The 1062392-nt window shown below is 38.4% G+C and overlaps 40 protein-coding genes, 1 long non-coding RNA gene and 3 other non-coding genes across 55 annotated transcripts; 27 read left to right on the top strand and 17 right to left on the bottom strand.

The window, feature by feature from the left end:
- Window positions 1-2682: 2682 nt before the first annotated feature.
- Window positions 2683-13941, bottom strand: LOC134749506 (uncharacterized). The gene is made up of 4 exons (XM_063684446.1): window positions 13744-13941; window positions 13170-13311; window positions 12088-12239; window positions 2683-10822 (listed from the first exon to the last, which is right to left on the bottom strand). The coding sequence occupies exons 1-4, from the start codon at window positions 13789-13791 to the stop codon at window positions 9950-9952; spliced, it is 1215 nt and encodes a 404-aa protein (XP_063540516.1). The 5' UTR covers window positions 13792-13941; the 3' UTR covers window positions 2683-9949.
- A 187-nt stretch (window positions 13942-14128) lies between these two features.
- On the top strand, window positions 14129-23151 carry LOC134749511 (RNA 3'-terminal phosphate cyclase). Its single transcript, XM_063684452.1, has 9 exons — window positions 14129-14283; window positions 14417-14534; window positions 15057-15183; window positions 15776-15961; window positions 16759-16897; window positions 17707-17822; window positions 20022-20169; window positions 20834-20944; window positions 22299-23151. The coding sequence occupies exons 1-9, from the start codon at window positions 14242-14244 to the stop codon at window positions 22383-22385; spliced, it is 1074 nt and encodes a 357-aa protein (XP_063540522.1). The 5' UTR covers window positions 14129-14241; the 3' UTR covers window positions 22386-23151.
- Window positions 23152-23175: 24 nt separating this feature from the next.
- On the bottom strand, window positions 23176-34977 carry LOC134749510 (minor histocompatibility antigen H13). The gene is made up of 7 exons (XM_063684451.1): window positions 34701-34977; window positions 30258-30439; window positions 27688-27862; window positions 27165-27348; window positions 26524-26833; window positions 23951-25581; window positions 23176-23817 (listed from the first exon to the last, which is right to left on the bottom strand). The coding sequence occupies exons 1-6, from the start codon at window positions 34890-34892 to the stop codon at window positions 25524-25526; spliced, it is 1101 nt and encodes a 366-aa protein (XP_063540521.1). The 5' UTR covers window positions 34893-34977; the 3' UTR covers window positions 23176-23817; window positions 23951-25523.
- Window positions 34978-35150: 173 nt separating this feature from the next.
- On the top strand, window positions 35151-60093 carry LOC134749282 (WD repeat-containing protein CG11141). Its single transcript, XM_063684177.1, has 11 exons — window positions 35151-35500; window positions 38542-38705; window positions 40852-40975; window positions 44243-44406; window positions 44946-45081; window positions 45642-45841; window positions 46269-46372; window positions 55413-55546; window positions 56192-56376; window positions 57126-57272; window positions 58733-60093. Exons 1-11 carry the CDS (start codon window positions 35276-35278, stop codon window positions 59076-59078), a joined length of 1929 nt encoding a protein of 642 aa, XP_063540247.1. The 5' UTR covers window positions 35151-35275; the 3' UTR covers window positions 59079-60093.
- A 4811-nt stretch (window positions 60094-64904) lies between these two features.
- LOC134749504 (uncharacterized) lies at window positions 64905-85354 on the bottom strand. The gene is made up of 9 exons (XM_063684445.1): window positions 85207-85354; window positions 84853-85138; window positions 81180-81387; window positions 79768-79922; window positions 79203-79282; window positions 77513-77619; window positions 76850-77137; window positions 75880-76033; window positions 64905-74584 (listed from the first exon to the last, which is right to left on the bottom strand). The coding sequence occupies exons 1-9, from the start codon at window positions 85267-85269 to the stop codon at window positions 74057-74059; spliced, it is 1869 nt and encodes a 622-aa protein (XP_063540515.1). The 5' UTR covers window positions 85270-85354; the 3' UTR covers window positions 64905-74056.
- A 1216-nt stretch (window positions 85355-86570) lies between these two features.
- LOC134749646 (uncharacterized) lies at window positions 86571-87350 on the top strand. Its single transcript, XM_063684663.1, has one exon. It carries the CDS (start codon window positions 86571-86573, stop codon window positions 87348-87350), a length of 780 nt encoding a protein of 259 aa, XP_063540733.1.
- A 7554-nt stretch (window positions 87351-94904) lies between these two features.
- LOC134749318 (uncharacterized) lies at window positions 94905-99281 on the top strand. The gene is made up of 4 exons (XM_063684219.1): window positions 94905-95057; window positions 96498-96679; window positions 98424-98569; window positions 99146-99281. Exons 1-4 carry the CDS (start codon window positions 94935-94937, stop codon window positions 99274-99276), a joined length of 582 nt encoding a protein of 193 aa, XP_063540289.1. The 5' UTR covers window positions 94905-94934; the 3' UTR covers window positions 99277-99281.
- Window positions 99282-100317: 1036 nt separating this feature from the next.
- On the top strand, window positions 100318-105981 carry LOC134749317 (nose resistant to fluoxetine protein 6-like). The gene is made up of 8 exons (XM_063684218.1): window positions 100318-100401; window positions 100800-100966; window positions 101575-101760; window positions 102255-102428; window positions 103113-103266; window positions 104684-104870; window positions 105282-105424; window positions 105791-105981. Exons 1-8 carry the CDS (start codon window positions 100324-100326, stop codon window positions 105962-105964), a joined length of 1263 nt encoding a protein of 420 aa, XP_063540288.1. The 5' UTR covers window positions 100318-100323; the 3' UTR covers window positions 105965-105981.
- Window positions 105982-110292: 4311 nt separating this feature from the next.
- LOC134749648 (uncharacterized) lies at window positions 110293-117027 on the top strand. Its single transcript, XM_063684664.1, has 4 exons — window positions 110293-110412; window positions 111016-111155; window positions 116134-116315; window positions 116853-117027. Exons 1-4 carry the CDS (start codon window positions 110349-110351, stop codon window positions 117025-117027), a joined length of 561 nt encoding a protein of 186 aa, XP_063540734.1. The 5' UTR covers window positions 110293-110348.
- Window positions 117028-123962: 6935 nt separating this feature from the next.
- On the bottom strand, window positions 123963-132431 carry LOC134749756 (beta-hexosaminidase subunit beta-like). Of its 2 annotated transcripts, none has more exons than XM_063684785.1 (10): window positions 132034-132431; window positions 131260-131446; window positions 129892-130001; window positions 128879-129087; window positions 127890-128002; window positions 127304-127508; window positions 126492-126615; window positions 125849-125965; window positions 124983-125176; window positions 123963-124578 (listed from the first exon to the last, which is right to left on the bottom strand). In XM_063684785.1, the coding sequence occupies exons 1-10, from the start codon at window positions 132193-132195 to the stop codon at window positions 124386-124388; spliced, it is 1614 nt and encodes a 537-aa protein (XP_063540855.1). In that variant the 5' UTR covers window positions 132196-132431; the 3' UTR covers window positions 123963-124385. The 2 variants fall into 2 exon arrangements, with proteins under 2 accessions (XP_063540855.1, XP_063540854.1); XM_063684784.1 differs by having other exon boundaries at window positions 123966-124578; window positions 125849-125961; window positions 126488-126615; window positions 132034-132425.
- A 5625-nt stretch (window positions 132432-138056) lies between these two features.
- Window positions 138057-139368, top strand: LOC134749482 (ER membrane protein complex subunit 7). The gene has a single exon (XM_063684421.1). It carries the CDS (start codon window positions 138176-138178, stop codon window positions 138836-138838), a length of 663 nt encoding a protein of 220 aa, XP_063540491.1. The 5' UTR covers window positions 138057-138175; the 3' UTR covers window positions 138839-139368.
- A 679-nt stretch (window positions 139369-140047) lies between these two features.
- LOC134749487 (CD109 antigen) lies at window positions 140048-188366 on the bottom strand. Its single transcript, XM_063684427.1, has 32 exons — window positions 188183-188366; window positions 187199-187602; window positions 185383-185563; window positions 184411-184582; window positions 182190-182302; window positions 176447-176587; window positions 175722-175950; window positions 175356-175531; window positions 173780-173950; window positions 171104-171328; window positions 170092-170269; window positions 168426-168601; window positions 167632-167742; window positions 166625-166765; window positions 165904-166053; window positions 164017-164156; window positions 163345-163508; window positions 162663-162886; window positions 162372-162548; window positions 161890-162072; window positions 161470-161706; window positions 160729-160913; window positions 158146-158248; window positions 157296-157481; window positions 155966-156067; window positions 155241-155427; window positions 154436-154662; window positions 153360-153521; window positions 148253-148446; window positions 146485-146659; window positions 145148-145253; window positions 140048-144643 (listed from the first exon to the last, which is right to left on the bottom strand). Exons 2-32 carry the CDS (start codon window positions 187579-187581, stop codon window positions 144450-144452), a joined length of 5493 nt encoding a protein of 1830 aa, XP_063540497.1. The 5' UTR covers window positions 187582-187602; window positions 188183-188366; the 3' UTR covers window positions 140048-144449.
- Window positions 188367-191177: 2811 nt separating this feature from the next.
- On the bottom strand, window positions 191178-202295 carry LOC134749394 (CCHC-type zinc finger nucleic acid binding protein). Its single transcript, XM_063684314.1, has 3 exons — window positions 202134-202295; window positions 199248-199434; window positions 191178-191853 (listed from the first exon to the last, which is right to left on the bottom strand). Exons 2-3 carry the CDS (start codon window positions 199430-199432, stop codon window positions 191598-191600), a joined length of 441 nt encoding a protein of 146 aa, XP_063540384.1. The 5' UTR covers window positions 199433-199434; window positions 202134-202295; the 3' UTR covers window positions 191178-191597.
- An 869-nt stretch (window positions 202296-203164) lies between these two features.
- LOC134749467 (peptidylprolyl isomerase domain and WD repeat-containing protein 1) lies at window positions 203165-220869 on the top strand. Its single transcript, XM_063684400.1, has 12 exons — window positions 203165-203417; window positions 203554-203714; window positions 204480-204618; window positions 205261-205348; window positions 208039-208190; window positions 209320-209495; window positions 210150-210268; window positions 211842-212034; window positions 213508-213742; window positions 213900-214088; window positions 217216-217367; window positions 218766-220869. Exons 1-12 carry the CDS (start codon window positions 203300-203302, stop codon window positions 218907-218909), a joined length of 1866 nt encoding a protein of 621 aa, XP_063540470.1. The 5' UTR covers window positions 203165-203299; the 3' UTR covers window positions 218910-220869.
- A 2292-nt stretch (window positions 220870-223161) lies between these two features.
- On the top strand, window positions 223162-225604 carry LOC134749300 (transcription factor JunD). Its single transcript, XM_063684198.1, has one exon. It carries the CDS (start codon window positions 223278-223280, stop codon window positions 223995-223997), a length of 720 nt encoding a protein of 239 aa, XP_063540268.1. The 5' UTR covers window positions 223162-223277; the 3' UTR covers window positions 223998-225604.
- Window positions 225605-295118: 69514 nt separating this feature from the next.
- Window positions 295119-310394, top strand: LOC134749781 (translation elongation factor 2). Its single transcript, XM_063684818.1, has 15 exons — window positions 295119-295266; window positions 295604-295818; window positions 296197-296390; window positions 296863-297060; window positions 301102-301237; window positions 302088-302310; window positions 303573-303719; window positions 304154-304315; window positions 304625-304789; window positions 305363-305554; window positions 306057-306236; window positions 306596-306885; window positions 307700-307802; window positions 308964-309221; window positions 309999-310394. The coding sequence occupies exons 1-15, from the start codon at window positions 295264-295266 to the stop codon at window positions 310065-310067; spliced, it is 2535 nt and encodes an 844-aa protein (XP_063540888.1). The 5' UTR covers window positions 295119-295263; the 3' UTR covers window positions 310068-310394.
- Window positions 310395-310875: 481 nt separating this feature from the next.
- LOC134749782 (uncharacterized) lies at window positions 310876-313428 on the top strand. The gene is made up of 6 exons (XR_010128511.1): window positions 310876-311262; window positions 311489-311536; window positions 312223-312270; window positions 312480-312527; window positions 312744-312804; window positions 313321-313428. It is a non-coding gene; the product is annotated as an uncharacterized LOC134749782 (long non-coding RNA).
- A 1267-nt stretch (window positions 313429-314695) lies between these two features.
- On the top strand, window positions 314696-315465 carry LOC134749268 (UMP-CMP kinase). The gene has a single exon (XM_063684160.1). The coding sequence runs from the start codon at window positions 314795-314797 to the stop codon at window positions 315428-315430; it is 636 nt and encodes a 211-aa protein (XP_063540230.1). The 5' UTR covers window positions 314696-314794; the 3' UTR covers window positions 315431-315465.
- A 5755-nt stretch (window positions 315466-321220) lies between these two features.
- LOC134749624 (uncharacterized) lies at window positions 321221-404124 on the top strand. The gene is made up of 15 exons (XM_063684640.1): window positions 321221-321365; window positions 323309-323412; window positions 324946-325017; window positions 389400-389549; window positions 390368-390566; window positions 390960-391130; window positions 391510-391673; window positions 392256-392387; window positions 392734-392887; window positions 393541-393758; window positions 394137-394262; window positions 401037-401134; window positions 401644-401830; window positions 402520-402552; window positions 404055-404124. The coding sequence occupies exons 1-15, from the start codon at window positions 321272-321274 to the stop codon at window positions 404109-404111; spliced, it is 1959 nt and encodes a 652-aa protein (XP_063540710.1). The 5' UTR covers window positions 321221-321271; the 3' UTR covers window positions 404112-404124.
- Window positions 404125-404442: 318 nt separating this feature from the next.
- On the bottom strand, window positions 404443-408084 carry LOC134749197 (insulin-like growth factor-binding protein complex acid labile subunit). The gene is made up of 2 exons (XM_063684061.1): window positions 407944-408084; window positions 404443-407055 (listed from the first exon to the last, which is right to left on the bottom strand). Exons 1-2 carry the CDS (start codon window positions 407945-407947, stop codon window positions 404573-404575), a joined length of 2487 nt encoding a protein of 828 aa, XP_063540131.1. The 5' UTR covers window positions 407948-408084; the 3' UTR covers window positions 404443-404572.
- Window positions 408085-409936: 1852 nt separating this feature from the next.
- LOC134749489 (ATP-binding cassette sub-family A member 2-like) lies at window positions 409937-472853 on the bottom strand. The gene is made up of 32 exons (XM_063684429.1): window positions 472426-472853; window positions 471063-471195; window positions 468602-468705; window positions 466845-466965; window positions 465844-465929; window positions 464269-464427; window positions 463602-463824; window positions 462692-462856; window positions 462166-462344; window positions 461576-461716; window positions 461098-461215; window positions 460662-460816; window positions 460035-460262; window positions 459449-459587; window positions 458739-458988; window positions 457366-457421; window positions 453467-453579; window positions 448628-448859; window positions 440860-440942; window positions 440201-440414; window positions 439733-439954; window positions 438181-438303; window positions 437017-437223; window positions 435616-435713; window positions 434686-434827; window positions 433754-433870; window positions 432671-432801; window positions 429160-429307; window positions 428090-428297; window positions 417553-417695; window positions 413877-413959; window positions 409937-413605 (listed from the first exon to the last, which is right to left on the bottom strand). Exons 1-32 carry the CDS (start codon window positions 472585-472587, stop codon window positions 413432-413434), a joined length of 4857 nt encoding a protein of 1618 aa, XP_063540499.1. The 5' UTR covers window positions 472588-472853; the 3' UTR covers window positions 409937-413431.
- Window positions 472854-473698: 845 nt separating this feature from the next.
- On the bottom strand, window positions 473699-504488 carry LOC134749474 (peroxisomal leader peptide-processing protease-like). Of its 3 annotated transcripts, none has more exons than XM_063684412.1 (12): window positions 504236-504488; window positions 489366-489511; window positions 488499-488692; window positions 487769-487932; window positions 480253-480356; window positions 479674-479801; window positions 479207-479370; window positions 478755-478861; window positions 478096-478264; window positions 477102-477243; window positions 476188-476348; window positions 473699-475466 (listed from the first exon to the last, which is right to left on the bottom strand). In XM_063684412.1, exons 2-12 carry the CDS (start codon window positions 489507-489509, stop codon window positions 475381-475383), a joined length of 1563 nt encoding a protein of 520 aa, XP_063540482.1. In that variant the 5' UTR covers window positions 489510-489511; window positions 504236-504488; the 3' UTR covers window positions 473699-475380. The 3 variants fall into 3 exon arrangements, with proteins under 3 accessions (XP_063540482.1, XP_063540480.1, XP_063540481.1); XM_063684411.1 differs by having other exon boundaries at window positions 473700-475466; window positions 489366-489514; window positions 504236-504487; XM_063684410.1 differs by lacking the exon at window positions 504236-504488 and having other exon boundaries at window positions 489366-489530.
- On the top strand, window positions 480679-485571 carry LOC134749484 (NADH dehydrogenase [ubiquinone] 1 alpha subcomplex subunit 11-like). Its single transcript, XM_063684423.1, has 5 exons — window positions 480679-480818; window positions 481494-481597; window positions 482795-482904; window positions 483647-483853; window positions 485462-485571. Exons 1-5 carry the CDS (start codon window positions 480726-480728, stop codon window positions 485527-485529), a joined length of 582 nt encoding a protein of 193 aa, XP_063540493.1. The 5' UTR covers window positions 480679-480725; the 3' UTR covers window positions 485530-485571.
- Window positions 495795-495867, top strand: Trnav-cac (transfer RNA valine (anticodon CAC)). The gene has a single exon. It is a non-coding gene; the product is annotated as a tRNA-Val (tRNA).
- Trnay-gua (transfer RNA tyrosine (anticodon GUA)) lies at window positions 496386-496479 on the bottom strand. The gene is made up of 2 exons: window positions 496443-496479; window positions 496386-496421 (listed from the first exon to the last, which is right to left on the bottom strand). It is a non-coding gene; the product is annotated as a tRNA-Tyr (tRNA).
- LOC134749485 (CHH-like protein) lies at window positions 503380-578783 on the top strand. Of its 3 annotated transcripts, none has more exons than XM_063684424.1 (4): window positions 503403-503756; window positions 574068-574288; window positions 575056-575176; window positions 577158-578783. In XM_063684424.1, the coding sequence occupies exons 2-3, from the start codon at window positions 574068-574070 to the stop codon at window positions 575174-575176; spliced, it is 342 nt and encodes a 113-aa protein (XP_063540494.1). In that variant the 5' UTR covers window positions 503403-503756; the 3' UTR covers window positions 577158-578783. The 3 variants fall into 3 exon arrangements, with proteins under 3 accessions (XP_063540496.1, XP_063540494.1, XP_063540495.1); XM_063684425.1 differs by lacking the exon at window positions 503403-503756 and adding an exon at window positions 528793-528882; XM_063684426.1 differs by lacking the exon at window positions 575056-575176 and having other exon boundaries at window positions 503380-503756.
- Window positions 508895-508967, top strand: Trnah-aug (transfer RNA histidin (anticodon AUG)). Its single transcript has one exon. It is a non-coding gene; the product is annotated as a tRNA-His (tRNA).
- A 361-nt stretch (window positions 578784-579144) lies between the features above and the next one.
- LOC134749775 (optineurin) lies at window positions 579145-610496 on the bottom strand. 3 transcript variants are annotated; one of them, XM_063684812.1, is made up of 15 exons: window positions 610319-610496; window positions 609778-609995; window positions 603335-603577; window positions 600671-600865; window positions 599361-599471; window positions 598377-598478; window positions 597053-597181; window positions 596393-596494; window positions 594067-594203; window positions 592824-592973; window positions 590437-590524; window positions 587321-587469; window positions 585933-586062; window positions 584179-584322; window positions 579145-581290 (listed from the first exon to the last, which is right to left on the bottom strand). In XM_063684812.1, exons 2-15 carry the CDS (start codon window positions 609979-609981, stop codon window positions 581201-581203), a joined length of 1974 nt encoding a protein of 657 aa, XP_063540882.1. In that variant the 5' UTR covers window positions 609982-609995; window positions 610319-610496; the 3' UTR covers window positions 579145-581200. The 3 variants fall into 3 exon arrangements, with proteins under 3 accessions (XP_063540882.1, XP_063540881.1, XP_063540880.1); XM_063684811.1 differs by lacking the exon at window positions 579145-581290 and adding an exon at window positions 583201-583371 and having other exon boundaries at window positions 584179-584320; window positions 585940-586062; XM_063684810.1 differs by lacking the exon at window positions 579145-581290 and adding an exon at window positions 583201-583371.
- Window positions 610497-610711: 215 nt separating this feature from the next.
- On the top strand, window positions 610712-618073 carry LOC134749483 (ceramide-1-phosphate transfer protein). Its single transcript, XM_063684422.1, has 4 exons — window positions 610712-610885; window positions 610959-611170; window positions 613791-613966; window positions 617395-618073. The coding sequence occupies exons 1-4, from the start codon at window positions 610767-610769 to the stop codon at window positions 617521-617523; spliced, it is 636 nt and encodes a 211-aa protein (XP_063540492.1). The 5' UTR covers window positions 610712-610766; the 3' UTR covers window positions 617524-618073.
- An 11174-nt stretch (window positions 618074-629247) lies between these two features.
- LOC134749479 (RING finger and CHY zinc finger domain-containing protein 1) lies at window positions 629248-734739 on the bottom strand. 2 transcript variants are annotated; one of them, XM_063684418.1, is made up of 9 exons: window positions 734729-734739; window positions 639038-639288; window positions 637028-637189; window positions 635686-635767; window positions 634823-634899; window positions 634307-634489; window positions 633604-633699; window positions 633415-633500; window positions 629248-632036 (listed from the first exon to the last, which is right to left on the bottom strand). In XM_063684418.1, the coding sequence occupies exons 2-9, from the start codon at window positions 639143-639145 to the stop codon at window positions 631823-631825; spliced, it is 1008 nt and encodes a 335-aa protein (XP_063540488.1). In that variant the 5' UTR covers window positions 639146-639288; window positions 734729-734739; the 3' UTR covers window positions 629248-631822. The 2 variants fall into 2 exon arrangements, with proteins under 2 accessions (XP_063540488.1, XP_063540487.1); XM_063684417.1 differs by lacking the exon at window positions 634823-634899 and having other exon boundaries at window positions 629249-632036; window positions 635609-635767.
- LOC134749374 (uncharacterized) lies at window positions 643337-645898 on the top strand. Its single transcript, XM_063684294.1, has 3 exons — window positions 643337-643947; window positions 644110-644189; window positions 644477-645898. The coding sequence occupies exons 2-3, from the start codon at window positions 644167-644169 to the stop codon at window positions 645366-645368; spliced, it is 915 nt and encodes a 304-aa protein (XP_063540364.1). The 5' UTR covers window positions 643337-643947; window positions 644110-644166; the 3' UTR covers window positions 645369-645898.
- On the bottom strand, window positions 647763-790759 carry LOC134749490 (oxysterol-binding protein-related protein 9). The gene is made up of 17 exons (XM_063684431.1): window positions 790553-790759; window positions 748255-748383; window positions 747245-747424; window positions 746530-746607; window positions 745598-745648; window positions 742497-742566; window positions 741071-741169; window positions 740671-740779; window positions 706245-706342; window positions 663114-663220; window positions 661744-661829; window positions 661033-661210; window positions 659980-660108; window positions 658527-658660; window positions 657530-657752; window positions 656065-656292; window positions 647763-651649 (listed from the first exon to the last, which is right to left on the bottom strand). Exons 1-17 carry the CDS (start codon window positions 790652-790654, stop codon window positions 651563-651565), a joined length of 2088 nt encoding a protein of 695 aa, XP_063540501.1. The 5' UTR covers window positions 790655-790759; the 3' UTR covers window positions 647763-651562.
- On the top strand, window positions 753345-790046 carry LOC134749301 (very long chain fatty acid elongase 7). Its single transcript, XM_063684199.1, has 5 exons — window positions 753345-753425; window positions 760141-760331; window positions 779393-779636; window positions 788653-788795; window positions 789648-790046. The coding sequence occupies exons 1-5, from the start codon at window positions 753377-753379 to the stop codon at window positions 789840-789842; spliced, it is 822 nt and encodes a 273-aa protein (XP_063540269.1). The 5' UTR covers window positions 753345-753376; the 3' UTR covers window positions 789843-790046.
- Window positions 790760-796527: 5768 nt separating the features above from the next.
- LOC134749457 (alpha-protein kinase 1) lies at window positions 796528-847735 on the bottom strand. The gene is made up of 3 exons (XM_063684388.1): window positions 847612-847735; window positions 797537-801108; window positions 796528-797094 (listed from the first exon to the last, which is right to left on the bottom strand). Exons 1-3 carry the CDS (start codon window positions 847627-847629, stop codon window positions 796758-796760), a joined length of 3927 nt encoding a protein of 1308 aa, XP_063540458.1. The 5' UTR covers window positions 847630-847735; the 3' UTR covers window positions 796528-796757.
- A 62905-nt stretch (window positions 847736-910640) lies between these two features.
- On the top strand, window positions 910641-913851 carry LOC134749499 (uncharacterized). The gene is made up of 2 exons (XM_063684440.1): window positions 910641-910833; window positions 912664-913851. The coding sequence occupies exons 1-2, from the start codon at window positions 910820-910822 to the stop codon at window positions 913559-913561; spliced, it is 912 nt and encodes a 303-aa protein (XP_063540510.1). The 5' UTR covers window positions 910641-910819; the 3' UTR covers window positions 913562-913851.
- A 1356-nt stretch (window positions 913852-915207) lies between these two features.
- On the bottom strand, window positions 915208-924582 carry LOC134749704 (eukaryotic translation initiation factor 3 subunit J). The gene is made up of 7 exons (XM_063684722.1): window positions 924257-924582; window positions 924089-924174; window positions 923869-923973; window positions 920901-921042; window positions 920024-920188; window positions 918656-918795; window positions 915208-917209 (listed from the first exon to the last, which is right to left on the bottom strand). Exons 1-7 carry the CDS (start codon window positions 924270-924272, stop codon window positions 917147-917149), a joined length of 717 nt encoding a protein of 238 aa, XP_063540792.1. The 5' UTR covers window positions 924273-924582; the 3' UTR covers window positions 915208-917146.
- Window positions 924583-929347: 4765 nt separating this feature from the next.
- Window positions 929348-953884, top strand: LOC134749471 (uncharacterized). Of its 3 annotated transcripts, XM_063684404.1 has the most exons (15): window positions 929348-929483; window positions 930435-930538; window positions 930926-930997; window positions 938182-938334; window positions 939509-939570; window positions 941600-941736; window positions 942793-942960; window positions 943832-943995; window positions 945438-945569; window positions 946892-946960; window positions 947527-947676; window positions 948916-949041; window positions 951561-951652; window positions 952485-952593; window positions 953788-953884. In XM_063684404.1, exons 1-15 carry the CDS (start codon window positions 929390-929392, stop codon window positions 953860-953862), a joined length of 1707 nt encoding a protein of 568 aa, XP_063540474.1. In that variant the 5' UTR covers window positions 929348-929389; the 3' UTR covers window positions 953863-953884. The 3 variants fall into 3 exon arrangements, with proteins under 3 accessions (XP_063540474.1, XP_063540475.1, XP_063540476.1); XM_063684405.1 differs by lacking the exon at window positions 948916-949041; XM_063684406.1 differs by lacking the exon at window positions 938182-938334.
- A 2025-nt stretch (window positions 953885-955909) lies between these two features.
- On the bottom strand, window positions 955910-960698 carry LOC134749462 (protein artichoke-like). The gene is made up of 2 exons (XM_063684394.1): window positions 960412-960698; window positions 955910-958785 (listed from the first exon to the last, which is right to left on the bottom strand). Exons 1-2 carry the CDS (start codon window positions 960431-960433, stop codon window positions 956099-956101), a joined length of 2709 nt encoding a protein of 902 aa, XP_063540464.1. The 5' UTR covers window positions 960434-960698; the 3' UTR covers window positions 955910-956098.
- A 1260-nt stretch (window positions 960699-961958) lies between these two features.
- LOC134749461 (toll-like receptor 3) lies at window positions 961959-1050060 on the bottom strand. Of its 2 annotated transcripts, XM_063684393.1 has the most exons (22): window positions 1049727-1050060; window positions 1047040-1047210; window positions 1046269-1046390; window positions 1045874-1045990; window positions 1044778-1044895; window positions 1044163-1044230; window positions 1042650-1042774; window positions 1042323-1042455; window positions 1041600-1041712; window positions 1037993-1038134; window positions 1037470-1037604; window positions 1036822-1036947; window positions 1035990-1036084; window positions 1035195-1035306; window positions 1033808-1034031; window positions 1031015-1031092; window positions 1026490-1026524; window positions 1025998-1026065; window positions 1020797-1020942; window positions 1019059-1019170; window positions 1018107-1018227; window positions 964799-964895 (listed from the first exon to the last, which is right to left on the bottom strand). In XM_063684393.1, exons 1-21 carry the CDS (start codon window positions 1049887-1049889, stop codon window positions 1018153-1018155), a joined length of 2478 nt encoding a protein of 825 aa, XP_063540463.1. In that variant the 5' UTR covers window positions 1049890-1050060; the 3' UTR covers window positions 964799-964895; window positions 1018107-1018152. The 2 variants fall into 2 exon arrangements, with proteins under 2 accessions (XP_063540462.1, XP_063540463.1); XM_063684392.1 differs by lacking the exons at window positions 1018107-1018227; window positions 1019059-1019170; window positions 1020797-1020942; ... (16 more) ...; window positions 1047040-1047210; window positions 1049727-1050060 and adding an exon at window positions 970525-970640 and having other exon boundaries at window positions 961959-964895.
- LOC134749463 (chaoptin-like) lies at window positions 977468-984064 on the top strand. The gene is made up of 3 exons (XM_063684395.1): window positions 977468-977542; window positions 979536-979578; window positions 981718-984064. The coding sequence occupies exons 2-3, from the start codon at window positions 979560-979562 to the stop codon at window positions 983988-983990; spliced, it is 2292 nt and encodes a 763-aa protein (XP_063540465.1). The 5' UTR covers window positions 977468-977542; window positions 979536-979559; the 3' UTR covers window positions 983991-984064.
- Window positions 986372-993267, top strand: LOC134749459 (protein artichoke-like). Its single transcript, XM_063684390.1, has 3 exons — window positions 986372-986426; window positions 987498-987540; window positions 989963-993267. Exons 2-3 carry the CDS (start codon window positions 987525-987527, stop codon window positions 993262-993264), a joined length of 3318 nt encoding a protein of 1105 aa, XP_063540460.1. The 5' UTR covers window positions 986372-986426; window positions 987498-987524; the 3' UTR covers window positions 993265-993267.
- On the top strand, window positions 996232-1003868 carry LOC134749458 (toll-like receptor 13). The gene is made up of 3 exons (XM_063684389.1): window positions 996232-996326; window positions 997031-997076; window positions 1000254-1003868. The coding sequence occupies exons 2-3, from the start codon at window positions 997061-997063 to the stop codon at window positions 1003598-1003600; spliced, it is 3363 nt and encodes a 1120-aa protein (XP_063540459.1). The 5' UTR covers window positions 996232-996326; window positions 997031-997060; the 3' UTR covers window positions 1003601-1003868.
- LOC134749460 (toll-like receptor 3) lies at window positions 1004787-1009308 on the top strand. The gene is made up of 2 exons (XM_063684391.1): window positions 1004787-1005048; window positions 1005706-1009308. The coding sequence occupies exons 1-2, from the start codon at window positions 1005045-1005047 to the stop codon at window positions 1008864-1008866; spliced, it is 3165 nt and encodes a 1054-aa protein (XP_063540461.1). The 5' UTR covers window positions 1004787-1005044; the 3' UTR covers window positions 1008867-1009308.
- A 2202-nt stretch (window positions 1050061-1052262) lies between the features above and the next one.
- LOC134749649 (uncharacterized) lies at window positions 1052263-1054059 on the top strand. The gene has a single exon (XM_063684665.1). The coding sequence runs from the start codon at window positions 1052263-1052265 to the stop codon at window positions 1054057-1054059; it is 1797 nt and encodes a 598-aa protein (XP_063540735.1).
- Window positions 1054060-1062392: the final 8333 nt, after the last annotated feature.

The raw sequence follows: 1062392 nt of genomic DNA on the forward strand, positions 1-1062392 counted from the left end.
TAGTAGGTAGATACAGTCAAGTGTATGGTATGTACAAATATGGGTGCATTTCATACAACTTACTCAAAAATATGTCCCATAGTTCTTAATTCGCTGACATAAGAGCTATGGGACATATTTTTGAGTATGATGAGTGCACCCATATTTTTACACTTGACTGTACACAGTCCTAACAGCAATAGGTACACTCGGCACCGTTGGTAGATCGTAAAAAAGAATTACAAACAGTCGGTGGTCTTTGGTAGTACTTTAGGCTAAACCTATTCATTGATTGTATCAGATATCAGAAAAAACCGTGACATGAGTTTCACATAGGCGCTATTAATTTATTACGTATAATGACGATTTAGGGGGGAGGGGGTAAGACAATGTCTTATTTTCTCTTACAAGGGGGGGGGGCAGTCTTGAGCGTTAAGATGCGCGATGTTAAGATTATACCTACTTAGAAAACCTATTGATATAATAATACCACTATAGTCAGATATTAATCAGCCCAGAGGCTCAAAACCCACATTCCGAGTGGGTTTGTGCCCCTGGATTGATCAAAGTCGTATGTAAAGATGAATAACAAAGAAAAACTATAATAAAATCAAGTGATCATTACCAAAAAATAAAAGTTACCTTATATTCTTACGTAATAAATAGTAAATAGGGGGGGAGGGGATAGGTCTATTCTTATTTTTTCTATCATAGGGGAGGGAGGTCAAAAACTGGCAAGTCGTCTTACGTAATAAATGAATGGCGCCCAAAGAGAGCGCTGTACGCCGCCATGTTTGTAGTAATATGGGCAACTTTATGGGGCCATACAGGGCCATCTACTTGAGCTGACAGATTCGAGTCACCCTTTTCCCTGACTTTAAACTTCTACTAATAAGAGGCCCCAGCAAGCTCGGATCTCCAATTTCTCCATACAGTAAACGTAGTTACGGTCTCATTTTAAAACGACTAGCTATTAGTTTGCTCTGAAACTTTGTACTTAAAATAGCATAAGGTGTCTATAATTAGTTTATGTAGCTTCAGATTCAGAAAAAAAAATACAGCGAATTTAAGTTTTTCATAAAAAACTTGTTTTTGCTCTATTTCGTTTGTTTTATAAACAGCTATATAAACTAATTAGGTACAGGACTAGATATACCTCATGTCATTGTATGTGCAAAGTTTCATTACAATCCAACACGTAGTTTTAAAATGAGAACGAAACTCCGTTTGTATGGGAAGGTGAAATTCGGCCGAGCTTGCCGGGGACTCCTAATAGCTCTTTGGCCTATATCAAGTGAACAAATGCTAACCAGTCTTCTGTCGCATCATCTGCTTGAGCCGAAACTCCTCCTGTGCCTGTCGCTGCCGCCGCTTCCTCTCTGCGCGTGCTTCCTCTTCGGGGTCTACCTTCACCTCCTGTGGTCGAAATATGCTGCTATAGCTACCTCAAAATGCTTTTATTACAAGCTTTTATTTGTATGTTCGGGTCAAATCTTGCAATTAAATTAGATCCACTTTCTATTATTAGATTGAGCTGAAACTTAAAACTTAAACTTACTTACTTATATGTACAGTTATAGTATACACGGTGGCTAAAAAATAAGTGCATTCCCGTTGCCAGGGAGGTTTTGGGATTATACTGAGCAACTTTTACTATAACCAACCCCGAAATCGCGAAAAAAAATTTGGCTGTTTTATACATTTTGGCTGTTCTATTTTTGAAACGTACGAACTTGGCTTGCTATTTCAATCAGTCTCGGGTCTCGGTACAAGTAGATACTGAGGTTGACTGAAGTAGTGTGACAAATACGAACGTTTCCGAGAAAGTACGATGGAAAACAGTTATGCACTTACATCTGTAAGTTGGGTGACAATGCAATATTTATGGTACCATTGAGGTAATCTGATGATGGACAAGGACACTGTGGACACACATAGGAACTCTGTGATAGATAGAACAACGTAAGCTGTGTTTGAGTTGTTTTCGAATTGTCTCGGTGAGTGTTAAAAGAAAAGTCAGTGTAAAAGCTTGTAGAGTAAGGCCAAGACAAGTCTCCAACTAGGGAACGAATCAAATAAATATTTTTGATTTGTGTTTTTTAAGTAGTCACAGTACTATATATGACGTTCTCAATCAAAAGGTACCACATTGTCGCTTGCCATAAGAACGTTTTGATAGGTTATTCGTCATCAGGTACCTAAATACAAAATATAGCGGCACCCTTTTTTAAATATCTATCGTTAATTTTAAATAATAACAATTATTTAGCGGTGGCGCTAGTGAGCACGTTCATGGGCTCTTAAAACACCATTCCCTACAACTTATGCCTAAATTCGCATATATACGAATCATTTCCCATATTTTTTCCTTCGTTTGGTAGCCTATTCATGGACAGTAATTTAGTAAAAACAAAATAAAATGGGCAGAACATAACATAAACATTGGACAATCAAACATTATGAATTTTCAAACAATTTATTACAGTAAAAACATGTACTGCACACATTATCTTAGTCATAATATAATACCTATGTACAACAGAGCAATTCCTTCATACAAAGCGAACCATCCTATATAAAGGGGCCCACTGACTATCAGTCCGCCGGACGATATCGGCCTGTCAGTTGTTCGGAACTGTCAAATTTTTGTTCTAACCGACAGTCCGATATCGTCCGGCGGACTGATAGTCAGTGGGCCCCTTAAAAGACACATTTAATAATGGCTTATAAACGGTTATTTTAGAAACCTCACAAAGTAGATACTAATATTTGTGCCATTTTCAACCAAAAGGGTACTTATTGTCGCTTGTCAGTAAGGCGCTATTTCCATATAGCTTCAATTAGAAATCAACCTTATCAACAAGCGACAATGTGGTACCTTTTGGTTGAAAACGTCACATTTAATGAATTTTAAGAGGATACACTGCGGCCGTGCGAAATCGCCTTTTCATACAAAAGTAGTCCTCATTTTTCTTGTGCCATTTTTAACCAAAAGGGTACTTATTGTCGCTTGTCAGTAAGGCGCTATTTCCATATAGCTTCAATTAGAAATTAACCTTATCGACAAGCGACAATGCGGTACCTTTTGATTGAAAACGTCACATTTAATGAATTTTAAGAGGATACACTGCGGCCGCGCGAAATCGCCTTTTCATACAAAAGTAGTCCTCATTTTTCTTGTGCCATTTTTAACCAAAAGGGTACTTATTGTCGCTTGTCAGTAAGGCGCTATTTCCATATAGCTTCAATTAGAAATCAACCTTATCGACAAGCGATAATGCGGTACCTTTTGGTTGAAAACGTCACATTTAATGAATTTTAAGAGGATACACTGCGGCCGCGCGAAATCGCCTTTTCATACAAAAGTAGTCATTTTTCTTGTGCCATTTTTAACCAAAAGGGTACTTATTGTCGCTTGTCAGTAAGGCGCTATTTCCATATAGCTTCAATTAGAAGTCAACCTTATCAACAAGCGATAATGTGGTACCTTTTAACCAAAATGACTGAATGAATGAATGATGATGTGACGTTTTCAACCGAAAACGTCACATTTTGACACAATTTGTTGTATATCAACCACAGCTATGCCCCTATGTTTTTTTTCGTATCTTTAATTATTATACGAGTTAGGAACATTTAAAAAATTGTACGAAATCTGTTTTTTGCTCCTAATTTTTACACAAATAAAAAACTCGAAAAAGTCAAACATATGGACATAGCTACGGTTAATATCCATCAAAATATGTTAAAACATTTTACATAATGTCATTATCCAGAGAGGTAAATGAGGACTACGTTTGTATATCGTCGCTATACTTACTCAACCTCATATCTGAAACAATCGTTTGATGGAAATGTCGCTTTTCTTTCATTCGGAATACGGGTGTTTTTGTCATCAAATGAGTGTTGCAGATACGAGGTTGAGTAAGTATAGCGGCGATATGGAGAAGCGGCCGCAGTGTATCCTCTTAATGATGATTTTTTACCATTAAAAAATACTGGCAATATTTTGGCATTCTATAATATTATAAACGTTCAACATAATAGCGCCTACACACTTCGCCGTAGGCAAATAAATGCAAGTAGGTATGTATGTATGCGTCGAATGCAAACCTAGCAAATAAAAACTTGTTGATCGTAGTACATAATACTTTCAAATAAGTAGGTACCTACAGGTCGATTCTCAAAAGCTGGCACGAACAGTTTATCCTCCTAAGTCCCAGCTTTTTTTAAACGTCATAGTCCTAGAGGCCTCTTGTTCATTTTTTGCACATAATAAATATTTGCTGTCAGTCCTAAATTGACTATTTACACATGCACATGTACGCATGTAACTCCTCTGGAGTTGCTGGCGTACATAGGCTACGGAGACTGCTTAACATCAGGCGGGCCGTATGCTTGTTTGCCACCGACGTAGTATTTAAAAAAACAACCCTATCACTGACTGTCAGAATATTCCGCGCGAACATTCAAATTTGAAAGCGGGGGCATCTGAAAATTTTGTACCGTCGGTGTTTATTACTATAGTAACTTACTTAATGCTGGGACTGTCGACAAAATTTGGTACCGCAGGACTTAGGAGGTTTAACAAAACTTTCATTGTATGAGTGACACCTGTATCGGTATCACAGAAAGTAATAGTAATAGTACGGAGTTATATCTATCTTTGGTATTATCATAAAGAACTGCCACGCAACGCCCCGCCCCGACTCGAATGACCTCGCCCCGCGACAGCAGATTGACGGCCGTTTGCCGGCCGCTCAGTACTGTTTTTGAGCAACTTACTCACTCAATGACGCATGCCGCGTGTACAAACACGCCGTTCACACATAAAAACGCAAGTGATTTTTGATGTATAGCGTGTTCGCCCTGTGTCGGTATACAGTCAGAGCCACCATTTTATTGGTCAATGTGATACACACATATTTTCATTCACTCGTTCATTCCATTCGTGACAGCTCTTGTGAATCGACCTATAAAATAAAGGGACTCTCGCGCGACATCGAAATATAGCTAAAGCGTTGCGGAATTTCACTGGAACTAATTTTTCATACTTTACTGAACTGTCACCCTATACTTGAGAATAACAACGCCCTCTTGACAATGATCATATACTGTTTAATAGCACTTTTGAGCAGTGCATTCCTAAATAGTAAAAAAAAAAGATTGCACGGTTCACACTTCGCCACGATACAAAAGTTGATAATCACAATAAACCCCCTTTTTACATCTAATTTGATAGAAATAGGTGAGCCGAATAACTCCTTTCCGATAATGCTCACAGCCTAATTTAAGAGTCCCTAAATACCCAAAATACGTCTTTCTGTCTGATTGTCCGTCCGTATGTCTCAGACATTTTACTTGCAAACTATAAGTTGATAATTAAAGAAATTTTCAATAGGTATAGGTGTACAGTCGAGTTCATAAATGAATATGTCGTAGGGGCATTCCACGAGACTGTCGCTTACGTAACGCTTTGCCTAGTATAGCAGCTACCTCAATAAAATCCGTAAATCTAGAGAATATACTGTCAATTTGTTAGCCAGGTCATGAAATATCACCAGACCCAATATCGCTTACTCAGCATTTCCAGAAGTATTAGAAGAATGGCGTTACGTAAGCGACATTCTCGTGGAATGTCTCCATATCCATTTATTAAATCGAGTTTTTTTTTTAAATAAATATGTACCTAGATTACATTTCATCATCTTAATCCATTGCAATAAGGTGAAAAATGTATATATATTTATGAACTCGACTGTATTGTGTAAGGCGGTAGGTACAGTCAAAGTGTAAAAATATGGGTGCATATAACTTACTCAAAAATATGTCACATAGATTTTAATTCGCTGACATGTAATATTTCATGACCTGGCTAACAAATTGACAGTATATTCTCTAGATTTACGGATTTTATTGAGGTAACTGCCATACTAGGCAAAGCGTTACGTAAGCGACAGTCGTAGAATGCCCTTATCATTATTCTAGCAAAAAATATCATTTTATTTCCAAACGACACAAACAAACACAACCCGATTCTCACAATACCCAAATAAATGCTTTTATTAATACTTATTTTTAACTTCAACACGCATTAAAATATTTGCAATATTATTTCTTGTGATTATTATGTTCAGGTAATAGGGGATATTACTGCAATGTTCTGCCACCAGAGTGCAGCACTAGCCCGTTTAATAAACCATAGAGTAACTTATACATACTGTACCTTTAACAGGTTTTTAACAAGTTTTCAAAGATATCAAAAAAAGACATTGATGCACCAAGGCGGTTTGTTTACAGAGGACCTACCGGGAAACGCGAATCCGAAATTTCGCTATCTGCCTCTTTATCGCTGGAATATGCAATTATGCAAGAGTGACAGAGATCGATTCGATTTCTTGTTCCGCGATAGACCCTCAGATTGTGGGAGTGGCGCCACCTACGCAGAGTTTCGCGTAATATTCCCTATTATACTCGTTTAATAATTATATGTTTTGATATATAGGTACCATAATACATGGTGATTAAAATCGTTTTATAACAGTGAAGTTATGTATAGACAGTAATTCCGTGAACTGTACCAAAGATAACATATAATAAAGACTGCTAATGTTCTTATAAAGTAGTGTAACGCAAATGACGCAACGCCTGAGCGATGCGTGTTTATACAATGTTACTTCAGCGAGGTGTTTTTATCATATACAGTATACTTTACTTTTACATATCGCCGTTATACTTACTCAACCTCGTATCTGCAACACTCATTAGATGACAAAAACACCCGTATTCCGAATGAAAGAAAAGCGACATTTCCATCAAATGATTGTTGCAGATATGAGGTTGAGTAAGTATAGCGACGATATAACCTCGTCTATTTTTACCCGACCGCGTCAGAAGGAGGGTAATGTTTTTCGACCGTATATCCATTCATTTGACACGCCCTACACCCCAAACGGCTGGACGGTTTTTGACATAATACGCCGCGCGGCATTGCATTTATATCGGAGCATCGTTAATAATGGCGTAAGCGCCATCGACAATAAGGTCCCTTTTTATAGAAAATACCACATATTGAATTCGTCAGAATTGTGTTAGAGTTAGGACAAAGCTAAGTTGGCAGCGATTTTGATAGCCCAGACGGTGCAACTGTTATTTTAAACGTCAAACTTCTATGAGATTACGTTGTTTAAATAACACCTGCACCGTCTGGGCTATCAAAGTCGCTGCCAACTTAGCTTGGTCTAACTCTAGTGACATATGCTTTATAAATTTGGAAAATGGCGCCTGCATATGAAAAAGGGGGAGGGGTTTGTTTTTTTTTCGTACCATAGCAATATGGGTATCAAATAAAAGGTAGTAAAAATACCATTTCAGCCTCAACTAGTCTGGGTATTAGTTTACTTGTTAGTGATGTTGAGAGTGACTAGTTGGGGATTTACGACGTCATATATGTAGTGGTAAATGGAACAGTAAAACCAGAATATTTACAGTACTCTGGAGTGTTCGGCAGATTAGCAGTCTTCATTATACACTCGTCCCAGGTAAGTCAATTTCATAATTACTTGTACATAGTTTTGTTAACTATTCAGTTGCCTATCAAGTCCATTAACACCCTAAGCATGTGAAGCTACCCCTACTACCCTAAATAGTCACCGTTTAGCACTAATAACACTTACGTCATAATTCGGAAAAAGATTCAAAAATAGTGTGCTAAATTTCGAGATTCCATTCCCCGCGTGTATGCTCGCTCTGTGTGGACCCGGCTAATACCGTCAAAACTCCTTAGATTGCCACTAACAGTGCAGATAATAATAAAATATTAATCACACACATCGCGCCGAAAATTTAAGGCTCAAGTCGCCAAGTCTTTACTGCAGCAGAAGGCTTCGCTTCGAGTTGGGCCTTAAAGGCTTGGCTTCGAGTTGGGCCTTAAAGGCTTAGCCGAACTCTTCCGTAACCAAAGTAGCTGGCAGTTTTTTTCGTTTGCTCGTGTAGGAATGATATCTGGTCTAAGCTAACTCTGCATATATTTTGCGGCGACAAATTGTGGCAATGCCGTTATAAACGTGATATTTTTTATGGTGGTAGGTACTTTGACACTGTCGCATGCCCAACTAAGAACTATTAAGAATGAAATGCCGTGAAGGACCGAAAGGAACTAAATCTTTTTGCACGCTCTTAATCGGTCTGTAGGTCTTTTAGTTCAGTGGAATTGGAGAGCGCTTGACTAAGTGAAACGGAAAACCGAAAACGGACGGAACGAAACGGTTCACAATGTCGCTGGCACAAGTGCGAACGAGATGAAAGAACGACGTGAAACGCCAAAGTCCGAAAAATATGAAGGAAAATCAAATATTTAACCTTAACTAATTTCTGTTTGGCCCAGTGGTTGACTGGTAGAGAATGCCTCAAGGCATTAAGTCCGCCTTTTGTACTTGTTCTTGTGCAATTAAGTTTAAAATAAATAAATAAAAAACTATAATTTTTTTTATTTATTGTGTTATGGTGTTTTCGACATATCATATTGTACAACTTATATTCATTTACTAAAGATTGGAGAAAAATCGAGTGTAAAACAGATTCCTGTTCATTCCCGGCTCTCAACAACCGAACTGAACTAAAGGGACTAAAAGACCGAACTAGTTCGTTTGACCAATTGACTGAGAGTGGACCGCTCTCTGTAGTGAATGAGCAAGGCTTCAAGCCTACAGGTAGCTGGCGGCGTAAGCGGTATCTTATTATTGCCTGCACTGTGTGTGACAACTTTTATAATTTAAATGGAATAAAAACTATGTGAACTAGGTCAATATAGGACCTATAGGCTTTCAAAACGCCGAATACTTGAGATATATAAGCGAAGTGGCACTAGCAAGATACCTACACAACGAAAATCAGTGATGTTTACAAAAACAACCAATTATGGGCCTTTTTATATACCCCTCTAACCTGGGATATCCATACTAATATTATAAATGCGAAAGTCTGTCTGTCTGTCTGTGTGTTCCCTCTTCACGCTTAAACCGCTGAATCGATTTAGATGAAATTTGGCATAGAGATAGGTTGAGTCCCTGAGAAGGACATAGGATAGTTTTTATCCCGAAAATCATCCCTTAAGAAAGTAAAAAGCGGGGTGGAATTGAGATAATTAATGAAGTGCCTGCTAATTTGTGTGCATAATATGCTCAAATTTAGATTGCTATGAGAATTTTTCCAGGCGCTGTTCTTACTCTAGCTGCCGTTACTAAGTCCACGCAGACGAAGTCGTGGGCAAAAGCTAGTAGAAAATATATGTAGAGTAAGGAAACCCCGTTCGAAAGGATAATTATCTATAATTTTTATACGAATAATTACAATAAAATTATTCTTGACTTGATAATGAATAACTTCAATTTCTGAAGAAAATTGAAAGCGTATATAAAATGATTTTCTGTGGCTTGTTACAATTTTAAAGGTCAATGTTGCCAGTGTACATAAAATTAAAAAAAAGTATAGCGTGAAACTATAGCAACACTACAAAAACAATCTTATGGATATTTATGTCTGAATTAAATTAAATTGATTGTTTGATTGATGGCGTAAAAAAACATCTAATAAATTTAACCTAAGTAGTTGAAATTGTTTTTGTAAACCATCACGGGTTAAATGCCCCACTCTAGTATTTGGTAACGGTGTCTGTTATAATGTAATCATGATGTCTTGTTCTAAAGTTCCTGTTGTTTCGCTCTAAGAGTTTAAATTCACGGCTAGCACACACTCAGAGCTAAAAACCACAAATATTTTATTGCCGTACGACTGATGTAATGGACTTACCATTACATCAGTATACGGTTTCATGTAGTCATTTGAATAGTAAAATATTTGCAGTATAATTATAGTACGGGCTTTCCATAGACACCAAGACATTAATTTTCAACTTCAAAACCGGTTAATACGAAATATACTTAAGCTATCTGTCATAAGATTTCGGCCGTTAAGACTTAGGGTCCGGCTGACCACTATTACTAGGCGAAGTGGACTTCTGCGATGCATCCTCCGGAAACTGTTTTTCAACCTGTTCCGCTACCCACTTTTTTACTTTCTGCTCCGTCCAGAACCCATCATAGAAAATAGTCGGCTTAATCCAGCACCCCTGGTTCTGCGGCGGGTGGTACTGGAGAGGTTCGCCCTCCGGACCGTTCGGGCGGACTCCGCAAGCATTCTTACATTCGACGGACCCCGACCGGCCGTTGACCACTAAATTCTTCGGCGGGATATTGAAATTTAGGTTAACGTTACCGTGGTGCCGGTCGTAGCTCTCGTAAGTGAAATGCCAGGGGCCGTACTCATAGTAGTTGGGGTAGATGTGGGGCGGGGCCACGTGGGGCATTCTCGGCTGGGGGGCGTACAGCGGCGGGACAACTCCACCCATGACCGGTTGGAGGACAAAACTTACATTAGAATTGGGTCGTGGGGCCGGTGGTCTTGGGGCTCCGGGTACTGGCGGCCTGTTGGCGGCGGGCGGCAGGTTGGCCGGCATCGGGAGAGCTTTAGCCACGGGCGGCGGGTGGTGGACTACATTCTTGATCGCGGGAGGGAGGGGATGCCTCATATTAACCGGGTTGGCATCTTCTTTTCTCGGGATGTTTTTAGGCAGCGGGGTGTTGGGGTCCTTGTTGGCGAGGTTCTGGTTGTTCTCGGGCTGGGGTTCAGGCAGTAGAGGGGGAGCTACAGGCGCGGGTACGGGTACGGGTACGGGTACGGGTACAGGCTCAACTCGGTGCGCGTCGAGCATCTCCATCAGCTCCGTGGCGACGCTGCCGCCGAAGCTGAGCAGCGTCTCGCGTAGGGCATTTGTTACTGCACACTGAAAGTTTTTACGGTTTAAAGATTAATTCTCTAAGAACAAATTAAATTACTTTCTTATGAAAATATTAAGACCTTGGTCATTTTTTCCTTTGTATATGATACTTATTTCGTTTAAAGATTAATTATTGAAGATTTCAACTTAGTAACACTGCAGTACTGGTATATACAAAAAGCTTGTAATAGATGTACTTAGAGATAGTAACTAAATGTAATATCTATATACATATATAAAACGTAAGTTAGTACCTATTTTTTTTATATAACGTAATACTGCATGCACTTCACTGTTAACTGGTTAGCGTTAAGGATTTTTTTTTCTTATCTTCTTCATGAATTTATAATGTATTAATAATACTTATATTTTCTTTTATCAATGTCTCCCGGAGCCTTAAGCTCCGAATAATCAAAATTATTGTATTTATTAAGTGGTGAACGGTGTTGGTCACACATACTGTAAATAGTGTTAAAACTACTATATTTAAGTTTCCCTTGTAGTGATTGTTTGTTTACCTAAATAAATTGAAAAAAAAAAAAAAAAAAAACATCTTACCCTGAAAATAAACTTTACATTGCACTAAACTGTTTGTCACCATTAAAGCGTTTAATAAATTTCATTGCATGAAGTTTCATAGTTTATTGCTGAGTGCTGAGTGACATTGGATCAGGCCGCTAATAATGGTTGGAAAACTGGCCCTTAGTTCTTAAATTGATTATAATATTGTTGATGTTGAAGATTTAATATAAATCCAGATGTGAAAAAGTGATTTAAGCATTGTACAGCATTAATACAAGAGATAGTGTAAAAAACCGGCCAAGTGCGAGTCTGACTCGCGCACAGAGGGTTCCGTACTTTTTAGTATTTGTTGTTATAGCGGCAACAGAAATACATCATCTGTGAAAATTTCAACTGTCTAGCTATCACAGTTCATGAGATACAGCCTGGTGACAGACAGACGGACAGCGGAGTCTTAGTAATAGGGTCCCGTTTTTACCCTTTGGGTACGGAACCCTAAAAATTAACTTTTTATGTAACAAAAACCTCCTTTTGCAATATTGAAGTTGATTAATAAAAGAGTACTAGGGAATGCAAACCGGTTTTTAATTGTATGGAAAAACCGGTTATTAACCGAAATTTCATGCCAAAATGCTGATATGTTGATCAACAGTTGTTACAACTTGTTCTTCTGCTGTGGTAAACATTAATTGCAATGCTGAAATATTCACCTGAATGAATGGAAATAAACTCTTTCCTAAAAGTCATACCTTCCTAGCCTGATGTATAGCTGAGCCTTTCAGATGCGCAGTGCAGGTGGCGTATCCGACGTTTTCTCTGCGTATGTCGAACGACTTGACTGACACGCACACGAACGCAGCTACTCCACAACAGTACTTTCCATTTGCAAAGTCCACAAAATCTGAAAAATGCAAGAAATGTGGTAGATGTTCATCCTGACCATTAAAAAAATTGAGATTTATTTACAGAATATCATTTTGCATTTTTTTCTTAATCTAGTTCCAATTCTCAATTCAATTGAAACTTAAACCTTAAAACCTTAAAACGCAAGTACAATAGCCAAAAACACCTTAAACATGCTGTTTTCGAGCAGTAAGAACCCTAGTATATTTCAAATTTTTATTTATTGTAGGTACACAAAAATATTTTCAGGGTTGTTAAGATTAACTTAAATTAAACACAGTTGACAAAATGTACCTGGTATAGAAAAATACAGTCAGGTTACTCTGGTTCCTACACTAGGCTTAGCCTGTCTCATAGGTAACCCAGACTCGAATGAGTTTAGTTTAGTTTGAGTTTATACAATTAATTAACATAAAGAAAGAAACAAGCATTCTAAAACTATCTTAAATTATATTGATTCTAACTTTAAACTTATTGGAATTTTAAAATGAATGTGTGTGTGTGTGTGTGTGTGTGTGTATGTATGTATATGGGTGTGTGTGTGTGAAAAGAAAATTATTTAATTGTCAACTTTTAGAAGTTCTTCTATGTCCTCGTAGGAAAGAGCATATGTAGCATAAGTGACATGTCATGAGTTAAATAGGGTAAGATGATTTTTTTATTTGTTTAAAAAATGAGCACATCTTGCCATCAAACATAAAAGTTTGGCAAGTTTTCATTGTAAGATTATTAGTGTAAGTTAAAAAAAATCTAAATCAATTCAATTTTTCAAGCTGATGTTGCCAACCTGCCACTGTTTGGTCTTTTCTAGATAGGTATCCTCTGAAAATTTTATTTTTGTTGACCTCATGTGTGTTGACCAGTTTGTGGTTTATGACCTTTATGACCAGAGAATCAAAGAAACTAAACTATAATAAAGTGCATTTACCCAGATCCTGTTTGTTGACAGTCCAGCTCCAGTTGTTGAAGCCCCACTGTGCATGACCAAAGTTGATGAGCTGCTGCCTCCGGTGCTGCTGGTCACTGTCGTCATCACAGGGCACCGCCTCCGAGAGTGGCACACTGTCTGGCTGGAAAACCATAGATTACCGTGGGGATGCATTTTTTTTAACTACAGAGTGGTCCAGGCTAACCTTGATTATTGTTAACAATAAATAGCAAATGTTTGAATTTATTTTTGCAACTTTTTCAACAAGGATGTTTTAAAAGAAATTCTCTTAGATTCAATCACCAGTGATTTCACATTAGAACTTTAATCACTACGATATTCTAACCGGCTATTCCAGATTGTAGCCGTAACCTTTCAAAATAAGGAATGTAATATGGGGCAGTCACCTACTTACATATTAAATTAGTGCATAAGTACTGCAGTAAATCATTGCACATACGTACTGGTTTTTAGCGTAGTATAAATTACATTAAAGCAGCCGCATCGCGCAATCGTAGACACGAAATCACCTCTGTTCATCTCGAAGAATAATGTAAACTACTAGGTTATTTACCATTTTTATGTTGCAATTGGCCACCGGATACCCCGGTTTTCGCTGCATTTTCCGTTGGACACCGGCTGCAGCCTTTAAATCCGAAAACGGATAAAAACAACTATCCAATATCCAGCTGTTACTTTGAAACTTTGTGTATTTCAAGATAAATTTAGCAAAATCGCAATGTTCAACAAAACAAGTATTGACATTTTTGCGCGGATGTTTCAATAGCAATACTTTTTTTTTCATAGACAATTTGAGTGGCTTCCCCACACATGCAATTTACCGGTTTTTATCGAAAAAACTACCACGGAAGTAGCTAACTTTTTATACTTAATGTATTTTTTTTTTATCCTGGCTATACACACATGAAATGTCAGTGTCAATACTGTCAATCGTACCAGAACCCGGTGTTGATTAGGGGTTATCATTATTGTTTTCATAAAATATTTTGCTAAAAGTGATTCTCGCCTCTAATCGTAACGTTAATTTGTGAAAGAAATCATACGGTAAATAATGTCTGAGTACATGGATATAGATGGTAGCCTCTTGGAAGGGGTAAGATTATAAAAAATATTTATTTACTTGCACGATAATTTTTTTATTTTGCAATGTGAAGCATCTGTCTACTTACTGATAGGATACATTGTTATTGCAGTCCTGCTCCATGATTCTTCTTAATGTGTTCTAGGGGGGACAAATACTACGAATATCAATTTCTTTAAGTGCTATACTAGGAATTCCAGTGAGAATATCAAAGATACGAGCCGGCAGAAGCAAGCCTGGGTTAGCTGCTCAGCATTGCAAAGGTATTCTCTTTTTTCTACAATTATATCGACGATTATATGTATCAATTTCTCACGTTTATAAAGTCAATGATTGCTCGACATGTTTCGCTCCATAAGGAAAAGCATTTTCAATGAGCGCTTGCTTTGGTGGCCCGACGCAGACTGCGGGCTGCAGCTGCAGCTCTCCGCGACCGATTGCTCGGTGCGGGCGACGGCCAATCACGGACGGCGGGTGCGGGGTTGGGGAATTTTATTGTCGACGTTCAATTTAACCAATTACTTTGTAGCTTAGTTAAAATGAAAAATATTTTTAATAATTTTTAAATTTCTTAATATTTTTCCACTACCAGGACTTGTCATGGTGCATGCCATATAAAAAATAGTTTGAAAAATTTGTTTAGTATTTAGTTTTAGTCAAGTACATTGCTATACACCCTAACAGGGTTCATGTGAACACTAGCTAAGTAAAATGCTCTTTGTAAGACCTTATTTACAATGAATTATAAATTATTTCTATGAATAATTAGTGCTGTTTCTTTGTAGGAATTCAATTAGTTGCTGAAATGTGTCAAGCCAAGACAAAAGGAGCAGAAATTGGATCAACTGAAGTAGAATTTGCTCCAAAAAAGATTCGAGGTGGTCAATACTTTGCCGATCCTCACACAGCTGGGTATGTTTAAAAAATAAATACTGAAAATAGAGAAAAAGAAATATCACAAATAGTTCATTAGTAGTTTACCTAGCTATTAACATATTATTTATATCATTTACCATCCTTTTGACCGCATATTCCTTTCTAAATTTAACACATTTAATTTATGGTCACAACTTTGAGATTATAATATGTTTTTCAATGGTTCATAAAACACTAGGGGGGCACAAAATTGCATAGTTGCATTGCAAAATTTCTGATGAAGGGCAATAATATATTAGGGTCACTGCGTCACTGTTATATATATTTTTTAATCTGGTTTAATAGCAGGGTCCACACATAGCGAGCATACGCGCGAGGCAATTTCCTCGCGCAAAAAACGGCCAGTGTAGACGTGCCTCGGCCGAGGCGGCGCGCGCGAGGCACGTCTAAAAATGTAGATACTACACGCGCTCCTCGGCCGAGGCACGTCTACACTGGCCGTTTTGTGCGCAAGGAAATTGCCTCGCGCGTTGCTCGCACTACGTGGACCCGGCTAATGAGGCTTTGGACACTATGTGAACATGTCAGATTCATGTTGTTAGTTTTAAACAACATTATCTTGTTGTAGCTCAATCAGTCTACTCCTTCAAGTGGCACTACCTTGTGCACTGATGGCTGATGGCCCCGTCACATTTGATTTCCGGGGAGGTACCAATGCGGACATGGCACCGCAGATTGACTACATGGATAAAGTGTTCAGGCATGCCTTGAGGCAGTTCGGTGCAGATTTTGGCTTAACAATTCATAGGAGAGGGTAAGTTGTATAGCCCCCTCCACACTCGTGCGCGAATCGCGGCGCGAAGCTGCGAACGCGAGTCGATTTCGCTGATTAGCGAACTCGCGGCGCGATTCGCGCACGAGTGTGGAGGGCCCTTATGGTCAGAGTCCTATCTGATAGAGAATGATGACTAGGCGGCCAAATATATTGTAAAGGCGTGTCTCGATATCGCGCGGCAAACTATCGAACATTGGCTCGCGCGGTAGCCGCGCGCAATGGATACCGAGCTGCCGCGCGAGCCAACTCTCATCCCGGTATCTATTGCGCGCGGCTACCGCGCGATATCGAGACACGGCTTTACACATATTTGTTACCATAGAAATAAGGATGTGATATATTTTGTATTATCGTCAGTATCTGTTATATATTTCTGAATTCAACATTTCATTAAGTTAAGAAGTTTCTTTACACTTGCTCACTACAGTGATATTTAGAATTAGAGTAAACTGAGGAAGCAGTTTAAAGTTTTTGCGAAATTATGTCCCATAAAAGTATTTACATTACCTGGCTGTTTCAAAAAACCATTTAAGTATTCCTTCAAGTAAATAGATCAAATGTATAGAATTAAATGAACCTGGACGACCGCACCGGTGCCCGCCGTTGCTAGCATACGTTATATGCGGCCTTATTCTTTGGTTAGGCATATTCCAACGCGTTTATGGATGTAAAAAACTTGGGATATTTTTCTTTAAACAGTTAAATAATTCAAAGCAACGTATTTTGTTTTTTTAAAGTTCATTCAAAAACTAATAAATTTAAATTATTGTTTCCAGTTATTTCCCAAAAGGCGGCGGTCAGGTGACCGTGAACGTTAATCCGGTGCGAAATTTTCGTGGCGTCACGTTGACGGACCCGGGCTCAGTGCACAGGATTACAGGGTCCAGTTTCGTGGCTGGGGTGCTGCCGATCAGTGTGAGTTTAATATGAACGCATACAGCTACTGCTACAAAAAATTACGATCAAATTACAATCGTCAATGTGGTGCCTCTCATCTCTCACAATTTCACAGACTCCCTAAAACATTAACCTCAAAAACTTACCGAAGTAGAAATTTAGGCACTTTTACATATACCCTATAGGAGGTATATGTCTGTGGTTGTACCAGAATATATTTCCCACATGATTTTGAACTTTGTTTTAAGACGATAGGGTTCAACTTTGCATAATTTCTGACGCCTTTATGCCTAAGTGTTAACTAGCTTGGACCATAACCATGATAACAATAATTTACCGACAAGCTCCAATCGATAATCAAAAATGTATCAGGATTACAGATGCGAACGATAAGTCACGTGATCATTTCGATACATTATTTTTATTTAACTTCAATTGACATTTTCTATAATGACGTCTCTTAGATAGGCTTCCTAATGGTAATGCCCTAAAGGTTCACGAATTATCAGTGTGTACGATGATACCTCTATGGCCGGGTCCACACAGAGCGAGCATACGCGCGAGGCAATTTCCTCGCGCACAAAACGGCCAGTGCAGACGTGCCTCGGCCGAGGCACGCGTGTTGTATCGACATTTTTAGACGTGCCTCGCGCGCGCCGCCTCGGCCGAGGCACGTCTACACTGGCCGTTTAGTGCGCGAGGAAATTGCCTCGCGCGTATGCTCGCTCTGTGTGGACCCGGCTAGTATATTTAGGAATTAGAACAACAGCCATTACAAGCATCAGACAAATACATGTTTTATAAACGTGTGCATTTGTCGGCGACAGATGGCGCACCAAATGGCGGAAGGCGCGAAGCAAGTGCTACGATCTGTGGCCGAAACCACCATCAACTGTTACAAGGAGGACGGTCGTATTGCCATCGGCAACTGCAATGGTATGCTGTAAGTACATTTACGATACCTACTACCAAGGCTCGGAACCGGTTTTTTCTTCATACAAAAAATACCGGTATTATTTCGTTCTTTCAAACATCAAACTATTCAGCAAATACATAAACTATATAAATTTTCAGCAAATAGGCCACACGGGCACTTTGCATATCAATTTTTACAAGCAATAAAATTAACCAAAAATTTCAAAAAACAATTACAAATATCATAGAGTAACTTAAACTAGAGTGTTACTGTCATAGTAAATTTTGTAACCCCAGTAAATTCACTGCCATCTGTCGACACACTTTAAAACTAAAAATAAATATTTATAAAAATACGATAAAATTATTTAAATATGGATAAATGATTTTTTTTATTTGCATTAATTATTTTTATGATTTTGACCCATGTTCTTTCACTGATATGCGTTAAAATTGTTAAATAACAAACGAAACAGTCAACGCCATCTATACGACAGTGGGCCAAAACTAGTGGCGCCCTCTGAACGAGAATCAAATTTTCTTGATTTTCGAGGCACGTTTTTTCCTTAGACTGTAAACATCTATTACGGAGTTATATCTATCTTTGCAAATATGGAATCAATAAAATATTAGATACTTTGTTAGAGATGTATCTAAATGTCAAATTACACAAAAAAACTGATAAAAAATATACAAACAACATTTGGTTTATTATTTAATTTTTAATGGGACAATCTAATAATACGAAGTTGTTACCTAAGTACATGATTCAGTCCAACGTAAAGAGAATAATAGTACATTTTACAACTAGTGTGAAAAGACATTTCACACGTGTTGTAAACGACGTTTTTTAATACAATTGCGAAAAAATAATAAATTAATATATCATTAGTAGAATCATACCACCAAACCAAACCAAAACCAAAAGTACGTATACAGCCCTTGATAGTTGAGCTGCCGCAGCCCGCGATACCTTCATACTCGTGCGCGCCCCGGCCGCGGCCGCCGCGGGCCCGGCGCGGGTTGCTCAACGACACCGAGGAGTAACGAGTGAGGCCCCAGTACCTGCTCAAGCTAAATTACATAAAAACTGCGTTTCGAAACTATAGTTTGGAACTAAAAAGTAAAAAGCACTAGTTCGAGAAATTGAGCTTCTCGCACGCTACGCAGCCACAAAAAGTACCACTTTTTGAGCAACTGTATTAAAAAATAATTTAAAATGTTGGGCTATTTCGAGGTTTTGAAAAAAAAAAACCGGTTCCGAGCCTTGCCTACTACTACCTATATATTGCGTTATTCAGTCAGTTTTTTAACCACGCGTCTGAAGGACAAGACATTATCACTATCACGTAGACAAGTGCGATCATCACTGCGTTCCACACGCACTTGACCAAGTGTGTGTGGGGCAGGGATGTTGCGGATGCCGATTTTTTGACATTCGCGGACGCGGATGCGGATTTTTAAAGGCTCACATCCGCGGACGCGGATGCGGATGTCGAGATTAGGCACATAAAAAATGTCAAGTATACAGTAAGTACTTTAGTAATTTTTATTTAAAAAAAAAAACAAACTTAGTATTTGAACAAAAATATAGGAGCCCCACAATCGTTTTACTATACTAAAGTCCAAATAAAACAAACTTTTCACTTCTTGTCGCTGTCCGTCATAGGCTACGATCGACGAATCACAAAAACGAAACGAGATTCCTATTGGCTAATGACGAAATTACCTAGCACTTACGCCGCCGCTAAGACGTTCCTGTACCTACCTGTTCCACATCCGCATCCGCATTAAGCTCCGCATCGATTTTATGCGGATGCGGATGTTGAAAATAATGCGGAAGTTCCGCGGTTGCGGATGCGGATGCGAATATTCGCAACATCCTTAGTGTGGGGGGAGGGGGGGGGAGGGGGGGATTTAGCTTTATAAAATGCGCCCCTGTCATTGTAATCTTGTTAACTAATTGTCCTACTATTCCACACGCTTCTTACTGCACCCTTGACATTTTTCCGCTACGGGGCCCGTTTATCAAAAGCTTGTAGCTTGTAATACAAGTGGAAGTCCCTTTTTGACAGCTTTTGTTAGAAAGGGACTTCCACTTGTATTACAAGCTACAAGCTTTTGATAAACGAGCCCATGGTCGGTTGACTGGTAGATAATGACATGAGGCCGTTTTTTTTGTGCAATAAAGTTTGATATAGATAAATGACTGTTATTTTTAATCTAGTTTAACCTGCACCACATCTACGGGCCACGTGTTGGGGAGTGACGCGCTCGGAAAAAGGGGCACCGACCCGCGGCAGGCGGGCGCCGACGCGGCCAACGATCTCAACAAGGACCTCGACGCAGGCGCTTGTCTCGACCGACACTGCCAGGTAACTGTGCCAGGTTATATACAGGGTGGCTAAAAAATAAGTGCATTCCCGTTGCCAGGGAGGTTTTGGGCTTATACTGAGCAACTTTTACTATGGGCCCAACCCCGAAATCGCGAAAAAAGAAATCACGATCTACCTGGTTTTACGATCGGCCGCCGACATATAGGGGAGCGTTCAAATATTACGTAACGCAATTTTCGAAGATTTTTGACCCCCCCTCCCCCCCCCCCCCGCCCCGTGTAATGCGCCGTAACGTTTTCGTGTATCCCCCTCCTCCTACGTAAATGTTACGTAACACCCAAGTGACCATTTTTACCTAAAAGTCACAATTATATGCAGCAAAGTATAATCATAAAAGAAACGAGCGATCGTGTACGAGGAATATTATGAAAGTGAAGGAAGCGAAAGAGGTATGTCAGGATCGTATATAGCAAGTGGAAATCCGTGGTCTCTGCCTACCCCTCCGGGAAATAAGTGTGGTTAAAACATTACGTGACGCCTTGTTCCAGCCCCCCCCCCCTCCCACCCCCTGAAACGCATCGTAACGTTTTACAATACCCCCCCCCCCCCCCCCCCCGACGAGAACGCCCCCTAGATACACTTGCTGTCTTGTTTAGAAGTCGAGGAGCTTGGAACTAAATCTGTAAACATTGTTTTATTCCAGGACCAAGTGATTCTGTTCATGGCACTGGCAGAAGGCAAGTCGACGGTGACGGTGGGAGAGGTCACACTGCACACCAAGACCGCCATACACATCGCAGAGATGATGGCTAAGGTATTACCATAGAGTAACTTATACTAGAGCGGTACTGTCATAGTAAATTTTGTAACCCCAGTAAATTCACTGCCATCTGTCGACACACTTTAAAACTAAAAATAAATATTTATAAAAATACGATAAAATTTATTTAAATATGGATAAATGTTTTTTTTTATTTGCATTAATTACTTTTATGATTTTGACCCATGTTCTTTCACTGATATGCGTTTAAATTGTTAAATAACAAACGAAACCGTCAACGCCATCTATACGACAGTTGGTCAAAGCTAGTAGCGCCCTCTGATCGAGAATCAAATTTTCTTGATTTTCGAGGCACGTTTTTTCCTTAGACTGTATCCATCTATTACGGAGTTATATCTATCTTTGGTATTACTCAGATTACTCTTAACTAGTTGGACAAGTTAAGGGTCCCCGGCAAGGTCGGTTCTCCATACAAACGTAGTTCCGTCACAGGGCGGACACGCTATACATCAAAAATCACTTGCGTGTCTATGTGTGAACGGCACGTCTGTACACGCGTCATAGTGTGTGTAAGTTACTTAAAAACAGTACTGAGCGGCCGGCAAACGGCCGTCAATCTGCTGTCGCGTGGCGAGGGCATTCAAGTCAGGGCGGGGCGGTGCGTGGCCGTTCTGTATGATAATACTATTACTTATTCTGTGCCGAAATAACTTGTGACCTGATTAGTTATTAACTCTTTGACCGCAATGTAATATCAACCTTCGCGCATTCCGATAAGGTTTACAATTATTATTATTATTAAAGCCTTTATTATACGAAATGTTGATATTTTATGTAACAATTATTAATATTTATTGTATGTTTCTTCCATATGCATATTCGTAAGGTCTTTTTGACCTAGGCCTCTTCCGAATCGCCTTTTTCTATTATATTTAAGTATTTGTCCAACATTTTTTTCCATTTTTGTCTGTCTGTTGCCATTTCTTTCCTATTGTTTCTATTAGGTCTTTTTCCCATCTTGTTTTTGGTTTGCCTTTTTTTCTCTTACCAAACTTTGGATTCCAATTTGTTACTGTTTTTGTCCATCTGTTATTTTTCATCCTCGCTATGTGCCCTACCCAATTGTATTTTTATTTCAGTATATGTATCGCCGCATCTATAAATTTTGTTCTTCTTCTAATCTCTGTGTTTCTAACTCTGTTTGATAACTTAATGTTAAACACACTTCTCTCCTAACAGAAGTGTCCTTAAGGTTTACAATAGCGCGTTGTATATAATAGGCGTGGTGTTCAAAGGATTAAATTAAAACAAAAAGGGGTGAACTTTTAATCGACCTAGTGAAGCGAAGGTCTTTAGTTTTTAAACTGTTATTATTGACTTGTTTCAGGTGAAGTTCGAAATACACCCCAATGGCAGCTACAACACGATCGAGTGTACGGGTCTAGGGCTTATTAACAACAATTTGCCTACGTAAATAAATATTTTAAACTAGGTTTCTAATATTAAATTTTTAACCAGCAAGTGTGATTTGAAGTTTTCGACTATTTATATTCATAAGTATATCTTAAGAGTCCCCAAGCTCGGTTCTCGATACAAGCGTAGTTACGCTCTCATTTTAAAACGACTAGCTAGATTGCTCTAAAACTTTGTACCTACAATAATATAAGGTATATCTATGTCTGTAATTAGTTTATGTAGCTTCAGATACCATAGTAAAAAAATACAACGAATTTAAGTTTTTCATACAAAACTTGTTTTTGCTCTATTTCGTTTCTTTTATAAACTGGAGCTATATAAACTAATTACAGACCTCACCTCATGTCATTATATATGCAAAGTTTCGTTACAATCCAACACGTAGTTTTAAAATGGGAACGATACTCGCGTTTGTATGGGAAGGTGAAATTCGGCCGAGCTTGATATATAAAAAATGTATGGGTTTCGCCGATAGAAATATCGGTCACTGCCAGAAAATGTATTTATTACTAGTGTCTTGCTTATGGCCCTTCTCTATATTTAACCCTTTTCCAGGCATTTATCGACCACATACGCGCCGATATAATTTAAACTTTAGCATTCCGATTTAAGGTTCAAATTAGATTGCAGTTTCGGGACATATAACTTGTCTTCAAATGAATCATCAAAGCTGGATTGGAATATGTTTGGATTTTTTGGGAAAACCTTGTACATTAATCCGGCTTGGAATAGGGTTAATGACAAAATACAAACCTACAAATGTATAAAGTAAAATAAAAAGCATAAAATATATTGACGTATTTTATTACATTTCATCATTCGGCGATCCGTCACCTCACGCTTACATCCATTTGAAATTTTTATAGTCCATAAAAAGGCCAAAAATATTCACATTTATCATATTATATACTGTGTAAGTACGTCCTTACAGTCAAACTATACATTATGCTAGTCGTGCGTTAAACGAAACTTCCCGGAATGTTGGCAGCATTGATTCGCCGCGTGTTTTTTTTTCTCGAAAACGCACCCTCAGGGTTGCCAGTGCGAAGAATACATTTCAAAAGAAACATAAGATTGTGACTATTGGTAACTCACAAAATACAAAAATAATATATATTATCATTTGAAAACTAGATTCGTAACAAAAATAAACTTATAAATCTAATTGCATTTGCACATGTAAACAACACGAAAAAAATATCAAATTTCGATAACAAAGAAGTCGTTATTAACCCATGTTTTGTCTCTTCTTTACACCTAACATAAAGAAAGAGATAAAACTATTTGATATTAATAAGACGTATATAAACAGCTTATAAATCAAGGATAATAGAAAAGTGTACACAGCAGGGAAACGCCAAGTTATATTTATTACAACCTATAAGTAAGTTATGCATATAGCGAGGGCTATATTTCCTTAGCCTTACAGTCTGGCAAAAAAGAGTAGAAATTAAAAAGTGGCAACACTGTAGTGTCGTCCCGTTTTTCTTAGTCTGATTTGAAAGGGACGACATTACAGTGTTGCCACTTTTGAATTTCTACTATTTTTTGTCAGACTGTAACATATGCTCCCAATGGAAGATATTATGCGGAAGATGACCAGCCTCGTCCCACTATTGGGCAAATCCCGTATCGCTGTCAATTTTGAAGTTTTCAGTTACAGAACAGCGCTTTTATGTATCAAATTAAATGTATAAAGCCCGTTCACTGGTGTGTGGCAAAAAAAAAATGCCGTTAGTGATCTTTACAATAGTAACAGGACTTTAATTTTATACTCAGTATTATCGGCAAATGGGCTAATTTTACTTAGACATTAGACGATTTTAAACTGTAATTCGTTTTAGGACGGGCTTATGTTATACTAAATGTCACACATTTTGGCCAGGTTTTAAACCCGGTTTCATCAAAATCATCAAATGCAATATTTTACAAATTTGTGGCCAAAAGCCATTGATTCATACATAACTTGTCCTCCTGAGACCCAGAAGCATTTTGTTTGTTTTTGAATTTGGAACCCTTAGTTACTCAACAAAAGTTCAAAATAGATTTTGGAATATGTACAAACATTTGTATGCGGGGTCTTAGGAGGTTAAGAGAGGCAGTACTATGTCACAGTAGCCATTTTAACTTCATACAAGCCTAAACATTTCAATTATATACCGTGTTAAGTGTGTTAAGGTCCAATTTAGAAGAGTTAAGGAAGACTTAAACCTATATTAGGTATTTCAAAATTCTATTTTTAACAAGTCTTCACATAGAACGAGTTTCCAATTAAAAAATCACAACAAAATATTGTCTTCGGTTACCGCGATAGTTACTCATGAAATAAAACTATGAAATCGGATTATATCGCGTATATTGAATTTATAATACATCCCGACGTTTCGAATCCTTTACAGCAATATACGCGATATAATCCGATTTCATAGTTTTATTTCATAAATCACAACAGTCAAACAAGATGTAGTTAGGTTATAAAATATGCGCTCACATACTATTTAATGTGACCTGTAGGCCTAGCACATGATTGGCGCGACAGTATCTCGCCTGCGACATACACAATCCGTCTTTTTCTAATTGTATTAATTAAAGAGGGACGGGTAATCTGTCGCGAGCGAGATACTGTTGCGCCAATCATGTGCTAGCTCGGCTGTCAATGATTTGAATCAAAAGCATGTGTTAACATGACCATAATGTCACATGTTTCATATTTTTTTATGTGGCAATACCACAAATGACAAAATTAAAAGATTCATAAAGTACTAGGATAAAGCGCTTAGCACACGGTCGGCAACGAGGCTTCAGACCACTGTGACCTTGATAGTCTCCGACCGTTGTAAGATGATTTGCCACCAAATTGTGTTGCGAACCGACCGAGTGACCTTGGACTGTCGGAATCTTGGCTGTCAGCCAAGTAATATGGGCTTAATTTTCAAATGTTAGTCTGGAAAGTTAACGTTATAATTACAATGATCGACTATGACTCCGATCCGCTAGTTGCATTTAACTTTGTGCATTGATTTTGCTAATATTTTGCACACAAGTACCCTATTCTGTATGTGGCTGTGTCAGATGCTACTGTGAGCTTGTATGAGGCCTGGTACTGGCTGTGCGCTTGCGTCATGGTTTGTGCTTCTTACTCAGTCTTCTTAGCCTTGGTATCTTCCTCTACGAGGGCTGGCTGGTCTTCATAGCTGCGGAGAAAAGATACAATTATATGTTGTTTTTTTTTTTAAACTATTTGAACGAGATTAAGGTCAATATGAAGATGACATAATTAATTTTTGGTTGGGAAGACCATTATAGGGCACAAACTTTCGTATTTTTATACGTACTTCGCTCAGACAGAAAGGAAGAGCTTCACTCTTTCAACTCGACCGACCTTCTATAAGTTTAGTTTGTGTTACAAACGCAAGAGTTAGAAGAGGAGTTAGAGGCATTACCCAAACCTTAGGGTAATGTCAAAATTCAAAGATTCATAAAGTACTAGAATAAAGAGCTTACTGCACGGTCGGAAACCAGGCTATTGACCACTGTGACCTTGATAGTCTCTGACCGTTGTAAGATGATTTGCCACCAAATTGTGTTGCGAACCGACCGAGTGACCTTGGAGATCAGACGACCTCATCTGGAAGAGATTGCTCTTCATAAGACCGCCCGTTTAATTTACATGTTTGATTTGTATGTCATGTTTCTTTCGATATTGGGGAGCAATAAAGAATATTTGTATTGTATTTTTATTATACCACGTCGGTGGCAATCAAGCATACGGCCCGCCTGATGGTAAACAGTTACCGTAGCCTATGGACGCCTGCAACACCGGAGATATTACACGCGCGTTGCCGACCCTTTAAAAACCTGTACACTCCTTTTTTGAAGAACCCCATACTGTAGCCCCTCGGGAAAACCTCGGCAGGGAGCACATTCCACTGGCGATAACAAAAATCGGTAATCGCATGTATATCGCCGCACAGCAACGCCGGCACCAAGTAAAGCAGGATCGTCGCCAACAAGCACAGGATGTACGCCGGTGTGTGGTGGCTCGGAAATAGAACTCGGACGCGCGTTTGAGACAGCAAGCCTAGGATGTATTTAAGCGGAGAATGTAGCTCTAAGCGCTAACAAAGGTAACTCACTTGAACAGCGCATGTATATCGCCGCGCAGCAGCGCCAGCGCGAGCGGCGTGCCCAAGCACGCCGGGACCAGGTACAGCAGCGCGGGCTGGGCGTGCTTGAACACGTGCATCACCAGGATCGTCGCCAACAAGCCCAGGATGTACGCCGAGAACGTGGCGCGGAAGTAGAACTCCGAGCCGCGCTTGAGGCTCTTGTCGAAGCGGAGCAGGAGGGCGATGAAGATGCCCGGGACCACTATGTCGCCGAGACCGAGCATGGCGAAGTTGGACGCGTTCAGCCCGTTCACTAGCAGGTCTTGGGGGAATACCACTGTAAACAAAGAATATTACATTAGTGTCGTAAAGGAGGAAAGGTTCTCCCGAGTACCACTCTCCGAGTGTGAATAGGATATGTGAGGAATAGGTAGGTTCACACAGAACGATCTGCCTCGCGGGGAAATTGCCGCGTGAATCAGCTCGGTTCGATTTAACCCATTAGCGCCCATACCCACTTTTTAGAACCCACCATGACATTGGTGCCGAACACCCAGAAGATGTCGTACAGGAACAGTCCACAGAGCAGAATGCAGCCGGTCTCAACATTGTTGAGGTGGAGCAACTCCTGAAGTGGACGAAAGTAATGCTGATCATAACAAACTTACGTTTAATAGGTGCCTCGAAGGACTTGGCTACGGTGACCATGACATTGGTCCCGAACACCCAAAAGATGTCGTACAGGAACAGTCCGCAGAGCAGAATGCAACCGGTGACAACATTGTTGAGATGGAGCAGCTCTACTCCGTTGATGGCGAAGGCGATGCCGAAGAGGTTGTTTGCAATCCAATGCTGTGAAAAATTGAAAATGTTATGTGATTTAATAAAAATGTAATAAAACCATAGACATAGTATATACAAGTAGTTATAGACGCGCGCCACCGAGCGACCGGGGGTAAGAGAAACAATATTCATATAAAATTTGGGCAGCATAGGATTTTTTTCTCTTTCACTCTTATAAATTTCGGTATTTCGCCTACCTATGATGCCACCCGGTCGGTGATAAGGACAAAGCATGGCACTATTTTCTCTTTCCTCTAATAGGAATCGCAATAAGACTATATTTCTCTATCAAAGAGTGTCAGGCCTTTGAATAAAACATACACGATTTTTACACATGCATGTACTTACTTTCTTGAAAAGATACCAGGCTCCCAGACACAGCGAGATGCACACACAGATGACGTCATAGCTGGTGAACTTGTAGTTGACTATATCAGCCCGCTGGTCTCGCTCGCCGCGGGTGAAGTGGATGTGGTAAGGTACGTTCGGTACCGAGGCGGGTACCAGGAACGAGATGATTGGGCTGTGGGAGAATAAAGCTTAATAAGAGGGGTGTAGGGTGTGAATTTGTTTGGTGAGTGGTTGACTTGTGGTACTGTCATTAAGAAGGTTGAAGGCAAAAATTGTTCAAATAACACTAAATATAATCAGAATTAATATCAATAAAAAATAACCTTGTCATCATTGTCAAAGGTCATTAATGCTGGCAAAGAGGATATAATATTATAGAGCGGTACTGTCATAGTAAATTTTGTAACCAAAGTAAATTCACTGCCATCTATCGACACACTTTAAAACTAAAAATTAAGATTTATAAAAATACAATAAAATGTATTTAAATATGGATAAATGTTTTTTTTTTATTTGCATTAATTATTTTTATTATTTTGACCCACGTTCTTTCACTGATATGCGTTAAAATTGTTAAATAACAAACGAAACCGTCAACGCCCTCTATACGAAAGTAGGCCAAAGGTTGTAGCGACATCTAATCGAGAATTAAATTTTCGTCATTTTCGAGGCACGTTTTTTCCTTAGAATGTATCCATCTATTACGGAGTTATATCTATCTTTGATGCTGGCAATGCAATACCACTGTTAGTACCTTATTTTTATTTTAGATACGCGGTAAACGCAGCGGAAAGCGCATTAATTGTCATTTCCTCTACATTCCGTTGAAACACGCGTTCAACGTTGCGTTTATCGCATAAAACAACCGCGCCCTTTAAAGTTTCTTTTAAAGATAATAATTCGCATTTTTAGGAATACTGTAACACTATTTTAAGTTCCTTTTTATTTACCTATAAGGACAGATTAATGAATATTTTTATTCTTTTGACTCGTATTATTCTTTCAAATCTACGTAATTGCCTATTTTGTAAAAACAATGCCGTCGACTTAATAAATTAATTCATACTCGTTATTAGGTTATGCAAGAGACTGTCTTCACCGATCCTTACACAATCATATTTAACCAAAGACGACATAATTTCTTAACAAGATTTGCGGTTCTTGCTCTAGTATTTATTTATAGTTAGAAACTACATGACCCAGTTACAACGTAGTGAAGAACGAACCTGTTTAGAATTAGGTCGGTACTAGGTACTAGTTTTATGTGTGATGTGAGTGCTTAGATAATGATTCAGATTCAGATTTTTTTATTTATAAACATACACGTTGGTACCAAGCTTAGTTATTCTCCAAATCGCGACCTTTACCCACACAAATATAAACAAATTTAAAGATAAAGGCATAGTGACCTCACATAATCTACGAAGTAATTCACACCGAGACCGTCTAGTTGCACCGCTTCACAAACTCAAGATCAGAGCAGTCGGTATACGTCATAGGCCCTGCGATATACAACCGCCTCCCAGATACCATAAGAGATGCACCGTCTCACCCATCCTTTAAAAGGAATCTAGAAGTGTGGCTGCTCACAAAAAACTTTTATACTGTTAATGAAATAATGGAACTGCCAATGACTTTATAATATAATAATTAATTATATATTTTTTTTTTTTGTAATTTATTATATTCTATTAATTATAAATTGATGACATTACAATGTTGTGTATATTTTCTGTCGAAATACTCTGTAATTGTGTCATCTCTATGTTTATTGTACAAAATTGTATTTGACGTGTACCTGTATTGTACCAATAAAGATTATCTTGTCTTACATTAATACAGTTTATTATAATCAATGTCGTGTTGTATATAATGCACTTAGAATAGTTAGAATGTCGAATTTTTGTTCAGCAGTAGAAATTTAAAAAGATCGATTTTGGACACCTAGCTGCCTAGTCAGGTGGCAATTTTTCTACAGATAACGCCATCGAAACTTAAATAATATGTAATCAGGTGATAACCAAGACTCACTAATTATATACTATCATAATAAGTTCAGAGTCTTATTGAAGCATATGAGTACGAGTACCAAAGAAGGTTGATTTTTGATTATTATTTTTTGCAATTACCGAGTTTTGCTTGTCACTGGACGATGTATGGCCCAATACATTTTTACTTTTCATCTCATCAACAATAGGGAATATTACGCGAGACTGCGTAGAACAAAGAAAATTTCTTTATCTAACATCTCTGTCACTCTTGCATATTCGAGCAATAAAGAGGCAGATAGCGAATTTTCGGATTCGCGTTTCCCGGTAGGTCCTCTGTAAGCAAACTGCCTTGATGCATCAATGTCATATTTTATTATCTCTGAAAACTTGTCAAAAAACTGTTAAAAGGCACAGTATGTATAAGTTACTCTATGGTTTACTAAACGGGCTAGTGATGCACTCTGGTGGCAGAACATTGCAGTAATACCCCCTATTGACATCTTGGCTAGCCCGCTTAGCCGCTTTTGTAACTGACTGATACAATCATTGGAAATACGGTTATTATACAATACTAACCTCAACAGATGGCTCAGAGCCAGCACTCCAAGGAAGAAGAAGTATCCAGTGAGGAGCAGATTGATGTACTCCTTGGAGAAGATCTGGAAGAACACGTAGAGAGCGAAGAGAGCGCACGACGCGATCAGAGGGAACATCAGTGCGTCCTTGTTTGACATCGTCTCCGCGCGCTCGCCTGATTCCTGCGAATGAAGAACAATGGATATGATGGGACTGTTAGCTTTGGGTGTGCCTTGGTAGCTTAGTTGGTAGAGGGGTGCTTGGTAGGTTGGTAGAGTCGCGATTGGGAATCTTGCTACAAATTCTTAATTCTTTGACCGTAAAATACCTCAACTGTCGTGCGCGGCTCTTTTTAATACTACGTCGGTGGCAAACAAGCATACGGCCCGCCTGATGGTAAGCAGTCTCCGTAGCCTATGTACGCCTGCAACACCAGAGAGTTACATGCACGTTGCCGACCCTAACACTCCGCACCCTCGTTGAGCTCTGGCAACTTTACTCACTGGCAGGAGTAGGGTCTAGCTCAGTGTTGGCCGAACGTTAATTGCAATTAACTATTAACCAGTACAAATTGAACCGTAAACCGTCACGGACAGTTACAGTTCAATTTGTACTGGTTAATTGCATTAACGTTTCTGCCAAACTGGTCTAGCTAGACAAAATATCAACCTTCCTGCATTCCGAGAAGGTTCACGATGACGCGCCGTGCACGATAGGGTTAAATTGATTTTAATTTGCTAGCTGATAAATCTGAAAAGGGCGTTTGAGGGAAAACCGACAGCACGCCGCCCGGTCGGTCGACCTAGGTACCGATGGGCGGAGTGGTGGACGCTGATCTGTGCGAGCTCCAGGTCCAAGACTGGCGAGAAACGACACAGGACCGGGATCAGTGGCGAACTGTCGTGTTGGAGGCCAAGACACACTGGGTCGCTACGCCAGAGGAGTGAGTAAGCTGATAAAAAAAAAAAAATGCTAAGTGCAAAAGAATCTGGATGACAAAAGTAGAGAGCTTTTGATTACTTTTTTTTAAGTTACAGTGGAGTAGTTACAGTAACCACGCAAACTGAAATCTACTGACTGATCGTTAGTAGTTGTATTTTAATGTGATCCACAAAGGCATTTTTGAAATATGGCAAACAACAGTAAAAAGGTTAAGAAATCCCAACGTACAAATTGGTAAAATAACGCTACGCATATCGTGTATCGTGAAACTTACTATTAGAAGTAATAGAACAAATTAAATTACTTTCAAAAAATATATTAATTTAAATTTAAAGGTGGAAAAATTACTGCCTTGGGTGAGACTTGAACTCGCGGCCTCTGGAGTTCAAGTCTCACCCAAGGCAGTAATTTTTCCACCTTTAAATTTATTCTAAGCTAAATAGCATCGATCGCAGACGTTTCTGCTTGTTAAAAAATAATATATTAATTTGTTTTTATTTAGAATAGAATAGAATAGAATAGAAAACGTTTATTGTAAAAATCTACATACAGCACCATACAAATTTAAAAAGAAGAAGATATTATACACTAACACGTAAAATTACAAGTAGCTTATACTAACATGCAATAATTACAATATTGATGCTGCTATAGAGGCTACAAATGGACACCACTCAGCATATGCTCTAACATATAGGTATATGCTACAGCGCTGGTCTTCCGTGGAGCCCAGGGCAAGAAGATAGCTCAGAACAGTAAAGGCAGTAACTAATAATAAGGACAAATTAGAAACAATATACAAGGAAAAAATTGAAAGTGGATGTGGAAGTGAGTGGTTTGGGAAGATGTAAAAATATATATAAAGAGGTGTAAGTCAAGCATGTATTTAGTTTAATATATAGTGGAGCATATATGCCTTAAGGCATTAGATCTGCCATTGTACCATCATGTATTGAGCAAAAAATATTAAATAAACATATATATATAATCGAATAAATAAATAATGATTAAATTTATAAAATACAATAACTAATAAATATTTGTGAGTTAGTACTTGGTAGTTAGTTGTAAATAGGTTTTTAGAGAAGGCATCGATCGACGATTTAATTTAATTTTGATTTCAAGTAGATTCTCGAGGAGAACTATATAAATTATAAACTGAAATCTAGAATACTGATTTCTTAGTATAAGTATGGCATTTATTTCAGTTTAATGTGAACCTTGTGGGAATGCACGAAGGTTGATATTGAGCTGTAGCCACACGCGTCAGTTGACATCTTTGGCGGTCAAAGGGTCTAATCTGGACTTGATGCTTCTCATAACGAGAGTAAACATGAGTCACTATAGAAAAACCCAAATTGATATATTGAGTAGCTCAGTTTGAGCTGTTGGCATATTAGTACGGACGGCGACCTACTATGTACTAGTACTAGTAGATCTACTATGTCATCTGATACAAGGATAAGCCCCATGGCACACCTTCATAAAAGTGATGCTGTTTGGAAAAAAAAATTGAATTTGCCGAAAGCACGAAAAAAGTACCACTTCCGGTTACAACTTGTGATACAAAGATGAGACTGGTGGCAACAAATTGGAATTTATATGAAGCTTCAGAGACCACTCGTCTGACAGTTCTTGTATGGCCGGAAGTAGTACGAAAAAAACTAAGTGTAGGTACGAAAAAAAGTGGAATTTACGTCATCTGATAGCAAGTTATATGTAGATTCGGAAAACACTCGTCTGCCAGCTCCCAAATGGCCGGAATTGCGTCTGCCGGGGATTGGAAGGAACTGATTGCTTAAATATACCTTTAAATGCCCGGTAGACGCACTTTCGGCCATTTGGGAGCTGGCAGACGAATCCACAGACAACTAATACTCACCGAGACAATTCTAACAACCCCAAACACAATTAGTACAATAGTTCCCATGGCCACCTCCAGTCTTCATTATCAGATCATGTGTTATTGTCATCCGATTTACATATGTATGCAAAATTTCAGCTCAATCGGAGAGTGGGTCAAATTTAGTTTCCAAGATTTGACCTGCCACTAACAAAATAACATACATACATACTAACAGGGCAAATGAAATAAAAGCTTGTAAACATCTTTAAAACAAGATAAATTTGAAACAAATGTGGTAAGTAAATATTTCGATCTTGATTTAATGTGATTTTATTTTTTATTTCGTTATACCTAATTGTATATTTATTGTTGAGTTAGATATTAATTTTAAGTTTTATCTAAATTTATAATTTAACTATATTCTAATTTTAAGTTTTTGACATGTAAATTGGTTTTATGAATAAAATGATTATGATTGAAGTTTAAAGTATTTTTTTTATAGAATGTTGAATAGGACCCTCCTTTTTTGATTTTTTGAAGCCAAGTTAAAAGCTTGATGCTGTTTACATACAATAACAGTTAAATTTACAGTGCTATGACTACAAGAATAGTAATTACATAATAATGGAGATAAAGCTATATCTAGGCATAGATATCTCTATAGTACAGATAATTATTCAGTACATAGGACTCATTAGATTATAAGGCATTTAAATCGATTACAGCCAATTATGTACAGTCAGAAACATACATTATCTTACTATGAAACCTTATCATATAGAAATAAAGTACAACTAGGCAACAGAAATACATCATCTGTGAAAATTTTAACTGTCTAGCTATCACGGTTCATGAGATACAGCCTGGTGACAGACGAACAGCGGAGTCTTAGTAATAGGGTCCCGTTTTTACTCTTTGGGTACGGAACCCTAAAAAAAAACCAATGTATTTAAACATTAAGTACATTATTAAAATGCACTGTGCAATAAAATGGAAATTAAAAGATTTGCAAAGCTGTAATGTAATGTAAGTAAGTAAGTTTATGTACAATAGTTATAGCTCATTTTTTAGCATCAGAAAAAAGGTAAACAATCTTGATGTGTCTTTTTCTTGAAAAACATGAAAAACGGTTTTAAAAAAATAGTTTATATTACTTATGAAAACAAAATAATGTAAAAGATGGTAAATGATTTATAATTTGTAACATATTTGCTGTGACTTATTTTTCAAATGCGATTTTTAATAAAAAGACATGTCAAGATCGCTTACCTTATTTCTAATGCTAAAAAAAAAACAAACTATAACAAGAAAATTGCATCTTATGAGGAAAATTATTAATTACAAAACTGATAGAAAAGTTAAGATAGATTTTCAAGTATAATAAAGAAGCATATAGTATAGTAGCATACAAGTTCTAAAAATGACCAATTTTTTCATATACAATTTTGTGTGCGTATTTTGGGTTCAGAGGTATATTTAAAAAAGACTTGACGTTCTGGGGTTATTTACGCGGAGTACGCTTAAACAAGCGTGAGCCAGCATATGCCACGGCGCCAGGACCGCCGACGTGCGGTGACCTGATTGGACCTTAAATAAACATAGTGAAAGTGACATAAAATCACTATATTTTACACAATATAATTATCTGGACTCACCTTTTGTTCCTTAAGGTACTTTACTGAACGAAATGCCCCGAAAAATATCGGCAAAATAGCCATAATAACTAAACTTAAGTAGGCAATCGCGACGCCCTCAATACTAGATGGTGGCCGGTCTGTAACATTTTTCACTGCTTCTCTCACACCCTCCTCGATGTTTATAGGAATTTCAGTCGCCGTATCAGCCATTTCGTGTGATTACTTTGAAATAAAATAAGTTATGAGCTGGGACCTCGAAGGTGCTCCAGCCTCCAGCTTGACAAGAAAATGACAAGTGTACAGTTTGGTTGGCAATGTTGGCCTTATTGACAAAGAGCATAGGGCGTTCAATAAAACCGGTTTCGAACCGATTCACTTATAAATTAACTGGCAACCCAAATGTCGGCGTAATGTTGGTAGTACTGTTCAAAAACGTCAGTCAGTGTCAAAAACCCAATCTAACAATCTTCGACTGTGCGGTACTGGAGATACTTTCAATAAATAAAATAACAAAAGTAATCAAACCTAAAATGATAATTTGCACATGTTTTCTTAGTTTTTTGACATATCAGTGAAGCAATAACCTAGTCATAATGGAAGTAACGAGTGGCGCTGAAGATGCGTTTGTGCGCGAATGGACACCTTGCACTCATATTTTGAATTTAATTCCACCTCGTATTTCTACGGGTATATTTTCTAGTGAACTGTGTCTGACTTGTGTGGACGCTGTGAGTGACTACATAGCGCTGGGCACGAACGTGGGTTTAGTGTACTGGTACGACAGGAAAAAGGGCAATATCCAGAGGCTACGATGCGAGGTAAGTTCGAGTAAACAACTCCCATATGCTGCGTTTTGCTTTCACTGACCTTGTACCGCTTTCACTAATATTTAATTCTACGCGCATAATATATAAACTGTAACAAACAACAAAATCGATATTCCATCAATGCTTCATGATCTAATCTAATTTGAATAATTTATTTCGTCTTGCCTTTGAAGTTTGCATAACCGAGGTTGATGCAATCATTATCTGCTACAGAGACTTATCTTTTTTGTGTTTATTTCACAACTTTATTGTGCAAAAAGTTATGTATTAGTTTTTGTTGCAAGTACTTACCAAGGTGACCTTATAAATGTATATGTATAAGTTTATATTAACTGAATTCACAAGATTTTCAATAGTTTTTTATAGTGGTATTATTCTGTAAAATTGCTGTTGGTACAAAATAATACCAGTAGTGTTGTAATATTAATAAAAAAAAATATTGAAATAAGACCCTTGCAATAAGTGTATTTCAGAACCTACAAAACAGTAGAAATACGAAAATGGCTATACTTAGTGTAAGGCCTGAGTAGACGCTCAAAGCGGAGCGTTCGGCGGGGCGTGCAGCGTGGCGTCGGGCTCACAAGTGATTTGAGCAGCGTGCACTAAGGCCGCTTCTGTACGTTTGCATTTGTTTAACATGCACGCCCCGCCCCGCTGCACGCTCAACTTGAGCGTCCACTCAGGCCTAACACTAAGAGGTTTTTTTTTCTTTAAGTTAAAAAATATAAAGCTGTTTCAGTTTTGTTTTTATTACTGGGAAAAATGTTATACATAGTTAAAAGTTAGGAAAATTAAGCACTTCATGCAAAATAGTTTATGAGTTGCAGAAACACAATACCAGTAGTGTTGTAATATCAATAAAAAAAAATAAAATAAGACCTATCCTATATAATAAGGATATTTCAGAACCCACAAAACAGTAGAAATACGAAAATGGCTATACTTAGAGGAAAAAGATTTTTCTTCATTAAAGAAAACAAAGCTCAGTTTCAGTTTTGTTTTTATTACTGGGAGAAATATTATACATAGTTAAAAGTTAGAAAAATTTGGCACTTCATGCAAAATAGTTTATGAGTTGCAGAAACACAATACCAGTAGTGTTGTAATATCAATAAAAATAAAAAAATAAAATAAAAATAAGACCTATCCTATATAATAAGGATATTTCAGAACCCACAAAACAGTAGAAATACGAAAATGGCTATCTTCTTCTCCTTGTCCTTTTCCCATTATTTGGGGTCGGCTCTCCTAGTTATATTTCGCCAGGCTTCTCAGTCCTGGGTCATCTCCGGTGGGATTTGGGCTTCTTCCATATCCCTCTTCACCTTTGCCAGCCATGTCAGTCGGGGTCTTCCTTGTCGCGATTGTGTGGGGAACATATCCAGCACCTTGCGTGTCATGTGTTCGGGTTCTCGGCCCATGACGTGCCCAAACCATCGAAGTCTCCCTTCGGTTATTTTTCCGGGTAAAGGTCTCACTTTAAAACTACCACGGATGTAGGTGTTACGGATGCGGTCTAGTAAGGTGACACCACCGGCCCAGCGCAGCATTTTCATTTCGGCGGCGTGAAGTTTATCCTCTAGCTGTTTTTTGAGGGGCCAGCACTCAGCGCCGTACGCCATGGCCATAGTCAAAAATGAAAATTAGGTTTGTTAGCACTTCAAGTAAAATAGAGTTGATGAGTTGCAGAAACACAATACAATACAATTGGTGTGTTGCAGTAAAGTAACAGTTATTTACTTACTACTGTAGCAGTAAAGATAGCATACACCTAAGAATTTGGGACGGGTACCATGGCCGGGTGGTCTAGTGGTCAGGATGTTAACCGCGTGTGGCCGCGTCAGCTGAAGTTGCAGGTTTGATTCCCGCCTCGGCCACCGGTTGACATGGACACTTTTCTTTAGTGTATGTTATCTATTTTAGTTTACAGTAAGTAATAATAATAATAGCCTTTATTTCAGACAAGTGTTTTGTAAGTACAATTTGTATATATATATATCTAATTTCCATCTGTATTGTATGCCTCTTGTAGGCAAAGGCCTCCCCTAACTCTTTCCATTTATCCCTATCTTTTGTTATTGTAGTCCAGCAACCTCCTGCTGCGCTCTTAATCTCATCATCCCATCTTCTTCTTGGCCTGCCATGCTTCCTCTTTTTGTCTCTAGTAAACCAGTACATTAATGCCTTAGACCACTTTTCTCTACCTCTAATTGTGTGACCTGCCCATTTCCATTTTAACTTCTTAATTGTTGTAGTAATATCCTTTGTTTTAGTACATTTCTTTATATCTATATTTCTAACTTTACAGTAAGTAAGTAGTCAAATATGTAGTATAAAAGTTTACCCTGGGATATCCCTTCAGGACGTCGCGGCATCAATCTATAGGATATGATAGAGGTCTCTCTAACTCCTAAAAAATCACCAAAAAAAAGTATAAAAGATGACACTCCAAATCTGCATTTAAAAATATCAATTTGTGTTTTATTTCCATTTGTGAACACAGATGCAGAAACTAGCTATTATAATGTCAACAAACTACACAAACAATCAAACAAATGACTTTGTTTTTAATTGCTGATAAAAATTTATATGTTCTTCTTATCTGTGCTACAAATGTGGACTATCTTGTCTGCATGTAATTTAAATGTGTAAGTGATATAAATCATTGTTAACAACCAAACCCCCTTATCAATGTTGTAGTAAATTGAATATTTGTACCTACCCTAAATTTACCTTTAGTACATAACTTTGCCTTAACTAACATTAAATCATAATTCCACTATAAATTGTATCATGGGATCCATGGGCGTAACAATTAGGATTAGGAATAAATTATAGTATAATTTTCGTAATAAAGTTGAGGTTGTGTGGCGAAGACATGTTATTCTAGAATTTTTATGTTTCACTTTCGCGAGGCGGCTTCTTCTACATGTAGATCTAATATATAAAACATGCCACCCAACAGTCGGATCTGTATGATTATTGTATTATAGACTGTATAATTATAGTCTTAAGGTGTATTATTGTTGCAGGCCGCAGCGACCCCCATCACGTTCGTAAAGATCGTCAACACCGTGGATTACATGGTGGGCGCCGGCAACGCGTCAGGACAGGTCATGGTATTCCAAATACCCAAGGAGCACCCGGAGAACATCCCTGACACGTTGAAGCCTAAAGTGGAGCCGAAGGTCGAGAGGTAAGTCAATCAGATTGTCCACTTGAGTCCCACTGACGCAATATCGTGCTCAAAATGACAGGCAATAATTTCAAGAGAAAGAATCCAATGCCCATGAAACTTACCGGATTAATTGACAGATATAGCCGATATCGTCCGGCGGACTGGTAATCAGTGGGTTCCTTAATACTGCATCGTCCGTCCAGTGGCTCCCTCATGGAAAAATGTGGCCACTATTTGCCGTTTAGTTGATAAAGCGAAAAATAAGCAAAATAAAACTATGTGACAAAGACCAAACGTTTGGGAATCATTAGAACAACAATAGTAATATACTGATTTATACATAAATTAATTAGTTTATTATAAAACACAATTCCCCCAATGAGGGCGCCACTGGACGGTCGACGGAGTCTTAAATTGACAGTTACTAGTTATATATAATTTGAGTTTATTTATTTTTTACTTATTCTTTTCACATGTTCAAAACTTTGTTCAGATTTCATTCCGCATACGTTACTCATTATCTTGTATGAAACAATAAAACCAAATACCACTATGTAAGGGGTTTCCCAAGATTAGTACAGTGAGTCACTCAGGTCGTCCACCCTACGCTTACTCACTACTAATGTAGGGGACATCCATTCCCAACACACCCTCTTGTGATTTAATTAAAACATACGCAAACAGATACGTGGCCCAGGGTGCAGTCCAAAATGAACCTTGAAGTATTATGATAAAGTTTAAATTTACATGGCAGTGTTGATATGTAGTAGTACTCTGAACGAATTCACAAGGGCTACGCTTTACGTATTGTGCTACTGTAATCTGTAAGCTAATGTATTGTACCTATTTTTTGTGTCAATTTCCATACTGTCGAATTAGGATTTCCTGTAATTGATGGTTGTGTGTATGTAAAAAAAAAAAAAAAAAAAAAGTATTCTCAAATAATGTTTTAAAATGAAATTGGGTTTATTATGTTGTGTTATTATTGGATTTCATTTCATTTCTCTGTCTGTCTGTCCCTATGTATGCTTAGATCTTTATAACTACGCAACGGATTTTGATGCGATTTTTTTTAATAGATAGTGTTTTAAGAGGAAGGTTTATATGTATCATACATTAGCATTGCACCCGCGCAAAGTGGAGTATAATACTGTGAATACTAATTCAATAATTATGTCTGTGACATGATGTTACATTTACTCCATTAAAAAATAAATAATTTGCTTAAGAAACAAGGTAAATGTTGGTATATTTATTTGTCCTCATTTTTATTTCCTTCCTATAAATAAGTTATGTATTTTTGCGCTTGAAAATGTACGGTGTATTCGGGTAATTCCGGAAATGGATTTGAATATTACGGTATTACAGGCAATTTTCGAATGCTCAAGGCCCAAGGCCAATAATTCTAAGTTTAAAACCTCAACTTGATTATAATTATAACATTTAAAACTTTCGCGTTTTGAACACATTTACAAAGTCGCGCAGTGGTTCTCGCACCAATAAATGCAAGAAGATGCCTTATGACACACGACTGGCAATGCATTTCGCGCGTCATATCATTATCACATTCATATGAAATTTTAAAATCTAGGTTCCGCTAGAAGTCTTTTAAACACATAATTAAACACAACTATTTTGCAATAGGGTTGGCAACTGTCAAAGGTTTGCAGAGATGGCGCCATCATAGCTTGCCCCTTTTTCTATGAGATTTGGCTTAAAGATCTGGCATCCAGGGCATTAACAAAACAAAAATTTGACACAATTCTAAGGATTGACAGGGCAAGCGATGCTGGCGCCATCTGCTAAATATTTCGACCGGCCAACCCCATTCAAAGCGGGAAAAGTATGCGTGCTTGGGTGATGGTTATTGGTTTGTTCCACTCGCGGTGGAGACTACTGGGTGTTGGTGCTCGGAGGCACGGTACTTCTTTAGGGAGCTCGGGAGTCGCTTGCGTGAGAGGGCCTGTGGGCGAAAGCCCTGTTTGCCCACGGCTGGCTACGTCACTGTGTATTAAATAAAAAGTGACCAAAGCCCTCCAGTGGCCGAGGCTGAAGCCGCAACCGTCGTCTTCAGCTTACGCGGCTGACGCCCTGGGCCTGTAGTCTTGGTCACTTTTTCTTTAGTATATGACATCTATTTCAGTTTACAACTATTTTGCTTCAGGTACACAATCAGTGACTTGCACAAGGGAAAAATAACCGCTATCGAGTGGTCAAAAAACGGAATGAGGTTGTTCTCTGGAGACAAAAACGGCGTCATCATCATGACCGAGATCGACTTCTACATGGTAAGTCTTATTAAATTTGGTGAACGTAAAATAACTCCAGTAACCACAGGGCGGACACGCTATATATCAAAAATCACTCGCGTTTCTATGTGTGAAAGGCACGTTCGTACACGCGTCATGCGTCATAGTGTGAGTAAGTTGCTTAAAAATAGTACTGAGAGCACGCCAGAAGTCCGCCAGATTTCTGTCGCGGGGCGAGGTAATTCGAGTCGGGGCGGGGCGGTGCGTGGCCGTTCTGTATGATAATACTATTACTTATTCTGTGGTACTACTCCATTGTACTCAATCTCAAATATAATTCAACAAATAAATTACAGTGGCGTATCGACTATTGTACCTCAAACTTTCGCGCTCGCATAGGTATTTTATTAGTAGGGGAGCGCCCACGTGAGACTACGTGAGGTGATCGCCAGTTAGTATATACACATGCATCATTTTGTTGTTGAAATTATCTATGGCTTTACATAACAATCAAATTATTATCTCTTTGTTGACTCACAACTGTATTACTTAAGTAATTAAAAAACGTTTTAGTTTGGTCTACTATTGAAACTAGTTCTTAGATAATCATGATCAAATCAACTACCTGTATACCTATAAACATATACATAATAATATTATGTTGCTACAAGACACACATGGGGCATTTTCTATGAAAAAGGACTTTATTGTCGATGGCGCTTACGCCGCACAGCGTCGCGCGACATTGTATTTATAACGAGCATCGTTAATAATGGCGTAAGCGCCATCGACAATAAGGTAACCTTTTTATAGAAAATACCACATGTTGTGTTCGATTAGCATATGTTATTGGCTTTTTCACTATACAGTATGAGTCTACAATAGGTATTACCAGTTTCAAGTACAATTTACTTTACTTAATTTTCAAGACATGTCGTTTTCTTTTGACCACTAAATAATACAAGTAAAAAGGTTTTATTTAAAACTTCCACCCGACTACGATTTTTCTCATAAAAACTTCACAATTTTTCAAAAAATGTTACGGCTATATTTATAAACTACGTATTTACCCTGTAATTAGTGATCGCAAATTGTTTTTACTATGTACATATTATGTATATCAAACACAATCCTATTTACATTAATAGGATTATAGTACAGTCAAGGAATTTATTTTCCGACCCATTTCGTACCTTGTCACAGTGACAATCAATATGTAAGTCGCTAGCTATTATACTAATTTACTCTTTGGTCGCTAGAGACCTCGTACTACTCGTATTGTCACGGTGACAAAGTAAAAAATGAAATGGGTAGGAAATTAAATTATTTGACCGTACAATAGATTGCTGAAAGCATAACATTCATAACCCCTTTGGCTTTGTTGTACTCGGGTAAAAAAACTTATATGAAATGTTAACCTTCCATAATTGTGAGTAAAAAAAAATGGTTCTGTCAAGTCGGTTTACGGACGATAATTTTACGTCACAGAAGAATAACTATAACGTCATAAGAAAACGTTGATGAAAAATTGCATACTTTTATTTATGACTTGAATTTGTCACGTTACCATGGAGATTTGTCCACAACGTTACCATGGAAATCTGTCCACAACGTGACTCTTTTTCGTGCATGCTACCGGTGTTCATCGATTTATAAGATTCACGTCAAAATGCGTTAAAAACAATTGTATGGGAATGAGTGCTGTTGCGCTACCAACACTGTTTTTAACACTAATTGGCCAGATTATCGACGCAACCCGCACTAAGTATAGTTTCGTAGCATTTTAACCACTATTGACTAATTGTTATCTAACCCTATCTTACGCAATTTCAATTCAATTGCTAACAGTTTTGGAGGATAAGGCCAAGGCCACAAAATGTACTTAAAATATTTCAAATAATAAACAGCCTATAGTGTAACAGTTTAAAGATCAAATTTGCAGTACGTTTGGTTTGTTGTCATGTCCTATCTTAAAGGTTAATGCGCCCATATCAGTGTTTTTCCGTTTAAATAATGGCACAATAATGGTAGTCTTTGATATAACAATGGTTCTACTCGGGGTCCCTTTGTTTGACATAATTATTGAAAGTCATTCAAATTCTGAAACCGTTAACTTTTCGGGATTTTCCTATAGATAGGTTAGATTAGGTTAGGTTTGTTTTATGGCAATCCTGAAAAGCCTTACGCGTTTCTGAGAAAACCAAATTATGACTAACGAAAATGTGGACAAACAGTACATTATGACTTAAAACTATATGGGAAACAATAGACCCTGGTATACTCGTTTACTGGGTGCACTAGTCTGACCAACACCGCTGTACCGCGCTGTAATAGCATTATCGTACAGAACGGCCACGCACCGTCCCGCCCTGATTCGAATTACCTCGCCCCGCGACAGCAGATTGACGACCATTTGCCGACCGCTCAGAAGCAACATGTAAAGACGTGCCGTTCACACATAGAAACGCAAATGTTTTTAGGGTTCCGTACCCTATTACTAAGACTCCGCTGTCTGTCCGTCTGTCACCAGGCTGTATGCTGTATCTCATGAACCGTGATAGCTGTCCGTTTTTTGCGTAATGGGACGAAACCCTTCGTGCGCGAGTCCGACTAGCACTTGGCCGGTTTTTGATGTATGGCGTGTCCGCCCTGTCCGCATTATGTATGCGAGCGGCGAGACGGGGGCGTGACGTGAGCGACGACGAATGCCGAAATGCAGCGGCTGCATGGTTGACTGAGACCGATATGTGTCTTGTTAGTATTGTATTGTACTTCGATAATAAGGATCTATTGAATTATTGGTTACGGGTCATAAGTTACGTAAAATCAAATAAACAATTAGCTCCATGCGTGTTTTTATTTTAATTTTTGTAATCATAATTTATATCGTTTGAACACCGGAAAAAATAAAAATACTTTTGTAAACCTTCACATTATTTTATTAAAAATATTTAAAATCTTGAAAAATTTTGAGTGGTTGAAACGCTCATAATTTATGGCGCGAATTCGACGGAGCGTGATGACGTCACACGTAGGGCGGTCCAACTGACGTTTGCTACTATTAACAAATATGTGAATTAATCTGTCGAACGCGGTCACGTGACGTTTCGCACACTAGCTTTTCGCGGGCAAATTTTTGTACTTTTTATTTATGATTTTAAGCAACTAAATGATAATATAATAACGGAAATGCATTTGTAACATGATACGGTAACACACATCCAAAATTAAAATATTTCGTTCAAATATAAACTTCATGCATGAGGCTAATTACTCTAATTAGACTTATTTTACCAATATTTCTAGCACCTCTGCAAATCCAGCGAGATAGTGAATGAAGAACATGAGATTGTGCAGATGAGCTACTATCAGAACACTCTGTTGGTGTCCAGTCTATACCGGACCATCGTGTGCGAGAAGCGGGACGGCAAGTGGTCGATCAACCAAATAGGCAAGCGAGAGAGAAAGAGGTAAGCTCGATAAGGTCACTTATTAAATAGACTGAACATATAGGACAGTGAACCAGTCGAGGTGAGCTACTATCAGAACAAACTGTTGGTGTCCAGTCTATACCGGACCATCGTGTGCGAGAAGCGGGACGGCAAGTGGTCGATCAACCAAATAGGCTAGCGAGAGAGGAAGAGGTAAGCTCGATAAGATCATCACTTATTGAATAGATGGAACATATAGGACAGTGAACCAGTCCAGATGAGCTACTATCAGAACAATGTCCAGTTTGTATTGCACGATAGTGTGCGAGAAGCGGCAAGTGGTCGATCAACCAAATAGGCAAATAGGAGAGGAAGAGGTAAGCTTAATTTCTGTGTAAAAAAATAAGATTATATGGAGAAGATTCGGCCAAATTGCTATAGTCCAGTGTCCGCAGTCCGCGGCCTTACCGTGATAGACAGTTTTTAGTACATTTGAAACCAAAGGCTAAAGAAAGCCTAGAACGCTACTTTCAGATAAAATGTTGGTGGTTAAAAGAATATCATATGTTTTGTTATAGCCTGTGTCACCTCGGCGCGGTGTTCCAATACTCGTACTCCCGCGGCGGTGCGGCCGTCGCCTACTGCGCGCGCCCCGGGCTGAGGCTGTGGCGCGCCGACAGGACCGGACAAGTGCTGCACACACTTATGTTCAAGGTTAAATTCGCTAAATCCAATCGAGGAATCGAGGGAACTCCTCAAATCTTATAGGCATATTGTTTTTTTTGTTGTCAAAATCAAATCACATCCAAGATCATTAATTTTCAGGCAACTAAGGCCCATCAGATATATACGTTACAGACTAACATACAGACAATAATAAACATCTTAAAATCTAAAAATCATTGTGGCGCCGCAGTTTTCTGTTGCGTCACCAGGATATTATCATCAAAATATCAAGTATTTGCATTCAAAAGTGATATTTGGTTGTTGAAGGTGATGAATACTAGAATAGAATTCCTCGACGACAAATATTTTATGTCTTTGGGCTGTTTGTAAGCGCGCTTAGCGCGGTCCTGTATATTGGCCGCCTCTGGCGCCCTTCATACTAAATAGTCGGGGCTTCGTCGATATATTGGGCGCCTGAAGGGCGCCCCTTCAGTTTTAGAGCGCGTCAAGCGCGCTCCTGTATATTGCGGCGCCCTTCATACCAGAAAGTCGGATTAAGCACAACGTTCGAAGCGCTTACACAAAGATCATCAATAATTAATTCACAGGACGCAATATCAAACCCGCTGACCATCGCAGAGCTGCTCAACCCGTCATCACGGAAGCACAACCATTCCGACATGGAGTACAACCTGGGGCCGCTGCACGTGTTCAGGGAGCATTACCTTGTGGCGCACAACGAACATTTCCTTTACGTGCTCGACCCCGACACCCTGAGGGCTACAGCTGTCGTCGATGACTTAAGAAGGTATTTTATTAAAATCTAGTTTAATTTCGGAGAATATGTATTAAAAAAATCCGGCTCCATAAGGCCTTTACATATTTTAGACTCAGATTTTCCCAGATAAGACAGTGAACTATAAGGGATAGCTAAACGTTTTCTTGAGAACCATAAAATTTATTTAGAGATAAAAAAATTACTTGAAAAGCTATTTATGTACGTCAATGGCTCCCCACATCATGATCCCATATCGGAGTAGAGACGTAATATAGCCATGATAACTTGATAAGCAAATATCGCCGATTGACCAGTTACTCTTCATCTTTCCAGTGTAAAAACATTTTTTTTTGTTTTGCCATAGTCCAAGGCGAAACATTTACTGATATAGACTGATATATCTTCAAATTATCGGTGAATATACTATATTATTATTAAAATGGCACCCGTGTTACAGGATCCTCTCAGTAGCGGTGAACAAGGACGAGATCTTCGTGCTAGAGGGAGGCCGCTCGCTCGTGCGTCTCGCTCACGCGCCCGAGCCGGCCACGCTCGCTTCAGGTCTGTTTGCTAAGAACGCATGACACACATACCATACAGATCTCTCACAAAGAGGGTAGAATAAAGTCCATTTGTCTTCATAATTACTTCATATTCACTTCACCTTTCACATGGCTTATTCCTGTTGACTTAGATGTTATATATACAGAATTACAAGGCGTCGATTCGATTGACTGGCAACCTCATACATTGAATCGGCGACCGTATTAAGAGTATGTGACCGACTCACGGTAATTACACCCTTTCCGCACTAAAGTTTTTGTAGCTCTTTATAATACATATTTAAAGAATTTATTGATGTAAAATTTTGACAATCACTATAATAATAGTGTTGGTGCAATTTTGTTGAAACTTGCATTTTACGCTTTATTTATGTTGAATAAAAAATAATAGAATTAAAACTCTTGATTCTTACTAAATTTACGGTTTCACTCGCGCGCAATAAATAGTACATTATTGTCGAGGTTCGGAAGTAGCTACTTGCTGGCTAAGGATTCGTTTTAAACGGACGACCTTGGGAGTCCGTTTAATTGAATCCGAAGCTAGCAAGTAGCCTGCCAGCCGAGTCATATATAGTGCTTTTCTCAAAAATGGCGCAATAAATACAAATATAATAGAAATATTTTACAGAAGCAACGTTCTTATGTATATATTTTCACAGAAAAAAGTAAAAAGATTTGCTTTGCCGCCTTTTTATTTTTTTAATTAAAAATAGAAGTGTATTTTTCTGCTAAAAATACGCCGACCCATTTGGGACACCTAAATAGTCGCGGTACCAACATTATAATAATAAGTACTGATCATCTGTTTGGCTGTTTAATGGACCTATGCCTTCATTTGGCCACTTCAACTTTTAAAAAGTTTGGAACTCGACAAATAATGGAATTTGTATGCAACATTGCAGTCCCGAAATCGAGACTGCAATGTTTTTAACTTTTTAATTTTTTGACTGACCATAAACTACGCACTTCGCGACCTACTTTTTAACCGGCCACGTCGACTTTGCCGTCCATTTTTGAGAAAAATAAGTTAAAGAGAATCCTAAACACATAATGATATAGAACCGCGAATAAGTAAATATGATAGACATAATTTTAAAATACAGACGTAAAATTATTTATCAAAAGCTGCAAAAACTTTTGTATGATATCATAGGTACACAATATTACACATCTCTAGTGGTAGAGAGGCCTCAAAACTAATTATTTTTTATGCTAGGATGCTTCTTATGTAGTTAGATCACTTTTATTTTCTTTGGTGAACTCATGTGATAGATATAGGGTAAACTATGCTGATGTTGCTGACCTTCAATCTTATTTGGGGCATTTTCTATGAAAAGGGACCTTATTGTCGATGGCGCTTACGCCGCACAGCGTCGCGCGGCATTGTATTTATATCGGAGCTCGGAGCATTGTTAATAATGGCGTCGGCGCCATCTACAATAAGTTCCCTTTTTATAGAAAATACCACATTTAAAGGTAGCGGCGAAAACTCCAATCATTGGATAGTTTACCCCGATATGAATAAGTTCGTAGTACTTACATTATAATTCTGTGCTTTCCATTTAGTATTTAATTGTGACTTCAGAAGTATTTTGCACAATATGTTATTTAGCACTTTATTAAAAGTAAGAAGAGTTGCTTAATTTATTGTCAATTATTAATATTAAATGTATATTTCAGTTATTTTACATTACTGAACCCTTGTGATTGACCAGTATATAATTTGTGCCATTTTCAAGTAAAAGGTACCACATCGTCGCTTGCCATAAGGATGCTCTGACAGGTTAATCGTATAAAGATACAAGCAAATTTCGTCATTATGTTAAGCGACAATGTGATACCTTACTATACAACCCGTACAATACAACGTCAATAGTAGCCGATGAAACAACGCGCCGAACATGTCAGCCATCTTGGAATACTTTTCCAAATTAAGATATTTCTCCATAGTTCGCGTACAAGGGGGTTTCAGAAAAAATGGTACCATTTACTTTTCTGAAAAACCATCAACTTTTGGGTTATTTAAGGGGCCCACTGACTATCAGTCCGCCGGATGATATCGGCGTGTCAGTTGTTCGGAGCTGTCAAATTTTTGTTCTAACTAACAGGCCGATATCGTCCGGCGGACTGATAGTCAGTGGGGCCCTTTAGACTCAGAATCACGAGTACTATTGAATGAGACAAAGAAAATAAGTGTCCCCAGTTTTTCATACAAATTTTGGGTGTCAGTTTTGTAACGGTCCATACAAAATGTGTGTGAAAATGCGTTACAAACTGTCATTTTTTTGGGGACATTTTTTTTAAATCGAAAGTCCTCGTGTTTGAGTAGAAATAATCCAAAAATTGAAGCATTTTCGAAAAAAAGTAAATGGTACACTTTTAAGTGAAAATGCACACAATAGTAATAGATTGTTAAGGCCGTTCCATCGGTTTGCCGCTGTCTCTGTCACATTTCGCAAGAAAGAACGGGAAAGATCATGCGCGCCAAGTGTCAATTTTGATCTAATTTTGTTTATTTTTATTTATTTTAAAAACGTTACCCTACAATATCGAAATTCGAAAGCTATGAAATTATTATTTGTTAAGATTGTTTTTTTCTTCTTTTTTTGTTTATAGTATCACATAATAAATAACCGAGTAAAGTTGGATTAAAAGTCCGAGTTAGAGGTTACTTTGGGAATTAATTGTATCGAGCGAAGTGTCATAATTCGTGTATCGGAAGCTATGATATTAAAGATAATATAGTCAAGAACTACATATATTTTTTCCACGTCTAAGAATATCAACGCCACTTAGAAAAACATGATCATATAAGGAGATTTTTCGCCTTCTGGCTCAGGGAACCGCCTCAACCAAGGGATGAAAGGCACCCATCCCTGTCGAGGTAGTTTAGCGCTCGATCGCAGTGAGATCGCCAATAGCCTGAAACTGAAATGGTATTGTACGCGTAGTTTAATCCGCTACTTTTGACGCTGATTGTACAGTCTGATATAAAAATATATATACAGTTTACGATGGCACATATAACAGGCGTGTTCAAAGGGTAAAAAACTGTCAGTCATAACGTGGAAGTAACCAATTTAAGGTGTTGATAAAAAAATGTATCCGTCCTTTGAGTTGTAAAAGTTATGGACCATAGGTAACGACGTGCCTTCCAATAATATATGTATGTTAGGAACTGACGACACGTCCAGGGGCCCGTTTCTCAAAAGCTTGTAACTTGTAATACAAGTGGAAGTCCCTTTCTAACAAAAGCTGTCAAATAGGGACTTCCACTTGTATTACAAATTACAAGCTACAAGCTTTTGATAAACGGGCCCCAGGGGCCGGTCTCTCAAAAACTTGTAACTTGTAATACAAGCGGATATCACTCTTTGACAGCTTTTGCTAGAAAGGGACTTCCACTTGTATTACAAGTCACAAGCTTCTGAGAAACGGGCCCCAGTTATAAAGTGAGTGGTAACAAATCTAATCATGTTATAAATGTAGGAATTAAGCTGATAATTATAGTATGTAATACTAATAATACTAAGTGTATACGAGGAAAGCCACTAATATTTTTATTGTAAAGCCATAAATAAATTGAAATGTTTGTACTTAATCACAATGTGCCTTATACTTACAACGAATTTAGTGACGTTTTCAAACAAAAGGTATCACGGTTCCGTTTGTCGATAAGGTCAATTTTAAATGAAATTTTTATAGCAGTAATGCATTATTGACTTCTGAAAATAATTATCCTTTTGCAAGAAAACAGAACAAGCACTAAGTACTTAAAGTTAACATGTATCTTCATCAAATTGTGTGCCATTTTATTGTTTTTTCTTAGGCACAAGTTTATTTCTTATTCTGTTGTCATATCCTCCTTACCGTCCTAAGGCCCACCTATAGTACCTCTTCAGTTCAATGAAATTTAAACCATATTTAATTGGAACAAAGTTGCTTTTAAAATATTTATCAGTACGGTTTTTACTCACTATTATTTTTAGTTTAGTTTCGGATTCTTTGGGAATCCATCCTCAGGCACGAGTGTCCGCGGCGGTTGTACGTCGTGCACTGCCCGCGCCGCCCGCCTTGTCGCTCGTTGCGCACGCGCTGATGGGGCGGGGGCGGGGGGAAGTTGCTTTTGCTTTGTTTCGTTCAATTTTCCAACAATGCAAATTCTACTCTATTTCCTACACTATTAGGTTCAAATTTCAGTCGCAAATTTTCGATTTTTCATTTGTATAGCTGGGCCTTAGGAGGATAAAGGCACAGTAAGAGCACTTGAATATTTAGTTTATTCGAATGTTACCTGTTAATGGAACGGTTAGTTTCATTTAGTTATATTTGGTTTTAGGTTATTGTTAGCTTTAGTTATTTTGTTTATAACTTGCATGTCTTTTCACCAAGGATGGCGAACTGTTTAAGTGAATAGACAGTATCTTTGTACAGGTTAATATAACAACAAGACAATATCGCTAAAGGGGCATTCCACGACGTCGCTTACGAAATGCTTTTGCCTTGTATGGCAGCTAATTCAATCAAATCCGTAAAGCTCGAGAATATACTGTCAATTTGTTAGCAAGCTCAAGAAATATTACCAGAGCCAATATCATTGTCTCAGCCTTTTCAGAACTATTAGAAGAACGGCGTTTCGTAAGGGACATTCTCGTGGAATGCACCTAAAGACGCATTTAGACGGTTCAAGAACTTGCATGCAATTTTTGTTACATTGAGGTATTTGCTCGATCAACTGAATTTAATGTACTCTGTAGTTACCAATGTATCGAATATTGCATGCAAGTTGTTAATCCGTCTAAGTTTAGTTCATTCCATTCACGCCATCTTTGATGCATCGATTTACTGTTGTTTGTATAGAATCGACTTAAAATCTTTTGAAGATAATAAAAAAATGTACATTCCAAATTTATTCAAAAAAGATTCAACTATCGAAACTCGCGTCTTAAATATGCCTTGGTTTTTGACATATATTTTGCTGCTACGTTGCCCAGCTCTTAAGTTTCGATGCGTGTGGCTAATCCTTAATCATTATTGATACGATTCAGCTAATTTTCTAACAATACAATAAATATTAAATCTAGTTACAGTGACTATTGTAACTAGATTCCTGATGATAGGTGACTACCTGATGGCAAATTAAACTATATAATAACTAGCGACCCGCCGCGACTTCGCACGGGTTACACATAACCTTAACAAATTATACATCTAAACCTTCCTCAAGAAACACTATTGATAGTTGAAAACCGCATGAAAATCCGTTCAGTAGTTTTTGAGTTTTTCGCGAATACATACAAACAGACAGAAGCGGAGGAGGGACTTTGTTTCATAAGGTGTAGTGACATATGTATAGCCCGACACGAAATTGTAGAAAATTATTGAGGGCGCCACTTCCTACGTAACTGTCACATTTTTGACGTAAAATGACGTGATTTTTTTTAAGTTACATTTTATTTAATTTCTACTTTAATGTCGCACTATATATTGTGTTTACACAAGTATTTTAATTATGCACCTACGTATATTGTTCTAACAAATGTTTTTAGTGATTTGATAATAGTTATTACATGAGGTTGTTACTTACTGCGATCATAGTTATAGTTAGTTTTATGATTTTATTATCATTGTGAATCATATGTAATATTGTAAGATAATAAGTGAATAGTGCCTTAACTGATACCAAATAAGGACCAATGTATTTTAGTTTAAATATACCCAGGAGATTTATATAATAGGTATAATGACTTCCCGTAAGTGCTAAAAATGTTAAATGTTAAAATGACGAAGGCTTTGAAATGACGGCTTTACCACTCGACTTACCATCGGCCGATTTTCTTGAGTAAATACGCCATTTTTATAAGGGCTTATTGCCTTGGCCATACTCTGAGCTAGCTAACCTAACTATATGCTTGCACTTATCTGAATCACTTGGCGATTTCTTACATAAAGATGTATAATATAGTCTGTCAAGCCATTTCCGTCACTAGAAACAAGCGGCAAATTTAAAAAATGTAGGTACAAAAGGTTTTCGTCCTATAGAAAATTTGAATTTCGCGCCTTTTTGTACTGACAAAGTTGTTTGACAGACTATATATAATACATATGTCTAATATGTTTTATTAAGTATTATAAACGACCTAACCTTAAAGGCCTTAAGGAGCTACCAGGTTTTCCTAAACTAATTCCGTCGCTTTCCTTTACGTACTTACATACTATTATATAATATAATGGCATCTGTGAATTTAGTGATATTTAATTCGATAATGTTCTTATTAGAGTTTAGAATGATTCACGGTTAGTTTCACTAGACTTATATTGTACAATACAAAAGGTAATCACGGTCTATATCCCGGTCAATATAAGTCTAATGTTCTTATTATTTATATGCATTTAAAGTGTGGTCCATACCACGAGTCGTATTATCCAGTTTTTTTTGTATTATTCCAATTTCTGTATTCCTATATTGCCCGAAAAGTATTCGTTATGTAATGTACCTGTGAACTTAATATTACTTGCCTTATGTATCATTTCATTTTTTGTATTTTCACTCGGCTATGTAACAGAATAATGACATGTATTTTATTTGACAGTTCTGAAGTTTTGTTCATTATTTCGCATGACGATTTTTTTCTCAAAATCATCATAATATTGACAAGTTTAATGTTATTTTTGATTACTGTTTATTTGCGTCGTAGTTTTAGTAGTTAATATTGTATACTGTGTATTATTTCACTAGTTTTCGATTCTTTGATGGTTGGTCAAAAATTTATCCTAATTAAAAAAATTACATTATCAATTGCGACTGATCGAATCACAAAGGTATTTTAAAAAACGCGTAAAGGAACATACAAAGATCTTAAAACAAAAGCTATAGCCTATATAGCTATAGCCAATATATTTTGTAATAGTTAGCCAGAAAACTAGTGAACAATACCGTCAGGTGACAACCAAAACTCAGTACATAATTGCAAAAAAAAAACTTAGTTTTTGTAAAGGTACCTACGGTTCAATGTGGCTATGAACTGGTAAGTTATTAGTGAGTTTTGGTTGACAACGATATATCCATTTAATTTTGTGTTATAGCGTTGTCTCAGCATGGCCATTGTACTTATATATGAATATATTTTATTTTCAAAAGCATGTTTTTTTTATTTTCCTTTCCTTTCGCTTCAATATTCGTATATTAGAGCAATGGTTACGCTTGTTTGCTTCTAGCAAAGATTCGTTGATAGCATAAGATGTGTAAAGTCTTAAGACAAAATTCATGCTTTGATTTGACAGTTAATGTAGATGGCGCTGTACGGCTCACAAGTCAAAAGTTAACGTTTGACAATTCAGTGACCTCAAAACGTGTGGTGATATTTACCAGGCGCTTTTTTCGTTGAAGGAAAACATCGTGTGGAAACCTGACTGATCCCAATAAGGTCTAGTTTACCCTCTGGGTTGGAAGGTCAGACGGCAGTCGCTTTCGTAAAAACTAGTGCCTACGCCAAGTCGTGGGATTAGTTGCCAAGCGGACCCCAGGCTCCCATGACCCGTGGCAAATAAATTGCGCTTTACGGTCTCGTATATTAAGGAGAAGACAGTCGTTACCTAATTTATTGTTATGAAAAAAAAAACATAGGCTTAGCTATGTGCTGCAAGTCCGCCTCCACAGCTTCATCTTCAGCTGGCCTCGAAGTAAGGCGATGGCCATAGAACGACTACGAAGTAATTCTCGGATCCACACCCCACAGAGTCCATGTTTTACCATTTTGACCTCAGATTTATATCTCGTCATAAATCATAAAACCTTTCTTTAGATATCGATTTTCAAAATGATTGGAACAAAATTATAAAATCAAAAGCGATAAAGCTGCGTTAATAAGCGCTCGCGGGTACAGTCAACATAGGGGGTAAAACAACTTGCTAAAGGATCTGCCACCCTTGTATACTTTTCCGAATAGAGATATTTCTACAGTTCGTGTTCGTAAGGCCACACGTAACCACGTAAGGTGTGTTATTATTGATCATAGACATTTTTTTTTGTTGTATTACTTCTGGTAAAGAATGGTATACACGTTTGACGCGTAGTCTGATCCACTAATACTTTTGGCTCTGACTAAATAATACTTCTCAACGCAGTGCTTGGCCGTAATTGATTACGTAATTAATCACGGCGTAATTGCAACGGGTACCTGATGATTCCCCGACAAAATTTTAACAGATTATCAATTCACAGACAACAATTTAGGCAGTTCTTTTACTCGGAGAATCAATAGGCCACCCGTCATACACAACATCGGGACGCATTGAAAGAAACTACATGCAGGGTGACCTTAGCCATTGGACAAACCCTGAAATCCCACGTAGGGTTACTTCTCAGGAATGCTCTAACGTTAATATTTTTTTAATTAGTTAGTCAACAAAAATTAATTCCAATGATCGACAATAAAAAAAATATACTGTATTAATCATTGGCAGTATTTTTGACATCTTGTTCGAAAATGTGCGGCAATGATGACATTAGTTAAAAGTCAGAATCTTATTAATGTCATAAATAAAAAAGATAATAAGGTCGAAGAAGGTTTCATACTAGCTCAGGAGCTATTAACACATACAGGCTGCTCCAAATTAAAAAATCGTAATTGGTTAATTTCTTCGTAACCGCTATACCGGTTGTTATGATACTTGTTATACTGATTCTAAATACCCTAATGCATATGTACATTTCGGCTTTGTCCAATGGCTAAGGACATCCTGTATATAAATACTATTTACTATCGTTCACACTGTGAACACATTCACTGCCAGCGACCCGCTTGGCGGGTTCTCTAGCTGTTCCCCGGCGCTTTCGCAACAAACTCTGCGTATCAAGCGTAGCGTGTAGCAAGCGCTGACAGAATACGTTAACTGACAATAAGTCAAACTTTTTGCATAGGTAATGAACAGTTAAGAATATTTCCGTAAGTAATTAGGTAACAATATTTTTTAAATACTGTCAATATGTTTTTCTAATGCGTTAAAAGAAGAATAATGATCGTCATTTCCAACAGACGAGTCAATCAACCTGATGACGAAATCCCTTACCAACTCAATCCAGCAAGTCGTGAACACAGTGCGGGACGTGACGCTCGACCAGACGGCGTTCATCACCAGCGTACTAGAGGCACCAAATTGGCTGACTAAGGTACGTGCAACATTGCAAGTAAAATGAGGCCCTTATTGCCAATGGCAAAAGGTCCACCAGGGTCCTTTTCTTTAAATCCTACAATTTGCTGGGAAAAACTGCCAATTGCTCTACACTTGACTGAGCGCACGCGCGACACCGTATATGGCAAGGTCGCCATGTAAGGTGAGGATTCGGAGTTGAGTAGAAACGAGTGTTCAGCTTAAATGGTGCTTTATTACTGCACTGAATACATGAGTAAATGGTCCTTATATATGTCCTATGAGCTACATACATAACAAGTACACACTACACTAAACACACACACACACAGTATACAGTGTGTACTAATGCTATGAGAGACTAATGTACTTGTAGTGTATACTATACACTACAAGTACATTAGTCTCTCATAGCATTCTAGTTAAAAGAATCAGTACCGATAATTTCAATTACCTAAATTTTGTATCTAATTACGTACGCATTTCATCTCAAATTGGCTATTATCTACCGATATTTAATTCAACCAAGCTGTACCAAAATGCTGTAAGATTACCCTTGTTCATACTCACTAATAAACTAGTGGGCGCAAGAGTTTCATTCACAGGTAATGACCAATTATCTCTCTCTGTATAAATAGTCTCTTTAGTGTGTTTCTTTTACCAGGACGCGAAGGACGCAACAGTGGCTGAAGAGTGTTTCGAACTGCCGCCAGTTAGGCAGTTGCCTGACGTATCTCGCGACGTTTTGGAGTCCATTATAAACGAGTTCAAAGACGTGTCGTCGGAGGTGGAAGAGATCAGGAGGGTCAAGTCCGAAGAGCTGCAGAAAAAGCTCAAGCTGTATAACAGGTGAGATTACTCGTACCATCCGAATAAGTGCTTCGAATTGCCGCCAGTCAGGCAACTCCCTGACGTATCTCGCGACGTTCTCGAGTGTACTCGATGATGATGATGATGGATCATAAATAAGTTCAAAGACGTGTCGTCGGAGGTGGAAGAGATCAGGAGGGTCAAGTCCGAAGAGCTGCAAAAAAAGCTCAAGCTGTATAACAGGTGAGATTACTCGTACCATCCGAATAAGTGCTTCGAATTGCCGCCAGTCAGGCAACTCCCTGACGTATCTCGAGACGTTCTCGAGTGGACTCGATGATGATGATGATGGATCATAAATAAGTTCAAAGACGTGTCGTCGGAGGTGGAAGAGATCAGGAGGGTCAAGTCCAAAGAGCTGTAGAAAAAGCTCAAGCTGTATGTTATACAGCTTTATGCAGCAGCAGGAGATTTTTAGACTAGTGGACAAGACGGGACTCCGTCTTTATTATAAGTAAAGCAAAGAGTTTCTAATATTGGAAGCGGTCTTGTACCTGTTCCTGTTCTACCTGTATGCTGTCATAAAGTGTTGTTTTCTTCGAACTCGAAGCAAATTTTTTCCTTAAAATGTAATAATCTTTTTGTACAGTAAATGCATTTTTGACAAAGTGTTTAGGAAGATCGCTAGACGAAACGTACACGCGAAGAGTTACTATTTTACCCCGGATGATATTCTGTATGCAGTCTTCACCTATTAAAGTTCAAATATATCAAAACGTTCATTTCAGCATAATGGAGAAGAAATGCGACTCGGAGTTAATTCACTCCCGGCGCAGTCGCCGCCGGCCCGGCTCCGGCGCCTCCACCCCGCGCGCCCGCACCCCCGCGCGCGTCACCACCACCAGCCCCTGCCTCATGCACGTCAGCGTGTACGGGTGAGTCTCCACGTAGCTCGCCGGTGTTGTGCCGACACAGCTGACCCACTCCCTCCACCCCGCGCGCCCGCACCCCCGCGCGCGTCACCACCACCAGCCCCTGCCTCATGCACGTCAGCGTGTACGGGTGAGTCTCCACGTAGCTCGCCGGTGTTGTGCCGACACAGCTGACCCACTCCCTCCACCCCGCGCGCCCGCACCCCCGCGCGCGTCACCACCACCAGCCCCTGCCTCATGCACGTCAGCGTGTACGGGTGAGTCTCCACGTAGCTCGCCGGTGTTGTGCCGACACAGCTGACCCACTCCCTCCACCCCGCGCGCCCGCACCCCCGCGCGCGTCACCACCACCAGCCCCTGCCTCATGCACGTCAGCGTGTACGGGTGAGTCTCCACGTAGCTCGCCGGTGTTGTGCCGACACAGCTGACCCACTCCCTCCACCCCGCGCGCCCGCACCCCCGCGCGCGTCACCACCACCAGCCCCTGCCTCATGCACGTCAGCGTGTACGGGTGAGTCTCCACGTAGCTCGCCGGTGTTGTGCCGACACAGCTGACCCACTCCCTCCACCCCGCGCGCCCGCACCCCCGCGCGCGTCACCACCACCAGCCCCTGCCTCATGCACGTCAGCGTGTACGGGTGAGTCTCCACGTAGCTCGCCGGTGTTGTGCCGACACAGCTGACCCACTCCCTCCACCCCGCGCGCCCGCACCCCCGCGCGCGTCACCACCACCAGCCCCTGCCTCATGCACGTCAGCGTGTACGGGTGAGTCTCCACGTAGCTCGCCGGTGTTGTGCCGACACAGCTGACCCACTCCCTCCACCCCGCGCGCCCGCACCCCCGCGCGCGTCACCACCACCAGCCCCTGCCTCATGCACGTCAGCGTGTACGGGTGAGTCTCCACGTAGCTCGCCGGTGTTGTGCCGACACAGCTGACCCACTCCCTCCACCCCGCGCGCCCGCACCCCCGCGCGCGTCACCACCACCAGCCCCTGCCTCATGCACGTCAGCGTGTACGGGTGAGTCTCCACGTAGCTCGCCGGTGTTGTGCCGACACAGCTGACCCACTCCCTCCACCCCGCGCGCCCGCACCCCCGCGCGCGTCACCACCACCAGCCCCTGCCTCATGCACGTCAGCGTGTACAGGTGAGTCTCCACGTAGCTCGCCGGTGTTGTCGACTCGCACTTGGCCGTTTTTTTTATATTCATGATTTCTGATGAAATATGAGGCATTTTCTATGAAAAGGGACCTTATTGTCGATGGCGCTTACGCCGCACAGCGTCGCGCGGCATTGTGTTTATTTCGGAGCATCGTTTGTAATGGCGTAAGCGCCATCGACAATAAGGTCCCTTTTTATAGAAAATACCACATATTTAGTTGTCGTTAAATCTTGAAAAATCATCAGTTATAATAATTCTTATTATATCATTAGCCATTACTCATCCATAATATTGATTTCCAGTAACAACGACCAACAAAACGACGACCTTCTAGAAAAGCAAATTGAAGAAAAAGAGAAAATCCTAGCGAAAATGCTCAACCTGGACTCCCTAAGCATCACCACCAAAATAGAAGACTGTCCCAAAGACGAGTATGTACCACAAATTAAAGAACCAGAAATTGTCACCCCAAAACATAAAATAGATAACAAGGAAGTTGAATTAGTGCCTAAGATTGTAAAGTTACCTAATAATTGGAATTTAGAGAATATTGAATTGAGGTTAGAAATGCAGACGAATGGTATAAAGGACGTGAAGAATTTGATGTCACCGGAGGAACATTCGGATAGCGAGTGGGAGATCGTTTGATAGTTGGTTTCAAATTAGGGTACCCTCTTTTTTTAAACATAAGGATAGCTGTCATCGCAAATGTATGCGTAAACGATAATGGTGTTGACCCCGTTTTTTTTAAGAATAGATTTTTTTTAACCTCAAAAGTTGTGGTAATTAACTTTTTCTTTCGAAATGCTAGCTAGGGTCCCTATGTTATCTAATATTACGGTACAATAATATGTGACGTTCCATGGGAAAAGGTACCATATGGCGGCTGGCGCTTACGTCGCATAGCACCGCAATGATATTGGAGCGGCGTTAATAATAGCGTAAGCGCCAACCGCCATAAGGTACCTTTACCCGTGGGACATCACATATGTAAACGACACTATAATTCAGTGCCTAGTTACTCAGATTTAATTTTGAAGTAAAAAAGTTACCACTACTTTTGAGGTTATAAAATTTTTAATCTGAAAAATCGGAAAAGCGTTTTTAGGTAGGTACCTACCAGTAAAATGGAGGTGACTAGGAAAATTTGGGGTTACTTTGATAGTTTTAAAACGGCTAGAAATTTACCACTCTTCATTATTTACTGAAACTGTTTGTGTAACTAGTTTGATTACTATAAATTGATGTTCGCCTACTGAAAAGATCCCGCATAAAAAAATATTATGGTTTAAAAACTGAAATTTCAAAGTCGCTTCTACATTTCTAATATCTAACCCGTATGTCATGGTGTTTGGCCTCCGCTGTGAGCCGGACATGATTTTGTAAATAAATAATAAATAAACTAGGAAATTTCAAAGCCGCCCCCATTTTACGTGTCCATTATTTATTTGACAGTTTATTATACCTACCTAAAATTAGGCAGTAAACATTTCTAATTAATGATTTAAGTCAAAGGTTGGATATTTCGTAGCATGATTTATTATGTGTCTTAGAACTCGGCTGAACAATATAACGAAGCTTTAAATAGCTTGGCAACTAGTGCATTAATTTAACTGTAGTTTGACAAGCTAAACTCAAGTGTGGCGGTTAATAGGGAAAACACTTTGCTGCCGTATATGCACGTTAGTAAAGATGGATAAAAATTTCAGCTACTGTAGGGCTAGCACAGGAGGGGCGCGACAGTATCTCGCCCGCGTGACTACCCGTCTTTTTCTAACTGTATTATTTAGAGTGGTACGGATAGTCTATCTCACGGGAGAGATATTGCCGCGCCCTCCTGTGCTAGCCCTACTGCCTACTTTGGCTGAACAAACTATATTCTTATGACGTTTGACTCATGTGAATATCACGTATAGGGTTCCCGATCAATGTTAACCCAACGCACCCTGTTGGGGTAAGATTGAACGGGTTTTTCATGCGGGGTAAGATGATAAGTCGCCCGTAATGCTTTGGCATACGGACGACTTTTTGTCTTACCTCTCATAAAAAACCCGTCCAATCTAACCCCAACGCACCCTAGTAATAGTTAGGAGGCAGCAATTTAATATTAGGCAAATAAGACCACAAGTACATGCTTAGGTAATTTTACACTTCTACACTATAATGTTATGAAAAAATTTGTACCCAGTTAGCAATTATGCTTTATTCTAATAATAAAAAGAACACATAAGATTAACCTACAGTGGCCCTATACTAAACATACATAGATTCAGCTGTCTCTTGTCTTCGTAAGGCCCACCGTGCAACATTCACCTATTTTTAATTTGAGCCTTGTTTCATACTAAATTGGGATCAATTTCGTTTGTTTGAGGAGGAAATGGAACAAAATAAATGCTACCTTATTTGGTTTCTGAGAGGTTCTAATTAGATTGAAATAGAGTGTACCTTATAATGCCCATTGGGCCTTACGAGGTTATACCAACGCAGTTAACCCAGTGTAGAGAAAATTCACTTATTCTATCTAAAGTTTGCTTGTGACTGGGTCTCTAAAAAGTAAGTATAGGTAGCTTTAGTACTTATTCGTAGAAAACTCTTTCCGACACACTGACATCACATTATAGCGATACAATCCACGTGTTATTCAAACATAATATAAATAATATTGTAGGTACCGTAAAACGGGGTGACTAGAAAAAAAGGGGTTACTTTGATAGTTATTAAAAGGCCATACAAATAACATTATTTTTTATTTACTTATACCTAGGTAGTAATAAATTCACATTTACCCACTACAAATAAATCCCGCATAAAAATATTAATATAGCTTAAAACTGAAATTTCAAAGTCGCCCCTGCATTCCAAAGCCACCCCGTTTTTCGTACAATATTTTGTAGAATAATTAATGAAGTACACGTATGCATATTAGTAATGTAAATATAAGTTATGGTATCGTATAATAAAATTAAGTAGATGTATTTTGGCTTTACACCCATTGTAAGTTTATTAATTTGTGCAAAAGAAACTGTTCAATCGTAACAATAAAACGAGAATACGGACCTTCATATAAATGAATTTGTACATTCTAGAGTCCATGTTATAAAGCTAAAATTGTACATTTGTAAATCGGCATTAAGTACATACATTTAAATTAAGGCATAGAACAATTTATTGAAGATTTACCTCTCCCTAGTCCTTCTATTTGTATAGTCAATAATTAACTGAGAACAAAAATTATATAAACCATAATTATTATTGCATTTTACGCATTCTCATTATTTTTGAAAACCTTCTTACGTAATACGTTGTATAAATTAGGTAAGATAAGCAACTAAAATAATTTTTAACAAGCAGAAACGTCTGCGATCGATGCTATTAAGCTTAGAATAAATTTAAAAGTGGAAGTGGGTCCCCTAGACCCATATAGTGGGAAGATTTGCTGACTATGGATGAGGTCTTGGTGGCTCAGTTGGCAGAGCGCTGGAGTATCGATCCAGAGGCCGTGAGTTCAAGTCTCACCCAAGGCAGCAATTTTTCCACTTTTAAATTTATTTTAAGCAACTAAAATATAAATAAGTAACAGTTTGTGATTGCATTTATTTCATAAGATATTTATCGCTGGTGAAAATGTTTGATCTAGAATAAACTACCTGATGATTGGCCCTTTAAAGTTAGTTTACCTTATTTGAATTAAGTATCTGTTTTATTTTTTGTTAAGCTGAATGGGGTTATTCCGATAAATCATAATCATTATAGTATAGTCATCATCATCATGCTGTGGTAACGATAGGCAATGACAGTAAATATGACTTTTGAACCTATTATTTTGCGAGTAAGTAGCTATACAGTCCCCTTTTTCACATTTCTATGCAGAAGCTATCGGAATCACCCCCATACACCATATTAAAATTAAATTTATTTGACAACTATCCTTTAATCATTGTCTTCGGTTACCGCGATAGTTAATCATGAAATAAAACTCATAGTTTTATTTTGTGTGCATTTATTTATAGAAATATAGGTACCGTTGACTGGGATTTTTTTATTCATGGGGTTGACCATCAAGTTTTGTCTACAAATTTGTTTCGTAAACATCATAGCTTGCATTAAAAAACTAACTTCTTATCAGTTTAAAATTTGTGAATCAATGTTTTTTTTTTGTGAGAACGGCTTTTGCTGCCAGGGCAATCATCAATTCATCAATGTTACCCCACGAATTAAAGTAACCCCAGTCTATGTAATGATACTATGAGTGCTCTCTTTACATATTTATTTAAATGAATTGTATAATTTTGCCATTATTTTTTAACCGACGTCAAAACAGGAGGAGGTTATCAATTCGACCGTATTTATTTTTTATTGTTTTTTATTCTACGTATTTGTCTTGGAATGTAAGTTATGTAAGTGACAGCTCATATGTAAGGTAGACTTCCAAGTACTCGTCACTGTCACAGTACATGTCATCTTCAAACTTAATTAAATGTGAATATACAATGTATTGCAGGAAAGACCGTCATAAGCCACGAGAACTCTCGTATTTGTATACGTACGTCGCTCAGACACTGCCAGAAAGGAAAAGTTTCTCTCCTCCTGCTCTACCGATCTACTATAATTGACAAAGAGAATATATAGGCTAGAGGGTTACTGTCATAGTAAGTTTTGTAGTCACAGTAAATTTACTGCCATCTATCGACACACGATTAAAACTAACAATGAAAATGTATAAAAATACAAAAAAAATTATATATACTTAATACTTATACATTTTTGTGTATAAATGATTTTTTTTTGTATTTTTTTATATGATTTTGACCCATGTTCTTTCACTGATAAGTGTTAAAATTGTTAAATAACAAACGAAACCGTCAACGCCATGTAGCCGAGAATAGGCCAAAGGTGTAGGCGCCCTCTATCCGTGATTTTTCTTGATTTCCGAGGCACGTTTTTTCCTTAGACTGTATTCATCTTATACGGAGTTATATATGTCTTTGATAATTGGAGTATGTGTACAAACTGTACAAAGGCACAGGGTAAAAGCGACGAAAGAGCTTCTAGACGGTCTTCTCCTCATTGACCTTACGTCATCACCATTAGCAATAGAAATGATAGCAGGGTGTCATCTATTTTACATTAGCGTGTCGAGCACTGGGACGTTTACCTTACACATTTTTTACATTCAAGTTATTTATACATTTATTTTTATAATTTATGTGAATTTTGTTTTATATTTAAAGTTCAACGTGATATTGTTAATCTAGTATTTATTTAGATCTCGACGCACAATGCAAAACATAAAGTATTCGTTTTTTTATTTGAAACAAATTTTAAAAATTTTAAGTTTTTTCTGAATATTTTTAGAATTATTTTACTAAGTTCACACGTAAATAGTGGGGATGTTTAGTGCCGAATTTAATTCATGTTGTTTTTTTATTTGTACTTAAATATTAATTATGAAAAAAAAAGCATAAAAAGAACTGTATACAGTCATACGCCTAATGTTATGTATATTGTACCCGAAGAATAATTAGTATATCTATTATGTGACGTTCATCAGTAAAGGTACTTTATGCTGGCAGTCGGCGCTTAGGGTCAAAATATTTAGATCACTACGGTTACATTCACTAGTATTTTTAGTCGCTCTTGTTCTTATAGCTGTAATTCAAATAAAAAATCGAGATGAGCAAGAGCCAATATTATAGGTAATGTTTTTTGAAGTTTTGTCTAGTGGAATGAAATCGAACAAAATATTAATCACCGATATGAATCATATGATACACGAACACGATGTTTTAGTGAGCTGTATGCTTTATGTTTGTTTTGCAAATAAAGTATTTATATCTATGACGTGTTTTCTTACTTTTTCGCCATCAGATATATCGGAGCGGCCGAGGTGCTCAAAAATATCTCGACAAGCACTCTAACGCCTTGACAAGAGGCATGTTCAGATAATTGTGAGCACCTCGGCCGCTCCGATATATCTGATGACGACTGTACCAGCGTCCTCACTGTTAAATGACAATTTGTGGACCTTATTGCAGACATACGGTACATCGATGGTCAGTAAACCTTTTGTACAGAGCGGGACACCCGAGTCGCTTACCGGACTTGATTGATTGACCCTTTGTTGACATAATTATTGAAAGTCATAATGTAATGATTGTCAGATTACCATTATATATTATATACCATTAGTCATAATTCTGAAACCGTTAACTTTTCAGGATTTTCGTAAGGTTATCCTATAGATTAGGTTAGGTTAGGTTTGTTTTATGAAAAATCCTGAAAGGTTACGCGTTTCTGAGAAAAACCAAATTATGACTAACGAAAATGTGGACAAACAATACATTATGACTTAAAACTTTATGGGAAACAATAGAGACCCCTACTGAGCGTGCCGGATTGGCGAGCACCTACTGTATGAAACCAAAATGTGTGGGCGTGTGCGTGTAAGCGGGCTCCAGTAGAAAATAAAACGAATTTTCATATACACATACAAAAGTTTATTTGGATAACACAATGCCGATTCTCACTAACGTCTCGCAGCAATAAATATACTCAAAACACAACTAAAAATAACCATCTGTGGTCAGAAAAATACACTTTTTCCTATCGTTTTAGGATCGGTTTTTCGATGTATAAGTAAGCAGCAAATGCTAATACTATAATTGACGAGTGTCTTTTCAAAAGGGCTTATTAGAGAGAAATAAGCTCTTTTGAAAGAGCACTCCTCAATTATATTATATAAATAATTATATTATTCAGTGAACGAGTACCGATACTTGCCAACAAAAAAAAAACAAACGAAAAATCACAAAAATAAACACGGCAATTTTTATAAAATCTTACACAATAATCTATGCCTAATAATATTAAGTGAAAAATGGTAACATATTGTGATTGTGAATAAAATATAAATAATTGCGCACTTAAATAAGATAGAAACCGAACGGTGGATATAAAGGGACTTAAAAATATATACTATATCTTTAGTAGAATAGCGAATCTTGGCAAGATATAAACAAAATCCATGTTATTTTAAATATAGGCGGGACAAAGACGACGATAAAGATTTTTTAGATTATTTGCAAAACTGAGCATAGTTAAAATAGTAACTAGTCTTGCTAAAATTCGCTTTTCACCTAGAGGTCCCTCCACACTAGTGCGCGAAGCAGCGAACGCGAGTGTGGAGTCTAGTTCGCTAATCAGCGAAATCGGCTCCACACTCGCGTTCGTGGCTTCGCGCCGCGTAGTCTGGAGCGGGCTTAGGATTTAAGACTAAATTAATATAAACCAAAACATCGGACAAGAGATCTGGATATAAAACACAGCATTATATTATAACCGCCACCGCAGAGCTTAAGTCTTTTTACTCACAGCTAGGTTGTCATGCTCTTATCTCTTTGTGTTATGTTTTCTTACGACGATTCTAGTGGTATTAGCCACAAATCATACACCAAGAAAATGATCTCTGAGGGCCTACCGCGAACACCGAAGTTTGCAAATTGACAGAGAAAAATGCCCGAAATTTTCGAACGTCTGCGTTCGCTGTAGGCCCGTGAGCATACACTGTAGTTCATTCGCGTTAAGTATCCAGTAAAATTATTGTCCGCCGAATTAACCAATCAAATCGTTACTAATTAGAAAGTAAAGTACACAGTGACCAGGGCTATGTTCCGAATTACGCTCACAACGCTTACAGTGCTGGCTGCCGGTCCGAATCAGTTAGCGCGCTCAAGGCCGCGTGAGTGGTGTTTTGTTTCGGACCGGTCATGAGCGTGTTTACTGTCATGTCAACGTCAACTGAATTTGATTTTTGTTCGTTAATAAGTAATCAAATCGTTACTAATTAGAAAGTAAAGTACACAGTGACCAGGGCAGGGTTCCGAATTACGCTCACAACGCTTACAGTGCTGGCTGCCGGTCCGAATCAGTTAGCGCGCTCAAGGCCGCGTGAGTGGTGTTTTGTTTCGGACCGGTCATGAGCGTGTTTACTGTCATGTCAACGTCAACTGAATTTGATTTTTGTTCGTTAATAAGTACAGTTAACAGGTAGTAGGGCTATGTTCCGAATTACGCTCACAGCCCGCTCACGTTCCGACCGATTCACGCTCATAGCGCTTGTCATTGTCAAACGTCACCTTGACATTTGCGCTCAAGGTGCTTACGCCTGGGAGTGTGAGCACCGTGAGCGCCGTCCATTGACGTCATCAATGACGTCACGATATCTCATTAAAGTGCTATGAGCGTGAATCGGTCCGATCGTGAGCGCTGTGAGCGTAATTCGGAACATAGCCAAGTTGAAGGCATACTTTCTAATTAGGAACGATTTGATTGGTTACGAGCATCGCCAGGCCGGCGGACAATGATGATTTTACTGCATTCTTAACGCGAACGAACTATATTATGAAAACCTTCGTCTCAATCGGGTAGGATTGGCGACATCGGACGGCGATAGATCAGCTCGCGGCAGCGGCGAGTCGTTATCGTTACTCGCTCTCTGTTATGGTATTACATTCATTCACAAGTTGCTAAGGCAACAGACAAAGAAAATAGTATACTAGTGTTGCAATCCACAGCGAAATGCAACTAGAATCCAAACTAGAATTACCTTATACTTAGACAGCGCTTACGCCCCCGTCAATGAGGGCTATCGTTTTTTTGCTCACCAGTTGGCGCCTCTGTTGATGGTGGTCCAAAAGACTAAAGAACAGCTGTCAGTCATTGAAGTGACAAGTGACATTTGACATTTCGAACTATGGAAAAGACCACCATCTACACTAGCGCCCCTAGCGGCGAATTCATACGCGTTAGCCCTAATTGACCAATAAACGTAATTTGATACAATCGCCTCTTTTCTACCATTCACCTCAGCGGAACAATGATATAAACATATTAACATATTGTTTAATTCAATACTAAGTTAATTTAACAATCAATTCAACCAAAAACCTGTTTAAGTACCTACTAAATATAGTATGAATTAAAAATCATCTCCTTACAACCGAAGATACATTACAACTATACTCTGTATCTTTTGGTATTTAAATAAAAGTAAAAAAACAATTTGTACATTTTCGCGTAGTTATAACTTTTATTGGTTAACCAACAAAATACAAAACCCCTTGGATCTGTCACTGAACGACCTGACTTTAACCTACATTATTTGATCATGTAATGTTTTCAACTACCCTCAACTAGCTTAAGGAGCCATTTGAGGGTAGATTTTGTTTACTTTTATTTAAATACCTAATGATACAGAGTATAAAACATTAGTAGCAAGATGACCGGTAGCAGAGAACGAGCAACAACAGAATAAATAAAATTGGTCCAATCAATAATAATGACCACTACCCTAAACTACACTACAGCATAAGCTAGCTACGTATAAGATCAGCAATATTTTGACTACACGCTTCCACATAACAAACCCAATGTTTGTCGAATGTTTTCAAAAATGCTTACAACTGATCTATTCTAAATACCACCTTAAAACTGTACCGACAAAGTACATTTTCTAAGTGCTCGTAAGTAAACATTTTTGAAAACTTGCTCCTTTCCAGTATGCAACAAAATGGCTGTTGAATCCGACGTCATTTCTACTTAATAAGTAGAAACCAGGGTTCGAAATTATCCCGATAATTATAGTCTTTGATAATTATCCGATAAATATCGGAGTTTTTTTATTACCCATTGAAATATAAGCTAATCATCATTAAATTTTAGTCATCAGTAAATTTAAGGTTATTATCAAATCGGTAATTATCAAGCATTAAAATCACAATAATTATCAAGATAACTAGCATTGATAATTATCCTTTCGAACCCTGCTACTTAACCAATAATAGCTACTTTATTTGAGTTTCTTTGTCTTGACTTACACAATCAACAAATGATATTTTTTATTTCTTTAACACATTCACTACCAACGCGAGCTAGGCCGACGAGCGTAGCCGATAAAAAGAGAAAAGAAAACCCGTATGCAGCGAAAAGCGCTTACGAACAGAACCCGCCTAGCGTGTTGTTGGCAGTGCAAGTGTTTATGAATTATGGAAACTATCCCAATGCACACATTTCGCTAATAAGTCAGACACACAAAGGCCATTTTTTTGCATCTGGCCACACATCCACCACTCAATACAAGTCGTCAAAATCAACAAAATCTTATTATAACAAGTTATCAGATAAATTATCACAAGTAGCGCAAATCAAGCCGTATACATCATGTAAAGCGTCACGCACGCACGGCGAGTACCTCGAAGCACTCGCTGCTCGCTGCGTCACACAAGACCGCCAGTCTTCTACATTTCAATTTAATTAAAAACAATAGATTTGTATTTTTTTAATGTGGTATAACCACAGAATAAATAATAGTACTACCGTACAAAAAGGACACTTTCTAAAAAACCGAAGTCTGACAGCGATTCAGGGACGAATCACGCTGTACCTTTCTAATGCATGGCAATATCCCTTTCGGCTATTTAGGGTTGTCAAAATTCAAGTTATTATCTTATCTATGGTCGTGCACGCAAAGGGACGTCGCATTGTGTCAACCCTAATAATTGCTCGGAGCAATGTTGAGCCGAGAAAGCCCGAAAGGAGGAGTGTCCCCCCACTTATTGGCCACTACATAGTAATTAGCCACTCTTAAGAATAAGACTTCTTTTGACTTGTTGTTGTTGTTGTGTTGTTGTGTGTTCTGATTTGTTAGGAAAGGCCAATTACTATGTAGTGGCTAATAACTATAGCAGTCACCCTATGCGGTCGTTTTCTATACTTCGTTTTTTTGCATTAGAAAGAAGGTAAGCGACCTTCACGTGTCCTTTTATTAAAAATAATAAAATCACTTTTGAAAAATAAGTGCGACAGAGAGGCAACACGTCGAACGTGGTTTACGATAGGCCCTCTGTTCCGTATGTAACCTAAAATAATACAGAAAAAAGAACACGTGGATCATTCGGCCAATGAGGTACAACATTTTGTATCTATGGAAAAATGTCGTTGGCCGAACGACCGAGTCACGTGGTTGTATTGTTTTTTTTTATATCCATATGGAATTAAATTAAGGATTATAAGATACAATATCGGTCACATTAGAGAGAAGAGTTTTGTTTTTCACTTCCAAAATTGGAAAAAAAAAATATTTCCTAGTTCCAATCAACTTTTCTGTTGAAAATTGTTACGAGAACAAAATTTGTTCTGGCTTTTTCATTATATATTCGCCATTATAAAAAATTCCATATAAAAAATTGTAAAAATTTACATCTTCCAATTACCAGAGTACACTTTAGGACCGACACCGACATCTCACTTTAATAGAAGTAAAATTACATCATAAGATTATCCAAACTGTTCTAGTCTTGCCCTCAGTCTCATTAGACCTGATATTTCCTATACCTAAGAGTACATAACATTGACGAATGCAAAAGCATGTCAAGCCAACATCTCAATAACCCAACAAATACAATATCACTTCACTTTTCAATAAAACCACGAAAACGCGTACAAATTTCCTTGAATACTTTTTTGTAGATTTTTTTTATTAGACCAAACCAGGGTTTCATCATCATCATGTCAGCCGATAGACGTCCACTGCTGGACATAGGCCTCCCCCAAGGCTCGCCAGGGTTTGGTTAAGGAATATTAAGCGTAATGTTACATTAGATAAATTTACGTAGATAAATTAAGTGTGATTTGACGTTTTTTCGCGGTGCTTTACTATTTGGCATCGATTTATCCAAATGTTGTAGTCAATCATATTATGTACCTACCGATTTTTAAACCCATTTATTGTTTATTAAAATGACAGATGTCATCGAATCAAAGTAATAACATTTTTTTTTTGTACCACTGCTTTATCGATAACTATTACCCCCAACGTCAAGGTATCAAGGCAAAGCTTGTGGCAGTTGTGGCCTAAATCGGAAACATAAACTTGACACTTCACAATAAATCAGGTGCTGCCCTTTGCAGTTCACGTACACTACGCTACCTTGTGCGTTGTAGGTTCTACCATCTTGTGGCGTAAATTGGAAACTTAAGCTTGATATTTAAATTGCGCGCTAATAAACAGGGGGCTGTCCCCTACAGTTCACGCTAGCTGCCTATTGTTTAGTGTTGGTTGTTGTTTTGTTATAAAATGGTATGACATCTGTCATTTCAACCATCTAAAAAATTTAGGATAGGTAATAATTATTAATCTTTCACTCGTTAAACAATAATATGATTGACAGCTACATTCATTACATCCATAAATTCGATTCTCGTCATTAACCTTCACTAAGATGCACGTACGTACGTACGTAAAGGGGCCCACTGATTACAGTCCGCCGGACGATATCGGCCTGTCAGTTGTTCGGAACTGTAAATTTTTTGTCTGGTTTGTTTTGACAGGCTGATATCGTCCGGCGGACTGACAAGCAGTGGGCCCCTATAGATGCACTTCAATACGTTCATAACCCTTTAAACGCCCACGACATTTAAAATTGGCGCAAGCTGTAGTTCCCAGTGACAAAAACCATATATTTACGTGGGGTTAGAATAGGAATATAGCGTTTCAAGGGTTAAGACTTGACAGTAACAGTAGTAATATTATGCTGTACTAATATTGCTACATTTCTGACAATATCTCTCTTCTTTACTTCTAAATTACTACATCCTTCACAATACCTACGAAATCATGTTGTCAACCTAATTTGGCATTGCTAATCAAGTATCTCTTTCAATTATTGAAACAGCTTTTTCAACCATTGGGAAAATAGGAACTAAGTAAGATATAAAGCTAAATAAGAGTCAGTCGACTCAGTTAATTCGGTAAAGATATGAGAGAGCAACTCTAATGGAAGAGGAAGCTAGTTTCAATTATTGAAAAGAGTTGAGATTTTGTTTTAGTTTGTGCGGTAAGAGGAGTTGTGGTATATAAGGGAACCAATACATATCACGACTCTTTCTCTTTCTGCACAGACTCTAGGAGTCAGTGAATTTATTTTGTTACCTTTATTTACCTAATAGCCTAAAACCAACAAGATTAGATACCGTGGGCGACGACGGCGACGGCGATGTGTTGGGTTCTGTTTGAAGTAGGTACTGTTTGAGCGCGAATCTATGAGTCTCAAGTTTTATTTATAGAACTCATTTGTACAGGACTGCGTTATAATTTTATAATCCTCTTCACCACGGTGCTAAGTGAGAACATGACTCTATGACCTCAATGTATGTATATTCATTTTCTTTGTAGTCTAAATGCCAAGTTAGGTTGACTTACATAATACCTAATGTAAATTTAGCTATTACTTTGCTAAGCATTGATCCTCATTCGCTCCTTAGACTTATTGAACACTTTTAACCATTTATTTTTTCACGTGGTTAATTATAACCACCATTTGGAAATGTGTTAAATTTACGTCTCTATAGTCTTTTTAAACGGGAAGGGTAGGGTGACATTTGATTTTTTTTCATTCCATGCCATGGATGTTTCAGACCTATCCTTGTTTGACAAAAATAACTTGAATCTCAATAAGACAAATACATATATTCGTAGCTTAGAATATCTCATTATAATAGACATAATTCACCAAAAAGTATAATATTATGTATACCTAAGATACATTTTTATATCGTCGAGTTTCATTATGTAAAACGGAACTCAATGACGGCTATCGTTTTTTTGCTCACCAGTTGGCGCCTGTTTTTTTTTTTTTATCTGGCTTTTACTCCCCGCAATTTTGCACGGGGTGAATTTGCCAATGTCGGTTTTTGACTTTCACACGTGAGGAGAATGTTCGGTAGTCTGGGCGCCTCTGTTGATGGTAGTCCAAAAGACTAAAGAACAGCTGTCAGTCATTGAAGTGACAAGTGACATTTCGAACTATGGAAAAGACCACCATCTACACTAGCGCCCCTAGCGGCGAATTCGTACGCGTTAGCCCTCATTGCAATAGAATTTCACTCTACTTATCGACCGAATCGATTCCGCTCGTGTCAAATCGGTACAGTCGCGTCCAATTGTGAAGGTATGTCTACTTAAAAATATAAATCATCACCAATAGAATCGATTATATTGCCTTTGCAAATTTAATCGAGAATCGTAAAATTCGTTTCTAATTTACACTGTCACAACCCTATAATTTATTTTTGACATGTGTCAGCCTACCCTTCGAGTTTGAAAAAAAAAACGGTCGAATTGATAACCTCAAACATCAAACATTTATTCAGCAAATAGGCCACAGGGGTACTTTTACATGTCAATTTTTTTTTGAAGTTGGTTAAAAAGACTAGTAAGTTATATAAATAATGCCGCATCTTTTATTTCTTTGGATCCATTTTCAAATGTATATAAGTTCTCGACTATCAGTTTATGTATACTAAGTTATACAATAATAACAAATGTCAAAGAATACAGTCAGCAGCAGAAGTAATAAAGCGTGAGAGGTGTCTAAGCGGATCTGAATACAACTCAGAACAGTCAAGTTAAAATCTCTCATCGCCACTGCTGTGGCCAGACCCTTACTGCCTTTGTTATTTGGACCAAAATATTAAGTAATAGGCCGCGGACTGGACGGGCGCGTTCAATCATTCATTGTACGGACGACCGCCGCGACGACAGCGTTCAGTCCGCAGCCTTAGGAAACCTTAACTAAAAGCAGCCTTATTCTACGATTACTCATATTTTAAGCCTAACTGGCCACGTTTATTCTAAACTCAAGTAGCTGCCCGAACAGTCGTCATATTATAAACGAAGGCACGCTTGAATGAGCAATAGCAACCCTTATATCCTTAATATAGGGTTTACAGTTGTTCAGCATACCGTCAGACTAATTACCTACACCGTTTGACTCTAAAATGAGATCACTCTAATACTTCCACCTCGTAATTCTAACAGTAAATGTGTTAAAAAATATCACGTACCTGAGCTAGTGATACTAGCTTTGTCTACATTTTAACCCTGAATCAACATATATACTGTACAAAATCTTCATTTCTAAAGAATTTCATTACTAAACTACATCTTTCATCTATATTCAACAGACATTGTCATTGTCTTTCTTTAGGATGACAAAAATATATAATTTTAAACAGAAATTATGATTAATATAATTTTATAAAAGGTGGGATAACATAAGGATATGTTGACTGTAGTATCTGGTGTTATAGACGAAAATCTGTTTACAAAGTGTCAAAAGGATGTACGGACGGAAGGACGGGTGTGTAATGGATAACTTACGTGAAAAATAAGTGTCACTTTTTAACACTACGCGATTAAAAGAGGCAGACACTGTCATTATAACGCTGTCACGTATACAAATACAACCATCATACTGCAGTGTCATGATTTGTCATACAAGATATTGTAAGTTTTGATTCAGGGCTAACAGATCAGAAGTAAAAATTTTCTCTACTGAGCTCGTTCACTTACCTGTACTAACAATGGCATTCTGTTAAACAAAAGCCGTTATTTATTTTGTGCGAGCGCGTGGCCTTTGTGCCTGAGACTCACACACAATGGCCACGCGCTCAGGCACAATGGCCACGCTCTCACAGAAAAGAAATAATGGCTTTTGTTTAACAGAATGCCATTGTTAGTACAGGTAAGTGAACGAGCTCAGTAGAGAAAATTTAACCTATAACAGTGTTCAAGCCAGATTGGTGCTCGGCGACATGGCGATGTAGTGGTGCTCTATGGGCGCCGGCGGACAGATCGGGGACATCGGCATGTAGTCGCTCTCACTCATCTGATGTTTTAGACGAATCTTATTTATATGCTCACTGCGCAATATCAAGTCTATGATCTCCTGAGGCAAGGTGAGTGACGATATAGAATCATCGTTGAATTCTAAAGATAAATCAACATCGAAATCGTCAAATTCGTCATTGGGTTCGAGACATTCGACTGATTTTGAGCAGCGAGCGGTAGTAACATGCTCCGTCTCATCCAAAAACTCACAGCTTTTGGTCTCACCGACTTTGGATAAGCTCCCCGGGGCGATTTTTAAGTTTTTCATCTTCCGGCTGACTTTGAAGTTTTTGAAGATGTCCCGGGTGGGGGTGAAGTCGAACTTCTTTTTCTTGGTTTCGACGTCTTTATTCTCTTTGGCGGTTTCTGACTTCGGCGACATGATGCGGGAGTCGCTCTTGAGGCGTTTCCGGAACACGCTAAACGCCTGAAATAAATGTATGTTTTTACTTATACCTCACAAACATCTATTATGACTCTTATGCGGCGCGTCAAAAATATTCACAGGGAAACTAGAGCTAATTTGGCTTTTTATTCGTTTGAGACAATAAAAGTACTCAAATGGCTGGAATTTGGCAAGACGGTGGGAATCGAGTTATATGGATGCGCCACCGTTGGTACACGTTCTATTACATTGCTCACGATTGTTTGCGAATAGACAGCTAAAGAAATGCTAGGGATGTTATAGAAATATGTTGTGGTTTTGGCAATATCATACCATTTATACTATCCAGTGCCGGCCCGAGTCCTTGATCAGGGTAGAGCGAAATCGGGTTTTGGCGCCCTTTTTTGAAACTTTTTACCCAAAAGCAAAACGAACCGTATTTTGGGCCCGCGTCTTTTAAAACTTTTTTTTTTCTCATTTGCCGTTTTGGCGCCCCCCTTGCCATTCGGCGCCTAGAGCGGCCGCTCCACTCGCTCTACCCTAGATCCGGCCCTGATACTATCATCAAAGATAGAGATTACTCGGTAATAGATGGATACAGTCTAAGGAAAAACGTGTCTCGAAAAGAAAATTTGATTCTCGATCAGATAGCGCCACTACCTTTGGCCTACTCTGGTATAGACGGCGTTGACAGTTTCGTTTGTTATTTAACAATTTTAACGCATATCAGTGAAAGAACATGGGTGAAAATCATATAAAAATAATTAATGCAAATAAAAAAAACATTTATCCATATATAAATACATCTTTTGACATTTTTATTTTTAGTTTTAATCGTTTGTCAATAGATGGCAGTGAATTTACTGTGGCTACAAGATTTACTACCACAGTACCGCTCTATCCTATTATATCCTCTTTGCTATCATTCTTTATAGGAATTTAATTGCAAAGACTAGATTTCTATCATGGTTATCAAGACATAAAGTCTGATATCGTCATTTAGCAGAATTTCGAAACTACCTCAAATAATGGATCAAAGCCCCCCGCACCCCATTATGTTACTCTTTGAGGCTTACCTCAGGCTGGATCTAGATGGAAGTCTTAGTGTAAGGCCTGAGTGGACGCTCGAAGCGGAGCGTTCGGCGGGGCGTGCAGCGTGGCGTCGGGCTCACAAGTGATGTGAGCGGCGTGCACTAAGGCCGCTCCTATACGTTTGCATTTGTTTAACATGCACGCCGCACGCCCCGCCCCGCTGCACGCCCAACTCGAGCGTCCACTCAGGCCTTACACTTAAGTCGCAGCTCATCTAGGAAACTGTGTCAAAACGGAAGACTGACCTGCCGGGTGGTTTTGGGCAGAGTCTTGGTCTTGGAGTCGGAGGCGGCGGAGCTGACGCTGCAGCAGCGCGGCAGCGAGCCCAGCGAGCTGTGCCGCGTCACGGCGTCGCCCGTGTTCATGCGAGAGCTCCACGACTCACCTAGCTTCATTGTGCTGAAAATAATGTATTATAATATTACAACTATTGGTTGCGTAGGAAGACTGGTAGGGAATCTAATAGCTAAGAAAAATTATTGGCGTGATAACAAAAACAACTTTCGTGAGGCTACATTTTCGTATTTCAATGCCCTGCACACAATATCTGCTAAGATATTCGCGTTGTACGACGTAATACGGCTTTTTTTGCCTCGTAACAACAGACAAATTGACATAATACATGCTAGTCTGGCAAACCAACTTTGTAGAAAAAGGTGGCAAATATGAAAAATGTGTGCGCGAAGGATCAATCTCCCAACTACCATACCAATTTTAAATTCCAAACCTTTTTTACTGGCAAAAAGATTTGAATATTATAAAAATACTCCTCAAGTACTAATTCCAATAGTTTAAGTAACAATGTTATTATTTTTAAGCCGACTTAATCATAAGATGTATGGCTTATAAAATAAATAAGATTTAAAAAAAAAGGTTTGCCGGACTATATCTAAAATAGTATTAAGAAGCATACAGTTTTTGACGACCGGTCTGGCCTAGTGGGTAGTGACCCTGCCTGTGAAGCCGATGGTCCTGGGTTCGAATCTCGGTAAGGGCATTTATTTGTGTGATGAACACAGATATTTGTTACTGAGTCATGGATGAAGTATTTGTATAGGTATTATATATATCGTTGTCTGAGTACCCACAACACAAGCCTTCTTGAGCTCACCGTGGGACTTAGCCAATTTGTGTAAGAATGTCCCTATAATATTTATTTGTTTATATCCCAATGGTGTACGTAACACACATAGTCACACACAAGCACACACTTACCCGAACGGTAACCTCGGCGGCAGCGGCGGCGGGTATTTCTTCCCGGTCCTTCTCATCGTCGCATACACGCACTCCGCCACCGACTCATACGTGGGCTCCTCCAGCCTCAACACTCGTTCCACACTAGTCTCACACTTCACACTGCACTTGACACTAGTCCCGTCGTCGCGGACAGCGGGCCCGTCCACGTGGTCGCGGGACATGGTCGTGTAGAGCTGGTCGGGCAGGTCGGGGATCTCCTCGTAGATGCCGGACGCGACGGAGAGCAGGGAGCGCCGGTCGGACATGCTGTGGAACAGGTAAAGTTTTAAGATGGGACTGACGCAAAATTGTTTGAATTTTTACACATTTTAATTAATCTATATTTGAAAACTAGACTATATTTGCAAGAGCAGAATCCAAACAAAACCGGTTAAACATGGCTGTAAAAAATCACGAAAATGAGTCTAATTTTCATTAATTTTCAGTTGGTTACTTTGATAATGAAATAGCTAGTGATATAAATAGCCAAGGGATCTAACGAACGATATTTTCAGAGTAATCGAGTTAAAAGTGTAAAAACCCCCGCGATAGCCATATCTTTCGTAGCAAAGTTTCGCGCATCTCCTTCACATGTGTATCGCTTTCCTAGTCTATCTGTATTCTGTAGACAGCCACGTATACCTGTCGTCCTTGGCGTCGGCCACGAGCCGCGACACGCGCCGCGGCGCCGGCGACGGCAGGTGGCCCGCGCCCGAGCACCGCGACAACTGCACCTGTGCGGGGGTTTCCTGCACACACAACACACAACACAATGTTTCATTTGGACTTCCGGTTCGAACGCCATCTTGATAGTAGTCTCGTGATTAATTCCTTTGTTTTTTGCTCATTTATATTGTTTAAAGTGTAATATCGATAGCTTTATTATACAATAATCTAATGTGGTAGTGTGCAGTGAATGAAGAATTAATCTCAAAGCGTGTTTAACCACCATTTTGGAGTCAACGGCCGGTAGTCCACGTGCTTCTCGTAAAATCCAGCTATCGGTTTTACGAGACAACTACAACAACCACCGAACAGCGTCGTGCTCTCATTTATTTTGTTCCTACCCTTTTACGTGACATTGCCTACGGGCAACACCGCCCTCAAATCCATCAAGAAAAAGAAAAAGAAAGAATGTTTCATTTTTTTTTATTAGCCTACTTTGCCTTTGGCCTCGTTTCATAATAGGCTAGATGACAAATTTTTATTAATGGTATCAATCGATCAGGTTTGTTTTTGGGATCAAATGTCTATAGGACCATGGGCATTAAAGCAATACAAAAGTCAGAGATGATAGTCAAAGTCCGACAGTCGTACTTCACTCGCGAAACGCTCCTTACAATACAAAACGATATGTGAAAGTGACGTGAAGGTCACTGAGAGTGAGAGCCCATTTTGAATGTATGGAAAATAAGTAAAATTGCAATTTTGTAGGAGAAATATTGCGTTTATGCACATAGTTGAGATACAATCTTTTTTTGGATAAAATGCAAGGAATCGAATGGTATCATTACTTTATTCCTTTTTGGAAGTTAAAAAAAACTTTAAATTTTGAAACTTTTAGATCCTGTATTTTTTTATCATTTCCATATATTATTGTGATAAATTGCTCATTTGCTATCTATTTTACTAGATTTTGTTACAAAATTCAACATGTGTCATCATCCCTATTAGCCAAATGTTGATGTTAAGCATTTACTTATTAATTGGAAATAATCTGATGGAGCATTCCGCGACATTATCTACCGTTGTTCCGTACGAACGCGAATTTTCTCAGGATTTGCAGGTATAAGAGCTTCCTTTTCTGTGACAAATGGTCAAAAATATGCAGAGAAAAATAATCATCTGCTTTAAACGCCGAAAAAAAAGTCGCAACAGGAAATAAAATGCGTCTGTACTGGACAGCCCGAGGAATGCTCCCGGTTTGATTGAAATTTATTTAAATTACATTGAAGTAAAGTCAATATGGAGAAAACCGTTTGTATTTTTTGGTTGGGTTACTTGTAAGTCAGTCCGAAAGGAGCTTTTAGACGGTCTTATCCACTACTATGGGTATAGAACCGTAGACCTAAGGAGGTTACTACAAATGCAACGCTATAAAGGACATCATGTTAAACTATAAATATAAACTGGTATCTGAATAAGCTAAGCGCTGGGTGAACGACATCCGACGACACGGAGGTCGGGACTGGATGAATCGGGCACAAGATAGATGGAAATGGAAGAAGGGGGAGGAGGCCTACATCCAAGATTGGATCACCAAAAGGCCACCATGATGATGATGATCTGAATATGTCTAAACTTTAAATATAAGCTGATAATATAGGGTTACCTTCATCATGACGAGGTCAGTGTCGTCAAGCGCCACCTCCGCTGGTCCACTAGTAGACCAGCTGCTGCGTCGAGTATCGCCTGCACATATCGAAATTATTCATTACTATAGGTATAATTAGCTCCATGCATGTTTTTTAGGGTTCCGTACCCAAAGGGTAAAAACGGGACCCTATTACTAAGACTCCGCTGTCCGTCTGTCACCAGGCTGTATTTCATGAACCGTGATAGCTAGACAGTTGAAATTTTCACAGATCATGTATTTCTGTTGCCGCTATAACAACAAATACTAAAAAGTACGGAACCCTCGGTGCGCGAGTCCGACTCGCACTTGGCCGGTTTTTTATCAATCATAGCTAAGAACCACCGCAAGGAAACTCGCTTTCACGTAAAAAAGAAACCGCATCGAAATTGGTCCAATCCGTTTGAGAGCTACGATAATAATACAGACACACATAGGCGTCAAACTTATAACACCCCTAGTCACCCTGTCCAGGGGTTATAAACTGTAGACGTTCGGAGCCATAAATCTGAGCTAAAAATATATATTATTAAAGCCTTTTTACCCATGTCACCGTCAGAAGTAGCCCGCAAGTCGCCCTCGCTCCTACTCAGTCGTTTGTTCTTCTTCGCTCGGCCAACGGAGTCTCTGTTTAGTGATGTCGCTATTTCTGCAGCCAGTGGGCTGGACAGCATCAGCGAACCCCCATTATGGAAACCGCTGAAATATTTAAAAAGTTTGTGGATTTGGGTTATTGTGTGAATCAATTTTATACAAGCTCTGTCCCTAATAATTTTCAAACTGCTGTTTTCTCTTTCGAATTCTGAATATCAGTTCAATGTAGGTATTACCACACAAACAGTCAAATACGCAACTGAGATGTTAAAGCATATGAAAGTGAAATGGAATAAAAATGACAAGCATGCCGATATTAATTTGTTACAAAATTCTACTTAAATTAGGCATTGTGATTGGTGAATAAAATGGTAATGTGCTGATAATGATTGTCATAATGTATCAATATTTGATATTGATAGTATCAATATCAACTAATCAGTGTACGTGATTTTTTGAATAATATTTTACAATACGTATGAAAAATACTTTGCATAATTGTTAATAAACGCCAGTTATTTTTATAATCCTATTAAATATTTACCAAAACCACATTTTAAAGACAGCGGACAACGTATTAGGAAATAAACCGACAAGTTTAAAGTCAAATGCATAACTGCAGGAAAATGTTATATAGAATTCCCAGAAGTTGTTTACGGTAATACTGTTTATTATGTTTTACATGGTAACTACGTGATAAAACGTCTTATTTGATTTGTGTTGACTGGTTTATGTATCAAACCATAAAATGAACACAATTATTAACTACGTTATACGATAACAAATTTAATTGAGTGACGTACATTACAGCATTTTACCTTTGGCTTCGGGCTTCAATTCATCACTCGTTCGTAAATTCTTGTTTACCGCCCTTGACACACAATGTACTAATACGTCCGAAATTACATTACGACGTACATTACAGCCCTAGGTCGAAAAGGTATTTTATTTTTCACTACCTTCAATCTACAAGTGCAATTCAAACCCAAACCTACAGGCCGAACCACATCAGATGCGTAATGCAGCAGACCCGCTAGTATATACACATGCCGGTTGTAATGTTTGGAATTATATGTAAGCTGTCAAATAACTTCTATTTCAACGACAACAACGTCTAAAAAAGCGGTAGGTAAGTCTTCTCAGGGTGTTGGCCGAGCGAATTTTTTTTTTAATTTCTTTTCTTCTGTTATTAACATAGTTTTTTAAGATTTTAATGTTAACAACGTTATTGATCAATGATCTGAAATAAACGATATTTTTAAATTACAAGTATTACAACCTCGTGCACGCTCATCTACACAGCTAGGAGCCACCATGCTTGCATTAGACATCTGTCATGTATGCACAAGAAAAACCACAAACCTATTAACTCCGACAACAATCCTATTCTTATCATCACTCATCGTCACATCATTAACACATTTCCACGGTATGAGCGTAGGTATGGCGTGAGAGCGGGCGACGACAACGCCGTCGGCGGTGATGGTGAGCTGCCCGTCGCCGCAGAGCATCAGCTTGCGGGACAGCGAGCTGCTCATGATGGTCACTGAGAATGAGTCGCGGGTGGAGCCTGGAATGATGATGGTTGAGGACAGTTTTGATGGTGATCATTTAACAAGCAATGAGGAACGAAAAATTTATCTTATACCTTTCAACAAGCAATTCTTGTATATATGTATATATTTCGGGGATCCCGTAAACGGGGATCTAGCTAGGTTTTGCTTTGCGAAAACGCGCATTTTTGAGTTTTTATATGTTTTCTGAGCAAAGCTCGGTCTCCCAGATATTCTTTAGTTATACCAGTGGGTTTTCAAACTCAGAGACAGTAATATAATGTGTGATCTCTGATTTCGTAATAATTCAGATTGCAAGATAACTTTTTTGCTAGTTGTGTTTCAAAGATTCAGTAGGTACCTAAGCGATAGAAATGCAATCAAGAGCATTAAAAACTGGTTTTGTAAAGAATAAAAAGTTACTTATGGTTACTATGTTTGAGTGTAATAGTAAAAGGCTAAAAATAAATAGCTAAAAGGCTAACACATGGTTTCGTACCTTAGCCCAATCTGCCCACTCAGCCGAAATAATATGAAATTTTAACTAACCCTTTGGTGAGTTAGTATTTAGTATCTGCACAATACTTATTCTCATATTATTTTATTAACTAATAGTTTCGTACGGGATACTTTCGTGCACTTTATCTGTATAGAAAATGTTCTTATCAAAACTGCCCCCAAAAATAAACAAACAGCGTAATCTAATGAAATCCAGGCGGCTGAATGGCGTCGGATCGCACAGGATAGGAACGAATGGCGAAACCTAGTATCGGAGGCCAAGATCCACTTCGGGTCGCCAGAATCTAATGAAATGATTCATAATGGTAAATGATTGCCTTAATGAATGGAATGCATATGTCAACTGCATAACATTGTTAATGAAAACTATGAGTCAGGGGTCGTTAGATAACTGGACACCTGTCTCGTTCAATTTAAGTTAGTAAGACAGTGTGCATCGCAAAGCGAGGTTTAGACTAGCAAGAACTTGCATCCAATTTTCATTCCATTGTGGTATCTGATCAAACTTTTGAATGCAGTTTACCTTAGTAGTCTGCAATGTAACGTAAATTTCATGCAAGTTCTTGCTAGCCTAAACCTCGCTTAAAGTGCGCAACTTGCTCAAGTAAAATTGGCCAAAATGTTTAATGTAGGTAGTAGTCACAAAATTGACAACTGGAATAGATAGCACTGTTCTTCAAATTTCAACATTTATTCAGTAAATAGGCCACAGGGGCACGTTTAAACGTCAACATAGAATTTACATACAAGCAAAAAAAACACATCAACAATTATAAAATACAACTAACTGCAAATATCCTTTCAAACTACTGTATGGTACGGCGACCTGCAAAATTGCATGGACACATTCTGAATGGAATTAATAGGCTATTAAATGATATACTTCGTTTTTTTAGCATTAGAAAAAGGGTAAACAATCTTGATGTTTTTTTAAAGAAAAACGCTATTAAAAAAATGTGTCCTTCTCAAGTAAAAGGTTACCACAATTGTCGCTTACCACAATACAGGTTATTCATATAGAGATACAAAAAAAACGACACAAATCGTTTCGAAAAATAATAGAACTATGTGCTTTGTATTTCTGCATTTGAGCTTCTGTTTCATAATCATATTTTAAAGAGATTGGTGTATTTCGATATTGTAATGAATAAATTTAATAGCACATTATTGACATCAATAGATATTTATACATTGCACTCATGAACTCATGACCTACATTGAACATTATTAGACATAGGTATTTACCTAACAATGCTAAAATAGAGCCAAACAAATGGGAGATGACACGAGTGATTATATGAAGACTCGGCAGAATACCTTAAATATTGTAGGCATAAATAAATAGAAAACTACCAAAATTAAATTAGGCGGGTCGCCCAATAGACCGCGGGCCAGGAACAGATTTCCATGACCAATCGCCTCCCGGGCGAAAACTCGTATAGTGGTTAACGATTATGTATGATGAACCCTCGTGAACGTCAGCTGCCGCTCCGTTGGTGGGTTGAGGAATGGCAGCAAATAGTCTATAAAAAAATTTTTGTCTTCACCACCCGCTTGATACTTTGTCAGATGATAGTTTAGATGCTATTGTGAATAAACAAAATCGTCAGCTGATTGTATCGCTGTAGAAAGACAGTCAGCTGGTCACAAGAACATGTAAAAAAGGAAATTCTTTTCAGTCATCGGTGTCATCGCCTCCTGTGTTATACTTTGTCAGGTGATAGTTTAGATGCTATTGTTAATGAAACAAATCGTCAGCCGGTTGTATCGCGGTGGAAAGACCGTGCTACGCGTTTTGGTGGCTGCCATTCCTCAACCCACCAACGGAGCGGCAGCTGACGTTCACGAGGGTTCATCATACATAGCCGTTAACCGCTATACGAGTTTTCGCCCGGGAGGCGATGACTGACGAAATTTGCGCCTGGATCGCGGTCTACAAGGCAATGTGGCGGCACGTCTACACTGCTACTGAGCTGAGATTCCTCGGGAGGTGGCTCGTTCTGTATGGCCTATTGGCATATTTTGTCTATGTCTGTAATTTTAGGAAGTTTACCAACTCAACCTACTACCTTGTAATGTAACATTTTATTTATGTAATAAAACATTTCCATTTTTTTTTTCATCTTCCACATATCAATGAGAATGGCCGAATTAGTTCAAATTTGCATAAGCTTGGAATCTGTGACATCGGCGGATTCAGGGGGAAGGTCATGACCCCACCACGATTTAAATCAGTAATGAAAACAAAACAAATCATTTGCCACACTTAAATTGTGATTCATAAATTCATTATGTTTTTGAAGCTACAGATTTTTGTAATTTTAAAGCAATGTTCACAGTATTATCTAACATTCCAATAAATGCAGTGTAGCAATTAACCTGCATATACCAGTTTAACAACAAAAACTGTTTACATAAACATGACTGTGCCACCAATACTAAATGGACATGAACACGGAACACTGCTGTCAGCAAAAACAAGTGACTATCAGCAATTGACACAGTTATTGATAAATAAATCATTCTGTGTTTTGAGGGCAGGCTTTAGCTAAAATTTTAACCCAGAAAGGTATTTCTAGCGTCACCATAGGCCCTTACCTCATGCCACACCTAACTTGAACAATGGTGATGGCAAATAGTCATCAATTAAACATTTGTATGGTAATGTTCTTAAATGCTTGGAATTAGCATACAATCTAATGACGTTCGTGGGTTTTAGGCCCATGCTCATTCTATGGAGTACTTGGTTATTTGTAGTTTTGCAGTTTGAATTCTAATAAAAAATATTTTTGTGAATGTTAGTAATCAAATTTCACTTTCACTATAATAACACACACACACATACATTTGTGTAAAGTATGTTTGTAATTTCAGCAAAAATGTTTTCAAATATACGCTACATCTTAACAACTCGAATGAACTTTGACCAGCATAAAAATAAACAATGAAGGTAGAGTACTCACCCAGTAATTGTTTGCCGTCCAAGAGGGCTCTGATCTTGTCCATCCAAAGCTGGGCATCCTGCAGGGTCTGTGCCGCGAGCAGGATGCGCGGTTTGTGCGGCTCCAGCGCGGAAAACACGGCAAAAGCGAACGGCCGACTACGGGACTTCGCCCGCCGAACCACGCTGTCTGGAGGTAACTCCACTGCCCCAGCCGACGCCCCCGCCTCGCTGCAGTACACCGCCAGCGACCCGCCGCCCGCACACGTCGGACTTGGCCTCAATATGCACCATTGCCTCTTCCACGTCTAACAAATAATACACAAATCAATGTCACACCAATGTTTTCATCACATGCAAACCGACTGAAACTTACCTTAAAAGGATTTAGGCCGAGATTCGACTTAAAGGGATATTTGACATCTAGGAAACCTGACATCTTACGTTATTTAGGCAATAAATACGCTAAATAACATTTCTTAATTAAATAAACACGAGGTACCCGATTCAAACTATTGTTTACACAAAGCCATTTAAGCCATAGACAAAATATATATTTAATATTTATGCCATCAGTTGCACTGCACCAGAGATAATATAAGGCTGGCCACAGACGTTCGGTTTCCTGATCAGGAATTCGAATTGGGAATACAGCAAAGAGTAGTATGGAATACCACATACAGATAGTGAGTATTAAAGAGCCCACTGACTATCAGTCCGCCGGACGATATCGACCTGTCAGTTAGAACAAAAATTTGACAGTTCCGAACAACTGACAGGCCGATATCGTCCGGCGGACTGATAGTCAGTGGGTCCCTTTATATTCTTTGATACAGATTCGGAATTCCGTAACCATTGCGCACTCATTCGATTTTTTGCGATTGCTAACCTTTAGAACTCAAAATGTAGCAACTAAAATAATACAAAGGAACGTAAATCGTGACGGTAGCTCAGGAGACTTTTACAAATAAGGGACAAAAAAACACAAATTACACATAACCAGTGCATTGTGAATATTGTGATACACCAGAACTAGCGAACTATAAAATAAATAAAGTGAATTAACTATTTAGTGAAGTGTTACAGAACTTTAAAACAAAAACAATAAAATTGCACTAAAAATTACTTTTCATTTCTCATGCTCTGAAAGAGGGTCGTTGTTGTTCTAAAAGGTGTGCAGAAAATGATACGTGTCTGCACTAGAGCATTTTACGTTCGAAGTACGATTTTTTAATTTTTTTTAGGATAAGCAATTGAAATTTTAGTTTAAATGGATTTGTTATACAATTTCCATTCTGATATTTGACTGTCCATTCCATAAATAACGATACTTTTGCATAAATTGTTAACTGAAAGTACCCTTAAGAAATACCATAAAAATGTATACTTAGTCATGTCTTAAAGAAAACACATGCATTTTACTTTCCTCGTATTCGAAATGAAAAGTAGAGTGTTTAACTCGGGTGAAATGCATCATTTCAGCCTCGGACTATTGGCGCTCTCACTGCGTTCGAGCGCCAAAATACCTCGGCGGAAATGAGTGCCTTTCATCCCTTGGTTAACAATCTACTAGTACCTACCGCAGCCACTAATTAATTTCAGCGCCATCTAGCGGGCACCACCTATGATACCTAACAAGCTTCGAGCGCCACAACAGCTACATTGAACCATCAGAACTATCACGGCATCCTCCCGTAGTATCGCTTCTCACCACTAGAGGGTGTCAATTTCAAAACAAATATGGATCAACTTCTGAAATCTATTAACGAGCTTGGTGAGCAACTAAAACAGATTGACACAAAACTCTGCTCAAAAATAGATGCTCTCGATAATAAGGTGTCGGCGTACAAGCAAGAGCTCGAAGAAATAAAGCAAACCCAAGATGTTCAAGAAACGAGATTGGACCAGCTGGAACGAGATGTTAGAGTCCGAAATCTTGTCTTCTTTGGTATTGAAGAGACAGAAAGGTCCTATTTTGACCTAGAAGACGTGGTCTTAAAAATAATAAATGAGGACTTGAAGGTGGCATGCTGCAAAAACGACGTACAACATATCAGGCGGCTGGGGAAAAAAGGCGAGAAACCTAGACCGATAATAATTGGTTTCACGACTCTAGGAAAGAAAATCAAAATCCTTAAAAATAAATCAAAGCTTCAGGGATCCACATGTTACATTAAGGAAGATTTCCCTCCAAAAATACTAAAAGAACGAAAGTCGCTGCAGGAAGACTTAAAGAAAGAGCTAGATAAGGGTAACAGAGCTATAATTAAATATAATAAGCTAGTTATTATACCAGAAAAAAATACTCAGAATAATATAGAGACACCTGCTGGAACAAATAATACCAAGAAACGATCCCTAGATACATCACCATCCTCCGCAAATAAAAACCCAAACCGCCAGGTGCAAAAGAAAAACAAACCGAGTACAGAAAACAGAAATATAAAGCAATACTTAACATTCCAAAGGCCAGAGTCGCCAAAAACCGGAGGAGACACAGACAATGACGACACGACATAGCAATCAGCGCCTCCTCCATTATATGATGAAAACACATTAAACAAAAATAAATCAAGCAACCAACGATGTTCCCCAACACGGCCGGTCACCGAGGCGATAAATAGCATCACGGACTCTATGGGCTCTAAAAGTAATGTAAATAATAAACCTAGAACTAAAATTTCTAAGGCCCCCAACACTTATAAGTATACCGATAGAAATAATCATGAAAATCGAAATAAATCCATTCTCCCAATACGGGTGGTCGCCGAGGGAGAATTAGACCAAAACCCTCCAGCAATACAAAAAACAAAACCATGTGTGAATATCTGCACACTTAATGTAAGATCCATAGTGTGCACCACGAGACAAACTCAACTATTGCATGCATTAGAAAATATAAATTGTGATATCCTGGGCCTTTCCGAGACTCGATATAGAACCACCGAAATATTCGAAAAGGATGAACACATTTTTATGTACAGCGGAAGCGAAAGTGGCCATAGTGGTGTTGGTTTTATGCTGAAAAGTCATATAAAATCATGTGTGGACGAGTTTATACCAATCTCAGACCGAGTAGCCAGACTCGATATAAATATTCAAAGCACAAAAATACACATAATTCAAGTTTACGCCCCTACAGAAAAATCGGAAGAGGATGTGACACAACTTTTCTACGACAACTTAAATACAGCTTTATTTAAAACAGGAGTCAATACAATTATAATGGGCGACTTTAACGCAAAAGTAGGCACCGCTAAACCCGAAGATAGATGTATAATGGGCAAGTGGGGATATGATGCTAAAAGGAGCAAAATAGGAAAAAGACTAATTAATTTTTGTATAGAAAAACGCTTCCACATTATGAACTCGTACTTTAAGAAAAATAAAAAACAAAAATGGACATGGTGCTCGCCCAACAACAAAACATACAACGAAATCGACTATTTTCTAACTAATAATAAAAACAGAGTAAGGGATATTAATGTCATCAGCACTTCTCACCCCACCGACCACCGCATGATACGTGCAAAATACTTAATTGATACCCAAACTAAATCAAGAAAGTCGTTCAAAGGTAGAGTAAGCACCTTGTCGCCACTGGAAAAACAAAATCTCGTTACTAAATTTACCGAAATATCTACATCTATTACCCTAACAAACGATGTTCAAAAATCATACTGCGATATAACAAACTCTATAAAAATGGCAGAGTCAGTAATAAAGAAAGATTGCTCGCACCCTTTAAATAGAGTGAGTATTTGCCCTTATACAGCTCAACTCATGGAACGTCGGACTTACTTAAGAGAAAAGAAAAATAAAACAAAAAATGAGAAAAAGGAACTATCGAAGCTCTACAGAAAAATAAAGAGAAAGCTGAAAAAACAAGAATACAATAATAAAATGAAAATAATTGAAGAAGAACTAGTGACACGTTGTTCCGTGAAGAAGGGACAAAGACGTTTAAATGATGACCGAAAGTGGATTCCATCGTTAATCTCAAAAACAGGAGAAACTGTATCAAAAAGGAATGATTTAGTAGAGACTGCTACAGTATTTTATGAAGACCTATATCGACACAGAAATCACCATACGACTGAGATTCTCACATCAGAACGACACGAATATGAGTCTTCAGATGTTCCATTATTAATAGAAAGCGAAATAAGCCAAGCCATAAAATCGCTCAAGTCATCAAAAAGCCCAGGAAGCGATGGAATTACTAATGACATCCTAAAAAGTCTAATAGAGCCTCTAACTCCGATAATAACAAATCTTTTTAACCGCATCATAACAAGCGAAACAATACCATCAGAGTGGGAAACATCAATGATTACACTGTTGTACAAAAAAGGAAATCCCAAAGATATTGGAAACTATAGGCCTATTAGTCTACTGCAGACAACATATAAGTTATTTACACAAGTTCTCCAAAAAAGGATTACACCAATTTTAAATGACAATCAACCAAAAGAACAAGCGGGTTTTCGCTCAGGATTTTCCACTACTGACCATATATTTACCGTAACACAGATCATAGAAAAGTTCCAGGAATACGGGAGAGAACTCTACTTGGCTTTCGTTGATTATTCGAAAGCGTTCGACTCTATTTCACACGAAGCTCTATGGCAAACTCTACAACAACAGGGAGTACCATCCAAATACATAATTATATTAAAAGAGATATACAGAAGAGGAAGAGCTAAAATAAAACTAGATAGAGAAGGAAGATCTTTCAAAATACAACGTGGAGTTCGACAAGGGGACCCGATATCCCCAAACCTATTTACCGCTCTCCTCGAAACAATATTTCGCAATTTAGATTGGGCAAAATATGGCATCAATATCAACGGCGAACTGCTTAACCACTTGCGATTCGCCGATGACATCATACTCATTAGCGACAACCACAGTCATTTAGAATACATGCTAGCAACGCTAGACAATGAGAGTCGAAAATGCGGTTTAAGTATGAATATGGACAAAACTTGCTTAATCACAAATAGTAAGGAAATAGACACAACTATTATGGGTAATAAGATAGAGTACGTCGAAGAGTACGTTTATTTAGGACGGAAAATAACGTTTAAAGAACAAACAAAGGGAGAGGTAGAGCGTCGAATTAAAATCGCATGGAAAAGATACTGGTCGCTAAAAGATATTTTCAAATCTAACCTACCCATTACCTTAAAGAAGAAAGCTTTCGACACGGTGGTCTCTCCCACACTTCTCTACGGCTGTCAAAGCTGGACTCTAAATAAAGAAATAGCACATAAATTACAGGTATTTCAACGAGCAGCAGAACGGAGTATGTTGGGACTAAAAATACGAGACAAGGTTAAAAATACAGAAATAAGAAAAAAGACCAAGCTGATAGACGTAGCTGACTTAGCCTGCAGGCTAAAATGGCGCTGGGCAGGTCACATCGCCCGCGCGCACGACGGCCGCTGGAGCGAGCGCATACTGCACTGGTGGTTCGTGATAGACGAGTCGCGGCGCAGGGCCCGCAAGGGCCACCCGCGCAGACGCTGGAGAGACGACATCGAGGAGTTCGCCGGCGGCACCTGGACTAGACTCGCGCAAGATAGGAAATTGTGGTCATGCATGGAGGAGGCCTTTACCCAGAATTGGGTCCCCAAAAACTTTAGTTAATTTTATTTTTATATTTTACGTTTTAAAATAATTAGTACTTATTTGTTATAATTTATTTTAATTATTTTGCAATTTTAACTTTATATTCCTATTGCAATTCTTGATGTACTGATTAAATAATATTACTAATATTCATTCTTAGTAAGTACATAACATAATTTAATGTAAATTTTAATATGCTTATATAATGAAATACATAACTATAATAATTTATTTCAAAACTTAACAACTATGTTTATTTACACGAATAAATTAAAAGCAAAATGAAAATAAAGATGCTTGAATAAATTATAATCTAAAGTAATTGATAATTCTCAAAGTAAAACTATGCAAAAGTACCTATATAAAATGTTTAATCATTAAATTGTTTTAAATGTGAGGCCGTTTGGAGAGATTTGATGTCATGTAGAACGCCTGCTGGAACCCATTCATGGGTACATCAATAGATACCCGTGAACCGGTTTCAGCAGGCATTGGAAGCTATTGTAGAGAATATGGACAGAGTACTGGTCTATGATTTAAGTTTGGGTGGAAAAAAGTCTGGGCTATTGCAAAGAAGTCCGGACACCTGCCATAACATTGCTTGCACAAGTTATCGAGGCAGGCGGTGACTCGCCACTCGTTAGATGGGCACCTGATGCGCCATCGTAAAGACGGCCAGGCGCAACACCGGCGTGAGCGGCTCAGGGGTGTCGAGAGGTGTGCTGCGCTTTCTCCGAAGTTACTCGCGGCGTTATGCCCTTTAACACTTCCACCCCTGGAGCATATAGCTCTTACGACTCCCCTCTGGACATCCAATGAAGGCAAGCCAGAGCTGAGAGTCCTGCGGGTCCCCTTGGGGTCCACTCCGACCGACGAAGACACGCCGGAGACGGAGACCCTGACCGACTCTCTGGAGCACTCGGGTCCGTGGGGTCGTCACTCCCCAACAGCTCGCCACAAGCTGCCCTGCGGGCTTATTATTACCTTTAGCGCAAAAATACTGAATTTTCGTTCGGTTTCCTTCAAAGGTTTCCTTACTGAATGAATGACAGATGCAAGCGAGACAGCACTATGCATGAGATAGTATTATATAATCTGTGGCATGAGTATAGCGACGTCTCGTTCTCCCGTTCACTCCTGTCATTCCGTGAGTGATCTTTATAGCATAACACACTACCGCACCGTGACCTTAGTGCGGAACGGTCGTGTGTTACGTTTTATAGCGGCATGCGCGGCATGCGGATTCGCTCCGGATTTGCATCCAAAGTATACCTATAAGGGTATGTACGCACGAGCAACTTAGTCGCCAGGCGATTTATTTGTCTCTTTTCGACAAATAAATCGCCTTGCGACTAAGTTGCTCGTGCGCTGATTTATTGAAACGCCTGATGAAATGCTACAAGCAAAGTTTCATGAGTGGTATTACTATTATAAAAAGGTAAAGCGCTTATTTTTTACATGTTCAGGCCACCAGCTGACGTTGTTTCCACCGCGATACAACCAGCGATTGATAATCGCTGGATACAACGGGCTGACGATTTTTTAAATAAACAATAGCATCTAAACTATCATCTGGCAAAGTATCAAACGGGAGTCGATGACTAAATTATTATAATTTTTTTTACGTGTTTCGGTGGCTGCTATTCCTCAACCCAGCAACGGAGCGGCGACTGTCGTCCACTAGGGTTTATCATACATAACCGTTATCCACTATACGAGTTATCGCCTGGGAGGCGATTGGTCATGGAAATCTGTTCCTGGCTCGCGGTCTATCAGTATTAACCGCGTAAGGTATAAACTACGTCATCGTCACAGACGCCTGCGCAAGCGATGTTATAGGTCAACGGAGGTAGCAAGTAGTACACAGATTTTACAAATTTAAATTATGATTTTTTTATCAGCAAATCATTATATTTTATTTGTTTCGTTAAGACGAAGTTTGTACCTATTATTAATCTGCTTGTTTCGCGTGTTAGTACTGTTGAATGAGTTATGAAATTGAAGGTGTAATAAGTCTTATTAAAAAAATACCTTAAAGTAGACGGTGTTCTACGGCCCCATAGATTAGGGGGCGTTCAAATATTACGCAACGAAATTTGGGGGTGGAGGGGTCCTTTAAAACGTTACGATGCGTTACAGAGGCGGGAGGGGGGTTGGAACAAGGCGTTACGCAAGACGTTAAAAATCTTCCAGAATTGCTTTACATAATATTTGAACGCCCTCTAGGTAGGGTAGGTAGGTAGGTAAGTAATTAGATCAATTTATTTTTAGGGTTCCGTACCCAAAGGGTAAAAACGGGACCCTATTACTAAGACTCCTCTGTCCGTCTGTCTGTCACCAGTCTGTATCTCATTAACCGTGATATGCCATATGCCGCTATAACAACAAATACTAAAAAGTACGGAACCCTCGGTGGGCGAGTCCGACTCGCACGACTTGTCCGGTTTTTTTAAAAACCAAAGCAATGTTTCATTGGCCTACATCTTAAGCTGTGCCTTAATAGTTGTAAATGTGTAGTCGATTGTTGACGAGCTTCAAGCTCTTAAACTACATACTTCCTTCTTCCTCGCGTTATCCCGGCATTTTACCACGGCTCCTGGGAGCCTGGGGTCCGCTTGATAACTAATCCTAAGAATTGACGTAGGCACTAGTTTTTACGAAAGCGACTGCCACCTGACCTTTCAACCCAGAGGGGGAACTAGGCCTTGTTAGGATCAGTCCGGTTTCCTCACGATGTTTTCCTTCACCGAAAAGCGACTGGTAAATATCAAATGATATTTCGTACATAAGTTCCGAAAAACTCATTGGTACGAGCCGGGGTTTGAACCCGCGACCTCCGGATTGAAAGTCGCACGCTCTTACCGCTAGGCCACCAGCGCTTAGCGCAAGGTCTTAGACTACATACATATATACTTATAACCACAAAAGGGATAGTAAGATCAAAAAGCAGGCATCATTTTTTAGGGTTCCTTCTCCTTATGAAACGCTATTTCATCTATCGCACAGGCAAAGACTTTTGTAGGCCTGGCTGGCTAACTATCGACGATGATCAATTGGCAAAGGCCAGTGCCGGCCCGAGTCCTTGATCAGGGTAGAGCGAAATCGGGTTTTGGCGCCCTTCGTTGAAGCTTTTTACCCAAAAGCAAAACGAACGAGTGGGCCCGCGTCACACTCGAGTCTTTTAAAACTTATATTTTGCCCCCCTTGCCATCTGGCGCCTAGAGCGGCCGCTCCACTCGCTCTACCCTAGATCCGGCCCTGGCAAAGGCCAAAGGCCTTGCTAAAATCTAATAATTCGAACGACGAACAAATAGTCACCGAAGGAACCTTCGCCTGAAAGAAGGATTCACAATCACAATTGATCATTTCTGGTATAGGTTGGACTAAAGCAAAGGGGGTGCCGACACAATTTTCATCGGAGTGATGTTATTATGACACCTATTTTTTATTGTGTTATCATAGAGAATACGCTAAAATAAGCATGTTTTGTACGAAAAACTTTTCTCTAAAATCAAAAATGGCCGAGATATTTGACCCGCAAGTTGAAACCACTACTTGACAAATTAAAATCAATCATTTGGAACAGTAAATTTAAATGTAACAGAGACAAGATAGGTGCGACGACGAGCGAAGCGAGGAGGAGTGTGTTAGGTTGACCGCGATGATCGCGATCAAACAGAGCCAGAACAGACATGTTATTGTACCTACTAAAAAATTCTAAGTCTTTTTTTGCACCCCCTTTGCTTTAGGCCAACCCTGGTATATTACCTACGTGCATGATGCTTGCTATGGTTGAAATTATTTGAGTAGGTAGAACGTTTCTAGAAACATAACGATGTGCAAATATCGATGTTACTGTGTGAGCGCGAAGGTTAAAAATCAATTAGGTAGTATTTTTTGTATATACAATATATGCTAATCAAATAATTTCAACCAAGCATAATTAGCTAGTTGTATTACAAAAATACACACACAATACCTACATGGATCCTTTGCATTGTTCTCCTATCAGTGAAGTCTTGAAGAGGTCGGCGCGGCCGACGAACGTTTTTAGAATAGTGTTAATGATAGCGAAAAAGACAAGATGAGGTCGCTGCTGCTGTTGTTTCTGATGCACCAATCTTCGGCTGTCATTCATTATTTAAATTGTGAGTTTTCTGACGAAGTATACCAACTTGGTGCGTGCTGTGTTTAGTTGCCTGTTTCCCATGGAACAGAGGCAGGGATACCGCTCATAAACCTAAATATTAAGACCCTTGTCATTTCAGTGTACGTTCACGCTATGTACTTATTCAGCTAAGTTACTGCCCGAGCGCCAAGTCGGTGCAAAAAACTGCAAACATAGTGTATACTAACTCATTGTGTGTTTACTTAGTGTAGACTAACTCATTGTGTGTTTCGGCTTCGCACATGTCTCCTCCATTTCAGTGCATGCAAGAATCCTTGATTTCAGTGACCGAGTACAGCAAAATGCCGGATCTGTACCAGATGGACGATTACGACACCTGTGTCATGGAGCCGGGCGGGACCTTCTGTCTCGTCGACGCTGATCTCTACTCCAAGGAACCCTCCGACCTCATGCTGATGATACAGGTACTTAGCTATTTATTAGGGTTCGTAGCTCAAAAGGAAAAAAAACGGAACCCTTATAGGATCACTCGTGCGTCTGTCTGTCTGTCCGTCTGTCACAGCCTATTTTCTCCGAAACTACTGGACCAATTAAGTTGAAATTTGGTATACATATGTAAGTTTGTGACCCAAAGATGGACATGTAACGTAAACAAATAAAATTTAAACGTGGGGACCACTTTTGGGGGGGAAATAAGAGAATTAAATTTTCAAACTATATCGTGTTACATATCAAATGAAGAGCCCATTGTGAGAAACTCAAATATATATTTTTTATAATTTTAAGATAAACAGTTTAGAAGTTATTCAAGAAAATGTACAAAAAATGACCATTCCCCCCCTTTATCTCCGAAACTACTGGGTCTAAAATTAAAAAAAAATACACAAAGTAGTTATTTACCTATAGATCACAGGAAAACCCATTAGAAATGTAAGCGTGAGTCGGACTTAATTACCTAGTTTTTGATCAGATCCGACAGTCTTTTAAAGACATTTCACTTACATTTCACATAAAAAATACATTGTTTAAATTCTGTAATTTTTTATGATATAGGTAGGCAAACGAGCAGACGATTCGCCTGATGGTAAGTATTTCCGTTGCCCACGTACACCTGCAACACCAGAGGGGTTGCAAGTGCGTTGCCGATCTTTAAGATGGAAGTATGCTCTGATCTTGAAGGTTTTAAGGTTGTACCGGTCCGGAAATACCGCGGACGACCGTTTAGCTGTGCGAGGCATAAAGTTTCTGGAGAAACACACAGTTGAGGACTGCAATATTAGAAAGGTCTAGAGGAGTTGACAGACTTGCAAAAGACGAAAGCACAGTTAGCAAGATAAACTCGAAAAAAATATTTTGGGCAATAAACTTGTTTAATACTACAATTTTAACAATACTTTATCTAACCCTTTAGCCCCCCACACTCAGGGCCGGATCTAGGGTAGAGCGAGTGGAGCGGCCGCTCTAGGCGCCGGATGGCAAGGGGGGCGCCAAAATGGCAAATGAGAAAAAAAACAAGTTTTAAAAGACGCGAGTGTGACGCGGGCCCAAAATACGGTTCGTTTTGCTTTTGGGCAAAAAGCTTCAACGAAGGGCGCCAAAACCCAATTTCGCTCTACCCTGATCAAGGACTCGGGCCGGCACTGTCCACACTCGTGCGTAAATCGCGGCGTGAAACCGCGAACGCGATTGTGGAGTCGAGTTCGCAGGTCTGCGAAATCGACGCCTCACTCGCCATAGCTGTAGCTGTAGATACTGGACTTTAGGGCTAGTGCACAAATCACGCGAGACTCGCGAGAGTTTTTCGGCTACTTTTTTACCCCCTCCCCCTTGGTGATATTTGGTGGTTCTTGGCTAACTAAAACCAGGTAACTAATATGTATTTCATGGTAACTTTTTTACAACAGGAATACTCAGAAAATACGAGAAAACATTATAATCACACAAAAGTGCACAGGGCTTTGTGCGTTCGAAAAACTTGCAAGGATTTCGTGAAGAAGAGAAGTCTAGAGAACGAAGCGGACCTAAGATCCATCCTTGAGGAATGCGTTGACGATTCCTTGTGGAAAGGATACAAGCTAAACGCCAGGTAACTATATCCCATTCCAGTTAGGATTAGGATAGGGTTTAGGATTAGATAGGATTGACCTCGAGGTTTCGATAGCTCAGTTGGTTGGTTGGCTAGTGCTAGTGGCGATGGGCTAGTTATCCAGAGACGCGAGTTCGAGTCTAGCCCGAGTCGGAGGGTCTACCGCGAACCACGTTCGACGTGTTGCCTCTTTGCCGCATTTGTGAATTCGTACGTAAGTGTGACAGGAAGGCAACACGTGGAACGCGGATCTCGGTAGACCGTCGGTGAATTTTTCCACTGATTTATCTAACTACCGCGAAAAACAAAATTTATAATTTCTTTATCTGCGGCTCTGTCGCTCTTGCATATGCAAGTTGTATCACAGTCGAAGTTATTTGCTGTGATCTTCACACAATAGGATTACGAGTAGAATCTCTGATTCTGTAATCTTCTATTATATTGTCTATTATTAGGTATCAGTTTCAATGATAATAACACATGTTTTTACAGATGTCATGCAGGGTCACATTTGACAATATATATGTGGTTTCGTTTCATCGGGTCTCTATTGTTTCCATATACTTTTAAGTCATAATGTATTGTTTGTTCACATTTTCGTTAGTCATGCATAATTTGGTTTTTCTCAGAAACGCGTAACTTTTCAGGATTGCCATAAAACAAACCTAACCTAACCTATCTATAAGATAACCTTACGAAAATCCTGACAAGTTAACGGTTTTAGAATTATGACTAATGATAATCTGACAATCATTACATTAGACCCCGGTTTCATCTTTGTTCATAATTATAGGTAGGTCCCTACTACCTACTGAATCACTTTTACCGCCCGGCAAATTACAGCCCAAAATACGCATTACACTTATCCAACGTGATAATTAACTGTATCTAATAAAAGTATGGTTTAAAAAATCCAAAAAAATAAATAGATTTAGATTTAGATTTATTTATTTCATAATATTAAATTACAATATAAATTATTTTTACACTAATCTATACGAATTTATATTATGATCGTCAATTGGAAAATAATAATTGATTATAATTATACAAAAACAATACACAATTTAAAAACCATTTGAATAAGCAATCGATTAATTAATTAATTAAATTTTTAACAATGTCAAATAAAATAAAATGAGAAAAACAATGTCAATACGGCTAAGCAAGATATCTCATAATGATCGTCAAAATAAAATGAAATACACGTCAATAGAAAAATTAATAAATTAATGAATAATAAATATTACATTTAATTTATTATATTACATGTTATTTCCATATATTCATAAACCGAATACAATGGATTATGCAATAAAAAGAGTCTCAATTGGCGTTCAAATGTTTCGTCAGATGGTTCGGTTCGCAATGTTGCAGGTAGACGTTCATAGTACGTTGGTCCAATCACCCTCGGATTTTTGACTGAAAGTGCCATAGCATTAGTGCCATAGCAATAGCATTAGGTACATAGTTAGGTAATAGAGGTAACTCATTAGACGAGGATATCTAGACCTGTGTCGAATGCTGTGGCGTAGGCTTCAAGAAACTATGTTGCCAGGCTGAAAAGTGGTGCCGATTCCACCATCAGCCCCTTACAATTCTCATACATACGCCGTCGAAAAAATTACGCTTTTTATTTTACAAATCGGACAGGTGAGTCTAGCTCATTTTTTTCTCTTTGTCTCATAGTTCAAGTTAATAACATGAAATAAATCACCATTCCAATCAAGCCTATAATTTCCAGATTAACCGAGGTGTTATACTGCAAAAGACACGGCGACAAGAGGAGTTTTAGCTCTGGAGATTACATCATGGCGGGTGTTTATTTGATCCTGATCATACTGAACGCAGTCGGGACTTCTTACGACATTATCAACGGTGATGCGGCAGGTACTTATCATTTTGATACCGAGGTCAATGTGGTGAATACCGGCTTATAATATTTTTGGTAGGCACGCCCGTCAGGGAAAACACTTTCGTATTTTAATACGCACATCGCTGTCGCTCAGATCAGCACAGTCAGCAAGGAAGAGGTTTGCTCCTTCTGCTCTACCGACCTTCTGTAAGTGGAGTAGGAGAAGGTGGCCCTTAACGGAAAGTTTAAAAAAAATGGTTCCAGTAGTAACATTGTTCATTTATTTGCCACAAGGTCCCCTATTAAACACTTTTCGATGGATTACGACTTAATTTATCAAAAAATGAAAAACAAAATATTTAAACGCAATTTACAAAACCTCTACGATTGCCCGCTTTGCCCTAGGGGGGCACTCGCTTAGGCCAAAGTGGTCACGCACATAAACCGAAATGGGATAGCCATAATATAACCATTGAAGACAAAGCATCTTAGTCAAAAATTTGTATTTTAATCTCTTAGCAGCTAGCGTTTGCTAGCTGTCTTTAATCCAAGTATTGTTATATGTAATATTGATATTACGGAATAATAAATTATAGTTGGTTTTGTTTTAGGGAATACGTACTTACTGGCTTTCTCCATCCGTCGTAACTGGCGTAAGCTGATAGCGCCCAGCGGCGTCGGGCCCGAGCCCAGGCTGAACCGGCTCAAAATCTTCAACGGATTGAGGCAAGTATATTTATAGTCCACATCATTATTCCTAAGTAAGATACATTAAAAATTTTGATTACCTATGTAACTAATTCTTCTATGAGTCAACTAAAATAATATACTTAGTAGGCTCTCATTTCTGTCGAGGTAGTTTGGCGCTCGAACGCAGTAAGAGCGCCAATAGTCCGAGACTGATATGGTGCCTTTCACCCGAGTTAAACACTACTTTTCATTTCGAATACGAAGAAAGTTAAATACATGTGCATTTAAAAAAACACGGCTAAGTACAAACTTCAGTAAGTAGTATTTCTTGAGGGCACTTTCAATAAACAATTTAGGTAAAAAATCACGGCGCGAAACCGCGAACGTCAGTGTGGCGTCGATTTCGCAGATTGTTCACGCCTTCGCGCCTAGTTCCCCGTTTTTTGTCGGATCAAAGGAGGCGCGAAGCGCGAACTGGCAAGACTTCTAAGTCCCAAGTAGGTACTGAAATGTTTCGTAATGAAGTCATTATATCGCGTATCGCGTTTTTTTTTTTTTTATCGCGTATATATATATCTTTACTTGAAAAATAATTATAGTGTATAACTAGCCTTAGGAACCGATTTTGCATGTACAACCAGCCTTAAAGTTTGTAGTCTATGATTGTTCATTATTTTAGTATGTGGGTATTTTTGCACTTTGTAATTTTTCCTCAGTCACCCGTTGACCACGAACGCTGTAAAGAGTTCGAAACGTCGGGATGTATTATAAATTCAATATACGCGATATAATCCGTTTTCATAGTTTTATTTCATGAGTAACTATCGCGGTAACCGAAGACAATATTATGAAGTCATTATAGTTGAGTCGGGACTGTCGGGAGCGGAGCTCATGGTGAAACTGAAAACTATGAGATAATAGTTTGGTAAACAAAGTCTTAATTCGACCATTAAAGTCGACGAGTGACAATTGAAACAATAAAATTGTTACTGGAAGACCTGATATGATTGTACAGTATACATGTAAACAATTATAACTAAATAAATAAATGTAAACGTAACCCAAATACTCGTACCTATTTGTCGACAGATCCCTGACGATGGTTTGCGTCTTCTTTTCGCACTCCGTGTTAGTGCTTGTTGTTTTTTATCTCAAGAATCCATACTTCGTCGAAAACGTAAGTACCTAATTGAGTACCTATAGTAATTGCATGGACACATTATGAATGAAATGTATTCAAATACACACACATGCTGAAATAAACGGATCTGCAAATAATGCCGGTTTTTACGCGATGCGCCACCGTTTTGTGTGACGCGCCACCGTCTTGTGTGATGCGCCACCGTCTTGTTTGATGCGCCACCGTCTTGTGTGATGCGCCACCGTCTTGTGTGATGCGGAAGGGTCCTGGGTTTTCCCCAGGCTACCATTCCCCCACACAGTCCTACCGCTCTAATTACCCTTGTGTAATAGAGCCTAAATCAGGTTCAAAAAAAAGTAATTAGTGTAATTAATTACTCGTACTTATGTTAGATTTATCTAAAAATATCCTATCGTGTATTTTGTGGATTCCAGATGTTTAATGATCCCTCAAAGTACATCCTACTCAACGGCACACTGGTCACGTACACGTTCTTCGTGATGTCAGGTTTCCTGCTTGCGTTCAACTTCGAGCTGCACGCGGAGAAACACCGCGTTAGCCTGTGGGAGTGGCCAAAGAGAATGATCTTACGGTGGCTGAGGTACGTTCACTTAATAAGGGGCATTTTCTATGAAAAGGGACCTTATAGGTATATATTGTCGATGGCGTTTACGCCGCACAGCGTCGCGCGGCATTGTATTTATATCGGAGCATCGTTAATAATGGTGTAAGCGCCATCTCCTGACAACAATAAGGTCCCTTTTTATAGAGAATACCACAATTGTGAGATGAGTGACACAGACATGTTGACAAACACATGGCACAATAAAACAAGTACTCTCCGATGACAGCTCATGTCGTGTAGGTGCTGGATAGCACAGCGAACGAAAAATAATCGCTGATCAAGCAAGACTACGCTGTGAGCGGTATGATGTGAGTAGATAGTATTCCCGGATTCTGTCCTACCCCCTCCCCCCATGTCACGACAATAATAGGGAATGCAAATCAGTTCTAATCGAAACCGAAATAACCGGTTATAAATATTTTTCAGTCAAAGCCGGTTATAAAATTTGATCATTTAAATTGCATTTCCTAGTCAACACTCACCGCGCTAGGCCCACCCAGAGTAACTCACCTTGTTTTATTATACTCTGTCTGTGATTTAGCCTTTTTAGCGTATTACTAAACCACTGCTCAATTTCCTTTTAGACTAACCCCGACCTACGCGCTGATTATGTTCACCGTGATGACGCTAATGCGTCACCTGGGAGACGGGCCGCAGTGGGAGCTGGTGGTGACCAGCGAGTCGGACGCCTGCCACAAACATTGGTGGACTCACCTGCTCTACATCAATAATTATTTGTGGGAGGACATGCCTTGCTTTCCTCAGTCTTGGTAAGGTTTTACGCGATTATGTGGTAAATTCCTCGTTGGTCCGTTCTATGTCTGAAAACGGGCGTCTAACTGCTGGGAAATCTGGTGGATCTATTAACATTGGCATATCCATAAAGTATTTGTGCGAGGACGTGCCTTGCTTCCTACAGTCTTAGTAAGTTTTAACAATTATGTGGTAAATTGCCCGTTAGATCCACATAGACGTATATCTGGAAGGTGGAAAACGTAAGGATTAGAAAGCCATAGTGCATAAAGTACCATAGCAACGCCAAGGGCGTTAATTTTCTTCTCTTCCCAATACCAGTACTCATGCGTGCAGTAGAAGTATGAAGTATTATCTGATTGTCTCTTATCAAAATTTCGTTTGCCATAATTTTACAGTGTACATAATCCTTGATTCATGTTTTGTTTTATTTCAATCATGCGTCGAGGAGGTAAAACTATTTACCTAGACCTTGGCGAAATGAAGAGTAAAGAAACCATGAATGGAACAGGTACCTGTCAGCGGACACGCAGTTGTTCGCGCTAGGTCTACTAGTCTGCATCGTGTGCCGGAAGCCGCGGACGCAGCTGCTGGCACTGGGCGTTCTGCTGGCAGTCTCGTTGGCCATACCCGCCGCGCACACCTACTTCCAGGACCTGGGCGCCGTCGTACACAACTCTCCTGAGTGAGTGACTCATACCCGTGTCATACCTGTCCGCTGTAGCTGCGCATGCATCTGCTGGCGCTGGGCGGGCTGCTGTGGCTGTCCCGCTGGCTATCTTCTCCGCGCACACCTACTTGTAGGACCTGGGCGCTGTTGCACACAACTCTTCTGAGTGAGTCATACCTGTGTCATGGCTGTCCGCTGTAACCGCGCACGCAGCTGCTGGCGTTGGGCGTTCTGCTGGTCGTCTCGCTGGCCAGTCGACGTTAAAGACATGTTTACACTTTTACACCTTACTAATTTATAAGGCGAAAAATGTAAACATATATATCTTTGACCTCGACTGGCCATCCGCACCGCGCACATCTACTTCCAGGATGTGGGCGCTGTCGTACACAACTCTCCTGAGTGAGTTCATTACACCCGAAGCCCCCGAAGGGCAAAGGTCTTGAGAGGATGTGACACAGTTTTTCATGGGTGGATCAACTATTTCTAGTTGTGATTTTTTACCGTCGGGCACAACAGTCAGTTTTTTTGTTAGATTGGAGGGTCTGATCATCAGATCACCAGGTTGTCATTAAAAAAAAGTTTCTGTCCCAAATTTTTGTCATTATCCCAGGTTCTCTTCGTGAGTCGTGGGATAAAAGTTAGGAGATCAATAAGAAGATAATAATGACACTCTACTTACAATGATCAAATTTTCAGATCACTCCGCACCTATTTCCGGTACAACAGGGAGTTCCAGTTAATCTTCGTGTGCGGCCACACCAACCTGTCGACGTACGTGCTGGGCATCGCCGGCGGCCTGCTCGCTTACCACTGGCTCAACAACGAGAAGGACTTCTCTGAACGACTACAGGTTACTCGACTTGGCACTGAGACTAATTTCGTTACTACAAACCATATTACTTGACCGGAACCATGACCCAAAATGAGTCTTGGCCTCCAAGTCAAGAGCACGCCATTTTGCTTGGAGGTGCTTTGCGAATTCAAACCAGCTTTCAACGACGCTGAGCTCACGGGGATCTACCTCCACTATCCGCCCACCGATACTTAGGAGATATCTCAACTACCGTCACTAAAATGCTGTCAGCTTCAATCTGACATAAGTTTTTTACGCGTTTCCCGGTAGGTCCTCGCTGTAAACAATCCGCCTTGATGCATCAATGTCATATTTTATTATCTCTGAAAACTTGTCAATAACCTGTTAAAGGTACAGTATGTATAAGTTACTCTATGGTTTACTAAAAGGCTAGTACTGTTCTGGTGGCAGAACATTACAATAATATAATATCCCCTATTGCCTTCCGCATGAAATTAGCTCCATGCATGAATTTATTTTTATTTTTGGATTCATAATTTATATCGTTGGAACACCGGAAATGATAAAAATACTTTTGTAAACCTTAACATTATTTTATTAAAAAATATTTAAAATGTTGAAAATTTTTGAGCGGTTCAAACGCTCACAATTTTTGGCGCGAATTCGACAGAGCGTGATGACGTCACACGTTGGGCGGCCCAACTGACGTTTACTTGCTACTAATGACACTAATCTGTCGAACGCGTGACGTCACGTGGCGTTTCGAGCGTTTCGCTCACTAGCTTTTCGCGGGCAAATTTTTGTACTTTTTATTTATAATTTTAGGTAATTAAATGGTAATTTAAAAACGGAAATGCATTTGTAACATTTTATAACGGTAACAAACATCCGAATAAAACATATTTCGTTCAAATATAAACTTCATGCATGAGGCTAATTGTTACTGCAAAAAGTGCGTCAAGCTTAAAACCAAACTTAGACCTTGGCTCCTCGAGCAGACGTTTTCGAGCAGACTTGCACTGCGTATGCTATCAAAATCGTTGCAGACTTAACTTTGTCTAACTCTAGTCGTCTAGCTAGGTTGCGCAAATACCGGAGGCCCAGGATTTGTCCTAGTCCTGATATAGCTTTTGCTAGAATTATTTCTAACAATAGAGATAGAAGTTCCAAAAGTCTAATAATTACTTGGGTTCTTCGCAGCAGTCACTAGATTGTGGTATGTAGGTATGGTTCACGAAATACATATAACATATAACTTGCACGGATTCGCCAGATAAGTTGGAAATCAAGTTTCGTCAACATAATAACCGCCGTAACCGGTTTACTTGACATCAACAGTTTTGAATGATTCATAGTTAATAGTTTCACTATAGATATCGGGAGCTCGAAAACAATACAAAAGGTAATCACGGTCCATATCTCGGTCTATATAAGTTTACTTGACATCTTCCAGAAGTACGCGTGGCTAATATGGCTGGCGGTCCCTCTCAGTGTGAGCATCATCCTGTCCGGCGGCATCTTCTACATGGACGACTTCGAGCCGTCCACTTTCGTGCGAGTGCTCTACGCCTCCGTCCACAAGCCCATTTTTCAGCTTTGCATCGTGGTGCTGATCATCGCCGCCATCTTTAAGGTTAAAAGTAAGTCGGTGTGAGCATCATCCTATCCTATGGCCTGTTCTACATGAACTACTTCGAGCCGTCTTCCTTCGTGCGAGTTTTCTAACGCCACCGTCCACAACCACCACCGCCAGTCACCAGTATCATCTGTACTGCTGAACCTAAGCCTTCATAATATAATATCCTGAGATTCCTGAGCTTCATGTCTCTAGCCTACTAAAACCATTCACCGACTCACAATGCGATTTACTGTTACGTACGCCTTACCTTAGAGTTAAAGTACTATTAAGCTGAACTTCCGATGCTCCGGCGGTGGACTGAGTTCACGTAAGAATAAGCAAGTCGTAAGCGAGACTCGTTGGTCTTCTGTTGACATCATCTGAGATCATTAGGTATATATAATAGGTATAATCTCAATTATCTGATGTGCAGGCGTGGTCCGCTACCTCCTCGAATGGCGCGGCTTCACGTGGACAAGTCGTGTGGCGTACGCCGGCTTCCTCTTGCACTCCCTGTTTCAGCGCGGGCTCGTGGGCGCAGCCCGTCTGCCCGCCTACATGTCCGACTACAATGTGGTGCGTATTCTTTACATATTTCGCAGTCGTGTAGTTTTTATAGTTTTCACTCACTAAAACGCTTCACAAGCCTTACTTTATTCAAAATTATAAATCCCAAATCGTAAAGGTATCACCGCGTTTAGTAAGTCTGATTGCACTAGGATTTTTTTTCGGATCCTAGTTTGGATTCCAGTTGGGACGGCTGAATTAATTAGGCGTGTGAAGCGTTTTAATTTAATGTCCTCCATGTTTAGTGAGTGAATTACAGCGGCCCTCGAGTCCCAGGAGTCATCCGGCCAAAAAACGACCTTGAAGTTTCAAATTTAAAATCAACTTTGATACCGCCTCCGCATCTCCGCAATGCTAATTTCCGATTTTCCACAGTTAATAATCCTGGCAGCGACAGTGTTCCTGGCCTTCGGGACAGGCGCGCTGCTGTTCGTGGCGGTGGAGTCGCCGGTGGCCGCGCTGCTCAAGGCCGCGCTCGCGCCCCAGACGGCCCGGGCTAAGGAGCAACCCCCTGAAGACGCCCCTACTGATATTACTACTAAATTCTAGTCGATAAACGTTTGAAGAAAGGATTAACCACAGTAGAAATCATGCGCTTTAGGAATCTCAAAAGTACATTCTAGAATGTTCTAATAGAGGGCTTTTATAATTTGGCCCCTATATTTATGTAGTCCTCCATATATCGTGTCCGACAACGGCGACCTTTAGAGTTTCCTCTGATGAGCACGTGTATGGCTCGCAAAACCGAACTTTGTTTTAAATATCCGGTCGCACTGTGCACAATAAAGCTTACCTTGTTCGTTATAAGCGTATGCGTAGGACGGCTTAGGTCTAGACTTACGTTGAAGGCGCTTTTGGTCCAAGTGTTCAAGTCGAGCTTCTTCTCCCTTATCATTGAAAGATCTAGAAAAATCACAGTCATCAAGTTGAGTTATTAATTATATTGTTAAAGAAAGTATAATTTTTTTCTTGTATATTTTAATATTTTTAATATCTGATCTAAAACAACTAAAATGGGGTAGCGCTTGGACGAGTGGCGGTGGTGGCAAATCTACCTATTAGCTAGCGGGTAAAGCGATCTAGCTAATGGATGCGGATCAGCAATGCCACTGCAGTGTGCGAGCGGGACGTCACTGTACGTGAATAGCGCTGTCTCACTCGCACACCGGAGCGGCATGCGGATACACACCTGTATTACGTCATAGACGCCTGCGCAATCAAATGTTACAGGTCAATGGCGGTAGAGACTGGTGCCGCATGGACTGGTTTGACCGAATTAATTACGAATTTTAATCAGCGAATCAATATAATATTTAGTTTAGTTAAGAGTAAGTTTATATTTTTTTATTTGCTTGTTTCATGTTGGTACTGTTCAACGCTATTTAATAATAGTTATTTGTTATACAAGGGTGCAAAGTTGTATTTTACCCGCGAGTGTGGAATTGAAACACAAGCAAGCGAAAGGATTCTATAGTTGAACCACGAGCGAAGCGAGTGGTTCTAAAATAGAATCCTGAGCGTAGCGAGTGTTTTAACACACGAGAAGTAAAATACATTTGCACCCGTGTGTAACACAAAACTTTTCCCCTCACTATAGCGAGGAAAGTGCAACATCCACAGGCGTTAGATCATCTTCATCAACTGGAATCACTGATTTTTGTACGATATTATAACAAAAAACTCTGGAAATTCTGTACTTTTACGTGAGAAGTTTTTAAGTAAAAATTTTGTTGACAATGTTGACATTTCTGACGTATGAAATGTCAATGATGCGTTTTGAAATTGCATCGACTTAACTTGTGCGTTCAGAATTATATTTAACATAATTATTAAAAAACAAACGTTTATTATGGAATTTTAAGGTTTATGACTTCAAAACATCAATTAAAACTAAATCTGGTATTTTTTATTAGATTCTCAAACCATTTATTTAATGATAATTAATATCGAACGAACCATTATTATGAGCGTTTTACGTTTTGTTATCTGTCAAACTTCTTAAACACGCCCCATCCAAGGTCAATTTACTTTCCCCACTAGTGGATAAAATGCGTTTTTCCCCGCTTGTTTTAAAGGATAAAAGACGGCTTTCCGAGCTAGTGAAGGGAAAAAGAAGATGTATACCTAGAACTCTAGAACGTATTAGTAAGCGTAAGCTGCGCAACACAATGTAGTAATAGCATAATATTATAAACACAATGCGTCCTTTGCCTGATGTTTTCATTTACCTGATTTACCGCAAAGAACCTTTATACGTTTCGAGCGGAACCTCAAATTTGTAACGGTCAAACGAGGTTGGATATTATTTTATTAATATTTGCAGCATGGAGACTATATAAAGGAGCCAAATCTCTATGTATGAAAAGTGTCCATCAAAAAACAGTAATTAGGCGGCGCCACCATACACCGAAATACTACCAAAAACAACCTACGTAATTTGGTCGGGTTTTTTGTTGGTTCATGTTATACTCATGTCCCAGAGCCTAACTAGCGCCACCGGAGAGATTAGGAACTATTATTTAAAGCTGAAAGCGGTCACTTTTGCAACAATTCTGCCATAAGAGATTGGCATCCTTTCTATACCATCCATAATTTGCAGGCATTAGTACTTGTCATGGAGACTATAAAGGAGCCAAATCTCTATGTATGAAAAGTGTCCATCAAAAAACAGTAATTAGGCGGCGCCACCATACACCGAAATACTACCAAAAACCACCTACGTAATTTGGTCGGGTTATTTGTTGCCTTATATGGTTCATGTTATACTCATGTCCCAGAGCCTAACTAGCGCCACCGGAGAGATTAGGAACTATTATTTAAAGCTTAACGCGGTCACTTTTACAACAATTCTGCCATAAGAGATTGCGATCCTTTCTATACCATCCATAGTACTTGTTATTTTGAACGTCAAAACTTCTATGAAATTATGACGTATAAATAACACTTGCACTGAGTGTGCTACCAAAATTGTTACAGATTTATCTTGGTCTAACTCTAGTCTAGTTAGATCGATTCCTTTTCAAAGTAAAAGCAATATTTTAATTAATTTGCTTACTCATACATCTTAAGCTGTGCCTTAAGTAGTAAATTGCTTACAACCTTTAAAGATGGCAAGATCAAGGAATCATGTTTTTAAGGTTCCTTCCCCTAACGAAACACTATTTTCATATCGCACGGGCGAAGACTAAAGCCACGTATTTACTTGCACCGAACCATCTGTCAACGAAAGCGTTCGCAAATTTTTATTGTATATACTTATGTAGTACCAAAGATAGATATAATTCCGAAATAGATGGATACAGTCTAAGGAAAAAACGTGCCTCGAAAATCACGAAAATTTGATTCTCGATCAGATGGCGCCATTAACTTTGGCCTACTCTCGTATAGAGGGCGTTGACGGTTTCGTTTGTTATTTATAATTTTAACGCATATCAGTGAAAGAATATGGGTCAAAATCATATAAAATAATTAATGCAAATAAAAAAATCAATTATCCATGATTAAATACATTTTATCGTATTTTTATAAATCTTCATTTTTAGTTTTAAAGTATGTCGATAGATGGCAGTGAATTTACTGTGGTTACCGTTGGGTTACCGTGGTAGTTACAAAATTTACTATGACAGTACCGCTCTATCTTATTATATCCTCTTTAGTTACATAGTAAACCGCTGAGTGACGTTAATCAGTATGTCAAGTGATGTTGCAAACTGGCCCTAACTGTAGACGAAAGAGATTGACTTCAGCTGGCTCTTCAGAGCTATAGAACCCCACGAGCCAAGGGTCTCAACCCCAAATGGCATAAAAATATAGACATTGAAATTAACATGCCATCTCAAACAAGGAAGTTATTTATCCCTTTCCCGGGCATAGTAGAATTGTGCCGTTCTCGAAGACATTCTCCTTTTACTATGGGAAATATTTTCAAGCGAAAATTAAATAATTCAAACGACGAAAAAATCTAGAGCCATCGAAGGAACCATTACCTAAAAGTGTGGTTCACAATTGATAAATTTTGGTAGTCTCCGGCTCTCTAGCAGACACGGGCTGTCTGCTCTGCAAAATTTAATGGACATTAAAATTTTATGTAACTTAATTTAAAATTTATGGACGTATCTCAAATGAAAATTGACTGCGAACATGGACAGTGAGCTGCAAAATTGCATTTAGAAATTATGAATGAATTCATTCATTGATAAAGTCACCATGCAGCACTTTTACGGCTGATGGTAGCTTAAGGCCGCTGCCCCACTTGGCGGCGCGGTATCGGTGCAGTACGCAGTATTTCTTCCTGATTGGCGCGCCCGCGACTCCGCGCCATCTCCGCGCCAATCAGGAAGAAAAGCGGCCTTCATCTTTATCGGAAAATTCCATTTTCAAAATCATTTGTCTTCTAGTTTAAATTCTACGAGAAGAACGTTTTTAGAAAAATACCTACAGACGGTGCAAATGTTATTTAAACGTACCTAATAATTTCATAGAAGTTTGACGTTTAAAATAACACTTGCACCGCCTGGGCTATCAAAATCGTTGCCAACTTAGCTTGGTCTAACTGTGCAAATATCAATGTAAAATGCAACTGTGAACAGCAAGGTTAAAAAAATTAAATTTGTAATTAATTCATAATAGGCCTTTATCATCTGCGTCAGATGTTTTAAACAGCTTCCCGGTTACGACAACATATTCATTGCCGACCCATTACCATTAACAAGTTTTGTGACGCGAATTCGCGTCTTCGGCAATGAATGGGTAATATGTGCATAATTTACGTTTTTCAAATCATTTCAAGTTTGACATGATTTAGTGCCAAATACAGGTTAGTTAGTTTGTGTCTCCTTCAAAGTAAAATTTTCTTTCCTATTAGTGAAGAGGTCGGCTCGGCCGCCGAACGTTTCCCTATAGAATTAGTGTTAATGATAGTGAAAAAAACAAGATGAAGTCGCTGCTGCTGTTGTTTCTGGTGCACCAGTCTTCGGCTGTCATTCATTATTTAAATTGTGAGTTTTCTGAGGTTATACCATACTGCATGGGTGATGCTTTTGCGTATGACCCATTAGGTAAACGACATTATGTAAGTACATGGCCCCTATTCGAGATGCACAACTGTCAGTTTCGGCATCCACATCAGTTCAACAGTGGAATGATTCGCCATGTGTGTTTCGGCTCCAAAAGAAAAATCTGTAAAACCACCCAGCTCCAAACTATGGTCCAAAATTAACTCATATCTTCGTCCAGGTATGACTGTAATTTAAAAATCGAAATTCTATGTGAAAATATTTATAAAATTGAAGCAAAAAATTAGACAAATTCAAGAAGTACTATATATTTTATACTTAATTTTTGTGAACATTTTTAGTGTCTAATGTTGTGGTACCGGAATATAGTCGGGTGATTTTATAGTACCTACCAAAAGGAGAGGGCTTTTTTATATCCAGCCCGCCTGATGGAAAGTCAAGCTCGCAACTGGTGATACGAGTATGTTTTGATGAATCACATCTTAGGTCTTAGGTAATATTTGACAGGCAATCTTGTAAAGTCTAGACTTGTAATCGAAATACAGCTTATGTCAAGGGGAACAAAAGAAAACGCTTAATTTTCAGTGACCGAGTACAGCAAAATGCCAGATCTGTACCAGATGGACGATTACGACACCTGTGTCATGGAGCCGGGCGGGACCTACTGTCTCGTCGACGCTGATCTCTACTCCGAGGAACCTTCTGACCTCATGCTAATGATACAGGTAGCTATAGGATGTAGCAGGTATAATACTTAGGTAGCTTAAAGGATAACAGTCCATTCTGGGCCGAGGCGCCCGACACTTCGTTTTCTATGATGAGTGATCGCTGGTGATCACGTGATAGAAAACGAAGTGTCAGAACATCTGTCCTTATGTACACGCCAATATCTCTGGGATAAGCTAGCAAACATAAACCGTACTGGAAACGTTGAAGGTTACTTTGAATTTGATAGAGGTAGGAGCCGTAGGAGGTGTTCTGATGATAGTATCGAAATCGAAAGGTGGCTAAAGTAGCTCGTCGCCTTCGAATTTGAGCTATATTTGAAAGATCGAGTTGACAGACTTGCAAAGAACAAAAAGCACAGTTAGCAAATAAGTGCGTAAACTTGTTTTAAATGTTCAATTTTAGAAATAAAACTATGAAAACGGATTATATCGCATATATTGAATTTATAATACATCCCGACGTTTTGAACCCTTTACAGCGTTCGTGGTCAACGGGTGACACACGGTTGTCACCCGTTGACCACGAACGCTGTAAAGGGTTCGAAACGTTGGGATGTATTATAAATTCAATATATGCGATATAATCCGTTTTCATAGTTTTATTTCATGAGTAACTATCGGGGTAACCGAAGACAATATTATGTTCAATTTTAGTTTAGTAGTTACCTACCTAGATTAATATTTTTTCCACCTATAAGTATTAAACCAGCCGGGCTATGATGCTTTGTCACCATTTCATTTATCATTGTATAAGTGAAAAGACGGCATATCTGATAAGTGATTTAATTCGGTATAAAGTCGCGAGGATAACGTATAAGTGACAAATGATAGCGATGAGGTTTTGAAAAATGAATTTTAAGCTCGATGACTTAAGGTGTATTTTAAAGAATAGATTGTTAAATCACATTCTACCACTTATCCATGTACAAATGACATAGACAGTTATAAATTATCCATGGTTTGAGCTTTTGAAAAATCAATTCTAAACAATTTTACTTAAAGTGTATTTTAATGAATATTTGGCTAAATGACACCCTATCACTTATCTATGTACATGTGATATTGATAGTTAAAAATTATCCATGGTGTAAGCTTTTGAAAAATAAACTTTAATTGAGTTTATTTAAGGCGTTTATTAAAGTAAAACTTTTATACCGTCGCCTCAAATTTAACCGTCTTTAGCATGTCGCATTACAGCAGTAGTAAAATTCTACTTTAATCATATAATATATATGTAAAAAAAATCTTTTAAAATGTGCTACGGTTTGAAATTGTGTTACGATTACGACCCTATCGAATTCATTGTTTACCGATGTCCCCGAAGGCGCCTGTAAAAAACTAGGCCTACCCATTGGAGTGCCGGCTTTCGCCTGCCGTAAGGCCCCTTTCGTTTCGACGCCCTGTCTGAGGCCTAGCGCTCCGGCTCCGACCAAGTCCCCGCTGCCGCCGCTAGTCGCGCCGGTGCACCGTGCACCACACATCGAGAGAGTATCGACTCTGCAGTATCGTGCCAGACGTTAATTGTGAATTGTTTAGTTATACGTAATTATATACTGTGGTTTGTGTTTGTTATTTGATATAAGTTTCTCATTTACTATGTTACTATTTTATGGTGTTAGATGCAATGAGTTCTCTGTCTGAGTCGTCGTGCCCCTTACTGTCTTGACTCGTCGCGAGTGTTCACATCCCGAGGTCTTAAGTCGCATATTACTCGTAAACACAAAGATGTTCCCCACCTTATGCCTCCGCAACCCGCCGGCGAGGCCTCTGTTCGCTTTAATATCGCACCACCAGCTCCAGCTTCACAAACACATAGCTGTAGCCTGGACCAACTTGTTTCATTAAGGGTCAGTGCGAGTTTTTCCCCACATTCCAAATGGGGCGAGGAGTATCGCCGCTAGTAACTGATGTAGTATCATTGATAATTGCATTACAATTAATGGATTGAACGAATGGTTCGCCCTCCTATCTTTTTCCTACAGAGCCCTACGAACGCCTGTATCAGAAGAAGCAGGATTTCTTACCGCCATGCCATTTTAAATGCGTCTATCTTTTTCAAACATGCATGAATTAGGTATTTTATTTAGTAACTAGCTTTTCCATGTGACTCTGATCCTATTAGCAGATGCTTTTAGGGGTAAAAGCTATCCTATATGTTCATCTTATGAATGATACTTTTTGTTCCGCCATGTAAACAGTAATCTTCATTTAAGAGTCCCGGGCAAGCTCGGCCGAATTTCACCTTCCCATACAAGCGGAGTTTCGTTCTCATTTTAAAACTACGTGTTGGATTTTAATGAAACCTTGCATATACGATAACATGAGGTATATCTAGGTCTGTAATTAGTTTATATAGCTCTCGTAAACGTAAACGAGATAGAGCAAAAACAAGTTTTCTATAAAAAACTTATATTCGCTGTATTTTTTATACTATGGTATCTGAAGCTACATGAACTAATTACAGCCGGGCTAGCACATGTTTGGCGCGAGAGTATCTCGTCACGACATAAAATACCCGACCGCCTTTAATTCATACAGAAAGACGGGTAGTCTATCTCGCGGCGAGATACTGTCGCGTCAATCATTAGGTAAGGGAAATTAGCTAAAATTACGGCATAATTAATGGAAGACTTTTTTAAATTGGGATATGTACGTTATGGACCGAAGTTATTTTTCATCAACCCTCCCCATCCCTCCCCCCTCTGCGTCACCCCCCCACCGGGCCCGGGCCCGTAACCCGGTTTTTCTCAATTTTTAAGGAAACCGTTCAAGATACAGAAAAAGTGTGTAGGAACGAAGTGATCCTTAATAAATTTGCTATTAATCTCTTATACACACCACAGTGCTATCATTTATAGTTTTTGTGCAATCTGTCACCAAAGATGAAATTTTTTTAGCATTTACCGTTTTTTCTTTTTTAAGATAACTTCTCAAAAAATACTCACGATATCGCCCAATTTTGTTTTATTTAAGTAAATAGTTAATATGTTCTTTAAAACGAAGTATTATTTATTATTAAACTCCTTCATTTGACGATTTTATGCCATTTTGAAAATACATCCTCGTCAAACATATTCAAAGTCAGCGAATATCCTTATTAACCACTAACCTAACCGAAATTCATACCTAAAGCACAACCCGAGTGTGAACCCACGATTTTCGACCACCACATACATATGAAAAGTAATGAGCGAAAGAGATATAGATAGTTGGATTTTGCTGTTAGGACACTCTTTACGAATGGGAAACGTAAACATTTCAAAAGTTCCCTACGTGTGTCCAATGTATATGGTTCCGTGGTTACTTTTTAGGTTTCCGTACTCAAAGTGTAAAAACGGGACTCTATTACTAAGAATCTACTGTCCGTCTGTCTGTCACCAGGCTGTATCTCATAAACCATGATGACAACACGTGCGCTTGTTTTTTAAGAAATTCAGCACCTGAATAGATATCCAGGTCAATTTGGTATAAATTCAGATATTCTTTGTCAAATAAACTGGTCGGAATGTCTATCCTACCTATTCATAAACATTGTCTTAAACTGAAACTGAAAAGTCCAGACTCAAAGTTTGTCAGAGAGCAATGGAACGCAGCATGCTGGATGTTCGTAGAACCGACCAACCGAGCATATTACATATAAACACCGCACTGCGATCCAAAACCGGTATTGTGGATGTGGGCATGAAGGTCGCAAAGCTATAAGTGGGCTAAATGGGGCTGGGCAGGGCACGTTGGCCGAATTAACGAACTAGCCACATACTGGATCCCACAGGATGGACCTCGGAGCAGAGGAAGACCAAAATAGAGATGGCAGGACACTTATTTAGAAAAGAAGTGGGAGTGTGCATTGGACAATTTGGATAGGACTAAATAGCGGTGAGAGGGAAGGCCTTTGCCGAGCAGTGGAACACTCTTATATATGTATAGGCTAGTAAAAAAACACACAAAATGGGTGACATAGACAATAAAACAATTCCGATTGGTCTAAATTAATTCCGTGACCATAAGTGCTGAATATCTGAAAAAAAAAGGCATAGAGCATGTCGGGCCATGCTCATTGTAGGGCTCCGTAGTTACCCGTCCGTCACAATAGGCTGCCTTGAATGGAGCCTATTAGTAAGTAACAACATAACATAACAGGCAAAAGGGAGTAGGTGCATACCTTCGCAACGCTTTGTACATAGGTACGTCTTTTTACTAAGAAGGGAAGTTTTAGCGATAAGTCAAAAACGACTTTTCATTGAATGTCTTTCTACAGCTCTACATTCACGATATTTTTTTTTGTTTTGAACCCATGGTTCAAATGATACATAAGTAAGTAAACTGGTATATTTCACAATTTATATTCCACAAGTCTTTTTCGCTGATCTTAGCAGAACAAACGAAAGATGTACTATCCTCACAAAAAGACCTTAAACCAAACTTCACGGTAGAATATGATGGAACTTGCATTAATTCTAACTTAAGATCACATCAATGTACCATATTCTGACAAATAAATACTTTTCATTTCATTTCATTTCAAATCCCCTTCTAGTATTCAAGTCCATGTGTTTCCACTTATCGTGCCCAGTGACCACTACGATAAGTTAATCAAAGGCTAGCCGTCAAAAATCGACTATATGTCTAATTATCCAACAATCGTAGCCATTTACCGGCTATTGCTGTCAAAGTGGACAAAAGTGTATAAAAATGTATAAATCTGGACAAGTGTCATATATATCATTTAACTTATCCACTTATCATCAAATTTTAAGGTGGAAATTTAGACAAATGACATATTATCCAACGACCATGTTATGCAGTACATCATTTACCGGCTATCGTTGTCAAAAGTGGATAAGACGTCAAAACTGGATAAAATGTCAGTTTTATCATCATTTATACAGCTATATCATTTATACAGTCGTGCATCATAGCCCGGCAGGTAAGTATATTACTATATATTTGATGGTAAGTTTTTTTACGACAACAGGAATACTCGGAAAATACGAGAAAACATTACAATCACACAAAAGTGCACAGGGCTTTGTGTGTTCGAAAAACTTGCAAGGATTTCGTGAAGAACAGAAGTCTAGAGAACGAAGCGGACCTAAGATCCATCCTTGAGGAATGTGTTGACGATTCCTTGTGGAAAGGATACAAGCTAAACGCCAGGTAACTACAATAACCAAAACAAATCGTAGGACTAAAATATTTACTTGCTATCCCTTTGGCCGCCAAAGACGATCCCAGACGCGCACGGTAAAAGTTTAATTTTACCTTCGTGCATTCCAATAAGGTTTACAATGACGCGTAATACCTATAAGTAAGTAAGTAATAGGTGAAGCGTTTAAAGGGTTAACTTGATCTCACACACTTTGGTATTACAGATGTCAGGGTCACATTATTTAAATGTCTATAATAAGTATGTTTTTAACGTGGTTTTTAAGGTTGTTCTTGGTCATTTGTCTGAATTCACGAGTACCTTTTGGTCTGAGCAACGCTCCGCTGATTTGACGGAGATTGATTTAAATTTCTGCGATGGAGTCTCTTTGCCGGTTTTACATATCCTCTGATAGATTTAAAAAAATGGGAACTCTTTGTCTCAATCGTGAATTTTGTCGAAATGCACGAATTGCGTCACTTGACGTCTTTAACGGTGAAAGGGACATTAACATTATGGAACAAATCACATTCCAACATAATTTCCAGGTTAACCGAGTTGTTATACTGCAAGAGGCACGGTGACGAGAGGAGATTTAGCACTGGAGATTATATCATGGCGGGTGTTTATTTGGTCCTGATCATACTGAACGCAGTTGGGACTTCTTACGACATTATGAATGGTGATGCAGCAGGCACGTATCATTTTGTTACTTTTTTTTAAATTTATTTTCAAAAAAGTATGGTACATTTTAAACTTGCGTTTAACAGCGAAATGATGCACTCATTTTCAACGTTAGTACCTTAATCTAAATTTAATGATTAACTTATATTACTAAGGTTAATACATACTTTTATATCACATTAACAATAAGCTGTATATATACAATATTTACTAGTTAAGGGGTTTGTATGTGTAGGTCGGTACACCTGTAAAAAAAACTACAATACACTACATATCAATACAAACATAACGTTCGTTGGATAATAAAATCTGCGACTCGCAAATCTGTTCATCGAAGTAATTGTTGGTTTTAGAGAATCCGTACTTACTGGCCTTCTCCTTCCGGCGTAACTGGCGTAAGCTGATAGCACCCAGTGGAGTTGGACCCGAGCCCAGGCTCAATCGGCTCAAAATAATCAACGGATTAAGGTACATTTTTACGGTCAATATTTTCCACTTTAGTTACGTTGTGAAATATTTAACTTCCCTTATTTTTAACCTCCGAAACAAAAAGAGGGGTAGGGAGGGGCCTTCGTATGTTATCTATTTCAGTTTATAATTAATATACCTATAGTAGTGTGACTATATAAAAAAAAAACACAAATAAAAAAAATACATACATATAATAATTTGATTTGTTCCCTAGTTACTGTCCGCGCGCCAATTCCGTGCATTCGGAGGTCGAGGAAGTGGGGGGGGGGGGGGTGTGCGCCGCTCCCGTACGTGCAAAATGACACCACTCTGTCATGACGCCCAACATTCCTCAGCCGTGCACGGAATTCGCGCGCGGACAGTAAAAAGAGGGGTGTTTAAGTTTGTAAGTAGACTTCTTTGTTTGTAGAGTCTTGTTAACTAGATGCACTCACCAGACGTAATCTAAAGTAAATGTAAAATGTAAACAACGTTTGTCGACAGGTCCCTGACGATGGTTTGCGTCTTCTTTTCGCACTCCGTGTTAGTGCTTGTTGTTTTTTACCTCAAGAATCCACACGCTGTCGAAAACGTAAGTACCTGTATAATATAGAGGCTGGTCCTGGTACAGAGAGCTGCAAAATTGCAGAAAACATACATGTATTCATTCGTAGTTGACATGAAATTTTGCAGCTAGGTGGTCATGTTGACATAAATGGATCCGCAAATTCAAAAAAACCATCAACTCTTGGGTTATTTCTTTTCAGAATCACTTGGACTATCGATCTAAAAATAAAATACTGTCCAAAAAATTAACAGTTTTGTGACGCATTTTCACAAGTACATTACTTTTCGTATGCACCGTCACAAAACTTAAACCCACAAGTTTTATAAAAAACTGGGACACTTTTTTATTGTCATCACTAGTCCGCACGAGTCTTAGTCGAAGTAGCCCAAAAAGTAGTTAGTTTTTCGAAAAAAAGTAAATGGTATATTTTTTTCTGAAAACCCCCATCATCGTATTCATACTTTGTGGATTCCAGATGTTCAATGATCCTACCAAGTACATCCTACTTAACGGCACACTGGTCACGTACACGTTCTTCGTGATGTCAGGTTTCCTGCTTGCGTTCAACTTCGAGCTGCACGCGGAGAAACACCGCGTTAGCCTGTGGGAGTGGCCCAAGGGAATGGTCTTACGGTGGTTGAGGTAGGTTTAGCTCACTTACTGTGAGATGACTGATGGACATGTTGACATTGACAAACACATGGCACAATAAAAGTACTCTACTCCGACGACGACGACAACTCATGTCTACAGTATATCAAGACATATATCGCCATGAGCGGTGTGTGGGTGCAGAATGTGGGAATACTATGAGATTCTGCCTTACTCCCGCCCCATTCCACGCCTACTGCTCCACTCAAAGTAACTTAGGTACCTTGTTTTACTAAGCCACGGTGCCACGGACAAACAATTAATATTCGGGCTTCTACTCTGGCGTTCTGCTTCGAGTTACACGGAAGCATCGAGTCTAGTTGTGGGAGTTGTAGGACTGGCTCCAAGGAAATGATCTTGCAATGGTTGAGGTAGGTTCCAGATAAGTCATAAGCAAAAGGCTGACAAATACCGGCTTTCGGCTGAATGCTTGTGTTATTGCAGAGACAGGTTATTAGAATGAGCTAAGGGAATGGTCTTGCGGTGATTGAGGTAGCTACATACTTTTATTTACCTATCCATCCATATATATCCATCGCAGACCCCATTTACTGTCCCCAGCTTCTTAATTGCTTCCAACAATCCGATTTATATCGAGATTTAGCGTATTACCTATATCATGGTCTAATTCTGAGAATAGGCATTGGTGATATTCTGAGCAGTAGGTAATTATGTAAACCACCAAACCAGCTTTCCAACTATACTCTCTCTTTCAGACTAACTCCGACCTACGCGCTGGTCATGTTCACCGTGATGACCCTTATGCGGCACTTGGGCGACGGGCCACAGTGGGAGCTGGTGGTGACCAGTGAGTCAGACGCCTGCTATAAACACTGGTGGGCGCATCTGCTCTACATTCATAATTATTTGTGGGAAGACGTGCCTTGCTTCCCGCAGTCTTGGTAAGTTTTTACCGTGACAATTTGCCCGTTGGATCGTTCTATCTATATAAACGGGCGTTTAACTGGATTCGGAAAATTGTGAAAGCCATAAAGCCCATGTGACGATGATCTTTAGTGGATATAGTGTAGTTACGTAAACATAGCCGTGTCTATTTAACTTGTTTTGGACACTTCAAAAACAAAAGGAAGTGGCTCCTACAAAACCTTGCTATTTCATACCAATTTTCTCCTATGTAACCTTTAACCAGCACATGAGTTTAACCCTATTTTCTCACTTTGTACATTCGAATCATTGAACGCCGATGAGGTAAATACTAAATATGATACTAAATACTAAATATTATCTTGTCTTACGCGGAATTAAAAAATTAAATTGAATTTACCAGGGATTTATTTTTAATGTCTTCTTTCGTAGCCGATCTCACTATCTCAGGTATTAAATATTATAAGTTTGAACTACTGACCTATTTTATATAAGAACCTATTTTATTTTATTTGTCGTGTTTTTTTGGAAGGATTTCCACGGAAGATGTTGCTGAGTGTGTAGAAAGAAACCAACTCAGTGACGTATTATAAATACGTTTTTGACACATGTGTTGTTTTTGTTGTTTAAACGCCCTGAATAAATTTTATTCTATTCTATTGAATCGAACAGGTACCTGTCAGCGGACACGCAACTGTTCGGGCTAGGCCTACTAGTCTGCATCTTGTGCCGGAAGCCGCGCACGCAGCTGCTGGCACTGGGCGTTCTGCTGGTCGTCTCGCTGGCCATCCCCGCAGCGCACACCTACTTCCAGGACCTGGGCGCTGTTGTGCACAACTCTCCTGAGTGAGTGACTCATACCCTTGTCATAGCTGTCCGCTGTAGCCGCGCATGCAGCTGCTGGTGCTAGGCGTTCTGCTGGCCATCCCCGCGCGCATACCTACTTCCAGTGCCTGGGCGCTGTTGTACACAACTCTACTGAGTGAGTCATACCCATGTCATAGTTGTCCACTGTAGCTGCGAATGCAGCTGCTGGCGGGTGGGCGGATGGCCATCTCACTGGCTCTCTCCTGAGTGAGTTCATTATACCCGAAGGACAAAGGTCTTCCGAGGATATGACACATGGCACAGTATTTTCTTGGGTGGATCAATTTCGTGTTGATATTTTTTAAAGTCTGTCTGTCACTGTCAAGTATCAACCAGGGGACAAAAGTCAAAGTTTGTTTGATGCGTTGAACGGTCTGATCCCACAATTTTGAGAGGATCCCAGGTTCTCTTCATGAGCCGTGAAAAAAAAGTTAGGACAACACTAAGAAGATAATGAAATGATACTTACTATTTACATATATAATTATTTTCAGATCTTTTCGCACCTACTTCCGGTACAACAGGGAGTTCCAGTTAATCTTCGTGCGCGGCCACACCAACCTGTCGACGTACGTGCTGGGCATCGCTGGCGGCCTGCTCGTCTACCACTGGCTCAATAATGACAAGGCTGTCTCTGAACGACTACAGGTTACTCGATTTGGCACTAACACTAGTTAATTTCCTCACTTACTACAGCCACCTTTTTTTTTTCGCAGGGGTAAATGCCTTTTACGCATCTTACCCCCGGGCCAGGGAAGCCCATAAGGGGGGGTGGTATGTGGGACTCGCTCCTCCTGCTCCCTCTGTTAGTCAGAGGGAGGGGAGGAGAATACCCACTAACATCCCCTGCGGCGATTCTCCGCACTGCCGTTTATGGGGGCGCCATGGGGTCGCAAACGTTCTACCACGACGTCCCCCAGCTGCCTTGGTTCACCCAGAGGCTTCCGCGCTGAAGGAGGGAAGGACAGGACTAGGGGTATTGACGGGCAGCAAAATGCGCCCGTCTCCTACCTCTACGTCTGCGCCAGATCGGGAGCGCATCAGCTCTTTCTTCGCGCTCCCGCTCCAAGGCCTCCTTCTGAGAAATGACGGTTTCGCACTAACTACCATCACTAAATGCAAAAGTCATGTCAAACTACTTGTACACCGTCGGCTCAGTGAGTTTAAATGAGGCAGATCCGCCTCCGCCATGTTGCTCCAGCGATACCTGGGGCATCTGACAGGACGTCTTCCTGCCAGGCGCCCAAAGGTACGCTCTTTTCATATCCCGATCTTCACTCTCTCTTTACCCATGTAAACCTTAATTCATTTGTCGGTAAAGTCAACAGCCACGCATGGATTTGTATTATTTCATTTGCGATACTTGCGATCAAGAAGGTACCGTTTTGATTCTAATGGTCCTAGCATGTCTTAGCCACAAATTTAGTTCACGATGCTTTACTACTTGTCCTTGTTTTGATATTTGCTGTAACTCGAAAATATATGAAGCATGGCAATATTACTTATAATATGTTCTTTGCAACCACGAGTTTGCAACAGTCAGCAGACTGTGGTACAATATTTCTAACTTATAACAGTACTTATAGCAGTTTTGTATGGTTTACACGAAATATAACTCGCACGGAGTTACCACACAAGTTGCTCGTGAGGTCGGAAATCATATTTCGTCAACATAATATCTGGTTACCTGTAATAACAATACTTCCGTAAGTCACCGTTTTTAATGTATTTAATAACCGGTTTACTCGACAACTTCCAGAAATACCCATGGGTTATATGGCTGGCGGTTCCTGTCAATGTGGGCATCATCCTGACCGGTGGCCTATTCTACATGGACGGCTATGAGCCGTCCACCTTCGTACGAGTGTTCTACGCCACCGTCCACAAGCCCATCTTCCAGCTAGGCATCGTTGTGATATTCATCAGCGCTATCTTTAGGGCTGAAAGTAAGTCATGGACTGTTCTACATGAACTACTTCTAGCCGTCCACCTTCATGAGAGTGCTCGACGCCACCATCCACAAGCCCATCTTCCAGCTTTGCATCGTTATAGGAGGGCGCAATGGTGGAATGTTCTCGATCCCATGGCGTCCTCGTGAACGGCAAAGAGGAAGAAACGCCGGAGTGGGTTTAGTGGGTTGTGCCAAGTTTTGCCCCTCTCTATCGCTAGGAGAGGGGAAAGGAGTCGCCTGGAAACACTAGTGTAGCAGGATCCATTGATCCAGTCTATGAGCCCATCTTCCAGCTATGCGTTTTCTGTTACAATGGTCAAGCATCAACTAACAAGTTGTGTTACCACTAGTATATTAACCTATATTATCTGGTTTACAGACGTGTTCCGCTGCCTCCTCGAGTGGCGAGGCTTCACATGGATGGGGCGTGCGTCATACGCCGCCTTCCTCTTGCACTCCACGTTCCAGCGCGGCCTCGTGGGTGCTGCTAGGCTGCCCACTTACATGTCTGACTACAATGTCGTACGTATTCTTTATATATTTCGCAGTCGTATAGTTTTAGTTTCTACACTGGGTTGTTCACTGGGACTGGGAATGTCGCCAAATGTAAGTGACAATGTTTGCAAGTAACAAAACTAACAAATGACCAAATGTAATGGCGCCATTAGCTTTTAAACTTACCGCTCACTTTGTCGCGGAACAAAAAAACATGGAACAAGATCCGAGACGAATCGGGTTTACACTCGCTTAGCGAGCGAAAGCTTCCGTTGTTATTCACTCAGTTAATTTTGAGAGCCCTCGAGTCTCAGGGGTTTAAATTTGCCAGTCACCTGGCCTTCTAAATTTAAAACTTGAAGGTTTAAATTTAGAATTAAATCAATAGATTTTCTGACCACGCTAACTTTGCACAAACTTGGCAGTGATAATGCAATGCATACATATTTAAGCTCTATGAGCTCGCCGTCGTCGTCGTTTTTGTTTGCCATGACAAAAGCATCTGACTCTACCGCCTTCGCAATGCCAAAAATGATCCCTTTATACAGATAAGATCGCCTTTGTACTTTGTGACTACTGACTACTACTACTACAATTTTCAATTTTCCACAGTTAATAATCTTGGCAGCGACAGTGTTCCTGGCCTTCGGGGCAGGCGCGCTGCTGTTCGTGGCGGTGGAGTCGCCGGTGGCCGCGCTACTCAAGGCCGCGCTCGCGCCCCGGACGGCCCGGCGGGCTAAGGAGCAACCCACTGAGGACGCCCCTACTCATGTTACTACTAAATTCTAGTACTAGTGCAGGAGTCGACAAATGTTTGAAGAGAAGGGCCAACCGAAGTAGAAAGCTTTAGGAATCTCAAAACAAAGCAGTACATTTCTAAGTTCTGAATGTTCTGTTTTTTTTTAGTTGTTATGAAAGCGTGAAAGAAAATAATTTAATGTAAGTAAAAAGTGTACAGTGAAAGAAGAGAATGGAAAACAGATAACGAAACGAGCGGGTAACTTGTGCTACAATTGTTTTTGAAAATGAGACAAAAATAAAAGAATAACTTATAACAAACTTGACTTTTTATTCGAGTTGAATCTGTGTGACAAAATGTGACAATGTTTTTTTTATTTTATTTTGGTTTTTTAATGAAAATATGTCGTTTATAATACCACGCCCTCACTTTGATATGCTTTGATGTATTCATATCGGGGCGTATTCAACCCTTAGTGTTACGCAGCGTCTTACGCAAGCGAACAACTCTCGAACGCGAAGCAAAGCGGCGCGGCAGGCCCACGGCGTTCGCGTTCGCAACGAGATCGCCCACGTAGGACACTGCTATAGGTATCAAAGGATTGATTCACCCCGAGCCGCATCGCTTCGCTTCGCGTTCGCCTACTTAGTACGCTGCGTTAGCCATTCCATTGTACATAGTTACTATTATCATAAAAAAAGAAAACGACTTTGCTGTTACGTGACCAATTGACCATTGTGTCAAGTATGTGGGGTTCATAAACAGCAAAAACGTATATAACCTGTGTTAAATTACAAATGATTAGGGTTAACTACACAAAAACCAGGTCCATTGGGGGGCTGCGCGCCGATGTCGTGCCGAATCATACGACAGGTGTGTTCTTCCAGACGGTTTGAGTTCACACTCTTGTGATGTGTAGTTGGCACGTCGAATGGCGGCGAACTCCAGAGTATTTCGGCTACCGCGCAAGCCCGAGGCCACGTTCTAGAAAATTAATTTGGTGAAAGAAATTAAAAATAGAAGAGAGTCTTCAGTGTTATTTGTTATTGCAGATGCAGACCTTAAAGGAACAGTGCAAGTAAATGACAATGAGGGTAATAGGTATCATATCGCGAAAACGCGATCTCTTAAAGATAATATGTTATAAAGTTCATAAGCATTTGAATCTCTTAGGCTCTTATTCTCTTTCGATGTAGATTCAAGCCGGGTGAGCTTAATATACATTCGTCTCATTAGCAGAATGTGCGCAGCTCATCCAGCTGTATAGGTACAAGAGCTGTCCCCGCCTTTTTGTTGAGAATTACCGAAAATTACGAGAGTAACCCGTTTATAATAATTAATCATTTTCACACAGTAGGTAATACATAAATTTTATCTTAAGTAATAACCTGCTAATCATGTTTCTGTCGTCGACATGCTCGCCCCACTGGCAGGCCTCGCCGCCGAGGATGTTCTCGGCCAAAGATTTGTCGTTCACCATGGCGTGCGGGTCCGTGCCATTGTAGTAATCCACCCAGGACTTCTGCAATTTGTCGAGGTACCACGGCGCGGATAATATCACCTTTTTGCCGGCTTTTAAGACCTTGAAATTTAGGTTTAGAAATTAAATTTTATTATCAGAAGACTATGTTTTTATATCCTAGATATAATAGTTACTAACTTAATAATATAATATGATACTCTAACAAATACAAGTGGCATCGGCACTTTATTACAAATCAGGTAGATTGGGGTCTAGTGCGTATCGTACAACTTACAAAGTGTTACTCTACTCTGGCAACATGGACTTTTTACATCTCCAAATTTTATGTTTTACTAACCATAGAGAATCCATAATATATATCTCTGTTGTATTGTAGTAATTCTTTATTTTATAGCTGATGTATTTATAAATGTTGCAATGTATCTTTCATGGCACTATATGATGTCACTGTAAAGGTTCAACAAAAATCATACTAGCAAACGTTGTGCTTTGTTGGCGAACAGTTTTCATAATAATAGTGACTTGTGATGTGAGCTAGTGATGTTGATGTGACTCATAATGTTCGCAATGTTCGCATGTCATGCCGAATATTCGATGCTTCGGCCGAGAGAGGGGCCGAATATTCGGTATTCGCCCAAAACCACTATTCGGCGCATCTCTAGTTTAAACCATTTAGTTTTTATGATGAACAATACTACTTACCTATAGAACACAGATAAATATTTTTTTATTCTCAGATACGAACCATGTAGTAAAATAATATAGTTTTACCTTGTTGACAGTATATTTGCCGTAATCATCATATTTTTCGTTGCCTTTAATGGGTTCTGATTTCCAGACTTGTACGGGCGTACTCGCTGGTAAGGACGTCACGTTGTCGAATACTTCCTGAAAGCATATGATAAAATACACTATATCATTGGGAAGGATTATTATAAAAGATCTACCCTCATTATTGGGCCTCTGATGTTGTAAGCGTTCATACGCTACGGCATTTGCTTACTATTAGGCGAGCCGTGTGTGCCGACAGCGTTTTATCTCAAAAGTTAAAAACCTAGAGTTTCTCACTATACTGTACACTGTACTAACATAATATGGATTATTTGTATCCGAAATAAATGCTTTCATTTCATTTCAATTCATTTCCTCAATCATAATAGTTAGGATTCTTAATCTCACCCCCCGCTCTCGGTCCACATAGTAACGAACGATCTACAAATTTAACGTTCGCGTTCACTCCACCAGAGAGCCTCCCGCAAGAATCAAAAATTCAAATTTCGTTATCTGCTTTTTCTATCACTCTCAGGCAGATGAGGCAGATAATGAAATTTATATTTTCGATTTTTAACATAAAAAGGTAAATATAAAAAGTTAAAGAAGAAGTTATAAAAAGGTTTAATGTTCGTAAACTTGCCTCCCACACGATGGGCTGCGACCTACTGCCAAGCAGTCGGAACAGTCTGCCCACGAACATGGGGAACAACTCGGTGATGGTCATGTTGTGCTCTTTAAGATAGGCCTGGATTGTTGGGACCTCCCTGGTAAGAAAATAATAAGGTCAGTTGGAACATGTGTGTCCTAAAGTCACACTACGCCAACCTATAAATATAAGGATAATCTAGAGACACTAAAGGAACTTCTACTGCGGCTTTCTTTCCTTAGTTAGATACTTTCAGGTCACTTTCACGCAACGGCCAATTCAAGAAATGCGTCCTCAGTAGAAGTGCCATTATGATCGCATAATTTAAAAAGCTCTAATAGACGTAGTAACAAACCACGCGACCTTAGTGCGGTTTGAGGCATGGTTAATAGTGTCGCAAACAGACACCGTATGTCCGATAAAGATGCGTCTATGGATTAGAGCGAGAAATAGATTATACGGACGGCAACAGATTGTCTTTCACACTATCCAATATCACTCTATCCGCACCAACATCGTGGTTCGGCTTATTAGTACTTAAAATACAGATTCTGGGATGGATATGGATATCACTTACCAACACTCCGTATTGACCACATCCCCACCAACATGGAAGTACTTGTCCGGACTCCGGAACAAGTCCTGCACTTCCTTGATCAGATCTCTTAGCGATTCGTACGTGGAGTTAAAAATCGAGTTCAAGGCTGCATTCGTGGTGGCATCGATCAACTGGTCTAAGGCACGTCAACACGAGCTCGGGGTGCGATGCCGTGCAAGAGTGTGACCTGTTATATGATATCACTCACCAACACTTCGTGTTGACCTCATCCCCGCCAACATGGAAGTACTTGTCTGGGAACAAGTCCTGTACTTCTTTAATCAGATCTCCGAGCAGTTCGTACGTGGAGTCGAGAATAGGGTTCAAGGCCCCAACTGTAGTTGTGCCATACCACTGGTCGGGGCACGTGAACACGAGCTCGGGATGCGATGCCCCCCAGGACACGGTGTGACCTGTTTGATAAATTATTATTTTTAGGCGATGATCCGAGTGAAAAGTGAGCAATGGGAGAAACAGCATTTTTTACATTTAAGGTATTCGTCCCGTGCATGACTGTGACGTCGCTCTTGGTGTGAGCATATTTTTTACTTGACAGATGGCAGGTGCCAAATAGTATTAGAACATGTTTTCCCTATAATATCTACTATTCTGTAGTTATTTAAAAAAAGTTGTTTGCCTCTTGATGACACGCCCCACTCGTAGTAGGTACGTACGTACGACTCAAATAAGTTTAACGCTTTGTCAACTTGGCAAAGTTAAATTTAAACTGACAAATTTTAATTCCCTTCACCATACCATACATTAAAAGTAATAAAACTGATATTCAATAATACCTGGAACATCAAATTCGGGTATCACCCGGATGCCGCGCTCACGGGCATATTTCAATATGAGCATGATATCAGCCTTCGAATACACCATCGTAGGATAATACGCTCCATGCTCGCTGAAAAAAAAATACTTTTTAAGAGATGTCCAATTCTAAAGTAATGTATGAAGCATACGTCACGTCTCTTAAACATGAGGAGTTATATGCACGTCTACATAACACATCATCACGCACGAGTCGTCAGGAAGGTAGCCGAATCCTAACAACTGTCCTAACGAGCCGGTTTAGAAGTGGTGACCCAAGATAAAGACGGGATATAGCAGACTTCATACGTTGGGTAGGAGAGGGTAATTCTCAAAAAATATGTCTGCGGTCTAATTGCCGCAACACATACAAAATGTATGAAAAGAGTCGTGGCAATTAGACGCAACCGCAGACATACCTATTCTCAGAGAATGACCCTGGACCGTATAGTGCCCGCAATACCGCCACATTTTTTAATTGATAATAATAATAAAGCCTCTTTATTCCCATATAACTTATAGCTACATGATACATAATTTAAATTTAATCTGTTTTTTTTTTTTACTTAAATTATAGGGACCCCTATTGTAGGGTATAGGCCTCCTCCAGATTCTTCCACCTCGTTCTGTCCTGGGCTACTGTTAGCCAGTTTTTGCTGGATACTTTTATAATATCGTCCGCCCATCTTTGTCGTGGATGTCCAATTTTTCTTTTCCCAACCGGACCGGCCCATTTGGTAGCGGCAAGGGTCCAGCGCTGGTCGGTGCATCTTGCTACGTGCCCGAAATGGCGATGGGACATTTTTTAATTATGTATGACCTAATTTCGAAAATAATAACTGTTGAAATGTGGCCAAATTGCAGGCATCATACCTACGATTGCGTAGGTACAAGTACAGGAATACAGGTAATGAGACGGCCAGTGAGTGAACTGCGTTTGGGTCAGAACCGGAGAATCCCTTCTACTAACCTTAATTCCGGAAACTTCTTGCTCTGATACGGGAAGCTGTCGTCATCGATGATGTGCCAGTGGAAGACGTTCATCTTGTTCATCTCCATGGCGTCCAGCGTCAGCAGGATGTTTTGCAGGGAGATGTAGTGCCGTGATGTGTCCAATAGCAGGCCGCGGTGCGAGTAACGAGGATAGTCGTATATCTCCGTTGCATTTACTAATATTCTCTACAAATAATAAATTTTAACTCAGTTTCTGATCGAAACAAAAAAAATAATTTTTTTTTGTTATAAACTGACCGGCGATTGACCTGATGGAGCTCACCGGTTCAGTACGGGTCGAATTTCTAGGTTTTTTTTAGTTTTGTGACCCCTTCCCCTCCCTAGTGTGAGATCACATTTTTGGCAATTTTGTTTTCAGCTAAATGGGCAATTCGAATTAGGTATTATTAATATCTTTTCAAAATATGTTTGATAAAAGAAATATTAGTAATTTTATAACACAAAATCGATTAGGGAAGAAAATTAAACGGATAAAAAAGATCATCGTTCCAAAAACTCGTTATTTAACTTTACAACGAATTTAAAAAAAAATCGGTCACTGATGAACTTGTGACGTCACAAAGCTTATGACTCCCTCCTCCCCCTTATCACAACATGACACATTTTCTTAACTCCCTCCCTCCCCCTACACGTGTGATATAATTAATGCATGACCTCTAATAGCCTATTCACTCTTGCTTTAAAGAGACCAAGGCATGGCGGATTTGCAGTGTTGGCCGCCCTAGGCCTCAGGCCCTGTAGTGATTACTGACCGCCCCTTTCTCAGCACCCATCATATAGACTGCCGCCTTGTTGTCGCCCCTAATATCTTGCAGCCATAGGCCCGGGCCTTCTGAGCCTTTGGGAAAATCCGCCACTGGTCACCAAGCTCACATTTGTCAAGTTTTTTTACCCAAGTTACCATCATCCAGCTCTTTGACCCTCTCTGGCTCTCCCTTTGGTTAGTAATACCTGTACTTAAAATCTTACCATGTAGTCATCTGAGAGATAGAACGAATGCAGGACAGTCTGAAGCCCTCGCAGAATGCCCCATATGGAACCGCTTTTCAGAGTAGATACCTCTGCTATTGTTAGGTTATCTGGAAAATTGGAAATCAATATTTAATTACATGATCTGGGGGCACTACCGTGCCCCGCCAAGACGAGCCAATCGAAGCCCAAGGGCACTACCTACCTTTTCTCCCGTGCTTTTCTCGAAGCGCTTCGTCGTTTTTTTGAACCCTCATAACTTGGGTTTGGACAAGTTTGGATAATACACCAAAATCAAAATTCTCGGGATGTGATGTCAATTGTTATTAAACATAAAATATTCGATTTCATAGCTCTTATACTTTAGATTTTATTGATATGTAAAAAACCCCGATTTCGTCACTCACTCACTGGTGATCATCAAAATTCTTAGGGTACTTCCTGAAGTCTTAGAAAGCTGAAATTTGGTATGTATTAGGACAGAAACAACAAAAAAATCCTAAAACATGGAGCTTTTACCCCCCAACCCCTTCAACTAGGGGATGGAAGTTTATATGAGACTTCCGCAAATTTTGATGCTAGAGTCTAAAAATTGAGGATATAGTAGGGACTCCTTGTTATAAATAATAAAATACGTTTTGAGAATTTTTATTAAATCAACCCCTTCTTTAAATTAGGAGATGAAAGATTGTCATAAGTAACTTACAAAAAGTAGTGAAAACCCACTAAAAACATTTTTATGTAAAATGTTGCCAAGACGACCATATGGCTCGCACTTAGGGTTGTACAAACCCGGAAAATTCCCATTTTTTTTAGTTGTATTCGGAAAAAAAAGTCACTTGTGCCCATATTTTTCCGATAAAAACTGAAAAAAAAAGAAAAAAAAACGAAAATTTCAAAACGTCCTGAAAAAAACCGATTTGATTTTTTCGAGAATTTTCAACCCTAAATAAGACTGCAACAGTATGAATTTTATTATTATTTTATTTCGTACATACCTAACTATTAACTAATAGGTATTATTTTGTTACATGTGAATATGAAATACTTTTAGTAAATAAACATAAGTATTATGTTATTGAATTGCTTTCAATGCGATAAGAGCTTGTTGACCTAAAAAAGCATTATATTTTCCTCGTGCTAAGTGTGTTGGAATTTATGCTAATATTTATAACTTAATACGTACGTGCTAATTACCTACTGCTTTTTTAAAACTCATTGTATAATAATTTAGTCATAGACAATAAGGTGAGTATAGGTTGGTAGGGTGGAACGGGAGCGAATGAAGTCAATGAAGGACGGAGCAAGGAAGAATAATAATAAAAAGAGAAATAGAAACACAAAATTATTGAAAATCGCAATACCCACAGCTTTCATCCATGCCGTAATGCGGGTAGTCTTCACACGGCGCGGTCAGGTCGATGTGCAGCTCGGCGAGCCTGCCTGCTGACTTGTACGAGCTAGCATGCTCGAGTGCGAGCTGGCTCTGTCGCGTGAACACGTGCGAGTAGCGCGAGACCACGCTGGAGAGGAGCGAGCAGGTGACGCCGACTACCTGTGGTACTCGACATATTTTATACGTTTGTACGGAACCCTAATAAAAAGGGCGCCGACCGTCCAGTGACGCCCTCTAGTTAGGAGGCCCTCAAGGTTCGCAAGGGGTATTTTACGATTTTAAAATGAAATAAAAACACAATTTCTTTTACTTAGCTTCACTGTGTAATCTGTGTATAAATAGGGTTTAGTTTTAAGTTAATATAATTTGATAATACATATATGTATGTTAGTCTGTAAGGTATTTGTAATATGGGCCTTGTTGCCTGATTTAAATTTTAAATAAATAATTATATGTGCTTCAAATCTTGTAACAATAATTAGACCCACTTCCCGGTTCCCGGTTTGCAATTCAATTGGTTGTACTTTCGTAATTTCGATGACAATGCAATAATATACTACCATGGAGTTGATCTGATGATGCGGAAGGTAACTAAAATAACTATGGAAACACAAAAACACATCAAGTTTAGGCTCATTATAAAGGTCTCGAGAAGTACTTGATAGACATACAATGCATATGAGAAAAAGTACAGTCAGCAATAAAAGTGTGACACAAAAAACATTTTTGATGTCGATTTGTTTTACCTTAATTTGGAATCGCCTATGGTCGAACGTAAGAACCGTATTTGTCTTCACTTGGTGTTGCGGTTTTGGCCACACCTCCCCTTTAGTAGCCGGATATTGGGTCCCGGCGATCGCAAGAGCCCAAAACGCGGCAAATATGTTTAAGAATATGATACAATTCATGGCGGTGTAGTGATATGCCTCCCAGCGCGCAGGCGTACGTTCAACTGAGGAAACGAAGCAATCGAATGTTATTGTACATCCTTATTAAACAGATAAGCATAACATGCGTTTAATAGCATATTATAAACAGGGGAATGTATACAGTAACGCGATAAATACGCTTTATCGCGCTTCAATCTGACATTTATGAACTGTCCATAGACGAAAATGTAACTAAAGCGGTTATTTTTATCGTAATACCGGACTCCGTGGTGACCGTGCAAATCTTGGAGGATACAACTAACGGAGATGCATTGTCTGTAATTTGCTGTACAAAAAAGTCTAGCAAATTTTGCGGGGGAGGGAAACGTCAAATGTATACGTAACATCAAAATAGCCATGTCAGATAAACGTCAGTCTATACATTGCGTATGACCACCGTTACAGTCTCCATGACCACCGTATGACCATTAGCCGACTATTTTCGACAGAGCTGGGGAACGCCTGTTATTGGCTACTTCGTTTGGTTATAATATATCCTCTAAGGTGCAGAATATACGAAGGCGAGCTAACCTCGAAAAAGGGTTACAATTTTCATAACGAACGAAACCCATCTAGTTAGTTGGTTGTAGGTACTCTATCCTTAACTCTTGATTTAGGCGTCCAGTAACTGTTTATCCCACCAAAAACATTTTTATGTAAAATGTTGCCAAAAAGTTATCAGATCTCTTGTAGATAAGAGCCAAGCTTCTAACTCTATAAGCCCATGATAAGCCCTAACTTCACACTCTACACCTTATTAGTCAAATTATGTATGTGGCTTGGCGTTTCGCTACCGTCACATGGACGTAAGGTGAAAAATGGATTCACTATTCCATAATTTTTTAGTATAGTATGGCGGTCAGCAAAATATTATCGGCGCGTGTCGATAACTTAGTATAGGTTAGAGCACGCGCTAATTCGGTTAAGATAATGTCTGTACCGCCGTAGATTAGAGATGTAAAACACTTGATTATGATTTAATAATTCAGTTTAAGTTAACCTGACAACGCTACCTTTTACTCACCCAACTACGTTCCCCTAAATATACAATAAGTAGTTCTTGTAGTAACGAAACGGCCAAGCCACATGATTTGACTAAGGTGTAGAGTTTGTGAAGTTAGGGCTTGTAGAGTTAGAAGCTTGGCTCTACAAGATATCTGATAACTTTTTGACAGTGCCAGCCTTATGGTTTCGTCTTGGCAACATTTTGCATGAAAATGTTTTCGGTGGGATTTCACTTCGTTTTGTAAGTTGCTTATGACAATTTTCTATCCCCTAATTTAAAGGGTTGGGGGTAATTTACTATTAAAAATCCTGAAATACGGATTTTACACAATCTGCTTTTTACTGATTCCCCATACAAACTTCAACCCCCCTTTTCCCCCTAACCCTCTTTTCCACCCCCTCAAGGGATGATTTTGTGGTTGAAAACTATCCTTTATCCCTCCACATAACAAAACCTCTCTACATATATACATACCAAATTTCAACTAAATCTGTTCAGCAGTTATTAATTCCCCGTACAAAATTCCACCCCCCTAGGGGTCAAACATTTCAAGTTTTTTACATATCAAATTTCAGCTTCCTAGAATTTCAGGAAGTACCCTAAAGGTTTTGATGATCATCAGTGAGTGAGTACACGAAATCGGGTTTTTTTACATATGAATAAAATCTAAATCATAAAGTAAATCTAAAGTATAAGAGCTATGTAATTGAAAATTGTTATGCTTAATAAGTCCACTAATGACATCATATCCCAAGAATTTTGTTTATCTGTGGTATAATCCAAAACCAGGTTATTCAAAAAACGACGAAGCGCTTCGAGAAAAGGTAGGTAGTGCCCTTCCGCTTAGCTTTGCTCGTCAATCAAAGAATAAATATGTTTTTTGCCAAAATTTTCAATTTTAATACAAGCCTTTATCGTTGGCTTTGTCCTTTTGTTTCAACACTAACAAACCCAACGGCAATAAGGTTGCGTTGTTTTATCACAAAGTTCCTATGGCCACCGCCTGTGTTCATCATTAGAAGTGGGTGACAGTCCAAAATGTATTGTCACCAAGCTTACACAATTAACTATGTGAAGTTTAAGCTCAATTAAATAATTGGAAGTGGGTTTTATTTAGCTTGCAAGATCACGAAAAGTCACATGACTATTTCATCTTGCTGCGTATAGGCAAAGAGGGAGAGGAGTTGGGTGCGCGGGACGGAGAAAGCTTCTTACCAACAACTTATTTGTAAAAACTACGTCGCTCGTCGTTGTAACCGGACTTGACGGACGGATTTTGTGTAAATTTCCGTCGTTAAAAGCGGTCGGTCGTTATAAGCGGTCGTAATAAACGGTTTTAATTTCATAGTAGCTCATACTAGAACCAAACATATGTGGCAATACTTACGTCGCTATAACCGGTTGGTTGTTATATGCGAAGTCGTACTAACTGGACTCTACTGTATTATGATTTCTTCTTCTAAATATATTATGTCATTTATTGAAAACTTTCACTATAACTAGACTAAATACTAATTGCAGGTTTGCAGGAGCACCACTGGAATTTTTTCCGATATTTGTAGATCAATCCGAGAGCACCAGCCCCACCAGCGGCTGACCCAGCTGCACCGAATAACACAATTCCAAGCCCAGTAGCACCCAATGATTGGCATATGGCGAACACTGATCCGGCCTGAAAAAATAAATAATAATACGTAATTACTAATTTACCTTGTGAATTCTTAAAACACCGAAAATTATTGTTTTCGAAAAGTTTTATATTTAGGATATATTGAACTTATATCATTTATGTACAAATGTTTACTATTTATTGTACCATACAAATATTATGAATATAGTCGTAATCATAAAATAAATGCATTTTTATTATTGCCATATCCGATTTGAATAACACAGAGACACAAGTTTTGGATATGTCACAATTTTTGTGATAATGATAATTTTCTATTAACATAGGGTAATAGGGTATTTTGACAATTTTTTATTAATGGTATCAGTCGAAGTCAATCGGGTTTGTTTTAAGGATCAAATTTAATCTCTATATGGGACCCATTGTCTTAAACTTAAAGCAATACAAAAGTCACAAATGATGGTCAAAGTATGGCACCCGCACTTTACTGACGAAATTAGTCTAACATGGCAATGGGGGTTTTGTAAAATAAATATTGAAAACCTGATTCTTTCAAATCTGGACATTCTTGGGCTTATTCTACTCAGAATCGACAGCATTCTCCATCTTGCCATTAAAAAATGTGTCCCAAAAATTTCCGTTCCATTACGTTCAGTGTGTTTTTTTTTTCACTTGTATGTGCGTGACGTAGTGGAATTGTACAATTTTCATACAAATTTTTGGGACAGTTTTTTTATCATCAGGATTGAATATGCTAGTGATTCTGAGACACCTTGTATAATATTGTTATAAACTTACCGCCACGGCGGGACCCTGCCAACTTGCAGCAAAAGATCCTGCAGCTACTCCTGCTGATCCGAATCCCAAAAATGGCAACAAACAAGCTCCTATCGCCCCAGAAGCAACAGCCATGAAAGTCCCTAACACTCCCCATTTAATCCATTTTTTGCGAAGTATTTTGAGATTTTCTTTGTTGTATAACGGCTTTTTACAGGTAGGGCACAATTCATACGACGACTTCAACGATTTTAATTGATTACTGGAATCTTTATGCGCCATGTTTGCAAAAGATCGCGTGGATATTAAACACGCAGTTAAGATATGATAGAGAGATTAGAGAGAATAGAGAGAATGTCAAGACAAAGACAAGATAAGCTAGCAGTCTCACTGCAATGGCGGAGTATGATTAGATTAGTATGAAAGGGTGCGTGTAGGCGAGTGATACCATTATGTAACGCAAATTTTCCCCGAAGGTGAAATAATTGTTTTTTCCCCTCACTAGCTCGGAAAGCCATCTTTTATCCTTTAAAACAAGCGGGGAAAAACGCATTTTATCCACTAGTGGGGAAAGTAATTTGACCTTGGATGGAGCGTGTTTTTTGACAGATAACAAAACGTAAAACGCTCATAATAATGGTTCGTTCGATATTAATTAGCATTTAATTAATTGGTTTGAGAATTGAATAAATAATACCAAATTTAGCTTTATTTAATGATTTTAAGTCATAAACCTTAAATTCCATAAGAAACATTTGTTTTTTTAAATGATGTTGAATGTAATTCTGAACGCACAAGTTGAGTCGATGCAATTTTAAAACGCATCGTCAGAAATGTCAACATTGTCAACAAAAAATTTCTCACCGCCTCCGACACGTAAAAATACATAACTTCCAGAGTTTTCTGTTATAATATCGTATTATATTATGAAGATGATCTGTGCATGTTGCACTTTCCTCGCTATAGTGAGAGGAAAAGTTTTGTGCTACACACGGGTGCAAATGTATTTCTTCTCGTGTGTTGAAAGACTCGCTTCGCTCAGGATTCTATTTTAGAACCACTCGCGTCGCTCGTCGTTCAACTATAGAATCCTTTCGCTTGCTCTTGTATAACAAATAACTATTAAACTAACCAAAATTTTATAGGTTTTGAAAAAATGTGTATAGGTAATGTGCAAGCATTATTACTTAATGTTACCTTATGGTCCCCAAATGTCAAATGGTGAAAAAGGGACCTTATTAACATATACCAAATTGTCAGTAAATAAGAACAAAAAAATTCTCCTCATCCTTTTCTTTTGGGTGCTAGTACTAGTGTAAGACAAAGAAAGTATGATTATCTCTGTCTATGTTTGAAATGAGACAGTCCTTTAACAAACTATTACCAAATTTCAGGACTGTCCTATAGATTTCGAGGTTTGTCCTATTTCGACTGTGCTAGTACAGATATTTTGTTTTATACAAAAGTAATTCACTCAAATCGGTAATCGTAATAATACTTAGTAGTCATACACAACAAACAAACAAACATCAACTATCAAAAATTAGTCATAAAAGTTTCTTCAATCTCTTTATTCTAGGGAAATTACCCTACCAACTAGTTTGAAATACGTACTTATACAAAATCAATAATTTAGAACCTATACATAATGATTGATAAGAAGGGCATCAATTACCCTACTTTTGGGAATGTACCCTATTCAACTTACTGGTCACACTTCAGTTTAATAATTCGGCCAGTCCCGTTCCGATCCACACTGGCTATCGGCAATCGGGCCCGAGCAAGTCGTTTTCCGTTTCACGGAATATCAGCACATCTTTCAGAATATTTGACATGTAAAAAATACTTTGTCTCAAGTAATTCGTGGTCTCAAGGGCTCTCCACACTCGTGCGCGAATCGCGGCGCAAAGCCGCGAACTCGAGTGTGGAGTCTAATTCGCTAATCAGCGGAATCGGCTCCACACTCGCGTTTTCGGCTTCGCGCCTCGTAGTCTGGAGAGCGTCTAACACACTACCGCACCGCACCGCGATCTTGGTGCCGTGCGGCGCACATTTCGATAGTGTGTAAGGTGGTTACCGTACGTGCGTTAAGAGCGCAGCCATAAGTTAGATCGAGAAAGAGATATTTTGACCGCACCAAAGTCGTGGTGCGATGCGGTAGTCTGTTACGGATTTAAGCTCTTCACAGTCTTCACAAGGAAAACTGCACATACAGCTTGCATACAGCATAGACTGTCTGAAGGGCCCTCCACACTCATGCGCGAATCACGGCGCGAAGCCACGAACGCGTTCGCGCCGTGATTCGCGCATGAGTGTGGAGGACCCTTAGACTGTCAGTCAAAGAGTAGTGTGTCAGCAGACAGACAGGGATTGACATTGACAGTCACGCTCACGTCACGTTGACACTAGCATGATATCTGTCATATATCTGTGATTAGCATTAGAAGTAAAAATTTATGATAAAATAATCGTAAAATAATTAACGAACTTGTAAAAATACAAGAGCAAATAATTTAGTGTCTAAGTAATCAATCAATCCCTACAAAATGTTAATTCCGCTTGTTGGGTTCTTGTGTTCAATAGGGGCTGTAATATGCGTCTCCAACCCCGTCGAAGAAGAGCTCGGGAGCGGACGATACGTGATCGAAGGGCGAGTGTTCCCCGCGGAGGAGCCTAACGTGGGCACCTGGCAGGTGGACACGCGCATCCACGTCAACGGAGGCGAATACATCGGCTTCGTACGCGACGACGGGTCTTTCATCATACACAATGTACCTTCGGGCTCCTATATCGTCGAGGCCGTCCACCCGGATTATATGTACGAACCCGTGCGCGTTGAAATCAACTCTAAAGGCAAATACCGCGCCAGGAAAGTCAATTTCGTGCAAACTTCACAAATAATACAAGTGCCTTATCCATTGAGAATGAAGGTACTATCCAAATTCAGATATTTCCAAGTCCGTGAACAATGGAGGCTGACCGACTTCCTGTTCAATCCTATGGTCATCATGATGGTTCTACCGCTTCTGCTGATTATGGTTCTGCCTAAAATGATGAATGATCCGGAGACCAAAGAAGACTTGAAGCAGATTAGCAATTTGGCGAAGATGGGTGAAATGCCGGAGATGTCAGAGATGTTTACCAACTTGTTTAGCGGCGGTGCCCCGAAACCTACTGCTAAGGCTAAGCAGATTAAGAAGAGACAATAGGTTAAATAGTTAATTAATTAATTTATCATGAATCAATCAGTGTAGTTATTTGCTGAATAGAATAGTAATCATTTTAAAATGTTCCTTATTTATAAATACAATGATCTAGTTACACTATAATAGCATATTTGTGTACGTACAGTTGTTATTTTTGTTTGCGATGCTTATGCCTGTTTCTTTTTTTCGCTAAAGTACCCATACACCCGGGCAAAACATTTCACACTGTCTATCCGAATTTGATTATAAACTAAATAAGTTTTAGCAGTCTCATGACTGGTCTTGTTTGGCTGTAGTTCATTTTCTTGGATATTTACGTTGTAAACTGGTGTCATTACTTACAATATAAATATGGTTATATAATTATTTTATTTTTTTATTTTATTTATTCAACAGATTACACAGTATGACAGTTAATTATGTAAAACTCACTGGCTATAAAATGCAATAGGGCTTTGTATATTTTGCCTTATTTTTTGGTATTTAATAATGACTTGTAGTGCTGTATATTAAAAATTCTTGTTGGCAATTACTGTGAGGATCTTATTTTTTTAACACATTTGCTCAAAACGACGTTTGTATTCCACCGATTTTTGGCTCATAATCCTAGATATTAAACGCGTGCTTTTTCAGTATATTATAACACTCGTGCTTTTTCATTATATTATCCGACTGAGTTAAGAAGGTAACTGATTGCTAATAATATGCATGGAAATGGAGCCTTCTTTAATTGGTCAGACTGGCGGGCACCGGCGCGCCCGACCGCCGCCCGCGGCGAGGGTCGGCTGGCAGTATGATAGATGCAAGACTGCATACTAACTGTTTTAACAATTAAAATTTGATTAATATGAAAGTTTCTTTTTTTTCCTCGCAAATGTGTTGAAAGACGTCGCGTGAAACGCGTGTGCATTGGTCATAACACACATCGGATTTCTTATTGCGCGCTCGCTTACAGTTCGCGCGCACAATATCGCCTCGTGTGTAATGACCAACTTAGCACACTTGTATCACAATGTACTATTATGGACTAACACATTCAGTGCCAGTGACTCGCCAGGGGAGTTCTCTGTTCGTAGGCGCTTTTCGCTACATACGGTTTTTCCCGTGATATCGGCTACGCTCGTAGCGCGTAGCTCGGGCTGGCAGGGACACCACAAAATAAATATTCAGCGGGAAGTTTTGAAGGGATATATTGTAAACAAACACATGGTCAGATATTTTGCACAAGGTTTTTATTTGGAAATAAATCTATGAAAATCTAAATTGAGATTTCATTCCTACTAAACATGTACAAGTTGTACAACTTAGACACAAATACATATAAAAAAATAATAAAAAATCAGTCATTGGTAATTTGGACGGAAACTACTTAAGTAACATTATGAAGCTTGAGATTCATTCCATAATATGTTATTAAATATATTTTATATTTGACGAGATACACCTGGACGGGAGATTACATTTTGTACATTAACTTTGCATTATAACATTCTTTCTTTATTTTATATTGTCTTTAGTATGATCAGAAATTTTACATAAATGATCACAAACAAACTACCTAAATTTATGTCTACAATAACTCCATAATTTTATTTCTCTACAAAAATATTTTGCGATTTATTTTTATTTTCATACAAAACTAACAAGGCAATGTTATTGACATGTGATTCAGTATTGCAATGTTTTCATTTGTCATAATGACAAAGGGAAAATAATAAAAGAATTCTTACATCTAATCATACATACTACGATCTAAAATTATATACATACATTAAATTGGTTGTAATGCCATCAATTTTTTGTCCAAAAGGCAAGGTTGCATTTTATGCTACATACAATGAGGATATAATAATATAGAGCGGTACTGTCATAGTAAATTTTGTAACCACTGTAAATTCACTGCCATCTATCGACATACTTTAAAACTAAAAATGAAGATTTATAAAAATACGTTAAAATGTATTTAAATATGGATAAATGATTTTTTTATTTGCATTAATTATTTTTATATGATTTTGACCCATGTTCTTTCACTGGTATGCGTTAAAATTATAAATAACAAACGAAACAGTCAACGCCCTCTATACGAAAGTAGGCCAAAACTAGTGGCGCCATCTGATCGAGAATCAAATTTTCGTGATTTTCGAGGCACGTTTTTTCCTTAGACTGTATCCATCTATTACGGAGTTATATCTATCTTTGCTACATATTAAAAAAACTTTCAAACCATTTATCTGAATTTAGAAGTTTTAGAATGTTGAATTCAGTTATGTTGCAGTATATTATAAAGATATAATAGGTATCTGACATCAAAGTTAAAATGAAAATAAATAAATAAATGCTGACAGCACCAACGAAAAGAACATCGGCAGTAAAAGAGCAAGTTTAACCTACAACTAAAATGAAACTTGAAGTTTGATAATGTGTGAAAAACGAGAAAATTCAAGATGTGATTGTGATGTCAGAAAACCGCAGCCAAATAATACTAGACCCTACTAATAGTGTTGTGTTCCTGCCGGTGAGTAAGGTTGCCAGAGCTCGAGGGAGAGGAGTGTTAGGGTCGACAACGCGCATGTAACTGCTCTGGAGTTGCAGGTGTACATAGGCTACGGAGACTGCTTAACATCAGGCGGGCCGTATGCTTGTTTGCCACCGACGTAGTATAAAAAAAAATGTTGATGGCCGTGACAAAACATTCACATTGACTCATCTTCTCAAATGACTTCTTCGTCTAAGAGTAATGTGTTAAACAAAAGCCATTGTCTCTTTTGTGTGAGCGGTCGGCCACTGTGTGTGAGCGCCGCACGCGCCAATACACAATGGCACACAAAGGCCGACAGCTCGCACAAGTGACAATGGCTTTTGTTTAACAGATTACCGTCTTAGACGAAAATGTCATTTGAGATGATGCAGACTATACAGAACAATCACGCTTCGCGATTGTTGAGCCATTTAGGGTCCTAGCTAAATTGGTTGTTCAATACTTACGCTATGGAATGCCCAATTTAGCTAGAACCCTAAATGGCTCAACAATTCACTGAGCGTGAACAAGAAAGTACAAACAAAGCCTAGTCTGATTTATTCTAACTACTAAATATTTTGGAATGAATAGTACAAGGTCAGTTTGCTAGATTTCTTACGTCTACAAAGACAGGTACACGGAAAAAGAAAATTAAATGTCTTTTTTATAGGAATACTTTCAGACAAAAGTATACTGAAGGCATATTTTAGTACAGCAAAAGCAAATATAAAACATACGATTGTTAAGTTAATATCAAACGGTGGTTAATAAAAATCATCTAAACTATACAATAACAAAGAGATTCTATACTAAACTAACATTAATCAAAGGTCATAAATGCAGTTTATAGTCATATTAAAACAACTGCCTTGGTAAATACTTTTAGCTACCAATACATATGACAAAATAATATGTTGATATGGTTGCAATCTTAAATCTATATTTTTTACATAAAATGTTACACATTACGAAATGTGAATATTGTGTTTAATACATAGAAAATAAAATAAGTACAGTATTGGTGACATAGACATATATATTACTTCGTAAAGACCGGCCTTACGCGCACTACGAATGGGGCCGATACATTGGAGTCAAAATCGCATTCAGTTACACCAGCGCGCTCAGTCGTGTGGCGAATTGAGCAGAGGAAAGGCGCCGTTGTTCGGTCGGAATTGTATGCATACGTTTATACTTCGTTTACACCAATGGTGACGCATTTCCACTGCGCAATTCGCTACACGACTGAGCGCGCTGGTGTAACTAAATGCGCTTTTGACTCCAATGTATCGGCCTCATTCGTAGTGCGCGTAAGGCCGGTCTTTACGAAGTAATAATGTCTATAATTGGCGATGTTTAACTGGACGATGAAAATATAAGCAGTACTTTTTCAATTATATAAATTACTGCGTATTGATAAACTCCTTGAGATTCAAATTCAGTCAAAACAGGCACATAATGGAGACAATTAATTCACTGGAGCTAAGTATTTATTCATACATACATGAGATAGTGATACCATCATGAGATATTTACTACTTTTTAATAGTGCTACATCATTTGTAAAAAAAATCTGTAATTTTAGTGATCTGAAATCTTATCAGCAGTTAATTGTATAGTTTATGGGGAGGTAGACCACAAATGTGCCATTTTCAACCAAAAGGGTAACCATAAACTGATCGGCGATTAGCCCTAGTCACACCTGTTGGAAAGTGAAGACAGGGCCTAAGATGGAGCTCACCGGTTCAGTAACAGCCTATTCACTCTTGTTTTAAAGAGACCGAGGTCATATTGATCAGGGAATACAGATGGCGGAAGCGCATTCCATTCCTTAGCCGTCCGTACCAAAAAGGAGGAGGCAAAACGTTTCGTCCGAACGAATGGAATGTGGACCACGAACTGGTGCATTCGCTCCCCGCGCCTGGATGTCCGATGGACTTATTGTAGCTTGTCAGTAAGGCGCTATTTCCATATAGCTTCAATTAGAAATCGACAAGCGGCAATGTGGTACCTTTTGGTTAAAAACGTCACAAATATTTATTCCTGACGAATATAAAACATTAAATTTAAGTTTAATCATACAAAAATCTTTCATAGTATCTATTTCTCAGATCAGAACATTTCACCTTCACATACCAAACACTAGTAGTGTATATAACATCACTGACATCAAAGTGAATATATAGGATAGAGGGTTACTGTCTTAGTAAATTTTGTAGTCACAGTAAATTTACTGCCATCTATCGACACATGATTAAAACTAGAAATGAAAATGTATAAAATACCAAAAAATGTATATATGTATGGATAAATGATTTCTTTATTTGTATTTGTTATTTTTATATGATTTTGATCCATGTTCTTTCACTGATATGTGTTAAAATTGTTAAATGTCAAACGGGATCGTCAACGCAGTCTAGCCGAGAACAGGCCAAAGGTGTAGGCGCCATCCGAGAATCAATTTTTCTTGATTTCTGAAGCACGTTTATTCCCTAGACTGTATTAATCTTATACGGAGTTACATAGGCCTTTGATAACATAAACAGTAGTGTGATATAGTAATATCGGATCTAACTCCTTTACTGTCGATCACATTTGAGCGGAAACACTCCAAATAACGTAAATGTTCAAAAAAACTCTTAGTGTCACTTACGCGTTCCAGGGTTAGCCAAGTAACTCGAAATTAACCGTAAATACGGTTTAACCCTTTATAAACGGTCAACTCCGAGTTAGTTGGCTAACCCTGGAACGCGTTAATCTCTCGAACGCGGATCCACGTTAGTAGGTAAAGGTATTGAACTTTCCATTTTCAACCAAAAGGGTACTTATTGTCGCTTGTCAGTAAGGCGCTATTTCCTATAGCTTAAATACTATTTAGTATAGCTTAAATTAGAAATCAACCTTATCAACAAGCGACAATGTGGTACCTTTTGGTTGAAAACATCACAATTATTAATTAGAATTCAATACTTACTGCGCGGATCCACGTTCCGGCGTTCGAGAGGTTAACCATCGATAAACCATCTCCTTCCAACAATGTTTACAAATGGTCAATTATTTGATGGTGAAAATACCTATAATACGTTATATGTGTTACGTGCCAATGCCCCGTATGTGTCTGGCCACAGTGAACAGAGCGAGCAGTAGTGTGACGGCGGCGGCGGCGGCGGCGGGTCGTGTCGCAGCGTTATATATGGAGCAGTACGGGCACTGCGAGGAGCCGCATACTTCGCAGATGTTGAGCAGGTAGGTCGGTAGCGCGTCGAAGATTGTCTCGTTGTAACGCTCTGAACAAATATCACTCATTATTTGGCGTACGGTCTTAGCGGTCAGCCATTAATTACATTACAAGAATTTGAAGATTTTTTGACCCCCTCCTTGTCACACTTGGTCACATTTGGCAAACTCCTCCCCCCCTGGTGTGACGTCACATTTTTTCTATGAAATCGGTAAATCGATTTAAATACTATTTATCAAAATATTTTTGACAAAAGCTAAAAGTTATAAAGTTATTAGTAATTTTATAACCCAAAATAGATTAGGAAAGAAAATTAAACGATTATCGTTCTAAAAACTTGTTATTTAACTGTACAGCGAATAAAATAAATTAAATAAGTTAATGTGACGTCACAAAGTTTGTGACTCCCATGTCACATATTCTTGACCCCCTTCCCCCCTAAACGTGTGATGTAATTAATAATTATATTTTTTTTTTAATACTTTTTGAAATCATAAGCTAGCATTACTTCAACAAGTGGTTTATATTAAGTTGGTGTTATAGTTATACATACCGGGCGCGTAGTAGTCATATACTCGAATAGGCAGGAAACGAGACATGTTGGCAACCGGGAACCAGCGCTCGATCGTGAAGTTCACACACGTCGTCTCAGAGTCCAACTGCAGAGAAACATAGGTATAGGTATAGGGTAACAAACCTGGGATAATTCGGGGCACTTATTCTAAAGTTACGTAGCAAAATATTTTATCGACAATTAAATATATCGATGTTACTGTCAACATTTAGATTTTCTACAAATTCTAAAAAGGTGGTTTTTCGAAGAATTGATTTTATTTTTAAACCAGGTCAGTATTTCCCCATTGACACTAAATGTTTTATTATAATCATTTTATATCGTTATTTATTATTTCTTAAACATTACTCCATCTTCGTTTATTGCTAAAAGTACATAAAAAGTGAAATTTACCTTAAGTCATAAAAATACCATTAGGTACATAAACCATTTCGAGACAAACCTTATTTATTTTGTAAAATATGCCTGGAAAGGAGTTCTTTATCAAAACTATTTTGACAATATAATGACTAATGGGCGGCTGACGGATGCGAAATATATATCGACATCTTTTTTATCGATATCAAATCCCTAGAATGTGCCCAGAGTTATCCACAGGTTTGGTTATAAATAAAATGTGGTATTTTCTATAAAAAGGGACCTTATTGTAGATGGCGCTTACGCCATTATAGACGATGCTTCGATATAAATACAATGCCGCGCGACGCTGTGCGGCGTAAGCGCCATCGACAATAAGGTCCCTTTTCATAGAAAATGCCCCAAATTATAAATGTAACACAGCATGATACACAACTCAAACGATAACTATCGCGAAGCCATGCCGTCGTGCGCGGCGCCGGCGCGTCATCGTAAACTTTATTGGAATGCACGCGGGGGCGTAGCTAGAGGATATGGCGCCCCCTGACGACTGACAAAAGTTTCCCTGCTGCTGCCTTTAGCCCATTTTGGCGCATCCCCCCCCCCCATTCTTCCCCCTTCTTGGATCCCCGGGGCACATGCCCCTCTGCCCCCCACCCCCCCTAGTTACGCCACTGAATGCACGAAGTTTGATATTGGGCTATATATTTTGACATCTTTTAACGGAGCGACGCCGTTTTGTCGCATAAATAATGTTTAGTTTTAAGTTTATATGTACGAGTATAATACTATAATCCCAGCAAGGCCTAGTTTCCCCTCTGGGTTGGAAGGTCAGATGACAGTCGCTTTCGTAAAAACTAGTGCCTACGCCAATTCTTGGGATTAGTTGCCAAGCGGACCCCAGGCTCCCATGAGCCGTGGCAAAACGCCGGGACAACGCGAGGAACATGATGACTTACGTAGTCAAAGTAGAACAGCAGCTGGGTGGGCAGATACTTGGCTCGCTGGAGTAAGGCCACCCGTTGGGACAGCACGTAGGCGTCCAGACGTTGTTGCTGGATCATGTAGCCCGTCGGGATGGCCACGTCCAGCACAGCCATGCCGGAGCGGGGGGATTCTTCTAGGTAGGTCCAGCTTAACAAATAAACACATTTTCAACTTAACCCTCTAAGTCTAGTTCATACGAAGCCATATATGGCAGTTGTAACATTGAACCCTATTGACATCTGTTAAAGTTCAAATTTAAACAAAAAAAATTTATCGCATGCAGTAGAGGGTTAAGTGTTCGACGATGCCGTAATTCAAAAGACGCTTTAAAATAAAAATCTAGTATGTTGATTGAGTCTGTCTAATAGGGTTACTATCACTGCGATGTTCTGCCACCAGAGTGTAGCACTAGCCCGTTTAGTAAACCATAGAGTAACTTATGCAGACTGTACCTTTTTAGCGAGCCACTGTTCCATCCTTGACCCTACCCAAAATCTCCCAACTAAATATGGTCTAAAACTTGCTAGAATATAACAGGTTTTTGACAAGTTTTCAGAGATAATAAAATAGGACATTGATGCATCAAGGCGGTTTGTTTACTTTACAGAGGACGTACAGAGAAACGCGAATCCGAAACATCGCTATCTGCCTCTTTATCGCTCGAATATGCAAGAGTGATAGAGATGTTAGATGATGAAATTTCGATTTTCTTGTTTCGCCTCAGATTGTGGTGGTGGCGCCCCCTACGCAGAGTTTCGCGTAATATTCCCTATTATGCTTGTATGAAAAATATGACAGTTTGTTCTAGAATGTCAATTTTTAATGTTGATCAGTTCATTTATTGCTGGTTGATCGAGTGTAATGCCATCCATAAACCGCGTTAGAATTGCAGAATTTACCTTAGTTTCTAGAAATTACCAAAGGTACTCCTCTACAAATTGACTGGGTGGGTTGTGTGGGCACACTTCTTTAACTGTAGACATGCTTCGTCTGAGCAAAGATAGATATAACTCCGTAATAGATGGATACAGTCTAAGGAAAAAACGTGCCTCGAAAAATCACGAAAATTTGATTCTCGATCAGATGGCGCCACTAGTTTTGGCCTACACTCGTATAGAGGGCGTTGACTGTTGAGTTTGTTATTTATAATTTTAACGCATACCAGTGAAAGAACATGGGTCAAAATCATATAAAAATAATTAATGCAAATAAAAAAATCATTTATCCATATTTAAATACATTTTATCGTATTTTTATAAATATTTATTTTTAGTTTTAAAGTGTGTCGACAGATGGCAGTGAATTTACTGGGGTTACAAAATTTACTATGACAGTACCGCTCTAGTATAAGTTACTCTATGGTCTGAGGCATCAAGCCGGGCGTGCGTTTCCTCGCGCGGCAACTTCTGTGCGAGGCAGCTCGTGGGTCGTCTTTGTGGGTCCGCATTCGATACGCGCATATTGTTCAACATGTCTTTCAATTTGTTTGACAATTCACTGAGATTCATATACAGGTTGATTTTGATTCACGAAAACTGGCACGAAAAAATGGTGGCTCTGACTTTGACCGAATGCCGATACAGATGTCACTCATACAATGAAAGTTTCGTTGATTCCATTCGTGCAAGCTTTCGCGAATCGACCTGTATAGGAAGCTGCAAAATTGCATGGGGAAATTATGAATTAATTCAACGATATAGTCGCCATGCATTTTTGCGGCTGATGGTACCAAGTACCAACCTAGCACAGGCCTGGTAGTCGATGTGCGACTGGTTCCGTCCGTAGAAGTGCGCGTGCGCCATCAGTGAGAAGGCCCGCACGGGAGGGTCGGTCTGGAAGCGCGGGATGTCCACGTTGTAGGCGACGGACATCTGCAGGATGGCGTAGCCGGCGCCGCGGGCTTCCACCTTCACTGTTCCCCAGGCTTCTGGGATCTAGTACAAATAAAAACGGAAATTTTAAACTTGTTGTCAACTTATATTTAGGAATAAACTCCCTCCCCCCCTTCTCCTTTCAGTATACTCAATATACCCATATTATCTTTCAATCTTCATTTAGGGGATGAATTCCGAGATAAAACCCGGGTATGTCCTTAAACTACGTCCAAAAGAGAGGTATGGGCGCTGTGAATGACATCTCGCTTTGTGTGGTAGGGCACAGGACAGCGGATGTCATTCCAGATCTAGAGCAGAGCCCAACTGGGGAGGTACCTCCACCTTACAGAAAACCGCAGTCAAATAACACTAGACCCTACTAATAGTGTTGTGTTCCTGCCGGTGAGTAAGGTTGCCAGAGAGCTCGAGGGAGAGGAGTGTTAGGGTCGGCAACGCGCATGTAACTCCTCTGGAGTTGCAGGCGTACATAGGCTACGGAGACTGCCTAACATCAGGCGGGCCGTATGCTTGTTTGCTACCGACGTAGTATATAAAAAAATATCCTATCTTTCTATGTCATATGCTGCTGTGCTGTGCTATCTAAATTTTATGTGATTAGGCGGCTTCACACCGAACGAACAGCCTCGGGTGGAAAACATCGCGCGAAGCAACTCGACCTGTTAAAACTTGGATCACTTGGATTCAAAGCTTTTTCGGGTAGAAATTTTCTCGCGAAGCAACTTACCTATTGAATACCAAATACTCAAACAACTAAACATCCAAACATTTATACTAGTTTTATAAATGCGAAAGTGTGTCTGTCTGTCTGTTACCTCTTCACGCTTAAACCGCTGAACCAATTTAGTTGAAATTTGGTATAGAGATAGTTTGAGTCCCGGGGAAGGACACAAGGTAGTTTTTATCCCAGAAATCATCCTTTAAGGGGGTGAAAAAGGGGGGTGGAAGTTTGTATGAGAAACCGATAAAAAGCAGATTGGATAAAAAATAAGCTACGCAAATGACTAACTCGACGCAGACGAAGTCGCGGGCGGCAGCTAGTCTAACATAAATAACACAATTTTACTCACGTCGATGTACTGCATGACGGCGAGGTTGGTGTTCTCGACGTGCAGCACCCTCGAGGCGCCCTGCAGCGCCACGGCGTCCACGGTCACGGTGAGCGCGGACACGTCGCGGAGACGCTTGCGGTTCGTGTACTCGATCAGCGCGCGTAGAGCCACGTACGTGTCCTGTGCGGTGCCATAATACTCACGTCGATGTACTGCATGACGGCGAGGTTGGTGTTCTCGACGTGCAGCACCCTCGAGGCGCCCTGCAGCGCCACGGCGTCCACGGTCACGGTGAGCGCGGACACGTCGCGGAGACGCTTGCGGTTCGTGTACTCGATCAGCGCGCGTAGAGCCACGTACGTGTCCTGTGCGGTGCCATAATACTCACGTCGATGTACTGCATGACGGCGAGGTTGGTGTTCTCGACGTGCAGCACCCTCGAGGCGCCCTGCAGCGCCACGGCGTCCACGGTCACGGTGAGCGCGGACACGTCGCGGAGACGCTTGCGGTTCGTGTACTCGATCAGCGCGCGTAGAGCCACGTACGTGTCCTGTGCGGTGCCATAATACTCACGTCGATGTACTGCATGACGGCGAGGTTGGTGTTCTCGACGTGCAGCACCCTCGAGGCGCCCTGCAGCGCCACGGCGTCCACGGTCACGGTGAGCGCGGACACGTCGCGGAGACGCTTGCGGTTCGTGTACTCGATCAGCGCGCGTAGAGCCACGTACGTGTCCTGTGCGGTGCCATAATACTCACGTCGATGTACTGCATGACGGCGAGGTTGGTGTTCTCGACGTGCAGCACCCTCGAGGCGCCCTGCAGCGCCACGGCGTCCACGGTCACGGTGAGCGCGGACACGTCGCGGAGACGCTTGCGGTTCGTGTACTCGATCAGCGCGCGTAGAGCCACGTACGTGTCCTGTGCGGTGCCATAATACTCACGTCGATGTACTGCATGACGGCGAGGTTGGTGTTCTCGACGTGCAGCACCCTCGAGGCGCCCTGCAGCGCCACGGCGTCCACGGTCACGGTGAGCGCGGACACGTCGCGGAGACGCTTGCGGTTCGTGTACTCGATCAGCGCGCGTAGAGCCACGTACGTGTCCTGTGCGGTGCCATAATACTCACGTCGATGTACTGCATGACGGCGAGGTTGGTGTTCTCGACGTGCAGCACCCTCGAGGCGCCCTGCAGCGCCACGGCGTCCACGGTCACGGTGAGCGCGGACACGTCGCGGAGACGCTTGCGGTTCGTGTACTCGATCAGCGCGCGTAGAGCCACGTACGTGTCCTGTGCGGTGCCATAATACTCACGTCGATGTACTGCATGACGGCGAGGTTGGTGTTCTCGACGTGCAGCACCCTCGAGGCGCCCTGCAGCGCCACGGCGTCCACGGTCACGGTGAGCGCGGACACGTCGCGGAGACGCTTGCGGTTCGTGTACTCGATCAGCGCGCGTAGAGCCACGTACGTGTCCTGTGCGGTGCCATAATACTCACGTCGATGTACTGCATGACGGCGAGGTTGGTGTTCTCGACGTGCAGCACCCTCGAGGCGCCCTGCAGCGCCACGGCGTCCACGGTCACGGTGAGCGCGGACACGTCGCGGAGACGCTTGCGGTTCGTGTACTCGATCAGCGCGCGTAGAGCCACGTACGTGTCCTGTGCGGTGCCATAATACTCACGTCGATGTACTGCATGACGGCGAGGTTGGTGTTCTCGACGTGCAGCACCCTCGAGGCGCCCTGCAGCGCCACGGCGTCCACGGTCACGGTGAGCGCGGACACGTCGCGGAGACGCTTGCGGTTCGTGTACTCGATCAGCGCGCGTAGAGCCACGTACGTGTCCTGTGCGGTGCCATAATACTCACGTCGATGTACTGCATGACGGCGAGGTTGGTGTTCTCGACGTGCAGCACCCTCGAGGCGCCCTGCAGCGCCACGGCGTCCACGGTCACGGTGAGCGCGGACACGTCGCGGAGACGCTTGCGGTTCGTGTACTCGATCAGCGCGCGTAGAGCCACGTACGTGTCCTGTGCGGTGCCATAATACTCACGTCGATGTACTGCATGACGGCGAGGTTGGTGTTCTCGACGTGCAGCACCCTCGAGGCGCCCTGCAGCGCCACGGCGTCCACGGTCACGGTGAGCGCGGACACGTCGCGGAGACGCTTGCGGTTCGTGTACTCGATCAGCGCGCGTAGAGCCACGTACGTGTCCTGTGCGGTGCCATAATACTCACGTCGATGTACTGCATGACGGCGAGGTTGGTGTTCTCGACGTGCAGCACCCTCGAGGCGCCCTGCAGCGCCACGGCGTCCACGGTCACGGTGAGCGCGGACACGTCGCGGAGACGCTTGCGGTTCGTGTACTCGATCAGCGCGCGTAGAGCCACGTACGTGTCCTGTGCGGTGCCATAATACTCACGTCGATGTACTGCATGACGGCGAGGTTGGTGTTCTCGACGTGCAGCACCCTCGAGGCGCCCTGCAGCGCCACGGCGTCCACGGTCACGGTGAGCGCGGACACGTCGCGGAGACGCTTGCGGTTCGTGTACTCGATCAGCGCGCGTAGAGCCACGTACGTGTCCTGTGCGGTGCCATAATACTCACGTCGATGTACTGCATGACGGCGAGGTTGGTGTTCTCGACGTGCAGCACCCTCGAGGCGCCCTGCAGCGCCACGGCGTCCACGGTCACGGTGAGCGCGGACACGTCGCGGAGACGCTTGCGGTTCGTGTACTCGATCAGCGCGCGTAGAGCCACGTACGTGTCCTGTGCGGTGCCATAATACTCACGTCGATGTACTGCATGACGGCGAGGTTGGTGTTCTCGACGTGCAGCACCCTCGAGGCGCCCTGCAGCGCCACGGCGTCCACGGTCACGGTGAGCGCGGACACGTCGCGGAGACGCTTGCGGTTCGTGTACTCGATCAGCGCGCGTAGAGCCACGTACGTGTCCTGTGCGGTGCCATAATACTCACGTCGATGTACTGCATGACGGCGAGGTTGGTGTTCTCGACGTGCAGCACCCTCGAGGCGCCCTGCAGCGCCACGGCGTCCACGGTCACGGTGAGCGCGGACACGTCGCGGAGACGCTTGCGGTTCGTGTACTCGATCAGCGCGCGTAGAGCCACGTACGTGTCCTGTGCGGTGCCATAATACTCACGTCGATGTACTGCATGACGGCGAGGTTGGTGTTCTCGACGTGCAGCACCCTCGAGGCGCCCTGCAGCGCCACGGCGTCCACGGTCACGGTGAGCGCGGACACGTCGCGGAGACGCTTGCGGTTCGTGTACTCGATCAGCGCGCGTAGAGCCACGTACGTGTCCTGTGCGGTGCCATAATACTCACGTCGATGTACTGCATGACGGCGAGGTTGGTGTTCTCGACGTGCAGCACCCTCGAGGCGCCCTGCAGCGCCACGGCGTCCACGGTCACGGTGAGCGCGGACACGTCGCGGAGACGCTTGCGGTTCGTGTACTCGATCAGCGCGCGTAGAGCCACGTACGTGTCCTGTGCGGTGCCATAATACTCACGTCGATGTACTGCATGACGGCGAGGTTGGTGTTCTCGACGTGCAGCACCCTCGAGGCGCCCTGCAGCGCCACGGCGTCCACGGTCACGGTGAGCGCGGACACGTCGCGGAGACGCTTGCGGTTCGTGTACTCGATCAGCGCGCGTAGAGCCACGTACGTGTCCTGTGCGGTGCCATAATACTCACGTCGATGTACTGCATGACGGCGAGGTTGGTGTTCTCGACGTGCAGCACCCTCGAGGCGCCCTGCAGCGCCACGGCGTCCACGGTCACGGTGAGCGCGGACACGTCGCGGAGACGCTTGCGGTTCGTGTACTCGATCAGCGCGCGTAGAGCCACGTACGTGTCCTGTGCGGTGCCATAATACTCACGTCGATGTACTGCATGACGGCGAGGTTGGTGTTCTCGACGTGCAGCACCCTCGAGGCGCCCTGCAGCGCCACGGCGTCCACGGTCACGGTGAGCGCGGACACGTCGCGGAGACGCTTGCGGTTCGTGTACTCGATCAGCGCGCGTAGAGCCACGTACGTGTCCTGTGCGGTGCGTCACATTACATTCATATTTGAAGCTAGAATACATAGATTACGGTAATAGGGATTCGACTATGTCATAGATAGATAATGAAATGGAGATATATGTTGATTCGGAATACAGAATATCATATTGGCCCATTTGACCAATAAGGGCAAGCGGTATGTCACCGGATAGGTTATTCTAAGTTGTAAAACTTTTACTATGGCAGGTAGTCCCAAATCTTTGTGTGAAAAATGTTATCGTCGCAAAAAGTGTGAGTGACATCGCCGTACAAAAAAATGGAGTATATAAAAAAACATTTTCGATGATATGTCGCTTATTCTTATTTGTTCATCCCATCTTCCTTCTCCGCCTTTACAAAAATACCAATATAAGGCCAGACATATTTTTCGCTCTAAATTTCTTTAAAATCAACAGAAACTAATAAAAAGTCAATCATTGTGACGTCACAGTTTGCTTTTTCATACTAACTACATCGGCATGCGGCTGTGGTGTTATATCAATCGTGTACAGTCAAGGGCATAAATATAATATACATTCCTAAAGTTTCAAAAATATGTGTACGCTCTTACACCTTAGACAATAAAGTCGTGTTTTCACATATTTTTGAGCCGTTTGTCTGGATCGATATTTTTACCTTCGTGTACAAACAGTTTTATTTATTTATTATAGCCATTTATCTCCGATCCTTGGGTACGACGGTTATAAGATTGATGGTATCATTTATTAGTGAACTACAAAATGTCTCGAAGTTCGGTGTGCCTTTTCGCATAGGCCTCCTCCAACGTTCTCCACTGTACTCTGTCCTCTACAACTCTGGACCAGTAAGGCCCCAAGGTTAAGTGGATAACATCTACCCATGTTGGTTTTGGACGTGTTCGTTTTCTACATCCGTCTCTCGGGTAACAGTTACCTGAGTGGAAGCCCAGCCGCCGTCCGTGAGCCGCATGGAGTTGAGCCACATGACGATGGGCTCGTTGTCGTCCTGGTGGTCCATGCACGCGAGCAGCGCGTACGCGGTGGCCGCGATGTTGTACGAGTCGTGCTTGTACGGCAGCCGGGGCAGGAAGAAGGGCTTCTGGTTCTCCATCTTGAAGGGGGGTTGCGGGACGCGCTCTTTGCCCCAGTACACCAGTCCACCTGATAACGATCATATATTTATGAAATGGTGCGTTAAATATATACTACTACTAACACTATATGGATGTATTATGATTCGAATTAAATAAATAATTAAAAATTAATTGCAATAAAATTAAAAGTAACAATAGACGATGATGTATTATTGTACAAAATTTTCATTGTCGAACAAGACTGACTTTTTTTCTCGCTTGCTTGACAGTGCCTTAACACTTTGAGTACCAAGAGCGCGATACCGCGTCCGAAATGACAATCAAAATGTAAAACTCGAACTCGGAAAAAAGGTTTCGTATGTCTGTCTGTTCTCCTCTACAGGTCGCATTTCTCTTGAAATTTTGTGAGCATATTCGAGTAATTATATAGATTTTTTGTCGTATTTTTTTTTTTAATTACGGAGCTATGGTCGTTTAGTCTACAAATCACAGAGCCACTATAGTCATAAGGCTTAGGCCGCACTGCGATTAATTTCTTGCGGTTTCAGTTGCAAGTGCGGGCTTTTTGCGGTACTGAAATCGCAAGAAATTAATCGCAATGCGTTTTAAGCCTAAGACAAGAATGCGAATGTTATTCCCGTATACCTTCAGCTCGCTGGAAGCCCTTGAGCAGCTTGTAGGCGTGCTCGGAGCTGGAGGCCTTGGCCACGGTGAGCGCGTACGCCACCACGGCCATGGAGTACGGGTCGCCGAAGTCCTGCAGCAGCTTCAGGTGCTGCTCCAGCCAGCCCACGGCGCGCTGCTGGGCCTGCGACACGCGGGCGGACAGACCCTGGGGGAGGGGGGGGGGACAACGTTTAATAAAACCAAAGAGGATATAATAGAAGAGAGCGGTACTGCAAAGATAGATATAACTCCATAATAGATGGATACAGTCTAAGGAAAAAACGTGCTTCGAAAATCACGAAAATTTGATTCTCGATCACAGGGCGCCACTAGTTTTGGCCTACTCTCGTATAGAGGGCGTTGACTGGTTCGTTTGTTATTTATAATTTTAACGCATATCAGTGAAAGAACATGGGTCAAAATCATAAAAATAATTAATGCAAATAAAAAAAAAACATCCATATTTAAATACATTTTATCGTATTTTTATAAATCTTCATTGCAGTGAATTTCCTGTGGTTACAAAATTTACTATGACAGTACCGCTCTATAATATTATATCCTTTTTGCTTTGGATATACCTTATCCTATTGTGAGTACAAAGTTTTAGAGCAAACTGGCTAGTCGTTTTAAAATGAGAACCGAGCTTGCCGGGGACTCTTAAATTAATTTCTTCTTCTACATGTATTTCTTCTGGCTCTTACCTCTCTAACACCAATATCCTTGAGGTTCTTGACGGTTTCGAGGGTGATGACTACTTGAGCTGTCAACGTGATGTTCCTTTGTAGTATTATCGTGTTGTTTATCTGAGAACGAAAATTGACTTAAATAATTGGCGGAACGACAGAAACGGTTTTTAGCCAAAGGGTAAAAACGGGACCCTATTACTAAGACTCCGCTCTCCGTCCGTCTGTCTGTTCGTTTGTCACCAGGCTGTATCTCATGAATCGTGATAGCTAGACAGTTGAAATTTTCATGAGTGATGTATTTCTGTTGCCGCTATAACAAATAATAAAAACAGAATAGAATAAATATTTAAGTGGGGCTCCTATACCACAAACGTGATTTTTTTGCCGTTTTTGCGTAATGGTACGGAACCCTCCGTGCGCAAGTCCGACTCGCACTTGGCCGGTTTTTGGTTTGCATTCGTTAAATATCCACTTTTAATAAACATATAGGGGGCAGCACAGGAGCCCCTTGATTATTGGCATAAAATGTGAAGTTTTAAATCAAAAGGTACCACATTGTCGCTTAAAATAAGGACGAAAATTACTTGTAAGAAAAACCTGTCAGAGCGTCTGTATGGCAAGCGACATTGTGGTACCTTTTGCTTGAGAACGACACAAATAAAGTGTAAATGTCAAGTTTAAGTTTCCGAATTAGGCCACAAGATAGCAGAATCTACAACGCACAAGAACGCTCCTTTGCGTGCACTGTATGGGGCAGTACCCGCTTTGGCGTGAGGTGTCAATGTCAAGTTTAAGTTTCCGATTTAGGTTACAAGATGGCAGACCTTCCAACCCCTCCCCTTACGGTCCCTATATTACGTCTGTACACGCGGCATGCGTCATTGTGTGAGTAAGTTGCTTAAAAACAGTACTAAGCGGTCGGCAAAAGGTCGTCAATCTGGTGTCGCGGGGCGAGGTAATGCGAGTCGGGGCGGGGCGGGGCGTGGCCGTTCTGTATGATAATACTATTACTTATTCTGTGCTATAGTTGCCAATTGTAGTTGGTTGGGCCATCTTGAGCGAATGGATGAGGATCGGAACGTGAAAAGAGCATACCTGGGCCGCCCAGCAAGAAGACGTCCTATTGGACGCCCCAGGTATCGCCGGTGCGACAGGGTGCAGGCGGATCTGCGCGAACTTCGAGTCGCCAATTGGCGAGAGGTCGCACAGGACCGAGAAAAGTGGCGCTGTCTTGTGTCGGAGGCCAAGTCTTATTTTGGGTCGCTAAGCCAACGGAACAAGTAAGTAGTAAGTATAGTTGCAACCGCTGTGTGACGCTATCGTCGCGCACGGTCCCTATACTGACCTCAGTAGCGGCGGAGCCGAACACGTCCTTGACCCCCCCGACGCCCACCATCTCCCGTATCCTCGGGTTGTCGCGGGGCACGTGGATGGAGGAGTTCTGGTTGCGGTCCGGCATCCACGTCACCTCGTAGAACGCGCCGCCCGGCGTCTGGTGCTCCAGCACCCAAGACACCGCCTGCGAGATCACCTGCAACGTGGACGTGGACCATTACACTCACATGTCTTCCAAATGGTTGCAGGTGAGATACTAGATGGCGCTGCACTTTAATATATATCTAACAACCCCTCGTATGTCACCGATTTTATATTGGGTCAGCAAAAATCAAAAATAAATTCTAAATGTACAAGTTCATGCTCATGTTTTGTCTGGTAAAAATCCTGGGAACAGGGAATATTACGCAAAACTCCGCGAGGGCGTCACTAGCACAATAACAGGGCCTCCCGCGAAACACGAAATTCGAAAGTTCGGTTTCTGCCTCTCTATCACTTGCTTATTCGATCGATAGAGAGACAGATAACGAAATTTCGATTTTCGCGTTTCGCGGTAGGCCATCTGTAAACAATACCGCCTTGATACATCAATGTCATATTAAAAACTTGTCAAAAAACTGTTTAAATATGTACTATTTTTATTATTCCTCGGCCCATATACTAATTACTTCGAAGGACCTTACTTTGCCCACCATTGGTTTAGTATGTGCACTAGTGCTGCTCTCTGGCGGCAGAACATTGCAGTAATACTCCCTATTTGAGGGGTTATTCATGACATCTAAGAACATGATGAAGCACAAAGTGTTATACAATGAAGGATAACGTTTAATTGACTCGTGTCTCTGGCATGACAAACTTACATCCGGGTCTATATAGATGAAGTTCTCCCACTCGTTGAAAGAGGCGTCCTGGAAGATCTTGGCGCAGAACGACGTGAGCCACACGCTCGAAGCCGATTGATTCCTGTTCAAGATAGTACACATTCAAATATTGGGTCAACAATTTTAATTTAATAATAAAGTGTACGTATAGTCTGTATCTTTAGGTAGTTAAATAAGTGTAAACAATGCGTTTTTACATTTTCGGGTACTCGAAACATTTATTAGTTAACCAACCAAATAGAAAAGTCACTTCGAAACAAGCTAAAACTCCCGTCGGGCTTTATAAAGCACAACTGGGGTTGATAAGGAATGTTCATGTGGCAGAACGGGTCCTTCTCCTAGGTCCGGTTGCGTTGGTTGACGAGACGAGTGTAGTGTGAAGCATGGTATAGTATCTCTGAAGAGGAGTAATGTAATGCTGATAATAATGCCATCTCTGGGTTATGCTGGACATATATTCCTCAGCCGTGGTGCCCTGCTGAGCTAAAAAGCGGTATCTCAATTGAAGATTGCATGCAAATAAGTACCTTAAATTTGAATCATAACGTTCCATTTCCAGTTCATTCGTTTTTGAGATACCGCCTTTAGCATAAGGAGGGCTGAGTGTGGCTAGATATCATTCTTGTGTGTAGATAGTAGAAAACAAAATATACCAAAACAAATATTTAAGCAGGTAACTTAATCGTATTTAATTAAATCTAGAAGAATATATTTTAATAAAAAATGTTTTGATAGTGTTACTAACCTTACGTTGCAAATGAACTAGGAAACAAAATAAATTTGAAACGTAAAAGTAGTTTTTTTAATATGTAGTGCAAACACCGTACAATGACAGACTGACGTATTTAGACGAATAAAAAAACCAAATGACGTTTGGTTTGACGGGAAGTTTTGAAATTATTTCTAAGTTGTTTTTTAATATAAATTCCGTTTAAACATATTTTTGGTCAGATTTATGTTAAGATATTAACAAACAGCGTTTCTTTATATCACAACCAACCTTGTAAGTTGTGTTGAGTTGTGCTCTTACTCATTCAACCAAACCAACGCAGGCAAGATGAAAAGCAATGCCGGCCGGGCCGCGCCGAATCTGTGTACCTTCTTGTATGTACATCGGTATAAGGGCAAGGTAAGTAAATTTTCGAGTTTATAATATATATATATACCTCCTGAACATTTATTTATTATTTCATCTTTATCAAAAGCTTTGATAGAGGCTTCGGGTAAAGCATATTTATGAAATGTTGGCGATGGAACATGGAACATTGTAACATTTCAAATAACAGCCGTTGAACTAGCACCATTCTTAGTGCCCGTAAGGCCCGTCATACACGTTGCTCTGATTATCATAATTAAGATACTATTTTCCGTGCCTAGGTCTTAATCTGATAAATCAACTACAACCTGCCAAAATTAGAAAGACATACATCTACTGATAAAATCCAACCACAATACGTTACCTTTGTCGACATTTTACATGAATAATATCCCGATTCACTGATTTCTTGTTACCTAACATTAAATGTGACAATAGCACACCCTTAAAATGCATGCTCAACACTTGTCCTGTTTCGCTGTAAAATAACCTTTTTATACTTTTGATAACATCTTAACTGTTAATATATTTTCAGGTATTAAAAAGCTTTCAGAATAAAGTTGCGACACGGCAGGTATCGTGCTTTTCTTCGATAAGTTTTTCGATGTTGTCAATGGCAATTTCAGTGAACCTAAAAAAGGAAAATCTACCTAATCTAATGCGCTGTAACACCCAGATCACCGCACCACAAATTGTGGATAAAAAGCTTGAATGTTCTCAAAACTATGAAATATGCGACAAAAATGGATCTAAATTAAATCAAAAAAAGTTGGATCAAACTATTGAAGCTTTCCAAGTTATTTTGGGATCAAGAAGAAGAAATGAATTAGGTTGCCTCTAATTATTGTTTAAAACATAGTCAGGAAATAAATTGTTACATACTTGCTGTTAAGTTATTTTCACGGAAGTGCGCTTAAAGCGTCGCTGTATTTGCATGTGTCTTAGTTACTTGGAATGGAACGTATGTAAATAAGTAGGTACTTATAAATAATATATTGTACTTGATTCAACATAAGTTTTCATTTATTTATTCTGAAAAACTGATTTATGTAGTTTTCTAAGCAAATGGAAATTGGTACGACAAAGATTACTACATAAATCAGTTTCCAATATTAAAGTTGTTACATGTAGGTAAAGAACCCATAAGTACGTGTGTGTGTGTGTGTGTGTGTGTGTACATGTGTGCGTGTTTACTGCATATACAGTCTCATTAGTTGAGAGCAGGACCGCTAGGGGCAGCACTAGTAGAGACGTGAACGTGAAATGTCCGAGAGTTTCTTATCTATTACAGTAATAACATATACTAATCTATGCTCACCAGTCACTTCGGAAGAAGCTGAAACTCCCGTCGGGTTTCATAAAGGACAACTGGCGTTGATGAAGAATGTTCATGTGGTAGAACGCGCCCTTCTCCAAGGTCCGGTTGCGTTGGTTGATGAGACATATGTCGATTGTGAAGTACTCACCAGTCACTTCGGAAGAAGCTGAAACTCCCGTCGGGTTTCATAAAGGACAACTGGCGTTGATAAAGAATGTTCATGTGGTAGAACGCGCCCTTCTCCAAGGTCCGGTTGCGTTGGTTGATGAGACGCATGTACAGTGTGAAGTACATGTTGGCGGCGAAGCTGAACATGTTCTGTTCGGCTGAATCCTGGAATAAGTTTGACGGATTAATACGTCTCTATCGTGGTGAGTGATTGATATGGATGTAAGAACCATTTTGATGCAGGTTAAAATCTTTTATATTCATAACGAACATTGACTTAATTAGTTTATTAGGAGCCTTAATTAATTTAGTACTATAGTATCAGGGCTCGCGAAGTTCGCTAAGTAGAGGGCGCTAAAAAGGAACATATACTCTGACACAGCCACTTTGTCAAATTAAAAAAAAATCGGTGCGAAGGGCTGATCTCCCATAGAAAATTCGAATTTCGCGTCTTTTTCTACTGACAAGTTTGGTGTGTTTCAGCCTGACTCGGTTGGAGCCGAACACGTAGTAGCGGTCGACCTCGTAGGGGATGATGGGCGTTTCGATGATGTTGACGTGTATTAAAGCATGTAAGCATGTTTAGAACAATACTCTTATATGCGGAGTACCTTAGGGTCCTTAAGCCACTTTGAGACCGCAGTTGTTTCTTATGTGGAGTACCTCAGGGTTCTCAAACCACTCTTGGACTGCTGTTGTTTCTTATATTAAGATGACTTACCATGGGTAGCCTTAGTAGAGACGTAGCGTTTATAGGCATCGTGGGGAACAGGGGACCAACCACGTCTCCAACAACAGAGACCCTGGCTCGGTTGGAGCCGAACACGTAGTAGCGGTCGACCTCGTAGGGGATGATGGGCGTTTCGGTGACGTTGACGTGCATGTATTGGAACACGTAGGCGCGGTTGGAGAGGTCGAGGAGCACTGACTGGTGCCGGTGTTGTGGGAGGCCGTCAGCCTGTGGACAATGCATTTGATTATGAATGAGTAAAGAACAATTTTCTGAAATAATTAACAAATAAAGATCGTTTTAGAACGATTTAAGAGGCCGGTGTCGATTTTAGTCGCAAAAATGTAAAATTGATAGATTTAGTCGGTGAAATTGTACACCTTTTGTTACCTACTGTGTAGCCTAACGTACCTCAACCGTGATCTTCTTGGTGTATTTATGTTGCCCCTGCAGAGTAGAAGCGTGCAGGTGCACGTGCACGTCGCCGAGGCGGGTGGGCACGACGGGCACGTGCACGGTGGCCGCGTCGCCGGCCGCGATGTACACGAAGAACTGGTGCTCGCCGAATGATGTGCGCGGATTGTATGAGCGGACCTGGGGGAATACACCTCTTAGAGTACTATCGTGTCTTCTACAAGAGCTCTTTCAAAGCGAGATTCTGCTGGTCTATAGCTTACTTAAAACTATGTAACACAGTTAATTAATGTCTATGATCGACTTAAATTTAAAGATTATTAAACACGATTCTTTCTTATGTGGAGTACCCCAGGGTCCTTAGGCCACTCTGGAACCGTCGTTGTTTCATATGTGGAGTACCTCAGGGTTCTTAAGCCTCTCTGGAACCGCTTTTTGCTGTGTAGAGTAGCCCGGTCAACTTATACAGGTATACTTACGATGCCATTTTCCTCGACATGCACGAACTTGTAGTCAGGCGAAGCGGACAGTACGACAACCGCCTCGACTGCTTGGGGCTGGTAGTTGAACACGACCACGCGCAGACCAACTTGTTCGCCCTGGCGGCAACGGTCCGGGCCTTCCACTTGTATGAAGAATGGCAGCACTCCCACGTACTGTGAATAAACGAAATACTAGTAATATGACAAACAACAACATCTTATGCTCTCTTATGCTTTATAAAGGGTTAATGTACTCATATTTAGGGCAAAAAGGAAACTGTTACTCACATGCTCCGGCTCATGCAGCATGCCGAGCCCACTGTTGGGCGACATGCTGACGGCCGACACGGTCCAGTGCGCGGGCACGTGGGGCACGTCCACCGTGAACACGTAGCGGCCGTGCGGACCGATGTTCACGTCGCGCCAGAGCCACACGTTGTCGTACTGGCGTTGGACGCGGTTGAAGCGGAACTTGCGGAAGTGGGACAGCTCGAAGCTGTTGTCGTGTTGGCCTGGAATGGAGAGATTAATGAGATCCGTGTTTCCAGTCCCCAGGACGCGTTGCAGGCGTCCGGACGGTGGGTTACTGGCACGTCGCTGAACCCTAGGCCGGCTGTGGGCTACGTCGTCAACTTACAGTTGGACTGGTGAGAAGTTGTCACAGCGCTTGCTGAGTATCTCAGGGAGTTCAAGCCACTTTAGGACTAGGTCTTAAGGCCACTATGGGACAACAGTTGTTTCTTAATGTGGAGTACCTCAGGGTCCTAAGACCACTTTGGGACCGCTGTTGTTTCTTAATGTGGAGTACCTCAGGGTCGTAAGACCACTTTGGGACCGCTGTTGTTTCTTAATATGGACTACCTCAGGGTCCTAAGGCCACTTTGGGACCGCTGTTGTTTCTTAATGTGGAGTACCTCAGGGTCGTGAAGCCACTCTAGGACCGCTATTGTTTCCCATGTCACAGACTTACAGTTGGCCTCGTCGGTGTGGTCGGCGCAATCAAAGACGCCGTCGCAGTGTTTGCTGAGCGGGTAGCAGCCCCCCTCGAGGCAAGTTCCCAGTCCCATGGACGCGTTGCAGGCGTTCGGACGTTGCGTCACTGGCACGTCGCTGAACACCACTAGCCCGGCGTACCTGTAGGTTGGATATGGTAAAAGCCAATCTTAAAATGCAATCCGGATTCAAATCTACATGAGAAAAATAACCTTCCGGTGTACACTTTTTTGCAATTTTCTTGGAAACAATAGGAGAAAATATAACAACTATCGTCTTACATGGAGATAGCATTTTTACTATAATGTTTTTCGATTGATTCCACTTTAAAGATTTAAAATGTTGACAATTTAAAGCGTATTTTCAGCGGTATCAGAGAATAGGGTTCAGACGTCATATTTTTCTTGTACAGTCGCCATCAGATATATCGGAGCGGCCGAGGTGCTCACAAATATCTGAACACGCCTCTATTGTCAAGGCGCTAGAGTGCATCAGATATATCGGAGCGGCCGAGGTGCTCACAAATATCTGAACACGCCTCTATTGTCAAGGCGCTAGAGTGCGTGTTCAGATATTTATGAGTACCTCGGCCGCTCCGATATATCTGATGGCGACTGTACATTGCGGAAATAAGAAATATATAACTAACTCGAAGGTAGTGTTGGCGTCGATGCCGAAGGTGGAGGACGGGAAGTAAACCAGCTGGTCCGCGACGCCGATGTGTGAACGCCATGTGTACGCAAAAGTGCCGTTGGTCGCCTCGTCAAAGTGGGACATTTGAGATATAACCTGTAAACAATTAAATGTAAGCTACAAGTATCTTGAATCATTTAATTAAGGCGCATAAGAAGGGGCGGCTCTTAAGCTTGCCCACTTTCATAATAAAGTTTTTCAAACTATATCGTGTTACATATCAAATGAAGAGCTTATTCTGAGCATCTCAAATGTAGTAGGATAAATAGTTTAGAAGTTATTCAAGAAAAAAGGCAAAAAATTACCACCTCCCTCCCCCCCCCTCCTTTATCTCAGAAACAACTGGGTCTAAAATTTTGAAAAAAATACACAAAATAGTTCTTTACCTATACCTAGTCGGCTCATAAGTTCTGTCACTGGCCTTTAAAATTTAAATTTGGAACTCCTAAAACAAAAACCGTTCTGCATTTGAATTTCGAATCTTTATTAAATATTTGAGTAGTATAATTTTGCAATTTTCTGTTTTCTTCAACATGGAGTGGACGCTTAAAGATAGCCGTACCGCAATAATTGCACTATATCGTTGTGGTCACTCGCCGACTAAAATTTTTAAGCTACTTGAAAATTTAAAATTCTCTCTAAGATTTGTGTATCGTACCATAGAAAGATACAGTGAGGTCTCTAGTTTAAATGACAAGAAAAGAAGCGGTCGTCCGCGTACAGCTAGGACTCCAGCGGTTGTACAAGCAATTAGGGCACGCATTGCCAGAAATCCCGCTAGGCAACAAAAAGTTATGGCCCTCCAGATGGGTTTGAGCAAAAACACGGTGAAAAGAGTGCTTAATCAAGACCTGAGACTTCGTGCTTATAAACGAAAAACTGGCCATCTTCTCAATGGTCGGCTTAAAGCTTTAAGGCTTAAAAGATCTAAAGCTTTATTGAAGAAGTACGATAAAAATAAGCACCGTTGTATACTGTTTTCGGACGAGAAAATTTTTGACATAGAAGAAAACTGTAATAAACAAAATGATAGAGTGGACGCTCGCAATAGTAAAGAAGCGTCTAATAGCATTCCCCGTATTCAGAAATCATCACCCTTCATCTGTGATGGTTTGGCTGGGAGTTTCTTATGCGGGCGTCACTAGTATGCATTTTTGTGAGAAAGGAGTAAAAACTAGTGCCAAAGTGTACCAAGACACGGTGTTGACTAATATTGTGAAACCACTATCCCATACGATGTTTCTAAACCAGCATTGGGTTTTCCAGCAGGACTCTGCTCCAGCCCATAAGGCAAAGTCTACACAAGCCTGGCTCGCCTCCAATAAAATCGACTTTATACGGCATGAAGATTGGCCCTCCTCTAGCCCAGATCTTAATCCTTTAGACTATAAAATATGGCAGTATTTAGAGGAAAAGGTGTGCTCAAAACCTCATGCAAATCTAGACTCGCTGAAAAAATCTCTTGCTACGGCAGTGGCCAATATCGACATGAAAGTGGTGCGTGAATCCATTGACGACTGGCCACGAAGACTTCAAGCCTGTGTAGATAATTATGGCGGTCATTTTGAATAAATGTTATACATTTAGATTCTCTAGTTTATAAGCTTTCAAACGCTGTACAAATTATACGGAATAAACTTAAACTTTTGATTTTATTTGATACTATGTATATGACAGAACTTATGAGCCGACTAGGTAGATGACAGAAAAACCTATTGCAAATGTGCAGTCAAGCGTGAGTCCGACTTAATTACTTAGTTTGATCCGACCCTTGCGGGTTTTTTAAAGACAATTCCCTCATGTTTCACCATGGTGGTCGAATACAGCTCTTTCCAGAAGTTACCTTAGCGTATGTGAGTTCGTTGCCAGCCTGCATGGTGTAGAAGGCGTTATCGATGCCCGACAGACCGACATAGGCCCCAGGCTCACCGTAGATAGCCACCTCCACTCGCTCGCCCGTGCGATGTTTGCGATTGTTGATGGATACCGAGAACTAACAACAAGAGAGCCATTAAGTAAGTTTTCACTACAATGTCGCTTATAAAGGAACCAGGGATGTTGCGAATATTCGCATCCGCATCCGCAATCGCGGAACTTCCGCATCCGCATAAAATCGATGCGGAGCTTAATGCGGATGCGGATGTGGAACATGTAGGTGCAGGAACGTCTTAGCGGCGGCGTAAGTGCTAGGTAATTTCGTCATTAGCCAATAGGAATCTCGTTTCGTTTTTGTGATTCGTCGATCGAGCACTTTAGCCTATGATGGATAGCGACAAGAAGTGAAAAGTTTGTTTTATTTGGATTTTAGTATAGTAATGCGATTGTAGGGCACCTATATATTCTTGTTAAAATACTAAAAGTTTCGGTTTTTATAATAAAAAAATACTAAAATGTAATATTTGACAGTTTTTATGTGCCTAATCTTGTCATCCCCATCCGCGGATGTGTGCCTTTAAATATTCGCATCCGCATCCGCGTCCGCGGATGTCAAAAAATCGGCATCCGCAACATCCCTGAAATGAACACACCGGGTGAGCTCCGCTAGTGTCACTAGGCCACCTCACCTTGTTCCGGGAGATGCCGTTGACGGGGTAGGTGAGCGAGTCGGCCAGCACGCGTCCGTGGCGCTCGACGCACCACGCCACGATGGTGGCCACGGGCGCCATCTCCGCTGATAAAGTCACAGCGAATGTTCGTACGCCGTCCTGAAATAACACAACACTTAGTATACCGTCAACCGGGGTGAATAGGGATGGCTGGGGTGAATAGGGACAATACTTAAAAAGTAATTTACCTGACAATTTCTTAATAACTACCCACACAAATTGTATCATACAAAATCTACTATTATTTTCAATTGGTGTGGGTATTTATTAAGAAATTGTCAGGTGAATGAAATTTTAAGTTTTGTCCCTATTCACCCCGGTTGATGGTATGTGCTGAAAGTGGTCCTATCAGAGCCCGAACTAGATTAATCGTACAAAGCTCAACGCAGATTGCGCTGCAGTGTGGCCAATGACACAGTTCGAAGAGATCAAAGACGGATTTCGTCTGAATGGATTTAATAACTTGAAGCTCACGAAAAAAAGCTGCATGATTTGTTGTGAAGAAGTTTGTAATATTTTACGCAACTGTTAGCGTATTTGTTCCGAGATTTATTCGTGAAATTTAGGTCGATGGAATTGATTTCAGTACACGCTTCTTCCATAAAAATTTTATCAGTAACCTCACACACACAAGTCATACAATAAAATAATAATCTAAATTTTGTTTTTGATTAAAAAATCTTTATTTATTCACGAATCTCATATTGAATAATTATAATTAAGCCTTTTATTTCCAATAGATTATATCATAATAAGATTACATTCATGCATAAATATATTAATTACATTAAAATCATATCATAAACTTAACACATCATTAACTATTAACGTATGAATAATTAAGTTTAGTATTAGTACAGTGTTAATTCGTAGCATTTATTAGGTATTTCTATTTAATAGTATTAGAAGTTCATTTACATAGGATATTTAATAGGATAATTTATAAGATTATAAAATGTTCTCACCTCCATATTTTCTTGTCCGCTGATGAGAATGATGCCTTTGGACATAACGACGTAGTTGAACGATTCTATGTAGAAGTTACTCTGCACGTGGAATATTATGTATTCGCCCACCTAAACAAAAATGTTATAGTAACATAATAATTCAGTAAATATAGTATTGATAGTATTCTATTCATTCTGAAATCCTATAAATAGTTAGCGAGGATATAAAATATTGTAAATATTCTTTGACTTTATTATAGTGACGTTACACAATTGGTGCCATGACCAGGATTACATTTTATTTTATTTATTTATTTAAGAATAATCACAAATAATACAGTTATATCATCCGGTGATCGTGAGACCTATAAACAATTGTCTTGTTATAGTGTTTTTTAAACTGGAAGGGTACAATGACAGATATCAATTCAATGCAATTTTGCGACATTAGAATTTTTAGGTTATAAATTGTATGGAGATGACATCTATCATCGTACCCTTCCAAAAAAAAAACAGTACACAGCAGCAGCAGAAAAATACAGCAGTAAATATGTATATAATAATAGAAAATTACTATAATGCATTTGGAACGTTTTATTAAAATTCAAATGCAATTATTAAGGATAGCGCACAATAAATTTTATAATCTGTCAAAATTTGTAGAGGGCCTCACGAGAGTTAAATCCGTCGCTTCTTTTTTTTTAATGATGAATAGGCAGGCGTTGGACCACGATCCCACCTGATGGTAAGTGGTTCGACTATAGTAAGTGGCTCACGGCCCACTCGTTTGTAAGCCGGCAAGAAGCCCTTACCCTCGCGTCCGTGGTGCTGGTGGAGAGCCGTATATGCTGGTGCTTGGGGCTGTAGTGCGCGACGGCGTGCAGGTCGGCGGAGGCGCGCGCGCCGCCGCCGTCGCTCAGCGACGCGCTCAGCCGCACGCCGGTCACGCCGTTTAGCACGTCGCGGTAGTTCGGGTCGTTTTGGAGTTCTAAAAGAAAAACGAGTTGGGTTCAAAATATTGTACCTATTAGTCATTTCATGTGTTAAGAGCCTGTTATCGATTTCAGTCGCAAATGTAAAATTGATAGATTTAGGGTCGGTTGCACCAAACTGTTTGTCATCGTGAAAGAGTTCGCTAAATTATATTGTATGTAAAGTTTCATAGTAAACCGCCGCGGTGCGCCGGGTGATGTTGATCAGTCTGTCAAGTGCGGATGGTGCAACTGGCACTTAGTCGCCGAAATTGTACAGCTTTTGATACGTAATAGAAATAACAAGTACTGGTTTCTATTAGCACGTCTTCTCATCTTGCCGATTTTTTACATATCAATTTTTTGGAAACAGACTCACTAAATTAATAATGTTTTTTTTTCTGATGGACGTTTAGGGTTTAGGTAAGCGCGCATAAAGCACTGATTTTGTCGCTCTTATTTGTAAATTTCATAAAGTTTGGACGGCTAAAAATGGTAATTTTGTATTACACATATCCTGTACTCCACCTTTTACAGACTACATTTTTATTATTATGACTTTGAAGTAGTGTAAATGAAAGTTAGACGAAATCAATTTTCTCCAGAAATTACTTAAAAACAAGTGTCAATTTCTCTGAAAATCGACTAAATTTGAACGTAATTTTGATACTTAAACAATCTACAATAAACTATATCAAAGTTGTAATGCCTAAATACCTAATGGCAAAAATCGACATTATTATGACGTAATCCGCATTCATCAGCTGCCCATTAGTTTTATTTGGATTTGGATTCGTGCAAAGAAAATTATGATGGAACACTGGCTGTTATATAATTTTGCGTGACAGGGAATACATGATAGTATTTTATTATGTTATCCCCTGTCACACAATTTATATTACAGCTAGCGTGGGACCACCATTAGAGGTAAGAAAATTAAACAAAATATTCCGTGTTAGACATGAAGCTTTTTTTGCCACAACATGAAAGGAAGAAGGAAAGACTTGACTGTACAGTTAGCTACTTCATTCATCATGTCATTTGTGTACATACCTCTACCTATACTCTTAAGTACTTGTAAAACCTGTAATGTACATGTGAAATGCGATAAACAAATAACGTCCATCGGACTAATGTAAAAGCTGGCGGAGCGGCGGAAAGCGCCGAAATTTTAAAACGTAATAAATATAAGAGCCTCGGTAGAGAGTATCATTTCGTTCCATTTGGAGTTGAAACTCTAGGTCCATGGGGTCCCAGCGCGCACAAGTTATTGCAAAAAATCGCGAAGCGTCTGGTTGACGTAACTGGTGACCGAAGAGCTGGCGGCTTTTGTCGCACAACGTATCAGCATTGCGATACAGCGAGGAAATGCCGCCAGCATCCTTGGTACAATGCCTCAAGGGCCTATTTTAGATTTAAGCTAGTTATTAATTTCGTTTACGTAGTACCACTGTATATATCTTGTATTTTAAGATTGGTTTTTAAATAAATACAATACAATACTTACTGAGTAATTTATACAAGTCGACTTTGAGCCGCCATACTGCGTCGTGGCCGGGTACGAGAGTGGGGTACTGGGGTTCGACGCCGCCACCGCGGCCTTCGACTGTGATGTGTACGGTGAGGGATACGCTGACTGCTTGCCAGCGCGGTAGTGGAGATCCGTCGTGGTAGGATACGACCATCTGTTGGACAATAATACGTCTTTAACATTTTTGAAAATAAAGTACCTATAGCAGTCAAATGATTAAAAGATTAATACATATTCAAATTAATTAAATTATCAGCTTATATAAAATATCAGGATAGGTACAATTACGATGTCAATTATTAAATTTAATTATTACATTACAAAACAAAAAAAAACAGTCAACATAAATAACAAGTCAACTAATCAAATAACCCACCCCGAGTCATTCCAGACGCAAAAATTCCCAACACGCTCGCTGCGTTTCTGCGTTGAACCGCAATAGATAATCTTTGCACCAGGAAAGATTAATTGAATTTTCTATTGTAGTCATAAGGGTTCTTTGAAACACATAGAGTAATCTTTTTAATCTTAACGTACGTAGACCTCAAAAGGCGACTCAATCACCTGCAGCGTTCCACCAAGGACCGTAACAGACAACCAAGAGTTGAAGATCCTCGCGATGATAGCCCAATCAGGTCATCTAAGAACGGGTCTCCGATGATCGCTATGATGATGACCCCCACTCCTTCTATGGTATTTAAATATAATTTGTTTGCCTTTGCCTTGCCTAATTTAATACTCTGAAAGTGAATTACGTAGACATCAAAAGGCATGTGAGGCTTGAACACCTGAGGTGTCCCACCAAGGAAAGTCCCAACCAATGAAGAATTGAAGGTCCTCGCGATACTGTTGCCCTCGACCACATCTTTTAGGAACGAGTCTCCAACGGAAGCTGTGATGATAACTTCCCCTTCATCCAGAGGACCTTCGTTATAAGTAGCTTTAGGCCTGACCCCTGAGTCATAAAAAAACCCTGGAAGTTACTTACGTAGACATCAAAAGGCATGTGAGGCTTGAACACCTGAGGTGTCCCACCAAGGAACGTCACAGACAACGAAGAGTTGAAGATCCTCGCGATACTGTAGCCTTCGATGACGTCATCCAGGAACGGGTCTCCGACGGAAGCTGTGATGATGACTTCGACCCCGTCTAGAGTGGGTACTAGCTGGGCTAGCTCCGACATTGGGTATTTGAAGTCGAATGTGCCGTTAAACTGGGGAAGAAGTAAATATATTTGAACAAATCAGCAGTAATTTTAAACAAAATTCGGTAATTATAAGATAAATAAAATAACACTACTGTGATTTGACTGATTTGGCAACTGTCAGACATTTTTAAAGTAGCCTCTTTTTATTGCAAAACTAGTATTTATTTGGCCGGACTAAGCAAATAAACATATTCGACATTAAACATATCAGTCCAAAGGCGCGCTGTACGAATTGTCGACGATCCCAAACTCACAAGCTGCATTGAACCCTTAAGTCTAAGGAGAGACTTTATCTATACTGTTCACTTTTTCTACAATAGTCCCAATGCCTTTGTTGCGCCCGTGAACGGGTTCCAGGAGGCGTTCTTCTCCGTGTTGGATCTATATCCCCACGCAAGCCTATCAAAAGACCGGGATTTATAGGCCCGTGAAATCCAAGGAGATACAAATATAATAACAATAATAAATACAAGATGAAAATACGTATTTTGTATCTTGTATCTGTATCTTAGGTACTTTTATCTTAGATAAGTCACATATCTGAAAGCACTGTAGTACATATTATCAGTCGCAATTATGGCACCGTTTGCCACATACGTGTTTCTGGACCTTGGGACTACCGGTAAAAATCCAATGGTAAACGGAATAACGGAATTGTGCATGGTAGCGGTTAACCGTCAGCATCTTCTCGATACTCCGCAGTCCCGGACCACACCCAGGGTTCAACACAAGCTTTTATTGTGTTTCAAGGTAGATAAGGAGATATTGTATGAGGCGCGCTCCGATGGCAACGGTGGCTTCACCAACGAAGACCTGGAAAACGAAAGTTACTTCGACATGACTCGTTTTCAAATAATCGACAATTTCCTGAAACGTTTGAAGAAACCTGTGTGTCTAGTCGCGCATTACGGAAGGTTTTTCGACTACCCTCTATTAAAGAGATATTTAACCTCGCTTAATGTGAGATTTTCTAATGATGACCTCCGGTGCGCTGACACTCATCTGGCTTTCTACGATGTTTTACAACCCGAACCAGCCACTAGGGCGGTTGAGCCTGGACCGTCAACGGATGATGCAGGACCGTTGGCGAACGACGCAGGACAGTCAGCGGATGACGCAGGACCGTCCGCGGACGATGGCAGCTTATCTGCTAAAAATACATTGGACATGAGATCATTGAACGAAACCACTCCACGCAAAAGGCCACGCATTGAACAACCAAATACAAACCGAGTCCGTGCTATACACCGGCGATTTCCGTGGGGTAGAGAAAATGTGCCTACCAAACGATATGGACTGGGGGATGTGTACCGCCGGGTGTTCAACAGGAAGCCCACCGACGCACATAAAGCAGAGGCAGACTGCATCATGATGCTGGAGATTGCGGTGGAACTTGGTCAAAGGTTCGTGGGATGGACCGAGGATGAAATTAATCTTATTCGCTTCCCTGGTGGCATATCACTGATATAGCTTATGGCTACAATATTTCCTACTTGCTTAGGTATAATGTATGAATACTAGTGGCTCTGTGAGCTGTAGACCTCGCGTTAAGCTTAAAAAAGTAAAAGTGAAAAATAAAATTGTTGGTTGAGGCATTATCACAGTAAAGTCACAATGGTCTTAAGCGCCATAGATGCTATTGGCGCTTAAGTAATTTGTCTTAAATCACGAGAATCGGTTAAAAATTGCGACCTGTAGAGGAAAACATCCGGAGATACGAAAGAGAAATGCCCGAGTCAAAACGTAGAGCTTCGCTACGCTTCTGTCAATTCATCTTCATCATTGGCCTTCGAGTCTATTTCAGACTATACAAGCAGTGTCAGGTAGGGTACGTTTTTCATGGCTGTGTAAGGCAATACGGGAGCGGCAATACTCATGCCTACATGATTCAGCACTTAATACTAAATATTTCATAATTTGCTATGCCAAGATTAGATATCTAAATGCGATCACAGTTATCTATTGTATTGAGATTATGACTGAATCGGAATTGGCGATAAAAACTCGTGTCTCAAAAATGTCACGCAAACTCAAATGTCGTTGGTACAGTCGAGTACATAAATCTTATACCTTTAAACGAAAAACTTATTTGTTAAGAAGTGCTTTTATTCGGTTGATGAGTTTTTGTCAGCTCAGAGTACAATATAGTATTAATGAATCGTTTTTTTTTGTTCTCTTTTTTTCTGACATAATCAATAGTATCGAATAATTAATTTAGATGAATTGACATAGACTTGGGAATTATTATTATTTTATTATAAGCCAAATTGTTATTATGTTAGATAGTTTTAATACTTTAATTATTAATTGTTATTTATAAAATTGTTATTGTGATATAATGTGAAATTCAAACGCAATGTATATTGTTATATGAATAAAATGACTATGACTATGACTATGACGAGCAATTCTTGTATATATGTATTCTAAAATTTATAACTATGTTCGAATACTTACATATCTCAAATACGGCAATTTATCGTAGTATGATGGATTGTTGTAGTAGTTGTTGTACTGCGTGTTGATGTTGTTCTGTGTGTTGTGCGTGTTGTACTGGTTACCATAATCGGAGCCGTATTGGTTGTCGTACAAGTGGGGTTTCTCCATCCAAAATGGGTATTTTTCATCCTGTAACAAGAAAGAGCATAAAACTTTTCAATTTAGTCTTGAATATTTTTAGATTGCCAATATACTGGAGGGGATGGGAGAGGATCGTGGTGTGAGAAGAGCGTATGTGGGGCACCCGGGCGGAAAGCGTCCGTCTGGGCGTCCCAGATACCGCTTAATGTTACTTAATGTTTTGAATAATAAATGACAAATGACATTGGAATTAAAACTTTCGACACGAAGAGTGTATTTTTGACATTTTTATTTTAATTTTTACATTTGCTTATAATTATTGTATGTTAAAATAATTAATCAAAAATTCTCCTCTCCTTGGAATTGTAAATTATAGTTATAGTTGTAGTTATAGTGGGTTCGAACCCCGGCTCGTACCAATGTGTTTTTCGGAACTTATGTACGAAATATCATTTGATATTTTACCAGTTGCTTTTCGGTGAAGGAAAACATCGTGAGGAAACCGGACTAATCCCAATAAGGCCTAGTTTCCCCTCTGGGTTGGAAGGTCAGATGGCAGTCGCTTTCGTAAAAACTAGCCTACGTCAATTCTTGGGATTAGTTGTCAAGCAGACCCCAGGCTCCCATGAGCCGTGGAAAAATGCCGGGATAAGCGCGAGGAAGAAAAGAGAGGAGAGAGTTGTAGTTATAGTATATTGCAGTGCCCAACAGGGTTCACAAAGACCTAGCTTATAAGTTTACCACCTGTACAATTAATTACTTTGTGAATTTGCAATAAAATATTGAGTATTGAGTGACGGAGCCCTAAAAGACCTGTCCGCCCTCGGAATACCAACTGGCGTGAAGTGGCGCAGAATAGGGCAGAGTGGCGCTCTCTTGTGTCAGACGCCAAGATCTTTTTTGGGTCACTGAGCCAGTGAAGTCATAGAGTAACTTATACTAGAGCAGTACTGTCATAGTAAATTTTGTAACCCCAGTAAATTCACTGCCATCTGTCGACACACTTTAAAACTAAAAGTGAAGATTTATAAAAATACGACAAAATGTATTTAAATATGGATAAATGATTTTTTTTATTTGCATTAATTATTTCTATGATTTTGACCCATGTTCTTTCACTGATATGCGTTAAAATTGTTAAATAACAAACGAAACCGTCAACGCCATCTATACGACAGTAGGCCAAAGCTAGTAGCGCCCTCTGATTGAGAATCAAATTTTCGCGATTTTCGAGGCACGTTTTTTCCTTAGACTGTATCCATCTATTACGGAGTTATATCTATCTTTGGTGAAGTGAATATAAATCGCACAAATTTTCCGTTTTCGAACAAAATGGGGACTTAATTATCGGTATATCGTATTGGTGATGTAAAAAAGGAATTGTTTATTTTGTGCACCGCGGTAGCTACCTCATTTCTCATTAGCGAAAGGGATCAGTGTGAAGAATACTCACAAAGTTAAACATTCTTGTGTAGACCTTCTGCGGGTCGTACCACCAGTCAGGCTGGTCTATCTGGTTAGGTTGCCCTGGCAAATGTCGATGATCTGGTCTGGCATATTCGTCTGGGAACCCGTACTCGTATTGCTGGTAGCTCTCGTTGTATAAGTATGGATTGAAGTTTGGACGGACTGCAGAAAATAATAGTTAAGTATAGTTTAGGAATAATTGAGCAATAACCTGATGGAAATATATATATAAATATTTATTATAAAACATTAAAGTTGCTAAAAACTAAAAACTACACAGAAATAGAAGATTTATTTGTGGAATCCTGAATTCTTGTAAAAGTGCTATATTTTATAGATAAACTACACTAACCTCTCGAATACTGATTATTGTTGTTCCCCACAGGTGGCACTCCAAACTGTCCTCTATTATTGAACTGCCCCTCCCTATAGTACCGCGGACGGTACTGCGGTATCGGTCTGACAGTCGCTTTAAGCGTGAGGTTGCCTCTAACTGGAGCTCCTGATGTGTAGTTGGCCATGATACGTCCGTGGATGTATTGTTCAGTGTTGAAAAAGAACGCAGGCATAGTCACGTTCACCTGAGAATAAAAGATTTGGTATTAGTGGCCAAAAAAAATCATATATTTCTCCTATTTGGATGAATTTGTACGATGAGTGAATTCACAAAAGTAGAATTGAACTCTTTGTTATATTGAATAGAATTATTAACTTTTTGTTATAATGTAGGAAAAAAATATTTGTTAGATGTATATATAGTTTGTCAAAGGACTGTTTCATTTCAAACATTAGACAGAGAGAATCATACTATCTTTTTCTTACAATAGTACTAGCACCTAAGAAAAAAGGATGAGTATAGTTTTTTTTGTTCTTATTTACTGACAATTTGGTTTGACCAACTATAGGTACTTGTTTTTTTTATTGATTATATATTTAATTTTTTGCTAAATTATCGCATTGGATTCATCCTGTAATGATAATTGTGTGTGTGGAAAAAAAAAGAAAAGGAAAAGACGGAAACCTTATAGGATCTCTCGTGTCTGTCTGTGTTGTCTATCTTATCTAGTTACTTCTTACCTCAAACCTGGTCTGATAGTACTCTTCCACCAAGAACTGAGCTTCCTCTGTCTGACCCAGTGCTTCTACTCGGATAGTCCACTCGCCGAATAGAGGTTGGTCGGAAAGCTGATAGTGCAGGCTCACAGTACCAAAGTTACTCTGTGGACAAAAAAAAGTAAGTAACATATGACTTAAAACATTCTTTACGAAGATTGCGCGTATACCTAAGATAAAGGATGTCATTAGTTTGGGATAACAACGACCAGGCTTCGTGGTTGTCGCTAGTTGCATCTCTTTCCTATGCCAAACAAAAGTGATGGTTTGAGTGATGCTTGCATGCAAGATAGATACATGAACTGTAAAACTAATGTATTGTAACATCCCCATACTGTATCAATGCGAATTTCTGAGCGATACAAAGCAATAACAAACCACGAATTGAATGTGTCGGAGTACAGGATGGCCGTTTCAATAGTCCTAATGTATAGTCCGACAAGGAATTCATCATCATCTTCCTCGCGTTATCCCGGCATTTTGCCACGGCTCATGGGAGCCTGGGGTACGCTTGACAACTAATCCTAAGAATTGACGTAGGCACTAGTTTTTACGAAAGCGATTGCCATCTGACCTTCCAACCCAGAGGGGGAAACTAGGCCTTGTTAGGATTAGTCCGGTTTCCTCAAGATGTTTTCCTTCACCGAAAAGCGACTGGTATAAATATCAAATGATATTTCGTACATAAGTTCCGAAAAACTCATTGGTACGAGCCGGGGGTTTGAACCCGCGACCTCCGGATTGAAAGTCGCACGCTCTTACCGCTAGGCCACCAGCGCTTATAGTCCGACAAGGAATTGTAGAAAATTATTTAGGGCGCCACTTCCTACGTTACATCATTATATCATCATCATCATCATTTTAAGGTGGTTCGATTCTCATACAAAATTCAATCTGCTTTAATTAAGGCACTACACACTATTACTACACAAATATTTGCTCATTTATCTACTTTCGAATATTCGTTTGCGCTAAATTAATAGAAAAACTTTGTTTCATACAGAAATCATACATAAATCAACGTAATTTTTTCATCAATTTTACGTATGTGTGTGTCACAAATGTCGTGTACAAATACGTTGCGTGCGGCGTTGCCACTCTATGACGTTGGCGACGTTGCCTGGCCGACCTGGCTGGATTTGCAGTGCCGTCATGTTTAGTGCATTTTTATTTGACAGTGTTGACACTGACACATAGGGTCATGTTTATTGTGACATCAATTTGTTTGTATAAATTGAAAATGATAGCAACGCAAAGAGTATAATAATATATGTAGCAACGTCTAAATCAAGTTACAAAAATCATCGGTGTTCTGGTCCGCGAAAATCCAGAAAAATTCAGACTCAATTGAAGCGGAATTCATGATGGTGAAGTTTCGTAAGGTAGGTAAGTACAGTTTCATTCCTTCATTGTACATTGTAATTTTCTCGTGCCGATCTTTTTAGAAAATAATTCTCACTTCTTCCGTAATGGTAGATATAAGCAGTGAACAATACCTATATAATGTAATTATTACTGTTTTGGTTGCCGAATAGTCAATGTGTCACTAACTCTAGGTTTTTTTAGGTATTGTGCAAAATGAAGAGGCATTCTTGGAAATAAAATGTTTTCCTTCATTAGCCAGAAAAAATCAGGACATCCTCACTGCAATAAAGTAAAATAAAACATTTCCTGGGGATGAAAATTATGGAATTTTGTCTATGAATGAAAAACACAATTATTACTAGGTAAGTAAATGATAACTTTATTAGAATCCATATTGTTGCTTCATCTTTCTTCCGATAACATTAGAGATTTTGTGCTATCATGATATTATTTTTCTTTCAGGTACAGGGACAACTACGGATAACAAATATGAAAAAATGTTATTTCATTTGTTGTGTGAATCCATCTACACCAACAAGACATCCACTGCTGGACATAGGCCTCCCCAGGGATCTCCACAACGACTGGTCTTGCAAGACCGGCCAAAATATCAAGAAATAAATAATATAAATAAACATGATAAATATCCCGTTTTCTATAATAGTTATAATTAGAAGGCCATGCAATGTTGTTCTACTGTTACTCACTGTACCTACTTGAATCCAAAAAAAATATATATAAAAAAAGTTTTAATTTTATTTTACAATTACTACTTTATTATTAGTACATTACGATACAAGTGCGAAAAGTAGGAAATTGGCAACGAGTGGCGATAAATTGAAACACGACTGAAGGAAGCGTTTTAATCGACACGAGTTGCGAATTACCTTTTCGCACGTGTATTGTACAACGTTTTACAGTACATAATTATGGCCCTTTACATTTTCGACATATGCACGTATTGTACTAATTACCGCACTAGGGCGGTAACGTATGTGTAGCACCATATGTACTAAAAAGTATTTTACAGTACATATGGTGCAACTTTCTCGCCCTAGTGCGTAAAGAGCACTTTTCATGCATATGTCGAAAGTTTAAAGGGCCATATGTACTGTAAAACGTTGTACGATACACGTGCGAATAGGTAATTCGCAACTCGTGTCGATTTAAAACACTCTCTGCGGTCGTGTTTTAATCTGTCGCCACTCGTTTCGAATTTTCTCTTTTCCGCACTTGTATCGTAAATAACTATTTCAAACTGCAAGGGTACGATGATAGATCTCAATTCAATATAATTTTGCAACATTTGGCATTATTAGGTTATAAATTGTATGGAGGTGAAATCTATCATCGTACCCTTCCAGTTTGAAAAATACTATAGAGGCTGGGCAGTAAGGGATTGCTTTACTTGTAGAACTATATTTAGCGCTTTAAAAAAAACTGATACCTGACACTTACAAACCTGGACTTGACTGGCTAGTGCTACTAAGAATCGTCAGTATTCTCCATCCTTTCTAAGTTGGAAGAACCCAAAAAGGTGAGATTTGTGAAAGTCAGGTTTTCAATATATGTGGCGTTTTCAACCAAACGGGTACCTACTTATTGTTGTCATATTTCCATAAAGCTTCAAAATGAAATCAACCTAATCGACAACCGACAATGTGGTACCATTAACCTGTTCAAAACGTCACATATTTTTATAAAACGTTATAAACTAATTTATTAATAATACTGAATATCTGGGAGAAAAAGAAAACATAAGTAAAAACTCAAAAATGCTCGTTTTCCCAGAGATAAGACCTAGCTACATCGAACCCCTTACAGCAAATTTCATCGAAATCGTTAGAGCCGTTTCCGATATCACTGAAATATATTTCGGTTATATCGGAATCGGACAAGAATTCGAAGAATAAAAGGTATAAGAAACATAAGATAACACAAAAAGGACAAAAAAAAGTACCCCTGACGTATCAGTCTCGAACCCGAATCCTCTTGCACGTATTTCCACGAACATACCGCAACGCCATTGCAGCATACTTACACTGCATGAAATTGTCTACTACAAGCAATCACGGAAACACTGTTTGCATGTGTGAGTAATAGTAGGAAATAGCATGACAGAAACACTCTGTCGACTTTAAAAGTGTTTTTTGCACTAATGAAGTATTCAATGTTTATTATAATAGTTCAATATTTATGTAAAGAGTGCGCTAAACATACTTTTAAGTATACAGATACCAACACTATTCCACAAAAAAATAAAACCTGAAAATTTGCGAAAGTGACGCCATCTAGCGGGGTTTAAGCTTTGGGTAACCTAGTCGAACCACCTTAAAACTGTCACATTTTTGACGTAAAATGCTTAAACATGGCAACAATTTAGTATGGATTTTTTTAGTTACATTTTATTTAATTTCTACTATATTAATTTGTGACACTGAAGTAAACAATAAAAACTGCAAAGCATAACAATTTAGTCTGACGTGTTAGTAAATACTCATCATCAGATATATCAGTGCGGCCAAGATCACCACATATATCTGAACACACCCCTATAGTAACGGTGTTAATCATAACCAGGTGGATATCTGATCCACTGTTAAAGTTAAAACTCATAACAAACAGAGGACAATGGGGCAGTAAATGTGATATTTTACTTTGGTTACACAAAAGGTGCAAACTGGATTGAAATAGAGAACGTGTGTTACTTTGCAAGTGAATTCGATCTGTTCATAACAAATCGTATAGATACATGGCCAACAGCAGATAGTATTTTGCGGGAAGTGCAAAATTATCTTTTTTTTTTTATGAAATAGGAGGCAAACGAGCAGACGGATCACCTGATGGTAAGCGATTACCGCCGCCCATGGACACCCGCAACACCAGAGGGGTTGTAAGTGCGTTGCCGGCCTTTAAGATGGGAATACGCTCTTTTCTTGAAGGTTTGAAGGTCATATCAGTTCGGAAATACCGCAGGCGACAGTTCATTCCACAGTTTAGCTGTGCGAGGCAGGAAGTTTCTAGAGAAACGCACAGTTGAGGACTGCCAACCATCTAAGTGGTGAGGATGGTAATGTTGTCGCGTAGGGCGATGGCGAAAAGAAGCGGCAGGGATTAATCCGAACAATTCCTCGGAGCACTCCCCGTTATACACGCGATAGAAATGCAGAACGAGGCCACATCTCTACGCAGCGCCAAGGAGTCAAGCCGTTCCGAAATACGCTGGCAGTCGACAATTCGAGTCGCTCTTCGCTGGATGCGGTCCAGAGGGAGAAGCTGGTATTGGGGTGCCCCTGCCCATAGATGAGAACAGTATTCCATGTGTGGGCGAACCTGCGCTTTATACAGCTGTAGGCGGTGGGCCGGCGTGAAATACTGTCTCGATCTGTTGAGCACATCGAGCTTTTTTGAGGCTAATTTGGCCTTACCCTCTAAATGGCCGCGGAACTGGACTTCATTCGAAATGTCGACGCCGAGGATTCCGATACTGGTTGCGGCAGTCAGGGGAGTGCTCTCAAAACGAGGTGATACGACAAACTCTAACTTTTTTGCGGTAAACGCGCAAATCTACACACACTCTTACTTTCTTGACCCTAGAGTGCTTCCGCGCTGTAAGCATTTTGCTGTTGTGGTGAAAAACTGTGTTTTTTTTTGTAGAACTAACTGTAAAACTATAATAAACGTAATTTTTAGGGTTCCGTACCCGAAGGGTAAATCGGGACCTTATTACTAAGACTCCGCTGCCTGTCTGTCCGTCTGTCACCAGGCTGTATCTAATGAACGGTGATGATGTATTTCTTTTACCGCTTTAACAAGAAACGCGTACTAAAAACAGAATAAATTAAATATTAAATTGGGGCTCCCATACAAGAAAAGTGATTTTTTTTGCCTTTTTTTGCGTAATGGTACGGAACCCTTCGTGCGCGAGTCCGACTCGCAGTTGGCCGGTTTTTTCTTATAATTTTTGATTTATTATATCTTATATCATTTATATCCCATAAAAAAAATATTACAAACTTACAGGAAAGTAATAACGTTCTTAAGCCGTTGAAAAAGAGGTCGTCACTAAATTTTTTTGTGAACAAAAACATATTCTTACTCAATTCAAGGGCAGGGAAAGTGTTTTGGTTTCTTTAAAAAAAGTGGGCATGGTGGTTTTTTGCATGCACAGTGAAAGCGATTAGGTTTTGATGTTCCAATTATATTTTACCTTAGGTAACGATACAATACAATGACATTTGACTCTTGTTGGTGGCAGTAATTCTGTCGCTAATTTGTTAGTTTTAACTTGAAGCTGGTCTGGTTTTTTTCAGGAATTAAGTATGAGATGTGAAGTACTCACCTGTCTCGAAAGCCACCGTTTCATGATGCGGCCGTTGGGGTCCAGGATGAAGACGTCAATGGCGCGCCCGAATGCCTTCAGCTCCGTGGAGATGGGGATCGCGCGGAAACGCACTGTCAAACGATAATCGAGCTTAGTCGCATATCGTCACTACTTGAAAAAAAATCTCGTATTCAAAGTTAAAACGCAGTAACTCTGTATGCATCCCATACATAGTTACCACATTTTTCTTTTGATAGACATAACAAGATACGAGTTTTTTTCTAAGTAGTCACGATATATACATATAACGTGTATGTATTTTTTTTATACCACGTCGGTGGCAAACAAGCATACGGCCCGCCTGATGGTAAGCAGTCACCGTAGCATATGGACGCCTGCAACACCAGAGATATTACATGCGCGTTGCCGACCCTTTAGAAACCTGTACACTCCTTTTTTGAAGAACCCCATACTGTATATAATGATATGGTAAAATACAGATATTTCTTAATAGGGTTACAAATGACTTAATTGAGCAAAGACTTCATAAACTCTGGCTAAGTATTTAAGTTCAGATCAATGGCGGGGAGTCATATAAATTCGAATCGAAAGTAACCCAGTTAAGTAGGCAAAATACGTATACCTCGGCACTATTTAATACAAAACCATCATAGGCCTGTCCTGTGGACGGTAGTAAAAGTTTTTTTATTGACATCGCGTGTTAGAAAAAGACGGGCCCAATAATAAGCTTAGGCTTGTCGGAGGCAAACTTCAAGGTACCGAATTTTAACTCTTATTGCGATACAATTAAAGACGATTATCACCCGGCCCTTCAACTCCATATTGTCCAAGCTTATGTGCATAATAAAAATATATGGGGCATTTTCTATGAAAAGGGACCTTATTGTCGATGGCGCTTACGCCGCACAGCTTCGCGCGGCATTGTATTTATATCGGAGCATCGTTAATAATGGCGTAAGCGCCATCGACAATAAGGTCCCTTTTTATAGAAAATACCACATATTTCAACGAGTATCTTAAACTAAACATATGATTACAATTAAAAGCTGTATGTTACAAAACATCTAAAAATAGATAAGTGAACGAACCCAATTAGAATCCAAACACGCTGTGCATAATGAGTGCATCTTATTTTAGTTTGGGGATATAACGTTGTCTAGTTTATTTATCTTCCGTATGTAATTTACTTGTGTTGATTTATGTTCGTTTGGGGCGTTCTATTTATTTAGAGGCAGATTTTTCTAATGAAGCAACCAAAATTAAATGCATTTTAATTTTAAAACTGCTCAAGACTTGAGATAAAGATAGGTAACAGTTTTTTTACAAAGCTAAATGCCGGTTGCCGAGAATAAAAACTCCTTCTTAATTCTCGGCAACCGGCATTTACCGCTCTTAAACTTGCAATAACTCATAGTTTAAGCTAACTTAAGTTTAAAAAAATGTTTAAGCCTCGGCAACGCTCATGAGATACCCTCGTAATTGCAAACATTTTAATCCAAAAGCTGTTTATCATCAGGCTGACAGTATGCGTATTTTCCACCCACAGTTACAAAAAAATGTTTAAGGGAGAACGACAGAGCGGTCTCGTTGACGAAGGCGCGCCAAACGGGTTGTCTAGGTACAAGACCTTCTATGTAGCTTGTAGTCAGGAATTACTGTTGGGACCTGAAGAATCTCACCAGTCTGTCCCTGCATGTAGACGGGCTTGTCCAGCTGAATGAAGATGGTCATGAAGCGGCGAGAGAACGACAGAGCGGTCTCGATGACGAAGGCGCAGCCGCCGAACGGGTTGTCTAATATGTACAGACCATTACAGACCTTCTATGTAGCTTGTAGTCAGGGATTACTACTGGGACCTGAAGAATCTCACCAGTCTGTCCCTGCATGTAGACGGGCTTGTCCAGCTGTATGAAGATGGTCATGAAGCGGCGAGAGAACGACAGAGCGGTCTCCTTGACGAAGGCGCGCCGAACAGGTTGTCAAGGTACAGACCTTCTATGTAGCTTGTAGTCAGGGATTACTGCTGGGACCTGAAGAATCTCACCAGTCTGTCCCTGCATGTAGACGGGCTTGTCCAGCTGAATGAAGATGGTCATGAAGCGACGAGAGAAGGACAGAGCGGTCTCCTTGACGAAGGCGCGCCGAACAAGTTGTCAAGGTACAGACCTTCTATGTAGCTTGTAGTCAGGGATTACTGCTGGGACCTGAAGAATCTCACCAGTCTGTCCCTGCATGTAGACGGGCTTGTCCAGCTGAATGAAGATGGTCATGAAGCGACGGGAGAAGGACAGGGCGGTCTCGTTGACGAACGCGCGCCCGCCGAACGGGTTGTCGAGGTATAGACCTTCGATGCGGAGCTTGTAGTCGCCAGGAACCGCTGTCGATGGCACCTGCAAAAGAATCGATTTACCATTCCTAATCCTATTAAGAGTCACATAATTCTAGCCGTCGCCATGAAGCAATTTCGAATTTCGTTATTATTTTACCGACGGCTTCTGATCAGATCATGGAGATCTTTAATTTTCCTTATTTTCTAAATTAATTATGCGCCTATTAAATCACATTTACAATCGGGTCTATCGCGAATTCATTTTGTTACCTTTATTAAATTTGTAAATATGTTTTAATATGTGTTCAAAACGCGAAAATTTTAAATGTTATAATAATGCGCCATTGCTATACATTGACGACTGCTAATAGCAATCGCTTCATCTTTATTCATATGCAAATTGTGTGCAATCATTATCAATTGTCTTGTATACAAAAATGTATATGTATATAAAAGATTTTTTATAATTTTATAGTGGTGATATTAGTTTTTAGTGACCGCGATTGTAGTTAATAAAACGAACGATTACGACGTATCGATTTTAAAAACTTGTCGTTTAAAGCCCTTTAGTATGATCGTGATCATTTCAAAACATTTAGATCACTACCTTTAACTCACTAGTATTTTTCTAAATATTCTGAAATATGTCTTACTATAGTTTAATTTCGATCGTGAGGATTGATCAAATTTAATATTTTCCATAAGGCTTTCGAATCCTAGTAAGAGCATCTATTTGTGTGTTTATCGCTTTGCCAGGAGAAAGTAGTAGTATTATGCTAACGTCAGCTCAAGGCTCCACTATGGCACAATACTTTGGGGCACCAACGAGCGGTTTATCAATGACGAAACAAAAGCACTTACCCTCAAATTAAGTATCTCGGGCACCCCCTCTTTGACCCTCATGCTAACGTCGGTCATCTCTACACCGTCGCGAGAGATGGACGCGCGCACCGTCATCTGCATGTGCGCGCGCAGTATGTTCGCGGAGATCTTGTAGATCTGGCCTGGCCGGACCATGCGGGAGGCGACTATGAAGTATGTGCTGGAAGGGAAGGAGCTGATAGTATTGGGAGAAGCGTGTTTAAATGCTAGCACATGGCATTATTGTAAATAGCTTTTGCCCGCGACTTTGTCTGCGTGGAGTTAGTCTGCTTTTTATCGATTCCCCATTCAAACGTCCACCCCCCTTTTTCACCCCCTTAAAGGATGACTTCTGGGATAAAAACTACCCTATGGATTCCCAGGGACCAAAACTATCTGATCCGGCCTTCACCACTGGGCTTCGTCACTTTTTCTTTAATATGACATCTACTACAGTTTATGCAGGGCCGTCTTAAACTATGCTGGGGCCCTTGGGCACTCAAGAATTTGGGGCCCTTTTGGAATGTAAAGAAAGCGAAATAAACTAACAACCGACCCGACCCTGCCGACTCGGTTGCTCACTGGCACTGTCTGCCCTTCGCGGCCCCCTGAGGAAGGGGGCCCCGGGCACGGGCCCCGTGTGCCCTTATGGTAAAGATGGTACTGAGTTTATGAGCAATAAAGTTTAAAAAATTATATAAAATTAAATTTTCATTCCATAGCTAAAACAATTAGTACTGTAAATTTTTTTTTACACGAGATTGAATTTACTCTTGTTAAAAAAAAAAGATATTTATTTGTGACGATCACAACACAAGTACGAACATGTACAGACAACAACAGCAAGAAAAGAAGAAATCATCAAGTGTGCATCACGAAATGGACCCAACTCAGCATATTGCTAGCTATAAAGCCACACAGTACACAGTACTAATACTACTAACTAAAATCTAAGAACACTAATCATTTTAATAAATTTGTTTTTCAATATTAATTTTGAAATTGTAATAAAAATTCTTATTTAGTTTTAAATTTGCATGCCATTTTTTGGCTTAACATGTGATACTAAATCAATTAATTTATAACATCTGTATGTAATTACCATGTTTAAGCAAATAAATATTTTTTTTTTTTTTTTTTATACCACGTTGGTGGCAATCAAGCATACGGCCCGCCTGATGGTAAGCAGTTACCGTAGCCTATGAACGCCTGCAACACCAGAGATATTACACGCGCGTTGCCGACCCTTTAAAAACCTGTACACTCCTTTTTTGAAGAACCCCATACTGTAGCCCCTCGGGAAAACCTCGGCAGGGAGCTCATTCCACAGCCGCAGCGTACGCGGGAGGAAATTTCATTTCATTTCATTTCATAAAGAAATGGTAACTGTGTATATTTTTGTGTATCATCATAAGACCTTTAACATCTTGACAGATGATTTTATGCTGCATAAATCTATGTGATTTTTGATTCTCTGTCTCTCGTGAACATATAAGCCAATGCGGGACCGGCATAATTTTTGTGTATAGGTCTATCCTTTTATGGGGTATATTTTTGACACCCTTTTTTTATGAATAAGATATGTTTTGACAGTGTCCTATAGGAAATGTTGTCATCTATGTGTTTAATTTTTAACCCATCTAGCGCTGCTGAAGCATATATCTGAATTCTGAGGTACAAATATATACACAAACAGACATACACACACAGGTACAGGTACAGGTAGGCGAGTTACATGTATGAAATTAGGAAAAGCGAGATTATCATTACTGAAAAAGTGTAAAACAAAAGAAAATAATAATCAAATATTACTTACGCTTCTCTTACAACAAGTCCTTCCAATTCCACATTACCGCCAGGACTACTGTACGACCTCTGCGTGTCCCAAGATGCTCTCGGAGTTACATCTTGTGGAAAATTCAGATCATTCCTATTCTGATTATAATTTAGATCATTTCTATTATCAAACTGATTGTACCGATCTGGGTACTGATTTCTGGTGTCATAAGGATTATTGTACTGATTTGGGTTCCTAGGGTCATAAGGATTTTCATATCGCTTGTCATCTCTTGGGTCATTTGGATTTGCGTTAAAGTAGTCATTTGTTGGGCTCGGCTGGCTCGGGTCGTAAGTGGGATTGTAATCTTGGCCGTAGCATTGTAATATTAGTAATGATGTGAATATTGATATGAGATTCATAATTCAGATTTTGTTAGCTGCCTGCAACAATAATATTTCAATAATTACTAATAAGAATACAAACTTGAATCAAAGTAAGTTTTGGTATCAATTTGGTAATCAAAATTTATAGTTAATTTTTTGTGTAAATTAATTTTTTTCATAAAATTAACAATAGTAGTATCATGATTTTCATTTCAATGATAAGATTTTTACCACTTAAATACTTCGTCAACATTCAGATAAAATAATTGTATGCATGAATGGGACTATTTCATTCATGACTAGGTACTGCATGCTAGGCATGCATAAAATTAGGATATTTAAAGATACAAGTACTAATTATTAAGTTCAATTAACATGCATGTTGGTTTAGTTAAGAACTTTTCTCAACAAGCCGCATGTGTTAAATATAAACAAAGTAACAGGAAAAACAATTTTGATTCAAGTTTCAAATAACATTCGTTAGACAACGTAAACACAAAGTTTAAAGCATAGCTCAGTGTTTATCATCAGTTGATAAATTAATTAACCTACTGTTACAACAAATAACAAGCCTGAAAGGGTTTAATACTACATACTACGTAATTATAATTGAATAATAAGTTAACAACGACTTAACCTGAAGTTAACGCCCATGGAAACGCCTGATTTTGTGTTACTAAAACACGGAATTCCGGCACATTTGTGTTGTTATTTCACTTAACTATGAAAGAACTCTTTAAATGTAACTTTTAAACTTATTTAGCGTAAAAATTTCATTGAAAATACTTTAATTGATTGAACTAACGTTAACACCGCCTATTACTCACTTCACTTGTTGACGGGATAGCAAAAGCAAAGCACACAGCTCGCGCAGCCGCACCACGCCCGGCAGTTTAGCCGTTAACCGATATTTACCGAAAAAAGCACAACCCTAGTGTCACGAAAACGCTAAAATACAACAGCACTAGATTCATGCGAAAAACGCTCCAATACGAACTCGAGTAGCCTCAGCTTTATACCGTAGCACACTATCGCACCGCACCAAGGTCACGGAGCGCCGCACCTGTAAGTGAGAGCGAGAAAGAGATGTTTCTCGCTCTCACTTATGGGTGCGACGCACCAATGTGCGGTAGTCTGTTATGTGGCTATTACGAACGGCGTGTGTTTATGGTATAGAGGGGGTGCCTTGCTATATACTCTGTGGAAGCATGACGTAGCTATCTATTTACGAGGCGGGAAAAACAAACAGTTATCGTTCTGGATTACTTGATAATTTAGATAAGTTTATATGGAGTTGTCCAAGCGAGAATAAATAACATTGCGGTTTCTAATTCGTACCAACGAGTTCTTTCATATTTTACATCCATAATTTCAGGGTCTCGGTATCGGCTGGTCTATCACATCTTACCGCATCTCGCGCGAAATGACATATAAAGACACGTCAAGACGTGCTAGACTATAACCCTAACGAGAATTGAAAGCATCCGTCGGTAACGCAGTGTCCCGGGTCCCGGACCAGGAATGGACCTCGATTCGCCTTATCATGATTTTTAAATTAAGAACTAATAAAAACGTTAATTAGTTCATGTTTTTACTAATTATTTGACTATGATTTGATGCTGTAATGTTGCATGTCTGCACGCAGACTGAATACACTGGACTTTTGTTTTTAGGGTTCCGTACCCAAAGGGTAAAAACGGGACCCTATTACTAAAACTCCGCTGTCCGTCTGTCACCAGGCTGTATCTCATTAACCGTGATAGCTAGACAGTTGAAATTTTCACAGATGATGTATTTCTGTTGCCGCTATAACAACAAATACTAAAAACAGAATAATATAAATATTTAAATGGGGCTCCCAGACAACAAACGTGATTTTTTTTTTTGCTGTTTTTTTTCCGTAATAGTACGGAACCCTTCGTGCGCGAGTCCGACTCGCACTTGGCCGGTTTTTTTTGTATGATCTTGATCTGCATAGTCAAGGGCATAAATATTTATACATACATACCCAGTTTCTAAAATATTCGGAACGCATAGATTGACGAATCCAGCAACGTAAAAACTATTATAATGTATTCAAAAGGTACTTAAATACAAAATACAGTACGTAGCGGCCCCCTTTTTTAAACATCTATCGTTAAATTTAAATAATCACAATTATCTAGCAGTGGCGCTAGTGAGCACGTTGATGGGCTCTTAAGGCCAGGATTACACTTGTAAGTTTTACTTACGTAAGTAGGGACAAAGTTGCTAGAATGAGAACGATATTCATATCTCATTCTGTAGTATAGCTGTGTCCCTACTTACGTAAGTAAAACTTACAAGTGTAATCCTGGCTGGAAATATATTAATAACAAAGTGACGAAGATGGTCATGGTGTACACTTTGTTTTCCCATGCCCATGGACCAGCCACCCAAAGAAACAACATTTTCATTAAAAAAAAAACCTTGAGACTAGCCGAAACATGCCGAAACTGTTGGGGACAGACAGGTATGTTTAATTAGCGATTTTCGCATTAGTGGATTCGTTTTAATTTTGGTTCCATGGGAAAAGTTGTTCAATATAGTCCTTATTATTTACTGGGTACCCAGTAATACCAGTCTTACCAAAACAATGAGTAGCATAATTGCAAAATATAGTTGGTCAAGCAAATCTTGTCAGTAAATAGGAACAAAAAAAACTATAGTCATCCTTTTCTTTTGGGTGCTAGTACTAGTGTAAACAAAGATAGTATGATTCTCTCTATGTTTGAAATCAGATAGTCCCTTGCCAAACTATACCTAAAGTGCAGCGGTCGGCAACCTTTTAGCAGCCAATGGCCACATAGTAGTTAACGAAGTTGCCGGGGTTGTTAATACCTATTTATGACTTTATCAGACATTGTCGTTTGTTAATATTACATATAAAATAGCCAGGGAGGCTCGCGGGCCGCGAGTGAGAGTTCGCGGGCCACCTGTTGCCGACCGCTGGACTAAAGCATCCACAAATTACAGTAGAAGAGCGAATCAAATTTTAGACCCACGATAACTAAACCTAACCTCACTTAGTTGGTCACAAATCTGATAAATATTGGTCATACGGGATCCCATGTGGGATCTATTAGTTTTTATCGTCACTATGACTGGGAAGGTACTAATTGGCCCATACGGTGTTGATACCTAGCCCAAGAGTAAAAGGGAGACTAAAACAGTGTGGGTCTAAAAGTTGGTTAGCCGAAAGCTGTATACCTACTACTACTAGTACTGCGAAGTCTTGTCACGTATAGTCAAAGACATATATGAAATTGTCAGATGAGGGAGATAGAAAACTTGATAGAATAAGGCAAGATTTTTATTTCATTATCTCCCATGTTAAGCTAAACAAGTATACAGTAACTTGTGTAATAGGTACATAGTCATAATGACCGGGATAACAAAATAAAAAATATTCTGATTGATGAAATTCTAATTAACCACTGAATTCTCCACAAGTAAGCAGGATCTCATAAACAAAGGATTGATCAAAGTAATTAATTATCACAGAGTGAAAAAGTAGAGATGTCAAACCACAGCAGCACAACTAAGTAGAAACGGGACGAACAGGGGTCAGGCCTCTCCCGGGATCTCCTCTCCTCCTCATTGAAAAGTCATGGTACGCCAGCATCCAATTTATCTTTTGACAAAAAAATCTGTACAAAATATATTAAATATATACTCTGTAATGCTAAAAACTGTAACGCTACCTCATCAATAGTTCAATCACGATTATTAAATGATTTAAAAACACAATAACTCGATCACGTGCAGAACAAACATTAGTCTAGCCACGGCCGCCGGCCGCTCGGAGACCTATATACAAGTCAACATTAAATCATACTCCTCAGTCTGTCCATTTCTGTATCCGATTTGTAATTCCTTTGCGTTAATTTCATCAGTTGTGGTCATACGATATCGTATCGTCCTTTGCTTATCGTCCGTGCGTGGCATCATAATATACATAGTTTCGTAATATTATATAAGTGCGGGGGCCGCTCTGCGTCTGCGGTGAGCCGGAGCGACTTGGGCGGGGAGCGTTAGTTCCGCTCGGCCTCGTCGCAGTCGCGGGAGATGTGGCCGGGCTTGCCGCACATGTAGCAGGTCTTCGAGCCGTCGGGGCAGTTGCGGCTGATGTGGCCGGCCTTGTTGCAGTTGTAGCAGGTCTGGCCCGACGAGTCGCGCCCGCCCTCGGGGCAGTTCCGCGCGATGTGGCCCGTCTTGTTGCAGTTGTAGCACGACGGCTCGTCCGGGCTCTGCGCACACTCGCGCGCTATGTGCCCTGTGCCGTTACATCTGCAAATTAAACACGAAAACTCAGCACTTACTCCAATAAAACTATTTTTCTCAAAAATGGACGGCAAAGTCGACGTTGCCGGTTAAAAAGTAGGTCGCGAAGTGCGTTGTTTATGGTCAGTCAAAAAATTAAAAAGTTAAAAACATTGCAGACTCGATTTCAGGACTGCAATGTTGCATACAAATTCCATTATTTGTTGAGTTCCAAACTTTTTAAAAGTTGAAGTGGGCATATCAAATGAAGGCATAGGTCCATTAAACAGCCAAACAGATGATCAGTACTTATTATTATAATGTAGGTACCGCGACTATTTAGGTGTCTCAAATAGGTTGGCGTATTTTCAGCAGAAAAATACACTTCTATTTTTAATTTAAAAAAATAAAACGGCGGCAAAGCAAATCTTTTACTTTTTTCTGTGAAAATATATACATAAAACGTTGCTTCTGTAAAATATTTCTATTATATTGGTATTTATTGCGCCATTTTTGAGAAAAGCACTATATATGACTCGGCTGGAAGGCTACTTGCTGGCTTCGGATTCAATTAAACGGACTCCCAAACTCCCAAGGTCGTCCGTTTAAAACGAATCCTCAGCCAGCAAGTAGCTACTTCCGAGCCTCGACAATAATGTACTATTAAAATTATCAGAACATAAATTGAGGGAGGGTAGGGATAGGGATTTTATTGGTTTATCAAGAATACATTCTACATATAACAAGAGAAAACAGACAACCAAAAAGTGGTGGAAATATAAAAACCGGCCAAGTGCGAGTCGGACTCGCGCACGAAGGGTTCCGTACCATTACGGAAAAAACAGAAAAAAATCACGTTTGTTGTATGGGAGCCCCATTTAAATATTTATATTATTCTGTTTTTAGTATTTGCTGTTATAGCGGCAACAGAAATACATCATCTGTGAAAATTCTATTCTATCACGGTTCATGAGATACAGCCTGGTGACAGACAGACAGACGGGCAGCGGAGTCTTAGTAATAGGGTCCCGTTTTTACCCTTTGGGTACGGAACCCTAAAAAGGGTAATAGAATTTCAGCCTATCAGGATATTGTGGTTGGGGTCGGCTATCATTTTCAAGTTCTCCATAGCTAATGTACCTATGGATTATGTGATGTTTATAAATTTTATTCTACGGTTAGTGGCCAACCGCAAGTAAACGTAAGTATAAGTATTAGCTACGTTACGTTATTATTAACGACGCTTCAATACTAATGCGGTGCTAAGTGACGTAAGCGCCGGTGACCATAAGGTACCTTTAACAGTGGAACGTCACATATAATCTTCATATATGCGCACGCATGTTTGGTGTAGATTACGCGCTTTATGCTTACCATGCATAAGTTGAATAATCAGGCGCGTAAACTGAAGCTTAGTTTAGTTTTAGCGCAATACAACGCAAGTTTTTGGGCTTTTAATTTCTACCGCTGATGTTGTTATGAAAACAAATGTATTAAAAAAAGTTCTTTGGCAGTCGGGTAATAAAAATATGTCGGGAAGCTTATCAAATTATATTTTGTAAGTTTTTATTGTTTTGGGCACAGGTTGAACAACCGTCGCAATCTCATTTAACGTGACCGCGAACACGTGCGGCCGGCGCCATCTTAACTTGAGGCCAAGGTCACCGACCGAGGTCAGCGCCAGCGCCAGTCCCCGGCGCCCTACGCACGTGTATATTCGCAATATCCCCTACCCACCACCGAGTGCAATGCACGGAATGTGCATAGCGCAATCATTTAAACATTAGATGTAAAGAAACTTCTGTCAACATCATATTTTATAAATAACGAAATTTCTAGGATTAAGTATAGATAATAAGTTGACATGGAAAACACAAACTGACAATATATGTAATAAATTAAGTAAATGTTCATACGCGTTATACAATTTGAAAAAAAATCGCAAACGAATCGATACTTTTAACCGCCTATCATGCTTATGTCACATCTAATTTAAGATATGGTATCCTTTTTTGGGGAAACTCCAGCAGTAAAGAATTTGAATTTGCGGTGTCCAAGAAAGTGAGCCATGTAAACCATTTTTCAAGTCTCAAAATTCTTACATTGCCATGTTTGTATATACCTAGTCGGCTCATAAGTTCTGTCATATACATAGTATCAAATAAAATCAAAAGAGTTTTTCCGTATAATTTGTACAGCGTTTGAAAGCTTATAAACTAGAGAATCTAAATGTATAACATTTATTCAAAATGACCGCCATAATTATCTACACAGGCTTGAAGTCTTCGTGGCCAGTCGTCAATGGATTCACGCACCACTTTCATGTCGATATTGGCCACTGCCGTAGCAAGAGATTTTTTCAGCGAGTCTAGATTTGCATGAGGTTTTGAGCACACCTTTTCCTCTAAATACTGCCATATTTTATAGTCTAAAGGATTAAGATCTGGGCTAGAGGAGGGCCAATCTTCATGCCGTATAAAGTCGATTTTATTGGAGGCGAGCCAGGCTTGTGTAGACTTTGCCTTATGGGCTGGAGCAGAGTCCTGCTGGAAAACCCAATGCTGGTTTAGAAACATCGTATGGGATAGTGGTTTCACAATATTAGTCAACACCGTGTCTTGGTACACTTTGGCACTAGTTTTTACTCCTTTCTCACAAAAATGCATACTAGTGACGCCCGCATAAGAAACTCCCAGCCAAACCATCACAGATGAAGGGTGATGACCTCTTTGAATACGGGGAATGCTATTAGACGCTTCTTTACTATTGCGAGCGTACACTCTATCATTTTGTTTATTACAGTTTTCTTCTATGTCAAAAATTTTCTCGTCCGAAAACAGTATACAACGGTGCTTATTTTTAGCGTACTTCTTCAATAAAGCTTTAGATCTTTTAAGCCTTAAAGCTTTAAGCCGACCATTGAGAAGATGGCCAGTTTTTCGTTTATAAGCACGAAGTCTCAGGTCTTGATTAAGCACTCTTTTCACCGTGTTTTTGCTCAAACCCATCTGGAGGGCCATAACTTTTTGTTTCCTAGCGGATTTCTGGCAATGCGTGCCCTAATTGCTTGTACAACCGCTGGAGTCCTAGCTGTACGCGGACGACCGCTTCTTTTCTTGTCATTTAAACTAGAGACCTCACTGTATCTTTCTATGGTACGATACACAAATCTTAGAGAGAATTTTAAATTTTCAAGTAGCTTAAAAATTTTAGTCGGCGAGTGACCACAACGATATAGTGCAATTATTGCGGTACGGCTATCTTTAAGCGTCCACTCCATGTTGAAGAAAACAGAAAATTGCAAAATTATACTACTCAAATATTTAATAAAGATTCGAAATTCAAATGCAGAACGGTTTTTGTTTTAGGAGTTCCAAATTTAAATTTTAAAGGCCAGTGACAGAACTTATGAGCCGACTAGGTATACGAAATGGCCAATTTTGTAAATACTAACCACAACCTATTTAGTAAGTTTAAAAGTGTTCGCCTCCAAAACAAACTTAGTCTTTGCAAAAAGTACCAAATAAAACGGCATTTTTACAAAAAAGCTTACTTGGAATGGCTCACAAAATATATAACAAGTTACCGGCGAATATAATTGCATGTAAAGACAAGGATAATGTTTTTAAAAGAAACCTAAAAGCTTTTCTTACCGAGAAAGCATATTACTCTATTATAGAATTTTTGACTGAATTACCTAATTTAAGTAATTAAGATTTCAAGTTTCAAGTTCTTTATTTGCATTCATGTTGTAGGGTACATATGGGTATCAAATAACAAATGAGTAGTTTCAAACATGAGCCCTGCAAGGGCATAGCAATATTACTTAACCTAACTTATACCTAATACAAATAAAAATGTTAAATTGTAATCTTGTTACATCTTCTTCTTCCTACCCTTATCCCACGTTATGTGGGGTCGGCACAACATGTTTTTCTCTTCCATTCTCCTCTATCTTTCGTCACCTCAGCACTCACTCCTTTCTTTCTCATATCCTCTTTTACACAATCCATCCATCGCTTTTTGGGTCTACCATACGCTCTCCGTCCATCAACATTCATCCCTAACATTATTTTGCCTATATGGCATTCATCCCTCCTCATCACATGCCCATACCACGCTAACCTACTACTTCTTATCTTCTCCGTTACTGGTGCTACTTTCAAACTTCCCCTAATATACTCATTCTTAATCCGATCCTTCCTCGTCACTCCACACATCCATCTCAACATTCTCATTTCCGCTGCGTGCACTCTTCTTTCATCCGTCACTTTCGTCGCCCAGCATTCTGATCCATACATTACAACAGGTCTCACGATCGTCCTGTAAATTTTCCCCTTAAGTTTAAGAGGCATTCGTGGATCGCAAGTTGTTCCAGAGACCTGTCGCCATTTCATCCATCCCGCATTTATTCTATTTTTTTAGTGTCTGTATTGTAATCTTGTTACATCTTAAAACTTATCATTTAAATATTCGTCGACAGTGTAATAGCTTTTGTTAATAAGGGTTTCTTTTAATTTTCTTACAAATAGATGTTCTTTCTTTTCTTCCTTTATATTGTGTGGTAGTTTATTATATATCTTTATGGACATTGATAATGGGCCAGACGAATGGAGTTTTAATCGGGAGGATGGTGGCATTAACTTTGATTTGTTTCTTAGTGTATAAGTTAGCTGTACATCTTCACGTTTGATATATAATTCTGAATGTTTGCGGACAAATTTGCATACTTCTAAAATATATAGGCTAGGTACGGTAAGGATTTTGTGTTCTTTAAAATGAGGTTTACAACTATCAGTTTGTTTAATGTTTACGAGTATGCGGATAAGTTTTTTTTGTAAAGTGAAAAGGGAGGGAGTGTCTGTACTGTTGCCCCATAGGATTATTCCATAAGAAAGCCAGGAATAACCGTATGCATAATATGTTGTAAGTGCTGTTTGGAAGTCGGTGGTTTTCTTTATTTCGCTAAGTGCATAAGTAAATGTTGAGAGTTTACTTCCGATGTGTGCGATTTCCATGTTATGTGACTATCTATGACTATGCCGAGTAGTGAAAATTTATCAACAACATTTAACGGTAAAGAATTGTGGCTGTAGTTAACAGTTAATGCATTTTTCTGGTAGGGGTAAAAGGTCATTAATTTTGTTTTTGGTAGTTTATTTCAAGGGGGTGGTCATGCATGACATAACCCTGTTTTGACTATTATTGGTTTTCTGTGATATTATGATTAGTGTGTATTTTTATTGAATTTGTATGCCAATAGGCAAGACATAGTGATACTGAAATATTTATTTAACATCTTGTAACTTACCTATGTTGAACAAATAAATCTTTGAATCTATACGATAACTTTTTATATGAATTATGATATATGATATGAGGCAAATGAGCAGACAAATCGCCTGATGGTAAGAGATTACCGTCGCCCATGGACACTCGCAAATCGCAACATCAGTGGGAGTGCGTTGCCGGCCTTTAAGATACGGAGTACGCCCATTTCTTGAAGGTTTGACGGTCGTATTCTCGTATTAACTTTTAATGAATAATGAAGGCAATAAATGACTGAATACTGAAATATGTATTTAATTTAACAAGGCGAAACTAACCCGTAAAGCTATGCTGTCAGCTGTGCACGCGTACGCGTTCCGCAATATCGGCAGGATTCTGATTCTGACAGCTGAGAACTATGCTGGTACAGGCAGTCGCCATCAGATATATCGGAGTGGAGGCGCTTACAAATATCTGAACACGCCTCTATTGCCAAAGCGTTGAATGCGTGTTCAGATATTTTTGAGCACCTCGGCCGCTCCGATATATCTGATGGCGACTGTACAATAATTGCACATGCCCTTGACATGGGATTGCGAGGTACATCGATTATGAATTGATAATTCCCTGCGAGTACCTACGCTTTTAAAAAGTTATAGGGGACAGTCATTACTTTGTCGTATCTAAATAGCCCTGTAAATTATTAAACAAGTAATAAAAGGTTCTATACTTACGAGTATATACTGTTTTTGTTAAACTACTAATTCTATAGAGGTCATGTGGGGCCTGGAAACACCAGCCACGGACGGATAGCTTGCTTTATTTAGATTAAAATCACTTACGCTACCGTAGGCACATTAAATTTAAATTACCTGTTAATGCCTTATCATTATTGCCTCTACATACTTGTATTTCTCGAGTAGATGCACTGTTTATCCTGACATCTGCCCTTCAAACACAAGGTCAATATTAACGCATTACGGTATATTATAAGCCGGTAAATTGCAAAAGAAGTAGGTCGATAACCTCTCGCCGTTTCGTCCTTTATCGAAGACAATGTCAATGTTATTTTTAAACGATAATTCGACAAGGTTGCAATGCAAGGTGTATCTTCTCGGTTATTTACATATCGTAAAGTGATAACGCGCTAAGATTTGAGAGCATTGTGCGTACTATTGGTGAGGAATAAATAACTACCTAAGTTCTGTTTTTTTAGTCTACGGAATAAAAAAAAAACAATATAATCTACCTATTTACACTTTTGAGGTGTTAAGTTTAAATTAACATACCTTTCTCAAGATATATTTCATTACCTTTTTTTTTAATAGAGGTGTTCGTCCGTATATTGAGTATTTTTAGTTGTTTATTGCGATCCCTTTACAATCATTCGAGAACTGCATGGGGTTCCTGTACCCAAGTTTAGGAAACTATAGTAAATAATGGATGGATTCAGAATAGCGAGGTGACCCAATCTTCCCAGGCCCTTCGTGGAAGAATATGGTTCGAGCCCTACACCTTCACAGATAAAAGCAGAGAAACTCTAGTAGTTACCTGTAGCAGCGGTCGGCCTCCTTGCAGTCACGCTAGTAGTGTCCGGTGCGGTTGCACTTGAAGCACCTCTCATATTCGGGTTGGGGAGTAGGCGACCCAAACTGCCCTGCCCTCAATGGAAGATTACGATTCGGGCCCAGCATAGCAGCGGTCGGCCTCTTGAAGCCCTTTTCGCGCTGGGTGTATTGGAGAGGCAGTGGACCCAGACTGCCCACGCCCGGAGAGTGTGTGAATATGATTCAAGCCCTATACCCCGACAGAAGTTAACAGGGTGAAAAGAAGTGGAAAAACTCTTGTCACCTGTAGCAGCGGTCAGCCTCCTCCTTGCAATCGCGCGTGAAGTGTCCGGTGCGGTTGCACTTGTAGCACCTCTCATATTCGGGTTGGGGAGTAGGCGACCCAAACTGCCCTGCCCTCAATGGAAGATTACGATTCGGGCCCAGCGTAGCAGCGGTCGGCCTCTTGAAGCCCTTTTCACGCTGGGTTTATTTGGGGAGGCAGTGACTCAGACTGCCCACGCCCGGAGAGTGTGTGAATATGATTCAAGCCCTATACCCCGACAGAAGTTAACAGGGTGAAAAGAAGAGGAAAAACTCTGTCACCTGTAGCAGCGGTCGGCCTCCTCCTTGCAATCGCGCGCGAAGTGTCCGGTGCGGTTGCACTTGAAGCACTTCTCGCGCTGGCGGCTGAAGCCGGCGTCGCGCGTCTGCACGCCGCCTCCCCCCGCGGTACACTCGCGGGCGAAGTGCCCCGTCCGGTTGCATTTGTAGCATACGCTCGAACTCATTGCTGGAAAGATAGATAAAGATAAAAGATATTTATTCGTGATGATCGCAAAACATGTACGACATGTACAGACAACAACAGCAAGAAAAGAATATTAAATGTGCATCACGAAATGGACCCAACAGCATAGATAGGAGGTTGCTTAATGTTTTGCTTTTGCTATACGAATTTCTAACATTGGAACTATTTGGTGTTGTATTTAGTGATGTAAAATAGATGTACAAATTCAATTAAAATTGCTTTTTAGGGTTCCGTACCCAAAGGGTAAAAACGGGACCCTATTACTAAGACTCCGCTGTCCGTCTGTCTCTCACCAGGCTGTATCTCATGAACCATGATAGCTAGACAGTTGAAATTTTCACAGATGATGTATTTCTGTTGCTATAATATGATACTAGCGGAACGACGACATCGAGAAGACTGCGGGGAAGCAGTGGCTCAGAGTCGCACAGAACCGTGGCGAATGGCGCAAAATGAAGGAGGCCTACACCCAAAGGGTAGAAAAAAGGCTAAAGAGAGATAGAGAGAGAGATGATACTAGCGACCCGCCCCGGCTTCGCACGGGTTACACAAAACCCTTAACAAATTATACATTATAACCTTCCTCAAGAATTACTCTATTGATAGGTGAAAACCGCATCAAAATTCGTTGCGTAGTTTAAAAGATCTAAGCATACATAGGGACAGACAGTGGAGAGCGATTTTGTTTTATACTATGTAGTGATGACAACTTACATTGTAAATAAGCAAGATAATTTATCTACCTTTGAAAAGTATTTTAAACTGAAGTTTTTATTACAGAACAATGAACAAAAACTGTAAAATTTACAATATCTTACAAACTATACAAACACAATATCTTGCAAGTTTAATTTCTTTATCAACATGTATAGTTCTTATCCAATTTATAATGTATCATAAAACAATACGCTTCACACAAACCTCCATAAAAATCTCAATGTAAAATAAAACAAATTGACAAGATGAATACTTTCTCATATTCATCCTAACTCAGGTTGGCCATGCCACACTACAGACAATTACTTTCTAAATTGATTGGGTCAGCAAGTTATTTAGGTCTAACTGTACTTTAGATGGTTTGAGAAATTCCTGCATTTTAGGTCTTAGTTTAAGAAATTAGGTAATGGTTCATATAATTTATGATACTATGGTATGTATCACTGCGACCATCTCTGATCTATTGTGATCGCCACCTACTACAACTCTCGATCCAAACCTGCAACTTCAAACAGCTGCAGGATCTTTTTGGTTTTGAGAGATAATTAAAGACATGCAAAAAAAAAACTTGCATTGACAAATATTAATTTATACAGACAAGTAAAAAAAACACAGACACATTTCTCAAATAACTGGAAGATATTTTGCTAGAGAACACCTAAATAACGGACCCACAATCTGAATTGTAATGAGGTTTCTGGTAGACTTAAACTAAGATTTTATGATACAGGTTGAATTTATGTGAGAACATTGTATGTAAAGAGAATGCAGTAATAGAAAGTTGCAATTTTAGTCTGATAAGATAAGTACTTAATCGCACTTAAACTATCGTGAGACATATTTCAAAATATTTATAAGTACGGTTTTTACTCACTATTATTTTTAGTCGCTTTTGGCGACATGTTTCGGATTCTTTGGGAATCCTTCCTCAGGCATGCCCAAAGAATCCGAAACATGTTGCCAAAAGCGACTAAAAATAATAGTGAGTAAAAACCGTACTTATAAATATTTTGAGATAAGTACCTATAACACTATTCCATTTATATTAAATATATTAATAACTGGTCACTCAAGTATTACCCGACCCCAGTGAGTGACCCGTTGTTAATATATTTAATATGTCTGTCTCTCACAGAAGTTTTGTTAATAAAATACTCCATATATATAAATATATTTCTCTAGGCTTTAAATGTATGTAAGATTTCTTAAACCAAAGAAACAATATTGAAGAAATACAATATCCAAGTAAACATTATAAATTGCTTTAATACTATCTAAGAGTTGTTATGTTGTGTAGCTTCATTCATTCGAGTTTTCCTATCAATATCAAAATTGTCAAATGCTGGAGATATCACAATTTAACAAACATACTTAAATTGCTATCTCAATATAGTGGCCAACAGGTTTGTGGCCTATAAAGTAACCTCAAACATCTCACTTGTAACAAGTGCCTTTTGATGAATATTCAGAGCATACTTACGTCGTGTATTTTTATACGATTTCTCGAGCGGTTCACAGTACATTGATGCGTCATAACCAATAGAGGAAAAAAGAGAAAAGTCGCCACGACATGCCGTTGGCAAGGTGAAAAACCGACGTACGACACAACCTAAGTCAACATGAGGGTCTTATTCACGATATCTCTACTCGCTATCAGTGTATAAATACGGAGAAAGACGAAAAGCAACACATTTCACAACTAATTAACCGTGTAAATGTGTGTCAGAAAGCCAGTACTTGTCAAACTTGACCACGTTCAATAAACAACCTAAACATAAAGCGGCAAATCTAATAATGAGAAAATTTCACTTAAAACACACTGGAATTACACGAAATAGACAGAATCTCATGATGCATGTAAAAAAAATACAGTTGGAAAGTACGTACGCGGGACGGTAGCCAAACCACGTGTAGAGGTACCGGTAGCGCGCGATTTTAGAATGATTACGACCCTTAGCACTTACCGATTGTGTGTGAAACTTCAAAAACACTTAAATCACTATTATTTAGATCGTTGGTCGATCGAAATTTCTCTTCAATTAACAAATTAGCTGCAATTTATGACGCGTCGTCTGCAAGGAAGCCAGCCACCATCACTACGAATTCGTAAAAGACATTTTTGCCATAGACACCACTCGAGGTTTATAAAACGAAAAAACCATAAACAACAAAGGCGTTTTTGATACTCCTGTCAAATTTTGATCAGACCCAATCTCTGTGGTTGTCTATGGTTGTGTTACTAGAAAGAAGTAATTGTCCCCAATAAAGGGACTAACTTTATTCATAATGAAGCTTAAAACCTTTTTTTTCCTTACTTATATATTATAGTTGGTCAAACCAAATTGGCAGTAAATAAGAACAAAAAAACTATACACATCCTTTTCTTTTGGGTGCTAGTACTAGTGTAAGACAAAGATAGTATGATTCTCTCTGTCTATGTTTGAAATGAGACAGTCCTTTGACAAACTATATTATAGTTGTAGCCGACAGCGTTATTAGCGGTTAGACAGAATAATTGTACTTTTTGTTATGATGCAATAACATTGGTAACTTTTATCTTTCTTCTTTAAAAAAGGTAATATAGTCTTTTCGGAAAGAGAAGAGTCGTGGAATGTATGGGGGCCCAATACATTCTACCAGGGGTCGGAAACCGGTATTTGCTCCATACAAAAATACCAGTATTATTTTATTACGTTCTTTTGTTTATAATTTCATTTTTAATGGGACGTTTTAATAATGCAAAATTGTTTCCTAAATACATTATTCAGTCCTACGTAATGAGCATAAAAAAATTCAAAATATTGGGCTATTTCGGGGTTTAAACAAAATACCGGTTCCCAGCCCTGCATTCTACAGCCCCCTCGACACTCACGAGCTTAGGACTCTTCTCTTACCGAACAGACTAGTAATTCATTTCATTTACTGGGGTAATTAAAAAGTATCTTCTGGCAATGCCTTCACAAAAAAAACATGATGCTGTCATAAGTGTCATTTCATTTGTCAAAGTCAAATCAACTCGTTTATAATAGTTTTCGGCTTTAATTCCATAGCGTCTTATCACAATTTATCAAAACATACTTATTTTAATAGCCTAGCTCGCATATAACGTCAATAAAAGACATCAATAAACATGTCCGCGGAAAAGAGGCCGGCCAGCCCAGACAAAGCAGACGAATCTGAAGATGCCGACGCTTGGATCGGTCCTATGCCTTCAGAGGCGGCTGTACCCAAACATAAGAAAAGAAAAGGTACTATGCACGTATGCAGTCTTTTAGCCCTGTAGTAAATACAAAGTATGTAAGGGACCTGTATTTAATTTAAAAACTAATGACATTGAAGATAAAGTGATTTTATCATGTGCTAAATTTTTGGTTTTTGTCTCAGTTCTGGAGTTTGAAGCCTTGTATTTGGAGAATCTGCCGTCCTCGGAGACCTACGAGCGGAGTTACATGCACAGAGATGTGGTCTCACATGTAGTTGTCACCAAAACAGACTTCATTGTCACAGCCAGTCAAGATGGACACCTCAAATTTTGGAAGAAACAGGTACTTTTTGAGTATCATATTTTTATAGGAATTTGACTATTATGGTGCCACCATAACACTTTAAACTCTTGCGTTTTGTACACATAATTAATGTCATTACCGGGTGTAACGCGATTAAATTTCATTATTTTACCTTTTTTCCTACATTTCAACTAGGTTGCACTGGCTGTGGACACGGACGACTGACCTGACCTGAGTCTTCTGTGTGAACACAGCTAGTGCAACCTAATAGAAACGTCTGAAAATAGGTAAAATATTGAAACTTAATCGCGTTAGACCCGGTAATGACATTAATTATGGTGGCACCTCCAAACTTTCACACTATTGCTTGCCAAGTTAGTGCAAAGTTACCTTAGACGGATTCTGTTTATGTACATTGGTTTTAGTGCCTCTACTCTGCACATTGTAGAGTCAGCATCAGGTAGATAGTGATGGCCAAAGTAACCAAATTAAAAAGCTTGGCACAATAAAAAATATTTGATTTTCCTTCATACTTTTCAGGTTTAGGACTGTTTGTCACTCTTTTATCTTGTTCGCACTCATGTCAGCGTCATTGTGAATGTGAACCATTTCATTTTCAGTCTATTTTCTGTAACAGTTCTTAGTTCATGACCAATACAAGCCTACCGAGGCACGTCTATGCCGACCAAGCTACTGTGCGCAGCAATTAACTCGCAAGGCAGCTTGCCTGTTGAAAAACCAGCAAGGCATTTCTTTAGAAAAATTTGATCAAGTACATTAAACCTCTTTTTTGTGATATTTCAGGAGGAGGGCATAGAGTTTGTAAAGCATTTCCGCTGCCACCTCTCCACCATCAGTGACATTGCAGCAAACAGCACTGGATCCCTGCTGTGCACCGCATCTCCGGAGAAGACGCTTAAAGTCTTTGATGTTGTCAATTTTGGTAAGCATGTCAATTTCACCGTTGCGTGTTTGTAGTTAGCTAAAGTTGCAATCCTTTATGGCTCCTCTACATGATGGCCCAGCGTAGGCCAGACTAAGGGACGCAACTATGCGGTGGAATGAGATAGCAATATCACTTGCTCCCTCTAACGCATAAATGCATCCTTTGGACTGGCCTATGCTGGGCCGACGTGTGGAGGAGCCATTAACTGGGTGTTTTCTAAAATAAATATTGAAAACCTGATTCTCACAGATCCTGGTGTTTTTGGGTTCTTTCAACTCAGAATCACTAGCATATTCAATCCTGATGATAAAAAAAAATTGTCCCAAAAATTTGTATTAAAATTGTACATTCCACTATGTCACGCACATACAAATTGACACCCAAAAGTATGAAAAACTGGGGAGACTTTTTCTTTGTCTCATTCAATAGTACTCGTGATTCTGAGTCTTAAATAACCCAAAAGTTAATAGTTTTTAGAAAAAAAGTAAATGGTAGCATTTTTTTCTGAAAACCCTCAGATGTGACTTCGCCCATGGTTAGATTAGTTCACGTTAGACACTGGGCGGCTTTACCGACAGCGCCACCTAGATCTACCATAGCAAAGTGGCCATTAAAATGACGCCATTTTGTATGTTCCAGACATGATCAACATGATCACAGTGGAGTTTGAGCCGTACCGAGTGGAGTGGGTGCATTCTGCCGGCGATCCCATTTCAGCATTGGCAGTGTAAGGATCTTAAAGTACTGAATCTGAATTTTTGGTGTTAACTTTGTCCACACAAAGTTATCCTATTTTTATTAGGGTTCCGTATCAAAACGGTACAAAAGGAACCCGTATGGTGCGACTCTGTCCGTCTGTCTGTCTGTCTGTCACATTGCTAAATATCTCGAGAACTACTAAGCTATTGATTTCGTTTGTTTTAAAATGGAATGAAACAAAAGAAATGCTAAAACTTCCGTGAGACACAGACATATTAAATATATTAATAACGGGTCACTCACGTATTTTAAGTTGAAAAACGCTCGACATGTTTAACTCCGTCCGTTCTAATGACACTCCTCGGTACGGAGTGAAACATGTCGAGCGTTTTTCAACTTAAAATACGTGAGTGACCCGTTTTTAATATATTTAAAAGAAACGCTACTTTATTTGGTTAAAAGTTCGAATTAGACTGCAGCAAATATGTATAATTTATTGAAAAAAAGTATTTTTCAATGGTAGTTCTGGAGCGCCCCTGTTTCACATGGAACTTCTATATTATAAGTAGGGCCCTCCGCCGCGGGTTACAGATTACAGACTAAGGGCCAGTTGCACCAACCACAATTAACAGACTGATCAACGTCAAGCTGCAGAGAACTATGAAACTTCCCATACAATAAAATTTAGCGAACGCTAAAACGGTGACAGACGGTTTGGTGCAACCCGACCTAAGAAATTGTTATTAGAAAAATGTGTATGTATACATTGAGCTTTACGAGGGTAAATCTGCCTGTCAGAAATGTACAGTTGACAATCTAGATACAGCATTATCATACTTCACCTATCCATATTGTGGTTTAATCGAATAAACCGGCCAAGTGCGAGTCGGACTCGCGCACGAAGGGTTCCGTACCATTACGGAAAAAAACAGCAAAAAAAATTACGTTTGTTGTATGGGAGCCCCATTTAAATATTTATATTATTCTGTTTTTAGTATTTGTTGTTATAGCGGCAACAAAAATACATCATCTGTGAAAATTTCAACTGTCTAGCTATCACGGTTCATGAGATACAGCCTGGTGACAGACGGACAGCGGAGTCTTAGTAATAGGGTCCCGTTTTTACCCTTTGGGTACGGAACCCTAAAAATGGTAAAGAATAACAGACAATTGTGAATGAAAGTTTACTCAATTTGCCGTTAGATGGCGCTGTACGCTCCGCTAACTCGCGCTGACAAGATTTTTATTCCAAAGCATATAGGCCGCGCGTGCATTTTCTCTTCGCTTCGGCCGGCTTGGTTCATTCGGTATGCGTACTGGCATGGGCCGAGGGTACTAACCTAACCATCTTCTCGGGCCTCTTTCGCGGTGTGGCGGGCCGGCCTTCGGGCCAGGAAAACTGAAACACTGCACCAAAAAAGAGATATAACTCCGTAATAGATGGATTCTGATGGATACTTGGATACAGTCTAAGGAAAAAACGTGCCTCGAAAATAACGAAAATTTGATTCTCGATCAGATGCCGCCACTAGTTTTGGCCTACTCTCGTATAGAGGGCGTTGACGGTTTCGTTTGTTATTTATAATTTTAACGCATATCAGTGAAAGAACATGGGTCATAATCATATAAAAATAATTAATGCAAATAAAAAAATCATTTATTTATTTATCCATATAGAATTTTTAGCTAGTAAGTAAATAAAAGTTAATTAGTTTAGCATAAGTACGTAATACTTATAATATAGTTATGTAACCTGAAGGAAGAGCGGCGCCACCCAACACAGGCATTTTGCTTACCGGGTGGCTCCATCACCTTATATTATGAAATAAGTGTGTCTTATGCAATAAAGAATTTTGAATTTTGAATTTGAATCCATGTTTAAATACATTTTATCGTATTTTTATAAATCTTAATTTTTAAAATCATTTTTTTTTAAAGTATAGATGGCAGTGAATTTAAAGTGGTTACAAAATTTACTATGACAGTACCGCTCTATCTTATTATATCCTCTTTGTTAATACTGATGTGATAGTTGTGATACTAAAGCCTGACCAGTAATATATGATCATTGTCAAAAGGGCGCTGTTATTCTCATGTATAGGGTGACAGTTCAGTTTAGTATGAAAAAATTAGTTCCAGTGAAATTCCGCAACATGGCGCGTGATCATATATTACTGGTCAGGCTTTACTTAGTAGACTTACATCGGGTTATGAACAGTGATTACCTTTTGTATTGTTTTCGAGCTCCCGATATTTCGACGCAGTTACATGCATCTTGTTCACGGGTAACTGAAGATGGCGGGTGGAACACCTCGCCCGCTTAGCAACTTCTGCTGCTTACTGTACCTTTGTAGGTACAAATAAACATTTCAATAATGATTTTTTTGAAAAATGAACACTAAAACAAACAAAATGTAAATTCATATTTTCCTTTAGATTCTTACGTAATATAGGGGGTCAGCGTATTCTTATTTTTTCTTACATAGGGGATAAGTGGCTAAAATCGTCTTACGTAATAAATGAATGGCGCCTTGTACTGTCCGCGCGCCAATTCCGTGCATTCGATTAAGTGGGGGGGGGGGGGGGGGGGGGGCGTACGTACAAAATGACACTACTGTCATGACGCCCAACATTCCTCAGCCGTGCACGGAATTCGCGCGCGGACAGTAGGTAGTAATTTTTCTAAGTGCACATTTTTACGTATTCATTTGTTTACAGTTCAGAGAAAGGCAGCAACAAGATCCACATTTTCGACGGCACACAGGCCTCGGGCGCCCCGCTCCACACATTCGAGACCCTCCATCAAAGCACAGTGGCCACCATCCGTTACAACCCAGTTTATGAAACAGCGGTGTCCGTCGACAAAGCTGGTATTGCAATTGTTTTGGTATTGCCACAGAATATATAATAGTAGTAGGTACAGAAGATTCACTCCCTAACAAAACGCGACTAGTACGCGCAAGGCGGCGCAAGCGCGTGCAGACGTCCGTTCCATAGCGGTGTGCGGCAATTACTATGGCAAAACCTCAAAATTGAGGCGGCCGCAGGTACTTGTAGCGATGCGACGAAATCGCACAGTGAGACACGCCTGGTATTGCTGTGAAGCCGATGGTCCTAGGTTCGAATCCCGGTACGGGCATTTATTTGTGTGATGAACACAAATATTTGTTCCTGAGTCATGGGTGTTTTCTAAGTATAAGTATGTATTTTAATAACAAAACTTCCGTGAGTCCAAAAACGCCGGAAACGGAGTGAAACATGTCGAGCGTTTTTCGACTTAAAATGCGTGAGTGACCCGTTATTAATATATTTAATAAGTATGTATTTATCTATATAAGTATGTATATCGTCGCCTACCACCCATAGTACAAGCTTTGCTTAGTTTGGGGCTAAGTTGATCTGTGTAAGATGTCCCCCTAATATTTATTAATTTAGTGCTGATTTAAACTTTCACGATTTTTACACCTCAGTAATGATTATTGAGTAAAAATTGAAAAAGTAAAACAAAGACTAAAAACCACTATACAATATTTTAATTATACCTATTTTTATCAGTGTTCAACCGAATTTTTAGCCGAAACCGAAGGCTCGGTTTTTCTCTAGTTCCGGCCAAAGCCGAACCTTTGGACGAAACCGAAGCTTCAGTTGGGCACTCCAGAAAATACAGATTCGGCGCGGCCGAAAATTTCGGCAGCTTTTTGAGCGAAGCGAAACCGAATCTTCGGCTGAAACATGATTATTACGCGTTGGCCACTAATTCTAATGACGTAGGGTCATTGCGCTAGTTTCCGTCCATTCTCTAGTTTTCGTCCACTTGACGGATTAGCAAATAATATTTCATTTTTAATTTGCTTCTTGCGAAATATATTTTTCATGTAGATATATATATTGTTTAGACATTAAGGATTGCAATAAGTCCAAATTTGTGCAGCAATCTAGGTTTACATTCGAATTTCGTCAAGTGGACGAAAACTAGCTCAATGACCCTATACATTTTAGGTATAGTGGAATACTGGACCGGGCCAAAGCACGAATACAAGTTCCCGAAGAATGTTGAGTTTGACTCTAAGCTGGACACGGACCTGTTCGACTTCGTGAAGAATAAGACTTACCCGACCTCGGTGGTGTTCTCGCCGGACGGGAAGAAGATGGCCTCCATCAGCTTGGATAGGAAGGTATTTGGTTCAAAGTTTATTACATTTAATGGATGAGTGCGTGACAGTGGTGCACGCCTGACGGCCATGGGACCGAGGTGGGGCGTCCATAAAATTCGATTCCTCCTAATTTAGAATAGAGCACTTTTCTTGCAGCTCATAAAGAAAAGTAAAGGCAAATGGACTCTGGTTTATCTACAATTTTTTTACGCACCGTCACCGCCACTGTATATATATAGGGTGCCTACCGGGCGTCTAAATAATAAGTCCGTTGTAGACACACTATGTATAATTCAATACCTATGATTGATTGATTTGAAGCTTTCAACCCAAAATTTGCGCCCAGCTTGATCTATCATGGCTTGTAGTTCGTCTGCCACGAATTTTGATCGAATTTTCTGCGGTAAACAACATAAGGAACCTCACAATTGTGCGTAACTTGACTAAACCAAAGTTATCTAAAGTTAAATTTTAAACTATTAACCTAAATAGTACTTTATCGCGTACATTTATTCTGTGACTACAGTATTATTAATAAGACCAAGCGTGGCTGACTGCATTTTGCCCTACTAAACTATCTAACTTGCGTACCAAACTATAGTTGAGGCGAGTGAACCCTTTGTACTACTTATTCTGTGTTAATACCTTACGTGTGTGTTTATGTTGGTATAATAGGTGCGTGTGTTCAATTTCGTGTCAGGCCGGCTGAGCAAGGTGCTGGACGAGAGCCTGCAGCGCTTCCAGGAGCTGCAGCACCAGCACCAGCAGCTGCCCAACATGGAGTTTGGACGCAGGTGAGGGTGTTCAGGTGTCAGTCTGGTCATGGTGCTAAAGAGCCTCCAGACAGAACTTCCAGGAGTTGTGGCACCAGCAGCTGCCCAACATGGAGTTCGGACGCAGGTGAGGGTGTTCAGGTGTCAGTCTAGTCATGGTGCTAAAGAGCCTCCAGACAGAACTTCCAGGAGTTGTGGCACCAGCAGCTGCCCAACATGGAGTTCGGACGCAGGTGAGGGTGTTCAGGTGTCAGTCTAGTCATGGTGCTAAAGAGCCTCCAGACAGAACTTCCAGGAGTTGTGGCACCAGCAGCTGTCCAACATGGAGTTCGGACGCAGGTGAGGGTGTTCAGGTGTCAGTCTTGCCATGGTGCTAAAGAGCCTCCAGACAGAACTTCCAGGAGTTGTGGCACCAGCAGCTGTCCAACATGGAGTTCGGACGCAGGTGAGGGTGTTCAGGTGTCAGTCTAGTCATGGTGCTAAAGAGCCTCCAGACAGAACTTCCAGGAGTTGTGGCACCAGCAGCTGTCCAACATGGAGTTCGGACGCAGGTGAGGGTGTTCAGGTGTCAGTCTGGTCATGGTGCTAAAGAGCCTCCAGACAGAGCTTCCAGGAGTTGCGGCACCAGCAGCTGCCCAACATAGAGTTCGGACGCAGGTGAGGGTGTTCAGGTGTTAGTCTTGCCATGGTGCTAAAGAGCCTCCAGACAGAGCTTCCAGGAGTTGCGGCACCAGCAGCTGCCCAACATGGAGTTCGAACGCAGGTGAGTGTGTTCAGGTGTCAGTCTTGCCATGGTGCTAAAGAGCCCCCAGACAGAGCTTCCAGGAGTTGCAGCACCAGCAGCTGCCCAACATGGAGTTCGGACCCAGGTGAGGGTGTTCAGGTGTCAGTCTGGTCATGGTGCTAAAGAGCCTCCAGACAGAGCTTCCAGGAGTTGCAGCACCAGCAGCTGCCCAACATGGAGTTCGGACGCAGGTGAGGGTGTTCAGGTGTCAGTCTTGCCATGGTGCTAAAGAGCCTCCAGACAGAGCTTCCAGGAGTTGCGGCACCAGCAGCTGCCCAACATGGAGTTCGGACGCAGGTGAGGGTGTTCAGGTGTCAGTCTGGTCATGGTGCTAAAGAGCCTCCAGACAGAGATTCCAGGAGTTGCAGCACCAGCAGCTGCCCAACATGGAATTCGGACGGAGCGGAGGGTGTTCAAGGTCATGTCAGGTAGCAGTAGCAGCAGCAGAGGTAGGATTCAACACAAGTTATTAACTTTGTTTTAAGCCTGGTTAACGGATGGACGTTTTTAACAACAAAACTTACGTGAGACACAGACATATTACATATTATATTAAAACAGGTCACTCACGCATTAAGCGCACATGTTTCACTCCGTACCGAGGAGTGTTGTCAAGAGCTTGCATTGGCGGCCCGGCGCAGACGGCAGACGGGCGGCGTTTTTCGACTTAAATACGTGATTATTTCACAACGTCACATTAAATATATATTAAAACGGGTGTTTTAATATATATTTAATGTATAATATACGCTATAGCGTGCGCTGTCATGTTTAGACCTCACAATACTTTACAATTTTTTTTTTTCACAGAATGGCCACCGAGCGAGACCTAGAAAAATCCGATTCTGTCCACTACGCGAACATAACCTTCGACGCGAGCGGCCATTTCGTTCTGTACGCGACCATGCTAGGCGTGAAGATCGTCAACCTGGTCACCAACCGCTGCGTCACCATGCTGGGCAAGCCGGAGAACCTAAGGCCGTTGCACTTGTCACTTTTCCAGGTCAGTTGGTACTTAGCTCTATTTCAGGTTTATTACGTTGGTACTTCATAAGTAATAAACATTTTTGCACTATCTTTGTGGCGAGGTGGCCTAGGGGTTCATGGCGTTAACCGCGATAGCTAAAGACGCCGGTTCGTATCCGGCCTTCACCACTGGAGGCAGGCCTATGGAACTCCGCGCTAGCTCGGATTTATACCTACGACTCGCTTCCCGCCGGCGGTACTAAAGCTAGCCAGTTGGTTGCCACACGCGATTGCGAACGCACGTCACCGCGCGCTATGCCAAAGTAACGAACAAATAACACAGTTTGTAGTGTGGATGGATGCAGAAACAACAAAACAAATAAAAAATATAGTTTTTTCCTCTTTTGACAGATGAGGAACAGTAAGTAGACATTATCAATATAGGTACTTACACCTACTGTTATTATTTTTACGATAGTTACAAGCTACGTAGGTACTATTAAATTGTTTTAAAGATGTGATGTAGGTAATGTTTTTTACGGCACATTTATAGTCTAGATATCTACCTAAGACACCTAAGTGTTTAAAAGGAGCGTCGTCGTCAACCCTAGCGTTGTGCCGGCGCGCGCGGTGCGGGGAGCGGTGCGTTGAAGGTCACTCCATTGTATTCTTGTGTAGGTATCAAAACGGTAGGTATTTGCGTTTTCTTTGACAGATAAGTATCTGTTCGTAAGAACTATTATTTAATCTGTGCTGGAGGGCTTCGTCACTTTTTTTCTTTAATATATGACATCTATTACAGATTATAATTTTTGCACTAACCAAATAGGTAGCAATATCGGGGTGGGGTGTCCTTAATACTCGATGTCTATCAGCTTGCCTGATTTTGAAACAGTTGATCACTTTTTCTACAGTTTAAAATTAAAGTCAATCCGTCTCAGGCTTACCATTGAGAAATGGTAGCCTATAGACATTGGTGGGCATTTTTCTGTAAAGTGATACACTAGATTTTTTTAATGTAAGTAAATTTAATGTTATTTCTACTTAGAATCATGAGCTGATCCAACCTCCTAGGATAAAAAAAATGTCCCAAAATTGTCATACATTTTACGTACTCCATTCCGTTACCAGCGTACAAAGTGTTTCAAAAATGGTAACGAAATGGAAGAATAAAACTTGGGACGCTTTTTTTCTCCTAGTTGGATCGAAAGAGCTCGTGATTCTCAGTAGAGAAAACATTAAATTTACCTACCTTAGAAAAAAAGTCGAGTGTATCTCTTTACAAAAAATGCCCTGGTAACCTCAGAGGTGTCACATGCTCGTTGCTGTTTAGAAATTAACGCATTCGTTACTTGAAGAACCCCTTCCTGTAATCTCTCGAGATAATATCGGCAGGGAGTTTTATCAACAATTTTATTTTTATTAAAACATAACGTCAAGATCGCTTACCTTCTTTCTAATGTTAAAAAAACGAACTATAGATTAAACAGTTGAAATATGTCGTTCACAGGGCCGAACCAACCAATCAAAAGTGGCCTCAACCCTCGAGATGGAGGGCTCAGAGAACCCCACGCTCCTCAACATCAAGACGGACCCGACGTTATTCTGCACGGCCTACAAGAAGAACCGCTTCTACATGTTTTCTAGAAGAAGTCCAGATGATATAAAGAGCCCGGATGCTGACAGAGATATATTTAATGAGAAACCGTCCAAAGAAGATATCATTTCGGCGACGGAAGGGCAAGGTAGGACTCGGAACAAATCTTAATTTTAATCTTAATTTTTTTACGAACAAAACTATTATAATTTTGAACAAACACGGGACTTAATCACGTAAAAACTTACGTTTATTTATGGCCTGAGTCGGACGTTTCGTTTTAATTATAATGTATTAATTTCCAGGCGTCCAACGCATATACGAGCAGGCCATCCTGCACACGTCGCTGGGAGACATCCACATCCGTCTGTTCGGGAAGGACACGCCGCGAGCCGCCGAGAACTTCTGCGTGCACGCCAGGAACGGATACTACAACGGGCACATCTTCCACCGCGTCATTAAGGGGTTCATGGTGCAGACGGGGGACCCGACAGGTCAGTGTCTAAGTCGTCCCGCCATCTCCGCCTGGGCCTGCCACGTCCGCGCTTCTCTTGCGGCATCCACTTGGTGGCTATACTAGCCCACCTATCCGGATGCATGCGGCAGACGTGACCTGCCCAGTCCCACTTCAGCCTAGCGGTCTTCCCCCCCTACGTCAGCTATGCCTGTTCTGGAGCGCAGTGTAGTCTTTCGGATGCGATCCATCCTTGTGACACCTAGAATGCTGCGCTCCATTGCTCGCTGGCGAACCTTCAATTTGGACTTCTGACTCTCGGTGAGCGACCATGTTTGGGCACCGTAGGTTAGGACTAGGGCTCGCGGTCGAATCCGTGTTTCGTTTACACGTTTCGAATACCCGTTTCCGAATAATACGTAAACGGTTTTCTGGCCCGTTCCGCACGTTTAATTAAGAAACGTGTAGTTAAGACCCGTGTACACGGATAAACGGGTATTCGAAGATACGTATCTTATTTATCCGTGGCTCCGGACACGTCCTTGACGATAGTAGCGAAGGAACGAACGCCAGCTACAAATGAATAGACAAAAGATTAATGACGAGTTTCTGTCATATTTATCCTTATTCCGTGGGTCATAGAGTCGAAATTCAATAAACGGTTTAGAAAACCCTTTCTTGAGCAGGTAGTTTTTGCTTGCAATAGGTATTACGAGTATTCACGCTTCTTATCAAAGTAGTATTTTATATAGCACTTTAAATAGCTACTTTTTTTTACGTTGCGGGTTAGCAATAAAATAAAATAAAAACCTGCTAGTACCTATTTAAAAAAAAAATTAGAACCATCGAGTTCAGTATGTAGGCAGGAAGTCAAACTAATGTTCGAAATTGGCATTAGGTAAGTATTTATAAAAAAATACATTTTTAACTTGCTTCTTTATTTTTAGTTTAATTTGAGAACATGATATGAAATTGTATTTCTTGTCATATAATGTAGTGTAGGTACACCTTATAAAACAAAGTCCCCCGCCGCGTCCGTATGCCTGTCTGTATGTTCGCGATAACCAGACCTCACCTATGAATGAAGTTTTTCTTTGGGAATGTTTATGTGTATATTTTGTTAAGGTTTTGTTTAAATTGGTAGAAATATGACGATGTTTGCTAATGAAGTTAGAAAAAATCACGCTGGCCAGGAGCTTAATCGGAAACGCTGCCCAATCTATTTGAGATATAACGACACAATGTATGGTGGAAAAAAGTCTACAAAAAAGTGCGCGATGGCTGTCTGTCTATATTTTAAGAATAATTAACCCATTATTAACTTCTAAAAAAACCGGACAAGTGCGAGTCGGACTCGCCCACCGAGGGTTCCGTACAAAATTTAATTTTAAATTTTAGTTGTTATAGCGGCAACAGAAATACATGTGTAAAAATTTCAACTGTCTAGCTATTATGGTTCATGAGATACAGCCTAGTGAGTGGTGACAGACAGACGGACAGTGAAGTCTTAGTTTTATTAGGCTTCCGAAGTGAATACTTGTTACAGAATGTATTTTATTATGCTTGACTCTCCATGCGAAGCCGGGGCGGGTCGCTAGTTATTAATAAACACTTTAAATCAACTTGATAAAATTGCACCTTCTCAATAAATTCTAATTGTTTTTGCTCTAGGTACCTCTTACCATAGTAAAACGCTTTTTAGTGCGGCGCGGCTACAAAACAATGGAAAACATTTTCTTGTGCAGATGTTTTGACCTTATTACTACGACATAAAGCTTATAATTCGCGGTGACACTTGTGATAGTAGTTTGGGAACCTACATGTTTTCGACGATGACAAACAAAAGGATATTGGAAAACAATGGATGGATGGACCATTTAAGTTTATTACCTGAACGCTAGTGAGAAAGTGACCAAAGTGAATTATGAATGATTACCAATTTAAAGATCTATCTTAATGTAATTAGCAATATTATCGCAAGTTATCCAAGGTAGTATGGGTTTTTATGGTTCGTGGGTAAAATTCTGCTTTTCATTTGAGCATGATTACTCGATAATCCCGCTTTTGTGTACCTAACTTTTTTTGCGCCGTTGGCAGGTTTGTTGTTTTCGCAAAGCAGTAATACATCCGAGATAAAAATAACCACGAAATAATTAAACTGTTATTTTTAATTAATATTGTATTCTGTCTGCACACCTATTATTAACGAAAAATTACAATACCATAATGTAATTATAAAAAAAACTATGATCGATATCAAATTTATGTAATTAGCTTAGAAGCAATCGGTTTTATTAAATGATATAAATAGTTTAAAATAAAAATTATATATACCTACTATTAAACATAGGAAGATGGCTCAGTACCTATGTTTTATCAATACGGTTAAAAACGATTTAAAAAAAAGTAATTGTGCGGTTTTATGAAACCACGATGCAAGTGAAACTTTTTTCGGATTGTAGGCATTTAACTAAAAAATTTCGGAAATTAATTCGAATTACGGTATTAAAATCGCGGTTTTAATGTTAACTTAATAAATTGGGGCGATAGAATAAAAGTTTTACTTTAAAAATCGTACGACAAACGAATTCATCTGAAGTCAACATAATAATAGTGGAAAGTGGACCTTGTTACCATTGTACATTGGCTCAAACTGGTTCGGAGTATTCAGACCCGTTCGGAACGGTCTTAAGTACCCGTGTACACGGAGATACGTGTCTGAGATACGTTTCTTGGGAACGTTCCTTCGAAACGTTTTCGAATCCCGGCGGTTCCGTGTAAACCGGGTTCTTAGTACCGCCGGGCTTAAGAACACGGGTATTCGTTTCGGCGTGTAACACGGATACCGGGAGCCCTAGTTAGGACAGGCAGAATACACATGTTTTTTTTAATTTATTTTTTATTAACTGATCGGCGATTGGCCCTAGTCACACCTGATGGAAAGTGAAGACAGGGCCTAAGATGGAGCTCACCGGTTCAGTAACAGCCTATTCAATCTTGTGTGTTCAACGAGTTTACGCTTTAGTGACATTGGAAGGTTATGATATTGATGTGGATAAAATCTTTTATAATCCTTGATCCATAAATAAACAGGTAACCTTAGTCCCCGCTTAGTTAATAGTGTTCTCAATGTTTACGATGTTTGATTGTTAACGTTTTATTTGTAGGCACCGGCACAGGCGGTGAGAGCATCTGGGGCGGCGAGTTCGCGGACGAGTTCAAGTCACACCTGAAACACGACCGCCCCTACACGGTCAGCATGGCAAACGCCGGACCCAATACTAATGGCAGCCAGTTCTTCATTACTTTGGCGCCTACGGTAAGAATAATTTAATGGTGATGGTGGTGGTGGTCCTCAGCATCGTAGCACTTTTCCTGGTTAAATTGAACCCCTCGAGTATAAAGACAAAGTCAAAAACCCCCGGGGTTTCGACTTTTCATGAATTTTATGTATGAAATAGCGTGTGCGATATCGCGTCGGTGGGACAAGGAGGTAACTTTTCTTCCGATGAAAACTGATAATTCCGCTACTTGACGCTAGATGTTTATAGTAGTTTTGGTAACAAAACTGATGCATGCAGTGAGCACTCTAGTCTTACTTATTTCTCTATGCTGTGGTACTGAATTTATATATTTTTTTGACCCAGAGGGGATGCCTTATCGGGATTAGCCCAGTTGTTTTCCTGCTCCGAGGATATTTCGTAAACAAGTACTTAGAAACTCATTTGAACAAGCCGCGAATCGAACCCGCGACCTTCGGCTCGGGAGCCGCACGCCGTACCGCTGCCTAGCTGTAGCTACCTAGAGGTGTATAAAGTACACCTAATGCTGGTAAGACAGTGATACTAAGCATAGAGTAACTTATACTAGAGCGGTACTGTCATAGTAAATTTTGTAACCCCAGTAAATTCACTGCCATCTATCGACACACTTTAAAACTAAAAATGAAGATTTATAAAAATACGATAGAATATATTTAAATATAGATAAATGATTTTTTTTATTTGCATTAATTATTTTTATGATTTTGACCCATGTTCTTTCACTGATATGCGTTAAAAATGTTAAATAACAAACGAAACCGTCAACGCCATCTATACGACTGTAGGCCAAAACTAGTAGCGCCCTCTGAACGAGAATAAAATTTTCTTGATTTTCGAGGCACGTTTTTTCCTTAGACTGTATCCATCTATTACGGAGTTATATCTATCTTTGTACTAAGTAATTAATTGTAACACCTATGTCCACTATGTTTCTCTTCGTCTTTCTTCTTTCTCCGTGCCTTTTCCCATTTCATTTGGGGTCGGCCCTACGAATATTTTTCGTCATTCGGCTCTGTCACACGGGTCAGCTGGGATTTTCTCTGACAGTATTTGAAGGTTTCTCCATCAGGTTGCTTTTGGGCGTCCTTTAGGTTGTTTACTCGTACAGTCAGCTGCAGAGAAAAGGTACCCCCCCTGCATAGAAGTTTGTATGCAAATGTGCTAAGCGAATAGTATTGTTGACTGTACGTATGTCAATATTTAATGCGATTTTAACTGGGTGGTCGTTATCTCGGCGCATGACATGTCCATACCAACGCAATGGGCATTTTTGCAGTTTTCCTGCAATATGTTTAACAAATAAAAATATTGATTGATTGACATAATTTCTTAGATATAAACTATTATTTATTTTTTAATATTTTTCACTTTAATTGGATGTTTTTTTATTTCAGCCATGGTTAGACAACAAGCACACGGTATTCGGTCGCGTAGTACGCGGCATGGAGATAGTCCAAAACATCGGCCAGGCCAAGACTAACCCCAAGACCGACAAGCCATATGACGACATACGGCTCGTCTCCGTCACTGTCAAGTAACTGTCAATGTCATTAATGTAGCAGAGCAGGGAGTACGGAACATTGACCACGGCCGTGTGACATAATAAGCGGAACTCCTTTTCTAATAATTGTAATTATTCCGCTTGGAATATTAGTTTACTCCGTAATAGATGGATACAGTCTAAGGAAAAAACGTGCCTCGAATGTCACGAAAATGTGATTCTCGATCAGATGGCGCCACTACTTTTGGCCTACTCTCGTATAGAGGGCGTTGACAGTTTCGTTTGTTATTTATAATTTAAACGCATATCAGTGAAAGAACATGGGTCATAATCATATAAAAATAATTAATGCAAATAAAAAAATCATTTATCCATATTTAAATACATTTTAACGTATTTTTATAAATCTTCATTTTTAGTTTCAAAGTATGTCGATAGATGGCAGTGAATTTACAGTGGTTACAAAATTTACTATGACAGTACCGCTCTATCTTATTATATCCTCATTGGTTGTAGTTTATTATGCAACACGGCCCAGGTCAAGACCTACGGCTGGTAGACCCAAGACTTACTGCCAAGTAACTGGAGAATCTATAGTGTAGGTGATCAGCGGATCATAGCTAGTAAGTAGTATGACGTTAGTAAATTTAGTATGTGACGCACGGGGCCAATGGCTTTCGTCATATCATATAAATAAGGTACCTGTCATTGCGTAGTCTTTTTGCCAAAATGTCATAATTATGTCGAATGTAACATCAAATTTTTTACAATTTTGGGAAGGTAAATCGTGGACAGTGGACACCTTTAGACGATTTACCCTATATAGCCGAGAAATTTGGACGCGTTCCGCCGTTACGGGCTGGCCTAGGGGTTCATGGCGTTAGCCGCGATAGCTAGACGCAGGTTCGAATCCGGCCTCCGCCACTGGAGGGCTTCGTTACTTTTTCTTTTATAATATTATTTCAGTTTTTTTTTTCTAAAGTACAAAAATTTATGGTTTTGTAAAAATATTTAATCGGACAAATGAGATTTCGGTAATCGATATCTCACAGAAGAATTCTCCGGAACATCGATAGGTTACACTTCAATAGTAAATAGCATAATGAGATGCGCGCATGCGGCGGTTGTCGCGGGAACTAATTGTTCTTTGAACGGTACGGTCCCCGGCAAGCTTGGTTCTCCATACTAAACGTAGTTCCGCTCTCATTTTAAAACGACTAGCTAGATTGCTCTGAAACTTTGTACTTACAATAGGATAAGGTATATGTTGTCTGTAATTAGTTTATGTAGCTTCAGATACCATAGTTAAAAAAATACAGTGAATTAAGTTTTTCATACAAAACTTGTTTTTGCTCTATTTCGTTTGTTTTATAGACTGGAGCTATGTATACTAAATACAGTATTCCTTATGTTATTGTATGTGCAAAGTTTCATTACAATCCAACACGTAGTTTTAAAATGAGACCGAAACTCCGCTTGTATGGGAAGGTGAAATTCGGCCGAGCTTGCCGGGGACTTAAATTCTGTACGAAATAATGTTAACTATTCTGTGACTATACACTGTAAATATTATTATTAAGATTATTTAGGTAATACATTTACCTCACTTCGTGTGTAAGTACAACAATTTGTCAATATTTTAGATATCTTCGGTAAGCTAGACCTGACTACTGACGATACAAGTGCGAAAAATTGGAAATTCGAAACGATTGGCGATAAATTAAAATACGACCGAAGGGAGTGTTTTAAATCGACACGAGTTGCAAATTACCTATTCGCACGTGTATCGTACGTTTTACAGTACATATGGCCCTTTAAATTTTCGACATAGTTACGTAATATGCTAATTATCGCACTAGTGTGGTAAAGTAGCGCCATATGTACTGTAAAATATATTATTAGATCGTATTTGTGACTGTGAATTACTGTTGTGAAATGTGTTTTAGATGAAATTTAAAATAAATAGAAAATAAACAAATTTTTATTTTATGATACAATGTGTAGTTTTATTTTTTACCAAATTGTATTCCATTCCGCATCAAGACCCTTGGTCCTTGGGGCCCTGGCGCTCTGGGCCCGAATAAAGCCCAGTTCACATATTTTGTCTGTCGTGTCGTGTTGTGTTGTGTCGTGACCACGTCGTGACGCATATCGGTTTCATACATTTAATATGATTGCGTGCAAATTTGTCTGAGGCAGCGTGCATCAGACAAATTATTAAATGTATGAAACCACAATGAAACCGATATGCGTCACGAGTCACGACACAACACAACACCATACCCAAAGGGTAAAAACGGGACCGTATGTGGTATAGGAGAATGAAATCCCGCCTTGCTGAAATAATGATTATCACTGCCATCTATCGGTGAATAGCCTACTGACATCAGTCAGTCTAAATTTTACTACTGGACGCTAGATGGCGCTTTTGTTTAAATTTGTTTTGACATCCGTTTTACATCCTACTCTAATCAAAATAACAATAAATATCATATAATAAATATGTTTAAAACCATCTTAAAACTGTATGTTTTTAAGTTTAATGGTGTAAACTTATATTGTTAAGAAAAACATTTCAATGAAATAGCTTATTTACAGAGAAATACGAAAACGGGACTTTGGCGGGAGGTTTGTTTTGCTGATAAAATGATAAATGTATTCTGCCTCGAATTATTTCTACATTTTACAATAGGTAAATATTACATTAGTTTGTTACTTAGGTATTTATTACGCATCGCTGCCCTATCTTTTGTTTGTTTGTATTTCCCCTGTACCTATATATATATATATATATATATATATATATATATATATATATATATATATATATATATATATATCAATTTAACCTTTAAGGTGGTTAGAGGACGTACCTATAATAAAATAAATTAACTATAAAACTTTATTAGTAACGTAATTTATTAAGGGTTTAATCAAAGGTGCTAAAAATCTTGACCGACCGTAGGCATATAATCTCGTCTCTAGTTATAAATTTCGAATAGCCATTCAAGGTCAATTAAGCTTTATCACAGTAACAATAAAATCGTCTTTACAAAACAATGACTTCCAAAATCATAAACGCGGGAATTTTAGTGCACTTTATTTTCCTTCTTATTATTATTAGTGCCGGACTTTATCTGAGCGAGAGGGAGTGTTGCCGCACTGCTCGCTCCCGTGCGCGGTTGTATGACCCTGTCCCGCTTTGCCCGCATAATATTTTTTCGTGCAGGCAGCGCGCCCCGCCTCCTTTGTTTCCATTGCACGATTTACAAGCGATTCGTAATGACGGATGATGGACACGGATTGGTGGAAATAATAGTTTGTTTTTTACAATCACTCAAATCACTGACAATCAGCAGTTGGTGAAGTGGCTGAAGGTGAGTTGAAGTGTTAAATTAAATACATATTTTTTTATACACCTTAAGAGAGTTGCTTTATAAATGTTTGAGAGTAGTGTCAGTGTCAGTATTGGTGGTGAAAAGTGGTGATAGTGATGTAGACTGAATGCTTGAATGATTTTAATTTTTTTGAGGAGACAAGTTTGGTAACCATCATAATAATAAGTATATGTTTTGTTAGTTTTTGTGAGAATAGATGTTATGTTAATATTAACAATTTTGGGAACAAATCAAATTATTGTATTATATATTTTGATTTGTGTTTCCAAATCAAATCCGGCCTTCACCACTGGAGGGCTTCGTCACTTTTCTTTAATTTATGACATCTATTGCAGTTTATAATATGTTAATATTGTTAATCTTTCAATGAATAATGCATTGTTAAAAAGGCAAGTAAAAATATACGCAGCACCATTTGCTTTAAAATTTATAAATAGATATAAGACATATTCAAGTACATATATATATATTAGGTACACCAAATAAATGCTTATCTTCGTGTCACTGCGTGGCTGTCGACAGGTGACGAAATATTCATACGTATTACGTTTCTGTAATTGATATTATTAGTATTATTACACTTTACTCCACCTGTACAAACATAATACCTGCTTATTTATAATGTGACATTTTATAAATTTAGATATAATACGACCGACCGTTACGATATTGTCGGCTTTAGAATGGAAAACGAGCCAGCGATTCTCGGTAATCGCACGAAGTCGTAAACAGCCCCGCTGAGGCCTCGCGCTTCGTTACGATCCGGCCAGCCAATCAGAGCGCAGCTCGGCGCGGTATCACGTCATACCCGACCAACCAGCGAGCGCCCTCATCACGCGACAGCTAAAAATAGCTTATCTGAGTCACTGACATATAAGCAGTGTTCGCTGCTTAACAATGTTTAGAAACAAGTTGAACGTTGAACGAAGAGGACGTGCGGTGCGCAACCAAAAGTTTTAAACTTCGCGCAGTGACTTTAGTGATACCAGAGCGTTTAGTGCGTACACATGGTTCGACACTCCGGCCACGGCATGGAGACTACTTTCTATGACGAACAGTTTCCCTTGAGCGGTCCTGTGGAAAACCTCAAACGGAACCTGACCCTGGACTTGGATATGGGAAGGGGTGGAAAGAGAGCGCGAAACGGACCCCCTTTGCTGTCTTCCCCGGACCTTCAACTGTTGAAACTGGGGTCACCCGAGCTCGAGAAGCTCATCATCCAGAACGGCATGATCACAACAGCGACACCTACACCCGGCGGGCCGGTGCTCTTCCCCGCCGCCACCGAGGAACAGGAAATGTACGCCCAGCCGTTCGTAGAGGCGTTACATAAACTACACCACACCGAACAGCCGACAGTCGTGTCGCGGCGAGTGTACGCGGACCTCGACCGGCCCGTCGACCGCTACCCGACACCTATCATCAAGGACGAGCCTCAAACCGTGCCAAGCGCTTCCAACTCGCCTCCCCTCTCTCCCATAGATATGGACTCGCAGGAGAGAATCAAACTGGAACGGAAGAGACAGAGGAATCGAGTGGCCGCGTCCAAGTGCAGACGGCGCAAGCTAGAGCGTATCTCTAAATTGGAGGACAAAGTGAAGCTGCTGAAGGGCGAGAACGCAGAGCTGGCACAGATGGTGGTAAAACTAAAGGATCACGTGCACCGGCTCAAACAGCAGGTGCTGGAGCACGCGAACGGAGGCTGCCTCATCGAGTCGCACTTCTGATCGCCTCAGCGTCAGCTCCTCCACATTCCATGCTAGTCGCGCCCGCTAGGACGCAGCATACAAAGCGATTTGTGATCTTAATTTTACTGTGTAATATATAGTTAAAAACTCTAGTGTAAGGTGTTAAAGTCGCTACGTTAACGATAGTTCAGAGATTACGTTGCCAGTGATGTGTCGAGGCGAAACCTCGAGAATGAGCTCCCCTCTCAGTGGATCTTCATTCGAGGGATGTACTTAGCGCAATCACGCGTCCGAAAGCTTAAACTCGCATTGTGAGTTGCAGAACAAAATTATTTTCCTTGTATCAGTATTGTGGTGCCTCGTTTAGAATAGTGTAGAAAGGAAAATACGTGCAACGTCATTCGCTCGCAGTCTGACTGAACGAGGTAACGCGACGTTGCCAGTTCTACGGCGAATTTCCCGTTTCAGCGATGTTGCCGCTCTTGCCGTACCGAGGGGATTTCCAACAGTAATTCGTATTGTTGCGCGACGCCCGAATGTAAATTTTTCCCTTCAATAAGTTATATGGGGGTCATAGGGGTTAAAACGCAATATATGGAACACGCCTCCAAACAGGTTTTGACAGGACTTACAGGCGTGTATAAATGAGATAGCGACAAGAGCGGGGAACTGGCAACGGCGCATCAAACCAAGTTACGAGCGGATGTTCTGCTAATTAAAATTCCGCCTGCGCTGCCCTCGCGGAATGGCGGCCATGTGTTCAATTTTGTTGTCGGACGCCCCGAATCATGTTATGTTACACAAGGTTAACTTTTTCATTGTGGCACACAATGGTGTTTCGACGCCATTGTTTGATTGAGTTAGCTGAATGTGTTCATTATTTAACGCTTAATGTTTTAAGACATAATAATGCTGTATGTAAGACTGATTGAGTGTGAGTTTCGATGTTCGTTTGGCTGGTTGTGCGAGCGTGCTTTGCGCACTAATAGTATTTTCCCTGACACGTCGAAGTTTTCTGAGAACTGACCCGGTGCTCTTAAATGTAGGACGCGACTTAAGTTATGCGAGGCCGTCCGTTTTAATATGATGATGGACGAATGTGAGCATTTCATAATCGAGCGACCGATTGACAGTGAGAGAGTGAATGTGAGATGTATGTATTTATTAGTGAGAATGTCTCCTACGACTAGGATGAAGTAGCAATCTCGAGTGCCTACGCTTTGTAAACTAAAGCCTTTGTTTTAATTGTTTTTGTTACCATTAATGTGCTACGGTAAATTGTTCTGTACCATTGTCTTCTATAGATTATTGTAAGTAATATAATAAATACCAATTAACAAGTTGAATTGTTATAGACTTTTTAATGGGGGAGCTAGCTGCAAAGACTTAAAAGCCTGTAAATGATTTTCTTTTTTATAAAATTATTAATGGCTAGCAAACCTAAATACATATTTGTATTATTTTATACAAAATTCGTCAGAATGTTAACAGTAATTTGTAAGTTTATAAGAGATAAATAAAGAACAGTTATACTAAAATAATATATTTCTATGAATGTAACAAAGAATATTGTTTTATACTGAATACATTATTGTATGCTAAAAATCGAAAAGAGAAAATAAAATATGAAGATTATTATACTATTACTTTTTGCTTTCATTTTAAATCGATCAATACACCCTTGTCCCCAAGCCAGACACATGTCAATGTCAAATAGTGAACGACAAACGTAAACGCGGAAGGTAAACAACGGCTGGATGTAGGAGAAAACAGCATTTATTGACTTTTGATCAGTGACGTATGAAATCATCTTATACCTATTACCTACTTAGTGACCTATACTGATTGCAGCAATCATTACTTAATGTAAATGATGTAACACTACATAATACTGACATAACAAAATTAAGTTGATTCATTACAGTTGATTTAGCATATGTTGTGTCGATAAACAATAGGTACCAAACACCATGATGTACTTAATGTTTATACTTCCGCTAAAAATAACATTAGTGATTAACGTCATTCTTTTATAATAATTATCATAAACAGTATATTACAGAAATAAAACCAGGCATAAACCGCAATTCTGAAAAGACATTACGAAATAGTTATTGACCAATATATTCCGTGACTGGCATCTCAAATTAAAATAAGATATACATATCACAAGAAACGACAGGGCATTCAAATTTGAACCAGAGTTTACAAAATAATGAAACGATGCCAAGAATTTCTTAACGAGTCGGATATCCGAATTCCCGAAGATTTAGTTGTAGAAAATATTGACTAACGTGTTAAATGGGTCAGCCAAGAAGGAAACACCTCTACTGCAGCTACCTACGCATTGTTCTCTTGAAAACATCACAGTATTTACTAACAAGCCAATGTTTATCCAAGTACATCGATGTAAACCTGTCATTCACTGTTATATAAACATATGTATCCATAACGTAACATGCAGTTTTGTGGATCGAAACTACGTCAATCACCTAGTTTCTTCAATGCCAAGAACACAATATGCACAAAGTTGACACAGTACATATCTACATTGCACTTTTACTACATTACATTTTCCGCTAACGATTGATGCAATTATTTAATTGCATAATTCCTTTTGAAGTGCTAAGTCGTTAACACGTGGTATATTTACCTACGTCGAACTAATCGATACTGGTTGATATACGAATAACGGAGGGTACGTTTTAAGACGTCGTTAAACGAGTTGTTAGAAGACACAGGCTGACAATATTGGATTGGTTCCAAGGAAATCTATGTGTGCGGTCGAGCGTCCCCGTGAGGGCGTCCGTGCTGGCTGACTCACGTGGATAAAAAAACGCTTAGTGCACAGTGACAATGGCAAAGTCGGAATCGCCGTGTGAATATTTGTTGAAGAACCTTTGTGGTCTTTGTTTCTGGAGCACAATAGGCGCACGCTCGAGTAATCGCCATCCATTACCTTTGTCGTTTTTGATGAGTAGTTTTACGGATATAATTTAGACAACCCTTGATACTATTTATTTAGATTTATAATAACATTCATTTAAGAACAAAGTTATCATATTATGTGTATTTTGAATTACTTACATCCTTTGCTCACCTCCACTGGAATACATATTGTAGATGGTGTCAAAATGACTCAAAAGTTTTAGCTATCTTTAGGCGTTTCAGAAATCAGATATACCTATTGAAAACATAACATGTGGGAGAAACAGAAAATACGCCAGAATGTCTCGAGCCCGAGTCCTCTAAAATTGTATTTTCTGTAGCCCCAACACAACAGTGTCTTATTATATTAAATCGGTCCGTATCGACTGGCTCCCCTCCAAAGCCGCACGTGCCGTGGCGATAAATAAATCACGTAGATTCATTGCACTATTGTTCCTATAGTGAGCATCGCCCCAATATATAAATAGTTAATGTAACTGCTTTATAAATAATTGTACTGCCCAAAACCCGAAACAATACACGGACTAGCCTATTTTTTTTTCAAATGAATTCAGCATAAGTTGGCATAAGCCTGTTGAATGGAAAATCTATGCTGGGCGATTTTTGAATTTCGATCGATCGATTTCATCTCTCGAAAATCGGTGGAAAACGGCGAAATGCTAATTTTTGAAATACAAGCGATATAAATTGGGAATCTAGTGGTATTGACCACTCGTTTTCAATTCTATTAATAGAATTTAAATGCCTAGTAGCAGAGATATTATTGCATGAAATACCTACACGAAATCGAGCGGTCGAAATTCAAAACCAGCCCCCGTTATTTCCTTTTTCTATGATAGTTGTAGATAGATAGATATTTGAAATTAAACCGCTTTGTCAAGGATACAGCGGCGAATATAATAGAAAATATAGGCAACCAAACTACTGGAACTCCGTTAATATTTTACACGCCACTGGTATAATATAATATCATACATACAAATCATACAATATTGTTTTATATACATTAGTATCTAGGTACATACGAGTATACGCGATTACTTGAATGTTTTTGCAGTTAACTGTTTTTTCTTGTAAACCAAGGAATCCAACCAAAGTTCTATCCAGCTGCTATATCAACTAAAATCTCAGTTCAATTATCTAACCTTTGATCCGCCTACGATATCTGCCAATTTGTTAATTAACAAAGGAGGAAATAAGTATTACACGGTTAATTATAGACCATTATATTATTTCAGCCAGACCTATAATGGTAGGCATAATTCTTGTAAACCAAGGAATCCAACCAAAGTTCTATCCAGCGCCTATATCAACTAAAATCTCAGTTCGATTACCTAACCTTTGATCCGCCTACGATATCTGCCAATTTGTTAATTAATAAAGGAGGAAATAAGTATTACACGGTTAATTACAGACCATTATATTATTTCAGCCAGACCTATAATGGCAGGCATAATCAGACGAGTTTATATGTTTTTATTTAGGTATTACTTAACGGTAACTATAGTATTTTTTTAGTTATGGTTTACTTAAATATGTATACTCTTCTCTTTTACTTATGTAAATACTATTTATAATTTAATTTATAAATAGTAGTTGTACAATAGTATAAGGATATATACACAAGGATATATTATCACTACCACAAAAGCTAATTACCAGTTATTGCCGCAGGGAATGCCATGAATTAGCGTAATTAGCGAATAGCGACCATGAAGTCGAGCCATAAATTGCTGCCTATTATCGGGTTATTTGTTAATTTGCCATTGCCATAATCCCAAGCCTTTTTGTAAACTAAATGTGGTAAAGTTTTTCTGAACAATTACTTGATGTAATTATAATTATTATCAAAATTAAAATACGAGGAACACATGTGCGATATACAGGTAAAGCAATTTCACAAACACTTACGTATACACACTTATAAATACCCAGTTCGTTTTGAGCTATTTCTCAATTTGCTGGTCAGTATCAAATCCAGAACTCTCGAAAACGTGTTGTGGAAACGCGCACCAATTAAAATTTTGATACTTTTTTCTGCAAGCATTAAACTAGTTACTTAAATAAATAACAAAATGATGACATAATTAATATTAATTTATTTATACCTTATTGAAATACAGCGTTTACATAAATCGTATACATTCAATATTAATTACCTAATAGTCATCCCTTTTCGTGCCAATGCGGAGGCGGAGGCGGTTGTTTCGAGTTTTCAAATCTAGAACTTTCGTCAAGGTTACGTTCGGAAACAGTGATAAAGTATGGCCGACACTTTTGTGACTCAGATTTTGTTTACCAATGAATGAAATATTATACCAATTATTTATTTTATACAGAATGCAAATTTAATAATGTAAATTAATTAAGCTAAATAAAAAGGAGCCGATTAGTTGGAATACAGAAGTGGTAAAATCAATCAAACGTAAGAAAAAAAACACAGACAACATAGTTTGGCAAGCCATTTCCGTCAGAATAAAAAGGAGGCAAATTTGAAAAATGTAGGCGCGTAGGGTCGGTGGTCCATACAAAATTTGAATTTCGCGCCTTTTGCTACTAACAAAATTGGTTTGCCAAACTATAAAAATCAATATACTTACCTAAAAAACATTACAGAATGTTACATACGCTGTTCTTTGTCAGTCGTACAGTTGTGTAAGTTGGAAGTTCTCTGAATTTTTAGGATTTTTAGGGTTCCGTACCCAAGGGTAAAAACGGGACCCTATACGTGCCTCGAAAATCACGAAAATTTGATTCTCGATCAGATGGCGCCACTAGTTTTGGCCTTCTCTCGTATAGAGGGCGTTGACGGTTTCGCTTGTTATTTATAGTTTTAACGCATATCAGTGAAAGAACATGGGTCAAAATCATATAAAAATAATTAATGCAAATAAAAAAAATCATTTATCCACGTTTAAATACATTTTATCGTATTTTTATGAATCTTCATTTTTAGTTTTAAATTATGTCGATAGATGGCAGTGAATTTACAGTGGTTACAAAATTTACTATGACAGTACCGCTCTATCTTATTACAACCATAGAGTAACTTATACTAGAGCGGTACTGTCATAGTAAATTTTGTAACCCCAGTAAATTCACTGCCATCTGTCGACACACTTTAAAACTAAAAATGAAGATTTATAAAAATACGATAGAATGTATTTAAATATGATAAATGAATTTTTTTATTTGCATTAATTATTTTTATGATTTTGACCCATGTTCTTTCACTGATATGCGTTAAAATTGTTAAATAACAAACGAAACCGTCAACGCCATCTATACGACTGTAGGCCAAAACTAGTAGCGCCCTCTGAACGAGAATCAAATTTTCTTGATTTTCGAGGCACGGTTTTTCCTTAGACTGTATCCATCTATTACGGAGTTATATCTATCTTTGGTTTCATAAAATAAATAATACGTACTATATCTGGAGTCTGTCTGCCATAAATTTTTGGCCAAGCTAAATCGCAGAATTAAGTCTGGCAAAAAAGAGTAGAAATTAAAAAGTGGCTTAAAAAGTGGTTTCAAATCAATCTAAGAAAAACGGGACGACACTACAGTGTTGCCATTTTTAATTTTTTTACTCTTTTTTGCCAGACTGTAGCTTCGTTCGGTCAATAAACACAGCTTAGGCAATTTGAATTAACTGATGAACCATTGTTTTTCCATGTACGTCATTAATTGAGAGCTAATTAACCTCATACCTAACTGGGTCGGCAAGGGAAGCGCGTCACAAGCGTCGCTGCTTTGTTCTTAGACAAAGAGTTGCGCACACGCATGGCACTGCGGCCGCTGCGCAAATCGCATTAGATCGCCGTTTGGGTAGAATATGCGGTTTTTAGGGGCCCTAACGGGACGGGAAAACGGGACCCTATTACTAAGACTCCACTGTCCGTATGTCTGTCACCTCACTAACTCACCAGGCTGTATCTCATGAACCGTGATAGCTAGACAGTTTAAATTTTCACAGATTTAGTATTTCTATTGCCGCTATAACAAAAAATACTAAAAAATACGGAAACCTCGGTGGGCGAGTCCGACTCGCACTTGTCCGTTTAATAGCTTTTAAGTATGTATGTGAAATTTCGTGTTGTTTCACAATGTCACGTAGACAATTACGACCATCATATCCGTACAGTATCCTTACCTACATAATTCCGTGGTCCAGAAATATTGAATAACTATGAATTTTATTTTCAAGGTAGCATCCGCCTATTCCGCCTACGACTACGAGATTATGTAGTTATTCAATACATTTCTCGCCTCGATTACACGTGTCCAGGGGGCCATTGGACTTGTCAAATCCACAGTTGGCACTTGGCTACCGTATGTGCAATTTTCTCATTTTACTTAAGGTACCCATTGGTATGACGTCCCTTATACCCCTGTATATGTTCTTATATAACTTTATTTACATACTTATAACAAAGTAAATTCATCGCGGCGATACATACTGAGCTTTATACATCATGCCCAAAAAGAAAACATGGCAACACTTACACATGTTACTCGAAAAGAAAAATGGCGTCGAGGACTAGTCGTTGACTTCGCGCCGAAAATATTCAAATAAAGAATGGCCGCCATCGCTCATTGTCACCGAGGCGGCCGTGCATTGTCTAACGGCTCTTGTAAGTGTAAAATGAAATTTCTTTGTTTGGCGCTTCGTAAGTTCGTATGAACAGAGACAATCCTTATTGATCATTATGGTTCTTATGCCGTTACAATAAGGTTTACGAATATATAGTCACTTATCAGTGTTGACGATGGTGCGTTCGTCGAGTTTTAAGAATTTTCGACACTTTTATGTTTGTGTCATTTCTAAACTGCGTTGTGTCATTTCTAAATTCTAAAGGGCGTTGATAGATAGTTAATAGATATACACATACAAAATCATTAATTATAATGACTTGTTCTATCTTAGTGTCAGACTAAAGTAGAAAGAATTGAAATGGAAAATTTTAGTTTCTCAAAAAAGTAAGTATGTAACTTTCTTTTAAATGATGGGTTCAAAATATTTAGATCAGTACGGTTTCACTAACTATTATTTTTACCGTACTGATCTAAATATTTTGAAATATATGTGTCTCACGATAGTTTAATTTCGATTAAATGATGGGTTTTTCAATACAGCTGTCATGAATTCAGTGATCCTCTTTATAACGAACACATGGTAGTTTGATGTTTCCAATTTAATTCTAATGCGCGAAATTGGCATGAGAGAATTTCACTTAAATATCGACCATAAAATACTTGTGTACCTATAGTATACGCTTTCACCTCTAATTTCAGAGAAATCATTTGATATTTATGTAGTTGCCAGTATTTCGCTGTGTTTTTCGGAGTAAAGGTGAATGGCTACTAATGTAATGAGCTCTTGGTGTATTGACCCTGACGGCTCGCCTGGCTCCTTGCTTGAATAATTACCATATAATTACATTACACTTAACTAACTAACTTAACTTAACTAACTAAACTAACTAACTTAATAAAGTGTTTACATACATACATACATACATACATACTAACGATCAATCATCGACATTGATTTTCAGGTTGTTATACTATGGAAAAGCCAGACAGGTATTTAAAACAATGAAATGTTTAAATTGCATGACAATTTAAAATAATTAAAATCAGTTAATTGCTCATAATTCCCACACTAGTTAGTCTAGTCCTAATCACACTGCTAGTATGTGGTCCCATCATATTTCCTCCTATTAGGATTAGAGTTTGTCTTTTGTCTTTAAACAAACGAAAAATTCCAAGATGAAATGTTAACTTGTTAAGCCGCCGAACAATGCAACAAAGCACAGTTACAGGTTCCAAACGATTCTAATAGTTCTCATAAATCGAATTGGTACCTAACCTACATAAAATTTACTTTATTTCCTGCAGCTGCAGTGGCGTAGCGTGAACTAATCTAGCCGTGGGCGAAATCGCATCTGCGAGGCCCTTTTCTTTCACTGTGCCCGAAGGGGCCTCGCGCGAGCCCCTCCCTTGGGGCGCGAGGCCGTGGGCGACGGCCCACTTCGCCCACGCCTAGCTACGCCACTGTGCAGCTTGTTCACTGTTTGCAGTGGAAGCTGCAGAAAATTCCTTAAAAATTATGGAAAGCCTCACAGGAATTAAAGTTTGGAAAATCCCCCAAATGAAATTTATGTTGCAGAATAAAATTGTAGGTACATACTCGTAAAAGTAATGCAACATGTTACTAGAAATCCAGCAGTAAAATCGCAAGTGAAGCCACGTTAACTAACTAGCACTGCGCGACGCGATTTGGTTACAATGAGGCGTAAAGTTATCATCGGCTGTTGACCCTGCTGTTAAACACTCGCCATACTTCCAACAAACGTAACATGAGGCATTGTTACAAATACACCATAAACCCTTTGTGAATTACAATATTTGTAATTGTCATTTGGTCGCTGTGGGTGTCGAGATGGTCCAATCCAAATTGGGAGATGCGGGTTGGGATTGGGATTACGGTAAGGCGTGTGATTTAATTTCATAATACGCGTACCTACGAGTAAATCAAATAGGGGCATGGATCGTACAAAATTTCCACCCATATGGGCCCATTGGGTTGTTTTAGAATTTTAGATCCATTGCACAAAAGTCGCTCCCCATTGAAATGAGTAGGAGAGAGAGCACAAACTTTAACTAGGTAATTTCGTCATTGTCATTAGGCAATAGGAATCTCGTTTCGTTTTTGTGATTCGTCGATCGAGCACTTTAGCCTATGACGGACAGATGACGGACACCGACAAGAAGTGAAAAGTTTGTTTAATTTGGACTTTAGTATAGTAATGCGATTGTGGGGTACCTACTACTACTACTGTTCAAATACTAAGTTTCTTTTTTTTTGTAATAAATACTAGTGTAATTATTTCAATTTCAATTATTTATTTAATTCGAATCATTTTGTTCCATATAGTGTAATATTTGACGTGTTTTATGTGCCTAATCTCGACATCCGCATCCGCATCCACATCCGCGGATGTAAGCCTATAAAAATCTGCATCCGCGTCCGCGGATGACAAAAATCGGCATCCGCAACATCCGTGGTTCAGACCAAAAACCATAGGGCCTACCGTGAACACCAAATTGGAGAGAACGCTCTTTGTGTCAATGTATCGCAAACCAATAAGTGCGTGGGTACTGCGTATTGATTGATAACGCGCACATATTTACGTATCGACAAAGTTAAAACGTATGTTATGTTATGTTATGTCGTCATAAAACGGCAAATATGCACTGTAATCGATTAAATTTACCTTTTATTCTCTGAATTATATACCTCGTAGGAGGTATTTTTGTTACAAAATAAACGCTGCTGAATACTTGTAATAGGTATTATTAGTAGATAGGTATTCCGTACTTGTGTTTATCAAATCTTATCGTTGTCGTGGGTGTATCGTTTTCCTTCCTAATTTCTCGGACAAAGTCCTTAAGAGGTTTCAAAGAAATCACCCGATTAGCCACTTCACTCGACCCGACTAGAGAGCTACTGTAAAATGACTCTTATCTGTTTCGGATAAGGATGAAATAAATATATCACAAATACCTCTATATGTACTTGTAATGTGTGTAATGTACAATATATTGAATTAACTTTTTAGAACCTAAGAAAATAAAATATTTCTTTATAAATCCTCTCCAGTTTCCATCAAAAGGCATGAGTTCGAAAATTCAAATTTTGAAAGGAAAAGGGATTTTAGTCAGTGGCCATAATAATTTCAAATCTGATATTAGATGCGTTCTTGCGAATGCGCTAGTTTTTTTTAGATTACCTACCTACTAAAAATTTATCTTTAAAAAAGAAGTAAACCCGATTTCAAAAGGGATAAAATAAAATATTATCTCCTTTTACACCTCTAAGGATAATTTGATGATCTTTTTTTTAATTTATTATACATATTTTATCTCTGACACTTAGAGACTATACATCTCTAAACGATTTTAGTAATTGCCTGTTGTTTGTATATTTTTTATTAGTTTTCTTTTTTTTGTGTAATTCGACATTTAGACTGGATACATCTCTGACAAAGTATCTAATAGTTTATTGATTCCATGTTTGTAATTGTTTTTTGTAAACTTTGGTTTTGTATTGCTTGTAAAAATTTACATGTAAAAGTGCCCCTGTGGTCTATTTGCTGAATAAATGTTTGATGTTTTATATGCGCTAGCAAACTGATATGTTTGAAGTCGGTGTTTTATTTTATTTTATTATTATTACAACGAAGAGGACTTAAATCGCCAAAATTGAAATATGCGTTGTTAAAGTCCCGTTCTGGTCATCACCAGTAGTTCCACTTCATTAAATGGTACTGTTTTGGATGAAAGTGCTTGATGGTTCGTATGAAAATACTAAAACCGATATATAAAATTTGTATGCCTATAAAATTTGAGGAGTTCCCTGGATTCCTAATGGATCTCTTCATCAAAACTGGGTTTTTACAAAAACGAGACCAACTAGGGCTAGGGACTATATACATTCAAACAAAAAAATAATTTTCCAAATCGGTTCATAAATGACGGAGTAGAAGTAACAGTACATACAAAAAAATAAAAATACGCTCGAAGGATGATAACCTCCTTTTTTTTAAGTCGGTTAAAAACAGTAAACACTTCAACATTATGGATTTATAGAAAACATTTCCTATATCCTATATGATACGACCTGGTGAAGATTATATTGTTATATAGGTTAGCTCTGTATCAGTGTTATCAGGGCTCACGTAAGTACTTATAAGCGGAACCGTGTCCAGTTCGCGTGGCTCGGCTATCTTATCGTTATCAGTCAGGCAGATAAACATTCTTTGTATCGTCTAAGGATGTGGGTATTTTACGTTTCGAACGAGTCTGAGCGTTGTTAACTGTGTAACCCAGTGTCAAATTGTACTGGTAAAGTTACCAGTGGTAACCATGGTAACTCCAGGTTTAAACGGTTAACCCCGCGGGTTAGTGGGAGGGTGCAAGTGTTAGGCCTTATTGTTTTTTTCTGACGTACTACTAGATTAAACTGCTGTTCTACCTTAGGGATGGCCAGGGGGCGCCACAGCCTTCAGTAAGAAGACTTAGAAGTGCATATACTTGGAAAATTTCGACCTACGCCTCTGTGGCCCGGTGGGAGAATGGCACAAGCACCTGCCGCGATAGCAGAGGATGCAGCCTGGGTCACTGGAGGCCTTGGTCACTTTTTCCTAGTATATGACATTTATTTCAGTTTATTAGATTAAAGCCGGTTTGCACTACGCATAACGAACGTCACTATAATTAGGGAATTATGACGGCGGCAGTTGTCGATCATATCATCCCATAACTACCTACTAGTAGTTTTTACCAACACATTATTAGCTTAATTTTTACCCATGCAGTCTGCTTTTTATAGATTCCCCATACAAACTTCCACCCCCCCTTTTCACCCCCTTAAAGGATGATTTCTGGGATAAAAACTATACCCTATGTTTTTTTTTATTTTTTTATTTTATTTCAACTAAATCGGTTCAGCGATTTAAGCGTGAAGAGGTAACAGACAGACACACTTTCGCCTTTATAATGTGTGTTTCCGCATGAGTACAATCTGGGGCTCTTCAAGGCAAGAGTTAATAGATATATCTCATAGGTAAGCGTGCTCCACCGTAGACCGCATCATCACTTACCATCAGCATCAGGTGGGATCGTGGTCAAACGCCTGCCTATACATTATAAAAAAAAAAGAGTATGGATTGCAATTTGAAAATCATTTCAGTTAATTTCTATTAAAACGAATAAGGATTGTTTGCGCTTGCGGTTTCATCGTACGATGCCGACCAACGAATAATTTTCCTTGAGTACAAGGATAATTGCCAACAACTATTGTACGATCGAGTTCACAAATATCTTTAGGTACATGCCAGCGTTCCTATAATATATATACACGACCTTATTGACAGTGCCTTAGACCCGTGTAAAGTGTAAATATATTTTTGGACGACTGGCTTGTAAAAGAGGAACTAAAAAAAAGGGTTAATTACTGGATTACAGCACCCTAGATGTTTATAATTTCAAAATTAGTAATCAACTTTTTTTTGCTTTCCTCTAAATTTGTCCATGAGTGTATTGAGTGTATATGAGGCCAGTGTTCACAAATATTTGAACGCTCTAACGCCATGTCAAATATAGGCGTGTTCAGATAATTGTGAGTACCTTGGCCGCTCCGATATATCTGATAGCGACTGTACTAACAGCAACACTATGACCGTCGGTGGACCTTATTAGCTTAACAATAAGATTGGTAAGTTAACAGTGAGGACGATGCTTAGGTATCTATTGGCTGTTTGCAAAATATATTCAGACGTCGATTGAGAACAATGGTCATGTAGACAATAGGTTGCTGTTTTAGAGCCTTGTTAATGTAAATTTAGGCGCGGAAAAACAGTTGGCAGACACGTAGACGTAGATACAAAATATAAAAATACAAAATAGTTTATTTGGTTTTAACACATAATACACAAAACATAAATACCTGGAATCTCCCATTAAGTATGAAGACGTAGATGGGAAGCAAACTTCGTCAGTTATTACTATAAGTATAAATATCTATATTTTTATTAGAGTTCCGTACCCAAAGGGTAAAAACGTGACCCTATTACTAAGACTCCGCCGTCCGTCTGTCTGTCACCAATAGTATCTCATGAACCGTGATAGCTAGACAGTTGAAATTTTCACAGATGATGTATTTCTGTTGCCGCTATAACAACAAATACTAAAAAGTACGGAACCCTTGGTGGGTGAGTCCGACTCGCACTTGGCCGGTTTTTTTACTTTAATTGGCATCTGCCTGTGGCTCTTGTGGTTTAAATTGCCTTCCCCTTAGTACTCACTGCAACCGCTATATTAATTAGGCAGTGGCGTAGCTAGGCGTGGGAGAATGGGGCCTTCGCCCACGGCCTCGCACTTAGGGGGGCCTCGCAAAGCCAACCTTTTTATAACCTTGGGAAAATACATTAAAAAGGGTCTCGCTTCGCCCACGGCTACTTGGTTCACGTTCACGCATGGTTCACGCTACGCCACAGAATTTAGGTTAGGGGAAGAAATCTGGGACTTCCTACTTTAATCCCTAACTAAAGCTTTAAGTGCTTTAACCCAAAAGCTTGACCCACAAGGGCGTTAATTAATGTATCTACTCCAATAAACACATTTGATTACGGCCGTCGGTTCAGGCCGTCCTGAGTCAGGGGTCGTAAACACGGCGGTTTAGGCGGAGAAAGCTGCGCTGCCGCTGTTTACAGATCCGTGTTCCCATTGGTTGTGCGAGTACAGGCGAATTTTGAAAAATGAAATTCAAATACCATCGTCCTCACTCAGCTGCTGCTTCGGAGCTTAGGGTCCGATTTTCAACTTTTCTCCTCCCCTTCACATGGTATATTCGGGATACCAGAAAGACCATTGAATTTGGCACGCATGTTTTCATAATTCATTTTTGTATTCAGAGCTGGATTCGCAGACGCCTGCAATGCAATTTCTGCGATGGCCGTTATAATGCTGGTTAAGATAAGATATATAGACCTTGGCCAGCGAGTCATGTTACTCGTGTCGTGACACAAGTCATTTTTTAAATTCTCCAAGTAAATATGTTGCGACAACTTTGCCTTCAAATAAACTGTTCGTTTCAAGGAGTTTATAGCCAATATAGCCATATTATATGTAGTTTGTTTTGTGACACGAGTGACGCAGAGTACTACGTAGGCGAACAACACGCGACCGCGAAGCTACGCGATGCAGCGCGGGGTGAATCAATCTTTTGATACCTATAGAAGTGTCTTATGTGGGCGATCTCGTTGCGAACGCGAACGCCGAGGGCCCGCCGCGCCGCTTCGCTTCGCGTTCGCGACTTGTTCGCTTAAGTAAGCATAAAGTGCCTTTGTATGTTTATTTATTCATTTAATCAATGTTTAATTATAAAATGAAAGCGTTAATAAAATAAAAGGACTTCCTGGCATAGGACATTCTCCTAGCACCTGTCTTTCTCCAAAAATCATCCGGCATCGGAATGGTGAACCTTCTCTTCGACTCGCCAGTCTTCGGCATGTGCTCGGAATGACAGTCTGCGCCCACGCACGCAGCGGACAGCTTTAGGACAACGACTCCTGCCGGCCCGGCGGTCTTAATTATTGTTATTTCATGTATTAAATGAAAATGTTAATTGAACAGCCTATGTTAAATGCAAAATACTTAAAATCATGTCGCATCAGAAACAATTACTTATGCAGTTTTTTCACACGTAATTTCAGCGCCCTAGACGCTTTTAAGATGGTAGTTATTTGTCCTGCACTAAGAAAAAAATTATAGATATGTAAAATAGGTAGTGAATAGGGAGAATAATTGACACACCGCAGTTTATACGATCGCAAACAGTAACGCAGCGTACTAAGTTGGCGAACAACACGCGAACGCGATGTGTAGCGAAGAATCAATCCTTTGATACCTATAGGAGTGTCCTACGTGGTACGTGGGCGATCTCGACGATCTCGTTGCGAACGCAAACGCCGTGGGCCCGCCGCACCGCGCCGCGCGGTTTCGCTTCGCGTTCGCAAGTTGTTCGCTTACGTAAGACGCTGCGTAATGTCAATGTTCGACGTTATTATCAGTAAACATATATAGACCGTGATTACCTTCGTGATTTTTTTTCTTCAGTCACCCGTAAACAAGATGCATGTAACTGCGTCGAAATATCGGGAGCTCATAAACAATACAAAAGGTAATCACGGTTTATATCCCAATCAATATAAGTCTAGTGAAACTAACCGTGAATCATTCAAAACTCTTGTTATTATCAGTAATTCAGTAGGTACAATTAGGACAACAAAAACATGGAAAGTTATCAGACACCTGTAGTTATTAATATTATACCTATTCGACAATCGACAACACAAATGTGTATTCGAAGTTTCTAGATTTGGGAGCACATAAGGAATTTCTTTGAAAAACAGGCAAGGCGCAACATTGACAATCGAAGGTTAAGATTACCTATCTGACACTAACATGTTTTCGTACGAATTACCTATGTTTATTTTAGATTATGAAAATCAGCCAATAGGTATAAAACTACTTTAGCGACCCGCCCCGGCTTGGCACGGATTTATATAATATATATGTATACCTAAGCCTCCCTCAAGAATCTCTCTATAGATAGTCCATGATAGGTGAAAACCGCATTGGAAATCTGTTCAGTCGTTTTTGAGTTTATCGCGAACATATTACAGACAGACAGATTCAACGGGTTTATATACCCATTATACCCAATAGTTACCATCAAACCGGTGGTAATTATTGGGAATTATTTTTCCCAGTAGTTACCAGTGGTAAAACGTGGGAAAACAATTCCCAGTAGTTACCACTGGTAACTAGTGGGAATAACCCGACTCAACGGGGGACTTTGTTTTATAATATATTATAGTCTATTAATTTTTAGCTTTTATTCTAAGTAAACACTTGAACCCCACAATGTAAGCAACATAACCGATATTACAAGCTCCTATCTTATCGCTAATTGCCGATTGCCACATTACGCTCCCAAAACTCAAACAAAACAGCTCTTAACAATTCCAAAATAAGGCTCTTAAAACAGCAAAAATAAGTTTGCAAGTCGGTTCGGAAGTGACCCCATTCTGGACGGAGTTGCACAATCTCTTGTTCTTGGAAAGCCTAGGTGACCGTCGCGAAGTCAAAAGGACATAAGTGCCTGTGAGATTCTTAATACATTTACGTTGTTTTGTTATTGGGAGTGTGTACAGCCGGCCAAGCAGCTCGCTACCTAATAGTCTACCCACTAGGGTTGCCACCTTTTTTCTATACACATATAGTATTTTTGTCAGAATATTGAAATAATATAGTATTTACTGGAAAATTTGAAAAAAAAATAGGACGCCGATTTGAGGCGAATTAAAAATCCAATCAAATATTGGTGACATTTGTATACCCCATTCTTGAGTGATGAAAATATAGTATTTTTCGTACTATATTGTTTTTGTATAATATATAGTACAAGTGAAGTAAATATAGTACGATACAATATATTATAGTATGGGTGGCAACCCTACTACCCACGTACGTGACTTTTGCACGTGGCGATATCTTCTCGCAAAGCTGTAGGTACTCGTAAGCCAGGCAAATATTACTTCTGGAAAGTTTGGTGTGCACACTAGTTTTTTTTTTGGAAACCATCATCATTATTAACTTAAGAGTTATTCTCTTGTCGGTGGAGTATCTTCCAGCTTTCCCTATCTTGCGCCAGCTCTTTGGCTTTTTGATACGACACGACCCCTACTTTTTCTTTCACTTGATCTGAAAAGCTGCGTCTGAGTTTTCCTCTACCCCGCTTCCTTCCTATCCCTCCAGGATAGTTTTAAAGAAGTAGTCGTGTCGTATTAAGTGTCCAATCATTTTCCCGCGTCTATTTGCAATAGTGTTCAGAATAGCTCTTTTTTCACTCACTCTTCTTAGCGACTCCTCATTCGTTATCCTGTCGTCTGCACATGAGCAATTGGGCATACATGATAAAGAATTGCTACCTATTGAGCAAGTAAAGTAAAACATTTTCTTATGGTAATGAAATGGAATGAAAGATTTAGGCACTAAAGTCAGAATTCCCAGAAAATGTATAGATTTCCATATTAAATATCCACAATTCTGCCCCAACCACATAACAACGTTTTTATTCATTCCTTCCTTCTTCGTAAATCGGATAAACGAACCCGTCCGAACGTGACTATAATAAAAAAACAATCCTTCACTGGGAGTAACATCAGCTCTATTACTCCCTCTCCGCATACACAGAATAAAACATCCTTTTACAAGCAAGTGTGATGAAAATAATTATCGAAACAAGCGGTAAGTCGTCGAATAAGTAGGTCAGCAGATCATGGAAACTGTAATGTTATTATGTTATTTATGTTGTATGTAACCTTTTTCTAGGTAAACCAGTGGTTATAGACTATATAGCGAGGCATAGCATTCCGTAGGTAAATCTTACTACATGCCTACTAACATTATAAATGCGAAAATAACGGTCTGTATCTTACCTTTTAACAGTTTTCACACTTATAGTTATAACCGCTGAACCAATGTAGAAGATTTTAAACAATATTTGGCAGACAGGTCGATTATATAAACAGGACGAGAGACAGGATACTTTGGAATACCCTAGGAATTACTTCCTGTTTAAACCGAGATGGTACGCTGCGTAAGCGTGTCAACTCGCGAACGCGAAGCGAAGCGGCGCGCCGCCCGCGGCGGGCCCACGGCGTTCGCGTTCGCAACGAAATCGCCCACGTAGGACACTTCTATAGGTATCAAAGCCATCAAAGGATTGATTCACCCCGCGCCGCATCACTTCGCTTCGCGTTCGCGTGTTGTTCGCCTGCGTAGTACCAAATATAGATATAAGTAGTACGCTGCGAGCGGTGGGTTAACGGGAAGATGGGTTTGGTGTGGTTTTCGCGGACGAAGTCGCAGGCGAAAGCTTGTGCATATTAAAGTAGGAAAGTAGGTACTTAAGTAATGTACCTATTGTACAATGGATGTAAGACAAAGTAAATATGGTGCAATATATCGTATAACTTGTTGGTACCAGTTCGAATTGATATAGCACGTGTATTGTGGTTCGATTATAGACTAGGTAAAAATTATAAATAATGCATAAAAACAAAACTAGGACTGCTTGAACTTTTGGGTTAAACTAATTTGAATTGTAACGATTTCCTACATGGTATAAAAAAACAAGAAACCCTAATGCCCAGCCTGTGCGCTACGCGATGCTACGAATCGCTACGCTACGCTAATTACATCACGGGGGGACTACAGGGAGAACCCTAATAGGGAAAGGGGTGGAAAGGGTAAGCAAAACAAAAATAAATGAATACATGTGTATTGTGTAAATTACAGATGTTATCGAATAATTTCTAGTTTTCAAACATCCAATTCAGTTTTTAAACTGTCGAACTGTTGAGTCCAAAATCTACATGGTACATGATCCGAGTCCGACATGACCTTTGCTCGTTGCCAAGTAGGTCAAGGCGAGTCCATGACAGTCTGGCTGCTGAGACTACATAAACAAGTAAGTTAAAGGACTTATTCAATACAACTTCAACAACAATTGGATGGAAATTTATAAAGGCTCGCCCAGAAACCATGTGATTTATTTGGACTACTTTTGATTTCTCTTCCTAACCCTTGCTGATATTATCTTTGCTGGTATTATTGTAACGCTACCCCCATAATTCAAGATCATGGTGTAAGTATTTTTGGAAATGTTCACAATAAGCATCAAGAAGGTGAGCAAGTCTTACGTCGTTTGTAGGTATAGTATATATAATTTCAAGTCGTGGTAATTAATATTCAACGTTACTTGCAGCAAAGATAGATATATTTATTTTTTTATGCCATTTTTTTAGAGATAAATCTTACAAAATTATCATCACGTTTGATCTGAGACCGTGTTATCAATTTTTTTATAATGTCTGAATATAGTTAGGTCACTTAGGTCATTGATTACGAAATATAAATCTAGATTAATTTGTTGATTTCTGATCCTTCGACCCTTAAAAATAAATAAACTCATAACACTTCTTCTTAAATTATTAGACCCATGCTTATTATGTTTAGAAGAAACACGAGACATTCAATTTAACTTCGCCTTTCTCATATTCATATTGTTGAAAATAATATGATCCTAATCTGCATTAAACCACAAACTTTATACAAGCTATCTGTGTAATATAAACCCGGCCACTAATATTTTGTTATTATTATCCTTCAGAAAAATGCATTAAAAATATAAGAATCAAATGCACACTTACTACCTTTTCCCCTTGAATTACTTCAGACACTCCAAGCGAATATGCGTGAGTCACGCAATACCAACATAACTGCGCCATAGACTTGAATTTTAAACGGCCTTATCTCAATGAAATAAGGTTTAAAATTCAGTGGCAATAGTTTTGGGAGTTGTAGTAAATTGAAAATTTTCGCAATTACTATTCCGATATCGTATCTTTATTTGGTGTCATTTTGTAAAATTAACTCTATTTTTAAAGAAATAAGGTTGCTTTTACATTAATATACGTAGATATAAAGTTGCTTTATAAAAGCAAGTGATCGATTTGTTAACGTTTGACCCATTTGTCGGGAGCGGCCTGTTGATATATATTATAAAGTTTCGGGCATTAGTTCGGGGAAGATACGAATTAATATTTGCGAATGGTCACATAAAGAATATTCGCAACGCAAACTAGCACTCGCCCATGAACAAGCAACATCACAGGGAGCCACTTAAACATTGCCGACCCTTGAGAACCCTAAATACCCGCTTCTTGAAGAATCCCATTTCGATGTGTGTGATGAGACCACGATGAGACTGATTTGAATAGGTACAATTTGAATAGACCGCCTGGCCGCACCACTCGCAGATGACACATATTTACTACATGTAGTTACTAATTATTGTATGTATATATATAACATGTAACTATATACTTGTACAACGATAAGGAAAGGTCACTGTGATGAAGCTATCTTGCTCGCCAGTTACAAGTATTGGCTTGTTTTTTTATTACTATCTGATAATAGCGTATCAACTGGTTAACTATGTTTGTGGAAAATTTGTGGACTGGACTTCATTATATTGATTTTGGCGAGGGTATTAGTTGGTGTAATGTTTTACGTTGTATAAAGTGAGGGCTTGGGAGGATTTTTTTACTAATATGGTGGATAACATATCAGAAACTTTCTATGGTCCGCACAGTGCACAGTTAAACTGTGGTATGAACTTGCGCCCGCGATATTTCTATTCTAGGCCGATACTAGTGGGCAAAAACCACATCTGCGAGGCCCTTTTCAATGCGTTTTCCCAAGGTAATAAAAAGGTTGGCTTTGCTAGGCCCCCCTAAGTGCGAGGCCGTGGGCGAAGGCCCCATTCGCCCACGCCTAATAGCTACGCCACTGACCGATACGACCTTCAAACCTTCAACTGCCATAGTAAATGCCGGCGAACCAATTGCAACCTCTTTGGTGTTGCATGGCCATGAGCGACGGTGATCGCTTACCATCGGGCGATTCGTCTGCTCGTTTGCCTCCTATACGCGTCAAAAAAGTTTATCTTCTACTTTTTCCTAATCAGAACGCGATATTAGGTACCTACCGAACAATGATCATGCCCTTAAACGGATCATCCCAATTTTTACACCTTCTACTTATCATAAAAAAAAATCTTACTAATAGTTATCGTAGAAAATGGGCGCCCGAAACTCCAAAAGTTTCACAAGCGCGTTGCCGAACCGTCGGCGGTTGGTGCCGGCCGGTTATATGTGGATGTTGATATCACTATGCAAAAATATACATTGTTTGATAGGGCCGTTATAACTATAACACAATGGCTTTGTTTATTTTATACACTGTTATTTATGTGGCATACGTATGAAATAAAAATATTTAAGTATTATATAGCAGAGTTGAGAATGAGCGCGAGAAAATTAAGATATACAATTTTTTGGTATGTGTCTACGCTTGGGTGTATGTACCCTTGCCATATGAAAAAAATATCCTGACAAAAGTCCAGACAACACCCTAAAAATCCTGACATATCCTGGAGGGTTTCTTCAAAAATCCGCCCAATATATAAATATCTCTTATTCCAAAACCTTTCGTGGCTATCAACCACTGAGTTCGCCACAATACGCTGCAGGGCCGGATTTAGGGTAGAGCGAGTGGAGCGGCCGCTCTAGGCGTCGGATGGCAAGGGGGGCGCCAAAATAGCAAATGAGAAAAAAAAGGTAAAAAGCTTTAACGAAGGGCGCCAAAACCCTATTTCGCTCTACCCTGATCAAGGACTCGGGCCGGCACTGATACGCTGTATAGCTAAGTAGCATAACCCCTTTCCTCCGTCCAACTCTAATCTTTGAGCTAGCTTCTAGTGGTTAGTTGAGGATTAACCCTGATACTCGCCAAGTGCCTCGCTATTCAGATAAAGGATCAAACATCCCGACATGTCAGGGGAAAATCCCGACGAATTGATACGATTTCCGCAAATCGACAACCATTTTGCCTATTTTGCGTGAAAAACGAGGTAGCGCTGCTCTAACCAACCCCACCTCATCCACGAAACCTAGCAATAGTAGCAAATGTCTTCAGGGTGCTAACTGCCTCCTTAAGTGTGCAGGCCTGCATGGAGTCCCTAGGTGTCTGCCCCTGTATACTTCTATACCTGTTTGTCAACCCTAGGTAAATGTCAGAAATATTTTCTCCCAGGCCGTAAACTATTACTTTATGAATAACACTTAGCTCGTCCATAGATCAAGCGATCTCGCCTTCCTATATATTACTTGCAGCGAATAATATTAATCACTTAGAGGATATAAATAGAAGGCTCAAGGCTAGAGGTTGTATACATTAACCATTAGTACAAACACCATAATTAACTAACCATAATAAAACCTTATCACGTCGAAATAAGACTCACAAATAGTCAGTAAATTCCACCATTGCTAGTGTTTATTTTAGTTTTTATGCTGCTCGTTGCAAATGGCATTTACTTGTTTGTTTTGTTTGGGTAGATGTGGGTTTTGGTTACTTGTTTAAATACCGGCTACTTGATATTTTGAGTGCCGTAAATTTGCTCAACATTTCTTATATGCAATGCCAAATATTAAAAAGATTGCGGGCCCACTCTGGAGGAGAGAAGCAGCAAATCGGGCTGCTTGGAGGAGGTTTGGAGAGGCGTATGCCCAACAGTGGGCGCATACTCGCTGAGGAAGCAGAAGAAGAATGCCAAATATTGCGTGGCTTAAAAAAACAGTGGTTATAAGACTTTTAGGGGTTCTAAGTTCTAAAAATTCTATAGATTGGGGGTTCTAAGTTCTGAAGTTGTTCGGAATTGTCTAATTTTTGTTCTAACTGACAGGCCGATATCGTCCGGCGGACTGATAGTCAGTGGGCCCTTTAGACTCTTTAGAGTGTGGTACCCGAACCACCGACCGTTGATTAGATTCGCCAGAGCGATCGTAAAGCTCTGGTTTCCTATCCTAGGATAGCGGTGCCGTCATATATAGCGGCCGTCTCCATACAAAATAAATACTACTCCATTCATATTAAGCCGTATTATTTTGTATGGAGACGGCCGCTATATGACGGCACCCGCTATCCTAGGAAAACAGAGTAAAGAAGAGGATTTTAGATTTCGATAGTTTTGGAAAAGTAACACACAAGCAGTTGACGTTAACTTACTCGCAATTTAATAAAGTACTGACATAAAAACATGAATTACAGACATACGTTTTAAAAATAGAGTCATAAATAGAGTTCTAAAAAAGGAACTTAAAACTAAACATAGACAATAAATAAGTATCTAAAACTATACAAATACAACCTCAACACAGAGCTTAATCAGACTTTTTTAAATCCGTCAGTGGTGTTTTTTTCGTTATGGGTTCGCAGTCGTGTGGGAGATTGACTAGGGGTACGCGGGGTAAAATGTTTGAGAAAGTCTGGAGAGAATCATGAAACAGTTACGAGTTAACCGACTTTCAAACAGGATAAGATAATTGATCCCTATAGCCCATCTTTAGACAGTCGAGACCATGATGCCCTCCTCTCCCCAAAGTCATCCATGATTCTGAGATTTGATGCCCCTCTAGACATGGTGCCAATGCCATACCCTATAAAGGCAATCATTCACAAAATGTGCTCCGCGGACCCCTAGGGCTCCGCAATGCCTCTGTGGGGGCTCCGCGAGAAAAAGCGAAAACAAGTCAATAACTAGCTCTCCTATATCTTTTGTCCACAGTTAATTTGACAAACTAAATATTTTAATTTGGGGCTCCGTCAAATATTTTGCTTTCCAAAAGGGTGCCGTCGTCAAAAAAGTTTGAGAGCCGCTGCCCTAAGGGATTGGGAGGAAGTTTTTTTAGCAATTACTTTAGCCAGACTTCATAAAAATCACAGACCCGAAAAGTTCTGGCGGTTTTAATCTAATCTAATGCAATTTATGTAATGCACTCAACGGCAAGTGACAAGCGAGGCCGCGCGGGATTTGGCAAACTGTTTACCCACTAACGTCGTCACATTGAATTGACCAATCGTAATCTTTATTCTGATCATAATAAGGTCTATCTTTGGTTAATTAAAAGTGATGTTTATACATTTTAGAGTAGGATATCTAGACCTTGTGGCGGAGTAGTGCTAATTGAGTCCCAAGGAGGCGAGAGTAGAGGATGTATTTTGACATCCTATCCTGTATAGTCAGCAACCGAAGTAGAGAGCTAAGCTCAAAATTATCTACATTAATCGTAGGTGGCCTCGATGACGGAATTTACTGCATGTCCATTATTTTATAAAGGAATAGGTTCTGCCCGCGACTTTGTCTGCGTGGGATGATGAATGATGATGATGATAAAACCTATCCTATGTCCTTCCTCATCTTAATCGGTTTAGTGGTTCAAGCGTGAAGAGGTACCTAACAGACTGGAACTGACCGTTACGTTTCTCAATAGATATAATTTTTCATTGACTTGATAACATACCTATTTCTCTAATTTGTTTCCGGAAAACACTGGGCTGGTATTTAGGAATCTACATATTTATTTACAATCCCATCAGCCATACAACTGAATTCACAATTAGGTATTGATCATAGGTACTTACCTAAGGTACAGTCAAGTGACTCGTGTAAAAATATAGATGCATACTATATTCTGTTTTTTTATTCCGTAGGCTAAAATGACATTTCATGTGGTAATAAGAAATGTCATTTCATACACATTAAACGTAATTTTAGTCTACGGAATAAAAAAACAGACCTTAGTTACTCGAAAATATTTCCCATAGTTCTTAATTCGCCGACATAAGAGCTAATCAAAAATTCTCCTCTCCTTGAAATTGTAAATTATAGTTATAGTTGTAGTTATAGTATATTGCAGTGCCCAACATGGTTCACAAAGACCTAGCTTATAAGTTTACCACCTGTACAATTACTTTGTGAATTTGCAATAAAATATTGAGTAAGTGAAATATTTTTGAGTAAAATGTGTGCACCGATATTTTTACACTTGACTGTACCTAATTGTGAATTCACGTTACGTTGTAAGGCTATACCTAGCCCATTTTAAAATTATAGCTGTTTGTTAGTACCTCCTATTATACCTCTGAAGATTAAACCGCACTAAAAAAAACACGTGACATTAATAAACAATGACTTTGAAATGAACCTTCCTCCCAAGCCCTAAGGTACAAAATGCGTAAAGATACCAGTTAGGTCAGTGATGCAACTATGAATCATCGTAACCTTACATCGTGACCAGTGCAAATTACAATTATTGTAAATTAGGCATTATCGCTATGAGTATATTATACCGTTTGATCAACATCATTGTCATAGTCATAGCTTAGGGTAGGGCACTATTAATAAACGTGTTCCGACCATTGAAGAGCTTTTATACATCCAAATCTTAAGCGAGGTTTAGACTAGCAAGAACTTGCATGTAATTTAAGTTACATTGCCGACTACTAAAGTAAACTGTATTCAAAAGTTTGATCAGATACCGCAATGTAACGAAAATTGCATGCAAGTTCATGCTAGTCTAAACCTTGCTTTATAGTGTAAATAGGTAGGAGTGCGAGTCGGACTCGCCGCCCGAGGGTTCCGTACTTTTTAGTATTTGTTGTTATAGCGGCGACAGAAGTACAAATTTCAACTGTCTAGCTAACTAGCTATCACGGTTCATAAGATATACAGCCTAGTGACATGACAGACCAGACCCCGTTTTTTGTACCCTTTGGATACGGAACCCTAAAATTACTATACGTACATCACCGTTGTATTAGTCATTATTTTATTTAAACATTATTAGTAGTAGGTAGTGACATGAAAAATACATAGCAACATTAGCAACATTTATAAACATTACATTATAAAGCGAGGTTTAGACTAGCAAGAACTTGCATGCAATTTTCGTTACATTGCGGTATCTGATCAACCTTTTGAATAGTTTACCTTAGTAATCGGCAATGTAACTTAAATTGCATGCAAGTTCTTGCTAGTCTAAACCTCGCTTTATAATGTAATGTTTATAAATGTTGCTAATGTTGCTATGTATTTTTCATGTCACTACCTACTACTAGGTACTATACTAGTTGATGTCACTGTAAATGTTGTATTTTTTTGTATATATATATATATATTTATATTTTAACTTCCAAGTAAATTTAAATTTATTTCCAAATACAATTTAGATTGACAGTAAAAAACAAGTCTATTGATAGTTCGTGATCAGCAACGCAGGCTTCGTCCAGTTACGAAAAAAACTGAAATACTGAAAGTTTCCGGTAAGTCAATTTTCATCTGGCACATCAAACTCCCAACGCACAAACTGAGTGACACTGGCAACTATTTTGGTGGTAAATGTTTCTTGTTTTTATGTATTAATTTTTGTATTTTGTTTCCCACCAAATAAATAATTTAATTTTTTATTTCTAAGTAACTATTTCAACATTGTTTTAGTTTTAATATCAAAATTCATCATCATCTGCCAAAAGAAGTCCACTGTTGGGCAAAGACCTTTGCCGAAATCTCTAAGGTACTATAAAATAAAGACGTGGACTCTCCTAGGCCCATAACCTGCAGCAGTGACATTGCATAGCGCTCAAAGTACACCTTTAGCGTCCTACAAGGAACTAGTGTATAGGTTTTCCATAGTTTAGGATATCGTTGGATGTATAGGTTAATCAAAATCACAAATACGATATACTTTTGGTTCAGGTAATTAGGCTTAACCTTTAAAACCAGATTCCACCACAAAATACAGTAACGAAACTTCCCTTTGGCTTAAGATAATATCATCTTCCTCGCGTTATCCCGGCATTTTGCCACGGCTCATGGGAGCCTGGGGTCCGCTTGACAACTAATCCTAAGAATTGACGTAGGCACTAGTTTTTACGAAAGCGATTGCCATCTGACCTTCCAACCCAGAGGGGGAAACTAGGCCTTGTTAGGATTAGTCCGGTTTCCTCACGATGTTTTCCTTCACCGAAAAGCGACTGGTATAAATATCAAATTATATTTCGTACATAAGTTCCGAAAAACTCATTGGTACGAGCCGGGGGTTTGAACCCGCGACCTCCGGATTGAAAGTCGCACGCTCTTACCGCTAGGCCACCAGCGCTTATCTAGGCCACCAGCGCTTATTATTGGCTTAAGATAATAATAATGGTTAATAATGGTTTCGGGTTTCGGCCCAAAGAATACGAAAATATACCGCTAACCTCAAAGTTAATATGTCTCAATTAGCATAAGAAAAGATTGGCGTTTTCGTCGTTCTGACAATAGAAGCATCCGCGTAAATGTACTGATATCAAACCTTCACATATCCCGCTCACTTCATTAATTAGGAATTGGTGAGACTGAAACGGCACGAACGACAATTCTTTTATCCGTATCCATGTCCGCGTGAGTAGAAGCCTTGCATGACTCACCTCTTTAATGTTATTCCAATAGGGTACAAAAGCGTAGGCCAGTCAAAAGTTTAAAAAGACCAGTGTAACTGTGACCTCTAAATCTCAAAACTTCCGTGAGACGCAGATATTATTAAATATATTAATTACGGGTCACTCACGTATTTGAAGTCGAAAAACGCTCTACATATTTCACTCCGTACCGATGAGTGTCATCAGGAGCTTGCAACATGTCGAGCGTTTTTCGACTTAAAATACGTGAGTGACCCGTTATTAATATATTTAATATGCCCTCTAAATCCTTCAAAACTTAGGACAGTGACCGAATATTATATAAACGAAGCTCTGCACATTTTTGACTTCGAATAACCGTCCACATGACTGACACTTATCTGACACGATTAAAGGATGACTCACGTTAGACCGGGCCCTGTCCGGGCCGGAGCTTCCGGCGCTTACTTTTCTATGACATGACAGGTGATCACGTGATGCCTTCCATAGAAAACGAAGCGCCGGAAACTCCGGCCCGGACACGGCCCGGTCTAACGTGAGTCATCCTTAACACGAATCACTGACAGCAATTATTCCTTCTCCATAAATATAGCCCGCCGGTTTGAATATTACCCGATACATAAATTCCCGCAATTGAAAAAGTGATTGGCCACTAAAAGTTTTGACTGGCCATTTTAAAATTCTATACTTGTATTATGTCAAATAATCTTGCATAGCATTACAATATTTTGTCTCCTCTACACGATGGGCCATCATACTGGCCCACTAAGATGGGCCAGCGCAGCGTGTAGAGAGGGTGGTGTTATGGCTTATGGCGCGGCGGGATGGCGATGATGGCCACAGTGTCGGTTTTTCGTCCGCACATCAAAGGTAGTCGGCCAGCGATGGTGCGTACAGTACGCATCTACCCGTGGCCCATTCCATAGTGCGTGCTTTTAACCATCGCATGGCCATCTCGCTGGTCCAGTACATGGAGACTATATAAAGGAGCCAAATCTCTATGTATGAAAAGTGTCCATCAAAAAACAGTAATTAGGCGGCGCCACCATACACCGAAATACTACCAAAAACAACCTACGTAATTTGGTCGGGTTATTTGTTGCCTTATATGGTTCATCTTATACTCATGTCCCAGAGCCTAACTAGCGCCACCGGAGAGATTAGGAACTATTATTTAAAGCTTAACGCGGTCACTTTTACAACAATTCTGCCATAAGAGATTGCGATCCTTTCTATACCATCCATAGTCCAGTAGTCAAGCTGCGTCCAGTACAGTTGAATCTGGCAGGCAGCACAACACACATGGGATTTTTGGGGCCTAGGGGAGCATTTTTTTCACTGGTGAGCGACTTGCCTCTGTACTCTTATTGGAATTTGGAATAGCAAACCTAAGTGATATAAGGTATTATAGTAATTTCATAATAAGAAGGGGTCTATTCAGGTAGTTTCGAAGAAGACTCTTTTGTTATAACTACTTCTAATCTGTCAAAGTTGAAGGGCAAAGAATTTGGCCGCCGCTGGATTTTCCAGGTAAAAAATAATGGGTAAAGTTATTCGGAATAACTTTACCCATTAACCCACCAAACTGGTTAGGTTAGGGCCTAACTTAACTAGTTTGGTGGGTTGTCTAAATTGTCTAATAGACGCTTACTCCTCAAAAAAAATGGTGAAACTTGCAATAGTAGGTCAGCCTTTCTATTCTAAGTTTCACCATATTTTGTTATAACTTAACTATAATTAACTAAATTAATTAACTGGCAGCTTCCTCGCCCAACGCTTGAGCATAGCGATCCAGCGAGGAAATGCTGCCAGCATCCTCAGCACCATGCCACGGGGGCCCATTTTAGATTTAGATTTTTAGTTTTATAGTAGTTTTAATTTAGTTAATTGTATTTTAAATGTTTACTTCCAGCACTATTAGTAGTAGGTATTGAATGTATATTCATATTTATATTCATATTTTATATACTATAATTTAAACCTCAATGCATTATTGTTTTTCTAAAATTTCTAAACTGTGTTTTGGACGAACTTAAAAAAAAACAGGTAAGTAATTGGTATTTCTTTGGTGCGTTGTCGAAAGGGCACTTTCGCATGTTTAATATGTATCATCCTACTTTGGTTCTCAATAGACATTAAAATTGCGATTGTATACATTTTTTTTCTTAATGAATCCTTTTAATTACGAGTAGGCTACGGTGACTGCTTACCGTCAGGCGGGTCGTATACTTGTTTGCCACCGACGTGGTATATTAAAAGATATCACACAATTTATAAGAAATGAACAACCAACAAATAAAACTTGACATTGATATGGCAAGTTGGCAACGGCACGTGCGAGAAAAGAAACGAGAGAGAATTTCGATGAAAGACTTCGCTCTAAAATATTTGTGGTTGCACTTTTGTCCCGTTCGGTATAGTAAATGTTCTGTCATACTCAAAAAGTATTAATACGTATATTTATACTGGCGCATACGTCATTTCATGGTAGAAGTGAAGCAGGAAGTACAGGAATGCACGCTCGTCTCGATTTACATCCGGTACAGTTTTAAATCGTTAACCATCCCATGCCTATAATATTTATAAATATTCAGAAACAGTTATTTACGATACAAGTGCGGAAAAGAGGAAATTCGAAACGAGTGGCGATAAATTAAAACACGACCGCAGGGAGTGTTTTAAATAGACACGAGTTGCGAATTACCTATCCGCACGTGTATCGTACAACGTTTTACAGTAAGTACCCTTTAAACTTTCGACATTTGCACGAAAAGTCCTCTTTTACGCACTAGTGCGAGAAAGTAGTACCATATATACTGTAAAGGTTATTTTTTTCATTCGCCGTTTGTCGATGTAGGTATGTACGATTATTATTGGCTAGGCCCCAGAATTGCAGATGTGTCTGCGGTGGCGTTTAAAAGTTGTTTTCATTGAAACCATTTTGTAACATAATTATGTGTAAAAAAACCTATAATGTGACTGTCCACGTCAAAATGTACTCTTATGGCAGTCGACGCTTCTTGCGTAGTACTTCATCTAATAATGGCCTAAGCACCGACCGCAATAAAGTACCTTTCGTCAATGTCTGTCACAATTATAGAGTAACTTATACTAGAGCGGTACTGTCATAGTAAATTTTGTAACCCCAGTAAATTCACTGCCATCTGTCGACACACTTTAAAACTAAAAATAAATATTTATAAAAATACGATAGAATGTATTTAAATATAGATAAATGATTTTTTTTATTTGCATTAATTATTTTTATGATTTTGGCCCATGTTCTTTCACTGATATGCGTTAAAATTGTTAAATAACAAACGAAACCGTCAACGCCATCTATACGACTGTAGGCCAAAACTAGTAGCGCCCTCTGAACGAGAATCAAATTTTCTTGATTTTCGAGGCACGTTTTTTCCTTAGACTGTATCCATCTATTACGGAGTTATATCTATCTTTGGTCACAATTATACACACAAAACAAACAAAGCTGCTAAATACCTAATCAAAATGGAATAACTTTCCGTTGCACGTGCTAATGGCGGCAAATTGAGAAAGGCGCGAACCATAGAGAACAGACAAAGAGTGGTCTATGCGCAATGGCCGTTCCCGCCAAAAGGAAATGTTAATGGCGTCCACACAAGGCGTTGATTGGAATACGCAGGTGTGCGGGAAATTATTAGATAAGCGTTATTTGTGATAGACGTGGGCATAGACTTGGATGTGGAGTTTTGAGGTAGTATTGGATCAAAACTGTACAATTCATCAATGTAGACGGGAACATTAAAAGACTCGATAAGTGACTCCATTAAAAAAAACTGTTTTACCTTCCCTTATATCGATTATACGCTGTCGGGACGTCAGAAATGTTTTTAATAATGACTCAGGATTCTTGGTTTTTCACAGGTATTTGTTGTAAGCAACTAAGCACCACATGCAACTCTTCACGTATACAATATCTCGATCAGCCAGAGAAAAAATGTACGAAAAATGTGTCCAAAGTGAGGTGTATTCTGATTGTAATAACAGTTATGAATTTACTCTAAGAACAAATTAAATTATTTTTCTATGAAAATATTTTAATTTGTGGTTTTTCAAGTAGACACACTACTATTTAAACTACTAAAATGATTTTTTATTTCAGTTTATAGTTATGAATTTGTTATTGGAATGGATATCATCTATCAGTGTCAAAAGTGACGTTTCCGGTTGAATTAAGTATGCACAAATAGGTATGCTGGACTTTCGAATGATCCATGGAACATGGCGGATCGTGCTCCAGGCATTTATTTTTTTATTTTTTGCATTCTGCTGTTTAAGTGAATGGCACACGTGACGGGTGCAGTTAATGAAGAATTCTTCTGGAAATGCGAATAACCCATTCATGGACGTCATTCGGCAGTTATTATATGCTTTGTATGCTGCTCCAGCTTCGTGAAGGCCTATTACCGTACATCATGCTTTGATACTTTGTACTTTGTTTTTCTTATACTTATCCTGCACTTGACTTTGGCAAAGGCCATAGAGGCTGCTATTTCTCTAATAAATAATAAGTAAGTAATGCTCTGTTGTATACATAATACTCATTTCTAGTTGTAATGATGTATCTAACGCCAACATTAATCTAATCACATTATGGACATCATGAATGGAGTTCCGTTCCATTGTACAGCTGCGCTTTAATTATTTATAATATAATAATTTATTTATTGCAAATTGCAAGTAAGTTACACTCATAATGTGGTTACTAAAACTTAATTCTAAATTATGTATTAGTATTATACATACATAACATAAAAAGCATAATAAATATTTTAACTAACGATTGTTTTTAAATTGCATTTTTTTGTGTTATAGACCGAGGGTAAATGCTATAAGGAGTATAAGGATTCTACGCTCGGTACGCGTAATTAAGAAATACCAAAGAGGATATATAGAGCGGTACTGTCATAGTAAATTTTGTAGCCACAGTAAATTCACTGCCATCTATTGACACACGATTAAAACTAAAAATAAAAATATCAAAAAACTATTAATAGTATATGGATGGATAAATGTTTTTTTTTACTGCATTAATTATATTATATTTATATGATTTTGAATTGACCCATGTTCTTTCACTGATATGCGTTAAAATTATTAAATAACAAACGAAACCGTCAACGCTATCTATCCGAGAGTAGGCCAAAGGTAGTGGCGCCATCTGATCGAGAATAAAATTTTCTTGATTTTTCGAGGCACGTTTTTTCCTTAGACTGTATCCATCTATTACGAAGTTATATCTATCTTTGGAAATACCTATATTAGACAATTGCTCGCAGAACTGATGGCCGGTGGGGCCGGAAGGTTCTGGAGTGGCGTCCGCGTACCGGAAGACGAACTGCCGGTAGGCCTCCAACGAGATGGAGCGACGACCTGGTGAAGGTCGCGGGAATTCGGTGGTTGCGAGCGGCACAGGATCGGTCGGAGTGGCGAGCCTTGGGGGAGGCCTATGGACGTCACTGGACGTCAGTGGACGTCTATCGGCTGACATGATGATGATGATGATGATATTAGACAATCTTACACAAAACGACCTAGTCCCACATAAGCTCAATAAGGCTTGATGTGTAATTGTGTACTAGGCGTCGACACAACACAGGTAAAAATCTAAAAATAGGTATAATAGATAGATGGGCGTGTTCTAAAATAAATATTGAAAACCTGATTCTCACAGATCCTGGTGTTTTTGGGTTATTTCAACTCAGAATCACTAGCATATTCAATCCTGATGATACAAAAGGTCCCAAAAATTTGTATGAAAACTGTACAATCCACTACGTCACGACATACAAGTGAAAAAAAATTCACACTAAAACGTGACGTAATGGAATTGACATTTTGGGACATCTTTTTTTAATGGCAGGATGGAGAATGCTGTCGAATCTGAACAGAATGAGCCCAAGAATGTCCAGATTTGAAAGAATCAGGTTTACAATAATTATTTTAGAAAACGCTCATAATGACATAAATATGTACATCTATAAATAAGGAATATTTGCGAAAAATCCACCGGGCCGGGATACGAACCTTTATTCCTGCTACCCTACGGTTATATAACTACCGGAGCCCAATTCAGGTTTATCAACTTGTTACGGTTTTGACTCGACCTTGACCACCGTCTTGGCGATTGGCAAGCCTCATCGAATCAACGTGTATTAACCTTCAATGTCATATTCAACGTACGGAAGGTCGGGTAACTCTACCGACCTTCACTCCTTCTACTCAGAAGGAGTGAAATGAAATGAAATGAAATATATTTATTTGCATTAAGTGAAACTTCCTTTCTGACTGTGTCTGACGAACTAGACCGCGAGCCTATAGCTAGCATATAAAACTCGTATAGCGGTTAACGGCTAAGTATGATGAACCTTCGTGAACGTCAGCTGCCGCTCCGTTGGTGAGTTGAGGAATGGCAGCCACCGAAACGCGTAACACGGTCTTTCCACCGCGATACAACCGGCTGACGATTTGTTTTATTAACAATAGCATCTAAACTATCATCTGACAAAGTATCAAACGGGAGGCGATGACACCGATGACTGAAAAGAATTTTCTTTTTTACATGTTCTTGTGACCAGCTGATGGTCTTTCCACAGCGATACAATCGGCTAACGATTTTGTTTATTCACAATAGCATCTAAACTATCATCTGACAAAGTATCAAGTGGGAGGCGATGACTAACCTTTTTTTATAGACTTTATTTACTGCCATTCCTCAACCCACCAACGGAGCGGCAGCTGATCACGAGGGTTCATCATACATAGCCGTTAACCACTATACGAGTTTTCGCCCGGGAGGCGATTGGTCATGGAAATCTGTTCCTGGCTCGCGGTCTGTACGTATATAAATACGATAATTCTTGCCCATGACAGTCTTCCCAGCAATATATTTATATACCGGTATTTTACACGTCTTAATTCAATAGAAATTATCTGTCTATGCATGAATGCTATAGAGATAACAAAAAAATGTCTATAGATTTTCAAAATTGTTGATAAAGTAATTCTTCCACAAAGGTCGATTGTCGGTGTCGGCTCTACAAAGGACTTATCAGTCTCGGCACACTTTCCTCCAAAGCTAACACTCTTATCGAACGATTTTACGACTTGTCAATATGTCTCCTCTAAATATATTATTATCGCAATTTGGTACTTTCCTAGCTTGGACCTGAGACCTGTGCTGAGACGTAGTTAGGGTGTGAGATGGGTTTGTTTGTTTGATTACTGTTTGTTTGTCGTATTATCTAATAGTAATAAATGGTGAATTTCCAATATGACTTGGAACTCCGGTGGCCGTTTAAGAAGTGTTATGCTCTTACGGTAGATGTCGCTAGGGTCCCCTAGACCCTAGACCAAAGATAGATATAACTCCGTAATAGATGGAGACAGTCTAAGGAAAAAACGTGCCTCGAAAATCAAGAAAATTTGATTCTCGATCAGATGTCGCCACTATCTTTGGCCTACTCTCGGATAGATGGCGTTGACGGTTTCGTTTGTTATTTAACAATTTTAACGCATATCAGTGAAAGAACATGGGTCAAAATCATATAAAAATAATTAATGCAAATAAAAAAAATCATTTATCCATATATAAATACATTTTATCGTATTTTTATTCATCTTCATTTTTAGTTTTAATCGTGTGTCGATAGGTGGCGGCGAATAACCACAGTAGGTTATAAAATTTACTATGACAGTACCACTCTATCCTATTATATCCTCTTTGCTCACGCACGACACTTTCCTTCACCGAAAAGCTACTGGTAAATCAGTTCCAATAAATTCATCAGTGATATTACTGCAACTAACTGTTACTAACATAACTCCTATAAAGTATTAGGAACCGTTTCAGAAAGAAGGGGTTCTTCTTTTCTTTTCTTGATGGACTTGAGGGCGGTGTTGCCCGTAGACAATGTCACGTAAAAGGGTAGGAACAAAATAAATGCTCTTAGAGCACGACGCTGTTCAGTGGTTGTTGTAGTTGTCTCGTAAAACCGATAGCTGGATTTTACGAGAAGCACGTGGACTACCGGTCGTTGACTCCAAAATGGTGGTTAAACACGCTTTGAGATTAATTTTCCATTCACTGCACACTACCACATTAGATTATTGTATAATAAAGCTATCGATATTACACTTTAAACAATATTAATGAGCAAAAAACAAAGGAATTAATCGCGAGGCTACTATCAAGATGGCGTTCGAACCGGAAGTCAAAGAAGGGGTTTACCTATCTGTTTATACCTGACTTACAGAAGCGTAAGTCGGATTTAAACACAAGTCGCCCCTAAGCTTTAGAAGTATTTTTTACCTAGTATAAAAAATACCTCCAGTAATAATGGTCCCTTTTAGTTCAAGCTAATGACATTTTTATCAGCCAAGGATCCTGCTGTTACTCCATTTGTTTCAAATGCCTTTCTTTTTTTAAATGGCAACGAAAACAACTAGCAAGGTAGAGGCAGAAAAGAGCATCTTAATGCATAGCGCTGAAGTCCTTTTTTTTAAAAGAAAAATAATAATAATAGGCGATTTTCACCACTATAAAAGCAACTGTTTACGTTGTTATAATTTTATGTATCTAATACTTCCATTGTTTTTGTAATTTTAAAATGCCTTTCTATTTTTAAAATGACTCTAAACAGTAACCAAAACTGATAGAAAATGAGACCTTAACCCAAGGCGATGGAGCCCAATTCAAATTTAGCAACTTGTTACGGTTTTGATCTTGTTTTGATACGACCTTGAAGATCGCTCACGCTGATTGGTGCAGGCGAAATTAAGTAGAAGTCATCAATACGATCGTCAAGGACATATCAGAACCAGTTCGAAACTATAACAAAATGTTACATTAGAATCGACTCCTGGGCCCTTTTAGACAATGACACGGAAAAAGATTTATGCTTTCTTTAGACCGCCATAAAATGTTTTGGCTTCCGCGAAAACTGCGGTGCTCCTTGTAACAGTATCTTAGTAAAACGGATCTCACAATAGCAACTGCATAACCCGCTAACAGTAGGATTTCACTTTTGTCGAAGCCGCCTACGGTGAAATGGAAAGGACCATAAATAACGTCTCATTTGCTGTTTTAGTACCTTTGTTAATTTACTGTTATTAGTTATTAGTGTTATTAAGCAATTCTCTGAATAAATGGTTATTTGCTTCGTGTGTCGTTTGTCGGTTTAACTTGTGAGTGTGTAGAACCTTCATTCAATACAATGGTAGTATAGGCCCGGCGATGTCCGTTAGTACCTATCTACCTATGTACTGTAAATATTGATACAACGAAATAAACATAATAAAAATACTTAAGATAAAAACTTACTTAAGTAGGATATACTCATGATAATACTTAATCAAAAATGGCCTAAGTCGTGGTCGCTCGCTTAATATAATAAATAATTCCCAAAATAAATAGGACTTTTAAGTATTATAATTATAACCAATTCCTTAATTATCAGTTAGCACGTTAGCAGCAAGTTGATAATTAATGCTTATTCCGCAAACTGCTGTTATTCATTCATATGACACAAACTATTAGCAGGTTCGTGCTATTTTTAAGTAACTACTATTAAAAACTTAATAAAAGTAACCGACCACTTTAGAACTTTGTCACAGTAACGTATAGTACTTCACCAGTTGCAATGTGTCAAACATGGTTAAAGTGGCAAGGTGCTAAAATGATCACCTACTCGAGACTATAGTGGATTATTGTTAACAAGTTAGACGGTTTGGGTGTTACTGCGTAATAATAAATTGCGTCTTAAAAATAGAAGAAAAACAGCGAATGCTAAATATTGACTGGCTTGGCCAGTATTTAATATACCTACTGATACCGACCAGTTTTTAGACAACGTGCTAAAACGATCGGCCACTTGAGATGAGATGAGATGAGACTACAACAGGCGCGGATCCAGCCCCCAAAAAAGGTTGTGGTCACAGCCACACGAAAATCGGCAAGTAAGAGTCAGAGTACGAACTCGCTCATGAACAATCATGACTCTTGAACGATCATCCCGATCTCAATAGACCGTATAAGTGTCACGTCACATGTGTTGTGTATTAGGATTAGGGGTACCCCCCTAATGATTCCCCTACCAATGTTTCGCAGATTATCGATTTAGACGACATTTGCTAGTTTTACCTTTCAATTCGCTTCTGTGTTAATTAGAAGAACAATTATTGTAAGATTTTATGCATTTTTTTTATTAAAGATTTCGTTAAGTAGTCGACAAGTTCAAATCAAATGGTGAAAAATAAATATACTGCTCCTAAAAATACTGTCTAGATATGTAGGCCTATTCGCGAAGCACATAAAAATTGGAAGAGTTATATAATATACTAGCTTTTGCCCGCGACTTCGTCTGCGTGGAGTTAGTGATTTTTTTTATCAAATCTGCATTTTATCGATTCCCATAAAAACTACCCTATATATGTCCTTCCCCATATTATTATCTCTTTACCAAATTTCACCCAATTCGAGAGCACAGACAGACAGACTTTCGAATTTATAATATTACTAGTTTTTGCCCGCGACTTCGTCTGCGTGGAATCAGTAACAGCAGCTAGAGTAAGTTTAGCGCCTGGAGAAAGTCTTGTAGCAATCATTCAATTTGAGCATCATATGCACACAAATTATCAGACAACTAATTAATTATCTCAATTCCACCATGATTCCACCCCGCTTTTCACCCTCTTAAGGGATAATTTTCGGGATAAAAACTATCCTATGTCCTTCCCGGAACTCAAACTATCTCTATGCTAAATTTCAACTAAATCGGTTCAGCTGTTTATGTGTGAAGAGGTAACACACAGACAGACAGACTTTCGCATTTATCATATTAAATTTATGCAATGTTGCATGTATGGATGGTAAGTATTTTGTTTTTTGCCAATATATCATAAACTATTAATATTTAATAAATGAAAAAACATTCCTAAAGGTACTTATTAAATTCGTATAGATTACCTTAAAATAATTTATAATGTAATTTAATATTATGAAATAAATCAATCTGAATCTAAATCTATTTAAAAATTAAAAAAAAAAATTTATGGTGTATTTTAAACATGTTAAAGAATGTTACTGTTGTTGGGCAATTATTAATAAACACATTTTTCTCGAAATTTCGGCTTTGTTGTAAATTAATAAAATGTTAAAATAATTGGCGTAAAAATAATTTTTCATACATAGTTTTAGTTTACGAAAAAGACGTAAGTTCAAGATTTTTTTTAAATTAATAATTGCCTAACTTATAAAAAAATATCTTTAAGATAAATTTCTAACAGTAGTACATGCTTTGACGTGTTTAATATACACCACATTTTTTCAGTTTTAAATGAATTTTGAATACCTTATAATTAATAGAGTTAGTAGCGAAAAATGGAATCTTGAGCGTTGCGAGGGTTACAAAAAATTTCACCACACCAGCCCGTAGAAAATATTTACTGTAAGATATCAAACAAAATCAAATCCAAAATCCAAATATTTGTCATTCTAACTAAATCATCATTTAAAAGTCAATTCTACCAGCTATCATAAAGAAACAACTCAAAATTTACATCTTATTAATTAATTTAATTTAAAAATTGTAATAGATGTCATATATTAAAGAAAAAGTGACCAAGCCCTCCAGTGGTGAAGGCCGGATCCGAAAATTTGCATCTTATTAATTAATTTAATTTAAAAATTGTAATAGATGTCATATATTAAAGAAAAAGTGACCAAGCCCTCCAGTGGTGAAGGCCGGATCCGGCTTTCACCACTGACACCACCACCACCATATGACATCTATTACAATTTTTAATTTATATATAGTAGTGTGACTACTTAAAAAAACACAAATCAAAATATTTAATAAAATAATTTGATTTGTTCCCAAACTTGTTAATTTAATTTAATTTAACTTTCTCATCACTTTTTGAACAATCAGCCTTTACCAGCTGGTGTGGTGAAAATTTTACAGTTAAATTAGTAATTTAGCAATTGCATTACTTACAACATTGATTCATTGAGTCATAGATAGCACTTTTTATACATAGATAAATATAAAACTGAACGCTACGCTAACTACGCTAAAAAAACTCCTACAGCTGTAAATTAAAAGCTGGCATTATTTTAGGAAATTGTACTAATATTTGTGAATGTTTAAGATTTATAAGACCCATAACTCCCACAAGCTAAAAATAATTGCCCCTGTTAGTAAATAATCTTTATTCTTGCAAATAATTAGGACTCTGTGGCCAGCTGATATTAACATGCAAGAATTTCTAATGAATACCACATGATCACTTACTGGTGTTTCGACCAATGGTTATCTACTCGGGTAATCGTGACGGAAAACGATCATTCTATGAAAAGTAAATCCGCGTATCAATATTATGGCAACTTCTCTGCGTACTGAAATTTCTGCGAAAGCGTGTGCGAAAAATCGGCGTTATTTTACTCGGAGACTCAATTAAGGTTGTGGGCATGCCCATCGTGCCCACAACGGTGGATCCGCGCCTGGACTACAAGTAGATTGTTAACATTATATAGTCAGCAATAAAAGATTATATCAACACAACTTTTCTTAGTAAGACAATTAAGGACTGATTTCTATTTGCCTTGATATACATTTTTTTCCTGAAACCAGATCATTTGTATAACAATTGTATTAACTATATATATATAAGATCTTTTCCATTATAATGATTGGTTATTGTATATACGATCATGAATCATGACGCCAGGAAATCATTATTAGGAAGTCATGCATCTGGTGCGACGCACGAAGAATTAATGACTTCTTCAACCATGGCAGTTGACTTTTGACCCTCAACTACGAGTAACTATTCCAAATGATTCCAACGTCACTATTACTTACTGAGGCATCTGTCCAGCGTCACTGACGTCACTATAACTTACTGAAGTATCTGTCTGTGTTTTCACATTGTCCGATCCGATATCGGATGTCGGATGACGCGTGGAAAAATTACAAATTACAAAAAAAAGCCGGTAGTGGTCTATGGCGTAAAGTAATTTTATTTTTGTATTGACACTATTGCATGGGAACAATATTTATTAATTAAAGGAATACCTACATAAATATAAAAACAATTATACCTGAAGATAAAGGGAAGAAGGCTCATTGGCTAGTGAAAAAGCACGAAAAAGAAAACATGCTAATAACAAATGTTTGCTGTAGGCAGTTAGGATTAGGACTTTAGGACTCAGGATGAACTACAAAACCTCGCTAAGTATTGAATATATGTATTAAGAACGGGTCACTCACGTATTTTAAGTCGAACAATATACTCGACATGTTTCACTCCGTACCGAGTAGTGTCATCAGGAGCTTGCGTTGACGGTGACGGACCCGGACGGAATACGTGAGTGACCCGTTCTTAATTGTATATTTAATATGTCTGTCTCACGGAAGATTTGTTATTAACATCGTTGAGTGCCCAAAAACGTAAACTTATCGCTCCAGACATATTTTCCTATAAAAAACGCTAAAACATTACGAGCTCGACGTGATAAATGGATGCAAAAGCACCTTGAGTCTCGACCCTCCGTAGGTACTAACTAATGGACGTATAAAATAAAAAACGTAGGAAATCGAATATTATCGAGAAAAAGCTTGTTTTTCTCACGTAATTTACATCCGACCTTGGCGCGAGAAGTTTGATTTATTTGACAATGTTTTGATTCTAAATTATAAAATAACAAGTCTTGGTCATTCCTTGTGAGTACCTATAAAGTTACATCACCTTGTATTGTTTGCCTTTACCTCGTATTTAAATTTATGTAGAAGACCTCACAAATCCAAATCCGTTTTGAAAATACCCAAAAACTGAATAGGCAAAAATCTATATAAAATTATCGCACCTGCTCACAAAATTCACGAGAATCGATTGAGAAATGCTGCCTGTAGAGAAGCACTCCTGCAGGACATACGAAAAGTATTTTTTATACAATTGCTCAAAAAGTGCTACTTTTCGTGGCTGTTTAGCGTGCGGAAAGTTGGTTTTCGCGAACTAGTGCTTTTTACTTTTCAATTTTTTTTTAATTTATACTTGTTCCAATTCATGACTATATAATAGTACAATGTTTTAATATTTACAACTTTTTCTGTCTTATAGAACATGCATTTGAAAAAAAAAACTTTCATTGAAGTGGGTTCAATAATTATAACAAAATCTATTCTAGTCGAATAAAAGCTAGAAAAACACCTCTTCATAATGTCAATGTCAATGATGTCACAGAATTAATAATATAAAAAGTTTCGAATTCCATTCCTTAATACTTGTTGCTTTTCTTATTTTTTCTCCAACTGTATTAAAAAACGTCGTTCGATACACGTGCGGATATGTCATTCTTCACTCGTCCCAAGTCTTGCCACTCGCCTACGGCTTGTGGCAAGATATCTCGGTACTCGTGAAGTAATGACATACTTTCCGTACTAGCATCGAAATGTACTATTTGCCCAAGCTGAATCTCTGATATTCTCAGACTATTAAGTATGTAACCTTCCTTCCTTTTTTTTTCGTGTTACATACCAAAGCTTAAAACGGAACGGTTGAGGAGTTTTGATTTTTTAATTTGAATTACCTATACCTCCACATGATTATGCATACAAGGACAAAAAGATGATATACGCGCGTCACATCAATTCCACCACACTTTAACAGCCCTTTTGTTAATGTATTTCCTCAAAAATTCATCACAATTTCAACTTTATTCCCTTGTTTTAAGGGGCATCGTTAATCATCGTGTTATACAAGGTCAGGCTTTTGATGGCTGCATTCCTTAAGTGTTTATGTTCGCTCAACTTACCGAGCACTCGTCTAAAAAACCAGTATAATCAACAATTTAAATAACTGACTTCCTAACAATAATCTAATCTGTGGTTAAAACTAAAACTTTATCCACTTACTGTTTATTTCCATAGTGATGCGCATCAATGCCATCAATCGACGACAATCGCAAAATGCGTAGTCCAAACCGGTAATTTGCACCTACTTTGTCGTGGCAATGTATGAGAGCCATAGGTAGACAGTCGCCACCAGATATATCGAAGCGTCCAAGGTGTTCACTAATATATATATCCCAAGAAAAACATAAATATGTGAAATAAGAGCCAAGTAGCCAAGACAAATCCTTTATAATATCAGGATTTTCAGCACAGCACAGAACTTGGCACCCATATAGATCTCAATCTCAATTATTTTGTATGCGTGTAGGTTAAATAGGTTTCAAGTTATGAAGGGGTCAAAAGTAGCTAGAAATAGTTAGTTCGTTGCTGCGTCGCCAGTTCCTTTTTCATTGAACTTTTTCACGCTGACGCGTGTTATCCTCTATTATACCAAGGCGTAGAGGTGCATGGTCAGATATTTTTAGGCACCTTGGTCGCTCCGATATATCTGATTGCGACTGTACTTGACGTAGCACTTCTTGAGATAAACATTTAGCGTAGTATAGGTAGTCGAACTCAAATGGTCACCGCACCAGACTCCGCAGAGTTGAAGACACATCTGGGTGCCTAGCCAATATGCCAACGTTTGCGTTTTACGACAACTAAACGCTTGTCTCTCTATGCACTAATATGTAAGAGTGATAGAAACAAAAAGCGTTTCGTTATCGTGAAACGCAAACGATTGGCATCTTGGCTAGGTCCTCTTAATTCATATCCTGAATCTTAGGCCAATCGAATTAGATTTTTTCCAAGAATTAATTTCAATCGAAATCGTTTCAATACCTTCATTTGGTCCTAAATGCGTGTAATTCGAGTTTGCTCCTTTCCAGGTGTGCAGGTTTGCTCTTTTTCAGTCTTTTGCTTGTAGATCGAAAACGGTACGTCCAACGGAATTTTTTCTCCAATCATGATACAAATTGACATTACCGAAAGGTACCTTAATATTAATTCGTAGTCAGATCGTAAAAAATGGCTGCCACTTTGTTTTTGCTTTTTGGTATAATTGTGTTAATCCAAAAATGTTTTTTCATCAGTGTCTGATCCACAACAACCTTGCTGGTAGTGACATTGTAATTGATGGTGGGTTCCTTCGACATCGAGTTGGTTTTGTCAATCCAAGTTACATTGGATTGACAAAACCATGTATCTCACAAGAGTCACAAGGCTCCCAAAATTTATCCACACCTTCTGCGATGGCGCAAACTCGGATTACATACATTTAGGACCAAATGAAGGTATTAAAACGATTTCCAGCTTGCTGGGAATTAGTTCCTCAAAACGTCTTTTTTTGGACCTAATTTGATTTTCCTATCTATCTATTCTAAATCAGAATAAAGTCATATCTAAATGACATACTTACAAAACTTAAATTATTCAGAACCATATACATATCAGAATTTCAAATGTGTCTGCTCTGGCTCTATATCGAATGTTCGTTAAGCAAAGAGAACAAAATGTCATGCCATATATCACTTTGTTGAAAAAAACGATGTAAAAGGGCCACATTCCTCCGCATTATGATTGGATGTTCGAAATCAGTTTAGTAATATATCATTTTAAATGGAAAAGAGTAGTTTAGGTGCTTAAGTGGAGATAGCCGTGAAATGTCTCTTGGCTTCCGATTGCATAAGACGTCGTAAGTCTTACGACACACTTCACTGGAACCAGTCTGGAACACATTAAAAAGTAAAACAAAGTAGAGAATGTGTGGGCGAAATATTTATTTTTCTTCGTATTGTTACGAAGTCAATAAAAATATCGTGTTTTCTAACTGCTGGCTAAATATGAAAAAATATGAAAAATTCGGATGGCGATATTACAAAAAAGTTCAAAATGAGTAAGTACCCCCTGGACTTAAAAATAACAAGTGAAATTAAAAATACCAAAAGGTATTTTATTATTTAGCAGTACAAATTTCTACATAGGTAATTAAATGTATGTCTGGCGGGCCCAAACTAGGCTAATAAGCCTGTATTTGAAATTCTGGATATAATCGAGATACTTTTGTACAGATAAGGCGACATATGACATGTATGTAACAATTGACTTACGAATATGTAGGTATTTTATTTAATCATAGAGGACTTTAAAAGGTATCGATTTGAACTCCATGTATACAGTTATCTGCAGAGATATTTGACCCCACCTCCATATATCCAAATCTTCTCGAGGCAGAGGTGTAGGGTTAGAGCCAGCGTAGCTTTATTTGACGTTCATAAGCCCATTGTAATATGCCTACTTGAATAATAAACTAATGTAAGACTGGTCAACTATCTCTGCAGCTGACTGCACCTATATGTTTAGCAAAAATGACTACTTTCCGATAAATTTACATACACACAATAAGTAAACTTAGAAAAACGGTTTCTCATGGATTTAGCAGTATTTACCAACTGGCTGCCAAACCGCGGCATCTTGCTTCCGCATCACGAACACCGTAACCAAAAGGTCGTATGTCACTGAGAACAGTATGAAACTTGAATAGATGTTATGATGTTTTGGCTGTGAGGCGCTAGCGCATGTTGGCAAGGTTAACATCGCACGTTTGCTATTAGGGTTCCGTATAGGCTATCGTATGTAGTAGGTACATTACCTTAGGTAAATTTTAAACAGATTGATAAAATGTCTACGCATCCTGCCGTTTTGGCAGTATAAAACACTTCACACACCTTACTTAATTCAGTCGTCCTGTGGCATCCTTAACTGAAATATTTCATTTGACAGGCTGTCAACGGCCACGCCCACCGGCTGACATTAGATAATGTTTATCCTAAAGGGTCTCCCCAGATATATCGACGCACATTTGGCAAAAGCCTATAGGAAAAAGCTTTATGTCCGTGCAATGAGAGCGAGAAAGCCGTCGACGAGTCGGCACGTCGACAGGCGCCGGCCGACGTGAGCCAAGCCGAGTTTTTCGCTCTTATTACTGCGCAGACATAAAGCTTTTTCCTATCGGATTTTACCGATTCCGCGGAATCGGCATCCCCTTCGGTTTCCCTACATATTATGTAGGAGAACCCTTAGTTTGACTGGGCAGAACCTCGAGCGGTAGTGCCGACTCGCGCTTGCCTCTATTTGAGCGTGCGAACCAACACCTAAACATTATCCAATGTCAGCCGGTGGGCGTGGCCGTTGACAGCCTGTCTAATGTAATTACCATTACCACTTTTAACGAAAAACACATTTGCTATTATTATTACACAATGTTTACTATAGTTCAAATAAGTATCTATAAATAATGTTCATCGTTTTAAGACACAATTTTAAACCTTGATAGCGTTTAAGGAATTAATTAAGCAAGCTAGAAATCGTTTTAAAACTTTAATTTAATCCTAATTTAGGATTCCTAAATGCATGTAATGCAAGTTTGCTCTTGCTCCATCCCAGGAAGTGTGTGTAAATTTTGGGAGCTTTAGGAGATAATTAGGGTTCCGTACCCAAAGGGTAAAAACGGGACCCTATTACTAACACTCCTCTGTCCGTCTGTCCGTTTGTCTGTCTGTCACCAGGCTGTATCTCATCAACCGTGATAGCTAGACAGTTGTAATTTTTACAGATGATGTATTTCTGTTGCCGCTATAACAACAAATACTAAAAAGTACGGAACCCTCGGTGGGTGAGTCCGACTCGCACTTGTCCGGTTTTTTTTTATTGCCAAACCACTCGATGTAGAAGGAACCCACCATCAATTACAATGGCACTACCAGCAAGGTTTGGTGGATCAGACACTGCATGGTGAACAGGCGTTTTCGGATTTTTTACATAATTATAGGTACCAAAAGAAAAATAAATTCAAAATGGCGGCCATTTTTTACAAACACTACGAATTCATATCAAGGTACCTTTCGGATCCCGAGATATCAACTTTCATTATTATTAGGACAAATTTTCCGTCGGACTTACCGTTTTCAAAATTCAATCTACAAGCAAAAACTGAAAAAGTATAAAAAATGATGCACACCTCCTGCAATGGAGCAAACTCGGATTACACGCATTTAGGACCAACTGAAGGTATTAAAACGATTTTCAGCTTGCTGGGAATTAATTCTTCAAAATAATCTAATTTGATTGGCCTAAATATTAGGTATGGCTAAACAGACATAAGGGGCAATTCGAACGTACACTGACATCAGAAAGATATCTTGATATGTGATATGTGATATTATTTAGTTATCGTGCGTCTCGCCCGCGTCAATACATGTACGGACAAGTACGAGCGAAATGCACGATAACTGAATGACATGAAAGACTTCATAATAGTCCCTACTTCCAGGAAGTAAAAGCATAGAGTAACTTATACTAGAGCGGTACTGTCATAGTAAATTTTGTAACCCCAGTAAATTCACTGCCATCTGTCGACACACTTTAAAACTAAAAATAAATATTTATAAAAATACGATAAAATGTATTTAAATATGGATAAATGATTTTTTTATTTGCATTAATTATTTTTATATGATTTTGACCCATGTTCTTTCACTGGTATGCGTTAAAATTATAAATAACAAACGAAACAGTCAACGCCCTCTATACGAGTGTAGGCCAAAACTAGTGGCACCATCTGATCGAGAATAAAATTTTCGTGATTTTCGAGGCACGTTTTTTCCTTAGACTGTATCCATCTATTACGGAGTTAAAAGTAAACACTTGTTTACTTAATATTGTCACCCGTTGACCACGAACGCTGTAAAGAGTTCGAAACGTCGGGATGTATTATAAATTCAATATACGCGATATAATCCGTTTTCATAGTTTTATTTCACTTGTTTACTTGTTAATTATACTACAATGAGGGCTAACGCGTATGAATTCGCCGCTAGGGGCGCTAGTGTAGATGGTGGTCTTTTCCATAGTTCGAAATGTCAAATGTCACTTGTCACTTCAATGACTGACAGCTGTTCTAAGTCTTTTGGACCACCATCAACAGAGGCGCCAACTGGTGAGCAAAAAACCGATAGCCCTCATTCAGCTTTTTATGTCAAATCAAAATGTAAGTATACCTATTCTAAATCTTAAAACATTAATACGCGATTAAGTACCGTTTTACAATTTAATAATATGTGTAGAAATCGTGAAAGTTTAAATTAGTGGGTGTCAGTGGTAAGTAATTGCTTAGATAATAGTAGGTATCAGGCAAGAACGAACAAATGTGCTGTTTTCAAGCAAAAGGTACCACATTGTCGCTTGTCATAACGGACGCTCTGACAGGTTTTTCGTATAAAAATACAAGCAATTTTAGTCCTTATAGTAAGCGACAATGTCAATGTCAATGCTTTTGATTGAAAACGACATAAATAAATTTATTTACATATCCATCATGTATTTCCTATAAATGTTGTTATTGAATACTAACAACAAAAAATAAAACTACATTTTATTACCTACCGCGCTTGGCAAAAACAACGTGTTCCAGTTCCAGCCAAACAACAAACTATCAAAGAAATGAGCGAAGACTGGAAAAACCCATTGCATTTCATTCTTGCAACCTCCAGCCTAACGTGACCCCTCTTGCTTCGCCTGCCCACGCAACCTTCCAAAGCGTGGTGTAACGCCAGGATCCAGGTTACAGTGGTCTCCGTCCGCCTACGTTGCGCAGACGCAGACTTGCAGTGAAAGCCGGATGCGTTTTAAATTTATTAGCTGGGCGCGACCCGCGGTTTCGCGCATTCCTGATAAGATAAGGGCTGGAAAGTTAGCTGTTGTTATATTTTGTGGAAACCAAAACGTAATGAAAAGTAAAATTGCAAATAACAATAGTCAAAAATCAGTGTAAGAAAGTCTTCGAAAGTCTGGCAAGACGGTTTTGTCAGTAGAAAAAAGGTGGCAAATTTGAAAAATGTAGGCGCGAAGGATCAATCTCCCATACAAATTTTCTATTTAGTGCCTTTTTCTATTGACAAAGTAGGCTTGTCAAATATGCAAATAGAGTTTGACCTTACCTTAGAATTAGAGATAGAGTAGAGATATAGATATGTTAATAGAGTTAGACCAAGCTAAGTTGGCAGCGATTTGGATAGCCCAGACTGGGCAAGTGTTGTTTTAAACGTCAAACTTCTATGAAATTATGAGGTTTAAGTAACACTTGTGCAGTCTGTGTTATCAAATTCGCTGCCAACTTAGCTTGGTCTAATTGAAAGATTTTCGTGTTTCGTTGAACGCGGGTGTCTCTTCGCAAGTCACGTTTTGAAGTTTTTAGGGTTCCGTACCCAAAGGGTAAAACGGGACGGGACACTATTACTAATAAGACTCCGCTGTCCGTCCGTGTGTCCGTCTGTCCGTCTGTCACCAGGTTGTATTTCATGAACCGTGATAGTTAGACAGTTGAAATTTTCACAGATGACATATTTATGTTGCCGCTATAACAACAAATACTAAAAACCGGCCAAGTGCGAGTCGGACTCGCGTTCCAAGGGTTCAGTATATTACACAATTTAAACAATGTATTTTTTATGCGAAACGTGAGTGAAATATTTTGTTTCTTTTTTTCAAAATTTTAGACCCAGTAGTTTCGGAGATAAAGGGGGGGGGTCATTTTTTTGCCTATTTTCTTGAATAACTTCTAAATTGTTTATCCTAAAATTATAAAAAAATATTTATTTGAGATTCTCACAATGAGCTCTTTCATTTAATATATAACACGATATAGTTTGAAAAGCTTTATTTTTTTATTTTCTCATTTACCCCCCAAAAGTGGCCCCCATGTTTAAAATTCATTTGTTTGCGTTACATGTCCGTCTTTGGGTCACAAACTTACATATGTATACCAAATTTCAACTTAATTGGTCCAGTAGTTTCGGAGAAAATAGGCTGTGACAGACGGACAGACAGACAGACGCACGAGTGATCCTATAAGGGTTCCGTTTTTTTCCTTTTGAGGTACGGAACCCTAAAAACAGAATAAAATTCATATTTAAAGGGGCTCCCATACAACAAACGTGATTTTTTTGCCGTTTTTAGAGATAATGGTACGGAATCCTTTGTTCGCAAGTCCGACTCGCACTTGGGCGATTTTTTAACAAATATTTTCCATCAATATTTATAAATAAGCGAGCTAAGATGTACATCAAATCATTTACACGGTCATGAGCAAATCGTGACAGACATCGTGCGCGGTCCATGTTTTGAGTAACGATACGTTTGCAATATAAGATATTTATCTACCTATATGTTTTATTCACCTTGACACTTTGTCAAGGCTTTTGCATGAACAGCCGGGCTAGCACATGATTGGCGCGAGAGTATTTCGCCGCGACATAGACTACCCATCCCCTCTTTAATTCATACAGTTAGTAAAAGACGGGTAGTCTATCTCGCGGCGAGATACGGTCGCGTCAATCATGTGCTCGGCCTACTGTGTTTACATAGAATAGAATAGAAAACGTTTATTTTAAAAATCTACATACAGCGCCATACAAGCTTAAAAAGAAGAAGATCTTATACACCAAGCCATATTTCTCGCATGAAACAGAACATCTTGACTTAGAATTTGTATAACTTTCTTTACAGTATGTATATATGTATATATTATCATAGAGTAACTTATACCTACTAGAGCGCTGCGGTACTGTCATAGTAAATTTTGTAACCCCAGTAAATTCACTGCCATCTGTCGACACACTTTAAAACTAAAAATGAAGAATCTATCTTTGATATTATATACTTAAGTATAAATAATACTCTTCTGGCGGCCTAGCCAAGGTGTCGATCGCTTGCGCTTCGCCATCGAATCGCTTCGTGTCTCTATCACTCTTCCATATTGCGACAGTGACAGTTGCGTTTCGTTTGCTACGTAGCGTTAGCGATTGTCATGTTGTCTACGGGGGCCGTGCGTTGGGGTAAGATTGAAAGGGTTTTTCATTAGGGGTAAGACAAAACATTGTCCGTATGCCGAAGCATTACGGGCGACTTCTCATCTTACCCCTCATGAAAACCCCTTTCAATCTTACCCCAACGCACCGCACATAGACACAAATGGAAGGTAACTGCAGCAGGGGCGTAGCTAGAGGATATGGCGCCCGGGGCAGTCACCAAATTTGCGCCCCCTGACGACTGACAAAAGTTTCCCCGCTGCTGCCTTTTGCCCATTTTGGCGCCCCCCCCCCCTCCCTTGGATGGCGCCCGGGGCACTTGCCCCCTCTGCCCCCCCCCCCTATTAGTTACGCCACTGAACTGCAGATACCTACTTAATTTCACAGATGATGTATCTCTGTTGCCGTTATAACAACAAATAAGAATAAAATTAATATCTCCCATACAACAAACGTAACTTTTTTGCCGTTTTTAGGGTTCTGTACCTCAATATATAATTTGTGTTTTGTGTTACCAACTTTTAATTTTAGTTCATGATTAGGTTATGTTATAGGAATAATCGACATCATATCAGATGTATTAATAATCCTAATGATCTGACAATAAGTACACTTTTAATTGAAAATGGCAATTGTGTATAATTTTCTGTTGAGTTGAGTTCCATTTTGTGGGACATACGGTAAAATCGCGCTTATACTAGGTATATTGTACTATGTATTGTGGTAGTTTAACTTAAGTATCAAAACAGTATTAACACACAATGGGTATGGCGCAGATAAGGTGCTTAGCGCTGATTAATGTACATTATTGTACAATTTGAACATAGCGCGCTACCACGGGTTTTACGTGCTAGGCCAACTCGCGCGGGTTCTGTTGAGTTGTGTATTCTAAGCTGGGTTTTAAGGCCACCAAACGAAAATACAAGGAAAATAATTCATGTATAAGCAAATTTTGGCATAGTTATAGGCAATGATGTATTAAACAAGGTACTAAAAGTACCGGAGGGTGGGGGGTGGAGGGGGGGGTCCCTCTTTATAGTTTTTCGTAAATAACTCTTAAACGGTGGCCCGTAGCAAAAAATAGTTGCCCCTAGCTGTCATTTTGGTACAAAATTGGTGCAAAAGGACGATGATTATATGTACTTACTTAAATGGGCCTATGGAATGGAACTAAACGGACTGTTTAGTATACTGGATATTCTTTCCAACTCGGCTAACATCTAAATACTTTCATGCGAATAAAATAAATAAGTATTTATTGATGTGTTTCTAGCCTAAACAGAATTAGGCTTCTAAAACGTGAAATTTAATGGAAGTGGAGTTTTCTCAGAAGGAGAAACTCGGGAATGGATTGTTTGGGTCTTCTAGAAAAAACCAATGTCAGCATGGTTGCATTTTTGTCACCTGTCACTATGCCTGTCACTTTCGCACTTACATACTTGTTAGAACGTGACAGGCATGGTGACAGGTGATAAAAATGCTACCGTGCTAAGCCCGGTGGCGTACGGCGATAAGTATTGCTATATCGCCGTACCATGATAGGCCAGGAAAAGAATCGGAAAGTTGGCCTCAGGAACGATCGGCATTCAAGTTCTGTCACTAGTAGAAGTCTCTCCTATCTAGACTTACATGTTTTAAAATCTGTTTTTAGGGTTCCGTTGTCAACTAGGAACCCTTATAGTTTCGCTATGTCCGTCTGTCTGTCTGTCTGAAAGCTGCAAATTGGCATGGATGGACCCTACACTGAGCATGGTCTGACATAATATATGCTCTTGGCCGTTTTATTCATTTTCGAATGTTTCAATGTAATTTGTAAATTGTAAATATAAACCCTTCCCTATACACAAACACGAATCTCCAGTTTAGTTATATATGTTTCAGTGGGCCGATTGTAGAGAAGACAAAAATTTATCGAAACACAAAAGTTGAAACCTTTGGTGGAGGCACAGACCTTCGAGAGTACATTGCATTACGCAAGCTTAATCTTAACACCAGTCAAAACATGGGCGTGTCAAAACTGGCCAAGCCGTCTCTGGCGCAAGCATCGCGGTTCCGGGGCCGTACTACACTTAAGAGCGATGAAAATGGATCGCTTTCTATGGAAATTTTCATACAGTAAACTGTTTTCCCATTCCAAGTACCCCACATACACAGCCCGTAGCGTACCTGTAAGAGCACATTTCAGGGTGGTACTTGGTGATACTCTTCTTCAATATATTTGTGTCGGTGCTATTTTTACAAGACTTGGTATATTTTAACATTTTATTCAGTGGTTTATCATAAATCAAAATCTTCTTTCTCTATCGAATTTCACCATTAACCTTTTGGACGCCAATGACGGATATACCGGCATCGCAGGTCCAACGCCAAAGACGGATATTAATCGGTCAAAGACCACAGAGTGAGAAGAAGAAGAAGACACAGTTCAATTTTAGTTTTGACAGTTCGGTGACGTGGCGTCCGAGTGACAGCTTTTGTGTTTGACACGGCGTCGAAAAGGTTAACCATAGTCAGTGCGGAAACAGAAATGTCATAGAATGTATTGGTTCTCGTATTTTCCACGACTTTTTTTCCGCCCAGATTCTAATATTGTATATTATCTCCGTAATTTAGGTTTAGGGGAAGGGTTGATTAATCATTAAGAAAGATGTAATAAATAAGTTTTCATATAGGCAGGTACAAATAAAAAATTGTTGTCTGTAAAGTCGGTTTACACTTTACGGACGATAATTTTGCGTGATAACGTCATAAGAAAACATTGATGAAAAGGCCGTAACGTTACCATGGAGATTTGTCCACAACGTTACCATGGAGATCTGTCTTTTTTCGTGCATGCTACCGGTGTTCATCGATTTATTAGACGTTATCACGTAAAAAATACTATCTTGGATTTTCCTTGACTTATAAAGTTGGTAATTGGTATATTCTAGTCGGGTTATCGATAAGTATATGGATTTCCTTTTCTGTCATTGAATCTATTTATTAAGCACGTCTGAACGGTTCAGATGCTTGCAAATCTTACAATTACACCTTACCCGCGTGACAGTGCCAGCGGCGATATCATGGTCGCATTTTTATCACTTGTCATGTCATGCGCCACTATCGCACTTACATACTTGTTAGAACGTGACAGGCATGATGACAGATTATTAAAAAACCGACCATCTTAGCTCTATTTCCGTGTTAAAAAGTGACGTGGATAACAGCGTCCATCATACGCCTACTACTTAGGCTTCATTGCTGATTTTATCCATGTATTGTAAACGGTACCTTGAGTCCTTGACATACGAGTATTACAGTGACTCATCCTACGAGGATAATCGTTTAACGTTTTTTGTCGACGATTATCCGAAAATAAATCTATGATCAATCATCGATCTTTAAATAAACATTATCATCACAGCTTAGGCATGTTGTTTACATGTTTAAAGGTTTTTAAGCCCTTGATAAGGTTAGATGTCCGATTATGAATTATTTTTAACCGACGCAAAACACGGAGGCGGAGGAGGTTCTCAAGTCGGCGCGTATATATATTATTTTTTTAGTTAAGACCACGCATAACTTTTTAAAGAGTACTCAGATTTTGATAATTCTTTTTATATTGGAAAAGGTATACCCCGAAGTTGGTCCCATATAAATTTAGAAAAAAAATCTAACCCTAAGGGTAGGAAAACAGGGAATGATTGATTCTCCACTCACTGATTGAAATGTGACCACGCATAACTTTTTACAGAGTAGTCCGATTCTCATAATTATTTTTTTATTGGATATGGTATACTTCGAAGTTGGTTCCGTATAAATGGATGGTATTTGTATAAAACAAGCTTTTATACAAATACCATCTACACAATGGCCCCTAAATTGTTTAACAAATTACCGGATCTGCTCAGAAATGAACAGCTGTCGACATTTAAGATTAGGTTAAAAAAATTATTAAAAGATAAATGTTATTACAATATTGATGAATTTCTGATGGACACTTTGACAAATGAATGATTGACTTATATAATTACCCATTAATCTTTATTTATTTTAAATTATTAATTACAACTTATTGATTATTTTTATTTTAAATAAAGTGACTTTTCTAATAATATTGCATGCGCTAGGTAACCAAAATTATTGTACGTCGCAAGACATATTACAGAGAACAAATTGTTTATAACACCTGTATTCATTACCTGTAATGCACAATTGATGAATAAATGATTCTAAATGTGTAAAAAAATCTTACCCTAAGGGTGGGAAAAAGGGGTGATTTAATAGGGGTGAGTAGATTATAGCCACAAAAAATTATAAAATTAAAGATATATTAAACCGCCTGAAAAACTGAAAGGCAAAAATAGTTATTTGTGCAACAAGAGAGGAAAGTTGGTTTTTCTTGCGAGTGTTTATTTTGAGTCCCGAGAAAGCGAAAGATTCTAAGGTAGAATCTTGAGCGTAGCGAGGGACTCAAAAACACGAGATGTAAAATAACTTTGCTCTCGTGTTGCACACATAATTTTATAATTTTACCGGACCGTACCGTACCGTACCGTACCGTACCGTACCGTACCGTACCGTACCGTACCGTACCGTACCGTACGTACGAAAGTAGGCTTGTTCGAGCTGCTGAGGTGAAAAATAATAAAACTTTTTCATTTAACCTATAATAGTAATATAATATAGTTATTTAAGTATACCTAAGTAATTTTGAGTCCGCGCCAAAAGAAATACGTTTATAAGCGTGATGCGCGGCGGCGGCGCGGCGCGACACGCCCGCGCCCCTTCGCCGGAAAATGAAGAACTTGATTGATTGGCGCGGACTCAACATTACTGAGGTATACTTACATTAGTTTAAGAACATATACCTTTGGTTGTTCGTGAGGCAGATTTTCCGACATTTCGATTTAACTATATAGTACCTATCCTATGTGTTAATGTGTGTATAGGTTTAAATTTAAATTTCCAAATGGCTATGTTTTCCATACAACAGTGTTGGTTGCAACGTGACTATAACCTTACGTGCCTCACGTGTACGTATAGCTGGATTATATCTTGATTTTACGACGCAAGACGCTTCCTAGACTATAAACTTTATGTAGCGGCCGTGAGGCGAAGGACTGATTCTATCAAGGGTAGGTGTGCCAACATGGCTCGTACGGAATATGATTTCTCCATGTGTTACTGCATAGGGACCTTGGGGCCAAGCCAAGGTGAAAACCGTTAATAGAAAACTCCAATCGCATGACTTTTCGTAGCATCTGTCGCGATGATATTTTTTTACTTTTCATTTGGCGTTTGTCGATGTACTTGTTATCTTGGCTAGGCCCCCCGTCATAGTCAAGGTCAAAAAGCTAAAATAAATCAACATACAAATTGACAGACCAGACAGCTGGGGAGCCGGTGATGATAAATGTGTAGTTACTCGAGAGTCGTAGAGCCCCATGGAATTAGGGTTACCAGATGTCAGGAAATTTCGCCTTTTGTCAGGAACGTGGAATTTTTGGAATGAATATACTTTTTTATAAAGTACCTTTTTATTTACTAAAATTAATCCAAAGGAATGTAAAAAATGATAAATGAGATCCGTTCAACTTAATCAATAACTTCGTAATTATTAATTAACAAATCTTTACTCATACATACCTACATGTTTTAAAAATCGAAATCATGTCTTCGTTTAATAGGAAAAAAATAATAACAATTTAGGAACTCTTTCAGGAAATTCAAAGTTTGTATCTAGTAACCCTACCCCACATGGAATCGAAAGATTTGATAAAGGTGTAATGTTTTTTTTTCAGCAATAGGAAAGCGTCTACAGATTTTAAAAATTTCGGGGGGTTGTTGGGCTAAAAAATCTTTCAGTAGATTGTAGATTTGTCCATTTTGCTCCAAGTTAATGTTATAATTTTGTTGTCACTTAATCTGACAATGTCATCAAGAGTAGTAAAGACAACGGGGACCGAATCTTTAATAAATAGCCTAATTTTTAAATGGTTACAAATTCTACGTATCATGGGCGTTACGATGCCAAGAAAAGGGCTAAGGGGGTGAAATTGCTTTGAATGTTTTTAGCGACTTCTACGTGAATTAAGTCGTGGGCGAATCTAGATAAGGAGACTACCCTACTGTAACCAGATATCAAAGATAGATATAACTCCGTAATAGATGGATACAGTCTAAGGAAAAAACGTGCCTCGAAAATCAAGAAAATTTGATTCTAGTTCAGAGGGCGCTACTAGCTTTGGCTAACTGTCGTATAGATGGCGTTGACGGTTTCGTTTGTTATTTAACAATTTTAACGCATATCAGTTAAAGAACGGGTCAAAATAATGAAAATAATTAATGCAAATAAAAAAAATCATTTATCCATATCTAAATACATATTATCGTTATTTAAAAATATTTATTTTTAGTTTTAAAGTGTGTCGACAGATGGCAGTGAATTTACTGGAATTACAAAATTTACTATGACAGTACCGCTCTAGTATAAGTTACTCTATGCAGATATGATCTGCATGTGCCCTAGTAGAGTCGCACAAACGAGCCACCAATATCAATATCACCATAATAACTAGCAGTAAGTAATACGGCAATGAGTGTAGTCCCGTGCTAATTGTGTTTAATCCCGGTATATAATTGGTATAGCGCGTGGGGCGGCGGCGCGACGCCGCGGCGCCAGGGGGCGCCGGCGCCGTGCCCTACCAGTGGCTGGTAAGTATTTACTTTAGTTGGTCAAACCATAGAGTAACTTATACTAGAGCGGTACTGTCATAGTAAATTTTGTAACCCCAGTAAATTCACTGCCATCTGTCGACACACTTTAAAACTAAAAATGAAGATTTATAAAAATACGATAAAATGTATTTAAATATGGATAAATGTTTTTTTTATTTGCATTAATTATTTTTATGATTTTGACCCATGTTCTTTCACTGATATGCGTTAAAATTGTTAAATAACAAACGAAACTGTCAACGCCATCTATACGACTGTAGGCCAAAACTAGTAGCGCCCTCTGAACGAGAATCAAATTTTCTTGATTTTCGAGGCACGTTTTTTCCTTAGACTGTATCCATCTATTACGGAGTTATATCTATCTTTGGTCAAACCAAATTGTCAGTAAATAAGAACAAAAAAAACTATACTCATCCTTTTCTTTTGGGTGCTAGTACTAGTGTAAGATAAAGATATAATATGATTCTCTCTGTCTATGTTTGAAATAAGACAGTCCTTTGACAAACTAAAACTTTATTTATTTATTTTAAATTTTATTGCACATAAAAAGTACAACAGGCGGACTTAATGCCTCTAGGCATTCTCTACAACTACCAGTCAACCATAGGGCAAAAGAGAAATGCGTCAAGGTGGGTGCAGTGAGAAAAAAAAATACAAACAGTAGACTATAGTTATTTGTTATACAAGGGTGCAAAGTTGTATTTTACTAGCCAGTGTGGAATTGAAACACGAGCAAGCGAAAGGATTCTATAGTTGAACCTGTTCTAAAATAGAATCCTGAATGTAGCGAGTGTTTCAACACACGAGAAGTAAAATATTACATTAGCACCCGTGTGTAACACATAACTTTTCACCTCGCTTTAGCGAGGAAATTGCAACATGCAAAAAAACGGCTCATAAAAAATAAGTCTTTATTTGTACACATTATAATTAAGGTAACTGAACAGTATTGAAAACAGTAAACAAAGAATTCTGCGGGTCCTACGCTGCCTGATAGGAAGCCATTTAAGCTGGCCACGGTAGTGAGATATGTGAATATGTGGTCATACTTGCACATAGCTTTAACACCCTTATTCATAAAACCAAAGAGGATATAATAGGATAGAGCGATACTGTCATAGTAAATTTTGTAACCACTGTAAATTCACTGCCATCTATCGACATACTTTAAAACTAAAAATGAAGATTTATAAAAATACGTTAAAATGTATTTAAATATGGATAAATGATTTTTTTATTTGCATTAATTATTTTTATATGATTTTGACCCATGTTATTTCACTGATATGCTTTAAAATTATAAATAACAAACGAAACCGTCAGCGCCCTCTATACGAGAGTAGGCCAAAACTAGTGGCGCCATCTGATCGAAAATCAAATTTTCGTGATTTTCGAGGCACGTTTTTTCCTTAGACTGTATCCATCTATTACGGAGTTATATCTATCTTTGATATGCGTTAGTCAGATCTCACAAACCGTTGATATACATATTATCGTATTTTTAAAAATATTTATTTTTAGTTTTAAAGTGTGTCGACAGATGGCAGTGAATTTACTGGGGTTACAAAATTTACTATGACAGTACCGCTCTAGTATAAGTTACTCTATGCGCATATGAATAACGACAATTTTTTTCACCACACCAGCTCGTAAATGTTCTCTTTATTCATCTTTAAAAACCGATTGGAAAGTAGCATTTTATCCACAAGAGACAAAAAGTAGGTAATTTCTATCAACGATTGTTCTCATCTTGGCTTTGAAAACCCCTGAAAACTTTGTGTCATGTCGTGTCATTCCTAATATTTCAATCCATCTTTAATCATTATAAGATTTATAAGTCTCGCAAGGAAACATCCGTAGTAGGGGCTCCAAGCTTCCCCATTAAGCCGGGACACAATATATTTGAGGACGCTTAGAATTTATGTATGTGTTTAGGAGCTAGTATTGAGGCGCTATACGCTGCACTATTGTTTGAGTCTGGAATGGGCTGGTTTACACTTTACAGGTTTAAGTCGCAGCGCAGTCGTAAACGTTGACACGTCTTTTTAATGGGGTTGGCAACTGTCAAAGGTTTGCAGAGATGGCGCCATCATAGCTTGCCCCGTTTTCTATGAGATTTGGCTTAAAGGGCTGGCATCCAGGGCATTAAAAAAACAAAAATTTAACACAATTCTAGGGATTGACAGGGCAAGCTGGCGCCATCTGCTAATTATTTCGACCGGCCAACCCCATTACGGTTAGTGTTTCGTTAGTGTAACTAGTAGGGCTGAGTAACTAGGTAGGTAAGTAACTAAGAGTAAGTTTAACTAAGTAGATCTTATCTATAGTAAATAAGAGTAAAGAAGAATTACTACGACGGTGCAGTTGCGTAGCGTAGACCAATCTAGCCGTAGGCGAAAACCACATCTGCGAGGCCCTTTTCAATGTGTTTTCCCAAGGTAATAACAAGAGGTTGGCTTTGCGAGGCCCCCCTAAGTGCGAGGCCGTGGGCGCACGCCCCATTCGCCTATCTACGCCACTGCGACTTGATGGCAAGCGAACACTGGTGTCACGAACTCACGACCCCTAATAGGTAGGTTACCTATCTCCAAAACGGCTTGTCCGATTTGGTTGCGCCTGCGGGTTTCCGTAAAGTTCTTTCTTTTTTCTTTTTCTTGATGGACTTGAGGGCGGTGTTGCCCGTAGCCAATGTCACGTAAAAAGGTAGAAACAAAATAAATGCTCTTAGAGCACGACGCTGTTCGGTGGTTGTTGTAGTTGTCTCGTAAAACCGATAGCTAGATTTTACGAGAAGCACGTGGACTACCGGCCGTTGACTCCAAAATGGTGGTTAAACACGCTTTGAGATTAATTCTCCATTCACTGAACACTACCACATTAGATTATTGTTTAATAAAGCTATCGATATTACACTTTAAGCAATATTAATGAGCAAAAAACAAAGGAATTAATCACGAGGCTACTATCAAGATGGCGTTCGAACCGAAAGTCCTCTTCCGTAAAGTTTAGTGATACACCAGTGAGCAATGGTGCTTAAAAAGGTTTTAATTCACTAGATGGCGCTGTAAGGTATGCTTTTATCGGTAGGTTCCCAGTTTAACTTTCACGGTTCTGTAAATGTCTGAAACTTACTTAAAAGATATGTTTGCTGAAATGTTGTGGAGGAAACCGAAAAACAATAAATCCACCCGACCTTATAAAATTTACCTGTTTGTGAAGGAAAACAAACATGTATTCGTAGTCCTTATCATAGTATTACGACTCCAAAAGTCTTATTAAGTTCGCAAATCGATTTCTAAATTGAACCATATTAGTTAGGCAATACGAATGTAAATCATTGACCCCTTCAGGAGAAACGAAACGTTGTCAAAGTATAGGTACTTGGCGCTGAAAATGTCACAGTTTCAGTGTATTTCATAATTACTCAGTTAACTTCCTCTGTCAAGGAAATATTATGACACATTATGTTTGTTTGTCTATGACTCGGTTATATAATTAAGTAGGTATCTGCGTTAACATTGGGTAAATATATGATATATGTAATTCGCAAACTTAGCTTAATCGTGTGATGTTAGGCAAAATGATTGTTTGTTATCAGTTAGGCATTAGTAATATCATAAAATTCTTAAAAGTCGAAGAAACAGCCTATATTTGCTATATATGCCTGTTAACGTTTACTAGACAAGTACTAAACGTACCTTTGCGTAGAACGATGATTTTCTTCTTCTCGGATTCTAACTATAATCATGGACAAATTTAAAGGAACGCAAAAAAGGTTTAATTTACCGGATTACAGCACCTAAAGTAATTTCAAAATAAGTAAGTAATTAAACTTTTATGCGTTCCTCTAAATTTGTCCATGAGTGTATAATATTAGTAAGGATCTAAGAGATGCTTAAATTCAATGATTTATTTTTAAATAGAGTATTCAATTCAATAAGCCTTTATTTAACAATCTTATAAACTAGGTATTATTATATTTCCGCTGTCAGACATCGGAGTCAAGATTGTCTTGCTTTCCAGCGGTGTCAGCATGGTTGCATTTTTATCACCTGTCACTATGCCTGTCACTTTCGCACTTAAATACTTGTTAGAACGTGACAGGCATGGTGACAGGCGATATAAATGCTTCCGGGCTAAGCTCGCTGCATAGCATAAATAGAGCGACAAGGCGATAAATATCCACAATAAAAACTCCATCAACAATTACATTTAAAATAAAATAACTAATCTTAAATTAAAATAAAACTATAACCTTATATAAAAAAAAATAACTAAAAAAGTCCCCCAGATCTGATCCCTGCGGAAGTGTGCCCATAATGCTGGCTACATTCCCCCGCTGAATGGCAAATCCGATCCTTTGGCCAAGGAACGAGCCAGCCCTAGGATCTCTGGTGGTGTCAAGCTATCAAGGAGCATCTTCTGTAAATCTTTAAATAAACTCAGCGCCTCCTGACCCCGGAAGGTCCCCGCCCGAGGGATGATTTTTATGTCTAGACTTTACGCGCCCTGCCTTATCGGCTTTTGTCAATTTTGCGTCCATAGGAGTGGGGCGACCCCATTTTCATTCAACACGACCCGAATTTTCAACCCCCTACATAAATGTAGCTCGGCTCTCAATGCTCTCCTAATTTGTTGCTTGTCTAAAACTATAAAGCGCAGCTCACAGGGATTACCTAATAATAGGTCCTTTAACTTATTTGCTCCCTTCAGACCACCTAGTCGTGGCTTGTTTCGATCTGTAGTCTAAATTCATCTATGCTATTTGTAACCTAAAGCTGAAGGCTGACTCACTACAGTGGCGCCACGCCGGAGGACTAATTACCACCATTTCGGTTAGATATAGTGCGACATAAAATAGTAGAAATTAAATAAAATGTAACTAAAAAAATTCCATACTTAATTGTTTGCGTCAAAAATGTGACAGTTACGTAGAAAGTGGCGCCCTCATTTATTTTCTACAATATTTTTTTTCGGACTATAATTATGTAAACAATACAATACAGCCTCCTCTTGGCTACGGAACAAGAGGTTCCGGGTTCGAATACTGGTCAGGGCATGTATCTGTGTTTATGGAATGGACTATCTAATTCAGCCATTCTTTGAAATGTGTCCACGGTAACTTACAGGCCAATTCGAGTTTTATTTATTCGATATGTTTCCGTTACCATACTGAGCTGTCAGTGTCAAAAGTGACATTTACAGTACATATGCTACTTTCTCGCACTAGTACGTCAAATAGCACTTTTCGTGCATATGTCGAAAGTTTAAAGGGCCATATGTACTGTAAAACGTTGTACGATACACGTGCGAATAGGTAATTCGCAACTCGTGTCGATTTAAAACACTCCCTGCGGTCGTGTTTTAATTTATCGCCTCTCGTTTCGAATTTCCTCTTTTCCGCACTTGTATCGTAAATAACTATTACAATGCATGTGCTCGAAAAGTGCGGTTCCTACGGAGCCATATCATGCGGAAAGTACTACTTTTCCGCACTAGTGCTTTTTGTTTTTATTTTATTTTTACAGTACATATGGTGCTACTTTTTCGCACTAGTGCGGAAAAGAGCAATTTTCGTGCATATGTCGAAAGTTTAAAGGACCATTCGACACTGGAATAGGTAATTCGCAACTCGTGTCGATTTAAAACACTCCTTCTAATAATTAAACTTATAGTTTGTCAAGGGACTATCTCATTTCGGGCGTAGACGGAGAGAGTCATACTGTCTCTGTCTTGCACTGTTGCTGGCGCCCAGAAGAAGGGGATGAGTGTAGTTTTTTTGTTTCCATTTACTGACAAGATTTGCTTGACCAACTATATTTGCCATGATATGTTTTTTATTTTTACTCGCACAATGCATAGTAATGCGTAATAGTTATTTGTTATACAAGGGTGCAAAGTTGTATTTTACCCGCGAGTGTAGAATTGAAACACGAGCAAGCGTAACGATTCTATAGTTGAACCACGAGCGAAGCGAGTGGTTCTAAAATAGAATCCTGAGCGTAGCGAGTGTTTCAACACACGAGAAGTAAAATACATTTGCACCCGTGTGTAACACAAAACTTTTCACCTCACTATAGCGAGGAAAGTGCAACATCCACAGGCGTTAGATCATCTTCATCACTGGAATCACTAATTTTTTTACGAAATTATAACAGAAAACTCTGGAAGTTGTGTATTTTTACGCGAGAAGTTTTTAAGTAAAAAATTTGGTGACAATGTTGACATTTCTGACGTATGAAATGTCAACGATGCGTTTTGAAATTGCATCGACTCAACTTGTGCGTTTAGAATAATATTTAACATCATTATAAATAACAAACGTTTCTTATGGAATTTTAAGGTTTATGACTTAAAATCATTAAATAAAGCTAAATTTATTTAATGATAATTAATATCGAACGAACCATTACCATGAGCGTTTTACGTTTTGTTATCTGTCAAGCTACTTAAACACGCTCCATCCAAGGTCAAATTACTTTCCCCACTAGTGGATAAAACGCGTTTTCCCCCGCTTGTTTTGAAGGATAAAAGACAACTTTCCGAGCTAGTGAGGGGAAAAGATGATTTCCGCACTTGTTGCATAAATAGCTATTCTTCACTTTTGACACTGACAGATCAGTATCATATATCATAGCAGAATCAGATCAAATAACTAAAACTCGAATTAGCCTAATAATTCTAATAGCCATCAATTTCATGTTACATATATGATAATATTTATTTAATATAGGTTAAGTACTGAAGTATATGTATTCAGTCGCGGCAATTCATAACTTTTAATTGCTTTGTTGCTTTCTTTAACTAGACCACGGAGACTGCCTAATTGCGGCTTGTGCTAATATATGTCCTAAATAATGTATAGCGTGTCTAGACTCATCTATGGGCAGTTCTATTTGCGAATCGAACTGAGTCACGACAGTGGCGCCGCGCGATTTATAGCGGACTCCTCGCGACTCCTGGAGTTTCGTGTTAAGAGGAATTAGACACGGAATTATTTTCCGAAACGACGAGTAGATCACCAACGCTCTTCTTCGACGACATAACCTACCCCACCTAACTTCCGGCTTTAGGCTGCATAGCCGGCTGATTATAACATCCCTCCCACTTCCCAGAACGTGTCACTGTCACTCCCCACAAAATTTCGTCCCCTGGTATGCCGGCTGGTCCGGGTCCGGAGCAGGCATGTTCCTGGCCGGTTGTGGCGCATTTTTGTGTGTTTTGACAAGCCTCTACCAGCAACTTTAACCGCGTTCATGTTATCAAAATGCCCGTTTGTACGATACATAACGTACATTTAGATATTTGTGAGGTTTTCAATCAAAAGGTACCACATTGTCGCTTGTCGATAAGGTTGATTTCAAATTGAAGCTATATGGAAATAGCGCCTTACTGACAAGCGACAATAAGTACCCTTTTAGTTGAAAATGGCACATTTACACATGTAGGTAGAGCACTGACATATGTATAGACAAGCAGTCGAGAACAAATTGTGTCCGCGAGGTGTCCGCCATTTTGTGCGTTTGACGTCTGTCACTAAGCTAAAGAATAAGCGCAGCTAGCCAGTAGCAATGAAGTGCATGCACTTCATTGAGGTGCGGAGACATTTTCTTCGAGAGGCCGCCATTAGTGTATACATATTACCTCAATGAGGTAGAGTAAGAAAAATGACATTCAGTTTAACGGTAACCTTTGGAACATATGGAAGTGGAAATATAGTTTGTAATTAAAAATTATGTTGGCGTTTCCTTTAAAGACCTGCGCCCAACATTGGCCCTCCGAGCCGGACACCCTCTACCCCACCCTCCTTACAAATTTTCAACTCCTACTGTCGAATTCCCTTTTGAAAGGAATTCCCGCAAATAAAGTAGGTATTCTATGTCGTGTTTCAACTATTAAAAACAAGTTTCTGTCCTAATGTCATGAAAATCCTTTCAGCTGTTTTTGCGTGATTAAGGAAAAAAAAATTTAAAAAATGTTGGTACCTACTTAACAAAAACTTTTATTTATTTAATAATTAAGAAAACACTTCAAAGCCCTATAATTTACAATTTTGTAACGTCATCTTAGCATCACTATCACTACATATAGTACATAGTATAAAACTAAGTCGATTTCCGCTCTGTATGTATGTCTGTCCCTATGTACGCTTAGATCTTTAAAACTACGCAACGGATTTTTATGCTTTTTTTTTTAAATAGATAGTGATTCAAGAGGAAGGTAATTTGTAAAGGTTTTGTGTAAATTAGTTTACAACTACCCGTGCGCAGCCGGGGCGGGTCGCCGCTAGATTGACATATCTTATAAACGATAAACGTGATACTTATCCATAATTTATATGTGTGGTTGTCAAAAATCGTGGGTTAAAATCTCGGTTGAGCTGCTTAGAGCAGAAAAATCGTTCTCGAAAAAAGAGCAAAAAAAATTGACTAAAAATTCGACCAGGATCCTTATCATACACAGTCAAGAGGTTAATTAAATTGAAAACCGTTCCTGCACATAATAAAGTCTTCAATACGCAACCGAGTATCGTACGCACTCCGAAAATAAACCGCAATAAGCGCAATAAGACGTTTTATTGAAACCACATGCGACCACGAATTTACACTTACACTTCACACGTCCCATCGCCAGGAGTAGGCGAACGGAGTAGAGTTACAGTTTCATACATGCCTGATGATGCAACTGCTTCCGGCATGTCGGGTTGGAGAGACTCCGCGCTATGGGACTGCAGCATCGAGGGCCAGACCAGCATGAAGCTAAAAAACTTACTTATTGAGACAGACTCTACTACCAATAAGAGCCTATAACACTTATTATTGAAGCCACATGCGTCCACGCATTTATATTTTACATGATATCCATGGTGACACAACAAAGTATGAAGGTGTTACTCTGTTTCGTTTTTTTATTCCTGTGCGATCATCCTGATCAAACCAACTAACCACAGAGCCACTAATACGAATTACTATCTTAATACCATACATTTGAGTTTCAAATTGAGTAAACTTTATTTACAGTTTATTACTCTTATTTTTCTTGAGTCGTCATATAAATTGAGTTTATATTATAAACGGAAATGTACAGAAATAGAGCATTAGTCCTTTGTGAGTTGGATAATTTTCGTGCTTTCTTATTTTCCTCGTTGTTTAGCATCCGCCTTTTACTATATACGCGGTGTTTTCTGTAACAGGAGCAATAAATTAAACTGGAGGCTGTACGCCTCAAACTGACCAACATTTGTTCAGTAACATTTTTAAATTATGAAATTTTTAGATTATACCTTTTTCATACTAATTAAATATTATTTTGAATGTACGCTGCCATCTGTGTGTTTGGCATTGCTTGTCACCCTTTAAATATAACAAATTTTGCAATACATTGCGTCTTAGAATAAACTTTAAAGTGTAATAAAAATCAAAACACAAGTTATTTTCAAAAGTTTGAGGAAGTAAATTAAGCTTAATTTATTGCTACAGGAAACACCGGGTACCTATAACAATAGTTTTGGATGTGTACAATGACAGCGGCGTCGCTTTAGCGGCGGTGGAACAGTGGCCAATACTGTGTACCACAGCGATTACCTAAGAGGATCTACCGCGGACATCGAAAATCGAAACGAAATTTCATTATCTTCCTTTCTACTGTTCATACCTATTCAAGCGCAAGGCACAGACAAATAAATTACAAAAGGCAAAAAAACGAACGAGCAAACGAAAATAGTTCGCAGTAGGCCCTGCTGCCCCTAATATAAAGATCACGAATGAATTAAGAAGAGAACAAAAGTTCTACTCGCTCTATTATCTTTGTATAACAATTTTAGCAACGAAAACTAGTACCAGACATAGATGTATGTTAGGTATATTCATGTCAAGTTTCATGTAATAATATATATAAGCATGTTTTAAAAAGAGCTTCGATCTTCGATTGTGTGGGCGGCTTTTTGGCGGTGGGATCCTGTGACCTTTAACCTTACCAGGTTACTTACCAAACCAACATTATAATAATATAATTAAAAAGCTACAATATCTAAAGCCATTTGTTTATGTAAACTGCAGTCCTTGGCCGTTTCCTCGTGGGAGACGTAAGGCCTCTGTAGGTCAAGGCGCCATTTAAATACTGGTTTTGTTTGTCTATGTTAATTATGGAATATGAGCGCAGGCACGTTTGCCTGCGGATTGTGGACTTATGTTGGGCCATAGATATTAAATATTTACTACTGTTTTTTCGCTTTTACACGTAGTGTAGAATGGTAGATCTGTTTGTCGTCCCGGAATTATTTCCGGTATTTTTTAAAAAGACGGTGATCGAAAGATTCTAGAAAACACTATTGCATCATATTTATTTTATTTCCCACGTTTTCATAATACCACCCTGGCAATCTTCCCGCTCATACTCATAATTGTCAACAAACGATTTCTAACCTTAAAACAAAGATGTAGAATACAAAATTGATCGTCATTCAAAACTGTATCTAAAGTCAGTGTCGCCTCGGATATTGCCAGTTTTCTCGGAAATGCTTTTCAATGTCTTCATTCATCACGGATGATGCAGAGTTGGCAAAAAGTCATATGTTCTTAGCAGGTTCATAGACTTAAGTACGTCCTTTTGATTGAGCGATCTAGTTTATATCCATTGAAGACTTTTCACGGAGTTACTGCAGTGGCGAGAAGTATTTTAGTTAATGACAAATATTAAGCAGGAAGCGAAGAAAAGCGTTAGGTATTTACATTTAGTGGAATCTTAAACACGTTCCAGTCGCCTTTCAAGTAAATGAAAATTGGTTGTAAATAGTACTTCGGCAAGCCGATGGTATACCGAAATTGGGTGTAAGGAAGCAGCACCGTTGTCCCCGGTTTATTGATTCTAACTAACTCTATATAAATTCATGCCCGAAACGCTTCATAAATACAAAAATAGTAACACGGGAAAACCCCGACCCGAATTTATCGTGTTTACAATAGTTGAATACCAAATGAAATTTAAGTAGGTAATCATTTTATAAGTATCTTCGCAATGGCAATCGGCTAAAGGTCTACAAAATTTTGTAATTTAATGTGCTTAAATTAGGTAATAACATAACATATATTTTAAAATCTAAATAATAAATGCGACGAAAGTAACTGTTTGTCAACTACTTCTTAACGGAACGGTTTCAGGACTTTTCACAATGTCCAGTCCGATGTCGGATCTCGGATACAACCACAAAGAAAAATTTTAGAAACTACTGAGGCCCTGGGCCTGGGGGCTGGTTGGTCCTCCAACGCGTGCTCCACATGAAGCTCCTCGTTATGGAGCAAAACATGTCGACTAGTGACCTGTTTTAAGCACGTGAACCGTTGAGTTTTGAACCCGCTTGCCTGTTACAATGTTTTCGAAAAATATACACAAATTACAAAATGCTTACGTCCAGCGCTCTCAGCGCCCCCTATTGGCGGAGCTCCAGCGTCTACCATTAATTAGCCATGAATATCACTTGTTTTGCAGCTGCTGTGTTGCTACGCTGACTCACACGCTTAAGACCGAATTACGGAAAGTGTTCCGTACCTATTATACTGATATCCCGAATTAGAAATTAAATTTTCCGGCGTATTTCTTATGTCACGAGAAACCACGTAAATTAACTTTTAGTAACTAAACTTTTCTCATGGAATACACGCCCGCAAAGTTTCAGTAGCCTATAGATGTTTGCAATACATAGTACCCTGCATACCTATAAAATCGCACCATAACCCTCTAATTTAGCGCGTGTTGGCACGTGGAAGGAGTATGAATTGGTGGAGAGGAAAAGGCGTGTCTCTTCAATGGTGTCTAATTCGTAAGAAATGCTGAGGTATGTAACCCTGAAATTAATTCTATGTGAACTGCCTTCGTTGTCATACATGTAAAAATAGCTATGTAACATTTATAGGTTTTGTATCCACGTCCCCTCCTGTCTGCTTACGACCATAATAAAAAACACCCAATAATTCTTTCACATAAACACATACTAACCAAGCTCATCATGAGCGACTACCACGTGAGACTGCTGCATGCCGGACCTCAACTGTTGCTGTCATCGGTTCGAGACCGATTTTGGCCGATAAACGGTAAGAGTCTTGCAAATAAAATAGTAGATAAATGCGTAACCTGCTTCAGAGCCAAACCAAGGTCACAGATTCCCATTATGGGCAACTTGCCACCGACGCGGGTTACACCTGCGCTTCCCTTTGTGTTCACGACGTTGGATTACGGTGGTCCGTACACGGTCAGGGACAGGAGGGGACGTGGATACAAAACCTATAAATGTTACATAGCTATTTTTACATGTATGACAACGAAGGCAGTTCACATAGAATTAATTTCAGGGTTACATACCTCAGCATTTCTTACGAATTAGACACCATTGAAGAGACACGCCTTTTCCTCTCCACCAATTCATACTCCTTCCACGTGCCAACAGCGCGGAAGGTCCTTAGCGCTAATAAGGGTCGAATGCACCAAACCGTCTGTGACTGTTAAAGCGTTCGCTAAATTATATTGTATGTGAAGTTTCATAGATCTCTGCTGCGTGACGTTGATCAGTCTGTTAACTGTGGTTGGTGCAATTGGCCCTGTCTTTTAAACACTTTTAACACCTAACATACGCTAAACTCCAAGGTCAACGTGTATGGCCCTTACAAAATTTCACATAACTCGTCACATTATGCAACTGCCCCGAAATCTACGCACCTAATAGGTACGAGTTGTTACGAGTATAATAAGTAGCACGACACCCATTATGACGGGGGTGATCGTTGTAAGTTGTAAATGCTGAGAATGTTTTAAAATTTCCACTTTATTATAGAACTTTAAAGTTGTGATTTGAAAAAAAAAACAAAAATGAGCTTGCGAAAGTTAGGTCGTTTAGCCTCGGTCACCCTTCAATCGCAGTCGCAGTTCTCGGAACTCGCGTGTCGCCACGGCCTCGTATGCCAAAATTTGTCTACGGCTGAGAACGCTTATTAACGATTATTTTTTTGCGGTTTCAGAACCGCAAAAAGTGTAACGTAACGTAAAAGACTGAAACCGTAAGAAATTAGACTGAAACCGCAAGAAATCAATCGCAGTGCGTTCTAAGTTCTAAGCCTAAAACCGGCAGCCTCTAAACATTATAGGCAATTATAGGTGTTGGTTTGGTACTACATAAGATGAATAAAGGCTAAGGAAAAAAGTGCCTCGGAAATCAAGAAAAAGTCATTCTCGAATAGATGGCGCCACACATTTGGCCTATACTCGGCTAGATGGCGTTGACGACACCGTTTGATATTTAACAATTTTAACACATATCAGTGAAAGAACATGGGTCAAAGTCATAATAGCGTTCTAAAAAAGCATCCATGTATATTTTTTGATATTTATATAAGTACCTACATTTTCATTTTAAGTTTTAATCGTGTGTCGGTAGAAAGCAGAAACTATGACTACAAAATTTACTACGACAATAACCCTCTATACTATGTATTCTCTTTGGTACTACGTACAAAGGCATGGGCAATATTTGGCAATATCTATCCATCATGTAATTCATGTATCACAAATTTTAAATTATCGATTTAAAAATTATTTGAAACTTATTAATTTTATGTAAGGAGTCATAAAAATAGTAATTTTTTATCATAGCCTTTGTAATGATGTTTTTAATATAGTTGGTCAAACCAAATTGTCAGTAAATAAGAACGAAGTATTACAATGGTATTACAATATATCTGAGCCTCTTAGCGCCATCTATTGACGAGCAGTTTCCATACGAGTTCTTATTTTATTTTTAGTGCCATCTAGGTTTGAGTAGCAATAATATTCTTTTTTTTTGTACTAATTTTAATAGGACCATGGAATTAACGCCAGTAAGCTTTTAAATTGAAACCTTTATTTGCAAAGAAAGCGTAGTAAATTCATTTGATGAAAAAAGTCTTTTAAATAATTTATCATTCTTTTCATTTTGTGCAGAATGTCAAATCAAAGATGATTATGGTAAAACTATGATTAGCTCTTGAGAGTGTGAAATGGCTTAAATAAAATCCCTTTTTTCCACTGGTCACTTTTCTTACGATTATTTATGGCTTAGTCAAACATGTATCAATTGATTTTACACCTTACGTCATTGATAAAGGGCTTATTTTTAAACTTCGTTGACTAAGTAAGAACCGGTATCTTTTATTACGTGGCAGCACTAGTCTGATGTCTATGGTTAAACGTTGACTGACGTCTAGCTGGACGTATCCGGCCCACGAAAGGGCCTTTTTCAAGCGTACGCCATTGTTGGCGTATGGTGGTTTATTTTATTGAAAGTAGAATCTAAAACCATCCAAAATGGTGAGTATTTAACTTCATAATCGTGTTCAGAAAAGTGATACGGTGCATATATATTAACGTTTCGCGAGTTTATTTTCGGTATTTCTTTAAAAACGGAGAAATAAAACTTAGTTCTTCTCACGACCGTCTTTGTAGTTCGATGACGTATTTTAACGATATCATGTCGGTGCAATAAGTGCCAGTGATTAAAACTAAACTGAAGCTGAAGAGTTGGACCTTTAAAAGAGAACATCGAAGTTTAATTTACGTTATAAATGAAACGTGCGTGACAGTGCATGCCCATCTGTGTTGTGGTCAAGACTTGGCGATATGTTGACGTGTTTTCTGGTTTGCGCAGGTGAATTTCACCGTAGACGAGATCCGCGGGATGATGGACAAGAAGCGGAACATCCGGAACATGTCCGTCATCGCTCACGTCGACCACGGCAAGTCGACGCTGACGGACTCGCTGGTCTCAAAGGCCGGTATAATCGCCGGAGCCCGTGCCGGCGAGACTCGTTTCACCGACACCCGCAAGGATGAACAGGACAGATGCATCACCATCAAGTCTACGTAAGTTGCTTTATATGTCGGTATAACCTTTAAGTGACCATTATTATTACATTGCGGGAGTTATCAACTTCTTGGATTTATAAATCAACTGACAAGGACTGTTAAGACAATGAAAAACAACGGTACTAACGGGTACCAGTAATTGTTATGCACCACAAAATCAATACCATACCTGTCACTGCATTTGATAGGTGCATTTACAATGCATTGTGCAATCATATAAATACAAACAATACCGCTTCAAATGATGATTGTTCTTACCATTAAAAGCCGAATACCATTGAAGATCTTTAGAACGGCCATCTGACAAAAAAAGAAATTATAGAAATGTTGCTCTCAAATGCTAACCTCAAAACTAACACATGTTACTTTCTCCAGCGCTATTTCCATGTTCTTCGAGCTTGAAGAGAAGGACATGGTGTTCATCACTAACCCCGACCAGCGCGAAAAGGGCGAGAAGGGATTCTTGATTAACTTGATTGACTCGCCCGGGCACGTTGACTTCTCCTCTGAAGTGACAGCCGCGCTCCGTGTCACCGATGGTGCTTTGGTCGTAGTAGACTGTGTATCTGGTGAGTAATGATATTCCATGTTGTTTAGTGGTTCTTAACCTTTCCTGACAAAATTCTTTTTATTTTATGCCAGGGATCACCAACTGTTTGTTCTGTGCAATTAATTTGCAGACCACTCCTTGTGCTTTCTGGGACGTCCGTAGACCACTGATTAAGAATTACTGCTTTAGTTTCATGATATAAGGTAGCTACAGGAAGCTCTTTCTCACAGCGTCTTTACCGAGAGTACCTACTTGTTGCAGGCATCAACTTTTCCTCTTTGTTTATCTTCATGATTCGTGATGCACATGTCATTCTGAAAACTTGATCTATTTTTAATGTTTTTACCACTACAACTTCAAATGATGATTGTTCTTACCATTAAAAACCGAATTTCCATTGAAGATCTTCAGAACGGCCATCTGAGTAAAAAAATATTTCTACTAAAAATGGTCAACCAAAGAATCTATATTGAACACAATCTATCCTCCAGGTGTGTGTGTACAAACCGAGACTGTGCTCCGCCAGGCCATCGCGGAGCGCATCAAGCCCATTCTGTTCATGAACAAGATGGACCGTGCGCTGCTGGAGTTGCAGCTGGAATCCGAGGAGCTGTACCAGACCTTCCAGCGTATTGTGGAGAACGTGAACGTCATCATCGCCACCTACAACGACGATGGTGGTCCCATGGGTAAGTCGATTTTGAATGATTTTTAGATAATAGCTTGAAACTAGAGATGGGCTGAACATTCGGTATACGGCTTAAATTTCAATGTTTGTATTCGGCCAAATAGTTCGGTTCAAACTGCCAAATATTTACCAAATCAACAACCGCAACAAAAACAACCATCTAAGAGGTCATCACTTAAAGCTAGAAAGGCATAGGTCTCACAGTAACCCTTACAAACACTTTTTGAGCAACCGAGTAGTGAGGGCTTGGAACAAACTTCCAGAAGATGTGGTTTCAGCACAAAATGTGAACCAGTTTAAAAGTAAATTAGACAAGCATAACACTACACCTAATACTCGTTCATGATAACTATATATCTTTATGATTACTGGATACAGGCCATATCAGTTGCCATAACTGCCTGCCTGCTTATTAAATAATAATAATAATAAATAAACAAATATTTTTTTAAGGCCGTCCTCTAGCTGGCCCCGACCAGAAGACCGAAATTAACAAATTGCCCGAATCTTATGGCCAATTATGGCGTAATAAGGGTGACAGAGAAATATGCCCGCAATTTGCGAAGTTCGGTGTTCACAGTAGGCCCTCAATCATGAGACGATTTCGTTTCTTTTTTTATTTAATTATTGAACCTGCTTAGAAAATTTCACGAAAATCGTTTGAGAATTGAGACCTCTAGAGAACATCCGGACATACGAAAGCATTTTTTCCTAAGCTGAAACGGAGATCTTCGCTAACGCTCTGTCAACTATAAAAAAATCTTGGACATCAGTCCATACAATGTTAATACAATTATTTCAACTGGTAAACAAAAAAAACTAAACGAAAATCGGTTCATCCGTTTGGGAGCTACGATACACACATTTTACCACTTTGGAAGCGCAAACTATTCAGTTTAGAAAAAAACGATATTAGAAACCTCAATATCATTTTTGAAGACTTATCCATAGATACCCCACACGTACGGGTGTGATGAAAAAAAATTTTTTGAGTCAGTTCCAAGTATGGGAAACCTCCAAAATGTATTGTTTTATTTTTATTTTTGTGTGAAAATCTTAATGCGGTTCACAGAATACATCTACTTACCAAGTTTCAACAGTATAGTTCTTGTAGTTTCAGAGAAAAGTGGCTGTGACATACGGACGGACAGACAGACAGACATGGCGAATCTATAAGGGTTCCGTTTTTGCCATTTGGCTACGGAACCCTAAAAAACAAGTTCTTCTATAGGTATAGCTGGTCTACAGTGACGAACGTAAATTTTTAATTTGTGGCTCCGTTAAATATTTCGCAAGAGAACAAAGATAACAGATGCCCTGCAGTTTAGTCTGAAACAAAAGTGGAGGTGGGCAGGTCATGTAGCAAGATATCAGGATCAAAGGTGGACAAATCTTGTAACAAAATGGCCAGGCCCAGCTGGAAAGAGAAGAGCGGGAAGGCAAAGAAAAAGATGGGCAGATGACATTGTACAGGCTGCGGGAAAAAAATGGATGGATGTTGCCACCGACAAAGAGAGGTGGAGACAGATGGAGGAGGCTTATACCCTTGGGGACCACTAATGTGGGATAAAGCTAAATAATAAAAATAATAAATATTTCGCTTTCCAAAAGGGTTCCGTCACCTTAAAAGTTTGAGAACCGCTGGTCTACAGCTACACATACGATCTTACGATCCAACCCCCTTATTCATAAACGTCTACTAAAGTTGACAAGCCGTTAAAATAATCGTTTGTCCCTTTTCATCATACCTATACATCGGAAAGGGACAAACGAATTAGCGGCTTATCAACTTTAGTAGACGTTTACGAATAAGGGGGTATATCTACATAAATTCAGCCTTTAGATTCGACTTCAATGTAACAAAGATAGATATAACGTTTACGAATAAGGGGGTATATCTACATAGATTCAGCCTTTAGATTCGACTTCAATGTAGCAAAGATAGATATAACTCCGTAATAGATGGATACAGTCTAAGGAAAAAACATGCCTCGAAAATAAAGAAAATTTGATTCTCGTTCAGAGGGCGCTACTAGCTTTGGCCTACTGTCGTATAGATGGCGTTGACGGTTTCGTTTGTTATTTAACAATTTTAACGCATATCAGTAAAAGAACATGGGTCAAAAATCATAAAAATAATTAATGCAAATAAAAAAAATCATTTATCTATATTTAAATACATTTTATCGTATTGTTGTAAATCTTCATTTTTAGTTTTAAAGTGTGTCAACAGATGGCAGTGAATTTACTGGGGTTACAAAATTTACTATGACAGTACCGCTCTAGTATAAGTTACTCTATGAATGTAGGTAGGTAAGTGTAGCATAGCTGTGTGTGTGTATTTGTATATACTCGTAGCTGCTAGCCTATTGTACCTAATGGTTGAAAACATCTGTTAGTGACTCATGCATGCAGATTGAACAAGTTTTTTTAAACATTTGGAAATGAAAGCGCAAATAAATGAGTTTCATTCATGCAAATATAGCGGTCCACAAAGAGCAAGCGAGAGCGAGGAAATTACCTCGCGCGTATGCTCGCTATCGATATTCGGCATATTTTGCAAATTACGTATTCGGCCGAATAGTTCGGTTCGAACTGCCTAATATTTACTGAATAAACAATTTTTTAAGGGCTTCCGCTATACTCTGTATCTTTAGGTATTTAAATAAAAGCAAACAAACCATTTACTTATAACATTTATTGGTTAACCAACCAAATACAAAACCTCTTAGATCTGTCACTAAACGACCTGACTTTAACCTACATTATTTGATCATGTAATGCCTTCAACTACCCTCAACTGGCTTAAGGAGCCATTTGAGGGTAGATTTTGTTTACTTTTATTTAAATACCTAAAGATACAGACTGAAGGGGCCCACTGACTATCAGTCCGCGCGACGATATCGGCCTGTCCGTTATTCGGAACTGTCAAATTTTTGTTCTAACTGACAGGCCGATATCGTCCGGCGGACTGGGCCCTTTTATATAGGGTGGGTCTGTGATAAATTCTCTTTTCGTATTGACGTCTCTCGTTAAAATGCATTTATCATTGACCCCCCTATAGTTAGCGCAGATCCACTTCACGATCAGGTATGAGACGTTTTCGTTTCTTGTCATAAACATTCCCAGTAGTTCGGGAAGAGAACGGTCAAAAACACGTTATGAGTGCAGACCGCGGACCTGAATGAACTTGTTTTCAGCGTTTTTGGCAATTTTAGCCCAACCGATTATTCGGCCGAATATTCAAATCGGTATGAGCTGAACCGAATATTCGTATTCGGCCCATCTCTAGATTAGATTGTAATTATAGACGGTTAATAGTCTTGCAGCTATTTATCTGCCCTACAAATGCCAAAGGACATGTTATTGTTGTTGGCAGCTTTCTTTGTTATCACCTTGTTAGCGGATCGCGCGAATGATAACGCCAAGGTCGCGACAATGACTTCTAGTTACAAATTGTTCAACATTACATGTTGTTCAACTTGTTAAATCGGATTATGTTAAATGTGTTTTTCTTGGGTTTCATTTGGAACATAACATGAAACCTTAAGCGGCTCACGCTTCAGAATGCTCCAAATCATCATCATCATATGAACCTATATTGCCCCACTGCTGGGCACAGTTCATCATGGGCACTGTGGAGCCTTCCATTTAACTTATTCATTAATTAACTTGACAAGTTAGGAAAGAATGTACCGCAAAATAAATAAGACTCGGAAATATACAAAAAAAAAACAAGCCAATATTGCAAAGAATTGGGCATTTTTGAATCTGGTTCAGTTTCCAAGGCATTCCTTGTGGTCTCGCTGGGCCCGGACCAAATATCTGATTACTCCCTGTAAAGCCTTGACAATAGAGACGTGTTCAGATATTTGTGAACACCTTGGCCGCACTGATATACATATCTGATGGCGACTGAACAAGTGTGGGGACAGATGGGAATACATCCAACAGATTCCTCAAATAACACCCCTGGTATTTGTGGTTTAAAGATGACAAGATTTATTCGTACTACGTTTTCACTTCGTGCATTTGGTCGCAGGTGAGGTCCGCGTGGACCCCAGCAAGGGTTCCGTAGGTTTCGGCTCCGGTCTTCACGGCTGGGCCTTCACGCTCAAGCAGTTCGCCGAGATGTACGCCGACAAGTTCAAGATCGACCTCGTCAAGCTCATGAACAGGTAATTAATAAAGCTGGGAAACATGTAAACATAAAAGAGATTACGTTTTAATATGCTACAAAGCGTCATCATGATTTGAAGCAGCATGCAACCTTGTGTCGCCCAATTTACATTACCTTCATTAAAACAAACAAAACATTTCTCGTAAATTTTTTTAACAAAACAAATTAAAAACAACTAAACAATTAAAAATAAAACTAGATTCAAACTATCCTTAATTTTGAAAGGTGGGCGGCACGATAAAAAATTGTTAGATTGGATAAGTCAGATTCATGTCGAGATCTTATGCACTAAATTATCTGTAATTAACATTTATTTGATGAGATAAATTAACTCTAATTTACAGTAATAACTAGATTATTTAATTCAAATTGAAACTAAGATTTGAAAGCTATTAACTTGTGATTAGTTTATCAAAGTAGGTTGTTCACATTAATCACATTTATATTTCGTCCCGTTGATACTGGGTATAGATTTCTGTTCTATGCACCAGCGGCAAAAAGGACGAACATTATTTATTTGTCCCGTTGATACTGGGTAAAGACTGTTCTATACACCGGCGGCAGAAAAGGACGAACATTATAATTATGATTTTCAATAAGTAGATTAGTCTGTTAACCTTCAGATTTTGAACAATACCCCAGAAACTGGTCGTCTATAGTTGCGTATAAAACAACCCGCTGGGCGGGTTGTCTGGCATCTGAGCAAAGTTCACGAATGCTTACCAGGCGGGTTCTCGGTAGTCAGTGCTATGAGGCATTCTCTACAGGTCAACCTTCGGGCAAAGCAGAAAATTTGTAAGCGGTACAACATTGTGATTACAAAATTCAACTTTCAAACGTATCCACAGACTGTGGGGTGAGAACTTCTTCAACGCCAAGACCAAGAAGTGGGCCAAGCAGAAGGACGCGGAGAACAAGCGCTCGTTCTGCATGTACGTGCTGGACCCCATCTACAAGGTGTTCGACGCCATCATGAACTTCAAGAAGGACGAGATCGAATCCCTGCTCACGAAGATCGGAGTCACAATCAAGCATGAGGATGCCGACAAGGACGGCAAGGCCCTCCTCAAGGTAACACAATCATTATTGTAAAACCAGTGGGGGGACACTCCTTCTTTCGGGCTTTCTCGGCTCCGTTCGGCTTAGCATTGCTCCGAACAATTATAAAGGTTGACACAATGCGACGTCTCTGTGCGGGCACAGATAAGACAATGACTTTTGACAACCCTAAATAGACGAAAGAGATACATTAGAAAGGGACAGCGTGATTTGACCCTGAATCGCTGTCAAACTTCGGTTTTTTAGGTACTATTATTTATTCTGTGATAAAACCAGGGTATGCCCTGGGGTTTTAGTTGCGGAAAAATTCGTAAAAACTATCAAAACAGAAACTAACATTTCCGACCTCAGTTGGAGCTTAACAACCTATTTTTAATTCAAAGTTTGGTAACTGTTTTACAGTTAAAAAATTATAAATACACGAAATCATTTTTGCACCCAAAACTGATCATTGGTTATTCCTGATTCAATTGAATGCTTGTAATGTTATTATTAGCAAGGTTACAGGCAATGTCTAATTTGATGTATGACTTGACTAGAAACGAATCAATAAATAATCACATTGAGTAGTATCAAAATAGTTATTTACGATACAAGTGCGGAAAGTAGAAAATTCGCAACGAGTGGTGATAAATTAAAACGCAAACCAAGAGAGTGTTTTAAATTGACACGAGTTGCGAATTACCTATTCGCACGGTTTTACAGTACATATGGCCCTTTAAATTTTCGATATAGGCACGGAAAGTGAAAGTGGCACCATATGTACTGTGAATGTCTATTTTTATTTTGCTACGTTGTATAAGCTGCAGTTAACTACAATCCAGTCCCAAGTGTTGCCAGTTGCTTACAATAGGTTTCTGGGTGTCAAAGTGGACTTACAGTATTAGTCTTTCCGGAATTGGTTGTAAACTATGTAGATTATGACCCCATTAATGGAAGATACACTTAAAGATTAAAATTAGAACCAGTAGGTATTAAAATCATCATCAGCCTACTCTCTTCCACTGCTGGACATAGGCATCTCCTATTGCACGCCATTGAGCACGATTTGCGGCAACTCTGATCCAGTTCTTGCCAGCCACCTTGCGAAGGTCATCGCTCCATCTAGTTTGAGGGCGTCCTACGCTACGTTTGCCGATACGCGGTCTCCACTCGAGAACTCGTCTACCCCAACGGTTATCGGTTCTATGACCGGCCCATATTTTTTAGAAATTCTCTACTGTAAATTCCCTTCAGTCCTCGTACAAATATTAAATTGGTAATGTTTTGTATAGGTTGTGATGAGGTCGTGGCTGCCCGCCGGAGAGGCGCTACTGCAGATGATCGCCATCCACCTGCCGTCGCCCGTGGTGGCACAGAAGTACCGTATGGAGATGTTGTACGAGGGACCCCATGACGATGAGGCCGCCATGGGTATCAAGGTAATCATATAATATTATTATAATCTTTCGGTAAGTAAAGTGAGTGGTCAAATTTGTACACAGGACATTAAAAGAAATACCAATTTAACCCTTTGAAACCCACTCCTACCGTGCGCGGGGCGTCCTTATGGACCTTGTCGCAATGCACGAAGGTCGATATTGGGTTGTAGCCGCGCGCGTCCGTTGGCGTCTTTGGCGGTCAAAGGGTCAAGAGACTTATTTTAGTTTCGTCTAAATCAGTCCCAAGTGTTGCCAGTTACTTTAGTAAGTTTCTGGGTGTCAAAGTGGACTTAAATTATTTCTTTCCGGAATTGGTCGTGAACTCTATAGCTTATGACCCCATTAATGGAAGAAACATTTAAAATCACATCTTATTAATAAACACAAAAAAAAACATCCCGAATAGATTTTCTAATTATTTTGGTCGTTTCCAGTCGTGCGACCCCGAGGCTCCCCTCATGATGTACGTGTCCAAGATGGTGCCGACATCCGACAAGGGCCGTTTCTACGCCTTCGGCCGCGTGTTCTCCGGCAAGGTCATCACCGGACAGAAGGCCCGCATCATGGGCCCCAACTTCCAGCCCGGCAAGAAAGAGGTAAACATGCCAGTCATTAAAAATGGCGACCAAAGCTGCCATCTTGTTTTTACTTGAAATGTGCCTGGCCAAAGTGCCTCGCTATAGCGCGCTGCCCGCTCCGGCGGCGGCGCGCCGGGACAGCGCGGCGGCGCCGGGCACAGAGTACCCCTCGCCTGCTCGCCACGCTGCATACGGACCGCTATCCTTATGTCCCAGGACTGCTAGCTCCCGGGCAGGCGATACAATTATTATTTTAATTCATATAAGCGCTTACACTTTCCTGCAGTCAGTAGACATGCTTATTTCATCTACTTTCTCTTTGAACAGGATGTGTATGAGAAGACCATCCAGCGTACCATCCTCATGATGGGTCGCTACGTGGAGGCCATCGAGGATGTGCCCTCCGGTAACATCTGTGGTCTGGTCGGAGTTGACCAGTTCTTGGTCAAGACCGGTACCATCACCACCTTCAAGAACGCCCACAACATGAAGGTAATTATTAAATTAATAGTTTTCCTCTACAGGTCGCTTTTGTCAACTTATTTTCGTGAAATTTTGTAAGCAGGTTCTATAATTATATAGATTTTTTTTTGTTAATTCAATTTATTGAAACTTCAGAATGGCGAAAAACTGGGTTCGCGCGGTCTACAACGTAATTCGAGCCACACCACAAGCGTTCTGATTATAATAGGAACCCTCTCATTGATCTATCCTCTTTAAACCTGTCCAGATATAATGATTTTTTTGAGTAGGTTCTTGGGCAAATCAATTTTTTGACCAAATCTGTCCACAACTTTTAAACTTCGTTTAAAAAATTTCACCTTTAAATAATGGCTTTCCTATGTTTCAGTTTATGGCGTGCCTATGCTATAACATTAAAGGTTCCAACTGTTAAACCTAATAAACAGAAAATACGTAAATTAGATGCGATTTCTTGGTAATTTTTAGTACCGCAAGAGACACAAAACTGTCGGACAAAGAGTTGATTTGCTCACTTGGCAGAAGTCCTTTTGATAGAAAACATTTAGAACACAAAGTTTAAACGTTGTTATTTAATTTGTCCAGGTGATGAAGTTCAGCGTGTCGCCCGTGGTGCGCGTGGCCGTGGAGCCCAAGAACCCCGCCGACCTGCCCAAGCTGGTGGAGGGGCTGAAGCGGCTGGCCAAGTCCGACCCCATGGTGCAGTGCATCAACGAGGAGTCCGGCGAGCACATCGTGGCCGGCGCCGGGGAGCTGCATCTTGAGATCTGTCTTAAGGTAACACAAACTCAACTATCCTGAATATTCATGATCCCACAGAACTGTTTATCAAGCCAGGAGTGCATTGCATAAAGGTGTAGCAACAGTAAGTAACTTACCTAGTTACTTACTATTACACAGTATTTTATTTTAATTAGGAGAAACAATATGTTATTGGCCAACGCCTACACATGCAGTTAAGTCAATAACTATTTTAAGTGAACGTGCTACCAAAATGCTTCAATTTATTATGCAATGAGTTTCTGGTTTATTAAAAGACCAATAAAGTTCATTAGCAACTTGTTAAATTTAAGTTCATGTAATGAACTTTTATTAATGTCACTAAAAAGAAATCGGAAAGTCCTAGAGTAGGAACTGTATGCTCTATTTACTTGGCAAGCTGTGTATGTATCAGCTTTATATTATGGCAGCGAAATTGGCAAACACTTCCATACAGTGAATTGACAATAAGTAAACATTACCACAAATATAGTTTTTAACCCTTGTAATTATCGTGTAGGATCTGGAGGAGGACCACGCCTGCATCCCGATCAAGAAGTCCGACCCCGTGGTGTCGTACCGCGAGACTGTGGCCGAGGAGTCCGACCAAATGTGTCTGTCCAAGTCACCCAACAAGCACAACCGTCTCTTCATGAAGGCGCAACCCATGCCCGACGGTCTGGCCGAGGACATTGATGACGTAAGCATGTTCCTTTTACTGACGTCTGGAGTTGGTAGCTATTTACACCCCCCTTACTTCCATCCCTCCCAGTCCCTTATCTTCCTTCTTCAAGAGCTGATTTCGAGGTTGTTGTTTATAAAAGTTGTGACTTGTGAATTGCTGTTTGCCTCTCTTTCATAAACCAAATTTGATAAAAAAATGTGGCCCTTGTAAAAATAAGTAACTGCTTTGTCTCAAACACTTGTTAAATATATCAAAAAATGTTTAGTTGATGCATAAAAGAATAACAAGCGTCCATCTGGTTGTGTTTAGTAGGAACATTTCCCATTTATGATAACTTTGTAATAATGTTATGTCGTTGTTTTGGTCGCATCTAGGGTAAAGTGAATCCCCGCGACGACTTCAAGACCCGCGCTCGCTACCTGTCGGACAAGTACGAGTACGACGTGACGGAGGCGCGCAAGATCTGGTGCTTCGGTCCCGAGGGCACGGGGCCCAACCTCATGGTGGACTGCTCCAAGGGCGTGCAGTACCTCAACGAGATCAAGGACTCCGTCGTGGCCGGCTTCCAGTGGGCCGCCAAGGAGGGCGTCATGGCCGAGGAGAACCTGCGCGGCGTGCGCTTCAACATCTACGACGTCACGCTACACACGGACGCTATCCACAGGTGCCGCCCATATTCTAGCTAGCTGATTGTACCGTTCTATTATTTTTAACCCGGGCTTTGACTCCTTTGACCGCCACAGTCATCAGTAGCCGACAAAAGTAGATTGTTAACTAAGGGATGAAAGGCAGTCTCGGACTATTGGCAACTACCTGGACAGGAATGGTGCCTTTCACCCGAGTTAAACACTACGTTTTATTTCGAATACGAGGAAAGTAAAATACATGTGCATTTAAAAAAACACGACTAAGTATAAACTTCAATAGGGTACTTTCAATTTACAATTTAGGCAAAAGTATCTTTATTTATTGGAATGGGGAGTTATTAGAATGGAAATTGTACAAAAAATGCATTAAAAACCAAATTTTAATTGCTTTTCGTAAAAAATAAGAAAAAAACGTACTTTCAAAATAAAATGCTTAGTGCAGAAACGTATCATTTTCTACACACTTCTTAGAACAACAACGATCCACTTTCAGCGCATGAGAAATGAAAAGATATAAAATGATCCTTAAAACCTAATAATATTGCGTGTTATGTGAAATAGTCGCGGTGGTCAAAAGAGGTCCTACTGTTCGTTTACGAGTAACGACACCAACAACGCTATTTGGTGACCTTGAAATTCATTTTGGGTAGTTGTTGAAGTTAGTTGTTACTAATCCTGTCTAAGAGCCAGAATTAATTTTATCATGTCGCATCTCTAGCACTTGAGCACTTGAAAATCGACGCCTAATCAAAATACTCTCTTAGCCTTTGCTGATAATAAAGTTTTAATTAAATACTTGATCGAGATTGTAGCAAGTGTAATGTATTGCAGAGGTGGCGGTCAGATCATTCCAACGACGAGGAGATGCCTGTACGCGTGCCTGCTCACCGCACAGCCGCGTCTCATGGAGCCCGTCTACCTGTGCGAGATCCAGGTAACATTGCCTCTGTCCTGTCTCACCCACAATGTCGCGTTCAAAATCTTCTAATCAACCAACCTGAATTTTGTTGAAGAGGAAAAATGGTTGGTCACTGAAAGTATGAAAAGCAATGATTAAAGTATTATAAAAGCAGACTTGTTTGTGCTGGTTATATCCAAGGGTCGTAGCCAAGACTATAATTGTTTAACGGAAAACTTCAATCGAAAAATGAATATACACGGTGGCTACAAAATAAGTGCATCCACGTAGCCAGGGAGGTTTTGGGATTATACTGAGCAACTTTTACTATGGGAAACATTTTGGCTGGTCCATTTCTATGGGAGGGTAAAATTTCGCAATTTCGTAGTTGGTCCCATACTAAAAGTTACTCAGTATAATCCCAAAACCACCCTGGCAACGGGAATGCACTTATTTTTTAGCCACCGTGTATATCGAGAATGACAGATGCGAACAAAAAGTTACGTGTTCATTTTCATACAATTTAAATTTCTATTGGCATTTGGTATTATAATTCGTATTGGCGACGATTGTCATTTGTTTGTCATTAGTTGAATCTGCAATTTTGCTTTTCATCCTTTTGTTGTGTCTTGCAGTCCACTCCTGCATGGGTACCCACGTTTATCCTGAGCGTGGCTAGCATGTCTGATAGCACCGCCTTTCCGAAACGTGGCAGATCAACAGTTCTTTGTTTTGGCATTGTCACCCGACATACACTTTGCCTGAATAGGGGGACTAACAATATTTCAAATTATAACACGAATTATTGGCACCAAGATTATTCAAATTATAAAGGGGAGGAAAAAAATAATTGTAAATTCTATAAAACCTACCTGCATGGTGTGACCCCTTGTAGTTTCTTCAAATTTCGCCATCGATATATGAAGCTGAGCTGCTAACAAATCTAAACAGGCCTCTGTTGTCAGGTAGAGTGAGTGCATGTTCAGATGGTGATTGTACAAAATTTGCATACAATTTTTTTTTGTACGCAAAAATACAAATTTAATCTTTCTCACTTTTTTATGGTAATTATTATTGAAGTATCTATTATGACATTGATGACTTTATGTGCCATTATTAGAATTACGTTGATAATAAAGCTGAAATTAGGTTCTGTTTGGCTTATCTATACAATACAATATTGGTTGTATTCGTTAGTGCCCTGAAGTGGCCGTGGGCGGCATCTACGGCGTGCTGAACCGTCGGCGCGGGCACGTGTTCGAGGAGTCGCAGGTGGCCGGCACGCCCATGTTCGTGGTGAAGGCCTACCTGCCCGTCAACGAGTCCTTCGGCTTCACGGCCGACCTGCGCTCCAACACCGGCGGCCAGGCCTTCCCGCAGTGCGTGTTCGACCACTGGCAGGTGCTGCCCGGCGACCCCTGCGAGGCCGGCAGCAAGCCCTACGCTGTTGTCCAGGTGAGACCCTAGCCCATAAGTATTCTATCAGCCAGGGACCCGCCCGCCGGTATCCTCTTCGAGGGTTTTGGAAAGGGTTTTTGCAAGGCTTTGATATTTTTAGTTTTAGTTTTAGTCGTGTGTCCTATATAATATATAGAATACTAGCTTTTGCCCGCGACTTCGTCTGCGTGGACTTAGTAACCTCAGTTAGAGTAAGTATAGCGCCTGGATAAAGTCTAATAGCAATCATTCAATTTGAGCATAATATTGTTTACACAAATAATCAGGCATTTTATTAATTATCTCAATTCCACCCCGCATTTGACCCTCTTAAGGGATGATTTTCGGCATAAAAACTATCCTGTCCTTCCCAGGAACTCAAAAACTATCTCTATGCTAAATTTCAACTAAATCGCTTCAACGGTTTAAGCGTGTAGAGGTAACACACAGACAGACAGACAGACAGACTTTCGCATTTATAATATTAGTATGGATTATTCTCTTTGGTTCTTGTGATTATTTCGGTTTTGTAAGTTGAAAATGTGCCTGGCCAAAGTGCCTCGCTATAGCGCGCTGCCCGCTCCGGCGGCGGCGCGCCGGGACAGCGCGGCGGCGCCGGGCACAGAGTACCCCTCGCCTGCTCGCCACGCTGCATACGGACCGCTATCCTTATGTCCCAGGACTGCTAGCTCCCGGGCAGGCGATACAATTTTATTCTTTTTTTTTTTACTATAGGTATATAGAACATGTGATATCCTGATGTTTGCAACTAATCTATTGTAATTTGTTCCGCAGGACACGAGGAAACGAAAGGGGCTGAAGGAGGGTCTCCCAGATGTAAATCAATACTTGGACAAACTGTAAACGTCGTAGCTAAAATAAATACAATCTGTACTGTAATATATGTAACGAAACCAGCGCACGTACATACACCACATTATACAATACTGTTTTATTACGTTTACAATTTTTATTCACCCCAGTTCTTATTTGTTTGCGCCTGTTTAAGTTTGTAAGTGTACGTTCAATAAAATATTGCTGGTCGATATGCGCATTGTTAATATTCCGATATGAAGGGTGATACTAGACTAGTTAATGTTGTGGTATCACACACGATAGATGGGAACCTGAAATTTTCCTTTATTATACTATAATGTAATTAATTTTTAAATTATAATTTTTCTATTGTAATGGCAGTTTCATTTGAAACGAGTTAGGGAGGCTCTTGAAATATGCAAATGGTGAGTTGAAATATTTTTACAATACTTTTGTTTATTAATTATGTGTATTTTCGTCACTTAAATTGTTTTTTTTTTTTTTTTTTCAGATCAGGTGACTCGGCTTCAAATCTGCTTGAGGTTAGTATTCGAGTATCATTTTATTGTTTCAATATTTTTTTATTTTATGATGATCCTTCACAGACCTGTTCTGAATATTTTTGAGGAAGAACTAAATTAATTTCTGATGAACTTATGAAATTTAACTTTTCTGCTATGTGCTTCAACATATTTAATGTTTTATTTTATTTTGTTTACAGGTATCTTCCCTTGGTCACTTACTTGTTCATTCATCAGGTAAGATTTTAGTTCACATAAAAAATTCTCCAATATTTTTGCAGGCAACAAATTAATTTAGTACATACATTGCTTTATCTCACGGATCATTAATTATCACCTTTTTTACTCACGATGACTTGTATTATATGTGCCATTTTCAACCAAAAGGGTACTTATTGTCGATTGTCAATAAGGCGCTATTTCCATATAGCTTCAATTCGAAATCAACCTTATCGACGAGCGACAATGTGGTACCTTTTGGGTTGAAAACGTCACATATTATCCGAATGTCCTGTCATCAGTCATCACCTATCTCCACATGTTATATGATGATCCTTCACAGACCTGTTCTGAATATTTTTGAGGAAAATTTAATTTAATATCTGATTTATTTTACTAAATTTTATTTTTCTCTAGCGTTTTTGGACGCGTATAGATGAAATTGTTTTATTTTTCACAGGTATTCATTCTCCCACAACGGATACATGTTGCTGATGCATCAGGTAACAGCCAATTTTTTTTTCTTGATAACATTTAATAATATTTCCACATTTTTTTTGTTTATGTTGTGGATGAAATACCTTTAACTTTCTGAATGATTATGATGATAAAATTCCCCTGATGCCACCATGACGGTTTTTACAAGCTCAACAGGACTGATGTGCTAAAACAATAGAATTATCATTTACCGAGCCTACAAATGCTTACATTGCTTTTGTATATTTTCAGGTGTTGACTGACTAAAATAGCTGGATCATTTTGTACACAACAGAAAATGTAAGTTGTACCAAAGATAGATATAACTCCGTAATAGATGGATACAGTCTAAGGAAAAAACGTGCCTCGAAAATCACGAAAATTTGATTCTCGATCAGATGGCGCCACTAGTTTTGGCCTACACTCGTATAGAGGGCGTTGACTGTTTCGTTTGTTATTTATAATTTTAACGCATACCAGTGAAAGAACATGGGTCAAAATCATATAAAAATAATTAATGCAAATAAAAAAATCATTTATCCATATTTAAATACATTTTATCGTATTTTTATAAATATTTATTTTTAGTTTTAAAGTGTGTCGACAGATGGCAGTGAATTTACTGGGGTTACAAAATTTACTATGACAGTATCGCTCTAGTATAAGTTACTCTATGGTTGTACTATACTTTGTCCGTATATTTTATAGTAAACATTCCCGCACCCAAAACAGAGTATGGATGGAATAAGTAGGCGTAATATATCAATATGATGATAAACTTCCCCCGATGCCCCCGTGACGGTTTATACAACTCGGACTGATGTACTAAAAATACTACCTATATCTTTCTGAATGATTATGATGATAAAATTCCCCTGATGCCACCATGACGGTTTTTACAAGCTCAACAGGACTGATGTGCTAAAACAATAGAATTATCATTTACCGAGCCTACAAATGCTTACATTGCTTTTGTATATTTTCAGGTGTTGACTGACTAAAATAGCTGGATCATTTTGTACACAACAGAAAATGTAAGTTGTACTATACTTTGTCCGTATATTTTATAGTAAACATTCCCGCACCCAAAACAGAGTAAGGATGGAATAAGTAGGCGTAATATATCAATATGATGATAAACTTCCCCCGATGCCCCCGTGACGGTTTATACAACTCGGACTGATGTACTAAAAAATACTACCTATATCCTACAAATGCTTACATTGTTTTTGTATCTTTTCAGGTGTTGACTGACTAAAATCGCTGGATCGCTTTGTCCACAACAGAAAATGTAAGTTACTATACTTTGTCTGTATATTTTATAGTAATGGATAACCTTCACATACATTAACCACATTATATTAGGCGTAAATGATCAATATGATGATAAACTTCCCCTGATGCCACCATGACGGTTATTACAAGCTCAACAGGACTGAAATTACATCTCAAGTCAAAGATTCCACAATACCTGCTACAAGGAAGTAATTGTAGTTTTTGCTTACAGACTTCATCGTGCATCACAGACGACGCATTCGCAGCATTTGTAATCGACTTTTTTACACGAGGTAAGCATTAATTAACTTTATTAAATTTTAAAGTCTTGTTTTTTTAATCACTTATACACCATTAATGGTAAAGTTAGAAAGAAATCTTATAGGCCAACACACTACATTAAATTAGCGGTGGAACATGGTGACATTTCAATATGACTTGGTAATTGGAATTTGTAGCCGTTTAAGATGCTCTTGCGGTAGACGTCACTAGGCGCCTCCGTAAGGCGCATATGAAGTATATGCTGGAAATATTCGCTGTTCGAATTAGTCTCGGTAGCTCAAATGGCAGAGCGACTGAGTTTTTCACTTTTCCTGTTTCTAAGCCTTGGAAATACTTGGAATCTGAATAAAGTTATGTGGAAAAATAACCATTTGTGTATTCTGCGATTTTTTATCCATTCCATGATGAACCTTCACAGACCTGTTCTGAATATTTTTGAGGTCAAACCTTATATCTGATTATTTCTCATCCTTCAAGTTTAAACACTGTGTAGAATTACTTGTCTAAATGTACGTTTTTCGTTTCAGGTACTGAATACGAGTCTGCGAACTGCGAAGCTCAATTTAAAAGGAATATGATAGTATAGAATATAGATAAATATGATATGAATTTTACATTAAATAAACAAATTAAACGAAACGTTTATTTTATTCAATTCCTTAAATCCGTAACACACCATCGCACTATGACCTTGGTGCGGTGCGATGGTGTTACGGCTTTGTCCTAAAAAAAATTAATATCATAAGTCTTGAAGAAAACCACACTCAAATTGGTTTATCCGTTTGGGAAATACAATGCCACAGTCAGATCTACTATTTGCACATTTTTAGGGTTCCATGCCCAAAGGGTAAAAACGGGACCCTATTACTAAGACTCCGCTGTCCGACGCGTCCGTCTGTCACCAGGCTTGTATCTCATGAACCGTGATAGCTAGACAGTTGAAATTTTCACAGATGATGTATTTCAGTTGCCGCTATAACAACAAATTTAATACTAAAAACAATAAAATAAATATTTAAGCGTTGCTCCGAATGTATACTGCAACACACTACCGCACTGCACCAAGGTCACGGTGCGCCGCACCCATAAGTGTGAGCGAGAAAGAAATACCTCTGTCTCGCTCTCAATTATGGATTTGCGCACTAGATCGCGGTGCAGTGCGGTAGTGTGTGATAACTTTAAATCTAGTAATAGGATAGGAGGTAGAATCCTATAGAAGTGGCCTACCGTGTGCGCCTGTGAGGGTCAGAACCAAGTCAAAACATACGCAATGCGACAATACGATTGGTCGAGTAAATTTGTAGCCCACCATAAACCCATAGACATAGTATATACAAGTAGTTATAGACGCGCCACCGAGAGAAAGATAGTCTTGTTGCGATTCCTATAAGAGGAAAGAGAAAATAGTGCCATGCTTTGTCGGAGGCGATGGCGAAATACCGAAATTTATAAGAGTGAAAGAGAAAAAATGCTATTCTGCCCAAATTTTATATGAATATTCTTTCTTACCCCCGGTTGCTCGGTGGCGCGTCTATAACTACTTGTATATATAGTTGGTCAAGCAAATCTCGTCAGTAGAAAAAGGCGCGAAATTCAAATTTTCTATGGGACGATAACCCTTCGCGCCTACATTTTTTATAGTTGTTCAAACCAATCTGTCAGTCAGTAACAACCAGGAAAATCATATTCATCCCTTTCTTTTGGGCGCTAGTACTAGTGTAAGACAAAGATGGTATGACTCTCTCTGTCTACGTTTGAAATGTGACAGTCCTTTGACAAACTATAAATTTCCCGCCCTTTCCTACTGACAAGATTTGCTTGACCAACTATACTATGCAATACTATGTCTATGCTCTAAATCGATTTATCCGTTTCGTGCGGCAACACTAATCATAACGTCATTTTAATGATTTTAATCACGTCTATCTGAAGGTTGTAGCATTGCGCATGTTTTATAAAATAAATTAATTTCAACGAAGTAAGTTAGTCACTCTCCGTTTGATGCTAGATCGTGTGCTCCGTCGCTTTTCAGTTTTATTAAACAAGATGGTGCCAGAAGTGGTGTTTGTGCTGGGAGCGCCCGGCTCCGGCAAAGGGACGCAGTGCTCCTTGATCTCTAAAGAATACGATTACGTGCACCTGTCCGCGGGGGATCTGCTGCGCGAGGAGCGGCAGCGACCTGGCTCCGAATACGGAGAGATGATCGAGGAAAAAATCCGTAATGGCGAGATTGTGCCCGTGGAGGTTACTTGCTCGCTCCTACACAAGGCCATGCAGAAGTCGGGCAAGACGCGCTTCCTTATCGACGGCTTCCCGCGCAACAAGGACAACTTAAATGGCTGGGAACGCGTGATGACTGACAAAACGAAGCTTCAGTTTGTACTTTTCTTTGAGTGTTGTCGGGATCTGTGCACGGAGCGGTGCTTAGGGCGCGGCGCGGCGGGCAGCGGCCGCTCGGACGACAATCTCGAGAGCTTGCAGAAGAGATTCAACACGTACCTGAACGACACCATGCCCATCATAGAGCACTACGACCGCCTCGGCCTCGTGCGTCGAATCAATGCTGAAGTTAGTCCCACAGAAGTGTTTGAGAGTGTCAAAAAAGTGTTCACAGCCGTTGAGAAGGTTGAAAGTTAATTTAATTAACTTTATGAATAAATAGGTCAATCTTAGTTGTAATGGTGTGTGACATGAGGCATTGTTATATCCTGTGCAATAGTTACTTATTGTGAGCTATGACATGAATTTATGAGTTTTAAACTATCCAAGGATGTTTAGCTTAACTGCACTAATTGGCTTAATAGCCACAGACAAGATGAGATAATTGATTTGATCAATTTTGTTATAGCAAAAAGCAACTCATAGGGGTTTAACCAGGACAAGATAATTATTAAGCTTTGCCTGCTTTCTGTGAAACTAGGTTCATTTGTTACTAAACTGATATGATATACTAAAAATGCAGCTTTTGATGCTCAATATGTTACTCCTATAGTCAGGCCAGCCATCCATCTCAGCGATGTCCTTAAAATGGGGTCCCTTTGTTTCACATAAAGTTTTAAGTCATAATGCATTGTCATATTATCATTAGTCCTAAAACCGAAACCGCTAACTTTCAGGATTTTTGTAAGGTTTTTTTTATAGGGACATTCTTACACAAATTGACTAAGTCCCATGGTAAGCTCAAGATTTGTGTTGTGGGGTACTCAGACAACAATATATATAATATACAAATACTAAAATACATAAATAGAAAACATCCATGACTCAGGAATAAATATCTGTGCTCATCACACAAATAAATGCCCTTACCGGTATTCGAACCCAGGACCATTGGCTTCATAGGCAGGGTCACTACCCACTAGACCAGACCGGTCGTCATTCTCTTGCAGGTTATCCTATAGATAGGTTAGGTTTGTTTTATGTTGATCCTGAAAAGTTACGCATTTCTAAACCAAATAAATTATGACTAACGAAAATGCGGACAAACAATACATGATGACTTAAAACTTTTTAGGTAACAATAGAGACCCCCTTGAAATAGCTATCCATTAAGCAAGAGAATGCCTGATGAGAACTTTCCTAGAACATTGTCAAGTCTGGCCTGACTCCTCTAGCCAACATGAAAACTTGAAATTGTCAAATAAAAAGCAATTTTGGTATGTCAAAATAAACATTCAAATTAGAGACCTTCTATAGGTTTCTAGGGGGCTAGAGGATAATATTAATATGTGTGACATTCTCAATCAAAAGGTACTTTTTCACTTACCATAAAGACGAAATTTGCTTGTATCTTTATAAAAAAAACTTTCGGAGCGTCCTTATGGTAAGTGGCAAAGTGGTAGCTTTTGATTGAGTACGACACATACATATGTATGTAAAATACACAACTATAATATGTATTTAGGCAAAAGTACTTTACAACAGGTTATGCCATTGAGTTATTATTACTATAGAAAAGCCATAACAAACAATGATATTGTTGCAATAACAACCTGTACAGTCAAGTGTAAAATTAGTCTAAGTGTTAAATTTTGGATAATATTGTAGATAAGGTTAAATTGAATCAAATTATTGACATATTGCACTCTAATATTAATCCTATTTCTAAAACATTTACATTCTTATTATTTTAATACTTATATAATTTGATATCACCTAATAATAATTATTTGCCTGTTTATTTTTGTATTTAATACACTGACAATTATCTGATTCAATTCGGCTTATATGTATAAAAACTACTAAATTGACCTACTTTTATATTATACACATAGATTTATGATTAGATCCTAAGTATGCATGTAATATTGCTATGCCCCCACGAGGTCCATGTGGAACTACCAAGAATTTGTAATACCTATAAAACCATGGTTGCAATAAATAAATATGAAATGAAATGAAATTATGTGTGCATATAACTTACTCAAAAATATATCCCATTGTTCTAAATTGGCTGACATAAGAGCTGGGACATATTTTTGGATATGATGTGTGCACCCATATTTTTACACTTGACTGTACCACGCGACCAAAACGTTGTAAGCACCGTAAAAATTCATGGCGCGTAATGTTTAGGTCACGAGATTTACGCTCCGCTTCTATAGTCTGTTGTCAAAACAACATCAACTCATGGTGCAAAGTACTGGTTCTCTGTGCCGGTTCTATACGTTAGTAATAATCAGGCATCGTAAACTGCGAGCGAAATCCATTGAAATGACGTACTTTGACTTGACTAAGTAACAACTTGGTAACAACCCTAGTACTTCAATGGATTTCGCTCGCAGTTTACGATGCCTGATTTTTAAAGTAAATTTCACACAATTATATTGGAATGATAAGAAAAGTCGAAAGTCATTGTTTTAAATGATCCCTAATGGCTTTACTTTAGATAAGACCTGTAATATTCAAGCTCTAATCACTTGTTATATCTGTCTAATTTACCTTGAATGCAATAAATATGTAATGATAAAATATAGCCATACTGTTGCCATTAGTAAAAACACCATGTATACTTAACCTATACTATACTTAACACATTAGACCGCGGTATGTATGGCTAAATTTTAAAGTTTAAATTCAATGGGGTTGGCCGGTCGAAATATTTAGCAGATGGCGCCAGCATAGCTTGCCCTGTCAATCCCTATAATTGTGTCAATTTTTTTTTTTATGCCCTGAACGCCAGCCCTTTAAGCTAAATCAAATAGAAAAAGGGGCAAGCTATGATGGCGCCATCTCTGCAAACCTTTGACAGTTGTCAAGCCCATTGGTGAGTAAGGCTATAGCAGTTACTGCCAGGGAAGGTGTTAATAGAATATGCAGTTATGAAATAATCAGTACAATTAGTTTTAGAAAAACAATAGATGGATGTGCCATTTTCAACCAAAAGGGTACATATAGCTTCAATTCGAAATCAACCTTATCGACAAGCGACAATGTGGTACCTTTTAGTTGAAAACGTCACAGATAAATAGCTTTAGAACTATTGTGATAGTGCATTTTGTGTTGTATGTATGTATGTATGTATGTCTAGTTTAGTTTTATTAGTACCCCTATAAGTATAGTCAGCAAGAAAATGTAATATGCACCCTCTTATAGCCCTATACATTACTAATTTAAAATTGAACTTTATTGCCACTGGTTAAATCTGAAAATTAAAATGTAATCATCATGACTTTAACCTCGTGAGTCTAAATTTACATTAAAATGTACATATTCATTGTAATCTAATTTGAACCTTTCGTGGAAACAAATAAAGTAGCATTTCTTTTGTTTCACTGCGTTGTAAAACAAACTAAATTCGATCCAATTTACTTATAGAACAAGGTTCAAATTAAAAATTGAAAAACTTTCTATGGTGGGTCTTACGACGTTAAGCTTGTATAGGTAGAAGGAAGGTTGTAAACAGGGTGGCCATTTGGGCAAAAAATCCTTTGATTCCCCAACTTAAGATATGAGCCCCTGGGCTGGGCCGTGAAATCTCTCAGATCTCTGAGAGGCCTCAGGAGAATGTTAACATTGTTATCCTCTAGCTTCGTAGCGTCCCAGAAATCAAAACTTGCCAAAAAAAAATGGGATCCTTTTTTAGGGGTATCTATTGTTTCCCATATAGTTTTAAGTCATAATGTATTGTTTGTCCACATTTTCGTTAGTCATAATTTGGTTTTTCTCAGAAACGCGTAACTTTTCAGGATTGCCATAAAACAAATCTTACCTAACCTAACCTATCTATAGGATAACCTGAGGAAAATCCTGAAAGTTAACGTTTTCAAAATTATGACTAATGATAATATGACGATGACATTATGACTTTCAATAATTATGTCAAACAAAGGGACCCCCTTTTTAGGCCTCTGGGCGGCTAGAGGTTATAAAGAGAGGTCTAAGGATCAATTCTCTGCAGCTGACTATAAAGAACATTCCTGTTACCATGCAGTCAATAGAAAAGTGTACACTTGCTTACATGTACTGTAACTACATTATTTATTATCTACTGGTTAGATTTCATTGCAATAGGTAATAGGAATAAAATATCATACGTTCAATATGACTGCCTTTTTATGCTATGTTACCTACTGCTATGTCGCTGTATAAGATTAGCAATTATTGCAGCGTCATGATTGCTATGCAGCTATGATTGCTATGATGTAATTGTCCAAAGCTGGCTCGAAGGTTGACTGAAAGAGACTGAACATATACGAGTGTGACAACTGTGACAGAGATGGATAACAAGTCACATGACAAGCAAACCTATAACGACGATGGTGGCAAACAAGCGTGCGGCCCGCGTGATGGTCAATGATATTATATAACTAATAACTAGCAAAAAGCAGAGCTTTTTAAGGGCTCGCGGAGTTTTTCTACCTCATCATCATGTATTTAAGAGTTAGACTATCCTCCAATCCTAAAAGCTAAAATAGAAAAAGCAATCAATACCATGAAGGACGGAAAAGCTGTTGGCCCCGATGGTATATACTCGAAATGTTAAAGTTATTGCATGAGACAAGCATGCAAATTTTAGTTAGACTTTACAATGACATTTACGACACAGGACAGCTTCCAGAAGATTGGCTCAAATCCACATTCCTCCCATTACCCAAGAAAGTGAACGCAAAAACATGCGGAGATTAATAAGCCTTATGAGTCGTGCACTAAAAGTATTTCTGAAAATCTTACACATGAGAATTTACAATAAAATAGATAAAAATATATCAGAAACTCAGTTTGGATTCAGAAGCGGGTTGGGAACCATTAGTAGCAGTGCAGGTCTTGATTCAGAACAGCTTGGAATTCAGCAAATATGTCTACGCATCCTTTATTGACTTTGAAAAGGCATTCGACAACGTGAAACATGACAAACTAATGCAAATACTCAATATTACTCTCTCGGTGAACGGGAGCTCGTTAGCACGTGCACATTTCTCGCTTGCCCAGGTGCGACTAAAGGCACTTTGTACAATTTGTCACAAGGTAAGCGCTTCAATTTTGGAACGCCTATAACATATCTTGAGCTATAAAGCCCCCTCCACACTCGTGCGCGAATCACGGCGCAAAGCTCGGTAATCAGCGAAATCGACTCCACACTCGCGTTCGGGCATCGCGCCGCGTAGTCTGGAGCGCGCTTAATAAATCATTGGTGATGTCAAGCAGCTAACGGGAGCTTGCAACTCTAGAGGAGTTACGTTGCCGACCATACAAGGATTTCTCCTTGGGAGCACTGGAAACCTTACTCACCATCAGGAACACAACACTACATACCTACAGAGTAAATATCAGCGCAACTATATTATGGCAGTGGCGGTTTTGCAGTCTTTGCCGCCCTAGGCTCCAGACCCTGTAGCCGCTTATTTCCCAGCGCCCATCATATTGACTACATTTTGAGTTGGATCACGCGCCATGTTGCGGAATTTCACTGGAACTAATTTTTTCATACTATACTGAACTGTCACCCTATACACGAAAATAACAGCGCCCTCTTGACAATGATCATATATTACCGGTCAGGCTTTACACCCTAACATTTAGCCACCCGCCACCAGGCCCGGGCCTATTGGGCCTTAGGGCAAATCCGCCACCGGCAGTGGTCTCCTGTAAAGTGGAGGTAGGTAATGGGGTTGGTAACTGTCAAAGGTTTGCAGAAATGGCGCCATCATAGCTTGCCCCTTTTTCTATGAGATTTAAAAAAACAAAAATTTGATACAATTCTAGGGCAATTGGCAGGGCAAGCCCTATATACTTACTTTACTCTTTGAGGCAAGCTATGCTGGCGCCATCAGCTAAACATTTCGACCGGCCAACCCTCGGCCATCCCCATTCCCCAGTAAGCAGTTTACAGAACTCTACAGAAGTAGGTAATTAAAAAGCAAACTGAATATTTGACACTGACATAGGTATAATAGAAGGAAGTCGTCTGTTACACATAAGATGTGTAAATTATGTTTCTCGGTAACAGTGAATAATTGTATAACGGGTAAATAAACCATGGCCCGCAAAGGACAGGTTGCTATCCAGGACTCCGTTGAAACGGACGAGGAGTTTGAGAATTATCTTAATGCAAATTTTCAAAGGTTGATTTGTGAGTAGCCAGTATTAGGTAACTTTATATATTTTTCGGTGTGGGGCGTGCTTTTTATCCCCAAGTCAAACAAATTGAATAACAAGCTAATCTTCGTTATTCCCTCGAGTCTGTAATAACTGATTATATTAAAACGCCCCACGCATTATGCCACAAAAATATTTTTTCTCCACTCGTCGACTGTTAGGTTGAATTCAGATTTCGTATAACAAACTCTTGCGTACTTTTCACGTATGGACTCCCAACTCAACTATAATATTCATATGCAAACGCTGTAGTCAACTATAATGAATTTGACTAATCACGTGGCGCCGCGGTCCAGTTGAAAAGACACCAACGCGCAACTTGTTCATATTCAAATATTATGCACGCGTTGATGTCTTTTGTACCTACTACTAGTACTGAGATACTTACCGCTTACCAAATAAGTAATTTTCTTTAATTGTTTAGGGTTTACAGTAGAAAAAGTATTATTTTAGATGACTTGTAGAAAAAGTATTGTATACAATAGTGATATAGGTAATCAAGCTTTTCAATCTCGTACCTTCATTAGGCCACTCAGCAAGACGATACTCGACTGAAAGCTCTATTATATCACGATTGTATAAAATATTATGTCAAACATGCCTTTTTTCCCTTTACTACTAACTGCACCACAAAATAAAGTGTCATCATCAGACTCTTCTGAATCTTCTCGAGTTAAATTAATTTTCTTGACTTTACAGCTGACTGCCAAGTGATTCAATTTTCCACATCTGGTGCATTTTTTCCCATAGGCAGGACATTCTCGCAGCCCATGTTGAGTTTGACATCTCCTACATTGAAATAAGTATTTCTTCTGTGCCTGATGGGATTTTGATTTTTTGACCACATCAATTTCTATTGTTGGGTTCATCTCCTGCACCTGTCGTTTACTCATTTCTGAAGTGCGACAATAGTTGGCTGCCTTTTCAAGTGTAAGGCTATCTAGTTTCAGTAAGGATTCTTGTACTGTTTTGTCAAATACTCCTTGTACAATTTTGTCCCTCAACAATTGATCTTCTATTGAATCCTTGTTTTGTTTATAGTTACATGTTAAAATTAATTGTTTACATTCCGTAAAGAAACTATCGAAGCTTTCTCCTTCTTGTTGTTTTCTATTGTTAAATTTGAATCGTTCAAACACTTCATTTACACGCGGGCTGACATATTTTGTGATTGCGGCCATTACTGAATCGTAATTATCTTTTTCACTCTCGGAAAGTTGTAGCGACGTTGTGACTATTCTGGCAGCTTCCATTCCTGACTTATTTCTCAAGAGGGCCAATTTTACCTTATCCGCGGCATTATCTTGCCCCGAACCCACCAAGTAGTCTTCAAAACAGAGACGCCATAGCCGCCATTCTGTTGCCGCATTTGCAGCTCGCAAATCAAAGTTTGGTGGCAGCTTGATGGAATGCTCCATCTTTAACAACTTCTAAAATTTTCTGCACGTGTCTTACAATATATTTTCTACTTTTTTACAGACTGCGCCATGTTTTAGTTCAATAATACAATTTATATTGTAATTAATAGTAACTCTTTATTCAGAACTTGTGTGACATGTACCCAGGACCACAGATGGCATATATTCTGAACCACAGATACACAACACATCATTTTGGAAAAGAGCTGATACTGCTCGATCGAAACTCGCTTTCACGTAAAAAAAACCGCATCGGAATCAGTCCATCCGCTGCAATGCCACACACAGATAGACATTTAAGTAGACAAGTCAAACTTATAACACCCTTGTTTTTTGCGCTAGGGGTTAAAAAAAGTTACCTACTTAGGTCTTTTTAAACCCCACGAACCCGATTTCATACAATTTATATAAAAAGTCGATAACCCACAGATTTTCGACATTGTCTATGACTGGGATTCTAAAGGATGAAGGCAAATGAACCCCCGTAATCATATTTTAGGTATGGAAGTGTACTCAGATTTCTGCGGTCCCTGTCTCGCCACCGCATTCGCCGTACGTAAGGGCAAGATGGAGATAGGACAAGACCGGATCGCTATGGTCAAGGTAGGTACTTTACGAACTTATAGACCAATCTACCTATGGAAAACGGTAAGGTGAAATTCATTCCGAATGAAAATGAAGATACAGTTGGACGAAGACAAGTCTGACGATTTTGATAGCACACGCAGTGCAAGTGTTATTTTAAACGTCAAACTTCTATGACATTATGACGTATAAATAACACTGGCACTGCGTGTATATAGTACTATCAAAATCGTTGCAGACTGACGGCGCGATTCGGGAAATGAATTGGAGATTCACTAGATATGAAATAGTTAAGGGGTCCACTGATTATCAGTCCGCCGGACGATATTTGACAGTTCCGAACAACTAACAGGCCGATATCGTCCGGCGTACTGATAGTCAGTGGGCCCCTTAAAGATATGTGACGTTATACGGCAGGGTACCTAACCTTATGGCGGCTGGCGCCTACGTCGCATAGCGCCATCCAATATTAATTGGAGCGGCGTTAATAATAGCGTAAGCGCCAACTGCCAAAAGGTACCTTTGCCCGTGGGACGTCACATATCTTTACTAATGAATATCTAATTCATTTCCCGAATCGCGCCGTTAATCTTGGTGTGACTCTACATTTTTCTTTACGGCATAATGTTATGGTCAATTGGTACAACCAGTACATACCTACTCTCTGCTTTTGGAAGTACGTATTAATTGTATAAAATTATGGAAGCTAAATAACAAAACTACCAGCACGGTCTTTGTACATATGTAGTTAAATGTCTAGAGCGCCGTGGGGAGGGGTCCCCACTGCGGCGCAACGGCTGCAATACTCGCAATAATAATTACCATGCACGAAATTAGTTTCAGTCTGATCAAATTAAAGCATGACCATTGACCAGTACACATCAATATATGATCATTGTCAAGAGGGCGCTGTTTATTTTCATGTATAGGGTGACAGTTCAGTATAGTATGAAAAAATTAGTTCCAGTGAAATTCCGCAACATGGCGCGTGATCATATATTCCTGGTCAGGCTTTAAGAGTCCATCAACGTGCTCACTAGCGCCACTGCTAAATAATTGTGATTTTTAAAGATATGGTCAAGCAAATCTTGTCAGTAGAAAAAGGCGCGAAATTAAAATTTTCTATAGGACGATAAAACCCTTCGCGCTTACATTTTTTAAATTCGCCGCCTTTTTCTAATGACAAGATTTGCTTGACCAACTATAGTTATTACTAGTGGCTTTGTCAACTGTAGACCGCCCCCATGGCCTACGCCTTCGCCATTTTGAAAAAAATATGAATACCTACAGAATCGACAAAAAATTCTGTACTTAATTATCAAACACGCTCACAAAATTTTACGTGAATTGGTTGAAAATGCGACCTATAGAGGAGAATATCCGGGCAGAATTACGTAGCATTTTTGCTCAAGCTGAAACGGAGACCTTCGCTTTCGTTCGGTCGAACACATTTAATATTTTGTTAGCGCGAATTTTATACGTAAATTAAACTTATTGTATATTCGATATAGCCCGTATTTTATTTAAAAATATGGTAATTTTCTTTTTCAGGCCATGTCGGACAATATTGACGCACTTTCCCGATTCAAATACAAAAGTGAACCAGTATTTCTCTTCATATCGGTGGGTAACAGGATAATTTACTTAGGTACCTAATTTTCTTGTCAGATTTTACAAACGCATTGAAAATACAAGAATTATCACAGATTCTGATAGCGAGGAGAGGCGTATTCAGATGATAACATAAACACATGATAACATAACACATAGTATACCTAAACGGTTCCCGATTGACCGGTGTGAAGTTAGCGGCCAAAAGTTGGCGGCCAAATGTTGGCGCCAATCAGCCGCCAACATTTGGCCGCCAACTTCACACTAAAATTAACCTACCAAATTAAGAAGTCCGTAATAAATCTCCCCATACATAACAGAAATGGTATAAACATAAATTATTAATATAGAAAAATAACTATTTACTCAACGTTAAGGAGTGCTTAAGGCAGTGTCCCGTTAAATCATGATATTTTTTTCACCTAACTACTAGATCGATGATTGGGGTCGCACTATATATGTCTCATTAGATATGTAATAGGCAATTCAAGTCAGCTTTTAGTAGAGCTGTACCTCGTTTAGTTTGGACGCTATGAGTCAGCGGCCGAAATATGTCTGAACTTGTGGAGAAATATGTGTTTAAGATTTAATTTTTTTCACCTTACTTCTAGATCGATGAATTTAGTCGCACTATATACGTCTCATTAGACATCTAATAGGCTATTCAAATCAGATTTTAGTAGAGCTGTACCTCGTTTAGTTTGGACGCTATGAGTCAGCGGCCGAAATATGTCTGAACTTGTGGCGATCTTGTTAAGATTTTTTTTTTTACCTAACTTCTAGATCGATGAATTTGGTCGAACTATATATGTCTCATTAGACATCTAATAGGCTATTCAAATCAGATTTTAGTAGAGCTGTACCTCGTTTAGTTTGGACGCTATGAGTCAGCGGCCGAAATATGTCTGAACTTGTGGAGAACTATGTGTTTAAGATTTAATTTTTTTCACCTAACTTCTAGATCGATGAATTTGGTCGCACTATATATGTCTCATTAGACATCTAATAGGCTATTCAAATCAGATTTTAGTAGAGCTGTACCTCGTTTAGTTTGGACGCTATGAGACAGCGGCCGAAATATGTCTGAACTTGTGGAGAACTATGTGTTTAAGATTTAATTTTTTTCTCCTAATTTCTAGATCGATGATTTTGGTCCCACTATATATGTCTCATTAGACATCTAATAGGCTATTCAAATCAGATTTTAGTAGAGCTGTACCTCGTTTAGTTTGGACGCTATGAGTCAGCGGCCGAAATATGTCTGAACTTGTGGAGAACTATGTGTTTAAGATTTAATTTTTTTCACCTAATTTCTAGATCGATGATTTTGGTCGCACTATATATGTCTCATTACACATCTAATAGGCTATTCAAATCAGATTTTAGTAGAGCTGTACCTCGTTTAGTTTGGACGCTATGAGTCAGCGGCCGAAATATGTCTGAATTTGTGGAGAACTATGTGTTTAAGATTTAATTTTTTTCACCTAACTTCTAGATCGATGAATTTGGTCGCACTATATACGTCTCGTTAGACATCTAATAGGGTATTCAAATTAGATTTTAGTAGACCTGTACCTCGTTTAGTTTGGACGCTATGAGTCAGCGGCCGAAATATGTCTGAACTTGTGGAGAACTATGATTAACATTTAATTTTTTTCACCTAACTTCTAGATCGATGAATTTGGTCGCACTATATACGACTCATTAGGAATCTTATAGGCTATTCAAATCAGATTTTAGTAGAGCTGTACCTCGTTTAGTTTGGACGCTATGAGTCAGCGGCCGAAATATGTCTGAACTTGTGGCGATCTTGTTAAGATTTAATTTTTTTCACCTAACTTCCAGACCGATGAATTTGGTCGCACTATATATGTCTCATTACACATCTAATATGCTATTCAAATTAGATTTTAGTAGAGCTGTACCTCGTTTAGTTTGGACGCTATGAGTCAGCGGCCGAAATAGGTCTGAACTTGTGGAGAACTATGTTTAAGATTTAATTTTTTTCACCTTACTTCTAGATCGATGAATTTGGTCGCACTATATAAGTCTCATTAGACATCTAAAAGGCTATTCAAATCAGATTTTAGTAGAGCTGTACCTCGTTTAGTTTGGACGCTATGAGTCAGCGGCCGTAATAGGTCTGAACTTGTGGAGAACTATGTTTAAGATTTAATTTTTTTCACCTAACTTCTAGATCGACGAATTTGGTCGCACTATATACGTCTCATTAGACATCTAATAGGGTATTCAAATTAGATTTTAGTAGAGCTGTACCTCGTTTAGTTTGGACGCTATGAGTCAGCGGCCGAAATATGTCTGATCTTGTGGAGAACTATGTGTTTAAGATTTAATTTTTTTCACCTAACTTCTAGATCGATAAATTTGGTCGCACTATATACGTCTCATTAGACATCTTATAGGCTATTCAAATCAGATTTTAGTAGAGCTGTACCTCGTTTAGTTCGGACGCTATGAGTCAGCGGCCGAAATATGTCTGAACTTGTGGAGAACTATGTGTTTGAGATTTAATTTTTTTCACCTAACTTCTAGATCGATGATTTTGGTCGCACTATATAGGTCTCATTAGACACCTAATAGGCTATTCAAATCAGATTTTAGTAGAGCTGTACCTCGTTTAGTTTGGACGCTATGAGTCAGCGACCGAAATATGTCTGAACTTGTGGAGAACTATGTGTTTAAGATTTAATTTTTTTCACCTAACTTCTAGATCGATGAATTTGGTCGCACTATATAAGTCTCATTAGACATCTAATAGGGTATTCAAATTAGATTTTAGTAGAGCTGTACCTCGTTTAGTTTGGACGCTATGAGTCAGCGGCCGAAATATGTCTGAACTTGTGGAGAACTATGTGTTTAAGATTTAATTTTTTTCACCTAACTTCTAGATCGATGAATTTGGTCGCACTATATACGTCTCATTAGACATCTTATAGGCTATTCCAATCAGATTTTAGTAGAGCTGTACCTCGTTTAGTTTGGACGCTATGAGTCAGCGGCCGAAATATGTCTGAATTTGTGGAGAACTATGTGTTTAAGATTTAATTTTTTTCACCTAATTTCTAGATCGATGATTTTGGTTGCACTATATATGTCTCATTAGACATCTAATAGGCTATTCAAATCAGATTTTAGTAGAGCTTTACCTCGTTTAGTTTGGACGCTATGAGTCAGCGGCCGAAATATGTCTGAACTTGTGGAGAACTATGATTAACATTTAATTTTTTTTCACCTAACTTCTAGATCGATGAATTTGGTCGCACTATATACGACTCATTAGGAATCTTATAGGCTATTCAAATCAGATTTTAGTAGAGCTGTACCTCGTTTAGTTTGGACGCTATGAGTCAGCGGCCGAAATATGTCTGAACTTGTGGCGATCTTGTTAAGATTTAATTTTTTTCACCTAACTTCCAGACCGATGAATTTGGTCGCACTATATATGTCTCATTACACATCTAATATGCTATTCAAATTAGATTTTAGTAGAGCTGTACCTCGTTTAGTTTGGACGCTATGAGTCAGCGGCCGAAATAGGTCTGAACTTGTGGAGAACTATGTTTAAGATTTAATTTTTTTCACCTTACTTCTAGATCGATGAATTTGGTCGCACTATATAAGTCTCATTAGACATCTAAAAGGCTATTCAAATCAGATTTTAGTAGAGCTGTACCTCGTTTAGTTTGGACGCTATGAGTCAGCGGCCGTAATAGGTCTGAACTTGTGGAGAACTATGTTTAAGATTTAATTTTTTTCACCTAACTTCTAGATCGATGAATTTGGTCGCACTATATACGTCTCATTAGACATCTAATAGGGTATTCAAATTAGATTTTAGTAGAGCTGTACCTCGTTTAGTTTGGACGCTATGAGTCAGCGGCCGAAATATGTCTGATCTTGTGGAGAACTATGTGTTTAAGATTTAATTTTTTTCACCTAACTTCTAGATCGATAAATTTGGTCGCACTATATACGTCTCATTAGACATCTTATAGGCTATTCAAATCAGATTTTAGTAGAGCTGTACCTCGTTTAGTTCGGACGCTATGAGTCAGCGGCCGAAATATGTCTGAACTTGTGGAGAACTATGTGTTTGAGATTTAATTTTTTTCACCTAACTTCTAGATCGATGAATTTGGTCGCACTATATATGTCTCATTAGACTTCTAATAGGCTATTCAAATCAGATTTTAGTAGAGCTGTACCTCGTTTAGTTTGGACGCTATGAGACAGCGGCCGAAATATGTCTGAACTTGTGGAGAACTATGTGTTTAAGATTTAATTTTTTTCACCTAATTTCTAGATCGATGATTTTGGTCGCACTATATAGGTCTCATTAGACACCTAATAGGCTATTCAAATCAGATTTTAGTAGAGCTGTACCTCGTTTAGTTTGGACGCTATGAGTCAGCGACCGAAATATGTCTGAACTTGTGGAGAACTATGTGTTTAAGATTTAATTTTTTTCACCTATATTCTAGATCGATGAATTTGGTCGCACTATATACGTCTCATTAGACATCTAATAGGGTATTCAAATTAGATTTTAGTAGAGCTGTACCTCGTTTAGTTTGGACGCTATGAGTCAGCGGCCGAAATATGTCTGAACTTGTGGAGAACTATGTGTTTAAGATTTAATTTTTTTCACCTAACTTCTAGATCGATGAATTTGGTCGCACTATTTACGTCTCATTAGACATCTAATAGGGTATTCAAATTAGATTTTAGTAGAGCTGTACCTCGTTTAGTTTGGACGTTATGAGTCAGCGGCCGAAATATGTCTGAACTTGTGGAGAACTATGATTAACATTTAATTGTTTTCACCTGACTTCTAGATCGATGAATTTGGTCGCACTATATACGTCTCATTAGACATCTTATAGGCTATTCAAATCAGATTTTAGTAGAGCTGTACCTCGTTTAGTTTGGACGCTATGAGTCAGCGACCGAAATATGTCTGAACTTGTGGAGAACTATGTGTTTAAGATTTAATTTTTTTCACCTAACTTCTAGATCGATGAATTTGGTCGCACTATATACGTCTCATTAGACATCTAATAGGGTATTCAAATTAGATTTTAGTAGAGCTGTACCTCGTTTAGTTTGGACGCTATGAGTCAGCGGCCGAAATATGTCTGAACTTGTGGAGAACTATGTGTTTAAGATTTAATTTTTTTCACCTAACTTCTAGATCGATGAATTTGGTCGCACTATATACGTCTCATTAGACATCTTATAGGCTATTCAAATCAGATTTTAGTAGAGCTGTACCTCGTTTAGTTTGGACGCTATGAGTCAGCGGCCGAAATATGTCTGAATTTGTGGAGAACTATGTGTTTAAGATTTAATTTTTTTCACCTAATTTCTAGATCGATGATTTTGGTTGCACTATATATGTCTCATTAGACATCTAATAGGCTATTCAAATCAGATTTTAGTAGAGCTTTACCTCGTTTAGTTTGGACGCTATGAGTCAGCGGCCGAAATATGTCTGAACTTGTGGAGAACTATGATTAACATTTAATTTTTTTCACCTAACTTCTAGATCGATGAATTTGGTCGCACTATATACGACTCATTAGGAATCTTATAGGCTATTCAAATCAGATTTTAGTAGAGCTGTACCTCGTTTAGTTTGGACGCTATGAGTCAGCGGCCGAAATATGTCTGAACTTGTGGCGATCTTGTTAAGATTTAATTTTTTTCACCTAACTTCCAGACCGATGAATTTGGTCGCACTATATATGTCTCATTACACATCTAATATGCTATTCAAATTAGATTTTAGTAGAGCTGTACCTCATTTAGTTTGGACGCTATGAGACAGCGGCCGAAATATGTCTGAACTTGTGGAGAACTATGTGTTTAAGATTTAATTTTTTTTACCTAATTTCTAGATCGATGATTTTGGTCGCACTATATAGGTCTCATTAGACACCTAATAGGCTATTCAAATCAGATTTTAGTAGAGCTGTACCTCGTTTAGTTTGGACGCTATGAGTCAGCGACCGAAATATGTCTGAGCTTGTGGAGAACTATGTGTTTAAGATTTAATTTTTTTCACCTAACTTCTAGATCGATGAATTTGGTCGCACTATATACGTCTCATTAGACATCTAATAGGGTATTCAAATTAGATTTTAGTAGAGCTGTACCTCGTTTAGTTTGGACGCTATGAGTCAGCGGCCGAAATATGTCTGAACTTGTGGAGAACTATGTGTTTAAGATTTAATTTTTTTCACCTAACTTCTAGATCGATGAATTTGGTCGCACTATTTACGTCTCATTAGACATCTAATAGGGTATTCAAATTAGATTTTAGTAGAGCTGTACCTCGTTTAGTTTGGACGTTATGAGTCAGCGGCCGAAATATGTCTGAACTTGTGGAGAACTATGATTAACATTTAATTGTTTTCACCTAACTTCTAGATCGATGAATTTGGTCGCACTATATACGTCTCATTAGACATCTTATAGGCTATTCAAATCAGATTTTAGTAGAGCTGTACCTCGTTTAGTTTGGACGCTATGAGTCAGCGACCGAAATATGTCTGAACTTGTGGAGAACTATGTGTTTAAGATTTAATTTTTTTCACCTAACTTCTAGATCGATGAATTTGGTCGCACTATATACGTCTCATTAGACATCTAATAGGGTATTCAAATTAGATTTTAGTAGAGCTGTACCTCGTTTAGTTTGGACGCTATGAGTCAGCGGCCGAAATATGTCTGAACTTGTGGAGAACTATGTGTTTTAATTTTTTTCACCTAACTTCTAGATCGATGAATTTGGTCGCACTATATACGTCTCATTAGACATCTAATAGGGTATTCAAATTAGATTTTAGTAGAGCTGTACCTCGTTTAGTTTGGACGCTATGAGTCAGCGGCCGAAATATGTCTGAACTTGTGGAGAACTATGTGTTTAAGATTTAATTTTTTTCACCTAACTTCTAGATCGATGAATTTGGTCGCACTATTTACGTCTCATTAGACATCTAATAGGGTATTCAAATTAGATTTTAGTAGAGCTGTACCTCGTTTAGTTTGGACGTTATGAGTCAGCGGCCGAAATATGTCTGAACTTGTGGAGAACTATGATTAACATTTAATTGTTTTCACCTAACTTCTAGATCGATGAATTTGGTCGCACTATATACGTCTCATTAGACATCTTATAGGCTATTCAAATCAGATTTTAGTAGAGCTGTACCTCGTTTAGTTTGGACGCTATGAGTCAGCGACCGAAATATGTCTGAACTTGTGGAGAACTATGTGTTTAAGATTTAATTTTTTTCACCTAACCTAGATCGATGAATTTGGTCGCACTATATACGTCTCATTAGACATCTAATAGGGTATTCAAATTAGATTTTAGTAGAGCTGTACCTCGTTTAGTTTGGACGCTATGAGTCACCGGCCGAAATATGTCTGAACTTGTGGAGAACTATGTGTTTAAGATTTAATTTTTTTCACCTAACTTCTAGATCGATGAATTTGGTCGCACTATATACGTCTCATTAGACATCTTATAGGCTATTCAAATCAGATTTTAGTAGAGCTGTACCTCGTTTAGTTTGGACGCTATGAGTCAGCGGCCGAAATATGTCTGAATTTGTGGAGAACTATGTGTTTAAGATTTAATTTTTTTCACCTAATTTCTAGATCGATGATTTTGGTTGCACTATATATGTCTCATTAGACATCTAATAAGCTATTCAAATCAGATTTTAGTAGAGCTTTACCTCGTTTAGTTTGGACGCTATGAGTCAGCGGCCGAAATATGTCTGAACTTGTGGAGAACTATGAGTAACATTTAATTTTTTTCACCTAACTTCTAGATCGATGAATTTGGTCGCACTATATACGACTCATTAGGAATCTTATAGGCTATTCAAATCAGATTTTAGTAGAGCTGTACCTCGTTTAGTTTGGACGCTATGAGTCAGCGGCCGAAATATGTCTGAACTTGTGGCGATCTTGTTAAGATTTAATTTTTTTCACCTAACTTCCAGACCGATGAATTTGGTCGCACTATATATGTCTCATTACACATCTAATATGCTATTCAAATTAGATTTTAGTAGAGCTGTACCTCGTTTAGTTTGGACGCTATGAGTCAGCGGCCGAAATAGGTCTGAACTTGTGGAGAACTATGTTTAAGATTTAATTTTTTTCACCTTACTTCTAGATCGATGAATTTGGTCGCACTATATAAGTCTCATTAGACATCTAAAAGGCTATTCAAATCAGATTTTAGTAGAGCTGTACCTCGTTTAGTTTGGACGCTATGAGTCAGCGGCCGTAATAGGTCTGAACTTGTGGAGAACTATGTTTAAGATTTAATTTTTTTCACCTAACTTCTAGATCGATGAATTTGGTCGCACTATATACGTCTCATTAGACATCTAATAGGGTATTCAAATTAGATTTTAGTAGAGCTGTACCTCGTTTAGTTTGGACGCTATGAGTCAGCGGCCGAAATATGTCTGATCTTGTGGAGAACTATGTGTTTAAGATTTAATTTTTTTCACCTAACTTCTAGATCGATAAATTTGGTCGCACTATATACGTCTCATTAGACATCTTATAGGCTATTCAAATCAGATTTTAGTAGAGCTGTACCTCGTTTAGTTCGGACGCTATGAGTCAGCGGCCGAAATATGTCTGAACTTGTGGAGAACTATGTGTTTGAGATTTAATTTTTTTCACCTAACTTCTAGATCGATGAATTTGGTCGCACTATATATGTCTCATTAGACTTCTAATAGGCTATTCAAATCAGATTTTAGTAGAGCTGTACCTCGTTTAGTTTGGACGCTATGAGACAGCGGCCGAAATATGTCTGAACTTGTGGAGAACTATGTGTTTAAGATTTAATTTTTTTCACCTAATTTCTAGATCGATGATTTTGGTCGCACTATATAGGTCTCATTAGACACCTAATAGGCTATTCAAATCAGATTTTAGTAGAGCTGTACCTCGTTTAGTTTGGACGCTATGAGTCAGCGACCGAAATATGTCTGAACTTGTGGAGAACTATGTGTTTAAGATTTAATTTTTTTCACCTAACTTCTAGATCGATGAATTTGGTCGCACTATATACGTCTCATTAGACATCTAATAGGGTATTCAAATTAGATTTTAGTAGAGCTGTACCTCGTTTAGTTTGGACGCTATGAGTCAGCGGCCGAAATATGTCTGAACTTGTGGAGAACTATGTGTTTAAGATTTAATTTTTTTCACCTAACTTCTAGATCGATGAATTTGGTCGCACTATTTACGTCTCATTAGACATCTAATAGGGTATTCAAATTAGATTTTAGTAGAGCTGTACCTCGTTTAGTTTGGACGTTATGAGTCAGCGGCCGAAATATGTCTGAACTTGTGGAGAACTATGATTAACATTTAATTGTTTTCACCTAACTTCTAGATCGATGAATTTGGTCGCACTATATACGTCTCATTAGACATCTTATAGGCTATTCAAATCAGATTTTAGTAGAGCTGTACCTCGTTTAGTTTGGACGCTATGAGTCAGCGGCCGAAATATGTCTGAATTTGTGGAGAACTATGTGTTTAAGATTTAATTTTTTTCACCTAATTTCTAGATCGATGATTTTGGTTGCACTATATATGTCTCATTAGACATCTAATAGGCTATTCAAATCAGATTTTAGTAGAGCTGTACCTAGTTTAGTTTGGACGCTATGAGTCAGCGGCCGAAATATGTCTGAACTTGTGGAGAACTATGTGTTTAAGATTTAATTTTTTTCACCTAACTCCTAGATCGATGAATTTGGTCGCACTATATACGTCTCATTAGACATCTAATAGGGTATTCAAATTAGATTTTAGTAGAGCTGTACCTCGTTTAGTTTGGACGCTATGAGTCAGCGGCCGAAATATGTCTGAACTTGTGGAGAACTATGTGTTTAAGATTTAATTTTTTTCACCTAACTTCTAGATCGATGAATTTGGTCGCACTATATACGTCTCATTAGACATCTAATAGGGTATTCAAATTAGATTTTAGTAGAGCTGTACCTCGTTTAGTTTGGACGCTATGAGTCAGCGGCCGAAATATGTCTGAACTTGTGGAGAACTATGTGTTTAAGATTTAATTTTTTTCACCTAACTTCTAGATCGATGAATTTGGTCGCTCTATATAAGTCTCATTAGACATCTTATAGGCTATTCAAATCAGATTTTAGTAGAGTTGTACCTCGTTTAGTTTGGACGCTATGAGTCAGCGGCCGAAATATGTCTGAACTTGTGGAGAACTATGTGTTTAAGATTTAATTTTTTTCACCTAACTTCTAGATCGATGAATTTGGTCGCACTATTTACGTCTCATTAGACATCTAATAGGGTATTCAAATTAGATTTTAGTAGAGCTGTACCTCGTTTAGTTTGGACGTTATGAGTCAGCGGCCGAAATATGTCTGAACTTGTGGAGAACTATGATTAACATTTAATTGTTTTCACCTAACTTCTAGATCAATGAATTTGGTCGCACTATATACGTCTCATTAGACATCTTATAGGCTATTCAAATCAGATTTTAGTAGAGCTGTACCTCGTTTAGTTTGGACGCTATGAGTCAGCGGCCGAAATATGTCTGAATTTGTGGAGAACTATGTGTTTAAGATTTAATTTTTTTCACCTAATTTCTAGATCGATGATTTTGGTTGCACTATATATGTCTCATTAGACATCTAATAGGCTATTCAAATCAGATTTTAGTAGAGCTGTACCTAGTTTAGTTTGGACGCTATGAGTCAGCGGCCGAAATATGTCTGAACTTGTGGAGAACTATGTGTTTAAGATTTAATTTTTTTCACCTAACTTCTAGATCGATGAATTTGGTCGCACTATATACGTCTCATTAGACATCTAATAGGGTATTCAAATTAGATTTTAGTAGAGCTGTACCTCGTTTAGTTTGGACGCTATGAGTCAGCGGCCGAAATATGTCTGAACTTGTGGAGAACTATGTGTTTAAGATTTAATTTTTTTCACCTAACTTCTAGATCGATGAATTTGGTCGCTCTATATAAGTCTCATTAGACATCTTATAGGCTATTCAAATCAGATTTTAGTAGAGTTGTACCTCGTTTAGTTTGGACGCTATGAGTCAGCGGCCGAAATATGTCTGAACTTGTGGAGAACTATGTGTTTAAGATTTAATTTTTTTTACCTAATTTCTAGATCGATGATTTTGGTCGCACTATATAAGTCTCATTAGACATTTTATAGGCTATTCAAATCAGATTTTAGTAGAGCTGTACCTCGTTTAGTTTGGACGCTATAAGTCAGCGGCCGAAATATGTCTGAACTTGTGAAGAACTATGTGTTTAAGATTTAATTTTTTTCTCCTAATTTCTAGATCGATGATTTTGGTCGCACTATATATGTCTCATTAGACATCTAATAGGCTATTCAAATCAGATTTTAGTAGAGCTGTACCTCGTTTAGTTTGGACGCTATGAGTCAGCGGCCGAAATATGTCTGAACTTGTGGAGAACTATGTGTTTAAGATTTAATTTTTTTCACCTAACTTCTAGATCGATGAATTTGGTCACACTATATACGTCTCATTAGATATCTAATAGGGTATTCAAATTAGATTTTAGTAGAGCTGTACCTCGTTTAGTTTGGACGCTATGAGTCAGCGGCCGAAATAGGTCTGAACTTGTGGAGAACTATGTTTAAGATTTAATTTTTTTCACCTTACTTCTAGATCGATGAATTTGGTCGCACTATATATGTCTCATTAGACATCTAATAGGCTATTCAAATCAGATTTTAGTAGAGCTGTACCTCGTTTAGTTTGGACGCTATGAGTCAGCGGCCGAAATATGTCTGAACTTGTGGAGAACTATGTGTTTAAGATTTAATTTTTTTCACCTAATTTCTAGATCGATGAATTTGGTCGCACTATATATGTCTCATTAGACATCTAAAAGGCTATTCAAATCAGATTTTAGTAGAGCTGTACCTCGTTTAGTTTGGACGCTATGAGTCAGCGGCCGAAATATGTCTGAACTTGTGGAGAACTATGTGTTTAAGATTTAATTTTTTTTACCTAATTTCTAGATCGATGATTTTGGTCGCACTATATAAGTCTCATTAGACATTTTATAGGCTATTCAAATCAGATTTTAGTAGAGCTGTACCTCGTTTAGTTTGGACGCTATAAGTCAGCGGCCGAAATATGTCTGAACTTGTGAAGAACTATGTGTTTAAGATTTAATTTTTTTCACCTAATTTCTAGATCGATGATTTTGGTCGCACTATATATGTCTTATTAGACATCTAATAGGCTATTCAAATCAGATTTTAGTAGAGCTGTACCTCGTTTAGTTTGGACGCTATGAGTCAGCGGCCGAAATATGTCTGAACTTGTGGAGAACTATGTGTTTAAGATTTAATTTTTTTCACCTAACTTCTAGATCGATGAATTTGGTCACACTATATACGTCTCATTAGATATCTAATAGGGTATTCAAATTAGATTTTAGTAGAGCTGTACCTCGTTTAGTTTGGACGCTATGAGTCAGCGGCCGAAATAGGTCTGAACTTGTGGAGAACTATGTTTAAGATTTAATTTTTTTCACCTAACTTCTAGATCGATGAATTTGGTCGCACTATATACGTCTCATTAGACATCTATTAGGGTATTCAAATTAGATTTTAGTAGAGCTGTACCTCGTTTAGTTTGGACGCTATGAGTCAGCGGCCGAAATATGTCTGATCTTGTGGAGAACTATGTGTTTAATATTTAATTTTTTTCACCTAACTTCTAGATCGATGAATTTGGTCGCACTATATACGTCTCATTAGACATCTTATAGGCTATTCAAATCAGATTTTAGTAGAGCTGTACCTCGTTTAGTTTGGACGCTATGAGTCAGCGGCCGTCTGTCTGTCACAGCCTATTTTCTCCGAAGCTACTGGACCAATTAAGAGGCCGGTGTCGATTTTAGTCGCAAAAATGTTAAATTGATAGATTTTGTCTGTGAAATTGTACACCTTTTGTTACCTAATTGAAATAACAAGTACTGGTTTCTATTAGCGCATCTTGTTATCTTACCCTTTATCAGATAAATTTGTTGAAAACAGACTCACTAAATTAGTAATGTTTGCTTTTCTGATGGACGTTTAGGTAAACGCGCGTAAAGCACTGATTTTGTCGCTCATTATGTAAATTCGATTTTATTATTGTGTAAATTTCGTAAAGTTTGGACAGCTAAATATGGTAATTTTGTATTACACATATCCTGTACTTGACGTTTATCAGACTACATTTTTATAATTATGACTTTGAAGTAGTGTAAATGAAAGTTAGACGAAATCAATTTTCTCCAGAAATTACTTCAAAACAAGTGACAATTTCTCTGAAAATCGACTTAATTTCAACGTAATTTTGATACTTAAACAATCTACAACATTTGTTGAAACTATTCTTATACATCAATTTGTATAATTTACCACCATAAATTTTTGATGAATTTTTAAAAACTGCCCCTTTTCATATATTACCGGTGACGCACGCTTGCGACCTCATTATTAAAAGGCAAGATGAGAAGACGTGCTAATAGAAACCAATACTTTTTATTTGGATATTACGTAACAAAACGTGTATAATTTCAACGACTACATCTATCAATTTAAAATTTTTGCTCTAAAATCGACTACGGCCTCTTAAGGTAAAATTTGGTATACATATGTAAGTTTGTGACCCAAAGACGGACATGCAACGTAAACAAATGAATTTTAAATACTGGGGGCGTTTTTGGGGGGTATATGAGAAAATTAAAAAATAAAGTTTTTCAAACTATATGGTGTTACATAGCAAGTGAAAGAGCTCATTGTGATATTCTCAAATATATTTTTTTTATAATTTTATAATAAACAGTTTAGAAGTTATTCAAGAAAATAGGCAAAAAATGACCATTCGCCCCTTTATCTCCGAAACTACTGGATCAAAAATTTAAAAAAAAATAAACAAAATAGATCTTTACCTATAGATTACAGGAAAATCTATTAGAAATGTGCAGTCAAGCGTGAGTCGGACTTAATTACTTAGTTTTTGATCCGACCCCTACGGGTTTTTTGAAGACATTTCACATAAAAATTACATTGTTTAAATTGTGTAAAGTATGGAACCCTTGGAACGCGAGTCCGACTCGCACTTAGCCGGTTTTTATTTTTATCTAACTTCTAGTTCGATCGAATTCTAGAAACTATACGTAACCGATATGCCCGATACTAACGGATTTAAAAATAGACGCCTTAAGTTGAGTTATTCATTTAGAATATATATGAGTTTTCCAGTTGTTGATGTTACACGATGTGTACGTATATTTACATACACCGGGTTGACGTTAATTTAAGATTTGCCCAAATATATATTGCACAACTGGCACCCGTTATTTAGAGATTTTATTTTTTGTTCTATTGTCATATGTGTTCGTTTTTCTGCGATTGACATTATGCAACTGGTGTTTAAATGAATTTTCCTATAGCAAAAATGACATTGATAATATCCCCCGTCGTTGTCTGTGATAGTTTTCGAACAAAAAAAGCATAGTTTGTCCATTTGGTCACTTTTTTCCAGAAGAATATATTTTATTTCATCCCTGAATGCATCAAAATCCATTTTGTTATTGATCATGGAGGTTTCATTAACCAAGCACGAGAAAAAGAAAACCAACATAGGGCCACAATTATAAGAGTCCATTTGCTTTGTATGCTTCACGGTTTCGAATTTAGATATATGCATGGTAAAATTCTTTTCTTTTAATAATTTATTCACTTCTGCCAAATACATATGGCCAAGTGCGTTTTCATGCCCTAGCGGATCAATGACCGTCATTGTTTTGCGTTTAATGGACAACAAAACCATTGTGAAATGTTGATACAGACATATTAAAAATACAGTGTCAGTCTCGGTGGTTATTGGTAGATTCTCCACAAAATCATGGTTGCGGACACTACCCCCAAAAATAAACGTTGATTTCTCCACGTTCACAATGTTGTATTTGCCGTTATTGTATATATGACACGCATGCTCCACAACAAAACCGGACAAGTATTGTTGCGGCTGCAGGGTCGCGTAGTCATCATAGGGTAGTAAGTCAAGGGAAAATTTTAGGGAAGCCATCTTTGATACGGTGTATCCTCTATCGATTCGTGCGTAATATTTTGTATCCTTAGCTAATCCGTTCGGAAAGACTTCAAGGGTACAGACCTCAAGATTTGGGTATGAATAGTTGGGCTGTGGGGATTCGAATACTTTGGTTGAATTGAAATGTGTCCCAGTACGGCAATATTCACAGACGAACTCTTCAATATCTTCAAAAGAACATGTCTCATATTCTGGCCGGGCACATGTTTGATGGACCCACTCGTTGCACACATTGCAGGAAACCCATGAGGTTGTCAAGTCCTCCTGACTTGTGCCTCGTCGGCAATAGGTACAGAATGTACTGTCATGTAATTCGAGTAATTCGGCCTTTATTTTAATCTCTTTTAGAAATCGCCCATCGAAGTGGCTGTGGGAAGGTCTTTTTCTTCTTTGCCACATTTCTTCTACTTGACCTGACTTTGGTTGTTTGGTCAGCCTCTTTTTAGGAATACCTTTTAAAATTTCGGTGGACAGTGATTATTACCTCTGTTCTCAATTTTCTTATTAACTGAGTGCATTTTAAATTACTTTGTCCATTTAAACTATACTGTTTTATTTGTCCAAAGTAATTCTCCACAGCTGAATTGCTCGTACGCATGTCTTTCCTCAAATTACTCCACAAGGGCACATATGCCATGTATTTAGATACAAAGGTGGCATATAGTGAGGGGTCGTAATATTTACTTAACGTATGACCCGACGATTCGATGTTTATGTTTTTTTCAATATTTTTACACCTGATGTAGTAAGGGCTACTGGCATATATTGATTCCTTATTAGTGTTAGAGTCACTAAAAAGCGACGAAGAAGTGTGTTCCATTTTTTCTAATAACTCTATAAGGTCTTTTTTTTCAATATTATTGCGACAAAGTGCGACCAGTTTATTATACGCATTTGCAACTGAGGTTGTGTAATATTTGGTATTGAATAGAATATAAGCATTTGCAATGAACGCATCCACCGTTGATAAATCTTTCATTAATATCACGCTTACTAAAAGTTCTTTTACGGCGTTTTTGTCACTGGCCTGTGATTTATTGACATCTTTGCAAATGCACTTCACTAAATGTGCGCAGCACAAAAACATAGGTGTATGACAATCCCTTTTCAACATATTATCGTAACATAGTCTTAGGTACTCAAGCAACGTGCAATTGTTGAATGACTTGCACACTGCATTTATTAGTGCGAAACTAAAGTCTGTCACTACTCCTGAAAATGCAGGCCAACAGTTATGAGCCTCACAAAAGACTCTAAAATCATTTAGCAATTTGAAAATGGTATTTGCATCATGCATTGCCGATATCATCGAGAAAACGGAAAATACTCGCTCTGTCAATTCAAGGAGGATTACCCCACTGTACAAAAATATTCTTTTAATTGACTTATCTCCATTAGGAGGCCTGCATACACTGCCTGTTGCATCAAAATGCAACAGGGTCTTTTTCGTGTTTTTTATTACTTTCAACTGTTCGTTACTAAAGAGTTTTACAACAAGAGGAAACAATAATTCCTGTATATACTCTGGATGATCTTTTTGATATAAATATAAGTCAATAATATCATTTTTTGACCGATCATTGATACCCATAGCCTCAGATCTCACTTTTCTAATCGTGGAGTCCGATTTAACACGTTGGAGGTTTTTTGCTTGCTCTAAACAAGCCTGGTTTAAATTTAAGAGACTTTGTTTTTTATGTACAAGTGGCTTTGTTTTGATGAGTTTACGTTTTTCTATTTTCCTTTCAAGGCCGCGCAATTGAGCAGTTAAATAATGGCTGTGACAGAAATTTAGATTTGTACTGTGTACTGTCACAATATGTTCAGAAAGTGTGATTTTAAACTGTTTGCAATTTGTGTGCCTGCATGACGCTGATATTATGATTGTCCCGTCTTTCAAATACTTTTTGTGATTAATTTTTATAGTACATGTATTGTTTATGTATTTTTCTATTGTCTTTTTTAGGATGTAAGGGTACGTAAAAGTATTTAGAGTACCATCTGTAAACATCTCGTTCCACAGTTTTTCATTTATAGTGTACGACCCCTCAATAACGTCATCAATCGTAAGGTGATCGACATTTTTGGACCCTGTAGGGAGTATATCAGCCGAAATATCTGGACTTGAAATATTTAGAACTACTTTCTGTACATGCTGTATGTCAGGTGACACTTTATGCTTTTTATCACTATGACAGTCATTTTCACTTTTTTTCATTGGGCTCACATTATCGATATAAGAGGCAAGGGAAGGTGATTTATCACTATGATCGTTATTTTCATTTTTTCCCAATGAACTCACAGTATCGATATAAGGGGTCAGTGAAGGTGATTTAACACCATGACCGTCATTTTCTTTTTTTTCTATTGGGCTCACATTATCGATATAAGAGGCCAACGAAGCCGATTTACCACTATGACCGTCATTTTCTATTATTTCCATTGGGCTCACAGTATCGATATAAGGGGCCTGGATTTCGTCGTATGTCGGTGAATTCGTGGGAAGATACTTGTCTGACGACTTTGCAGCATCTCTATGTATCTTCCACCAAACCTTATAAATTCTTGTACGATTGCGTAAAGTGTTGGGTAGCTGGAAGAAGTTGCACAACAATTCATAGCTCACGTGAGACGATGTTGTGATAGAGTCTGGCTTGGAACATAAGTGATATTTGGCTATAGCCAATTTCAAGCCATCTGTTGTGAGCGCAGTTTTGTTTATTTCTGGATTGTAAAAATGAAAGTTTCTGAAACCCTCATTTTCATTTATTATTTTAAAGATATGTACAAAATGTTTATATTTACAGTTCTTTAAAGCCAGAGAAAGCTTTTTACAGTCGTCAACTGTCACCTTCTCATTCTCTTCTAGCTGAGGTTTAAGTTTATGCAGTTCGGAAGAGATTTGTTTAAAGGAGCTTATTTTTGAAATGTACATTATTGAAATGCTGCATAGATAATATGAAACCAAGCAATTAAACAACAGTTAAATTTTAATAATATTTTCGATGAAAACAAAACAAAAAAAATCTCTTGTATCTACATCTGATTTCCGATACAATCATAAAAGTTTTGCTCCAATTATAATTATAATTTCAATGTTCGATATAAAGGAAACGTAACGTAATTAAACTAATTAAGCACTACACAAATACGAAATAAGTTGTTAATACATAACAAGTAAGCAATTCCCTCAATATTTTTTTACCCTTTGAGTCGATGCCAAGCTAACATACCTACCTGCCTTACCAACTTGTTACTTGCTTAACTGCTTACTTGTTATGTATTAACAACTTATTTCGTATTTGTGTAGTGCTTAATTAGTTTAATTACGTTACGTTTCCTTTATATCGAACATTGAAATTATAATTATAATTGGAGCAAAACTTTTATGATTGTATCGGAAATCAGATGTAGATACAAGAGATTTTTTTTGTTTTGTTTTCATCGAAAATATTATTAAAATTTAACTGTTGTTTAATTGCTTGGTTTCATATTATCTATGCAGCATTTCAATAATGTACATTTCAAAAATAAGCTCCTTTAAACAAATCTCTTCCGAACTGCATAAACTTAAACCTCAGCTAGAAGAGAATGAGAAGGTGACAGTTGACGACTGTAAAAAGCTTTCTCTGGCTTTAAAGAACTGTAAATATAAACATTTTGTACATATCTTTAAAATAATAAATGAAAATGAGGGTTTCAGAAACTTTCATTTTTACAATCCAGAAATAAACAAAACTGCGCTCACAACAGATGGCTTGAAATTGGCTATAGCCAAATATCACTTATGTTCCAAGCCAGACTCTATCACAACATCGTCTCACGTGAGCTATGAATTGTTGTGCAACTTCTTCCAGCTACCCAACACTTTACGCAATCGTACAAGAATTTATAAGGTTTGGTGGAAGATTGTTAGAGGTTTAATTTATGTATAGTAGTATAAACCTTCTTACTGTAATCCTGGCCGATGGCATATGACATTGATATATGATTGATATGATTGTTGTCTTTCGAGTGTGTGTTTTTCTTGTGCTATTATACTGCTATATATTTTGTTATTAAATGTGTTTAAATTAACTCATACAAAAGGTTATGGTCACCAGTGATAGTTTACCGTTATTTTAAATATGTCGGAAAGTACCAATAATAATTTCTCGCACGAAAAATTACGTGGACGTGCAAATTTCGTCGAATGGAGATTTGTTATGAAAAATGCTTTGATACACGACAATTTATGGACCTGCATAAGCGGCTACGATGCGGACGACAAAACAACGTCCGAGGTAAGAATTAGACGTGACGAAAAAGCAAAATCGAAAATTTGTTTGAGCGTCGAGAAGTCTTGTTTCGTACATTTGATGTCGGCAAAAACGGCGAAAGACGCCTGGGATGCACTTGAAAGTGCGTATGATGATAAAGGTCTCGGTTCTAGAGTGCGAACACTCCAGAATTTGTGCGCTGTCAAACTTGAGAACTTCAACAGCATGGAAGCTTACGTCAATGAGATTTTATCGCTAGCGCAGTTATTAGCGAGTATGAAGAAACCAGTTGATGACGAGTTTCTTGGTGCGCTGATGCTCAAAGGTTTACCGACGGATTACGAGCCCATGATCATGGCACTTGAGCATTCGGGAGTTGTCATTACTGCCGATCTTGTCAAATCCAAACTGCTGCAGGATCAACGGTGGACTACTCGTGGAGAATCGAGTGAGTGCTTGTCTTCGATGAGAAAAGGCACTACTACGAGTAACTCCTGGACGAGAAAAGCGCAACAGCACAAGACCGAGTCTAAAACGAAGGACACTACTGGTCGTAAGAGAGAACTGTGGTGCTGGAAATGCAAACAAAAAGGTCATCTGAAGAAAAACTGTCGCAGCGACGTTGGTTGTTTAGGATACTGTGACTTGTCGGCATATAGCACTGAAATGTACTCTGAATCTTCGTGGTATGTGGACTCGGGAGCAACGAATCACATGACTAGCAGGCGCGATTTGATGACAGACTTTAGATCGCAGAGTGGATACATCACTATCGCTAGTGGAGATAAACTACAGTGCACAGGTATAGGTAATGTTAAGTTGTCGGATAATGCGATGTTGACTAACGTGCTGTTTGTACCTAAACTGTCTGTTAATCTCATATCTGTTTCTCAATTGATTAAGAATGGTTGTATTGTACATTTTGATACTACTGGTTGTACAATTTCTAAGTTGAGCGATGTTTTGATTAAGGCAAATGACGTAGGAGGTGTGTACAGACTTCAGACTTGTAATCTAAGGGCGAACGTGACTATTAGCACTGCAACTTGGCATAAGCGTCTTGGTCACTTGAGTGGCAACAATATGAAGCTTTTGAGGCAGGGACTTGCTAATGATATTAGTTTTCAGGACGACCCTTGTAAAGATGTTGCATGTGAGGTTTGTTTGAAAGGAAAGCAAGCGCGATTTCCTTTTGTCGGCAATCCTGAGAAGTCAGTGGCTGCAAATCGGTTGGATTTAATCCACACGGATTTGTGTGGCCCGTTGCCGGTAAATTCGCTTGGAGGCAAGAGGTACATCTTGACATTCTTGGATGATCATACGAGAAAGGTGTTCGTGTATTTCCTGAAGCATAAAAGCGAGGTGAGTCAATACATGAAAGACTTTATTACTCTAGTTGAAACCCAAACTGGTGATAAAGTGAAAGCCCTGAGATCTGACAACGGGACCGAGTATGTGAACAGAGAACTTGATAATTTCTTTAAAGGTAAGGGGATAGTTCACCAGGTGACAGTGCCGTATAGTCCCCAAATGAATGGAGCCAGCGAGAGACTCAATCGTACCCTTCTGGAGAAAGTAAGATGTCTGTTGTACACGTCAAAACTAGATCACAAATTTTGGGCTGAAGCTGCTCGCACGGCAGCGTATTTAATAAACGTGTCTCCTTCAAAAAGGCTCTCGGGGAAGACTCCTGAGGAGGCCTGGACAGGGAGGAAGATAAGCTTGAAACACTTACGTGTCTTCGGCTGCGAAGCTTATGCTCATGTTGATAAAGTGAAGCGAAATAAGCTTGAACCCAAAAGCAAGCGTTGTACCTTTCTTGGCTATGAGAATAATGGATATAGGCTGTACGATTTGGCGAAAAATGAAGTTTTTCGTAGTCGAGATGTTGTTTTTAATGAAACAATTTTTCCAGGTTCCACCAGTAAACGGTCCATGGAGATAGTCTTCCCTACAAGTGACGACGGAGCTACCGTTGAAGAGACTCGTATGGAAGATCAGCCTGTGGTTGAGCTTGAGGCGGAGATGCCATCGCTACCAAATGTAGAGGTTCAGGTTGAGGCGGAGAGGCCGGAAGAACCTGAAGTTTGGATTGAGGCGGACGCGCAGATGCCGAGTTCATCTACTGATACAGGCGGTACTTCACGGGAACCGCATGGTGACGGACCAGCCTATAATTTACGGCCGAGATTACAGAGATGCACTGTTGCGTCAGCACTCGAGGTAGAGGCATGTGAGCCGACAACTGTTAGGGAGGCTTTACATTCGAGTGATAGCAAGCTGTGGCGACAAGCTATGCAGGATGAAATCGATTCATTTAATAAGCATGAGGCTTGGGAGCTTGTTGATAGACCGGCGTGCAAAAATATTGTGAAGAACCGGTGGCTATTCAAAATAAAACGCGACGCTAATGGAAAAATAGCATCTTATAGAGCACGATTGGTTGCGAAAGGATTTACCCAGAAGTTCGGAATCGACTATATGGATACGTACTCTCCTGTTGTTCGACATAGTTCGTTGAGAATGTTGCTGTCTCTTGCGGTCGAGTTAGATCTGAAGATTGATCACCTTGACGTAAAAACTGCCTTCCTGAATGGCAATTTGAGTGAAGAGATTTATATGTCACAGCCAGAAGGATTCATCAAACAAGGCAATGAGCATAAAGTCTATAAACTCAAGAAAGCTGTGTATGGGTTAAAGCAGGCGTCCCGCGCCTGGTACGATAAGGTAAAGGAAGTTTTACTCGCAGAGAAGTTCACGCAGAGCAAGTACGAGAGCTGTATCTTCAGTCGCCGTGTGGGTAAGCGAACCATTATTATCGCACTTTATGTAGATGATTTTTTCATCTTTTACGATTGTGACGAGCTTGCAAATAAGCTGAAAACGTCACTGAAGTCTCACTTCACTATAAAAGATTTAGGTGAAGTTAAACATATGCTAGGCATTAAAGTAGATCGTACTAGTAGTGAGTTGAAGCTGAGTCAGAAAAATTATATCGAAAAGATGCTCGAACGTTTCGGTATGAAAGACTGTAAAGTCGCAAGGACGCCCTTAGACTTAGGTCTGAAGTTTTCTGATAGTGTTACCCACGATAGTAATCTACCATATCAGGAGTTAATAGGTTGCCTGATGTACTTGTCTGTGACCACTAGACCTGACATTTCATTTGCTGCCAGTTTTCTTAGTCAGTTTAATAACCGTTTCACAGCTGAACATTTTGCTGCGGCCAAACGTGTATTGCGTTACTTGAAAGGCACAATGAATTTAGGTCTTGTGTACAGGAAAAGTGATGTTAATGATAAATTTCGTGTTTTCGGATTTACTGACGCTGATTGGGCTAACGGGACGGATCGTAAATCTTACACGGGGTATATATTTAAGCTAGGTAGGAATGTCATTTCCTGGGGTTGTTACAAGCAATCTTGTATCGCACAGTCGTCTACCGAGGCGGAATATATAGCTTTGTCTGAAGCTGCTAAAGAAGCGGTATACGTCCGTGCGGTTCTTGCTGAGTTGACAGGTTGTAGTAATACTGTTACTTTGTATAGTGATAACCAGTCTGCTGCTAAGCTGGCCACTAATCCAGTATTCCACAAACGATCTAAACATGTGGACATTAGATATCACTATATTCGCGAGACTATTGATAATAACGTCATTGAGTTAATTTATATGCCTACTGAGCAGATGACTGCTGATATACTTACCAAGGCATTGCCATATTGTAAACATGAGTCTTTTGTTCAGGACTTGATAGAAGTCGTCCAACATTAAGAGGGCGTGTTAGAGGTTTAATTTATGTATAGTAGTATAAACCTTCTTACTGTAATCCTGGCCGATGGCATATGACATTGATATATGATTGATATGATTGTTGTCTTTCGAGTGTGTGTTTTTCTTGTGCTATTATACTGCTATATATTTTGTTATTAAATGTGTTTAAATTAACTCATACAAAAAAGATACATAGAGATGCTGCAAAGTCGTCAGACAAGTATCTTCCCACGAATTCACCGACATACGACGAAATCCAGGCCCCTTATATCGATACTGTGAGCCCAATGGAAATAATAGAAAATGACGGTCATAGTGGTAAATCGGCTTCGTTGGCCTCTTATATCGATAATGTGAGCCCAATAGAAAAAAAAGAAAATGACGGTCATGGTGTTAAATCACCTTCACTGACCCCTTATATCGATACTGTGAGTTCATTGGGAAAAAATGAAAATAACGATCATAGTGATAAATCACCTTCCCTTGCCTCTTATATCGATAATGTGAGCCCAATGAAAAAAAGTGAAAATGACTGTCATAGTGATAAAAAGCATAAAGTGTCACCTGACATACAGCATGTACAGAAAGTAGTTCTAAATATTTCAAGTCCAGATATTTCGGCTGATATACTCCCTACAGGGTCCAAAAATGTCGATCACCTTACGATTGATGACGTTATTGAGGGGTCGTACACTATAAATGAAAAACTGTGGAACGAGATGTTTACAGATGGTACTCTAAATACTTTTACGTACCCTTACATCCTAAAAAAGACAATAGAAAAATACATAAACAATACATGTACTATAAAAATTAATCACAAAAAGTATTTGAAAGACGGGACAATCATAATATCAGCGTCATGCAGGCACACAAATTGCAAACAGTTTAAAATCACACTTTCTGAACATATTGTGACAGTACACAGTACAAATCTAAATTTCTGTCACAGCCATTATTTAACTGCTCAATTGCGCGGCCTTGAAAGGAAAATAGAAAAACGTAAACTCATCAAAACAAAGCCACTTGTACATAAAAAACAAAGTCTCTTAAATTTAAACCAGGCTTGTTTAGAGCAAGCAAAAAACCTCCAACGTGTTAAATCGGACTCCACGATTAGAAAAGTGAGATCTGAGGCTATGGGTATCAATGATCGGTCAAAAAATGATATTATTGACTTATATTTATATCAAAAAGATCATCCAGAGTATATACAGGAATTATTGTTTCCTCTTGTTGTAAAACTCTTTAGTAACGAACAGTTGAAAGTAATAAAAAACACGAAAAAGACCCTGTTGCATTTTGATGCAACAGGCAGTGTATGCAGGCCTCCTAATGGAGATAAGTCAATTAAAAGAATATTTTTGTACAGTGGGGTAATCCTCCTTGAATTGACAGAGCGAGTATTTTCCGTTTTCTCGATGATATCGGCAATGCATGATGCAAATACCATTTTCAAATTGCTAAATGATTTTAGAGTCTTTTGTGAGGCTCATAACTGTTGGCCTGCATTTTCAGGAGTAGTGACAGACTTTAGTTTCGCACTAATAAATGCAGTGTGCAAGTCATTCAACAATTGCACGTTGCTTGAGTACCTAAGACTATGTTACGATAATATGTTGAAAAGGGATTGTCATACACCTATGTTTTTGTGCTGCGCACATTTAGTGAAGTGCATTTGCAAAGATGTCAATAAATCACAGGCCAGTGACAAAAACGCCGTAAAAGAACTTTTAGTAAGCGTGATATTAATGAAAGATTTATCAACGGTGGATGCGTTCATTGCAAATGCTTATATTCTATTCAATACCAAATATTACACAACCTCAGTTGCAAATGCGTATAATAAACTGGTCGCACTTTGTCGCAATAATATTGAAAAAAAAGACCTTATAGAGTTATTAGAAAAAATGGAACACACTTCTTCGTCGCTTTTTAGTGACTCTAACACTAATAAGGAATCAATATATGCCAGTAGCCCTTACTACATCAGGTGTAAAAATATTGAAAAAAACATAAACATCGAATCGTCGGGTCATACGTTAAGTAAATATTACGACCCCTCACTATATGCCACCTTTGTATCTAAATACATGGCATATGTGCCCTTGTGGAGTAATTTGAGGAAAGACATGCGTACGAGCAATTCAGCTGTGGAGAATTACTTTGGACAAATAAAACAGTATAGTTTAAATGGACAAAGTAATTTAAAATGCACTCAGTTAATAAGAAAATTGAGAACAGAGGTAATAATCACTGTCCACCGAAATTTTAAAAGGTATTCCTAAAAAGAGGCTGACCAAACAACCAAAGTCAGGTCAAGTAGAAGAAATGTGGCAAAGAAGAAAAAGACCTTCCCACAGCCACTTCGATGGGCGATTTCTAAAAGAGATTAAAATAAAGGCCGAATTACTCGAATTACATGACAGTACATTCTGTACCTATTGCCGACGAGGCACAAGTCAGGAGGACTTGACAACCTCATGGGTTTCCTGCAATGTGTGCAACGAGTGGGTCCATCAAACATGTGCCCGGCCAGAATATGAGACATGTTCTTTTGAAGATATTGAAGAGTTCGTCTGTGAATATTGCCGTACTGGGACACATTTCAATTCAACCAAAGTATTCGAATCCCCACAGCCCAACTATTCATACCCAAATCTTGAGGTCTGTACCCTTGAAGTCTTTCCGAACGGATTAGCTAAGGATACAAAATATTACGCACGAATCGATAGAGGATACACCGTATCAAAGATGGCTTCCCTAAAATTTTCCCTTGACTTACTACCCTATGATGACTACGCGACCCTGCAGCCGCAACAATACTTGTCCGGTTTTGTTGTGGAGCATGCGTGTCATATATACAATAACGGCAAATACAACATTGTGAACGTGGAGAAATCAACGTTTATTTTTGGGGGTAGTGTCCGCAACCATGATTTTGTGGAGAATCTACCAATAACCACCGAGACTGACACTGTATTTTTAATATGTCTGTATCAACATTTCACAATGGTTTTGTTGTCCATTAAACGCAAAACAATGACGGTCATTGATCCGCTAGGGCATGAAAACGCACTTGGCCATATGTATTTGGCAGAAGTGAATAAATTATTAAAAGAAAAGAATTTTACCATGCATATATCTAAATTCGAAACCGTGAAGCATACAAAGCAAATGGACTCTTATAATTGTGGCCCTATGTTGGTTTTCTTTTTCTCGTGCTTGGTTAATGAAACCTCCATGATCAATAACAAAATGGATTTTGATGCATTCAGGGATGAAATAAAATATATTCTTCTGGAAAAAAGTGACCAAATGGACAAACTATGCTTTTTTTGTTCGAAAACTATCACAGACAACGACGGGGGATATTATCAATGTCATTTTTGCTATAGGAAAATTCATTTAAACACCAGTTGCATAATGTCAATCGCAGAAAAACGAACACATATGACAATAGAACAAAAAATAAAATCTCTAAATAACGGGTGCCAGTTGTGCAATATATATTTGGGCAAATCTTAAATTAACGTCAACCCGGTGTATGTAAATATACGTACACATCGTGTAACATCAACAACTGGAAAACTCATATATATTCTAAATGAATAACTCAACTTAAGGCGTCTATTTTTAAATCCGTTAGTATCGGGCATATCGGTTACGTATAGTTTCTAGAATTCGATCGAACTAGAAGTTAGATAAAAATAAAAACCGGCTAAGTGCGAGTCGGACTCGCGTTCCAAGGGTTCCATACTTTACACAATTTAAACAATGTAATTTTTATGTGAAATGTCTTCAAAAAACCCGTAGGGGTCGGATCAAAAACTAAGTAATTAAGTCCGACTCACGCTTGACTGCACATTTCTAATAGATTTTCCTGTAATCTATAGGTAAAGATCTATTTTGTTTATTTTTTTTTAAATTTTTGATCCAGTAGTTTCGGAGATAAAGGGGCGAATGGTCATTTTTTGCCTATTTTCTTGAATAACTTCTAAACTGTTTATTATAAAATTATAAAAAAAATATATTTGAGAATATCACAATGAGCTCTTTCACTTGCTATGTAACACCATATAGTTTGAAAAACTTTATTTTTTAATTTTCTCATATACCCCCCAAAAACGCCCCCAGTATTTAAAATTCATTTGTTTACGTTGCATGTCCGTCTTTGGGTCACAAACTTACATATGTATACCAAATTTTACCTTAAGAGGCCGTAGTCGATTTTAGAGCAAAAATTTTAAATTGATAGATGTAGTCGTTGAAATTATACACGTTTTGTTACGTAATATCCAAATAAAAAGTATTGGTTTCTATTAGCACGTCTTCTCATCTTGCCTTTTAATAATGAGGTCGCAAGCGTGCGTCACCGGTAATATATGAAAAGAAGGGGCAGTTTTTAAAAATTCATCAAAAATTTATGGTGGTAAATTATACAAATTGATGTATAAGAATAGTTTCAACAAATGTTGTAGATTGTTTAAGTATCAAAATTACGTTGAAATTAAGTCGATTTTCAGAGAAATTGTCACTTGTTTTGAAGTAATTTCTGGAGAAAATTGATTTCGTCTAACTTTCATTTACACTACTTCAAAGTCATAATTATAAAAATGTAGTCTGATAAACGTCAAGTACAGGATATGTGTAATACAAAATTACCATATTTAGCTGTCCAAACTTTACGAAATTTACACAATAATAAAATCGAATTTACATAATGAGCGACAAAATCAGTGCTTTACGCGCGTTTACCTAAACGTCCATCAGAAAAGCAAACATTACTAATTTAGTGAGTCTGTTTTCAACAAATTTATCTGATAAAGGGTAAGATAACAAGATGCGCTAATAGAAACCAGTACTTGTTATTTCAATTAGGTAACAAAAGGTGTACAATTTCACAGACAAAATCTATCAATTTAACATTTTTGCGACTAAAATCGACACCGGCCTCTTAATTGGTCCAGTAGCTTCGGAGAAAATAGGCTGTGACAGACAGACGGCCGCTGACTCATAGCGTCCAAACTAAACGAGGTACAGCTCTACTAAAATCTGATTTGAATAGCCTATAAGATGTCTAATGAGACGTATATAGTGCGACCAAATTCATCGATCTAGAAGTTAGGTGAAAAAAATTAAATATTAAACACATAGTTCTCCACAAGATCAGACATATTTCGGCCGCTGACTCATAGCGTCCAAACTAAACGAGGTACAGCTCTACTAAAATCTAATTTGAATACCCTAATAGATGTCTAATGAGACGTATATAGTGCGACCAAATTCATCGATCTAGAAGTTAGGTGAAAAAAATTAAATCTTAAACATAGTTCTCCACAAGTTCAGACCTATTTCGGCCGCTGACTCATAGCGTCCAAACTAAACGAGGTACAGCTCTACTAAAATCTAATTTGAATACCCTATTAGATATCTAATGAGACGTATATAGTGTGACCAAATTCATCGATCTAGAAGTTAGGTGAAAAAAATTAAATCTTAAACACATAGTTCTCCACAAGATCAGACATATTTCGGCCGCTGACTCATAGCGTCCAAACTAAACGAGGTACAGCTCTACTAAAATCTGATTTGAATAGCCTATTAGATGTCTAATAAGACATATATAGTGCGACCAAAATCATCGATCTAGAAATTAGGTGAAAAAAATTAAATCTTAAACACATAGTTCTTCACAAGTTCAGACATATTTCGGCCGCTGACTTATAGCGTCCAAACTAAACGAGGTACAGCTCTACTAAAATCTGATTTGAATAGCCTATAAAATGTCTAATGAGACTTATATAGTGCGACCAAAATCATCGATCTAGAAATTAGGTAAAAAAAATTAAATCTTAAACACATAGTTCTCCACAAGTTCAGACATATTTCGGCCGCTGTCTCATAGCGTCCAAACTAAACGAGGTACAGCTCTACTAAAATCTGATTTGAATAGCCTATTAGATGTCTAATGAGACATATATAGTGGGACCAAATTCATCGATCTAGAAGTTAGGTGAAAAAAATTAAATCTTAAACACATAGTTCTCCACAAGATCAGACATATTTCGGCCGCTGACTCATAGCGTTCAAACTAAACGAGGTACAGCTCTACTAAAATCTGATTTGAATAGCCTATAAGATGTCTAATGAGACGTATATAGTGCGACCAAATTCATCGATCTAGAAGTTAGGTGAAAAAAATTAAATCTTAAACACATAGTTCTCCACAAGATCAGACATATTTCGGCCGCTGACTCATAGCGTCCAAACTAAACGAGGTACAGCTCTACTAAAATCTAATTTGAATACCCTATTAGATGTCTAATGAGACGTATATAGTGCGACCAAATTCATCGATCTAGAAGTTAGGTGAAAAAAATTAAATCTTAAACATAGTTCTCCACAAGTTCAGACCTATTTCGGCCGCTGACTCATAGCGTCCAAACTAAACGAGGTACAGCTCTACTAAAATCTGATTTGAATAGCCTATTAGATGTCTAATGAGACATATATAGTGCGACCAAATTCATCGATCTAGAAATTAGGAGAAAAAAATTAAATCTTAAACACATAGTTCTCCACAAGTTCAGACATATTTCGGCCGCTGTCTCATAGCGTCCAAACTAAACGAGGTACAACTCTACTAAAATCTAATTTGAATAGCATATTAGATGTCTAATGAGACACATAAAGTGCGACCAAATTCATCGGTCTGGAAGTTAGGTGAAAAAAATTAAATCTTAACAAGATCGCCACAAGTTCAGACATATTTCGGCCGCTGACTCATAGCGTCCAAACTAAACGAGGTACAGCTCTACTAAAATCTGATTTGAATAGCCTATAAGATGCCTAATGAGACGTATATAGTGCGACCAAATTCATCGATCTAGAAGTTAGGTGAAAAAAATTAAATCTTAAACACATAGTTCTCCACAAGTTCAGACATATTTCGGCCGCTGACTCATAGCGTTCAAACTAAACGAGGTACAGCTCTACTAAAATCTGATTTGAATAGCCTATAAGATGTCTAATGAGACGTATATAGTGCGACCAAATTCATCGATCTAGAAGTTAGGTGAAAAAAATTAAATCTTAAACACATAGTTCTCCACAAGATCAGACATATTTCGGCCGCTGACTCATAGCGTCCAAACTAAACGAGGTACAGCTCTACTAAAATCTAATTTGAATACCCTATTAGATGTCTAATGAGACGTATATAGTGCGACCAAATTCATCGATCTAGAAGTTAGGTGAAAAAAATTAAATCTTAAACATAGTTCTCCACAAGTTCAGACCTATTTCGGCCGCTGACTCATAGCGTCCAAACTAAACGAGGTACAGCTCTACTAAAATCTGATTTGAATAGCCTATTAGATGTCTAATGAGACATATATAGTGCGACCAAATTCATCGATCTAGAAATTAGGAGAAAAAAATTAAATCTTAAACACATAGTTCTCCACAAGTTCAGACATATTTCGGCCGCTGTCTCATAGCGTCCAAACTAAACGAGGTACAGCTCTACTAAAATCTGATTTGAATAGCCTATTAGATGTCTAATGAGACATATATAGTGCGACCAAATTCATCGATCTAGAAGTAAGGTGAAAAAAATTAAATCTTAAACATAGTTCTCCAAAGTTCAGACATATTTCGGCCGCTGACTCATAGCGTCCAAACTAAACGAGGTACAGCTCTACTAAAATCTGATTTGAATAGCCTATTAGATGTCTAATGAGACATATATAGTGGGACCAAAATCATCGATCTAGAAATTAGGAGAAAAAAATTAAATCTTAAACACATAGTTCTCCACAAGTTCAGACATATTTCGGCCGCTGTCTCATAGCGTCCAAACTACACGAGGTACAGCTCTACTAAAAATCTGATTTGAATAGCCTATTAGATGTCTAATGAGACATATATAGTGGGACCAAATTCATCGATCTAGAAGTTAGGTGAAAAAAATTAAATCTTAACAAGATCGCCACAAGTTCAGACATATTTCGGCCGCTGACTCATAGCGTCCAAACTAAACGAGGTACAGCTCTACTAAAATCTGATTTGAATAGCCTATTAGATGTCTAATGAGACATATATAGTGCGACCAAATTCATCGATCTAGAAATTAGGAGAAAAAAATTAAATCTTAAACACATAGTTCTCCACAAGTTCAGACATATTTCGGCCGCTGTCTCATAGCGTCCAAACTAAACGAGGTACAGCTCTACTAAAATCTGATTTGAATAGCCTATTAGATGTCTAATGAGACATATATAGTGCGACCAAATTCATCGATCTAGAAGTAAGGTGAAAAAAATTAAATCTTAAACATAGTTCTCCAAAGTTCAGACATATTTCGGCCGCTGACTCATAGCGTCCAAACTAAACGAGGTACAGCTCTACTAAAATCTGATTTGAATAGCCTATTAGATGTCTAATGAGACATATATAGTGCGACCAAATTCATCGATCTAGAAGTTAGGAGAAAAAAATTAAATCTTAAACACATAGTTCTCCACAAGTTCAGACATATTTCGGCCGCTGTCTCATAGCGTCCAAACTAAACGAGGTACAGCTCTACTAAAATCTGATTTGAATAGCCTGTTAGATGTCTAATGAGACATATATAGTGCGACCAAATTCATCGATCTAGAAGTAAGGTGAAAAAATTTAAATCTTAAACATAGTTCTCCACAAGTTCAGACCTATTTCGGCCGCTGACTCATAGCGTCCAAACTAAACGAGGTACAGCTCTACTAAAATCTGATTTGAATAGCCTATTAGATGTCTAATGAGACATATATAGTGCGACCAAATTCATCGATCTAGAAGTTAGGAGAAAAAAATTAAATCTTAAACACATAGTTCTCCACAAGTTCAGACATATTTCGGCCGCTGTCTCATAGCGTCCAAACTAAACGAGGTACAGCTCTACTAAAATCTGATTTGAATAGCCTATTAGATGTCTAATGAGACATATATAGTGGGACCAAATTCATCGATCTAGAAGTTAGGTGAAAAAAATTAAATCTTAAACACATAGTTCTCCACAAGTTCAGACATATTTCGGCCGCTGACTCATAGCGTTCAAACTAAACGAGGTACAGCTCTACTAAAATCTGATTTGAATAGCCTATAAGATGTCTAATGAGACGTATATAGTGCGACCAAATTCATCGATCTAGAAGTTAGGTGAAAAAAATTAAATCTTAAACACATAGTTCTCCACAAGATCAGACATATTTCGGCCGCTGACTCATAGCGTCCAAACTAAACGAGGTACAGCTCTACTAAAATCTAATTTGAATACCCTATTAGATGTCTAATGAGACGTATATAGTGCGACCAAATTCATCGATCTAGAAGTTAGGTGAAAAAAATTAAATCTTAAACATAGTTCTCCACAAGTTCAGACCTATTTCGGCCGCTGACTCATAGCGTCCAAACTAAACGAGGTACAGCTCTACTAAAATCTGATTTGAATAGCCTATTAGATGTCTAATGAGACATATATAGTGCGACCAAATTCATCGATCTAGAAGTAAGGTGAAAAAAATTAAATCTTAAACATAGTTCTCCACAAGTTCAGACCTATTTCGGCCGCTGACTCATAGCGTCCAAACTAAACGAGGTACAACTCTACTAAAATCTAATTTGAATAGCATATTAGATGTCTAATGAGACACATAAAGTGCGACCAAATTCATCGGTCTGGAAGTTAGGTGAAAAAAATTAAATCTTAACAAGATCGCCACAAGTTCAGACATATTTCGGCCGCTGACTTCATAGCGTCCAAACTAAACGAGGTACAGCTCTACTAAAATCTGATTTGAATAGCCTATAAGATGCCTAATGAGACGTATATAGTGCGACCAAATTCATCGATCTAGAAGTTAGGTGAAAAAAATTAAATCTTAAACACATAGTTCTCCACAAGTTCAGACATATTTCGGCCGCTGACTCATAGCGTCCAAACTAAACGAGGTACAGCACTACGAAAATCTGATTTGAATAGCCTTTTAGATGTCTAATGAGACATATGTAGTGCGACCAAATTCATCGATCTAGAAGTAAGGTGAAAAAAATTAAATCTTAAACATAGTTCTCCACAAGTTCAGACCTATTTCGGCCGCTGACTCATAGCGTCCAAACTAAACGAGGTACAACTCTACTAAAATCTAATTTGAATAGCATATTAGATGTCTAATGAGACATATATAGTGCGACCAAATTCATCGGTTTGGAAGTTAGGTGAAAAAAATTAAATCTTAACAAGATCGCCACAAGTTCAGACATATTTCGGCCGCTGACTCATAGCGTCCAAACTAAACGAGGTACAGCTCTACTAAAATCTGATTTGAATAGCCTATTAGATGTCTAATGAGACATATATAGTGCGACCAAATTCATCGATCTAGAAGTAAGGTGAAAAAAATTAAATCTTAAACATAGTTCTCCAAAGTTCAGACATATTTCGGCCGCTGACTCATAGCGTCCAAACTAAACGAGGTACAGCTCTACTAAAATCTGATTTGAATAGCCTATTAGATGTCTAATGAGACATATATAGTGGGACCAAAATCATCGATCTAGAAATTAGGAGAAAAAAATTAAATCTTAAACACATAGTTCTCCACAAGTTCAGACATATTTCGGCCGCTGACTCATTGCGTCCAAACTAAACGAGGTACAGCTCTACTAAAATCTGATTTGAATAGCCTATTAGATGTCTAATGAGACATATATAGTGCGACCAAATTCATCGATCTAGAAGTAAGGTGAAAAAAATTAAATCTTAAACATAGTTCTCCAAAGTTCAGACATATTTCGGCCGCTGACTCATAGCGTCCAAACTAAACGAGGTACAGCTCTACTAAAATCTGATTTGAATAGCCTATTAGATGTCTAATGAGACATATATAGTGCGACCAAATTCATCGATCTAGAAGTAAGGTGAAAAAAATTAAATCTTAAACATAGTTCTCCAAAGTTCAGACATATTTCGGCCGCTGACTCATAGCGTCCAAACTAAACGAGGTACAGCTCTACTAAAATCTGATTTGAATAGCCTATTAGATGTCTAATGAGACATATATAGTGGGACCAAAATCATCGATCTAGAAATTAGGAGAAAAAAATTAAATCTTAAACACATAGTTCTCCACAAGTTCAGACATATTTCGGCCGCTGTCTCATAGCGTCCAAACTAAACGAGGTACAGCTCTACTAAAATCTGATTTGAATAGCCTATTAGATGTCTAATGAGACATATATAGTGGGACCAAATTCATCGATCTAGAAGTTAGGTGAAAAAAATTAAATCTTAAACACATAGTTCTCCACAAGTTCAGACATATTTCGGCCGCTGACTCATAGCGTTCAAACTAAACGAGGTACAGCTCTACTAAAATCTGATTTGAATAGCCTATAAGATATCTAATGAGACGTATATAGTGCGACCAAATTCATCGATCTAGAAGTTAGGTGAAAAAAATTAAATCTTAAACACATAGTTCTCCACAAGATCAGACATATTTCGGCCGCTGACTCATAGCGTCCAAACTAAACGAGGTACAGCTCTACTAAAATCTGATTTGAATAGCCTATTAGATGTCTAATGAGACATATATAGTGGGACCAAAATCATCGATCTAGAAATTAGGAGAAAAAAATTAAATCTTAAACACATAGTTCTCCACAAGTTCAGACATATTTCGGCCGCTGTCTCATAGCGTCCAAACTAAACGAGGTACAGCTCTACTAAAATCTGATTTGAATAGCCTATTAGATGTCTAATGAGACATATATAGTGCGACCAAATTCATCGATCTAGAAGTAAGGTGAAAAAAATTAAATCTTAAACATAGTTCTCCAAAGTTCAGACATATTTCGGCCGCTGACTCATAGCGTCCAAACTAAACGAGGTACAGCTCTACTAAAATCTGATTTGAATAGCCTATTAGATGTCTAATGAGACATATATAGTGGGACCAAAATCATCGATCTAGAAATTAGGAGAAAAAAATTAAATCTTAAACACATAGTTCTCCACAAGTTCAGACATATTTCGGCCGCTGTCTCATAGCGTCCAAACTAAACGAGGTACAGCTCTACTAAAATCTGATTTGAATAGCCTATTAGATGTCTAATGAGACATATATAGTGCGACCAAATTCATCGATCTAGAAGTAAGGTGAAAAAAATTAAATCTTAAACATAGTTCTCCAAAGTTCAGACATATTTCGGCCGCTGACTCATAGCGTCCAAACTAAACGAGGTACAGCTCTACTAAAATCTGACTTAAATAGCCTATTAGATGTCTAATGAGACATATATAGTGCGACCAAATTCATCGATCTAGAAGTAAGGTGAAAAAAATTAAATCTTAAACATAGTTCTCCACAAGTTCAGACCTATTTCGGCCGCTGACTCATAGCGTCCAAACTAAACGAGGTACAACTCTACTAAAATCTAATTTGAATAGCCTATTAGATGTCTAATGAGACATATATAGTGCGACCAAATTCATCGATCTAGAAGTAAGGTGAAAAAAATTAAATCTTAAACATAGTTCTCCACAAGTTCAGACCTATTTCGGCCGCTGACTCATAGCGTCCAAACTAAACGAGGTACAGCTCTACTAAAATCTGATTTGAATAGCCTATTAGATGTCTAATGAGACATATATAGTGGGACCAAAATCATCGATCTAGAAATTAGGAGAAAAAAATTAAATCTTAAACACATAGTTCTCCACAAGTTCAGACATATTTCGGCCGCTGACTCATTGCGTCCAAACTAAACGAGGTACAGCTCTACTAAAATCTGATTTGAATAGCCTATTAGATGTCTAATGAGACATATATAGTGCGACCAAATTCATCGATCTAGAAGTAAGGTGAAAAAAATTAAATCTTAAACATAGTTCTCCAAAGTTCAGACATATTTCGGCCGCTGACTCATAGCGTCCAAACTAAACGAGGTACAGCTCTACTAAAATCTGATTTGAATAGCCTATTAGATGTCTAATGAGACATATATAGTGCGACCAAATTCATCGATCTAGAAGTAAGGTGAAAAAAATTAAATCTTAAACATAGTTCTCCAAAGTTCAGACATATTTCGGCCGCTGACTCATAGCGTCCAAACTAAACGAGGTACAGCTCTACTAGAATCTGATTTGAATAGCCTATAAGATATCTAATGAGACGTATATAGTGCGACCAAATTCATCGATCTAGAAGTTAGGTGAAAAAAATTAAATCTTAAACACATAGTTCTCCACAAGATCAGACATATTTCGGCCGCTGACTCATAGCGTCCAAACTAAACGAGGTACAGCTCTACTAAAATCTGATTTGAATAGCCTATTAGATGTCTAATGAGACATATATAGTGGGACCAAAATCATCGATCTAGAAATTAGGAGAAAAAAATTAAATCTTAAACACATAGTTCTCCACAAGTTCAGACATATTTCGGCCGCTGTCTCATAGCGTCCAAACTAAACGAGGTACAGCTCTACTAAAATCTGATTTGAATAGCCTATTAGATGTCTAATGAGACATATATAGTGCGACCAAATTCATCGATCTAGAAGTAAGGTGAAAAAAATTAAATCTTAAACATAGTTCTCCAAAGTTCAGACATATTTCGGCCGCTGACTCATAGCGTCCAAACTAAACGAGGTACAGCTCTACTAAAATCTGATTTGAATAGCCTATTAGATGTCTAATGAGACATATATAGTGGGACCAAAATCATCGATCTAGAAATTAGGAGAAAAAAATTAAATCTTAAACACATAGTTCTCCACAAGTTCAGACATATTTCGGCCGCTGACTCATAGCGTTCAAACTAAACGAGGTACAGCTCTACTAAAATCTGATTTGAATAGCCTATAAGATGTCTAATGAGACGTATATAGTGCGACCAAATTCATCGATCTAGAAGTTAGGTGAAAAAAATTAAATCTTAAACACATAGTTCTCCACAAGATCAGACATATTTCGGCCGCTGACTAATAGCGTCCAAACTAAACGAGGTACAGCTCTACTAAAATCTAATTTGAATACCCTATTAGATGTCTAATGAGACGTATATAGTGCGACCAAATTCATCGATCTAGAAGTTAGGTGAAAAAAATTAAATCTTAAACATAGTTCTCCACAAGTTCAGACCTATTTCGGCCGCTGACTCATAGCGTCCAAACTAAACGAGGTACAGCTCTACTAAAATCTGATTTGAATAGCCTATTAGATGTCTAATGAGACATATATAGTGCGACCAAATTCATTGATCTAGAAGTAAGGTGAAAAAAATTAAATCTTAAACATAGTTCTCCACAAGTTCAGACCTATTTCGGCCGCTGACTCATAGCGTCCAAACTAAACGAGGTACAACTCTACTAAAATCTAATTTGAATAGCCTATTAGATGTCTAATGAGACATATATAGTGCGACCAAATTCATCGATCTAGAAGTAAGGTGAAAAAAATTAAATCTTAAACATAGTTCTCCACAAGTTCAGACCTATTTCGGCCGCTGACTCATAGCGTCCAAACTAAACGAGGTACAGCTCTACTAAAATCTGATTTGAATAGCCTATTAGATGTCTAATGAGACATATATAGTGTGACCAAATTCATCGATCTAGAAGTTAGGTGAAAAAAATTAAATCTTAAACACATAGTTCTCCACAAGTTCAGACATATTTCGGCCGCTGTCTCATAGCGTCCAAACTAAACGAGGTACAGCTCTACTAAAAATCTGATTTGAATAGCCTATTAGATGTCTAATGAGACATATATAGTGGGACCAAATTCATCGATCTAGAAGTTAGGTGAAAAAAATTAAATCTTAAACACATAGTTCTCCACAAGTTCAGACATATTTCGGCCGCTGACTCATAGCGTCCAAACTAAACGAGGTACAGCTCTACTAAAATCTGATTTGAATAGCCTATTAGATGTCTAATGAGACATATATAGTGCGACCAAATTCATCGATCTAGAAGTAAGGTGAAAAAAATTAAATCTTAAACATAGTTCTCCAAAGTTCAGACATATTTCGGCCGCTGACTCATAGCGTCCAAACTAAACGAGGTACAGCTCTACTAAAATCTGACTTGAATAGCCTATTAGATGTCTAATGAGACATATATAGTGCGACCAAATTCATCGATCTAGAAGTAAGGTGAAAAAAATTAAATCTTAAACATAGTTCTCCACAAGTTCAGACCTATTTCGGCCGCTGACTCATAGCGTCCAAACTAAACGAGGTACAACTCTACTAAAATCTAATTTGAATAGCCTATTAGATGTCTAATGAGACATATATAGTGCGACCAAATTCATCGATCTAGAAGTAAGGTGAAAAAAATTAAATCTTAAACATAGTTCTCCACAAGTTCAGACCTATTTCGGCCGCTGACTCATAGCGTCCAAACTAAACGAGGTACAGCTCTACTAAAATCTGATTTGAATAGCCTATTAGATGTCTAATGAGACATATATAGTGTGACCAAATTCATCGATCTAGAAGTTAGGTGAAAAAAATTAAATCTTAAACACATAGTTCTCCACAAGTTCAGACATATTTCGGCCGCTGACTCATAGCGTCCAAACTAAACGAGGTACAGCTCTACTAAAATCTGATTTGAATAGCCTATTAGATGTCTAATGAGACATATATAGTGCGACCAAATTCATCGATCTAGAAGTTAGGTGAAAAAAATTAAATCTTAAACATAGTTCTCCACAAGTTCAGACCTATTTCGGCCGCTGACTCATAGCGTCCAAACTAAACGAGGTACAGCTCTACTAGAATCTGATTTGAATAGCCTATTAGATGTATAATGAGACATATATAGTGCGACCAAATTCATCGATCTAGAAGTTAGGTGAAAAAAATTAAATCTTAAACACATAGTTCTCCACAAGTTCAGACATATTTCGGCCGCTGACTCATAGCGTTCAAACTGAACGAGGTACAGCTCTACTAAAATCTGATTTGAATAGCCTATTAGATGTCTAATGAGACATATATAGTGCGACCAAATTCATCGATCTAGAAGTAAGGTGAAAAAAATTAAATCTTAAACAAAGTTCTCCAAAGTTCAGACATATTTCGGCCGCTGACTCATAGCGTCCAAACTAAACGAGGTACAGCTCTACTAAAATCTGATTTGAATAGCCTATTAGATGTCTAATGAGACATATATAGTGGGACCAAAATCATCGATCTAGAAATTAGGAGAAAAAAATTAAATCTTAAACACATAGTTCTCCACAAGTTCAGACATATTTCGGCCGCTGTCTCATAGCGTCCAAACTAAACGAGGTACAGCTCTACTAAAATCTGATTTGAATAGCCTATTAGATGTCTAATGAGACATATATAGTGGGACCAAATTCATCGATCTAGAAGTTAGGTGAAAAAAATTAAATCTTAAACACATAGTTCTCCACAAGTTCAGACATATTTCGGCCGCTGACTCATAGCGTTCAAACTAAACGAGGTACAGCTCTACTAAAATCTGATTTGAATAGCCTATAAGATATCTAATGAGACGTATATAGTGCGACCAAATTCATCGATCTAGAAGTTAGGTGAAAAAAATTAAATCTTAAACACATAGTTCTCCACAAGATCAGACATATTTCGGCCGCTGACTCATAGCGTCCAAACTAAACGAGGTACAGCTCTACTAAAATCTGATTTGAATAGCCTATTAGATGTCTAATGAGACATATATAGTGGGACCAAAATCATCGATCTAGAAATTAGGAGAAAAAAATTAAATCTTAAACACATAGTTCTCCACAAGTTCAGACATATTTCGGCCGCTGTCTCATAGCGTCCAAACTAAACGAGGTACAGCTCTACTAAAATCTGATTTGAATAGCCTATTAGATGTCTAATGAGACATATATAGTGCGACCAAATTCATCGATCTAGAAGTAAGGTGAAAAAAATTAAATCTTAAACATAGTTCTCCAAAGTTCAGACATATTTCGGCCGCTGACTCATAGCGTCCAAACTAAACGAGGTACAGCTCTACTAAAATCTGATTTGAATAGCCTATTAGATGTCTAATGAGACATATATAGTGGGACCAAAATCATCGATCTAGAAATTAGGAGAAAAAAATTAAATCTTAAACACATAGTTCTCCACAAGTTCAGACATATTTCGGCCGCTGACTCATAGCGTTCAAACTAAACGAGGTACAGCTCTACTAAAATCTGATTTGAATAGCCTATAAGATGTCTAATGAGACGTATATAGTGCGACCAAATTCATCGATCTAGAAGTTAGGTGAAAAAAATTAAATCTTAAACACATAGTTCTCCACAAGATCAGACATATTTCGGCCGCTGACTAATAGCGTCCAAACTAAACGAGGTACAGCTCTACTAAAATCTAATTTGAATACCCTATTAGATGTCTAATGAGACGTATATAGTGCGACCAAATTCATCGATCTAGAAGTTAGGTGAAAAAAATTAAATCTTAAACATAGTTCTCCACAAGTTCAGACCTATTTCGGCCGCTGACTCATAGCGTCCAAACTAAACGAGGTACAGCTCTACTAAAATCTGATTTGAATAGCCTATTAGATGTCTAATGAGACATATATAGTGCGACCAAATTCATTGATCTAGAAGTAAGGTGAAAAAAATTAAATCTTAAACATAGTTCTCCACAAGTTCAGACCTATTTCGGCCGCTGACTCATAGCGTCCAAACTAAACGAGGTACAACTCTACTAAAATCTAATTTGAATAGCCTATTAGATGTCTAATGAGACATATATAGTGCGACCAAATTCATCGATCTAGAAGTAAGGTGAAAAAAATTAAATCTTAAACATAGTTCTCCACAAGTTCAGACCTATTTCGGCCGCTGACTCATAGCGTCCAAACTAAACGAGGTACAGCTCTACTAAAATCTGATTTGAATAGCCTATTAGATGTCTAATGAGACATATATAGTGTGACCAAATTCATCGATCTAGAAGTTAGGTGAAAAAAATTAAATCTTAAACACATAGTTCTCCACAAGTTCAGACATATTTCGGCCGCTGTCTCATAGCGTCCAAACTAAACGAGGTACAGCTCTACTAAAAATCTGATTTGAATAGCCTATTAGATGTCTAATGAGACATATATAGTGGGACCAAATTCATCGATCTAGAAGTTAGGTGAAAAAAATTAAATCTTAAACACATAGTTCTCCACAAGTTCAGACATATTTCGGCCGCTGACTCATAGCGTCCAAACTAAACGAGGTACAGCTCTACTAAAATCTGATTTGAATAGCCTATTAGATGTCTAATGAGACATATATAGTGCGACCAAATTCATCGATCTAGAAGTAAGGTGAAAAAAATTAAATCTTAAACATAGTTCTCCAAAGTTCAGACATATTTCGGCCGCTGACTCATAGCGTCCAAACTAAACGAGGTACAGCTCTACTAAAATCTGACTTGAATAGCCTATTAGATGTCTAATGAGACATATATAGTGCGACCAAATTCATCGATCTAGAAGTAAGGTGAAAAAAATTAAATCTTAAACATAGTTCTCCACAAGTTCAGACCTATTTCGGCCGCTGACTCATAGCGTCCAAACTAAACGAGGTACAACTCTACTAAAATCTAATTTGAATAGCCTATTAGATGTCTAATGAGACATATATAGTGCGACCAAATTCATCGATCTAGAAGTAAGGTGAAAAAAATTAAATCTTAAACATAGTTCTCCACAAGTTCAGACCTATTTCGGCCGCTGACTCATAGCGTCCAAACTAAACGAGGTACAGCTCTACTAAAATCTGATTTGAATAGCCTATTAGATGTCTAATGAGACATATATAGTGTGACCAAATTCATCGATCTAGAAGTTAGGTGAAAAAAATTAAATCTTAAACACATAGTTCTCCACAAGTTCAGACATATTTCGGCCGCTGTCTCATAGCGTCCAAACTAAACGAGGTACAGCTCTACTAAAATCTGATTTGAATAGCCTATTAGATGTCTAATGAGACATATATAGTGGGACCAAATTCATCGATCTAGAAGTTAGGTGAAAAAAATTAAATCTTAAACACATAGTTCTCCACAAGTTCAGACATATTTCGGCCGCTGACTCATAGCGTTCAAACTAAACGAGGTACAGCTCTACTAAAATCTGATTTGAATAGCCTATAAGATATCTAATGAGACGTATATAGTGCGACCAAATTCATCGATCTAGAAGTTAGGTGAAAAAAATTAAATCTTAAACACATAGTTCTCCACAAGATCAGACATATTTCGGCCGCTGACTCATAGCGTCCAAACTAAACGAGGTACAGCTCTACTAAAATCTGATTTGAATAGCCTATTAGATGTCTAATGAGACATATATAGTGGGACCAAAATCATCGATCTAGAAATTAGGAGAAAAAAATTAAATCTTAAACACATAGTTCTCCACAAGTTCAGACATATTTCGGCCGCTGTCTCATAGCGTCCAAACTAAACGAGGTACAGCTCTACTAAAATCTGATTTGAATAGCCTATTAGATGTCTAATGAGACATATATAGTGCGACCAAATTCATCGATCTAGAAGTAAGGTGAAAAAAATTAAATCTTAAACATAGTTCTCCAAAGTTCAGACATATTTCGGCCGCTGACTCATAGCGTCCAAACTAAACGAGGTACAGCTCTACTAAAATCTGATTTGAATAGCCTATTAGATGTCTAATGAGACATATATAGTGGGACCAAAATCATCGATCTAGAAATTAGGAGAAAAAAATTAAATCTTAAACACATAGTTCTCCACAAGTTCAGACATATTTCGGCCGCTGACTCATAGCGTTCAAACTAAACGAGGTACAGCTCTACTAAAATCTGATTTGAATAGCCTATAAGATGTCTAATGAGACGTATATAGTGCGACCAAATTCATCGATCTAGAAGTTAGGTGAAAAAAATTAAATCTTAAACACATAGTTCTCCACAAGATCAGACATATTTCGGCCGCTGACTAATAGCGTCCAAACTAAACGAGGTACAGCTCTACTAAAATCTAATTTGAATACCCTATTAGATGTCTAATGAGACGTATATAGTGCGACCAAATTCATCGATCTAGAAGTTAGGTGAAAAAAATTAAATCTTAAACATAGTTCTCCACAAGTTCAGACCTATTTCGGCCGCTGACTCATAGCGTCCAAACTAAACGAGGTACAGCTCTACTAAAATCTGATTTGAATAGCCTATTAGATGTCTAATGAGACATATATAGTGCGACCAAATTCATTGATCTAGAAGTAAGGTGAAAAAAATTAAATCTTAAACATAGTTCTCCACAAGTTCAGACCTATTTCGGCCGCTGACTCATAGCGTCCAAACTAAACGAGGTACAACTCTACTAAAATCTAATTTGAATAGCCTATTAGATGTCTAATGAGACATATATAGTGCGACCAAATTCATCGATCTAGAAGTAAGGTGAAAAAAATTAAATCTTAAACATAGTTCTCCACAAGTTCAGACCTATTTCGGCCGCTGACTCATAGCGTCCAAACTAAACGAGGTACAGCTCTACTAAAATCTGATTTGAATAGCCTATTAGATGTCTAATGAGACATATATAGTGTGACCAAATTCATCGATCTAGAAGTTAGGTGAAAAAAATTAAATCTTAAACACATAGTTCTCCACAAGTTCAGACATATTTCGGCCGCTGTCTCATAGCGTCCAAACTAAACGAGGTACAGCTCTACTAAAAATCTGATTTGAATAGCCTATTAGATGTCTAATGAGACATATATAGTGGGACCAAATTCATCGATCTAGAAGTTAGGTGAAAAAAATTAAATCTTAAACACATAGTTCTCCACAAGTTCAGACATATTTCGGCCGCTGACTCATAGCGTCCAAACTAAACGAGGTACAGCTCTACTAAAATCTGATTTGAATAGCCTATTAGATGTCTAATGAGACATATATAGTGCGACCAAATTCATCGATCTAGAAGTAAGGTGAAAAAAATTAAATCTTAAACATAGTTCTCCAAAGTTCAGACATATTTCGGCCGCTGACTCATAGCGTCCAAACTAAACGAGGTACAGCTCTACTAAAATCTGACTTGAATAGCCTATTAGATGTCTAATGAGACATATATAGTGCGACCAAATTCATCGATCTAGAAGTAAGGTGAAAAAAATTAAATCTTAAACATAGTTCTCCACAAGTTCAGACCTATTTCGGCCGCTGACTCATAGCGTCCAAACTAAACGAGGTACAACTCTACTAAAATCTAATTTGAATAGCCTATTAGATGTCTAATGAGACATATATAGTGCGACCAAATTCATCGATCTAGAAGTAAGGTGAAAAAAATTAAATCTTAAACATAGTTCTCCACAAGTTCAGACCTATTTCGGCCGCTGACTCATAGCGTCCAAACTAAACGAGGTACAGCTCTACTAAAATCTGATTTGAATAGCCTATTAGATGTCTAATGAGACATATATAGTGTGACCAAATTCATCGATCTAGAAGTTAGGTGAAAAAAATTAAATCTTAAACACATAGTTCTCCACAAGTTCAGACATATTTCGGCCGCTGACTCATAGCGTCCAAACTAAACGAGGTACAGCTCTACTAAAATCTGATTTGAATAGCCTATTAGATGTCTAATGAGACATATATAGTGCGACCAAATTCATCGATCTAGAAGTTAGGTGAAAAAAATTAAATCTTAAACATAGTTCTCCACAAGTTCAGACCTATTTCGGCCGCTGACTCATAGCGTCCAAACTAAACGAGGTACAGCTCTACTAGAATCTGATTTGAATAGCCTATTAGATGTATAATGAGACATATATAGTGCGACCAAATTCATCGATCTAGAAGTTAGGTGAAAAAAATTAAATCTTAAACACATAGTTCTCCACAAGTTCAGACATATTTCGGCCGCTGACTCATAGCGTTCAAACTAAACGAGGTACAGCTCTACTAAAATCTGATTTGAATAGCCTATAAGATGTCTAATGAGACATATATAGTGGGACCAAAATCATCGATCTAGAAATTAGGAGAAAAAAATTAAATCTTAAACACATAGTTCTCCACAAGTTCAGACATATTTCGGCCGCTGACTCATAGCGTCCAAACTAAACGAGGTACAGCACTACGAAAATCTGATTTGAATAGCCTATTAGATGTCTAATGAGACATATGTAGTGCGACCAAATTCATCGATCTAGAAGTAAGGTGAAAAAAATTAAATCTTAAACATAGTTCTCCACAAGTTCAGACCTATTTCGGCCGCTGACTCATAGCGTCCAAACTAAACGAGGTACAACTCTACTAAAATCTAATTTGAATAGCATATTAGATGTCTAATGAGACATATATAGTGCGACCAAATTCATCGGTTTGGAAGTTAGGTGAAAAAAATTAAATCTTAACAAGATCGCCACAAGTTCAGACATATTTCGGCCGCTGACTCATAGCGTCCAAACTAAACGAGGTACAGCTCTACTAAAATCTGATTTGAATAGCCTATTAGATGTCTAATGAGACATATATAGTGCGACCAAATTCATCGATCTAGAAGTAAGGTGAAAAAAATTAAATCTTAAACATAGTTCTCCAAAGTTCAGACATATTTCGGCCGCTGACTCATAGCGTCCAAACTAAACGAGGTACAGCTCTACTAAAATCTGATTTGAATAGCCTATTAGATGTCTAATGAGACATATATAGTGGGACCAAAATCATCGATCTAGAAATTAGGAGAAAAAAATTAAATCTTAAACACATAGTTCTCCACAAGTTCAGACATATTTCGGCCGCTGACTCATTGCGTCCAAACTAAACGAGGTACAGCTCTACTAAAATCTGATTTGAATAGCCTATTAGATGTCTAATGAGACATATATAGTGCGACCAAATTCATCGATCTAGAAGTAAGGTGAAAAAAATTAAATCTTAAACATAGTTCTCCAAAGTTCAGACATATTTCGGCCGCTGACTCATAGCGTCCAAACTAAACGAGGTACAGCTCTACTAAAATCTGATTTGAATAGCCTATTAGATGTCTAATGAGACATATATAGTGCGACCAAATTCATCGATCTAGAAGTAAGGTGAAAAAAATTAAATCTTAAACATAGTTCTCCAAAGTTCAGACATATTTCGGCCGCTGACTCATAGCGTCCAAACTAAACGAGGTACAGCTCTACTAAAATCTGATTTGAATAGCCTATTAGATGTCTAATGAGACATATATAGTGGGACCAAAATCATCGATCTAGAAATTAGGAGAAAAAAATTAAATCTTAAACACATAGTTCTCCACAAGTTCAGACATATTTCGGCCGCTGACTCATTGCGTCCAAACTAAACGAGGTACAGCTCTACTAAAATCTGATTTGAATAGCCTATTAGATGTCTAATGAGACATATATAGTGCGACCAAATTCATCGATCTAGAAGTAAGGTGAAAAAAATTAAATCTTAAACATAGTTCTCCAAAGTTCAGACATATTTCGGCCGCTGACTCATAGCGTCCAAACTAAACGAGGTACAGCTCTACTAAAATCTGATTTGAATAGCCTATTAGATGTCTAATGAGACATATATAGTGGGACCAAAATCATCGATCTAGAAATTAGGAGAAAAAAATTAAATCTTAAACACATAGTTCTCCACAAGTTCAGACATATTTCGGCCGCTGTCTCATAGCGTCCAAACTAAACGAGGTACAGCTCTACTAAAATCTGATTTGAATAGCCTATTAGATGTCTAATGAGACATATATAGTGGGACCAAATTCATCGATCTAGAAGTTAGGTGAAAAAAATTAAATCTTAAACACATAGTTCTCCACAAGTTCAGACATATTTCGGCCGCTGACTCATAGCGTTCAAACTAAACGAGGTACAGCTCTACTAAAATCTGATTTGAATAGCCTATAAGATATCTAATGAGACGTATATAGTGCGACCAAATTCATCGATCTAGAAGTTAGGTGAAAAAAATTAAATCTTAAACACATAGTTCTCCACAAGATCAGACATATTTCGGCCGCTGACTCATAGCGTCCAAACTAAACGAGGTACAGCTCTACTAAAATCTGATTTGAATAGCCTATTAGATGTCTAATGAGACATATATAGTGGGACCAAAATCATCGATCTAGAAATTAGGAGAAAAAAATTAAATCTTAAACACATAGTTCTCCACAAGTTCAGACATATTTCGGCCGCTGTCTCATAGCGTCCAAACTAAACGAGGTACAGCTCTACTAAAATCTGATTTGAATAGCCTATTAGATGTCTAATGAGACATATATAGTGTGACCAAATTCATCGATCTAGAAGTTAGGTGAAAAAAATTAAATCTTAAACACATAGTTCTCCACAAGTTCAGACATATTTCGGCCGCTGACTCATAGCGTCCAAACTAAACGAGGTACAGCTCTACTAAAATCTGATTTGAATAGCCTATTAGATGTCTAATGAGACATATATAGTGCGACCAAATTCATCGATCTAGAAGTTAGGTGAAAAAAATTAAATCTTAAACATAGTTCTCCACAAGTTCAGACCTATTTCGGCCGCTGACTCATAGCGTCCAAACTAAACGAGGTACAGCTCTACTAGAATCTGATTTGAATAGCCTATTAGATGTATAATGAGACATATATAGTGCGACCAAATTCATCGATCTAGAAGTTAGGTGAAAAAAATTAAATCTTAAACACATAGTTCTCCACAAGTTCAGACATATTTCGGCCGCTGACTCATAGCGTTCAAACTAAACGAGGTACAGCTCTACTAAAATCTGATTTGAATAGCCTATTAGATGTCTAATGAGACATATATAGTGGGACCAAATTCATCGATCTAGAAGTAAGGTGAAAAAAATTAAATCTTAAACATAGTTCTCCAAAGTTCAGACATATTTCGGCCGCTGACTCATAGCGTCCAAACTAAACGAGGTACAGCTCTACTAAAATCTGATTTGAATAGCCTATTAGATGTCTAATGAGACATATATAGTGGGACCAAAATCATCGATCTAGAAATTAGGAGAAAAAAATTAAATCTTAAACACATAGTTCTCCACAAGTTCAGACATATGTCGGCCGCTGTCTCATAGCGTCCAAACTAAACGAGGTACAGCTCTACTAAAATCTGATTTGAATAGCCTATTAGATGTCTAATGAGACATATATAGTGGGACCAAATTCATCGATCTAGAAGTTAGGTGAAAAAAATTAAATCTTAAACACATAGTTCTCCACAAGTTCAGACATATTTCGGCCGCTGACTCATAGCGTTCAAACTAAACGAGGTACAGCTCTACTAAAATCTGATTTGAATAGCCTATAAGATATCTAATGAGACGTATATAGTGCGACCAAATTCATCGATCTAGAAGTTAGGTGAAAAAAATTAAATCTTAAACACATAGTTCTCCACAAGATCAGACATATTTCGGCCGCTGACTCATAGCGTCCAAACTAAACGAGGTACAGCTCTACTAAAATCTGATTTGAATAGCCTATTAGATGTCTAATGAGACATATATAGTGGGACCAAAATCATCGATCTAGAAATTAGGAGAAAAAAATTAAATCTTAAACACATAGTTCTCCACAAGTTCAGACATATTTCGGCCGCTGTCTCATAGCGTCCAAACTAAACGAGGTACAGCTCTACTAAAATCTGATTTGAATAGCCTATTAGATGTCTAATGAGACATATATAGTGCGACCAAATTCATCGATCTAGAAGTAAGGTGAAAAAAATTAAATCTTAAACATAGTTCTCCAAAGTTCAGACATATTTCGGCCGCTGACTCATAGCGTCCAAACTAAACGAGGTACAGCTCTACTAAAATCTGATTTGAATAGCCTATTAGATGTCTAATGAGACATATATAGTGGGACCAAAATCATCGATCTAGAAATTAGGAGAAAAAAATTAAATCTTAAACACATAGTTCTCCACAAGTTCAGACATATTTCGGCCGCTGACTCATAGCGTTCAAACTAAACGAGGTACAGCTCTACTAAAATCTGATTTGAATAGCCTATAAGATGTCTAATGAGACGTATATAGTGCGACCAAATTCATCGATCTAGAAGTTAGGTGAAAAAAATTAAATCTTAAACACATAGTTCTCCACAAGATCAGACATATTTCGGCCGCTGACTAATAGCGTCCAAACTAAACGAGGTACAGCTCTACTAAAATCTAATTTGAATACCCTATTAGATGTCTAATGAGACGTATATAGTGCGACCAAATTCATCGATCTAGAAGTTAGGTGAAAAAAATTAAATCTTAAACATAATTCTCCACAAGTTCAGACCTATTTCGGCCGCTGACTCATAGCGTCCAAACTAAACGAGGTACAGCTCTACTAAAATCTGATTTGAATAGCCTATTAGATGTCTAATGAGACATATATAGTGCGACCAAATTCATTGATCTAGAAGTAAGGTGAAAAAAATTAAATCTTAAACATAGTTCTCCACAAGTTCAGACCTATTTCGGCCGCTGACTCATAGCGTCCAAACTAAACGAGGTACAACTCTACTAAAATCTAATTTGAATAGCCTATTAGATGTCTAATGAGACATATATAGTGCGACCAAATTCATCGATCTAGAAGTAAGGTGAAAAAAATTAAATCTTAAACATAGTTCTCCACAAGTTCAGACCTATTTCGGCCGCTGACTCATAGCGTCCAAACTAAACGAGGTACAGCTCTACTAAAATCTGATTTGAATAGCCTATTAGATGTCTAATGAGACATATATAGTGTGACCAAATTCATCGATCTAGAAGTTAGGTGAAAAAAATTAAATCTTAAACACATAGTTCTCCACAAGTTCAGACATATTTCGGCCGCTGTCTCATAGCGTCCAAACTAAACGAGGTACAGCTCTACTAAAAATCTGATTTGAATAGCCTATTAGATGTCTAATGAGACATATATAGTGGGACCAAATTCATCGATCTAGAAGTTAGGTGAAAAAAATTAAATCTTAAACACATAGTTCTCCACAAGTTCAGACATATTTCGGCCGCTGACTCATAGCGTCCAAACTAAACGAGGTACAGCTCTACTAAAATCTGATTTGAATAGCCTATTAGATGTCTAATGAGACATATATAGTGCGACCAAATTCATCGATCTAGAAGTAAGGTGAAAAAAATTAAATCTTAAACATAGTTCTCCAAAGTTCAGACATATTTCGGCCGCTGACTCATAGCGTCCAAACTAAACGAGGTACAGCTCTACTAAAATCTGACTTGAATAGCCTATTAGATGTCTAATGAGACATATATAGTGCGACCAAATTCATCGATCTAGAAGTAAGGTGAAAAAAATTAAATCTTAAACATAGTTCTCCACAAGTTCAGACCTATTTCGGCCGCTGACTCATAGCGTCCAAACTAAACGAGGTACAACTCTACTAAAATCTAATTTGAATAGCCTATTAGATGTCTAATGAGACATATATAGTGCGACCAAATTCATCGATCTAGAAGTAAGGTGAAAAAAATTAAATCTTAAACATAGTTCTCCACAAGTTCAGACCTATTTCGGCCGCTGACTCATAGCGTCCAAACTAAACGAGGTACAGCTCTACTAAAATCTGATTTGAATAGCCTATTAGATGTCTAATGAGACATATATAGTGTGACCAAATTCATCGATCTAGAAGTTAGGTGAAAAAAATTAAATCTTAAACACATAGTTCTCCACAAGTTCAGACATATTTCGGCCGCTGACTCATAGCGTCCAAACTAAACGAGGTACAGCTCTACTAAAATCTGATTTGAATAGCCTATTAGATGTCTAATGAGACATATATAGTGCGACCAAATTCATCGATCTAGAAGTTAGGTGAAAAAAATTAAATCTTAAACATAGTTCTCCACAAGTTCAGACCTATTTCGGCCGCTGACTCATAGCGTCCAAACTAAACGAGGTACAGCTCTACTAGAATCTGATTTGAATAGCCTATTAGATGTATAATGAGACATATATAGTGCGACCAAATTCATCGATCTAGAAGTTAGGTGAAAAAAATTAAATCTTAAACACATAGTTCTCCACAAGTTCAGACATATTTCGGCCGCTGACTCATAGCGTTCAAACTAAACGAGGTACAGCTCTACTAAAATCTGATTTGAATAGCCTATTAGATGTCTAATGAGACATATATAGTGGGACCAAAATCATCGATCTAGAAATTAGGAGAAAAAAATTAAATCTTAAACACATAGTTCTCCACAAGTTCAGACATATTTCGGCCGCTGACTCATAGCGTCCAAACTAAACGAGGTACAGCACTACGAAAATCTGATTTGAATAGCCTTTTAGATGTCTAATGAGACATATGTAGTGCGACCAAATTCATCGATCTAGAAGTAAGGTGAAAAAAATTAAATCTTAAACATAGTTCTCCACAAGTTCAGACCTATTTCGGCCGCTGACTCATAGCGTCCAAACTAAACGAGGTACAACTCTACTAAAATCTAATTTGAATAGCATATTAGATGTCTAATGAGACATATATAGTGCGACCAAATTCATCGGTTTGGAAGTTAGGTGAAAAAAATTAAATCTTAACAAGATCGCCACAAGTTCAGACATATTTCGGCCGCTGACTCATAGCGTCCAAACTAAACGAGGTACAGCTCTACTAAAATCTGATTTGAATAGCCTATTAGATGTCTAATGAGACATATATAGTGCGACCAAATTCATCGATCTAGAAGTAAGGTGAAAAAAATTAAATCTTAAACATAGTTCTCCAAAGTTCAGACATATTTCGGCCGCTGACTCATAGCGTCCAAACTAAACGAGGTACAGCTCTACTAAAATCTGATTTGAATAGCCTATTAGATGTCTAATGAGACATATATAGTGGGACCAAAATCATCGATCTAGAAATTAGGAGAAAAAAATTAAATCTTAAACACATAGTTCTCCACAAGTTCAGACATATTTCGGCCGCTGACTCATTGCGTCCAAACTAAACGAGGTACAGCTCTACTAAAATCTGATTTGAATAGCCTATTAGATGTCTAATGAGACATATATAGTGCGACCAAATTCATCGATCTAGAAGTAAGGTGAAAAAAATTAAATCTTAAACATAGTTCTCCAAAGTTCAGACATATTTCGGCCGCTGACTCATAGCGTCCAAACTAAACGAGGTACAGCTCTACTAAAATCTGATTTGAATAGCCTATTAGATGTCTAATGAGACATATATAGTGCGACCAAATTCATCGATCTAGAAGTAAGGTGAAAAAAATTAAATCTTAAACATAGTTCTCCAAAGTTCAGACATATTTCGGCCGCTGACTCATAGCGTCCAAACTAAACGAGGTACAGCTCTACTAAAATCTGATTTGAATAGCCTATTAGATGTCTAATGAGACATATATAGTGGGACCAAAATCATCGATCTAGAAATTAGGAGAAAAAAATTAAATCTTAAACACATAGTTCTCCACAAGTTCAGACATATTTCGGCCGCTGACTCATTGCGTCCAAACTAAACGAGGTACAGCTCTACTAAAATCTGATTTGAATAGCCTATTAGATGTCTAATGAGACATATATAGTGCGACCAAATTCATCGATCTAGAAGTAAGGTGAAAAAAATTAAATCTTAAACATAGTTCTCCAAAGTTCAGACATATTTCGGCCGCTGACTCATAGCGTCCAAACTAAACGAGGTACAGCTCTACTAAAATCTGATTTGAATAGCCTATTAGATGTCTAATGAGACATATATAGTGGGACCAAAATCATCGATCTAGAAATTAGGAGAAAAAAATTAAATCTTAAACACATAGTTCTCCACAAGTTCAGACATATTTCGGCCGCTGTCTCATAGCGTCCAAACTAAACGAGGTACAGCTCTACTAAAATCTGATTTGAATAGCCTATTAGATGTCTAATGAGACATATATAGTGGGACCAAATTCATCGATCTAGAAGTTAGGTGAAAAAAATTAAATCTTAAACACATAGTTCTCCACAAGTTCAGACATATTTCGGCCGCTGACTCATAGCGTTCAAACTAAACGAGGTACAGCTCTACTAAAATCTGATTTGAATAGCCTATAAGATATCTAATGAGACGTATATAGTGCGACCAAATTCATCGATCTAGAAGTTAGGTGAAAAAAATTAAATCTTAAACACATAGTTCTCCACAAGATCAGACATATTTCGGCCGCTGACTCATAGCGTCCAAACTAAACGAGGTACAGCTCTACTAAAATCTGATTTGAATAGCCTATTAGATGTCTAATGAGACATATATAGTGGGACCAAAATCATCGATCTAGAAATTAGGAGAAAAAAATTAAATCTTAAACACATAGTTCTCCACAAGTTCAGACATATTTCGGCCGCTGTCTCATAGCGTCCAAACTAAACGAGGTACAGCTCTACTAAAATCTGACTTGAATAGCCTATTAGATGTCTAATGAGACATATATAGTGCGACCAAATTCATCGATCTAGAAGTAAGGTGAAAAAAATTAAATCTTAAACATAGTTCTCCACAAGTTCAGACCTATTTCGGCCGCTGACTCATAGCGTCCAAACTAAACGAGGTACAACTCTACTAAAATCTAACTTGAATAGCCTATTAGATGTCTAATGAGACATATATAGTGCGACCAAATTCATCGATCTAGAAGTAAGGTGAAAAAAATTAAATCTTAAACATAGTTCTCCACAAGTTCAGACCTATTTCGGCCGCTGACTCATAGCGTCCAAACTAAACGAGGTACAGCTCTACTAAAATCTGATTTGAATAGCCTATTAGATGTCTAATGAGACATATATAGTGTGACCAAATTCATCGATCTAGAAGTTAGGTGAAAAAAATTAAATCTTAAACACATAGTTCTCCACAAGTTCAGACATATTTCGGCCGCTGACTCATAGCGTCCAAACTAAACGAGGTACAGCTCTACTAAAATCTGATTTGAATAGCCTATTAGATGTCTAATGAGACATATATAGTGCGACCAAATTCATCGATCTAGAAGTTAGGTGAAAAAAATTAAATCTTAAACATAGTTCTCCACAAGTTCAGACCTATTTCGGCCGCTGACTCATAGCGTCCAAACTAAACGAGGTACAGCTCTACTAGAATCTGATTTGAATAGCCTATTAGATGTATAATGAGACATATATAGTGCGACCAAATTCATCGATCTAGAAGTTAGGTGAAAAAAATTAAATCTTAAACACATAGTTCTCCACAAGTTCAGACATATTTCGGCCGCTGACTCATAGCGTTCAAACTAAACGAGGTACAGCTCTACTAAAATCTGATTTGAATAGCCTATTAGATGTCTAATGAGACATATATAGTGGGACCAAAATCATCGATCTAGAAATTAGGAGAAAAAAATTAAATCTTAAACACATAGTTCTCCACAAGTTCAGACATATTTCGGCCGCTGACTCATAGCGTCCAAACTAAACGAGGTACAGCACTACGAAAATCTGATTTGAATAGCCTTTTAGATGTCTAATGAGACATATGTAGTGCGACCAAATTCATCGATCTAGAAGTAAGGTGAAAAAAATTAAATCTTAAACATAGTTCTCCACAAGTTCAGACCTATTTCGGCCGCTGACTCATAGCGTCCAAACTAAACGAGGTACAACTCTACTAAAATCTAATTTGAATAGCATATTAGATGTCTAATGAGACATATATAGTGCGACCAAATTCATCGGTTTGGAAGTTAGGTGAAAAAAATTAAATCTTAACAAGATCGCCACAAGTTCAGACATATTTCGGCCGCTGACTCATAGCGTCCAAACTAAACGAGGTACAGCTCTACTAAAATCTGATTTGAATAGCCTATTAGATGTCTAATGAGACATATATAGTGCGACCAAATTCTTCGATCTAGAAGTAAGGTGAAAAAAATTAAATCTTAAACATAGTTCTCCAAAGTTCAGACATATTTCGGCCGCTGACTCATAGCGTCCAAACTAAACGAGGTACAGCTCTACTAAAATCTGATTTGAATAGCCTATTAGATGTCTAATGAGACATATATAGTGGGACCAAAATCATCGATCTAGAAATTAGGAGAAAAAAATTAAATCTTAAACACATAGTTCTCCACAAGTTCAGACATATTTCGGCCGCTGACTCATTGCGTCCAAACTAAACGAGGTACAGCTCTACTAAAATCTGATTTGAATAGCCTATTAGATGTCTAATGAGACATATATAGTGCGACCAAATTCATCGATCTAGAAGTAAGGTGAAAAAAATTAAATCTTAAACATAGTTCTCCAAAGTTCAGACATATTTCGGCCGCTGACTCATAGCGTCCAAACTAAACGAGGTACAGCTCTACTAAAATCTGATTTGAATAGCCTATTAGATGTCTAATGAGACATATATAGTGCGACCAAATTCATCGATCTAGAAGTAAGGTGAAAAAAATTAAATCTTAAACATAGTTCTCCAAAGTTCAGACATATTTCGGCCGCTGACTCATAGCGTCCAAACTAAACGAGGTACAGCTCTACTAAAATCTGATTTGAATAGCCTATTAGATGTCTAATGAGACATATATAGTGGGACCAAAATCATCGATCTAGAAATTAGGAGAAAAAAATTAAATCTTAAACACATAGTTCTCCACAAGTTCAGACATATTTCGGCCGCTGACTCATTGCGTCCAAACTAAACGAGGTACAGCTCTACTAAAATCTGATTTGAATAGCCTATTAGATGTCTAATGAGACATATATAGTGCGACCAAATTCATCGATCTAGAAGTAAGGTGAAAAAAATTAAATCTTAAACATAGTTCTCCAAAGTTCAGACATATTTCGGCCGCTGACTCATAGCGTCCAAACTAAACGAGGTACAGCTCTACTAAAATCTGATTTGAATAGCCTATTAGATGTCTAATGAGACATATATAGTGGGACCAAAATCATCGATCTAGAAATTAGGAGAAAAAAATTAAATCTTAAACACATAGTTCTCCACAAGTTCAGACATATTTCGGCCGCTGTCTCATAGCGTCCAAACTAAACGAGGTACAGCTCTACTAAAATCTGATTTGAATAGCCTATTAGATGTCTAATGAGACATATATAGTGGGACCAAATTCATCGATCTAGAAGTTAGGTGAAAAAAATTAAATCTTAAACACATAGTTCTCCACAAGTTCAGACATATTTCGGCCGCTGACTCATAGCGTTCAAACTAAACGAGGTACAGCTCTACTAAAATCTGATTTGAATAGCCTATAAGATATCTAATGAGACGTATATAGTGCGACCAAATTCATCGATCTAGAAGTTAGGTGAAAAAAATTAAATCTTAAACACATAGTTCTCCACAAGATCAGACATATTTCGGCCGCTGACTCATAGCGTCCAAACTAAACGAGGTACAGCTCTACTAAAATCTGATTTGAATAGCCTATTAGATGTCTAATGAGACATATATAGTGGGACCAAAATCATCGATCTAGAAATTAGGAGAAAAAAATTAAATCTTAAACACATAGTTCTCCACAAGTTCAGACATATTTCGGCCGCTGTCTCATAGCGTCCAAACTAAACGAGGTACAGCTCTACTAAAATCTGATTTGAATAGCCTATTAGATGTCTAATGAGACATATATAGTGCGACCAAATTCATCGATCTAGAAGTAAGGTGAAAAAAATTAAATCTTAAACATAGTTCTCCAAAGTTCAGACATATTTCGGCCGCTGACTCATAGCGTCCAAACTAAACGAGGTACAGCTCTACTAAAATCTGATTTGAATAGCCTATTAGATGTCTAATGAGACATATATAGTGGGACCAAAATCATCGATCTAGAAATTAGGAGAAAAAAATTAAATCTTAAACACATAGTTCTCCACAAGTTCAGACATATTTCGGCCGCTGTCTCATAGCGTCCAAACTAAACGAGGTACAGCTCTACTAAAATCTGATTTGAATAGCCTATTAGATGTCTAATGAGACATATATAGTGGGACCAAATTCATCGATCTAGAAGTTAGGTGAAAAAAATTAAATCTTAAACACATAGTTCTCCACAAGTTCAGACATATTTCGGCCGCTGACTCATAGCGTTCAAACTAAACGAGGTACAGCTCTACTAAAATCTGATTTGAATAGCCTATAAGATATCTAATGAGACGTATATAGTGCGACCAAATTCATCGATCTAGAAGTTAGGTGAAAAAAATTAAATCTTAAACACATAGTTCTCCACAAGATCAGACATATTTCGGCCGCTGACTCATAGCGTCCAAACTAAACGAGGTACAGCTCTACTAAAATCTGATTTGAATAGCCTATTAGATGTCTAATGAGACATATATAGTGGGACCAAAATCATCGATCTAGAAATTAGGAGAAAAAAATTAAATCTTAAACACATAGTTCTCCACAAGTTCAGACATATTTCGGCCGCTGTCTCATAGCGTCCAAACTAAACGAGGTACAGCTCTACTAAAATCTGATTTGAATAGCCTATTAGATGTCTAATGAGACATATATAGTGCGACCAAATTCATCGATCTAGAAGTAAGGTGAAAAAAATTAAATCTTAAACATAGTTCTCCAAAGTTCAGACATATTTCGGCCGCTGACTCATAGCGTCCAAACTAAACGAGGTACAGCTCTACTAAAATCTGATTTGAATAGCCTATTAGATGTCTAATGAGACATATATAGTGGGACCAAAATCATCGATCTAGAAATTAGGAGAAAAAAATTAAATCTTAAACACATAGTTCTCCACAAGTTCAGACATATTTCGGCCGCTGACTCATAGCGTTCAAACTAAACGAGGTACAGCTCTACTAAAATCTGATTTGAATAGCCTATAAGATGTCTAATGAGACGTATATAGTGCGACCAAATTCATCGATCTAGAAGTTAGGTGAAAAAAAATTAAATCTTAAACACATAGTTCTCCACAAGATCAGACATATTTCGGCCGCTGACTAATAGCGTCCAAACTAAACGAGGTACAGCTCTACTAAAATCTGATTTGAATAGCCTATTAGATGTCTAATGAGACATATATAGTGGGACCAAAATCATCGATCTAGAAATTAGGAGAAAAAAATTAAATCTTAAACACATAGTTCTCCACAAGTTCAGACATATTTCGGCCGCTGTCTCATAGCGTCCAAACTAAACGAGGTACAGCTCTACTAAAATCTGATTTGAATAGCCTATTAGATGTCTAATGAGACATATATAGTGCGACCAAATTCATCGATCTAGAAGTAAGGTGAAAAAAATTAAATCTTAAACATAGTTCTCCACAAGTTCAGACCTATTTCGGCCGCTGACTCATAGCGTCCAAACTAAACGAGGTACAGCTCTACTAAAATCTGATTTGAATAGCCTATTAGATGTCTAATGAGACATATATAGTGTGACCAAATTCATCGATCTAGAAGTTAGGTGAAAAAAATTAAATCTTAAACACATAGTTCTCCACAAGTTCAGACATATTTCGGCCGCTGACTCATAGCGTTCAAACTAAACGAGGTACAGCTCTACTAAAATCTGATTTGAATAGCCTATAAGATGTCTAATGAGACGTATATAGTGCGACCAAATTCATCGATCTAGAAGTTAGGTGAAAAAAATTAAATCTTAAACACATAGTTCTCCACAAGATCAGACATATTTCGGCCGCTGACTAATAGCGTCCAAACTAAACGAGGTACAGCTCTACTAAAATCTGATTTGAATAGCCTATTAGATGTCTAATGAGACATATATAGTGGGACCAAAATCATCGATCTAGAAATTAGGAGAAAAAAATTAAATCTTAAACACATAGTTCTCCACAAGTTCAGACATATTTCGGCCGCTGTCTCATAGCGTCCAAACTAAACGAGGTACAGCTCTACTAAAATCTGATTTGAATAGCCTATTAGATGTCTAATGAGACATATATAGTGCGACCAAATTCATCGATCTAGAAGTAAGGTGAAAAAAATTAAATCTTAAACATAGTTCTCCAAAGTTCAGACATATTTCGGCCGCTGACTCATAGCGTCCAAACTAAACGAGGTACAGCTCTACTAAAATCTGATTTGAATAGCCTATTAGATGTCTAATGAGACATATATAGTGGGACCAAAATCATCGATCTAGAAATTAGGAGAAAAAAATTAAATCTCAAACACATAGTTCTCCACAAGTTCAGACATATTTCGGCCGCTGACTCATAGCGTTCAAACTAAACGAGGTACAGCTCTACTAAAATCTGATTTGAATAGCCTATAAGATGTCTAATGAGACGTATATAGTGCGACCAAATTCATCGATCTAGAAGTTAGGTGAAAAAAATTAAATCTTAAACACATAGTTCTCCACAAGATCAGACATATTTCGGCCGCTGACTAATAGCGTCCAAACTAAACGAGGTACAACTCTACTAAAATCTAATTTGAATAGCCTATTAGATGTCTAATGAGACATATATAGTGCGACCAAATTCATCGATCTAGAAGTAAGGTGAAAAAAATTAAATCTTAAACATAGTTCTCCACAAGTTCAGACCTATTTCGGCCGCTGACTCATAGCGTCCAAACTAAACGAGGTACAGCTCTACTAAAATCTGATTTGAATAGCCTATTAGATGTCTAATGAGACATATATAGTGAGACCAAATTCATCGATCTAGAAGTTAGGTGAAAAAAATTAAATCTTAAACACATAGTTCTCCACAAGTTCAGACATATTTCGGCCGCTGACTCATAGCGTCCAAACTAAACGAGGTACAGCTCTACTAAAATCTGATTTGAATAGCCTATTAGATGTCTAATGAGACATATATAGTGCGACCAAATTCATCGATCTAAAAGTTAGGTGAAAAAAATTAAATCTTAAACATAGTTCTCCACAAGTTCAGACCTATTTCGGCCGCTGACTCATAGCGTCCAAACTAAACGAGGTACAGCTCTACTAGAATCTGATTTGAATAGCCTATTAGATGTCTAATGAGACATATATAGTGCGACCAAATTCATCGATCTAGAAGTTAGGTGAAAAAAATTAAATCTTAAACACATAGTTCTCCACAAGTTCAGACATATTTCGGCCGCTGACTCATAGCGTTCAAACTAAACGAGGTACAGCTCTACTAAAATCTGATTTGAATAGCCTATAAGATGTCTAATGAGACATATATAGTGGGACCAAAATCATCGATCTAGAAATTAGGAGAAAAAAATTAAATCTTAAACACATAGTTCTCCACAAGTTCAGACATATTTCGGCCGCTGACTCATAGCGTCCAAACTAAACGAGGTACAGCTCTACGAAAATCTGATTTGAATAGCCTTTTAGATGTCTAATGAGACATATGTAGTGCGACCAAATTCATCGATCTAGAAGTAAGGTGAAAAAAATTAAATCTTAAACATAGTTCTCCAAAGTTCAGACATATTTCGGCCGCTGACTCATAGCGTCCAAACTAAACGAGGTACAGCTCTACTAAAATCTGATTTGAATAGCCTATTAGATGTATAATGAGACATATATAGTGGGACCAAAATCATCGATCTAGAAATTAGGAGAAAAAAATTAAATCTTAAACACATAGTTCTCCACAAGTTCAGACATATTTCGGCCGCTGTCTCATAGCGTCCAAACTAAACGAGGTACAGCTCTACTAAAATCTGATTTGAATAGCCTATTAGATGTCTAATGAGACATATATAGTGGGACCAAATTCATCGATCTAGAAGTTAGGTGAAAAAAATTAAATCTTAAACACATAGTTCTCCACAAGTTCAGACATATTTCGGCCGCTGACTCATAGCGTCCAAACTAAACGAGGTACAGCTCTACTAAAATCTAATTTGAATACCCTATTAGATGTCTAATGAGACGTATATAGTGCGACCAAATTCATCGATCTAGAAGTTAGGTGAAAAAAATTAAATCTTAAACATAGTTCTCCACAAGTTCAGACCTATTTCGGCCGCTGACTCATAGCGTCCAAACTAAACGAGGTACAGCTCTACTAAAATCTGATTTGAATAGCCTATTAGAGGTCTAATGAGACATATATAGTGCGACCAAATTCATCGATCTAGAAGTAAGGTGAAAAAAATTAAATCTTAAACATAGTTCTCCACAAGTTCAGACCTATTTCGGCCGCTGACTCATAGCGTCCAAACTAAACGAGGTACAACTCTACTAAAATCTAATTTGAATAGCATATTAGATGTCTAATGAGACACATATAGTGCGACCAAATTCATCGGTCTGGAAGTTAGGTGAAAAAAATTAAATCTTAACAAGATCGCCACAAGTTCAGACATATTTCGGCCGCTGACTCATAGCGTCCAAACTAAACGAGGTACAGCTCTACTAAAATCTGATTTGAATAGCCTATAAGATGCCTAATGAGACGTATATAGTGCGACCAAATTCATCGATCTAGAAGTTAGGTGAAAACAATTAAATGTTAATCATAGTTCTCCACAAGTTCAGACGTATTTCGGCCGCTGACTCATAGCGTCCAAACTAAACGAGGTACAGCTCTACTAAAATCTGATTTGAATAGCCTATTAGATGTCTAATGAGACATATATAGTGGGACCAAATTCATCGATCTAGAAGTTAGGTGAAAAAAAATAAATCTTAAACACATAGTTCTCCACAAGTTCAGACATATTTCGGCCGCTGACTCATAGCGTTCAAACTAAACGAGGTACAGCTCTACTAAAATCTGATTTGAATAGCCTATAAGATGTCTAATGAGACATATATAGTGCGACCAAATTCATCGATCTAGAAGTTAGGTGAAAAAAATTAAATCTTAAACACATAGTTCTCCACAAGTTCAGACATATTTCGGCCGCTGACTCATAGCGTCCAAACTAAACGAGGTACAGCTCTACTAAAATCTGATTTGAATAGCCTATTAGATGTCTAATGAGACATATATAGTGGGACCAACATCATCGATCTAGAAATTAGGAGAAAAAAATTAAATCTTAAACACATAGTTCTCCACAAGTTCAGACATATTTCGGCCGCTGTCTCATAGCGTCCAAACTAAACGAGGTACAGCTCTACTAAAATCTGATTTGAATAGTCTATTAGATGTCTAATGAGACATATATAGTGGGACCAAAATCATCGATCTAGAAATTAGGAGAAAAAAATTAAATCTTAAACACATAGTTCTCCACAAGTTCAGACATATTTCGGCCGCTGACTCATAGCGTCCAAACTAAACGAGGTACAGCTCTACGAAAATCTGATTTGAATAGTCTATTAGATGTCTAATGAGACATATATAGTGGGACCAAAATCATCGATCTAGAAATTAGGAGAAAAAAATTAAATCTTAAACACATAGTTTTCCACAAGTTCAGACATATTTCGGCCGCTGACTCATAGCGTCCAAACTAAACGAGGTACAGCTCTACTAAAATCTGATTTGAATAGCCTTTTAGATGTCTAATGAGACGTATGTAGTGCGACCAAATTCATCGATCTAGAAGTAAGGTGAAAAAAATTAAATCTTAAACATAGTTCTCCACAAGTTCAGACCTATTTCGGCCGCTGACTCATAGCGTCTAAACTAAACGAGGTACAACTCTACTAAAATCTAATTTGAATAGCATATTAGATGTCTAATGAGATATATATAGTGTGACCAAATTCATCGGTCTGGAAGTTAGGTGAAAAAAATTAAATCTTAACAAGATCGCCACAAGTTCAGACATATTTCGGCCGCTGACTCATAGCGTCCAAACTAAACGAGGTACAGCTCTACTAAAATCTGATTTGAATAGCCTATAAGATGCCTAATGAGACGTATATAGTGCGACCAAATTCATCGATCTAGAAGTTAGGTGAAAACAATTAAATGTTAATCATAGTTCTCCACAAATTCAGACATATATTTCGGCCGCTCACTCATAGCGTCCAAACTAAACGAGGTACAGCTCTACTAAAATCTAATTTGAATACCCTATTAGATGTCCAATGAGACGTATATTGTGCGACCAAATTCATCGATCTAGAAATTAGGTGAAAAAAATTAAATCTTAAACACATAGTTCTCCACAAGTTCAGACATATTTCGGCCGCAGACTCATAGCGTCCAAACTAAACGAGGTACAGCTCTACTAAAAGCTGACTTGAATTGCCTATTACATATCTAATGAGACATATATATAGTGCGACCCCAATCATCGATCTAGTAGTTAGGTGAAAAAAATATCATGATTTAACGGGACACTGCCTTAAGCACGCCTTAACGTTGAGTAAATAGTTATTTTTCTATATTAATAATTTATGTTTATACCATTTCTGTTATGTATGGAGAGATTTATTACGGACTTCTTAATTTGGTAGGTTAATTTTAGTGTGAAGTTGGCGGCCAAATGTTGGCGGCTGATTGGCGCTAACATTTGGCCGCCAACTTTTGGCCGCTAACTTCACACCGGTTCCCGATTGTGTTGCAAAAAGTTTTTTGTATAGCATAATGTTAGTTGGTAGAAATATCGTTTGGCAGAAATACTTTGGGCATACTGCTTTTCGCATAATATTGCTTTCCTAAATTTCTTATCGCAATATATCTATGCGCAAATATCATTCGACCGAAAGTTTTCTGCGATACGTGTTATGCGAAGTGTATTTCTGACAAACAATATTATGCCAGATGAGGGGAACCCGGTATAAACTCATAGCGTCCCTCTTGCATTGGTTTAGTGCGAGCGAGAGGAACTAAAATAACGCCTACGAACCAGCGTAGCGGATCGCTGGCAGTGAATGTGTTAAGAATATCGGTCATTGAGTCATTTTCATTTAGCGCTTTCCCGCCGGGTAAGGGCGGTAAGCCTTACCGCGTACCTATGCTACGATTGCTACGCCGTTGCACGCTGTAGCGCGTAGTAGGCTATTAGTAAAATGTACAGATAAAAACCGATTAAAAAGGTAAAAATAAAACATTATGCTTTTTATATGCGCTAGCAACTGATATGCTAGAAGTCGGTGCCAAGCCAAATTGAACATCCTGTTTGTTTTAGAAAGGCAAGCTGACCCGCGCGCTGTTCGGCGCGAACGGGATTGAGCTGTGTCGCATCATCGAGGAGGAGTTGGCATTAACACAGAAGGAGATTGACACGGGCGCCGAGCGGCACAAGCAGGATATATCTGAGCAGCTGCCAGAAGAGACAGTTAGTGAATTTAGTTGACATTGACTTAGGGGCGAAACTGATCCTTTCGGCACATTCTCGGCTCCGTTCGGCTCAGCATTGCTCCGAGAAATTATTAGGGTTGGCCCAACTTGACGTCCTTTGCGCGTACGACCACAGATAAGATAATGACTTTAATTTTGACAACCCTAAATAAAGCTGAGCTGGCGGCCTAGCCAAGGTGACCATCGCTATCGCTTCACTGTCGAAGCGCTTTGTGTTTCTCTATCACTCTTCCATATTAGTGTGACAGTGACAGTGTTTCGTTCGCTACGGGGCGTTAACGATTGGCATGTTGTCTACGGGCTACGGGGCCTGTATAGCTAAGTGATGGCACCATTTTGGTAGAATACCTCAAGCAGTTTATTTTGAAATATTTACTCATGACCCCCACATGTTTTAATTTCCTAATATATACGTTACATAAATCTGGAACATAAACGATAAACGAATGAAATAAGGCAGGAAACGGATTATACTAATTCAAAAATCCATAAATTTAATATGGTCTACATCGTGTCACCCTAGGAATGAAGCCAAACATACAGTCGTAACAAGAGTATATTGAAATGATAATGCATATTTTTTTAGATAGTTTATTAGACATTAAGTCATCCAAAATCCTGGCTTTAATTCCATAAACAACCGAAGAAAATAAAATTTTAGCAAATTACTCGACACTGGAATGCTTCTCGATGGGACGACCAAAATCGGGTTCCACAGACGCGCAAAAGTAGCCATGTTTGTTTTCCACAGATGAGGGGATAAATGGATAAATATATTATATTATTTAAATCCAGGCGCGCTTCGAAGACGAATTAAAGCTAGAATCTCAGATAAAAGCGGAGGAAGAGCACATACGAGTCGCCACTCTAGCGGCTCGCAAGAAACGAGTCTCCGAACGGCTGTCACACGCCGTGGCCAGCCTGAACTTCATACTGTTCTTCCCGCACTGCCACCAGGCTTACTATGACCTATACGAGAACTGGGACGTACTCGGTAAGTACAGTTTACACTCTAATTAATAAACAGGACTCCGAATGGCTGTCACACTCCATGGCAGGCCTGAACTTTATACTGTTCTTCCCGCACTGCCACCAGGCTTACTATGACCTATACGAGAACTGGGACGTACTCGGTAAGTACAGTTTAGACTAATTAGTAAACGGGACTCCGAACGGCTGTCACACGCCGTGGCCAGCCTGAACTTCATACTGTTCTTCCCGCACTGCCACCAGGCTTACCTATACGAGAACTGGGACGTACTCGGTAAGTACAGTTTACACTAATTAAGAAACGGATTAATGGGTTCCCAGCAACGCTCTGTGTAGGATAGCTCGGCACTCGAAATTGTAAAAGAAATTATTGACAACATTCCAATTCCCATTGCAGGCATACAAGTAGGAGCCAAGGAGGAGATTCAGATAACAGAGGACATGATACCCGAGGTGCTATACATGAGCGACGTTGAGCCCAACGAGGCCTGCGTCCATGCGCTCTGCCACGGGCCGGCGCTCGTCGTGCTCTTTAAGTTTTTCGATAACGACTTTAGGAACTTTGTTCGTAAGAATTTTTTCATTTAGATGCCTAATATTCTTCGTACCTCGCGCCTTAATGAAGTACCTACCGCCGAGTCGCCGCTGATGTTCTCGAGTTAACAGGCAACGCCACCGTTCAATATGGCTTTGCATATTTTTTGTCTTGATACCTACAAAAGGAGGAAGAAAGGGAGATAGAGATTTTTATTTTTATTGAAACATGGCAATGTGAGTAGGCAGTTCAGTCTCCACCTACTCTAGGCACAGCTATTGTAGTATTTTTATATTTGAACTTGGCCAACCTCGTCAGGCCTGAGGCTGTATACATAAATCGTCATTTATTACGTACCTATAGTGGCAGTTACTTGAAAATAGATACTTATTATACAAAATAATGATTACAGAGGTGCTTCGCCACTTTCTGTACGAGATGATCCCAGTGCCCAAAGAAGACGTACCCCCGGAGAAGCAAATCCCGCCTATCCCGGCGTACGAGCGCTACGCCACCATCAGCAAGACGCCGAGGGAAGTGCGGCGCGACCGCTACAACGCCATGTTGCAGAAACTGGTTAGTTATATAATGCCACCAGAAGCAAGTCCAGCCCATCCCGGCGTACGAGCACTACGCCACCATCAGCAAGACGCCGAGGGAAGTGCGGCGCGACCGTTACAATGACATGTTGCAAAAACAGGTTAGTTAACGCCACCTGATTAATAGAAGAAACAAGTCCCGGCCATCCCGGCGTACGAGCGCTACGCCGCCATCAGCAAGACGCCGAGGGAAGTGCGGCGCGATCGGTACAATGACATGTTGCAAAAATAGGTTAGGTATAATGGCAGCCGATTAATAGAAGAAACACAAGTCCCGCCCATCGCGGCGTACGAGCGCTACGCCGCCATCAGCAATATGCCGAGGGAAGTGTGGCGCGACCGTTACGTCATGCTGCAGAAACAGGTTAGTTGCCATCGGCCTAATTAATAGATGCCACCTGATTACCAGAAGAAACAGCAACCCATCGCTACGTATCAGTAAGACACCGAGAGAAGTGCAACAACAGAAACCTCAATAAACGGCTTCCAGTTCAGTATCCGCTACTTTTAACCGGCGACCCGTTTCTACTCGGTCAATGATTTTCTATATTGGTTTCAGAGAGAAGAGGAGGAGGAGCGACTGCGTCTGGAGGCGGAGCAGGCGCGACTGGCGCGCGAGGCCGAAGAGGAGCGCCTGGCGCAGGAGAAACAGCGCCTAGAGGAGGAGAAGATGGCGCGCATCGCGGCTGGGGTTTGTTTTGTTTTAACTGACAAAGAATAAACACTCACACTCAGAGAAGAAAGTTGTTTGTATGCATTTTTTGTTACTTGCTATTATTTGCTATTTGCGGTAGTTACAAACAACCGAGAACAATGCCATTGTTCACAAAATGAGCTCTCAGCTCCTAGTCGGTCAGCTAAAAAAAATCATACTATTACCTTTAGAATAGACCTTTATTCATAACTTTACGTTAAACATGAATAAACGTAAATTGAAATAGATGTTTTATAGCTGTCACACCCGGAATTACGGATCTTGTGTTCCATGATTCTATGACTATCTATAGATAGTCATGGAACACATTTACACATTCCAGTTGCCCGCGTCGCCGGAGCCCGAACCAGCGACGGAAGAGGAACAACTGCCAGAGGGGGAAGAGGGGGAGCTACCTGAAGGGGAGAAGGCAGAGCAGACGGAGGACGCTGAGGCTGTAAGTAACACTCCAGCTGCCCGCATCGCCGGAGCCACCAGTGACGGAGTAACAGCTGCCAGAAATGGAGGAAGGGGAGCTATCTGAAGGACAGAAAGCCGGAGCAGACGGAGGACGTAGAGGCTGTAATGTAAGTATCATATATACCAAAGATAGATATAACTCCGTAATAGATGGATACAGTCTAAGGAAAAACGTGCCTCGAAAATCAAGAAAATTTGATTCTCGATCAGAGGGCGCTACTAGCTTTGACCTACTGTCGTATAGATGGCGTTGACGGTTTCGTTTGTTATTTAACAATTTTAACGTATATCAGTGAAAGAACATGGGTCAAAATCATAAAAATAATTAATGCAAATAAAAAAAAACATTTATCCATATTTAAATACATTTTATAGTATTTTTATAAATCTTCATTTTTAGTTTTAAGGTGTGTCGATAGATGGCAGTGAATTTACTGGGGTTACAAAATTTACTATGACAGTACCGCTCTATCTTATTATATCCTCTTTGTATATACATACTAATGATATACCTATATAGCTGCCTGCGTCGGCGGAACCCAATGTAAGTCCGTCTAAAATCTATAAACAATAAAGAGCTGAGGAGTATGAAACTTTACGCACAATCAAATTTAGCCAACGTTTTAACGGTGACAGACGGTTTGGTGCAACAGTTTCATACTGTTCTAAGATAGCTTCTGGGTTCCTCGTATTGATTTATTAATATATCGGTGTATTTTCCAGCCGACTGAAGAAGCCCCTCCCGAGGAGGTAGTGGAGGAGTTTCACTCGGACGTGGAGGTTGAGGGCGAGGAGTACATCCCCCCGGGCGGGCTGTTCGTGCCCGGCCTGTACTCGCCGCCCAATAACCTCGCCAAAGCCAACGGACTGAAGCTGTTCTTCCCTAAGGTACCTACTACCTACTAAAGATTGTGGAAGGTGGCTACAAAAGTACCCGGCGGGTATCAAAAGGGGCTGCTGCAAACTTTCAAATTCGTGTAACTAATATTATTGCAAAAGCAATAGAGACATATATAGGTAGACGAATTTATCTTTGTACCAACTACCCGTATTGTGATGTCAAATATGTATACGAGTAAGCACGTACCACACAGTTAGATTTTTGGGACACTTCGTACTTTGTTAAAGGGACTATTTTATGCGATTCTTTATTAGCGTTCATGATACAAGTCTGATGTTGTCTGTAGGTAGGAGACCCCCAATATCTTGATTAGGTATTTCATAATCCACAATTTCACAATTATATAATTATTTTACATTCGTTAGATCATCGCATCAATGACGAAGATAGAGTCGGAGCACCTGCCGCCGCACACGCTGGTGACGTTCCCGGTGGACAAGCGCGAGGGCGTCAAGGAGGTCGTCGACCAATATCCTGACGAGATACTCAATGTAACTATATATCCAGTGGCGTAACTATAGTGGCAAAACAGGCTAAACTAGGAGGATATAACCAAACGGAGCCGCCACGTCTGTAATTTGCTGTACAAAAAAGTGCCAATTATTGCGGGGGAGGGGAACGTGAAATGTATGCGTAACGTCAAAATAGCCATGTCAGATAAACGTCAGTCCATACATTATGTATGACCATTGGCCGACTATTTTCGACAGAGGGGAATGCCTGTTAATGGCTAGTTCGTTTGGTTATATCCTCCTAGAGGCTAAACGCCATGGGCCCTGGCCCGAAAGGGGTCCAAATTTGATCTAGTGGCCGTGAGCAGTGTTGGCCAAACGTTAATTGCAATTAACCATTAACCAGTACAAATTGAACCGTAAACCGTCACGGACAGTTACAGTTTACGGTTCAATTTGTACTGGTTAATGGTTAATTGCATTAACGTTTCGGCCAACACTGGCCGTGAACATAGGTCGCTATTGCTCCCATTCGATAAAGCCACGGGATTGAATTGGTACACATCGCCGGCCAAAGCCGTATATTTCTTATCTCCTCCGAGATAGTTAATTGGTTTGAGTTTGCCCCTATGCCCTATGCCAACAAAATATATTTTATGCTAAAAATGCTTCATCATTTTGGAAAAGAGCTGATACTCTTCAAACTGCTGGATCGATTTCTATGAAACATAGAACCACCGCAAGAGAACTCGCTTTCACGTAAAAAAACCGCATCGAAATCGGCCCATCCATTGGAGAGTTCTACGATGCCACAGACAGACAGACATTAGTGTCAAACATATAACACCCCTCTTTTTGCGTAGGGGATTAAAAAGGATTATCAGGCAGTCAAAATTATTTAATTCTTTGATGCAGGTGAGAGCTCTTGATGTCTCAAAAAGCTTAGCTTTATGTATATGAAATATAACTGTTTTTTGAGCGCCTTACGCTTTACGAGATTTATTAAGAGCGCTATTACATTTCGGCGTTGAGCGTGTTTAGGTATTTTACGCGCTGCGGCGGGCTATGCGAGCTCAGTATGCCGATCCCTTCTACCACGTTTTCCCGCTCGCTCGCACTACAATGATGGATTAAACAATCTTGATCCTTCGTGAAGCATACTGAAAACAATTATAACGACACTAACTGTACTTAAATTTTAAAATCTTATTATTGTTATTTGGTACGAAAATACTAAATCCAATGCAAATGTACTTACTTTTGTATAATAAATATGCCACCCTTGGCAGCAGTTATATTTTTGAGGCGTTTGGGGTCGAAACGCTGGGGCCATGGGGGCCAAGCGCGCGCCGGGTATACAAAGAGATAGCGGCGCGCCTTATAGACGCCACAAGGGACCAGAAGGCTGGCCAGTATTTTGCTCAACGCATTAGCATTGCCATTCAACGTGGCAATGCAGCCAGCCTTCTGGGCACACTGCCCATCGGCAGTGACTTGGAGGACGTGTTTTATTTATAGGGCCTTTATTTTATGTTTATTTATACCTAGTTTGTATTATTATTTTTAAGCCTTTTTGTATTTGTATATTCATAGCTTTGTTTTTACAGAGCTTAATTAACATATTTTATACTAGAAAGAAATTATACTCGCTTGTTTACATGTTTCTTCATTACATTATTTGGTACAGGTACAGGGTAACCGTACAGCTTGGGTAGCGAAACTATTTTAGCTATATGTAGCAGTGTTGGCCGTAATTGCTAATTTTAATTAACCATTGATCAATTGCATTAACCATTAGTTCCGCCATTAACCAATTGCATTACGCACCAATTGCATTAAAGTTAATTCGAATTAAATTTTTGAGACGTTAATGGCCATTGAAGTTAATGTTTTGTTTAGTGTTGTTTGACATATCAGTCAAATTTGACAGATTGACAGTTTTTGTCATTATCAGTGAAAATTATCTTTTTGGGATAGAATTTAGCACCCACTGACATTGTTAAGTGTAGATTTATACAATCTGTCAAAATTAACAGTTTGTGACCTTTTGACAGTTTTAGATCCCAAATCGAAACTGCTTGTCCGATTTTGATAGGACCTTCAACATTAGTCATGGGATGGAAAATGTAGTTTGAGACATCTGTCAAAACTGTCAAAATTGACAGATTGACAGTTATTGTCTTTTTAGTGAAAATTAACATGGTTTGTTTGCTAAATTATATCCCAAAAAGATAATTTTCACTGAAAATGACAAAAACTGTCAATCTGTCAAACTTGACTGATATTGACATATACAACAACTACAACAACACTAAACTATGTCACTTAGTACCAAACTTTAACAAAAGGTTAATTTTCACGAAAGCATACAAAAACTGCCCAACTGTCGATTTTGACAGTTTTGACAGATGTGTCAAACTACATTTTCCATCCCATGACTAATGTTGAAGGTCCTATCAAAATCGGACAAGCCGTTTCGATTTGGGATCCAAAACTGTCAAAATGTCACAAACTGTCAATTTTGACAGAGTATAAATTTACACTTAACAATGTCACTGGGTGCTAAATTCTATCCCAAAAAGATAATTTTCACTGAAAATGACAAAATCTGTCAATCTGTCAAATTAGAATGATATGTCAAACAACACTAAACTATGCTTCACTCAAAGTTAATCTGAAAAAGCTTTGGCTTTCCCACGAACTGTGATTTGGTTGAGTGCTAATATATATATATATTATTTATATATTATATATATATATATATTTATTTAATATTTATTTAGTACTATATATTTATGTATGCTAGTACATATTTATTTTATTGCATAATGCAATTGATGTATTTTAGTTATTCGTAGACGTTAATATTGTAGTTTTCCTTCTTAAATATTATTGTACGTTCTGTAAGTTTGTCTATCTATCTAATTCGAATTTTCCACTCATTTACTCTAAGGTTAGCTGGAAGAAATCCCTTATAGGGATAAGCTCGCCTTTGTACCTAAATTTATATGAATTTCATGTTATCAATTTTTGTTTTGTACAATAAAGTGATTTACTACTACTACTACTAATATGTCACTTAGTACCAAACTTTAACAAAACATGTTAATTTTCACTAAAAATGACAAAACCTGTCAATTTTGACAGTTTTGACAGATGTGTCAAACTACATTTTCCATTCCATGACTAATGTTGAAGGTCCTATCAAAATCGGACAAACCGTTTCGATTTGGGATCCAAAAATGTCAAAATGTCACAAAATGTCAATTTTGACAGATTGTATAAATCTACACTTGACAATTTCACTTGGTGCTAAATTATATCCCAAAAAGAAAATTTTCACTGAAAATGACAAAAACTGTCAATCTGTCAAATTTGACTGATATGTCAAAGAACACTAAACTATGTCACTTAGTACCAAACTTTAACAAAACATGTTAATTTTTTACTAAAAATGACAAAAACTGTCAAATTGTCAATTTCGACAGTTTTGACAGATGTGTCAAACTACATTTTCCATCCCACGACTAATGTTGAAGATCCTATCTAAATCGGACAAACCGTTTCGATTTGGGATCCAAAAATGTCAAAATGTCACAAAATGACAATTTTGACAGATTGTATAAATTTACACTTAACGATGTCACTTGGTGCTAAATTATATCCCAAAAAGATAATTTTCACTGAAAATTACAAAAACTGTCAATCTGTCAAATTTGACTGATATGTCAACCAAACCTTAGTTCCACTAGGTACTGCCAGTGCCAGGGTTCAGCATCAGCTCTATCATGGGTACTGCTCTCCTAAGTGCTCATCAAGACGAGTCGGATGACTAAAACAGCGTGTGCCTATGTTGCACCAAACCTTAGATCCACTAGGTACTGCCAGGGTTCAGCATCAGCTCTATCATGGGTACTGCTCTCCTAAGTGCTTATCAAGACGAGTCGGTTGACTAAAACAGCGTGTGCCTATGTTGCACCAAACCTAAGTTCCACTAGGTGAAATACCACATTTAATTCTGTTTTTAGTATTTGTTGTTATAGCGGCAACAGAAATACATCATCTGTGAAAACTTCAACTGTCTAGCTATCACGGTTCATGAGATACAGCCTGGTGACAGACGGACAGACAGCGGAGTCTTAGTAATAGGGTCCCGTTTTTACCCTTTGGGTACGGAATAAAATAGATATTTAAGTGGGGCTCCGATACAACAAACGTGATTTATTTACCGTTTTGTGCGTAATGGTACGGAACCCTTTGTGCGCGAGTCCGACTCGCACTTGGCTGGTCTTTTTAAATTTACTACCTATGAAATGTCAGGTCGTTTCAAATATTTTTAATGCTGTTCGGAAGTTTGTTATGTTACTATACTAACTATTATAATACTATAAAAACAAATACAGTACTCGGATCAAAGTTTCTCAGTCGCAGTTTACACGCACACAGTATAGCGTTTTACACGGCGCCTGCCGCACACAACGATAAAAAACCTCGTCGTCGCCGTCGAAAACGTGCGGAGCCGACCGACACAGGTCCGACCTCTTCAAGCTCTGCCGCGGTACTGAGATCGCGAGCACGCGTTATCGGTTATATAGACTAGTTTTCAAAAAATTGCCAAAAAATTTAAGTAGAATTTGATAAACACAAATGTATACCAACAGTATAAGCAAACGTTGTAGATTGCTCGTGTATAAAAATGACTTCGATACTAAGTAGATTTTCGTAGGAATTTACACTTGTTTCGAAGAGAAAATTCAATTCATTTTACATTGATTTTCTCTTTCTCAAAAGCATGTAGGAAGAATATCGTTCGATATTCCTAAAGTACAGGATATTAGTAATACAAAATACCTGACTTCAGCAGAGTAAACTTCTCAAAATTTACAAATAAGAGCTTACAATTCAGTGCTTCACGCGGTTTTTCGTAAACGACCATCAGAAAAAAAAACATTACTAATTTAATTAGTCCTTTTTCTAAAATGTACAACGATATTCCTAAAAAATAAGAAGACGCTCTTACTGGAACAAGTACTCTTTATTTCTAATAATGAGCGTAAAATCTTAAATGTTATCGGGAATATCATCAATTTTACATTATTTCGACTTTTGTTGTAAGAACGCTCTTAATTCATTTGGTTTGAAGAAGGCAGTTGAGACAAAATGGCTTGATATTCTATAGGCTGAGGGCTATTTCATTTTAAAGACATGCCATTCGGACTAAAACGCGTCAGTTAATCAGGGGGCCAATAGTCACAGTATGACAGTCGTGCGAGTCGAGTACTTTTTAGTATTTGTTGTTGTAGCGGCAACAGAAATACATCATCTGTGAAAATTTAAACTGTCTAGCTATCACGGTTCATGAGAAACAGCCTGGTGACAGATAGACGGACAGACAGACAGACGGACAGAGGAGTCTTAGTAATAGGGTCCCGTTTTTACCCTTTGTCGACGGAACCCTAAAAAACGTTATATTGTTAGAGTCTGTGCGGAAAGAGGAATTGTAGAATAATTGGATCCCACATATTTCACGACTTCTCTTTCTACACAGACTCTAAGGGAATAAGGCATGAATCTAGCATAACTGGATCGGTCATGAGAGGTGGGGGATATGACCGAACGGGATAGTCTTATGTATCTTTCAGTAGGAGTAGCAGAGGAAGCGCTGTTATTGTTTGTCCTTGTCACAGTCTCACATTTGTTTTTATTCCCCACCGTAAATTTAGTATGGTTTATGGTGGGCTACAAATCTACTCGACCAATCATATTGTCGCATTGCGTATCTTTTGTCCCTCACGGGCGCACGCGTATAGCTGATCTATTTAATGCTAGGTCTATGAAATAACGTTATTTTGAACACCTCAGTCGCTTAGCTACTTCTGCTGTTATGCCACTGTATGTGGCATATATAATAGCTAAAGAAGGGAGGGAATTTACTTTCTAAAATTAGGTATAAATCCATTGCCGATAACGCTAGAAATATGTACTACATATTATGTTGGTTGACCTCTGACCCGGTATTCGCGATATGTAGGTAGTCATTTAGATATGCAACAATGTAAACGCATCCGACGGTATTTGTAGCTTTAATTAAAATGTAAACAATAGATAATACTCGCAGTTGCAACCGCATTTTAAGAGTTTCCTACTGATTGCAACTAGGCTGTTCCTATTGATAATACAAAATGAAGGTCTTTGAAAACACCAGCTAATGAATAGGTATAATACTATAAACCTACTATATACACGGATTTGTTCGATATGTGTATATTGATTATATAGTGTGGAAAAAAATATGGGCCCTGGAGGGAAAGTAACTTAAAACCGTTTTTCTTTTATTTCTTTTATTTTTTTAAAGTAACAAAACTGCATTCAAAGATTTTTTTAATTGCCTTGTCTCGCCCGGGAATCGAAGCGTCTAAAAATTCCAAAAAATAAACACCATTTTATTCTACTAGTCGATACAGTTAATGTTAATGATAACATTTCTCCAAGAAACATTAGGTCTTACACGTAAAGCTTGATAAAATTTTGCACATTATAAATCGGCCTGACAATAATTATATGTATTATTTTATATTACAATCTTACAAAAGATAATATTAATGTATTTTTAGCACATCGGTACCTAAGTGTATAACTTTAATAACAAACGCGAGATAATCGTGGACAAACATACATACATACAAACCTCAAACTCAAACTGAGAACCTCCTTTTTTTGAAGTCGGTTAAAAATATTCTTTCTCCGAAATATTTGTCAAATAATTGGCTAAAGAATTAAGGTTTTAGGTGCCATTAAAGTTTTTATTTTCAGTTAGGGATCTTCCACGGCGACGAGTTGTACTCGCTGGAGCACGTAGCTTACACTATTAAGCAGTACGACAAAATGGAGCGGGGCTATCCATACAAATCGTAAGTCGTATACTATTGTCTTATTGATAAAATGAACCACTTCCAGATTAGACAGCGCCAAGCGCCCCGTTCCCAATACAAAATGAGAAGTTAATAACCAGAGTTCGGACAAATTATCGCAAAAATAAATATGGTATGGAACAGGATAAAAAAAATTAGACAATTTTGAACTGCAGTTTTGAGTAAATTTTGGAAATTTTATTCAAAAATACTGTACATAATATTTTTACTGTACTGTATTTAATAAATCTTGTCCTATTTTGAGATATAAATGATTTTTGATGGTTTTGCGATGATTTGTCTGACCTATGCTAATAACGTGTTCTTGACAGTGAATATGTTAGGACCAACACAGGTATACCTAATAGCTCTATTTTCGTATCAAGAGGGCTGCTAAATTGTAGCCTTATATAGAGAAATTGTATATGGTCACGATGCTCAGACATGTTACGACATGATAGAAAGTTTCATATAGGCAGGATAGATCAACTAAGTTCTTCGTTGTACAGAAAAGACCGCGTGGCGGTGATGGTGTCCCGCAAGAGAAGTCTGCCGCTGCTGCAGCTGGCCGGGCTCAACCCGACATACATCAGCATCGACCCTCCTACGGCCGTGCGTGACTGTCTCACTCTCTTCCCTGTGGGCTACGGAGACGAATATGAGGAGGAGGAGAGCATAGTTGAAGAGGAGATTGTGGTTGGTTAATTACCTTAGTCCATAATAGCCGGGTTCAACCCGACCTTCCTACTGCCGTGCGAGACTGTCTTATAATATACCCTCTTCCCTGTGGGCTACGGAGACGAATATGAGGAGGAGAGCATAGTCAAGGAGGAGATTGTGGTTAGTGTGGTTTCTATTAGACCGGTGGTAGTCGTGTTCAATCAGACATTCATTAGCATCGACCCTTATACTGTCTTGCGAGACTGTCTCACCCTCTTCCCTGTGGGCTATGGGACGACTATGAGGAGGAGGAGAGCATAATTGAGGAGGAGATTGTGGTCAGTTATTTATTGGAACCCTGAAACTTAAGAACTTTAGAAACGTCATCCGCACTGTCTTACTCTCCAAATATGAACGGAAGTTCATATATATTTGGTTGACTGGGAGGAAGAGTAGTCGAAATGAGGAATGTGATAGGAATTAACCTAACGTGACCTGAATATAGATACATGCATAGATAGACCAGGTTGCCGTTATGCGATTGTTTTCCCCTATACCGTGTAGGATACGGATACGGAGTCGACCATGAGGAGTAGGAGAGTACAATCCAGGAGCAAATTGTGGTGCCTACGTAATTGTGGTTTTTCTGAAATGCTTGTCTGAATTATTATTATTATTAGTTGAATTTGATTTTGATTTCAACTGAAATGTTCTGTTATTTCCAGGAAGAGCTACCAGAGCCGGAACCAGTTGTTGAGGTAGCTAATAATGATATATTTTAATATAGAAAACGAGAAATTAATAAAATTTAAATAAATATCAATTATGACCCCGTTATTAACTTACCGCAGCCATCTCGTACCAACTAGTTTTGCGGGACTTATGTACCAAATATAAATTTGCTTTTCGGTGTAGAAATACACGAGGATATCTGCATAAGTTTTTTTAAAGAAATTTTATGATTTGTTATTCTAGCGGCTATTGTATACCCCATCAACCTCTCTCGTTCAATATGGGAAGGTCTGTGCCCAGCAGTGGGGCGCCTGTAGCCTGGTGATGGCAAAATTAAGGTCGCGAGGAGAATTTCGCACATTGACCCGCCATTTCCTATCTCTGTCGCACGCGCATGATTATAAAACGCGGAATGTTTGCTCTTTGCCGATGACCTGAAACTTGTGCGTCAAATTGAGGATGTATCGGACTGCGCTGAGTTGCAGAACGATATTGATCGAGTGGTTCAATGGAGTCACGATAATAAACTGCACTTTAATGTGGCTAAATGCTCGTCAATGTCCTTCAGCAGGTCCTACAGCCCGATACATCATCAATACGTGGTAGAAGGGGCGCCGATGGAGCGTTTGACGGAAGTGCGAGATTTGGGGGTGCATTTTACCGCAGATCTTTCCTTTAGGCACCACATTACCATTGTTTGCAAGAAGGCATATAGGAACTTGGGATTCGTTCTGCGGCAGTGTCACGGGTTTTCCAACGTAAGAGCTATACGCGCACTGTACGAAGCCCTTGTCAGAAGCCACATGGAGAGCAGTTCTTGCGTCTGGAGCCCAAATGAGGCTAAATACAAGTTTATGTTGGAACGAATCCAAAATAAATTCATCAGGTTCTTGTACCTAAAGTTGTATGGAGTGTACCCCTTCTATCCTCGAATGTATCCAACCCTGTTTGTGCTCGGAATGGTGGGATATAACCTGCTAGAGGTTAGAAGGGAATTGGCACTAGCCTCTTATATATTTAGGTTAGTGCGTGGAAAGGTCAGTAACCCAGAGTTACTAAAGTCAATAGGTGTTTACGCGCCCCCACGGTACGTGTGGCGGAGGCGCAGGCCGCCCCTGCTGGCCGAGCCGCACGCGCGCACCGGGTTGATGCGCACGGCCCCTTGGACGAGAGCCACCAGCACATTTAACGAAGTTGCCAATCGAACTGACGTATTTTACTGTTCCGAGAGTGAATTTGTAAAAGTTACATTGTTTGTGTTGTGTTATTCTTAGTTATAGTATGTATATACCTAGTTATAGTAGTAGTATAGTTATAGTAGTAATTTATTATTTTTAAGGTTAATAGACACTATCGCATTGGGTAACTGTAATGATAGCTGTAAGATTTATTAAATAAATAAAAATAAAAAAAAATATTGCGGTCTCGCCGGTCAATGCCACTGTGCGAGCGAGACAGCAATGGTGGGTCAGCGTACGAAATTATTCGTTCCGTCCTTCATATGATTCAGTCAAATGTTTATCGACAGGCTGAACCAGTTGAGAAGAAAGAAGGCGACGAGGATGAAGACGAAGAAGAAGACTGAAATGTATTCAGTCTATTTAAAATATTGCTAATATGTGGCTCTCTGTAAAGCCCGCTCCAGACTACGCGGCGCGAAGCCGCGATTCGCGCACATGTGTGGATAGGCTTAAGCCACATATAATATTTCGTACCTAGTTTTAGTAGTCTAGTTCAGACATTCAGAGATATTAAAGGTCCTTAAAAGTTCCAATGTCATTTACTTATTTTTTTTTATTACCTAATATATATAGGTATTACTTACCTACGTGATAACGTTACGTTACCTTACGTTTATATGGCAAAGAATGGTTTTAAATCACCTATTTTTAATTGGAATAAAAAGGAAACGACAATTACTTATAGGATTTTAATTTTAATTATTTTTAGATTAAATGGTACAAAAATTTCAAGTACCTACTAAAGTTCAGGTCTTATAGAAATTTCGTCTACTTACATTAAAATAAAGATATACAATACTCAATATTAATCTTGATTACTCTCTAATTCAATAGCATTCGACAATACTTCTCTACTAGATGAGACTACCCGACTGCGTGTCAGCGTATTTCTAAATTTATAGTAAACAAAAAAACATAACACTGCGAGCATTGCGCAGATAAGTGTCCCAAAGATCGTCGCCAAATATCGATTTGTGACGTTGATAAGTTTTTCTAGATTTTCATTTCCCGCGAGAAACTTTTTAGTGTCACTATCTTGAGTGTCATTGTACTCAGTCTCACTTTTACAAACTATCCCGTTTACATTTTCTCTTTCATAATTTGGGGATTCCGCTTTCAGGGAGACAGGGGAGCCAATCTCATGGGTAAACTTCGTCAAAGTATCACATATTAACGGGTTACCTCCTATAGATAAAGTCTTAACAGCTGACATTGCGAATTCCGTGAGATTTATGTTGTCTATAAAATTGTTATCAAGATAAACGACTTGCAAATTTGGTAAGCCGTAAAATAATTTAACATCGAATCTGTGAAATTTATTATTCGATAAGTTTATCGTTCTTACACGTTCCATACCCTCAAATACGCCATACTGAAGAAATGATAAATAATTGTTGTTTAAATTTAATGTGTAAAGAAATTCACAGTCCATAAATGACCCTGGTTGAATATATGATATTTTATTATAACTGATATCAATTAACGTCACACTACGCTGCTTTTGGAAAGACATTTTGCTTATGGCTGTGATAACATTGGAAGTTAGCTGTATCTGTTGTAGTTTTAAATTTGTACTATTTATGGAAAATGATTCAATCTGATTGAATGATAAATCTAAAAATTCTATTGCCCCAGTGCCATTAAAAACGTTAAATTCTATCAGTTTTATATCACTGTGTGACAAATTGAGTGTATTTAATGATGTCATTCCATTGAACGAGTTGTTTTGAAGGGTTTTGATTTTAGATCCAGAGAGATCTAAACCGATACATAAAGACAATCCGTTAAACGTTTGTTGAGGGATATCAGTAATGGGATTATTTTTTAAATTTAATAAAATCAGAATTTTTAAATTGTTAAAAGATCGGGTTTGTATATCTTCGATGGCATTATTGGATAGGTCAATAATTTTCAGCGAAATGAGAGGTTCGAAAGTATCCCTTCGAATTTGCTGTATGACGTTATTACTGATGTAGAAATACCTCAATGTTTTTAAATCTGTAGTATCAAAATCTATGCTTCTTAGTTTGTTAAACGAGAGGTCTAGTTCCTCTAAATTTCCGAGGTTTCTAAATGTAGTCTTACTGATTTTAGATATAAAATTTTTACTGAAACTAAGCGATTGGAAGGAAGGATGAGGTCCAAATAGATCGGGCCCCAGCTCCCCTATGTCCGCGTCACTGAGGTCCAACTTTTCAAAGTATAGACCATTAAATGCGTCGGTGTCGAGATAGCCTGCTAAAGTGTTGTTGTGGAGTTTTAAATCTGTGATATGAGCGCCTGCAAAGGCTCCCGACTCTATTTTTGATATTTCATTGAATGACACATCGAGTGAATAAAGAAGACTGTTATTCTGAAATGTTGATTTTAAAATAGCCTCAATATTGTTGTTACTTAAGTCCAGTTGCGTTAAAGAACTTAAAGAGTTGAAAGAAGAACTCTCAAAACTTTTTAAATTATTGGAGCTGATATTGAGATATTTCAAACCGAACAAGCTGTAAAAGTTATCCTTATTTAATTGTGTTAGATCGTTGTGATCTAAATACAATTCTTGTAAATTTACTAGACCAGCTAAAGAAGAGTCAAGTTTTATAATCTTGTTGTTCGAAATGTCTAACGTTAGCAATCCTGTCAGATTACTGAACGTGTCTTGATTGAACGATTCTATGTAATTGTAAGATAGATTCAAATGTCTTAATGTAAAATATGGTGCGATGTTGTTCTGTAGCACACCTTGGATATTATTATGGCTAAAATCGATCGTGGTAACTGTTAACTGCCAGTAGCTAGGCCAACCTATCTGGGCGTCTAAACGTTCTATGTTATTATAGGACATATTAAGCACGTTTATCATACTCGGTCTCGCGAATGCCGCTAGATTTAGAGACTCAATATTGTTGCTTGAGAGATCAATCATCTTCGCTTGTCGCACATTTAAAACAGCTTCTGGAAACTTCTTGATTCTTCCGTTCGTTATGGAGATGGCGTTAATATGGTCCTTTAGCTCGTTTATAACTGACGAGTCATTGGTGCTGAAGTCGAAATCTGTTGCCTCTACGGAGATACTGAAGTTCTGATGTAAGATGTGTTCTTCTGAGTAATCGTTGTATAAGTATAAGCAGGGCATTTGGATTATGTCGCTGATGGCATCACTGAAGTCGCTGGTGCAGATCAGGTGGCCGCCGCAGGGCGTGTCGTCGCCAATCTCGTGAATGTTGCAGTCGCTGTTCACTGGCGGGCCTGAAGCGACCAGCAGCGTTAGCACTAAGATCGCTTTTACTGTGTTATCTGGAATATGAATCATGTTTTAACCGTAGGTATAGGAATGAGATGAGATGAGAGACTTAAGCGCAGAATCTAACTCACATGTACATACAGTCACGTCTAGAAATATCGATACGGAACAAGTGCCGTAAGAGGCCCTAGTGCACGACCCAAGATAAAACTGGGACAAAGGAATATCTAGAATATTTAATAAGCAATAGATCTCTTAACTGTCACAGATCTCTGTATTATTTTGTATCTGTGTCGCTGAATTATTGGATTTTAGATGGGTATAGTTTTGTTTAAAAAGGACATATTACACTGGGTTTAGAGTATCTATAATTATCTAGGTAATGTATTCGTCTTCAAAAACAAAAAGTGCTAGCTATAGATTTTAGGTCAAACAAAGGGACTTGCCTACTCGCAACTATCGGGGATTCCCCTTGTTATGTATATACATATAATAGATTGTTTATAAGAGGAACCGTAATATTAATTTATCACAAATTCAGCACGCCTTAGAGCATTAAGTATGCCATTTTTAGATACAACTTAAATCGTGCAGTAAATTTTTAATAAATGATTTAGACATCAAATAAAGATATAGGTTTTACAAGTATAAAAATTGATTTTTTAGGAAATTTATACCTATTTAGGAAAATGCACAGGAACAAATAGGGATCATAGGGATTCGAACCCGGGACGAGCTCTGTCAGCTGCAACCACCAACTAATGACCAACTACCGATATAGATCTCTACACTAAAACTATATAGTTAATATTAACTCGAGTCTCGCCGACATGATAGGTAATTAATATTCAATTCTATATTTAAAACCTCAAGGTCGTAATTTGACTGCAAAATTTAAACTTCACGGCTTAACACAACACAGCAATAAAAAAAAAACTTACCCATTTTATCCTCTTCATATGGCAGGAAAACCGGCACTGCCTAATATTTCAACAACGAATAAAGTAGGCACCAATTGATAATTAATTGTTATTTGAATGCATATCTAATGACCTAACTGTAAACAGTAGCAGCGGTGCGACTGCCCGAATGACACTGATATGAGACCGAGGCCCTTGTTCTTTTGTAGGTATTGGCAAAGAGTTATTTATTGTAGAAGAGGCGTAATGTTTAAGACTAGTGGGTCTGTGAGCTGTAGACCTCGGAGGGTCGGAATTACTTAAAACTGAATAAATGTATGAATCCGCCATTTAGAGGAAAAACTGAATCGACAAAAAAAGTCATCGAACTTGCTCACAAAATTTCGCGAGAATCGGTTGAGAATGAGGGCTACCGCGTTTAATTTCGCCGCTAGGGGCGCTAGTGTAGATGGAGGTCTTTCAAAATGTCAAATGCATAGAAATTTTGGGGGTTTCAAGCTTTTTTTTATCGGGAATTTTCAATCCTTATTCATAATTGTGTTAATTCAATTCATTCATTTTGTCCATATTTGATTAATCACGGTAAACAATAGCTCAATAAATGTCAGTGGTTTAAAAAAAGTGCCAACTAAAATATATGCAAAATTAAACAGGTTGAAAAAATGACACGTTTAATAGACATTTTAACGTCTGTGGTCACATTTGTGGATATTAGAACGTATTGATTTTATATAAATAAGCATAGAAGAATTTTGAGATCTGTTTTTATGGACCTACATCTACAGTGGCGCCAACTGGTGAGCACAAAAACGGTAGCCCTCATTGAGACTTGTAGAGGAGAACATCGGGACACACGAAAGCATTTTTGTCAAAGCTTCGCTAACGCTCAGAGATTTTCACTAACGCTCGGTCAAAAAATCGTGCCATTGAGTTTGAGGGCTAAGATGGCGCTTAACAATATGCTTTGTGGTTGTAAAATGTAACTTTCCACAGCCAGTTACCACATAAACGGGTTTTAGTCTAGGTACACTATTACATAGGCCCTATTTCTTGTGTACTGAACCTTTCCCGATACCGAACTTCCTATGCTCCCTAATTCTTATTACACCGTCCTTCTAAAAAAATAAGCCCTGAGAAATAATGCAGTTAAAACGTGACGTCTGTGTCTAGGTACTTCAGTTGTCAAATTAAAGGCACGTTTTTTAGACTGAACCTCTTCTACAATTAATAACTCTTTGGTATTATCCTGTGTTATCGCGAACCGCTGTCATGTGTGATGCCTAAGGTCAAGAGGGCACCAGACGCGGGCAAGCTTTCGTTTAGGAAAATAATAAATTGCATGCCCATTATCAACACAGCTTAACACGTTCGTTGTTCATGGCAACCGAATGTAATATAACAAAACCGGGGTAACACCCGACGTCCGACACGGTATTCTCTAGCCGCCCACAGGCCTATAAAAAGGTCTACTGTCCGCGCGCCAATTCCGTGCATTCGGAGGTCGAGGAAGTGGGAGGGTGTGCGCCGCGCCCGTACGTACAAAATGACACCACTCTGTCATGACGCCCAACGTTCCTAACATTCCTCAGCCGTGCACGGAATTCGCGCGTGGACAGTACCTTTCCATTCTAATTTAAATCTTTATTATGAAAAATCTAAGTTTAATTTGTCTTGGCAGGTTTTGATACGGTTCTTGCCGTGGTGGTGTCTTGGTGAATTTGGCTTCCTTGTAACAAAGAGTGCGATGTATAATAAAATTGTCTATATCTTCAATGTTAATTTCTGACTAGTAGGTACATAACGTGACCATCAAATTTTCTAAGATGTTTGAACTAAAAGCACAGTCAAGGGCATAAATATATATACATTCCCAGTTTCAAAAATATGTGTACGCTCTTACACCTTAGACAATAAAGTCGTGTTCACATATTTTTTCATCTGGATCGATATTTTTGCCTTCGACTGTACTCTACGTAAAGATAAGGCATTTGTTAAGAAAATAAAACAAAGAAAGTTAGAGTAAAATAATAGGTGTTTATTAAAAAAATCAAAATAGTCGGTGTATACATGCAGTCTTTTTACATATTGTAATATCGTGCTAACGTAAGTACACATATAATAGGTGCGTCCACATCTGGCGAATGCGGCATCGCGCCATTAGCGAATCTTGCGAACTGCAACTGCACGCGCGACGCGTCGATCAAAATGGCCCCAAGGATTGAATTGCCAACAATTAGGTAATATTTCAATACCATTATTTTAAATTTATATTGGTGTTCGAATTTAAACTGTTGTGAGACACTAACATTAAATAATTTCACGGTTTAGACTCAATTGTTTTAGTCACTCGCGCGACATGTTTCGGAGAGCCTAGGTCTCCTTTCTCAAGCACTAATAGTGCTTATATTGGTGTGTTCTGACATTTCACGGAAACAAGTACGAGTATCTAGTCGAAACTACAACAGTTACATACAATGAAACGCACGTGGGCATTAAGCGATTTTTTGGCAAAATGGTTCGCGAATGGCGCGCCGTCGCTGCATTTTCCATATTTGAATGGACGCACCGCATAAGAGCCCCTTCACATCCAAAATAAGCGCCGATAGTCGTTTTCGGCTCCGATAACCATTATTATAGAGATAAGATATTATAAAGAGTTCTTATAAGGCTTAAAATAAATGTGATTATAAGTTTAATGTTAAACAGACACGGAGTTATTTAAACGTATAAATCGAGAAGAGCTGCCAGCGAAATCAACGTGGCGTGGTACGACTTATGGACCACATGCGTGCCAATACAATATCAACCTTAACTTTATGATTTATGGTTCAAATTGAACTTTAGCAAACTGTAACTAAAACGAATCACGAAAACTTTTTTTTGAAAAAACATTCTGTTGTAAAAGGGTTAATCATCTGGTCCTGCTAGTAGACATTATAATGTGATAATAAATAAATGTAGGAATCAATGAATAAAATAAAATTTGGCAAGTACCTATTTCAAATGCCTATACAAATATATGATCAATATCCAATTCCATTCCATTTAACACTGACCTTAATTTCTAAGCTTACAAACCTTTTATATTTCTATACCTTTGGAGAAATTTAGTACTATTAATTAAAATATAATGAAAGAGCCTACAAAATAAACCGTTTATATAATTTTATTGTAATAGGGTTCCTTATTAAAATTTTGACCGTCAATCAAAGACGCGCACTTAATTCAACTTCCTACATTCCCATAAGGTTTAAGTTGGCGCGTTGTATATAATAGGCGTCGCATTAAAAGGGTTAAATAAACGATTTAATAGGGTCTATCATATTGAAAACAATAATTATTGAATAGGAATGCGTCAGTTCTGGTTTAAGGACGACTCACGACAGCGTGCTGAACCCAAGCTCTTCTTAATTTTCTGAGACACGGGCAAATGTAACAAATGATTCGTATCAAGCACGGCAGGTGAGTGAGTCTTAACTCGTTAGGCTAAAGGTCTCCTAAAACTCCCTCCCATTCCCATTGGCTTCAAAAATATATTTTTACCTACTTTACACATTAATTATGTATTTATGTATTTTTATTTTGGTACGCAGGATTATATTAGTTTTAAGCTGCTATGTAGAGAGCTACGTTGAGCACTTCTTAGGACCTGCCTATATTCTGCTTATAAATATATTTTTAATTCATTTATAATATCCATTATCGCCTATTATTTGCAATTTTAGAATGTTTTTTCTTACTTTACAAATCAAGTAAGCAAATATTACAATTTGGTATACAGGATGGTTATATTATCTTGTATCTTACTGTTAAACTACTACATATATAGAAAACTGAATTATACGTCTAAGATAAGGGAATGTACAGCAGTCAAACAGTTAACAAGCCTCTATAAAATAGGTTCCATAGCCCATCACTTCATCCCATAATACTTTAAATATTCTGCTGCTTCAATACTTTATGTTCTACCCTTGGAAACCTACAATGCCCATACTTAATCTAAATGCTATAACATTGAGATTACTTGGTGCTAAATAAAATATTAAGCCTTAACTAAACAAGGACAAAATAATTTTTGGATACCACAATATAAATTCTTAATTTAGAACCTAAATACGTTGTTGGTACACGAATTTCGACTTAAGCCTAAGTATGTTAAATCGTCGGAGCCATACCAAAATACACCGGCATACAAATTTACCGGTTAATACTACAGAACTGAAAGGTAGGCAGAGGTAGGGTCACTAAGACAACATTGTGATTTCATAACACGCTGATTTATTTTTGTTTATGCGCGATACGCACCTATTTACATACTAGTGGCTCTGTGAGATGTAGACCTCGCGAACCCCCATGGGCCGCTATTTTGAAAAATTTCCAAAACCTGAATTGACAAAAAAAAACCCGTATAATTATTGATCCTGCTCACCAAATTTCACGAGAATCGGTTGAAAAATGCGACCTGTAGACGAGAACATCCGGACATACGAAAGAATTTTTGCCCAAGCTGAAAAGGAGACCGCTTTATTCGCTCGGTGAATGCTCAAACGTGATAAGTGCGTGCGAAAGCGGCTTGTCATGAAGTTACAGTTTAGTCTTAGCGACCCTACCTCTACCTGTTAACCGGTTTCAAATATACCGGTTAATACCACAGAATTAATCGGTATATTTTAAACCGGTTCTACAGCTTGTTTATATCCTTTTCGCTAGAAAAAAAGTTATGTTAGGGTTACTAACTTGTAGAAAAAATGCTGTAAGGCATTTCAAAAATCGGTCGGAAGTAACAAGGCCACATTTTCGTTATTTACTTCTTACAAAATACTAGATACGACTAGTGACAAGTTTTATTAAAGGTGAAACAATGAATGAAGTGCAATAAATAAATGACAATGATTTGATCACGAATATCACGATATCACCCGGTCCAAGGCCCGTCTTAAAATAGACTTGCACTCAAAATGAAGGCATGAAGGAATGTTTACTTGAGTGCGGTATCTAGTCTTAACCCCTTGAGAACCACGGACGCCATATCGCGTCACACGGTTTCATACAAAGTTTACGAAAAATAAAACCCCTGGGACTTAAGAAGTTTTTGACATTTCAGTGCTGAGTTAAGTGTTTTCCACAATGCGTTTTCTAGTACTTACCTCCATTCCAAAACTTTTCGGAACTTTATACCAAGGATCCCGCAAAGCGGGGCTCAATCGACACTGCTGTTTTGTTTGTCCATATAAAGGACCTGCAAAGCTAGGTTACATCTTTACAACAATCATGGCAAAAGTCTAACCTTAGAGACAAAAACTCACTGTTACACAATGCGTTTTCCAGTACTTAACTTCCATTCCAAAAAAATTCAGAGCTTTATACCTAGGATCCCGCAAAGCGGGGCTCAATCGACGATTTGTTAAACTTTTTGGTCCATGTATAGTATCTGCAAAGCTAGGCTCCTCCTTACAACAATTATAGCAAAAGTCTAACCTTACACAGTTGAATATATTAGTAGTACCATCTATACGGTCTCAGCGCGCGCCTCCCTAGCCAGAGCGAGGAAAACTTCTTCGAGCGTAGTTTCTGTAACCGTGTAGTCTTCTACTATAGAAGGGAACTGTTCTCGAAGGTTCTCTAGTTGGGAGAACAGTTCGCTGTAGCGGAGCGAGTCCTTAACGTGGTAGCTCAGCATGCTCTGCAAAAAACAACAGGTATGATGTAGTTGATCGTGGGCTAGGCGCAAATTTCGTCAGTCATCGCATCCTGGGCGATGACTAGTAAAGTGGTTAAGGACGATGTGTGAACCCTCGTGGACGTCAGCTGTCGCTCCGTAAAAGAAACTTACTTAAACTTTAAAACTTTTGTATGTAACTTTGAATTATATTTGAAATGTTTTACAGTGCGGAAAATAATATTTTAGTTGAATAAATAACTATTGTTTGTATTTTTAGAAAGTGTTAAAATACCTGGTGCTGGTCCTGCAGCTCGCATGAGAAGCGCGTGTTCAGCTCGCCCTTGAATTCATCTAGCTTGGAGACTCCGTCCGTCACTGAAAACAAAACATGAATAACATGGAGCGTTTTATAAATAAATGTTATAATAACTTGGTTTACTTGCGGCTATCAACTGCTACTTGCCTCTATGAGTTTCCAAAATTCTTCATGAATCTCTAAATATGTAGACTTAGACGCAAAGTTGTTTAACATCCTTAACCCATTCAGCGTTAATCGCGACACGTTGTTTTGCCTTTACGAAACATTCTCGCTACATACGAAAGCTCTACGACCGTAGCTCAGCGGTGAATGTGTTAAAAAATAATTTAGGAAACGAATTACCAAATTTAGAATTACCGAAACTTCTCATGCAAAAATCATGCAATTTAGCATTTTACAATAACGAAACGACCACGGCCGATGTTTGAACCCACGAGTTTAGTACCTCACACAGATTTGAATGGTCAGTTGACTTTAAGGTCTGTATAAAGTATCTCACCGTCCTGCGCGTGGGTCAGCTTGAACACGACGGAGTACCCCTGTGCGTGCTCGGCTTTAAGCGCGGCGGCCGAGCCCAGCGCGCGCAGCTCGCCGCCCGACATGATGGCGATGCGGTGGCACAGCGCCTCCATCTCGTGCAGGCTGTGTAACAGACAGCTAGTCTAGAGACTCACCGTCCTGCGCGTGACTCAGCTTGAACACGACGGAGTACCCCTGTGCGTGCTCGGCTTTAAGCGCGGCGGCCGAGCCCAGCGCGCGCAGCTCGCCGCCCGACATGATGGCGATGCGGTGACACAGCGCCTCCATCTCGTCCAGGCTGTGTAACAAACAGCTAGTCTAGAGACTCACCGTCCTGCGCGTGACTCAGCTTGAACACGACGGAGTACCCCTGTGCGTGCTCGGCTTTAAGCGCGGCGGCCGAGCCCAGCGCGCGCAGCTCGCCGCCCGACATGATGGCGATGCGGTGGCACAGCGCCTCCATCTCGTGCAGGCTGTGTAACAGACAGCTAGTCTAGAGACTCACCGTCCTGCGCGTGACTCAGCTTGAACACGACGGAGTACCCCTGTGCGTGCTCGGCTTTAAGCGCGGCGGCCGAGCCCAGCGCGCGCAGCTCGCCGCCCGACATGATGGCGATGCGGTGGCACAGCGCCTCCATCTCGTGCAGGCTGTGTAACAGACAGCTAGTCTAGAGACTCACCGTCCTGCGCGTGACTCAGCTTGAACACGACGGAGTACCCCTGTGCGTGCTCGGCTTTAAGCGCGGCGGCCGAGCCCAGCGCGCGCAGCTCGCCGCCCGACATGATGGCGATGCGGTGGCACAGCGCCTCCATCTCGTCCAGGCTGTGTAACAGACAGCTAGTCTAGAGACTCACCGTCCTGCGCGTGACTCAGCTTGAACACGACGGAGTACCCCTGTGCGTGCTCGGCTTTAAGCGCGGCGGCCGAGCCCAGCGCGCGCAGCTCGCCGCCCGACATGATGGCGATGCGGTGGCACAGCGCCTCCATCTCGTGCAGGCTGTGTAACAGACAGCTAGTCTAGAGACTCACCGTCCTGCGCGTGACTCAGCTTGAACACGACGGAGTACCCCTGTGCGTGCTCGGCTTTAAGCGCGGCGGCCGAGCCCAGCGCGCGCAGCTCGCCGCCCGACATGATGGCGATGCGGTGGCACAGCGCCTCCATCTCGTGCAGGCTGTGTAACAGACAGCTAGTCTAGAGACTCACCGTCCTGCGCGTGACTCAGCTTGAACACGACGGAGTACCCCTGTGCGTGCTCGGCTTTAAGCGCGGCGGCCGAGCCCAGCGCGCGCAGCTCGCCGCCCGACATGATGGCGATGCGGTGACACAGCGCCTCCATCTCGTCCAGGCTGTGTAACAAACAGCTAGTCTAGAGACTCACCGTCCTGCGCGTGACTCAGCTTGAACACGACGGAGTACCCCTGTGCGTGCTCGGCTTTAAGCGCGGCGGCCGAGCCCAGCGCGCGCAGCTCGCCGCCCGACATGATGGCGATGCGGTGGCACAGCGCCTCCATCTCGTGCAGGCTGTGTAACAGACAGCTAGTCTAGAGACTCACCGTCCTGCGCGTGACTCAGCTTGAACACGACGGAGTACCCCTGTGCGTGCTCGGCTTTAAGCGCGGCGGCCGAGCCCAGCGCGCGCAGCTCGCCGCCCGACATGATGGCGATGCGGTGGCACAGCGCCTCCATCTCGTGCAGGCTGTGTAACAGACAGCTAGTCTAGAGACTCACCGTCCTGCGCGTGACTCAGCTTGAACACGACGGAGTACCCCTGTGCGTGCTCGGCTTTAAGCGCGGCGGCCGAGCCCAGCGCGCGCAGCTCGCCGCCCGACATGATGGCGATGCGGTGACACAGCGCCTCCATCTCGTCCAGGCTGTGTAACAAACAGCTAGTCTAGAGACTCACCGTCCTGCGCGTGACTCAGCTTGAACACGACGGAGTACCCCTGTGCGTGCTCGGCTTTAAGCGCGGCGGCCGAGCCCAGCGCGCGCAGCTCGCCGCCCGACATGATGGCGATGCGGTGGCACAGCGCCTCCATCTCGTGCAGGCTGTGTAACAGACAGCTAGTCTAGAGACTCACCGTCCTGCGCGTGACTCAGCTTGAACACGACGGAGTACCCCTGTGCGTGCTCGGCTTTAAGCGCGGCGGCCGAGCCCAGCGCGCGCAGCTCGCCGCCCGACATGATGGCGATGCGGTGGCACAGCGCCTCCATCTCGTGCAGGCTGTGTAACAGACAGCTAGTCTAGAGACTCACCGTCCTGCGCGTGACTCAGCTTGAACACGACGGAGTACCCCTGTGCGTGCTCGGCTTTAAGCGCGGCGGCCGAGCCCAGCGCGCGCAGCTCGCCGCCCGACATGATGGCGATGCGGTGGCACAGCGCCTCCATCTCGTGCAGGCTGTGTAACAGACAGCTAGTCTAGAGACTCACCGTCCTGCGCGTGACTCAGCTTGAACACGACGGAGTACCCCTGTGCGTGCTCGGCTTTAAGCGCGGCGGCCGAGCCCAGCGCGCGCAGCTCGCCGCCCGACATGATGGCGATGCGGTGACACAGCGCCTCCATCTCGTCCAGGCTGTGTAACAGACAGCTAGTCTAGAGACTCACCGTCCTGCGCGTGACTCAGCTTGAACACGACGGAGTACCCCTGTGCGTGCTCGGCTTTAAGCGCGGCGGTCGAGCCCAGCGCGCGCAGCTCGCCGCCCGACATGATGGCGATGCGGTGGCACAGCGCCTCCATCTCGTGCAGGCTGTGTAACAGACAGCTAGTCTAGAGACTCACCGTCCTGCGCGTGACTCAGCTTGAACACGACGGAGTACCCCTGTGCGTGCTCGGCTTTAAGCGCGGCGGCCGAGCCCAGCGCGCGCAGCTCGCCGCCCGACATGATGGCGATGCGGTGACACAGCGCCTCCATCTCGTCCAGGCTGTGTAACAAACAGCTAGTCTAGAGACTCACCGTCCTGCGCGTGACTCAGCTTGAACACGACGGAGTACCCCTGTGCGTGCTCGGCTTTAAGCGCGGCGGCCGAGCCCAGCGCGCGCAGCTCGCCGCCCGACATGATGGCGATGCGGTGGCACAGCGCCTCCATCTCGTGCAGGCTGTGTAACAGACAGCTAGTCTAGAGACTCACCGTCCTGCGCGTGACTCAGCTTGAACACGACGGAGTACCCCTGTGCGTGCTCGGCTTTAAGCGCGGCGGCCGAGCCCAGCGCGCGCAGCTCGCCGCCCGACATGATGGCGATGCGGTGGCACAGCGCCTCCATCTCGTCCAGGCTGAGGAACAAGTGATCAATCAGCGAAACGAGGCACACAGGAGTGACTAAATAGGGCATTTTCTATAAAAAGGGACCTTATTGTCGATGGCGCGTACGCCGCACAGCTTCCCGCGGCATCGCATTTATATCGGAGTATCGTTAATAATGGCGTGAGCGCCATCGACAATAATGTCCCCTTTTATAAAAAATACCACAAATAAGATCAAGACGCGTCGAATAGTCTTTAACGTAACGTAAAATAATCTTAAACAAAAACAGAACCGACTTCACAAAACAGTTTCCAGTTCATCAAAGAGAGAGTAAACGCCTCGTGCATAGTTAGTATAAAAATACTATAAGTGTGCCTGTAATATGTAAAGAGTTCACTCGATTTCCTAATGAACCAATGTTCAGATCCGGACGTAACGACAAAGGGATCAAAAAGGATGTTCTAAAATTTCTAAATAGGTCCAGCCATTTTTGATGTCAGCTAAATCAGGAAATATACAAAAAAATTGCTGATTGAGAACCTTCTCCTTTTTAAAATTGGTCCTTAAGGGTAGCAGGGATGTTGCGAATATTGGCATCCGCATCCGCATAAAATCGATGCGAAGCTTAATGCGGATGCGGAAGTGGAACAGGTAGGTACAGGAGCGTCTTAGCGGCGGCGTAAGTGCTAGGTAATTTCGTCATTAGCCAATAAGAATCTCGTTTCGTTTTTGTGATTCGTCGATTGAGCACTTTAGTCTATGATGGACAGCGACAAGAAGTGAATTTTTTTTTATTCGGACATTAGTAATGCGATCGTAGGGCACCTATAATATTCTCGTTCAAATACTAAATTTCGTTTTTTATAATAAAAAAATAGTAAAATGTAATATTTGACTTTTTTATGTGCTCAATCTTAACATCCGCATCCGCGGATGTGAGCCTTTAAATATTTGCATCGCATCCGCATCCGCGGATGTCAAAAAATGAGCATCCGCAACATCCCTGAAGAGTAGGTACCTGTGCGAGGCGATGATGAGCTCGTGGTGTCTCCTGGCCCGGAGCAGCGCCTGGTGCATGCGTCTCCTGGCCAGCGGGTCCACCCCGGCGGTGGGCTCGTCCAGCAGCGCGGCGCGCGCAGCCGCCGCTGTATGAAGATACTTGTGGTTGTTGATCTATAGGTACCTGTGCGAGGCGATGATGAGCTCGTGGTGTCTCCTGGCCCGGAGCAGCGCCTGGTGCATGCGTCTCCTGGCGAGCGGGTCCACCCCGGCGGTGGGCTCGTCCAGCAGCGCGGCGCGCGCAGCCGCCGCTGTATGAAGATACTTGTGGTTGTTGATCTATAGGTACCTGTGCGAGGCGATGATGAGCTCGTGGTGTCTCCTGGCCCGGAGCAGCGCCTGGTGCATGCGTCTCCTGGCGAGCGGGTCCACCCCGGCGGTGGGCTCGTCCAGCAGCGCGGCGCGCGCAGCCGCCGCTGTATGAAGATACTTGTGGTTGTTGATCTATAGGTACCTGTGCGAGGCGATGATGAGCTCGTGGTGTCTCCTGGCCCGGAGCAGCGCCTGGTGCATGCGTCTCCTGGCGAGCGGGTCCACCCCGGCGGTGGGCTCGTCCAGCAGCGCGGCGCGCGCAGCCGCCGCTGTATGAAGATACTTGTGGTTGTTGATCTATAGGTACCTGTGCGAGGCGATGATGAGCTCGTGGTGTCTCCTGGCCCGGAGCAGCGCCTGGTGCATGCGTCTCCTGGCCAGCGGGTCCACCCCGGCGGTGGGCTCGTCCAGCAGCGCGGCGCGCGCAGCCGCCGCTGTATGAAGATACTTGTGGTTGTTGATCTATAGGTACCTGTGCGAGGCGATGATGAGCTCGTGGTGTCTCCTGGCCCGGAGCAGCGCCTGGTGCATGCGTCTCCTGGCGAGCGGGTCCACCCCGGCGGTGGGCTCGTCCAGCAGCGCGGCGCGCGCAGCCGCCGCTGTATGAAGATACTTGTGGTTGTTGATCTATAGGTACCTGTGCGAGGCGATGATGAGCTCGTGGTGTCTCCTGGCCCGGAGCAGCGCCTGGTGCATGCGTCTCCTGGCGAGCGGGTCCACCCCGGCGGTGGGCTCGTCCAGCAGCGCGGCGCGCGCAGCCGCCGCTGTATGAAGATACTTGTGGTTGTTGATCTATAGGTACCTGTGCGAGGCGATGATGAGCTCGTGGTGTCTCCTGGCCCGGAGCAGCGCCTGGCGCATGCGTCTCCTGGCGAGCGGGTCCACCCCGGCGGTGGGCTCGTCCAGCAGCGCGGCGCGCGCAGCCGCCGCTGTATGAAGATACTTGTGGTTGTTGATCTATAGGTACCTGTGCGAGGCGATGATGAGCTCGTGGTGTCTCCTGGCCCGGAGCAGCGCCTGGTGCATGCGTCTCCTGGCCAGCGGGTCCACCCCGGCGGTGGGCTCGTCCAGCAGCGCGGCGCGCGCAGCCGCCGCTGTATGAAGATACTTGTGGTTGTTGATCTATAGGTACCTGTGCGAGGCGATGATGAGCTCGTGGTGTCTCCTGGCCCGGAGCAGCGCCTGGTGCATGCGTCTCCTGGCCAGCGGGTCCACCCCGGCGGTGGGCTCGTCCAGCAGCGCGGCGCGCGCAGCCGCCGCTGTATGAAGATACTTGTGGTTGTTGATCTATAGGTACCTGTGCGAGGCGATGATGAGCTCGTGGTGTCTCCTGGCCCGGAGCAGCGCCTGGTGCATGCGTCTCCTGGCCAGCGGGTCCACCCCGGCGGTGGGCTCGTCCAGCAGCGCGGCGCGCGCAGCCGCCGCTGTATGAAGATACTTGTGGTTGTTGATCTATAGGTACCTGTGCGAGGCGATGATGAGCTCGTGGTGTCTCCTGGCCCGGAGCAGCGCCTGGTGCATGCGTCTCCTGGCCAGCGGGTCCACCCCGGCGGTGGGCTCGTCCAGCAGCGCGGCGCGCGCAGCCGCCGCTGTATGAAGATACTTGTGGTTGTTGATCTATAGGTACCTGTGCGAGGCGATGATGAGCTCGTGGTGTCTCCTGGCCCGGAGCAGCGCCTGGTGCATGCGTCTCCTGGCCAGCGGGTCCACCCCGGCGGTGGGCTCGTCCAGCAGCGCGGCGCGCGCAGCCGCCGCTGTATGAAGATACTTGTGGTTGTTGATCTATAGGTACCTGTGCGAGGCGATGATGAGCTCGTGGTGTCTCCTGGCCCGGAGCAGCGCCTGGTGCATGCGTCTCCTGGCCAGCGGGTCCACCCCGGCGGTGGGCTCGTCCAGCAGCGCGGCGCGCGCAGCCGCCGCTGTATGAAGATACTTGTGGTTGTTGATCTATAGGTACCTGTGCGAGGCGATGATGAGCTCGTGGTGTCTCCTGGCCCGGAGCAGCGCCTGGTGCATGCGTCTCCTGGCGAGCGGGTCCACCCCGGCGGTGGGCTCGTCCAGCAGCGCGGCGCGCGCAGCCGCCGCTGTATGAAGATACTTGTGGTTGTTGATCTATAGGTACCTGTGCGAGGCGATGATGAGCTCGTGGTGTCTCCTGGCCCGGAGCAGCGCCTGGTGCATGCGTCTCCTGGCGAGCGGGTCCACCCCGGCGGTGGGCTCGTCCAGCAGCGCGGCGCGCGCAGCCGCCGCTGTATGAAGATACTTGTGGTTGTTGATCTATAGGTACCTGTGCGAGGCGATGATGAGCTCGTGGTGTCTCCTGGCCCGGAGCAGCGCCTGGTGCATGCGTCTCCTGGCCAGCGGGTCCACCCCGGCGGTGGGCTCGTCCAGCAGCGCGGCGCGCGCAGCCGCCGCTGTATGAAGATACTTGTGGTTGTTGATCTATAGGTACCTGTGCGAGGCGATGATGAGCTCGTGGTGTCTCCTGGCCCGGAGCAGCGCCTGGTGCATGCGTCTCCTGGCCAGCGGGTCCACCCCGGCGGTGGGCTCGTCCAGCAGCGCGGCGCGCGCAGCCGCCGCTGTATGAAGATACTTGTGGTTGTTGATCTATAGGTACCTGTGCGAGGCGATGATGAGCTCGTGGTGTCTCCTGGCCCGGAGCAGCGCCTGGTGCATGCGTCTCCTGGCCAGCGGGTCCACCCCGGCGGTGGGCTCGTCCAGCAGCGCGGCGCGCGCAGCCGCCGCTGTATGAAGATACTTGTGGTTGTTGATCTATAGGTACCTGTGCGAGGCGATGATGAGCTCGTGGTGTCTCCTGGCCCGGAGCAGCGCCTGGTGCATGCGTCTCCTGGCCAGTGGGTCCACCCCGGCGGTGGGCTCGTCCAGCAGCGCGGCGCGCGCAGCCGCCGCTGTATGAAGATACTTGTGGTTGTTGATCTATAGGTACCTGTGCGAGGCGATGATGAGCTCGTGGTGTCTCCTGGCCCGGAGCAGCGCCTGGTGCATGCGTCTCCTGGCGAGCGGGTCCACCCCGGCGGTGGGCTCGTCCAGCAGCGCGGCGCGCGCAGCCGCCGCTGTATGAAGATACTTGTGGTTGTTGATCTATAGGTACCTGTGCGAGGCGATGATGAGCTCGTGGTGTCTCCTGGCCCGGAGCAGCGCCTGGTGCATGCGTCTCCTGGCGAGCGGGTCCACCCCGGCGGTGGGCTCGTCCAGCAGCGCGGCGCGCGCAGCCGCCGCTGTATGAAGATACTTGTGGTTGTTGATCTATAGGTACCTGTGCGAGGCGATGATGAGCTCGTGGTGTCTCCTGGCCCGGAGCAGCGCCTGGTGCATGCGTCTCCTGGCGAGCGGGTCCACCCCGGCGGTGGGCTCGTCCAGCAGCGCGGCGCGAGCAGCCGCCGCTGTATGAAGATACTTGTGGTTGTTGATCTATAGGTACCTGTGCGAGGCGATGATGAGCTCGTGGTGTCTCCTGGCCCGGAGCAGCGCCTGGTGCATGCGTCTCCTGGCGAGCGGGTCCACCCCGGCGGTGGGCTCGTCCAGCAGCGCGGCGCGCGCAGCCGCCGCTGTATGAAGATACTTGTGGTTGTTGATCTATAGGTACCTGTGCGAGGCGATGATGAGCTCGTGGTGTCTCCTGGCCCGGAGCAGCGCCTGGTGCATGCGTCTCCTGGCGAGCGTGTCCACCCCGGCGGTGGGCTCGTCCAGCAGCGCGGCGCGCGCAGCCGCCGCTGTATGAAGATACTTGTGGTTGTTGATCTATAGGTACCTGTGCGAGGCGATGATGAGCTCGTGGTGTCTCCTGGCCCGGAGCAGCGCCTGGTGCATGCGTCTCCTGGCGAGCGGGTCCACCCCGGCGGTGGGCTCGTCCAGCAGCGCGGCGCGCGCAGCCGCCGCTGTATGAAGATACTTGTGGTTGTTGATCTATAGGTACCTGTGCGAGGCGATGATGAGCTCGTGGTGTCTCCTGGCCCGGAGCAGCGCCTGGTGCATGCGTCTCCTGGCGAGCGGGTCCACCCCGGCGGTGGGCTCGTCCAGCAGCGCGGCGCGCGCAGCCGCCGCTGTATGAAGATACTTGTGGTTGTTGATCTATAGGTACCTGTGCGAGGCGATGATGAGCTCGTGGTGTCTCCTGGCCCGGAGCAGCGCCTGGTGCATGCGTCTCCTGGCGAGCGGGTCCACCCCGGCGGTGGGCTCGTCCAGCAGCGCGGCGCGCGCAGCCGCCGCTGTATGAAGATACTTGTGGTTGTTGATCTATAGGTACCTGTGCGAGGCGATGATGAGCTCGTGGTGTCTCCTGGCCCGGAGCAGCGCCTGGTGCATGCGTCTCCTGGCGAGCGGGTCCACCCCGGCGGTGGGCTCGTCCAGCAGCGCGGCGCGCGCAGCCGCCGCTGTATGAAGATACTTGTGGTTGTTGATCTATAGGTACCTGTGCGAGGCGATGATGAGCTCGTGGTGTCTCCTGGCCCGGAGCAGCGCCTGGTGCATGCGTCTCCTGGCGAGCGGGTCCACCCCGGCGGTGGGCTCGTCCAGCAGCGCGGCGCGAGCAGCCGCCGCTGTATGAAGATACTTGTGGTTGTTGATCTATAGGTACCTGTGCGAGGCGATGATGAGCTCGTGGTGTCTCCTGGCCCGGAGCAGCGCCTGGTGCATGCGTCTCCTGGCGAGCGGGTCCACCCCGGCGGTGGGCTCGTCCAGCAGCGCGGCGCGCGCAGCCGCCGCTGTATGAAGATACTTGTGGTTGTTGATCTATAGGTACCTGTGCGAGGCGATGATGAGCTCGTGGTGTCTCCTGGCCCGGAGCAGCGCCTGGTGCATGCGTCTCCTGGCCAGCGGGTCCACCCCGGCGGTGGGCTCGTCCAGCAGCGCGGCGCGCGCAGCCGCCGCTGTATGAAGATACTTGTGGTTGTTGATCTATAGGTACCTGTGCGAGGCGATGATGAGCTCGTGGTGTCTCCTGGCCCGGAGCAGCGCCTGGTGCATGCGTCTCCTGGCGAGCGGGTCCACCCCGGCGGTGGGCTCGTCCAGCAGCGCGGCGCGCGCAGCCGCCGCTGTATGAAGATACTTGTGGTTGTTGATCTATAGGTACCTGTGCGAGGCGATGATGAGCTCGTGGTGTCTCCTGGCCCGGAGCAGCGCCTGGTGCATGCGTCTCCTGGCGAGCGGGTCCACCCCGGCGGTGGGCTCGTCCAGCAGCGCGGCGCGCGCAGCCGCCGCTGTATGAAGATACTTGTGGTTGTTGATCTATAGGTACCTGTGCGAGGCGATGATGAGCTCGTGGTGTCTCCTGGCCCGGAGCAGCGCCTGGCGCATGCGTCTCCTGGCGAGCGGGTCCACCCCGGCGGTGGGCTCGTCCAGCAGCGCGGCGCGCGCAGCCGCCGCTGTATGAAGATACTTGTGGTTGTTGATCTATAGGTACCTGTGCGAGGCGATGATGAGCTCGTGGTGTCTCCTGGCCCGGAGCAGCGCCTGGTGCATGCGTCTCCTGGCCAGCGGGTCCACCCCGGCGGTGGGCTCGTCCAGCAGCGCGGCGCGCGCAGCCGCCGCTGTATGAAGATACTTGTGGTTGTTGATCTATAGGTACCTGTGCGAGGCGATGATGAGCTCGTGGTGTCTCCTGGCCCGGAGCAGCGCCTGGTGCATGCGTCTCCTGGCCAGCGGGTCCACCCCGGCGGTGGGCTCGTCCAGCAGCGCGGCGCGCGCAGCCGCCGCTGTATGAAGATACTTGTGGTTGTTGATCTATAGGTACCTGTGCGAGGCGATGATGAGCTCGTGGTGTCTCCTGGCCCGGAGCAGCGCCTGGTGCATGCGTCTCCTGGCCAGCGGGTCCACCCCGGCGGTGGGCTCGTCCAGCAGCGCGGCGCGCGCAGCCGCCGCTGTATGAAGATACTTGTGGTTGTTGATCTATAGGTACCTGTGCGAGGCGATGATGAGCTCGTGGTGTCTCCTGGCCCGGAGCAGCGCCTGGTGCATGCGTCTCCTGGCCAGCGGGTCCACCCCGGCGGTGGGCTCGTCCAGCAGCGCGGCGCGCGCAGCCGCCGCTGTATGAAGATACTTGTGGTTGTTGATCTATAGGTACCTGTGCGAGGCGATGATGAGCTCGTGGTGTCTCCTGGCCCGGAGCAGCGCCTGGTGCATGCGTCTCCTGGCCAGCGGGTCCACCCCGGCGGTGGGCTCGTCCAGCAGCGCGGCGCGCGCAGCCGCCGCTGTATGAAGATACTTGTGGTTGTTGATCTATAGGTACCTGTGCGAGGCGATGATGAGCTCGTGGTGTCTCCTGGCCCGGAGCAGCGCCTGGTGCATGCGTCTCCTGGCGAGCGGGTCCACCCCGGCGGTGGGCTCGTCCAGCAGCGCGGCGCGCGCAGCCGCCGCTGTATGAAGATACTTGTGGTTGTTGATCTATAGGTACCTGTGCGAGGCGATGATGAGCTCGTGGTGTCTCCTGGCCCGGAGCAGCGCCTGGTGCATGCGTCTCCTGGCGAGCGGGTCCACCCCGGCGGTGGGCTCGTCCAGCAGCGCGGCGCGCGCAGCCGCCGCTGTATGAAGATACTTGTGGTTGTTGATCTATAGGTACCTGTGCGAGGCGATGATGAGCTCGTGGTGTCTCCTGGCCCGGAGCAGCGCCTGGTGCATGCGTCTCCTGGCCAGCGGGTCCACCCCGGCGGTGGGCTCGTCCAGCAGCGCGGCGCGCGCAGCCGCCGCTGTATGAAGATACTTGTGGTTGTTGATCTATAGGTACCTGTGCGAGGCGATGATGAGCTCGTGGTGTCTCCTGGCCCGGAGCAGCGCCTGGTGCATGCGTCTCCTGGCCAGCGGGTCCACCCCGGCGGTGGGCTCGTCCAGCAGCGCGGCGCGCGCAGCCGCCGCTGTATGAAGATACTTGTGGTTGTTGATCTATAGGTACCTGTGCGAGGCGATGATGAGCTCGTGGTGTCTCCTGGCCCGGAGCAGCGCCTGGTGCATGCGTCTCCTGGCCAGCGGGTCCACCCCGGCGGTGGGCTCGTCCAGCAGCGCGGCGCGCGCAGCCGCCGCTGTATGAAGATACTTGTGGTTGTTGATCTATAGGTACCTGTGCGAGGCGATGATGAGCTCGTGGTGTCTCCTGGCCCGGAGCAGCGCCTGGTGCATGCGTCTCCTGGCCAGCGGGTCCACCCCGGCGGTGGGCTCGTCCAGCAGCGCGGCGCGCGCAGCCGCCGCTGTATGAAGATACTTGTGGTTGTTGATCTATAGGTACCTGTGCGAGGCGATGATGAGCTCGTGGTGTCTCCTGGCCCGGAGCAGCGCCTGGTGCATGCGTCTCCTGGCGAGCGGGTCCACCCCGGCGGTGGGCTCGTCCAGCAGCGCGGCGCGCGCAGCCGCCGCTGTATGAAGATACTTGTGGTTGTTGATCTATAGGTACCTGTGCGAGGCGATGATGAGCTCGTGGTGTCTCCTGGCCCGGAGCAGCGCCTGGTGCATGCGTCTCCTGGCGAGCGGGTCCACCCCGGCGGTGGGCTCGTCCAGCAGCGCGGCGCGCGCAGCCGCCGCTGTATGAAGATACTTGTGGTTGTTGATCTATAGGTACCTGTGCGAGGCGATGATGAGCTCGTGGTGTCTCCTGGCCCGGAGCAGCGCCTGGTGCATGCGTCTCCTGGCGAGCGGGTCCACCCCGGCGGTGGGCTCGTCCAGCAGCGCGGCGCGAGCAGCCGCCGCTGTATGAAGATACTTGTGGTTGTTGATCTATAGGTACCTGTGCGAGGCGATGATGAGCTCGTGGTGTCTCCTGGCCCGGAGCAGCGCCTGGTGCATGCGTCTCCTGGCGAGCGGGTCCACCCCGGCGGTGGGCTCGTCCAGCAGCGCGGCGCGCGCAGCCGCCGCTGTATGAAGATACTTGTGGTTGTTGATCTATAGGTACCTGTGCGAGGCGATGATGAGCTCGTGGTGTCTCCTGGCCCGGAGCAGCGCCTGGTGCATGCGTCTCCTGGCGAGCGTGTCCACCCCGGCGGTGGGCTCGTCCAGCAGCGCGGCGCGCGCAGCCGCCGCTGTATGAAGATACTTGTGGTTGTTGATCTATAGGTACCTGTGCGAGGCGATGATGAGCTCGTGGTGTCTCCTGGCCCGGAGCAGCGCCTGGTGCATGCGTCTCCTGGCGAGCGGGTCCACCCCGGCGGTGGGCTCGTCCAGCAGCGCGGCGCGCGCAGCCGCCGCTGTATGAAGATACTTGTGGTTGTTGATCTATAGGTACCTGTGCGAGGCGATGATGAGCTCGTGGTGTCTCCTGGCCCGGAGCAGCGCCTGGTGCATGCGTCTCCTGGCGAGCGGGTCCACCCCGGCGGTGGGCTCGTCCAGCAGCGCGGCGCGCGCAGCCGCCGCTGTATGAAGATACTTGTGGTTGTTGATCTATAGGTACCTGTGCGAGGCGATGATGAGCTCGTGGTGTCTCCTGGCCCGGAGCAGCGCCTGGTGCATGCGTCTCCTGGCGAGCGGGTCCACCCCGGCGGTGGGCTCGTCCAGCAGCGCGGCGCGCGCAGCCGCCGCTGTATGAAGATACTTGTGGTTGTTGATCTATAGGTACCTGTGCGAGGCGATGATGAGCTCGTGGTGTCTCCTGGCCCGGAGCAGCGCCTGGTGCATGCGTCTCCTGGCGAGCGGGTCCACCCCGGCGGTGGGCTCGTCCAGCAGCGCGGCGCGCGCAGCCGCCGCTGTATGAAGATACTTGTGGTTGTTGATCTATAGGTACCTGTGCGAGGCGATGATGAGCTCGTGGTGTCTCCTGGCCCGGAGCAGCGCCTGGTGCATGCGTCTCCTGGCGAGCGGGTCCACCCCGGCGGTGGGCTCGTCCAGCAGCGCGGCGCGCGCGGCCGCCGCTGTATGAAGATACTTGTGGTTGTTGATCTATAGGTACCTGTGCGAGGCGATGATGAGCTCGTGGTGTCTCCTGGCCCGGAGCAGCGCCTGGTGCATGCGTCTCCTGGCGAGCGGGTCCACCCCGGCGGTGGGCTCGTCCAGCAGCGCGGCGCGCGCAGCCGCCGCTGTATGAAGATACTTGTGGTTGTTGATCTATAGGTACCTGTGCGAGGCGATGATGAGCTCGTGGTGTCTCCTGGCCCGGAGCAGCGCCTGGTGCATGCGTCTCCTGGCGAGCGGGTCCACCCCGGCGGTGGGCTCGTCCAGCAGCGCGGCGCGCGCGGCCTGGCACAGCGCGGCGGCCGCGGCGAGCCGGCGCGCGCAGCCGCCGCTGTATGAAGATACGCGTTTGTCCGCGTGCCGTGATAGATCTGTCAATGGGACAAGGAACAAGACTGAGTACCAACATCTTCATACATAAATTAAGAACGTTAAGAAGAATTTCTTGCATTTACCTGCCCGTTCCTATATCTATCGCATGCGCATAATTATATTGGTGTCCCATCGATGATGATGCCCGAATTTCTTATCCGAATGGACCGCGAGCCAGACGCAAATTTCGTCAGTCATCGCCTCCCGTCAGATGACAATTTAGATGCTATTTTTAATAAAACAAATCGTCAGCCGGTTGTATCGCGGTGGAAAGACCGTGTTACGCGTTTCGGTGGCTGCCATTCCTCAACCCACCGACGGAGCGGCAGCTGACGTTCACGAGGGTTCATCATACATAGCCGTTAACCACTATACGAGTTTTTGCCCGGGAGGCGATTGGTCATGGAAATCTGTTCCTGGCCCGCGGTCTAGAATATGCTCGAGCAGAAAGCTAATCAATTGCAAGGACGGGAAAAAAACCCACGAGGCAAATTAGCTACTCTTAATGAACCATCAAAACCATTGGTTTATAATTTTTATTGAGTGGCGAATACTAAAGCCTCAAATCTTTCAAACTAAACTAAACAATCCGGTAACATAAGCGACGAACTCATTAACCCTTTCATAATCATTTATTTATTTACAGTCAACAATGAGCTTTGAACGCCATGCCTATCTGGTACGGCGGACAACCTTGTATTGTCATTTTGGGAGTATGTGGGACTCTCATCTCCCGGGGCTTTCTGCTGAGAAAAGGGGGGAGGAACCTACTAAGCCCACATCGGCGTTTCCCACAATGTGCCGTTTGAGGAGGCGCCTTGAGATCGCGATCATTCTACCACGAATAATGCTAGTACATACCAACTTCCTCAATCCATGAATTGGAGACGGTGGCAACATCCTCGGCTTGCAAGCCACGTAGGGTCAGCAGCAGTGAAAGGTTCTGACGACCGGTTAAGAAGTCGTCCAGACCGGCGAACTGCGGGCAGTAGCTGAACGTGCGCATGTACTGGGGAGAAAAAATTCAATTGCCTATTTGCGTTTGTATTTAAGGTGGTTCGAATTTCATACAAAATTCAATCTGCTTTAATTAAGGCACTACACACTATTACTACACAAATATTTGCTCATTTATCTACTTTCGAATATTCGTTTGCGCTAAATTAATAGAAAAACTTTGTTTCATACAGAAATCATACATAAATCAACGTAATTTTTTCATCAATTTTACGTATGTGTGTGTCACAAATGTCGTGTACAAATACGTTGCGTGCGGCGTTGCCACTCTATGACGTTGGCGACGTTGCCTGGCCGACCTGGCAGAATTTGCAGTGCCGTCATGTGTAGTGCATTTTTATTTGACAGTGTTGACACTGACACATAGGGTCATGTTTATTGTGACTTATCAATTTGTTTGTATAAATTGAAAATGATAGCAACGTCTAAATCAAGTTACAAAAATCATCGGTGTTCTGGTCCGCGAAAATCCAGAAAAATTCAGACTCAATTGAAGCGGAATTCATGATGGTGAAGTTTCGTAAGATAGGTACAGTTTCATTCCTTCATTGTACATTGTAATTTTCTCGTGCCGATCTTTTTAGAAAATAATTCTCACTTCTTCCGTAATGGTAGATATAAGCAGTGAACAATACCTATATAATGTAATTATTACTGTTTTGGTTGCCGAATAGTCAATGTGTCACTAACTCTAGGTTTTTTTAGGTATTGTGCAAAATGAAGAGGCATTCTTGGAAATAAAATGTTTTCCTTCATTAGCCAGAAAAAATCAGGACATCCTCACTGCAATAAAGTAAAATAAAACATTTCCTGGGGATGAAAATTATGGAATTTTGTCTATGAATGAAAAACACAATTATTACTAGGTAAGTAAATGATAACTTTATTAGAATCCATATTGTTGCATCATCTTTCTTCCTATAACATTACAGATTTTGTGCTATCATGATATTATTTTTCTTTCAGGTACAGGGACAACTACGGATAACAAATATGAAAAAATGTTATTTCATTTGTTGTGTGAATCCATCTACACCAACAAGACATCCACTGCTGGACATAGGCCTCCCCAGGGATCTCCACAACGACTGGTCTTGCAAGACCGGCCAAAATATCGAGAAATAAATAATATAAATAAACATGATAAATATCCCGTTTTCTATAATAGTTATAATTAGAAGGCCATGCAATGTTGTTACTCACTGTACCTACTTGAATCCAAAAAAAAATATAAAAAAAGTTTTAATTTTATTTTACAATTACTACTTTATTATTAGTACATTACGATACAAGTGCGAAAAGTAGGAAATTGGCAACGAGTGGCGATAAATTGAAACACGACCGAAGGAAGTGTTTTAATCGACACGAGTTGCGAATTACCTTTTCGCACGTGTATTGTACAACGTTTTACAGTACATAATTATGGCCCTTTACATTTTACGATACACCTTTACGTTGTACGATACACGTGCGAATAGGTAATTCGCAACTCGTGTCGATTTAAAACACTCTCTGCGGTCGTGTTTTAATCTGTCGCCACTCGTTTCGAATTTTCTCTTTTCCGCACTTGTATCGTATATAACTATTTCAAACTGCAAGGGTACATGATAGATCTCAATTCAATATAATTTTGCAACATTTGGCATTATTAGGTTATAAATTGTATGGAGATGAAATCTATCATCGTACCCTTCCAGTTTGAAAAATACTATAGAGGCTGGGCAGTAAGGGATTGCTTTACTTGTAGAACTATATTTAGCGCTTTAAAAAAAATTGATACCTGACACTTACAAACCTGGACTTCCCTGGGCTAGTGCTACTAAGAATCGTCAGTATTCTCCATCCTTTCTGAGTTGGAAGAACCCAAAAAGGTGACATTTGTGAAAGTCAGGTTTTCAATATATGTGGCGTTTTCAACCAAACGGGTACCTACTTATTGTTGTCATATTTCCATAAAGCTTCAAAATGAAATCAACCTAATCGACAACCGACAATGTGGTACCTTTTAGTTCAAAACGTCACATATTTTTATAAAACGTTATAAACTAATTTATTAATAATACTGAATATCTGGGAGAAAAAGAAAACATAAGTAAAAACTCAAAAATGCTCGTTTTCCCAGAGATAAGACCTAGCTAGATCGAACCCCTTACAGCAAATTTCATCGAAATCGTTAGAGCCGTTTCCGATATCACTGAAATATATTTCGGTTATATCGGAATCGGACAAGAATTCGAAGAATAAAAGGTATAAGAAACATAAGATAACACAAAAAGGACAAAAAAAAGTACCCCTGACGTACCAGTCTCGAACCCGAATCCTCTTGCACGTATTTCCACGAACATACCGCAACGCCATTGCAGCATACTTACATTGCATGAAATTGTCTACTACAAGCATCACGGAAACACTGTTTGCATGTGTGAGTAATAGTAGGAATTAGCATGACAGACACACTCTGTCGACTTTAAAAGTGTTTTTTGCACTAATGAAGTATTCAATATTTATTATAATAGTTCAATATTTATGTAAAGAGTGCGCTAAACATACTTTTAAGTATACAGATACCAACACTATTCCACAAAAAAATTAAACCTGAAAATTTGCGAAAGGGACGCCATCTAGCGGGGTTTAAGCTTTGGGTAACCTAGTCGAACCACCTTAACATGTATAAAGAGGGCTATCGTTTTTTTGCTCACCAGTTGGCGCCTCTGTTGATGGTGGTCCAAAAGACTAAAGAACAGCTGTCAGTCATTAAAGTGACAAGTGACATTTGACATTTCGAACTATGGAAAAGACCACCATCTACACTAGCGCCTCTAGCGGCGAATTCATACGCGTTAGCCCTCATTGGCTTAAAATGTGAAAAAAACCTTAATCGGAAAATTTAACTTGATATTGACACTTCACGACAAAGCAAGCAAGAGTCGGGATGCGACAGAGATGGTTTCAAAAAGGTGGAGAGGAGAAAAAAGCCAGCTCGTCAGAATCAGTGCGGTACCGCACCGACTGGACCTAACCATTTGCTGCGTCCTGCAACACCAACGACGCTGCTGTATGTGTCCCGATTACCTTACGAAGGTCGAGGAGATCGTAAAGTATGTCTGAGTCAAGTCCGGATTCGTCCTGAGGGTCGTGAAGTTGGAATCTTGACACAGCGTGAATTTTAATTCTTTTGTGTTGAGCGTTCCGAGTTCCGACAACATCGAGCGACTTTCACCAAGGAGGAGTTTTGGCCGAAGAGTGTGCTTGCACCATCTAAGGTGTTCCGTAGGTCCCATTCAGTAACCATTTTAACCCACCTTCCCATTTTAATATGTCGATCAATAAAATTCCTTATCTATGGTAAACTTACCGCGTTCCGATCGTTGGCATAGTGTCCGTTGGCGAATATTTCTCCCCCAGTGGGACTTGTGAGTCCAGTCAGCATTTTGAACGTCGTAGTTTTGCCCGCGCCGTTCACTCCTAGTAGGCCGAAACATTCTCCTGGATACGAAAACAAAACTAGTAGACAGGTAATTTTGATTTGACTGTGAACAATATTTATTTTGCGAATCGTGCTTTTTATGTAATGCATTCATTATTATACAGGGTGGCCAAAAAACATGTGCATTCCCGTTGCCAGGGAGATTTTGGGATTATACTGAGCAACTTTTACTATGGGACCGAATACGAAATCGCGAAAAAAAAATTTACCCTCCCATAGAAAATGGACCAGCTAAAATGTATGCAACAGCCAAATTTTTTTTCGCGATTTCGGGGTTGGTCCCATAGTAAAAGTTGCTCAGTATAATTCCAAAACCTCCCTGGCAACGGGAATGCACATATTTTTTGGCCACCCTGTATAAGTTATAATAAGCACCTACATGACATTGATCCTTTTCACACTTCCCTGTCTAGTCTTAGAATGAAACTTAGACATAAGTTGTTTTAATATGTCAAGTATAAATATAAATAAGTAAATGTATAAATGTAACTTTCCGGCTTTCCGGTAGGACAACCGTAGGCTCATGTTTTTCTTTTATCTCCTTTTTATCTCTGCTGTTTAGTGTGTATGTTAACATTATGTACTTACTAATGAACCTCCAGGTCTGTTTTCTTAAGTATGTTAAGTACATTTGTACTTCAAACCCATTTGTATATGTGACTGTTTGTGTTCTAAATAAAGTAAAAAAAAAAAAAAAAAAAAGTCGTTTGTGAGGAGCAATCGAAAACATATTTCACAAAAGCACTGAAGGCTGAAAAACAAAGTATAAAAAATTATTCAATATCAACCGGTTTAAGAACAAAATAATTTGAACCCTATTATCTACACCATAGCTGCAGTGTTTGCCGCAGGTGTTGCTCCTGAGAACAACCCTAATAACGGATCGAAACATATCGATATTCCACCTAAATTACATATGTGACCCAATACAAATATTTCAATAGCACGTACCTTTTTTGACAGAGAAGCTGACGCCTTTGACAGCGAAGAAAGGTTTTCGTTTGCAGCATCCCGGGTACAACTTTTGCACATTGTGGCATAGGATGGAGTCCGTAATCTGCTGCTTCGCTGCAATTTATAAGAATTCGATAGAATCTTGAAAGCCAGTATCTATTTATAACAAAATAGGCATTTATTTTGGTGATGTAATTAAGAAAAATCTATAGTTTCTATTTTCATTTATACAATCGTGATATAATGGAAAGCTTTTCATGCTGAGTGGCCTTATTGGGTACGAGATTGAAAAGCTTGATTATATCATTATTGTATACAATACTTTTTCTACGAGTCAACAAAAATAATACTTTAAACTAGTAGAAACAAACCAAAAGTATACAGGTAAGATACGCGAGCTGCCGCGATACATATTCATACTCGTACGCGCCCCGGCGGGTTGGTCAACGACACCTCCTCGTAACTCACGAGGCCCTGGTACCTGCTCCGCGCTAAATTAAATTATTAGACCTTTTCTTTCTTGATTTTGGCCACCGTAGCCTATGGAGACTAACAAGCAACGCTAAGCGGTTTTCGTAGTCTATGTATGTTGCTATATTAAGGGTGTCACATGCGTGTCTCTGACTTATGAAGCAATTGTTTCTTCTATACAACCTAAAATAAATAATTAATTTGAGCTATCGTTCTGTTTCGTCCTCTTGACCGCGGCGAGCTGTGGATTGGTCAATTTCATTATAGTTGACTAAACCGTTTCGCAATGAATATTACAGTTCAGTTTGGTATACAAAATCTTAATTCAACCATTTAAGTCGACGAGTAGAAAATAATTCTTTTGACTACTAATTTTACTAGCTTAAGAACGAGATATGATCCTGTCACTTCTGTCAGGATCTCTTGCGATAGGTATTGGTGGCCAAACGAATACATACGTAATTGTATGGCCTTCTCGACATAGGCGGTCTCTGCGCGCGCCACGGGGTCCGCGAGGCGGCGCGGCGGCCGCACGCCGCGCGCGACTACACGCGCGTACACACGCTCCAGGAACCCACTATCAGATAGCAGCGTTACTACCTGAATATAGACACACTGTTAATAAACAAAACCGGACAAGTGCGAGTCGGACTCGCGCACGAAGGGTTCCGTACCATTACCACAGAATAAATAATAGTACAGAAGATTCACTCTCTAACAATACGCGTCTATTACGACAGATACGACCGCTAGGTGGCGCAAGCGCGAGCAGGCGTCCGTTCCGTAGCAGTGCGCGGCGACTACTATGGCTAAACAAAATTGGTGTGGGCCGCATGTACTTGTAGCGACGCAACGAAATCACGGAGTGAGCCACGCCTGCCATTACGCAAAAAACGGCAGAAAACCACGTTTGTTGTATGGGAGTCCCACTTAAATATTGATTTTATTCTATTTTTAGTATTTGTAGTTAGATTGGCAACAGAAATAAATCATCTGTGAAAATTTAAACTGTCTAGCTATCACGGTTCATGAGATACAGCCTGGTGACAGACGGACGGACAGCGGAGTCTTAGTAATAGGGTACGGAACACTAAAAAGTATGATGAAACAATTGACTTTCGATGTGGTCGCCGTTTTGACTTTGTAACTTCTGGGCCTGATTGTTTTGAGTTTTAATTGGGATAGGCGTGACTAATGTACGACTTCACTAGTAACTAATTTCAAAAGTGTAGTCCCATCTGGAAAAATCATGAAACTTGGCATGCATGCAGCTTATGTAGATTTCTTCTGGTTGGGAATGTCTTTTGAGCTAAGGACCCGGACAATATTTAAGTTTATATAAAAAGCCTCTTTATTACTAATATTAATAAAGGTTATATTATACTTACAAAATATGCGACAGCTTGTAAGGCGAGGATGAGCATTGGCCAGCCGGCGGCGTCTTTCGTAGCGAAGTAACTCCACGGCTCCGAGCCAGCAGGGGAATCTGTTTAATATACATCATAATAAGCACAATGGGGCAGATGTATTATAGATCACAATATATATATATTACATATAATATATAATTTGATATTTACCAGTCGCTTTTCGGTGAAGGAAAACATCGTGAGGAAACCGGACTAATCCCAATAAGGCTCAGTTGCCCCTCTGGGCTGCAAGGAAAGATGGCAGTCGCTTTCGTAAAAACTAGTTCCCAGTGCCCACTCAAATTTCTGGGATTAGTTTCCAAGTGGACCCCAGGCTCTCATGAGCCGTGGCAAAAATGCCGGGAAAACGCAAGGAAGATGATGATGATTAATATATTACACAATATTTTAAGCCGTTTTAAAATAGTATTTTTTTATTGGCCAGATGTCAATATGTTTTACATCATGAACTACCCAACAAAGATAGGTACGTATTTTTCTAATCATCTAATAGACAATAGCGGACCATTCAGAAACGAGAGACCGGAATATCCTTGTGCTATATTTCCATTTTAAATTTCATGTTTATAGCCCGATTGATTCATAAAGTATCTCATAATCTTAAGCCCGGTTAACATTTGTCTAACGTGTCGTGACGCATATCAGTTTCATACATTTAATATGGTTGCGTTCACATTTGTCTGATGCACGCTGCGTCAGACAAATATGCACGCAATCATATTAAATGTATGAATCCGATATGCGTCACGACACAACACAACACGACACGTTAGAAAAATATGAACCGGGCTAGACTGCATCATGATATCCATTGGATATACTAGGATCATAGAGTAACTTATACTAGAGCGGTACTGTCATAGTAAATTTTGTAACCCCAGTAAATTCACTGCCATCTGTCGACACACTTTAAAACTAAAAATAAATATTTATAAAAATACGAAAAAAATTATTTAAATATGGATAAATGATTTTTTTTATTTTCATTAATTATTTTTATGATTTTGACTCATGTTTTTTCACTGATATGCGTTAAAATTGTTAAATAACAAACGAAACCGTCAACGCCATCTATACGACAGTAGGCCAAAGCTAGTAGCGCCCTCTGAACGAGAATCAAATTTTCTTGATTTTTGAGGCACGTTTTTTCATTAGACTGTATCCATCTATTACGGAGTTATATCTATCTTTGATGAAACCGATATGCGTCACGACACAACACACGTCAGACAAATATGAACTGGGCTAGACTGCATCGTGATATCCATTGGATATACTAGAAAATGCATATACCGCAGCACTCGGCCGTTTCAAAGCCTGTTGATGGCTGTATGGAATATCTAAGATAAAAGAACTTACTACAACATTTAGCCGTTTCAAAGTTGTCAGGGCCGACTAACGCCGGGCAGCGGTCCCTGTTCAGGTTGCAGTAGGCGTTGGTTTGCGCCGCAGAGGCTAGTTGCGCGAGGCCCGCTGTGAGCGTGTGTGGAGCGAGCAACGCGTAGGGCAGAGACAGGAGTTTGTACCAGAAGCTTGTAGATTCAGGGATGTTGGGGGTTATTTGACCTGTAACGAAAAATATTGTTATAATAGGGGATATTACTGCAATGTTCTGCCACCAGAGTGCAGGAATAGCCTATTAAGTAAACCATAGGTAACTTATACACACTGTACCTTTAACAGGTTTTTGACAAGTTTTCAGAGATAATAAAATATGACATTGATGCATCAAGGCGGTTTGTTTACAGAGGACCTACCGGGAAACGCGAATTCGAAATTTCGCTATCTGCCTCTTTATCGCTCGAATATGCAAGAGTGACAGAGATAACGAAATTTCCATTTTCTTGTGTCGCGATAGACCCTCAGATTGTGGTAGTGGCGCCTTGGCGCCCACTACGCAGAGTTTCGCGTAATATTCCCTATTGGTTCGTCATACTTAAATCTATGGACTCATTTTAAAAAAAAATTTGTTTTTGTAGGTAGAAGAGAAGCTTGTAGTTTGAAATATGTGGAATTCTTTTCTTAAGGCCGTTCCATCGGTTTGCCGCTATCACTGTCACATTTCGCAAGAAAGAACGGGAAAGACCATGCGCGCCAAGTGTCAATTTTGATCGAATTTTGTAGATTTTTATTTATTTTAAAAACGTTGCCTTACAATATCGAAATTCGAAAGCGGTAAAATTACTATTTAAGTTAAGATTGTATTTTCTTCTTTTTTTGTTTATTCACATAATAAATAACCGAGTATAGTTGGATTAAAAGTCCGAGTTAGAGGTTACTTTGGGAATTAATTGTATGGAGCGAAGTGTCATAATTCGTATATCGGAAGCTTATAAATTAAAAATAATATAATCGAGAACTACATATATTTTTTCCACGTCTACGAATATCAACGTCTCTTAGAAAAATATGATCATATAAGGGGGATTTTTCGCTTTCTGGCTCGGGGAACCACCTTAACCAACTACTCCAAGGCAGAACGCGGCGCTGGAAACTGTAAATTCTAAAATGTAGGGTACTGACTGAAGAGGAAGGCGATGACGACGAGCACTGTAGAGGCGGCCGTGTAGCTGAGCAGCGTGCTGGCCAGGTACACCAGGCCCAGGAATGCCAAGGTGCCCAGTACTAGTAGCACGCAGAGCGCCCCTGGAAACAAAACAATATCATAATTTCGGATCATGGATGCCAGAGGATGGACGGCGGAACTCTTCGGTGGCTATTAGTAGACTTCGAAATAAAACTCATAATTATGATTTTAAAAATGTTTTTTTTTTCACAGAAACTTATTTACAAATAATTGGACTTAGTTTTTTTTACCAGAGTTATACATAAAGTTATTATTTTATCTACCTCTTATAATGTCTATAATACTAATAATATCTACCTACCCTTACCATCATAACATTTTACCCAACATGAATCTATAACCTATCTGTATCTTTATAGTAAGTATTTATATTTATTTATTTATTTATTTATACTTTATTGCACATAAAATAAGTACAAATGGTGGACTTAATGCCTTAAGGCATTCTCTACCAGTCAACCACTGGGCCAAAAAGAGACGTTTGTTGGTGCAGGCTTTGTACTGTATTTGAAAATAATTAAACGATATCACTACCTACTATTTACAAATTAAATACTAATTATAGTATACCTATTATATTTAAATCATAAACTTAAACATATACTTTGTATGATACACTTACATACATATCTACATACATACTTATACATGTACCTACTGTGAAACATTACTTACATCTTTCAGACAAATGCTTGCGCAGCATACGCTTGAACGTGAATTTACTTATATTATTTGTATTTTTATATTTATCCCAAATAGTTGTAAGCTACCCTCCGGCCCGGGGTGCCACAGAAAACCAGCGCTGTGGTATTTATTTATACAAGAGCATTTGCCGAGTGGCGTCCTTTTGTAGCCACTATAGCGGCGTCAAAATTTGTTGTAATTCCTTAACCCTTACCTTACTCCTTTTTCTATAACTACCATTGTACCTAGCTTTAAGTGTTTAGTGAGTAAGTTCTTTTTTGTAACTGAAGTGGCGCTGTTTGTAGAAGGTTTTTACAATAAATGTCTCTTCTTTCTTTCTTTCTTAAATAGGGTAAATTCCATCATCATCATCCATGAGATATATAAGAAGGGAGATTCGGACAGGAACACTTTTACCGGCTAAAATTGCGCAAGTATCCTAGGGAACGAGGCCATGCGCCTTTAGTTTCGCAAGTCTGCGCCCTTGGCACAGAATAAATAATAGTACTAGGTACAGAAGATTCACTCTCTAACAAAACGCGTCTACGACAGATATGATCGCTAGGTGGCGCATGCGCGAATAGGCGTCCGTTCCGTAGCGGTGCGCGGCATGTACTACAGACCTCAGAACTGGGGGCGGCCGCATGTACTTGTAGCGGCGCGACGAAATCGCGGAGTGAGTCACGCCTGCCCTCGGTTGATTGCCCCTGTCTACGGCAGCCGAAAGCGCGCACACACAGTCACACAGTAATACACAGGGGAGTAACGCAGTAGTCGTAAACATAGACGGGTATAGCTACTCACATATGAACCCGGGCTGGTCGAACGTGCTGTCCTTGTCCACGGCAGCCGCCAGCACGCACACGGGCAGCACGCACGCCACCAACGCTTGCAGGAGTTGCGCTGCAAGCGTGGCGCTCCAGTGCAGTGCGCGCGGCGCGCCGGCCATCACGTGCGCGTGCCGCGCGCCCGACAGCCGCTCCGCGCACGGGAGCTTCGAGAACGTGCACAGGTAGAAGAGAACCACTGCCGACAAAGACATACGGTGATAGGGAGCGTGCATAAACTGTAGATGGCGGCACAGAAGCCCCTGTTCACTGGCGCGAAGCATTATTAGTTTCCAAGTTTAAGCCACTAGAAACGTGTGGAAAGGCACGAAGGCGCCCCGCAATGGATGGTTACGCGTAGTAATGGCTTATGCGTGCTGAGCGCGCTACTAAGGAGATTGAGAGCTATAAGGGAAATTAGTTAAGAAGTATGATACAATCTCACCCATAGCGATGTTACAGGTCCATATAAACTTCTGTTCATTTTGCTTGGGCAACTTGATTTTATCCTGGAAAGGCACGAAGGCGCCCCGCAATGGATGGTTACGCGTCGTGATGGTGTGTGCGTCGGCTCCGGCTACAAGGCGAGTGCTGAGCGCGTTGCTGAGCAGGTTGAGGGCGACAGGGGCTGCGTGGCGGACTGTGGTCGTGTACAGAGCCTGGTACAAAAAATGTTACGCCGTGAGAATCAGACATACTTACTATCTCCGGATAAAAATTTTATGTTTACAAAATCAACGTTTGTAATTCCTACATATTTATTTTAAAAATAATAAATCAGTAGGTATAGGTACAAAAACTTGTGGCGTGACAACCCCGTGCCGACACTCGCAGCTCGGTCATAAAACTGCGGCGCGCAAAGAAGATTCACGGTTCGTGCGCGGTTATAAGTTTCAATTTTGCTTGCAGGCGGCGAGTGTAGGTATAATTGTATACCTAAATCTGACTTTCGTGAAGGAGTGAATTTTCTCTACGGTAGTACTATTAGTTATTCTGTGGTAAAGGCTTTCGTATACTTTGTGGAGACTGATATACATTAAGAAGTCCGTAACTTTTAATTAAAATCATATGAAAAACAATTAATATAAAACCTATAATGCTTACCTTAATATTTGTGTCATTGATCTCGATCCCCACAAGGTACTTGTTATACTCCGCGATGTCTTCTTTGCCGATGCGAATTATAGCTGTAACAAAAACAAACTTAATTTAATAAAACGTTGAGGATGATGTTACTAGTGCGTCGCGCTCTTATCGCTAGTTAGAAAGAGACAGGTACACTGAGCTAGGTTAGTTGTCAGATAAATAAATAATAAATAAATAAATTGTTCGAGCCAAATGGGCTAGCATCCGAACCTCATTTATAATTTAAAACTATTAACGAATGAACTGCATCATTCGCCGTTCATTTCATTCATTTACTTGTCAACCAGTCGAGGACTGATTGACGGTCTGTTCAAAACGGGAGCTCGACGCGAGCGCACGGTGCGCACGGCGCAGCCGGGCATGGCGGGAACCAGAGCCCGCCATCTTTAGTCACCTCATGTCTTATTGACCGCGGCGGTCCCATGCAAAGTTACGCGATTCAGTATATGTAGCTAAAGTTTAGAGTAGAATAAGCTTTAAGTATAGACTTGTGAACTGGTAAACGAATTACACTCAATTAATTAGACTCAGTGCTTTTCATTACGCATCACGTGCCCAAGTCAGTCCTGTAGCAGGAACCCTCGGCACGCAGCCTCGAGGCGAGCTGCTGCGTGTCCCACAGCTAGTCGGAGAGCTGGCATCGTCGACGAGGCGCCGACGAGAAACTCCACGACGGCCGGCGCGGTACGGCGCCGAACCACGTGGCCCCAGGTCAAGAGTTCATGGACGGTGAAGTATCTAGATCCTAGGGATTTAGGGCGCGCCTGGCTCGTGGATTACATCGCTGTAAACAGCGTGGTGGCCCATAAGTTATACCCTAGCTGACCCATGTCGGGGAGACTGGGTTGGCTAACTTCACATGGTGGTGTCCCGGTCGGGGAACTGCCTGTAAGCGACGCGAATTTGGTTTTGTATTTTTTTCTTTATTTTATTAAAAAGAGGGTGCTTGGAAGTCTGAGTAGTATGTGCCGGTTTTGGGACACCGAAGGGAGCGTGCAGGGGAGGGGGGACAAACGGAGGTTTGTCTGTCATTGGCTCCCAGCGGTCAGTCGATCTATACGAGTGCGCGGTATGGTACACGCTTCTCGCTGTCCAAACACCCTTACGTTATTTTGCTTTAAAACTGCATATTATTTCACCACGTCCCTTACAAGCTGGTCTTCGAACCGAATTCTGAACCCTGAATGTTTCATACTCCGAAAAAAATGAGCACACGAAGCAGTGCTAAGAAACAAGAAGCAAAGCAAAAGGAGCTTAAGGCCAACAAGGAAATACCTACGCCGAAACAAGAACCAGTCTGCCAAACGACTCAAAGCGACGAATCTGCAAAATTAAAATCGATAGATAAGAAAAAGGAGCTACTCGATAAAACAATTAATGTAGATGTGGGTAGTGCAAGTGAAAAGTGCAAAATGGACGACTTTCCTAAATCGAAATCTATAAAGTCTACTCGAAAGTCGAAAGCATCAGGTTCTGCGCGTTCTTCAGTCGTGGCTAGAAAGAAGTTGCTAGAATTAGAAGCGGCAGAAGCGAAAGCGCGTATACAAATGGAATTAATCGACAAAAAGCTAGCGGCGGACCTAGCACAATTGGATGAAGAAAACGAAGAATACAGTTCACAATCGGAAGCTAGTGAAATTCACACTAGTAAAGAAGTGGAGAAATGGTTAGAACGCAGTCATCTAGAACTGAAAGAGCAGCCTGTGCCACCAACGGAAAATACATTGGACAAGCTGTGCCCGCCGCCCGCGCCGCTGGCTGCACCAGCGCGCGAGGGCACCGAAGATACAGTTCACCTACTGGCAACTGCACTCAAAGACATAGCCGCAGTCTCCTCTACTAACGGACCTAACGCTCGAATGTTGAGCCGCCTCTGCACGCCGCGAGATTTACCCTCGTTTTCCGGTGATCCAATGGAGTGGCTCCAATTCAAGCAGGCGTATGACGAATCAACTGAAGTGTGCAATTTCAACGACAAAGAAAACCTGTGGAGACTACGAAAATGCCTTCAGGGACCAGCTAAGGAAGCAGTAACCTCTCTGTTAATTGGAGCCACCGCACCAGATCTAGTGATGTCTACCCTAGAGCTACAGTTTGGGAATCCCGATATTATTATATCAAAAATTGTGCAAAGCATCAACAAACTGCCAGTGATGTCTCAAGAGTATCATAAGGATATAGTGTCATTCTCCGTGAAGGTGAAGAATTACGTTGCAGCAGTAACAGCTATTGGTCATGATGAGTACTTAAGGGGGATGAAAATCATATCTGTAATTCTGTCAAAATTGCCAACTGTGTTAATATCCAAATGGGTCGACTACAGTTACCCGCTTATCAACGAGGGCAAGAAACCACGGCTCGCTATTTTGTCAGAATTTTTAAATGACGAAGCTCTCAAAACATCAAAAACAGCTGTTATCCTCGCGAACACTTACGGTGATACTAAACGTAAACAAAGTGACTTTTACCGCTCTCAAACCGTACTAGTGCAGAATGAACTAAGTGACGATATATGTAAATTTTGTCGTACGTGTAAACACGACTTAACAGACTGTAAAATGTTTAAAAAATCGCTTCGCAAAGACAGGTGGGCTTATGTGAAACGTCATGGATTGTGCTACAAATGTTTAGTGTCGCGCCATAACAAAGAAACCTGTCCTGCGCCCTGTTGCGATAAGGAAAACTGCGGACAATCTCATCACCGGTTGTTACATTACGTTACGCGCGCTAATAATTCAAATCCTCAATCTAGTGTGAACATTACGGAAATAATAGACACCGACGTAAGTGAAACGCGATCTGAGACTGTTACAAACATTAACTCGACAAGCTGCAAAGTTTTGTTACAAGCTGTACCTATTTACATACACGGACCTAACGGTATAATTAGTGTCACTGCATTATTGGACAATTGCTCAACGGTATCACTGATAAGCGCCGACCTCGCCGCCCGAGCCGGATTGCATGGTACCAAACAAAAAATGTGCGTTAGTGGGGCATGGAGTAACTCCGAACTTAAGTGCGAAAGTGAGGTAGTGGACTTTGATGTGTCAAACAAAGATGGACAGATGTTTACGCTACGTGCTCGCAGTGTTACAGACTTAGACTTACCTTCGCAAAATGCATCTAAAGTGAACCTTATGCATTATGACCTTAAGGTTGAAATTAAAAATCAGTTATGTAACACTCGCTACGAGAAGCCTCAGCTGTTAATAGGGCAGGATCACTATCATCTTATGATGCCACTGCAAATAATAAAGGGCAAGTCCGAAGGATCTTACATAACTCAGACTGTTTTAGGCTGGTGTGTTCACGGTCGCGTCACAGCACCGCGCGATAAGGGCCAGCGGCTAGATTCGACCTTGTTCATAACCGAGGACCTGCAAGTCGAAAATGAGCGTGCACTACGGGAAATACACGAAGAAGTACGCCGCTCTTTTGCCATTGAATCCATGGGCGTCTCATGTAATCCGCGCCAGAACTCCGAGGACCTGCGCGCACAGGAGCGACTGGAACAAACTGCTACATTGTTAGAAGGAAGGTGGCACGTTGGGCTTCCATGGAAAGACCTTAATTGCAATAAAGAAAAATGAAACGGGATGTTGGCTATGCATCAAGGTACACTGAAAGAATAAATCACCTGTTCGATAACGATTACGCAATGGAGGTCGGCAACCCTAAGCTCACGCCAAAAACATGGTTTCTACCCCATTTCGGGGTTGACAACCCTAACAAACAAAAATTAAGGCTCGTATTTGATTGCGCATCCAAAAATAATGGCGTTTGTTTAAATGACTACCTGTATAAAGGACCTGATCTGCTCGTATCATTATACGGAATAATGCTACGATTTCGCGAAAATAAAATCGGAATAACTGGAGATATCCAAGATATGTTCCTGAGAGTGAAAATCATCCCTGAAGATCAAGACGCTTTTCGTTTCCTGTGGAGAAACACATCTGAAGGCTCCGCTGCTCCTGACGGCCCTATAAAAACATATAAGATGACATCTTTAATATTTGGAGCGAATTGCGCGCCATTTATTTCCCAGTTCATAAAAAACAAGAACGCCGTGCGCTATGAGTCATCGATGCCGGCCGCTGTATCTGCAATATGTAAACAACATTACGTAGACGATTATATTGATAGTTTTGAAGACGAAGAAACTGCAATAAAAGTGGTAAAAGAAGTGGCCTATATACATAAACAAGGCGGGTTTAACATTCGTAACTGGACGAGCAACAATGAAACTTTAATAAATAGTTTACCAAAAGAGAACTTAGGTTCAACGGCCATAAGGTTCAAAATCGATCAACAAGATGATGGCGAACGCACGCTCGGATTAGTTTGGTTTCCAAAGGAAGACTTACTTGGTTTTGATGTCTCTTTCAAACGCATACCAGAGGCAATCATATCTGGAGAGAAAATACCTACAAAGCGAGAAATGCTGAGAGTTGTCATGTCGATATTCGATGTCTATGGGTTTCTATCACCGATAACAATAAGAGGAAAAATAATAATCCGTGATACCTGGAAACAAGGATTGCTTTGGGATGACATAATTCCGGAAGAATTATTTAAAAAGTGGATCGAATTCCTCGAGCTATTAAAACGCGTAAGTTCAGTGCGCCTGCCCCGATATTATCAAGCCGCCGTGCGCGCGAGTGAGACAGACGATGCACCGAATGCACCGAATAGTGAAGGCCGCCCGCCGGCTATGTATACTAACCTACAACTGCATTTGATGTGTGATGCGTCATCGCAAGCCTTATGCGCCGTAGCGTACTGGCGCTGGTTAGATAACAATAACCGCTGGCAATTAGCATTCGTTTCTAGTAAATGTCGAATTTCACCTGCTAAACATAGAAGTATTCCACGATCGGAACTAGAAAGTGCATGCCTAGCAGCGAGACTGGCACATAGTATTATCAAAGAGCACAAAATGACCACGGAGAAAATATATTACTGGACTGATTCGACCTGTGTGCTTCACTGGATATATAACGATGCACGTACCTATAAAGCGTTCGTGGCGCATCGGCTCGGGGAATTAGACGAATTAACTCAATCTACTCAATGGAGATACGTACCTACGAAAATGAACGTAGCTGATATTGCTACACGAGACACCTGTGAATTCAAAATGCTGGAAAATGAATGGTTTCACGGTCCCGACTTTTTGTATAGCAATGAGGAAACTTGGCCTTCAAGTAAACAGCTGACGACGCCTAACCCTTTGGATCTAGAGTATACAATGATTGTAAATGTATCTCCTGAAAGCTTACCAGCTGTTCCTGAACCTGAACGGTTTTCGTCGTGGTTAAGATTGCTTGGAGCTACCTGTGCTATACTTGTGTTTATAAATAAATGTAAAAAACTTACCTGCGAGATTAATGGAGACCTGAAGGAAAAGGCAGAGCGCTTGCTTATCCAATATTCCCAAGCGCAGTCCTTTCCTGAAGACCTGGAGAACCTGAAAAATAAAAGAAATTTAGATCGGAAAAGCAGATTACTTACCTTGACGCCATTTCTGGATGAATACGGTATTCTGCGCGTCGACGGACGAATTGGGGCGGCTCAGGAGGTACTATCGGAGACAAAACAACCCGTAATCCTCGATGGAAGTAATCATGTCACTAAGTTGATTGTAAAACATTATCACGTGACGGCCGCACATGGTAATCAAGAAACAGTGGTAAACAACCTGAAACAAAAATACTGGGTTATTCGTATTCGGCCAACTGTGAAACATGTGAGCAGTAAGTGCATGTTCTGTAGAATAAAAAAAACGCAACCGCAACCACCTAGAATGGGTGACTTACCTCCTGCCCGCATGGCCCATCACCAGCGCCCGTTTACCTTTTGTGGGATTGATTTGTACGGACCAATGGAAGTGACAGTATTAAGACGCCGAGAAAAGCGGTACGGAGTTTTATTTACGTGTCTTACCATGCGAGCTGTTCACATAGAAATAGTCACGAGGCTCACGGCCGACGCACTAATAATGGCTCTGCGAAGGATGGCGGCGCGTCGTGGTTGGCCTCAGCAAATTTTTTCGGATAATGGCACAAACTTAAGAGGAGCTGATAATGAACTTAAGAAGTGTATCAGTGAATTGAATGACGCCGCATTAAAAGATTTAGCCTTAAAATATGGTACCACTTGGAATTTTTTGCCACCAGTTAGCCCCCACTGGGCTGGCGCGTGGGAGCGACTTATTCGGTCAATAAAGGCATCACTCAAGGTGGTATTAAAAGAACAGGCTCCGCGAGATGAGGTTTTGAGCACGCTCATGGCAGAAGTCGAACAGATGGTTAACAGTCGTCCGCTTACACACGTCACAGTTGAACCGAAAAGTGATGAAGCCCTCACGCCAAATCATTTTTTACTTGGCAGTTCTTCCAACTTACCGACTCTCGGTTCATTTGACCAATCTGACATGTACCTTCGTAAACAATGGCGAACCTCTCAACGACTTGCAGACCTATTTTGGAAGCGGTGGGTACGAGAAGTACTGCCACAGATGATCCCTCGCCAGAAGTGGCACCAAGACCAACGACCCTTGCAAGTGGGAGATCTGGTATTGGTTGTGGATCCTGCGTCACCCCGTAACGTTTGGCCTAAAGGAATAATACAAGAAGTAATTCCGGGGAGAGACGGTCGCATAAGAGTCGTGCAGATAAAAACCAAATCTGGAACACTACGTCGATCAGCTGCACGCGTCGCATATGTACCTACTGAGGTTGAGTAAGTGCTGATGCAGCACTTGGGGTGGGGTATGTAAGCGACGCGAATTTGGTTTTGTATTTTTTTCTTTATTTTATTAAAAAGAGGGTGCTTGGAAGTCTGAGTAGTATGTGCCGGTTTTGGGACACCGAAGGGAGCGTGCAGGGGAGGGGGGACAAACGGAGGTTTGTCTGTCATTGGCTCCCAGCGGTCAGTCGATCTATACGAGTGCGCGGTATGGTACACGCTTCTCGCTGTCCAAACACCCTTACGTTATTTTGCTTTAAAACTGCATATTATTTCACCACGTCCCTTACACTGCCTTTGCTGGCTTCATTTGAGGTGGACTCCAAGACGGAGCTGCCTTCGTGCGCATCATTGAGGTGGACTCCATGAGGGGAGCTGCCTCTGCACGCAACATTTATAATGGTCCATGAGGGAAGGACCATTGTCCGCTTCACTTTTGGTGGCCCATGAGGGGAGCGACCATTGTCCGCACCATAAATATTATAGCACATTCTTACATAGATTGACTAAGTCCCACGGTAAGCCTAAGGAGGCTTGTGTTATGCGTGTTATGGGTACTGAGGCAACGATATATATATATATACTTAAATACATAGACAGCACTCATGACTGAGAAACAAATATCTGTGCTCATCACACAAATAAATGCCCTTACCGGGATTCGAACCGAGGACCATCGGCTTCACAGGCAGGGTCACTACCCACTAGGCGAAACCGGTCGCCAAATCAAATAAAACGTGAAAACGTACCAAGTTTGGGAACAAATCAAATTATTTTATTAAATATTTTGATTTGTGTTTTTAAGTAGTCACACTACTATATATAAATTATAAACCGTAATAGATGTCATATATTAAAGAAAAAGTGACGAAGCCCTCCAGTGGTGACGGCCGAATTCGAACCGGCGTCTTAAGCTTAGGCCACCTCGCCACTGGAGGGCTTCGTCATTTTATTACAGTTTGTGAAAACGTACCATCAACGACATTTGGCACTTCCTCAAAGTGCACTCCCTTGAAGCCCTTGCGCAGCATGTCTCGCGCGTCCTCGTCCACGCGGAGCAGCACGCGGGGGGGCTGCGCACGCGCCGTGTACAGCTGCAGGGTCATGGCCACGTCGGCGTCCGGCTGCTCCGCCTGCTGCGCGCCGAACGGGTTGTTGTTGGCCACGGACGTGAACGCCCAGAGGAGTAACGTCACGAATACTATCTGGAATGGGGTTTTGAATTAACATTATTCAAACACAAGCTTTTGCCCGCGACTTCGTCTGCGTGGACTTAGTAGCGGCAGCTAAAGTAAGTATAGCGCCGGGAAAAATTCTCATAGCGATTATTACCCGCACCCGACACTGCCACCATTAGCCCGAGGGGCTAAACACAAGGAGACTGACAACAGTGGAGTCAAATCAATAAATGTAATCCACCAGAATATAAACCGTCTAGAAAATAAGACCTATAGATTGGAATGCGAACTCCAAATACGCGATCCTGCCGCTGACGTGGTTTGCCTGACGGAGCACTGGTTGCAGTCAAACCAGCTAAGTACAGTCAATATCCTTAACTACTCCCTTCGTGCTCAATACTCGCGACCCTCGCGTCGTGGCGGTGGTGCCTGTATTTACGCCAGGACCGAACTAATAACGATGGAGCGACCAGAAGTTGGAAACCTGTCAGTTGAGATGCACTTCGAAACCTGCGCCGTCGAGTGCATCGGCGCCGACCTCATTGTGGTGTGCATTTACAGACCTCCTAGCGGTGACGTACAATTATATTTTTCTAAGCTAACCGAATTATTAAATATGACAATCATGCAAAATTACAAGATCTTGTTAGTCGGTGATATTAACATAGATTTGTTGACAAAATGTAGCCAGACATGTAAAATGAATGATATAATCAAACAATATGGATTTAGATAATTAATTAATATGCCTACTAGAATAAGCACTTTATCTAGCACTTGTATCGATCACGCCTTTACTAATGTTCCGAAATCTGACATCCAAAGTGTATCTTGTATTGAGCTTAACTTGTCTGACCACGTAAGCATAAATGTCTCTGTAAATATTAAAAATAACTTGAATACAAGTAATCATGTATTAAAGCGAACCTTTTCAAATAGCAACATAAATAATTTTATTTTAAATATGGAACAATATAATTGGGTTGAAATTTATGATAAAAATATATGTCCTGGTGCTAAGATAGGTTTAGTTATGAACGTAATTAAGCATTATTTTGACATATGTTTCCCACTTAGAAAACAGTTGGTAAAAAACAATGTGAGTACCTGGGTTACCGAAACGGTTCGACAAATTCGTTACCGAATACCCAAACTTAAGTTAGAAATATCTAAAGCGCCTAACGCTAGCGGGATACGCCCGACCCTTGAAAAAATGGAAGTACTGTATTGGTCCACGCTGAAAACTACTCGTTGTGAATATGTAAACTGTCGGATAGCTAGATCGAATAAAAACTTGTCTCGGTGCATATGGCGCATAATCGCCTCCGAAACATGGAAAAACTCAAATAAGAATAATAGTGCCATAAACGTATTTATTTCTAAATCAGCTGGTGAGAGCGATAACGCACGCGCCGCCGCCGCCGCCGACCGTCTAAACCGGTACTATACACAAACAAATGTAAACAAAACAAAGCCGTGTAATCGCTCTGCTCTTATCTATTTGTATAACTATTTACCAATGTATGTGCCTACATTCCAGTTTGAACCCTATACTCTAACTGAAATAGTTAATGCATTTAAAACAATTAAACGAAAAAAATCCCAAGATATAAATGACATGTCTACTTGCGTGCTGGATTATCTACCGCCGGTGGTCGTGTCATTATTCCTGCTATTATTCAATGAGTGCCTACTTAACGGAGTATACCCAGACATATTGAAACTTATAAAAGTACAACCCATATATAAGGGGAAGGGCGAAATGGAGCTCGAGAAATGTTTCCGACCAATATCTCTAATACCCATTATGTCTAAAGTGTTCGAGTATCTTATGAGTTCTTCACTTATGAGACACTTCATAGGAAATGGTTTATTAAATAAGCAACAGTATGCATATCAAGCGGGGCGGTCGACGACAGACGCGACGCGCGACGTCGTGGCGCGGACGCTGTCTCATCTCGACGCCGGGCGACAGGCCGCTGCTATTTTTTGCGATCTGTCGCGCGCCTTCGAGATGATCGACCATTCTCTGCTCCTTGAAAAATTATCTAGGTATGGTGTCGGAGGCCAGTTTCATGGCACCATACGCTCCTTTCTAAATAACCGTAAACAGAGTACATGCGTTATGAACTCTAAATCGAACTTAGAAAATGTTGGTAATATTGCTGTACCGCAAGAATCGACAATGGGAAATGTCCTATTTTTGATCCTGGTAAACGACATCTCATCGGCAAGTCCCGATTTGGAGTTCATAACGTATGCCGATGACACATGCATCCTGGTAAGTGCTGACAACCTTCAAATTTTGAATTCTAGGGTCCAAATTGCTATGCAACGAATATCTCAATGGTTTGCTGCAAACGGAATGCTATTAAATTTAGAAAAAACCAATATTTTATATTTCCAGCTTAGACATAACATCAACAACAAATTAGTTATAATGCTAAATGACATCGAGGTACCACAAGTTAAAGAGGTAAGTTACCTAGGCTTCATCCTGGATTCCGGTCTCACGTGGTCCCCTCACATCGACCGTATGAGCGACAAACTGTCTTCCGCTTGCTATGCGCTTTCAAGAATAGCACCGACCTTGACACATGAAAATGTGATAAAAGCGTACTACGGATATTTTCATTCTGTTCTTATTATGGGTGCTGACCTGTGGGCGACGGCGGCTGACCGCGAAAGGCCTTTCAAATTACAAAAACGTGCTGTTCGTATCATAAGCGGAAAGCCATATGATCATCCCGCAAAAAGTTTATTTAAACACCATAAGATTCTCACTCTTCCGTGTTTACATATTAACCGCATGTAAGTACGTTAGGGCAAACGTGGATCAATACGCTACCCATTCCCTGGCCCGTAGAAGTAACCGGCTAATCGTCCCGCGGTGCAGGCTTGCAAAGGCCCGAAAGTCACTTGGGATCTTAGGCCTAAAATTGTATAACTTGCTACCTGAGGAAATAAAATTAGCTAAAACGGATAAAAAGTTTGAACCGAAATCTTAAAACAATGTTAACTGACTTAGCATGCTACAGCGTCGACGAATTTGTTGAAACGTGTACTAACCCTAAGTAATTTATCTCCTAATTAATATGTATAAGCAAATTTATACCTTATAAATTAAAATGACGACTTGTTAAGCCATATGCGACCCTATTGTCTACTGTTTACGAACCTGCTTTGCTCAAAATATGTTTTATTTAATAATAATTAAGTTTAAGTGACATAAATACTTACTCTAGAAATGTTGTACCTACTATGTACCTACCTATTTTACTGACCTGTAAAACATTAACTTTTACCAATAAATGTCTTGTATCTTGTATTCGATTTGAGCATATTATGCACAAAGATTAGCCGGCACTTTATTAATTATCTCAATTCCACCCCGCTTTTTATTTTCTTATGGGATGATTTTCGGGATAAAAACTATCCTATGTCCTTCGCGGGGACTCGACCTATCTCTATGCCAAATTTCATCTAAATCGATTCAGCGGTTTAAGCGTGAAGAGGGAACAGACAGACAGACTTTCGCATTTATAATATTACTAGCTTTTGCCCGCAACTTCGTCTGCGTGGACTTAGTAAACGCAGCTATAGAGTAAGAATAGCGCCTGGAATTTTTTTCATAGCAATCTAAATTTGATCATATTATGCACACAAATTAGCAGGCACTTCGTTAATTATCTCAATTCCACCCCGCTTTTTACTTCCTGAAGCAATGATTTTCGGGATAAAAACTATCCTATGTCCTTCTCAGGGACTCAACCTATCTCTATGCCAAATTTCATCTAAATCGGTTCAGCGGTTTAAGCGTGAAGAGGGAACATACAGACAGAAAGACAGACAGACAGACTTTCGCATTTATAATATTACTAGCTTTTGCCCGCGACTTCGTCTGCGTGGAATTAGTAATTGGGTACCTTAATTCTTAAACAAATCTGCTTTTTAATCCACCCTTTTTCACCCCCAAATTGGTCCATGCTATACATTTCCACCCCATTTTTTACACCCTTATGGGGATGATTTCGGGGATAAAAGTTATTCTATATCCTTTCCCACAGCTCAAACTATCCCCATACCAAGTTTCATCTAAATCGGTTCAGCGGTTATTGATTCCCCATACAAATTTCCACCCCCTTGAGGGGTGAGTTCTGGGATAAAAAGTATCCTATGTCCTTCCCCGGGACTCAAACTATCTGTATACCAAATTTCAACTAAATCGGTTCAGCGGTTTAAGCGTGAAGAGGTAACACACAGACAGACAGACAGACTTTCGCATTTATAATATTAGTATGGATATAGTATATATATATATATATATAGTATGGACTAGCTGTTGCCCGCGACTTCGTACGCGTGGATTTGTATATTGGTGGTTATATGTATATTTTACATTAGCATAGAACATTTATGAAGCAAAAGATATCAGTAGGGACGGTTAATCATTTCTTAATAATTATAGAACGCATGAAATTTGTCTTTCACAAAGCAAGGGACAGCATGATTCTACCTTAACCGCTGTCGAACTTCGGTTTTGTAAGAAATTTCCTTTCCGTACGGTAGTACTATTATTTATTCTGTGCCGGTCGTTATCTTTCAGTAACAATTATTTCAAAAGCAGTACTCACGATGCCCAAGAAAGAAAGCAGATGAGATGTGATGTAGCGCCACTGTCTCTGCAATAACACTGCGAACTGACGAGCGTACAACATTGGACCCTTCACCGTCCCGTGGACCGGCTCTGCATAGAATTACAAAACATATGTTATAAGAAATAAAACTATGAAAACGAATTATATCGCGTACATTATATTGAATTTATAATACATCACGACATTTCGAACACTTTACAGCGTTCGTGATTCCTTTAAACGTCGGGAATTCAGGGATGTTTCGGATGCGGATTTTTTGACATCCGCGGACGCGAATGCAGATGCGAATTTTTAAAGGCTCACATTCGCGGATGCGGATGTCGAGATTAGGCACATAAAAAACGTCAAATATAACACTTCAGTTAAAAAAAAAAAAAGAAACTTATTAATAGTAAAAACTGTAATAGATGTCATATATTAAAGAAAAAGTGACGAAGCCCTCCAGTGGTGAAGGCCGGATTCGAACCGGCGTCTTTAGCTATCGCGGCTAACGCCATGAACCCCTAGGCCACCCCGCCACGGCGGTGCCCGTCCGAATTTCTCGACTATATGCCATCTTAGTAAGACTAGGCGTCTTTGACCAGCTCTAAGGGCAAGCAGTGCGCGCTTGCACCTCCTAAACGAACTCCTTACGGATTTACGTTGTAGCGAGAGAGACTGGTGCTGCCATCTATGAACATTTGAACAAGTTTTGAGAACAAATCAAATTATTTTATTAAATATTTTGATTTGTGTTTTTTAAGTAGTCACACTACTATATATAAATTAAAAACTGTAATAGATGTCATATATTAAAGAAAAAGTGACGAAGCCCTCCAGTGGTGAAGGCCGGATTCGAACCGGCGTCTTTAGCTATCGCGGCTAACGCCATGAACCCCTAGGCCACCCCGCCACGGCGGTGCCCGTCCGAATTTCTCGACTATATGCCATCTTAGTAAGACTAGGCGTCTTTGACCAGCTCTAAGGGCAAGCAGTGCGCGCTTGCACCTCCTAAACGAACTCCTTACGGATTTACGTTGTAGCGAGAGAGACTGGTGCTGCCATCTATGAACATTTGAACAAGTTTTGAGAACAAATCAAATTATTTTATTAAATATTTTGATTTGTGTTTTTTAAGTAGTCACACTACTATATATAAATTAAAAACTGTAATAGATGTCATATATTAAAGAAAAAGTGACGAAGCCCTCCAGTGGTGAAGGCCGGATTCGAACCGGCGTCTTTAGCTATCGCGGCTAACGCCATGAACCCCTAGGCCACCCCGCCACGGCGGTGCCCGTCCGAATTTCTCGACTATATGCCATCTTAGTAAGACTAGGCGTCTTTGACCAGCTCTAAGGGCAAGCAGTGCGCGCTTGCACCTCCTAAACGAACTCCTTACGGATTTACGTTGTAGCGAGAGAGACTGGTGCTGCCATCTATGAACATTTGAACAAGTTTTGAGAACAAATCAAATTATTTTATTAAATATTTTGATTTGTGTTTTTTAAGTAGTCACACTACTATATATAAATTAAAAACTGTAATAGATGTCATATATTAAAGAAAAAGTGACGAAGCCCTCCAGTGGTGAAGGCCGGATTCGAACCGGCGTCTTTAGCTATCGCGGCTAACGCCATGAACCCCTAGGCCACCCCGCCACGGCGGTGCCCGTCCGAATTTCTCGACTATATGCCATCTTAGTAAGACTAGGCGTCTTTGACCAGCTCTAAGGGCAAGCAGTGCGCGCTTGCACCTCCTAAACGAACTCCTTACGGATTTACGTTGTAGCGAGAGAGACTGGTGCTGCCATCTATGAACATTTGAACAAGTTTTGAGAACAAATCAAATTATTTTATTAAATATTTTGATTTGTGTTTTTTAAGTAGTCACACTACTATATATAAATTAAAAACTGTAATAGATGTCATATATTAAAGAAAAAGTGACGAAGCCCTCCAGTGGTGAAGGCCGGATTCGAACCGGCGTCTTTAGCTATCGCGGCTAACGCCATGAACCCCTAGGCCACCCCGCCACGGCGGTGCCCGTCCGAATTTCTCGACTATATGCCATCTTAGTAAGACTAGGCGTCTTTGACCAGCTCTAAGGGCAAGCAGTGCGCGCTTGCACCTCCTAAACGAACTCCTTACGGATTTACGTTGTAGCGAGAGAGACTGGTGCTGCCATCTATGAACATTTGAACAAGTTTTGAGAACAAATCAAATTATTTTATTAAATATTTTGATTTGTGTTTTTTAAGTAGTCACACTACTATATATAAATTAAAAACTGTAATAGATGTCATATATTAAAGAAAAAGTGACGAAGCCCTCCAGTGGTGAAGGCCGGATTCGAACCGGCGTCTTTAGCTATCGCGGCTAACGCCATGAACCCCTAGGCCACCCCGCCACGGCGGTGCCCGTCCGAATTTCTCGACTATATGCCATCTTAGTAAGACTAGGCGTCTTTGACCAGCTCTAAGGGCAAGCAGTGCGCGCTTGCACCTCCTAAACGAACTCCTTACGGATTTACGTTGTAGCGAGAGAGACTGGTGCTGCCATCTATGAACATTTGAACAAGTTTTGAGAACAAATCAAATTATTTTATTAAATATTTTGATTTGTGTTTTTTAAGTAGTCACACTACTATATATAAATTAAAAACTGTAATAGATGTCATATATTAAAGAAAAAGTGACGAAGCCCTCCAGTGGTGAAGGCCGGATTCGAACCGGCGTCTTTAGCTATCGCGGCTAACGCCATGAACCCCTAGGCCACCCCGCCACGGCGGTGCCCGTCCGAATTTCTCGACTATATGCCATCTTAGTAAGACTAGGCGTCTTTGACCAGCTCTAAGGGCAAGCAGTGCGCGCTTGCACCTCCTAAACGAACTCCTTACGGATTTACGTTGTAGCGAGAGAGACTGGTGCTGCCATCTATGAACATTTGAACAAGTTTTGAGAACAAATCAAATTATTTTATTAAATATTTTGATTTGTGTTTTTTAAGTAGTCACACTACTATATATAAATTAAAAAACTGTAATAGATGTCATATATTAAAGAAAAAGTGACGAAGCCCTCCAGTGGTGAAGGCCGGATTCGAACCGGCGTCTTTAGCTATCGCGGCTAACGCCATGAACCCCTAGGCCACCCCGCCACGGCGGTGCCCGTCCGAATTTCTCGACTATATGCCATCTTAGTAAGACTAGGCGTCTTTGACCAGCTCTAAGGGCAAGCAGTGCGCGCTTGCACCTCCTAAACGAACTCCTTACGGATTTACGTTGTAGCGAGAGAGACTGGTGCTGCCATCTATGAACATTTGAACAAGTTTTGAGAACAAATCAAATTATTTTATTAAATATTTTGATTTGTGTTTTTTAAGTAGTCACACTACTATATATAAATTAAAAACTGTAATAGATGTCATATATTAAAGAAAAAGTGACGAAGCCCTCCAGTGGTGAAGGCCGGATTCGAACCGGCGTCTTTAGCTATCGCGGCTAACGCCATGAACCCCTAGGCCACCCCGCCACGGCGGTGCCCGTCCGAATTTCTCGACTATATGCCATCTTAGTAAGACTAGGCGTCTTTGACCAGCTCTAAGGGCAAGCAGTGCGCGCTTGCACCTCCTAAACGAACTCCTTACGGATAATATTTAATAAAATAATTTGATTTGTTCTCAAAACTTGTTCAAATGTTTATTAATAGTATTTAAACAAGAATATACGAGTAGGTGCCCCACAATCACATTGCTATACTAAAGTTCAAATAAAACATATTTTTTTTCTGTTCTGTTTATACTGAACTGTCACCCTATACATAAGAATAACAGCGCCCTCTTGACAATGATCATATATTACTGGTCAGGCTTTACAGCCAGCAATTATTTATTTACCTGTTGTTGTGTTGTCCGGTTCCTCCGTATTTGCTGGTTTGTCGTCGCCGCACAGCCTGAAACCAAGCATTATACTTGCTAGAAGATACTAGAAGCCTCTAAGGTGTGAGTAGAGGCAAAAAAAAATTACATTCGTAATATGTGGTATTTTCTATAAAAAGGGACCGATTGTCGATGGCGCTTACGCCATTATAAACGATGCTCCGATATAAATACAATGCCGCGCGACGCTGTGCGGCGTAAGCGCCATCGACAATAAGGTCCCTTTTCATAGAAAATGCCCCATATTAAATTTTCAATGCTTCCATTAGGGAGCAAAAAAAAGGTTGGAAACCTCGTTGTACACACATACTACAAAATTGCATGGACACATTATGAATCTATTTAAGGAATGTTGCAGTGTCTTTCACTTGAATGTTGTAAGAGAATGAATAAGACTCTAAAACACCTCATCAAGCGTGCTTTTTCCAACGCCGATGGTATAAATTGGCAACTTCCAACGATGCAAAGTGTTGAATGTAGTAATGTTTAAATTAATTTTTAACAAGCAGAAACGTCTGCGATCGATGCTATTAAGCTTAGAATAAATTTAAAAGTGGAAAAATTACTGCCTTGGGTGAGACTTGAACTCACGGGCTCTGGATCGATACTCCAGCGCTCTGCCAACTGAGCAACCAAGACCTCATCCATAGTCAGCAAATCTTCCCACTATATGGGTCTAGGGGACCCTAGCGTAAGAGTGTTACACTTCTTAAACGCAGAACGGCGGAACGGACGGACGGGTGCTCAGTTGGCAGAGCGCTGGAGTATCGATCCAGAGGCCGTGAGTTCAAGTCTCACCCAAGGCAGTAATTTAAAGGCCCAATTTCACAGTAGATGTCGCTGCTCTATCGGCTACTTCGCGCTGTTAAGATTTTCCAACAGCCCATTATATAGTTTTGGCTCTCCGACTCTAATGGATGACGTCGCGATGATCGACGTGATTGCTGCCTTCGGTCGAAACTTGTGAATAGGGAATATTACGCGAAACTCTGCGCAGGGGGCGCCACTACCACAATCGGAGGGTCTATCGCGAAACAAGAAAATCTAAATTTCGTTATTTAACATCTCTTGCAAATTCGAGCGATAAAGAGGCAGATAGCGAAATCTCGGATTCGCGTTTCCCGTTAGGTTCTCTCTAAGCAAACCGCCTTGATGCATCAATGTCATATTCTATTATCTCTGAAAGATTTGACAAAAAACTGTTAAAGGCACAGTATATATAAGTTAATCTATGGTTTACTAAACGGGCTACTGCTGCACCCTGGTGGCAGAACATTGCAGTAATATCACCTATTAGAAACGCTAACAGTTTAATACTGAATAGAACTCACTCTAAAAACACCTCATCGAGCGTGCTTTTCCCGACTCCTATAGTATCAATCTGTAGTTTTGAGCGCGCATCTTCCAGGGAAGCGAAAAGTCCCGGAAAGCGCGCAGTATCCTTGGCAGGCAGGTTGTAGGAGACGCCGTTCGGACGGCGGTCGCGGATGGTCGCGTTCGGCACGACGGTGGTGATGGCTGACGTGATGGCCGCCTCTTTAGGCGCGCCGATTGTTGTGAAGGAGAGACGGTAGCCGGTTCCTGGTAAACAAATAAAAAATATTAATTTTAATTTATCGATCGTTATCAATTATTTTGTGAAGTAAGGTCAATCCATTATTTACCATGCCGGCATTGAACTTTGTCTTTATAGGCAACTTGGAGCTAAGTACCTTGTATTTATTCCAGACCTGATTTTTTTTCATTATTTTAAAACAATCATAATCATGAATTGTTACAATGAAAAATATTGGCAGACCGTCCACCAGTACGAAAGGCCATAGCTGACTAAACGAGCGGGCATGGTCAATATATGGAAGTTTAACACTAGGCACTCGGCTTTTAAATTTGCACTTTATCCATAGATATATTTCATATTGAAATGACAGCGGCTTACGGGGCTTACCGCTCAGCGAACTCGCGTCTGTTCGAAATAATTAGAGCTGCCATTTGAATATGTTATGAAACCCTTGTTGATTGCCGTGAAAGTTAAATTGCTCACCGATGGCTCGCTTGAGGAACATGGAAGTGGCGTGGCAGCGCACACGGCCGTGGTGCAGAGCTGCAATACGGTCACCCAGCGCGTCCGCTTCTTCCATGAAGTGTGTGGTCAACAGTACCGTTCGCTCGCCGCGGAGACTCTGCAATTGGAAACGATTTTATTTTTAGAGACAACTCGATCTACAAAAGCGCCACATCGAATGTAAAAAATAAAGGTTCGAATCGTGTCAATGGTTCCGTACCCAAAGGCTAAAAACGGGACCCTATTACTAAGACTCCACTGTCCGTCTGTCTGTCACTAGGCTGTATCTCATGAACCGTGATAGCTATACAGTTGAATTTTTTACTGATGGTGTATGAAAACAGAAGAAAACAAAATAAAATAAATATTTAAGTGGGAATCCCATACAACAAACGTGTTTTTTATTGCGTAACCGTACGAACCCTTCGTGCGCGAGTCCGACTCGCACTTGGCCGGTTTTTCAACTTTATTTGATTTCAATCCACATGCACAAAACGTGGCAAAAGAAAGATCCGTCTATTAATAATTTACTAGCCAATCTACCTGCATTTTATATTGTACTGACCAGCAACAAGTCCCACAGCTCACGGCGCGTTTCAACATCAAGCCCACTAGTGGGCTCGTCCAGTACTAAAACTTGAGCCCCACCAGCTACAGCACAGGCCAGCTGCGCGCGTCGCTTCATGCCACCCGACAATGCGCATGTTAATGCGTTTGCCTTGGTTGATAGTTGGAGTTTCGAGAATAGGTTCATGGCTGAGGTGTTGGCTTGAGAGTATGTTTGGCCTTTGAGCTGGAAATATAGTGTATATTAAAAATTTCAGAATCTTGGAGAAACTCAGATAAAAAAAAATACAAACTAATCTTGAAAACTGGAACTGTCCGGATTTTCGAAGAAATGAAAAATACTGCCGATGCCGGAAATATTTAGAGATTCAAAAATTCAAAACACGTTGTAGACTACACTATTTCTCGGACCCAATGTATTGAAGTCTGCCTCCCTGTACCCCCTAAATTTTCTGAGTCCACCATAAGTATGTTTACATCGCACTAACTGAGAAATATTATCCTCTAAATTTCATTTAAGCCCTTTAAATTACTTGTTTATGTAGATGATTTGGAAATCCGGAACAATAAAAGTACTGTAAGTTTCCTATTTTTTATTACTACAAAAACCAGGATTAAATCTCACCATGGCGAAGAACATGGCGTGCTCCAGCACTGTAAGATGCGGGAAGAAGATGTTCTCTTGTGGGCAGAGTCCGATAAGCTTGCGGACGTCCTTCGCTTGCTTGACTGTGTCCTTGCCTTCCACTAGTACGCGTCCGGACGATGCGGATATCAGACCTGAGAAATAAGGGGGTTAGACTCCTATTACCTGTAGACTGATCTATTAATACAGGGATATTCCAGAAAAGTGTCGTGTCCGTGATATTCTTTAACATGTTTTATAACTTAGTTGTGCCATTTTCAATCAAAAGGGTACTTATTGTCGCTTGTCGGTAAGGCGCTATTTCCATATAGCTTCAATTAGAAATCAACCTTATAAACAGGCGACAATGTGGTACCTTTTGATATAAAACGTCACAATTGAGCATTAATTGAGAACTTGCGCATAAAATACAAACCGGTGATGATGTTGATGAGCGTAGTCTTGCCGGCGCCGTTATGTCCCAGCAGTACGGTGATCTCGCCCCGATACACGGTTAAATCCACGCCAATCAATGCCGGGTCTTTGCCGAACGACTGAAACAATCCAGTGCATGAGTCTATCCATCTGTGCAGATTACGTCTTTGACATCTCGACTGGTTAAAAAAGTGCCCTGTTTACTCTTGGACCATGCAAAAGCGTTTGATACCATAACGATCCCGAATCTACTTCAGAAAGTAGAATATGAGGAATGAGTAGGATCTAAGTTGTTTATGTGGCAATATTTTTATAGAAAATTGTACAATGTGTATCGATTGAAAATGTAGAAGTGGCAAACTCTTTCCTGATTATGGTGTTCCACAAGGGAGTATCATGGCCACTTTTTCCTCATTTATATGAATTATCTAAGTGCTAAAATCGTATCATAATTTGACGATAGATGTGTATTTTCTTACCTTGTAGACATCGTTGACCTGTATGCCCACCGGGAGGCCAGCGGGGGCCTTCTCGAAGTAGCGCGGGTCGGCCTCACATGGGCCGAACTGGGTCTCTTCCGGCGCGGCCTCTACTTTTGGCTGCATGAACCAATAATCTTTCTGAGAAGAGTGAAATAGATGAGACAATCATTCGTAAATTCCAATGTACATCTATCATAGTAAAACATTAATAATATCCGTTTGCTTCAGTTGGCCGTCGGCGACCATTACATGATAACGTCAGTACTACACGTAGGTACTGTCGACAAAAAATTATTTTGTACTTTATTTTTCAATGCTCAATTTATTTAATAATCTTTGTGATCATATTAAATTAAATGTAAGTATTATTACTTACATTTAATTTAATACGATCACAAGTAGTTGTATTGTAAGGCGGCGACTACTTGTTGATGCGGGGAAGCGGGCCAGCAGGTAACAGACAACTTGAAGCGAACGGGTAGTAGCTCGACTCCAATGGGATTTGCATATATTTTATACAATCATTGGATTTTTGCCCCAGACACTATAGAAACCTATCAAGTATCATTGATCAGAGATAGACTTACACTAAATGGAAAGTTCCAGGGTAGCGCTTGCCCGTACTTCCCGGGCCGCACTCTAGAGAGGTACCAGGCGATCATAGACAGCAGGATTATCTGCAGCACCATAAACAGATACAGTTCGGCGACGGCGGTCTGTTCGGCTGCGTTCCGCGTCCACATGTTTGTGATCGATATGCTGCCACCTGTAACAATATACTATAAAACTTCAACTCTTAACATTGCTAGTTGAACATTCATAATATACCAACGTGCTTAGTTGATGGCCCATTTAAGAAAGTACCACAACAATTTATGTTTTTGGATAATTAAAAACGAGGTTTTTAAGAGCAACGAAAGCAACGAGTGACAAGAAAAAGTTGATATATACTAACACGATTTAGGTACAGTCGCCTTCAGATATATCGGAGCGGCCGAGGTGCTCAAAAATATCTGAACACGCACTTTATACTCTATCGCCTTAGAGGTTTGTTCAGATATTCGTGAGCGCTTTGGCTGCTCCGATATATCTGATGACGACTGTACAACTTACCGAACATTTCTCTAGAACCGAGTGCCCTCCAAAACCGCACGAAGGGGTCATGTGGCAGTAGACAGCAAAGGAGAGACAAAGCGCGACTCTTGAGCTTCTGGCTCAGCATACTGGCGACTAGGAATGCGGTATATACCGACATTGTGATCAGTTCCAAGTATTGAGCTGAAAAAAAAAAACGTTAGAGCTCCTTTATCTTCTTCTTTTATCTTATCTTAGGAGTTTATACTAAGTACTTACTCATATTAAACACGTAAACTGTGACAAACGCCAGCGCCACCAGTCAAGATATGCAGCGCCATCACCAGTGCTATTTAGAATCCGCACGTAACGGGTCGTCAATCTTGTAGAAATACGCAGCGCATTGCGTAGAGTCATATGTATAGCTCCTTTATCTTCTTCTTTTATCTTATCTTAGGAGTTTATACTAAGTACTTACTCATATTAAACACGTAAACTGCGCGTCTATAAACGCCAGCGCCACCACAGTCAAGAAATGCAGCGCCATCGCGAGTGCAACCCGCACGTAACGGGTTATCAATCTTGTAGAATAGCGCAGCTCACCACGTAGAGTCATATGTAGACCTCCTTTACCTTCTTCTTTTCTTATATTTGGTAGTATTTGAAGTTTATATTAAGTACTTACTCTCTTTGATACTCTATACTCTATTTGATATTTACCAGTCGCTTTTCGGTGAAGGAAAACATCGTGAGGAAACCGGACTGATCCTAACAAGGCCTAGTTCACCCTCTGGGTTGGAAGGTCAGATGGCAGTCGCTTTCGTAAAAACTAGTGCCTACGTCAATTCTTAGGATTAGTTGTCAAGCGGACCCCAGGCTCCCAGGAGCCGTGGCAAAATGCCGGGATAACGCGAGGAAGAAGAAGAAGAAGAAGACATTAAGTACTTACTCATATTAAACACGTAAACTGTGACAAACGCCAGCGCCACCACAGTCAAAAAATGCAGCGCCATCGCGAGTGCTATATAGAACCCGCACGTAACGGGTATGAGGTCGTCAATCTTGTAAAATAAGGCGCCGCCCACCGCGTAGAGAAGGAGATGAGGTACTAAATCTAAGACGTGCGAGACACCTAGCTCTTCCCAGGACACGCCTACCATTTTCACCAGCTCCTGCGAATGAAATATTAGTATATTATTAAAAAAAATTAAGAGAGATGGTAGAATCGCACGCAAAAACGCGTCTTCTAATCACCAAACACCCAATTAATTAGGATTAGTTTGCTGATGCATCACCTGAATATAGTAGCTTTAGGTTATAGTTGCTCTTACATGATTGTCACGTTGCTGTTATAAGATGTCTTTAGAGCCCCAAATACGGCTCACTCAAAACCATTCTACTGTTCTCGAAGAAGAAAAAGGAGTGTACTAATCTAAGTGAAACAAGATTGCCGCTAGCTAACTCACTGCTGTTTTAATCTGATCCATATACAATACGGCATAAGGTCTACTCGTGTTGTCACTGTTCTCCTCACAATGGCGATTATGCAACAAGATAGCAGCCACTGCTGCTGTTGTAATTTGATCCTCATGCCACTACAAATAAGGTCCACTCACGTGCATCCCACTGTTTTTTTCCTCGAAAAGCCTTCCGGTGAGGAACACGAATGTGAGTGTGAGTGCGAACGGCAACATGAATGCCGATAGCTGGCTCACGGCCACCACGTTGGTGTTGAAGTTAGCGGCCGCAAAGGGAAATTCTTGGAGCTCCATGGTCTGTGAAAAAAATGGATTAACGATTATAGTACATGGGGAATTAGGATCTTATTATTCATTTATTTTATTTATTTATTTAATAAAATACAGTATTCCTAAAATAATCATAGTAAAACTCAATAAAGAGTTTGACTGTGGGGTCATCAGTCTCTAGTTACATATGTATTTAACTTATAACTTATTTATAGTAGTGCAATTACTACAAAATATTGTGGTAGTGTTTCTTTAACATAGATTTAAATTCAGACTTATTATTTTCACATCTTATGGCTTCGGGCAAACTATTGAGTAAGTATGGAATTCTTTTCCTAAGGGTTCTATCCCCGTAGTAGTTATTAATTCTAGAAACGGATAGTTTGCCTGAAATCACAGCCTTTGTGATGTATGTATGATTAACTGGTGTGAAATAAGAAAGAAAAGTGAAAAGTGCAAGGAAAAAGTTTGATGTATCCAAATTAATACCTTTAATATTATGTTATGAATTTGTTTATTTTAAATTAGAGATATAAAACGTAAATTTTTACCCCGGTTGGGAACAAATGAGTATAATTTAACTTGTTCTAAGCACATGATAATGAGACGGGAAGAAATATAACACAAGCTTAATGTTCAGCCCTTATATATATCCATACCAATGAGGATATAATAAGATAGAGCGGTACTGTCATAGTAAATTTTGTAACCACTGTAAATTCACTGCCATCTATCCACATACTTTAAAACTAAAAATGAAGATTTATAAAAAACGTTAAAATGTATTTAAATATGGATATATGATTTTTTTTATGGTTTTGATCCATGTTCTTTCACTGGTATGCGTTAAAATTATAAATAACAAACGAAACAGTCAACGCCCTCTATACGAGAGTAGGCCAAAACTAGTGGCGCCATCTGATCGAGAATCAAATTTTCGTGATTTTCGAGGCACGTCTTTTCCTTAGACTGTATCCATCTATTACGGAGTTATATCTATCTTTGATCCATACACAGACACGCAATCTATTAAAGTATTTTTTTTTCGTTTTTACACTCTTTTATTTAGTTTCACCTGTCCCGTTGTCTGTCTGTCTGTAATCAAATCTTGCAAGTTAAATTTGACCCATTTCTGGGTTTCCGATGAAGCTGAAAATTTGCATACATATGTAAGTCGTACCAAAATTATGGTACCATCAAGCTGATATGATGATGGAGACAGAAGGTGGTCATAGGAACTCTGTGATAAAACAACGAAACCTAATTCAGTTTGGGGTTGTTAGAATTATCTCGATGAGTATTAGCTGCCTGTGGAAAGAAAAGTACAGTCAGCGATAAAAACCTGTGCCTAAAATGAAATTTTTGCCAAAAACATTTTAGATCTATCATCATACTACCCATCCTCACCGGCCATAAATGTGATTATTTCCTTTAAAAACCAACCTGTTTTATATCGGCGCCGGTCAGAAGATGCAAATAGCTGGTGTCTATGGCCCACTGCAGGCGCATGAACTCCTCGTACTGCATACCTGAAAAAAAAAAACATTTTTAACCTCTTTCCAAGGATTATTCAGAATTGTCCGAAATAAATGTTTTTTTTTTTTTTTTTAATTTGCCAGTCATAAAATGACTGAGGCTTTGAATTTAGAATTGAAATTTGATAACCGATATCGCGTCGTGTGACTCAAGGGGTGAAAAAAAATTCGATAGTGTTGAATAGTTATTTGTTATACAAGGGTGCAAAGTTGTATTTTACCCGCGAGTGTTTCAACACACGAGAAGTAAAATACATTTGCGCCCGTGTGTAGCACACAACTTTTCACCTCACTATAGCGAGGAAAGTGCAACAAAAATCATCTTCATCACTGAAATCACTCATTTCTTTACGATATTATAACAGAAAACTCTGGAAGTTGTGTATTTTTACGCGAGTCGGTGAGAAAAGGTTTTAAGTAAAAGAATTGTTGACAATGTTGACATTTCTGATGTATGAAATGTCAACGATGCGTTTTGAAATTGCATCGACTCAAATTGTGCGTTCAGAATTATATTTAACATCATTATAAAAAACAAACGTTTCTTATGGAATTTTAAGGTTTATGACTTAAAATCATTAAATAAAGGTTAAATTTGGTATTTTTATTAGATTCTCAAACCATTTATTTAATGATAATTAATATCGAACGAACCATTATCATGAGCGTTTTACGTTTTGTTGTCTGTCAAGCTACTTAAACACGCTCCATCCAAGGTCAAATTACTTTCCCCACTAGAGGATAAAACGCGTTTTTCCCCGCTTGTATTGAAGGATAAACGAAAACTTTCCGAGCTAGTGAGGGGAAAATTAATTGTCTGTTTGCAGTAGAAACTCCAACGCACCAAATCGAGTTGTTGGTCTGCGAGCAGCTTTAGATGAAAGGGATTGATAAATGATAAAAACGTACCAAAGTACTCATGGTGGCCCATGTCAAACGGGTCCTCAGGTTCGTATTGGTTGGTCCTGAAATTGTTCTTCATTCTTATGGTGTAGTTAAGTTTCTTCGGCCACATTTCTGACTCCATATCCTGTAGGCAAGAGAGTTAGGTATTAATTAAATTAATAACCGTCCACACTTTGTTCTGTTCATGTCGGTGCAAAGTTTTGTCCCTTTAACAAACATAAATGTCAATGTATATTAGGGGAAGTTTGAAAGTAGCACCAGTAACGGAGAAGATGAGAAGTAGTAGGTTAGCGTGGTATGGGCATACGATGAGGAGGGATGAATGCCATATAGGCAAAAGAATGTTAGGGATGAATGTTGATGGACGGAGAGCGAATGGTAGACCCAAAAAACGATGGATGGATTGCATGAAAGAGGATATGAGAAAGAAAGGAGTGAGTGCTGAGGTGACGAAAGATAGAGGAGAATGGAAGAGAAAAACATGTTGTGCCGCCTCCACATAACGTGGGATAAGGGCAGGAAGAAGAAGAAGAACAAAGATAAATGTCAAAATGATTTGTTACACTATCAAATACTTGTTAGAGTTGTTCGAATTGACAAACATTTATAAAAAGGGGACTCGCGCACGAAGGGTTCCGTGCCATTGCGCAAATGCGAAATAATCACGTTTGTCCCATTTAAATATTTATTTTATTCTGTTTTTAGTATTTGTTGCTATAGCGGCAACAGAAATACATCATCTGTGAAAATGTCAACTGTCTAGCTATCACAATTCATGAGATACAGCCTGGTGACAGACAGACGGACAGACAGACAGACGGACAGAGAAGTCTTAGTAACAGGGTCCCGTTTTTACCCTTTGGGTACGGAACCCTAAAAACACCATAATTTGCTTTAAAAACCATTTTACACTGAAATACACCCAACTTGTCAGTAGATAAAGGCGCGAAATTCAAATTTTCTATGAGAAGTCAACACTTCGCGCCTAGCCGACTACATTTTTTAAATTTGCCGCCTTTTTCTACTGACAAGGTCGCTGTGCCAGAGTATGTTTATCTAACCGAACATTTTCATGTCCCAAACATAGATTCAAGTCAAGTCATCGACACTTAATGACAGAAATAGCGATCACAAGGAAAATAGACCACGTTTACATAACATTAAGAGCAATTTTAGATAATTAACTATGTGACGGTTACGCTCTTCTGATTACAGCTTGTACAACAATACCGCAACGAAGTATTGTTCAGTTTTAAAACTATCAATTTCCTGTATGAGATTGATTGTATAATTAGCTACAGAGTACCGCGTGTTTCATCAACAATATGATACTTTAAACATATTTCGAATTTTGACTGAACAATTGATATGAGGAAGGAAAATATATAATTAGAAATACATTATCTGTGAAAACTTCAACTGACTCGCTATCACGGTTCATGAGATCAAAGAGGATATAATAGGATAGAGTACCCTGCCATAGTAAATTTTGTAGCCACAGTAAATTCACTGCCAACTATCGACACACGATTAAAACTAAAAAAAACCAAAAAAATTATTTATATATGGATAAATTATTATTTTTATTTGCATTACTTATTTTTATATTATTTAAACTCATGTTCTTTTACTGATATGCGTTAAAATTGTTAAATAACAAACGAAAACGTCAACGCCATCTATTCGAGAGTAGGTAGTGGCGACATCTGATCGAGAATCAAATCTTCTTGATTTTCGAGGCACGGATGATGATTGTTTACCTCAAATATGATAATTGCGTCCTCGTAGCTCATATCCTTCGAGTATTCCAGTATTGATAGCGCTGACGCATTTGAGAACGGAAAGAAGCCATACTCTTTCTTTCCTGAAAAAAAAAAACATTAAGTATAATATCATCGTTTTTTAGGGTCTTTTTCTGCGTCTTTTTGCCGTTTTTTGCGTATTGGTACGGAAGAAACCTTCGTGTGCGAGTCCGACTCTCACTTGGCCGGTTTTCTTAACTAGTTCTGTTATCAATATCATTACAGTAGAATCTCGATTGTGCGAACTAGTTGTGACCAACACTAGTTCAGATAATCAGAAGTTCGGATAATCGAAATGTGGGTTTTTTGGGACGAGTCCAACAAAAACGACACCTTTTTCAAGCCTGACCATGAATATATGATCACGCGCCTTCTTGCGGAATTTTACTGGAACTAATTTTTTCATACTATACTAAACTGTCACCCAATACATGAAAATAACAGCGCCCTAATATATGACAATGATCATATATTACTGGTCATCAGGCTTTACATAAATATAGGACAGTATATTAAAATTGCACGTTAATGTTAAATCGGAGTTACGACGCCCACTAGCTGAATCATCTGCTAATTCTTTTCCATAATCACGATCAGAGTACTCAGTGTAAAAACGAAAAAAAGTCGCCTAACGAAATCATTTGAAACATCTGACCTAAAAACGTTCAAGGTTGAATGTTTCGTACAGAGTAGATTTCGTCGATTTGGAAATTAACTATTGTTGTATAGTTATTTAGAGTTGTTTTTAGGATGCACAATGTGTGGCTTACCTTAGAAAAGAGTGCTTATGCACATGACATATAAGGATCTTTCTCTGATGGAAAACCACATGTTATCTTTCTAAGGCTCACGGTCCTAGTGCATATCCAATAAAACCATATCCAATTGAGACAGGGTTGCATTTGTGTCATGCTGTCCATATCCAATTGAGTCAAGAGTTGCATTTATTTTGTTTCGTTAAATTCTTAACACAATATAAATTATTTAAAATCCATCTTACAGGCGATATCAATTTCAAACAAAAAAAATATTAAAAATATCAAATGATTTTGAACTTCATTTCAAAGTGATAGGGTTCAATTGCGTATTAATACTTTGCAAGAAACTATAATTTTATAACGCGTAGGTAGCCAGTTGCTTTCCTTCCCACCTAATGTTAATAACCTTGTGAACTAATATTGTTTTAATAGATGTTTTCAGACGGCATTCGTAAATCAATATAGCTTGGCATTTAGATGGGTAATTTAAGGTAAGTTAAAAATAGCGCCTAGAGAGAGTCTTATAGCAATCATTCAATTTGAGACAAACAAACAAACAACAAACAACACACAACAACAAACAAAGACAGACAAATACTAGGCAACTCATTAATTATCTCAATTCCACCATGATTCCACCCCGCTTTTCACCCTCTTAAGGGATGATTTTCGGGATAAAAACTATCCTATGTCCTTCCCCGGGACTCAAACTATCTCTACGCCAAATTTCAACTAAATTGGTACAGCGGTTTAAGCGTGAAGAGGTAACACACAGACAGACTTTCGCATTTATAATATTATAGAATGGATTTATAAATTATACAATAAATTTCATTGTCGAATATAGAGGTAGTTAAAATCATATCAAGTTCAATTTTGCGGCAAAAAGCGGTTTAATTTTTAAACACTAGTTATAATACTAAAGTCGTATTATGTTCTCTTTTACGATCGTAGTAACAACATTTAACTAAAGATAACATATATTTTGTACATATGTGGGCGAATAGCGAGTCATAATAGCGCGTACACTCGTAAAGAATTCTAAGTAATCGTGTTCCACGTTTCGTAGGATGTTTACAGTGGGCTGCTGACACTGACAGAGATTAGCAGAAGTATTTTGTTTGTAACACAAGCATGTCTGAATACAATCCTTACTTACATGCGATGACTGATCACGGATTGTAATTTAACATTGTGTAAACATTACGAGGCATCCATAGATTGTTTACCTGTGTCAATTATTGGGGAGACTGATTTTACTTAATTTCAAGCAATTAATACTAGTATTTATAAAAATTGAGTAAATTCGGCGTCAAAACTATTCATAGGCAAGCCATTATATTACGTACCTACAACTGCATTGTCCTTTTTTTCGTGAGCTGTATAAAACTTGTTTAACTGTCTAAAAAGTAGGCAAGCCAGTGGGAATCAAGTTCTATGGTCGACCCGCCTTGTATACTAACTATGTTGCCTTCCTATGGATTGGCTGCGTTACACCCAGGTTCAGAACCACTGGTTTATGATAACAACAATAACTATAGTAAAATTCTACCTCCTCGGTGTAGGTAGGTGTGAGAGAGCACAATACATTGTATTTGTGTGCGGGGAGTATTTGATTTTACTATAGTGAGATAATATTGATGAAGAAAGTAAAAACTCACCCGGCAGATGATCCAGCCGTTTAAATTTGAGTTTAGCCCCAACCTCATCCATGAGCCTGTTGGTGTGATCTGTGTCCGGTGTGAACAACACTCTTACTCGGTGCTGTCCATACTCCTCCAGACTGAATGGCTCCTAAAATTATATGACACAGTCATAATCCACAGTTAGATGGAAACCACTGTTTTACATTAAATAATTAATAAAAATGCAAGCCAATACATACATTATTATTATTATTAAAGCTTTGTTTGTTCTACAGTCAGGTTTTTCTTTTTGTTTTTTTTTCTTTAACTATGTTTTGGGGCTGACTGCAGATCCCATCTGCTGGGTGAAAGCCAGGGATGAGTGGAGGAAAAGTGAGGAGGCTTTCACCCAGCAGAATAAATACATTAGTTAGAATTAATGTGGATACAGTTTTTAAAGTTAGTTGAAACTTAAATAAAGCATACATAATTACTTGGGGCAGGCTGAATTTTTTTTTTTTATTAACTTTTTATTCCTAAGATGTGGTTAGGTATTTTGTGCCAGTTTATACAGATGATTGTACAAGAATCAATTGCTGGTAGTAATAGTTAAGCCATTGGGATCGATCTATTATAAAAGCCTGACAACATGCTGATAGATAATCTGCAGCGCCAGGCTATGCTTGTCAATGTTACTATCCCCCATGATGAGAATCTTGCGAAAGCCCAGAAGGACAAGTCCAGCAAGAACCTAGACTTGGCTCACAAGATTACCACAATGTGGGATGTTGATATAACGATCATTTTCCCGATAGTTGTATCAGCGAATGGTCTCATAGCGAAGTCTCAACCAACACCTAGAGTCTCTCGCTAGGTGGCTGGATCAAGAGTCGGATGCAGAAGGCGGTAATGTTGGACACAGCTAAGGCTTGACAACTCAATAATAAAAATAGTAGGTAGTTTTGTTGCTATGGTAGTACACACACTACAAACAAATTATAAAAATATGAATAATGAGGTCAAAAATAATAGCCTTTTCTGTAGATAACCACAATAAGAAAATATGCCCCAACAAAACAAAGTTGTCAATACAAACTAATGATTATAAGGAAAAAAGAACAATACTCCCGAAGTAACCAATATAACCATTAATAACATCTATAACTCAGGAAAAAATATTGCTCATAAACAAACAAATAAATGCCCTCACGGGGATTCAAACCCAGGATCCCCTGTTTCTTGGGCAGGGTATTTACCAACTAGGCTAGGAGCCCGTTAAAGATACATTTTGGTTGAAAACGGCAAATAAAAATAAATACGTGGACGTATTAAAGGCCAGTTGACAGTCACAAATACTCAAAAACGAATAAGTAATAAAAATAGGTAATAATAAACTTACCGTATAATGGACATTCTCATGTCTTCCGAGTAAACTTGGACCAGTAGTTAGGTGTATGAGCACAAAATATAATAACGGAGAGAAATAGTCGAAAAATGTTCTAATGTATCTCCTTTTTCTCATAAGGCTGTGCTTCCACAGCAATACCCAAACGGACCACATGATAACTGTATTGTACTATTTCACATTAAAAGATAGCGAACTCCTTAAAATGTTTATTTGAAATACAATGTTCTAATTATTAGTAAACTTCTGCCATTTATCACAACGTTACACAGAGACCTAAAACCGTATGTATTTTAAACTACATTGTACTACACGTTGTAGTGTTTGAAATAAACTATTCACATTTAATAACAATGGAGTGACTCATAATTCCTGTGAAAAATCGAACTGCGAGAAACAAACAAATATCTGGGACATGGAGACTGATTGACATGGATTGACATTAAAACTTTGACAATGGCATTTGACATTGATAGATCACAGTAACCATAGACTAGTTTTTTAAAATTTTTGTAACAAATTTAAAAAAACTCCACACTCGTGCGCGAATCGCGGCGCGAAGCCGCGAACGAGTGTGGAGCCGATTTTGCTGATTAGCGAACTAGACTCCACACTCGCGTTCGGCTTCGCGCCGTGAATCGCGCACAAGTGTAGAGGGCCCTTAACGGTAATATAATATCGGTCATAATCGGCGGTCGAAATCCTCGAGCCAAATTTGCGTTTACACAGCCTGATTTGACCGGACAATTTAATAAAATTGGCGAAAAAAATTCTGTCTGGACTGCGCTTGCCGCATGCCTTGGCCGTTTTACGCAAAAATAATTATATTGTCTGAAAGAGATGTGTATGGTAACATTTTTCTTGTAGGAATTCCCGTTTCCGCATTCGATTTACAACGTCGAGCCCGCTCGAGACTACGCGGCGCGAAGCCGCAAACGCGAGTGTGGAGTCGATTTCGCTGATTAGTCACTCGCGTACGCGGCTTCGCGCCGCGATTCGAGCACGTGTGGAGGGAGCTTCGGAGAGGATAAAAAAAACCTAGGTAGTGCAGTTAGATTCTTACCAAAATAATCACTCTTTACGAGGTTAAAGATTTTTAGAATGGTAGAGGATGAGAGCAATGGGGTCGGCAACTGTCAAAGATTTACATAGATGGCGCCATCATTGCATTTCTCTTTCTCTAGTTTTGTTCTATGAGTTTTAGCCATTGAACCATTATTCAATAAAATAAACAATAAGTATATCAATAACACAATTGTAGCCTTTAATTAATCACCATTAACAATAATTACAACTAAAATTAAATAAAAAATAAATAATATAAATATACAATTAGAACTTGATTAAACAACGCATATTTATTATACGTACCACCATACATGTGATAAAATGAGAATAGCGCAGGGGGCGCCACTACCACAATCTAAGGGTCTATCGCTAAAAAAGAAAATCGAAATTTCGTTTATAACATCTCTGTCACTCTTGGATATTCGAGCGATAAAGAGGCAGATAGCGAAATTTCGGATTCGCGTTTCCCGGTAGATTCTCTGTAAACAAACCGCCTTGGTGCATCAATGTCATATTTTATTATCTCTGAAAACTTGTCAAAAAACTGTTAAAGGGCCATTGTATAAGTTACTCTATGGTTTACTAAACGGGCTAGTGGTACACTCTGGTGGCAGAACATTGCAGTAATACCCTATATTTTCACAGCATCATAGAGTAGAAAAAAAGGAATAAAGAGTATAGTACGACATAAACTAGTAGAAATAAAATAAAATGGAACTAAACAATTTCCATACCAAATTGTTGCTATTTGGTATGGAAATTGCGATTTAATCATTTTACGTCAAAAATTTGACAGTTACGTAGGAAGTGGCGCCTTCAATAATTTTCTACAATTTCTTGTCGGACTATAGAGTACATAGTATATAGAATAGTTATTTACGATACAAGTACGGAAAAGAGGAAATTCGAAACGAGTTGCGTATTAGCTGTTCGCACGTGTATTGTACAACGTTTTACAGTACATATGGCCATTTATATTTTCGACATATTCACGTGCCGGAAAGTGCTCTTTCCCGCACTATTTGCAAGGGCAGACTCCATCCAACTCCATCAAAATTTTGACAGATAGTATAAATCTACATTTAACGATGTCAGTGGGTGCTAGATTCTATCCCAAAAAGATAATTTTCACTGAAAATGACAAAAACTGTCAATCTGTCAAATTTGACTGATATGTCAAAAAATCCATCATTGTAGTGCGAGCGAGAGGGAAAACCTGGTAGAAGGGATCGGCATACTGAGCTCGCACAGCCCGCCGCAGCGCGTAAAATACCTAAACTCGCTCAACGCCGAAATGTAATAGCGCTCTTAAAAGGTTAAAATTGTCTCGATAGACAAACATACTTAATCGTTTTCAATTAATTTAAAATTACTTATTTCCTGCACATTCATCATGTATCACATGTAACGAGTAGCAAAGCAAGTAAAGCTTGACCAGGAATATACGATCATTGTCAGGGCGCTGTTATTTTCATGTATAGGGTGACAGTTCATTATAGTATGAAAATATTAGTTCCAGTGAAATTCCGCAACATGGCGCGTGATCATATATTCCTGGTCAGGCTTTACCTAGTACCTACTCTCTAAACATAAGTTAGGAATATTTTGTCAGAATACTGTATCTTTTTAAACTACCTCACGACCTCACGACAGTTAAAATTTATATTTGGACTGTCGCTGTTTTACTGCCAATATTTGAATTTTTGAAATTCTGATACATACTCGTACGTATAAGGTCATGTGGTCACGGGGTAAGGCAAGAGAAACATAGTTTATTTTGCTCGGGGCAAGATAAAGTCTTTTCTTTCCTTTCCTCAATGTTTCTCCCGTGTAACCTTAGTAGTATATTAAATTATTAAGCTAAATCTTGTTAATTGAAGATCATATCTTAGATCTATAAGGAAGCAGCCTCCACTGTGACTGAATCATTTCTTGGTGGTTTTCAATCGGCTTCAGGTGGTCGCAATCTGAAAAATATAAAGATTTATTTTACTAAACGAATACACAACCTCTTAGCCTAGTCGATAATGAAGAAGCAGATGGGCCCGGGTTCCAATCCTGGTATGGGCATTTATTTAAATATTTGTTCCTGGGTTATGGATGTTTTCTATGTAATTAAATAAGTGAGTAAGGTTGCAAGAGCTCAGTGAGGATATGGACGGAGTGTTAGGGTCAGCAGCGCTCATGTAACACCTCTGGAATTGCAGGCGTCCATAGGCTATGGACATAGACATAATATTAAACTTAGTAAAGACCGGCCTCACGAGCACTACGAATGTCTAAAAATCGCATTTAGTCTTGTGGCGAATTGTGCAGTGGAAAGGCGTCACCATTGGTGTACTGTGAACAAAGTATAAGCGTATGCATAGATACAATCCCGACGGAACACCGACGCCTTTCCGTGCTTTCCACTGTGCAATTCGCCACGCGACTGAGCGCGCTGGTGTAACTATAAATGCGATTTTGACTCCAATGTATCGGCCCCATTCGCAGTGCTCGTAAGGCCGGTCTTTACGAAGTAATATATATGTCTATGGCTACGGAGCTGCTTACATCAGGCGGGTCGTGTGCTTGTTTGCCACCGACGTAGTATAAACAAAATAAGTATTTATAAATTACTATAGTAGCAGTACCTATTAGCGCCTGTGTTGGTTTTATCGCTATGGCGTCAGGGTCAAAATTAGGTACCTTTATCAGTGATGTATTGAAGCATGGAATCGACGAATGCTCGAGCAGGTACGGCCATGTTTATGTAGGGATAGCATGCGCCTGTATTGGTTTTCGCGTTGCTGACTATGACGCCCAGAACTTCCACATTGGAGTCAATTATCCTGAAGATTGGACCGCCACTGTAAATGGAAAAAATACATTTTATAGGATATTCTTACAAAAATTTACTAAGCCTCACAGTAAACTCAAGAAGCCTTATGTTGTGGACCTACTAAGAAAACGATATAATATACAGTGGCTAAAAACTTTGGCTGTTTCATACATTTTGGCTGGTCCATTATTTATGGGAGGGTAAAAATTTTTTTCGCGATTTCGGGGTTGGTCCCATAGTAAAAGTTGCTCAGTATAATCCCAAAACCTCCCTGGCAACGGGAATGCACTTATTTTTTAGCCATCCTGTATAAATACCACAAGTGGGACACAAAATCGGTTAATAAAAATAAAGGTGAATATGCAGTAATTTGCACTGATATTCAAGAAGAATCATCTAAGGTATAAAAGAAAAAAAAAAAAAAAAAAAAAAAAAAAAAAAAAAAAAAAATCTAAGGTCTTGTTTTAAATGTACAAGCTGGGTCCTTCCACGAGACTGTCGCTTACGTAACGCTTTGCCTAGTATGGCAGCTACCTCAATAAAATCCGTAAATCTAGAGAATATACTGTCAATTTGTTAGCCAGACCCAATATCGCTTACTCAGAATTTCCAGAAGTATTAGAAGAATGGCGTTACGTAAGCGACATTCTCGTGGAATGCCCCAGCTGTCTATAAGAATATAGTATAGGTAATCCTCAACGCTCATGCTTCTTTTATAGCTGAGGTGCCCTCTTGTTGCACAAATAACTATTTTACCTAGGGAACAAATGTATGACATTACCTGAACCCTGACTGCACGCAACAACTGCTCTGTATCATGGAAGGTGAGACGCTGTTCACATGGCCAGCGGTCACGTTTGGCTTTAAATTCTCCAGCATATGTTCGTTGAAGTACGGGTAGCCGGCTGCTAGTACTGATTCACCTGGAAATTCCTCCTTTTTAGTACGGACGGCTAAGGAATGGAATGCGCTCCCGCCATCTGTATTCCCTGATCAAAATGACCTCGGTCTCTTTAAAACAAGAGTGAATAGGCTGTTACTGAACCGGTGAGCTCTATCTTAGGCCCTGTCCTCACTTTCCATCAGGTGTGACTAGGGCCAATCGCCGATCAGTTTATAATAAAAAAATAATAATAATAATACTATTGTGACAACTTTGAACCGACTTGAACAGAACAAAGTGAAGGAATGTCATTATAAAGGTTTGTAATGTAACCTTGTCATTGCAAATGTTATGCACACTTGGTCCGACTTTAAGTCTATTGGGACGTGATCTTTTTTACACCACGTTGGTGGCAAAGTAGCATACGACTCGCCTGATGATAAATGGTCCCATGGACACCTCCAGGGGTATTGCATGCGCATTGCCGACCCTTTGAAACCTGTACACTCCTTTTTTGAATAACCCGATATTGTAGTCCCTCGGGATGTCAATTGTAAAGCTCGGCAGGGAGCTCATTCCACAGCCGAACTCGTCCGCGGGATGAAATTCCTCTTTAAAAACCGAACACACAGTTTGCAACGATTTAGGTTATAGGGCTTAGGTCAAGGCAGAATATTCATATTCAGAATGAGGGCTATCGTTTTTTTGCTCACCAGTTGGCGCCTCTGTTGATGGTGGTCCCCAAAAGACTAAAGAACAGCTGTCAGTCATTGAAGTGACAAGTGACATTTGACATTTCGAACTATGGAAAAGACCACTATCTACACTAGCGCCCCTAGCGGCGAATTCATACGCGTTAGCCCTCATACAATGGCAACAGAACAGAACTAACCTTTTTCAGCAGGCGTGTCAGCAAACACTGCGGGCAGGAGATGCGTCCAGTTTTCAGGGTTAGTGTATAGAAGTGCTAAATCGTACGCGCGATCATCGCGGGTCTTGTAACGAACTATGGCTGTCTCGCTTACGCCTTGACAGTATACTGATACTTTGTGGCTTGTGTACTGTAAAAAAAGATCGTTAAGGTGCTTTAAGCTAAATTTGAAATGTTTTTAAGCTACTTCATTAGTTGCATCTTGTAGCTCTACATTGTATTCGTTAGGAAACGAAGCATCAGTAAGCAACGCGAATCATATTGAATAATATTGATTAGCTCGAAGCTTTTATTTTCTGGTGCAATAGGTAACTAGGTAAACAATTGTCACCAAATTTTGTTGCGTCTGATTCAGTCAGTTTGATATCGAACCGTCGGAAACTTGTCGGAGAGTTGGTAACGTAGGTAAACTTGGCCTTTGACGTGGACGTGATATAGCGTCGGCAGAAAACTTGCCATTAAGTCACATGAACGCGATATTATACACGCGATTTCAAACCAAAATGATGTAAAGTGAAAAGCCCCTGAGATTCACAGGTTTTTGACGGTATGCCAGTAACTTGAGGGATTCATCTGAGTTGAACGCGTTGGTGGTATACGTAATGAGAATTAGGACTTACGTGTTTAACGACGTGCGCGCACGTGGCGATATAGCCGCCGCCGAGGTACACCCCCGCGCCCCACGATCCCCCGCACCGCACCAGCACCGTCGTCTTGTCGATCCTGTCTGCAACAACTCCGCGCTAGTTATGGGTGCTTGGTACTTTAACTTTCAAATTCTTAGTTTTTTTATCACAAAGCGCCACTTAATCGCTTAACCCCAAGTTAGTGGGATGGTGAAAGTGGCGCTAAGGGTAACTCCACAATAATCTTGCAGCACCTACACTCTCTAGCCCCACGATACCGTCACGTTTCCTATCATGAGTATTGTATTCTTTGATCCTAGTTAGCTCCACATGATAAATGTTACACCGAATTATTAAAACAAGCAAAGCAAAATATATTGGATCCAAATACGTGTCCCGTAAGTATTAAATTAGTCAAAGAAAATGGAATCCAAGTTCCAACTCACTAAATATCTCCTGATACTGCTGGCTGGGCGGTTGTGTTACCGCTGCTGGAGACACCCTCAGCTTGGCACTCAGCACTGACACCAATGGCGCCGTTAGCGTCAGCCCCACCCATTCCCCGCGCCACCATGATACACTGCACACTACTGCGCCTATCAATTCTTTGCTACCAAAAAAAAAGATTATAAATAATTTATTAAATGTACCTAAAGAAAAGGATTCAAAAACCAAAACCAAACCAAATGATCATGTCCAACGTCCAACCTAATCAGAAAAATAATTGTCAACAACAATTAATAAGTTTCGCCGATTTCTCAGATCTGGACCTAATAAAAGAACTAACTGTGAACACGAACTGAGAACCTTACTTTCTAACTTTTGAATCGAAAAGGAAACTCTTTATATTTTTTCGGACACGGCTTTGTAAAGAGTAGACAGACAGACGCAGACAAGATGTATTCGAACATACTTAGGTCCTTCTGTGAACACCGGGCCACCTTCAGACCCTAGCGCAGTCGCTGCATCAGTAAGTAGCAATGATGGCCTTCGCCCCACCACACCGCACACCGATCCACGAGTCACCGCATTCAGGAACACCTGGGGACCATTCATTATTAGACTACTACTACAACTACACGTTTTCGTATATCCTGTATCTCACACAGGGCACTAACTTATACAGGGCGCTAGAAATTTCTGAAATCGTAACCATTATATCGCTCTGTTCAGGTATCATCATCTTTAGCGCACTTTTACACTTCGCTGTTCCTTGAGGCAGGGTCCCTCATAACGCGCCCGTGATTTCCAAAGAATAAATAATAATAAAAATAAGAATAAATTTATTGAGAATAATTAGAAGAGATTAATAATATTATGTATCTTAAGTGATTTCTCTGTGCGGGTGCTTAGACAAGATGCTAGTAGATTGATGGTCATTAATGATTATGGTCCTTTCTGATGGTTAGTGACTTCATAGTCTTCACCAAGTCTTCACACATTATTGAATTTGGGAGATCGATTAGATATTTAGCAAGGGTTCTATAGTTACCTCACATCCGAAGGGTGTGGAGTGGACTTCCACAGCCGACCCTCTGTCGGGCGGCGGTTTCACTAAGTCCAGTAGCTCCGAAAGGGGTCTTAGCGTCCTAAAACCTGAAAGCAACATGTTGTGGTTTAAGCTATCTCTCCACTTTAAGCTATATGTCTTCACCCTAAGTGAGTATTATATTATTTCAATTCTTTGGTCTTCACTCTACACTTTAAAGTAAGCAGGGTGTCGTTTTTTCACTTGATTATGGTATATTAAAAGAGAAAAGAGAAAGAGATGGACTATATATTTTTTAACAGTAATTTATTTAGCATAAATTGCACAAAAATAAACAAATTGTCATAAAAACTTTTTCAATCAAGACCTCATCAAGACATTTTAAATAAACAACCTGACAGCATTGACATTGTCATAGCCTGTTATTGTCTAGTTACTACAATAATATTTTCAATAAATCATTATATTGGTGTTAAATGCCGGCGCCGACGTGCCAGTGCTATGAGGAGCCAATCCGCAACTACTACTGTTACTATGACACGCCCGAAGGGTGCGATGTTGACAAAAAGGTGAATATATCATTAACTGACGAAGAATGAATCTCTCTAGCTACACACACTTTGCACGGTTTTCGGCAATTTTGCGATTTTATGAGATCATAGGTATGTAGATACGCATAGGTATCACATGACTCGCAATGTCCAGCCAGCACTTTTATATCTTAACAGCCGAACTAACAGTTTTTGGAAACGGTAAACCGTCACAAAAGAGCATTCTTACAAAGTGTATATACGAATAATTATAATCTGCTATATTATATCTTTCTCTCCGGTCAAAACACTCCCTACACATTTTACGTAACGTCCTTAATGACCTACATTTTCTTCATTACTAACTTCCGAATACATTCATGTTGTTACAATACGTTTCATACATTGTTATTCAAACAATTATTATTGTCGAAATTTGAAATTGTTCAACGTTCATTAACCTCCCTAAAGGAAACGTTGTTCCATTTCCATACTATATCACAACGAATAGAGAAACACCTGAAAATAACCATAGACTATTGAATATAAGGTACTTTGTTTTAAGAGCTTTCCACGCAAAGGGTTGTGTGCACGTGCGGTTTAAACTATTTTTCACTTGCAAAGTTATGTATGTTTTGTATGAGTTATTAGTAACTTAATTAGCCATTGACATTATCAGACAAACTAATAACAAAATTGTCGTTTTGTTGACAGATGATGGTGACCACACGCTACGGGGTTATAGCAGGACTAGTATTGTCTACGTACGATGTCCTACTGCACTCGCACGCCTCAGGACTGGGCCCCATTTTGAAGAGGTCAGTGAATTCGTTTTACGGTGAACCGGAAAATGATTATTTTTTCTTCTCACAGCAGGGTGCCTAGCTAAAATGTCAATCGTTCGTAGTGAACGAGACGGTCATCTATCTCTATCACTCTACCATATTAGTGCAACAGAGATATTGGCGTTTCGTTCCCTATCGGAGCGTAAACGAGTGGCATCTTGACTATTTGACTAGGCACCCTGATCTTGGTGTCGGTTGTGTAAGTCGTCTTTGCTTGGCTGAGCTCCATCTACCTAAAAGCGCTGAGCAGAAAAAATATAGAGAACAATGATTTCAGGGAGCACGGCCGGCACAGGATGGCAAAGAGTCCATGATCGCGACCACTAAGCACTCAGGTTCACTCGACAGAAGACTCGACACTTGTACAGTTGCACCAACCATACTTAAGGCGGTTCCCTGAGCCAGAAGGCGAAAAATCTCCTTATATGATCATGTTTTTCTAAGCGGCTTTGATATTCGTAGACGTGGAAAAAATATATGTAGTTCTTGACTATATTATCTTTAACAACATAGTTTCCGATACACGAATTATGACACTTCGCTCGATACAATTAATTCCCAAAATAACCTCTAACTCGGAGTTTTAATCCTACTTTACTCGGTTATTTATTATGTGATACTATAAACAAAAAAGAAGAAAAAACAATCTTAACATAAATAGTAATTTCATAGCTTTAGAATTTCGATATTGTAAGGTAACGTTTTTAAAATAAATAAAAACCGACAAAATTCGATCAAAATTGACACTTGGCGCGTATGTTCTTTCCCGTTCTTTCTTGCGAAATGTGACAAAGACAGCGGCAAACCGATGGAACAGCCTTAACAGATTTATCAACATCACTCAACCGAGTACTATGAAAGGTCCTATATAATAAAATTTAGCGACGGCTTAACGGTGACAGACGGTTTGCAACCAACCCTTAGTCGAGATGAGCAAGGAAATATAATTTCGAGTGCTTCTGTTTAAAGAACGGTTTTCAAAATTTTTGAACCACGGCCTATGGACTTAGCTCTGCCAGAATGGCAGGCTCGCGGGAATTCGGCCAGCGGGCCTTGAAGACTCCTGGTAAAAAATGTGAGGGATTTACCTAACATATAAATGTAAGGAGGGATTAACACAGTAAATATTATGTGATTAACAGTGACTAAATAGTAGTGTGTTTGTTAAAGGTACGCGGTCCACACAATACCGCTCGGCTTGATGGGCGCCACGTTCGCTGCTGTCGCCAACGGCGCTATGATATACAGGAAGCAGGATGATGTATACAACTATTTCCTAGGTGAGTACCCACCTAAAATTCTAAAAACCATTGTCCGCTTAAATTAAATTAAATTAAATAATCATTTATTTTCAGGCATGGCCCATAGAAGTGTTAGTAACAAAAAACTTAAATACGAATGTTAAACAGTACAATTAATTAAAACCTACCATGCAAATCAATATACTTAGAGCTAGGACTAGGACAATACAATACCGGGTGAGCCGTACACATTTACATCACATAAAACATTTACTATTACATTAAAATTTAAAATTTGACTAGTATCACAATCATAAAAACATGTCAATAATCAGAATAATTCATAAAATAGCAGCGAAATTATACATATAAAATTAATAAAATTACAATTATTATATCATTTAATCAGATTTGGTCAATACATTAGAATATAAATAAATTTGAAATTAAACAGAATTGAATAAGTGTTATATATTTAATAATTTGTAGATAATTCAAAATTAAAATTGCAATTAAATTGTCCAATGCCTTTATCACTAACTATCATAATTAACGAAGCTGGAGTGCAGACCGATCCATCTACGCGTCATCGGTAAGTCCCACTTTCCAGCAAACACACTCAGGATGCTGTGGATGCTTAGCTGCACTAAACAGCAGCAAGGTTCCTCTCCCAGAAATTTCCTTCCAAAATAATATTTCACACAGAAAAACGAAAACACACTGAATAACTCGTTGTATAGGCAATTGACCTAATATTGACGAAATTTCGATAATTATTCAGGAGGATTCGCCTGCGGCCCAATCCTCGCGCACTACCTCGGTTCGAAGCACGCCGTCCTCCTCGGCGGCATAGCGCTGGGCATAGTCGGCATGATTAAGAAGGACGCCATCAACAACTGCTATACGCTGCTGCCGGACGCGACTCCTCACATGAATACAGTGTGGAAGTGGAGGCATGACTTTACGTTATCTGAGGACCCGAGGAAGGGTAAGTGCCTTATCAGGGTGCGCCCATCGTACATTGCCATACTCGTATATCTAAAGACGGGCCTTATTACCCAATAAGGATGGGGCCAATCGTGCAGTTACGCCACAATGCGTGAAACCAGCCAAAACTTCTAATGTTTGTTATAAATTAATTGTTTAATAGGTAATAATTTTAGGGTTCCGTACTAAAAAGGTACAAAAGGAACCCTTATGGTGCGACTCTGTCCGTCTGTCTGTCTGTGTGTCTGTCACATTGCTAAATCTCGAGAACTACTGAAGCTATCGATTTGAAATTTGGAATAGTTATGAACAGCGCTAACCTTAACACATTGGAAGTGTAATTTTTTTATTTTTTTTTTATAAATTATGAAAAATGCCCAATATAAAAAGGGGGCAAAAAGTCAAAGTCTAGTTACTAGGTCGAGTGGGATATCATTTCATTTCATTTCATTTATTTATTTCTTTAACAATAATGCATTGTGTTAGAAATCTTACGAACTAATTACATACATGCTTATAACTTAATTAAACTGAGTAATTATGGGACATGTCAGCAAATAAATATATTTTTAATAATAAAATTAAATAAATTAAATAACAAGTGAAAAACAAATAAAATAAAATTCATAATATCATTTGAAAGAGCTCGAATTGAACATTACAAAACAATTTTTTATTTGTTTTTCATAGTAAAAAAATAGACTTATGAAGGAAAACGTGTGAAAAAGAATACCATTCCCCCCCTTATCTCCGAAGATTACCCACGGAAATTTTTACATAATAAAAACATTATCATAAATATTACTGGATAAATATAATCACATCTCTATTTTAAAAACTTTTTTTAAAATGAATCAAAAAACATTGGAAATGTCTATGAGATTACACTAAAAATACCTTCTTTCAAATAAAACAAAAATTGTTGAAATTGGTTCAAATGATAATAGTTATTTACGATACAAGTGCGGAAAAGAGGAAATTCGAAACGAGTGGCGATAAATTAAAACACGACCGCAGGGAGTCGACGTGAGTTGCGAATTACCTATTCGCACGTGTATCGTACAACGTTTTACAGTACATATGACCCTTTAAACTTTCGACATACGCACGAAAAGTGCTCTTTTACGCACTAGTGCGAGAAAGTAGCACCATATGTACTGTAAAGAATTAAGTATCCTTGAAAAACCAACATACATACAGGTCGCGCAAATTAGTTAGCCAATTTGCCGATAGATGGCGCTGTACACTATTATGCTTAGTATACTTCTGGTCAAGTCTTTTATGATTTATTACATGAGAAAATTGAAAGTTTGTACGAAGCCCTCGGTGCGCGAGTTAAACGAACTCGCACTTGACCGGTTTTTTTTTTTAATTATGCTTATTTATAATAATGAAGCTGTTGATATTGTATACAAAAACATGTAGAGTCGGGCCAAACTAACTCTGCATGGCATTTTCAATGACAAAGTGTGGCGAAGCCTGCATTCATGTCAAATTTCCATGAAAAAAATTATAATGATATTCTCTCACTTTGTTCTATTCGTGTCTGTAAAACGTTAGATTAGACGGACTGTAAAACGATGTAACGAAAAAATATCGATTATTCCAGAACAGGAGAAAATATGTGCTGAAAAGCATACACATGGGCGTGGAAAATGTGGAGAGAAAAAAAATTGACCGGACTGAATAAAAACAAGCCAACATATACTTGAATTGCCTACTACAAATTATTAGATAAATAATATTATAATTTCGATACTGCCTTAAAAGTATTTTATTTCTAACCCTCCTAGCTTAACATCAATTTCATGCGTTATCAACTTATCATTATCAAACTAGGAAGTACAGATATGCACGTTGCGGAAAGTTTCCAAAAAGTTGGATAAATTCTCGGAAACTTGAGTAAAATTTCACAGGAAATAAAGGAAAAATTCATTTTCGAAATTAAAGTTTCGATTAATACTATACAAAAATTCACAATTCTTCAACTTTCCATAGTACCTACTAAGAAATATCAAAAGTGCGACCAGCGACCAATGTTACGCCAACGGAATCGCATTTGAAAACCTGTCATATCCCTACTTATGTATATGCTAAAAAAATCGGCACATAACTAGCAAGTACAACACGGAACTCCCACACACAGCTAGAACACAGCTAAAACACAGCTTTGACAATAAAGAAATCTTATCTTAGTACAAAATGGCGGCTTCTCTTTTCGCCACTAATAGCGCCGTCATAAAGCGTGTCTAATTGTAATAGCTCTTAATTGGGTCTATATCGGGTCGCATAATAATTGATTGTACTAATGTAATGTTACGCATAAAACTCATTTCGCATAATTGTTATTGTGCCGGAACTATTAACATTTCTGAAAAACCGGCCAAGTGCGAGTCGGACTCGCGCACGAAGGGTTCCGTACCATTACGAAAAAAACAGCAAATAAATCACGTTTGTTGTATGGGAGCCCCATTTAAATATTTATATTATTCTGTTTTTAGTATTTGTTGTTATAGCGGCAACAGAAATACATCATCTGTGAAAATTTCAACTGTCTAGCTGTAGCTATCACGGTTCATGAGATACAGCCTGGTGACAGACGGACAGCGGAGTCTTAGTAATAGGGTCCCGTTTTTAACTTTTTACCCTTTGGGTACGGAACCCTAAAAATTATAAAACAAACCTAACCTATTCTACACAACCTATGCAAAATATTTTCGGAAATACTGTCTGTTTCAGCCGGAGAAAAATTAATGCGAAAAGAGTTTTATGCGTAACATTACATTATTCGTAGATGGTCCTAACTCGCCAGGCAAATCTAGTTTAGGCTAGGACGAACTAGTTAGGCCCGAAATCGAGTTTAGCCGGTAATATTATACAAGTAGAGCATTACGAGTAAAGGAAGTTCAAGTGACCTCGATCGCCCATTGCCCTGTTTATATGTCACGCTTGAAGTGTTGGGAGCTTCTGTAGGGTTTCTGCTCACCGTTATTTTCGCTTTATAGACCCATAACATAGACGACCGAGTGGGTAGTGACCCTGCCTATGAAGCCGATGGGGTTTGAATCCCGGTAAGGGCATTTATTTATGTGATGAGCACAGTTCCTAAGTCATGGGTGTTTTGAAAACACCCATGACTGTTTTCTATGTATTTATATATTGTATAGGTATATCGTTGTCTAAGTACACAAGCCTTCTTGAGCTTACTGTGGGGCTTAGTCAATTTGTGCAAGAATGTCCTATATTTATTTATTTACTTATTTATTTATAACATCATTAAGTAATCATTAGTATGTAGTCTGTGATAACATCCACATCGCCTGGCTGCGTCTTTTATACAATACTCTAAGGCCAATCGTATGTTGTACAATTGTACAAGGCAAGTTGAATTTAAAATCAATATAATGTAATTGTTTTGAAACAAAAAAATAATGCAACTGTTCCGGTTGAAAATACATTGAAATAATTAGTATTATAGATAGGACTGTCAGTTTTAGGAGGCTATGTCACCGTCGCGATATCCAATCATCTATCTGTAGATGAACCTAGGCTAAAGAGTGACTTACCTCGGTCGTCGCTTTCCAAATCCACCAGCACAAACACTCAAAGCAGGGCCTTGTCCAGCCGAGTTAGTTTTTCTATGTCACCGTCGCGGTGCCTGATGGTCCAACTGTAGAGGATGTCGACGCAGCGGCTCAGCACTGGGCATTGTCAGACATCGAAAGCTTAAAGAGTGATTTACCTCGGTCGTCGCTTTCCAAGTCCACCAGCACAAACACTGAGAGCAGGATCTTGCCCAGCTGCATTTGTTTTTCTGTCGCCGTCGCGGTGCCGGATGGTCCAACTGTAGAGGATGTCGACGCAGCGGCTCAGCACTGGGCATTGTCAGACATCGAAAGCTTAAAGAGTGACTTACCTCGGTCGTCGCTTTCCAAGTCCACCAGCACAAACACTGAGAGCAGGGCCTTGCCCAGCTGCGTTTGCTTCTCTATGTCACCGTCGCGGTGCCCGATGGTCCAACTGTAAAGGATGTCGTCGACGCAGCGGCTTAGGATCGGGCATTGCCAGATGTGGACTATTCTAAAACATGTATAATATATGTAAGAATTATGTGGGGAAGACAAGTAGGTCAGAAGATTGATTTTGGCGAACATTTATTAACCAAGTTAGAAAAGTTATTAAGAATCATATGATTTTATAGTCTCAAAGAGAGATGAATTTTATAAATATAGGTAGGTCTTTCAGGGTCGTGTCAAATGTGTTATATCTTATATCTGCTTAGTCCTCTAGAAATACAGGTGTGATTATGTTCTTCATTCATTTATAAGTAGTAAGTATAATATTATCTGTGGTAGGTTGTTTTAATGGTAACAATCACCTCATGATGTCTTTAGGTTAAATCGATATCATAACAATTAACAGGCTATTGATTCCCCCTCGAACCTATTATCCATGAACTTTCATATTCGTCTTGAGATGGGCGTGTATCACCAGTTTTTTATCAGGTCGCAGTATAGAGGTACCTAAATTTGATTTCCTTTCAGGAAATGACAGTTTGTGTGAGACATACACTAATGACTTATAAGTTGTATTTAAGTCGCGTATGGTTCCTGACAAAATGTATGGGATTTGTCATTATAACTCACCTTCCAGTAAGCACTCTGATCTGGTAACTACTGTGCTCCAGCCCATCATCCCTCTCCCTACTAAGTCTCTCCACATCGTCATACACGTTCCCCTCTTTTGTCTCTCTCTCGCACGTCACGTATATCTCCGGCAGGTTGTCGTAGAACTCCTCTTTCAATATAGGGTTGCCTCTCGCGTGGTTGATGGCTTGTGCCTGTAGGATTATAATGAGTAATCAGTTTTCTGGAGACTCAGGAATAATAAGTTCTTTTGTTAAAACTTCACTTTTTACTTCCTTCCCTATCTACACGTCTTTTTAGACTAAACTTAAACACGGTTTAACCGATAATGATGTTCGCTATAGTTTTCACTGCAAGTATCTACAAAGGCGGGAGGGAAGGGGGGGGGGGGGTCTCGTTTTATTATATGTAGTTTTTATGTTACCATTTGTCGCCATGATTGATTTATGTATCCATTCCAAATTGCAGCTTTCTAGCACTAACGATCCTGTGATCGTTACTGACAGACGGACATGGCGAAACTATAGGTAAGGATTGAGAGGTTTTTTAAATAATAAATCAGAGGTTTTTAATACTTGAATACTTATTTATTTTATATGAAACATTATTTCGTGTACATTGAAAAAAGCGGAGACAGAATGACAGGCAGATTCTACAGGATTCTTTCAAAGGATTCTTTCAATAGGTTGCGTTCAGAAACTAACTACAAATACTACAATTATCAAAATAAAATGTTTTTAACGTTTTACAGACTATTATTTAACAAGGATTCCTTAGATGTGTACGGAACGCTAAAAAATGGCGGCGTGTTGTGAAGCTTGTAATAAGGTCCCTTTTTATAGAAAATACCACAAATGTAAATGTGACCTGTTTGAGGGGCGACAGGATGGAGCCGTGTGTGAGGACCCAGCGCTTGGAGAACTTCATCCCTGACGCGGAGACGGTGATGATGTTAGAGTGCTCTCCATCCTCGGAGTAGTTGTAGGACACCATTACGCCTTCCACGGACATGGCTGCTGAAGGAATATTCATATTTAAGTAAAGCCTGACCACGCGCCATGTTGCGGAATTTCACTGGAACTAATTTTTTCACACTATACTGAACTGTCACCCTATACATGATAATAACAGCGCCCTCTTGACAATGATCATATATTACTAATCAGACTTTACTAGATAGTCTTGGCACCAAGACTGTACTCGAGTCTTTTGAGTCTAAATTTGAATAATTTGAATAGTTTTTATAAGACTCAACGCTTAAAAAACCGTACTCAGTCTTTTTTAAGGTTCCACAACTCAATAATACTCGAGCCTCAGAATAGTCAGAACAGAATAAAGACTAGTACGTCGACTACCTTATATTAGACTCGTATTTTTTTGTAAACAAAGTGAGAGATTTGAAAAGAACTCAAGTCTCTACTCTACAAAAGACTTGGGTCTGTAACAAGTTTAAAGCAAGTCAAGCCACAAATAAATTATGAGTGAAAAATTGAGTCTAGTCTTAAAGCAGATGACTTAAAGCACACTAGTATTAACCAACATTAAACAAGATAGCAGAAAGTCTTCGGCAACAAAAAATAGATGTAATAGAATTAGTGTTGTGAATTTAAGCTTTGAGGCGTAAACTACAAGACTTGAGTCGCGACTGCTGAGTCTTGAAGCCTCGAACCTTAAAGCCTCGGAACCTTAATGACTCGAACTAAGAGTTCGTGTTGCTGCTTACGAGCAAAGAAACCTCGAGTCTTTTGGCCTCAAGCTATAAAGCCTCCTAAGCTTTGAAGGTTTAAGTCTGTAAGGTTTTTAGCAGTAAAGGCTTGGAGCAAAAAGTAAAAGCTTTTAACAAATAAGATCAACCTATGCTATAGGGTAGGGTGAAATTTAATACGTTTTTGTGAAATAGGGAAAAACAGAAAAAGATAATTATGACTTTTCGCGTTTTTAGAGTTCCGTATAGTCAACTAGGAACCCTTATAGTTTCGCCATGTCTGTCCGTTCGTCTATCTGTCAGTCCGCGGGTTGGCTCAGTGATTAGTACTAGAAAGTTGAAACTTGGTATGAATAGGTAATAGGTATGTGTTGTGAAATGTGAACACGCTGACCATAGAGTAACTTATACTAGAGCGGTACTGTCATAGTAAATTTTGTAACCCCAGTAAATTCACTGCCATCTGTCGACACACTTTAAAACTAAAAATGAAGATTTATAAAAATACGATAGAATGTATTTAAATATAGATAAATGATTTTTTTTATTCGCATTAATTATTTTTATGATTTTGACCCATGTTCTTTCACTGATATGCGTTAAAATTGTTAAATAACAAACGAAACCGTCAACGCCATCTATACGACTGTAGGCCAAAACTAGTAGCGCCCTCTGAACGAGAATCAAATTTTCTTGATTTTCGAGGCACGTTTTTTCCTTAGACTGTATCCATCTATTACGGAGTTATATCTATCTTTGCGCTGACAAAGAGTGCTCGAGCAAAAGCAAAAAAAAACTTTTTTTAAATACTTTTATTTTTATTTCTTATGACTCACTCATAGGACGGAACGGAACGGGAAATTTTTAAAATATAGTTTCATAGAAAATGTATCTGGATGTACATACGCAACGGAATCACGGTTCTAAATGGTCCATCATGTATACGTTGCAGGCAGTAAATGCGTTAACTGAACTTAACAGTGACTCTTCCGATATAGATAGGTATATTATAATATTCGTAAATTCTCTACACAAAACTAATTTCTGCAATGAGAGCTCAACGTATGAGCTCTAAGCTTGACACAAGCTTTTAAGGTTCGGGGGCTTGAGCTTAAGTTAAAAAGCTAGAGTTCCCTATGAGGCCCGAGTCTTAAAGACTTCATTTTGACAAGTCATAAAAAGTTTGAGTTCTAAACCGCTTCGTGAGCAAACCTTTAACGCTCTAGCTTTCAAAGCTTGAGCCTTAAAGGTTCGCGAGTCGTTAAGGTTCAAAAGTCTTAAAGACTAGTCTTTTAACAACACTAAATAGAATAAATCCTTATCGCCTTCCTCTTTTGAGCACCCCAGCTCCATCGTGTCGCCCTCTTCAAACAGATTACGTCAAATAAAATTTAGATGCAATTACGAGCTTGCCTTCAAAGTGGTTATGGAACTAATAAAATCGAACTAGGACAAAGGTCGAAATCACATGAACAGTCCTGAAATTTGGCGTCTACATTCGGGGGGGGGGGGGGGGGGGTCGATTCTAAATTCTAATTTAGCAATTTGTTGTGGTTTTGAACTGATTTTGACACGACCTCACGATCGTCTTGGTGATTGGCGCGCATCTCACGCACGACTTTCACTTCATTTCGCATGCACCAGTCAGCTTGAGCGATCTACAAGGTCGTGTCAAAACCATTAAATCTGTATTGGGGTGTTGGTATTTCGTAATCGTTTGGAGGGACTAAAACTTAAAACAGTGCTTACTATTAGGTATGTCGAAGTCGTAAGAAACCCACTCGTTCACCGATAGCGCATTAGACAATAAAACACGGAAACAGCTAATGGACACTATAAATAGCTTAAGGTTAAGCTGTTTTGAAAACTGCCTATTGGTCAAAATAATCTTTCCTACATTCCAAGCTTCAAATCCAAGCAAAGAGTAACCCAACTACGGGTTATCTTACATGCTATAAGCGTCCAATAATGTGGAGCTGGAGATGCTAAATTTGTAGTTACTCGAGTGTCGTAGTCCTATTGGAATCGTAAAATCAAATAATAGGAACTATATAAAAGGTTAGGTTAGAGGTTAGGGTTAGAGCCGGTGTAGCTTTATTTGACGTTCATAAGCGCATTGTAATATGCCTACTTGAATAATAAACTATCTTTGTCTTTATCTTCATGTTATATAATGCTTTCTTTTCCACCGATCAGGGAAGCGTCAAGCTTCTACATTTTTTTTAAAATTCCGGAGGTTGGAGGGCAGTTAAAAGTATATACTCCAGCAGATATAACTCGGTAATAGATGGATACAGTCTAAGGAAAAAATTTGCCTCGAAAATGACGAAAATTTGATTCTCGATTAGATGTCGCTTCTACCTTTGGCCTACTCTCGTATAGAGGGCGTTGGCAGTTTCGTTTGTTATTTAACAATTTTAACGCATATCAGTGAAAGAACATGGGTCAAAATAATAAAAATAATTAATGCAAATAAAAAAAATCATTTATCCATATATATTTAAATACATTTTATCGTATTTTTATAAATCTTCATTTTTAGTTTTAAAGTGTGTCGATAGATGGCAGTGAATTTACTATGGTTACAAAATTTACTAGGACAGTAACGCTCTATAATATTATATCCTCTTTGTTTGTACTCATTTCCTTAATCTGACGGTTACAATTTTGACCTTGACGAAAATGATCAAATACACAATTTACTTTAAGATTTATTAAACCCCACCAACCAACGGATCAACATAGACAGTTAAAATAAAAGTGGTTAAGGTAGACTCCACTGGTAGCAAGATATCACTCACATACCCATACCCATGAGCCCATGACTCAGGAACAAATATCTGTGCTCATCACACAAATAAATGACCTTACCGGGATTTGAACCCAGGACTATCGGCTTCACCGCTTCACAGGGAGGGTCACTACCCACTAGGCCAGAAAATATAATAGTGTATGATTTATAAAAAATATGTTGCCTCACAACTACTGCGACATTCAAACAATATTCACACGTCAATTTTAAGAAAATCGTGTTTCGGGTTCGGGGTAGCGCTTGTAGACTATAGTTGGGTGGATTTATTCACCAACTCCCCCTTAACCTGGAGGACGGCACAATATCCGTCGTTCCAGTAGAAATTGAAAATTGCCCATAAATTACTGAACACAATAACTACCACGTTACCTATGCGGGTGGACAACGTTGGAACTAACGGCGTTGCGTCCGGACACCACGGTTAGACGTAGACGGTGGCGCCCTCAATAAGGGAATTGGAAAATTAATTAATTACCACGTTATCTTTGCGGCCGGATTAAATTGGAACTAACGGCACTGCGTATTGATACCATGGTTGTACGTAGACGGTGGCGCCCTCGGTAAAGGAAATGGTAAATAAAGTAGTTGGTTCGTCATTGATGTTGTTGATGATAATGTCATCATGCCATCTGACTGAAATACATTATGTGGGGTCTGTTTTATCCTTCCTTTTCTAATTCTATGCACGTTTACATTTTTAGGGTTCCGTACCCAATACCCAAATGGTAAAAACGGGACCCTATTACTAAGAATCCGCTGTCTGTCTGTCTGTCTGTCCGTCCGTCTATCTGTCCGTCTGCCTGTCACCACAGGCTATATCTCATGAACAGTGATAGCTAGACAGTTGAAATTTTCACAGATGATGTATTTCTGTTGCCGCTATAACAACACTAAAAACCGGACAAGTACGAGTCGGACTCGCGCACGAAGGGTTCCGTACCATTACGCAAAAAACGGCAAAAAATCACGTTTGTTGTATGGAGGCCCTACTTACAATTTATTTAATTCTGTTTTTAGTATTTGTTGTTATAGAGGCAACAGGAATAGATCATCTGTGAAAATTTCAACTGTCTATCACGGTTAATGAGATACAGCCTTGTGACGTGACAGACGGACACCGGAGTCTTAGTAATATTTGGTAATAGGGTCCCGTTTTTACCCTTTGGGTACGGAACCCTAAAAAGTACTAAAAAGTACGGAAACCTCGGTGGGCGAGTCCGACTCACACTTGTCCGGTTTTTAGTAGGGAGTTATGTCTGGCCTAGCTTAAAATAGGGAATATTACGCGAAACTCTGCGTAGGGGGCGCCAGGGCGCCACTACCACAATCTGAAACTATCGTGAAACAAGAAAATTTATTTATCTAACATCTCTGTCACTAATAATAATAATAAGAATAGGTTTATTGTTTACCGTGTCAAACACTCTTGCATATTCGAGCGATAAAGAGGCAGATAGCGAAATTTCGGATTCGCGTTTCCCGGTAGGTCCTCTGTAAACAAAACCGCCTTGATGCATCAATGTCATATTTTATTATCTCTGAAAACTTGTCAAAAACCGTTCAGGTACAGTATGTATAAGTTACTCTATGGTTTACTAAAAAGGCTAGTGCTGCGCACTGGTGGCAGAAAATTGCCGTAATGTATGTATGTATGTAAACACTTTATTGTACATAAGACAGATTACAAACACAATAAAAGAACATAAATATATACAATGTACAAAGGCGGACTTATCCCTATAAGGGATCTCTTCCAGTCAACCTTTGAGCAATTGAGAATGAAACAATAAACAGATCAAGATAGACAAACGAACACTATGAACAGAAAGTAAATTATGTTTCAATTATTACAAACGTAAATAATTAAAACCTGTAATCTAGAATATAAAATAAACATATATATACAATACATATCCATATAAACACAAATATATACCCATAAATACATATATATACATATATATATATATTATCACAACTAAATAAATAATCTTAGTACTCAACTAAGTACAACACAAGTCATCAGAAAGCCACAACTTATGTAATATCCCCTATTGAGGTATAACATATATTGTATAACAATAACAAGCCTCATATATATATCTACGAGTAAAACTAAAACATCGCTCCGCCCTTGCATTGAAGGTTAAAAATATTTATCATAGACAGCCATAAAAATATTCAAGCAATTTGCTACATCAAAACGTATGAGATTGATAATAAAACATGATGAAAAGTAATTTTGCTACACATTTCTTTGACTAACATGGAATAATCAGTCCACTGACGTAGGACCTCTCCTTGTGACCGCACCAAGGCACATACATAAGCTACTAAATCTGAAAGCACGATATTCATTGCTGCTTTTACTGAGTTATATTGGAATATTTCAGCCTCAAGCGTCGATGGAGCAGCGCATAGCGAAATAAAAGTCGTAAGCTAGTGTTTGTAGTACGGGGTATAAAAATGACAGACAGGGTGCGATCTCTATTACGAATTTGCGGATAATAAAACACTCCCATAATACGAATGTAATGAACGCATTCAGCGGGTGGTCACCGCGCCATACAATTTGTTAGGGTATAAAAGAGATGCGCGTTGTGTTCGGCCGAACGCCTTCCAAGCGCCGTTGTAGAGGGCGCTCGCGGCTCGGGTTTTTTTTCGTGGATTTTGCTTCCTGTTTTGGTTTTTTGGCGCTCGTGGCTGTGGTAAGGGTAAGTAGAAATTTTAAAAGGTGTATTATTGTCATGTGATTGAAAATTTCGCACTCAGTTTTCAAGTTTCCGTAGTGTAGCGGTTATCACGTGTGCTTCACACGCACAAGGCCCCCGGTTCGATCCCGGGCGGAAACAGTGTCTTTTTTTTATTTTTTACGATTTTTTTTAGGATATTTTTTTATTATTATTATGATCATAGATGCGTAGATAAATGAATGTGTGAATTTTATACCAGAAACTCAGCTATCCACGGGGCTTAGAAATACGATAAGGAAATATCGAGTTCCGTATATTTAGCTTCTCTTGAGTGCCTCAATATATCATCCGGTCACGTTTTTATTTTATACATACGATAGGTATAATTATGATGACTTAACATGAAGAAACATTACTTAACAATTTTATTGGTATTAATAAGGAAAGTTTAGTGTTAAAAGTTCTATATTTATAATTTATTCATTATTAATTATTAATTGTTTATAGCTCTTACGATTTAAATAATATGTAGTTTAAAATGTTCGAAGTATACCTTTAAATTATATAAATAATACACAAAAAATGCAGATTTAAATAACAAAAAAAAACATAAAATAAATAAATGTCAATAACATTAAAGTTGGTATGTATTTTAGTTAAAAAAAATACAAAAAGTTTCCTTCGAGCCGGATTTGAACCAGCGACCTATGGATGACTTCAGATAAGATTGCCTTCTACAGTCCACCGCTCTACCAACTGAGCTATCGAAGGCTTACGAGCTCTTTCGAAATTACCGTTTACTATCTGCAAGTGATATTGTGGCATCTCTTCTAACCCTGACATTTTGGAAATTAATTGTAGGGTGACAAGCGTTTTAATGATAATTAACGGACAAGTTGTTTACATTTTTTGTATGATGCAAATAAATAAAAAAACACTTATTTTTGTTAAAAAAATATAAGTAGGTATAAAATTTAAGACAGTGTTACTTAGTCTCGTGAGGCCCAACGTCTATTACAAATATGACAATGTACACTCCGTTTCAATTAAATTAGAGCCTTTCATAGGCCAAATAAAGTACCTAGCATTTGTTTCGTTTCATTGTTTTCTCAAACAAACGAAATCCTGATTTAATAAGGTTAAAATTAAAAAATAGGAAACGTTACGAGAGTAAAGGAATAACTAACAGATAATACCTACCTACGAAATGCTTGAGTAGGTATTCAATATCTAGAATTGTTTTAATACTTGCTTTATCTTATCAGTGTTATTGTAACCAGGTTGTTCGCCCGAAATATTAAACTCGGTTTATATACCTTTGAGACAGTGACTAATTAGAATGGCAATGACATTAATGATAAATTGAGATCACCGAACAGTGTTAATTGTCCAGTCGAAAATAGCCGATTACGGTTTATTTTTAGAACGTTTATTATATTAGTAGTTATACTAATAATGTATCTAATAATTGTGTGACAAAATGGCAAATTGCTAGTTATAATACTTATAATGGGAGTCATTTTGCATAAACTTAAAAGAAACTAAATCATATAATCCAACAAAACGTGATCCGTTTGTTTATTTTTAATAATTTTATGCATTTCTTAATTTCTATTAACTGTAAAAAATATATATTTTAATCTGTCGTATGTTTTCTTGAGAAATCTGTCATATTAACCAATTTTACATATTTAATTTTTATTTTAATGATATGTTAGCTAGTAATTTAATTTATATGTGTAATTAATAGGTACTCTAAAACACTTTTAGATACAATGTTTTAAATAGTTTTTTTTTTTCAGACTATACCTATCCTATTACTGATAACAAATTAATTAAATAAACTAAACAAATATTATTGAATGTGCACCATAAAGTTAAAAATACACAGAAAATTAAATACAAGTTTAAGACTAGGTATCCTTCAATAGGCGGTCTTATCGCAAAAAAGCGTCCTCTTCGAGACAACCTTAGGATAGCAGGAAACTACGTACTTGCCTATAGCTTGGAACGGGTAGTGCCGATACATGCAGTACATGAACAGTATTTCAACAAATCAACAAACCGAAGACACAAACATTTTTATACGCTTAATAATAATATACACCCCCCCCCGTTCGCCTTTGTACATATCTTTTACTTTGTTATGTCTATTTTGTGTACCTAAACTTATTTATGTGCAATAAAGTGACATACATACATTACATACATTTAGTAGTTGAACGCGAGAGTGCATCATATTTCCCGAAGATAACATAGCGCAGCGCATTTAGATAGGATTCCGTCTCGTAAAATACCAGTTCAAAGCAGTTAATGATTCAAATATTACTTTTATTGGCCTAGTTTCCCCTCAGGGTTGGAAGGTCAGATGGCAGTCGCTTTCTTGGGAGTTGTCTAGCGGACTTCAGACTTCCATGAGCCGTGGCAAAATGCCGGGATAACGCGAGGAAGAAGAACTTACTTACTTTTATTCGGTCTAGTCAAGTTATTAGTTGAAATGTTATCTCTCTAACCAGTTTTAGGGAGCAAATGTCATTGCAGTTGTAACAATAACACGTTTGTTTGTGCAACTAATGCAACACATCATATTATCGATTAACAATAACTTCACTTAAGTAGGTACCTAATGAATGTTTACTCGAAATAAAAATAGCATCACCGTATCGTTTGAGTACGAATTATTTCAATTATTTAGTATTGGAAAATTTATTCTTTGCTAACTTTTGCTTAAACATTTTTTTCTATGTGCTTTACCAATCTATAGCGAAAAGAGAATCAGGTTATGTTTTAATAACTCAGAATGTATAGTTTATTAAGAGTGCATGTACCTAAACTTAATTAATCCATTTTCTTTAATAGAGCATTTTGTAACTTTATATACAATATAGTTAATTATCAATAAATTACCCAAAATTAATTTAGCAGCTAGCTACTCCTAAACAAGGGTGTGTTCCAGTGATCCAGAAGTTAAAGCCAAGGGATCTATCTTCGGATGTGTGCGCGGATGTTGTGAGTGTTGTGTGTCGGACTATTGACAATAATTAACTTTTATGTCTACCTCGAACTTTAAATGCACTTTTCGTGGGGTAGTCACACAAATCTCTGTTTTGACATTTTGCTGGGACGTCAGTTAGCCGCGACCACGACCAGTGAAACCTGTGTCGAAACGTCGGTAAATAAAGGTAACAAAATAAATTCGCGATAGACCCGTTTCTAAATGTGATTTAATAAGGGTGTGTTGAAAATTATTACAGTGACATAGTAAATTTTTTGTGAGACATATTCAAGATTCAAGCCACATACGATGGTGCAACGGTGCAAACATTTCGACAGTGCACGTAAAAGCATGAGGAAAGTGAATCGTAAAACGCTGGAGTAAGTACCCCGCCGTGATTGGTGGAGACGGGTGGTGTGACCGCCGCGCCTCGACGTTTGTACACCGACACCGTTACCACACAGACACACCTTGTTTTTTGAAACACGATTAGCAGGAATTTAGTCTGTATCGTAATGTTAATTGGAGGAAGTTAGGTACAGTCAGCCTCGACAGAAAGACAGATATTTGACTACTGTGACTCAGTATATACTTGACGCAATGTACAATATGCTACGGCAGAGTAGGGTCTTAATAATTAATGTACCTAATTAAAAATCCAATAGGACACTATAAAATATTTTGAGAATCACTTGTACCACATAACACAGAAGCGCTGGTGGCCTAGCAGTAAGATGGTAAGAGCATGCGACTTTCAATCCGGAGGTCGCGGGTTCAAACCCCGGCTCGTACCAATGAGTTTTTCGGAACTTATGTACGAAATATCATTTGATATTTACGAGTCGCTTTTCGGTGAAGGAAAACATCGTGAGAAAACCGGACTGATCCTAACAAGGCCTAGTTCCCCCTCTGGGTTGAAAGGTCAGATGGCAGTCGCTTTCGTAAAAACTAGTGCCTACGTCAATTCTTAGGATTTAGTTGTCAAGCGGACCCCAGGCTCCCAGGAGCCGTGGCAAAATGCCGGGATAACGCGAGGAAGAAGAAGACTTGTACCTTGTACCACATAATACACCTGAGATGCAGTGTGCAAAAACATAAAAAAATGAAAGAATAAGAAATAAACTATCTGTACTTATTGTTAAAATAACAATGCTAATTTTACTTTCTAATCAGTAGAAGCCAGGCATATTTCATGCAGTAAAGTTTTTTGTTCATTAACAGTACAACAATTTCAGTTCGTATATCAAGTTAAACAATGCCCAAACATAGCGGTACCCAGCCGCTTAACTATTTAAAATATATTACTTAGTATGTTCTGACAACTTGAGTGTGATTGAAAAATTACTTTGCACCCTAGATCTAGACAACCTAGAAGTAGAACTTGCAAAAGCAATGAAGCTTTATGTGTCTGCTAGAGACTTTAATCGGCCAGTTTGCCGAAGCAAATCAGTTTTTTTTAAATATGTATTTATTATTAATTACACTACCTTATGATTTATTTAGACATTCCTAAATAATCTTTAGACAAGATTTTTTTGTGACATATCACGTTAGACATAAATCGGATAGTAAAAAGAAATATAATTTGATAGCAACACGGTCAGCCAAATAATAAAGTTTTGAGTAAATGTATAAATGCAAAAATTAACAAGTACAACTTTATTACTTTTTCAATTGGAAAACAAAACTACTGCACCAACAACAGCAACAACAACAACAACAACACAACAACAACAGCACAAACCACAGCACAAACAACAGCACCAACATCAACACCTCAACAATTACAGCACCAAAAATAACAGCACCAAAAACAACTGCACCAACAACAACAACACAACAACAACAGCACCAACAACAACACCAACAACAACACGATGACCACGGGGCCCTCGGGCCCCGCGCAACGCGCAAAAAACTAATTTACAGTATTATTACGGTGTGATGAACGTCCAATACCTATACATATACAATTTTTACATCTTCCTGTCCTTGATCGCTGTGTCAGGCTAGTAAACTACAGAAAGGAACCAATGCTCCCAATATGTCTAGGTATTGATATAAATGAACGCCTAACTGTGAGACTGTGACCTTAAGAGCTCGTTGGGGCACTTGTGGCATCCTTGCTCGCTGCGGGATAGGGGCACTGGCCTATAAGCCTATAGCTCCTCTATACGATGGGCCATCATACTGGCTCAGTAAGATGGGCCAGCGTGTAGAGAGGGTAGTGGTGTCGGATGGCTTATGGCGCGGCGGGATGGCGATGGGATGGCCGCGGTGTCGGTGTTTCGTCCGCACATCAAAGGTAATGGGCCAGCGATGGCCGTACGCATCTACATGTGGCCCATTCCACAGTGCGTGCTCGAACGCGGTTGAGTGTGCATGGACGTTCGTGCTGTGTATTAATTTACGATTTTTTTAAATAAAAATGACGAGTACGTGGCCTCATCATGAAGTTAATTAGAGGAATAGGAAAATTACAGATACAACGGTACCGCGTCAAAATTAGCTTTAGATTCCTGATAAATTTGCGATATATACAGGAAAGACGCGAACAAGTCCGAACACCTTATAAAAGTTAACGACTCTTGTACATAGATATCCCGTTTTTCTTATTTGAGTCTCAAGTACTGAAAAAAATGTATCTCACCTGTAAAGGTGCCGCGTAAAAATTAGCTTTTGGTTCTTTTAAATTTGAGATATTTACAGGAAAGACGCGAACGAGTTTGCTAAAAAATGTGTATGACAAAAATTTAAATTGACTTAGAAGATGTATGTTCGAGTCCCACGTTAGCCAGAGTTGATCATCGTTGATTTTTTCATTGTGATTAACATCGGCATATACAATTTATAACATTCTAATGTGGTACGTTCCACAATAAAAAAGGAAAAAAATCAATAAGTTTGTTAAAAACGTATTGACATTACTTTATTATTGTGCACATTAAGAAAATGTTGTAACGTTGCGTATACATAAATTGCTGCAGCGGCTAATGCTTCCATGTCCATCTTGGAAAACGAATAGATAACAACTAAATGTCGCCATCGTGTAGTTGAGTTTCAACCATCGCATGGCCATCTCGCTGGCCCAGCGATGGGCCATCGTGTGGAGGAGCCATAACAGCTGCTCCTAAACTGCAATTTGCCGTACAAAGAGCCAATTTCAATATATACATATAATCCTGTATATCAAACTGACAAAACTTATTTTTACATCTACATACTATTGGTTTGGAAATTTGTATTTTCATTCACAAAAACTGCATAAAATATTTTAGTAATTTGTTATTTAAGAGCTTACGGTGGATATCAGATGTGAGTTAATCGAACTAGGCTATAATATGCTAAGGAAAATTAGTGTCAGCGTAACAAAATAAGTAACAAGCGTAGTTTAAGAGTATTTTTTAGATATAAGCAATACTCGAGGCTATATAACGACTCTGTTAAGCAATATATGTTATATAGGTCGATAATTTAGGTAGTAGGCTGCAAATTTATATGTCGATAGCATGTCTGTGGATGGTAAGATAAGTGAGGTTATTGATCCATTCAAAAATTACCGTTTGTACTGGTAACAACATTCATTGGCATTTGACTAATGTTAATGTATGTAGAATACTAAATTATAGGTAAGCAAGATGACATGGTTTATTTATTTATTTCAGCTTTTATTCATTCCATAGAAAATTGTCTTAAAAGTTGAAATTAAGTCAGTCATGATAAAGCCACGATATTTTGTCTACTAATTTTAAAAAATGTTGATGATACTCGTAATTACTAGACTGCATCATTGGTCTAGCGAATTAAATACTAGTTAAGTTCAGATACATTACATCCCTCCTAAAATACCCGGAACAGGCGCACGCTAAGTACATTATTGTAATTATGTCAAAAGGAATAGGTACATTCGGACTGTAACCCTATACACCGAATTGAGATCCGAAACCGGATAAATCCAGATGCATGTGCGACACGGATTTAAAATCATCTAGAGTTACAGAAATCTTTATCTTCCATCCTTATTGCAGTTTAAAACAGATTTGCTTGATGACAACAAGAATTATTATAGGATGCTATGATGTTTTCCTTCATCTATAACGCTAGTTTTTAAAGTTTCTTCACAGGCTTTTGTTTCTGAGATTGCTTTGTCGTTGTCATAAGTTTCGATTTGGTTCCTGTGTGAACCATGAACGGAAGCGGCCGGCTTCAGAGCTTCAAATTAACTGTCCAATTGAACAAACGAGCGTGAGTAACCCTGGATCCGGTCCCGTGACGGGCTTCTTCCCTTCGCCGCTTATTACAGCTTCTTATGATAATGACCACATTTGGGGTTCAACTTCAAAACACACGTCATTAAATCTTAATTAGCCTCATACTTAACATAATCCCGGGTCACTATGAGTGTCAGGATTAGTCATATTGCATATAAATAGACGTGACAGACGCGCTAGAATTCAAATGACATAGATTTTGCAAAGGACATACCTTCGCCCCCAAATTCAGTGCGACTCACACGTTTATCGCTCCCAGTCGGCAATTTAAGACAGAACCACTGCCGTTACGATAAGCCCACGACAATACAATAATGGACGCTCTTTTTGCCTAATGGGTCGCATCCTGCACAGCCCAGGCGCAGTCCAGTCAGGAGTTCGCTTCTCTCGCTCCTCTACGTTCGTACGTTCACTTTTAGAGGTTTGTCGTGTTTCCAGAAGTCGAGATCACGTTTCGCGTTATTAACGACATCCTCGCGTGGGTTGTTTTGTCCACCTTGACGTTAAAAGACCGACGGTTGTCGGCAACGAACGATGTGTGCGTGCGAAAAACGAAAACGATAACATTTAGCCCTAAACGTTTCTTGCCGAACTTCAGTGTACGGATGCAGTGTTGAGGATGCGCCAGTGTCTTCTATAGGAGGTTGAGTGCTGTGCAGAGTGACGGACATGCCTGAGTTCCGACGGCTGGCATCAAGTGTGAAGAAAAAGAAGTCACTTTCGCCGACTCAGTTACTGAGTCAGTCGCACAGTTCCATTTACTTGATGCGATAACGTTTTAGGTGAGTGTATTGGAAGCCATTAGTGGAAAGAGGTCACTTTAATGGATATTTTACCCGACAGTGAACAGGTGTGTCGTTTTTATCTTGTGGTTTACTGTCTCGATTTATCTTTACCGTAGCTCTGGTAAGAATTTTAAGTTTACTTCGTGCCCTAGAAACATAATTCTGGTCCTAAAGCTTAAAGAAGTCCATTTAACTTGTGTACCTAAACGAGACGTAGGAAAATTCCTAATTACTTGAGATAGTCTCGCAATAAACAAAATAATGTAGGGCCTTATCACACAAATGCGGCGAATACCACTAAGTACTTGTTACTCTTATACCTAAGTACTTAATATAATAAGTCATAATATTACTCATATTCTCATATAAGAGGGTCGTTAAATAAAATATATCTAGGTACATTTAATGTCAATCAATAAATACTTATATTATTTTATTTATAAATAAAGTACTTGCGTACATGTCGATATGCATACCTTTGATCCTACACGTGTAGAGGTTATGTTGTGTTTACAAACTATTAACTCACAAAAACAAACTAAATACCAAAATATAACCTCAAATATTTTATTGTTAGACCAAACACATCACTAACACTCTTCTGCTTTGACAGTTCGTATAATAATATAAGTATTTCTCAAGCTAAAATTCATTTATTCACTTATCAGCTGGTTGTTGTACTTTCCAAGTACATAATATTTGTACTATAGTCCCTATCATCAATTACTACGCAGGGCGATAATGAACCAACAACTTCAAAGCCATTCATCCAATTCACGGTATAAATTTAGCTCTCTACTTTACGATTCAGTTCGGAATAATTCCGTTAGATGGCGCAAACAATGAAAACATTAAGCTACTACCTACTACATAAAGTTTCATTTTTATTGCGTAATTGATAGTTCAAAATTTGAAAATTAAAATTTTAATATTAACGCATTTTATAATAGAGAATATAATCAATATGTCTATTTTATTAGCATTTATTATAGTTTATAAATTTTATGAAGTTAAATACTCCTGCCTTTTGTCCTTTAATTAATCATTGCAATCATGGTCGTCCTTCGAAACTGTTTTTTTTTTCCAGCCATTATTGAGTTTTATATAACATTGTAGGTGTTATTTTGAAGTTATGTATAATGTAAACGAAATTTGTTTTTCCGTACAAACAAAGAAGTTGTATAAATTGTAATTGCCAATTAAATGTATTTTGGTCACTCTTTAGCACGTTACTAAAAATGGGCTAAACGTAAGGGAATGCTTTTAGAACCAATTAATTATTACAAAACACGTTTGATTTTAGTAAAAAAAAATGTTATTTTATTACTTAGTTTTATTACTCTTACTAGCTTTTGCCCGCGACTTCGTCTGCGTGGACTTACTAACCGCAGCTAGAGTAAGAATAGCGCCTGGAAAAAATTTCATAGCAATCTAAATTTGAGCATATTATGCACACGAATTAGCAGGCACTTCGTTAAATATCTCAATTCCACCCCGCTTTCTACTTTCTTAAGCAATGATTTTCGGGATAAAAACTATCCTATGTCCTTTTCAGGGACTCAACCTATCTCTATGCCAAATTTCATCTAAATCGGTTCAGCGGTTTAAGCGTGAAGAGGGAACACACAGACAGAAAGACAGACAGACAGACAGACTTTTGCATTTATAATATTAGTATGGATAGTATGGATTAGTATGGATATTAGTATGGATTTGCAGAAAAGGTAGACATTAAAAGTCTTGCTTTTTGCATTGGTAAAAGAGTTTGATTTTACTTTATTTTGACTTTACTTTTTCATAGATAATTGTAATTTCACATAGACCTAGCATTACATAGATCAGCTATACGCGTGCGCCCGTGAGGGACAAAACGTGGACAAAACATATGTACGCAATGCGACAATATGGTCGAGTAGATTTGTAGCCCACCATAAACATCATAAAAATAATTAATGCAAATAAAAAAAAATCATTTATCCATATTTAAATACATTTTATCGTATTTTTATAAATATTTATTTTTAGTTTTAAAGTGTGTCGACAGATGGCAGTGAATTTACTGGGGTTACAAAATTTACTATGACAGTACCGCTCTAGTATAAGTTACTCTATGCCCATAAACCGTACTAAATTTACGGTGGGGAATAAAAAAAAAGTGAGACTGACAAGGACAAACAATAACAGCGCTTTCTCTGCTACTCCTACTGACAGATACATAAGACTATCCCGTTCGGTCATTTCCCGCCACCCCTCATTTGCTATATATAGTTGGTCAAGCAAATCTTGTCAGTAGAAAAAAAACGGCAAATTTAAAATAATTAGGCGCGAAAGGGATATCGTCCCATAGAAAATTTGAATTTCGCGCCTTTTTCGTCTAACAAGATTTGCTTGACCAACTATATCTAAGTTATTAAAAGAATACTCTGTACACTGTTTAATTTTCCATACTTCCCGGTATTGTCTTAACTACGCCATACTTTTCGGAGGAAACTATTAAATGACTAAGCTTTATTAATATAGGTAGATTAGGGATTTTACAAGATCTCAAGATTAAAACATGACAGTTCTCGGTACTAGAGTTTTCCTTTATAATTATTTCTGCTTCCGCTCGAGACAAGAGTGTAGTAAGCGCCATTTTTTTAAAAACTCAAACTGCGGTCCCCGTAACTGTCTAGGCAGAGGGCCTATGATGGTGGCCGGGGGGGTTGCCACTGCTGGCCGGCGCCGGCGTGGTGGCCACGAGGATTACCACCTCTATAAAAAATCGCTAAGGCAACCTGAGGGGGTGGAACCCGAGGTTTTTCCATTTCCTGCCGGCGTGGAGGTTGTCGTGAGGGACGTCCTGTGTGGTGTCGCCCTGCACAGTAAGCCGTTAAACCGTTAACCCAATGTCAAATTGTACTGGTAACCATGGTAACTCCAGGTTTAACCGGTTAACCCCGGGTTACTGAATGGTGCAGTAACCTAAGCAAGTGTATCAATATTAAATTTAATATTTATTTACGTTCGTGCGATCGTTTTTACCTTATATTTATCTAGGTATGGTAACACACGAATTTCGAGGTTTTTTTGACCCCTCCCCCCCTTTCCTTGTCACACTTGGTCACATTTGGCAAACGCCTGGTGTGACGTCACATTTTTTCAATGAAATGGGCAAAACGAATTAAGTATTATTAATATTTTATCAAAATAATTTTGACAAATAAATATTAGTAATTTTATAACCCAAAACTGATTAGGAAAGAAAATTAAACGAATAAAAACGATTATCGTTCCAAAAACTTGTAATTTAACTGTACAGTGAATAAAATAATTTAAATAAGTTAATGTGACGTCACAAAGTTTGTGACTCCCCCCCTCCCCCTTGTCACAACATGTCACATTTTCTTGACCCCCTCCCCCCCTAAACGTGTGATGTAATTAATGGATAACCCCTTATTCGGGAGAATATTCGTATTTGGCTAACTCCATATTCGGGCCATCGCTACTAAACCCCTAGTATTGCGGGCCTACCGCGAACCACGTTCGACGTGGTGCCTCCCTGTTACACCGTACGAATTTACAAGTGCGACAGAGAGGCAACACGTCGAACGTGGTTCGCGGTAGGCCCTCTGTACAACGTAGGTGTAGGCGCAGCTCGCAGTTGCACAACATGGCGTGATGTACTTATGGTGTGACGAACGGATATTTCCCTCAGCTATAAGTAGTTGGAATTTTTCACACTGTTTACTGACAATTCGTGAACCTTATTGTGACGACATGGTAGCAGTGACGTCAGCGACTACCGAGCTAGCTCCGCACCGACTTGGCAGCGACAAATTGTGGCAACGCCACTAAAATCGACAAATTGTGGCGCTGACACACTCAAGTCACTTTGCCAAGTCAGTGTAGACTTACCTTAAGTTCGAATCTAATTACAATATTATGAACAAAAATTGCATCTCGCTCACACACTTAGTACCTACTCTTGAGCGAAAACGAAACCAGGCAATACAATTGTGTCGCTTCACTTCAAACTCGGGTAAATCCAATCGACCCTCTCAGCAAATATCTACCATTAGCCCTATTAGCTTTTCTTAAAAACACATCTTACAGATGGATTTTTAAGGGACTCAATTTCAGTTTAATCTCAACACGACAACATAGCGTCTGAATTTGGACACTGACCACATTAGTTTTTTGGATGACATGATGACATTGACATGTTTAATGATAATGACAAAAAGTCACCCGATTAAACGGCCGGCAACGTTGGACTTTCAAAACGGTAAATTTATACATTTTAATTGGATAGTCCTATATTGATGATCGCTTCTATCCAAGCTTATATTTACGCACAGTTAAAAAGCATGGTAAATAGCTAGTTTTTGACCAACTGAAAAACCGGCCAAATGCGAGTCGGACTCGCCCACCGAGGGTTCCGTACTTTTTAGTATTTGTTGTTATAGCGGCAACAGAAATACATCATCTGTGAAAATTTCTACTGTCTAGCTATCACGGTTCATAAGATACAGCCTGCTGACAGACCGACGGACAGACAGACGGACAGACGGAAAGCGGAGTCTTAGTAATTTTTTACCCTTTGGACCCTAAAAATATGTTCCTAGAGTTAATTCTACACAGATTTTACAGTGACATAAAATGGAAATGCCACCATTTATATAAGTCAAATTATAAAAGGATTACTTTTATAGTTATAGTTGCATTATTACGTTAGACCAGCCATTTTCAAAGTGTGTTCCGCGGACCCCTAAGTGACTATTTTCTTTTATTTGGGGCTCCGTCAAATATTTCTTTATCCAAAAGGGTTCCGTCACCAAAAAAGTTTGAGAGCCGCTGGCTAAGACGAACTAAATATCCTTTGCACTTTATAAAATTTAAACGATATTATAAAAATTAAAGTGATGATGATAAAAATTAAATATCTCACTCTATCTAGGATAATTTAATCAAAAGAACTTTAGACGAGTAGTTAATGACTGTATGTTTACATTAGTGATCTATATCATATACCTACATATTAGATATTAATTTAAATTTTTAAGCTTAGAATAAATTTAAAAGTGGAAAAATTACTGCCTTGGGTGAGACTTGAACTCAGGGCCCCTGGATCGATACTCCAGCCAGCGGATGAGGTATTGGTGGCTCAGTTGGCAGAGCGCTGGAGTATGGACCCAGAGGCCGTGAGTTCAAGTCTCACCCAAGGCAGTAATTTTTCCAATTTTAAATTTATGTTAGATATTTTCTGGAACGCCAAGCTAAACATAAATAATAGAAAACAGTAGTAAATACAACTACTACGAAACAAGTTAAGAATGCCCGCTTCAAAACCATCTAAAACAATATTGTCACAATAGTCACATTATCCCACTGTTTACACTCCACTAGTAGGAATCCCTCAATGGACGATCGGTTATTGTTTGCCAAACTAATTCCTCGTCAAATTCCTTTAATTATGCATCCATTGCTTTACATTTATCATGGTTGCTCAAGCTTTAACTCCCAAAGCTAGCAATGAAAAGCCTGCGTTTTAAAAAGTCGACCTTTCAAATTTGGAACACGCAATGCGTTCGCAGACAGCGCGTCTACGCACCTATTAAACTTCTTGATCTTAAGCTAATTTCAACTTTTTGTCGAAGTGTTAAAATTGAGATTAACTTGCCGGGGTGTTTTATAGAAAAGTGTTTCAGTAGCAAGAGTGGATGCGATCGGTATTCCGTGGATTAGCCACGGCACTTCAAAGAACTGCCGACGAACTGTACACAGACATAACTATGCTGAGTATAGGACGTGGGTCAATTACTTGCATGAGAATTTTATCTGGGGGCACGGCCGTGCCCCCGCCAAGACGAGACAAAGGGCAAAAGGCAGTGCATATCTTTTCTCGGCACGTTTCGCCGTATTTTCGAACCCTCGTAGCTTCGTCTTGGACAATGATAGAGAGCTGTAATTTTTTGTATACCATATACTCAGTAGACTTATCAAAAACACCAAGTTTTATTAAGCTACCTATTATACTTAAAATTTTATAGTACCTTAATTTTCACTGTCCGAAACACATGAAATTCGCGTCATAGAAAATACAGACTACTTCCTGAAGTCTTAGAAGGCTGAAATTTGGCATGTAGGGATGAGTCTGGTTGCAGACACATATGGTGACCAGAAATCTGTAACTTTCGCCCTGCAACCCCTTAAAATGGGGGTACCTAAAAATACCTCTAAACCTGAAAACATTGGTTCCTGAAGTCCTAGAATCGTAAAATTTTGTGTGGTAGCAGTGATCGGAATGCTAATATAAAAACAACAATAAAAAAGAACAAAAAGTTTTCGAAGTACAGATTTGAACCAGGTTCACGTGAACCAGCCAAATAGCGCCCTCTATATTGGCACTGTTTCTTGTCGTAAACTTTTCAAAACCATACTTCAAACACAAGCGCTGGTGGCCTAGCGGTAAGAGCGTGCGACTTTCAATCCGGAGGTCGCGGGTTCAAACCCCGGCCCGGCTTAATGTTAACAGAAGGCTGGTTGGAAAAAGTGATCGTATCTACATACATGTAGAAGCTTATATAGCTAAGTGCAGTGCCACACTATGACACTACGGATTGGTTATGAACTATTACATATAATGACATAGCTAAACTAAGCTTTAGAGTACATCTGCAAGTACACAAGTGTTTCGGTAGATGTCACCTTAATTAGTTTAATTATTATATCATAGAATTAAATAACTCTTTATTTGCATACAAGATATAGACAGTGGTGGTAGGCCCTTAAGGCATTGTACCAAGGATGCTGGCGGCATTTCCTCGCTGTATCGCAATGCTGATACCAATGATACGTTGTGCGAGGAAGCCGCCAGCTCATCTATCTAGATTAGGTAAGTAGGTATTTGCAAAGATATATAATATATAACTCCGTAATAGATGGATACAGTCCAAGGAAAAGACGGTGCCTCGAAAATCACGAAAATTTGATTCTCGATCAGATGACGCCACTACCTTTGGCCTACTCTCGTATAGAGGGCGTTGACAGTTTCGTTTGTTATTTAACTATTTTAACGCATATCAGTGAAAGAAATGGGTCAAAATCATACAAAAATAATTAATGCAAGTAAAAAAAATCATTTATCTATATTTAAATACATTTTATCGTACTTTTATAAATCTACATTTTTAGTTTTAAAGTGTGTCGATAGATGGCAGTGAATTTACTGTGGTTACAAAATTTAACTTCTTACTTCGGCCAAACCGTCCGCCATGTAGATTACTTGGAGACGTTGCGGGTAGCGTGTACCTGTCATACGCTCCGGGCATTCGGCCTTCAGTAGCCAAAATGGCAAAAACGGAATCCTTACAGTTTTGTTTAGTCCGTCTATCCGTCCAGTCTTCCGTCTGTCTGTCCATATGTGACAGCCATTTTGGAACATATGTGTATTTTGTGAGCAGACTATGATCAGTTGTTTTATAAACTACATTACATACTCGACTGACGACGTTCATGTGACTCGTATTCTCACGTAACAAAATATTGTTAATTAAATTAGATTTGCCGTATTGTGCTGCACAATTTACTTGTGCAGTATTCAGCGAAAGGTGAATATATGTAGTCATATCATAATAGAAAGTTTGCAGGCACATACGACTTTTTGTTTTCGGATGTCACAGTACCATCAAACAGTTCCCAACGATTTAGAAACTCGCATGCGTGTAGAGATCTCGAAACACCAGAGTAACGCGACCGTAAGAGCCGTAACAATATGTATGCATATTCGGAGAGCTCATTTATATACCGGTTTCTTTACCTCTTGACTCGCGTGTGATAAGTGAGCTATTTTAATATTTTTTAAATAAATTCTGCTCACAAAATTTACCGAAAATAAGTTGAGTAATACGTACGACTTATACAAAAGAACAGCCGGAGACTAGAAAATATTTTTGCACAACTGTAACGAATACCTACGCTTAGCTCGCACTTCGCACTCGCTGAATTCAAATTTAATTTAAAAAAATACATGTCTGGGGATCAAACTCGAATCGTCGCACTACAAAGCCGCGGTTTTCCAACAGCACTGCGATAGCACGTATAGGTATGTACCCACACTAAGGTATCTATATCTCTAGGTGAAATTTAGCTACTTATTCTCCATTAAGAATTAAATATCTAAATAGATGAAATTTCTGCATTAAGTACATGGCTCATAAAGAAAAAAATGCCTAATGATAGCGAAACCGCTACTTTTTTAGGCGCTGATCTACAATGACTCCGTGATGTTGTATATTCTCCAAATATATGTACTTAGTCGAAAAACATGTAAACACAAAATTCACAAAAATCGGTTGAGTGAGCTGAATCGGAGACCTTAACTAACGCTTAGGTCATTAAGATAATTCCGATTATGATAATAATGCTTTAAAATTTCTAGAAACTTACAATTTATAATACATAAAATTCCTGACTTATAATTTATATAGGCTCTACATAGATGGCAATACGTAACTTTTATAAAATCTAATGTTAAAATATTTTAGAATTATGCCTGCTTATATATGATCCTGTATTATCGTAGATTCTATAAACGAATAAGTCATTTCTAGCTGGTATATCAACTCTTACAAAAATGAATGAGATCCCACCAAAAACATTTCATGTAAAGTGTTGCCAAGACTAGGCGCATAAAGCTTTTACACTCAAAAGCTATCAGATCCCGTAGTAGGTACCAAGACTTTTACTCTGTAAGTCCTAACTTTATTAGCTCTAACTGTATAAAGCCAACATCTTGGTCAAACGTACAGTACGGCTTGGCCGTTTCGTTGCAGTCACATAAACACTCAATCGGTGGACTTGTTGTACCAAGTAGTTACACAAGTCTTTCAAATTCTGAGTGTCATTAAAGGGATTGTCCAATTTGTCCATGTCCGAGAATGTTGAGTGCTACCGACGCTACCGTTCGCTAACAAAGTCATGCAGTTTGGCGAAAAAATATGTCTACTGAATATTGCTATATATTTGTTATTGAGTAAATAAAAAAATAAAAAATAGCTGAGACTGAAGCATCATTATTATTTATCTCCACGGGACTTAATCGCGTAAAATAGTTTTAAATTTACCTCCGACGTTTTAAGGACGGCGTTGTCCCCGTGGTCTCGGAGAAGACAACGCCGTCCTCGAAACGTCGGAGGTAAATTTAAAACTATTTTACGCGATTAAGTCCCGTGGAGATAAATAATAATGAGTAAAAATCGTGAAAGTTTAAATCAGTGTACTAAAGCATAATTTTCAGGGTTTGACAAAAAGTATTTTTTCGAGGGGTTACAAAAGCTGGAACATCGTTGGACAAAATGCATCGAATTGAACGGAGATTATGTATGAAATAAAACTATGAAAACGGATTTTATCGCGTATACTGAATTTATAATACATCCCGAGGTTTCGAACCCTTTACAGCGGTCGTGGTCTTATGAGCCTTATGAACCGATTTTAAATAATATAATAGCCGATAATAACCAGCCTTAAAGTTTATAGTTTATGATGGTTCATTATTTTTTGTATGTGGGTATTTTCGCTTTGTAGTTTTTTCTCACTCACCCGTTGACCACAAACGCTGTAAAGAGTTCGAAACGTCGGGATGTATTATGAGAATGAGAATGAGAAATTTATTGATAACATTATTAAATAATTTTACACGTCACACAGCATAAATTCAATATACGCGATATAATCCGTTATCATAGTTTTATTTCATGAGTAACTATCGCGGTAACCGAAGACAATATTACGGAGATTATGTAGAAAAATAAAATAAAAATTGTGAAAAAGTTTTTTTTTGATAAAAGTCACTTGACTTAACAAACCGCCCTCGTAGTTACATTAGTTACGAAGTTACGATCAAGTCGGTTATTTAACATGTTCAGTTCAGCGATCTGCGCCGCCGGCGCAGACGCCGCGGGGCCTGCTCGCGCGCAGACGGTGACGTCAAGTTGCAACGCTACAAAAACGCGATCTGAGGGCCTACCGCGAACCACATTTGACGTGTTGCCTCCCTGTCGCACTTGTAAATTCGTACGTAAGTGTGACAGGGAGGCAACACGTCGAACGTGGTTCGCGGTAGGCCTCCTGGTTATGGGAACGGATAATGACATGATTGATATAGCGAATAGCCGCATGCAAAGTTGGCGGCGGCGATATCAAACTGTAACATAACAGTAACACTTTTTAAGCTCTGGTTTCATACAAAATATATGGATGGAGTAGTATTTTGTATGGAGGCGACCGCTATATGCCATTTGACTGCACCGCTATCCTAGGAAAACAGAGCTTGAAGCCTCAAAAAGTACCTAAGTACCGATATATATATATATAACTTACATTGAAAAATTGTGAAACTTGATTTTTCAACGAGTGACGTAAAATTTGAGTGTTTGCTGGTGACGCACGTTACCACTTTTCTATAGTGAGCACATACCTACATATGATCGCCATGTCACGAACTGTCATTAAAACAAGTGTAATTGTTGGTTTACACTTATAACTAAGTATATTACTGTTGTAGAACCTCGTGAACCCCCACATTCGCCGTTTTAAAAAATATTCAAATACCTACAAAATAAATCAGCTTAGAAAATACGGTCTGTAAAAGAAAACAGCCGGAGCCGGACAGACATATAATAAAAGCGCTTGCTCAGTCAATTATCACATTTTGTCATGATGGATAGGAAGATTTTTTTTGCGAATCTGCTACTACTTTATAGAATCATATGTTTTTTGCTGATGACTGGTTTTGCTGAAGATCAACCTCTGCTTCTGCGTAAAAAATGTGTAAAAAAGTTTGAATGGCAGTTTCCTCTCGCCATTTCCTGTGTCGTTGACTTTTCTTACGGTTATGTAGTGACCTAATGACGTGACGAAATCAGGTTTATGACGTGACGGACGGCCATTTATATTTGCGAGTTACGAAAATCGAACAGTTAACGTAAGTACCTAGCTTCAAACTGCTGTTAAATTAATAATTATTATACCTCTTCACCTAAAAAACTATTTCGATACATATACCTCTTAAGTATAAAATAGCTAGTAATAAATATTGCCGAGGGATCTGGGGGCGAGCTCGAAAAGCTACTGGTAAAATATCAAATGATATATCGTAAATAAGTTCCGAAAAACTCATTGGTACGAGCCGCGGGGTTACTACCCGCGACCTCCGGATTGAAAGTCGCACGCTCTTACCGCTAGGCTACAGATGCTTGGCTACGTCTGTCACTATAATCAATGGCTAATGTTTCTAAAATGCATGCACAGTATGCAACTAATTGCAGCGCCCCGTCAGCGTGACTAGACTGATGCAATGACGGACAAATCGTCATCACTGACGCCTTGGCTCGCAACCCGCTTATGCAACCGGTCATGGGCATGTGGCTGCACTGTCTGTGCCGAACGAAGCTTTTAAAATATGAGTTTCTATTGGTTGACTGGTAGGGGATGTTTGAAAGCATTGAGTCCGCCATTTGTTATAAGAACCTAACTTAAATTGTTTGGGAGTGGGTCTTTGGCGGCGCGGCGGATTTATATCACTTGTAATAAAACTAGTAACTACGGCCTTATTTTCCTTAGCGCCACTTGCACCAACCCACTACCCCGGGGTTAACCGGTTAAACCGTTAACCCAGTGTCAGATTGTACTGGTAACCATGGTCACTTCAGGTTTAACAGGTTAACCCCGGGTTAGTGCGATGATGCAAGTGGCCCTTATATTGTGATATTAATGGTAGCTACTTATATATATAGATTTAGGGTCGGTTGCACCAAACTGTTTGTCATCGTTAAAGATTTCGCTAAATTTTACTGTATGGAAAGTTTCATGGTAAACCGCCGCGGCGCGCCCGGTGACGTTGATCAGTCTGTCAAGTGCGGATGGTGCAATTGGCACTTAAACGTTTCTCCTAAGCGTGCAAAAACAAAATCCACCAGTACGGCTACCACCAGCTCAACACTGACATATTCGCTAGCGTGTAAGTAACTTACTTTCTATGCATCTCGTACTCGCATATTAGTGCGAGCGAGATGTGTAGAAAGTAAGTTACGCAGACGCTAGCGAATATGTGAGTTTGACACTGCTTAGGCTGTCGTAGTAAGGCTTATTAATGAAGTAATAAATCAATCCATCAACAAGAAGTAACAAGTCTGTAGTTTTGCGCTCCATAATTATAATTATTTTCTAAAGAATGATCCAATTATTTATTCCAAGAGCGGTATTTCAAAAATAAACGCGCTAAAATAATCCAATCCCTTTATATTTTTCTACGAATGCATACCGATTTTAGTAATGGTAAAGGCTTGCTCATAAAGAACAGGCTTTATCAACAGTAAATATATATTTAACTAGGTTCTGCGTATAATTAGTATTTTCGCATCCCAATTTCATAGTAAATTTCACCCCCGATTCGCATTTAGAATTAAGTGTTCTCGGGAAGAGCAATAAATACCTTTTTGAATTGCAGTTTCTTAAAATGTTATCAACGTTACATGTTTCAACCCTAATTAATAGATGGGGTCAATGACCTTCATAGTTAACAAACTTTAGATGAATGGCATCAATTATGCCTTCAATGTCATCATCATAAACATATATGTAGTAGATGTTTTCTAACTAATAACCAAATTTCATATTTTTACAAGTTTGGTCTGACTGTCAGAAGCTTCATATTTCTAAATAGAGCTTTGCATGATGTCATTAAGTACCTATCTATATTACAAATAGCTCTGCTGCACAGTGTGGTGGTAACAGTGCTCGGTTTGCATAACTAGAATTTCCCCAAAGAAGAATGCCATATTTAAGTTCAGACTGTTCAGAGCCAACATACCCGTGATACGCTTGTATTGCTCTCTTTAATGTTATTTTGTCAACCTCTATAAGGCTTTATTAATATGCTTATTCCAAGACAATGAAACCGTGTATTTTTAATAAGTGCCTAAAATTAGGAAGCAAACAATTTTCAAATATTTACTTTTTCTTTATTTGATCTGACAATCCCTTACGAATAGGAGAAAGTAAGTTTTGGCAAAAATTTCCTTTTTGGTACAAGTTTTTATCGTTGACTGTACTTTTCTTAACAGGCAACTAATACTTACGAGACAATTCTAAATTGTTTGATCACAGAGTACCTATGGCCACCTCCTGTCTCCATCATCAGATCAGCTCGATGGTACCATAATATTGCATTGTCCCCCGACTTACGTAATGTATGCAAATTTTCAGCTTCATCGGAAACCGGGAAGTGGGTCAAATTTAACTTGCAAGATTTGACCCTTACAAACATAGTTACATATGCATGCATAGGTACATTGCAAGTTAAATAAAAGCTTGTAAAAATAAAAATAATTGACCCAATTAAGTATTTTGTGATCATTTTGAACCGGTCCTTACAGGGCAAATTAACATTCACCGATCGGAAGCGGCATTCCAATTTAAAAATCTGTTATTGATATGCTACTTATGGCTTACGTGCAGCGCATTTTGCTTGCACCAATATTTAAGTAGAATAGCTAACTTTGCACCGACTTCAATAAAACAAAGTGAGGGAGTGTCATTATAATCGTCATATTTTTTTCGAAATATAACATTAATGATGACATTGACACACTTCGTCATTTCAAATGGCATACATATAGTGTCGCTTGGTTAGACTCTACGAGCGAGATGTACGGGCGAAAAATATCAAAACGAGATGAAATTGACAGGTTGTTTCGAATCGGCCCTCATTTTGGACCTCGAAATAGAGCCGTGACGTCACAACGATGATTCACCGGCAGTCAATGTTGAGTTCAACCACGTAGGCGTATTATTATGTTATTATAGGTGCATGTGTGGGAAAAATGAAACAAGCGTATGACGTCATTGGTTGCATAACTGGGAAGGAATTTAGTGTATTTAAACGCACGGCGAAAGATCATTTTCAGCAGCGTCTGTCCCGTCTGGGAGGCTTTTGATTGTATGAATCCATCTGGATTTGTCAGCTGTCAGCATTGAACTAATATTACTATGTATAGAACCGGCACAGAGAACCAGTATGTGACCTAAACGCGTAAGCGCCATTAATTTTACGGCGCTTACGATAAATAATTACGATAAATGATTTTATTTTTTTGTTTTTTTTAGAACGCCATATGACTTTGACCCATGTTTTTTCACTGATATGTGTTAAAATTGTTAAATATCTAACGGTGTCGCCAACGCCATCTACACGAGTATCAGGCCAAAGGTACGGCGCCATCTATTCGTGCATATTTTATTCTTGATTTTCCAATGCACGTTTTTTCCTTAGACTTAAAGTCTAAGGAAAAAACGTTTACTTTCTTATCTTTTATCTTATACCATACCTAGCCTAAATAAGGCTAGGTATGTATACAAAAAACCGGCCAAGTGCGAGTCGGACTCGCGCACGAAGGGTTCCGTTCCGTATCATTACGGAAAAAACAGCCAAAAAATTACATTTGTTGTATGGGAGCCCCATTTAAATATTTATATTATTCTGTTTTTAGTATTTGTTGTTATAGCGGCAACAGAAATACATCATCTGTGAAAATTTCAACTGTCTAGCTATCACGGTTCATGAGATAAAGCCTGGTGACAGACAGACAGACAGACAGACAGACAGACGGACAGACGGACAGACGGACAGACGGACAGCGGAGTCTTAGTAATAGGGTTCCGTTTTTACCCTTTGGGTACGGTATTGCATTTCCTCGCTGTATCGCAATGCTGATACGTTGTGCGAGGAAGCCGCCAGCTCTTCGGTTACCATTTACGTCAACCTGACGCTTCGCGATTTCTGCAAACAACTTCTGCCCGCTGGGGTTAGTTAGACCGCTTAGACCTATGTTGATGTTGATAAATCATTTTACTTTTTGGCGCCCAACCTGTACAGCACTAATTGGTTATTAATTAGGTATTGCAAGGTTACTTTTTTTTTTTTTTTACTAGCCTAATTTAGTGTCCCACTGCTGGGCAAAGGCCTCCCCTCGTTTCTTTACTTACTTTAACAGAGATTTATAATTGTTTTGTTGTTCTTGAAGGTAACATGTTTTAAAAACATTCGGTAGTAGTAGTTTTTAAGAATAAAAACTGCATCAGTAAATTGCTCTGATATTTAGATTAAGGTAATATTTAAAACTTGACAATTTAAAAGTGCTTGTTGCTAGGCCTATTTGAATAAAGAATATATTGACTTTGACTACTTATTAGTAATCACTTTCTTTTACAAAATTTACAGAAATAGACATTCCATCATTCAGAACATTCGGTCATTAGACTCATTAGTTCAAAAGTCCAATGCTCGACATTCAAAAGTTTCCTTTAACTTTAGGCTTTTGCGGTTTTCGATGCTAATAAAAGCACAACTGGCTAATATTAAAATGTTTATTGCCATCAGTTTGAAAAGAAAACATTCTAAATATATACAAGGAAAAACCTGCGTAAACGACCTTTTTAAAAGCAGATAAAAACGGTTCTGATTAACCCTTTGAATGCCACGTATATCTCGTGAACCTCAGAGTTCATGAACCTTGTGGGAATGCACGAAGGCACAGAATAAGTAATAGTACTATCATACAGAACGGCCACGCACCGCCCCGCCCCGATTCGAATTATCTCGCCCCGCGACAGCAGATTGACGGCCGTTTGCCGGCCGCTCAGTACTATTTTTAAGCAACTTACTCACACTATGATGCATGCCGCGTGTATAGAATAGACGTGCCGTTCACACATAGAAACACAAGTGATTTTTGATGTACATATAGCATGTCCGCCCTGTGACGAAGGTTTATATTGGACTTTTCGGCATAATTCGGAGAACGAATGTTTGAGAAGACTTGTTAAAAATGCGGCGTTATCTTCCGCTAACACGCTTAATCTGATAATTGATAACGCTGCTAAGAATTGTGTTGATAATATTGTGACGCGGTCGAGATCCAAACAGATTAGATGACGGTGACATAATATATTATATGTGTGACGTTACCTCTATCATCAGTCGTGGGACAACTCTTTTTTTATAGGTCATAATTATTTTTTCACTTTGATTGAGAATATAGAGATAAATTAATGTACGAATTCTTAAGGCAATAATTAGGCTGCGTTTCCATCAGGTGCATCAGAAATATGCGATGATGCGTAGCGAGCGATTCATTTGTTTTCCTCGCTCAGCGTTATACAGTTCTTAACAAACAAATCCCTTGCTAATACGCATCCTCTCTCATATCCAATTGAGCCATGGAGAGGCCTACCAGATGTGTGCTGGCGTTGAGGGAAGGGATGGAAAATTCGCACACATCTGGTAGGCCTCTCTATTGGCAGAAGCGATTGGACCGGTGTTCCAATGGTCGCAGGTTCGAGTCCTGCTGGATGTGTAAATTTTTCCATTTTTCCTTTAATTTAAAAATACATGTACTCATACAAATACTAATTAAGTAATTATCTTTAGGTACTCTTGTCCTAAACATGCTGGGTAAATCCATGTACTTACCTACATCTTAAACTTCAAAAACAATGACATTACATTATTTAACAATTTAGTTATTTCACAATAAGGAAATGTTTTAAAAAGATTTGGAATGTTTCTAATAATATAAGATGTGATAAAGAGATATGTCGTGATACAATCATACTATTTAATATTTGCCTAGCGAAAATAGGCAGTGTTATTTTAACAAATGACATCATTTCTCTATTATCTGGAAAAATCTGTCAATTTGTTATGACAGCTGTATCTTACACGGAAGAAAAGTAACTCAAACATATAAATTATGTACCTACCTACCAAACCGCAGGACAATAACAAACAGACAAACAAAAAACAGAGATGCATAAAATATTTCATAGGTAATGTAAAAAAACCGGCCAAGTGCGAGTCGGACTCACCCATCGAGGGTTCCGTACTTTTTAGTATTTTGTTGTTATAGCGGCAACAGAAATACATCATCTGTGAAAATTTCAACTGTCTAGCTATCACGGTTCATGAGATACAGCCTGCTGACAGACAGGCGGACAGACAGACGGACAGCAGGAGTCTTAGTAATAGGGTCCCGTTTGGTTATTACCCTTTGGGTACGGAACCCTAAAAATTAGACTTCCATCGCGATTCAACACGGCACTGCAGCGAGGGATGGACAACTTTACGCGGGCTGGGAGCAACTCGGAAAGGATTGTCTGGAGAAAAAAACCGGCCAAGTGCGAGTCGGACTCGCGCACGAAGGGTTCCGTACTATTACGCAAAAAAACAGCAAAAAAATCGCGTTTGTTGTATGGTAGCCCAACTTAAATATTTATCGTATTCTGTTTTTATAGCCGCAACAGAAATACATCTTCTGTGAAAATTTCAACTGTCTAGCTATCACGGTTCATGAGATACAGCCTGGTGACAGACGGACAGACAGACAGCGGAGTCTTAGTAATAGGGTCCCGTTTTTACCCTTTGGGTACGGAACCCTAAAAAGGTTTTCATTTGTTAATTATGTTGAAACCAATTGCAGCATATTCATAATTATAATCTTAATTGTTTATTGCAACCATTTATTTCATTAAGCTCGCCGTAAACATCAAGGATGATAGGACATTCAACTTTTAAGAGGATAGGGGGCGATTGTTTCTCCATACAAACGTAGTCCTCATTTTCCTCTCTGGATATTGTCATTATGGAAAAAAATAACACAATTTAATCTATTTTAATCATAGCTTTGCCCGACAGTTTGATTTTTTTCGATTTTTGCTGTATTATAAGAGTTAGGAGCTTTTAATTTTTTTTATGAAACCTTAAAACGGTCAGCTATGAATAAAATACTAACATCAAATTGTGTAAAAACATTTTCAACAGTGTTAATATTCAGAGGAAAATGGGGAATACGTTTGTATGGAAAACCGGTTTCGAGGCGGTGTCGTCCCCTTTCGTCTTAACGCGCAAAGCCGTAAAAATTGTAGAAATTTTACAGGTAAGTATTAGCGTTACTACACTATTAAGTTTATAGAGGTTTTCAGAAAAAATTGTACCATTTACTACTCAAACCAACTTTTGGGTTATTTAGACTCAGAATCACACAGAGTATTTAATGAGACAAAGAAAAAAAGTGTCCCCAGTTTTTCATACAAATTTTGGGTGTACCTATGTGAAAATGCGTTACAAAACTGTCATTTTTTGGGACATATTTTTTTCTTTTTTAATGCGATAGTAGTCGTCGTGATTCTGAGTAGAAATAACCCAAAAGTTGATGGATTTTAGAAAAAAAGTAAATGGTACACTTTTAAGTGAAAATGCCCTTATTATTGAAATGTATTATTAGTAGTTTAATTATAAATTATATTCATACAATAATTTACAATAGTTCTGTTATTTAAGATATATTACAAGTGCGGAAAGTAGGAAATTCGCAACGACGAGTGGTGATGAATTAAAACACGACCACAAGACTTGCGAATTACCTATTCGTACATGTATCGTACAACGTTGCCCTTCGTTGGCGTTCGTGGCCCTTTACATTTTCGACATAGGCTAGGAAAGTGCTTATTCTCGCACTATGTACTGTAAATAATATTTACATTACATATGGAGCTACTTTACCGCACTAGTGCGATAATTAGCATATTACACAACTATGTCAAAAATTCAAAGGGCCATATGTACTGTAAAACGTTGTACGATACATGTGCGAATAGGTAATTCGCAACTCATGTCGATTTAAAACACTCCCGTCGGTCGTGTTTTAATTTATCGCCACTCGTTGCGAATTTCTTATTTTTCGCACTTGTATCGTAATATACTATTTTATGTTGGCACATTAAGTTATAAAAATCCATAACTTCGTTGTTAGATGTTGAGGATATCTCAAACGGTCTTTTAGTTTTATTTTTAAATATCTGACAAGTGACAGATGGTTTGCCGCGGTTTTGGACAATAATGACATTGACAGGAGATTAAGTTAAGACAGAGAAAAAAACGCAAGTTGTTGGATAAGAGATTTGTATTGTTTTAATTATAGAAAACTCAAAATAAATAATCTATTGTAAACTAATTTGGAGTTTTAGTGAGTGTCTTTTAGTTGTAAGTAATATCACATATTACTCCCTACCGTACAATGACATCCTTTACCAGAAATTGCGATGCCAATTTTATTTGACATATTCTCTCTTTACGCATTTTTTCCCATGGCATTGAATGTGATATTCGGAAAGCCGATCACTCGATCGCTACGCTACACACTACACAGCAATTGTCGGCTGGATAGAGTCATACGCAGCTACTGTTGCATCAGCCGGCGCACGCGCCGCTCCATGAAAAGCTTGCCAACACGGCTGAAGCTTTAGAACTTTTAGAAGCAATCATCAGGTGGTCCCGTACAAACGCATTTTGTTTCGTGTATTAGAACTTTTTTCGACGTTTAAGAGGAAAGGGGCGGGCCGTTTCTCCATACAAACGTAGTCCCCATTTTCCTATCTGGATATTGACATTATGGAAAACATTTTTACATAATTGGATGTATATTAACCATAGCCCTACGTTTGACTATTTTTGATTTTAATAATAAATAAATAAAAATTAGGAGTGAAATCAGATTTCATACAAATGTTTAAATAATTAAAAATTCGAAAAATAACTTCCTCTACGTTTGATAGCTGTGGTTGATATACAACAAATTGTGTCAAAATATTTTTAATAATGTTAATATCCAGAGAGGAAAATGAGGACTACGTTTCCATGAAAAGGCGATTTCGCGCCGGTCCTCCACTTTCGTCATAAAGCTGATGATTTTTCTCCCATTCCATTCCGGTTTAACCATTTGTCACAGAAAAATAAACTCCTATACCTGCAAATCTTCAGAATATTCTCATTTATAATGTTAAATACTACTTTACCTGTAACTGCATCCCATGCCCAATAATTCAATAGAAAAAATAGGTACTGGTATATTTATTCTATAGAAATAATGAATCACGTGGAATCACGTTTACAAATAGGTGTTTTTGAGCTTTTAATTTTCATATTTAACAGGCTTTAAGACGCTCATTATAGGACCGAGTTTAGTATTTTATCAATATTATCAAAGATAGATATAACTCCGTAATAGATGGATAAGGAAAAAACGTGCCTCGAAAATCAAGAAAATTTGATTCTCGTTCAGAGGGCGCTACTAGCTTTGGCCTACTGTCGTATAGATGGCGTTGACGGTTTCGTTTGTTATTTAACAATTTTAACGCATATCAGTGAAAGAACATGGGTCAATAATTCAAAATCATTAAAATAATTAATGCAAATAAAAAAAATCATTTATCCACATTTAAATACATTTTATCGTATTTTTATAAATCTTCAAGTGTGTCGACAGCTGGCAGTGAATATACTGGGGTTAAAAAATTTACTATGATAGTACCGCTCTAGTATAAGTTACTCTATGATATTATGTATGTCGCATTTAAAGGACGATTTGCATGTGATTGGTACCTATTATGGTTCTTATTCTTCGTTCCTTCATTGCTGAGGATCGCGATCACATGACTTGTATGTAATTTGTCTTCATTTTGTGCGGTCATAACTGTCATAAGCCATGGACTGCATAGTGCAGACTGCCGCCTACGCCTGCTGACCTCTTCATAGCGTTCCATTCTTTCGCCCTAAAATTTTATGTTTCTCCACATCATACCTGTTCATTGCGCTCAGAAGTGTTATATTTTAAATCGCTTACAGGTACTTACCTACTTGCTATTATTCAAATACTTAGTCTGTTCGCAGAAGTGTGACACCTCGTTGTAATTTGTAAACTTATGCGTTACGAGTCAAAGGTTGTGTGAATAGTGTAGGCTACTTATAAGCCAATTTATCGAGTACAACTTTCGAAGGAAAGTGTGCAAATTTTTTCGTGGAACGTTCAGGTTTAAATATGTTGGAAGAAATTAAACAGCTAGGTGTGCATGTAGCTAGTCATATACATTCAATTTTCTAGAAAATATTTCAATCATTGTCTGAAAGCTTACAAAAGCAGTCCGTTGAAAAGCCAAGTTTTCTCAGAAAACAATATTTCGGTTGATTAATGAAAGTTACGTGACAGAACACACTCCAGCTAATTGATTCCGTAACTTAATTAATATTTTCCAATACGCAGCCTTAAATTTAATTACAATTCTAAGAATTCACCAATTTTTCGTTGAATTGTGACTTTTCTTTTACCATCTTCAGCATAACTTATGGTCTTATGATAATAGTAGATAATGTATTGTTTAGATTTCAGTAAAGCGTACCTCCTTACTTAATACTTACAAAATTAATCGGTGGCTAACTAGAGCCATTTTCACTATAAATTTTGTTTTTAATACCACGTCGTAGGCAAACAAGCATACGGTCCGACGGTAGCAGTCACCTTAGCCTATGGACGCCTGCAAATACCCGGGTGTTCCACGCGCGTTGCCGACCCTTTAAAAACCAATACACTTCTTTTTTGAAAAACTTCGGCAAGTTTCGTGCAGCGCAGGTGTTAGCCGCACACCCATTTTACATCAGATAATCTAATGACACTTTGTTTCACGCGGTAAGCGCATTGACATTTTTATGATTTTTCCTACATTCCGTTGATCGCATATCGCATGCGTTCAACGCTGCGTTTAATGCGGTCGCTTTAGGGTCTAAGTTCCATATGAATTGAATTGTAGAGCTGTGTGAGATTTGTAGGTGCTCCTTTTCAATAGACCACTAAATAGCGAATACCCATTAATTACGTTACATCAATTAGTTTATGTCCAATACAAAGTATAGCCAATATCAATGTTTCTACGTGTGTATTTGTTTGGGTCAAAGCTCGAGGATTTGTACGTGTGAGCCAACTTTGTATTAGTTATTTATGAAGCATTGACCTGTCTTATTTATGCTTTCAAATAGTTTGCGGATGTAAAACAATACCTACAGTAGTAATTTTGAAAAATATTTTTTGTGCTCAAAATCCAATAATTTGGCTTTCCCGTCGACTTTTTTTTTTTCAATTTATTTTTACTCTCTTCAACAGGATTTAATTTTTCGTGGTGGTCAAAAATAGTGGGTCCAATCAAACCTCGGTTGTGCGGTATAGAGCGTAAATAGTACATTTCGATGCTAGTGCGGAAAGTATGTCATTACTTCACGAGTACCGAGATATCAGGTCAGGTCAGGTCGAGAGATGAGGTAGAGACTCGAGACGAGTGAAGAGACATTTACGCACGTGTATCGAACGACGTTTTTTAATACAGTTGCGAAAAAAAATAAGAAAATCAACAAGTAAGGAACGGAATTCGAAACTTTTATATTATTAAATCTGTGACATCAATGACATTATGAAGAAGTGTTTTTCTAGCTTTTATTCGACTAGAATTGATTTTGTTATTATTATTGAACCGTTCAATGAAAGTTTTTTTCAAACGCATGTTCTATAAGACAGAAACAATTGTAAATATTAAAACATTGTACTATAATTACCTAAATATCGTTTTTTATGACTATTTGTGTATCGTATATTTATAAAAACAATATCGAATGTTGCCTTTGGAAACTTAAAACATTCTTGCAGTAAGAAAATACGCCTCTTCTTTGACAGGCGGTCCGTTCCATTCAGAAAACTTATTAAGAACGGTTTTTCAACATTAAAAAATGCTTTCCGCACTAGCATCGAAATTTACTATTCTCGAAAATTTGCGAAAAAAATACTAAAAATTCAGTAAGATACACAGACGGTTAAGCATTTCTTGGATTATTTATCGTTTCTACTTATTTCAAATTGAAATACTGTCCCTTAAAATCGTATCATCTACCTACATTTCTGTTACATTCCATATTCATACCGCAAAAATATATATTTTTTGTATTTCGTATAGTAGGTAGGTAAATATTACGATTTACTTATGACGTACCTACCTACTATGTACGTACGAAAGGTTGTCTGGAAGAGATCGGTCTTTAGCGATATGGCAGCCTGTTGACTGTAAAAATATGAAAATGTAAAAATAGTGTCTAGAACACAAAAGTGTTACTTTGATCCCTCCTAGCAGGGAAGAAAAGTGCCACTTTGATCCCTCCTAGCAGGAAAGAAAAACCCCCTATTCGAATTGGTGATGTGAAAAGAATATTCTTCTCGTATCTATATTCATAAAGAAAATATAAAAATTTACAGATTGAGACCAGTGTATGATTTGTCCATTCAGTTACCGCGTGCTCCACGAAGCAGACTCCACTAAGTCGTCTCCTTCCGCGGAAATGTTCTCAATAATTAAAATAATTGTAGCTGCTGCATAATTCCACAATTCTCGGATATACTTAGCGACCGGACTTCGGGAAATACTGCCTTATATTCCTACTGTCTAGACGGTTTATAATTGGTCCTATTTATGTATTGACTTGTGTCATGTGACATATTGTTTTATTGGAATGGGAAATAACCAGTTGATTTTTAGATGGAAACTTGTGGCAGGATAAGCGTTATTAACTGGTCCCTAATTATAATACAGCGTTTTTGATACAATCGCGTAATAGGGTAGTTAGTTTAGGCCCTAATTAACAACTTTCATAGCTTTTGTAAAAAAGCCGGCCAAGTGCGAGTCGGACTCGCGCACGAAGGTTTCTGTATCATTACGCAAAAAATGCCTAAAAGGTCACGTTTTTTGCATGGGAGCCCCACTTTAATATTTATTTATTTATTTATTTATATTTTGGAGATCCAACAGCTATCAATACAAAGTAGCAACAATTCATAAAAGATAGAAAGCCAATTACAGGATCACACTTGTACATAAGTTTTACTTAAATGAAAAGTGTCGCTTTTATTTATTCTTTTAAATTTCAACTGTCTAACTATCACGGTTCATGAGATACAGCCTGGTAACAGACGGACGGACAGATAGACAGACGGACAGCGGAGTCTTAGTAATAGGGTCCCGTTTTACCCTAATAAGGTACGAGTACGACTTTTATTTTCATCGTTATCACTTGTGGCATCACAACTGTAGTAAATTAAGAAAATCTTTTAGAATCGTTCCATGACAATTTTCTTTTATCAAAAATATTTCCTATGCGGAAAGAGAAGTGACGTGAACCTCTTAAAATGTATGGGATCCAATATATTCTACGACTCTTCTCTTTTCGCAGAGACGCAAAGATTCCGAACGTCGGAAATAAATGTTTTTGTTTTTAAATACAAACCCTATTGGAAAATCTGGAAATCATCTTTTGTCAACTTAAGGATTAAGTTTTACAAACTTATCCCCACTTTCTAAACAGCAAGACCCATATTTTGAGCATCAATTTAATGTATTTACAAAATAATAATAATATTACGCTGGCCTGAAACAGTCCAAAATTTTACGCTAGCGCGCGTGATCCGACTCGACTATATTTCTCTACAAAGTTTATCCAACTTTAACCCACTTTTAAGAAGAAAGGGGGCGACCGTTTCTCCATACATACGTAGTCCCCATTTTCCTCTTTGGATATTGCCATTATGGAAAATGTTTTTATATAATTGGATGTATATTAACCATAGCTTTGCCTCTACGATCGACTTTTCTAGATTTTTTGATTATGGTAAAAATTATTAGCGAAAAACAGATTTCATACAAATTTTTAAATGCTCCTAACTCTTATTATAATTAAAAATTCGAAAAAAAAAAGTGTTTAAAAATCAAACAAAATAGCTGTGGTTGATATACAACAAATTGTGTCAAAATATTTTCAATAATGACTATAATAAAATAACCATTGCAATAAATGATTATGATTATGATTACCCAGAGGAAAATGAGGACTACGTTTGTATGAAAAGGCGAATTCGCACGGGTCCTCCACTTTCGTCTTAACCGTCGAGCCCCCAAATTTTCGAGTTAGCTACAAAGTTTACTAAACTTTAGCCCACTTTCAATCGTCCAACCCCCCAATTTTCATGACGTAGCAGTGAGTCAGGCGGGCGCGCCGGCGCTCCACCAATCACAGCCCTCGGCGCTGACTATATACGCGAACGGGCGCCGTGCGCTCGCAATGTTCACGCGCTCCGCACTCAGTACGCACGATCGCGAGTTACGCATAAAACTTTCGTAGTTACAATTGTGTTTGTGATACATTTCGGATATAACTGTAAGTATTTTGGATTAAGTTTGTAAATAACTGTTACTTTTGAAAGTCTCGAGCTAGTTTTTTGCATTTTGAGACGGTTTTGACGTTTGTAAAGGATCTTTCGTAAAGCAACTATTACAATTACACTTTTATCGATTACTCATTTAAATCGAAATTATTTTCCTCGTAATTTATATTTCCTTTCCTCTCTTACAAGACAAGACAATTCTGACAAACAATCATCGAAATTATAAAATGTAAACAGAATAATCATACAAAATGCCTACTTATATTTTTTAGCTCTAAATAATTAAGAATTCATAACAGTTTCAAATACATACCTACCTTTAAATAGGCAATTAGAGGATATTTTTTCTTTTATACCACGTCGGTGGCAATCAAGCATACGGCCCGCCTGATGGTAAGCAGTTACCAATATATTATAGGAATTATGTATAATACCTACCAAATTTTTGCAGTTTGAGATGTTTAAAAGTGTTGTCAGAAAGTACATAAAGTGCTGTTTCATGTTACTACATTACATTAGCACCTTATCACACTCGTGTGATGTTTAAGATAAACATCTGCATTTTATTCCTGTATGCAACACATTGATGCAACGAATCATTTGATAACTTTCTATACGTTAGTGCTATAGTGGCCAAAGAATGTATACGGGATGTTAAATTTAAACGGGACTATGTGAAAAATCTGAAACTAGAAAGGACACTTAAAAACCACAAGGTACAATTTTAGAGATAAGAAAAACTAAATCGGAATCGAACCTGGTAAAAGCTATTAAAAAACCGGTAGTCACGTTTTTCACCATGCCTATCTGTCGCACACATGAAAATCGATATAATTATTATCATTTTGTTGTATTATAATTTAATTGATAGAGCCTAAAAGAATAGTTAATTATATGACGGTTATTTGTCAAAAAAAATATTTCATTCCGTGTAAAGTCCCTTCACGTCCACTTAACAGTACCATCAAATCGTATTTCAAAAAATCGCCATTGCGATTCTAGTTTCACATTCGCCTATAGACTTTTTCAGCTGATAAGCCGGCATTAATTCTAAAATGGCGTATCGGCCGCCATTTTCTACTGAAGTTTGTCAGTTTGCCAAGATGGTAGATAAGATAAGGCAAACGTCACGCCATTGCATCGTGGGTAACCAGTAACCACAGCATCGGGTTACCGGCTTGTTCGAGTTGCGAATGCCGTATGTCTACAGCGTATATTTTTGATACGATCGCATATTCTAAGGGTTAGTGACAGCAAAGAGGATATAATAAGATAGAGCGGTACGTCATAGTAAATTTTGTAACCACTGTAAATTCACTGCCATCTATCGACATACTTTAAAACTAAAAATGAAGATTTATAAAAATACGATAAAATGTATTTAAACATGGATAAATGATTTTTTTATTTGCATTAATTATTTGTATATGATTTTGACCAATGTTCTTTCACTGATATGGGTTAAAATTATAAATAACAAACGGAACCGTCAGTAGGCCAAAACTAGTGGCGGCATCAGATCGAGAATCAAATTTTCGTGATTTTCGAGGCACGTTTTTCCTTAGACTGTATCCATCTATTACGGAGTTATATCTATCTTTGGTGACAGTGAAGGCCCTACATACACTTTCATAGGTTTATTAAAAAGTACTATTTTTAAGTAGTAATTAAAAGTAAGGAAAAATAATAAAAACAAAAACTTTTTTTTACTGAAGTAAAAGTCCCGACCGTATGACTTTTTTCAATTTTTACTTTATTACAAGACATAGCTTTTTAAAATTTTGCATAAAACCTGTTTTACGCTCCTAACTAATAGTTATGATTGCAATACATGAAATTGTCTAAAAATATTTTCCATAATGTCACTATCCAGGGAGGAAAATAGGGACTACGTTTGTATGTAGAATCGATCGTCCCCTATCCTCTTCATAAACGTCCTAATCATAATAACTTGACGTTTATAAATATTCGTTTATTTCAGGCCTGAGGCCCATAAAAATGTTGTTAGTAACAATGCCTTAGTCTACATTAGTATATACAACAAGTAATAACAATTAAATCCTTAATTGATTAAAAGAAAATTCAAATATTAATAAAAAATACAAAAATACAAAAATTAATAATTACAAAAATAATAATAATAATTCACAAAATAAAAATTTACACAACCCCAAGCATTATTTGCCTCCATTTGTCATAAATGGGGCGTGGAACCCATTCGAGTGCGCCCCCGCGAGCATACCTGACGCGCTTTTATGTCATGTCAGTATCATTGCAAAAGGCCGTGCAGAGTTAGCTTGGTTCGACTCTACTGTCCCTACTTATATTATAAATGCGAAATTAACTGTATTTCTGTCTGTTACCTCTTCACGCATAAACCGCTAAACCAATTTAGGTGAAATTTTGTATGGTTTGAGTTCTTGGAAGGGACATACAGGGCCGATACAGACAGACGGACTTCAATATCAAACATCAAACATTTATTCAGCAAATAGGCCACAGGGGCACTTTTACATGTCAATTTTTACAAGCAATACAATTAACCAAAAAAATTACAAAAACAAATACGGAATCAATGAAATATTATAAAAAATAAAAAATAAATAAATCATTTTTATTTCGAGTAACTTTACAGACTCATATAGCTTGTGTTAGTAAGTACTTATAGCTATGTTAATGCTTACATCTATCACTATATATACAGAATAATTATTATCACAAAATTAACATTACAATAAATAATAAAAAATAAAAAAATATAGACAGTAGACACTTTGTTAGAGATGTATCCAGTCTAAATATCAAATTACAAAAAAAAAAAACTACTTAATAAAAAATATAAAAACAACAGACAATTACTAAAGTTGTTTACAAATGTAAAAGTCTCTAGGTGTCAGAGATAAAATATATATGGGGCATTTTCTATAAAAAGGGACCTTATTGTCGATGGCGCTTACGCCGCACAGCGTCGCGCGGCATTGTATTTATATCGGAGCATCGTTAATAATGGCGTAAGCGCCATCGACAATAAGGTCCCTTTTTATAGAAAATACCACATATAATAAATAAATAAACGATCATCAAATTATCCTTAGAGGTGTAAAGGGTCTCCAATCTGACTGCAATCCGACAGCGACGGCGACGCCAACTGCAACATCGGCTTGCAGTTTCCATACAAGTTGCAGTCGGATTGCAGTCCGTCTGTACCGATCCTTATAGTTTTTATCGGAGAAATCATCAATAAAGTCCGGGCAGAAGAAAGTCCTTTTTAGGGTTCCGTACCCAAAGGGTAAAACGGGACCCTATTACTAAGATTCCGCTGTCTGTCTGTCTGTCACCAGGCTGTAGTGATACACACTTCAGTGTAGACACTTGAAATTTTCACAGATGATGTATTTCTATTGCCGCTATAACAACATAATTATACTAAAAACAGAATAAAATGAATACAAGAAACGTGATTTTTTTGCCTTTTTCTTGCGTAATGGTATTTACGGAACCCTTCGTGCTCGAGTCCGACTTGCAAGATGTAACACGCAGATAGACAGATAGATAGATAAAGCGTTTATTTGACGCAGATAGGCAGAGTACTTTTCGCTTATATAATTCTATTATAATTAATAATTAATATAGTAGGGATTGTTATAATTATTATAAGTTCTAAATCCAATCCCATCTCACTCGCTTAAAGAAACCTCAAAGTTAACGGTATTGCAACAAAATGGTTGCCGTGAAACCAGCGTAACGTTTTATGAACGTCTTAACTTAACCGGCCGTTAAGCTAAACGACGTTTAAGGGGGTGTTAACTGGCGTTTAGTGGCCAAGGCAGTAATTCATTGCACCGTAACAATAAGGGTCGGCGTACACTGAAGAATACGACCTACAAAAATTAAAATTGGCTTGATTAAATGTATCACATAATTTTTTTAGTTAATAAAACTTAATCGCGTAACATCTAAGTAATTGACCGAGCGTTAGCGACGGTCTCCCTTTTAGCTTGCAGCAACATGCTTTCGTATGTTCGGATGTTCCCTGGAATCCGTTTATTATGACTACGCTTATACTGTGACCAACCGCTTATTATGACGTAATTACTGTGCGAAGTTTGGTTTTCATTTAAAGTTCTTTATGACAAAGTTGGATAAGATGACTTCGCTTATAATGACAAATCGCTTACTATGACCTATAAATCCTATTTTCATGAAATTATGTCCGGTTTTAGTGACATTACTGACACATTCACTGGTTTTCGTGGCCGTCTCCACGTCTTTCCCTGCGAGGACGTTTTGTGCGTGCATGGCGTTTAAGTTGTTTTAGTTCTGATTCTCGGTGACAGGTTGATAATTGGTACAAGGTTAATAACACTCATCTCTCACAAAGGAATTTGGAAAAATTAACAAAAATAAGAAGTTAATCAACTGTTCTTTATATGCCATCCGCTTAGTATGACCAAGTATGACGTGTTTGTCACTTCCCTTCGATTTCATTATAAGCGAATTCTACTGTAGTTTAATAGATCAGAATTTTTTTTTTTTTATTCGGTAGCTTAAAAAACACAAATTACAATATCTGCGCTGGTGCCCGTTTTCGAAGTTACCCGAAGGAATTGAAACCTTATAAAAAATGCATTCTATCTAGTCACATAAAATTTGCATTTCACGGATTTCGAAAGGCGTGGTTCAAATCTTCTAGATTCTCTTACACACAGAGAAATCTAAAATATGGCATTCCACCGTAGAACAATGCAAACCTTACGCGAAATGAAAGCCCTACATAGGTACATTACTTGTCTACTTTCCCTCCAACCGGCACTGTGCAGCCATCAGACATATCGGAGAGGCCAAGGTGCTCAAAAATATCTGAACACATACTTTAAGAGTCATACGGACCCGCCGGCAAAAACCGCTCCCATGCAATCGGGAACATTCCCATTAAAACGACATGCTTATAATGATCTGGCATGGACATTTACGTAACATACATAGCGTTTGTTGTTAAAAATTGTTACAACTACAAATAAATTAGTGAGTAGAGTTTTCGCATGTAAATGTATGTAATGGTACACTTGCTCTAATGTCTGTTACTAGACTGTTTTATTGATTCCATATTTGTAATTGTTTTTGTAATTTTTGGTTAATTTTATTGCTTGTAATAATGAAATGAAATATATTTATTTGCATCAAGTGTGTGTAATTGACATGTTGTAAGTGACATGGGAATATACCCTTAATTAAAACCGGCCAAGTGCGAGTCTGACTCGTGCACGAAGGTTTCCATAATTTCCGTATCATTACGCAAAAAACGGCAAAAAAATCACGTTTGTTGTATGTCCCGTTTTTACCCTTTGGGTACGGAACCCTAAAAATGATAAATTCTACCATACTAGGTATAGGACAGCTTATAGCGTTGTCAATGTTGTCATTCATTCCGCGCGCCTACGGAAGGTTCAATGCATGGGTCGCTCCTAAGTTGTCTCCGGGAATTAACCTTTTCGACGCCGTGTCAAACACAAAAGCTGTCACTCGGACGCCACGTCACCGAAGTGGCAAAACTGAAATTAAACTTTATGCACACGCACATAGGTCTATGTTGCTCTGTGGTCTGTGACGGATTAATCGGTCTTTGGCGTTGGACCTGCGGTGCCGCTATATCCGTCATTGGCGTCCAAAAGGTTAATTAAGTTCCTCTGCTTTCTTATTTCAACTCCTAGATAGTACCCCATAGGTACTAGGGGGTCTGTATACTCTGAATCCTCTTTAGACGACCTATTTGTATAGAATTATGGTCCTTTATTTTCCAATTTATTTATCGTTAAACGTCAGCATGCATCATCCCCATACAAAAGACATCAACGGCACAATTTGGACCTTCGGAGAACTTCTCAAGATCTCTTTAATCTCTTCTTCGAGAAGAGATTAAATTATCTAAAAGCTATTGCAAATTATAGCCTTATGTCACTGATAATACGATTGAAATTAGAATGAAAGCTGAGTAGATATACGTCATATTGAAGTTTAGTGTTAATTTTATATTGATTCTTTTGCGATGTCGGTCTGTATGAAGTGCTTTGATCACGATGTTTCTGAGAAATTTGCGTGTCTGTGGTTTTGTACTGTTTGCAAACAGAAGAAATTATTTATTATCGAAATATTTATGTTAATGAAACTGAATTATGTTAATAGCTGGAGAAGAAAAGGATTATGCTAGACTCTAGAGAACTTTTTAAAATGCCAAAATTAAACCGTCCTAAAATTATCATAACTTTAATAGTCAGTCAAGCTGCACAGACTTTGCATTGACAGTGTGGAACTGAGAGCATATTTTTTTTTATAAAAGCACTATTAAATAATTAGCATTAATCATTACTTAAAAATCAATTTCAAAAGTCAAATTGAGGAAACTACTCAAAATTTGCATCAGTTTACTTACTTTTCCACTCTCGTGGATAAAATGCAACTCTCTCATTAGTTTTTAAAAGCACTTCATAATTTGTCATATCAAAGTCGACGAAGACTTAATAGCTTGGTCCAACTATATGCAGATTATCGCCTAGAAAATTTCGAAAGAACAAATTTTTTAATTAAAATATCACGTACAAAATACATAAAACCTGATGTTGTCTTCGGTTACCGCGATAGTTACTCATGAAATAAAATTATGAAAACGGATTATATAAAACCTGCTTACGAGTAGGTATTTTTGGAAGTTACGAAATCTAGGTCTCATTTTGACCCCTGTACTCGTTAGCATTTTAGACGTGAACAAACCGGCATAATGTCCTGTGTTTCATCTAATCTGATGTTTCATAACCGCTTGCAATTCCGCAAACTTTCCCTCCATAAGATAAGATTAGTTTATCTTCATTGCTATACGGCAGCGGTCGGCAACCTTTATTCTTTATTCTTTCACAATTGCATACATGTAGTAGGTACAAAAGGTATTAAATATTACAAGAAGTTCTTACATGCTACCCGATTCGGGTGTTGCAACATCTACACTAATTACTTATTCTAACATTATGTACATAAAATATACATATTTACAAATTAAACTAAATTTAACCACAACTGCCCGCTACAAATTCATCGACAGAATAAAATCATTTTTCTATTAAGTACTTTTTAAGTTTCTTAGTAAATATTATTATATTATCCTCCGACTTAATATGGTCAGGGATTCTATTATATAAAGTAGCCGCAGCATAGTTTGGGCTGCTTCGAAACAATTGGGTACTAGATGCCTGTATTTCTAGGTTTTACCTTTTAGCAGCCAAGGACCACATAGTAGTTAACAAAGTTGAAGCGGGCCGCACTTGGTTAATAGACTTTATAATTATAATATTGACAAACGAAAGTGTCTGATATTGTCGTTTGTCAATATCACCTACATACAGCCAGGGAGGCCCGCGGGCCGCAAGTGAGAGGTTCGCGGGCCGCCTGTTGCCGACCGCTGCCAGGGCGGACATGCTATACATCAAAAATCACTTGCGTTTCTATGTGTGAACGGCACGTCTGTACACGAGTCATGCGTCATAGCGTGAGTAAGTTGCTTAAAAATAGTACTGAGCGGTCGGCAAACGGCCGTCAATCTGCTGTCGCGGGGCGAGGTACTCGTAATTTAAGTCGGGGCGGGGCGGTGCGTGGCCGTTCTGTATGATAATATTGTTAGTTATTCTGTGCCGCTGCTCTACGTGATTAGCCACTTTAGTCTTGTCATTACTCTCATATTATTGTCATTGTGATAACTCTCTAGTCCATCTAAGTTAACTTTGCACCGATTTGGACAGAAAAAAGTGTGGAAGGGTCAATATCATCATCATCATCATCATGTCAGCCGATAGACGTCCACTGCTGGACATAGGCCTCCCCCAAGGCTCGCCACTCCGACCGATCCTGTGCCGCTCGCATCCACCGAATTCCCGCGAAGGGTCAATATAGATAATTATATATTTTTGGGCTTTTGATAAGGGATTTTTTAAACTGTAATAACAAAATAGTTACTATCTTAAAAATACCTAATAACGTTCTTTATAATACTATCATCTCTCGCACTATGCGGGGTTAAACTGCAAGATAATGCGACGATACGCACATGATAGGAGTGGCATTCAAACGGTTAAGTGATACATCTTAATAAAACCGGACAATAGCGAGTCTGTTAGGTACTCGGCCCGTTTACTGGATTTATAGAGTCAGCGCTATGGATTACAGAAAAATGGCGTCGCTGCATGGTTGCGCCAACGTTGCGTCTAGCAGCAGTCATAGAGCATAGAGTTAATTAGACGCCGGACACCGACGCTCGAGAGACGTTGGTGTGGCCCCCTGATAATCTCAACAAGAAACCAATAAACTATGTTGACGGAACAATTATTCGGCCATTAGTGTTAATGGCAATTTATAGCATGCTCTCGATAAGTTTATTAAAATAACTATTATGATTATGATTCATCGCCAATCAGCGTAATTAAATTAAGTATAAAATTAGATTGGTACTTGATTTACTGGTATAGTTTACTGGAGTTTTAACAGGTTCTCGTTGAATATTGCTCTTAAATTAAAATACTCTTCTACTTTTTTCTAATCATAAACACCTTGTATATTCATCCACCACTCTGCCAAAATTACAATGTTGCAAACCAACCAACATACAAAAATAATGAAATTAAACCAAAATAGTTATTTGTTATACAAGGGTGCAAAGTTGTATTTTACCCGCGAGTGTGGAATTGAAACATGAGCAAGCGAAAGGATCTTTAGTTGAACCACGAGCGAAGCGAGTGGTTCTAAAATAGAATCCTGAGCGTAGCGAGTGTTTTAACACACGAGAAGTAAAATACATTTGCACCCGTGTGTAACACAAAACTTTTCCCCTCACTATAGCGAGGAAAGTGCAACATCCACAGGCGTTAGATCATCTTCATCACTGGAATCACTAATTTTTTTACGATATTATAACAGAAAACACTAGAAATTCTGATTTTTACGTGAGTCGGTGAGAAGAACAGTAAAAATTTTGTTGACAATGTTGACATTTCTGTTCTGATGTATGAAATGTCAACGATGCGTTTTGAAATTGCATCGACTCAACTTGTGCGTTCAGAATTATATTTAACATCATTATAAAAATCTAACGTTTCTTATGGAATTTTAAGGTTGATGACTTAAAATCATTAAATAAAGCTAAATTTGGTATTTTTTATTAGATTCTCAAACCATTTATTTAATGATAATTAATATCGAACGAACCATTATCATGAGCGTTCTACGTTTTGTTATCTGTCAAGCTACTTAAACACGCTCCATCCAAGGTCAAATTACTTTTCCCACTAGTGGATAAAACGCGTTTTTCCCCGCTTGTATTGAAGGATAAACGACAACTTTCCGAGCTAGTGAGGGGAAAACTATATTAATTTATATAGTTTCGAACCGACGAATATTGCACTGCTGGGCACACAGGCCTTCTCTTATACCTACGCAAGAGGGCTTGGGCTATAGTCCCCATGCTGACCCAATGCGGGTTGGGGACTTCACATACACCTTAGCTTAGAATATCTTCGCGGTTGTATGCAGGTTTCCTCACTATGTTTTCCTTCGCCGAAAAGCTAGTGGTAATTATCAAATGATATATCGTACATAAGTTCCGAACATAGCTATTATAATATTGTCCTGTTTTTACAGGAATATTAAACCTAAAAATAATGGCTATGCAAAAGTAGGTGAAAATGAAGCTGTGAATTCATTAAATCGCTCTTAGTTGCTATTAGAAAACACCTGATACCTACCATAATATGTTATTGTCTATTAATTATACTAATAAGGATCAAATTACCGACTAAAATTTACGAGGCAAATGCTATCCTAAAATTGAACCTTAATTATGATGCAGAAAGTTCTAGATTTGCGCCAACCAATTCTGTAGGTAGCACCATAATCTGACCATAGACATTATTAAAATTATTCGTATTCAACATTTAAAATTAATTAAAAACTAATAAAAATGGTTAAATTTGAATTCGGCCGAACACCTGTGGTAATGTGACACCGGGCTATCGGATGTTGAATCGATTGTTATGGACTGTTTCGGTCAATAAATATGGAATAAAAGTCGTGTTCGGGACTGTTTACGGCCGCCGGCGCTCTTTGACTCGACGATCGGCTGTCGTTGCGACGGCTTACCGACCAGTCCGATCACAGGCGAATCAAACGCAACGAAGTTAGATTACTTAGGTACGTAGTTTTTAGCGATCTCGAATAACTTGCCAGCTTTCGCGAAATAAATATATGTACTTCATAATTAGCTGACTGAAATTGCAAATCAACCGAACAATAAATATAAGGTCAAGAAGATAAAACTTCCCTTCCATAAAACAGCGTACTCTCATTTTAAATGCCTGCAACGCACTTACAAACCCTAAAGTGTTGCAGGTGTCCATGGGCCACGGTGATCGCTTACCATCAGGCGATTCATCTGCTCGTTTGCCTCCTGTATCATAATATATCCTAATATCTACGTGACGGCGTGAATGTAGATGCGTCAATTTCCACTAACTTTTTCACATCATATATTTTGTCATATTTTTATTTGAAAATTGACTCAAATGGAAATATGACGCATTGAAATCTATTGATTATGATACTCCCTTAATTTATCTCCTTTTCTCAGGATGAATATTTGCAACTGAGGAATGTTTATTATTGTTTAGTTTACTGTGCATTGAATTATCACCGCCTGGAGAATATCCCACCAAACAACTGTAAACAGGGGTGACTATGAAATTATAACTAGCCGCGTAGCCAACACGCCAATCGCTAACGCTCCGTAGCGATCGAAATGCAACTGTCACTGTCGCACTAATACGAGTATGGAAAAGTGATAGAGAGACAAAAAGCGTTTCGTTGTCGAAGCGATAGCGATTGTCACCTTGGCTAGGCGGGCTGATTAGACAACATTAATAACAGTCATCAATATTGAACATGAAAATTGCAGAATTTAAATTTATAATTGAATTTCATATTTAGAGAAATTTAGGTTCTAGGGTGTGAGGATAAACACCCTGCCGACGGCGAGCGGTGCGGTGATACCTAGAAAGCGGCCGTTGGCATCATGTCAAACAATTAATTACTTAAACATGTACCTAAATATATTATCTATTTCTGGTACTAGTTTTCATTGCTAAAAATTGTTGGGTATGCAAAGAATATAGGCGAGTAGAAGTTTTGCATGTAAGAATTCTACTTACTTCATTTTCGGGGCTATTGTAACTATCGGCCTGATTCGAACTTTAAGATACGTCAAAAATTTACTAAAGATACGATATGGATCGGAATTCGGATATGTCAGTGTCAAAAGTGACGTTTCTTCAAACAAAACCCTTTTTCATTTCTCATGCTCTGAAAGAGGGTCATTGTTGTTCTAAAAGGTGTGCAGAAAATGATACGTGTCTGCACTAGAGCATTTTACGTTCGAAGTACGATTTTTTAATTGATTTTGTTTTATGATAAATAATTAAAACCTGAGTTTTAAATGGATTTGTTATACAATATCCATTCTGATATTTGACTCTCCAAATTGTTAATTGAAAGTACCCTCAAGAAATACTATAAAAATGTATACTTATGTAAGTAATCAAGTTTATAAAAACACATTTTACTTTCCTCATATTCGAAATCAAAAGTAGAGTGTTTAACTCGGGTTAAAGGCATCATTTCAGCCTCGGACTATTGGCGCTCTCATTGCGTTCGAGCGCCAAAATACCTCGGCAGAAATGAGTCCCTTTCATTCCTTGGTTAACAATCTACTATATCCTCCTTGGCAGGCTGGGCAGCAATAGATACGTACTAGTAAGTGGTAGGTATACAGTGCTCAAGTGCTCACATCCCTTGATCGGGCCGGCGGCGCACGCGCAGTGAAAGGCGGTATCTGCAATTGTATCGCGATGTGGATTTCCTTGGGTTCAATTAATTCCTGTGCGGGTATGACCGGCTTGAAGTTTACATTTTATATAACATAAGTGTAACTAAACTTTTCAAAGTACGTTTTGCAGGCTTACAAAAACGGTCGCGGATTGAATTATGGACTTTTATTAGACCCAAGGGTTTTTATTTTATACCAAAGTCGTATCAAGGGTTAACCGCAACTAGTACTACCTATGGTTATGAAATAATTGACACAATTTAATTAAGCGTAGATATGTCACAGGAGTGCAATAGGAGAGTTCTGAAATGCTCACAATTTTCAAAATCCCCATCCCCGAGTACCTAGAAAACGCAATCCATGATGACTTTTACCAAATGCTCTCATTAAAAATACCATAATGTCAGCCATATTGTTTTACAACTTTTTTAATAGCTATTCCCCTAATTGGGGCCTCTGCACGCGTCTCTACATATGCGACAAACCTAATCTTCTAACCTGTATTGTTATGAACCTAGGTTCTTATTAAAAATATTATCAAAACTAAAATAAAAAATGCGAATACATATCTTCTTTAAAACTACAAACGAAGTATCAAAAAGCCGGTTTACAAATTGGAAGTAGGTACTTAAAGTTAGAGAAGATAACTATATTTTGAAATATCTTACGATCGTATTTCAGCAATAAAGTATCCATTTACTTTATGGGAATGTGCTAAAAGGCAAATTAATAAACTAACCACTTAACAAACCACTTTCACAATGTTCCTACATAAATTTCCAATGTAAAAAAGTGAGTACTTGAAATATCTCACGTTAAAAGTAACCTGTTGCGTAATAAAATAATTAATTAGTTTGTCAAAGGACTGTCTCATTTCAAACATAGATAGAGATAATCATACACAGACAGACAGACAGAGATAATAAGACAGTCCTTTGATAAACTAATTAAATTAAATTTATTTTGTCTGTGTTGTGTAGGCTATATAGTCAAGGTGAAAGAAGGACGATTACGTTGGTACAGTTACGTAACGAGTCGTGAAGAAACTCATCCCATAAAACGGGTCCTCAAGCTCCCAGAACAGCCGAAGGACAAGGCAGGCCACCTTCTACATGGTGGTCTAACGTGCAAAGACAGGTCCAGAAGCAGAACATTAATCCACAGACAACCCGAAATAGAATTCTTAGGCGCAAATGTACGGGAAGACCCGAACCCAGATAAACTGGGATAAGGGTAGGACAAAGAAGAAGAGAACACCTAACTATAATAATATAGTCTCATAAGCCCTTTTGACGTTGTTGCAAATATTATTTCTGATGAAATATTACCCATGCGTACATACATACACACATAAATTTACAACTACATTTCATTGTTATTATAAACTTATGAAAAAGATAGCGGAAAATCTGCAATAGGACAATGGACCAGCAGCTCAAATCACATTTTTTTTAATCAAAAATATAAATAACCTTATGTTGATATTTAGTTTAGTCCGAACATAGCTTCAAAATATTAACCCAACTATGTAAAATGGCGCATAGTTTGCAAGGGTCAGTACTACCTTTACTAGCAAGTACCAATTATCGCCAGGCTATATCTGCGCTACGGCAGTGTGAGTGATTTCCCGCGCGCGCGTGAGAGTGAGGTGAGCGTTGGATCGAGTTCCGTGCGCGTGTGTGCGTGGCCGCGGTAGACTTCTTGGCAACCGGAGGATGTTAGGGCAGAGGCACACTGGGACTTGACGTTTAATACGATTATACTTTTATATTTTAATTGGCTTTACATACAAATTGTATTTTATTACTGTAGTGTTTGTTTTATATTGAATTTCCTGACTTAAGTTAGTCGTAAAAAGCATTAGAAATGCGTACTACTTAAGCCATTTTGTTTCTTGGTGGTTCTAATGTTATACAAGAAACCACGGAGTAGGAGTTTCTTGTATAACATTAGAACTTTGGAGACTTATACATTCTATTTGCTTGTCCAGCATTCTAGAAATAGTAAAAGGGGAGTAAATTGATCAAACAAAATGTCATGTTAGTATCTATAGTAGAATAAATTAATCATCCCTTTTTCTGGGTGATAATACTAGTAATACCCCAGAAAATGGGCTAATGTTCTGCGTTACTCCAATGACACGTGACTCTAAACTACTATAAAAATAAAGTTTCCGTACAGTCCTAGCCCCGGCCTAACGAGCAGTTGCATGTTGCATCGCGAGCACAGTGTCAGACCAGGCGACGCCGCGCCGCATTTAGCATCGCAATCTGTGCACCGGCCAGCGAGTGAATGAGCGGCTCTCACGAGTTTACTTTACATTTTATATACCCTCGTAAGATAGAAACATCATTTATAAACTACCTAATATATAAGCGTTTACAGTAAAATAAAAAGAAGGTACCGGTACCGTCAACCGGGGTGAACAGGGACGGCTGGGATGGATAAAGGAAAAACTTATAATGAGATTTACCTGACAATTTGTTAATATATACTTACACAAATTGTATCATACAATATCTACTATTACTTTCAATCGAATTATACAATTTGTGTGGGTAGATATTAAGAAATTGTCAGGTAAATCTCATTTTAAGTTTGTCCCCATTCACCCCAGCGATCCCTATTCACCCCGGTTGACGGTACGTAATCATACATATTTTTTTTCTAAGCCTACTAAGTGTCCCACTGCTGGGCAAAGGCCTCTCCCCTTGATCTCCACGACTCCCGATTTGGTGTTTCCTTCGGCCAGTTGTTCAGGAAGCTGTCCAGGTCATCCCGCCATCTCCGTTTGGGCCTGCCCCGTCCACGCCCCTCTACCGGCATCCACTTGGTTGCTAAGCTAGCCCACCTCTCCGGATGCATGCGGTAGACGTGACCGGCCCAGTCCCATTTGAGCCTAGCGGTTTTCTCGCCTACCACCACGACTTTCCACTTGCTACGATCCTGACATCTCTTTCGCTTCCTTCACTTTCATAACATTCCTCATACACGCTCGCTGGTTTAGGGTGCTCTTGACCTGGCCTTTCTTCAGGATTTCCCCGATCTAATCAGAGAAAGTCCGCCGGGGTTCTGTCCCTTCCAACTCCCGTTTCTACATCTCCCTTATACACTCTCTTTGTTAGCCTTCTTTATCTCATTCTTTCCACGTGTCCACAAACCATCTCAACATACCTTTCTCAATTTTTGTCACTGCATCTTCGTTCAGTCCACACTTTTCCGTACGTAATCATTGAAATCAATTATCAAAAAGAATAGCAGAATGCAAATGTTAATAAAAACGGTCGGGTAAAAATAGTATCTTCAATACGAAACTAAGTCATACAAATTCAGTGACTCCAGTGAACAGTAGTCTTTTATTCATAGATATAAGCTTCAACATACCTGTGTTAATTTCTTAACACAAACGTCTTTTAAGTAAGTGACAAGAAGATGTACTCATACTCATCGTTCTCGATATATATTTGTACAACTCGCAGTTTTTTTTTATATAGTTGGTCAAACCAAATTGACACTAAATCAGACCCAAAAAACTATACTCATCCTTTTTTTTGGGTGCTAGTACTAGTGTAAGACGAAGATAATAGTGTGATTATCTCTGTCTATGTTTGAAATGAGACAGTCCTTTGACAAACATTTAGTGCCGTGTGCAATAACATATTAACATATGCAAACGAAACTAATTATATGTGACAATTTTGTTTCTGTTTTTTTTTTCATTTTTCTTGCGTGATTATTTTTTCATGAATATTTATTGTTGTAATATTTTAATATGTATCTTTATCTGTTATCTGTTGTGGCATCACCTATTCATCATCACGCTTAATGTTCTGTTTTTTTCTCCAGCTGTTTTGTGATCATCACGAACAAATGACTTTTAACCTTTTTAGGGTTCCGTACCCAAAGGGTAAAAACGGGACCCTATTACTAATTAAGTCTCCGCTATCCGTCCGTCCGTCTGTCACCAGGCTGTATCTCATGAACCGTGATACCTAGACTGTTGAAATTTTCACAGATGATGTATTTCTGTTGCCTCTATAACAAATACTAAAAACAGAATAAAATAAATATTTAAGTGGGGCTCCCATACAATAAACTTGTTTTTTTAGGGTTCCGTACCCAAAGGGTAAAAACGGGACCCTATTACTAAGACTCCGCTGTCCGTCTGTCTGTCTGTCACCAGGCTGTATCTCATGAACCGTGATAGCTAGACAGTTGAAATTTTCACACATGATGTATTTCTGTTGCCGCTATAACAACAAATACTAAAAAGTACGGAACCCTCGGTGCGCGAGTCCGACTAGCACTTGGCCGGTTTTTTTCGGATCGATCTGACTGTACCTAATCATCGCTACCCATTAACAGGAGCCCTTCCGGGAATGCACTAATGTGTCACAACTGTTAACAGGTATTTAGTGTAATGTCAAATTAAATGCACGCAGGTGATACCGACACATTACTGTAGTGGTCGCGATAACGCCTGACCTACCTGTACAGTGGACGGCAATCATATACTTACATTTTGTGCCTCATTACAAAGGAGTAAGGTGCTATGTGTAAATATATCTTCCGACTGTACATAGCAACCGTTTTGTTTTTATTACTTTGTTTGTAGTTTGCACAATAGAAACAATGGATTTAATTGGAGAACATTTGTATCGGTGTATCATTTCATTTCCCTGCAACTAATGGGGCCTGTAGACGGGTGTCTATTGGAGTCTTTCTCTAACATGTGAGTAAGAGAGGGACACCAATAGTTGTTAGCCACATATTGCAGTGAAAATGTGTGTCTATAGGTACAGGCCCCTTAATAAAAGCCACTACGAAGGTTAAGAGGGAAGTATAGCTACTGACAATAGGCACTTTTTTCATACAATTTCCATTACGGGAGAAAACGTTTTCCATTATATAGACGGTGTTTCCTCAGGTTTTGCAGTCCGGATCCAACTAAATATGGAAAAATCCGCATTAAACAGATCTTCCTTTCAGTTTGCTAACTCTTCGTAGAGGGGCATTAATTTTTATATTGTAGATTAAATTATTTAAATAGACAAATTATTATGTTGACAACAAAATAAGAACTTTTGTAAATAATTTTAAAACTGTTTTACTTTAGCCGATTGTGCCTTTAAGCAACTTTTGGGCTTCTGTGACAATAATTTTCATTTTTCAGAAAGAAACACGTGTACAATCACATAAAGATAAGGAAAGAGCTAAAATTTAGCTGTGGATTCACATTTGGGCAATTAAAAAACTTAAACATCGTTTGATAACTAACTAATATCAGCTCAAATTCGCTCTACAAATAATGACTCAAAACACACCTGCCCACTGCCAACAACTACATTAACGCCGCCATCTGAATAATAATTACATTATCATCTTGCGTTTTCTCATGCAATCTTTATCTCATCTTATCATCACGAACTTATCTCAGTGCCTGACGTGTTGTTTTGCAAGGGAAGTTCAGTTTTATCATAGATAATATTCTCTTTGGTTTTATTTAGTTCATTTCGCGCTCAGTTCCCAGCTCTCCCGGTGGCCGCTACATATTTATTCATACCGGATTCTAGTTAATTATAACCCGAGGAAGTGACACGTTGCCGACCAGACTGGTATAATCTGAGGTGGTTAAGTATGCTTAGGATGCGATGCGAAAGCCTAGGGTCAATTTATGGACACCTATTGAGAGTTCCAAGCAAAAACATACCTGGCGACAAGTAGGTACTTAAACAGAACAATTGAAGAACACAATTTTCAAAAAGAAAACATTTCTTCTTTGGAAAACTTAAAAAAAAAACTGTTTTTTTTTAACAAGTTTGGGAACAAATCAAATTATTTTATTAAATATTTTGATTTGTGTTTTTTAAGTAGTCACACTACTATACATATATAAATTAAAACCCCAAATATTAATATATAAATTATTATTAATTATTAATTATTAGCCGCGATAGCTAAAGACGCCGGTTCGAATCCGGCCTTCACCACTGGAGGGCTTCGTCACTTTTTCTTTAATATATGACATATGACATCTGTTACAGTTGTTTTTTTTTATTAAGTTATGAATAAGTACTTGATTCGCGATAGCATCCTAATATTATTTACTACATATTACTTGTTAAAGTTGTTAATTTACTAATGGCACTGTTTAGTTTAGTGAAACGGGCGGCAATCTGAATAGTGGGCGTAGCGTTTTTTCCCTTGCATTTCAGCCAGTGTGGGCGCACCATTCGGCACTCAACACTCACCGAGGCGCGTGTCAACTGTCAACTGACAATTGAATGACCAAGTGCGTGCGTCATTGTTACGCCGAACTAAACGGATTATTTCTTAATTGTATAATGTAGTAAAATACGTGGAACAGTATCCATACAGTGGTGGGACGCTGTGAAATTGTTAATTATTGCCAATAGGATACTAAAGCATAATTATATAGTCGTTTATGTGTAAAATTACTCGGTCTACCGGTATGGAATGCAAGATATGCACATACCTACTTAAAAAGTATGCACTTACGTACGTCAAACCAGTCAAACGAAATGTCTTGTTTCATGGTATGCAAATTTTTGTTTTCTACATGTGTGTTTACGGCAGTTTTGTAATGAAAGAACAATAAATCTATATATGTAGGTATTGTAGGTATATCCGTCTAATGGAAGTAGTTTTGCTATTACACGTGCGGATTTTCATCAATCAAAACATTCTTTATCCGAATAGGCCTTTCTAGCACTTTCGGTCATCCTTTGTACACTCTGGCATCACTGTGTAGTGTGTACTGTGTCGGTACAAAGGAAGGTATGATAAGGGCTTAAATCAAAAGCAAACTCGAGAATAGACCTATAACTTCAACCCTTTAGTGGGTGGCGGCATAAAGTAATCATGTAATCTGTGGTGGCGGGCATTTTTGCCGACATTTGGGTGAAACCGAAATATTAACCAAAACGCATGATTTGAAATAGCCTATCTGTGTGTACAGAAAGTGCAATGAATCCCCGGGGTATTTTCTTTGCGCTACGATATGGGGTTCTCCAAGAAGCGGGTATTCAGGGTTCTCAAGGGTCGGCAACGCATATGTAGCTCCTCCGATGGTGCTTATGTCGATGGGCGACGATGACCGTTTCCCAGCAGGCGGTTGGTCTGCTCATTTGCTATTTGTCACATGAATTAAAACAATTAAAGTTTCAACTGTGGTATGTGTAGAGAGAGGGCCAATAGAGAGTACTCTCTCCAGGCGGGTGTTATGCCTGGGGACCGAAGTCCCAGCTAGTGGGGACGCCACATCAGCCCCCCTTTGAGCGGAGGGGTCAGCGACGACGTATGAAGCATGCAGCGAAACCAGGTGTGTGCTCGAGCCAGTGTGGCGAGCGAAGATGCTCAGAGTCACAGGCGAGCGGAGCTGCTCAGAGCCAGTGTGACGAGCGCAGTTGCTCAGAGCCAGAGCGGCGAACGGAGAGAGAGAGAGTGAGAGAAGTTGAGTGCCAGGCATGAACATTTACAAGATATTTACAGGATATAATACATATGTACAGAACTGTACAGGCATGCAAGGTGGCACACAGAGAGGAAACTGTTTTTGCTGCGGGGCGGCGTCATCAGGATCTTGAGGTCTTCATAGCTGTCCAATGTCGGAAGGTCACCAATGTGGTAGGTGTAGAGAGAGGGCCAATAGAGAGTACTCTCTCCAGGCGGGTGTTATGCCTGGGGACCGAAGTCCCAGCTAGTGGGGACGCCACACAACTTTGTATCAATTAAATAATAAGTCCTAGTACAACATTATTAAACAAAGCTATATGTACTTACATTACGACAGATCGAGTATCTAGCGCGATCGAAGCTGACCCAAATCGCGGGTGTCAAGTAACGACGGAGCAGACTCCTTGGAGGCTTTGCCATACTTTTACGCTTGCTCATTTGTTTCCACGTGACAATATATATTATAAGTATTACTTTACGATAGGACACATACTTGACTATAGGATCTCCAAACTTATTGACTGGAGTGTCACACTCACAACTGTCCATACAATTTTTTTATTAAATATTTTGATTTGTATTTTTTCAGTAGTCACGCTACCTATAAATATAATATATAAATTATAAACCAAAATAGACGTAGATATTAAACCAAAGAAAAAGTCAAAAAGCCCTTCGGCAGCGGAGGCCGGATCCGGTTAGTAGAAAACTTACGCTAATCTAAATATTTTTATCTTCGCTATATTAGAAGTGTCTCAAAAATTATATACTTAGCAAAAAAATGTAAGTATCTGCGCTTATGTTTCGTATAGTTCCAAATAGGGTTGCCACCCATACTATAATATATAGTATCGTACTATATTTTAGTCACTTGTACTATATATTATACAAAAACAATATAGTACGAAAAATACTATATTTTCATCACTCAAGAATGGGGTATATAAATGTCACCGATATCGCATCGTATGCGACTTGGATTTTTAATTCGCCTCAAATCGGTGCCTTTTTTTAAAATTTCCCAGTAAATACTATATTTTTTCAATATTTTGACAAAAATACTATATGTGTATAGAAAAAAGGTGGCAACCCTAGTTCCAAATGGCTTCACACATGACGCCAAGTCTCTAAGGCCCACATAATAAGGCCCTGGACATGTGTAAATCGTAAGTCGTAACGTGATATCCGTGCTAAAATTAAACCCGCGTTACACTTGATGTGAAATATTTATTCTATTTTCGTTGCCTGTTGAAAATGGGATACCGCCGTTTAGCCAAAATATTTTTCGCCAAATTTCACTTCCCAACAAACATATGGCATCAGTTTCATTTCCCAAATGAAATTTTAGCAAGTTTTTTACTTCGCAACCATTTCATTTCCCAACCCCATACTTGCGAAATGAAAATGACGTACTAGGTTGGGTTAGGTTAGGTTGGATTATGAAAATTTGCGAAATGAAATTTTGCCAAATGATAATTTGCGTAAAATAGTTTGGGAAGTAATTATACAAAAAAAACTTTGGTAAACGATTTTTGGCAATACATTAGTAAACCGTTGAAAATGGTGTTACTAAACGTTCTTCTTTTTCTCTCTAGCCTTATCCCATTTACTTGGGGTCGGCTCTCCTTATATGGCGTCGCCAGGAGCGTCTGCCCTGGGTCATCTCTGGTGGTATTCTTTTTCTTTAAGGTTTTTTTTTACAAGACCATGTTTTCTTGGGCCTTCCACGACCCCTAGGCTTCTCATTCATCTCTAGCACCTTTCTTTTCATGTGGTCTGGTGGGCACCACAAGACGTGGCCATACCATCGGAGTCGATTTTCGGTGTTTTGCTTCGATTGGCCTTATTCTGAAATAGTGTTGCTAAAATGGTGTTACTAAACCGACTCAGAAAAAAAAGAAATAAGTAATGCTGTGCATTGCTGTCAGCTTACTTGCTGACCAAAGGATGTTCAGATTCTTAGTGACCAAGTAGTATTTGCTTGGTTTAAATTTTTATTAAGAAATAAAATTTAAAAACCAGGCAAGTGCGAGTCGCGGGTTTCGTATTTGTTGTTATAGCGGCAACAGAAATACATAATCTGTGAAAATTTCAACTGTCTAACTATCACGGTTCATGAGATACAGCCTGGTGACAGACAGACAGACGGACAGAGGAGTCTTAGTAATAGGGTCCCGTTTTTACCCTTTGTGTACGGAACCCTAAAAATGGCTAGTGTCAGCAAGTTTCGCCATAAAAATCATGTTTCTGCCGAAGGGTCGGTTTACTGTATTTTCGGTAGAGTCCTGTCAAAGTTCTGCTTTCGCTTTCGGCAAAAAAAAAACGGTTTCGGTTGCACATTAAAAATGGCTCCTGCCAAGTGATAACAAAGATGCTGGTATCATTTCCTCGCTGCATTGAGGAAGCAGCCAGCTCTTCGGTCCCCTGCCAGATGCCAATCTCTGAGTCATTCGAAGGGTCTTAAAAGAGACAGCACGTCTGGGCCCATTTTTTATTTTATTATATTTTTGTGTAGGCTTTATTTACCTTCTGATGCATAACTATAAATATACACTTACTAAGTACGTATTTCCAGTTTTCTGACTTCACAAGTGAGATGAGAGCATATTAGTTAATTAAGAAACAGTTTAACAAAATTTACTAGTGGATTAAAGTGCATCCGCTTCGTGTGCAATAAAATAAGGTGAAATATGATGTTAATTATACAATAAAACTTCAAGACGTCGCAGTCGGTTGTAGTTGCCAAGCCGTCTTGCTTTATTTTCGAGCCGCACTTACTTTTACTTTGAGATTTTGTTGCAAATTTAACCATAAGTTGGAATATAAATTTTTACTAACGGTAATTTCTGCTCAGTCTTTTCTTTTACATTTTATCAAAATTAAGTCAAAGTGACCGTAACAGGTAGAAACGCCATTGAACTGCTTAAAATTAGGAACTCCGTGAAAAAAAGTTGTGGATGAATTATCAAGTGCTCGGATCTGTTTATGTATAAAAATCTGTACTTTCCTATTTGAACGTCGCCGTTAGCTCAACTTAGAATCTAAACCCACTATCATGGAGCAACTTATAGCTGTTTTTACTGTTTGTACAAACAGTACGTACATAATGCTTGAATACAAGATTATCCTGCACTAGTCTCTATAGTATAAATATTGTGTTACTATATCTCTCGTCCTGCGGTCGCGAAGGCAGACAGCCGTCTCAGAGCTAAACAAACTCACAGCTAAAATTAAACTGCATCCATTCAGACCAGACACATTTTTTTTTAACTTCAAACACTTCCGTCCGATGTCTTGCCAATTCGATTCTTCGCAGCTAGTTAAATCGATTCAAAGCTCGATAAAAAATTAAATTGTCCTGACTTTCAACTCGGTGCCAGATGACGCACTGATTTTGAGCCAGAAATAAAAAGTAAACATAGATTTTTTTCAAAGAGCGCAAATTTAATGGGCCTTATTATATTACGATTACGAGTACAGTCAGTGGCAAAACTTCGAGCGAAATGATCTGAATTATCTTCACTTTTTCTTAATTGTTTAGCGATACCTTCGTCGCAGCAAGATCAATTTGATAACTTCATCTGCTTACCTACTTTATTCGCAGGATGAATTTTTCAGATTTTTTTTTTCATTAAAAGACATATGTTTAATATCGTCTTATGTTGTTGGTCATGTTATTCTGCTACTATAATTTATATTTAAAAATTATTCTGCCATATAATTGGCTGATTGAATAATTTTAAATCATCACTAATGAATTGAATAAAAATCGTACCATGCTACGTAATAGTCAATAGTCACAAAAAAACCTCTACGTTGCATGGAATACAATTAATAGCATACCTGTTGTTCAATTTAACTTTTTATTTTTCTTTAATAGACACGTATACACAGGTTTTTTGCTAGCGACATAGACATTTGGACGGTGCAAAAAAGAAAAAATACAACTTAATTTGTTTATGAAAATATGGCGCCAATTTTTGGCGCCAGCAATTTGTCACGGCTGACTCTGTTTGCGATTTAGCTGTGACTAATCTATAATAGTTACGTGTTAAACAACTTTATTTTAAATAATATTTGAGATAATCAAGCGGAAATCTGAATGGACGTCATATATTATGTGAATGGATGTTTATAATGATTAGTTTATAGCTTTTGGATTTTGGCCAGCACACGTCAGTCTTGTCTTGAGGAAAATCAGGGTTCATAAGGTAATAAATAAAGGTTAATGTGAATGTGTCTCCCAGACGGTGCTATAATAACTTTACTTTGCGGCCAGACAGTACAGAAAAAAAGAGAACCAACGTTTTAATTTTTACCTTCACGTAACATCATGCTACTTAAGCGTGTACATCGTATATCTCTCATCTAGCTAATTAATTTAAATTTTATTGCAAGAGGAAACGATAAGTTTTATTTTAAGAAGGATAAATAAAGTTAGGTTCCATAATCTCGTTTAATACATTTTTGTAAAAAAAACGTGGAAAAGCCCCCGAAACCAATAGTTCAATTATGTTAATTATCAATAAGGAAAATTATAGAAGGTACTCATCACGTCATTTTTGCAAAACGCAATTTGTTATTTGTCTAAGATAAAATATATTTGTCTTTATCAAACTGTAGTTTTGTTTTTATACTCCTGAACAACTCTACAAAAACCTTCTCTTCTAAAAATATTTTACATACGATGTCAATGTACGTAGACAATAGGCTCGGTTTTTGTTATGTAATGCGGATAATAAAATTTATTCAAGTTCTTAAATAAGAAGTGCAATCGGCCAACGCAATTTACGCCATTCCTGTTAGACAAGACAACCGACAATTACATTATCTATTTTTACATTACATTAAGTTTTTTTTTAATTAAGTTCCAATTTCAGATATTGAATCGCATTTATATAAACTATAAGAACATTATAATATATATTATGGTACAATATAATTAGAAATCCTACATTTATGTAGATAACTGAAACACTTAAATAAAACAAATGAGGTCCTATGTCGAAAAAAGGTTCTGTAAAAGTGCGGATACGAGTAAATTTAGAAACCACCGCAACTTTTAAGAAACTATGGTAAACCTTTTATTATTGTCAAAAACTGTCTCATTTCAAACATAGACAGAGAGAATCATACTATCTTTATCTTACACTAGTACTAGCACCCAAAAGAAAAGGATGAGTATATTTTTTTTGTTTTTATTTACTGACAATTTGGTTTGACCAACTATACGTAATATTGTCTTCGGTTACCGCGATAGTTACTCATGAAATATACGCGATATAATCCGTTTTCATAGTTTTATTTCAACTATACGTAGTTATAAGACAGCGTGTACTCTGAATTTAGTACCAGTAACCGCAGAAGAGTTGTGGAAAATCCTCTGAGTATTATTTATTTATCATATTAGTTTCCGCAATTTAAGCAGAAAGGACAAGACGGTCTAATTGGCAACACTCGAAATAATATAAGCGATACTCTCAAAGTAATTTTAGAGATATATTAGTAAAACTATGAAAACGGATTATATCGCGTATATTGAATTTATAATACATCCCGACGTTTCGAACCCTTTACAGCGTTCGTGGTCAACGGGTGACGGGTTTTCATAGTTTTATTTCATGAGTAACTATCGCGGTAACCGAAGACAATATTAGATATATTACTCTTAATCTTGGCCAGTTCCAAACATTGTTGCAATTTATTCTTCCCAGGATGTAGGTACCAGGTTTGTTATATCAATAAGATTGTTTAGTTATGATATCTCCGGAACTGTTCTTACTATTATTTTATTTATCACATTCGAAGTGCGAGATGAAATTGAATAAAATATACCTAATTACTTGATTTAGAACGGAATTATTATATATAAAGTTGACGTCCTATAATTACATTGAAATAATTTAATATTGACTTGCGTTCGGGATTACTAAATCCCAATAGTACAAGTTACATAAATCTTTGTAACTCATTATTTTACCTACATGTGTGTCGTGAATGGTCTGGAAAATATCGATGACTCACTGGATATATTTTAGTGTCAAGTGCGAGTTTTTTACCATTTCCGAACCAATACGACCTTCAAACCATCAAGAAGAGAGAATACTCCTATCTTAAAAGCCGGCAACGGACTTACAACGCTTCTGGTGTTGCGGGTGTCCATGGGCGCCGTAATCGCTTACCATCAGGTGACCCATCTGCTCGTTTGCCTCTTATATCATAAAAAAAGTGTAATTAAAATGTCCTCGTACAAGCTTGAGGTAAATGGCACACCACAGTCACTACAATTGTTTAAATTCATTCATGATGAGGAAAATTGCCAATTCATAAGTTACATCATATATTATTGTGGACAATGTACATATATAAAACAAATTTATATATAGTTAAATATACCCCATAAAAACTGTTTCCAAATTAAGGCTTCTACAGACCTAGTAACAACTATCGCTATACAGCGAGAAAATACGGCCATCTTTCTGGACACCTTGCCCGTTGACGGCGATTTAGGCCAATTTTTTTACCTATTGGTTAAGTTTTATTCTTTTTTTTAATTTTTTTCTATATGGGAGCTCCACTTAAAATTCCATTCAATTGTTAATTGCATGTAGGTTAGCAAATAAAGAAAACTAGAATTTCTTGTTGTTGCTTTTAATTTTTGAAATAGTTAAGCATATTTTATAAATACTCGGTGAACCTTGTAAACCTTGCCTGTAACTTGTTAATAAGTGGAGATTTTCTTGTAACAAATGAAAAAAGACTGGTTATATGATTAATTACAGGTATTTTTAAAACGCCCTTTAGCTATATAATTAACAATAAAATGGTTTCTTAGAGAATTCATAAATCATGATATTTAGTAAGGTTGTTTAAAATTGTTGTCGGTGGATATTGTAGATACATTTGGAAACTCCTTAAATGATTTTCTTTGCGCAAATTGAGACTTTTTATTTGTAACCGATTCGGTGTATTTATTATAGTGACTTGTACGCCATGTTCTCAGGCACCTAAGGTATCGTAGTAGTTTCTATAATGCGTAATATTGCGAGGCATATACTCCATTAGCATTTGTGTTTTTAATTGCCATATTACATCCGCTTCCTGTTAGCAGCACTTCCGTCACATGTGTTGTCGATGACTACCTTTAAGCAATATTACCTATAGTAAACAGTCTCCACTTACACTATAACAATTTCATCTTAGATTTACTTGTTCTTGTATGCTTAATTTGCAAAAAGAACTTAAATTTTTTAAGTAATGGGATTTCTATTTAATGAAAAATTTGTTAATTAATAGGTAACGACAAATAAATTATATCAAACTTTAATTAATCGTCAGATAAATGTGTGCAAGTATTGTTTCCCTTTCTGTGTGCCGCAACTCTCAGTTTCGTCGCGCGCCACGAGTGCATCAATCGGTACACTCTATTATTATGCCGTATTAAATTTATCTCTCGTAATCCAAGGCCCACCTGAGCGGTTCAACGGCACTAGACGCAACCAGTCCGTCTGGTTAACCGGCCAATATAAATTTACACGTGTCAACTAAAATCGCACACGATTCGCGACCTTATTGCCAAGAATTATATCCAACTCAACGTACACCTTATGTAAACCAACGGTCTATGGTTACATGACGTTTGCCGCCAAAGCGCCATTTATGTTTATTTTTTTTAATTTTATTTTTTAAACTGTATCTGCCCGGACGCCCGCGATTAATGCCAGTTGTTCGCGAAGTTTCTTGTCTTTTTTTATTCCCTTTACAGGGTGGGCTGAGATGTTATAATTCAAATAATGCAGGATTGTAATGAGAGAAATAAAAAAATACTTCGAGCCGACAATTTTAAATTATGTTCAGGCGGACAGATTGGAAGGGCGGACAAGGAAACATAAATTTTTGCTTTTTTGCCCGTCAAGTCTGTAAGTAAATTAGTCTGAAGTGACTTAGCACAGCGCAATCGCTCTACATGTGCAAGAGTTGCGAGACTTGCGAGTAGTTTATGTAAACGGCAGTCGTTCTCGAACGTTCGCGGCTTTCCTACCCAACTAGGCACTTCAGCGACAATTTTCCAATAGTTGGCCTCATAGGTTTTTTATGGTTACTTGCCTGCCAGTACATCGAGCATACCGGTTGCGAGTACTTTACACAAATAAACTTGACTCTCGACTGGTTTGTATACGCGTTTAAGTAACTGCCTAGTATAAAAATGTCATCATAAAGTGTTAAAAATACTTACAGACACTTATACTTTGCAATCAATTGAATTGCAAGATTTAATAATTTACTTAAAATATGAATTACTCGTACGTTTTATTTCACTGCAAGTTCCTGCTCTTTAAAAAATATTTATCAAATTTTTGAACAAGGTACAATATTTATTTATTTAATCTTTATTGCACAAAAGAAATACTTATCGTACAAAAGGAGGTCTTAATGCCAAAAGCATTCCCAACCTTATATTATAGGGCAATAGATGTATACCTACATATAGTTGGTCGAGCAAATCTTGTCGGTAGAAAAAGGCGACAAATTAAAAAAATGTAGGCGCGAAGGGTTATCGTCCGATAGAAAATTTTAATTTTGCGCTTCTTTTTCTACTGATAATTAAGATATGCTTGACCAACTATACCTATTCAGTGTGCTTTAATAGAACCTGTCTCTGTCAGTTTAATGCAAAAACTGGGAATTTACCCAATATCAAATTCTCAATATCTGTATGCTATTTATTAACACTATGAATGCAAATTAACTACTTGGTCTTTACTTGATAACTTGTCTAGTTTTAAGAACCTTGTAAACTCAGGAGTTTAGTCAGGACTAGCAACATTGTAATCGATTTTAATTCCAATACACCTTCGAATTTGTATCGATTATCGATTGGTTACCAACCGAATTCCTTTATCCTTAGTCACTGGCTGAATGCAAATCAAGTTGTCTATGACCTGTATTACACTATCACTATTATAGTTGGTCAAGCAAATCTTGTCAGTAAATAATACTCATCCTTTTCTTTTGGGTGCTAGTACTAGTGTAAAACAAAGATAGTATGATTCTCTCTGTCTATGTTTGAAATGAGACAGTCCTTTGACAAATTATATCATTCAATACTACTATATTGACCCAGTACCTACCGCATAAATATTGAATTTAACTTATTTTAGATAAGGTATTAGTTAAGTAACGAACGTAGCTTTAAGTATAAACTAACAATTCTATGGATGCAATTATCTAAAATAAATGATTAATAAAAGAATAATAATTTACTCAGATCTGAATCTGAATGTCTATCGTTCTGTTATCTTGCACAATTCAGAATTTCAGTTCTTCAAATGTGTCTTTTCTAATTGACAGATTTCCATAACTATGTATGTACGTATTTTTACGATATGCTTTATTGTTCCGCGGATTGTAAAATTGCATGGACACATTATAAAGGGAATTGCAGCTAGATGTAATTCAAAACAAAAAAATACAAGAACACAGCTACAAAAATTATTGATCACAACAAATGTGACCTTATTCCATTGAGAAACATTCAAATTTCAAAATTTGAATTTGATTGCATACATCGAAATTAAAATTCGCGATAATACTGACACACACGACAATACTGTCAGTGTAATGCGGGTCTACGGCACAGCGATCGCGTTGCACCACACAATACGTTTATGCTCAATTGATGAAAACGAAACCGAGTGCACCGTGTGCATACAAGCACACACACACAAACAGGTGAGGATGCATTCGACCTCTTACTCTGAATAGGTATAGCTCATTGTAGAATAGTATTAGCATTTGTTTGCCTGCGCTATTTAGTATTGGCGCAGGCAAATGAGGGCTACCGCGTTTAATTTCGCCGCTGGGGCGCTAGTGTACCTATAGATGGAGGTCTTACAAAATGTCAAATGCATAGAAGTTTTCGAGGTTACAAGCTTTTATATCGGGAATTTTCGCTCTTTATTCATAATTGTGGGAAATCTTTGATTAATCATGATTCATGGTTAACAATATACTTCGTATAGCTCAATAAATGTTAGTGTTTAAAAAAAAGTGGCAACTAAAATATATGCAAAATTAAACATGTTGAGAAAATGGCACATTTAGACGTTACAAACCTTTGTGTATATTAGAACGTATTGATTTTATAAAAATAAGCATAGAAGAATTTTGAGATCTCTTTTTCTGGACCTACATCTACAGTGGCGCCAACTGGTGAGCACAAAAACGGTAGCCCTCATTGCGAAGAATCCATACTAATATTATAAATGCGACAGTCTGTCTGTCTGTCTGTCTGTCTGTGTGTTACCTCTTCACGCTTAAACCGCTGAACCGATTTAGTTGAAATTTGGTATACAGATAGTTTGAGTCCCGGGGAAGGACATAGGATACTTTTTATCCCAGAACTCACCCTTCAAGGGGGTGAAAAGGGGGATGGAAATTTGTTTGATAACCGCTGAACCGATTTAGATGAAACTTGGTATGGGGATAGTTTGAGCTGTGGGAAAGGATATAGAATAATTTTATCCCCGAAATCATCCCTTAAGGGTGTAAAAAATGGGGTGGAAATGTATAGTGTGGTCCAATTTGGGGGTGAAAAAAGGATGTATTAAAAATAAAAAGCAGATTTGTTTAAGGTACCCAAATTACTAATTCCTCGCAGACGAAGTCGCGGGCAAAAGCTAGTCTGAAATAAAAGTCTGTTATTTGGCTGAAATGTTTCTGTGTACCTTAGGTTAAAAAAAAAGTCACAGGCGGGAAATCGAAATTATGACAAAAGAATTAAAACATGTCATGTTCAGTGTTTGGATTTCCCGGTGCAACACGACTTTAATCTATTACAAATATTTTTTGATTTATTACATGAAATACATTTCAATAACATTTAACTGGTAACTCATGTTTTTTACCGTACCTACATAAAATATGAAAATATTAAATAAGTCATGGTATGTAATACAAATTAAACTTTTCAGATTTGTGTCACGGTGAAAATGTATACCGCGCGTTTGTATGCATTTTTGCACCTGTGTTACATACCTACTTACGTAATTAGTTGGGTTATAAACTGTCTAAAGTTTCCGAGTCATTTTAATGACATAATTGCGCATGATTTACAGCGTGAAGTAGGTCCGCAAGTCCTTACGCGGTATGTTTTAATCAGTATAAATGGTATAATTAATCAAATGTTTCTAGTGGAAGGTTTTCCCAACTATGTACCCACGTAAATTAGTCTCTTGATTAACTACATCAGAGCGTTGGTGGCCTAGCGGTAAGAGCGTGCGACTTTCAATCCGAAGGTCGCGGGTTCAAACCCCGGCTCGTACCAAAGTTTTTCGAAACTTAATATGTACGAAACATTTGATATTTACCAGTCGCTTTTCGGTGAAAGAAAACATCGTGAGGAAACCGGGCAAACCCAATAAGGCCTAGTTTCTCCTCCGAGTTAGGTCAGATGGCAGTCATGCACTTTCGTAAAAACTAGTGCCTACATCAACTCTCGGGATTAGTTGTCAAGCGGACCCCAGGCTCCCATGAGCCGTGGCAAAAATGCCGAGAAAACGCGAGGAAGGAGGAGGCGTTTTTTAACGTTGAGGAAATGCGTTTACCCATGCAACCTAGTCCGGGGGAACCAGGAGGGATGACAGACTAAGCGTGGTAGGACTACCGCTAAAACCACCCACGAATGCCGACTCCACAATGTATAGTTCTATGTATTTGTATATTATATATATATATCCTTCTTGAGCTTACTGTGGAACTTAGTCAATCTGTGTAAAAATGTTCTATAATATTTATTTATAGTGGAGCGCCGCGGGGTCGCTAACATCATTCGACCGCGTGAACCGAGGGTCCGAGGCCCTACCACGAAATACGAAAGTCTAAAACAATTTCGCTTTCTGTCTCTGACACTCTTCTCTCTCTCAATAAAGAAGCAAATAACGAAATTTCAATTTTCGCGGTAGCTTCTGTGTCCCGTGACTCCACGTTGTAATGTTCGATTCTTTACATTCATTGTTTTAACATAAAGGACAACTAAGTTATAGAAAGATTACGTTATATATGTTTGAGTAGTCTGTGGTAAAGTGACGCGTATATAAAATGAAATGATGAATGGGAAAACGAATTTCACAAGCCTAGCTTGCGCAACTGCACTGTGCGCGGCCGCAGACTGCGAGGCGGCGCCGATCCCCGGCTCCCCGGCAGTGCGCGTGGTGAGTTCTTATGAGCTAAATTAAGGAAGGAACGGTTATATTTTGACATTTGTTTATGACTGTATATTTTTAAACTCCCAGTACCATCATATACATTGAACCATTTTCTAAGCTGTAATTGTATTTAGGTACATATTTTCCGTAGCAGGATTGCAATACGCACGGCAATTTTCATTCTCGTTCTACTCAAATTCAATTTCATAACGATAAAAAGTCGGAAAAAAGTGCCACCTATCGCGCAGTTTATACACTATTATGTCTATACATATTCTGCCACTACCCTCATTTTGCACAATTATTTAGTACAATTTTGCTGATTGCGTTTTGTATTAGTGTTTTGTATTGACGCATTGATAAAATTTTGTGTTTATTTTAATATTCAGCATGAATCGTGTTATTTTTCCGCTTTTCAATAAAGATACAATGTAAAGTATGAGTAAATCTGTCAATAAAACACAAAAGTTACCAATGTTATTTTATTTAATTTCGTTATGACACATTTGTTAACAATTTATATTGTACCGAACCATTCTACGTGAAACCTTGCACTTTAACTGACATTTAATTTAAAAGCATACGAGCAATAAGGCAGAAATCCATACGCTGCCACGCACGAAGTGAAAGCCCGACTGTGCAAACTGTAGTTTGTTCCACATCAGACATCTCAATGGCCAGTTTAAGAGAATAGTTGAGGACGGCTGCTCCCTGGATATTGATTGTATTATCGAAAGTATTTTTACACAATTTGGTGTATTTTAACCATCTATCCCCTTTCATTTGATTTTTTTCGCATTTTTGGTTATTATAAGAGTAAATAGCGAAAAACTAATTAATATATGCATTTTTTAAAAAGCTCCTGTCTGAAAGAGGAAAATGGGGGCTTCTTTTGAAAGGAGAAGCACTGCTGAAGTAGTCACGAAACTTCGCCCTCTTTTGTCTTGTAAACTCTTGAGAAAAAGACCAAAGCATAAAGAAAAACTATACCTAAGTGACCAAATAAACAAACTTGCTTTCAAACGATTTGAGAAATCATCCCCTTATTCTTGATATCTTGATGAATAAGCAGAATCGGAGTTTTGAGTTGAAGGAATTTCGATTTTATTTTAATTAATCAAATTCCAAATTGTCCGCGAGGCGGTTCCTGCCACTTCAATGGATATGAGAAAGTTCATCAAATCATCACGTTAGGGTTCATCCAGAAATCATGTGACACTTTATTTCCAACCACACTTGTTGGAAAAACATCTAAGGGGTGTGTGACAAAATATCACATGTTTTTGTAGTGTCAAAATCGTCAAATATCACCAAGGTGGTCAAACGGTAGCTAAAATATGATCGCATGATTTTTAGACGAACTCTTTAAAGGGAAATAACCTATATAGCGAATTCGAAATTTGTATGTATATTTTAATTGATTTATTTATAAAATCAATGCGCGCTCTCGGCACGGCTTGGATTTGATTGATATTACATTTAAAAAGTTATATTTAGTTTTGGCACCAACCCTTACCGGTGAGCGGTGAGACGGCCAGACAACGTGGTGACATGCTGATGTAATTTAGATAACGAAATAACGACCCTACTTATAATTCTTTTTAAACCTTGATCAATAATGTAACAAGTTTTAGTTTTAAATGTTTCACGGTTAGTTTCACTAGACTTATATTGGCCGGGATATGGACCGTGATTATGTTTTGTATTGTTTCCGAGCTTCCGATATTTCGACGCAGTTACATGCAGTTACATGCAGTTACATGGTCTACCTACAGTCTACACAACTTTAACACCCACCCGCTATCTTCAGTTACCCGTGAACAAGATGCATGTAACTTCGTCGAAATATCGGGAGTTCGAAAATAATACAAGAGGTAATCGTAATCACGTAAGTTTAATTAGGAGTTTATTATATCGGAGGCATTAAAGGTTTTAAGGTTAGGTTATAAGGATAACAGTTGTGGTCTAATAACGCCACAACACAATATAGACCTTAGCGACCATTCTAAGTGCCATATTGATTTTCTAATTTTTTATCTTCGGTCTAATAACGTTATACTGGCATTTGCCAAAATTTGCTTTCCTGCTTGCCATTTTCCTCACCACCTAGTTCATTCTTACTCATTCCTATTTAAGTAAATTAAAGATGATATTTATTTTATAAAAATAATCCTAAAGTACTAATCCCAATTGTTTAAGTAACACCTAAAGTTTAAGTAACAATGTTATTATTTTTAAGCCTAAGTCGGCTTCATCAAGATGTATGGCTTATAAAATAAATAAGACAAAAAAAAGATGATATTTTTAAAAGGAGAAAAGTACGCGGTCAGTCTTTGATTGACTTGTGTTATACGCATCAACGATCGGACATTCACAATAACGTAACAGGAAACCATTAATAATCGCACAACACCCATTAACCCATTCCGAGTATCGAAAGCATGGAGACTATATAAAGGAGCTAAATCTCTATGTACGAAAAGTGTCCATCAAAAAACAGTAATTAGGCGGCGCCACCATACACCGAAAAACTACCAAAAACAACCTACGTAATTTGGTCGGGTTATTTGTTGCCTTATATGGTTCATGTTATACTCATGTCCCAGAGCCTAACTAGCGCCACCGGAGAGATTAGGAACTATTATTTAAAGCTGAAAGCGGTCACTTTTGCAACAATTCTGCCATAAGAGATTGGCATCCTTTCTATACCATCCATAATCAAAAGTATCAATAAAACAATCGCGAATCAAAACGCACGTCACTTCAGTTTCAGCTGACCCAGTTTCAGCGGACACGTGGTTAATTGTCTCTCATTGGTAGAACATAGAACGTCACGCGATGGCCTAGCCGCTAATTGAACGCAGACATGATGTCTAAGGAGTTGCCCATACTGTCGACTATATTACGAATGACTTATTTTCTTAGTTCTCTCACTGATAAGACAGACTCCAGAGTGACTATTGCCAGCAACAACAAGCACAGCTCAACCGTGGAATTAACTGTCTCCCGCGATATTTCCGGGGCTTCAAGAAAAGATCATCAACCCGCGCTTTATATAACAAAATCAGATCAGACCAGGCGGCTCGTCTGCTCGTTTGCTGACTATCACATTAAAAAAAAAGCGTACTCCCATCTTAAAGGCCAGCAACGCACTTGCAACTTGGTGTTGCAGGTGTCCATGTAATGATCCTATGCCAGGGAAAGACTGGAAATATGAGCCAATGTCACAACAATTAATGCCACAGAAGCTAAAGTTATGACCTGCGTAGTAAATTCCTTCAGAGTACTTACATACACATATACATCCAATAACCTAAAGTGTGTAACATACGTTTAAATGAGCTCAATTTGTTTTCCACCACCATTCCATACGAAATAGGAAACCTTCTATAGTTATTTGTGCAACAAGAGAGGAAAGTTGGTTTTTCTTGCGAGGGACTTAAAAACACGAGATGTAAAATAACTTTACACATAATTTTTCACCTCAGTAGTGAGAACATATTAAAGGTTAAAATGTATTTCGAATTACACAGAATAAAAAAAAAATTGTAATAAAAGTATGAATTGGCAGTTCATGGCCTTCACTAAATTAAAAAGTGAGGAAAGTCGCACTTTGTCACTCCAGGGAGTGACGAAAGTAGGCTTGTTCGAGCTGCTGAGGTGAAACATTTAGAACTACCTAGCTTTCCACGCCTTTGCATTTAGGCGGCACTTAACCAACTTAACAAGAGCAAGGTCCAGAATATAATATGCATACAACACATCGCGCACTATGTGACTAGCATAGCACATTAGTTCGCTCGAAGTCTAATATATGTATGCATTTTTCGTCTTATTACAATGGCATAAGATACAAAAGTGTATAGATATTTTTGGAGTTGAGTGCCATTAAGAGTGAGGCCGATGGCATGAAGACCAATGCATTCAAGAACGTTGACTCTATAATATTGATTTGATTCCTCTTAGGGCCGAGCGATCCTTGTTTATTTAGCTTGTATTATATCTATCAAATATACAGACGTCGAAATTACGAAAAGTTGTCGAAAATTTCATAGGATATTAGGAGGCGGAAACTTTCATTTTGGAAACGGAAATTATCTATTCCCAATATTCCCATACAAAAAGAATTTTCCGAAATTTTCAATGTATAAATTTTACAGTTTTGGAAACTTGCCGACAGCGTATCAGATCAGTAATCAAGACGTCATGGTTAACAAGTAACTTCAGGTACCTATTGAAACTATTTTGACACACTTAAAATTAAATTAGCACATAGGTATATATCTTACACCTTTAAACGAGCAATTCTTGTATATATGTATATATATTTATATATTTCGGACATCTTGGAAATGGCTCTAACGATTACGATGAAATTTGCTTTATGGGGGTTTTCGGGGCCGAAAAATCGATCTAGTCTTATCTCTGGGAAAATTTACTTTTTTATTTTTTATGTTTTCCGATCAAAGCTCGGTCTCCCAGATATTATATACCTATATGTCACCATTATCATAAGAGTAAGACTTGTCAGCGGAGCAATTTCCATGTTGGGCGATCCTCTGCCTTCTCTTTGATAGCCTGATACGACACGATGTTGAGTTTTTCCTTTATTTGATGCATGTACGCTCTCCTTGATCTTCCCTTCTTCCTCTTTGCTTCAACTTTCCCTTCTATGACGTTTTTGATAAATTTGATATATATGACCAAAAACCGCTTCCATACATCGAAGTGACGCTCTTATTTAAAACATGCTAAATTAGGTACATGTAATTCAGCATGTACCCAACATATTCGTAGACGTTATGTACTTAAAACTATTACACGTAAGAAGTTTAATAATTATAGGTACTAAATACGTTACCGAGAACAAGATCTTGTCAGCCAGCTCTGTAGGCAGGCGAAGGCTTTTAGTATTCAACCACTTGTAGAGATAACAGGATGATGATAAATAAAACGCCTTAACAATTCACACGGCGGGTTTCCACGCCGGTACCATTGCTGCCAATTATTCTGCAATTTTACTTGAATAATACTTAGGTATATACAGTATTTATTTACCTTAAAGCTGTTTTAATTTACAGGCGGTTTTTAATGTGAATAATCATAATCTATAGGTAGGTAGTAGGTACTAGTTAATTAGCTAGGAAAGGAGGAACGCGAAAATATAGGTAACTACTAATGTTATAATTAGCGTTATTAATTTTTTGTTAGGCTTCAAAATATTATTGATCGAGATCGATAGTAAAAAATAATTACCCCAAATAATTTCCGCATACCTAAGGTAGGTATGTAGCTTTATTTATTACACAGAAACAAACGCAAAATTTTAATCGATAAAAATCGTTGCTTTATTTTTTAAATTGCCGCCTTTTTCTACTGACATAATGGGGTTGGCAACTGTCAAAAGTTTGCATAGATATCCTCATAGCTTGCCCCTTTTTCTATGTTCCTTTTTATATTGTTTTTTATGCTGACCGTACGATCAGTTTTTCACTCGCTTAAAAGGGGGAAACTCTAACAAGAACAAATAGCCGTGTAATTTTACTTTTTTTTTAGTACCTAGCCTATAATGTGTCCCACTGCTGGGCAAAGGCCTCCCCTGTCTTCTGCCACTTGTCACGGCTTTGTGCATGCTCCCGCCAGTCGCCACGAAATGAGTCCAGGCCCTATAGACAACATGCCAATCGCTAACGCTCCGTAGATGCTCCTTAGCGAACGAAACGCAACTGTCACTGTCACACTAATATGGAAGAGTGATAAGCCCGCTCCAGACTACGCGGCGCGAAGCCGCGAACGCGAGTGTGGAGCCGATTTCGCTGATTAGCGAACTAGATTCCACACTCGCGCTCGCGGCTTCGCGCCGCGATTCGCGCACGAGTGTGGAGAGCCCTATAGACGCAAAGCGATTCGATGGCGAATCGCAAGCGACTGTCACCTTGGCTAGGCCGCCAGGTCGTTATTTCTTATTTCGCCATCTCGTTTTTGGCCTGCCTCTGCGTCGGGTGATCTGTGGTGCCCATTCGGTCGCTATTTTGGGTAATTTTACTTAGTTATTTTTAATAAACCCGCCAATTCAGGGAAACAAGGAAGCGGTATCCGAATTCGCATTAAGGCCAGCGTGAGGTCGCCGCGAAGGTTACAACAATGGCAAGATGGTGCGATACCATCCATTGTCCCAGGCGGCCATTTTGTTTCACATTCACAGCTAGTGTTTATGGACAAGTCGATGATTATTATATAGTGATTTTACAATTTTACAAAAAATGTGATATTAGTTGTAAGTGCTTTGTAGGTTGTTGTTGTTGAAAATGAAAATTCCGAAAATCGTACGATATGAAGAACACCGAAGGACGGGAAAAGAAGAGAGAGAGGGGCCTGCTGCGGGCTTTATCGCTCGGAAATGCTAGAGAGATAGAACGGCAGATGTACCGAAATTTCAATTTTTGTTTTTCACAGTGCATCAGGGCTCAGCAGCAGTAGCTGACGAAATAACTCGGGTTATTTCGGGATATCGGGATCGGGTTTACGATATACCTCCTATATTATAGGTATTTTTTATGGAAATAACCATGACATAGGTGCCGGGTGGTTTCCTTCAATAGGTAGGGAACTATTGCCTCGCATCGCGAAAAATTTGCACCCATTAACGTTAGCACTAAATTGATTAGTTACTCGTAAGTATATGATTTGAATGAATGACAAAATGAAACAGTTGTAAATCCAAGTCCCTGCAAAACCTTTTGTTTAGAATTTGTCCTGAAAGTATAAATATCCTTAAATGTGAAGGGTTTGCACGCCCGCACGGTATAAAGTACGCATGTAGATTATAAATTATCCATCACACATATCCGACTATTTACCAACTAAGCATTCAACATTTGCGCTTACGCAAACCTTTACATGTAATGTAATATCGTAAATTCTAAGGGTAAGTGTATGCTGAGACGCAGTCGATGCAGTTCCACGCAGCGCAGGGCAGAACAGATTTTGTAAAGTATGGAACATCTTTAACGTTTAACGGAGATGGCGGGACGACCTTGACACATTTTGTAAAGAGTGGCGAGTGTGCATCGGATAGGCCCAAATTGCGGGAAAGAGGAGAGGCCTTTGCCCAGCAGTGGGCTTTTATAGGCTTAAAAAAATGGAACATCCTTTAGGTTTGCACGCTGCGGCGCATGGACGTTACATACCTACTTTACAAAATCTGCTCTGCCCCGCGCTGCGTGAAACTGCGTCGCCTGCGTCTTAACATGTTACGATTAGCCTAAACGAATTAGGCAGGAATGAGAGAGGCTTAGAATATAATTGACATACAAAGTAATTATACAGTAAATGTGGCTTTCCTATGCAGAACACTGGAAATACACGATTCAAAATAGTTATAATGACTTGATTTAATTTGAGATACTCCAAAACAAATGCGCGGTGAATTTTCCATTTCCATCCGTACGGAAGTGGCGTTTGCACCATGCATTGTAAAAAGGATTTGCAACACATAAAGGTCAACATTACCACGCAATCGTAGGTGCAAGTTTTAAAGTCGCTTGTACTTAAATAACATTAGGCTAACGGAAAAATACTTGCAATCGCGATCGTTACATTACAAGTATATGGGCAAAGTCACCTCAAATGCACAACGAAAAAGTCCTAAAAACACATAGTCAAAACTTTCTTACTGCATTTCAGCTCTGAACGAGCGTGGTGCCATTTTGTCTGTCCTCTACGACCACTTTTATTTGATCTCCATTACGTGTTTGCCCTCAACTGTCTGAGGTAATCGGCGGGTCAGCCTACACCGGCTCGTCTGACATGGATACAAGTACTATTTGGTGTCAACAAAATAAACTCTACGTTTTATCGGTGAGGCCGACATATTAATGTAAATGCAGTATAATGGTTTGTAATATTTGGAGACTAACACTATGAAACTCGGGTTTATGCTGTCAACTGCGTAATAAGGTTTTATTGAAAAACTTCTCACGGAGCGTCTTGTTACCTCATTACGTATAACTAAATACGTAAGTACGTACAAACTTTGTGGACACGCAAGCGACACGAATTAATCACGCTATTACTTAACATAAATACATAAACTGCGAAATTCGTGTACAGTTTTTTTGATATCTAGTAACACTTATTGAAACTCTGTACCTACTGTAATGTAGAGGCCCAACGGAAGCGACATGTCTCTTTGATAAAGGCTCCTTTTAAATACGTAGAATAAATAATATAAAAATACATATTACGTATGGTGGGTTTACTTTACACCCACAAAATAATAATCATCATACCGTTTAACTGATTAACGACATACTTATATGTTTAATTCGTGGCGAGATCTTAGAATCGATCATTTCATGATGCGGCAATCATTTCATGAAATGATCGGTTAGCCACGTCATAAAAAAGTAAAACCTAACCTAACCGAACCGAAGTGATCAATTCTAAAATGGCATTTCATGAAATGATCAAAATCTATGATCTGACCACGACTATATAAGGGTTAATTTATAACTGTCAAATATGTGGACTTGGGCTGTTGTTATTACAAAAACTACTCGATTTAAATTCATAGTTACTTGTACAATTACGTGAAGACCTACAAGTCCATAGGATTTTTTTACGTAGGACGGGACCCTAAAAAGGCTTGTTTATAAATCGTTCAATAATGCGGGGCATTATCTCTTGGGTGGCAGCCGGGCAGTCTAGCCTGGCCTGCATGATTACTATTCGCGGTGCGCGCAAGACAAATTGCAGTAGGCGCAGCGCATGCATCAACAGTAATTCGACTTCATTCCTTGAATGAACGAGGAGGAATTTAGCGATTGGGTGAAATACGTTCGGAAAAGAAGGCGTCTTTCCGGAGGACAATTAAATTTCGGAAACTTCTCATATTTTTGTAAGGGTTTCCTTCGCGTTTCCTTTATTTCTCTTTTATTTTCCCGAAATTTCTGCGAACTTTTCCTACTATTTTGAAACTTTCCGCAACTTGCACATCTACCTATCGCTATCCTTCTGCAAGTTTTGACGTATACACATACAATACCGGTTGTTTTTTTTTTATTACCAGCAATGTTTGGCGAGATGAATATATAGATAGGTCATACTAAACAACTTCTATGGAACCAACCTCGAAATCACGAAAAAAAATGTCTGTTTCATAGATAATTTGGCTGGTCAGATGTTGATGTTTTTTTATGGGAAATCCAATTTTTTTTCGCGAGTTCGTGGTTATTTCCATAGTAAAAGTTGCTCAGTATGACCTATCTATTCACATCACAAAATATTTCGGGTAATTAAAAAAATATTCTGTATTTAAAGCACTATTAAGTCATGTTACTGACTTAACTACCCTACTGCTGTAGATACAGGCCTCGACTCGAGTGCGTTCACTCCTTATCCACATAGAAACCGTGGAATCTTATGTTTAATTGATGACTGTAGCCATATACGACGCCGCCGTTCGCAATTCCCCGTATTTTAAAAGTATAGTCAAATGTCGGCCGCTGATCGACAGCAGAGTTAAACATCGTCGTTGCAAACGCTTGCCATGTCGACTCAGTAACCGCGGTGGCAGCATGGTTCCCTTTTTATCGTCTGTCTTATCTTATCTTATCTTATCTTATAGTTTCGGGGGCCCTTACGGATACACTTTGACCCATAGGGATCTTTTGTGCAGTTATCCCCTAGGAAAGATCCGTCCGCTACTCAAGAGCCTTCCCCACCATCTCCATATGCCGGATGATGGACCATATGGGTAGCTTTTTGAATTCCTTTGGTACCAGGTAGCCTGTTCCAAAGTCCTTCATTCTTTGTCTGGCGAGGGCGTGACATTCACACATAAGGTATTCTATTGTCTCTTCCTCTTCGCCACACATACGACAATCGGTGTTGTCAGCGTGCCCCATCTTGGCCAGGATTCCCTTGACCCCGTAATGGCCAGTAAACACCCCCGTTATTATTTGGAGTTGCCGTTTGCTAAGTTTCCAAAGCTTTTTGCTCCAACCAGAGTCTACCCGTTGTATAATGAGCTTTGAGTGCTTTAGACCCGTCAGACTGGCCCATTCTTCCTGGTGTTTGGTCTTAGTAAGGTCTTTGATAGCCGTTGTGATGGTTCCCTGTGAGAGCCCCACGAATGGTTCCGGACCTATAAGGTTGTTTGCAGATCCGGCTCTGGCAAGTTCATCTGCATTTTCATTGCCCATGAATCCCTCGTGCCCTGGGATCTACACCAGTTGCACTTTGTTTTGCTTTCCAAGCTTGTCGTCTGTTTATCGTCTGTCACTATAAATAAATAAATAAAATAAAAAACGTTTATTTCAGACTTCATAATACATGTTGGTACTTAATACTATCTTAAGCAACTAAACATAAATTATTATTAGATACTATTAGTGTATTATGCCTGTCACTTTCGCACTTAGATACTTGAACGTGACAGGCATGGTGACAGGTGATAAAAATGCGACCGTGCTACGGGCCTATCGCAAAGAACTCTTGCGTTTTGGAGAGTTAGAGGGGCAAATAGATAAATGTACGAAAGAAATGGTTGGTGGTAGGCCCTTAACAGCTTTCCGATTAGCGACTAGTCCTTTTAGATTTAGTAGAGAAATGGGTTTATTATAATTGTTTGTCAATTCAAATAAAGTTGTGATAATCGTTTGTCCTTATCCGTCATTTTGACATTTCTATTTCTTAAAAAAAGACTAACTTGGTTTAACCAAGAGATTGCTAAGTTTTCGATGTTACCCCCGCTTATACTATTTACAGTATTTTTCAAACTGGAAGGGTACGAGGTGTCATCTCCATACAATTTAAAAATGCCAAATGTCGCAAAATTGTATTGCATTGACATCTATCAGCGTACCCTTCCGTACCCCTTCCTTCGTAGTTTGAAAAATACTATAATTTCGACAGGTCACATTACATTGGCGCTCTATAACTCGAATCGTCTGCTCTAAAGGAATACACGCAGTTCTCATGCGAGGACTAACTTTATTACATACATGATTCAGATTCGCCAACTTATATAGTCTACAACAAAGCTTTTATCCCACGGATAAACGGGCTATTATCGCTTGTCTCAGCTCCTTGGTTGTAGTTGGTGGTTCAAGCTCGTTACGAACAAAGAGACCGATCTTTACGACCGTGAAAATCGGATCGAATCGAAATGGGTTACGGTTCCGTTGCGATTGTTTCATCGTCAACGTCAATTTAACGGATGATTTGCTGTTTAAGAAAAGGGATTGTGTGTTTTCAATTTAATTATTTATATTTAAGAATTAATTAAATTGAGAGATTTATTCAGTACGAGTACTTTGTACGAGTAAAATTAGTAATGGTAGCATGAAAATTATATCTCTGTGGGGAGACCCTATTAGAGGCTGAATTTTGAAATGAAATGTATTATATTGTTAAACTTCTCTATAATTCCGACTAACCTATAAAATTAGTTTCAATAATTAATTAATTAAAATATTAATAATTTAAATAAAAGTATGATAATTAATTAATTATACGGTAAAAGTGCACTGAGATTTAAGTTCCACCGATTAAAAAGTGTATAATTTGTGATTTCTCAACATCTCGCATAACTATTAAGGCTAGTTGCAATCGAAATAGTTCCATAAATTCAAATTAAAAGTTAGCTACTTACTTAATAATATATGCAATCATAAGTCAATTAAGAGATTTCAACGCCATATTGTGAAATTTAGAAACCTAGTTCGAAAAGTCAACGACTGAGCCTCTTAGTGCACCTATACTTTCTGCACGGCCCCTATCTACCCAGATAATCGGCCAACAGACTTAGTGGGACCACCATCGCACTATATTAACACTTTACAAGTCCACTTTGCTTAATCACTAGCCACTCACTTGAGCTGCCAGTTTCAAAGGACTTAATACAAGTTTCTACTATACTTTAAAACGGTAAGATGTTACAGGTCGTTATCACTTTACCTGACACGCTATAAGTAACTCTTGTCCTATTTAATAGGGTATATTTTCCCGTGATGCACGTCACACTTAACAGCTTGCAAATTAACAACTTTATCTAAGGCTCTGCAACACTCTTATGCCTTTCACAGAAAGTATATTTTACATAAATTCGCAGCAAAATTTTGTAATTCCTGCGCACGTGATGAATGCAAATATGACGGCTCGCGCCTGACAGATGGCGATTGCGCGGAGAGTTACGCTTGCGACACTGGACTTGGAGTGTCATTTCAATTGCTTACATAGTCGAATACTCCATAGAACCAGTATATTTGCACTCTTCAATCACCGCGTAGTTGCCACGAATCCGTGGCTCAAATTTTTCTGATCATGAGACTCGCTTGGAGTCGGTAAGCAGCTTAAACACGTCCTAGTATCGAATGTTCGATTTACCGACGTAATTATTATAAAATCGATTAGTGCTAGGGCCGGGTTAGACCTTGGCAACAGGAAATTGAGTTAGTTTAAAACGTAACCGTTAAGCGTAACGAGTTAATAGGACCTTAGGTTAATTAGTTTTCTGCTCAGATATATCATTTCTATCCCGTATTTATGCGACTTAGGTGGTCACTTGTAAGTAGCGCTGTTATTCCTGAAAGTCCTTGTGCGAGGCAAGTCTAAATAATTTTGCAACATATAGGTAATGCTATGCGCTTCTTTCATAGGCCTTCTTGGTCCCTTCGTAGGCCTTCATACTTGGTTGAAACTTTAACGATACAATGCAGGGGTATTCCAGAAAAGCCGTTATTTGGTATGATAACGCTTGATATAACTTAGCTTTAGATTTAACTGTACCATAGAGTAACTTATACTAGAGCGGTACTGTCATAGTAAATTTTGTAACCCCAGTAAATTCACTGCCATCTGTCGACACACTTTAAAACTAAAAATAAATATTTTTAAAAATACGATAATATGTATTTAGATATGGATAAATGATTTTTTTTATTTGCATTAATTATTTTTATGATTTTGACCCATGTTCTTTCACTGATATGCGTTAAAATTGTTAAATAACAAACGAAACCGTCAACGCCATCTATACGACAGTTGGTCAAAGCTAGTAGCGCCCTCTGAACGAGAATTAAATTTTCTTGATTTTCGAGGCACGTTTTTTCCTTAGACTGTATCCATCTATTACGGAGTTATATCTATCTTTGACTGTACCTACATATATAATACAGATTTCTACAGGTTATTAAGGTAGCTGATGCCATACGCGTCACGTCGCCGACAAACGTACACCTTTTTGTGGAATGCCCCTTCATACATCTCTTTTTATAGGAATGTTGATGTGTTCCCAAGCCATGTATCTCAATGGGGTGAAGTGGCTTGACAACTTAAGAATCTATTAACCAACCTCTAGAAAAACAAAAAAAAACTTAAGTGTGCACTGTATTAGCTGGAACTAAATAATTCACTTTGCCCTCGCTACTTTTTTACAAACAGCAACTGGTTTCTTATGCAAATAATTCAGTCGTAATAAATATCAAACCCCTCAGCAGTTAGTGGGTTACTATTTCTAATCCGGCAGCGCCATCTACTGTGAAATCCATTTACTAATCCAGTTCTTTCTCTGTTTCAGATGCATCTAAGCTCAGTACAATTGGCGTGCGCGCTCCTGACGCTGGCGCTCGCCGCGGCGGGCGCGCCCCCCGCGGCGACGCCGCACCACGTCGCCCGCCGCTCCTTCTTCAACCTCCAGTGCAAGGGCGTCTATGACGCCGCCATCTTCGCTCGCCTTGACAGGATCTGTGACGACTGCTATAATCTGTTTAGGGAGGCGCAGCTTTATACTTTATGCAGGTGTGTTTGAAATTTGAATGTATTAATGTCCGTGGTTTAAACGAGGATACTTTGAATGAGCTCAGTCAACACTCGCACAGACAATGTGAAAATAGTAACCAAATTACACAATAGATGGCGCTAGTCGTTTATTTTAACTTTCGAATTCATCTTTTTTTAAAGTTAAATACTATAAGTTTAACGCATCCTTGTTTAAGTGTATCATTGATTTATGTTAAAATAGACCCAACCTGTAATACGATACAGTAACTGGATTGCGGACTGCACTATCAATTTTGAGATAATAATAATAAATACCTATTATTGTCTCAGGAAGGTAGTGAATGTTGTGCCGTTTTTGTGATTAACTTTATGTAACAAAAAAACATTTAATTACCTAACAAACTAAAGATATATTATGACAACTTTAAAAGCTGTCAACAGATGACGCTCTTACTTACTAACTACCCACATTAGTCATAGTTATAGCTTTAAAACGAAAGAGGGTTAAATTTATGAACAAAACTGCTAACGTACCGTTATGAGCAGACAACTATACAATCACAACGGTACAATTAGCAGCAGAAGTTCCTAAGCACGATAAGTGCTCAAAATGATCTAAACTTCTAATAACTTACTAAGGAGAGCACAAGAGTGTATGCGCTTTTCTACTTCTGTTAGTGACTATACTCGTCTCAGTTTAGATTTTTTTTCTGATTGAATCCTCTTTCGTGTAATCATCAATATGTTGTTGTATTTGTGTTATAATATGTTTTCCTGGGGAACAGGCAAGACTGTTTCACGACAGAGTACTTCAAGGGGTGCGTCGAGGTGTTACAAGAACAAGACCAGCTAGAGCTCTTCAAGACATATATAAAACAGTTACATGGGGCGGATCCAGGGATTTAGGTGAACATTTTATTTTGTTTTCTGCTCCTCTCCTTCTTCCTTTTCTTACGGGTCTAAGTATGAGACCCACCACACTAGCGTCTCCCAAACGTCGGCGTTTAGTCACCTCTGGCTGCTGCTCGACTGGCGCCAGTGGCGTAACTAGGGGGCAAGTGCCCCGGGCGCCATCCAAGGGGGGGCGCCAAAATGGGCAAAAGGCGGCAGCAGGGAAACTTTTGTCAGTCGTCAGGGGGCGCAAATTTGGTGACTGCCCCGGGCTACATATCCTCTAGCTACGCCCCTGACTGGCGCAACTGCGCAGCGACGCCATTTTCCATAGCGCTGGTTAGACGCCGACGCTAAAAAGACGCTAGTGTGGGGGTCTCCATAGGGTGAAATCTGAGACATAGTATAATAATAATAACGCTCACATTACACCCTAAATAAAAACCAACTGCTTCCTTTTCTAATTATTTTTCTTCTTGGGGTTAACACTTAACAGCATGCCCTGTCGCTGGTTCTGCACTGGTCTAGTTTCAAGCACCTATTTCTAACACACCTATAATCGCATGTCTCTAACTTTACTAGCTTTAACTAAGACAGAGGTACTTATATTTTTCCCTAACTTACGCTAGAGCGCCGCCAGTATGATTATTAGCCTGCTGAGATTAATGCAAAACGTAATCGTCAAGTTGTTTTTATCTAAGTTTATTAGGTAAAGATTTTTAATAAAGTGAAAATTAATTGTCCTTTCGTAATGAATAAAGTTTGTACGTGAGTGACCCGTTATTAATATATTTAATATGTCTGTGTCTCACGGAAATTTTGTATTATTCGGTAACGCAGTCACGTGATTTTTGGTGTTAAAACCTAGGACATTCATCTTGTAGTCCCGTTTGAGCAGTTTGGGGAAAACCCGTGACTAAGGCAAGTCGATAAGGCATGAGGCATGCAAAGTTTTAGGTCAGGCAATAAGCGTGTTAGTCTACTAACACGCTGTATAAGCTCCATATTTGTAGGTACCTAACTAAAGGTAAATGTATTTTTTGGCTCTCTGCCTTTTCGCCGAAAATTGAATTGCGGAATTTCACTTGGCAACCAACTTTTCGCCAGTTTCATTTGGGCGAATTTCATTTCGCAACTTTACATAATCCAACCTAACCTAACCCAACCTATTACGTCATTTTCGAAATAATTATTTGGTAACGATTGGTTTGTCAAATGAAACTTTGGCGAAAAGTTGGTTGCCAAGTGAAATTCGGCAATACAATTTTCGCCAAAAAGGGAGTACAGTGTATTTTTTTAAATTTATTAGTCATATACAATGTTACTATGGTTAAACAATCAGAATAGGCAGCGCATTGTGCAGTAGGTATTTACAATTCTGCATAAGTATTGCAATGCAGATTGGAATGGGTCCTTTATGGTTTAGTATCGTAGATAATTTTATTCATGCTAAATTAATATATATACCTATTTAGGCACCCATACCTTGACACCTCATGTAGTTAAAATAAACTATAATAAACCCATTAACTGCTATTTTTTTATACGCAAGTTGATATTTGCGATAAAAAATTAAAATTTATATCGTTAAGTAGGCGTTTTGATCTTACCAAAGCCTTTCCTTAAGCTCCGCTTAAAAGCTTGTGTAGGCTTTAATGGACTTCCTTCTATCTACATTTAAGTACTTATTACTCTACTTACCTTTGAGGACATACTCTGACAACAGAATAAGCATGGTTCTAATGTGTTAACTTCTAGACTTACTAAGTAGTTGATATTTATTTTGAGTAAAGTAACAAAAATTTATAAAAAATACAGATTTACTGTGTATTTATTTAAAAATGTATTTTATACGCCACTGACGAACGAAAGTTTATCTTTAGCATGAAATTTTGTCTTCAGTCAACTGTCCGTTAAAGTTTGAATATTTTTTATTTGTTTAGCGATTAACCAGACCCAAGAAAACTTAACTAATTATATTTCGTTGCCGTTCCAGGGCCAAATGTTTCACCACGCCCTACTTCAAGGGCTGCATGGAGTCTCTGTACCTCTACGACGAGGAGGAACAAATAGATCAAATGGTGGACTTCGTCGGACGCTAACGCACTCAACGCCATCTAGCGCGCGGAGCGGTCAACCAGCGCACATAATACTCGCTCCGTCGTCACTATCGCCATCTAGCGCGCGGAGCGGTCAACCAGCGCTCACCACTCACGCTCCGCGGTCACCATCGCAATCCCTGACCGCTCGGACGCTACCACCTTGCGTATGCGGTCAACGCAACCGCGGCGGTCACAGCGGTCGCCATCGCAGAAGCAGAATGTCACGTTCCTCCTGCTTTCTATCCTCAACGTATTCTAGTCTATTATGCGGCATAAATTTATTTATGTTTGCAACTAATGTAATGTTATCATAATTCGTATTTAAGGACATTTATTATTATGTATTTTATTAAACGAAATGTATATTTTATTAAGTGTTGTGTGTAAGCTTAGCCAAGAAGTAGTACATAAAACAGTCCACCTCCTAGGTACTGTGTGACAGCTTCCCGAAGATGCTGGCCATCTGACTTGAACGAATTCGCGACGCATTCCAAAACCAGTATTTTTTTAAACATACGCTTTTTTTACTGTTTAGGACAAAACATAGACCTAACATACATGTACCCTGTAATGATAAGAATCACACAAGTGGCTTAAAGTTTTATAGGAATATTGTCAACTAGGTATTTACATTTTTAACTCCCCAAATTTTTCCCATTACTAACCTACAATTAATATTTAGATCGTGTAAGTATTTTGAACAAAATAAATTATTTAAAATGCCCCAAGTCCCAATATCACACACCATATCCTATTCAAATACATTCTACAGATTTCATGAAAACTTAACAGACGTTATAAACATCACAAAATATCTTAAATAAAACTATTGTCTGTTTATTGCTTTTATACTGAAAATAATTATTTTTCGCTGTAATTAAATTCCTCGCTTAACCGTTAAGTGTTAAAGGGGGCGAGGTTGAATTTATTTAGTTATTTAATTTAGTTTTAAGTATTTATAAAGATTTATTTTTATATACTTCCGAACTATTTATTGTTATGATTTATTTATTTGCACAAAGGAATAAGCAGCTATAGGTGCCAGTTAAAGTAGTATTTGAATCGGTATTATTTAAAAAATTAATTGTTAATCTAAAAGGGTGTATTTTATCTCACAAGGTGCTAACAATCCAGAAATATAATAATTAAACAACATCAAACTGAAATTGAATTGTTACTATCACCTATTTATATACTGATCTATACACAGCGGTTTATACTTATTTAACAAAACTTTCGCTTGTCTCTCCGAATCTCACTTTAATTCTATTAGCTAAATAAATAAAATAATGTATTTATTGACTCAACAAATACATTATTTTGTTAGATTTGCGCATTGCGTATATGTAGGACCGAGGTGCCAATAACCGTAGTAACTATTGGTTAGAGATATGTAGAGGACCTGTGGTATTATTGTAAAGAATATAAATTTAGTAAAGTATACTCTATTTGTATAAATTTTATAAAAACAGCCAAGAAACGCTACGGGTTCCGTGAAATATATTTCATTTCGAAAATCATATGTGAATTTTATTACACCCTTTCACCTCCATCCCTCCAACTACATAATTTCATTAATTTCTCGCAATCGGTGAATAATGGAATAACACCGACAATAATCTTGCTTGCTAATCAATGCTTGATGGTGAATGACTCTTTGGCTCAAACATGCGTGGAAATATCATTACAGTTGGTGACATCGTTCGTAATAGTAGACTGCGAAAGGTCGTGTTGATCACGCAAGCGAAGCGCGCCGGCAATGAATTTTCGTACATATTTGCCGGCATTGGCCTCCTTGACAACCTTGAGCGCGCGTAACGCGTTTATTTTATTATGGGAATAAGACCTATAAGATAATTTCAAGATAACAAAAACTAAATATACATCATAGTCATTTATTAAAAACAATACAATTAATTTCGACACATTTAAACACATTGTGCGAATCACAGAAAGAACATAGTCATTCATAATAAGATAACTATAAAGTTACCATAATATAATTAGTCATTTTGTTCTGTGTATCGGTCTTTGGGAGACCACAACGAGTGTGATTAAACTAACAATTTTCTAAATATATGATTAAATTGATGTGAGGAATGCGAAATGAAATAATATTACCTACCTACACCAGCAAATTTAATAAACTAAAAACTGTTAGTTTAATTTTTTTACGCAAAATTATGACCCTGTCTGAATAATAGTTTAGTAATAATGGTTTATTTCACAGCGTTTATTTTATTGTATGTCGGAATATTTACTTCCTGGTGAAATAAATCTCACATTAAACTTAAATGCTAACAAGTCAATATATTGTTAAATCACTAATAATCATATCGAAAACTTAAAACACTATGGTAATAATAATTATACGAGTATGCTACGTGTCATTAAAAACATTGGCGGTAGGATGTTTTAGAAGTAGAATGATATGTATATAACTTCCTATAAACATTGAAATGTGGACTTTACCACAACGAGATAAGAACTTTTTAGTTCTTAATTTTCAGCAAAAACAAGGTATTACATGAATACCTTATTAAAATGAAATAAGGTGTAAATCGAAATCTTTGGGAATGACGCCGCCATCTTGGAAGTCTGTCGTGATACAATTACACATCAACTAAAATATTATAATGGCACTGATGATAACTACGAGTACAATATATGTCTACAATGTGGTGACATCTTAAAGACAAACATATAAATAAACGTCTCCGCTTAAAGAAAAACATACATATAACTAGAATCAGCAGCATATGTAGGTAAACAGGCGAGGTGTTCAAAATTGCCTCAAAATAAAGCTGTCTTAAGTTTATTTTGAACTCGCCCGATTAGCAACTTCTGATGCTAATTAAAGTCTAGTAATAAACTTTACCAATAGAACAATAAAATACTTCCTAAATTACGATTTACCTCAACATATAGACGGATTTCACAGAGCGTTTTAAAAAGAAAATAATAATAATAATATAGTTTTATAAAAATATTTTTTTTTGCGTATACATGATTCACTAACATACATTTTATTTATTGTATTTTATAATTTTTATCACTAAAAAAAAGAATTAATTGAAAGAAAAAATGAGCCTCTATCCAAATAAAAAGTAAAAACATATTTTAATCACAATCTTTTATACTTATTATTCAGTTCCCAGTATACATAGAAATGATAAATCTAATTTAATGTAAGGCGGTGAAATTCAAAATAATCATCAAAAAATGTAATTTCCTAATGAAACTATGAGGTTACAACGTGTTTATAATTTAATACAGTTTTCTACATTTTATTTATTACTTACAATTTCATTTCTTTTTGACATCTCACCAGACGGAAAAGGTTGGCTTTTCCTACCAATCACAGCCACGTTTCATCAACCAATCAGATCCTTCCATTTATGTATAACCAACCTCATTGGCTACCCTCCTTATACATTTTGCCTACGAAGATTTGTACTAATTTTTTACAAAAATATTATTTTTTATATATGATAAGCTTTTCTTTCTATTAATCGTTTTAAATCTATGCGGGAATAATATTTTATACTCTGCCAAAAATTAAAGCACCGAAAAGGAACAAAATCAAAAAATCACAGGAAATCTTAGTGTATATGTACCCACATTTTCTCAATCTAAGTTTGTATCTCTAAAAGATATGAAAAACCAATACGTCTTCATTTCATTTAAACCGATCGTTTTATTATCTAAGAAAGTTCCGCCGTACGATATATTCTTGAATACAAAATTACTTTAAAAAACGAGGTAAGTATCGTCTAAGGCTGCCTCCCCACTGAGTAGGGGATGAGAGAAGCCGTGCGGGAATCAACTAATAGCATCTGTCTTCCGCTGGATTGCAGCAGTGGAAAGGCAACCTGACTAAGATACAGGGAGACGAACATACCAAAAGTCTTGAAGAAGAGAATTGTTTCCATGATCCTTAAAAGTCGTCTAAACAGAAGTCGAAATGGTCTTCCATGGCCTTGTACTGTTCACTCGAGAATCTCAGGCATTTCGGGCACTTGTACACCTGTAACAGAAAACCAGATTAATTTAGTCACACTCTAATTAAAGGGGCATTCCAAGAGAATGTCCCTTACGAAATGCTTTTGCCTTGTATGGCAGCTAATTCAATCAAATCCGTAAAGCTCGAGAATATACTGTCAATTTGTTAGCAAAGACATGAAATACCAAAATCATTTTCTCAGCCTTTTCGGAACTATTAGAAGAATGGCGTTTCGTAAGGGACATTCTCGTCGAATGCATCACCTAGTCTATTACGAGAACGGCACACACACACCAAATTATTTTCGTAAGAAATATCATGCGGCTATTTCTAAATAATTATCACATTTGTAATTAGTAGGAATAAATATAATTGGCGTAGGTACTAGTTTTTACGAAAGCGACTGCCATCTGACCATTCTGACCTTCCAACCAAGAGGGTAAACTAGGCCTTATTGGGATTAGTCCGGTTTCCTCACGATGTTTTCCTCCACCGAAAAGCGACTGGTAAAATATCAAATGATATTTCGTACATAAGTTCCGAAAAACTCATCGATACGAGCCGGGGTTTGAACCCGCGACCTCCGGATTACAAGTCGCACGTTCTTACCACTAGAACACCAGGGGCCCGTTTCTCAAAAGCTTGTAGCTTGTAATACAAGTGGAAGTCCCTTTCTAACAAAAGCTGCCAAAAAGTGACAACCGCTTGTATAACAAGTTACAAGCTTTTGAGAAACGGGCCCCAGCGCTTCCAATTTTGTAATTAGGAGTAAATATGTAATTAAAACAATAGCATTAGATTAGTCTATCAATTTTGAATTTACTTTACACTCACGAGCTTTCACAAGTTCACAACTATTCAAAACGGCTCACAGTGTAGGACAATTTTACATATCCCGTTTTCATTGCGCGGAAGCATAGTAGTAACAAAGTACCTATAGTGGAAACTGTGTGCCTTGTGAATGTGTAATCTGATTGACTATGTGTTGTTTTGCCTGTTTGTTTCCCAAAGGTTTAAATAAATATCAAGGGAGGAAAATTAGGACTAAGTTTGTATGGGGTTCCCCTCATCTAGCAGAATGTTATTTGTCAGAAATACACTTCGCATAACACGTATCGCAGAAAACTTTTGGTCGAATGATACTTTCGCATTAATATACTTGCCATAATAGTTATTTCGCATAATATTAATTTGGTAGAATTTTCTAAGTGGGTTAGGTTAGGCTTTTTTGCCAAATAATATTATGCAAAAGAACAACTGCAAAGTAATATTATGCTAAGGTAATTCTGCCAATCGACATTTCTGCCAAGTAACATTATGCAATACAAAAGTATGTCAAAAAAAAATCTGCAACACAATAGGGAACCGTTTGTATGAAGAAAAAAAAAACTTCAAAACAAACGCATTCTTACAATTCATACCATACATGTTAATTGTGTATCTATAGCAATGCAAATTGTTGAGTAGGTTAGGCTGAGGCACTGATCGGTGTTAGAACTCGTTAATATATCTAAAACATTCAAGGATATAAATTAATAAATATTTCTCACCATAATCATATAAAGTAATAAGTGACATAGATACATTTATAGGTATTTAGATTTATTTATTTATACATAAAGATTACTTGGATTCATCTAAAAACGTTTATTTAACTTATATATAATTTATTATAAAATAATTAACATACATAAAAACTTCGAAATAAATATTTGTAATATAAATGTGTATATTTCCTAAATGCATTTTCTAAATGATCATTACAAATGCCCCAATATTTTAATTGCGAATTGTTTTTTGTGGTAATAAGGGCCACCCCACACTAGCGTCTTCTGGGCGTCGGCGTTTAGTCAAGTTTAGGTTTCTATTAGCACGTCTTATTTGCTTTAAAATCTAAAGGCTTTTCCTCTTTGCAATCTGGCAACCCTATAATCGCGTAAACGTAAACGCTACAAAAGGCAGTGTTCAACGTGTTGCTGTAATAATACGAGCGTCTTGAAAGGTTCGTCGCACACCGGACAGTCGAAACGCAGCGGCGGTGGAGTCACTTCTTTTGGCACCTTTGGCGTTGGTGGCTCGTTGGATAGCTTCTTCTTTTTCCGGACCTTCGTGGTAATATGCTATCAGTATACTTAGTGACAAAAGTTGTATTTATATTATACATAATACAAATTACGTATCGATACTTAACAATACAATATACAATGAAATGAAAATAAATAGTTCATTATTTCGTATGTCCAGTGTCGGTCCGGTTTCGTGTCGCGGGTCCATGCCTGTCGCTATCACTCGCACAGGCACATTACCCGCCGGCATTATGGGCGAGACAGCAATATAATTATGCACTCCGAGCGACAGAGATAGCAACGAGCGGGTTAATGTATGAGATTCTTCACGATAACCGTCCTTACTTTAGTTACATTTCGTTCGCTTTTTATTTTGCTTTGAGCATAATCGCAACAAAAACTGTCAAAAACTCATATAAAGCCTGACAAGCCATTTCTATAAGTAGAAAAAAGCGGTAAAATTGAAAAATGTAGGCGCGAAGGATTATCGACTTTATTTATCGTCCGAGAAAATTTAAATTTCGCGCCTTTTTCTACTGACAAAGTTGTTTGACCGGCTATAATAATTCTTCTAAAATATATTATTTTGGCCCTACTTGCAGTCCTGCAAGTCCGAAAGGCTACGTTAGAGTGAGAAAGTAGGTATTACCATTTCACCAAGACCTCGAGTGAGTGCTATAGTTGGTCAAGCAAATCTTGTCAGTAGAAAAAGGCGCGAAATTCAAATTTTCTATGGGACGATATCCCTTCGCGCCAAAGTGTTTTAAATTTGCCGCCTTTTTCTACTGACAAGATTTGCTTGACCAACTATATATGTTTAAACAGACAGAACTTTTAAAATCTTACCATGTTGCCTGTAGTGTTGCCCTGCGTAGAATCCGAAGATGGTGAACTGGTCGCAGTTCGGACAACAGTGGTCGGACGAGATCCGGTGGGGCGTGTATTAGGTCTGGTCTGAGGGCTCATGCTGTTGTTGGCACCAGTGGGGCTCTGTTGACAATGTATAGTGCTTTAATCCCAGAAAGGACCATGGGCAACTTTGTATGGAGCCTTGGTTCAAAAATCAACAGAAATGAGTTAGGTCATTACTCATTACTCATTTATTAATAATATTATTACATATTACATTAGATAGGTATTTTTCTGTACTTCATTTCGTTCTATGGGCACCAAGCGGAATTCCATTACAGAACTGAGATATTGGTATTTTAGTCAAAATGTCGTCACCCTTATTACCTAGGCAATAAAGTCCAAGTAAGTAAATTAATTGCTGCAGGGTAGATGTTAGCCCGGCGGTGGACTTTATTGCGAAGGTAATAACGGTGACGACAGCGTTCCGATGGGTACGGAACCCTAAAAATAACAAGGAATATGGTAAAAACAGTTTTTTTGCAAACAAATAATTAACGACACCATTTGTCTAGCTGGTCACTGTGCGAACTGATTGCCATGATGGCGACGTATCGTCATGCACTAACGGGATTTTCATGGTTGGTCAGTCGTGTCGCCATATAAAGCCGCTACCCCGTCTTACTCGTCTTGCCCCTCTCTCCCCTACATAAGATAGTGATTAGATACACCAAATAGGTGAAAAAACGCCTCAAGGGTAAAATAAACCACCAAAAATCATTTTATGTCGCATTACAAGCCTGATTTAGCTATGAATACGAATACCCCCTTATTCATGAAACTTTACGAGCCTGAATGAGTTAAATTATGTTTTATCCTTTACTTACAAATACATAAGTCAAAATGACAGACAAAGACAAACGATTCATATAGGTAATTCAAAGACTATCAATCATATTAATCACATTATTTAATTTATTTTAACTTAATTTATTATAAATATATGTTATTAATAACGTAATAATATACAAATATAAGCACAGTGTAATAAATTAATAAGCCTGCAGTATTTGAAATGTCCGTAATATGTACAATTCCAAAATACGGGTACCAAGGATGTTGCGCCACATATTCTCGTATGTCAAGGTGTTTCGGCAGAAAAAGCCTTGGCAGAGTTATATATTCCTGAAGTGGAGGTTCATACCTACCGACTGGAATTGGTTTCATGCTGGTATCAGATGGGTTTATTTAGGGGTCCCGATGGTCACCTTTGAGAGCGTCTGCCAAGCACTTCCGGTAAGAAAAATACTAGCAGACTTCGCTTTTCTGTACTGGTAGATACAGAAAATTTCTAACTGCTGCCATAACTATTATTTCGGTATCAGATGGGTTAAACGACCCCCCCTTTTTCGCACCGGAAGTGGCTATCTTTTTTGTACTTTCGGCAAGTTCCGCCGTGGCAGACTATCAAATTCGGACTTAGCATCACTTTTATGGGAAACCATTGTGCATCTCATCGCGGTATCAAGTTGGTTCCAAACTTTACTGCCGGCTCTCCAACCATATCAAGCGGGAGGCGATGACTAATTTTTTTTATAGACTATTTGCTTCCATACCTCAACCCACGAACGGAGCAGCAGCTGACGTTCATGAGGGTTCATCATACATAGCCGTTAACTCGGTCATGGAAATCAGTTCCTGGCCCGTGGTCTATTATATTATATTACATGATAAAGACAGTAAGTGTTTACCTCGGACAGTTGTTGTTGTTTCCGCACTAGGTCCTGGTTGCGGCGCTGGCAGGTGCGCAGGTCGGTGAGGATGTGCTCCTTCTCCACGGCCATCATCTCGCGCGCCGTGCGCTCGGCTTCGAAGTCGCTCCTGTATACGTACACACGTCAATATTTACTAGTAGGGTAGATATCTATGTTCTGGACTAAATCATGTCATTGTGACGTCAGTTGGTCCAGAACATACATATCTTTCCTACTTTTAGTATACGGGCATTTTCACTTAGAAGTGTACCATTTACTTTTTTTTTCGTAAATCTATCACGTTATCTACGTTTGGGTTATTTCTTCTCAGAATCAAGAGGACTATCGATTTAAAAAGAAAAAAAAAAACCCCGAAAAAATGACTGTTTTGTAACGCATTTTCACATATATTTTGTATGGACCGTTACAAAACTGACACCCAAAATTTGTATGAAAAACTCGGGACACTTTTTTTCTTTGTAATAGTACTCGTGATTCCGAGTCTAAATAACCCAAAAGTTGATAATCATTCGAAAAAAGTAAATTGTACCATTTTTCTGAAAACCCCCATATATCTAGAGGCTCATTAATCCAAATCAAAGACCTATTTTTAGTAGAAGCATAATACCATAGAGTAACTTATACTAGAGCGGTACTGTCATAGTAAATTTTGTAACCCCAGTAAATTCACTGCCATCTGTCGACACACTTTTAAACTAAAAATAAATATTTATAAAAATACGATAAAATGTATTTAAATATAGATAAATGATTGTTTTTATTTGCATTAATAATTTTTATGATTTTGACCCATGTTCTTTCACTGACATGCGTTAAAATTGTTAAATAACAAACGAAACCTTCAACGCCATCTTTACGACAGTAGGCCAAAGCTAGTAGCGCCCTCTGAACGAGAATCAAATTTTCTTGATTTTCGAGGCACGTTTCTTCCTTAGACTGTATCCATCTATTACGGAGTTATATCTATCTTTGATAATACATTGATTAAGTATTACGTAAAATCTAAGACAATTTCGTGCTTCAAATTTGACAGGTACCTAAACGAGATGGCGCTGCACAGCTCCATACATTTCATCAGAGTTATCACTGATTGTCAAAAGTTGACGTTTCAGAATTCAGTGACCGCCACACATATGGCGCAGTACCAGAAGGACAGGGACACACCATTTTTGTATTTTTCTGCTCATCAGTGTTCTAAAAGTTCATTCACTCAAGTATAACGGGTTGGGACTGATTGACTAACACATTATTAAAATAATGAGCATAAGGACGTGAAGCAAAGGACCCTTCTCTGACGGAAAACCACATATTTTTGTTTTAATTAATGAACTATTTTCAAAGTATAAGACATTATAAAAACTTACTTGTAGAGATCCAACTGCGCTTTCAGTACATCGACTTCCTCTTTTTGGTGTCGCAGTGTATTCAGCTCCAGGGTAAGAGACGACACCTCCTGCCCTCTAGCGAGCAGAGCCGTGGTCAGCGCCTCTACGTTAGGACCGCCTGAAGGTTTCTGCAGGACCAATAAGAATAATAATAAAAATTGTACTTTTTTTCGAATAATCATCAACTTTTGGGTTATTTAGACTCAGAATCAGGAGTACTATTGAATGAGACAAAGAAAAAAATTGTCCCCAGTTTTTCATACAAATTTTGGGTGTCAGTTTTGTAACGGTCCATACAAAACGTATTTGAAAATGCGCTGCAAAACTAACATTTTTAATGGGGACACATTTTTTTTCCTTTTTAAATCGATAGTTCTCGTGATTTTAAGAAATAACGCTAAATTTAATGGTTTTTTGAAATAAAGTAAATGGTACACTTTTAAGTGAAAATGCCCATAAATAATAGTTAGTTGTACGTGTATCGTACAACGTTTGACAGTTCATATGGCCCTTTAAATTATCGACGTGGTTACGTAATGTGTTTATTATAGTGTTTGGAAAAAGGCTCTAATCACACCTATACCCAAGAATGCTCAAAAAGAGTTAATAACCCAATACAGACCCATCTCAAAATTATGTACTCTTGGCAAACTACTCGAAAAAATGGTTACTCACCAACTATCTTATGTCGTGCGTTATCACATAACTGAAAATCAGCATGGCTTTATACGATCCCGCAGTGTAGAAACAAATTTACTAACTTTTACAGATCATTTACTTCAAGTTATGGATGTTAATGGCCAAGTTGATGTCGTTTATACCGATTTTTCTAAGGCTTTCGACAAAATTAGCCATGATCTCTTGCTCACGAAGCTTTATAGACTCGGTGTGCACGGTAGCTTATTGAGGTGGATTGAATCATATATCCGAAACCGTAGCCAAGCCGTGTGTATGAAAGGTTATTGCTCAAATTACCTTAAAATCCCATCTGGCGTCCCTCAAGGATCCCATCTCGGACCTGTGCTATTTTCTCTTCATATAAACGACTTAGGAGACGTTATTAAGTATAGTCAACACCTATTGTACGCAGATGATACTAAATTATACAGAACTATTAAATGTATTGATGACTGCCATAAATTACAATCTGATTTAGAGGCATTATCATTGTACTGTTCTACTAACCAATTGTTTCTCAATGCAGATAAATGTAATGTGATAACATATTCTAGAAAAATGTCTCCTATTCAACACAACTACAGGCTTTGTGGTAATCTTCTTAACCGTGTTAACCAAATACGTGACTTAGGTATTATTCTCGATGACCGATTAACCTTCACATCACATACTGATAGTATAATAAAACGAGCATTTAGAAGTCTAGGTTTCATAAATAGAATTACAAAACCATTCAAAAAGATTATCACCCTTAAAATCCTTTACTTCGCTTTCGTTAGATCTATTCTAGACTTCGGATGTGTAATCTGGAGCCCGTATTACAAACACCATATCGATCGTATCGAAAAAGTGCAAAGGAAATTTATCAAAATATTAAATTATCGACACAATCGTCCCAATGACCATTACGACCATTCTTTGACACACTACAAACTGACAAGTCTTGTAAACCGCCGCAAGCTATTCGATATATCCTTCCTCTATAAAATTGTCAATAACGAAATTGATTGCCCCTTATTACTCTCGAAATTAAATTTTATCACCAAAGCCAGACTCCCCGCTCGCCCCAACCGTAACCTTCATATGTTTGTACCACCCATCCGTCGAAAGAACTACACTAGAAACAGTTTTATTCCCCGCATTATGTACCTTTACAACAGAGAATTCAATAATATAGACCTTTTTAATACCACACTTAGAGGGTTGAAAAACAAAATTAACAATAAATTAAATTTACGATTAGTTAAATTATAAGTGTTACGATTAATTAAATTATAAGTGAGTAATAATCAATGTATAATGTACCAGTAACACGCTTAGACATTAAGTAGGTAGCTAAAATTTACGAAGGTAGACGTCCTGGTGCTTGGCACGCTAATGCCCTATAAATGACACCCTGCTGCTACTTTACTGTAAATTAATTGATTTACTTAAATTTAAAGGTGACATGTTCTGGGATAGCAGTCAGACTGGACGTCTTCCTTCATTCAATTTCATCTTCTTCTTATAGGTAAGTTAATTCAGGTCCGTTGCAACAAATTTATAACTATAATCTATTACGGTTTCGGCACTGTATTGTCAATATTATATGTAATACTTTTCAATGTCACTTTTCTGTAATGACTGTTTGTGCCAAAATAAAGAGAAAAAAAAAGAGAAAAAAAAAAAAAAAAAAAAAAATTATAGCACAGGGTGTCGTCATGGAGCACTAGATGTACTGTAAATGTTATAAGGTGAATGTGGAGAAGACCATATAAAATGTATTGCAGGGAAAACCGTTAAACACAGAAAGATAGACCTTCACTTCTGTTCTACCGACTTTCTTAAAAGAGCGATAAGACCGCCTGTTGTTACCTCTGCCGGGCACATGATTGGCGCGAGAGTATCTCGCCGCCACATAGACTACCCGTCCCTCTTTAATTCATACAGTCAGTAAAAGACGGGTAGTCTATCTCGCGGCGAGATACTGTCGCGTCAATTATGTACTCGGCCTACTGGTTCTATTTTTCTTTAAAATATCTTTGTAGTTTTACATGTATGTAAAATGTATAATTTTGGTGCAATTAAGAATATTTACTTACTTTTTGTGAGTGAACTAAGATAAGAAGAAAATAAAAAGTTAAAACCGACGAAAGAACTCATTTCATTACCTATATGCTGAATTCCTTCGCGTCTTTCCTGTAGACATCGGGAAGGTTAAAAGGATCAAAAGCTAGTTTTTGAACTGCACCCTTACAAGCGGGATACATTTTTCAGTACTTGAGACTTAAATAAGAAAAATGTGATATACAGGATGGCTACAAAATAGGTGCATTCCCGTTGCCAGGGAGGTTTTGGGATTATACTTAGCAACTATTACTATGGGACCAATTAATTAGAAAATAATTATAATTATAAATAAACAACTCCAAACTCACATTTTGCATTGTCACCGATTTCTTCAGCACCTCGTTGTAGTCTTTGAAGATGCCTTCAAATATGGTTAGAGTGCTGCGAACTTGGCCACTGAAATTATAACAATTGATATATCAGTGTAAGGTGCATTTGTGTAAAATGAAACGTATTGAGTGAATGGGACAGTATACTTGAATAGACATTAGAAAGAAAGGGAAGAATGATTGATTGAATGCAAGAGATAGAAATAGGATTAGGTCTAGAGTAAGTTGAAATAGCAATATATTCATTATGGCCGAAAACGTTTCATTTCTTACATGTCGCAACCATACCCCATACCCCACAAGTTTATAAAGAAAAGGTTCACATGTAAAATTAAATAAAAATATTAGCTTTAAGATTATCCGTGACAAAATATATGTTTTATTAATTTGACTTGACAAAAATTTCGAAGGAGATTTCAATTCGTCGCGATCCTTCTTTGTGTTCCCTGAGTTTTTAAAGGTCGTTTGACCAGACCGATTTCGAAAAATATTTTTTTACTCTCTTTTAAAAGGGGCAGTGAGGTCAGGCCATAAATAAACGTAAGTTTGTACGCGATTAAGTGTCGTGTTAGTTTTAAAATTATGGGGCAGTGAGGTGTTCAATTTTAAAGTTATGGACAGGGACCGGCCCGCTATCCCTTATCGGGGTTTTATAAGGGTATTGCATAAGGCTTAACTCACCATACCCTTTGCCTGACGAAACCCTTTGTTTTGCTTTTAAAAACCCTTATATAAAACTACCACATTTGAGTAATCGGTAGCCCAAATACCCTTACAAAACCCTTATCATCCGCTCACCAACACCTTGCATATTGCTTATAAGGGTTAGCCTTATAAAGGGCTTCACTTTTAGCATATAAGCGTGCTAATTTAAGTCGTCTACCTTGTTCATAAAGCACACATTACTTCGAATCCGAGCGATCGTCGGCGGCGACGGCGGCGTTCTTTGACTAGGCACGTATTTTCTTTCCTTTTCATACACTACCGTAGATATATACTAATCCTGTCTCTTTCACGCAAAGGGAAACCTTTATAAAAAGCGCTTAAAGATAAGGGTAACCCTTATTAAGGGCTAGCCTTATTTTTGGTTAGCTTTTCGGTAAGGGTTAGTCAATGGTAGGGGTATGAATGGGCTTGCAGTTCAAAAGGGAAAGTCTTTCAATGTGTTAGCCGTGTTTAAGTGTCGCCCATTGAAAGGGTTTTATCGCGGAAAGGGTTGTCCGGTCCCTGGTTATGGAAGATTGCCTAAGATCATTCAAGCGTAGCAACACAGGATCAGGTAGCTTCGCCCATTATAAAATCCACTGTATGTGATGTGAGTACGTTTGTATCCTGTATTCCATAGTAGCACAGCCAATTTTGGCGGATAGCTGGTGACATAGGCTACATTTTAAACCTACTTTTGAGTGTGAGTGAAATGTCTTTAAAAAACCCGAAGGGGTCATCCATTAATTACATCACACGGTTAGTTGTCAAGAAAATGTTAAATGTTGTGACAACGGGGAGGGGGAAGTCTTATTTAAATTATTTTATTTGTTGTACAGTTAAATAACAAGTTTTTGGAACGATAATAGTTTTTAATCGTTTAATTTTCTTTCCTACTCTGTTTTGGGTTATACTATTAGAAAATTACTAATATTTCTTTTGTCAAAAATATCTTGATAAAATAATAATAATACTTAATTCGATTTGCCGATTTCATTGAAAAAATGTGACGTCACACCAGGGGGAGGGGTTTGCCAAATATGACCAAGTGTGAGGAGGGGGGGAGGGGTCAAAAAACCTCGAAATTCGTGTGACGTAATTAATGGATGAACCCGTATGGGTCGGATCAAAAACTAAGTAATTAAGTCCGACTCACGCTTAACTGCACGCTGCAGGTAAAAAACCTTTTTTTTTATTTTTTTTTATTTTTTTTTTATTTTTTTTTTATTATTATTATTATTTATAATCGAACCTAGATATAGAAATGTAATGACTTAGGCTAGTACTGTAAAATTGCATTTTGTTTTAAATAAATTGAAATTGAAATTGAAAAAAAGTAGTGTTTTTTTTTATAATTTTTGACCCATTAGTTTCGGAAATAAGGGGGGGGTAATTTTTAATTAGCGGTCGCTTGCTCTAGCTTAAAATCGTGGAGACTCGCCACCAAGCCTATAGTTTGTACTAAGCTGTCCGATGCACTGTGTCATGACCAACGTGGCCTTATTGTATCATAATGTACTGTTACTTCTGGATGAGATTAGCTCAGGACCGGGACAAGTGGCGTACTGGAAGAGAGGCCTATGCTCAGCAGTGGGCGATAAAGGGCTGATATGATGATGATGATGATGAATGTACTGTTATAAGTGTATTTAAATACTGACATGTTGTTGAGCGCGTCGCTGTACTGCTTGTCCAGTTGTTTCCTGACGCCGGCCAGTCCGACGCGGACCTGGTCCGCGCTCGCTCGCTCTAGTTTGAAATCGTGGAGACTCGCCACAACGCCTATTGTTTGCACTAGGCTGTCCGATGCACTGAAAATTATAAGAAATTCATTAATCCAATCTGTTAACGCCTCGTCTTTGTTCGGGCATCTTCGGGAGCCGTCGCCGACGCAATGCACGGTGCGGGGCGCGGGGCGCGGGGCGCGGGGCGCGGGGCGCGGGGCGCGGGGCGCGGGGCGCGGGGCGCGGGGCGCGGGGCGCGGGGCAGCGGGGCCGGCATCGGCCATTCTCTCAGCAATCTTGCGACGGACGGTCGAGCCCGTCCGCTTACCGTGATATTATAAACACCTCTGTATCACCAAGTTATATTATACGTGCATGTATTGGACTATGAGTGTCATTTAACTCACCTCATCCATGACCCCAAGAACTTCTCGTCCACCCCTACATGCGTGGACACCACAATCCTTCACCACAGAATAAGTATTAGTACTACCGTACAGAAAATAAACTTTCTACAAAACCGAAGTTTGATATCGATTGAGGAATCATGCTGTCCCTTTCTTATGTATGGATGTACCTTTCGGCTATTTAGGGTTGTCAAAATTCAAGTCATTATCTGTGGTCGTACACGCAAAGGGATGGATGATCACAGCCCGTTTCATAAAGCTCTTTAAGGATGGTATTCCATCTGTCCAATATATTGGTCCAATGTGTATTTGCGTCTCACATTTTGCTCAGAGAGTGAGACGCATCACGCAATACACATTGGACAAATGAAATACCACCTTAAGGAAGCAATCGGAATGAGCGAAAGAAGAACAAAAAAACCGGCCAAGTACGAGTCGGACTCGCGCACGAAGGGTTCCGTCCCATTACGGAAAAAAATTGCAAAAAAATCACGTTAGTTGTATGAGAGCCCCATTTAAATATTTATATTATTCTGTAATTAGTATTTGTTGTTATAGCGGCAACTGAAATACATCATTTGTGAAAATTTCAACTGTCTAGCTATCACGGTTCATGAGATACAGCCTAATGAGAGACAGACAGACAGACGGACAGCGGAGTCTTAGTAATAGGGTCCCGTTTTTACCCTTTGGGTACGGAACCCTAAAAATTAGTTATGATACTGTTTTAACATAACCGAAGTAGTGGCATAATTATTCAAATATTTACTAACCCGTGAACCAAGCCGTTTAGCAGCTCGGCCAAATGCTTCAGTGTCCTGTCATATAATTTGACATTGGCGAGGTAGCTGCTGAACTCGCCAGGACTTTCCGAGTCCGGACTGATGGACAGACGGACTGGCTGGAACAGCTGAGGGAGACAGATGGCGTTAGAGACTTATCAATGGAGAAGACTAAAATCTATATCAAACAATTTTTATATTCAAGGATTTTTTATTTCTAAAATAAATAAAAAATAAAATAAAAAAAAATAAAAAAAAAATTCATTTATTTCAAGCTGCAAGGCTCATAATCAGTTTTTGCACGTCATAAAAATAATAAAAACAAATATAAAATTAAAATTGAAATCGAAAAATTGGTACCTATTAATAAAACAATAAAATAAATTTAAAGCATACACTAAGTCCCTATCCTATGCCAGTCTTAATTACATGCCTGTGACAGCAGTGCATGATGTAAGGACAGTCCACTCTGTCCGCGATCATCGCTAGGACTGTGTTGGGGCTGGCTCGCACCCGCTGGACCAAGGACGCGGCGCGCAGTCGCATAGTGGTATGAAAACACGCCGTGTGCGCTGCCGCGAACATTCCCGAGGCGCTGCAGTAGCGAGGCAGCCCCATCACTGCCCGGAACGCGTTGTTGTATTGGACGCGAAGTGCATTGTATGCTTTCTGTGTGTAGTTAGCCCACAGGCTGCACGTGTACAGCGACGTGCAGTAGGCTTTGAACAGCGTCAACTTCACGTCGCTGGAACACCGAGCAAACCTGCGCGCCAACATGTTAGCCCTTACACACAATGCCCTTCGCTCCCGTTCAATGTCAAGGTAGTTCTGGTAGGCTTCCATAGTTCAGTTGGTTAAGGCGGTTCCTTGAGCAAGAAGGCGAAAAATCTCCTTATATGATCATGTTTTTCTAAGACGCGTTGATATTCGTAGACGTGGAAAAAATATATGTAGTTCTTGACTATATTATCTTTAACAACATAGCTTCCGATACACAAATTATGACACTTCGCTCGATACAATTAATTCCCAAAGTAACCTCTAACTCGGACTTTTAATCCTACTTTACTCGGTTATTTATTATGTGATACTATAAACAAAAAAAGAAGAAAAAACAATCTTAACTTAAATAGTAATTTCATAGCTTTCGAATTTCGATATCGTAAGGTAACGTTTTTAAAATAATTAAAAATCGACAAAATTCGATCAAAATTGACACTTGGCGCGTATGATCTTTCCCGTTCTTTCTTGCGAAATGTGACAGTGACAGCGGCAAACCGATGGAACGGCCTTAAGAGCGATGCACGGATTGCAGAGGTCGCGGGTTCAAGTCCTGCCGGAAACGTAATTTTTAGGGTTCCGTACCAAAAGGGTAAAAACGGGACCCTATTACTTAGACTCCTCTGTCCGTGTGTCACCAGGCTGTATCTCATGAACCGTGACAGCTAGACAGTTGAAATTTTTACAGATGATGTATTTCTGTTGCCGCTATAACAACAAATAGTAAAAACAGAATAAAATAAATATTTAAGTCGGGCTCCCATACAACAAACGTGATTTTTTGCCGTTTTTAGGGTTCCGTACCTCAAAAGGAAAAAACGGAACCCTTATAGGATCACTCGTGCGTCTGTCTGTCCGTCTGTCACAGCCTATTTTCTCCGAAACTACTGGACCAATTAAGTTGAAATTTGGTATACATGTGTAAGTTTGTGACCCAAAGACGGACATGTAACGTAAACAAACGAATTTTAAATACGGGGGGCATTTTTGGGGGTACATGTGAAAATTAAAAAATAAAGTTTTTCAAACTATATGGTGTTACATATCAAATGGAAGAGCTCATTGTGAGAATCTCGAATATATTTGTTTTATAATTTTAAGATAAATAGTTCAGGAGTTATTCAAGAAAATAGGCAAAAAATGACCCCCCCCCCCCCCCTTTATCTCCGAAACTACTGGGTCAAAAATTTTGAAAAAAATACACAAAATAGATCTTTACGTATAGATTACAGGAAAACCTATTAGAAATGTGCAGTCAAGCGTGAATCGGACTTAATTACTTTGTTTTTGATCCGTCCCCTGCTGGTTTTTTGAAGGCATTTCACATAAAAACTACATTGTTTAAATTGTGTAAAGTACGGAACCCTCCGAAGTAAAGTTCGGAAGTCCGACTCGCACTTGGCCGGTTTTTGTAATGATGCGGAACTCTTACTGCGCGAGTCCGACTCGCACTTTTCCGATTTTTTCCATGTTTCCTTCAATATAAAAATTAGGGAGGCTAATTAATTAATTAGGGAGGATAATGAGATGTGCTTACCGTGATCTGTGCATCTTTAAGCCTGTTGTTGAGATCTTGTATTTGGTCCTTGTATACTTTCACTATCTCGGCCATTCCGGATTTGTGTTTCGAAAATTCCATCTGAAAATGAAATTTCACATAATGTAACATATTAAGATACATTGGTAAGGCAGGCATGAATTATGTAACAAACCAAACTTACACATAAGAGTGATAAAATTTTATTTACAATGCATGTGCTCGAAAAGTGCGTTTCCTACGGAGCCATATCATGCGGCAAGTACTACTTTTCAGCACTAGTGCTTTTTGTTTTCAATTTTTTTTACAGTATTTATGGTGCTACTTTCTCGCACTAGTGCGGAAAAGAGCACTTTTCCAAACTAGTGCTTCTTGTTTTCAAATTTTTAATAATTAAACTTATTTGCCATGATATGTTTTTTTATTTACTCGCACAATGCATAGTAAAACATTGTATGATACACGTGCGTAAAGATGATTTCCGCACTTGTTGCATAAATAGCTATTTTGGAACACTAACTTAACACGATATGAAAGCAACATTATATGCGTGACAAAAGAATTATATTAGACACACAGTTCAAGAATAATACATAGTAAAGAGGTTTTGAGTAGTAAACTAGATGGCGTTGCCTGGATGTTGCTCAATATTCCTATTACCTTAACATTCTCCAGTTCTAGAACCTTCAACTGAGAAGTTTTGTAGTCACTCTGAAGGGTAGACAACTTTATTTCCAACTGCAGAATCAAAGCGTCGCGCCTTTTGATCTCCTCTGAAGATTGACTCGTCTGAAAGTCAAGATAAAAAAAAAACAATAACAAAGGCGGTTTGTGGGTGACTTGAAATAGACTTTATCCTCACAGCCATAAGGTTTGAGTCTGCCCTTAACTTATTTACGCTTCAAAATCAAAAAGTGCAACTTAAAATATATTTTATCCCATTGTATTAAGGTTCAATCCAATGACCTGCACATACAATGTAAGTCTGTAGGCGGCCTTCAGGGTCTTGTATGGTGCATTATAACATTTATATAATATGTGTTCTTTCCCGGATAGTTGAAATTGAAAATAAGACTTATGCCCATAGCCCTAAAGTATGAATTTGCACTTACAACGCAGTTTTCTGGGGCGTAGCCAAGATGCTAATTGTTGATAGAAAACGCCAATCGAATCGACTTTTCGTAGTTTGGCGTTTGTGTACGATTATCATTTTGGCTAGGCCCCCTGGAAATCTTGTATAGTCCGGGTTGGAAAGGATAATTATCAATGATAGTTAACTTGATAATTATCGCGATAACTATCGTGATTTTTATGCCTGATAATTATCGATTGGATAATAACCTAAAATTTACGAAATATAATAAGAATAAGACTGTTACATGATGATTATCTTATATTTCAATGGTTAATAAAAAAAACTAATCAATATAAGGTCAGTTTCTATTTGTACATAGCAAAAAACGCCCCAATCATTATTTTTTACTATCAAAGAATTCAAGGAAAATAAATATAGCACCATCCATACCTGGGATAATTATTTATTTATTTATTTATTTAAACTTTATTGCACATAAAATTATAAGTACAAATGGCGGACTTAATGCCATAAGGCATTCTCTACCAGTCAACCACTGGGCTAAAAAGAGATGGTTGTTAGGTGCAGGATTAATACTCGAAGAATTAAAACGATAATCGCTACCTACTATTTACAAAATAAGTATTTACAAAGTAAATACTAATTAATATACTATGAATTCATAAACTTAAACATATACTTTATATGATATACTTACATAAATATCTACATATATACATACATTAACCGATAATTATCGCGATAATTATGAAAGACTATAATTCTGGATAATTTCGAACCCTGTGTATGGTGCACTTTAACATGTGCGCGCAGTCACTGTCTATAACGAAACGTTGCAACTGAAAATAGACACATTCCCTTTGTAATAAAGTTTAAATTTGAACTCACAATGCTGCTGGAAGACTGCAGACGGCGCTGGAGGTCTTGTATAGTGCACTCTAATATGTTCATCTCTGCGGCGTGGTCACTGTCTTTACCGGAAAGTTGCAACTGAAAATATAAGTTAACAATTCATAATAAATGATGAAATTTTTAGTCCTCACATTTTTAGCACGACTGTATGTTTACATGGAGGTGTCCACACGACAGACGACACGATAACGGTAATGGTCCTGTCGTGCGTTGTATATTTAAACGGAGGTGTTCACATACATTTGTGTTCACCGGTCTGACCTAGTGGTTAGTGATCCTGCCTGTTAAGCCGATGGTCCTGAATTCGAGCCCGATGAGGGCATTTGTTTGTGTGATGAACACAGATATTTGTTCCTGTGTATTTTGTATGTATGTGGTGTTTTCTATGTATGTAAGTATATATCGTCAGGTGACAAGCAAAACTCAGTAATTACTGGCAAATAATTAAACAAAAATCAACCTTATACGGATAATAATACGGTTCAGTATGGCTATGAACTTGTGGTGGTACTTAATGACATTTGCTTGTCACCCGACGATATTTATCTATACAATATAAGTATGTATATCGTCGCCTAGCATCCATAGTACAAGCTTTGCTTATTTTGGGGCTAGGATGATCTGTGTAAGATGTCCCCTAATATTTATTTATTTATATAGGACGGTGCGATTACTGTCGTTACGACATCGGCATACTGGAAATGTGGTTGGGATAGAACAACCGTTCCTCGGCGTCGTATAAATTTCAAAGATGCCCAATTTAAATCATTTTACGGTTTAGACTCACTTGTTTTAGTCACTCGCGCGACATGTTTCGGAGAGCCTAGGCCGTAAAAACCGTAAAACCACCGTACCGTAAAATGATTTAATGTTAGTATGTCTCACAACAGTTTAAATTCGATGCCCAATTTGTTAATTTTAAATGGCCAAATTACTAAAGTTAGTAAAATATGAAGTTACCTCGACGTCTTTGAGTTTCTCCTTAAGGTCGTCTCGTTCTTTTGAGGTCGCGTCCACAATGTGCTCCAAGGACTCCTTTTGCCAGGTCAGTTTCTCGTTGTCAACTATTACCTGCAAAATACAATATTGTTTAATTCACGTACGCGGCGCACGGCTATCGTGACCGCTGTTAGGCACTACTGTTAGCACAGATTATATAATAGTTCTTACGAACAGATACTTATCTCTCAAAGAAAACGCAAGTACCTACCGTTTTGATACCTACACAAGAATACAATGGAGTGACCTCCAGCGCGCCGCTCCCCGCACCGCGCGCGCCGACACAACGCTAGGGTTGCCGACGCTTCTTTCAAACACTTAGGTGTCTTAGGTAAATATCTGACTGTAAATGTGTCGTAAAAAACATTACCTACATCTTTAAAACAATTTAATAGTACTTACGTAGCTTGTAACTATCGTAAAAATAGTAACGGTAGGTATAAGTACCTATATTGAGAATGTATGCTTACTTTTTTCATCTGTCTAAAGAGGAAATAACGATATTTTTTATTTTTATTTCTTCATTCATCTACACTACAAGCTGTGTTATTTGTTCGTGACGAAGACATTTCTTTGGCATAAGTAGCGCGGGTTACGTGCGTGCGTGAGCGCGTGTGGCAACCAACTAGCTGGCTTTTGTACCGCCGGCGGGACGAGATTCGTAGGCATAAATCCGAGCTCGTGCGGAGAGTTCCATAGGCCTGGTATTAGTGCTTGAAAATGGAGACCTAGGCTCTCCGAAATATGTCGCGCGAGTGAATAAAAACACGTGAGTTAAACCGTCAAATTAGTTTCCCACTACTTTTGCAAAAGTAAACTTAAATTGATAATTTTGTAACATTTAGTAAATGTTGGCCCCATCTCATGAAATCTTGTAACTTGTAAAGTGACAGAGTTTTTCTAATAAATCGGAGTAAATAGCGGCATGTAACATGCTTTATTAAAACGGTCCCAGAAAGCCGAGCTTTTTCTGTATTAAAAAAAATCTTTGAAACACAAAATATTATAACACTAAACTCTCGAGTTTTGTACACATAATTAATGTCTTTAACGGGTCTGACGCGATTAAATTTCATTATTTTATCTTTTTTATTTTTTAAATAGTTAAATTTAATCGCGTTAGGCCCGTTAATGACATTAATTACACAAAATATTGTTTGTAAGCTTATGAGATCTGTGTAAGATGTCCCCTAATATTTATTTTATTTATTTATTAGAAATTTTATAATTTATGTAACCAAAGTCTCCCCAGTCCCTATCTGAATACGTACTTGACGTCGTTGCTTCTCGACCAGTTCCAACTGTGCTGTCAACTTATTGATTGTGTCATCATCAGGGCACGTCACGAACTCCACGGCGGACGGAGGGCCCGATTTCACTTTGTCTTCCTCTCCGGTTTCGGTGTTAACTCTGGTCTCTTTTAGCTGGGCTATCTCTTGCTTGAGCTTCTTGTTTTCTTGACGCAGCTGTTAAAACATAATAAAGTGTACAACAAGAGCATAAAACAACCTATATTATAACAGGAAATGTAACATATCGGTCTTAATAGGTGATTTTTACTTTATACACTAAAGCGTAAAGGCTTGGCCAAACACAAGGCGTGACGCAGCACCGCGTGATGCCTGTTCAAACAGGTCGCGCGCGGATCACGCCGGCCTCGCGCTCTTAACACGCCCTTATCGCGCGCGTGAACGCGGCGCGGATGCGACTGCGGGCGTGACTCGCGCCCGATACAGCATGCGCGTGTGGAGGGTTTCTCATTCCTTCCGACGCCATAGAAAATCCATAATCACAATCACAAAATAACTAATATATTGCTACGCTCGCACCACGCACCGCACGCTGCCTAACGTCCGACTGATGTGATGTAACCAAGAGTAGACGCGCGCGACGGGGCGCAACAGAAGCGGGGCGCGATGCCGGCGGGAGCGCAGTCTGTTTGACGTCGCTAACCTGTTAGCATGGGCGGCGGTCGCGCGGCGCGACCGCGGCGCTGCGTCGCGCCTTGTGTTTGGCCAGCCCTTAAAGACATTTAGTGCAACAAAATAAAGTTTAACCATTTACCCGCCAAAGACAATGAGCGGCGACAGCCCAATATCAAACTTTGTGTATTTCTCTAAGAACAGATGTTTATTTCAGTTTGTGTATTTCGACAAGATTAACGATGTAGCGTCGCACACAAAATAAGAGCAACACTATTATAGGTTGGAATGCGGCGTGAGACAGGGTGGTCTGACGTCTCCGCGGCTTTTCAATCTGTACGTCAACAACCTGATCGAGGAGCTCAGCAGAGCCGGCATTGGGTGCTCAGTTGGTGGTAAAATAATGAACAATATCAGTTACGCTGACGACATGGCTCTGCTGAGCCCTTCGATCGGGGCCCTCGAGATTCTGATCGGAATTTGTGAAGGGTACGCGGAGGCCCACGGTCTCAGATACAACTCCAAGAAAAGTGAGCTACTCTTGTTTAAGGCGGGTACAAAAAAGCCGATGTACATACCACCACTAAAACTTGGAGGAGTTGAGTTGAAAACTGTCACTCAGTTCAAGTATCTGGGGCACTGGGTCACTGAGGACCTCTCTGATGACCTTGACGTGGAGCGGGAGCGTAGGGCATTAGCGGTGAGAAGCAACATGTTGGCTCGCAGGTTTGCACGTTGTACGGGGAGTGTCAAAATAACTCTTTTTAGGGCATTTTGTCAGTCTTTTTATGCGTGCAGCCTGTGGGTCAAGTGTACGCAGAGATCCCTTAATGCTTTACGCATTCAGTATAATAACGGTTTCAGAATGTTGTTGGGGTTGCCTCGATTTTGCAGTGCGTCGGGGATGTTTGCCGAAGCTCGCGTGGACGGCTTCCAAGCCATAATGCGCAAGAGAGTGGCCTCCCTGATGCGCCGTGTTAGGGACAGCCCCAGCAGCCTTCTGAATACTGTTTTGGACAGGTTAGATTGTCCAATAGTAAACAAATGGAATGCCATGCACATGGACAACAGGAGTGCTGTTGGGCTAAGTTAGTTATTTAAGTAGTAGTTTTATTTATTTAAGTTATTGTAATAATATAGTCTGTAAGGTAGCCGTAATATGGGCCTTGTTGCCTGATTAAATTATTAAATAAATAAATAAATAAATAAATAAATAATAAATTTTGTAACCCCAGTAAATTCACTGCCATCTGTCGACACACTTTAAAACTAAAAATGAAGATTTATAAAAATACGATAGAATGTATTTAAATATAGATAAATTATTATAGTATGAATTTTCTCAAATGCTTTTTACGCCTAAGACAATCCTGCTTTTTACGCCTAATCTGTTAAACAAAAGCCATTGTTTCTTTTATACGAGCGGTTAACTCCCGTATTACCGGGCCGCGCCCTTAGTAGAAAAAACCTTAGGCATAAAAAAGGCCTTACATCATTTTGGAAAAGAGCTGATACTCTTTAAACTGCTGGATCGATTTTTATGAAATATAACTAAGAACCACCGCAAAAAAACTCGCTTTCACGTAAAAAAACTGCATCAAAATCGGTTTGTCCGTTGAAAAGCTACGATGCCACGGACAGACATTGGCGTCAAACATATACCAGATACCTAATGTACGGGTTGTACATCTGAGCTGATATGATTCTTGATCTTGATGGTTGATTGATATCTTGATGGAAACACTGATTTATGTATATGTATTTATTTATAACCAAGGTACTAAGCCAAGCCAAGGTATAATGGGTACTAGCTAGGAGCACGTATGTACGTAAACTGAAATCGAATTAAACCGTAATCGCATAAACAGCAATCATTCATTATATTAAATGCTGACGCGAGAAATGTGCGATGCTTGCATTGTACACCTAATACCCCTCTTTTTGCGTCGTGAGTTAAAAACGAAAAGCAAAAGAGGAATTTCAGTTTTGATGTTAATGAATAATTTAACTAACCTTTTCCACCAGCTCCCTGGTCTCGTCAAACTTCTCCTTATGCAGGGAATGCGTCTTCATCATGTCGTCCTGACACGACGCTATCAGACAGAACTGTTCTTTCATAGACTCATTATTCTGCTGTAATGTTTCTTTGAGAAGGACATTCTCATCGAGGATCTCTCCGAAGCGCTTTTGGAGTTCTTCAGTGCTTTTGTCTTCGGAGATTATGGTGCTGGCCACCATTAGGGAGGCTGGTGATGGCTGAAATTAATAAACAATGTACAGTCAGTGAATAAGTGCATAATAAAATTTTATAACGAAACTTCCTTAAGACACAGACATATTAAACATTTTTGAACTGGGTGACTCACGTATTTTAAGTCAAAGATTGCTCGACGTGTTTCACTTCATAAAGAAAAGCTTCTTTTTCGTTATATAATGAAACATATCGAGCAATCTTCGACTTGAGAGTGACCCAGACAAATTAGTTGATATGTGAGCGTCCACAGTTAATATGTGGGAGTTACCATATAAATAGGTATGTGTCCTAACATATTTAGCCACATTGGCCGTCACTGATCTATTTGACTTTTGATTTTATACCCTAAGAATAAATTAAATTACTTTCTATGAAAATATTTTAATTTGTTTTTATTTTATTCAATTAGACACAATACTATTAAAACTATAAATAAACCGAAATAACTGTCATATACGAAGGAAAAAATTACCAAAGCCTTCAGTGTCCAGAGCTGGACCAGCTGAACCAGCCTCCCTCGTTTACCGGACCGTGCCTGAACCACTCGGAAATCCGGCCACGGTGGCATGGATGGAAGTTTCCAATTATATGACAATATTGACAATTTCCTGAAGGCTTGTGGGTTCAGGATATTATCATATACCAGCTCTGGTGGACACTGGAAGCTTTGGTATTTTTTTCCTTCTTGTATGACATTAATTTCGGTTTATAGTTTAAATAGTATTGTCTACTTGAAAAAACACAAATTAAAATATTTTCATAGAAAGTAATTTAATTTGTTGACGAGAAAGGTATTATGTGGTGGGAGGTACGAGGAGAGGAAAACCGAGGAAAAGGTGGATGGACTGTGTGAAAGATGATATGAAACTAACGCAAGTGAATGACGAGATGACGGGTGACAGAGAGGTATGGAAGAAAAAGACATGCTGCGCCGACCCCAAGTGAATGGGACAAGGGCAAGCGAATGATGAGAGTATTAATGGCAGCGCCATCTCTCTTCGCTAGCCCGTAATCACCTGAGTTTGAGTCGGTTAGGTCGAAGTCGAACCATACTGTTCTGTTGACATATCGTGATCGGTAATCTTATCTAATCTTCGGAGACATGACGGACGCGGTTATCACGTGATAAAGACATGATAAAGGAATCGTCACTTATTACCCTCGCTCGCTCGATAGATGGACACTGTCCTGTCATTATCACGAATATCGCGTCGGTAATTACCCCATCAAACAGCTGGATTTTAGAAACACTATTAGGTATACTTGTAAAATAACTGTTCATGTTGAATGTGTGAGGGTGAGGTAATTAATATTTAATGCCAATGTAATTGACCACTTAACAAAACAAGTTGACAAATATGTTATTACCTATAATTAAATACCAAAATATATGTGGTCAGGGGAGTGTCACTGCGCAGTTTAGGTATATTTGGCCGGCGCACCGCCCGGGCAGGTGTATGGCAGTGGGCTGCCGCTCGGCTCGCACGATAGTCGTGTCACGTGGCGCTCGCGCAAAATCGAAAATACGCAATGGCTTCGAAACCTAAATCGCGATCTAATCTGTATAAAAGATAATGTTCTGTTTACGGATGTCTGAATAAACGGAAGGACAAGGAAGCAGAAAAAACATTTTCTTTCTTTCCGGACTATATTCACCGACATATTTTCAAAGGAATAAGTACTTCTGTGGCATACCTACTTCCGTGAGAATCAGACATACTATCTCCGGCTAAAAAATTTATGTTTACAGAATCAAAGTTTGTAATTCCTACATATTTATCTTAAAAATAATAAATCAGTAGGTATAGGTACAAAAACTTGTCAAGTGACAACCCCGTGCCGACACTCACAGCTCGGTCATAAAACTGCGGCGCGCAAAGAAGATTCACGGTTCGTGCGCGGTTATAAGTTTCAATTTTGCTTGCAGGCGGCGAGTGTAGGTATAATTTTATACCTAAATCTGGCTTTTGTGAAGGAGTGAATTTTCTCTACGGTAGTACTATTAGTTATTCTGTGATGTGGTACTTTCTATAAAAAGGGACCTTAATGTCGATGGCGCTTACGCCATTATTAACGATGCTCCGATATAAATACAATGCCGCGCGGCGCTGTGCGGCGTAATAGCCATCGACAATAAGTTCCCTTTTCATAGAAAATGCTTCATATTTGGTTTTCTGGACGACGGTTTTGTGTATAGCATAATTCCATAAGGATGTGGCCAAATCCGTGCGGGAAATTCCGTACACGAGCGCGTTTTTCAAACAATTATACAACACAACAGTACACTATTATCAAAATTTTAGTCCGAGCAGTCAAAAGCATCTGGTGTTAATTAGCTAATGGTTAAAAAAAGGTGAATCAACTATCTGTCCTGTCAGCCAGGCGAAAATAAAAAGAAAGAAAGACATTTATTGCAAAAACCTTCTACATACAACGCCACTTGTTACAAAAAAAAACCGGCCAAGTGCGAGTCGGACTCGCGCACTGAGGGTTCCGTACTTTTTAGTATTTGTTGTTATAGCGGCAACAGAAATACATCATCTGTGAAAATTTCAACTGTCTAGCTATCACGATTCATGAGATACAGCCTGGTGACAGACAGATGATGACAGACAGAAAATTGAACAAGTTGTGACCACCAAACTCCTCGACTTTGTGCTGGACAACTCGTTATCTTGGCGGGAACACATCGACGGTGTATGTGCACGACTAGGTCGAGCATGCTACGCACTGCGGCGCCTTGCATCGACGGCCAGCAGAAACACAGTGAGATCATGTTATTTTGCCACCATTCATTCGATACTATCATACGGCACTGAGCTGTGGGGCCGAGCATCAGATTTTGACCGTGCCTTTCGAATGCAGAAGCGCGCAGTGCGAGGCATGCTGGGTATCCGCAGTGACGAATCAGTCCGCGACCACTTCAAAAACCTACGCATTCTAACACTACCAAGCTTAGTAATCCTCCAAATTGCAACCTTTACCCACACAAATATAAATAAATTTAAACGCAAAGGCATAGTAACATCACATAACTTACGAAGCAACGCACATCGAGACCGTCTAGTCGCACCGCTTCACAAACTCACAAGGTCAGAGCAGTCTGTGTACGTCATAGGCCCAGCGATATACAACCGCCTCCCAGATAACATAAGAGATGCACCATCTCACCAATCCTTTAAAAGTAATTTGGAATCGTGGCTACTCACAAAAACCTTTTATACTCTTAATGAAATGATGGAATTGCCACTGACTATGTAATAATTTTATCTTTTTTTTTACTCAGAAAAACTGACATTACTATGCTGTGTATATTTCGTACTTATGTACCTACTCTGTAATGTGGAATTTGTATGTTTATTGTACAAAACTGTATTTGACGTGTATCAGTATGCTACCAATAAAGATTATCTTATCTTATCAGATGGACAGAGGAGTCTTAGTAATAGGGTCCCGTTTTTACCCTTTGGGTACGGAACCCTAAAAAAGAACTTACTCACTAAACACTTAAAGCTAGTTTGTTTAGTGCCTTGTTCACTCTTTAAATCCTGGTTTTATGGCATTTAAATTAAGCAATCATGTTTTTTGTAGTAGTTATAAAACTCTGTCTACAATGGGTCATCTACCAAGCACAATAATATAATATGGTGCAAGAGTTCTAACAAACTGTACTACTATTTAGTACTACTAGCTAGAAACAGGGTAAAATAGTAGTACAGTTTATTGCACCATATTATATTATATTACATTATTATTATATTATTATATTATGTGCTTGGTAGATGGCCCATTGTGGACAGAGCTTTATAACTACCACAAAAATGCATGTTTGGATTATTTAAATGTCATAAAACCAGGATTTAAAGAGTGAACAAGGCACAAAACAAAATATATGCTTGTTTACAGAAATTCCAACAAACGGATTTACCTACATTTTGATCTTATGACCAAATTTTCAATAACACTTTTAAATGATTCTTGGTTACAGTTTCACTAGACTTATATGCATATAACTATGGATGTAAATGCGTCGAAATATCGGGAGCTCGACAAAAATACAAAAGGTAATCACGGTCCATATACCCGTTGATAAAAGACTAGCCAAAGTTTCAATTTTGATTAAAGAGATCTGAAAATAATTATACAAACAAAACTATTAAATCCAATAGCTATTACTACACTTATCACTATCAACAGTGATGTAATTAACTTTGTTTTTATAACCCATTTAATACTAAGTACCCAAGAAACTTCAATACAATAACCTGATAATAGCATTTATCATGAATGTCTTTAAGGCGGTTCCATAGGTTTGCCGCTGTCACTGTCACATTTCGCAAGAAAGAACGGAAAAGATCATGCGCGCCAAGTGTCAATTTTGATCGAATTTTGTCGATTTTTATTTATTTTAAAAACCTTCTTACAATATCAAAATTCGAAAGCTATCAAATTACTATTTAAGCTAATATTGTTTTTTCTTCTTTATTTGCTTATAGTATCACATAATAAATAACCGAGTAAAGTTTGATTAAAAGCACAGAATAACTAATAGTACTACCGTACAGAAAATTCACTCCTTCACAAAAGCCAGATTTAAGTATAAAATTTAAAAGTCCGAGTTAGAGAGAGTTAGTTTGGGAATTAATTGTATCGAGCGAAGTGTCATAGTTCGTGTATCGGAAGCTATGTTATTAAAGACAATATAGTCAAGAACTACAAATATTTTTTCCACGTCTACGAATATCAACGCCCCTTATAAAAACATGATCATATAAGGAAATTTTTCGCCTTCTGGCTCAGGGAACCGCCTTAAGGTGCGTTGGGGGAACTTCGAAAGTAAGGTAATTTTGAAAATGGAAAATATATATTGAACTAAAAGCACTTTCTACTAGACTAGAGATGCACCGGATATTCGGTTACTATCCGGTATACGATCTATCCTTTTTTTAATATCCGGCCGGATACCGGACAGTAACCGCTTGATTACGGAGTAAATAGATTGGACTAAAGAAACAGTCACGGTCATAATCGTACTCGTTTATTATTTAAAAAAAAATTAAACATTCCACTCAGTTGCACGTTGCACGCGCACTCATTTAGAACCTAGATATGAGTCCGCGCGAACGTTCCCCACCCCATTTTTTACACCCTTATGGGATGATTTCGGGGATAAAAATTATTCTGTATCCGTCCCCACCATACCAAGTTTCACCTAAATCGGTTTCGCGGTTATTCATTCCCCATACAAATTTCGACCCCCTTGAGGGGTGAGTTCTTGGATAAAAGTATCCTATGTCGTTCACTGGCACTCAAACTATCTGTATACCAAATTTCAACTAAATTGGTTCAGCGGTTTAAGCGTGAAGAGGTAACAGACAGACAGGCAGACAGACAGACAGAGCCAGACAGACACACTTTCGCATTTATAATATTAGGTATGGATTATGTATTATTTGCTTCACAATATAAAATGAATGACAGTATAGGTACCTATAATGTATTAATAAGTCAATATTAAATTAAGATTGTTATGATTGGCTTAAACAATCAAAAATTATGTAAACTGACTTTGGTGTTACAGATAATGCATGTAAAATGGAGACAAATAAAAATAAAATGATTTTATATTAAGGACTAAAGGACAAAAACACTGTCACAAAGCTGCTATAGGTATTTTAAAAATTTAATTATTTAGTAGGTACATTAAAATTTAATTCAACACACAAAACCAAGTCAGCAAAGACTGTGAGTTGATACCTCCTTGCATTGCAGGTAATGATTCTAGTTATGAAAAAACCGGCTAAGTGCGAGTCGGACTCGCGGGGTTCCGTACCATTACACAAAAAACAGCAAAAAAATCAAATTTGCTGTATGGGAATTACTTAAATATTTATTTTATTGTATTTAGTATTTGTTGTTATAGCGGCAACAGAAATACATCATCCGTGAAAATTTCAACTGTCTAGCTATCACGGTTCATGAGACACAGCCTAGTGACAGACAGACAGACAGCGGAGTCTTAATAGGGTCCCGTTTTTACCCTTTGGGTACGGAACCCTAAAAACTGTATGCATTTATCATTTTACCTAACCTCTAGGTTTGTATAGAAAAAAAATAATTGTTGTTGTGGGTTGTGTAGTAACCAACCATAACAAATCAGCAAAATAACTCACTTTTAAAACTACCTAGCAAAAATACTTACAAAATCACCCAGCTTGAATGTGGCCTTAAATGCCATGCTAGCCTCAGCAGACAGGTCTTTCATGGCATCCTCGATCTGCGACTTGTTCAGCGGGCCATCGCTCACTACGCCCTTGCCGTTGCACTTTATGTCCAAACTAGTGCCCGGGGACGTACCCAGAATAATAAACGAGTCTTCCTCAATTGTCTCAGGATTCAAGGACATTTTCACACATTTAACTGCAATTTATAAACGTGCATATTATATGTATGTAGCACATATACGATAAATTCAATGCCGTAGATAATGATCGATGAATAATCGCTCAGTTCGGATAAACAAATTTGAATGAATTCAGAATTGCGACACATTTACATACAAACCGGCGTATCAAATTCAACAGTAACGAGGCGTTATTGAACACCTAAGACACCAATGAAGAGTTATGAGGTTATTATTAAAATTCTAGTGCAAGAATATTTTTATGAGCCTAAAAATAAATTGTGAAACGCTTACCCACTTGACATTTTTTATTTAGTTATTGATGAATGTCTAGACTTACCGGTGGTTTTCGGTAAATAAATGCGGACTGAGAATAATAGTCGACACTTTCTTCCAATCTGGTTTGAAATGCACTAGAAATACTAGAATATTTTTATTAATGCCGCAAAATTCACAAAAAGTAATCAACATTTATTAGTACGGAGCGGAAATTCCGAGAATGACGTGCCGCGGGGAAACCACAGAGTGGTAAAAAAAATGCAAACAAACAAGTTGCCCGTTCATTAGATAAAAATCTGAATAATCGATTCAAAGAAATCGATTACTGACGCCTGCATTTTTTTATGGTGACAACACTGATTTTGACAGCTAGCTGCACTGTCAGTGTCAACGTCAAATCAAATCCTATACCTCGCTTTGTCCAATCAGATCAGATCAGTCAGTTTTCTCGCAACCAGCTGGTTCGTATCAAGTACAAACAATTACACTTTTGTATATTTTTAAAAGAAATGTCCAACGAGAACACTTTGGATTTACACTACGTACACCAAAGCTTCCAACGAAGCCTAAAAGAAGACGACGACGTTGTTGTAGAAGCTTATATTGATGGATACAATGAACTAGTCAAGTAAGCAAATTTCTTTATTATGAAACGTTGTAGTTGGTTTACTTATAAAATATTAATGAGAATAATTGTTTAGGTTCTTAAATCTCATCGGTTCGGTGTTCTCATTCGTGAGCAGCGACGTAAAAAGTAAAATTAAGGTGATAGAGAAACATAAGGATGGTGAAGATGCAGTGTACTATGATTCTTTTAAGAAAATGATGAAGTACGAGAAGGAAACAAACTTACACGAGAAAAGCGGGTTCGTCTCTGGGTCTAGGACGATGCTGAGGCTCCACAGAGGTCTAGGTCAGTACTTTTTCTATTTTGTATGTTTCTATTTAATTATTTTGACTGACTTTTACTGTTTACTCTTTTTATTTATAGAAAGTGTTTTTATACACAATGACTTTTTACTGTTTTATTTTCTTTCGATTATTTATTTTAGTATTTTATTTTTTAGATTATTTATTTTAGTATTTTATTGTTTAGATTAGGCCTTTGCCCAGCAGTGGGACACCAAAATAGGCTAATATAAAAAAAAATTAGATTATTATTCTTTATTAAATTTGATTCGTAATTATTATTATTGATATTGTGTTGCGAAGATCTTTTTGTGAATGCCTTTTATTGTGACATGTAAAATATAATGTAAGTACATTTTCAATGTGACATAAATGAATCTAATCTAATCTATTACATTGTCATTGTTTCATGAGATACTAGGTTTCAGAAATAATTTATTTGCAAGATAACAGGTGAATTGGAGTAATAATCTTAGATAACTGACATCATTTTGGCCATGAAATAACATTAACTACATTTTCCTTGTTTGATAAGAATGAGGTTTTATGACTGTGGAATTAGGGCTATTTTTGAATAACTGTGACATATTAATATTTATGTTGTGATTGTTTACGAAAATATTTATTTTTGTCACAAATAGCATAAAATAATTACATATAGGTGGGAAAAACATAGTGTTACCACAAAGACGATCAGTCTGGCCTAGTGGGTAGTGACTACAGGGTTCGAAAGGATAATTATCAATGATAGTTACCTTGATAATTATCGTGATTTTTATGCCTGATAAGTGATAATTATCGATTTGATAATAACCTAAAATTTACAAAGATTCTAAGACAACATTTTAAAATTTACTAAAGAATTCAAAGAAAGAACCATCCATACCTGGGATAATTATCCGATATTTATCGGATTATTATCGCGATAATTTTCAAAGACTATAATTATCTCGATAATATCGAACCCTGAGTGACTAGTGACCCTGCCTATGAAGCCGATGGTCCTGGGTAGAGACGCCATTTAGCATTAAGTCGACCATTTGTACATTGTTGTATATATTTTATGCAAAGATGAAATAAATAAAAAAACACTATCATAATAAAGGAATATATTGTAGTTGTATAGTCAATAAACTAACCCAGCAGTTAGGTGTAGGTGTGTGTGTGAGTTTGGTCATTAACATGTTCATGGTTATTGAACACACACAATAGAAATGACAATGTACCACCATGTACTCTATGAATGTGATAAGTGGACGCCATAATCAAAGATAGATATAACTCCGTAATAGATGGATGCAGTCTAAGGAAGAAACGTGCCTCGAAAATCACGAAAATTTGATTCTCGATCAGATGGCGCCACTACCTTTGGCCTACTCTCGGATAGATGGCGTTGACGGTTTCGTTTGTTATTTAACAATTTTAACGCATATCAGTTAAAGAACATGGGTCAAAATCATAAAAATTATTAATGCAAATAAAAAAAATCATTTAGTCATATTTTAATACATTTTATCGTATTTTTATAAATCTTCATTTTTAGTTTTAAAGTGTGTCGATAGATGGCAATGAATTTACTACTGTGGTTACAAAATTTACTATGACAGTACCGCTTCTACCGCTCTATCCTATTATATCCTCTTTGCCATAATGGAGCTTGTGGAATGCATTAGGGTTATTCAACAGCAGAGTGAATCACCATTTTGATTGCATTCCTTTTATTCTTTTGTAGTTCCAGAGGAGGCAGTAGTAGTACATGCGGGTGAATATGAAAAACCGGACAAGTGCGAGTCTGACTCGCCGACCGAGGGTTCCATACTTTTTAGTATTTTTTGTTATAGCGGCAACAGAAATACATCATCTGTGAAAATTTCGACTAGCTATCACGGTTTATGAGATACAGCCTGGTGACAGACAGGCAGGCGGACAGAGAAGTCTTAGTAATAGGGTCCCGTTTTTACCCTTTGGGTACGGAACCCTAAAAACAATAAAAAGAGAAAAAAAAATTCGTACATTATATGGGACTGTCTGTCTGTCTGTCACCAGGCTGTATCTTATGAACCGTGATAGCAGGACAGTTGAAATTTTACCCTCGGTGGGCGAGTCCGACTCGCACTTGTCCGGTTTTATTTATTATTAAATGTAGTTTGTCTCTAAGTTTTGATCAATTACAAAGTCATTAATTTTGAGTCAACTAATTGTGTCAATAGCTACGAAGATTTATATTTACTCATATGATATTAATTTGGGTCAAGTCAATTGAAAACAAATGACTCAATATTCCGTCAACACATACCTATCAAGCTAATTTATCTTTTGTGGGATGCTTTGAAACTTTGCCAGGGGTTTTTCTAAATTGTTAACGTGAAAAACCACGTCAGACTGTTTGTATTTTTAGTGAATAAAATTAGATGAAACTATACTAAGTCATCTTAGTCATCAAAACATAAATAATATTCAAATTACAATAAAGACTAAGAGCCGTAACGCACTGTCGACTAGTCGCCTTCGTGCAATAGAGATAGCAACAGGCGAGTCAGTGTACTAAAACCCTTAAAAATGTTTTCCTCCTTTCTCCTCCATCCTTATGTTTATAGCATTCTTTTGACTGTCCTTTGTTTCAGACTTTATAAGACTGTTCCTCAAAAAGCTAGGCGAGTCGGACGACACAGTCAACACATGTACAGAATGCCAGAACGCGTATAACTCAACGCTCGCTGAGTTTCATCCGTGGTATATCCGGAAAGCGGCCACACTAGCGATGCACGCGTTACCCAACCGGCCGGACTTACTTAAGAAGGTAACCTTACATATTAAACAAATGTACAGAATGCCATAACGCGTACAACTCAACGCTCGCTGAGCTCCATCCGTATTACATCCGAAAAGCGGCCACTAGCGATGCACGCGTTGCCCAACCGGCCGTTACTTAAGAAGGTAACCTTACATATTAAACAAATGTACAGAATGCCATAACGCGTACAACTCAACGCTCGCTGAGTTCCATCCGCATTACATCCGAAAAACGGCCACACTAGCGATGCACGCGTTACCCAACCGGCCGGACTTACTTAAGAAGGTAACCTTACATATTAAACAAATGTACAGAATGCCATAACGCGTACAACTCAACGCTCGCTGAGTTCCATCCGTATTACATCCAAAAAGCGGCCATACTAGCAATGCACGCGTTGCCCAACCGGCCGGACTTACTTAAGAAGGTAACCTTACATATTAAACAAATGTACAGAATGCCATAACGCGTACAACTCAACGCTCGCTGAGTTCCATCCGTATTACATCCGAAAAGCGGCTACACTAGCGATGCACGCGTTGCCCAATCGGCCGGACTTAGTAAAGGTAAACTAACATATTTTTAAACCCATACCTATAGAGAATGCGAAACTACAACTTAACGCTTGCTGAATCAATGCCTAATACATTACTACTACTTTAGTCATGATTAAAGTACTAAAACAAAATAAAAAACGGTTAAGTAAGTACCATAATACCACCCAACTATATAGTACAACAGCTCCCAACTTTGGTCCAAAATGAACTCAAATAATATCATCGTTCAAGTATGACAGTTATTTGAATGTCGCGGTGTGGTTCTATGGTAAAATATTTTCATAAGTGTAAGAAAAAACATACAAAACCACAAAGAATATTTATATTTATTCATGTACCTACTTATTAAACTTGTGAACCATAGTACTGGACTGCAGTTAGGTGGTCTTAGGGTACCTAAGTGTGAACGTGCCTATTAGAACCTATATTAGAACGTGTATATTGTAGGTACGTAGTTACGTACCGTCCCTACCGTACCGTACAATAAAGTGCATCTAATCTAACAACATTCAACAATACGGAAACTGAAATCGTGACCAACCTTTTATTTATTTAATCTTTATTGCACAAAAGAAAACCTTACAGTACAAAAGGCGGACTTAATGCCATAAGGCATTCTCTACCAGTCAACCTTAAGGCTAAGCAGAGACATTGTGGGCGGTGCTACAAATACAACAGCAAAAATAAAATAAAAATAACATATAATCACATATATACAAATATAATATACATAATTATATACTATATATAATATATATATAAATAACGACGAGACTCATTATGAAACTAATAAAAATACACTAAGAAACACTTTATCGTATTAATGAAAACACCGTGTTACAATTTGAAAACCTTATTATAATGAGATACGGTCTATTTTTAAATGCAATGCTCGTGCACACTTTACGCTATATTATCGAGGAATCTGGTCAACCTTGGAATAGTTCGAAGGCATAGATATAGCAAGCTTAGAAGTAGTCATTATACTTAGACATAATGTTACTGTTACCTTTTATGACTTAGGATTAGGACTAGTGATGTCCCGAATAGTGGTTTTGGCCGAATATTTGGCGACCGAATATTCGGCATGACATGCGATCATTTTGAGTCACAATTATTATGAAAACTGTTCGCCAACAAAGCACAACGTTTGCTAAGATTTTTTTTTGTTGGACGTGATATTTTATATGATAAAAATAAAATATTTTGTAATACACTTAACGCGAAAATCGAAATTTCGTTATCTGCCTCTCTATCGATCGAATAGGGTTTCAGAAACCGAACTTTCGATTTTCGTGTTTGGCGGTAGGCCCTGTGATTGTGCTAGTGACGCCCTCTACGCAGCGTTTTGCGTAATATTCCCTATTGTTGTATGTTAGTAGTACCGTCCTGTATTTCGAAGTAAACAACAAAATTGTGACACATTTATTTATTATATCGCACGTATGGCGATCTCTCATGTTGATAACACTTATACTGGCTGATAAGATATATGGCAGTAAATTGAATATAGTGCTTCTGATTATCGGACACAGTAAAGTTGTAAACCCCAAGCCAGGCGCAAATTTCGTCAGTCATCGCCTCCCGGGCGAAAACTCATAGCGGTTAACGGCTATGTATGATGAACCCTCGTGAATTTCAGCTGCCGCTGCGTTGGTGGGTTGTGAAATGGCAGCCACCGAAACGTGTAACACGGTCTTTCCACCGCGATACAACAGGCTGACGATTTGTTTTATTAACAATAGCATATAAACTATTATCTGACAAAGTATCAAGCGGGAGGCGATGACAAAAAAAATTTTATAGACTTTATTTGCTGCCAATCCTCAACCCACCAACGGAGCGGCAGCTGACGTTCACGGGGGTTCATCATACATAGCCGTTAATCACTATACGAGTTTTCGCCCAGGAGGCGATTGGTCATGGACATCTGTTCCTGGCCTGTGGTCTATTAATGCTAATTAAAGGAGCCGCAACCGAAAAAGCGAAAGTACACTGGGTGAATAGAAATAATTTATTATTTATTACAAAAAGTTATACCAGCATAACAGTGAAAAAGAACAATTTCTTCCGTGCTAGAAGGGATCAAAGTAACACGTTTCTGTTCTAGGACACTATTTTATCATTTTTTTTGCACAATTTTTTTAGCTTAAATAATGTTTTTAAACATCATAATTATTTCATAGGTTATGTGAAAAGCAGTATGTGCCACATGACATGACAGCAAATTATTTCCATCTTGGGCGTAACACACTTAAATCCCTCACTAAGCTCAGGATTTTACTTGAGATTCCTCGCCACTCTCGGGATTCTATTATAAAATCCTTCTAGTCGTTTAGGATCCAATGTACGCCCTCGCCGTAAATATGTCATTTTGCTCCCTTGACACAATCTACTATTCCGGTGCCCATGACAGAAATGAGTTTAAAACGTTAAGCGCTCGGACGGTAGGAGAGTTCCTGTGCGAGACTGTACGCGTTCTCGGGACAGCGATCAGATTTGTATTTCGCGGCCTAATGCTGGGGCCATACTAACGGGAAATGGCGGCAAACGCGTTAATTATCGCGTTAAATTGACGTTTTTCATACGGCCACACTGGGATTATCGCGATAATCAACGGCGTTTCCCGTTAAAGCCGTAACACACTACCGCACCGCACCAAGGTCACGGTGCGCGAAATATCTCTTTCTCGTTCTCACTTATGGGTGCGGCGCATCAAGATCGCGTCGCGTTGCGGTGCGATAGTGTGTTGCGGCTATTAGTGTGGCCCCGGCATAAGAATAATAGGTATCAGTCAGACTATCATAAACCTGAAAGCGTATAAATTTAAAATTTATATATTTTTTCGTGTAAATGACTCTTTATTTCTTGCCACAGATCTTCGGGTCAGAAGACAGCCTCACAGCGGCGCTGGTGATCCTACCACAAACCCTGTCATCGTGCGACGAAGTGTACAACCGCGTGGAACAGCTCTACACAGACTTCGACTTCCACGGCCTACCTTAATGTTGCCAGGTGAAAATATTCGAGACATTGCCAGATGAAAAAGTGATATTAAAGTTAGGGTACGTTCAGGATTATGTTTTTATAAGTATTACTCAATTCCTAAAGCGGTTTACAGTTAAATATTTGTTTTTCAAACTTCAGACACCTTTGTTTGAAGGTTGCATGTATACAAAAAGAGCTAGAAGCCCCTTTAAGCTTACTTTTAGTAGTGACAAAGTGTGAAAATGCTATTATAAACGTCTATGGTGGCATTGCCACACTCTTTCACTGCTTAACCTAGATACAAGATACTAGAGTTAGACCAAGATAACTCTGCAACGATTTTGACAGCACAGACTGCAAGTGTTATTTATACGTCATAATTTCATAGAATGTTGGTTCCTCACTTTTCTGTCGCAAAGTGCAAATTGCTGTTATTCTCTTAATATTTTAATAATTGTTAATTTTTATTTATTAATAGCTCAAGTCTAAATGTCAAACTGTACCTACATTGTATGACCTAAGATACTGTGGTATAAGCTGTGGTTACCTATAATTGGACAAACATCTAACCTCAATGTTATGTTGGTGGTTTTTTTTTTTTTTTTTTTAATCTGGTTTTTATGGAGGCTTTGGACACTCTAGGTGAACATGTCAGCCTCATGGGTGCTATCATAGTTCCCTACTCAAGGGAGAGGTCAATAAAGTGGTAAACACTGATTGCTTTGTCCGATATAGGTTCTGACAACCAACAATTGATCTGTCCATTGTGCATGGAGCCCAGACTACCAAAAATTCTTTTTCTCAAGTCCGAATTCCGGACGCATTCCAACAACACGTGAGACAAGTCATCAGTCTTCTGACAGTTTGCACACAGTGGTGACGATTTAACACCCATCATGCACAGAAATTTGTTTGTAGGGATGTGTCCGGACCGGACTCGGAAAGCTGAGACTAACACTTTTCTAGAGAGGTTAGCAGAATCAAACCAGGGTATCCACAAGGGTCTAATCCCAAATAATAATAAAAAAATAAGTTTGATTTCACATTTAAAATAACACAGTTTGGGCTATCAAAATCGCAGCAGACTTATCTTTGCCTAACTCTAGCATGGTCAGACTCTAAAAGAAATGGACCAATAAAAAATGACCAATAGAAAAAGAGAGAAAAAAACCCATAATGCTAGCGGTCTGGACACTGAGGGACAGCTATATAATTAACTATGCGAGTGCGATAGAGGTAGGAAGAGGCGCGTGTACGAAATTCCTTGTGTCACGTGTCCTTTCTTTACTCGCTGGTCGCTTTTAATTAATATCGGACATTAGTTAAGAGTCCCCGACAAGCTCGACCGAATTGCACCTTTTCATACAAACGTAGTTCCGCTCTCATTTTAAAACTACGTTTTGCATTGTAATGAAACTTTGCACATACATTGACATGAGGTATATCTAGGTCTATAATTAGTTTTATATAGCTCCAGTTCATAAAACAAACGAAATAGAGCAAAAACAAGTTTTGTATGAAAAACTTAGATTAGCTATTTTTTTAACTATGGTATCTGAAGCTATATAAACTAATTACAGACATAGATATACCTTATCCTATTGTAAGTACAAAGTTTCAGAGCAATCTAGCTAGTCGTTTTAAAATTAGAGCGGAACTACGTTTGTATGGAAGAACCAAGCTTGCCGGGGACCCTTAATACGAGGCTGACGTATTTTATATTAGGGATTGAGATTCAGTAAGATATGATATCTGCGTCAATGTTTATATTTTGTAGCATAATAAATAAATCAATATTATCAGTAAGTATAGCGTTTCATACACTTTTATATTATTCTAATATTTTGTAAGAATCAATTAATATGTGTTCAAATCCGATATTTGCTATACTATACACAAAGTACAGTCAAGGGCATAAATATATATGCATTCCCAAAGTTTCAAAAATATGTGTACACTTACACCTTAGACAATAAAGTCGTGTTCACATATTTTTGAGCCATTTGTCTGGATCGATATTTTTGCCTTCGACTGTGCATTATTTTATTTTAAAGTGCGATTTAAAACAATTTTGTAATTAACAACGAATATTAGCCATTCGTCGTTGAATTAAGTCGCTATGTTTATTTTGAAATAATAATGACGTAACATTTAAGTAATTCTAAAGGTTTTGTTTTTTACCTAATGGTTCAGTAGCAAATTTTGCAACGACAACTCAAATTATGTTATACATACTAATATTTACATTTATAATTTTGATCTCGTAGAAATCGATTTAATATATCCGTTATAAAAATTACAAATGTATGAATTTGAATGCAAATACTTAGATACTGTTATTTCACAGTTATTTCACATAATGTCAAATGAACTAACCAGCTACATAAATGTGGTATTTTCTATAAAAAGGGACCTTATTGTCGATGGCGCTTACGCCATTATAAACGATGCTCCGATATAAATACAATGCCGCGCGATGCTGTGCGGCGTAAGCGCCATCGACAATAAGGTCCCTTTTCATATAAAATGCCCCAAATTATTTAGAAAGAAAATGTCTATAAGGTATCGATCACACTAAAGCTGAAAAACGCAGTCCATTGATTTTGCAGCAAAATGTATGCCGAAACATAAAACTCGTTACGCTATAGCACGGTTCGTATGGTCGGTCCTTTATTTACTCAAAGATTGTATAGTCTGCATCTTCTAGCTTCTATAAGCGGACGCACTTGCGAGACTGAAACCGCAAAAAAATAATCGCTGTGCGTTCTAAGCAATCTTATGCAATATTTGATTTTCCTGTCCTTAAAGAGTTTTTTCAACACACTTTCACAAAACGACGTTTTTATTCCACCGATTTTTGGCTCATAATCCATAATATTAAACACGCGTGCTTTTTCAGTATATTATAACACTCGTGCTTTTTCATTATATTGTCCGACTGAGTTAAGAAGGTAACTGATTGCTAATAATATGCATGGAAACGGAGCCTTCTTTAATTGGTCGGACTGGCGGGCACCGGCGCGCCCGACCGCCTGCCGCGGCCCGGCCGGCCCGTATGACAGATTTTAGACTTTTGCTAACTGTTTTAACAATTAAAATTTGTTTAATATGTGTTTCTTTTTTGTGTGCAAGTGTGTTGAAAAACGTCGTATGAAACGCGTGTGCATTGGTTATTACACACATTGGCTTTCTTATTGCGCGCTCGCTTAGAGCTCGCGCGCACAATATCGCCTCGTGTGTAATGACCAACTTAGCACACTTGTATCACAATGTACTAATTATAACGTAAAAAGTAAAAAAAAGACGTAAATTTTGAAGCTCAATTTGTAACTATTGCTCACATCGACGTGGACAGTAGATTTTGTACACCTTTGACTAATACTAATACTAGATCACTCGCTTGGAATAAACAGCTATTTTATACTTGTATATTGGTTTGTAAGCAAATGCTGTTGTTATTGTATTAGACTTAGAATAAATTTTAAAGTGGAAAAATTACTGCCTTGGGTGAGAATTGAACTCACGGCCTTTGGATCGATACTCCACCGCTCTGCCAACTGAGCCACCAAGACCTCATCCATAGTCAGCGAATCTTTCCACTATATGGGTCTAGGGGACCCTAGCGACATCTACCGTAAGAGCGTCACATTTCTTAAACGGCCACCGGAGTTCCGGCATATTGGAAATTGCTATGCAAGTTGTTATTGTATTAGTAGAATTATAAAGTTTGTACGTAAAATTAGAAACAGACAAATTATAAGGACTTTTTAAGGCCCATGGGCCATATATGGACATGATTTTTGAAAATGCGTATTTGTTTTGCTATCGTGTTAAAATTACTAATAACCTACTATTTTTTGTAGTGGTCTTTATGGTATTTTTTTTTGTAAAGTTATAATAATATTCCTGCTAAGCATTTTAAGTTATTGCGAAAGTGAATAAATGAAATCATGGGCTAGCTAATAATAATTACTTTAGTTAGATTGTAATAAATATGATATATTTTGTAATTACCAAAGTAAAGTTGCTTTGTAACGCTAATTATTAAATAATTAAATTATGAGGCTATAATGTATCAACTCTGTGCTATTAATTCGTCCCTTACTGTTGTTTAAGGCCCGGGCCCCATTTTATTAAGCTACAAGTTACAGTTTTATAAGTCTAAGCCGGCAACACCGGTAAAAACGGCGCTCATGAGCAACCCTACCGCGAAAAACGAATTTTCTTTATCTGCCTCTCTATCGCGCGAATATGCAAGAGCGATAGAGAAGTGGATAACGTTTTTTGAATTTTCTATTTCGACGGTAGACCCTTCGGATCCTATGTGCTTTGTACTTTAAAGTCAAACAAAGTTATAAATACCAAATCAAAATTAAAAATTGTATTAGTTATTATAATTATAACGTTCATTTGTAGGCATTCCAAAGGCATTCCTCTAGAGTGAACATATATCTTTGTAAAAGGACTATAAACTTGCACCATCCCACTAACCCGGGGTTAACAGGTTAAACCGTTAACCCAATGTCAAATTATATTGGTAACTATGGTAACTCCAGGTTAACCCCGGGTTAGTGAATGGTGCAAGTGGCACTTTACGTATCAACTTGCCATTTTCGATATAAGTACATTAAGTATACTTTGTATTTTCGTATATTTTTGTATATGTACGTACGTTATCTGTGTTTAGTGATATACCTAATTGTAATAGTCTTAATTATATAAATAAACCGTGGCTAACCGTTACATTTTTGTTCAATAAATGATATGATATGGAAAAAAAATCCTAAGTTATCTCTCTGTGTGAGGTACTAAAGTAAGGACGCTAAACACGTAGAAGATAAGATTCATTTCTTGCCAAAACTGTGTACAATGATATCGCATGTCAAAATATACAAAAAAGTCCAACAGATTGCCCATTTCGGGCGTACAATATTAATAATAAACTAAAATTAACAACTTCAAAACAACAACAAAACAATTTTAACTCTCTATTTACTAGAAAATATTGATAAAAAATTTAGAATATAGAATTTTCGAAATTTTAAATTTCATATTCCTTCCTTCCTATGCCCATAATTAAATGGCTGTCCCGCCGATGATGCCGGCGGTCAAAGCCACTCTTTGAGCTTGGTGGTTGTCAATATGAAATTCTTCGTGGTTAGCGTTCTTACTTTAACAGCACCATTCTTATTGGTGGGCCTTATGTATAATAAAGTTTACAAACAGTGTGAAGAATGACATGTAAAACATTTCAATAGGGAATATTACGCAAAACTCTGCGTAGGGGCAGGCGTAGCTCACTCCGCGATTTGGTCGCGTCGCTACAAGTACATGCGGCCCACGCAGATTTTGGTGTCTAGCTATAGTAGTTGCCGCGCACCGCTACGGAACGGACGCCTGCTCGCTCTTGCGACACCTAGCGGTCATGTCTGTCGTAATAGACGCGTTTTGCTAGAGTGAACCTTCTGTACCAAGTACTATTATTTATTCTGTGGTAGGGGGCGCCACTAGCTTATACTGGGGGCCTACCGCGAAACTCGAACGTCGAAATTTCGTTATCTGCCTCTCTGTCACTCTTACATATTCGAGCGATAAAGAGGCAGATAACCAAATTTAGATTGTCGCGTTTCGCGATAGGCAGGTAAACAAACCGCCTTGATTTCTCAAAAAACAGTTTAAGGCATAGTATGTATGAGTAACTATGGTTTACGAGATGTAATAGTGCTGCTCTCTGACGGCAGAACATTGCAGTAATACTCCCTATTGATTTTAGTTAATCCTAAAATTATTTTGTTAACATATATGCTCTCGATCTTATAGCCCGTTTCAGTCGGTCACAATTTTTGAAAGACTAAACTGGCAACATTTGTGAGTCCTTATAACGCCACGCCTGTCGTGCGCGGCGCGTCATTCTGAACCTTGTCGCAATGCACGAAGGTTGATATTGGGCTGTAGCTGCGCGCGTCACGTTGACGTCTGGCGGTCAGGGCTAAATGCCCAGTTTCATTAGTCACTTCAATGTTGCTAGTTTAGATTAACCTTCCTATGTCTTATGAACTTCTACTTTTTTATCGATTTCTATCACATGTCCAATTTCCACTTAGATGTGAAACGTAACTGACAAGGTAGCATTTATCGACCAGTAACACGACAGGCGATAAACCACGACCATCCTATGCCCGATTTCGTCTCTAACTTGTGCTCATTAAGGCGTCCGCTGGCTGGTCCGGGTGCTCGGAGCGGGCGCACGCACGCGGGTGCCATCGTAGGTCAAATCCGTCGCACGCGTCCGCGCCTATTAGCAACGCTCATATTTTTCGTTAACCCGATCACCCGCTCCGTGCAAACGCGCCACCTAGCGGATGCGATATGTCTATGAAAGTTGCCGTGTGCGTAAAAAAGTATTGTTGTTATTTTTCTATGATACTGCTTTGTGTGGATGTACCTATTAGCTAATTATGAAATATAATATTATATATTTTGCCTACTTTGAAGTTTCTTTTAAGCGCCATCCAACCAAGAAGTCTATTTTTAGGGTTCCGTACCCAAAGAGTAAAAACGGGACCGTATTACTAAGACTCCTCTGTCCGTATGTCTGTCACCAGGCGTCTCATGAACCGTGGTAGCTAGACAGTTGAAATTTTCACAGAGGATGTATTTCTGTTGCCGCTATAACCATAGATTAGTATCTTATTACGCTATAACAACAAATACTAAAAAGTACGAAACCCTCGGTGGGCGAGTCCGACCGGTTTTTATTTAACTTCAATCAAAGATTTATTAATTGTATAAGATATGTAAAGTCTAAAACAAATTCGCGCTAAGAATTTGATAGCTAGTATGGATGGTTCCATACATTATGCTGCTTGTCAAAAGATGACGTTTTAATCGAGTTAAATTCAGTTGTCAATTTCAACCTTATGGTTATGGACGGTATAGAAAGGACGACAATCTCTTATGGCAGAACTATAGTTACCAGCTTTCAGCTGTAAATAATAACAATATAAGGCAACAAATAACTACAAAAAATTACGTAGGTTATTTTTGGTAGTATTTCGGTGTATGGTGGCGCCTCCTAATTACTGTTTTTTGATGGACACTTTTCGTACATAGAGATTTGGCTCCTTTATATAATCTCCATGCTTATGGTTAGCTATACGGCTATTGCGCCATCTAGTTCTGCTGTCAAATTCGGAGGCATATTTTTTTTCAATCTTGATATTTTTTTTATTTTTTTATGTGACACAATTGTGCGGTGGAACAAAACCGATATAATGCTCTTCTAGCTCTCTCTAACGCATGACTGCGTCTTGTAGTCTTGCGGTGTTAAGACCACAGAGTAAAGTAACATATGGAACTCCTACCTTTGATAGGGCTTGAGGTAAGTGGGATAAAGAAAACGATCATACTAACTAAAATCTGTAATTTATTCGAATTCTCCAAATAATATGAACATAAACGTATTGGATACCCAATAAATAAAAATTACAAACAAAGTCAACAACACAATGAACATACAGTAATTATTACATAATTATATTATTATTCACAGTTATTTTACACTATCACTTAATTGCTTAAAATTATATTTACCAATATATTAGATATAACAAAAGGCGTTAATAGTTAGTATATGTAACAAAGCTGCTAGCATCGAGATACAAAATCAATTTTATAACGTTTAGTTACGCGTTTTAGTATACAAAATGCCCTACTCCCATTTGTCCTTAACCATTTGTAACAAATGGGAAATATTTCGTCCCAGATGTCCCGAGTAAAAGATTGGAATAAGAGGATATTCCATGTCTGAAACGGCGTACTAATCTAGGAAACCCCCTTTGATAGGGTAACACTAATGAATGGTTTTTTAATAGGTTAACCCTAAGGGCGCGGGCACACTGGCGATTTTGAGAGCGAGTTGAAAGCGAGGCGAGCGCGCAACGATATCTCCGCGAGCACGCAACGATTTCGCTCCCATTCCAGTGTGACTGTACGCAGCGAAATCGTTGCTCGTTCGCGGAGATATCGATGCGCGCTCGAGGCGAGATCATTGCGCGCTCGCCTCGCTTTCAACTCGCTCGCAAATCGGCACTGTGCCCGCGCCCTAATAACGGGGTTGAGAATGCCAAATCCGTTATGTGCTTGATTTTTGTTTGACAAATAGTGAGGTACCTAGCAACAGAACACAAGGTAATTAATTTAATTAAAATCGTGCATATATTGGATTTGGCATTCTAAACGACTAAATTATAATTTTTCTAATTCATTATTTTGCCTGATGTAAATGGTAGGTACATATTTCTAAATGTACAAAAAAAAATATTTTTTTAACCCAGACTTGAGCAGTAATCATTATCTTAAAATAATTTGTTTTTACAAATACTGCTTAATTTATTTCTTACAGACTTAATATAACTTAAAGTTAAATATACATATCCTAAGCTTATTATAATTATTATAATATATTATATTCTTTGATAAGAAAACTACAGAGATTATTTCATAGACTGGGCTGACTACGGCAGAGCCCGATCCAATAATTAATATTAATTGATGGCATAAGGAACTTTTTTAATTGCTGCATTCATATGCTGGCAGCAATCGGCAAACTCACAGCAGCTGTAAGTATTCAAGATAACAAACGTTTATTGACAAACAACAATCGAAATAATATTGTCTTCGGTTACCGCGATAGTTACTCATGAAATAAAACTATGAAAACGGATTATATCGCGTATATTGAATTTATAATACATCCCGACGTTTCGAACTCTTTACAGCGTTCGTGGTCAACGGGTGACTGAGGAAAAATTACAAAATGCAAAAATACCCACATACTAAAATAATGAACAATCATAGACTACAAACTTTAAGGCTGGTTGTACATGCAAAATCGGTTCATAAGGCTAGTTATACACTATAATTATTTTTCAAGTAAAGATATATATATATACGCGATAAAAATAAACTATGCCGGCTCCAACCCTACACCACGGACCCGAGAAGATTTAATTCCCTCCTAAATTGTAGGAGGGTATCCCAATATGGGACCGGCAACAAACTCGGCGGGACACATCTTTTCAAAACATCAGAATGTCCAGCATCATCCAACACTACGGTCTCACAGTCTATGTCTCGCTTGCTCCTTTATCAGGTGGACTACAGGATCCCAAGCTGGTGGTAGAGAAAAGCCATCTTCCCTATTAAAGTTTGGATATTTCTTAATCTCAATGGCCTCGCGCAGCATTCTGGGTATGTAACGCTTCTCCTTGGCAAGAACCAGAGGCTTATCAAACTTGATTGAGTGATTGGCTTTATCCATGACATGCTCACAGACAGCAGACCTAGGTCGACGGTGCTTGACATCAGCTATGTGTTCCTTCACCCGAGTGGAAATGCTCCGTTTCGTCTGCCCGACATATGATAGGCCACACTCACAGTCCAGCCTGTACACTCCTGCAGTCTGTAGAGGGGTATTGCATTTTACAGGCCTCAGGAATTGTGACATCTTCTTCATTGGCTTGAAATATGTTTTTATAGAAGCACGCTTCAAGATGTGGCTGATCCTGTCCGTGACCCCCCTGACAAAAGGCAGAATGGCAGGCCTGCGCTCGACTGTGGGGATCTTAATGTGGGACCTCTGGTTGACCCGCGGTATCCTGAGCTCGTTTGCCTGGAGCGCGCGCCTGGCATGCTGGAGCTCCGCGGCCAGATGCTGGTCATCACATATCCTCTGGGCTCTCTGAAACAAAGATTTGCCTACTGTAACAAGTTGACTGGGATGGTGATGCGATTTGCCATTTAAGTACCTATCAGTATGAGTAGGTTTCCTATACACAGTGCGACCTAGGGTGTTATCAGGATTTCTTTTTACCAATACATCTAAGAAGGGGAGAGAACAGTCTTTTTCCAACTCCATAGTAAATTTTATTTTGCTATGGATGGAATTTAGGTGATCCAAGAAAGTTGAAACACTACTTTTTGGAAGTATAGTAAAAGTGTCATCTACGTATCTTTTAAATATCTTCGGTCGCACAGGAGCCAGTGAGAGTGCCCTCTCCTCGAAGTCCTCCATAAAGATGTCAGCGACTACTGGAGACACCGGAGACCCCATGGCCACGCCGTCGACTTGAAGATAGAATTCACCATTCCATAGCAAGTAGCCAGATGTAAGGCAATGTTCCAACAGCTTAGCATATTCCTCTGACATGTTCTGCTCACATAACCTCTTCTTGACAATTTCAATGCAGTCTTGTACCGGTAGGCTTGTAAATAGCGACTGGACGTCAAAACTGACCATGATCTCATCATCAGTCAATGTTAGGTCTTTAATCTCACCGATGAAATGGTAAGAATCCTTTGTATGCGTGCTAGTGTTACCACGTAATGCTGAGAGGGCTCCCGCGAGGTACTGAGCCAATTTATATGTGGATGCTCCCACATATAAATTGGCACATATAAATTACATCTGGCTACTTGCTATGGAATGGTGAATTCTATCTTCAAGTCGACGGCGTGGCCATGGGGTCTCCGGTGTCTCCAGTAGTCGCTGACATCTTTATGGAGGACTTCGAGGAGAGGGCACTCTCACTGGCTCCTGTGCGACCGAAGATATTTAAAAGATACGTAGATGACACTTTTACTATACTTCCAAAAAGTAGTGTTTCAACTTTCTTGGATCACCTAAATTCCATCCATAGCAAAATAAAATTTACTATGGAGTTGGAAAAAGACTGTTCTCTCCCCTTCTTAGATGTATTGGTAAAAAGAAATCCTGATAACACCCTAGGTCGCACTGTGTATAGGAAACCTACTCATACTGATAGGTACTTAAATGGCAAATCGCATCACCATCCCAGTCAACTTGTTACAGTAGGCAAATCTTTGTTTCAGAGAGCCCAGAGGATATGTGATGACCAGCATCTGGCCGCGGAGCTCCAGCATGCCAGGCGCGCGCTCCAGGCAAACGAGCTCAGGATACCGCGGGTCAACCAGAGGTCCCACATTAAGATCCCCACAGTCGAGCGCAGGCCTGCCATTCTGCCTTTTGTCAGGGGGGTCACGGACAGGATCAGCCACATCTTGAAGCGTGCTTCTATAAAAACATATTTCAAGCCAATGAAGAAGATGTCACAATTCCTGAGGCCTGTAAAATGCAATACCCCTCTACAGACTGCAGGAGTGTACAGGCTGGACTGTGAGTGTGGCCTATCATATGTCGGGCAGACGAAACGGAGCATTTCCACTCGGGTGAAGGAACACATAGCTGATGTCAAGCACCGTCGACCTAGGTCTGCTGTCTGTGAGCATGTCATGGATAAAGCCAATCACTCAATCAAGTTTGATAAGCCTCTGGTTCTTGCCAAGGAGAAGCGTTACATACCCAGAATGCTGCGCGAGGCCATTGAGATTAAGAAATATCCAAACTTTAATAGGGAAGATGGCTTTTCTCTACCACCAGCTTGGGATCCTGTAGTCCACCTGATAAAGGAGCAAGCGAGACATAGACTGTGAGACCGTAGTGTTGGATGATGCTGGACATTCTGATGTTTTGAAAAGATGTGTCCCGCCGAGTTTGTTGCCGGTCCCATATTGGGATACCCTCCTACAATTTAGGAGGGAATTAAATCTTCTCGGGTCCGTGGTGTAGGGTTGGAGCCGGCATAGTTTATTTTTATCGCGTATATATATATATCTTTACTTGAAAAATAATTATAGTGTATAACTAGCCTTATGAACCGATTTTGCATGTACAACCAGCCTTAAAGTTTGTAGTCTATGATTGTTCATTATTTTAGTATGTGGGTATTTTTGCATTTTGTAATTTTTCCTCAGTCACCCGTTGACCACGAACGCTGTAAAGAGTTCGAAACGTCGGGATGTATTATAAATTCAATATACGCGATATAATCCGTTTTCATAGTTTTATTTCATGAACAATCGAAATGTTAAATAAGTTTTTGGCAAAATTTCATTATTGCCTTCATTCTCGATAGATCCAAGATGGATCTAGTGAGAATTTTTTATTCGTTAGATCCAACTTCGGGCCGATGGATCTAATGAGAACTTTTTTTAGTAATAGATCCAGTTGAAATGATAAATGGATCTAGTGGGAATTTTTTTCATCGCAAGATCCAATTTTAACTTACGTTATTGTTTCAATCAGAAATTATTTATCTTGTTAATTCTAATTGAATTAAAGGATAGATAAATTAAATATGATGGATAATACCTTGCACTAGATGGTGCAGGCCTGCAGCAACGCATTATAATTTATGCACTACAAACAGCTGCTACGCATTCTTAAATATATAGTTGCCTAATAGAAAATCATTGTAAAAAAATCTCCGCCCTCAATCTAGGCTTTTTATATTTGCTTATTATCTGAGGGTTTTCTCTCGTCGTTCTATTTCAATCAATAGTGTACTGAGAAAACGGAGATAATCACAAAAAAAATGTTAGTAAACAGCAATGCAATTCTTAATTTATTCATGATATTTCCAATCGTGATTCTACACCCGTAAAGCCCCTTTTTGATTGGACGGTCACTGTTAAATGTGTGCTTTATACATTTTTGGTTATTTTTAGCATTTCATAAGCTACTGGATTTCGTAAAAAAATAACTAAATCTTACACGCTAGTCTAATTAATCACAATATATATAAGGTATCGAAATTATAAAGCCAAATAAATTTAATTTACTAAGCCTATGCAACGGTATATTGGCACTGATTCCATTGTTAGTACAATAAGGTCATAAACAATTTTAAAACAAAAGTTGGTATATCTGTGGTCCATAGTAAAAGTGTGCATACAAGATCTCACACAGATTAACAGAAAAGGTAGTACCTTTAAAACGCTTTTATAGCATTTAATTTTGATGGTCTCAATAGGTAGAGACGTGAATCTAAACATTCGTGCCATATCACATGTGTAAAAAGCGTCAAAACACATGATAAGTTTCTTAAGGCTTTATTTAAAAATTTAATTGTAACTTTTTTTTTTGAGGTTCCAAATTCAATAATAAAACTTAAGTCCTGGACTTAGGGATGCCTAACACTCTGAAGTATTTCAGCTTTACCCGAAAACACCTTAGTGATAAATACGCAAGATTTTTCTAATGGAATCAATTATTTCCCGCTTTCAAAACATATCAATTGAAATTCTAGCTATGTATTGCTTTGAAAGAGGTTAAATTTTTTACTAAAATTTGAGCAATAGCGATAACAAGGTTATTATGAATACCTAAAGATTATTCGATACAGTTGTTTTGTAAAAATTTCATTGCTTTACACGGTTTTTTTATTTATTAATAAAATAATAATAAATTCGTCATTATATTTGAACAATTTGTGGCATTAATCATGGTGGATGGATTTATTAATCTTAATCGTACAACTAGTTGTTAAACTATCGCCACTTTTATTTGGTGTAGAAATCGCTGCCCCAATATTCCAGGGTTCTATGTTACATTTTCAAGACAGTTGAAATTCGACTTAATGTCACTATAATAAAGTTCAAATTTCAGTTGTATAAAAGTGAAACATAGAACCCTGTAATATTGGGGCAGCGAAATGTTAATCTATTCCATCACAGTATTTTGTCGGATGTCGTTACTCAAGTTTATATTGCAGATTCCATGCTACTAATATGTCATTTTGTTTAATGAGTGTAAAGTGAGTTGCGAAATTGCATGGAGAAATTATGAATTAATTCATTGATAATGTTGCCACTCATTTTTACGGCTGATGGTACAATAAGTGGATTTGAAAAAGAAGGTAAAAAAATGTTATTCAGGTTTTATAACGAATGAATTATACAATGTCATAAAACTAGGTTACAAATAACTTACGTTCTTTTTTCGGTCAAGTTCAATACAGTGTGTCTCTGACCAGGGGCTTTAAATTCTGGGCTCGATGTATGAAAAAGCCAATTTTTTTTCGCGATTTCGGTGTTGGTCCCATAATAAAAGTAGCTCGGTTTAGGGAATAGAATCGAGCCCTGAATTTAAAGCTCCATTGTGAGAAACACCCTGTATATGTTGAAGAAATCGGAATGTCAAAAAGGTTATATTTGATCGAATTTAATAAGTGTTACTGGCAGAAAAGTCAACTAAGTCTACGGACGCGATATCGCTTTCATATAAAATTTGTGAAGTCAGAATTCCCCGGGACCTGGAAGTTTTCGGTGTCGACTACGACCGGGACTCGAGGGTTTGACGTTGAAGAACTGTATAATTTGAACGGTAACAACGTTACATTAGATGGAATCGAATCACAAATTGAAATATACCTTAATCTACACGTGTATGGTGTGGTCAGGCCTGCGGGGGCTCGTCGAGGGGGTTGGCGCGGGGCAGCTCGGCGCCCTCGTGCGGGGGCCGTGGCGGGGGCGCGGGCGGGGGCGGGCCGGAGCCCGAGGGGGCGGGGCGGGGGGCGGCGCCGCCCGAGGGGGCGGGGAGGGAGGAGGAGCCCGAGGAGCTCCGGCTTGACGAGCTGGATGAGTCGCCTGACTCCGCGCTCGTTGATTCCCTGCGAAAATAACCATGTCATTCCATTCCATGCATATACTTACGAATACGACCGTACCGTTTCGTACGACGCTCGAAGCGGTTAGGGCGCAAGTTAAAAGCAAGCCTCGGGCGGCTGTCATTCAAAACAAATTGATTTTGATCGAAAATAGTACATTATTGTCGAGGCTCGGAAGTAGCTACTTGCTGGCTGAGGATTCGTTTTAAACGGACGACCTTGGGAGTCCGTTTAATTAAATCCGAAGCCAGCAAGTAGCCTTCCAGCCGAGTCATAATATATAGTGCTTTTCTCAAAAATGGCGCAATAAATATAATATAAATATTCTACAGAAGCAACGTTCTTATGTATATATTTTCACAGAAAAAAGTAAAAAGATTTGCTTTGCCGCCTTTTTATTTTTAAATTAAAAATAGAAGTGTATTTTTCTGCTGAAAATACGCCAACCTATTTGAGACACCTAAATAGTCGCGGTACCAACATTATAATAATAAGTACTGATCATCTGTTTGGCTGTTTAATGGACCCATGCCTTCATTTGATATGGCCACTTCAACTTTTAAAAAGTTTGGAACTCGACAAATAATGGAATTTGTATGCAACATTGCAGTCCCGAAATCGAGACTGCAATGTTTTTAACTTTTTAATTTTTTGACTCACCATAAACTACGCACTTCGCGACCTACTTTTTAACCGGCAACGTCGACTTTGCCGTCCATTTTTGAGAAAATATTTTTCTCAAACTTGCAGTGAAATGTTGATTTAACTTACTTCAAATTAGGTCCGAAAATACTACGTATCCGGTGCGATGAGTGAAAATGGCATGTAAAGAAATTTCATACAGCCTTACACAGCTACGCCTATAAAGCAACCTTCTTTTGTTTTGAACAGCAGCCGCGCCCCGGCGGGTTGGTCAACGACACCTCCTCGTAACTCATGAGGCCCTGGTACCTGCTCCGCGCTAAATTCAATTTCTAGACAGTTTTTTTCACGAGTTTGGCCACCGTAGCCTATGGATATTTCAATGCAAGTTTGAGAAAATCACTATACAAATCTCGGACCAAAAACGGGGTTGCCGGCCGCGTATCCCTATCCAGTCTATATCTACTTGCCCTGCAATCCTTCGTTTCCCGGTCTCTATAGTAATGTACTATTTAATACTAGCTTTTATTACTACACTTTTCATCCAACGGGCAACTAACAAAACCCAAACATAATTAGGTTCCATTAATTTATCAATCTCAAAATTCGTGGCCACCTCCCATGTCCATCAACACAGCTCAAAAGTACCATAATGGGATGTAAATCTAATTTAGCTCGTAAGATTACACAACCATAAATACATTACAAGTTACGTAAAAGCTTGTAAAAATAGACTCACTTGTGGAAGCCGTTGGTCTGACACGTGTTGTAGGCACCGCAGTGTTGACACTTTAGCCCCACCACGTGAAATTTCACCGTCGATAACTGTAACATTACATTTTATTATAAACAAGTCACTATTTTGCAACAAATATTAGATCTGGAAGATAGTTTCGCATGTATAATTAGCAGGGCGACGCATACGCACCTTATGGCAATCCTTACAGAGTATAGTGGCCTTGTAGTCCGCGTACTCGGCCGGCATGGGCGTCGCCGCCACCTCCGAGTCCAGGTAACTCCATAACTATACATATAAAAACCTAATTCATTTTTAAATTCTACTCCAGCACTTCAATTTATCAATTAAACTAGCGACCCGCCCCGGTTCGCACGGGTAAACCTTAACAAATTATATACCTAAAACTTTCTCAAGAACCACTCTATTGATAGGTGTAGACCGCATGAAGATACTTATCTGTCAAACAGAAGGTTGTTTCTTTACCCCTTGGTAAAGGCCCAAAAATTCACCAAAGAAAATTCATACTATACAATAGCAGGCCCCTGCAAAGCCGCGTCATGCTAAAAAAATTGGGTGAAACTCGACGTCCAGCGGTGTTACCATGGCCGCCTCTTTATCGCCTGTCGCATCATGGGTCACTTTCGCTCTCACTTAACCCTTAAATGCATGATTTTTTATTTTTGGTTGGAAAAAATGTTACTTGTTAGAAACTTAAGCTTTTTTCTGTTGAATCTGTGAGCTGTCCAATGCTTTGTATACATTTGGCAACAATATGCATTTAAGGGTTAATTGTGAGAAAGTGAGTAACGAGACACATATGGTGACAGATGATAAAGAGGCGGTTAGTTGACGCCGCAGTGGTCGGCACGCGCAATATAGGACATTGACTCACGTTGGTCATGTCAATCATGCTGGTCTGGCACGTGGGGCAGGCGTAGTGTCCCGAGTGTAGGAGCTGCTCGAAGCAGGGCCGGTGCAGCAGGTGTCCGCAGTCGGGGATGTGGCACGGGATACGGGACGTGTGGATGTCCTCGAGACACACGGGGCAGTTGGAGCGGGACACGTTCTCTACGCACTGGAAAATAAGGATTACTGTCAAAAATTTAGTTCGGATGTACAACCAACCGTATCCAAGCAAGCAAGCAAGTCTTATTAAGGGAACTGGCAGGCCAAAGGTTTAAGGACAGTAACCTTCAACACTTGCAAAATTCAGCCTTTGCACCGTTCGTCCGTATTCGGCCTAGCTCCGTGTAGGCCCGGAATCATGATTGCCAAAATTATGATGTTTTTTAACCTATAAATCGTAAATATACAGATGTCTATCACAATGAAAAAATTTACTGTGATCAACTGGGCCACGTGGGATTCGAACCCACATCTCAATGTATCGTGGCATTTTGAACCTTACCCTATGTCCCACTCTCTGTAGCTGCATAGGCAGGCATATGTTGCACCGCTCGCAGTAAAATAACCGTTCGCGTCGACCTATTATCATACTAGCGTGTTTTGAGTGTCGGCGTCTAGTCAGCGCTATGAAAAAAAGCGTCGTCGTGCAGTTACGCCAACGTTGTGTCAGTAGCCATAGAGTTGACTAGACGACGCTTGGGAGATACTAGTGTGGGGTAGCTGTATAACCTGGCCTGTGGAACTCTCCGCGCGAGCTCGGATTTATGCTTACAAATCTCGTCCCGCCAGCGGTACAAAAGCCAGCTAGTTGGTAGCCACACGCGCTCAAGACGCACGTAACCGCGCGCTACTTATGAAATAGAAATGTCTTCGACACGAACAAATAACACAGCGTGTAGTGTGGATGGATGCAGAAACAAGAAAACAAATAAAAAATATAGTTTTTTCCTCTTTCGACAGATGAGAAGAAGTAGACATTACCAATATAGCTACATACTTATACCTACTGTTATTATTTTTACGATAGTCACGTAGGTACTATTAAATTGTTTTAAAGATGTACTTAGGTAATGTTTTTTACGACACATTTACCTAAGACACCTAATATCTACCTAAGATATCTACCTAAGACACCTAAGTATTTGAAAGAAGCGTCGGCAACCCTAGCGTTGTGTCGGCGCACGAGGTTGTATTTTTGTGTAGGTATCAAAACGGTAGGTATTTGCGTTTTCTTTGAGAGATAAGTATCTGTTCGTAAGAACTATTATTATACTGTGGTATAACTAACTCTATGTCCGACTCTCTGTAGCTGCATAGGCAGGCACATGTTGCACCGCTCGCAGTGGAAGAACCGGTCTCGTCCACCGACGCGGCAGATGCCGCAGCCCTCACAGTGGTACTGGCGCTTGTCTTCGTCGTCGAACAGGTTGCAGATGAGGCATGTGTACTGAAACCGACAACAGTTAGTTTAATATACTGCTACAAAAATAAGAAAACTTAGACCTATGGATTTAAAAAATATGTGTCGTGGTCAAATCATAGAATTTGATCACTTCATAAAATGCCATTTTAGAATTGATCACATCATGATACGGTTAGGTTATGTTTGACTTTTTCATGATATGGCCAACCGATAATTTCATGAAATGATTGCCACATCATGATCAGTTCTAAGATCTGGTCAAGACATATACAAAAACTGACTGCAAGGGGTGCCTGTTTCTTTATATTCAAACCACAGTATAAATAACAGAAGATAGATATTTAGTAACATCGTTCATATGTCATCATCGTTTTAGAGGTTATAGAAAACGCCAGTAATGTATGGAAACGAACACGTCACTTTTCGTTCCAATCTTCATGTCGACACTTGCTTTTCGATTGGCGTTTTTTCGATCAAGTTTTGGCCTACGGTTGCATTACCTTCCCGAAGCGCACGCCGCAGCTGACGCACTCCGCCTGCACCGCCTGCCCGGGTCTCGCATTCTGTACACATCAGCTCGGTGACACTCCTGCAGTGCTGTTCGTGGCAGTAACTACATGTATCACGTTACCTTCCCGAAGCGCACGCCGCAGCTGACGCACTCCGCCTGAACCGCCTGCCCGGGTCTCGCATTCTGTACACATCAGCTCGGTAACGCTCCTGCAGTGCTGTTTGTGGCAGTAGCTACATGTATCACGTTACCTTCCCGAAGCGCACGCCGCAGCTGAAACACTCCGCCTGCACCGCCTGCCCGGGTCTCGCAATCTGTACACATCAGCTCGGTGACACTCCTGCAGTGCTGTTCGTGGTAGTAACTACATGTATCACGTTACCTTCCCGAAGCGCACGCCGCAACTGACGCACTCCGCCTGCACCGCCTGCCCGGGTCTCGCATTCTGTACACATCAGCTCGGTGACACTCCTGCAGTGCTGTTCGTGGCAGTAACTACATGTATCACGTTACCTTCCCGAAGCGCACGCCGCAGCTGACGCACTCCGCCTGCACCGCCTGCCGGGTGTCGCATTCTGTACACAACAGCTCGGTGACACTCCTGCAGTGCTGTTCGTGGCAGTAACTACATGTATCACGTTACCTTCCCGAAGCGCACGCCACAGCTGACGCACTCCGCCTGCACCGCCTGCCGGGTGTCGCATTCTGTACACATCAGCTCGGTGACACTCCTGCAGTGCTGTTCGTGGCAGTAACTACATGTATCACATTACCTTCCCGAAGCGCACGCCACAGCTGACGCACTCCGCCTGCACCGCCTGCCGGGTGTCGCATTCTGTACATATCAGCTCGGTGACGCTTTTTCGGTTGAAGTAGTGTTGCTCGTTCTCGTCGTGGCAGTAGCGGCACATGTACAGCTTGTTGCAGCATGGCGTCTGAAACAATAGCGTCGTCGATTTACACTTGTGGTCTAAGAAACCACTGCAAACAACATTTGCGAGATTTCTTCTCAAAAGTTTGCTAATACAATATTGGGCTCCTCTAGAGAAAACATTATAGCGAACACAGCAATTCCCAATAGTAAATTGGTTAATGGTAGGTAATGTACCAACAAGTGACAACACAACACAACACAACACTTATTCTCAGCTTTAACAGCTTGACTCAATCCTGCCATGGGCCATTCCCAAAAAATTTCGGGTATGTGACGTTATTTTTTCAACACTTCTGATAAAGCTAAGAAAGCCGGCTAAATATTTGGCATAGTAAAGTTTGATAAGTTAGCATTAAATTCAACGGTATAATAATGGCATCTGATCTGCCATACGCGTCACGTCCTGGTCAAGGTAGACCTTTTTGTGGAATGCTCCCATGTTAAAGAGATGCAAAAAATCAACATATATTACATTACATCTTTCCCCACAGCTCAAACTATCCCCATACCAAGTTTCATCTAAATCGGTTCAGCGGTTATTGACTTTTCACCCCCTTGAGGGGTAAGTACTGGGATAAAAAGTATCATATGTCCTTCCCCGGGACTCGAACTAACTGTATACCAATTTTCAACTAAATTGGTTCAGCGGTTTAAGTGTGAAGAGTTAACAGACAGACAGGCACACTATTGCATTTTTAATATTAGGTATGGATTCATATATTGTTTAGTAATGCTATTTTTGAAGTGAAATAAATGTCGTATACTTACGAAGGAAAAAAAAATGACCAAAGCCTCCAGTGTCCAGAGCTGTGTGTAATTTGTACTGTGTCCAGAGTTGTGTGTGTGTGTTTGTGTAATTTGTTTTTAGACTATTTTTAAAGGTTTACTCATAACAAGTGTGTATGGATGCCTCTGGGGAAGACCCATGATGTAAGTAAAGATTGAGTCACACAAAGTGGTTGTCACTTGATACAAGTGAGTTGATATTATATTAACAGTATTATATCGAATACATACAGCAAAACTGATTATAGTCGTTACCGACTGATGGCAGTTTAAACCAGAACAAAAATAAAAATAAAAATTAACAGTATATCTGGTGATTAATGCTTAAATGGATTTAAGGTTAGCTGAGGATAACATTCATCAATTTTTTTTTAAATAAATCTCAGTTTTGATTGGTGATGAAATACTTACCTGAATAACACAGAGCTTGGGAGTATAAGAAGCAAAACTACTCCCTTTAAATATAATAATAAATAAATAAATCATAAATAAATATTATAGGGACATTCATACACAAATTGGCTAAGTCCCACGGTAAGCTCAAGAAGGCTTGTGTTGTGGGTACTCAGACAACAATATATATAATACTTATACAAACACTTAAATACATATAGAAAACATCCATGACTCACGAACAAATATCTGTGTTCATCACACAAATAAATGCCCTTACCGGGATTCACTACCCACTAGGCCAGACCGGTCGTCAATAATTGTAATAGAATACTTATGTATATATTAATTGTTTGAATTAATAGATACTATTGAATTGCTGACATGATTAACCAATTAACCCTGGCCCCTGTGGCTGAATGCACATGTTTCCATAGCTAATAGTGGTTCTGTCAAGAAAAAAAGTAATCAGTGTTCCATAAGGACAGCAGTATTGCTTTGATTTTTAAATTTGCATGTCATTTTGCAAAGCTCTCGTAAGTTTCTGCGCCGCTAACGTTTATATTTAGAAGCACATGACGAGAGGGTTTTGAACTTAATTTTTTATTGTTAAGAGAGATTTATTGGCAGAAATAAGCGTCGACGTCGGTCCATTTAGCAGTGAACTTACCACGAATTTCGCTCGTCGCTTGTAATGAGCGCAGCCTATGCGTTTTTCAAGAGTTTGTTCGGTCGCTGCCGACGATTCACCGTCCACGGCCTCTTTGTCGTTCGACATTTCACTATAATTTCATGCACTGAACACGAAAAACACTGAAACTTATCTAATATTCAAACACTAAGTTTAAATTATTGCAAAAGTCTAATTTAACGGGTTATTACAATAAAATAGAATAAGAAATTAACGTGACATCTGCTTGACTGCTTGTTTTGCGTGATTGATTTGACATTTCGAATTAGACATTTTCACTCACGTCACGTCACCATTGTGTTTACGAAGATTGTTGTTTATGGACGGTAGAGGTAAGGAAATGAATCTTCGTGTATCAAAAAGTGACCGTAAAAAACAGTAAATAGGCAGCGCCACCATACACTGAAGTACCTAGACCATACACCTAGTATTTATATAGATGTGCACCCGTGCGACCGTGAGGGACAGAACATACGCAATGCGACAAAATTAAAAAAACGTTTTAATATTCCTGACAACATACCAGAAACAACCTACGTAATTTGGTCGGGTTATTTGCTGCCCCTCCCCCATTTCATCTCTATATTATTATACCTCTATGGTTCATGTCATAGAGTCTCCTATATATTACAATACCCTTTGGTCTCAGAGCGTACCTAGCGCCACCGAAGAGATTAGGAACTATTATTTAAAGCTGAAAGCGGTCCAATTATACTACTCTTTGAAGCGGTCACTTTTGCAACAATTCTGCCATAAGAGATTGGCATCCTTTCTATACCATTCATACTTGTTGTTGTTGTTGTGGTTTAGCCCAAGTTTAGCTGCAAAGAGCGAAAGGGAAACAAACAATAAATTTTTTTGAGTAACCACCACGACGGCACAAAATTGGTCCAATAATTATTACCCTGTCTGTGTCTCGCCGCGAACGCGAGTGCGGAGTCTAATTCGCTAATCAGCGAAATCGACTCAACACTCGCGTTCGCGGCTTCGCGCCGCATAGTCTGGCGCGGGCTCGAATAATAATATAAAATTTGATTTGTACAATGATTTGGTTTCGACTGTAAAGGTCCCTCCACACTCGTGCGCGAATCGCGGCGCTAAGCCGCGAACGCGAGTGTGGAGTCTAGTTCGTTAATAGCGAAATCGACCACACTCGCGTTCGCGGCTTCGGGTCGCGTAGTCTGGAGCGGCTTAATGCTGTATATTATGTTTTCAATAAATAAAATAAAGGGCCCTCACACTCATGTGCGAATCACGGCGCGAAGCAGCGAACGTGAGTGTGGCGTCGATTTCACAGAATGTTCACTCCTTCGCGCCTTGTTCCTCGTTTTTTGTCGGTTTTTCGGCCCGCGTCAAAGGAGACGCGAAGCGCGAACTTGCAAGACTCCACATTACACACTATTTTAGCTCCTCTGTGGCAAGATAAATATAGTTGGTCAAACCAAATTGGCAGTAAATAAGAACAAAAAAAAACTATACTCATCCTTTTCTTTTGGGTGCTAGTACTAGTGTAAGACAAAGATAGTATGAGTCTCTCTTTCTATGTTTGAAATGAGACAGTACTATACTATTTTTGTCTTACACTAGTACTATAGTTGGTCAAACCAAATTGGCAGTAAATAAGAACCAAAAAAACTATACTCATCCTTTTTATTGGGTGCTAGTACTAGTGTAAGACAAAGATAGTATGATTATCTCTATCTATGTTTGAAATGAGACAGTCCTTTGACAAACTATAGCACCCAAAAGAAAATTTAAGGAGGTGCAGTTTTTTTGTTCTTATTTATTGACAATTTGCTTTGACCAACTGTAGTGCCCTTGCGCTTCGCTTTGCTCGTCTTGGCCACGGATTTATATTTAATAAGCCGGATAGAGTACACTGGCCAAAAAGTGTGTCCATATGAGAAGTCAAACTAGAGCCCTGCATCTCGTTCTAATTATGGTGACCATAAGTCATATGTAATATAACATGGAATATATTAGTAGGGTGTGTCATTTTCTAAATAAATAGAAACTATTAGGTGGTTTAAGGACTTTGGATTTAAATTTTGGCAATTATTCTATAACAAATCTCAAATTAAACATGCCGAAATAACGACATACCTATTAAAAAAAAAAAAAGAATACCTACATCACGGATTTAGATTTTAATAAACCGGATGGAGTACACGGGCCAAAAAGTGTGTCCACATGAGAAGTCAAAGTGGGCGGTTGCATCTCTTTCTAATTAGGGTGACCATAAGTCATATGTATGTGGGATATTAGGATAAGTTGGAATGTATAGTTTGGCCAAGATCTTTTTTCATTCATGCATAGGAAGTCAGAGAGAATGGATATAGTTTTTTTCTCCTCTGTAAAACGCTTCACAAAACCTTACTTAATTTAGTTTAGTCGTTATAAAAGCTGTTACTGATAACAGACAGACTGACAGACGGACAGCGGAGTCTTATTGATAGGGTCCCGTTTTTACCCTTTGGGTACGGAACCCTAAAAATGGTCACGTTTTTTTCATTTGTAGTCTGCCTCTTTCGCACTCATGGTATATTCATAAACGTAATGGCTTCTCTTTTGCACACTTCAGCTATTCTTTAAGCGTCATCGTAGTTAATTGCTCCATTTTTTTTTATTTGCCGCCTTTGTGTACTGACGGAAATGTGTGTTCAACCTATATAGAATATTATGTATAAATGTGTCTGTAATATTTAAGGATTTTGGATTTAAATTTTGGCAATTATATAGCTCTCATTACGTGCACAAATAAATCATTTATCTATCTATCTATCTATCAAACAAATAATTTAACATGCCGAAATAAAGATATACTTATTTAGGTAAACTTATTTTTACATTAAGTAAGTACGAGGTAATAAGAACTCTGTAAGGCCGATTCACATCGTGCCGACATCATAGTCACCCTAATGAGTTTGACAATGTTTTCTTGTATTTTTATCGTAAACTTTAATAGTTGAGGCTTACCTGTGAAAAGATATACCACAATCAACAAAACTTTAACTTCTGCAACCTTTCACACAACATCTTTTACCCATTTTATACTTTATTTCGCAAATAAATCTTGAGCGCCGCCATTTATGTATTTTGAAAATTTCATTATCAAGTTGGGGATACCAATTAATATTCAAAGTTACTACAATGTCTACCATATTAAAATTAATGTATTTTTTGTTGTGCACATGCTTGGTTAAATCAGTTAATAATATTGACATTATAACTATTTACAAATTACGTAAAAGATATCAGAACCGCACTCTGAATATAGCACTTAAATAATATAAGAAGGTATTTAATTTTAGTAGTTATTGATATAAATACTACCAAAATGGTATTTTTTTAACATTGGCAACATGTGCGAGTGGGACACCGCGACCCACTTTTGCTATCTCATGTGGACCGTTTTCTCTAGTCTGGTACGAACACCTTTCTGGCTCGGTGATAAGGTTCAATTTAGTATGGCAAAAAAAAAGTGACAGCTCGCTCCTGTTTAGGGTATAACTTCATGACCTACATACCTACGTAAATATAGGACCGATTCACAAAGTCACCCTAATGAGTATAACAATTGGGGACACCAATTAATATTCAGTTACTACAATGTCTACCATACTAAAATAAAGTCCGTAACACACGTCGCACAATGACCTTGATGCGGTGAGATGGTGTGTTATGACTTTAATGTTTTATTTTTTGTCGTGCACATGCTTGTTTAATCAGTTAATAATATTAATATCATAATTACTTAAAAGATATCAGGACCGTAATCTGAATATAGCACTCAAATATTATTTATTTATTTTAAACTTTATTGCACAATATAACAAATAAAATACAAATGGCGGACTGCGAACTGCAAATGGGACACGGGGCTCTGGTTTGCTATCTCATGTGGATCGTTTTCTCTAGTCTGGTACGAACACCTTTCTGGCTCGGTGATAAGGTTTAATTTAGTATGGCAAAAAAGTGACAGCTCGCTCCACCTTAAGGGCTCTCCACACTCATGCGCGAATCACGGCGCGAAGCCGCGAACGCGAGTGTGGAGCCTAGTTCGCTAATTATACTTACTTTGTAACTAATGGTACTTGCAACACCGTTTTTTCCAGGAATTTCGGTTAATTTCACGTCAATGAGGGCTAACGCGTATGAATTCGTCGCTAGGGGCGCTAGTGTAGATGGTGGTCTTTTCCATAGTTCGAAATGTCAAATGTCACTTCAATGACTGACAGCTGTTCTTTAGTCTTTTGGACTAGTGGTTGGACTTCCGGTTCGAGCGCCATCTTGATAGTTAGCATCGTGATTAATTACTTTGTTTTTTGCTTATTAATATTGTTTAAAGTGTAATATCGATAGCTTATTATACAGTAAACTAATGTGGTAGTGTGCAGTGAATGGAGAATTAATTTTGAAGCGCGTTTAACCACCATCTTGGAGTCAACGGCCGGTGGTCCACGTGCTTCTTGTAAAGTCTAGCTATCGATTTACAAGAGCTAACAAATCACCGTACACTGTCTTGTACAACCGTACAATTTTTGTCGTTTGTAAACCTCTCAATACCTTGATACTGGCGAAATAGTCCCACTGGGCTGAAGCCATAATTTTAAAAGAAGAAGAAGAATGGACTAGTGGTTATTGGTGGTTATATACTCGAGATATACTCTTTAGCACCACCATCAACAGAGGCGCCAACTAGTGAGCAAAAAAAACGATAGCCCTCATTCAGTTTGATTCAGTTTTCGACGATTGAATTGTATTGAGAAAATTTTATTTATGTAATCAAACTACTAAGACAATACTCCTTATATTTTAACGTTTCGTGTTTTCTGGATAATCAAGTAAATAATACAGGCACCTACTTTATCATGAAGTCGATCGTCCACGTAAGTACCTACCACAAGTTACACAAAAGAAAGAACCTGGATGCAGCTTAGAAATATATTGAGTTTGTCAGCAGCAAATATTACATTACATATTACTTTATTTTAAATATTTCACTCGTCAATAAATTAAATTTCATGATAGTCAAATATTTTCATTTGCAGATGTCAGTAGTTACTTAAATTTATTGCATTGCATCGATCTACCTACTTCGCAACAAGATGCCTGCCGTCGAAGAAGTAAGGTAAGTAATCTTTATATGTCGTTAATAGGTACCGTAGGTATCTAACCTAACCAATTTCGTTAAAAAAGCACTGGCATGTTTTGTACCAATAAGGTTGTCATCTTTTGTTAATGTATGGTTTCCTACACATTTTATTAAGATTATGAAAAAGTAGGTATATATCCATTCTCCTTTTTAGCTTTAAAAATAATTGTGTTTACCTGCGACAATGTAAAGGTATAACAGCAAAACTTGATGCATACAATGTAACACATCATTGCAGTACAACTTTACTTATATGTTTACAGCCTTGTGAGCCTTGCAAATACAAGAGAGGGTTCTTCTGCCGTGATGGTTGCCTTGTCAATGACTTGCAAAGGTGAATCAGGTGAAGTTGTCATTCTAATGCCTAAAATCATTAATAAATTGGCTTGGGTAAAATTTAGAGGCAGTACCAAAGTAATAGAGGGTAAAATTAAATTTTCTATCAGTTTCTCATCAGTAAAACATATATTGGCTAAGGATGATTGTGTCAAAATAAATGTACGAAGTAAACTTTTTAAATATTCTGCATTGAGTATTGATGTGCCTAATAATGATTGGTCTAAATGGCAAGAAATGAGACCATACAATATGCTTGAAACAGGCAAAGTCCATCCCACTACTGTAAGCATTGTTGTTACTGCTTATAAGTGTAAAAAGGAAACGGTACTATCAAAATTATATACTGACAGCGACTTCACTGACTTCCGTCTGGCAACATCTGAAGGATCTGTACCAGTCCACAAGGCATACCTGGCAGCACACAGTGATGTGTTTAAAGCAATGCTGTCCAACGAGTGGAAAGAAACAACCACCGGTGAAATAACGATGAAGGGAGTCACCATTGAGACACTACAACATTTAAAGGAATACATGTATTTGGGGACTGTACCTAATGATGGACTCCGTCCATTGCTTTTGATCGCCAGGTGCTACCTTATTGAAGATTTGGAACAACACTGCATTAGAAAGCTAGCTGAGAATGTTACAGGGAAAAGCTTATTCTCACTCCTTGAATTTGCATGTGATAACAATATTCCAGAGCTGTCATTTGCTTTGGTAGTCATGACCGAAAATATTGATGTCAATCACGCTAACAAATTAAAAAACAAAAAAGCTGTTTTGGATAGTCAAAAATCGAAAAAGTCTCAACAGTAAGTTTTCTTGCCATCTGGGAACCATTGACTTAAGGGAAGGATGATTTGATATATTTTCAATTTTTCTATATTATTGCAATTGTTATTAGCTGAAATTTCAAATTAGTGACATAATTAAAATAGTTACATGATTAGATTAGGTACATAAATTTGCCTATTAGTAAATAACTAATTTTTGTTTATGAATGGATGGATGTTACATTATTTTATTTGATATTACATTGTTAAATTCAATCATTGATAAATAAGTAAGAGCTCTCAGTATTATTCACAACCTCGGGACTTAATCGCGTAAAATTAAGTCTCCGAGATCACGTGGACAACGCCGTCCTCGAAACGTCGGAGGTAAATTTAAATCTTAATTTTATGATAATATTGTCTTCGGTTACCGCGATAGTTACTCATGAAATAAAACTATGAAAACGGATTATATCGCGTATATTGAATTTATAATACATCCCGACGTTTCGGACCCTTTACAGCGTTCGTGGTCAACAGGTGACATACTAAAATAATGAACAATCATAGAAGAGAAGGCTGGTTGTACATTTTGCATGTACAACCAGCCTTGAAGTTTATAGTCTATGATTGTTCATTATTTTAGTATGTGGGTATTTTTGCACTTTGTAATTTTTCCTCAGTCACCCGTTGACCACGAACGCTGTAAAGGGTTCGAAACGTCGGGATGTATTATAAATTCAATATACGCGATATAATCCGTTTTCATAGTTTTATTTCCTTAATTTTATGATTTATGAGTAAATATCGTGAAAGTTTAAATCAGTGTTAAGCTCCTCAGTGTTCACTCCATAAAAAGATAAAAACCCATTAAAAATATTTTACAGTACTTATGGTGCTAATTTCTCACACTAGTGCGTAAAGAGCACTTTTCGTGCATATGTCAAAAGTTTAAAGGGCCATATGTACTGTAAAACGTTGTACGATACACGTGCGAATAGGTAATTCGCAACTCGTGTCGATTTAAAACACTCCCTGCGGTCGTGTTTTAATTTATCGCCACTCGTTTCGAATTTCCTCTTTTCCGCACTTGTATCGTAAATAACTATTTTAGCAAGCTTTGCGAAAAGAGCTTGTGTGGGGTCAAAAAGTAGCCGAACAAAGCTTGGTGTGCTCAACAGATCGAGACAGTATTTCACGCCGGCCCACCGCCTACAGCTGTACAAAGCGCAGGTTCGCCCGCACATGGAATACTGCTCTCATCTATGGGCAGGGGCACCCCAATACCAGCTTCTCCCTCTGGACCGCATCCAACGAAGAGCGACTCGAATTGCCGACTGCCAGCGTATTTCGGAACGGCTTGACTCCTTGGCGCTGCGTAGAGATGTGGCCTCGCTCTGCATTTTCTATCGCGTGTATAACGGGGAGTGCTCCGAGGAATTGCTCGGATTAATCCCTGCCGCTTCTTTTCGCCATCGCCCTACGCGACAACATTACCATCCTTACCACTTAGATGGTTGGCAGTCCTCAACTGTGCGTTTCTCTAGAAACTTCTTGCCTCGCACAGCTAAACTGTGGAATGAACTGTCGCCTGCGGTATTTCCGGACCGATATGACCTTCAAACCTTCAAGAAAAGAGCGTACTCCCATCTTAAAGGCCGGCAACGCACTTACAACCCCTCTGGTGTTGCGGGTGTCCATGGGCGGCGATAATCGCTTACCATCAGGTGATCCGTCTGCTCGTTTGCCTCCTATTTCATAAAAAAAAAAAAAGAACAAACCACGCGTGATTTGTGCGCAAGCCCAAACTTATTTGTAATAAGATTTAAACTTAACAAATCTTAAGCAAGTTTGAAACTTACTATTACTCTCATACAACTTATTATTATTATTTATTATTAGAAAATTCATTATCGAGCGATAGAGATAATAACGAGATTTCAATTTTAGATGTTTGCAAGCCGTCAGTACTAAACTAAGAATACTAAGATAGATTATTTAGTTTACACCAACAAATACTTTTACTAAATAGATCATAATTGATTGTGCATTCACTATAAGCATTATAATTGTTAATTTCCTAATAAATAAATGTAATTTCCACGCTTGGATATGATGCGCGTTCTCTTATTGATTTAAAAACATTTATTAAGGTCATATAAGTCAGTGATTAGGTTAAGTATACATGTTAGCAATTTAACTGGGTCAGTAAGGGAAAGCCTGAAATAAGAGACACCTATTCAGTTCTAAAACCACATTAAATTTTGTTTCGAGAGCAGTATGTTTTTTTACCCATTATTGACCCAAGTGGATTGTCCAGACTGTCCACACTATATTGTATTGGTAAATTGGTAATTAGGTTGTAATTGTACCGAGTTATACTCAGTTATATTGATTTGTAATTCTATTTTCATAATAATTTTAATAAATAAAACAATTCAAACTAGTTTAAATTAAAATTTTATTTTAAATATATAACATGATAGTAATCACTATGCAATTAAATATTTACTTCTATGTGATTTAATGATATAATATTTGCACGTGTCTTCGCCCGTCGTCGCTCTCGTTTTTAAATTTCGTTAGAACAATCTCAGTCTTTTTCACTAAATTAGATTACGTCGTGAAATAAAAACGTTGCAATTTCCATATGTAAAAAAAATCCCATGGCAACATTGTTGAAAAATCGATATCGATTAAACAGTGTTGCTATGTTCACAAAATTATCTGTGCTCGTGTTTAATTTAATTGCAAAAGCGTTGTGATTTTTACGATTTAATGAATATTTACACGATTATTGCTCTTTTTTTTATCATAGATAGGCCTTAGAGGTCGAGAATTTACAAAGGAGGTTAGAAAAGACTACAGTATTAAAAAAAGAGGCCCCTGTCATTGAACGCGATAAAATGCGACTAGCTTGGAACAGTGCGGAGTCAAAACATGTGGGATGCAACTTGTGCCGTACCTCGTAAAAAGGGACTAACAGCGCCTCTTAACAAGGTGATCTTAGCACAGATTGCAATAAGTCCTAATTCCCACTTTTTCGCAACAAAGGTATAAGTTGGAACCCAACCTCAGACATGAAATAGCGTTCATAGTTAGCGACACGAAGTTATTTATAGGTACTATGGGAATAGATAGAAACCAGTAGCGATACGTCGTCTTCTGCTGCTGTCTATGGTCGGGTCCCAACTTGTACCTTAAGACCCTTTTTTCAGACATAACATGGCCAACTAAAATCTTACGCGTTACGTTAGTAAGGAGATTTCCAAATGACCCATTTTTTTGTCAATTTAATATTTTCAAGTACCCACTATCAAAACTATTTGTAAGGAGAAATCAGGGCACTATTTACGATAACAGGTAGTTGAAGTCAGCAGCAGAAGTTGTTAAGCGGGAGGTGTTCAAAATGATCTTGACGCGACTTTATTATCAAAAAAATAAGCGTGTGTCAAGGTAATTTTGAACACCTCGCCCGCTTCAACTTCTGCTTCTGACTGTACTTATGCCTTATGCAGATTTAATCTGAAACGATAAAGATTGACATTAAAATGGGGTCACTTTAAAACCTCTCTTCATCACGAGCTTAGTGTCATCCACGATGACGCCCATATTTGACAAGTCTAACCTTTAATGACATGACAATACTAGTCAAGGCACGCGTCTTCGTGAATGACACGATCTAGTGTCAAGTCTTACGTCTTCATGAAACTGAAGACCATTTAGTCTACCCTTCTACAGTTCTACTGTCCGGCCTCTAGTCTAAAAGTTGAAGGAATAACAAATAATACTTTATAGTACAAGTACAAAATTACACCATGTGTAGTACCAGGGGGCATAGCCATAATAACAATCATTGATTAGAAAACGTTTGGGTCAGCCGCATTCGAGGGAAGCCAGTACTGTCAAACTGGTTTAATTTGGCAGACATTCAGACGTACTCTATGAGTAATCAAATTGAAATGAAACAGTACACGTCAATCGTCAAGAGAGGTATGGGCACTGTGAATGACTTCTCGCTTTGTGTGGTAGGGCACAGGACAGCAGATGTCATTCCAGATCTAGAGCAGAGCCCAACTGGGGAGGTACCTCCACCTTACAGAAAACCGCATCCAAATAACACTAGACCCTACTCATAGTGTTGTGTTCCTGCCGGTGAGTAAGGTTGCCAGCGCTCGAGGGAGAGGAGTGTTAGGGTCGGCAACGCGCATGTAACTCATCTGGAGTTGCAGCCGTACATAGGCTACGGAGACTGCTTAACATCAGGCGGGCCGTATGCTTGTTTGCCACCGACGTAGTATTAAAAAAAAATCGTTAAATAATGTATGGAAACAGTAACGGGAACTTCGTAGCGTCAGGGCTATAAACGCGAAAATCGAAGTTCGCAAATTGCGGGCATCTTTCTCTGTCACTCTAAACCCGCAATTTGCAAATTTCGGTTTCCGCGGTAGACCCCCAGAGGGCCTACATTAATCACGAATCACGTTTGACGTGTTCTCTGTCGCACTTGTAAATTCGTACGTAAGTGTGACAGGGAGGCAACACGTTCAACGTGTTTCGCGGTAGGCCGTGTTATCCCGATACATTTCTTTTCGTTTAGCGTTTGTGCATATATGATTGCACCTTGGCTAAGCCCTTTTAAGTTATTTGTAGATGGATTAATATGAGACGATATTGCGCATATTAATTCATATATGGTCACATATATGGAAAAAAAATTACATTGTTCATTATATTTAATTGAAATTTCATTAGTATTATTCAATACTTCAGCTTTATATCTCCGTGTAAGTATATTACTTAAACCTAGTCGCCGTGAAAATATACAAACATTTTTAGCTTTCTTTGCACAATAAGAAAAATATTTAGATCAGTACGGTTTCACTCACTATTATTTTTAGTCGCTTTTAATAGTGAGTGAAACCTTACTGATCTAAATATTTTGAAATATGTCTCACGATAGTTTAATTTCGAATAAGACAAGTATTATTCATTATTCTCATTCAGAGTATAATAACAGTTGATGTTCATAGAGAGAGAAAATAATGCCACATTACTGGTCAGGTAATAAAATAAGTAGAATATGTTTTACACATTTGTCAAATGTTACCTAGATTTTATTTAGTTTCGTACTTACTATAACATGTTGAAGTGTGACTTTAAGTAGGTATCTATCATAACTATAAATAATAAATGGACGTCAGGATTCAATACAGGTACTACATATAAGCTGTCAGTATTTCAGATACTAAAGTCAGCTCAATCATCTAAATGTACCAAAATTTGTACAAAAATGACAGATCGGTCGGACAAATCGAATCAGTGTCATTATAATTTATTTATAATACTTATGTAAGATGTAAAAACAAGGATTATATGGGCATGTAATAACAATAAGTTGTTGTACAGTCAACAAACTATTGGCTTAGCATGCATACAATTATGTGCTACAATCATGAATATTTTTTCTTTATGACCAAGTAATGTGGCGGTAAATTCGTTAAAATTATGTCAAATATCAGAACAGCTAAACCCGTATAACCTAAAGCCCAAACTAATTAGATACGTAGGTCTCAGTCAAAAATACATTAATAAAAGTTAGGTAAATATACTAAATATTCTAACATCATTCCTGAAGTATTCTACAAAAGTGTAGTTTACTTAACGTTACTCTTTTACTTTTTTTAAATGCTAGAAGATTTTTTAACTGACGATTTTTTTTAGATTCTGACGAGCACAAACTCAATGAGGTTCTATTGTTTTATTACAGAGTTTCTATGGCCATATATGGCTATGACAATTTCGAGGTTATTAATTGAATAGCAAATTTTGGACAAGAAGGGTTAAATTTCAGCTTAATCAAACATCGAAAACTAGGTCGCCAGAGTTTGGGTTACACAAACCAACACACTGCGCATAATAAAAACAAATCACCAAAATATTCAACAAATTCAGACCAAAATACCTTGCCTTCTTTAAAAGTATTAAAGGTGCTGATAGGCAGCAAGCAGATTTGGCGAATTGTTCGACAAACGCTAGTAATTATGTTCGCGAGAATTCTCATTACAACTATTACACGTGAATGCTCTCTCTCTATCAGCACCTCATTCGGCAAACGACACTAGTGGAACGCCCTTGAAACAGGCCCAGTCTCCGAGCAACCCGCTGGCGACACGACGACAACCCGACGGCAACATGTTGGCAACACGGCGACAACGCGACGGCGACGTGGCGACATTACCGCTCGCTGTCGTCGCGGCGCTCGCGGCGCTTGCGTAGCGGCGCGTTGTACTCCCATGCGTCCTCCCCCACCGGGCTGAATAGCTGGAATGAAAATGTCATACCTATAAATATAGGAAAATTGGACGTGCTTCATACTAAATGATAACATTTTGTTCATTTGTGGTTTTTCTAGTTCCTTAACTTAGGTTAAGGTTTCTAAGCTTTTGATTCTGGACAGAAAGGGATGGGCATAATAAATTTACAACATGAATGATTTTGTGGATGACTGTACTTTTTTTCGAAATCTGTACGCGCCAATCGGCATCAATAAAAAAGGTATAAGGTTTTCTAAGACTATTATAAAGTAGTAGCACGAGATCAAGTATAGCTCTCAGTGCCCCATTTAAAAATTCCAACATATACTATGTCAGTAATTCTGCGTGGCCAATGTTGCCTGCTTGCAGTCCTGTAAAATGAGCAGAGGAGCGCAGTGCTAGTATTTCGCCCGCGAAATAGTTTTTCTAATTGTATTAATTAAAGAGGGACCGGGTAGAGTATCTCGCAGCGCTCCTGTGCTAAGCCTACTGTGATACATACCTGCGTGTTCCACTTGTCCCCGTTGGCCGCCCTCTGTTTAGCCTGATCCCACTGCGTCTGCTCGACCCTGCTCTCGGCCAGCGTGGCCTGCTCGCAGTCCTGTGCTACATACCTGCGTGTTCCACTTGTCCCCGTTGGCCGCCCTCTGTTTAGCCTGATCCCACTGCGTCTGCTCGACCCTGATCTTGGCCAGCGTGGCCTGCTCGCAGTCCTGTGCTACATACCTGCGTGTTCCACTTGTCCCCGTTGGCCGCCCTCTGTTTAGCCTGATCCCACTGCGTCTGCTCGACCCTGATCTTGGCCAGCGTGGCCTGCTCGCAGTCCTGTGCTACATACCTGCGTGTTCCACTTGTCCCCGTTGGCCGCCCTCTGTTTACCCTGATCCCGCTGCGTCTGCTCGACCCTGCTCTTGGCCAGCGTGGCCTGCTCGCAGTCCTGCGCTACATACCTGCGTGTTCCACTTGTCCCCGTTGGCCGCCCTCTGTTTAGCCTGATCGCGCTGCGTCTGCTCCACCCTGCTCTTGGCCAGCGTGGCCTGCTCGCAGTCCTGCGCTACATACCTGCGTGTTCCACTTGTCCCCGTTGGCCGCCCTCTGTTTAGCCTGATCCCGCTGCGTCTGCTCGACCCTGCTCTTGGCCAGCGTGGCCTGCTCGCAGTCCTGCGCTACATACCTGCGTGTTCCACTTGTCCCCGTTGGCCGCCCTCTGTTTAGCCTGATCCCGCTGCGTCTGCTCGACCCTGCTCTTGGCCAGCGTGGCCTGCTCGCAGTCCTGCGCTACATACCTGCGTGTTCCACTTGTCCCCGTTGGCCGCCCTCTGTTTAGCCTGATCCCGCTGCGTCTGCTCGACCCTGCTCTTGGCCAGCGTGGCCTGCTCGCAGTCCTGCGCTACATACCTGCGTGTTCCACTTGTCCCCGTTGGCCGCCCTCTGTTTAGCCTGATCCCGCTGCGTCTGCTCGACCCTGCTCTTGGCCAGCGTGGCCTGCTCGCAGTCCTGCGCTACATACCTGCGTGTTCCACTTGTCCCCGTTGGCCGCCCTCTGTTTAGCCTGATCCCGCTGCGTCTGCTCGACCCTGCTCTTGGCCAGCGTGGCCTGCTCGCAGTCCTGCGCTACATACCTGCGTGTTCCACTTGTCCCCGTTGGCCGCCCTCTGTTTAGCCTGATCCCGCTGCGTCTGCTCGACCCTGCTCTTGGCCAGCGTGGCCTGCTCGCAGTCCTGCGCTACATACCTGCGTGTTCCACTTGTCCCCGTTGGCCGCCCTCTGTTTAGCCTGATCCCGCTGCGTCTGCTCGACCCTGCTCTTGGCCAGCGTGGCCTGCTCGCAGTCCTGCGCTACATACCTGCGTGTTCCACTTGTCCCCGTTGGCCGCCCTCTGTTTAGCCTGATCCCGCTGCGTCTGCTCGACCCTGCTCTTGGCCAGCGTGGCCTGCTCGCAGTCCTGCGCTACATACCTGCGTGTTCCACTTGTCCCCGTTGGCCGCCCTCTGTTTAGCCTGATCCCGCTGCGTCTGCTCGACCCTGCTCTTGGCCAGCGTGGCCTGCTCGCAGTCCTGCGCTACATACCTGCGTGTTCCACTTGTCCCCGTTGGCCGCCCTCTGTTTAGCCTGATCCCGCTGCGTCTGCTCGACCCTGCTCTTGGCCAGCGTGGCCTGCTCGCAGTCCTGCGCTACATACCTGCGTGTTCCACTTGTCCCCGTTGGCCGCCCTCTGTTTAGCCTGATCCCGCTGCGTCTGCTCGACCCTGCTCTTGGCCAGCGTGGCCTGCTCGCAGTCCTGCGCTACATACCTGCGTGTTCCACTTGTCCCCGTTGGCCGCCCTCTGTTTAGCCTGATCCCGCTGCGTCTGCTCGACCCTGCTCTTGGCCAGCGTGGCCTGCTCGCAGTCCTGCGCTACATACCTGCGTGTTCCACTTGTCCCCGTTGGCCGCCCTCTGTTTAGCCTGATCCCGCTGCGTCTGCTCGACCCTGCTCTTGGCCAGCGTGGCCTGCTCGCAGTCCTGCGCTACATACCTGCGTGTTTCACTTGTCCCCGTTGGCCGCCCTCTGTTTAGCCTGATCCCGCTGCGTCTGCTCGACCCTGCTCTTGGCCAGCGTGGCCTGCTCGCAGTCCTGCGCTACATACCTGCGTGTTCCACTTGTCCCCGTTGGCCGCCCTCTGTTTAGCCTGATCCCGCTGCGTCTGCTCGACCCTGCTCTTGGCCAGCGTGGCCTGCTCGCAGTCCTGCGCTACATACCTGCGTGTTCCACTTGTCCCCGTTGGCCGCCCTCTGTTTAGCCTGATCCCGCTGCGTCTGCTCGACCCTGCTCTTGGCCAGCGTGGCCTGCTCGCAGTCCTGCGCTACATACCTGCGTGTTCCACTTGTCCCCGTTGGCCGCCCTCTGTTTAGCCTGATCCCGCTGCGTCTGCTCGACCCTGCTCTTGGCCAGCGTGGCCTGCTCGCAGTCCTGCGCTACATACCTGCGTGTTCCACTTGTCCCCGTTGGCCGCCCTCTGTTTAGCCTGATCCCGCTGCGTCTGCTCGACCCTGCTCTTGGCCAGCGTGGCCTGCTCGCAGTCCTGCGCTACATACCTGCGTGTTTCACTTGTCCCCGTTGGCCGCCCTCTGTTTAGCCTGATCCCGCTGCGTCTGCTCGACCCTGCTCTTGGCCAGCGTGGCCTGCTCGCAGTCCTGCGCTACATACCTGCGTGTTCCACTTGTCCCCGTTGGCCGCCCTCTGTTTAGCCTGATCCCGCTGCGTCTGCTCGACCCTGCTCTTGGCCAGCGTGGCCTGCTCGCAGTCCTGCGCTACATACCTGCGTGTTCCACTTGTCCCCGTTGGCCGCCCTCTGTTTAGCCTGATCCCGCTGCGTCTGCTCGACCCTGCTCTTGGCCAGCGTGGCCTGCTCGCAGTCCTGCGCTACATACCTGCGTGTTCCACTTGTCCCCGTTGGCCGCCCTCTGTTTAGCCTGATCCCGCTGCGTCTGCTCGACCCTGCTCTTGGCCAGCGTGGCCTGCTCGCAGTCCTGCGCTACATACCTGCGTGTTCCACTTGTCCCCGTTGGCCGCCCTCTGTTTAGCCTGATCCCGCTGCGTCTGCTCGACCCTGCTCTTGGCCAGCGTGGCCTGCTCGCAGTCCTGCGCTACATACCTGCGTGTTCCACTTGTCCCCGTTGGCCGCCCTCTGTTTAGCCTGATCCCGCTGCGTCTGCTCGACCCTGCTCTTGGCCAGCGTGGCCTGCTCGCAGTCCTGCGCTACATACCTGCGTGTTCCACTTGTCCCCGTTGGCCGCCCTCTGTTTAGCCTGATCCCGCTGCGTCTGCTCGACCCTGCTCTTGGCCAGCGTGGCCTGCTCGCAGTCCTGCGCTACATACCTGCGTGTTCCACTTGTCCCCGTTGGCCGCCCTCTGTTTAGCCTGATCCCGCTGCGTCTGCTCGACCCTGCTCTTGGCCAGCGTGGCCTGCTCGCAGTCCTGCGCTACATACCTGCGTGTTCCACTTGTCCCCGTTGGCCGCCCTCTGTTTAGCCTGATCCCGCTGCGTCTGCTCGACCCTGCTCTTGGCCAGCGTGGCCTGCTCGCAGTCCTGCGCTACATACCTGCGTGTTCCACTTGTCCCCGTTGGCCGCCCTCTGTTTAGCCTGATCCCGCTGCGTCTGCTCGACCCTGCTCTTGGCCAGCGTGGCCTGCTCGCAGTCCTGCGCTACATACCTGCGTGTTCCACTTGTCCCCGTTGGCCGCCCTCTGTTTAGCCTGATCCCGCTGCGTCTGCTCGACCCTGCTCTTGGCCAGCGTGGCCTGCTCGCAGTCCTGCGCTACATACCTGCGTGTTCCACTTGTCCCCGTTGGCCGCCCTCTGTTTAGCCTGATCCCGCTGCGTCTGCTCGACCCTGCTCTTGGCCAGCGTGGCCTGCTCGCAGTCCTGTGCTACATACCTGCGTGTTCCACTTGTCCCCGTTGGCCGCCCTCTGTTTAGCCTGATCCCGCTGCGTCTGCTCGACCCTGCTCTTGGCCAGCGTGGCCTGCTCGCAGTCCTGCGCTCTGAGCGCGGCGGTGACGTGTCGCCAGATGCGGCGCGACTCGTGCGGCGGCTGGCGCGACACGGGTGCGACGCGTTTACGACGCGGCTTCATGTTTGATACCTCGAAGAGGACTTCGTTGCGCTGGAACGGGAAATGTTTTTGAGTATGGGATCGTTTTATATAGGCAAATATTAATCATTGATTAAGATGCGTAAAATCTATGACAATTTCGTGCTTCGAATTTGACAGGTAAACGAGATGGCGCTGTACAGCATCCATACATTTTGCGGTAACTGATTGTCAGAAGTTGACGTACAGTACAGAGCCGCGACAGCACAGCACAGGTAACGAAAAAAAAATGTTCAAATGTAATCGAAAAGATCTTTAAAATTTGTTAATTCTTAACATGAAGTGGAGATTTAATAATGCACTGTTTTATTTTGCTATTTTTGACCCCTGACACAAGTGACACAGAAGAGAGGTGTTGTAAGTTTTGTAACTTACAACACCAAATTTATTAAATCATCGAAATTAAACTATCGTGACATATTTCAAAATATTTAGATCACTACGGCTACACTCACTAGTATTTTTAGTCACTTTTGGCGACATGTTTCGGACTCGTCGGGAGTAGTAGTAGTAGTAGTAAATCACTTTATTGTACAAAACAAAAATTGTTAACATGAAATTCATATAAATTTAGGTACAAAGGCGAGCTTATCCCTATAAGGGATCTCTTCCAGCTAACCTTAGAGTAAATGAGTAAAAAATTCGAATTAGATAGATAGACAAACTTATAGAACGTACAATAATATTTAAAAAGGAAAACTACAATATTAACGTCTACGAATAACTAAAATACATCAATAGCATTATGCAATAAAATAAATATGTACTAGCATACATAAATATATAGTACTAAATAAATATTAAATATATATATATTAGTACTCAACCAATCACACTTCGTGAGAAAGCCAAAGCTTTTTCAGATTCACTCCCTCAAAGCGACTAAAAATACTAGTGAGTTTAGCCGTAGTGATCTAAATGTTATTTAATCTTGTCTATCAAAATGTCTGAAAACTATGTGTAATTAAAAATATCGGATTTTTCTATAGACACTGCGGTTGTGTCCCGTCAGCCAGGGGACAATATTAGCACAGTTTGTTAGACGGAATGTTAATCATAATCATAACGATCCACAAACGTGCTTATTAGTGGTATTAGCTCAGTGGAAAGACCTTATATCTACCACAAAAATGCATGTTTGGTTATTTTAATTACCATAAAATCGGGGTTTTAAGCGTGACCCAGGAGAACGTAACCATGGCAACGAGTGACAAGAAAAAGTTGATTCGCCCACATATACTACACTTACCCCAGACTCCGTCCACCGTCCGTCCACCCTAGTATTCCACTCCCCCTGCGCCGTGTAATATGGTTTCTTTTCAGTCCCGGCGAACACTTCGCACGTGACGCGGTGTTTCTTGCCCCCGTAGAAGGGTTTAGTAAGGAACTCCACATTCGCCTTGTGGCCGGTTTGTACGCACTCTATGCATACTGAGCCGCCGAGCTCGATCCATGGGACCGTTAGTATTGATCTGTAAAGTAAAATATAGTTGGTCAAACAAATCTTGTCAGTAGAGAAAGGCGCGAAATTCAAATTTTCTATGCAACGATAACCCTTCGCGCCTACATTTTTTAAATCTGCCGCCTTTTACTGACAAGTTTTTTGTTTTTTTTTGTTTTGGGGTTGTAAGGTTTATTTTTAGGGTCAAGCCGCATGCCGTTTCTAGAATTTATTTGCAAGGTAATTTTACTGTTGTTTTGTGAAGCGTCCTTTCAGATTCAGATGTTTTATTGGTAAAAGGCAGTCATTTTACAAGTCAATAAATTACATAATATCTATGCTTAATTAAGTCCTAACCCTAACAAACATATCCAAAAACAACTGGTTTCTATTTTACGTCAATATTTGGATTATTTAGTATGAAGTCTATTTTAAGTAAAAAATTGAAAGAAAATAAATAAATAAATAAAATTCTGATTTACCGTGAAAGAGGGGAATGTAAATACTCTTTACAAGACATTATGTCATTCCATATTAACCTTTTTTATTAATGACATCTACAGTACCGATCTATATGTTGTGGACGCCGATCGTTCGACCTTAGAAATTTGCTTTTCTAATGTGAACCTTATGCATTACGCTATAAAGTCTAACCTGCCGTATCCGTTAGGAAAAGTAAGCGTATAGTGTACGCCGGTATTTAGAATCGTGACAGTGCCTTTGCCGATTTTGTGGACGCCGATTGACAGCCCCAGGAACTTGCTTGTCTAATGTGAACCTTATACAGTACGCTATAAAGTCTAACCTGCCGTATCCGTTAGGGAAAGTAAGCGTATACTCTTCGCCGGTATCTAGAAGCGTGACAGTGCCTTTGCCGATGTTGTGGACGCCGATCGACAGCCCAAGGAACTTGCTTTTTGTCCACACCCACGCCTCGAACTGCAAATAAAATAGATGTAAATAAAATAAGAAAATATACCTATAGTAAGAAAATATACAGAATTCAAATTTAAACTGTTGTGAGACATACTAATATTAAATCATTTTACTACATACCAATATTAAATACGTGAAGCGATCGAGATTGGGCGGCGCCCTAATTTCAATCGGGATAGCGGCTGGGCTGTGCCGCCAGCATGGAAGCCTGTGATTCCTCAGCAGAATGCCGGTGAGTGTTGTGACAGTGTAGTGGACATAGTGAGTTCGTGCTGTGTGGCGCTACAAGTGTTAGGTGACCCAAACCCAAACACACCACTGTGCCCGCCTACAACGATAGCGCAAGACCTCCCCCAACCGGTTTTCTCGGCGCGCGCGCAGCGAGCGACGCGGCGCGCGGCAGCGGCAGTACGCAATACACGGTCGTCGTGAACGCTGCTCGCACTATTAGTGCTTGAGAAAGGAGACCTAGGCTCTCCGAAACATGTCGCGCGAGTGACTAAAACAAGTGAGTCTAAACCGTAAAATGATTTAATATACAGAATTGTGATAAAGTTGTATACGAATGTGTGGAAGCCCTACCGCGAAAACAAAAATCAATATTTCTTTATCTGCCTTATAATGGCAGGAAGAAGAAGATTCAAGAGTGATGGCGAGACAGATAGCGAAATTTCGATTTTTGTTTCTCTTGGTAAATCCTCTGCTGATGTGTGTTTTGACTTTGAGGTATATACAGCATATGCAACGTAAATACCTAAGTGGAACTCGTGTTCGGGTAAAAGCTTGATTAAGTCAAAATAAAGTATACTTTAGCTTTTATGACTACATAACGTTCTGAGTCTGACCAAAGATAGATATAACTCCGTAATAGATGGATACAGTCTAAGGAAAAAACGTGCCTCGAAAATCAAGAAAATTTGATTCTCGATCAGAGGGCGCCACTAGGTTTGGCCTACTCTCGTATATAGGGCGTTGACGGTTTCGTTTGTTATTTATAATTTTAACGCATATCAGTGAAAGAACATGGGTCAAAATCATATAAAAATAATAAATGCAAATAAAAAAATCATTTATCCATATTTAAATACATTTTAACGTATTTTTACAAATCTTCATTTTTAGTTTTAAAGTATGTCGATAGATGGCAGTGAATTTACAGTGGTTACAAAATTTACTATGACAGTACCGCTCTATCTTATTATATCCTCTTTGGTCTGACACACTGGACAGAAAGGGCAGAAAGGATATGATGCCTAAAGTTTTGTGACGACTGGATTTGTAGAATGAAAGAATGAGAATGAATGAATCAATTGAATGAATACCTGTATACGTTTATTGACGTGTTCCGCGTAGAACGCAGAGATGGGCGGATGATGTGAAACTTGTTCTGCCACGAATGATAGCTGTTCAGGGGTACACCAAGGGACCGGCCCGTCACCGACTTCTTGTAGCTGAGGAAAAGAAATATATTAATTTAACTGATTCTCTCGTATTTGGGCCATTTCGTTCAAGCTCTTTTTATTATCCTATTAGGAGATTTTGTCCTAAATTTTTTTTTTCAAAATCTTAGACTTTTATTGCCTCCTTCGAGTTTATGTATGTACTTCACATAGGATTGGGTTATAAGGTATCTTGGCCACTTGCCACCACCTAATCAGTAGAATCACTGGTCAGTGGTCTACTATAGCAATCTCTACCAACCTTGTCCTTGGGTTGTCATTTGTCCAGATCCCAGTAGCAGCGGAACACCTCCCCCAGGATGGGGTTGTAAGGTTTCTTGGCCACTTGGGACTTGCGTTCGGCGTGGTATGAGCTGAGGTACCACCGAATCACTTGGATCAGTCATCTGGTCTTACTTATATCTAACCTTCTCCTGGGGTTGTGATTCATTAGCGTCCAGGTCCCAGTAGCATCGGAAGACCTCCCCCAGGATGGGGTTGTAAGGTTTCTTGGCCACATGGGACTTGCGTCCGGCGTGGTATGAACTGAGGTACCACCAGATCACTTGGATCAGTCATCTGGTCTTATATCTAACCTTGTCCTGGGGTTGTGATTCATTAGCGTCCAGGTCCCAGTAGCATCGGAAGACCTCCCCCAGGATGGGGTTGTAAGGTTTCTTGGCCACTTGGGACTTGCGTCCGGCGTGGTATGAGCTGAGGTACCACCAGATCACTTGGATCAGTCATCTGGTCTTATATCTAACCTTGTCCTGGGGTTGTGATTCATTAGCGTCCAGGTCCCAGTAGCATCGGAAGACCTCCCCCAGGATGGGGTTGTAAGGTTTCTTGGCCACTTGGGACTTGCGTCCGGCGTGGTATGAGCTGAAGTACCACCAGATCACTTGGATCAGTCATCTGGTCTTACTTATATCTAACCTTGTCCTGGGGTTGTGATTCATTAGCGTCCAGGTCCCAGTAGCATCGGAAGACCTCCCCCAGGATGGGGTTGTAAGGTTTCTTGGCCACTTGGGACTTGCGTCCGGCGTGGTATGAGCTGAGGTACCACCGGACCACTTGGATCATGCGGTCGCGGGGCGTTGGCTGGTCTACTATCCTGGAACAATTAATGGAATGGATCTAAGCTAATTACCTCGCACTTGACTTTTTGCTTTAAAAAGCACTGGTAAGCGACAAGAGCGTGCGTCTTTCAATGCGGTATTGGCTTTTTTTTATCTTGAGTACCTATAAAAGGAAGCCTTAGAGCTATCGGACTTCCTAGTGAGACGGTAGACTGGAGAAAATTTAGTAAGCTTCCACATTTAATTTTACTATACTAGAATACTTTAAAAGTGGTATTTTCAATTAAAAAGGATACTTATTGTCGGTTGTAAATAATGCGCTAATTCCAAATAGCTTCAATTTCAAATCAACCTTATCGACAACCGCCAATGCGGTACCTTTTGGTTGAAAACGTCACCTTTTGGTTTTCGTTGAAAGGCTCCAAAGATCAGTTGAAACGGTTTAAATGTAGTTTGGGGACTTTGGACGGAACGGACTCTGAAGTGGAAGCAGCAATATTTTATAGCAACCTCATAATTATGGGAGACAACCTTCGAAGTAATAAATCAGGGTTTATGTTATACTTACTTGACAAATTGGTCGGGATGTGCGAAAGAGTCCGCGTACATTTCCAGTAGCGATCGCCTTTCTAGTATAAATGTGGGGAGGACGACCTGAAACCAAACATTTTCATTTTTAAAGTGTATAAAAGTAAACGAATTAAAACGATATTTTATTTAAAGTATGCTCAGACAGACGTGCGCAAAAGCAGAAGCTGCGTCATATATCAATACTTTCTGTATTTCCCAAGAGCATACTCATTTTAATCCTATAAAAAGGTCGCTCGGCTAAAGACGCAATAAAAACTAATATGCTTGGGAAAATACAAAATGAATGGATGAATGACATGATACATGATAGATCTAGTTGGAGATCTTTTTGTTGCCATTAAGATATTTTAGTATTAAGCCAGGAGATCATGTCACTAGACTACAATTCTACTGCTTCTATATGCTTCAGCCCAAATGAAAACGTTTATGATTAATGTAATGCAATCCTGCTCCTTTACTCGTAATAATATGTAATCCTCCAATTCAGAGGGGATTTCAATCTTCTCGGGGCAGAGGTGTAGGGTAGAGACGGCGTAGCTTTATTTGACGTTCATATAAGCACATTGTAATATGCCTACTTGAATAATAAACTATCTATATCTCTTTATCTTTCACTATAGCCCTAATGATTCACTGGCAGAAAATACCTTATTAAGTCCGACATTTGTACCTACTTGTATTTTGCAAAAAAAGGCTCAATGAATAAAAGTGTCCATCGAGAATAAAGTTTAAGACTTGAACTGAAACTCCCTGAAGGCTTTCAAGTCTTTTTGAGCATTCAGTGTCGAAGTTTCGAGAAATATAACAGTGGCGCTGAAGGATTATTTGGAAACTTTGTCGAAGCTCAATTGTTATTGGACCCGGCGCGGCCGTTTGCCGTCTTTTTTTTTCACTTCTAAAATTAAATTGAAAATAAACATTTTCTTAGCCAGGAAAAGGTTTTCGCCGATACCCTTTTCTTTTGGCAACGTCTCAGTTTAGATACGTTATTCTTATTATAGAGAAAGTACCTGACTAAATTATTATTTTGTTAGCAGGCAGCTATATGAATACCTATTTATATAAATTTTACTAACATTTTATATTATTATAACATACGAGTAAAAACATTGACGAGATCGGTTCCGGTGTAAACATTATTTATTGTTGTGAGAATAAGTGCGTGTGTAGATATATTTTAACACATTGCTTGGTTAGTTAATTATGTTGACGACTTTACTTACTTATGGAGCTATTCGTAGATTGGACAAAATCCAACAAACCGTTGAGATTCATTTGTCATTGGATGTAATTTTGACATCCTAGTTAGTTTTATGAATAAGAGGGTTAAACAATGTATAACGGTACCTTGGTAAGGTCCATTCCAATCTTGACCTGTGACAGCAGATGCGTGACCACTGACCCATGGTTCTCCATCGAACCGAGTTCGCTGTCTGACTCCTCCTCGTATAACGCTGCAACAATTACGATTGGTTGATTATTGAATAGAACCGTTCATTCAATAGGGAGTAGGCTTACAGGAACACCGCGACAGTAATACACCCGTAAGATACGACAGATAACCCGTTCTTCATGAGAGATGGGCCATCTTGAGAGAATGGATGAAGATCGGAACGTGAAAAGAGCATATACCTGGGCCGTCCAGCAGGAAGACGTCCTATCGGACGCCCCAGGTATCGCTGGTGCGACATGGTGGAGGCGGATCTGCGCGAACTTCGAGTCACTAATTGGCGAGAGGTCGCACAGGACCGAGAAAAGTGGCGCTGTCTTGTGTCGGAGGCCAAGTCTCATTTTGGGTCGCTGAGCCAAAGGAGTAAGTAAATAAGTATCAACTGTGCCATAAGCCCAATAAATAAAGTTAAAACACGTTATAACATTATTAACGCCCTGCCTTTCTGGAAAGTCGAAGGCCAAGGCCGACAAAAGTGCCCTATCATGTTATATCGATTAGATATAATAAATAATAACCCCATCATCATTAATACGATGCCCACTTATACAAGTTATATATGGTCGTTTTATAGTTATTATTGCATGAGATACAGTCTGGTGACAGACGGACAGTGGAGTTTTAGTAATAAGGTCCCGTTTTTACCCTTTGGGTACGGAACCCTTAAAACAACATTTTAAGCCAGGTTACCTTTTATAGTAAATGATGTTACAAAGGTGCTAAGTTTTGTCTTACAATTAGGTACAGATGGAGCCCTATCACTACACCTTATAAAACCAAGTCCCCGCCGCCTCTGAATGTTCGTGATAAACTCAAAAGCGGTTTTCATTTTCACCTCTCAATAGAGTAATTTTTGAGAAAGGTTTAGGTGTATAATTTGTAAAGGTTTACCCGTGCAAGCCGGGGCCGGTCGCTAGTGTCATATACAATACCTACAGGTTTTTTGATCGCTGTCGACAGTTACAAGTAATTATGGTTGACTGGGCATTTTTTTCTGTAATGATGCACAGGACTTTTTTTCCAAAATAGGTAAATTTAATGTTTTTCCTACTCAGAATCACGAGCTCCTTCGTTCCTACAAGTAGGAAAAAAGCGTCCAAAGTTTTATTTCTCCATTCCATTACCATTTTTCAAACACTTTGCACGGCCGACTACGGCGGTAACGAAATGGAAAGTACGTGTATGAAAATTTTGGGACATTGTTTCTTTCCTAGGAGCATGGAATCAGCTCATGATTCTGGGCACAAATAACATTAAATTTACATATCCTAAAAAAAGTCCCGTGCATCACTACAGAAAAAAATGCCCGACTATGATGTGGTTGAAAATTATGTCTTAGTATAAATTCAAAATTGAATACCTGCTCAGATTAAAAGTACTAAGCTAACCGACCGACTGAGTTCAGTAGTAAGTTTTTTAGGTTATCACTTATCAAGAAACAGTGCCAGTCCAAGGTCTACTGAAATAATCGGGTCTGATTCAGGCTGACCTCTAGACTTGCGTGTTAGGTTCCGGCTCTCAAGGCTGACCTGCACGGCTAATTCACCAAAACTGTAATGGTCGTATGTAATGTAATAAATATGAAAACTACAATTTCAATGATGATAAACGCGCTAAGCTCAACTTAAACGGCGTTGCAATCAGGACTTAATGGGCTCCCGAGAGATTGAATTAAATTTCGAGGTTTCGAATTAAATAAAAAGAAAAAATATAATTCTGACGGCAAAAACATAACTGAGAAAACAACCTGTCAGATAGCTCATGTTTTTAGGGTTTGGGCGAAAAAATCATTTGAGATAATTTATACTATACTTAACCTGTACCAGAGTTGTCACTGCTCTGAGTATATTATAAAACAAACGATAATATAAGATCTTCCTAATATGTATTGATGAAGATACTATCACAACTGAGCCATAACTCACGCCTAAACAATAATATATAATCCGTCGTTATTAAGCCCATTAGGGCTTTAGGGGGGACATGTATTAACATGTCATCCCTACCTGTTATTCCAAAAGCCGATAAGCCTTTAGTACATTTACATTTTTTTACCTTTACAGTGAGCTCACTGGGTTGGTGCTACGAAATAAAATGTGCCTAAAATTAACATGCACAAAGCTGATACGTATATAAAAATCGTAAATAGCACCACCAACAATTTTAAGGGACTCGGTTTTGTAACGAAGGTCCTCAGATTCTTACGCTCGGCCACGAAATGCTCAAATTAGAGCTACCCACACTAGCGTCTCCGGAGCGTCGGCGACCGGCCAATTCTATGGCTGCTGCTCGACGCAACCACGGAGCGACGCCATTTTCCATAGCTCTGACTAAATGCCGACGCTCAAAAGACGCTAGTGTGGGCTGGCCTTGACGCTCAAAGCGTGCGTGTAGTCCGTCAGAACACTCAGAACACGATAATCATGTTCTGAGCTCCGAGAGCAACGGGAATTAGGTCCAACGTCCGTCAGACGTTATGAAGGTTCCCATTAGGGCTCAAACAATTTGCATACATGTTCCCGACAGTTGATCCCGGATCCCGGGCTAATGCTTCCTTTGCGATAAGCTGAAACCGCGGTGGTTTTGTGTAAGTACATGTAAAGTTGTAAACATTTTTGGCTTGCCTTTTCAGAGTAATAATTGTGACTTGTAAATGAGATGGAAAACTCACAGTCGCGTGGTTGTATGGCTCTGATTTGCTGCTAGATTATGCTTTGAGTTAGGTATTCAAGTCTTGTTGATATTTAATTTTCTGGTAACAAATGGCGTAAACAATCTTCAAACTCTAATTAAATGAAACATGCCCTTGCCTGGATATACAATTGTCTTTAAAACATAGATTTTTTCGTAGGAAAAACGTTTTAAGGAAGTTATTATAGTCATATTAGTCAGCACAGTATCTTAGGCTATTTACGTCCATCGTTATTTAACGTGATACCATCTTAACGACATACACATAATAATAACAAGTTAAGTGTAACAACGCGAAGCCTTATACATGCCATCACACACGCTCTAGCGACGCGACGTGTCTCTTCGACCTAATTTATGCAGTACGAGTATAGTCTGCATCTTCTCAAATTATTTTTTCGCCAAAGACCCTAATCTGTTAAACGAAAGCCTTTGTTCCTTTTGTGCGTGCGCGTGCCCATTGTTGGTGAGCGCATGCCACTAGCTGATACACAATGGTCACGCGCATGCGCAAAAGGAACAAAGGCTTTTGTTTAACAGATAAGGGTCTTTGGCGAAAAAATCATTTGAGAAGATGCCGACTATATATCCCTTGATTGCGGTATTCAACCTTGTCACCCACCCCAAATATTACTATTAAACTACTCTTATACTAAACACCTCTTAAGAATCTACCCCTAAAATTGGCCATGTGATCGTCTAGATAGTAGTTAGAACCCCTCGAATTGTACCGCGGAACCCTAGATTCTTTAATGAGTATCGACTAAATTTTGGACTCCGGTATTATTCATTATTACCTATATTTTAAGGAATATTTATATTTATGGTACTGAAGATATATTAATATAAAACTAAAGGAATATTTTAATAGTTACAGTAGTAGAAATAGTAGATTGTGTCGCTAGGGAAGAAATTGACATATTTACGGTGAGGCCGCACATCAAATCCTGAACGACGCGAATGATTCCATAATTGAAAACTGAGCGTAGCGAAGCATTCTAAAATAGTATTCCGAGCGTAGTGATGAAATTAATATTACAATTTTGTTAAATCTATTCGTGTAATGTAAATGCTGTTAAAGGCTTACTACATATGACATTATTTAGGTAATTGCAGCATATATGGTTAATATGAGGTTAAAAATGTTATTGGAAAAATGAGTTTAAAAATGTTTTTGGTGAAGTCCCGCTACGCCTATTAAGCCTTCGGGATAACATACGAAGCAGCACTCCCAGGATAAGCCCATTTACACCCTAGCTTTTTAGGAAAAGTTATAATTATACTATCACCTTCTAAACGATGTGTGAGTTCACACGTACTGCTTCGCATGCTCGATGCGGGTCAGAAGGCCTTATCCCGTTTTAAAACATCATTCGGGTCACCTATCCTAACATTGTAGCCAGACGGGCTATGACCAACGCTTCGCAACCTAAGCATTCCTAGATGATCTGATGAAAGAAGCGCCAAGTATCATCAATCAATCAAAATTACTTATTTTTTTTAGGTTCAAAAGCTAGGGATACTGATCCCTTTTCCCAATACCCAGAACTGAAAGTATAGACTAAATTTCTAGTCTTTTAGATGTATAAACGAAGTACTAATGTTATTTGCTATATTTTATGAGACTGAAATATCAAGTTGAGCATTATTCCACTCAAATTCCCATTGGACTGCTCTTGCCTGCCAAGGGGTCCCTAAAACAAACCATTCTTCTATCCCAGAACGATCTGTATGCCTAAACCCATCTTGATATTTTAAGAATTTATTTTGCAAATACCTTAGAAACCTGATTGCAAAACTCAGTACCTCGTCTTTACTCCAAAAACCAGAAATTTAATAGATAAAAAAATAAAGATTTCATAGGAATTTAATTTATTTTCCCCAGATAAATTAAAAGTTTGAAAGATTTAGGCAAAAGAATCCTTTACCTTTTAAATACACATATTTTAGGTTAATGAAGCCATATTTTTAAGTCTTTAAAAGAAGAATTTATATCAACCATATCAGAGTCTTAGACCAAGCATAAAAGAGACCCTACACACAAATACCTACAGACAAATAGTGTATGACTCTACCCTATTTATAATCCTACCCTCTGGCCCTACTCTAGGTACACCCAAAGCACAGATCGCACTTACCATTGACCTAGTGCCTTGGAATATACACAAGTGTATCCCTACTAGAAGCTGGAAAGTTCGGTAGACCAAACCGAGATTAGCAAAACTAATGGTCCGTGTATTTGACTCCCCCTCCTACGCTCGCAAGCCAAAGAATTAGGAGGTAAGTCGCCCTATTCCGTGTCTATCAGTGGATCGGAACCCTTTGCACACACCAGCACCAACCACATGAGAAGTCCTGCCGCAACTAAGACTAAGTATATAATAATAATCACGACAGAACCCTTCCCCGCAATCAGCACTAGCATGCGCCAGAGCACCGAAATATATAAATATATTTAATAGGGGACCAGATCCCAATTACTGCCGACTTTAGTGAGCTCAGATTACTCCGAATGGCACGCACGTGATGCCCTCACTTCCATCTAACAGCTGGGCTTTGAGACCTGGGAGATAGTTCATCTCTTATGTTGGTAAAGAAGAGATGCCAGGCCCTCTCAAGCCTGGAACTAAAAGACTCCTAACCACCCATCACCTTTAACACCGCCAGGCGTGATGAATGTTTAGTTGGACAAACTGTCAGTCCAAGCAATGATCTGGCTTCAAAAATAGCAAAAGACCCCATAGAAAAGACACTAAAATAACTAAGAGTAATTTTACTAGTATAATTTCTCACAAAACAAACAAACTAAATAAAGAAGTGAAATTCCCTTAGGCACCATTATCCAAGCTTAACATTACGAAAATTACTTCTCGCAAAATTAAACCTAGACACAATTTCAAGTACCTGCTATGCAACGATATTGTCCCTGCATAACGTGGCGGCACTTAGAACAATACAGTGTAGAAAATTTCACTTCACGGCACTCAACACTACACACAACACATCAGTAAAGAATCTCCACTATAGTCCTAGTTTAGCGTTACGACGATATTGTCCCCGTAAAACCAAACACAGACCAATTCCAAGTCCTTGCTATGCAACGATATTGTCCCTGCATAACGTGGCGGCACTCGGAATAATTCAGTATCGAAAACTTTACAATAAAATAAAACCCATACATAGCAGCAAAGAATCTCCACAATAGTCTAGGTTCAGCGTTACGACGATATTGTCCCCGTAAAACCAAACGCAGACACAAATTCTAAGTTTTAATTTACCAAGATAATTCCAAGTAAAACAAACACAGAAAAAGTAGCAGAGAAACTTCGCTTACCAGTACGAAAATTACGCCCAAAAGCCAGAGTCACGACTAGTCCGATGGTTGAAGAATGAATGAATCCCCCCGTGCCCGCTCCGGCCTTTTATACCGTTTAGTAGCGACAGGCGACTTGCGACAGGCGACAGGCGACAAGCGACAGGCGACCGGCGACCGACGACAAGCGACCGACGACTGGCGACATAACAATAGGATATTGACGACAAGCGACCAGCGACAGGCGAACGGCGACCAGCGACAGGCGACCGGCGACAAGCGACCAGGGACAAGCGACCGGCGACAAGCGACCGGCGACATAACAATAGAATACTGACGACAAGCGACAGGCGACCGGCGACAGGCGACAGGCGACCAGCGACAGGCGACAGGCGACAAGAGACAGGCGACCAGCGACAGGCGACAAGAGACAGGTGACCAGCGACAGGCGACAGGCGACAAGAGACAAGCGACAGGCGACAAGCGACAAGAGACAGGCGACAGGCGACAAGAGACAGGCGACAGGCGACAAGAGACAAGCGACAGGCGACAAGCGACAAGAGACAGGCGACAGGCGACAAGAGACAGGCGACCAGCGACAGGCGACAAGAGACAAGCGACAGGCGACAGGCGACAAGAGACAAGCGACAGGCGACAGGCGACAAGAGACAGGCGACCAGCGACAGGCGACAGGCGACAAGAGACAGGCGACAGGCGACAGGCGACAAGAGACAGGCGACAGGCGACAAGAGACAAGCGACAGGCGACAAGCGACAAGAGACAGGCGACAGGCGACAAGAGACAGGCGACCAGCGACAGGCGACAAGAGACAAGCGACAGGCGACAGGCGACAAGAGACAGGCGACCAGCGACAGGCGACAAGCGACAGGCGACAGGCGACAAGAGACAAGCGACAGGCGACAGGCGACAAGAGACAGGCGACCAGCGACAGGCGACAAGAGACAGGTGACCAGCGACAGGCGACAGGCGACAAGAGACAAGCGACAGGCGACAAGAGACAAGCGACAGGCGACAGGCGACAAGAGACAGGCGACCAGCGACAGGCGACAGGCGACAAGAGACAGGCGACAGGCGACAGGCGACAAGAGACAGGCGACAGGCGACAGGCGACAAGAGACAAGCGACAGACGACAAGCGACAGGCGACAGGCGACAAGAGACAGGCGACCAGCGACAGGCGACAAGAGACAAGCGACAGGCGACAGGCGACAAGAGACAGGCGACCAGCGACAGGCGACAAGCGACAGGCGACAGGCGACAAGAGACAAGCGACAGACGACAAGCGACAAGAGACAGGCGACAGGCGACAAGAGACAGGCGACCAGCGACAGGCGACAAGAGACAAGCGACAGGCGACAGGCGACAAGAGACAGGCGACCAGCGACAGGCGACAAGCGACAGGCGACAAGAGACAAGCGACAGGCGACAAGAGACAGGCGACCAGCGACAGGCGACAAGAGACAAGCGACAGGCGACAGGCGACAAGAGACAAGCGACAGGCGACAGGCGACAAGAGACAAGCGACAGGCGACAAGAGACAGGCGACCAGCGACAGGCGACAGGCGACAAGCGACAAGCGACAGGCGACAGGCGACAAGAGACAAGCGACAGGCGACAGGCGACAAGAGACAAGCGACAGGCGACAAGAGACAGGCGACCAGCGACAGGCGACAAGAGACAGGCGACAAGAGACAGCACCAGCGACAGGCGACAGGCGACAAGAGACAAGCGACAGGCGACAAGAGACAGGCGACCAGCGACAGGCGACAGGCGACAAGAGACAGGCGACAGGCGACAAGAGACAGGCGACCAGCGACAGGCGACAGGCGACAAGAGACAAGCGACAGGCGACCGGCGACAAGCGACAGGCGACTTATTAAGACAAACATTATCCAAAAAGTACCAGGATACCAGAATTGAGAAGGAGGTCGTTCGCCCCATGGCACATAACGGCGCTCGACTCAAGAAGAAGGTCATATGTCCAATTGTGATTACTAATCCTTACGGCCTATATCTTAACGTTTACAATCACTAAATGTCGATTTCCCCGATATATATCCCTTTCACGCACGCGATGTTTTAGAAGGACAGAGACATTTACAACGACATCCACATTTCACGCACACATAGATAGCAGTTCAGTTTGAGGAGCCCAAACAAATTATAAAAGAAGGTGCGTTCTGAAATCCATTACGTATGAATCTGATATATTATTTTACTTTATGATATTTTTAGTTTATTTCCGAATTCTTCACTCCCTTCAACGTGTTTTACGTTTATTAATAACAAATATGTTTAAAACAACTTCCGGAAATTAAGATTTAACTATCTTTTACACGTAAATTTTACGATCAGAATGTAGTATCAAAAACGTTATTGCATGTCATATTGTACCAGGAGCACCTAAACGTCAGTTCGACATCCTGTCAAGCTGTCAGTCTCCGTGTCATTGTCAGCGCGCTGCAATTTGTTATTGAACCTTTTTGTTTATTTCTAAGTTAAAATACGGATCAATTTAACGAGAACACTAGTGTTAAATAATAAAACATGGAATTAAGTGCCTCAAGTTTCATCTGTCAGAATACTTAGTGGAATTATGAACGAAATGTGCGACTGAAGAGGATTTCAGTTTTATAAAGGTATATTTTCCCATCTTCTATGTTTTTTGTAATGAAAAATGAGCTTAATACTGAGCTATTTGGATACGACCAGTCACAGCCGCCCCCGATTTAAGTTTATTAGAAATTATTACAGTAATTTATAAAAAACTTCAATCTACTCTAGATTAGTCGGAAATTTCCCCCCTTTTCTAAACGTGTAGTGTGTATTCCAATACTAAGTGACCGCTAGTGACTCAGCTCTGAAATCAGTTCATTAGAACTCTGTCAATGAATAATGATGACTCTTTCCCCGGAAACTTCGCTCCGCCAGAAATACCAGGTTGTGAATCCGGTAGGTTCTAATAACCCGTCCTTGCCAGTTCATCCCGGCAGCGGCGAGTATTCCTTCCCTCTATGCGCCGTACCCCTCCGTAGAAGAGCATCTAATGAAACAGCAAAGACTTTCCATGCAAAACGAAGAGACCTTTAATTTTTATAAGTACGAAGCCTTCAAGCCTCATCGCCAGAAATTCAAACCAAATTTCATTACCCTATCACCTCCAGTCACGTTTTTTTTGCGCATGTCTTGTACTTGAATAAAATATACCGACTTAAGTTTGTTTGGGTGTTTTTTTTTTTTATAAAACAAACTTAAATTTGACACAAATAAATACCCCATTATGGTATGATAAAATATTTTCGTCTAAACTAAAGCATCGCTTAATCAAAATAAATAACAATAAAATTATTTGCTCAATAATATACCTCACTTCCATGAAAACATATAATTGTACTTCATTAATCTCTTGAAAAGAGCCTCGCCCTTTCTAGACGCTCACGGCCCATCAAAATATGTCGAATGTCGGATATATCCCATCCAAGCCAAGGTGTGTAGAGTTTCGTATTGGGCTTATTACCTTGTGTAGTTCTGGCTACAAAAATCTACCCTTTAAATGGGTCTAGTCCAATGGACTTTAACCTACTGATAAGATTTTTCCAGCCAGATGTCCCATTTTCCCCCCCGTTTTGTTCCCCTTGCAAATGCCGACAAATCTAGTTTACTTTGATTACCCTTAAGCTTTTGTCTATCCGTATCAATCCATTCTTTCCAATAAAGAACATTCGTCATCTGTCATCTCATATTCATACACCTCTGGCATAAATCATCACAGACTCATAACTATAAGTACTCAACACACACACACACAATCATTCCTCCTCAGTTACGCTTACGCACGATTTCTACAGACAGCCAAAGCTTTTCTATGTAATCAAAAAAAAAATATTTCATTAAAACTTGAATTATAATAAATAATATTTAAAAAAAATACACCTATCCTTGCCTGATCCAATACTAATTCATTATTTCTAGTTCTAGATATTAAAAAAAAAAAACTTGTGGCATTCATCCCGAGCCTACCCTTAAAAATTTTTTTTTTATTATTATTATTTTTATTTATTAATTACTATTTACAAAATAATTTGAGCAGTTTGCAAAAAAAATGCACTTATTTAACTTATTTTCACGATTCACTAGATTTTGCATTGACTTTCAATTGAAAGCTTCATCGGAGATGACACCTCATGACCTCATTTGCCCCTGTCCTTTGCCTAACAATGTCGTTCAAACTCAATATTGCCACACCATTATGCAGTAAATCAGCGTTGGAGAAATACAGTTAGTTGCAGAAAAAACGACCCACCTTGCATACAATCTATGCAAATGCTAACCGAAAATGTATAAGGATAGTGGATATAGGATCTGCACAAACGCCTAGGCATAGCGCAAAGTGAAAGGTTTTTGGATGAACTAAATGACAACCTCAGATGGTTGCGGCCCTCAATCATGAAGAATCGAGGAAAAGAACAAACGAAAAATACTGCCAACTGTACATGAAAATATAATCCCGAGTACCTCAATTTATTTCACTTACAACAAGGGTGCTCTACAAAGAACCAAAAAAATTTCACGCAGTAATCATATATTAGCTAATTGTCATACAACTCCGGTCTCATCACCTTAATACTGGGCAATTTTGGTTTCATGAACCTACCTAAGTCACTTATTTAAAACAAAACTGGACTAAAAACCTGGTATGAGTACCATTTTGCCTTCATATGATTAGTCCACTGGCCAATCAAAATAATTCAACCATACTCTGAAATAAAAAACCATATGATATCTATAATGCTAATGATGATGATAGTGATGAATCATAAATTTTAAGAGCCTACCATATATGCTGCAAAACATGTTCATTTTTATTTCCACCAATGATCATTAACAACCCCCACAGCATTTACACCACAAACATACAACAACAATATCCCTTCATGTCAGATCGGGTTTCAAAATTTATAACATAAAACATTTCCTATTTTTTTTTTTTATTTGATTTTAGCTACCTCATATTAAAATAGTAGAATAAAAAATGTAAGTTACAAATATAAATTTTCTATTGAACGTTCAAAACTGTTCATTCTTCCTTGGTCGATGTCTTTATCCCGTAGATTGTTTTGAAAAATCTCTGCAGTCCTTATGACGGTGGCAACAGGAAAACAGTGGTTGTCTTTGCTTGGTTACACGAGCGTCTTGAAGACCGGCCACAATGTCTCTTGTTTTACAAATTGACAGCACAAATATTCACCTTTCCCACTACACTAGAATATTGTATTGTACTCTTGAAAACATGTAACCACTATTTTCTTACACTATAATTCACACTCACAATAAACCACACTAGACTTGAATCATAACACTTTTACTTTTAGGTATCCTATGAACCAAGTACTTATCCTACTAACTTTGTTTTATAACACTGCACAAGTGCATAACCATAATAAGATTTAAAGAATTTTAAAAGAAACATACTATGGAACTAAAACAACTTGATTAGAAATGAAGCCCTAAAATGATCCAAAGCAAAGTAAAAAATTGCAACATTTGTCTAATAAAAATTAACCCAGTTCACAAAAAAAATACATAAAAGTTGAAACTTATTCACTACGCGAGATACGAACTTGGATCATAAGCATTTATATCCCGTTCATTAGTCTACCCTAGAGACCGTTAGACTATTAAGGCGTTAACAAACCAGACAAATTTAGCAATGGCTTTCACACACTGGATTTCTTTTATTTTTCAAGTGTGCGTAAAGCACTTAATAAGATGATAACTAACTCAAAGATTTTTATTTATCATAACGACTGACTGATTGACTGACTAGTTCTGGTAGAAAACGCTTTTGGCATTAAGTCCGCCTTTTGTACGATTATTTTCTTTTGTGTAATAGATTAAATATAAATAAATAAGTAAATCCAAAACCGAACCGTGAATACCTACACATACAAATTATACGGAATGAAATTTACATCGCTATAGTCAAATAATCGCTACAATCAAAGTTGTAAGAAATGAAATCCACTGTATATAAATAATTTCATTCATATAAATGGTTTATTCCACAATTCTTTAAAAACAAATGAAGCAAAAGATAAATAATAGAAAATAATACATACTAAGTTTTCTGAGGTTCCATGTAATTTCGCCCAAATCACCTTCAGTGTGCACCTTGAGAATTCTTTTGTCTCCATCCTTGGCCCGTCACTCACACAATCACCTTTCCATCTTGATTTTAAACATACTGGCAAATACGTTTCCTTGAGTGTTTTATTAATCATCTTCCATAGTAGCTATGATGTTGTGTGTGTCGACGATTATCTAAAAAAAAACACCTCGCTCTCTCCTTCTTCATTTAAATCTCGAGCCTTTACTGAAGCAACTGCACATCATTCGTCGTGTTTACTATCGCATAGGGAAACCATGATTGAAACATTGATTCTAACATGCATCTTGATTTTTCAGTCTGGTAAAGTTTCTCATCTCTGTGTTCTTGTATATCTTCTGATTGTCTAGACCAGCAGTTGCGTGAACGCCTCAGCCAGTTGTAGCACGTCTTCGCGTTACCTTCAGCAACGCCACTGATTCCTACGTTGTTATAGAGCCTCTTTCTTGACTTTAAAAGTTGAGTAGACTTGTAAAATTCATTTATTTTTGTCACTACTAAATTTGTCACTAACGCGAAATAAAAACAATGAAACTTGCGCACGTAAAATAACCCTTTTTTTCACTCAAATACGTGTTTTCGCTCATTTATGAACCTTGTCCGAGATAAGTCCTGCATTCGTATTTGTCTAAAACACCTTTTATACACTCCCTAATAGCATATTTTTGTAGAAGTTCCCTCGTTTACAAAACTGACACAACTGATTTTAACTATGAATTACCCTGATTTCTTGGCCTTACTTTGTTCACATGCACCTAAACTAAACTTCTCAGTGTTCTTTATTTGTTTCACAAAGGCTTTTAATAACTAAAACCCACTAAGTTAAATCTTTACGATTAAATTGACTTAAAAAAAAAACTAGAACCAGTAACGCGATGCTCACGGGCATACGGGTCTCATTCAACTGTCAACAAACGTTTCAGTCGTAATTTCTTTTTTTAAATTCGAAACTATAACTTGATAGTCACGTTCGTCAGTAAAAACGGCGGTAATCTCGAAAATGTATGCGTAAAAAGCTGTCTTCCATAACCGCGCTCCAAACTATGCGTCGCGAATGAGTGTGGAGGAACCTTAAAAAAAAAAAAAAACTTGAACCCCGCGCTTGCCGTTTAATTGTATTTTACTTTATCGATTTTTAAAATTGATTTTCTTTATTTTTCTTATATTTAGCAAAATATACGAATAACGTCAACTATAACCCGTCAATGACAAGTAGCAACACCATTAACGAATGTCATTTACTTACGTTACTTACACACTATAATACTAGATTTACATTCGCGTCCCATGACTGCTTGTGGCTCGCACAGGAATGTAAACCGGGCTTAATAATGTCACTATTCTCCGTCAGATGACGTATTAATGGCTGTCGTTTCCTGATCCGAAAATCTACATTGTCTATACTCATCCTTTTCTTTTAGGTGCCAGCACTAGTGCAAGACAAAGACAGTATGACTCTCTCTGTCTACACTTGAAATGAGACAGTCCTTTGACAAATTTTATTAAAACAATCACACATTAAGATGAAGCATATTTTATAGTAATCGATGAATAACAATAATCAACCTGAAAATATGGAATAAAACAATAATAAAAGAAACCGTCATCTACAAATTAATTTGATCATTGCAATTCAAAAAAAAAAAACGTCTAATTACGATACTAACTGGCTCTAACCTTACATGTATTTCAAAATTTTATAATTTGGTAAAATTTATCAACAATGGAAAACTATTTTTCACTGCATAAATGAAATTGGCAATTTATTTATTTATTATTTTCGTTACTAAATGAAATTGATCGTGCGAACTCGTCTTTTTGCATAAACGTCATTCTCTATGACCACACGCACACATACATTTCCTACAAACAGCAACACGCACACATACACTATGCGACGAAATTAAAAACACGTTCTGACACTCCTGACAATACACCAAACAGGACCCACACAAATTGGTCGGATTCAAAGAATGATTTCGAAATTTACTTGTCTATAGCTCTTGAAGCTGACTTCGATATAGGACCCCTATTGATGGCGCTAGTAAATTAAGATTAAAATGAACAAAAACGCTAATATTATATCATCTAAGGTTTTTAATTTTTATGTAAAAACATTTGAATGGTAAAAACGCTTTTATACAATGTGAAAAAGTCAATAATTGATCTAATAATCTTAAACCATAAACTACTTCTAGAGTAAGATGGAACGTTCCTCTTTCCTTTTCTGGCTCTCTTAATTATTATTTTTTTGTCTATGGTATACTTTCGCTGCCACCAATCCGCCATATTTTGGATCCCGTTGTTTATTGTTGTAGGTTTTTCTTCATAAGATGACTTATCAGATTACTACGGCAAAAATACATTGCTGAACTAAATTTAATGACAGAATTTTAAAACAAAGAATATTCTCCTAGGGTTTCATAACGTTTTTCGCGAAATCGGACAAATATATTTCAAACGTCTAACAAAATGGAAGTACTTAACATGTTATGGAATGAACAGTGAATTTTCCCGTCAAACAAACGATGTTCCCTGCGTCCTTAAACAAATACAAATTTTAGACTGCACAACAGATTTCAAAATGAGCCTACACAGTGCGGATGAAATAGATTAATAGTTAAAACCGTCGCTTCAAACAAGGTAAGATTACGTTCTTGTTTCTTCTTTTAGACAAGTTACTGCTGTTTGAAAGCTCTTAAAAAACTACTATATAACTAATCAGAAAATATTTGTTGGAAGTTTGTCCTATTTTTCATTTAATCTACTTTTCGGACTGATCTTAACTGTTACAACCTAGCTTTTGAATCTCCCATTCCACCACTATCACTTTACTGGAAATGCTTATGTGTGACGTGTCGTGTTATGTTGCCTTATTGTTATGCTTTGTGCAACAACATGACTTTTCTTTTATTGAAAACCGACAAGGATCAAAGTAAAAATCAGTGTTATTTTTTTTTCCAGCAAGCTGAAAACTATTGAAATGTTTCCCGGTGCTTAACATACATGACTGTTGTTGAAGACAGACAGAAGTTGTAATTATGCTGTGAGAACTCCCTTGCTGGTTTTGAAATCTTTACAACACTTTTAAAAGTAAGTATAAAACCTCTGTAACCTCATAAATACTCTCAGCTGGTCCTACTGTGTATGGGATTTGAAAAGTGCCATCACTCTAGAAAGATGAATTGGCTCAATTTTATTTCTGAAATAAGGCTTTGAACTAGGAAGTGCAATATATTATAAAAATCATAATGATGTGATAACTCCAAAATTACTAGACGGATTTTAATGTGGTTTTCGCCTATGAGTAGAGTAATTTTTGAAAAAGGTTTAGGTATATAACTAGTTGAGGTCTTGCGCAACCCTCTTGCGAAGTCGGGGCAGATCGCTAGTAATGAATATATATTTTCTCTTAACAAGGAACCCCCTATTGTTTAACAACTTAAAGTATGTTGACCTAAGACCCTTCTGTCAGCACAAACCATCTATCATTCAAGAAAGGTTCTTAATCAATATTACATACTTGCTCACTTACTGACATGTATTCTTTTTCCCTGCTGAATTAATTAAATATTGGAAGCAATTTTCAGAAACACATAACTATACTATCTGTTGCCACAATTTATTTCTACTTGCCTATGCATTATTCATTTTAGACTGAGCGACTTAACCATTTGGAGTGAGCGTCTTAATTTTTCCGGAGTGGTCACTAAATATCATTTTAATGTTAACTATTTACTCATTTATTTTTCTGGTAATAACTATTCCTCTTTTGCAATAAATTTACCATTATATGCCGAATTTTTCAGCAAGCAACCTAGCTGCCGGCCGACCGTGGTATTTCAAGTCGAGTGAAGAAAATTTTCATTGCTGCTTTCATGGGTTCTTCTGGATGTTTTGACAGTTCCCTAGTAAGTACGAGTGTAACTAATTACTATGCCACCTAGAACGCAATGTTTAGACCAAGTTTTAATTAGAAAAAAAAACTTAAGTTTTTCCTTTGTTCAAAAAAATCTGAACTATTTATTCCCACTTTCCTTACTTAACTGCGAAGACCCTACCTCTAATGAATAATAAAACACTTAATTAGACTTATAAATATAGCCTACTTTAACTAACTTTTACATTTTCAATTTCAGTGTTCCCGGGGACTGTCCGTGTCACAGCATCATTTATCCGGTTGACTTCAATGTACATCTACAGACTGCTTCTTCTTATGAAAGGTATCTTATCTCATTATATAAATACAAAACCTATTATTATAGGCTTAAAAAAAAACTCATGACTTAAGTCTGAAATTAATATTCCAAAAACCTGAACTGTGACTCCCCGGTGAAAAAGCAGAGAGATGAAAACTGTTATTTAGCCTAACATACCTTATGCTAGCCAGAGTTAGCTATACTTAGTATACACTTAATCTAGCTTATCTATGACCTAACCCTGGAAATGAGTCCTGTAAGGCAAACATTCTCAAACTTTTTTGGATTTTGAAAAATTTAAGCACTGCCTATGAAATCTAAAATTTCCCATGGATGTATTTGTATATATTTTTATTAAATTATCATAACATTGACGAAATTCGGGAGAGTACATGCGATCGCGTACCTGACTAAATGCAGACTGGTTTTGTTGAAGTAGCCTCATATTTCAATACACTTCACACGACTTAAAAGTAATGACGCGCCCCCACGAATGGATGCCTGAAGAAAAATATTGTTGTTTTGCCCAGCTAAAACTGACTCTAAAGCTACTTATTTTTACTCTTTATTAACTGAGATTTCTAACACTTGTCTATTTTTTTCAGGCTACCGAGCCACTGATACTTCAATACTCCAGTTCGATGGCCATATTTCAAGAATTTTGCTGCAACGATAGCTGCCGTCTACACTGCATACTACAGAAAAAATGAGCCTAACGTTCTTTCTCCATGTTAGGTACTTAGAATGCTAACTTAAACAACTATATATTATTATTTTACTGTAATCAGAACACGATTGAAAAATACCATCAGCAGAACAGTACTATAATACACATACTACAACTATGCTTATGTATGCACACCGTTCGTCCAGATGCTTTAGTGCGTTACATATATTAATCGATTTTCATGAAATTATTTGAGCGAGAACAAGGCAGCTCACAGATGCCCAGTAGATAATTGTAATGACTATAACAGTAAACTATACACATTTCAACGCTATTCCTGGTAAATATTGAGACTTTTAGGGTTCCGTACTAAAGAGTATATAGATAAATGTCCATACATATGTGTATGTCCCACTAAATTTCTAATAATAATTGTATGATATACTATTACTTGATATTTTAGACTAAATTTCCTAACATGTGCGTTAGATAACTGCTAAAATCCTTGTTCATACATCCATAGATACACGTATATTCTACAGTAGCAAATGTATGACGTCTACATACACCAATCAACGTGAACTCAGTTCTAACAACATATGTGATTGTTCCTTAGAGCCACGCTCAAGTGATAAATTGTGAATAGCTACTTTTTTTTTTTTATATGGAAGGCAAAGAACAGCCGAGCCACTTGAATGTAAGTGATAACCGTCGCACCGCAAAACCAAAGGGATCGCAAATGCGTTGTCGGCGTTACAGAATACGCCCCCTCTTCCTTAATATTTTTGCGTGTAAATGGACAATTACACGCCCCCATAATTTTTCAACTAAGCATACCTACTTCTTACACAAGTAGTTATCTTAGCCTAGGTTATCTTAGGTAAGCTTATTTCTAGACTATTGGCAACGGCGGTAGCGATCCTGTCTATAAATGTAGCCTGACAGAGGCATGCACCTACGTGTATTTTACCACAAATATGTGCTCCCAAGTCTTGAATATTATTTATTTAGTTATGTATGTACTTTATCGATATAGGTATGCACTACGCCGCCTAGTATAGGGAGCGTGCATGAACTAGAGGGCAATGCAATTATATAGGGGCAGCACATAAACAGTCAGATTCTTGGCACGAAACGTAAATGTGAAGCTTATGCTTCCGATGTACCCCACAAGATGGCGGCACCCACTATGCTAAAGAAAACGTACGAGAACGGTAGATGGTAGCACTTTCTTTGTCAATGCGCATATTTATGTTTCCGATTCAGGCCACTAGATGGCAGACCCTCCAACACTATAGACCGTCCGCGTTTGCCTACACTGAGGTTAGATTGATATGTGAAACTGTTCCGAAATATTTATTTATTTATTTCATTGTTATTATTGGTACCTGCGGAGGAGCTAAATTCTTAACGAATCTATGACGCGCGGGAAATAAATGAAAGTTTTTGCTTAAAATAGCCATTTTAAGTGCTAAAATTATAATAAATGAGCTTTAATTATGCTATTTTATTTTTCAGATATCAAGAACGCAAGAAAATGAATCTACAATTGATTTTTATGACGACACACATCCTAACTCATGAATATGAAAAGGAATTCCCACCCTACGGCTAGAAAAGAAATGAAAATAATAGAACTAGTTTATTTTTATGAATCAGTAATTCAGGGATTTTTATTTTATTTCTATGTGTACATGGAAACTGAATAATAAAATATTTGTTTCATGACTTTTATTCAAAACCACGACAAAAATAGCAACTATTGAATAATAAACAATGTTTCAAGACTTATTTAAATCTACAATAATAACAGAGTCCAAAATTAAATGTACCCACTCCATTTCACGCCAACAAAATGTAGCCAAAGGCTACTTTTGCATAACTATATTTTGAAAACCCATAGTAACCCAGGTAAATTAAATCCTGCGTCACGGCTTCCACCAAAATGTAGCCAAAGGCTACTTTTTAGATCCTGGTCACGGCACCAAAATGTCACCCACCCCAAATATTACTATTAAACTACTCTTATACTAAACACCTCTTAAGAATCTACCCCTAAAATTGGCCATGTGATCGTCTAGATAGTAGTTAGAACCCCTCGAATTGTACCGCGGAACCCTAGATTCTTTAATGAGTATCGACTAAATTTTGGACTCCGGTATTATTCATTATTACCTATATTTTAAGGAATATTTATATTTATGGTACTGAAGATATATTAATATAAAACTAAAGGAATATTTTAATAGTTACAGTAGTAGAAATAGTAGATTGTGTCGCTAGGGAAGAAATTGACATATTTACGGTGAGGCCGCACATCAAATCCTGAACGACGCGAATGATTCCATAATTGAAAACTGAGCGTAGCGAAGCATTCTAAAATAGTATTCCGAGCGTAGTGATGAAATTAATATTACAATTTTGTTAAATCTATTCGTGTAATGTAAATGCTGTTAAAGGCTTACTACATATGACATTATTTAGGTAATTGCAGCATATATGGTTAATATGAGGTTAAAAATGTTATTGGAAAAATGAGTTTAAAAATGTTTTTGGTGAAGTCCCGCTACGCCTATTAAGCCTTCGGGATAACATACGAAGCAGCACTCCCAGGATAAGCCCATTTACACCCTAGCTTTTTAGGAAAAGTTATAATTATACTATCACCTTCTAAACGATGTGTGAGTTCACACGTACTGCTTCGCATGCTCGATGCGGGTCAGAAGGCCTTATCCCGTTTTAAAACATCATTCGGGTCACCTATCCTAACATTGTAGCCAGACGGGCTATGACCAACGCTTCGCAACCTAAGCATTCCTAGATGATCTGATGAAAGAAGCGCCAAGTATCATCAATCAATCAAAATTACTTATTTTTTTTAGGTTCAAAAGCTAGGGATACTGATCCCTTTTCCCAATACCCAGAACTGAAAGTATAGACTAAATTTCTAGTCTTTTAGATGTATAAACGAAGTACTAATGTTATTTGCTATATTTTATGAGACTGAAATATCAAGTTGAGCATTATTCCACTCAAATTCCCATTGGACTGCTCTTGCCTGCCAAGGGGTCCCTAAAACAAACCATTCTTCTATCCCAGAACGATCTGTATGCCTAAACCCATCTTGATATTTTAAGAATTTATTTTGCAAATACCTTAGAAACCTGATTGCAAAACTCAGTACCTCGTCTTTACTCCAAAAACCAGAAATTTAATAGATAAAAAAATAAAGATTTCATAGGAATTTAATTTATTTTCCCCAGATAAATTAAAAGTTTGAAAGATTTAGGCAAAAGAATCCTTTACCTTTTAAATACACATATTTTAGGTTAATGAAGCCATATTTTTAAGTCTTTAAAAGAAGAATTTATATCAACCATATCAGAGTCTTAGACCAAGCATAAAAGAGACCCTACACACAAATACCTACAGACAAATAGTGTATGACTCTACCCTATTTATAATCCTACCCTCTGGCCCTACTCTAGGTACACCCAAAGCACAGATCGCACTTACCATTGACCTAGTGCCTTGGAATATACACAAGTGTATCCCTACTAGAAGCTGGAAAGTTCGGTAGACCAAACCGAGATTAGCAAAACTAATGGTCCGTGTATTTGACTCCCCCTCCTACGCTCGCAAGCCAAAGAATTAGGAGGTAAGTCGCCCTATTCCGTGTCTATCAGTGGATCGGAACCCTTTGCACACACCAGCACCAACCACATGAGAAGTCCTGCCGCAACTAAGACTAAGTATATAATAATAATCACGACAGAACCCTTCCCCGCAATCAGCACTAGCATGCGCCAGAGCACCGAAATATATAAATATATTTAATAGGGGACCAGATCCCAATTACTGCCGACTTTAGTGAGCTCAGATTACTCCGAATGGCACGCACGTGATGCCCTCACTTCCATCTAACAGCTGGGCTTTGAGACCTGGGAGATAGTTCATCTCTTATGTTGGTAAAGAAGAGATGCCAGGCCCTCTCAAGCCTGGAACTAAAAGACTCCTAACCACCCATCACCTTTAACACCGCCAGGCGTGATGAATGTTTAGTTGGACAAACTGTCAGTCCAAGCAATGATCTGGCTTCAAAAATAGCAAAAGACCCCATAGAAAAGACACTAAAATAACTAAGAGTAATTTTACTAGTATAATTTCTCACAAAACAAACAAACTAAATAAAGAAGTGAAATTCCCTTAGGCACCATTATCCAAGCTTAACATTACGAAAATTACTTCTCGCAAAATTAAACCTAGACACAATTTCAAGTACCTGCTATGCAACGATATTGTCCCTGCATAACGTGGCGGCACTTAGAACAATACAGTGTAGAAAATTTCACTTCACGGCACTCAACACTACACACAACACATCAGTAAAGAATCTCCACTATAGTCCTAGTTTAGCGTTACGACGATATTGTCCCCGTAAAACCAAACACAGACCAATTCCAAGTCCTTGCTATGCAACGATATTGTCCCTGCATAACGTGGCGGCACTCGGAATAATTCAGTATCGAAAACTTTACAATAAAATAAAACCCATACATAGCAGCAAAGAATCTCCACAATAGTCTAGGTTCAGCGTTACGACGATATTGTCCCCGTAAAACCAAACGCAGACACAAATTCTAAGTTTTAATTTACCAAGATAATTCCAAGTAAAACAAACACAGAAAAAGTAGCAGAGAAACTTCGCTTACCAGTACGAAAATTACGCCCAAAAGCCAGAGTCACGACTAGTCCGATGGTTGAAGAATGAATGAATCCCCCCGTGCCCGCTCCGGCCTTTTATACCGTTTAGTAGCGACAGGCGACTTGCGACAGGCGACAGGCGACAAGCGACAGGCGACCGGCGACCGACGACAAGCGACCGACGACTGGCGACATAACAATAGGATATTGACGACAAGCGACCAGCGACAGGCGAACGGCGACCAGCGACAGGCGACCGGCGACAAGCGACCAGGGACAAGCGACCGGCGACAAGCGACCGGCGACATAACAATAGAATACTGACGACAAGCGACAGGCGACCGGCGACAGGCGACAGGCGACCAGCGACAGGCGACAGGCGACAAGAGACAGGCGACCAGCGACAGGCGACAAGAGACAGGTGACCAGCGACAGGCGACAGGCGACAAGAGACAAGCGACAGGCGACAAGCGACAAGAGACAGGCGACAGGCGACAAGAGACAGGCGACAGGCGACAAGAGACAAGCGACAGGCGACAAGCGACAAGAGACAGGCGACAGGCGACAAGAGACAGGCGACCAGCGACAGGCGACAAGAGACAAGCGACAGGCGACAGGCGACAAGAGACAAGCGACAGGCGACAGGCGACAAGAGACAGGCGACCAGCGACAGGCGACAGGCGACAAGAGACAGGCGACAGGCGACAGGCGACAAGAGACAGGCGACAGGCGACAAGAGACAAGCGACAGGCGACAAGCGACAAGAGACAGGCGACAGGCGACAAGAGACAGGCGACCAGCGACAGGCGACAAGAGACAAGCGACAGGCGACAGGCGACAAGAGACAGGCGACCAGCGACAGGCGACAAGCGACAGGCGACAGGCGACAAGAGACAAGCGACAGGCGACAGGCGACAAGAGACAGGCGACCAGCGACAGGCGACAAGAGACAGGTGACCAGCGACAGGCGACAGGCGACAAGAGACAAGCGACAGGCGACAAGAGACAAGCGACAGGCGACAGGCGACAAGAGACAGGCGACCAGCGACAGGCGACAGGCGACAAGAGACAGGCGACAGGCGACAGGCGACAAGAGACAGGCGACAGGCGACAGGCGACAAGAGACAAGCGACAGACGACAAGCGACAGGCGACAGGCGACAAGAGACAGGCGACCAGCGACAGGCGACAAGAGACAAGCGACAGGCGACAGGCGACAAGAGACAGGCGACCAGCGACAGGCGACAAGCGACAGGCGACAGGCGACAAGAGACAAGCGACAGACGACAAGCGACAAGAGACAGGCGACAGGCGACAAGAGACAGGCGACCAGCGACAGGCGACAAGAGACAAGCGACAGGCGACAGGCGACAAGAGACAGGCGACCAGCGACAGGCGACAAGCGACAGGCGACAAGAGACAAGCGACAGGCGACAAGAGACAGGCGACCAGCGACAGGCGACAAGAGACAAGCGACAGGCGACAGGCGACAAGAGACAAGCGACAGGCGACAGGCGACAAGAGACAAGCGACAGGCGACAAGAGACAGGCGACCAGCGACAGGCGACAGGCGACAAGCGACAAGCGACAGGCGACAGGCGACAAGAGACAAGCGACAGGCGACAGGCGACAAGAGACAAGCGACAGGCGACAAGAGACAGGCGACCAGCGACAGGCGACAAGAGACAGGCGACAAGAGACAGCACCAGCGACAGGCGACAGGCGACAAGAGACAAGCGACAGGCGACAAGAGACAGGCGACCAGCGACAGGCGACAGGCGACAAGAGACAGGCGACAGGCGACAAGAGACAGGCGACCAGCGACAGGCGACAGGCGACAAGAGACAAGCGACAGGCGACCGGCGACAAGCGACAGGCGACTTATTAAGACAAACATTATCCAAAAAGTACCAGGATACCAGAATTGAGAAGGAGGTCGTTCGCCCCATGGCACATAACGGCGCTCGACTCAAGAAGAAGGTCATATGTCCAATTGTGATTACTAATCCTTACGGCCTATATCTTAACGTTTACAATCACTAAATGTCGATTTCCCCGATATATATCCCTTTCACGCACGCGATGTTTTAGAAGGACAGAGACATTTACAACGACATCCACATTTCACGCACACATAGATAGCAGTTCAGTTTGAGGAGCCCAAACAAATTATAAAAGAAGGTGCGTTCTGAAATCCATTACGTATGAATCTGATATATTATTTTACTTTATGATATTTTTAGTTTATTTCCGAATTCTTCACTCCCTTCAACGTGTTTTACGTTTATTAATAACAAATATGTTTAAAACAACTTCCGGAAATTAAGATTTAACTATCTTTTACACGTAAATTTTACGATCAGAATGTAGTATCAAAAACGTTATTGCATGTCATATTGTACCAGGAGCACCTAAACGTCAGTTCGACATCCTGTCAAGCTGTCAGTCTCCGTGTCATTGTCAGCGCGCTGCAATTTGTTATTGAACCTTTTTGTTTATTTCTAAGTTAAAATACGGATCAATTTAACGAGAACACTAGTGTTAAATAATAAAACATGGAATTAAGTGCCTCAAGTTTCATCTGTCAGAATACTTAGTGGAATTATGAACGAAATGTGCGACTGAAGAGGATTTCAGTTTTATAAAGGTATATTTTCCCATCTTCTATGTTTTTTGTAATGAAAAATGAGCTTAATACTGAGCTATTTGGATACGACCAGTCACAGCCGCCCCCGATTTAAGTTTATTAGAAATTATTACAGTAATTTATAAAAAACTTCAATCTACTCTAGATTAGTCGGAAATTTCCCCCCTTTTCTAAACGTGTAGTGTGTATTCCAATACTAAGTGACCGCTAGTGACTCAGCTCTGAAATCAGTTCATTAGAACTCTGTCAATGAATAATGATGACTCTTTCCCCGGAAACTTCGCTCCGCCAGAAATACCAGGTTGTGAATCCGGTAGGTTCTAATAACCCGTCCTTGCCAGTTCATCCCGGCAGCGGCGAGTATTCCTTCCCTCTATGCGCCGTACCCCTCCGTAGAAGAGCATCTAATGAAACAGCAAAGACTTTCCATGCAAAACGAAGAGACCTTTAATTTTTATAAGTACGAAGCCTTCAAGCCTCATCGCCAGAAATTCAAACCAAATTTCATTACCCTATCACCTCCAGTCACGTTTTTTTTGCGCATGTCTTGTACTTGAATAAAATATACCGACTTAAGTTTGTTTGGGTGTTTTTTTTTTTTATAAAACAAACTTAAATTTGACACAAATAAATACCCCATTATGGTATGATAAAATATTTTCGTCTAAACTAAAGCATCGCTTAATCAAAATAAATAACAATAAAATTATTTGCTCAATAATATACCTCACTTCCATGAAAACATATAATTGTACTTCATTAATCTCTTGAAAAGAGCCTCGCCCTTTCTAGACGCTCACGGCCCATCAAAATATGTCGAATGTCGGATATATCCCATCCAAGCCAAGGTGTGTAGAGTTTCGTATTGGGCTTATTACCTTGTGTAGTTCTGGCTACAAAAATCTACCCTTTAAATGGGTCTAGTCCAATGGACTTTAACCTACTGATAAGATTTTTCCAGCCAGATGTCCCATTTTCCCCCCCGTTTTGTTCCCCTTGCAAATGCCGACAAATCTAGTTTACTTTGATTACCCTTAAGCTTTTGTCTATCCGTATCAATCCATTCTTTCCAATAAAGAACATTCGTCATCTGTCATCTCATATTCATACACCTCTGGCATAAATCATCACAGACTCATAACTATAAGTACTCAACACACACACACACAATCATTCCTCCTCAGTTACGCTTACGCACGATTTCTACAGACAGCCAAAGCTTTTCTATGTAATCAAAAAAAAAATATTTCATTAAAACTTGAATTATAATAAATAATATTTAAAAAAAATACACCTATCCTTGCCTGATCCAATACTAATTCATTATTTCTAGTTCTAGATATTAAAAAAAAAAAACTTGTGGCATTCATCCCGAGCCTACCCTTAAAAATTTTTTTTTTATTATTATTATTTTTATTTATTAATTACTATTTACAAAATAATTTGAGCAGTTTGCAAAAAAAATGCACTTATTTAACTTATTTTCACGATTCACTAGATTTTGCATTGACTTTCAATTGAAAGCTTCATCGGAGATGACACCTCATGACCTCATTTGCCCCTGTCCTTTGCCTAACAATGTCGTTCAAACTCAATATTGCCACACCATTATGCAGTAAATCAGCGTTGGAGAAATACAGTTAGTTGCAGAAAAAACGACCCACCTTGCATACAATCTATGCAAATGCTAACCGAAAATGTATAAGGATAGTGGATATAGGATCTGCACAAACGCCTAGGCATAGCGCAAAGTGAAAGGTTTTTGGATGAACTAAATGACAACCTCAGATGGTTGCGGCCCTCAATCATGAAGAATCGAGGAAAAGAACAAACGAAAAATACTGCCAACTGTACATGAAAATATAATCCCGAGTACCTCAATTTATTTCACTTACAACAAGGGTGCTCTACAAAGAACCAAAAAAATTTCACGCAGTAATCATATATTAGCTAATTGTCATACAACTCCGGTCTCATCACCTTAATACTGGGCAATTTTGGTTTCATGAACCTACCTAAGTCACTTATTTAAAACAAAACTGGACTAAAAACCTGGTATGAGTACCATTTTGCCTTCATATGATTAGTCCACTGGCCAATCAAAATAATTCAACCATACTCTGAAATAAAAAACCATATGATATCTATAATGCTAATGATGATGATAGTGATGAATCATAAATTTTAAGAGCCTACCATATATGCTGCAAAACATGTTCATTTTTATTTCCACCAATGATCATTAACAACCCCCACAGCATTTACACCACAAACATACAACAACAATATCCCTTCATGTCAGATCGGGTTTCAAAATTTATAACATAAAACATTTCCTATTTTTTTTTTTTATTTGATTTTAGCTACCTCATATTAAAATAGTAGAATAAAAAATGTAAGTTACAAATATAAATTTTCTATTGAACGTTCAAAACTGTTCATTCTTCCTTGGTCGATGTCTTTATCCCGTAGATTGTTTTGAAAAATCTCTGCAGTCCTTATGACGGTGGCAACAGGAAAACAGTGGTTGTCTTTGCTTGGTTACACGAGCGTCTTGAAGACCGGCCACAATGTCTCTTGTTTTACAAATTGACAGCACAAATATTCACCTTTCCCACTACACTAGAATATTGTATTGTACTCTTGAAAACATGTAACCACTATTTTCTTACACTATAATTCACACTCACAATAAACCACACTAGACTTGAATCATAACACTTTTACTTTTAGGTATCCTATGAACCAAGTACTTATCCTACTAACTTTGTTTTATAACACTGCACAAGTGCATAACCATAATAAGATTTAAAGAATTTTAAAAGAAACATACTATGGAACTAAAACAACTTGATTAGAAATGAAGCCCTAAAATGATCCAAAGCAAAGTAAAAAATTGCAACATTTGTCTAATAAAAATTAACCCAGTTCACAAAAAAAATACATAAAAGTTGAAACTTATTCACTACGCGAGATACGAACTTGGATCATAAGCATTTATATCCCGTTCATTAGTCTACCCTAGAGACCGTTAGACTATTAAGGCGTTAACAAACCAGACAAATTTAGCAATGGCTTTCACACACTGGATTTCTTTTATTTTTCAAGTGTGCGTAAAGCACTTAATAAGATGATAACTAACTCAAAGATTTTTATTTATCATAACGACTGACTGATTGACTGACTAGTTCTGGTAGAAAACGCTTTTGGCATTAAGTCCGCCTTTTGTACGATTATTTTCTTTTGTGTAATAGATTAAATATAAATAAATAAGTAAATCCAAAACCGAACCGTGAATACCTACACATACAAATTATACGGAATGAAATTTACATCGCTATAGTCAAATAATCGCTACAATCAAAGTTGTAAGAAATGAAATCCACTGTATATAAATAATTTCATTCATATAAATGGTTTATTCCACAATTCTTTAAAAACAAATGAAGCAAAAGATAAATAATAGAAAATAATACATACTAAGTTTTCTGAGGTTCCATGTAATTTCGCCCAAATCACCTTCAGTGTGCACCTTGAGAATTCTTTTGTCTCCATCCTTGGCCCGTCACTCACACAATCACCTTTCCATCTTGATTTTAAACATACTGGCAAATACGTTTCCTTGAGTGTTTTATTAATCATCTTCCATAGTAGCTATGATGTTGTGTGTGTCGACGATTATCTAAAAAAAAACACCTCGCTCTCTCCTTCTTCATTTAAATCTCGAGCCTTTACTGAAGCAACTGCACATCATTCGTCGTGTTTACTATCGCATAGGGAAACCATGATTGAAACATTGATTCTAACATGCATCTTGATTTTTCAGTCTGGTAAAGTTTCTCATCTCTGTGTTCTTGTATATCTTCTGATTGTCTAGACCAGCAGTTGCGTGAACGCCTCAGCCAGTTGTAGCACGTCTTCGCGTTACCTTCAGCAACGCCACTGATTCCTACGTTGTTATAGAGCCTCTTTCTTGACTTTAAAAGTTGAGTAGACTTGTAAAATTCATTTATTTTTGTCACTACTAAATTTGTCACTAACGCGAAATAAAAACAATGAAACTTGCGCACGTAAAATAACCCTTTTTTTCACTCAAATACGTGTTTTCGCTCATTTATGAACCTTGTCCGAGATAAGTCCTGCATTCGTATTTGTCTAAAACACCTTTTATACACTCCCTAATAGCATATTTTTGTAGAAGTTCCCTCGTTTACAAAACTGACACAACTGATTTTAACTATGAATTACCCTGATTTCTTGGCCTTACTTTGTTCACATGCACCTAAACTAAACTTCTCAGTGTTCTTTATTTGTTTCACAAAGGCTTTTAATAACTAAAACCCACTAAGTTAAATCTTTACGATTAAATTGACTTAAAAAAAAAACTAGAACCAGTAACGCGATGCTCACGGGCATACGGGTCTCATTCAACTGTCAACAAACGTTTCAGTCGTAATTTCTTTTTTTAAATTCGAAACTATAACTTGATAGTCACGTTCGTCAGTAAAAACGGCGGTAATCTCGAAAATGTATGCGTAAAAAGCTGTCTTCCATAACCGCGCTCCAAACTATGCGTCGCGAATGAGTGTGGAGGAACCTTAAAAAAAAAAAAAAACTTGAACCCCGCGCTTGCCGTTTAATTGTATTTTACTTTATCGATTTTTAAAATTGATTTTCTTTATTTTTCTTATATTTAGCAAAATATACGAATAACGTCAACTATAACCCGTCAATGACAAGTAGCAACACCATTAACGAATGTCATTTACTTACGTTACTTACACACTATAATACTAGATTTACATTCGCGTCCCATGACTGCTTGTGGCTCGCACAGGAATGTAAACCGGGCTTAATAATGTCACTATTCTCCGTCAGATGACGTATTAATGGCTGTCGTTTCCTGATCCGAAAATCTACATTGTCTATACTCATCCTTTTCTTTTAGGTGCCAGCACTAGTGCAAGACAAAGACAGTATGACTCTCTCTGTCTACACTTGAAATGAGACAGTCCTTTGACAAATTTTATTAAAACAATCACACATTAAGATGAAGCATATTTTATAGTAATCGATGAATAACAATAATCAACCTGAAAATATGGAATAAAACAATAATAAAAGAAACCGTCATCTACAAATTAATTTGATCATTGCAATTCAAAAAAAAAAAACGTCTAATTACGATACTAACTGGCTCTAACCTTACATGTATTTCAAAATTTTATAATTTGGTAAAATTTATCAACAATGGAAAACTATTTTTCACTGCATAAATGAAATTGGCAATTTATTTATTTATTATTTTCGTTACTAAATGAAATTGATCGTGCGAACTCGTCTTTTTGCATAAACGTCATTCTCTATGACCACACGCACACATACATTTCCTACAAACAGCAACACGCACACATACACTATGCGACGAAATTAAAAACACGTTCTGACACTCCTGACAATACACCAAACAGGACCCACACAAATTGGTCGGATTCAAAGAATGATTTCGAAATTTACTTGTCTATAGCTCTTGAAGCTGACTTCGATATAGGACCCCTATTGATGGCGCTAGTAAATTAAGATTAAAATGAACAAAAACGCTAATATTATATCATCTAAGGTTTTTAATTTTTATGTAAAAACATTTGAATGGTAAAAACGCTTTTATACAATGTGAAAAAGTCAATAATTGATCTAATAATCTTAAACCATAAACTACTTCTAGAGTAAGATGGAACGTTCCTCTTTCCTTTTCTGGCTCTCTTAATTATTATTTTTTTGTCTATGGTATACTTTCGCTGCCACCAATCCGCCATATTTTGGATCCCGTTGTTTATTGTTGTAGGTTTTTCTTCATAAGATGACTTATCAGATTACTACGGCAAAAATACATTGCTGAACTAAATTTAATGACAGAATTTTAAAACAAAGAATATTCTCCTAGGGTTTCATAACGTTTTTCGCGAAATCGGACAAATATATTTCAAACGTCTAACAAAATGGAAGTACTTAACATGTTATGGAATGAACAGTGAATTTTCCCGTCAAACAAACGATGTTCCCTGCGTCCTTAAACAAATACAAATTTTAGACTGCACAACAGATTTCAAAATGAGCCTACACAGTGCGGATGAAATAGATTAATAGTTAAAACCGTCGCTTCAAACAAGGTAAGATTACGTTCTTGTTTCTTCTTTTAGACAAGTTACTGCTGTTTGAAAGCTCTTAAAAAACTACTATATAACTAATCAGAAAATATTTGTTGGAAGTTTGTCCTATTTTTCATTTAATCTACTTTTCGGACTGATCTTAACTGTTACAACCTAGCTTTTGAATCTCCCATTCCACCACTATCACTTTACTGGAAATGCTTATGTGTGACGTGTCGTGTTATGTTGCCTTATTGTTATGCTTTGTGCAACAACATGACTTTTCTTTTATTGAAAACCGACAAGGATCAAAGTAAAAATCAGTGTTATTTTTTTTTCCAGCAAGCTGAAAACTATTGAAATGTTTCCCGGTGCTTAACATACATGACTGTTGTTGAAGACAGACAGAAGTTGTAATTATGCTGTGAGAACTCCCTTGCTGGTTTTGAAATCTTTACAACACTTTTAAAAGTAAGTATAAAACCTCTGTAACCTCATAAATACTCTCAGCTGGTCCTACTGTGTATGGGATTTGAAAAGTGCCATCACTCTAGAAAGATGAATTGGCTCAATTTTATTTCTGAAATAAGGCTTTGAACTAGGAAGTGCAATATATTATAAAAATCATAATGATGTGATAACTCCAAAATTACTAGACGGATTTTAATGTGGTTTTCGCCTATGAGTAGAGTAATTTTTGAAAAAGGTTTAGGTATATAACTAGTTGAGGTCTTGCGCAACCCTCTTGCGAAGTCGGGGCAGATCGCTAGTAATGAATATATATTTTCTCTTAACAAGGAACCCCCTATTGTTTAACAACTTAAAGTATGTTGACCTAAGACCCTTCTGTCAGCACAAACCATCTATCATTCAAGAAAGGTTCTTAATCAATATTACATACTTGCTCACTTACTGACATGTATTCTTTTTCCCTGCTGAATTAATTAAATATTGGAAGCAATTTTCAGAAACACATAACTATACTATCTGTTGCCACAATTTATTTCTACTTGCCTATGCATTATTCATTTTAGACTGAGCGACTTAACCATTTGGAGTGAGCGTCTTAATTTTTCCGGAGTGGTCACTAAATATCATTTTAATGTTAACTATTTACTCATTTATTTTTCTGGTAATAACTATTCCTCTTTTGCAATAAATTTACCATTATATGCCGAATTTTTCAGCAAGCAACCTAGCTGCCGGCCGACCGTGGTATTTCAAGTCGAGTGAAGAAAATTTTCATTGCTGCTTTCATGGGTTCTTCTGGATGTTTTGACAGTTCCCTAGTAAGTACGAGTGTAACTAATTACTATGCCACCTAGAACGCAATGTTTAGACCAAGTTTTAATTAGAAAAAAAAACTTAAGTTTTTCCTTTGTTCAAAAAAATCTGAACTATTTATTCCCACTTTCCTTACTTAACTGCGAAGACCCTACCTCTAATGAATAATAAAACACTTAATTAGACTTATAAATATAGCCTACTTTAACTAACTTTTACATTTTCAATTTCAGTGTTCCCGGGGACTGTCCGTGTCACAGCATCATTTATCCGGTTGACTTCAATGTACATCTACAGACTGCTTCTTCTTATGAAAGGTATCTTATCTCATTATATAAATACAAAACCTATTATTATAGGCTTAAAAAAAAACTCATGACTTAAGTCTGAAATTAATATTCCAAAAACCTGAACTGTGACTCCCCGGTGAAAAAGCAGAGAGATGAAAACTGTTATTTAGCCTAACATACCTTATGCTAGCCAGAGTTAGCTATACTTAGTATACACTTAATCTAGCTTATCTATGACCTAACCCTGGAAATGAGTCCTGTAAGGCAAACATTCTCAAACTTTTTTGGATTTTGAAAAATTTAAGCACTGCCTATGAAATCTAAAATTTCCCATGGATGTATTTGTATATATTTTTATTAAATTATCATAACATTGACGAAATTCGGGAGAGTACATGCGATCGCGTACCTGACTAAATGCAGACTGGTTTTGTTGAAGTAGCCTCATATTTCAATACACTTCACACGACTTAAAAGTAATGACGCGCCCCCACGAATGGATGCCTGAAGAAAAATATTGTTGTTTTGCCCAGCTAAAACTGACTCTAAAGCTACTTATTTTTACTCTTTATTAACTGAGATTTCTAACACTTGTCTATTTTTTTCAGGCTACCGAGCCACTGATACTTCAATACTCCAGTTCGATGGCCATATTTCAAGAATTTTGCTGCAACGATAGCTGCCGTCTACACTGCATACTACAGAAAAAATGAGCCTAACGTTCTTTCTCCATGTTAGGTACTTAGAATGCTAACTTAAACAACTATATATTATTATTTTACTGTAATCAGAACACGATTGAAAAATACCATCAGCAGAACAGTACTATAATACACATACTACAACTATGCTTATGTATGCACACCGTTCGTCCAGATGCTTTAGTGCGTTACATATATTAATCGATTTTCATGAAATTATTTGAGCGAGAACAAGGCAGCTCACAGATGCCCAGTAGATAATTGTAATGACTATAACAGTAAACTATACACATTTCAACGCTATTCCTGGTAAATATTGAGACTTTTAGGGTTCCGTACTAAAGAGTATATAGATAAATGTCCATACATATGTGTATGTCCCACTAAATTTCTAATAATAATTGTATGATATACTATTACTTGATATTTTAGACTAAATTTCCTAACATGTGCGTTAGATAACTGCTAAAATCCTTGTTCATACATCCATAGATACACGTATATTCTACAGTAGCAAATGTATGACGTCTACATACACCAATCAACGTGAACTCAGTTCTAACAACATATGTGATTGTTCCTTAGAGCCACGCTCAAGTGATAAATTGTGAATAGCTACTTTTTTTTTTTTATATGGAAGGCAAAGAACAGCCGAGCCACTTGAATGTAAGTGATAACCGTCGCACCGCAAAACCAAAGGGATCGCAAATGCGTTGTCGGCGTTACAGAATACGCCCCCTCTTCCTTAATATTTTTGCGTGTAAATGGACAATTACACGCCCCCATAATTTTTCAACTAAGCATACCTACTTCTTACACAAGTAGTTATCTTAGCCTAGGTTATCTTAGGTAAGCTTATTTCTAGACTATTGGCAACGGCGGTAGCGATCCTGTCTATAAATGTAGCCTGACAGAGGCATGCACCTACGTGTATTTTACCACAAATATGTGCTCCCAAGTCTTGAATATTATTTATTTAGTTATGTATGTACTTTATCGATATAGGTATGCACTACGCCGCCTAGTATAGGGAGCGTGCATGAACTAGAGGGCAATGCAATTATATAGGGGCAGCACATAAACAGTCAGATTCTTGGCACGAAACGTAAATGTGAAGCTTATGCTTCCGATGTACCCCACAAGATGGCGGCACCCACTATGCTAAAGAAAACGTACGAGAACGGTAGATGGTAGCACTTTCTTTGTCAATGCGCATATTTATGTTTCCGATTCAGGCCACTAGATGGCAGACCCTCCAACACTATAGACCGTCCGCGTTTGCCTACACTGAGGTTAGATTGATATGTGAAACTGTTCCGAAATATTTATTTATTTATTTCATTGTTATTATTGGTACCTGCGGAGGAGCTAAATTCTTAACGAATCTATGACGCGCGGGAAATAAATGAAAGTTTTTGCTTAAAATAGCCATTTTAAGTGCTAAAATTATAATAAATGAGCTTTAATTATGCTATTTTATTTTTCAGATATCAAGAACGCAAGAAAATGAATCTACAATTGATTTTTATGACGACACACATCCTAACTCATGAATATGAAAAGGAATTCCCACCCTACGGCTAGAAAAGAAATGAAAATAATAGAACTAGTTTATTTTTATGAATCAGTAATTCAGGGATTTTTATTTTATTTCTATGTGTACATGGAAACTGAATAATAAAATATTTGTTTCATGACTTTTATTCAAAACCACGACAAAAATAGCAACTATTGAATAATAAACAATGTTTCAAGACTTATTTAAATCTACAATAATAACAGAGTCCAAAATTAAATGTACCCACTCCATTTCACGCCAACAAAATGTAGCCAAAGGCTACTTTTGCATAACTATATTTTGAAAACCCATAGTAACCCAGGTAAATTAAATCCTGCGTCACGGCTTCCACCAAAATGTAGCCAAAGGCTACTTTTTAGATCCTGGTCACGGCACCAAAATGTCACCCACCCCAAATATTACTATTAAACTACTCTTATACTAAACACCTCTTAAGAATCTACCCCTAAAATTGGCCATGTGATCGTCTAGATAGTAGTTAGAACCCCTCGAATTGTACCGCGGAACCCTAGATTCTTTAATGAGTATCGACTAAATTTTGGACTCCGGTATTATTCATTATTACCTATATTTTAAGGAATATTTATATTTATGGTACTGAAGATATATTAATATAAAACTAAAGGAATATTTTAATAGTTACAGTAGTAGAAATAGTAGATTGTGTCGCTAGGGAAGAAATTGACATATTTACGGTGAGGCCGCACATCAAATCCTGAACGACGCGAATGATTCCATAATTGAAAACTGAGCGTAGCGAAGCATTCTAAAATAGTATTCCGAGCGTAGTGATGAAATTAATATTACAATTTTGTTAAATCTATTCGTGTAATGTAAATGCTGTTAAAGGCTTACTACATATGACATTATTTAGGTAATTGCAGCATATATGGTTAATATGAGGTTAAAAATGTTATTGGAAAAATGAGTTTAAAAATGTTTTTGGTGAAGTCCCGCTACGCCTATTAAGCCTTCGGGATAACATACGAAGCAGCACTCCCAGGATAAGCCCATTTACACCCTAGCTTTTTAGGAAAAGTTATAATTATACTATCACCTTCTAAACGATGTGTGAGTTCACACGTACTGCTTCGCATGCTCGATGCGGGTCAGAAGGCCTTATCCCGTTTTAAAACATCATTCGGGTCACCTATCCTAACATTGTAGCCAGACGGGCTATGACCAACGCTTCGCAACCTAAGCATTCCTAGATGATCTGATGAAAGAAGCGCCAAGTATCATCAATCAATCAAAATTACTTATTTTTTTTAGGTTCAAAAGCTAGGGATACTGATCCCTTTTCCCAATACCCAGAACTGAAAGTATAGACTAAATTTCTAGTCTTTTAGATGTATAAACGAAGTACTAATGTTATTTGCTATATTTTATGAGACTGAAATATCAAGTTGAGCATTATTCCACTCAAATTCCCATTGGACTGCTCTTGCCTGCCAAGGGGTCCCTAAAACAAACCATTCTTCTATCCCAGAACGATCTGTATGCCTAAACCCATCTTGATATTTTAAGAATTTATTTTGCAAATACCTTAGAAACCTGATTGCAAAACTCAGTACCTCGTCTTTACTCCAAAAACCAGAAATTTAATAGATAAAAAAATAAAGATTTCATAGGAATTTAATTTATTTTCCCCAGATAAATTAAAAGTTTGAAAGATTTAGGCAAAAGAATCCTTTACCTTTTAAATACACATATTTTAGGTTAATGAAGCCATATTTTTAAGTCTTTAAAAGAAGAATTTATATCAACCATATCAGAGTCTTAGACCAAGCATAAAAGAGACCCTACACACAAATACCTACAGACAAATAGTGTATGACTCTACCCTATTTATAATCCTACCCTCTGGCCCTACTCTAGGTACACCCAAAGCACAGATCGCACTTACCATTGACCTAGTGCCTTGGAATATACACAAGTGTATCCCTACTAGAAGCTGGAAAGTTCGGTAGACCAAACCGAGATTAGCAAAACTAATGGTCCGTGTATTTGACTCCCCCTCCTACGCTCGCAAGCCAAAGAATTAGGAGGTAAGTCGCCCTATTCCGTGTCTATCAGTGGATCGGAACCCTTTGCACACACCAGCACCAACCACATGAGAAGTCCTGCCGCAACTAAGACTAAGTATATAATAATAATCACGACAGAACCCTTCCCCGCAATCAGCACTAGCATGCGCCAGAGCACCGAAATATATAAATATATTTAATAGGGGACCAGATCCCAATTACTGCCGACTTTAGTGAGCTCAGATTACTCCGAATGGCACGCACGTGATGCCCTCACTTCCATCTAACAGCTGGGCTTTGAGACCTGGGAGATAGTTCATCTCTTATGTTGGTAAAGAAGAGATGCCAGGCCCTCTCAAGCCTGGAACTAAAAGACTCCTAACCACCCATCACCTTTAACACCGCCAGGCGTGATGAATGTTTAGTTGGACAAACTGTCAGTCCAAGCAATGATCTGGCTTCAAAAATAGCAAAAGACCCCATAGAAAAGACACTAAAATAACTAAGAGTAATTTTACTAGTATAATTTCTCACAAAACAAACAAACTAAATAAAGAAGTGAAATTCCCTTAGGCACCATTATCCAAGCTTAACATTACGAAAATTACTTCTCGCAAAATTAAACCTAGACACAATTTCAAGTACCTGCTATGCAACGATATTGTCCCTGCATAACGTGGCGGCACTTAGAACAATACAGTGTAGAAAATTTCACTTCACGGCACTCAACACTACACACAACACATCAGTAAAGAATCTCCACTATAGTCCTAGTTTAGCGTTACGACGATATTGTCCCCGTAAAACCAAACACAGACCAATTCCAAGTCCTTGCTATGCAACGATATTGTCCCTGCATAACGTGGCGGCACTCGGAATAATTCAGTATCGAAAACTTTACAATAAAATAAAACCCATACATAGCAGCAAAGAATCTCCACAATAGTCTAGGTTCAGCGTTACGACGATATTGTCCCCGTAAAACCAAACGCAGACACAAATTCTAAGTTTTAATTTACCAAGATAATTCCAAGTAAAACAAACACAGAAAAAGTAGCAGAGAAACTTCGCTTACCAGTACGAAAATTACGCCCAAAAGCCAGAGTCACGACTAGTCCGATGGTTGAAGAATGAATGAATCCCCCCGTGCCCGCTCCGGCCTTTTATACCGTTTAGTAGCGACAGGCGACTTGCGACAGGCGACAGGCGACAAGCGACAGGCGACCGGCGACCGACGACAAGCGACCGACGACTGGCGACATAACAATAGGATATTGACGACAAGCGACCAGCGACAGGCGAACGGCGACCAGCGACAGGCGACCGGCGACAAGCGACCAGGGACAAGCGACCGGCGACAAGCGACCGGCGACATAACAATAGAATACTGACGACAAGCGACAGGCGACCGGCGACAGGCGACAGGCGACCAGCGACAGGCGACAGGCGACAAGAGACAGGCGACCAGCGACAGGCGACAAGAGACAGGTGACCAGCGACAGGCGACAGGCGACAAGAGACAAGCGACAGGCGACAAGCGACAAGAGACAGGCGACAGGCGACAAGAGACAGGCGACAGGCGACAAGAGACAAGCGACAGGCGACAAGCGACAAGAGACAGGCGACAGGCGACAAGAGACAGGCGACCAGCGACAGGCGACAAGAGACAAGCGACAGGCGACAGGCGACAAGAGACAAGCGACAGGCGACAGGCGACAAGAGACAGGCGACCAGCGACAGGCGACAGGCGACAAGAGACAGGCGACAGGCGACAAGAGACAGGCGACAGGCGACAAGCGACAGGCGACAAGCGACAAGAGACAGGCGACAGGCGACAAGAGACAGGCGACCAGCGACAAGCGACAGGCGACAGGCGACAAGAGACAGGCGACCAGCGACAGGCGACAAGCGACAGGCGACAGGCGACAAGAGACAAGCGACAGGCGACAGGCGACAAGAGACAGGCGACCAGCGACAGGCGACAAGAGACAGGTGACCAGCGACAGGCGACAGGCGACAAGAGACAGGCGACAAGAGACAAGCGACAGGCGACAGGCGACAAGAGACAGGCGACCAGCGACAGGCGACAGGCGACAAGAGACAGGCGACAGGCGACAGGCGACAAGAGACAGGCGACAGGCGACAGGCGACAAGAGACAAGCGACAGACGACAAGCGACAAGAGACAGGCGACAGGCGACAAGAGACAGGCGACCAGCGACAGGCGACAAGAGACAAGCGACAGGCGACAGGCGACAAGAGACAGGCGACCAGCGACAGGCGACAAGCGACAAGAGACAGGCGACAGGCGACAAGAGACAGGCGACCAGCGACAGGCGACAAGAGACAAGCGACAGGCGACAGGCGACAAGAGACAGGCGACCAGCGACAGGCGACAAGCGACAGGCGACAAGAGACAAGCGACAGGCGACAGGCGACAAGAGACAGGCGACCAGCGACAGGCGACAAGAGACAGGTGACCAGCGACAGGCGACAGGCGACAAGAGACAAGCGACAGGCGACAAGAGACAAGCGACAGGCGACAGGCGACAAGAGACAGGCGACCAGCGACAGGCGACAGGCGACAAGAGACAGGCGACAGGCGACAGGCGACAAGAGACAGGCGACAGGCGACAGGCGACAAGAGACAAGCGACAGACGACAAGCGACAAGAGACAGGCGACAGGCGACAAGAGACAGGCGACCAGCGACAGGCGACAAGAGACAAGCGACAGGCGACAGGCGACAAGAGACAGGCGACCAGCGACAGGCGACAAGCGACAGGCGACAGGCGACAAGAGACAAGCGACAGACGACAAGCGACAAGAGACAGGCGACAGGCGACAAGAGACAGGCGACCAGCGACAGGCGACAAGAGACAAGCGACAGGCGACAGGCGACAAGAGACAGGCGACCAGCGACAGGCGACAAGCGACAGGCGACAGGCGACAAGAGACAGGCGACAGGCGACAAGAGACAGGCGACCAGCGACAGGCGACAAGAGACAAGCGACAGGCGACAGGCGACAAGAGACAAGCGACAGGCGACAGGCGACAAGAGACAAGCGACAGGCGACAAGAGACAGGCGACCAGCGACAGGCGACAAGCGACAAGCGACAGGCGACAAGAGACAAGCGACAGGCGACAGGCGACAAGAGACAAGCGACAGGCGACAAGAGACAGGCGACCAGCGACAGGCGACAAGAGACAGGCGACAAGAGACAGCACCAGCGACAGGCGACAGGCGACAAGAGACAAGCGACAGGCGACAAGAGACAGGCGACCAGCGACAGGCGACAGGCGACAAGAGACAGGCGACAGGCGACAAGAGACAGGCGACCAGCGACAGGCGACAGGCGACAAGAGACAAGCGACAGGCGACCGGCGACAAGCGACAGGCGACTTATTAAGACAAACATTATCCAAAAAGTACCAGGATACCAGAATTGAGAAGGAGGTCGTTCGCCCCATGGCACATAACGGCGCTCGACTCAAGAAGAAGGTCATATGTCCAATTGTGATTACTAATCCTTACGGCCTATATCTTAACGTTTACAATCACTAAATGTCGATTTCCCCGATATATATCCCTTTCACGCACGCGATGTTTTAGAAGGACAGAGACATTTACAACGACATCCACATTTCACGCACACATAGATAGCAGTTCAGTTTGAGGAGCCCAAACAAATTATAAAAGAAGGTGCGTTCTGAAATCCATTACGTATGAATCTGATATATTATTTTACTTTATGATATTTTTAGTTTATTTCCGAATTCTTCACTCCCTTCAACGTGTTTTACGTTTATTAATAACAAATATGTTTAAAACAACTTCCGGAAATTAAGATTTAACTATCTTTTACACGTAAATTTTACGATCAGAATGTAGTATCAAAAACGTTATTGCATGTCATATTGTACCAGGAGCACCTAAACGTCAGTTCGACATCCTGTCAAGCTGTCAGTCTCCGTGTCATTGTCAGCGCGCTGCAATTTGTTATTGAACCTTTTTGTTTATTTCTAAGTTAAAATACGGATCAATTTAACGAGAACACTAGTGTTAAATAATAAAACATGGAATTAAGTGCCTCAAGTTTCATCTGTCAGAATACTTAGTGGAATTATGAACGAAATGTGCGACTGAAGAGGATTTCAGTTTTATAAAGGTATATTTTCCCATCTTCTATGTTTTTTGTAATGAAAAATGAGCTTAATACTGAGCTATTTGGATACGACCAGTCACAACCTGAAATTCGTGAATACACCGTTTGAAATGTGTACATATTTTACTCTAATCTCCAGTGGTTGGACTAATGTTACAAATGAGTACCTATTTAATCGAAATTGAGATTCAATAAGCGAGAATTCAAGTTGTTCAACAAATGAAACGGAAAGTTTCTTGTAAAATTGACACAAATGAGGGAATAAATACAAGGATTTTTTTACCTACAGTAATTAAGGGGATTTTCATAAACGCCTGTCCTAACAATCCCTTGATAATTGTTTGTCCTTATCCGCCATTTTAACATTGTTTGTTTTGAAGACACAACATTTAACAGAGGTTTGCTAATTTTTAAGAATAAGGGGGTTATGAAATAAAACTATGAAAACGGATTATATCGCGTATATTGAATTTATAATACATCCCGACGTTTCGAACTCTTTACAGCGTTCGTGGTCAACGGGTGACTGAGGAAAAATTACAAAATACAAAAATACCCACATACTAAAATAATGAACAATCATAGACTACAAACTTTAAGGCTGGTTGTACATGCAAAATCGGTTCATAAGTTATACACTATAATTATTTTTCAAGTAAAGATATATATATATACGCGATAAAAAACTATGCCGGCTCCAACCCTACACCACGGACCCGAGAAGATTTAATTCCCTCCTAAATTGTAGGAGGGTATCCCAATATGGGACCGGCAACAAACTCGGCGGGACACATCTTTTCAAAACATCAGAATGATATAATCCGTTTTCATAGTTTTATTTCATGAGTAACTATCGCGGTAACCGAAGACAATAATAAGGGGGTTAGTTTATGTCCGAGATAAATAGTCAAGCATATTTCGAGGTACTTTACCCCCTTAGCATACGACACGCGTCATTTTTTACAGTTGGAATTATAACTTTGAATCAATTAATTAAGGTTCAAATTTGATTGATTGAAGCGGTCCGTCACCGGCTGTCTACTGCCGATAAGGAGAAAAGCATTCTGCAAAGTCAACGTGTCTTCAAACATTCTGTATGAAGGCGCTGCTAACGTGCCTAAGCCTTTCTTCTGTATAAAGTCGGAATAGGCAGTGATTTAAGTACATAGGGTACAGTGTCGCAGTAATGCCCAGCCCTGTTCGATAACAAACACGCGACGTCTACTTTATACTGTTTCCATAACTTTTGCTTTCAAGTTAAATGTAAGTTATTTAGTAATGTGAATTTGGAAATGTCGGGTACTCGAGGTGGTATTTACTTTTGAAATATAGTTCAAATCGTAAAGGATATTTTGGAGGGGTTAAGACATTATTTAAGCTTGGTAACTAATACCAATATCGAAATACAATCATAAGAACCATATTAATTCTACCTCATAGGTATGACGTATTTCGATTTTAAAGTATTTTCTCTATGGATTGTGTGTTGGAGACAATATTAAAATGAAAGGGGCCCTGGTCCCGACCGTGTCTCCACATAAATAAATTTATTTTATAACAATAAAAAACTGATTCATATCTTCCATTTTCTTATTTTTATTCAGATGTTTCTACCATAGACAAAAGTATAACAAAAAACCTAAAGAGTTTTGATAACTTGTGTTCGGTTATGAACATTGTGTGTGAAGAGTGCTGATTCAATTAGCGATAGAAGTAAAAATATACACAACCATATAATATCGTGGTCAATCTTTGGCATTGATCATTACCTTAACAGCCCAGGGGTCTTAAAATTTGACTCACGGGCCATTACTATCACTTTGGCTCTCGCGCTACCTTACCACGGGCTCAAAAGTAAGAGTTCGCAGTCCGGACCCGATTCGTGGGCCTTAGTTTGGAGACCCCTTTTATAATCTAATCTAATGATAGTTCACCGCATACTAATATAATACGTTCGCCTTATTATAGCCCTATTATAGACCTATAAGGTGATACGGATTGCTTAACCGATCGTTAACACGTCAGCTGAATTTCGCGGCATTAGTTTATTGACCTAACGTTAGTTCGCAGCATTGTTTTCCATAGTAATTTGCAAATGAAGGACGTCAAATTGTAACTTACACTTTTATGGGGTCCAGTCTGAACTCTGAAGTGCAGGACGAGGACGGCATCGTCGCCAGTCTTCTTTAAACCCTTAGTATTGTGACCCTTTAGGGCGGTGCCTCACCGGGACACCATGGTTGGATGCGCAACCAGGCGGATACCAGGTGAGATACACTCTATGGAGCTGATGTATTTTGTTGGTGACATATTTCGACTGGTTGCGCCGCCTTGGTGTTCCGGTGAAATAAGACCCTTAGTATAGTTACTTTGCTTAGTGTAGTTATCGAAGATACCTATCCTGTGGTCCTTAGTGTAGTTACTTACCATCATAGTCGATCTCTCCATCTCTCGTCCGCGGCAGGTCGACGGGCGGCGCCGAGTCCGGCTCAGGCGCGCCCTCTGCCGGGCAATTCCGACTTGCACTGTAACAATACAAACAATATGATACATATATGGGATACACATCACATCATTATCAAGTGCTTATTAAAAACTTATAGGGAAACTACTACTACTACTTACATACTACTACTACTTAAATAATCATAGCGAAGGTAGCCTCAAGTCACACATTATGATTAGAGGTTTCCCTGACATGGCGGTGCAGAATCGGTGAATGGGTACTTGACATATGTTGAATATTGTAACAAAACTTAGCTAAATGGATAAAAAATTAGCCATCCATTATAAAAAGTGTAATTTAAAAAGATTTATTGAGATTTAAAAAAATACAAAGAGGTTTTCACATGCATACGGCTACGCTACTCGCTGGCACTGAATGTGTTAAATTGCTATTTAACACATTCAGTGCTGTATCTGCTGATACAGCTAACTATAGAGACTCCATTTTCAGAAGTGATCAATCGTAAACGAGTCATATCCGGCTCACTCGTCACAGGGCGCAAACGATCGGAAAAACGGGATAGCTCACAAATAGTTTTTTTTTAAAGACACCTTGCGAGGAATTCTTGCTGTACTGAGGCAGATTAAAGTAGCCCGTCGGAAGCTAAATGCCGTATTCTAGGTAATATAGCACCTACCGTAGATTAACATAGGCGCATCCCGATCGAGCTTTACGTCATTTGACTATATGTGACTTTTTCAACCAAGGTACCACATTGTCGCTTGTTGGTAAGGTTGATTTCTAATTGAAGCTATATGGAAATAGCGCCTTACTTACAAGCGACATCAAATACCCTTTTGGTTGAAAATGGCACATATGTCAACGTGACAATCAGTCAATATGGTAAGCTATTGAGTTATTGAGTTTTATGCTTACTATCCTAACACAACGGTTCAATTTGGATTGGAACAAATGTTTTCAGCTTTAAGTTAACGCTCGTACTGTAATATTTACAGCCATTTTGGTGATGTATTGCGTTGGATTTTTCAGCCGTTTATCAAAAACCTGAAACTTTCGGCTTATTTACGGTAGCCGATTAATTTCAGGCGATACGACTTTACTTTTGTTTTTATAACAGGGATTTTTGGCTTTCAATTAAGTTTTTAGGTTTCCGTAAAAAGTATAGTTACCTACGTTAATTTTTATTGTCTAACAAAAGACATCTAAACGTATGCTCTAATCGCTTCTTGCTTCTTTCTTCGTTGATACCTAATGACAATTTAATAGCCCGTTTTCCCTTGCTTTCTCTTAATACTTACTAGATGTTGTGAATATCTCTTGCCATTTTATGTAGGTTATTAAGCTTCTTTCGTACCTTTGTATTTAGCTTCTTTAATACCCTATAGACCTAGGCACTAGCTTTTTTACCTAGTATAACATAAACAGAACGGTCAAATGTGTGTCGCATTCACGCAAAAAAGAGGGTTCTGTACGATAATAAATCTTTCTAATTTGTAATTTATTTTATTTATTTGTAAAGTATCACATACGTATGATGTTTACAAACAAGTAATCAGTTTAACATTTAAAACTTTCGCGTTTTGAACACATATTAAATCACATTAAATGCACTTTTCGTGGGGTAGTCACACAAATCTCTGTTTTGACAATTTGCTGGGACGTCAGTTAGCCGCGACCACGACCAGTGAAACCTGTGTCGAAACGTCGGTAAATAAAGGTAACAAAATAAATTCGCGATAGACCCTGTTTAAATGTGATTTAATAAGTAATCAGTTGTCCATAAGAAAACAATTACATTTGATCTATTTGTGAAGACCGCCACTGACAATGACATGTTATGCAAATCGGAACACAAACATGAATAAAACGAATCAAGCCATTAATACCTATAACGAATTACTGCCAAGAAAAAATGATCTGTTCAAAACCACATAATGTTTCCGTTGATTACAAATATTTTATTTGTACTCTCATTAAAGTTCATTTTATCTTTAATGACCTCAAAATTGGAGGGAAGTAAACGAAATGTAATGACATAAGATTTGACGCAGTGCAGTGCAGGGTCCAGAAACAAAGGAAAGCGTGGTGAGCATATTGATTTCGACCAACATTAGGTTTGCGTCAGTTAAACCGGGATTTAGGTTATAATCTGTACTTACGATGCGATTCCTAAAAGCAACTTATCGCATATTTCATAAGTTAAATGCCAATACATAAATAAAGTTTGCGTTTTATATTTACTTAAAGCTTTGAATATTACCCAATACACAATTTCCCGCTAAAAAAAGTAATGATTGGTCAAAAAAAGTTTTGACTAAAATAATAGTTATTTGTTATACAAGGGTGCAAAGTTGTATTTTACCCGCGAGTGTAGAATTGAAACACGAGCAAGCGAAAGGATTCTATAGGTGAACCACGAGCGAAGCGAGTGGTTCTAAAATAGAATCCTGAGCGTAGCGAGTGTTTCAACACACGAGAAGTAAAATACATTTGCGCCCGTGTGTAACACAAAACTTTTCACCTCACTATAGCGAGGAAAGTGCAACATCCACAGGCGTTAGATCATCTTCATCACTGGAATCACTCATTTCTTTACGATATTATAACAGAAAACTCTGGAAGTTGTGTATTTTTACGCGAGTCGGTGAGAAAAGGTTTTAAGTAAAAAAATTGTTGACATTTCTGATGTATGAAATGTCAACGATGCGTTTTGAAATTGCATCGACTCAACTTGTGCGTTCAGAATTATATTTAACATCATTATAAAAAAACAAACGTTTCTTATGGAATTTTAAGGTTTATGACTTAAAATCATTAAATAAAGCTAAATTTGGTATTTTTTATTAGATTCTCAAACCATTTATTTAATGATAATTAATATCGAACGAACCATTATCATGAGCGTTTTACGTTTTGTTATCTGTCAAGCTACTTAAACACGCTCCATCCAAGGTCAAATTACTCTCCCCACTAGTGGATAAAACGCGTTTTTCCCCGCTTGTATTGAAGGATAAACGACAACTTTCCGAGCTAGTGAGGGGAAAAATTAATTACAATTTACAATATTTGACGTTGCGCTGATGCGCGCTGTACAGTTGCTGCTCGCGGCACAATACCTGTAAGGTCGTTTTTAGGGTCCTATACCCTAAGGGTAAACACGGGACCATATTACTAAGATTCCACTGTCCGTCTGTCTGTCACCAGGCTGGTATCTCACGAACCGTGTTAGCTAGACAGTGGGCGAGTCCGACGCGCACTTGTCCAGTTTCTTTGAGCTCTGTTCGTTTGTGTTTTTATTCCTTTCTTCAAACTCAGTTCAATCTTAAGATTCAGAATAATTACAGCAGTACGAATGCGGGCATGATTCCGTGATTCCGCCAAACACAATTGAGATCACTTTCACTTTAGTACGTCACTACGAGGCACAAAAACCTCCAACTACTCAGGCGATCGACCAGCAATATCTTCAAAGGAATTATTGAGTAGTATTTCTGGGAATTGACCGGACCACATGACGAGATAAGTAATGACCATTCAGGAGGGAAAAAGAGGTTCAGGCCGACCTCCCGCGACTTGGAGTCAGACCATTAAAAAGGACCTGAAATTGGTGGAGGTAGATACGGAGACAACACAAAGCCGTACATAGTGGCGTAAACGTACGAGGAGGGATGACCCCAAATGATATGGGACATATACAGCCAGGATGAAGAAGAAGAGTATTCCTTGGAATCATAATAAAAATCTATCCAAGGAAGGCGATAGAAAACACAAACACTGACCGTCCATGCCGTTAACTGAACCTAACCCTTATTGCAAATATATAAAGTCCACCCATGGTTAGTTAAGTGTTGTAATATGAAGGGTTTCAAGCCAAGGCCTTCAGATCAAAGAGATGGTATCGGTAGATAGTGATCGCGAAATCAATAGAGCCATGTCGGAGTGACCGATGCTTGATGGCTGGAAACACTGAAGTACTAACAATAAACTGACCAGTGGTAGTTCTTATACCGTTGCAATAGGGTTTAAATATGAATGATCTGTTAACTGTGTTGGTACGCGAACGCCATAGAACAAAAATGGAACCTGACCAGGGCCGTGTTGCATAATAAACTATAGGTACAACTAATATTATAAGCGGAACTCCATTTCTAATAAGTGGAATTAGACAAGGAGTTCCGCTCGTAATATTAGTTGTAGTTTATTATGCAACACGGCCCTGATCCTAGTTATAAATTACATAAACATAAAATGCTCGAAAAAGAATGGAATTGAAAATTTGTGTACAATATGTCCAATGAGGATAGAATAAGATAGAGCGGTACTGTCATAGTAAATTTTGTAACCACTGTAAATTCACTGCCATCTATCGACATACTTTAAAACTAAAAATGAAGATTTATAAAAATACGTTAAAATGTATTTAAATATGGATAAATGATTTTTTTATTTGCATTAATTATTTTTATATGATTTTGACCCATGTTCTTTCACTGGTAAGCGTTAAAATTATAAATAACAAACGAAACAGTCAACGCCCTCTATACGAGAGTAGGCCAAAACTAGTGGCGCCATCTGATCGAGAATCAACTTTTCGTGATTTTCGAGGCACGTTTTTTCCTTAGACTGGAGGATTACGGAGTTATATCTATCTTTGATATGTCTAAAATTGTGTCGGTACCTATTGTTGTTTGCCTTTGGTGTTATTCATGTAGTCATAGTTTACGATATTTGTGTGTGGGGTCCTATACAACTTGTATCAGATATCCGTATCCGCCAACATAATCTAATCTATGTAATATACCGCCACTTCAAAAAGGTGTCTACGTCAATTTTTATTTTATTTTAACCCCTTGTCTCTGTATGATAAGGATCCTATCCAAACTATTTAAGTTTTTTTTTGTTTGCATTTTAGGGTTACGTACCCAAAGGGTAAAAATAAAAACCCTATTACTAAGACTCCGTTGTCTGTCTGTCCGTCTGTCACCAGGCTGTATCTCATGAACCGTGATAGCTAGACAGTTGAAATTTTTACAGATGATGTATTTCTGTTGCCGCTACAATAACAAATACTAAAAACAGAATACAATAAATATTTAAGTGGGGCTCTCATACAAAAAAAACATGATTTTTTGCCGTTTTTTGCGTAATGGTACGGAACCCTTCGTGCGCAAGTGTGACTCGCACTTGACCGATTTTTTTGATTATTTTTTCTGCTCTATCCCGCACGATTGAGGATCTAACCCACGACATTGGATCACCACTCACATACGAAAGGTTAAGTAACATGCCAAGCTTTTCTATAATATTATAATAATATTACCCATAGACAAGGGTCAGGGGTCACCAACCTACGTGTAAGCAAACTAACCACTGAATGCGTTATGAGCCCCAAGTAAATGTTAAGGTTCAGTGGCTGTGACTTTCAAGTCGCCTTGATACTTGGAAGCGTTTGCTGTATCACCTCTATACAGTTCACTAGTGGCATCGTGCATGACGATTCACAAATCAGTATGCAGCTGAGCGAATGTTTACTAGTGTTGAAAAGCAAAAGCAGGAACGGTAGATATTATAAGGCATCATAAGGATAAAGTTCATTCTTTCGAAGATTTTTTGCGCAATATTTAATTAATTTGTAAGCGATCGAATTTTCAAAAGGTACTTAGGTATATTTCTACAAGGTTGTCTTCTTCCCGTAAAAAGGTTTAAAGCAGAACGAAATAAGAAAAAGTGAAATTTCGGTTAACGATACAGCGGAAGAAGAAAAGATATTTCGAAACATCGAAAAGTTACAAAAAAGCAAATAATTATAGAGACACGGGACGACCCATTAAAAATAACTTTACACTCTTATGACAGTTATGACCTAAAGCGGAATTTACGAGCGCGACGAAGTTTTCAGTGCAGCTCCTCAAATTTTCTTGATAAAAATATAACCAAGAAATAATAAAAGCTATTCACTAAACCGACTGATCTATTATAAAGTGCAAACCAAATTATTTCCAAGCGTATCTTTTCAATTGAATGCCTTTAGCTTCAGCTTTCATATCTATTGAAACGATTTAACAGAAAGTCCGCTATTTACAATGCGATGACCTTAGCCAATGCTACCGGTCACTGCCAATTCCAGTCGTCTAACTCGGAGCACTTTGTATTCCATATTATATAAAACTTATGGAGTCAAAGGATAAAAAATACAACAAATGTACCTGTAGATTTTTATGCTTCGACAAAAGCCTTATAGACGTCATGGTTACATTGTACTTTTCTTTTCAGAATCTCAGTATATATTACTAATAAGTAGACAGAGATTTTTCTAGTACGACGCTACGCTAGTGACTTCCTTCCGAGAAGTTCATCGATATCTTATAACTGTCATAATAATGTTACAAACGTGGCATGTTTGGAAAAAAAAAATTGGAATAACGAAACTATCAATTTATTAATACTTTACCCACATAGTTTATAATTAAAAAAAAAACAATGTTTAGCGACAACCCACTAAATGTGTTCAGTGGTTCCCTAAGCACACTGGATATTAACATTTCTGAAAATATTTTGACACTATTTGTTGTATATCAACCACAGCTATGCCCCTACAATGATTTATTAATATATTATACAGTACATATGGTGCTACTTTCTCGCACTAGTGCGGAAAGTGCACTTTTTGTGCATATGTCGAATGTTTAAAGGGCCATATGTACTGTAAAACGTTGTTCGATACACGTGCGAATAGGTAATTCGCAACTCGTGTCGATTTAAAACACACCCTGCGGTCGTGTTTTAATTTATCGCCACTCGTTTCGAATTTCCTCTTTTCCGCACTTGTATCGAAAATAACTATTTCGAGTTTTTAATTATTATAAGAGTTAGGAGGATTTAAAAATTTGTTTGAAATCTGTTTTTCGCTTTAAATTTTTACAATAACCAAAAAATCTAAAAAAACTCAAACGTAGGGGCATAGCTATGGTAAATATACATCAAATTATGTAAAAATATTATATCCAGATAATGTCATTATTCAGAGAGGAAAATGGGGACTATGTTTGTACGGAGAAGCGGCCATCTCCTTTCCTCCTAAGGTAACGTTTTAAGTTATCCTAAGTAGTTTTGGTCGGAACTACTAAAAGTCTAAAAGTTTCCTAGCGGTTCCATGAAACTTATACGAGGTTGATATTACCTCGGGCCAGGAGCAGTTTCTCTCGGTTTACTATTTGTACGTCAATGAGATTATTAATCTGAAGTATAAAAGACACGAAGCATATTTTTTTACGCCCAGTCGATTCAAATTTAGTGGATTTACAATAGTTTGTGGATAAAAGGAAAGCGAAAATATTAGATACACATTTTATAGCATAAATACCTATGATAAAACATCATGGCCAATTTCCAAATTAAATATTCATGAAAATCATGAATAATAAAGCTGTTCAGTGTCCATCCCGACATTTATAATTCAGACGTCAGTATTATTTATCATAAATGACACGTATGAAGTCGCGACTAGGGAAAAGTTTTTACCTACAGCGAATAGTGACAGTACACAGGGCTGCCATTCTCTTTGCCAGCATCGTATCACGTTTGCTTGAGGTGCCAATGAAAAACTCTTTAAGGGTCGACTTTATTTTGTTGTCCATTCCTTTCGTCACCGTATTTCCTAAATATTTTCATCAGAGTTTCGTGACTCAACGGAAAATTACATAGGTACCTACATTTTTTGGGATAAGTTTTGATTTCGTATTTATTTCGTCAAGAATGAGATCATTAAAAAAAAAATCGGTCCTTTACCATTAAAGGCTCTTAACTAGGACACAACCGATGGACGCAGATAGCAGCCCTAACGGACAATGGGAACCAGTTGTGTTCGGTCAATGCCAGGGCCAAATGTAGTCAACACGGCCCTATCGATTTAATGTGCCCTTGGCGACACTTCTCCGGGTATACTGACATTACTGACGTGTACTAACAAATACGAGTATGCAGTCCAGGTTAAGTTTTAGTTTTAAATGTTTTTATTAGGACTAAAACTGGACGGATACTAATAGCAGCCCTAACGGATGTGAACCAGTCGGGTGTTCGGTCAATGCCAGGGTGACTACAAGGCCCTATCGATTTATTGTGCCCTTGGCGACACTTCTCCGGGTATACTGACATTACTGACGTGTACCAACAAATACGAGTATGCAGTCCAGGTCAAGTTTTAGTTTTAAATGTTTTTATTAGGACAAAACCTAGACGGACACTAATAGCAGCCCTAACGGATGTGAACCAGTCGGGTGTTCGGTCAATGCCAGGGTGACTACAAGGCCCTATCGATTTATTGTGCCCTTGGCGACACTTCTCCGGGTATACTGACATTACTGACGTGTACCAACAAATACGAGTATGCAGTCCAGGTCAAGTTTTAGTTTTAAATGTTTTTATTAGGACAAAACCTAGACGGACACTAATAGCAGCCCTAACGGATGTGAACCAGTCGGGTGTTCGGTCAATGCCAGGGTGACTACAAGGCCCTATCGATTTATTGTGCCCTTGGCGACACTTCTCCGGGTAGACTGACGTGTACCAACAAATATGAATTCAAGGTTAAAATTTGATTTTGATATTTGCTTTTGTTAGTCTTTACCGCGACTTTATCCGCATCCGCATAAAAGTTGTTAAAAACTTTCAACCCCTTTTACACCTCTTTAGGAGTTTAATTTCGAAAATCCCTTTCTTAAGGGAGCTCTACTAAATTTTGAAAAATTATAATATACTTATGTAAAGTCAATGTGGAGAAGAACGTCTACAAGCTCTTATTGCTTTCAACTCTTGCGTTACAACTCTTACACATGCTCCACTTATAAAAGGTTGTGCATAAAATCCGAGTGGCGTAGAGGGATAGGACGCCGCATCAGGATGCAAGCAACATATTGCGAGGCAACGTGATGGCGAATGGTGATATTGGTGATCGTTTTTGGACGAAAAGGCGTCCGTTAGCGCGCTGGGTGGACGACATTCGGAAGATTGCGGGTTGTTGCGAACGCAACCTTTTATTTGTATAATGCAGTAGCTAAACGCAGCCGTCGGGCTCGCTTACTATGCGGAGGCTTATTTAATGCACCAATTGGAGCGCTCCACATAACCTGTATCGCGGCCAATTAGAGGCACCTAAATTTAGACTACCTTTTTACCATTCAAAATTAGCTTAATCACTTTCGCATCAGCCTCCATACTATTACCACTACTTCTACACCTTTAACCGTTTTCGTCAACTGTACCTTGTAAAGTAACCAGCACCTATATATTACACGTTTACTTCAAATCGAAGTCTTTTTATTTGTCGTCAAGACCTGCACGGCGGCTACACGGGTAACTTCTGGATGAGATTAGCTCAAGGGTGGCTCAGGGTAATTCGCGTACTCGAAGATCCTTAGCAGTGAGCGATGAAAAGCTGATATGATATGATAATGATAAGGTTACTCACTACCGATTCTAAAGAGCGATGCAGTTGCGTGGCATGCCATTAATATTGAGTGTCATATAAATAGCGGATTCTGATTGTAAACAAGTATCTGTTTACATTCGTCCACGTGTCACAGAGCGTTACTGAATTAATTCCTGCAGACAACAGACGATTCTAAAACCAGAAAAGAACGTAAGAAACATCATCTACTGAAAAATATGACGTTTTGTACACGCGCAGACACAGATAATTGATGGACCTTATCTAGTTGCATTAAAGTCTTTGTTGGCGTGAAACAAGTAAGAGTGGGCGCGAATGGGAAGCTGCCAAATTCGTCTGATTGTGCCAGACAGTATACTAGTAGTAATTTTCTGTATGCAAAAACGCGACGTAATTTGTGTAAACAAGAAGGTTTTGTTTAAACTCAAGTGGGAGGATCTTATTAAATGCCTTTAATGGTTAAATACTTTTACGGTTCAGACTCACTTGTTTTTAGTCACTCGCGCGACATGTTTCGGAGAGCCTATGATACACGGCCGTCGTGAATGCTGCTCGCACTGTCAGTGCTTGAGAAAGGAGACCTAGGCTCTCCGAAACATGTTGCGCGAGTGTATAAAAGTACCTATTTAATGTTATAGTCTGCATCTTGTAAAATGATATTTACCATTAAGACCCTAATTAAACAAAAGCCATTGTTTCTTTTGTGTGAGCGGTCGGCCATTGTGTGCCATTGTTAGACACAGTGGCACGCGCCGTGACACCCGCTCAGGCACACAATGGTCGACCGCACGCTGAAAAGAAACAATGGCTTTTGTTTAACAGATCAGAGACAGAGACTTAAAAATCATCAGAGAAGATGCAGACTATAGTATGTCTGACAACAGTTTAAATTCGATTATTGCAAGTCTTTAATGGGCCTACAACCGCCAAAGCCAGAGACGCGTTCCTAGATGAACTAGAATTCGTATAGGTACTAAATCTGCTACCGATTTATACACTAAAACCCTTACTTTTAAATAACAAATATGTTTCTCTCCTCAAGTAACAAGTTAAGAAACCAGCTGATTTCGATTTGCCTTTTGTATATGTAAATATATATAACTGTTATGAGTGCAAGTTTTTGCTTAGATTTCCTACTGTTCTACATGTACTGTGGCCAGATATTCTGCATCATATATCATGTGAGACTATAACGAAAGTGCTTTAATTGGCCCAAGGTCGAAATGGTTGTCTATTCTGCGAAACTAAGGCAAAAAATTAATGGACTGTTATGTTTTGTTATTTTATTTGTAACAAAATCTGTTCTCTGACATGATTTGATGAACAGATTTAAAGTAAGTTTACTTGAATATTTGAGACGATTATAATTTAGTTATACACAATACAATAACAATGGGGGAATATAACATTTAAAACTTTCGCGTTTTGAACACATATCACATTGTTACGGTTTTAACAGCCCCTGGCACTGACTAAAATAACCGACTTGGTTTCACATTCCATCTCAAAACTTTTTTGTAGTAGAAGAACTGCGTAGCGAGAATCTTTTTACATGCAATGTTTTTGATGGGATTACACTTTTCGTCGGGTAGTCACACAAATCTCTGTTTTTCACATTTTGCTGGGACGTCAGTTAGCCGCGACCAGTGAAATCTGTGTCGAAACGTCGGTAAATAAAGGTAACAAAATAAATTCGCGATAGACCCCATTGTAAATGTGATTTAAAATGGGAGAATAGCACCATTTTTATAGGAAAATTTGAGCAAATTTACTCGAAATCTAAATACTTATAAGGTTATAAGACATACTTGATATGCATGAAGGCGACGCGTTTGGCAGAACTAAGCCGCAGGTAACCTATAAGTATTCACGAAGCTTAGGGTGCATAATAAAATAGTACTCCATGACTTATTCAAAGGCATAATAAGGAACGGGCGCGTGTTAGTAACGTAAAACGAGACGATTTGATAAAGCTGCTTCTTTTCTGCAACAATGTAGCTTAAGGCGGTTCCCTGAGCCAGAAGGCGAAAAATCTCCATGACCTAAAATGACTGCCTTTTACCAATAAAACATCTGAATCTGAATCATCTGTGAAAATTTCAAATGTCTAGCTATCACGGTTCTGAGACACAGCCTGGTGAGAGACAGACGGACAGACAGACAGACGGATAGACGGACAGTAGAGTCTTAGTAATAGGGTCCCGTTTTTACCCTTTGGGTAAATATTAAATAAAATAATTTGATTTGTTCCCAAAGTTGTTTATAGGGGTTTAGTTTCTCAATCAATCAAATTGTATACCTACATTTAACAGGGGCTAATAACAGCCGTAGAATCAATTTAAACTTAAATTGAATTCTAATTGCCTACAATTTAGACTAATTACCTACTATCTTCATTTCATTTGGCAATTAATTTACGTCTTTAAAATGCTGGTATATTTATTAAACTCTGTGTTGGATTACCAGATTTAATGAATTAGTAACTTTTTAATCATATTTTTTTTTTTCGTTTCTGATATTAATGTGTCATTGATATAAAAATAAGGATAAATACTCAATTGGTTAAAATCGTATATTTTATAATAACTAAAAATTATAGGCACACGGCACAGCTATAATGATTTAAACATATTTTTTTTACAATATATCGTTTTCTCTCGGAAAGCGACATTTGGTGAAGTGGAACTGATAAATGGCCATTAAACGCTGGCATACTGTTTATTGTTAAAACAATATTTTAATATAAGCAAAGAGGATATAATAAGATAGAGCGGTACTGTCATAGTAGATTTTGTAACCACAGTAAATTCACTGCCATCTATTCACTGCCACAGTTTAAAACTAAAAATGAAGATTTATAAAAATACGATAAAATGTATTTAAATATGGATAAATGATTTTTTTTATTTGCATTAATTATTTTTATGATTTTGACGCATGTTCTTTCACTGACATGATGCGGTAAAATTGTTAAATAACAAACGAAACCGTCAACGCCATCTATACGACAGTAGGCCAAAGCTAGCAGCGCCCTCTGATCGAGAATCAAATTTTCTTGATTTTCGAGGCACGTTTTTTCCTTAGACTGTATCCATCTATTACGGAGTTATATCTATCTTTGATTTGTAAGTAACTGAAGATAACCCCCTCATTCATAAAACAGCAAACTTGTTAAATTTTGTCCCTTTCGACCAAACTCAAATATCAAAATGACGGATAAGGACAAACAATTATCCGGGGCTTGTTAGACTTGAAGTAGCCACGAGTAGACTAGTTACTGCCATTGTATAAAGACTGCACCGAGTTGAATAGGATGTCCTATAAAGTCGCGAAGCGCGATTCCGTTTACTGCCTCGCTGCGCATTTGACTTAGAATTGTGGTAAAGTTTATTAATTTCAATGTGGGAAAGACCGGCATATACAATAGGGATGATAACACATGTTGAATTTCATAACAAAATGTAGTAACATAGATAGGAAATGAGTAATTTATCACAATAATGTAGATTTAAAATAATATATGGAAATAATACAAAAATACAGAACTTGAAAGTTTCAAAATTTAAGTAATTTTTCAACATCTAAAAAGGAAAAAAGTAACTTTTGTCCATACATTCAAAATGGGCTCTAAGTGAACTTGACGTCACGTTCACTTATCGTTTTGTTAGAAGCGTTTCGCTAGTGAAGTACGACTGTCTGGCTTTGACTATCATTTCTGACTTCTGTATTACTTTAATGCAATGGGTCCCATATAGACATTTGATCTTAAAAATAAACCTGATCGATTGATACCATTAATGAAAATTTGTCATCTAGCCTATTGTGGTGAAGTCTATTAATGTCAATGTGGGAAAGACCGGCATATATAATTTATTGTTGGGAAGACCGTCATAGGGTAAGAACTCGTATTTGTATACATACGTGGCTTGGACACAGTGTAAATTTCAATCGATAGCGTGACGTCAGTTCGTCGTCAGTGTAATTTTGTATGGGATTTCGAGTTTCAAAAACGTCCCGCTTGGCGCGCTGTTTAGCATCCTGTGTACAAATGCAAAAGTTAAAAGCGACAAAAGAGCTTGTAGATGATCTTACTTGATAGACGGTCTTCGCCACATTGACCTTATCCCGTATAAACAGGATAAACACTGAAGTCGATAACCGAAGTCATATCGATAGCAGGCCACTTTTCCCTTTGGGTGTAAATGCGCCTTAATAACACTGAATTCGTAACTGAAATAGTGGGTTATTACTGTTTTGTGTTGTCGTAAATATCGCCGTAAACGCCGATAAGGCACATAACCACGACGACTAACATATTAATGTGCGAATGAACTTTCATGTTCCGTTTGAGGGCTTTCGGTTTTTACGATAACGTTTTAGTTTCCGAAAAATATGAGAATAATAAAAATAATAAGGAATAGAATACTGCTTGCCCTTAGTGGGTCAAAGACGCCTAGTCTTAGTTAGATGGCATATAGTCGAGAAATTGGGACCGGTACCGCCGTGGCGGGATGGCGTAGGGGTTCAAGGCGTTAGCCCAGATTGCTAAAGACGCCGGTTCGAATCCGGCCTTCACCACTGGAGGGATTCGTCACTTTTCTTTAATATATGACATCTATTTCAGTTATATGAGAATATTTACTGAAAGTGAAGGCGCCGAGCGAAGAGGATGGATGTTTATACCACTTCTGATGTCAGGGATAGATGAATGATGACGAAGAATAATGATACTCGATGAATGCCACTGCAAAAACGATACAATTGAAAAAATACAAATAATAGGAACGTAGTGATAGGGTTCAAATTTGCATAATTTCTGATACCCATGTACTACTTTAAACGACGTACTTGTCTCACCTGTTGTAAGTATCTAATAACACTTATACCGTAGTAAAGACAATTTATCTAAATAGCGCCAAGTTCATCAACTGTTAAATTTATCATTGTCAGCAAAGAACTAAGCGTGAAACGATACCGTTACCCTACCGGCAACGCTCTTAATTGATCACCGGTGGACCTTATGTCTTTGGAATAAGGCTTAAGAATTGTCAGTTAAGTGTGGACGATGGTACCGTCATTCGTGCTCTTTGGTAGACGATGTAATATCGAATTATTATCATACGACCTTAATCGTTATCAGATCGTTGTTCTATGCATTTATAATAAGAATTCATAAATATAAAGATATTTTTATTATTTAAGTAGGCATATTACAATGCGCTTATGAACGTCAAATAAAGCTACGCCGGTTCTTACACCTCTGCCTCGAGAAGATTTATTATTAACTATGGTTTAATGGGATTGGCTGTCTATATTGTATGCTGCTATTCTGCATCAGATTCTATCGCATATTTACATCTTTATTTGATTGCCATTAAAGATTAAGAAGTTTGCCGTGTTTATACCAATGAACTAAACAAATGAAATTGTTTATAGATGATCATGATTCATGACTTTTTCTTATACCAAAACTCCTAGTACAGTAAAATAATTTAATTTCAGTACCATTTCGTACCTTGTCACAGTGACAATACGAAAATATAGGGACCTCATAATATTGTCACTGTGACAAGGTACGAAATGGTACTAAAATTAAATTCCTTTACCGTACGACTGAACGCGTGACTTGAGTAGTTATGATATGATACTAAGAGTAATGTATGAACAATACCCAAAAATAAACACCATGAAAGTATGGAACAAACGAGGATGATTAGTCTTATTGTCAAACAACATAAACAATACGTAACAAAAACATTACCGAGCCAAAATTATGGGTATGTACTATCCGAGTTATAAATAAAGGCATTCGAGAGAAAGATTTCACATGGCGAGTAAATGGAATTTAGTATTCAATAAATACAAGGTCTCTCAAACAAAATAACTAAGCATATCCTTACGGCGCAAATAATATACATAGAGAGATCCAACCCATTACATAAATAAATATTACATTGAATCGTAAGACGGAGGCAAAGTAATGTAAATCCAAACGGGTGAGGCAGATTTTAGATGTAGTAGATTACTAGTATGTACTCGTAATATTTGGGTGACCGAGCTTTGCTCAGAAAACATATAAAAACTAAAAAATGCGCGTTTTCCCAGAGATAAGACCTAGCTAGGCCGATTTTTCGCCCCCACCCCCATAGCGAATTTCATCGAAATCGTTAGAGCCGTTTCCGAGATCCCCAAAATATATATATATACAAGAATGGCTCGTTTAAAGGTATAAAATATAGCTCTGTGATATCCAACTTGCGGAATGATGAGATCATCAAGGGGCCGCTTTCACTGTGCGAATGTATTGTTTTTATTGCTATCGCAGTAAATCTCACTCTCGGAGTTCACCTAAGGACACCCGGTGAAGTCAGCTCCGGTCATATAATTTTTAATGGGGCATCATTACCTAGGCATCATATGAATCCTCATTACAACTAAGAATAGCATACGAAAAAAAAGCTAAAAAGCTTTCGAATTATGAAATGAAAACACTTCAACTGACTATCACATGTGTCATAGCAGTAAAAAAACTAGGTCAAAACGCTGAACACAAATTAGTGCGAAATTTAGACCATTATGTGGAACGCTACTATTATAATTTATGATTTATACTGCTGTGAGGGTGACCCATTTTGGGAAGGTACAGTCAGAAGTAAAAGTAGCTAAATGAGACCGGTAATCAAAATAATCTGCAACAATAATCAGCCAGCTTTGAACACCTCGCTATTTCTACTGCTGCCTAACTTGATAGATATATTAAACCTACGTGTGTGTACCGTCCTGTGTGTCGATATAATGCAGTATAGACTGGTCCCACTTTAGTTATAACGAAATTCTAATTTATATCTTCGCGGTATCCCTTGAGGCTATGGTAAGTCAAGGTAGGTATGTCAAATTTTCGATTGATGTGTGCTGTTCCTGACTAGGGAAATAGCTTGAAGGATTACATACACCTTTCTTTCATGTGGAGTGCCTTAAACATTTTAGAAACCCTAGGCACCCTTATTTTAGTTGACTTTTCCCATCTGTTTTTCTGTCTGCGTAATGTTATTTTTTAGTCGAGCGACCGTTTGAAATACTTACGTAAAGGGAATATAAATGGCAGAGAAACCTAACAAAGAATAAAATGAGAAGACGTAATCGGATCTCTTTAAAAAATATCAAAACAGCTCAAGTACTTCTATTGTCCCTATAAAAATAGTAGGAGCGAACTAAATGAATTCAGTAACATTATATAACGAGTTTTATAAGTTTGTTTGTATACAACTGTTTTCCATTACACTATGCTGGTATTCACAACGCTAACCAAGCGTCATTCATCCTTAGACCGCCAATATAAGTGTGATCTCACATTACATACAGTTATTACAGACCTCGAGTTCAAGTTAAATTGGAAATTTCATTGTCCATGCATTTTGTAAAGTTGGTAGCTGTATCAGTTTCTAGGGGGACTAAAAGCGAAATTTAATACTGTCAAACCTTGACGACACCAAAGAATCGAGATTAATTCCTATCCTTTCAAATATAAGGTCAGTGCGGCCAAATTCGTCTACGGGAAATTCAGTATACGATCGTATTTTTACAACCATAGGCAATAGAGCCCATCCGCTTTCGACTGCTGAAACTAAAAGCAATTGCTGCTTTGTCGGTGAAGTTAGTTTAACCTTTCGTATGCTTAGGAGCAGATCTGCTCCATATATTCAACTTAAACATGAAGTTGTCACGATTGCTACTTATATGGCAATTGTTTGACATGCGCATCATCATCATCATCATGTCAGCCGATAGACGTCCACTGCTGGACATAGGCCTCCCCCAAGGCTCGCCACTCCGACCGATCCTGTGCCGCTCGCATCCACCGAATTCCCGCGACCTTCACCAAGTCGTCGCTCCATCTCATTTCATACTGTTATGCTGTACAACTATTTTTTAAATAATAATAAATAAATCTCGTTGGAGGCCTACCTGACATGCGCATACGAAAGGTTAAAAATAGCGCTCTTGAACGTAATTTCCTGCAGACGGATTTGACCGCATTACCATTATAGCAATATTTTAGACAAAATTGTCATAAACAATTACGTAACAAGGAAGAAAAATACAATTTATAACAATATATGAATATACCTAATATTAAAGATGCATTACTAAGCACTAAAAACATTGACCCAGAACCTGTGTAGCTGTGAGGTATACTTGACGTTTTTTAGTCGACCTTTGACATTTTCCAAATACAATACAGTTAAAAATAACGGAGAGCAGGTACAGGGAATAATTGGATCACGGTGGGAGATAAGAAAATACGGTGATATTTAACAGAATTCAATTTGGAACTGGAATCGTAAATGGTATCTTCGACCTTTGCTGGCGATAATGTTACAATGAAGTATTTAAGCACTGGTATCTGTTTAAAAAGGTGGTAAAACAAAATTACAGCCTTTTAGTATATATTAACCGACTAAAACTGAGGTATTATAAATTCGTCGGAATTTTTAAATACATAAATTTCCTAATTTCTGAACGAACTTTTGACCCAATTTTAATTGCAGCACCCGCTTATTGGTGTGAAGTATCAGTGTCAAGTTTGTCTTATCGATTCACCCCGTTATTTATAAAACCAAAGATAGATATAACTTCGTAATAGATGGATACAGTCTAAGGAAAAAACGTGCCTCGAAAATCACGAAAATTTGATTCTCGATCAGGTGGCGCCACTACCTTTGGCCTACTCTCGTATAGAGGGCGTTGACGGTTTTGTTTGTTATTTAACAATATTAACGCATATCAGTGAAAGAACATGGGTCATAATCATATAAAAATAATTAATGCAAATAAAAAAAATCCTTTATCCATATTTAAATACATTTTATCGTATTTTTATTAATCTTCATTTTTAGTTTTAAAATGTGTCGATAGATGGCACTGAATTTACTGTGTTTACAAAATTTACTATGACAGTACCGCTCTATCCTATTATATCCACTTTGATAAAACTTAGCAACCTCTTCAACCTCTGTTCAATTTTGTCTCTTTCTAACAAACAGAAATGTCAAAATGAACGATTACTAAAGGTTTGGTAGATTTGAAAAACGATTATGAATAACGCCATAATGCTACAAATTGTCGGACTACGAGTAATAAACGCGCACGGTCCCAACTAGAAACTTTAATGTATGCTAAAGTACTGAGTATATATGAAAATTTAACACAAGTAAAAGCGCTACGTAGCCAAAGGTCTAAGTATATTACCTTTTATAAGGATAAGTAGAACATATTCTCAAAAGCTTTAATCTCACTTATAGCGACCCAAGAGGACCGTTTGGACAGTTACTCTTTATAAACGTCCTGCTACGCGATACGCGACTCTGGAACTACCGCTTTGCTGCATTGCTGCAAGCATTGATAATTGTTGTTATACAATTCCCATATTTTACATTTATTTAATAGTAGTAGTAAACTATACAAAAATATCTATCTATCTATCTAATAAGATGTACAAAGGCGAACTTATCCCTTTGAGGGATCTCTTCCAGTTAACCTTCGAGTAGATGAGAGGAGATAGTGAAAAGAGGGTGACAAATGTAGCAAAATGTACAACAAGGTACCAGAAAGACAAAGGATATAAATACATACAAAATTAATAGGATAAACATATAATATATTACACAAAATGGAATGGGGAAAATACACTAAAAATTTAAAGAAGTAGAAAAATATAAAGCAACTATACAATACAAATATAGGCACATTATATTGTCTTCGGTTACCGCGATAGTTACTCATGAAATAAAACTATGAAAACGGATTATATCGCGTACATTGAATTTATAATACATCCCGACGTTTCGAACTCTTTACAGCAAAATGCAAAAATAAAATTTTTGCATTTTGTAATTTTTCCTCAGTCACCCGTTGACCACGAACGCTGTAAAGAGTTCGAAACGTCGGGATGTATTATAAATTCAATATACGCGATATAATCCGTTTTCATAGTTTTATTTTATAGGCACATTAATCAATCAGATAACCATAGCTTCTTTAACCTCTCCTTAAAATAGGTCATACGTGCCACTGTCGCTCCGCGACGACCATCTTCTGGAAGTCAGCGTTCGGATCGTGGTCTCTTCTTAAAAAACTTCACTTTTAACATCACAGACTAGTCTTATTCATCACGCCGCCTTTGGTCATGGGAGGGGCAACGCGCATGTAACACAGCCTGGAGTTGCAGGCGTCGATAGGCTACCGCTTACCATCTGACGAGTGGTATGCTCGTTTGCCACCGACGTGGTATATGAAAAATAAACTTTTTTTTTACCTGCCGCTGTCTCGCCGCAACGACCATCTCCTGGAAGTCAGCGCACGAATCATGGTCTCTTCTTAAAAAACTTCACTTAAAACATCACATACTAGTTCACGCCCACAGCGGCTCAGTCATTGTACGAAAATATGCACTTGGTTTTGTTATTGTTTAGTATCACGTTTGGGTTTTTGCTTAGTTTATGAAATGCGCCATGTTTGGTTTGTCTGTAGCGATGGAAACGTCACGTTTCTAAAGATAATCGTTTCTTAATTGCTTTTCATCTACGATAAAAAGATTAGAAAATAACTAAACATTTTATAAAAATAAATAATAAAAATAAAGTGAATACATTGTCCCTAATACCTAATAGGTAATGTAATTTAATGATTGAACATGTGTTTGCCACTTCATACCTTGTTACAGTGACAATAATAAAAGAAAAATAACGAAGTGACACACAAATTCTTACACTACCGATCTAAAAAGATACACTTTAAAAATATAACATGGGCATGTGTGTACCGTGAATGCTTGAAGTATTGTGAGATGATGGATGATAGGATAGGCTAGCTAGTACCAGTATATGACAATTTTTTGATTCTAAATCTGTTTTCACATTATTATTCACAACGACGGCTTGGTTGCGTAGAATAAGTTTAAAATTTATTTTACAGTACATATGGTGCTACTTTATCGCACTAGTGCGTAAAGTGCACTTTTTGTGCATGTCGAAAGTTTAATGGGCCATATGTACTGTAAAACTTTGTTTGATACACGTGCGAATAGGTAATTCGCAACTCGTGTCGATTTAAAACACTCCCTGCGGTCGTGTTTTAATTTATCGCCACTCGTTTCGAATTTCCTCTTTTCCGCACTTGTATCGAAAATAACTATTACACGATTAAGTCCCGTCGTGTGAATAATAATGAGTAAAAATCGTGAAAGTTTAAATCAATGTGTTTCCACATTATCTAGTTTCTTGAGTTTTGTTTTATGTATTTTATGTATTGGTGTAAACTGTAATGCCGTGTAAATAAATGTGTCAATAAATAATAATAATAAATAACGAGCTAAAAAATATCTGAAGGGTCTGAAGTACGACAGCAATCTTTAAATTCTTCTGTCTCATAGTTCAGAAAAGGTTTGTTTTATTAAACAATGCCGTAGTGAAGTTCCAAGAGATTTGTTTTGTTTTTACAGTAAGCGAAAGAGAAAGAACATTCTTTCGATGTTATTTTTTGCCGCTACTGTATACTGTATACTGTGCGAACCCGCATCCAATTTAAGTTTTAAGTGGGTAAGGTACCTACATACGCCGTAAAAGCCACAAGTTATTACTTGTGGCTTGGACAATGATATGGTATTCCATATCATTGTCTAGGTACATCATATCAGCCTTTTATAGCCCACTGCTGAGCATAGGCCTCTCTTCGAGTAGGTACGCCATATCCCGGTCCTGAGTTAATCCCATCCACAAGTGACCCGAAATCTTCCGAATGTCGTCCACCCAACGAGCTAACGGACGCCAGGCGCTCCTTTCGTCAGATAGATACAATGCGTAATGATAAGTAATACCATAAAGTTCTATTAAGTTATTACCATTTGAAAACCACATTGCAACGAGATAATATAAGTTTAATCTTGTATCTATACTTCAACAGATTGTTATTATCTTCACAAAAAACTAGACGATGCATTTTCCGCTACACCTCACACCGCTAGTTTTATAACGTTTAATAGCTCTATAACGGCTCTTCCCACTTAAAGTTAAAACGTCGTAAGTGTATAACAGTTTATATAGCATATATGTCGTTTAGTAGCTGAGTAGACGCGATATATACGATCGATTGCAGTGAGAAAACGGCATCGGCTGTTCTCAGGGTGACGTGGCCAGAACTTTTATAAGAAACTATTGTGTGCGCGTGTGTGACTCGCATAGTAAATCATACTTTTATTATGTATATTATAATGTTAAACGAGACGTGAGTTGTTTAAATCTCTGTCAAATCTTTTGAAGAAAATTGTCGTCTATCGCGTAGGTATATCAGTAGAGTACGATACGAGGTAGAGATTTATGACGTTATTTTATTAGCTATGAATCGTTTGTCTTTATCTGTCATTTTGATTTATGTGTTTATAAGAAAGGGATAAAACATAATTTAACTAAATCAGGCCCGTAAAGTTTTTTTTTTTATGTGATATTCAGCAAACGAGCAGACGAGCCGCCTGATGGGAAGCAGTCATCGTCGCCCATGGACGTAAGCAACATCACTGCAGGAGCCACTTAAGCATTGCCGACCCTTGAAAACCCTAAATACCCTCTTCTTGAAGAATCCCATGTCGTAGCACAAAGGAAATACCTCAGGAGGCAACTCATTCCACATTCTGCACGTTCTGGGAAGAAACGAGCGGGATGCCCGCTTATTCATGGTGTGCCATAAGAAGTGAGGATGAGCTTTGCTCCTTTGGCGGGAGGTGCGGTGATAGAAACGAGACGATGGCACCAGATCAAAAAGTTCTTCGGAACATTCCCCATTGTACAGACGGTAGAACATGCAAAGAGAGCCAACGTCTCTCCGAAGACTAAGAGGTTCTAAGCCGTCAGTAAGTTCTTTTTATGAATAAGGGGGTCAATTTCGTATTCTGGTACACACCTACCAAAGTGACACTATCTTGAAAAACAAAAGGATGGTTTATGTTGACTAACTAGTCTAAGAAAAAAACGTAGCCCTTAGTTTGACATCCAAAACAGATGGCGCTGTAATGCGCCATATGTTTTCGGTCACTGAATTGTAAACGGCAACTTTTGCCAAAGTTACCGCAAAACAAAATGTATAGAAACTGTACAGCGCCATCTCGTTTACCTGCCAAATTCGAAGCACGAAATTGTCTTCGATTTTACGCATATGCATACGTAGTTAGCAAACATACTCAATCAATGTATCTTTGCTAATAACGTATACTAATTTAGACCACACACTATTTAGACCAATCTTGTATCGTTCAGTCGACAAAAACATAGAAAATACAGAATTTATGAAGCCATCAAAGAACCAGTAAAAAGTGTTAACAGACCTGCTATGCTTCCAAAGTGTTAATAACAAAATTAGAACCACAAATAGCCTTGTTAAATGCGATGCGAGTGAATGATGAGATGACGGGCGAGAGAGAGTTATGAAAGAAAAAAAACTTGCTGCGCCGATCCCAAATGAATGGAATAAGGGCAAGCGAATGATGAAATGATGAAGAGAAACATTAGACTTATATTGACGGGATATGGACCGTGATTACCTTCCGTGATATCGGGAGCTCGAAAACAATACAAAAGGTAATCCCGGTCAATATATGTCTAGTGAAACTAACCGTGAATCATTCAAAAACTGTAAGAGAAACATTGCCACGAAAAAACTGCAGATAATTTCTAATAAAATGCCGTCTCTTTGGACCGTTAGCAAACCAAATGAATTGCTTTTAATGTATCTCATCTGGGACGTTCTTTTCATTCCGATTTCCCATTCTGACGCTTATCATGCTTATCATTACATCTTCAAGACCATTGTAATTGGGTATTCGTATTGATACTTAAATTTAACTTAAGGAGTCCATTCTTAGGGTTCCGTACCGACAGTGTAAAAACGGGACTCTATTACTAAGACTCCGCTGTCGTCTGTCTGTCAATAAGCTGTATCTCATGAACCGTGATAGCTAGACAGTTGAAATTTTCACAGATGATGTATCTCTGTTGTTGCTGTCTGTTGTTGTTGTCATCTGTGAAAATTTCAACTCTCTAGCTATCACAGTTCATGAAATACAGCCTGGTGACAGACGGACGGATAGCGTAGTCTTAGTAACAGGGTCCCGTTTTTACCCTTTGGGTACGGAACCCTAAATATGCGAAATACAGAAATATTGTCTATTATCTCCTTTCCCAAAAATTAATAGGAAAAGGGTAAAAGAAGTTCCATATTAATGTCGTCCACCCAAACTGCATACCTATCCTATTATACCTGATTAAGTGGGGGTCAATATAATGTGATATTTTTACGTTTTTTGAAGTAAAACTTCTTTAGGCGCGACTAGAGGGTAGCTCAGATTTTTTTCTGACGGAAGTAACGCTCAGTAGTGACACACGCACAATAGGACACGTCAAAGTGCCAACATAGCGATAAACGTCATCGTCAAAGAAGTTTTACTTCCATCGCGCGTAAAGATTACACGCACACACTTTTTTTTTACAAATAATACATTATAAAAATTATATATATTTTCAATTGAAGGAGGAAAACGTGGAAAGTTATTGTATGGACAAAATTTCAGCTCGTATTTTAGTTAGACATGAAGATTAACAGTTATTATTGTTTTTCTATGGAAAACAATACACCATCACCTACATCAATAGTCGTCAGAAAGCGCATTTCCCTCCACTGCAGTACATTATAAAAAACAACGGGCTGAAAAACCCGACTAAGGTGTCAAAATAGATCCATTTTCCACTAACGAGACCAAACACTGTAACACCATTCAAAAAACAACGTTAACACAATACTTATAGAGTGGCAATTAGAAAAAAATGCACTTTCACCGGCTTTCTACAAAAACAGTTGAAACTAGATTGACGCTCGATTGTAGCTCTTAACGAATCGACTTAAAGATTCCAAACACGAACGTTGTGCACACAAACAAAAACAAAAGACATGCGTTCCAAATTTCGAACGATTAATACAGAACACGGTAAGTACTGGATTTGTTGACGGTTAGTACAAAACACGGAAAGTACAGGACGTACGTAATTTTGCCGGGGTGTATGGGGGTGGGTTCGGTACGGTTGGTGCGGTAGGCGCGTGGTATCGATCGGTCCGGTGAGGGCGCGCAGCGAAGGTGCGCCGTGCGGCACGGTCGGTCGTGCACTAGCGCTGAACGAGAGATGGACAAAGAATCTGAATGCGCGGATGAGGCATATGTTTTAGCGGTGTAGCTTGTTAATTATTTCAAGAAGACGATTTACTTTCGTGTTAAAACGACGATTTGTAAATTTACTATCTACCCATTTCGGCCTAACAAAGGGCAAAAACAAAAGACGTCTCCGGAAAAAAGTATTTACAAACAACCAGTATAACACTTCCCAACAATCCGGTTGGAGGAATAGAAGTGCCAGGCGATGGTTAGATTTTATGTGTTTTGTTGCACATCGTTCAAATGTTTATACGTTAAGAGGAGTGACTTCGCTTTGTTGATAAGTATATTGGATACCCTAATAGAAGAATTAAATTATTTTTTAAAGACCTATGCACGCATGACTATGGACGCAAACTTATATGGTCAAACTTTGAATTAGCAAGTTAAAAAAGTATAGTAAAAAAAACCGGACAAATGCGAGTCGTACTCGCCCACCGAGGATTCCGTACTTTAGTATTTGTTGTTATAGTGGCAACAGAAATACATCATCTGTGAAAATTTCAGCTGTCTAGCTATCACGGTTCATGAGATACAGCCTGGTGACAAACAGACAGACGGACAGTGGAGTCTTAGTAATAGGGTCCCGTTTTTATCCTTTGGGTACGGAACCCTAAAGACAGCCATCGGAAATGAATAGCCATCAATAGCATAAATGATGATCACGACCAAGAAAGTGTATGAAAGAAAAAATAAATTTTAGGCAGTTTAGTCATGTCTTACTAAGAGAGCCTAGCGTCCGCTCGGAAAATTCATGCACTAATTTTTCCGAAAGCTACTTCCATCTGACCATCCAACTTAAAGAGGAAACTAGGCCTTATTGGGTTTGTCAATTCTGTAAACCATTAGTCTATGATGAAACGCACCGCGGCGCCCGCTGCGACTGCGCCGAGCCGCGGCGAGCGTCCAATTGTTTATTTATAAACACCATGTATCGCCGGTCAGCAAGGCGAAGGATCACACTGATCACAGATCGCAGGTGAAGGGTGAGGTTGATTGACTTTTTTTTTTAATACCACGTCGGTGGCAATCAAGCATACGGCCCGCCTGATGGTAAGCAGTTACCGTAGCCTATGGACGCCTGCAACACCGGAGATGTTACACGCGCGTTGCCGACCCTTTAAAAACCTGTACACTCCTTTTTTGAAGAACCCCATACTGTAGCCCCTCGGGAAAACCTCGGCAGGGAGCTCATTCTCATTCCATTCCACTTACCGGATTACGGACTACAGTAGGACCTCTTTAATCCGGATTGGCAAAAAAACCGGCCGAAAACGGATTGAAGAGGTTTCCGGATTATACCTATAGATGACAATTTTTTATAGTGTGTACTTAATTAGTAGATAAATGTCTGATACTACAATTCATCTTTTTTAGTGCCTTCAGCTAATATTTATATACTTTTACAAAATCAGCCTTCTTATAAACAAACGAAAACCCGACTGTGATTGCTATAGGAAATTGGTCACTGAAATTTAATGGCCATGGGGTATAATGGGTTTTATATGTCAACTGACGGGCCTTCCGCGGTCAAGGTTTACGTATGACCTCCCACTGTGGAATAAGACAGCTGTCCGACAGCTGACAGATTGGAGTGGAACTTAGGAATACAAACGTATTAGGTATATAAATAATATTGTCTTCGGTTACCGCGAATAGTATTGGGTTATAGTTGTGTAGTTCTACGGTACACAAACAATAAATCAGCTTCGACATTTCCCCGCAACTTATTTCCTGCATCGTTACTTGGAAGTTTCCTCGCTGACGTAACGGAACTGAATGTGGAACAATACCTCCAGAACCGGGTCAAGGGGCATGTTTGTACAAATCTTAATACGGTTACGATTTCACACGTATTTGATTGCAAACAAGCCGAATTAAAGCATATTGTCTTCGGTTACCGCGATAGTTCCTCATGAAATGGATCTTACGTATAAAGAATTAAAAAAAAATACATACCGAGATTTCGAATCCTTTACAGCGTTCGTGGTCAACGGGAGACCGGGTAACGGGAGTCGAGAATTAAATATGTCAACGGATTTATAATACGTATAATTATATATCCGTTTACTAGTTTAAATTCGAATTACTATAAGTTAGAAATTAACCATATAGTGTGCGCTTATTTGGGGTTCTCTTGTCGTTTAGAATTTCGAAGTCAGTATGTCGGTAAGCACATGCCGCCCGTGACTCATTTCCTTCCCGAGAGTAATGCCCGCTCTTACAACACCGGTTATGTGACAAAATGACTCACGCAAACACGGTAACAATTAAAATGGAGAGCCACTTTTAGATGACTTTAATACAGGAGCCAAATAGTTTCTTTCCAGGCACGACAAGACAAGGAGGTCGAAAGACGTACCGAAAATAACTGGAAGAGCAATATTGGTCCTGGTAATCCTATATCTCTGAAACGCAAACTCATGGATGCGCTCAGACTTGGTCTTTGACTAATGCTCAAAAGATTTCCCTCAAGGTTTAATTGCCAGAGAGCGATGGAGGGCAGTATTCTTTGTGTCAAATTGACTGACAGAATCAGAAATTCCATCTTGCGCTCTAAAACCAAAGAAGCCGACGTAGCCCTGACAGCCGCTAAGCTTAAAATGGGACTGGGCCGGACACATCTGCCGTATGCCAAACGATTTGTGGGCCAAGAAAACTACAGAGTGGACACCAAACATAGTGCGGCGTCACGGCAGACCTCGAACGAGACGGCGGCACGATCTTGACGTCTTTCGGAAGGATTGGCCTAATATTACCATAGACCAAGACGCATGCAAGAAAGAGCGGGAGGCCTTTGCCCAGCAGTGGGAGACTACAGGCTAACAAATAAATAATAGAGGAGGTACCTACTTTTTTCGTGTTGCTTTATCAGCTTAGCTTGTAGTATTCACTGTGACCTTTCAGACTTTTCTTAAAAGCACCTAAACGCGTAGTACGTCCAGTAGGTACAACTTACTAGTTGGTTAGCTATTTCTACGTATCTGACACTAAACCTTAAAACTAGACCAGGTTGCAAATACTCGTAAAAATCGGTACTAGTAGTCCGCATTATAATCTGCAGACGCATTGGAATAGAAATATGAATCCAAAAGTGCCATGATATAGTGCTCCGACGTCGGCCGCGGCGGACATGCTGCTATATAGACGCTGGATAAGGCAAACTGATTGCATATATGTTAACACTTTTAGTGCCAGTTGCACCATCCGCACTTGACATACTGATACCGATAAACGTCACCCGGCGCGCCGCGGCGGTTTACTATGAAACTTTCGATACAATAAAATTTTGCGAACTCTTTAACGATGAAAAACAGTTTGGTGTAACCGACCCTTATACTGATATCATAATCTTCTTAGCATTATCCCTGCTTTTTACCACGGCTCATTCCAGCCTGGGGTCCGCTTGGAAACTAATCAACTGAATGAGCTCGTTATGAGAATCTCAAAAAAAAATTTTTGGTAATTTTAAATCAAAATAGTTTAGAAGTTATTTAAGAAAATAGCCAAAAAATGACCATTCCCCCCTTTATCTCCGAAACTACTGGGTCTAAAATTGTGTAATGTGCCCTTGGAACGCGAGTCCGACTCGCACTTGGCCGGTATTTTAAAGATTATATACCTACAAATGTTCCAGCATTATAAATAAGTTGACTTTTGCGTACATCCGCCGTCCGACCTTCAGCCTCCAGGATAATCGTGACAAACACGCAATATTCGGACAATGTTTCGAGTGAACAAATGACGGTGCGTGATTTGCACCCTAATTTAAGGCCTAAGTTCATTCTCGGAATTAAACTATCATGAGACATATTTCAAAATATTTAGATTACTACGGTTTCACTCACTATTATTTTTAGTCGCCTAAGAGTCCGAAACATGTCGCCAAAAGCGACTAAAATTAATAGTGAGTAAAACGGTAGCGATCTAAATATTTCAAGTTCATTCAGACTTTTCTTAAAAGCACCTAAACGCGTAGTACGTCCAGTAGGTACAACTTACTAGTTGGTTAGCTATTTCTACGTATCTGACACTAAACCTTAAAACTAGACCAGGTTGCAAATACTCGTAAAAATCGGTACTAGTAGTCCGCATTATAATCTGCAGACGCATTGGAATAGAAATATGAATCCAAAAGTGCCATGATATAGTGCTCCGACGTCGGCCGCGGCGGACATGCTGCTATATAGACGCTGGATAAGGCAAACTGATTGCATATATGTTAACACTTTTAGTGCCAGTTGCACCATCCGCACTTGACATACTGATACCGATAAACGTCACCCGGCGCGCCGCGGCGGTTTACTATGAAACTTTCGATACAATAAAATTTTGCGAACTCTTTAACGATGAAAAACAGTTTGGTGTAACCGACCCTTATACTGATATCATAATCTTCTTAGCATTATCCCTGCTTTTTACCACGGCTCATTCCAGCCTGGGGTCCGCTTGGAAACTAATCAACTGAATGAGCTCGTTATGAGAATCTCAAAAAAAAATTTTTGGTAATTTTAAATCAAAATAGTTTAGAAGTTATTTAAGAAAATAGCCAAAAAATGACCATTCCCCCCTTTATCTCCGAAACTACTGGGTCTAAAATTGTGTAATGTGCCCTTGGAACGCGAGTCCGACTCGCACTTGGCCGGTATTTTAAAGATTATATACCTACAAATGTTCCAGCATTATAAATAAGTTGACTTTTGCGTACATCCGCCGTCCGACCTTCAGCCTCCAGGATAATCGTGACAAACACGCAATATTCGGACAATGTTTCGAGTGAACAAATGACGGTGCGTGATTTGCACCCTAATTTAAGGCCTAAGTTCATTCTCGGAATTAAACTATCATGAGACATATTTCAAAATATTTAGATTACTACGGTTTCACTCACTATTATTTTTAGTCGCCTAAGAGTCCGAAACATGTCGCCAAAAGCGACTAAAATTAATAGTGAGTAAAACGGTAGCGATCTAAATATTTCAAGTTCATTCCTTTTGTAAAATACATATACATAAATTAAATTGGCACTATAGTTTGACTAGTTTCCCATGTTAATTATCAAGTATGAATAATTGAATACTGATAACCGATTATGTGGATTGCTCGGGTGCAGCCCTACGATTGGTGTCGATGGTCACACTACGTGTGGCGCGTCCCGAACCGTCAGACGAGGATCGCTCGCCATTGCGGCGTCGGAGTGTGATTTGCCTAAGCTATGCCTGTTTTCCGTGATTTTATGTATTAAATACTTTATTTAATGATGTATGGTGATTTCTCCTCTAATAATACCTATAATTTGATTATACCTATATGAGGTACCGTACCTATTGCAACTTTCCTCCGGCGAACCATCTGACTGTGTTATTAATTTATTACATGCCAAACATGCTTAGCTGATAAATTTGCTAACTGTACATGTACATGTACATACGAGGTATACAAATACCCAATATACCCATTTTCTATCGTAAATGTAGGTCCCCAGCATTTGGCAGAGATAAGCATGCTATAAAACCTACGCCATAACCTAAAGACCTACTTTTATGTATGAATTCGGTCAAGCCGAAAAACTACTTTGTAATTTGAATCTTCTTTTTAGGGTTCCGTACCCAAAGGGTAAAATACACTCCTTTTTTGGGCAGTCGTGTAAAAACGGGACCCTATTACTAAGACTCCGCTGTCCGTCTGTCTGTCACCAGGCTGTATCTCATGAACCGTGATAGCTAGACAGCTAAAATTTTCACAGATGATGTATTTCTGTTGCCGCTACAACAACAAATACTAAAAAGTACGGAACCCTCGGTGGGCGAGTCCGACTCGCACTTAGCCGGTTTTTTGTATATTAAAGTCCAAAATTTGTAGGGAACTTATTGTATGGTTAAAAATAGATGTACCCGTTAATCACTACAATTTTCTTATTTTATTTTTAAATTATAAACTGATCGGCGATTGGCCCTAGTCACACCTGATGGAAAAAACATAGTATAAAACGAAGTAGCTATCCGTTGTCTGTCCCTATGTATGCTTAGATCTTTAAAACTACGCAACGGATTTTGTAATATCAATACTTAGGTGGATATTATCAAAGTGTATCTTATACCGAACCAAAGATAGATATAACTCCGTAATAGATGGATACAGTCTAAGGAAAAAACGTGCCTCGAAAATCAAGAAAATTTGATTCTCGTTCAGAGGGCGCTACTAGTTTTGGCCTACAGTCGTATAGATGGCGTCGACGGTTTCGTTTGTTATTTAACAATTTTAACGCATATCAGTGAAAGAACATGGGTCAAAATCATAAAAATAATTAATGCAATTAAAAAAATTCATTTATCTATATTTAAATACATTCTATCGTATTTTTATAAATCTTCATTTTTAGTTTTAAAGTGTGTCGACAGATGGCAGTAAATTTACTGGGGTTACAAAATTTACTATGACAGTACCGCTCTAGTATAAGTTACTCTATGACCGAACAGAATAATTGGCAACTCCGAAATGCAGTAGAACAATTAACGCGTCTGCTGAGGGTTGAACGGCAGAGAGGCGCATTCGGAATTACAAAATCTTAACTTGCTTCATATTGATTTGACGTTATTTACAGTGCATCTCGTTCGTACATATAGTCGTACAACGTGCCTACGAGAAACCCGAGAGATTTTAACAGTTTATTCCTGATTGAGAAAAAAATGTCATATAAAAAAAAACTGGATTCAGCCTAGTTTTAGAGATAGATAATATCAATTTTTTTAAACATTTTCACTGAAAAACTACTTTTTGATTGCAATTTGCCACTATGTGGTCGAATTTAGACATCCTTATTCACAGACATTTGAGTGACAAGGAGAACTTCGCAAAAAAACTGTTGAATTTAAGTTATGTGTTTACTCATAATAATAAATGTTACTTTTTACGTACAAGTGTTAACATTTTTGTTTTGAGAAATTGACCTGAAGTATTATTATATATTTTGCTACCTTTGGCATCAGAATTGCGTGTTTCTATTCGTGTAGATACAACGCGAATAATACATATCAAATCGAAATTACGATTTTTTAAGTTTATTGCTGTTCGGGTATTTCGGTAGGCTCGAGAGAGCCGGAATTAGGACAATATCGATCTATGCTCCTGCTGTTATTCACTTTTGCAGACCGCATCAGAAGTGGGCCAATAGGTATAGGTAACTCTGGATCAAGAATGGTGATAAACTATAAAGGGTTACTAGTCCGCCAGACGATATCGGCCTGTCAGTTGTTCGGAACTGTCAAATTTTTGTTAATGTTAATGGCGGACTGATAATCAGTGGGCTCCTTAAGACACAGCATATAAGTGTCGAAATTTGTAAGAAAGCACAGTGTTTTTTTACAACAGAATGCATTCATCTCATGTTAGGGTTGTCACCTTGCCGTTTACCGTACTGTGTTTACAATGCAGTCGATCGTAGGTAACATTCAAAAATAAACCATACACAGAAATGCAGGCAATTTGGCGTGACTGGAGGCCATTGACCTAAATATAGTAGCGACCGACCCCAACCGTCCCGGGACCAGTCTGAAAATCAGCGCGGAGCCCTCTGGCACCGCACATGCTGAGATTGGGACCCTTTGCCTCACCATAGATTTAAGTTAATAGTTATTATGTTATGTTAAGTTGATATTTAAGTTTAAGTTTAGTTTATATTGTATTTTTAAGCTATCCTTTCATAAATTTTAGATATTTTTTTCCTAAGGTGTGGCAATAAAGATTTTTTAATTTTAATTTAATTTAATTAATATAGAGCTGCCACCTGCTCTGGGTCATTGTGCTAAACTGCATTACAGAATGCGAATAACAAGCTAATTGGAATAGCGTTCAAGTTTCAGACAGTTTATCCATAGCGTAACATGTAGAGATGCAACGGATAGTTGTTTGGCCGAATACCGGATTTACGGCCTGACCATCGGCCGAATATTCGGTATCCGGCCGCCGAATATTCGACCGGCGGAACTATACCTACATTTCGGGTTTTCAGGTGCGTATTGTGCATGTTTTGACCTGTTTCGTAGTGAACGTTCGCGCGGACTCATTTCAAGGTTCGAAATGAGTGCGCGTGCAAGTGAGTGGAATGTTTAAATTGTTTTGAAATAATAAACGAGTACGATTATGACCGTGACTGTGTCTTAAATCCTATTTGTTTACTTCAAAATCAAGCATAGTTCCTATCCGGTATCCGGCCGGATATTAAAATAAGGGCCGGATACCGCATAGTGACTGAATATCCGGTGCATCTCAAATCAACTTCAGTATAACGGTGTAATGCGGGGATGTTCACCTGGATATAGGGCTGGCACCTGGTTATTATTAAAACCAGTTAAACATATATAGGTAGATCTTATCTCCCATCTCAGTTTCATGTGAACTTGGATGAGATATCAATCAACTTTGCGACAAGTCACCTCAGATTGTATTAAACTGTGACGTGTTTACCTTATCTCTCATTTTTAAACGCTGTTAACTGAAGTTATTATTTTGGGGCAAACGGGAAAGTGTAATTTTTCAGCCTCGTATTTTTACAACCCTATTTCTGATCCATTTCAGCCGCTCATGTTTGCATGCCCATGGCCTCTCAGGCCAATTCGAGTTTTAGTTATTCGATCTGTTTCCGATATCATACTGTTCTGTCAGTGTCGAAAGTGACATTTCTTCAACCAAAAACGGCATTTGACACTGACACAGTTTAGATACAGACCGGAACGTTAGGTGACGCTGTAGAATAACTAAACTATAAAATAAGTTTTTGGTACAAGCTTTTATCGCTGACTGTACTTTTTTTTTCACAGACAACTAATACTCATCGAGACAATTCTAAAAACCCCAAACACAATTAGGTTGCGCTGTTTTATCACAGAGTTCCTATGACCACCTCCTGTCTTCATCATCAGATCAGCTCGATGGTACCATAATATTTCATTGTCACCCGACTTACATGCGTATGCAAATTTTCAACTTCATCGGAAACTGGGAAGATGGTTAAATTAGTTACCTTAGATTCCATTACATAGTTACATACAGGTCGACCTAATAAAAGCGTGTTATTTTTATTTACAACTAAAAATGCAAATTACTTATGTAAGTACTTATAAGTATACATTGTTGAATATTTTAAAACGTAAAAAATTGGAACTTACAGCTTAACCCTTAAATGCATGATTTTTTGTATAACTTTTTAATAAATTGAAATTTAAAACTAAGTTTTAATTACATATAATAGTCAAAATATATACAGTGGTACTACGTAAACGAAATTAATAAATTGAAATTATAAATTGAAATAGATGTGTCATGCTGTATAAAAGTAATAAATGTGATTTTGGATAGCTGCATATTGAGCCACGGACCATCAAATTTACGATGCATATATACATCATTATGCATTTAAGGGTTAAGCGTAAAGAGCGTAAGTGATACCTGTATAAACACACTGGTGTGCATAGTATATCCCCGCTCCAATTCACAAAATGGACAGACAAATACAATGAAGCCTAGTGAACGTCAGCTGCCGCTCCGTTGGTGGGTAGTCCAAACACGTACAAAGCTCCCATAACAACTTTACCCGCGAAAGTTTTCGCCCGTGCAAATCTGTTGCTGGCTTCAGACCATAAACACTAATAGTATTATAGTATAATCTGTGCTACAGTCTAGCACTTACCTAGGCCCCGGCTTCGTGTCCTCGACCCCATCGTCCGCGTCGTAGAAGTCGTCTTCCCCTTCTGACGATGAGTACGACGTGTCGGGAACTAGTAGCGACATGGCTTGCCCTGCGAAATTTTACTTTGTTAGTATGGCAATATGCCTTAAGTTATAACGGTAAAAACAGCAGCATAGGCTGTTCCAAACAACTGTGAATAACTGGTAAGGCGCAGCAGTAACATTGCTTGCAATGCGAAAAACTACTCTGTTAGTATGAGGATAACGTTCAAATTACAATGGCATACATTGTTAAACAGACCCCTTGACATGACTTTTGGCTGGTATAGCCGATGGCTTTTTGCCTTTCCGTGACAATCAGAACTTAACCTTATTACAATAGTAATAGAGTATAGACTCACTTGTCGCTTCGATGGTTTCCAATGGCAGTGAGGATGTAGAAGTAGACAGTTCTCGACATTCGGAGCCCAGCTCCACGTGCGGAGACACGTCTGATGACCCTGGATGTGGATACCAATGTATTAAGAGGACTAATCTTTAATTAAAACAGACAACAGGTACTAGCAGTAACAGCAATACATTTAAGACCGTTGGCAGTGGTATAGGGATCGTGAATGAACTGTAGGGGGAGCCCCCTGAGTGATTATGGACGCGAAGTATAACGTTTTAGTTTTTTATTTTATTTAGGTAATTTAATTTCTACGAGTTTACAATTAAATAAAATATAAATTGTTGAAATCGGTTCACACGGTCCTGGCGCATGAGAACGAAGAGAGCCGACCCCAAATAATGGGATAAAGGCAAAGACGAAGAAGAAGAAGAAATCGGTTCACATGATAAAGAATTATCCCTGAAAATCAACTTGCAACCGGTCGCGCAAATTAGTTAGCCGATTTCCCGATAGATGGCGCTGTACATAATTATGCTTAGTATATTTCTGGTCAGAAGTTTTTGTGTTTATAACTTTATAGTTACAAGGGATAGTTGAAAGTTTGTACGGAACCCTCGGTGCGCGAGTTAAAGAAACTCGCACATCGGTTTCTTTTTATTAGTTCACTTGATAGCAGACCCTGCAATGTGCAAGAGAGCATGCGTGAACTATAGGGGGCAGCACTAGACGAAGCGTAAAAGTTTTCGATTCTAGTCACAAGATGCTAGGACCTCCAACGCGCACGGTTCCCTATAATAAGTGCTGTTCTAGTAATTCTATCAATGTCTAAAGCCTAACCTTTCTTGCCAGTTTCATAAAAATGACTAAAATGATTTTAAAAAGTTTTATTGACACAAATTGGTTGATCCTAGACTTTAAGGGTAAGATTGTGTTCATTTTATGTGGTTTCATTGAATTCATACAATTTCATAATAAATCAAATAGGGTATTTGACTACTAGTCAAATCAGTTTCTTTTTTCGAACTGTCGAAACGATTTTGCTACAGGGCACGGTGCAGAGCGGAGCTACATCTCCGCTCGAAATGTGCAGGCTGCCGGAGGGCGCCGTGGCAGGCGTGGCTCACTCCGCGATTTCGTCGCGTCGCTACAAGTACATGCGGCTCACACCAATTTTGGTGTCTAGCCATAGTAGTTGCCGCGCACCGCTACGGAACGGACGCCTGCTCACGCTTGCGCCACCTAGCGGTCATATTATAGACGCGTTTTTTAGAGTGAATCTTCTGTACTATTATTAATTCTGTGCTTTGGTTGCGTATAGGCTCTCATTGTACGGGTTTTTTTCCATAGAACCTTGCGCTGTTTGACGTCTCGGCCTAGATCGTATTTTAGGCCTTCGGGTTAGGGACAGGCAGTGTAGTGATGTTCTAATGTTATACCTTGTTTGATATGTGTTTGTGAGGTACTTGTTGGTCCTTGGTAGACACCGTTTACGGGATTTACTGTATTCTGAAAGAAAATAAAAGCCATTAAAAAACGAACTAAATACAATAACGGATCATACAAAATTATGTGTAAAAAATATCAAAGATGGATGGATCAACTATTTTTTGGCTTTAGCCAGAAGAAAATAACAAAATATAAAGAGACAATTAGAAAAAAAAAATCTAATGATTTATGATAAATTGAATCAGATTTTGGAATTATACTGAGCAACTTTTACTATGAGACCAACCACGAAATCGCGAAAAAAAAATTTACGCTCCCATAGAATGGACCAGCCAAAATGTATGAAACAGCCAAATTTTTTTTCGCTTATTTCCCATAGGGCTTCGAACTGGACAGAGGACTGACCTGGGCGGCCCATATTGATAAAGTGTGTAATAAGTTGTCAGCGGCCTGCTTCGCACTGAAACGTCTGGCTCGGTTATTGCCTCGCGGATTGCTGAGAGCGTGTTACTTTGCATCGGTGCACGCACACCTGCAGTACGGAGTCGAGCTGTGGGCCCGAGCCGCAGATTGGGAGCGTGTTTTGGTTGCAGAAGCGCGCCGCGCCGTACGGGCTATAGTCCGAATCGCTCAAACCGAATCGGCGAAACCGCACTTCAAAGCCCTAGGCATCCTATCCTTGCCGTCGTTACTAATCTTTCAAGCGGCAATATACGCGCGTTCGCAAGCAGACAGCGCCCCTGCCTCGTCGAATGCGGCCCCGCGCCGCTACCCCGCGCCGCTACCCCGCGCCGCTGCCCCGCGCCGCTACCCCGCGCCGCTGCCCCGCGCCGCTACCCCGCGCCGCTGCCCCGCGCCGCTGCCCCGCGCCGCTGCCCCGCGCCGCTGCCCCGCGCCGCTGCCCCGCGCCGCTGCCCCGCGCCGCTGCCCCGCGCCGCTGCCCCGCGCCGCTGCCCCGCGCCGCTGCCCCGCGCCGCTGCCCCGCGCCGCTGCCCCGCGCCGCTGCCCCGCGCCGCTGCCCCGCGCCGCTGCCCCGCGCCGCTGCCCCGCGCCGCTACCCCGCGCCGCTACCCCGCGCCGCTACCCCGCGCCGCTACCCCGCGCCGCTACCCCGCGCGCTGCGGCCGCGCCCTCTGCAGGCTCGCGCCCGTGCCGCACAAGCTGGCCAAGTCGGACAAGCTCATTCACATATTGGGCCCAAAAGTATACAATCGTCTTCCGGACTCAATAGTAGTTGCTAAAAGCGTAGCAATATTTAAAAACAAATTAAAGAAATGGTTAATCGAGCAAGCGTTCTACGACCATAAAGAGTTCTTTAAATTAGGAACTTAGGTAGATGTAAGATATTAAATACAACCTTCATTATGTAGCGAAAATTCATACTTAAATATAATCTTTATACACTGTATAAAATGTGACATGTAATTTATATTATTAATAAATATTATGATTATGATTATTATGATTATGATAGTAAAAGTTGCTTAGTATAATCCCAAAACTTCCCTGGCAACGAGAATGCACTTATTTTTTAGTCACCGTGTATATGTTTATGTCAATAAGTTTTAATGAAAAGTGGAATAACTGTAACAAGCTTATTCGAAACTGTGGCGAAGCATCATATTGCATATTACTATTGCTACACAGATATCATACTGTTATAAATATGTCGAAAAATAAATTGACTTTTCTTAGTTTACTATAATAAGGGTCAGTTGTAACAACCTAACTTGACGGATCAGAAAGATCAAGTTCACTCAGCAGTAACCTATGAATTTTATTTTATGGGAACTTCTCCATACAAAAAATTTCAGGGAACATCATTTATTGGTGACAGAAGGTTTGGTTCAACCGACCCTATGTTTACACTTAGCTTACTTACCTTACGGCTTACGGTATAGTCTGCATCTTCTCAAATGATTTTTACGCCTAAGACGGTTATCTGTTAAACAAAAGCCATTGTTCCTTTTGTGCGAGCGGTCGGCCATTGTGAGCCATTGTGCCTGACAACGTCAACTAACGTGCTACGCGTGCCATTGTCAGGCACAATGGCACACAATGGCCGACGGCACACGCAAAAGGTACAATGGCTTTTGTTTAACAGATTACTGCCTTAGGCGTAAAAATCATTTGAGAAGATGCAGACTATACTGGTACCAAAGAAGGCCCATTGTTTTTATTTCTTATGTTTAATATAAACTAGATGTTTTGTCTATGGTATTAAAGGACATAAACGTAAAGAACCCATTCACACTTATAAAAGTATGAAATTTTGTTAGTTATCAAGCTTAAGAACCGGGCCTTCTAAGTGCATACTTCTACTTCTATGTGGGTACAATCGAGGACATTGGCGGTGAACCACCTTAACGGCAAAAGTCGTTTAAACGTCTTGCAGACGGTCAGGCGATATCATAAAAGTGATGACCAATAGCATGGCACTTAAAAATGTGGGTGTTGAAAAACAAGGTTAGCTCAGGTAAAGTTTATTGCAGTCCATTGTTTTGTGACGGGCGGCATTTGCAAACTAAGATAAGGAATCCAAAATGCATCCTAATTGGTTATCTTTATGGGGAAGCGAAGCTTAGGGTTAGCTGGAAGAGATCCCTTATAGGGATAAGATCGCCTTTGTACCTAAATTTATATGAATTTCATGTTAACCAATTTTTATGTACAATAAAGTGATTTACTACTACTACTTAGCCTAATCAACAACAACTAATAAACTGTCCTTACTACCTATTGTTTGTCTCATTACCTGTTTTTACCCAATCCATTATTAAGATAAAGAATCCTAAATGCATCCTAATTAGTTATCTCTGTGGGATGCGGAGTTTAGCTCGCTCGTAAGGATCGAGGTAAAATTATTCTTGAAGTGGTTCACCGGCAATGTCCCCGATTGTACCTTATACGAGGTGGAAAGCAGAGATGGTTCACGTGGTTCGACCGTCGTTAAACGTTTAAGTGATAAGTCATTTCAACTAACGAGGACAGCGTTACGATACGAGTAAAAGAAGAAGCTTTTCCTAGTATACATCTCAAGTTTCCACCCTGTATATGATATCATTAATAAGTCAGCATCAAACTAAAGTACCTTAGCTATTTGTAGAAGCACTATGGAATGTTTTATGTTATCCAACATTGCCTGCAAAGGAAAACATTGAAAATTATAATAAAAACATAAAATTCATGTAAAATAAAGCGCGCTGCCGGCGTTTTTGTATTTACGCTTTGAAAGCTGAATCTATAATCTTAAGTGTTCATAATGTTTTGGTTGTAGAGTTCGATATTGATGATAATGAGATAAATATATCGATTTTTGACGCATTCATCGAAATAGTTTAGCGTATACATAGTCATATGTATGTATATGTTTAGCAATTTAGATATAGTTGGTCAACCAAATCTTGTCAGTAGAAAACGGCGCGAAATTCAAATTTTCTATGGGACGATATCCCTCCGCGCCTACATTTTTTAAATTTGCCGCCTTTTTCTACTGACAAGATTTGCTTCACCAACTATATAAACGATTTCTTAAAAAAGAAAGACATGTAGAATAGTTTCGGCTTAATACCGGTTTTTAGAACGTCTTTAAATATATCTTATCTCATCACGACTTCATGTTACAAATATTTACATTAACTTTTCTGCGTATGCTTTAAGGCCAGGCTACACTGGCTGCGTGTGCATAGACGTGCACAAATGTAAAATGTTTGAGCCGCGCACGCACACATCACGCAAGCGGTGTGCCGTCTCTCATAAGGATCTGTATATTACAACGCGCACGTGTACTTCTACGCGGTCTACGCATACGCACCCGGTGTGCACAGGCCTTATATGTCATCAGGTAATTTTACAGCCCTAGGCATTATGACATAGTGTTTTTCAACCTGTGTTTTTTCATGCCGAGGGATATTCCCACCGGTTACCACCAAGTTACAACTGGTGGGATTTTTACCCATTTATTATTGGGAAAGGGTTGAAAAACACTGGATATTGTATGTATGGAAAATTGAGGATAATCACATTGGAATGGTCTAATATAACTTGTCCCTTCGCCTTCTCATGCGGATCACCCAGCTCTGATACCCTGAGTGTCATTTTCTGAAAAGAAACAAATTGCACAATTAATTATATTTTTCTGATCTTGCTAACGGCGAGTACTTGCACAGACATAACGTAGCCAGAATTATTCACCAGCAGCTTGCTCTCCTATACGGCCTTGTGAACCGCGAAGTACCGTACTTCGAATATGGTCGTGCCACGCTCTATTGGGGATCGGTCTATCATCACTTAAAGGACTATTATAGCCAATAAGCCTGATTTCGTGCTGATAGATCTAAGGCAACGCCGGACCGTGCTCGTCGACGTCACCATCCCCCATGATGAGAATCTCGTGAAGGCCGAGAAGGACAAGTCCAGCAAGTACCTAGACTTGGCTCACGAGATAACCGCCATGGGGCTCATTGTCAGCGAACGGTCTCATAGCGAAGAGTCTCGACCAACACCTAGAGACTCTCGCTAGGTGGTTAGATCAAGGGTCAGATGTAGAAGGCGGTAATTTTGGGCACGGCGTCGGTTCCTCACTGCGGCCCTGACCACCGGCAGCTTGCCCCGCTGCCGGCGGCACCCTAGGTTAGATTTTTATAATGTGTTTATATGTTTTTTGTATTTTACTTTTATATTCATGTTATAAGCAACCTAACTTAAGAAAAATAAATAAAGAGAATAATAATAGTACCTCCACCAGCTCGATCATGATCTGCAGGTACGCGTCCGCCTCCGCGATCCGCCGCTCCAGGTCGCCGTGCCGCGCGCTGGGCGCGGGGACGCTCCGCGACCAGCGCGACCGACGGCCGTGGCGTAAGATCGTGTCTTCGAGGGAGCGGACCCAGCGCTCGCGTTCTGAACCGTCTCGGGCCTGGAATTGAAAATATTGCGATTATTATTTAAATTAATAAAACTTAACATTATGTAAATGTTCCTGAACGTGCCATTATCAAGACTGAGTTCTAAGAAATTTCCCAATTGTTGAGATTTGAGACGCCGACTGCATTTAGAATAAAAAACGTCTGCCACTTCCACAACGAATTTATTCAATAATCCAAATACTACATGTCAGTAACATTTTCTACTTCCGTGCCATGGTGGATGTGTACTCAGAGGTACCTTGAGTTCTAAAATATATACCAAAGAGGATAATATAATAGGATAGAGCGGTACTGTCATAGTAAATTTTGTAAACACAGTAAATTCAATGCCATCTATCGACACACTTTAAAACTAAAAATTAAGATTTATAAAAATGCGATAAAATGTATTTAAATATGGATAAATGATTTTTTTATATGCATTAATTATTTTTATGATTTTGACCCATGTTCTTTCACTGATATGCGTTAAAATTGTTAAATAACAAACGAAACCGTCAACGCCCTCTATACGAGAGTAGGCCAAGGTAGTGGCGCCATCTGATCGAGAATCAAGTTTTCGTGATTTTTGAGGCACGTTTTTTCCTTAGACTGTATCCATCTATTACGGAGTTATATCTATCTTTGATATATACCTATCGATCATCAGTGCGATTGGAAAGATTCAAAACTTAGTTTTGTTGTGAACTTGACACTTGTTCAAAATCCATGAGTCGTCCGCTTCTTCGCATATCTTCATCAGACAAACTTCAATATTATTACTATTAGTCTTATTACAAAGACATAGGATCCGTGGTGTTGCTGGTAATACATTATGTACCTGGAAATGAAAAGTCTTGTGATCCACTGTGATGGTGAACGTAGAGTCGTCCTCATCGTCTATACCTATGACGGCGGCGCGTAGCCGCACGCAGCCACGCCGTACGCCGCGTGTCATCTTCTCTTTAGACTGAAATGAAAAGAGATAAAAGATGAGAGAAATTGGGGTAAGCCACATGTGCAATGACCACTCCACATTGTGCGATCTTTACAGTATTTTTTAATATTGTTTTAATTTGATTGTAAAGTTACAGCAGCAGATAAAGCTTAGTGGGCGCGGTGTCCCTGATCTTAACAACGTACGGTAACTGCTATCCATACTAATATTATAAATGCGAAAGTCTGTCTGTCTGTTCCCTCTTCACGCTTAAACCGCTAAATCGATTTAGATGAAATTTGGCATAGAGATAGGTTGAGTCCCTGAGAAGGACATAGGATAGTTTTTATCCCGAAAATCATCCCTTAAGAAAGTAAAAAGCGGGGTGGAATTGAGATAATTAACGAAGTGCCTGCTAATTTGTGTGCATAATATGCTTAAATTGAATAATTGCTATAAGACTTTCTCCAGGCGCTATTCTTACTCTAGCTAGGATTACTAAGTCCACGCAGACGAAGTCGCGGGCAAAAGCTAGTACTTATATATAGCCACTCCAAAATTGGCCACTCTTTACAATAAGAAACCCTACCTACGTTGTTTTCGCATCATTTGGTATATTTCTTAAAGTTAGATGCTTTTATTACTGCTGACTTGAGTGACTTGACTTGTAGGTAGTGAACCTTAACAGATTCCCATAGAAGGATACCATGTCGTGTTAGGTAAAAGTTAATGGTCAATCTTTCCAATAAGATCTGGTCGATTTCATCTAATATCCCAAGATTTTTATGCAAAAATGTGTTAACTTGCACAACAACCATGCCATTCATGTTGCGAACATTAGTCTACTATTTTCAGAAAATGATTGCTTTTACGTTCGAGGTTGTTGGGAACGTTTCAGTGACTCGAGGACTATTAATCTTACTCAACGGCCAGAAAAATTGATATTCCCAACCGGATTTCTACGTGAAATTATTTATCCTGCCAACCTCAAGCTTGAAACTTTCCTATTGATTCCTTAAATTAAACTTGATTTTAGAAATAACTAATCGGGGTACGATTTTCAAAACTACAAGCAAAGCTATACGCAATTTTACAACTCAAAATCAGTAACAAATAACGTCAATGTTTAAATGTAACTCGTACTTTTATAAAAAGGAGAACTTCCGAACATTTCGGTCTTTCGATCGATTTTTACATATCAGTCCACTGATTTCCGGATCCACTGATTGCCATATAGAAGAGCCGCAAAAGCCGCGAAGAGCCGTAAATTAAAGTCCGCATGCGACTCTTTGGAGGTACAATTCCGGCTCTTCAAGACACTCATAAGTAGGTAATATGAATACTTGAAGTTCCCAAAACAAGGAAAACAACGTTTGTGGCTCTTAGAGGTTCCTAAAATTAATGATTTCTACTGCGGTTGGCTCTTCTACTCAAAAGTTTGCCGACCCCTACACTAATGTATTGAGTTGACAATTTAACTTCGATATAAATGACAATGACAAGACAGATAAATGTTCCAATGAAACACGATAGAATCACAAGCATTCAAACTGAGGGCTAACTTTGTGCATAGAAGCTAATGCAATACAACTAAGCTGAATGAAATGCGCCAACTTCTCTATTGACTTTCAAAGGAATTTTGCCGTATACCCCTGACGGAATGGAGACGGTATATGCGTTTAAGGTGAGAGGCTGTTTGAAATGAAATGTAATATATTGTCACACACAAGACAGGAATTTATCCTCGAAATAACCCTAGAACGGATCGACATATGTAGATGCAATTTTCTGTAAAGGATTTGCGATCCACCGGCAAAACTTCTCAAATGTATAAATAGGTTTTAACTCACCAAAAAGCGCGGTTTTAATTTTAGCGAGTAATTTTTAATTTTATTACACTTATGCTGTAATGTCGATTATTCAAACAAGTTTATATGTTGTATACTATGCGTGTAGAGAGGTAGGCTGTTTGTGTGTGTTTTTGTGTACACTCATGATTGTTAATTCGCTATTCTTAGAACGGCTCGACAAATTTGTTGCAATGTTCTGTAATGGACCAATAATTTGATGATGTTTCTTAGACAGATTAGTAGATTACAAAACTTTTACTTCGCCAGATGGTGCTGTTTTCATATTTTCGAAAATATTGATAATTTAAACAATATTATATCCTACAATATAATAATGTATCCTACAATGTAATATTATTACGTTTCTGCTTGTTAAAAATCAATATTATATCCTCCTGAGGCCCATCCATACAAGAAAAAAAAAAAATCGAAATTTTTTCAGTACAATTTGAATCCATAGCGTAAAAAATATAATGTTGATCTTTCTATTAAAATTTTAGGAAACAAATAAAATGAAACTTCTATGTGTAATTGATATTTCATCAAATTTAATAAGTACTATACATAGGACCTTGAGCCTTAGAAGAATATGTTTAATTGTCCCCACGTTATCACGACTTATACCTAGTCATTATTTTTTGTTTAAAATGAAGATGTAAATTTTTTCAACTATTTTTTTCTATTATGGAGAATATGGAACTTTTTTTTACTATTATATATTGGAAGGAGAATATGTAGGTATTTTTCTTCAGCATTTAGCCTTGTTTACAGTGTCCCATTTTATCGCATTGTCCGCCGCGACCCCGCGGTAAGCGTATGCGCTCATGAAATTGCAAATTAATAATGCTCAGGAACGCCTGCTCGGCTTTACGTAATCGTGCCTAGAACTGCATAAATACAGGACTGTATTAAATTGCCGATATCTTGGTTAATTTAGTCCACCAAATAAAAATAGATCGAATGTTTGCTGGGACATTAGTTATCCGCGACCAAGATGGGTCGAAATGTCAAACATAGGTAAAGGTAAACAAAAGTTCTCCAAAACTCACTTCCTCGCCCCCGATCTCTGTAATTAGACCACCGCTTTTAGTAGTGAGTTTGAGGTGTCTTTAAAACCCTGACACTCGCTAATCCCCCGCAATCCTGACATGTCATTTCATGTTAACAGTGAACCACTAAGGTCATCATCATCATAATAACTTAAAAGCTTTGCTCTTGTCGGTGGAGTAATTGCCAATCCTTTCTTTTCTGAGCCAGTCTTTGGATTAGCTCGTACGATGCATGCATTCTCTTTCACTTGGCTGATATATGTGATTCTAGGCTTAGGCTACCTCTCATCTTTTCAATTTTGCCTTCCAGAATGTTTAGGACAAAGTTGTCGTTTCGTATCAGGTGTCCTAACATTTTGCCTCTCCTATTCCTTATGGTATTTAATAAGCTTCGCCTTTCTTCTACCATATTCATAACCTCTTCATTCGTCTTTCTTTCAGTCCAACTAATCCTTTCAATCCTCCGCCAACACCACATTTCAAAAGCTTCCAAAGTTTTCGTGTCTTTTTGTCTCAGTGTCCACGTCTCACATGTGGAGGAGGGTGGACTCAATTCACAATATTTAAAAAGCGTAACTTCGACTCCTTGTACTGTTTGACTTTTGACCTATGACTCCAACATCGAAATCTTAGACAACTACCCCGTATTTCTACCTACAAGATGCTCCACTAATGATTGAGATCATTAATCAACATCATAACGTATTGCAAAATGAATCGATTTTAAGAAGGTCAAATCGATTTTTGGCATCGATCGTAAATGGCCTCGATTACCATAATACACCGATTGCAAAACGAATCTCAGTAAATTATTGTGATTTAATAGTTACTTGAGTGGTTAAATTGATAATTATAACAGAAATCCATTATAACTAATCATTGATGGGGCGATTCCTTACATTTTTCGGTACCTGATGCGTCAATAGTGTAATGTTAAATAAAATTTCAAATATCACTACATTTAGAATAGTGAGGTTCAAAGAGACATCATGACTGACGTCAGTTTCTTTTCATCTTGGGCACTGGAGGACGCTTTAAGCGCGAGGTCTGCCTCATTAGTAAAGCTTTTCACCACTACATCGCTTGTTTCTAACGGTATTGCAGTGTTGAAAACGGCTGAACATTCTGATGTTATTTCATTTCAGGTCATAAGAATGGGTGTAGCGAGAGGAAATGGGAAGCGGTGGCCTCCTTCTGCGAGGAGGTCATGTCACAGAAGGAGGAGGCGGAGAGGGAGCGAGAAGCGGCTGCGGACGCGCTTCCTCTCCGACGCAGGCGGCAGGGTCGAAGGCTGAGAGCATATGCTCGCCTCGAGCCCTAGGAGGGCCAGCGGGTGTCGAACCCGCATTGTACGTCTGGGGGGGACCAAGCGTTTCTGATCCCCCCTCCATTGTGAGGGTACTCTGGCGACAAGCCGGGGATGCCGGAGGGCGCCGTGGTGGAATGTTATCGATCCCAGTGCGCCCTCACGAACGGCCAAGAGGTTGAAACGCCGGAGTGGGTTTAGTGGGTAGGGCCAGTTCTCCCCCCCTCTCGCCAAGAGAGGGAAAAGGAGCGGCGAGTCCCACACACCGAGCGTAAGTGCATTCACACTCCGACAAAAAAAAAAAAAAAGGTCATAAGAATGGATATTTTTACATAAAAAAAACTGTTTACTATAATAAAAATTACAAATTTCACGGACAGACTTAGCCTAATCTACATCTTAATAGATTGTTAGCTAAGAAGTATGAAGTTTTATTTCTAATCACATCATTATTATTACTATTTATTTAATATAATATATATAACATAATGTGTATCTAAATTTTGCTTTTAACTACTTAAATATTCAAACAGATCTGATTATGTAAATTATAATCCTATTTTCAGAATTTACTAATAGCTAGACAGCGTCTATGCGGGAAGTCCGTCAAATTTTGCTGTCAACGGTATTCGATAAAATCCCGTATAAGGTATACGGGAAAAATTAACGCCGTGTGAACCTAAATCTACACTAAAACGATGTTATAAAATTCAATTTATAAAACGTCCTGTATACAAAACGAATTCACCATCTATAATATATATAAGGTCCAAACTCCACAACATTAGTGGAAAACAATAGTGCAGTGTGGTCGTGACACAATGGATTATATCGTGAGAGCGTACGACATAGTTTTCTATGACAGAGCAGGTAATTACACAAATAAGCAGTTTAATATGCATTGTTTTTTGAAACTGGGCTGTAGGTCTCACGAGTCCTTTTAGCACCGGCTATCTAGATTTAAAGAGGTGCCCTGTACATGTGAATTAGTTTGTGCCATGCAACGAACTATACTTTTTGCAAACCAAACTGACGACCTTCTGGTTTAGTAGCATAATGTTATCTGTTGATAATATGGCATTTGTATCATCGGCGAAGACAACTAGCTTAATATGTGGTACCATTTTATTCATAAAATCAACTAAATCATCCTAGAAAACTATAAAGGGACCTAGAATATAGCCTTGGAGCACTCCGCGACCGGACGTAAAACTTCTCATTCACACTTGCATATCGAAGCAAGAGATGGTGATATGTTCAATACCGCTTCCGAGTTTGGGACCGTCGTTTTACACAGAACTACGTAATTGCATCAAATTGAAAAGAGGGACCCCCGCGGCTGCAGTGGCGTGATGTCGGCATCCTCAAAGAGCAGTTGTATAATTATTAATTCCTGCTGCATTCAGACTATTACCATTTTCGTAATATCACAAATGTCGAGACATTGTTATGAATAAACGGATGTTGTTCTGTACAGTCGGCTTCACTGTACAGGCAAGTGTGTTGTGTGGGTTCTATAATACTAAAACTGTTGCTAAAGAAAAAAAATTTTTAATAAAGAACTTTTACCCCCTTATTCATAAAATTGACCAACCTCGTACAAATCTCTGTGAAATTTGCTCTTTCTAATGCTGGGGCCGTACTAACGGGAAACGCGTTAATTCGAAGTTTTCCATACGGCCACACTGGGATTATCGCGATAATCAACGGCGTTTCCCGCCGTTTTCCATTAGTGTGGCCTGGCATAACAAGTACTAATGTCAAAATGACAGATAGGGACAATGGCTTGTTAGATTTGACAGACGTTTATGAATATCGCTATTGTGTTTCGGTTTGGTCTTATGGTTGACTGGTAAATAATGCCTTTTGGCGGGGTCGAAGCCGCGAGGCATGCATTTTGCATTAGTTTTTTTCTATTCGTCATTTAAGCGTCTTCTTCGTTATTTAAGTTCTAATGATTCACATCAATTGAAATTAGTTATACCAATTCCAAAAACTCAACTGCACTGCCAATTAGGTACTAGTGATGCTTCCAAAATTGCGAAATTTCAGAAACTGTCATATTTTTGACGAAATTTTGGAAATTTTCTGTAACTTGCACATCTACATACATATCTAATACTGACTGTACTTTTTGCCATATCATTCTCAGGTCTTACTTTCAAACACTACACGGAACATGTAGGCAGACTAACATCGCAGGCTGAATACTAACTAGGTAGAAAACGTACTTTATCAACAAATGCTGACACGCCTTTCTCTGTTTTGCAATGAAACCTAGTCATATTTTAGGTCTAGATTAATCGTCTTACAAAATCTAGGCACCTGCGGTTTCCGGGCTTAAGTCCGTTCACCAGATCAGATGCGCAGAAAATGAAAATCAGAAGATTGACTAACCTAGCAAGATGAAAAATTAGATCAAGACCGACGAATATCAGTTTTTTTTTCTCTTTTTCATTAGTTTTTAGCTCTATGCCATTTCGGGTCAGTTTATTGAGGATAGTACTATCACGTGTAAATAAACAAGGTCGTTTAATGGAAATCTAGACATGTTACGATTTAACCGGTGGTACTATATACCCGACTGACGAATATACCGACTGCCCTATATCATCGTGTATACTTAAACTACTTAAAACAGGCGATTATTATTCACCCTATCCGCAGACCAGTATAAATGACATACCTGCGTTAAATATTCATCTTTTAAGTAATGACATTATTGACAGTATAGTGAATGGCATGAAATGAAGTAGTTTGAAATTGGTAGAGTTAGACCAAGAAAAGTCTGCAGAAATTTTGACAGTGACAGTGTTATTGATACGCCATAATTTCATAGAAGTTTGACGTTTAAAATAACACCTGCACTTCGTGTGCTGTCAAATTTTCTGCAGACTTTTCTTGGTTTAACTCTATACAACAAAACAATGGCGTAAGTGCAACAACGTTCTGTTACATTTAAACCTTTGAGATAAACGTCTGCGCTATGATATTCTCATGTAAATTCCTTTCACCGTGTGGCAACATCTTCACAATGTTGTAAACAATTCAATTTTTTAGAGTCAGATCTGAGATAAGAGGCATTAATACGATTACAAATAAGCCATTTTGATTGAATGCGTGAATAATATGAATTATGGCTGCATGTTGCCTAAACAATTAAGTGCAATTTGGAGTTTTTTGTGCAATATGTAAACGAATTGTTTTTTGTTATAAGTCATTATCATTTATGGTTTCATTTTTTATTGTTTATGTCCAGTGCTGTGTCAGAATCAGAAGAATTTAATTATAAAAAGATATGTGGAATTTCAGAAAACGTCAATTTAAAACAATCTTTTATTTTTCAATCTGATTACAAAATTTGTTTCTTTCATCTTTGTTTCTTTACAAATTCCAAAAATTACCAAGTACCTTTCCAGCCCTATTTAAAACCTTTCGTAACACACAAAATTTTACTATAACGACCCCTAAAAGCAAATGTGTAGTATAACGCAACATTTTCGACATTGCGAATACGTAACACAATTAAATCTGATTGTTTCTACATTCACTAGCAACAGTTAACACAAGTGGACAATGAACTCGATCTTTTCGAAACTCATTCAAAACTGACGGATCGCGTCAATCCGTCAGTATCATGTCAGGTCATCGAGCAATCAAGTTTGTTGTATGTTATATATCTGAACAGGTAAAACGCCTTGACAAAAAGAGCCGTGTTTATATATTAGAAAAAATTTCAGCCCAGGTGACTATGAAACATATCAAGACACACGTCGCCATTTAAAATTCAAAAAATTTGTCAATCGCTTGCACAATGCATATCCGTACTTCCATACAAACCGCCTACAGCGTACTACTGTGTATAGCGAAACACCTTCGACATTGCAAATAAATCAGATTGTTCCTGCAATCACTACAAAAGTGAATGAACGTGATCTTTTCGAAACTCTTTAAAAACTGACGGATCGCGTCAATACGTCATTATCACGTCAGGTCATCAAGCTTCGCTCTGCTTTTGTCTACGATCTTTGTTTGTTTCTTGACCATTAAGGTGACTGTCCATTTGTGACTGCCGCTGCACTGCAGTTGCGACGTTACGCGGTCCAGCACTACTGTAGCAGCACGACTGCTGCTGTTGCGGCGTGCAGTCGCGACAGCGTTCGTTGATGGCTTGTCAATGTCAAGTCATATAATGTCAGACGTACAAATAAAATACTTATTTTATTTTTGTATTTTTTACAAGAAGCGAGTGACGATAATGCTACATGTTACATGAAAAAGAAGACCAGTTTGCCTTTCTACAATAGTACAATAGTCAGAGTCCGACGAAGGCAGCTACGCAATATTAATATAAAATCTGATATTTAATGGTGATCGTTTATTCAGGGAATATTGCCGATTAAATGAAAAGCAATTCAACATTGAATGAGACTTAATAATTGACGAAATACAACCAAATTCCTCAAATGAAATTAATGCAGAGGAAAAATATTATTCTTAACATTAAGGTAAGATCACATTGTGAAATTTTCTTCCCCATCCTCTTGCCTGAATCCGTGACCACCGCACACAGCAAGCCGACGCAAACGGGACTCATGTAGCTCGTGATATATACTACTTAATCCACCTGCATCAAGTATAGGTACCTACTCGGCCGTCAGAAACGTGCGGCAGGATTTAGAAGTCTGTGATAAACGTCCCCTCAAAACCATGCCAGGTAGGCTCTTTATCAGGTCTTTCATTGATTTCTGCAGTGATTCGTGGGTTCCGGAGATGGCGATGCGACACGTAACAATAAATTATCCAATGGTGGGCAGACAGTCGTTCCGTATTAGCAAAATATTACTGATTTATCTTTCTAAGTATGCATATTAAGCCAATTTTACTTTCTTTAAGTACCTAACAGTGAAGTATGATGAATAAAATAATTTGTAAGAGCTATAAGTAATTGCGCAATTTACACTTCATATTGTCCAGTTTCGTATTTCAAACTGAAACACAAATTTAAATCTTATAATTCCTCTCGTGTTGCAGGTGTCCCACTCTTCATGATATGACCGCACCATCCATATAAAACTTGACGGGCGAGACAAGAAATCCTTAAGCTATTTCCCTCACCTTGGCCGATAGAAAGAACTTTTAATAAATTAATTTGAATAATAAATGGTTTCCTCGTGTTGGTGTAATAAAAAATTACGTGTTGCACTGTAACAAAGTTTGTTTAACCCTCATGCCTTGAGATCCCCGTAACTGTCAATATTCTAAATTTTAAACCATTCGCTTCTCTCGTAGTTCAATTTTGTATCCTTTCGTACGTTTGGGTATCAATACCATGAGATATTAAACAACATCTTTGCCCCTTGTAATAAAAATTAATGATTGCTTCTTTTATTTAGCTCAGGAATGGCTTTGCAATGACAAAATGAGAAAGTGTCACCATAAACGACATTATATAATTATAGTTTGTCAAAGGACTGTCTCATTTCAAACATTAGATGACCAACTATACTATGATATTACGACTAGAGTTGCCAGGAATATTCGCAACTATTCGGTATTCGGCCTATTCGGCCACTTTGCCGAATATTCGGTATTCTATTTGCCTCTCTATCGCTCGTGCCCTGTCGAGCTTATAGGCCTTATGGCTATCTTCGCAAAACTACGAAAAAATATAAGAACAGTTTATATAATGAATTTATCATGAAATGTTAAAAAAATCACATAGGAAAATATAGAGACTGTCTCAATTGAAACAGACAGAGAGAATCATATACTATCTTTGTCTTGGGCTAGTATATGAAATATAGTATATATATATATATAGTATAGGAAATGGATGAGTAGTTTTGTGGTTGTTCTTATTTACTGACAAATTGGGTTTGCCCTTCGAGCAACACGGAAAGGAGTCGGCATTCGCACTATTTCCCCTCTGTCGAGGTACAAGATCAATTGTGCATGCATACAACTAGCGCGGTACGTACAACACACACCTCGTGTTGCACACAATAATTGTGTAATGCGCTCTTTATTATAAAGAGATCGAGGTGTGCAAGACTTGTCTTTGACGTGTGTCATTTTCTATTTATTTGTGTCATCATTAGAGATTGGATTTTGTAAGTAGTGAGTGAGAAGTGCGACTGTGTGCACGTTTTCCTCCGTAAAAAATGGCAGAACGATTTATACGGTAAGATATCGCTTGGGCTCCTCCCTTCCGACGTGTCGGAAGCCGGTGTTGCTCGAAGTGTTTGCCAGACTATAGTTAACTTCCGAATTTGACGCTCTCTTTTCGGACCTATCATTCTAGTTTCCTGACTGGCTCTGTGACATGGCTCAATCTATGAGGATATTACCAAACGGAGCCGCCACGTCTGTAATTTGCGGTACAAAAACGTCTGCCAATTTTTGCGGGGGAGGGGAACGTCAAATGTATACGTAACGTCAAAATAGCCATGTCAGATAAACGTCAGTCCATACATTGTGTATGACCATTGGCCGACTATTTTCGACAGAGGGGAATGCCAATGGCTACTCCGTTGTGTTATATCCTCCTAGGGCTCAATATAGATTAGCAAAAAAGTTTACAGTAGGTACAGTCGCCATCGGATATATCGGAGCGACCGAGGTGCTAAAAATATCTGAACATGCACTCTAGCGCCTTGACAATAAAGGCGTGTTTAGATATGTGTGAGCTCCTTGGCCGCCCCGATATATCTGCGATATATGGCGACTGTACCATCGGAATTCTTTGTCCGTGGGTGTAATAAGCTCCTTAGAACGTAGTGGTTATATCCTCTTTGCTTAGAACTACTAATATCTGTGACCAAAGACATTTCAGTGCAGGTGACAGATTTGACGTGCGGTCTGCAGCCGCAGTTGCAATAATACACCAAATACGCAAAAATGGCCATGCTACGTGCGGTCGGTCTTGTCATTCATTTTACTATGGAAATTGACAATAACACCGACGTGTCGGAGCAGTAGTGCAGCTGCGGTCGGGAAAACGTTAAAATCACCATATTACGTGCAGTCGATATCGTCATTCATTTTACTATGGAAATTGACAATAACACCGACGCGTTCAGGCCGCTGCAGTAGTGTCGGAGCAGTAACGCAGCTGCGGTTGCAAATGGACTGTCACCTTTAAAGTGTAAAAGCTGTTAAGATATTTTAGATCGCAGAGACGTCAGTATCACCTATTTGCTTTGACAAAAAATGTATACCTATTTGAAATTTTCGATTTTACCAAAACTTTCTTTAACGATTATAAAATATATATAAATATTCAGTTGTGGTGTATCTACAAGGATGCATTCGCTTTCTAAAGTAATACGCCTAAACGGTTTTTTTTAAGCCAGGTAATGTTTGGCGCAGTAGGTAATATTGAGCATATTTCAAATTTAATTTCAAAATGTGAAAGTTTTAAACGTTGAGCATATTAAGGGTATATTATGTAAATTATGTTGGCAGCAACTTAACTTGCGTAGAGATGTTCTGGCTAAAAGGGCAGATAAAGTGATAGAAGTTGTGCTAACAAGGTTGGCGTTGCCAAAGACAATATAAATTTATACCAAAATTCTCTTTTCAGATCCCCGCGTCCTAGACTGGCCGCTCATGAGCTCACCATGGCCTCTCTTCTTCATCATCGCCACATATCTGGCCGTCATTAAGATCATATTACCTGCTTACATGAAGAATCGACCGCCTTACGAACTGCGAAGCATACTAAAGTGGTACAACGTGGTGCAAATTATCGCTAACGCCGTTGTTACTTGGGGGGTAAGTGTCTATCAATAGGTTTACCGTCATCAAGCTAACCTAAGCTAAGATAGGTAGTGGAGAGCTGCCGTAGGGAAAATTAGTAAACGGAGTCACGATCCTCAGCAGTCAGGGACCGACTTAGGGGAAGAAGACCGTCATCAAAATCATCGTAAGCCCTTACTTTATATACGAGTAAGTAATCTGCTGAACTAAAAACTCCTTACGTTGTGACAATATTTAATAAGGGCTGTGTGAGCTTCATGTCGAGCCGTTTTGTGGAAGTGCGATTTCTTTGAAGAATGGAGTGTACAGATACCACTACAGATTTTTTAAAGGTCTAGAACAATATGCCAGCCTTTCGGTTGTAAGAGTCTTTATAAGTAACAAAGCGGATCGTCATTTTTTAACAGCTAATTTCCAAGTATGTGATCCATATCTTATCGACAACTAATTAACTAGCTAATATGCCAAGCCTATCGTCAAAATCAATGTCAAGCAAGCGAGCCATAGGTATAAACAATTTGCTTCCCACAGAGTCGTAAAGTTCGCGACATAATCTCATAATATATTCCGGTCCTGCGGGCCAATCCGGTGCTAAACCATATCAGAATAGATTGCGTTTGGACATGTTTCACACAGGCTGGAGCTTTCGATGTTATTATAACAAAAATGAAAAATATTGGCCCACTTTTTTTAGTCTTCAAAAAAGGAGGTGCACATTTTGTCGGGATTGTTTTTTTTTTAATTTCTGTTCCAAGACTTCTTGTAAACTTTGATGTTATTAAAAATGAATGTCAAGCAAGCAATTTGGCAATTTGCGTCGGCGAAGTCTACATAGAAGAAGCCAGACCGATTTAGTCTTATTGTCATTGGGCCAGGAATGTCAGGATCAGATTCAAGTGAACTCTTCAAATATCACAGGCACAGTTGTTTTTTTATTTCATTTTATTAACTCATTAATGTAATCGTACCCATATTAAATCACATTTATCGGGTCTAACGCGAATTTATTTTGTTAGCTTTATTTACCGACGATTCGACACAGGTTTCACTGGTCGTGGTCGCGATGTGATTTAATATGTGTCAATGAGGATATAATATCGACATACTTTAAAACTAAAAATGAAGATTTATAAAAATACGTTAAAATGTATTTAAATATGGATAAATATTTTTTTTCCTTGCATTAATTATTTTTATATGATTTTGACCCATGTTCTTTCACTGGTATGCGTTAAAATTATAAATAACAAACGAAACAGTCAACGCCCTCTATACGAGAGTTGGCCAAAACTAGTGGCGCCATCTGATCGAGAACCAAATTTTCGTGATTTTCGAGGCACGTTTTTTCCCTAGACTGTATCCATCTATTACGGAGTTATATCTATCTTTGTATGTGTTCAATCAAAGCGCGAAGGTTTTAAATGTTGTATTGTAATGGTACCCATTACAAGCAAGAGTGATAAAAACAAAATCATGCTAAGGAGCTTATCTACAGCGAATATAATATATGTTCAGTTTTGCAACATAGGTACAGCGCAAATAATGCATTTCACGAAGAAGCGCTTGTAAACTGGCGGTCATGTTAGCTCAATCGCGGCATCATACAAGCATCATCATCATCAATCACGCTACACGCATTTTAGGTATTCGTGTGGTGATGTGTAAATCCCAGAGGGTCTACCGTGAAAATCGAAATTTACTTATCTCCCTCTCTATCGCACGAATATGAGAGGGCGATTAAGGTTAAGAACAGGAAGAGAATCTTAACTTTGCACATTTTTGTGATCTTACGTAAGAAATATGGACTTCCTCTCACCCCTTTGTGAGAAAAAATAAGACATGGTCGACCCCCCTCGCCCCTAAATCGTCGTACGTAGTAAATGAATGGCGCCTAATAGACATATTATTAATAATCATTACTCTAAACGTTTGTTAACTAGCTGTGAAGAACTTATCAGTTCTTCGGTTTGTATGTTAATAGAGTTTAGTTTATATATTGGAGCCATAGAGCAACTTATACTAGAGCGGTACTGTCATAGTAAACTTTGTAACCCCAGTAAATTCACTGCCATCTGTCGACACACTTTAAAACTAAAAATGAAGATTTATAAAAATACGATAGAATGTATTTAAATATAGATAAATGATTTTTTTTATTTGCATTAATTATTTTTATGATATTGACCCATGTTCTTTCACTGATATGCGTTAAAATTGTTAAATAACAAACGAAACCGTCAACGCCATCTATACGACTGTAGGCCAAAACTAGTAGCGCCCTCTGAACGAGAATCAAATTTTCTTGATTTTCGAGGCACGTTTTTTCCTTAGACTGTATCCATCTATTACGGAGTTATATCTATCTTTGACTGGAGCGTAGACTATTCTTATCCCGTGAGACAGAAATAACAGATTGAAATGTCAAATGTAAAATTAATGCAAAGTTTAAATCAGTGTTTTATGAAACTTGAAAATCATTCTATGTTTATGGGACACATTACTTATTTTACAGTTGTTAAGGGTCTCCGGTAAGCTCGGTTCTCCATACAAACGTAGTTCCGCTCTCATCCAGCGCTGAAACCACGCAGTAAAGGCCAGCACATTAGCTGAGACTGTCCAATTGTCACGTAGATATGTAATCTGAACCTATTTATATATAAATTGCCTAGTTTAAGTATAGCATAAGTGTGTAAAAAATAATTGTAAACCCTTGTTGTGGCAATAAATGATTTTTCTCAAACATGCTATGTAATATTGATATTACGTTCTTTATATTAGGCTGGGAAGTATCACGACTCCGGCGCGGCTAGACGAGGGGCCTGTAATGAAATTTCATACAAAGTTGCAGGCCTAGGCCGGGAAGTGGCTCTTTTTTAATTTCCATTTCACATATATTTGAGACACAGCATCATGGCATTCAGCCAAAAAAAAAAAATTATAACCAGTATTTGCTTATGGTTCGGAATGACATTCTGCCAATACCCCTTAAAAAAAACAATAAACGATTATTAATATATTTTGCAGTTTTATTTGTATCAAATTTACAAAAAATATATAAATAAAACATTATTAACAAATTCCAATAATATTTAATTACAAATTTACCTACAAATACAGATTTAAAATATAGTTGGTCAAACCAGTTTGTCAGTAAATAAGAACAAAAAAACTATACTCATCCTTTTCTTTTGGGTGCTAGTACCAGTGTAAGACAAAGATAGTATGATTATCTCTGTCTATGTTTGAAATGAGACAGTCCTTTGACAAACATATTTCATTTAAATATTAGCGGTAAAAATGTCTACTCAAACACGCGTTGGTGGTTTTTTAATCGTTTTGGAGGTAAAGTTGAACATTTTTCATTGTGTATCTGTAATTATATTTTATTGGATTTATTGTGCGTTGTTTATTGTGTTATTTAATATGAGTTCCGACGAAAATATTAAATGAATATCTGTTAATTATACTCCATGTTTAAGGCAACGATGTATGTGAAGCATAATATCAACATAAAAATCGATGTAATCTTAGTTATGTGGCTAAAACTACAGTCAGAAGGATACAAGGCGAAAAATCAAAGATACATAAATATACCTTTGAACATTTGTGTAATAAATTGATTAACTACATGTGTAAAATATACAACACGTGTGATAAAGATAGGTACAAGTGGTAGTTATATTTTGTGCCTAGTTTACTTTTAGTTTCTTTAGAATTAAAACTTTGATTTCGTGGAGATTTCTTTATTTATTTCATTGCATGTTTGAGAAAAGCACTATACATACATCGGCGTGAAAAGGGGTTGTCGGCCTCATAACTATCCGGCCTCACTACGTTCGGCCGTATATATGCATTCGGCCGGCAACCCCTTACTTCCCGGCCTCTGTAGTAATGTACTATATCTATCTATCTCATTTTAAAACGACTAACTAGATTGCTCTGAAACTTTTTACTTACAATAGGATAAGGTATATATATGTCTGTAATTAGTTGATGTAGCTTCAGATACCATAGTTAGTAAAATCCAGCGAATTTAACTTTTCCATACAAAACCTGTTTTTGATCTATTTCGTTTGTTTTATAAACTGCAGCTATAATAAACTAATTTCAGACATAGATATACCTCATGTCATTGTATGTGCAAAGTTTCATTACAATCCAACACGAAGTTTTATAAAATGAGAGCGTAACTACGTTTGTACGGGAAGGTGCAATTCGGCCGAGCTTGCTGGGGACTCTTAAATGTGAAATTTTGAGTCCACCGAGTAAGCGTATATTTCTTTCAGTTTCCGCCAACAACGTGCTAATACTCCTGGGAATTACACAAAATATTACAGGTGTATTCCTATTGTTGCCACTGTTCCATTAAGCCTATTTAATCTCATGTAAACTCTTTCCCGATACCAGATGAGCGGAAGTCCGCTGCCTCAACATACCTCACTTTCATATTCACCGTGAAATATGAAATAGGTATGTAGCACTTTGAAAGCATAGCCTCATTAAATATTTACGGTCAGAGTACCCGCCTCTTACCGCCGCCCACGTCACCTTTGTGCGTATGATGGTTGCGCTTTTGTCGAGTTATCGTGGCCAGGTTTTAAGATGTAAGGGTGGTGACGCAGAACGCAATACACAAACGCGCAACCATCATATCGCTGCAGAAGACACGCGAAAACGTCCATCTCTAGTTTAGGTATACAGTAACATTTAAATCCAAATCTAGGTAATGCCAAAATGCTCTAAAACTATACTACGAGTACATTCCAGATAACATTAGACTCTAAACAGGAGTCATCAAATGGCAGACCACGGTACGGATCCGAACTGCCGATCTGTGCTGATTATGATTACATTTGCTTATTTAATAAACTCAAGTAGAAACGGACCGCGGTGGTTATTTTATTTTCAGCGGTCAGTGAAGAAACGAATTGGTGACAATGGTGACCCCTGCTCTAAAAGATCACAGAATTAGAGATTCTAAACCATTTCAATGAAGTTGTACAGCAACTACGATTTTGGTACAGTCGCCATCAGATATATCTGAGCGGTCAAGGCTCTCACAAATATCTGAACACGCCTCTATTGTCAAGGCGTTAGAGTGCGTGTTCAGATATTGTGAACACCTCGGGCGCTCCGATATATCTGATGGTGACTGTACAACGAATACTAAACCAAAGTGTAGACAATGACAGTAATGACACCTTGACATCTAGCGTTGTTGACCTCTGCCTCATTAGGTGTTTATACGGAAACTTTCTCTATTTATTGTGCACTACAGAACATTAAAAAATATTTATCAGTACGGTTATTACTCACTATTATTTTTAGTCGCTTTTGGCGACATGTTTCGGATTCTTTGGGAATCCATCCTCAGGCACGAGTGTCCGAAACATGTCGCCAAAAGCGACTAAAAATAATAGTGAGTAAAAACCGTACTGATAAATATTTTGAAATATGTCTCACGATAGTTTAAGTGCGATTACTACAGAACATTGTTTTATTCACTTCATCGAAATGGAAATATTTTCTTCTTCGGTACTTTATTTATAACTAGCGACCCGCCCCGGCTTCGCACGGGTGCAATGCTGATGTATTATATACATATAAACCTTCCTCTTGAATCACTCTATCTATTAAAAAAAACCGCATCAAAATCCGTTGCGTAGTTTTAAATATCTAAGCATACATAGGGACAGACATCCATCCAGACAGCAGGAAGCGACTTTGTTTTATACTTACATAACTAGGTTTGGGGCGTATAGTTGAAAAATATCACCTTTCTTAAATACGTTTTTGTGTCAGTATTGGGCGTGTAACTACATCTTATTTCCTGTGAAACCTTTTCCGTTTTTCAGGTACATTATTGACGGGCCGTACAAAGCTGTACATCTCACAAAATCACAAAGATCCCACCCGTGTCGGGCTTTGTGTGGATCTTATTGACAGCGAAGGTTCTGAAGCCTTTGCGAAATAGAAAACTTTCAACGTAATTAGATATACCAGTTCAACAATATTCTCTGATGCTTTATAGTTCAATCGAAATGTTTTTGATATATCTGTAAGTCAGTACCTACACCTACCTTTATAGTGTAATTTAACCTCCACTCTTGACGTAAGTACCTGAAACGCCTCTTCTTGTATGAATTAAAAAACATTAGGTAATGAATTCTGGGATAAAACATATCTGACAACCGACTTTTAAGAAAGATGTGTGACTGGCAGCAGTATTTTAGGGTTCTGTACCCAAAGGGTAAAACGGGATCCTATTACGAAGACCGCTGTCTGTCTGTCTCTCCGCCTGTCACCAGGCTGTATCTCATGAACCGTTATAGCTAGATAGTTGAAATTTTCACAGATGATGTATTTCTGTTGCCGCTATAACAACAAATACTAAAAACAGAATAAAATAAATATTTAAGTGGGGCTCCCACATAACAAACGTGACTATTTTGCCGTTTTTTGCGTAATGGTACGGAACCCTTTGTGCGCGAGTCCGATTCGCACTTGGCCGGTTTTTTTATTAATAGCATAGCACCACACTAAGAGCATCCTAAGAACCTCTAAAATATAACACAATTAATTCAAACTTAAAAGTACGTTACGAACGTTTTTGATAAAACATAAAACTTATCTTTTCCTAACAACAGTGCAACTAGAAATTCAATTAAAATCTTGCCCCGTAGAGTTTAATTATGTGCCTTCTATTTTATACTTCAAATAAAGTTCATGTTCCTAAAATAACTCGTCCCTGGCCTAACCTGAAATTCCAACAGGGAAGTTATTTCAGTCAAGCACCCTAAAATTACCTAGGGCAGGTAACATTTCAGAGGGAATCGGTGAAATCTGAAAACGCTAAAATTACACAAAGAGTTTCATGTTCAATTTATAAAACTGATTCTGATATTAGGCTTGAGCTGTTTGTGTAAGGACATTGTATTCTTTTGCCAGAATGTTCCGCTAAAATATAAATGATGTTCAAAATATGACAAGCTCTCATTTCGTCAGGGTCAAAACTAATCGCAAAGACATGGAATGAATGATGCTACAAAAACTCACGTGATTATTTCTATACATTATTTGTTTCGATTGGCGTTATCTATTCAACGATTGTTATATTGGCATACTGCAATCATATTTTGAACAAGGAAGACTAAGCATGCAAAAATATCTGCGACAATTTTATTTATACAGCCATATAAGCACTATGCTATCTCCATTTTACCCGCAACGGACGCCCACGTCTGTATTTACAAACAAACCATTGTCACAGAATAAGTAATAGTATTATCATACAGAACGGCCACGCACCGCCCCGCCACGACTCGAATTACCTCGCCCCGGGACAGAAATCTGGCGGACTTCTGGCGTACTCTCAGTACTATTTTTAAGCAACTTACTCACACTATGACGCATGCCGCGTGTACAGACGTGCCGTTCACACATAGAAACGCAAGTGATTTTTGATGTATAGCGTGTGAGTAGCGTGTCCGCCCTGTGCCATTGTCACGGTGATTCTCGACGCAGAATCGCGATGCGATGCGGCTATCGGCTTCCATTTTTATCTTCTGTTTGTGACATGACGGTGACTTCAAAGTGAATTGTTTATCGAGCTTCGCAGTTCAAGAGGGTGATTAGTCATACTTGTTATGAACAAAATGCTGCACTTCATGATAAAAGCAAGCCGCTCTGCACAGTGATAGTAGGGACCAAACTGAGCGATTTGACCCGCAGCAGCGGCAGTTTCACCCCTTAGGAACAGAGATGGCGCCACTTCTTTAAAAAATATTTCAAAAAATTCTACAAGCTAAACCAATGAACCGATTTAAATGTTTAATATCTCAAATGAAAGCGCATTATATACATTACTTTTAAAAAAATACTCAAAAAATATATACTCAATACTTTTGATAAAAACGGGAATTTTAAGTTTGTTTTTTTACTCGATTGATAGTTTTTACTTGATTTCTCAAAAAAATTGTATGGAATATGAATAGTTTAATGCATGTATATATTACTGAATAAATAATAAGTATTATAAAAAAAAAACCCGACACCGATATCTCTCATACTTCTCGAAATATGAAAGTTTGAATGTGAGTGTATATTTCTTCAAGATATATTCCAAATAATTCTACAAGCTAAACTATTCGACCGATTTTAATGTTTAATATCTCAAATAAAAGCTCATTATATATACTTCTTATAAAAAGATATTCAAAAAACATATACTGAATACTTTTGGCAAAAAACGGCATCTTAAGTTTTTTTTCTTACTCGATTGATAGTTTTTACTTGATTTCATAAAAATAAAATATGGAACATGAATAGTTTAATAAATATATATATAGTACTGAGTATACAAAAGTATTACAAAAAAACCCGACACCGATACCTTTCATTCTTCACGAAATATTTAAGTTCAATTATGCACGTTCTTACAAATAAATTCTTTAAAAGAAATCTTCAACCGCAGTAAGTGCACTGATTCTAATATGAAAAGAAATCACCCAATTTATTTTAATAAATAAAAAAATTAATAACTAAAAACTGAATAAAGTTTTTTCCTGGTGCTGAATTACAAAAAAATATAAAAAAATCTAAAATTAGGAATTATTTTTATTTAAAGTGACTACATTTGTAAACAAAAAAACTTAAATGTCCTCTTCGGGTTCACCGGTAGATGTAGAACTGAAAAAAAAAAAGTCGTTTTGAGAAGTACTCGTACCATTTCAATACTACAAAATCACCGATCATACATGAACTGGTTGCTGTAGATTACTGTTGGATAATTTTTGTGCCTGTAGATTTACTGTTGAATTATTTTTGTGCCTAGTTGATTACCATTAAACCTATAATTTTGTGCCACACCTATAATCAGTGGTCAGCATGCAAAATAACTCTGGATTGAAAATTACATTAACTTACTTTTGATTTGTACAGCCACCTTTGCATGATTTACACTGGGCTGTGCATGGTAAGCTGACGCGACGACACTCACAACGCATACTTTCGCAGCCAGATTTGCAGCCACAATGGTCCAAGAGGCTTAATTGCTACCAAATCGCTGTAACTGCCGACCATTCCGGAGTCCAACTCTCTTTTTCCTCAGTCCATCTCCAAGAAGATGGTATGGAAACTTCTGGTTTCATAGCGTTTCCCCATATATGGCCCTCTTGGTAAGCTGCTCGAAGTGCATGTTTATAGAGAGCAGCTGATGTAGGTGGCAGGCTTGTCAGAAGCTTGTTTTTTGAAGCTAACAAATATTTGTGAACTTCATTTACGTTTATGTGTTCCGTTTGGCCAAACAATAACACAAATCTAGGGTAACTTTATACTAAAATTAAAATATGTAGTTACACACCTGACAACTGACAAAATCAAAAACTTAAAAGTTGACATACTCCTATTTTCCCGTCTTTTTATAGTGGCCAGAGAAAGGCAGCTTGATCTGAACGAATTCTTCCAGTACGAAAACCAAATTTGTCCACCTTCGTTGTCAGTCAATGGAGGGCGTCGTTCAGGGAACAAATCTGATTTGGCCGAGAAATTAGAACCTGCCAACCCTGCCACCTACATCAGCTGCTCTCTATAAACATGCACTTCGAGCAGCTTACCAAGAGGGCCATATATGGGGAAACGCTCTGAAACCAGAAGTTTCCATACCATGTACATCTTTTTGGGGATGGACTGAGGAAAAAGAGAGTTGGACTCCGGAATGGTCGGCAGTTACCGCGATTTGGTCTCAATTAAGCCTCTTGGACCATTGTGGCTGCATATCTGGCTGCGAAACTATGCATTGTGGGTGTCGTCGCGTCAGCTGGCCATGCACAGCCCAGTGTAAATCATGCAAATGTGGCTGTACAAATCAAAAGTAAGTTAATGTAATTTTCAATCCAGTGTTATTTTGCATGCTGACCACTAATTATAGGTCTGGCACAAAATTATAGGTTTAATGGTTATCAACTAGGCACAAAAATAATTCAACAGTAATCTACAGCAACCAGTTCATGTATGATCAGTGATTTTGTAGTATTGGAATGGTACGAGTACTTCAAAACGACTTTTCTTTTTCAGTTTTACATCTACCGGTGAACCATATAATTTGACATAGAACGTAGTGATTCTCTTTGACATCACCTAATAATAATTAGTTGCCCGTTTATTTTTGTATTTAATACACTGACAATTATCTGATTCAATTCGGCTTATATGTATAAAAACTACTAAATTGACCTACTTTTATATTATACACATAGATTTAAGATTAGATCCTAAGTAAATTAATTTTTAACAAGCAGAAACGTCTGCGATCGATGCTATTAAGCTTAGAATAAATTTAAAAGTGGAAGTGTATGGATGAGGTCTTGGTGGCTCAGTTGGCAGAGCGCTGGAGTATCGATCCAGAGGCCGTGAGTTCAAGTCTCACCCAAGGCAGTAATTTTTCCACTTTTAAATTTAGATCCTAAGTATGCATGTAATATTGGTATGCCCCCACGGGGTCCATGTGGAACTACCAAGAATTTGTAATACCTATAAAACCATGGTTGCAATAAATAAATATGAACCCGAAGAGGACATTTAAGTTTTTTGTTTACAAATGTAGTCACTTTAAATAAAAATAATTCCTAATTTTAGATTTGTTATATATTTTTTTGTAATTCACCACCAGGAAAAAACTTTATTCAGTTTTTATTTATATTTTTTTTATTTATTAAAATAAATTGGGTGATTTCTTTTCATATGACACATTTCATATTAAAATCAGTGCACTTACTGCGGTTGAAGATTTCTTTTAAAGGATTTATTTGTAAGAACGTGCATAATTGAACTTAAATATTTCGTGAAGAATGAAAGGTATCGGTGTCAGGTTTTTTTGTAATACTTTTGTATACTCAGTACTATATATATATTTATTAAACTATTCATGTTCCATATTTTATTTTTATGAAATCAAGTAAAAACTATCAATCGAGTAAGAAAAAAAACTTAAGATGCCGTTTTTTGCCAAAAGTATTCAGTATATGTTTTTTGAATATCTTTTTATAAGAAGTATATATAATGAGCTTTTATTTGAGATATTAAACATTGAAATCGGTCAAATAGTTAAGCTTGTAGAATTTTTTGAAATATATTTTGAAGAAATTTACACTCACATTCAAACTTTTATATTTCGTGAAGTATGAGAGGTATCGGTGTCGGGTTTTTTTTATAATACTTGTTATTTATTCAGTAATATATACATGCATTAACCTATTCATGTTCCATACATTTTTTTTGAGAAACCAAGTAAAAACTATCAATCGAGTAAAAAAAAAAACTTAAGATGCCGTTTTTTGTCGAAAGTAATCAGTATATATTTTTTGAGTATTTTTTTAAAAGTAATGTATATAATGAGCTTTCATTTGAGATATTAAACATTTATATCGGTTCATTGGTTTAGCTTGTAGAATTTTTTGAAATATTTTTTAAAGAAGTGGCGCCATCTCTGTTCCTAAGGGGTGAAACTTGCGCTGCTGCGGGTCAAATCGCTCAGTTTGGTCCCTACTAGCACTGTGCAAAGCGGCTTGCTTTTATCATGAAGTGCAGCATCCGGGCAAAAAATGGCCATAACAAGTATGACTAGATGGGGGCTTTGTTTTGTATGAAATTGATTTGTTTCTGTATGTAATAATTGCTTCTGAAGACCTTGCAACAAATGGCATGCGATTTTAGATAATTGCTGGCTAAGTAGGAGCAACGAATTCAATCGATCGATTAAATACCGTAATGAATTGCAAAACTAAGACTCTGCTGTCCATCTGTCTGTCACCGCGCTGTATATCATGAACCGTGATTGAAATTTTCACAGATGATGTATTTCTGTTGCCGCTATAACAACAAACACTAAAAAGTACGGAACCCTCGGTGGGTGAGTCCGACTCGCACTTGTACGGGTTTTTAGGACATACCTACGGTGATAGAGAAAACAGAATAAAATGAATATTTAAGTGGGGCTCCCATACAACAAACAATTTTTTGCCGTTTTTTGCGTAATTGTACGGAACCCTTCGTGCGCGAATCCCACTCGCACTTTGTCATCAGGAATTGGATGTAGACAGTTGATTCATGTTTGGTAGAGAATCAGTTTTTTTTTTCACGGTAATGTTTGACATTAACATGCAATATTTAGTAAGTTTACAGTATGTGTTTGTAATATTATCCACCACGTAAACTTAGGTCCATTAATTTGTTTCTTTACCCTAATAGTATTACGATCAAAGTTAAAGTAAGTACCTAAACTTCAAAAAGAGTTTAAATCACATGTACCTACCTAATATTTCTCAGCTAGCACTAATATATTATAAATGCTAAAAGTCTAGACCGAGAATTGCTTAAGTAACAAACCGCTAATTTAATCAGTCACAGTGACTCAATAGGATGTAACCAACCCGTATCCGCGAGTCGTGTGTGCTGAATTAACTTAAAAACCGTTGACGAAAGCTATGATTCAACTCTGACACGGATCGTGAAGAATAGGTTAAGTACGTTTACCCACAGTGGATGTATAAAGCGTAGTCTATACAAACAAATAGGCTGTGACAGATGGACAGACAGACAGACAGACGCACGAGTGATCATAATATATTAATATGAGGTGAATTTTTTCCTTTTACAGAACAGAACCCTAAAAATCGAGCAGAGGACAATGTGCGCCATGTTGCGGATTTTCACGAACTATTTTTTTCATACTATACTGAACTGTCACCCTATACATGAGAATAACAGCGCCCTCTTGACAATGATCATATATTTCTGGTCAGGCTTTAACCTAGATTGACCTCGTTTACTGTTTGCCGGCCGCTAAGAAGTAGAATTGGTAACTTCTATACATTCGGTGATGTTCTATCGAAAATATCATTTTCTGAACAAACTCAGTACTAGTCGGCAGTTAAACGTTAGTGAATAAAAGTGCCAAATACTAGGAAACAAGAATTGACTGTAAGCGAAGTGCGCGTGGTGACTGTTGAGGAAACTAAAAACGATAATCGCGCTTGATCTGGCAAAACTTTCGTGATCACAAATGTATGTACATATCTATTTGACATCTATCTTAACCTTAACGAACAGAAAAAACAACTTATCTAACCACGGAGATTTTAATATCGGCATCTGCATCCGCGGATGTCAAGCCTCTGACCTGACACAGTTCCACTGAGACATCAAACTGAAGGCTGTTTTCCGGAAGGGCAGTTTTGCAGTAGTTCAGCAAAGGAATAAATCGATTTCAGCACAGACTACTTGCCTAAATAAAACACTGTACTAGCGGTAACAACGCATAATAATTTATCATGAGAGCTTAACAAATACTTATACTCTTTATTGCACACCTCAATATAAGAAAATAATACAAAGATCAAGTAGAGAGGTAAACAACTGGCGGTATTATCGCTAAAAAACCGCCAACCTCTTGTTTTGCTTGCATTCTAGTTCACAATTTCACAGCTGTCATGAAAGTTTAAACTTTTAAAACAAGCATCTTTAATTTCCCATTTCTAATAAATGCAGGGACCGGACAACCCTTTCCGCGATAAAACCCTTTCAATGGGCGACACTCAAACACGGCTAACACATTGAAAGACTTTTGAACTGCAAGCCCATTCATACCCTTACCTTTGACTAACCCTTACCGAAAAGCTACCAAAAAATAAGGCTAGCTCTTAATAAGGGTTACCCTTATCTTTAAGCGCTTTTTATAAAGGTTTCTCTTTGCGTGAAAGAGACAGGATTAGTATATATCTACGGTAGTGTATGAAAAGGAAAGAAAATACGTGCCTAGTCAAAGAACGCCGCCGTCGCCGCCGACGATCGCTCGAAATCGAAGTAATGTGTGCTTTATGAACAAGGTAGACGACTTAAATTAGCACGGATAACCCTTATAAGCAATATGCAAGGTGTTGGTGAGCGGATGATAAGGGTTTTGTAAGGGTATTTGGGCTACCGATTACTCAAATGTGGTAGCTTTATATAAGGGTTTTTAAAAGCAAAACAAAGGGTTTCGTCTGGCAAAGGGTATGGTGAGTTAAGCCTTATGCAATACCCTTATAAAACCCCGATAAGGGATAGCGGGCCGGTCCCTGAATAAATGTTAAAAATGTATTTCTGCTAGTAGGTATTACAAGGTACTAGGTATGATTAAGTTTCGCGAAGCGCTCTTTGTACGCGTGTAGGTAAATTACAAAAGTTGAGAGGAGTAATAGGGGTAAAGATGAGCTGTTATAATAAAAATGGTTACAGTATACAATACACCGCCTGTTGTTACCAGTACCTCTACCATCAGTTGCCAGAGTAAATTTCACTTACTTTAAGTGAATAAACGCGCCGTACGTCACATATTTACGTCGGTTTACGTATTATGTGCCCAACTTCACTCCACTGCAAACGATGCTGTCCCTTTCTAAGTATACTAAAAAACAGAGCAAGAATTATATCGGAGTATTGTACAGCGCCTCTAGGTGTCACCTAAAGAACTAAATATCAAACGTATGAGTAAACGGTAAATTACCTATCGAAATCCTTAGCAAACTACCAGTTTTGACATTGACATATTTACTCACGTCTACGCGGTCATCGTAATTTACTTTCTTGTATATATGTATGTGTTTATTGTTAATTTAATATTAATAATTTTATTTAAGCTATCATATAATGTTTATAATTCTCTGAATTCAAAATTCTGGGCTAAATCATCAGTGGCGTGCCTAGAGTTTTGGAGTAAGGCAAGCCGAAAGATTATGTTTTCTTAATAACTGTCCTCTTTGTACTCAAATGAATTTCCTAGCGTATCGAGGCGAGCTAATCATAGCGCACAGGGCATACTCATACTACTACTAGATAGAATTTTACAAACATATCAGGGCCTACCGCGAACACCGAAGTTTGCAAGTTGCAGGCATTTTTCTCTGTCACACTAATTATTTACGCCTTAATTGAAGTAAAACAACAATCCCTTGTGTTTTGTAAACGGCCGTACAGAATTTTCTCTTATGCGACTGACTTATCTGAGAATACAAAAGTCGTGTGTTGATTTTGGCGCGGAAATGATATCCCGTTTTTCTACAAAGTTTAACGATTTTACCTTGCCTTCGTTGAGTAATACGTGGACACATCCCTTCCCTTCACAAGAAACGACTTCATCCATAGTTAATGTAGCCACTTTCATAAGTTTTACAAACAAATTAGAGGACAAATTGTAAGTACAAACGCGTAACTGAACAAGGCCACATCGACTAAATAATAATATACTTGAAGTTGATTATTAAACACGAACTATGCAGCTAACTTCATACCAAATAAAATTGCTATAGTTTGTCAAACATGAATCTAGATTCATGCTCATTTCAAACATAGACAGAGAGAATCATACTATCTTTGTCTTTCACTGGTACTAGCACCCAAAAGAAAAGGATGAGTATAGTTTTTTTGTTCTTATTTACTGCCAATTTGGTTTAACCAACTATAGTCGGTAAATAAGGCCCCATACGCACGAGAGTTATTTCAACGCGCGTTAAAAAAGCGTTTGAATGACAAATGGATAACCATGTATGTATTCACACGAAGGCGGTTTTTAAGCGCGGCGCTTTTTAGGGTTACGGAACCCTTATGGATTCGTCATGTCTGTCTGTCTGTCTGTCCGTCCGTATGTCACAGCCACTTTTTTCCGAAACTATAAAAACTATAATGCTAAAACTTTACTAACTTGGTAAGTAGATGTATGTTGTGAACTACATTAAGATTTTCACACAAAAATAGAAAAAAAAATTAGAACTAAAACTCAAATTTTTTTTTCATCAAACCCAAATGTGGGGTATCTATGGATATGGATAGGTCTTTAAATAATGATATTGAGGTTTCCAATATCATATCTTTCTAAACTGAATAGTTTGCGAGAGAGACACTTCCAAAGTGGTAAAATGTGTCCCCCCTGTAACTTCTAAAATAAGAAAATGATAAAACTAAAAAAAAAATATGATGTACATTACCATGCAAACTTCGACCAAAAATTGGTTTGAACGAGATCTAGTAAGTAGTTTTTTTTTTATACGTCACAAATCGTAAACCGAAATTTACCTTTCACTCACATTTCACATAAAAAATACATTGTTTAAATTGTGTAATGTACGGAACCCTCGGTGCGCGAGTCCGACTCGCACTTGGCCGGTTTTTATCGAGCACTGTTTGTTTTTCGGCGTTGAGCGTTGCCCGTAAATTGAATTGAGCATACGGAACTCTGTGTATCTGGTCTCACAAACGTTATAAAAGCGCCGGCGCTGCTGTCAGATGGCTGTCGAGTGTCAATCTTTGGTGTCAATCGTCATGGCTCTGCCGAGACGCGTTTGAATACATAACGCATATCGTACCATTCGTAACAAATAACTATGTTGGAGCTCGATCCCGAATTATTAATTCAAGAAGTCGAGTCCCGACCATTTTTACCGGAATACGCAAATAAACTATTTAAAAAATGAAGCGTGTTTTTATTACTACACTTCCACAAGGCAGGGACTGCAGGGAGTACGACTCACAAGTGATTTTTAAGCGTTCATATGAACACAAATATCAGAAACGGTAAAAAAGCTCCGTCGGGTTTTAACGCGACGCTTTTTAAGCTCTCGTGCATATGGGGCCTAATCTAATATGTGTTCAAAACGCGAGTTTTAAATGTTATACATATATACATATATATATATATATATATGTGCCTATGCACCTCTTGCTAAACCATAGTGTTGTTTTGATTACACATGATTTTCTGTATCAGAAACTGTATGTGTGAACTGGGTCTAATGACAAGTAGATTAGATCCACGCAAAAGCAAACAAAAATGGTATTACTATGATAATCTAAATTATCAAATCTCATATAGTCTTATTTATATACTTATATACGAAGTTAGTATGAGATGTAGTTATTACTGTTAGTTGTACATACTTACCAAATATGCAACAAACCTATTAAACAAAAAATACCACTTCATTTTATTATTATTTATTACAACCTTGGAAATATTGTTGCGTTCCAGAACGTACATCATTTTTCTAGCGTGTTCACAAAGTTAAATATCTAGCATAATCTACCTCTAAGACTATATAACATTTTTAGAATTTCCAGAGTTGCCTGTGGCTTATTTTATTTACAAATTGAATTGATATGTAGTTCGAAGCGGTTAAAGTACCTAAAGATTACTCAAGGTTTAGGTGATTTATCAACTATACATCTAACTCACTACCAACATTTAGTTTTTAAAAAGCACTGTATAACACTATATTCTTCAGATATCTTCCTGTTTTTATAATTTCTGAATGTGTAATTATGTTTACTGGCCAAGTCACATCCAGAATACTGCACATTCGGCCACATCAGATGATGTGGCTGTGATCATACAGTTCCGTAGCTGTTACTTAAGTTTCCAAGTTTCATCAGCTACTATCATTGTTGTTATACTCCTGAAAAAAAAAAGTTTATAGGTTATTTAGTAAGTTTACTGCTACCTACGTTAAGCACATTCATACTTTATACATTAGTCACTAATCACATGGAATATTTACCTTGCATTTTGAAATGGTATCGAGACATCATAAAGACATCGATGGACAGACATGGCAGGTTGTCTGATAGGATTAGGCCTTACAATAACACTTCATCATTATATTTGTGGGGTTGTTTTCTTGGAGGAACAAAAGTTTTACTATAAGGCGTTTAATTCGACCGAACTTTACACAGTGTAGTTATTTATTTTAATATTATTTTCTAAACGGGCACTTGCCTCTTGTTTGACTGTTTGACACTCTTAGCGTACGTTCAAATATTTCTGTTTTTTCGTGTGTTTTAGGTAAGTCGTGATAAAACTACAATGATTAACTAAGCATTTAAATGATAATTTAATAACGGAATTGCATTTGTAACATGATAAAACGGTAATAAACATCCGAATAAAAATATTTCGTTCAAATATTGTTGTTTCCAAGTTGACGGAAAATGTCACATCGAAAACGCACGTATTTTTCGATGACATCTGTCACGTTTATTCGCGGAAACGGCGTAAAGTATTTACCTAGAATAATTCTGGCTCAGTTTTCATTATATAGTTAGAAAGAGAACGTTTTAGGTGTGAAGTTAGGCATGTATCGAAAACTCACGTTAAAACGTTTGTGACTCATGGTGCCAGTTGATTTTTTTAGTTTTTTATGTGACCGGTAGAGGCACTGTACAATTACTCCATACATTTTCCTTAACTTTCTCACTTTCGACTGTCATTTACGGAACTCATGGTAGCCGTACTGGTTCTATTTTTTCTTTAAATATTTCTTTGTAGTTTTACATGTATGTAAAATGTATAATTTTGGTGCAATAAAGAATATTTACTTACTTACTTACACCCGTGACGCGGCTCATAGTAGAAGGGTGTATAAGTTTACGAAAATGTTTCATTATGCGAAGTTTTTAAGTGGTAAGTTTGTAATTTAAGCGCAGTCGAGCGATCCTCGATCCGCCTAAAGCATTTCGAACGATTACCTAAAGAAAATTAATTAAGCTGCTGAAGACGGCTTGGACTACAAAGGTTTACTAATGAACATTGTTCTGATTCGAAAGTTTTCTTTATTTTGGATCTGTATTTCAAGTGGTGGAATATTTGAAAACTTGGGAGTTTGTTCGAGGATATACCTTATTTTTACCGGTAACTTCTCGACGGAGGTTTTTGGTGGTAAATTTTATGGACATCAATAAGTAAACACATTACTTATAGTGTACCTCATTTGGCTTAATACAAGAATAAATACTTGATGTGCACGAGCATGAATGTTATTTGTACTCCAATCATATGTTTTGTAATAAATAAATCTAATTTATCTAATCATATAAACCGTCATTTGCTTTTGACTGTTATTTATCTTTCAATTGGCGTTTTATATTGGGGTTGTCATCTTGCGGCGCGAGAGGTAGCGCTACTCATTAAAGAAAAAGTTAAATTAAAAAGATATAATCTCACAGTGCATTACACTAAATTACTATTTTATATGGACCCTGTCATGTTCCAGATCATGACCTCCGGCTGGACAACGACCTACCACTTTGGCTGCATGCTCCCTGACTACTCCCTCAACCCAGAACCCCTAAGGATGCTCCGGTTCCTATGGTGGACCATCATACTCAAGCTTCTGGAACTGCTGGAGACGGTGTTCTTTCTAATGAGGAAGAAGGACGGGCAGGCGTCGTTCTTGCATGTCTACCATCATTGCAGCACGCTTACTATTATTTGGGCGGGGACCAAGTATGTTGGAGGTAAGCAAAATAAGGCTGCGTTTTTACTGAGGTAGAGATGAGAGACGCGCGGGATTTAACCAACAGCATTGGTTGTAACCCAGTAGAGCGCTCAAAGAGATTTTGGCAGCCTAAATTTGAAGAGTAAAAACCGACCAAATGCGAGTCGGACTCGCGCACTGAGATTGCTGTAACATTACTGGAGTTTATAAAATTTGAAAGCAGAGATTAATGATCTTACGAAAAGATAAGCTGGATTGAGTGACAAATGATGCTTTTCGTTTGAACGCTGCTGTTGCTTAAAATGTTGGGGATTCCTTCCTACCCTTGTCATTTTAGGCGTTTCTAGGATTGTATTCTAAAAAACCACGAAGTCTACTTTGTAAGGTACAATTTTAACAACAGCCACTGTTATCTCATCTTTCTGAGAATAAAATACATAAATAAGACTCCGACTAATGATCAAACTCCACATTTTTAAACTATACTTAAATTGACTCGGACTACTTACGTCAAAGAAAAGGAAGACTAATGCAAGAGTGATTCAGTAAGTAATCTTACACAATCTCTGACATTTACAATCATATGACTCAATACAAGTTTAGTACAACATTAACGGCCGGGTATTTCATAGCCGAATTCAGTTATACCGCTTTTATGTCCGCTGTAACTCCGAGTTAACTGTTAAACGATTTCACTGAATTCATGCCCTGATTAGAGGCGTCTTGTTCCTCGTTATAAAGTATACGTAGTATACGTACTCGTACTTGAAGTATTTTTTTCGTATTAAATACCTGTTACCTATACTCTCAGAGAGAGCGAGATCGCCACACATTAATGCATTTTTAAATTAAATTAAATTTTACTTATAAAATACTACGCTGCGAGCGGTATTACAGTTGCATCCTACACCATTTAATACTACAACAACCATTGTAATGTATATAAGCCCATTTCAAAATCATGGTTACCTACTTAAAAATTCCGATCACTTTTTGATATTGCCAATTTTTCCTACTAAGCTAAATTTGCATCTGGATAACAATATTAGAATGACTTGGGGAAATATTGATTTTATGAAAAATATCGGATAGAGAATTTAAACTATGGGCATGAGTTGCTTTAAGAACTTTTGGAAGAATGACATTTGAACTTAAAATTTGTCGCTGTTCAACTTGAGACACCTGAAACGCGCGTACCAAATAACTAGTATTGCCTATTATTTCCCACCTCCACAGCCATGACTGAAACTGTTGTCTGTATACAAATATTTGCCTACAGTGGGTACGCCTAGCGTTTAGTGGGGCAAATACGGCGTTGAGGTTACTTAGGTAGTAGGCGTAGGGCATGTTCCTTTATGCACGAACGTTGTGCCTTTGCAATAAGGCGAGAATTGTATACATATATTTGACACTACGAAACTTATAGGTTAAGGATGCCTGGTAATCTTTGTTTATTTTGTGAAGTCATGTTATCATTTGCGATTATGTAAATGAACTACGACATTGCAATAATAGTCACATCTGAACGAAGATATTTAAGATAATTTTGGATCATAGTTGGGATCTTTAGGAGTTTAGTTGGTTAGTTTTACGATACGGGGATGGTGGGTAAGAAAAAACAAATTTGCACAGGTGCAAAGTTGAGCGCGCCCAAATCAGAGAACACAAAATAAAACAAATGTATATTCTGCATGTTCTTAAATGATTTTTTTGCCAAAGACCCCAATCTGTTAAACAAAAGCCTTTGTTCCTTTTGTGCATGCGCGTGGCCATTGTTGGTGAGCGCGTGACCATTGTGTATCAGCGAGTGGCATGCGCTCACCAACAATGGCCACGCGCACGCACAAAAGGAACAAAGGCTTTTGTTTAACAGATTAGGGTTTTTGGCAAAAAAATCATTTGACGAGATGCAGACTATAAGAACTTCCCGTTCGCTAATGAGCCCGATTCATATTTAACTATCTTATATCTTGACACGACCTTGAAGATCACTCACGCTGATTGGTGCAAGATTAAGTGAATGTCGTTCCTGAGATTTGCACCAATCACCAAGATTATCGTCAAGATCGTATCAAAACCAAACCTACTGCCAACACCGAATTTCGCAAATTTCGGGCACATTTCTCTTTTACTCCAATTAAGTCATAATTAGAGTGACAGAGATAGTTGCTCGAAATGTATAGCTCACCAACCTTAACCATTAGAATCGAACTTCCAGAATCTAATAGGATTGGCACCGGCACGCCGTTTTTTCTTTCTGCCCGGCTCAATGTGATTTACTCCCTCCGCGATAACAACCACCCCCACCCTCCTCCCCCTCCCCATTAGCACTCGTAATCAACCATTGCCAATAATTTTAATGGAGTTCTTATAGCAAGCATGTAACGAGTTTACGAGTACAGACTTCAATGTACTTTTACAAAATATTTGGAAGTAAGTTCGAAAGTCAAGTGAAGTTCGGAGTGGAGTATGGATCAAAATGATTCGAAATAAATAATTGAATTTAATTGAAAAGGAAAGTTCAATTTATTTTTTACTAAGGCCCATACTAGAATAGAATAGAAGAGATTTATTCAGAAAACGCTTAAATTTAGGTATTACATAGACAACAGAACAATTTATTATTAATAAGCGTCACTGAAAGGGTCTCCACTCAGCTTAATGTCAAGATACCAGTTAAGGATCTCGACGCTGGTCTTCCGTGGAAACCCTTCTGAGAGAGCGCAACCACACGCTAAAGTACATAATATTTTATATTTTATTTTATATCAGTGCAAAGCTTCAAGTAAATTTAATAAGGCATAATTATTATTATTCAATTAAAAACTATAATAACAGATTACGGTACCTAAACAGTCATTAATCGAAAGGTGAAATAAATTATATATTAAATTATATGGGAGGCGTTCGTTATAGCAGGGATGGCACAGGAGTATACCCAATATTTATATTTTTTTGTAAGTTAAGAATGTGTTTTTTAAAATTACATTTAAATGAACCAACTGATGATGAGTTCCTCACAGGCGGAGGTATATTGTTCCAGCACTTCGTGGCAGAGTATTTAAAACTGCCACGAAATGCCGCGTTGCTGTGCCTAGGGCAAAGAAGACGAATGGCTCCCCTAATATGGCGTTGTGAGAAAGTTAACTTTTCATAGAGGTAGAGGGGCGTCATGGTTTTTATAATGCCAAAAAGCACGCAAGCAAAATGCAGCGAACGTCGCGATTGCATATTCATTAACCCGCTATTATTTAAATAAGAAGTTATGTACTACAGAATGAGATATGAATATCGTTATCTCATTCTTACAAATAGCTTTGTCCCTAATACTTACGTAAGTAAAAGCTTTCGGTACATGGCCAGCCGCTGCTGGAACAATATACCTCCTCCCCTCAGGAACCTACAAAGTATCATAAGTTTTAAAGCCAAACTTAAACTATGTATACTTCAACACCAGCGGCAGCAAGAAGTTTTTAGAAATGACACAAGTTTCATCTAGTGTGATATAATTTTAGTCAAATAGTTATGTGCTTATTATATTATATACTTTACCAGTGAGCAAATCAGTAAGCGAATAATATACCTGTTTTATATCCGCTCAAAGCGTCCGTATTGTTGTCATCATTTCCACTTCGTTTATTGTTTGTTTTACGTTGTATGTTTGTATTTCATCTTGTTTGTAGTGTTGTCGAGTTTATTTCATGTAATTTCACGAAAACGATTACATATTATATTAATTTAATAGGAAATTCATCTAACAACACTTGTGCGGCATGGCCTTATAAGCCATCATGACATTTTAGCGCAGGCGCAGGGACGTCACCGCAAAGTGGATGCGTTCGGTGATAGATAAGGCCGTGTTGTACGGTTGCGTTCGTGGCCCACAAATGGTCTCGCCGGAAGACCAGCGCTGACTTTAGGGTTAGCATTATGCTGAGGCGGGACCATTTCGTTTTAAACTTATTCTTTGTAATACGTTTGTATGAAATGTAGTTTACCATGAATAAATGAATTCTATTCTATTCTATTCTATTCTAAAACTTACAAGTGTAGCTCAGGGTTCTGGGGGCCCTAACAGACAGGGTAATTTTATGTGGGGTGTTTTTTGTGGGACCTTTAAGATGGGAACACGCTCTTTTCTTGAAGATTTGAAGGTCGTATCGGTCCGGAAATACCGCGCGTGACTGATCATTCCAGCTTAGCTGTGCGAAGCAGGAAGTTTTAGAAATCTCAAATTCCCAAAGCCGGTGAAAATCTTGAGGGCTTCAATCCGTCATCAGTATGATATAATCATTATAATTTCACAACATCACCTAATCATGTTATAATGTGTAAACCCGACGAAATCGCGTGTGTCGGATGGTGATTTTCATAAAACCAGTGTTGCACGCGACGTAAAAGGTAATGGCTTAACTAGAGTTGTGCCATTTCCGGTAACATTCCCCATTTTGTATGGGGAAATTTCTCGCTCGGTAACATTTTCCATACAAAATGGGTAATGTTACCGGGAACGGCACAACTCTAGGCTTAACATAGCTTCATCGTAAATCGGTTTCGTGACAGTTTTGGGCGGTGATGTAACTGTTGCTATAGAATTGTCTATCATGAGGTAGGGTTGATAGAGCAGTGTTGTATTTTCTATTAAAAAGTAAAATATGGAAAAATGCATATTTCAACATCTTCTCTTTCTCTATTTGCTGGATTAAAACTCAAACAAGTAATTATAAGCGTTTACATTGTAGTTTTTATTTTTATGACGAATAGGCAGGCGTTTGACCACGTCACCTGATGCTGATGGTAAGTGATGATGCGGTCTACGGTGGAGCACGCTTACCTATGAGATACCTCTATTAACTCTTGCCTTGAAGAGCCCCAGATTGTACTCACGCGGAAACACAGACTCGGAGAGGGCGTTCCACTCCTTGGCAGTTCGCATAAGAAATGTGGAAGCAAAACGCTTCGTGCGTATTTTTGGAGTTCCTACTATGAAGCGATGCCGGAGTGCCGTTTGTCTTGTAGTCCGATGGTAAAAATGGGACGGAGGAATAAGGTTGTGCAGTTCCTCGGCACACTCTCCGAAATGTATCCTATAAAAGATCGACAGGCTGGCAACCTTGCGACGATGCTCCAGACTTTGGAGTCGAGCATTTACTTTGTAGATTACATTATCCTACAAAGTATATGTCACTATCCTGGACTAGGTACTAACTTACCTACATATACAGATAAGGAAATAATAAGTGCAATAAGTGAAGATAAGAGTAAGATGTTATCCTAAAGCATTTTACATCCCTCAAGCCTTTTGAAATATCGGAGCATCTAATGACTTTACTAAAATTTGTCAGTTTGCAACTCCATACACACAACCGTCATGTTACGAGCTATCATTAACACGTCGAATAGGGCCCGCGATCGTTAAAAAGTGCACATGTTTTGCTAGCGTGACCCCGTTCGCGTGACTTTATGGAGACACATTACGTCGATGTCTATGTCAACGCGGTAGAATCTTCGCCCTGCGCCGTGACCGTGACCAAAGAGAATATACAGGATAGAAAATAGAGAATATACAGGTTACTGTCATAGTAAATTTTGTAGTCACAGTAAATTTACTGCCATTTATCGACACATATCTTGTTATGTATTTTAATATTAAATTTTCGCTCTATCGTAACCGCGACGAATTCGAAAATGTTGGTCGCGTAGATCAACAATTGGTCTGTTCAATTTCGCCATCTCAAACAAAAAATGTATTTTTCTCCAGCAAATCAAATCTTATAAGATTTCCCTATGTAGATCTCATTTTTACGATTTACCAGACACCTTTCGGCGACCTTTCGGGGTACTAAAAATAAATCCATTCAGCAAAAAAGCCGAAGCTACGGACAAAGGGGAGCCTTAATTGCGGACCCAGTCTTAAACCTTTGGGACCGGTATGTAGGTTTAAAGGGAGATATGCGTTGTTTGCTCAAAGGAGGTAAAAGGATAGTGAACTGCTTATATCTCATGTTAGTTTTTAAATAATTTTTAAATGAAACTATTAAAATGCACTTTTTTATGATACAGGAAGCAAACCAGTTGACGAATCGTCCAATAACCAATTACCGTGGACACATGCAACACCAGAGGGGTTGCAAGTGCGTTGCCGGCATTTGAGACGGGAGTTCGCTATTTTTTTGAAGGTTTCAAGGTCGTATCGGTTCGAAAAAAGCTGTGTTTAGCTGTGCAAGGCAGGAAGTTTCTGGAGAAACACACAGATTTATTGCAGATGATACGCCATATACAACATGTGCCATATTGCATCTAAATTTATTCAGCAGTTTTGGTGTGATACAACCGCATCAAAACGTACAAACTTACACATTTGTAACATAATAATAGTCGAAAGTAAGATATAAATCGAAATGATATAGATTTTGTGTTTTAAAAAAAACGTTAACATTTTGACTTTGACATGACAACATTGACAACTAAACATTTATTTACATATATGATATAATTTATTTATTTCAAATCAACAATATTTATTATTCAATCCTTATCACTTCGAATTAAATCTTACACAATACTTAAAAAATACCTAAGAACTAAAAATAATCTATAAAAAAAAACCAACATACATTTACATATTGACATATTTTACCTACTATTTTGTATTGTAATATTGGTGGAAAGGAATCATGATGCTACTAGCAATATAAAAAGCCTAAACGTACATAAAAGCCAAAGGTCCGAGCTTGTTACCAAATAAAACTCCTAAAATGAGATTGACCTTTTACCCAATTACGCGATGCAGGCTTTAAAAGCTTATGTGAATAATTTATATGCACAAATTGAAACACAGGGAACTCATTAGGGCTGCCTTCGCCACCCTTATTAGAGGAGGAGGTCTTTAAACATGAATAGAAAAGAATAGAAATAATTTATTCGTTAGCACACACAACTAGAAAATTATACAAAACAGACAAACATAAAAAAGAAAAAGTGCCACGAAATGGTCTCACCTCAGCATGTTGCTGGCGACTTCCAGCGCTGATCTTCCGGTGAGACCATCCGGTGAAACAATTACGACAGGTAACAAGAAAAACGACGTTTATATCTATATTAAAGGTGGTTCGATGGACTTAGTCACCAGGGTTCGAAAGGATAATTATCAATGATCTTGATAATTATCGTGATTTTTATGCCTGATAATTATCGATTTGATAATAACCTAAAATTTAAGAAGATTCTAAGACGAGATTTTAAAATTTACTAAAGAATTCAAAGAAAATAAATATAGCACCATCCATACTTGGGATAATTATCCGAGATTTATTGGATAATTATCGCGATAATTACCAAAGACTTTAATTCTCTGGATAATTTCGAACCCTGTTAGTCATTACACCTTATAAAACAAAGTCCCCCGCCGCGTCTGTCTGTTTGTCTGTATATATGTACGCGATAAACTCGAAAACTACTGAACGGATTTTCATGCGGTTTTCACCTATCAATAGAGTGATTCTTGAGGAACCGAGTGAAAACAGCGAGACTTTGAAACAATGATAAATTACGCACATCCATTACTTTCGGAGATCTTAAACGAACACGCAAATGGAAAGGGCAGTTTGAATGTGTATAGTAGAATCTTTGTTTTCTATATGCGCTCCGTGCATGACTGTGGCGCCGCCCTTGTGGGTGTGGGACATATTGCTTATTTGACAGTTGGCAACTGCCGTGTTGTCGTTGCGTGTCGTGCGTTGGCGTTGCTTGTATTTCCTCCACCACCAACTTCGCACATAGCCAATACAGTTTTATACTTTAATAAGGTTTGCACTGTCAATATAAAAATTATATTTGTTTTGGGATGACTTTTATCTTGGGGACTCAAATTTTATGACAATGTTAAATGATGGAATCACTATACCCGATGGAGTTTTTTTTTTCAGTATATGAAAAAGTAAACTGACAAGTGCGGGCGTGTATTTCATGCGATTATAGAGATTACCGCGTTTTCGTATAAACCTCATATCTTTATGACTTAGTTACTTTTATTTAAGTGCTTTCTTACCAACTCAATCAGATTTTCACGTGATATTAGTGATATTACACCTGAATCTAAAAATATTTCATCAAACTGCTGCCAGTTTACCCCTCCTATTTAATTTTGGACTTAAGGACGGTATTAGGTACCCGTCCTAATTTTGGATATAAGGACGGAAAAATACGCGCGTATAAGTTCGTTTTTGGAAGCTCGTGAAGTTAGATAAGTTGGTATGGAGAGTCGAATGGAGCGTTAAGTAAAACCAAACATAACGTAGATGTGTTATATTATCGGTAGTCAATTATAAAGAAAGAGCAAGTAAATCTAAACATTAGTTATTTATAGACTATTATTGCTTACATGGTATTATTGCAATTCCGTGCGTCGCATATTTATGTTGCAGGCAGTAACGTATAGTTACTGGTAATATGTTAATTTAGACATATAGTACAGCGCGTATAAGCGCGCTTTTTGTTGAATGTAGCGAAATGTATCGCGCGTGCAAGCGCGTATGCCACGACCGTATACGAGCAGAAAAATAACGCTAATGTGAAACGGCTCTGCGTATATTCAGATAATTGCAGATACATATTTAATAGATGAAATTCGATATCACTACACACAGATTGACGCACCATACAACATCGTATAATATGCACGTTATAATTAGCAAAGCTTAATACGTGCGTATGATATCAGACATGTACCTACTAATTATTATAAGTTCTGTCACAAAGATTTTTACTGATAAAAAAGTTATAGGTGTACAGATCCCTTATTATTCATATGTATAGGTTAAAAGCTTATTTAATGGTGAATTACTTACAATATAATTTAACGTAATTAGCTGTCTCAGTTTTGCATAATTCTATGTAATATTCTAAAAAAAGTTTACGCGGCCTCTTCAAGGTGATTTTGATGTTTATTTACTTATGGAGCAGTATGCACCCAAAAATCACCCTATCCATTTTTTTGCTTTACACTGACTATACACTGAATATTTTTTCAACAGGTGGCATAACGTCCTTCTCGCCGATGATCAACAATGGCGTGCACGTCATAATGTACCTGTACTACCTTATGTCGGCCGAAGGCAGCCCGGTAGTCAAAGCAACGCTCATAAAATACAAGAAATGGATCACTATTGTGCAGATGGTAAGAAATATTAAGAAATAATCCCGACTCTCTCTTTCTTTATAGCCCTTTGCTACCCTTCGGGTGTAGGCCTCCTTCATTCTGCGCCATTAGTCACGGTTCTGTGCGACTTGGAGCCACTGCTTCCCTGCAGTCCTCTTGATGTCGTTGCCCAACGCATCTGGGGTCTACTTTGAGGATGCTTTTCCCCCCCCCCGTCTCCACTCGAGTAGTTGTTTACTCCACAAATCGGTCTTTCATTGATTGACAATGATGATTATAATGATAAACCTGTGATAACTCGGGGCACATTCTAGGGATATCAATAAAAAAGATGTCAATATATATTTTGCATCTCAGCCGCCCATTAGTCATTATATCGTCAAAATAGTTTTGATAAAGAACTCCTTTCAGGCATATTTTACAAAATAAATAAAGTTTGTAAGGAAATGGTTTATGTACCTAATGGTATTTTTATGACTTAAGATAAATTTCCCTTTTTATGTACTTTTAGCAATAAATGAAGATGGAGTAATGTTTAAGAAATAATAAATAATGATATGAAATGATTAGAATAAAACATTTAGTGCCAATGTGGAAATACTGACCTTGTTTAAAAATAAAATCAATTCATCGAAAAACACCTTTTTAGAATTTAAGAAACAGTATACAAAGCGATTTTGTATAAATAAATTTTTTTTGTAGAACATTTAGATGTTGACAGTAGCATCGATATATTTAATTGTCGATAAAATATTTTGCTACGTCACTTTAGTATAAGTGCTCCGAGTTATGCCAGGTTTGATTATAATATATTTTATAATGTTAAGACATAACAATGGTAACCTGGTGACTAAAATGTTTCTCTTTCAGATCCAATTCACATTCATGCTTGTGTACAGTGCTCAAGTGTTCCTGCCGAGCTGCCCGGCGTCAATGGGTGTACCACTTCTATACTTCCCGAATGTAATATTTGTTTATTACATGTTCTTAAACTTCTTCAGAGAAAGTTATGCCAGGAAAAACAAAGTAGAGTTAAATGGGAACGGAGTCAAGAAATCTGAATAGCTTATTTATTTTAATGTAAGATCAGGCCAAAGACCCTCATATGTTGTTGTTGCTATGAGATAAGGCCCAACGACTGGTCGGGTATGTGTGCTGCTGCGTTTAACATTGTTTCCTTAATCGTCCACAAAATGAACAAGCCTAGAGAGTTAGTGACTAGTGTTTACAGTTATGCTATATAGATTTTAAGTTCACATATAAATATTTCGAGTAGTTTCTCATATTTGTACTCTACAATTTTTTTTTTAAATGATCATATTTAATTATTTTAATACATACTATTCTATAATTATCATTTATTAACTTCTAATTCGGATGAAGTTCATTGTTATGATTCAAATATAGCAATTAAGTCAACAAGTAACCTTTCATTAATGGAATTCTTTAATAGTTATTGTCAATAGTAATTCAATGGAATTATAAAAAGTGTAAATAAACAACGAGACAGTGGTGGAGCCACATCTTTACGCATTAATAACCTGCTCTCTTTAAAATACATTATTATTTAGAGATTAAAAACAATAAAACTTTTTAAAAGTATAGATGTAGTTTTCATTATGATCCTAACTTTAGTAGATATCGAGAAGCACCTATAATGTAATGGGCAATTAATGTGCCGATAACCCGTACTCTACACAAAAAATCTGGCAGTATTTATCACTGTAATCAACTGTAATAGACAGCGGAGAAAATAATAGTGAAACGTCACTTACCGTGTAGTAGGATAGGAGTCCGGCATTTTCATCTAGAACAAACCACCGATACTGCCAACCTTTCATCACATTAGTCCATTTACTTAAGGAACCCTCCATCATGATTATTTAAACCAAAAATATAATGTCGAAAGTCATGAAAAAACTAAAAACAGTAAATTTTACACTGCGGCAAAGGCCCACCACCATAAATAATCCATATGTTTGACATTTCGTTGGCAGAATATCAGTGTTGCCAACATAACAGCTGATGCTTCGTGCGCTCGTTCGGATTCTAGGTATATTTAATGATCGATTCCTACAATTTACAATCGATTTAAACAATAAAATCAAAAGAAATGAAATGACATCCTTTTCATCAAAAATCTTTAAAAAAAAAACAATATTAGAAATATAGTTGGTCAAGCAAATCTTGTCAGTAGAAAAAGGCGGTAAATTTAATAAATGTAGGCGCGAAGGGATATCGTCCCATATACAATTTGAATTTCGTGCAAATTTTGTGCCTTTTTCTACTGACAAGATTTGCTTGACCAACTATATACTTAGATATATATTTTAACTGCCTGAACTGAGTAGCATTTTGTAAAGACTTGGAACTTTTGATCTCTGTTTGCCTCTTATTCTAATAGAAGCGATTACAGGTAATATCGTCGGCCTAAATCGCAAACCTCGTAACTCAATTTGACCAAATTTTACAGGAGGCACAAAAAACTTCATTACCAAAAATTTTGCATGAAGACTTACTTAGTATTTTTTTTAGATAATGTTAAATTAAATTTAGCCATCAGATTGTTAAAACCTGTTTTTTTTAAATCACCTGAACCTGGAAAATTTGGAGTTACTAGTTTTTCTTCAAAATTTCTAGAAAGCTAATCGGGAGTTAAGAGTTTTGCTATAAAAATCCGTAAAAATAGAGGATAATCTTTTGATCTCAACAAGGTAATTGTGGATTAAAAAAAATAACTTGCAAATTAAAAAATATTTATTAAACTTAAAAACAGAAAAGCCTTCTCTGGCTTCCCACGTTAAAGTGGGAGTACAGAATTGCAGCGAGTCGGTAGTAGGATGCCATGGTTTGGGTAGCCAGAATCATAGGGGGCAAATTTAATGCTTGTCAACTTTCACGAGACAGGGGCTTTTCTTGATGAATTCGTTCTTCAACCATTCTAGGGCATTTATTTGTGTGATGAGCACAATAGATATTAAATTTGTTCCTGAGTCATGGGTGTTTTCTATGTATTTAAGTATTTATATATTGTATATATCGTTGTCTGAGTACCCATAACACAAGCCTCCTTGGGCTTACCGTGGGACTTTGTCAATCTGTGTAAGATTGTCCTATAATATTTATTTATTTATTCAAGAAATAGCCCCAAAGGAACATGGAAGTGAACGTGCTGGAGCCCAGATACTATGGCAAAAATGAGATCACAAAAAGCATATATATTCAGAGACGTCGCAGTGATCAACAGGTTCAACACCGGTAGTGATCACCGACTTGTTAGAGGCTCTCTGAATACAACCATAAGCTCGAACGTGTCCGTTTGATAAGTCCAGGCTCCGACTTCTGACCTAGGCTACTCCAAACCATGGTAGGATCTAAAGCATTTCAGTCGAACCTGGAGAACCGATTCGCTGCCATGGAAAGCACAAATGCCGTTGACATAAACCAGACCCTCAAAAATATGATTGGAATCCTCAGGAAAGAAGGTATGAGATCTTGCGAAGTACAGCGTAAAGCCGGGAGGTCGAAGCTTTCAGAGGAAACCCTCAGGCTCATAATGGAACGATGGGAAAGACCCACCTGCCAAGTTGCAGAAGAAGAAGGAAGGGAGGGAAGGTGGAAGAACTCTTCACAGCGACGGGCTCTAAACAAGAAGATCGGCAACTAGTACGACGTGACTTCCGGTGCTCCATTACACGCTTCATTGAGCAAGCAATCGGGGGTTTGCTTTTTTTCCAGTCCCTTGGAAGAAGCCACCTGACGAAGCTGACCACAACTGATGGGGCTGTTGTATCCTCCCGGTCGGGGATTCTCTCTGAAATCAAATCCTTCTATAGCCTACGCTTCGCACGCATCTCAGTCAGATCCCGAAATGAGGATTCTAGAGCCACATTGATCCACACACATTTTATGCGGCAAAGCTTCTGGTTTATGATGAGCGGTTCTCATCACGATGAGCCGATATCGTGGCTTGAAAAGCGATTTTTTTGTGTCCACAAGGTGCCTCCAGAGGCAAGCTCTTGAAACTAGTTACCAGCAGAAAATCACGTAACTAATCTTCATGAGTAAAGATCCAGGCGAAGCAATCCTCGTATGTCCATGGCACGCAACCAAAGGACATTTTCAATAGTCTAATGTGTTTAAATATGATAAATATCTATCAAGAATAAACAATCAGTAAAATCGTAGAACCTTATACACATACCTGTTATTCAGCACCCGTTTTCTTCCTAAATATTTACGCTAAACTGACGAGCAGTCACAACGCCATCGCAAACTGTACTGATGGGAGTGGCGGCGGGGGGAGATACGAGGTATTTCTTTTACAAAATAGGCGGTCGGGAGTTGCGAGGTTTTCTATTTTGCTTTTTAAACGTAAACGGTTTATTTTTAGTATTTAAGAGTTTTGCCGTTAGATGCGTTCAGAATAGTACTATCCAAAAGTGTCAAAACATGATTTTCAAAAAAAATGGAGTTACGAGGTATGCGATTTAGGCCGACGATATGCTTTAATAAAACGTGATTCTGTAATTTTTCTAATAAAGGAAAGATTTCGCGGTAGGCCCTTTGATTGTGCTAGTGACGCCCTCTACGCAGTTTTGCGTAATGTACCCTAGTACATGTGTAAGAGCAAGAAAAGTCTGCAGCGCAATATTTTGACAGCCAATAAAAAAACTACATATAGAGCAATGTTTTTAGCAGTCACTAAACGTCATTCACAGCATGTGTATTGTCAGAACCGTTTAAATATTCGTTGTGTTTTGTGATAAACGGGAAAAACTTGGTGAAACCTTACAAAAGCGGCGTGCGGGAGTTACTTTTACGCATGACGAATAATTTTACGCTAGTAAAAAATCAGCTCGAGGCGATTCAACTTGATTCTAGCTCAAAAACAACAATGTTTACAATATTTTAATGACGGGTAAGTGAAATGAAACATCTTAATACTTGCATTATATATAATATTGGTTTAGACTAAGGTTTGTGAACGGAAATTTAACACGCCTAATAGGTATAGGCATACTTACTTACCTTGTAAGAATAAGAATAAATTTATTATCAATGAAATACATAAAAGAATGTCAGGGGTCTCCGCACTAGGCTACGCCTGTATCGCGGGGAACCAGGTACAATTAAAATTATTAAAAGTTAAAATATAGAGTACTACACAACAAGGTAGGTATTGAAAAACAAACTTAAATGAAAAAGTATGAAAAAAGAGAAATAATACAATATGGAAAACTAAACTAAAATATTTTAGTTATGAACTTCGTCTTTGAGTTCCACATTGTTATGGTATAAATGCCTGTTTAATTAAATATTATAATAAGTAGATAGGCTAAGCTACCATTTCTATTTAAACTGCACCAGCATTCCTGCTGTAGTATTGCGGCGTGACATTGCTGCTTCACTGCCAGTCGAAATCAATGTTGACAGCGTTGACGGACGAATCGTTGACATTTTCAGAACAGACGCAATGTTGAGCGGCCATACTGCAGCAGTAACGCAGCTGCAGTCTGAATCCGAATGGTACCTTTGACAATTTACATCAGTGACAACTCATTGTCTTTTTCGTGTTTTGTGGCTGCTTAATGGTAGTGTCCACTCCTCAACCAAATTCCAAAACCTGGTAACTAGTTCGTCCTCCAATCTGACCTCTAATAAACCTAAACCCTGTTCGCTTCTTCACTTGCTTATTATACTCTGGCGCACCCACTTTGTCAGTTGAAAAAGGCGGCGAATAAAAAAAAACATAGACGGTAAATATGGTAAATTTCACAAATTTCCTGTGGTGTCATATCCTGATTTTTAAAAACTCCTTTTTATCGAGCGCTGCAGACTTTTCTTGGTCCTACTTTAGCCGAAAAGTGGCCTAGCCGGTGAATAGCCCGCTCCAGACTACACGGCGCGAAGCCGCGAACGCGAGTGTGGAGTCGATTTCGCTGATTAGCGAACTAGACTCCACACTCGCGTTCGCGGCTTCGCGCCGCGTTTCGCGCATGAGTGTGGAGGGCCCTAATGGTCGGTGTGACTCTGCCTACCAAACTGGAAGTCCTACGTTCGAATCCTAGGCCAAGCAATAAGAAGGTATAGAGGGAAATGCTAGGAACACAATTTTTAACTTCGTAACTTTGTTTGGAGTTTGGACTAGTTAGGAGATGAACATATCAAAAGTCCCCGGCCGTAACCCTGGTGCTGGGGGGGGGGGGGGGGTTGAAGGTTCCATTTTTCGGTTTTTCGATTAAATATCGGAAACTATGCTTCTGAGCGACTTGGCCACTTATATAAAACGAAAAGAGATTCAATTTGTTACAAGTTTTATTCAGTCAAGTTTTTCGATATCTTGTATAGTTTTTGAGATATCCGCTCTTGAAGGTTTATTTAGGGCTTTAATTTTTTTCTTGATTATCTACATCAGTAAAGCTGCTAGGCCGGGTTTGGTAACGTTTTCGTATAAATCGGGGGTGCTGAATTCATTTATGGTATCAACATTGACACCTTTCCGAAGTAAAAACATATAAACTTTAAACAAACAACTTTTTTTTTAACTCCTCTTCACGCTTAAACCGCTGAATCGATTTAGTTGAAATTTGGTAAATAGGTGTTTTAAGTCCCGAGACAGGATATAATATAGTTTTTGTCTCAAAAATCATACTTTGAAGGTGTGAAATTTGGTGTGAGGGGAATTCAGCTTCTTCGCCGAAGTTCAATTTCTGAGGTTAATTCTGTTTAAATTTAGGTTTGAAGTCATGTTTGGTATCATTATCAACTAAATCAAACATGTAGACCATCCCAAATATTATTTAAATAGGTTCAGCGGTTATTGATTCCCCATACAAATTTCCACCCCACTTTTCACACCCTTAAAAGATGATTTTGGTTAAAAAAAACTATCCTATGTACTGTCCCGGGACTCAAACCATCTCTATACCAAATTTCAACGAAATCGGTTCGGCGGTTTAAGCGTAAAAAGGAGATTTATAAAAAATCATTTTTTTTAATTTTGTTTTTACTTAGGAATGGTGTCAATGTTGATACCATAAGCCATAAATGAATTCAGCACCCCCGATTTATACGAAAACGATCCCAAACCCGGCCTAGCAGCTTCACTGATGTAGATAATCTAGATAAAAATGAGAGCCCTAAATAAACCTTCAAGAGCGGATATCTCAAAAACTATACAAGATATCGAAAAACGTGACTAAATAAAACTTGTAACAAATTAAATCTCTTTTCATTTTGTGTAAGTGGCCAAGTCGCTCAGACGCGTAGATTCCGAGATATAATCGAAAAACCGAAAAATGGAACCTTCAAACCCCCCTCTCCCCCCCCAGCACCAGGGTTATGGCCGGGGACGTTTGATATGTTCACCTCCTAACTAGTCCAAACAAAGCTACGAAGTCAAAAATTGTGTTCCAAGCATTTCCCTCTATACCTTTTTTTTGGAATTTATTTCCTGGCCTATCCCGGTACAGACAATTATTTGTGTTTTTATAATGAACATTTGTCCCTGAGTTATGGATGTTTTATATGTATTTAAGTACTTAATACAAACATAAATCGATCGTCATTGTCTAGTATCCAAGTTCCCACAACAAAAGTCTTATTGAGCTTAGGTTACAATAAAGAGGCCGATTTACCTAAAGATTGTCACAAAATTATATTTTATATACAATAATACGTTAATTTATAAAGATGTCCGAGCGTTCACCTTATAGTACTCGTACCTATAATAAATAAAAAAGCAAAGTAACAAAATACAAATTTATTTAATTGTTACCACAATAACATCATATAGGTATTGGGATCACTAGGGAAAATCGAGAAAATAAAATGCATTATTTTCAAGTACTTTATATTGTACAACCAGATTATCACTTTCGTAAAAAAATATGGACTAAGTACGTGAAATCACGTAATTTTAATTTAGTAATACTATTCTACACTATTTACAGGGTCGCACGCCTTGCGGCGCGTTTATTATGAATGCCTTCTTAATGATCGCCCGAGTTTTGTTTTACTATATCCCGATGATATTGACACTTGATTGCTGTTTTCTTGGTCTAGGCTGAGGCCAGACAAGTCTACTAGTAATGGCACATTTTCTGATCCTTCAGCGATCTTGTCGTCTGATTCCTTGTCGAAGTTTTCAGGAGTCCCTTCTCCTTCGATTGCGAGTTTTTCAATATCTTTGCTGAGCGAGTTGTTTTCAGCTGCTTCAACAAAGGCGTTTGAAAGTTCACCGCTGAGCTTGTTAACGTTTCCTGACGATATGTCGTACATGAAGATTTCCTTTTCTTCTGGAGCCGTGTCATTCCTGGAAATAAAAAAGTGCATTTAAAGAACGAGAAATAAAAAGTTATTCGAAGAATAAGTTTATGAGGGGAACTTCAAAAATAACTGTTATCTCTTTCGTGTACAGTCGCCATCAGATATATCAGAACGCCCGAGGTGCTCAAAATATCTGAACACGCACTCTAACGCCTTGACAACAGAGGCGTGTTCGGATATTTGTGAGCACCTCGGGCGCTCCGATATATCTGATGGCGACTGTACCTGATCAGATCAGAATAACAAGATGATATAAAATACATGAAAACATGCTTTTAAATCTGCCTATTACCCAAATATTCTCAAGCGCTCTTGCACAAGATAAAGCACAGATAAAGACGCTTCCACTGAAAATCATGTTTTCTTATTTAGATTTTGTACCAAAAATATAGTGCCTAAAATATATTAAAAAAAACATTATATCTTACCCGAGCACAAGTAGAATAACTGACTGGAGATCTGACTCTGTCTTCTTTTCAGTTTCAAGCCATTTCTCGAAGTTCTCCTTCGATGGCCGTTTCAGCAAGTCATACAGGCTGTCACCAGCGACGAACTTAATGCCTTTTAAGCTAGTGCTAGTTGCGCGTTCGGTCCTGGAATGATCACCATTCAAAGCCTCAGTTTCAACAGGGGCTAACACGACAACTGAAGTTACTTTCCTACCCTTCAAGATATCAGGCAGAGGAAATTGGTTACCACTCACTTTCAGTGGCAAGTACCTGTTATACTTCTTATCATTTAGGGCCACAGGCTCTAATTGTGTAGCATCTTCTTTGACATACTCTTTTGCAATATTCTGGCCCTTGTCGCTTTTAGGATCGAAGTGGACTACTTTCATTTCCACAGCTTGTTTTTGTGATGGCGGTGGCGCTACATAGCTTGGCACATTTTCAGACGCAGCAATTTCCTGGTCATCCTGTTCTTCATCATCAATTCTTGATTGAAAGAAATCCCCGTTAGGTTTTACTACTATCGGTCTATTTTCACTAGCGGCAATTTGTTGTCCACCACCAGCGCTGAAAAAGTTGGCTAGCTGATCTGGAGGCAAAGATTCCAAAGGAGTCTCTCCAACCTTGTCATAATCTAATATGCTAATGTCAGCGTTATCTAAGATACCCGATGATAGCAGTTGTTGGCGAAGGTCATCCGGAACTTCGTCGGGAAGTTCTACGGCAGGCTTTTTGTTTTTCTTTTCTTCCTTCTTCGCCTCTGGAGTAGTGCTTATCGAGTTCAATGTCGACGAGACGTACTTTTGAGTGGTTGGTTTAATTTCGACAGTTCTGGAGGTTGATTGGTAATAGGCCGGTGATGGGGTGCTAGAGGAGAACGTAGGTTGCTGTTGCCTGTCATTCGAGAATTGGTACTTAGGTGATGAGCTTTCAAATTGTTGTTGATTGTAGTTGTTACGGGACTGAGTTAGTTGATACTGTTGCTGTGGCTGTTGTTGCTGAGCTTGCAACAATTGAGATTGAAGTCGTTGAATTTCCTCTTGTTGTTTTTTGACGTTTTGAGCTAATTGTAACCTGACTTGTTCTTGTTCAGCGTCATATTGTTGCTGCTGTTGCTGCTCCTGCTCTTGCTGTTGTTGCTGCTGACGTTGGTGCTGTTGTTGCTGTTGCTGATATTGTTGTTGTTGTTGTTGGACACGTTGTTGATCTTGTTGTTGCTGCTGATACTGTTGTTGTTGCTGTCTAATATGTTGCTGTTGATGATGTTCCAACTGCTGTTGTCTTTGTTGTTGTTCTTGATATTGTTGTTCGGCGTTATGACTGGCTGCAGATGTAGGTTGATTAGATCCGCTTAGACTACTGTAGTCAGTTGTAGGTCCTGTTACTGTAATGTGTTGCTCGTATTTGGGTATAGCAGCAACCAATTCCCCTCCGTTTGGAACAAATTGACCAACATTCTGTTGATGTTGACGATTGGCCTGGTCATGGAAACTAGACTGACTACTCAAGAATGGTCTTTCACTTGGACCTTGCGGTTGAGCGAAATGTGGTCTCTCGGAAGGTGATATCTGATGGAATTGGTTTTGTAGCTCTGGTGTCGGAGATGGTTGCGCATGGAAGTTGAATAGCGGAGGGGATGAAGGTTGAGGAAGAAACTGTGTATGAGGGATGGGAGAAGGTCCAGGGAAGGAGTGCTGGTTGCGAATGCTTTGCTGAGTTGGTGATAGAGGAGTAGGTCTAGGCTGAGATTGAGGTCCTTGATGGAAACTGAAAGGAGGCTGCTGTGGTTGATTTTGTACCGAGGAGAACTGATGGAAAGGAGGACGATTGTCTTCAATCTGTGGAGGCGATGGCTTAAGGTTGAAGAAAGGAGATCTGCTGGGAGATGCGCCAAAGGAGGGTTTGCTGTGAGAGTCTAAGAACTGTTGAGGTGGTCTCTGCTGGGGTATTTGTTGGCTGGTCGGAATATGCTGAGGGCGCGACAAGTGTTCTTGGAAGTGGGAAGGCGTAGGGCTTGGGCTGGGTTTTGGAATGAAATTAAAGTTAGGTTGCCTATTTGGCGCCAACTGATCTTTGGACTGGTCGATCTGTTCAGTTGTTATGGTGTGATAATTTTCTTGCAAGTATTTGGGTTCGTCGAAGAATGGCTGAGCTGGACCTTGATGGAATGGTCTCTGTGGCCCTGAATGGAAGGCAGGGGGGCCTCTTGGAGGTCCATTGAAATGCGGCCTAGATGAAAATGATGGATTCTGACGGGAGTGGAATGATGGCGGATTGTTAGACGGCCGAGAGAACGCGGGAGGGAAGGTAGGGCCAACAGGTCCTGGAACACTAGGACCATTACCAAAGTGAGTGATCGGCCCCGGGCCATTATTCGCAAAGAAGGGTCCCGGGCCGCTGTTTGCAAAAGAACCAATCGGACTAGCTGATGGAGAAGGATTTGGGCGTGGAACGAGAGTTTGTGTTCGGAATGGTGAAACAGACGGACCTTGTCGCGGTAGTTGCTGCTCATTGGGAATATTAGGTTGTTGGAATTGAATACGGCTCTGCGCATGTTGGGTAGGACGGTACGTCTGCGGAGTAGGACCTAAATGACTCTGGGGTCTTAAAGCAGATTCATGAAATTGAGGTTTTGGTGTAGCTGAACGCTCTAACGGTGGATGGATTGGCTGTTGTTGAGGATACGCTATAGCCGGTCTTGGGGCAGTTTCTTCGTGATCCTCAGTTTGAGAACTACTTTCACGCCTGTCACTGTAATGGCGGTCTTGACCTTCATTTCCAAAAGTCACTTTTACACTGCTATCACTGTGATATTGTTCAGATTCGGGTTTAATGATAGCTCTTAGTGTTGTAGTTTCACGAGGACCGTAAAATGGTTCAGGAGTCACTGTGACATAGTCTTCATGGTATTCAGTTTCATCTTGGTGGTTCGTAGGGGGAGTGATCGCGGGGACCGGCTTGTCATACACAACCTTGTCTTTAGAATGCGGATCCTTGCTGTATTTTACATAGAATACATGAACCGGTTCCTTCTTCTTTTTCGGAATCTGCTGAGGTGGTGGCGCGGGTAAAGATTCGTTTGACTCTTTAATAATAATTTCAATAATAGGCTCTGGAGCTTCGTAATAGTGGGGATGACCTCCTTGGCTGTACAAGGGCGCTGTCGGGAGCGATCCAAACGGAGGGCCATAACTTTCAGCAGAATGTTCGTGGACATTCAAGATCTTTGGCTGAGCGTAGATTTCATTCTTGTTGACTACAATATCATCCAAGTTATCAAGAGTGGGATCATAAAGAGGGTCCTTTTGGGAATATTGGACTACAGGCTCCATCTGGACGGCATAAGGTGGAAGTTTCCCTGCTCGTGGTACGCCATGAGAAATTCTTCGGCTGCTTGTCAATGAGCGAAAGGAAGCCACTCTCGAGTGAGGAAGTACCAGAGAGTATTGTAGGTTTTGCGGCGTTCGGATGTTATCAAGTTGTCGTTTCGGTTTCGCTTTTGTGGTTGAGTTCTTTGCGTTTGTTAAGCTGAGCACAGCCAGGGCTGTAACCTAAAACAAATAGAAACAAAATATAAATAAAATGAAAACAACAACAGATACTTTTTTTAATTGTGATAAATTATGTTTCTAAGGTATCGATAAAAAGTTGAATATATCGATTTCCGTCTGGCATCAACGCGGAATCGATTACTTTTCCTTTTGCCAAGAATCCGAAGTCGTTAGTGTTGCAATAGTAATAAGATTTAAAAAAAAATGTTGTAGGCGGGAAAAATAGAAATAGACCAAACAGGTAAAATATTATAATCGTTATAACTTCGGTGCAATATGTGCAAATTTTTACAATTTAGGTATTATATTAGTGTTATAAGGTTAAAAACAATTGGTAATTTCCTATTTACGGACTGAAATTACGTGCACAAAACAAAAGTAGTGCAGTAGTATCATCACTATCATCATTCTCATCACGTTGTTATTTTCTCCTTTTAACATTCGGCAGACGAAAGAAACGTACTGTGAAGTTAAATGGCCGTCGCGTCGCCTTGACATTGAGACGGAATCGATTTCACGCCGTCGACTTACGATTCCTAAACTATTGTACTTTTTGCTTTTATTTTCTTCTTTTTAGGGTTCCGTACCTAAAAAGGAAAAAACGGAATCCTTATAGGATCACTCGTGCGTCTGTCTGTCTGTCTGTCCGTCTGTCACAGCCTATTTTCTCCGAAACTACTGGACCAATTAAGTTAAAATTTGGGATACATATGTAAGTTTGTGACCCAAAGACGGACATGTAATGTAAACAAATTAATTTTAAACATGGGGGCTACTTTTGGGGGGTAAATGAGAAAATTTAAAAAATAGTTTTTCAAACTATATCGTGTTACATATCAAATGAAAGAGCTCATTGTGAGAATCTCAATTTTTTTTTATAATTTTAGGATAAATAGTTTAGAAGTTATTCAAGAAAATGGGCAAAAAATGAGCATTCCCCCCCTTTATCTCCGAAACTACTGGGTCTAAAATTTTGAAAAAAATACACAAAATAGATCTTTACCTATAGATCACAGGAAAACCTATTAGAAATGTGCAGTCAAGCTTGAGTCGGACTTAATTATTTAGTTTTTGATCCAACCCCTACGGGTTTGTTAAATACATTTCACGCAATTTTCACATTAAAAATACTTTGTTTAAATTGTGTAATGTACGGAACCCTTGGAAAACCAGTCCTACTCGCACTTGGCCGGTTTTTTCAGTATGAGCAACCGTAATGTTTTTTTGTGTTTAGTTTAGAAAAGGTTTAAGAACCGGTATGAGGATGAGGTAGGTATAATTAAGTAAGTAGGTAAGAGAAGGCTTCATTCATGCTTACGTGAGGAATATAAGTATGTAATGTACTAAAGGAATATAAGTATATATTTTCGATTTACTTAGGTTATGTCAACGATTTCAAGAGCAACATAGCCTGTCTAGTTATAGCTCGCTATACTATTCTTACTACTAGATCTGGTTGCCTGGCAGCTGTTGATCGGTGAAGGCTAAAGCGGCAGGCCAGCATTTTTTTTCGGCCTAGCTCTCAGTCTTTAAATAAACAATGGGTCAATTTCACGGAGACAAATTTATAAGACTGTAAGTGGGTACCTATACCTACTATGTAATACCGTGGTAATAACAGAAATAAACAACATTTTATTAAAATCGACCCGAATCGGAAGACAACCAAACGTAATACTAAACGGCCACCAGAGGTGTTTGGGGAGAAAGTGTAAAAGCACTAAGTATGAGATAATGTTTACGTTGGGAAGGGGCTGGGCCAAGGTACGAGAGTAGCGGATTTTTTATTGGTGGCAAATATAGTTTGGCCAGAGACTGTCTCATTTCATACATAGAGAGAGAATCATACCCAATAGATAGTTTTTAAATTTTTGTTCTTATTTACTTACAAATTTGGTTTGCTAGACTATAACGACCCATGGTTTACGGACTCCTTAGGTACGTGGGCTTTGCTGAGTATTAAAAAAAGGGGATTTACAGCGTGATAGCTTAAATTAAAGACGCATAGCATTTTATTTTTGTAAATAGTTTAGCTAACAAATCTTGAGCATTTTCATATCAATATTTTTTGTAAATTGACAACGTATTACGTACAAACACCGAATGGGATGTTGGTATGGATAGAAGTAAAATAAGTTAATTTCTTCTACCTTTATCTTTACTATTTTTGTCGTCTTATAATAGATACAGAATGGACCAAAAACACGTTATTAAATTGTAAAACGAGACTTTTAAGTTTTAAGATTCTTCTCCGAGACCACAGGGACAACGCTGTCCTCGAAACGTCGGAGGTAAATCTTAAAATTTAAATACGCGGTTAAGTCCCGTTTTACAATTTAATAATTTGTAGAAATCGTGAGTTTATAAATTCGTGTGCAAAAAATACGTTGACAATTTTTTTTAGGAATATTTTCTTAGGTATTTACAGGTTTTTAATAAAATTCTTAAAAATTAAAACTACAATCTTCAGTACAAGTACAGTACTTCAGTACAATCTTCAGTAGTACAGTTAACTAAACCAACTTAACAAATCGTGATATTTTCAAAAATTTTATACACAAACGGTTGTTCAAATTATCAACAATACAATATGCCGCAGTCATGAATCTAGTATAACTGGATCGGGCATGAAGGGTGGGGAGAAATTTCCGAACGGGATAGTCTTATGTATCTGTCAGTAGGAGTAGCAGAGAAAGCGCTGTTATTGTTTGTCCTTGTCACAGTCTCACATTTGTTTTTATTCCCCACCGTAAATTTAGTATGGTTTATGGTGCTCTACAAATCTACTCGACTAATCATATTGTCGCATTGCGTATGTTCTGTCCCTCACGGGCGCACGCGTATCGCTCATCTATGTAATGCTAGGTCTATGACCGCAGTAATTTTTTTTGTCAACGTATTTTATGGTAGCTTTAAACAGTATTTCTCATACTCCGATTTAATAAAAACCGCTACCGCCTTAATCTTAGACTGCCTCTCAAGGAAATTTCATGGAACCTGTCGGCCGGCATTCCAATAAGAAAAAAAGTTGACTGAATTCGGCGCGCGCGCCGGTAGCCCGTCTTCGGGCACGTTACAATAGCAACCATGGCGACGTTATAGAAATCATTGACTATTCATCCTGGTAATGGAGGCTAATGTTTTAGGCATAGTTATTTTGGTAGACTAACTCTCACAGACTTTGCAGAGACAAATTGTGAATCATTAGGATAGGTGGTTGGCAGTTCTCATCTGTGCTTTTCTTCAGAAACCTTCTGCCTCGTACAGCTAAACTGAGGAATTAACTGTCTGTCTGTGATACGACCTTCAAGATAAGAGCGTACTCCCATCTTAAAGGCCTGCAACGAACTTGCAACCGTTTGCCTTCTATATCATAAAAAAAAAAAAACTCTGCATCTAGTGATAGGCTACGAGACTCATTGAGAGCAGTGTAGCAGCCAAGGTTGATTACTCTTTAGCACCACCCGGGAGACACGTGCAAGGCAACACAGGGTAATCTTCTTGCGGACGCGAGTAATCTTCGTCTCCCGGAGTCTCCTGCATGTCACTGTGGTGCCGACGAACAGAGTATGCGACATATTTTCCAAGAGTGCCCATCTACTCGATATACTGGAGGCCCCCCGGAAGACCTGATAAAACTGAACGACGAAGCTATCAAGTGGATTAATTCTCTGGAGTTAGATTTATGATTTCTCTGTATCTGTATATATTAACATAATGCCATACGATTAAATAAAAAATCATAAAAAAAGGATTCACACACTGTGCTTGCCAAGTCGATGTAAAGTTGGTGAGAATTTTCTCTGATATACAAGCACATTCTTACTCTGCGGAAACAAGAATGTGCCAAATTGCCAATACAAAAATACACTATAACATATACCATACGAATAAGCTAGGAATCCCAAGCTTGTCGCAAAAAAATCAATAAAAACGAAATTTGTAAGAACTACTTGGGTAGCAAAAGTTTGTAAATTGTTCATATTTACTAACTAAACTAAAACTAGAAGCGCCGAAATTGTACTATTAAAAAGCCACATGACATGACAATTGAACCCTAGCCATATATAAGCCAACAAAAGAAAAATGTATCCAAAAAATCTAAACCCACACACCAAACTCTTGACCATTGTCCAAAATCAAACAGTAGGTGTATTGATCCAACCGGAACTAACGTGGGCCAATAGATCGATGTTATAGATAGGTGGCATTGTCTCGAAAGTATTGAATCGATCATCGATCATAAAATGATTTTATAAAGGATTATCAGCGTTTTTTCCTGAGACCGCTAATGAAAACGAATTTTGTATCGTCGGTCAGAGACTGGTATCTGCTTAGTGCTTACCCTAATCTTGTGTTTGACACCATGTAAAATAAATCGAAACGAAATTTGATCGATACATCAGACGAATTTCAACTTGTTTTCGCAATAGTAACCTTACACCTCTTACCGAATTGAGAAGTAAAAGTAGCCACTTAGCATTGGGGCTGGTTTGAGGCTATTTAACGTACCATTCTTATAACGTAGTACAATGTTACTTAGGCCTACAATCGCGATTGTTTCAATCTAATTTCAATTCTCAATTTTTCAGAAGGGTCTCAGTGCGTCGTGCTTGTATAGGTAATCCTCCTTCCTTCCAAACTTGGAAATTGCGTTAGCGGAAGCGAGTCCGAGTATTATTAGGTCTATTGGAATAAAGTATATTTTGACTTTGACTTTGACTTATTTCATTATCATTTGTATGTACGTATTTTGTCACGAGGAACTCGATTGTCATTTTTAGTTCCACCATGAACTTCACATAGCTCGTACAATTTATCGGCATATACAAAACTAATGATTATAAAAACTATAATAGCATGTATGCTATACAATGCAATAAACTTCAAGTTCCCTGGCTTCATTGAGCAAAAAGCAGCATTTCACTCTTATTACACTTTGCATACAATAGCAGTATTAGCAGTACAATGACAAATAGAAATGGAAACGAACGGCCTACTCGCACTTATGATTTCGATTATAGGTACAAGTACCAAAATGAGTATTGAGCATTTATAATTTTAGATTCGGAAACATGTCATTGCCGTAAAGCCTGATCCAGCGAAGCCGCGAACGCGAGTGTGGAGTCGATTTCGCTGATTAGCGAACTAGACTCCACACTCGCGTTCGCGGCTTCGCGCCGTGATTCGCACACGAGTGTGGAGGGGGCTTTAGGTCAAAGAGAAAGAGTATTAACTAAGACAAAAGTGAGTAATAAAATACTCGTAGATACTTACGTAAGTGGACTGAGCTTTTAATTGTAAAATGTCTAGTTGAAGGCTTTATGTTAATTAGTTAAATTTATACAAAAAAAAAATACAAAACTGAGCACATTCACGTTCAAATTATAAAAACGGAACCTCATTCATTTATTATTCTAATAAGTAGTAAATTAACTTTTTGAAAACTTTCGTCTGAATTATTAAACTTTGTATAACTATATAATTGCTAAACGGCATTTCCGTCAAAAAATGATGGCCGGTAACTCGGTGTACAATAACATACCTTACCTGTCATATTTCATTAAAAACTCAACGGAAACTTTCCACTGTCAGCCATTTTTATGGTTCCGTACCTCAAAAGAACGCGTGGAGGTATCGAGTTGAAATTAAAAACCATATAATCAGGTCTACAGCCCCTTGATGCTCTAAAAAAATCAAACATCCGTTAATGTGAATAAAAAAGATACGACCGTTTATGCGGCAAAAAACGTACATATATTTCGACAATCTCAAGGGAATCAAAATTATAGGGTCCCGTTGACTTAGAACTATGAAATTTAGCAAGTAATATCTTCTTACACTACAAGTACAGGAAAAGATCTGAAAAACATAAATTTGTGAAAAAGGTAAATTTGTACGGAACCCTCGGTGGGTGAGTCCGACTCGCACTTGGCCGGTTTTTTTGTATTTTAATCTCTTATCTACATTCAGCCTTCTATTGACCCGTCTTCCTCCCAGATTGTGACAAAAACAGCGAACCGTAACAATAAACATTATATCAGCCTCATCGTGAGAAGTAAAAAACCACAATAGCGTCTGTTACCTCACATTCGTTTGGCACTTTTATTTTCACGTCTACGCCTTCTTTTATTAGTAGATAACGTTTAAATTGGCTTAGATTGAAGATGACATGCGATAATTTCGCCAAACTAGCGGATGTTATGCAAAGCGGATAAGATGCGACTAATTTTGGATGATACATGTGTGTTAGCGGATTGTAATGAATTCGATTGATATTGTTTTAAATGATTTTAAACAGTGTTGTGGAAATACAAATTGGTAATTATGTGAAATTATGCATGAGTACGAGCCTAATAATTTTAAGTTTACCTACTTTGATGGATCTATATTGCGTTAACTTGTCTTCCAAAGAGTGTAAACTAATTACATTTAGGCAAATCAATCGTGTTTTTATAGGTAATTATGAAATTTGTAGCCGATTAGGTATATACGCAATACCCATAGTATCATTTATAATTTAGGATTCGTAAAATGAAATTGTAACAAGTTAGAGCGCTTGTTATTAAATATGTAGGACCTTTTTGAGCGTCTTGCATTCTATAGGTAGGTCACGTTACCGGACGCACCCTACACTAAACACTACACTACACTACACTAGTACTAAATGTAACTTTTAAATATGTAAGTTATTTTTAATTGTTATTCAATTTTAATAATATGTACTTCTATGGATATATAATCCGAAATAAAAGCTTTTTAATTTTTTTTTTTAATTTTTAAGAAGGCCTCCAACAAGGTAGAGCGACGGTCTGAAAATAGTTCCAGGGAAATTTTGCACGAAATCAGCGCCGGACGAGTTGCGGAGATCCTAGGAGGAATCCGATGTCCGGTGATTGACGTCTTCCCTCTAATATTAGATTTTTTTCGCTGACCATAATTTCAAAAATTCGCGATTTGGCGGGGATGAGCATCATATAGTATCTGGGAACTCTTAGAGCGTTTTCACATTGTCCGATCGGATGTCGGAAGGAAGTGCCATATGGCATCAAGTCCGCCTTTTTTGTGGTATTTATTGTTTTTTTATTAATAATGATTTATTAAATGCATATATAAATACAGAGAAACTTACATCTTACTTTCTTCCGACATCCGATCGGATCGGACAATGTGAAAAAGCTCTAATTTGTTATTTGAGGTTAAAAAATCATTTACACAGCTAAGAAAAAGAGAATAATACAAACATCCTCAGTGATATGTATGTTTGTTTTACAAAGTGGTTGACAGATTGCTCGCACTCGAAGTACGAACAATCGGAACAATACTAATCGTAGGATGGTAAAAGTGGGCGGGAGCTATTGTTGATGTTTGTTTGTTGTTGGATGTGTATCGTGGTGTAAATACGATTAGTTTAAACGAGGTAAGTTATGACTAACTTAAACTCTTGTTTGTGTATGATAAGGATACTGACTGAATTTTTAGTTACCTATTTGCATTTTTTTTCGAAACGATTTTTTCTGTTCTTAAGGTCATGTTAGGAATACTTCTGCACTCGAAAAAATAAAATATAAACGGAGTAATAGAAATTTTTTTTCAAAGTGGTAAAACAAATATGTAGGTCACGTGACAATCGCTGTTTCTGACTTTGAAGAGGAGGCGGTTTTTTTACAAAAAAAAAACAACGTAGCTGAAACTTTTCCTATTTTATTGATTTACCAAGTCAACCGCGCTTCCCGTGTCACCAAGTATTTTGCTCTATTATGCTTGTTTCTACAGTTCCCACTTGTTAGGTTATATAGTGACCAAAGAGTATAAAGATAGTTTACAACACACTAATACCATGTCACGCAAGAGCCGTGGGAGATGAAACTTAAACGGCTGTTCGCTAATCGCTGGGCTTGTTTACATTGTAGGCTTTGTTGCAACGGGGAAGTTTAAGTGTTATGACACTTATGACAAGCAAATAAGGAGGTGCGCATGTATATCTCTACCCTTTTTTTTATAGAGGGAGAATGCGTTACGCATACCACCCAGGCACGGGGATAGGCCTGGGATGGTTATGTGGGACTCCTACCCAGGTAGCAAAGTGACGTTAGCGATGTCATAATGACGTTATAATGTGGTAATTATGGCGTCATAATGACGTCGCTGACCTCATAATGACGTATAAATGCTGTTAGGGTAATGAGACCCATGGTTTACCCACTAAACCCCCTCTTTGCCGCGTCAGGGCTATATGGCGAGGCCACAGGAACGCCGAAGTACTCTTCCGCAACCTCGCCAGCGGCTGTCCGAACTCCGGACCCGACTCCATGTATATCTTTACCCTAAACTAACCAAACTATAGTAGTTTTTTTTTTAAAGTTTGATTTAAATATTAATTCAAATTAGGCCAAACAAATTCTCTGCATTTAAATTGAACGGCCTTCTAGCCTAGGCATTTGTGACCCTGCTTACGGAGGAGGAGGTCCAGGGTTCGAATCCTGGTATAAAAGGGCATTTGTGTGTTTTGCACGCTAGACACTATCAGTACAAAAATAATGTCACGAATAATATTTTTTTCGTTTCATTACATTTTCCTATAATTCTAATATACTATGAAAACGGATTATATCGCGTAATTCGCGTATATTGGATTTATAATACATCCCGACGTTTCGAACCCTTTACAGCCTTTACTGATTACCCTTTACAGAGTTCCAATTGATGTTCCTTACTCGCATATATATTTTAACAATATTCTTAAATTAGGAAGAAAAAAATGATTTGCCTTTAGATTACCTACGTCAGTTTATAAAATGACTTCAGATGATCATCTTTACTGCCCACTACACAATACACCCGTCAACAGTACAATTATATCTTACCACGGTCATCATGTCATCAAAATGACGCAACGTGACCACAGCTCTCAAGGAACCAAATTGTACACAAAACGCGTGAGGTCTCATCACGTTTTGTATTGGACCGAATCGTATCGTAATGCAACTCAGCGCAACATATTCTTAAATTGAATTTCCTGCCTAGATTACTTGGGATGTGTGGATATTTTGATAGGCTTTCGGTTGATTGACAGCTCCATATTGGAGGCGTACCAACATAAATCAATTATATTTTCATTACATTGGAACGCGGGATTCTATCGAGTAGTTTCAGTTGTTTTATAATAGCTATTCATAGTCATGGTCATAGTTTTTTATTTGCTAGAATTATGGTACATTGTAGATGGTGGAATATATTGTCATGCAAAACTTTTACACTATACATACATCTAGAAACATTATAATACAGATAGCACATGAAAATGTCAACTAAAAACATATTAACACTAACATATTTATATAAGTATATAATAGAATAGAATAGCATAGAAAAATATTTATTTATTAGAAATTTATACATTAATCACAATTATAGTAAAGTTATTATTCACTATTACACCAAATAGGTTGCCGCTCAGCATAAGCCGCGTCTATTAGACACGACACTTTATCAGGGCACCCAAAATTAAAAATTTAAAACTAACACAGAAACAAAAAATAAAACTTAAAACTAAACTAGACATTGGACAAAATACAAATAGAACATGTATGAAAAGATTTTTTTTAAAGAGTCAGACACAGAGAGAGAGAGAGTATTTATTCCGTTATTATTAAATTTGACTTCTTGGTGTTATTAAGTATTCAATTTGAGTTCATATTGTTATTAAGTATTAAATTTGAGTTCATGGTGTTATTAAGTACTAGCTTCTGCTCGCAACTGCGTCTGCGTGGAATGATGATGATTGATAAAACTATCCTATGTATATCCTATGTATCCTTCCTCGGGCCTCAAATTATCTTCATACACAATTTCTTCTAAATCGGTTTAGTGCACTACTATCACATTTAAAACGTTAGTTAGGGATAATACCTAGAGGTAAACGCACACTGATGGTGTTTATACATTTGAAATATTTTTCCCAGATAGATCTGACTGACAATACATGTTCCATATAGGTAATATAGCTATATAAATAAGTTCAGCAATTCATCGCTACATTACGACTATTACGAGTCAGCCTCGGGCGTTGCTAAAACGCCGTTGATGTCCAAATTACTGACAGACCACTCTCGTTTTCAACATATAACGATACGTGCCACAGATATCAAATATATGGACGTAAATGTATATAATGCTGTTTTAATTTTTTTTATTTTTATTTAGGAGATTATATTGAAGCTTCGAATGTTACGACTTTAGAGTAAATAGTTTCGTGCTGGGAAATACATATTTATGTAATTAAATATTTTCGTTAATTAATTCATTGCTATTGATTATTACCAATCAATACCTACCTATTTGGTGTTTGACGATCCTTTTGTGAATTCTTATTATTAAGTTTGACATATCTATAATAATTCAATGTTTTTAAGAATAATAATAACTGCATCAATAAATTGCTCGGATATTTAGATTAAGGTAATATTTAAAACTTGACAATTTAAAAGTGGCCGTTGCTAGGCCTATTTGAATAAAGAATATATTGAATTGAATTGAATTGAATACCTACTTTTTGGCTAATACCTAAAACCCCGATGTGTATGATGGTGATTATGTAGGTACACAATGTACATGATGCATGATTGCAGAGTTTGATTGTCATATCGTTAGTACCCAAATGTATAATTGCATTGCGACGTGATCTACTAAGATACATGTCTAGACATGGGCCTAAACCCACTTGACGTTATATCATCCATCATTAGCCGTTACGAGAAAAAAAAAACAATAACACCAAAACCTGCACCTAAAATAGCTTCTAGTCTAGCTCATCGTTATGAAACAAGGTCAGTTTCGTTAACGTAATAGTAACAAGATAAAATAAAGTGATATGCAATAGTGCATTCACTTTTTGACGATTTGGGTTACATATTGACATAGCAATTTGTTAGCTTGGTACATGTATTGCTTGTTCTTGTTCTTGTTAATGAACTGGAGTGGAAAGACGGTGCAATGGTGTTGTATTATAATGGCCGCGGTAGTGGTAAATAAATTTCAACTTAATTTCGTTAATTGTGTAGAGACTAAATACGATAAATGATCATTATTATTAATGAAAACAAATGATTGAATATCATATAACAATGGGAAGCGTAAAACTGGTATTAAGACAACGAATTTTGTTATAATATATTTCAGATATAACAATGATAAAATAGAGTTCCTACATTTTACGTTACCTTCGAGTATTAAAATAATGTTCAAGATTTCATCTATGAATTCATAATACTAATTTTAAACGCTATCGTCACTCACAAGCGCTTTATTACCAAATTTTCACTAATTTCACAATATGAAATTTCCGTTTACGAATTACCATTATCTTTTCATATGTTACCAACTATATAGCAAGTGCTATTAAGATAGCTTCTTCAAAGGATGACCGTTATCGACCATCTAACCGTCAAGACCTCTTTTTATGGGAAACAAAATGATATGAGTTACGTAACATGAAATTGCGCAGAACGACCTGAGATGGATCCCACTGTGAGGGCGATTCAGATTAAATAATTTGTTTAGGTTTTGATCTTATTTTGACGACCTTGAGTCATGTCATCAGTGCTAGTAAGATGTCTTATAAAATGAAACCATACCGGTTAGCAGAAGCTTCGTTTTCGCGCTCGATTCCATAGTCCATACTTGAAGTCGCGCTAGATGTATGGAGTCGCGCGCGAGAACGCAACTCATGTTAGCAGGTTTGTACGGATATAATGGTACTATTTGTCTACGTGACAACGTGCTAATGACAGTGTACGTGTCTTTCAATCACGTCGCGTTAAAATGACGTTTATTTGTGGTATTTTCTATAAAAAGGGACCTTATTGTCGATAGCGCTTACGCCATTATTAATGATGCTCTGATATAATTACAATGCCGCGCGACGCTGTGCGGCATAAGCGCCATCGACAATAAGGTCCCTTTTTATAGAAAATGCCCCATTTTATCACGCGGATAAAGCCCTGCATAACACGTCTGCTGATTGCATTTCGTGTGCACCAATCAGCGTTAGCGGCTCACGCTGACTCAAGGTCGCATCAAAACTATTTGAAATCCATATCAAATCGATACAACTGAATCGGGATCATGTTACTGTTACATTCGTTCTCTGAAGAATGCGTCAATTACATTTGGTTCACAGAGGTTAGATAACTTTGATTGTTTTTTTAGCCGCGGATCTGAGATCGGAGATAACAGGTCAAAGTAGGACGCTTAAAAAAGGAGATTAAGATTCAGATTAAATTTTAGAGGCACACGGACGCCGCCGTACAATGGAAGTGGCGCTCTCGTTTTAAAACAACTTGCTGAAATTACATGAAAGTTTGACATGGACATTCAAGTGACATATTATCTTTGTCTGGTGCTAGTTGTAGGTGCTAGGAATTGTAATACAAAGAAAATAGCGCGCGTAAACGTTTTACATACAAAATTTCTACACACTCTATTTTATGTGTATTACTTTTTCTAGCAACGAAAACTAGTATCTACCAGACGTAAATATGTATTGGCGAGAGGTCGCACAGGATCGAAAAAAGTGGCGCTGTCTTGTGTCGGAGGCCAAGTCTCAATTTTGGGTCGCTGAGCCAACGGAGTAAGTAAAGTGAGTAGGTATGTTACTTGAATGTCCATGCCAAGTTTCATGCCGTTTCAGCATGTCGTTTTAAAATGAGAGCTTTATTTCGATTGTATCATATGGGAGTGGCTTTATGGCGGTGGGTTCGTAAAATTCTTAAGAACATAAACTAAAATGCGTATGCCGTTAAGGGCCCTCCACACTCATGCGCGAATCGCGGCGCGAAGCCGCGAACGCGAGTGTGGAGCCTGGTTAGCGAACTAGGCTCCACACTCGCGTTCGCGGCTTCGCGCCGTGATTCGCGCATGAATGTGGAGGGTCCTTAAGAAATAAGTATAATAACCTTAACAGATTTTTAAATATGAATTCTACACTAGATAATATCTCAAGACTTCTTAAATAATCAATAAGGTTCGAAATGGCAAAATTAAATTTTTAAAAGTTTTTTATTCCTTTCGATTATACCTACCAAATATATTTACTTAAGTACTCTTTGGTTTTCAATTTTGTCTAAGATAGAAAGTAACGTTGTATTATCCACAGAGTTATATGATTAACGTGACTACCATAACCGCTGCAACAAATCAATCAAATTCTGATGACCCCGGTGACCGTAGGATATAAAATATTTAACGGCTTCTTTAAACAATACCTACCACAAAAAGGCAATCTACGAATCTATGCTTTCAAGGGATAGTATCAAACGATTATAAAACGATAAACATAAAATTCCATAACGCCATCGACTTCGCTGATCGAAAGTCGATTAAATTAGTTCCACCGTCATTAGACACTTCACCAACATAACTTTGCACTTAGCTAAATTTGAAGCGAATACAATAACTTGGCAACTTTTGATGTGGTGATTGAATTGGTAAGTTGGTTTTAAACAATCGGATTCAATACTCTCACTGGCAACAATTATATTGTCATACATCCATCAACATCATTGTAATGGGTTATCTTTAATATGTAATCGGATGTGAAGATATGAAATTAAACACTTAATTTGGACGCTTTTATGTTATTAATTATGCCGGCTTTTGTTAATTTTGATTAATTGTCAGTCATTTGTGTTTTTGAGTTTTAATTGTAAGTAGTGTAAGTTTGTTTAACATAATTGCGTGTATTTAAAGTTAGACACTTATTTAATAGTCTTTTGTTATGCTAGGTTGAAAAGTTTGGCGCCAGTGGGTGAGTTTATTAAAAGACGAGAAACAAACAATCTTGAATTGAAGACGAACCTTTGTAAAGGGTTTTAAGGCATAAATTCTTAATGCGAATCTCACAGGTAATTCTAATTTTATTTAACTACCTATCAGTGGCCATATCTAATCTTTAAATGTAGGGTAATTCATATGATGATTAGATAATTTTAATAAACATAAATTATGTATTTAAATGATGTCTTGAATTAATTTTAATACCTAATAAGGCATTCACAACATCGGAAAATGTATCACATGGTGATTACGTAATATGGCTGCATTTTATGACGTAACTTAGGATTAATGATAATTTTTTATTAGCCGGATTGCAAAGACATTAAAGAAATTACCAATAGTTAAGATGTTATTACTCACCAAAGAACTAATAATAAATGACGGGAGCTTACATAAGCTTCAATAACCTAAAATTGCCAATAAAAGTAATAGAAATCTTTGATGCCGCACGAGTAACTATTTATTTTTAATCCAAAACTATAGTTTCTCATAATCGTACATATTAATGACCACATATTTTGAGCTTACATAAGTTTGTGACTTCGTAACTACGGGAGCTCTAACTATAGTGGGGTTACAGGGGAACAAAAGGCTAACTTTCGTTTATACTTCGTATAAGGGAACGTAATCTAACTTTCAGGCATAATAACACTCTTGTTTTATACCTAGACACTGCAACTGTATTTCTAGCGCTGAAAAGGCTATTTTTGAATGGCAGTGATTTCATAGTACTCAAGGTATAGGTCTATTTAAGTGATTAGAAACTGTATTGTATTTTATGATGCTTCCAAGTTGCACAGTTTATCTTCTATCACGAGCTATATGTTTTAACTGTTGTTTAGTCTTATTAGTTATGAATTAGCTATCTAGACATAAGTTAGCACACTGAGGGCTAGATAATTAATGGCTCTAGAGCTTAAAGGAAAAAAATACATTAAAATTGACATCAATAAAAAAGTAGGTAGGTATAATTTGTAAGGAAATATAAGGAATATGATATTTTGTGTACAAATTTTTATAAAAAAGTTGTTTTAGTAACTAACTATAAAAAGCCTTCACAATTTAGCTTAGTTGCAAACTCTTGACAAAATATATAATAAATGAAATAAATAGGTAACTACTCAAAGTATTTTTAAGCATGTTGCAGAGTACCAATCAAGTTGAATACCCAGTACTACTATAAATATGAAGGATATATATATAACAAATTATAGCAATACATTAACTAACATAGGAAACTGACTCGCCGCTGTCTCTCGCTTACCCCATATTAATCACTATCACTATAAATCTCCGTGACTACCTATATCCACCATTACCACGGTAAGAGTTGTAAGCGGTAAACTATGGTATATTATTAAATGATGGTACGCACGCTGTCATAAGGGCCGGAAGGATCGTGCGGGGACATAATGTCTCTTGTAATTGGATGACCAGTGTTGGCAGTGTTATACCTATAATATGTAAGTACGAGCACATACTCGTAATGATACTGATAGTGTAGGGAAAGTATTAGTAGGTAATCATACCGCGATACTCCCTCGACTTGCTGATGTTATAGCCAAACACCGGTTCCTGAGTAGGGAATATTCCTTTAAAGGGGAAAACTTCGATTTTATATGGGAACATGAGCACCCTAAAAAATATTTATAAAATCATGTCAGTGTTAAATTTTTCGTAATTTTTGATACTCCTATGCAAAAATTAAGTCATAATGTAATTGAATACCTAACCTAAATTAAGGGATAAGAGGACCTTATTTGAAAAGATAATAAATGACCCAAGAAATAAATAGGTAACAACAATATTTAAGGTATCGTGTATTACGAACAACATTCCCTTACAGATTTTAAACAGTAAGTTGAAAGCTCTCACAATAATAATTATACGATCAACATAAATCTTTCTCGAAACGGGACTCTCTGAAATATGAGGGATTTTTAAATGATTTCGGGATTACCCAATTCCTGAAATTAACCGAATACACCTTACCTGTAAAGACTACAATTTTGCGTTATTTCCTCCTTAATTCTATATTATTCGTTAACATGATGTTCGAATTTGGTACACATTTATGCAAATGCTCTGCAAGTAAAACCGTTCTATTGTCTGAAGTAGGTAGAAGTAAAAGGTATTATTACGCCCACAGAAGTCTTGGTACGTTGGATTATGCAATTTCTCTATTGCAGTTGCAGGATGGTGTGAATTTATTTGCACATCTGAGTTGCAAGACGAGAAATAAAATTTCTGATGCGCTAGTACCTAGAGGTTATGATGTGAGTAGTCCGGTAATGACCCGAATAGTGGTTTTGGCGGAATATCGAATATTCAGCCCTTCTTTCGGCCGAAGCGCCGAATTCGGCATAACATGCGAACATTTTGAGTCACGTTAACTATGAAAACTGTTCGCCAACAAAGCACAACGTTTGCTAAGGTTTAACTTTTGTTTCTTAGAAGCAGGGAATGAAGTTGGAGTCAATCAAATCAGAACCATGATAGTAATAAAATTATTTGTAATCAACAAATCCTCAAAAATAGGGTCTTCGTATTTAACAACTTTCCAAGAAAACATGTTAAAATAAAACTATGAAAACGGATTATATCGCGTATATTAAATTTATAATACATCCCGACGTTTCGAACCATTTACAGCGTTCGTGGCCAAGAGTCGGTAACTATCGCGGTAACCGAAGACAATATTAAAACATGTTAAAATTAAATATAGTGGTTTGCGGTTATTTATATTGTGTATTTTTCTTTTTAGTTTAGGAAGGTGCAACAGATATTCGGTATTCGGCCGAATATTCCGCAAAATGGCCGATTAGGTTGAATACCGAATAGCCGAATATTCGTGGCATCTAGTAATTAGCGACTAAGAACCCCTAATGTAAATTTCATTCAATAGCGTGACGAGCGTTCGCGTTTGCGTTATGTCTATTTTTGTATGGGATTTTGAACAGCGCGCCAAGCGGAACGTTTTGTAAACTCAAAATCCCATACTAAATGACACTTAACGCAAACACGTATGTCACGTTGTCACGTCAGGCTATCGAATACACTAGGGTACAGATATCCCGCTCTATAATCCGGCAGTTAACACAGCCGAACGCCGGATTACAGAGCGGCTCTGCATTTGATATGTATCATTATTTTCTATATAAAGAATTTATTTCCCATACATAAAAATCCAATAATCCGGCAGTTTCAATAATCCAACATAGGGGGACAAGTTCCGGTGCCGGATTACCGAGTGCCTACTGTATATGTAAGTATAAAATATTTTAGCTTTTAGGGTTCATCCATTAATTACGTCACACGAATTTCGAAGTTTTCTGACCCCTCCCCCCTTGTCACACTTGGTCACATTTCGCAAACCCCTCCCCCCCTGGTGTGACGTCACATATTTTCAATGAGATCGGTAATTTTATAACCCAAAACAGATAAGGAAAGAAAATTAAACATTCAAAACGATTATCGTTCAAAAAACTTGTTATTTAACTATACAGCGAATAAAATAATTTGTACCTCCCCTCTCCCCCTTGTCAATTCGGAGCATTGTGCTTTTTCCTGACCTCTATTAACATTATATGCTTACATTTATTGTATGCATCTTTAAATTAGTTTAATTTGAATTTTATTGCATTACGACATTTGGCCCTTTGCAAAACCTCAATAACATTTGAATACTAGTTCAAAAAGCCATGACCGAAGCAGTCATTAAGAGATCACAGCACTTTGTAACACGTATTGTGTCATAATCCATCAGGCACACTTAATCATAAGTATCTGCATACTAATTTTGGATCATATGTTAAGAGAATAAGGTTACAAATGGAATGTACGGTAAACTTGATTGCAGAAAATGCGATGCTCATTTCATGAAATAAAATAAAGCGCGATTTCATAGTCCACTTTGCATATTCACCGGTTGTGTATTTTAAAATTTTTTTTGGCTTTATTATAAAGCTTATAGTTGATTGAGTGTTGAAATAGACATACGGTAAACATTAAATCACATTTACAACCCGACCCGACCCGACAGATCTGATTGTAAATGTGATTTAGGTAATGTGTTCAAAGCGTGAAAAAGTTTTAAATGTTATATAGGGTAGTATAAGATAATATATGCTAAGCGCGGTAGTGAAGTATGCCCGAATTTAATCTGTTGTGTGACATACTAACATTAATATCGCGCGAGTGACTAAAACAAGTGAGTCTAAAGCGTGAAATTATTTAATGTTAGTGAACTATGCATTGAGAGCTACAAGGGCTTTATTTTAATTTTCAGTGTGATTCTAGTCCTTAAATAACACATCGAAAAATGAAGGTTTGCATTTGCAAGACAGAAACGAACAATTTATGACCAAACCGCTAATGAATCATTTGTGCGGAAAAAAATCCTTGAAATTTTGCGTTTTAATGGAAAATAAAATTAATGGTTTTTGTGAATTATCATCTAATAGTTTTTGTTTTGTTTTATTTTTGAAGATGCGTGTTTAGAAGGTATTTGTTTTTTTTCTAAAATATAGTTTCGACTGTTGGTACTATTCTGTTTTAAGAAACTGATTAAGCTATAAAAAACTAAAGCCTATTTTCGATGATCGCGAAAGGCCCTCACAGCTCAATATCAGTATTGATTAAATGAATAAAAATTATGATATAAAAACTTGTAATGTGTAAGGAGACTACAATGCTATATTTTACCTCAAACTCACGATTCGGTAAAACACGTTCTGGTAAAAATAGTTTTCATGTAGTTCTTTTTTTTGATAGCAATTTAGTAGAGTCCTTCTTGCTTGTCCCATTATTTCAGTATTATTTCAGCATTAGTATTATTCAGTATTTAATTTTTATTTACGGAATCGCGAATAGCCGAATCTTTAACCTTTTGTTTGGTACCGTATTTCATCTCGCGAGTCTGACGCCGATTGACGATGACAGGTCATTTTTATATGGAGTAACAGCCACATAAAATGTTCATCTTAGACATTTATTACAAGTTAAGCGCATTGATTTGTCGATAAAAAAAATTCATTAATTTCTTAAATTAAGCCCTTACAGAAACTGTCATACGTACCATCATTTGTCACGGGATGTACAATCAAATGATAACACCTTCTGAGTCAAGTCACAGTATATCTGTAATCGGCGCGAATCGTCCGGACCAAGTTATCCGGCTGACACTTTCACCGCGCACAATGCTCGCGTTTGTGCGCGCGCGCATCGCTTCCGTCAGACCGGCTGTGAGGGTCTACCGTGAACATCGAAATTTATCACCGCAATATAGACATTCTTGCCTTTTCGGGTAATAAAGAGGGAGAAAGACGTATGATTGATTGATGAGACGAATGACGAGAGATTTTTGGTCATAGCTCGAATGGCATGCAGTTATGTTATTCCGACTCTAAAACATTAATTTACGCCAAAAAACAATTCACATGCTGCTAGTAACTTTAGTAAGTGATATCCATATCCATATAATATGTATATTGTTCTCAACGACTTACTTTTACGAACGTTTATCAACTGACCACTTTTTCTTGATTCGCCACAGTTGCAAAACATCAAAATGTACACCACTGATACATTCACACACGTTTTCACCAAGTTCAAGTTTCATGTCGCTATTTTTCTCAAGCTTGTACGACATGAAGTTACGTTATATAACGTAACGTAAGCGACATAACCATTCTAAATCAGTTCAATGAGTCACGCTCTGAAAATTATACGTTTAAACTTGAACTGAAAAATAGAGAAATTAGTAAGCTTAGAGTACATTATCAATAATTATGTTTATTGATTAAAACCCATTAATAATAAGGTTCAAGCGAGCTCTACAAAACTTATACTTAATAAGATTTGACTGATTTGAGCTTAATAAGTAGGTATTTAAGTTTAAGGCGAGTTTTACCAAACCTCCCATAGGTACAAAACTTATCCTTACTAATACTAATGTATTATATATGATGTAGTAACTCTGTCTATCTGTCTGTCTGTTACCTCTTCACGCTTAAACCTCTGAATAGATTCTTTTAGATAAAATTTGTTAAAGATGAGGCCCGGGGAAGAATATAGAATAGTTTTTATCAATCAACATCATAAATCCACGCAGACGAAGTTACGGGTAGAAGCTAATTAATAAGTTAGGAAAGCCATGTGTGGATAAGCACTTATACCTCTATGACTTAAGTTAGCAGAGTTCCTAGTTGAGACTATTTCTAGCATTTCTATTTAAGATCTAGGTTAGTCTAACTCGGGTCTGAGCTAGATCCGCTACGGTTATCCATAAAGTGTTAATTACGCAGTTAATGTTGATGTGACAATTTAATGAGCTTATGTTTATACAACAAGAATTTGTCTTAGAATGATGAGTCTTAGGGAATAAGGTTAATAATCTACTTGTAGCTAAAAACGCGTATCGACCGGTTAATCTAATCAAAGATATGGATACAGATGGTGTTTTAAATATATTGTATGTATGTAGATTCATACATAGAACGCATCTCTCTGTGACAAAATATTCCTTCTAGTGAAATAAGTTATAGTTAGGGTTAATGGTAAGTATGAAGATGTTCGATATAATAATTTTGTGAACGGATAACTAATTTAATTAAAATCAAACTACTGTCAAACCCACTCTTCTGTGAGACAGGATCATATTTAAAGCTCAGCGGGTTTTCGTTTAGTAAGCATCGGTATCTCTACTTATTTGGAGTGTGTATGAACAATTAGTATTTTCGGGATGAGATAAGAAATGCCACTTTCCTGCTGGCAGCCTCACCAGTGGGCCCAGCTAAAATGACAATGGTGTATCGAATCGACAAAAGCCAAACGAATAGAAAAACATGTATCGGGATGACAGATGCTTACGAAAAGTCACGTGACTATTTCCATACATTACGTAAGTTTCGACTAGCGTTTTCTATTAACGATTCTTATCTTGGCTAGGCCCCCAGCTCTTGCTTTTCGAGTGCGTACAGAAACAATCTTAACTGACCAACGGTGAACCATAATAATTTTACAAGTAGGTAAGCCTACGAATTATCAGTTAACATGGACGATGGTCTTACACCAACATTCGGAACTGACCACCAGTGTACCTTAATGTATTTGCCACAAGGTTTAGGTTCAGTTAACAATGTGGACGGTGCAGACAGGTTGGGCCGGAATGCCGAGAAAGCGGCCCGCGCTCATCGCAAATGTGATGTCGCGTTTTGGCGCATCGATCGATTTCGACCTTTATTACTATGCGAGAAGGGCTCAAGGATAATTGTTTGTGATTAGTTTTCTATAATGTAGATAGATAATTTTATTACAACTGTCATCGCACGTTCCACGTATAAATGTAATGTTTTGTCGTAGCTACTGATACTGATTATGTATATATGTACTCCTAAATACATAGCCTGTAGACGAAGGTCCGAAAGAGTTGGTTGTGAAATGAAAAGTATCTTTTTAAACATAATCAACAGATCTAGCATAATCAATACTCCTAAAGAAATTACCCGCCGTGTAACAGTGTATATGCAATTCAACGATTTTTACTTACTACTAACTAGGATTAATCAAGTTATACCTAAAAATTCGGTGACAATGATTAAGGATAAATGCATGAGTTTTCAGATCAACCCTTTTTTTTCTTTTTTTTTTCAAATGAACCCTACTACTTACTAATTTATTCGACCGTTTCAATTATTCTAATACCTAGCTCATTTCCTCTCTAGATCGCAGCTAAGATAAAAATACAGAACAAAGTGTTGTAACACAATCTCAATATCATAGGAAAATCACAAAGACTCCAAAGCATACTATTAGCCTCCTTTCCTTTATTTATAATATATGCTTGTTCCTCCCACTCTACCCAAATAATTGTCACTCCAGGGGCCAGAGGGCTTCAGAGGTTTTCATCGATTTTTGACAAGTTTTGAATCGTGTCTCCTACTTTTCACTAGATATAGAATTATAAGACAAACGGCTATCGGTTTTTCGATCTTTTATCTCCGTTTTTGAAAGAAATTAATACATATTTATTTATGTTTTTTTTTTCATTGTCTAAAAAAACACTTTTTTCGTATCTCGATTGATGTGAAAGAGCTTACACATACGAAATCTACACATTTGGGTTCGTCTTTTATCTTAGAAATAGACAGTTTCGATATTGATACAAAAATATGAGAAGTTTCCGACATTTTGCAATTTTGGAATCTTTTCAACGGCACATCAATAAATAAAATACAGGTTATTATTATTTAGTCGCTTTTGGCGACATGTTTCGGATTCTTTGGGAATCCATCCTCAGGCACGAGCATCTGCGGACTGCCCCGCGCCCCCCGGCCCCGCCCCGCCCCCGCGTGCGCAACAAGCGACGAGGCGGGCGGCGCGGGCAGTGCACGACGTACAACCGCCGCGGACACTCGTGCCTGAGGATGGATTCCCAAAGAATCCGAAACATGTCGCCAAAAGCGACTAAAAATAATAGTGAGTAAAAACCGTACTGATAAATATTTTGAAATATGTCTCACGATAGTTTAAGTGCGAAAATACAGGTTAATAGTGCGTTATACCTTTGCCTGAAAATTATTTAAGCATCTAGATATTTTTGTCTGTCTATATGTACTTAGACAATATATATCACCAACTATATATTGTCTAAGTACCCACAACACAAGCCTTATTGATAACATAAGCCTTAATGTGGGACTTACTCAATTTGTGTGATAATGTCCTATTATATTTGTTATTTATATCAAAATCAAGCGTCATTTATAGTCGGCAATTAGTCGGCTAAGAATGACAGTTTTTGTCTAGCAAATACTATATATGTGCCATTTTCAACCAAAAGGTACCACATTGTCGCTTGTCAATAAGGTTGATTTCAAATTGAAGCTACATGGAAATAGCGCCTTATTGACAACCGACAATAAGTACCCTTTAGATTGAAAATGACACATATTTCAGGATATACCTAATGAATAAACCTTCAAAATCAAAATGAATATCGTAGGTATAGATCGTGATGAAAATCGAAGAGAAAGTAAGTTATTGGGGTCAAGTCCTGTCCTTAATTCAAGACGGTTAGATAAGTACCTTATAGGTAAATTGACATATTGTACAATGGAGAATGTAACATGATGGATCAGTTAAGATTATCAGTTATCAAGAATTTCTGTAGGTATGTAATAAATCACAGAATTTTACCTCTGACCAAGAGTCCGATTCAAATTTAACACTTTGTTATGGTATTGATACGATGGTTACGGTTTTTAAAGTTGTGCGTGAGGGGCGCCAATCACAAAGACGGTCAAAGTCGTATCAAAACCAGTTCAAATCCAAAACAAATTGAATAATCTGAATGGGGTACCGGTAACAAAGTAGGCCTGTCATATTTTAATGAGTTTAAGCTTCGATATACATCTCGGCAGCATTTTAAACATTTATTTGATTAACTCATTGACTATTAACTGATGGCGACATCGTTTGTTAACAAGAGCTTATTTGTTATTTAAATATATCGCGTTTATTTTATGCAAAACTATTTTCTCGATTGTAATCTTTGAAGTGACTCAGAGGAATTTACTTTTGGAGTATTATTAGGTGGATAAATATGTAGAAAATATCCTGAATGATTTATTTACATGTTTCTACCGCGTCGCCTAGTGTAAACTACAACAAGCCATATATGGAGCTTACTGCTTGAACTCTGTCAATTTGTTTAAGATTGTCCCCTAATATTTATTTACCAGGTATATTTTTTTTTCATATGGTGGTAGTTATTAGAGGTACCCATTACGGAAAAAGAGCGTTTACTTTTAAGCTTCACACAAATAAGCTTTTTGACAAAAAAAAATGATTTTTAGGGTTCCGTACCCAAAGGGTAAAAACGGGACCCTATTACTAAGACTCCGCTGACCGTCTGTCTGTCTGTCACCAGGCTGTATCTCATGGACCGTGATAGCTAGACAGTTGAAATTATCACAGATGATGTATTTCTGTTGCCGCTATAACAACAAATACTAAAAAGTACGGAACCCTCGGTGCGCGAGTCCGACTCGCACTTGGCCGGGTTTTAATTTATTTCTAATTCGTTCGCAGACATTTCTGCTTGATACAAAATTAATGTAGCGTATACGTTTGTTGGTCAAATTTGCATACTAAAACTACAAAAATTTTTGGACAATGGCATTGAGCCACTGCCAACTTTTTGTGAGTAATCTAGCAGACTTCTAACCACAGACAAAGGACTTAGTTGCGGTTGTTTAAAGGTTTGCTTTTAAGTTGGTTGATTTAAATTGTTTACTAGATATACCTACTATATTTGCTAAATATGGCTTGAATAGAGGAACTACGGTCAGTGAGTTTTGCAATTAATCATGCAAGCAAAAGTTAATTTCGTAGAATAAACGTATATTCTTTTTAATTCTTCAGAAATTACTATACAAAAACCCCGTTCCCTCCGTCCGTCCGTAAAGTAAAGCTGTTATGTCGAAGTAACAGAGGAAAAGGTTGATATTATTATGATAATTGGTCACATAATCACCCAAAGAGGAAATCAACTACGAGTAAAGATAGATTGTATAGGTATAGAAAAACCTGACGATTAAATTTGACGATCCAAATCGATTGATAGAAAATCCACAAACATAATCTTGTTCAATGTCTTGCTTGCTAATCTTGTGTCTACATTACAAGGTGCTTATTCCATAGTATTACGAGTATCCTCTAATTGTAAGCCATGTAAACAGGCAGCGCGAGTTTTCTCCAGCGTGGGAAAGCCCTGAGGATGCCGGCGCTTACGTTGGAAATGATAGCTTAAAGGTAATAACTTTAGATCTAGGGAGATATCTCGATTAATTGCCTGGTTAAGTGATCATTGGTCGTTTAAACGGGAGTGGAGTAGAGCAAAATGCTGGTTAGTGTTACAACTTGTAAAATGAAAAGCTAGTCAAACTCTGTGTTTATATAGGTTAGTTATTAAAGCTATCAAATAAATGTAGATACTTTTGAATCTACAATTATTTGATAGTTTTACGTATAATAAAATAATTGTTTGGGACATGAGCTTGATTGCGAGCTCTAGGCTTCAATCTTTTCTAATCGTACTCGTACCTATAAAAGCATGTGAGGCCTTCTCGTTCTACCTCGCGCAAAACATTCGTAAGTAACAAGAATTATATGTGTATATATAATTATAAAATTATATTTAGGTAATAGAAAAAATTTGAAACTAAGCAAGACTTTAGTTAAATTTAAATTTTTAGTACCTCTTGTAAAATTATAAGAGGGTGGCAAGGGTACGTACTTTTGGTGCGATGTTCTAGAAATCCGCTACTACTGATGCTTATAAAAAACTGTTTAGATATTTTTGGTGTATAGATGTGAAGTCTCAATGAAGTGTAAAGTACCAGAAAAAAGTTTCATTGCCGATTATATACCTGCGCTTATTATTTTTGCATAACGTTATGTGACTATTGTTTTTCCATGCTTACAAAAGTTACGTACAAGTTTAACAACAGTTATTTATTCGGTAAATCAATTGGTCACACTTACCATGTTAAATACGTAACCGTTTCCTACATAAAAAAATGTATAATCGTAATGTTCGTCCCAAATCAATGACAACACAATTTACAGTTTTCTTATCAGTATCAGGTTATTTTATATTTGTGTAAAAAAAAAGATGTTTTAATTTTAATGTAGGCAAAGCAATTTTAAATGTAGGCGCGAAGGGTTATCGTCCCATAGGAAATTTGAGTTTTGCGCCTTTTTCTGCTGACAAAATGGGTTTGCCAGAGTATACATACTTATACCATTTTCTCACATAAAATTAAGGAATTACGCATCCGGCGTACATTACGTTAAGGTCTTTCCACCGTTGCGGTATTAGAGCATTTCTTACGTTACCTACTCCAAACGCAGATTCTTAATCCACCTTTATTACATTTATAAGATCGCGGAACTGCGTAATGTTGGTAATTTAAACAATTGCTCCCGCAAAACCGAGCGCTGTGGTCGGAGCGTTTTGCCAGAGTTGATAATGTAAATATTCAGAGTATTCTATCTTGAAAGGGTGGATGGTGGATGCAAGTCACGCGTCGCGCGCAAGAAATGACAGGCCAATTCGAGCTTTAGTTATTGGATCTCATTCCGAGGTGATACTGATCTGTTAATGTCAAAAGTGACGTTTTCGTGTGAAGAAACGCGAATTGGCCTGTAAGCAGCAATAGGCGTTACAAGGGCACAACTTGAACGACCCAACCTAGTATCGAGGGCTTATTACACTTTGCTAAATTTAGTGACAACAAGAGGGACGTTGTTAGTCACTAAAGTAGGATAGTGTAATAAGCTCTTTAAACAGGCGGATATTTTACTGTTACTATCCCTTTACTGTGGTTTTGTTAACCGCATTGTGACGAGCAAAATTGTTTAAACCAGCAACTTTGATGCAAGTAAATAATACTTATGTTAACGGGAAAGTGGTATTTTCAAAATACTCAGTAGGTTTTGACCGCATGTGTTCAGTTTTATTTTGTAAAGCATATTCAGAAGTGGTGTGTGTGACTCTGACTCGTTCCCAAACTGGGTGTTAAATAGTTTTGTATTTTGTTTTATTATTTATTGGTGATTTGTATGTTTTACCTTCATGGGTAAACCAAAGATGTGTTTATTTATCATCATCTTCCTCGCGTTGCTTGGCAACTAAACTCACTACCCAAGAATTGGCGTAGGCACTAGTTTTTGCGAAAGCGACTGCCAACTGACCTTCCAACCCAGAGAAGAAACTAGGCCTTGTTGAAAGATGTGTTATTTATAGAGTAGGTAATGGAGAATAAATACAATTAAAATAATTATCTTACGTTAATTTAGAATATTGTATTCGCTTACCGCGATAGTTACTAATGAAATAAAACTATGAAAACGGATTATAATCGCGTATATTGAATTTATAATACATCCCCAACCACATTATTATAAATTAAATATACGCGATATAATCCGATTTTATTTCGCTCGCGATCGCGATTTTATTTTACGTAAATTATGTAATAACATTAAATTGTAGCTTCCACATCTTTGTAACTAAACTACTATTAGTGCTCAGTTATAAATAAAATAAACGACGCTATTAAAATAGTTAAACTAATTAAGTATCCTAAGGACCGAAAATACCTTTTAATTTCTTTATTGACTAATTCGCAACCAAAGATACGCTCGGTAAAATTTATATACTTACCGTATTTACACTTTCCCCTAAACGTTGTTAGTCTTATGATGTAACGATTGTGGTGTACTATTCCGTAATACGAAATAACTGACGAATTTACATAAATCTTAACTCACCAAAGAATGTAGTATAGATTAATGTCATTCATTGGTTTAAAACGCGTTATTAATTGAAGTGATTCTTTACTATTCACTATTTATATTTATTGGGGTATTTTGTGGTTACCAAAGTGTAGGAGAAAGTCGAGTTTCGATAAATGTCAGTGGTTTATCTCGAGTACGTTTAATACTTTACCGGGCTATTATTTAGATAGTTACAAATGTCAACGGAAATTGTGGTTCTTGGTGACGAATGATGTTTTTGAGAGGCTACCGTTACCAATATAGAGATGAATGTACTTGCAATTGCAGTCTAGATAAATAATTAAAAGGTCCCTCCCCCTAATTATAAAATATTATGTATACTATGTATGCAACCCCCCCCAACCCCCCACCCGCCCCTCTAGGCTTTTGGCGATATCATATTGCCCAAATACAACTCACCCACGCACATACACTTGAAAATACAATCCACAGAATAAGTAATAGCTTATTCCTATTCCTATATCTATGATGCTTTGCGGCATAAGGTAAAATGTACAGAGATCACAATACACCGGTGCACATTCCATATTTCTTCAGTCCGAGTTTTGACGACCGGTGTGGCCTGGGTTCGAATCCCGGTAAGGGCATTTATTTGTGTGATGAACACAAATATTTATTCTTGAGTCATGGGTGTTTTATATGTATGTAAGTATGTATTTATCTATTTAAGTATGTATATATCGTCGCCTACACGTCGCCTAGCACCCATAGTTTAAGCTTTGCTTAGTTTGGGGCTAGGTTGATCTGTGTAAGATGTCCCCTAATATGTATTTATTTATTGAAATCGTATAGAAATAATATTGAAATAGTAAATGTATTTACTAAAATAGGTACATTTTGTAATATGCCTTTTGTACTGTAATAAGCCTAAAGTGACTTGATCTGTCAAGTCATCCTAAGGTTATATCATAGTTCTATCACAGCAATAGATAAGTACAACATTTTTTTCACAACTGCTATCGTTTATCACCCAAACAAGTGACGCCCGAATTATCACATCCGCCTGTTGGTTTCACAAATTGACATAACGTGATACATTCCACTTGGGTTCCGTGTATGAATACACAACTACTTTTTAGGCGGTCGATAGGGAGGATTTTAGGTTTTTTTCTTTATTTATATAGGTAATTTTTTAGGGCCCCGTACCCAAAGGGTAAAAACGGGACCCTATTACTAAGACTCCGCTGTCTGTCTGTCCGTCCGTCTGTCTGTCTGTCACCAGGCTGTATCTCATGAACCGTGATAGCTAGACAGTTGAAATTTTCACAGATGACGTATTTCTGTTGCCGCTATAACAACACATACTAAAAACAGAATAATATAAATATTTAAATAGGGCTCCCATACAACAAACGTGATTTTTTTGCTGTTTTTTTCCGTAATGGTACGGAACCCTTCGTGCGCGAGTCTGACTCTCACTTGGCCGTTTTTTCTTTTAGTACTATTGTCGTTATTTTAGTTACCGTTCACAGCCGCGCTAGATCTATGACCGCTCACAAAGATATCAGAGGTAGATCTCGGGGTAGAGCTTTGAACATCATTCTCACAGAGGTTTGCCTTATTTCCAGTTGAGCCATTTTACAACGACACAGAAAAGAAAAGTTAAAATAGCTCACCCCTACCAGTATCCCTACGAATATTTTATATCGCATCACTTTTGATGTGAACTATACAGGGCATAGTTGGTATCTACCCAAAACTATTGTACTTGGGCAGTTAAAAACAAATAGAGAAATGCCGATTTTTCTGTACCTACGTGTAAAGATCTCAGTTACGTCGATTTAATTTTATAACTTCCATCACTATTTCTTAACAACCTGCAAACAATGTAGAATGACTTTAATTAGAAGGTGTCGGAAAGCCGACTTAAATTGTATCATTATTTCATGCCCTCGAGACGAAGGAAAGATAATCATTACACACCTGTCAATTTAAGTTCACAAACTAGCTACTGGGTTTAAAAGGAACATAAGAATGAAATAAAACTATGAAAACGGATTATATCGCGTATATTGAATTTATAATACATCGGGATGTATTATAAATTCAATATACGCGATATAATCCGTTTTCATAGTTTTATTTCATGAGTAACTATCGCGGTAACCGAAGACAATATTAGGAACATAAGAAATTTTTCCGACAAGTTTTACTTATCTAATGAATATAAATATTTGACAATGTTTAATAGGTAATATATATAATCGCACTTAAACTATCGTGAGACATATTTCAAAATATTTATCAGTACGGTTACGAGGCGGGCAGCGCGGGCAGTGCACGACGTACAACCGTCGCGGACACTCGTGCCTGAGGATGGATTCCCAAAGAATCCGAAACATGTCGCCAAAAGCGACTAAAAATAATAGTGAGTAAAAATCGTACTGATAAATATTTTGAATATATATAATACTACTCGTAGATTATATACTTACTTTTTTCGCAGAATTTCATCATTATTTATTTATTTAAAACAAAAAATAATGTACAAATGGGGGACTTAATTATATTAAGTTAATCCAATTTACTTACCTAGTATTTAATTTTAAATTTAGATAATCCCAAAAAAGGCATATTCTATATTTTTTATTTAGACCAAGACATTTAATATGTATTAGATAATATTAATATATTAGATCTTAGACTTATACTTTTTTTAAGAATCGGGTTCTATGAAAATATCTATTGGCGTAAAGTAATTAACAATCTTATCTATTGCCAATTACCATTTCCCATATTCTTCAAGGAACCCCTGATACTTGATAGTAGAAGCGCTCGAAAGCGTATTTGCCAGTGTGTTAGCGCCTTAAAAGTAAAAGTTTCTCCGTAGCACCTACTGCGTAAGCCACAAGAGTGAGTATGGCATGAAATTGTTGTTACATCGTATGTCAAATACTTTTACTCCCAGCGTAAGTCATGGGCATGCAGACGTTACTTCGGACTTTCTCAGAAGGTCGCCAAGGACAGAGGAGTGGAGTCGTTATTCGTCTACTCTATTACTTTTTATATTATTGTGAATCACTATATTATAATTTGGATCCGGATCGCAAACTCTAATTGCAAATTTAGGCTAGCTTCAGGCTTTTTGACCAATATTTTACGTAATAAAGTTAGTGGTCAGTGCACTCTTTGCCTTGTGGTGACCGGGATTAACTGCTCCGAATACAACTGGAAATATGATTCAGTTTTAAACTTTCACGATTTTTACACATTACCTATTAAATTGTAAAACGGGACTTAATCGCATATTTAAGTTTTAAGATTTACCTCCGACGTTTCGAGGACGGCGTGTCGGGTTTCGGTATGTCGACAGAGTAACATCCCTAGTGCGCAAAACGTTCAAGCTGATAAAAGACCAAGTGCGGGTAGTTCGAAAAACTCGCGCGGCTAGAAGATGTTAATGTCAACCTTAGCCTGTCTTCCCCGAGTCCACGGGGACAACGCCGTCCTCGAAACGTCGGAGGTAAATTTCAAAACTTAAATACAGGATTAAGTCCCGTTTTACAATTTAAGAATTTAGTTTTAGCTTCAAGTAAAGATATTTTCGAAATTATACGAAACTGTCTAGTTCGACATATTCATCACTGATATATATTTAAAGATTTATTCTTTTTTCACCTTCATGTTCAAATATAAAATTTATTTGTTCATTCGTCAACAAAACTGTTTTAATATATCTGCATTAGCCTGCTTTTCAGTAAATATTATCACCACTTATAAGTTTAACATACATATTTCCAATAAGACCTTTTTTTTACGAATTTCCGATGTGGCTATTTTATAAACAGCATCTCCAAAGGCTTATGTTTTATCAATAATTAGATATCTATAGTTACACTCTCATAGTTGACCGGCACCGTACGCATGTATGGTTGAAATTATCTATCCAATACTCGTTCAAATATAAACCTTACTGGCTTACCAAGAAGGTTCAAATTTTAACGACACTATGTTAATACTAATCTTAGTCGTAAACTTAAAAATATTGCCAGTTCATGATGCTTTATCAAATTAACGCCGCACGGCTGATTGATTTGTTTGCGTCAGTAATAGTTCTATTATGGTGATTAACTGTTCTCAGTTCTCACATTCATTTTTTCATTGATGAACACGATGTTTTGAAGAAAGTGAGTACCTAATGTTTGTAATGGTTAGTGATATATGTGTAGATGTACACTTGTACAGTCAGCATCAAATAAGTAGCCAAATAGCAACACACCTTTGTTATCATAGAAATAAGGATGTGTTGCGAATATATGTATATACCTATATGAGAAAATGATAAAAACTTTTTGAAGCTATAAATAAAATTAAAGATTGATTCTTGAAAATTGTCTGTTAAAAACTGCATTAGGTTTAAACTAACATTACTACTTTGAAGAATAGGTAACGTAAAATAATATTAAAAAACTGAACACTTCTCTATTTTGTCAGAGGAACCTAACCTAACTATTACCGAAATAAATAAAAATTGAGAATTTTTCCCTTTGTTTTAACATTTTTAGTACCTACCAGCATCGATAACTCGAAAACCATGCAACTTTTACTGGGGTCATGTTCGGCTGGGCTGGTTAGGTTCCTCTTCAGTTGACCTACCTCCGGTGTCACTGTGACGTGTTTGTTCTGGGACACCCTGTATATAGAAATCTAAAAAGTTTTAGGAGCTACATATATGGAAACTTTTTCTTAAACATTTTTTTTTGTAAATCATCGGTAGGTATTATAGCTATTTTTTCTTATTATTTATTGTTTATTATTATATGTACCTATTCAAAATTTGAATCAAGACCGGTCTGGTCTCGAATCCCGGTAAGGGCATTTATTTGTGTGATGGCACAGATATTTGTTCCTGAGCATTCCTGAGTCATGGTTGTTTTCTATGTATTTAAGTAGATATTTATATATTATTTGTATCGTTGTCTGAGTACCCACAACACAAGCCATCTCGAGCTTACTGTGGACATAGGCAATTTGTGTAAAAATGTCCTATAATATTTATTTATTATTTATTTGGGTCAAATGTGATGACAATGACTAATGTAAATTTGGTTTTCATACATTTTTCTTGAAATTGAATAAATTTATATTTCTAAATAGTGCAACTAGATATTTTTCCCGCGAATATTTTTATTTTGCGTACCGTCAACCGGGTTGAATAGGGATGGCTGGGGTGAATAGGGACAAAACTTAAAATGTGATTTACCTGACAATTTCTTATTAACTACCTAGACAAATTATATCATACAGAATCTACTATTACTTTCTATCGAATAGTACAATTTGTTTGTCAGGTAAATCACTTTTTAAGTTTTGTCTCTATTCAGCCCAAATATCCCTATTCACCCCGTTTGACGGTATTCGCTAAATAACTTACAGCTTACAGCCCGTAGTATAACAGAATCTCTTAAATCATTTATATATATATTCAAGGTAATTAGGTAGGTACATAAAAGTGGGTTGTGCAAGCAGCCTTCACGGGTGAATGCAAATGTAGCATATATCGCTATTTTGTAACCATATTTACATGACGTTGAAAGCTTTAATTTTTTTAAAGAATAAGTATGTTTTTACGAATTATTTCATTAAGGATGACTCACACTACAACGGTCCGGGCCCGGGCCGGGGCGCCCGACACTTCAGTTTTCTATAGAAAGCACCACGCGATCATCGATCACCTGTCATAGAAAACGAAGTGTGGGCGCCCTGGCCCGGGCCCGGACCGTTGTAGCGTGAGTCATCCTTTAGTTTAGTAAACACTGTTGTCGCATTGTTAGATTGTTACACTTGAAAATAAAATCGCTATCGCAGGTTTATAAGAAGAATAAATCAATATACCTATTGTGGAAAAGTTTTATCTGATTTTTTCTAAATCATGATACCTTATTAGACTTATCTGGACCGGGATATAGACCGTGATTACCTTTTGTATTATTTATGAGCTCCCGATATTTCGACGCAAAAATAATACAAAAGGTAATCACGGTCTACATCCCGGTCAATATAAGTCTAGTGAAACTAACCGTGAATCATTCAAAACTCATGATACCTTAGATTAAGAAGTAATATAAAACGGGTAAAAAGTGCTATGTAGCTGTTTTAGGCGTACCTAAACTGTAAATATTTAAACTTATAATAAAGCTAAAAGCATAACGTACTAACGTACATAGACATCAACCTATATATTAAGGTAGAATGTATATATAGGTACATTTCGCAAATCGCATGGGACACGACAGTCAAGAAGCGAGTAGTTGACACCCTTTCACCACAATATTGTTAAAGATCACAGGCCAGCGACCCCGACCATCGCGATTTACATTTGACATCGGAACGTGTGTGCGAGGCCTAATGCGTGTGCAATTAGTATGGGCCACGCTTTACATGTGTTTACAAGCAAACTCTTTCTAAACTGTCTATCGTCCTATATTGTTTTAAACTAACACGATTTTCACTCATAATTTTAAAACTAACACGGGACTGTAAATTGATATAAACTAACGCGATTTTCACTCATAATTTTAAAACGAACACGGGACTGTAAATTGATATAAACTAACGCGATTTTCACTCATAATTTTAAAACGAACACGGGACTGTAAATTGATATAAACTAACGCGATTTTCACTCATAATTTTAAAACGAACACGGGACTGTAAATTGATATAAACTAACGCGATTTTCACTCATAATTTTAAAACTAACACGGGACTGTAAATTGATATAAACTAACGCGATTTTCACTCATAATTTTAAAACTAACACGGGACTGTAAATTGATATAAACTAACGCGATTTTCACTCATAATTTTAAAACTAACACGGGACTGTAAATTGATATAAACTAACGCGATTTTCACTCATAATTTTAAAACTAACACGGGACTGTAAATTGATATAAACTAACGCGATTTTCACTCATAATTTTAAAACTAACACGGGACTGTAAATTGATATAAACTAACGCGATTTTCACTCATAATTTTAAAACTAACACGGGACTGTAAATTGATATAAACTAACGCGATTTTCACTCATAATTTTAAAACTAACACGGGACTGTAAATTGATATAAACTAACGCGATTTTCACTCATAATTTTAAAACTAACACGGGACTGTAAATTGATATAAACTAACGCGATTTTCACTCATAATTTTAAAACTAACACGGGACTGTAAATTGATATAAACTAACGCGATTTTCACTCATAATTTTAAAACTAACACGGGACTGTAAATTGATATAAACTAACGCCATTTTCACTCATAATTTTAAAACTAACACGGGACTTAATCGTTAATTAAGTCCCGTGTTCGTTTTAAAATCCTTAGTAAAGTTTCACATGATTGTACACTCATGGAAAAATTTAGAGGAACGCAAAAAAAAGTTTAATTACTAATTTTGAAATTACTTGAAAGTGCTTTAATCCAGTAATTAAACCTTATTTGCGTTCCTCTAAATTTGACCATGAGTATAGTCCGACAAGAAATTGTAGAAAATTATTGAGGGCGCCACTTCTTACGTAACTGTCACATTTTTGACGTAAAATCATATCAGACATGACAACATAGTATGGAAGACTTCCGGTTCGAGCGCCATCTTGATAGTTAGCATCGTGATTAATTACTTTGTTTTTTGCTCATTAATATTGTTTAAAGTGTAATATCGATAGCTTATTATACAGTAAACTAATGTGGTAGTGTGCAGTGAATGGAGAATTAATTTTGAAGCGCGTTTAACCACCATCTTGGAGTCAACGGCCGGTAGTCCACGTGCTTCTTGTAAAGTCTAGCTATCGATTTACAAGAGCTAACAAATCACCGTACACTGTCTTGTACAACCGTACAATTTTTGTCGTTTTTAAACCTCTTAATACCTTGATACTGGCGAAATAGTCCCACTGGGCTGAAGCCATAATTTTAAAAGAAGAAGAAGAAGAATAGTATGGATTTTTTTTAGTTCCACATTATTTAATTTCTACTATTTTATGTGATTTATGTCGCCCTATATATGTGACATTTTTAACCAAAAGGTACCACATTGTCGCTTGTTAATAAGGTTGATTTTCAATTGAAGCTATATGGAAATAACTCCTTATTGACAACCGACAATAAGTACCCTTTTGATTGAGAATGGCACATATATCGGTATTAGGGGCGCCAGGATATTAAATACCTGACCTTATGGATGGTATAGAAAGGATGCCAATCTCTTAAGGCAGAATTGTTGCAAAAGTGATCGCTTTTAGCTTTAAATAATAGTTTCTAATCTCTCCGGTGGCGCTAGTTAGGCTCTGGGACATAAGGCAATCAATAACCCGACCAAATTACGTGGGTTGTTTTTGGTAGTATTTCGGTGTATGGTGGCGCCGCCTAATTACTGTTTTTTGATTGACACTTTTCATACATAGAGATTTGGCTCCTTTATACTATAGTCTCCATGACCTGACCATCGCCAGTTGACATACAATCTTTTTTTATGATGAAGGAGGCAAACGAGCAGATGAATCGCCTGATGGCACTCGATAGCGTGACGCGAGTACGCGTTTCCGTTAAGTCTCATTGTGTATGGGATTTTAAACAGCGCGCCAAACGGACGTTTTTGGAAATTCAAAATCTCAATACGAAATGACACTTAACGCAAACGCGTAGATAGGTACTTCACGTCACCTTATCGAATGAAATTTACACTAGGGATACAGACTCGCTTAGTGTTATTTTAAGGCCGTAACACACCGTCGCACCGCACCAAGGTCATCGTGCCACGCATCCATAAGTAAGAACGAGAAAGCGATATCTCTTTCTCGCTCTTACTTATGGGTGCGTCGCACAATGACCTTGGTGCGGTGCGATGGTGTGGTACGGCCATTACTACTAACCACCGTTATCAATGATAAAGCACTCCATTCACAATCGTATGCAAACGCACGCCTCACTGCACCCAGCCTTGACTTTGCTTTGTGCTATTGATCCAAATGTCAAAGGCTGACAACCGGTACAATAAGACCTCTTGTATGGGCCTTGTATGGATTAAGGCCCAAATCATAGTCGGTAAAGGTCAACCTGTATGCGTTGACATGTGTGTGATAGTTTGACAATAGCAAACAGGCTCTGATTTAAATGTACCGCTTATGTTGAGAATGAAGCTTCTGTGTGAAATTTGTATTATATATATATTAAAACGAACCCACTCACTTATCTTTAAGTCGAAGATTGCTCGACATGTTTGGCTCCATAACGAGGACCTTCAACGGGAGCACGCAGGATCGACACAAACGCAGGGAGACACCAACGCGTGCCCCCGTTGAAGCTACTCGTTATGGAGCGAAACATGTCAAGCAATCTTCGACTTATAATTATGTGAGTGACCCGTTTTGATGTTTGTCTCAGGGAAGTTTTGTTATTCAAATTGCTAGTTGTTTGGTATGAATGAAAGTTGCTGCACATATCATCAAACCACATTCTTCTTCTTCCTCGATTCCTCATGACCGAGGGTTGCGACCACATGAGTTCTCCATTCTGTACGATTTTCCGCCTTCCTGATAATAGGCGCCTGCATGTGTAGATACCTGGCAGGCTTTCAGTATCCACTCAGCGGGTTGGTGGATGTCCACTACCCCGTCCTCCATCCACCATGCCCACCGTAATGCGCTTTTCACGGTTGTCTGGCTCCCGTCTGGCCGCGTGTCCAAAGTAGTTAAGGATCCGCTGGAGGCAAATGGCTGATAAATGGCCCTGGATTTTCAAACAACTTTGCAAACCACTGATATTACCTAAACATTGAAAACGTGTTCAAAATCATAAACACCTAATAATACTTTGTCGTAGTTAAAATCGAAATTTGAAAATTTACTCGGAAAATTGAATACTCTTACTTGCTTAATGGTCAAGATTAAGGCTTGAACACTACATTGAAGCGGTACTGGAGAAAGTTGCACAAGTACACTTCGAGACAACCTTTATAGGGCCTGGATGTAGGTAGTTATTTGTAATGAAGTCTAACTTTCATTCATATTAATGCGTCATTGGAAAATCCAATTTCAATCATGGAGACTATATAAAGGAGCCAAATCTCTATGTATGAAAAGTGTCCATCAAAAAACAGTAATTAGGCGGCGCCACCATAAACCGAAATACTACCAAAAACAACCTACGTAATTTGGTCGGGTTATTTGTTGCCTATGGTTATATATGGTTCATGTTATACTCATGTCCCAGAGCCTAACTAGCGCCACCGGAGAGATTAGGAACTATTATTTTAAGCTGAAAGCGGTCACTTTTGCAACAATTCTGCCATAAGAGATTGGCATCCTTTATATACCATCCATAATTTCAATATATAAGTGCGTAAAGATAAACGTCATACTTTGTCATACATATCAATGCTCATGTAGATACGATTCCCACGAACCGAGAAGAGTCCAAGTGCAACGGAACTTGTGAGTAAGGAATTGTATACATAGAACGGGTTGATTCTATAAATTGTATATACAGATGTCAATCACCATTAAAAAATCAACGATGATCAACTCTGGTCAACGTGGGACTCGAACCCACATCCTTGGATTGTAATATAGTGGTATATACGTCCCACGATAAAAAAGGAATAATATATTAACATTTAAGGGTTAATTATAGTTTGTCAAAGGACTGTCTCATTTCAAACATAGACAGAGAGAATCATACTATCTTTGTTGTTCTAGCACCCAAAAGAAAGGGATGAGTATAATTTTCCTGGTTGTCACTGACTGACAAATTGGTTTGACCAACTATATTTTGACCCTTGTTAGGTTCACACCGTCTTCGCCTATTACGTTGTATAACTTGTATAGCCACAAGTTCCTAAATGAGCTACATTATTATTTATATCAAAGAGTTACTGATTGCAGAGGACGTGTGCAGTCTATACCCCGTTTTTTAAAGATTAGAATTTGTCTAACCTCAAAAGTAGTGGTAATTAACTTTTTATTTCGAAATGCTAGGATTCCTATGATATCAAATATTGCGCAAAATATTTGTGTCGTTCTCAAGTAAACGGTACCACATTGTCGCTTGCCATAAGGACGTTCTGACAGGTTATTCGTATAAAGACACAAACAAATTTCGTCCTTATGGTAAGCGACAAAGTGGTACCTTTTGCTTGAAAACGTCACATTTCATATCCTTTTCCGGAACTTAAACAATTTCATGATAAAAACCTCGTAAAAACCTTTCGCGTAAGTCTGCCATTTTAAGGGAAAGAATCTTTTACTGAAGATCCCTGTTGTTGCACTCATCTTAAAGGTACATACAGTAAAGTGATTTGAGAAAGAATATTAAGTAAATAGGAAGAAGGAGATTTATGCACACGGTTTCGTCGTAATTTTTTCCCTCATTGGTAATATTCGGGATAAAATATCTTATTTGTTAATCCTGTTTTTAGTTTACTGATTAAGTAACAACCACCCTAACATCTCGACATACAAACTTTCACATTTATAATATTAGTAGTATTGACCAGCATGCATTACCTAATAAGACGACACGGAAGCCAGAAACACGATGCCGACTGAGCATACATAACTCACTGCTATGTTGCTGTGACATAATACGAACATGTATCACTTTCAGTGCCCTATATAAAACATGAAATACTCCTACCATCATACCTTTCTATAAGGTAGTTGTGGATAATGGCACATGTAATCCAGCCAACATAATATAATTTGAATATAATGAACTGCACCTTTTACCGCATTAGAAAACAAAATTAGCAATATAAATTCACACATCATGCGTGCTTCACCCTCAGTTGAGACTTGAAACATATGGTTCTTGTTTCAAATTTTTTTTTTGGTAGTAAAAAGGCGGCAATAAAAAACGGCGACCGCTTAACATCACATTTTTTTATTTATTTCCCGGTCTTTTGTGTTAATGTCCTGAGAGTTTGGTTTCATTCATTCGTATTATTTCAAATTTACAGTCATTCCTGTCATTAGTTATTTGAGCGTTACTTCGTAGACAATTTTTTTAAGAACTAGCTGTAGATTTTGGCGATATTTCCAGTTATTTGGTGAAGTTTGTCCTTTTCCAGATTCCACTCCTACAAAAATTTCTACGAAAATGATTTATTTAAAAACAGATATCAAAATAGCAATCACATGTAGCATGGTTTTTAACAATTTAACCCAGCAAAGTGACTTGACTAGAGAACTTGGCGAAATTTATAACGGTTCTCAATAATGATGATACCCTGAACAAGGTATCGTTATTGAAATTATTATGACCAATAGGGTCAATTATTTATTTATTATTTGTGGGTCACACCAAAACACCCACGCTTGGCTTTCACTACTCATGAACGGACGGTGACTCACAAAAATCATCTGATGTCAACTTTTATGTTACATCGTCCTCGTACAAAAATGCAGACATCCTTTAAAGTTGACTAAGTACTTACATAACAAGATATCTCATTAATAGCTAATAAATGTAAAAGATTTTATATTGATTAATCTTTTTTTAAAGAAAAACCGACTTTATCATTTGCGGCAACTCTGATCCAGCTCTTGCCAGCCGCCTTGCTAAGGTCATCGCTCCTACTTTGATGGCGACTTCAAAAAGGATAAATTAAAATCCCATGTACAGTGTAAAAATATGGGTGCACACATCATACTTAATAGCTCTTATGTCAGCGAATTAAGAACTATGGGACATATTTTTGAGAAGTTATATGCACCTATATTTTTATACACTTGACTGGACTGCATGACTGACCAAATAAAATCCGCAGTGGGAGACCGCGTATCTGAGTGTGCCAGACAGTCTGCCAACAGGGAGAGATGGCGGGAGCTGCGAAGAGCTGTGTCCGTCTCTACTACCGACGCGGACGCCTCGTCGTGACCACGGCCGCTCAACGTGACCACGACCGCTCAACGTGACGACGCCTCAACGTGACCACGACCGCTCTGTCAAGAGCGATACGTCAGAGAAGAAGTACAGTAAACGTAGTGACAGAATTTATTAGACTAGGTATAGTTTGGAGGATAGTTATTATTAGTTTAAAAAATACTTCTGCTATTCTTATTTATTTTCTATTAAAAAAAATCGTATTTTTGATATTTAAGTCAAACCCATATCAAAAAATACGAATTATTCATAGTACATTACAAGCCTAAAATCGGTAATTTATGTTTTATATCTTTTTCTTACAAATACATAATAAAGTTAAAGATTACAGATTAAAACAAACGATTAAATTAAGTACTAGCAAATTGAGCCGTGTAGCGCGTTTATCTATAACGCCATAAGTTATTCTCTTAAAAAAAAAAAAAATTTTTTTCTCTTAAAATTAAAGTTGCTCGTTTTTTTTTCTGCCTCAAATCGTCTCCTCGAAACATTTTTTATCACCCAACCTATCCTAATAAAAGTCACATAAATTATGATTATCAGGCCAATTCGAGTTTTATTTATTCGATATGTTTCCGTTATCATACTGAATTGTCAGTGTCAATTTCACTTTTGACACTGACAATTCAGTATGAGGTCTTCCGGTTCGAGCGCCATCTTGATAGTTAGCATCGTGATTAATTACTTTGTTTTTTGCTCATTAATATTGTTTAAAGTGTAATATCGATAGCTTATTATACAGTAAACTAATGTGGTAGTGTGCAGTGAATGGAGAATTAATTTTGAAGCGCGTTTAACCACCATCTTGGAGTCAACGGCCGGTAGTCCACGTGCTTCTTGTAAAGTCTAGCTATCGATTTACAAGAGCTAACAAATCACCGTACACTGTCTTGTACAACCGTACAATTTTTGTCGTTTTTAAACCTCTTAATACCTTGATACTGGCGAAATAGTCCCACTGGGCTGAAGCCATAATTTTAAAAGAAGAAGTAGAAGAAGAAGAATTCAGTATGATAACGGCTTCAACCAAATACGTCACTTTTGACACTGACAGATCAGTATCATATCGAATAACTAAAATTCGGAAGACTTCCGGTTCGAGCGCCATCTTGATAGTTAGCATCGTGATTAATTACTTTGTTTTTTGCTTATTAATATTGTTTAAAGTGTAATATCGATAGCTTATTATACAGTAAACTAATGTGGTAGTGTGCAGTGAATGGAGAATTAATTTTGAAGCGCGTTTAACCACCATCTTGGAGTCAACGGCCGGTAGTCCACGTGCTTCTTGTAAAGACTAGCTATCGATTTACAAGAGCTAACAAATCACCGTACACTGTCTTGTACAACCGTACAATTTTTGTCGTTTGTAAACCTCTCAATACCTTGATACTGGCGAAATAGCCCCACTGGGCTGAAGCCATAATTTGAAAAGAAGAAGAAGAACTAAAATTCAAATTGGCCTATTAATCGGCCTCAAAATCGTCTCGAAATATTTTTTGATCGCCCAACCTGTCCTAATAAAAGTCACATATGATGTCGGTAATCGTCAAGGGTCGTTCGGGAGGCACGTCACGCACCTGCCGTAACGGGCCCAGGTAGGCTACTAACCGATTGAACTACATTCTTGTACTTTCTTTAGGACAATTTGCATGTCAAGTTGTTTTAAAGGTATGTTTTTAATCATGAATTAATGTATTTATAGCATCATAATAATGTAGGTATCAATAGGTAAGATTAGTTTGTTTAGTAATAATAACAATTAAGTTTAGGTACTTACCGATCTAAGTAAAAACGGGTCATTTGACCCGTTGGCCATTTGGCCATTCTGGATTTTGTTTTTTTTTTTTTTTTTTTTTTTTTTCATTTTGTGCAAGGTGCATGACGTGACGCACGACAATAATAATTTTACAAAATTAAGACTTAATCATGATGGTAACGATTCTAGACAACAGCGGCACATAGGTACGAGTTTCTTGTTTCTTCACAACATTTGGAAATTTCGCTCAAGCAACAGAAAAATTTAACTTAAATCCTTCTCGAAATATAAGTTTTTTTAACCTTGCTTTCAACATAATTATAATTCCATATTATTTAATAAGAACAAGGCCGCTTACTGTTAAGAAATTCGACGTGTCGCAGCTATTTGTTTCTTTCCATTGTAAATTACATTGCAATGGTGACAAATGATAATTTAATATTTAAGTTTCAGCGCCATCATCAAACCAACTCAATGACGACATTTTATTGTTGAATGGCATTCAAGTCGGGATATAACAAAGTACTTAGGAAATAATGTTCTTCAATAACACTATAGTATAGGTATACGGACGGTCTCTAAGGTTCTCGAGGTCTTCAGTTTGTCCTTTGTATGACTGGGTATTTCAAAAATCACGATTTTAGGTCTGTTCATTACCACAACGCATATAGAACGCCAACTCGGATTTTGAAAAAATGCTAGACTAATGTCTAGAATATGCCAAAAATATGCTAAATTTTTTTGCAATATGCTATAAAAAAATGCTAAAATTTCACTTGTAAAAAGGCACTTAAAATAATCTTTTAAGATTTTGACCGATCTAATGTAGACGCGGATCTATATAGCGGAAGCCGCTCGCGCGAAATTTTTTTAGGAACTGCGAGTCAAAAATTTTGTTTTGGCCTCTAGTATGTGTGTGCCAAACGGCGAACCTGTACATCGATTTGCGGTATTTTTATACCAAAGGGTTAGAGCCTTTGCTTAGATAAATAAGTTAAGCTTAGAGTGCTCGCTATGCATGGATTTTCTTATACCTAAAAATAATAAATTGTATGGGAATTACGGTTAAACTTAATATTAATAAGTTTCAAAATTTAATACTTATTTATTAAGCTTGAATTTTATCATAAATAGATTTTCGCTAAGCTTAAATAAAACTTATTAGGTTTTATCTATGTAAGGAGCTAAGGAGTGAACACTTTAAGGTTAAGTACTTATTTATCTGTGGCCTTTGTTGTAAAGTTAGCGCACAAAAACATTGCACTGTCATTCGATCTGAACTTACGATACAAAATTACAAATTTACAACTTTAACAAACGGAATTGTAAGACTTATCAAACACAGACATCACACAGATGAACGTTAATAAAGGCTTAATAAATAATTACATTCGTACAAACATCAAACTTGGAATAAGGCCTCATTATCACGAGCGTGTTTTCAACGCGCGTTAAAAACCGGCCAAGTGCGAGTCGGACTCGGTTCCGTACCATTACGACAAAAAACGGCAGGAAAAATCGCGTTTTTGTACCTAAATATTTATTTTATTCTGTTTTTAGTATTTGTTGTTATAGCGGCAACAGCAATACATCATCTGTAAAAATTGCAACTGTCTAGCTATCACGGTTCATGAGATACAGCCTGGTGACAGACGGACAGACGGACAGCGGAGTCTTAGTAATAGAGTCCCGTTTTTACCCTTGGGTACGGAACCCTAAAAAGCGCTCGTGTGTAGGGTCACTAAAACTTTCGTTAAGTATCTCACAGATAACAAAAAAGCTTAAGTAATTTTGCAATCGTTTAGACATCGTTCATGTCAGATGTCATTAGTCTGTGTCCGAATTCGTACCCTTCGGCAGTGAATGTATGAAGCGTGCACTTTATCAGTCACTGTCACAATTGTAAAGCTAATATCGCTATCACAGTTTACATCTGAGCGACCGAGCGAGCTTAATAGCATGAGACCGATAATTGCGATCGGGAGCTTAAGTAAAAGACTCACAAATTGTCCTAGGAAATATCTTTATCATCATTTCCTTTTCAAATGGTTCATTTATATAGACAGTGCGAGAACTCTCATGCGCGTTGATCGATCGGCTAAATTGGATGTAACCTCAATAGTCCATAATGTTTTTACTTAACTAAAATCGCACGCAAGTTCGCGCCCCGTCTAATTAGCACTTAAGTACACAACTTTGGGAACAAATCAAATTATTTTATCAAATATTTATAATTTGTGTTTTTAAGTAGTCACATTACTATATATAAATTATAAACTGAAATAGATGTCATATAAAATAAAAGTGCACGGTAACCTAACCTAACCCCTTCGCAACTCATACATACAGACGTAGACGCAGTGTTCCGTCACGTTCGGCTCATCTTTCACTTTTCTCGGACTCGTTAAAAGCTAATTACAGCCACAACGTTAATTGTTACGTAATTGCGCCGTAATAGCCATGGTAATCTGAATCCACGCTTTAACTTAAGTTTGTTACAATGTAATGAACTTTCGCGATCTTATGTTTTAAGTTGTAGCTTTTAGAGTCTTGCACCATAGACAACAAGTTATTATGAAACGTTTGTAATGTAAGACTAATGTTCTACACTATAGTATTCTTAAAAAAAAAACCGGCCAAGTGCGAGACGGACTCGCGCACCGAGGGTTCCGTACTTTTTAGTATTTGTTGTTATAGCGGCAACAGAAATACATCACCTGTGAAAATTTCAGCTGTCTGTGTTTCACGGTTCATGAGTTACAGCCTGGTGACAGACGGACAGCGGAGTCTTAGTAATAGGGTCCCGTTTTTGCCCTTAGGGTACGGAACCCTATTAAGCGTAGATAAGGGTTTTTAAGGGTCGGCAACGCGCATGTTAACGCCCCTGTAGTTACAGGCGTGGTGACCGTTTACGTGGTATATAAGAAAATGGCTTTCACACACTTTTTACGTCAAAGTTGGTGGAGTTAGGATAAAGGGACTCCAAAGGGTGACTCACGTTAGACCGGACCGGGGCAGCCGAGCCGGAGCTTCCGGCGCTTCGATAAAGGAAAGCACCACGTGATCAGCGAACAGCCTTCATAGAAAACGACATGTCGTACGCCTCGGCCCGGGCAAGGCCCGGTCTTGCGTGAGTCATCCTTAATATTCCTTAAATAAAGTTACGCTTGTTCATTTTTGTAAAGTTTGTGGATAGATTTTGGTAAAAGTAGGTGTAGATTTTGATGGTACTTAGTCTTAAAATTTATCTGAGAGTAATTTGTTCAATCTGGCCCTCTGGAATTCAAATGACAAGTATTTACTTTAAAAGAAGCGTAAACACGCAATTACATAACCCACCATTGTTTCTACGAATTGCGATTGTAATGTATTGTAATGCCGTAGCAATCGCGTTAGCTACGTGTATTCGGCTAAGTTGACCGTTTAGCCATGCTCACACGGATGTCACACGCTTTCCTATGTGACATATCGAGTTGTCACAATAGAGAGTAAGGGAATCTTTATGGCTGTGTAATCCTGTAATAATAATATAAATATAAAAGTAACTCTGTCTGGTTGTATGTCTATTACCTCTTCACGTTTAAACCGCTTAACCGATTTATGAATGATTATACTCTCTAATATGGAGATAGTTTGAGGCCCAGGGACGGATATAGGATATAGGTACAAAATGTAGCTATTAGGTGTGAAAAAAGATTCCACCTCCCAAACATGCTTACCTAGGCCAAGTTTGTCGTAGTGACGACTACTACCAATAATAATTGTCAGTAATAAATGTTATAGTTCTTTTCCTAATCATCTATGTAGCCGGCCGAACATGTAATCTATATGATACTAGCGACAGTAGCGACCCGCCCCGGCTTCGCACGGGTAGTTCAACCAATTTACACATAACAAGTTATACACCTAAACCTTCCTCTTGAATCACTCTATCTATTAAAAAAACCGCGTCAAAATCCGTTGCGTAGTTGCGCGGTTAGCGGAAATCGACTGTTTTATTTTATTCTGTTTTATACTATGTAGTGATTATACACAGGTACCTAAGCATACAAGTATGAATTTTAGAATAATATTTATCCCAATATGTATTAAAGTTGGTTAGCGTAGTGAAAATTATGGCTAGCTTGCCAAGTATAAGCAAGGCGAGTGCGGCTGGACGTAAGAGAAACGGAAGCGCATGGAAGTCTGCGCGCGCGTCGATGTCTTATCCGCGTGCGCGTGCGGTCCTTTCGCGAACACGTCACTATGACCTACTTACTTATTTATAATATTTATATTTCTTACATCTTATAAAAATATTACATATACACAACATTTTTTTAAACATATTTAAGAAAGTTTTTTTTTGTATATTCACTTGCAAAAAACGTATTTACATTTTGTGAGTGAATGCGTCCACGTAATAATTACAGTAATGTTGTTATAAAATTTAAGTAACCGGCACTTTACGTCAAAATTTCCGCTCATTACACGCAATTAAAACAGTTAACACAAACATACAAAGCACAAAATTATGCATAAACGACAAAGTTTCTAAACTATCGTTTTAAACTTAACTGGCGGTTTGATTGCTAGAGAAGATCGATAAAAAGATCCGAAGAACTTTCACTTAACAAAAAAAACTGACCTATTTAAATAAAAAAATAAATGCTTACCCAAAAAATTAGCCTCATTGTATCCGAGTGCACAGCACAATTTAAAAAAAATAAAATTAAAAATTAAAACAGCACAGCACAGGCGCGTCGGCGCGCGCGTCACTGGGGACTGAACTGAGGCTGCGCCAGCGACGGTCGGCGAAGAAAGTCAACCTTCACATTCGGATTATGTAAAGATGATAGTTTTGGGCGCGGGGTTGTGGAGGTTAGAGTGCGGGGTAATTAGTTAAGGTTAGAGTATGGGATTGATTGCAATTATTGATGATATGATATGATTTTGCGTCTTCATTTATGTTCGAGCCGATATGTAGTATGTTTAGTTTGTTGTCAAAATTACCTCAAAGATGTCGCTATTCCCGACGCAAACTAGATAACGCTAGTCTTTCATAGAGCCTGAAACTGTCACTTATCGGAATAAATGAATGGGTAACGTAGCAACTTGTTTAAACAATAGGGAATATTATGCGAATCATTAGCAACTTGTTTTAACCATAGGGGATATTATGCGAATATTATGCGAATGATTCGCATAATATTCCCTATTGTTTAAACAAGTTGCTACCTTACCAAATATTACCAATCATTTATTCTGCGAAACTCTGCTTAGGAGGACTGGAGGGGGCGCCATTACCACAATCTGAGGGTCTATCTATCGAACCAAGAAAATCGAAATTTCGTCCTCTAACATTTCTGTCACTCTTGCATATTCGAGCGATAAAGAGGCAGACAGCGAAATTTCATATTCGCGTTTCCCGGTCTGTAAACAAACCGCCTTGATGCATCAATGTCATATTTTATTATCTCTGAAAACTTGTCAAAAACCTGTTAAAGGTACAGTATGTATAAGTTACTCTATGGTTTACTAAAAAGGCTAGTGCTGCACTCTGGTGGCAGAATATTGCAGTAATATCCCCTATTTAGGTGAAGAGAACTTTATTCGTGTTGGGCGCCTAAATGTGTCTTAGGTGTTTTGTAATTAGTTAAGGCTATATGCCTTCGGTTGTATCTACTGAATTATTGATGTTTGGTGCCTTCATTTCAGTTGCTTTTAAAGATAGCAGTCGATCGTAGACTCCCATATTCTCTGCTGCTAATGATATTATTACCTATTCATATTAAATTATTAAATTTAAGATTGCACAAATCAAATTAGAAGAAGCGTGAATAAACTTAGTGAGTATATAGAGAACATTATTTAAATTGATTAGTTTTATTTAACCAACTACTTACAGTGAAAATAATTATGTTTTATATGTATAGGAAAAGGCTTGTCACGATTAGGTATGCTTATTTTTATCTTATTTTGTAAAATGCATAAATAATTAATAAAGACTCTCAAATAATGATGTTTTCTATATTATGCTTGAACTCCGACCCCGTTGTAGCAATATCTTATATCACGGAAAATGTTGGAAACTATTTGGTAACACCAAGTAACACATAGGAACATAGCAAAGACAAATTGTGTTTTTATTTAAATATGTTTTCACCATAGGTACATGGAGACTGTATAAAGGAGCCAAATCTCTATGTATAAAAAGTGTCCATCAAAAAACAGTAATTAGGCGGCGCCACCATACACCGAAATACTACCAAAAACAACCTACGTAATTTGGTCGGGTTATTTGTTGCCTTATATGGTTCATGTTATACTCATGTCCCAGAGCCTAACTAGCGCCACCGGAGAGATTAGGAACTATTATTTAAAGCTTAACGCGGTCACTTTTACAACAATTCTGCCATAAGAGATTGCGATCCTTTCTTTACCATCCATACATAGGTAATTTACCTAAACGTCAATTGGAAACATGTTTATCGACCGAGCGAAGTGGGGTCTTAGATTTTTAGAATGCACATTGTATATTGATGTCGTTAATTGTAAAATGTTTCATGGATTCCATTGGGTTCCTTGAGTTTTCTCCTATATTTATGGAATTTTGCAGAAACATGAAATGTAATTTTTAAGTTTGAACAAAAGGTACAGGGTAAAATATAGCAAGTATTGTAATTTTTGGGTAACAGAAATGAAAGGACACGTGAAATAGCAAAACACGATTTATACAAACCTACTTAATTTGATTTACCACCTTGAAGATAAATGTATTTTAATAATGGAACTCAAATCTCCATTATTACCTGCGTCAGCCTAAACCCGATCTTGCCATGCCCCCTCTCCAGCCATTGGTCGAACGACGGGAGGAGTGCCCCTATAGTGCGAACACCATAGAGGGAGTGCTCCAGGTCGTTTATTCCATATCTGACATTGGAGATCTTTTACATCTCCAAATTTTATGTATTATTAACCATAGAGACTATACATAAACATGATTCAATGTCAACTTCTAATATATATTGAAAATTTTGCCTTATTAATAAGGCCTACCTATACCTAACCGCTTTTGAAATCTAGTATCGGCCACATATTCGAAAAAAATCTGGACCAAAGTATAATTATTTCTGCATCAAAAATTTATTATAATAAGTTATTATAAGTACAAAGGTGTACCTACCTAACTGCAACAGTAAACATATGTTAGACGTAGATTGTAGGTACCTACACGTTTTAACTGTCAGGGACATTCCTAAAAAAACCGGCCAAGTGCGAGTCGGACTCGCGCATGAAGGGTTCCGTACCATTATCTATAAAAAACGGCAAAAAAATCACGTTTGTTGTATCGGAGCCCCCCTGAAATATTTATTTTATTCGGTTTTTAGTATTTGTTGTTATAGCGGCAACAGAAATACATTATCTGTGAAAATTTCAACTGTCTAGCTATCACGGTTCATGAGATACAGCCTGGTGGCAGACGGACAGACAGACAGACTGACAGACAGACAGACAGCAAACTCCTCGTTATGGAACGAAACATGTCGTGACCCGTTAAATATGTCAGTTCACAGAATTGCTTCCGAGGTTTATTTGCATTATTGATTCACTGGTAAGGCATATTTAGCTATTAAGCCATATCATAGAGTAACTTATACTAGAGCGGTACTGTCATAGTAAATTTTGTAACCCCAGTAAATTCACTGCCATCTGTCGACACACTTTAAAACTAAAAATGAAGATTTATAAAAATACGATAGAATGTATTTAAATATAGATAAATGTTTTTTTTTTATTAGCATTAATTATTTTTTATGATTTTGACCCATGTTCTTTCACTGATATGCGTTAAAATTGTTAAATAACAAACGAAACCGTCAACGCCATCTATACGACTGTAGGCCAAAACTAGTAGCTCCCTCTGAACGAGAATCAAACTTTCTTGATTTTCGAGGCACGTTTTTTCCTTAGACTGTATCCATCTATTACGGAGTTATATCTATCTTTGGCCATATATTATTAAATTGCATAGCTCTACAAGCTATGACCTCTTCGACCCCCCACGTATGTATGCGGGTTATAAATTTAAGGAACCATTTCATAATAACACATATGTTCGTTGTTATAAGTATTGCTTCGCGAGCGCTGGAGCCGACGGTAGACCGAGGCGAATCGGATCACAGGGCGAATCAGATCAGACTAAAAATCTGTTTAAAATTATATTTAAAGTAATTCTTACGACTGACGTCACAGGCTAAGAGAAGAAACGTACAGTGAAATTTTAGTGTGCTCATATCAATATTTCAGATATCAACGGATTTTTCATCGTGATCCGATTCGCCTCGGTCTATCTTATTCGAACATTTGATCTCATTCTATATCTAATAGTAAGTACTACAGTGGACATCTAATATCGAGCCCTTTCAAACCTAATAGTAAAAAAATGGTTTCCTAAATTATTTCTATAAGTACATTTTTCAATTCTTCAATTCCGCTACGAAATATGGTACTTAACGGAAATGAAATAAAAATCTTGGGACACCTTTTTATTCTATTAGGATCGAAGGAGCTCGCTTTTCCGAGCAGAAATAACAAACAAATCCAAATATATAAAAAATGCGTACAATTTTAAATAAAATAGCCCAGACATTTATCTCTGTAAGCGGCAGCAATAGCATCCGCGCATTGCGTATGAGTTTGCAAAACTGTTCATCTCCAATTATCAGCAAGATGCGCGCGCGGTCCGATTTAATCCATTAATCCCGTACCATCGCTACTTGAAATGTGAACTTTATTACGAATAGATTGAGGTTGAGTTTGGAACTAAGTAAAAAGAGTATGAGGTTAATAAAGTATTTAGTTATAAGGCAATAGGATTATTAGTAATAATGTCTAATTAATCTATGGTCAAGAGGCGGATTAGTTTGTTTCGTAAATGAAAAAGAAGGAGGATGAATATTTCTTATGTAAATCGTGGCCGTTAATGTTGCTTCAATCTTAACGAACATAAGTTAAAGACGAATAATATTTTCGCGTTCTGCGTGGAATCAGGATGATGATCGATAACAACTCCCGACACCTGAGGGCCTATACTATATACCGCGAACCACGTTCGACGTGTTACCTCCCTGTCACACTTAAGTACGTATTTATAAGTGCGACAAAGAGGCAACACGTCGAACGTGCTTCGCGGTAGGCCCTCTGATGATACCCGATGTCCTTTCCCGGCGGGCCTTAAACTATCTCTATAATAAATAAGGGCACCCACTCAAACAACAAAAGCGAGGACATCCCTTCCTCAAGGTAATACCTTCAGACCATCTTCTAAGCAAGCAACCGGAAATAAAGATCAGAATATACTGCATATAGGAACATACAATGTTAGGACTCTTAAATCTTATGAGAGGCTACTGGAACTTTCGGAAGCTCTAAAATTAATAAAATATGACATTATCGGCCTCTCTGAAGTCAGGCGACTGGGAACAGAAATTGAAGAACACAACGATTTTATTCTATGCTACACTGGCCAGACACAAGGACTTCATGGAGTAGGATTCATAATTAAAAAATATTTGAAATGCAACATAGTGAGCTTTCAAGGATTTTCAGAGAGGGTTGCCTTATTAAAAATAATGATTAACAACTTCCATCTTTCTATTATTCAGGTATATGCCCCAACTGAAAAAGCCACAGACGAACAAGTGAAGATTTTCTATGAAACAGTTGAAAGAGCATACCAACAGGCAGACAAAAACGTCATAATAATGGGAGATTTCAACGCTAAGGTCGGACAGCCGAAACCAGAGGAGCATAGGGTCACAGGTAAACATGGTTATGGCTCTCGCAACCAGCGAGGTGAACTACTGATAGACTACTGCCTTGAGAAAAACCTAGCCATCATGAACACATATTTCATGAAAAAATCTAATCGAAAATGGACATGGATAGCACCAAATGGAAGGACGAAAAACGAAGTTGACTTTATTCTTACAAACCAAAAACAAAGTATAACCAACATTGAGATTATTAACAGAATTGAATTTTCATCAGACCATAGACTAGTGCGAGCAACATGGGTACTCAAACAGCCGAAAAAAAGCCGACACAACTTCAGAAACAAGACCACAAGAAGCCTGCAGACAGATTTTGAAAAAAATGATTTCTTGAAATGCCTCGAAGAAGAAAGACAACCACTTATGACTTTGGCACCAGACGAATTAACACAATTATATCATGATAAGCTAACTAATTGCATCCAGACAAGTTTGAAGCATTCACAGAAGAATAGCCACAACACACAGAAAAGTATATTATCGGACACCACAAAGCAACTAATAGCGAAGCGAACGGAACTCCAAAATATAAGACCCAAAATAAAAGAAATAAAATCAAAGTTAAGTGACATCTACAAAAAAGTAAGTAAAAGTATAAAAGAAGACTATAAAAAGCACAGAGAGTCCAAAATTGAAAATCACCTCTACGCTGACGGAAGTGTGAAAAAAGCCTACAAAGAACTCAGAACACATAAAAACTGGATCCCCGAGTTGCAAATTTCAGATAACAATACTGCACAATCTCGAAATCAGATACTTGAAACTGCTACAACATATTACAGGAAGTTATACAGTAGTCAAGAGCAAGAACCACCAAAAGCAGACCTACCAAGAATAAGTGAAGTCCCAGTAATAGATGAAATAGTTATAATGAAACATATTAAAAACTTAAAAACTGGAAAAAGTCCTGGGCCGGATAACATTACAAATGAAATATTAAAAACCGCTGCTCCCTTATTAGTGACACCCTTAGCACAATTATTTAATCTCATCCTTAAAGCAGGAACAGCACCCAAACAATGGACGCAGTCAAACATAATACTTTTGTATAAAAAAGGAAACCCAATGGACATAGGAAATTACAGGCCCATCAGTCTAATGTCATGCACATACAAACTATTTTCTTCAATCATACTATCCCGAATAAGCGAAGCAATTGACAGGCGCCAACCATGTGAACAAGCTGGATTTAGGAGCGGGTACTCGACCATGGACCATATACACACTCTGGAACAGGTTATAGAAAAATATCAAGAATACCGAAGACCGTTGTACACAGCATTCATTGATTACGCTAAAGCGTTCGACACAATATCACATTCCTCTATATGGGACGCTCTGAACCAGTGCAAAGTAGATCCTACATACATAAGAATAATAAGACACATTTATGAAAATTGCACCAGTAGAGTTCAATTAGACAAACTAGGACCAGATATACCAATTGACAGAGGCGTTAGGCAAGGCGACCCGTTGTCTCCAAAATTATTTTTAGCGGTACTTGAATCAGTAATCGATAGTCTAAACTGGAACAATATAGGAATATACATCAATTGTAAATATATGAACCATCTGCGTTTCGCGGACGATATCATATTAATGTCAGAACATTGCGCCCAGCTAGAATACATGATACAAACTCTACATGAAGCTAGTGCAAAAGTCGGCCTAAGAATGAACTTTCAAAAAACAAAACTTATGACCAATAGCATTCAAAAGAACATAACCGTTGATGGGACGCTACTAGAGTATGTAGACAGCTATATCTACCTGGGTAAGCAGATATCATTTAACAGTCAACGAAACGAAGAAGAAGTAGACCGACGAATTAAAATAGCTTGGAATAAGTACTGGAGCCTAAAGGAAATCCTGAAAAGTAATATGAATATAAAAATCAAGAAAAAAGTTATGGATATGTGTATTTTGCCTTCACTGACCTATGCAAGTCAAACCTGGCTGTTCACTGCAAAAATTAAATCTAAAATAACTACATGCCAGAGAGCAATGGAGAGAAGCTTGCTAAACATAAAAAGAGTGCAAAAAATACCCCATATAAATATAAGGGCTGTAACAAAACTTATAGACGCTCTCAAGCACGCAAAAACACAAAAATGGAGATGGGCAGGACATGTTGCCAGACTGTCTGACTCGCGCTGGACCTTGCTAGCTACCACCTGGAAAGGACCTACAGGCAAACGACGCTCCGGGAAACCAAATAGCCGCTGGACTGATGACATAAATAAAACAGTCGGGACAAACTGGAGACATGTAGCTGCAAATAGGGATAGATGGAAGTCCTTGGAGGAGGCCTTCACCCGATGAGGGGTTCTTGTCCGCAAACTAAATTTTTGTTATAAGATTATAATATCAAATTACTTAATAATACATGTAAAAAATTGACTTATTTAAATTGACATACTAAAAATACATAAAATTATATTTTTAAATGCTTTACTGTAACGAAACTGACTTATTTAATGTAATTAACTTGGACTCGAAATAAAAGGCTTTTTTATTTTTTATTTTATTTTATTTTATTATAATAAATTTCACCTAAATCGGTTAACGGTTGAAGGTAAAAAACATACAGACAGTTACAACATAAAATGTGAATAATATTGTCTTCGGTTACCGCGATAGTTACTCATGAAATAAAACTATGAAAAGGGATTATATCGCGTATATTGAATTTATAATACATCCCGACGTTTCGAACTCTTTACACTCTTCGACTCTTTTGGGTCCGTGGTGTAGGGTTGGAGCCGGCATAGTTTTTATCGCGTATATATATATATATATATATCTTTACTTGAAAAATAATTATAGTGTATAACTAGCCTTATGAACCGATTTTGCATGTACAACCAGCCTTAAAGTTTGTAGTCTATGATTGTTTATTATTTTAGTATGTGGGTATTTTTGCACTTTGTAATTTTTCCTCAGTCACCCGTTGACCACGAACGCTGTAAAGAGTTCGAAACGTCGGGATGTATTATAAATTCAATATACGCGATATAATCCGTTTTCATAGTTTTATTTCATAAAATGTGAATATTGATAGGTATAAAAGATTTATTCCTTAGTTGGAATTTCTTAAGTCTGAGATACCACAGATAAACTAAATTGATTAAATATGTAAATAAATTAAAATTAACTAGGTATTAAGTTGTATGTATTGTATACATGTTTTCGGAAATAATCGCTCTGAAAGAAAAAAAATGTGTACCCCCCCTCCCTCTAACTTTTGAACCATGGGTCCACAAAATATGAAAAAAATCGTAGAAATAGAGCTTAAGAGAGACATTAAATAAAAACTGCAAAAAAATTAAAAGTAAGAGGCCATCCCGCTGATTTTCATACTTTAATAAACAGATAATTTTAAAATTACTGCAGTTTCCTAAAATACGTGTTACTGAAACTATTAGTATAATAGAAGATTGTTTCACCCCTTGTTAACAATATTCTGTTTAGCCTATTGTGACGGAAGGGTAACTACGGAACTCTACACTGAGCATGGCCCGACATGCTCTTGGCCGGTTTGACTCAATATTTGACAGGCAATCTAACACAGTAGATCTGTGTTTGAAACATATCAAACTGTCATTGTCCTCATCATATCGTAATGTCGTGCTAAGTGCAATGTAATTTCATTAATAGCCATAGCCACGGGCGATGGCGAGAAAAATAGTCGCATATTGGTAGTAGGCTAGTAGGTGCGCGGGCGCAAGTGAGGCATTTTGTCGGCAAACTAGTGAAGTGAGTAGTGACAGACCCTATTTCAAATATGTTTTAATATGATTTTTATAGCAAACTCGTTCGCGTCTTTCCTGTAGACATCGCAAAGTTAAGGGAATCTAAAGCTAATTTTTACGCGAATCTATCAATTTTTTTTACAGACGGGATACATTTTTTTAGTACTTGAGACTCAAATAAGAAAAAACTGGCCAAGTGCGAGTCGGACTCGCGCACGAAGGGTTCCGTACCATTACGAAAAAAACGGCAAAAAAATCACGTTTGTTGTATGGGAGCCCAACTTAAATATTTGTTTTTAGTATTTGTTGTTGTTGTTATAGCGGCAACAGAAATACATCATCTGTGAAAATTTCAACTGTCCAGCTATCACGGTTCATGAGATACAGCCTGGTGACAGACGGACAGACAGACAGACAGCGGAGTCTTAGTAATAGGGTCCCGTTTTTACCCTTTGGGTACGGAACCCTAAAAAGGGATATTTATGTACCAGTCGTTAACTTTTATTGTATTGTCCACAGAAGTGACCTTTTTCTAAAATGTATTTTGACCCACATGTTAGGCTTAGGGCTGGCAAGACCTTAACTAATTATCTATGTCTATGCATCATCGAGCCCTGCTAGTTGTCTACCTATTATTGATCGCCACTGCAATTAAGTAGTTGACATTTTTTTTATTGGTATCAGTCGATCAGGTTTGTTTTGAGGATCAAATGTCTCTATGGGACCCATTGTCTTAAAGCAATACAAAAGTCACTAATGATGGTCAAAGTCTGGCACTCGCACTTTCCTGACGAAACGCTCTAACAAAATGGCAACACATCGTGACGTCACTGTGTCACTTTGCTTAGAAGTCGTTTCGATGTGTGGAAAACAAGGAAATTGCGATTTTGTCGGTGAAATGTTGCGTTTATGTATATTATTACTATACAATTTTTTTTAATAAAATGTAAGGAATCGAATGGTACCGTTATTTCTTTCCTATTTGAAAGTTAAAAAAAAATTTTCTTTTGAAACTGAGGTCTTGTATTTTTTTATTATTCACATATTTTTTAAGTTTCCAATTTATTGTGTTAAATTGCTCATTTTCTATGTATTTAACTAGATTTAGCTAAAAAATTAAACATGTGTCAACTACCCTATCCCTACTCATACTCATACTCATACTCATTTATTTATAATAATATTTCATATTACACGTCATAATTGGATTTACATAATATATTCAATTCATTCAAATAATCATTAATTAAATTAAAGTAAAATAATACAATATAAAAATAATCAACACATTTCAAATTTCCAATAATTAATAAAAATACAAAATATAAAATTAAATTAAGATTAAATCATTATTATTATATTCTGAAATGTCATAAAAGGCTTTTGTGGTCAACCATTTTTTTTCCTTTCCTATTCTAGGTTTATTCCTTCTTTGTTAAACACCTGCTAAAGTTTATGTATATTAGCATAGCATAAAGTTGTAATACTTGTAATAGACTTAAATTGTAGGTACTTATAGCTTGCTACAATTATATTATTGTAATAGATGCTGTGGGTTTATAGTAGCGTTTTGAACTCAATTTGGATCAGTGGGCCGAGGAAGGGCGCCTTTGGCATAGTAAATTGCCATATTTAGAATGAAGATGGCAAAGACTAGGTAGATATATATTGTAATACATAGAAGTGACACTGTGTATCGTGTGCACTGTGTGTCTTATCACAGAATAACTAATAGTACTACCGTACAGAAAATTCACTCCTTCACAAAAGCCAGATTTAGGTATAAAATTATACCTACACTCGCCGCCTGCAAGCAAAATTGAAACTTATAACCGCGCACGAACCGTGAATCTTCTTTGCGCGCCGCAGTTTTATGACCGAGCTGCGAGTGTCGGCACGGGGTTGTCACTTGACAAGTTTTTGTACCTATACCTACTGATTTATTATTTTTAAGATAAATATGTAGGAATTACAAACGTTGATTCTGTAAACATAAAATTTTTAGCCACAGAAGTACTTATTCCTTTGAAAATATGTCGGTCAATATAGTCCGGAATTTAAAAAATATGTTTTTTCTGCTTCCTTGTTCTTCCGTTTATTCAGACATCCGTAAACAGAACATTATCTTTTATACAGATTACAGATTAGATCGCGAATAAGGTTTCGAAGCCATTGCGTATTTTCAATTTTGCGCGAGCGCCACGTGACACGACTATCGTGCGAGCCGAGCGGCAGCCCACTGCCATACACCTTCCCGGGCGGTGCGCCGGACAAATATACCTAAACTGCGCAGTGACACCCCCCTGGTCTTATTTTAATAATTTGAACAAGTTGTATAACTTAATAAATATTTAACTTATAAAAAATATAAATATAAGACTTAATAAATAGTAAACATTCTTTATTGTATTGTACATGAGTACATGACTGTGTTTGAGTTAATTAAGTCTTATTTTATTAATTTGAACAAGTTGTATAACTTAATAAATAACTTATAAAAAAGATGAGTAGAAGACCTAATAAATAGTTAAACATACCTATAAAAGGTTTTCGATCATGACATTTATGTTCAATGTAAAATTTAGTATGTATTTATTTAGCTAGATCGAAACCTCGATGCAAGTGTGTAAATATTTAAATTGCGTCTATCATAATACATGTTTGCATAATATTTAACCTTCAGGATGCTCGAGGTTTAAATAAATTCGAAACTAAACAAGCAAAAGTGCTAAATTTGTTACTAATAAAATTAAGAAGGAGTAGTATCTAGACACGAATATTAAATTGACAACGAAAACATTGATTGATGCAAAACATGTACCACTTTATTTTATGAAATTTTATTTTACTTTACAGAACCGAGTTTGATTCGCATAGGTTCCGAGTCCGAGCTATGAAAATCAATAGGTATAGGTATTTATATTAACGTAATTTTATATAATACCTTATATGCAATAAGAATACGTTATATTTTGGCTTGTGAGGTTTTAGGTACTTCCGAACAAAAAATGTTCAACAAAAAGTCTTTGAAATTCTAATTTTTTTTTAAAGTAGGTTTTTAAAACCTACCTAAAGGGGCCCACTGACTATCAGTCCATCGGACGATATCGGCCTGTCAGTTAGAACAAAAAATTGACAGTTCCGAACAACTAACAGGCCGATATCGCCGCTATACTTACTCAACCTCGTATCTGCAACACTCATTTGATGACAAAAACACCCGTATTCCAAGAAAAGCTACATTTCCATCGAATGATTGTTGCAGATATGAGGTTGAGTAAGTATAGCGACGATATTGTCCACCGTACTGATCGTCAATGGGCCCCTTTAAATTCATGACATTTAACATATCTGTTTTTATTTCTCTATGCCAACATATTATACTACTCTTTGATGCCAACCCAATATGCCACATCGCTGTTGGGCAAGGCGCGAGGCGTCGACCTACGTGGACATGTGTAGGATTTATATGATTTCGATTTCATTCCACATCACCGTTCACTAGAAACAGAATGTCTTACTCTCAACCATTTGTGAAAGAAGATACGACATTTTAATCCCGATGTAAATACATAGCTTCAGATGTGTAAGGACGTATCTACCATACTACAGTAAAGGTCTTGCGTCGTTTTAGAACTGAGGTTGAAGTTACATCATGTCCACTAGAGTAAGTAAAATATTTGCGTAAACGATTATTGAATGTAAATTTAATTGTACAAGTTGACAGTTACTGCAATTATTGGTTAAATGTAATTGCATTGCACTAATTGTGAGCTTTGAGATCGTTCGATGTCTGGTGTCTTCATCTTATGAATTTGTATTTAAGGCCGTTCCCTGAGCCAGAAGGCGAAAAATCTTCTTATATGATCATATTTTTCTAAGAGACGTTGATATTCGTAGGCGTGGAAAAATATTATGATTATAACTATTATCTTAAGGCCTGAATTACACTTGTAAGTTTTACTTACGTAAGTAGGGACACAGCTATACTACAGAATGAGATATGAATATCGTTATTTCATTCTAGCAAATAGCTTTGTCCCTATTTACGTAAGTAAAACTTACAAGTGTAATTCAGGCCTTATAATAACACAGCTTCCGATACATGAATTATGACACTTCGCTCGATACATTTAATTCCCAAAATAACCTCTAACTCGGACTTTTAATCAAACTTTACTCGGTTATTTATTACGTGACACTATAAACAAAAAAAAGAAGAAAAAACGCTTTTAAAATAAATAAAAATCGACAAAATTCGATCAAAATTGACACTTGGCGCGCATGGTCTTTCCCGTTCTTTGGATGGAAACCGATGGAACGGCCTTAAATAAGCTAACTACTAGATTAGCAAGCTGAAAAGTCAATTCTTGGGAAATTTTCGACAGAATGTAATATATTCAATGTATGTAGATAGAAAGAAGTTACTGTATTTTTGACGGCCGGTCTGGCCTAGCGGGTAGTGAGTGACCCTGCCTATGAAGCCGATGGTCCTGGGTTCGAATCCTGGTAAGGGCATTTATTTGTGCGATGAGCATAGACATTTGTTCCTGAGTCATGGATGTTTTCTATGTATTTAAGTATTTGTATATTATATATATCGTTGCCTGAGTACCCACAACACAAGCCTTGTTGAGCTTACCGTGGGACTTAGTCGATTTGTGTAAGAATGTCCTTATAATATTTATTAATTTTATTTATTTATTTTTATACATACTTTTGATACAAACCCCTTAATAAGACCGTAATGCCAGATCGTAATAGTTCGATAACATTACATCCTCCTTTTAAAATAATATAAATTAGTTGGCTGATCAGTTAAAAGTTAATTGACGGATGTTAGCACATACATTACGTGTGAATATGGCTGAAATATTGCATAACAAGGTAAAATGTTAACTTAACAACTTGTAAATGTAATATTATAAATATTTTAGACTGGGTTCATTAAGGTCATTTGTAAAATTTCCGTCAACCGTCAAATGTTGTTTACTCAATCTCACTATAAATTAACATCTCTTCTGTATATGATATTAAGGGGCCCACTGACTATCAGTCCGCCGGACGACATCGGCCTGTCAGTTGTTCGGAACTGACAAATTTTTGTTCTAACTGACAGGCCGATATCGTCCGGCGGACTGATAGTCAGTGGGCCCCTTTAATAAGGATCCTAACCGAATTTTCAGTCATCTTATTGAACGTCTTCGAGACTGATAATTTTTTTTTCTGCTCTATTCAGCATAACCATAGAGCACAACCGAGGCTTGAACTTACTATACATATATTATTATACTCTTTGGTTTGAACCCTCAATTTTTAACCGCCACACGTATAAGACTATGGTTATAGGATAAACTGCGGATAAATAGTAGATTGTGTCACAAGGGAGCAAAATGACATATTTACGGCGAGGGCGTACATTGAGTCCTGAGCGTAGTGAGGGATTCAAGTGTTAACGCCCAAGGTGGAAATAATTTTACTACCATGTGACACATACTGTTTTTCACATCAACTATGAGGAAATTGTTATGTTCCAAAATATTATTTAACCTAAAAATATTGTATACAAAAAAGAAAAAAAATCATGTCCTAGAACAGAAAAGTGCTACTTTGATCCCCCCTAGCAGGGAAGAAAAGTGCCACTTTGATCCCTCCTAGCGGGGAAGAAAAAGCCCCTTTTCGAATAGGTGATGTGAAAACATAATTTTTAATAGTAACTATTTAGTTTCACTTCACAAACAAGTACCTTTTCAAATTCCTCTAAACTTTAGCATTAGGAAGGTCTACAACTACATAGAGGTTAACTTGAGGATTATTATTTGGCACTTTATTTTATACTGTATATTGATGAAATAATCTCAATAAACATGATTGTTAAAATTTGTATCTCCTTGGATTTTGATAGGCTTGCGTGGGAATATAAATCCAACACGTAGAGGCCATTTAATGTCATTGTTAAAATATGAATAATTGTTCATTCACTAGTTACAGAATTTTAACCTCATATTTAAGTCGAGCAGATAATATTTTTTTAGCACGTCATGCTCTTCTGCTGAATTCTTTTTATTTGACGTATCGCTTACAGAATTGTAAAAGTTGCTTTTACATTAATTAAAATCTTGTGAGGATATAAACAATCTGTGGCTTAACCTTCCGTTTTAATTATCTGCAATCTTCACACATTACATATGATAATATGTTGTGACAAAACCAATGCCCCGGCCTCCGTTACCAATATACAAGGTTGAATGTGTATTTTATTTTCTCTTTCTATTTTATTGATATTATTCACGATAATTCTTCACGACTTAGTGTGAAAGTGTGAACTTTAATTAAAACAATAACCCACCAGATAACAGTTTAAAATTGGTAACATTAACGTTGGTATTTTCAATGAATCTTTTATTTCCCTTATAACTTGAGTTGGTCAGATGATAGTTGCTCATGTAAAACCAGTGCCTACTCCAATTCCTGGAATTAATTTGCCAAAAAAGCCGGGGATGAGGAAAACACTTAAATATAGGGTATAAAGAAAGATAGGGTATTTGACTGTATTTAAAATAAATTATTTTACACCACGCATGAAATAAAGCACCAGAAGATTAATAGAGAAACGTCGACAGCAGTTATTTTTAGACACAATTTCTATTTTAAATTAAAACCTGTATAAAACTATAAAGAGTAGGCAATTTGATTGTGACGTCACATGCTAGTATTTCATATAATTTCCATAGTAGCAAAATCGTTTTGACAGTTCGAAAAAAGAATCTGATTTGACTACCAGTCAAATACCCAATTATTTGATTTTCATCGATTATTATACATATAGGGTTTTATCGTAATAACACTCTAGTTTCTTAAAGGGCATGAGAGCATCTCTACCATCGCGGCGTGGTCCCGTTGTCATAAACCTCAAGGCTACACGTTGCGCAAATTCCTTAAGGGTTACCTAAGATCGTCTCGCGCAGTTCCGGTCACCATACACACTATATACAGATGGCGTTGTAAGTAAAGAATACCCCACTCATGTCCTTATGTTTTGGTGGACGTTATAGGTCTTACTGACGCTACTGCGACTGAAATGTAATACCTATACATTATTTTGAAGTGGAAATCAATTTTGTTCTAAAATACATGGGAATCTGGAAAAACGAAGAAACTTTTGCCATTGGCCGAATCTATTTGTAGCAGTCCGATGTTTTTTTTGTATGGTATGGTACAATGCTAGGGTCAACGTATAAATATAATTCGTCACTACTTTGAAATACTATTTATCTCTCTCTCGTATCTCACTGCTAAAGTTAAACGCAGTAGTTCTAATGTATGCATTCCATACATAGTTATGACACCGACGGTTCGAGGACGGCGTTGTCCCCGTGGTCTCGGAGAAGCTGGCTAAAGTTGACATCAGCATCCACATCCACAACAACACCGTCCTCGAAACGTCTATGTGATAATGATAACTATGTACGGAATGCATACATTAGAATTACTGCGAATAAATAATGAGTAAAAATCGTGAAACTTTAAATCATATTTATTACATATTTCCTTTGATTGACAGCACAAGATACGAAGTTTTTTTAAGTAGTGACTAATTATGATACGATAAAAAAAATCTTAAAAGCCTTGTGTGAGGCAGCAGCCTCGCTCTCGGCAAATGTGCAACAGATTAATGCACTGCACTCTGATGGACTCATCGAGCATTTACTGCTAATTGCAATTGCTGCCATTTCGGCTTCCGGTGCTTAACGAGATCGAAATACTCGCGATACGGTCTTATCTTAACACTTGCGGAGTTTCAACACATTCACACGCTTTGTAGAGATGAAGTTGCTGAAAGGTTAAATTAAAATTTGTGAAATAAAACTATGAAAACGGATTATATCGCGTATATTGGATTTATAATACATCCCGACGTTTCGAACCCTTTACAGCGTTCGTGGTCAACGGGTGACTGAGGAAAAATTACAAAGTGCAAAAATACCCACATACTAAAATAATGAACAATCATAGACTACAAACTTTAAGGCTGGTTGTACATGCAAAATCGGTTCATAAGGCTAGTTATACACTACAATTACACAGAATAACTAATAGTACTACCGTACAGAAAATTCACTCCTTCACAAAAGCCAGATTTAGGTATAAAATTATACCTACACTCGCCGCCTGCAAGCAAAATTGAAACTTATAACCGCGCACGAACCGTGAATCTTCTTTGCGCGCCGCAGTTTTATGACCGAGCTGCGAGTGTCGGCACGGGGTTGTCACTTGACAAGTTTTTGTACCTATACCTACTGATTTATTATTTTTAAGATAAATATGTAGGAATTACAAACGTTGATTCTGTAAACATAAAATTTTTAGCCACAGAAGTACTTATTCCTTTGAAAATATGTCGGTCAATATAGTCCGGAATTTAAAAAATATGTTTTTTCTGCTTCCTTGTTCTTCCGTTTATTCAGACATCCGTAAACAGAACATTATCTTTTATACAGATTACAGATTAGATCGCGAATAAGGTTTCGAAGCCATTGCGTATTTTCAATTTTGCGCGAGCGCCACGTGACACGACTATCGTGCGAGCCGAGCGGCAGCCCACTGCCATACACCTTCCCGGGCGGTGCGCCGGACAAATATACCTAAACTGCGCAGTGACACCCCCCTGACAATTATTTTCAAGTAAAAAAAAAAAAACCACTAGCCTATAGCATTCATGTCCGCGAATGTGTTAATATGTTTTTCTACTCGTCGAGTATAATCTGTGTATTACGAATTCACATGCAACACTACAACCTTACTCTTTTCAACGTTGGATAGTCTATGGCACTTCCGACTCAAGCATAAGAATTTTATCGACACGGTTTAGTCAATTATAAAATTTTTGAAAATAGAACTTCATACATTTCAGTAAAATATTTCTTGTTTAAGGAGACTCGATTCAATGCAAATTAGTCTACTTAAACACGCTGCTGCGTCGTATCTGCTTTGTGATTGGTTGGCCAACAATTGCTTCATAAGTCATAAACGCGCATGTGACACCCTTCATATAGTAACATCCATATCCTACGAAAGCCGCTTAGCGTTGCTTGTTAGTCTCCATAGGCTACGGTGGCCAAAATCGAGAAAAAAACTGTCTTAAAATTGAATTTAGCGCGGAGCAGGTACCAGGGTCTCATGAGTTACGAGGAGGTGTCGTTGACCAACCCGCCGGGGGCGCCGGGCCCGGCGGCCGGTGCGCGTACGAGTATGAAGGTATCGCGGGTCGCGGCAGCTCGCGTATCTTAGCTGTATACTTTTGGTTTGTTTACTTAAGTATATGATTCTACTAGTTGAAAGTATTATTTTTTTGTCTCGTAGAAAAAGTATTGTATACAATAGTGATATAATCAAGCTTTTCAATCTCGTACCTTAACTTAAGCAACTCAGCAAGCTTCGTTGCTTAAACACGGTACTCGACTGAAAAGCTCTCTATTATATCACGATTGTATAAAATACTATTGCGGTTCAAAATTGGAATAACGCTCCTCATAAAATTTCCAAATTGCCAGTAAATGACAATTTAAATACAAATGACTACCGAATGACTTATAAACTTATATTTTCATAAATTATATATGTCTGTTCTATTTTATGATATCTAAGTGCTACTTAATTTCAAACCGTAATTCTTTCGCTACTGCATTTTTGTTTTGCATATTCTTGTTGCTTCTGTCTACGGTTAACTAACATTAATACACTGAACTATTATCAAAACGTTGATTAATGGTCTACCTTTTGCAAGCGTGCAGCCGAGGCCGTATTTTACTGTGAGAGCATCTAAATGCCCGCGGCAGCCGTACGAGGTTTCCAAGAACGCATCTTTCCTAGTTCAAACTAAATAAACTGAGTTAATGGATCACGAACTCAAATATTACTTGAACGTAGTGATGGGAAACGTGTGAACGTGTGTGGGTAACTCAATCTAACTCAAAGTAAAATTGAATGGAAATACTAGGTTGCTAGATGGCTGCCGCGAATATGAAAATTCGAATAAAGTCTACGTCCTTTCACCATTGCTCATCGGAGTGACCGGGACACAGATAGACAATTTTTAATGGATTATGCGATGGATAACACAAAAGCGATTCTTCCTATTCGTGATTCCCATACAATATGGACTCCACACAACTACAGTTTACTACATACATTCGTAATTCTACACAGTCTATATTTTGACGCTATCGGGATTCTTCCTATTCGCAATTCTACACAAAATGAGTTTATCGCAACTGCAGTTTACTCCATTCGCAATTGGCCCCTGAACTTACTTATCTACTTTCGGATTCAATCCTACTGAAGTACTACTAGCTACTTTCATGATTGATTATTGATGAACTTGGAAGTTGCGTGCAAATTCTAATTAAGTTGCGTTTTTGTTTAGCCAAATGCTAAACAAAAAGTAAAAATGTATCGGGATGACAGATGCTACAAAACGTCACGTGACTATGTCCATACATTATTTAAGTTTAAATTAGCGTTTTCTATCAACGATTGTCATTTTTGTCTAGGCCTCCAGGCAGATCACCGATTGAACCTAGTTTCACACGATATAAACCGACCAAGTTAAAGATGAAGCTCTATAGTCAACCTCAACCTCCAGCTGGTTTCACCTCATACCCTCATTTCCGCCGGCCATTTCTATAAATGTAAATAGTAACCGATTTCCCGGAATAACACATTCTCTTTTATGTAACTCATGTAACTGTTACATAAGGATGCAACTAACAATATCGTGCATTGTATGCAAATGCTGGACATGATTGGCTTTTTTTGGTTAGTAAACCATGGCATCATAATGCAGTCATAATGTATTGTTTGTCCGAATTTTCGTTAGTCATAATTTAGTTTTTCTCGGAAACGAGTAACTTTTCAGGATTGCCATAAAACAAACCTAACCTAATCTAACATCTACATTTTTTATATTTTTTTTTATAAACCATTTCTTGATTTCTATTAGCATACAATTTAACTGGGTCAAAATAAAAATAATTTCAATGTCAGAAAATATTGTAAAATTTTGTGTGTAGGTATATAATTAGAATTAGAAAAATATTTATGCCACTTTGGCAGCAAATAATGGTAAGCAGTCATCGTAGGTTTTGGATTATAGCAATGCTAAGGGGTCCACTGATTAGCAGTCCGCCGGAAGATATCGGCCTGTCAGTTGTTCGGAACTATACAATTTTTGTTCTAACTGACAGGCTGATATCGTCCGGCGGACTGATAATCAGTAAGCCCCTTAAGGGTGTCGTATGGTGCCGACCTGTTAGAACTGTTTTTATCGCTTGCTTTTGTGTTCTTCAGGAAAACCCCATTAAGGAACAGAAACACAGCCTGACCATTTGAAAGGAATTTCTCTGAAATTGTGTCATGCATTACGAAATTAATTCATTAAAACATTTTGACGGGCTGCAGTAGTGCAGGTGGTTTTCAAGGTAGGAGTTAAAACTCCTACTAAAGTAAATACTAGAGTACTTACAGATCTCTAAAAAGTACGATATGCGTATCTGAGATCCTTGGACTTACCACCCTAATAAAAAAGTAGAGTGGTCTGATAAATCTAGGCTATTATCATCTATTATAGATTAAATTAAACCGACTACTCAATGCATTCATAAATAGATTTCCAAGTTAACAATCGTCGAAATCAAGGCTCTATCAAATTAGGGTAATAGTGCTTTTCGATTTAGCCATGACATACATGGTTGTTCAAGCTTTTAAAATGATTAATAGTTTGTATAATTGATCATACTTAGGAACCGCAGTCACCGCAGACTAATAGATTCCTGTCCATTAGTGTTGAACCTTGATTTACAAAGAGTATGAAGTAATTTTAGCATATTTGGGTTGTTCCGGTAGCAATCGCTTAGTCATCAATAAAAATATATGTATATTTTACTACAAGAGACGCCACACCCAGCCAAGGTGTGGTCCAGACCAGCCGGCGTACTAGGGGACATAATTTTGAGGGTAGTGATACGCTCTGGTATGGGGGAGGGATGAAGGCAGCCTAAAGCTAATATTGGAAGGTAGGTGGGGTAGGTTATGTCGTCGAAGAAGAGCGTTGGTGATATGCTGCTCGTCATTTCCTTCTTCGTAATATCAAAGATTGATATAACTCCGTAATAGATGGATACAGTCTAAGGAAAAAACGTGCCTCGAAAATCACGAAAATTTGATTCTCGATCAGATGGCGCCACTAGTTTTGGCCTACACTCGTATAGAGGGCGTTGACTGTTTCGTTTGTTATTTATAATTTTAACGCATACCAGTGAAAGAACATGGGTCAAAATCATATAAAAATAATTAATGCAAATAAAAAAATCATTTATCCATATTTAAATACATTTTATCATATTTTTATAAATATTTATTTTTAGTTTTAAAGTGTGTCGACAGATGGCAGTGAATTTACTGGGGTTACAAAATTTACTATGACAGTACCGTTCTAGTATAAGTTACTCTATGGCAATGAGGATATAATCAGATAGAGCGGTACTGTCATAGTAAATTTTGTAACCACTGTAAATTCACTGCCATCTATCGACATACTTTAAAACTAAAAATGAAGATTTATAAAAATACGTTAAAATGTATTTAAATATGGATAAATGATTTTTTTATTTGTATTAATTATTTTTATATGATTTTGACCCATGTTCTTTCACTGGTATGCGTTAAAATTATAAATAACAAACGAAACAGTCAACGCCCTCTATACGAGAGTTGGCCAAAACTAGTGGCGCCATCTGATCGAGAATCAAATTTTCGTGATTTTCGAGGCACGTTTTTTCCTTAGACTGTATCCATCTATTACGGAGTTATATCTATCTTTGCTCTATGGTAATATCTTTTATCAAGCAAGGTCGATATCATCTTGAGATTCCGTTTGCTCCTCGATTCGAGGTGCTGGTGCTTCTTCTTCTGCTTCGCTGTCGGTTTCTGCCAGTTGATATATTTCTCTTGCTGCTTTGATGAATTCGCTTTTGTCGTCTGCTATTCAGAGAATAAATATATGTATGTATATTTTATTGTTTATAAAAAGCTCTCACCTTTTTAAATAGTGGAAATGATGTAAGGCTGTATTGGGGACACTTCAAAAATGGGATATTTTTTTAAATAAAAAATATCTACCGTACTAGAAGTACTTTTTGCGGAGGTGGCATGGTAGGATTTTTATCACCTGTCACTATGCCTGTCACTGTCGCACTTACATACTTGTTAGAACGTGACAGGCATGGTGACAGGTGATAAAAATGCGACCATGCTGCAACCGCTGATGTAGCAACTTCACTGTGGCATGTTATGTTGTGTGTGGAAGTCGAATGCCGCCACTGGAAGGATGGGTCACTTTTTCTAAATGAAATAAGATGATTTAGTTGATTTGCCGTAGTCGGATAAAAAGTAAAAATCTCTTGAGATTGAGTGTTAACAGCCTGTGGTGTCTCCTCTAGCTGCCACTGTCGACGACATCTAACAGATGGCGTTAGGGAGCTAGAACGCAATTAGCTAGAAACCTACATCGCGGTTACGGAGTTTCAAATGTCACTTACTATATATCATGGAGTAACTTATACTAGAGCGGTACTGTCATAGTAAATTTTGTAACCCCAGTAAATTCACTGCCATCTGTCGACACACTTTAAAACTAAAAATAAAGATTTATAAAAATACGATAGAATGTATTTAAATATAGATAAATGATTTTTTTAATTTGCATTAATTATTTTTACGATTTTGACCCATGTTCTTTCACTGATATGCGTTAAAATTGTTAAATAACAAACGAAACCGTCAACACCATCTATACGACTGTAGGCCAAAACTAGTAGCGCCCTCTGAACGAGAATCAAATTTTCTTGATTTTCGAGGCACGTTTTTTCCTTAGACTGTATCCATCTATTACGGAGTTATATCTATCTTTGCTATATACCTATATATATATACTCCTTCTGACTACCTCTCAGTGGACTTCGGTCCCCAGGCATAACACCCGCCCTGACAGAGTACTCTCTATTGCCCTCTCTATCTACCACAAGCCTTTACAACACAACATAACGCAATACAGCACACATAGCACATAAACACAAAAAAGCTTCAACTTTGACTCCGAAAGTGAACGCACGCTTTAAAACCCATACCGTAATTAATTGAGCAATAAATAACCAATGCTTGTTTCTAAATCTTCTAATTAATATACTCTGCCTTGCCCAAAACCTTTCTTCTCAATCTTGTATAACTTGATCTCCAGTTTAAATGAAATTGCTCGTAAACACGGTCAAGCCTTTGCTGGTTATATTAAGTTGTGCCTTTACCCAATGTCCCTAATCATCAGGTCAGTGACGCGACGATCTGGGTAATTGCAATGACATCTTCCGCACGATAGTTTGAGTTCGTACGATATTAATCACCATTACTATCATTGGTGTATGTTTCCATTAAGGATGACTCACGTTAGACCGGGCCGTGTCCGGGCCGGAGCTTCCGGCGCTTACTTTTCTATGACATGACAGGTGATCACGTGATGCTTTCCATAGAAAACGAAGCTCCGGAAGCTCCGGCCCGGACACGGCCCGGTCTAACGTGAGTCATCCTTCAGGCTCCGATGTATAAGTACGTCAAACTTTATTTCGGTTTGCGATTTGTTATTATGTAGCGTCGTTACGTCATTTTTGTTTGACATAATGAGGAAAGAGATGCAAATAACCCGAGGACAAAACATGAAAAATGAATTGCAGGGTAAAGGATGACTCACGCTAGACCAGGCCGGGGCCGGGCCGGCGCTTCGTTCAAGCACCATGTGATCACCGATCAGCCGTCATAGACAATGACATGTCGGACGCCTCGGCCCGGGCCCGGCCCGGTCTAGCGTGTGTCATCCTTAATGGAATACCTGAATAAACGAGCAACTTTTTCCACTTTGTTTGGCTTCTATGGCCGCATCGCTAACACGCGCGATAATCGCATAGTCGCGTAGTATTAGAACGATCCCTTTGACTGATTATCCGATAAATATCGTAAACCGTAACCTAATGGAACCGGACACGGAGATGCTCTCAGCGCTCCGTTTTGTAACGCATCACATGGTAATAAGTTACCACAGGCGCTGATGCGTAAGGCTTGGGCAATGTCGTTAGTCGTTACCAGAGATTTGTGGTAATCGCAGTAAGGTACACTTAGTAACTTAAGCTTTGGGTGAATACCTATGGCAGTATTTAGATCAGTACGGTTATTACTCACTATTATTTTTAAATATTAGTGAGTAAAAACCGTACTGATCTAAATATTTTGAAATATGTCTCACGATAGTTTAAGTGCGACCTATGGCAGTGGTTCCTAACCTTTTTAGTACTGTGACCCCTTTGACTAACTAGGGAACTAGATTTTACCCCTCCTCCATAATCATTAATATTTTTTTTATAGATAGGTACCCCCGTTAAATGCCAGTTTTATACCCACGGGGGTAATTACCTGTGGTAATTACCCCCAGGTTAGGAACCGCTGACCTATGGGCTTGATATAATTTTAAAAATGTTGGCTCTGCCTGTGCTACAGAAAACATCGACATCTAGGGGCTTAGCCAAGATTACAATAAATCCATAAACGCCAAACGAAAAAAAACGTACAGTCAGTTGCAGAGAACAGGTACCCCACCAGCATAGAAGCTTGTAATTTGTATGCAAAGGTGCTAAGCCAATAGTATAGCTGACTGTACATATTTCTAAATAAATAATAAATGTATACAATATTCGGGATGATGCTACCTAAAGTCACGTGACTATTTCGCAGTTATATTCACAATCGAAATGTTCATGCCAAGTTTCGTGTTTCGTGTTAATTTTGATTATTTAGCGGTGGCTTAAAATTATCTGAGAACATACACATCTGTATACAACGAAACCTACACACAGATGACACAGAGAGAAAATAGGCTTATTACGACATATTTGCATTTAAACTACACATATTTGGGGTACTATAATTGTGTTGTGAAATTCAGCGCAGTTGAAGGCTGACCCTTTCGGCACATCTTTACGTGGACGGAGGTGTGGGCTGCAAGGGTCTGCTATAGCACATAACATACCATACTTTTAATTCAGTAACTGATGACGGGGACTCGCCTCTATTATAAGTACATCAGACACTGTAGAGATATCTGCATCTGCCATCTTCTGTGTATTGCTGCGTCCCTTGTCATTTGCTTTTGTTTTATTCGTTCCAACTTAAAACAAAACAAATTCACTTCTATTTTCTAATATCATTGATTCTAATTTGACTGCCAATTTATCTTGTATGATGATCCTAAATCTGCACTAAAACATGACTATAGTATTTTTCAAACTGGAAGGGCACGCTGACAGGTGTCATATATTTCCAAACAATTTATAACCTAAAAATGCCAAGTGACGCAAAATTGTTTTGAATTGACATCTATCATCTATCAGCGTACCCATAAAGTTTGAAAAATACTATAAAAACAGCTCTGGAGCGACTTCAACGCACTCTGCGAGGACATCTGACAGCTGCTGAGGATACAATGGAATCCATAACCTAATTAATGCTAATTACTTTATAATAGGTAAATAAATAGTTTATTTTCATAAAACTAATCTACAATTTAAACGTAAACGTAGTATTGTAAGTAGGTTTTGTTGTTAGAATATATTTTAATAAATAAATGAATTTAATTTAAACGTTACTTAAAATTATCAACAATATCAGTAAAAAAACTTGTCAACGTATTCTTGGGCCATCCTGTATGAACAATACATCAACGTTAGTTTATTAGGGTACATTTTGCAGCACTAATTACTATGTAGACTATGCGGTCAATTTAGAGCTTGTCTAATCTAATCTAGATTAGCCAAACCGCACCTAAAGCGAAATGCACTGTAATCAGCATTAGGCCAAATTATGAGATGTAAGACGTTACGTTGACGTAATAGCTTGTTAGTGTGCTACATCACCTACATGTAGCGTGATTTAAACAGAACATGCCACTATGGGCACTATGACCTCTCATCAAGTAAGATGATATTTGTGGTTCAAGTTAAGAGCGGAGGCGCGGCGTATTTTTTGCAAAATATGTCGATAGCTATACAATAAACATGTTACAGAACAAAACTTCCGTTAAACCCGTACGGTACGTGAGTGACTCGTTTTAATATATTTAATAATATAATAACTATAATTAATAATATAATAAATAACATGCAGTTAGCTTGCCCGATACTATTTGTACCCCGCTATCTTTTAAAATAAATAAATTTTAATAAAAAAAGTATGAAAACGGATTAAATCGCGTATATTGAATTTATAATACATCCCGAATAAATTAAATTAATTTATTTTATTTCCGGCAAGCACCCATATAACAACATGAAACAAAACAAATAAAAGTGTAAATAATAAAATAATTAGTAAAACTTTTTTTTTAAATTACAATTTAAAATAAAATAAAACTACTTCCAGTTAGCATCTTGATGCAGAAACAGTTAAAACCAACAGATTGGACTGTGCAAATCCTCACTAATCATGGCAGGAATACAGTTATCAGAGCTGCGCAGCCTACTCCAAAAGGACGCCGCTCTAGACCGAATTACGGCAAAGAAATCGGGAACACGAGCCTCCGCAAACATACTCGACGCACTACACCACCTAGGCAACTTCATCAGGATTCTGAAGGCTTATATTCTTTATTCAAACAAACACAAGTATAAGTTTACAGCTACCAGAGAGAATATTATCTTTGCTTGTGCCAACCATAAACACGTTGCATATTATTATATCGGCCAGAACACACGGCAAGCTTTCAAATGTAAACGCTAATGATTGTATGTAATGTTACGATAAACACGTGCTGCGCCGACGTAACGTCAATTTGTTTAAGAATATACCAAAAACCGGCCAAGTGCGAGTCGGACTCGCGCACGTAGGGTGCCGTACCGTTATGCAAAAAATGGCAAAAAAATCACGTTTGTTGTATGGGAGCTCCACTTAAATATTTATTTTATTCTGGTTTTAGTATTTTTTGTTATAGCGGCAACAGAAATACATCATCTGTGAAAATTTCAACTGTGTAGCTATCACGGTTCATGAGATACAGCCTGGTGACAGACGGACAGACAGACAGACGGACAGCGGAGTCTTAGTAGTAGGGCCCCGTTTTTACCCTTTGGGTACGGAACCCTAAAAAGTGCGGTTTTTCATCAAACACGGAAACTTAAATGTTGGTTTTGATCTAATTGAGGTAATTTGTATATTGTTTTTTTTTGTCTTTTGTTCTTAATTCTGTGCCGCATTATTACTTAATGTGGACATGGAATATTATGTGTTTGTAAACTGGTAAAGGGGGAATTATGTCCATAATCTTGGTTAGCAGTAAGTAGATGTTTTCTTTATACTTAACCACAAAATGAATCATTTAGGAAAACTTCCTATATCAAGTGAACATACTACAATTATAGATAATTTTATAAGAAACACTGGCCTAGCTGGTCTAAGTCCTAGGTATTTTTTTTTAATAATTTGGACTAGGTAACTTCTGCTCCAATTTGTTTATTTACATAGATGCCGATATTTACATGATTATTGCATTGGCGTAAAGAATTTGATTAAGTTTGTAAAGTTTAAGGACTATGTACTCATACCAGGTATATTATAAAACTATTTTACAAACAAATCAAAATACCATTTAATATAATCGTCTCAGTAATTTCAACGTTTAATAATAAATTCTAATATACTCAAAATCTCCTACAGCCTAGACCTAGATTAACAAAATACTCTATGTAGGTATAAATCTAAAACTAAGCTTTAGAATACTAAGATCCCACACTGACCTTTCTCCAAACAGTTGGCTACTGTTTCCTTATTAGAATTTAGAATGGACATTCCGAGTGTTTTTCTCAAATCATCTCGGGACCTTGACTTGATGTATGGATCTCTATTATCTCGCTATACCTTATTTGTCAGAGTAGGCGTTTCTAAAGTGTATTAAAATTGTAAAATATGGTTACAGATGATGAATGTTAATTATCTCATAGAGCGTTAAGCGTGAAATGAGTGTAACAAATATGAACTAGAATCGTTTTGAAAGTAACAGGGTATATCAAAACAACAAAATTAAAATGGTGAATTTTGGCTCTAAGTTTATTCTACTCTGTTTATTCATTATACAACTTAAAATTAAATAAATTAAATACATAAGTACCTAAATATACATTATAAAAATTAAACTAACCTATAAATAACCCAATAAGTTGACTAAATTGACTTGATTGTCTGATCTATTTCTTTGCAGGTGTCTATCAGCAACTATCTTGCCATCGCCGTGTGCAGTGCAAGTAGCAAGTGAGTCAAGGGCGCGCGAAAGTAGCCCCGCGGCTTTTTGCGGCTAACTTTTACACTGGACAGGTAAATATAGACAGACGGACAGACACCGAGTAGTCGCACCATCTTTAGAATTTAGTTCGGAGCGTACGTAGACGCCATTTCATTTAATAAGGGGTGTATTATTGGCAGTGAGTATGTACTTCGAGTTGTAACACTACACTTTTATTTGGATTTTTTTCTTTTTCTCTTTCAATCCCAATAAAAGATGACTCACGCTAGACCGGGCCGTCCGACATGTCATTTTCTATGACGGCTGATCGGTGATCACGTGGTGCTTTCCATAGAAAACGAAGCGCCGGAAGCTCCGGCCCGGCCCCGGCCCGGTCTAGCTTGAGCATCCTTAAGTGTCCTAAGATTTTTTTTTCCATTCCTTTATCATTTTTCATCAAATTTTTACGACGGTAACGGAATGGAAGAAACGAAAAAATTTATGAAAATTTTGGTACACTTTTTCCTCCCATCAGGTTCCAAAAAGCTTGTGATTCTGAGTAGAGATAACATAAAAATTCCCAAATCTGAAAAAAAAAGTGCAACTTTCAATAAAATGGCCCTTCCGTCTCAACCTCTTAGCACAATTTGTATCTTGGATCATCTGATCTAATATCTTAGCATTGTGACTAACTCCTCGCTACCCCTGGCTAGCCAGTATATTAATTAGTCTACTCATTATGGGGAAAATATCAACGAGTAAACATAGAGTGGGAAAAGACGGCTCCGGCGGTACAGTGCGCGCTCTATTTCTGCCTACTGCTTTCAGGTCAAGTTTGATACCATTTTCGTATAAATTACGGATGAGAAATTCATGTATGAAAATAACATTTGACCTTTTCGTATCGTAATACTTATACACGGTGGCTAAAAAATAAGTGCATTCCCGTTGCCAGGGAGCTTTTGGGATTATACTGAGCAACTTTAACTATGGGACCATCCTCGAAATCGCGGGAATTGTTTTGTACTGTTTTTATTTGTATTGATATCTAACCCAATGTTCGTGGTAACTACTGGAAAAAAAACCCACCTCTTACCAATGGTAACTACTGGGACAAAAAATCCCAGTAGTTACCACCAAACCAAGTTGGTGCAAACTACTGGGAATTATTTTTCCCAGTAGTTACCAGTGGTAAAAGGTGGGAAAAAAATCCCAGTAGTTACCACTAGTAACAACTTAGTGGTAACTAGTGGGAATAATCCGTTAAATTCTGTGGTAGCACTAGTAATTAAGGGGTGCAGTGCACAGTGCAGCCTACTTGATCTATACTGCAGTCGGCAGATGGCCCGAGATGCGTGACCTCCGCAGTGAAAGGATTCTTAGCTTAGGTAATCGCCACAGACATACATGTATATGGGCAGTCATGTATATACCTGTGCGTCGCCGTCGATTAAATATACAGGTTGGCAAAACATAACTGCAGTCCCGTTGCCAGGGAGGTTTTGGGATTATACTGAGCAACTTTTACTATGGGACTAACCACGAAATCGCGAAAAAAAAATTACTATCCCATAGAAAATGGACCAGCCAAAATGTATTTTTTTTTCGCGATTTCGGGGTTGGTCCGTAGTAAAAGTACCTCAGTATAATCCCAAAACCTCCCTGGCAACGCAACGGGAATGCACTTATTATTTTGAACGTCAAACTTCTATGAAATTATGACGTTTAAATAACACTTGCACTGCGTGTGCTATCAAAATCGTTGCAGACTTATCTTGGTCTAACTCTAGTTACTAACATAGTTCATTTAGGTGTGACTATTATTTGAATGACGCATTTTTGAGCCAAAATATTTTTATAAATGAGAGAAATAACTTAGACAAAACAAAAAAATGTTTTTGTTATATATACCTACTTAATTACGCATTAATGTGTGGGCCATAGTTGCAGTATATTATGGACTATAGTTAGGTAGTGTTACGATACCTACCCGAAAAAGGCGAAAAATATAATACATAAATCACAAAAGTTTGGTAATAATTTTACTGTGCCCTACAGAACAAAATAACTGGCACGCGCGTGGTCTTTTAAGTTATGTCTGTGGTAACAGCTAACCGCATTACTAAGTGCAGGCCTGTCGATGGACTAAACCTGGCATTTGCAAACATTGCAGCTCGGCGATGGGTTGTAAACTACCTATCTGTCAATATAGATGGCAAATTAGGTTAGAAATTGAGGGTTTTTTTTACTTCCAGCAATATTTTGCGATGTGAATATATAGGTCACACTGAGCAACATTGAAGCAAGTTGTCTCTCCCAAAAAATACATCAACATCTGACCAGCCAAAATGTATGAAGCAGCTGATTTCTTCTTAAAATAATTTCGGGGTTGGCTCCTAGTAAAAGTTGCTCAGTATGACCTATATATTTACGTTGCAAAATATTGCCGGGAGTAAAAAAAGCACCTTGTACAAATACTTACCAAATATTACATTAGCCCAACAAGTAAAACGTTTAATGATATTTAACAAAAGGCAACTTTTTATAACAGGTTTGATATGTTTAACAACTACGCGTTGCAACATTCCACGCATGTGAAATCTAGACTACATTATTACAACCATATCCTCCGTTTGCAACTTCACAGTACGTAATACCATGTTTTTGATGGACCTGACCCTAACTGACCCTAAAGGATGACTCACGTTAGACCGTGCCGTGTCCGGGCCGGAGCTTCCGGCGCTTCGTTTTTTATGGAAGGCATCACGTGATCACCTGTCATGTCATAGAAAAGTAAGCGCCGGAAGCTCCGGCCCGGACACGGCCCGGTCTAACGTGAGTCATCCTTAAGATTGTAATAGCTGCGATTGCTTTACAAATGAAGACATTGAGCGTGAACTCATTTAAATATCAATCTTGTCCATCTCATCATTTGCCATCAACATTAGTGTTCTGTAGCATGAATGCTACAATTAGATAATCGTATCGTATTTTTACATGTTCACAAAGAGAGTAGATGAGGAATCACGACAAAAGTGATCGATTAGTGTCTTTGTCATCACTAGGTACACCTTATAAAACAGTCACCTGCTGCGTCTATCTGTATGTATTTTCGCGATAAACTCAAATACTACTGAACGCGGATTTTCATACGGTTTTCACCTATCAATAGAGTGGTTCTTGAGGAAGGTTTAGGTGTAATCAAAGATAGATATAACTCCGTAATAGATGGATACAGTCTAAGGAAAAAACGTGCCTCGAAAATCAAGAAAATTTGATTCTCGTTCAGAGGGCGCTACTAGTTTTGGCCTACAGTCGTATAAATGGCGTTGACGGTTTCGTTTGTTATTTAACAATTTTAACGCATATCAGTGAAAGAACATGGGTCAATATCATAAAAATAATTAATGCAAATAAAAAAAATCATTTATCTATATTTAAATACATTCTATCGTATTTTTATAAATCTTCATTTTTAGTTTTAAAGTGTGTCGACAGATGGCAGTGAATTTACTGGGGTTACAAAATTTACTATGACAGTACCGCTCTAGTATAAGTTACTCTATGGGTGTAATAATGTGTTAAGGTTTTGTGTAACCCGTGCGAAGCCGTGGCGGGTCGGGGCTAGTATTTATGTGTATTTATAATTACCCCCTTAATACGATCGAGGTTCCACTGTATTAATTACTACATTGAAAAAACTTTTAAGTTATTTAATATCAAGCAAGGACGAATCGACTCAAGGTTTATCTAAGACCTTTTTGAAAGCACTAGCATAAAATAACACTTAAAAGAGCGTTATTACAATAACCTTAATTTGAAAAAACTTTTAAGTTATTTAATATCAAGCAAGGACGAATCGACTCAAGGTTTATCTAAGACCTTTTTGAAAGCACTAGCATAAAAGAACACTTAAAAGAGCGTTATTACAATAACCTAAATTTAATCCAAGTATGACCTAACCTATCACTCACAAAATTCAATAGTCTATTGTCCAAATTACATAAAAGTAATATTTAATATGCCGCTTTACATGTCAATAATAGAACTAGGTTACAAATCAATATATTTTATGAAATTATTTTCAATAAAATACAGACTTATGTCTTTAGAATACAGACTTTCATTCAAACGCGTAAGGTATAAGTTACATTGATAAAGTTAGTGAGAAAGGATTTTTTTTAGTTTTATAAGTGTCAGTAGAAATTAGAAATGATGATACCAGTGGAAGCAATTAAGTACGTGGCTGGTACGTGAGAGAAACGGTTTTGCTTTCTTTTTCCTTAGTTATTCGATATTTTTATTATTTTTATTGCTTCTTAAGAGTCCCCGGCAAGGTCGGCCGAATTGCACCTTTTCATACAAACGTAGTTCCGCTCTCATTTTATAACTACGCGTTGGATTGTAATTAAACTTTGCACATACAATGACATGAGGTATGTCTAGGTTTGTATTTAGTTTATATAGCTCTAGTTTATAAAACAAACGAAATAGAGCAAAATTAGCAAAAACAACTTATATTCGCTGTATTTTTTTTAACTATGGTATCTAAAGCTCCATAAACTAATTACGACATAGATATACCTTATCTATTGTAAGTATAAAGTTTCAGAGCAATCTAGCTAGTCGTTTTAAAATGAGAGCGGAACTACGTTTGTATGGAGAACCGAGCTTGCCGGGGACCCTTAAATGTGTTACGTACTACATACATGATGATGCAGATTCATAAAATTGATTGTTACTTTTGCTGTTTTGTTACGACTATCAGTGACATATAGCTCAAAATTACTAAAATAAAATATGTGCCAATACTATTGCTTTTTTCATACATTCAGTGCTACTGAGAGTTTTCCGTGGAGTCTTTTTTTCAGCGCTCACCAGAAATGCGGACCCGGGTATGTCCTTAAACTACGTCCAAAAGAGAGGTATGGGCACTGTGAATGTCATCTCGCTATGTGTGGTAGGGCACAGCACAGCGGATGTCATTACAGATCTAGAGCAGAGCCCAACTGAGGAAATACCTCCACCTTCCAGAAAACCGCAGCCGCAGTCGCAGGCAAAAGCTAGTTTACCTTTATGATGAACATCTTAGAAAATTTATCCAAGTCGTTGTGTAATGTCCACAGAGAAAACGTTCGGGAAACGTTACTGACCCACGAGCGCAAATTGGGCAGGACCGTAGAATCTTAAAATTTTTGCGCGTAGAAAGCAGGTGCTCAAGTGGACTGTAAGTAATATCGGTCATAAGTGACGCGGGCGCATTCCACGCTTGCGCAATATGAAAGGTGCGCGGATCAAGACGACCGCCGGTGTTAAGGGGCAATACTTTCCTTGGAAATATAAACAATAAAATATATGAAAATAATTTAATTGTCAACCAGTTTTATGTGTTTTATAATACTTATAAACTCTTTCAGATAAATATGTCAGAAGTACAGAAATATGGTGTTCTTACACAAAACATAATTGAACTTGGAAGTAAGAATTAAAAATTAATTACTGTAGATGCTACGTTTGAGAAAAGTTATAAATCTAAATACTTATTACTATTTATTTTAATTATAATGAGAAATATATCATAAATATCTTATATAATTGCCAAGCAGTTTCGTATTAAAGAGCCTAAATAAGTAACAAAAATCCATAAAGGATGACTCACGTTAGACCGGGCCGTGTCCGAGCCGGAGCTTCCGGCGCTTACTTTTCTATGACATGACAGGTGATCACGTGATGCTTTCCATAGAAAACGAAGCGCCGGAAGCTCCGGACCGGACACGGCCCGGTCTAACGTGAGTCATCCTTAAGGATCTCTGTAAGAAGACGAACTTTTTTGCCTTTCCCTTGAGATTCGTGCTATCGAGGCTCTACTGTACTATTACATACTAGCGACCGGCCCCGGCTTCGCACTGATAGTACCTACCTTCACAAATTTTACACCTAAACCTTCCTCGAGAATCACTCCATTGATAGGTGAAAGCCGCATAAAAATCGCTTTAGTAGTATTTGAGTTTATCGCGAATGTTACATACATACAAATAGACAGACGCGGCGGGGGACTTTGTTTTATAAGGTGTAGTGATATACCTTAATAAGATACTACTCGTAGTTTCATCTAACTCTGCCAACAATGGAACTTACAAAAGGGGAATCTTTAAGGTGCAGTAGAGCTAACTCCCCCTTAACTGTAATCGAATTCATTACAAGGGCCATCACTTATCGGCACTCTATCTGATGGTCCGATAGCGCGAAATTATGGCAAGCAGATGTTCTATCACCACATTATTTGTAATGAGGAGTAATGGATAACTACTACTTTATGGTAGCGCTAATGGCAGGGCACATTGGAATGTCATTCAAGAGAGGATGGCCGCAGCGAAGTGTCATTTTAGAGAGGTAGAGTGTATATAGGAGCCACGTTCGACGTGTTGCCTCTCTGTCACACTTACGTACGAATTTACAAGTGCGACAGAGGCAACACGTCGAACGTGGTTCGCGGCTCTGTTATGCTAGAGTGGTGAGACTCAGGATAACCGGAGCCCAATTCGGCTTTTAACAACCTGTTACGGTGTGGTTGTGATACGACCCCGACGATCGTCTTGGTAATTAGTTTCATGCATGTTTTTTTTTAATTTTAAATCATAATTTATATCGTTTGAACACCGGAAAAAATAATATACTTTTGTAAACTCACATTATTTTATTAAATAAAAAATATTTAAAATGTTGAAAAATTTTGAGTGGTTGAAACGCTCATAATTTTTGGCGCAAATTCGACAGAGCGTAATGACGTCACACGTTGGACGGTGCAACTGACGTTTGCTACTAATGACACTTATGTGAACTAATCTGTCGAACGCTTGACATTTCGCGTGTTTCGCTCACTAGCTTTTTGCGGGCAAATTTTTGTACTTTTTTTTATTATTTTAAGCAATTATATGATAATTTAATAACGGAAATCCATTTGTAACATGATATAACAGTAACAAACATCAGCACGACAGCATCTCGAGCACGACATTTTCTTCATTTCGTTTGCATCAATCTGCGTGCGCGATCTTCAAGGTCATATCATAATAAGTTAAAAATTCCTTCCCAGTTCGAGCTCCTCCTCCTTGCATCGGTTTCCTCATCACTGAGGGTCGTGGTTACTTCTAGAGAACAGCTTCTCTTTGACAATTTGCCGCCACCTCTTTCTATCTCTCACCAAATGTAGGACACCGTGGAGCGTTACATCAAGAGCTGAGCGAATTTGGTCGGTCCACCGCATTGGCTTCCTGTCTCGGCTTAGCGCCTTCGATTTTACCAGTGATTACCAGCTTTTCCAGGTTATCACTGTCTTTCCTGGCAATGTGGCCAAAATACCTAAGCACTGCGTATAAGCATAGTAGACAGCCTGGTTGTGATGTTCAGTTCATCAAGGATCGATGCATTAGTGCGGAACACTGTCCAGTGTATGTTCACAGCATTCTCTACAACATGTGATCGCGCTATTATATTAATTTAGTACAGGAACCTATGCTTGGTAACCTCGCGCTCTTCCTAAACGCCTGCATTTTTCAATACATTGCAATCGAAGTAGATGCAATGAGTTTAATTTAATCTAATCAAATGCCGCAACGTATTAAAAAATCGCATGCGATTGGTGTGGTTTGTAGAGCCTGTGCTATTTAGTCTGTGCTATTTAGTGGTAAAACTTACTACAGACAGGCAAGATGCTCTACAAGTTACTAGCATTTCTGTAGTAGTTGAACAGGCCCCATATTTCTGTGTATCTCAATTTGACATATATGCTTATGGAACAATATATACAAACGCCTAAACGCCTGTGCGTTAGCTGAAGACGATGTCCAGCATAGACCGCGAAGTGGAAGGAGAAAAGGAGGAAAGCTGACCCAGTCACAGTACAAACTAGGAGGATGATGATGATATTGATGATGACTCCGGTGTTGTACACACACATCGACACACGCCACTAATAGAAAGGCAGTGAAAGCGCGTCCTTGCCATGATGGTATCGCTTCCTGCTCCGTGCCCGTGGCTCTGAATGGCTTCAACTGCAATACAATAGGTGACAATAGGTACTTCTTTATTGCCCCGGAGGTCACGGGTTCGAATCCCGGTAAGGGTATTTTATGTGTTCTTCACGACGAATAGTATATATTATTATGTTCCTGAGTTATGGATGTTATATATGTACAGTCGCCATCAGATATATCAGAGCGGCCGAGGTGCTCAAAAGTATCTGAACACGCACTCTAGCGCCTTGACAATAGAGGCGTGTTCAGATATTTGTGAGCGCCTTGGCCGCTCCGATATATCTGATGGCGACTGTACCTAGTGTACCTACAGTCGCCCTCAGATATATCGGAGCGGCCGAGGTGCTCAAAAACATGTGAACACGCGCTCTAACGCCTTGACAATAGAGGCGTGTTCAGATATTTGTGGCCACCTTAGCCCCTCCGATGTATCTGATGGCGACTGTACCGCTCCTGTACATTTCATTCCATTTTGAATCTTTTATTTTGAGAAATCACAATTGTATTTGTCAGATCAGACGGTATATTTCATAAAAACACTTCCTATACTGCCTAACGCCAAATCGTAGGTTTCCAGGCCCTTAAGAATGCAACCAGAAAAGCGATTACATTAGGAGATAAAATTTTGCCTTGTCACTATTTAACTAGCAACTACGAAAAATTTAAAAATACACATGATTCGGTATAGTTAAGCCAATGAGATATAACTTTTTGTAGTTAGGTACCTAAATTTAATAAATGTAATAAGGTCATTGGCCGTTACTGTCACGTGATTTTTTGTTAGGGTTCCGTACCCAAAGGGTAAAAACGGGACCCTATTACTAAGACTCCGCTGTCCGTCTGTCCGTCTGTCTGTCTGTCACCAGGCTGTATCTCATGAACAGTTGAAATTTTCACAGATGATGTATTTCTGTTGCCGCTATAACAACAAATACTAAAAAGTGCGGAACCCTCGGTGCGCGAGTCCGACTCGCACTTGGCCGGTTTTATTTTTTTACAAAACCGGAATAGACCAAGGCTCCTTTTCTCAAGATGAGAGGACACGCATAGGAATCAACCAATGGCATTGGCGGTATTGTAATCCACATATCGTCCCCGCTCCGCTGGATTAGTTAAAACCAACGCAAATTGTTGTTTGATTCTCATCTCCGGCTTAGTGGAAAGGCACAGCCTAAAGTATTAATAGCAACACTTAAGATAAGTCAAGTAACAATAACAGCGTAACGTGCCGAGACAAAGATGTCGACACAATGATAATTAATAACTATAATGTAATGAATTACGCAATGTCCGAGTAATTTAATAATAGCCTTAGTCCTGTTGTTGTAACTCAATTTGCTCAATCATTTGATGGTTATCAGCTATCACTGGTACAGACACAGCCAGACGAATACAAAATGAGATAATCAATATTGCTATGAAAGTTAAAAGGATAAGTTAAGTGAATAGGATTGGATATTAGGTAATTTTAACACGCTTTTATTAGGTCGACCTGTATAAATGCATTTATCACTGGCCCATCCTGTATGTAATGGAATCTAAGGTAACTAATTTAACCATCTTCCCGGTTTACAATAAAGCTGAAAATTTGCATACGCATGTAAGTCGGGTGACAATGCAATATTATGGTACCATCGAGCTGATCTGATGATGAAGACAGGAGGTGGTCATAGGAACTTTGTGATAAACAACCCAACCTAATTGTGTTTGGGGTTTTTAGAATTGTCTCGATGAGTATTAGTTGCCTGTGGAAAAAAAGTACAGTCAGCGATAAAAGCCTGTACCAAAAATGAAATTTTTCCCAAAAACTTATTGATGCTGAAGTAGCTCAGGAGTTATCAGTGTTATCACTAGAAGACAGCTCTTATAATTCACGTTGTTTTAAAAAATATATTTTAGATACAAGCTTTTATCGCTGACTTTACCTACTTTTCTTTCCACAGGCAACTAACACTCTTCGAGACAATTCTTCCTAATGCAAAGGCTGTCCATCGCAATCCAACGCGCTGAGTGTGATGGGCACTTTTGCGTCGAGATCGAGCAGCCCGCGGCAGGGAGAGTTAAAAGTTAGATTCTCCTAACTTTGCAACGTCTACAAAAAAGACCTGAAAGAGTTAAGCATACAATAAAATGTGTTTGATTTAGGTGAAAACAATTTACAGACAAGTTTATAAAGGAGCTTATTTATTATTATGGCGAACGAATCTCTATCAACAAATCTACTATTTGAGTTTTGACATTATCTGTTCATCTTAATCGAGGTCCCAAAATCAAACACAGGCATCCAAAGCCAAACTTATTATGTGTGAGCCAACAGCTTTCACTGGATAAAAAAGGGCTGACACATACCAATTACCAAACATTTCAAAATTTGAAGCCCGTGTGTTCCCGTGTTAAAGGTTACGTCATACCGGACGGAGATCCTTAGGTCACGACTTTGGTTAGCAGTCCGTTTGTTACGATAAGGAGATTAGTAAAGCTTTCCACTCGTGATTTCTTTACAGCGGATGTTTTTGAAAACTTAATTTTTAGTGTACCTTTTTATAATTTCCTAAAACTAAATCAATAAAAAAATATAAATTAGGTACCTATCCAACTTGCTCACAAACATTCACGACAATCCATTGAGAAAAAGAGGAAAACATCCGAAGTCAATTCCGAACATACGAAAGCATGCTAGAACGGAGACCTTCGTTTGTCAATTATCTCAATAGCTAGAAAATTCAATTTTATTACCCATCATTCATGAATCATGAGTATCATGACGCACAAAACTGCAATATGTCTTCCCAACTTCGCAATCTTTTCAAATATCGGCAAAACCTTTGACAAAATGTGGAAACTGGTAACAAATAAGTTGGTGCTGGCATCAAGGCAATTAAAATATAACCTAATTAAATCACTCGTACTTTTGTACACTGTATCATTGTGAAATAAACCTTATCTCCAGTACATTACGTTTGAATTTCAATGGGATATTAAAGGCAGATATGAGGTTGTGAAAGTTGAAAACGTTATGTAAGATGCCCAGACGCCGCTCAGACAACTGTTTTGTCTTTTGTTTGTCATTTATTGCGAGAACTGCGCATTTGTGTCTTAACCTTCTCGTATTTTTAATTTAACCGCAGCAAAGTTGGCAAAATTGGGTTATATGTGTATTTCAACTTAATATTTATATTATTCTAATAGGTACCAACAGGCAGTTATTTTTTAGGTTTCCGTACCCAAAGGGTTAAAACGGGACCCTATTACTAAGACTCCGCTGTCCGTCTGTCCGTCCGTCTGTCCGTCTGTCTTTCTGTCTGTCACCAGGCTGTATCTCATGAACCGTGATAGCTAGACAGTTGAAATTTTCACCGATGATGTATTTCTGTTGCCGCTATAACAACAAATACTAAAAACAGAATAATATTTATATTTAAATGGGGCTCCCATACAACAAACGTGATTTTTTTGCTGTTTTTTCCGTAGTGGTACGGAACCCTTCGTGCGCGAGTCCGACTCGCACTTGGCCGGCTTTTTCTAATTAGCTAATCGGATTGTCCTTTTTGTCCTATTCATTATAAAAATGCGAATGCAGAGATATTAACATTTTTAACAATGACGGTAACAATCCCTGGATATCAGTGCAACGATATTCCTATTTGTGTGGAGCATGAAGTTATACCCTAAACATTCGTGGTGTGGACAGGGACCGGACAACCCTTTCCGCGATAAAACCCTTTCAATGGGCGACACTTAAACACGGCTAACACATTGAAAGACTTTCCCTTTTGAACTGCAAGCCCATTCATACCCTTACCTTTGACTAACCCTTACCGAAAAGCTAACCAAAAATAAGGCTAGCTCTTAATAAGGGTTACCCTTATCTTTAAGCGCTTTTTATAAAGGTGAAAGGCTTTGCGTGAAAGAGACAGGATTAGTATATATCTACGGTAGTGTATGAAAAGGAAAGAAAATATGTGCCTAGTCAAAGAACGCCGCCGTCGCCGCCGACGATCGCTCGGATTCGAAGTAATGTGTGTTTTATGAACAAGGTAGACGACTTAAATTAGCACGCTTATATGCTAAAAGAGAAGCCCTTTATAAGGCTAACCCTTATAAGCAATATGCAAGGTGTTGGTGAGCGGATGATAAGGGTTTTGTAAGGGTATTTGGGCTACCGATTACTCAAATGTGGTAGCTTTATATAAGGGTTTTTAAAACCAAAACAAAGGGTTTCGTCTGGCAAAGGGTATGGTGAGTTAAGCCTTATGCAATACCCTTATAAAACCCCGATAAGGGATAGCGGGGCAGCGGGCCGGTCCCTGGGTGTGGAGTTATACAAGAAAGGATAGTGTATTTATGATACCTGCGCCAAAGAAGGCACGGTTCTTAAGTCTTAAACTTGCTAACTTCCTAAGTTTCATACTTTTATAAGTTGAATGGGTTCAAATTTTACGTCCATGTCTACTGGTACCGTAGACAAAACGGGAAGTTCATAATAAACATAAGAAAAATAAAAAATAAAAACAACGACGGGCCTTCTTTTGGTACCCTAAAGTACCTACTTTGCTACAGCATAGACAGTATATACAAGTAGTTATAGACGCGCCACCGAGCGACCGGGGGTAAGAGAAAGAATATTCATACAAAAATTAGGCAGCATAGGATTTTTTCTCTTTCACTCTTATTAATTTCGGTATTTCGCCATCGCCTCCTACCTATGATGCCACCCGGTCGGTGATAAGGACAAAGCATGGCGCTATTTTCTCTTTCCTCTTATAGGAATCGCAATAAGACTATCTTTCTCTATCAAACAGTGTCAGGCCCTTGACCTACAGGTTTATTTAAAGGATCGAAAAGGTGTATAGGTGTTTGCGGCAACGATCATAAAAATTGTAAGCGTTCATAATCTACGCTGACCACTTGCCACTCGTCTCTATTTTATATTAGCTTGTGCCCGCGACTTCGTCTGCGAGGAATAAATAATTTGGGGAGCTTATTTTTGTCCAATCTGCTTTATATTGATTGCCTATATAAACTTCCACCCCCCTTTTCACCCCCTTTCCTTTGTCCTCCTTGTCCCCGAGACTCAAACTATAGTTTGTCAAAGGACTATCTCATTTCAAACAGACAGAGAGAATCATACTATCTTTGTCTTACACTAGTACTAGCACCCAAAAGAAAAGGATGAGTATAGTTTTTTTTGTTCTTATTTACTACCAATTTGGTTTGACTAACTATATCTCTATACCAAATTTCAACTAACTCGGTTCAGTTGTTTAAGCGTGAAGAAGTAACAGACAGACAGACACACTTTCGCATTTATAATATATATGGATGGATATGGATATGGAAATATAGTATGGAATATGGAAGTATGGATGGATGTAAATGCTAGTTGCGTAACTGAATTTAATGGTCATTCTTAATTGACCGAATGTGAACCTTAGATTATTGCAATAAGGTTTGTTTCAGGGACCGGCCCGCTATCCCTTATCGGGGTTTTATAAGGGTATTGCATAAGGCTTAACTCACCATACCCTTTGCCAGACGAAACCCTTTGTTTTGGTTTTAAAAACCCTTATATAAAGCTACCACATTTGAGTAATCGGTAGCCCAAATACCCTTACAAAACCCTTATCATCCGCTCACCAACACCTTGCATATTGCTTATAAGTGTTAGCCTTATAAAGGGCTTCCCTTTTAGCATATAAGCGTGCTAATTTAAGTCGTCTACCTTGTTCATAAAGCACACATTACTTCAAATCCGAGCGATCGTCGGGTGCGACGGCGGCGTTCTTTGACTAGGCACGTATTTTCTTTCCTTTTCATACACTACCGTAGATATATACTAATCCTGTCTCTTTCACGCAAAGGGAAACCTTTATAAAAAGCGCTTAAAGATAAGGGTAACCCTTATTAAGAGCTAGCCTTATTTTTGGTTAGCTTTTCGGTAAGGGTTAGTCAAAGGTAAGGGTATGAATGGGCTTGCAGTTCAAAAGGGAAAGTCTTTCAATGTGTTAGCCGTGTTTAAGTGTCGCCCATTGAAAGGGTTTTATCGCGGAAAGGGTTGTCCGGTCCCTGGTTTGTTTTTGCAACAGTGTGAATTAGGTACAAAATTGCAAGTGGATTCACACGCTCGGATAAAATGGTTAGTTTCGTTTAATCCCAGGCTCTTTAATTTGCAGTTTCGTCTTTTAATAGGTGTTAATTTCCATTTTTAAGACTCGTTCGCAATTTGCACATTATCTCTTTATTTTTCCTTATAATATGTCCAACTACAAAATGAGTAAGAACCTAGGAAACATGTCCTTATACTACGTAAAAATTTGATTCACGATTTATTTGTGTCAATTGTTACCCATGTTACCTTTGACTTTTCAAAAGCGCTGCGCGCCATATTTGGATAAAGCTCGAAAAAGCATGAGATTTTCCCTAAGGCCCACTTGCACAATTCCACTAATCCGATTCCGGGTTAACCGGTTAAACCTGGAGTTACCATGGTTACCAGTACACCGCCTTAACCGCTTAACCCCGGGTTAGTGGGATGGTGCAAATGGGTCTAAGAGTATGTTGTCTACGTGACGAAAACCTAAGGCCCTCCCCTTCCCGTCTGTGACCAAGCGTGGTATTTTGAAGACCCTCCTCTCCCACCCTAAACTGGTCACGTAGTATGGGTACGTTCCCCTACCTACTACTTTGGATAAGTATAGGCAAAGATAGATATAACTCCGTAATAGATGGATACAGTCTAAGGAAAAAACGTGCCTCGAAAATCACGAAAATTTGATTCTCGATCAGATGGCGCCACTAGTTTTGGCCTACACTCGTATAGAGGGCGTTGACTGTTTCGTTTGTTATTTATAATTTTAACGCATACCAGTAAAAGAACATGGGTCAAAATCATATAAAAATAATTAATGCAAATAAAAAAATTATTTACCCATATTTAAATACATTTCATCGTATTTTTATAAATATTTATTTTTAGTTTTAAAGTGTGTCGACAGATGGCAGTGAATTTACTGGGTTTACAAAATTTACTATGACAGTACCGCTCTAGTATAAGTTACTCTATGGTATAGGTATCCCAGATGCTAAAATAAAATTCGATTCGATTTGATTCGATTCGGTTAGGTTAGGCCTTATCCGATTCTTTATTTTGTAAAGCGTCCTATTTCCTATTGAACGCCTAAAATAACCAAAGAAGTCAAATAGATCATAGATTCCGCCCTAATAAGTACCTATTAACTCTAGCAGCAAATCTAGGCGACGAAGACAATCACCTTGGGTATTCAGCAGATAGCATCATATCTTATTGTGCGAGTGTAACGGTTACTTTATCTGGATTACTGACACTAATGAGAGACTTGCAGTAGTTTTGCAAAAAACTGCCTGTTTAGGAATTTTGATATTGCTTTGATATGTTTACAAATATATTGTTGTGTCGATGTCGTGAGAAGTCTATCCACGTCAACCCATTGCTATTGCTTACCTACTCTTAGTTTAATTTATTTGATTGGGATTAGATTGTAAGGTAATCACCACTGCGCGTTACGTAAAAATGTATGAATACGTACTTTGAAGTGATATTTTTCAAAATGTAGCATAAATGGGCTAAATTTTCAAATTTTTTTTATTGACTCGCCATACCATCACCACCATAAAAAATAATACTCTGGCAAACCAACTTTGTCAGTAGAAAAAGGCGCGAAATTTAAATTTTCTATTCGCGAAATTTGTATTTACTGACTTTTTCTACGAAATTTGCTTGCCAACGCACCCATAAGTAAGAGCGAGAAAGATGATATCGCTTTCTCGCTCTTACGGGTGCGTCAAACACGCAACGCTTTTTAAGCTCTCTTGCGAATTGGGCCTAAAACCCGTGCTAAAACCATACTATAATTTCCTTTTATATAGCTGGTCAAGCAAATCTTGTCATAAGAAAAAGGCGGCAAATTTAAAAAATGCAGGCACGAAGGGATATCGTGCCAGACAATTTGAATTTCGCGCCTATTTCTACTGACAAGATTTGCTTGGACAACTATATACTATGATAATTTCCAATAATTTTTTTTCAAAAATCTAATTTTTGCAAGAACAGCCATAATAAAAAGTCGGCAATGCACTTTGACACATTTAGAATTTCAAGCGTCTATAGGCCGTGTCTGCTTACCATCAGGCGGACCAATCTTCTTTGTCTAAGTTTTAGGTAACAACAGGCTTCTGATTTATTAGCAAAGTGTGAACAGGCCTTACCTCGTGTGACGTCTTTGGATTTTGAAACCCATTGTTTCACTGTACCGCTCTATTTTTTCTATTTTGTAATAATCAGTTTCAAATTATTGAGCGCGTGTGATGCGATCGGTATCTCGCGAGATTTCATCCTTGAAGAACTAGACCGCTTTAATTGCTACAAGCCTATGTAAAAATTAATAGACTTTGTTATTTTATTTTATTCAGGCAACCAGGCCCATATTACTTCCATTTGCTTACATATATACTAACTAGGCTCCAGACTCGCGTTCGCGGCTTCGCACCGTGATTCGCGCATGAGTGTGGAGGGCCCTTTATAGACTAACATAGGTACAAATAAATTACATAAAATTAAAACCTAAAAGTCTGCTCTTGCGTCGGATTCGGCAGTTACACTACTTGTTTGAAACAGATAGCTATGGGGAATTGATCCAAAACGAATACTGGATGATCTCTAATACTTACTTCGGTGTAAGAATTGTTCTACCATCATGTTTTGTAAAAATGTTATAACTATCAAATGTTACCCTAATTCTCGACTTCTAGAGCATCAGAATCTTGTAGCCAATAAACAGTTGTTTGTTTTACAAGAGGGCACGAAACCCTATTATCCTGTCTGGATACCTAATTAACATTGTTGAAAATATTTTGATACAATTTGATGAATATCAACCACAGCTGGGATCTGAACCGGTTTTTTGCAAATACTTCGAAATAACCATGTATATTTCGGATTATTTCATACTCAGTTGTGTTTTTAGGTAACGACTTCGTATTGTTAGATTGCCCAATTAGAAATGAACTAATAAACAATTGTTGTGATTGTTTTTTTAATGTATGAAAAAATATAAATATTTGTTAAAAAATAAATAAACAAAGAACGAAAAAATACCGTTTTCGTTCCTATACCTACAAAAAATACCGGTATCCGATCCCTGAGGGTAACTGCTATAGTTATTGGCCACTACATAGTAATTGGCCACTCTTAACAATAAGGCTTCAATTGGCTTATTTCTTTCTGATTTGTTATGTTAGGAGTGGCCAATTAAGTACTATGTAGTGGCCAATAACTATAACAGTCAGCTTATGTAATGATTCCCTTCCTTTCGTTTGATTTTTTCGAATATTTAAATACTATGTTAGGAACATTTTAAAATTTGTATTTCCATACAAGTTTTGTTATTCGCTCCTAACTCCTATAATATTAGTGACATTTCTTCAACGAGACGCCACTGTTGACAGCTGACAAATCAGTATCAAAATCAAAAAACAAACTCAGATCAAATTCATAACTAGTTATGACAGTCAGAATAAACTTATTTTTAAAGACTTCCTATGGCCACACAGCGAATCTGCGCAGGTTCCTCAGTATTAAAAACTATCATTAAGCTCAGCCTCAATGAGACCACAGCCGTTGCGTAATACATACGGACTGATACATATCTAGGAAGTGTAAATAATGGCAACAAAACGCTTGTGTAAGCGTCCGCTATTGTGGTCTTCCGTATGACACATTTCTTTTTTAATTAAGCTGTCCGACCATGGAGACTATATAATGTCCGACAGTCGGATTCTGCCGGACGAAGTGTACTTATTCACCATTTATAAGGTTTAAGAATAATTGACAAAGACCAGTGTCCCGGTACCTATAATCGGCCCGGCGAATGATGATTCCTATGACAGTTCCGCCAATTAGCTTTTAGATCACTTTATTTAAAAAATAATTGAAGAAATAGGTTTTTACCGTCTTTTTATTACTTAATTGTTACATTTCTAAATAAAAAAAATGTGTTAAAATACCAAAAATAGTCCAAAAACATTTGACATTGTCAGTTACTCCATACAAATAATTTTTAAGAAAAAAAACCGACTTCAATGGGGGATGCCGCTGAAAGCATTCTTAGATTCCAGACAATGAAATGAAAAAGACAGCATCTTTTGCCTAATTATGTAGAAAAGGAGGTAAACCGACCCACTTTTCTAGTAGCATTTCGTTTTTGTAAGGGTCGCAGTTCTAACCTAGCCTAACCTACTTTTCTGGTAGCATTTCGTTTCTGTAAGGGTCACAGCTCTAACCTAACCTAACCTACTTTTCTGATAGCAGTTCTGTTCTGTGAGAATCGCAGTTCAAAACCCACCCACCCACCTAACCCACTTTTCTAGTAGCATTTCCGGGTCCGGGTCTGGGTCCGGATCCGAGTCCGGGTCCGTGTCCGGCTGTCCGGATCCAGGTTTGGGTCAGAGTTCGTTCCGGGTCCGGGTCCGAGTTGGGGTCCATGTTCAGACCCGGGTCCGGGTCCGAGTCCGGGTCCAAGTTTGGGTTTGGGTCCATAAGGAAGAGAACAAATCGCCAAACGTGAACTATGTGTCATTGAATAGTTCCATTCTGATCATCATCAGCAGTTCCACTTCATCAAATGTCACTTTTTAAAATGTAAATGCTGGATTTGTTGATGAAAATACAAAAATCACTATATGTATGCCTTTCACATTTGAGGAGTTCCCTCGGTTCCTCGTGGGTCTCATCATCAGAACTCGAGCTTGACAAAAATATGTCTTAAAAACTTAAGTTGCTTAACAAACATAAAGAAGTGGACAAATCGCCAAACGTAAACTATGCGTCATTAAAGAGTTCCATTCTGATCATCATCAGCAGTTCCACTTCATCAAATGTCATTTTTTAAAATGGAAATGCTGGATTTGTTGATAAAAATACAAAAATCGCTATATGTATGCCTTTCACATTTGAGGAGTTCCCTCGATTCCTCATGGATCCCATCATCAGAACTCGAGCTTGACAAAAATGTTTCTTGAAAACCTAACTTGCTTAACAAACATAACGAAGAGGACAAATCGCCAAACGTGAACTATGTGTCATTGAAGAGTTCCGTTCTGATCATCATCAGCAGTTCCACTTCATCAAATGTCACTTTTTAAAATGGAACTGCTTTTTGACAAAAACGGGACCAATCTGTATGTATATACTTACAATCAAAAAAAGAATTTTCAAAATCGGTCTAGAAATGACGGAGTTATGGAGTAACAAACATTAAAAAAAAAAAAAAAAAATAACACAACCGAATTGAGAACCTCCTCCTTTGAAATCTTGAAGTCGGTTAAAAATGAACTGTCATAGGAATCATGGTTCGCCGGGCCGATTATAGTCAATACAACGGGGTAAGGTCATGCAATGTGGAGAAAGGAGGCCGAGCCATCTATGAGCAGAACATCGGTACATTAGTTATTTGTTTTACAAGGGGGACAAAGTTCTTGTTTAACCCTCGTGCTCTGAAACCCTCGCAAGTCTCGCAACGCTCAAGATTCCATTTTTCAATTCAAAGCACGAGGGTTAAACATATTTTGCCCCCCAGTAAAAAACAAAATTTTTCACCACACCAATCCGAAGAATATATTTACATTATTAACTGTAAGATATCAAACAGTCAAATCCAAACGAACGTCATAAGATATTTATCATTAAAAAGTCAATTTTACCAGCTAACATAAGGAAACACTTCAAGATCTGCACCTGATGATTACTTTGCCCCACATGTGGATAAAATGCAACTTTCTCATCAGTTTTTGAACAACCCAAGTAACAAAAGGTTCTATAAGTAAGGCATTTTATCACCAAACAGTGATATAGTAGGCAGTGGTAACCAGTGTGACTGCTTGTATTACTAATATTACTATAAAGAGAGAGAGAGAGCCCATAGCCTAGAGCCTTTACCGGCTGGTATTTACGATACAAGTGAGGAAAAGAGGAAATTCGAAACGAGTGGCGATAAATTAAAACACTACCGCAGGGAGTGTTTTAAATCGACACGAGTTTGCGAATTACCTATTCGCACGTGTATCGTACAACGTTTTACAGTACATATGGCCCTTTAAACTTTCGACATATGCACGAAAAGTGCTCTTTTACGCACTAGTACGAGAAAGTAGCACCATATGTACTGTAAAATGTTTTACGAATACCGTTGCAGCTAATTCCGGTGGATACAACATGAGCTTCCCAAATACGATGAACAAACAGCTAGAAACTAAGTATTAATTTTCCTTAAGAAGCGCAAACATGGAGTTACCTATCCGGTAAAAGTAATACGCTGTACTTGTATGACGTAACTTGTTAGTTTACAAACTAAAATGACTAAAAGACGAATGAACTTTGGTTGCATTTGGTACTTTTGACTTTTTGGAATTGTGCACAAAATAGTCTTGTTATCCGATTTAGTTGTCAATTTAGAAGTGCTGCGAAGCCCACACAAGCTTGAAGGAATGTAAAGTGTGTTTAAATATGGCAAAGATTATTAACATGAAAACGTAAATGGTGTAAAGGAGAGGTGTGTTCGTAGGTTACATTGAAACGCATGTTCATGTACAAAGAATTGTACATACGCACCCTGAAGGATCTATTCTATAGTATACTCCATACTCCCAAAAATGATACTTTAACTTCAACTTGATAGTAGGTAAAACTCTTTGTGTAGGTATTAGTTAATCAAGGAATTGTAAATAAATTGTAAGGCACCCATTACCATCCTCACCACTTAGATGGTTGGCAGTCCTCAACTGTGCGTTTCTCTAGAAACTTCCTGCCTCGCACAGCTAAACTGTGGAATGAACTGTCGCCTGCGGTATTTCCGAACCGATATGACCTTCAAACGTTCAAGAAAAGAGCGTATTCCCATCTTAAAGGCCGGCAACGCACTTACAACCCTTCTGGTGTTGCGGGTGTCCATGGGCGGCGGTAATCGCTTACCATCAGGTGATCCGTCTGCTCGTTTGCCTCCTATTTCATAAAAAAAAAAACATCTGATGAGACATTTTGGCGCTCGAACGTCGTAGAGAGCACCAATAGTTCGAGTCAAAATGGGTTTTTTTCACCCAAGTAAAACACTGTTTTCATTTCGAATGAGGAAAGTAAAATAAATGTAAGTATATTTTACAAAATATGGCTAAGTAGGTATTTAAGTATAAACTTGTACTTTTGAGCTAACGTTCACAGAAAAACTGAGGTCAATGCAGGGTCAAAGGATCGCTATTCGTTATTTATAGAATCGGGATATAAATACATCAGAATGGAAGTGATACGAAAAATTCATTTTGAACCAAATTTTCTTTCCTGTTAATAAAAATATATACTTGAATAGTAAGTAAACTAGGGTCGAAACAAATCTTTGTCAACCCGCTTCGTAGAATAGCCAATTGCAAAGCATGAAAAATCAAATATTTATGCATTATTATCTGCAATCTTATTTAAGTGTTTAGGTCTTAAACCACATAATTTTTTTCTGCCATCCGGCCGGAAAGCGTCAACTTTCGGCCCGCTGCGCTAAACAAAGTTGCCGCTTTCCGGCTCCGTCGAGCAGTCAAATAGTATAACCTAGGCAAGTAAACAAGAAAGCCTCAGATCACACGTTTGTCAACAATTAGGTACAGAAGTACCCCACGTCCATACTAATTTACAGAACTTTGTATGCAGGGGGGATGCCTTTTCTCTGCAGCTGACTGTACATGTGATCTGATACAAACTAACCATAGATGTAGGATGAAACTAACTTATTAATTTATCCACTTTAGGTTGCCGCCCTAATTGTAGAGGTTCATGCGAGGGCGTCTTACTAAAGTCGCTTCTGTTGGTTGTACAAGTCTTATAAATCTATGCCTTAAAATGATGGAGTTCTAAACAAACACTACAGAATTGCGAGACTAACTTAACATCGTGTGAAATATTTCATTTTGAAAAGCCTATCAAATTGCCGCGTAGGAGGCTCAATGTCGTGTCATAAGTTCACAATTCACTTAAAGTGTAGGTACATTAAGGCGACCTACACACTAACAGTGACAGCTACTTTGGTGAGGAGCGAAAACGAAATTCGAAATGCCTGCTCTAAAAGCCTTAACAGATTACCGCACCGCACCGCGACCTTGGTGCGATGCGGCGCACGTATTGATAGTGTGTAAGGTGGTCGCCGTACGTGCCGGACGCAACAAAAACGTCGCACTGCACCGTGACCTTGATGCGGTGCGATGCACACCACATGGTACAGTTAACAACTATCGATACGTGCGCCGCACCGCACCAAGGTTACGGTGCGGTGCGATGGTGTATTACGGCTTTAAAGGGGCCCACAGACTCAGTCCGCGGCCTGTCAGTAGTTCGGAACTGTCAAATTTTTGTTTTAACTGACAGGCGGCGGACTGATAGTCAGTGGGCCCCTTTATAATAATCTAATGGCCGGAACACAACATCGCACCGCACCAAGGTCATTGAGCGACGCACCCATAAGTAAGAGCGAGAAAGAGATATCGCTTTCTTGACCTTGACATTGGTGCGGTGCGACGGTGTGTTACGCCTTAAAAATCGATAAGCCCGCTCCACACTCGCCCGATTCACGCACGAGTGTGGAGGGACTATTGCTCAAGTAGTTCTCGAGATATTTAGCAATGTAACAGACAGACGGACGGACAGCTAGACAGGACAGTCACGCAATAAGGGTTCCTTTTGTAACACTTTTTGGTACGGAAACTACGGAACAAAAAACACCTTAATCGTGGAAACTTGTGTCTTGCAATCCTTTCCTTAAAGCGCCCTCTGCACTGAGCAATTGAAAACATTTAAACTAATTATTGAAGGTGCTCAAATTCAACTCCACTTCTAATCGAAAAGGCTTCATTGACAACAGAATCCCGAGTCATCTGCAGTATAGCAAAGGGTAACTCCGGAATCTGGTGTTGACATGCAAATTCGATGAGTGATAATAACTTTTCCGGCTTGACTGTTTCGGCCAGGAGTCTAATGCATTGTTTTTGAAGATCTTCGATGAGATAGTATCGTGCGAGCAGCAGCAGTTTTCGGAGCTCTTCATCATCATCATCGTAGTACACTTCGCCAATGTACATGTAACTTTTTAGCCGCTGAAGAACCTTGATAGTTACGCCCACCACATTTACTTTACCTTCCGCTGCTTCTTTCCATGGACCACTCAGCATTGCCTTGAACACATCACTATGAGCTACAAGAAAATTTTTGTGCACAGCGATTTTATCTTCTCCAGCACATAGATAGAAATCAGTAAAGTCTTTATCCTCATACAGTTTAGAGGACATGGCATTTGTTTCAACCTCATATAGGATAATCAAAAATTGTACTTGAGCACAATACGTTGAGCCTCTTGCTAGAACTGGTTTTATTCTCCCCATGGGTTTCCAATATGTCCAGTCTCTAGTAGCCGGAACTTCAATCTCAGAAAAGTTTAATTCTTCACATGCTATATTAATTTTGAGGTCTTGTTCATCGCCTATATCTTTGGCTAATGCGTATGAAAAAGTGACTTCCATCCCTGTATCCTTACATATTTTTGCACTCCATTGAAAACGCAGATTAACTGCTTCAATGGAAAATTCTTCAGTCGTAACATGGCATTCTCCTTTACATGTTATTGCATATACCAGCTTTAAAGTCTTATCTCCTTCCTTCACAGTTGTCCATATCCTGTAAAATATGTGACATAAAAAAAAATATATGTACTTTTTTTTTTACTTTATTGCACAAAAACAACTAAAAAGTATACATAAAGCGGACTTAATACTTAATGCCTTGAGGCATTCTCTACCAGTCAACCACTGGGCCTATGTTCCACGTCGCTATACACATGAATAGTGCTGTCTCGCTTGCACCTGTTATTCCGTACGGAAATCGAACGAAAATCCTAACGCAAATAATCGATAGTGTGCGCTATGCTAACAGAATTCCGAATCTGAGGGGCCAACGCGAAAACCGAAATTCGCAAATTGCGGGGATCTTTCTCTTTTACTCCATCATCATAATAATTCTTTAAGAGCCTGGCTCTTGTCGGAGGAGTAAGGCCTCATAATCACGAATCGAATTTAGCGTGCGGGCAGATTCCAGCGCTTTTTTAACGCGCTCTGAAAAAGCGCTCGTGATTATGAGGCCTTACTCCACCGACAAAAGTAACTAGTACTGTGTAGGGTCACTAACCGCCATTCCGTTCTTGTCTCTTCCACTGTTTAGCTCCTGATACGTCACTACGTTGATTTTCTCTTTGGCTTGGTCCAAAAACGCACGTCTCGGTCTTCCTCTGCCTCTCTTTTCTTATATTCATTTATTCTAAAGAGAGACAGAGACCGATGCCCGTAATTAGCGAACTTCGATTTTCGCGGTTATAACCTTGATTTTTCGATTCCTGATCAGGAAGCCGAATGTCTGCGATCAGCCTAAAGCCACAGTATAAATATACCGTTCAGAAAGAACACTTTCCTACAAAACCGAAGTTTGACAGCGATTCAGGGACGAATCATGCCGTCCCTTTCTAATGTATGGCACTATCCCTTTCTTCCTTATCTTATCTGTGGTCGTGCACGCAAAGGAACGTCAAGTTGTGCCAATTGCTCGGAGCAATGCTGTTGAAACAAACTACTAAGTTGCTGAGCCGAACGGAGCCGAGAATGCCCGAAAGGAAGTATCGCCACTATCGGCAGTGGAGCGATGAATGAAAAAATTGCATGCGTTCTTCCTAGTCAGGGGCATGGTGGCGTGGGCATGGCACACTGCATCCAATTCGCACTTCGCTCCGAAGTTTGAGCCAGACAACGCTATGCGCGATTATATAACGACGTCCCGCTCTCCCGCTTGTACGTCGGAGCGACGTGCAAATCGGACGCAGTGTGCCATGCCCCTAAACCTCGCTTAAATTATTAGTTTTAAAATTTACTATTACTATGCTAATTTACTATTTCAAAACGTTCAACGTCTAAACTATAAAAAGATGAATTGTTATTTATTTTCGACTTACTCAGTATAGGACATCTTTATCAGCCGCAAACTAGTAGGGCTTTTGTAAACAAAACGCAAAATACCTAACGAAAAATGGGAAAAGAACAACAGTACAAGATATTTTCAAATACGAATGAATTAAGTAGTTCAATCAATCAATCTTTGGGTATTGTAGCTCCATCGATATTGTCGAGATTGAAATAGTCGAAATGAAATGAAAACAAAAAAAAACTGTCATTCTGCTGTGTTCTCCAAAGAGAATATATAGTTTGTCAAAGGGCTGTCTCATTTCAAACATAGACAGAGTGAATCATATTATCTTTGTCTTACACTAGTACTCGCACCGAAAAGAAAAGGATGAACATAGTTTTTTTTTGCTCTTATTTACTGACAATTTGGTTTGACCATCTATTATCACTTATAGTTGGTCAAACCAATTTGTCAGTCAGTAACAACCAGGAAAATTATACTCGTCCCTTTCTTTTGGGTGCTAGTACTAGTGTAAGACAAAGATAGTATGATTATCTCTGTCTATGTTTGAAATGAGACAGCCTTTGACATAGTACTATATCACTATTGTCCTTGCACAACCACAGATAAGATAATGACTTGAATTTTGACAACCCTAAATAGCCGAAAGAATGGAGTTGTCTCCTATATATTATACTACTCTTTGGTTCTGTCTTGGTTCTGTCCGTCACGGGTGCACGCGTATAGCTCATCTATGTAATGGTAGGTCTATGGTTTTGTAGGTAGGAAGTGTCATTTATTTCTGTACGGTAGTACGAAAGTTTTCAAAACGGTTCATTCATGGCCATCATGGCATTTATCTTTGTTCATTGAACTTCATTGTGCTTAACTTAGCAGAATGGCTTTATCTGGGTAAGTTAGTTAAATTATATTGTTGTTGTTGTTTGTAAGTTAAATTAAAGTTTGTAGGTACATACTTCGCTTGAAACAGAAATCATTGCTTTTATTTACAAAATGGTGGTTAAGGACAGCTTCCGGAAGACTTAGATTGTATATACGTCATTTACTCGAATTTAAAGATGTAGGTTATTATTCACAAACGTTACTTACAACCTCTAAAATGTATAAACATGTTAAAACTTTTAGCTTAATGAAATAATGAAGTTCTTCTTTCTTACCTTCTTAGTCAGTCCCTTAGTAAGTAAATTTAATAAAAATAAAAAGCTTTTATTTCAGGCAGTTACCCATATTGCATACAAAAATAAATTAACCCTTAAATGCATGATTTTTTGTATAACTTTTTAATAAATTGAAATAGATGTGTCATGTTGTATAGATTGAGGGAAAAATAAAGAAAAAAATCATAGTATTTAAAAAAACCATCAAATATACGATGCATATATACATCATTATGCATTTAAGGGTTAAAATTAATTGACACTGTAAAGGGGTGCCACTCATGTTAAAAAATAAATCAAGTTTAAATTAAATTGTTAAATGTAGAGATTGGAGAGGATCATGATCTGTCTTGAGTTATATCAACCTTTTTTCAAAGGATTGTCTTCGTCTGCATAACTAACTCCAAAACGCTTTTATTTACAGGGAATGGAGGATATAGAAAACAGAAGGGTCTACTTTAAAGCTGATTATTGCACTAACATGTACAGGTGAATGTAAACAATATACATCTAACGAAATATTGATTGATGGTTTGGTCAAGGTTCGTTTTAGATGGAGTGCAAATATATGTAAGGATAATGATACACCAGCAGCAACAGACATATGTACCAAATATTCGTTATCAAAATGTGACGCTGACAATAATAGTTCCATCAAAATAAATTTGATTAGTGAAGAATTACAATATTATCAAATGTGGTCAGAATGGGAACTTATGGGAACTACAAAACCAAATGTAAAAAAAGTAAAACCATTTGTGTATATTATAGATATCTTGATAACTGTATATCAGTTTAATATGGACATGACATTTCCTAAGTTATATTCAGACACAGACTTCACTGATCTTTCTCTCTCTACCACGGAAGGGTCTGTACCATCCACAAGGTGTGCCTGGCTGCTCACAGTGATGTGTTCAGGGCAATGCTGAAAGGGGAATGGAAAGAGACAGTGGAAGGACAAATAAATATTCAGGGTGTGACCCTGGACACACTTGAACAGCTAAAGAAATACTTGTACTTGAGCACTGTGCCTGATGATGTGGACGAGCTCTGTTCACTGCTGCTAATCGCCCGACGCTACCTTATAGAAGACCTCGAAAAACACTGCATTAGGAAGATTGCAGCGACATTTTCCTCGGAAGAATTATTCTCAATTATTGAATTTGCTTGCGAGAATAAGATTCCTGAGTTACCCTTCGCACTTTTACAGGTGACTAAAGATTCTGTTGTCAGCATAGCTTACAAAATTAAAAAACAGGCTACTGATGTTAAAACTAAGATTAGTTATAATAATCATAAATAATAAGTTGTAATACTTAATGTAAATCGGAGGTAATCTGACATAAACTGACAATTGGTTTTGCTACTTGACTATGTGAATAATCTAACAGTCTGACTAAGCTAACTCTGTACCGACTTTGACGGGTTATTCCCACTTCCCACTATGCCACTAGTTACCATTAAAAGCAAGTTGTTACCAGTGGTAACAACTGGGAATTTTTTCCCATCTTTTACCACTTGTAACTACTGGGGAAAAAACCCAGTAGTTACCACCAAAATTTAGTTAGCGTTCAATACTAATAAAAACAGTATAAATAAAATATAGTGCTTTAATCAATAATTTTATAAGTCGATTAGTGTTAGTAACTAGTGGGAATAACCTACTTTGACAGAACAAAGTGTGGATGAGTCAATAATATAATTGTCAGATTTTGATACAAATTTTATATTTACTTATTGACATTTCCAAACTTTTTCATTACAAATGCCATGCAGTGTTAGGCGGTTATCACACTTGTTGCAACTTTCACATCACTCCGATGCTTGAGCGAGACGAATGTCTCGCTCTCGCTCTGTCGTCGTTAACGCTATGCGAATCGCATCCATTGTGATACTTAACTACCTCCAAACTAGTCATTTAGTCATTTATTCAAAATTGCATTGTCATGTACATAATAAGGTGTTACATTTTATATAGCCAGTTCATGACACCCTGTAAGGGCACACAATAGTAAAGTTTTTCTATTCTATTAATTCTAATCTACATGTAATTAAGGTAACATAATAAAATTAACATATTAGCGTATCAGTGGTTTAGTAACCTATTAGTTAGTCTCATAAATTAATTTAGTAACTTCTACAATAGCAACGTCAACAATGCACCGATATAATAATGTCTGACTGAATTAACTTGTCAAATTTTTATATATTGTTTATTTAATGAATGTCAATTAATATTAAAGTGATGGCAGCAATATGTCAAGTTAACAGTCTTACACTAATTCGATGTCATATTTATCTAACGTATTATCTTCCAGGAATGATTCGACTGTATAATAACAATTTTCTATTAATAGGCTTTTCAGTTTAGAGTTAAAAGTTTTCTCATTTAGTTCGTATTTGATAGCATTAGGGATTTTATTAAAAATTTGGATACATTTATACTGTGGTCCATTCTTATACATTGCTAAGTTAGGTCTAGGTAGTAGCAGCTTATTTCTATATTGACTTCTAGTTTTACACGTATCGACTTTTAATAGAAATAATTCTGTGTGTTGTCAGACAAATTGTACAGCCTCCATTATGTATATTGAGGGCAACAACAGTTTAAAAGTGAGGGCGGCAGCTGTTAGGAATGTGTACGTTCGCTAAGTTTCGTATACACTTTTTCTGTAGGATGAATATATCTTTGGCGTCTGTGCCATATCCCCAGAGAAGTACGCCATATCGGAGGCCAGAATAGATATAAGCAAAATATACTGATAAAGCCGACTCAAAATCCGTGTTCGCTTTTAATATACCAAGAGCGTAGATAAATTTGATTATTCTTGTTTTGAGACTTTGGATATGCTCTTTCCAGTATAACCCTGAATCTATAGTTATACCCAACTAGGTAAAGCTTGACCAGTAATATATGATCACATATCACATTGATCACGCGCCATGTTGCGGAATTTCACTGGAACTATTTTTTTCATACTATACTGAACTGTCACCCTATACTTGAGAATAACAGCGCCCTCTTGACAATGATCATATCAATGGTCAAGCAAATCTTGTCAATAAATAAGGACAAAAAAACTATACTCATCCTTTTCTTTTGGGTGCTAGTACTAGTGTAAGACAAAGATAATATGATTCTCTCTGTCTATGTTTAAAATGAGACAGTCCTTTGACAAACTATATATTACTGGTCAGGGTTTACTTTCAGATTAAGATTTTTTAATTACCTAAAATAATATGTTATTATTTTCACTCAAATTTAAGCTATTGATTAATATACGATTGCTGTCTTTATATGTTGTTATGTGCTTTATATAATGTTATGTATGAACAGTCTGGCAAAAAAAAAAGACACTAAAAAGTGGCAACACTGTAGTGTCGTCCCTTTCAAATCAATCTAAGAAAAACGAGACAACACTACAGTATTGCCACTTTTTAATTTCTACCCTTTTTTGTTAGACTATAGGCAAACTAGAATGATAATTGATTAATTGTATTACAAGAAGAAGATAATGGATAATACTAATAAAAAGCCAATTTCTTAAAATTACCGGTACTTATTTTTACTAAAGAATTAGGAAAAGCAAATTGACAGTTGCGGGCATGAAATGATCTTCTTCTTCTATTCTTCTTCTTTTAAAATTATGGCTTCAGCCCAGTGGGACTATTTCGCCAGTATCAAGGTATTAAGAGGTTTAAAAACGATAAAAATTGTACGGTTGTACAAGACAGTGTACGGTGATTTGTTAGCTCTTGTAAATCGATAGCTAGACTTTACAAGAAGCACGTGGGCTACCGGCCGTTGACTCCAAGATGGTGGTTAAACGCGCTTCAAAATTAATTCTCCATTTACTGCACACTACCACATTAGTTTACTGTATAATAAGCTATCGATATTACACTTTAAACAATATTAATGAGCAAAAAACAAAGTAATTAATCACGATGCTAACTATCAAGATGGCGCTCGAACCGGAAGTCCCATGAAATGATCAGTTCTAAGAGATCTGGCCATGACATATCCCATGGAGACTGTATAAAGGAGCCAAATCTCTATGTATGAAAAGTGTCCATCAAAAAACAGTAATTAGGCGGCGCCACCCATGAAGTTATACCCTAAACAGGAGCGAGCTGTCACTTTTTTTGCCATACTAAATTGAACCTTATCACCGAGCCAGAAAGGTGTTCGTACCAGACTAGAGAAAACGGTCCACATGAGATAGCAAAAGTGGGTCTCGGTGTCCCACTCGCACATGTTGCCAATGTTAAAAAAATACCATTTTGGTAGTATTTATATCAATAACTACTAAAATTAAATACCTTCTTATATTATTTAAGTGCTATATTCAGAGTGCGGTTCTGATATCTTTTACGTAATTTGTAAATAGTTATAATGTCAATATTATTAACTGATTTAACCAAGCATGTGCACAACAAAAAATACATTAATTTTAATATGGTAGACATTGTAGTAACTTTGAATATTAATTGGTATCCCCAACTTGATAAAGAAATTTTCAAAATACATGAATGGCGGCGCTCAAGATTTATTTGCGAAATAAAGTATAAAATGGGTAAAAGATATTGTGTGAAAGGTTGCAGAAGTGAAAGTTTTGTTGATTGTGGTATATCTTTTCACAGGTAAGCCTCAACTATTAAAGTTTACGATAAAAATACAAGAAAACATTGTCAAACTCATTAGGGTGACTATGATGTCGGCACGATGTGAATCGGCCTTACAGAGTTCTTATTACCTACGTACTTACTTAATGTAAAAATAAGTTTACCTAAATAAGTATATCTTTATTTCGGCATGTTTAATTATTTGGTTGATAGATAGATAGATAGATAGATAAATGATTTATTTGTGCACGTAATGAGAGCTATATAATTGCCCAAATTTAAATCCAAAATCCTTAAATATTACAGACACATTTATACATAATATTCTATATAAGTTGAGCACACATTTCCGTCAGTACACGAAGGCGGCAAATAAAAAAAAAATGGTGCAATTAACTACGATGACGCTTAAAGAATAGCTGAAGTGTGCAAAAGAGAAGCCATTACGTATATGAACATACCATGAGTGCGAAAGAGGCAGACTACAAATGAAAAAAAGTGACCATTTTTAGGGTTCCGTACCCAAAGGGTAAAAACGGGACCCTATCACTAAGACTCCGCTGTCCGTCTGTCAGTCTGTCTGTCATCAGTAACAGCTTTTATAACGACTAAATTAAGTAAGGTTTTGAGAAGCGTTTTACAGAGGAGAAAAAAACTATATCCATTCTCTCTGACTTCCTATGCATGAATGAAAAAAGATCTTGGCCAAACTGTACATTCCAACTTATCCTAATATCCCACATACATATGACTTATGGTCACCCTAATTAGAAAGAGATGCAACCGCCCACTTTGACTTCTCATGTGGACACACTTTTTGGCCCGTGTACTCCATCCGGTTTATTAAAATCTAAATCCGTGGCGCCACCATACACCGAAATACTACCAAAAACATAGACCTAGCATCACATAGACCAGCTATACGCGTGCGCCCGTAATAGATAGGATAGACATAGATGACGTCATAAACGTGGGGATACCATATTGCTAAAAATTACCCCAATATTTGATATCACGTTGGGGCGATTACCCTGGAGGCAAAGTTAGCTTGTTTGACGGTATAAAAAAATTGTTAAATAAAATGTCAATGGGCCGTTCTTTTTAGGCGTATAAACAATAAAATACCTCCTATAATTCGCGCAGGTGGTACAAAACTAAACATGTTTAGTAAATAAAACGTCAAATAAAATGTATTATGGGTTTTAATTTAAAGAAATCACAAACCGCAATCACACCAATTAATGTACACCACATTTAATCTTCACATTTGTTTATTTATTTTTTGGAATTAGAAGTACGAAAAAACTTCGAGGTCAAAATTACCCATAAAATTATGATATTTTCATCTGGTATCCCTAACATGATTGTTATGCAGCTAAATTAAGAAGAAGTTTAAAAATGGCTGACCTCAGACTCCTACCTACCTACGTAATTTGGGCGGATAATTTTACAAATAATGTTTTGTTAATTTGCGTAAATAATTGTGATATTTTTATTGAAATCGTTTGATTCTACATTGCATTGAGTGTAACGTAATTGTACGATGTTATTCTCACATATTGCGTTAAGAGGAAGGTGTAAAATACCGTACTTACGTGTGAAAGGTTATGATCTCATATTTTTGCTCAGAGCGGCTGTTACAGCCGATTACAGAACAATTCACCAGTATTTTATCAAAGTTCAAGCATTCAAAACGCTAACCATCACTATATTTCATAAGATAATTTCTTTCCCACTCATGGCTCAAAAGCTATTTGACTGACAGAATACAATGCACACAGATAGGAAGAGTGGAAAACAATGAGCTTATGTCTTACAAATCAGAGTACAAACTAAATTCTTATGGCGTTCCTCAGGGGAGTATCCTGGGCCCTCTCCTATTTCTTGTTTACATTAACGATTTACCTGATACAACAAAGCATGAATGCATCCTTTTTGCTGATGATACGACTGTCATAATTAAGGGAACAAATATTAACAATTATGAACTAGATTTAAATCTTGCTTTAAAGGATATAGTTACATGGCTAAGTCAAAATAGTCTCAAAATAAATTTAAGTCAAACGAAACTTGTGCAATTCAAATCTTATAAAGCCATAAAACAAGATATAAAAGTTAGTCACGACAACACCGATATTGAAGAAGTTGATAGTACGCGATTTCTAGGAATAACTCTAGATACATATTGTAATTGGAAAGACCAGGTCGCCGTAGTATGTAAAAAAATTGACAAATTCTGTTTCGTGTTGTGGCGACTTAAACAAACAGTTTCCATGAAAACAGCTCTTATGGCTTACCATGGATACATTGCATCTGTACTAAGATACGGGATCATTATGTGGGGGAATTCCGTACATGCTGACCAAGCCTTTGTAGCACAAAAGAAATGTGTAAGGGCTATATGCAGTGCCCGCTACAGGGAATCCTGTCAACCCTTGTTTCCTAAGCTAAATATACTTACACTGCCCTGCCTTTACATGTACGAGGTTTCACTATTTGTTAAGCAAAATCCAGACCTCTTTCCCACACCGGGGAACGTTTCCAACAGGTCCATAAGACAATACCAAATGCCAATACCGCCACACAGTCTAGCAGTCAGAAAAAAGAGTGCATACATTATGTGCATTAGAATCTTTAACAAAATTCCTGTGGCATTAAAAAATTTATCAACTCCGGAGTTCAAACGTAAACTCTATGAATTGTTATGTAAGTGTTGTTTTTATAGTATTGATGACTTTCTTAATCATAAATTTTAATCCTAATGTTAATTTCTAATGTTAATTCTTAAGCTTATATATGTATGACATCCTTTCTAATTTTGTAATTACTTTGACTTTTATATTCGAAATGGCGGAACTTTATAACTGGACATTGTATAAACTTATAGGTATAAATTGAACTATGTTGTAAGATAATTATTATAATTAAGTAGTATTATTAATTTTCTGTGATTTGGCGAAATTCTACTACTGTTAGTAGCGAATCAAGCCAATATACAGTGCATGTACACCTGTATAGGTAGAATCTTGGTGAAACAAACTCAAAATATTGTACCCAACACCTACATATGTAACCCAATATTCATATGCAAATAAATCATTCATTCATTCAAGAGAAAGCACAATTTCATACAAAACAACGATAATTAAACAAGCAACGAACAAACATGACATGTCACGTACTTATTTGTTTGCCACAACCTCGGTTGTGGCAGCGGTGGAAAAGTGAAACTATGACAAGGACAAACAATAACAGCGCTTTCTCTGCTACTCCTACTGAAAGATACATAAGACTATCCCGTTCGGTCATTTTCCCCCACCCCTCATGACCGATCCAGTTATACTAGATTCATGACCAAAAACAACCTACGTAATTTGGTCGGGTTATTTGTTGCCTTATATTGTTCATGTTATACTCATGTCCCAGAGCCTAACTAGCGCCACCGGAGAGATTAGGAACTATTATTTAAAGCTTAACGCGGTCACTTACAACAATTCTGCCATAAGAGATTGCGATCCTTTCTATACCATCCATAACATATCCAATCCTTTATATGTCAATGTATTTATTAGATACGTGTGATATTAGCGATGTGAAATCTGAGGGCCTACCGCGAACCACGTTCGGCGTGTTGCCTCTCTGTCACACTTACGTACGAATTTACCAAAAGAAAGGGATGAGTATAATTTTCCTAGTTGTTACTGACTGACAAATTGGTTTGACCAACTATATGTTCCTCACGGATGTACGCGTATAGCACATCTATAGGATCCTACTAGTTATGTTAATTTTTTTTTCATTTTTACTAGAGGCAATGGTGGCACTAAACGGAATATCCCTTGCACGGATTAATAATATGTAGCTAATGTAACTATAGTTTGTCATACGTAACGTAGTATCTACTTAGTAATCTGTGAGTATGTCAAAGGACTGAGTAATTGATCGCTGGTGTTGTTCTTTGTATTTTTGATATTTTTTTACATTCCTAGCTGGTTGTTTCCTTCTACTGTTCGAATTATCGTTGATTTTTGTTGGGATTGTATAAAATACTAACGTACTGCTGCTGTGAAACTATGACTTCCACCGGGTATGTAAAGTAAAAATAATTTTATTCTTTTAATTTGCATTATATCTTTTTCTAGAATATAATATACTTTATTAGTACTTAGCACCCCATTCTTGATCTATATACGCGATTGCCACTTCGTACATTTTCAAATCATGTCGAAATAACTTACCCATCTAGGTACAGTGTGGAGATGTAGGGCCACATAAATGTGCTTGCGGTGCATTTGTCTGCTATAGTAACCAGTGCGGCTCTGACATGGCCCACCATTTGTTGGAACATTTATTTAAAAAAAACCGGACTGTGCGAGTCGGACTCGCCCACCGAGGGTTCCGTACTTTTTAGTATTTGTTGTTGTAGCGACAACAGAAATACATCATGTGTGAAAATTTCAATGCCTAGCTATCACGGTTCATGAGATACAGCCTGGTGACAGACAGACGGACATGCGAATGAAAAGACGACCGGTCTGGCCTAGTGGGTAGTGACCCTGCCTGTGAAGCCGATGGTCCTGGGTTCGAATCCTGGTAAGGGCATTTATTTGTGTGAGGAGCACACATATTTGTTCCTGAGTCATGGGTGTTTTCTATGTATTTAAGTATTTATATATTATATATATCGTTGTCTGAGTACCCATAACAGAAGCTTCCTTGGGCTTACCGTGGGACTTAGTCAATCTGTGTAATCTATATATATAAACGTAAAAGTCCTGACTAACTGACTGACTCACTTAAATCAACGTCCAGCCCAAACCGTTGGACCTAGAGAGCTGAATTTTTCACAAAAGATAGCTTTTATGACGATAGTATCCACTAAGAAGGGGTTTTACAAAATTCATCCCCTAAGGTGGTGACAAAGGGGTTGAAAATTTGTATGGAGATCATAAAATTTTTTGAGTGCGGGACTTGAAACTTCGTATAAAGGCATATTATTAAAATACTAGAAAAGTGATTTCAGCGTTTTTGAAAATTCATCCCCTGAGGTGGTGAAAAAGGGGTTGAAAGTTTGTATGTAGATCAAAAATTTTATCAAATGCGGGACTTAAAACTTTGTATATGGGCATATTATTAGAATGCAGGAAAAGTAATTTCAGCGTTTTTTAAAATTCATCCCCTAAAAAGGTTAAAAAGGGGTTGAAAAGTTTGAAACCATTACAAATGCTTTGAAATTTCTTAGAAAGGCATAATAGCCGCTTACAAAAAAAAATATTTCGACGTTTTTAGAAATTTACGGGGGTTGAAAAGGGGATGAAAGTTTGTCTTGGGGTTCAAATTTTATTATAAGCTAGGAACTTAAAACTTTGCAAAAAGGTATTATATTAAAAAACAAGAAAACTAATTTCAGCGTTTTTAAAGCGTTTCTTTGCAGCGTTTTTTTAGGTAAAGGGGATGTAAGTTTATATGTAGTACAAGTTAATGTTTAAGTTAGGAACATGAAACTTGGTAAAAGGGCATTATATTAAATTAAAATAGACGAAAACTGATTGCACCGGGTTCAAAAGTTTGTATTAATAAAGTTTGCATCGGGAGCGAACATTTAAAAAAAAATATGGACTTAAAAATCTAAGCGTTGAGAGGGATTATATCGAGAACAACTTTTTTCAGTTAGGGGCTTAAAACTTCGTACTTTGTGAAAGACAAATTTCATGCGTTGTTGTAACAAATGATTAACCATCCCTAATACTGATATCTTTTGCTGCATAATGTTCTATGCTCATGTAAAATATTTAACCACCAACATACAAATCCACGCGAACGAAGTCGCGGGCAACAGCTAGTGTCCTATAAAAAGAAAGAAAGAAGTCAGCAATAAAAGTGTCACATTTTTTTTGACAGTAACTTTGATTTACAGGATATGGCACACCTTAAAATGTGGGGGTTCCTGCTTGAAGCTGATATATGCAATAACATTCGAAAAAGATAATGAACAAATCTCTAAGGAACATTTGATTGATAATATGGTCAAGATACGCTTTAAAAGGGTTGCAAAAATAATAGAGGATACAGATGCTGGAGAAATAAGTTTTCTATTTTCAATATCAAAACATGAACTGGCTCATGATCTTAACATCAAAGTAAATATAGACTGTGAATGTTTAGCCTATTCAAAGTTTGACATTGACACTCCCAAAGAATGGTCGGAGTGGGAACTCATGGGTTCTAAGAAAACATTTGTTCAATCAAAGGGCTCTCAGTCTCGGATTTGTTATACTACAATACAATTCTTTATTTCTGCATATGAGCGAAACATTAACACAATGTCTTTAGAATTATACACTGACACAGAATTTACTGATTTCTATCTGTCTACTGGTGAAGATAAAGTGGCAGTTCACAAAGCATTTTTAATTGCTCACAGTGATGTGTTTAAAGCAATGCTGCGAGGAAAGTGGAAAGAGACAGATCATGATGAAATAAAGATACAGGGGGCCACTGTTGAAACACTTCAACAGCTAAAAGACTACATGTACATGGGCACTGTGCCTGAAGTTGGTCTCCGTCCTCTCTTGCTGGTTGCCAGGACTTACATGATGGAAGATCTTGAAAAACACTGCATTAGAAAACTGGCTGAGAAAGCTACTTCAAAAGATTTATTTTCGCTCATCGAATTTGCTTGCGATAACCAGATCCCCGAGCTACCTTTTGCTCTCCTGCAGTTAACTCCAGACACTGTTGTCAGTGAAGCGACTAAATTAAAAAAGGCAGTTTTGAAAAAAGAAGTTGAAAATACTGTTGATAATCAAGAATAATGTGATAAGTGTTTATATTAAACCTGAATGTGAATCTGATTTTCAACATTAAAATTTATTATCTATTAGAATTAGAATAATAAGTACCTAAAAATTTAATGTTTATTTCTAAAGCTATGTATCTGCATATTTTCTAATTAAAACTACCTTCTATGAGGTCACCTGTTTGCTGTGTCTGCAAATTACAGATTACATATAGACAGGATTAATCGAATTTAAGCAAACAAAAGTATTTTTTTATAAGGGTATTTTGTAAGACAATTTTTTAACAATTAAACATCTCGAGAAAGTATTTGTATTTTATTTTTTACCCCGTTATAAAACTGCAAAGTATTGCAGTTGCCAGGTAATTACTATTGAGGACTGCAAGCACTGCCATGCCAGTGTATAATTAACATTAGTACTTGTATCAATTGGAAATTTAAATTTTGTTTTGTACTAAGTAATAGAAACAGAGGGCAATTGAGTCACAAGCAAAGAGGATATAATAGGATAGAGCGGTACTGTCATAGTAAATTTTGTAACCACTGTAAATTCACTGCCATCTATCGACATACTTTAAATATAAAAATGAAGATTTATAAAAATACGTTAAAATGTATTTAAATATGGATAAATGATTTTTTTATTTGCATTAATTATTTTTATATGCTTTAAAATTATAAATAACAAACGAAACCACCAGCGCCCTCTATACGAGAGAAGGCCAAAACTAGTGGCGCCATCTGATCGAGAATCAAATTTTCGTAATTTTCGAGGCACGTTTTTTCCTTAGACTGTATCCATCTATTACGGAGTTATATCTATCTTTGGTCACAAGCAAGCTTTATTCCTGAAAAGTATAATTCTAACACATGATGTCTCATAAAAATCGAGACATCAGTTTATGTAAGCGCGCTATCATAGCAACTGGCATTATATCAATCATCTATTTAAAAAAAATCCCTTCATTGTGGCACAACCTTAAAATACCTACTGCAATCTATTCTTAAAACATAGATTGGTATACCTAGGTACAGTCGCCATCAGATATATCGGAGCGGCCAAGGTGCTCACAAATATCTGAACACGCCTCTATTGTCGAGGCGTTAAGAGTGCGTGTTCAGATATTTTTGAGCACCTCGGCCGCTAATAAATAAAATAAATAGGTAAAAACTTTGCTTCACGAGAGAAAAAAACTGTCCCAAAAAAATCCAGCATTTTACGTTCCTTCCATTCCGTTACCGTCACCGTCTTTGATAAATTGTATTGGAAAGGAAATATAAATCTTGGGACACTTTTTTACCTTATGATTTTAGTCAAAGCATATAACTCACTACGTTCTAATTTTAGTTAGGCCAGGAACTATTTCATTTCAAACAGAGAGAATCATAATATTGTCTTTGTCTTATGCTAGTACTAGCACCAAAGAAAGGGATGAGTATAGTTTTCTTTGTTCTTATTTACTAACTTATGTTAGTAAAAAAGGTGTCCTAAGATTTTTATTTCCACACAAATTTATTTATTTAGATTTTTATTTTAGCACATTGTGTTTCCCAGACTATACAAACACAAGGGCTTTTAGATAATTCATATTCTGCCTAAAAATTGTTAATTTTGGTGAATTCAAACTTGAGGAAAATTATTCAAGAAATGAAACCAAATGATATCACAATAAAAAATTTAATATCTATATAACATAACATCGGACCATAACCCGTTGAATGAAACGACTGTATATTATATTACATTATGTAAAATAATGGTTAGGCTATATGGCTTGCCAATATTGATACCTGACTGCCATAAAAATAATTAATACTACAATTTATTGTGAGTCAAAATAACGACTTAAGCCGCACTGACTATCAGTCCGCCGGACGATATCAGCCTGTCAGTTTTTCGGAACTGTCAAACTTTTGTTCTAACTGACAGGCCGATATCGTCCGGCGGCATAGACATAGTATATACAAGTAGTTATAGATACGCCACCGAGCGACCGGGGGTAAGAGAAAGAATATTCATATAAAATTAGGGCAGCATAGGATTTTTTCTCTTTCACTCTTATAAATTTCGGTATTTCGCCTTGCCTCCTACCTATGATGCCAGCCGGTCGGTGATAAGGACAAAGCATGACACTATTTTGTCTTTCCTCTTATAGGAATCGCAATAAGACTATCTTTCTCTATCAAAGAGTGTCAGGCCCTTGTCCGGCGGACTGATAGTCAGTGGGCCCCTTTATATACAAGAGCACATTTTTATGACAATATAATAAATAATGACGTAAAAATATCACTTCGAAGTGGAACAAAAATACAACACAAACGAAAGTCGCCCCTACGTCAAAGCCGTAAGGTTGGGTTTTGTGTCATTCAGATTACTTGCCGAGCACAGGCGAGTTTTAGCCGCATACGAACTACGCAGAGCAGTTGTGGCGCTTTATTAGTTCATCTAAAGCGGCTAACACATCACCGCACCGCACCAAGGTCACTGTGCGACGCACCCATAAGTAGGAGCGAGAAAGCAAATATCTCCTTTTCGCTTATGCTTCGCTTTTACTTATGGGTGCGTCGCACAATGACCTTGGTGCGGTGCGGTAATGTGTTAGCCGCTTAAGGGCCATTCATGTCCAATGTGCATTGCGTCTCCCTTGCTCATTAAGCAGAATGTGAGACGCAAATACACATTGCACCAAGATATTGGACAGATGGAAGCATCCTAAGCTAACTTTGTAACATTATAACTGTCATATTTCCATAGTAATTTGACATTGGTTCGACTCTAAAGGCAAAACAATTTGACTTATATTCCATATATTAAAAATAATTAACACACCCGTCCTGCGAGTGGCTGCCATTCAAATATAGAATTTAATTACTGTATAGAAGCTTCAAATTCCTTTCGACGCGATGGTTCGTCCCGGCCGGTAGTCAGCAAAAAAAAATAATGGCCAAAATGTTCTGCCCACACTATCTGGCAATAAACTTGTGTTTAGATCATTTTGCGGGCCGCTTAGCTTCTGCTGCGGACTGTAGACAAGCATACAAGTTCAGTTACATTGCGGACTGTTAAGGTTACATACCGGCGCCGGTAAGTGAAAAAGCGAGCCATACATTTTCATTCATTTTTGCTTCCCCGGCACCGCACGGCGCCGGCGCCGGTGTCGGCTAATGGAAAAACAGCCAATGGGGTTGCCCGGGCGAAGTATTTTAGAGATTGCGTCAGCATGTTTTCCTGTCAATCCCTAGAATTGTGTCAAATTCTTGTTTTTATTTTTTTTATAGCCCTTCAAGCTAAATCTCATAGATCAAAATACTATGCAAACAGCCTCTATGCAAACCTTTGACAGTTGCCAACCCCATTCAGCCGATAGATCAAATACCGCAACGTAATGAATATAAAATATTTTTTTTAAATATATTTATGACTTGCTTTGCTTATCGATAATAGGTTTGTTGTTTCTAGCAATAAATTCTAGGTCTAGTAATGACTCGCATGCGAGTTCTCGCGCCGTCTAAACGAGCCTTAAAGGACATGACACACGCGTGTGCTCGAGCAAGCAATGTGGACGGGCCAGGTATCAGGCTAAGTATAGTAAGTGTACGTTTACATGAAATCGTCGTAATCGTCATCGTAGTTGCCGTAGGCGTCGTATTGATTGAGGTGAGCCTGGAATAAGGAAAGCGACAATTAGTTTCACCACAGAATAAGTAATAATAGTACCGTACAGAAAGGAAACTTCCTACAAAACCGAAGTTTGACAGTGGTACAGGGACGAATCTAGATGTCCCTTTCTTATGTATGGTACTATCCCTTTCGGCTATTTAGGGTTGTCAAAATTCAAGTAATTATCTTATCTGTGGTCGTACACGCAAAGGGACGTCAAATTGTGTCAACCGGAATAATTGCTCGGAGCAATGCTGAGCCGAATGGAGCCGAGAATACCCGAAAGTAAGAGTTTCGCACCCTTGGTTTCACATGTATTTCAACTTAGGGCCAGTTTCACCAACCACACTTGACAGACTGATTAACATTACTCAGCATAAAACTATGAAAAGTGGCATGCAATAAAATTTAGCGAACGCTTTAACGGTGACAGACGGTTTGGTGCAACCGACCCTTAATCATAAAGGGCAGATGGCAATGATGTTAAAGTTAATATGATAGATGTAAATACATAATAAATCTGACGAAGTGTCCTATAGTTCGTTTTTTAGCATTAGAAAGAAGGTAAGTAATCTTGATCTTTTTTTTATTAAAAATCACTTTTGAAAAATAAGTCACGGCAAATACTTTACAATTATAAATCATATACGATCTTTTACATTCTTTTGCATTCATAAGTAATATAAACTAATTTTTTAAAAGCGTTTTTTAATATTTTTCAATAAAAAAAACGTCTAGATTGTTCACCTTTTTTCTAATGCTAAAAAAAACGAACTATAGAGGGTATAAGATTTTTCAAAGCAATGACGATATCGTCGCTATACTTACTCAGCCTCACATCTGCAACAATCATTTGATGGAAATGTCGCTTTGCTTTCATTCGGAATACGGGTGTTTTTGTCATCAAATGAGTGTTGCAGATACGAGGTTGGGTAAGTATAGCGGCGATATATCATCCTGTAGTGAGTTTATTATCATTTTGTATAAAGATAAACCTTAAGTGTGTGATCAGAAAATGGGTTAAAAGCTCGATCTTCATCACGTATTCGTCAGAAGACCGTCGTGGGGTATCATCATTTCACACAATCAACTAATTCAATTGCATCGATCAATAGCCGCAATGAATCAAAAATAGTATGTGTTTTGTTCATATATTACTATTTTATTTTCAAACAATCATAAAAATATAAATAATTAAATTAACTAAAAATATCTACATAAAATGGGAGCTAGCTCGGCGCCGGATGGTAAGGTGCCCAGAAGGCTGGTAGCATTGCCACGCTGAATTGCGATACTAATTCGCTGGGCAAGGAAGTAACCAGCCCTCTGGTCACCTGTAGCATCAGTGAGACGCTTCGCTAGCTCCAATATACAATGTGCTCCGGGTCCCCAAGGCCCGAGGGTCTCACCCCAAACATGCAACCAGAATAAATGGCAGAGGTTACTTACATTGTCTCCTTCCACTTTTAATTTCGCTTTGCCCTTGCCCTTGTTGGGTTTTTTGCCCTTATCATTCTTCTCCGCCTTCTGTTTCTCGATGTACAGGTTGTCCACGGTCAGCTTTATCCTCTTTATGTCCAGGGATGACACTGGAAATACAAAAAGAGAGAAAGATAGAAGACATCCAATTCAAACTGTCGTGAGTCAAGCCCGTCACAGACGGAGCGATAATGTACCATAAGATATCTTATAGCTGCTTCCAGCTGATATCAAGGCACTTGACTTGAAAACATTTTATAGTCTGAAGGAATATTTTGAATATTAATTGTAATGTAATTATCTTCGCATGTTATTTAAGTTTAGTTACTTAAGTATTGCATACCCGAGAAACGGGTGATTGTTGAAACAAAGTGTATCATGATTACCATCTACAAATGTACTTCAATAAAGCATTCTTATAGCAAGGTATCTTACGCATTTCGCACTTGTATCGTAAATTACTATTGGTAACGTTGTCGTGTGTGGTGATAACTATAAGATATATTACGGTATCTTAAGGTATGTTAATATACACGGTGGCTAAAAAATAAGTGCATTCCCGTTGCCAGGGAGGTTTTAGGAATATACTGAGCAACTTTTACAATGGGATCAATCACGAAATCGCGAAAAAAAAATTACCCTTTCATAGAAAATGGACCAGCCAAAATGTATGAAACAGCCATTTTTTTTCGCGATTTCGTTGGTCCCATAGCAAAAGTTGCTCAGTATAATCCCAAAACCTCCCTGGCAACGGGAATGCACTTATTTTTTAGCCACCCGTATATTATCGCTCCGTCTGTGACGGGCTTCATACAACATTAAGCTGATTTTACGGTTTAATTCACGTATTTTTAGGCGGTTAACACACTGGATGCGATTCGCAAATCGGAGCGACGTGCGAATTTCATCCAGTGTAATAACCGCCTTATTCACTCGTGCGAAATGTTTCGGGGAGCCTAGGTCTCCATTTTCAAGCAGTAAATGCCCCGTCACACATGCGCGTTTTGCGTGCGGGGCGCGAACGGGGCGCGATGAGAGCGCTTCCGCCGCGCCCTCGTCGCGCCCCGCTCACGCCCCGCCCGCAAAACGCGCATGTGTGACGGAGCCTTAACAGTGCACGAGTAGCGTTCACCGTAGCTACCGCGCCGCGTAAGCACACGGCACATCTATCTTATCTATATAATTAGCTTAATGTTTGGAGACATGTTCATTTTTAGGGTTCCGTACCCAAAGGGTACAAAACGGGATTACGCAGCCATTCGTTAAATCCTTAATTCTTCAAGTTAGACATTCGTAAAATCCTTGATTCGTCAAATCCTTAGTAAGTAGGTAACTCACTTTGAACAACAATATTCTTAACAAGCTCATCAGCGAACTCCGGGAACTCCTCCCTGGCCTTATACAGGGCGATCTTCTTGACGAGCAGCTCTGCAAACTCTGTGAACTCCTCCTTTGTGGTCGGATTGAAGCCGTCTATCTTTCCGACACCGGCTTCTGTGATTCCTGTGAAAAATAAGTATGATAACAATGTTTAAGTAACAATGAATATTCATCTATTGACAATCTTAACTTATCTTTATGTTAATAGAGACTTCTTTCAAACTTCTCCTTTGGAGAAACAGTATTCCATATAGCAGGCACGACATTTCTATCACTATTCCTTATTCCTTTCTATCACAATCAAGTACTTATTACCCAAAATAAGCTTTGTTTTCATGTTCCAGAATACTAGAATGTCAGTTTGATTGGTCAGTAAATAGACTAAGTCATGCTGTTTTTGTTCCAGCTTTGTACTAAAATGTCAGGTTAGTTCAACATATTGAAAGACTGTAACTGTTATTCTATAAAACAAGTAGTAAACTCTTTATTGTACAAAATGACATATAAAAAACAGGCTAAGTGCGAGTCGGACTCGCGCACCGAGGGTTCCGTACTTTTTAGCATTTGTTGTTATAGAGGCAACAGAAATACATCATCTGTGAAAATTTCAACTGTCTAGCTATCACGGTTAATGAGATACAGCCTGGTGACAGACAGACAGACGGACATACAGACAGCAGTCTTAGTAATAGGGTCCCGTTTTTACCCTTTGGGCACGGAACCCTAAAAATAACATACATAATAGTCAGAAGTACAAAGGCGAACTTATCCCTGTGAGGGATCCCTTCCAGTTAACCTTTGAAAACAAGGTTTAGGAATGAGTAAAAAGGCTTACCAAAGGTCTCCATTGCCAGACGGAGATCGGATTCCTCTTGCAGCTTCTGTCTCTTGAGCTTCTCCGCAAGCTTCTGTTCGGCTGTCATCTCCGCCTCCACCTTCTCGGCGGCCAGGCGCTCGGCCTTCTCGCGTTCCAGACGCTGGAAAATATTCAATTCAAACGTCAGGAGCATTAAAAACTGACAACAAAAACCGGCCAAGTGCGAGTCGGACTCGCGGACGGAGGTTTCCGTACCATTAACGCAGGCAGCCCCACTTAAATATTTATTTTATTATATTTTTAATATTTTCGGTAATAGCGGCAACAGAAATACATCAACTGTGAAAATTTCAACTGTCTAGCTATCACGGTTCATGAGATACAGCCTGGTGACAGACGGACAGAGGAGTCTTAGTAATAGGGTCCCGTTTTTACCCTTTGGATAAGGAACCCTAAAACGGTTTTGCCTTCAGGCATTGGTAACAGCTTGGTTTGTTGAGACTTCCCTCACACAAAGCAAAGATATATGGATTGTAATGTCAAAAATACTATAGAGGATCACGAGTTTGACAACAGCTGAGCATGCGCCGCTGACGCTGCTCTATCTAGTTCCAAAATAAATATGTATTGGGAGGCCATCCTGTACAAATCTACAGGTTACAATGTCTGATGTACAGACATAAGATGCTTGTGGGCTTCAGAAGTTCTGTAATAGCACAGAATAAAAATAGTACTACCATACAGAAAGGAAACTTCCTACAAAACCGAAGTTTGACAGCGGTACAGGGTCTGTATGGCACTATCCCTTACGGCTATTTAGGGTTGTCAAAATTCAAGTCATTATCTTATCTGTGGTCGTGCACGCAAAGGTATGGAGCCGAATATGCCCGAAGCGAGGAGTTTTGACCCCTGGTAATAGGTAGGTATATAAATACAGAACAACCTAGCCTTATTGAGCTTATTGTAGGACTAGGTCGATAAAATTGTCCTATAATATTTATTAATTCAATTACTTATAATTTTAACCAGGTATTAAATTGAAAATAATGTAAGTAGCAGATTAGGTAGGTAGGAATCAAAGCAAATTAACTAGAGGCATTTAGGTAAGCAGGACATTTTCCTTTTATGTTTATAGTTATATTATTTGATGAGACAGAAAAAACCAAATCCCATGCTGCCAGAGCAGAGGGAGAATTAAAAAACTACATTATAGAAATTATTGGGTAAATTATTGTTTTTCTTCAACATGCCAAATTTCAAAAGAAAATGCATCTTCATTTACTACTTAATTATAGTCGTACATAACAATGATGACCTAACTATTCAAAGATTATGAAAGCCATTGAAGTAATAATGGATAATAGATCTTTATGTTGTCATTACAAAATAATATTACTTAATGTGCATGATAACATTGAACACTGAAATAAATCATCATGTATTGTCATTAACAAGTTTATCATTAAATTAAATACTTTAATTGGGTTAAAGTGCACTTTTTATCCAGTCTTGATGAGCGCACAATTCAATACTACTGATATTATAAATGTGAGAGATACAAACTGTTTTGATATTTGGATGATTGTTGCTCAATCACTCAAAATAGGGTAAACAAATTTGGATGAAATTTCACCTACACATTTATAACCTAGAATAACCTCGTAAGTCTCATGGTCCTACCTATAGCCTCTTGGGCAATGTTGGGTGAACGTTAATTGCAACCGTAAACCGTAACGGACAGTTACAGTTTACGTTTCAATTTGTACTGGTCAATTGTTAATTGCTTTAACGTTTAGACCAACACTGCTCTTGGGGTTCAAAGGGTTGGACTAAAGCAAAGGAGGTGCAGACACTTAGAATTATTTTTATCGGAGTGATGTTATTATGACACCAATTTTTTATTATGTTATCATAGAGAATACGCTAAAATAAGCATGTTTTGTAGGAAAAACTTTTCTCTAAAATAAAATGGCCGAGATATTTGACCCGCAGGTTGAAACCACTACTTGACAAATTAACATCAATCATTTGGAACAGTAAATTTAAGTAATAGAGACAAGATAGGTGCGACGACGAGCGAAGCGAGGAGGAGTGTGTTAGGTTGACCGCGATGATCGCGATCAAACAGAGCGCCAGAACAGACATGTTCTTGTACCTACTAAAAAAATTCTAAGTCTTTTTTTTGCACCCCCTTTGCTTTAGGCCAACCGTTCAGTCCTAATAATAGTACAAATTACCTCCAATCATCATAAAATCGTAAAATCGGACCGTTACTTTTGTTTTTGTTTCATTCGATTTTAAAACAAAATAAATTCAATTCTATTTTCTAATACCTTTGATTCAAATTTGACTGCCAATTTTCCCTGCATGGTGGGCTGCTAGAGTACTAATTAAGTTTGATGCATTTGTTTTGTTTAATTTTTGACCCTAACCAAAATTAACTCTATTTCCTACACTATAAATTAAAATTTCACTGGCAAATTTTGGCAGAAGGCTACTTTAGCCTTGGCAACTAGTACACTAGCATCTTTGTTGCTAAGTTCCACAGTATTTAATCTAGATATGTATATAAATGTCTTAATATGAAATAGTACCAAGCAAGAGATAGTAATTATTCAACTGCTTGAAAAAGTAGACAGTAATACTAGGCCAGGATAATAAAACTGGTTACTATTTAATAGAAAGTCAATCTGTTGACCTATTGGTGGTCTAGAAACAAGGCAACTAGATTAGGCTTGGTATATATTTTTATGTTTAAAATACGAGACACCAAAATCTCATAAGCTTGATCAGTTTATTGTTACTTCAGTATAACATCATGATTCTAACTTTGTTTGCAAAACTTCCTCATAGTAAGCAAGAAACTGTTACTGTGCAATATAGGCAAGATTCATTTACAGTACTAAATGAGTCTTGCCTATTTACAACACATTTTATGACCATATGGGCCATGAATGTACATTATGACAGATATAAGGCCACTCACCTCTTTCTCAGCTATTTTGTCCGCAATTTTCTTCTTGGGCTTAGGTGGGGGCGGCGGCAGCTTCTCTTCGTCCTTTTTTTCCTCCTCCTCGTCCTCCCAGCTCTCCTGGAAACCCCCAGACGTAAGCAACCATATTGAGGTTATACATAAAATTCTGTCGAAAACTCATCAGAAACACAAGTTTTGCGTCACTAAACAATTTGGCAGTGTCAACCGTTACCTTGACGGTCTCTTCCTCGTCCTCGCCCTCCCATTTATTCGAAGATGTCAACGTGGTCGGCAATTTGGGCTCGAAATTTTCCGCATCTGCAATTTTATTAACCACACAATGACACCATATCACTACTACAACGAAAATCAATAAATCAACGCATTCTCGGATCCTTACCCCACGACTCCTCCATGATTGCGGACACTAAATAGCACCAATCTAATTTTGTTACTCGTTTCACGTGAAGACTTATTCAGAGACAGCGAAATGACTCGCCGCAATGCTTTTTATCACAAGATGTCTCCAGGGTCGACACTGAATTTAATAACGATATTCACTAGCGGATTTTGTCAAACGTTCGACGCTTTTCTACTATGACAACGACCGGATTGAGAAACGATGAAGAAATGACATAATTTTGGCGAATTCCCAAAGAAAATAGAATCAGAATTTGATAAGCAAAAATATGACTCCATTGCAAACAGTAATTTCCGAAACACTAAAAAAATTCAATATGGCCGTCCGTCACAATGTTGCCGGTGTTATAAAAAAAATCCATTCAATAATCGATTGTTCTGGTATCGATACAAAAAGTAATATCCATAACAGACTACCGCACCGCACCAAGGTCACGGTAAGAAAGAGATATCGCTTTCTCGCTCTTACTTATGGGTGCGTCGCACAATGACCTAATTAACACAACTATCAAGCACTGACCAGAAATATATGATCATGCGCCATGTCGCGGAATTTTATTGGAACTAATTTCTTACACTGGCAATAATTTTAATCATAGGTTGTCACTGTTGTCAGTGTCTTGTGGCGGTTTACTTGAATAATACCTTAGTGTTGAATATTAAATAATAAATGACAAAAAATGTCCCAAACTATAGAGCGAAACATTGTAAATAATGTAAATAGTAAACTGCTGGAAAAGAACCGTTCGGGAAATGAAACTATTTCGCTACGAAACATTTCCAAATTAACATCAGAGTTCACGGGTAAACAAATCAAAATGTCATTATATATATTCTGGTTTAAAACGTAAATGTAAATTTTATATTTAAAACGTAATAAATATAAGAGCCTCGGTAGAGAGTATCATTTCGTTCCATTTGGAGTTGAAACTCTAGGTCCATGGGGTCCCAGCGCGCATAAGTTGTTTGCAGAAATCGCGAAGCGTCTGGTTGACGTAACTGGTGACCGAAGAGCTGGCGGCTTTCTCGCACAACGTATCAGCATTGCGATACAGCGGGGAAATGCCGCCAGCATCCTTGGTACAATGCCTCAAGGGCCTATTTTAGATTTAAGCTAGTTATTAATGTCGTTTACGTAGTACCACTGTATATATCTTGTATGTAAATAAATGTATTTAAAATTCTGGTTATTACGACTTGGTTATTGTAGGGTTATGTTATACAAGCAAGGAAATACAGTAACAAAAATGAGTTTAGATTGAAAAATATTTACTGTGGGCTTTGGAGACGATAAACCTTGTTTATTGACTATGTACCAGAACCTATATAATGTAATTTTGACCTATGTGTGATGCGGTGGTGCGTAATTCTCGCATGATTTTTATACGGTAACCGAAACGAGAAACGACAATAAAAAATGTGAACACTGAATATTTGGATTCTGATTTTGATTACGGCACGGATTTAGATTTTAATAAACCGGATGGAGTACACGGGCCAAAAAGTGTGTCCACATGAGAAGTCAAAGTGGGCGGTTGCATCTCTTTCTAATTAGGTTGACCATAAGTCATATGTATGTGGGATATTAGGATAAGTTGGAATGTACAGTTTGGCCAAGATCTTTTTTCATTCATGCATAGGAAGTCAGAGAGAATGGATATAGTTTTTTTCTCCTCTGTAAAATGCAAAGCAATGCAATGCATGCTGTTAATTTAGTCGTTATAAAAGCTGTTACTGATGACAGACAGACTGACAGACGGACAGCGGAGTCTTAGTGATAGGGTCCCGTTTTTACCCTTTGGGTACGGAACCCTAAAAATGGTCACGTTTTTTTCACTTGTAGTCTGCCTCTTTCGCACTCATGGTATGTTCATATATGTAATGGCTTCTCTTTTGCACACTTCAGCTATTCTTTAAGCGTCATCGTAGTTAATTGCACCATTTTTTTTTTATTTGCCGCCTTTGTGTACTGACGGAAATGTGTGTTCAACCTATATAGAATATTATGTATAAATGTGTCTGTAATATTTAAGGATTTTGGATTTAAATTTTGGCAATTATATAGCTCTCATTACGTGCACAAATAAATCATTTATCTATCTATCTATCTATATATCAACCAAATAATTAAACATGCCGAAATAAAGATATACTTATTTAGGTAAACTTATTTTTACATTAAGTAAGTACGTAGGTAATAAGAACTCTGTAAGGCCGATTCACATCGTGCCGACATCATAGTCACCCTAATGAGTTTGACAATGTTTTCTTGTATTTTTATCGTAAACTTTAATAGTTGAGGCTTACCTGTGAAAAGATATACCACAATCAACAAAACTTTCACTTCTGCAACCTTTCACACAATATCTTTTACCCATTTTATACTTTATTTCGCAAATAAATCTTGAGCGCCGCCATTCATGTATTTTGAAAATTTCTTTATCAAGTTGGGGATACCAATTAATATTCAAAGTTACTACAATGTCTACCATATTAAAATTAATGTATTTTTTGTTGTGCACATGCTTGGTTAAATCAGTTAATAATATTGACATTATAACTATTTACAAATTACGTAAAAGATATCAGAACCGCACTCTGAATATAGCACTTAAATAATATAAGAAGGTATTTAATTTTAGTAGTTATTGATATAAATACTACCAAAATGGTATTTTTTTAACATGTTGCGAGTGGGACACCGAGACCCACTTTTGCTATCTCATGTGGACCGTTTTCTCTAGTCTGGTACAAACACCTTTCTGGCTCGGTGATAAGGTTCAATTTAGTATGGCAAAAAAAGTGAAAGCTCGCTCCTGTTTAGGGTATAACTTCATGGATTACGGTGAATAAAAGTATGTGTCAAAAAAAAAACGAGTTGCGAATCCACATTGTTCAGACTATATTGTTACTGTTGCCATATAAAATAAATGAGAATAATTAATAGCGCCCTCTTGACAATGATCATATAGGTATTTATATTAGTAGTAGTAGTAGTAGTAGTAGTAGTAAACACTTTTTTGCACAAAACAAGTTTATAACACAGAGTGAATACAGTAAATGTGTACAAAGGCGAACTTATCCCCTTAAGTGATCTCTTTCAGCTAACCTTTAAGTAACTGAGAGAGATACATACGAAATTGTAGTCAAACTAAGATAATATGTACATGAAGGCAAGACTTTAAAGAAATAGCTAACCCTAGAAACATAACTAAATACAATACCATCCATTAGGTGCAAAGGCATATATAGATATACAAAATAACTACATATAAAAAAACAAAAAATATTAATACATACATACTGACAAACACATAACTGAATACATACAAATATATAACCGCACAATCCTAGCTACGTTTCTTCAAATTGGCATTAATTTGATAACCATAACCTCTTTAATTTTGCCTTTAGTGACGCCACAGACTGACACTGCCTCAGCGGAGATGGCAACGCGTTCCATAGCTTCACGGAGTGTACCGTGAATGATTTATTGTATATTCCTGGTCAGGCTTTAAATAAAATTGGTCAAGCAAATTGGTGTTTACAGACATGACTAAGGCCTTTGATGCTGTTGATCATAAATTGCTTCTTAACAAATTAAATAGATACCACTAGACCCTACTCATAGTGTTGTGTTTCTGCCGGTAAGTAAGGTTGCCAGAGCTCAACGAGGGAGAGGAGTGTTAGGGTCGGCAACGCGCGTGTAATATCTCCGGTGTTGCAGGCGTCCATAGGCTACGGTAACTGCTTACCATCAGGCGGGCCGTATGCTTGATTGCCACAGACGTGGTATAAAAAAAAATGGAATAAGGAGTAATGTATTAAATCCACAGTAATGAATACAATACAATCTCGAACTATGTAGGTACCTATACGTATTATATAATACAATACACTCTCCAAAGTTAATACAATCTCCAACTTGTGTATAGCATCAAACACAGGAACAAGGGTTCATGAATAAAGGTTTTTTATTATTTTATTTTATTTATTTATACCTACAGAGGCAAGTAGGAAATATAAGTAGGTAGTCATAAGCTAGATCAGTTTACGTCATCAGGGAAGCGAAGAATATTGATTTCATTGTCGATCCAGTCCACGAACCTTTGACCAAGTTCCACCGCAATCTCCAGCATCAGGATGCAGTCCACCTCTGCTTTATGTGCGTCGGTGGGCTCCCTATTGAACAACCGCCGGTACACATCCCCCAGTCCATACAGTTCGGTAGGCTTGTTTTCACCCCACGGAAATTTCCGGTCTAGCACGGATTCGATTTGTATTTGGTTGTTCGATGCGTCGCCTTTTGCGTGGAGTGGTTTCGTTCAATGATCTCATGTCTAATGTATTTTCAGCAGATAAGCTGCCATCGTCCGCTGACGGTCCTGCGTCGTCCGCTGACGATCCTGCGTCATTCGCTGTAGATCCTGCATCGTCTGCTGACGGTCCAGGCTCAACCGCCCTAGCGGCTGGTTCGGGTTGTAAAATGTCATAGAAAGCCAGATGAGTGTCAGCGCCCCAAAGGTCATCATTAGAAAATCTCACATTAAGCGAGGTTAAATATCTCTTTAATAGAGGGTAGTCGAAAATCCTTCGGTATTGCGCGACTAGGTACACAGGTTTCTTAATTTTTTTGAGGAAATTGTCGATTATATCAAAACCAGTCCTGTCGAAGTAGGTTTCGTGTTCCAGGTCTTCGTTGGTAAAGCCACCGTTACCATCGGAGCGCGCGATGAAACTCATCTCCTTATCTACCTTGCGTGGAGTATCAAGAAGGCATCTTCTTGCCGCTTAACCGCTACCATGCACAATTCCGTTATTTCGTCTTCCTTAGGATTTCTACCGGTAGTCCCAAGGTCCGGAAACACGTTTGTGGCAATCGGTTCCATAATTGCAATCGATAACTTGCAGCGCTTTTATTCTGATGCACTGCATTGATTAAGTTATCAGTTGCATGACTCATGTAACTGAATTTAATCAATAAGAAAGGTAATTTCCCCTGCAAATACGCAGTATGTAATAGCGGACAATTTCAGGGCCGCGCGCATTACAAAATCTCAAGTCGTGACCAATGTGATTTATCATTTTACTGCCAAAGTAAGTGAACTTAACCATGGCCCATAAAAAGAAAATAGAATTGTTCATAAATATTAATTGTGAAAGGGAGTTTCATTACATCCTGAAAAAACATAGGGATAGCCTTATTTGTAAGTACTTGTTGCTGTAAGTACTTTATCGCCTGATGAATGATAGCTTTTATACTTTATCTTAGACAGTGAACTTCGACGCCCACTGCACGTTTTGCCTACATGCGAAAGCAGGGAATTTAATTGTATAATATTGTATGCTTTTAATTTTCCGTAGACGCTAAACGCAAATATTTACATATAGTGGGTCTGCAGTAATTTAAAAGCGATTACATAAAATGTGTGCATTAATGTCCCGGGTTTATCGTGACGTGTGTCTTGGACGGTCACTAGCTTTTATTATTTTACGTCCCACTGCTGCACGCAGGCTTCCACAGGCATGCAAAGCAAAGGCTGTTTCGCTCGTACTAGAAGGACTAACTAAAAGTCTCCAAACCCTCGTTGACCTAATACAGTGGGTTGTGTACACATACATATCTGAATTTCTTTGCGTAATCGAAACTTCTGCACGGAACACAAGTTTCCATTGATATGAACCAATATTTGAAAATTTTTAACCCACGGCCTCCGATTTAAATATCACTCCTTAATCAGTCGGTTACAGCCGCTTGACACCCGTAAAATAGTGCTAAAAAAGGAATAGGTACAGAACAATTAAAAAACACAAAAAAAAGTTCATTTAAGTTAAAGCAAGAAACTTGTTAGGTATGTATGTAATAATCAATATGAAAATAGAATTGCTATATGTCGGTAAAGATAAAATATTAGAACTAAGTTTTGGGTAACATTATGTTTGATATTACTAAACGTGGTCCATTTTAACTTTCATTGTCACCTTTCAAGACCGATAATATTTAACCACCATTACCATTATTTCCATTGGAAATAGTTAGATAAATATGTTGCCCCCATTAATATACAGTACCTGACAGAATCCCTACTTAATGTGACATATAATATATTCATAAATATTTACTTTTATCAAATAATTAAACACAGTGATTTAACTAGGTGCAGAAATCTACAATGAATTCAGCGCATCGTGTACGGCGCTGGACCATTTGTTCACTAGAATCAAACTGGACTGGAGCGATGGTAAAATGATACTTCTCAAAGTAAGTATTGTAATATTTGTAATACACTGCCTTTAAGAACACAGCTGAGCCACTGGGGCACCACTTACGCCGATTTTTTCAAATAAAATAAAATGAATGTTTACTGTTGTAATCCAAGGAACGCAAAAAAGGAAAGTACCTATAAAAAAGAAAAAAAAAGAAAAGAGAAAGTATATATATTGATGTTTATCACCTACCTACTGTAAAAAATCTCGCATAAAAATATATTGTGGCCTAAAAACTAAAATTTCAGTCGCCCCTGCATTTGAAAGCCTCCCCGTTTTACGGATTTTTTGTTGTGAAAAATGATAGGTTGCCAACATTTTCTAATTGGCAGTAACCAGACCCGGTAAAACATCAATTTGTATTTTGTTCTGTATATTTCAGGTTCTAGCTGATGAAATCGAGACTTTCAAACGATTTAGAGAAAAAAGTGAACCAATATATATTTTCATACATGTAAGTTAACGGCGTTACCTATCTATCCTTTTCAGGACACTTTCTGCTGAACGAGACTGAGAAAGGTAGGTATGTATTGTTTTCCTGTCCCTCTTAGTAGCAATATTAGACCTGTACCGCTGGCTATATTTTGACCCCTAGGTTATAAAAATATTAAAGTCAATTCTGTTTTCGCTTATGAATACTTTGTTAAGATGTAAATCTTACATTTTGTTTTGTGTCATATATATAATTTGCTTGTCTAGTAATTTGTTATTTTGTGGTAATTATTTTTTATTTTGAATTATTTTGGAGAAAAAAATATTCGAGAGAAAACATGTAACTGTGTTGCATTTAGGATAGTGTTTTTAGTGTGAAAACATAGTTTGTGTCAATTACGTCCACTGCAATCTGATACTATGTCATAATATTCTAAATGACACAAAAAAAAATTAGAGTTAAAAAAAATTACTTAGGTCGAATTTAATCGTTTAAATAGGTCCATTAAATGATTTTGTGTCTTATTAAGGCATAGCTTCACCGTTACAAAAGAATATTAAAGATATTAGAGTTTACATCTTATTCATTTGAAATGCGGGATAAATAAGATGTATGAATTTGTGTCACTTGCATCCACTGCATAAACAAATATTACAAAAATATTATTTGCGTTCAAACGAAGCTAGCGGGCGGTCTGAATGGGCAACGGAGGCCGTGCAGGGTGGGGCCGCGGCGTGACCTTGCCGTACGCAACGCAAGTTTACTTCGCCTGTGCGCCAAATTAACGCAACTTATTCAAAGAAGTTACGCAAACAACACAACAACAAGCAACAAGCAAGCAAAGAATGCGTCGAATTATCTTTTACCTATTTAAAACTCATAGATATTGTACAATGTCACCATTATGCAAAAGAACTGTAAGTACATGTTTGATTTGCGAGCGAGCTGGCAACATTGCGCAGGGAAATCTTAAAAATATCGCGTTTACGTGAACGCCACATACATTTGTGACAGTGATAGGGAAAAGGTACCACTAAAGTAAAATTTGGTTATTAATACCGTGACTTTCTTCCATTCTTTGATAAAAAAAATTGCTATTTATGCAACAAGTGCGGAAATCATCTTTACGCACGTGTATCATACAATGTTTTACTATGCATTGTGCGAGTAAATAAAAAAACATATCATGGCAAATAAGTTTAATTATTAAAAGGAGTGTTTTAAATCGACACGAGTTGCGAATTACCTATTCGCACGTGTATCGTACGTTTTACAGTACATATGGCCCTTTAAACTTTCGACATATGCACGGTAAGTGCTCTTTTCCGCACTAGTGCGAGAAAGTAGCACCATATGTACTGTAAAAAAACATTGAAAACAAAAAGCACTAGTGCGGAAAAGCAGTACTTTCCGCACGATATGGCTCCGTAGGAAACGCACTTTTCGAGCACATGCATTGTAAAAAAATATATAGGACTGTATCTCCTAAACCATGCGTCGTAGCGCAAAAATAATAAAATTTTCGTTCCCCTTTATGTAACCCAAAAGTAATACATGAAAAATACAATGAAAAAAAGAAACAAAATCTTTATAGGGCTGTATCTCCTAAACCGTGCGTCGTAGCGCAAAAATAAACGTTTCGGTCCCGTTTATGTAACCATTAATTTATATTTAAAAAAAACGCAATAAAAAAAAAACTAAAAAAAAACTTTATAGGGCTGTATCTCCTAAACCGTCGTAGCGCAAAAATAATCAAATTTTCGTTCCCCTTTATGGAACCCCAAACTAATATACAAAAAACTCAATGAAAAAAAAAACAACAAAAAAATCTTTATAGGGCTGCATCTCCTAAACCGTGCATCGTAGCACAAAAATAATCAATTTTTCGTTCCCCTTTAAGAAACCCTTAATTAATACTTAAAAAAAAAAACAAAAAAAAACAGGAAAAAATCTTTATAGAGCTATATCTCCTAAACCGTGCGTGGTAGCGCAAAAATAACAAAATTTTCGTTCCCCTATACGGAACCCCAAAGTAATATACAAAAAACACAATGAAAAAAAAAACAACAAAAAAATCTTTATAGGGCTGCATCTCCTAAACCGTGCATCGTAGCACAAAAATAATCAAATTTTCGTTCCCCTTAAGAAACCCTTAATTAAAACTTAAAAAAAAAACCAGGAAAAAAACTTTATAGAGCTATTATAGCTATATATATAGATATAATATCTCCTAAACCGTGCGTGGTGGCGCAAAAATAATAAAAGTTTTGTTCCCCTTTATGCAACCCATAATTTATATTTAAAAAAAAAACGCAACAAAAATTAAAAAAAATCATTATAGGGCTGTATCTCCTAAACCATGCGTCGTAGCGCAAAAATAATAAAAATTTCGTTCCCCTTTATGAAGCCCCAAAGTAATATACTAAAAACACAATGAAAAAAAAGAAAAAAAATAACAAAAAACCTTTATAGGGCTGTATCTCCTACACCGTGCATCGTAGCGCAAAAATAATTAAAAAAACCCCTTTAAGAAACCCCTAATTAAGATTGAAAAACGCAAAAAAGGAAAAGAGGAAAAAAAATCATTTTAGGGCTGTATCTCCTAAACCGTGCGTCGTAGCGCAAAAATAATAAAATTTTCGTTCCCCTTTACGGAACTCCAAAGTAATATACAAAAAACACAATAAAAAAAAAACAAAAAAAACTTTATAGGGCTGTATCTCCTAAACCGTCGTAGCGCAAAAATAATCAAATTTTCGTTCCCCTTTGTGGAACCCCAAACTAATATACAAAAAACACAATGAAAAAAAAAAACTAAAAAAAATCTTTATAGGGCTGCATCTCCTAAATCGTGCATCGTAGCGCAAAAATAATCAATTTTTCGTTCCCCTTTAAGAAACCCTTAATTAATACTTAAAAACAAAACAAAAAAAACAGGAAAAATCTTTATAGAGCTATATCTCCTAAACCGTGCGTGGTAGCGCAAAAATAACAAAATGTTCGTTCCCCTTTACGGAACCCCAAAATAATATACAAAAAACACAATGAAAAAAAAAAACAACAAAAAAATCTTTATAGGGCTGCATCTCCTAAACCGTGCATCGTAGCACAAAAATAATCAAATTTTCGTTCCCCTTTAAGAAACCCTTAATTAAAACTTAAAAAAAAAACCAGGAAAAAAAACTTTATAGAGCTATTATAGCTATATATATAGATATAATATCTCCTAAACCGTGCGTGGTGGCGCAAAAATAATAATATTTTCGTTCCCCTTTATGCAACCCATAATTTATATTTAAAAAAAAACCGCAAAATTTAAAAAAAATCATTATAGGGCTGTATCTCTTAAACCATGCGTCGTAGTGCAAAAATAATTAAAAAAACCCCTTTAAGAAACCCGTAATTAATACTTAAAAAAAAAACAAAAAAAAACAGGAAAAAAAACTTTATAGAGCTGTATCTCCTAAACCGTGCGTGGTACCGCAAAAACAATAAAATTTTCGTTCCCCTTTATGCAACCCATAATTTATATTTAAAAAAACGCAAAATTTAAAAAAAAAATCTATAGCGTGTATCTCCTAAACCATGCGTCGTAGCGCAAAAATAATAAAATTTTCGTTCCCCTTTATGAAACCCCAAAGTAATATACAAAAAACACAATGTAAAAAAGAAAAAAAAAGAAAAAATCTGTATAGGGCTGTATCTCTTACACCATGCGTCGTAGCGCAAAAATAATAAAATTTTCGTTCCCCTTTATGCAACCCATAATTTATATTAAAAAAAAACGCAAAATTAAAAAAAAAACATTATAGGGCTGTATCTCTTAAACCATGCGTCGTAGCGCAAAAATAATTTAAAAAACCCCTTTAAGAAACCCGTAATTAATACTTAAAAAAAAAAACAAAACAAAACCAGGAAAAAAAACTTATAGAGCTGTATCTCCTAAACCGTGCGTGGTACCGCAAAAACATTAAAATTTTCGTTCCCCTTTATGCAACCCATAATTTATATTTAAAAAAACGCAAAATTTAAAAAAATAATCTTTATAGGGCTGTATCTCCTAAACCATGCGTCTTAGCGCAAAAATAATAAAATTTCCGTTCCCCTTTATGAAGCCCCAAAATAATATACAAAAACACAAGAAAAAGAAAGAAAAAAATAATAACAAAAAAACTTTATAGGGCTGTATCTCCTAAACCGTGCATCGTAGCGCAAAAATATTCAATATCCGTTCCCCTTTAAGAAGCCCCTAATTAAGATTTAAAAACGCAAAAAAGAAAAAGAGAAAAAAATCATTTTAGGGCTGTATCTCCTAAACCGTGCGTCGTAGCGCAAAAATAATAAAATTTTCGTTCCCTATTATGAAACCCCAAAGTAATAACAAAAAACGCAATGACAAAAAAAAAGAAAAAAAAAACAACAAAAAAAACTTTAGGGATGTATCTCCTAAACCGTGCATGGTAGCGAAAAATAATCAAATTTTCGTTCCCCTTAAGAAGCCCTTAATTAAGATTTAAAAACGTAAAAAAGAAAAAGAAAAAAATCTATATAGGGCTGTATCTCCTAAACCGTGCGTCGTAGCGCAAAAATAATCAACTTTTCGGTCCCCTTTATGTAACCATTAATTTATACAAAAAAAACGCAAAAAAAAAGAGTTTTTTTTTATAGGGCTTGATCTCCTAAACCATGCGTCGTAGCGAAAAAATAATTAAATTTTCGTTCCCCTTTATGAAACCCCAAAGTAATATACAAAAAACACAATGTAAAAAAGAAAAAAAGAAAAAAACAATAAAAAAAACTTTATAGGGCTGTATCTCCTAAACCGTGCGTCGTAGCGCAAAAATAATCAAATTTTCTTTCCTCTTTATTCAACCCTTAATTTATATTTAAAAAAAAAACGCTTTCACTAAACTGCTGTAACTCGGAAACTTAGAATCCACAAAGGGGACTTTACTAAATTATGACACATATTAAAGCCTGACCAGTAATATATGATCATTGTCAAGAGGGCGCTGTTCATTCTCACGTATAGGGTGACAGTTCAGTATAGTATGAAAAAATATTGTATTTAATGAACATCATCATCAATGTAATTAATGTTGCTTGCCACGCTTAAACATAACAAAAATCACAATAAATTGCGTCTTAAAATAAACTTAAAAAGTCTACTAAAAATCGAAACAAAAGTAATTTTTAAGTCGCTGATGTGACATTCTCAATCAAAAGGTAGGTACCACTTTGTCGTTTACCATAAAGACGAAATTTGATTATATCTTTATACAAATAACCTGTCAGAGAAAGTGGTACCTTTTGATTAGGAACGTCACAAATGTTGGTCAGTATGAGGAGTGCTGCCTACAGTTTATTTTTAATTATATTTATATACCTACTACGGTAAGATTGATAAGACAATGTAATTATGCCTCCAAATGAAATAAATACACTGTATCGCAAAACTAAGTGGCGAGACAGCTCATAATGCCATCTCTTGGTTGGTCTTAACGTGGTCTTAACAAGGGTAAAGGAGATAGTTATAAATATAGATTTAATTGCTATTTGTATGAGATGCATGTAATTTTACCTAGACTTAAGAAAATTGAGTGCCCTGACAGGGTGTCATGTACCTACCATCCTCAAACTGAAACACCTAATGTATTATGAACATGACTGCAATACAATAAAGAATAAAGAATAAAGAATAGTATTAAGATCTCAGTCGCCAGCTGATATTGCGGCAAGTATAATAAGCACCCCACCCGCGTAGGTACCCTTCCCCGCGCACGCCCTTCTTGCTCAATTGAGTTTTATTTTGCCAGATAGTAAAAAAACCGTGGATCAAAATGACCCAAATTATGAATGATGTCTCAATGTGGTATTATAATATTGTAGACGTAAACTTAATAATATGTTTTTTTTTTGTGGCAGATACAGGGTGTTAATTAGAAAAAAATTTTTTTTTAATAAAAGCGGTGGATGAATTTGACACAGATTTGTTTGAATAACATATAACAATGTTCTGTAAAGTACAACACTTCACTTACCGACTCTAATATTTTTTTAGGCGTTTTAGGATCAATATTAGGTATTTATTAAATGCCATTATAGCCGTGGATGAAAATGACACAAAATGCGTGTGTACGTCGGAAGCCACTTTGCCTTTACAGGGAAACAAAGAATTTCGTCTCTAATATTTTTTTTACAGAATGCTGATTGAAAAAAGAAATACCTAAATTTCTACCTAAGCAAATACCTAGGATGACACAAAATATTATTTTTAGGTTTAGTATATGGTCTGGAAACTATATATAAAAAATAAGCAACATTAATATTCTTATAACCTCAGAAGTTATTGGTACAGGTCTATATTGCTGAAAGTGTCCGGCAAAAGGTTATAAATGGTTAGATCTAATAAGCCCTTAAAAATAGTAAAAAAGTCCCAATAATTCTTTTGAGTTATTTGTACTTTGTACTATTTATCGAATTTTCGCGCGATATAGTGAGATCTGATCCAAATTTGGTATAAAATAGAATACCAACTAATTAAATCAAGGAAGATTAAACAAATATCTGACATGAATGTAATGTGATTCCGTGACGTGAATCATATAACATACCTATATAATCAAGGGCCATAAAGTAATACCAGCGCTATTTAACTTTTTCCCATTTTATTTATCTAAGTAGAATTTTTTTAATACTACTTTGGTGGCAAACAAGCATAGGTCCCGCTTGATAGTAAGCGGTCACCATAGCATATGGGCGCCTGCATCTTCAGAGCTGTTACATGCGTGGTGTTGACCCTTTAAAAACCTGTACATTCCTTTATGAAATACCCCATAATATAGTCCTTCGAGGGTAGTACTATTAGTTAGCCTCGAGTCAAGAAAACCTCGGCAGGCAGCTCATTCTAGAGCTAGAGCGTCCGCAGGGGGTAATTCCTCTTAAAGTTCTATAGGTTCTCTTAGAAGTAACAGAAAATCTCGTTAATTAGTTTTATTTAATTTTATTATTCGATAAAGTTCTTTTGTGATTTTTAAGGCAACTATTAGAAGGAGGAGTGGAGGTGTATTAGGTATATTACAAGAGTTTCCAGCTTATTATCTCTCCATCCGAGGTAGACCCCTTATTTCGTCCTAAAAAATCTGGCCCATAAATTTCCTCTTAATGACATCTTAAATCTTAACATAATATTAACTATTTCCCAGCGTAATAAAATAACGAATCTTCTCCGAGGTGTAAACGCCATCAAGCTAGCAGACATAGCCAGGAAGGAACTGGTATACCACAAGAGAGTCCAAGCGGGGGAAGAGGTTGACAGACAGACGTTCGGCTTGGACGAAGCTACGCCTGAAGAACTGGTAACTTTCATCTTCAGTGCTTCCGATGTCTTGAGCAGTGCACAATTTTATAAACTTTTCGAGACACATCAGTATGAAATAAAACTAAACGTAAACGGATTATGTTATATCGCGTATATTGAATTTATTAATAATAAAATAATAATAATAATATATATATATATATATCCCCTACGCCTGTTGGGACCGATTTACGGGTATCTATTTGTACCCGTGAATGGGTTCTAGCAGGTGTATTACATAACAGCAAACTTCTCCAAAGGGCCTCTACGTGTTGGATCTGTATCCCCACGCACGCCTATCAAATGACCGGGATGTATATACCCGTGAGTTTATACGAGATACAAATAATAATATTTATCGAAAGTCAATATACGCGATATAATCCGTTTACATAGTTTTATTTCATGAGTAACTATCGCGGTAACCGAAGACAATATTACACATCAGTAAATTAAAAACACCGGGCGTTTTAAGGAAGGTATATGGCAACACTGCTAGTATGTTGTCGGGGATTCCCTATTCGTGATCAACCTCATTATTCTGCCATATCAGCAGCAAGTATTAAATATTGTCCATGTGCAACATTCTTTAACAGCGACTCTATCTATGTACCTAATTACTTAAATGCTACATTTCTAAAAGTAAAAATTACACAATCACCATCCAAAAAAATACATGTCAAATCTTAAAATCTTAACAAATACGTCCAAAAAAATATAGATTTAATCAAAACCGTTTGAAAAGGTATCCGTTGGATGCTATTTTTCCTATTAGTTCCCTTATTGAGTATTCATGTCATATATGTATATGTAGTGTACATACTTACTCATACTCAAATTCATGTATCATCATCTTCCTCGCGTTTTGCCACGGCTCATGGGAGCCTGGGGTCCGCTTGGCAACTAATCCCAAGAATTGGCGTAGGCACTAGTTTTTACAAAAGCGACTGCCATCAGACTTTCCAACCCAGATGGTAAACTAGGCCTTATTGGGATTAGTCCGGTTTCCTCACGATGTTTTCCTTCACCGAAAAGCGACTGGAAAATATGAAATGATATTTCCGAAAAACTCATTGGTACGAGCCTCCTGAGAATCCTAAGTAGGTACCATTACTAGTATTACTATACAAATTATTCGTTTTCATATTCTTCGTATTTCTTTTTGTTTTTAGGAATGGGAGCAAGAGCTTATAGAAGAGAGAGAGAGCGAGATAAGAGCATATGAAGCAATAAGGTACCTTAAATATAACTACTTTAACTCTTTATGCTGTTCAATAACCAAGTGGGGCTTTGTAACAGCAGTAAATAGGGTAGACTCAAGCGAATTCACTGATAAAAAAAATCCAGTTACTCTTTCGTAGCATTAATGTTTCAAAATGCGCCAATACCTACGGTGAAATTGCCATCAAAGGAAAGAGCAGACTCCTATACCTCCCCGCCCCCTCTAATGTTGCAGGTGTCCATGGTTAACGGTAATTGCTTACCATCAGGCGATTCGTCAGTTCCTTTGCCTTTTATACCTGTTATAAAATAAGTTTTTGGCAAAAATTAAATTTTTGGTACAAGCTTTTATCGCTGACTGTACTTTTTTCCACAGGCAACTAATACTCATCGAGACAAGTCTAAACACAATAAGGTTTCGTTGTTTTGTCACAGGCCTATGGCCACCTCCTGGCTCCATCATCAGATCAGCTCGATGGTACCATAATATTGCATTGTTATTCGACTTACATATGTATGCTTTTCAGTTTCATTGGAAATAGGGTAGTGGGTCAAATTTAACTTGCAAGATTTGACCGTACATACATAGGTTACGAGTACATACATCAACATAGGTACATTGCAAGTTAATAAAAAACTTGTAATAAAGTTACGATCTGTAGTGGTTCTCAATGCCTACTTAATATTACAAACGCGAAAGTAACTCTGTCTGTCTATCTGTCTGAACCGATTGAGATGACATTTCGTATGGCTATAGTTTGAGGCCCGAGGAAGGACATATGATAGATTATTTTATCAATCATCATCATTCCACGCAAACGAAGTTGCGGCCAGAAGGTAGGATTACAATAAAGCTCTAATCACACCGGAACTTGACTCACTTGATAATGTGTATGTATAATGAAAAAAATAATGAAAAATGAAAAAGTTGTTTATTTTTGGTTACAACATTTCACAATAAAATTTACAATTTAGTTATGCTTGGAATCTCCTTGTGAGTATTGTAAATACTTGTGACAGAAGCTACTAACTATTAAGGGTTTATAAATAGTAAATGTATATAGGTACGCAATATGTTTGAAGCGCCTACTATGTATTTTTCAAACTCGATGGGTAATGTGACAGGTGTCATCTTCATATAATTTATAACCTAAAACCGCCAAATCTAGCAAACTTGTATTTAGATGGCACCTGTCAGCGCAGCGTACCCACCGAGTTTATAAAAATACTGTATACCTACGAAAACGAGGATTCTGACTAACATGAACTAGCTAGTAGCCGACTGTGGCACGACGCCAACAGGCATTAAAGCACTATAGCTAATTTTCGATTCGGTGAGATGAGTAAAAACTACTAAAATTATAGACACGATTAAATGGACGTTTTCTAAAATAAATATTGAAACTGATTTTAATAACAAAACTTCCGTGAGACACAGATATATTAAACATATTAATAACGGGTCACTCACGTATTTTTAGTCGAAAACGCTCAACATGTCACCGTCGACGCAAGCTCCTGATGACGCTGCTCGATACGGAGTGAAACATGTTGAGCGTTTTCGACTTAAAATACGTGAGTGACACGTTATTAATATGTTTAATACCTATATTGAAACTGATTCTATCAAATCTGGACATTCTGGGCTCATTCTATTCAGAATCGACAGCATTCTCCATCCTGCCGTTAAAGATGTCCCAAAATGTCCATTCCATGACGTCACGTTTTACATAGTGTTGTAATTAAAGTAATGTAATTTTTCCATTTGTATGTGCGTGACGTAGTGAAATGTACAATTTTTTTTTTCATACAAATTTGTAGGTCATTTTTTATCATCAGGGTTGATTCTGAGAAAGAACCCAAAAACACCAGGATTTGTGAGAAACAGGTCAATCAGGTTTTCAATATATAATTTAGAAAACGCCCAAACCCTAACAGCATTTATACGTCATAAGTCATAATGACGTCAGCGACTTCTTTATGAAGTCATTATGACGTCTCTGACGTCACTTTGCTACCTGGGAATATCCTTTTATCTGCAGGTCTGAGCAACATGATTTACGCAAACGTCGACGTGCGGAGCTGATGGTGCCACACCTTCAAAACCTGAACTTCGTACTTTTCTGGCCTCACGCCAGGCATGCGCACTTTGAACTCTACGAGCGATGGGACTTGAACAGTGAGATAAAATTGTATGGTATTACTTTGCCAGGTCAGAACAGTCATATGTTTCTGGCCTAGCCAAGTTGACATCCGTTGACAGAAGACCCCGCTCCCTTATTAAGGGATATTACTGCAATGTTCTGCCACCACAGTGCAGCACTGGCCTTTTTAGTAAACCATAGAGTACTCGTAACTTATACATACTGTACTTTAAACAGGTTTTGACAAGTTTTCAGAGATAATAAAAATATGACATTGATGCATCAAGGCGCTTTGTTTACAGAGGACCCTACTACTACCGGGAAACGCGAATCCGAAATTTCGCTATCTGCCTTTATCGCTCGAATATGCAAGAGTGACAGAGATGTTAGATAACGAAATTTCGAATTTCTTGTTTCGCGATAGACACTCAGATTGTGGTAGTGGCGCCATCTACGAAGAGTTTCGCGTAATAATCCCTATTTATAAAACTTTACAAGCCTCAATTAGTTATGTTTAATCCAAATACATAAGCACAGAATAAGTATTAATATTATCATACAGAACGGCCACGCACCGCCCCGCCCGACTCGAATTACCTCGCCCCGCGACACCAGATTGACGGCCGTTTGCCGGCCGCTCAGTAATATTTTTAAGCAACTTACTCACACTTTGACGCATGACGCGTGTACAGGAGTACCGTTCACACATAGAAACGCAGGTGATTTTTGATGTATAGCGTGTCCGCCGTGTGACATGTCTAAATGACAGATTAAGAGTTAAGACAAACGTTTTAGCTTAAGGGCCTGTACTTACAGGCCTGCTACTTAGCACACAACAACTGAAAGCAAAGGCAAATGTCGTGTCTTACAGAGACCTAAAGAACCTGGCTGATTACCGCGAAAACTGGCGCATACTCTACCGCTATTCATTATTTAAGATATAAGATAAAATAGAATAGAATGAATGAAAAATGCCTGTAGCACGTTTAATGAATAACGCCAAACGACAATAAATTGAGACTTAAATTTGTAGCACCTCAGCACCTGTCATCCCAGCATCTGTAATGTTCTTTTTAATACGTCCATTACAGATATTATAATGGTTGGCCGCGAAGAGCTACAACTCGACGAATACAAAGCCAGAGATATTCTGTATAATGGCGACGCGCCCATCAACGAAGCCTCCATGTACGCCCTGCTCTCGGCCCCTGCTTTGGCCATATGTTTCAGATGTCTGGATGATGACGTTAATTTTACTTGTAATAATCTACAGACTATAATATCCATAATAATATTATGCGAAAGTGTGTCTGTCTGTCTTTTACCTCATCACGCTTAAACCGCTGAACCGATTTAGTTGAAATTTGGTATAGAGATAGTTTGAGTCCCGGGGAAGGACATTAGGGTAGGTTTTATCACAGAAATCATCCTTTAAGGGGGTGGAAAGGGGGGTGGAAGTTTGTATGGGAGACCGATAAAAAGCAGATTTGATAAAAAATAAGCTAACCAAATAACTTACTCCACGCAGACGAAGTCGCGGGCAAAAACTAGTACTGTATATACTTAATTAGGATTAGAAAGGTGTATAGACAATCCGTACGTTAATACATATACCAATGAAGCTTTTATGTATGCCCTTTTGTTGGTTTCTGGTCTTGATTCAGATGTTACCATGATGACGTGCACTTTACTATAGCTAGGAACGCGAAATGGGTCATTCTACAAAAATCTTATTCTCCTGGCTACTACTAATCCTACTCGAAAATTCCACTTTATTAGCATCTCATTTTTGGTGACTGTGTAACTCGTGCCAACTTCCATCTACAACCAAAACAGCTAAGCGGAATCTCTTGGGAATTTGCGAATAGGTATCTATAGCCAGGGGAAAGAAGATGACCCAAATACGAACCAATTTTCCAAGGTAACAAGAACAAGGTAACAAGGGAAGAAGAGGAAGGTAAGGTAAGGAAGGTAAGGTAACTATAACTTTTTAAGACAGACATTTGCAAATGGTTCTGCTGGTGTTTAAATGCAATTTAGAATCCACTTTGACAAAAACATTAAATAAAGATAAGAACTTAGTTTTCTTTAAACACATCTTTTAATCCAATATTTATCTTATACCTACAGCTTTAGTTCGCAAAATCCTCTATGAATACATAGAACCATTGGACCCAGCTAAGCCCATGAGCGACCAACCTATCCAAAAGACTGCTTTTAACCACTACAAGTCCTACAGTCTGACGAGGGAACAGATATGGCAGAAGCGACGCGAAGAGAGATATAGACAGAAGGTACTTATTTCTCGAAAAAGTATTATGGAGCATTTCACGAAATTGTCTACCGTTGTCCCGTACGAACGTGAATTTTCTCAGGATTTTGCAGGTATAAGATTTTCCTTATCTGTGAGAAATGGTCAAAAATATGCACAGAAAAATAATCACCGAAAAAAAGTCGCAACACCGGAAATTAAATGCGTCTGTACGGGACAGCCCGTGGAATGCTCCTATATGGCAAAAGAAAAGATTAAAATTAAAAATGACAACCAGCAGATGCTTCGTTTCGGCTGTTCTCATCTGTACTAGGTATCTGGCCAATGCATTTATGAAAATGGCTGACTTATGGTATTAATTAAATACCTACCAGGATTAAGTTGGCAAGTTGGCATGACATTAATAATCTTCTGGATAGTAAATATTATGGGTGATTAATATGGGATGGATAGCCTTGTCTTTGCTATGATATGCTGTTCTTCACAATTTGTGAGGACCAATACTTCACTTGCATAATATAAGTACCACTATAAATAAATATTTAAATTATACATATAAACTAAAATATTTAAAATAAACTACTTATACGCAACTTCATCTGCGTGTGATGATGATGATAATTATAAAAACTATCCTAAGTCCGGCCTCAGGCCCCAAACGGTCTCTAAACCAAATTTAATCTAAATCGATTCAGTGGTTTAAGCGTGAAGAGGTAACAGACAGGCAGGGTTACTTTATTGGTAGGGATTATTTTGCCGATCTTAACCCTTTGAACGCCAAGAACCCCTAAAGTGGTCGTTATTAGTCGTGCCCACAGCGCCAAGGACCACTATAGCGGTTATGGCGGACGCTGTCAAAGTAACCTTGACACTTTCAAGTAAAGTTTACATTCGCTCTATGGATGGTATAGAAAGGATCGCAATCTCTTATGGCAGAATTGTTGTAAAAGTGACCGCGTTAAGCTTTAAATAATAGTTCCTAATCTCTCCGGTGGCGCTAGTTAGGCTCTGGGACATGAGTATAACATGAACCATATAAGGCAACAAATAACCCGACCAAATTACGTAGGTTGTTTTTGGTAGTATTTCGGTGTATGGTGGCGCCGCCTAATTACTGTTTTTTGATGGACACTTTTCATACATAGAGATTTGGCTCCTTTATACAGTCTCCATGATTCGCTCGCTTGCGCCCGTTATCATGGCGTGACAGTGACGTTTTTGTTTATGACATAAAGCGTTCAAAAGTTTAAAGATGCAGCATGAATGTACCCATGGTATAATAATATACTCCGCCTGGTACTCTCTTCCAAGACTCGCGAACCACGTGATTGACACAAGCCTACGTCATCGTGAACCTTTTACACGATGACGTAGGCTTGTGTCAGTCACGTGGTTCGCGAGTCTCGGAAGAGAGTACCTTGATTTTATTATACCATGAATGTACCGAAAACGTTTTTCTCTCAGGAAGCAGCGATAGAAAGGCGCGCTCGACGTTTGTCCGAAATGCAGCGGCTGGCGCGCCAGGCGATACAACAAGTCTTGGAGTCCAGGAAACTCGCTAAAGAACAGGAGAAGTTGCGCTTGTTGAAGATTGGGGTAAGTAGATCAACCACTTTTTTATTATAAAAAAACCGGACAAGTTTGAATCGGCCTCGCCCCGCGGGTTCCGTACAAATGTAACCTTTTTTTAGGGTTCAGTACCCAAACGGGACCCTATTACTAAGACTCCGCTGTCCGTCTGTCCGTCTGTCTGTCTGTCACCAGGCTGTATCTCATGAACCGTGATAGCTAGACAGTTGAAATTTTCACAAATGATGTATTTCTGTTGCCGCTATAATAATAAATACTAAAAACAGAATAATATAAATATTTAAATGGGGCTCCCATACAACAAACGTGATTTTTTTTGCTGTTTTTTTCCGTAATGGTACGGAACCCTTCGTGCGCGAGTCCGACTCGCATTTGGCCGGTTTTTTAGATAAAGATAATTTATTATTCAAGTAGGCATATTACAATGCGCTTATGAACGTCAAATAAAGCTACACCGGCTCTAACCCTACACCTCTGCCTCGAGAAGATTTTAAAATTTATCCAGTATCAGATTTTTCTCTGTACTTCTAATGTAAGACGATAATACTTGCCAGATTTCATATTCTATGAAATTATGAAATTAACTTAGAACTATGAAATTTCCTATAAATTTTGATTCCCTTGAGTGTCGAAATATACTTAGGTTTTTTGCGGCATAAACGGCCGTATCTTTTTTTACGTTAACTTCAATTTTTTTCTCAGCTTTAAGGGACTGTAGACTTGAGTAGGTATATGGTTTTAATTCCAACTCGATACCTCCACGCGTTTTCAAGTTAAATGGTCTTGAGAGACAGACAGACGGACGGACGGACAACAAAGTGATCCTATAAGGGTTTTGCTTTTTCCTTTTGAAGTACAGATTCCGTACTACGGAACTCTAAAAATGTCGCAAATTGTACGCTCTACCAGGCGTGGCTCACTCCACGATTTCGTCGCGTCGCTACAAGTACATACGGCCCACACCATTTTTGGTGTCTAGCCATAGTAGTTGCCGCGCACCGCTACGGAACGGACGCCTGCTCGCGCTTGCACCACCTAGCGGTCATATCTGTCGTAATAGACGCGTTTTGTTAGAGTGAACCTTCTGTACTAAGTACTATTATTTATTCCGTGGCCCTACTATTTTTACCTAGATGTACCAGCCATAGGACGGTAACTTTTAGGACGCCGTAATGACGATGTCGTACGAGTTTCCAAATTATTATCTCTAATTACAAGGTGAAACCCTTAATCTGATAGGGTTAGTAATTTTTTTCATTGCAATAAAAACTCTAGATGACCTCTCAAATAAAGAAAACACAGACAGTATGAACCCGCTATGATTTCAGGACCTAGATGGCCTTGAAAAACTGAAAGCGGAGCCCGATAATGAAGAAGTGGACATAGAAATACCAGAGGTAGATTCACCGGATCAAATATTTATTTATACGCACCGTTCGCCCTTATGATGTCTTTTTTACCCAACTACGAGAAACGTTAAAAAGTTAAGGTTATATGTCTGCATATCAGATTCTAGGGGGCAATATTTAAGGACAGGTAGGGATGTCTTATATCGATAAACTCAATTATCGATACTTTTTCGACGTATTAGTGATCTCTCCCAGTTTTGCTCCTGAAATTGTGTTTAAAGTATTAATATTATACCTAAAGGGATGTTTGAAACTTCACTCATCATATTTTTTTTCGCTCTAATAACCTATAGTGATTATATAAAACATGCTTTGTGTTCTTTCTTTATCGTTGACTCCAAAATAATACTTACAAATAATATAAAATTACCTCCTTCTATGTGGCTTGTGTTTCACCGTGGCTTAAAAACGATTGATCCAATTTCGACGAATGAGCTTTTTAATGACGCAGGCGATACAAACTACATTTTAATCTACTTTGAAAGATGAGGAGGCTATGTACGAATAAACCATAGTCGGATTAAACATTTTTACACATTCTGCTTATATTTTAGGAGTTACCTGACGACGAGGAAGATTTGGACACGGATATAGTCGAGGATGAGAACGAGTATTTTCCTCCGCCGGGTTTGCTGATACCCGGGTTCTACGCGCCGCCCACTGACATAGCTAAGGCTAACGGCTTGCATATACTATTTCCTAAAGTAAGTATGACAATGTGGTGAAGATCGTCTATTAAGGGGCCCACTGACTATCAGTCCGCCGGACGATATCGGCCTGTCAGTTGTTCGGAACTGTCAAATTTTTGTTCTAACCGACAGGCCGATATCGTCTGGCGGACTGATAGTCAGTGGGCCCCTTAAGGGAAGACAGTCCACTTACAAAAGATCGAGTGAAGATCTACCTTTCAATGTGAGCGACGTAGGTGCGTATACAAAATACGAGATCTCTTACATTCTAAGAACAAATTAAATTAGTTTCTTATGAAAATATTTTAATTTGTTTTTTTACAAGAAGTCACACTACTATTTAAACTATAAACGAAATAAAAATCATGTACAAAGGAAAAAAATTACCAAGGCCTCCAGTGCCCGGGGCTGGACGCTGGTTCGATTCCAGCCCTTAAAAGTCTTGTTACTTGATCGAGGTATCATTTGAAAGAGCTTAAGCGTTTAATTCTTTTTGTTTACAGTGAAAAATAAAATGGATTTATGAAAAAAATTATGTAAAATCTATTAGCTTAGAACCTCTGAGCCTAAGAGCTTTGTTACTATACATATAATTATAGTTATCATAAAATATTATCACGTATCTTGATAACTTTTAAATTACTTAACAAAGACATTTCTTCATTTAGTTTGCAATTTAACCACCGTTGCATGTGTTTATTACTCGTGTAGTGGAAAGGTCTATGACATTATTTTTATATTGACGCAGAAACAAATCTGATGTAGCGGAAGTGACTAATTTAGTTTTACCACTGTCGTAACGTAAAAAAAAACCCACTAGGACAATCAGGTCAAGCCCGACCTTGCAACTCATTTCGCTGAAGACTCGAAAGTCGGACAGAGATAACGTTATAATTATTACTTATCGCCAGGATGCGCCATTTTTATATTGGAACATAGAATGGGGCGTTTCCGGCTGATGTCAACTTTATCTGTTGTGAATGAGACGTAGGGACAAAGGGAATGTTTAAGGGTCTGTGTGCATGTGCAATATGCTATTGCTTTTTGTTCCGATGCGGAGGTGATTGGAACGAGTTTAAGAACAAATTATTTTTTTTTTAATAAGTATTAAAAAAAGCTGACCTCACATTTTATACAAAAGTGGTGATGAGTTTCATGAGTTGTCACCGTACCCAAACTATGTGAAAAATACTATAGCTATAGCTGAGACGGATTCTATAAAAAGAACTGCGTCAGCGAGTCATATATTTTCAGCTGGTGTTGGAGCGAGTGGAGCCCGAACCCGAGTTCCTGCCGCCCCACGTGGTCGCCATGCTGGAAATTAGGAAGCGGTACAAAGCGATCGCCGCGCTGACTCCGCGAAGACAAGCTATCATACACGTAAGATCCCGGCTTTCGCATTACCTTAGGCTAGGGGTCGGCAATCTTATGTCTAGACGAGTTACGGATAGAATCCACCAGTTTTTGGAATCTCAAAGGGATGAAGGGCGCATGAGAACGAGGAGAGCCGACCCCAAATAATGGGATAAAGGCAAAGACGAAGAAGAAGAAAGGGATGATGTTTTCAGGGGGCTGGGGATACCTACGCCCCAAACGCAATCAAGCAATCAAGTATCGTTTTTGCTATCAATCAAATTTTGCTTAAAAGGTTAAATGATAAGCAAGTTTGTCACTGAACAAATAATTGCAATTTTTAACATGATTTTGCCATAATAAGCCTAATTAGAGGCTCAGTTAAAATAAAAATACTGTCGACAAAAAATTTACGACTACTAACATATGGTGTTATCTTAGTCTAGATTATAAATAAATGTCTAGACACTGTGATCAGCACAGCATCTGTGTTTTGTTATGACGTTATGATCCCTGTACCTACTTATTCCCTTTTCTTGTCTCTTAACCAGTTAATATGTGATCTCCGTTTATATACAATTTATAAGCTTATTAAGCTCATAATTTCACTGGGGAGGTGAGGCGATAAGAATAATAGGTATCCAGTGACCTTAAAATAATTTCAAACGGTACTGGAGCATATGCGGAGACGATTTTTTTTGCTAATCAATATGTTTTTATATCTGTTGTGCAGTTATGAAAATATAAAGTTGCCGAAGCTCAATTTGGCTGAATCTTTGTTTGATTAGGTAATATGTATGACTAATAATATAATTATTAAGATGCCGTGAGTTAAGAGTCACACGACCTAACCGCCGCCATACAATCGAAATTACTCTCTCATTTTAAAACAACATTCTGAAATAACATGAAATTTGATGTTTATCTTAGTTTAGTTTAGCTTAGTTTAGTTTAGTTTATTTATTTCGCAATGCAATGTTCGTTGGTTATGTAAGAGGATACAATTAAGCAATTACTTGTCCTAAAGCGTGAAATCATCCATAGATTTAATGCTCAGTAAAAGGGGTTTAGCACACAAACCACTGCTTGCTTTGACATTTCTTTTATTACATTGATATACAGGATTAATTATAAGATTACAAAAAGATCAAATCGAACATAACCTCGCGCACAGGCCTGCCGCCAAATCTGACAGTTCTCTCTCAAAACTAAAATGACCATAGATACAACAATACAAATTATAAAGCCAGGTCAGGTACATACTACATGTAATTATCAGTAGTATTAGGATTAGGCCACATATATAGGATATTAACTATTGTGATGCTTACAAGCGATAGTCGGAAATTTATAAGTAGTTAATATGTATATATGTATGTATGTAGTAGTTAAGGAGTTAAGGAGTAGTTAATATGTATATGAACATTCAAATTTTACATACTAAAACTAAAACATACTAAAACATACTAAAACTTCCACTGGCTCTATTTTCTTTTAATTAGAATTTTAGCAACGAAAACTAGTACCCTCTGTCTACCTTAGGTATCTCTATACCTAAATGTTTTGCCAAGTTTCATGTAACGGAAGTGTAACTTTGATTGTAAAGGAGCGGCTTTATGGCGGCGCGGTCGTGTGACTCTTAAGGCCAGTAAGATCCCTCAAAATGAGTCATTGTAAAAAAAATATTTTAATGCGGTTACGCTCACAGGGAATATTAATTAAAATCTTTTTTTGAAGCCAGAAAATATTATATTATATGTACCTATTACCTAATATTAGTACAATGACAAAACTTTAGCGTAGGAAGATGTTAATTAAAAATTGGAATTGTCTCAACTGACTCCACAAGACTAGCCTAGTTTGGAGATCATAGGTTAATAAAACTATGTATATTTTTTTGGTAAATAAACTATTTTTATTTTATTTATTTTATTTTATTTATTTTTATTGTTATTAGATAATGCTTAAGGGCCTCCGGCAAGCTCGGTTCTCCATACAAACGTAGTTCCGCTCTTATTTTAAAACGACTAGCTAGATTGCTCTGAAACATACTTTCAATAGGATAAGGTATATGTATATCTATGTCTGTAATTAGTTTATGTAGCTTAAGATACAATAAAAAAATACAGCGAATTTAAGTTTTTCGTACAAAACTTGTTTTTGCTCTAGTTCGTTTGTTTTATAAACTGGAGCTATATAAACTAATTTCAGATCCAGATATACCTCATGTCATTGTCACCTCAATGTCAATTTATGTGCAAAGTTTCATTACAATCCAACACGTAGTTTTAAAATGAGAGCGGAACTACGTTTGTATGGGAAGGTTCAATTCGGCCGAGCTTGCAGGGGACTCTTAAGGCGGATGCGTGTGCGTACGTGCACGTGGGTGCGCGTTATAATATTTAGATCCTTATAAGAGACGGCACACCGCTTGCGTAACGTGTACGTAGCCGGTGTGCTCTGGCCTTTAGATGCCGAGTTTTAGGAAAATTACGACGTAAATAACATGCTGGTATGAAATGAAATATCTTACATTTGTGATCCAGATGGGCATATTCAAAGCTACGGGACCTTTAGATGCCGTGCACATAGCCTACAGCGTGGCGCAATTTGACGAAATTAAAGAACAATTTGATGAGTAAGTTACACCTAAACGTGAACTGTTATCATTTTTTAGCTGAGCTCGTTGAAGAAACTGATGTGCAGTCGGATAGTTTCTAAAATTGCGAAATTTCCAAATGGATTTTTTTTTTGAAAATTCTCATCATTTTTGTACGGGAATCGTAATTTTCCTTTTTTTTAATGAATATTCCCTTTGTTTCCTGTGAAATTTTCCTGAACAATCTAAAGTCAAAATACTATTGGCTATCAAATCGGAGGCGCTATAAAAAAAGGTTCAGAGCGTTTGTTTATCAATAATGGCTCTAGGCAGTAGATACATAACATAAGTAACATAACGAACTGTACTGGGCTGAAGTGGCTGGAACGTGCATTAATTCTAAGCACTTGCCGAGCAGGTAAGACTGCTGGTTAGAGCCACCCCACGCTAGCGTCTTTTGGCCTTCGGCGTTTAGTTAGCGCTATGGAAAATCGCTGGCCCGATATTACAGGGTTCTATGTTTCACTTTTATCGAACTGAAATTTGAACTTTATCATAGTGACATTAAGTCGAATTTCAAATTATCTTAAAAATGTAACATAGAACCCTGTAATATTGGGGCAGCGAAATGGCGTCGCTGCGCAGTTGCGCCAACGTTGCGTCGAGCAGTAGTCACAGAGTTGACCAGACGCCTACGCTCGGGAGCGCTAGTGTTGGGTGGCCCAGAGTACAGTTAATTATGCATATTACTCATATTTCAAAAATACCTAATTATTCTTCCTACAGTTTGCGCAGGAGGTCTAAGGCTCGTTGGCTCGTCCCGCTTGCCTCCCACGCCCACCATATTTTTAAAAATAACCTTTTGTTTTAGGGACTCTATAATGTTAGCCTTCATGCTGTCAATAAAGTCGGACTTGGCGCTGCTGGAGCTGATGGACCTGACCCCCGCCCATGTGAGCCGAGACGAGCATGCCGGCGAGGTAAACCATTAACTAGTAAAAAATTAGCTTTAGCCTTATAGTTGTCTTAATGCTGTATTGACAAAATTTCAAATTAAAACGTGGGCAGTTTTCTAGGCATGAAAATATAGCAAATGACATAACCTATCTTCCATTTTAATTTGGCCAACGATGTACCAAACACCCTTACAAAATAAAGAAAAATAAATAAATTGGCCCACACTGTCGAATAACAATTCGTACACTTTATTGCAAAGACAAATAAAAAGATAAAGATTTATTTTTAGGTACAGTCTCCATCGGATATATCGGAGCGGCCAAGGTGCTCACAAATATCTGAACACGCCTCTATAGCCAAGGCGTGAGCCTTAGATATTTTTGAGCACCGCGCGCTCCGATATTTGCAATAAGGTGTACGAATTGTCATTTATTTTAACTGTGAGGGCGATGATACAGTTGCCATCAGATATATTGGAGCAAGCACTTTAACGCCTTGACAATGGGGGTTTTCAGAAAAAATGGTACCATTCACTTTTTTTTAGAAAAACCATCAACTTTTGGGTTATTTAGACTCAGAATCACGAGTACTATAGAATGAGACAAAGAAAAAAAGTGACCCCAGTTTTTCATACAAATTTTGGGTGTCAGTTTTGTAACGGTCTAACGGTCCATAATGTATGTGAAAATGCGTTACAAAACTGTCATTTTTTTGGGGACATATTTTTTTCTTTTTAAATCGATAGTCCTCGTGATACTGAGTTAGACGACCGGTCTGGCCTAGTGGGTAGTGACCCTGCCTGTGAAGCTGATGGTCCTGGTAAGGGCATTTATTTGTGTGATGAACACAGATATTTGTTCCTGAGTCTTGGGTGTTTTCTGTGTATTTATGTATTCGTATATTATATATATATATCGTTGTCTAAGTACCCACAACAAGCCTTCTTGAGCTTACTGTGGGACTTAGTCAATCTGTGTAAGAATGTCCTATAATATTTATTTATTTATTTTATTTATTCTGAGTAGAAATAACCCAAAAGTTGATGGATTTTCTAAAAAACATAAATGGTACACTTTTAAGTGAAAATGCCCCAATAGAGGCGTGTTCACATATTCGTGAGCGCCTTGGCCGCTCCGATATATTTGATGGCGACAGTACAGTCAACGTCAAAGATATGTTTACACTTTTGCACCTTACTCCTTTATCTTTTTCTTTAGGTAGAGGCGACCCGATTGTTCCCGGTATACTACTGCGATCCCAGAGAGTTCGAGGACTTTGAAAGTTTTAACTGACAGCATATTCATAATTTTTTCTTTTGATGCCTTTTAAAAATAAATCGATGCTAAAGAAAAGTAATCCCATACGCATTTTGATAAAAATACATTAAACACGAGTTGTTAATGACGCTCTCTTAAAGACATCGATGCTGACTGGGGCGCGGACGCGTGCGACAGATTTTACCTACAATGGCGCCCGCGTGCGTGCGCCCGCTCTGTGCACCCGCGCCAGCTAGCGGACGCCCTTCACTCTTCAGCACACTTTTGAGGGGCAGACATACTAGACCAAGTTGTGATCAAATAGCCTTGAAAACCAATTTGACTATGGATTTTATTGCTATAGAATCGCTCAGGCGGCTCGTCTGCTTGTTTGCTGACTGCTGACTATCACATAAAAAAAGAATAAGGCACACAATTGAATGAGTTTTCCAATGGCTGTTACGTTTGTTATGCGTCAGGCAGAGCTGTGAACAACAGACAAGTTTTCAAAACACTGAACTACGATAAAGCATAACATTCCAATAGACCAGTAAAACGCGATAATAACAAAAGATGATTATAATTATTTTATATGTAAACAAATGCGAAAGATCAATTCATGTTTTGTTGATGACATGTTGACATGCTCTATTGTTTACTATGTCTGGACACAATACTCCTAGTAGATTTATTTACATAATAGATATACAGTGGTACTACAGTACAAATAGGTACTAAATTAATAACTAGGTTAAATCTAAAAAGGAGCATTCCATGATTTCCATGAAATTGTCTACCGTTGTCCCGCACAAACGGCGAATTCTCTGAATATTTGCAGGTAAAGGAGTTTCCTTTTCTATGACAAATACTCAAAAATATCCACAGAAAAATAATCGCCTATTTTAAATGCAGGAAAAAAGTAGCAACAAAGGAAATAATATGCGTCTGTACGGGACAGCCCGTGGAATGATCCTAAAACAGGCCCTTGCGGCATTGTACCAAGGATGCTGGCGGCATTTCCTCGTTATATGAAGCCGCCAGCTCTTCGGTATCCAGTTACGTCAACCAGACGCTTCGCAGTTTCTGCTAAAAACTGAACTATCGTTTTACATGATATCAAAAACTTATTTCTGATATTTATATTTTGCAACTTTAAAAAAAAACAAAAAATCTTTTAAAGTGCAGTAGGCTCAGACAACGGAGATTTTGAAAAGACAGTGCTTTTTTTGAATTACAATACGTTTGCCTAAAATGTAATTAGCAATCTTGAGACCTCTCTGTAGGGACTTCAGGGATTCGAATCCTGAGTCTATAACTTTCGCTCGATAGAAAAAAAAATCACGAAAAATCACTTTAAAAAATATAGTAAATTTTGCACAAAAACTAATAATATGGAAATTATTCCTAAAAATAAGCAAATTTATGCTTAAGGGAACTCAGCGGATATTTTTATTGTTATTAAAACACACAAAAAGTTAAAATTTAAAAACATGATACCCACGCACATCCATCTCGCTCACGCTTACGCTCAGTGAGAGTGAGATAAGACGAACCTACTGGGCCTTAACATAATATTTTTTGTGATGGAACTTGTTTGATAGGTATTATATTTTAACCAAAACCACCGATAGCAGCGGTGACTTTTCAGAAAATCTGCATTATCATTATTATGTCCGCATTTTGTATTTATGTTTTCGGAAATATATATAGTTGCTTAGCACCCTAGTGCTTGTACTTCACGAGGTAAATATGTAGGTCATATTGAACAATATTAATACAGGACCAACGTGGGAAAGAAAACTATCCTATAAAAACTTCGAGATTGAACTACTTATTGGTGGTTAAAATGTATGAAAATTTTATTTTTATTCGTTATTTCAGCGTTGGTCCTCGCGGAGTATATTTGAGGATTGGAAAACACTGTGCATATCTGTGACAACTGATGAAATTCCAGTACCTAATATGTACTTGCCTATAAAACATTATTACGTATTAAAATTTCCAAAACAATAATTATGAGTGATTATTATTTTTATTATTTTCATATCGGGCAATATGTACAACTAAAAACAAATAAAAAATATATAGAATAATGTTTAATTGGTATTATATACAATTATAAAAATTAATATCTAATTAACAACCTAAAAGCAATCTTTGGTGCTAATTTCGCTTTCAGCGATATTATAAGCCTTAATTATAAACGGCGGAACGAAATCGGCCAAGATTAAGTCTAAAGTGCCATAAAAAAGACACTATGCGACGTAATCTCTTAAAATAATAAGCTACTTTGGTTTTCAGTACTCCCGAACTGTACTGTGCTTCTCATACTAGACTCTGTCAAAAGCATCAGACCTTTCCGTCGATACAGGTAACTGGCAACACCAACTATCAGAATCAAAATCGTTAACGCTAAACACCACATAAATAGCACGTTGGCAGAACTTGTGTCACTCGTGTAAGTTGGAGGCACAATACTACTCGCCGTAGTGACCACTGTCCCATTACCACACAAAATACCGTGCACATTATCTTCTTCAAAGACTTTGTCTATTGAAGTTACCTCCACACGCCTACCCCCAATGCCTGAATTGTAATTTCTAACTATCTCTTTACACATAATTGGGTTACCACCTAAACTTAGAGCATTCAGCTTTGTAACAGTCATGACCAATCGCTCGAATTCAAGTTGAGTGATGAAGTTGTAGTCAATGATCAATCGTTTTAGCTCCGTGCACTCGTGAAAGATATCCACATCTAAGACATGTATCGAGTTTCTAGATATGTCTATCACTTCGGCTCTCCCAAGCCCCTTGAAGCTACCGTAGCGCAAGTTTTTGATCAAATTTGAAGACAAATTTAGGAGCTTTAAAATTTTAAGACTTTGGAATGTGCCTGGAGTCATATTTGTAATATTATTAAAGCTTAAATCAATGGATTGCAAACGCTCTAAGTTTCTGAAAAAAGTGCTGTTGATAAAGCTAATGCTGTTGTTACTCAAATCGACATTAATTAAATCTGGAAAGTAGCTTAAATTTAAATTAACCAGCGAGTTTGAAGAAAGGCTTAAAGTCATCAATTTAGTAAGAGAGTTCGTTTTTGGATTGTTAAATTGTTTTACTTTATTATTTGAAACACGCAAAACACGCAAGTCTTTTAATGTTTGGAAAAGTGGAACGGAAAGGTCTGATATATCATTATCAGAGATGTCGAGAAATAGTATTTTTGATATATTCAAAAATGATTTAGAAATGGATTTTAGACGGTTGTGGTTTAAATACAAAGCTTTAAGATTTAATAAAACGCTATTATTCATTTGTAACCTTATCAGTTTGTTATATGATAAATCTAAACTATACAAATTTTCCATATTCATAAAATTGTTTGATCCAATAAACTCGATTGCATTATATGACAGGTTCACCCTGGCAAGTAAAGGAGAATCAATAAATGCTCCATCCTCAACTCTTCTAAAATTGAAACAGCTAAAGTCCAAAAATCGGAGATACTTTGAAGGACTTATCACCATGCTCTTGAGAGATCCCGTCAAAAGATTACCAGTCACATTTAGATACTGCAAATTCGGAAGAGGCAAAGACAATTGATCTATGGTAACAATGAAATTCATTGACAAGTCTAGTTTTTTCAAATTTGTGTGATTAAGAAAGGTACCCTTACTTATGGAGGTGAGATTGTTATTATTCACGTAAAGCTCAGTAAGGATTAATAAAGTATCGTTTAAAAATTCTAGAGATGACAACGTATTGTGTGAAACATCTAAAACTATTAGGGGCAGTGAAGGTGAGAAACTGGATTTCTCGATTGTGCGTATAACATTTCTACTCAAGTTCAAATGAATGAGATTATTTGCTGTGGAAAATGCGTTTTGTCTTATGGCTGTTATACTCTGATTGGACAGATCGAGTATTGGTACGTTTGATATACCATTAAAGGTTTGACCAGATATCTCCCCTTTCAAGTTATTTTGGTCCAAATTTAGTGTAGTTAAAACGTTATGTTTAAATGCATCGTCCTGTATTTCTTCAATACTGTTATTAGACAAATATAAATATTGTAGACGATTGTTATTAATAAACATCACATTTTCTATAGGCGATTTAATTTTGTTGTTGCTCAGGTCTATCGACATGAGGCTAAACGCTTGATTGAAGCAATTTGATTCAACTTCTTCAATATCGTTATAACTCATGTTCAAAAACGTAAGAGAATCTAAACGGTTTAGTTCGAATCCTATCAATTTGAACAAATTATTAAACGCCAAATCCAGCGTTTTGAGGTTCTTCAAGTGAATTAATGTTACATTAATAGCTGTTAACTGATTATTTCGCAAGTTCAATGTAGTTAAGTCTTTTAAGGAGGTAAAGCAATCATCTGCTAATGTTGTTAGTCTATTGTTTTGCAAATACAAACTATTGAGGTTAGTTAACTTACTTAGAGCGTCACCTCTAATCTCCGTTAGTAAGTTATTTGAAAGATCCAGCGTGGTCAATTTATTTGGACTTATTTCCGAAATCGCTAATGAAGATGGATTTAAATGTTCTATAGCATTTTGAGATAAGTTCAAAGAATCAAGTACGAACAAGTTCTTGAATGCGTCATTTTTGATGTTCTTAATGTTGTTGTTTGAGAGGTCCATGTCGATACACTTGGTGTAGTACTTGAAAGCGAAGGCTTCGATGTTGGGCCAGTTGTTATCGATGGCGTGGATGCGCTTGACCCTGGAGTCAAAGTTGGTGGACCCGAAGAAGCCAGTGGTGAGGGTTTCGGCGATGGAGTCCTTGATGATAAAGTTGACGTAGGGGTCAAAGTCGCAGGAAGGGTTGTTGGCGCTGCCGGGGTGGCCCTCGCAGACTACTGTGTAGGTGCATTCAACACGGTCTTTTATTGTACATACTGTGCTCGAAGCGCTCCATACTGAGGATAAGAAGATGACTATATCTGAAAAGAATAAGAGAGATATGATTGTACCTAGGCATGCCAGATATGTTAATCGCATAGAAAGATATTTGCGGTGTACCTATTTATATAACATTGTCAAGTTCCCAAAACACCACTTTCTTAAAGGTTACTGTTGGAGTAGGTTATTTTGTATAAGATTGCTCCACAATGATACTTCGAGTTCATAAATATGTATAATTTTTTTACAATATTGCAATGGATTAAGGTGAAGAAATGTACCTACACATATTTATGAACTCGACTGTATTATTGAATCTTTTGTGAATTCAATATTATACGTTTTTAGCTTATAGTGACTATTGAGAATCTCTGATAATCTCATAATTGAGAATTGCCTATATTATATTCAAACACAAAAAAAAAATTTGGTCCTTTGTACGCATGATCGATATTTGTTATGTCTTTACCACAGTCTTTACACAGTAATTTTTCATATTCTCAAGTTTTATTTTGATTACGTACCTGTTACTTCTACAGTTCCAGAGAAACGACCGAAATGCAAAAGTCTACATCTTACGGTTGATAAGATACAGTCCGCTGACGGGCAGACGAACACTTAAATAATTAATAAAAATATACTCCGTAGGTAGTTACCTAACAACAAATCTCCAGTCTCCACGAAAAGTCGATCATAAGAATAGAGAGTTTTTTGCTCCGATGTAAGCAGGCCAGGCTAAGATAACAAGGTGGAATCGTACCCAAGAGCCGTCAATCCTTTATGCTGTCCAAAGGTTAATGAAAAACATCAGAAAACAAAGCCAGAAAACTGAGTAAGGAAATAAATAAATACCTAACTACACTCATGGACAAATTTAAAGCAACGCAAAATAAAAGATTAATTAGGTACTAATTTTGAAATTACTTTAGGTGCTTTAGGTTTATCCAGTAATTAAACCTTTTGTTTTTGCGTTCCTCTAAATTTGCCCATGAGTAGGTATATTAGTTAGCTCTCATTATTATGTTTAAAGATCCAAGAACCCAACCCAACCAAGAATTTTACTTGTAGAATTAAAGGCAAGAATTAACGACACCAGTCCAGCATCAAACAGATAGTGACAGGCGGCCAAATATATCGCAACACATCCTTATCCCTATGGTAACAAAGGTATTGCAATATATTTGGCCACTTTGGCTGTCACCATCTATTTTCTATTTGATGCTGAGTGTACATAACATATAAACATTTATAATTTTTAAGTATTACATGCGCGTTACGCGGCCGAATTTCGATAAAAATAAGACCATTTAAAGCAGTTAATTTTTTTTAAATATTTTCTAATAGATTAATTCTAGATCAATGAAGTTTTAAGCAGAACAAAACAGGTAAAAGCAGCCGAAAAAACCAAACCAAGGATTTTGGCAATTTTGATGCGCATCGATATATTTTGATTTATTTCCTGAAACCCCCTTTTGTATTCAAATCCTTTAATTGATTTACATTTTGCTTGCTCAAAATTTTTGGCACTACCTACCGGTGTCGAGGAAGAAAATAAAATGCATGTAAAATCCGGTATCGTATCAGATTGAAAAATGCCCACGATTCTGTTTAGAAGCTCAAAAAGTTTTCAAAAAATCAATTACAAAAAAAATATTCTGGGTACTTACACAAATACCCAGCCGAATCCATCTTGCCAAATGCGAACGCGCACTGAAAATTTACTGAAACCACATCTCATTTATTTGTTTACACACAATGATCACCCCGGCGGTAACGCCGACACTGACTGTGCTTACGATAACAATTCACAAGCTTCGTGATGTCAACGAACAACGAGACATTCATTTGTTATTGAACTTATTGTACACAATGAATACCCAAATGGTGCGATTCTTTGAATAATAACATATGTTATCAGTTGGTCTCCTTAACAATAGATTAGGATTGTGAAGTAAATAGAAAAAAAAAACACAAAAGCGATATAATTTCTGTAAATACACATTTTGCACTGTTTTGGCGTAGCTAGGTTTGTTATTACTGTTGTAAAAAATTCATATTAGTAATAACGCTATTACAGTCAATTCTTACCTAACTTAATACCAGCCAATAAACTGCAAAACGTGTTACCAAGAAACTGTCCCGCAAAATCTTAACCCTTAAATGGATGGATGGATGCAGCCTACACAACAAAAAACATATAAATTGATGCATAATTAGATAAAATCGATTTGGTCCTGTATAATCATTTTGATCGTAAATTAAGAAATATACTGGTTCGACCGATGTTCTATTCAAACTTGCGCAACATTATAATTAAAAAAAAAATACATTTGTTTTAACATAAAATGGCGGAAAATTTGGAAAAATTTGAAATGTTCATGATTTAATATGAACATGATTTGGTATGTAATTCATGCGGTTTTCTTCGGGCTTTGCAATTATTTTATATTTAAAATCTTTATTATAAGTATATTATTATTTCTAATGGTAGTAAGAGTTTTCATATCTTTTACCAATATTTGTATATTTACATAAATTATGATTTACGAACCTATATAAATTCTAATACTGATTTGGCAGTGCAAATCGATGTTTTATTTTATTTATTATTTTTCCCAGAATCAGTAAAGAATTTTGTAACACATATATTAATTTCGCTTCGGTTCGAGCGATAATACGGTAGTAAGGTTGACAATAAGGCAAAAATACTTTTCTTGAGGTTTAAATATGTGACTCCTGTTAGGCTTAAAATCGTTAGGAAAGAAAACAGTGGAAAGGTAGCCTGAAAAAATACAGGGGAAGCCGGCGCCCACGATTGAATTTACTAAACCGCCACACTTGGTTTTGAACTGGTTTTGACACGACCTTCACGATCGTCTTGGTGATTGGCGCGCATCTCACGCACGACTTTCTCTTCATTTCCCATGCAGCAGTCAGCGTGAGTGATCTTCAAACAGACGGTTGGGGAAAGAGTGATCTTCGGTGTCTTCGGACTGGTAGCTGAATATAAAAAAAAAAACTATGAACAGTGACACTGTACAATATGGTCAGCAGCATCCCTATATTTGTGTACTTACTTAGTCACCGCCTCACCGCGCTTATCTCACATCCCCACATTTGAAGGTAAGCGAGAAAGTTAAAGGAAAACATATGTTACAAATATTTAAATTTAATATTAAATAAGATATTACAAAAATTGCGTATGTAAAATTTTAAGATCCAAATTTACAAACAGGGCTATTTCGCGGGCAGGCTAATAACATTATAATTATACCATTATATATAATAGCAATGTATTGTTTTAATTATTTACATGTTATTTAAAGTTTGGTGAGTATCTAAACATAGCTTGGACAGATTTTTCTGGTAATCTTAACAAATATAGCTTAAATCAATACAAATAACTTAAAATAAAATAATTTAATTTGTATCCAAATTACAAGAATTTATTCTAATAATAAATCACTTTGGTATTCAAATTCTGTGGAACAACTTCGTCTGTTGCTAGGTTGTTTTATTTCAAACGCTTCCTGGTTTCTTTTATAAAAATAACTGGCTACAACTACAACAAGAATTAACATCGTCAACACCGTGCACCAGGCCAGTAAAATGTGTGATATAGCGTTGGTACCACTGGATTCTGTTAACGTAGCAGTACTAACACTAGTAGCCGCTGTACTTGTAGGTATGGTTCCGCTACCGCACCAAATCCCGTGGACATTATCCTCCTCATAGACTTTATGTACGGAAGTAACTTCCACGCGCCTGCCCCCAATGCCTGTATTGTAATTCTTAACAATTTCTTTACACAAAATCGGATTTCCGCCTAAACTGAGGACATTAAGCTTCGTAGCAGTTGTGACCAAACTCTCAAAGTCCAGCTGAGTGATATAGTTATAGTCAATGATCAATTGTTTCAACTCTGTGCATTCGTGGAATATGTGCACGTCTAGAATGCGTAAAGCGTTTCGAGATACGTCTATAACTTCTGCTCTACCGAGACCCTTGAAACTGCCATAACGCAAGTTGCTAATGGAGTTAGAAGATAAGTTGAGAAGCTTTAAAATTTTAAGGGTTTGGAATGTACCAGGGGTCAACTTGGTGATATTATTGAAACTCAAGTCGATGGACTGCAAATAGTCCAGGTTTTGAAAGAAGGAACTGTTGATGGAACTAATGTTATTCTGACTCAAATCGACGTTAATCAAATCTGGGTAGTAACTTAAGTTTATATTAGACAAACAATTTGAAGAAAGGCTTAACGTCATTAATTTTGTAATAGAGTTAGTTCGTGCGTTATTGAACTGTTTTAATTTATTATTTGAAGCATGTAAAACACGTAAATTCAGTAATGTCTGATATATTGGCTCAGAAATATCAGTAATGTTATTAACAGAAATGTCAAGGTAAATTATGTTTGATATGTCAGAAAAAGAGTTAGAAATGCTTTCTAGATGATTATTGTTTAAATATAAAGACTTAAGATTTGGTAGTTTGCTATTATTCAGTTTCAATATTCTCAGGTTGTTCCATGACAAGTCTAAACTATACAAGTTGTCCATGTTCATAAAGTTTTCTGATCCTATGAACTCGATTGAATTATGGGAAAGGTTTACTCTAGCAAGTAGAGGTGAGTCGACAAAAGCTCTGTCTTCAACACTGGTAAAGTTGAAACTACTGAAGTCCAAAAATCTCAGATATTTTGATGGACTTATAACGTTACCCTTGAGAGATTCTTGCAAAAGGTTACCAGTCACATTCAGATACTGCAAATTAAGAAGAGGCAACGAAAAGTTTTCAATGGTCAGGATGAAATTCATTGACAAGTCCAATTTCTTTATATTCGTCTGGTTAACAAATGTACCCTGTTTTATGGCATTGAGTTTGTTGTTATTTATATAAAGCTCAGTGAGGGCTTCTAAAGCTTCCTGTAAAAAATTTAGATTCGATATATTGTTGTAGGAGATGTCTAAAACGCTTAAGTTCAACCCGCTTGCAAAACTGTTAATTTCGATTGTATTTAAAGCGTTTCTACTCAAGTTTAAGGAGATAAGACTGTCTGCTGTGGAAAATGCGTTGTTTCTTATAGCTGTTATACTGTGATTGAACAAATCCAGCCTCGTGAGTTTTGATATTCCTTTAAACGTTTGTCTAGTTATATCTCCTTTTAAATTATTTTTCTCTAAATTAAGCGTAATTAAAGCGTTATTTCCAAATGCATCATCTTGTATATGTTCAATACTGTTATTAAACATATTTAAGTATTGTAGTTGATTATTGTTGCTGAACATTTTATCATCTATAGTCGATTTTATTTTATTATTTCTTAGATCAATGGACTTAATGCTAGTTGTCTGACTAAAACTATTAGATTCAATTTCTTCTATAGCGTTATTACTCAAGTTCAAGAATAATAGAGATCCTAATCGATTTAGCTCAAAACCAGATAATTTAATCAAATAATTATGTGCCAAATCTAATGCCAATAGCGATTTTAAATTAATGAGGGTGGTATTAATAGCGGTCAGCTGATTATTTCGTAAATTAAGAATAGTTAGGCTTTTTAAAGCAAGAAGACAATCATCTGCCAAAGAATTAAGCTTGTTGTTTTGTAAATACAAACTGTTTAAGTTTGTCATTCCACTCAGCGTCTCACTTGAAATTGTCGTTAGTAAGTTATTTGAGAGATCAAGGACCGCTATTTTATTTACACCTGAATCTGCAATCTTAAATGAATCTGAATTTAAATGGTCAATTGCATTTTTAGATAAGTTTAGTGAATTTAGAACAGACAAGAATTTAAATGCATGGTTCTTTATATTTTTGATGTTATTATTGGCCAGGTTTAGGTCAACGCATTTGGTATAGTATTTGAAGGCGAAGGATTCGATGTTGGTCCATTTGTTGTTGATGGCGTGGATGCTCCTGACTTTGGCGTCGAAGTTTGTGGCCCCGAAAAAGGCGGTGGTGAGAGTCTCGACGGAAGAGCTCTTGATGATGAAGTTGACGTGGGCATTGGAGTTGCAGGGGGTGCTGGCGGATCTCGGATGGCCTTCGCAGACCACCGAGTAAGTGCAGTCTTTGCGATCTTGGATTGAGCATGAGCTTGATGCGCGCCATATACAAGATAGAAAGACCACTGCAGCAATATCTGCAAAGATAAAGTTACTTTTATTAATGCCAAATCTCTTAATGACAAAACAAAAAAAGATAATATGTATTTTTGATACAAGTTTTCATAGCCGACTATACTCGTACATGAGAGGAAGTCTGTGCCCACTAGTGTGATGTACCTAAACCTATAGGCTAAATAGTTATTATTGAAAATAGGTTGCCAAAACTATCTGCCATAGGGAATCTTAACTTTACCGTTGGTGCCCAACTTCACCCAAGTAAAATATCAAAACACAATAATTTTACAAAGAAATAGATTTCTATTGAATTCACAATAAATAAAGCTGCATAAAAATAAATAAATGAATATAAAATAACATGAAAAAAATCTGTTTTTAAGATATGTTAAGGTTTAATTTTATGATGATTCGATCTTGCAGTTGGTTTCAATTACAGGTTTATAATAACACTAAACGAACATTTCAAATCGTGATATAATAGAGAGCTTTTCAGTCGAGTACCGTGTTTAGGCCACGACGCTTGCTGAGTAGCCTAATGAAGGTACGAGATCGAAAAGCTTGATTATATCACTATTGTATACAATACTTTTTCTACGAGGCATCTAAAATAATACTTTTTCTACAACAACATAAATAATTTAAAAACATTAGGTAAGTATCTCAGTAGTACAAAAGACATCAACGAGTGCATAATATATGGATAGGTATTACTCATGAAATAGTCGCGCGTTGGTGTCTTTTCCACTGGACCGCGGCGCCACGTGATTGGTCAAATTCATTACAATTGACTAAACCGTTTCGAAATTAATATTATAGTTAAGTTGGTACCCCATACATGAAAAGTACTCAATTAAGGTTTGGTATTGGTCAAACGTGATTGGTCAAATTCATTATAATTGACTAAACCGTTTCGAAATTAATATTATAGTTAAGTTGGTACCCCATACTTGAAAAGTACTCAATTAAGGTTTGGTATACGAAAGCTTAATTCAACCATTACATTTCATACATGGTCATTTCTACTAAATTTAGCTGTTTTGTAGGTACCTACTAGTATAATATAATTAATGTTCGATTTGTGAATAGTATTCGTTGTTGTCGACAGACAAAAGATATTTAATTATTCATCAATTTAAAATTTTAACCCTCATCAATGTATCATAAATAAACAAATTACGCTTTAGCGATAAGTAAGTTCTGTTAGCACACATGTTATCTAAGGATTGTTAGACCCGCTTCTCCTCATACTCCGTTAGTCTGATAGACGCAGTTAGTAATCCTAAAGGTCACATTTGGATAACAACTGCAACTGCATTACTGTTGCGACGTAACTGCTAATCTACTACAGATAATGAGTGACCAATTAACCGTTCTATTCGCGGCAGTAAAACGGCAAGAAATGATTTTGTCATGGAAATTGACAGTGAGCGCTCAACACCATGGTATAGTATCTCTGAAGAGGAGTAATGTAATGCTGATAATAATGCCATCTCTGGGTTATGCTGGACATATATTCCTCAGCCGTGGTGCCCTGCTGAGCTAAAAAGCGGTATCTCAATTGAAGATTGCATGCAAATAAGTACCTTAAATTTGAATCATAACGTTCCATTTCCAGTTCATTAGTTTTTGAGATACCGCCTTTAGCATAAGGAGGGCTGAGTGTGGCTAGATATCATTCTTGTGTGTAGATAGTAGAAAACAAAATATACCAAAACAAATATTTAAGCAGGTAACTTAATCGTATTTAATTAAATCTAGAAGAATATATTTTAATAAAAAATGTTTTGATAGTGTTACTAACCTTACGTTGCAAATGAACTAGAAAACAAAATAAATTTGAAACGTAAAAGTAGTTTTTTTAATATGTAGTGCAAACACCGTACAATGACAGACTGACGTATTTAGACGAATAAAAAAACCAAATGACGTTTGGTTTGACGGGAAATTTTGAAATTATTTCTAAGTTGTTTTTTAATATAAATTCCGTTTAAACATATTTTTGGTCAGATTTATGTTAAGATATTAACAAACAGCGTTTCTTTATATCACAACCAACCTTGTAAGTTGTGTTGAGTTGTGCTCTTACTCATTCAACCAAACCAACGCAGGCAAGATGAAAAGCAATGCCGGCCGGGCCGCGCCGAATCTGTATACCTTCTTGTATGTACATCGGTATAAGGGCAAGGTAAGTAAATTTTCGAGTTTATAATATATATATACCTCCTGAACATTTATTTATTATTTCATCTTTATCAAAAGCTTTGATAGAGGCTTCGGGTAAAGCATATTTATGAAATGTTGGCGATGGAACATGGAACATTGTAACATTTCAAATAACAGCCGTTGAACTAGCACCATTCTTAGTGCCCGTAAGGCCCGTCATACACGTTGCTCTGATTATCATAATTAAGATACTATTTTCCGTGCCTAGGTCTTAATCTGATAAATCAACTACAACCTGCCAAAATTAGAAAGACATACATCTACTGATAAAATCCAACCACAATACGTTACCTTTGTCGACATTTTACATGAATAATATCCCGATTCACTGATTTCTTGTTACCTAACATTAAATGTGACAATAGCACACCCTTAAAATGCATGCTCAACACTTGTCCTGTTTCGCTGTAAAATAACCTTTTTATACTTTTGATAACATCTTAACTCATGAAATAAAACTATGAAAACGGATTATATCGCGTATATTGAATTTATAATACATCCCGACGTTTCGAACTCTTTACAGCGTTCGTGGTCAACGGGTCCGAGAGTTTCTTATCTATTACAGTAATAACATATACTAATCTATGCATTTCACGTTCACGTCTCTACTAGTGCTGCCCCTAGCGGTCCTGCTCTCAACTAATGAGACTGTATATGCAGTAAACACGCACACATGTACACACACACACACACACACACACACACACACGTACTTATGGGTTCTTTACCTACATGTAACAACTTTAATATTGGAAACTGATTTATGTAGTAATCTTTGTCGTACCAATTTCCATTTGCTTAGAAAACTACATAAATCAGTTTTTCAGAATAAATAAATGAAAACTTATGTTGAATCAAGTACAATATATTATTTATAAGTACCTACTTATTTACATACGTTCCATTCCAAGTAACTAAGACACATGCAAATACAGCGACGCTTTAAGCGCACTTCCGTGAAAATAACTTAACAGCAAGTATGTAACAATTTATTTCCTGACTATGTTTTAAACAATAATTAGAGGCAACCTAATTCATTTCTTCTTCTTGATCCCAAAATAACTTGGAAAGCTTCAATAGTTTGATCCAACTTTTATTGATTTAATTTAGATCCATTTTTGTCGCATATTTCATAGTTTTGAGAACATTCAAGCTTTTTATCCACAATTTGTGGTGCGGTGATCTGGGTGTTACAGCGCATTAGATTAGGTAGATTTTCCTTTTTTAGGTTCACTGAAATTGCCATTGACAACATCGAAAAACTTATCGAAGAAAAACACGATACCTGCCGTGTCGCAACTTTATTCTGAAAGCTTTTTAATACCTGAAAATATATTAACAGTTAAGATGTTATCAAAAGTATAAAAAGGTTATTTTACAGCGAAACAGGACAAGTGTTGAGCATGCATTTTAAGGGTGTGCTATTGTCACATTTAATGTTAGGTAACAAGAAATCAGTGAATCGGGATATTATTCATGTAAAATGTCGACAAAGGTAACGTATTGTGGTTGGATTTTATCAGTAGATGTATGTCTTTCTAATTTTGGCAGGTTGTAGTTGATTTATCAGATTAAGACCTAGGCACGGAAAATAGTATCTTAATTATGATAATCAGAGCAACGTGTATGACGGGCCTTACGGGCACTAAGAATGGTGCTAGTTCAACGGCTGTTATTTGAAATGTTACAATGTTCCATGTTCCATCGCCAACATTTCATAAATATGCTTTACCCGAAGCCTCTATCAAAGCTTTTGATAAAGATGAAATAATAAATAAATGTTCAGGAGGTATATATATATTATAAACTCGAAAATTTACTTTCCTTGCCCTTATACCGATGTACATACAAGAAGGTATACAGATTCGGCGCGGCCCGGCCGGCATTGCTTTTCATCTTGCCTGCGTTGGTTTGGTTGAATGAGTAAGAGCACAACTCAACACAACTTACAAGGTTGGTTGTGATATAAAGAAACGCTGTTTGTTAATATCTTAACATAAATCTGACCAAAAATATGTTTAAACGGAATTTATATTAAAAAACAACTTAGAAATAATTTCAAAATTTCCCGTCAAACCAAACGTCATTTGGTTTTTTTATTCGTCTAAATACGTCAGTCTGTCATTGTACGGTGTTTGCACTACATATTAAAAAAACTACTTTTACGTTTCAAATTTATTTTGTTTTCTAGTTCATTTGCAACGTAAGGTTAGTAACACTATCAAAACATTTTTTATTAAAATATATTCTTCTAGATTTAATTAAATACGATTAAGTTACCTGCTTAAATATTTGTTTTGGTATATTTTGTTTTCTACTATCTACACACAAGAATGATATCTAGCCACACTCAGCCCTCCTTATGCTAAAGGCGGTATCTCAAAAACTAATGAACTGGAAATGGAACGTTATGATTCAAATTTAAGGTACTTATTTGCATGCAATCTTCAATTGAGATACCGCTTTTTAGCTCAGCAGGGCACCACGGCTGAGGAATATATGTCCAGCATAACCCAGAGATGGCATTATTATCAGCATTACATTACTCCTCTTCAGAGATACTATACCATGCATACGAATGCTACCTACTGGGTTCAGAGGGCCTACCGCGAACCACGTTCGACGTGTTGCCTCTCTGTCACACTTGTAAATTCGTAAGCAAGTGTGACAGGGACACAGAATAAGTAATAGTACAGGGAGTTGCAATCGTTAGGATATATGTATTACCGAAGCTACTTTGTCGATGCCCCCCCCCCCATTATGATCATCTACAACTACTTATTTGTATTTATTTTTGAATCACGAATGGAATGGAACGGAGGTACATAAAGAGCGGGAAGTATGTATATAGGTACTAGTACCGTTAGCACACAACTCACTAGTAGGTGGATTGAGTTATTACTTATTATGTATGACTCGCAGTCAGATTTATATAAAGATGTGTAGATATAGATCATTCAATAATTTTCACGAAATACTGTGTTGGTTGAAGTCAAATACAGCATTGGTTATGTATTTTGTAATACTTGTTTGCTTGACATTTTTCTGTTAATGAGGCATTAAGTCCGCCATTTGTATCTTTTTTGATGTGCAATTGTTTAAAATAAATAAATGAATACTTAAAATACATAAATAAGTACATAAATATTGGTATACTCACCAAAAAACTATAAAATTTCGCAAACCAGTTTCAATATTTTATCATATCGCAAAATTAAATATAATAACAGAAAGATAACGGTGGATATAAGATATAAGTAATTTTCTGTCATTATATATTTCGATTGAAGTCCTAAATAGTCTCAAGGGTTACAAATCTCTGTTTGTCAAAGGAGTCTGTGATATTGTGATATTATATACAAATAAAAAAAATAGTTTTTTCACGCAATTTAGAAGCAGTAGCAGCAGTATTTAACTTACATAAAAGTCCTTTAGAATCCATGGCCAGTTCAAAATACACTAATACAGATTTGATTTATATAAAACACATAATTATTTACACACAATTCGTAATAAAGGCAACTGTTGAACTGCTCAACACACGATTAACTGTGAATAAATCAAAGTATCCTCCTACTGTGAGAGAATTCCAGATTTTTGGAAATGAGTGGGAGTAATATGTATAAACAGATTACATTATATGACTCATAAATACGTATTAAGCACGAGCGTTATACAATTAATTTATGCAACCGTAAACTTTATTTCAACGAGTTAAGTCATTAAGGAATGGTCATTAAGCGTGTTCCTTTTTCAGTTTTAATTTAACACATATTTACGTTGAATGTATTTGGCCTTGGGGTTTTCCATGCGTGAGTACATAAATAAAACATATATTTTATGTACTTACGCATAATAATAATATATATATGTGTAAGCATAATAATAACAGTATTTTGTGCAACGGTACATAATAAGGGTTCTTAAGATTCAAGGGCCAAAAGTACAAAACGAAACGAAGTTGAGTTTTGTAAAGACAGAATTTTAAGACCTAATTGTGTAGGGTAGGGTAGGAAACAGTGGCTCGAAAGAGAATAGTGGCTCACTCAACCTAATTCCCAAATGATAGAGGCGATATTGGGGCGACTGAGCCACTGTTCGAGCTAAGCCACTGTTTCCTACGCTACCCTACCGATGCACGCAATATTTTTTTCACCTCAGCAGCTCGAACAAGCCTACTTTCGCAACAATGTAGCTTTTCAACTTAGTGAAGGCCATGAACTTCATACTTTTATTACATTTTTTTATGGTACGGTACGGTACGGTGCGGTGCGGTGCGGTGCGGTGCGGTGCGGTGCGGTGCGGTGCAGTGCGGTGCGGTGCGGTGCGTACATATTATAATACTTTTTTTCTGTTTATTCTGTGTAATTCGAAATACATTTTAACCTTAAATATGTTCTCACTACTGAGGTGAAAAATTATGTGTGCAACACGAGAGCAAAGTTATTTTACATCTCGTGTTTTTGAGTCCCTCGCTACGCTCAAGATTCTACCTTAGAATCTTTCGCTTTCTCGGGACTCAAAATAAACACTCGCAAGAAAAACCAACTTTCTTGTTGCACAAATAACTATTTCATCACACTCGCTCAGTAAATGTGGAATTGCACGCAGGCTTAGCGGGAACTATAGAAAAAGCGTTTTCCCTAGAGTTATGAAGTTTCTAGTATTATAATTAACAGTTTTTTTGTCTTTATACTTTATTTTTGTATCGCAAGTGTGATGAAAAACATGTGTGTAGTTAACTCGAGTGTTATGAATCCTTTATAAATCGCTCCGGCAAGCCGTCGAGATTTAACTATACTCTCGTTTGCAATATTTAACTTACGCCCCATGTTGCACAATGTACTTACTATTCTAAGACAGCAGCAAATACCTAAAATTATAAATAAAATCAAAGTAAATAATTGTTTGTAGACTTTGCCTAGAAGTCAGAATATAAAAAAAAACACTCATATGTACCAATATTAGGTACTAAGAACACTGCGCCGTCTGCGCCAAGTTGATTTTAATCTCACTGGCAGTCATTTAATCTACAAATAAGTGCTGGGGCCTGTTTATCAATTGTAGCTTGTAATACAAGTGGAAGTCCCTTTCTAACAAAACCTGTCAAAAAGGGACTTCCACTTGTATTACAAGCTACAAGCTTTTAATAAACGGGCCCCTGGATTAGAAAAGTTTTATTGCCAATTGAAAAATTATTTTTGGGCAACAAAATCCTAAATTAGGTAATTTAGCAAACAAACAACAACGATTTAGGTAATTTAGTTTGAATCATGTTTGTTACAATTTATACCTAATAAAATCTAGTTAAGTAAAATACTTACAACGGATGTTGATATCTCTCCCGTAGGTATATTTAGAGTCAAATGCATGGCTAGCTCAAGTGACATCGTGACCGTGTCATGCTTGAGATAACGCACCAATATTTCTAATTACTTTTTTAATTCCCTTGCTCTGAAAGTGGGTCATTGTTGTTCTATGAAGTGCAGAAAGTAATAAGTTTCTTCTCTAGGGCATTTTACTTACCGAGTAGGTTTTTTACACGACTGCCCAAAAAAAAAGAGTGTAATGTTTTCAGCGTTCATGTTTGTATGTATATATGTATATATATATGTATGTGAGTTTCTTTATTCCACCATAACTTCTGAATGCCTTAACCGATTTAGATGTATGATATATCATTAGAATCCTTACGTCATCCCGGGTGACATAGGCTATGTGACGTCATTATAAAAACAACATGGCGGACGTAATACACAATAACGCGCGACATTTGGAAAAAAAAATCTTGCAAACTTATCGAGTGGGGTATCAAAATGAAGAGCTTTGAGAGACGATTCGAAATATATATGCAACATATGCGTTTGATTCTTACTTTAGTACAATAAGGATTTTTAAAATATGTTAAGAAATTAAATCCTTCTATCTTATTTAGTGACGTCTTAAATTTAAAAGAATTCTACCGCTGATCATAAAAATATACGTACATAAAAAGATAATATGGTATAATGTAAATTTTGAAACTAAACACTAAGATTTTAAAATCGCGCTATTGAAATATTTGAAATCTAAAATTTGTGTGAACTTCGATTTAAACAATGATATTCGTATTGCTTATAAATTTGTACTTGTCTACTGATTTAACCCGGTTGTAAAGGAAAAAAAAAAACAGTTTTTTTTTTTAACTCGTGCATAGGTACCTACTAACTCTATTTCATATTAGCTTTAGTACTAACCGAATTTTCATGATTGTGAAAAGTGTTTAAGTCACAATGTTTATACTATGTGTATGTTGATTTAACATGTATTGTAGAAAACTCGCGACATGAAGTCGACTGTGTATTAATCTAAGGACTTTATAAAAGAAGGCCCGAAGCGTCCGAGAGAGGTGCGCCTCTAATAATTTGATGTTCAGACACAGAACGATATTAAGTACAAATGTTTAAATTCAAAGGCCGAAGCTTGAATTCCCCGTAGGGCCGGAGGCCCGGAGTGCGCGTTTTCCGCAACTTGCCCCTAGTATCTGAATTGCAAAGGCCGAAGACCAAGTGTAGTGCTCAAACACAACAATAGTAAAATTGTCTAAATGCGAAAGCCGAGCTCCACGTAGAGCCGAAAGCCTGGAGCGTCCGACAGGTACCGTCAAGTAGGGTAACTGAGGACAGATGGGGTAACTATTGTAGTTTTTTTTTATGTATGATATAATCCGTTTTCATAATTTTATTTCATGAGTAACCATCGCGGTAACCGAAAACAATATTAATATGTTCTAATTTAATTAGATAAAAAAATCTACCCTGAGACTGTTAAAAAATGACTCAAAGAATGTAAAAGTAAACTATAATTGGGACATATTTCCTTTCTCTAATGTTATAGCTCGGCGTCAGTGAAAGCTGGAGTGAATCCGCACAGGACAGGGCAAAAATAGCTTGCTCTTGTGTCGGAGGCCAAGACTCATTTTGGGTCATCGCGCCAATCAAGCAAGTAGTAAGTAAGTTAGTAATGTTATCCCACCTGTCCCCAGTTAACCCACTTGACTATGCGAGCTTCCTGTAATTTATCCTACGCACATAGCCGAACGCCCGAAGAGTCCGAGAAAGACGCGCCTTTCTTTTATTTAGTATTCAGACATAGAACATTATTATAGTACAAGTATCTAAATGCGAAGGCCGCAGGCCCGAAGCGTTCGTGTTCGAGAGTAGCGCACTTTTAGTATTCAAACACAGAACAATGTTACAAGTGTCTAACTGCGAGGGCCGTAGGCCGCGCTCCACCTAGAGCCGAAGGCCCGGAGTGTCCAAGAGGTACACGCTTCCTGCAATTTCCCCTAGTATCTTAATAACGAAGGCGCGCTTAAAGACCGAGCTGCGGGACTCGTGGAGCTCGGCCTTCGGCCTTTGCATAGTTATAAGTCTTACGCATTTCGATACTTGTACAATGGTTTTGTGTTTCAGCACTAACCTCCTGCAGCTTGGCCTTAGGCTTTTCATAGAAGCGCGTCTCTCTTGGACGTTTTGGGCCTTCGGCACTACGCTGAGCTTCTGACTTGTGCAAGTATGCAAGTGTTAATTATACGTCATAATTTCAAGGAAATTTCCCATTTAAAATAATACTTGCACAGTCTGGACAATCAAAATCGCTGCATACTTATCTTTGTCTAACTCTATCAACCTGCTATTTTGCCGAAGGCCATGCGTGGGCCGTACCAAAGTCGGGTCAAAGCGGTCAAAGATAATTTAATAAAAATCTTTTTTAGTAAAAATTAAATTTATGAGACTATGAGTCTTTCCTGATCCTGAGCCTCTAACATTCAAAACTACTACTACTTCTTAAAAGCTGTACTTATGTAAAGATAAAGATGTGAAATGTCCCAAACCGTGAACATATTGCCCACAGAAAAGATGACCGTATATATTTCGATTCCGGAACGTTGAGCTAATTAAAAGGTCAAATTTAATATCCACATTTAAAGATTGCCTGGATTTTTTTATAAATCATAGTTTTAGTTCGTTTTGTCACTAAAATGAATAAAATAAAATAAATTAATTAAAAAATTAAAAACACGACTGCGGAATTTTAAGCGAACTGAAAAGCTAAAAATAATTTTGATGTTACTTACATAACTTTATAAATTTAAATTGGAATATAAATGTACACTTACGGTCATTTATAGTTAATACAAAGGTTTATGCACATTTATGACGTGACTGTCCCTGTGTATTTTATTTCGATTGCAGTCGGGGGACCTTGATGTAGTGCATTTTCCCATTCAAAAGGTCCCCCGACTGCAATCGAAATAAAATACACAGGGACAGTCACGTCATAAATGTGCATAAACCTTTGTATTAACTATAAATGACCGTAAGTGTACATTTATATTCCAATTTAAATTTATAAAGTTATGTAAGTAACATCAAAATTATTTTTAGCTTTTCAGTTCGCTTAAAATTCCGCAGTCGTGTTTTTAATTTTTTAATTAATTTATTTTATTTTTATTTATTTTACGATAAGCAAATAAAATTTAGTTTTAAATGGATTTGGATATTTAACTCCCCATTTCATAAATAACGATACTTATACCTAAATTGTTAATTAAAAGATCCCTCAATAAATACTATAAAAGTGTAGTCATGTTTTTTTTTTTTACATACACATGTAGGTATTTTATTTTACTCGTATTCGAAATGAAAAGTAAAATTAACTTCAGTGAAAGGCATCATTTCAGTCTCGGACTATCGCCGCTCTCACTGCGTTCGAGCGCCAAACTACCTCGACTGTCATTACAGCACCCATTGCTGCCTTTCATCCCTTGGTATGGTTAAAAATCTACTAGCATTTATTATGTAAATGCAGTGCGCTGGCAGTGTAGGTATGCGAGATCGAAATATTCGAATGCGCTGGTCTCCCCGTCGCGTCGGTAAGCAATTTGAACAAAACCCGTGACATCGAAATAGCTCCTATATGTTTATAACAAGTACAGACAATGTCAAAACTATCTACACACTTTTCGTCTACTTGCAACACAATAAGGTTCAAAATTGTTAAGAAATATTTGAGGAGTGTCTTTTCAAAAGGGCTTATTTCTCTATGAAATCCATACAAAAATAAATACTTTTACCATACTTAAAGGGTTTATTTTTGTATAGATTTCATAGAGAAATAAGCCCTTTTGAAAAGACACTCCTCATTTGGTGTCTACAGCAGAGTAAACTTAGCCGGTGGTATAGCATTTCTTTTAGATAAGGCAGTACGGCACATCGTATTTCGTATTAACTGCACAGAACATAGATTAAACAAGCGCAGATAGGTACCTAGAATAGTTACTAGTCAGCATGAAAAGTAGCAGGGTGCCTACCCAAGATGCTAATCGTTCGCTCCGTAGCGAACGATACGGTAATCTCTCTCTATCACTCTTCCATATTAGTGCGACAGAGACAGTTGCGTTTCGATAGCTACAGAGCATAAACGATTGGCATCTTGCCTAGGTACTCAGATCAGACTACACTCAAAAGTCTACATAGGTACCATTTTCACACAGCTTATTAAAAAAGCGATACATGAATATGTTGAATGATTAGACTGTAACTGTACCAGATATTTTTAAGCGTGATCTGTAAAGTAGTATCTAATACGGACAGACAGACAGACAGACAGAGGAGTCTTAGTAATAGGGTTCCGTTTTTACCCTTTGGGTACGGCTACGGAACCCTAAAAAACGGAGAGAATCCTGGAATGCCAGATTTGGATCACTTCAAGCATCTGGGGCAACCGCGAACAACGAAATGGTATAATTGTCTATCTGCGTCCCTGTCACTCAAATACAGCAAGAGACGGACTATTTGATATTACTCTATCTAGAAGGTGTAGCGGTGTAGGTAACAAAAATAGTGGGGATCCGTTTAAGTCCCCGGCAAGCTCGGTTCTCCATACAAACGTAATTACGTTCTCATTTTAAAACGACTAACTAGATTGCTCTGAAACTTTTTACTTACAATGGAATAAGGTATATCTAGGTATGTAATTAGTTTATGTAGCTTCAGATACCATAGTAAAAACATACAGTGCATTGAAGTTGCTCATACAAAACTTTGTTTTGCTCTTTTTCGTTTGTTTCATAAACTGGAGCTATATAAACTAATTACAGACCTATATATACCTCATGTCATTGTATGTGCAAAGTTTCAATACAATCCTACACGTAGTTTTAAAATGAGAGCGGAACTACGTTTGTATGGGAAGGTGCAATTCGGCCGAGCTTGCCGGAGACTAATAGCAGTAGGTAATCTAAATTGGACGAGTCTACCTATTTACTCTTTGACACTGCCACCGTTCGCATTTCGCATCATCAGCAAAATGCCTAGAGTCCAATTAAAGTGCTAATATACATTCATTTAAGTAACAGTTTCGACTTTGACCGCCAGTGAAATGTGTTGCCGAGGTAAGGACTATTACAGTTTTAAGTGCCATAAATTGCCTAGTTTGCTCCTCTAATAGTTTTTACAGTGCATATGGTGCTACTTTACCGAAGTAGTGCGATAATTAGTACATTACGTAATTATATCGAAAATTTAAAGGGTCATTTGTACTGTAAAATGTTGTACGATACATGTGCGAATAGGTAATTCGCAACTCGTGTCGATTTACAACACTCCCTTTGGTCGTGTTTTAATTTATCGCCACTGGTTGCGAATTTCCTATTTTTCGCACTTGTATCGTAATGTACTATTTATACATTAATGGAGTTATTCATAAACGCGTTACTGGCTTGAATTAGCTATGAATCATTTGTCTTTTCTGTCATTTTGACTTATGTATAGGTATTTAAGTAAGGTATAAAACATAATTTAACTAAATGGCCCGTGAAGTATTATGAATAAGGGAGTAAAACTATGTATATCACAACACAACCTCATTTTAGTGTTACAACATGATAATAATGATGGTCTAGTTTAAACGGGCATAATTTACATCAACATACCACAATATATATTAATAATTTGCTACATACAATACAATAAAATGTACATATTTAATGTAATGTTTTAATTATAATATATTTAATTGTACTTTATCGTTTAGTTTAGAAATGACATGTACCTACTACCTATTATTATTCTGATTTAATAAACTATATTTTTATACAATAAATATAATAATAATATGTTATGAGTAAGCTATTGATATGCTGTGCCCTTACAGGGTCCATGTGAGACATTGTATATTATAATTTACATCTATACTGTACCATGGTTGCAATAAAAAATATGAAATAATAAATCGGACTTTGGAGCGAATTCTGGAGCAAACTAGGCACATTTTGCAGTGGGACATATTTTTGTATCAAGCCTTAGTACTATAAACCTTTTTGACATTGCTCATCATGCTAAAAATTGTATTAAAATAGTGATTGTCTACTTAAAAACTGTCTTGATCTAATTTATAGTAGATACTAAATGAAGTTTTGGGGTATAAAATTACTAATACTTCTTTTGTCAAAAATATTTTGACAAAAGAAGATAGTATTTTGATAGTATTTTTTCCACGGTGGAAGCTAATGGCCATCACGCATTGAGTTGCTGTCGCTGCTCAGGAAGATTTCCCAGACACCACGCGCTTTATGACATCGTCCGGAGAGCCCTAATATCCGCGAACATACCGTGTGTTCTGGAACCACCGGGTCTCTGTCGCACCGATGGCAAAAGACCGGACGGTTTAACGTTGGTGCCATGGCAGAAGGGGAAGTGCCTACTGTGGGACGCCACGTGCGTCAGCACTTTCGCCGCGTCACATCTCAGCCGGACGGTGCAGACACCTGGCGCTGCGGCAGAGTCGGCAGCTTCAAGAAAGAGAACGAAATATTCCATCCTCGAGGCAAATTATTATTTTGTACCCCTCGCCTTCGAGACAACGGGGTGTTGGGGGTCTGACGCCATATCGTTTATTAGGGAGGTGGGACATAGGATTAGGGAGAGGACCTCTGATGCTCGCGCGGGTTCGTACCTGGTGCAAAGGTTGGCCATCGCTATCCAACGTGGTAACGCGGCAAGTGTGATGGGCACCTTTGCACCCGGTACAGCTCGCGGAGGTCTTTTTGAATAAAATATTTTAGTTAGTTTTGTAGTTTATTGTTTAATTCCATATTTTTTTTTTTTATACACTGTAATGTCATTTAAATGTGTTTTTGATAAAATGATCTATCAATCAAACATTTTTATTTCGTCATCATAATTATTAGGACGGGTGATGATGATGTGTCTGTTTATAATAATTAACAATAAACAAAATCAAATCCATCTTGTTTATTGTTAATTATTATAACTTAATATATCTATCAATATCTTTAATGTATTGACAGTAGGTAATATTGATAGCTGTACGTTTCTTCCCGGCATTTTTTTTTGTTAGATTGTTAATCTAAGTTATTTTTTTAGGATAACTTCACAGCTTCAATCAAAATGGATCAGCATAAACTAGGTAAGCAAAGTTTTTTATTATTTGGTACAGTCAGCATGAAAATTAGCGGATCCGAATATGCGTCAAAAGTATCTACATCACTACACATTATAAAACAAATGTTGTTAATGTGTATGTATGTTTGCGATAAACTCGAAAAGAGATGATGAATATGATAATTAATTTTTAGTCTGCATTGTTTTGTTTTTGTCTAAAAATTATAAAGAATTATGGAATTGGTTTGTTGATATTTAACTTTTAAGTGCTGAATTTTACGGATAATTTTTTTTCTACACAATTTTTATGATTTTTAATTATGACGTTTTTAAGATTTTTGTGTAATTAATATAATATTCTAGTGTTAATAGTGTAGATATGTACATACATCCGTGCTTTGCCCTAACAGGGCCCATGTGATTTTTTTATAATATTGTGTAATATCTATATAACCATGGTCGCAGTAAAGTATTATGATTATGATTATGAACTACTGAACGGATTTTCATACGGTTTTCACATATCAATAGAGTGATTCTTGAGGAAGATTTAGGTGTATAATTTGTTAAGGTTTTGTGTATCCCGTGTGAAGCCGGGGCGGGTCGCTAGTACTCGTAATTTTATAAAACAGATATGTTTCTATATGTAAAACAATTAGATTGTGACAGAAATTTTTGAACGGGAACTGTAGAGATATGTCTCTAATAGGGGGTATTACTGCAATGTTCTGCCGCCAGAGTGTAGCATTAGCGCCTATCGTAAACCATAGAGTATAACTTAGACATACTGTGCCTTAAACTGTTTTTTGACAAGTTTTCACAGATAATAAAATATAACATTGATGCCTCAAGGCGGTTTGTTTACAAAGGGCCTACCACGAAATAAAAAAAAAACGAAATTTAGTAATTGCCTCTTTATCGCTCAAATAAGCAAGAGGTTAGATAACGAAATTTCGATTTTCTTGTTTCGCCGTAGACCCTCAGATTGTGATGGATTGTGGTAGTGGCGCCCCCTACGCAGAGTTTCGCGTTATATTCCCAATTAGGAAAAAAGACCGGCCAAGTGCGAGTCAGACTCGCATCCCATGGGTTCCGTACATTACACAATTTAAACAATGTATTTTTTATGCGAAATGTCTTTAAAAACCCGTTGGGGTCGGATCAAAAACTAAGTAATTAAGTCAGACTCACGCTTGACTGCACATTTCTAATAGGTTTTCCGGTGATCTATAGGTAAAGATCTACTTTGTGTATTTTTTTCAAAATTTTTGGCCCAGTAGTTTCGGAGATAAAGGGGGGAATGGTAATTTTTTGCCTATTTTCTTAAATAACTTCTAAACTGTTTGTCCTAAAATTATATAAAATATTTGAGATTCTCACAACGTGCTCTTTCATTTGATATGTAACACGATATAGTTTGACAAACTTTATTTTTTAATTTTCTCATTATCCCCCAAAAGTGGCCCCCGTGTTTAAAATTAATTTGTTTACGTTACATGTCCATCTTTGGGTCACAAACTTACATATGTGTACCAAATTTCAACTTAATTGGTCCAGTAGTTTTGGAGAAAATAGGCCGTGACAGACGGACAGACAGACAGACAGACGGACAGACAGACAGACAGACAGACAGACGCACGAGTGATCCTATAAGGGTTCCGTTTTTTCCTTTTGAGGTACGGAACCCTACAAGTATTCCAGGGTCGCAGATAATTTAGGCGCGTTGTTTCATCAGCTACTATTGATGCTGATTGCACACCTGCACATTGAACTCCTTGACTTGAAGAGCCCCGTGGCGTCATTAAATTATTTGAAAAGGAAAGTTGTATGAACTTTTAAAATTATCATGTGTTGATTTTTTTTTTAATTGTTGGGGTACACTCTTGCTAGAGTAATCGTAGTCGTGGTCGTCACGTTGACTTTTTTGCCAGCTTCACAATCTTTCCGAACTGCTGCCTTACTGGTGCATTCATGTATAGAACCTTAGATCTGGTGCCCTCGACTTTGCCTTAGGTATACCAGGCGTTCGATAGAGTCGCATTCGCTCCGCAAAACGTATCCAAAGAAAGTATATTCTGAGTTAGTGTGTACTTGAGTATTAACAGGTAATTAATTAAACGCGCCGCGCCGCCCCGATGATGATTTTCCATTTGTTTTCTTACAGTTTACACTGCGGCTGTCTTCCTGGCTGCGGTGACCCTGGGAAGCTGCCACTGTCCTGCCACCATCACGCGAGACCTCGGCAACTGCTCCTTCCAGTACACCTGCTACCACGATGTCACCAGGGCCCACGTGCCCAGCGAGTGCCAACTCTCCAACAACTACCCTGTCGACGTCAAAGTCGTCCTGCACAACCCAACCTTCAACGAAAACCACACCAATATGGACACGGCTTTCATACGCTCCATCACCTTCTTTAAAGCATACGGACGATGGCCTTACGACAATCTCACCTTCGTAGAACAAATGGACGCTTTAAAGGAGTTACACCTTGTGGGTAACAATATTGAGCGCATCACGGGCTACCCTTTTTTCTACCTTTACATGTTGAAGAAAGTAGATTTGTCACACAACCGATTGTCACATATCAATACTTTATTTCAAATTAAATTGCAACCGAGCAAACTACTAACACTATCACTGGCTCATAATAAAATTGAAGATATACCCGGAGATGCTTTCGATAAAGTGACTTCCTTAGAAGAATTGGATCTTTCTTATAATTCTATTCGAGATTTAGATAGTAATAGTTTCGGTAGTCTTATTCGACTAAAACAGCTAAATCTCGCTTTTAATCAAATCGATAGTATTCCTGACGGCACTTTCGACAACGTCACATCCCTGGAAGGGTTAGACCTCTCAAATAATTATATTAGTAAATTAAACAATAACACCTTCAGCAGTATGCCTAGACTTACAGTCTTAAAGCTGACCAATAATAAAATTATTGATTTAGACGGTGCGATCAATAGTTTGAAACTTTTAGAACATTTGTATCTCAGAGGAAATCAGATTCAGAACTTAGATATGCAGTCGCTTCAAGTGATTTACCATTTAGAAACGTTCGATGTTTCTGGTAATAATCTCGAGAACATGGCCTCAGACGTGCTCGCCCGCGACTGGCCCCATTTTAACATCCATTCAAAGTTCAAAATTATACTTTCTGATAACTATTTAGTGTCTTTGCCGAATGCAACTTCCGAGACTTTAATTGGGCGTGCTAGAGAAGTCGAAGAACAAAATTTTAATGATATTCAAACCGAACTGGATCTTTCTAATAACTCAATAACAAACATCGAATTTTTTGCCTTTCGATACATTTTGCATCTTACATCTTTGGACCTCTCACGCAATAGGCTAACTGATTTTGTCGTACATGCGGATGACCTAAAACATGTGAAATTGCTCAATCTCAGCAATAACTACATAAGAAATCTTAACTATGAATCCTTTTTATTAATGGACCATTTAGTAAATTTAGACCTGTCTTTCAATCAACTGGAAAATGTCCCCGATCCTAATTTTATAAACATAAAAAGCATGCCGAGATACGTCAATATGTCAGTCAATAATTTAGTTAATGTAAATAATTTGAGAATTAAATTTCATAACAAGGGAGGGGTGTTGGATCTCTCGAACAACTCTCTTTCAGTCGTAAATATTCCACACGGACAGACACTTCGCTTGTTGCAGTTAGTTCTACGGTCGAACAATATAGAAGATCCTTCTTTGGTAGAGCTAAGGCAACAGGATGAACTAAAACTTCTGGATATGAGCAAAAACTATATCAAGGACTTGAATGAGGCGTCGCTCCATTTGCCTTTGACCCTTGAGATTTTAGATTTGACGTATAATGAGATAATGAACATGACTCCTTCGGTTTTTAAAGACCTCCGCCACTTAAGGACCCTCCGTTTGTCCCACAACTTCTTAAATCGTATCGAGTATGGAGTATTCCAGAGCCTTAGCAATCTAGAAAATTTGGATTTATCCTACAACGATATAAACATTCTGGATTCTAAAGTGTTTACTGACTTGAAATCGCTTCAAGTGCTGTCGGTGCGTTACAATGGGATGTATTACCTCGATTATAAAAGCTGGGTTGGACACAAGTATGCTGTGAGAGTGAATATGGATGGGAATAGTTTCGATTGCCAATGGTTGGCTGCAGCCATCAGCGATTACACCAATGGGATTTCTATGATAGAGCCTGCGGCTACGGAGCCGGTCGAGTTTGGGAATAACTTGAAAGGCATATCCTGTGTTCAGGACGCACCGGGTAACTATATGGAGGGGTTAGACGCGGACAGGACGCTGCTGGTCATGACTTCTAAGATACTGAAGGCCATTGAAAAACAGAATAAGATACTCGAGGCCCAACAGATTTATCATCCCGGTTTACAGCGAATAGGTTCGTCTGGTAACGAAGTAAAATAGGATAAGTTTAATTATAGGTCAATTCTGTATAATTCATTTTGTTACAGTGTACTTTTAATAAATACATATAAATAACAATTTGTTTTTTTTTTCGGTTGCCAATATTTCTTATGTTTATTTTTTGTCTGCCCCTTTTCTTAAGTAATTACCTATTAACAACTTTGGGAACAAATCAAATTATTTTTATTAAATATTCCGGCCTTCACCACTGGAGGGTTTCATCACTTTTTCTTTAATATATGACACCCATTACAATTAATAGTTACTTATTTTCAAATAAATATGTTATTATGACTTATGGTTTTTACAATCTTACCTTATTTTAAGCATTTTTCTGCTCAAAGTATAATCCTAAATGCCAAAAAATCATACTGTACCTACACTGATTAAAAAAGATTGAGAGCTACAATATAGGTATATAGTTGCTCTATATTTTCCAAAGTCCAAAGCCCGAATGCATGGAGACTGTATAAAGGAGCCAAATCTATATGTATGAAAAGTGTCCATCAAAAAACAGTAATTAGGCGGCGCGGCGCCACCATACACCGAAATACTACCAAAAACAACCTACGTAATTTGGTCGGGTTATTTGTTGCCTTATATGGTTCATGTTATACTCATGTCCCAGAGCCTAACTAGCGCCACCGGCGAGATTAGGAACTATTATTTAAAGCTTAACGCGGTCACTTTTACAACAATTCTGCCATAAGAGATTGCGATCCTTTCTATACCATCCATACCCGAATGTCAATAATCCCGTCATTCAGCATATGTGATCTGTAGATTTAAACGTATATACTTATCTGAACTTATTAATCTTATTAGTATACAGTGTGTAAATCCAATACGGGGAATAAATTAAACCAGATATAGAATTAATTATTGATTATGAAGTTTTTTTTTTAATTACACTTAATTATGACCCCGCAATTATTATTTTTTAAATTTACCAAGCAGCAATGTAATGCAAACATTTAAGAAACATAACATGACATGACATTACGAGATACGAGCTTTTTAATACTAACTGCCAACAAGCGTTGACAGTTATTTAAAAAAGCTCGTATCCCGTAACTTGTGGTAACATTGCGGGCCGAATTATTCTGTATGGTTAAAACATTCATTGTATTTCTAAGCAAAATCTATACTTCTTAGATCCAGATCCTATGCTAATAACTAATAACCACCGTTTAAATGTGGTATTTTCTATAAAAAGGGACCTTATAGTCGATGGCGGTTACGCCATTATAAACGAGGGTCCGATATAAATACAATGCCGCGCGACGCTGTGCGGCGTAAGCGCCATCGACAATAATGTCCCTTTTCATAAAAAATGCCCCAAATATTCGCCCGTATTGAATTTACACACTGTATACCGGATTGTTTGCTAATGATTACTTAAACGATGCAATAAACATTACATTTATTGAAATTAAATACCGTGTCTACTTATTATCAATAATAACATATCACCTTAAGTTGAACTTAAGTAGGAGTCTCGCTGCCGCTTTTCTTTAGCACCTTACAGGCCAATTCGAACATACACTGATGTCAGATGATGTCATTCAAATGTTTCGTCCGTACATGTATTGGCGCGGGTAAGACGCATGATAACTAGGTTAATAATAATATGATTAAAATATTATTCAAATCGGTCAGTGTACGTTTGAATTGGCACATATCTAAATATGTATGTAAAGTTTCAGCTCAGCAATGGAAAATGAGTTTAACACTTTTCTTAACAAATTAAAAAAAAATCGTAACTGTGCATACAAAAAATACAAAAGGAGGGTGTAAAATTATGTATGTTGAAAGATACATTGCCAAGAATAGGGTTAATTTTTGCTTGCAAGATTTGACATGAACATAATATATACATACAAACATTGTAAGTTAAATAAAAACTTGTAAAAACGAAAGCCAAGGCAAGGAAAGTTTAATTATCATTTACAAACGTAAAGAGTTTTTTAATGAATGATGTGTAGTTTTAGTAGTTAGTACAAACTAGGTTGTTATCATAAACGCATTAATGAAACCGTAACCTAACCAGATAGGCTGCCTACACAGGCATCCTGTCAGCAAAACTGATAAATGTTAAGCTTGAACTTATTTTACTTAGGGTTCCGTACACTAATAATATTTATAAGGCTATTTGTACGAAAAACGATTATTATCACCTCATCATTGAACAAAAGCTATCATTCGCCCGAAGGCGTAAAGTTACATCTAAGAAATGTCAATATGTTATTAAGCACATATGACTTGTTTTTCATAAATCGTTGTAAAGAGTAATTTAATAACTATTTATGTCAAATGGTTTACTTTATCTCGTCGTTTGCCCCTAATTTCAACATCATAGTTGCGATAATTTTGTCCTTATATTGCAACCTTGCAGAGCGCTTGTGTCAGAATACGGACAAAAGTAAAATAACACGGGTGAGTAAAAAAATATGATTTTCAATAAATAATTATTACGAGCGGTGGTAAAGCTGGTAAACAATTTTTATTTACCTTTTATCTCAATTACTCTGAAAAAATACTTTTGTTTAAAAATTTTGCTCGTCAGATCCCTCAGCTAGGTATAGCTTTGGTATAGCTAACACTAGCTATAATACTTAAATTAAATTGCTATGGGTGAAGATGTACTAACAACTGAAAATATATGAAAATTAAACATGATTGCGTATTTTTTTCATGTCCAGCAAAACTTTAACCTTATAAGATTTTTTGTCGGATTCTTATAAATATAGTCTGTTTCCGCGTTTTTTTCTAACTTAGTAAAAACTTTAAACTGTGTAAAAATTCAATATAGAGATAAAAATCAATGTAAGCCCCTCTTAAAGGTAATATATTAAATATTTATTGAAGAAAAAATCACATTTATTAAAAAAATATGATCTTAATTAAGTATTGTGTTATAAAACTTATAAATGTTCAATAAAGGAGGACCATAAGCTCAATAAGGCATGTCACCTGTGTCATTGGTTCTACACGACAATACGCTTATAAACGTATTAGTTTATATTTATCCACATGGAAACACAAATAATACATGAAGACAGAGGTAAACAACAGGCGGCCTTATCGCTTAAGAGCGATCTCTTCCAGACAACCTTTAGATAGTGGAGAAATAAAACAGTATACTTATAGTAGTGCGACTACTTAAAAATACAAATCTTAATCTCTCTCTCTCTCATTTTAAAACGACTTGCTGGATTGCTTTGAAACTTTGCACTTACAATAGTATAAGGTATATGTATCTAGGTCTGTAATTAGTGTATGTGGGTTCAGATACAATAGTTAAAAAATACAGCGAATTTAAGTTATTAATACTAGAGCTATATAAACTAATTACAGACCTTGATCATGTCATTGTATGTATAAAGTTTCATTATAATCCAACACGTAGTTTTAAAATAAGAACGAAACTCCGTCTGTATGGGAATGTGAAATTCGGCCGAACTTGCCGGGACTCTTAAATTAAATTATTTGTGCTCTCTATTTCAGATCTAGCCGTTGATAGTATGAGATACGATGTATTTGATTCTGTGTAAGTACAAGACCATAAAAAATCTATTTGTTTTAGCTCTATGCGAATATGGTGGTAGTATTTCGTAACTAAATGACTTAGCATTTTACGAGCTGCAAGTATAGCGAATTGTAAATAATATTTAGGCGAATTCTTTAGTGTAACGGATATATCATGTTTCTAGTATTACATACGAATCAAAATCCAATTAAATATTATTAAATGCTTAGCGGTATTATTATGAATACGTTATACATGGTTCCTAAAAAATAAGTACATTCCCGTTGCCAGGAAGGTTTTGGGATTATACTGAGCAACTTTTACTATAGGACCAACCACGAAATCGCGAAAAAAAAATTTGGCTGTCATAAAGTCATACATTTTGGCTGGTCCATTTTCTATTGGAGGGTAATATTTTTTTCGCGATTTCGTGGTTGGTCCAATAGTAAAAGCTGCTCAGTATAATCCCAAAACCTCCCTGGCAACGGAAATGCACTTATTTTTAGCGCCCTGTATATGCACATATTACAAATGCATTTTCTGTAGAATTTATATGAATATCTTTATTATTTTTCTAGCTATTTAAACAAATTATTTACCTAAATAAACAAAGTCCTACTCTTACCTTAATACCTACTATTGGTTTAGCAATTCAGACGTATTACGCGCGACATGATGCCTTTGTCTATTTAGGGGAGTTTTTCATGAATGTTAACTTTTTTCAGATTTCTGTTTTTACTACTTTAAACAAGTGTCGATGTGCTTAAAATAAATAAAATAAAAAAGTTTGTACGTTTTTTCTTACGAGTAGGTACGTGAAATATTTGTAAGATTCCTGCATACGTAATTGTATATCTGCAAATCTGTAAATATATCATATAAAAAATTACCCTAATAATGTAATAAGTTATTAGCGGAACTTTAGAAGATATCGTATAATAATATAAATGATATGGAACAATCTACCACAAATCGACCTAGCCTTACAGTTTCCAAATTACAGCAAAATGGTATACAAGGACCCATAATGCACTGGTTCCAGAATTACCATAGCAACCGATACACAAGGGTGAAGATCGCCGACGCGCTCAGCGACCCGCTACGCACGGAGGAGGGCTCGGCGCAGGGCTCCATAGTCAGTCCCACCGAATACTTGATTTACGTTAACGACATGTGCAACATATTTAGTGAGGGTTCTGTATACCAATTTGCTGACGACACGTGCCTACTTACTGCTCATCATGACTTACTCGAAGCTCAAAAAACCATGCAAAATAACTTCGACTTACTATGCAAATGGGCTCATGACGTAGGCCTTACAATAAACGCTAAAAAAACTAAAGTTATCCACATACGATCACCGTACACTAGAGAAATACGGGTCCCTAACATCATAGCACATGCACATCACTGCTTACACAACCCTAGCAATAACTGCAAATGCGAAACACTTGAACTTGTCACACACCACACCTATCTAGGCCTAATTATAGATAATAACTTCAATTGGGGACCACACATATGTTCAAAACTTAGATCCGTCATGGCCAACTTATCATTGCTTAAATACAAACTCCCATATAATACACTACGTATGCTTTACTTATCACTCGCCGACTCAATTATAAGTTATGGTATCACAAGCTACGGGCGGACATTCAAAACCTACTTGAAACAAATCTATAACCTACAATCAGCACTTTTAAAAACAATTGTACCAAATAAAATTAAAGGAAAGTATAAAAATGATAAAAAGGGTCTATTTAAACATTGCAAAGTTATTAACGTTTTTGATAGGTTTTGCTTATCCTTAGTTACAGAGGAGTGTGAAATTATACCATCATTAGATAAAAATACTCGCTCCAGTAATTTGCGTACCTTAGATTATCTACCTGCATATACAACTCCAAAAAGTAACAATGTATACGGTAAAAGAGTAACTGACTTTCTACTCCCATGTATACTAAACACCTTACCTAAAAATGTACTGTATGATCTCATTAACATTGTTGAAAACCACGGCAGATGTATGCCAAGACTAAAAAAATACTACCTAAGTCTAGAGTAATGTATAAAATAGATGCAGAGATTTGATGTGTATAGATTAGTTTTATATATATATATATATAATAGTATAATATAATTATATACCTAATAGTATTAAGCAAACGCGGATCGGACCGCGTGAACTCGCCAACTATTACATAAATCAAAGAGGTTTACAATAGTGGCATGCTTGCAAAAGTTGTATGAATATTCAAAGTGAATAAATACATTTAAAAAAAGTATAAAATTACAAACATTACAAAATTGTAATTTTTTACAAGTTCATATTTTACAAATTATAATAAAACAAACTGACATTGTTACGAAATATCACGTCAATAAAAAGCTTTGATATTTTTATAGAAATAATTTACATAATTAGTTATTTATGTTTCAGATAAGTTGGTGATAGTGTCTCTGCTAGCAGAGTGTTGTTCGCAACAATCGATGTACCCTGAGAATGATGGCTGCACCCAAGTTTATGGTGACACGACTGATCCTAACGAGTGCATACACACGGTATATTGTACAAATCATGTTACGTTTATGTTAGGCCGTCACGACGAATGCAACAATCTTATCCATAGCAGTCGACTTGGTAACGATTACGATCCCTTCAGCGTATATTATCGATGCAGCGATAACGATGAAACGGTTCCCAAAACCTTTGAATATGCTTCTGAAATTATATATTCGTTAGATTTAAGTACTAATATGTATACATCGGTTCCTACTATAAATTCATTGTCCAATTTGGCAATAATGAAAATAACGAGATCTTTATTGTCCAAGGCGAAACTGTCAAACAAATATGATCTGCCAAAGCTTACAGCTATTGACTATTCAGAAAACGTAATAAGCAGTATCGAAGTGGTTCCTGGAGAACACGAATTCAAGTCACTGAAGAAATTAAATTTATCACATAATAGTTTAGATAATATCCCAGATGGCACCTTCGATTTATTTCCGAACATAGAATCATTGGATTTGTCTGATAATTTATTTGGCACATTAGATATCATGTTCTTTGAAGGTATAAAAAAACTTTTGCATTTAAATCTTGCAAATAACAGAATAGCATGCGCTAGCATAGATTCTTCTTTTCAAAAACTACGATATTTGGTAACATTGGACCTCAGCTATAATATCATAGAGAAATTAAACGCGAAAGATTTCGCTAAATTAGTGAACTTAGAGGAAATCAAACTTGATTCGAATGGTCTTCATACCATAGAGAAAAACTTTTTTAAAAATATGCCATCATTGACTACAATTAGTATACAAGATAATGCTTTAGAAAGTATTGATCAAGAAATATTTATCAATGCGACAAAATTAACGAATGTTTATCTCTCTCGAAATAGGATTAAATTACTCCCCAAAAATGTGTTCAAGAATAAAACTATATTTGATTTTACGATAGAAGGCAATCCACTAGAAGGGCCTCTAGAAAGAGGTTCTTTTGAAGGACTTGGCATGGTTAAAGAATTGGATCTAAGTGGCCATCACCTAACCTCTATAGAAAATTACGCCTTTGCCGGGCTTCAAACTTTGGAGACCTTGTTACTGAATAACAATGACGTAGAGTTATTAAAAAATTATTCATTTAAAGGTTTACAAAACTTGAATTGTTTAGATTTATCTTATAATAAAATCAGCGAATTGGATATTGTTACTGAGGACCTCATCAGTTTGCAAGTATTAACATTACATCATAATAAAATAGCACATATCTCAAGTAACAATTTTATTTCACTGGGAGCTTTGCAGTTACTTGATTTATCTCATAATAACATATCGTACTTGGGATCTAATTATTTCCGATCTTTACAAAACTTATTGAATTTTAAAATCTCAGATAACCCTCTCTGCGGCGCGATAGTTGAAAAATCGTTTGACGGGTTAAGCTCTTTACCAAGTCTTGATATTTCTGCGACTTCAATAACTACAATAAATAATGCTTCTTTTATTGGTATGACTATATTAAGAGACTTAAATATGTCACATAGTAACATAACTGAGCTGCAATACAATTCACTGTCCTACGTTGGCAATATTCGAACAATTGATCTTTCAAATAATAGACTGTTTGAATTTGATGTTAATACAACTGACTTAAGACATCTTGACACATTATTGTTGAATAATAATATGTTACAGGTAATTTCTCAAACAGTATTTACAGGACTGAGCCTGCTAAGAACGGTTGATTTATCGTATAATAACATTCGTACCATTCATGGACAAACTTTTCCGAAGGATATACTGAATTTAGGCTTGTCTTATAACCCAGAATTGGAATTTGATGTATCTTTATTAAAAAAATATGTAAATTTAGCAAAGCTCTTTATTTCGGGAACAAAAACCGTGTCAATGTCGCTTACATTTAAAAATGTAAAGGGTATACTTATAACTACATTAGAAATGACCCATTTGAATATCCAGAACATAAGTAGCTTAAAGTTATTTAATCTACAACGTTTAGAAACGTTAATATTAAGCAATAATGCTGTATCCAAGCTCAATATTGGTGCTTTATTTAATTTGACGTCCCTAAAACAGTTGGACCTAAGTTATAATAACTTAAATTACATTCAGCCTGGAACGTTTAAAGACAACACCTATTTGAAGGTATTAAACATTTCCCACAATAAGTTATTAGAAATTAGTCATGGAATATTTCAGGGTCTTTTGAACGTGGAAGTTATAGATTTATCGTTTAATAAGATTAAAGATTTACACCGATCTAGATTCTACGATGTTGAGCGTTTAGACACTCTTATAGTAGATAACAATGAAATTGAGTTTATTTCCGATGATGAGTTCTTGGAGAGTAGTTTAACTAAACTCAGCATAGGAGGCAATCCAGTCCCCTGCAAGATTTTGTATAAATTCAAAAGAAAAAGTATTCATATCAGCATTACTGCTATAAATATTGACGAAACAAAAGACAACTTAAAAGGGGTTACATGCAATAAAGATGGTTATAATTTTGATTCAAATGTTACTCCGGACACTGTTGAGCATAACAAATTGCTATTCGATATAAGAAATATATTATTTAACTTTTCGAGACAGCAAATTTTCAAAGCACCTATTGAAACTAAATACATACATAATGATTCTTCATATTTAGAAAGTATAACAAATCAAGAACAAAAGATTAATCAACACAGTTTAGAAATCATAAATTCTATTAAAAACTTATCGTCTATTAGTAATCTTACTTCAATTATTAATAGTAATACGAACATATTGTTAGGAAAAATATTGCAAGTGTTGACTGCAAAAGAATCCATGACAACAAGCAAACCTATGATTGTAATTAAAGAGAATGCTACTACGGGTAGTCTAATTTCCTACATTAACAAAATCAAGCAAGACTTGGAAGACACTTTAGCAGTTGAAAGACAAAATGTTTTACAGTTGGATGATAAAATTAATAAGCTTAATTCAAAAATAGATGTTTCAATAATAACGAAGACTCCTATGCATGAGAAATTGCTTAAAACCAAAGACGAAGAGAAGCAAAAGTCGTTTTTTACTGAGGTTTGTGTGGGTTTGATTTTGGTTATTTTGATTTGTTTTATTTTGTATAAAATATATAAATCGGAACTCTATCTACCCAGAGGCTGGTCGCGCACTAGTACGAGTAGCAGACGAAATATAGCAGAGTCTATGGAAAGTGCGCAATTATAAACATTACCGCTTTTGTGCTATGTATTTAAGATATGTTAAACAATATATACATACCTATATATCAATCATATATGAACCTAAATAGTTAAATGATATCTAAAATAAGTTTTCTATGTATAATGATTAATTATTATTATGTGGCCTTCGGGCGTTGTTTAAGAGCATATGCAGAGGGAATCATAGTGCCTCTTTTTTATACTACATAACATATATCATCAAAAATGTATGACATTAAGTTTTCAGAGATTTTCGGAACGAAAAGATATACCTAGTGTTATACGAGCGCTTATGATATACCTAATTTTAATTTTGATTTTATTTTAAATACAATAAACAGCAATTTAAATTGTTATTTAACACATCAAATATTCCTATATTATACTAATTTTACTCTTGATGTTTCTATAATTCATTTGTATTCACGAATTAATAAACTAGTGGATGTGAAATGACTCCTATTTAGTATGAAAACCAGTGTCGCTAAACTCACACATTCATAGCCTCGTTAAAATACGTCACACACTTACAAAATTGCTCTGATTCGTAGCAACTTTCCATACCAAAAAGTTATTACCGGTGGACATTTTTCGAACGAATATCAACTGTAGGCTACATGAGTGACGGTTTAAATTATAATGTCAAAGCTATATGACATACGACTCTTTCATTATCTCATTCATCTCACAAAAGCTCGCTCAACGTTCACCTAATACAACTACTCAACACCAGATGGCGTTATTTTATATAATTTTAAAATCACTTACTTAACAGGCGAGAAAAGGGCTAAAAAACCAGTATAAGTAAGGTCTAATTACGCATGGTTTGTTACGGATCTCACGGTCACGTTACACTGGTGTTTTCGAGACCTCTACACGCGTGCGAGTAGCTAACCGTTGGAACTTCTTTCCATTCGACGATATAGGGAGGGGACAGTGTAATCGGAGTGTTTTATCGATATTTGTGTGTTCAGTTAGGTATTGATATTTCATTACCGTATGTTTTAACACATTTAGATGATACTTTATTTATGATTATAATATAGGTAGTGATAATCGTGATTGTATGAAAAATAATATGTAGTACAGTACAACAAATATCTAACTAGAAATTTGTTTCTTATTAATTGACCAACTAGGTTGTTAATGTGAACATTAAATATATCTTAAAGTCAAACAGATAAAATCATAGTTCTTTAAAGGTCTATTAACTCGGTATTGCTGTTATTTTGTGATCACAAATCTGCAATTACTTACATAGGTAAGTATTCGTCTTTAACAATATTTACTTGTAGCAGCATTTAAGGCCAATCTAGACGGGACAACCTGATTAAATTGTCAAATTAATTGTATGGTGTGAAAGCATACATGAAACTGGCTCATCGATCCCACTTGATTTCATTGTAAGATTGTGACCTATCAAATCAGGAAGGGGGGCGGCAAAATTCCAATATTTTACGCTAGTTTGCGTGGTACGGAACACTTTTTATTAATTAAGTGAGCCCGAATGTCACTAATAATTACTAAATTAGTAACTAAGTTTTAGGCGTGTGGACGCTAGATGAGATGTATGGCAATTTTATCCCCAGAAATCTTTCTCTAAGAAATGCTCCTAGCAAATGGTGCTATATTTTTGCGGAAACTAATTTTCTTGCCCAGTAGCATTGACCCATTTATTTTTAATATCGGCATCTTGTGGTAACCTACAATAATTAATAATAAAGAAATAGAAAATATAAAACGTTTATTCATGGCACATTGCATGCATTGTACGCATAAGTGCATTAAGTACCTAGTCTAATTATATTAACGATGAAAATATGATGGGTGTAAAAAACAAAAACGTATGTAAAGGAATACGAAGGTTTGAAAGGTTGCCATGAAATGACCCCGACTTAACTTAGTGCTTGATGACCAGAGCTGCCATATTTACTAAGACATTGATTATCCCAAATAATAATTAGAAACGTGTCTAAAATAATAATTTATTACCGAACTACCAAACATCAAACTTGAAATATCGTAACTTTAACTTTATCGATATAAATATCGACATTGCGCAGCATCTGAGTAGCGAAGTTATTTGACATTTAGGATAGCGAATATTCCAGATAAACGTAAAGAATAGTGACAAAGGATTGTGAACTCTAAGTTCTAACTGATAAAATATAGATTTACTTAACGAACATTCGTAAATAATGCAATAGAAACAGATTTTTCGTATTTATCGGATTATATTTAAATAAATAACCACCGGTGATAGGAAATACCTCCACGTGAAAGATTTTTTAAACCGCTGTGATTTCTGCAGCTTAATACTGCACAATACGGCATTTTAAATTTAATTATCAATTTTTGTTAGACGAGCGTACGTACGACGTGAATGTCATTCGAGCATGAAGTTTACACAACAACTGAGCATAGTCTGTGCATAAAGTGAGTCGGTCGCTACTAACTGTCGGATAGACGGGAACGCCCACTTGCCATCTCCATCCTACTCCGTGTTTGTATTAGATGTAATTAAGAATAAAAACCTAATATGTAATGGACATTTAATTAAGTCACGAACTTAATAAATTACGACTCGTTTATTTGTTGTCATTCTTAGTAGTAAGTATATTAAATGGCTTTTTAAAATATTGTATTTTTTTCTTTTTGCGATCAACCCGCGTCATTCAATGTGAGCTCGGACTGACTTGACTTCGAAATTACGCGGTTTTTAACTTATCAGTTGATACGAGCATGAGATGCGCTATGAAAGCATCCTGTCAGCAAAACTGATACAAGTTTAGCTTGATTCTACATATTTTACTTAGGTTTTTGCAAACAAAAAATATAAATAAATTACTGAATTGACGAGCAAAAGCAGGACATTTGCTAACATACCTACTAGCAGTTTTTAAAATTTGTTATTTTTGTTTTCTAATGATATCACTTAATAATTGTTAGTGTTAAATGGTTTTTCTTATCTCCCCATGTGCCCCTAATTCGAATACAATAATTGCGATAGTTCTGTGCTTACATTGCAACATACCACTCGTGTCTGAATATCGAACAATAATACGGGTAAGTGAAAACAATTGCATTACATATCCTAAATTAATCCTTAAATTCCTAACAACTACCATAAAAAAACACATATAGTCAAAACTACTTTTACAGTACATATGCACACTACTTTCTAGCATTAGTGCGTAAAAGGCACTTTTCGTGCATATGTCGAAAGTTTAATATATGTACTGTAAAACGTTGTAACGTCAGCTAGCAGCAGAAGTTGCTAAGCGGGCGGGGTGTTCAAAATGATCTTGACGCGACTTTATTGTTACGAGAATAAGAGCGTGTCAAGGTAATTTTGAACACCTCGCCCGCTTAGCAACTTCTGCTGCTGACTGTACGATACACGTGCGAATAGGTAATTCGCAACTCGTGTCGATTTAATTTATCGCCACTCGTTTTGAATTTCCTCCTTTCCGCACTTGTATCGTAAATAACTATACTGTGCCCTAAATTACCTAAAACAATGCCTTCCTACATATTTCTACATCAGTGAAAAATATGATCTATGTGTATTTGTACAACAAAGAATGTATTTATTATGTTACATCTTTTATTGTCATTCTGCTGTTTTGGGTTTCGTAGTAACTAACACTTAGAATTTTGCCATGTCTGTCTGTTTGTCCGTCCATCTATCATATCATAAGTGTGTAGTAGAACACACGGTGTAAAACGATCCGTTGTTATTAATAAAATATTTATGTTGTTTTTTTCAGCTGAAGTAACAAATAATATTATGAACAAAGATGAACTTGATTCTGTGTAAGTATCATTATTATTTTGCATCATATTAACACTTTTTACTATCTAAAATTATAAATTTTATTCAATAAATGTCAATACAAAAATAAAAACAATTCAATAATAACTTAAGAGTAAACTTAAGCCTAGTCAAAAAGTCCCCCCCGAGTTGTCCCCGGCGCAAAGGTGCCCATCACACTAGTCGCGTTACCACGTTGAATTGCGATGGACTACCTTGTATATTTATAATATGTGGATTTCCATCAGAGAAGGGTTCTTATTCTTCGTGTGCATACAGGACCTCGCCATCAGAAAATTATCCTCTTGTATATGGATCATAAGGACCCCTTATGGATCAAACGAGCCTTATGCTCAGAAAGCATAAGGATCCTTTTCTGATGGAAAGCCACATGGGTACTTTGAAGGTAGGCGTACACATGTTTGCATTCGATTTGATTCGTCTCTTTACGTTTCTGGAATATACATTTACATATTTTTTCCGCCTGTAAGGCGCATGGCACACTGCATCCGATTCGCACGTCGCTCCGACGTTTGAGTGAGACAACGCTATGCGCGAATAACAGCGACATCCCGCTCGCACGAGCGACGCGCAGATCGGATGCAGTATTTATTGCCATGCGCCTATGCCGGTAAGTTTGACTTTGACAGTCCTTTCTATAAATAATATAATAATATACAATATTTTACCTCAAAACTGTAACAAATAAATAACATTCACACCGGAACAAAGAAATGCGAGTTAGTATCATACCATAGTTGGAAGTTGGATTAGTCGGGAGGTTTAAGATTTTTAAAGCAAACGGTTAGGAACAGAAAGTACCTACACTATAATCGGCTCGGCAAATGATTATTCCTATGACAGTTCTGCCAATTAGCTTTTGGATAGACTTTATTTAAAAAATAATTGAAGTAATAGGTTTTTACCGTCTTTTTATTACTTAATTGTTACATTTCTAAATAAAAAAATGTGTTAAAATACCAAAAACAGTCCGAAAACATTTGACATTGACAGTTACTCCATACAAAAATGAACTGTCATAGGAATCACCACTCGCCGAGCCGATTATAGTGTAGGTACTTTCTGTTCCTAACCGTTTGCTTTAAAAATCTTAAACCTCCCGACTAATCCAACTTCCAACTATGGTATGATACTAACTCGCATTTCTTTGTTCCGGTGTGAATGTTATTTATTTGTTACAGTTTTGAGGTAAAATATTGTCATAAAAGGAAGAACAAACTTATTTACCAAAACAGACGATTTTTAGGGTTCCGTACCCAAAGGGTAAAAACGGGACCCTATTACTAAGACTCCGCTGTCCGTCTGTCCATCTGTCTGTCTGTCAATTTTCACAGATGATGAATATCTGTTGCCGCAATAACAACAAATACTAAAAAGTACGGAACCCTCGGTGCGCGAGTCCGACTCGAACTTGGCCGGTTTTATTATTATTATTATTCTCTTTATTTATTATTTTTCTTATGTTAGGTTTTTTATAATATGCATATAAAAGTAAAATATAAAAACACTTACAAAACAATACAAAATACATATAAACAAATTATAAAAAACCTAACCTAGGGTGCCGCCAGCAGCGGGGCAGAGCCCAAGCTGCCGGTGGTCAGGGCCGCAGAGAGAGGAACCTGCGGACTATCCGCGCCGTGTCCAAGATCACCGCCTTCTGCATCTGACCCTTGATCCAACCACCTAGCGAGAGTCTCTCAAGGTGTTGGTCGAGACTCTTCGCTATGAGACCGTTCGCTGAAACGACTATCGGGACAATGATCGTCGAATCAACATCCCACATGGCGGTTATCTCGTGAGCCAAGTCTAGGTACTTACTGGACTTGTCCTTCTCGGCTTTCACGAGATTCTCATCATGGGGGATGGTGATGTCGACGAGCACGGCCCGGCGCTGCGATCGATCTATTATCACAATGTCAGGCTTATTGGCTACAATAGTCCTGTCAGTGATGATAGATCGATCCCAATAGAGCGTGGCACGACCATTCTCGAGAACTGGCACAGGTAAATACTTGTAGTACGGTACTTCGCGATCCACAAGGCCGTATAGAAGAGCAAGCTGCTGGTGAATAATCCTGGCTACGAGATTATGTCTGTGCAAGTACTCGCCGTTAGCAAGATGAGAACATCCAGAAATGATATGCCTGGGTGACTCTCCGGGACGGCGGCATGCCCGACAAATGTCGACCGTACCGTCCTTCAGGATATATTTCCGATAGTTGTTCGTCATCATAACTTCGTCCGCAATTGCACAGGCAAAACCCTCGGTTTCTCCGAAGAGGTCCCCGAATCGTAACCAGTTCACCGACGCGAGCAGGTCTACATCAGGTCCCATGAGGGCCTTGTAGAACCGCCCGTGTAGCACCTTACTCTCCCATACCGCCCTGCGGCCCTCAGCACTTTGTACCACAGGTTTGTGCCAGTTTTTTTTTTATTATTATTATTATTTATTTTATTTTTACGTGTTGAACTTGTGGACCATAGTTGTAGTAATATAATGGTCTATAATTGTGAAGTTTTCAATCAAGAGGTACCAGTACCACTTTGTCGCTTACGATAAGGACGAAATTTGTTTGTGTCTTTATACGAATAACCTATCAGAGCGTCCTTATGGCAAGTGACAATGTTTATTTATTTATTTATTTACAATGTGGTACCTTTTACTTGAGAATGACACAATTGTGTGGTTTTTACGTACACATACGTGCTCATCTGTTAACATTTTTGACTTCGTCGAACAACGCATTGTCTGACTAAGTCAGGATTAGCCTTTATACTCTTTATAGCTCTTATTCACAGTTTAATTATAAGAATTCTACGAATGTATTTTTTATTTCTATTTTGTGGTTAAAGATTTTTATTGATCTCAAAAGAAATTTACATTTCACTTAATGAGATACATGCACTAATTAATTACATTCAATTTTAATTATTTTAAACTATTTTCGTAATTATAGTTAGGTCATTTTATGATACCACAATATAATTTGTTTCGGTTTATCGATTACTAGCTCGCTAAACATTATCAGGTGTTTTACTTTCTTACTTGTTAAATTTACATATTTAGTTTACTCCCAGTGATCGATGATAATAAAAAAATAATCTTATGCTCAGAAAAATCATGTTTCTTAACTGGCTTATTTGACGTGTTTCAGATAAACTGGTGATAGTGTGCGTGATAGCCGAGTGCTACTCGCAATCAGTGTTCCCGTTGCATGATGGATGCACCCAACCATATGACGATACAACCAATCCCAACGAGTGTACTCATACGGTGTATTGTCGTAATTACGTATCAATAAGCGATTCTTACACGGAACAATGTCACAATTTTGTTTATGACGAAAATGGTAATCAATATGACCCTATCAGTGTTGTATTAAAATATAAACAATATAAATATAATGAACATTTTTTTCCTAGTGATACTAATGATAGAAAAAAAATATATTCATTGGATTTAAGTGACAATAATGATGAGGATTCTGCATTTATTCCTACTTTCGAGCATATGCCCAATTTGGCTATATTAAAAATGTCAAGATGTTCACTGGTCAATGCGAAACTTTCAAATGGAAATGATCTTCCTGCGCTCAAATATTTAGACTTCTCAGAAAACAACATAAACCAGATCCAAGTAGTTCCCGGTGAACATGAATACAAAACGCTAGAGAAATTGAATATATCACATAATTATCTAGTTAGTATACCAGAAGCCATTTTCGATTCATTTCTGAATATAGAATCATTAGATTTGTCTCATAATTATATCTATACACTAGACATAATGTCTTTTGAAGGTTTAAGAAAACTTTTGTATTTGAATCTTTCGTACAACCGACTAGCCAAAATTGATTCGTCTCTTTTGAGATTTTATAACTTGATAACATTAGATCTAGGCCATAATAATATACAAGTAATAAAATCGAATGATTTTGGAAAATTAGTTAATTTAAAGACTATAAAACTTGATTCAAATGAAATTAATACCATTGAAAAGAACGTGTTTGACAATATGGCATCATTGACAACAATCGACCTACGAAATAATTACTTAGAAAGTATTGATAGAGACATGTTTAAAAATGTCACAAAATTAACTACTGTCTATCTTTCAAGAAACAAATTAAAAATCTTACCTAAAAATATGTTCCAGGGTAAAGTTATATTTAATTTTACTATAGAGGGCAATGAACTAGAAGGGTCCCTTGAAAGAGGTTCTTTTGAAGGATTGGCTATGGTAACGGAACTAGATTTAAGTGGGCAACATTTAACCTCAGTAGAAAACTACGCATTTGCTGGTCTTCCAAATTTAAAAACTTTGTTATTAAACAACAATGCCATGGAATCATTAAGTAACTATTCCTTTAAAGGTTTACACTATTTGAATTGCTTGGATTTGTCATATAATAAAATACAAAAACTGGACATTGTGACCGAAGACCTCACAGGACTACAAATATTAACACTGCATCACAACAAAATAACATATATTTCGAGTAATAATTTCATAGCATTGGGATCGTTGCAGTTACTTGATTTATCTCATAATAATATATCACATTTAGGATCTAAATCTTTTCGTTATTTGCAAAGTTTATTAAATTTCAAAATTTCTGACAATCCCCTCCACGGTTCGACAGAAGAGAAAACTTTTGACGGCTTAAGCTCTTTGCCAAGTCTTGATATTTCTGGGACTTTGATAACTACTGTTAATAATGGCTCATTTATGGGTATGTCTTTTTTGAGGGAACTAAATGTTTCACATAGTAACATAAGTGAACTTCAATATAATTCTTTGTCTTACGCGAGCAATATTCGAACAATTGATCTGTCATATAATCTACTGAGTGTATTCGACGTTAATACAACTGACTTAAGATATCTTAAAACGTTAATGTTGAATAATAATATGTTACAAGCCATTTCACAGACATCATTTAATGGACTAAGCATTCTTAGTACGGTTATTTTGTCGCACAATCGCATTCGCACGATACACAAAGAAGCGTTTTACGCTTTACAAGATATTCGTAGTTTGGATTTATCATATAACCTGGAATTAGAATTTGATGTATCGTTAGTTGAAAAAGCTCAAAATCTAGCAAACCTATTTCTTTCGGGAACAAAAGCCGAGGTGACCTTTGACAAAGTCAATGATATGCCTTTAACCGAGTTAGAAATGGCTCACTCAAGTATACAAAATATAAGCCAGTTAAAATTACATAAAATGCAACGTTTAGAAACATTAGTGTTAAGTAATAATAATGTTACAAAGCTGGAAGTTGGTGCTTTGTCTAATTTGACATCGCTTAGACAACTAGACCTAAGTTACAACAACTTATACTATATTCAACCAGGAGCTTTCAAAGACAACACTTATTTGAAGTTATTAAACATTTCTCACAATATGATATTGGAAATTAACTACGGAATTTTCCGAGGTCTCCTTTACGTGGAAGTTATAGATTTGTCATTTAATAAGATAAAAAGTTTACATCGATCAAGATTTTACGATATTGAGCATTTAAATACTCTTATAGTAGATAACAATGAAATTGACTTCATTTCCGACGACGAGTTCGTAGGGACTGGTTTGTCTAAACTCAGCATAGGAGGTAATCCGCTACCTTGTGAGATATTAGTTAGTATAGAGAAAAAGAGCTACGAGATGAGTATAACGTCTATAAGTATTGATTTGACCAAAGAAAACGTGAACGGAGTTACGTGCAACAAAGGTGGCTATAATAACAATTTTAAACCTACCTCGGCGCCGATTGAACATGACAAATTGCTCCTCGATATAAGAAATATATTATACAATGTGTCCCAAGAGAAAACATTCCAAGAACAAGGCGGAATTATAAATCATGAGCCATCACTTACCAATTTGACTAAGCAACAACTAATGCTGATTCAAAATTTGTCTTCAGTAAGTAATTTGACTCTGGATTTAGTTAATCTGAATAATAATACTAATTTGCTTTTACAAAAACTAAACCAAAACAGCATAAACTTAACTTCATCCTTGGTTAACGCAAACAGCAATACAAACTTACTATTAGGGAGACTATTGCGTGTGTTAACAACAAAAGACTCAATATCCAAAACGAGTATCGAACCAATAAGTGTGGATAAAGAAAACACCACATCAGATAATTTAATCCCTTTCATCAATAAAATTAAACAAGACATAGAAGAGACTATAGCTGTAGAGAAACAGAACGTAATTCTTGACCTTAACAGTAAAATAGAGAAGCTAAATTCTCGAATAGATTCAATTTCAGCTGCAAAACCTACTCACGAAAAGTTACTCGGTACAAATGAAGACAGGCAAAAAACTTCTATGTTTACAGAGGTTTGTGTTGGATTGATTTTGGCAATTCTAGTGGGTTTTATTTTATTTAAAGTGTATAAATCCAGGGTGTATATACCCAGTGCCCGGTCTCTCACGAGTAGTACTCGGAACATTGCTGAATCTATGGAAAGTGCGCACTTGTAATGTATATAAATAAGATTTACAAATAATGGTCAGATGAAATGTTGCTTTAGTACCTAACTTACATTTAGATTTCTCAAATTATTCTGCATTTATAGGAAAATGTAGTTCAACTGAAACTTCTTTATTGCTATTATTTTTCCTTATCTATTCAGAAATTGTTAACTTTAACTTGAACAAAGTTTATTTGGTTGTAATATCTATGAATCCTGGTAATAACGCATTGGTCTTACTATTATGTTACGAAATACGATTCAATTAATAAATGTCTTAAATTTAAATGACTTTTCATTTTTTAATAGAAAAACTACCTACAGCAGGGCTACAGCAGCGGTATCATGGTCGTATTTTTATCACCTGTCATGCCATGCGTCACTTTCGCACTTAAATATTTGTTAGAACGTGACAGGCATGGTGACAAATGATAAAGAGCGACCATTTTAGCTCTACTGGACAGCATTTTTTATCTAAGTACCTATTGTAAGATTTTCTAAAGTCACCTCCAAACTTACTTCAAAGTAGGTAGATAGCTCAATCAATTTTGATTTCGAATATTATTATTATTTTACTGAATGTTCTGAAATCTTCAGCAGAAGTAAATATGTAGTTAAATAATTACTAGAACACAATTTTGTTGTTGATCGTTTATCGACCAACGCCAATCGCTACGAAAAGTCACGTGATTAGTTTTATACATTATTTAAGCTTCGATTGGCGTTTTCTATTAACGATTGTTGTCTTGACTAGGCCCCCAAGAACCATAGTGCATAGCCTAAAATATAAGTAAGCACCTATTAGGAGCATTCCATGAAATTGTCTACCGTTGTCCCGTACGAACGCGAATTTTCAGAAGATTTGCAGGTAAAGGAGTTTCCTTTTCTATGACAAATGGTCAAAAACATGCACAGAAAAATAATCGCCGGCTTTAAATAACGAAAAAAAGTCGCAAAATCGCAACACAGGAAATAAAATGCGTCTGTACGGGAAAGCCCGTGGAATGGCTCCATTCTGGGGATGACAGATCGAACAAAAAGTGACGTGATCATTTTCATACGTTATTTCAGTTTACATTGGCGTTTTTTTTTTAACGGAAACTACTACTTACTTATGCGCTGTTATTTATGTTATTGTTAATTGTTTTACAGTTATATGCAGGGCCTTATGTATAATGGTATATATGCCTTTATCCGTTCTCATGTGTATGTTGCGGTTCCGTTTCGGTTTCCTATGACTAAATGATAACGCCGAGATTAATGTGTATGTAAAAAAAAGGAAGCCACCAGTGCCAAACCAACTGCCTACGGTTCCGCATATATTGTTACGATGTTAATTTAAAAAATCTATACATAAACGCGGGAAACGGTATCAACTATATTTTAATTAAAAATTATCAAAATAGTGTTCTACATGCAATTCACAAGAAAACATATGAAGAAGCTTTTCAATAATGGGTAAGTTATCTGTGTTTAAATATATTACCAAAGAAGATGTGACCAGAAAGAAGCAAATGTGGTTTCCTATCCAGTTTCGTTTTTACCAGATGTACCTATATAGGTACGGATCTGAGCTCTACCGCCAACATCGGAAAATCGAAAAAACGTTATCTGCCTCTCTATCGCTCTTATATTCAAGCAATTAAGGCAGATAAAGCAATTTCGAACTTCTTTGCTAGAATTTTCTTCTTGAAAGATGAAGATGTAATATAAATACTATGATTAATGCATTAGTTAAGTGTACCTACCCAAATCGTAAACCACATTGTCCACGAAAAAGGACCCCATTTTCCGGAACGTGTTTGACCCATTACCTGTTTATTTTGTAACCGAGTTTGAATTTATCGTAATTAGGTAGGTAGGTTCTAGATATGATTTCATAGTATGCTATGTGAGTCGCTGGTATAAATTAGATATCATTTAAAAGGCTATGATAAATTGACGGCCCACGCAAATAATTTTGATGTGTGTTTTAACGTTGTAGTTAATTATACAATTGGCTCGTTCTACTTAATTTAGTAAAGCAGAATATGGCTAACTTAACTGACATATCCTAGCTTACTCGTAAAATTAACTGACGCTTAAATATTCAAAAATATTTAATTTTCTTTTCAGATTACGCAATAGTGAAAAGGATCATATTTCTGATTACGTTTGTAGCAGTAAGTGAAGTAGTGCACGGAGGCTGCAAGCTGAATGATTTAGAGCGACGAATTTGTGAAGCTGAATTATCCTGCTCTTATGACTTCGAGCCGGGATTAAGTCTAGTCACAGACTGGTCCTGCATTCAGCCCGACTACACTGATTATAACTACGTTGACAACGAAGACTATATTATCTACTTCAAAGCAGACAACATCGACGAAACACATTCTTTCAATCCATTCAACTTGATTTACCAACTAAGCAACCATATACATACTCTATCGATAACAAACGGAAAAATGAATTCGATTCCAGGAGGATTTTTTTATTTAAACAAGGCAACAACGATAGATCTTTCACAAAATACGATAGAATTGATAAATTTAGAAGTATTCTCGAAACTGATCAGCTTAAACGTACTTAATGTATCATGCAACCAAATAGCGGATTTAGAAAATTATGGTAGAACCACTGTCGCTGGTGTCAGTCAAGTACATACAATAGATTTGAGTCATAATGCTGTTAAAGCTATACCTGATAAGTATTTTAGTCCATTTCCGAATCTCTTTCACCTAAATCTCTCCCACAACTATATCAAAAGCTTCGGTGTACTTACATTTGAAGGCTTAATACAGCTCCAAACACTGCATGTCTCAGATAACGAACTAACTAATATAGGTTCCGTGTTTGCAAGACTAACAAATATAAAAGAATTGTTTTTAGATCACAACTTTTTAACAAATATAGAGAAGAGCAATTTTAACACGATGTCTGTTTTGGAAAAACTTAATTTAAGTTGGAATAGTTTAAATGGTTTTGAAGACGAGACGTTTGATCCCATGGTTGCATTAAGAAAACTGGATTTAAGCAGTAATAAAATTAATACTATCACGAAAAGTTTATTTCAGCATAATTCTAACCTACAATCACTAGATATATCATTGAATGTTATTTCTAAAATAGAACCGGGAGCATTTGAGGGAAAACACGTTCAAGATTTTAAAATCGACGATAATCCGATTTCAGGGTATTTGCCCAAAAACACATTTCAAGGAATCTTCATGAAGAAACTTGACTTGAGTGGAGCTAACGTTACTGAGCTAGGTCCTGAGCTATTTGAAGGGCAATTTGAATGTTTAAATTTCAGTAAAAATTCCATATCCAAAATACATAAAATGACATTTATGAAACTCGAACTGTTAAAAGATCTTGACCTGTCGTACAACCAATTACACAATATAGAATTTGACACATCGAAGTTGAGAAACCTTTCCTACTTGTATTTCAACAATAATAAGATAAAAAAAATACCAAAAGATATGTTTGCATACCTAACAAGTTTACAAATGTTAGATTTATCTTCTAATATAATCGAGGAAATCGAAATGCAGTCTTTTGAACACTTAAATAAATTAAAAATATTAAAGTTAAACAGTAATCCTCTTTTGACAGTAATGCCTTTACAATTTTTTAAGGGACTGGTTTCATCTACTATTCTCGATTTGTCTAAGACCCATGTTAACACGATTAAAAACGGCGCACTTAATGGTATGAAGTTATTGAAAACCTTTAACTCGTCATGCAGTAATGTCACGGATTTAGAAACAAATGCCTTCAGTGGGACTGGATCAATACAAGTTCTTGATTTATCATACAACCAATTAGAAACCTATTCCTTAAACAACACCAATATAAAACTAGTGGAAGAAATATATTTACAGTATAATAAACTACAATATATAACGGATAAAACTTTTCTGGATTTGAGTGATTTACGATTGCTGACCCTTAAGGGTAATAACTTGATCAGAATTGAAAATGATGCTTTTAGAAATCTGCGAAATCTTCTTAAGATAGATATATCTGCCAATCAAGAAGTGGTGTTTAATTCGTCAACATTCTCTGGCTTGCAATCACTATCGGTGCTTTTACTTAGTAATATTACATGTAGATTTAGCTTAGGAGATATTGTAAATACTTCGGTCGCAGGTTTTGATTTGTCATTTTGCAATATAAGCGATATTAATTATGTCTTAGTGAACCCGATTATTACACTTGAAAGGTTGAAATTGACTTCAAATAAAATTGTATCAATTAACAAACCATCATTCCAAAAGCTGCGGCAACTTTCATGGATCGATCTTAGCTATAACCAAATCTCCATTATACAACCAGGGTCTTTCAGTGATAATGAGGACCTTAGCGTTTTAGACTTGAATAATAACTTGCTGTCATCGCTGATGTTTGGCGTTTTTGATGGATTGGTCAATTTAAACACTCTAGACTTGTCAAGTAACTTATTGCATAGTTTTAGTGCGAGCATATTTCACAATACACCTCGCATGCGATTGGTGTATCTAGACAATAATCTGATAGAAAATTTGGATTTTGATGAGTTTGCAAATGAAAATATCAAAGAAATTTACTTAGGAGGTAACCGTATACTTTGCGATAGCTTAACTAAATTTAAAAAGATTTCCCACACTTTTACTGTTAAAGCTAGGAATGGAATATATGACACAGAAAATGTTGATGGTATAACTTGTAAAGGTATTAATAACGTAATGAATAAAACTCATGTTATTGATACGGCAGTAACACCTATTTCGCCTGGTACTCTAAATGAATTTCAATTAGCAGTAGAAAAAATTCTAAACCGAAGTGAATCATACTCAATAGAAAAGTTTCTAGAAGTTTTAAATAAAACTGAAACTAAAAATAATGCTTTTCTGGAAAAGTTCATGAATAGCAACCACCAGGTCACCGGAGGTATATACCGGATTTTAGAAAATATACAAGAATATTTAAAACTTCAAAATAGTGTATCGGTTGATTCTATTCATCCACATACTGATGATTTAGAAGTCAATAACAATACCATTAAAAAAGTATATTTCAAGAAACAAATTATGTTTAAAGATGAACACGAAGCTCAGTCCAACGCAGACTTAAATTCGAAAGAGCTCAAATATCCATTATATTTCATTGCCACTTGCCTTGCTGTGCTTCTGTGCATGGTAATTCTATTTGCGTTTTTATTCTTTAGGGTACGAAGTACGGCTAACTTAGCGTATAACAATAATTTGTCGTGTAGTAGACAGCCGATTTCAAATATGATGGAGATGGAATAAATTTACATGAGTAGAGTATGTATGTTTTCTTTTTCATTAGTTTTACAGATCAAAATCATTGCTGTTAAAGATGTTGGCAAATATTTCATTTATCACACAAACATGATATGTATTATGTATACTTTCACATATAATCATATTAACAGTGTGACCTTAAAGGGATCAATAATAACCAAATATACCTCATTTGTGATTTTAAACTTAAAAAAAAAATGCATTTTAAATAATGTAACATAGTTTTGTAGTCGTAACTTACAATAGACTAAAAATAAATTATACGCAAATGCACAAGTACTTTTCTTATTTTTCCAACAAGGTAACTTGAGCTAATGGTACATACGTTTACAAGACTTTAATATTACATGCGATGTTTGGTAAGTATAGAGTCGTATCGATATTTTTACCCTAGATTGTACAGACGTAATTACTCAATTCACTATTACCTATGTATGTGTAGGTGTTAAATAAACAATATTTTCTAGTGTTGTTGTGTGCTGTCTAAAGTGGCACCTTTTTTTGTGATTTTCAATATTAATTTTGAGTAGGTACCTAAATTTACTACACCCTTTATGTGGTAGGTTTTTATGAGTTGCTAAATCACTGTCACTTAGAAATTGTGCAATAAAAGGACGTTTCTATTATTAAAAAAACCGTTTGTAACCGGCATCATAAATTCATAAATAAAATTAAAAGTAATCATTATATAGTTGTTGGGACTCTGGTAACTTTTAGAGTTGCCCTCGTACTACTATAATTGGACGAAGGTCCTTGTACATCCCTTTGTCCTTTCTTTTTCCCTTTCCTTTTCCCTTTTTTCTTTCGAAACTGTCATAAGAATTGCTTAGGTAATCGGTATCATCAGACTCATCAGAGCTAGATTGTATCGACTCCCTCGAGTAGAAAAGGGAAGAGACAGACCATCCGAAATACTCCTGTATTGCATTCTCCATTTTCTTTTTTAGTCTCCGCCGATCTCTATAATTCAACTGAAGCACCTTGTTGAGTATAACATTTAATACTGTCTTAGTCTCGTCGACGATTGAAGATTTATTCATTCTGCCGTACTTTTTTAACTCGATAGTATAGTCGTAGAGTAAAAAACTCGATTTTGGAGTGAAAATCGAATCCATGGCGTGTATAAACTTGACTCGATGACGTAATTTAACGTCTAAATCTTTTCTATATTGTTCGATTTCATATTTTATATCATCTTCGTGCTCTCTTAACAATTTCCTAAGTCCATTGGCTAATTTCGTAGTATAAGAATTTCCCATATCTCTTAGACATCGGGACAATATTTTTACATAATTCGCTAGTCTTCTTTCATCAGTGGTAGGAAAATCCAGTAAAGCATCGAAAAATAATCTTAGAAAGGACCCAAATATGCCCGTAGTCCGAAATATTCTATAATCCGATGTATTATGAACTAAACGTTTGTAAGAACTTGATATATCTAAACTAGCTGATGCACTGACGTAAAAACAAACGACAAACGAAAGACAAACGTGTATAGGCAAGAACCGCATAGTTACTCTGATGTTTAGGTAAAGTCATGTAACTGAGATCCTATTTCACGGCTTGAAAATAATTAATAACTTTAATAAGAATGACTATAAAGTTACGGTATTTAAATTACATGGCTAGCATAAGTACTGAGTGATCAAATAAAATATAGTCGAATGATGATATCCTGTGACTGATTTCGTAGAAAGCATTTAATTTAGCCCAGTATAGATACGTTTTTACAAAAAATATAATTATAATATCCTATATTTTTTTATATTTCATTATTTTTCGATATTTTTAGACAATTTCTGCAAAAACGCCCCAACGTTTCACCTGGAAGTCACTAATACATCCATCCACATCTTATACATCCATCCCCCCACCATAAACTTTCTTTATTTTGTGGTGGTTATTACCTACAGCAAAATGGCAAAAAAATCCTTTTATTTGTTGTTTTTTTTGTAGTTATTTTTATTGTGTGCCTAGTTATAATAATGTTTGTGTTGTTCTCTTACAATTTTAATCGCTCTTATTTTTGAATGAAGTCATCTTAAGTATAATTTAATGTGTCTTTTATAAAGTTTTTTAAAACTTAGGCAGTTTGTATCAGGATGTATATTTAAGAAAGTAAATCATCAATCTAAGATGTTCTATTAGTATTCGACGATTCATGGACAAAAAGATAAATAATTAAGAATAGTTTTAGATGCAATTTATAAAACGTTGTAGGTAAATCATTTTAAAACTTATTTTATGAGTGTAACCTAAGTCCTGATTTCCCTTCAAAGGAATAATACAAATCGAACTTTGAACTATAATTTAAAAAAAGGTTAACATTCAAAACAACACGACCTTCGGGCCTTTCCAGGTTTTATACTCCTTAATAGCTCTCCTTAACTTCCTTTGAAGCGCTTGGCGATCCCGGAAACGCAACTGACCAACTCTCTTCATTATTACGTCGTGCAATAGCTTCTTCGTATCATCTGAAATATATACATTTTCCTTTTTTCCATAATCTTTGAGCTTTTTAATGTAATTTTCAAACAGGATATTTTGACCCGGCTCAAATAACGCATCCATGGCTTTTAAAAACTTGATACGAAGTGGCATTTCATCTTGCAAGTCTTCTTTGTACTCCTTTATTATATCTCTAATATCAAAATCACGCATTCGTGAGAGTTTCCTTAGTTTTGTGGAGAGCTTTTTTGGATAATCATATTTAATTTCGTCTAAACTTTTTGATAAAAGGATAATATACTTTAATAATTTTAACTTAGGGTAGTCTTTCAATGTTCCGAAAACCTGACTTAGAAATGTTTGAAATATCTTGTCAGATCTTAATGTTGGAACATCTGTCTCTTCGTCAATAGTTTCATACGATGAACTGTCAGTTTGAACATAATTAAAATAAAACAACAGCGCAATACTTACACGCGTTGCTAGCACGCGCATGGTTTACGTTTCATATCGTATTTATAAGTTAATATTAACAGTAATTTCACGGCTTGACAGTAATAATTACAAATATTTTTATTATAGCTTTATATTATGTTATAAAGTCTAGGGATATGTGTACACAGCCCGCAATTTTTGTTTTCCTTTCTTGGCCCATGTTTCAAAGCTGTAGTCAGAGGTGCTTAGGTCTTTTATTTTTCGTTCACTACTAGAGCTTGACGGTTCGCGTGTACGACGATGAGAAGATGATGAGTCAGATGATTCTTCTGATTCGGGTGAGCTGAATTCTACTGACACTGAGTCTGAGGATAATGATTGTGACGAATATTCTTTAATTGCTTTTTTCATTAACGATTTGAGAGTGTTACGATCGTGCTTGCTTAACTTACGAATTCTATTGTCTATCATTCTTAATAAGCGATCTGTTTCATCTTCGATTAATACCTTGCGTAATGTTCCAAATTCTCCTAACTCATAAATATAATCGCCGAACCTAACGTTATCTGCCGTCCAAAAAATCGAGTTCATGGCATTTAAAAATTTAGCTCGATGAGGCCGTTCGTACTCTAATTCTGATTTGTACTCTTCCAATTTCTCTTTTATTTCTTCTTCATTCTTACGAGAAAGTTTTTTAATTTTTTTGGCAAATTTCCTTGTGTAATAGTATTTCATATTCTCTACACATTTATATAACTGCTGTAAATATTTTTTTCGTCTTTTGTGATTTTCATCGCTTAGTTCTGGGTCTCTAAAATTGACCAAAGTAAAAAAATAATTCGCTAGGAATACATCAAATACACCGCTTGTTCTCATAACTTTTGCAGACTCCTTATTATTATTTGTCGCATTTAAAAATGCCTTGAATATGTCGTCAGTTCTTATGTCTATTTCTGATTCTACATCTTCATTTGTCGCATTTAAAAAAGCCTTGAACGTGTCGTCAGTTCTTATATCTGTTTCTGATTCTTCATCTTCATTTGTCGCATTTGAAAATGCCTTGAATGTATCGTTAGTTTTCATGTCTGTTTCTGATTCTCCATTTTTATTTGTCGCATTTAAAAAAGCCTTGAATGTGCCATCAGTTCTTAAGTCTGTTTCTGATTCTCCATCTTCATTTGTAGCATTTGAAAATGCCTTGAATGTATCGTTAATTTTCATGTCTGTTTCTGATTCTTCATTTTTATTTGTCGCATTTAAAAATGCCTTTGATGTGTCGATGTCGTCATTTCTCATGGCTGTTTCCAATTTTCCATCTGTATCTGTTGCATTTACACTAGTAATATTTATACCTGATATTGTATTAGTGTGGAAACAAGTATAAACAGTTAATGTAACGTAAATAGCCACTGACCGCATGCTTACTGCTACAAGTTCATTTCACATTTTTCATAACAATATGAAACTAATTTCACGGTTTTTAAAATATCGTTTTTTATTACTACAATTATAAACTTACTACATTAAAACTCAAAGCTGTGTTTTATAGTTTTTATGGGTAGTTTTTGTTATATGTCAATATCTCAAGAAGATATCGATAATGTTTACTTTAAAATATCCAATTCCACTATTGAATATTCCAGTATTCTCAGTTTTTGACTCAGATTATTATTATCTTTATTTTCGTCATTTTACCGCCAATCTTAATTCTCTAATAATACATACATAAATTTTAAAAGAGAACAAAGACTATTAAAACTATCTAATATCAATACTTACATAATATTAAAGCCAAAAATTTGTTAGAAAGTGTCGGTTCGACTAGTAGGCGTCTCAGGCAATGTACACCGATTTATACTCTGTAAGTAGTCCACTTCAAACAAAAAAATGAGCGAACGAGGATTATAAAATGTTCGAAGTTGGACTACTGGGTCTAAAATACACTTCCTTATACTGTGACCATATGGCGGACTCATTCTTTGCCCAGAAGCAAGGCTCTGTTCAGAGGGGGAATGTCGTCATCATTTTGGAGTTTTCCGGAGGCGGGAGGTTTTTTTTATATTTATTTTTTATTTTTAGTGCCTATTTAAGTTAAATCTAGTTGTAACTTGTTTAGGCTTATAATTAGTCTTCGTTAGTTTTAAGTTAGTCAGTTAGTTAGTTTAAGTTAGTTATTTGTATTTTCTGGAAATAAGTTTTTTAAGCCAAAGGAATTATTGAACAAATTTGGCTGTACAAAATTAAATTAAAACTATACATATATCTTTAATTTTATTTCCTATAATACTCCTCGTAAGCTAACATCAGTTTCATTATCACGTCATTTCTGATAGTACTTATTTTTTTATCCAACACATAAAATATATTTCTGACCAGCAACTGGGTCTGACGGTTCATGAGACGCTTCCCTTCCCGGCCCTTCGCGTAACCGTGGAGATAGTAAATATAACCGTGCAATTTAATCTCATACCTCCAGGTAAATAACGCGTTCATAGCTCGAAAAAAATCCATTCTTCTTGGTTTTTCTTCAAGAGTATCGTTAATTAAACCAGTTACTTTTTCCTGTATCATTGACGCTTTTTTTCGAGACAGTATTTTAGACTTCCTTGCCAATCGTTTCACAAAGTGTCTCAAGAAGGATTCACAAGAACGTCGACGACTCGTTGATCCCTTTAAGTTGCGTCCTAGCATACTGAATAACCCACCTATCTTACGAGGTGGCAATTTATTTAATACTAGCTGTGCCCGCGGCTTCGCCTGCGTGGAATTCGGTCTGTGTCAGTAAGCGCGGCTAATTCACCCCTAATTTATCTCCCTGTCCCCTGGAGACGGAACTTAAAGTAAAGTTGACAGATGGATACGCTAGAGGACTGTAGTCCAGATAAAATATTTTACAATTAGGTACCTACCACCAAAGATAGATATAACTCCGTAATAGATGGATAGTCTAAGGAAAAAACGTGCCTCGAAAATCACGAAAATTTAATTCTCGATCAGATGTCGCTACTACCTTTTGCCTACTCTCGTATAGAGGGCGTTAACGGTTTCGTTAGTTATTAATTAACAATTTTAACGCATATCAGTGAAAGAACATGGGTCAAAATAATAAAAATAATTAATGCAAATAAAAAAAATCATTTATCCATATTTAAATACATTTTATCGTATTTTTATAAATCTTCATGTTTAGTTTTAAAGTGTGTCGATAGATGGCAGTGAATTTACTGTGGTTACAAAATTTACTATGACAGTACCGCTCTATAATATTATATCCTCTTTGCTACCACTAAATAAAATTACACTCCAAAATGTTTTTTTTTTGTCCTTATTCAAATATTTGACGTGATTTAAACGGCATAGAGTAGTAGGTGTATATCGAACGATACAGTACCATTTTTGTATTTTTACGTCCTTGACTGTACCAAGCCAAATCGGGTACACTACATATTTCCGAAAGATTTTATTCCGAATTTTAGAATGTCGAATTTTATCATTCCGATTTTTAAATGCTCGACCCATCAAAATTCCGACTGTCATAATTACGAATGATGAAAATCACGTAGATTTATATTTCCGAAAACCCAAAAAGCCGAATTTCGTAAATTCCGAACTACATAATTCCGACTATAACAATTGCGATGGTGGCAAACACCGAATTTAACATTTACGATTTTCAAAATCACGAATTCGGAATTGCCCTTATTCCGAATTAACGTGATTCCTATTTTAAATATCCCAATTTTTAAATTTCCACTTTTTTGGCAACAGTTCGTTTTCTTGGGGGTCGCAGTTCTAACCTAACCAAACCCACTTCTGGAACAGTTCGTTTTCTTGGGAGTCGCAGTTCTAACCTAACCTAACCCACTTACCCACTTCTAGCAAGAGTTCGGGTTCGCAGTTCTGTCTAATTTATTTATGCCGAATTTTTATGCCAAAAATATTTTATGCCGAATTTAACATGACGCGGCACGACAGGCACCCGTAATAATTACTAAAACGTGAGTCTTCATTTGAATATCACGGACTTAATTTTTCCGATCTTGTAAAAAACCGAATTTCTGAATACCGAATTATTTTATTTCCGATCGGACAATGATTTTTCGGAATTTAGGAATTCGGAAAAAAAAACATTTTCGGAAAAGTGTAAAATCGGAACTATAAGCTTTCTGTCAAGTGACAACCGGATTTAAAGTTTTCGGAAATAGCACATTCGTGATTTTATTCCATCGTGTTTTTAAAAATCGTAATTTTGATATTTCGGACTTATAACTAATCGGGATTATGAAAGTCGTGGTTATAAAAATCGGAAAAACGTATTTCGGAATATTTGGGTGTTCCCATCAAAATCATGTCATCCAAATCAGTCCTCCAGTCAAATCAGTCTAAGCATAACGCCGGCGGCGGGCAGTCTGCCCCTTTTTTTTTTGTTTTCGGAGTGGGAAATGCAACTGCGTAGCGTCTGCCCCTACGACTTGTTTGATGGTCATAGCGAAGCAGACGCTTACCCACCTGTAGGCGCTTGAAGCGGAACGGGAAGTTGCTCGGAATGAGGGGGATACGCAGGATGAACACGACTTCTCCGGCGCCACACTCCGTCAGGATCTGCGCCTACATATGTATTGCGTACGATGTATTTGGGATCACAATCGAGACTCGCGCTGGCTTGCCGCTTCAGCCGAAAGCGAAGCGACCTGCCTGGCTAGAGCGCCTCTGAGTCTCTCACCGTGGCTTTTCTTAGACTCCTGAGACCGTGTCCCTTGTGGCCGCAATGCATTGCGAGACTTTCGCGAAAGATTCGATTTTTTTCGGGAAGGCATGGTAACGCGTATAAGTCCCAAATCGTTTGACATTTACTGAAAAATGTTTTTTTTTTAAAGTACCCACCTTCGTGACCATTATTAAGAGGAAAGGGCACGGCTGCTTCTCCATGCAAACGCAGTCTCCATTTTTTGGATAAAAACTACCCTATGTTCTTCCACGGGACTCAAACTATCTTTATACCAAGTTTTATCTAAATCGGTTTAGCGGTATAAGCGTAAAGAGAAATTATTTTTTTTTAATATTTTTGTGTTTTCACTCGGGAATGGTGTCATTTTGATATCATAAATGAATTCGGCATACCCGATTTATACAAAAACGATACCTAACTTGGCCTAGTAGCTAAAATGATATAGTTATCAAGATAAAGTTTTTAACCCCTTTTTCACCACCATGGGGGATGAATTTTTAAAAACGCTGAATAAAATTTTCGTGCTTTTTAATATAGTTAACGTTTTGAGAAGTTTTAAGTTCCTGGCTTAAAATAAAATTTGCACCCCAAGACAAATTTTCATCCCCTTTTCAACCCCCTGAGGGGTTAAATTTCCAAAAACGTCAAAATTAGTTTTTTTGTAATCGTCTATCATACCTTTCTAAGAAGTTTCAAAGCATTTGTAATGGATTCAAACTTACAACCCCCTTTTAACCCTGTTAGGGGACGAATTCTTGAAAACGCTAAAATCACTTTTCCTGTATTATAATAATATGCCCATTATACAAAGTTTCAAGTAACGCACCCAAAAAAAATTTGAACTCCATACAAATTTTCAACCTCTATTTCACCTCCTTAGGGGATGAATTTTCAAAAACGCTGAAATTAGTTTTCTTGTATTTCAATAATATATCTTCTTACGAAGTTTCAAATTGCTAGCTTAAAATAAATCTTGAACTCCATACAAACTTTCATCCCCTTTTTAACCCCCTTAGGGGTAAAATTTCTCAAATTTTTATAGCCTATAACCTGGCCGTGGATTTTTTAGACAGATTAGTAAAGTTTGCATCAAAATCCGTTCAGCCGTTTTCATTTGTAGCGCGGTCAAATAAACAGACAAACAGATAAACAGATAAACAGACAAACAGATAAACAGACAAAAAATCTAAAAACTGTTGGAATGTGTTCTGTTATCGATTCTAAGTATCCCCAGCCTATTTTTTTTCGAATATCTTCCATGTACAGACTTTCGACCCTCTTCCGCTTTATTATATGTATAGATTGTCTCCAACATATCTAGGGTAAAATTGAAAAAGGCACCTTCAGCTGGATGGGGTTCTCTCGGTTTCTTTGTCGTGCGAAGTGTATAAGCGAATACCTCTTTTTCCGGAGTAAAGTGGAACCATTCCCTGCTATCAAAATGTCTAGTAACTTCAATAGATTCTTCCGTAGTATTTTTTACCCGTAAGTCACATTTCGATTTATCGCTGCAATTTTTATTTTCGTAACTCGATGTCCACTTGTTGAATATTATTTCAATGCAATTGAGCAGAACAGCGGAATATACGACAATCATTTTAGATTTCACTCACCGTTTAATGTACTTTCTTGGACGAGGTACGTAAGGCGATTGCTTCTCTACAGTGTGTCTTCGATACCGATGTGTTGTTTAAGATTCTTGTCACCGAACCACGCTCGCAGCTGCTTCGCTATCTAAAAGGTAATGTACTTAAATGAAATTAAGCGTTATAAGACAATTAAAATACCTACATAATTTAAGTGTCAGTCTTCAGCAGTCAGTGTTTAACTTCACCGCACACTGCTGCTAGAATGGGTTGTAAAGTGTTAAATCATTATGATATGACGTTATTAATTATGAACCGTCATTAAATAATTTAGAATACTGGTTGATTAGTATCAACTAGTCTCGCTAGTGCGAGGATCTCGTAACTTATGTAAGAAATATCATTTGATATTGACCAGTTACTCTTGAGTGAAATAAATAAGCGTGACATCGTGAGGTTTATGAGGTTGATTCTAATTTAACAATTGGTTATGGTTTTGAACTGGTTTTGGTATAACCTTGACGAAAAATACTGTTCACAATATGCTGCTTACAACAATCAGCGTGAATAATCATCAAGGTCATATCAAAATAAGATCAAAACCATAACAAGTGGTTAAATCTAAATCGGGCTCCTTAGTTCCACCAGCGATGGGCGCCCATCCTTAAAACTTGCGCCCGATTGCGGTTGAATTCATGGCGCCTATTGTGTGATGGCACGCGGTGCAATTGCAGGGCTTGCATCACCATAGGGCCCACTACTGGCTAGCAAAGATGACAATCAATGATAGAAAACAATAATCGAAACTTAAATAATGTATGGAAATAGTCACGTGTATTTTTGTAGCAACTGTCATCCCGATACATTTAAACTTTTCGTTTACCGTCGATGTACGACTATCTTCTTGGATAAGTCCCTTGGAAAGAAGGTCCAGCAAGGGGCGTATAAAATACGAGCTAATGAAGATGATTCAATTCACCTGCCACACTGCCAGAGTGACTAAGGCGGCTAGTAGGCAGTCTTTAGTGGCTAGCAGGATGCATCCAAACAACATGGCGTCCAGTGTTGCCAACGTCCATTCTTCACCCCACCTGTCAAAGGACAATGAATATTAAACATAATAAGCAGAGCGTTTAAAGAACTTAAAACCCGACTTCTCTTTTATTGTGAACACTTCGGCCGCTCCGATATATCCGATGGCGACTGTACCATTGTCTTTTTCTGTTGAGTAACGAAAATGCCATACTTTTTCGTAACTCAGAACTCGTCAGACATATGGTAAATTGAGCTTAAGTTTTACAAAATAGGGAACTCTATTTGATCCACCCAATTTTATCGAAATCTGACGAATAAAAATTCGGCAACAATATAACCCAAACCCGTACCCGATGTCACACCAATTTTTGTATCGTATAACTGTCCTGTTTTATGTGTAATAAACTTATTTTTATCTTTTATCTTATCTTATTAAAACTGGCCCAAATTATAGGTAGGTAAGAAAGGTCTCTCTTCTTTCACGGTTAGTCCCAATGATGTTACAGCAGTGTCCTACAGGCAATTCGAGTTTTAGTTATTTGATCTGTTTCGTCTAATATAATACAGTGTCATAAAGGAAACAGATCGAATAACTAAAACTCGAATGGCCTAATCAGAGCTTCTCCAATATATCTACCTCGTTCAACATATAACATCATTTAACGAGAAAGATTTACACAGATTAAAGACCCTTTTATATTGGCGGTAAAGAGGGGGAGGGGATATTACAGCCCCGGGGCTCGTTCAGGCCGTTATAAAACGTTACAATAGCCCTCCAGACATTGACCTTGCTAATATATTGCAGGTGCTTGAAGGTCACAAATTGTGACACAATAAAGGCCACACAGAAGCATCTCATAGAAAGTCGGAGTAAATAGAAGTGTTCCAATATTACATACCGTAAACTCGGGGAACTAATATAGTCCTATTATTCAACAATGGTCCAGTTTTTAACTTTGATGATTAATGAACCTTTTTGATTTGTACCCGTTTCATTTATTTTGGAGCTCAGATATACTTTATGCTTTTTCGATATTAGATAATAATTTGAAAAATATTTAAACATATTGGAACTTAAATTTGGACCATAGTTGTAGGTTAGATTACGTATATTACAATGAGTTAAATAGGCATATTACAATGCGCTTATGAACGTCAAATAAAACTACGGCGGCTCTAACCCTACACCTCTGCCCCGAGAAGATTTAAATCCCTCCTCAATCCAAACTCGGCGGGACACATCGTTTCAAAACATTACATCTTATAATTAACCTGCATTACGGTAAATAAGCAAAAAATACAATTTAAATTACTATTGTATGTTGTGGACTAAAGTTACCCGATTTTACGGTAGTTATACTTTGTTGCGAGTGCCGTTTCTAATTTCGAAGCTTGAGCAGCGAGAGACCCAAACTGCGTGATTATATAAAATTGTAATAAGCCCTTTTCTCAACATCCTCAAATCTTGACCAGTTTTATTTTCCTAATCTTAGAAAAACGGATAAATTAAAAAACGGGAGAGACTCGCACTCAACTTGTGACTCTTCGGGATGCCAGCCCGTCACTCTACCAATTAAGCTACCGAGACATCCCCGTTAACAGCAAATATTTATTTACTGATTTGAAATACCTATCTTTGACGGGAAAGAAGAGAAGCCGCAAACATATTAAATGTTACCTACCAACTGAGGGCAAAACACGAAGGCATGCTGTCGGGATCATACAGCAGTGCACTGGTGTTGCCAGCCTCTCGAGCTACCAGTTCCACGTCCAGCAGTCGCTCCAGCACTGTCCGCTCGCTGGCAACCCAGCTGAGACCATCTAGAGCCTGATGACAGAAAAAGAAATGAATGGTTACTTTACTTACTATAAAATAGCACATTACAAAATGCCCCTTTCGCAAGTCCCGCTAAAATAAATTAATCGACCTAGGTATTTACCGCGCAGCAATTATACAGTGTGGAAAAAAATTATGGGCCCTGGAGGGAAAGTACCTTAAAACCTTAAGTTAGCTCATTTTACTTAAAGGATTAGTCTTTTATTTTTTTAAAGAAACAAAACTGCAATCATAGATTTTTCATTTTTTTTATTTTGCTTGTCTAAAAATATTCTCGAGTACTAAATATTTGATTTTATGGACAGACGAATGTAAGACCTAATGTTTCTTGGCGAAATGTCATCATTAACATTAACTGTATCGACTAGTAGAATAAAATGGATGGTGTTTATTTTGTGGAATTTTTAGTCGATTCGATTCCCGGGCGAGACAAGCGAATTTAAAAAAATCTTTGAAAGCAGTGTTGTTTTTTTTTAAATAAATGAATGTTTCCTTTAAGTAAAATAAGCTAACTTAAGGTTTTAAGGTACTTTCCCTCCAGGGCCCATAATTTTTTTCCATCCTGTATACAATACAGCCAAGAGAGTGGTTATTATTTATAATAGATTTTTTTAAATTCGCTTGTCTCGCCCGGGTTCACCCTTTCGAATTAATTTTGGCAATCATAGCGACTTTAAGCGTCTGCAAAAACATTGCAGAAATAGAGCAAGCGTCCTTTATTATGCCATTCTTGGTATAATTGAAACATTATCTAAAATTGCATTGTATCCTTGCCCTTGGCTCCAAGTAAGACCGTAATCAAAAATAAAGCTAAGTAATACCTTATTAAACGAAGTCACCTTGTATCTTCAAAACAAACAACTAGATTCATTATAATAAAATAGTCTTTAAAGCAAATTTCTCAGATAAAGCTCAAAGAAAAGGGATTTTACCTAATGTATATTGCTACTAAAATGGATTTTACCTAAGGTATTGCTTTAATTAAAACAAGTAATTTCAAGGAAAGTTCAGCTGATTTTTGTAGTGGTGGATACGAGCATTTTTAAACATATCAGGCGTTCGTTGAGTTCTTAGAAATACGGCGTAAAAATGATTAGTTTCCGAAAATGTTACTTACATGAGTTTTATATTGAATTTTTGTATTTTTATACTGTTAATTTTATCGAAATCAGAACCTAATATAGTAAGTTTTATTATAATTCAGAAAGGTCACAACAGATATTGCCTAATAGGCCAATTATAGTGATTCTCTTAAGAGTCATACGAACCTATATGTATACCGCTCGAAATTACGCTCTCATTAATTATTTAATTTGATTGCATGACATGATATATTATAGGTAATTTATAATTTTTGCATGCTCAATTGTGAGTAGAGTACACTGTACATTGAATTTTTCACCTCAGCAGCTCGAACAAGCCTACTTTCGTCACTCCCTGGAGTGAGGAAAGTGCGACTTTCCTCACTCCAGGGAGTGAAACAATGTAGCTTTTTAATTTAGTGAAGGCCATGAACTTCATACTTCTATTACATTTGTTTTATGGTATGGTACGGTACGGTAGTGTACGGTACGGTACGGTACGGTACGGTACGGTCCGGTCCGGTCCGGTCCGGTCTCGTATCGTATCGTATCGTACATATTATAATACTTTTTTTTCTGTTTATTCTGTGTAATTCGAAATACATTTTAACCTTTAATATGTTCTCACTACTGAGGTGTAAAATTATGTGTGCATTACGAGAGCAAAGTTATTTTACATCTCGTGTTTTTGAGTCCCTCGCTACGCTCAACCTTAGTAGAACATTAGAATCTTTCGCTTTCTCGGGACTCAAAATAAACACTCGCAAGAAAAACCAACTTTCCTCTCTTGTTGCACAAATAACTATTGATGATCTCCGCTCCTCTAAACTTTATTCTCTTGCTTCGTCCTTAAACCTAAGCGTTTTACCTCTCACAGCTACACATTTCCCGCATAACGGCCCTCCCTCTTTACTAGACCTCATTATTACCTCTTCTCCAGACTTAGTTTCCTTTCATGGTCAGTTTAATGCTGCTGGCTTCTCCAACCATGATTTAATATACGCTGCTTTTAAAATCCGTCCTCCAAAACGAAAGCACAAAATTATAATGCGGCGAAACCTGCGGGACTTGGATTTGCAAGCCTTTTATGCTGACTTATCTAGTGCAGATTGGCAAGGGTTAGATCGTCTTGCAGATATAGACATGAGGGTGAGGGCTTTTAATGATATGTTGCTTGCGACTTTTGACAAATATGCGCCGTTGAAACCTATGCGCGTTAAACACTTTCCTGCGCCTTGGCTTACGCCGGATATTAAACTACTGATGGCCAAGCGAGATCGAGCCCGCGTAAAATTTCGATTGAATCCCTCTGATGATAATCGCCAGAAGTATCTGTCACTGCGTAACCGCTGCAACAAAGTCTGTAGGGAGTCAAAGCGTCGATACATTCACAGCTCAATTGAAGACTGTCCCCCTGCGAAGTTATGGAAGTTTTTAAAATCCCTTGGCTTGGGCAAATCTCAATCAAGTTGCTCTAGTTTTCTCGATGTAAACGGTATTAATCAATTTTTCAGTATTTCGCCGGTAACCACTTGATCCGTCAGTTAAAAGTTCCACCTTATCGCTTCTTGCGACTACTACATCTAACTCCAATTTAGAATTTTTTGAGCTCGGCTGTATTTCTGCACAAGAGACACAAGCAATCCTCAAAACTATCAAGTCGAAAGCCGTCGGTGACGATAACCTCAGTGTAGATATGCTCATGCTCGCGGCGGATTTCATCTCTCCTATCATTTCCAACATTATAAATTTTTCCCTATCCACGGGCACGTTTCCGGCTTCCTGGAAGTGTGCCCATGTCACCCCTCTACCGAAAACCTCCATTCCTGCTTCTTTCTCCCAATATCGTCCTATTTCCATTCTTCCTGTAGTATCAAAAATTATTGAACATTATGTTAATCGCCGTCTCCTATCCTATCTTAATAGAAATTTGTTATTTAACTTATTCCAATCTGGATTCCGCCCCGGGCACAGCACAGTCACCGCTTTAGTTAAAGTCACCGACGACATCCGGTTTAATATAGAGTGCAAAATGATAACTGTCCTTGTTCTTCTCGACTTCAGTAGTGCCTTTAACACAGTGGACTTTGACATCCTTCTGGGCACACTCAGCAGTCTTAACATATCCCAAACCACTTTATCCTGGTTTCGTAGCTACCTTACTGGCAGACGCCAGCGTGTCAGAGTCGACGACAAGCTGTCCGACTGGTGTGAGCTTTCCGCTGGCGTCCCGCAAGGAGGAGTACTTTCGCCACTTCTTTTTTTCTATTTTCATTAATGGTATCACGAAAGCACTTACGTCATCATACCATCTTTACGCGGACGACCTACAGATTTATGCAGCGGCTAATATAGATGATCTTGCTTCAATGATTACTCAAATCAATTCTGATTTAGAGTCCATACGGGATTGGGCGTGCAAATTCGGTTTGAAGATTAATGCCCAGAAGTCGCAGGCAATTGTCATTGGTGGCCCTTACTATGTAGCTAAGCTCTCAGACATGGTGATACCTGACATTTTTTTTGATGGGACTAAAATCCCCTTTTCCTCTACTGTCCGAAATTTGGGTGTCATCATGGACCAGACGCTTTCCTGGGAACCCCACGTGGCTGAGGTGAGTAAAAAAATTTTTGGTTCCCTACACTCTCTTCGACGACTTCAGAATTTCCTCCCTCTTCGTACCAAATTGACTCTTGCCCGCTCTCTCTTGCTCCCTCTACTAGACTATGGTGACATTGCGTTCTTGGATCTTAATGAGGAATTGCTGAATAAACTTGAGCGCTTACAAAATGTCTGTATCAGGTATGTGTATGGCCTCCGTAAATACGACCACATTTCTAATTTTCGTAAGCAGCTCGGGTGGTTACCGATCCGCCAGCGCAGGGATGTGCATGTTCTGTCGTTGCTTTTCAACATACTCTTCAACCCCTGTTCCCCATCTTACCTAACCGAGAGATTTAACTATCTGGCTGAAGGAAGTGATCACCGCTTACGTTCTAGTGCTAATCTTACGCTTGCTATCCCTTCGAATAAGTCTCGAACGTACGCAAATTCATTCACAGTGCGCGCGGTGAAGTTGTGGAACGAGTTGCCCCTGTCGCTCAAACGGTCCCGGTCTGTAGCATCACTCAAAGTTAATCTGAAAAAGCTTTGGCTTTCCCACGAACTGTGATTTGGTTGAGTGCTAATATATATATATATTATTTATATATTATATATATATATATATATATATTTATTTAATATTTATTTAGTACTATATATTTATGTATGCTAGTACATATTTATTTTATTGCATAATGCAATTGATGTATTTTAGTTATTCGTAGACGTTAATATTGTAGTTTTCCTTCTTAAATATTATTGTACGTTCTGTAAGTTTGTCTATCTATCTAATTCGAATTTTCCACTCATTTACTCTAAGGTTAGCTGGAAGAAATCCCTTATAGGGATAAGCTCGCCTTTGTACCTAAATTTATATGAATTTCATGTTATCAATTTTTGTTTTGTACAATAAAGTGATTTACTACTACTACTACTATAACTATTGTCATCTACATATCCACTGTATTCTGGCAAATAAATAATTTCATTCCATTTCATTTCAAACGACATGAAATTTAGCATGTACATTCAAGAACCTAACAATTTAGTTAGTTAATATTTTTATTATTATTAATATTATTTAATAAGCAGGCAGGCAGTTATGGCAACTGATATGACCTGTATCCAGTAATCATAAAGATATGCAGTTATCATGAACGAGTATTAGATGTGGTGTGTGTTGATGATTTTTTTTGATAAAAAATGTAATCCAAAGAAACTGTATCGAGTATAAGTTTTGTATGTAAAGTTAGAGCCTAAGGAACTTCGATTGTATGGGAGCGGGTTTTTAGCGACAGGTTAATGTAACTCTTAAAGTTCTATATTTAATAACAACAATAATTCAATTTGATAGTTTACCCGTTCAAAAAACGCAGCTAAAAACCTCGAGAGAAGCGCTTGCCTCGTCTCATGCTCGTCCATAGCTCCTGGGATCATAAAAAATTACATGATTTTACAACAATAAAATAATAATAATAATTAAGTAATATATATTTCCTAGCCTCCTAAGTCAGCGTGCGCCTTTGTCTGTATAGGGGTTAAATTTCAGCGGAAGGTAATATATTGTACTTTAATTATAAATATGTAAAGAACAGAAAACAGTTAGTGTCATTTGCCTCAATATACTTAGGAGGTATCGATATAAGTATAAATATATATTACTTTGAGAAGTACCTACTGAGATTTCAGGGAAGAGGTATATTTATACCTAAGAATGTGACTAATTTACAAATTATTTTCTATATAATATATAATAATTTAGCCAATAGACGCCGCACTGCTGGGCACAAAAGCCTCCTCTCATACGACGAGAGGGTCAAAACCATTATCAAATAAATAAATAAAACTTACCTAGTCCAGCGGTCGCCAGCTGCTTGTAAACGTTCCTAAACAATAATTATAACATGTATTTTACATATAAAGTTAGGTACCTATAGTATACCGTACGAAATTCCGAAATTATGTAAATCAAATGAACTTAAGAGCCAACAGGAGGTGAGCCCGTTTTCAATTTTGGGATTTCATGCTGGATATCGCCGTCGCGCTGACAGGGGCGGTACCGCGTAGCGAGGGACTATCCCAGTGTGTGCGGTGCACGCACACAGACGCGCACGCTATTTGCGCTCCTCGCCGGCCCCCGCTCGCGCGGCCCGCTACGCTATAACTATGCATACCACATACCACGTTATACCCAGTTCTTTTCTTACATTCTTCGATTATAACTCGTTCGCTCGCTACCACCACTAAGCGTTTGCTTATTCCCTGTTATTGTGATTAACTCCTTGATTTTAAGTAACTGAATTCAATTTCCTTCTACAACCTGCAATCTAATTAACATTTCGAGGTACAGAAGAGTAAAAACACATAACATAACATGGACATACAAGAAAACATTGTTGTATAAAAACATACAAGATAACGGGCTGTTAAATAAATCCAATTAAATATTTTAAATTTTTTTTATCTACTTTTTATAGAGGCTTTGGACACTAGGTGAACATGTCAGCCAAATATTTTTAAATATAAACAAAAATATTAAATTATAGTCGTGAGTATTTTAAAAGTAAAACTCTCTTATACCTTGACTTTAAACAAAGTATTTTACTTATAACTTACTCGGTTCGTATGAATTGGTGACATACCTAATTAAAAAAGAAAGCTATAACTCCCGCGGGAACAATATAGGCCTTTTCCCTTCAGTACACCTGCATAAAATAAGATCTTTTCGAGCAAGTGTGATGAAAAACAAATTTGCCGCTCTCCGGCTTCGTTGAATAGAAAAAATGCCTCAGGTTAGATAAAATTATCATAACAAAGAAAAATGTGACATGTGATATTTCTTACTTTGATGTAATTATACAGTTTTATTAATTGTCCGTTTTTTATTTATGAGTCAGATTTTGATAGAAATAGGTATCACTAGACTTATATTGACCGGGATATAGACCGTGATTGCCTTTTGTATTACCTATTTATGAGCTCCCGATATTTCACGGTGACGGGTCACCCGTGAACATGATGCATGTAACTGCGTCGAAATATCGGGAGCTCATAAATAATAAGGTAATCACGGTCTATATCCCGGTCAATATAAGTCTAGAGAAATAGGTATGTATGAAGAGCTCCTAATTCTGGTCGGAATAAATATGAAACCCCAATTTGGGACAATAGTCTAGTCTACAAAACGTTCAGGGTGGTGAAAAATATAGTGTAAGCTGTTCGCATAAAAAACCGGAAATCGATGTACAGGTTACCCGTTTCGTACACACGTATTTGTCCCGCCGTTTCTTGACCCGCAGTTCCTAAAAAAAATTCCCTTAGGAGGGGAGTGCTGAAAACTTTTTTTTGTATATATTTTTTTAAACCTATCGGATTCTTCTCTTATCTATCATACGAAAAGACTTTTTGAAGCGATTCTGAAAATATACCACATAATTTTAGCCATTTTTAGGGTTCCGTACCTCAAAAGGCAAAAACGGAACCCTTATAGGATCACTCGTGCGTCTGTCTGTCTGTCTGTCTGTCCGTCTGTCACAGCCTATTTTCTCCGAAACTACTGGACCAATTAAGTTGAAATTTGGTATACATATGTAAGTTTGTGACCCAAAGACGGACATGTAACGTAAACAAATGGATTTTTAACATGGGGGCCACATTTTGGGGGGCTAAATGAGAAAATTAAAAATAAAGTATTTTAAACTATATCGTGTTATATATCAAATGAAAGAGCTCGTTGTGAGAATCTCAAATATATTTTTTTATAATTTTAGGATAAAGAATTTAGAAGTTATTCAAGAAAATAGGCAAAAAATGACCATTCCCCCTTTATCTCCGAAACTACTGGGTCTAAAATTTTGAAAAAAATACACTAAATAGATCTTTACCTAAAGATTACAGAAAAACCTATTAGAAATTGCAGTCAAGCGTGAGTCGGACTTAAGTACTTAGTTTTTTATCCGACCCGATTTACTTATTAAAGTGACTTGTCTTTCGTTTCACATAAAAAATACATTGTTTAAATTTTGTAATGTACGGAACCCTTGGAACGCGAATCCGATTCGCACTTGGCCGGTTTTTCTTAAATTGAAACAAAAAGAATTTTCAAATTATACCAAGTTTGGGCTCCTCCAGATACGATATGACTGATTTTTTTTGTACAATAGACCACAAATGATACGTGATATCCTCATATCTAACCCCAAAAAAGCAATTTTAAAAATATTTTTTTTTGTTTTTTTTTTTCAATACAAAGTGACACAGTTCTACTTCAATACCTATTTTACGAGACTTATGGAACTGTATTGCAGATACAATGATACGTAATATCCATATATCCAACGGGAAATACCTCTTTAACCCTTAAACTTGACCCCAAAGTTGGTATGTTTTGAAAATTCTATTTATTTTAATTTACAAAAAAAAATGCTAAAATGTAATGATGTGGTATACTTTTAGAATCGCCTCAAAAAGCCCTTTCGTATAATTTTCGGTTTTTGAAAAAAAAAAAGTTCTTTTCTATACAAAATCAATCAATCAATTACTTATTATGAATTTTAATATTGGAATTTTAATCTATTAATTATACTATTAGATAATATATTTTTTTTAATTTGCATGTCGTTATGCGACTGAATACAGCGGTGTCAGCATGGTTGCATTTTTATCACCTGTCACTATGCCTGTCACTTTCGCATTTACATACTTGTTAGAACGTGACAGCCATGGTGACATGCGATAAAAATACTTCCGTGCTAAGCTCGCTGTACACCATATTTTAACAAAACAACATCTGTATTTTAGAATTAAGTATTCTTGCAACTAAAGAATCTTTATCTTTATCTTAAAAAAAATATGTTTCAGCACACCCCTCCTAAGGGATTTTTTTAAGGAACTCCGGTTTGAAAAAAAAAAAATGTTTTGACCTCTTAGTATGCGTGTGCCAAACGGCTAACCTGTACATTGATTTGCGGTTTTTCTTTGAAATTGGGCTTGTACGGCTGCCACTAATAGAGATACTAACTCCTAAAAATATGTATGATACCTCATTGGATTTGGAATGATGTCTAGAAAAATGTTTATTCCCACATAAAAAAAGTTCAAAAGCTATTAACAAAAAACGGCCAAGTGCGAGTCGGACTCGCGCACGAAGGGTTTCGTACCATTACGCAAAAAACGGCAAAAAAATCACGTTTTTTGTTTGGGAGCGCCATTTAAATATTTATTTTATTTTAATGTTTCGTTCATACCTATATATTCAGATTTGTGTATGAAAATGTGAAACTATTATTTCTAAAATAAATTATTCGTCCCTAATTTACACAAAATGTATACCAAATTTGATCTCATATCAAGAGATAGGTAGAAATAGAGGCAAACTGGACCGCAGAAGCCGACTTTTCCCCTCCCTTTTTGGGGGGTAGCCAGGACTTAATCTCGTAGCTAGTGCGTCAGCTCAGCTTTGTATGAACCAAGGAATAATAAATAGTGTTAAACGATATCCCCTGAGGCCAAAGTGCATACTCACTTTACTTACTTCGCCTACTAAGAGGCAAATCGCGACTTTGTTATGGTTTATCGATAACTTATCACATCACTAGATTATCGACTTTCAATGTCGACTATTGCCCATCACTTTTCTGTCCGTGTACGTATTTAGAAACTTGACCCCGCCCCTAAAATTAGTGCGATAAGGACAACTGCAGCTTAGGCGAAAAATCCTGCGTAAAAATCTAAAAAATCGAGGTTTCGTACTCGACTGTTTCCTCCTCCAAAACTTAAGCAATCGCAACCAAATTTGGAAATCTAAATGATTATGAAATTGTCTGTGTCGGACTGTTTTGATTTTTTGGCTAATTGATACCAGTTTTGAATACCACGCCTCTCATTGCGGCATAGTCAGTGAGGCCATTTTTGGCCATGTTTGAAGGGCTCTAGCGCCTTAAAAAACAAAAATATCAATAAAAGCAAAACACACCGACACAGATATTGACAATATTAATCTGTGTTGAAAAAATCATTCCTCTAGCTTCAAAAACCAGGGAGGACACAGTCGAGTACGTTTGTATGGAGAAATGACCACTCCTGTTGGCTCATCCATACTAATATTATAAATGCGAAAGTCTGTCTGTCTGTGTGATACCTCTTCACGCTTAAACCGCGGAACCGATTTAGTTAGATTTAGTCCCGGGGAAGGACCTAGGATAGTTTTTATGTCGGAAATCATCCCTAAACAGAGTGAAAAGGGGGGTGGAAGTTTGTATGGGAAATCGATAAAAAGCATATTGGATAAAAAATAAGCTACCCAAATTACTAACTTCACGCAGACGAAGTGACGCGCTAGTGGAAAATATTGGTGATTCTGCAAGAAGCTACCAACCTGAGTTGTGGCGCACACACGACTCGACACGCCTCTAGCGGGCCCGACACGGCTTTGGCATCCGGGGACCCATTGTTTCTGGCAACAATGTTGTCATTTTTTGAGTAATGTATACCGCACCGTAAAACACATAAAAAGGGTGAATAGACAAAGAGTAAACCAAAAATCCATATTACTTATTCTAATTATTGAAGCTGCTCACAAAATTTTACAGAAATCTGTTGAGAAATGTGACCTGTGTATAAGGACAGCTGGACATGCGAAAGTATTTTCGTCCAACCTAAAACAGAGACGCATCGCTCGCGCTGCGCACTCGCCGGTCATTTGAAATGAAATGAAATGAAATTCTTTATTTTCAGGCAACTTTAGCATATTATTATAAAATATATATTAAAACTAAAAACTAAAACTAAAACACAATTATGGCTGCAATGCAGTTCGCAACCCCGCAGAGAGCAGGCCGCGGAACCGCCGGAACTTAACTCATCGGCCAAAACTCCTGCTGAACGTCGCTAGATGTCCAGTCGGAACGCCCACCACAAAAGAATTAAAATTCACACTGTGTCGTGATTCCAACTTCACGACCCTCAGGATGAATCCGGACTTGACTCGTACATACTTTACGATCTCCTCGACCTTCGTAAGGTAGTGAATCGGGACACATACAGCAGCGTTGTTGGTGTTGCAGGACGCAGCAAATGGTTATGGCAGTCGGTGGGGTACCGCACTGATTCTGACGAACTGACTTCTTTCTCTTCTCCACCTTTTTGAAATCCAAGTCTGTCTGTATCCAATTTTAGTCTGTCTCATTTAAGTAAAGGTTAAAAATCTCTGGCAAAAACTTAATACTTAAGTAGAACGAACGATCAGCGTAAAAAACAAATACCTATATAAATAAATAAATCCGTTTAAATGACGCACACTTGAAGATAATTGAAGTATGCAAAAGGGAAGTCATCGCGTAATAATAACATTTCATGAGTGCGGAAGAAGCAGACTACATATTAAAAAACGTGATCATGCTGTTTTGAGCTTCACAGCGGCCGCTTAAATGTACCAAAACGTACGATTAGCAGACGGGAAAATACGAAAAGTGGGTGATTAATTGATTTTATCTTTTATACTGTTACGAAAGCCAATATAAGTACGAGTATATGTAGCTTAAGTGGCGGTGGGGGGGGGGGGGCACATTTCTCGCAGAATACTATAAATACATTGACATCAAAGTACAGCATCCTGTATGAAATTCGACCTCATTTAGTATGCCCCCAGGGTTTGGTCGCTTCCACGCTAAATAGTATTTTCAATATCAAATAAAATGCTCGGCGCTTTGAAAATAATCTTTATGTACTCAATGGACGGGCAGCTTTACCGACGACAGTTAAAGGGTAGTTTATGAGCCGTGACCGTTGTTACCGAGCGCTATTGACACGGTGACCCGAGATACTTCGATCGTGTATTATATTCTCTTAGATCTTAGCTCGAATGAGAGCGAGTCGAGCTCCCCGTAGAACCTGTCTTCTGACTTCAGTCAGAATATACTTCGTTTTTTTAACATTAAAAAGAACTCCACAGAAGTAAGAGTGCAGTTTTATTAGGCTTTTTAATTGTTAATAATAATTGAATTATCTAGTGTATCATGGTCAATACTTATAATTTACTTGAAAATTTTACCACAAAAAGTGCTCAATTTGGAACCACAAGGTTACTTTTACGAAGTTCTTTCTAATGCTAAAAAACGAAGTATAGATTTGAACTAAGCTAACTTCTACAACGACTTTGCAGTAACAATATGGGGGGACACTATAAACGTAATTTTTTTTTTTAATATTATTTATAACGTTTATAGTGCTGGCGGCTTCACAGTTTGTCACTGGAAAATCAGCATAATAAAATTCATAAACAATGCTGAAATGCCGCGCATAGCATATCGCTACCTCGCCTTGAATTTCGCGCCTTTTTCTAGTGACGTGGCTATAGCATACGCATAGCAAGTCACATTGCGGTGAAATATATGAAGAAAAAAATATGTTTGTTAACTGGGTCGTAATCTGCAGACACTCTTCTTAATACTCGTATGTATGACGAGTGGGCAGTTATGTCTCGCACAGTAGTCCTACGCGGTACATGCCATGTTCATTGTTCATCCACTTGATCCTAGTAAGAAATGGCCCGTCTCAAGTATAGCTAGCTATTCGTCGATTTTAGAGGCATGTTATTATGCTTAGGTATAAGGTACACCACATTATTTGTTAGTACAAATCTTTAAATGGTTTTATTCTCATTTTGTAGTAAATATTTACTTACGAGTGTTTAGAAGTAAGTATGTCGTTATTTCCGCACTGTTAAAAAATACTTAAAAAACCAATATACTAGTTCTTTACAACATGAGTAAGAGTTTCCACATGGTATACTTTCTCCTTGAAACTATCTATGAAATTACTAATTTTCCCCATAATTCTATTTAAAATTGAAGCTTCGTTTGATTCGCGTAAAATTTTCTAGAAGTTTCATGAAATAAAACTATGAAAACGGATTATATCGCGTATATTGAATTTATAATACATCCCGACGTTTCGAACTCTTTACAGCGTTCGTGGTTCACCCGTTGACCACGAACGCTGTAAAGAGTTCGAAACTTCGGGATGTATTATAAATTCAATATACGCGATATAATCCGTTTTCATAGTTTTATTTCATGAGTAACTATCGCGGTATCCGAAGACAATATTTTCTAGAAGTTTTTTAAACCTTTTTGAAAACTGTACAACTTTCCTATATGTAGGAACTTACCTGCCGTGTACATAATGCGCATAAAACTCCTCTTGGAATACCATCAGCGACAGCCCCACACCGTCGCACACGCGCGCTATACCCAGCGTCGGGGACCCCACTATCCGGTCCCACACCCACTGAGCAAGCAGTATGGGGGCGTAGGCCGCCCACCACGCGAGTGTACCTACTGCCCAGGTGTAACTTGGGCTGTTGGGCAGGGAAAGTTGCCAGGGGGTAAGCAGCTGTAAGAAAAGAAACAGTTAAGGCAAAGGCGCTATGCTCAACTTTGGACATCCTACACCCACTGGGTAAACAGTACAGGGGCGTAGGCCGCCCACCACGCAAGTGTACCCACGGCCTAGGCGTAACCAGGGCTGTTGGGCAAGGAAACTTGCCAGGGGAAAAGCAGCTGTAAGAGTCAAAGCAGTTACAGTCATTAGTCATTATATATGAGAATAAATAATACTACTATCAAAGACCTATACAACTCCGTATAAGATGAATAAAGTCTAAGGAATAAACGTGCCTCGGAAATCACGAAAGATTCTCGGACAGATGGCGCTACCACCAATACCAACCTTTGGCCTATTCTCGTTTAGATGGCGTTGACGGTTTCGTTTGTTATTTAACAATTTTAACACATTTCGGTGAAAGAACATGGGTCAAAATCATATAAAAATAATATACAATAATAAATACAAATAAAAAAAAAAACATTTATCCATTTTACACATATTTTACACGTTGAACTATCTTATGTAGTCCTATCTAGTTTAGGTGTAGTTGCGTTTATATATATATATATATATATATATATATTAATGGCATTATTCATAAACGCATTACAAGACTGAATTACTAATTAGCTATGAATCGTTTGTCTTTACCTGTCATTTTGACTTATGCATTTGTAAGAAAGGGATAAAACATAATTTAACTAATTCAGGCTCGTAAAGTTTTATGAATAAGGAGGTATACAATAACATTGATTGCAATGATCGCAACACAATGGCTAAGGTATTTTCAAAATACCTATTATGGCTATTGTGGCGCTATTATGTTACGACCTTCAAGCCCTCAAAAATTAGTAGGTATGTAACATCTGGTGCTTAATTGTCTAAAATAAATATTCATTTGCCAGAACAGTTTTGTTCGGTAAATAAGAGTTGCATCCGCCGACCTCATACAATGTAAAGTTGTAAACAAACGAATTCGGTGACCGGAATAATTGTCCCATTTGTTGGTTAAATCGATATAAATAATAACGATGCATACCCAAAATTGCTTAAATCCACGCAAATTGTTATCCAAATTTGATTTGATGTCAATACGGAATAAATGTCAAATTAGCGTGGCAAATTTAATATACCTCGACGTATAAACAGATGCAGATAATGAAACTCACATGCAAAATAACGAGAGTCAGTGCTACAGTAAACCCCGGGTTGGCTCGTCTCTTCGTCTGCATTGAGGACCATTCTCGAGCTACCATCATGGTCTTCCACAAATTGTTTTCAGCTGAGATTGTATCTATTGACCAAAAAAAAATATTGATACTTAATACTGCTAGCGCCATGACTACCCGAGACTACCCGAAAACTAAGAGCCACCGCATACTAGCGTCTCCCGAGCGTCGTCAACTACAATAGCTGCTCGACGCAACGTTGGCGTAACTGCTCAGAAACGCCATTTTCTATAACGCTGACTTGACGCCTTTTCGACGCCGTGTCAAACACAAAAGCTGTCATCCAGACGCCACTTCACTGAAGTGTCAAAACTGAAATTGAACTTCATGCACATGCACGTAGGTCTATGACGCTCTATAGCCTATGGCCGATTAATCGGCCTTTGGCGTTGAACCTACGGTGCATATATATCGGTCATTGGCGTCCAAAAAGTTAAAAGACGCTAGTGTGGGGTGGCCCTAAAGTTACAAATCCAAATGTCCTTGAAATACGAGGTTTGCGATTTAAGCCGATGTTAAAGAGATTGTATTTAAGAGATAATAAGGCCCTGGCTTTTGGTAATATGGCCCTGGAGGGCCATTCGAACTTTATAATCTGTCACTATGTATCCATAACCGATTCATATCATCTTCGATCCTTAAATTTGTTCCAATTGAGTAAGTATTCTTAAAATATTGTGTAATTCGACGTGAATTCGACAGTTACTTATAGGTAAGTTAAATTGCTTAAAATTTTAGTTACCTTTGATTGGCGGATTATATTCTGACCAATCCAGAAAGAAGACGTCACAGCGACATTGCCGCCAGTTTACCCAAGCTGCTTTGATTGCCTAAAAGTATCCAAAGCATTAATTTATTTAAGACTTACACGAACCTAGCTGCCGCCGTACTAAAACAACGTTCTGAAATAACATAAAACGTGGCATGAACATTTAAATAACATAATATATTACAGCGTTAAAGATATTAAAACGAGTACAAGTTTTATATTTATTTATTTATTTATTTATTTATTTGAATCAGGTAAATACACATAATATGCAACTTAATTACAAAAGTACCGTTAAACCAGTAAGGTTTGTCTCGGTACCCAAACACAAAAATATACAAAACTTATACTAGCTCTATTTTCTTTCTATTACAATTTTTATCATCAAAAACTTTTATCACAAATAAATATGTAGAATTATGTCATTACAGCATGTTTTAAAAAGATACCCTAATTTATATTGCATAGGCGCGGCTTTTTGGCGACGAGTTCCTATGACTTTTAATACTGCAATCTCACCGGACTATACAAACATTTACAACTTTTCGAACACAGTATACTTACATGCGATTGTATTTATATTCATCGTTATGCTTGCATGCTTAAAGTTTGCAGCGGCTTTGTGGTGAGGTGTTCAAAACTATCTTAACACGACTTCGTGGTAGTCAGAACAAAAACGTTTGTAACTCATTTTGAAGCCTTACCCGCTTACCCCCTTATTCATAACCCGAGCCGAGGCTGAGTAGCCGCAAAAGCGTCTAAGAAACGTCATTAAGGTACCTTCTGTTAGTACAGTACCTTTAGCGATATAGAGGAGAAGACGAATGCCCTGATGATATGTTCTTCAGCAGTCGCTGGCGGCAGCGTTAGTCCATGCGAGCCTGCCTCCGCCGCTAAAGCGTGCAGAGTCGCCAGCCACGCCGCCTAGTGTCAATAATTTTAGTATAGTAAGCAGCAGTTAAGCAGGTGTTAGGTATGTATAAAATGATCGGAACACAACTTTATGGTTAAAAGTGTAAGATCGTGTGTGTATCATTTTGAACACCTGCACGGATATCATGGTCGCATTTATATCACCTGTCATGTCATGCGTCACTTTCGCACTTTCACACTTATTAGAATGTGACAGGCATAATGACAAATGATAAAAAGGCGACCATCTTAGCCCTACTGGTTCGGTTAGCTAGGTACACAGTAGACTAGGTACACAGGCATGATGACAAATGATAAAAAGGCGACCATCTTAGCCCTACTAGTTCGGTTAGGTTTCCGCTCCCTGCGCGCACCGGTTGCAATTATACAACAGGCACCAACAGGGTTACATCGTTTTCCACAGTTACGTGCGCGTGTCTACCCTGCAATCTGTAATCGCGTTAGACCCTTTAATGACAATAATTATGTACATCCAGTAAAGTTACTTACTACTTTAAAAAGGAGAAGACTTACAAAATACATTGCGTCGGCTATAGACCCTGCCAGCAATGGCAGCAGAGAAATTTGGAGACCGCCTCTGCGCAGAACTCCCCGCCACTGCACTAAGGCATAGCAGGATAGTAGAGCGCCGAGCACTCCTCCCCATATCTAGCAGAAATTATGCTTTAAAATTATTTTAAGACACAATGAGTTACCAATGAGTAACTGATATGGACATTTTAAAAGGGGCCAATAGCGACTAAAAAATCAAGTGAGTGTTACCGTTGTGGTCTAAATATTGTAAAATATGTCTCACGAGTTTAATTTCGTCTAACCATATTCTGCGAGGTGAACATAATATAGATACTATTATATACGAATCACGAAAAAAATTGGCTATTGCATACATTTCGATTCTTCAGTTGTCCATATTGCCTATGGGCCAGCCACATTTTTAAGAGATTTTGTTGTTGGTGCATATAATGTAAAATTATGGAAAATTTAGCATACCTTTTTGTGCTTCGATCTTCGTGTGTTAAGACACCTATTCACGTACCTCAAGTCCTTTAAGCACACCAGCGCTAGGCATCTCATGCTCGACCCTCAGGGTAGTTGTGACAGAGCGGCTATACGTCTGTTTCGTGGCGTACTGTGCTTCGATCGTCATGTGCGTACTGAGTGACTTACTTCTCTGCATGCTTAAAATACAATCGTGTCGTTAAATAATTATAATATAGTTGGTCAAGCAAATCTTGTCAGTAGAAAAAGGCGCGAAATTAAAATTTTCTAAGGGACGATATCCCTTCGCGCCTACATTTTTTAAGATTTGCTTGACCAACTATAGTATTGGCTAGGTCTATGTGAGAACGTTTCGAACGAGTGTTCAAGGTATACCCCTACCTAGTTAATATCTACCTATAAACAAAAGGTCACCACAGTTACTAACCATCTTTCGATGTAAACAAAAGATAAGAAAGTAAAGCTCTTTGTTCTTTACTTCTTTGACGATTGACTTCCATCGCAATATCTGAATGGGATTTCTAAGAACTTGTTACAAATTGTTGATTAAAAACCGTCACTACACCCGAACCGGTTTGCCATACAAGTTCCTACAGAGACCGTTGCAAATTATTATATTTCTTTATCTATAACACTAGAGTGACAAGGACTATAACCCATTTATTCATAAAAATGTGTGTGCCTAGATTACTCAATTTATGTTTTATTCCTTTCTTACAAACACAAGTCAAAAGGTCAGATTAAGACAAACGAATAATAGCTGATTCAGGATTGTAGAGCGTTATTGAATAACGCCATAACTAATGTCTAGTTACCATGAACATATGGCGCAGTCCAGCGAAAGTTTGTATTAAATTCTACGTGTTTTTACTCAAGTAGTAAGCGTGTCCCTTTTTCAATATATTTCAGGCAATAAACTTCTTATGTCGTAAAAACACCGTGTTGTTTTGATCATAAGCTAAATTAAACTATATAATTTACCTTTCGTATAGTTGAGGGTAAAATGCCCCGTATTGTCCCAGACAAATTCACTCGTACGTGGCAATCGCTATTATAGATCTTATTACGATAGTGATAGAACAACCAAATATTTAATAATAAAATCTAGTAAGTACCTAAGTTCTGATAACTGTAGTAAAGCCATTTAAAAAGGCGATAATCTGTCACAGTATTGATGCAATCGCTATTTCACTTGTTTACATAAAAAGCTGATCTATATGTAAAGGATCTTATAAATACAATGTACAGTCTACACAACGAGCTAAGCAGAGAAAGAAACGACTCATTGCTCAAAAGTCGTCCCTATTCTTTTCCTAATACAGCACAGAGCATACAATTTCTATACTCCGTTAGCATAACTTATGTTGGCGAAAATGACTGTGATTTCACCAAATTGGACAACCATTGTCATCCCCCGTTCTTGCGACATATAACATATATTTTTATGTCGACAAAGTAACACTGGCAACGCTCTAAATATATCATTTCAGAAACTGAGAAACTGAACTGTAGTAGTTTAATATAAAGGTTGTTTTTAGAATAAAGGAAATATCTTTGAGATATGAATTAAATGTTGTTGACATGCCTTACACGTGTTTCTAACTTCATTGAGTATACTAGTATACATTTTCTTCCCATTTAGAACTATCAAGTAATAATAATAAATATTAATGCTTCACTGATGCATACTGCCAATACTTCCGAAGTTCATTAGGTGTGATTTAATTATGTTTAGTTTAGTTTAGTTTATTCATTAACCATAACGTAATATGATCATTACATGGTAAGTCAACATTTCATACAATATTATACTTATAGAGAGAGCATTATGGATTTACACAAGGTAAATATGGTATGATCGGTCGTATAACAATCTTGAATGAGAATAGGTATATTATTATTACCCTTTAGATGTATGTGGGTGAAGATAGATGAGGGATGAAATTACATATGCATGATGTTGCAAAAACACCGGCCTTTTGTTTATACTCAAATATTATCTATGGACTCTTTCGTTAAAAATAATCAATGTCGTATCGATGAAATGAGTGCTACGAAAAATCATGTTTTTTATTCGCAATTAGGTAAAGCAGGAAGCACCTTCCATGATATTTTAAAAGAGTGTATTTAAGAAGAACAATTTAGTTTTTATTTACTTTTATACTTAAAATGACACTTACGAGTCATCAAATATATTTATCAGGTGGAACTGAATGAGGGACTTTTATGCAAACGGGGAATTGTTTATTTTTCACTTATTAATCACCTTAATATTTCTAACCATTTTTTAAGACACAGTTTCTTAAGCATTAGTGCAAAAATCTGTACGTTTCAATCATAGCAAGTAGATCCGATGATTGACATGACATGTGTCAATTTAAATGTAAATAACTTTACAGTACATATGGTGCTACTTTCTCGCACTAGTGCGTAAAAGAGCACTTTTCGTGCATATGTCGAAAGTTTAAAGGGCCATATGTATCTACTGTAAAACGTTGTACGATACGCGTGCAAATAAGTACTTCGCAACTCGTGTCGATTTAAAACACTCCCTGCGGTCGTGTTTTAATTTATCGCCACTCGTTTCGAATTTCCTCTTTTCCGCACTTGTATCGTAAATAACTATTACAGTACACATGGTGCTACTTTCTCGTACTAGTGCGTAAAAGAGAACTTTTCGTGCATATGTCGAAAGTTTAAAGGGCCATATGTACTGTAAAACGTTGTACGATACGCGTGCAAATAGGTAATTCGCAACTCGTGTCGATTTAAAACACTCCCTGCGGTCGTGTTTTAATTTATCGCCACACGTTTCGAAGTTCCTCTTTTTCGCACTTGTATCGTAAATAACTATTGTAGGATTGTCACTGTGATAAAAATATGTCATTTTAATTATTTTGTTTTACTTTTTAATTCAGCTTTTCGACAATAATAACTCGATTGTAGATCACTTAGTTAACACTACCCTTTCAGCTCAGTCTGTAGAAATGCTCCACCCTGTATATATCTTATTTCAAACATCGTTCAATATTTCTGTAAGGGTTATTAAGTAAATTTAACCTTTTTTAGGACATTTTCTGCTGAGAGGGAGAGATAAATGTAGATATATGTTGTTTCGATGTACCCTCTTATCAGAAGAGTCTGGCGAAACGATGTGTTACGTAATTCTTCTTCTTCTCTCGTGTCGAGGTTACATCAAACAGTGGATGCCCAGAAAGCAGCGGTGCTGACAAAGATAGATATAACTCCGTAATAGATGGATACAGTCTAAGGAAAAAACGTGCCTCGAAAATCAAGAAAATTTGATTCTCGTTCAGAGGGCGCTACTAGTTTTGGCCTACAGTCGTATAGATGGCGTTGACGGTTTCGTTTGTTTTTTAACAATTTTAACGCATATTAGTGAAAGAACATGGGTCAAAATCATAAAAATAATTAATGCAAATAAAAAAAATCATTTATCTATATTTAAATACATTCTATCGTATTTTTATAAATCTTCATTTTTAGTTTTAAAGTGTGTCGACAGATGGCAGTGAATTTACTGGGGTTACAAAATTTACTATGACAGTACCGCTCTAGTATAAGTTACTCTATGGTAATAATAACCCCTTATACCTACCAAGAAATCTGTATCAATTGTTTACCGTAAATGTAAAAGAAGTGTCCTCAGGTAGATCGTGTTGGTAGAATTAGTTGGAGACAGAGAGTTGTGTACGACGAAATACCGGCGAAACTTGCTCGAGGGCCACGTCGCTCGCTGGAAACGTGGAAACGAAAATTAATCACGTACCTACTACAATAGGGTAGTTGACAATTTTTTATTGGTATCAGTCGATCAGGTTTGTTTTAAGGATCAAATGTCTGTATGGGACCAATTGTCTTAAAGCAATACAAAAGTCACAAATGATGGTCAAAGTCTGGCATCGCCACTTTACTGAGCAAACGCTCTAACACAAATGGCAACACATCGTGACGTCACTTTGCTTAGAAGCCGCTTTGCTTAGAAGCCGTTGAAGCCGAGAAGAAGACAAGGAAATTGCGATTTCGCCGGTGAAATGTTGCGTTTATGTATAAACTGAGCTAGGTACCTACTTTTATTATGGCCTCAACCTCGAAATCGCGTATAAAAGACTGTTTCATAGATTTTGGCTGATCAGATGTCGATAGGGAACATTTTTTTTGCGATTTCGGGATTGGTCATTGTCGAACCCTGCATTTAAAGCCCAATAGCTAGTGGACGGCACGCTGTATTCCGATGTACAGGATGATATTTATCACAACATAATGAAAACTTTCTACAGTCAATTCCATTAAAAGTTTTAATTACTCCGAAGGGTAGTAGGTAGCACGTTCCGATGAATAAATACCTGAACAAGACTTCCACCGGGTTTTCGCAGCGCTACTGGTAATGGGGTGTAATCATCGCCACTTTGTAAGTATAGCGCTAGTGTGTCTCCGTCCGACAAGGGTAGATCTGTCATATTGTAAACACAGTCTCGTCTGTAAAGAAAATGGTATTAAAAAAAATTAAATTCATAATTTACATAATTAACGAAGTGTCGTATGCCTCGGCTTTGACCCGGCCCGTTTTACCCTAAGTCAGGATGATTTAGTATGAGGCGTTTTAGAGGCTCAGTAAAACACAGCACAGGATTGACAGTGACTAAAACAACGGCTTACTAATCATAACTCACGTAAAATCCTTGCCTATGGTTATTTCTATTGCCGAAAAACAAGGTGAAATTGCATCCTTGGCATCCTGCAGTATTTTGAAGCCTCCGACAGACGTGTATATAATGAAAGCTAGTTTCAGGGATTCCTAAAACAGATTAAATTTTGGCGTTAGTTTTACATTATATTTGGAACATTTTTTTTTTCACACTGCACCCACCTTTACTAATTTCTGTTTAGCCCAGTGGTTGACTGGTAGAGAATGTCTCAAGACATTAAGTCCGCCTTTTGTACTTATTACTTGTTCTTGTGCAATAACAATAAAGTAAATAAACATGTAAATATTTTTTTACTAATTTGGTTTTACAGAAAACCATATTCCTGCGAAGGATGTTTCACGAGTAGGATATGCTATAAATTATATAATATTATTAACACTTATATTAGAACTACTAACAGGCAAACTTTTATGGCGTTATAAACGCGTTACTGGTCTGAATTAGCTATGAATCGTAGTGTCGTTTAACTGTCATTTTGACTTACAAAGGGATAAAATATAATTTAACTAAATCAGGCCCGTAAAGTTTTATGAATAAGAGGGTTAGACTTGGGCTAGTAAAGTGAAAGTAGTTCTGAGTTTTCTCTTTAATTATCAATAGTTCATTTACAAAAAATCTAAATTTTTTCTTAGTGAAAATGTCTTAAGAGTTTTTTATATTTAGTTAAAAATAATATATCAAAAAGTAACTTTTTAAAATTTCTCAAGCTATACCTATAAAATAATGAAGCATGTACACATTGATTAACTAATTATGTAAAAACAACATTAGCACGTACTCTTAAACTAACCGTACATACTCGAAACGGGTAGTCACTGGCAGTTTCAGTGTACAATCATATAAACTCTCTGTTATAATACTCGAGAGAACAAACAGATCATCAAATTCTTCAACCAGACCCACATAATGACATGATATTAGTCAGACAAAAGCCAAATAAATATGAATACCTATTAATTGGGGTAACATTCCCTATTGGCCTATTTTTCAGTTTCTATAGTGGTTTATAATATGTGTGTAGACAAAACAATGTGTGAGCCACAAGCCACAAAAGAGCATAATCACTTTATAAAAGGTGTACCTACTCGCTTTCAGCTCGTTTTTTAAACCCACACCCACACTCATATTTTAATGCCTTTCATTATGTAGCAGTCACGTAAACTACTACCTATACTACCCGTTCACTTCGAGTTGGCTGTTGGCGACCATCACTTAATGACGTCACTTGTCAGACAACAAAAAATAGTTACGTAATTTATTTTTAATGCTTACTTTATTTAATAATTTTTTGTGATAGAATAACATGTAAATAATAAAAGTAGTTGTAAAGCTGTGCTGTGGTAGCCGAGTGGATAAGACGTCAGAGGCTATGGTGCGGGGTGCGGGGAAGCGGGCCGTAAGGTAACGCATACTTAAAGCGAACGGGTAGTATCTTGACTGTACGTGTACACTGGTAATAATCTGTGCATGTACGTACCTTGCCCCGCGGCAGCTGTATCCCGGGCTCCTTGTCATTAGCTGACTCAATTAATAGAGGAGGCAGACCTGTAACAAACAGTGTTCAATCTGAAGTAGAAACGAGGGGAGAAGGAGAAAAAATGAGCACGAAAAATAAATGCCCTTGTACGTATGTCCTTAAACTACGCCCGGACCCGGGTATGTTCTTAAACTACGTCCAAAAAAGAGGCATGGGCACTGTGAATGACCTCTCGCTTTGTGTGGTAGGGCACAGGACAGCGGATGTCATTCCAGATCTAGAGCAGAGCCCAACTGGGGAAGTACCTCCACCTTACAGAAAACCGCAGCCAAATAACACTAAACCCTTCTCATAGTGTTGTGTTCCTGCCGGTGAGTAAGGTTGCCAGTGCTCAACGAGGGAGAGGAGTGTTAGGGTCGGCAACGCGCATGTAACTCCTCTGGAGTTGCAGACGTACATAGGCTACGGAGACTGCTTAACATCGGGCGGGCCGTATGCTTGTTTGCCACCGACGTAGTATAAAAAAAATGCAATGAACACAACTGAAAGGACACTACTTACTGATTGATTGGATAAATGATTTTAAATAATTAGTAATTCATGTTTTAACCGTACCCTTATGAACCACTAAACCTCGCTGTTGCCACAGCCTACACGGGCCAGCGGCGTCACTCGGATAGAAGTTGTTCACACACTCGCTGGCTAGCCTGCGGCATGCTCTATAGTCCTGTATCTGTGTGAAACGAAAAATATAATTGGAACAAATATTAGCGCTTGACACCCAACAGCTACAGTAGCGGCAGTACTTAAAAACTAGATGAATTACAAGTGCTAATTTAGAAAGCCACCAACACCAATGAAAACCAAGAAGAAAAAAATCCAAGGATTTGCTTCAATAATGCACAGCTCGGAAATAACCAGTATGGGCGCCAACTAACTTAATTACACAATAAAGCCATTTTAGACACAAAACATAATTCACATAAAGAAGAGAGGGAAAATACTTATTGTAGGGAATGCGCGCTGTTAGCTTTTATGAGTAGGTAACAATAGTATCATGGAAGGGACGCGTGGATCTAAATAAAGTTTGATTCCAAAAATACAACGTAACTTATTGTACGAGTGGGAATAATTTTGCTGTCAGTGACATGTCTGGTAACACGTTACATCACTTATTGTACGACTGGGCATTATATTCTGTTGTCAGTGACATGGCATCGGTAGGGTCAAGCGTGAGCGGTCATAAAGAAACAATAAAATATAAGAAGCGCGAGGCTAGTTGGTATTTTACCGATTAATTACAACGTACCGTCGATATGTTTTGATAGTCATTAAACATAGTTTTATATAATATATGACTGTATAATGATGATTCAAAACTACGTAGTGTATTTTATTAGACATTCAAAATTTAGAAGTATATTCAGGCTTCTTTGCCTTCGCGATCGTATTATCTTTAAACTATTAGTCTTTAAACTATTGACTCCTTTCATTTTATCCAACGCCTTTGCCCTTTAAGGATTCAATTTCCAATAACCTCCGAAAACACTCGGTTCAGGGCAAACACTCTAAAAACAATCATTTGAAAAATACAGCACGTAGTTCGAAAAGTTATATTTGGAGGTAGGTATTGCCACATATTAGGTAAACGTAGGCCAATCTAAGGGACCCCGTTATGGGTTAAAGGGAGCAAGTGCAGTTGTATACTCACAATGCACAGATACTCGTGTTTGATAATATCCAGTAAAGCTGAGGGGTGCAGCACACCTTCGTACTTCGGGCGCGCGGTGACGAAACTCTTCGGAACGCAGACATCTCTTACAGCCATCTAGCAAAATGCGACAACGTTACCAATAGTCGTATAAATGATATATTTTTTAAGGCTCCGTCACATTGACGCGGTAGAAGTCATGATAGAAGGTGAAATGAACAATATCTCTCTCTTTCTCATAAGAACACAAAATCGATGATTTCTCCGAAAACTATTATTTTCGCTGAATATATCAGGGAGTTGGAGGAGTCAAATCGGTAGCCTTCCTCATTTAGGACATATGTTCGTTTATAAACTCAGTGACTGATAAACGAACTTCTTAAACACTCACTGACCTCATTCTTTGCGCACGCGCATGCCGGGCACCGCACGCACGCGTTGTTGACTGCCTTGAAGCCACGCGCGCATTTCACGCAGAGCACCTCTTTCATCGGAGACCCGTCGAAGTTCTGGGTCTCTGCACGAAAATGGTAAGTACGTCAGATCATTCATCAACACCTTGTTAATCTATGAAACAGCCCCATCTTCTCGGAACGCGAAAGTACAGGTACAAGATGGGCAAAATCCTCGATACACCAGTTATTTCTGCTGCGAAGACAAGTGGAGGATCCTGCGCTTTTAGACACAGCTAGGCTGACTAGACATCTAGCTAGTATATGTGACTCGAACAAATTCGCGACATTGTAGAGTCGGATCACGCTAAGTTTTCATGCCAAGTACTATGTTGAGTATAGACCCTATAGGGATATGTATGCATTATTACTGCCAAGTTTGTGCAAAGTTAGCGTGGCGTGGTTTTCAAATGAATATTATTTTTAAGCTGTATAACAAAATAGGCGAACTATATTGCAACATGGCTTCGTTGTCATTAATATATTTGTGTTTGGCTGTCACTCTATCTCCAAATAAACGTATCATCATCATCTTCATCATATCAGCCTTCTATAGCCCACTGCTGAGCATAGGTCTCTCTTCGAGTAAGCCACTTATCTCGGTCCTGAGCCAATCTCATCCAGAAGTGACCCGCAGTCTTCCGAATGTCACCCACCCAACGAGCCAACGGAACGAAACGTATATTCAATAATATGTAAGTACTAAGTATCTACCCGACACATAATCCGATGGACATCGTCGGCACACCGTACGCCCGGCATTTGTTTGGCACCGTCTTGGCACGCAAGTTGCACCGTCTGCAGACACCAAAGCCGTGGCACCGCATGGTTTGCAACGGCCGGGGTTCAGAGGGATACTGGAATCTTCACATGAACAGGAAAAACCTGGAAATTATAGGTCGCTTAATCGCGATTGTTGATGACAAGGAGGTCTATTCTAATTTAACCTTACGTACATTCGGGGACATTCCCGGTGAACGACTCCAGAATTTTTTTTACCTCGATCCTTACGAGCGAGCTAAACTCCGCCTCCCATAGAGATAACCAATTGCGATGCATTCAAGATTATTTATGTTAATAATGAATTAAAGGGTAAAAACAGGTAATGAGACAAACAATAGGTAGTAACTGTAGTAAGGACCGTTTATTAGTTGTTGTTGTTTAGGCTAAGCTTCGCCTCCCCATAAAGATAACTAATTAGGATAAAAAAAAAAAAGAAAAATGACAATTGAAATGAAAACATACATTTTGGATTCCTTATTTTAGTTTGCAAATGCCGACCGTCACAAAGACAATGATCAATCTTCAAAGTCGTGTCAAAATAAGATCAGAACCGTAACAGATGGTTGATCTGAATATTATAGGGCTCAAGATATTATGGTGCGAGCGTTTTGTATTATGCTTACTAATTTTTAGGGCTCCGTACCCAAAGGGTAAAAACGTGACCCTATTACTAAGACTCCTCTGTCCGTCTGTCTGTCTGTCTATCTGTCCGTCTGTCTGTCTGTCTGTCTGTCTGCCTGTCCGTCTGTCTGTCTGTCTGTCTGTCTGGCTGTCTGTCTGTCACCAAGCTGTATCTCATGAACCGTGATAGCTAGACAGTTGAAATCCGTGGTTTTTATGCTCAAACGAGTTGCGATCTTCTTGAAACATATTTGATCAATGAATTGCCTAATTAAATGAGTAAATTTTTTAGATATTATATATTTTCTAATTTCAGATGAGGAAAAATCGTATTTAGACAAGTCTTAAGCCCATAAAACAATGTTTTCCTACTTAGGAAACTCCTCCAGGCAGTTTTAAAACAAAATCAACTTTATTCGTAAAAAAATGCATTTTAAGGATTCCTTTAGCGAGCTTTGACCCACTGTCAACCTGGTTCAATCGATTCACTGTCGACCCAGGCCTCAATGCCTACAAAATAAATTTAAATAAAAAAAACAATGAGTCAAGATTTAAACCAATGCCATTTAGGAGTACCTTACTAAACTAGTTAACAATAAAAAATATAAATGAATTCATACAGTTATATACTTCGGATAAATATATATATTAAACTTGAAATTTTCACAGATGATGTATTTCTAACAAATACTAAAAAAATAATAAACTAAATATTTAAGTAGGACTCCCATACAACAAACGTGATTTTTTTCGCCGCTTTTTGCGTAATGGTACGGAATGTTCGTGCGCGAGTCAGACTCCCACTTGGCCGGTTTTAAATGTTGTTATCCATCAGTCAATTGGTTAAAATTACCTTTTTCATAAAGATTATTTTTACGAATGTTTGAACTTATTTATAATCTGCATTTCGTAGTCATTTTCGTTAAGTAATTATTTTACTAGGTTGATTGTAAAATATCTGAAGCGTAAGATAAGATGACTGTTATAATTTTTATGTACTTTACTTGATGGATTCACTCGCTTTAAAAAATTAATTTAATTTAATTTAATTTAAGTACTTATTTTAAACTGAAAGAAATGTTTGTTCATTCGCAATGAAATACGCAGACAATCTTTAGTTTCGACACTCAAGATTGAGAAATCATTCCACTCTAGCGAGTCGTAAGCACCACAACGAACCTATTTGTCAAGTTCATGATTAGAATTATCTTTTGCATTAGGACGTGATATTTATTTATTTAAATTATATTGCACAAAAGAAAACCTTACAGTACACAAGGCGGACTTAATGCCATGAAGCATTCTCTATCAGTCAACCTTTAGTTTAGTTTAGAGATTGTGTGTTGTTATCACAGTTCGAACTCAGAATGGTTATAATAATAATAATAAAGTTCTTTATGTAGATAACCAGGATCCACATATTGTTAGTTACATATTTTATGTTTTACTTTTAACTAAGGTTTTACATTTCTCATTTTTCAACAGACCAAGAATTGAAAAATATATATATATATATATATATAAGTACATTAAATATGTTTTTTTTAAACTTCCCTTTAGACTCTAAAATCCGACATTTTTTGCGTGTAATCGTGGCCATTGTGCAAAAAACGCTTATAATTTTTATTTAAATGGCCTAGTCGTCAAAATGATCTTCGTGCTTTCAATTAAACTTATGTTTCCTAACTTTGTACCAATGACGCTGGCGTGTGCCCAATTTTGGATATAATAACCATAAAAACCGGCCAAGTGTGAGTCGGACTCGCGCACCGAGAGTTCCGTACTTTTTAGTATTTGTTGTTATAGCGGCAACAGAAATACATCATCTGTGAAAATTTCAACTGTCTAGCTATCACGGTTCATGAGATACAGCCTGGTGACAGACAGACAGACGGACAGACGGACAGCGGAGTCTTAGTAATAGGATCCCGTTTTTACCCTTTGGGTACGGAACCCTAAAAATGCCGGTAAAAGCTTAAAATGCGTTTAGTACTCACCATCACTTGATGTTGCCATCGAAGCATTACCAGGGCACGACTGACATGTCATCGTTCCCGTCTCATAATATTCACCCACCTTACAAGACCCTGGCAATTCTAACACCATTACACGTCTTATACGAATTAGAAACACAATATAAACTATCCAAGGAGCTATCATAATTTAAACGAATTAATTAACACTTGACGACGAAATTCACATTCAGTTTTATGGAAGGGTTAACGGGGCAGAAATTGTTAACATTGACATAACGCTGCTAAAATGACGTTGTAAAGTTATAATTTGCGTTAACAGGACTGGCAGTTGAATAGGAATTAAAAACAAATTGTAACTGGTTTATTGTTTTGTTTTGTTTAGCGCGTTGCTTAGCAACGGCGTTACAGTGTGAACCATGGCAGAGCGCAGTCGCGGGTACCCTCCGAATGTGCATCTACCGTGACATGATACCGATAAGCGACAGTATAGGCCAAGCAATAAGAAGGTATAGAGGGAAATGCAAGAAACACAATTGTTTAATTCGTAGCTTTGTTTGAACTAGTTAGGAGATGAACATATCAAAAGTCCCCGGCGGTACCCTGGTGCTGGGGGAGAGGGGGGTTTGAAGGTTCCATTTTTCGGTTTTTCGAAGAGGAGTTTTATAAAAAATCATTTATTTAAATTTTGTTTTTACTTAGGAATGGTGTCAATGTTAATACCATAAATGAATTAAACACCCCCGATTTATACGAAAACGATCCCAAACCCGGCCTAGCAACTTCACCGATGCAGTTAATCAAGATAAAAATGAGAGCCCTAAATAAACCTTGAAGAGCGGATATCTCAAAAACTATACAAGATATCGAAAAACTTGACTGAATAAAACTTGTAACAAATTAAATCTCTTTTCATTTTGTATAAGTGGCCAAGTCGCTCAAACGCATAGTTACCGAGATATAATCGAAAAACCGAAAAATGGAACCTTTAAACCCTCCTCTCCCCCCCAGCACCAGGGTTATGGCCGAGGACTTTTGATATATTCATCACCTAACTAGTATAAACAAAGCTACGAAGTTAAAAATTGTGTTCCTTGCATTTCCCTCTATACCTTTTTTTGGGCATTTATTTCCTGGCCTATTAGTAAAGATAACCCCTTATAAAACTGCGCGCTACTCCCAGTGACGGCCCGAGTCCTTGATCATGGTAGAGCGAAATCGGGTTTTGGCGCCCTTCGTTTTTCCCAAAAGCAAAACGAACCGTATTTTGGGCCCGCGTCATACTCGCGTCTTTTAAAACTTTTTTTTCTCATTTGCCATTTTGGCGCCCCCCTTGCCATCCGGCGCCTAGAGCGGCCGCTCCACTCGCTCTACCCTAGATCCGGCCCTGGCTACTCCAATACAAGTCGGTACCATTGCCTTGTTTGTTTGCGTTACGTCTGTAAGGTTAAGTCACACGCACCCGGCGCTAAATACTCGCCACTCCCATTATCATCATCTTACTCGCGTTATCCCGGCATTTTAGTAACGGCTCCTGGGAACCTGGGGCCGCTTGACAACTAATCCCAAAAATTGGCGTAGACACTAGTTTTTTCGCCGCTCCCATTACTACTAACCGAAGTTACGCTTTTATTTTAAAAGGACATGCTTGAAACATGAAACTTGACATGAACATTTCCGTAACATATATCTATGCCTGGTACTCATTTTTGTTAATAAAAGTTGTATTACTCAATAAGGAAAATAAAGCGAATAGAAATTTTATATGTAAGTACCTAACATACACTTCTATTTAGAATTCGAAGTGATTATCTTCAAAACTAGTCACATAATCAGAAATTCAAATGATAATATCTTATAATAATATGACCACATGTTGATTTTACAAAAAAATAATTTTGTTTTCAATTTCAGTTACATGTGCGATCAAAATACATTATTAAATATGTTTACTTCTAAACTAAGTAGGTACAGGCAGGCTAAGTAAATACACCTATGTTCAAAATGTCTATTTTAATTTTCTTGTAAAATGACTATGACATACGGACAAACGGATGAACGGACGGACAGACGGACATGACGAAACTTAAAAGGGTTCCGTTTTTGCCATTTTGGCTACGGAACCCAAAAAGTTATTGAATGTACAGTTCATAAATTCAGCCTTGGATGTATCCAACGTCGCACATAACATAAAATGTCTTCGCGAATGCATCGCTTTAATTTTCGCTGTCCATTGTTAAAAAAATCGACGCTATCGAAACTGCATAAAGGGTTGCGTCCAAGTCCATTAGCTCGCTAATTTGTCTACGTGACACGAAAATGCACTGCCACGGAGAACAAAGCGTGATTGATGATCCATGTCAATGCTGATGGAGCCATTATCTCAGGCGTATGGTTTTACGGCTTAAAAGTTAAAAGTATCAGCCATTTCCTAGCTCTTCGTTAATCAAACTAGGACTATCAAACCTATCTTATATAGCTACTTAGAAACATGAATAAAACGCTGTTAGTAATTGTACTATTATTTTTTTGTTGCGTGCTTACAGCAGCAAAATTGGTAATGCCGTTAGAAGAAAAAACAAAAGATAAGATAATACAATGCGCCGTAGAAGTGGCTAACGCTAATTTTAATGTCAGAAAACACACTGTTTTATTGTCAAATGAAGTTGAAGATCAAGTGTCAAACAAATTCTTGAAATCATTTAAAGGTACAGTTATTATAGAGACGAAGAGAGACGATGCACCGCCGATACATGTAGTGGTTGTGATAGAATCTTACATCTCTTTCATAAGGATTCTAAACGTCATGAAGCCAGATCTAAAAGGCAAGACCGTTCTGACCAGTGGAGCTAAGTTTTTAATCATCTTACTCAATCCAGTGAAACTTGAAAGGATCACCGACATAATGTGGAGTTTTAACGCTGTTAATATCGTCATCATTACAAGAGATGATGATAAAATCGGTCTATACACGTACTATCCGTATCGCAATCACACGCACTGCCATGAAACGCAACCTGTTCTCATTCGGCATTGGAATAAAAACTCATCTCTGAAATTCAATGCTTTCCCTAACAAGATGAAGAACATGCACAAATGTCCCCTTTACGTATCCACAAATAAGCTGTATCATCCCACTACAGAAAAACTGGTTCCTTTGCAAATGATTAAAAAGACAATCGTAAAGCTGCTGAGGGATCAAATGAACTTCACTCCAATGATTTTAATGAGCGATTACGTCAGCATAGACTCTGATCGCGCCAAGAACTGGTCGGATTCCCTAAATGACGTCATCTCTGGGCTTGCGAATATCTCAACCTGCAGTATTCCTCTTGGAGTAGACAGGTTGGGGCTTCTAGACTATTCGATGCCGTATTTTCGAGTTCGCCTCGCATGGCTAGCCCCGCCTATAGTCCCCGGGCCAGTGTGGTGGAGTTTATTCACACCTTTGAACAGTTATCTATGGCTGGTATTACTCTGTATCGTGTTTTTTGTAACTTCTCTGCCATTTACGCTGAAGTTTCGCAGAGTGAAAAAGTTCTGCTACAAACATTTTAAGAACGTTCACAAAATACAAGGCGCTGCTTTCAGAACGTGGGGAGTAATGCTGGGACAACCTATCCGTGTGGCTCCTAGACGTTTCAGAGATTTCTACATCATCAGCCTATGGATATGGTTTACTTTCGTAGTCAGGAGTGCTTACCAGAGCGTTTTGATTGGCGCCTTGAAAACTGATCCTATCGTAGGTAACTTCGCCAATTTAAAGGAGACTGTTGATTACGGATACAAATTCGGAGGGCGAGGTGGAATACTGACTCATTTTGAATACGATCCCTTCATAAGCGAGCATTTTGAGGTCATACCAGAAGCTAGTTTCGAGCAAGTGTTCACCGATATCGTTGAAGGTCGGAAGGAGTTTGTTTTGGCTACGTCTGTTGAATACGCATGGGCAAATTGCTTGGCAAAGGGTAAGAAAGAGCACGAATGTGGACATGTCCTCCCAGACTCGATACTAACAGTGCCTCTCGTAATTTGGATGAAGATGAGTTCTCCGTTCATCCTGCCACTCTCCATCTGGCTTCCAAGATTCATTGAGAGCGGTTTGCTGGATCGCGAAGCATCGAAAAAGCCCTACAGTTCGTTGACTAAACTGTCTCCCGATCCTACACCCTTGACAGACCACCAGATTCTGAGTTGCATGCTCTGCCTCCTGATTGGCTATGCCGTATCCGTGGCAGTGTTTGTTATGGAGATGTTGAGGCCCAAAACCGCGGTCATTAAGCGGCATATTGTGGTCAAGCGCACGTTAATAGCCGACAAAATCGTTGGAAATCGTAATCACAGGTTTGTTCACTAAGTCTTTTTAGTAGCTTCGACTGTATAGTTGTGGTATATTTGTATTATGCTACACAGAATATAGAGTACTTTTCTTCGGTATTTGATGCGGTAGGTATGGCTTCTAGGATGCTTCACATTATTGCTATGGTTTATGCAATTTTATACGTTACGTTACGAGACTCCAATTTAGCAAGTATAAATATAGACTGAATTCACTCAACTACTTAAGTAGGGTAAGATGGTTGACACTGGATCACCCCATTTTCTAATACCCGTATCTCAAGTAATAACAGTGATACATATTTGATTTATGAACTATTGTAGACATAATTTATTCAAGTTTCATTATGTTATACTACAAAATCTAAGTCTCGAACGATTTAGAGCCAATAACGCAGTTATCAAAAAATGGGAATCGACTCACTGTGCAACAGGGGGTAGGGTGCACTAAATCACCCGGTGGTCTATAGTAAATCAAAGATGGAAATTGTCTGCTAAATTATGGACTCGTTGGTTTTTATGCTCAAACGAGTTGCGATCTGCTTGAAAATACATATTTGAACAATGAATAGGCTAATCAAATAAGTAAAATAAAATTGATATTATACATTTTCTAATTTCAGTTGAGGAAAAATCCTAATTAGACAAGTCTTAAGCCCATAAAACAATGTTTTCCTACTTAGGAAACTTCTCCAGGCAGTTTTAAAACAAAATCAACTTTTTATTCGCAAAAAAATTGCAATTTAAGGGTTCCTTTAGCGAGCTTTGACCCACTGTCAATTACAAAATAAATTTAAATAAAAAAAAAACAATGAGTCACGATTTAAAAGAATGCCATATATAGGAGTACCTTACTAAACTAGTTAACAATAAAAAATATAAATGAATTCATACAGTTATATACTTCGGATAAATCCATTAAACTTTAATAATCGTAAATATTTGCCCACGCAGCAAATTTACTTAAACAGATCTCCTTGTCGTTGTATTCACTTTATTAAATATGTACTTAGATTAGTAAAAAGTTGTTGCCAGGGAGCACCTTTTATGCAGAAAAACGTATTAGAAATAATTTGCGAGAATTACTGTGCACCACCAACCCACTATCAATCAGCTTACCTACCTGCTTTCATTTTTTTTGGCACGTATCTATAAATGTTTTTGTGTATTTGTTTCAATTTTAATTAGAAATACTTAGGATAGAGAAATAAAATATACATGTAGATAAAAATGTGTTTTATCTAATTCTGACATCAAAATATTCTAAGTTACAACTACATTAAAACACAATTAATTGACTTACATAAATGGAAGCCGCTATGAGAAAATCTACTAAGAGATACAAGGACACAATTGTACAGTGGGCTGCGAAATTGCATGGAGAAATTGTGAACGATTTCATTGATAAAGTCGCCATGCACTTTTGCTAACATTCGAAAGTCAGCCGTATAATTATAATCATACGGTTTATAAAACGAAAATCTATTTCGACCTCTGCCCCTGTATCGGTTTAGGCATGTACTAACATTTAGGAACATTTATACAAAAATAGACATTGATATAAGACAACGATGTAAAAATATAAAATTGTCAAGGTTTGTCTAATCTACTCTACAATATATATTTGTCTAAGTACTTGTACATAGTTGGCACATTTTGATATAAATAATTTACATAATTCAACTTAGAATAAATTTTAAAGTGGAAAAATTCTGCCTTGGGTGAGACTTGAACTCACGGCCTCTGGATCGATACTCCAGCGCTCTGCTAACTGAGCCACCAAGACCTCATCCATAGTCAGCAAATCTTCCCACTATATGGGTCTAGGGGACCCTAGCGACATCTACCGTAAGAGCGTTACACTTCTTAAACGGCCACCGGAGTTCCAAGTCATATTGGAAATTCACCATTTACGATGTGCTACCCATTCTAAATTAATTTTTAACAAACAGAAACGTCTGCGATCGATGCTAAACCCAAGTCTCACCCAAGGCAGAATTTTTCCACTTTTAAATTTATTAAGCTTAATAGCATCGATCGCAGACGTTTCTGTTTGTTAAAAATTTATTTACATAATTCAATTTTACATAACTAACAACTACTTGTGAGTCTACATAAACTGTGAAATCAATAACAATTTGACGTTTTGTGTCATGTGACGCCGCAATAATTAAACATAATAATTATAATAGTAACGAGTAGTAATAGTAAAGTCTTTATTAGTCTTTATTGTACAAACAGACATATAACACTTTAAACTGTCGCGTTATGTGCACATAATTAATGTCATTAACGGATCCAGCTCGAAAAAATTTCATTAATTTACCTTTTTTCCGACGTTTCAGCTAGGTTGCACTATACCTATGGTCACGGAAGACTGGCGTCCCCGTAAAATGTCAATTGAGATATTGGTAAACAACACTAAACTACCCGACATTGGTTTATATAAATATTCGGGCTAGACAAAAATAATTATTTGTTATACAAGGGTGCAAAGTTGTATTATACCCGCGAGTGTGGAATTGAAACACGAGCAAGCGAAAGGATTCTATACTTGAACCACGAGCGAAGCAAGTGGTTCTAAAATAGAATCCTGAGTGTAGCGAGTGGTTTCAACACACGAGAAGTAAAATACATTTGCACCCGTGAGTAACACAAAACTTTTCCCCTCACTATAGCGAGGAAAGTGCAACATCCACACGCGTTAGATCATCTTCATCAATGGACTCACTAATTTTTTTACGATAATACGATATTATAGCAGAAAACTCTGGAAGTTGTGTATTTTTACGTGTCGGAGTCGGCGAGAAATTTTTTGTTGACAATGTTGACATTTCTGACAATGCGTTTTGAAATTGCATCGACTCAACTTGTGCGTTCAGAATTACATTCAACATCATTTAAAAAAACAAATGTTTTTTATGGAATTTAAGGTTTATGACTTAAAGTAATTAAATAAAGCTAAATTTGGTATTTTTTATTAAATTCTCAAACCATTTATTTAATGATAATTTATATCGAACGAACCATTATTATGAGCGTTTTGCGTTTTGTTATCTGTCAAAAGCTACTTAAACACGCTCCATCCAAGGTCAAATTACTTTCCCCACTAGTGGATAAAATGCGTTTTTCCCCGCTTGTTTTAAAGGATAAAAGACGGCTTTCCGAGCTAGTGAGGGGAAAAAAATATTTACCCGTTTCTTACCCGTACAGACCCGTTAAGTCCCCGGCAAGCTCGGTTCTCCATACAAACGTAGTTAGGCTCTCATTTTAAAACGACTAGCTAGATTGCTCTGCTCTGAAACTTTGTACTTACAATAGGATAAGGTCTGTAGGTAATTAGTTTATGTAGCTCCAGATACCATAGTAAAACAAATACAGCGAATTTAAGTTTTTCATACAAAAATCGTTTTTGCTCTATTTCGTGTGTTTTATACACTAGAGATAAACTAATTACAGACCTAGATATACCTCATGGCCTCATTTAAAATGAAAACGTAACTCCGTTGATAAATAAATAAATAAATGACTGTATGGGAAGGTGCAATTCGGCCGCGCGTGCCGGGGACTCTAAATGATACAAAAATACATAAAAAATAACATACAATTAAGTAAGAAGTTCAAAGGCATAATTAATAATTAGGCGTATTAAAGGTATGATTTAGAGTAGACTTTGATTGCGTGTGAAAATTATAGAAAAGTTGTCTCTCTCGCATGTCCTGTCTTGTCCCGCTGTCGCTTAGTGCTAACTCTCCTGACGTGTTTTCAAATACAACTCGAAGGATATTTTGTCCTCTAATCTCGTCTTAAAATTGTGTAAAATTAACACGTGTATACCTTTTCGTTATAAACAGAATATCATTATACCCCTGACATTTAATTCTGACGTAGTAGATAATTACGTACATGTGAATTGAATTCACGCAGCGCTCTCGTGTCAGTTTATAAGATTATGGATAGTAATTAGGCTTGGTTGGCGTTCGTAAGTAGGTACTTACATAATTTGCGTATAATTACGAGTATTTGTAAGGGTTACTACCTACCTACACAATAAAACAATTGTCTAGTAGATCGCCTATTGCCTGCCTCTACATTTAATATTTTTTTTCTTTTTTAGTTTGGGGTTCCGTACCTCAAAAGAAAAAAACGGAACCCTTATTAGGATCACTCGTGCGTCTGTCTGTCTGTCCGTCTGTCACAGCCTATTTTCTCCGAAACTACTGGACCAATTAAATTGAAATTTGGTATACATATGTAAGTTTGTGACCCAAAGAAGGACATGTAACGTAAACAAATAAATTTTAAACAGGGGCCACTTTTGGGGGGTAAATTAGAAAATTAAAAACTAAAGTTTTTCAAACTATATCGTGTTACATATCAAATGAAAGAGCTCGCTGTAAGAATCTTAAGTATATATTTTTTTATAATTTTAAGATAAACAATTTAAAAGTTATTTAAGAAAATAGGCAAAAAATGACCATTCCCCCTTTATCTCCGAAACTACAAAGTCTAAAATTTCGAAAAAAATACACAAAATAGATCTTTACCTGTAGATTACAGGAAAATCTATTAGAAATGTGCAGTCAAGCGTGAGTCGGACTTAATTACTTGGTTATTGATCCGAACCCTACGGGTTTTTAAAAAACATTTCACTCACGTTTCACGTAAAAAATACATTGTTTAAATTGTGTAATGTACGGAACCCTTGAAACGCGAGTCCGACTCGCACTTGGCCGGTTTTTTCTTTTCTTTTCCTTTGTATATTTTACTGAGGTTTGGCACACCTAGAGTATTATATCTATCTATCTAGATCAGTATATGGTAACCAGAATTTCTATGAGCTCTAAGGACTCGGAAACGTCCACGAAATGTTACTTAGATATTTCGCCATAAAATTGTAAAAGAGGCTATTTCCAAGAAATAATTAATAAATTTCATAATTACGGACGACATCCTTAACTTCTTAACCGAGACATTGATTAACAAGTGCTCTTTTTAGCGCAAGCAGAGTTTTCGTTTATACATATATAACAACAGATTTACTATTGAAAGCACTGTGCGTCATCCTCGGCAAAACTGCACAATGGTCCGGATGTTAAATTAAACTGACAATTTAGTTGCAGTTAAGATTTAAAACTTTCTAATTTTAATTGCTTAAAGTTTATTATAAACAATTTCAAGGACGAGTGTACATCATAATTAGAATCTAATAATTATCATTTCGTCTGTTTTAGACTGAAATTTTAGAATCACGAAGGATGGTTTTTAAAAACAGACTAATTTATTTAATTACTCGTTGTCCCGTCGTCATATGTCTTATGTTCGTCTCCTACCATTTCAGGAAATGTTGTTTAAATAAGAGCATGAGATTAGAGCTTAGAATAAAAGCATTGTGCGTCAACCCCGTCACCGGAATAGTTTGCTTTGCATAATTTAATTTAATGGCCGCTGTAGCTGCATTTACGACGCGTGTAAACCCGGTTTTACGGTGCCAGCTCATATCTATGGCCATTGTTACCATGTAAATGGTTTGTTTGTTCAGCAGGAATTATTGTGTAATTTTTGAGTTCCTACACAATTTGCCAGCGATGCTATTTGAGAAGTGTCTGTTCAAAAGGGCTTATTTTTGTATGGTGTTCATAGAGAAATAAGCCCTTTTGAAAAAACTGCTCATTTGCTTTGTGAGAATCGGCTCGGCTCGCTATGTCCATGATACGACATATTATATAAGAACGATAAAAACTTCTTAAGGTCCGTCTAAGGTAACTTTTCACCAACTTGAATATAACAAAGTGAGGGAGTCTCATTAATAAAAGTCATATTTGTATATAAATTTGACAATAATGTTGACATGCCACACTTTTTCATTTCAAATGCCATGCAGTTTGGTTGGTCAGAATATTCGTCTTGCTTGTAACTCAACATTGGCCAGTAATTATTATGACGATTGACATATGAACTGTTATCTACTTAAGTCGGTTTAAAGTCAAAAAATGAAACACGCCCCCATACTTAATGTAATTTCTAAATAATTGAGGGTTGTCATATGTGTCGCTTAACTTCAAACCCGGGTAAATCCATTCGACCCTCTCAGAAAATACCTTCCCTATGACCTTTGTCTTAACATAATAGAATAACTGCAGAAAATTATCACGTACCTATTTTAATTAATGATGACTGAACCGAATTTCATCTGACGGAACGTTAACAAGAGCAAAAATATATTTTTCAAGGAAATAATGAGCTTAATCCTAATTAGGGTTATTATTTAAATAATCTCATCCTTTTTTTTTTTTTTTTTTTATTATAAACTGATCGGCGATTGGCCCTAGTCACACCTGATGGAAAGTGAAGACAGGGCCTAAGATGGAGCTCACCGATTCAGTAACAGCCTATTCACTCTTGTTTTAAAGAGACCGAGGTCATATTGATCAGGGAATACAGATGGCGGGAGCGCATTCCATTCCTTAGCCGTCCGTACCAAAAAGGAGGATCCTTGGGAATACAGCGTGTTATCTCAACCCTGAAAGATATTTGCACAATATTTCTGTTTTAATTATGCGCAATCCCGTCGCGCCGTGATATAAAATGTAAATATAATACACTGAAATAAATATCATATACGAAGGAAAAAATGACCAAAGCCTCCAGTGTCCAGAGCTTCGGGAATTGTCATATACTTGGAAATTTCGACCCATGCCACCGTGGCCGGATAGCCGAGCGGTTCAGGCACCTGTCCGGTAAACGGGGTACGCTGGTTCGATTCCAGCTCTGGACACTGGAGGCTTTGGTCATTTTTTCCTTCGTATATGATATTTATTTCAGTTTATAGTTTAAATAGTAGTGTGTCTACTTGAAAAACCACAAATTAAAATATTTTCATAGAAAATAATTTAATTTGTTCTTAGAGTAAATATAATAGCCTCCAAGAGCGAGTCCGTATTCTGTCCCCTAGGCAGGTTAGGTATTGCGTATACTGCAATCTAAATAGGGGGCATTCCATGAAAACTTTTTAATTTAATTTTTTTTTTTACAAAATTATTTATGCAATGTCTACGTGTAGGACAAGGTATTGGTGTATTTTGCATGCGCATCGCTTTCGAAATATTTTCTTTAATTCCAAATGACTTTGTCGACTTGCGTATTATAGTAGTAAATTAAACAGTTTATTGAGAAAACAAGCAGCTTTAAGATGATACCAATATAACTATAAAAAGGCAAGCCAAAAAAGAACAAGGCTCGGGAAGTCGAAAAAATGGATCGGAATGTCCCTTAGATTAATAATTCCTCGATGGAATGCTCCATGGGCACAAATCTATAGGATAAACAGACATGACAATATTTTTGACATAGCTTGGGTACAGTAACAGCAAGTCATTTCCATAATTTATAACCTTACAATGCAAAATTGTATTGATCAGATGACAGCTGTCACCGTACCCAAGCTACGTGAAAAACACTATAGCATTTTGTAATCTGTCAGTAATGCAAAAAGGAAATGTCACATTTTTATTATTGTCATTTATCAAATGAACAGTAACCAAATAAGTTCTCGAATTATACTTAATTTTTAGGAAATAGCCTAATATTAACGCAATCCACAAACATTTTAAAAATAAAAGATTAGCTACAGTATGTAATAATGTCTGCGGTTACCGCGATAGTTACTAGAGAAATAAAACTATAAAAACGGATTATATCGCGTATATTGAATTTATAATACATCCCGACGTTTCGAACCCTTTACAGCGTTCGTGTTCAATCTGATAATATTATTATTTTATTAAGAAAACCAACACCGATACAGAGTTTTTTTACCTTATGCTAATTTATACAATAGTATGGCCAATTACAGGTTTTCCTGTGTAACTTGTATTGTATATAAAACATCGATATCAATATAATCCGGTTTCATAGTTTTATTTTACAGTATGTATTATTGTATTACGATAGCGCTTTAAATACCAACAATAATCATATTTTAATGTTGTTAAATGAACTGTCATCGCTTTTACCCTGAATCCTTCATCTTTATTCTACAAAAATGTCATGAAAACTAAGTCATATTTCAACAGCGTGGTTACTGTTGTCATAGAGTAACTTATACTAGAGCGGTACTGTCATAGTAAATTTTGTAACCCCAGTAAATTCACTGCCATCTGTCGACACACTTTAAAACTAAAAATAAATATTTATAAAAATACGATAAAATGTATTTAAATATGGATAAATGATTTTTTTATTTGCATTAATTATTTTTATATGATTTAGACCCATGTTCTTTCACTGGTATGCGTTAAAATTATAAATAACAAACGAAACAGTCAACGCCCTCTATACGAGTGTAGGCCA

Source organism: Cydia strobilella, chromosome 18, assembly GCF_947568885.1.
Source record: "Cydia strobilella chromosome 18, ilCydStro3.1, whole genome shotgun sequence".
NCBI lineage: Eukaryota > Metazoa > Arthropoda > Insecta > Lepidoptera > Tortricidae > Cydia > Cydia strobilella.

Coding starts and splice junctions, on each gene's coding strand:
- LOC134749511 (XM_063684452.1), top strand. CDS start 14,242: ATGTCTGAGTACATGGATATAGATGGTAGCCTCTTGGAAGGG. Junction 15,962..16,758: donor TTAACAATTCATAGGAGAGG/GTAAGTTGTATA, acceptor TATTGTTTCCAG/TTATTTCCCAAAAGGCGGCG. Junction 16,898..17,706: donor CTGGGGTGCTGCCGATCAGT/GTGAGTTTAATA, acceptor TGTCGGCGACAG/ATGGCGCACCAAATGGCGGA.
- LOC134749282 (XM_063684177.1), top strand. CDS start 35,276: ATGGAAGTAACGAGTGGCGCTGAAGATGCGTTTGTGCGCGAATGGACA. Junction 40,976..44,242: donor CCGAGATCGACTTCTACATG/GTAAGTCTTATT, acceptor CAATATTTCTAG/CACCTCTGCAAATCCAGCGA. Junction 56,377..57,125: donor AAGCTCAAGCTGTATAACAG/GTGAGATTACTC, acceptor CGTTCATTTCAG/CATAATGGAGAAGAAATGCG.
- LOC134749318 (XM_063684219.1), top strand. CDS start 94,935: ATGCCGGATCTGTACCAGATGGACGATTACGACACCTGTGTCATGGAG. Junction 96,680..98,423: donor GGATACAAGCTAAACGCCAG/GTAACTATATCC, acceptor TATAATTTCCAG/ATTAACCGAGGTGTTATACT. Junction 98,570..99,145: donor TATCAACGGTGATGCGGCAG/GTACTTATCATT, acceptor GTTTTGTTTTAG/GGAATACGTACTTACTGGCT.
- LOC134749483 (XM_063684422.1), top strand. CDS start 610,767: ATGTCCAACGAGAACACTTTGGATTTACACTACGTACACCAAAGCTTC. Junction 610,886..610,958: donor GGATACAATGAACTAGTCAA/GTAAGCAAATTT, acceptor ATAATTGTTTAG/GTTCTTAAATCTCATCGGTT. Junction 611,171..613,790: donor GAGGCTCCACAGAGGTCTAG/GTCAGTACTTTT, acceptor CCTTTGTTTCAG/ACTTTATAAGACTGTTCCTC.
- LOC134749462 (XM_063684394.1), bottom strand. CDS start 960,433: ATGGATTCGGCTGGGTATTTGT. Junction 958,786..960,411: donor GGATTCGGCTGGGTATTTGT/GTAAGTACCCAG, acceptor TATTCTTTTCAG/ATATAGTCATCTTCTTATCC.
- LOC134749317 (XM_063684218.1), top strand. CDS start 100,324: ATGGTTTGCGTCTTCTTTTCGCACTCCGTGTTAGTGCTTGTTGTTTTT. Junction 100,402..100,799: donor ATCCATACTTCGTCGAAAAC/GTAAGTACCTAA, acceptor TGTGGATTCCAG/ATGTTTAATGATCCCTCAAA. Junction 103,267..104,683: donor ACTTCTCTGAACGACTACAG/GTTACTCGACTT, acceptor GACATCTTCCAG/AAGTACGCGTGGCTAATATG.
- LOC134749268 (XM_063684160.1), top strand. CDS start 314,795: ATGCTAGATCGTGTGCTCCGTCGCTTTTCAGTTTTATTAAACAAGATG.
- LOC134749471 (XM_063684404.1), top strand. CDS start 929,390: ATGGCCCATAAAAAGAAAATAGAATTGTTCATAAATATTAATTGTGAA. Junction 946,961..947,526: donor TGGACATAGAAATACCAGAG/GTAGATTCACCG, acceptor CTTATATTTTAG/GAGTTACCTGACGACGAGGA. Junction 947,677..948,915: donor TGCATATACTATTTCCTAAA/GTAAGTATGACA, acceptor ATATATTTTCAG/CTGGTGTTGGAGCGAGTGGA.
- LOC134749461 (XM_063684392.1), bottom strand. CDS start 970,546: ATGGATTCTAAAGGACTTTTAT. Junction 964,896..970,524: donor GGATTCTAAAGGACTTTTAT/GTAAGTTAAATA, acceptor TTATCTTTGCAG/ATATTGCTGCAGTGGTCTTT.
- LOC134749479 (XM_063684418.1), bottom strand. CDS start 639,145: ATGTCGAACGACAAAGAGGCCGTGGACGGTGAATCGTCGGCAGCGACC. Junction 635,768..637,027: donor GTGGCGTGCGCTTCGGGAAG/GTAATGTGATAC, acceptor TGTCGGTTTCAG/TACACATGCCTCATCTGCAA. Junction 634,900..635,685: donor CTGCGGCATCTGCCGCGTCG/GTGGACGAGACC, acceptor GTATGATAATAG/GTCGACGCGAACGGTTATTT.
- LOC134749506 (XM_063684446.1), bottom strand. CDS start 13,791: ATGCAGCGAAAACCGGGGTATCCGGTGGCCAATTGCAACATAAAAATG. Junction 12,240..13,169: donor TGTCAACAAACAGGATCTGG/GTAAATGCACTT, acceptor TGCATTTTTCAG/ATTTTGTGGACTTTGCAAAT. Junction 10,823..12,087: donor CTATACATCAGGCTAGGAAG/GTATGACTTTTA, acceptor AAAAACTTTCAG/TGTGCAGTAACAAATGCCCT.
- LOC134749775 (XM_063684810.1), bottom strand. CDS start 609,981: ATGTCCTTGAATCCTGAGACAATTGAGGAAGACTCGTTTATTATTCTG. Junction 600,866..603,334: donor CCAGGGAGCTGGTGGAAAAG/GTTAGTTAAATT, acceptor ATGTTTTAACAG/CTGCGTCAAGAAAACAAGAA. Junction 596,495..597,052: donor TAGAACTGGAGAATGTTAAG/GTAATAGGAATA, acceptor TTTCATTTTCAG/ATGGAATTTTCGAAACACAA.
- LOC134749646 (XM_063684663.1), top strand. CDS start 86,571: ATGGATCAACTTCTGAAATCTATTAACGAGCTTGGTGAGCAACTAAAA.
- LOC134749485 (XM_063684424.1), top strand. CDS start 574,068: ATGCATCTAAGCTCAGTACAATTGGCGTGCGCGCTCCTGACGCTGGCG. Junction 574,289..575,055: donor CAGCTTTATACTTTATGCAG/GTGTGTTTGAAA, acceptor CCTGGGGAACAG/GCAAGACTGTTTCACGACAG.
- LOC134749649 (XM_063684665.1), top strand. CDS start 1,052,263: ATGCCGTTAGAAGAAAAAACAAAAGATAAGATAATACAATGCGCCGTA.
- LOC134749624 (XM_063684640.1), top strand. CDS start 321,272: ATGGCCCGCAAAGGACAGGTTGCTATCCAGGACTCCGTTGAAACGGAC. Junction 321,366..323,308: donor AAATTTTCAAAGGTTGATTT/GTGAGTAGCCAG, acceptor ATCATATTTTAG/GTATGGAAGTGTACTCAGAT. Junction 389,550..390,367: donor AGCAGCTGCCAGAAGAGACA/GTTAGTGAATTT, acceptor ATTTAAATCCAG/GCGCGCTTCGAAGACGAATT.
- LOC134749781 (XM_063684818.1), top strand. Junction 295,819..296,196: donor TGCATCACCATCAAGTCTAC/GTAAGTTGCTTT, acceptor TACTTTCTCCAG/CGCTATTTCCATGTTCTTCG. Junction 302,311..303,572: donor ACGGCAAGGCCCTCCTCAAG/GTAACACAATCA, acceptor TGTTTTGTATAG/GTTGTGATGAGGTCGTGGCT.
- LOC134749487 (XM_063684427.1), bottom strand. CDS start 187,581: ATGAATCTCATATCAATATTCACATCATTACTAATATTACAATGCTAC. Junction 175,532..175,721: donor CAATAATCAGTATTCGAGAG/GTTAGTGTAGTT, acceptor TATTTTCTGCAG/TCCGTCCAAACTTCAATCCA. Junction 148,447..153,359: donor CCGTCATGCAGTACATCGAC/GTGAGTATTATG, acceptor TATTTGTACTAG/ATCCCAGAAGCCTGGGGAAC.
- LOC134749756 (XM_063684785.1), bottom strand. CDS start 132,195: ATGAATTGTATCATATTCTTAAACATATTTGCCGCGTTTTGGGCTCTT. Junction 127,509..127,889: donor ACCCGAATTTGATGTTCCAG/GTATTATTGAAT, acceptor TTTATCAAACAG/GTCACACCGTGTCCTGGGGG. Junction 125,966..126,491: donor CGCAGCCCATCGTGTGGGAG/GCAAGTTTACGA, acceptor ATATGCTTTCAG/GAAGTATTCGACAACGTGAC.
- LOC134749484 (XM_063684423.1), top strand. CDS start 480,726: ATGCCGGCGCCGACGTGCCAGTGCTATGAGGAGCCAATCCGCAACTAC. Junction 481,598..482,794: donor CTGGGCCCCATTTTGAAGAG/GTCAGTGAATTC, acceptor TGTTTGTTAAAG/GTACGCGGTCCACACAATAC. Junction 483,854..485,461: donor ATCTGAGGACCCGAGGAAGG/GTAAGTGCCTTA, acceptor CGATTATTCCAG/AACAGGAGAAAATATGTGCT.
- LOC134749490 (XM_063684431.1), bottom strand. CDS start 790,654: ATGATGGAGGGTTCCTTAAGTAAATGGACTAATGTGATGAAAGGTTGG. Junction 748,384..790,552: donor GACTCCTATCCTACTACACG/GTAAGTGACGTT, acceptor TTTTCATTTCAG/TCTAAAGAGAAGATGACACG. Junction 746,608..747,244: donor TCATGATCGAGCTGGTGGAG/GTACTATTATTA, acceptor GTTTCTTTTCAG/AAAATGACACTCAGGGTATC.
- LOC134749648 (XM_063684664.1), top strand. CDS start 110,349: ATGAAGTCGCTGCTGCTGTTGTTTCTGGTGCACCAGTCTTCGGCTGTC. Junction 110,413..111,015: donor TGTCATTCATTATTTAAATT/GTGAGTTTTCTG, acceptor CTTAATTTTCAG/TGACCGAGTACAGCAAAATG. Junction 111,156..116,133: donor ACCTCATGCTAATGATACAG/GTAGCTATAGGA, acceptor TTACGACAACAG/GAATACTCGGAAAATACGAG.
- LOC134749467 (XM_063684400.1), top strand. CDS start 203,300: ATGTCCGCGGAAAAGAGGCCGGCCAGCCCAGACAAAGCAGACGAATCT. Junction 205,349..208,038: donor CCCATTTCAGCATTGGCAGT/GTAAGGATCTTA, acceptor ATTTGTTTACAG/TTCAGAGAAAGGCAGCAACA. Junction 210,269..211,841: donor AACATGGAGTTTGGACGCAG/GTGAGGGTGTTC, acceptor TTTTTTTCACAG/AATGGCCACCGAGCGAGACC.
- LOC134749482 (XM_063684421.1), top strand. CDS start 138,176: ATGTTAATTCCGCTTGTTGGGTTCTTGTGTTCAATAGGGGCTGTAATA.
- LOC134749704 (XM_063684722.1), bottom strand. Junction 923,974..924,088: donor ACGAGGAAGAGACCGTCAAG/GTAACGGTTGAC, acceptor GGGGGTTTCCAG/GAGAGCTGGGAGGACGAGGA. Junction 917,210..918,655: donor TAAAAGTGGAAGGAGACAAT/GTAAGTAACCTC, acceptor TCCTTATTCCAG/GCTCACCTCAATCAATACGA.
- LOC134749510 (XM_063684451.1), bottom strand. CDS start 34,892: ATGGCTGATACGGCGACTGAAATTCCTATAAACATCGAGGAGGGTGTG. Junction 30,440..34,700: donor AGTACCTTAAGGAACAAAAG/GTGAGTCCAGAT, acceptor CTTCATTCGCAG/GAATCAGGCGAGCGCGCGGA. Junction 26,834..27,164: donor CTTCGAGGCACCTATTAAAC/GTAAGTTTGTTA, acceptor CTTTGTTTACAG/TGGTATTCCCCCAAGACCTG.
- LOC134749489 (XM_063684429.1), bottom strand. CDS start 472,587: ATGTGGTCCGTTTGGGTATTGCTGTGGAAGCACAGCCTTATGAGAAAA. Junction 461,216..461,575: donor AGGTCAACGATGTCTACAAG/GTAAGAAAATAC, acceptor GGATTGTTTCAG/TCGTTCGGCAAAGACCCGGC. Junction 440,415..440,859: donor TCAATGACACAAATATTAAG/GTAAGCATTATA, acceptor TTTTTGTACCAG/GCTCTGTACACGACCACAGT.
- LOC134749504 (XM_063684445.1), bottom strand. CDS start 85,269: ATGTCAGGTTTCCTAGATGTCAAATATCCCTTTAAGTCGAATCTCGGC. Junction 79,923..81,179: donor ATTGTTGTCGGAGTTAATAG/GTTTGTGGTTTT, acceptor TAAATATTTCAG/CGGTTTCCATAATGGGGGTT. Junction 74,585..75,879: donor TGCCCAAAACCACCCGGCAG/GTCAGTCTTCCG, acceptor CATTTATTTCAG/GCGTTTAGCGTGTTCCGGAA.
- LOC134749474 (XM_063684410.1), bottom strand. CDS start 489,530: ATGAATATTCCTTCAGCAGCCATGTCCGTGGAAGGCGTAATGGTGTCC. Junction 487,933..488,498: donor ATCAGAGTGCTTACTGGAAG/GTGAGTTATAAT, acceptor TACATGTTTTAG/AATAGTCCACATCTGGCAAT. Junction 475,467..476,187: donor TCAATACATCACTGATAAAG/GTACCTAATTTT, acceptor TATATTTTTCAG/ATTGCGACCACCTGAAGCCG.
- LOC134749300 (XM_063684198.1), top strand. CDS start 223,278: ATGGTTCGACACTCCGGCCACGGCATGGAGACTACTTTCTATGACGAA.
- LOC134749374 (XM_063684294.1), top strand. CDS start 644,167: ATGCCTGCCGTCGAAGAAGTAAG. Junction 644,190..644,476: donor CCTGCCGTCGAAGAAGTAAG/GTAAGTAATCTT, acceptor ATATGTTTACAG/CCTTGTGAGCCTTGCAAATA.
- LOC134749301 (XM_063684199.1), top strand. CDS start 753,377: ATGGATTATATCGTGAGAGCGTACGACATAGTTTTCTATGACAGAGCA. Junction 760,332..779,392: donor ACGCCGTTGTTACTTGGGGG/GTAAGTGTCTAT, acceptor GTCATGTTCCAG/ATCATGACCTCCGGCTGGAC. Junction 788,796..789,647: donor GGATCACTATTGTGCAGATG/GTAAGAAATATT, acceptor TTTCTCTTTCAG/ATCCAATTCACATTCATGCT.
- LOC134749394 (XM_063684314.1), bottom strand. CDS start 199,432: ATGAGTTCGAGCGTATGCTACAAATGCAACCGGACGGGGCACTTCGCC. Junction 191,854..199,247: donor GAGGCCGACCGCTGCTACAG/GTGACAGAGTTT, acceptor TTTAATTTGCAG/ATGTAACGGCACAGGGCACA.
- LOC134749457 (XM_063684388.1), bottom strand. Junction 797,095..797,536: donor GTTATTCTACTTGTGCTCGG/GTAAGATATAAT, acceptor TTTTATTTCCAG/GAATGACACGGCTCCAGAAG.